At 42.4% G+C, this 868768-nt stretch overlaps 1 protein-coding gene and 2 pseudogenes across 2 annotated transcripts; 1 reads left to right on the top strand and 2 right to left on the bottom strand.

Annotated features, from left to right (window-relative positions):
• Positions 1 to 37443: 37443 nt before the first annotated feature.
• Positions 37444 to 38391, bottom strand: LOC126260455 (stress-induced-phosphoprotein 1-like; annotated as a pseudogene).
• Positions 38392 to 291177: 252786 nt separating this feature from the next.
• LOC126259897 (GTP cyclohydrolase 1) lies at positions 291178 to 810441 on the bottom strand. Of its 2 annotated transcripts, none has more exons than XM_049956978.1 (6): positions 810318 to 810441; positions 347997 to 348206; positions 304268 to 304433; positions 304131 to 304162; positions 293161 to 293245; positions 291178 to 292031 (listed from the first exon to the last, which is right to left on the bottom strand). In XM_049956978.1, the coding sequence occupies exons 1-6, from the start codon at positions 810436 to 810438 to the stop codon at positions 291902 to 291904; spliced, it is 744 nt and encodes a 247-aa protein (XP_049812935.1). In that variant the 5' UTR covers positions 810439 to 810441; the 3' UTR covers positions 291178 to 291901. The 2 variants fall into 2 exon arrangements, with proteins under 2 accessions (XP_049812935.1, XP_049812934.1); XM_049956977.1 differs by lacking the exon at positions 810318 to 810441 and adding an exon at positions 391785 to 391958.
• Positions 585316 to 585433, top strand: LOC126261531 (5S ribosomal RNA; annotated as a pseudogene).
• Positions 810442 to 868768: the final 58327 nt, after the last annotated feature.

Here is an 868768-nt window from a genome sequence, read left to right as displayed (position 1 = left end):
CCCTTGACCGCGGAGGAGCGTGGTCGAGTCCACGTCGCGGAGGAGGAGAGGCCGTAGTTTCTGCTCTGTTCGGGCCAGTGTGCGATTTGTGCTTTTACCAGTAGGGGGGGGGGGGGATGTCTTAGGGGGTTAGTATAATTATACAGGGTTATTACAAATGATTGAAGCGATTTCACAGCTCTACAATAACTTTATTATTTGAGATATTTTCACAATGCTTTGCACAGACATACAAAAACTCAAAAAGTTTTTTTAGGCAGTCACAAATGTTCGATATGTGCCCCTTTAGTGATTCGGCAGACATCAAGCAGATAATCAAGTTCCTCCCACACTCGGCGCAGCATGTCCCCATCAGAGTTCGAAACGGTAAGGCTTCTGCTTTAGCCTTTTCCGTAAGATTTTCCAAACCGTCGGCTGTGGTACGTTTAGCTCCCTGCTTGCTTTATTCGTCGACTTCCGCGGGCTACGCGTGAAACTTGCCCGCACGCGTTCAACCGTTTCTTCGCTCACTGCAGGCCGACCCGTTGATTTCCCCTTACAGAGTCATCCAGAAGCTTTAAACTGCACATACCATCGCCGAATGGAGTTAGCAGTTGGTGGATCTTTGTTGAACTTCGTCCTGAAGTGTCGTTGCACTGTTATGACTGACTGATGTGAGTGCGTTTCAAGCACGACATACGCTTTCTCGTCTCCTGTCGCCATTTTGTCTCACTGCGCTCTCGAGCGCTCTGGCGGCAGAAACCTGAAGTGCGGCTTCAGCCGAACAAAACTTTATGAGTTTTCTACGTATCTGTAGTGTGTCGTGACCATATGTCAATGAATGGAGCTACAGTGAATTTATGAAATCGCTTCAATCATTTGTAATAGCCCTGTATATGTTACTAGCTTGGACCGTGGCGTTACCCATGGTTAAACAGTTATTTATAAATAGATGTTAATGCCGAAACTCACTATTCACGCGTATGCACTATCAGAAAAGCCACTTTGTGAGATGTTTAAGTAAACCTTCAAATTTAGATCCCTCCTGAGTTGATCAGGAACCATCATGTCTCAGTTTTTCAAAAAGATGCGCAAGAGAACTATGACTTTCAAGAAAAGCTCGAAAAGCATTAAATGAGGAAGCAACCCAACGTGCGCGAAACATATGGCCTAGTTTTAATAGCTGCGAGGATAATTCTTGTAAAACACTTTGTAGTAGTCTCTGATTTTTGGAACCTCGAGGCAACGCAGAATATAAGGAATCTAAAAGAAACTGTATATGGTATACATCTGCTACATCATTCATAACATCGTGGACAGCTAATTTCATTTTGCGGTTCATACAATGAACGACAGTTAAATCTTTATGTAAATGACTACGCAGTAGAGCGGCTACGCCTTTGTAAGGTGCAAGCATTGTTGAGCCACCATCTGTTGCGATACCTACAAGGTGGTTTTTTAGTTCATCATTTGTAATGTCATACTTTTCAAGAGCTGCTAACAGTGTGCTGAAAATGCATTCTCCTGTCCCACTTTCTAATTCAACAATGTTAAAAAAATAATAGCAAGCAACTCCCTCAAAGGACAAACGTATATATATTATTAAACAAGTTTTATTGGAAACCGTTGTACTTTCGTCCATCATGATAGAAGCTCGCAAGTAAACGGATGACGCACCTTAGACGAAAGCAACAATGACAACATGATAATGACGATTTAGTTCTAAACGTTTTGAAATGCTTAACTACTACATGCATGGAGAGCTGCATCAAATCAGTCTCTGGACTGAAGACAACAACAATAACTACTAGATAACACTTTTTCAAAATTAATAAGCAAACATATTAATAGTATTAATAGTAAGACTGTATTAAAAACTTTCAGTGTTCGGGCCCACAAATTTAAATTATACGTAAAGTTTTACTCTAGTGCGTGGGAAACAAACATCCCAGGTTGGGATGCATAAACTAAAACCAGAGGATGGGATGGTCTGATGCAGAGAGGGGGAAATCCCCCCCATCCCCCCCCTGCAAATCGCACATTGGTTCGGGCACGTATACGAGGTTCGTTTTCTGGACCGGGAGTCTGGGGGAGATGCTTACTGTGTCCCAGTCTCCCCCCAATACAGTGGGTCCCAGGAGCAATGGTTTCATTCGAGGATACGGTAGGAACACGCAGTTGAAGCAAAAAACTCCATATGATCACCTATCCCGATTGGTATTGTAAGTACGCTGTTTAGGTTTTTATGTTGGTAACGCCACGTAGCGCTCTGTATGAAAATCACTGGCTGTGCAGTGTGCAGTCTGTGGCTTGTTGGCATTGTTGTAATATTCGCTATTGTAGTGTTGGGCAGTTGGATGTGAACAGCGCGTACGTTGCGCAGTTGGAAGTGAGCCGCCAGCAGTGGTGGATGTGGGGAGTGAGATGGCGGAGTTTTGAGAGCGGATGATCTGGACGTGTGTCCATTAGAGAGAGTAAATTTGTAAGACTGGATGTCATGAACTGATATACAGGTTGTTACAAAAAGGTACGGCCAAACTTTCAGGAAACATTAGTCACACACAAATAAAGAAAATATGTTATGTGGACATGTGTCCGGAAACGCTTAATTTCCATGTTAGAGCTAATTTTAGTTTCGTCAGTATGTACTGCACTTCCTCGATTCACCGCCAGTTGGCCTAATTTAAGGAAGATAATGTTGACTTCGGTGCTTGTGTTGACATGCGACTCGTTGTTCTACAGTACTAGCATCAAGCACATCAGTACGTAGCATCAACAGGTTAGTGTTCATCTCGAATGTGGTTTTGCAGTCAGTGCAATGTTTACAAATGAGGGGTTGGCAGATGCCCATTTGATGTATGGATTAGCACGGGGCAATAGCCGTGGCGCGGTACGTTTGTATCGAGACAGATTTCCAGAACGAAGGTGTCCCGACAGGAAGACGTTCGAAGCAATTCATCGGCGTCTTAGGGAGCACGGAACATTCCAGCCTATGACTCGCGACTGGGGAAGACCTAGAACGACGAGGACACATGCAATGGATGAGGCAATTCTTCGTGCAGTTGACGGTAACCCTAATGTCAGCGTCAGAGAAGTTGCTGCTGTACAAGGTAACATTGACCACGTCACTGTATGGAGAGTGCTACGGGAGAACCAGTTGTTTCCGAACTATGTACAGCGTGTGCAGGCACTATCACCTAGAACGACGAGGACACATGCAATGGATGAGGCAATTCTTCGTGCAGTTGACGGTAACCCTGATGTCAGCGTCAGAGAAGTTGCTGCTGTACAAGGTAACATTGACCACGTCACTGTATGGAGAGTGCTACGGGAGAACCAGTTGTTTCCGAACTATGTACAGCGTGTGCAGGCACAATCAGCAACTAATTGGCCTCCACGGGTACACTTCTGCGAATGGTTCATCCAACAATGTGTCAATCCTCATTTCAGTGCAGATGTTCTCTTTACGGATGAGGCTTCATTCCAACGTGATCAGATAGTAAATTTTCACAATCAACATGTGTGGGCTGACGAGAATCCGCTCGCAATTGCCCAATCACGTCATCAACACAGATTTTCTGTGAACGTTTGGGCAGGCATTGTTGGTGATGATTGGGCCCCATGATCTTCCACCTACGCTCAATGGAGCACGTTATCATGATTTCATACGGGATACTCTACCTGTGCTGCTAGAACATGTGCCTTTACAAGTTCGACACAACATGTGGTTCATGAACGATGGAGCTCCTACCCATTTCAGTCGAAGTGTTCGTACGCTTCTCAACAACAGATTCGGTGACCGATGGATTCGTAGAGGCGGACCAATTCCATGGCCTCCACGCTCTCCTGACCTCAACGCTCTTGACGTTTATTTGTGGGGGCATTTGAAAGCTCTTGTCTACGCAACCCCGGTACCAAATGTAGAGACTCTTCGTGCTCGTATTGTGGACTGCTGTGATACAATACGCCATTCTCCAGGGCTGCATCAGCGCACCAGGGATTCCATGCGACGGGGGGTGGATGCATGAATCCTCGCTAACGGAGGACATTTTGAACATTTCCTGTAACGAAGTGTTTGAAGTCACGCCGGTACGTTCTGTTGCTGTGTGTTTCCATTCCATGATTAATGCGATTTGAGAGAAGTAATAAAATGAGCTTTTAACATGGAAAGTAAGCGTTTCCGAACACATGTCCACATAACATATTTTCTTTCTTTGTGTGTGAGGAATTTTTCCTGAAAGTTTAGCCGTACCTTTTTGTAACACCCTGTATATATTATGACTTTTGAACACTATTAAGGAAAATACATTGTTTGTTCTCTGTCAAAAATCTTTCATTTGCTAACTATGCTTATCAGTAGTTAGTGCCTTCAGTTGTTACAACCTTTTATTTAGCTGGCAGTATTGGCGCTCGCTGTATTGCAGTAGTTCGAGTAACGAAGATTTTTGTGAGGTAAGTGATTCATGAAAAGTATAGGTTATTTTTAGTCAGGGCCATTCTTTTGTAGGGATTATTGAAAGTCAGATTGCGTTGTGTTAAAAATATTGTGTGTCAGTTTAGTGTTGATCAGAATAAGTAAAGAGCGAAATGTCTGAGTACGTTCAGTTTTGCTCAGCTGTTTCAAAATCAAATAACGTAAGGGGTTCATCAGCACAGTAATTCATAAATTTTTCTAAGGGTACGTTTCAGTATACGAGATAGAACACATTTATGTACATATTGGTTTTGGGCTAATGGCGCACACGGGTTTGGTTCAAATGGCTTTGACACCATGGGACTTAACTTCTGAGGTCATCAGGCCCCTAGAACTTAGAACTACTTAAACCTAACTAACCTAAGGACATCACACACATCCATGCCCGAGGCAGGATTCCAACCCCCGACCGTAGCGGTCGCGCGGTTCCAGACTGTAGCGCCTAGAACCGCTCGGCCACGCCGGCCGGCACGGGTTTGTCTGAGGGACCCTCTCATGTTCAATAGTACAGTCAAACTGTCAATACAGGTTGAATGACGTAAAACTTGCACCTCAGATATTGCGGAAATGGAAAGTGCTATGATGCTAGGTGTTCACAGAATGGATTGGTGGTCAGGGACTCGTACTGTTAGTTAATCAGGTTTTAGTAATAATTAGAAAACGTATTTTTGTGCAAACGACGACATTTTAAATGGAACAATTCCTATTGACATTAACAAACTAAAAGTAGAATAAATTAGAATGTCAGTGGTGTTTTTTGCAGCATTCTAGCACGTGCCGATGGTTCAAATGGCTCTAAGCACTATGGGACTTAACATCTGAGGTCATCAGTCCCCTACACTTAGAACTACTTAAACCTAACCAACCTAAGACCATCACACACATCTATGCCCGAGGCAGGATTCGAACCTGCGACCGTAGCACCAGCGCGGTTTCGGACTGAAGCGCCTAGAGCCGCTCGGCCACAGCGGCCAGCAGTGCGAGTCGTTTATGAAATATCGTATCTTGGAAAGTCGCGCACCAACATTTTTTTGTGTCATGGAACCTGCGTAGTTGCTAGGTACGATGTTGTTACGTTTGTTTACAGTGTGCTTGTGTGTTCCTTGAGTGCATTGTGACTCGCTGGTTAGTGCGTGACAGTCCAGGCAGTAAGTCGTGATTGGACCGTGGGATTTACCAATGCAGAAAAGGCTGACATGCTCACGGTATATGGACAGCGTAGGAAGAACGCAGTTCGTTCTCGAATGATGTATGAGGCAACATTTCCCAATAGGCATCAGCCATTTCGGCAGTTATTTATCAGCCTCGTCAATCAGTTACGTGAAAGTGATAGTGTAACACTTAGAGAACGCAGCAGAATTAACAACTGACGACAGAAAAAAAATGGTTCAAACGGCTCTGAGCACTATGGGACTCAACTGCTGAGGTCATTAGTCCCCTAGAACTTAGAACTAGTTAAACCTAACTAACCTAAGGACATCACAAACATCCATGCCCGAGGTAGGATTCGAACCTGTGACCGTAGCGGTCTTGCGGTTCCAGACTGCAGCGCCTTTAACCGCACGGCCACTTCGGCCAGCTGACGACAGAAGAGGGAGAAATTAATGTTCTTGCTGTTGTTGCAGTTGATCCGCACGTTAGCTCCCGTGCAATCGCAGGAGAGGGATGAGTGATGAGTGTCCTACGCATTCTCCGTGGACAGAGATTTCACCCCAAGCAAAACTCCCGAAACTCCCTTCATCAACAGGTGCATGGAAACGGTTATGAGAAACGTGTTGACTTCTGTACATAGGCATTAAGACAGGATACACTAGATATACCACGTATCTTACTTGGTGATGAAACCACATTTACCAATTATAGGCAGATAAACGGCTGAAACATGCACTATTGGTTTATTGACAATCGCCTCTCGGTTCGTCTGGTGGAACGTCAGCGCACATGGAGTGTAAACGCGTCGTGTGGGGTAGTGAACCATCAGCTCATACACCTGCGTTTCATAGAGAGAACACTGAACGTGCACAAGTATCACAGCTTTCTAACAGACCATCTCCCATGGATGCTAGAAGATATTCCTCTGCAGTCTAGGAGGAACCTGTGGTAGCAGCATGTTGGCTGTCCATCCCATAGCGCACGAAGTAGTACAGCATGTCTTCGCGAATCGTTTCCAGATCGTTGAATTGGACGCAGAGGACATGTATCTTGGTCAGCCCGTTCCCCAGGTCTGACGCCTGTAGACTCTTGTATGTGGGGAAGGCTGAAACACGCTGTCTATAACTAGTGTATGCACTTGTCTTGTTCTTTAGTGTGTGCTGCTACAGGTATTGTACAAGTGTCGGTTTGGATATCTCGTAAATGACTCGTACTAGAATCCTGCAGCAAACACCACTGGCATTCTAATTTACTCCACTTTTAGCTTGCACAAAATATACACTCTCCAAGTATTGTTATAACCTGTTGATTTGGTAACAATACGAGCCCCTGACTACCAAACCATTCCGTGAAAACCACACATCACTGGCACTTTCCCTTTCCGCAACACTTGCGGTGCACGTTTTAGGTGATTCACCCTGTATGTGACAATTTGAAGGGCCCATATTAACGTATTGTCACTACTGAAAATACAGACGATTAGTATTGATGGTCTTCAAAATATTCTTAGCATTGTCAATTACATACTGAACGTGTGGGGTCAAGTACTGACCGTCTGACAAAATTTTCCATCCAGATGGTAACCAGCCACAGAGCGTCAGCGTGCACATTTTGTTTTCAATTCGCCTTTCTGCACATCATTACTCGGATTTAATTTTATTTTTAATCCTATGGGTCTTAACTGCTAAGGTTATCAGTCCCTAAGCTTACACACTACTTAACCTAAATTATCCTAAGGACAAACACACACACCCATGCCCGAGGGAGGACTCGAACCTCCGCCGGGACCAGACGCACAGTCCATGACTGAAGCGCCTTAGATCGGATTTAATTTTTCTAGTGGTCTTTTGATATAAAACGATTTTACTAGACATATTTGAGGGTAATCATTGTATGAACCACTTTGCGGTGGGTCAAGGGTGGATTATCTGTGACGCTGCTTACTTTATTAAGTTGAAAATATAGTTTAGTTTGATGAATTTTTGTTTGGAAAAACGCTTCCACTACGAAAAATACGTCGTATATCTGCAATTACTAGCAAGACATCTGCAAAATGCATGTCAGTTTCACCAAATTATTACAAAACGAAAAAACGTCTTACGTTGATTGCCTGATCATATATTTGCCAGGTAGCTATAATCCCTTAGAAGGTTTATATATAATTTTACTAATCTGTTTGCTGATATTTTATTATAGAACTAATCTTCAAGGATTCGAATGACCTGCCAGTCGCTAGAAATCTCAAAGTTACCCCTAATCGCTCGTCGACCGCGATTGCCTTTCTCATTTCCGTATTTTGTTTCTCTATTCTACCTCGTATCGACATTAATAACTTGTACGATGCAGGATCCATGGTTCCGATCTGTCAGTTAATCAACTATTTTTTTTAACCATTCTCAGACCCTTCCTTTATTTCGATGTTTTCTGTTGTTTGTAAGCTATAGCCAATTCAGTTGCGGCACATGCTTTCTTTTGCGTGTTCGATATCTTAAGCTTGTAAAACTGTTTTATCAACTGACAATTTTACTCAATATTATTGATGGTGTGAGATTGCTTCAGTGTATTCAAGGTTTGAAAACCTAGTATTGTCAATAAATACTGAACGTGTGCAGGCTCCTCTACCCAACCTGTTTCTTTGACGTTTTATTCTAGCCCAACCTACCCCATCCGTTTCAACGTCTAGGCTAGAGATGACTTTCAAAAATGGTTCAAATGGCTCTGAGAACTATGGGACTTAACATCTGAGGTCATCAGTCCCCTAGACTTAAAACTACTTAAACCTAACTAACCTAAGGACATCGCACACATCCATGTCCGAGGCAGGATTCGAACCTGCAACCGTAGCAGCAGCGCGGTTCCCGACTGAAGCGCCTAGAACCGCTCGACCATGGCGGCCATCAGAGATGACTTTCTGCAATCAATGTAGCACGTTGAACGCATAGTTTTCCTTGATGGGTTTCGAGTGAAGTAGTGCGAGTGTTTGAGCGTGTATCAGAGAGCAGCATCGGTTACCTGTTTTTGTACAAGCGCCGGTTGAATCTACGATTATGAAGAACACGCAGATATGGTACATGCTTACGAGTTCGGCAATGGTAGTACTCCTGCTACTGTCGAAGAATACCCTCGGCGCTTTCCGGCACATCGATTTTCTGACCATTGAATGTTTACCAGAGTTTTCAGCTTATTGCAGTGAACAAGTATTCTTGCAAGTCACCATTTTTCTTCTGAACATGTAGTTAAACAACCTGTGCAAGAACACTAACACACTGTTGAAGTGGTGCAGCATAGTCCTACTGCCAGCACAAGGCGACTTTCTGCACGCATCAGTGCCCCGCAAACAGGTGTATGATGGAAATTACATGTACAAACGAAAAGGTGAACACGCGAGATGAAATGAACTGCTCGGTCGCATCGTGGACACGTACATCGTGTCCACAATCTTCACATTGGCTACAATACCACACTACTTGAATTTTGTCACTTGTTAATTGACAGCCGTCATTTTCCTCTGTCAATGCTGTTTACTGATGAAACTACGTTTACACGGAATGGAATCAACAATAAACGTAATAATGATCGATGGTCGCTGAAAAAGCCACGCGCTATAGTGGAAACAAATTTCCAAGTTCAGTTTTTGATCGATGTTTGGTGCGGTAAGCCAGCAATGTGTTGACTGGTCTAGTCATTTTAGAAGACCGAATGATGGGAGAGAGGTATCTGCATTTTTCGGCAAATTCGTTTGTTCAACACCCTGAGGACGTTCCTTTGGCCATGCAGACTGCAATGTACATACAGCATGACGGAGACCCTCAAAATTTTACCAGATGTGCGAAGGAACATCTCAACTGCATTAATCCTAATCCCTAGATTCGTCGTGGTAGTACACGTAATTGGCCGCCATCATCGCTAAGCCTTACATCATTGGATTTTTTTTAATGGAACTGGATGAAGTCTGAGGTGTACAAACGAAATGGCAAAGACACGAGATGAGATGACTTGCTCCGTCGAGTCGTAGTCACTGCTACCCTCATTACAGAACGCGCAGAGGCACTCAGACAAGCTATACATGTGTTTAGGAACGCTGCATACTCGGTTCGCTAACAAACAATCAAACAAATCGTATTAATGAGTTGTATTATAACAAGACAAAAACAATACTTAACTTTGATAGATGCGTCACAATCAAAGGGCGACATACAAAATAATTAGTCACCTTCAGAACAGACAAAGACAAGTCTGTACTACGTAGAGAATTAGAGATTGCAAATGATAAAGGCTATGATGCATCAGCTAATGAAGTGGCTAACGTTGAAGCTGCTGTCGACGTGGGCTCCACCAGTCGGGCGTGGCGGTTATGTCCTTTTCTCATATCCTTCTGCCATTTTTTCCGATCGGTTTGGTGCGCTAGCGCACCAAACGGTCTTGTTTTCGAAGGAGAACCCCAGAATTGTTCTGTAAGCATTTCGGAAGTGATGCCGAACGTTACCAGCAAACCGAGACGCTGTTGTCAGTTCTCCTTGCACCAACCAATCAAAAGCAATCTGCCTCAGATCCGCGCATGCGCACTAAAGCGCCCACAGCAGCACGCCCTTAAGCGGCTAGCCGCCGCACAGGCACACTATTCTTCAGAGTACCGAAAAGTGTGGTTAGAGTACGTAGCCCTGTTCAAATCTCTAGGAGCGAGTTACAAACACAGTCTATGCATCTTCTTATTCTTTGACACTCTCTTAAGCAATTTATCGTGTTCATAGAGGTATTTTCATACATGCAACTAACTGAGGGCAGGTTTTTTTATTGCCATATGCGTTTCGCTTCTTTTATTTGTGAAGCATCTTCACCAATAAAATTAGCGAAACGCGTGTGGCAATAAACAAACTTCCTTCAGTTAATTGCATAGATGGAACATACCTCCATGAATTTTGAAGCAACTAAGGAATGACGGAAAACAGAGAAAACGACGAATTTATTTAGTGTTTCTATCCATGTATTTGGACAATGTTGTACTACGCTCCATTCCTAACTCATATTTTGAAACGTGAAATCCAAAACAAGACATCGACGTGAATGAGAATAAAATGACATATGGCATTTATGACAGTTTCCAGAACACTATCAAACATCCTATCGTTGTTGTGCATGCATGGAAGCATGTGGTCAGCGAAATTTGAATAGTGCTAAATACTCTACCCACACTTTTTGGTACTGTGAAGAATAGTGTGCCTGTGTCGTTTGCTAGCCATGTTCATGCTGCTGTGGCGCTGCAGTGCACATACGCGGATCTGAGGCAGATTGCTTTTGATTGGTTGGAGTGAGAACTGACAACAGGGTCTCAGTTCGATAGAACCGTTCGACATCACTTTCAAAATGCTTACGGAATATTGCTGGGGCTCTCCTTCTAAAACAAGACAGCTCGCACATCGAACCGATCGGCAGAATGGCGGAAAGATACAGAATAGGGTACCTGGAGGGAGGTCGGTCAGTATGTGATTGGCTGATCTCTTCTCACAGCCTTCTCTTCTCTGTCGTTCCCGATTGGCGTGCCGGTGCTGACTTTACACTGTAACAACATAATCATCCAGGACTCCACAAATGCACTGAAGTTGATGCTGGGATATTCTAACATTTATTGTGAAATATAGAACCGCTGTAATGTGACAGATACAATGATGCTAACAGGTGAATGTTTTAAAAACACGTATTTTGCAATTGATTTGTTGTATAACGCATGGTACAATGTTTACTAACTGTTGTGCATGGATAAACCTGGCACTGTATTAGATGATACAGAAAATAAATGAAATTGTACATTACATGTGTTTTATCTCCGAAACCATTCAGAATAGGGTCTATGTCCATATTAAGCTTTTTGCTTCAAATGATCGTTCTGTGTCATATCCCTGAATACTGACGATCCCTCCTGGGACACCCCGTACAACTTAACTTGTCTCTAGCATTTTAGTGTTGCTGTTTTTCTGGTCTTCAGTCTGAGAACTCGTTTGATGCCACTCTCCATGCTACTCGATCCTGTACAAGCCTCTTCATGTCAGAGTAGCTGCTGCAACCTACATCCATTTGAATCTCCTCTCTGTATTCATCTCTTGGTTTCGGTATGCAAATTTTATGCTCAACACATCCCTCCATCACCATGAGGGGTTCCATGCTTTTTTTGCATGTCACCTCTCATTTTCATCGATTTTATTAATGTTTTATATCATTTCACAGTGGGAATAAGGTTATTCTGATGACGGTATTTGTACTGAGAGCTCAAATTACTTTTCACTTGATTGCTATGCATGTTGGGAACTGTATGTGGCCTTCCTTTTAGTTTTCTATATTACTTCCCTGTGTGTCTTGTTGCGAGTCGAGTACCAGAGCACGTGATACAGTGCTTTTTTGTGGGGGGTTTGCACTTTCGCAAATATGGAGAGAGTCATACTTTAAATGGTTCAAATGGCTCTAAGTACTAAGGGACTTAACATCTGAGATCATCAGTCCTCTAGACTTAGAACTACTTAAACCTAACTAACCTAAGGACATCACACACATCCATGCCCGAGGCAGGATTCGAACCTGCGATCGTAGCAGCAGCGCGGTTCAGGACTGAAGCGCCTAGAACCGCTCAGCCACAGCGGCCGGCTAGAGTCGTACTCAATGGGCTTGAGTGCCTGAAGGGGTGACTGACCTCTGTCGAGTTTCGCCTATTGTATGGGACGTAAAGATCTGCGAGCTGTCTGAGTGTCGCCACAGTTAACGAGTTTACCAATCCGGTGCGTCTGATATGAAGACTGCTGGCGTCAACTGACTGTATTGTCTTCATTCTGCGACTTCTTGTGGACGGTGCTCTGCCAGATGCGACTGTCTGGCACTGAATGGCTGATGTTCTTGGCATGCTGTTTTCGTAGCCGGTCAAATGGCGAGTTCAGTGCCCCCCCCCCCCCCCCCAGCTAAATAGCAGAGGCATGATTGGCCAACTTAAACTGTGGCCAGTTGACGTCATAAAGCCCTGCACGAAATGAGAGGGAATGCTCACTATTGGCGCGAATGATGTTCTGAGATAGTGTGGGGAAATTTTGGAATCAGCACTGAATGCTGATTCGTGACTTTTCGAGGATAGTGGGGAGTTGAATAACGCTGACATCGCTCTTGCGTTGCGCGACCGCAGGGCATTCGGGATCTGATCTTGATTGGAATCAGGCGGTCTTGTGACGTAGTCGCACTTTTTTGGAATCGTCGTGGGGCATGACTTTGGTCATACTCCAGTTTTATCCTGTGAATTAAGACCCAGATCCTTACTCTGCGTTTTCGCATCTGTACCGACAGGCGTTTTTGCTGTGTCTCTTCCTGGGAATACGTCCTCATTCGTCCAGGAGTTTCTCTGCTTTGGCCACGCCAGCAGAACTTAGGATTCTCGGACAGCATTAGAGGCCATGGGTTGAAACAGGATTGCTGCACAGCAGGAGTTGGTGCCCACATCATCAGAACGCTGCCTATCGACGACGTGCTGCAAGTTTCAGGACTGGTAAACTATGTTGCGGCTTCGGCATTGTAGGACCTATAATTTTTATACCGAAGTCCTCAGCAGCACGTGCCCTCACTTTGCTACAAGTCCACCTTGTTTGTCTCTCCATGTGTTCCCATTTGAGCTCTCACTACTAATCGTGACACTGCATTATAGTCGGGGCAGTAATATTTGATTCATTAGGACCTCCAGTCATTATCGTCAATGTATTGCATCACAGAGAGTAGGAGCTCCTTGTTCTCGACCCAGCTCTTACACTCATAATAGTTCAGTTTACCCTGTCCTTTAGTCAACTGTTTGTGTCGACAGTCAAGTACCTTTGTGTTGTCATTTATAATAAATCTCATCGTAATATTTAATCCGCATATCATTTCGTAGATAGCTGCAGAATCCCATTTTCTTTCGTTTATTATGATAAAATTCCGTTTTTTTTACTGAGTAGATTACAATTTTTTAAAATTATTGTGAGTGTGCACTCCTTATTTTACCAACTAATAGGTTCCACCATCAATTCCTTTCGTGCGCACAAGTAATTAGATGGTAGGTAAGGAGAGGATGGAGTGCATGTCTAGTTCTCATGCAAAATCCGCCATAATTAAGGCGGTACAAACTCTTCTCTACCCTGGCACCTCCCAACCAAACTCACAATTCCTTCGTGCCTCTGGATGTGTCCTGTCAATCGATTTCTTTTTTCACTCAATTTGTACCATAAACTTCTTTTTTCTCTAATACGACTTGCTATCTTCTCGTTATTTATTCCATTTACCTATCTAATCTTCAAAACTCTTATGTAGCACCAGATTTCAAAAGCTTCTATTCTCTTCTTGTCTGAACTGCTTGCGTCCGATACTAGAATATACTACAAGCAAAGACCTTCAGGAAATATTTCCTATAACTCAAATTTACACTCCATAATAAAAAAAGTGAGCCACCCAGCGGGAGAGGAGCAACCGAAATGAAACTTCACTGGTTGAGATGATATGTGATGTTATTTCAGTGATTACAAAATCGAGTCAAATTAACAAAGCACTTGGCAATATGAACGTTGCACCTCGTCTTGCCTAGAGGCATGCACATTCGGTCTGGAAAGATTACACGACGACGTTATATCCTCTATTGAGGCAAGCTGGACTACAAGCGCTCTAACTGGTCCTTGATATATCGACACTGGGACGAAGTCCAAGTTGATCCCACACATTTTCTATCGGGGACATATCTGGAGATCTTTCTGCTCAAGGGAGTACCACAACATTACGGAAACATTTGATAGAGACATGTGCTGGACGATACTGTCGCACTAGAGATGGCACTTGAGGACGCAGGATGTGCGTAACATACTGGTTTGCTGTCAGAGTTCCCTCAGACCCTATCACCTCTGACCCGAGGTCATAATGGTGGGTCCCCACGCCACGACACCAGGAGTACCACCAGTGTGCCTGAAACCTAAGTTTTTCGCGCCGACATTCTTGAATAAATGATTCACGGAGTTTTTTACGACGACAGATCTGTGTCATACTCGAGCTTTCAGGTCATGGTGATGTCACGAGTCACGGAACTTCCATATGCTACCGAAGATAACGTCGACGTCTGTGACTGAAAAATATTGATAGCGATGATGATGATGTTTGGTTTGAGGGGCGCTCAACTGCGCGGTCAACAGTGCCCGTGCAAAGTCCAATTTTTACACAGTCCAACTTTTTACACAGTCCAATCTAGCCACAGTCACAAATGCTGATGATAAAATGATGAGGACAACATAAATAACCAGTCCCCGAGCAGATAAAATCCCCAACCCAGCCGGGAATCAAACCCGGGGACCCGTGATCCAGAGGTAATTGATAGCGATGCTTATTTCGTTAGATGGTGGATGATTCCGCTGTTTTTTCTTCTGCCAGTCTGCATTTTATATGTTCTTTTTTCGGACTTCATCGGCTGTTTTTCTGTCCAAAAAGCAAGACTCATCAATTACTTTTAGTTTTTCATTACATAAACTAATTACCTCAGAATCGCCAGAATTAATTCGAATGCATTCCATTGCCCCTGTTTTGCTTTTGTTGATATTTACCTCGCAATCACTTTTCAACACACTGTCCATTCCATTCAACTGCTCATCCCGTACCTTTGCCGACTCTTACAGAATTACGATGTCACTGGCAAACCTCCTCGTAGTTTCTGTCTCTTCTGCTTCAGGTTTAACTACCATCCAGATTTCTCCTACTTCTTTACTACTCGCTCAGTGTGCAGACTGAATGACTTTAGGGGCAGGCTACGACCCTGTCTCACTCCTATCTCAACCGCTGCTTCTCTTTTACATCCTTCGTCAGTTATAACTGTAGTCTTGTTTCTGCGCAAGGATTTCAATAATAACACTAATTACATAAAATGAATCGATATAGTAATAATAACTTGATTACATCTTGCATGAATATCAAGAGCTCAGATCGAAACCCAGTTCTAAGCAAAGAAGGGAAAGCAGAAAGGTGGAAGGAGAATTTAGAGGGTCTATACAAGGGAGATGTTCTTGAGGACAATATTATAGAAATAGGAGACATGTAGATGAAGGTGAAATAGGAGATATGATACTGCGTGAAGATTTTGACAGAGCACTGACAGACCTAAGTCGAAACAAGGCCCCGGGAGTAGACACATTCCATTAGAACTACTGACAGCCTTGGGAGAGCCAGGCCTAACAAAGCTCTACCATCTGGTGAGCAAGATGTATAAGACAGGCGAAATACCCTCAGACCTCAAGAAGAATATAATAATTCCAAACCCCAAGGAAAGCAGGTGTTGACAGATGTGAAAATTACCGAACTATCAGTTTAATAAGCCACGACTGCAAAATACTAACACGAATTCTTTACAGACGAATGGAAAAACTGGTAGAAGCAGATCTCGGGGAAGATCAGTTTGGATTCCGTAGAAATGTTGGAACACTTGATACAGTACTGACCCTACGACTTATCTTAGAAAATAGATTAAGGAAAGGCAAACGTACGTTTCTCGCATTTGTAGACTTAGAGAAAGCTTTTGACAATGTTGACTGGAATACTCTCTTTCAGATTCTGAAGGTGGCAGGGGTAAAATACAGGGAGCGAAAGGCTATTTACAATTTGTACAGAGAGCAGAGGGCAGTTATAAGGGTCGAGGGGCATGAAAGGGAAGCAGTGGTTGGGAAGGGAGTGAGACAGGGTTGTAGCCTATCCCCGATGTTATTCAATCTGTATATTGAGTAAGCAGTAAAGGAAACAAAAGAAAAATTCGGAATAGGAATTAAAAATCCATGGAGAAGAAATAAAAACTTTGAGGTTCGCCGAAGACATTGTAGCTCTGTCAGAGACAGCAAAGGACCTGGAAGAGCAGCTGAACGGAATGGACAGTGTCTTAAAAGGAGGATGTAAGATGATCATCAACAAAAGGAAAACGAGGATAATGGAATGTAGTCGAATTAAGTTGGGTGATGCTGAGGGAATTAGATTAGGAAATGAGACACTTTAAGTAGTAAATGAGTTTTGCTATTTGGGGAGCAAAATAACTGATGATGGTCGAAGTAGAGAGGATATAAAACGTAGACTGGCAATGGCAATGAAAGAGTTTCTGAAGAAGAGTAATTTCTTAACATCAAGTATAGATTTAAGTGTCAGGAAGTCATTTCTGAAAGTATTTGTATGGAGTGTAGCAATGTATGGAAGTGAAACATGGACGATAAATAGTTTAGACAAGAAGAGAATAGAAGCTTTCGAAATGTGGTGCTACAGAAGAATGCGGAAGATTAGATGGGTAGATCACATAACTAATGAGGAGGTAACATAACTAATGAGGAGGTACTGAATAGAATTAGGGAGAAGAGCAGTTTGTGGCACAACTTGACAAGAAGAAGGGACCGGTTGGTAGGACATGTTCTGAGGCATCAAGGGATCACAAATTTAGCATTGGAGGGCATCGTGGAGGGTAAAAATCGTAGAGGGAGACCAAGAGATGAATACACTAAACAAATTCAGAAGGATGTAGGTTGCAGTAAGTACTGGGAGAGGAAGAGGCTTGCACAGGATAGAGTAGCATGGAGAGCTGCATCAACCAGTCTCTGGACTGAAGACCACAACAACAACAACATGTGTGGTTAGTACAATACTTTTTTATAAGTCCTAAGTAATTGCAGCTGAGGGAAACAAATGATTTGAAAAGTATTCGTCTGAAAATTTAGAAGCGCATGTGCCTTGCCATTGATTTAAGAATTATAATAGCAAAGAACTCTGACAACTTTGACAATGTCTGAATTTAAACGATATACAATAGAAGTGTGTTCTTACCATCACTATTATTTCACTTAGAATTACGTTTGTGAAAATAAGCTCCAGACTAAAGGCCGATTAATCCTGGACGGCAGTGTAACAGAAAGGCACGCTTCTGTTAAATCTTGGAGCGTTCACACTAGACAGAACGTCAACGCGACTGGACTTCGATTAAGACGGTATCGAACGGTGAAAGTCAGGTTATGAGATGATAACATCTTTGATACAAGAAGTCGTATCAAAGTTAAGGAACAAGCCATGATAGACAAATACAAAATCTTTAACGGCATTCTTGATAAAATATGTATGGTAATCTGCTTCTTTCCAAACCGCGAATACAATCATCTGAAAAAATCGACATTCATTTTTTGGCGAAGATGTGTGTGCATACAAAGACATCAAGCAATACAGAGAAGGCAAAACACAGAAAGAAAAAAGCGTAAGGCTAAAATGCTCTAAGTACACTAGCCCTTTCAGTGTGAAATTTAAGCAGATCCTTTGTTCTTCAAATGTCTCGCTACTTCAGCTTGCTCCTACCCATCATACGAATAGTAGTCATACTCTCACAGATATATTTGCAACGAAATCCTCAAACAGAGTAATTCGTATCTCTCAAATGCCTGCACCTGGAATGTCTCCCCATGACATAATTTTCATGACGTCTCGCTATAAAGTCCCGAAAGAAACCAAACCGAACCACATGCCGAGATTTCAAACGCATTGATTTCTCTGAAACTGCAACTGAGGCACAAGAAATAGTTTGCGGGATTCTATTCCCTTCATAAACGAGAAACTTCATGGACTCTCGAACAAACTTACTCAGCTATACGACAAATATGCTCCCCTTAAAGACTGGGAAAGTAAGAAGGAACCCTGCACCTTGATTTCTGAGGAACTAAAACAGCTCATGAATCTGAGACGCTGCACATCGGGCATACAAACGGCGCCCCAATCCTGAAATCATATTACTTACAAGGAGAAAAGGGAACAGAACCCGTCAAACTGTGAGAACTGCATGCCCATACATTGACCGACAACAGGAGCAGTCCAGCTGTCCTATGAAAAAACCTGCATGGTCTTGGTATAGACAAAGTAAGAGCTGCAGCTGATCCCACTGTCCCAACTGATGAACTGAACCGCTACTTCACATTAACTACTGCGGTATCTGAACCACAAACGAAAGAGAGACTCATTGATTACTTAATGGCGGTGAACAATTCTGGCCACGAAAAGTTCTATACAAAACATGCAACCCGCAACACCGTCAAGAAAGTCATCATGCATATCAGATCAGCATCTACTGGACACCATGGCATCACAGTCCAAATTGTGAAGCTTATTATTGAGCCATTACTGTCCACTATAACAGATATCTCGAACCATTCCTCAACAATAAGTGTTTTCCCTGAGGCCTGGAAACAGGAACTAGATTTTTATAGAAGGGGTTCTCGATGTCTAAAGAGATCGTAGTGCTTGATGACGAAATATGCTCCACAATTCTACAATAGAATGACGTGAGTGATACAGACCTATAAAACATGTGTGTTCTCTAGAAAACGAGACTGCCAGCGTTTTTTCCCAGTCGCTTAGTACCGTTAGTTGCTCCAGCGACCTACAAAGAGGAAAAAATTTTTGTACATCCCTCGTTGTCTGAAAGAGCTGTTCTATGTGATTTCTGTTCTAGAAATATTCGAAATCTGCATGCAGTAAAGATATCATATGACTTTCATGTGTAAGTTGTCATCGCTTTGCACGATAGTAAGGAATTGTTGCGGTGGGGAGGCTTGTCTTAAACTGAGTATGTTCTTGTTGTTATTGTGGTCTTCAGTCCTGAGACTGGTTTGCTGCAGCTCTCCATGCTACTCTATCCTGCGCAAGCTTCTTCATCTTCCAGTACCTACTGCAACCTACATCCTTCTGAATCTGATTAGTGTATTCATCTCTTGGTCTTCCTCTACGATTTTTACCCTCCACGCTGCCCTCCAATACTAAATTGGTGATCCCTTGATGCCTCAGAATATGTCCTACCAACCGAACCCTTCTTCTAGTCAAGTTGTGCCACAAACCCCTCTTCTCCCCAATCCTATTCAATATGTCCTCATTAGTTACATGATCTACCCATCTAATCTTTAGCATTCTTCTGTAGCACCACATTTCGAAAGCTTCTGTTCGCTTCTTGTCAAAACTATTTATCGTCCACGTTTCACTTCCATACATGGCTACGCTCCAGACAAACACTTTCAGAAACGACTTCCTGACACTTAAATCTATACTCGATGTTAACAAATTTCTCTTCTTCAGACACGGTTTCCTTGCCATTACCAGTCTACATTTTATATTCTCTCTACTTCGACCATCATCAGTTATTTTGCTCCCCAAATAGCAAAACTCCTTTACTACTTTAAGTGTTTCATTTCCTAATCTAATTCCCTCAGCATCACCCGACTTAATTCGACTAAATTCCATTATCCTCGTTTTCCTTTTGTTGATGATCATCTTACATCCTCCTTTTAAGACACTGTCCATTCCGTTCAGCTGCTCTTCCAGGTTCTTTGCTGTCTCTGACAGAATTACAATGTCATCGGCGAACCTCAAAGTTTTTATTTCTTCTCTATGGATTTTAATACCTGCTCCGAATTTTTCTTTTGTTTCCTTCACTGCTTTCTCAATATACAGATTGAAAAACATCAGGGATAGGCTACAACACTGTCTCACTCCCTTCCCAATCTCTGCTTCCCTTTCATGTCCCTCGACTCTTATAACTGCCATCTGGTTTCTGTAAAAATTGTAAATAGCCTTTCGCTCCCTGTATTTTACCCCTGCCACCTTCAGAATTTGAAAGAGAGTATTCCAATTAACATTGTCAAAAGCTTTCTCTAAGTCTACAAATGCTTGAAACGTAGGTTTGCCTTTCCTTAATCTAGCTTCTAAAATAAGTCGTAGGGTCAGTATTGCCTCCCTTGTTCCGATATTTCTACAGAATCCAAACTGATCTTTCCCGAGGTCGGCTTCTACCAGTTTTTCCATTCGTCTGTAAAGAATTCGCGTTAGTATTTTGCATCCGTGGCTTATTAAACTGATAGTTCGGTAATTTTCACATCTGTCAACACCTGCTTTTCTTGGGATTGGAATTATTATATTCTTCTTGAGGTCTGAGGGTATTTCGCCTGTCTCATACATCTTGCTCACCAGATGGTAGAGTTTTGTCAGAACTAGCTCTCCCAAGGCTGTCAGTAGTTCTAATGGAATGTTGTCTATTCCCGGGGCCTTGTTTCGACTCAGGTCTTTCAGTGCTGTGTCAAACTCTTCACGCAGTATCGTATCTCCCATTTCATCTTCATCTACATCCTCTTCCATTTCCATAATATTGTCCTCAAGTACATCGCCCTTGTATAGACCGTCTATATACTCCTTCCACCTTTCTGCTTTCCCTTCTTTGCTTAGAACTGGGTTTCCATCTGAGTACTTGATAGTCATACAAGTGGTTCTCTTTTCTCCAAAGGTCTCTTTAATTTTCCTGTAGGCAGTATCTATCTTACCCCTAGTGAGATAAGTCTCTACATCCTTACATTTGTCCTCTAGCCATCCCTGCTTAGCCATTTTGCACTTCCTGTCGATCTCATTTTTGAGACGTTTGTATTCATTTTTGCCTGCTTCATTTACTGCATTTTTATATTTTCTCCTTTCATCAATTAAATTCAGTATCTCTTCTGTTACCCAAGGATTTCTACTAGCCCTCGTCTTTTTACCTACTTGATCCTCTGCTGCCTTCACTACTTCATCTCTCTAATCTACCCATTCGTCTTCTACTTTATTTCTTTCCCCATTCCTGTCAATTGTACCATTATGCTCTCCCTGAAACTCTGTACGACCTCTGGTTTAGTCAGTTTATCCAGGTCCCATCTCCTTAAATTCCCACCTTTTTGCAGTTTCTTCAGTTTTAATCTACAGTCCATAACCAATAGATTGTGGTCAGAGTCCCCATCTGCCCCTAAAAAAGTCTTACAATTTAAAACCTGGTTCCTAAATCTCTGTCTTACCATTATATAATCTATCTGAAACCTGTCAGTATCTCCAGGCTTCTTCCATGTATAAAACCTTCTTTTATGATTCTTGAACCAAGTGTTAGCTATGATTAGATTGTGTTCTGTGCAAAATTCTACCAGGCGGCTTCCTCTTTCATTTCGTAGCCCAAATCCATATTCACGTACTACGTTTCCTTCTCTCCCTTTTCCTACTACCGAATTCCAGTCACCCATGACTATTAAATTTTCGTCTCCCTTCACTATCTGAATAATTTCTTTAATTTCTTCATACATTTCTTCAATTTCTTCATCATCTGCAGAGCTAGTTGTCATATAAACTTGTACTACTGTAGTAGGCGTGGGCTTCGTGTCTATCTTGGCCACAATAATGCGTTCACTATGCTGTTGGTAATAGCTTACCCGCACTCCTATTTTTTTTATTCATTATTAAACCTCCTGCATTACCCCTATTTTATTTTGTATTTATAACCCTGTATTCGCCTGACCAAAAGTCTTGTTCCTCCTGCCAGCGAATTTTACTAATTCCTACTGTACCTAACTTTAACCTACCCATTTCCCTTTTTAAATTTTCTAACCTACCTGCCCGATTAATGGATCTGACATTCCACGCTCCGATCCGTAGAATGTCCGTTTTCTTTCTCCTGATAACAACGTCCTCCTGAGTAGTCCCCGCCCGGAGATCGAATGGGGGACTATTTTACCTCCGGAATATTTTACCCAAGAGGACGCCATCATCATTTAACCACACAGTAAAGCTGCATGGCATCGGGAAAAATTACGGCTGTAGTTTCTCCTTGCTTTCAGCCGTTCGCAGTACCAGCACAGCAAGGCCGTTTTGGTTAGTGTCACAAGGCCAGATCAGTCAATCATCCAGACTGTTGCCCCTGCAACTATTGAAAAGGCTGCTGCCCCTCTTCAGAAACCACACGTTTGTCTGGCCTCTCAACAGATAGCCCTCCGTTGTGGTTGCACCTACGGTACGGCTATCTGTATCGTTGAGGCACGCAAGCCTCCCCACCAACGGCAAGGTCCATGGTTCTTGGAGGGTCTGAGTATGTATGTGAGACTGACGTGTAAATTATCGCATATACATAGGTACAAAAGGTAATGAGTTCAAGATGGCTGCTAACGGAAGAAATTCATAAAAATTCTAAATGTCGTCGAACAGAAGACGAGAATCATGCAATATAACGAATGGTTTGCAACTTGTTGAATTCTTCACTTACGAGATGAATACGGCAAGTGCCATCACCCGGTTTCCCAGGAACTTCGTTCAGTGGAGGAGGAGTCAAAATAAGCGGACACATCTCTTGGATTATCCGTAGATAGTCGACTGTTTCTGAAAAACACAACCGTCAACGTTTTCGAGGTATTTAAGTCAGAACCCCTGATATCGTTTTATTTTCTATGCTGCAAGCGTTCGCTGTATCACAGTCCGCTTTTATTGTTTCACATAAAGACCTTAGGTAGACACAATGTAACTTATTTGTCATTATCTCTTAACGAATGGTGTATGATAGCTTAAAATATCCCAAATATTCCTAATCCTTTCCATTATTTTACTTTTGCGACAGAATTAGTGCGTTAATTTTTTACAGGTCGTAGTTACTTGTACAGCCATGAACGTTAAGGAATACTCCAGAAGGTCACAACGTCCTCATCTAGAGATGATCCAGATGCATGTGTTATGCACTGTGACTCCAGTTGCCGGCCGCTGGTGGCCGAGCGGTTCTGGCGCTACAGTCTGGAACCGCGCGACCGCTACGGTCGCAGGTTCGAATCCTGCCTCTGGCATGGATGTGTGTGTTGTCCTTAGGTTAGTTAGGTTTAAGTAGTTCTAAGTTCTAGGGGACTTATGACCTCAGCAGTTGAGTCCCATAGTGCTCAGAGCCATTTGAACAATTTTTTTTTGTGACTCCAGTCGTAGCTCCGTACATCCACCACATGGATTTTCTGTTACTAAAAAAGCAAGTAAAACTGTTTCCTGTGACAAAATTTTCCTTTTTCACAAGTCTTTTTTTTCTTTTCTTTAGCAGGTGCCACAGCAACGAATTTATTAAAGGGAGGTGACATTTTGCACTTTTGCTGTATTAATTTTGTTTGTTCACAACTAGTTTGCCTTCTAGGACATTCTCAAGTGATTTTATGGTTCTGTACAAAACAGAATATATTACCCCCACGAATAGATATCTAATAATGTGAATGAAGGTATTTTAAATAGGTACATTTATCTGTAGTAGAATGCTATGCCTTAGACAGTGAAATGTCGGCGTTTTTAAATTTGTGTTTTCTGTTCGTCTTGGTTTTCAAATGCTGTCTTGTAAGATTGACAGCTTGACATTTACGAAGGTATTATATTGATCAAAGACTAAAGCTAAGCATTGAATAAACATAAAGATAATTTCAAATACTGTGATTGTATATTTGTGTTGAGAGGCACCCACATGCCTTGCTCATACTAAGTTACAAGTTATCCTCCTATATGATTAATACGCAACGGAAACACGCATCTGACTATCAGTAATTTACAGAACTCTGACTGTACACTACGCACTGGCAATACCACATTTTCTTTCTTTTTTATTTAACGGCTTTTGTCAACACGTGGCCACCGCACTGAATATGAATGGCGCACACATTATAAATTCGGGACATTATGACAACATACAATTCCAAGGAAAAGTCCACCAATCTTTTTCTTTTCACTATCTTATTTATTCCGATAAATTCTCTAACCTAAACACACAAATTCTATAACCTACAACAATAACACATGAGAAATACCGCCCAGTGGGCATGGCTTTACATTGGTGAATCTCTATATTATGGTCTCGTAATTATTTAACGCTGCAGTGCACTTTCTGGATAGGATGGTGGATCTTTTATTATATCTCACACTTCGACTCTCACAATCATCATCACGAAACTATCCTCCAGACCGAGCAGTACAGAAGGAACAAGCATAACCCACTAATCTTTTGAAACTACCTTGCTACTCTCCCATGCAAACCACACATACCCAAATTACATGACATACACCACACTACGACATGAAATACTACACAGAGAATAGTCACAACATTATCACTTTCAGCTTTCCCACTTCAATTAATATTTATCCCAGTTTCACACGACACTGCCCCACTTCGTAATTCTAATTTCCTACTATGAACTCTGGAGATATATGCACGTCTTCCTGTGCAATGCAAGCCAAGTGGCGTTGCTGGATAGACGGCCGACTCACCTTGCTTCTCTCTCAGAGTTTGAATCTAGCGTCACACGGAATCATATCACCCAAAGTAACATTAAGAACGTATTCATCACACACGCGAGTCCTCAACTGATACCATGGACGAGTACTTCTCTTTATCTTTTGTCTCATACACAGTACTCACCACGTGGAAGTCCTGCACACGCCATTTCTTAAATATTTCAACTTATGGTACACACGCTATTTCTTAAATATTTCAACTTATTGCACACACGCTAGTAATTCAGCTTAACTTAAGCACACGGAAGTATTTCAACTTATTGCTACACGTGGTTTCATTGTGACCGTTGGTCACTTCCGAAGATTACTACAATCCCATTAATATTACCTGCCTTACACTTAATTCTCCCCAAAAAAGTTCCTGAAATAGAGAAATTATTATTTCAAACTACTCTTAAATATTCCACATGCATACCATGTCTCCACTCTTTTGTCATTACGGAGCACAACTAAAAAAGGTCTTAACAGCACAAGATCCAGCGGCAGAGTGCCGAAACATGGCCGTTCTCGAGGTCCTCTCGCACCTCTGTCGAAGTGGGGGAGCACCTTGCTACCGTATTGGTCAGCCACATTTCAGGCGCTCAAAGCTCAGGTAAATTTCATCTCTTTGGTCCCACCAAAGGTGGCCAAAGGATCGACTCAAAGATGATCATATATTCACATTCACTATCTGCAGTTAGCAGACGACCATACATTCATTCATTTCACAGATCTCACCAAGCTGGATGTAGGGATTTGCTTTGTGGGAGTGCACATGTGATCAATTAAATAAATAAATTGTCATTCTTTCACACACTGGTATCCGGCTTCGCTGTATTAATTGAAATTGAGTTATTTTACAAAAAAAAGGTGTTGTTCTGACAAAAATAATGAAGTATGTTGTACCTATTTTCAATGTCGGGCGGTACTGTACCCTTTCAGTGTGTATAGGTAAGGAAAGTTAAAGATGGTAAGCAATAAAATATTATAGAAAATAAAGTAAATATTAAAATTTATGCTGAGGCGAGATTAAATTATGAATTCATTTTAGTGCAGCACCTATGCAGATACTCCTTCGCGCACACTCTGTACCTCAACATAGTTTCCTCTGATTAAATGGTCTAAAAAATCATTGTATACTGTCAGTACGTCATTGTACTGAGCATCAGAACATTCCTGATAGCTCACAAAGACTGATGTATTATCCTGAACTAAGATCTACACACGAATATTGATTTATATACTCCATACCAGACTCCTAGAGTTTTTTCACAATTCAGTAGCTAAAAGTTCAAGAACAATTTGGAAGGCTTCGTGCATAATTAATTATATGACTGAAAAATACTCTTTGATGCAGCATAAAACTACGAACACAAAAGATCAAGTACAATCGTGGGACGCTGTCTGTAAATGTGTACAGCAAACTAGACAGCTGTTTTATTGGCGAGCGGATCCATAGGAGAATGTTTTCTAAAACTCGCAGGCTACTGTAAAGTGTACCATTGACTCATGAGTTCCAATAGACTCGACCCAATACTGGAGCGAAAAGCTTGTACTGTGGCAACAAGACCAAGTATCTGCCCACATATTCACTGCTGATATGGTAGAGGAGCACAATACAGGTTTGAAAGAGTTAGCCATCCACTATGTTCCACAGAGGGTATTGTGTTTTTTTGAACATCAGAACAATGTTGCGTGCGTGATGCTTTAATGAATAGCGGTGAGCTTACTGACAACATGCCGTATCTCTTTCACACTTTTGACTAATATTTCAAGCATCGCAATTACTAAGTACACTTCAGTATAACAGAATTAGCTGGTCGATCATTGAAGTATGACTTTATCGATGCACCCATTGATGTTAGCAATATTCATTTGTAGACCTGGACAAATAAGTAATATCTCGATCTGAAGTAAGTGATGATGTGATCATAAAAAGACAAATACAATTTGAAACCAGAACTACAGCTCACTCTAATGGTCGAAGTGTACTGAATATGTGACACTCACAGTAGCAGCAAGGCATTCTTCGCCTCCTGGCAGCTGTTTGTGCAGCAACCCCATCAAAAAACGTGTCGATGGTGAACTGACGCTCCTGTTGGAAAACAGCTAATTAGTCTTATAACTGAATAATTCAGAGGTTGTACTATTTCTTATCGTGGATAGGTGTTACGAAGTGTAACAATTATCATGATGTTTTGAATGCTAGAGATATCGATATTATATACAGTAATTTCTCAAGTATCCGGCTCGTGGCTACCCAACCTCCGTACTATCCAGCCTATGTAATTCTGCCTATTTAATTAATATTGTGATAATACGAATTCGTGGCGAAATGAGAATTAATCTTTTGCACTTAATATAGTCTTCTAAAGCTTTAGCAAGGGGACGCCGGCTACAATGCTGCGTGGCCTTTTAAGATGTCTTATACATCTTTTGTCTTCTAATACATCTGGAGTCACACTGAATAAATAACCAGAACCGCTCTCCAACAAAGGATACTTGAAAACCCTCTTCCAGGGCACTCGAAGAACAATGAACACACACACACACACACACACACACACACACACATACACACATACATACACACACACACACACTTAGAGAGCAGCTCCTTTGGCAACACCGTTGTTTCTTCAGCTGCATATAAGACATCCAAAGTGCGTGCATCAATCGAACAACAACTGAAAAGTGTTGTGCTTCACAAGCTGAAGGAACTAGAATAAAAGAGAGGAAGACAATATTGAAAGGGAAGCATAAAGAAGTTGGGGAAGATTTATTTTTGTGGAATGAACTTTTAAGAGAAATGGGTTTGCCCATTACTGGGCCGATATTGCAAGGAAAAGAATTACAATTTCAGCGGCACACAGGAAAAGATTCAGAATTTACTGCCACTGATGAATGATTCGATCAGTGGAAAAAACAAATCTGTATTCGGCAGATTACAGTTAGTGGCAAGGCTGTATCCGCTGATAAAGAGGCTATGCCTTTGTTTAAAGACTACTATTCCGAAGGTAATTGACAACGAGGGAATTTCTGGCAAAGAGTTGCATAACTGCAATGAGAGTCGTGAAGTTAAAATATGCTCCCTATGAAAACAATTGCTTCGAAGAAGGAAGCTACGGCACCCGGATACTAGAAGAGTAAGGAACATGTTACCATGTTGGCTTACAGTAAAGCAACTGACAACCATAAGCTTAGGGCGACATCAATATAGAAATCACAGAAAACTAGAGCTTTCAAAAACCTGAAAAATCAAGAATCATTTCTCCTACAATACACTCATCAAAAGAAAGTGTACTGTTCCTCTGGCGAGATGTTACGCTAACCTGTCCAAATGACACAGCCCTGTCTTTACGATTAACCACACCTCGCCCCGAGTACTAATAGAATGTTAAATTTGAATCCAGGATTGTTAATTACGTATTCGTTCTAGTGGCTGTGCGCAAATGACACATCTGCTACTGAACAACTCAGGCGTATGCCATTACAATTTGCATATAACTGCAACTACTCTTAATCCAATTTACTGTGCTCGTCAATAATATTACTGCACGTGGGAAGTGGTGAAAAGTTATAACTCGTCACCGCTTGTATTATCTCCGATGACAAATTTGAACTGACTAAACATTGTGCCCACGGCATTTTAAAATGACACCTAAACACTATCTCTAATCCTGGTGTACAGTATGTTGCTAAGGAAATCAATAATCCAATAACTCTTATGGGAATTATACACACCTTATGTCACGCCTACTGTGATGTCATCAATTACAATATTTACTATTTCCACATTTGCGATGTTTCATAATTTCATGATGCGAGATAACTACGGCTACAGCTTGTGATTTATCTCAAAACAATGCTATCGATCGGTAAGATGCTTTACAGCGGTGTGCGTCAAATTACTACGATAAACACAATGCACATCAACACACGTATTTAATATTTACCGGAGCTAATAACAATCTTACTTACAGAAAGTACTGATTTTTAAAAATCTCTCAAACATTTAATACCAATTCGTCTATTTTTACGATAATTCTCATCGAAACAATCAGAGTTATAATTTTACTATAAACCAGCAATATACCTCTGCTGTAATATTAACTTCGTGATCTCTGATCCCTCCTCCTTATACATTTTATTATCTTTATCTCTTTAAAACATTGAAATAGCTTTTTAATTATGAACTTTATTATTTCCTTTCATATATCCCAAATGAAATTCTGCTTGAACATTTTCTAATATTTATTGACCTTTAATCGTTATTGAATTATAAGCACGACAAATTGCTTTCTTTGTTTCTTTATCTTTGACACTACTGAACCTCACTAATTTGCGATAGACGCTTTTAAATACTTTGAAACTCAAAATGATCTCTTTTTCTTGTTTACTCTATCTGCGTAAGTATACTTCAGTGGGGATTCTATTCTTTCCACTAAATTGAAACACGTAACGCAGATTTAAGTTTGGCTCTTTACTTAATTCAGTTAATCACTTTCAATACAACTTTTAAACTTCAGTGTGAGCAAGTGGCACAAAAGCTGAGCCTCACACAATTCGGAAACGAGGGAAAAAAATAATAATAAAACAAAAAGCCGACGTGCCACCACCACTTTTGCACTAAATTTAAAATTATAAGCAAGGTTCAACTTCTTCAGATGTTGGTTTTCGCATTCCCAATAACAGCCCCTATTTAGTCACTCGTCACCCTATCAAGCAATGGAATGTCGTCGTTTTACGTTAACTGGTTCAGCTAGAGTACAAACTTAACCGCATTGTTTGAGGTCACCATTTTACGGGAAAGAATAGCTGTGTTCTCTCAATGTAAAGTATGCAGATTCTAGTTCCTGGCTCTTATTAAACACTCAACGGTACATAAATCACGTGATACTCCATGATCCCCGTAGTGCGTACTAAAACCTCAACAAACACAATAGCTCAACACTTAATTACCTTAGAGTGGGTGTCACATACAAACCACAAAATTATTGCAAAAGCTCAATAACCTTAGAGCGTGCGTTTCTCTAAACAGCACTAATGCAACCACAACGACTTTCAAAGCATTGTGCACACCAGGAAAACTAAGAATCGCACTAATAGTCCAGTTTTGTGATTATCACTCTTATGAACACAAAGCTTCTCCAGATATGGAACACACCTTCCTCAGATCGAGCGGAACTTTTCCTCAGCACGCTAGCGCGTCACCTTTCACCTCCGTGACCACGAATAAACTATACCTACGCCCTGTCAGCGACAATTAACACATTCACCAAGGACGATGTCGTAGCTACAACTTTACAGAGCTTGCGATCAAAACAATCTCAAATTAACTGATCTCACCAAACCCTAAATTTCTCTTACGGAACAGCATAAACTTAAAGCAGACACGTTTCAGAACTCGTCAACAAAATCCGATCGCACTCAAAATCGATATTTCCATTCAAACTCATCGACGATATTCACGATCCCAACTAGATCCACGATCAGTTTTCTGTCCCTAAGTGACTATTATACGCGATGTCTAACTAGAGCTTTCACAGAGCAACTCTCACGTAAAGTTCTCGTGAAGCACTGAACTCCTATCACCCAATAACCTCAGGAAAACCAATTTTTTGACATTCATTTCACGATTCCATTGCTTTTTAACAATTAATTATTTATTCTTCTGCGGCCTTCGCTGCGTCGAATAGTGGCTAGTTGGATGGGATCTCTGGCGCGGACAGTTGTTGGCTTCTTGCCTTTGCCGCAACTTGCTCGAACTCTCAGGAACGGACGTTTCCTCGCTTTTCTGCCACAATTTGATACACAAAGACTTCAGTTACAGAACATTATTACATTTACAACTATTCTTCAAATATTAACAACTTTCCAACCTCTAAATTAATACGTTGAAGCGACTAAAATGCGTGACAACACTCGAAAACTCTTGTCTTTTAGATCCTGGAAGTGGACATTTTAGCTTTGAATCCATGTGTGAGACCGAAGTGAAAAATGGAAACGATGACATCGTTTCGTTGCTGAGAAATGTAGGGGGCTGCAAGAATGTCGATGCAGAGGACGTCACAGAATGGATGGCAAATGAGAAAGTTATCATTCAACATGAACTCGAAATTACGCCTGCTATTGGCGAGGTTAAGCACATGCATGTCACGTGGTGTACGCTGCGTGTACACTTTGTGAGTTCGTTGGTACCACAGCAATAGATAGGCTGTCCGAGTTTGTGGAACAATTTCGCTTTTTGTTACGAAGTTTGCTAGGAATGTTTTCATACGTTACTTCAGAGTGGCGTGCTGTGGCGTGTGCATACTAGGATTATCGATGCTGCGACGAGTACGGTAATTATTTACAGCCCAGGGCAGTGGTTCCCCGTTATAATTCACGTAGTTCAGTAATCGAACCCAACTCGTGCATTCAGCACCACGTCGACACCTCATCGAGGTCAACGTAAGTTTACAATGTTTTCTACTTTATTCCGAACCCTTCTATCTGTAAAATGTCTGTCGTCCCACGACTCTACTGCGGGGCGCAATGTTTTGCTTTCAGTAAGTACTAGCACTTGTTTTTCATTTCGACACACGGGTACACTAGTTTCCTGCATTTGTTAAGCGTTCGTATAACTTCACAGTCCTTTTTTGAGATGCGATCTTTCGTCATAGTACTGGTCTTGCAATGGAATACGTACAAATGAACTTCACAATGCATCATTATTGACTTTGACCAGATATCTAAGGGCTTACATTTATAGAATTACTGCTACATCGGGTTTGCTCGCTACTTGTTCGGTATATGTGTTGTGCAAGTCATCAACATCAACTGTTTGAAAATAGTTGCAATAATACTCCTAGTATCTGATCTAACTCCTTGTGGTTTGGTAGTATGACACCTCAATTTAACTTTTATAACGTCTGACGTAGTGTAACTCTAACCTCTTAATACACACACACACACACACACACACACACACACACACACACACACACACACACTTACACTATCACATCCACACACATCTTTTTGTACTTACAATTATTTATATTCCGGTGCAGCATATTTCTTTGGCACCTAACATCTAACCATTGTATTCCTTATTTATTACAGGACGTTTCTAAGCAACATTTGCTGGAAGGAAATTTAATACGAACTTAAAAATAGGCACGTAGTTGCTTGATGAGTAGTAGTGCATAAATATACACGTATTCATTTTCGACCAGTATGCAGCTGTATTCATCGATCATCTCGTGTTACAAGAGCGCAAATGTTTATAGTGCAGCTGTCGTTTTGATTTACCGTTCGCGTATGAAAATAAGAGTGTTGTCATAGGCAGGGCACATTCTCATTATCTTTCGCACCTTATTCAAAACTTTATATCTATTCTTTCCTTCATTGTACATAAATATCCTACTATAGTGTTTAGTGTAGCTTGTGTATAGTCACTGTACATAGTAATATAGTGTGTAGATATTTTTTCGTATATAGTTTTTTTTGTCCGCTGTATATACTGCTGAGATTAATTTTCTTCTTATATATTTAGCTTTGTAGTGTAGACTTTTCATTTCTATTGTAGTTAACTTACGTTGTAAAATTTCTAAAATACAGTTGGTGTTCATTTGTTAAGCTGCGGGCTGTGCAGTTTGTCGGACTATGCTGTGCTGTGCGCATGTGCAGCAGCTGTTGACTTGTAAGCTAGCCCCATTGCGTGTGCGTAGTCTCTCCCTCTCTTCACTACATCACGTGTTTTGTGTCTCAGGCACATTACTACAGTGCATTTAGAGAGTGTACAGATTATTAAAACGAATCTCGCGCTCAGCGATGGAAGTGACTTCAGGGCTTTCTATGGCTCATGGACATTTACTCAAAATCAACAAACATGAAATAAGTATATGAAAACCTTCCGTAATACTAAGCATAAAAGTATAATATAAAGGTTCAAATGAACTGTGTCATCTTGTAGTATATGTACGCTACTTCTTATTTCTTTTTAAATATATGCTAAGAAACATGTCTCTGTAAACAGAAGTTGCCATTTGCAGTTTAACTTCCCATACTTTGTAGATTTTTGGTGTGTCCTTAGGAGTACCTGCTGTCCAAAATGGAACTGAACAGTGGGTTCTAATCTCTAATCACACGATCTCTTTCTCAATTCTGCTTTTTCCTCAAGCTTGATCGACACCTGGCGTATTTTCTCCTCAAGTGGCATTTGTTTTCTAGGAATTTATAGGCAGTGGTTTTCCCAGTCATCCACCTGTCTTCTTCCAAACATTAATTCAGCTGGTGTAAAGCCAGTAGAAGTATGTAGAAGGCTGTTGATGATTTTTTGGAATGGCGTAGCATACTCAGTCCGTTTTGTGTGTTTTTGAGGGGTATAGGTGCAGGTGAATCTATTGAATTCTTTAAATATTCTCTCCATCGGAGTTGCCTCTGGGTGTAATCAGGACACTAGTAGGTGTTTAATTTTGTTAATGTTAATGAATTATTTCCATCAGTTACCTGCAAAAATATGATGCATTAACAGTTAATATTTCTGGGTTTCCATACCCTCCAGAGATAGTCTTTTGTGATACTTCTAATGATGTTACTTGCAGTCACCGATCACACAGCATTTAGTTTGACTTATTTTGGAAAAAGATCGTAGAAAGTTACAGTATATTTTACACCTCCTTTTTAGTGACCTTCCCTCTCACAGTGTACATTTTTATTTGAATTTATTTTATATATATAATGTTTAAGTCCGCAGCTCGTGGTCTCGCGGTAGCGTTTTCACTTCCTGAGCGGGGTCCCGGGTTCAATTCCTGGCGGGGTCAGGAATTTCAGTAATTTTCACCTGCCCCAAGATGACTGGGTGTTGTAAATAATAGATTTCAGCTATCAGTCGTTCTTTTGAAATTTTATTGGCGGATCTAGATTTCAGCTAGTAACTAGCCTTTCTCAGTGCCATATCATTTTTGATCAATGCATGTAATGCCTGTTGGTCGGGCTTCATCCACAGTTCATTGAATTCAATGATGACTGGGTGTTGTTGTGTCGTCTTCATCATCATCATTCATCCCCATTACGGTCGGAGGTAGGCAACGGCAAACTACCTCCATTAGGACCTTGCCTAGTACTGCGGTGCGAGTCTTCCGCATCGTTCCCCTACGCTCTGTCAAGGAACATGGGACTTCATTTCCATAATGTTTAAGAATGAATGATTGTATTGATCTTACTTAGGCGGTGGTTACACGACCGGAATTTGCTGTAATGATTTACATACATGCGAGCCGCAGCTAACTACTAACTACTAACAACTAAGTGAATACTGTGACAAAGCACAGAAAGTTGCCTTTTTGTAACTGTTAATGATTTCACTGTTTTCACACGCTGAGCAGTAGCGGCGTGCTTGTATGCATATCATTACAGGAAATTCCCGTCGCGTAACCAACGACCAAGTAATTTCAATATGGTCATTCATTCTTAAACTTTGTATATAAAATAAATTTAAATAAAAGTATACCCTAAGAGAGGGAAGGTCACTACAACTGGCGCCCTTTGCCGTGGGACCACACAATTTGCAAAATGAAGCGTGGCTTGAACAAAAGAATCTTACCCCTTGTAGATCATGCTTGACTTATGATTTATGTTACATATAGCAGTATAAGTGTTAATATTAATTGTGAATTGTTTTCTTTTTCATGAGCAAGTAAGTACCCTGTATAATGACAAGTACAGGGTTATTACAAATGATTGAAGCGATTTCACAGCTCTACAATAACTTTATTATTTGAGATATTTTCACAATGCTTTGCACACACATACAAAAACTCAAAAAGTTTTTTTAGGCATTCACAAATGTTCGATATGTGCCCCTTTAGTGATTCGGCAGACATCAAGCCGATAATCAAGTTCCTCCCACACTCGGCGCAGCATGTCCCCATCAATGAGTTCGAAAGCATCGTTGATGCGAGCTCGCAGTTCTGGCACGTTTCTTGGTAGAGGAGGTTTAAACACTGAATCTTTCACATAACCCCACAGAAAGAAATCACATGGGGTTAAGTCGGGAGAGCGTGGAGGCCATGACATGAATTGCTGATCATGATCTCCACCACAACCGATCCATGGGTTTTCCAATCTCCTGTTTAAGAAATGCCGAACATCATGATGGAAGTGCGGTGGAGCACCATCCTGTTGAAAGATGAAGTCGGCGCTGTCGGTCTCCAGTTGTGGCATGAGCCAATTTTCCAGCATGTCCAGATACACGTGTCCTGTAACGTTTTCTGCGCAGAAGAGAAAGGGGCCATAAACTTTAAACCGTGAGATTGCACAAAACACGTTAACTTTTGGTGAATTGCGAATTTTCTGCACGAATGCGTGAGGATTCTCTACCGCCCAGATTCGCACATTGTGTCTGTTCACTTCACCATTAAGAAAAAATGTTGCTCCATCACTGAGAACAAGTTTCGCACTGAACGTATCCTCTTCCATGAGCTGTTGCAACCGCGCCGAAAATTCAAAGCGTTTGACTTTGTTATCGGGTGTCAGGGCTTGTAGCAATTGTAAACGGTAAGGCTTCTGCTTTAGCCTTTTCCGTAAGATTTTCCAAACCGTCGGCTGTGGTACGTTTAGCTCCCTGCTTGCTTTATTCGTCGACTTCCGCGGGCTACGCGTGAAACTTGCCCGCACGCGTTCAACCGTTTCTTCGCCCACTGCAGGCCGACCATTTGATTTCCCCTTACAGAGGCATCCAGAAGCTTTAAACTGCGCACACCATTGCCGAATGGAGTTAGCAGTTGGTGGATCTTTGTTGAACTTCGTCCTGAAGTGTCGTTGCACTGTTATGACTGACTGATGCGAGTGCATTTCAAGCACGACATACGCTTTCTCGGCTCCTGTCGCCATTTTGTCTCACTGCGCTCTCGAGCGCTCTGGCGGCAGAAACCTGAAGTGCGGCTTCAGCCGAACAAAAGTTTATGAGTTTTTCTACGTATCTGTAGTGTGTCGTGACCACATGTCAATGAACGGAGCTTCAGTGAATTTATGAAATCGCTTCAATCATTTGTAATAGCCCTGTAAATCTGCGATTGCAGTATCCCAAAAGAAACTTGAGGAGAAATTACAAGAAAATTGTTGACCACTGTCTATACCTGGGGGCTACCTATGACAGTTCTGTGTAACGAGGTAAGGATATCAGTGTGTCTTCCTGTGCTTTTCTTGTATGTTGTCGAGACAGGATAGTGCTGCAACGGCCCAGAAGAAGTGGTTGACGAGAGCCAAACAGGCTTGTCAGCTTCGGTCAATTAAACATGACCATGCCTTGCCTTCCAGCGGTAGTCAGGGCACTGAGTGAAGGCAAAAATAATAACATAAATATGCTTTTTTATTATGAAGAACATGATATCAGGGATTAATTATGCCAGGAGCCAGGACAATGTAAGGAAATGAATCAAAAGGTTATAAAGACTGTGATTTATGTTAGCATGGCTAACTTACTACTAACTGTGATTGTGGACATGTGTGCAACAGCCAGTATTCTGGATCTCACTTCACATAAAGAGTTGTGCAAAGGAAATGCAGCACCTCTACCAGCCCTACTTGTCTAAGGATGTAAAGTCTTTGGCACCATAGGTGCTAAAGCTACGTTGAACTAACCATAGGTAATGATGTAATGAAATGCGCGTTGCTGATTACAAAAAGTTTATCAGTACCTTTGTAATGTCTCCACAGCAAATACCCTCTACCACGCACCAGTTAATCATTTTCAATCAAACCATCCACATTCATTCACTTTGGAAAAGTTATCTGATATGAATTTCTCGTAATACATGCGGCGACAGCTCGTCGACGCCAAAGTATTTTCTAGTGCATTTATTCTTTGAAATAACAGAGATGCATATATGCATTCTCCATGGTTGTTAGAGGGTAACTAGGACCGCTTCTGGAGTATCTGTTGAGGGATTGACGTGTTTTTGAGAGATACATATTCTGCTTTTCTTCTCGCTAAAGCGAGCCAATTAACATTTGTGCCGCTAGCGGTTTGTTTTGAAGAGAAAGAGATTGTAAAAGGAAAATAATTAAGGCGTGGAATCACCGGAGATCTGGACATGTAATGGAGAAGGATTTAATACATGATTTCCTCCATAAATAAGGTTTGTGACTTTTTTGTTCTGGAGTGAATGAACGAATGAGCTTTTTTCTGAATCATTTGTTGATCACGTTGGCCCTGTAACTAGTGGGGAAGTTTCAGTTGTGTCGAAGAGAGCCTGCAATCACTGAGTCTGTGTTAAATCGTCCAAAAAGGCTTCGTACACATCTGGAATTCGCAATCTTTCGTAATAGGAACAAATTGTCCAAACGATTGATTCTCCCGACTGACTGCAGTGTTTAACAGTAATAATAGATGTCAAGATCTCTTACAGCAAGCCAGCCGCTGATTACCAAGACGAAGGACTCCACCAAAGATTCTATTTGGCTGAATCCCTTTATCACGTAATGAAATATTATATTAAAAACTGTACATAGATAAAGGAGAGAAAGAGAGAGAGCGAATGAAAATAGAGATAATACTAATAATCCTCCATTAGTTTAATTTTTCGCCTGTCTCATCACGGATCAGCCAAGAACTGGGAGGGCCTTACTTTACTGTATAGACTTAGGTGTGAAGGTGAAGGGATCTTAAAGACAACAGATACACGTCTATACAGAAAAGACATTACACAGAGATAGCGGCTAGCTGCATTGATAATCTATTCTTAGATAAAGAGACGGCAACTTATTATCCGAACATTTAAAATAGCCTTTTCACATTGTTCAATGCACTTTTTATACTCCTTTTGTTCAAAATAGACAGCTGCTATGTTATTAAGAAAGGTCATATCAGTCGCATCCAGTTCAACTGCTTTGTTATAATGGTTCAAAGCCTCTTCAAACTTTTTCTTCTTGTACGCTTCATTTGCAAGATCTTTTTCTTTCCGTGCTTTTATTTGACTTTCAGAGAGATTTTCATTTTCCTTATTTCGGTTTTGTATTCGATTGTGACTGGTGTTTTGGTGTTTCGGGTTTAGGGGGTATAGGTTCAGTTTCCATTTCTTCATCTCCATGAGGATCAATGTTTAATACAAGTAAAACACTTAGTGTTGTTAAAATTCGGGTATCATGTAAATGGGTCCCTAGGCTATTTGGATTATTCTGCAGTTCATTTATCAATTTCACATAATCAGGATCTTCCAAATACGCTCGAGTACGAGGATCACTTCTCAATTTAATAAATAAATCTGGCATTCTAAATGGGTTTGCCATCCCCTTCTCAGCAAACTGTTGAGCTTTTACATCTTCCAAGTCTTTCTTTAACTGGGCATTGTTAGGTTCTTTCTTCAGACCCTCTTCATATGCTTTAACAGACTCAGCTAGACGGCCCAGAGATGCTAAAGCAGATCCTTTCCTGCTGTAACCCTTAGCCCAATTAGGTTTCTATTCCACAGTTTTTTCCGCATCTTCCAGTGCCTGAGAGTACTTTCCTGCTTTTGCATACGCTGCTGAACGGTTACTGTATAGAACGTGATTGTTTTTGTCCAGTGCTGTTGCATCGGTACAGCATTTAATCGCTTCATCGAGCTTGCCCGCTTGTAGGGCGGCATTTCCTTTGTCCTTCAATGCATTAACCTTATCCATTTCACTCGCACAACACTCAACACTCGATTCTCACACCTTGCGTGCTAGGATTAGACTTCCTCCTGGAGATACAGACAATACTCGACCTCTCCTGAGGAATGCGATCTTCTGACAATGCAGGGAACAAGGTAGAGGTAGAATTGGTAAGAGAGGACACTATACACGGCAGATATTGTTGGAGCATTAATGTAAAGCACCTTGGCACAAATATATTAAGTGTAAGGGAGGCAATACTCGATCGAGATTGTTACAATGCAGAACACGAGGCAGCAAGCAGTGAAAATCACAGTACTCAGGAATAGATCCACAAAAATGCGCTGGAATCTAAGTGAACGTTAATCAGCAAAACCATCTATCAGATTTATTTTTGAGGCTCAAAAACGTCTTTTCAGAGAAGCCTGGAGCGATTAGTGCGTATACTTACGAACGGAAGTCTACCCATATCAAACTTATTGTCGTGCAACGTACTCAGTGTCCTGAGCAAAGAAAGAAACAGTAGCTAAGAAAATGCGTAAAATGTTGGAAATGGGGAATCAATGAAGTGTCTGTTTCGGCCTACAGCAGTCTTCTCCTACCAGTAGGCAAAGCAGATGGGAGCATTTGCTTAGTTCTAGATGATGAAGATATCGACAAGTAAGAACTAGACCAGAGCCTCCAGAAGAACAAATACAGAAATTCCATAATGTGAAACACTTGATCAGCATATGTATGAAATCTTCACTTTGACAAATTACCTTGGCCAAGGAGTCCAGAAAATATACGGCCTTCTTATTTGCAGGGCGTAGATATCAATTCAAAGTATAACCCTTTGGCCTTAATACGTGCCAGAGTGTTTACAAGTGCCTCAGACACAGTTCATAGATAAGGTCAATGGAATCAAGTACTGATAAAAAATACTGTAATGTTCTGGAATAGTAACTAATTTTTCGTGGATGTGGGCAGGCACACTGCTTTTCGAAATCTATAACACGTCCACATGGGACATGGAATTCGTTCAATATTGAGTTTTATTCAAATACTTCTCAAAGTATTGTCTTAGCCCCCCACGTTTGTTACTAAATGGTGAAGGATTAAAAACTTAATGGCGCAACCTCCCCTGTACTACTGTAGACCAAACTTTATCCAAATATGCTCTCTCAAGCTTTTCATAAGTATGGCATCTTTCTGCTACGTCCGTGGCGCATAGCAAGACATCTCCTTGCGTGTATCCTCGGATATTCTTATATTCAAATGGTTCAAATGACTCTAAGCACTATGGGACCTAACATCTGAGGTCATCAGTCCCCCGGACTTAGAACTACTTAAACCTAACTAACCTAAGGACATCACACACATCCATGCCCGAGGCAGGATTCGAACCTGCAACCGTAGCAGCAGCGTGGTTCCTGACTGAAGCACCTAGAACCGCTCGGCCACCGCGGCTGGCTTTTCTTTTATTACTTTTGCAACAACGATTAGGCTTCTCCGCAACTTTTCCTCCGCCGTCTCAATCCCGAACCTATCCTAACCAATATTTCATTCTCTTTTTCCTTCATCACCTCGTCCACTACCATGTAAGTTCTGTGTTTCTGAACTACCTTTTGCGCAATGGTATTACCTTGCTTCAGCCCTGTCCTTTAATTCTTTTACATCTTTGTCAGTTCTTTCCTGCACAAACTGAGTGTTTAAATTTAAATTATTTAGTTTCAATGACAATTACTATACCTTTTCTGATAATCTTTACATACTGACTGCAACTCGTTTACAGCACCTGTCACGGTGTCCAGATTCTTACATATTTGCGATTGTGCTTGTTGCATTTTAGGTTGTACATCACTTACAAGTTTGAACTGCCAGTTGTCCTTGTGCCTCGTCTACCGATGATATTCCTTGATTTATATCCTAGGATAAGTCAGTGAGCACCTCTACTTTTAATTCCGATGTTTATGAGCTCACCTGTTAATTCATTGGACACGTCAGTACGTAAGGGTCATCGAATTGCTGTGTCGCATGAACTTAAAGACCATCAACCGCCCGTTTTTGTTCATTTTTAAGGGTGTTAAAATTTTTTGTCTGTTTTTCAGCAAACTTGTCAAACATTTTCTTTTGTTCCTTTGAAAAATCATTTTTTAAATCACTGAATTGTTGTGCTTGCATATTGAATTTCGCATCAAAGTATCTCGTTATCTCTTGCAATAACTGCGTCATGTTCAGGGTACAGTGTATGCACACCGTGTTTCGTTCACTTATATTCCCGAGAAGAGTATAGTTTATCGAATCTGTTCTATCGCACTTTTCATTCTCACCAAGGGAGAAAATCCTTCCCTGTGAAAACTGAGCAGCCGTTTTGTCTACCGTAATCACGGTAGCATCACAGATTACAATTCTCAAGGCTGTCAATTCAACTAAGTACCTGGGTGTTAAAATTACGAACAACTTCAGTTGGAAAGACCACATAGATAATATTGTAGGGAAGGCGAGCCAAAGGTTGCGTTTCATTAGCAGGACACTTAGAAGATGCAACAAGTCCACTAAAGAGACAGCTTACACTACACTCGTTCGTCCTCTGTTAGAATATTGCTGCGCGGTGTGGGATCCTTACCAGTTGGGATTGACGGAGGACATCGAAAGGGTGCAAAAAAGGGCAGCTCGTTTTGTATTATCACGTAGTAGGGGAGAGAGTGTGGCAGATATGATACGCGAATTGGGATGGAAGTCATTACAGCAAAGACGTTTTTCGTCGCGGCGAGATCTATTTACGAAATTTCAGTCACCAACTTTCTCTTCCGAATGCGAAAATATTTTGTTGAGCCCAACCTACATAGGTAGGAATGATCATCAAAATAAAATAAGAGAAATCAGAGCTCGAACAGAAAGGTTTAGGTGTTCGTTTTTCCCGCGCGCTGTTCGGGAGTGGAATGGTAGAGAGATAGTATGATTGTGGTTCGACGAACCCTCTGCCAAGCACTTAAATGTGAATTGCAGAGTAGTCATGTAGATGTAGATTTAGATGTACAACAGTGCTGTCGCCTGAGTCCATAGCATTTAAAGAACATAGCTGGCCGTCGCCCCGGCGCCGATATTTTCAACTTCACTGTCATTTATTATTATGTCCGCGTCGGCGACATCTTGAGTCAGCATATTCGCTAATAGACTACCAACAATGAACCTGGCTGCTTACTCTTTTCGACTAATTTCAATAAAATAATCAAACAACTGAAAATTGTGGAATAAAATGTCCCTTTAGTAATTGTGATGATACCACTTCACAACCTAATCTGTAGTGCATCACTGGCATATAATATCATACCTGGAGGCGACGAGTGAAAATGTGTGCCGGACTGGGAACTGGGCCCAGGATCTCCGGCTTACTAGGAAGCTGCGTCAACCACTGCGCCACCGGGACACAGTGTCTGTCGCAAATGCGCAGATTATCTCGGCACGCACCCCATCCGACTCTCACCTATCTCCATCTATCCGCAGAGTCTGTCCATGTCCGTACTCGCAAATTTTAGGTTCGCACTGAAGATTGTGGATTGATTGCCCATCCAACGAATCAGTTCCGCATGAATGTATGGTGCCTGTTCTTTCACAAATGTCTGAAAGAACAGACACCAGACATTCATATGTTAACATACTGTCTTAGTTGTATCACTGGTCAGTCCACGCCTGAGCAATGACTGATAATAAGAAAATACAATTCTAGCCTCGGACAAATCACTAAAATCCCTTTCTGAATTTAGTGATGATGTGGATATGAAAGGAGAAACACACTTTGAAACCTAAATCCGTTGTTTTCTATCAAGATCCAAGCACACTGGATACGTAATACTCGCCGCAGCAGCTTTGTATTCTTGCTCTCCATACAGCTGAAAGTGAACTGATGCTCCTCTTGGAAAAGATTTTATTAGTTGATGATATCCGACATGTGGAGTAATTCACAGGTTGTACTAGTTCTTAAAATGAGTCGGTGTTGCGAGGTGTAACATTTATCATGATTTTTGAAGACTAGAAATATCGATATTAAGAATTTATTGATTGCCCGTAACGTCCTAGTTATATCGCTGATCAGCCCATATCTCAAAGGTCGTCACCATTTTATCCATCCAGTTTTGTATTCTCGTCTCGGTTTCAGTAATCAGGTTATTTAAGAAGGGCGGGTGATTGGCCCACCGCTTCTGATTGCCTTGGTGGGGCTGCCACCTTACCGCCCAGGCAGTGGCGATTTACCAGATGTTCGGCATATGGGCTTGGCATTTCCTCCGCACCCCTATACGTGGTTTAACCGCCAGCATCGGTTAAGGGGGGGTAGGACGTCAAACGGGCCGACTTGGAGCAGGAGAGGCGCCACAGGACATTTTAATTTCCACTGTCTATACTTTTACAAGTAAATTCATAAAACTTTGTCAGCATGACCAGGAAGGATTCAGGATTCACACTCGTAGCAGCGGAAGTTCAAAAACAAAACAAAATAAGTTTTTTTACATGTGAAATTTCATCATTTTTTCACTTACTATTGGCTACATTTGTTGCTATAGGTACACTTTTCTTCATAAGTGAGAGAAACTGTTCGATGAATTTTGCACAGCATACAAACCATACTTACAGGTGTCCGAAACTCTAGAATCATTTAATTTATGAAAAAATGAATGAACTGTTACGTTTTAAACTTTATTTTTAGAAAAAAATCAAATTTGGTAGTTAATTATCTCAATTCTTACTACAGTTTTTAATAGATTTGGAAAATTCTAGAGTTTCATACACCTGTAAGTATGGCTTGTATGCTGTGCAAAATTCATCAAAGAATCTCTCTTACGTGTGAAGAAGAATGTACCTATAGCAACAAATGCAGCCAATAGTAACCGAAAATAAAATGAAATTTCACATATAAAAAAATTTATTTTGTTATGTTTTTGAACTTCCACTGCTATGAGTGTGAAACCCCAATCCTTCATGGTCATGCTGACAAAGTTTTACGAATTTATTTGTATTAGTATAGACAGTAGAAAATAAAACGTCCTGTGGTGCCTCTCCTGCTCCAAGTCAGCCCGTTTGACGTCCTACCCCCCTTAAAAAATGGTTCAAATGGCTCTGAGCACTATGGGACTCAACTGCTGTGGTCATTAGTCCCCTAGAACTTAGAACTACTTAAACCTAACTAACCTAAGGACATCACACACATCATTGCCCGAGGCAGGATTCGAACCTGCGACTGTAGCAGTCGCACGGTTCCGGACTGCGCGCCTAGAACCGCGAGACCACCGCGGCCGGCCCCCCTTAAGCAGGGGAAATGGAAAGGAAAAGAAAAAGGATGGGCTGTGGATAGGAAAAGGATAGGAGACAGGTTTTCGATAGGTCGTTTCGGACAAACTTTGTCTGGCTCGTCCCTTTCGGCCTGTCCGGCATGGGTGACCCTGCTGGTAACTACGCTACCTCCGGATCCACAGCACGCAAGCCTCCTCGCCCGCACGGACAGTGCTACGTGAAGGCGGTGTCCCCTGAGGAGGAGTTAATGTCTGAGTAACTACTAATACTGACAACACGTAATTGGCCGGCCTGTGTGGCCGAGCGGTTCTAGGCGCTTCAGTTTGGAACCGCGCGACCGCTACGGTCGCAGGTTCGAACCCTGCCTCGGGCATGGGTGTGTGTGATGTCCTTATGTAAGTTAGGTTTAAGTAATTCTAAGTTCTAGGGGACTGATGACCTCAGATGTTAAGTCCCATAGTGCTCAGAGCCATTTCAACCACGTAATTGTAGAATTGGGCAAATAATTAACATCCGCTCAGAACTGAGTGATGCTGTAGTAGTGAAAATATATACATTTTTTATCTAAAATCTATTGCTCAAATGTTCAAATGTGTGTGAATTTCTAAGGGACCAAACTGCCGTGGTCATCGGTCCCTAGACTTACACACTACTGAACTGACGCTCCTGTTAGAAAACAACTTATTAGTTTGATGATACCCAACATGCGGAGCATTCAGAGGTTGTGCTAGATGTTAACATAAATACGAGGGCCGTTCAGAAAGTAACCTCCGGTTGATTTAAAAAAATACACCAAGTTAAATAAAAATATTTTAATATATACATCTTACAACTACATCTTTGCACTATTTTTCTACATAGTCTCCACAGCGATTGAGGCACTTATCGTATCTCTTCACAAGCTTTGAAATTCCTTCTGCATAAAAATCACCCGCTTGTGCCTGGAGCCAGCCTGTGACCGCATCTTTGAGCTCTTCGTCGTCATCAAACCGCTGTGACCCGAGCCATTTCTTCAAATGCATGAAGAGGTGATAATCACTTGGCGCCAGGTCTGGGCTGTAAGGTGGATGGTTGATAACGTCCCACTTGAAGGACTCAAGAAGGGCCGTTGTTCTGCGAGCAGAGTGAGGACGGGCGTTTTCGTGCAAAAAAAACGATACCGGAAGTCAGCATACCACGGCGTTTGTTCTGTATAGCCCGTTGTAACTTTTTTATTGTTTCACAGTACACGTCTTGATTAATGGTCGTACCACGTTCCATGAATTCAACCAACACCACCCCTTTGGCATCCCAAAACACCGTTGCCATCAGTTTTCTGGCAGAAAAATCTTGCGAGGCTTTTCTTGGTTTGGTAGGCGAATTTGAATGTGCCCACATCTTTGATTGTTCTTTTGTCTCAGGGTTCACGTACTTAATCCAGGTTTCGTCACCGGTCACGATTCTGTTTAACAATGGTTCTCCTTCGTCCTCATAACGTGACAGAAAGTCTAATGCAGAGGCCATTCTTTGAGTTTTGTGGTGGTCGGTAAGAATTTTGGGCACCCATCATGCACAGAATTTACGGTAACCCAATCTTGCTGTCACTATCTCGTACAAGAGAGTCTTAGAAATCTGTGGAAAACCAGTAGACAACTCCGACATTGAGAAACGTCGATTTTCACGAACTTTTGCATCAACTGTCTGAACGAGTTCGTCAGTCACCAATGATGGCCTACCACTCCTCTCTTCATCATGAACGTTTTCTCGTCCACTTTTAAATAAACGTACCCATTCACGGACAACTCCTTCACTCATAACTCTTGGTCCGTACACGGCACAAAGCTCACGATGAATAGCTGCTGCAGAATATCCTTTGGCTGTAAAAAACCTTATGACAGCATGCACTTCACATTTGGCGGGGTTTTCTATTGCAGCACACATTTCAAACTGCCACAAAAACTAAACTAGCGCAGGTACGACGTTCACTCGACCACGGCTTGATGCCGACTGACCTGTTGAGTGCGTGAACGCACAGATGGCGTCGCTACTCCCCCCACAACCCGCACTGTGACCAATCGGAGGTTACTTTCTGAACCGCCCTCGTAGATATTACGAAGTGTTACGTTTATCATCATTTCTGAAGGCTGGATTGGTTGGTTTAAAGGCGGGAGAAGGGACCAAACTACGAGGTCATCAGTTCCTTGTTCCTAATAAAACAATGCCTCAAGTGTGAAAATAAAACGGACGAAACATATAACACAAAACGAAAGAAAGGAAAAGCCACAAGAACGAAGGGAAGGCAACGAACACTAAAAGAAACAAAAGAGGACAAGAAAACAACAGAGAGACGCTAGAAACAGAAAAGTGTAAAACATGAAAGCAGATTACAGTGGCTGGCCAATCACGAGAATAAAATGGGAAAGCCAGCCACTCTGCAATACATTAAAACCTCCACCCTAAAAGCGCTAGAGTGGAGGGAGGACACAGAGGGACAAAGGACATGCGCTAGAACCTACATAGTAGTATAAAACCCACTCTCTCGGACAAAACGTAAAACTAAAGCTGCTGTGGAGGCATTGTCGCCCAACACCGAAGGAAGGGTGCTGGGAAAGTTAAAAGTCTGCCACAGAGCGGCAAAAAGTGGGCAGTCCAGCAAGTGGTGGACGACTGTCATTTGGGAGTCACAGCGACACTGAGGTGGGTCCTCGCGACGGAGTAGGTAACCATGCGTTAGCCACGTATGGCCATGTGGAGCCGGCAGAGGACAACTGATTCCCTGCGAGAGGCCTGCATGGAAGACTTCCACACATTCATAGTCTCCTTAATAACACGCAGTTTGTTGTGCGTGCTGGTATGCCATTCCGTCTCCCAAAGCCGGGAAACCCTGCGGTGTAAGACAGAACGCAGGTCAGCTTCGGAGATGCCTATCTCCAGAAGCGGTTTCCGCTTCGCCTGTTTGGCCAGCCTGTCGGCAAGTTCGTTGCCGGGGAGTCCCACGTGTTCTGGGGACCACACAAATACCACGGAACGGCGGGACTATTCCAGGGCACAGATGGACTCCTGAATGGATGCTACCAGAGGGTGGCGAGGGTAGCACTGGTTGATAGCTGGTAGGCTGCTCAGTGAGTCAGTACACAGGAGAAATGACTCGCCAGGACATGAGCGGATGTAGTCAAGAGCACGAGATTTGGCCGCCAGCTCTGCAGTGAAAACACTGCAGCCAACTGGCAGGGAGTGCTGCTCAATATGTCCTCCATGAACATATGCGAAGCCTACGTGACCATCAGCCACTGAGCCGTCAGTTAAACCACTGCAGAGCCCCGGAACACGAGTCGAGTGGAAGTGACAGCTGAGAGCGGCGGGGTTAATGGAGTCCTTAGGGCCATGCAAAGGGTCTGGACGAAGCTGCGGCCGAGAAGTACACCATGGAGGCGTACGTGAACGGGCCGCAAGTAGATGTGGTAAAGGGAAGGCCTACAGTTCGGAGAGAAGGGACCGCACGCGCACTGCAATCGTTAGCCCCGACCTGGGCTGCCGATGCGGGAGATGGAATGCCGCGGGAGGGAAAAGGAGACGGAATTCGGATGCTCAGGGGAACTATGAATGTGTGCTGCGTAACTGTCAAGCAGTTGCACACGTCTGGTCTGCAGTGGAGGGACACCAGCTACCACCAGTACGCTGGTCACCGAACTCATCCTACAAGCTCCTGTCGCTAATCGTACCCCACAGTGGTGCACAGGGTCAAGTAAATGCAATGCTGAAGGCATTGTCGAACTATAAACCACACTCTCATAGTCAGTTCGGGATTGGACAAGGGCTCTGTAGAGCTGCGACAGCGTAGAGCTATCTGCACCCCAATTGGCGTTGATCAGGCAGCGGAGGGCATTGAGGTGTTGCCAGCCGGCCGGAGTGGCCGTGCGGTTCTAGGCGCTACAGTCTGGAACCGAGTCACCGCTACGGTCGCAGGTTCGAATCCTGCCTCGGGCGTGGATGTGTGTGATGTCCTTAGGTTAGTTAGGTTTAATTAGTTGTAAGCTCTAGGCGCCTGATGACCTCAGAAGTTAAGTCGCATAGTGCTCAGAGCCATTTGAACCACTTTTTGAGGTGCTGCCAGCACTTCTGCTTAAGCTGACGAAGATGAGAGAGCCAAGTCAATCGAGTGTCGAAAACCAGTCCTAGGAACTGTCTCCACTACACTGAGTGGGTCGTCATTAAGGTAAAGTGCGGATTCTGGATGAACGGTACGACGCCGATAGAAGTGCATGACACACGACTTTGCAGCTGAAAACTGAAAGCCGTGGGCTAGAGCCCATGACTGCGCCTTGTGGATGGCTCCCTGGAGGCGCCGCTCAGCAGCAGCAGGTAATGGAGCAACAGTACGCAATGCAGAAGTCGTCTGCATACAGAGAAGGTGAGGCGGAGGGCCCAACAGCTGCTGCTAGACCGTTAATGGCCACTAAAAATAGATAGACGCTAATTACAGAGCCCTGCGAGACTCCATTCTCCTGGATATGGATGAAACTATGGGAGTCACCAACTTGGACACGGAAAGTACGGAGCGACAGAAAGTTCTGGATAAAAATCGGATACAATGTGGCAAGCATATGATGTCGCCAAGTTGTGTCGTATGCTTTACGTAAGTCAAAAAAGACGGCAATCAGGTGCTGCCGACTGGAAAAGGCTGTTCGGATGGCAGACACGATGGACACAAGAATATCAGTTGGTTAGGCTGATGGGCCGATAGCTATCCACATCAAGCGGGTTTTTACCGGGTTTGAACACCGTAATGATGGTGCTCTGCCGCAACTGCGATGGAAAGACGCCATCACACCAGATCCGGTTGAAGATGAAGAGAAGATGTCGCTTGTAGTCAGATGACAGATGTTTAATCATCTGGCTGTGGATGCGATCAGGCCCAGGAGCTGTGTCGGGGCAATGTGTGAGGGCACTGGCACTGAGGAGCTCCCAGTCTGTAAATGGGGCATGATAAGAATCACTGCCGCGTGTAGTGAATGAGAGGACGTTCCCTTCCAGCCGCCGTTTGAGTGTGCGAAAGGCTGGTGGGTAATTCTTCGACGCAAAGGCTCGAGCAAAGTGCTCAGCAAAGTGCTCGGCAATCGCGTTTGCGTCAGTACATAACTCGCCTTCTATGGTAACACCGGCGACAGCTGTTGGGGCCTGGTACCCGAAAAGACGTTTGATCTTTGACCAGACTTGGGAAGGTGACGTGTGGCACCCAATGGTGGAGATGAATCTCTCCCAAAACTCCTTCTTCCGTTGTCTGATAAGGTAGCGGACACGGGCACAGAGCCGTTTAAAGTCTATGAGGTGCTCCAGGGAAGGGTGCCGCTTATGCCGCTGTAGAGCTCGCCAACGCTCCTTAATTGCTTCAGTGACTTCCGGAGACCACCAAGGGACTGCCTTACGCCTCAGGCACCCTAAAGAGCGAGGGATCGCATTTCTGCCCCAGGAACAATTGTGCTAGTCACCTGCTCAACCATCTCATCGATGTTACCATGTGTGGGAGATTCAGCGGTGACAGCAGAGGTGAAAGTTCCCCAGTCCGCCTTTTTCAAAGCCCATCTGGGCAGGCGTTCGGGTACCTGACGCTGGGGCAGTGACAGGAAGACGGGGAAGTGGTCACTACCACACAGGTCGTCATGTGCTCTCCAGTGGATAGATGGGAGAAGTCCTGGGCTGCAAATTGATAAATCAATGGCCGAGTAACTACCATGAGCCACAGTGAAATGTGTGGCGGCCCCAGTATTTAAGAGGCAAAGGTCAAATTGCGAGAGTAAAATTTCGACATCTCTGCTTTGGCCAGTAAGCATGGTACCACCCCACAAGGGGTTTTGGGCATTAAAATCTCCCAGAAGTAGGAAAGGCTTAGGAAGTTGATCAATCAGTGGAACTAATACATTCAGGGGTACTGCACCGTCTGCATGAACATATAAATTGCAGACAGTTATTTCCTGCGTCGTCCTTATTCTGACAGCCACAGCTTCAAGATGGGTTTGAAGGGACACATGTTCACTACAGACCGAGTTTAGGACATAAACGCAAACTCCACCTGACACTCGATTATAGTCGTTACAGTTCCTGTAATATCCCTTATAGCCGCAGAGTGCAGGGGTCCGCATTGCTGGGAACCAGGTTTCCTGGAGGGCAATGCAGATAGCAGGTGTAAAGCTTAACAGTTGCCGTAGCTCAGCCAGGCGGTGGAAAAAACCGCCACAATTCCTCTGGAGGCTGACATCGTGAGACTGGGAAGGCATGGAACATTCAGTGAGGCATTTTACGCCTCAGAGTCATCTGCTGCCAGTGATTTATTGCCTGAGCAGTCTATATCGATTGTGTCTGAGGGTCTGGCGGATGCCAAAATCTCCACCCTATCCTCAGCTGCAGAGATTGTAGGTAGCAGTGGTGTGGATGCCACCGCAATTTTTCTTGGTCTTAGGGGTTTTCTTTTTGGATTTCTCTCGCTGCTCTTTGGATTTCCCTGGCTGTGAGGACCTCACTGGCTCAGTCTCCAGAACTGAGGATGAGCGTGAAGCCCTACGACCAGCTGCTTTTTGGCTCTTCAGCCACTGGCGGGTGTCATCTTTCCCACTAGAAGAAACCTGGGAAGGGAGTGACCCAAGGGAACCCTTCCTAGCGAGAGAAGCCGAAGAAGACTTTGCGCTTCTCCGGCTTAGAAGTGGGGATGGACGTTCCTGATGGTTGGGAAGGGTGGGCGGTGTTGCTCCCAAAGTAGGTGGTGCAGGAGCAACAGGGAGGGAAATGCGCCCCACCATCAAGGGGGCAGTTGTAGCCTTCCGGCTCTGAGAGGTGACCTGGGTTGGGGAAGCTGATGGTGCCAGAACTGTTGTAGCGGCGGCGTAAGACGATGTCATACGCACAGTTTTCTGTTAGCCTCAGTGTATGTCAGTCTGTCCAGGGTCTTGTACTCCATGATTTTCCTTTATTTCTGGAGAATCCTGCAGTCAGGCGAGCAAGGCGAATGGTGTTCTCCGCAGTTGACACAGATGGGAGGCGGGGCACATGGAGTATTTGGATGTGATGGGCGTCCGCAATATCGACATGTGACGCTGGAGGTACAGCAGGAAGACATATGGCCGAACTTCCAGCACTTAAAGCACAGCATCGAGAGAGGGATATAGGACTTCACATCACACCAGTAGACCATCATCTTGACCTTCTCGTGCAATGTATTACCCTCAAAGGCCACTTCTGTGCGTTGAATTGAGCTCGTGATCGCTTAGAGACTGCTGGTGTATCACCACCAGCAAGAGATGATGGACTATGCTTCATCGCGTGTCATCCTCCCTGACGCCACCCACTCTGACCAGGGGCGCTCCCCACGGGCGCCACCCAGCCACAGCAAAGGCCACCTGGCAGGATGGCCATTGCCAGGAATCCCGATGCCCCAGAGCGATGGGCATATACCTCTTGGCATACATGGGGAGTTAACAATGCAGGCATCAGCAGAGCGATCCCTGTGTGGTCAGGGGGCTACAACCAACAGGGTACATGGCGGCGCCACCACAACGGACTGGCTACCATGCTGGATCTCAGGTGCAAAGAAGTCCATGGTCATCCTGCCTCGGGCATGGATGTTTGTGATGTCCTTAGGTTAGTTAGGTTTAACTAGTTCTAAGTTCTAGGGGACTAATAACCTCAGCAGTTGCGTCCCATAGTGCTCAGAGCCATTTGAACCAAGTCCATGGTCATTGTCGACGCAAAAATCGACATTGCATAGTGCATGGTGGAAAACGCACCCAGGAAAGTGTCCTCGCCCAAGAGATGAAGAATGGGCAGGACTGCAATGCGACGACGAGAAAGTGGGCTAAAGATCTCAATGTACGATGGACACGATGCACCTTGTAAGGCGCCCTTCCGCAATTGGCTCGCTCTTCGAGAAAATTTTGAAGAATGGAGGTTAAATCCTACAGGGGACCATCACATAAAGGCCGAAACGTGTGAAACTCCTTTTAGTCGCCTCGTACGACAGGCAGGAATACCTCTGGCCTATTCTAACCTCCGGATCCACAGGGTTGGGGGGGGGGGGGGAGGCTAGAGATACCTACATTAAGTGGATAGCTTGTTAAGAAAAAGTGAAGCACCACAAGAAGAGGAGGAAACTTAATGAAACTTTTCGGGTTTGAGAGAGTATGTGATGTTATTTCAGTGATTACATGATCGAGTCAAATTTACAACGACCTTGACAGTGTGAACCCAATTATCGGTATGACGTCGCACACCTTCTGGCCTGAATTCATGCACTGATTCTGTTGGGAAGGTGTAATACTGCTTCATTGATATCCTGAATACTGACATTGGGCCGAATTTGATGCATCTGATCCCTCACTTGCTGTATTGGCGAAAAATCTGGGGGTCTTGCTGGCCATGGGCGTACTTCAACTTCACGCAGACATTCCATGGAATACGTGCCATGCATTGTCCAACAGTGTGCTGTTGAAAATTGGCATCACGAATTGTCACATGAGAGATAAACTTGAGGGCGCAGTGTGAACGTTAGGTCCCAATGTGCCGTCAGAGTTCACTCCATCACTCCCAGTCGTGCCTTGCAGCGATATCCGATGCCTCCTTATGTCATGACGCCAGAGATAACGCCACTGTGAGTCTCCAAAGCATTGGAAGAATCGAATCTCTCCCCAGGTTGCCATCATACTCGCCGACGGCGGTTTTCTGGGTTAGCGATGCCATTCGTCAGCAGTCCCTGCTTCCCACTCATACTCATTTCATCACTCCAGATGCAAACATTTGTGTTGTGGTGCCGACGGTAGCCTACGCATGGGGCGGTAGTTCCCAAGTCCGTCACAGTTCGTGCAGCTCCCCCCCCCTCCCCCCGTCCCCCCCTCCCCCCAACCCCTTCGGAGGTTCAAGTCCTCCCTCGGGCATGGGTGTGTGTGTGTTGTCCTTAGCGTACGTTTAAGTTAGATTAAATAGTGTGTAAGCTTAGGGACCGATGACCTTAGCAGTTTGGTCGCATAGAACTTACCACAAATTTCCAAATTCGGCTACTAGTATCCGACCAGTGGTGCAGAATAACACAGAATGTTACGTGGGGTGCAATAGTCGTTCTCGGACGGCGGGCGCAGGTGTGCAGTAATTCCGATGTGCTTGTTGCACGACATGGCGATGTTTCCTTGTGATGGTTAGACATGTTAGGCAGGATTTTTGACGAGGAATATGCCAGGCCACGCGTTCCCATGCAGTACCACATTACCAGTCACTGTCACAACGAATTCCCCACAAATCTGGGTATTGTGGGATTTGACCATCCGGCTAAATGGATGTCAATCTCTGTCAGGTGCTGATAACGCGGTTCACACTAGTACGCACCAACTTCGTGTCTTAACAGTGATCACTCAGTATCAGACGCTGTTCATGCCCCCTACATACTCTACGAGGCTTCACAGAAACACTAAACATGAACAAGAGTAACGCATTCCGTTGGCCGTTCTACCTGTCACAGAAAATTATCGCTCTAATTATTTATGTACCGAAACTTCCTGGCAGATTAAAACTGTGTGCCGGATCGAGACTCGAACTCGGGACCTTTGCCTTTCGCGGGCAAGTGCTCTACCAACTGAGCTACCCAAGCACGACTCACGCCCCGTCCTCACAGCTTTACTTCTGCCAGTATGTCTCCTACCTTCCAAACTTTACAAAAGCTCTCCTGCGAACCTTGCAGTACTAGCACTCCTGAAAGAAAGGATATTGCGGAGACATGGCTTAGCCACAGCCTGGGGGATGTTTATGTACCCACCGACGATGTGCACATGCATGTATTACGTGACACCTGACAATGCCCTCTGCATGTTTCTGTTTTTTGTCATGCACTGTATGTACTGTTTGGCTGTATTATCCAACTTATATAACTGCCCAGTTCATGCGTGCGTAACCATTGATACTAACAATATGCAGCTGTCGAGTCGGACAAGTAACTAACATCCCTTTTTGAACTGAATTATGATGTGGTCATGAAAGAAAAATACCCCTTGAAACCAAAACCTATTGTTCTCTGTAACGATCGAAGTGTACTCACCGTAGTAGCATGGCATTCTTTTTCTTCTTGCAGCTCTTTGTGCAGCAGCTTCATAAAAACAGCAACGAGGATGAACTGACGCTCCTTTTGGGAAAGGACTTATTAGCTTGAGAATATCCAGTATGTGGAATAATTAGTATGTTGGTCTTGTTCTTAATGTAAATAGGTGTCACTAAGTGTAGCACTTAGCCTGCTTTTTGAAGAATAGAGTTATCGATATTAAGAATGTATTGACTGAGTGTAATATCCGAATGGCACTACCGGTCAACCCAGGTGTGAGTGCTAGAGACGGCTTTTAGGAAGACTCTTCACATCTCAGTGACTTTAGATACGCCAGCGACCAATCGTATTCCTATTCACAATAAAAAATTGAATGTTGTAGCTTTCAGTAGATTACTACCATTCTGGATCTAAGGTAGCGTTCACCTGGGTGGAAAAAGATTTACACTTGAATTACTTGACAGGCAACGTCGCTGTAATATTTCAAGAGCCTAATCCTGCGTATTATCTTTCCGGAGGGCAAAGTAACTGGGGCGGTACAGATCTTACACAGTTTCAATTTCCTTTCGTTCTGAGTACACGAATGACACCGTTCGTGCTCCTCCGAAACACAGCAGTATTCGGGATACTTTAAAAGCACGTTTTTTGTTTTTTCAATAGATATCTATTCCAAGCGGCTGATAACTGTTAGAACAACCAGATGGCCTGCCATGTCGTCTTCAACCAGTCGCACCTGTGAGCCACATATCAAGAAAAATATCCCCTCTTACAAGACGTTTCAACTTAATTATCTACAGTTTAACAACGTCATTTCCATTCTCGCGCCTTCAGAATATTATCATTATAATTCAGACTTTGTTAGTTTACAGCATACATAGTTTCCCGGTGCTGTAAGTCATTTGGTTAATGTAAGCTATTTGTCTTACATCAGCATTAAGTTTCAGGCCGCTCGCAGATCTCATACAAACATTCTATCGGCGTTTGGTCCAGTCTATCAACATTATCTCATCTAATGCCAGAAGTATAGATATAAAAGGTTGTGCTAATAACAAAAATGTGTGTGTGATTTCGTAAGACAGCAAACTGCTGAGGTCATCGGTTCCTAGACTTACACACTACGTAAACTAACTTACGCTAAGAATAACGCACACATCCATGCCCGAAGGAGGACTCGAACCTCCGGCAGGAGAGGCCGCGCTATCCGAACATAGCGCCTCAAACCGCGCGGCCACTCCGCGCGGTTGTGCTAATAACATAGAGGTGGAGAACTACGGCTTGCGGAAGCCTGGGAAAACTAGCAAGCAAATCATGAAGCCAAGGAGCCCTGTAGGCAACACAGCGCGACACGATGTGCCCTTCTCCAGTGGGTGAGAGAGTCGTAAAACTGTGGGAGGAGGGGTGGCTAGCAGCGATGGACAAGGATCTGTGGGCCGTGAAGGCAGCCATACCTACCTCATACATACATATGCACCTTCGGTGAGATGACCCCTAAATCTGCGAAGCCTGCGCATGTTGTATTTTCATAAGCAGGTAGCATTAAATTTAAACGAAGAATTACCGTCTGTTTCTGCTGAAGTCTGGACGAGCACGAAAAACTTAAAATGTTATGCAAGGTTTCGATATAAGGCCAAATTTGTGGTCGGAGATATTTGTATGCTGCTGATTTGAGATATTTAAACCATTCAAAGGAACCACTGAATCTATTTTATTGACAGTTTTGAAACTAACTATGAACATTATTTCAGTAATGGTGTGTGTGTGTGTGTGTGTGTGTGTGTGTGTGAGAGAGAGAGAGAGAGAGAGAGAGAGAGAGAGAGAGATTAAGGTCTGTAGGAATTTTGTTGTTGTTTGGCTGTTTGACCACCTTTAACCACAATCGCCCCATGAACGCTCTTTCTTTAATGTGCCCAAACCAACATAGAGAGTAAAAGTTATTTAAACCGACAAACTCCTCCGAGGTTGCATGGCGCACAAAAGAAACATTTTTCTCTAATGTTATATTTTCTTGTAAGGATTTTTAAACCAGCAAAGAGAGTTTTCTCCGGATGAAAATTAATAAAACCAGCAAACCCTGGGATGTTAAATGGGACACTGAAAACACTTTTTCTAATGTGTTTTTCTGTGAGTCATCATTTGACGAGGAAATCAAATCTTACTTACAGTAGATAAAAGTAACACAAAAAAAGAGACAGTCACATTGACACAACACAATCACTTCAATTACAGTGAAGGTTCAAATATGCCTCCACTGAATTGTAAACAAAGGTTAAACCGATGGGTCATTTTCTGCTTAACACGTCAAAGACGGCTGGAAAGTCCTTAATTTTCCTGTTGCTGCCACTATTCGGGCAGCCAGATCTTTTTCTGATTCAACAGGATTATGTAAAGAAGGTTGCACATCTCTCCTCATACAGAAAAGTTCGAAGGGGTCGAATCGGGCGATCGATTGAGCCGTGTTACAGGACCATCTCTGCCAATCTACTTTTCTGGAACCTGTCTATTCGAGAATCGTCGCTCTGTACGGGCAGTTGCACGAGTGCTGATGGAAGGAGCTTGTTCCACGTGCTGCAGGACAGCTTCCACAAATTGCAGAGTTCGTATTTGGCGACTTCGTCCCTACAAGGAAAATCTGCTAAATGACCCGGTCTCACACAGACGTTGACACACAACAGTATACGTCGAATGATGCGGGTTACCGAGATTGTGATATTGTTATTGAAAGCCCACAGTGATGCTCGTCTTTTGTGGTTCGCTATGCAGTAAGCACCAACCACATCAGTGTAATCATTTCAAGTGCATCGCTCCATTAGTAAACAAGACGTACAACAAAATGTAAATGTGATGGTTCAAATGGCTCTGAGCACTATGGGACTCAACATCTTAGGTCATAAGTCCCCTAGAACTTAGAACTACTTAAACCTAACTAACCTAAGGACATCACACACACCCATGCCCGAGGCAGGATTCGAACCTGCGACCGTAGCAGTCCCGCGGTTCCGGACTGCAGCGCCAGAACCGCTAGACCACCGCGGCCGGCCGCACAGGCACCTGTAAATGTGACACAGCTATTACAACCGAAGAGCTAAGTGTGCCCTCTACCGGTACAACAGGAACCGTTATAAGAACAAAGCAGTCATACAGCTGAAGCGCGAATACGCCCTGTGCTGGATTAAATAATACCCACAGGAAATTATGACAGTAGAGAAAAATATTTGTTTTGGTGTGCCGTGCAATCTTCCAGAGTTCATCGGTTTAAATAATTTTCACCCTGTATATTCATCGTAATTATCACTCGAGGGGAGATGCGTATCGAAGATACATTATTTATAAAGACTTGCCACAAAGCAAGTTAATTGCGAACAACATACGCATTTACAGTAAATTGTGAAAGAATGTAATACCTAGTGGCCATGATGCATAGTCAGGTAGCTCTCAACCCACACTGCTTTACATATTCTGTCATCAGTAACACAACATGATGTGGCTGACCTCTAAACTTTCTCCAACAGGGGCGAAGTGGTTCTTCACTAGCAGATATTCCTCTTTCTCTTCTCCCGCCAACCGGCAGAAGAACCTCTTTACGCTACGAAAAATAGGCAGCACGTAAGCCGTCGATCGGACCGTCTCCATGTGTACATCTTACAACAGTATCTCACAAGTGGATCGCAAGAGAAACCTGAGACCCATGTCTGTATCCTTAGCTTTTGTAGTAATTATAACTGTCAGTATTACAAAGAAACCTTTGAAATCCAGATCGATACAACATCGCTGTTTTCTACACAAATTCAATACACGCCGAGGCCTCAATTTCAAAATGCTTGCGAAGACCAGTGATGGCTATCAAGTTGGTTCAACATTTCTTGTTTAGAAAGGTGCTGAAGAGTGAATTGTACAGACTCATGTTGATGTAAATTTAGTTGCGTATTACACAAGGCTGTGATCAATGGTTCCACTGATGGTTTTCGCTGGGAAAGTAACAGACGCCACTGTGTGAAACACTGGTGAGTATCGTCCACGAGCCATGGGTTTCTTTACTGCAACTGAAGCACAAGGTAGCTGCAGAGATGATACCAGTGCTGTTCATCACCGACTTATTTAATACGAATTAATAAAACTGAAAAATAATAATATTGTTCACGGTATTGCTTGAACAATAAAATAATTAATTGATTATTCATTCACTTCACCAACCACATCTTCTGTAAATTGAAATGCCGTGTGGCTAGGGCCATCCGTCGGGTAGACCGTTCACCTGGTGCAAGTCTGTCGAGTTGACACCACTTCGGCGACTTGCGTGTCGATGGGGATGAAATGACGATAAGGACAACACAACACCCAGTGCCTGAGCGGAGAAAATCTCCGACCCAGCCAGGAGACGAAACCGGGCCATTAGGTATAACATTCCGTCGCGCTGACCACTCAGCTACCAGAGGCGGACATACCTTCTGTAATACACCTGGTGTCTCTTTGCGGCATAGCATACACAGGCGTTACACCGGGTTACTGAGTGAAACCCAACTTCACCGACTGAACGAATATCACCACTCAACCATAACGTGTTGTGCGAATGTTGTAGTGAAGCTGCCCGATATTCAGAAACTCACCTTTCCCATAGTGGGTCTGTTGAACGCCTGGTTCAAAGAAGACCTGTAAATCCTTTTTGGAATCAGTTACACCAATTCTTAACATTTTACTGACTAATCTAGAAATCATTATTTTAGTTTTTTTTGTAATTTCTAACCTGCATATCAAAATAATTCGAGTTCTTTGTAGTCAGAAAAGATGTGTTGGAAATTGTTATATTTATTCTCCTCAGTGTACTTTTGATTTTAGAACAATTGCCGGGCGGAGTGGCCGAGCGGTTCTAGGCGCTACAGTCTGGAGCCGCGCGACCGCTACGATCGCAGGTTCGAATCCTGCCTCGGGCATGAATGTGTGTGCTGTCCTTAGGTTAGTTAGGTTTCAGTAGTTCTAAAGTTCTAGGGGACTGATGACGGAGCAGGAGGAAATTAGTGTTTAACGTCCCGTCGACAACGAGGTCATTAGAGACGGAGCACAAGCTCGGGTGAGGGAAGGATGGGGAAGGAAATCGGCCGTGCCCTTTCAAAGGAACCATCCCGGCATTTGCCTGAAGCGATTTAGGGAAATCACGGAAAACCTAAATCAGGATGGCCGGAGACGGGATTGAACCGTCGTCCTCCCGAATGCGAGTCCAGTGTGCTAACCACTGCGCCACCTCGCTCGGTGGACTAATGACCTTAGAAGTTAAGTCCCATAGTGCTCAGAGCCATTTGAACCATTTTTAGAACAATATTTGAAAACATACTGTTGGAGTGAAAATTATTAAACAAAACAGTAATACACTGCACTAATTTCAGATGTACACTATGTTTAGTTATTCCAAATTGATCTTTCTCCGGATACAGTATCACAGAGTGAACTGATGAGCTACGGTCGCTGAATAAGGTAATGTGGTACATCAATGAGCTGCGCTAAATCCCCTATCCCTCCACACTGTCTGACGCAACCACGATTTTTACTGTGAGCCGTCCTTCACAGTTAGTGCAATCTCGCCAGTTTGCACACAGTCCATTCTTTCTCTCACAGTCATCCACTACGTAAATACAGCCCTAAATCTGCATACACACTTCACCGTCAGGTGAGCTGAACAATTACAAGTACGACGTAATAAAATATTTTATATTGAAATATGCCCAGTTACATCAAAATAAAGAATGCGCCCGAATAGCAATAAACACACTACGAATTTAGCAGCTAACCATGCTCCCAGATATTAATTCGTTTTGCTTAAGCAATAGGAGGTGAAAAAGCTTTTAATATGACACTAGCTTGACTGAACATAATTCTTGGCAACTGGCACCAGTTTCCAAAGAGCCATAGTCTTCACAGGCTGCAGAAAATTGCAGCAACGCGATCCTACGATGACCATAGACCGTACGCAAGTGTAATCTACAAGCGAAAGGAATGGCGACAGCGTTGTCATTGTGAAAGTAAGCAATGAATTTGAGAATACACGTTGCATTTTGTTTTGAAGACAAACGTCCGTTCGCTCACTAAGCCAGTCAGTCGGACTCCAGCTCTCGGCTGATCCACATCTACAGAGCGGCAAGTTAAGAGTTTATCTTTTTGTCGTAGTATGTTTCTAAAATTGCATGCGTGTTTCCGTTTGAGCTGTAAGTTCACGTTTTGGAGGTTACCTCTTACTAGATTTTCTCTTCTTCCATAGGTTAAGCACAGAATTTATGAAAAGACTGTGTAACATCTGTATGATATTATTGTGAAATTGTTTTTGTAATGCCATTTAGCCCTAAAATGAGGTATTCCCTCGAAAAATGTTGCACAATAAATAAATAATACATTAGTTAACAAAGTTTATGACTGGCAGCAGTAATGAAAAAAAATTACAAACTACTTATTTGCTGATAAGTTCCTATGGCACCAAACTGCTGAGGTCATAGGTCCCTAGGCTTACACATTACTTAATCTAATTTATACTAACTTACGCTACGGATAAAACACGCATCCATGCCCGAGGGGGCCGGCCGAAGTGGCCGCGCGGTTCTGGCGCTGCAGTCTGGAACCGCGAGACCACTACGGTCGCAGGTTCGAATTCTGCCTCGGGCATGGATGTGTGTGCTGTCCTTAGGTTAGTTAGGTTTAACTAGTTCTAAGTTCTAGGGGACTAATGACCTCAGCAGTTGAGTCCCATAGTGCTCAGAGCCGTTTGAACCATTTTTTGCCCGAGGGTGGACTCGAACCTCCGACTGGGGAGACAGCGCGAACCGTGCCGAAGCACCTCAGACCGTCCGGCTACACAACGCGGCTGAACTACTTATCTGCATCGATAAATTAGTCTTTAAACCCAGTTGAAATTAACTACCCCTGAACATCATGTGACCACTGGCACAGATTTTTTAAATGTTAAAGCATTTAGGTTAGCATCCCACTTCTGTAGTGTAGAAACAGAGAAAGGATTTACTAATTCGTCAGGAATTCCTATAAATTTGAGAACATGAAAGTTAATAAATTTTTCTTGGAGTAGCATATGAAAGCATGTACGACAAAAACAGATTTTTGCAATAAATTCTTGATAATTGTGTGTTCCAAGGACATGCAGGTAATTTTAAGCCGTATGTTGGCCTATTTAACAGTAAAAAACAAATGGTGGTTGCTGGCGATTTTAATGCAAATTTCCTAAAAACGCTTCCAGTAAGAAATTATTAGTCAGAAATATTACCATTCAACTTAATTCCAACCGTAAACTTCACAACATGGATAGGTATTGCTCAAACGCTCTTACAATAACCACATGAGACGAGACCGCGCCTGACTTGCACACAGAACGCAAAACAACATTCAAAGCATTCCGTCGATGCTGGTTTAATCTATGGTACAAGGAGACGTCACCCTCTTGCTGTTGAAAAACAAGTAAGAACACAGTGATAGAAGAAACCAATTTAAGAATCTGATTGGTCAAGAAACCCCAGTAAGAGTTGCATCCAAAGATGCAAATTTTAATACGTTACTTTGCAACACATTTATGCTGTCGTAATTTATGACATATACGATAGGACTCAACCCTTTCAAAGTATAGAAACGTGGTTGAGGCTACAAACAGCTACGTGATCTGCTAAGCAAATAGCTATTTTTCGTCGTAGGAATACTACAGATACGATGCACATAGTAGTGCAACTGTCAACAAGGAATAATGATTATAAACTACACAATCTAAGTAAATATGCAGTCAACATTTGTTGTTGTTCATAGTAAAATTCAACATCTCTTTGATGCAGTCCTAAAAAACATGGAAAGCAGCATATATCCACGCTTCAAGTATAAGACGGTATAGTATGAAAATCGGTAAAGCCAGAACATTACGTATACTGCGTTAAGCATGCGATGTTAAACACTGAAATACACACAAAGATCTGACAGTACTACGTGATTTGTTTGATCATATAGAACGGATGAAGTGAATATTTCAAGTTCACGTACATACAAATGGTTTCCACTTGCATTTTCGGTGACGCGACTAAATGAGGACCAGCCGCTCGGCATAAATAAATGACCATCTGTAACGATTGTAGTTGCGGTATACCAAAACTAAAGTTCGTTAGTTTTGGTACAGTACATAAATCAAGTAGTACATGTTAGGATTATCGGTAGTATTGGTAGGGAAATAAACCTACATGAATGTGTAAGAGAGAAAGTAGAAGACGTTGACTTCTTGTTCGTTTATACGAGGGCCGTTCAGAAAGTAACCTCCGGTTGATTTAAAAAAATACACCAAGTTAAATAAAAATATTTTAATATATACATCTTACAACTACATCTTTGCACTATTTTTCTACATAGTCTCCATAGCGATTGAGGCACTTATCGTATCTTTTCACAAGCTTTGAAATTCCTTCTGCATAAAAATCACCCGCTTGTGCCTGGAGCCAGCCCGTGACCGCATCTTTGAGCTCTTCGTCGTCATCAAACCGCTGTGACCCGAGCCATAGACAACTCTGACATTGAGAAACGTCGATTTTCACGAACTTTTGCATCAAATGTCTGAACGAGTTCGTCAGTCACCAATGATGGTCTACCACTCCTCTCTTCATCATGAACGTTTTCTCGTCCACTTTTAAATAAACGTACCCATTCACGGGCAACTCCTTCACTCATAACTCTTGGTCCGTACACGGCACAAAGCTCACGATTAATAGCTGCTGCAGAATATCCTTTGGCTGTAAAAAACCTTATGACAGCACGCACTTCACATTTGGCGGGGTTTTCTATTGCAGCACACATTTCAAACTGCCACAAAAACTAAACTAGCGCAGGTACGACGTTCACTCGACCACGGCTTGATGCCGACTGACCTGTTGAGTGCGTGAACGCACAGATGGCGTCGCTACTCCCCCCACAACCCGCACTGTGACCAATCGGAGGTTACTTTCTGAACCGCCCTCGTATGTTTGGTTGTTTGTTTTGCACATAATTAGAACAGCACCTAATTCAGTGTTAGCCCTTTGTATATTTTTAATGAGAAAGATGTTTGTGAATAACGGAAACATGTTTTACATATCCTTTGAGGAAATTGCGTTTTCTAGCGCTATGTTTTTAATAGAGCATCCCTCTGTCTCATGACAACGGCTTTCCAACAAAATCTGAATTAAACATAGTTTCAATTTGCTGTAAATACTGTTTATTTTCGAGTAAGAGACAGACGGATTAGCCGGCCGAAGTGGCCGTGCGGTTAAAGGCGCTGCAGTCTGGAACCGCAAGACCGCTACGGTCGCAGGTTCGAATCCTGCCTCGGGCATGGATGTTTGTGATGTCCTTAGGTTAGTTAGGTTTAACTAGTTCTAAGTTCTAGGGGACTAATAACCTCAGCAGTTGAGTCCCATAGTGCTCAGAGCCATTTGAACCATTTGAACAGACGGATTACTGTATAGAACAAATATGTTCCATACGTTATGCAGCCATTAATATACCCTCACTCAGTTTCTAGACGGTTCACTGGTTCCGTTTTCTCGGAGAACCTAGAAAGACACTGATCGCATAAGTGAACAAAGCGGTCGATATGACCTAACGCTCGACGGTCTAACATACAGGTAACGTGAGCACGATCTTAACAGACCAAGGCTACTAGGAAAACAACAGTAGTCTAAGCTTACTTATGATGGTCTACAGTACACTATGGCAGTCTAAAACTTTAGTAATGACTATGTGGAAGTGACAGTACGGTAATCACTACTGCTATCCGCACACATCTGCTTAAGACACAACGTTAATCTATCACGAAGAAGAGATGCCAGTGTTCGCGACGAAAATGCTTTTTCGAACTAAATTATTTAACAAGTTTTCGTAGTTTCCCAGCCAACTAAACATAAGATTGTTCCTTAACTACATGTAAAGTATTTCTGTGTTATTGACACAAAACGTAATTTTATACTCGACATAATGAACACAGTGTCTAATTGTTCCGAATAACTATGCTGGCTCGGTGGTGAAATACGAGACTTACAAGACGAGAATGAGTTTTTTTTACGGTGAGTTGTTTACAACAGATCAGAAGGTAGCAAAAGATTGGACAGTGGTTCCACCATCACGAGTTAAAAAAAAATCGATACGGTGGTCTTTGATTACAACATCTCAGATCTGCTGGTACTCCGTGTCGTATGCAAACCGCAAGATAAGCGGCTGTTGTCGAAATTCATAAGTAGAATTGACTTTTACCTGTGGTGAGCCGTAAGGAAGATAGCCCGAACCAACGCGGAATGGCCGAATGCGAATGGCTTTCAATGAGGCGTACACAATGCGGTTATCCTGTGGTTTCGTTTGTACCTCGCAACAGCCATTACCAGTCACCTGTTATTATTTTTGCAACGAAGCAGTTGGCTGCTGTGGAGTTTAGGACGCACAAACATCATGTTCTCCTACATCTCCCCATTCAACAGAATCATTGGAGCGTAGACGACACCAGATAAACTGCGCAGTGTTCTAGCCCATGGCACTTGTCGTTCAAACAAATTAGCCTGTGCACACCATCTCCGAAACTATTTGTTTCGTAATTCCTTAGACATAGGTAACACGGTTACCAACTCTTAATCGAGAGTTCACTCCTTATTAATAAAGACAAAAGATGACATAGGTAATTACGCTGATGAGCAAAAACATATGACTAACTGGTTAATAGCATGTTAGTCCTTCTTTCGAACGCTATACAACAACAGTTCTGCGCGGTATGGACTCGACAAGTCCTTGGAAGGTTTCCATAGATATATTCCACCAGATATCCACACTCACGTAACCCAATTCCCGCAAATTACGGGCTGGTGGTTTATCAGCGCGGCTGGTGCCCTGTAGCCCAATCGGGCTAAGACCAGGAGAATTCAGTGCCTAAGACATTAACGTGACTGCACCATCATGCTCCTAAAATTAATTTAGCTGCATTGTGACCTTTGACATGCACAATTATCCTGCTGGAAAATGCCGTCACTGTCGGGAAAGACAACAAGCCCGAAGGGATTCAGCAGTAATGTAAACGTAGTTCAGAGTCCATGTATCAGTGTAGCCGCGGTGTCTTAGTTTATTACCACAGATCCCTAGGGAGCCCAGGTGAATGGCAACCCATGCCGTAATACAACCCCCACCAACCTGCGTTTGGGGTGTGGTTAATGTTTCAAAGAGCTGTTCGCATGGATGACGGAGTATCCGTACACGATCCACGAACTGATGTAACAAAAAATGTGATTCATACGACCAGGCGATAAGTTTCGATTAACGCAATCTCAATGATGCCGTGCCCACTGCAATCGTAACTGACGATCTCGTTGTGTCAATATGGGTGCACTTAAGGTCATCTGCTGCGGAGTCCTATCTTCAATAATGAGCACTGAACGGTGTTCTCCGAAACACTTGTGCCTTCTGCAGCACTGCATTCTGTCGTCAGATCTGACGCAGGGCCTCACCTATACTGCTTTGCAGAACAGACAAGCCTTCAACCAGCCCGCATCTCGTGGTCGTGCGGTAGCGTTCTCGCTTCCCACGCCCGGGTTCCCGGGTTCGATTCCCGGCGGGGTCAGGGATTTTCTCTGCCTCGTGATGGCTGGGTGTTGTGTGCTGTCCTTAGGTTAGTTAGGTTTAAGTAGTTCTAAGTTCTAGGGGACTTATGACCACAGCAGTTGAGTCCCATAGTGCTCAGAGCCATTTGAACCATTTTGAACCAAGCCTTCAACCCCCATGTTCTCTGATGATGTGTCATCGTCGCTTCACAGTCCTATCACATCCCACAGATGTTCATCGCGGTAGCACTCTGACAATCGACCAGAGTCGCCGTTTCCGAGATTCCCGTTCCAAGACCCCAGGCCATAACAATTTGCCTTTTGTCAAAATCGGTTACCTCAGTGTGTAGCCTCCCCACTTCCTGATCCGCCTACTGGACTGCGGTATAATCGACCGTGATAACGTATGACAGCTGAAATTTTTCAGTGAGTAAGGCTGTCGTTACCGAAGGAAAATACCACCGGTTAGTACGAGGAAAAACAGACCTTTCTGAAGAAAAAATCTATTGGCTCAAATGGCTCTGAGCACCATGGGACTCAACTGCTGAGGTCAGTAGTCCCCTAGAACTTAGAACTAGTTAAACCTAACTAACCTAAGGACATCACAAACATCCATGCCCGAGGCAGGATTCGAACCTGCGACCGTAGCGGTCTTGCGGTTCCAGACTGCAGCGCCTTTAACCGCACGGCCACTTCGGCCGGCCAAAAAATCTATTCTAAACCTAAATACCGACGAAAATTTGGAAATGGGTGGAAATTTAGTGCAATCGCTCACGAACCACAGAGGGGGGAAAGGGTACCACGTAATATTTTTAATACAAGAAATATTGATAGTAAAAAATACTGCTTAGCAAAAATTGGATAATTAAACGGTCACCAGTCAACTAGGGCGATGAATCTCCAAAATATTAGGGAAGATAATGTCAAATAAAATTAAGCAAATAATCACTGGCGTGACAACAGAAGGTTGTGAGCCTTGAGCAGCCGCTGGTGAAGTATCAATGCAGCAGCAGTGCAGTAGCGAGTCGCATATTTAGCTTTCATATTTGTTTTGTAGTTTGATTCTTAATTTCTTTCCGAGTGTTTATGCACTTGCATATTTAATTACATAAAATCCTTGCGTATTCTCGTATTTGAGAGGAGTAATATTGCTTATTGATAGCTGCAGAGTATAAATTCGCGAAGTCGTTAGATATTAGCAGTAGGATGGATAGGGTGTGTGCGTGCTGTGTGCGGGCGCAGGAGGAACTGGCCGCGGTTCGTGACCAGCTGAGCGTGCTGTTGGCCACGGTCAGCCGCCTTCAGGCTGCTGCCTCGAGGTGCAGCGACGGCGGAGGGTCTGGCGCGTCGCTTGAGACACCCCAGACGTCGCTTGCTGCGTCCGCTGACTCCGCCGCCGAGGCACCTTCTAGTGTACCCGGCGCGTTGGGGCCGCCCTCACCTCAGGGAGAGTGGCGGACTGCAACGCGTTCGCGTCGCTCGAGGCGGAGGGCCAATGTGGAGGCTGGCCGGCTGGCCTCGCCCGTTCCTCCTGTCAGTGGGCAGGTGGTCGCTCCTTCAGCAGGGCCCGAGTAGGCACACGGGGCAAAGGATTGCTGGTTATTGGGAGCTCCAACGTTAGGCGGCTGTTGGAGCTCATTAGGGAAATAGCGTACAGGGCTGGAAAGAAATCCAACGTGCACTCGGTTTGTCTGCCGGGGGGCCTCATCCAAGATGTGGAGGCGGCCTTGCCTGTGGCTATCGAGCGTACGGGGTGCAGTCGTCTGCAACTAGTTGCTCACGGCGGCACCAATGATGCCTGTCGCTTGGATTCTGAGGCGATCCTCAGTTCGTACAGGCGGCTGGCGGATTTTGTGAAGAACGCTGGCTTCACACGCGGGGTGCAAGCAGAGCTCTCTATTTGCGGCATCGTTCCCAGAGTGGATCAAGGTCCTTTGGTTTGGAGCTGAGTGGAGGGTCTCAAACAGAGGCTTCGTCGACTCTGTGACGGTCTTGGCTGCAGATTTCTAGACTTGCGCTATTGGGTGGGGAATTGTAGGACGCCCCTAGATAGGTCAGGGGTGCACTACACAAAGGAAGCGGCTACTCGGGTAGCAGAGTACTTGTGGCGTGCACATGGGGGTTTTTAGGCTAGGCAGTAGTCCGAGATGTCCTGATGAACATTCACAAGTCGACGTGCAGGCAGGGGAATCAGGACGCGCTCAGTGTAAAGACACTTCATCTATCAAGATATTAGCAGTAAATTTTCAGCGTGTTCGGAATAAAGTGGCGCGCAAATTATTCTCGGGACTGAGACCTGGCTGAACCCTGAGATAGGAAGTTCTGAAATATTTAGTGAGGGTTGTAATGTGTATCGGAAAGACAGATTAGACACCGTAGGGGGTGGTGTCTTCATTGCACTTGACGAAAATATTGTGTCTACTGAGGTCGAAGTAGAGTGTGATTGTGAAGTTACCTGGACACGTGTAACAGGGCTAGGGGAAATGAAGTTAATTGTGGGGTGCTTTTACCGTGCAACTTCCGGGTCACAGCGTGCACGCCGCAGCCGTCAGCGTTCATGTAGTGCATGTTTCTACGCACAGATGTCGCTTTATCCACTTGCTGGGATGCTCTGTACCGGTGCATTATAGTGCTCTTTCCACAGCTTGCAAGCCAACCATTGGAAGGTATTTCGCGTATTAAACATTCAAAATACTGTCACAGTCTACTAATTGAGACATTTACTTTTATGTTAACAGTTTAACCCAGTAAGACATGTAATACAGTTAACAACCGTGGGTTTTTATTAATGCAGCTTGACTGACGGCACGTAAATACGCATAATGTTTTTGAGCTAATATTTAAGAAAGAGAGCACTTAGCGACTTCTAACGAACCTTATTCACGATTTCAAATAACATTAAACTAATGTAAGGTTTTCTATAACTAAATCTCGGTGCTCTCAGGTACACCCACATAATTTCTGTCTCACTGACCTCTGAACAGAATGATAACCGCAGACCTCTCGATGATCACCTGTTATTTCAATGCCATTATTGCTATATCTTTCATCAGTTCCGTCTGAAATCTGCATAATAACCGACAGTTAGATGAATGTTATGTTTTATCGCCTTCAGCTGAGCGTAGCCTTCACACATTAAAAAAAAACCTACATGTAAGTATACATTGAAACAATCGGTTTAATGACCAATTTTCCTCTTGCTTGTACCACATAAACAGGGAAGTGGAGCCGTCGCCGTTCATTTAGGACACATGTCTAATAACAGATGTCGCTGTCGCTCCCTGTCGCACACGTGCGCACATGTGCAGCACTTCCGCACGTCTGCACACTGTGCAGCGTTTGGCCGGCCCTGGTGTAGAGTCTTGTACCATGGGAAGCAAGGGAGAGGATGTTGTTTGGTGACCGGTATCCTCTTCCTACAACACAACTTCACACATTTATTAACAGGTTTTGTATTTACAAGAACAGGAAGCTATTTAAGAGAGTCCATGTGTTACGGTGGCAGCTCTTCTGTAGTAGTCCACGTTAGCCTCACTGCTGGAGAAGTACAAGTTCCACTGACTGAGCTAGTGACTGAGTGGTTGCACTAGTGACTGACATTGTGACTGTGCTAGTAACTGAGACTGTGAGCTAGTAACTGAGCTAGTGACTGAGTCACAGACTGAGACCCTCCGGTCAGCAGCTGCGATCTAAATACTTGCGGTCGAGAGGGCGTTGGCTGCATGTTGCTTGCCAGTCTGTCTCTGGCCTCTCTTCTGATAGGCTCGCTTGATCCAGTGCCTACTATCGATCTTCTTGTTACATCTTTGTTGACCAGTGACCAGTTTGCTGGGGACAAAAACTTGAGCCAGCAGATCAGATTCCTCCCTCCCCCCCCCCTCCCCGAAATACCGCACCGTTCGCACCTTTGTGTAGGGAGGCTGCGAACGACAATGGGGGAGGGAGGTAGGACGCTGGACGTAGAGATGAGCCAGGAGCCGTGACTGGAGGACAGCGTACTCCCGACCATACCCTGCCATCTCGCTCGCGAGGCAACAGGAACATCCTCCAGAAAACTGTTGACAGGGCACACGTCTAGGCCTGAGGGCGTGTGCTGGGGCGATGAGGATGAGGGACGGCGTCGGCGATGGCGCCTCGTCCATCTGCTCCTCCTGGGTTGCCCTGGTGGCACCAACAGGCGGCTGTGTATGCCGCGCGATCCCGTGAGATCGTGAATCTGGGGGAAGAAAAGCAACAGAATCATGGGGCAAATGACACGCACGAATTTGGTTCAGGTGACAGCACTGCAAACCATTGGAACCTGCAATCAAATACATATAAGAGCCAGTGCGTTCCTGGATCACGTCTCTTTCCCAGTGCCCACGATTGCCATAAACCGTGAAAAGAACAAGATTGCGCGGCGCAAAGCTATACTTGTGGACCATTGGCAACGCCGGATGCTGCGGTTGGTGGAGCAAGTGTAGCAGCGTCCGATGGCTGCAGCCATGCAGGAAGTTCCGCCGGTGATGGTCCGTCTCGTGAGTGGGAGCGATAGGAGGCGAGAAAGAGCTGCAGCGCGTGTTTCCGTGTGTGGATGAAGCTACCTGTTGCTTAAAAGTGCGTACGAATCGTTCTGCTTCTCCGTTGGACTGTGTGTGAAACGGAGCACTTGTTAGATGACGAATGCCATTTAGTCCACGAAACTGTTCAAAATCACGTGAAGTGAACTGTGGCAACCCTCCTTTGCAAAATACGGAGGACAACGCTTGAATGGTGCTACGTGATGTGGTAGCAGCCATAGACACCACAATGGGGAACTTGCTAAAAGAGTCTACCACTATGAGCCAACGAGTGTTCCAAAATGGTCCTCCAAAGTCTATGCGCACTCGGTTCCATGGCGATTGAGTCTTAGGCCCAGCTGAAAATGTCTTTGGCGGAGCGGATTGGTTTTACGTCCATGCGCGATATTGTGACGTCATATATTCAATGTGGGCGTCCACGTCGTGCCAAGTACAGTGCCGTCGCGCTAACTGTTTAGTGCGAACAATTACCAAATGTCCTTGGAGGAGCAATCGCAACACGGCCTTTTGCAACACCTTGCGAATAAGTACATGCGATTGTCCATTGTCATTTTTAACGAGAAACACACCTTGTTGAACGGAAAGGTTATGCCGACGTGCAAAATATCGGCGCACAACTGAGTTATGGATACTCTTCAACGAGGCCAAGACGTGTGAATGTAATGCAACAAAATCTTGAGATGTGGGTTTGCTTCCGTGGCCTGTGCAAGTTTTCTGTAGTGCAAGGGAAGAGATTCCCACAATTCAGAGTCCTGCCCATCGATTCGGCAAAAGATGCTGCAGATGCATCTAAATCAGGCGAGATGGGGTTTTAACACTGCCTTGATTTGCCTTAGGTCTGTACACAATTTCATACTGATACTGCGAAAGCAACAAAGCCCAGTGTCGCAATTTTTGAGCTGTGCGTGTAGGGACCGGCTTGTGATCTGTCACTAAAAAGAACTTGTGACCATACAATTAGTGATGGAATTTGGTTACACCATAGACAAGAGCAAGAGCCTCTTTTTCTATTTGATGATGATTACACCGAGTTTGAGTTAACGACTTTGAGGAGATGCAGTAGGTCTGTGGTTGTGCACCAATTCTGTGCGAAACCACAGCGCCGATTCCGTAGGAAGAAGCGTCCTTGCAAAACTACTGGCTTGGCAGGGTCAAAATGCACTAAACATAGTCACGAATCAAAACATTTTTGAGTTTCTGAAATGTGTCTTGACAGCCTTTAGTCCACACAAAAGGTATATTTTTACGACGCAACGACGCCGTGGAGCCGTGATCTGAGCGGCATTCGGTATGAACCGAATACAGCAGCCCATCTTGCCCAGCACTGACTGCAGTTCAGACACATTGCGAGAAACAGGCAGGTCACAAATTGCAAACATGTGAGATTGGAGGGGGCGCTCACCCTGAGTGTTTATCATATAAACCACGTACTGTAGTTCAGTTTGAAAAAAGTCACACTTTTCGAGACGACACTTGAGTCCTGCTTCTGGCAACACTCGAAAAAGAGCACGCAAATTGACAACGTGTTCCTCTGGTGTACGACCTGAGACGACAGTTTCATCAAGATAGTTTGAACAAAATAGCACTTTTTCAGTCAGCTCTGTTCCTAGTACCGTTGGAAAATGGCGGGTGCGGAAGCACTGCCGAAGGGAAAACGCAAATACTTGAACAGTCCTAAGTCCTTACTTACAACAAACACATTTTGTGTGATTCTTCATCCAAGGGAATTTGCAAGTAGTCATCACGCAAATCTATCCTCAGGGCGAGGTAACTTATAAGTATCAACTATTGTCTGTGGTATAGACTGTAGACTTGAAGTCAACAATAGCCGGCCGCGATGGCTGTGCGGTTCTAGGCGCTCCAGTCCGGAGCCGCGCTGCTGCTACGGTCACAGGTTCGAATCCTGCCTCGGGCATGGATGTTTGTGATGTCCTTAGGTTAGTTAGGTTTAACTAGTTCTAAGTTCTAGGGGACTAATGACCTCAGCAGTTGAGTCCCATAGTGCTCAGAGCCATTTGAACCATTTGTCCAAGCACTGGGATTTCCTGTCTGTTGTAAGCAGTGAGGTGCTTGCTAGATTTAGAAAGGCGTGGTGAGCCTAACTGTTCGTATGTGGCACTGTTACGCAAAGTTACTGAAGCACCTAACTGAAAGTTCACACGAGGCCTGCAATTCGTAACAAGACAAATAGTTTGTTAGAACGTCGGTGTACAGCACTACGGCGATAGTGAGGCACCAGAACAATCTTACTTTTGTCAGAACCTGTTGTAGGTTTGGAAAACACAACGTTTACTGCATGTGCATGAGCCTGTTTTTGCTGGGAGCGGGCAAAATTGGGGTTTACGTGCCGTTGCAAACAAACTGCTTGGACGTGGCCTTCTCCACACGTGTAACACGTTGCGTTACATGATGGGCAATCCTGTCTTTTATGGCGAGCAAAACATCTAGGGCAAATTTACCTGTCTAAGTGGCAGTCCGCGCGTTATGTGTATGCGCTTGTTGTTGTGACTGCTTGGGGCGGTCGCGAGCAAGGCGTGACTCGACCCGACAAATCGGGGCCTGGTCAAACTTATCGGCCGCTATAGCACTCGAATCATATTGCTCTAAAATTTGCTACATTTGAGGAAATGATGGATCAGAGTACTTTAAGATCTGTTCCGGTTTTCTGTATGGGACACTGAATGTTATTGCACCTCTAATCATTAAATCATTCTAAAAGATGCCACAACTACACTCAAATTTACACTTCAAATGGCTCTGAGCACTATGGGACTCAACTGCTGAGGTCATTAGTCCCCTAGAACTTAGAACTAGTTAAACCTAACTAACCTAAGGACATCACAAACATCCATGCCCGAGGCAGGATTCGAACCTGCGACCGTAGCGGTCTTGCGGTTCCAGACTGCAGCGCCTTTAACCGCACGGCCACTTCGGCCGGCCAAATTTACACTTCCTAGTCATGCCCGTTAATTCTGTATACCATTGGTGGTATGTCTGTTGCGGCTTTTTCTGCAAGCGAATAAACTGATATCTGCCTGCAGCTACTTGAACTTGCTGATCGTAGTACTGAGTTTATCGGCAGACACCGTAGGAAATAGTTTTTGTGTTAACCTAAACACTGGGGATCCCGCAATCGAAAGGAAGTGTTGTAGTTTTATATTACATTCAGCACGACGAGTTGACAATGTGCTTGGAACTGAGTCAAGTATTCGGGTCATTCCTTTCTGTGTCGTTAAATTGCCGGAACGGTGGTATTCTGGTCGGCGGCACTTGTTGAAGTGGTTGGTTAGTTGGTTGGTTGTGCGGCCGACGCAGCTTGAGCAGCCAGTAATTGTCGTACCGTCGTCACCAAAGCAGTAATTTGTTGGTTCTGAAACTGAAAAATTTGTGTTAAATCCTTGGCCGTCTGCAGCTGATGCGCGGGGCAGGGGGTGGAGGGGGCGGGGAATTTATGGTTTACACAAATACATTATAGCAAAAAGCAAGCAGAGCCTCTGAATAGAGAAATTTGATTAGTTCTGCGGCTCTCCTCCTGGAATACACGCAAGAACACAACAACAATTTAGCAAATAGAAATGAGCACCCCTGCAAGCTAAAACACAAGAGAAACAAGCAAAATCTTTGGCCAAGTTGATATCTTCGATCTGCACTGAAATATCCTCGTCGCCACTGTAGTGTCCTCGTCGACACTGTAGAGTCTTGTACCGTGGGAAGCAAGGGAGAGGATACTAAAAATGGTTCAAATGGTTCTGAGCACTATGCGACTCAACTTCTGAGGTCACCAGTCGCCTAGAACTTAGAACTAATTAAACCTAACTAACCTAAGGACATCACACACATCCATGCCCGAGGCAGGATTCGAACCTGCGACCGTAGCGGTCTCTCGGTTCCAGACTGTAGCGCCTAGAACCGCACGGCCACTCCGGCCGGCCGGAGAGGATAGTGTTTGGAGGCCGGTATCCTCTTCCTACAACACAACTGCACACATTTATTAACACGGTTTTGTATTTACAAGAAGAAGAAGCTACTTATCTTATTGGAGTCCATGTATTGAGGTACAAGCTCTTCTGTAATAGTCCACGTTAGCCTCACTGTTGGTGAACTACAAGTCCCGCTATGCGATGAATGACAGACACCAAACTAGAATGTGCGCCAGTGACTCAGCTAGTGACTGAGTGACTGCGCTAGTAACTAAGACTGCGATCTAGTAACTGAGCTACTGACAGAGACTGAGACCCTGAGGTCAGCAGCGACGATCTAAATACTTGTGGTCGAGAGAGCGTTGGCGGATTGTTGCTAGCAGCGACAATCTAAATACTTGTGGTCGAGAGAGCATTGGCGGATTGTTGCTAGCAGCGACGATCTAAATACTTGTGGTCGAGAGAGCGTTGGCGTATTGTTGTTTGCGAGTCTGTCTTTGGCTTCTCCCCTGACAGGCGCGCTTGATCCAGCGCCTGCTATCGATCTTATTGTTACATCTTTGCTGGCCCATGTGCTGCCTGCAGCTTATGCCAGTACAAGTTACATATGTCAGGAGGAAGGGTGGTGTATGGATTACGGATGGTTTTGAATTCAGGCAGTGTTTGGATTATCTCCTCACAAAGGTTCACAGTGTCCTGAAGGTTAGTATAAAGTTTTTTGTTTACTGTTCTGTAAAATACTGCACAAGTCATAAATTGTTCACTACCCTGTAGAATGTTGCACCAGACATAATGCAGCCGCACTGTGTTTGCTGTCCTCAGACAGGGAATATGTTGTTCGCTGTTTGTAAGCAGCTGGAAATCCCTGTGACCTCTTTCAGACGACTGGAAACTGCTTTGAATGGGTCTCTTCGGAGGGCTACCAAGAGCTGTGTAGCAAGGATAACAAAAATAGCACAAGTACTACGCTCTCCTGCAGGAAATACAAGGCCCATAATTACCCGTCCAGTTAACTGTGAGTGGCATGTCAATGTTGGGCCTAGGTTTCCTAAAGAGGGTACACCTGAGACCAAGAACTCGGGGTGTTATACCAGTCTCTCTAACAACCAAGTTCGAGGAGCTGTCTTTCACCGAAACTGAAACTGAGCGAGTGAGACTCGCTTCACCTGTTTTGGAGAAACCTGCCTTGTCCCATGTCAAGAGGAGGCAAACGCAAAAGCGTAGGGGTCTATTAATCGTCTGCAGTTCAAACGGATGGCGAATAATGGTACCCTGTAGGGAAATGGGAGCAAGGGATGGGAAGGGACACCAGGTACACTCAGTGTGTATGCCTGGAGGCCTCATTCGGCATGTTGAAGAGACTATTCTGGTAGCCGTTGAGGCACAGATTGCAACCAAGTACAGATTGTGGCCCATGTTGGAACAAACGATGCCTCTCGTCTGGGCTCCAAGGTCATACTTGGATCATTCCAGCAACTAGCAGAGAGGGCTGAGAATACCAACCTTGCTCAAAGAGCTTCAACGATGATCACAACGTTCAGTATTGTACCAAGAATAGATTGAGGGCCTCTGATTCCTAGTCAAGTGGAAACTTGAACCAGAGACAAGCTAGGCTGCGACTTTCAATTAATTGTTTTGGGGAAATAAAACTTGAATTGTATGTCCCTTTTTCATTAACCGAATCCCATCCAAATCGTCCGCTCAATTACCTTTACAATTTTGATCACAAATATTTCAGAAATCTAGAGAGGTAGAAACGTGCGGTTACAGTAGGCGCGGAACAGAGTTCGTTGCATTAAGGTGACCATATTTTCTGCACCAAAATACAGGATACATTAAAAAATTTTGATGGTGCAAATAAAGACGAAGGAGTGCAAACTGACATACAGTATTTATCGGTGCTGTAAATTTTCTTCAATATGTCTGTATTCTTCAACAGCATATGGAAATATTCAGCTCAAATTTCATCATAATTCACTCTAGTCACTAACATTGCTTTCGTAATTTCTACAAAAATAAAAGCTGTCTTTTGTCACTGCTCCATACATTGCTTATTTGGGAAAATATCCTTTCAATACCAGTATAATGATACAGGTGAAATGAACATCTAAGTTGGGTAAATCATTACATAATTGTTAAATTCGAAACAAATAGGTCTGTCGAATACCTTTTGAAAAAAAATTGGGACATAGCTAGGAAAATGGTGTCTGTCACGAAAAACGGAGGGGGGGGGGCGGGGGGGGGGCGGGGGGAGGGGGGCGGAGGGTCACCTTACATGTTTGCACCATCTGTAGCACACAGGATATCTAAGCAACATTCCAGTTTCATGTCCGGCCTAGCGTGCACTCATTATCGTGTGCTTTTGCTGCTCTGATCTGATCTCTCAGTTCCTGCAGGTCCCGCCCGAAGAAAAAAAAATGTAATAGGGTTCCGCAGGGGCTTTGTGTCAGATCTGGTCTTTACCAACCAGTCCACACATTGTGCCAACTACAAAAAGATGGAGGGTGTGCGCAGTCAATAGCTAACATGGGAAGATAAGAAAAAAAAATTATGCCGTAAGCCAAATCCTTCTACCCAGTCCATATCTGAAATATACATGATCAAGGTTGTAAAGATCATTTTGGAACATCTTGTATGTGTATACAAGACCGTTTAACCTTGCTTGCGTCTGGGTTTTTAATAGACGAAAACGAAGTGCCTACGCGTCGCCCTTCATTTAATGAATTTTAACTAAGGTTTATTACAGTCTATTTATTTCCATTCTATCGAATTTCCCCGTCCACGAAAAAAGGTCCGTGTTTACGCCGGACAGCTAACATTCTGCGTGGTATCTGTCTGTTCTATATCATGTCTCCCTACCACTTTCGCGCAACGACGCTCTGAGCGTGTTTTTTAGGGAATTGACTAGTTTGAACCTGGGACCTGTTGCTGGTAAGGAGGCGCCAAACCACACATGACATGTAGAGTTCAGAAGAGTTCAGTGAGACTAGCGATGATATAACCAAATACTTAATGATTTCAGCGTCAGCTCCACTGCACTCCCTGTAAAAGAATCTTAATACTAACTAAATTTAGTGGAAGGGGTTCAAGGCTTTCCTATTTTTAGTTAGATGGTAAAATAACGTCGAAAAAGCAGTTAAGTTTACCACTGGAAATTTTATTCTACTCACAAAACATTGTTTATAAATTGCACTGTTGATAAAAGGAAATGTTTTAATACAGGATGGTAAAAACCAACTGCGTTCAACAAAAATGTGAACGAATATTCCCTGAATGGGTTTCCAAGTTCTACAATGGATCGAAGGGTGACCTATGCCATAGCACATCAATAATCTATGTTTAAATTAAGTTTCACAAAAGAGAAAACTATCAAAATGGTCTACAGTGACCCTCAATTATCTTTAATTACTTATCTAACTTGTCGTAAATTACAGTGGCTGATGTGGCTTCTCAATAACTATATAACAGAAAAATCATCGCGTTTCAGATTTTTACTTCAAGTGGCAAATGTGAACACCATGAAGTTTAATTGACGATCGACACTAGTATCACGCAAAAAGGGGGTGTAACAGATGAGACTTCTGCAGTTCTGAGTGAAGCTTTGTGCGGTGTTATGCGGCATCGCGTGCGTTCATTACCTTGTCGGTGTTCGTCAGGGGGCGGCAGGCAGCACAGCTCCGCTCACCTCGCCGTATCGGAAGCAACTCTCTCCTAACTTCTCCTTACTACAATTTACCGAAGTTGGTTTAAAAAAACTATCTGGCTGTGTTTTCATCTGACCAATCAGGGTCTCAATGTTAACCTTAAGCTCCGCCTACAAAAATTCTGTCTATCCAATGAGAAACGTTATACTTTTCGTGGTGGGGCAATGTTTTTAAAGTTTACAACGTAACAGAGACGCGAAAAAGTCTCACGCTAAAACTTGCAGCTGGTGTGGTCCTTTTAGTGCTATCGTAAGATCTATACTGTTCTTCTGGAGGGCTCTATCTTTTAACATGGGCTAGGGGGGTGGTCCTGACGTAACAGAGACGCGAAAAAGTCTCACGCTAAAACTTGCGGCTGGGGTAGCCCTTTTTGTGTTATCGTAAGATCTATACTGTTCTTCTGGAGGGCTCGAGCTTTTAACATGGGCTGTGGGGTGGTCCTAGCGGTTAGCTGGAGACGTGGTTGTCCGTCCCTTATCGTAGGGCCTTCCAGCTTAACAGGGTTCTGCTCTCGGCTTCTGTTCTCGTTTCTCCCTTCGGAACTGCGTCTGTCTCACGGTGGGAAGGTATGACATGCATTTAGGTATTCTTGTGTTAGTCTGTGGCATTCCATTTGCTCACTCGTTACTCGTATTACTTTGGTTAATTTAATGACACGATTTATTCGGAGCTATGTGACATACTACTGGACTTGCTTATCATGTCAGGGTTTTCATGGAAGGTGTTGGATTTGCCTGACACCTTACAAGCTGTATAAAATTTCTTCCAGTACGCCTCTACACGACCTCAAAACTAACAGCAATCCGGAGAAACCGAACGTTGCAAAATTATAACTTTTCCCGAGGCTAATTAACTGAAATATATTTGTGCTCATAACAACATTTGAACATGGATACTAGATGTTGTAATGTAACTCAACTGAGTGATTTTTAACGAATTATTTTAAAAATGTGTCTGCTTCCTGCGTGCCAGACTTGGGAAGGCGAGAGCCCTCTCGGTTTGATTACCCGTCACTTTGAATCGCTTTTGCCAGCCAGCCTGACTATAGTTTCTTGCACTGTTTCCCCTCACTCGCCTAGGCGAAATCTAAGCTGGCTAACCATCTTAGCCTCATTTACATGATACACAAATGCTTACAACACAAAAACATACCTACTTATTAACACTATTACGCAGACACGTATCAATACACATAAGACTACCTTTAGAGGTAATCTTGAGTTGCATCGTAAATATTATTGCGTTTCAGTTATTGTAAGAAGGTGCAAAGTTTGAAATTTATAAATTTATTTTGTTCGTTGACACAGCTTAAATGGAAACGAATAATGTTGCAAGTGATTCTGATGTACCAAAAGCATGATGAAAACAAAGAACCCTTGACTACTACATCAATATTTGTATATATGAATCAGAGTAATACGTATGAATGAGAGAAATCATATGGCGGAGTAAGACGCGATCGTCAAGATAAATTTAAAGCGATATACAATATCTGCAAGAATGATTCATATTGTGACACTATATAAAAAGAAACAAATTCAAAGGAAATTAACGAGTTATTATAAATATTTTTAGCGAAAAAATACTTCCTACAAGTGGCAGTACATGCTTAAAATGCAACCGATCAAGTCACCAACAAAAAAAATTGCATCGTATGTCATTTATGTTTAACACACTTCAACATTTACTGAAAAAGAATTATTGATCCTGGGTGCTAACCTGCGGAAAGGGAGGTAAGGAGCTTCAATAAATTCAAATTACAAAAAAAAAAAATTATTTAAGTAAAAATATTTTTAATATAATATGTTTTTTAAACGGACTAAATGTATTACGTAATTTCGCCTAGACACACAATGGGTTCCTAAAGCTATACAGATAGTCACGAAAATGTGTGCTTATGAATTTTTAATAGTTATGATAATACTTGTAAAATTTCAAACGAAAAACTTTGGATGCACGCAATAGGTAGTTGATGCATGAATAGTTCACCTAAATCGCTAACAGTTTTATTGCACTTCAAATTATATGAACTGTTGTGTGATTTTCCTCAACGACAGTTACTCTCTACAGTGCTTACTACTATCTACTGCATGTGCCCCACGTCTTCCGTTTTCAGTTCTACAAGTATTGGCACAGCTACTAAAAATTCACAAGCACAAATTTTTCAGGATTATCTGTATGGTGTCAGAAATCTGTATGGTGCTAGGGGAGATTATTTAATACTTCTTAGTCCTTTTTAAAAATGTGTTGAAAAGCTTTTTATTTAAATCACCATTTTCTGCTTTTTAGTCTTGGACATGTGAAATTTTTCATTTGATCTCAAAATTTTAGTAAGATTACAACACAAACGTGTGGTAAATTGCAGGTTTATTTAAGTTTCTCTTCAACTGAGTCAATCAATATCTTGCTTCCTCTTACGTCTATCTCACGAAAAGGCAGCCAATGTTAAAATCAGGGATAACTGAGCTCACACGGAAACTTAGCAGCAATCTTTCTAAACTGCGAAATATTCGCTAGTGGAACTGGGACACAGGGAAATAGCAACGGTATACCAAGAAGTATACTCTCCACCACACAAGAAAAGAAAGCGAGTTGCATTGCCATCCAATTCTGAACTAAATTGCAAGTTTCAACGGGAAGATAGTTTATAAGCAGTTGCAAAATTTCTACCAATGAAATAGACAAGAATCCGACCTATTAAAGGCATATTAGAAAGTGATTGTTAATTTATGCACACACAAATTTGTCATGCAGCACCGAATATTAAAACAAATCAAAAATTGATACTTAATGCCATAAGTACGGAAAATTAGTTCATAAATAAGTCAAAACATACATTTTGAAAATACTTTATTTTTAAAAATATTTGTTTTATTCACGTCTCCTTGAAATAAGATACTTCATTTGTCTGTAAAAAGGTTGTGAGTCTTAGTCATGCTTCATGTATAGCCGAAATGGCTGAAAAAGTATGTAAATGAAACCTTTCAAGCCCAGCGACTGAGTGAAAACATTCATATACCGGCGGAAATAGACAGAGATTTGTGTTAATCCGTTGTCTCGCACTGAATTTAACCACTCAGAACAGGTGAGTGAGTAAAAGCATTCATATAATGGCCGCAATCGACGAACCCTTATTTCAGTCGGTTGCCTCGCATTGAATGAGAAAACTTAAACTAGACGAGTGAGTGAAAACATTCATTCGGCTGAAAAATCCGACTGAGTGAAAAACAATCGACTGACCAATCGGTTATTAAGAACAGCCGGTTGTCCCATCACTACTCTGCCTAAATAGGTCAAGTATGCACTAAACATCAGAGCTGTGACTGTCTGTGCACACAAGTGTACATTTTTTAGAAGTGGCCACTCTCCATCCAGAACAGATAACGATAGCTGTGGGAAACACAAAAGTATCAGTGTAAGATCCAAAGAAATGACTCCAGCGGCTGAGAGTATCAAAATCCTAGTGGTCAATTGCTGAAGCATTCTAAGCAGTGCCAGACTTTGTAGCGCTTCTACAAAGAACAGAAGCTTACATAATATTAGGCAAAAAAGGGTTAAAATTTGAAATTGACATTAGTGAGATCTTTGGGGGAATTTAAACGTATACCGAATGAAAGGATAGGAAACGGGAAATGGAGGAGTTGTATTTATCGCAGTAGTCAATAAACTGAAACCAATGAGATAGAAACTGAAGCTGCATGTGAGATCGTTTGGCTAAGGCTCAGTATCAAGGGTGGACAAAAAATGATAATAGTATCCTTTTGTCAACTACCAAAAATTATTCTGATATAATAACCAAAAACTTAAGACAAAATCTCAGTTCGCCTGTACCGTAAGAACAAAAATGGTTCAAAATGGTTCAAATGGCTCTGAGCACTATGGGACTTAACTACTGTGGTCATCAGTCCCCTAGAACTTAGAACTACTTAAACCTAACTAACCTAAGGACATCACGCACATCCATGCCCGAGGCAGGATTCGAACCTGCGACCGTAGCAGTCGCGCGGTTCCGGACTGCGCGCCTAGAACCGCTAGACCACCGCGGCCGGCACAAAAATGGTTCAAATGACTCTGAGCGCTATGGGACTTAACATTTGAGGTCATCAGTGCCCTAGAACTTAGAACTACTTAAACCTAACTAACCTAAGGACATCACACACATCCATGCCCGAGACAGGATTCGAACCTGCGACCGTAGCGGTCGCGCGGTTCCAGACTGAAGCGCCTAGAACCGCTCTGTCACAGCGGCCGGCCACCGTAAGTTCCCTCATTATGCTGTAATCGTTGGCAGAGACTTTAATCTTCCAACAATCAGTTGGGATAATTGTAGTTTAGTTAGTGATGGTTCTGGCGCTGCAGTCCGGAGCCGCGGGACTGCTACGGTCGCGGGTTCGAATCCCGCCTCGGGCATGGGTGTGTGTGATGTCCTTAGGTTAAGTTAGGTTTAAGTAGTTCTAAGTTCTAGGGGACTTATGACCTAAGATGTTGAGTCCCATAGTGCTCAGAGCCATTTTGAATTTAGTGATGGTCGTTAGAAGACATACTGTGGAACGTTACTGAATGCCTTCTCTGAAAACTGTCTGGAACCGGTAGTTCAGCACCCCACTCGTAATGGAAATATATTACATCCAAGAGCAACAAACGGAACTGACCGCTTTGAGGAAGTCGACATCGAAACTGGTATCAGTGACCATGAGGCGGTTATAGTAACAATGAATGCCAAAGCGCAAAGATCAACTAAAACAATCAGAAAGATTTATATATTTAGCAATCTAGACAGAGAAACAATAGTGTCACATCTCAACGAAGAGCTTGAAACTCTTAGCTCAGGTCAGGAACATGTAAAGGAACTATGGGTCAAGTTAAAAAGAATAATTGACTGTGAACTGGATGGACATGTATCCAGCAGGACGGTTCGTAATAGGAGAGATCTTCCACGGTATACAGTCACTGTTAAGAAACATCTAAAGAAACAGACACTATTGCACAAAATGTATAAAACGAAGCGTAGGACTATAGATATAGAGACGATGAATGAAACGTATTTGCAAGAGAGCAGTGCGTGAAACCTTCAATAACTACCGTGGCAGAATATTACCAAATGATGTTTCAGAAAAGCCAAAGAAATTCTGGTCATATTTAAGTGCTGTCAGTGGTGACAAAGTTAACGTCCAGTCACTCAAGGACGAAACTGGAACTGAAATGAAGGGCAGAAAAGCTACAGCAGAAATGCTGAACACTGTTTTCAAATGTTCCGTTAGAACGAAAAACTCAGGAGTATTTCCCCAACTTAATTCTCGTGCCACTGAAAAGATGAGTGAAATAGATATTAGTGTCAACGGCGTTGATAAACAGTTGAAATAGGTAAAACTGGACAAATCCTAGAGCGCGATGGAATCAATATCAGATTCTATACCAAATTAGTGACTGAGTTATCCCCTTTATTGACTATAATCTTTTGTGGATTCCTCGAACAAAGTCTTTACCCTGTTATTGGAAGAAAGCATAGATCAGCTCAGTGTACAAGAAAGATAGCAGAAGTGATCCACAAAACTACCTCCAATATCTTTGACATCTATTTCTTGTAGAACCTTTGAACTTAGATAGAATCAGGTAAACCAGTACACAAACCTAAGAGTTGATTCAAAATGAAGAGGCTGATAGGATTAATCTGGAAGAGGAGGAGCGCAAGCCGCTGCATTTGTTTTCGAGGGGTCTTCTAGCTGATATGTCGAGGAGAGTACAGATAGAGAATCCAATGGATTTGGCTGGTAGCATTATGGTTGCTACGCAGCTCGAGGAGGTGCACATTACAACTCACAGACAGGGTGAACGGAGTGTTATTTCCTCAGATGTAAAATGCTATACGAGTAGACATCGGGCCACATTCAGAACCGACATGCAGAGTGGTGGCGCAATTGGCGTAGGACTGTCGAAACATAATTCAAAGAGAATGGTGTCACAGTAAGAGTTCGTTACACGCAATGGGAATTCCTCAACCGTCGGACGGCGTTCTTACTAAAATAAAGTGTAATAAGAGCGGATGCAGACGTGGAGTACTACTTGTCGGGCATGGTAAACGAAACAGAGCATAGGTTTTTAGTGGGTACAGGGATTCATGTTTGGTAATTATTCTGGACCTCCTGTGTGGCAAGAGACTGAAATCACCATAGTATAGGTTACATTAAGAAGGGAACAATAGCTTGACATCATTGGGATCAGCATTGCCCAATTTCTGTATTGAGCAGGGGATTTTCCGGTATATTACCCCGTATCAGTGAGGAGTACGACGCAATCTTAGGACTATATTTTGTAAATAAATGTCACACAAAATTTAATCTTATGCAGCATACTATTGAACTTAGTGAGAGCTTATTCCACCTAAGGACGATGGCCGCACGTGATACATTGTTGCAAGATTCGCCAGTTATGAAGGTCTAACCGAGTAAACTGCGTTCATGCTCATTAAAGCTCAGTTCGCATGATACAGTACCGAGAAGAGATACAGGAAAATTACTCTGGGTAAGGGTGGGTATCGACCTATTGAGTGATGTGTGTTACAGAGCCATTGGAACACAATGACGAATTGGATACTCGATATTGTTTTCTGTGCAATAATATGGTGCTCTTGCAGGAAATAGATGGAGATTACGTGGTTCTGATGAGCGTAGATAAATTTGGCTCTGATGAAGCAGATCCACCAAAAGGGTTATTGACTGCCAATTTATACATCCTAGATGAGGACGATTTGGATAGGTCGAGTGGAGACCTGTGTCCGAGCAAACTGTTAATGCATCTGCATTACATGAGGAGGTGAAGAATTTAAAAGGGAAGGATAAGTTAGTTTTGGCAACTATGTTAATACGCTTCATGGATCTGTTCAGTTCTAGCTGACCATTACCAGTGAGTCACCATAGAATCCCAAAGATCAATACCCCCTCTCCCCCCATTCTATAGAAGCCATATAGACACCATGGAACCTGCAACCTACAATAGAAGAATTGATCAATCTGCAGTTGGCTGATGGCATTACTGAGAACAGTTGTTCCGAAGAAGTCTTGAGATGGAACGAAGAAATGCTGGTAGTGATTATGCAAGAAAACTACAGATACATAACCTATACCGAAGTAACGGATGCAGTCTAGGTCACTGTAAATATCTCGTCATGATAGATTTGAAGAATGGATATTACCAATTGCGGGAAGTTCCAGGAGACTGGCCTAAGACAGCTTTTACCATTCCATGAAGTCACTATCAGTATCGAGGGGTGTCATTTGGGCTTAATATGTACCTGCCACAGTCCAGTGCTTATTGGATGGAGTGTTAAGCCGCGACAGTGTATGTGCTATTTATATAATGTGCGTTTTCTAAAGATCATGTTCAAAGAGTGGAGGAAGTGTCTAAGAGTTTACACTCAAACCGGTTAAAGCTACGTATTGAAAAAGGTCACTTCACATCCGCAGACGTATACTATCTAGGCCACGAACTTACGCAAGATGCCGTAAAGATTGACTCAAGGTTAATATCTACTGTCCATGATTTCTTGCTGCCAGGAGCAATGTAACAACTTCAATCATTTTTAGGACTGTGCAATTATTATAGTAAACTTGTCAAAGGATTTGCCCATAACTGAGAACTTCCAGTGCATCAACTACCGGTGGACTGGGTAACTTGTAACAAGTAAGGATTAGTTAAGCAAGAATTAAATAGGAAACTACATGGGAAACAAGGAGAAGCGGAAATACGGAAAAGAGTAGAGAAAATTATTTATTGTGTAACGTTTGCCGAGAAATTTGTAAAGATGATACTTTTTAAGCAAAATTCGATGGAACCATGTCATGTAGAGAAGCAGGGACATACAATGGACTGAACACAGCCAATGAATCCTGTGGCTCGAGCTGAGCTAATCTAAGAAGAACCTAAGTGTCATGTATACAACTGTCAATTTATAAATATGTGTCGAGAATTTGCAGAATTACCTTGTGCAAAAATCCGCAAGCTGCATTTTCTGAATGAGAGAGACATGTGCGACGCAAATAATTAGTTGGGCGCAGCTGGCCGCATAAGCGGGCCAGAGCAGAGTTCACAAAACGTTACTGCATCGGTGATTGCTTCTGATACAACAACAACTGCACTACAACGCCAGTACTTGGTAGGGTGCAACCGGAGTGGAAATACCAATGATGCAGCAGGAAGGCAGAGTCACTACAGGGTTGGTGGCTCGATTACTTCACATCTGAGCTATGGGTTTGTTGTGGCTTATTAGATGAAAACTGATGCCACAGAAAAACGAAGTCGGGAAAAATTCTCGTAATTTTTAGTCAAAGGTATCGCAGTCTGCCAGCCAGCAGTCCTGAAGACGTCTTTTAGTCCACGAGTCTACAAGATCTTGTATCTACATGATTCAACCAGTCACTCTCTTCGGACTTTGCCGCTGTTAGCTGCAGCCCTACTGCTGGTGCCAAGTTTGGTGTTTTGGACCCCTCGACCCGCACGGCTTTTGGGAACCTGCTTCAGCTGCTCTGCCCTTCCACCATGGATCACTCTGGTTCTCGTCCAGGGCAGGGCAGCTGCTCATTCGCCTTCGCTCGGGCAGGCTAACTCCTGGCTGCCAGCCTATGCTCTTGTGGACAGACAATGCTTTCTTGAGCTGCCCCTTCTACACTGGGACCTCGTGATCTCGAGTGCTACAGCATACCTCATCCGGCACTACTTGCCCACCTTTAGGCAGAGCGGTTGCCTCAATGGGGCGCCGACTTTGTGGAGACCGCGGCCTTGCCGTGCTGTTGGTGCCATAGATTCCTCTCCTGCACGACACCAAAGAGCCGCATGCTGACCACAGTGCCTCTGCCGTCGCGTCCACTCAGCCTCACTGCTCTGCTACTCCGCCTGGGTGGTGGACCGCCGGCTGACATCCTGCTACCCCTTACGATAACCCACCATAGTGGCCGATCACCCCAGTCGCTAAACGTTTATAATGCAAGGTGGCGTGTGCACCGACAGCCCAATAAGGCTTTCGCGTTCGGTGTCAGTGTAATTAAAATCTTTCTGAATGTACTACCACATCACCTTATAAAATACTGAAACGCTAAAATAACCGACTTTTCGGCTGTGTTGCAGCGGCCTTCCACAGGGGAAAGTATTTTAAGCATTTTATTAGATAACGTGACAGTACACCTAGAAGACTTGTAAGAAGTTTAATCTGATATGTGTGAAGGATGGAGTTCAGGCTGTTGGAGATGGTTCTGACGTTCTGCGGGTGATTTTCGTATCATGACATCATCCAACTTGAAACTTCCTGGTAGATTAAAACTGTTTGCCGGACCGAGACTCGAACTCGGGACCTTTGCCTTTCACAGGCAAGTGCGAGGACGGGGCGTGAGTCGTGCTTGGGTAGCTCAGATGGCGCCGGCACGGTAGCTCAGCGTGTTCGGTCAGAGGGTTAGCTGCCCTCTGTAATAAAAAAAAAAAAAAAAAAAAAAAAAAAAAACTGAGTGAACGGATCAACGAACAACCTGAACGGCTGTCATGAGACGTCCGCCCCGGACACATACAACGTACAAAATAGAACAAATTGAGATCAATGAAAAAAAAGGAAAAAAAAGATGGTAGAGCACTTGCCCGCCAAAGGTACAGGTCCCGAGTTAGAGTCTCGGTCCGGCACACAGTTTTAATCTGCCAGGAAGTTTCATATCAGCGCACACTCCGCTGCAGAGTGAAAATATCATTCTTGATCCAACGTACTTAGATCAGCACGAACATGAACCAGGATGTTAATTTCAACATTTTTAGTGACCAACTTTTCCTCTTTCTTCTACGTATGCAAGATGAATATGCTGTTGACACTCCCATCATCCAAGATGAAAACAGTTGTGTTCACAAAACTGCACATATACGTTTCTGCTTTGACAGACTTTCGGGCATCACATTGCACCTAAACTGGACTTCTTAAATATCCCATAAAAAACCTGGGACGATTTGGAACATCAGCTGTCCAGGATTTAATCGTCAATGAGTGGCTTCAGTTGGAAGAGATATGTGGCTTCTATTCCTAGACAAATTGAGGTCATTATCTTTTGTAAACACTCGTGCCATTTTTGTAATGGCCTCATTGCTACTGCTGCGGAGGCCGAGTTGCCACTATTGTTATGGTAGGCCGAGTTTGCCACTACTACACGGCTATGCCTCAGGGTCACGTAACAGGATAGGAAAACGAAGGTTCTACGACACTCCAACAAATTAGTAACAAAATCACACAAATAAGTTAAAAGGAGTGTAAAAATTATAGGGGAATAACAGTGACCAATACCTTCAGTAGATTATATGGAAGAATTATTAAATATTTGTTAGAACAAGAATACAAAGAAAAGGAGGATGAAGAACAAGCAGGTTTTAGAGCTGGAAGATCAACAATTGATCATATCTTTTGCCTACAACAAATTATTGAAAAAAAATGGTTCGGGCACAACCTATACATTTAGTATTCATAGATATAGAAAAAGCCTATGATAGTGTGCCTTTATCCAGTTAATGGAAAGCTTTAATATCAATAGGAATAAAACCAAGAATAATTAAAGCAATTCAAAATTTATATAAAAATTCTATTTCAAAAATAAAAATTGGTAAATACCTATCACATGGATTCCAAGTCAGAAAAGGATTACGTCAAGGATGTAGCATCTCACCTACATTGTATAAAATATATACAGAAGTAACTTTACAGAATTGGAAGAAAAAATGTCACGCTATGGGAATACCAATAAATGATAGAACAATATACTCGTTACAATTTGCAGATGACCAACTGATTATAGCCCAAGACTATGAGGACATAGAGTATATGACCAGAAAATTGATTCAAGAATGTAAAAAATCAGGTCTAAATGTAAACATGAATAAAACAAAGTACATGGTAATTGGTGGAGTGAATGGAGACTTAATATTAGAAGAAGGAATGGGAACAATAACAGCTACTGAGGAATATAAATATTTAGGTGTGAAAATTACAAATGATGGGAAACAGGACAAAGAAATTAGATCAAGAATAAATTCTGGAAAGACGACAATCTCTTTATTGAATGGAATTCTCTGGGACAAACACATAACAACTGATAACAAAATAAGGATTTTTAAAACAATAGTTAGGAGCATTATTACATATGGTTCAGAAGTGTGGACAACAAAATGGCAACTGAAATCAAAATTATTAGCCACAGAAATGGATTTCTGGAGACGTTCAGCAAGAATATCAAGACGAGAAAGAATAAGAAATGAAATAATCAGAGACAAGATGAAATGTAAAAATTCAATTATTGATTTCATCGAGCACAAACAACTTAAATGGTATGGACACATCAGACGAATGGAACAGGAAAGGCTACCAAAATGCATAATCGACTGGGTACCAATTGGAAGAAGAAAAAGGGGACGACCACCTGATACATGGATACAGGGAGTTCAGTCAGCAATGAGGAAGAACAACATTCCTGAAGATTTATGGACAAATAGAGAAGAGTGGAGAACAATAATTAGTGACTTACTGTAATCTAGAATAGGTGCTGGAAAAATGTACTCACATTGTAAATCCAGAATAATAATAATAATAATAAATAATGAAGTCTGCAACACTGCATGTAATATAACAAAAAAGGCCCTCAATGGCTAAGTACAAATAATCGGAGGTAAACTTTACAGTACATAGCAAATGCAATTTACACCAACTGTCTGTTCACTTCTAAGAGTGCACTAAACGACATCCCCTGTCTAGGTCAGCCCTGGACGATGATCTATAACCAAGTGGCCTAGGGCTGCTCTTCTATCTTCCGAGTAGGCTTCTGTCCGTTGTCGTCCGGTCATTGGCGGGTTGTACTCTTCCGACAACTGGCCGATGCGACGTCGATATCTTCATTCTCAGCGTCACCCGTGTCGCTGGTGTAACTCGCACAAGTGGCGAGTCTCTATGGCTGTGGCACCAGCTCACATCTTTGCAATTGTGGAGCTTTTGCCCTGCCTGTTTCTTGTTCGAGCGATACAGCACTATCCTTTTCAAGAACAAAAGTGACCAAGGAGAAAATTTCTGTATTTTTTATTTAAATGTTTATTATTAAAGGAAAGTATTAACCAATATAAACATCATTACATTTTCACTTTATAACTCCAAGAAAATTTATTGATATGTATGCCACTATGTACTCTAAAGTTACAAAATAAATAGGCGTAACAATTAATTTTCTTGATTTTTCTTTGTTTGCTGTACTGTCCGACGTGAAATTCGCTGAAACAAATTTATGAGAGCACAGTTCCGCATCTTCTTCACATATCGGCTCTGGTCATGCGATCTAGATATCGAGGATGACAATATTTTGAATTAGTTCCTTGGTTTTAATGACTGTTGTCAGATTCCTTTGTCGCCTTTAGTAGTCCCCATCTAACTTCGAGCAACAAGCAGCCTAAATTCAAGTGAATTCATAGGCTTTCTTGAATTGGGCTGTAATTTTTGACAGGTGATAAATGAACTGTGCATACTAATATCACTAAGATCAAGAAAGAACCTCCAATAGTACTTTACTTTCGCTTTCCTGGCAACCTCGTCTGATCCATGAGGACAACGCTATGCTTGTAGTGATTGTGCTGTATAGTATACCATTGAATAAAAGGCAGTCATTTTCTCTGAAGAACCAAACTGGAATCTTTTCTATGATGCTTTTGGAATGGGTGATGTAAAATGATTTATTGTCAGGACAAAGACAGCTACATAAATAGGCATGATACCCAAGTCCTAATAAAATTTTGGTTAGCTGAAGGGTTGCAGACTTATCAAATCCTACATCAGGTCCTGAGACATTTGTTCCACTGTACAAATAATGGTTTTATTTTTAATTAATTAGAGCTTTCTATTGTGCCCTTTGAATTTAATTATACGTTCGTCGAGAGACTGAAACTTTGTGCTGCTCAGAGATACCTGAAAGTTTTTGTCTAGATGATACGTTGCAGGTGTAATCTTTAGGTAAGTGGTTTGCATTGTGTGAAAATTGTAGTTATTTACGAATCTCCTGAAATCCGTGAAGACATTACTTGTACAAAATAAGGAGGACCTACTTATCTGATTCTGTAGACCAGTAGCTTCTGAATATTGGCGGAATGTAATATCCCATAACAAGGTTCATCCCAAGGAATGTTTTCATCTCTCTTTCGTCAGATGTAAGCATAGTGCCTTTTTTTCAGCATATCGAATACATTCAGGAATTATAATACACTCCTGGAAATTGAAATACGAGGGCAGTTCAATAAGTAATGCAACACATTTTTTTTCTGAAACAGGGGTTGTTTTATTCAGCATTGAAATACACCAGGTTATTCCCCAATCTTTTAGCTACACAACACTATTTTTCAACGCCACCTTGAAATGAGGGCCTGTATGCCTGCACGGTACCATTCCACTGGTCGATGTCGGAGCCAACGTCGTACTGCATCAATAACTTCTTCATCATCCGCGTAGTGCGTCCCACGGATTGCGTCCTTCATTGGGCCAAACATATGGAAATCCGACGGTGCGAGATCGGGGCTGTAGGGTGCATGAGGAAGAACAGTCCACTGAAGTTTTGTGAGCTCCTCTCGGGTGCGAAGACTTGTGTGAGGTCTTGCGTTGTCATGAAGAAGGAGAAGTTCGTTCTGATTTTTGTGCCTACGAACACGCTGAAGTCGTTTCTTCAATTTCTGAAGAGTAGCACAATACACTTCAGAGTTGATCGTTTGACCATGGGGAAGGACATCGAACAGAATAACTCCTTCAGCGTCCCAGAAGACTGTAACCATGACTTTACCGGCTGAGGGTATGGCTTTAAACTTTTTCTTGGTAGGGGAGTGGGTGTGGCGCCACTCCATTGATTGCCGTTTTGTTTCAGGTTCGAAGTGATGAACCCATGTTTCATCGCCTGTAACAATCTTTGACAAGAAATTGTCACCCTCAGTCACATGACGAGCAAGCAATTCCGCACAGATGGTTCTCGTTTGCTCTTTATGGTGTTCGGTTAGACAACGAGGGACCCAGCGGGAACAAACCTTTGAATATCCCAACTGGTGAACAATTGTGACAGCACTACCAACAGAGATGTCAAGTTGAGCACTGAGTTGTTTGATGGTGATCCGTCGATCATCTCGAACGAGTGTGTTCGCACGCTCCGCCATTGCAGGAGTCACAGCTGTGCACGGCCGGCCCGCACGCGGGAGATCAGACAGTCTTGCTTGACCTTGCGGCGATGATGACACCGCTTTGCCCAACGACTCACCGTGCTTTTGTCCACTGCCAGATCACCGTAGACATTCTGCAAGCGCCTCTGAATATCTGAGATGCCCTGGTTTTCCGCCAAAAGAAACTCGATCACTGCCCGTTGTTTGCAACGCACATCCGTTACAAACGCCATTTTAACAGCTCCGTACAGGGCTGCCACCTGTTGGAAGTCAATGAAACTATACGAGACGAAGCGGGAATGTTTGAAAATATTCCACAAGAAATTTCCGGTTTTTTCAACCAAAAATGGCCGAGAAAAAAATGTGTTGCATTACTTATTGAACTGCCCTCGTAAGAACACCGTGAATTCATTGTCCCAGGAAGGGGAAACTTTATTGACACATTCCTGGGGTCAGATACATCACATGATCACACTGACAGAACCACAGGCACATAGACACAGGCAACAGAGCATGCACAATGTCGGCACTAGTACAGTGTATATCCACCTTTCGCAGCAATGCAGGCTGCTATTCTCCCATGGAGACGATCGTAGAGATGCTGGATGTAGTCCTGTGGAACGGCTTGCTATGCCATTTCTACCTGGCGCCTCAGTTGGACCAGCGTTCGTGCCGGACGTGCAGACCGCGTGAGACGACGCTTCATCCAGTCCCAAACATGCTCAATGGGGGACAGATCCGGAGATCTTGCTGGCCAGGGTAGTTGACTTACACCATCTATAGCACGTTGGGTGGCACGGGATACATGCGGACGTGCATTGTCCTGTTGGAACAGCAAGTTCCCTTGCCGGTCTAGGAATGGTAGAACGATGGGTTCGATGACGGTTTGGATGTACCGTGCACTATTCAGTGTCCCCTCGACGATCACCAGTGGTGTACGGCCAGTGTAGGAGATCGCTCCCCACACCATGATGCCGGGTGTTGGCCCTGTGTGCCTCGGTCGTATGCAGTCCTGATTGTGGCGCTCACCTGCACGGCGTCAAACACGCATACGACCATCATTGGCACCAAGGCAGAAGCGACTCTCATCGCTGAAGACGACACGTCTCCATTCGTCCCTCCATTCACGCCTGTCGCGACACCACTGGAGGCGGGCTGCACGATGTTGGGGCGTGAGCGGAAGACGGCCTAACGGTGTGCGGGACCGTAGCCCAGCTTCATGGATACGGTTGCGAATGGTCCTCGCCGATACCCCAGGAGCAACAGTGTCCCTAATTTGCTGGGAAGTGGCGGTGCGGTCCCCTACGGCACGTCGTAGGATCCTACGGTCTTGGCGTGCATCCGTGCGTCGCTGCGGTCCGGTCCCAGGTCGACGGGCACGTGCACCTTCCGCCGACCACTGGCGACAACATCGATGTACTGTGGAGACCTCACGCCCCACGTGTTGAGCAATTCGGCGGTTAAAGGCGCTGCAGTCTGGAACCGCAAGACCGCTACGGTCGCAGGTTCGAATCCTGCCTCGGGCATGGATGTTTGTGATGTCCTTAGGTTAGTTAGGTTTAACTAGTTCTAAGTTCTAGGGGACTAATGACCTCAGCAGTTGAGTCCCATAGTGCTCAGAGCCATTTGAACCATTTGAACCAATTCGGCGGTACGTCCACCCGGCCTCCCGCATGCCCACTATACGCCCTCGCTCAAAGTCCGTCAACTGCACATACGGTTCACGTCCACGCTGTCGCGGCATGCTACCAGTGTTAAAGACTGCGATGGAGCTCCGTATGCCACGGCAAACTGGCTGACACTGACGGCGGCGGTGCACAAATGCTGCGCAGCTAGCGCCATTCGACGGCCAACACCGCGGTTCCTGGTGTGTCCTCTGTGCCGTGCGTGTGATCATTGCTTGTACAGCCCTCTCGCAGTGTCCGGAGCAAGTATGGTGGGTCTGACACACCGGTGTCAATGTGTTCTTTTTTCCATTTCCAGGAGTGTATGTCATAAGTGTGGTGTCACCGCCAGACACCACACTTGCTAGGTGGTAGCTTAAATCGGCCGCGGTCCATTAGTACATGTCGGACCCGCGTGTCGCCACTGTCAGGATCGCAGACCGAGCGCCACCACAAGGCAGGTCTCGAGAGACGTACTAGCACTCGCCCCAGTTGTACGACGACGTTGCTAGCGACTACACTGACGAAGCCTTTCTCTCATTTGCCGAGAGACAGTTAGAATAGCCTTCAGCTAAGTTAATGGCTACGACCTAGCAAGGCGCCATTTGTACCATTGCCTGTATCTCAAGATAGTCTCACTTGTCTCATCAAGATTGCTGTATACCAAAGGACGATATAAAAGTTAAGTGTTCTAGTAGCTACTTTCTTTTCTTTATCACATTCATTACGAATCCTGGTTCAGACTTCGCGCCAGTCGACGTGTGTGTACGTGTGCCTATCGGCTACCCGTCTCTGTGGACTGGCTGCCTTGTCAGTCCACTACAATAAGAATTTTGAAGTTCATTACAGAACAGAAAATCTCAGTTGCCTCTGGCACTGCACGACTACGTGAAATGTCGAATAAAACGACTCTAATGGATTACATTATTCTCTTTCTCGATCAATTTCCCCACTGGAAACGGTGTAATTCAGTTGAATTCTGGAAGTTCAAGGAGTTTCAACACAGTTGTACTACCATTCTCCACTCCTCTTGATTTTTTACAACGTTTCCTTTCTGCTCTTGTTTGATAACTGAAATCGACTTAGCTTCTCTTTGAGCCTTAATCAATAATATTTCCAGAATTTTCTATCCAGACGTTTTCCTCACTAGTGTCTTTTATATTCTCTTCTTGCGGTACTGCTTTTCAAATTGTAGACTGGGCAAGGTATTTAACTTTCTTTCTTTTTGGTACAGGATTACAAGTCTTTTCAGTATGTCTTATCATAATATTATCTCGCCGCTTTCATCATCCTGTTCTAAGCGTATGGCATCTTCTTCATCTAAAAGAATATTGTCTTCATCATCACTGTCATTTGCATAGAGGTCTTAAAGAGTTACTCCATCGTTAAGAAAGAACACCCTTCTTCTGTAAGAGACGTGAAAATAAATTATTTCGAAGTGGTATTCTTTACTCAAAAATATTTGTTCAGTAAAATAAACGTTAAATTGAACTTGGATATATATTTGTTAGTTTACTCGTGATGTGTCCTAGAGGCGACTAATTTTTGGTCTGATGTGCATATGTTAGATTGTGTTGAATTATATTGTCCTGAACATGTGTGAGATTTCTGCAGTTTTGTTTGTGTTTCTAATCCGTGGATGTAATCTCACCACGAAACAAAATCATGCTATTTTCATTAAAACTGTTGCTATGGGACTGACAGAAGAGCCATGCTGATTCAGCCCTAATTTCTATGAAGAAACAACAGACAGTCCTTGAGGAAAGATATTGATTCCTCCATCGATGTACAATTTTTTGACCAATTTTATTGTAAACCGATGCTAAAAATGTATCAAGCGTAGCGGCTCACACGCGTATTTTATCTTATTGTATGTTCATTCATTTTTATTTCTTTTTTTTTATCTGTCAGGTTCCATGGAAACATGCAAACAGCTGTCACTTGGACATGGACGTGTCAGTACATAGCTTACAAAATGATGATTAGAAAATTTGTAAACCAGAGAATTAAAAGCGAGTATGTACGAATGAATAAGATATTACGGAGAAATGTTCTCAACTACCGCGATGAATTCCTGTACAGAATAGGGGGAGTGTGCTACAAGGAAATCTTTCAACTTGGATTCGAGTACGAAGGCTTGCTGAAGAGTAACACTTCCGACGTTTTTACTCTGTTCTAAAGATCGATTGAGATATTAAGTGTCGTGCATATTACTGGCTCAACTTTCTCGCTTCGCCGAAGCAAGTTGCAACCCTTTGCCGCTAGAGGGCTCCGAATTGTGGTGTGTGAGATAGCGATGCGTAACGTAACTGTGTCGATGTACAACGATACCCTCAGAAAACTGAAAGCACGAATTCTCCTTGAGCATGACAATGCCAGACCACACATGAACCCTGCGACATCTGCAACAGTCCGACGCCTTCGATTCACTGCATCGACCGTCCCCTACATAGCCCCGATTTGAACCCATCCGATTTTTACCTGTGTCCAAAACTTTCGCGTGACTGCTACGGTCGCAGGTTCGAATCCTGCCTCGGGCATGGATGTGTGTGATGTCCTTAGGTTAGTTAGGTTTAAGTAGTTCTAAGTTCTAGGGGACTGATGACCTTAGAAGTTAAATCCCATAGTGCTCAGAGCCATTTTTTGTCCAAAACATTCAGAACATCTTCGATGACGTCATTTTGATAGTTATGAAGCGCTGCAAGCGGAGGTGAGGTTGTGGCTCCGTCCACAATGTCAAACATCGTAATGTTTGAACAAATACTTCAGAGCCATGATCGCATTTAAATATTTATTTTGAACTGTTGGCCGATTTCAATAGCAATTTCCTGTCGTCTAAGTAAAATACTTTACTCATAAATAATTGAACTGTCCAGAACAGGTTGCTTTGGAAATAAAACTAAGAAATCATGAGAATAGGTGGAGCCTGCCTTTCACTACAGTGGTCATTTATTTAAAACACACACACACACATTTTTTCGTATAAAACTAGGGATTCGTAGTGACAATAATATTTAAAGATTAAAAAAATATAAGCTTTTGTTGAATTGATTTAAGCTCCTATAAATATTACAAGTACATTGCAGCATAAAATTACCTGGCTGTGTTACTTACATGACGATATTGCTCCTGCTTGAAAGCTTGTATACTGACAGCTATCACTACTATCTAGTCCTTATAAAATGTCTGTAATTTTCTTTACTTCAGATCTGGATTACTTTAATTACTGTACAAATTTCCAATAAGCAAATTGTTTAGTTTATTTAATGTGAATGCAAACAGTGACACCTGTTACAGCGCTGCAACGTAGCGGACTTAAGAGGTAGCTTGTCTGTCACAGCACCAGAATAAATACAGCTCCAGATGAGCATGTGTGTGGCTGTATGCAATCGGTGAAAGTTGCATGGCAACATGATTGTAAATAGTATTTTTATTAATATCATATTGACTGGTTGCGATCTACGTGCTGGTAGAGCTTGCATTTCCAGCTATTTGACTTTTCAACACTGTCAAAATATATGACGTAGTTTTGAAAGATGAAGTGCGTTACCTATATGTAAACTATTACATTTATGTATTTTATTACTACGGGTACAGAAAATCTGATTACAAATACAGTGTGTGTTTGTGTGTGTGTGTGTGTGTGTGTGTGTGTGTATGTCGTATTGCAGATCCGAAGATGACAGGAAAGTACTGTTAGTTATTTCTTCAACAATTACAAACTGCAGATTGCCCCTTGAACAGAATATCTGAAATACATAAAGTCAAACGTTTTACAGTGATGGTATCAACTAACTGGTCTCTCGTTGGGAGAAATGTGATCGTCGCCATGGTGCCCATGTTGAGTAAGAAATATGTGGACGTGAATAATAAAGATGTAGAATGTTAGTAACGTTTGTTTTATTTAAAAAGCTTTAGAAGTTTTCACATAAAATATTCGGAGGCATTACTTTTCAATACGCCCTGGTACTTACGGTTTCTCAGGCAATTTTTTTTCAATTCTGCTGGACGCCTACTGAAAATGAATCCTGGTGCGTAGTGCACACCTTTCTGTACCTTCTTTAAGGAAGTGTTGTCCAAGTGCGTAATATTTTTCTGTCTAATTTTTACTGCCCAAGTTCACTGAGTTTTGTAATCTCTCATTCTGTGTTGCTCCAGTGTATAATCAGTCCATTATTTCATAAATTCTGATTTTTTTAAGAAGGATGGTACCTTTGTGCTTCACTTATGTAACACATTGTAAGCTCTTTGCCGATCGTATCACGGTGGAGGCTACCCTGTTTAATATTAACTAATGTGCTCAGGATTAGGAAATATGAAGACGGCAGCAAATAAAACTGCGTAGCGCTGGGGAGAGTAATGGACAGAGGGCAGCAAGCTAGCTCCTGGTGGAGAGGGAGATGGCCGGCCGCGGGTTGCCTTGGTGCGCTGTCCGGTCGCAGCAGCAGATTCCCAGCGGTATCGCTTGCACCGTTGCGGCTCGCATTACTTAAAGCGGCGAATCACGAGCTGGCCGCTACCTCCTCCTGCCGACCGTAAATTATTGGGTGATGCGTAAGTTCGTACCAGTCTATCAGTGGAGTAGCACCACTTCACGCAGTCTTCCTGGTCGTTGTTCTTGGATAGCGTCTGCAAGAGTCTCAATTGTTGACAATAAATATCGGTAGTAACGGTTATACATCGAGGAAACGATTCGTAGTACACAACATCGTCGCTTTTCCACCAGTTACATAACAATGTCTTTTGTGGATGCATGCAGGTCTTTGTACGGGGAACTGCTGCTCTGTTTGGGCTAAACCATTTCTGTCTTTCCTTTATGTTAGAATAAAGACACCATTTCTCGTCACCAGTAACGATAAATGAAAGTAAGGGTCGGTTTTGTGTATGAACAAGTGATGACGAGCAAGCCGAGACGCACATATGGCCACACACTGATGCCTGTGATTTTGGCCATACATCCGATTTTTTAATCTTCGCCGTTGCATGTAATGGTGGAACGATCACACTTCATCACATCTGCCAATTCCCGAGTATATTGATGTGGATAATGGTGTATTAATGTGATCAAACGAACTTCATCAAACCCCGAAGTTCTTCTTGACAATAGAGGGTCACTAATGTCAAAAAGATACTCATTAACGAGAGAACCATTTTCTTTCTCTACCCTGTCCAATGGCATTAACCCCTACACATGGCGCAAAACGTTCTGGATGCTTCCGCTACTATCACCCCTCTAATGAACTCAAACAGAAATGTTCCGATTTCTCCACTTGGCAATCCATTTTCTAACGTCTATAGCTCCACCCCCAGTCTCCAAATGACCAAATGACAATAAAGTATGTAAACTCAAACAGCAACACTGACTCATAGCAACCAGAATACCAACACGCAAACAAAAACGCGAATACTAGTAGCCTGATTGATCCAGGTTACGAGAAAACTGACATCCAACAGATACCGTCAGAGAAAAGACGACTACAATCTCGGGCTTGGGTGGATCGCCGCCTGTGCACCAGTGCTAGCTCGTCTGTATGGTCCACCAAAGGTAACCAGGTACTGTGTACCATTAGGACTCATAGTGTCATAGCATCACCGGCGTATAACATACACTGGCAAAGCACCTGGTCACCGTACTAGCTGCCACGTGGGCCACTCAGTTACATCAGAAACTCCCCACAATTTGTGCCTAAGAAAAGTAAAACTGGATCCAGGTAACATATTACTAAGTTTTGACGTCGTTTCAGTGTTCACCAGAGTTTCTCTCCAAGAAACGTTGACTTTACTAGAGCAACGTTTGGAACATCCTATATTAAACTTTTTCCGTCACTGCTTAACAACGACACAGTTTCCTCACGATAGGAACTACTACAAGCAGGTTTATAGGGTTCCAATGGGTAATTTGCGTCACCTAGCGTGGCGAGCTTATACACAGATGAATTTTAATCGAGCTGAGGAGTGAAATAAATGCAAAACTTTACAATAAAATCCGTCTACTTTATTTAACAGCATTTTTATTATTCCGACGTATATTTTGAAATCACAGGTCTTAAGTTGTTATGGAAGAGCTTTCACTGTGATGCAACATGCCAGAAACGAGTATTTGTGGTAATTATGGTGCTTTCGTAAATGGAGTTTCCAAAACTGTGGTGAAAATGTACAGTATTACAGAAGAATATAGGCAAATTTTTGTTAAATTTATAGTATAGGATAACAAAAATCATAGGTATATTATAAGTTCTAGTATAAGACTCTACATATGTTATTCTGTATTTTTGTATATAATCTCCCATGATTTAACAAATTGAAATTAAGACTGCACCATGGATAAATTCTTCTCGGATTATTAGCCGAGTGATGGCGTCGTCTTGTTGCAACGTTTCAATGAGTTTCGTACCCATCATCTTCGCCAGAAGCACTTGATGATGTTGACAGACATGTAGCGCCATTGGCCACAGAGAGATGGAGAGAAGCGGTGGTGGAGGGGGGTAGGAGTGTGATGGCCTTCATAGGGCAGTGACATGACGATGTCTGAAATCCAGGTATGTCGATGATGATGTCCTCGCAATATAACAAGTATAATTACGTGAACACCGGAAGTTGGAGTCAGAGATTCTGGGTACGTTGATGTTGATGTCATCAGTTCTGGGAATGCTGATAGTAAAATCGGCGAATTCGTGGCTCGAGCTCTCAGTGATCCTCTACAGTTGAGAACTTTAACACTGAATAATTTCACATAATCACGAAAAAAATTATCACTATCTGTCACAACTTCTAACTCTACAGAATATTATATCAACTTGTTAACAGAGAAGCCATTCCATCGTGACTTCCAAGACGGAATAACATTATATAAATGAGCTAATAAATTATGTCTGTCTGTCGCGACTTCTAACTCCGTATAACCTTACGTAAAGACGTAAACAAATTACGCCTGCCGTCGTAACTTCAACACTGAATAACCTTACATAAATGTGTAAACCAATTAAGCTTGTCGCTTACAGCTTCTAACACGGAATAGCCTTAAGTAAATTCGTAAAGAAATTAGCCCTTTCCAGTTGCGATTCCTACCGCTAAACACACACCTAATCGTAATCAAACTTGTGTTAGTTCCTGTAGATGAACACTAAGTAATCTGACAGTTCAGCTCTTAAATGAAATAGAAAAACAAACAAATGATTCTATGTGATGTTTATCCCGTCTTTATAGTAAACAAATTTAAACCAGAGTGCGCAATTTCCCTCCTTACGAACCTTTGTTTTTTGATCAGCAATACGTGTGGAAAAGTGAAACTAATAGGCTTATTTACCATGTACTACTGAGGAAAGTAACTGGTAAAACCAAATTAATAATTTAACTTTATCGCAGAATGAAACGACAGCATCTTGTCTGGCAGGAAGAGACACTATTACTCTGTGCCGACATCGATTAAAAGGTTCAGAGTGCTTTCCTCAAAGACTTAATCTCTTCCTGAACGTGGTAATTGCTCACTTCGAAATCGGCTGTGTTAAATGATAGAATCATTTGTTTTCCGTGCTTTCTTCGCTAAACAAAGAACTTACATGTTCTAAAACCGTAATACAATTGTACCACGATACCGGTAAGGCGACTGCGAGGCAACAGTTGTCCAAATGTGAGATTTATTTAATTTAAAAAGGCAACATATTTGGGAAAGATATAATCCCATTATCAAATTACATAAACAACGAAAACAAAAATCATTACTTCGCAATATTTCTCATACTAACATACGTGTAGTGAAAATCCATCTACATCGTCCATGCAGTATTACTTAACATAAAAGTATTATGCTATCAGACACAGTAAAAACTAAACAACAAACAAATATGTCAAATAGGCTCTCCTTCACACACATCATGCTATAATGTTCGTAATATAACATTAAATAGCATTTTTTAAATATAGTGTAGGCCTATAGTGCTAATACCATCCCGCTAAACCGTAAGAACAAATATGTAGAAAACACTTAAACAAATAGCCATGTACAACATTTTAAAAAAATAGTGATAGAAAATGGTTATGAGGCAGGTTTAATAAATAGGATTGAATCTGAAAACAACAAAATGAAATAAAACCGCAAAACCAGACAGTCTTTCCGTATTGGAGAATCATATCATATAAACTGGAGAACTTATTCAACAACAATGAACTTAAAATTACATTTCGGACGGATGATAAATAGAACCAAGGGCTGGAAAATAAGATAAGTGCAGGAGAAAATTGTATGAGGAAAGCGGGAGTACACGAAAGAAGATGTCATGATTGCGAGATGAAATATGTGGATCAAATGGGTAAACAATTTAAAATAAAGTCCAAAGAAAATAACAATAAAGAGAATTTTTTATCTGCGCTAGCAAAGCACTTTCATAACTAACAACACTCTTCAACAGTGATCTCTATACCACCTGGATGTTGAACTTCAGCTGTCTGAACGTGCCAGCCATAGATGTTCATATTTTGTTTCTAGCCAAACCCTTCGACCATAAATATAATAGACTGGCCCTGACGTCGCTTTCGTTGCTCCAACATCTCTGGGCTGAAGTCACGTGATTGTTGGCAAAACATGGTTGTTTCGTGTTGCGCTTATGGCTGAACTCAGCGTTTTGTCGGGGGAAATGGCATTACATTTCACGTGTGTTTCTATGATAGTGCAGATGCGTTTATTGAAATCTGCTGAAGTGACTTTTATATGTTTTTTACAATTGAAATAGAGTATCACGTAAATTAAAGTATTGAACGTGATGCCTGTACAGTCAGACTTACATTACATTTTGGAAAGTATCTGTGATAATTCGGTTACAGAAGTAAGTATAATCGTTTCTCGTTTCTACTTATAGGCTCCCTAAGGATGAAAACCGAAGGCAGCTTTGGATACAGGCCCTGAAACGGAAAAACTTTAAGCCATTTGCACAAACGCGCCTTTGCTCGAAGCACTTCGCGGAGAAGTGTTTTGATAGGTTAGTTATTATTTACAATGTATATCTATAATTTGTATTTACGGTGTCTGTCGTTTTTAAACTTAGGCTCCAAAATTATTTTCTGAAACTTCAAAGTCTCACCTTTCATCTAAAATATCATTTTTTTAAAAAACTGATAGTTTAAACTTTTGTAAAAATAGTGGGAACTGAACCTTTGAAGTGCACCTAAAATTGATACTCTAAAATGGACCTGCTCCTAAAGTCAACAATTTTGACACCTATAGTTGACATAATTCCCATATCCTATTTTCTTTTATAAGTGACTAGAACTCAAAACGTGGCGAATCCAATGTTTAAAGTCTTGGCACGAGCCCACTCTTACTGTTTAAAGGAATTTTAACGACATTTTACTGTAATTGATAGCTATAGTAATTTCGTCCCGCTGCCCACCAGAGTGGCGTCCGATGTATTTGTTAGATTTTATAAATGGTACTGTGAACAAATCCAGGTCAAATGTAGTTCTGGCATAATTTTCACAAATAAAAAACTAATTTTTGTTGGAAGCGTTTGGCAGTCAGTTGAGAAATGTGGGTAAAATACGATACAAACATAGGATGGCAGGCCGCTGATTTGAAATCCCACCACGTTTTGCCAACAGTCACGTGGTTTATGTTGGAGCCACACTAGCCCCATAGCTTCTGCACAGCAAGGCCAGTCTACTAGTATCTATGGTCGAAGGCCAAACCACAACAGGCTGCTGAGAAATGTCGCTAGAGCACGAAAAGAAAATACTTTTGATTCCTCTCCCGCATCAGCCTATTACATCACATGTTGATGTAATGGTCAAAACAAGAACTCAGTCTGCAATTCCTTGTTACGTACAGACCGATGGAAATTAGTTTGACAAACTACAACATGGCGGACGGTGCAGAGCACATATTATAAATCTGCACTTTTATACTCAGAGACCAGACTTCTACATCCAGGTTGTATAGAGATCACTGCTCTTCAACCATAGATACTAGTGTATGAACGACGAGAGCGCTCGTTAGGAAGCATCAAAGTCAATCTGAACATATTGCATCTTAAAGAAACAGATTTGTTGCTGTCAAATTTGAAGGAAATACAAATATTTTGCGCTCTCAGAAATAAATGCTTTAAGTGTTAAACGAGGCGACAGACGCGTCCAATGGATATCTCTGGGCCAACTTCAGCGATGTACTTGTGAAAGCAACCACCAACCCACTCTCCTTACAAATAATTAAGTTTTTATGTTTGCAACTTGTAATTTATAATGTACTCAGTGAGCACATTTTGGAATGAGGATCAAGCATTAGTCATAAGGATTCGATTGGTTGTCAAGCGTCGTGTGTATGGGTTACTATGCTAGTGAATGTTATGTTCTGTCAAATCTCAAGAGATGCAAACATTGTAACATAGATGTAAGATAGTTTTTAGGTTTTTCTGAAAAAAAAATATTCAAAGGTCTTTGAGTCGACAACTATATCGTTGGTGGCACTGATGTATATGTAATATGATATTACGATCTTTGGTAGATCAGTGGCAGCTAACTTTCGTTTCTAAACAGAACTCTGTGGATGTATTAAGCAGCATCAGTAATTACGAATGTCATGACAGGCTATTATCCTGTTTCCACATCGAAAATATAACAAAAAAATAGTCATAGCAAGGAAACATACAAAACAAAGTGTACAACATTCATAAACAGATGGCAAGCACGACTTTCCCTGCCGGCGATGTGGTGAAATGAATGCTGTCCAGCCACAGAAATAAAATAATTGCCACATCTAAGATCGAAGACTGCCTAATATTTAGGCATCCAGAAAAAGAGTGCAATCCAGGACAGCACACAATGAATGTCACGTAACTACTGAAGAGTTGTGCGGGGGAAATCCAAATCCAACTAAAATTCCTTTCCTGTAAACCGAGGTATGACAATGTTGGATTCGCCTGCTATGTTTCTATACTACGCTTTTTTGTGATCCATTGACCAACTACGGGGCGGCGGCGACTATTTTTGCTTCGATTTTTGCATCGATAATTTGATATTTCACTTCTGGAAACTCAAAGTCGATTACAGTTCAGTACTGCACAACCAACCACGGCAGTTAGTTCTACCTAATGTTCATTCTACTTAATATTAATTCCCCGCTACCTAAAGTTTCAATTTGCCATACACGTAACAGGTACCTGCAGATCACTCGAATAGGTAACCTGAGTTTAGTCTAAAACATGGCCTGTGATCCTGTGATCTACTGGCCACTTGCTGACATCTCAGCCGCATCCACTGGAAAACACCGGCTGCAATATGGTCATTGATAGTACGGTATGCTTTCCGCGAAATAAAGAGAAGCTGGAGCTAGTGAAATCTGGATCTAGTGTTCAACCTTGAGAGATTCTGATCGAAAGGAAGCCCTTCTGCAAGACACAAACAAGGGACACCTGGCACATTTATTATCTGAAAATTTGAGAATGTTTCGGTATCCTGTTCTGTTACTTGAAGTAATTATACGCTGGTTAGTTAAAAAGTAAAAATGCTGGCCCTAAATGTGGAATGTTCGAATATTACACTTGCCTCGCCGTATTTCATGCAGGCCGGCACACAAAAACATTTACGAAATCTGTGACACTTTCATCTGTCAGTCTCCTTAAGGCTAAATATAAATTTCGTAAACTTCTAGAAAAAATAGACATTGTCCTACCCACAATTCAACATTTACCGAAAACAGCCATCCGAGGCAATCGGTTAGAACTTCTATATCGATAGCACCGACTGACAACGAATACTACGTGGAATAGACCATTGATTGCTCCGCAACAATTTGAATATGGGTCGTGGGCACGAACATCAATATTTAGGCTGCGAGCCCTCTGCTTGAACGTAAGAAAGGTCACTTGCGTCATACAGAAATCTAAACAGCTCTTCCAGGTAGAAATCTTAGTTAATACCAAACTTTTCCACAGTGGAGAAAGGTTTTCTTGATATGGTGAAGTTACTTGGAATCTTCTAGTCATATAAACTTGAAAACTACGATTTTTCAAATGGAACCCTCGTAGACTTGAATTGACACATTAGGAAATATTAAAATGTAGACTTTCACGGCCGGAAATGTCATGTCCATTATAATTATCCGGGCTGTTATGCCGTGGTCGGTTGACGAATTCTGTGTTAATTCCCAACGTTTCGCCTCCGTCTGCGGGAGACATCTTCAAGGGGGTGTGTAGTTCGATGGAAGGTCCAACACACCCACTGGCTCGCTACTGACTGCCGCTAAATTCCGTGTCCGCGCGCTCCAGCGCCGCGGCGTGACGTCACGTGTTTTGAAGATGTCTCCCGCAGACGGAGACGAAACGTTGGGAATTAACACAGAATTCGTCAACCGACCACGGCATAACAGCCCCGATAATTGTAATGGACATGACATTTCCGGCCGTGAAAGTCTCCATTTTAATATTTCCTAATGTGTCAATTCAAAACTCAGTCTGCTTTAAATTATTAGAATTACAAGCATGAAAATTGATACAGTTTCATTATATTATGTAATAAATGATGTGCTATAGTTTTTAATCTCTACATTAGGCCAAAAAGGTTGATAATTTGCAACGATTATAGTTTTTATATTACAAACACACTTCTTCTTAATAACTTGGGAAATACTGAAAATAATTAAATAAATTTCCCGGGAAGATGTTACCACACTAAAATAAACATGCCATAAAAATTTCAACTTTTTAGCTTTTGAACTTTGGCGGGATTCAAAATTACTAAAACAAACGATTGTCTCATGAACTAATCATTGTACTGGCTCCAAACTCATAATACTTATTCTGGTATACATCTAACCATGTTACATTATTTTTCTATGTTTGCTAATGAACAACAGTTTTAATGTTGTGGTACTGTGCAATAGCTAAAACAGCCACCCAGAGCTGCATTCACACGCAGACTCCAGCAATCAGAATGAGAAGGAGCTCCGTTCTCTCACCGCATAAGGTGAACCATCATATTGCTAGTGCGCTACAAGCTCGCTCACTTCCCCACACAACCATCATCCATTTGGAAGCTTCGGTTACGCCAGAGGGTTTCTATGTTATGTAAATCTCGTCTTTTAGATTTCTTTTCTCAGTCAGAAACAGAAAGAATTCGCACAATGTCAGATCTAGTGAGCAGATTGGCTGCGAAAACGCTATCATTTTCTTTTGGCCGAAAACTACCAGACACTCAAAGCTGCGAAAGCTATGAGACTCGTAACGTTTTTGTAGTGGAGAGTCCAATTTCGATCACCACAAGTTTAGATTTGGTGTTAACAACCATGATTGAGTCATAAGTCTGAAAGATGTTAACAGAAGAGAGGTGGAGAGTGACAGTGTAGATACCAACAATGGAGAGGGTGCGAGGCTGCAAGGAGCTCAAGCCAGTCTCAAACAACGGCGAAGATGATTGTGGTAACCAAAGTGAACGTGTAAAAGTTATGAAATGTAGAGAAAAATGTTCCAACGTTAAATACCGTCGAAAACAGGATTGCACAAAACTAGAAAGTAGGTCCCTTTAGAAATGCCAGTTTGTACCTGGCCAGGCTTCATTGAAAAGTCTACAGGCCGAATTGAATTTCCGCTATACTCCGTCTTCTCATGTTGCTACAAATCATCGTATAGAATCGTGACATTTAAAGTAAGGCTACGTTTCATTTATTTTATTGATGAATTGAGATGGTAATCTTTCTCGTCTGAAGAGCAATAATTTGTAGCCACTGACAGCCCACATCCATTATGTAGATAAAAGTAAAAAAAAGAAAAAAATACATATAAAGTAAAATAAATTAATACTGCAACGTTAGATGGGATATCCCAAGGTATGAATTCAGCCGTCTGTTGGAAAGGGTTGTTTTGCGCCGTGCACAGTGGCTCCTTTTCCTGCGGACATGTGAGAGTTGCGTCTGTGTATTTGTTGAGTGTAGGCTAATGTAATGGTTGTAGGTGAGTGTAATGATTGTGTGGTTTTATAATGCATGCTGATGATGAGTGAAGGGAGAAGGTGACACTCCATCTAGACACATAGCTTACTCATCTCGATGCACCAAGGGGCCGCCAGCTTGGCATCCCCATCCAATGTAAGGATCATTATCAACATTAACACATGCTCTCGCTTCATGACACATTGCAGAGGGGTTTGGAATTTAATCCAGGATATTGGTAGAAATCTCGGTGATCAAGAACTTTTCACCGCTACCTCTCCTCCTCTTGCTGGATAAATACTGGCGTCCACCATCAATGTTCGAATCTGCTTACATCCGACTCGAGCGCCACTACCCAGCCTTGCGTCGGCAACTTCGGTTACAGGGCAGGTATAAAAATACGAGGGCTATTCGGAAAGTAAGGTCCGATCGGTCGCGAAATGGAAACCACAGTGAAAATCCGATAAAGCTTTGCACAGATGTGTTGGGTAGTGTCTCTAGTATAACCCCAGTTAGCATCACGTCGCTCTTCTCATTTCTGAGCCCGCAGTGAGTGCGTAAAGATGTCTAGAAAATAGTGTCTGCCGCCAAGTACGAGGGCCTGGTGAGAAATTTCCCCTGAAGCTATGCAATCAACATTACATAACTGTCGTGCTGTTTCGTCTTCAAGACAATTCCCGGCCGCATTCTGCAGGGGCAATGAAAATGATCCTGCATCGTTTTCAGTTGGAAATGTTTGATTATCCACAATACAGCCCGTATTTGTCTCCCTCTGAGTTTCATCTCTGCTCACACGAACCGCTGGCTATGACGACAAGATTTTGGCACAAGACAACGAGCCGCAGGCCAGCGTAGAGCATTGGCGGAAAGCACTGGCGGCTGCCTTCTATAGCGAGGGTATGGAAAGTTGGTACAACGCTACGATACACGTCTAAGTCGGATCGGCGACTATGGAGATAAGTAGCTGCAAGGTGTATCTAACTGTTGCCAATAAAACATTTTTGATTTTTACCGTGGTGTCCATTTCGCAACCTATCGGACCTTACTTTCCGAATAGCCCTCGTATATATAAACATGCGTTCTAAATTAGCTGCATATTACTCCAAAAAGATCCGTTTTGTTCAGAGAATGTTTATTCGGAACTGAGCAATATTCACCAGTTTCATCACTGGCAGATTTCTACGTGTTATTAATTCTGTGGTGCTACAGAAGAATGCTAAAGATTAGATGGGTAGATCACATAACTAATGAGGAAGTATTGAATAGGATTGGGGAGAAGAGAATTTTGTGGCACAACTTGCCCAGAAGAAGGGATCGGTTGGTAGGACATGTTCTGAGGCATCAAGGGATCACCAATTTAGTATTGGAGGGCAGCGTGGAGAGTAAAAATCGTAGAGGGAGACCAAGAGATGAATACACTAAGCAGATTCAGAAGGATGTAGGTTGCAGAAGGTACTGGGAGATGAAGAAGCTTGCACAGGATAGAATAGCACGGAGAGCTGCATCAAACCAGTCTCAGGACTGAAGACCACAACAGCAACAACAACAATTGATTCTGTCAGTTCTTTCTCCTGTCTTCTTTTTAGCAGACGCACTATAATGTTTCTTACCAAGAAACATTATAGATGTAAAGCTACAACATTGTGCTTTTTAGTCTTCTGACTGGTTTAATGCGGTCTGCCACCTCTTCTTCTCAGATTAGCACTTGCAACACTCGTCCTCAATTATTTGCTGGTAGTATTCCAATGTCTGACTTTCTCTATAGTTTTTACTCTCTACAGCTTCCTCTTATACCGTGGAAGATATTCTTGTCCCTTCTTCTTGTCGGTGTTTTCCATATCTTCCTTTCCTCGTCTTTTCTCCGGAGACCTCCTCGTTCCTCACCTCATCAGTTCAGCTAACGTTCAACATTCTTCTGTAGCACCACATCTGAAACGCTTCGATTCTCTTCTTTTCCGGTTTTCCCATAGTGTACACTAACATATAGTGCAGAGCTCCAAATGTAAATTCACAGAAATTTCTTCCGTAAATTAAGCCCTATGATTGACTTGAGCAGAAGTGCTCTTTTTGCCAGTGCCAGTCTACTTTTGACGTCCTCCTCGCTCCGTCTGTCACGGCTTATTTTGCTGCCTACGTAGCAGAGTTCTTTAACTCCATCTAACTCGTGGTCACCAATTCTGACGTTAAGTTTCTCGTTGCTCTCATTTCTGCTACTTCTCATTACTTTCGTTTTTCATCGATTTAGTCTCAATCCATATCCTGTACTCATTAGACTGTTCATTCGATTCAGCAGATCATGTAATTCGTCTCCACTTTCACTGAGGATAGCAATGTCATCAGCGAATCGTATCATTTATGTCTTTTCACCTTGAATTTGAATTTAACCCATGAACCTTTCTTTTACTTCCCCCATTGCTTTTTCGATGTATGGAATGAACAGCAGGGGCGAAAGACTACATCTCTGTCTTAGACCCTTTTTAATCCAAGCACTTCGATCTTGGTCGTCCACTCTTACTATTCCCTCTTGGCTCTTGTACATGTTGTACTCTACTGGCTATTAAAATTGCTACACCAAGAAGAAATGCAGATGATAAACGGGCATTCAGTGGACAAATATATTATACTAGAACTGACATGTGATTCTAATACTAAAATGTAGACTATCACGGCCGAACATCGACATGACATGTGATTACATTTTCACGCAATTTGGGTGCATAGATCCTGAGAAGTCAGTACCCAGAACAACCACCATGGCCGTAATAACGGCCTTGATACGCCTGGGCATTGAGTCAAACAAAGCTTGGATGGCGTGTACAGGTACAGCTGCCCATGCAGCTTCAATACGATACCACAGTTCATCAAGAGTTGTGACCGGCGTATTGTGACGAGCCAGTTGCTCGGCCACAATTGACCAGACGTTTTCAGTTGGCGAGAGATCTGGAGAATGTGCTGGCCAGGGCAGCAGTCGAACATTTTCTGTATCCAGAAAGGCCCGTACAGGACCTGCAACATGCGGTCGTGCATTATCCTGCTGAAATGTAGGGTTTCGCAGGGATCGAATGAAGGGTAGAGCCACGGGTCGTAACACAACTGAAATGTAACGTCCACTGTTCAAAGTGCCGTCAATGCGAACAAGAGGTGACCGAGACGCATAACCAATGGAACCCCATACCATCACGCCGGGTGATACGCCAGTATGGCGATGACGAACACACGCTTCCAATGTGCGTTCACCGCGATGTCGCCAAACACGAATGCGACCATCATGATGCTGTAAACAGAACCTGGATTCATCCGAAAAAATTAAGTATTACCATTCGTGCGCCCCGGTTCGTCGTTGAGTACACCATCAAATGGTTCAAATGGCTCTGAGCACTATTGGACATAACTTCTAAGGTCATCAGTCCCCTAGAACTTAGAACTACTTAAACCTAACTAACCTAAGGACATCACACACATCCATGCCCGAGGCAGGATTCGAACCTGCGACCGTAGCGGCCGCGCGGTTCCAGACTGTAGCACCTTTAACCGCTTGGCCACCCCGGCCGGCGAGTACACCATCGCACGCGCTCCTGTCTGTGATGCAGCGTCAAGGGTAACCGCTACCTTGGTCTCCGAGATGATAGTCTATGCTGCTGCAAACGTCGTCAAACTGTTCGTGCAGATAATTGTTGTCTTGCAAACGTCCCCATCTGTTGACTCAGGGATCGAGACGTGGCTGCACGATCCGTTACAGCCATGCGGATAAGATGCCTGTCATCTCGACTGCTAGTGATACGAGCACGGCGTTCCGTATGACCCTCCTGAGCCCACCGATTCCATATTCTGCTAACAGCCATTGGATCTCGGCCAACGCGAGCAGCAATATCGCGATACGATAAACCGCAATCACGATAGGCTACAATCCGACCTTTATCACAGTCGGGAACGTGATGGTACACATTTCTCCTCCTTACACGAGGCATCACAACAACGTTTCACCAGGCAACACCGGTCAACTGCTGTTTGTGTATGAGAAATCGGTTGGAAACTTTCCTCGTGTCACCACGTTGTAGGTGTCGTCACCGACGCCAACCTTGTGTGAATGCTCTGAAAAGTTAATCATTTGCATATCACAGCGTCTTCTTCCTGTCGTTTAAATTTCGCGTCTGTAGCACATCATCTTCGTGGTGTAGCAACTTTAATGGCCAGTAGTATATATTACCAGTCTCTCCCTGTAGCTTACCCCTATTTTTCTCGGAATTTCGAACATTTTGCACCATTTGACATTGCCGAACGCGTTTTCCAGGTTGAAAAATCCTGCCGGCCGAAGTGACTGCCGGCACGGTAGCTCAGCGTGTTCGGTCAGAGGTTTAACAGCCCTCTGTAATAAAAAAAAATTGAGCTAATCGATCAACAACGAACTTAAACGGATGTCTTACGACGTCCGCCCCGAACAGATGCAACGAACAACAGTGAACAAAATGAGATTAAGAAAAAAAAAAAAAAGTGACCGTGCGGTTAAAGGCGCTGCAGTCTGGAACCGCAAGACCGCTACGGTCGCAGGTTCGAATCCTGCCTAGGGCATGGATGTGTGTGATGTCCTTAGGTTAGTTAGGTTTAACTAGTTCTAAGTTCTAGGGGACTAATGACCTCAGCAGTTGAGTCCCATAGTGCTCAGAGCCATTTGAACAATTTTTTTTTTTTTGAAAAATCCTATGACCGTGTATTGATTTTTCGTTATTCTTGCTTTCATTATCAACCATAATTTCAGAAGTACCTCTCTGGTGACTTTACTTTCTTAAAGCCAAACTGATCGTCATCTAACAAATCCCCAATTTTATTTTCCATTCTTCATTGTATTATTCTTGTCATCGACGTTAGCATGAGCTATTAAGTTGATTGTGCCAGTTGTCAGCTATTGCAGTGTTCGGAATTGCGTGGCTGATGTTCCCCCGAAAGTCAGACGGTATATCGCCAGAACGTGAATAGTCGTTTTGTTGTCACTCCCCCTCCCAATGACTATAGAAATTCTGACGGAATGTTACCTATCCCTTGTGCCTTCTTTAATCTTACGTTTTCCACAGCTCTGCATATGTAATATTTTTGAGGTGGTCCCCTCAGCAAAAAACATTGAGTTATGTACTAGAGTAAGCTAACGCCAGCACCCCATGCGGCATAGAGGTTGTGTTTTCGTCGTCGCCGGCGAATGCTGGTTTACAAATCACTTGTTAATGTGGACGGCACTCTTGGTGCTCCGACATCTTCTACGAAGGGTAAAAAGAACGAAATAAGAGGAGTAGGGAAAACTACTCAACCTATACGTGCAGTTTGTGTTATAGAAACAGGATACCAGGCATCAAACAAGATCCTCTCCTATCTCTTCTACAGAGTGTTTTTCCAACCATGTACAAACGCTAAGGATTGATCGATGAGAGGATATAGGATATAGAACAAAAAAGGTCTAATGAACGTACGTCCGGAAATGCGTGATTTCCATGCTATGCTAGAGACCATTTATTGAACCATATTTTGTTACAGAGACGGCGGTCTACTATTCGCTGTACTATGCAGCCACAGTTACAGTACGTGTTGAAAATGGTTTCCAAGTGCCTCAACTCATGCTTGTACGCACCATAGCATATTCTGTCTCACGCATTGACATCGGCCAAGCTGCATCGGAAAAGTATCAAAGGCAGCATGAATACGCTGATTCAGTGCCTCAACATCTGGAACGGGCTCTGCATATGTAATACTTTTGAGGTGGTCCCCTCAGCAGAAAACGCGTGGGTTATGTACTAGAGTAAGCTAACGCCAGCACCCCATGCGGCATAGAGGTTGTGCGAAGATCGACAGAGGCAAAAAGCAGACTCACAGAGAATGCACCGCCAACAAACTCTCGGCCGCCAGTATTTAGATAGCCGCCACGGACCGGAGGGCCAGTTAGTTCGAGCCTCTCACAGTCTGTCACACCAAGTTCCAGTGTCGTGAGTCGCAGCCCAGCGGCAATCACAGTAGCAGTTAGCTCCGCCACTAACTCGGAGACAGGCAGCACATGAAAACCATAATAATGTACATAGCGGACTTTGTACCTCATCAGCAGTGAGGCTAACGTGGACTATACAGAAGAGCTTGTACCACAACGAATATCTTAAGTACACTTTCGATCATTATGCATAAAGAACCCAGTTAACCTATACGTGCAGTTTGTGTTATAGAAACAGGATACCAGGCATCAAACAACATCCTCTCCTTGATCCCATAGTACAGCTCAACAAACAACGAGACGACATAAAAGATGACGACGAGAATCCTTCAGTGAAGAAGAATTTGCTTGCTTCTCTTGTGTTTCAGAGTGCAGGAGTGATCATACTCAAGTGTTTGCTGAATTATTGTTGTGTCTTGGATGCATTCCAGGAGGGCAGCGGCAAAACTAATGAAATTTCTCTTCTCAGAGGCTTTGCTTGATTTTTTTTTTTTTTGCATAATGTATTTGTATAAACCATGGCTACCCCACCGCCTCCACCCCTGCCCACGCGTCTTAGCCGCAGATGGCCAATGTAATGAATCTAATACAAGCTTTTCAGTTTCAGAACCAACAAACTGCTGCCTTGCTGACGACGGTGCAACAGCTTCTGGCTGCACAAACAGCAGCGACCGCACAACAACAAAGCCAACCGACCGGCACACCCAATAAATGCCGCCTACCAGCATACCACTGTTCCAGCAATTTAATGACACAGAAGAGGAATGGTACGAATACCTGACCCAGTTCCAAGCCCATCGTGCAGTTCAGCGCATTCAAGGTACTGTGGAGCTACAATACTTTCTTTCGATGTGGGGTCCCCACTGTTCAAGTTAATACAAAAACTTTTCCCAACTGCATCTCCCAACGGACTCAGTTGACGAAGTAACGCGGCATTAACTCAGTACTATGATCAGCAAGTTCAAGTAGCTGCAGCCAGATATCAGTTACTTCGTTTGCAGAAAAAGCCGGAACAGACGTACCGTCAGTGGTATACAGAATTAACGGGCATGACTAGGAAGTGTAAACTGTGTACTTTAGGCTACTTTTACAGTGACTTAATGACTAGGGATGCTATAACATTCAATGTCCTAGATAGTAGAACGCGGGAACAGGTCCTAAAGCACTCTGATCCTTCAATTCCTCAAGTGTTGCAAATCTTAGAGCAATATGATTCAGCTATCATAGCGGTCGATAAGTCTGACCAGGTGCCGATTTGTCGGGTCCAGTCGCCCCTGGCTCGCGAATGTCCCAAGCGCCACAACAGCGAGCGCTTACACAGCCGTGCATACAGCCACGTAAACATGTAAACAGACCTGTGAACTTAGTGAATTCTGCCCTACATGTTTTGCTCGCCACAAAAGACAAGATTGCCCAACACGTAACGCAATTTGTTACATATGTGGAAAAAATAGACCATGTCCAAATAGTTTTTTTGCAGCCTCATAAAAACGCCAATTTTGCTCGCTCACACACAAAACAGGCTCATACACATGCAGTGAACGTTGTTTTCCAAACCTGCAACAGTTTCTGACAAAAGCAAGATTAAGGTTGTGCCTCCTTCTCACCCTAGTGCTGTGCCACGACGTTCTAACAAACTGTTTGTCTCATTACGATTTGTTAGCCGTCATGTGAAGTTTCAGTTAGGCAGAGGTGCATTAGTCATTTTGATTAATCGTGCCACGAACGAACAGTTAGGCTCACCACGCCTTTCTAAATCTAGCAAGCACCTCACTGCTTACAACAGACAGGAAATCCCAGTGCTTGGACAGTGTAGTTCGCCTGCCACTCACAAATCTCACACCAGGACATTGAATTTTACTGTGTTGAAATCGAGAGATAGTGAGAACATATTCGATTTAGAAGCCTTTCATTTGTTTGGTCTTAGCTTCCACGACAATGTACTGTCGGTCTCTACATTTGTACCTCAAGACCGTGTAGATAGCTTGCTTAAAGAATTTCCTGAACTATTTTCATAAGGAATGGGAAAAGCTAATAACAATGCACAGCCTAATTTTTTCCGGGCCCACCCCGTTCCAGTTGCTATAAGAGACAAAGTACCCACCGAATTCAAAGAATTGCAACATAATGGTGTAATTGCTCCCAATCAAGTTAGTCAATGTGCAAGTCCTAACGTTTTGTTGTCTAAGCCGTATGGTCGCATTCGCATTTGCGTTGACGTAAAGTTTACCTCGCCCTGAGGAACTCATGGACAGGCTTGGTGCAGGATGTTACTTTTCCGAGAAAGATTTGCGTGATGCCTATTTGCAAGTCCTATTGAATAAAGAATCACAGAACGTGTTTGTTGTAAATACACACTTAGGACTGTTCAAATATTTGCGTTAGCCCTTCGGCAGTGCTTCCGCACCCGCCATTTTCCAACATTACTTGGAACAGCTGACTGCAAAAGTGCCATTTTGTTCAAACTACCTTGACGATATTTTTGTCCCAGGTCGTACACCAGAGGAACACACTGTTAATTTGTGCGCTCTTTTTCGAGGGTTGTCAGAAGCAGGACTCAAGTCTCACCTCGAAAAGGGTGACTTTTTCAAACTTAACTACAGGGCTTAGCTCATGTGATAGTCAAGGTGTCCACCCCGTCCAATCTCATTTCCTTTGTTATCCGTCATCTGCCTGTTCCTCGCAATGTACCTGAACTGCAGTCAGTTCTAGGCAAGTAGACGTGCTTCATTCGAGCCGGCCGAAGTGGCCGTGCGGTTAAAGGCGCTGCAGTCTGGAACCGCAAGACCGCTACGGTCGCAGGTTGGAATCCTGCCTCGGGCATGGATGTTTGTGATGTCATTAGGTTAGTTAGGTTTAACTAGTTCTAAGTTCTAGGGGACTAATGACCTCAGCAGTTGAGTCCCATAGTGCTCAGAGCCATTTGAACCATTTTTTTGCCTCATTCGATTCATACCACATGCCGACCAGATCGCGGCTATATTGCATCGCTTGCGTCGCAAAAATGCGCCTTTTGTGTCGACTGAAGATTGTTAAGATCCATTTCAGAAACTCAAAAATGCTTTTCTTCGTGACAGATGTTTAGTACATTTTAACCTGCCAAACCAGTAGTTTTGCAAGTCGATGCTTCTTCTTACGGAATCGGCGCTGTACTTTCGCACAGAATTGGTTTGGGTTGTTTGGGGGAAGAGACCAAACAGCGAGGTCATCGGTCTCATCGGATCAGGGAAGGAAGGGGAAGGAAGTCGGCCGTGCCCAGTCAAAGGAACCATCGCGGCATTTGCCTGGAGCGATTTAGGGAAATCACGGAAAACCTAAATCAGGATGGCCGGACGCGGGATCACAGAATTGGTACACAAGACAGACCTACTGCTTTTGTCTCAAAGTCGTTAATTCAAAATTAGTGCAATTATTCGCAAACTGAAAAAGAAGCTCTCGCTATTTTGTATTATGTGACAAAATTCATCACTATATGGTTCAGATGGCTCTGAGCACTATGGGACTTAACTTCTAAGGTCATCGGTCCCCTAGAACTTAGAACTACTTAAACCTAACTAACCTAAGGACATCACACACATCCATGCCCGAGGCAGGATTCGAACCTGCGCCTAGAACCGCTCGGCCACTCCGGCCGGCCATCACTATATGTATGGTCGCAAATTCTCTTTAGTGACAGATCACAAGCCTTTGCAGTTCTTCTTTCATCCGTCAAAGCAGATTCCCACACGCACTGCTCAAAAATTGCAACGCCGGGCTTTGTTGCTTTCGCAGTATCATATGAAATTGTGTACAGACCTACGGCAAAGCATGGCAACGCAGATGCCCCGTCTCGCCTTCCGATTGGCCCAGAGTGATTTTGATACATCTGCTGCTTCTTGTTGCCAAATCGATGCGCAGGACTCTGAATTGCTGGAATCATTTCCCTTGCACTACAGGAAAATAGCACAGGCCTCGGAATCAGTCGCAGATCTCAAGATTTTGTTGCATTTAATTCGCACTTTTTGGCCTTGTTCATTGAACAGTATCCAGAATTCAATTGCACGTCGATATTTTGCACGTCAGCATAGCCTTTTGGTTCAACAATGTGTGATTCTAGTTCAAAATGACAATGGACAGTCGCATGTGCTTAATCCCAAAGTGTTGCAAAAGGATATGTTGCGATTTCTCCACCAAGGAAATTGTTCGTACTAAACAGTTAACGTGCTGGCATTGTACTTCGCAGGGCATGGACGCCCGGATTGAACAGATGACCTCACAGAGTCGCGCATGCGAAGAGAACCAATCCGCTCCACCACAAACAGTCTCAGCTTGGCCTAAGACTCAATCGCCATGGCAACGAGTGCACAAAAACTTTGCAGTATCATTTTCGAACACTCGTTAGCTCATAGTGGTAGACTCCTTTCGCAAGTTCCTATTTGTAGTACCTATGGCTCCTACCACATCACGTACCACCATTCAAGCGCTGTCCTCTATATTTTGTATAGAAGCCGATTAGAATAATTGCAAATATTTGCAATGGTTGGATTACAGTTGCTGTTGTTCGTTTTGATGGTAATAAAGTGAAGAATGTTACTGGTTTGGAAGCATTTAATGCAAGAGATGTTATTGCTTACCGTACTTTTCATGTTGGAGAAGTGTATAATAAAGATTTGGGACTGTCATACTTTGTATCTAACCAGTCATTTTATGTAAGAACAAGAAATCATCGTAAAATAAGTGAACAAGAGAGTGTGTGTATATGGATGAAAGGTGCTGGAAGATGTGCTAAAGTGCAAGTCACTGGAGATGTAACACATTATTATAGAAATTGAAATAAATAATTTTTTTAATTATTAACTTCTTTTATTTCAAAACCTAATTTAATAATTATTCTAATCGGCTAGTTTCTGATCATCGGACGTACGCTACATTGACCGGAGGCCATAGAGTTGGAACAGTGTGATGCAATATACTCTGAGCTGTGACGCATAGCGAGGCATCTGTCGCTTATTTTGTATCGGACAATGGATCACAGTTCACTTCATGTGATTTTAAAAAGTTCTGGTCACGCAACAACGTCCCGTCATCTGACAAGTGTTCCATTTCACCCACAGTTCAACGGAGAAGCAGGACGCTTTCAAGCAACAGATGGCCAAGCTTCGCACCATCTACGCAGGGGAACAGGCGCTACAACTCTTTCTCGCCTCCTATCTCTCCCACTCACGAGACGGACCATCACCGGCCGAACTTCTGCATGGCTGCAGCCATCGGACGCTGCTACACTTACTCCACCAATCGCAGCATCTGGCGCCGCCAATGATCCATAAGTATCGCTTTCGGCCGCGCAGTCTTGTTCTTTTCAGGGTTATGGCAACCGTGGGCGCAGGGAAAGAGACGTGATCCAGGAACGCATTTGCTCTTATATATATTTAATTGCAGGTCCAGATGGTTTGCAGTGCTGCCATCACAACCAAATTCGCGCATGTCATTTGCTACGTGATTCTTCTGCTTTTCTTCCCCCCCCCCCTTCCCCCCCCCTCAGATTCACGGCTTCACGTGACCAAGCGGCCTTGGCAGCTGCCCGCTTGTGCCACCATGACACCCTAGGAGGAGCGAATGGATGATGGGCCCTCGCCTCCGCCCCCGCGATCCCCGCTCACCGACCCCATGGACCTGGATGCGCCATCGCCGTCGCCGTCATCGCCCCAGAACATGCCATCAGGCCTGGATGTGTGCGTGGCAGCAGTTTTCTAAAGGATGTTCCTGTTGCCTCACAAGCCAGATGGCACGGCACGGTCGAGAGTATGCCGTCCCCCACAGTCACAGCTCCCGGCCCATCGCTACAGCCAGCGTCCTGCCTCCCTCCCCATCGCAACCTCACTACACGACAACGGTGCAGCTTTTCAGGGGGGAGGATTGTGATGGTGTAAGCTGGCGCCAGCACACCATGCGGCATAAAGGGTGTGAAGATCGGCAAAGGCCAAAAACAGACTTTCAGGCAATGCGCCATCAACGCCCTCCCGGCCGCCATTATTTAGATAGCTGCCGCAGACGGGACGGTCAGTTAGTTCGAGTCTGTCACACCAAGTAAGTTCCAGTGTCATGAGTCGCAGCCCAGCGGGAATCACTGTAGCAGTTAGCTCCGCCACAAACTTAGAGTGAGGCAGCACATAACAACCCTAATAGTGTACCAGCAGTGAAGCTAACGTGGACCATATAGAAGAGATTGTATCACAACGAATATCTTGAGTTAAGTAAACTTTTCATTTTTATTAATAAAGAACCCAGTTAATTTGTGCGTGCAGTTTGTGTTATAGAAAGAAGATACCGGCCACCAAACGACATCCTTCCTTGCTCCCATGGTACAGCTCTACAGAGACAACGAGGCGACATAAAAGGTTGAGATTCGGTGAACGAGCAGGACATGCAACCAGATCGCATCGGCCTATCCATCGGCCAGGGAAGAGACGATTGAGAAGCGTCCGAACGTTAACGGCGAAGTGGGCTGGAGCATCATCATGTAGCAGCCAAAGTAACCCTTCGAATCGTCAATGGCACGTCTTTCAGCAGGGGAGGTAAAGTCACCCACAAGAAACGCTGGTAGTTACAGTTTGTTAGGCGACGTGGAAGGAAGATTGGTCCCAAAATACGGTTGCCAGTTATCTCGGTCCACACATTCCAGCAGCACCGATGCTAATGATTCGTTGTCACCATATCTTGGGGGTTCTGCATAATCACAGACGACATAACACAGATGATATAACACTCCGCTTAACAGTGGCCTCATCTGTGAATATAATGGATGACACATATCCTCGAATCGTGATTGGCTCGTGAAGAAACCAGCGACAAAAGTGCTCCCAATGTGGAAAGTCTGTCGTTAGTAAGACCTGCATACGTTGTAAGTGATAAGGATAGTAACAATTATCATGGAGAATATTCGACACGGTCGTCTGGCTTACCCTGCACTGGTGGGCCAACTGCCTGGTACTGACACGGCGAGCGCCTTCCACAGTGTTAATCACGTTCTCCTCCAGGTCTGACGTCCCAACATTTCGGGTACGTCCTTCATGATTTCCTGCTTCCTGAAACGATCCTGTCTCGCACAAATGGCGAAACACTGTTGGAAACATTGAATGCTGTGGTTGTTGTCGGCGGGGATAGGTCTCCTGATACAACCTTGCTGCCCACCGCCCATTGCCATTTGCCTTTCCGTAAGTAAACACCACTTCGGCAAGCCCTCGATTCAAATACGGAACAATAATGTACAACGCTGTATCAGATCCACTACAAGGTGAGCCAGCAAGAGAATTGAATGGGACACAACATTACCAATTACTATGGCAGGAGGAAGCCCTAGGGCATGACGCATGAGGAACGGTACCATCCTCTAGGAAAAAACCAAGCACACTGTAACTGTGGCAACATGTCAGCGCGTATGAGACCGCAGTCTCTGTGAAAAAGTATGATTGAATAAATGGTCTCTAACATGGAAACCATGCATTTCCCAACATAACTTCATTAGTCCTTTTTTGTTCCGTATACTCGCATCGATCAATCACTAGAGTTTGTAAAAGGTGCAAACAATTCACCCCATATATCGCATCCAGGTTTTTCTTCTATCACATCCTCAGATAGGTCCTCCTTCGTATTGTAGGCTTTAATTGAATAACATTAACCTGTAAAAATAAATCAACAGATTCGTAGATCGACAGAATAAAATGATCTGAACGTCAACTTTAATTTCCAAGTGACCAGACAAGATAATGAAAGTGGCACTTTATAACTGTAATGAACTACTTTCTTACATTGAGTGATGCTTTCGTTACAGAATATGATGATACGGATATCTTCAATAACGAACATGCACAGATGATAAACGTAACATGCTGAAGTTTTATTGTCTTGCAATTACAGTAATAAGTCTAGTGTTCCGCATAGCCACAATAATTAACAGTAATGTATCATTATTTTTGTAATGCAATTTTTCGTCAAGGAATAAGCTATCTAATTGTCTCGACAAACTCTAATGCAAAAGTGATCTTTTAAATGGCCACTATTCTTTATAGTATTATATTATAAATCCTCATTGTCAGTGATTAGAATGAAAATGACTACAGAAATCTTTGAATATGGCGTGGGGAGCACCTCTGGAATCTAACTCAGCAAGCAGGCAAAGATATGGAACTCGTTAAAAATGGCTCAAAATAAAACGGTACGGCATCTGATTACCTGAATACCATATATTGTTCACTGCCCTGATTCCACCTCTCGACCAGCATTTCGGTGCTTAATACGGAATGACACGTACACTGGTTCAGTTCAGAACTGCCGTTATTACCATAACCAATAAATTTTCTGCTACCAGACTCTGTCCTGCATCTTCATGGATCAAAACTATTGAATCTAGGACAGAGATGAACTGTTCTAAACTACATTCTGACACAATAACCAGTTTCTCTCTTACTTGGAAAATTGGTGGTAAGGTCTTATGGGACCAAACTGCTGAGGTCATCGGTCCCTAAGCTTACGCACTAGTTAATCTAGCTTAAACTAACGTACGCTAAGGACAATACACACACCCATACCCGAGGGAGGACTCGAACCTTCGACGGGGGCAGCCGCGCGGACCATGAAAAGGCGGCCGAGACCACGCGGCTCTTTCTTCTACGAGTAGCTTTTAAAATCTGTAACATATCACAATGTGTCATGAGGTGGTCCCAATATCTAGTTTTATTTCTAAATGTTTCCTAAGACTACTCTGACGTGCCTGGAATGGTTCCGGATTAAAAATTTATTTGCAAAATTGTTCCTGACTCCAGCAGACCAGTATTTTGCGAGGAAAGATTTCTCAAATTCTGCATATATGTCACAAGTTTCTACCACTTCAGTGGCCCATAACACGATCTTGCCTTGTGTGTAGCCATTGAGTGGTCCTATTTTCTATGCCTCCATCCTTGATCTAAGCATTACTTCTCAAAATGAACGAGTAAACATGTCAGGATGAGTTGTTCTTTCATCGGAAGCAAATATTTGTAACTGCCTCTGATGTATTAGACTTTCTTCTGACCTTATCGTTTTGAACAGCGTCGCAGCTCATGCGTTGCACGGCAAATCACGTAACAAAGCCACAGATGACTCCGCACTGCAACTGATTTAACATAGGTTCAAGAATGTGTCCAGTCTCTGAACCTTGTGCTACCGAAAGATTATCTTGCAGGATATCCCTCTCTCTGGCTAATTCTCTTTTAACACTGTCAGTTCGTTCACGGACAGCTTCCTGCCGACTTCAAAAGACTTGATGTAAAGTTTTCATCGTATTCAGCAACTCAGTTCCTGTTTGACTGTGAGTATGGTCACGTTTCACTACCGTGACATTCGTCGTCTCACTGACGACTTCTTCAACTTTGATTTATGACCTGATTGATTTGTTTGTCCCTTCGAGAAGTTAAAGAAGTAATTTCTTCACCAAATTGTTTTCTTCATTGTTCAAATTGCTTTTGCAGTGTTTTTCTTACTCTGTTGCTGTATTGTTCATCCTCGCAGATGATCGGTGAATTTCGTCAGCTAATTTTTCTATCGCTTCCTGTAATTCTCTCGCCAAAATATCTCATCTCTCTGAGAGCTCTTCAATGTTATCCATGAAGTGTCCAACTTCTGTGACGTTTTTCTCATTTTGGAGGACAGTTTCTCCTGGTTTTATGATATTGTCTCTTGATCTTGTGAAATTGTTTTTCATTTCGGATGACATTGTCTCCTGGTTTTGTTAAGTTTTTTGTCCCCATTGAAAACACAATTTCTAATCTTTTCGAAGCGCTGTAAGTTGATCTCTTGTATAGCTGATTCTGTCGGTGTGGATTTCCCCATTGCAGATTCCAGTTCGACAATATTATTCTCTCCCGTTTCCATGGCTACCTTTCGTGACCTGGTTTTTACAATGCTCCGAAATCACTACAAATATCGTTAATAAAATCCCTGTCTGATAAATATCCTGAATATTAATACTCATTACATTCATAAAAACAAGGAACAATAATGGTTGCAAGGCGACATGTACTGAGTGTGTACCCTGGTCTCTGTCAAAATTGTTGCTATTCATTCAAATCTCAGCCGTCTCTTCGATGACGGAATCCCGATTATGTCCGGCACAAATTGTTTGAAAACATGAGAGTCTTGGCTCATGTGTCAACATACAGGGATTGCATTATAAACGAGGCGGCTGAGATTAGAATGAATAGTAACAATTTTAAGAGAGACCAGGGGTACACAGTAGGGCGTGGACGCGGGCTTTGGACGTCGAAGGGAAGCAACGACGAATGATTGACGCTTCTAGGGAGGCGGGGGCGGCTGTTTTCAACGTGGCGCCGGCTCCTCGCGCCACCTGACGTCACTCGGGCCTCTAGGGCAGCCGGAACTGTTACGACCTGCCCAATCACCTTTCGCACAAGCGTCGTTTCGGCGCTCTGTGATTGATGTCAGAGGCTGCAATCATGGTTATATATGGGGAAACCATGGTGGCCACTTTATGAATGTTCTTGCCAGGAAACCCTATAAATATACAGCTACAACAGTAGCAGTAGTTATACCCGTTTCTTCAAATATCAGTATGCAGTAGTCACTACTGCTCATCTTATCTAGTAACTGATGGCATAGGGCAAGATCCTTCTTATTGCAGGCTTTAATTAAGTAATATTAATCTCTGAAAATGACTTATGCAGCAGATTCTTGAACCGACAGAATAAAACAGGATGCAGTCTGGAGCTGCGCGACTGCTACGATCGCAGGTTCGAATCCTGCCTCGGGCATGGATGTGTGTGATGTCCTTAGGTTAGTTAGGTTTACGTAGTTCTAAGTTCTAGGGGACTGATGACCTCAGAAGTTGAGTCCCATAGTGCTCAGAGCCATTTGAAAGATCTGAATAAAACAGGCTGAATACCGATTTCAGTTTCTTACCAACCAGATAAGATTGTGAAAGATGCAACGAAAATGACTACACTTGATGTCTGAACTTGGCGCGCAAGTTTCCCTGGAAAGACATGGAAATCGCGAAAAATGGCTCGAAATAAAACGATATACTATATAACCTTCCGTTGCTAACTAGTGCATGAGACTATACTTGTTCGATAGCTTCCTCTCCAGATCATTAACGTGTTTCCTCAATCGGTAGAGCGACAACTGGCAGAGACTGATGTGTAAATGGTTGCCAAATGATAACTAGAGAATTTTGTATTCTTGCGTCGGTGCCACTAACAGAGAAGGCTTATATGTAGCAGGCTGAACTAAGCGTTTGTCGAAACCCCTACCGAGCGAGGTGGCGCAGTGGTTAGCGCACTGGACTCGCATTCGGGAGGACGATGGTTCAATCCCGCGTCCGCCCATCCTGATTTAGGTTTTCCGTTTTTTCCCTAGATCACTCCAGGCAAATGCCGGGATGGTTCCTTTGAAAGGGCACGGCCGACTTCCTTCCCCATACTTCCCTAATCCGAGCTTGTGCTCCTTCTCTAATGACCTAGTTGTCGACGGGACGTTAAACACCAATATCCTCCTCCTCCTCCTCCTCCTCCTCCTCCTCCTCCTCGAAACCCCTTGCTGTAATTTGAAGAGTCTGATTAGTGGTAACAATTTCGGAGCAAACATGAATCTCTCGAGTCAGAGTCGTGGAAACAAACACGTGCCAAACGTAAACGTCACGAACAACACTCGCGAGAACGAAAGTCGGGCCAAATGTAAACATCTTGAGTTTAACTCGTGGGACGAACACTTCTCAATTACAATCGTAGTTTAGTTCTTATCATTACTCCGCGAGAATTGGTCACAATTTGTTAAATCTACTTTACAAAATAAGTGTACAACTGGTTTTGTACTTTCATTTTTGAAGAAAAAATTTAATAAATCCTTACATAATGTTAAGAGAGGGGCGTTTGCATGGACGTAGTGATGAAGAATCCAGTCAAAGCGAAGTGATTATACAAAATAGAAAACGTGCAAAACGTTTAATTGTAGATGACGATAGTAAGAGGAAAATTCAGTATGTAATCACGTGTTTCATGGATTTGGTTGGCAGGAAGCGAAAATCACATCAATAGCTTGAAAATATTCTGATACTCGTGGCTTAAAAGCATCTGTCTCAAATCATTTAAGTGAACACTTAGGATTATTAGAAGTACTTTCTGTTATGTTTGATGACAAATTTTGAAAAATCTTTCTTACGCAAACAAAGCTCTTCGCACGTCAGATAATAGACAGCGAATGGAAAAAAGAGAACGTAGACAACGTTTGGTACGCCGCCACTCTCGCCAAAGTTAAGGTCTACTATGAACTGTGCATTTTGATATCTTACGTTACAAAACCAAATACCCAAATATATTGGTCTAAAACAACAGTAGTAGAAACACCAATACTAAAAAAAGTAGTGCCTTTTAAAGATTTAAACAAATTTCCAGATTCTTACATTTTTACAATAATCAAACTGCTGACTGTACTGACCGACTTAGAAAGATTAGACGTATCATCAATCTTTAGAATGAGAAATTTAAAGAAAATCACACACCGGTTGAGAAAGTCAGTACAGACGAATCCTTAATGAAATACAAAGGACGTTTAGCATTTAAACAATGTAATTCTGCGAAAAGAAAGAAATTTGGATTAAAAATTTACGAACTGTTATCCGAGCAGTATTCAGCAATAGGCAAAACACGCCAAAAATATTCAAAAATAAATTTTAAAGAAAGGAGAAATTTTATGGAGAAGTTGTAATAATGTATTGGTTCTGAGATGGAAAGAAAAGCGTCACATACATATGGTATCGACTAAATACAAAAGTTTAGAGATGGCTGCACCCACAGACCAACAATTTAGGAAAAGAATGAAAAACAAATGCATCCTAGAATACAATAAGGGAATGGATATAACTGATCGTCAAGATCAGATGCTGACCTGTTTCCCAATCAGGAGAGTACGAAAGTAATCTGCAAACCAGTACACGGTCAATGACAGGAAATATATGTTGATTACCGAATAAATACAGCAGCAATGATTTTAAAAATGTACAGTTACCGAACTTCGAAGAATGTGGAAAACCTTCACAAGGTGAAACATCCCTTGGACTCCAAGTGCAATATTGGGTCCATTTTCTAAAATACGTCAATCCGAAACCTAAAAAAGAAGGAAAATCACATTAAGCATGTTTACACACAAAGTACGAAGCGAATGCAAGATGTGCAAAGCTTTCGGAATTACCATGCCATGCCATGCCATGCAAGAATGCTAATTTTTAGAGTTGTAGCTATTTTCCTATTAGAAATTCGTTCAAGGGTATATTCTCTTCTTGTAATTAAATTTTTTTCTGAACAGTGTCTACTTTTGAGTGTCCTGTTATTACACACCTTGTGAAGAAGTCACACCTCAAGACGCCCAAGAAGATTATAATTTCCATTGAAGTATTGTTTTGTTTCAAAATTTATAATTATGGTTATATTTTCACGTATTGTTTGGAACACTGTATTGAAACATATGTGTATATATAAAGGCAACAAGAATTAAATTAGTGTTGACGTCCACAAGAGCAGAATCATGTGAAACTAATAAGCATACAGCTACATAGCGGATATCCGAGTGTCGGCATGCATTGTGATTGTATCGAGCATCACGTTGGACATTTTAGGACGCATTGTCTCCAACTGCTTGGGCATTGATTTCGTCGAACTAAATGGTACGGAAGCGGTTAATCGAACGTTGGTGTCGTGCTCGAGGTTATGCGCTTCGGTTTATGAAATGGTATACCACAAAAAGCATGCAGCGTGCGAACACCGACCGTGTATGTGCTGTTACAGATACCATCATCTGACCCTATTCAAATATTCACAGAAGCCTTCAGAAACAAAGTAATGAAACAAAAGTGGAGTGGCAGTACGAGTGGGGCACAAGCGCTTTTGGAAAGGCTTCACTAGCACCAAACATCTGGTGCCCTTGCCCGTTCAGATCTACTGCTATCATAAACATTGGTCACACTGGCGGGTGGGACTGCTGGCGGCAGTCTTTAGAGGAGTTAATGGATTTATTTCCACATCGTTCCGAAGTTGTTGCCCCAGAAGGAACCATGACGGTCAGTGACGAGCATTCTCTACAAAATGACAGACGCAGATGCCTTATGCTGTATGGAAATGGATAAACTTGCGACTCGTTAGTTTGATTTGGGGGAGGGGACCAAACAGCGACGTCATCGGTCCCGTCGGCTCAGGGAAGGGAGGGTAAGGAACCATCCCGGCATTTACCTGAAGCGATTTAGCGAAATCACGGGAAACCTAAATCAGGACGGCCGGGCGCGGGTATGAACCGTCATCTTCCCGAATGCGAGTTCAGTGTGCTAACCACTGCGCCACCACGCACTGTGTGACGCAGTAGCTGGAGGTACTTTCAAATAAAATATTTTCCGGAAGTACATTAAACGAATTGAAAACTAGTGCAGTAGGTGCAGCAGAAGTACATTTATTGGAAAAGAGAGCTTTAAAGGATGTAAGCACAACAATAATGTTTGTATCTTCATTGTGTATTTGTTGACGTCATAGGACACGCAGATAAGTAGTTTCATCGATCAACGCTCTACCCTCAGTCAAACGTTTGACTGATCTTGAAAGTATTTAATGTGTCTGTACGTCCATTTACTGGTGTTCAAATAATGCATACAAACATGTTCTATAGCAAACGACAGGCTTGTATTTGGGCTTTTACGGCAGCCTCTGCACCTCAAAAGTTAACTTTGTTGGTAAGAAGCGTTGCTTTTAATGGAATTTTTCAGACGCCTACATTAGTCGGAAAACGGGTCACTTACACAAACATTCTATCTTGTGGCCCTTTGTGTCAAGGAGTCCGTCAAACAGGGAGATAGCTGGTACAAATGTCTTTAGAAGTATGCAGGCCAACTAGACACTTTACGCGTATATGGTAGGAAACATTGGTGTGTAGACGCGAAAGGTGTGGTAGAGGGTTCTGACTGTGTGACGCTGTGCCACGGAGTAAGGAACGTGAGAGGCATCATACTGACGAAATTTCTTTCCCTTTCAATCAAACTATTTAGAGGAAAATTTTTTATTTTAAATTGTGAGCACGGAAAAAACTTTATACCGTATCCCCAACTAATATTAAAGAGATCAAATGCAAGATATTTCTACTGCTAGTGGTCTGTCAGGTAAATTATTCAATTTAATCTTCCGGATAACTATTCGGTTCCGCATTAAAGCATTAGAATGTCTACCGAGTCCCGCTGCCATACGATAATTACAGTCCACCCGCTACATTGAATCTTGTATGAACGTCCTCGGGGAAACAATCCTGATATTGCTTGGCTTTCCTTTCAGTTTCTCAAGAGACATGATTAATTCAACTTCATTAATAAATCTTCGACAGTCAGTTAAAACACTAGCGAATATTCATGTTGATCTTCTCACTAAACTTGGATTCAGGATGAGTAGCCGAGTCAAAACAATTGATCCATGGCTCGCTTATTAAGGTACATATGGCTCTATTTTAACCTGCATACAATATCCGAATACTGGTAACCGTATCTTCTCGAAACTACCCTTTTTTCAGAATGTTGCGAAATGCGCGTTGAATTTCTTCAAGATGGATAAGCGTAGAAATCAGTGTCGAAATAGTTCATTTAGTTCGCCTTGCGTTTTCAGCAGCTAGTAACACGTGACCACTGCGTCGCTTGAAAGAGTTCTGAGTGTTTGTTTTTAAGTATGTTTGGTACTTATCTCTCTAACTAAAGTTGTGGCGGACCCAAATTTTTGAAACCGTGCAAACGTGATACCCTTTGCAGGGGACAGGCGCAACTTTTCATTATGAAGGCTGCGGTTCCGTTAACGAACGCAAGGCAGCGGCTCAGCTTTCCCTGGCCGCGTCGTAAATCTCTGAGGAAGATTACTCCCGCCGTTGTCCTTAATGCGACTGTCTCGGTGCGCGATAAGACCGGGGAAGGGCGCCTCGGAGTGCAGATCGCAGAGCGTCTCTGCCTGCTCTCGACCAGAACCACCAAGGCGGAGAGTTCGAGACTGGTGGAGGGCACTTCCTGCATGGTGGAGACGTTAATCGCCGAACCCACTTAAGGAGCAGCATGATACCTTGCGAAGACGAACTTAAGGCCTACGAGTTCTCGTTAGTCGCCTAAGAGATTACAGGAAACTGTTGCGAACAATAAATACTGAAATAATCTATTCAGACGTAGTTAATCAGAAGTTTCAAACATTATACACTCCTGGAAATTGAAATAAGAACACCGTGAATTCATTGTCCCAGGAAGGGGAAACTTTATTGACACATTCCTGGGGTCAGATACATCACATGATCACACTGACAGAACCACAGGCACATAGACACAGGCAACAGAGCATGCACAATGTCGGCACTAGTACAGTGTATATCCACCTTTCGCAGCAATGCAGGCTGCTATTCTCCCATGGAGACGATCGTAGAGATGCTGGATGTAGTCCTGTGGAACGGCTTGCCATGCCATTTCCACCTGGCGCCTCAGTTGGACCAGCGTTCGTGCTGGACGTGCAGACCGCGTGAGACGACGCTTCATCCAGTCCCAAACATGCTCAATGGGGGACAGATCCGGAGATCTTGCTGGCCAGGGTAGTTGACTTACACCTTCTAGAGCACGTTGGGTGGCACGGGATACATGCGGACGTGCATTGTCCTGTTGGAACAGCAAGTTCCCTTGCCGGTCTAGGAATGGTAGAACGATGGGTTCGATGACGGTTTGGATGTACCGTGCACTATTCAGTGTCCCCTCGACGATCACCAGTGGTGTACGGCCAGTGTAGGAGATCGCTCCCCACACCATGATGCCGGGTGTTGGCCCTGTGTGCCTCGGTCGTATGCAGTCCTGATTGTGGCGCTCACCTGCACGGCGCCAAACACGCATACGACCATCATTGGCACCAAGGCAGAAGCGACTCTCATCGCTGAAGACGACACGTCTCCATTCGTCCCTCCCTTCACGCCTGTCGCGACACCACTGGAGGCGGGCTGCACGATGTTGGGGCGTGAGCGGAAGACGGCCTAACGGTGTGCGGGACCGTAGCCCAGCTTCATGGAGACGGTTGCGAATGGTCCTCGCCGATACCTCAGGAGCAACAGTGTCCCTAATTTGCTGGGAAGTGGCGGTGCGGTCCCCTACGGCACTGCGTAGGATCCTACGGTCTTGGCGTGCATCCGTGCGTCGCTGCGGTCCGGTCCCAGGTCGACGGGCACGTGCACCTTCCGCCGACCACTGGCGACAACATCGATGTACTGTGGAGACCTCACGCCCCACGTGTTGAGCAATTCGGCGGTACGTCCACCCGGCCTCCCACATGCCCACTATACGCCCTCGCTCAAAGTCCGTCAACTGCACATACGGTTCACGTCCACGCTGTCGCGGCATGCTACCAGTGTTAAAGACTGCGATGGAGCTCCGTATGCCACGGCAAACTGGCTGACACTGACGGCGGCGGTGCACAAATGCTGCGCAGCTAGCGCCATTCGACGGCCAACACCGCGGTTCCTGGTGTGTCCGCTGTGCCGTGCGTGTGATCATTGCTTGTACAGCCCTCTCGCAATGTCCGGAGCAAATATGGTGGGTCAGACGCACCGGTGTCAATGTGTTCTTTTTTCCATTTCCAGGAGTGTATATACGAATGCATGGTCTCGTCGTGACGTATGCTAATATTTTCCCGAGCTTCCAGTACTAGACTGGACACTGGTGACGTCACAGATGGTGTCATGGCTATGGGACAGAAGCAGCAACTGCACGAAAGTCACCATTAGGCAGTTCTTGAGGAGTACTTGTCCAAGAGTTCGTGGATTTTTAATCACTTGACGCGCCTGGAAGTTTGAGAAAATTTTATTGACAAAACCTTATTTGTTTCAAAGACTCTGGCAGATGAGGATTCACGATTATTTCCTCAGCAAATTTTTCCAAACAATTTCTGACAAATCAGTGTACCTTCCCTATAATTAACTGTGACCGTTATCTTCCCCATTTTCCGGTCCCCATTAAGAGCTTGAAATCTACTTAGACGCTTTATTGTCACTAAGCAGTTGTATTTAGTTATTTATTACTGTTTTATTACTAACGTATTAATATATTTAATTATTAGTGTAGTGTCCGCATTGAATCTTCTCAAATTTCACAGAGTATACATGCGACACATGCGGTCCCAAAGCAACTCAGTGTAAACTGGGTGTTAGTTCACTATTTACCCATCCAGGGGGAGCCAAGAGCCAAATAAACATAAGTCGAAAGCATTCTCGGACTCTGTGAGCCGGTGTACAAAGGATGGCATCCTTGGTTGCTGCTACGCTTTCTACGGCCATCTCCAGACTCACAAGAATATTGGGAACCAGACACAAATTTAGCAGTGTAACTATAATTAAATATTAGGATTTGTGCCGCAGTTTGACACCGAGCAATGTACTCGATATGTCTCCTCTTCACGACCGTGCTCCTGGAACGAATCTCAGTATCTATAGCACACATAATTTTCCACGTAAAAAAATTTTTTTCATTCCGCCAATTGATGTGCTGAATCTATACTTCCCTCACGATAGGACACGCAGTAGCGACCACCATATACTCACACATATACTGCGAAGACTGTTGTACAAAGGCTGGGTCGGTTCCCCTTGGCACAAAGGCGTCACTGTTTTTGGCCCCAACCTATTTGCTCGCTTGCTTTCTACACCACTCTCCAGACAGTGGAATTACAAGAACATATGTAATTTCACACGTTTCGTCAGGATATCATATCATTTTTCTCGCTATACTTTTCGATATCAAGCACATAACAGTAGGCTCTGAGCACTATGGGACAACCTCTGAGGTTGGTTGGTTGGTTGGTTTGGGGAAGGAGACCAGACAGCGTGGTCATCGGTCTCATCGGATTAGGGAAGGATTGGGAAGGAAGTCGGCCGTGCCCTTTCAGAGGAACCATCCCGGCATTTGCCTGGAGTGATTTAGGGAAATCACGGAAAACCTAAATCAGGATGGCCGGACGCGGGATTGAACCGTCGTCCTCCCGAATGCGAGTCCAGTGCCTAACCACTGCGCCACCTCGCTCGGTCATAACAGTAGGATACTGATTGCGTGCATAGTATAATTCCGAAGATACAGACTAGAAATTATTTCTCTAGAATCCCGAAACTTTTGTGACGTGGAACGTGCTATAATCCACTGAATAAATAGAAACCAATCCCGCCTGCTACGATCTTTACGTGAAAACTCGAAAAAAATAGAGGAAACTGATGTTTCCACTCACGAATACCGATGTCGGTGATATAGCAGATTCCAAATCATCCTTATAATTTACAAAGCCAACTAAGGTGTGTCTCATGTCTAGAGAACCAGCGAACGTGTCTTCCATCTGTCTTTCACCTGCTAGATGCGCACAGCACAATCGATGTTCTCTCAACTAAATAAAGATGGAAAATGTGAAGAAGCAGTCAATCGGACAATTTACATAGGAGGGGATAATGGTCCAGTGCAAACACATGTCCTTATTGAAACTTCTCAAATTTCCATGCGACCACGAAAGCTATCCAACACATACTAAGTGTTAGTTCGCTATTCGACTGTCTAGAGGACGACACGGTGTTAGTCAGCTACATTCCTGCGTCCCAACAGGCCTTTCCATTCGGACAGTTCCTACCGTTAGCCAGAGATGTGAATCATTCCCGCCGCAGGCTACCGCCGGCGCGCCACGCACCCCTACACAAAATTATTCTAGGAAACCAGTCACAAACATATTTGATCACTATACTTACAACTAAATATTATGATCGCAGTCTCAATTGGGCGACATTCGAGAATGAGCAAAGCGTCAAATACACCCTGCTGACAGCTGTGGCCCTGGAAATAGAAATATCTGTACCATTCTTATGACCTGACATACTTTTTCCTTTGCTATTACAGTATTCCACGTCACATCCATACCTTCCTTACGTTCGGACATAGTCATTTCCTTTGCACATGTCGGTACACACACACATACTTTATCAGCCTGATGCTCATGGCGAACCTATCCGCACCCCCTACTACTAACTATAATACTTTGCCAATAAATGATTGCTGGCAATATGAAACAATACTGACAGAAAATCAGTGATGGGAGGACATGTCTCGTAAATTTTTCTTGCTCGTGGTACCACTTTGTCCTAGAAAGAGAGGCATAATCGTCTTACAAGCCGCCAGATGTTAGAAAACACGATCGCAACGACCATATTACTATCACGATCGGTCTTGGTTCTACAGGTGCACGCAAGTATCCATGTTAAAAGCTATACCGGCTTTATAAATTGAGGTATGGCATTACCTCCAAATGAAGTGGTTGTTCCAGACAAACACCGCGACACTGAATATAGACGGAGATCGCCAGAGTGTATATTATCAGACCAAATGCGGTTACATATCGCTGATAGTGCAACCTCGTGATAAAATCACCGAATCTAGAAAGCAATTCGGCAAAGGAACGTGGTATGAAGCAGGTATTTGCAACGCCCTCACACCGCCTCTAGATATTTCACCAGTGTTTGTAACGCATTCTGTCTCGATGCCACGTCAGAGCTTTGGGTTATATATCGACTGGTTTATAGGTGATGGTTGGCTGGGAAGGATCACAAACAGTAGATGGTGTACTGATTGAGGTCGTAAGAAATGTACTACTGTACTGTACTCTTCAGACCTTTAGTGCTTCGCTTTCTGGTAGAAATGATGTCTATGAGTGCCGGCCTCTGTGACTGATCGGCTCTAGGCGCTTCAGTCCGGAACGGAGCTGCTGCTACGGTCGCAGGTTCGAATCCTGCCTTGGGCATGGATGTGGGTGATGTCCTTAGGTTAGTTAGGTTTAAGTAGTTCTAAGTCTAGGGGACTAATGACCTCAGATGTTAAATCCCAAAGTGCTTAGAGCCATTTGAACCATTAACATTTGATGTCTATGACTTGGAATCAAGTCTTTCCATTCAACCACATACCTGCATTGTAACCGATAGAGAAGTCCTTTAATGATTACAGCTACTAGTGAATCATACTTCTGACACTCTCGTATCTCGAAACAAATCACCTTTTTCTAACCTACCAGCTACAGTAAAATTTTAGATAGTCCCTATGCCTCTTGCAACTCCTGCCATTTATGCAGCTTTCTGCATCTGATCATTCCAATTTAAGTAGGAACTGAGCAGAAGTCGGAGAGAGCTGTATCTTCCACCTTCTGCAACCCATGCAGAAACAGAGTGACCTGAGTTAGTGTGACAGGACTGTGTTTTGACCATTCAGTGGAAATAGGAACGTGTTGTCATATCTCCACCAACAATGCATGATATGTAAGGTGAGTAGCAAACGAAGCCTGTTCCTGCAACACGAGGTAGTATAAAAGACAGTACAGGAACTGGGGGAGGATGAGGATTTTGCTACTGCAATGTAATGCGCCCCCAAACTACAAACAAGAACTGCTGTCCAAAGCAGATCCACATCCCTCAGGGCCATTCACATCTACACCCCAACATTCTGTCTTCGTTATTCTGTAATATCCAACACAGAAAAATTATGAACTACACTACTGGCCATTAAAATTGCTACACCAAGAAGAAATGCAGATGATAAACGGGTATTTATTGGATAAATATATTATACTAGAAATGACATGTGATTACATTTTCACGCTATTTGGGTGCATAGATCCTAAGATCAGCACTCAGAATAATCACCTCTGGCCGTCATAACGGCCTTGATACGCCTGGGCATTAAGTCAAACAGAGCTTGGATGGCGTGTACAGATACAGCTGTCCATGCAGCTTCAACACGATACCACAGTTCATCAAGAGTAGTGACTGGCGTATTGTGACGAGCCAGATGCTCGACCAACATTGATCAGACGTTTTCAGTTGGTGAGATATCTGCAGAATGTGCTGGCCAGTGAGCAGTCGAACATTTTCTGTATCCAGAAAGGCCCGTACAGGACCTGCAAAATGCGGTCGTGCATTATTCTGCTGAAATGTAGGGTTTCGCAGGGATCGAATGAAGGGTAGAGCCACGGGTCGTAACACATCTGAAATGTAACGTCCACTGTTCAAAGTCGTCAGTGCGAACAAGAGGTGACCGAAACGTGTAACCAATGGCACCCCATACCATCACGCCGGGTGATACGCCAGTATGGCGATGACGAATACACGCTTCTAATGTGCGTTCACCGTGATGTTGCCAAACACGGATGTGACCATCATGATGCTGTAAACAGAACCTGGATTCATCCGAAAAAATGACGTTTTGCCATTCGTGCATGGAGGTTCGTCGTTGAGTACACCGTCGCAGGTGCTCCTGTCTGTGATGCAGCTTCAAGGGTAACCGCAGCCATGGTCTCTGAGCTGATAGTCCATGCTGCTGCAAACGTCGTCGAACTGTTTGTGCAGATGGTTGTTGTCTTGCTAACGTCCCCATCTGTTGACTCAGGGATCGAGACGTGGCTGCAGGATCCGTTACAGCCATGCGGATATGATGCCTGTCATCTCGACTGCTAGTGATACGAGGCCATTGGGATCCAGCACGGCGTTCCGTATTACCCTCCTGAACCCACCGATTCCATATTCTGCTAACAGTCATTGGATCTCGACCAACGCGAGCAGCAATGTCGTGATATGATAAACCAAAATCGCGATAGGCTACAATCCGACCTTTATCAAAGTCGGAAACGTGATGGTAAGCATTTCTCCTTCTTACACGAGGCATCACAACAACGTTTCACCAGGCAACACCGGTCAACTGCTGTCTGTGTATGAGAAATCGGTTGGAAACTTTCCTCATGTCAGCACGTTGTTGGTGTCGCCACCGGCGCCAACCTTGTGTGAATGCTCTGAAAAGCTAATCATTTGCATATCACAGCATCTTCTTCCTGTCGGTTAAATTTCGCGTGTGTAGCACGTCATCTTCGTGGTGTAGCAATTTTAATGGCCAGTAGTGTATAAAAGCTCCACTAACTTTATACGGTAGAGAACTCGATAAGATTTTTACCGCATCTCTATCCTCCCATATATCGAAAACAAATACAATTTGCGTGCCTGCATCGAGCACATGTGACGATCCTATTAAATATACAGCTATTGATCCATTGGATGGAACAGTGTATAATTACATCTCTTGTACTGTAAGAGAATGATTGTATCTCACAAACTATACTATAAGTCGAAGAGACCCTTCCTGTGACCCTGTGTAATTGTTCGACACTTTTTTTTTCTGCTGTGACACTCTTTGTACACCGCTATATATTTTGTTTTTCCGCCATGACTTCGAGGTCTGTGTCAGGTTTTAAACTGACACTAACACATTACAATCCATTGCTTCTCACAGAAAACTGGAAGTCCCATAGTATAAGTCATGTTCTTACTGCTGCCATAACCATAACACACCACAAACATTGGATAATTTTAAATAATAGATAGTTACAACTTAAGGAAACTGGAAGAGTCTGGCGACATTGTGGAGAGTTTCCAAACTGCTGTCCAGAAGTGATTGACAATCTCTACATTTAAACTTATCTGTCACAGTGACGGAATAGCTGATGGCTATGTGTTCCATATCGACTGATTCCTCATATTGCACCCATGTACATGATCACTGTTTTGGTGCTAGCCATCCCCAGAAGTGTTGCCCCTCCACCAAAACTCTTCTCCATCTCAAACAAGGGATATCAGTCCATCATTACGTGGTAACCAACAGCATACTAGTGGATGGATGAGATGGAAAACGCACTGTCGGTGTACTGTAATAATAAGCATCACAGTTGATAGTGCGAACAATTTTAGCAATTTTACAGTAATCTCAACACTAACCAATGATGCGACAGCATGTTTCCCAACTTCAGTATCGTAGCTAACCTGCCCCTTCTCTGCTTTGCGGATATCATTGCGAATGTACAGGGTGTTTCAAAAATGACCGGTATATTTGAAACGGCAATAAAAACTAAACGAGCAGCGATAGAAATACACCGTTTGTTGCAATATGCTTGGGACAACAGTACATTTTCAGGCAGACAAACTTTCGAAATTACAGTAGTTACAATTTTCAACAACAGATGGCGCTGCGGTCTGGGAAACTCTATAGTACGATAGTAGTAGTAGTGGTTAGTGTTTAACGTCCCGTCGACAACGAGGTCATTAGAGACGGAGTCCTAGCTCGGGTTAGGGAAGGATTGGGAAGGAAATCGGCCGTGCCCTTTCAAAGGAACCATCCCGGCATTTACCTGAAACGATTTAGGGAAATCACGGAAAACCTAAATCAGGATGGCCGGAGACGGGATTGAACCGTCGTCCTCCCGAATGCGAGTCCAGTGTGCTAACCACTGCGCCACCTCGCTCGGTATATAGTACGATATTTTCCACATATCCTCCATGCGTAGCAATAATATGGCGTAGTCTCTGAATGAAATTACCCGAAACCTTTGACAACGTGTCTGGCGGAATGGCTTCACATGCAGATGAGATGTACTGCTTCAGCTGTTCAATTGTTTCTGGTTTCTGGCGGTACACCTGGTCTTTCACGTGTCCCCACAGAAAGAAGTCACAGGGGTTCATGTCTGGCGAATAGGGAGGCCAATCCACGCCGCCTCCTGTATGTTTCGGATAGCCCAAAGCAATCACACGATCATCGAAATATTCATTCAGGAAATTAAAGACGTCGGCCGTGCGATGTGGCCGGGCACCATCTTGCATAAACCACGAGGTGTTCGCAGTGTCGTCTAAGGCAGTTTGTACCGCCACAAATTCACGAAGAATGTCCAGAGAGCGTGATGCAGTAATCGTTTCGGATCTGAAAAATGGACCAATGATTCCTTTGGAAGACATGGCGGCCCAGACCAGTACTTTTTGAGGATGCAGGGACGATGGGACTGCAACATGGGGCTTTTCGGTTCCCCATATGCGCCAGTTCTGTTTATTGACGAAGCCGTCCAGGTAAAAATAAGCTTCGTCAGTAAACCAAATGCTGCCCACATGCATATCGCCGTCATCAATCCTGTGCACTATATCGTTAGCGAATGTCTCTCGTGCAGCAATGGTAGCGGCGCTGAGGGGTTGCCGCGTTTGAATTTTGTATGGATAGAGGTGTAAACTCTGGCGCATGAGACGATACGTGGACGTTGGCGTCATTTGGACCGCAGCTGCAACACGGCGAACGGAAACCCGAGGCCGCTGTTGGATCACCTGCTGCACTAGCTGCGCGTTGCCCTCTGTGGTTGCTGTACGCGGTCGCCCTACCTTTCCAGCACGTTCATCCGTCACATTCCCAGTCCGTTGAAATTTTTCAAACAGATCCTTTATTGTATCGCTTTTCGGTCCTTTGGTTACATTAAACCTCCGTTGAAAACTTCGTCTTGTTGCAACAACACTGTGTTCTAGGCGGTGGAATCCCAACACCAGAAAAATCCTCTGTTCTAAGGAAAGACCATGTTGTCTACAGCACACTTGCACGTTGTGAACAGCACACGCTTACAGCAGAAAGACGACGTACAGAATGGCGCACCCACAGACTGCGTTGTCTTCTATATCGTTCACATCACTTGCAGCGCCATCTGTTGTTGAAAATTGTAACTACTGTAATTTCGAAAGTTTGTCCGCCTGAAAATGTACTGTTGTCCCAAGCATATTGCAACAAACGGTGTATTTCTATCGCTGCTCGTTTAGTTTTTATTGCCGTTTCAAATATACCGGTCATTTTTGAAACACCCTGTAGATAGATGACTGTGCAGGATCCCATTAGCATCATCAGGAAGAATGCATTTGGTGTTAATTGATGCTATTTTCGTAAACAGGTCATGTTAGGACAAGCTGAGACACCATGAAGGCTCCTACAAAAGAGACTGTTAATTATTTCTGTGATACTTTACAAATTCTGAGATGGGACTGATAAGTAATGGATGGGCTGTCCCGTTAGGATCGCTAGGGAGAATGCACCCTGTATTATTCTTGGAAGTATTGCAAAAGATTTCTATAGCGCATTATGAGGCTGTTATTCACATTGTCATGTGACGACAGTATAACATTTTGTGGCGACGCATCAGCCATACTGGGTAGGTAAATGTGTGCATGGCTAGATGCAGCTTGCATGTCCCATTAGGATTGCTAGGAACAATGCGCACTGTGCTATTCTGGGAAGCATTGGAACAGATTTCTATAGTGCAACCTCTGATGTCAGTATCCACAGGTAGATAGGTATCGCGCCAGCAACAGTGCCAAGGTGGTCACGTATTTCGGCAGTTATTTCTTTGGTCTCATGTATGAAAGGGATGCCATCACCTCATCCTTGCGGGACGTGAACTGACACCTGCATGTGGTTTGGCAGCTGACGGCTGCGTCGTCACTTAGAGGGGGGCCACCAGTTCATCCCAACTCCTGGGAGCGTGTGTGGTAGTGTCCTGTATGGGCCAGTGGACAGGGGACAGCAGGCAGTGCATGCTTCATGACGGAAAGATTTTAACTGTGTAATTACGTGTGATGTGTGTTTCATGACAGTATTCGTTGCGCATTCGGAATAAGAAAAGAAATGTGATCGATGTAATTACTCCTTGTAAGACCTGCATCTTTCCAAATGACAGACAGTGATGAGCAAGAGTAATCCAAGCCCTGAGCAACTGACTTAAAAAATAAAAAAAAAATAAATAAAAAAAAAACAGTATGCCCCTGAATTTCCCCCTTGTGCGATACTTCTTTTCCACCCCAGAGCCACCAATTTCCATGTCAAGATGTGGTGGGGTAGAGGGGGGGAAGGGGGCAGGGATGGGGTGGTGAGGATAGTGGTCGATTTCCTGAAAAATTCTTTAAATAATAAATAAGCTATATTTCATTCACTGCCTTGAATCCCCTAAATTGTTTAAATAAACAATATTCCACACATTGTCTGAATTGTTTAAATAATATTCCGTATACAGCAATCGACTTCCAGACAAATTCTTCAACTAAATAAATAAACTATATTCCATACACTGTCTTAAATAACTAAACAATATTCTATATGTTATATAAATTGCTTAAACAATATTCCAAACACTACAATCGAATTCCCTCCAAATGACCAATCAACTGAGTCTTTTTACTGCCAATTACCAGGAGAAAGGGTGGGAGGGGAGGGGGTTCATCAGAGGGGGAGATGTTAATTAATTGAGCAATTTAATTAAGTAATCAGTCAAACTGATATGAGTGAGAGGGGCTATCCAAAAACTCGGACCTGAAAGTGTAACTGTAACAGTATGGGGGAGGTTTCCTGAGTGGGGAGGGGTGTGGGGGAGGGGTGGAGGGACAATATGTTAAGTGCCTGTCACTCTAAAGGAAGGATCCTTCTAGCAGAACAATAGGTTAAGGACCTGTCAATCAAAGGAGAACAATAGGTTAATGACCTGTCAGTCAAAGAACAATAGGTTTTCCCCTGAGTGCATACCTGCCCCTGATGTAGGCAACCTGCACTAACGAAATGTGCCACAACGAAGCTTGTCCCACTACTCATATCATCAGATATCAGTTTTGTGTGTTGACAAACAGGTTGTCTGATGTTAGAGTTAATTTTGTTGTAGGTTTCATCAAATTTTTTGTGTATGTGGAGAAAGGAGAATAGAATTTCTGTTATTGGTTCGACCTGACAAACACCCCTCCCCATACCCCTTCATCAATAAAATTCTGCCATGTGTAGCGCTGTTGCACCAAAGGCCCAACAAAAGTTCGCCTTTCATCACTTCATGCAGGATTAGATGCTGTTACAATACTCACCACAAGAGTGCGAGGCAGACGAAACTTTAATGACAGGGTTTTGGAGTAATTTAAAGACTGTAGATGTTTGTGGGACAAGTTAATCAAGGAGTATAGAAATAGGGATGCAAAAAATGAAGCACCTGTTCGTTTTTTAACCTAATGGTTTCATCTGGCACATAGAGAGGGTAAAAGATATATAGTTTATGAATAAAACGACACTTAGCGGAAATGAAACCTAAAAACCGAAATTACGACGGATTAGATCTGAGATTTCATTTCCGATATGTATCGGAATTAAAACCTAAAAACCGAAATATAGATAGTCAGTGGACTTGTATTCATAAAAATATACTCGTTTTATTGTTAAAAATGTTAAAAAAATCCAGGCTGTATCCAAACCTTCTACTATGAAGAGCAAAATCTAGGTCTTTTTTTGTACAGTTATAATAGTTGCTACATGTTTCACCTTTTATGTATCTGTTGTATTTATCACATGACATGCGCCACCATCACCTGTAGTCTTTCTTCTTCCAATTTCAAATGAGTTTCTTAAACTTACAGGGGCATCACATATATAAATTAATTCATAAAGTTCACATGAATATCTTTTTTTTTCTGCCATGATGTATTTCCCCTCAGTCAACTATAAATCACGTTGCAGGTTTCAGGAATCGTTTTCGACAGTAACTGTAGGGAATGGGGATACAAATACACTGCCAATGACTAGAAAACGTAATGTAACAAACAGCCTCACCTCGCAACTTACAGCAGCGCTAATGACTGTCCTTTTTAGTTAAGAATGGTTTGATGATGTTCAGCAGCTTGGAAATGCACATTTCATCCATCATCGTGTCCTAGCTCCTTAAGTAACACATTGTGGGTGAAGTTCTTTTTTTGCATTAGTCACTCTTTTCCCACAGCTTTCTCTCGGCTTTTTTGGACTAGTTATCTCTAAAACAACCAAGGCGGTCGTTTTTGTTTCCGTGTAAAACCAGTGGAAACTAGTAGAACATAAACTCAATTTTTCGAAGATAAACAAATCACAACAACAGGTTGGATCTGTAGTCGCTGAGTCTAGTCAGTCACAGCATATTTAGGCTACCATTAAATTGGTTGGTCCGTCAGTTGGTCAATAAATTGGTGCACATTTAGGGCCCTTTATAAGTTTCCGATACTGTACTGGTACAATTAAACAAACTTGCTTGTATAAGCTTCAAAAACGCATATAGCATTATTTGAGCAACTTAATGTTTAGAAATGATGTAGTGAGTTTTTCTAACTGGTACTTCATTCTAAAATATTAATCTCAGCATACATAAAGAAGAGCATATTTGTGTGGTTTTGTGTGTTTGTGTCTGGTATCTCCTCCCAAACCCTTAGATTGATGTCAACCAAATTTGGCACAAAAACAGCAGACCTCATAAGTATCAGCACTGTGGATTTGATAACCTCTTAGCTCCAGTAGGAACAAAGATAACCAAAAACGTGATTACTCCTGACTCTGGTATATAGGCTACCCTGTGTGATAGTCATGTTGTATTGGAGAAGCGTCAGCTGCCTTACTGACATGCTTTGCAGGGCAGTCTAGGTGTCAGGATCAAGAAACAGTTTTCCAGCCCCTAACATTTACAATACTTAACTTTGGATTTACGAGTTGTCGCAAGCAAAGGGCGACATGCAAACAGTGTCCTTCACTACACAGGGTGGTCCATTGATCGTGACTGGGCCGAATATCTCACGAAATAAGCGTCAAACTAAAAAACTACAAAGAACGAAACTTGTCTAGCTTGAAGGGGGAAACCAGATGACGCATTGGTTGACCCACTAGATGGCGCTGCCATAGGTCAAACGGATATCAACTGCGTTTTTGAAAAATAGGAATCCCCATTTTTTGTACATATTCGTGTAGTATGTAAAGAAATATCAATGTTTTAGTTGGACCACTTTTGTCGCTTTGTGGTAGATGGCGCTGTAATAGTCACAAACATATGGCTCACAATTTCAGATGAACAGTTGGTAACAGGTAGGTTTTTTAAATTAAAATACGGAACGTAGGTACATTTGAACATTTTATTTCGTTTATTCCAATGCGATACATGTACCTTTGTGAACTTATCATCCTGAGAATGCATGCTGTTACAGCGTGATTACCTGTAAATACCACAGTAATGCAATAAACGCTCAAAACGATGTCCGTCAACCTCAATGCATTTGGCAATACGTGTAACGACATTACTCTCAACAGATAGTAGTTCGCCTTCCGTAATGTTCGCACATGCATTGACAATGCGCTGACGCATGTTGTCAGGCGTTGTCAGTGGGTCACGATAGCAAATATCCTTCACCTTTCCCGACAGAAAGAAATCCGGGGACGTCAGATCCTGTGAACGTGCGGGCCATGGTGTGGTGCTACGACGACCAAGCCACCTGTCATGAAATATGCTATTCAATACCGTTTCAACTTCATGCAAAGCTATGTGCCAGACATCCATCATGTTGGAAGTACATCACCATTGTGTCATGCAGTGAAACATCTTGCAGTAACATCGGTAGAACATTACATAGGAAATCAGCATACATTGCACCATTTAGATTGCCATCGATAAAATGGGGGCCAATTATCCTTCCGCCCATAATGCTGCACCATACATTAACCCGCCAAGGTCGCTGATGTTCCACTTGTCGCAGCCATCGTAGATTTTCCGTTGCCCAACAGTGCATATTATGCCGGTTTACGTTGCCGCTGTAGGTGAATGACGCTTCGTCGCTAAATAGAACGCGTGCAAAAAAATCTGTCATCGTCCCGTAATTTCTCTTGTGCCCAGTGGCAGAACTGTACACGACGTTCAAAGTCGTCGCCATGCAATTCCTGGTGCAAAGAAATATGGTACGGGTGCAATCGATGTTGATGTAGCATTTTCAACACCAACGTTTTTGAGATTCCCGATTCTCGCGCAATTTGTCTGCTACTGATGTGCGGATTAGCCACGACAGCAGCTGAAACACCTACTTGGGCATCATCATTTGTTGCAGGTCGTGGTTGACGTTCCACATGTGGCTGAACACTTCCTGTTTCCTTAAATAACGTAACTATCCGGCGAACGGTCCGGACACTTCGATGACGTTGTCCAGGATACCGAAGAGCATACATAGCACACGCCCTTTGGGCATTTTGATCATTATAACCATACATCAACAGGATATCGACCTTTTCCGCAATTGGTAAACAGTCCGTTTTAACATGGGTAATGTATCACGAAGCAAATACCGTCCGCACTGGCGGAATGTTAAGAGTTACCACGTACTTGTACGTTTGTGACTATTACAACACCATCTATCACAAAGCGAAAAAAGTGGTCCAACTAAAACATTATATCTCTTTACGTACTACACGAATATGTAATAAAAAATGGGGGTTCCTATTTAAAAAAAAAACGCAGTTGATATCCTTTTGACCTATGGGAGCGCCATCTAGAGGGCCAAATATAGCGCCATCTGGTTTCCCCCTTCAAGCTAGTTGAGTTTCGTTCTTCTTAGTTTTTTCGCTTGATGCTTATTTCGTGAGATATTTGGCCCAGTCACTATCAATGGACCATCCTGCATACAATGTCCATATAAGCATTCAACACTCACTCATAGGTCACTGCTATGGTTAATTTCACTGCTCATCTAGGTCTCTCTGCTAGCGTCCATTATCTACTGTGCCGGAGCTTGTGGTTACACCAGAACATGTAGGCTGCCCAGCATAACAAGCATGTTGTGTTGAGTAGTATCGATCTATCTTATTGACCTGCTTTGCATGGCGTCCTATATGTCTGGGACAAGAAACGGTTTTCCAGCCGAGTACGTGTAGGCTGCCCTGCATGATAGGTTCATTGTGCTGGAGCAGTATCAACCTGGATGGAAGGATGGATAGGGAGGGAGGGAGTGAGGGAGGGAGGTAGGGATGAATAGAGAGAAAGGGTAAGGAGGGCAGGGTCAGAGAAGGAGGAGAAGGACAAAGAATGGGGAAGGAGGAGACAGGCAGAGAGTGTGGAGAAGGGGAAATTGGGCACTTTAGAGAGGGGTTGGAGGAGATTGACAGAGAGACAGGTGAGGAGGGGATGGACAGAGAGAGGGAGAGGAGAAGATGTATTGACAGTGGGGGAGGAGAAGGTGTACAGAGGGAGGAGGGAGGAGATGGTCAGAGAGAAGGGAGGAGGGGGAGATAGAAAGACGGTTGGGAAGGGAACGGACAGGGAGGGGAGGAGGATATGTACAGAAAGGGGAAGGAGGAGATGGTCAGAGAGAGAGGGAGAAGTAGATAGAAGGAGGAAGAGGAGATGAAAAGACAGAGACAATGGGGAGGAGGAGATTGACAGAGGTAGGAGAATAAGGTGCACTGAGTGACAGAGGAAGACGTGGATATAAAGGGGGGGGGAAGAGAGAGGTGTGGGTTGTAATGTGTCAAACGCATATGCCGGCGAAGCTGTGGGGAAAAGACTAGTTAAATAATTATTTCGTATTATAGCACGATGGAAAATGGAGCTCGGATGAATAGCACTCAGCTATAACAGTATATCTAAACAGCGATCGTGGATTATGTGAATATACACAGATATAACATGTGCCTAAACCAACAATTAATATGTGTGCTGGAAATAAAAATAAATATAAAAATAAAAATGAGAACTGAGATATTAAAATTTTTGGCTCCAGAAAACTATATTTTTCAACGGAGTTGAAAATGGATTAGAAGATCATATTCTTACATTTGCAGAGATGATGATCAGTTTATGCACGTTGGACGTAAGGAAACTTGCTTTCTAGACTGCAGAAAGAATCGGATTCTTCCATAATTTCAATGTGGAAGAAGCCATGGCAGGCAAAAAGTGAACTGATGGAGTCCATCCAACAAATATCATCAAATCCTAGAGAAATGTTGAACCTTCCAACCAAAACCTCAAGCCTATACAAGGAGCCTATGAACTGACGAGCAGCCTATGCAAAGAAAAAGTTAACCGAAGCATAGGCGAATAAATTTAGAACTACAGGTTCTCCTGTGGAAAAGAAGTGTTTTAGAAACTCTGTGAGGAAGCCATAACAGGAACTCATTTGTAAAAAAAAAAAAAAAAAAAAAAAAAAAAGACAGTAGTGCGAAGCAGATCAAAAGGAAAAATTGATCAAATGCATTTTCATGCATTTTTCATTCATGGTAAGTGTGAAGGGGCTGGGAAAGGAGTAAAAAAGTTACATTGTAATGCCTGCAAATACTGATGTGACAGCTTAGAGATGGAACATTTACTTCCTAGTACATATCTTCAAGCGCAGGAACCTAGTTCACAAAGATGGTACAATTTATGCACCCACTGGCACAATTAAAAGACCAGGTCACTAACTTATACCACTTGCAGATGTTAAGAAAATTAAGTGTAGTGTGTTTATTTTCTCAGAATTTCCATTCTTTAAATCAGGAACAAAGAACAACGTCCTACAGTTGAGGATGACATTGTTAAATAATTTTGTAACTTACTGTTTAGTCTATAATAAATTAAATTTCAAAAGGCCAGACAAACGTGTGGTTCCTGAAGAGGGGCAGCAACCTTTTCAGTAGTTGCAGGGGCGACAGTCTGGATGATTGACTGATCTGGCCTTGCAACACTAACCAAAACAGCCTTGCTGTGCTGGTACTGCGAACGGCTGAAAGCAAGGGGAAACTACAGCCGTAATTTTTCCCGAGGGCATCCAGCTTTACTGTATGGTTAAATGATGATGGCGTCCTCTTGGGTAAAATATTCCGGAGGTAAAATAGTCCCTCATTCGGATCTCCGGGCGGGGACTACTCAAGAGCACGTCGTTATCAGGAGAAAGAAAACTGGCGTTCTACGGATCGGAGCGTGGAATGTCAGATCCCTTAATTGGGCAGGTAGGTTGGAGAATTTAAAAAGGGAAATGGATAGGTTGAAGTTAGATATAGTGGGAATTAGTGGCAGCAGGAACAAGACTTTTGGTCAGGTGAATACAGGGTTATAAATACAAAATCAAATAGGGGTAATTCAGGAGTAGGTTTAATAATGAATAAAAAAATAGCAGTGCGGGTAAGCTACTACCAACAGCATAGTGAACGCATTATTGTGGCCAAGATAGACACGAAGCCCATGCCTACTACAGTAGTACAAGTTTATATGCCAATTAGCTCTGCAGATGATGAAGAAATTGATGAAATGTATGACGAGATAAAAGAAATTATTCAGGTAGTGAAGGGAGACGAAAATTTAATAGTCATGGGTGACTGGAATTCGAGAGGGAAAAGGGAGAGAAGGAAACATAGTAGGTGAATATGGATTGGGGGAGAGAAATGAAAGAGGAAGCCGTCTGGTAGAATTTTGCACAGAGCATAACTTAATCATAGCTAACACTTGGCTCAAGAATCATAAAAGAAGGTTGTATACATGGAAGAATCCTGGAGATACTAGAAGGTATCAGATAGATTATATAATGGTAAGACAGAGATTTAGGAACCAAGTTTTAAATTGTAAGACATTTCCAGGGGCAGATGTGGACTCTGACCACAATCTATTGGTTATGAACTGTAGATTAAAACTGAAGAAACTGCAAAAAGGTGGGAATTTAAAGAGATGGGACCCGGATAAACGGACTAAACCAGAGGTTGTACAGAGTTTCAGGGAGAGCATAAGGGGACAATTGACAGGAATGGGGGAAAGAAATACAGTAGAAGAAGAATGGGTAGCTCTGAGGGATGAAGTAGTGAACGCAGCAGAGGATCAAGTAGGTAAAAATACAAGGGCTAGTAGAAATCCTTGGGCAACAGAAGAAATATTGAATTTAATTGATGAAAGGAGAAAATATAAAAATGCAGTAAATGAAGCAGGCAAAAAGGAATACAAACGTCTCAAAAATGAGATCGATAGGAAGTGCAATATGGCTAAGCAGGGATGGCTAGAGGACAAATGTAAGGATGTAGAGGCTTATCTCACTAGGGGTAAGATAGATACTGCCTGCAGGAAAATTAAAGAGACCTTTTGAGAAAAAAGAGCCACTTGTATGAATATCAAGAGCTCAGATGGAAACCCAGTTCTAAGCAAAGAAGAGAAAGCAGTAAGGTGGAAGGAGTATATAGAGGGTCTATACAAGGGCGATGTACTTGAGGACAATATTATGGAAATGGGTTTATCGGTTCTAGGCGCTCAGTCCGGAACCGCGCGACTGCTACGGTCGCAGGTTCGAATCCTGCCTCGGGCATGGATGTGTGTCATGTCCTTAGGTTAGGGCCCGCATCTCGTGGTCGTGCGGTAGCGTTCTCGCTTCCCACGCCCGGGTTCCCGGGTTCGATTCCCGGCTGGGTCAGGGATTTTCTCTGCCTCGTGATGGCTGGGTGTTGTGTGCTGTCCTTAGGTTAGTTAGGTTTAAGTAGTTCTAAGTTCTAGGGGACTTATGACCACAACAGTTGAGTCCCATAGTGCTCAGAGCCATTTGAGCCCTTAGGTTAGGTTTAAGTAGTTCTAAGTTCTAGGGGACTGATGACCACAGATGTTAAGTCCCATAGTGCTCAGAGCCATTTTTATGGAAGTGGATAAGGATGTAGATGAAGATGAAATGGGAGATACGATACTGCGTGAAGAGTTTGACAGAGCACTGATAGACCTGAGTCGAAACAAGGCCCCGGGAGTAGACAACATTCCATTGGAACTACTGACGGCCTTGGGAGAGCCAGTCCTGACAAAACTCTACCATCTGGTGAGCAAGATGCACGAGACAGGCGAAATACCCTCAGACATCAAGAAGAACATAATAATTCCAATCCCAAAGAAAGCAGGTGTTGACAGATGTGAAAATTACCGAACTATCAGTTTAATAAGTCACAGCTGCAAAATACTAACGCGAATTCTTTATAGACGAATGGAAAAACTGGTAGAAACCGACCTCGGCGAAGATCAGTTTGGATTCCGTAGAAATGTTGGAACACGTGAGGCAATACTGACCCTACGACTTATCTTAAAAGCAAGATTAACGAAAGGCAAACCTACGTTTCTAGCATTTGTGGACTTAGAGAAAGCTTTTGACAATGTTGACTGGAATACTCTCTTTCAAATTCTAAAGGTGGCAGGGGTAAAATACAGGGAGCAAAAGGCTATTTACAATTTGTACAGAAACCAGATGGCAGTTATAAGAGTCGAGGGGCATGAAAGGGAAGCAGCGGTTGGGAAGGGAGTGAGACAGGGTTGAAGCCTGTCCCCGATGTTATTCAATCTGTATATTGGGCAAGCAGTAAAGGAAACAAAAGAAAAATTCGGAGAAGGCATTAAAGTCCATGAAGAAGAAATAAAAACGTTGAGGTTCGCCGAAGACATTGTAATTCTGTCAGAGACAGTAAAGGACTTGGAAGAACAGTCGAACGGAATGGACAGTGTCTTGAAAGGAGGATATAAGATGAACATCAGCAAAAGCGAGACGAGGATAATGGAATGTAGTCGAATTAAGTCGGGTGATGCTGAGGGAATTAGATCAGGAAATGAGACACTTAAAGTAGTAAAGGAGTTTTGCTATTTGGGGAGAAATATAACTGATGATGGTCGAAGTAGAGAGGATATAAATTGTACACTGGCAATGGCAAGGAAATCGTTTCTGAAGAAGAGAAATTTGTTAACATCGAGTATAGATATAAGTGTCAGGAAGTCGTTTCTGAAAGTATTTGTATGGAGTGTAGCCATGTATGGAAGTGAAACATGGACGATAAATAGTTTGGGCAAGAAGAGTATAGAAGCTTTTGAAATGTGGTGCTACAGAAGAATGCTGAAGATTAGATGGGTAGATCACATAACTAATGAGGAGGTGTTGAATAGAATTGGGGAGAAGAGGAGTTTGTGGCACAACTTGACAAGAAAAAGGGACCGGTCGGTAGGACATATTCTGAGGCATCAAGGGATCACAAATTTAGCATTGGAGGGCAGCGTGAAGGGTAAAAATCGTAGAGGGAGACCAAGAGATGAATACACTAAGCAGATTCAGAAGGATGTAGGTTGCAGTAAGTACTGGGAGATGAAGAAGCTTGCACAGGATAGAGTAGCATGGAGAGCTGCATCAAACCAGTCTCAGGACTGAAGACAACACCACCACCACCACCATATGAAGTAAATCCTTTTATAGAAGAAACCCTTCGACCCATTTCACTTCATCAAATTGGATAGTGACCTCACATAATGGGACGGCCTTCATAAAGATTTCTTCTTTAAGCCGCATGACGTAATGGCTTGCTTCAGCAATACGGACAAAGCATTGAGAAGAAATTTAAGGGGGCTAAACAATTAAGATTTCACAGATCATAACTCTTCACACTGCGTTCGATTCGCCGTACATTCATATATCATGTACAATGGTATATACAATTAGGGAAAAAGTCGAGAAGCCAAAGTAAACGACATGAAATTGCGTTTGTAATTACGTCGCTAATATTGCAGGAAACTGTGAGAGACAAAGCACCTACATCGGTGTCACTTGACATCATCTGTTTGTGGCAGGAGAACTACACTGGATATCAATAGGCAAATAAAACGATGCTCAAACGTAGTCAGAGAAGGTTAGATCGTTAAGTATCATGCTACTCTTTCTTACATGTAACAACAAAAATTAATAATCTCGTTTTCAGTATTCAGAAGGTTTAGTGAAGGACGGCCAAAGGCTACGATGCACATATGTGATCAATGTCACCAAAGGAGCTCGGGAATTATATAGCTTCGCCTCGCTTACGCACCGCAGTCTGCCGTCACTTGGACGATTCCTTTCCTTCTGTATGGATTGCTCGTGTAGACACTATACCATTGAGGGCTAGATCACAAGAACATAAAGATAGTGATTTTTATCCACGAGGACACGTGAAATACCTATAACATGAAGATGATATTTCTCCCCCATCACCCCGCAACCGAAAACATAACACGCCTGTCACGTGACACGAAGGGAGGTACACATGACTGATCGTCTTCTATAATTATTCTGCGAAAAGCCACATTTGGCACCACGATTGTCATTAAGAAGCGCACATCCGCCTTGTATTTCTACGCATTTAACTGTATCATAATGCTGTCGCATTCACTTAGTTCGGGATAAACGTCAGTAGTCCTATTTTGTACATTGTGCTTCTTTGCATCCTTTATAATGGGCTTCAACCAATATAGTTCAGTTTAAGTGTCTCAAAACGTCTTCTAGGGCTGTTGGGAATAGCTTTTCTGATACAGATTGTCATTGCTTATATAATCTGCAATTCTGATTTTCCTGTTACACTGATGACGTTTAACGGAAGCTGTAACGTTCACATATATTCTTCAGTATGCTAGTACGTGTGCAATAAACGCTTTCTGAAGATCAGTTAGAACAGATTCTGTTGACACTAAAATATGTCTCAATTCTCAATGCCTACAAATTTCTAAGGATAGTTGCCAAATGAGCTTCGATAGATTTATGGTCTCTTCGACAGTCAAATTTCTGGAGCTACATCAGTGCAAAACAGCGGTGATTGCATAAGCATCATTATTTACTAGAAATTTTCATGCAGTGTAGTTGAAGGGATGCACAAAATGGGAAATCGCGTTCTACCTCAAACTGTAGCAGAAAAGAAAGATATTTGCGACTATACGAGGCACAGCCTTCTTGTAATGTGACTAGGGAAAGCTCCCGATTATCCAATTTGCAAATTATCGGTGCACTAATCGGTGACTTTTGGAAAAAAAAAGCCTGAAGTATTCAGTTGTAACTGGATCTAACATTTTGTTTAAAATACTCTATTATGCATGTGACTCATGCTTACTGCCGTAAGGAGCAAGAACGATAGGTAACGCAGTGGGCTTTCAAATATAACTTATAGCATGTTTTGTAAATACAGTACCGGTAAATAGTGATTTCCGTTAGAAACATGTTTTTTCGATTGTAGGTATTTTCTGTAACCGTGCAGTCTGGGACCCGTACTATCCCGAGTAAACGAGAGCTTGCTTTCTGCAATTAGTATGTTACCAATTAGCTGTTAGATGAACTTTAAATTGTGCTAGATTACCGAAGACACACCGTGTGGTTGACGGGTGTGACTCCAGACGCAGCATGTTGAAAGTTCTCGCGGAACGAGGAGTCATCCTGTTTTGTTTTCGTTCTCCACAGCAGTAAGATATATTGTACCTAATCAACGTATTGTAATAAATGAGTTTAGAATCAGCGAAATTTTACTGACTTACGACAAGAGTTTACATAGCGTATTTAAAAACATTTATCAATTTACATTTTCTAAACTGTGATGCTGTCGTGTTCAGTTCGAATACTGGTTTTATGCAACTCTCCAGGTAGTTTTTGTTTGTTTGTTTACTTGTAACACGTTCCATTACAGCTTTTTTGTAATATATATTTGTGTGTGTGTGTGTGTAAAGTCCAGTGTAATGTTCGTGTTGTATGATGATGATAGATGATACTGAGGGAAGGGAGAGGGTGAAACCTGTTGCCGGCACATACTTACTCCTTGCGAATAGCACCAAGGGGAGCCGCCAAGCTTAACTTCCTCATACGACAGACGGGTCAGCATCTACAGCGTCACATGCCCTCACTTCATTAGACACTGCGGAGAGGTTTGGTATTTAAACCAGGACATTGGCGCAAAGTCTGGTGATCAGCCACCTCCTCTCCTCCCCTTGTAGGCCAAACACTGGCAGTGAAGATTTTTTCCACCACCAAAATTCGAACCAGCTTATACCCAAGGACGAGCGCCGCGTGAGTTAGCGACCTTGGTTACGGTGTCTCCACGCTAGTGTATCCTGTGTAGGCCTGTTCATATTTGTATAACCAGTGCAACCTACATCAATTTCAGCCTGTTTTCTGCAGACAAGCCTGGGTCTCCCACTATAATTTTTACCCGTGACACTTCCAACCATTATCAAATTGGCCATTCCTTGATTCCTCAGTATGTGTCCTATGTTAATCACGAATTTTGATTACTTTGACTATGCTGTAGCAGAACCTGTCAAAGTACCTAGCTAATGGCGTTTCATGCGACGGACCTTAGCTTCCGAGGAAACAACTGTTGAAGTTTCATGGGTAAATCGTATACCTGTAACATACATCACATTTCGACAGAGCGAGGGTAGCGAAGGGGCTAAGGTTAATATCTACCACAATGGCTGTGTGGATTCAGACCTTGCCTGTCTAGTTTTTTTTTCAGTTTTATCGTACAAAATGCCATAAAATAGTATGTGTCATGAAAAATTATACAAAAATAATTATTTTCACCGTAGAAATTTCATAAATAAATTGATCATTGCGGCAAACTTTCTTCAAATAACACTCCGTTTGGGGTTCGTAGTCAAAATTCCAAATACTGCGATAGCTCCAAAGAGTTCTCAACCATGAACGAAGTATTAGCAGCTGCGGAAGGATTGCAGATACAGACGACAGCGCTCATTCCTAATTTTTATTTCGATTATGTAATTAATATAGATCAATAACAGCCGACGTACAATAGATCCCTTGCGGAACAAGGAGCGAAAACTAATTTGAAGAAGATTAATCATTGCTTCACAGCACAGTATACTATAATTGCGTCAGGAAAGATATCCCCTTGCTTTCCTAATGTATGCAGGAACCAACCGAGAAATTTGGTTGGAATGTCTTAGGAATGCAGGAGAACGTAGTAGGTTATCTTCAATCAGAAAGATTTCCAATATTTAGTAATAAAATGATATTTATTAAATATGAAGAAATACTCATCTTAAATGATGCTTCTTCCAGTGAAGCGTCACGTACAATTAGACGTTTGAAATTAAAGTCCTGTGACTGTGCCTCTGAGTGATGCCTTCGTAGAGTTCAGAACTGGCTTACAATGCCTGAGGAGCCTAAGTCTCGGAGACGACGGACGGACACTGCAGCTTGTAGACTCGGCGGTAGCTGGGGACTGTACACGACTTGGCGCACTGAAGACAACTGTCTGCGTGGCGTAGAGCTCCGGTATTCAACGAGGCATCGACCAATCGCTATCCACACATGGGATGCCCATGGGTTGGCAGCTGCGGCTGCTGTCGGATCCCGGTACCGTTCGTACTGCCAACCCATACATATGCTGCGCTAACGAGTGTTTCGAGCGCGGCTTGTCGATTGTGGTGCAATACAGTCTGCAGTCGTGGGTACCGTCACCTCAGAATGTTCAAAAACGAGGTTAGGAGTTGCCTCACAGATTAAAAAATTAACTGTGACCTGCACAAAATCAAGGAAGTCCACGAAAGGGCTGCACGAAGAGTTTTTAAAATCTGTCGTTTTTCCGTTGGTGGAACAAGAAAAAGTTCTTTACATTATTGATCCGGAGAATGATCAAACACTTTGCGATCAAATCTTTGTAGATGAAACACAAAACATGCACCTGTCCCGTAGAGATTATCCCCATAAATGTACTCCACTATGCCAAACCTGTACTGTTTATTTTTACAGGCTACTTAAAATTTTCATGAAAAAAGTTCAAGATGATTCCGACTTGCTAGAGACTAATAGAGATATCGCTTTGAGGGAAGATTCCGTAAAAATACAATATTTAACTCTGCATTATTTTAGTGCCCCTCTTTTCACAGGAATGTTCAAATTCAGGTGCTTCTTATCCGAGTTGGTCGAAGGCAGAACACACTTTCCGAAATTAAACGAACTGTGTTTTCCGGTATCCCGTCTGAAAATCGATGTACCTGCAAGACAATAGCTTTCATTACATATGCGTGGCGCCACAGCAATTTGTGTTTCAATTGCTTCTGCGACAAATACCATCTGGAATTCTGTTCTAGCACGGTAAGCGATAGCAAGTAAGATGATTCTGTAATCTATTGTGTAACAAACGGAAGACACATTGGAGGAAAGTCTGCTGTAAAGATCGATTTATTAATGAAATTATTACACCAAAAATGACTACTTTTGCATAATTTTTCATGACGTATACTGTTTAATGGTATTCTGTGCTATGAAATTGAAAAAGGAAGTGGACAGGCAGGATTTTAACCCGGACGGCCAGTGTGCTAACCGTGAATTTAAACGCCTGTGCTACGCTCGGTCAGTGGGAAGATAATGAAAGTTACTGGTAAAGAAGGTACACATAAAAATTCAAGATAGATTTTCTCGAAAACTAGGGGCCTTACCATGAAAAGTCGCCAGCCAATTACTCAGGACAGGTCCCTGTACAACATACCCAAGACTCATCGAGATCCGTGATTAACAGGTTTGATGGTCCCCTTGTTTATCAAGCTGTGCCATGAGTATTTTCCCAAATTCGTTTCAGCATCTCTTAACTAGTTATCAAATGCGGCCATCTATATTGGGATGACAAAAGTTATGGGATGCCTCTTAATATCGTGTCGGACCTCCTTTTCCCCGGCATAGTGCAGCAAGTCAACGTGGCATGGACTCAACAAGTCATCTGATGTCCCCTGCAGAAATACTGAGCCATGATGCCTTTGTAGCCATCAATAATACGAAAGTGTTGCAGTATTTTGTGAGCGAATTCACCTCTCGATAGCGTCCCATAAATGTTCGATGGGATCCATGCCGGGCGATCTGGGCGGCCAAATCATTCACTCGTATTGTCCTGAATGTTCCTCAAATCAACCGCGAACGATTTTAGCCCAGTGACATCGCAAAAATTTCATCGTTGATTGGCTGCGAATGGTCTCCAAGTACCCGAACGTAACCATTTCTAGTCAAAGATAGGTTCAGTTGGACCGGGAAACCCGGTCCATTCCATGAAACACAGCCTACACCTTTATAGAACCACCACCAGGTTGCACAGGGCCTTGTCCACAACCTAGGTGTATGGTTTCGTGGGGTCTGCGTCACACTCGCACCCCACCATCAGCTTTTACCAAGTGAAATCGGGAGTCATCTGATCAGACCAAGGTTTTCCAGTTGCCTAGGGTCCAGCCCAAGAGAGACGCTGCAGGCGATGTCGAGCTGTTAGCAGACACTCGCGTCGGTCGTCTGCTGCCATTGACACTGACGCCAAATTTCACCACACTCTCCTAACGGATACGTTCGTCGTACATACCGTATTGGTTACTGCGGTTATTTCACGCAATGTTGCTTGTCTTTCAGCACTGACAACTCTACACGAATGCAACTCTCTTTGATCGTTACGTGAAGCGCGTCAGCCACTGCATACTGGCGAGAGGTAACGCCTGAAATCTGGTATTCTCGGCACAGTCTTGGCGCTGTGGATCTCGGAACGTTGAATTCCCTAACGATTTCCGGAATGGAATATCCTATGCGTGTAGCTCCAACACTTTCACTGTCTGTTAATTCCTTCTTGCGCCCGCAACACGTTGGACACCTTTTCGCACAAATCACCTGAATAGAAATGACAGCTCCTCCAATGTACGGCCCTTTTATACCTTGTGTACCTGTACTACCGCCATTTTTATATATGCACATCGCTATCCCACGACTTTTGTCCACTCACTGTAATCTTCAGTATTCGTCTTTAATACCACATTTAAAAGCTCGCTGTCTATTCTTGTCTGAACTGTAGTGTCGCACGACAAATTAGTTCTCTGTAGATGGGCGTGTTTGGTGCGGTGTTCAAGCCAAATTACCAACTGATGTCTACATTACTATAGTCCGATCCACGAACGATGGTGGTTCGTGCAGGTCGAGACAAGGACGAGGACTGCATTATTGCTGGTTCCAAGCGACAGTTACGGTACTCGCATACACGCCCTTTGCGCCTGATGAAAGCGTGTATTCCGCAAACTATGTCTCTCGCTTGCTTGTGCAGAATTTGTCACGTACCACCACCATCAGCCATGACAACTCGCAACGAATGGGATAAAAATTCACTAAATAATTACACAAAAAGGGTGATAAATCCTGCACTAATAATTATCGTCCAATTTCTCTGATACCTATTTTTTCAAAAATAATCGAATATTGTATACAAAAGCAAATTAACATGCTTAACATGCATTTGTTAAAAAAACAATATACCGACTAAGTCTCAATATGGTTTTAGGGCCCAGTTATCAACAATTAATGCTGTTGAAAATGTTGTTTCTATTGTGCAGTCTTCTTTTGAATCCAAATTATCTGCTGAAGCCACACTAGTGGACTTAAGCAAAGCATTTGATTCTGTAAACCACACAATACTGCTGGAAAAACTATCGTGTTATGGCATTAGGGATCTGGAACTCTCCCTCATTAAATCATATCTCAGTAACAGAAAACAAACTGTAAGCTACAATGGTCAAAACCCACAGTTACTGAATGTCACTAGAGGTGTTCCCCAAGGATCAGTGCTTGGGCCGTTACTGTTTATAATACTTATAAATGACCTGCCCAGCAATATGCCATGCAAATCTGTGCTTTACGCAGATGATACAACTTTCATCAATTCAGGGAAGGACATAAATAAACTGAAGGAGCAAAGTAAAGATTTTCACAGATTATCCAATATGTGGTTCGAAGCCAATGAGTTAGCTATTAACTATGAAAAGATTTTAAATATATCCTTCAGCTTATCCAATGCTGATATTGAGTACACTTCTACCAAACTTCTTGGCATGTACTTAGATACGAAATTAACCTGGCAGAGTCACATAGACAACATATCTCGAAAGCTTTCGCAAGTTATCTATCTACTGAAAAAATTAGGCACCTGTGTCACTGAAAGCCTGCTGATTAATTCCTATTATACATTCTTTCATTGCCATATTAGCTATGGTACTCTTCTATGGGGTAATTCTCCATGGTCCAGAAAAATTTTTATTTAGCAGAAGAAAGTCATCAGGAGCATCTCTGGGATTATCAAAAATAACATATCATGTAGGTCATACTTCAAAGAATTACAGATAATGACAGTCCCTTCTCTTTTTATATACAGCTGCCCGTTGTACATAAAAGAAAACTTTAACAGTTACAACCTTAGGCAATCCGTTCATAATCATAACACTCGTCAAACATTTAAGATAGACATACCAACAACTCTACTCAAGAAAACACAAGAGTTATGAATACATGGGAATAAGGCTTTTCAACACATTAGCTGTGCAGGCACATTCTGTCTCTCTTAATATATTTAAAAGTAAGACTAAAAAATGGCTGAAAGACAAAGCTTTTTACAGTGTTAAAGAATTTGAAAACTCTTCAAAAATAGACCTGACTTACGAAACAACTTGCAACTCTGTTTGTACCTCTTCCTAAGCTTTTTTTGTCTCTGTAGTTCCACATTTAACTGTTAAACATGTGGAGAAATCCTCATGTATGAAATGTATTATGCATTGCATGCAATTCGATTCCCGGCGGGGTCAGGGATTTTCTCTGCCTCGTGATGGCTGGGTGTTGTGTGCTGTCCTTAGGTTAGTTAGGTTTAAGTAGTTCTAAGTTCTAGGGGACTGATGACCGTAGCAGTTAAGTCCCATAGTGCTCAGAGCCATTTGAACCATTGCATGCAACATTCATAGCAGAGCGCTCAGAACACTGCTGAGCACTCATTGGCTATAGTTAAAGCGTCTGAAAATGTGTTGTGGGTTGGCCGTGCAATCTGCAGCCGAGTGAACAGTGGAAGCAAAGGATGACTGCGGCGTGTAGTTAGCGCCCGGCCGGCCGGTGGCTGGAGGTGAAAGCTCGCGCGGCCGCAAGAACGCGCTGGCCGCGGTCCAGGTGAGCGGCGCGCACGCGCACGCTGCCAGCCTTGCTAACTGTCGGATCTCTGGCCGCTCTCTGCGCTGTACGCTACCGTTTACTCTACTAGCACCAGTCTTCATGCGGCTCTTTCTTGTGCCAATCAGTATAGCCCAGCACTCACGCCCAACCTCCCCAGTTATTCTTTACGGGATGTCCCACGAGAAATGGTCAATACTCAAGGATATGACGGGAAACGATCATTCGAAGCAAAACATGGGCTCTAAAATGCATACCTTATAAGCTATGAGCGCTTTTTTATCTTCGATACAGGGAAACAAACCTCTTCTACTGCTAACTCTTTGCTTTCCATATTTTGAGAGATGGAAGTATGGACCAAAACAAGAAAAACACGTCCAGTAGACGCGAACTCTAAATTGCATACCTTAAGAGCTATGAGCACTTGTTCATCTTCGCTGCTGTTAAACATATCTCTTCTACTGAACAATGGATAATAGCTCTAAAGGTATGCATTTTAGTGCCAGTGTTTACTAGAGTTTTTGGCTTCGAATGATCGTTCCTGTCATATCCTTGAATAGTGACCATTTCTCCTGGGACACCCTATATACACGATCTGATCAAAAGAACCCGGACATGTAATGTGGAACTGACCGTTACATGTCACGAGAGGCGGACGAGCCTTAATACACTACTGGCCATTAAAATTGCTACACCAAGAAGAAATCCAGATGATAAACGGGTATTTATTAGATAAATATATTATACTAGAACTGACATGTGATTACATTTTCACACAATTTGGGTGCACAGATACTGAGAAGTCAGTACCCAGAACAACCACCTCTGGCCGTCATAACGGCCTTGTTACGCCTGGACATAGAGTCAAACAGAGCTTGGATGGCGTGTACAGATACTGCTGCCCATGCAGCTTCAACACGATACCACAGTTCATCAAGAGTAGTGACTGGCGTATTGTGACGAGCCAGTTGCTCGGCCACCATTGACCGGACGTTTTCAATTGGTGAGAGATCTGGAGAATGTGCTGGCCAGGGCAGCAGTCGAACATTTTCTGTATCCAGAAAGGTCCATATAGGACCTGCAACATGCGGTCGTGCATTATCCTGCTGAAATGTTGGGTTTTGCATGGATCGAATGAAGGGTAGAGCAACGGGTCGTAACACATCTCAAATGTAACGTCCACTGTTCAAAGTGCCGCCAGTGTGAATAAGAAGTCACCGAGACGTGTAACCAGTGGCATCCCATAACGTCGGGTGATACGCCAGTATGGCGATGACGAATACACGCTTCCAATGTGCGTTCACCGCGATGTCGCCAAACACGGATGCGACCATCATGATGCTGTAAACACAACCTGGATTACAAAATTGTTAAGGCTTTCGTGGCCACTTGTTGACAAACTGCCTATTGGCTTCTGTCTCGGGTTCTTCGGCCGACGTTCATCTAATGATTTTTCTGACGTTTCGCCAGCACGAGTGGCTGGCATTGTCAAAGCTTCACCCTCCATTGCCGGTGGTGAACTGGAGGCGAGCTCGCGGCCGCAGACTATATGTACCTGGCGCGCCAACGTCCGAGGGCTTCTCCGCGGTCATTTCCGGTGCGGTTCTCCTCTTGCTACCTGCGACGGTCGTTCGCTGCAGTACGGGAAGCCAGGATCCGTTTACCTTAAGGCTTTCCTCTTTCTTGTTGAAACTGTTCGCGTGTTTTTGGATTTCTACAGCTTCTCTGAACAAGCGCGTGTGATAGTGCTTCTCTACAGCCAGAACTTCCGTGTCGGCGAATTTTATTACGTGGTCGGTCTCATTCAGTGCGTGCTCTGCCACGGCCGATTTCTCCACCTGCCCCAACCTGCAATGTCGCTTATGCTCTTTGATCCTGGTGTTAATGGATCGTCCAGTCATTCCGACATAAACTTTTCCGCATGCGGAAAAGTTTATGTCGGAATGACTGGACGATCCATTAACACCAGGATCAAAGAGCATAAGCGACATTGCAGGTTGGGGCAGGTGGAGAAATCGGCCGTGGCAGAGCACGCACTGAATGAGACCGACCACGTAATAAAATTCGCCGACACGGAAGTTCTGGCTGTAGAGAAGCACTATCACACGCGCTTGTTCAGAGAAGCTGTAGAAATCCAAAAACACGCGAACAGTTTCAACAAGAAAGAGGAAAGCCTTAAGGTAAACGGATCCTGGCTTCCCGTACTGCAGCGAACGACCGTCGCAGGTAGCAAGAGGAGAACCGCACCGGAAATGACCGCGGAGAAGCCCTCGGACGTTGGCGCGCCAGGTACATATAGTCTGCGGCCGCGAGCTCGCCTCCAGTTCACCACCGGCAATGGAGGGTGAAGCTTTGACAATGCCAGCCACTCGTGCTGGCGAAACGTCAGAAAAATCATTAGATGAACGTCGGCCGAAGAACCCGAGACAGAAGCCAATAGGCAGTTTGACAACCTGGATTCATCCGAAAAAAATGACGTTTCGCCATTCGTGCATGGAGGTTCGTCGTTGAGTACACCATCGCAGGCGCTCCTGTCTGAGATGCAGCGTCAAGGGATCGAGACGTGGCTGCACGATCCGTTACAGCCATGCGGATAAGATGCCTGTCATCTCGACTGCTAGTGATACGAGGCCATTGGGATCCAGCACGGCGTTCCGTGTTACCGTCCTGAACCCACAGATTCCATATTCTGCTAACAGTCATTGGATCTCGACCAACGCGAGTAGCAATGCCGCGATACGATAAACCGCAATCGCGATAGGCTGCACGATCCGTTACAGCCATACGGATAAGATGCCTGTCATCTCAACTGCTAGTGATACGAGGCCATTGGGATCCAGCACGGCGTTCCGTATTACCGTCCTGAACCCACAGATTCCATATTCTGCTAACAGTCATTGGATCTCGACCAACGCGAGTAGCAATGCCGCGATACGATAAACCGCAATCGCGATAGGCTACAATACACGAGACATCACAACAACGTTTCGCCAGGCAACATCGGTCAACTGCTGTCTGTGTATGAGAAATCGGTTGGAAACTTTCCTCATGTCAGCACGTTGTAGGTGTCGCCACCGGCGCCAACCTTGTGTGAATGCTCTGAAAAGCTAATCATTTACATATCACAGCATCTTCTTCCTGTCGGTTAAATTTCGCGTCTGTAGCACGTCATCATCGTGGTGTAGCAATTTTAATGGCCAGTAGTGTAGAAGACGTCGGGGAGTACTGCGCTGTCAGTTGAGAAGCAGTAACAGCAGAATTAGTCTGTCAGGAAAGCTTAGTGACTTCGAACGTGAAGTAGTCACCTGAGTGATATATATTCATAAGGGGCATTTGAACCCCATTATAGCTGCTCAAGTCGACTCTTGGTCTACATCTACATCTACATCTACATCTACATTTATACTCCGCAAGTCACCCAACGGTGCGTGGCGGAGCACTTTACGTGCCACTGTCATTACCTCCCTTTCCTGTTCCAGTCGCGTATGGTTCGCGGGAAGAACGACTGTCTGAAAGCCTCCGTGCGCGCTCTAATCTCTCTAATTTTACATTCGTGATTCCTCGGGAGTTATAAGTAGGGGGAAGCAATATATTCGATACCTCATCCAGAAACGCACCCTCTCGAAACCTGGCGACCAAGCTACACCGCGATGCAGAGCGCCTATCTTGCAGAGTCTGCCACTTGAGTTTATTAAACATCTCCGTAACGCTATCACGGTTACCACATAACCCTATAACGAAACGCGCCGCTCTTCTTTGGATCTTCTCTATCTCCTCCGTCAACCCGATCTGGTACGGATCCCACACTGATGAGCAATACTCAAGTATAGGTCGAACGAATGTTTTGTAAGCCACCTCCTTTGTTGATGGACTACAATTTCTAAGCACTCTCCCAATGAATCTCAACATGGTACCCGCCTTACCAACAATTAATTTTATATGATCATTCCACTTCACATCGTTCCGCACGCATACTCCCAGATATTTTACAGAAGTAACTGCTATCAGTGTTTGTTCCTCTATCATATAATCATACAATAAAGGATCCTTCTTTCTATCCGCTGCAGATCTGCTTGCATTTCGCTACAATTTTCTAATGCTGCAACTTCTCTGTATACTACAGCATCATCCGCGAAAAGCCGCATGGAACTTCCGACACTATCTACTAGGTCATTTATATATATTGTGAAAAGAAATGGTCCCATAACACTCCCCTGTGGCACGCCAGAGGTTACTTTAACGTCTGTAGACGTCTCTCCATTGATAACAACATGCTGTGTTCTGTTTGCTAAAAACTCTTCAATCCAGCCACACAGCTGGTCTGATGTTCCGTAGGCTCTTACTTTGTTTATCAGGCGACAGTGCGGAACTGTATCGAACGCCTTCCGGAAGTCAAGAAAAATAGCGTCTACCTGGGAGCCTGTATCTAATATTTTCTGGGTCTCATGAACAAATAAAGCGAGTTGGGTCTCACACGATCGCTGTTTCCGGAATCCATGTTGATTCCTACATAGTAGATTCTGGGTTTCCAAAAACGGCATGATACTCGAGCAAAAAACATGTTCTAAAATTCTACAAGAGATCGACGTCAGAGATATAGGTCTATAGTTTTGCGCATCTGCTCGACGACCCTTCTTGAAGACTGGAACTACCTGTGCTCTTTTCCAATCATTTGGAACCCTCCGTTCCTCTAGAGACTTGCGGTACACGGCTGTTAGAAGGGGGGCAAGTTCATTCGCGTACTCTGTGTAGAATCGAATTGGTATCCCGTCAGGTCCAGTGGACTTTCCACTGTTGAGTGATTCCAGTTGCTTTTCTATTCCTTGGACACTTATTTCTATGTCAGCCATTTTTTCGTTTGTGCGAGGATTTAGAGAAGGAACTGCAGTGCGGTCTTCCTCTGTGAAACAGCTTTGGAAAAAGGTGTTTAGTATTTCAGCTTTACGCGTGTCATCCTCTGTTTCAATGCCATCATCATCCCGGAGTGTCTGGATATGCTGTTTCGAGCCACTTACTGATTTAACGTAAGACCAGAACTTCCTAGGATTTTCTGTCAAGTCGGTACATAGAATTTTACTTTCGAATTCACTGAACGCTTCACGCATAGCCCTCCTTCCGCTAACTTTGACATCGTTTAGCTTCTGTTTGTCTGAGAGGTTTTGGCTGCATTTAAACTTGGAGTGAAGCTCTCTTTGCTTTCGCAGTAGTTTCCTAACTTTGTTGTTGTACCACGGTGGGTTTTTCCCGTCCCTCACAGTTTTACTCGGCACGTACCTGTCTAAAACGCATTTTACGATTGCCTTGAACTTTTTCCATAAACACTCAACATTGTCAGTGTCGGAACAGAAATTTTCGTTTTGATCTGTTAGGTAGTCTGAAATCTGCCTTCTTTACTCTTGCTAAACAGATAAACCTTCCTCCCTTTTTTTATATTCCTATTAACTTCCATATTCAGGGATGCTGCAACGGCCTTATGATCACTGATTCCCTGTTCTGCACATACAGAGTCGAAAAGTTCGGGTCTGTTTTTTATCAGTAGGTCCAAGATGTTATCTCCACGAGTCGGTTCTCTGTTTAATTGCTCGAGGTAATTTTCGGATAGTGCACTCAGTACAATGTCACTCGATGCTCTGTCCCTACCACCCGTCCTAAACATCTGAGTGTCCCAGTCTATATCTGGTAAATTGAAATCTCCACCTAAGACTATAACATGCTGAGAAAATTTATGTGAAATGTATTCCAAATTTTCTCTCAGTTGTTCTGCCACTAATGCCGGTGAGTCGGGAGGTCGGTAAAAGGAGCCAATTATTAACCTAGCTCGGTTGTTGAGTGTAACCTCCACCCATAATAATTCACAGGAACTATCCACTTCTACTTCACTACACGATAAACTACTACTAACAGCGACGAACACTCCACCACCGGTTGCATGCAATCTATCCTTTCTAAACACCGTCTGTACCTTTGTAAAAATTTCGGCAGAATTTATCTCTGGCTTCAGCCAGATTTCTGTACCTATAACGATTTCAGCTTCGGTGCTTTCTATAAGCGCTTGAAGTTCCGGTACTTTACCAAAGCAGCTTCGACAGTTGACAATTACAATACCGATTGCTGCTAGGTTCCCGCATGTCCTGACTTTGCCCCGCACCCGTTGAGGCTGTTGCCCTTTCTGTGCTTGCCCAAGGCCATCTAACCTAAAAAACCGCCCAGCCCACGCCACACAACCCCTGCTACCAGTGTAGCCGCTTGTTGCGTGTAGTGGACTCCTGACCTATCCAGCGGAACCCGAAACCCCACCACCCTATGGCGCAAGTCGAGGAATCTGCAGCCCACACGGTCGCAGAACCGTCTCAGCCTCTGATTCAGACACTCCACTCGGCTCTGTACCAAGGTCCGCAGTCAGTCCTGTCGACGATGCAGCAGATGGTGAGCTCTGCTTTCATCCCGCTAGCGAGACTGGCAGTCTTCACCAAATCAGATAGCCGCCGGAAGCCCTGCTGATGGGTGCACCCTGTACCCTTCATGGCATCCGGAAGGACCCTTTCCACATCTGGAATGACTCCCCCCGGTATGCACACGGAGTGCACATTGGTTTTCTTCCCCTCTCTTGCTGCCATTTCCCTAAGGGGCCCCATTACGCACCTGACGTTGGAGCTCCCAACTACCAGTAAGCCCACCCTCTGCGACCGCCTGGATCTTACAGACTGAGGGGCAACCTCTGGAACAGGACAAGCAGCCATGTCAGGTCGAAGATCAGTATCAGCCTGAGACAGAACCTGAAACCGGTTCGTCGGACAAACTGGAGAGGCCTTCCGTTCAGCCCTCCGGAATGTCTTTTGCCCCCTGCCACACCTTGAGACGACCTCCCACTCTACCACAGGTGAGGGGTCAGCCTCAATGCGGGCAGTATCCCGGGTAACCACAGTCGTAGTCCGATCGGGGGATGCGTGGGACGAGCTGGCCGTCCCCGACAAACCCCCATCCGGACCCCCACAGTGATGCCCATTGGCAACAGCCTCAAGCTGTGTGACCGAAGCCAACACTGCCTGAATCTGGGAGCGAAGGGATGCCAACTCAGCCTGCATCCGAACACAGCAGTTGCAGTCCCTATCCATGCTAAAAACTGTTGTGCAAAGAACGTCTGAACTAATCTACAGAGAGCGCAAACAAATCGACAAAATTTAAACGGTTATTAAAATACAAGATTGCCTAGTAAATGCAGTAATGCTGCTACTTGCGCACTGCTGACACACTGCTCGGCGGCGGAAGGAGACTACGCGATTTTACACTATTCAGGTACTAAAACGCGATGCTGGTGCGGTGATTGTGAACTGGAAATGCGAAGGAACAACAACAGCTAAACCAAGACCACGCAGACCTTATGTACTGACGGTGGGGGATCGCCGAGCAATGCGGAGGGTGGCTGTAAAACATCGCGGGAAATCAGCTGTAGGGATCACTTGTAAGTTCCAAAGTGCCACCAGCAGTTCAGCCAGCACAAGGTGTGTAGGAAGTTAACGAGAATGGGATACAATGGTAGAGCAGCTCCTCATAAGCCACGCATCTCTGCAGTCAGTGCTGAGCGACCTTTGAGGTGGGGCAAAGAACGACGCCACAGAACAATGGATGGCTGGTAACGGGTGGTTTGGACTGATGAATCACGCTATATCCTGTGGCAGTCTGATGGAAGATTTTGGGTTTAGTGAACCCCTGGAACACGTTACCTGCCATGACGTGTAGAAGCAAGACCAAAGTATGGAGGAGGTGGTTTTACCTAAAGGTTATGTTTGTCGTGGTCAGAGTGTAGCCCGCTTATTGGACTCAAAAAGACGCTAAATTTGGAACGGCATGAAACATTTTATAGCATTGTGTACCACGAACAGCAGATAACAGTTGGAGACGATGACTGTTTATATCAGCATGCCAATGGATCCTGTCATAAAGCATCACTTGTGAGACAATGGTATGTCAACAACAATGTTACCGAGATCGACTGGTCTGCCCAGAGTCCCTAACTGAACCCAATGGAACACATTTGGGATGAGTTAGATCCTCGACTTCGCTTTTGACCCATGCGTCCGACATTACTACCTTTCCTGTTATCCGCTCCGTCAGAGACAGCAAAGGACTTGGAAGAGCAGTTGAACGGAATGGACAATGACTTGAAAGAAGGATATAAGATGAACATCAACAAAAGCAAAACGAGGATAATGGAATGTAGTCGAATTAATTCAGGTGATGCTGAGGGAATTACATTAGGAAATGAGACACTTAAAGTAGTACAGGAGTTTTGCTATTTGGGGAGCAAAATAACTGATGATGGTCGAAGTAGAGAGGATATAAAATGTAGACTGGCAATGGCGAAAGAGTTTCTGAAGAAGAGAAATTTGTTAACGTCGAGTATAGATTTAAGTGTCAGGAAGTCGTTTCTGAAAGTATTTGTATGGAGTGTAGCCATGTATGGAAGTGAAACATGGACGATAAATAGTTTGGACAAGAAGAGAATAGAAGGTTTCGAAATGTGGTGCTACAGAAGAATGCTGAAGATTAGAGGGGTAGATCACATAACTAATGAGGAGATATTGAATAGAACTGGGGAGAAGAGGAGTTTGTGGCACAACTTGACAAGAAGAAGGGATCGGTTGGTAGGACATGTTCTGAGGCATCAGGGAATCACAAATTTAGCATTGCAGGGCAGCGTGGAGGGTAAAAATCGTAGAGGGAGACCAAGAGATGAATACACTAAGCAGATTCAGAAGGATGTAGGTTTCAGTAGGTACTGGGAGATGAAGAAGCTTGTACAGGATAGAGTAGCACGGAGAGCTGCATCAAACCAGTCTCAGGACTGAAGACCACCACAACAACAACAAGAAGGAAGAATAGGCTGTCATTCCACCAAAGACATTCGGACATTTAATTGAAATTACAAGCTGTCATAAAGGCGAAGGGTGGTGGACACACCCATATTATTATCCAGTTTTTATCAGGTAGTGCTTTCTAATCTCTGAATCTCTGCCTTCCCCCACATTTCTAGCCCTCTACACCTCCCTGTAGCACGGCGCTTCGGGTAGAAAGCACAGAGTTTGTATACAAAGGGTTATATTGTCCAGTCACATCAATGTGACCATCTGTCAAAAGCAGGAATAACCACCTTTTGCAGAGTGGACCGCTGCAATACGTGCGGGAAGTGAGTCAATGACGTTCTGGAAGGTACCGACAGGGATCTGGAGCCATGCTGACTCCAGTGCCGAGGTCAGCTGCACTAGGTTTGTCGGTTGAGGATCCACGGCACGATCAGATTCTCGATTAGGTTTAAATCCGGAAAATTTGGCGGCCAAGGGAGTACAGTAAACTCATCTTGGTGCTCTTCGAACCACACACGTAAACTGCGAACTGTGGGACACCTTGCATTATCCTGCTGGTAGATGCCACTGTGCTCAGGAAAAACAGACTACATATAGGGGTCAACATGTGCCCCAAGAGTATATACGCACTTGTACGGATCCATTGCGCATTCCAGAATGACGAGATCACAAAGGGAATTCCAGGGAAATTTGTTTCTGAGTGTTTGATTTCAGACGTTCCACGTCTTACATGCCAATGGCCATCTGTCCGATAGAGCATACACTACTGGCCATTAAAATTGCTACACCACGAAGATGACGTACTACAGACGCGAAATTCAACCGATAGGAAGAAGATGCTGTGATGTGCAAATGATTAGCTTTTCGGAGCACTCACACAAGGTTCGCGCCGGTGCCGATACCTACAGCGTGCTGACATGAGGAAAGTTTCCAACCGATTTCTCATACACAAACAGCAGTTGACAGGCGTTGCCTGGTGAAACGTTGTTGTGATGTCTCGTGTAAGGAGGAGAAATGCGTACCATCACGTTTCCGACTTTGATAAAGGTCGGATTGTAGCCTATCGCGATTGCGGTTATCGTATCACGACATTGCTGCTAGCGTTGGTCGAGATCCAATGACTGTTAGCAGAATATGGAATCGGTGGGTTCAGGAGGGTAATACGGAACGCCGTGCTGGATCCCAACGGCCTCGTATCACTAGCAGTCGAGATGACAGGCATCTTATCCGCATGGCTGTAATGGATCGTGCAGCCACGTCTCGATCCCTGAGTCAACAGATGGGGACGTTTGCAAGACAACAACCATCTGCACGAACAGTTCGACGACGTTTGCAGCAGCATGGACTATCAGATCGGAGACCATGGCTGCGGTTACCCTCGACGCTGCATCACAGAAAGGAGTGCCTGCGATGGTGTACTCAACGACGAACCTGGGTGCACGAATGGCGAAACGTCATTTTTTCGGATGAATCCAGGTTATGTTTACAGCATCATTATGGTCGCATCCGTGTTTGGCGACATCGCGGTGAACGCACATTGGAAGCGTGTATTCGTCATCGCCATACTGGCTTATCACCCGGCTTGATGGTATGGGGTGCCATTGGTTACACGTCTCGGTCACCTCTTGTTCGCATTGACGGCACTTTGATCAGTGGACGTTTCATTTCAGATGTGCTACCACCAATGGGTCTACCCTTCATTCGATCCCTGCGAAACACATGTTGCAGGTCCTGTACGGGCCTTACTGGATACAGAAAATGTTCGACTGCTGCCCTCCCCAGCACATTCTCCAAATCTCTCCCCAGCTGAAAACGTCTCGTCAATGGAGGCCGAGCAACTGGCTCGTCACAATACGCCAGTCACTACTCTTGATGAACTGTGGTATCGTGTTGAAGCTGCATTGGCAGCTCTACCTGTACACGCCATCCAAGCTCTGTTTGACTCAATGCCCAGGCGTATCAAGGCCGTTATTACGGCCAGAGGTGGTTGTTCTGGATACTGATTTCTCAAGATCTATGCACCAAAACTGCGTGAAAATGTAATCACATGTCAGTTCTAGTGTAATATATTTGTTCAATGAATACCCGTTTATCATCTGCATTTCTTCTTAGTGTAGCAATTTTAATGGCCAGTAGTGTAAAACGCGATTCAGCTGAAAAGGCTCCGTATCGCCACTGACTAGACGTTCAGTTGCAGTACTGGCGTGCAACTTCCAGCCCTCATCGCAGATGAACAGCTGTCAGCACGGACGCTTGAAACAGGCGTCTGCTATGGTGGCCTATACGCTGCAACGGTCTCTGAACAGACGCTGATGAGACACTGTTCGTAGCCTCTTCGTTCATGTGGGCGGTCAGTTGCCCAACACTTGCAGTTCACTTACCCGCACGTATATCCGCAGCCGTCATTCACCTTTCTAATCTATGGCCCGCTGTGCACCACTGTTGCCTCAGTGCTAGATTTAGACGGCACCGTTTTGCCGTCTACGGTATACTTTTATCATAGCGGCACGAGAACAATTTACAAACTTAGCCGCTTCGGAAATACCTCCACCCTTAAATCGAAAGCCATCATCATGGCCTTTTGGACATCAGATAAATCGTTGCGTTTCCGCGTTACGACACCGACTGCACTGTTTTCCGCGTCCCCCGAACGCATCACATACGCTCCACTGCTAGTGTTGCCAACTGCTGTCTCTGGGTGGTTACTGCACACTGAGGTCGAACGTAGGCGGTGGTCACGTTAATGTGACTGGACCTTGCGTATGTAGTAACGGAAACTGACCCTAGTCAAACTGTCTAATAATAGAAGCAAAAATGTTCCAATAATTAACATGTGTCTGCAAATGAGGTGTTTTTGAGATTATCGTGAGTGTGTGGTCACGTGCTGCCACTGGCTTCAGAATCAATTATTGTCCTAGTTAGCACTCATGTATTTGAAATGTAACCTTTTCGATTAAGTCCCCATCTCATTGGACTCAAATTTCAGCCGATGCCTACTTCTGCACGTTGTATATTTCAATTTACTATACACTCAAGCCTTTTAAATGAGGTGTTCCATGTGTCATTCTCACATTAGAAAGCAATATTGCGCTAGTTTCTGGACTGAGTTACGAATCCTTTCAAACAACCTCGGAGCATTTGACAGGTCTTGACAAAACTGTAGAATTCTCTACTCTAGGTTCTTCAGTCGTGTAAAAGTGAGTGCTACACACTTCACGTCTGAGAAGATACGAGACAGAAAAATCCAGAGGATTGAGGTCAGGTGATCTTGGAGGTCAAGATATAGGCCCTTCTCGACACATCCATCTTGGAACATACTGATGCATGGCATGTCTTACATCAGTAGTAAAATGTGCCGGTGCTTCATCGTGCGGGTACCACATTTCCCAACGTTGCACGGGATAAGGTAGGCCATAAGTGAAATTTGAGACTAATTTGACAGGGACTTCATCGAAAAGTTTAAATTTCAAATACATTTATACTAGGACAATATTTTATAGCGGAGCAGTGGCAACACTCAACCACACATTTGCAGTTATCTTGCAAATGGCTACTTTGCAGACCCATGTTTAGAGAGACATTTCTGCTTCTCTATCGTATTGTTATCCTTTCACACGTTTCAATTTTTGGTATTAATTGTGGTTCAGAGTTTTACGAAACGACACCGACAAACTTCGAAGCATTGTAGAGGATGCTTCGAGGATAAAACTGAGGATAGTAACCCGTGTCCAGAAACATCATCCAATGACGCTGTGGACAGTAGAAGTTGTAAACAATGGCGCCTGCGTCTGCCCTTCAGCAGCAAACGTGATTTTGTACACTGACGGACCGAAAGCGGAACGTCTCGCAATGTTGTTTCTTGTTCTGTGATAGCGACTGAACGTCACGATGGCCAGTGATGACGATGGAGCTAGCTTATGCGTAGAAAGGCCTTGTTTCCTTTGAATGTGGTGCTCTGTTGCCTTAGTTAACAGTTTCAGACGTGGGTTTGCATCTGTATAACGAAAAACAATGGAGATTTTAGAGGATTCAAGAACAAAAATAAATAGCGGATGGACATGTGTGTCCAAAACCGTCATTCGCCTAGGCAACACAGCATCACATTGATAGGGGACAAGGCTCATCTATGCAGCAGCTAACCCTATCTTACCCACTGGCGATCGTGGCAATCAGTCGTGATCACCGAGTGACAAACAAGATTGCGAGATGTTCTATCTACGCTCCATCAGCGTACAAAGTTATGTTTGCCATCGGAGTGGTGGCTCCGTGGCAAGTGCCGGCACTTATAACTTCGACGCTCAGCAACGTTGTTGGATGAAGTTTCTAGACAAGGTTCCTGCCCTCAATTTGTTCCGCAAGACACCCTCAACAGCCCCTCGAAGATTGTCGGTATCATTCTGTAACGCTCTATGTATAGCGTAATTCAATTGCCCCTGCCCTATGTCATTTTATGCAGTGTTATATCTGGCCTTCACAAACCACGTGCGAAATTTTCATATTATCCTGCTCGCTAAGCGCAAACTACTAGTCCTACAGAAGAAATGAACGGGAACTTTTTGTGGGATATTTAGCGTAGTTCAATTTTGTACCGGGATATGTTTTCCCTAGAGGCCACGGTTTTCGAATTATCGAAGGAAAACGTACAAAAGTGACCTTAGGAGGCACCTCCCCCCTCACACTCATCCCTCGCCACTCAGTTGTTCTTAACCCTCCCTCCTATCACTGTACAAAAATTTCCGACTGCGTGAACTGTTTCCGATGGAGGGCGTTTCCTATCTGTTTTGGTCCCTATTGATTGGGCTATTACGTCACCAGCAAAGTCACTATTTCGTTGACATCATTAAATTAAACGTGCTCACGAGGGTAACGAAAGAAGAAACGACTTTCTAAAACGTCACCCTAAAACTAATTACGTTGGCATTCGACGCAAACTCAGCCCTTATAAGCACAGTAAATTCGTAGTCAGAAGGCCTAACGGATACAACGATAGAACAGTTTATTTTATGCTGTTAAAATTTACAAAATATTTGGTAAATTTACACAAATGCCAGTTTTACAATCTGTAGGTTCTCGACTAAGCCGGTAGCGTAATAAGGCTAGGCCAGTCAATGAAAACTAAAAAAGGTCGAATGTGGCAAATAATTCGTGCAGTCGCAAATTTTTGTGCATTGGTAGAAGGAAGTGCCACGAACAACATACGAGAAATTCTGAACAATAGGGGCTGAGTGTGGGAGTGGGTGTGCGCTTGACTGTCATTTTCGTACGCTTTTCTTGAATAACTCGAGAAGTACGGCCTCTAGCGAAATGTAACCCAGTATATGGAAGAGGCAGTACCTATCCAACTTGATAAAATCGAAATCCAACCCACTTCTCCTACTAAAATTAGGAAAATAATAAATTCATTTGAAGTAAAATTGATGGCATTTCCAACAGAGTACTAAAACTTTGTTCCCAGCAAATAAATACGGTTCTCAGCCACATGTGTAGTAGCTCACTGAAACAGGGCAGTTTTCCAGATAGACTGAGACTGAAATGTGCTACTGTTGAACCATTGCATAAAAAATAGGATAAGTTTGACGCTAACAACTACCACCCAATCTTACTTCTGCCAGCTTCATCGAATATTCTTGAAAAAGTAATGGATTCAAGAGTAGAATCACATATTTGTAAAAATGAAGTACTAACAAAATGTCAGTTTGGTTTTCAGAAAGGCTCTTCAACAGAAAATGCTATATATGATTTCACTGATAAAATATTAAATCCTCTGAATAACCGAACATCTCCCATTGGGATACTTTGTGATCTCTCAAAGGCTTTTGATTGCGTGACTCACGAAATTCTTCTACATACGCTTAAGTATTGTGGTATGAGTGGGACAGTGCACAAATTCACATTTAACTGGAAGAATGAAGACGGTTGAAATTAACTGTACAGATAGTCTGCAAAAATTAGCACAGTCCTTTGTGAAGGTATCAACAATGGTGTCCCACAGGGTCCCACAGGGTTCTTAATATGTGTATATAAATGACATGACTTGCCACTCTACATTCTTGAAGACGCAAAGCTAGTTCTTTTTGCTAATGATACAAGTGTAGTAATGACACCCAACAAACAAGAATCAGCTGCAAATGAACTCTCACTAAATTTTGAGAAAACCCAGTACATACAATTCTGTACAGTAAATGGCATAATACCATAGATAATTATAGAATTTGAACAGAAGTCTGTTGCTGAGGCAGAATATTTAGAATTTCTGGATGTCTGCATTGATGAGAAATTGAATTGGAAGAAACACACTGATGATCTGCCGAAACGGCTAGTTTCAGCTACTTATGCTATTAGCGTTATTGCAAATTTTGGTAACAAACATATCAGTAAATTAGCCTACTATGCTTCTTTTCATTCACTGCTTTCATATGGCACCATATTTTGGGGTAATCCATCATTAAGAGAAAAAGTATTCCTTGTACAAAAATCTGTAATCAGAATAATAGCTGTAGCCCACCCAGTCACCTCACAGACATTTATTTAAGGAACTCGGGATATTCACAGTACCTACACAATACATATATTCACTTATGAAATTTGCTATTAATAACCCATCCCAATTCAAAAGTAATAGCAAAGTTCATAGTTAAAACAATAGAAGAAAGGATGATCTTCACTGTTCTAGGTTAAATCTGACTTTGGCACAGAAAGGTGTGAATTATGCTACCACAAAAACCTTTGGTCATTTGCCAAATAGAATTAAAAGTCTGACAGATAGCCAACCAATACTTTAAAAAAATTAAAAGAATTTCTGAATGACAAATCCTTCTTCTCAATAGGTGAAGTTCTAGATATGATGTAATAACTGGAAAAAAATTAATTATATGTGTAAAGAAAACTTACATTAAACTAACATGTTCCACATCATTACGAAATGTCATATTCATGATGTGTGGAACAAGTATTAATTTGACTAGATTAAATTTACTACAAAAAAAAGGCCTGTTCATTCTTGGTTTTTTTTTAAAAAAAAGTGTTTTGGTACTGTCACTTTCTGGGGAGTGTCTTGAAATTTAGACTTTTTAAAACTTTATTTTTATGCTTTTCTGAGTATTTTAGAAGTGTGGCCAGAACATTTGTACTGGTAAAAAAATGAAACCCTCATGTGCACCAGCAATCTTTATAATATGCTTTATTAACTAAGTTAAACATTTATCTCAATTTACGATTTCTTACAAAAAAGAAACTACAGTAAGATGAACATACGAAATCTGAGTTACAAGATACTGAATAAGGAAAAAAATCTCAAATGTTTAACTTACAGTTCTTACAACTGCCCAAAACTTTGAAAGGATTTCGTTGTATGTCCCTCCACTTCCTTGCTGTTGCTGTATATAGTGGTGTGTCGTCCACAAAGCAGCCAAGTTTCGATGTATTTTGAAGGGTCAAAATGAGTCAGCGGTGGGCCAGAAACAGGTTTTGTTAATAGAGTGTCTCTGCCTTCAGTGATGATCAGATCCACATTCACTAGATGACAATTGAACTGTGTTGATGATACTTGTAAACAGAAGCTAATTTGTGGAATACTTTGCTTTGCTTTCACAATATCCAGCAAAGCTCTCGTACCTACAAGCACAGCAGTAGTAGCAGAACCAACATATGAAGTGTCAGGAACAGCATCACCACCAACAACAAGAACAGAAATGGCAGTATTAAGTACATTAGCAGCTGCACCAATAGCGACAACAAGCAACTCACCACAGCCCAATGTACAGGTATGACCTTAGAGGTGCAGGAAACCTGTCCTTTTCAAGTATTTTTGGTATCTCACCAGGACACGGGAATGAATATGACTGCACAAAATGTAAATAAAACTGTAACCAATTCTCATCCTAGTCACCCACAGATTTTAAGCCTAAATATTCAGTGCCTTAGAAATAAATCACTAAAACTGCTTGTAGCAAAGACTTGTGCAAACATTGACTGCATGTGCATCATGGTGCATTGGTGCAGAAGTTTCGAACTATGTAGATTAATATTCACCCATATAAGTTGGCAAGTCAGTATTGTAGAAAAAATGCCAAAAATGGAAGTGTATGCATCCGTACTAAATCAAGTATCAGGCAGAAAAGAAGATGTGAAGCTGAATCATTGAGTGTGGAAAATCATTTTGAAGCAGCAGCTATACGGTTGTTTGAAATACAGGGAAAAGACATAATCATAGCAATATGCAAACCACTTACTGGGGATACAGACATATTCATTAATCAATTAGAAGCACTGCTAAACATTCTTTTTACCGAAAGAGCCTCTGTAGTTGTCTGTGGGGATTTCAACATAAAATGAAAGTAAGCTAAAAAATCAGTTCCTAAATCTATTATGTATTTTCAGTCTGCTTCTGCACATACAGGTACCCACAAGAATAACATAATAAAAACAGTCTTATAGATAATGTATTTTCAAATGTACGATTCACAGAAGTAGAAGTAACAAATACTGATTTGGGATTGTCAGACCATAATGCTCTTGTCCTCAAAATTCCTTCAGTGCCACTGCAAGAAAAAAAAGTGTACTTCATGTATAAAAGAAAATTTTCTACTGAAAACTGTGTATAATTTACAAATATCCTAGCTAGTGGGTCCTGGGCAGAAGTGCTGTCCCTAACAAGTATGAATGATGCATGTACCAGTAACACTTTTTCTTCAATTTTCATGGGATATTTTGAAATGTGCTTTTTAAAGAAGCTGTCAAGAATCACATCACATCACCATACAAAGCAAAGTTCTTGGATCACAACTGGCATCAAAACTTCGTGTGGAACTCTAAAGAGTCTAAATTCAAAATTGAAGACATCTACAGATCCATAGTTCATAGAATATATTAAGAATTACAAGAGGGTATACCGGAAAGTAATTGCCAAGGCAAAATCAAAAGCCATATGGTGTATTGTGAAGACTGAAACAGGAAAGAGATGTGAAGACCAGAATATCATTCTCAAAAACACAGAAAATGTCAATATTAAAAAAGAAGATCTGCCAAACTACATCAACAATTATTTAATAAATTCCACAACTTCATTAAGCTCAAAATTTACAAAACAAGAAAAACCAGAATTTCCAAAAGCTGCTTGCAGCATGAGGATAGATCCAACAGATGAACAAACGTGTTCAAAGTGATAAAAAGCTCAAAACATACAATGTCAGCAGGAGTAGATAAGGTGCCTGTTTGTATCATAACAATGACAGCTGAACAAATTGCATGGCCCTTGGAATACATAGCCAACTTATCATTTAGTGAAGGAGTGTTTCTGGAAAGGATGGAAATGTCAAAAGTGAAGCCATTACTCAAAGATGCCAATAAGCATAAGATAGAAAACTATCAGCCAATCCTATTCTGCCAGCATTTTCCAAAATAATAGAAGAATTAATGAAGCACAGAATTAACAGATATCTAAATGGCTACAAGTTACTAAATAGAAATCAGCATGGCTTGCAGGCAGGTAAAAACACAGAAACAGCACTAATGTGCTACACTGAACAAATAATCAAAAATCTAGAAAAAGACAATTGCATACCATCATGGCATTCTTTTAGAGAAACTGGAAGCATTAGGTATTCATAGGACAGGGAAAAAGTGGTTTGAATCATACCTACAAAACAGAACACAGATTGTAGAACTAATGTCAGATTACCCCAACCACAAAATAAATTTAGTATCAGATGCAAAAGAAGTGGAAATAGGAGTACCACAAGGCAGGTCCCTTATTGTTCCTTGTCTACATAAATGACATTCACATGTCAGATGGACCAGCAAAGGCCATACTATTCACAGATGACACTAGTGTGATAGTAGGTGCATGAAAGAAAATGCTGCAAACAACTACTGATCAAGTAATAAAGAATGTCCACACTTGATTCAATGCAAACCAGTTGACATTAAATGCAAATAAAACAAATTAAATGCAGTTTGGAAAAATATGGCAAAATGTAAATATTGATCTGGTGTTAGGTGACAAGGCCATAGACAGAGTGGCATCAGCAAAATTGCTAGGTATTCATGTAGATGAAAATCCTAATTTCAGTGTCATGTAATGAAACTTATGCAGAAACTTAAGTCAGCCTGTTTTGCTCTTAGACTTATTGCAAATGTTTGAGTCACAGAAATGCATATACAAAAAAGACAATATGGCTTTCAAAAACAGTGTGGGAGAAGGTGAGTGGCACATTATTTGGTGCATGTGGGGAAAAACGTTCTCAAACCTATCGTGCTCATATGATATTATTAATAAAATATGTCTCTTTTGTTACGATGGTGATGATGATGAAGTCCGATACTCCTTCACAGAGCGTAGGGGAACGATGCTGGAGACCTGCACCGCCGTACCAGGCAAGGTCCTAGTGGAGGTGGCTTGCCTTCCTCCAATCGTAATGGGGATGAAACGATGATGATGAAGACAACACAACAACACCCAATCATCTTGAGGCAGGTGAAAATCCCTGACCCCGCCGGGAGTCGAACCCGGGGCCCTGTGCTTGGAAAGCGAAAATGCTACTGTGAGACTATGAGCTACAGACATCTCTTTTGTATGACACAGAAATGTGTATTTTCCTTGTTTGATTTATAAATAAAATTTGGACGATGTTTAAACAATTTTCAGCTACTTTCATGGGAAACTTTCTAAAACTTAAATGCTTACTGGTGAGTTGTCTTCATATATAGAATACAACTTACACATACAGCATACAACATGTAAATTTAAAATTAGATAATTTTTTGTACTTCTGCCTCACTTTTTCTATTGGAAAAAATGATTTGTAAATTATGCAATTAAAATGCTGCACTATTAATCTAAAAAAATATATTTTCATTCTTCCCATATAGTTTAATACATTTCTATTGAAGCTAGAGCAATTCTACAGGTCTAGTTCTCTCTGCTTTCACTAAAAGCTTTAAAGGACCTCAGGAACTATTTGAATGCAAATGAATTCCTTCAATATTTATTTCTGTTGCAGATGACTGTATATGTAGTACTTGTGTTAGAAATGGAAAACGACTCATTTCCACAATCATTAAATTTATTTTCATTATTTAATGTCGTACAAAGCATTCTAGGAAGGCAGGCACCAAATGATATGTTGCTTGTGTGGAAAAATATTCTTGAATTGGCCCTGCCCTCTAGTATTATGGAAGCTATTTTTTATTTTTTAATACATGCACTGTCATTCTCACCTTGTTTCTAATTAGTATATGCCACATTTCCATATTATCGCCATTTTTGTGGGCAACCTCCTCATTTCTTATTTTGGCAGTCCACTTCATTTTCATTACTTTTCTGTAACACATCTCTAATGCTTCAGTTCTCTACTGTACTATTTTTGGCACAGTCCATGTTTCTTTTCTGAACATTCTCAGAAATTTCTTTCTCAAATTAAGTTTGTTTGACTAGATATGTTCTCTTTGCCTGAGATAGTATACTTGTTATGTCCTCCTTTTCTTCATCTGTCATGTTGATTTGCTTCGAATGCATCTGATTTCCTTCATTTTGTCAATTACAGGGTCCCAAATTTTCAAGTTAAGTTTGTTGCTAATCCCATTTCTGTCTTCCTTTGGTTTACTTTTGATCCATTTTCTTTGCTCAGTGAAGTGTTCAATCCATTAGAAAGATCCAGTAAATCTTCCTCATTTCACAGAGGATAGCAGTTTCATCGGTGAATCTTATCATTATTTTTCTTTTACCTGGAGTTTAAATAGGTCTAACACTTCTGAATCTTGTTTTCTGTTTCATTGTTCCTTTGATATACATCATTGTCAGATGCCCTTTAATCTGAGCTCCATTTTCATAGTCTTCCATTCTCCTCGCTCCCTCTTGACTGTTGCAAATATTGTATAACACCCTTCCTTCCCTATAGCTTACACCTAATTTTCTGAGAATTTGGAATATCTTGCTCTATTTTTAATTGTCAAACACTTTTTTGAGGTTGACAAATATTATGAATATGTCTCCATTTTCTAGGATTTTGTTTTCATTGTCAATCCTAACACCAGAATTGCTGGTCTCTTGCCTTTACCTTTCCAGAAGACAAACTGGTCCTCATCTTACAGATCCTCAGTTTTTTTCCATTCTTCTGTATATCATCATGATCAGCAACTTGGATGTATAAGCCATCAAGCTGCCTGGTAATTTTGCATTTTTTCTTCTCTTGGTGTCTTCACAATTAGGTAGATGATATTCTTACAAAAGTTTGATGGTGTGTCTCCAGTCTCATAGATTGTACATAGTAACTTGAATGATCCTTTTGAACACCACTTCCCCCAATTAATTTAGAATTGCCAAAGAAAAGTTTTCTATTCTTTCTACTTGAATCACCATTCAAAGATAAGGGAAATTAGAGCTCATACTGAGGCATTCAGACAGTCGTTTTTCCCTCGAGTGACCCACGAGTGGAACAGAAAGGGGGGGGCGGGGGGATATATGACTTTGGCATAAATTGTACCCTCTGCAACACACCACTTGGTGGCTAGCAGAGTATATATGTAGATATCTAGATGTAGATACTTTGTTTATGTGCAAGTCTTTCTAGTCCTTGTATAACTTTGACTCTATTACTGAATCCCTTATGTCATCCAAATTAACACCCATCATATTCATAGGAGGTTCCTTCACTTCTGCCTATAAATGAAATATAAATAACATGGTGGAGCATTATACAGGAGAACAGCAAGTAAAGTCCAATACAAATAAAAGATGGATGAAACATGAGGAGTTGCATGAAAAATTATCAAAATAAATGTAAATACTTTTGGAGTGAAACAGACCACTCACAGAAAAGCAGAAGCATTATGTCTTCAATAGGCACACGAAAACAGAAAACTTGCTAGCTTTCAGAGTAATCCTTTCTTGAGCTAGAGTACAAATACACGCAGAAAACATACACATACAAACTCACACGCCTGCATACACACGCCTGGACCTCTACATAGAGCCACCTGGATATAGTGTCAGTGCTGGATTTTGGTAGAAGGGATAGGACGAGGTAGCCATTGCATTGGTGGGGTGGGCAGAGGGAGAGGGTGTGGGAGGCAGGGAGAAGAAATGGGGTGGGATGGTTAGTGTCTCAGAGGGATGCAGCTGGTTTGTCAGCTAGGAATGCAGGAAGGACGGCTGGCAGGTATATGTAGGATTTCCAACTTTTTGCAGAGAAAATGAGGGCTCATGGAGGGATCTACATCTACATCTACAGACATACTCCGCAATCCACCATACGGTACATGGTGGAGGGTACCTCGTACCACAACTAGCATCTTCCCTCCCTATTCCACTCCCAAACAGAACGAGGGAAAAATGACTGCCTATATGCCTCTGTACGAGCCCTAATCTCTCTTATCTTATCTTTGTGGCCTTTCTGCGAAATATAAGTTGGCAGCAGTAAATTTGTACTGCAGCCAGCCTCAAATGCTGGTTCTCTAAATTTCCTCAGTAGCGATTCATGAAAAGAACGCCTCCTTTCCTCTAGAGCCTCCCACCCGAGTTCCTGAAGCATTTCCGTAACACTCGCATGATGATCAAACCTACCAGTAACAACTCTAGCAGCCCACCTCTGAATTGCTTCTATGTCCTCCCTCAATCTGACCTGATAGGGATCCCAAACGCTTGTACAGTACTCAAGAATAGGTCATATTAGTGTTTTATAAGTGGTGTCCTTTACAGATGAACCACATCTTTCCAAAATTCTACCAATGAACTAAAGACAACTATCCACCTTCCCCATAACTGCCATTACATGCTTGTCCCTCTTCATATTGCTCTGCAATGTTGTGCCCAAATATTTAATCAATTTGACTGTGTCAAGCACTACACTACTAATGGAGTATTCAAACATTACGGAATTCTTTATCATATTCATCTGTATTAATCTACATTTACCTATATTTAGAGTTAGCTGCCATTCTTTACATTAATCACAAATCCTGTCCAAGTCATCTTGTATCCTCCTACAGTCACTCAACGACAACACCTTCCTGTGAACCACAGCATCATCAGCAAACAGCCACACACTGCTATCCACCCTATCCAAAACATCATTTATGTAGATAGAAAACAACAGCGGACCTACCACACTTCCCTGGGGCACTCCAGATGATACCCTCACCTCTGATGAACACTCACCATCGAGGGCAACATACTGGGTTCTCTTACTTAAGAAGTCTTCGAGCCATTCACATATTTGGGAACCAATCTTATAGGCTTGTACATTAGTTAGGAGTCTGCAGTGGGGCACCAAGTCAAATGCTTTCCGGAAGTCAAGGAATATGGCATCTGTCTGATACACTTCATCGATGGTTCGCAAGACATCATACGAAACAAACATTTCAAACAGGGTTTTCTACAAAGAGCAGTACAAATATGTTTAAAATGTGTGTGAATATTTTATTTTACAATATTGCTTGTATTAATTTATAAACTTCACTTATTTCTGCAAAGATTCATTCAAATATTTGTATATAAAGAATTCTCTACAGTTAAAATAAAAATTCATTGATACTTGTGGTTCTGCTTTTATAAGCTTGTTAGTACATTTGTTACAAACCGCTGTTCATTTTTGGTTCATTAGAAAAAAAAAATTCTGCCTCAGCATTTGAACCAGGAATGCTTAATACAAATCCAGCTACTTTCAGTAAAACTGGAACCTGAATAATTTTGGTTCACAAGGTACAGAAAACATTAACCCACCTTCCATTTGTGTTTCCTTCTATGGACATGTCTTGCTTCAAAACAAACTTTGCATTACAAAATTTGTCATTCAAAGTTACAAACAATCTTCATCTACATGAAATGTCTGAACTGAGTCAATTATTTCTTGAAGACAATTAAATTTTAGCTTGGAATTTAGACAAAGATGCATCCAGGACTCTATTGGCATTGGCAATTGATGTTCAAATTTGGAACTCTTGATGAAATATGTTTTCAGTGACACATAAAATTCCATAAGATTATCTGCAATGTGTTTTCTGGTTCCAAAACAAGTTAATTTATTAAAAACTTTATTTGCACCACTATCAAAGCACCTATCACTCATTTTGTGCTCAGTTTTACTAATTAGAGTCTTGGCTGCTCAAATATTCCCAGTGTACTAGCCTCAGTGCTCTCTAAAAACTTACAACAATCTTTTTCAACTGTACCAACATGAAAAAGTTAAATAAATCTGCAATGTTAAATTTCTTTCAGTGTTGTCAAAATCATTTAAAATATCTGTAGAGCTTTTGGACAATCATCACTACTTTTAATGTAACATTCAACATGTTTCTGATTTATAATGATGTTGTCAACTGCTGGATCTAGGAATATGTTTATTTCAAAAGTAAACAGTAAACTCAGGTTTTTAGTTTTGTTGCTTGGGGATGATTTCAGCCTATCTTCTTCATTAATCATATTAAAACAATATACAACAAACTCTGAATCTGAGCCGAAGAATGCTCACTTCCCCTAGCTTAGCATAATGCGGTCCTTCCATGAGTTTCCAGGCCACAGGCTGGCAGAGCAGACTCATAGCATAAGTCTGATGCTGGTTTGCTTGTTCCTTGTTCACCACAGAACCATAGAGTGTAGGGAAAGCCATGGTATCTCAGGCAAAATGAATTATTTTAACTACCAAATTATCAGACATTGAAAAAAAGATGCAGATCGTTTTAGACATTTGCAGATGGATTAAAGAATAACTGAACAAATACTCTGTAATAGCAATGAAAAAAAAAAAAAACAGGTAAATTATACCTTGAGTAAAAAAATCCAATAATTGGAATAAATAGGAAATAAAAACTTCTAGAACCTAAATATTAAATTTGGAGGATTGCCTATGCTGAAATAAAAACAAATTAGGATAACTATTGATGAAAGAATGAAAATGATAATGTAAGGACAAAATGAAATAATAATCAACACAGTAAACATGAAGAAAGATAAGGAACACAAGTTGTAGCATGAAACTAGCTGGCATATGGAATGACAAAAAATTAAAACGAAATCAAAGATGATGCTAACCTTACACAAATATACTGCTGGCCACCGCAACAGTTGGAAGGACAACAGTTAACAAAATAAGGATTAACTGAAGCCTCTGATCATGCTTCACCAACTTGTAATGAAACTTTTGCCATTCAAACCCTAGACTTCTGACTACTCTAAAGTTCAGTATTCCACCCAACTAAGATTTCATGTTCACATTAATTGACTTCTCAAAATCATAAACAAACTATCACTTTTCAACCTAACTTATACCTCATTCTACGCTATAGGTCAATCCGCCACCACAGTCTGTACTCCATAAAATAAAATCTAAGGGAAAAAAATGTTACCAGTGTTCTGTTTTCTTACTATTTGTACATGTATATCATCACAGAATCATGCCAACATACAGAAGTGTAAATTCAGTTAACTCTATATAGTGACCAGTAGTTCTTTAGAAATGCAAGCAGTCTTTTTTTTTCTAATTTCAAGTTAATGCCAATGTATGTAAAATAACTCATCCACAGCAGATCTTAGAAAGAAATGGCACTGAACATTAGACAACTGTGAGTTGAGATGCATTCTAACCACTTATCTTACTTATGCTGATGCTCATGATGAAGCTTCTTGAATGAGAGTAGCTCACCTGCAGTACCATCATCAGTGAAAATATAAATGTTCCTTTTGAAACAAATTTTCATAATATTTTAAAAACAATGGTCTATTTTCCTGATCACTTCTTATTAATGCCAAAGTTATTTTAAAGCTAGTTCCAACAAGGACAAAAAAAATAATTTATATTTAAATTTGCTTCCTTGTGTATGGTTCAGAATTGGGCTCTGCATTCTGTTGTGAAGATCTTCCATAAGTTTCCATCTAACAGAGAGCACAACTAAGAATCACTATAAATTCAAAATAAATTTAAAAATGTGCCTAGAACTATGACATGGGGATTCCAATGAGTACCAAGTTGGTGACACGTACCTACAAACAAACAAAAACTTAATTATGTAACTTTATCTTTTTGAGATCTTAATTAAACTTTACAACTTCCATGAAATCCTGGACGAAACACCACTTTATCATTGAGATGTTCCATTTTGTTTTGGTTCTAGTGCCATGGCATGGAACTGTGATGTGGGGATTCAGATGCTCTGCATTTGCATTTCTACAAATTATTTGAATATCAAGATTCAAAGATTGAGGACTTTTCTGCATGACAAGAAGTGCTAATCATTATAAAAGAGGTAGTCATATTCCTCCAGTTACCACATTGAAAAAGCAGTCTGTGACCAAGAAACATGGTGATGGTGTTAAGTCTTTCTCTACATATTCCCCTTTCAATGAAATACTTTTTTTTCAATGACAGATGACTCACTGGAGACACTGGCTGTAGAAGTCTGCATATTTGCAGTGTGGGAAATGTTCCATTTCAAAAAATATCTTGTTACCATTTTGGAAATCCTGCTTTGCAATGGTTTCTTTATCCTTGGAAAGAGTGAAAAGTCACTGCACACCATGCCAGGAGTATAAAAGGGTGTGGGTGAGGGGAGGGTTGAGGCAAAATGTGATAGCTGAAAAGTAGCTACTGTGTAGAATGACCTTGGGTACTGTCATGCAACAAAACATGCAACAGCTTCATGTTATGCTTTGTCTTGAGAGCCTCCAGTGACCCATCAGGAGATTTTAGTAGGGAGAACCAATAATGATTTGCCCCTTATGAACACACTATGGCTATCCCAAAAAACTCTCAGCATCAGTTTGCCCGATGATGATGGGCCCTTTGCCATTTTGACCATGGTGAATCCAGATGCTTGCTTTGCTCCTTCATCCTGAGGTTGTAGAGATACATCCAGCATCCATCATAATCATTAGATGGCTAAAGAAGTTATTGAACTTTGTTAATAGACTTTTTCGGGATAGTTTATGATTATCCTCAAGAGTCTTCCAGTTCAGTTCCTTCTGTATCTCTGTGATACTCTCCCAAGATTAAACAAACCTGTGACCATTCATGCTGCCCTTCTCTGTGCACATTTGATATCCCCTGTCCGGTCTGGCATGGGTCCCACACACTTGAGCGATATTCTATAACTGGTCTCACAAGTGACTTGTAAGCAATCTCCCTTGTAGACTGATTTGCCCTTCCCCAGTATTCTACCAATAAACCAAAGTGTACCACCTGTTTCACACATGACTGAACCTGTTCGATCATTCCATTTCATCATTTCATATCCCTACAAACTGCTACACCCAGGTATTTGTATGAGCTGGCCAGTTCCAACAACAACTCACTGATGTTAAAGTGATAGGATACTATGGATTTTTTTTATGTGTGTGTGAAGTGCACAATTTTACATTTCTGATCATTTAAAGCAAGTTGCCAATCTCTGCACCACTTTGAAATCTTATCAGGATCTGACTGAATATTTATGCAGCTTCTTTCAGATAGTACTTCAGTATAGATAACTGCATCATCTGCAAAAAGCTTGATTTTACTATTAATATTGTCTGCAAGACATATACAACATGAGCAGCAAGGGCCCCAACACATTTCCCTTGAGCACACCTGCAGTTACTTCTACATCTGACAATGACTCCCCATTTTAGATAACATACTTCATCCTCTGCACCAAAACGTCCTCAATCCAGTCACAAATTTCACTTGATAGCCCATATGATCGTACTTTCAATAATAATTGTAGGTGTGGTACTGAGTGAAATGCTTTTCGGAAATCAAGATATACTGCATGTACCTGATTGTCCTGATCCAAAGCTTTCAGTATGTCATGCGAGAAGAGTTGGGTTTCACATGATCGATTTTTTTGAAATCATGCTAGTTGGCATTTTCATTCTGCTCAAGATACCTCATTATATTTGAGCTCAGAAAATGTTCTAAGATCCTACATCAAATTGATATCAAGAATATTGGACAGTAGTTTAATGGATCACTTCTATTATCCTTCTTGTAGATGGGTGCAACCTGTGCCTTTTTCCAAGAACTGGGCACAGTCTTTTGTTTGAGAGATCTATGATAGGTAGTTAGAAGAGTGGCTACTTCAGTGGCAAATTCAGTATTGAATCTGACAGGAATTTCATCGGGTCCTGTAGCTGTGTTCAGTTTTAACAATTTCAGCTGTTTTTCAACACCACTGACACCAACACTTATTTCATTCATATTTTCAATGGTACAGGGATTAGATTGGGGCAATTCTCCTGAGTTTTTCTTTATAAAGGAACATTTGAAAACAGAGTTAGGCATTTAAGCTTTTGCATTGCTACCTTTAATTTCAGTTCCTGTCTGATTCAGTAGGGACTGGACATCAACTTTGGTGTCACTAACAGCCTTTACAGATCACCAGAATTTCTTTGTGTTCTGTAAAAGATTAGCTGATAATATTCTGCTATGATAGTCATTGAAGGCATCACACATTGCTCTCTTGACAGCCAAAAGCATTTCATATGGCACCTCTCTATCTATAACCCGAAGCTTTGTTTTACATCCATTTTTCAGTAATGTCTGTTCCTTTAGAAATTTCCTTACAGTGACTGTATACCATGGAGCCACCCCCCCTCCCCCCTCCATTATGAAGTGCTCTACTAGGTACATATGTATCCAGTGCTTGGTCAACTATTCCTTTAAATTACATGTTCCTGCTCTGTGATCAAAGTTTCAAGTTCCTTATTGAGATATGACACCACTGATTTTTTTTACCTAGTTTAATGAACATGTATATCACTCTGCTTGCTTTTGTTGTCCTTTATACTTTGGTAATGATTGTAACCACAACTGATATCAGTTTCAGTGTCAAGATCCTCAAAGAAGTTAGGTCTGTTGTCATTCATTCCAAAATATTTCCATCATGAGTGGGTTTTGTAACTGTCTGTTCTAGGTAGTTTTCAGGGAAGGCATTTAGTAAATTTTTACAGGATGCTTTATCAAACAACAGCTAACAAAACTGTAATTTACCCAATTAAATGCTGGGCACTTAAACTCTTCACAGATGATTACAGTATGACTGTGGAATTACATACAAGTGACCTGAGGTTTTCTCTAAAGTTTCCAGTTACATCAGGAGATGAGTTTGGTGGGTGGTAGAAGGATACAGCTATCATTTTATGCCCACCCCTGGTACTGAGTCTTGCCCAAACAATCACAAATGCAGCTTCAGTTTCTACCTCAGTTGATTTGAGTTTCTTGTCTACTGTGACAAATGCACCGCCTCCATTTCCCATTTGTTGTTCTTTCAATATACACTTAAATTTTCTCCAAAAAATCTCACTGCTATCAATTTCAGCTTTCAACCAGCTTTCTATACCTAATATTATGTTAGCTCCACTGTTTTTAATGAGTACTACAAACTCTGGCACTTTGTTGCAAATGCTTCAGCAGTTTACCATTAAGATTTTAATACTTTCAAGTCTGGGAGGCATTTCTTTCAATCTTACACTGATACTTCTGGGTTTCTCTGGATTGGATGGAGATTTGCCTAATACATAAAACCCTTGCATGCACCCCACAAACAGTCAGCTACTAGGGTAGCAGCCTCTGATGTGTAGCACACATCTGTTCCATTCAGGGGGCCCTTACAGTTCTCATGGTGCAAGTCCAGGAAGTCAAAGATCCACAATCAGTCCTGGTGACAATGCTGTAAATTGTGAACTTTGTTGAAACTCCATGTGCAAGGTTGGTCTTCTCAATCTTAACTGCCAGCCACTGGAATGATGCAAGAATGAACTAGGAGCCCAGATGACAGGCATCATTTTGTTCAAAAGTGTGCCACAAGCTACAATTAGTTGCACCCTGTCCCCTCAGTGGCTGCCTCTTCCATTTTGTTGACTCCTCTACTGCTGTGTCTTTTTTGACTTGATAATTAAACTTTCTGATTTCCATTCATAAACATGTCTCTGTCTTTAAGGTACATAGATAACTTTCATTCTATGATAAATATCAGTGTGTCATATAGATATCAAGAGATAAACAGCAGTTATTTAGAATGACTGAGAACAACAGGTTTTTGCAAAGTAGCACTTTCTTGTCAATTTTATTACAGTAAGCTTAAGCTGAATAGGCACAGATGATCTATAGTGGGCTTAGTAATGTACATAGTTATTCATTTAGTTTCTACCAACTGCTTCATATTGGTTATCTGCACCTTGACTTTTTCACACATCCTTGAAATATATCCTTTGTGTTGGATATCAGTTAATTGTTGCCTATGTCATCTCTGTAGATGTCTTCATTTCTGGAGGCAGTATTTCTTGCTATTCAGTTACTTAGAAAAAATAAGGTTTCTTAGTTATCCATCCAATATTGTTGTAAGCGACTGGGACACAACCACATTTAACTTTGATTGAGGTGGTACCTACTTGTCATAGGAAACTGCTCCTGGCACACTTCTGTGGGATATCTAGGAATCATAGGGAGCATAACTGCATATAATATTTTAGGAAAGAGGGGACATATAAGTCTCAAAGAAGACATCTTAGTAAACATCATGTTGTGTTACGCAGCACTTGGAGTAGAATAATGTCGCAAGAGTAAAATAACCTGCAAATGTCATGTATATTAATCCTATGAAGTACATATGGCATGATCTTGCACAGAGCTCACTGGTTTTGGCTTCATTCATTTATTCCTTCCTTCCTTCCCTCCTTCATTCATTCATTTATGATGTTCTGTAGATCTCATCGAGAAGGAGAGCCTTCAGGGATGTGGAATGAAACAAAGGTCACATTAATATAAGAAGAAACACCATACAAAATTAAGACTGTACACTGCATTAACAATCAACCAACTCGCTGCTGCTCGACACTGTTCATGCTCATGCCATCTAAATTTATCAATTGAAAACATAAACTCGGAAAATGAGTCCATGATCATAATGTGTCATTTAATTTTAAAGGTCCATCTTGATCAGATAAATTTTTACAATTCACTATTACTTTTTTCAGCTCCTGCCATCTTCAGATCATAAAATATTCTGATTTAGGTATCACTGTCAAATTATACATGTAGGTAAATTGTAGGTGCAATTTAATTCTTTAAATCAGTAGGAAAGTTTCTACTTCCTTGGGTTTCCTGTGTAGCTACTGTTCCTCCATTACTTAGTAGCTTAATAGTTATTTGCCATATAATTCATCTATAGATCCAACTTACTTGTAGAAAGGGTGGCTAATAAGGTAGGCTTTTAATTTTCTTTTGAACTGGTAGAGATTTCCTATTTCTTGCTTCATAGAAGATGGAACTTGTATATCTTGCCACCAGAGTACATAACTGCATCCTGAACCCTTGATAAGGAGGCAAATTCTGCATGAAAATTATTTTTGTTTCTTGCATTATGCTTGTGCATATGACAGTTCAACTGAAGCTGATTTTTATTATTAGTCACAAAAACCATTAAGAAGAAAATGTATTGGGAAATGAGAGTAAGAATTCCAGTATCCATAAAAATGCTTCTGCAAAATATATGGTTATCTACTTTACACAGTATTCTTACTGCTCACTTCTGCTGAACAAACACTATTTGCTGTTGGCCCACTGCTCTACTGACTGAGCTAACCAATCACAACTGATTACCTGCCCTCACAGCTTTACTTTCACCATGCCTCCACAATATCCTTTCTTACAAGAATGCTTGTTCTGCAGTTTTCAGAGGAGAGCTTCTGTGAAGCTGGGAAGGTAGGAGATGAGGATGGGCTGGGAGTTGTGCTTGCATAGCTCAGTCAGTAGAGCCCCAGAAATGCAAAGGTCCTGGGTTTGACTGCCAATCCAGCATACAATTTTAATCTGCCAAAAAGTTTCATATCAACACACACTCCACCACAGAGTGATAAATTCATTATGTAAATGAGCCCCAGGCTGTGGCTAAGTCATGTCTCTGCAATTTCCTTCTCCCAGGGGTATCAGTCCTGCAAATTCTGCAAGAGAATGTCTGTGGAGTTGTGAGGGCAGGAGATGAGGTACTAGAGGAGTAAAGTTGTGAGGATGGATTGTAAGTCATGCTTGGATAGCACAGTCGGTACAGTACTTGCCCCTGAAAGGTGAAAGTCCCAGGTTCAAATCCTGGTCCAGTACACAGTCTTAACCTGCTAGAAAATTTAATATCAGCACACACTTCACTGCAAAGTAAAAAATTCATACTTGAAAGGCTGATTAGCATAACATTCATTAACCTCAATGGCCTATATTTTTTACATATGTAGCCAATACCCCATTCTTTTTATTGCTTCTACAGCATGATTTTAGCTCCTCTCTATCAAGATCAGTCTGTTCCATTTTGGTGATTTCCATATGATGTTTTTATATGTGCAACAAATCTGGTGAAATTCTATCTACCTTTCTTTCTACTTGCTACAAGGTAGGTGTTCATAAACTGTTATGTGTGTACTTGGCTTATATATGTAGTCACTCAATTAAGTAGGGGAAGAGTGGGAACAGTGAGACACAAAAAATTGAAATTCAAATTACACTTTAAAAAAATCTTTCTTGGTTTAATACCTTATGGTAACCACATATACTGTGCTTAAGTATGTTCAAAGTGGTACAATAATATTATAATGTATTGTCTTTCTTTTTAAAGAAATTAATCATAAAAGTGTCTCACTGTACCTATGGATTTTTAATGGTGGGTACAGTGAGACAATGCCTCAAATTCTAACAAACATCATAAGAAGCAAAGTTGATCTCAAATGAAACAGCAGATGGTTGTCTTTTTGTCTTGATATGAGTTGTAGTAGGGTTAGGCTATAAAATTTTTACACATTTTGTGTCAATGAACGAAATATCTGAAACTATAGGCATCACAAATTTGTTCTCTAGTTTCAAATTTTTCTTAAGAAATGTAACTTCACATTCGGATGACTCTCCTACAATTGAAAGAATTTTTCCTACATAATCTATTTTCTTTTTTGCCTCAGACTCTACTAAAACAAAGTCACCCACTTTGGGTGAGTGCAGTAAGTTTTCAAAGTTAACCATTTCCAATTATGGAATCAGTTGTGTCTGATCAAAGGTCTCATCATATGAAGAATCTTGCAAAATTAATTCACTTTTGTCAGCATCCGTTTCATCAACAAGGAATAAAGCTCACTTTGCTTTAGGTCCCTTAATGTCTTTTCGTTTCCTTTTCATTTGTAGTTCATTCCTTTCTGATGTGTTGATTGCAATCATTGTTCTTCCTTTAGGCTGTTGGCGACTGCAACTTTTTCTTGGTTTTGCCTTTGGGAAACCTCTTATGTCGTTTGGAGAGAGATAAGACATTGGTGCAGATTTTCCATGTAATTGTGAAGTACTGGATGATACAGACTGTGCTTCACTTTCATCATGTGATGCGAGTCCCACATCAATTTCAGGTTTAAGGTCTTTTCTGGGTGATATGTGTGTTTCCAAGCTTTCATTTAGAGGTCTGTCAGTAACAGAGGTTGGAAGAAAATCATCCTCATTGAACACATGGTGATATAAAGGAAATATTCCTGTCTTCTTAAATCCGGCAATGATTTTGACAGGAGTCATTCCTTGGGGATATCCTATCCCCACACAGTGAGCAACATTGTAAATTGAAAATGTTTCACCTGGATGAGACATCATCCATGTATCTACAGAAGCATCATAAAATGTATGGAAAGGTTTCATTACACTGACATCAAGAGGCTGCAGTTTATTGGTGCAATGAGGTGGAATTGTCAGAATCGTTATCTCATTCTCTTTGCACAGATCTATTGCCTCTATTGAGAGGTGGCTCGCATGATTATCCATCAGTAACAAAGATGGATTTGTTTTTGAGCTGGCAGAGAGCTAGATGAAGTGATGAATGACCTTCACAAAACACTGAGTTCATCCAGCCTCCTTTAACAGCAAGACCTAATGTGCCAGCAGGTGCTCCTAATATCATATGATTTTTAAACTTCACACGTGGAAATATCATGACAGGGGGTAGACTGTTACCGAGAGAATTTATAATACAACATGTTGTAACCAGTGTTCCACATTCTGCACTGGTAGCCTTGTTAACCTGTTTTGTGCCATTTAAGGCCAAAATCTTCTGTGAATTCTGCACCGTTGTTGTTCCAGTTTCATCAAGACTGAAAATTCGTGATCCATCAGCAAAATTTGGATGACGTTTGAATACTTCTTCCAGTTTATCAAAGAAATTTGACACATTAAATTTATTAAAGCCTGTAGCTTTAGATAAGCTGCATCCTTCCGGGGTTTGAAGAAACAGTTGAGGGAACCTCTGTTGAAAATCTTTCATCCAGTTGATAGGTGCTATCTCACTTTCAGTCCAGGTTTTGGGTAAAACAATGTTATTTTTAATACCTACTTCATAAGCTAAGGTACGGTAGTTGTTTACAGTAAGTCCATAAAACATTTTAGAACACATAACTAGATTTTCACAAAAACTAAGCTCCAATTCAGGTGGAAAAATGCGGTTCACTGAATAGCTGGGACACATGTTTGAAGTGTTATCCTCATGATATTTCTTAATGTATCAACTAATTGTTTGAAAGGATAAACCTTTCAGCTTAGATGCACTCCTGATATTCATTTTATTTTCGATCACCAGCATGACAGCTTCTGTCATTTATAACCTGTCTTAACTCCACGTAATAATGGGGTTGTTCATAGTTACTCATGATCTGGTGCAGTCGTCGTCCTGAGTACATTGACGGTCACTGTAAATTAACTACTGTAGAGTTAATTTAGTTTAATCTTCTGTTAAGTTTCATCATTTTTATTATACTTTCAAAACAAAATCAAAGTATTACTACATTAGCCTACACTACTTACAATACAAAAGGAGCAGCTACATCCTCATTGCCCAAAAACCAAAACCAGACAGACTTCCTTTGCCAACATGACTGTAACTATTTATACCTTCTTAACAATCCCAAACAACACTCAATATTGTTTAAAATGATTATTTGATTAATTAGTAATTAAAACTCTCATCCTAAAACAAAAGATACATTTCCATGATTCTTATATATAAAACACATAAGTGAATTCTAGTCTCTGTATTAATTGTAGTGTGTATAAACGCTTAGGTATCAAATGTTAACAATACAATTGTTATATTTACTAATTACAGAAGATTCATATCATATAAAATGTTCCTACCAATTATTGGACTTCTACACATTAGTGTAATTAAGATTCCGTAATTGTTTTCTTCACAAATTTTTCACAAGTACACATTTTGTTGTGGTTGGCAGGAGAGCCAACACTGTTTTACTAGAGGAGGCCGAAATGCACGCGTTTTAGCTCACGCAGGCTGCCGTGAGGTCTGGAACATGACAAGGAAATTAGAATTTAGAAAAAACAGACGTAGCTGGTGGAATACTTAACTTTAATCCATTAAGGATGAATGTCGGTCTTGACAGTACATGATTCACAATATCAATAGTAACTGATAATGGCGCCTTGCTAGGTCGTAGAAAATGACGTAGCTGAAGGCTATGCTAAACTATCGTCTCGGCAAAAGAGAGCGTAAGTAGGCAGTGAACCATCGCTAGCAAAGTCGGCTGTACAACTGGGGTGAGTGCTAGGAAGTCTCTCTAGACCTGCTGTGTGGCGGCGCTCGGTCTGCAATCACTGATAGTGGCGAAACGTGGGTCTGACATATACTAACGGACCGCGGCTGATTTAAAGGCTACCACCTAGCGAATGTGGTTTCTGGCTGTGACACCACATTCCTCCCCCGCAAATCGGCGTACGGTGGTGGCATAAGGCTTCTGCCCACCGTGGAGAGGACGCCATGTTGACGTATGCGACGAGGTGGGGAGTCTAACAACAGGTGAGGCTGTGCCACCCGCACCCTGCCATTCGGACCATGGGGAGCTAGGAAACGCCTGAAAACCTGCTCCAGGGTGCACGCCAACATGCAGTGTATGCGCCCGTAGAGAGACGGGAGGGGCTGAAGGGTCAACCTCCATCGGTCCGGGGCACCCGACGGGCGAAGACGACACATGGTCTGGAGCGGGCAAGAGTTCCATGTCGGAGGACAACCGGTCCCGGGAAGCGATCGGCGTCGTGTGACCCCTGGAGGCATCCGGCGGCTGCAGCAAAGCATCCACTGCGGGCGTCGCCAGAGGGAGAACAGGAGGTGGCGGTGGCACGTCACCATGGGGCAAAATGGAAGGCAGCGTCGGTAACACCTGGGGCTGAGGCGAGCCAGTAGATGGGACTCCAGGGCGCTGACCGGACGGCACCGTCGCTGAAAGCAGATGGGGAGCAGCAGATCCCGTGCAACGACAGAGGCCCAGCTGATTGAGATGCCGACGCACCTCACCAGAGGCCCCCAAAACCAGATACATAGCACGGCCGAGGCAGTGAAGAATGTGCCCTTCGAGCCAATGCCGTGAACCTCGATAGTGGCAATAGTAGACAACGTCGCCTGGAGCAAAAGCAGGTGTCTGCCGCTGCACAGGAACCTGATGCGGCGGATGTAGCAAAGACATCAAGGTTCGATGATGACGACCGTGGAGCAACTCAGCTGGCGAGCGACCATCTCGGGGCTAAGAGCGATACGAGGACAGAAAGAGCAATAACGCGTCCTCCTGAGAATGCGACTCTTTTAACTTCAACATCTGTGACTTGAAAGTCCTGATCAATCGTTCAGTGGCACCGTTTGACTGTGGCGAAAACGGCGCGGACGTCAGATGTTGAATACCATTGGCCTTGCAGAATGACTGAAATTCTGCGGACATAAATTGTGGGCCATTGTCGGAAACAATAGTCTGTGGAAGACCTTCAATGCAAAAGATAGCAGATAACGCTTGGATGGTGGCAGATGACGTTGTGGAAGACATCCAGACAACAAAAGGAAAATTACTGAATGAATCTACCACAACCAACCACCGAGCATTCCAGAATGGACCAGCAAAATCGATGTGTAAGCGTTGCCAAGGGGAAGTGGCTTTTGGCCATGCAAAGAATTTCCACGGTGGTGCTGATTGTTGTTCGGCACACACCATGCAAGAAGAGCACATATTCGTAATCGTGGCATCGATTCCGAACCAAGTACAGTGCTGATGAGCAAGTTGTTTCGTTCTCACTATACCCCAATGTCCTTGGTGGAGAAGCTGTAAGACAAGAGGACTGTAATGAACGTGGTACCACGACCCTGGACTGATCATTATCAGAACGCAACAGCAAAACACCACATCGTACAAAAAGTCTCTCCTGGTGAGCAAAAAATCGGCGAACCAATGGATCTCCGATCCGTGACTTTGACAAGGGCCATTGCGTAGCAACAAAACGCAGAACAGTAGCAAGGACAGGGTCGGCAGCTGTGGCTGTAGCTACACGACGAAAATCAATCGGAAACGATTCGACCACGTCATCGGTTTCCGGATCAATGAACATGCAAGCAGGTTCGGATGAATCGAATGCCCTATCCTCAGCAACAGGCAAGCGGGACAACGCATTGGCGTTTCCGTGCTTAGCAGTGGACTGATACAAGATATCGTAGCGGTACTGCAAGAGGAAAATAGACCAGCGAATGAATTTCTGCACTGCACGTGGAGGTACAGGCTTGGTCGGATGAAAAAGCGATGTCAAAGGTTTGTGGTCTGTGATTATGGTAAAGTGACGACCATACAAGAAATCATGAAACTTTGTAACACGAATTACGAGAGCCAATGCTTCTTTCTCGATCTGGGAATAGTTTATTTGCGCAGACGAGAGCAATTTGGACGCAAAGGCAATAGGGCGATTGTGCGATCCATCTTTGTGCGCAACCACAGCATCGATCCCGAAATCCGATGCATCCACCAAAACAAAAGGGGCTTCTGGGGATCGATGGCATAAAGCAAGTATTGGAAAGCAACGCCGATTTCAACTGGCGAAAGGCGCATTCGCATTCCGTCGTCCAGATGAATGGAACACCTTTACGGCGTAAATGATGAAGCGGAGCTGAAATGGAAGAGGCATGTGGCACATATCTGTTATAGTAATTTATTTTTCCCAGCACACTCTATAGCTGCTTCAAATTCTGCGGTGAAGGCAAGTCTTGTATGGCACGAAGGTGTGTGGGACTGGGCTGTATGCCTTGGGCATTGAGTACATGTCCCAGGTATGGCAAGTCACGAGCAAAAAACACACATTTGTCCTTCCGCAAGTGAAGACCATTTTGTCGCAAGACCTGAAATAATGTTCTGAGATTGGCCAAATGTTCTTCTTCCGTCTTTCCAGAGATCACAATATTGTCCAGATAGTTTGCTGCTGTAGGGACCAACGCACAAACAGTTTGTAGATTTTGCTGAAACAATGCAGGGGCGGATGCACACCTGAATGGCAGTCGTTTTAATCGATACAAACCAAGATGCGTGTTAACCACCAAAATGCACTGGGATTCTTCGTCCACCAGTATTTGCAAGTACGCATCTGCTAGGTCCAACTTCGAAAAATATTTACCTGGGCACATTTTGTCAAAAAGATCTTCCAGGCGGGGTAAAGGAAAAGTTGCAATCACTAGTTGTGGATTCACTGTTGCCTTGAAGTCCACACAAAGTCTCAATTTTCCGGAAGGTTTTGTCAAAATTACTAAGGGTCATGCCCAGAGAGAAGCCTGCACACGTTCAATTACACCTTGTGATTCCAAATCGTGTAATGTTTATGCGACCACATCACGCGATGCGTGGGGAACATTGCGCGCTCTGAAATATTTCGGATGCACATTTACTTCCAGTTCCAAATGTGCTTTATAGTTCTTAGCGCAACCAAGGTCCGGTGCAAAAATGTCTGCAAATTCTTCACATAGACGAGAAACTCTGTCGGAAGGCACAGTCTGGTTCACTGATAGGACCTGATTTACTATAGACAAGTTAAACAACTGAAATAAATCGAAACCAAACAACTTCACTGCAGAAGAAGAACGAAGGACGTAAAATGACACAAGTTTTGTTTGTTCTTTATATGTTGCAATAAGGCTGCACTGTCCTAACACAGGGATATCTTGACCTGAATAACTAGTTAACTTAAAATTTGCGGCATGCAACGGAGGTGTGCCCAGCAGTTTGTACGTGTCTTGATTGATCAGTGAAACTGCAGTTCCAGTATTGAGCTGGAATGGTATCACTTTGCCGCTAATGTCCAAGTCTACAAAAAGTTTATTGTCCTGCTGATGACAAGAGCGACTGTCTCGTGCAATGTGAACTGACACTGGTACAAAATCACTTGCGACTCGATGGGATTTCCGGCGATGTCGATGCACACTATTTGTGGGACGAACACAGTCACTGTTAGAAAGAGTGGCACTGAGCGGAGTGGAACGAACTACATGAATTTCCATGGGCGAAGTTTCACGAGCCTGAGTATCCTTGGTTTGAATCCGGCGCGAAGCAAAGGGCCTGGAATGGTTGCGAGTTTCCGATCTGAGCTTTTTCTGGCAAACACTCTGAACATGTCCTTTTTTATTACAGAAAAAGGAAATAGCTTGGCATGACGGGCAATTCTCACGCGAATGTCTAGTAGCGCACCGCGGGCATGATTTGACCACTGCATTTGCTTGCCGGCGCAGCACACGTGGCTGAGAGCCTGGCGTCAGCGGCGCGGCGCGGCCGAGTGCGAGGGCTGTTTACTGCTCCGTGCAGCTCGCCCGGCGGGCCGGTTAACCTGACACACGGCTGGTGAAGTTTCAAATGATTCCTGAGCAAAGTCAAGTGTGTCCTGCCGATCCAATATGTCCATCACTTGTTGAAGGGAGGCATTGACTAGTTTCAAAATCTGTTCCCTTGTACGAACATCAGAAACATTCTGTGCAATTGCATCACGTACCATAGTATCTGAATAAGGGAGTCCACATTGACACTCAAAAGCACAATCCCTAGTAAGGCCTTGCAAGGTTGCAACCCACTCCCGATTAGTCTGACCTGCCGTACGTTTTGTATGAAAAAAGGTATACCGTTTTGCAACTACATTGACTGATTCTTTGAAATATGTATCTAATGCAGACAAAATTTCTTCATAGGACAGAGTTGCTATGTCGCATCGGGGAAATAATTTGTCTATCACATGGTACGTGTTCACCCCGACTGATGATAACAAAAAAGGCTGCCGCTCGTTACCTAGAATTCTGTAGGCGGCGAGATGGAATCCAAATTGGCGTGACCACTCCGTCCAGTTCTCCAGTGCAGCATCAAAAGGTTGAAAAGTTGGTGCAACTGTGTGTTGTGGCTGCATTAGCGGTGGACCGGCTGCTGCCACATCGTTTTGCCTCACACGTTGACCCTGGACGAGCTGTCCAAGGGCATCCAGTAATGCCTGCATCTGCTGATTCTGTAAGCGATAAAATTCGGACAGTACATCTGGAGATTGTGGTGAAGCCATTACACAAGTAAATCAGGGCAATATCGATAAGAACGTGGTTTTGCCTCGTCGCCAATGTTGTGGTTGGCAGGAGAGCCAACACCGTTTTACTAGAGGAGGCCGAAATGCATGCGTTTTAGCTCACGCAGGCTGGCTTGAGGTCTGGAACATGACAAGGAAATTAGAATTTAGAAAAAACAGACGTAGCTGGTGGAATACTTAACTTTAATCCATTAAGGATGAACGTCGGTCTTGACAGTACATGATTCACAATATCAATAGTAACTGATAATGGCGCCTTGCTAGGTCGTAGAAAATGACGTAGCTGAAGGCTATGCTAAACTATCGTCTCGGCAAATGAGAACGTAAGTAGGCAGTGAACCATCGCTAGCAAAGTCGGCTGTACAACTGGGGCGAGTGCTAGGAAGTCTCTCTAGACCTGCCGTGTGGCGGCGCTCGGTCTGCAATCACTGATAGTGGCGACACGTGGGTCTGACGTATACTAACGGACCGCGGCCGATTTAAAGGCTACCACCTAGCAAGTGTGGTGTCTGGCGGTGACACCACACATTTCCATACAGCTCTATGTCAGAAATTACTGTTTATGGTTAAAACTTTACGTGTTTAAATAGATTTTGATTATAGACTGTTACATTTCAACAACCCCCAAAAGGATCTGTGCAACTGAAAGTTGAACAAAACATTTTCTGACAGATCTAGGTGACAGTCCTCATTTTACAATCAATTGGATGAACAAACAATTTGCGAAAAATATGTACAACCAAATATGTAAAATTATCATAAATTATTTTGTATCAGATTCAACTAGATTAAACAAAATATTGATTAATAGCACAAAGAAAGAACAAGTTAATTCACAGGATCTGTCTGCTGCATGTATTACAACAAGAATATGAGGTAAATCTATTTCAATCAGAAAAATTATCTATTGGGAGTTAGCTGAATTGGCCTTGTTTCTGTATATTTATGTCTGTCATTAGATCCTCCAGGTTCTCGTGAGTGCAATGGAGACACTGGTGTGTATAACCTTTTCTCAATATTGGCAATGCATTGTGGAATGAATGTTGGTATCGGATACTACAATACTCAAAATACATATTAGTTTGTATTTAGTCACCTCCTATCTTTGGCAAGTACACTAAGTATTAAACCATAATATAACAAAGAGTTCAGTCTCCTCTATGTGCAATGAAGAGCACTGAACTGAAGTACACTGGATCTCTGCTCGTCGGAAGTTCTTCTTTGCAAAAACCTCAAATGTGTCTCACACTCCACTCATTATGACCATCATATATATTGTGTAATAGAATAGAATAGTTCAATTCAGCAAAATTCCAACGGTTCATACTTAAACATTTCCTGTCTTAAATCTCATATTGTAATTTTAACTTGTTCTTTGATAACACATCACTGAAATCATACTAGTACAATTTTTTTTAAAGTGCTACAGCACTATTCTCCGCAATTTATGTTGACATTTACATATAGTACAAGACACTTACATATAGTACAATTGAATTCTTGGTGTATAGTTCCTCCGCAGTTAACATAATTCACCCTACATATATAGAATGAAATGTCTGGCCAATGTCCAAGCTTTCCATTTTTCATTTGTCAAGACACTTCCAGCGCCACTTTCCCACCTTTACAATCATTCTAACATTAATTAATGTATTTTTTCAGAAATATTTGCGCAACACAGTTGTTGCTTTTCCCTTCACAGTAAGTGCTAACAATAATGGAATGAGACATAAGAGTGCAGTTACATATTACTTTGAGTGACAATATACAATAACTTGAATAAGTGACTAATACAGCATATTAGTTGTGTTTTATAAGTAATTGAAACAGCACCAGCAACTATGTGGTTGGGCCTTATATATGGGTACATGTTCACCACTTGGGTGTGAATACTCAATAAATGAATCATAAATGATTGGTACATCATGACAAAACATGGTTAGGTATTATACACCGATAAGTGTTCAACACTTAGGTGTGAATACATGATAAATGAATCATAAATAATTGGTACATCATGACAATTACGTGGGTGAACATTATACATTGGTAATTGGTTCATATTTGATAGATACATCATGAGATTTATGGTTGAGTATCATACATCAGTAAATCTATCCCTACCAAATCCAACTGTTTATGTGGTACTACATTTTGTAAAAATCCCTTGTTGTTTTTGTTACTAACTTTCGTTCTTTGACATCTATCACAGCAGGTGAGTAAGGTCCTAACTCTCCTAGACATATTATGAAAATATATACACTCTTGTATCTTTTGAATACATTTCAACACGCCACAGTGTCCGCAGCTTTCATGTGTGTACTTTATCAAAGTATTTATGTGAGAATCTGGCCAGCAAACTTTCCAAGCATCACTATCTGTGCTGTGTCTCTGAAATAGAATACCTTTGAAGACCTGATAATACATTTCTACTTTCTCATGACCTTTCTTGGGTTGGGTTGTTTTGGGGAAATAGACCAGACAGCAAGGTCATCAGTCTCATAGGATTAGGGAAGGACAGGGAAGGAAGTCGGCTGTGCCCTTTCAAAGGAACCATCCCGGCATTTGCCTGGAGCGATTTAGGGAAATCACAGAAAACCTAAATCAGGATGGCCTGATGTGGGATTGAACCATCCTCCTCCCAAATGCGAGTCCAGTGTGCTAGCCACTGTGCCACCTCGCTCGGTGACCTTTCTTCCCTAAATAACCTTTAACAAGCTTCCAATGATCCAATTCCATTTTGATATCTTCGCAATTGATTACAGATTTTTCTAATTTCACTTTCCTCTTTGACATTTTTAAAATACATTATTTTAAACTTTCACTCCTGAATATTGTTTCCATTACCATTTCCATTCCCCACTGGCATTCTTGACAGGGCATCTGTGATGACATTTTCCTTACCCTTTATAAAATGAACTTTGTATTTAAACGGCTGTAAGAACATTGACCATCTGGTAATTCTCCCATGATACAATTTACACTCTTGTAAGTAAGTTAATGCTTTATGATCTGTATAAACTTTGACTTCATGCCCAAACAAATAACTTTTAAATTTTTTGAATCCCCATACAATTACCAAAAGTTCCTTTTCAATTATCATGTAATTTCTCTCATGTTTTTGTAAGGTTCTGCATGCAAATGCTATAGAATGATGTTCAATTTTCCTGTTAATTTCTTGCTCTTAAAGGGTTTCACTTTCTGCCAATTCTATCTTAATTCTGTCAAAAGCTATCTGGCATTCATCAAACCAATCCCACACTGCATTTTTTCTTAACAGTTGTTCAAGCATGGCGCATTAAGTACCTGTGTTTTCACATATTTTCAATAGAAGTTTACTAACCCAAAATAAGATTTTTAATCTATTTTATTTCTAGGTTTTGGGAATTTTGCAATGGCCTCAATCTTTTCTCCATCAGGCAAAATCCCTTTTTCATTTAAGTAGTGGCCAAGAAATTTTAATTCTTTCATTGCAAACTTACATTTTTCTAATTTCGAAGTCATAACCCCCTGTCTCATTTTCTCTCCAATTTCCCTTATAATTTGAATGTGTTCCTCACAGGTCTTACTTGATACCAAAATGTCATCCACATAAATAATTAACTTTTCTAAGAGTTCTTTACCCAAAACAAAGTCCAATCACCTAATAAATTCTGTCTCAGATATATTTAAACCGAATGGTACAACACAATATTGCAAACATTTCCCATTAAACAAAAATGCAGTGTGTTTTCTAGAAACTCTTTCTAATTCAATCTGATGAAATCCAGAAGTCAAGTCAAAGCTAGTCATACATTTTACATTTTCAAACTTATTTAGAAGTTCATCTATACTTTCAGGGTGGTCAGTTTCTCTCTCCAAATATTTATTCAGGTGTCTAGAGTCGAGCACTAAACGAATATCCCCATCTCATTTTGAAACTACCACTAATGGGTTATTGTAAGAACTACAACTTCTTTCTATTATTTTCCACCTTTCAATTTTCTGAAGTTCTCTTTCTACCTCCTTTCTCATACAGATAGTAATAGCATATGGTTTTATGAAAAAGTGTCATGAGCTTTCAATTTTAGTCTACATTGATACCCTGGTTTTATATCAAATATGTCATTGTAATCCTACAAAAAATTTTCAAGCTCTCTCCTGTTCTCTGTATTAAGGCTTTCAGTTTCAGATACCTTTTTAGCTACTAGTTTACTGTAATAATTAACACTACACCTCATGTTGTTGTTGTGGTCTTCAGTCCTGAGACTGGTTTGATGCAGCTCTCCATGCTACTCTATCCTGTGCAAGCTTCTTCATCTCCTAGTACCTACTGCAACCTACATCCTTCTGAATCTGCTTAGTGTATTCATCTCTTGGTCTCCCTCTACGATTTTTACCCTCCACGCTGCCCTCCAATACTAAATTGGTGATCCCTTGATGCCTCAACACATGTCCTACCAACCAATCGCTTCTTCTAGTCAAGTTGTGCCACAAACTTCTCTTCTCCCCAATCCTATTCAATACTTCCTCATTAGTTATGTGATCTACCCATCTAATCTTCAGCATTTTTCTGTAGCACCACATTTCAAAAGCTTCTATTCTCTTCTTGTCCAAAATATTTATCGCCCATGTTTCACTTCCATACATGGCTACACTCCATACAAATACTTTCAGAAATGACTTCCTGACACTTAAATCTATACTCGATGTTAACAAATTTCTCTTCTTCAGAAACGCTTTCCTTGCCATTGCCAGTCTACATTTTATATCCTCTCAACTTCTACCATCATCAGTTATTTTGCTCCCCAAATAGCAAAATTCCTTTACTACTTTAAGTGTCTCATTTCCTAATCTAATTCCCTCAGCATCACACGATTTAATTCGATTACATTCCATTATCCTCGTTTTGCTTTTGTTGATGTTCATCTTATAGCCTCCTTTCAAGACACTATCCATTCCATTCAACTGCTCTTCCAAGTCCTTTGCTGTCTCTGACAGAATTACAATGTCATCGGCGAACGTCAAAGTTTTTATTTCTTCTCCATGGATCTTAATACCTACTCCGAATTTTTCTTTTATTTCCTTCACTGCTTGCTCAATATACAGATTGAATAACATCAAGGAGAGACTACAACCCTGTCTCACTCCCTTCCCAACCACTGCTTCCCTTTCATGCCCCTCGACTCTTATAACTGCCATCTGGTTTCTGTACAAATTGTAAATAGCCTTTCGCTCCCTGTATTTTACCCCTGCCACCTTCAGAATTTGAAAGAGCGTATTCCAGTCAACATTGTCAAAAGCTTTCTCTAAGTCTACAAATGCTAGAAACGTAGGTTTGCCTTTCCTTAATCTAGCATCTAAGATAAGTCGTAAGGTCAGTATTGCCTCACGTGTCCCAACATTTATACAGAATCCAAACTGATCTTCCCCGAGGTCGGCTTCTACTAGTTTTTCCATTTGTCTGTAAAGAATCTGCGTTAGTATTTTGCATCCGTGACTTATTAAACTGATAGTTCAGTAATTTTCACATTTGTCAACACCTGCTTTCTTTGGGATTGGAATTATTATATTCTTCTTGAAGTCTGAGGGTATTTCGCCTCTTTCATACATCTTGCTCACCAGGTGGTACAGTTTCGTCAGGACTGGCTCTCCCAAGGCCATCAGTAGTTCTAATGGAATGTTGTCTACTCCCGAGGCCTTGTTTCAACTCAGGTCTTTCAGTGCTCTGTCAAACTCTTCATGCAGTATCATATCTCCCATTTTATCTTCATCTACATCCTCTTCCATTTCCATAATATTGTCCTCAAGTACATTGCCCTTCCACCTTTCTGCTTTCCCTACTTTGCTTAGAACTGGGTTGCCATCTGAGCTCTTGATATTCATACAAGTGGTTCTCTTCTCTCCAAATGTCTCTTTAATTTTCCTGTAGGCAGTATCTATCTTACCCCTAGTGAGATAAGCCTCTACATCCTTACATTTGTCCTCTAGCCATCCCTGCTTAGCCATTTTGCACTGCCTGTCGATCTCATTTTTCAGACGTTTGTGTTCCTTTTTGCCTGCTTCATTTACTGCATTTTTATATTTTCTCCTTTCATCAATTAAATTCAGTATTTCTTCTGGCACCCAAGGATTTCTACTAGCCCTCATCTTTTTACCTACTTTATCCTCTGCTGCCTTCACTACTTCATCCCTCGAAGCTACCCATTCTTGTTCTACTGTATTTCTTTCCCCCATTCCTGTCAATTGTTCCCTTATGCTCTCCCTGAAACTCTCTACAACCTCTGGTTTAGTCAATTTATCCAGGTCCCATCTCCTTAAATTCCCACCTTTTTGCAGTTTCTTCAGTTTTAATCTACAGGTCATAACCAATAGATTGTGGTCCGAATCCACATCTGCCCCTGGCAATGTCTTACAATTTAAAACCTAGTTCCTAAATCTCTGTCTTACCATTATATAATCTATCTGAAACATGTCAGTATCTCCAGGATTCTTCCATGTATACAACCTTCTTTCATGACTCTTGAACCAAGTGTTAGCTATGATTAAGTTGTGCTCTGTGCAAAATTCTACCAGGCGGCTTCCTCTTTCGTTTCTTACCCCCAATCCATATTCACCTACTACGTTTCCTTCTCTCCCTTTTCCTACTGACGAATTCCAGTCACCCATGACTATTAAATTTTCGTCTCCCTTCACTATCTGAATAATTTCTTTTATTTCATCATACATTTCTTCAATTTCTTCGTCATCTGCAGAGCTAGTTGGCATATAAACTTGTACTACTGTAGTAGGCATGGGCTTCGTATCTATCTTGGCCACAATAATGCGTTCACTATGCTGTTTGTAGTAGCTTACTCGCATTCCTATTTTCCTATTCATTATTAAACCTACTCCTGCATTACCCCTATTTGATTTTGTGTTTATAACCCTGTAGTCACCTGACCAGAAGTGTTGTTCCTCCTTCCACCAAACTTCACTAATTCCCACTATATCTAACTTTAACCTACCCATTTCCCTTTTTAAATTTTCTAACCTACCTGCCCGATTAAGGGATCTGACATTCCACGCTCCGATCTGTAGAACGCCAGTTTTCTTTGTCCTGATAACGACATCCTCCTGAGTAGTCCCCGCCCGGAGATCCGAATGGGGGACTATTTTACCTCCGGAATATTTTAACCAAGAGGACGCCAACATCATTTAACCATACAGTAAAGCTGCATGTCCTCGGGAAAAATTACGGCCATAGTTTCCCCTTGCTTTCAGCCGTTCGCAGTACCAGCACAGCAAGGCCGTTTTGGTTAGTGTTATAAGGCCAGATCAGTCAATCATCCAGACTGTTGCCCTTGCAACTACTAAAAAGGCTGCTGCCCCTCTTCAGGAACCACACGTTTGTCTGGCCTCTCAACGGATACCCCTCCATTGTGGTTGCACCTACGGTATGGCTATGTGTATCGCTGAGGCACGCAAGCCTCCCCACCAACGGCAAGGTCCATGGTTCATGGGAAGAGGAAGCCTCATCAATACCAAATTCTTCCCCTTCCTCACAATAACCATCACTGTTAGTCTCTTGTATCCCTCTAATTGGACTACTTAGACCATGATCTTCCATTACAATACTCATTCTCACTTTTTGGTTCAACAAATGTTATTTTCATATCACCCCAGATAAAATTTATATTAGCCTTAACAATCCAGTTCGTACCTAGTATCAAGTTTTCATTCAAAACATCAATTACTAAGCAACCTTGTATAAATTGTGCATCATTAATCTTAAATTCAAGTAAGACTTGTCTGGTAATCCTGTCACCCCTTTTATCCTTACCCCTGTTACTGGAAATTCTGTGAAATTTTTATTATTTTTTATCCTGTCTCTTAGCTTTCTCGATATTCCTGTAATTGGGTTACCTGTATCCAGGAGATAATTTCTTATCCAATCATTAATCTGTACTATAATATATGGATGTCCAAATTCTTTACCCATTTCACTGACCTCATTTTCAAACAACAAATCCTCTTCTATGTCCTGAAAATTCACCCCTTTATTGCAATCACTACCTTTTACTACAGATTCTACACATTTACTAATCATATTACCACCAGGAGACTTTTCCATAATTTTCATGGAAATTTTATCATCTGAGTACACACTTTGACAAATTTCACTTCAGACCTTACACTTTTGATCACCATACTGGCATTTGTTACTATAGTCATTGACTACAATTAGTACTCTATCACTAATTAGATCTTCTTTTCCATTTTCACAAACATATTCAGACACAACATCACTAACATCAGGCACTGCTCTACTGGTTTCTAACTCATTACTCGCCCACACACCAGAAATTCCAGAATAATTTAACATCAAATCATCAACTTTAACTTCTAAAAATACCATCCCATCTAATTCTGTAAGTAACATATCATCATCAACATCATTATCATAATCATCTGAATCATTCTCATTAGAAACATCACCATCACACTTAATATTATTTTCAACACAAAACTCATTTCTCTCTCCACACACTTCTTTAACAACCTCAACACTGTGACTACTCTGTTCTACCACATCCTCATTTTCCTGTCTATTATCTACAGCAATTTCATTTGGAATTACTCTGTCATTCTCACTTCCATTGCCAAGCACATGAACATCAGCTTCCATACATACAGCACCAGTGTCAGCATTTTCACTCATTTCACAGTCACTCAACATTCTCACTAAACCATACTCATCAGATCAGTTCTCATCACTATCAACAACTACTACTGCATTACTACTGTTGAAGAAATTTGTCAAAGTGTTTTCTTCTAATTCAAATTCAGATTTTCTACTTTTTTGTTCATCTTTGTTTTCAGATAAAATTTTTTTCCAAAATTCCCTATCAAACTTCATTCTACTCACTTCAGGTTGTATTCTGGGTACAAAATTTTGGTATGTTCTATTTCTTCTGCCCCCTTACCCTTCTGAAATTACTATGATGTGCCTGACCATAATTCCTATGTCTATTTGCCCCATTTCACCAGGCTCCGAAAGAGGCAGGTCTTTGTTTACTGCACCACTTCTGTTTTCAAAATTGTTACTATTGTTTCCCTGATTCCTCCCCCTCCCCCTCCCCCCCTCCACTGCCTATTTCTTGGTTCAAAATTCCTGTCCTCAGGTCTCTGCCTATCGTTCCTCTCCCCATTTCTTCTGTCATCATTTCCGAATATGCTATTAAAATAGCTCTGTTATTGTTACTCCTGCTATCATCAGGTCTGTTGTTCTGTCGCTTAAAGTCTCATCATAAATTATGTTGTGAATCATATTGACTGGCAGACGAGAGAGGCGTCCGATGAGTAATGCATGAGCAGAGGCATATTTGTTGCTCTTGGGTGGGTTCAGCAACAAGTCACTGATGAGAACAGGGTGGTCATGCAGGTGGTTCACTAAACACACAAAACAAATGCTGTCATCCGCAATACCATGCATGTCCAACAAGATGTCTACCAAGGTAAACCACTTCACTGGGTTGTCTGGTTGTAATGGCAGCAGCTTCAGAAAACGACCAGAGGCCAGTGCTTGCAGGGCTGTAGGAAAGGCACGAAATGCACAGGGATTCTGCACGGTGTTCACTGGTGCGAACTGTGCCTCAGTGATGGGCGATGTGTTGCGTTGAACGTCCATTAGCTGTGTAGGTGAGATGTGGTATCCAGTCCTTGTAGGCAGGGAATCTGTATGGTGATACAACAAGCACAGCGTGGTAGGCACGGAAAGATCAACTGCCAATGCAGCCGAAATCTCAAGCAGAGGCACAAGATCAAGATTGAGTGATGAGTAACGAGACAGAACCACGGCAGGTGCGTCGCCTGAGGTGTGTGCAGGGCGGCACGACAGATGCGTGTGTCCCTTCGGTCGGTGCGGAGGGGGACACGTTAAATGCCGGGCCGCTCTGAGGAGGGGGCGACCATGCGTGTGGACCCCGAAACTGGACAGCTGTGTGGTCCATGTTGTGTGGTAGAAACTCAGGTGAGGGGTTTCCAGGATCTTGTGCTGAAGGAGCATTCTGTTGAGTGTAGAATGCCGTAGAAGGTGTCTGCGACGATGTGTACAGCATTCGGTGTGGTATGCCGGCAGAGGTTAGAGTCATCCGGCCAGGCGAGGCAAACATCAGAGATGCAAACATTCCCGGTATATCAGTAGCACACGGGGTAAAGCGTTGCGCTTCACAGTCATATGTCCATTCTGCGGTCGCGGCATCCTGCACTGCTGGAAAAACTGGAGGCTGCGACATTGTCTATTGGCATGAAACCGGTGATACACAGCGAGCAAATGCAATGTATTTTCGTGACTCAGGGTCACCAATGTGGGATTTTTGGCTATAGTGACGGACCATACACAGAAAACTCCAACTTATTATGATAAGACACTTTTATTAAGGTTCATATAATTACAGAAACCACAAGAAAAACAATACAGCAATTCATGACATGCGTATCACTCCGTCAAGTAGTAGACAGAAACTCCCCAAAGAAGTTTGTGTCTCCAAAGACCATTTACTCTGCACTTCGCTGCTGAAGTTACTAGGGGTCGACTGTCACCACAGATATAATAGATCTAAATCAAATGGACCTGATTTTGAAAAACTGTTAGAAACACATTCTTTGAAGAAATGATTATATATGGTTGAAGTTATTAAATGCAAAGCAGTGAGCAAATATAGAAAAGGAAAAAAATAGATGGCATTTAACCAGCTACAAAAACTGTGCTGTATAGACACTGTATGTTAGTAGGTAGTGGGATAGTTCTGTAGCTGTATCCCACAGGTAACAAATTGTGTTTCCTAAGTATTGAAGTGTTCCTGCTCACTATTAAGTTGTAAATCAATTGAAATGTCACCTTATGATTTGCAGTAACCTGTTTATAATACAGAATTACTTGCAAATGAAAAAAAAAAAAAATTCAGAAGGTAATAATTTGTATCTTGAGCATAGTTGATTATTTGAGCTTTTGATGATTATTTATTAATTTACCACATCATTCTTGTTCACTGCAGATGTTCTGGGGCTGTTTCTTTTTAGATTGCATGGTATTCTTATGTAATTCTCATTTCTTCTTTTTGAAATAAAAACTCAACACACAAGATCTTTCAGTTCTCCTCATTTATTCTTAAAAACTGTTATAAAAAAATCTGCTCTAATATTGCCAACACTGAGCCAAAGTTGATGGCTGACTGACCTCTGCAGTTTCAACTGATATGGTAATTTAAAACTAACATAGTTACAATGATTATTTTTATTAACATCTCCCTTTTTTGTTAAAATTACAAAATCTCTTGGATTTATATTTCACTTCTCTTATTTTAACTTTCATTCTTATTTACTTTGGTCTTTAATGTTTTCCCATGAGATTTAGAATGTTAATTAGTATAATGGTTTTTCTAGTAAGTATAACTATTCAAAATTGATGTGTTTTTATGGAAAGACATGAGTTATGTAAGATTAACAATATAAGTTTTTATGTACATATTCCTGTTATTAACTGACTTAGTTAGATTTTTCATCAATAGAATAATGAAGACAAATTAAAGAAAAATTACAAAGAAATGATCATAACTGAAGAACACCAATGCAAGAATATGAGGCAATTAAGGGATTGAAATATAATCTGCAAAAAATGAAGTATACTTTTGTATTATATTCCATATTAATTATGAGTATTGTATTCTGCAATATGTGAATGTTTCATTTCAGTATGTATGTTGATGAAAGAGGATGAATATATCAGAGAACTTGTTAAAAAAAAAAAAAAAAAAAAAAAAAAAAAAAAAAAAAAAAAAACTCAGTTTTCTATTCCTACAAATATTAACATCTAAGAATGACATACTTTGTCCACATATATTCTGTCATTATTTATGGCATATTGTTCTGTGCCTCAAATGCTCAGAATATGGGAAATGTGTTCAAACTGCAAAAAATGTGCCATCAGAATAATAACTAATAGTCACAGAAATTGTGCATTGAACTGGGTTTGCTCATTTAATAATAGGTGTGGGGATGTATACATCTGTTTCTTAATTAGTAAAATTTCTAATTGGCTGAGTTGAGCCCCCTTTTCCTCTGTGTGTAAGAGATGTACATCTATTATATATTTGTGGTTTTTGTTAAGGCAATTTTCTGCAAAGGCTGAATCAGGCTTCCTCAATCTCCAGATCCTATGATGTTCTTTAAACCTGGTGCAGATTGACCTCCCCATCTGTCCACTGTAGAAGGCTGATACTCCTGGTCTATGATCTTATAAACCCCACTTTTTGTAATGGCTGGTTGTTTGTCTTTTGCACTGAACAAGCAACTACTTATTGTCTGAAGAACATGGAAAAGCACAGAGAAACCTTCACCTTCAAAATATCACTTATCCTATTTGACTTTTTCCCTAAAAAAGATAATCTGCACCATTTCTTCTCCAGTTAGTCTGTGTTTTTCAATGGGGGCCAGTAGGAACCTGGCTTGATTCTTTGTCTTGTTACTCAGAATTTTGTCAACAATGTTAGGGTCAAATTCATTATTTGTGGCTATTGTTTATATTGCATTAAGTTCCTGATCAAAGTTTTCTTGGTACATATGGATAGAAAGGAGACAGTGGAGCTTGTGGTGGAATGTTGCATGTTTATAGGCCGTGAGATGTTGGGAGGAAGCCAGTGTGAACAGTCAGTCAAGGAGTCTTTTAAACAAATTTTAAATTTATGGTTGCTGTCTTTAAGCTAATATAGCATTTTATCTAAAAATCAAGGTGTGTTATAAGAGGAGTCATCTGTTTCATTTCTGCTGTGCAAATCACATCTGTTTCTTCAATCTTACTTCGTGTAATTGAGCAATAAAATAGGGTATATTTGCCTGTACATGAATTTCTTATATATATTGTTTTTTCCATTGTTTTATCTTATGAACATCAACTCTAATTTATGTGTACTGAGGTGATGAAAGTCATGGAATACCTCCTAATATTGTCTTGGACATCCTATCCTGGTGAAGTGCAGCAACTTGATGTGGCATGGACTCCACAAGTCATTGGAAGTACTCTGCAGAAATACTGAGCCATGCTGCCTTCATAGCCATCCATAGTACAGGAGTGTGCAGGATTTTGTGCACAAACTAACCTCTCAATTAGGTCTCGTGTTGGGTGATCTGGGTGGGTAAATCATTTGCTTGAATTGACCAGAATGGTCTTCAAACCAGTTGTAAACAATTGAGGCCTGGTGACATGGCACATTGTCATCCACAAAAATTGCATCATTGATCGGGAACATTAAGTTCATGAATGGCTGCAGATGATCTCAAAGTAGCCAAAGATAGCCATTTCCAGTCAATGATCAGTTCAGTTGAACAAGAGGACCCAGTCCATTCCATTCAAATACAGCCAAGGCCATTATGGAACCACCACCAACTTGTACAGTGCCTCGTTGACAACCTAGGTCCATGGCTTTGTGGGGTCTGTACCACACTTGAACCCTAGCATCAACTCTTACCAACTGAAATTGGGACTCATCTAACCAGACCATGGTTTTCCAGTGATGTAGGGTCCAACCAATATGGTCACAAGCCCAGGAGAAGCTCTGCAGGCAATATCAAACTGTTAGCAAATACATTCTCATCAGTCATCTGCTGTCATAGCCAATGACACCAAATTTCGCCACACTGTTCTAAGACATATGTTCATCTTATATCCTACATTGGTTTTTGCAGTTATTTCATGCAGTGTTGCTTGTCTGTTAACAGTGACAACTCTATGCAAACACCACTGCTCTTGGTTGTTGAGTGAAGGGCACAGTCACTGCACTTCAAATTTGGCATTCTCAGCACACTCTTCCCATTGTGAATCTCAGAATATTGAATCTCCTAATGAGTTCCAAAATTAAATGTCCCTTGCATATAGCTCCAACCACCATTTCGCATTCAAAATCTTTTAATTACCACCATGTGGGCATAATCACATTGGACACCTTTTTGCACAAACCACCTGAGCCCAAATAACAGCTTCACCAATGCACTGCCCTTTCATACTTTGCATATGCGATACTACTGCCATCTGTGTATGTGCATATCTATAGCCCATGACTCTTGTCATCTGAGTGTATATATATGGATAGTGATGACACCCACACAGAGAAATTTGTATATGAATGAATAAATAACAAAAGAGATAATTGCAATAACTGTCAGTTAAATTATATTTAGCTACTGGTTTTGTGAAATACTGAAATTACACAAGGCCAATAACTGCACAAATTTAATGATATTTTTGTGAAATTAAGTATTATAACTTAGCTTTTATATACAATGCTTAGTCAAACTTTCTCATTATAACATGTATTACTTTTAGGTACACATATGCAAATATCGCTGCAATCATAACTATCATAAAATTAAGCTTCCATAGCTATGATATTGTAAACATTAGTCTCTAAACTATTAATTTAGCTAAACTGGACAGTAATTCAGTAACCTTCTCCCAAAATATAGAAAGCAAAGAGCCTGCAGTAGAAGAGATTTCTTTCACAGTATCAAAGATGAAGAAGTGCTCATAGTTCTTAAGGTATGTATTTTCCACCTTAGTAACTGGTACTATTGTTGGCAAAAAGCCAGCGACAAGACAGTGACTGTGTGCAATCAGTTTTGCTTTATTTGCTTCTTTTACATCTTACCCAAAAAGTGAACTCTGAACTTGGGGCAAAGGTGTTACAGGTTTGATGTACTTGGAATAGGTTCTGCAGATAACAGACTTTTTTGTTTCAAATCATTGTTGCTGTGATATCCCCATATATTGATAATTCCTCCTGGTGCACCCTGTAGGCCTGTACACTGTCTGATAAAAATAATCCAGACCCCACTTTGTAATGTTGAATTTACCACTAGATGCCATGAGAGGCAAACACACCAGTATAAAAGGAGGTGAGTATCATTGTGTTGTCAATAGAGAAGCAGTAACAGCAGAATGGGCTAGTCAGGTTGACACAAGAGGAATTACAGACATTGCCTGTGAGCAGTGTTCATCAAAATCAATGGGTAAAGTTGAAATTTGTGCCAGACCGGGATTCGAACCTGAGTCTTGTAAAGGGACACCTTCCTCTAGCATTATTTTTTTGTAACAGAAGTTATCAATATCAAAAATACTTTCTACCTTTTACTGAGGTTAATATTATCTCAGCTAAAAAAATTTCATATGATTTTGTATACAATGTGGTATATTTCAGGCTAAAATGTATAAAAAGATATTACTTTATTTTCATTGCTACAATTGATATGTACTAGCTCTGTATGTACAGTTAAAATTACTTTTCTTTTAGAAACATTTGAAATTACAAAATATCTGGCACATCTAAAATTTCTATTAGTAATTGCACAATCAGACAATATTTATTATGTTTACTTCTGGATTCATTTATAAAATAATGATATAAATTGGTGGAAGTTCATTTGTCATGGACATTTGTAAACTCTTTGTAGTACTGTTAGTACCACAGAATGGAGTAGATGTGGGTATGCCTCTGATACGATAAGACATGTTTTTATTTCTGGAAATTACAATGTAGTTTTCAGTTTTGAAGTGGAAATGGCAAAGACAGTGTGATTGAGAAAAATGTGAGAGATTAAAATGAACTATTCAGGCAATTCTTCAGAAATTATTACATCAGTTGGAACCATGAGTTTCTTCAGAAATTATTACATCAGTTGGAACAATGAGTACCTATTATATCAAAAATTTCAGCTTCAAAAATCAACTCCCAGATGTTAAGAACTGGAGCCAACTACAAGAAAAGAAAATAAGTAAGAAAGTTTATTGCAAATCTCACTCTTCATGAAGCTTATTGAAACAGTTTATTATGAAGTCAGTGACAATCAACAAATGATGTAAGGGAGGGGTTGATTACAGTCTCCTGTTTGCTAGGCTGGTGCTCCAACCATTAAGCCATCTATACAGTAGTCATTCCAATTCACAGACTACCATAACACGCCTCCCATCAGACCCAAATTCTCAACTTACCCACATACTGCTAATATAGTACTCCTTGCCAATTATCCTCATTGCTCACAGCATTTCACTGATTACCATAAGAGTCTGAGCTTGGTGTGCACCTGAACTGGATCGAACATCTGCAATCTCTCCTTAATACTCATGGGATGTCACTTGAGTACTGTATTCATAAAGGACATTTCAACCCCTCTATAGCTGCTAAAGTTGACTATTGTTGATGTGATTATGAAGTGTAAATGTGAAGAAACCATCACAGCTAAACCAAGGCTAGATAGAACTCATGTGCTGATGGAAGGGATTGTCAAGCAATGCAGAGGTGGTGGTAAAAATGGCACAAAATCAGTGGAATGGATCAGTCTCAGTTATAAAATGCTACCAGCAGTCCAGCTAGCACAATGAATGTGCGTAGGAATTTAAAGAGAATGGGGTACAACAGTCAAGCAGCTCCACATAAGGCACACATCTTTTAGTCAGTGCAAAGTGACAGTTAAGATGGTGTAAAGAGCATGGCACTGGACAGTGGATGATTTGGAGTGATGAGTCATACTATGTCCTGTGGCAAGCTTATAGAAGGATTTGGGTTTTGCGAATGCCTAGGGAACATTATCTGCCACGAAGAGTAGAGGCAAAACCAGAGTATGGAGGAGGTAGTGTTACCTCATGGGGGTGTTTTTTGTGTTTAGACTGTTGTCCACCTATTGTACTTAAGAAAAAGCTAAATGCAGAAGTGTATGAAAACATTTTATATTATTGTGTACTGTGTATAGTAAAGGAGCAGTTTGGAGACTACCAGCATGTCAATGGCCAATGCATCTTGTCACACAGTATCATCTGTGACGTAATGGCTTGTAGACAACAACAACCCTGAAATGGACTGGCCTGCCCAGAATCAATACCTGGAATGAATTAGAAAGTTGACTTTGGTCCAAGCCCCAGTATCCAACATTACTTCATTCTCTGTTTTTGGCATTTGAGGAAAAATGGGCTGCCATCCCAACATTGACATTCAGCCGTCTCATTGAAAGTACCCCAGCAGTGTTTAAGAATTTTCGTGTGACTGTAACCATCCGTGTAACGGCTGAGAAGCTGCCACAGAGATGTGTGACACTGAACTTGAACTAAGTGTGAAAAATGAAGTACTCAAAGACTTAAAAGCAGCTAGAAAGTACATTAAATTACTAGAAAACATGATTCAGCTTCTTACTGAACCCGCTGAAACATCAGTATTTACGCCAAAAACATCGTACTCTGCCAACAGCACAGAAAATGAGGTAGGCCTAAATATTTACTCTGATAGCCACGGACGCGGTCTTGCAGAAATTCTCAATAATCATCAAGACTTAAAAGCCCACAGTTGTGTAAAACCAGGCACTCCAATGCAGGAAATTATAAAGGACGTCATAAAAGACAACAAAAAAAGCACAAATCATTATATTTTATTAATTGGAGGTGCCAATGATGTGTACAGGAATGAGTTACTGAATGCTGTGCAGAAATTAAGGAAATTTCTGGACGGTACTAAGAAGCAGAACGTGATTGTCACTAGCATTCCTTGTAGACATGACCTTATCCCCACTTCGTGTGTAAACGCGGAAATTAGGGAAGCCAACTCACAATTTCAGGAAATATGCAAAATGTATCCAAATACAAACTTTCTTTGTACAGATTTTCTTAAGAGAGACTGCTTCCCGAAACATGGGATGCATCTGAACAAAAAGGGCAAGAAACTTTTGTGTGGAAAAGTCAGTGAAATGTTAGAGAGACTGAACAAACATAGTGACAGCATGTCATTACCATTAGCTCCAACAGTTTTAAAGCAAGCACCTAAAGAAGTATTTCCACAAAAAATACAAAAAGCATCAGAAACAATCACAGCAACAACAACAACAAAAGCAGCAACAGCAGCTACATCAACAGCAGAGCCACCTCTGCTACCAGCAACAGCAACAGAATCAATGGTAGCTGGACCAACTCCGCCAAAAGTAGTAAAAGCATCAAGAACAGTTACACAATCAACAGCAAAAGCAACAGAACCATCATTAGCAATAGCAGAACCATCCACAATAGCAGCAGAATCAACTCCAACATTAGCAGAACCAGTACTGTCAACTAAAAAAACTTCAGACAGCAGACGGAAGCCAGTGCCTCCATCCCATCTAAATGATTTTTTAGTGGAAACCAGAAAGAAGAGGAAGCCCACAAGAGAAACAGAGATTTGACCTTATTTAAGTCGGTAAAGCAGAGAAATCTAGAACAAGGTATTTACAACTTTAAAATAATCCACTAGAATGTACAGGGCTTGAGCAAGAAATATGAACAATTAGACGTGTTTGTAAATGAAACTATGCCTGATGTGCTTGGTATTAGTGAACACTGGCTATCTGATGCCAAATTAGAACTTTTTAAACCTCTAAACATGCTACTAGCTAATAAGTTTTGCAGATTTACTATCAGAAGTGGGGGTGTATCAATGTATATAAAGAGCACATTTGATTTTAATTCTGTAAATGTAAGTAAATATTCATTAGAAGGAACAATTGAATTATGTGCAGCATGTATAAAGATACCAAATGATGAAATTTATGTTATATGTTTATATAGACCGCCAGGTGGAAACTTCGAAGTTTTCTTAACAAAGTTTTGTGACATGATAGAGAATGTTTTTATATCACACCTAAACAAGTTAGTAATTATAGGAGATTTCAACATAAATGTATTAGCAGATAAGTTACACACTAGACTATTCAAGAATACTCTGCTTGAATATAATGTAAGATACCTGATAAACACTGCAACCAGGGAGACTGAAACATGCCAGTCTGCAATAGATAACATAATCACTGGTATTCGTCTTTACGATCTTACATCTTCTGTTATTATAAGTGCTTTGTCAGACCACCATGCAGTAGAACTAAGTGTGCACATAAAAAAGGTTCCTACACACAGTTGCTATAGATATATTAGGATGAATACAGACCAAAATATAACTCAGTTGAATAATATGCTAAGGAATGTGGATTGGAACAGTGTTCTAACTACACTTCATAGTTATGGCAAATTCTCAAGTGAACTATTCTACATTCTTAATCAAGCCTGTCCATTAATAAAAAAGAGAATTCAGTCACATGCTAAATTAATAGTTTAGAGACTAATGTTTACAATATCATAGCTATGGAAGCTTAATTTTATATTTATGATTGCAGCGATATTTGCATATGTGTACCTAAAAGTAAGTTCAGTCACTGAAGCTAGAGAAAAACTAAGATGGTACGAGTATGCTATGTTAAATGACTTGAGCAATAAACAATTAAAATAAGAATTCAAAAAGTATCAGAAATACTATGTAGACCTCCTAATTTCAGAAAAACAGAAACATTTTGAAAGTGTCATTCAGAACTCAAATAATATCTCCAAAACATCGTGGTCACTAGTAAATAGAGAAATTGGTAAATCTGGGAAACATACAACTGAAAATCACTTGATGATAAACGGCACAATAGAAACTGATCAAAATAAGATAGCAGATCTATTTAACAATTACTTTGCTTCTGTTGGTTCCAGCATAAACAATCAGCTTAAAAATCATAAATACAAATTCAGAGGAACGCCAGTGTCAGGAAGTATATTTTTGATGCCAACAAGTAAAGAAGAAATAATTAAAATAGTGAGTAGCTTAAAGAATTCCGATGCAGCAGGATATGATGGTCTTAGTCTGGACACTCTTAAGAAATGTATACATAAAATTGCATCACCTTTATCAACAATTATCAATTCTCATATGGAAGATGGTCTATTTCCAGATGAGTTGAAAATTGCCCGAGTTGTGCCTATTTTTAAAAAAGGAAACAGGAATTTAGTAGAAAACTTTCGACCCATTTCTGTTCTTCCAATAATATCAAAGTCTTTGAGAAAGTAATATACATAAGAATCTGGAACTTCCTGGTATGCAAAAAAGTGATTTCTAAGGGGCAGTATGGGTTTGTCAAGGGGTTATCCACCACTACAGCAGCATCCAACTTAATCGAAGGTGTCCCTCAAGCAATAGATAATAAAGAACATGTATGTGGCATCTTTCTAGACTTACAAAAAGCATTTGACTGTGTTGATACGACCATATTGCTGGACAAACTGTGGAACTATGGCATTCGAAGCACAGCCCATAATCTGATGAGATCCTACTTGGCAAATAGGAAGCAGTTTGTGTCTATTAGCACTACAGAGGGAGCATGCAAATCAAACACCACTGACATAAATTTTGGTATTCCACAGGGGTCAATATTATGACCACTTCTTTTTATTATCTATGTAAATGATATTCAGTCCATAACAAACCATGCAACAGCTATCTTATATGCAGATGATACCACGTTAATATGCAGCAATCAAAGCTATTCACAGCTCGAAGTGGAATCCAATACTGCAGCAGGCTTAATTCTGCAGTATTTTAATGAAAACAAACTAAAATTAAACACAAATAAATCTGTCTATATTGAATTTGATCTTGGGAGGCAAAAAACTCATGAAAACAAACTCTTAATGGGTGACAAATACATTAAAAAACAATACTTGACCAAATTTCTTGGCCTGACACTAGATGCAGAGTTAAACTGATCTGATCATGTGAATGATATTTGCAAAAAGCTATGTACTACCATATATGTCCTAAGAAAACTGACACCTTTTTGTAACATCACCACTCTGAGGCAAATATATTTTGCTCTATTTGAATCCCATCTAAGTTATGGGATAGAGGTATGGGGATCCAGCAGTAAAGGTAATATGAAAAGTGTACTTACCTTGCAAAAGAAGGCACTTAGAATTATGGGAAAGAAATGTGCCAGGGAGCCCTGCAGAAATTTGTTTAAAGAATTTAAAATACTAACTGTTCATAACCTGTATGTGCTGAAGATAATCATTACAGCAGTAAATAGTAACAAAAAACTTAATAAAGAAATACACGATCACAACACTAGAGGCAGAGAGAGACCCCACATCATCTTTCATAGAACAACACTTTATGAGAAAAGTCCTCACTATGCAGGCATAAAACAACTGAATTGCTTCCATCCTAATATCTCCAAATTGCCCATTACAAAACTAAAAATGAAATTAAAATTATGGCTCCTAAACAATCCTGTATATTCAATAGGTGAGTTTCTAGATTTAGTACACTCGTATGATGGAAGACCATCTATCTAAAAATATTCGTAATCTCAGATCTTAGACTGTGTCACAAACTGTAAATATTTGAATGTCAGATATGAATACTGTGTTACAAACTGTAGATATCTTAACCTAAGTATGGCAATAACAATTTTGTTTCTGTATAGTCAATATATGTAACTCTGTTCTCTCAACTAAATTTAGAAAAAGTTGTGTAGATAAAAGTGCCAGCTAATAATTTGTAACCCTAGTAAGTAAGGCTCTGACTTATCCAGAAGACTGGAACAAAAAAAAACTTTTTTTGTAATCAGTTGATGTTGGATCAAAATAAATAAATAAATAAATAAATAAATAAAGAAGCCATAAAGATGAACGGTGGACACACCCCTTATTAACATCCACTAATAGGTATTCTGATACTTTTGATCAGATATTGTCTTCTACTCTCTGTCTACCCTACAGTTTTAGTCCTCTACATCCCTCACCCCCATCCCCCCCCCCCACCCCCTTCCCTCCCTTCCCCACAGCAAGGTGACTGGGGCACCAAGCACAAAATTTGTATACAGAGAGGGTGTATTAGACTCTCATGTCACATTAATGTGACCACCTGTCAAAAGCCTGAGTAACCACTTTCTACAGTGCAGACCACTGCAAGCTGTACAGGATGAGTCAGTGAGGTTCTAGGGGTTACTGACTGGGATGTGAAACCATGCTGACTACAGTGTTGCGGCCTGCTGTGCTAGATTTCTCAGTTTAGGATCCAGGTGTGAACAGCTTGATTGAGGTGGTTCCACAGATGCTCGATTAGGTTTAAATCCAGTGAGTTTGTTGAATAGGAGAGTACAGTAAACTCATTCTGGTGCTCTTCAGACCACACATGTACACTTCTACCTATGTGACAGAAATAAATAAATAAATACATTGTCCTGTGGGTAGATGCCATCATGCAGAGGAAAAATGAACTACATGTAAGGGTGTACATGATCCCCAAGAATATATGCACACTTGTGCTGATGCAGTGTGCATTCCAGAATGATGGTATCACCCAGAGAATTCCATGGAAACATTCCCCATACCATAGTATTCTGATGATTGTTTCATGGTGTTTGCTTTCAAATGTTTCACGCTATACATGCCAACGGCTATTTGTTCGCTGGAGCATAAAATGTGATTCATCCAAAAAGGTCACCTGTCACTACTCACTGGACATCTAGTTGCATTACTCATATGCAAAGTCCAGTGTTTGTCACTGACAAGCAACAGTCACTATGGGTTAAAGAACCTGGCACCTGCTAAATACCTAGGAAATACAATTATGAACAATTGAAATTGGAAAGAACACATAGAAAATGTTGTGGCAAAGGCAAACCAAAGACTGAATTTTACTGGCAGAACACTTAGAAAATACAACAGATCTACTAAAGAGACTGTCTACACTGCACTTGTCTGTCCTCTTCTGGACTACTTCTGCATGGTATGGAATCCATACCAGATAGGATTAATGGAGTACATTAAAATGTTCAAAGAAGAGCAGCACATTTCATACTACCATGAAACAGAAGGAGACTGTCAAAAATACTGACATGATACAGGATTTGGGGTGGACTCCACTAAAACAAAGGCATTTTTTGCTGCAGTGGAATCTTTTCATGAAATTTCAATCATCAACATTCTCCTCCAAATGCAAAAATATTTTGTCAACGCCAACCTACATAGGGAGAAAAATTCATCATAATAAAATAAGGGAAATCAGAGCTCACACAGAAAAATATAAGTGTTTGTTTTCTCCATGCACTGTTCCAAAATGGAATAATAGAGAATTATTGTGAAGGTGGTTTGATGAACCCTCTGCCAGGCACTTAAGTGTGATTTGTAGAGTATCCATGTAGACGTAGATGTAAATGTAGACCCATGTGAGGTACCATGGGCAGTCAGTTTCTCAACAGTTGCCCTATTCACCCATTCATATATCTGCAGCTGTCATTCATCCCTGTCATCTATGGCCCATGATGACCACAGTTGCCTCGGCGTGTGTTTTTTGTAGCACCATTTTGTCATGCATGGTATTCTTTAACCATAGAGACATGAGAACTTAGCCATTTCAGAAATACTTCCTTCCTTGGCTTCAAAGACAATGATCATGCCATTCATAACAATTCTATATAAATAATTCTTTGGACAACAATGTTATTGTTCCCGAATGTTTATATGAAAACAACGGAAACAATGAGTATCTTCACTAATGAACAGTGATTAACAGAAAGCAAAATGTCATAAGAGTTGATATTCATACAGAAATCATTCAACTGTAGTTCAGCATTGGAAAATGAAGGATACTTTGTTTATAAATTAATGTAATTAAAAAAAGTCCACATAGTATTGTTTAGTTTAGTAATCATATATCATGTTCTCTGATACTACCCAACATTTGGCAGATATGTTACACTATCACCAAGCTACAAATGGAGTAACAAAGTGGCTGCACCATTGCATACAAGTCTCCTTCAGCTAATGTGAATCTGAACACTGGACTTGATATTCTCCCCTTAGTACTGTTAGGTTTGCAAAAAGCTTTCAAAGAAAATTTAAATGCAACAATGGCTGAGCTAGCTGACTGTCAGATACTTTGATTGTCTCATAAATCATTGAAGCATTGTGGTTTTGCAACACATCCTTAAAGCTGTATCTTGATATACCAAGAGAACTTAATACTCAGTGCTCTTTCATTTTTGTTTTACTTCCAGTTATGCAACAGGTTTCCACATGACATGATGCCATTTGCAAGTCACTGCAACTTCTTTACAATGGGCTGTGTGTAGTACTTGTACAGAATTACCATACATTTGTAGCTCACATTAATTACACTCAAAGCAAGGTCAGTATTGATTAACATAAATCAGTCATCACCACAGAAGATACTCAGTCTTCCTTTATGAGAAGACTCACCATAAGACACTACATTTGATGCATTCATTCCATAGCCTGTGTACTCAATTATTAATAGAATTATCCCATTGTCTGAAGATCAAGCACATTTCAATATCAAATTCCATTGACATTTGTTGGGGACTGATGAGGTTATTAGCTCTAAACATGCTTTGCATGTTGTGCAGAGCCTATGGATGCATATTAATCATTGGACTCAATAAAGTGAATATACCAGCTGCACAGTAGGGAGAAAAATTATCTAAAATGAACCATGGTAAATGTGAAATCTGAGTGTATATATGGAAACTGTATAGAGAGCACTGAACAAAAAGGCACATTATTTATATGCTTAGAATTACAGCAAATCTGTAGTTAAACATTAGGTAGTGGCTCAGTTACATAACTACAAGTCATGCAGCTTGAAGAGGCAATGCTGTAGCAATTGCCAAAAACATAGTATTGTTGCACAACATGGATAACACAATTCAGCCACAATGATGCAGTCACTGACTGTAAAGTGAGGAACGTAAATACAAGCTGTCACCCCCATTAAAGCACACTGAAGACCAAATGCTCACCAAAATTAAATGTTCATGATATCTTTTGCCACTTCATAATTTATTTTTAGAAGGAAATTAAAATCTCTCTCAAAATGAGTCCCTTTGTAACAACTAAACTGTGTGTATTAATTTACCAAAAATATTGAAGCAGCAGTATGAAATAAAGTTTTAGTTATAGATTAACAGATGTTTTGAGAGTGTAAAGAATGAAACAAAATGACTGAATCAAGTGTGTTTAAAATTAGTGAATGAACAAATGAAAGAGAGTAGTATGGATACACCTGAAGAGATTACTTGAAAATTATATCATGCAAAGCAGTACAAGCACCGAGTAGGGTAGCACTATGTGAAAGATGATTGTGAGCATCAGAATTGAAACTAAAATGATAAGTATTTATTTTTCAATATGTCTCTTCTCCTTTCTGAATTTTTAAAATCAACAATTGTGTAGTCCCCATCATAGTCAAATTTATTCGCCTTTTATTTCTCTGTTTTCTGCAGGTTTGCTTGTTCAATGTTTTTAACAGTAAATACACATAAATGGTAATTTGGAGTTTCCTCATTCATTTGATTATTTTTTAATTAGATATTTCTTCTATTTCTGAATATCAATGAACTTTTATTACAAACATGTGAGTACAGATATCTTGTTTGAGCAGCAGGTGAGACTTACACACTTACATAAATTATTACTTTTTATTCATTAGAACTGTTGTCTTAAACATTCATAGAATTACATAGGAATGGAGTACTCTGAAGTCCTCATTGGCACTCCATGATGTGTTGGTAGGTCCAAGCATCACCTGCTGTGACATAAGGATTCTGATTGTTGAACCCCATCTGCTGCATTTCCCCCAAGGAGACAAATAATAAAAATGCAAAACAAATATTCTGGACATATGCAGGATATCATCTATTTATAAATAACAATTTTCTTGACTATTCTTGTTGCATTTAATTATTATTGAAATTATAACAAAATCAGTTGTATCTATGCTTGCTCATTTATAGATGAGGATACGAAAATTTTTACACCTCTAATGTTTATAAGAAAATCCCCAAATTTAATTCAGCTGAATACTGTACCCTCTCACATCATGTGCTGTGTAAATGGGTAAGCATTTTTATATTTTATAAACTACCTAATTCAAATATAAAATATGATAAGAAGAATCATTCCTTTCAATTATAGTATACAACAAATACTTAAGTACTAACTGTGTTTCCTTTTCCTTTTGACTGCTGCAGAGGTCTGAGTACTTTCCAAAGGCCTCACCTTTGACCAAAAACCTAAATTGAACAATGCTGGACTTGTAAAGGACCTTCTTTCCTTTACCCATTCTCTGCAGTGGAAACATTTCTTTGCCACATATCCCACTGACAACAGCTCACCAAAATCCCACACAGAACATTGTGTAAAACAGTTCCAATCACCTTCTAACTATGATCCTCCTCCCCTTACACACAGCGTTCCCCCGGTTATGTCTAGCCTGGCCGCACCTTTCTTTCCTAAATCCTTCCCCATTGAGTCCAGAATCACCCTTATAGAACACACAGCCATCTGTAGCCTGGAAACCAATCCAGACCTTATCTTCTTTCCTGCTGACAAAGTCTCCACCATAAAGCCTGTGAATAATAGTGTCTCTGTGGCTGGGGGTCTCCACCAGTTTTCCAACACCTTTGCATGCAAACCTTATGATCATGAACACTTTCCAAAAGTCCAACAAGACCTTCAGCATCTACTTGTGTAGTAGATTCTTATCCCCATCATTATCTAATGAAGTTTCCGCCTCAGCTTGTACAGAAGTAATATAAATGAGTAATTTATCCTCCATTGGATCTCTATTGCGATCAATTCCTCCACTACCAGTCGATTCCAGCCACGGTACCACTTATTTTCTAAATCCTAAAAGCATTTCCACATTCATTGTCATGGCTCATTCCAAACTACCAGTTCCCTCTATTAATTATTTTTCTCACATTTGCACTCTATTCCCTAGAATAGCCTATACTAATTTAATCACAAGTAAATGCTCAACTTTTCTCTCTAACTATTCTTCCAGCAGGTCTAGGCAATCACCTAAATCCTTATTTATTTATTTATTTTTATTTATTTATTGTTCTCTGAATCAATACTGTACATGACATGCACATGGTGATGCACAAACATACATTTGAAGTTGGACATTATGATAATTTGCTGGCATGAAGTAATATGCCGAAAGTTTACACAAACATGAGTTTACATACATATTTTCTGAGAATTTATGAACACACAAATTACATATTCAGTTACACATTTGTATTTTAGTGCTTTATTCCTCTCACACATATACACAACAGTACCTGGTTGAATATTCTTTCTGCACTTAATTTTCTTAGTAGCAGATGATATAGACGCAAGATATTTTGAACATACTTACATAAATGTTTTACTCTTTACAAAATTCTTTGCTGCAATTTGTTTCATGTTTCTTTTCACCCATGTGGAGCAGAAATTCACTTGCACTGTAGAAACAATGATCAAGTAGGAATGATTTTAATTTTTTTATTAAATACAGTCAAGGAGTTACTGGTTTTTATTTATGATGGCAGGCTGTTGTATATTTTAATGCATTTGTTAAAGGGAGAGTTTTTAAAGGCAGAGATGCGAATTTCTTTAACATGGAGTTTCATTTTCTACCTAGTACCATAGTCATGGACATTTACATTTTTATTAAATTTTGTAATATTACTTTTTACAAATTTGCATAGTTCTAGTATATACAGGCTGTCAAGGGGTAGGATGAGCAACTTTTGGAAGAGAGGTCTGCAGCTATTAGTCAGCTTTGCCTTATTCATTATTCTTATAGCTCTCTTTTGGGCGAGGAGAATGTTTGGGCCTTGTGTAGAGTCTTCCCAGAATACAATATCATACTGCATTACACTGTGGAATTGTGCGTAGTAGGCTGTGTGAACAGTTTCTGGGCTTGTGCAGTATGCGAGGATTTGTAGGGCATAGCACGCTTTGTTTAGCTTGCTATTTGTTTTATTAATGTGTGTTTGACATTTTAGATTATCCTGGATCCATAGGCCTAGAAATCATGTTTCTGTATCTGGGGATATTTGGGAACTGTGTAATTTCATATCAGGCATAATTTTATTTGTTCTTAGGTGGAAGTTTAGGTAAGTGGTTTTCTTTCTGTTAACTATAAGCTTGTTTTTCTCAAACCAATCGTCAAGTTCATCTGTATTTCCGTTTATGGGCTCTTGGAGTTCATGTTCATTTTTACTTGTTATGAGGGTACTGTTATCATCTGCGAAGAGTGTACAGGTGCTGGCATTGATGTTTGACGGTAGGTCGTTTATGTACACAAGGAAGAGCACTGGTCCAAGTATTGAGCCTTGGGACACACCTTGTGTAATATTGCAATAGTCAGAGTAGTATGTTTCAATATGTCCTTGATTGTTATGTTTTATTGGCAATTTTTGTTTCCTATTTGTCAGGTATGAGCTGAACCAGTTTAGTGGGGTGCCTCTGATGCCATATGACTCCAGTTTGTTGAGAAGAATCTTGTGGTGTATGACATCAAATGCCTTGGACAAATCTAGGAAGATCCCAACTGCTTTTTGTTTTTTGTCTAGAGCATCTAGGGTGAAGTGTAAATACTCATATATGGAAGTTGTCGTGGATTTGTTTTTTCTGAAACCATGCTGGGCATCAGATAGTATCTGGTTCTTATCAAGAAAATTTATTAGTCTTTGGTGAACTAATCCCTCCAAAAGTTTACCAAACACAGGTAATGGCGATATGGGTCTGTAATTTTGTGCTTTGAGTTTTTCACCTTTCTTAAAGATTGGGATGACTTTAGCCACTTTCATGCGGTTTGGAAATGTACCTGCCATCAACGATGAGTTGTATACATTTGAGAGTGGGAGAATTATTTTGTTTACACAGTTTTTATAGTAAAAACTGGGATGTTATCGATTCCAGGTGAGAATTTATTCTTGAGGTACTTTGCACTTAGTACAATTTATTCGGCAGTAGTTTCCGAGAAGAACATAGATTCTACAGGAGTTGTTATTTTGTTTTGTCTGTTGGGTGGGGGTTTGTTGATGCTTTGTAACAGATTTTTAACAATATTTTCATAGTAATTGTTGAAAATATTTGCAATTTCTTGTGGATTAGTAACTCTGGTGTTGTTGTGGATCAGAATAGTGTTTTCATGTTTATGTGGCTGTTGGTCTGTTTCGTTCCTTACGATGTTCCACAGTGCCTTGGTTTTGTCTGAGGATGTTGCCATGTAGTTTCCATTTGCAATTCGCTTTGCTAGTGCTATGACTTTTTTAAGGATTTTGACATATTGCTTGATAAATCTTTCTTGAGATGGGGTGGGGATGGGGTTCTTATATTTTAGATACTTCAACAAATCTCTCTTCCTTCTGCAGGAAATCTTTATACCAGTTGTTATCCATGGCTTCTTATTGGGTTCTTTTGATGTGGTGTGTTTGAGTTTAAGTGGAAAGGCAATACTGAAGTGATATAGAAAATGTGTTTAGGAATGATGCCATTTTCTTTTCTGTATTGTCTGCTTCATATACTTTGTTCCATGTTTCTGCTGCTAAGGAATCATTGAAGATTTTCATGTTTTCATTGATGTAATTTCTTACTTTAGTTGTGTATTTGTTGTTGCAGTCCAAGGGGAGACCATTTGTAAGGTATAGGACTTGGCCACAGTGACCACTATAGCCTGTGTCCAGAGGTTCAACTTCCTGGTAGGGACAGTTTACAAATATATGGTCAAGTGTGGTTTTGGTGTTGTTTTTGCACCTTGTAGGGAATGTTACTGTGGGATTCAGACTGAATGCGTTAGTGAGATTCAGTAGGGATTCTTTCATGTGCCCTGTAGACTGGAAATCAACACTGAAATCACCACATAAAATTAGTATCTTTTTGTTTTGGTGAAGTTTGTTTAGGAGTATTTCAAGGTTTTTTTTAGGAAGATACATACATTGCCTGTTGGAGAATGATAGATACATCTTATGATTATATTTGATTACAGAATTTCGATTACAGCTGCCTCAAACTTGTTTTATTTATTTAAGTGGTCAAACTGGTCAAAACTTCTATAGTTTACGGAATTTTTTATAAATATGGCAGCACCTCCACCTTTCTGGCTTTTCCTGCAATAGTGGGAAGCTAATGTGTCACCAGGTATGCTAGCTGAACTAATTTGGTCTGGTTTCAGCCAATGTTCTGTAATACAAATTAAATTTAAATATTGTAGGTCTGTTGTGAATAGGAGTTCGATTTCTGCAAGCTTGTTTGTTATTGACTGCACATTTTGGTGGTAATGGAGAAGTTATATGTATGAGGACACTGACGGCTCTTTTTTATTGCCTCTGCGGAGGTAGGGGGCTTGGCCACAAAAAAATTTCTAGATTAAACATCCTACCATCCTTGGCGTAACCTGTATGGTTTACACTGGTTTTGTCTTTGGGTGCAAGGTTTTTACAGTTATGTTTTGTCCCTTAAATCTAAGAGGTATTATAGGACTGCTTTGTTCTTTTTTTTACTCTACAGATTGTGATACGTGATTTGCGATTTCTCATCTGCCAAGGTTGTTCAAGTGGAACCCATTTCATTTGTAGTGCTCTCTGAAAAATTTGCTAGCTTCAATTATGGCGACATTTACGAATTTTGAACAGAGTTTATAGATTTGTGAGTTTGTGTTTGTTACGTCTGTGTTTTCACGTCACCTGTTTGGAAGGTCGTCTCTAAATGGTATGTCCAATAGGAACACTTTCTTTGATGAAATGCACAGTAGTTTGTTTCTTAGTGTTTCTAGTAGATTCTGGCTGTTGTTGCAGGCGATGTTGTTTGTTCCTGCTGCAATTACAACAGTGTCAGAGGTGTATGTTTTTGGAGAGTTTTGATCCTTGTTTTTTAGGACAACACTTGCATTTGCTTGGGGATGGACGTAACCAAAATGTTGAAGGTGGTCACCTTCATTTAGAAATTTTGATATATATTGTGGCCTTGGCTATCACCCAAGATGATTGCCTTAAACTTTTGTTCACTTTTTTTTTTTTTTTTCACAGAATTTCGTAACCATTTCCACGTTGTTTTGGGGATCTTGTACTGTATATGTAGTAATCCCAATTCCACTTCTTTTCTAGTTTCTCTATTCTCCTTTTTAACTGAGAACCCAAAATCAAGCTGTTTATTATCTATGCCAGAAAGTCTTCCATTTGCTTTAGAAACCATTTTATATTTGAGAACAACTTTTGTTTACTTCATAAAGTTTGTTGTCTGTGAAAAAGCTTGTATAATTTCAAATGCTTCATTAACATCTACGAGAACCATATCATCAATCTGCTCATAAATAATAATTAAAAAGAGTCAAGGTATTTAGGAAGAGTCTAACATTGAATGATATGCGGTTCTTTTATCTAAATAGTTCATAATCCAATGAAACAGACTGAACTAGTTCACTGTCTAATTTGAAAAATCATCTATAAAGCTCACTGTATAAGTTGAAATTTACGGAGAAATCTCACTGTATAAATTGAATTGCAGATTAATAATCAATTGCAAAATAAGTGTTATCCTATCTCAACAGAATGCACCAGATTTTGATGGCTTGAACACAGATTAGATTTTGTAAAGGCCCCACCCATCCACTGCTCATCTATGGAAGCTGCACATGCTCAGTTGTCATTAGATGTCCATTGCACTGACAGCCCCCAACATCTCAAATAGCTATATGTAATTGCCACTAAACAAATACAGCTACAGGGTTTCAGGAGCAGCTTGCCCACTGAACTCTCTGTCCCCATTGTCCCAAACTATTGTTCCCAGAAAGCATGATACTTTCTCTTCATACAATTAGTGTATGCAAAGCTTATATATGTAACTTTGACTTTCAGCTTTTTGTTCTTCATTTCTCAAGGCCATTCAGAAATAAATTTTCTTTGTGTTTGGTAGCAACCACTAAATGTTCCAGAACAATGTTTATTACCTTTTGCTCTTTTGTTGAATATCTTGACTCCTTGTTGATTACTGTTGTTATGAAAATTCACTATTACTCATACTGTGAGTACAAGATTAACTGTTTTAGAAATGTGTAAAGTTCAAATCATGGAGCATTAGATAATATCCTGATGCACGAATAAAGTGTTAGTCTGATTTTTGATCAAAGTTGATTCCACATTGTTATAAACATTATTTGCATTTAGGCTAATTCATACAGCACTAAATCACAGTACTTCAGTATACTTCAAATAATCTGTCAATTCATTTCAGAAAGTAAATTGTTGTTCCAATCTTCAGGTTCAAACAAAATTTCAAAATAATCACAAAGTCTTCAGTTGTTTTTAAGCTGTACAGTTGCTAGCCCTTAAATACTTTACCGTACAGTCTGAAAATCCTTACAGTGTTTTTACTTTTTTTTTTCATTTCCATGACTAACTTAATGTTCAGTATCAATCTCCATAGGTCCATGATATCGCATCTTCAAGCAGTAAGGAAACCTCTGCACTGAATTATCACACATATTGACTTCTCAGAGTATCCACTGCACACCTGAGAACTGTCTTCAAATTCACAACTGCATACTGAATCGTCCCACGACAGTAAAAGCTGGTCACAGCGTTGGTAACTTGACCGCAATAAGCAAGAAAAGACTTCTTTCTATCATTGCTGACAAGACTTTTATTACCAAAGTTTCAGAAATATAACTGCTTACAGAGATCAAAGACACAACATATAAGTTATAGAATAGTGTAGATAAGAACTGGGGTCAAAACCTATTTATGTTTCACAGTGGCAGAATGACTGAGGAGGGAGAGGGACTGCATAATGGTGAGGTTCAACAGCAGGAGGTGAAGTGAAGGTTGCGACAGATACATGCTAGGTGAAGTGAAGGTTGCGACAGATACATGCTAGGTGAAGTGAAGGTTGCGACAGATACATGCTAGAGAATTGGGGCATCAGTGCTCATGATAGTAAATACCCCCAGCCCCAATCCCTTCTCCATCCCCTGCCTATGAAGTCAGTGATTGTAACAAAAAGATGTCCAAGGGTGCAGAACTGGATTTTTTGTGCTGGTTGAGCTGAGCATGTTGCTGACTGCCAATTTCAAACATTACTGTAGGTTCATATATATTACCAAATAATTATCCATCATAGTTGCATGAGAATGAATTATTTTAAGTTTAAAATCTTTATACATTGTAAAATCTTGTCAAAAACTAGTATGTATGAGGTGGTCCATTGGTCTGTTGCACTATAGTATGAGCTGCTACTGCCTTAGACTGTGTAAATTATGTACAAACAAACTGTGTTAACTATTGAAAACTAGCATGTAGTTTTTAAAGACAGTTTCACATACACATTTTCTCATTCATAATGTTTGTAGTTTAAGTGAAATATTTTGCACCATGACCTTGTATTACACGGTTAGTTAGTGACTTTTGCTGGGTGTTATGGGTCACCTCTAAACAGTTTTGATGCTGTGTCTTATGAAATTGCAATTATGATGGAATCATGTAATGGGGGTGAATGGTGGGGTGTGGTGGGGGTGGTCAGATGCTATTTTTGCATTTATACTATAGCTATGAAGTTAGTGTGAAATGGTCATTTCTTTTGTAGAAGTGAAGTATTGCTCAGTATTATACTGGAAGTAGAAACCTGTATGAAACAATGTTATGCAGAACAGCTTTTTTTAATTATCCCGTTAATACTTTGAGGTATCCATTAACTTTTGAAAGTAGAAAAAAGTTTTTGTGTAAAAGGAGATCACGTAAAGTAAAGAAGAATTTTGTGGGAAAGAAGTAATGATTGCTCTTGTCACAATCAGGATAAAGTAATGTTGAATATGCAGTGTTCATGATGTTAAGAGTATTTGATGTATACACTCCTGGAAATGGAAAAAAGAACACATTGACACCGGTGTGTCAGACCCACCATACTTGCTCCGGACACTGCAAGAGGGCTGTACAAGCAATGATCACACGCACGGCACAGCGGACACACCAGGAACCGCGGTGTTGGCCGTCGAATGACGCTAGCTGCGCAGCATTTGTGCACCGCCGCCGTCAGTGTCAGCCAGTTTGCCATGGCATACGGAGCTCCATCGCAGTCTTTAACACTGGTAGCATGCCGCGACAGCGTGGACGTGAACCGTATGTGCAGTTGACGGACTTTGAGCGAGGGCGTATAGTGGGCATGCGGGAGGCCGGGTGGACGTACCGCCGAATTGCTCAACACGTGGGGCGTAAGGTCTCCACAGTACATCGATGTTGTCGCCAGTGGTTGGCGGAAGGTGCACGTGCCCGTCGACCTGGGACCGGACCGCAGCGACGCACGGATGCACGCCAAGACCGTAGGATCCTACGCAGTGCCGTAGGGGACCGCACCGCCACTTCCCAGCAAATTAGGGACACTGTTGCTCCTGGGGTATCGGCGAGGACCATTCGCAACCGTCTCCATGAAGCTGGGCTACGGTCCCGCACACCGTTACGCCGTCTTCCGCTCACGCCCCAACATCGTGCAGCCCGCCTCCAGTGGTGTCGCGACAGGCGTGAATGGAGGGACGAATTGAGATGTGTCGTCTTCAGCGATGAGAGTCGCTTCTGCCTTGGTGCCAATGATGGTCGTATGCGTGTTTGGCGCCGTGCAGGTGAGCGCCACAATCAGGACTGCATACGACCGAGGCACACAGGGCCAACACCCGGCATCATGGTGTGGGGAGCGATCTCCTACACTGGCTGTACACCACTGGTGATCGTCGAGGGGACACTGAATAGTGCACGGTACATCCAAACCGTCATCGAACCCATCGTTCTACCATTCCTAGACCGGCAAGGGAACTTGCTGTTCCAACAGGACAATGCACGTCCGCATGTATCCCGTGCCACCCAACGTGCTCTAGAAGGTGTAAGTCAACTACCCTGGCCAGCAAGATCTCCGGATCTGTCCCCCATTGAGCATGTTTGGGACTGGATGAAGCGTTGTCTCACACGGTCTGCACGTCCAGCACGAACGATGGTCCAACTGAGGCGCCAGGTGGAAATGGCATGGCAAGCCGTTCCACAGGACTACATCCAGCATCTCTACGATCGTCTCCATGGGAGAATAGCAGCCTGCATTGCTGCGAAAGGTGGATATACACTGTAGTAGTGCCGACATTGTGCATGCTCTGTTGCCTGTGTCTATGTGCCTGTGGTTCTGTCAGTGTGATCATGTGATGTATCTGACCCCAGGAATGTGTCAATAAAGTTTCCCCTTCCTGGGACAATGAATTCACGGTGTTCTTATTTCAATTTCCAGGAGTGTAGTTAAGACTGATGAGATGGATATTGATACACTATTTTCATAAAGTGGCAGTTAGGTGAGAGGTAACTGAGTAAAATTTTTATTAATCATCATTTTTTGAAGCACGTAATATGAGATCATGTTACAGATTATGTTGCCGTTTGGTTTCACATTTAGTATATACTAGTACGTAGATGGCATTTCTCTGTTTAGTCTTCCTTATGAATGATTTAGTTTCTTAGAGCAATATGCACATAAGAAACACATGGAAATTTTGAGACTACATTTCAACCATTATTCATTAATGTTTCTGAAAATAAATGTATAGTTTAGGGAGAGGCATCAACCAGATTAATCTGTTTCTCTTTTCCTTTTGCTAATGGTTGTATCTTCTACATTGTTCCTTCTCTGTAGGCTCTGAGGCTCACTCCCATTAGCTGTGGATTCATGATCACTAGGTGATTTTTTGATTTCCCAGATTTTATGCTCCATTGCTCTGTCTGACACAGAAGGTGAAATTACAAAGGAAATTGCACCCGCTGCAACACTTAACTTGTAAGTGTGACTCTGCCACTGCTGCTGGTGAATGCTGCATTGCTATGCTGCTGTTGCAGTCGAATGTGGAGCATCTTTCTGATGACTGAGTGAGCAATGGCCAGGATCTCTGGGTGAAGCAGTCTGCCTTAGCACAAGCTGCATCATACAGCAAACTGTGTAGTCCTGGTGGCAATTGCAGCTACAACAGTCAATACTTCTGTAGTGCAGCTGTGCTCTCAGCATGCTGGCATGTAGTGATGTTGAGTGAAATATCTACTGTCGAGGCACTGTTTCACATAATGCAATCCTGTTCACTCATGTATCCCAGATGAGCTCCCATATGTGACCATAGGGATTGTAAACGGTAGGTGCATGTGGTGTGGATGGCAAAGTAAAATACAATCTCTCAAATCAACTCACCGAAAACCAAAGTTCTAAACTGTTCACAAGTTCTTTATCAGCTTGGAGCCACCACGTGCTACTGCATGGAAAGATTTGCCCACACATTACACAGCCCAAGCACTTCAATGGGTCCCTGTAAAAATGGCAGGACTTACAAATTTGGCTACATTTCATCTATGGGGCACAAACTCACATTTGTTCCAATGCACCCAATGTTCCACAAAAGTATTTAATATAAATGCAAGTAGGATTTGCTATGCAAAAATCACATATTCACTCACATATTTTTTAAAGTTTAACAAATTTACCGAGCGAGGTGGCGCAGTGGTTAGCACACTGGACTCGCATTCGGGAGGACGACGGTTCAATCCCGTCTCCGGCCATCCTGATTTAGGTTTTCCGTGATTTCCCTAAAATCGTTTCAGGCAAATGCCGGGATGGTTCCTTTGAAAGGGCATGGCCGATTTCCTTGCCAATCCTTCCCTAACCCGAGCTTGCGCTCCGTCTCTAATGACCTCGTTGTCGACGGGACGTTAAAACACTAACCACCACTTTAACAAATTTGAATGTATTTCCAGTATGAATATAGAAAAATCGAAAGTACAGTTCACAATAAATTAATTTCAGAGCCTGACTGAGTTTCTTAAGATCTTGGAGGCAGTTGAAAAATCCACAATTAATGGTGTGAGTTATCTTTAGAAAACTGTTAAAGTTACACAGTATCTCAAACTATAAATTCCACAATGGCTACCCACTGAGACCTTGTAAGTGTGGCTTGTACCATATGCAATCCAAAAAATAACAAATTCATCAGATGCTGAAAAAATTCTGTGTCTGAAAGTAGGAACTTTGAATAATTCACACACGCAAACTAGTGGCTATTTCACCATTCATCAGAAAAAACTTTCTCGAAACACAGCCTTACACAACTTACCACCTGCAATGGTGCCCAAACATAGACTCCTCTCTGAAATACCACTTTTCACCCAAGAAACATTGATAAAGCATCACTAAAGTCAGTTAGACTACAGAAAACAAAAATTGCTTAAATTCTTGATTTTTAACCTTTTATACACATATAATACATCAAGACACATGGAAATTTTCTGAGAATGGTTATACTGTTATCAACTTTCTTTTATTTGCTGCAGTTTATTTATAAACAATAATTTCTATGATTTTCTTCTGTTTTCAGATTTATAGGTGTAAATAATATATTAAATAATTTCTTAAATAGCTAAAGTTTACAGTACTGCTACTACTTTTAAATGTTTCACTACTTGTTTAGTAAGTAAAGCTGTTCATAATTTCATGCAATCCACTTTTCAACTTCTTATTTAAACATGTGAATAATTTCAGTAAATCTGCTATCACAGTCCTAAACAGTTCTAAGAGATGTATCTATAGTCACCTTATTTGTTGCAATTGCATGATGCATTGCTGAGATATTCAGTTTTACAATTCAGGGATTATTTACAACACTTAAATTACAATAATACAGTAATACAATAGTACAATAAACTGATGTGGATATCAAAGGTACATCTTCAAACATGCAACTGTCCATCTTTTCTGCTTCAAATGAACTTACTGACACCTTGGCAACACATATTGTTCAATATTTATTAATTTTGGGGTAAGCTTTACTTTTGCACTGGATGCAAAAAGTGGCCATGAGAAATGAGCAGCCATTGTACTGCCCAACAGACAGGTTTTCCTGGTCGTGCAGTCATGTTAGCAGCCAGTGGAAGTCCAGAGACAACCCCATTTGTGCAGCATAGTGTGAAACTGGCCCTCCATTTGCTCCTGTCACGCTGATTTCAGCTGTCGATATGAATATGGTTAGCTGTTAGTCACTGCCTGTGCATCTGTGGTTGTGGGTTCATGACTCTTCCCTTTACAATAGGCTGTCATGTTACAATACCTCCATTTCCTACACTACACAAAAAGTAGATGGTGTTGCAAGCAGCACCAAACATAGTACTGGATTATTATAAATAATTTTCCCCAAAATCTCTCACACAAAATCCAAAATAAATTAACTAAATGAATCTATGAATGAACTTAAATCAAACAATGGAAAATCCACGATGGAATATAAAAGTATTATGAAAAGGAAAGTTGCTACTCACCATATAGTGCAGATGCTGAGTTGCAGATAGGCACCACAAAAAGACCGTCACAAATAAAGCTTTTAACACAAACACACACACACACACACACCAGCAGTCTCAGGCAACTGACCCACTGTCAAAACGAACTTATTGTGCCAGCACTTTCTAACTGAATCTAAACATGATCACTCAAAACAGATATGAATGACATTACACTCTCTGTCAAACAATAAATGAATAAATTTAATGTCTGTGGACAAATTCCAACAGCAATTTAATATCACACTTTTACTTATTTCTTTCATTGTAAACAGTTTGCACAAACACTACACAACACTGTTCATTATATTCATACAAGCCTCATCGTAACTGTGATGCACCTGATATCTTTGATGCCATTTTCCAAGCTCTCCTGCCAGCCAGTTGCCATGACACTAGCAAGAAACCAAAATCACCCAATTAGTTTCCTATCAGCAAAAGTGTCGGTGTACCAAGGGGGTCAGTCAGATTAAAAACCCACCCCCTTTGCCATGCAGACTTGCCTTCACACAACCAAATTAATTTCAGGATGAAAAATAACACAGACAAACAGATGATCATGTGTGCAAGGAATGCATGCTAGGTATAGATTTTTCATTTCAGTAGCAACAACTTGTTCTCTTCAAGTACAGAAAATCACAAATCATTGCAGCTGTACAATGCAAAGACAAAGTTTCTTCAACCAAAGTGAAATGAAATTGTGACAAGGACAGTGTTCAGAATATCTAGACACATGATTTGTTTCATGGTAGATGTCAGCTACAATCTTGGCTACTCCTTTTGCGAACATTAAGTTAACTGCTGTTGATTACTATTTGACCTAAATTTTATGCAAATGAATATAAGTAAAAATTGATAAATATCATATTACACAACACAGTACAGAATCTCATTCTAATCACACTAAATAAAGTAACCCACAAACATATACACTCCTGGAAATTGAAATAAGAACACCGTGAATTCATTGTCCCAGGAAGGGGAAACTTTATTGACACATTCCTGGGGTCAGATACATCACATGATCACACTGACAGAACCACAGGCACATAGACACAGGCAACAGAGCATGCACAATGTCGGCACTAGTACAGTGTATATCCACCTTTCGCAGCAATGCAGGCTGCTATTCTCCCATGGAGACGATCGTAGAGAGGCTGGATGTTGTCCTGTGGAACTGCTTGCCATGCCATTTCCTCCTGGCGCCTCAGTTGGGCCAGCGTTCGTGCTGGACGTGCAGACCGCGAGAGACGACGCTTCATCCAGTCCCAAACATGCTCAATGGGGGACAGATCCGGAGATCTTGCTGGCCAGGGTAGTTGACTTACACCTTCTAGAGCACGTTGGGTGGCACGGGATACATGCGGACGTGCATTGTCCTGTTGGAACAGCAAGTTCCCTTGCCGGTCTAGGAATGGTAGAACGATGGGTTCGATGACGGTTTGGATGTACCGTGCACTATTCAGTGTCCCCTCGATGATCACCAGTGGTGTACGGCCAGTGTAGGAGATCGCTCCCCACACCATGATGCCGGGTGTTGGCCGTGTGTGCCTCGGTCGTATGCAGTCCTGATTGTGGCACTCACCTGCACGGCGCCAAACACGCATACGACCATCATTGGCACCAAGGCAGAAGCGACTCTCATCGCTGAAGACAACACATCTCCATTCGTCCCTCCATTCACGCCTGTCGCGACACCACTGGAGGCGGGCTGCACGATGTTGGGGCGTGAGCGGAAGACGGCCTAACGGTGTGCGGGACCGTAGCCCAGCTTCATGGAGACAGTTGCGAATGGTCCTCGCTGATACCCCAGGAGCAACAGTGTCCCTAATTTGCTGGGAAGTGGCGGTGCGGTCCCCTACGGCACTGCGTAGGATCCTACGGTCTTGGCGTGCATCTGTGCGTCGCTGCGGTCCGGTCCCAGGTCGACGGGCACATGCACCTTCCGCCGACCACTGGCGACAACATCGATGTACTGTGGAGACCTCACGCCCCACGTGTTGAGCAATTCGGCGGTACGTCCACCCGGCCTCCCGCGTGCCCACTATACGCCCTCGCTCAAAGTCCGTCAACTGCACATACGGTTCACGTCCACGCTGTCGCGGCATGCTACCAGTGTTAAAGACTGCGATGGAGCTCCGTATGCCACGGCAAACTGGCTGACACTGACGGCGGCGGTGCACAAATGCTGCGCAGCTAGCGCCATTCGACGGCCAACACCGCGGTTCCTGGTGTGTCCGCTGTGCCGTGTGTGTGATCATTGCTTGTACAGCCCTCTCGCAGTGTCCGGAGCAAGTATGGTGGGTCTGACACACCAGTGTCAATGTGTTCTTTTTTCCATTTCCAGGAGTGTAGATAGAAAACTATATTCCACAAAAAATATTTTAATCAATTTTTATAACTTATTGTACACTATTTTGTTCCCATCCTCTGACCAGTCAGTCTCATCTGAACTGTAGACTTCACCACCATGCACCAAAAAGAAACTTGGTGTGTGGCCAAAATAACCATCGATACGAGAATGCATCTGCATTTGTCACTATCCAAAATAACAGTAAGTAAAATTTCATCCACAAAGTTAACTGCTGCACAGTAACCGCAACTGATGTAATTTGTAGACCAACAGTCCCTCACATCTGTTACTCTACAGTTATCATCCCCCAATGTACCTATCCCCTTCAAAATTCTTAAATCTAGGTTAGGCAGTATATATTACCCCTTAAATATACAAACAAAGAAATTAAATTCACATATCAAAAATTACCGTACCAAAATCCTTAAGCTAAGCCCACATATATACACAGAGGTGAAAAAGAGAGAGATAGAGTGATAGAAAGGGGGGGGGGGGGAGCAGTAATCCCCAAAATATTAATGTAAATGTGTGCAATTTAACAAACATATATATTTCATATCATCAAAATGATCTATGACTCATTGCACTTGCTGTTTGTACAGCCAGAGCTCAGTCACATTTCTGAGTTCCAGTTGTCTCTGTGACTTTGGATACTCCAACCTGTAGGTACTTCAGTGAGGACAGATTGCTACAAGAAATGGGTCATGGTATACTTCAAAAAGCTTTTTGGTCTCATCATCCATTTACTTTGACCATTCCTTTGTTTTATCTAGCACCAGATTGGCAACCTTATTCTTCATTGGCATATACCTATAGTCATGCCTACGTTTCCTCTGTAATACCCCTCTTCCCATTTACTCCACAATTAATTTCTGTCTCTCCTGTTCAGTGATAGGTGTATCTAGTGGGAAACTCACTATTTCGGCCATCAGGTTGGCTGCCTTCTTGTTCCACATCATTTCGTGTGGTGTGAACTCAGTAGCATACTTTTCATACTGATCATCACATTCTCAAATATGGTTACGTACTCTGCCCAGGAGGTATCACAGATGTCCAAGCTTGTGCATGTACCATTCATCCAAATTTCCTATTGAGTGATAAACTGAAGTCCTGATACACTTCACACCTGTCTGCTCCATGAAATTTCCCATGCCTTCAAGATGAATTGGTATACATTGTCAGAAAGCATGGCCTTTGGGTTTCTAGGTCCTTAAAGTAAGACTCCAATTTATCATAGTTATACTAGTGGGCTTTTTCAGTCCATGTAACTTTACATGTTTGAAAAACACATCTCCACAATCAGAATATATTCTTGTCCATCTCTACTGGTTGGCAAGTGGCTGAACACACCAATTTCAAGACGTTCCCTCAAATTTTTGTGCAAGATTTTCTGCATTTCTCCTTGGATCTCAATGGTGCTGTGTAGGGGTGCAAAAAATAACGTAACTGATAGAAACAACCGGTTACTGAGAAGTAACAGTTACTGCGATAACTGTTCCTCACACCATCTGTTGACCGAAGATCGTACTACGCTTTTCCGTCAACTCATCGGAGGTCTGGCTAGGAATGAAGGAGAGGGTACACCATTTGGAAGGTGTTCTATAGGCCATGGGAATAACTGTGAGACAGCGTGCCATCTGTTGATAAGAACTGTGTACTACATTGTGCACCTTCGTTACTTTTAGCACAAACAATTAAATTAAGTTAATGTCCGAGCGGTGGCTGATAGGAGCTGCAGTACAGGCATTAACAAGTATGGTCGTTCCCTTAAGCCACCGCCTCATATGTCAATTTAGCTTGGACGGGTAGTATAAAGAGAGGTACCATAAGGAATTCGAGTGACTATGGAAATAACCGTCAGAGATCGGTATTTTCCTCTGGCAGTTATCGTTATTGGCTCACAGTTCTCACTCTCTGGCAGTTATCGGGCTACCATTACAGGTAACTTGGAAGTTGTTAACGGAATAACTGTGTATCTGTGTTCCTGACACAGTGACTCCAATCTTAGACCCCGGTGATATTTCAGAGACGATAGTTACTGGAGCGAACAAATATTTATGTACTTCTTCGGAAATAGCCGCTGGCCATCGCGAATGACAAATAACATGTCAGAAAGTATAACACAATACAGTTGAATATAATAATTATTATCCTCATCATTTGTCAGGAGATTGTCAAAATATGTGAATATATTACAGTAACTGCTAATATTTACAGAATTGATACACTGTCAGAATAAAACACAGTTACGCACTTTTAATAAATTTATCATACACAGAATACCCGATCTTGACTGTTGCAACCAAGTGCTGTCAAAACTGAAATATAGCAGAATTTTTACCTAAGCTGATCTATCAGTCTCTGTTACGATATTCATCTACAGAGTAGAAGGAGGGGTCAATGGAAGCGTCCGATTCCACCCGTCTGTTTCGACGTAAAGGTGTTGTGGTGTGTGAATGTCATTACGTCACGGTGTTTATGAGTTGGTTTTTGTGTGTGTGTGGGGGGGGGGGGGGGGGGGGGGCGCTGGCCGATCTAGTTTGCAGTGCCAGATTTTGCTGGTGATAATTAATCTTTTTGTGTGTGTGTGTGTGTGTGTGTGTGTGTGTGTGTGTATGTGTGTGTGTGTGTGTGTGTATTTATGGAGTATTGAATGTGATTTAATTTATGTAGGGATGATTGATTTGTGGACTTTTGGGATTGTGGTTTTATTTTTCGCAGTTGTAGGTGTTGGTTTTCTGGCATCAGTAGCTGTGGTGGGCCTATATAGGTCACCGGAAATGACCGATTCCCATTCTCATAGTTGTACGTGTTGATGTTTTGGTATCGTCACATGAGGTTGACCTATGTAGGTCAAGGAAAATGTCCGATTCCAATTTTTGTGCTTTTAGTTGTGGGTATTGGTGTTTTGGTGTGGTCACCTATGGTTGAACTATAGTGTTCAAGGGAAGTGTCCGATTCCCGCAGATTTTTGTTGGTGTAGCAGAATGCTGTATTTTTTTCTTTTTGTTCTTCATTTTGTGTTTTGGGATCATGGTGTGTTTTTTTACTAGCTTGTCCTCACCCTAAAACCCCCAACTTCCAGCAGTTGTCCCGTTGGTTTGATTGTATTTTTGGTGGGAGATGTTATTGTATTATTTATATGTATCTTCGTGTTTGTTGCCATGTGTATGTAGTGACATCATAGACACACTTAAAATAGCCATTTCCGGTATATTGATGACGGGTGGAATCAGACACTTCTGTATCATAAAGTCTTTCAAACACACTGTAAACCATGCTTTATCCGAAACCAAGTTTTTAATGGTTGCTGACTTGCTGGCAGTTTATTGAAAATGCATGTTCCTGAATATTGGACCCCTTTTGGACCAATGTAAGTGATTTTAGGTCTTTATGTAGATTGCTGTTCCTATTTCTAGTACTGATGTTATGTATTGAGCTATTGGTTGGAAATACTTGTAACAAATTTCATTAAGGAATAAATATACTAGGAAGCAGTGGTTAGAATACAAAGTTCCTTGAACAGGTTCCTACATGATGTTCTTGAATTTATACCACAAACGATTTTTATTACACACTTTTACATGCGAAAAACTTTTGCTACGATTGATAAGTTACCACAGAATATGCTCCCTTATGAAATAATAGAGTGAAAAAATGTGGTATGCCCTTCCCAACTGAATTTATTAACGAGTTGTAGTGCCAGAAATGTAAAACTGTCAACCTTTTCGATCTGCATGTCTTCATATGTTATAAAACATGCTGTAGCTGGAGAAATCGATCAGTTTCCAAATCTCACATAAAACTTGGATTAGCATACTTGCACTTTCCCCAATAGGACTAGTTTTTACAGCACAGGAGTAAACGAATCTGTTCCATTACGTATATTTTTTGTTGTATTACAAGGCTGTACAACTTATTCTATTATGTTTGCAGCACAAGAAATTAAGCTTCGAATTTAACCTACAGTACTCAGTTTACATATTACTTCATACTCAAAAATGCACATTGTTAACATTTTACTTAAACAGTGTTGTGGCGAAGTTCCGCGTACTTTCTGATGCAGCTATGAAGATAATATTTCTAATAGCGACCGATAACCTACAAATATATAATATGAAACACTAATAATCATTCTAACATCAACTAAAATGTACCCGGAGTTAATAATCTAAGGTTATGACACGATTTGTACGACATTCCTGCCATTTCACACTACTCACAGTTAAACTGATGGATGCCAACTATGTCATTATTTAACTGTAGCCCCTCGGAGTATTCAGTATTCGCTAGCGAAAAATAACTTGGCAGTTATTAATAACCGTTAACAATAACTGTTATCAAAGAATAACTGGAACTGTGATAATGGTTACTCCAGAATAACCATTTGGCCCACCTCTAGTGCTGTGTTTTAACCTGTGGCACCTGTCATACACACCTGGTTGCTCTGATACTCTACAGTACATGGATCTGTAACATTCCTACACATTTCTATACTCCATAATGTCCATGGCTCAGATGCACATAATCTGTGAGTGACTGTACATGTTCCTCATGCAAGCACAGTTGCCACTCTTCTTTATTTTCATTCTTTTTGCAAAGCAACACCTCTTTGTAAATCTTATAAAACCTGTCCAACTTCTCATGCCCCTTGATTCCCAAACTGCTTCAAATTAGGATGACCATTCTGTATCCATTTTATGTCCTTACATATATTTCTAATGCATTTTTCCCCTTCTACGTCCATGATGTACATCATTACAAACTCATCCCTCTCTTCCCCTTCTTCATTATTTCTGTCACTTCCAACTGGCAAGCATGAGAGTGCATGAGTAACCATATTATCACTGCTCTTGACATATTCTATCTGCTATTGAAATCTTCCCAAGAACATTGCTCATAGAGTGAGCCTTTTATTCTGTAGGTTATAGTCCTGTAAGTAACTAAGAGCCTTCTGATCTGTCCTCACAATGGTCTCATATCTTTCCTGATATATCCAAAATCTCAAGAATCCCCATACCACTGCCAGTAATTCCCTTTGTGATATGCCATAGTCCCACTCATCTTTTTTCAGCACCCTACTGGCAAATGATACACTCTGGTGTTACAACTTTCCATCCACTAGCTTCCTCTGAAATAGAGGATCACCTTTGCCATAGTCTCAACTATTTGTGGCAAGATAAAATGGGAGAGACATGTCTAGGTAATGGACTAGACTACTATTACTCAAACTATTCTTTATTTTATTAAAATCCTTAACACAGTCAGCTGCCTGCACCCAAGGCACATTTTTCTTAAGCAGGCTTGACAAATTTGTTGAATTTAGACTCAAATCATTCGTGAATTTCCAGTAGAAACTCTCCATTCCATGGAATGACGTTAACTGTTTATGATTCCTTGGCTGGGTACACTCTGTTATTCCCTTTATTTTGTCTTTGTTTGTTACAAGACCTTCTGATGACAACACATGTCCTTAGAAACTTATTTATGCCTTGACAAACTCTCACTTTTTCAACTATAGAGTCATAGCGCCATTTAGCAAAGCTGCAAACACATCCTGCAACAAACAGTAGTGCTCCCTTCTAATTGGCATGGCAATCAATATGTCATCCATGATATACGGTCAGTCTTCTCACCAGCTCAGTTCCCAGCCCTTAACTCAGAGCCCACAAACACAGCAACATATGTGCAATGTCCATAATGGACTACTTTGAATAAAGTGTCTGTTCCTTTTACAATAGGCTGTTGGGTTACAAGAGGGGATCTCAGTTTACCTTGCTTTCCTAATGCTGGGTCTGTAAGTAATCTGAGAACATGTTCTTGCAAAATTTCACCTAAATCATCTACTAAAGGCCATCAGATGTTCCATATACTATTCCCTCTCTTAGTAACTTCACAATTGGGCTCCAAAATTTACAGAAACAATCTTTCCCACAAAATGGGAAGCCATTCAAACTCATGTCACTGTCACTATCATCACACAAATCAGTTGGACTGGAGCCACTGTCTTAAGTACGTTCATCTACAATTTTGTTCTTAGGTTTCCTTCTTTCTTGTGTTGACGTTAGTTTCTCCAGTATTTATTTCAAATTGTTGAAGAACATTGCAAGGTTGTGCCCACTAAACCTTTTTGAATGAACTGGGCTCATTGCTTCAAGCTTTCTCAGCTTAGTCATTCTTGGCATTTTATGAAGTCTAGGTACCATTGTTTGCCAGCTTCTATATTTTCTGTCCAAAATGGAGCCAAACTTACATTCAGCAGTGTACCAAAGTGAAATGTCAAATTTTTGAACTCAATTTGAGACAATACATAGCACAATTTGGAGCTGGTTACAAGATAATCATGCAACTCTTTTTCTTCTTAAGGACTAAATAACTGTTTGACTGCACAATTTTTTTGAGAAACATAATTAAGGTTTCCCCCCCCCCCCCCCCCCCCCCATGAACCATGGATCTTGCCGTTGGTGGGTAGGCTTGCGTGCCTCAGCGATACACATAGCTGTACTGTAGGTGCAACCACAATGGAGGGGTATCTGTTGAGAGGCCAGACAAACGTGTGGTTCCTGAAGAGGGGCAGCAGCCTTTTCAGTAGTTGCAAGGGCAACAGTCTGGATGATTGACTGATCTGGCCTTATAACACTAACCAAAACGGCCTTGCTGTGCTGGTATTACGAACGGCTGAAAGCAAGGGAAACTACAGCCGTAATTTTTCCAGAGGACTTGCAGCTTTACTGTATGATTAAATGATGATGGTGTCCTCTTGGGTAAAATGTTCTGGAGGTAAAATAGTCCCCCATTCGGATCTCCTGCTGGGGACTACTCAAGAGGACGTTGTTATCAGCAGAAAGAAAACTGGCGTTCTACGGATCGGAGCGTGGAATGTCAGATCCCTTAATCGGGCAGGTAGGTTAGAAAATTTAAAAAGGGAAATGGGTAGGTTAAAGTTAGATATAGTGGGAATTAGTGAAGTTCGGTGGCAGGAGGAACAAGACTTTTGGTCAGGGTTATAAATACAAAATCAAATAGGGGTAATGCAGGAGTAGGTTTAATAATGAATAAAAAAAATAGGAGTGTGGGTTAGCTACTACAAACAGCATAGTGAACGCATTATTGTGGCCAAGATAGACACAAAGCCCATGCCTACTACAGTAGTACAAGTTTATATGCCAACTAGCTCTGCAGATGATGAAGAAATTGATGAAATGTATGGCGAGATAAAAGAAATTATTCAGGTAGTGAAGGGAGACGAAAATTTAACAGTCATGGGTGACTGGAATTCGTCAGTAGGAAAAGGGAGAGAAGGAAACATAGTAGGTGAATATGGATTGGGGCAAAGAAATGAAAGAGGAAGTCGCCCGGTAGAATTTTGTGCAGAGCATAACTTAATCATAGCTAACACTTGATCCAAGAATCATGAAAGAAGGTTGTATACGTGGAAGAACCCTGGAGATACTGACAGGTTTCAGATAGATTATATAATGGTGAGACAGAGATTTAGGAACCAGGTTTTAAATTGTAAGACATTTCCAGGGGCAGATGTGGACTCTGACAACAATCTATTGGTTATGAGCTGTAGATTAAAACTGAAGAAACTGCAAAAAAGTGGGAATTTAAGGAGATGGGACCTGGATAAACTGAAAGAACCAGAGGTTGTACAGAGTTTCAGGGAGAGCATAAGGGAACAATTGACAGGAATGGGGGAAAGAAATACAGTAGAAGAAGAATGGGTAGCTTTGAGGGATGCAATAGTGAAGGCAGCAGAGGATCAAGTAGGTAAAAAGACAAGGGCTAGTAGAAACCCTTGGGTAACAGAAGAAATATTGAATTTAATTGATGAAAGGAGAAAATATAAAAATGCAGTAAATGAAGCAGGCAAAAAGGAGATCGACAGGAAGTGCAAAATGGCTAAGCAGGCATGGCTAGAGGACAAATGTAAGGATGTAGAGGGTTATCTCACTAAGGGTAAGATAGATACTGCCTACAGGAAAATTAAAGAGACCTTTGGAGAAAGGAGAACCACTTGCATGAATATCAAGAGCTTTGATGGAAACCCAGTTCCAAGCAAAGAAGGGAAAGCAGAAAGGTGGAAGGAGTATATAGAGGGTCTATACAAGTGTGATGTACTTGAGAACAATATTATGGAAATGGAAGAGGATGTAGATGAAGATGAAATGGGAGATATGATACTGCGTTAAGAGTTTGAGAGAGCACTGAAAGACCTGAGTTGAAACAAGGCCCTGGGAGTAGACAACATTCCATTAGAACTACTGATGGCCTTGGGAGAGCCAGTCATGACAAAACTCTACCATCTGGTGAGCAAGAAGTATGAGACAGGCGAAATACCCTCAGACTTCAAGAAGAATATAATAATTCCAATCCCAAAGAAAGCATGTGTTGACAGATGTAAAAATTACCGAACTATCAGTTTAATAAGTCACAGCTGCAAAATACTAACGCGAATTCTTTCCAGATGAATGGGAAAACTGGTAGAAGCGGACCTCGGGGAAGATCAGTTCGGATTCCATAGAAATGTTGGTACACGTGAGGCAATACTAACCTTACGACTTATCTTAGAAGAAAGATTAAGAAAAGGCAAACCTACATTTCTAGCATTTGTAGACTTAGAGAAAGCTTTTGACAATGTTAACTGGAATACTCTCTTTCAAATTCTGAAGGTGGCAGGGGTAAAATACAGGGAGCGAAAGGCTATTTACAATTTGTACAGAAACCAGATGGCAGTTGTAAGAGTCGAGGGGCATGAAATGGAAGCAGTGGTTGGGAAAGGAGTGAGACAGGGTTGTAGCCTCTCCCCGATGTTATTCAATCTGTATATTGAGCAAGCAGTAAAGGAAACAAAAGAAAAATTTGGAGTAGGCATTAAAATTCATGGAGAAGAAGTAAAAACTTTGAGGTTCGCTGATGACATTGTAATTCTGTCAGAGACAGCAAAAGACTTGGAAGAGCAGTTGAACGGAATGGACAGTGTTTTGAAAGGAGGATATAAGATGAACATCAACAAAAGCAAAACGAGGATAATGGAATGTAGTCAAATTAAATTGGGTGATGCTGAGGAAATTAGATTAGGAAATGAGACACTTAAAGTAGTAAAGGAGTTTTGCTATTTAGGGAGTAAAATAACTGATGATGGTCAAAGTAGAGAGGATATAAAATGTAGACTGGCAATGGCAAGGAAATCGTTTCTGAAGAAGAGAAATTTGTTAACATTGAGTATAGATTTAAGTGTCAGGAAGTCGTTTCTGAAAGTATTTGTATGGAGTGTAGCCATGTATGGAAGTGAAACATGGACGATAACTAGTGTGGACAAGAAGAGAATAGAAGCTTTCGAAATGTGGTGCTACAGAAGAATGCTAAAGATTAGGTGGGTAGATCACGTAACTAATGAGGAGGTATTGAATAGGATTGGGGAGAAGAGAAGTTTGTGGCACAACTTGACTAGAAGAAGGGAACGGTTGGTAGGACATGTTTTGAGGCATCAAGAGATCACAAATTTAGCATTAGAGGGCAGCGTGGAGGGTAAAAATCGTAGAGGGAGACCAAGAGATGAATACACTAAGCAGATTCAGAAGGATGTAGGTTGCAGTAGGTACTGGGAGATGAAGAAGCTTGCACAGGATAGAGTAGCATGGAGAGCTGCATCAAACCAGTCTCAGGACTGAGGACCATGACAACAACAACAATTAAGGTTTTTTAAATATCTCTGTAGAGTGGCTCTTGAAACATCAAAATCTTTCACTGCTTTTCTCACTGACAGTCTAGCATCTTCAATAGCTGCAGCTTCTGTTAGAGCTTCCAAAGAAGTTGATTGTCTTGTTTTACCCTCCTTCCTCCTCAGCATGTGTCAGAATTAATAGGGTAGTTAGTGAAACAAACTTTGTTATGTGCCTAATAATGCATTATACCTTGAGAGATGATCATAGTACAATACCACCAACTGGCTCAAGGTACAATTTTCTTCCCATTTTCATAAAAGGCTGCATTAACACACAGTAGTAAAGCTGCATGAAAGTTCACATCATCATTACCAAGATAAATGTCTACTAAAATTATTTAATTTTTAAATTTAATTTTATTTGTATGTACACTATATGATCAAATGTATCTGGACACCCCCAAAAAGGTTCTTTTTCATATTAGGTCCATAGTGCTGCCACCTTCTGCCAGGTAGTCCATATCAGTGACCTCAGTAGTCATTAGACATCATGAGAGAGCAGAAAGGGGCACTCTACGGAACTCATGGACTTGGAATGTGGTCAGGTGATTGGGTGTCACTTGTGTCACACATCTGTATGCGAGATTCCCACTCTCCTAAACATCCCTAGGTCCACTGTTTTCAATGAGATAGTGATGTGGAAACATGAAGAGACACATACAGCACAAAAGCGCACAGGAAGACCTCATCTGTTGACTGACAGAGACTGGCCAACAGTTAAAGAGGGCTGTAATGTGTAATAGGCAGACATCTATCCAGAGCATCACACAGGAATTCCAAACTGCATCAGGATCCACTGCAAGTACTATGACAGTTAGATGGGAGCTGAGAAAACTTGCATTTCATGGTCATCAGCTACTCATAAGCTACACATCATGCCTGTAAATGCCAAATGATGCCTTGCTTGTTGTAAGGAGCATAAACATTGGATGATTGAACAGTGGAAAAACATTACGTGGAGTGACAAATCATGGTACACAATGTGGCAATGCAATGGCAAGTTGAGGGTATGGTGAATGCCTGGTGAACATCATCTGCCAGTGTGTGTAGTGCCAACAGAAAAATTCAGAGTTGGTGGTGTTATGGTGTGGTCATGTTTTTCATGGAGGGGGACTGCACTGCATGTTGTTTTGCATGGCACTATCACAGCTCAGGCCTACATTGATGTACTAAGCACCTTCTTGCTTCCCACTGTTGAAGAGCAATTCAGGGATGGTGATTGCATCTTTCAACATGATCGAGCACCTGTTCATAGGACCGATGACCTTAGCAGTCTGGTCCCTTTAGTCCCACCAACCACCTGTTCATAATGCATGGCCTGTGGCAGATTGGTTACATGACAATAACCTACTTGTAATAGACTGACCTGTACAGAGTCCTGCTGTGTGGGGTAGCCGCACGGTCTAACGCATCTTGTCACGGTCCGCGCGGCTCCTCCTGTCGGAGGTTCGAGTCCTCCCTCAGACATGAGTGTGTGTGGTGTCCATAGCATAAGTTAGTTTAAGTTAGATTAAGTAGTGTGTAAGCTTAGGGACCAATGACCTAAGCAATTTTGTCCCATAAGATCTTACCACAAATTTTTACAGTGTCCTGACCTGAATCCTATAGAACACCTTTGGGATGTTTTGGAATGCTGACTTCATGTCAGGCCTCACCAACCAACATTGATACTGCTCCTCAGTGCAGCACTGAATGAAGAATGGGCTGCCAATCCCCAAGAAACCTTCCAGCACCTGATTGAATGTATGCCTTTGAGAGTGGGATCTCTCATCAAGGCTAAGGGTGGGCCAACACCATATTGAATTCCAGCATTACCAATGGAGGGCGCCACGAACTTGTAAGTCATTTTCAGCCAGGTGTCTGGATACCTTTGATCAAATAGTTTATATAGCTGTAATAACACTGAATTAAGAGTAGAAAGATAGGTAACAAAAACAATAATGTATAGAGGAAATGAAAATAGATGTTCCTTGCTCTGGTGACAGCAGCTGGCTATACCCTTATAATGGTAAGCAACATTTCCTGTGATGACTGATGTAGAGAGTAACAACCAAAGGTATAAGATTGGCTTAAGGTACATGCTGGCTCAAGGTACAAGCCTCTCCCCTTCTTGTTTCAACATAACAGTTTATCATTATAATATTTGTCTCTTAGAGGTGCTTTGGTAAAGCTGTAAAAATGTTCTTGCAAACCATAATTACAAGAAACAGTTTTTTAAAACATACATTTTTGTAGATTCTGGCTGCTTTATCAATCCATAATAATTTTACAGTTTTGTCTTAATAACTGTATAGGTAGAAATAAACACTGAGTACTTAAAAATCTTAAACTTTCCTATTACTTACCTCACTAATGAGGAGGTATTGAATAGAATTGGGGAGAAGAGGAGTTTGTGGCACAACTTCACAAAAAGAAGGGACCGGTTAGTAGGACATGTTCTGAGGCATCAAGGGATCACAAATTTAGCATTTTAGGGCAGCGTGGAGGTTAAAAATCGTAGAGGGAGACCAAGAGATGAATACACTAAACAGATTCAGAAGGATGTAGGTTGCAGTAGGTACTGGGAGATGAAGAAGCTTGCACAGGATAGGGTAGCATGGAGAGCTGCATCAAACCAGTCTCAGGACTGAAGACCACAACAACAGCAACCTCACAACACCTCTATGTTTTAGACATAGATTATTTTTATTGTACAACTGTGACCCTCATCATATCTTTAATATTTATCTACTCAATCGTATTTCTCAATCTGTACAGCTGAGGCAAGATTCTTTCTGCACAGGACTGGAGTAAGTCACAAAATAGTAAATGTTCTACTTTATAGTGATTATCTTTCACACCTCTTACCTCAGACACATTTCCCTACCACAACCACCTCACAGCTCTTCTGTCAGATATATTTCTCCATTTCACCAGCATTTCTTCCTTATTTTACCTGTGCCTATTGTCAAAAGTGCAGCCATATGGGATATCGAGCGAAATTGGTGACTGGATTGAGGACATTTTGGTAGGGAGGGCACAACATGTTATCTTGGGTCGAGAGTCATCATCAGATGTAGAAATAACTTCAGGTGTACCCCAGCAAAGTGTCCTGCAACTCTTGTTGTCCATGTCACATATTAATGATGCTACAAACAGTATTAATATAACCTCAGAATTCTCACTGGTATGGTTTTTACCAGTACCTCTAAGTGGGAGGTGATAGAATAGTTTAAGAGTTTGGGGGACTTCAGTGCAGGAAAATTATTACAGAAGAAACACCGAAAACAACTTGGGATCCGACGGTCGTCAATCCGAGCGTTAACACAGAACATTAATGTTCCTGGGAGATATATGACTTTATATCCTTTACGTTGTACTTTCCTTTTTCTGACTCAGTTGTAGGATCCATCAAAAATAATGTCTTGGGATGGATTACCGTTTGAACCCGGTATGGCCCTTCATACTTTTGGAGAAACTTATATGTCTCTTTCTTCAGAGCAGAGCTGAAGATGCTGTTTTACAAGAACTAGGTCATCAACCTTGTACTGCAGTTCTACAGCTTTCTCAATATGCTTACTCACTCTTTGTTGTGCCTTTTCAACTAAATTTCTAGAAACTATTTCCTGATTCAGTTCATAGTTGACAGTAAGATGTACAGGCCCAGTAAAACATTTAATGAGAGATTCTCCTACAAAGGGTTTGCCTATTACTTCAAAAGGTGTTAATCCAGTTGATAAATGTGGTAATTAATTTAAAATAAGTTCAGAGTCTTTAATTTTCGTTGTCCATAAAGTATGTTTTTCAAACGCAGTAGGTGCGGCATAATTTCCCAGATTCTTTCATAACCTTTTCACACAGATTCGAGGGTGGGTTATTGGTGGATATTAATACTTGACAAATATCTTCCTGAGCTAGAAATTCTTTAAATTCATTACTGACAAACTGTGGTCCATCACCATTTTGGTTGTCCCACCTCCAGAAAGTACTGTTGCAAACAGTGTATAACTACCTGTGTATTTGCTCTTTTGATAGGATATAACTTAACATATTTTGACCAGCACTCTATGATGACCAAAATGTATGACACTCCTCTCTTTCCTTTAGGAACTGGTTCAAAAAAATCTGCTGCTGTAAAATCATGTAACGATTTAGGAATAATTGGATACATTTTGTATTTAACATGAGTGTTACTCTCTTTCACCTTCTGACAGATTTCACAGGTCCTAATTAAAGATGCCTCCTTATGTCCAAGCCTCTTAAAATAATAGAACTTATTCATATGAGCTATACACTTTTTTATTCCGAACTGTCCATATCCTATATGAATATACCACACAATTTCATCTTCCATTAACTACGGAATGCAAATGCGCCAACTTTGCGACTTTATACTGTCTCTCCAAATCAAATTATGACCTGTAATTTTCCACTTTCTGCTTGGTTATGATGTAAGGAATTCCTGATACACATAGCAAATGTTTTTGTAAAATAGGGATCATGATGACGATACTTTGGGCCACCTCTTGTACCTCGGTGTGTGGATATTCTACTGTGATAAAATTAATTGCAAAAATTAAGCTGGGTCCCTCCATAGGTTTTAACTCTTCCATGCCTACCGGTAACCTAGACAAAGTGTCCAGTAAAATATTCTCAGAACCTTTTACATACTGTATCCAATGTCATATTCCTGTAGGAACAACATCCATCGCATTAATATACTATGTAACAACCAACTACTCATTAAAAAAAACAAGAGCTTGATGATCTGTATAGACATGGATTTCTGACCCTAATACTAGTGTTTGGAATTTTTGGATACTCCATCCTATTGCCAGTAGTTCTTTTTCAGTAGCTGTGTAGTTTAATTCATGTTTATGATTATAATAGAGGGAAACATTCCACGTAGGAAAAATATATATAAAAACAAAGATGATGTGACTTACCAAATGAAAGTGCTGGCAGGTCGACAGACACACAAACAAACACAAACATACACACAAAATTCAAGCTTTCACAAAAAACTGTTGCCTCATCAAGAAAGAGGGAAGGAGAGGGAAAGACGAAAGGATGTGGGTTTTAAGGGAGAGGGTAAGGAGTCATTCCAATCCCGGGAGCGGAAAGACTTACCTTAGGGGGAAAAAAGGACAGGTATACACTCGCACACACACACATATCCATCCACACATATACAGACACAAGCAGACATATTTAAAGACAAAGAGTTTGGGCAGAGATGCCAGTCGAGGCGGAAGTGCAGAGGCAAAGATGTTGTTGAATGACAGGTATGAGTGGCGGCAACTTGAAATTAGCGGAGATTGAAGCCTGGTGGGCAACGGGAAGAGAGGATATATTGAAGAGCAAGTTCCCATCCCCAGAGTTCGGATGGGTTGGTGTTGGTGGGAAGTATCCAGATAACCCGGACGGTGTAACACTGTGCCAAGATGTGCTGGCCGTGCACCAAGGCATGTTTAGCCGCAGGGTGATCCTAACCCTTCTTTCCATCAGTCCCTATACCAGTTCCAAACTGAACAATCCATTGCCCTCACCCACCTAATCCTTCACCTTCACATCAACTCAGCCAACGAACACACCTGTCAACTCCTATCCTTAATAAAAGTCCTCAATCTTTCCTCTCCCACATCCACACCGGCTGTTCAGAGCATCCTCCTACAGGTCAACCACAAATTAGAACAGCATGCCACCCTCCACCTCAAAAAACTATCCAATCTCCTGGTTTCCCTCCTCTGGAAAGGCAACTCACTCACCCTTCACAACCTTTCCAGCAAACCTCAACCTCCTCTCATTGCACACAAACCCAGTCTCTCCCATCTACTCAGTCTCCCACTTCCAGCTCCACTCCCTCCAAAACCTCAAAATTCCAATCAACGCAATCTGGAACCACAACACCCTAATTCAGTAGTTAACCTTTCCTCCAAACCTCCCTCCCAATCAGAAACCTCTGTCCTATCCAAAGGCCTCACCTTCAGCCACACTCCCAGATTCAACCAAACAGCCCTCGTCAAAGATTTACTGTCCTACACTCGTACTCTCTGCTGGAAGTATCACTTTGCCATGAAGAAAAATGATCCTAATCCTACTCCTAAAGATCCAACTCCCCAAGACACTATCCAAATTGAACCCTGCCTGGAACAGTTCCGTCCTCCGTCACATCGGGACCCACCTCCTCTTCCTCAAAATCACCCTCTCCAAACCTTCCAGGAATATCTGACTTCCAGCCTTGCCTCTCAATCCTTCTTAAAAAACCTTAATCCTACTCCCAACATCACCACTGCTGAAGCCCAAGCTATCCGTGATCTGAAGGCTGACCGATCCATCGTCATTCTTCCGGCAGACAAGGGTTCCACGACCGTGGTACTTGATCGTCGGGAGTATGTGGCTGAGGGACTGCGTCAGCTTTCAGACAACACCACATACAAAGTTTACCAAGGTAATCCCATTCCTGATGTCCAGGCGGAGCTTCAAGGAATCCTCAGAACCTTAGGCCCCCTACAAAACCTTTCACCTGACTCCATCAACCTCCTGACCCCACCCACACCCCACACCCCTACCTTCTACCTTCTTCCCAAAATTCATAAACCCAACCATCCCGGCCACCCCATTGTAGCTGGTTACCAAGCCCCCAAAGAGCGTATCTCTGCCTACGTAGATCAACACCTTCAACCCATTACATGCAGTCTCCCATCCTCATCAAAGACACCAACCACTTTCTCGAACGCCTGGAATCCTTACCCAATCTGTTACCCCCGGAAACCATCCTTGTAACCATTGATGCCACTTCCTTATACACAAATATTCCGCACGTCCAGGGCCTCACTGCGATGGAGCACTTCCTTTCACGCGGATCACCTGCCACCCTACCTAAAACCTCTTTCCTCATTACCTTAGCCAGCTTCATCCTGACCCACAACTTCTTCACTTTTGAAGGCCAGACATACCAACAACTAAGGGAACTGCCATGGGTACCAGGATGGCCCCCTCGTATGCCAACCTATTCCTGGGTCGCCTAGAGGAAGCGTTCTTGGTTACCCAGGCCTGCCAACCCAAAGTTTGGTACAGATTTATTGATGACATCTTCATGATCTGGACTCACAGTGAAGAAGAACTCCAGAATTTCCTCTCCAACCTCAACTCCATCAGATTCACCTGGTCCTACTCCAAATCCCACACCACTTTCCCTGACGTTGACCTCCATCTGTCCAATGGCCAGCTTCACACGTCCGTCCACATCAAACCCACCAACAAGCAACAGTACCTGCATTATGATAGCTGCCACCCATTCCACATCAAACGGTCCCTTCCCTACAGCCTAGGTCTTCGTGGCAAACAAATCTGCTCCAGTCCGGAATCCCTGAACCATTACACCAACAACCTGACAACAGCTTTCGCATCCCGTAACTACCCTCCCAACCTGGTACAGAAGCAAATAACCAGAGCCACTTCCTCATCCCCTCAAACCCAGAACCTCCCACAGAAGAACCACAAAAGTGCCCCACTTGTGACAGGATACTTTCCGGGACTGGACCAGACTCTGAATGTGGCTCTCCAGCAGGGATACGACTTCCTCAAATCCTGCCCTGAAATGAGATCCATCCTTCATGAAATCCTCCCCACTCCACCAAGAGTGTCTTTCCGCCATCCACCTAACCTTCGTAACCTGTTAGTTCATCCCTATGAAATCCCCAAACCACCTTCCCTACCTTCTGGCTCCTATCCTTGTAACCACCCCCGGTGTAAAACCTGTCCCATGCACCCTCCCACCACCACCTACTCCAGTCCTGTAACCCGGAAGGTGTACACGGTCAAAGGCAGAGCCACGTGTGAAAGCACCCACGTGATTTACCAACTGACCTGCCTACACTGTGATGCATTCTATGTGGGAATGACCAGCAACAAACTGTCCATTTGCATGAATGGACACAGGCAGACAGTGTTTGTTGGTAATGAGGATCACCCTGTGGCTAAACATGCCTTGGTGCACGGCCAGCACATCTTGGCACAGTGTTACACCGTACGGGTTATCTGGTTACTTCCCACCAACACCACCTATCCGGACTCCGGAGATGGGAACTTGCTCTTCAATATATCCTCTCTTCCCATTACCCACCAGGCCTCAATCTCCGCTAATTTCAAGTTGCCGCCACTCATACCTGTCATTCAACAACATCTTTGCCTCTGCACTTCCGCCTCGACTGACATCTCTGCCCAAACTCTTTGTCTTTAAATATGTCTGCTTGTGTCTGTATATGTGTGGATGGATATGTGTGTGTGTGCAAGTGTATACCCATCCTTTTTTCCCCCTAAGGTAAGTCTTTCTGCTCCCGGGATTGGAATGACTCCTTACCCTCTCCCTTAAAACCCACATCCTTTCGTCTTTTCCTCTCCTTCCCTCTTTCCTGATGAGGCAACAGTTTGTTGCGAAAGCTTGAATTTTGTGTGTATGTTTGTGTTTGTTTGTGTGTCTGTTGACCTGCCAGCACTTTCATTTGGTAAGTTAATTCATGTTTATTTAGACTACAGCTAGCAAAAGCTGTGGATCTGTGATTTACATTGTCTAGACCCCACTCACCTTGAAAAAGTTCTGCTGTGATACTATAATCAGATGCATCAGTTGAAATTTTAAATGGCTCACCCATACTCAGATGATGTAATATGGGTGATTCTATGAGTATCCTTTTTACATTTTCAAACACATCATTTGCCTCTTGATTCCAAACCCACAGTATTCCCTTTCCTAATGAACATAAAAGTCTTGGGTCATTCAGTTCTTGACCTCATATATACCATCTATAGTATCCAGCTATCCCTATAAATCCCTTCAACTGTCTTACATTTCTAAGGGGTGGATATTATTTAACAGTTTTTATATGCTCTGGATCCGGTCTAATCCCCTGCACCCCTACAATAATCCCTAGGAACTTAAGCTCTTGTCATGAAAAATGCGATTCAGACAATTTCACTGTAATACCTTTTTCTTTAAATTTTTTCAGGGTCTTGCTCAAGGTAGCAGAGATTATGAGAATATCATCTACACATATTATTAAATCCTTCAATAAATCTCTTCCTAATGCCTCATCCAGAGCACATGTAAATACAGATACTGAGATATTTAGTCCAAATGGTAACACATTGAAATGATATGATTTACCATCAAACAGAAATGCTGTACACTTCTTTGATGCTGGCCAGGGTGGCTGAGTGGTTCCAGGTGCCTCAGTCTGGAATTGAGCAACAGCTACGGTCGCCGGTTCGAATCCTGCCTCAGGCATGGATGTGTGTGACATCCTTAGGTTAGTTAGGTTTAAGTAGTTCTAAGTTATAGAGGACTGATGACCTCAGCAGTTAAGTCCCATAGTGCTCAGAGCCATTTTGAACTTCTTTGATTCAGGATGTAGCCTAATTTGCCAATATCCCACCATCACATCTATCATGCTAAAAAACCTTGCTTTTTCAAATTTGGGAAATAATTCATCGATGTTAATTGGTGTGTCTCATTCTGTCTCTATATGCTTATTCAATGTATGCACATCTAGCACAAATTGCACACCTCCTGTAACCTTTCTAACCACTACTAAAGGGTTATTCATGATGCTAGAACTACGTTCTGTTATATTGTTGTCAATCATTTTGTCACCTTAACTGCTTTTTTTGAACTTACTGGTATTGGATATGGCTTACACAGGTATGACTTGCCTCAATTCTCATGTGTTAACAGGGCAGTAGCATATATAAACAGTCAATGTGCAGAAATTTGCAACCATTACGCAAATGTACAAATGGTTAATGTGCAAAATTTTAGTAGATATCTTTACACCACTCATGGCCTTCACCTCAATCGGCACGGAAAAAATCACTTAGCATCCATTATTTGTGAAATCGTCATAAATTCTATGAACAACGTATACTCAAAAGATACACAGTTGAAGAATGAGTGCTCCACAACACAAGAAGACTGCAGGAATGGGTATAGACAGACGACATTGGACAAATAGCTGCTGAAAACACCAGGTAAAGCAGATTCTTCCCAGTCTTCCAGTACATGGAAACATACGAACTTGAATAAATGGATAGTGAAAATACCAAACCCACTCAGTCAAGTGATATTTCTTTTTTAGGGATAAATGTGTAAGTGGTTCTGGAAATCAAAATCTGACTATTTACCATCAAGACATATGTAGCCTGAGCAACAAGATTAGTGAACTCTTAATTAATATCCAGGAGCCACAAGGTATAGATTGTGCCCATGTTCTGTGCTTTAGTGAGCACCATGTTATGTCAGACATTGAGAAACTTGCTATAGATAATTACTACTTAGCAACATCTTACTGTAGGAAATCTACAGAAAAAGGTGGAGTAGCGATCTATGTCAGAAACAGCATCATCTGTAGTGTAATTAATGTGCTGAATTTTTGTATAGATCAACAGTTTGAAGCGTGTGCCATAGAGCTGGCTTTAAATAATTCTTATATAGCAGTAGTAGCTTTATACAGGGCACCTTCAGGTAACTTTAGCATTTTTTTGAAACAGTTAGATGCACTCTTAATACACATATTTAAACTCAGTAGAGATGTCATAGTTGTTGGAGACTTCAATGCAAATTTCCTAACGAACTCCAGAGACAGAGTACATCTTGAGAACTTGATGTCCTCATATAAACTTGCTTCTGTTGTAAATTTTCCCACCAGAATAACTTCACGAACAAAATCCTCAATTGATAATGTATTTATTGACATAACCAAGATTGATGATATAGGTGTCAGGCAAGCCCTGAATGGTCTCTCTGACCATGATGGACAAAGACTCACCATTAACAATTTAAGTATTTGTGAGATTAATAGTGGTCCCAACTGGAAAATTACTAGGAAATCTACTGATGAAACTATTGAGATCTCCAAAATGTAGAATGGAGTCCAGTATATAATGTAGAAAATGCCAATTCCAAATACAACATTTTCACTAATGAAGTGGCTCTAATGTTTGAAAGTACCTTCCCAAAAAGAATACATAAAACCCATACTAAAAAATCAATCAACAAGCCTTGGTTTACCACTGGAATTAGGATTTCTTGCAAAAGAAAGAGAGAGTTGTACATTGCCTCAAAAAAATCAGATGACCCTAACCTTTTAAATAACTATAAAAAATACTGTAAAATATTGAACAAAGTCATTCAGAAATCAAAAAGTATGTACCTGTGCTCAAAAATTAATAACTCCACTAATAAAATCAAAACTATATGGGAAGTGATACGAAATGAGATTAGTACAAATTACCCGAACAAGACCCAAAGAATTGCTCTTAACAATGAAGGTAAGCTAGTTCAAAATCAAGATATTGTAGCTAAAATCTTTAATGATCACTTTTTAACTGTTGCTGAGAAAACAGCATGCAAAGGCTCTTCAGAAATGGCAATAAAAGCGCTGAAAGAACTTTTCCCTAACTCTATAGACATGATAGGTATGGCCCCCATAACCGTGCAAGAAGTAAGAAAAACCATAGTGTCTATAAAAAGTAAAAATTCATCGGTTGTAGACAATATTTCCAGCAAACTGCTAAAATCCAGCTATAATCAACTCTCTAAAGTCCTAGCTCATATATTCAATTCCTCTCTAAATCAAGGTATCTTCCCTGACAGAATGAAGTATGTTACTGTGAAGCCCCTCTCCAAAAAAGGTGATCCCACAGATGTTTCCAACTATCGTCCTATCTCTCTTGTAACAGCATTTTCTAAAGTCTTTGAAAAACTAATATACACCAGGATTGTCAACCACCTTGAAAAATTTGCACTAATTAGTAAACAACAATTTGGTTTCAGATCAGGCATATCTAGAACCGAAGCAATTTACACACTTACAAATAACGTCTTAGAATGCCTTGACAAGAAAAAATTACCCGTTGGCATATTCTGTGACCTGAGTAAGGCTTTCAACTGTGTCAATCACACAATACTTTTAGGAAAAGCAGCCCAATATGGAATCCGTGGACAAATGGGTAACTGGCTCAGATCATATCTAGAAGATAGACAACAAAAAATAGTATTAGGTGTTAACAATCTACAAGTAGGAGAGGTAGAGTCTGACTGGGGAACAGTACATCATGGAGTTCCACAAGAGTCAGTCCTTGGTCCCCTGTTATCTATTATATATATTAATGACCTACCCCTGTCCTCAAATAGTGCTACCAATATCACAATGTTTGCAGATGACACAAGTATAGTGACAGCCAGCAAAACCTCCACTGACGTAGAGTTAAATGCCAACCAAGCACTTGAAAATGCTCTGAACTGGTTCACAGTAAATTCTCTAGCAATAAACCTCAGCAAAACAAATTACATGCAGTTCCAATCCAGTTACATAAGCCCAGAAGAGATTAACATTGCACACGAGAGCCAACAGTTACAGAGCATTCACATGCACAAAGTTCCTAGGCATTCACATAGATAAGCAGTTAATTCCATAAATTATCTTGGAGTACGCATTAGGAGTGATTTAAAATGGTATGATCATATAAAGTTGATCGTCGGTAAAGCAGATGCCAGACTGAGATTCATTGGAGGAATCCTATGGAAATGCAATCCGAAAACAAAGGAAGTAGGTTACAGTACACTTGTTGACCCCTGCTTGAATACTGCTCAGCAGTGTGGGATCCGTACCAGATAGGGTTGATAGAAGAGATAGAGAAGATCCAACGGAGAGCAGCGCGCTTCGTTACAGGATCGTTTAGTAATCGCGAAAGCGTTACGGAGATGATAGATAAACTCCAGTGGATGACTCTGCAGGAGAGATGCTCAGTAGCTCGGTATGGGCTTTTGTTAAAGTTTCGAGAACATACCTTTACCGAAGAGTCAAGCAGTATATTGCTCCCTCCTACGTATATCTCGCGAAGAGACCATGAGGATAAAATCAGAGAGATTAGAGCCCACACAGAAGCTTACCGACAATCCTTCTTTCCATGAACAATACGAGACTGGAATAGAAGGGAGAACCGATAGAGGTACTCAGGGTACCCTCCGCCACACACCGTCAGGTGGCTTGCGGAGTATGGATGCAGATGTAGATGTAGATGTAGATAACTGGCTCAACTGGGAATTCCACATACAGCAAACACTAAAAAAGTTTAGCTCAGCAACATTTGCCATCCGAATAATCTCCAAAATTGGAGACATCAACATATCAAGGTCTGCATATTTTGGCTACTTTCATTCAGTGATGTGCTATGGAATAATCTTTTGGGGCAACTCACCACTTTCAAAAAAAATTTTTGTAAGCCAAAACAAAGTAGTCCGAATTATATGTAGTGTCCCTCCAAGAACCTCATGTCGAAATCTTTTTAAACAGTTAGGTATATTAGCCACTACCTCTCAATATCTCCTCTGACTCATGGCTTTCACTCTTCTCCATTCCTCTGAATATGAAACAAATGAGGCATACCATCATTATAACACAAGACAGAAAGGTGATATGCACTGTGAACAGAAAAATCTCTCTCTGGTACAAAAAGGGGTTAAGTACACAAGTATAAAAATCTTTAAAGCACTCCCGAGTAATATAAAGTTTCTAAAAGAAAATGAAATGCTATTCAAAAAAAAGCTAAAGTAATTCCTACTGGAAAAATGTTTCTACTCTTTAGATGAATTCTTCAACAGAGATAAATAATTTGAGTAGTAATTCAGATTATTTCCTTTGTGATTGTTATCTGTATCGTTTTTTATCACTATTGTATTTTTGTATTGTATTGTTTATTATTTTGATTATATTATTGTATTGTACCAGTTTTGAATCATTCATCTATCATGTGTAATATACCAGTATGTATTGTATTGTATGATATCTATATTGTATCTGTTTTGACTCGTTCCACATCCATGCGTAATCACGCATTACTGGATCTATGGAATATGTATCTCAAATAAATAAACAAATAAATAAATTACAGAAAAATGGAGTGCCATCCTTGATTTTAAACTTACATATGTAAACACTAATATTACTAGGATGATTGGAAAATACTACTTCATAATCCATTAGAATTTTATATAAATCTAGTTTTTGTTCACTGGTTAATATTAGAAATTCATTTACTTTGTTTTGTATGTCAGCTTGATGTGATATGTGATTTACATTATCAATCTCTGGTGATAATCATGCTGTAGCAGTTAATCGTAAACATTGACATTCAGTTGTTTGTCTTGCAATATAATTATTGGTTACAAATTGTATCCAACATTTACTGTCATCTTTACCAAAGCAAAGAAGATTTTCCTTGAAATTCAGTATGATGTTAAAGTCTAGTAACCAATATAGGCCAAATAAAACATGCCTGTTAATATTTTCTACTATTAAAAGTGTTTGATGAAATCTGATATTTTTGATGTGGCAGTTCACTTGGGTTTCATGTTTCATGTTACTTTTTGTTCTGGTTATACCAACTATGTAAACTCCAGTTACTGGTAACAGCAGTAAGTAATGCTTAACCTGTAATGTGTTAAATAACGCACAATAAATGAGTGACACCTCACACCCTGAGTCTATAAACATGTTAACTTCAGAAGTCTCCACAGTTCTTGCTATTATTGGTTGTGGATTGCTGGTAGTCAAGCTTGGTTCTTCCAGTAACAACCACTCTCTTGTAGGTATTCTCTGTGTGAAATTAACATACTTATTATGAAACAGGCCTCCTAGTGTATCTCTACAACCTGGGCCCCATCCCTGGATCCAGATCACACTGCATTTTCCTCATTATTAGTAATCACTGCTTTGTTACCAAATCGGAGTACTACGTTACTACTTTGTGCTCTCTTATTACTCGGCATAAATTCCTGCAAAGTTACTGGACCTAAATTCGAAGGTGGATGCTTCTGATAATTATCATGCCATTATTTATGTTGCACTGGTGTACTCGAGCTAGGTTGGCTTCATGTGTTGTTTTTTTTTTTTTTTTAATTTTATTAATTCTGATTTTCACTTTGGTGTACACACTTGTTGCGGTCCTTATTTAAGGTATCAAATGCCTACAAAAGACAACAATTCTTCTACTGTTTTCCAGCTGTCTTTTCTTGCATTGATAGGTAAGCGTCTGATTAAAATTTGAACCCATCCCCCTTCTTCCATTGGCTTATCTAAGTATTTCATCTGCATTAAATGCCAGTCAAAATACTTTCCCATTGTTCCCCACATATTATTGCAATACTTTGGGTCCCACAAATCTGATATTAGTTTTTCCTGGGCACTAGTGGTGCAGTAATCTTCCTTAAATTTCTTCCAGAAGTCTCCCCAAGAAGAAAAGTTCTCAATATTTACAATACCCCACTCTCTGGCTTCCCCTAAATGGTACCCAACAGCAAATTCAATCTTTTTTGAATCTTCCCAGTTCTTTGGCAAGGCTTGGTTAAATATTTTCAGAAAGTGAGTGGGATGTACTTCCCCATTCGGCTTAAACTTAGGGAATTGCCTAGATAACCTCTGAATTTGCTCCCCATTGTAAATCTATCATTACCTCACTAGTCGATACCACATTAGAAGATGTCATCCTCTTATCTACCTTGTCCTGAATAAGTCTGAATTCTTTCTATAATCCATCCATGCCTTTCTTAGTATCATTGAGTTCAGAAGCTGAGACAGGAGATACGTTCTCAGAGATAACTCTCGCGGCAACTATTTGGTCAATTGTTTCCTCTACCTATTCCTCCACACTACTTATATTTATTAAGTCTGAGGTTGCTAGTTTCTCCTTAAAGTTTCTTTCCCCATTATCTACTTGAGTATAATGCCTGCAATTTGTGATTGGACTTTTGCTATTAACTTATCCTGCTTTTCAACACTCTCTCTTAAATTGTGCAATCTTCACCTTACAGCATCAAATGTAACATTACATACATATCGAAATGTTCCAAACTTCTCACTAAGTCCAGATTCTACATTATTACATTTATCTTCAATGTAGAATTCTAACTTCTTTGTCAAATGCTGAAATTGCTCATTCCATCTCTGATTAAAGACAGTGAACAGTTGATTTATGTGACTGCTTAAAGAACTAGTTAGTTCACCTTTCAAATCTATTTTAAAATTTTCTACTTTAGTAGATAAAGTGTCAAATTCAGTTTTCAAATTTCCCATGCCTTCACATAAATGGCTAAATTCCTTACTTTGTTCATCTACTTTAGCACTTAACAATCCTAAAGTTTCATTCTGAACATCCAATTTATTATTTAATTGAGTATTCACTGAATCTAATTTAAGACAGTGAGCATTTAAAGTTCTATTTAGTTTCTCGCGTCCGTCGGCCGTCGTAATTTAATATATTATTACTGTAATTATTATTTTTTTATTGTTGCTGACTTACGTGGTGGGCCTTAATAAAAATGATATTTAAGTTGAACAATATAATAAACTTTTCATATTAATTTCCTCGGCTAGTCAGTTCACTTTAAAGCAAGAAATCTTTAGTTATTAATTAAAATTGCGGCCCACACACGCGCGAGAGTATTTTTCTTACCTCCTTCACCATTGTATTGGAGTCAGAGTCCTGGCTCTGGGTCTCGGCTATGGTACTGAAAATAAGAATCTTAAAGCTAAATATTTTCTGCAACGTCGGGCGGCTGTGGAGAAAAATTAATATTATACTAATAGCGGGCGAGTTTTCCGCTTCCGCTAATTTTTCATAAGTTAATATCGCCACGTAATGGCGTCGTTGGCGGCATCAGCCGCTGCGATTGTTGAGCTGTAAATTACTTGAATGCAGGTTAATTCAAGGAAGGCGGACATGAAATCGGGATCACCTCTTACAAATTAAAAGTGCACAATAATATTAAATCAGTATATTATATGCTTAACTCATACAAATATGCTTACATCTGCCAGCACTCGCAACATGTCCGTCGACACACAATCAAGACAAGAGAAGAAGTAGTGAAGACGACTAAAAAATTAACAAGAGAGTGTATCTTGTCACCTCTTTAGATCATTTTGTCATAAATTATTTCTTTGCATTTGAAATTTGGACAGAGAAATTATTATTTTACGGCTACATGAAAAAAAAAATCTCTTACAAATTATGAATGTCTTCTTTATAAATAATTTAAAGTCTTTTCATAATATGGCACTGGGGACGCTATAAGTTCTAATTTAAGATGAGCATTTAAAGTTGTATTTAGTTCCTTTCTTAAAGAAGCATTTTGAGCAGTTGAATCTGTCCTCTGGTCACCTATTTTGTCATTTAAAGTTTTGATCATATTCACTAATTCAGACCAGCCTGGCACCTCCTTACTCACTTTCATTGCCATGGCTGGTTCTGAAGTTTCTCCAACTACCTGTACGTTTTCCATGTTTTTATCAATTTTAGATCTAGTTATCATTAAAAAAAAATAGTTCTAAGTGTAATAAATATACTAATATGGTCTATTGAACAGTTTCTTCAACTTTATACTCAAACAATTATTGTTTTATGCTCACCCAGCATAGAGTTTTATGCTGTGGCAGTGAGCGGGTGTGGAATCAGCACCAGTGAACAGAAACTGGTGCCTGTGTCATTGATTGCTGGGTTTTGTGTCAGCACAATGTAGAACCAGCACCAGTGAACAGCAACTGGTGTGGGTGGCATCGGTTGTTGGTTTCCACATCGGCATCGCTGCGATGTGTGTGAGAGCTGTATACTCCCCACAACGGATTTTCTTAGTTGAATTATTCTCATTGTACCTCTTCTTTCTCTAATATGTTGGGGTCTTCTTTCCGTTCTTTTAAAGTTATTACTTCCTGATGTCTTTCCCTTTGCTGAATTCACAAATTTCCTTTTTCATTTGATTTCTAGGCTAAATCAAGTTTCTCATAACTGTTTTCTCATATTGTTATACTCGGTTGCTATGGCAACATGCAACATCCACTTTTCTTGTTTTCATCTCTAATTCCCTTTTTTTTGGGGGGGGGGGGGGGGGGTTGTCCTTTTTCACCGGTCGCCATGTTCCAACTCTTTAGACGCGAAGAAGTGATGTGGAGCTGGTTTGCAAACTTCCCACCTTCCTCCCATAGGTTGACTTACTTGGTATGCACAGCTGATCTTCTCTGGATAGCCGGCCACGACAATCTCCAAAAACTTCTTCCCTGAAGAATAATGCTGGTTAAGGGAATTTATCAGATGCTCTCTCTACTCTTGAAATAATTTGGTACTCGAAGAATACTTTTAGTTCAGTCATGGTATATTTCAACTTCCACAAAAAACAAATGCACCACTTCTCATATGAATATTCGAACTCATGTGAGTCAACCAAGTCATCAAACATTAGACTCTATTAGGATACATTTACAATAGGGTTGGTTTAACCACCAGAAAATATGAACGTGTCTTGCTTCTTGCAAGTCCAACACATGAATTACTTAGAAGTCTAATCTCATTTCTTCATTTGTCCTTAACAATCATCACAGTCTTTAAACTGGCAAAGAATAGCACAGGCTCTCCTCTACATATACACTGAAATGCTATGTATCATACAGCAGGTACTTGTTGGCCACCGTTCGGCCACCACATCCCCATTTTGCTCGTGACTGTTTTTAGACCTGTACACACAAACATGCAATGTGCAGTAGGTCAGATTCGTCTCTCTCATGCTTCTATTTAAAATATCTTGGATTCAGGATAGAGGAAGGTCAAGTGGTTCTAGAATTTACACAGAAATTCTCAAAGCACTACAATGCTATGACTTATCTTAGAAGATAGGTTAAGGAAAGACAAACCTATGTTTATAGCATTTGTAGACTTAGAGAAAGCTTTTGACAATGTTGACAGAAATACTCTCTTTCAAATTCTCAAGGTGGCAGGGATGAATTACAGTGAGTGAGAGGCTGTCTACAGTTTGTACAGAAACCAGATGGCAGTTATAAGAGCTGAGGGGCATAAAGGGGAAGCAGTGGTTGAGAAGGGAGTGAGACAGGGTTGACTATCTCCAGTGTTATTCAATCTTGAGCAAGTGGTAAAGGAAACAAAAGAAAAATTTGGTATTGGAATTAAAATCCATGGAGAAAAAATAAAAAATTTGAGGCGTGCTGATGACATTTTAATTCTGTCAGAGATAGCAAAGGACCTGGGAGAGCAGCTGAATGTAATGGACAGTGTCTTGAAAGGAGGATACAATATGAACTTCAATGAAAGCAAAATGAGGATAATGGAACGTAGTCGAATAAAATTGGGTGCTGCTGAGGGAATTAGATTAGGAAATGAGGCACTTAAAGTAGTACATGAGTTTTGCTATTTGGGGAGCAAAATAAGTGATGACTGTCAAAGAAGGGAAGATATAAAATGTAGTCTGGCAATGGCAAGGAACGTGTTTCTGGAGAAGAGAAATTTGTAAACATTGAGTATAGATTTAAGTGTCAGGAGGTCTTCTGAAAGTATTTGTATGGAGTGTAGCCATGTATGGAAGTGAAATATGGATGATAAATAGATTGGACAAGAAGAGAATAGAAGCTTTCAAAATGTGGTGCTACAGAATAATGCCAAAGATTAGATGGGCAGATCATGTAACTAATGAGGAAGTACTGAACAGAACTGCATTGAAGAGGAATTTGGGGCACAACTTGACTAGGAGAAGCAATCAAATGGTAGGACACATTCTGAGGAATCAAGGGATCACCAAATTAGTATCGGAGGGAAGTATGGAGGGGAAAACTCGTAGAAAGAGACCAACAGATGAATTCACGAAGCAGATTCAGAAGGATGTAGGTTGCAGCAGTTACTCAGAGATGAAGAAGCTTGCACAGGGTAGAGTAGTATAAAGAGATTCATCAAACCAGTCTATGGACTGAAGACAACAACAACAACAACAAGATACACAAGGCGTGCAGATATATCACTTACTACAGAGAACTGATCTGGTAAAAACCCAGTGGTTCTATGTTCCCATTGAAGGATGCATGTTCAGATCACTCAGCAGACACCACTGTAGGTACTGGGGAGCGGATGTGGTAATTATGATGATAAATAATCACTCACATTCCCATCACTGACTGAATACTTTTATTCTTGCAGCATATACACAATGCATATAGCATAGAGGGCATACAACAGAGAACTGAACTGGCAAAGCAGCAATATTATTGGAGGCTAGAGCCAGTGGTTCTACATTCCCCAAGTCTTTAGTGCAGTGATAATGAACTTTACTACATCAAATTGATAATGTCACAATAAAAGCTATAAAATTCCTGTAGTTGTGGAAAAACTTTGTTGCAGAGGTTTCTTCTGAGTTACGTAACAGCTAAAGTTACGTAAATAATCAGTCAAGTCATCATTCTATAAATTTGTATGGATGGTGGATAAAATCATTTGATTAGAAGTAACATTATCATGGCAACAATTAGCATTTCTAACCACTTTTTATTTAAGCAAGGATGTTCAGAACTTTATTATTCACTGTGAAGTTTCTCAACTACTGTTGATAACACTGTAGCTGGTTCACCTGGAAATATTCTTTTTAAAGAGATATTCATAATTTAGTTTACAAGCAAACCAGATGAAGGTAAAATTTTATATGAACAAATAATAGTTTGTTTTTAAATTGGTGTAGCTCATGTGAAAGCTATTATCCTCCTCTTTTCAGCAAATGTTTTACTTTTTCCAATAACTGTATATTTCAAAAGGTATTTATATCCAAAATTTTCATGTTTCAGAATGTTTGAATCTTAAAAAGCACTTCATTACAAAATTCATTACCATGTTAAACAGTACTTGTTTTTCTGTGTTGATAAAGGTAAATTTTAAATGAAATAACTTGTTAGTTTTTTCAAAGAATGGAAGTTCCATGTAGGTATTTAGTACTGGAATGTGGTGTCCATACAACGGCAATACTGTTTAATGCAAAATCTATCAAGATTTTCATCAAACACATCAAGTCAGGCATACAACACTGGTTTTGTCCCAGTACTGTCACCCAAACAGGTCTATAGTTTAAGGATAGACATGAAATAAACTGATCAGAAATTTAGCAATGGCATTAAAAGTGTAGTTTTTAGTTTGAACTGGAAATTGTACAAAAACAGTATTGGCATTAGGGATTTACATTCAAAATTAGATGAGCAGTAGTGAAATTTTTAGTTCTAAATCAGATATGTGTAGTGATATTAATGATGTACCGGCATTTTATTTAGAAAGCAGAATTCGAGATGTAAAACAAATTTTTAAATTGAACGTAGTAATTTTCAGAAATCATACAGTGTATAGATGCAAGAAAATTTAAAAAAACTTGTAATGAGCAGATGATAGTTGTTGATTCTTGTTGGATTTGTCAGATTCAGTGTACAGGTGTAATGCAAACCTGGTCTGATAATAATGAGAGTGAATTGATTCCTTAAGCAGTGTCAATACATACTGTTGACATAATGAATGCAGAGGTAGGCTAGGGGGTTGTAAAGGCAAATGTTCAAATGTGTGTGAATTCTTAAGGGACCAAACTGCTGAGGTCATCATCCCATAGACTTACACACTTCTTAAACTAACTTAAATTAAGAACAACACACACGCCCATGCCCGAGGGAGGACTCGAACCTCCAGCGGGAGAGGGCCATGCAGTCTGTGACATGGTGTCTCAAACCACATGGCCACTCTGTGCGGTCAAATGTTGATAAAGTTAAGGTCATTGTGACAGAATGCCAAGTAGACAAAGAATGTAAGACTTGAAATTTTTAATAAAGGAAATGAAATTCAATTGACTGAATCTGATGTAAACAAAGCTGTAATTACATGTATGCAGGTAGTAAACAAGGAAACTGACATATTTAGTGACAGTATCACAAAATTCCTGATAACAGATAATTCCAAAATATTGGAAACGGACAATGAAATAAACGAAATAGAGAAGGTAGCTTTTAATGTGAATACAGTGTTTAATAGGATGGTTTTAGTGAAGTACGTACTGTTCAAAGATTTTGATGAGTGTTTTGTCTTTCTTGCACTTGATTTAAATAGTAAATGTTGGATTTCATACAACAGTCTAAAGCCAGGCTGAGGTGCAATAGGTCATGTAAACTTTGAGCAAATATGTAAATAGTGGTTCACTGCTCTTTAGTGTATGTACTGACATGGTGAGTAGTCTCTCCCTAGCTTGATGAATCCATTCTGCATTTCTTGGTGCATTATCTTCTTCTAATATCCTGCCTGTATATTTTAAAAGTAATCTAATTACCTTCTCAGTTCAAATATGTTTCCAGTAATTTTTAACAGTGTCTAAGAGAGCAAAGAATATTTCAATGCTGTTAAGAAAGAAAAATGTATGTGTATGGAATATTGGAATATCACACAAATGAATGAATCTCTTTCAGATATGAATACTGTAAAATTTGAGGTAAGCCAAAAATATGAAAGAATGTGAAATTTATCAGAAAATACTATTATGAAATTAAACGTAACTCTAAGTAGGTAAAAGCACTAGAATTTGGTACAACAACAGTAGAAGGGGGTCTCAAATAATGAATTCAGTGTACATGGATAAGTAGATAGAAATGATGATAAGACTTGTGTGTTCAGGTTAAATTGAAAATTAGGTTCAGCTGCCTGTTGCAATGGATGCTTTGAGTAAAATATGTCACATTGTAATCTTCATGCCAGAATAAAGGAGAAATATGTTGCAAAAAAAAGGAAAATAACTCTTTAATTGAGCTGCATGTTATCTATTGTGCACAAGAGAGTTATAATCTGTTAGTGGTAGCTGTTACTATTTGTTACTGTGAAGTATTATTCTTTAGAGTTATTTTGTGACTAAAGCAAAACAGGAATTTGATGTTTAATGATGATGTACTGAAGAAGTATTTAATGAAGTAATAATGATGTAGCAATGAAATTATATAATGAAGTATGTGAAATAATGAAGTGATATGGAATATATATTGCAATGAAGTTATTAATGAAGAACATGAGAAATATTGTGTGAGGTAGTGATAGTTAGGGCATTTGATAGGAACCTGTTTTTGTAGTGATTAATTTTAGTTAATGCACTTCATTGGTTAACAAGTTTTAAGTGAAGGAATCACTTACTTGCATAACAGGTATTAGTAGCTGTTAACATATAATTGTGTAAAAAAGGGATATTGGCTATGAAAGAACATCTGTGAGATTACAGACAACATGTTCAGACCTTACATAAAAGTTATGGAACTTAGATTGGAAGTGTTTGATGTTTCCTGAAATATAATGTTTATGTTGAATTGCCCAAAGAAAGTTATTTAAAAATGTAAAAGGAAATAATTGCTGTTTAACAGTTAATAAGGTATATATCACTGTGAAACTATTTTCAGTATTCTGGTGTACTTACCTCATGTATAAAGTGTACTTGTCACAAATGATTTCTGTACTCATGATTTCAGGTAACAATGTAGCTAGTGTGGAAATGTGTTTGTGGATAATAAAACTGATTAAATAGAAAAATGTAAAGAAACCTGACAGAAATTAAGAACATATTTCAGTAGTGTTAAAAGGAACTGAATTTTAGGGATTTCATACTTTAATTTGGTTCAGAAACCATTTGAGTCACCAGTATTGCTTATAGGACTTTACATATCACTCTGGAAGAGTTGTGTGTGACCCTACATTTACCTTTTTGTGAATGATACCTGTGGATGATAAAATGATGTAATAGATTATTATATAGGAGAGGGAAACTACTGTGTGATTTTATCATTTATTTTGATTTAGCAAACCATGTGATGGGACAAAGCACATCTTCAAGGTACAACAGTAATCTACATCTACACTCTGCAAACCACTGTGGACATGGCAGAGGGTACCTACTATTAGGGTTTATTCCCATTCCATTCATGTACGGAGCAGGGGAAGGAGGATGTTTGAATGCCTCTGTGCATGCATTAATTATTTAGTCTTATCCTCATGATCCCTATGCGAGCAATACATAGAATATTGTAGTATACTCCTACAATCATCATTTAAACCAGTTCTTGAAACAGAATAGTTTATGTTAATCTTCAACAGTCTCCCAGTTCAATTGCTATGGTATCTTTGTGAACACAGATCAGACAAACCAGTCACAATACATGATGCTCTTCTGTGTCTATGTTCAGGTGCCACACACTTCAGAAATATTGTAGAACTGTTCGCATGAGTGATTTGTTAAGCCATCTCTTTTGAAGACTAATTGCACTTCCCCAGTTTTCTGTCAATAAACTTAAGTCTACCACTTGCCTTACCCAAGATTGAGCTGATGTCATCCCCACAAACTTTTTACACCCAGGTACTTGTGTGAGTTGACCAATTCCACCTGTGATTCACTGATATTATATGATACTACATTTTCTTCATTTTGTGAAATGCATAATTTTACATTTCTGAACATTTAAAGCAAGCTGACATAATTTGCACCTCTTAAAACTTATCAAGATCTGGCTGAATATTTATGCAGCTTCTTACAGATAGTACTTCATTATAGATAACTGCATCATCAACAAAAAGTCTGAGATTACTATTAATATTGTCTGCAAGGTCAGTAATATACAACATGAACAGCAAGTGTCCCAAAACACTTCCCTGGGGCACATCTGAGGTTACTTTTATGTCTGATATTGACCCTCCATCCAAGATATCATGCTGTGTGCTCCCTACCAAAAAGTCCTCAGTCCAGTCACACATTTCACTTGATACCACATTTGATCATATTTTTGACAATAAGTGTAGATGTGGTACTGCAGCAAAAGCTTTTCAGAAATAAAACATACTGCATCTACCAGATGTCTTGATCCAAAGCTTTCAGTATGTCACATGAGAAAAGTGCGAGTTGGATTTCATATGATTGGTGTTTTCAGAATTCATGCTGGGTGGCATCGAGGTGGTCATTGTGTTCAATATGCCTCGTTATGTTCGAGCTCAGAATACATTCTAAGATTTTACAACAAATTGATGTAAAGGATATTGGATGGTAGTTTTGTGGATCATTTCTACTACCATCCATGTAGACAGGTGCAATCTGTGCTTTTTTCCAAGAATTGGGAATGGATTTTTGTTCTAGGGATCTACAATAGATTATAGTTAGAAGAGGGACTAACTCAGCCAAAAATTTGGTATAGAATCTGACAGGGATTCCATCATGCCCATGGAGCTTTGGTCAGTTTTAATGATTTCAGCTGTTTTCAACACCACTGATGCTAGTACTATTTTTGTTTATCTTTCCAGTGGTATAAGGATTAAATTGGGGCAGTTATCCCTGGTTTTCCTTTGTAAAAGAACATTTGAAAACAGAGTTAAGCTTTTCAGCTTTTGAGCTTTTGATTTTCTATCCTCAATTTCAATTCCTGTCTCATTTTCTAGGGTCTGGACACTAACTTTGGTGTCACTAACAGCCTTTACATATGACCAGAATTTATTTGGGTTTTGTGAAATATCATTCAACAATATTTTGTAATGATTGTCACTGAAGCCATCATGCATTGCTGTCTTGACAGCCAAATGTATTTGATGAAGCACCTTTCTCTATATATAGAGCCCTACACTTTGTTTTAAACCTGTTATGCTGTAATCTCTATTTCAGTAGAAGTTTCTTTACAGTGACTGTACACCACAAAGGTTTCCTCCCATTATGAACTGTTCTACTGGCTACATATCTATACAGTGCTTGGTCAACTATTCTTCTGAATTTGAGTCAGAGTTCTTCTATATACTCCTGCCCACCCCTGAAAGTGTCAAGTTCCTCATTGGGATATGACAATATTGATTTTTTTATCTGGTTTACTGAATATATATTACTTTCTGCTGCTTTTAGTTGTTCTTTGTACTTTGGTAATCTATACTGTAGCAACCATGTCATGGTCACTGATAACAGTTTTGATATGGAAATCCTCAAAGTTGTCAGGTCTTTTTTCTTTGCCATTGGATCCAATATATTTCCATCATGAATGGGATTCCTAACTACGTGTTCTAGATAATTTTCAGAGAAGGCATTTAGTAAAGTTTCACAGGATGTCTCACCATGTCCACCACTAATAAAACTGTAATTTTCCAGTTAATCATTGGATAATTAGTCTCAACTGATGATTAGAATAGGAAGTACTCTACCTGCGCAGTTGCTATATTCAAACTGCTGTGTATCAAAGCCTATTTTGGAGAAGTGGGTCAGTCCAAGAGTAAATGCTGAAATAAAACAATGACTTTATAGACTTTAGCAATATTATGATTAGGATAGATTGCTCCTAACCACAAAGATGACTGCCTTTTCCACTGTATAGACTTTTGGAGTCATTTTGCAGTATCATATTTTTATTCTGAGCTGTCAGTTAGAACTGAATTATGCTGTTCTTAAAAAAGTAAGCACTTGTTATAAGAAGACTGTGGTACTGATTCATAAGAATATGTGGCACCATTACAGGTGTTGTCAAACTTATTTCAAGAAAAACAGCTCTGTGTTCAATTACTGTTTTCCAGCATCTACTGCAGAATCAAGAGAAGCTTTCTGTATCAACTGTTGACAAATATCTGAATAATTGATACACATGCAACAGCATACACTAAATAATATGTTCCGAAAGTGAACACATTAAAATAGGTTTCTTCCATGGCTCATACCTCAGGTAGAAAGGTAGGGTCAACTTCATTGTTTTAAAACAGATTTCAGAAAAACAGGGTAACTTTATATCAGAAACTTGCTTATATACATTTGTTTATAGGCCTAATTCTCGTAATGTTTTTGGAGAATCAAACTTAAAGTATCTCGTTTAATTGTCGTTTTTTTTCATTCCATTGAGTGAAATATATAATAAATAGCGTATACCTTCATTGTTTTAATACAGATCTCAAAAAAAAAAACAGCAGAATTTTAAATCAGAAACTTGCTTATATACATTTGTGAATAGGCTTAATTCTTGTAACTTCTTTTTTTGATTTTCGGTAATTTAATTGATTTATTCTAGCTAAAGTATTATTTTTGCCATGAGTGAGAAGTGCCTGACTTGCCGTAGAATTGTTAGTTCCAGGGTTTGGTGTGATGGATGCAGTAGTTTTTTTCACTGGGGGGACTGCAGTCGCATGGGTATCGGGGAAGTGGATCAGGCTCATCAGTGGTTATGTAGGATTTGCAGCAGAGATAGGAAGATAGTGGAACAGGAGGGGAAAATTGCTGCCCTTCAGGCTGAGCTAGATCAGGCTAGGGAAGATCTGGACAGGTTAAGGAGGGAGAAGGGCAAAGAGAGGTGGGAAGTGGCAACAGGTAACAGAAGGAACAGGCCTAGAACTAAATCTGACAGTTTTGTGGTGAATGTCAAAAATAAGTTTGACCTGTTGCTTCAGATAGAAACTGATGAGCCTCAAGCAGAGGTAGGTGTAGACAGGACACAACAAACTTTCAATAGGAAATTGAATGTGGGAAAGTCATCGAAAAGGAAGAAAGTTTTGTTGTTAGGCAGTTCTCATGCCAGAGGTGTAGGCCAACTTCTGCAGGAGGAATTAGGACCAGAATACCAGGTCACAAATTTTTTCAAACCAAGTGCTAGTCTGGATCAGGTGACAGAGGATTTAGGTTCACTCTGTAAAGGATTTACCAGGGAAGACACCGTGGTTATTGTGGGAGGGCCAGGGAATAGCATCGACAGAGATCCTGGGTACAGTATAGAGTGTGACCTGGTAAAGATTGCGTCGGCATCAAGACACACCAATGTTGAATTTGTATCTGTTCTGAGATGCCATGACCGGCCTCATTTGAACTCTTCTGTTGGGAGAGTTAATTTGGAGTTGGAACAGCTGCTTGGGTCAGGTGCGGGGGCTCATATTGGTGTGGTTCCTGTTGATTCTCTCAGTAGGTGGGACTATACCAGGCACGGCCTACATCTCAACAGGAAAGAGAAGGGAAAACTGGCTGGGGTAATAGCAGGAAATTTAAGGGCGGGAGGCACTGCCATGAATGGTAAAATACCAGTGGTTACAGATGTTGGAGCAGCACCTTTTTTAGGATAGGTAAGACAGAATGATGTCAAGTTCTACGAGAGGACAGGATTGAAACAAATCTTCAGTTTAGGAAAGAAATTAAACAGCACAATTCTAGCACATTGGATCACCAATCACAGCTGTCAATTATAAATTTTCAGCAATCACCAGAAATTTTATCTCCACCAAGTTGTATCTCAGTCCTAGGTAATTGGATTGATGAATTAAAGTCACCCAACCCAGTTGACATAATCTGCCTCTCTGAACACCATGTGACCACTGGTATAGGAACTAGGCCTAAGCACAATGAGAAACTCAGACAGGAGAGTACTGCAAATGTTAGAATAAGGAAAGGTTCTCATAAAAGTATAATTAAAAATAATGTAAGTATATTTCATCAAAATATTGGGAGTTTAAAGAATAAAATATATGAGCTTCTGGTTTGTTTAGAAGATTTAGAAGTTGAGGATGAAATAGATATACTATGCCTGTCTCAGCATCACATTGTTACTGATATGGTTAAGGTAAATGTAAGTGGATATAAGCTCTCTGCACATGTAATGAGAGAAAATAGGGAAAAAGGAGGAGTTGCCATATATGTCAAAAGTTATCATTGTGCAAAAAGTATAGAAACAAAAAAGTTTTGTGTAGAGAAACACATAGAAGCATGTGCCTGTGAGCTTAAATTAAATAAAGGCACATTTATAATTGTAACTGTATATAGGTCCCCATCAGGAAATTTTCATCTATTTCTGAAAAATTTGGACTCCTTGTTGTGCTATCTGTCAGACAGGGGGAAGCAAATTATTATTTGTGGGGACTTCAATGTAGATTCTCTGAAAGAGGGTAATAGGAAAAATGACCTTGAAGTATTACTCGGTTCTTTCAATTTGACACCCGTTATTGATTTTCCTACTCGGGTGGTAAAGGATAGCAGCTCACTGATAGATAACTTCTTTATAGACCAAGGTAAGTTTAACCAGATAAATGCTCAGCCTGTTGAGAATGGTCTTTCTGATAATGGTGCACAGCTAGTTACAATATATGACATAGCTCCATTCAGCAATACTAAACAGTCCTCCAAAGTAGTACGTTCAGTCAACGATTTAACAATTGCAAATTTCAGTGAAAGCCTACAGCAGTTAGACTGGGATGAGGTGTACCGTGAACCTGATGCCAATTTAAAATATAATTTATTTCATGACATTTTTGTAAATGGATTTGAAAACTGCTTCCCCAAGAAAATAGTTAAATATACTCATAAGAAACCTTGTAACAAACCATGGCTTACTAAGGGTATAAAAATATCTTGTAACCGGAAAAGGGAAATGTATCTGACAGCAAGATAGAGTAGTGACCCAGAAACTATCAAACATTATAAAAACTACTGTATTATATTAAGAAAAGTTATTAAAAAATCCAGAAGTACGTGTATCATGTCTGAAATCAGCAACTCTGATAATAAAATTAAAACAATTTGGAATATTATTAAAAGAGAAACAGGGCAACCAAGAGCACAGGAAGACAGTATTACCATCAAATTGAATGAAAACCTTATGAACAAAAAGTCAGAAGTTGAAAATATTTTTAATAATCATTTACTAAATGTTGTGGATATAGTAGGATCCAGGTGTTCATTAGAAGGTGCTAGGCTGTTAATGGAAGAGGCCATACCTATGCAATTTGATACAATTGAAATCTCACCCACTTCTCCCTCTGAAATTAGGAAAATAATAAACTTGCTTAAAAGCAAAAACTCACATGGAATTGATGGCATTTCTAGCAAAATACTAAAAGCTTGTTCTCAACAGATAAGTAAGATTCTCAGCCACCTGTGTAATAGCTCTCTGGAACAGGGCCTTTTCCCTGATAGACTGAAATATGCTATTGTTATACCTTTGCATAAAAAGGGGGATAGATCTGATGTCAACAATTACCGTCCAATCTCCCTTCTAACAGCTTTATCCAAAATTTTTGAGAAAGTAATGTATTCAAGAGTAGCTTCACATATCTGTAAAAATGAAGTGCTAACAAAATGTCAGTTTGATTTCCAGAAAGGTTTTTCAACAGAAAATGCCATATATGCCTTCATCAATCAAATTTTGAATGATCTGAATAACCAAACACCACCCATTGGGATTTTTTGTGATCTCTCAACGGCTTTTGATTGTGTAAATCATGAAATTCTGCTAGACAAGCTCAAATATTGTGGCATGAGTGGGACAGTGCACAAATGGTTCAATTCGTACCTAACTGGACGAGTGCAGAAAGTTGAAATAAGCAGTTCTCATAATATGCAAAGATCAGCACATTCCTCAAACTGGGGAACTATCAAGAATGGGGTTCCACAAGGGTCAATCTTGGGTCCTTTGTTGTTCTTAATATATATTAATGACTTGCCATTCTATATTCATGAAGAGGCAAAGTTAGTTCTCTTTGCTGATGATACAAATATAGTAATCACACTGGACAAACAAGAATTAACTGATGAAATTGTCAATACTGTCTTTCAGAAAATTACTAAGTGGTTCCTTGTAAACGGACTCTCACTGAATTTTGATAAGACACAGTACATACAGTTCCGTACAGTGAATGGTATGATATCATTAATAAATATAGACCTTAATCAGAAGCATATAGCTAAGGTAGAATATTCCAAATTTTTAGGTGTGTCCATTGATGAGAGATTAAATTGGAAGAAACACATTGATGATCTGCTGAAACGTTTGAGTTAAGCTAATTATGCAATAAGGGTCATTGCAAATTTTGGTGATAAACATCTTAGTAAATTAGCTTACTACACCTATTTTCACTCATTGCTTTCATATGGTATCATATTTTGGGGTAATTCATCACTGAGGAATGAAGTATTTATTGCACAAAAACGTGTAATCAGAATAATAGCTGGAGTCCACCCAAGATCATCCTGCAGACATTTATTTAAGGATCTAGGGATATTCACAGTAGCTTCTCAGTATATATACTCTCTTATGAAATTTGTTATTAACAACCAAACCCAATTCAAAAGTAATAGCAGTGTGCATAACTACAATACTAGGAGAAAGGATGATCTTCACTATTCAAGATTAAATCTAACTTTGGCACAGAAAGGGGTGAATTATACTGCCACTAAAGTCTTTGGTCACTTACCAAATAGTATCAAAATTCTGGCAGATAACCAACAAGTATTTAAGAAGAAATTAAAAGTATTTCTGAATGACAACTCCTCCTACTCCATAGAGGAATTTTTAGATATAAATTTAAAAAAATATATAAAAAACCCAAAAAATGAAAAAGTTGTTATATTAACTTAAGTATGTTGTTAAATTAACTTAATTATGTCACATATTGGAAAATTTGACTCATTCCACATCATTACGAAATATCGTATTCATGATCCATGGAACCAGTATTAATCTAATCTGATAGCCCTTGGGCTAAGAACTATTTTTAGACCCAATTAAAGCACCATCTTAATGTTACTGTCTTACAGTATATGGTCAAAGTATGAATATCACACACTTCCTTCTGCTTAGGCAAATGGAGCAGTTTGACTGATTCTTTTTGCATTTGATTTGGTCTACAATGGATCTATAGGGGGGGGGGGGGGGGGGGTTACAGAGGCACCAGTAGTTCAAATGTTGTTTCTTAGAAAACCACAAAAAAGGTTTGTTTTCACCATTTTTGTATCAAAACTAAGCCATGGGTTCCAAGATGGCTATGCATAGCAAATGGGTATATTTTACAATATATTCCTAAGATCCTGATTTTGAACAGCCTCAGAAATTGTCTTGATATCATTATCCATTTTTCAAGATACAGAGGTTCAACGTTACCATACTTGTACATGTAAAATATACATGTAAAATCCTGAATGGGGCAAAAACATGGTTTATAAAGTTATAGTTTATAAAGTGAAGTAGCACAGAGAAACATCCTGTAAAGTGTCAAGTATCATCAGAAGTTTTCTAAGAACCCCATGTTCTAGTACTGAAGCACATGCAAAATTTTTGAGTATGTAAAATCTGCTCTAAAGTGTAAAATTAGTTCTGTTTTATTTCAGTTTCACATAAGTAAACTATCAACATTATATTGATCCATAAAGTTATTTTCATATGAGTGACATGCCCTGCTGTGGGAGGGAAAAGGGAACCAGTAGAAAAATGATCCTATTGGAGCACAGAGAAGGTGAATATACTCCTGTTTAAAAGATTGACTGAAAAATGGGGTATCAGCTGCCTCATTCTACTTTGCTCAGCACCCAAATATCCCTAAAAATTTTGGCATGTGAACAAATTCACCCTTTTTTATGCTGAGAGAGAAGAAGACAGCGGCAGTGAAAGAGAGACAGAAAAGTGATAAATACTGGTAATACTCGTAAATACCAGAAGATAGTAGAGTGTTGTTGTGGTGTACAAAGAGTGAAAGACATAGTGGCACTGTGAGAGAAAGAGAGGGACACAGTGGCAATGGAACTTAGTTGACAGTGACAGAGAGTGTATGTAAAAGAGTAAAGGAGACAGTGTCAGTGGGAGAGGAATAAAGAGGAGAAAGTGAAAGCGGGTGAGAGCCAGTGATAATAAGAGTGAGTCTACAATAATGACAGAGGGAGAGAGAGAGATAGTGACAAAGAGGGAGAGAGAGATAGTGACAAAGAGGAAGAGAGAGATAGTGACAAAGAGGAAGAGAGAGATAGTGACAAAGAGGAAGAGAGAGATAGTGACAGTGAGAAGAGACAGCAGCAATGGGAAGGAATGAATGAGATAGTAGCTGTAGAGAGAGCAAGAGAGAGACATTGACAGTGAGAGGAGACAGCAATAGAACAGAATGAAGGAAACTGTGGCTGTGAGGCAGGAGACAGTGAGAAAATGGCAAATAGCTGAGCTGAAAAAATTTCTGAGAATGGTCAAGTGGGAGTGCAACTTACAGCAATTGCTTACTGTGTTTGAGTAAATAACGTTTAGGGGAATTTGTGGAAGTGAGAGGTGAGTTGCATGTTAAAGAGAGTGAGAATATGTTCACATACCAGAATTTTGGGTGTTCAGGAAGGTAGAATGAAGTAGCTGGTACCCACTTTACAGTTGGTCTTCTGAACATATCATTTTTCTGCTGGTACTTTTAGTAGTCACTGCTGAAGACAAATCTTAACTTCAAAGATAACTAATGAGTCAGATACCTTCTGGCACCCTAGTATCAGGTCTCAGAGTGATTTATTACTGGAAGAGAATCAGAAACTGAAACAATGATGATCGCAATCAGGAAACAAAATTATCTAATATGGATTTTGAGCAAAGACTTACAACAGTGTGGTTGTAACTGACAACCAAGTAAATAAGGGATCACTGGGAAGAAGTGTGCAGCTAAGTACATGCACTCCTTTTTCAGAAGGTAAATAATTTAAAAAAATGGTAATATAGTGCCAATAAACCACAAATAAGGCTAAAGAAAAATAAATATTGAGACAGTGAGTTGGAAGATTGGCAGCTGATAACAGTTACAGGCAACAACTGTTTTCAACTAGTGTCCAGCAACTAGTTATATCAATTGCAGTTGCTTGACAGTCTACAACCACATGTCCTCATCAAGTTGTGGTGACTGCTTAGTGAATTTTTTTTTCTTTTTTTTTTTTTTTTGCTCTGGATTATACCAAAATAATTTATCTTAAATTTTTATTTGATGATATTGTGTGCTCAGTGAAGCTGAAATTAATTTTTTTCTTATAAATTTTCTAATGAAGCACAGGTGATTTGCTAACTATTATTCTTTGATAAGGATAGAAGGTGAAATAATGAATTGAAACATGTACCAAGGCTGGGACTAGAAACCTGGGTCTCCTGCTTAATAGGCAGACATGTTATTCACTACACCACCCTATCATTGTGATTAATACAGCTGCAGAAACTAGCCTAGTCCAATGCCCTCCCTAACACAACCTTCAATTCACAGCACAGCCCATCCTGATTTTCCCCTTCTGAAATCGTCAATATTGCTGAGGATCTCTGATAGTGGAATAGCTCCCCAGCTTTTGTACATAATGGGAAAATTCTGCCTATACTTCAGGTGTAGTTGTAATTACATTTTCCTGGAGATGTATTGAGTCTCGACATTATCTTTGATAAGAATAAAAGCTGGAGTAATGAATCAATGTATCTTCTATTCTTATCAAAGATAAAGTTGAGACTCAGTAGATCTTTAGGAAAATGTAATTACATCAGATCTATAGATCACTAACACCTAAGGTACAGGCAGGATTTCTCCATTATGTAAAAAAGCTAGAGTGTTGTTCCAGTATTGGAGAGAGTTGGCAATACTGATGATTTAAGAAGTGGAAAACAAAGATGGGCTGAGGTGTTTATTGTAGTTTGTGTTAGAGAAAGCATAGGACTAAGGCAGTATGTGCAGCTATGTTAGCCACAGTGCCAGGATGGTGTAGTGGACAACACATCTGCCTAGTAAGCAGGAGACCCTGGTTCAAATCTTGGCCTTGGGACATATCTGAATTCATTATTTCAGCTTCTATCAGTATTGAAGATAAATCTGAGACTCAGTACATCTCCAGGAAATGTAATTAAATCAGCTCAATAACTTATTATTACTTAACAGAATACCAATAACAACTCAAAAGCTGGAGAAAATGCTCAAAGGTATGTCTGAGCTAAATAATAGAGCAGGATGGATACAACTAATAATAAGATTGGTCAAAACAACACTGACTTAAAGATTCTTACTGAGGCCAATGTTCATGGGTGTGATGAACCAAGATTAAATGCAAACATCATTAGTGACACAGTGTGTTAATCACCAAAAGAATACATGCAACACATGATGGAGAATATGAATTGCAGAAAAGAAGAAAGAAGACAGTGCTGGGAAGAACAGAATACACCAAAAAATATCATTAAGATAAACTGAAGGCATTCCACAATTTCAGGTTGGTCTTAATGTTAGACCAATTGTTCTGCCAAACAGCCCCCAATCTCCCATAGAAGAGAGCTCCCAGGATAAATTAATATTTATGCTGTGATTCTGCCAGTCCTTATCTAGACTGGATGTAAAACCGAAGAAACTGAATGATTGTTCTATCAGAACTAATCCAGCAATGGTGCACCATTAGTAACAGTTGCATCTGTTGACATACGTTGTGGCTGAAGGTGCTCATATGGCTGTGATGGTGTAGGCAGGTAAATTGCTACATGATGCAATGTAGTGTTTGGGTGACAAAACCACAGTGGGACAAAACCAGTGTTGTCTGCCTGACTTGATGTGTTTGATGAAAATCTTGATAGATTTTGCATTAACCAGTATTGCCATTGTATGGGCACCACATCCAGTACTGGATACAGACCTGTACGAGGTGTTTGCAAAAGGGGCTGGATGGAGACTATATGTAGCACAACGTGAGAGCACATAGTGAAACCTTTGTGAATGAACATTGGAGGGAGGGGTTTTTCACATGGCAGGATGTTCTGTTTGGACACAAACTGGAAATGCAGTTCTTGATTTGCTGTATTAAGAAGGGAGGTTCTCAAGGCAGGTAGCCGCATTATTGGCTAAAGATCTCCAAAGGAAGCCCAATAGTCTTTCCAAACAGATACTCTGCATCAATACACCAATATTATGTCTGAATGCTGTATGTTGGTTGGTTGGTTTGGGGAAGGAGACCAGACAGCGAGGTCATCGGTCTCATCGGCTTAGGGAAGGATGGGGAAGGAAGTCGGCCATGCCCTTTGAAAGGAACCATCCCGGCATTTGCCTGGAGCGATTTAGGGAAATCACGGAAAACCTAAATCAGGATGACCGGACGCGGGATTGAACCGTCGTCCTCCCGAATGCTTAGGCAAATGGAGCAGTTTGACACCACCTCGCTTGGTGAATGCTGTATGTAAACCAAGCAATATGGGGGTTAATGTTGACAACCAGGAAGAACCATGATACATCAGGGACAACTTTAAAGTTCACTGCAAATGTTCCAACATACCATTACTGGACAGGTGGTAGCTGGTAATACAATGATACATAAAACTGTATAAATATGCCACTTCAGCCAATGAGGTGGACTTGAATTGGTGTCTCTTGTCTGTTGTTGAGATACACATAGTGAGAAATGGGCCAGTGTGACCATATCAGCTGAAACATCCATGATGGGCACTGTTTCCACCCAGCAGGCAGACCTATCCATTGGAGAGAGAGAGAGAGAGAGAGAGAGAGAGAGAGAGAGAGAGAGAGAGAGAGAAAATTAAAGCCTTGCATATGGGTGAGAGATTCAACTAGGCCGATAGGGATATGATAAAAATGTTTTGTGTAATACTAGGAGCAACCAGTTGGTTTGTGGACTTGGCATCCCATCTTAGCTGACTGACAAGCCAAAGAAGACTTTCCTCACAATCTACAGTCACACCTGGCCACACAAATCAATTCATCATCATTCATATAGTGCTGTTGGCTCCAGGGTGAGCAAGTCTGAAGATGTAATGAAAGACTTGTTTCCTAAAACATGACAGAATGAAAGCATGTGGGCAGCTCTGAAAAATTACATATCATACAAGAAAATAGGAAATTGGCAACTTCAAATACAGGATTTGTTTCTTCATAAACACCTGCAGCTCTGCATCAGTGTCTTGTGCCATAGCCAATTGCTTGAAGTTAAGCCACACAGAAACCACTTCTATTCTAGAGAAATAATAGCAACATCATCATCTACATCTCACAAATGACAATTATGAGTACTAGCTGGCTGATAAATTCCAGACGGTGGAATTGTCATGATGAGTAAGGGTCATGATGGGTGTTGAAAGCCAGTGAGTTTGATTTGTAATTGGTGAAAACTAAAGTGTCATGCTTCTCAGTTCAGTCAACAATGCTTAACAGCTTTATAGACCACAAAGATTTTCTGTCATAGGCAGTTCCATTTTGTCTGTGACTGACTACTTTCTGGAAACAAAGCCAAGTGGCTGCCAAGTACTATGTACTTGCTGTTGTAGGGCTACTCCTATTGCTGCCTGGATAGCATCAACTAGAATAGCTATAGAAATGAATGGCATAGGATATGCTAGAATAACTGTGTGTCTTAAGCTGTACTTTACCTTGACAAATGCTGATAGCATCTCTTCAGGTCAAAGTGATGATGTGTTGTCCTGTTGGAGTTGGGCTTGACAATGCAGCAGTGACAAGGGGGGGGGGGGTCTTGTACAGTCACAGTGTGTGAGAAATGATGCCTGTAGAACTTCACCTTACACAGATAAGGCATAACTATTGGAATTTATCTGGTATAAGTCACAGGCTGAACAAAGTCAACTTTATTTTGTCAAGTCTGAATGCCAGAGGAAGTAACCCAGTGTCCCAAAAAGTTCACCTCTTTCTGCCTAGATGTATTGGTCTTTCTTGATTTGGAACCCACAATGTGAAAGTCTATCAAAAATGATCTGTAGGTGTTTATCATGTTCCATGGCAGAATTTGAAAAAACCAATGTAATGGCCAAATACACAAAACATGAGAGTGGGCCATGAAGCAGTTTGTTGTTGAAATGCTTCCACATTTGAGCTGCATTCTGAAGAGCAAATAGCGTTTCCAGAAAGTTGTCAGTCACAAACAAAATGGAACTGCCTATGACGGAACACTTTGTGATCTATAAAGCCATTAAGCATTGTTGACTTAACATAGAAGCATGCTACTTCACAGTTTTCACCAATTACAAATCAATTTCACTGGCTTTCAACACCTCTCTGACCTGTACTCACAAAGACAATTTCACCATCTGGAATTTATGAGCCAGTTAGTACTCATATTTGTCACTTCTGAGGTGTAGGTGATGATGTCACTGATTACTTCACCAGAATAAAAGTGCTTTCTGTGTGGATTAACTTCAAGCAGTTGGCTACAGCACAAGACACTTATGCAGAGCTGCAGGTATTTATTAACAAACCAACGTTGTATTTGAAATTGCCAATGAATGGCCAATTTCTTTGTAATTGTACGTTATTTTCTCAGAGCTGTCCATACAGTTTCATCCTCTCATGTTTTAGGGAACTAGTCTTTAGTGTCATTCACAGACTTGCTCATCCTAAAGCCAACAGCTTTACACAAATGAACAGATTTATGTGGTTGTGTGTGAGGTGTGACTGCAGATTGTGACCATAGGCTTCTTTGGTTTGCCAGTCTGCTTCAGTTGTAGTTATGTCTACAAACCAAGAGCCCTACACCACACTTTGCTCATTTTCACATCAACCTGATTGCACCTCTCACCCCTATTGCAGGGGGGGGGGGGGGGCGGCATCACTATTGTGCCCATGCAAATACTTCATCTTGCAAAGTTACCACAATAAACAGTGACACACGTTACTCTTTTAGAGTGATATGTAATTCCACTTATTTGGTCACTTCGAAGAATAATCTTGTGACAAAATCAGTTACTATACTATAACTTCAGTCATGTATTAACTTATTCAAAAAGTAGTGGTTTCATCAATTGCAGCCAATCTTTTATAAAAAAAAATCTATTTACTGCCACCTTAGAAAGTTAATATTTTCCTTTTAAAATGTAGTACTTGCATTCTTGCTTTCCTTTCCCATCTCTGTTGCTAATTTTAGTATAACCATACACCAGTAATTGTTTCAGTTGTAATTAAGTATAGTGCTTCTTCGTATGCACACAATATTTTCATAACATAACCTACAGCTGAGCTTAATGCTTGCTGGTAACTACTTTTTTTTGTGCCTCTTTCAAGACAATCCTCAGTCACCATGGTTGGAGCAGCTGGACAGCAGCTTTTAACACAATTCTCGAAGATTATATTGCACAACATTATTTGACTGACTTGGTATCAAATTTCAGTGTTCTACAGCAAAAACTAAGACCGCTCTACCAGCCAATAGGCAAGTATCACAATAATACCTTTTAGTAGGCACTACTCAAGACAAATCTGAACTTTGAGGATAATGAAAAGGAACACTGCAAGCTTCATTCTGCTTCATAGTTGCTTTGTGAATAATGTAGTAGATACTTTTTTAATTGTCATAAATATATAACTCCCATACATTTTTGTAAATTTATTTATGGTAATTGACTGCTAACATAAGACTTGTTTGTTTATTTTCACATCATTTAAAATACACAGTTGTGATGGGAGTGCCAAAAAAATGATTCAAATGGGCTTTTCAAGCCTATTAGATGCTAGGGGTAAAGCTAAGGAATGGACTCTTGAAGAAAGGCTGGGAAAGTGTTCTGAGTAATGGAAAATAATCTATATGCAGTGGAAGAAAGGTGTAAGGACTGAGCTTGTAATCTAAAGACCAGAGTGAAAGTTGTCAAAATTCAGTATTATGGAAAAGGTGTGTAAAATGTTTGCAGAAAAAGTGAATTAAATTTTCAAGATTTCTTAGAGTGCTGAAAAAAAAATTGGATGTATGTATCATATACCGCATTCTACTTCATGCTTTCACATTTAAAACATTTCTGTTGGATGATCACCCCCCCCCCCCCCATGTAACTTTTATGTACTTATTGGTTGTTTGAAATTAGATGCTGAATCTAGAGAGATTATTTCATCTAATTATCATGGAGTGGGTGGGGGGGGGTGGGGGGGAGAGACGAGTGAGTAACACAGCACTGTGTGACTACTCTATATCTAACACCACTCCAGACATCAATACTATTTTTCACATTCACATGTTTTGTTAGCAGCAGATATGCTATAGTTATTTGAAACTTCCTATTTCTTACTTAAGTAATTTCTCAATTATTTATGATATTATAGCTGGTTCACCTCAAAATATTTTTCCTAAGAAATTTTCATGATTTAGTATACATGCAAATTAGGTAAAGGTGAAGTTTTCTATGAACATATAATGGTTTGTTTTTACATTGGTGGAGGTCATTTGAAAGCTATTATTCTCCTCTTTTCAACAAATGCTTACTTTCTCAAGTAACTTTATACATCAAGAGTTATTTGCATTCAAAATTTCCCTGTTTAACAATGATTGAATCTTAAAAGGTGCTTCTTTATAACATTCTGTATCATGTTCACAGCCATTACTTCCTCAGTCTAAAAATGTAAATTTTCATTAAAATAATTTGTTGTTGAGTATTACAGTTAGAAAATATCTATTTCTGAAAACATTTTGACGTCTTTGGGAATCCCCATATACCTTGACAAGAATGAATATTATTTTTGTTATATGAGTCTTCAGTAGTTTATGGACTAAATGCTTGCAGTAGAAATTTAAAGTAACCTATTTTCATCCAGATGGGTGCCCATTATTAGGAACATACATTTTCAGTAACCTGCCTGGAGAACAGAGTTTAGCTGCTAAGAAAGTATGATGTAAAAAGACCCTGAAAGATTTGTGCAATTTCTGCTCTATAACAATTGCTTACCAGAACCAATTCAGGACAATATTGAATAAACTTTTTTTTTTTTTTTTTTTGGGGGGGGGGGGGGGGGGAGAATGAACATACGAACATGCAGACAATATTTACAGAATACCGAAGTGTGTTACAAGAATCGTATCTAGTGTTGTTTCTAGAAGATTTTGTAGAGACCTCATATTAAAGTCTTTTGTCATTACCAGTTATTCTCTTCTCTTAAAGAAGCAGTGTGAGTAGCATGCAAAATTTAGGAAATAAATTCTAAAGAGACTTCAAGGGAATAACATTAGTACAGAACAGAGTGAGATACTCAGCAGGCTGATGACCACCTTCCATGTCCTGTCAGTAATGTGGCAGAGAATAAGGCAAATTTAAAGAATTTTCTTTTAGGCTACTTTTCATATTCCTCTGATGGGAGTCATCACAGAAATGCTTAACCTTAAATTTTTGAGGTGGTTTTACAGTTTTAATAACCTCTGTAATGCAAAATGATTACCTTAATGTTCAGTAACTTAGTTGTATTGTACTGAATTTGGATCCACAGAATATGACTAATGTAATGTAATGTAATGTAATATGAGCACCATGTAACATCGAACAGTAATATGATTTAAGTGAGCATCTTAAACTACTCTCTCTCTGGTTCTCCACTACAATAGCCTTCAAATTATTGTTCTTAATCACTTCTTAAAAATTAATAAAATGTTAAAATATTTATATTTACACCAATCTTTGAGAAAAACACACACACACACACACACACACACACACACACACACACACACACACACACACACAGAGAGAGAGAGAGAGAGAGAGAGAGAGAGAGAGAGAGAGAGAGATATTGTGCACACCAAACTGTTATTTTTTTTTAAATGAAAATTTGTAAAATTTTATTTGAGAATAAATATTAATACAAAAGTCTAAAGACAATATTGGTCCAGTTCATTGGCGTTTGCAGTGTAACTCTTGCAAATGTATGGCAAAATACAAATAAAAATTACTAAAATACATTTGTTATTTATTCTAATCATCATAAAAATAAGGAATTCAAATACAAAAATAGAAGTAAAAACAATCAACTTAGGCCAACTGCCTCATTTCTGTAACATTAGCCACAAAAGCTTTAGATATCTCAATAACTGTAATGCAATTATTCTAAATAATGCCACTTATGTAATCTCAACACTTGTGGTACCATACTTAAAACAAATTAAATACATTTTTATTTTACTCTCAAATATTTACAGAAAGGGTATGAAATTTGATGGAGTATAATAATACCCTGGATCATCCTCTCACCATATCAGTAAAATACAATGAGAATTCAAATTTTATTGTAAAATATATTTGAGGCAAAAACTTACATGTCACGGAAAGACAATTTATCACTAACTTTGCATAGAAATCAAGATTTTTTAGGAGGTAGGCATCTGTGATCAGTATCCATTGTAAGTCTGGATACTGTGGTTTAAGCCAAAATAGTCATTTTGACTTCCTATTTGGACTGCAACCTTTTTATGAAACATTCGAACACTACAAATTCCAAATGTTATTTAAGTTTCTGTAATTTCTATAAACTTACTCACAATCCAGCATGAATCATGTGTTTCACATGTCTGAGAAGAACCAGACTACAAAAAAATATTCCACCACCAATACTTGAGAGTCTTGGTATTCCCCCATGTTTCTTGGAGCTCATTCTATGCATTTAAAACTTATTTGTTCTGAATCATGTAATAGATATGGGTCATGGTTACATATAAATGAAATTCTCATGAAAAAAACATGGAAAGGATTATTTTGTTTGTACTATTAGATTAGGTTTGAGTCCTCCACTGTGTAGTGAGGAGAAAACAGCGACTTCAAGTTCCTGACAACACTTTGTACATTTTATCATGTGTACTGTTTGAACTGTTTGAACTGTTGTATTTTGTCAGTCACTCGCCTCAGAGCACATGCAATTTTACATAGTTTCGTTCTTAAAAGCAGCACGAGATTGCTCACAATAAAAGAAATTAAGTACTCATTTTTTGTGAATTCTTTGCTCTTTCGTGACAATTACAAGCAACTGTAGATACCAAAGTACAATGCCTAATCACTTAACTTTTATAACTGTTTCATATGAGGTTTTTGCTTAGTGAAATTAATATTTTTAAGAAACACATTAAGGTTCCACAAGTACCACATAGCCTTCCCATGCTACCTTCTATGAAGCACAAAACGTGAAGTACTAACTAAAATACCTGGCAAGATTCTTAAAAATTACGAAACAATCTTGGGATTGTCTTAAATAATTTTTCATTTAACAAATAGTCTCTTAAAATATACTCCACATTCATATACATTTCCAGGTAGTTCCATTGGTCCTCTCATACTTTCATCATGCTAATACTTCTGATAGGCTAAGAAGCCTTTAAACACCACATGAGAACTATTTACTTTCAAACAATGCACACAACAATTTATCAAGTTTCATACTAAAAATACTGATATTCTATGAACACTGTAACAATGGGACAAACACAGTATCAACATTTACAGGAACAATGCTTAATAGGTGACTATCACAAAAGTGTGTGTACTAATCTTTGAAACAATCTCCCTTGGACAAATGATAGAAGTTTTGCGGTTTCTGCAGGTAAATATTGAATTTTTCCTATTTCAAGCAATAAATACTTTAATTTTTGTTCTGCTGTGTTTGATCACTTAACCAACTCATTTATTCATTGTGACAGCCATCTTTCACCATTGTAATGGCATGATGTCTCTTTACTTCGAATGCACCAAGTTGAGAAATTCTTCCCTGGTTTTTGGATCATCTCTGAAGACTCCAAGCATTGTTGAAGTAACTGTCTTACTGTTAATCTTTTGCACCCCTCTCATCACCATGCACATGTGTCTAAAAGAAAAGAAAAGAAAAATACGAGTCATTTAATATCTTTACAGATAAATATAAGCAGCAGCAGCAGCAGCAGCAGCAGCAGCAGCAATGGCAGGAGTCGAGATTTCCTTTGAGAAAATTGAATTGGTTACAGACAAAGCAACCACCAGATTACTACAGGTAGACACAGGGGAAATCAAAATAAACATGTTAAAAAATCTTTGAGAATGAATAGAGCCAATCACCTCTGGAAAGAAGCCTTTACATCACAGATCAGAAAAATGGAGACAGGATATCAACTAACCTGAAGCGTGTGTTTGCAAGAAGCAATCTATATCAGTTATAAAGCTACATTACTTCACAGTAATATGTTTTTGCAGACTGATACACAAAGAATGTTTTGCTATTAAGTGAAAAGATCTGATCAGGCAGTTAGATGTAACAGAATAGCACATCTTGAGCAAAATATTATGCATAATCAAAGACAATTCAGGAAATGAGAAAATCTCAAACACTACATACATGTAGTAAAGATTCCAATAATTCACACAAGGAAGGTTGTTTTTCTATGGTCACATTGGCTTTATGAGCCCTACAAGTTTACTCAAACTTATCTTTTACATCTTTCTCAACAAGAAAGAACAAGACAGTGTGGTTCACTGAGGCAGAAAAATACTTCCAATAGGTATGACTTCAGGTAACCACAAACAGTTTCCACTCAAGAATTAACTCCAAGAGTAACTGTTTTGGAGAAATGCCAAAACTAAAACCTGGCAAAATGTGGACTGAAGGAAGTAACAGCAAAGGAAATGAATGTGGGAATACTGGACTGAATTTTAGGGCCAAGCACAAGGAGAAAGTGCACATGATATAATTTAGGTGACCAATGCAAACAAATAATAATAATAATAATAATAATAATAAGCAAGTCACACTGAACACAAAACTGGTGTATCATGAACTTAGCCCAAGAAATAACTAACACACACACACACACACACACACACACACACACACACACACTTTTCACTATACTTTTTCAGAGTATTTTTTGTGAAGATACCATATTAGTACAAACTCTTCAAAATCAAGGTAATAACAGTAATTTTAGCAACAAAAGCTGTAAATTAGGAATTAGTTTACTTACACTCCTTCAACAACAACTGCCACACCTGCAGGCTGCACAGCCTTTGTCACAGCAACAGCAATCTGTTTGGTCAGTCTCTCCTGAACTGCAACAAAAATTCTAGTGTGATTTCCTCTTATATGTATGTTTAAATTTTGAAATTTTATATTTTGTGTTTAACTTTCTAAAGTGACATCATGATGATGGTTTTAGGGCACTCAATGGAAGATTATTAGTGGTCTTTGTGAATATGAGTGTGCAAAGTCTGTGAATTAAGCAATGAAGTCTGTGAATTAAGCAATGAAGTCTTCCTATAGAAATATTAGTGTGAAGGTTGGAAAAGGAACTAAACTAATACTTTTTTGAATGTGTTATAGTATCAATGTCTGGGAGAGTGTGAAGAGCCATTTCTCAGACACAGGTCTGAAGGGAAAATGCACAGCCCCTCTGAATGAGAACACTGCCCAACAGTTTTGTGTCAGGTTACAAACGAAATAAAAGAGCCTAAAATGATGGTTGAAGGTGTTGCTTAATTAGGTCTGTGAGAGCCTCTTTATCAAGTGGGGCACACAGTGGGAAGTGTTTTGTATGTATGGTGATTTTCAGTGATGGGTATACAGGGTGGACAAATATTTGTCCACACTTACAGAGCAATTCCTTCCATTCTAACAAGATAAAAATTTATATCGAAAGTTTGTCCCATGCATGTCTTCAGTAGAAAACTGATGTCAAACAATTGTAGTTTGGCAACATCATAATCACATGTGAGACAAGTACCTATATTCAGTACCATGTAGCTGTGTTGCGCAGTTAATGTGATGGATATAGTGTTGTGCAAGAATACTTTAACCCAAGCCAGGAACTAGACATTTTTTGTTTTAATTTTGGACTGCATGATATGTTATCTGGTTTGTTAATCATCATCAGCTACTACAGCAATTTTCTTTACACACAAAACACACATTATTTATAGATTACTTCGAGAGTGGTCATGTTTTCAAGACAGAGGATGCTGACATTTTAGCTTCTTGACATAAAATATTCTTTTATTTAAAACTTGTTAGTTCTTCAGCATTTGAGTACTCGGGAATATATATATATATATATATATATATATATATATATATATATATATATATATATAGATGATGACTTGAAAAATCACAGAATGTTTGTACATCTTGATACAGTTATTTAACACACTACTAATACAGGATAGTACTGAGAGACTAAACGCCTTCAGGAACGATACACAAATACAACTTAAGAGAAGTATTTTACAATACAGAACAATTTTTAAAAAATGTGGAAGTGATTTTGAATTAAAGATACTGGAATTCTAGTCATTAATTCTTTGTGTTTATTTTCTAGTTTGTACTATACCATCACATTGTATTTCATAGATATCACATAGGTTGCATATAGTTCATTTATATTAAAGTGTTAACAGAGATAGCATATCCTTCAGATATACTTTATACACATGTATATATGATGATGGTATCTCTTCCTTTGTTCAAGTTATGTCAACAATAGAATGTACAATCCTTCAAGATGGTTAAGTAAATAAAAATTTAAAAAACTCTAAATGATTTTTGTGAATATCTACCTTGCCACTATCTTTACTGCAATTATTTCAATTTGTTTCCTCAAGACGGCTGAACATTATTGTTCTTTGGTGATTGGATGTCAGCATTTTCTTATGGATGACCTTTTCCATCAGGAGTGAGTATGAACAGTAAGAACCATTTTGTTACCAATGGGAGCTAGAGTACTTAACAACGGCATAGGCCAAATTCTGCTTGTCTCTGAAGTCGTCGTCCAACTGCACTATGGCAGGTACCACAGAGGTTGCCCACTTGTTACTGGTTTACCTCAACCACCATCCATCCCAATGACATAGCATTCATTGAGATTTAGAGATTTACATAAATGTTTTCCCATACTCACAATCCAAACAGTTGAGCCAGATGCCTGTCATTTCTGCTCTGAACTCTTACTTAAATCATCCCCTTGCCTGGCAAAGAAGGCAGAGGAAGGCAGCACTACTCACCAAGTTTCAACAAAGCTCAAAATTTGCATCATTATTCCCAGAACTGACTGTTGCCCTCTGGTTCTGAGGAAAGTGGAAGGGTTTAATCAATGGCTTTGAAAATTCTGTGATAAGCTGGGCTCTGATTTTCTAGATTTGTACCACATGGTTGGGAACTGTGCAGTTCCCCTGAATGTGTCAGTTGTGCATTATACATCATAGGATGCTATTTAGGTAGCTGACACTGTGAGAGGTTCACAAGAGGATTTTTTTTTAGACTAGGCAACTCTCCATCCAGTCCAGATGACTGTAACTGAAAAGGGATTAGCAAATAGTGTAAGATCCAAAGAAGAGCCCTTACAGGGCAGAAGTATTAAAATCCTAATGATTAACTGCACTGGAGCATTTACAACAGAAATGTCAGGTTTCAAGCAGTTCTAAAAAGCAGTGGGGTTCGTGTAATACTAGCGAAAACCAGAAATTAACAGCAGTGATATTTTTGTGGGAAAATAGGTTAATAGTAAGTGAAGGCGATTTGTCACAATACGCAAAAAACTCTAATTCACTGAAGTATGAATTTAAATTTTAAGCAAAATTATTTGATCAAGACTCATACTTAGTGAGAAACCTGTAACAGATGCTATCTATCATCAAACTCACCTCCAGATGTAACCAAAAAACTTTAGAGGAAACCTAAGATCACCAGTACACAAGTTCTCCAATCATACAGTCATCATCAAAGGAGACTTCAATCATTTAACAGCTAAACGGGATAATTACAGTTTTGTAAATGATGGTCATGACAAGAATTACTTACTTCAGAGAACTACCTAGAACAGATTGTTTGTTATTCCTCTCATGTTGCATATATTGGATCTAATAGCAACAAGTAGACCTCAACTATTTGAGGATATCCACTTAGGAACTATCAGTGACTATGCAACAGCATGGCAACAGTCTTTACTAAAAGACAATGTGCAACTAAGACAAAAAACAAGGTTTTACACATTCAACAAACTAGATAAAGAGGCAGTAGTGTCATATCTCAATAAAGAACTGAAACATTCATATCTATGGGAGCATGTACAAGAACTGTGGCTCAGGTTTAGAGATGATACACCTGAAATACATACCTAGAAGAAAAGTTCACAATGGGAGGGACCCTCTATTGTCTAGAATAAAGAAGCTTCTAAAGAAACAAATTACTATTTAATAGATATAAACAAAATGTATGGATATACAGGGTGACTCATAAGGAATATCAAATAATTTTTGAGCTGATTCTACATGTGAAAATAAACGAAAAAGTTCTGTGAACCAGTTTTTGATTTTCGATCATTACAGTACTGGAGCACATTGGTGACCACACACATCCATGAACCATGTGAAGACAAGAGTGAATATTACTTACAGAAATGCTGTGTAGTCACTGTGGTGAACAGAATAATGATGGGAAAGATAACTGGTTCATACTAAAAGATATGGTCAAAAACTCCCCCACACATCTCAGTCCACTTAACGTGTTGGAGGGTGTGTGTTTTGGGGCACATCGGGCACATCGGCCATCATCTTGGTGGGTTTTAATGTTGACAACAGTGTCAGTGATGTGAGTGGCAATTTCTTCATGTAAATCCACCTTTGTAGCACACACATCTTCCTTTATCCATCCCCATAAACAGAAGTCTAATGGGGTTTGGTTCAGTTATCTGGCAGGCCAATTAATGGGTCCAACCCCACCAATCCACCATTGGGGAAATGTGTTATTTAGATACTGGGATGCTTGTCTGGAAAAGCAAATTGGTAATCCATCATGTTGCATGTGCATTTGCTGCTGTTGCTCTAATGTTGTCTCTTCTAAAACTGCAGGTAGGTCTCCTATGAGGAAATGTGCATATGCTGCAGTTTTCATGTGATTTGACAGGAACACAGACCCTATCACCACGTCATCTACCATACCACACAAGATGTTCATTCAGAACTTGGAATCTTGTTTCTCTAGTGTCATGTGGGCTCTCCATTGCCTATACGGGGTGTTACAAAAAGGCACAGCCAAACTTTCAGGAAACATTCCTCACACACAAACAAAGAAAAGATGTTATGTGGACATGTGTCCGGAAACGCTTAATTTCCATGTTAGAGCTCATTTTAGTTTCCTCAGTATGTACTGTACTTCTTCGATTCAATGGAGCACGTTATCATGATTTCATACGGGATACTCTACCTGGGCTGCTAGAACATGTGCCTTTACAAGTACGACCCAACATGTGGTTCATGCACGATGGAGCTCCTGTACATTTCAGTCGAAGTGTTCGTATGCTTCTCAACAACAGATTTGGTGACCGATGGATTGGTACAGGCGGACCAATTCCATGGCCTCCACGCTCTCCTGACCTCAACCCTCTTGACTCATTTATGGGGGCATTTGAAAGCTCTTGTCTACGCAACCCCGGTACCAAATGTAGAGACTCTTCGTGCTCTTATTGTGGACGGCTGTGATACAATAAGCCATTCTCCAGGGCTGCATCAGCGCATCAAGGATTCCATGCGACGGAGGGTGGATGCATGTATCCTCGCTAATGGAGGACATTTTGAACATTTCCTGTAACAAAGTGTTTGAAGTCACGCTGGTACGTTCTGTTGCTGTGCTTTTCCATTCCATAGTTAATGTGATTTGAAGAGAAGTAATAAAATGAGCTCTAACATGGAAAGTAAGCATTTCTGGACACAATGTCCACATAACATATTTTCTTTCTTTGTGTGTGAGGAATGTTTCCTGAAAGTTTGGCCGTACCTTTTTGTAACACCCTGTATATGATAATTCCAAGTGTTCATAATACCACTGCATGTAAATGCCTCATCCATAAACAGAGCATACTGTATGACTTCTCTGTACAGCCAACCACTCACAAAACTGTTGTCTGCTTACTGAATCACCTGGTTGCAGATATTGCCTGGGCTGCACATGGTATTAGTTTGGCCCTCAGAATGTAATGTACACAACACTTATTTGTGGAATCTTGAGCTGACAGCTAATGCACCATGTACTGGTGGTGGGCCTCCATTGTACCACTGCTATGTCATCTTCCCTGTCCTCAGTTGACTGAACAGCCTCATGTTCTGATGTTATGTGTATATTGGACAGTGATCCAGATTCACATAATGTTTAAAACCCTGGGAAATATCCTAGCACAGGGGGTTGGTTGATGTGTTATTCTGTCACAGCTGCATGGGCACTGCCACTATAGTACATGTGCACAAACATGTCCACATATTCTGCTTGGGTGAACGTATGTGGACTATCAGTATTTGTGGACACAATGGACTTGCTTAATTAAACAACATTCAAGCATGACATGCACATGGCCTCAACTGGTCACTGATCCAATCCACAGTTGTCCCCCTGGGCTTGCTTGCAGTTGTTGCCTCTGTGTGATATCAGAGTGCTGCCATCTTTTGGAGAACCCCTGCACTTTTTGTAGGATGGATCAGTCCATCCCACCCTTATTCTGTCCATCATAGTGTCTACAAAGCATTTCAGTAAGTAATATTCATTCATGGATGTGTGTAGGCTTCAACCCACTCCAGTTCCATAAATGATCACAAACTGAACACATGTTCATAGGATTTTTTCAGTCTATTTTCACATGCAGAAGTATGTCACAAGTTATGGGACATTGCTCCTGGATCATTCTGTATACAGGAAGTGGCTGAGTTGCATTTGACTGTAAAGATAGCAATCAACTGCTGCATCTGAGTACTATCAAAAGATGTCTCAAAATTCAAAGAAATTCTGTTTATAGGTAAAGGCTGTTATTGGCAGCAAAGTTAGTGTCCAGATACTTATGGATGAGGCAGAGTCAAAACTGAGGGCAGCAAAGCAGCATCAGGACTGCCAAACTACTTTGAAATTTTTCTTTACAAACGAAAATTCAAGGGTGTCATCCCAATTTCATTCTTGTGCCACTGCAAAGATGACAACTATCAGTGTCAGTAGTGTTGAGAACATTAGAAACTGCTAAAATTGATAAAGCTCCAGGGGCTGTTGGAATCTTACCAGATTCTGTACTGAATTTGCAGTAAAGTTAACCCCTCTTAACCTTAATCTACCATGGATCTCCCTATAGAATCATGCCCAGTAGATGGAAGAAAGCACAGATCACATACATCTACAAGAATGGGAGCAGAAGTGCTCCACAAAACTATGTCCCAGCATCTTAGACATTCGTTTGTTATATAATCTTGGAGCATATTCTGATTTCAAATGTGATGAGGTATCACAGACAGAATGATATTCTCCATGGCAACCATCATGGATTTCAAGAAGATATTATGTGAAACCAAATCTCACATTTCTCATGTGATGTCCTGAAGGCCACTGATTAAGACAGTCAGGTAAACAGAGCATTTCTTGCTTTCTGAGAAACATTGGACCCAGTGTCACACCTATCCCTAGCATCGCAAACATTATATGGGACAACAAGTGAGATTTGTGACATGATAGAGAATTTCTTGGTAGGGAGGATACAGCATGTTATCCTTGATGTAGAGTCATCAACAGGTGTAGAGGTAACTTAGGATGTGCCCCAGCAAAGTGAAAAACTCTTTCTGTTCTTGGCTCTTAAATAAATTACAGACAATACTAATAAATATTTTGCAGATGATTTAGTTATCTACACTAAAGCACTGTCTGAAAAAAATCTGCACTAATTTTCAGCTGGATCTTTATCAAAGTTTGAAATGGTGCAAGTGCAGACAATTTCCTTCAGATGTTCATCAATGTAAACTTCTGCACTTCACAACACAAAAAAACATAGTACCCTGCAACTAAAATACCAAGGAGTCCCACTTGGAATCAAGTAACTTACATAAACACCTGAGTATAAAAAAGTAGGGATATGAAATTAAACAATAACATGGGCTCAGTCATAGATGAAGCAGGTGGCAGACTTAGGTTCACTGGTCATATATTAGGGGGAAATGCAGATCAATCTACAAAGATTGCTCAAGAAATTCTTGTGTTATCCATCCTAAAATATTGCCATAGTGTTTAGGGCACAGTCCCGATAGGACTGATTGTGAATATTGAATATACATGAATAATAGCAGCATGTATGGTCACATGTTTGTTTGATGAATGATGAAGCATCACAGATTCTGAAAATACTGAACTGGCAGACACTAACAAACACAAACCATCCCATGAAAGCCCAATTACAAAATTTCAAAGCCAACTTTAAGGATGAATCAATACCTATGCATACCTACACATTACGTTCCTGTCCAGGAAGCCAAGTTTAATCACAGCCCACAGAAACACATTTAACCTGTGATTCTTCCTGTGATCCATACATAAATCTAACAGGAAGAGGCCCTATTAACTAGTACAGTGAGAAGTACCTTCTGCCATGCCCTTCAAAGTGGTTTGTAGAGTATGAATGTAATGTAGACACCTAGAGTTTATACTAACAGAGGACCAGCAGTGCTGTACAGCCCACACATTGGGAACCACAACAACACCTGGTCTGTGCCCAGCAATTCCTAGCTGAGGGACCATGATTATGAAGCAGGAGGAGGATTAGTCAGCTTTCCTGGGTTGCTAGTGCAGTATCTTTTCTGGTATATAGATTCCCAATCAATATCAGGAACTGTGAATTACATAGATTATATTAAACAATGTGGTGTTACATACCACCCTGGAGGAGTCTTGTGTAGCCCGAAGTATTCTTACCAATGAATTAAACTCATCAATGAAGAAGTTTTACCTCCATTTACCTTCCGCTTGTGTGTACATGCACATGCAACGTTTTTTCTCAGCATATGTGAATACGGAACTACATATTTATACTAGACAAATCCAGTGAGTTGGAGGCACAATAGATATCAACTCCTGTAATAGGTGCAGTGACCCTGTCTGTAGTAAAATATTACATTACAAATCAGTGGGAGCACAGTGAATTTTTGCCATAATCTCTTTAGTACATTACAAGAAACTATACCTTAAAAATCAAATGAACTATAATGAATAATTTGTATATTTCACAATATTAACTGCTGCAGATGTCTTTTGAAGTTTCTTAGACATGTCAGATTTATTAGCCAGTATATCTATCAGCTCAGTGATATTTTCCACTACTAACAAATTTTATTTTACAAAAGAAAGAACAATGGGATAGAAAACTTCAAGTAAAGACTCAAAAATAATTTCCACAGATTGTGTAATTTTGGGTATTGGCAAAAGAAAAATGGAAAGTTATGTCTTATGAAAAATTATGCAATAGGCTGCTAATGTTGTATAATCCATTACTTCATTGTTCTCAATTTTATTGCATGTTGGATGGCTATATTAATTGTTCCACTGCTTGACCAGAGGGGAGAGCTGTTTAACAGTTATGACAGACCACATGTTACAGCTGCAAAATACAAACATGAATTCTTTACAGATGAATGGAAAAGCTGGTAGAAGCCAACATTGGGGAAGATCAGTTTGGACTCTGTAGAAATGTTGGAACACGTGAGGCAACACTGACCCTATCTTAGAAGATAGATTAAGGAAATGCCAACCTACATTCCTAGCATTTGTAGACTTAGAGAAAGCTTATTATAATGTTGGCTGAAATACTCTATTTCAAATTCTGAAGGTGGCAGGGGTCAAATACAGGGAGTGCAAGGCTATTTACAACTTGTACAGAAACTAGATGGCAGTTTTAAGAGCCGAGGGCCATGAAAGGAAAGCAGTGGTTGGGAACGGATTGAGACAGGGTTGCAGCCTGTCTCTAATGTAATGTCTCTTGCAATGGTCTTTCCGCGATATTTTAAGAAATTTTATAAATTATATAACTCAGTACATATCTCGAAATATCTCTTCTTATCTTACCGATTCCTAAACTTTAATATATGATGATTATCAATGCAAAGTAGTTTCAAGCCTTATTATTCCTTGGAGCGTGCATTTACTCCATGGCCGGTGTGAGAGGTTTTTAAATTTCAGATCTCACAAAAATTATTAAACCAATGTTATTCAATCTATATATTTAACAAGAAGTAAAGGAAATGAAAGAAAAATTCAGAATAGGAATTAAAATCTGTGGAGAAGAAATAAAAATTGGGGGTTTGCCAGACACTGTAATTCTGTCAGACGGCAAAGGACCTGGAGGAGCAGTTGAATGGAATGGACAGTGTCTTGAAAGGAGGATATAAGAGGAACATCAACAAAGGCAAAACGAGGATAATGGAATGCAGACAAATTAAATTTGGTGATGCTGAGGGAATTAGATTAGGAAATGAGACACTTAAAGTAGTAAAGGAGTTTTGCTATTTGGGGAGCAGAATAACTGATGATGGTCAAAGTAGAGAGGATATAAAATGTAGACTGGCAATGACAAGGAAAGCGTTTCTGAAGAAGAGAAATTTGTTAACATCTAGTATAGATTTAAGTGTCAGGAAATCGTTTCTGAAAGTATTTGAATGGAGTGTAGCCATGTATGGAAGTGAAACAGGGACAATAAATAGTTTAGACAAGAAGAGAACAGCAGCTTTCAAGACATGGTGCTACAGAAGAATGCTGAAGATTAGATGGGTAGATCACTTAACTAATGAGGTGGTATTGAATAGAATTGAGGAGAGGAGAAATTTGTGGCACAACTTTACTAGAAGAAGGGATCTGTTGGTAGGACATGTTCTGTGGCATCAAGGGTTCACCAACTTCATATTGGAGGGGAGCGTAGAGGGTAAAAATCATAGAGGGAGACCAATAGATGAACAAACTAAAGCTGATTCAGAAGGATGTAGGTTGCAGTAGGTACTGGAAGATGAGAAAGCTTGCACAGGATAGAGCAGCATGGAGAGCTGCATCACACCAACCTTTGGACTGAAGACTACAACAATGACAGACCACATTTTACCAGACCGCCACACCTACTGACAACAATGACGAGAGGTACTAGCACTATGCTGATCACATATCCCACGCTCCCAGATTGGACCTCATATTTCCTTGTAATCAGCCTTCATGCTGTCAGAAAATGCCTAAGGTCTAATCCTTCAATGGTTTTTACATTGATTTTCTGTGTACATGATGTTGACTATGCTACTTAATTATGTGTGATGAACTTAATTCTTAGCAAAGCTATAGCATAAATATAATGAATTTATAATGTGAAGTTACTGAATTCTTAGTGCTGCAAGTGATACTGTACTGCTCTGTTTCAGAATTTTTCTCCAGTACAGGATGCCATCATGATAAGTAATTCTTTCTTAATGCTAGAAAACAAAGCCTTTCAATGGCATTAACTATTACATGTGTAATATCAGCCTTTTTAATTAAAGAGGCTGTGAGATTATTGAAGCTGCAATTAAAAAATGTACCACTATACTTTGAAGGCCAACTGTAACCCAAGTACAATCCAATGACTATTTGAGCAGGGATAATTTGTATAGTTCAGAAGGAAATATTTGAAGGTGAAGTCTTTAAGATGTTGCACGATATGATTTTCGGTGTTACATAATACACAGCCTTTACTCAAAAGGTATCTGAAAAAATTAGAGGTGAAAATGACATGCTTTTTTTATCCAGCATACCTTCATAAATTACAGGCATCACATTATGTCTACAATTCTAATACTCATTGCAAGGTTATTCAGTTAAGATAATATTTTTGAGGATAGTGCTGAAGTTAAGTGCACTGCTTATTCTTTTAGTTCCTGTAGGTTACTTTCTGGATTCAAATAAAAAGAGAATTCCTATTGACAAAGATCACCTTACATTATAGGTAATTTTGAATTAACTCTTGAAATTACAGTGACCTGTTGCAGACAAAATAATAGCATTTTAATATACTCTGTCTTCCTTCCTCAACTTTCATGGTAAAGATCCCCAATTACTTTCGATACAAGTGAAATACTGTTGTACTGTAGAAGTGTGATTTACATTAACTTATTTCACATGGGCAATTAAGCTTACCTTGTAGTCTTCGGCTGAAGATCTCTACTATTCTGAAACAAAAAAATAATAATATTGAACAGTGCATCACTCTGAATATTCCTGTGATGTTTCTAGTAACTCAAGATTTTGTTCAATAATATATCATCTGTACTTACCTAGCAAGTTTGCTAAGTCCAAGAATTTTCTTTGTGGGAAGATAACCAATGGACACTTTGCCATAGAAGGGCACCAAATGATGTTCACACATTGAGAACATCTCAATATCCTTCACTACAACCATTTCATCATGATCTTCATCAAACACTGCATTATTTAGGACCTCTGTGGAACAAAGAAGTACTAGTATTGGGGTGGGTTTTTGATTGCAGTAAATAAAGCTCAGTTCACAAATTTGATAAATATAGCAAAACAACATCAGTATTTGTTACCATTGTTCTATGGTATCTACGTAATGAAAGTGATGTGTCAAATATTAGTAGATCTGAGACTTGTGTCTCAAGTCTTAAGAAGGTTAGTGAAACTTTTAGATGGGTAAATGATCAAACAATATTAATCAGTTAGAGCTGGTTGTGCTTCATGTCCACATTGTTTGCTGTGTTCAGTTCCTTTGCCCTTTACTTTGAGCTTATTGGTATGTTAAGTAGTTTATAAAACTAGATCTAGACATTTGTAGTAACAGAAGAATTAATCGATAAATGGTTCTTTTGCTAGAGTTTTGAATGTATTTGCAGAAAGGTGTGCAGTATACTGCTGCATCCATTTTCAATAAGCCATCACTCGAATTCAAACACCTTAGCAGTAATCCATGCACTTTCAAATCTAAACTGAATAGTATCTTAGTGGCTCACTCCTATTATGTTGAGGAGTTCCTTGAAAAATTAAGCTGATCCTTGTTGTTTGCTTAAACTTATGGATAGACATTTTTCAGGTACATAAACATTTTATTTTTGTGTGTTATTACTTCTATGTTGTAATTTCATGTACCGACACATTCCATGATCTTTGAGATTTGCTCCTCAATTTGGTCCTAAGGAACATGAAGTGTAAATAAAAAATAATAAATAAACAGCCCATACTGAGACATTCCTTCGTGTGCACATGATGTGTCAGGAGTTATGTACGAGTATATTATCGTGATAATTGATTTGGGTTGGCATCATTTCAAGCTCATGGCAGGATTTAGAGCAGCACTGTCACATCATACCTAGAGTTTGATTTAAGATGTTCTAGGGAGCAAGAAATCAGACAGTTTTTAGTTAACTTTATGATCATATACCTATTGTGGAACTGATGAAAGCTGAAGCACATGGCAAGGACAGTAGTCCTAAAAAAACTATCCGATGCTGTGGAATAAAAGGAACAAACTTTCTGTTCCAAGTGCAGAGACGGAGAAAGTTAATTTAAGTAGTTTTGACAAAGAGCATATTGTAAGCACTGGGAAAAACTGTCATTAAAACAGTGATACTTGCTCAATGTTTAGGCAGTGCTTTAATCCTCTATTGAAAACGGCTGGGTAATTTATATAAGTCTCAGATGAGATGGTGCTGAATGTCTATGACCATTCAGAGAATGCTGAAGTTGCAGGGTGGTTAACACTGCAAACTGAAACAGATGACATGCTGTGGTACATTTTATTGTGGGGAACAACGAAGCATGGAGTGTTCTTCAGAACACTGTCATTGTTAACTGTACTCTATAAAGTAAAGGACTGGTGCGCGTGCTGTTGTTGATTCATTGGTTTTATCACTTATGAGTTTGTGGTGATGGGCAATAAATGGCATGGAAGTGGAAAAGAGTTGCCTTCAGGTAAATCACACATATTACATCAAGGCAATAATGAAGATATTCACATGGGTCTGCTGGGAACAGGTGGCACATTCGATGTTATAGTTGTGTCAATAAGTTCTGATGAACTGCATCACCACTTAATAATGAACGTCTCCCAAGACACTTTCTGGCAGCAATGTTTTACATTTTTTTCATTTCACAAGAGCGCAACATAATTCTTTTTACAGATGGCCATGAGTGAAGGTCGACTTGCTTATGAAAGTGGTGCAGAAAACTGAGATAAGGTGGCACTGAGTTTTCAAAGGATTCTGCGTAACTACAGTTTATGAGAGAGACTGAACACTGCACAACTGCATAAGATCCAATCTGGTAAAACTGAAGACATTCAGTGTACAGAGAGAAGAGTGCACTGAACAGGCACATGTTAGCTTCATGGGAAATTAACATAATGGGAAGAAACACCAAGAATGTGAAGTACCGGTATTCTTTCTTGGCAACGTATTTTATATTAAGTATGCATCATCATTTGGTTCACTTGCAAATATGTCGCACATAATTATTCATGATCGCAACATACTGAAACTACAGGAAGCGCGACTTTGAAACAGGCGTGCTTCCATTGTCTGAGAGGAAGCCACTGTTACTGCCTCTGCCTCTCCCCTCCCACTACAAAAACCTTTCCTTCACTCTTACTTCGAATGGTTACATATACCTAGAATTTTAGTTATAGTAACTTAAAACTTCAAATTTTCTGTACTGGTATACGTGTGAGTAACAATTTTACATCACTGTAGGTTAACTTCAAAGAAAGTAAAAAGTGCAGAGAAACAATGTTTTAAAGGAACTCGTCCGAAAATTTGAAAAGTACATGGGTTATCAAACTGATCGGACCAACAAGCTCTCATCTCCTAACACCTTCACAAATTACACGGTATAAATTGGAGTATGTACTCGCCATTACCTGTATTTCACGAAGATCGAACATAGGTATATAAACCATGTCTTTGTGATGATGTAAACTGGGGCAACCATTTTTCTGTAAGTCGTTTCCACCCTACATTCGGGAAAGACAGTATAGTTTTCATCAGACCGCTCAAATTTGTTGTTGGCAACCCGTATGGTCACAGCCTAGGGATAGGTACCGTTGCCTGGTCGGAATTTTTTATGCTGCCCGGTCCGAATGAGAGCGAAATATGGCAAGCGGCTGACCATATCTAGGTTTCGTTACATTTCCGAGAACCTTCAGTTGCATGCTACTTTATTCTCCGAAACTCTGGTGAAAATTTTCGAAATTATAGTTAAACCAGACAAAATTAATTGGACGGCATGGAAAATAACATTGTTACCGTCCAAGCGTTACACATATTTGCGTAAGTATATCTGACGTAACATGAAATTGCTGGGAAGCATTAGAAAAAAATCCCCAGTATACGAGAAACACTGTATATTTGTATCTAATGTCATAACAAGGGAGCAGAGAAAAATTAAATTTTTGATAACTGTATCTCAAATTCCTAGTCACCATAGTCAAAGACTTACGAGTACCTTCCAAAGCGACTGGTAGTAAGTTCCCCCACAGTAAACTTAATTTCTTTAACATGCCGAAATGTGTAGGCATTTTCCCCTCACGCGCACAACGCATGTACAGGTAGGTAATACCTTCATATCTTACTCCTTACAGTGGTTTGTGGAATACAAATGGAGCTGTAGATAGTTTCTCACAGGTGCATTGTAGGAATATCGACGCCCGCACTATGCGCGGAACGAGCATCATCATCGGGGTTACTGTAACTGGTTCCTTGCAAGTTTCTTTTAGAGATTGCATTAACCGCGGCCGGTACGACTACAATAGCGGGAAATGTTATCCCGCCCGATCTTGCTACACGGTAAGCTGCAAAGCTTACATCATCATAGTGAAAGCCGCTCTGGACCGCGCCTATGAAAGTAGTATTGTAAGCCCTAATTTCTGTTTCGCAAAGAGTACAAGATAATTACTCTGAAAAACACACACATAGCTAAACTTCAGAGGTGTCAAATATCGCACGAAAAACACTTTCATGCTGCTGTTAAAAAAATAGATTTTGGATGACCTAATTTCGGGCTAGCTATTTGCCAGAGTTCCTGTTGCAGAGATGCACTTCAAGCATGCTGGTGTTAGCACACTGAAATAAAATGTGTGTGTCCATCGAAGAAATTAAATAGTGAATTAAAAAAGAAAAAAAACACGAGTGTACAATACATGTTCTTCACTAATACACTAAGTAACACGTTGCTGAAATATAAGTTTAATGTAACATTTCTCACTATATGTAGTGCCCATTTCGGTGCTGTGTTGTGAGGAGCTTTGTGTCTGAATTTTATTCCTACACTTGTCATTTGTAGTATACTTACAACACAGGAGTTCTATTGTACACCAAGAAACCACAGTATAGTAAGTAAAAATACTATTTTTTTAAGGCAGACATTACTCGTAGTGAATGTTTGAAAGATACCCATAAAATGCTGAGAAATATTTTAAATATAGTGAAAATACTAAAGCTTTTTAATTTGCAGCGCCAGGAAACTAAAACGTAGTAGAAAAATGTGAGACCTTAACTTTTCCTGGCGAACTGAATGTTCAAATAACTTGCTGCCTGGTGACGTCGTCGACCACCGCGGTGGCAGCAAACCCGTAAGTTATTTATAGTAGAACAGTTATATAAATGGTGGGTATGGAAAGACATACTGCCAAATGCTAAAAGCTTTCACTGACAACTATTTAGAACAGATAATTCAGAAACCAAGTCATGACGGATATATTTTAGATCTAATGGCAGCAAATAGACCTATTCGATGTCCACCTTGAACCTGATACTGAATCAGTGACACTTAGGCGGCAGTACCAACATTACCAAAAGGTCAAGGGAACAAGTGGAGATGTTTCAGCAAGGAACTATAAATATTTATCTCTGAGCAGGAATGTGTAGATGAACTGTGACTCAAACTGAGAACAATAGTTTATCCAGCACTGGGTAGATATATGCCTAGCAGAATAGTTCATAGTGATGTTCTGTCATATGCGGTCTCTAAAGAAATTTCCAAAGGACTACACTTGCTAAACAATATGTGGAAAGCCAATACGGTTCAAATGGCTCCTAGCACTATGGGACTTAACATCTATGGTCATCAGTCCCCTAGAACTTAGAACTACTTAAACCTAACTAACCTAAGGACATCACACAACACCCAGTCATCACGAGGCCGAGAAAATCCCTGACCCCGCCGGGAATCGAACCCGGGAACCCGGGCGTGGGAAGCGAGAACGCTACCGCACGACCACGAGCTGCGGACAAAGCCAATACGACTATAGAGATATGACAGAAAGCATTTGGCTGTCAAGAGGAAAATATGTAAAGTTTTCAACGACTACAATAGCAAAATATTATAGAAATATGTTTGACAGAAAAATCTGCTTACATGTAAAGGTTGTCTGTAGCAAAAAAGTATTCAAACACTCATGGATGACACAGAACCGAAATTAAAGCTAATAAAGCAAAAGGAGAAACCTTTAATTCCGTTTCGAAATGCTGCTTTGCAAAGGCAGGTCCTTGAGTTCTGCGCCAGTTAAATTATGGCACCACTACAAAAGTGTCAGATTTTTTCAGACAACGCAGTTGTATAAAATGGAGTACTACCTGAGAACACCGGCACAGTAGTCCATGTTTGAACTTAGTACCGTATTGAAGTAATATTTAGATTGATAACTTGCTTATTTTCTGCATCCGTTGTCTATCTTCTATATATACAGTATATAAACCGAAGTCCCCCATTGTAGTTTGCCTCAGTATGTTCAGACTAATCCAAGGAACTACTATGGGGATTTTGGTATGGTTTTCACTAATAGAGTGATTATGATTTGTGTGTATATTTTTAAATATTTCGCGCCAACTGGCTAAACTATATGTCATTGAAGTCCCCAGTCACTGTGAGGACGATGCTACTGACATCTAGTGGTGAATGGCAGAAATCCTTGGAATTACATATGACCACCTGACTGCAGCGATACGCCAGCACGATCTACCGCTACCGGGACTCACCGCTGACTTCTCAAACGACCTGCAGTTCAAAACTCATCAGATGTTAAGCTGTTAAGAATATATTTTGTGGTATAGAGAATGTTTAAGAGATGTGAAGGGAAATTAGGGAAAAGACCACAAAAATGTAGTTCGCGTCGTACTGGCGCTGGTGTCGGCCTTCCAGCAATCAGCCGTCCGAAGCTCGCGCAGAACTCTTGCGGTTGAGTAGACTGCCTCGGAGCCATTACTTGTCACTCTAGACGCCAATTAAATATGAAACAGCTAACATTCCTGCCTCCTGGTAATTTTTCTGGCATGGGCTACTTAACTGTTTAAGTTTTATGGAAATGACACAGAACACCTAACGTTGCTCTCTTAATTTTAACCTTAACTCCACCCAGTAGCCCATAAACCATATTACCTGTACGACAGCGAAGTCGTCTGGTCGTAGAAGAAACTTGCTGCCTGTGAGAAGCCTGGTGAGGTTGCTGGTATGTTCATGAAAGTGAAAGTGAAATTTTGCGCTTCGGAAATTCGATATACCGTGACTACAATATCAGTGAGTCACAGATGGACTCAGCTGGCTCGTGCAAATACAGTAACAGTTTGTAGGAATATGAAGTTGAACTATGATTGTGTATCACAGGCGAAGCGCGAGACAAAGCGGTTCTGCACGAGTCGCGGTTCTACATGGAGTGTCAGAGGGCCGTAATTGCCTGTGGAGATTCTGGGGGCAACGAGTCTTGCGAGGTTGGATTCGTCATTGCTAAATAAGTCCTGCACATTTCGAAGTGAACTGGGATGTCATTGCGTACTCTACTCCAATTAATTCTGTTTACATAACCATTAACTTGGAGAAAATGTTTTACATTTCTGACGTGTGAATATCATTGGCTGTGCCGTATCGTCTTTGTCTCTATGATGTTACCGTTCAGCAATGTAACACGAGACTGCATGCTGCCTGTTCGGTTCTAGTTCGCTACCGTTCTAGCGTTGGCCTCGCCACACTTTTTCCGGATGTCTTGACCACTGAAAACACATTGGGTTGCTAAGGGACTATCACACCCATCGGCAGCCACTATGATTAACTCTGGCATAGATTTAAATCAGCATGTAATGACGTATCCGCTTCTATATTACAATCTGTTCGACTCGATGGTAAGACGAGGTAGGAACATCGTTGCTACCAGAGTTGGCAGCTCTGCGTACTGAATTTCGTACCTGTTACACCCGAAATTACCTACAAATTTAATTTTCTATTGTATCTACCATAATGCGTATGCACAAGAAGTGAAAATTTCGTTATTGGTTATCTTTCCTGATGCTGAATATTAATAGCTAATATTGTGTCCATGCGCCTGCACGCTACATAGACTGTGCTTCCAACGTCAGCACAGAAAATTTAATATATTAAGTTATTGTATTGCTACTTGAGAAATGTCAGTCAGAAGAGCACCGTTCACAGTAGACCCTTATTTCTGATAAGGGAGGGAGGGCCGGGGAGAAAGGGGGGGGGGAGAGGGAGAGCTGACATGTGGGTCACCAATTTTGATTAAGTTTTGCAAGGATGTTCTATATTAAAAGTAAAGAGATGCAATGTTTCTGATTTTTGTTAGACACTCCCTAGTTTGGAAAAAATCAAGGTAAAAATAATGACGGAAAACCGTATTTTCAATTATATAAATCAAAAGATAGCCTAAAACAAATATTTTACCTTATAAATACGGTCCAACGATAATATTAGAGCTATTAACGTTTTTGTGTTTTCTGGCTGTAGCTTGGGAACTTATTCTGTGTGGGTAGTAGAGCGAGGTCGGCATCTAGCAGTCAAGGCATTAAATTGCCTAACTGCTCGTCCGGCTTGATCATAGCGTTTTTCGTTCCATATTTTTTCGGTGTATTTGATAATATTTTGATAACCGGAGTACTTTTCTCTGCATTTTTTTGCAGTGAAACATCGGGAGGCTGAAGTATGCATAATGTCTTGACAGTTATTTTCATAGTGATACATTATACAAAAATACACCTGAAGTACAGGGTGTTTCAAAAATGACCGGTATATTTGAAACGGCAATAAAAACTAAACGAGCAGCGATAGAAATACACCGTTTGTTGCAATATGCTTGGGACAACAGTACATTTTCAGGCGAACAAACTTTCGAAATTACAGTAGTTACAATTTTCAACAACAGATGGCGCTGCGGTCTGGGAAACTCTATAGTACGATATTTTCCACATATCCACCATGCGTAGCAATAATGTGGCGTAGTCTCTGAATGAAATTACCCGAAACCTTTGACAACGTGTCTGGCGGAATGGCTTCACATGCCGATGAGATGTACTGCTTCAGCTGTTCAATTGTTTCTGGATTCTGGCGGTACACCTGGTCTTTCAAGTGTCCCCACAGAAAGAAGTCACAGGGGTTCATGTCTGGCGAATAGGGAGGCCAATCCACGCCGCCTCCTGTATGTTTCGGATACCCCAAAGCAATCACACGATCATCGAAATATTCATTCAGGAAATTAAAGACGTCGGCCGTGCGATGTGGCCGGGCACCATCTTGCATAAACCACGAGGTGTTCGCAGTGTCGTCTAAGGCAGTTTGTACCGCCACAAATTCACGAAGAATGTCCAGATAGCGTGATGCAGTAATCGTTTCGGATCTGAAAAATGGGCCAATGATCCCTTTGGAAGAAATGGTGGCCCAGACCAGTACTTTTTGAGGATGCAGGGACGATGGGACTGCAACATGGGGCTTTTCGGTTCCCCATATGCGCCAGTTCTGTTTATTGACGAAGCCGTCCAGGTAAAAATAAGCTTCGTCAGTAAACTAAATGCTGCCCACATGCATATCGCCGTCATCAATCCTGTGCACTATATCGTTAGCGAATGTCTCTCGTGCAGCAATGGTAGCGGCGCTGAGGGGTTGCCGCGTTTGAATTTTGTATGGATAGAGGTGTAAACTCTGGCGCATGAGACGATACGTGGACGTTGGCGTCATTTGGACCGCAGCTGCAACACGGCGAACGGAAACCCGAGGCCGCTGTTGGATTACCTGCTGCACTAGCTGCGCGTTGCCCTCTGTGGTTGCCGTACGCGGTCGCCCTACCTTTCCAGCACGTTCATCCGTCACGTTCCCAGTCCGTTGAAATTTTTCAAACAGATCCTTTATTGTATCGCTTTTCGGTCCTTTGGTTACATTAAACCTCCGTTGAAAACTTCGTCTTGTTGCAACAACACTGTGTTCTAGGCGGTGGAATTCCAACACCAGAAAAATCCTCTGTTCTAAGGAATAAACCATGTTGTCTACAGCACACTTGCACGTTGTGAACAGCACACGCTTACAGCAGAAAGACGACGTACAGAATGGCGCGCCCACAGACTGCGTTGTCTTCTATATCTTTCACATCACTTGCAGCGCCATCTGTTGTTGAAAATTGTAACTACTGTAATTTCGAAAGTTTGTCCGCCTGAAAATGTACTGTTGTCCCAAGCATATTGCAACAAACGGTGTATTTCTATCGCTGCTCGTTTAGTTTTTATTGCCGTTTCAAATATACCGGTCATTTTTGAAACACCCTGTATGTTACTACGTAATCTTAACCGATCATCTATTTGTGAGCGTTCTCACCATCAGTGGTGTGAAAATTTTCGTAGAAACAGGGCAAGCAAATATTTCTCGCACCATGCACAATACGCGAACGCAGTCTCGTCGGATTGATATGTTTCCCGGTGCACGTTCTGATTCACGTTATTAGATGCCAACTTGGATGCACACCAAACGTATAAAAGCATATCTTTATAGACAGGCGTGGACAACTCGTTATGGACCAATACATGAATTTTTATAGCATCCGCCCATCGTTTAATTCTGTGCTCTGCTGTGGTGTCTCATGACTTTGAAGCCGTGCGATGAAATTCTTTACCTTGAGGAAAAAGTGTCACACGGCTGACAAAGAGAGGTACATTTCAGTGGTATCGCTTTGGCGGTACACGTCGATTGAGAATCATTATCGCCATGAAAATGGCTGTCGGTAATTATATATACTCGTTTGATTAATAATCTCTCCTCCCAATGTTTCTTCAAAAAAGGCAAAGAAATGTATTCACATTGCAGAATGTAATCAAATACACCGAAGAAATATCGAATGAAAAAAGCCATGATCAAGACTAACATGGCCCATCAGTTTAGTAATCTACAATGAAGTGGTCATGGGATACATCTCAATACCGTGTCGGAGCTCCTTCTTCCCGGCGCAGTGCAGCTACTCTACCTGGCATGGACTCCAGTCGTTGGAAGTCCCCTGCGGAAATATTTAGCCATGCTGGCTTTACAGCCGTTCGTAACTGCTAAGTGTTTGTTACTAGTGTAGGATTTTGTGCACGAAATGACCTCTCCATTATGACCCATTAATTTTCAATGGAATTTATGTCGGGAGATCTAGGTAGCCAAACGATTCGCTCTAACTGTGCAGAATGTTCTTCAAACCAGTCACGAACAATTTTGGCCTGGTGAATGGCGCATGGTCATAAAAAAAATCCATCATTTGGGAATGTGAAGTCCATGAAAGGTTGCAAATCGTCTCAAGGTAGCCGAGCATAACAGTCCATTTTATGTAGAGAGAGCCCACACCGTTATAGTCACCAAAAGATTGAAGTGTGCCTTTTTGGCAGCTTTGGGCCATTTCCAATCAATGATCGGTTTAGCTGGACCAGAGGACCTAGCCCATTCTATTTAAACACAGCCCACACCATTATGGAGCCACCACTTGCTCACACAGTGCTGTGTTGACAACTTGAGTCCATGGCTTCGTGGGGTCTGCAACAGATACTAAAGCTACCATCAGCTCTTACCAACTGAAATCGGGACTTATCTGACCACGCCACGGTTTTCCAGTCGTCTAGAGTCCACCAGATATGGTTACGAGACAGGGAGAGGCGCTGCAGGGATCTCGTGCTGTTAGCAAAGGCACTCGCATCTGTTGTCTGCTGCCATAGCCTATTACCGCCAAATTTCGCCGCATTGTACAACGGATACGTTGGCGGTACATCCCACATGGATTTTTGTGGTTATTTCAAGCAGTGTTGCTTGTCTGTTAGCACTGACAACACTACGCAAACGCCGCTGCTCTCGGTCGTTAAGTGAAGGCCGTCGACCACTGAGTTGCCTACAGTGAGATGAAATTTGGTATTCTCTGCCCACTATTGACACTGTGGATCTCTGATCTCCCTAACAGATTCAGGGATGTAATGTCCCTTCCGTCTAGCGTCAACTACCATTCCGTGTTCAAAGTGTTAGTTCCCATCGTGCGGCCATAACCATGTCTGAAACCTTTACATATGAAGCACGTGAATACAAACGACAGCTTCGCCGATTCCCCACCCTTTTATATCTTGTGGACACTATCGCCATCTGTATATGTCCATATCGCTATTCCATGACTTGTCTCCTCAGTGTACAGCCTTTATCACTCACTAGCCAACCATTTTCTGCTACACATTTAAAATGACATTTACCCAAGCTCCTGCTTGAAAACTGATACGTTAATAACCAACAATATTACCTTTGGACCCCATATTGTATAAGAAAACATTTGTTTTTAGACTATCTTTTGATGTACAGCATTGAAAGCACCGTTTTTCGGTATCAGATTTGACATTATTTTCTCAAAACCCTGGGAGTGTGTAGCAAAGAACCGAAACACGTGTCTGTAGAATGTCCTTGCGAAACTATCAGAATCGGTGATTCCCATGTCACGAACTCTCCTCTTAAGTAAGAAGTGCGAGAACATTTATCTGGCGGCAGAGTTCTTTGACCCCATTCCTTGACGTGAGCTGGTGAGCCTGAGGAGAAATGGGCGGCTGTTGTGGGCGGGGGAGTGGGGAGAGCCATCGGGGCGACACGCGCCGCCACTCAGCTGAGCGATGGCCGGCAGAGCCGCCCCGGCCGGCGGGGGGCACGCGCGCTCCATACGTCATCTGCCGCACAGTGGGTCGCGCTTCTCACGTTTAACACCCCGGCGACGGCCAGCTCGCCACACTCGGTCGGTCAAGGCTGCAGAAGGAAACAGGCTGTGCTCGCGCTTACGGAAACATCCTACTCTTGGCATCATATTGCAAACAACGTTGAAACTTACGATTCCATTAAGTAACTAAAAGTTTCTTCATGTGTCACAGGTTCAGGCCTAATTTTTTATGAAGGGCTTCCCAGCATCGCCATAGTAATATCTTAAATTTTATGAGGGTTTTTCTATTTATATATTTTTATATACTTCAATTTAGATCACTTGAGCTCATAAAATTATATACATATGTATAAGATGACTCACTCGGTGTACATCTTACCATTACATTTTATCAAGGCTTTTACTGTCTAATCTGTTCACTCATTTCACCTTGTTGCCTATTACGACACGTATTGTTACAAGTTCGAGGTTCAGGCTTATTTTTCTCACATTCGTTCAGTCGTTTGCCTCTTAGCCATATTCCCATATCATTATCGCTTTTTATAATGTAGAACGCTCAGTCTAACGATTTTCGTTTCTTATTTCGCTGCACATGCTACAACTCACATTTTGCGTTTTTGGTAATTTTTCTATATTTTATTTTATGTTACTCTAGCCCATAATGTATCCTGCATGTGACGACTTATCGTCGTGTAAGTTACCATTAATTTTTATCTATTTTTATTCCTTGTTCATTCATTTTGAATATGTAGCATTGTCTTGTTGCCTAAAAAGATCACATGTTTTGGAGTTATTTAGCCTCATGGCATACCACAGCTTGTTCTTACTCTATTATGTTTTTAAATGAAGTATTGTAAGCACGCAGATTAATCAGTCCATATTTTCGGTATCTTCGCTGATAACGTCGGTGTAGTTGCTTATACACCGCAGGCGCAGTACTACAACTCCAGACCTCCCGCGTTGGGCTCCACCCAGCGGTGATTGGTGTTCATACTCTGTAGCTGCCCGGTAGCTGACAGTGTGAGTATAGCGTTCGTTCTCGGTTTCTGTTCCCTTTGTACCACCTGCCCGGACTACATTTTTAGGTCAGTTTGTTAGGCCCCCCTCCTTTTTATAGTTACGCCAAGATGTAGTGATTTGGAACGCTTGCATTGATTGGCCCGACCGCACGTAATGTGTCACCAGATACAGTAAGTGAGCCGTCTTGTGTCTGAAGCCTGCTCTTCTGATTATTATAGATATGTCGCATTATATTTCTTCCCTCCTTTCCTTTGTATGTTACAGTTTCATACACCTGAAGATGGGATTTTAAAATCCCGAAACCGATCGTGGTTCGAATAAATAATTAGTGGAACTGAATCGGAACACACTAAATCGATTACCATACTCAAGCGAACTTCATCCACCATTAATATTCCGTCACATCGTGCGAGACCCATACGCGGCCGTGTCCGTAATCGATGCAGTCTTATCGATGTGCGGCAGACGATACTTATTCCTCGAGGCTGGGCTCAACAGATCTACTCTGATACGTTTAATGATAAATCCCGAATGATCTTCTGCACTGTTACGCTTTTACGTCAGTGTGAATATAGTTATCCAGCCTTGCTTTGAACCGAGAGACAATATTAACACACTTACCCTAGAGATCAGAAACGGAACTACTACGAGTCCGATTTTGAGTGTCGTATGCGTTAGAAACCAAGGGGAAGCTGTTAAGTCAGTGTTATACAGGCTTCCTTCCTGCCCCGCTGCAGTTCCACTAGTTTACTGTGTCAGGATGACGGCGCTGCGACTGTTTGAGAGAGGTGTAATGTTATCCTTAACGGCCGTTTACACAGTTTATGTGAGCACTGGAGACGTCGACGAGATTCTCAGCCACTCTAGATTTGCACGTGGTGGCCAAAGTTGGAACAATTGTTTTTCCAGTTTACATCGGTTCCACAACGCATTAGAATATCTAGAGTGCCGGTGCCGTACGATAACCACAGCACACACAATGGGCCTCAGTGCGCAGCTGCATTCTGATTATAACCACCCGGTACTTACGATCTCGTGCACATTATCTTTTCTACGCTCCTTCAGTCCACTTGTACCACACAAGGCTCCAATGACGAGTTTTCAGTTAAATGCCAGCGGCAGGCTGGCGAATCTGTTAGAGCACACAGACGGTGAGTCCGGAGATGACGTCACAGGACCCGGTGGAGGGGTCAAAGCGAGTATGAACATCTTATTTCCGATCTTTACCCTACACCACAAATCGAAGCACCACTTTCAGAAATACTCCGAGATTCGAGGGACTGAAAAATGTAAACTGCGAACAATTTATGCACCGCCTCCAGCTTAATTCCACCAAATTCTGTCAATAAGCACAAGAAGGCACAAACCTTATGTTTCAATTGTTCACGGGAACAAATATAATTTGACTTCAATTACACCTCGTCAACTCTTCGTTCACTGACCACCACCTCCAAGTTTCGCGATCTGATAAGACCAATGCTTACGTCCACGCTCACTAAATCGAACAACTCTTCTCCAGAATTTTACGCCTTCACACAGAAAACGAACTTATCAATTCTTTTAAACTTCTCGCATTTCAAAAATAATTTGGTTTGTCACTAAGTATCACTGACTACAGAATCCAGCGTACACTTCAAAACAGTGTCTGCGCGCACCTCAAGAGCTGTCGATCGACTCCTTTCAGTTTCGCCGTCTGTACGCAGTTCCACGAACTATTTTCGTTGTTTAGACGTTTCAAAGAATCTGTTTCAGAAATAAATTGCAGGCATTTTCTTTTTCCATTTCCTGCTCCCACTAATCGCACACTTCAGCAAACGGCTGCTTATTGTCTAGACTTTCAGAATGTTATTTGCAAAAGATGCTGGAAGACCCCGAGAAAATCACTCACCCTGGGTCAACATCTTAAGCCCTGACCTCTATCCATTAGAATAGATTACGAGAATACCTACCCATAATGTGGAATGAAGGTACAGATATAGTCAGTATAAGCAGATTATATAGTGAGGAGACCAAAAATATGAGATCGTGACATGTACATGTACAGAGGCGGTAGCATCTAGTACACAAGGTACAAAATGGTAGGGCATTGGCGGAGCTATCATTTGTACTCAGGTGATTCGTGTGAAGATGTTTCCGACGTGAGTATGGCCGCACGACGGAAATTAACAGACTTCGAACACGGAATGGTATTTGGCACTAGACGCATGAGCATTTCCCTTCGGAAACTGTTAGGCAATTCTATAGTTCGAGATCCACTGTGACAAGTGTGTGCCGAGAATACCAGATTTCAGGCATTACTTCGCACCATGGACGTCGCAGTGGCCGACGGCTTTCACTTAATGAGCGACAGCAGCGGTGTTTGCGTATTTGTCAGTGCTACTAGAGAAGCAACACTGCAAGATATAACCACAAAAATCGATGTGGGACATACGACGAATGTATCAGTCAGGACAGTGGCTCGAAATTTGGCGTTAATGGGTTCTGGCAGCAGACGATCGACGAGACTGCTTTTGGTAATAGCACGACATCGCCTGCAGCACAACCCCTGGTTCGTTGAACATATCGGTTGGACCCTAGACGATCGAAAAACGGTGGCCTGATCAGATGAGTCCGGTTTCAGTTGGCAAGAGCTGCCTGTAGGGCTCGAGTGTGGTATAGACTCCACGAAACCTGTAAGAAGTCCATGATTAAGGAATTTGTTGCTAGCGCACTCGAGCAGATGTGATTGCTCACGCGCTGCCTGCGATATGTAAGCTATAAGAGAATCTGAGACCAAAGAGCAGTGTTATATGCAGTAGGAACTGTGTAGCAGCAAGTTGTTGCTAGCGAGCAGTCTGGTGTATCGTTTTGGCTGGGCCGGTCGTGGTGCAGCGATGGCGGAGCCTGAGCGATATAGTATAAGGTAAAAGCAGCCTCGCGCATATCTAGTAATGTTATGTGAACTCCCATGTAAATCTTTTAAAAATGTCCTAATAATAATCTTCGTCATATAAAGTAATTTCTAACAAGCATTCATTTCAATTTAAAGAATTTACTAATTTCTCCAATCCATGATCATTCCGATTGTTGCAAAAGAAAAATCAGTTGCTTCCTTTCATAAATGAAAAGTGTATAGGCCAGCATTGCACAGAGCTGTGCCGAAAAAAAAGCTATTGCAAGAACAGATAATTGCCGACTTTATCGAGGTAAGAATTTTTGCTTTTTTATTCAGAATGATCTTACAGGGCCATGACGCAGCACTGCTGTCGTCCAAAATTTACCAGGTTACTGAATTTATTTTTTTTATTACGAGGTTTAGGAATTTTTCTGTTTAGAGCTTACATTAAATGAGGAAAGAATTTTGTGGGTGCATTAAATGGGAAACAAATTTTATGTGGGGGTTAAATGTGAATGAATTTCTGTGGGGAGGTTATAAATGGGAACCAATTTTGTTCTGAGGTTACACAAAAAATTGAATCATATTAATATTATTATTTATTAAATTTTGTGGGGAGGTTACAAACCATGGACTCAAGTTGTCAACAAAGCACTGTGCGAGTAGGTCGTGGCTCCATAATACTGTGGGCTGCGTTTACATGGAATGGATTATTTCCTCTGGTCTAAAAGAAACGATCATTGATTGGAAACTGCTATTTTCGGATACTTTGAGACAATTTGGAGCTATTCATGGGCTCATGTTCCCAGATAACAATGGAATTTTTATGGATGACCATGTGCCATATCACCAGGCCACTATTGTTCTCGAGTAACTGAAAATCATTATGGACAATTTGAGCGAATGATTCGGCCACCAAGGTCGCCCGACGTGAATCCATCGAACATTTATGGGACATAATTGAGTGGTCAGCGCGTGCTCAAAATTCTGCACCAGCAACACTTTCGCGTTTACAGACGGCTGTGGTGGTAGCATGGCTCAAAATTTCTGCAGCCGACTTCCAACGACTGGAGTCCATGTCACGTCGAAATGCTGCACTACGCTGCGCAAAAAGGAGGGCCGACCCGATATTGGGAGCTATGCCATAACTTTTCACCTCATTATATGTTGGTATATGATATAAAAATCTAGCCAAAGGTAGCGAGGATGCTCATGTGACATTCTTGGGGTGTGATTTTGTCATGGCAAGTTATAACTACTGCAGAAAAGACAGGCTACGATTCTTAAGGTAGAAGTTACATTTACTAAAGCCTATGAATGAAGAGCATTGTGTGTATACGTGAATATTACATCGCATCTGCCAGACATCAAGCTTCCTGACAATGAAGTTCGAACTAATTCTTCCGCTTTGCATGGCTCGAGAGGTGAGGAAGACCATTGTGGGAGAGTATCAACTGGCCCTGCTGAACCGGACGCGCATGCAGGTGCAGCCGGTATCTTATGTTACAAAATAATGTAGAAAAAAAACTGGGAAAATCAGATGGAAATTTCAAGTCTCCGTTTGGGTAATACAAGTCAGTCTCAATCCCTTGCCACCTGGCCCGGTGTTGCGGGGAAAAAAGCAACGTCTAGTTTTTGCACTACAGTAGCAGCATATCTGAAGCAAAGTAACCATATGTGACAGTCAGTAGTAATGATGAAACGTGTCAAAGGCCGACGTCATTTAATATTTTTTAAACCAGTCCCATAAATCTGGATAGAAAACTGGAAATCACCTTCAAGATAAAACATTTTCTCGGGAACGTAAGTTTATTAATTAGATGTCATGGTCACCTCTTGAGCAAAGCAAAATGGAGGAATTCGTTGGAAGATCAATGTCAGAGGGCTTTATGTCTGGCAGATGCTATGCACTGTTTTTGTATATACACAATTCTCATCATTAATACGCTTTAGAAATGTAATTTTTATCATAAGATTCGTAGCAATTGAGTTTTTATTCTATGCGGAAGCTATAATGTGCCATTGCAAATAATGACCCAATAAGGAGAAATGAGTATTCTGAAGTATGCTGGATTAAGTTTTGTATCATATGCCAACAAATAATTTGTTTGTACTCCTATCTGTACCTTCATCCCAACTACTGTAAATAAGCTCTTATAGTTACATTGTTTTTATCGTATGGCTTTACTTACTTAATTCGAGAAAATTTCTAGACTGGATGCCGTTATCCCGGCAGTTCTCGTTGCTGTAAGTAGCTTTCCCAGATCAAGATGAACCAAAGATTTTCGTTCTGATAACTGGAGTTGTTTGTTTACATCTACATGACTACATTCTCTCGTATCTGAACACTGCACTGGTTTCGACAAATTTCAAGCAGGAAATTTCTTCCTTTACAAATCCCAGTATTTGAAAACCCGTGCCTCAGTTTTGAATTAAGAAGAGCCAATAGACTAGCTTTAACGGACGTTAATGTGACAACTAGGCAGTGTCATTTACGCTCTGTACCTTATCTACTGTCCACTCCTTTATATTTTATTTTTATGACCTGTCACTCAAATATCTACAAGCCAACTGTTTACTTTTAAAACAAAGTCTTCATTTAAAAGATTTCATTTAGAGTATTGACTTCAGCCAGAAATTTGAACTAATTTTGAAATTATGTACAAGTAGTAAAATCGAGGCAATGAAGACTATACTGATGCCAAAGCTCAGAAGTAATTTAATGGGAAGTGAAAGAAAATGGATCGGGCTGATACGTAGGTCAGAGCAGACCGGTGGGGGGAAAGGGGGGAGGAGGAAGGAGGGGTTTCTCCTAGGGCTTATTTTTTGCGAGGGAAACAACACCCGCATCCAAACACCACTCCCCCATCCCCCCCAACCCACAGACCAGATTGAGGGCGAAGATGATAGAGTAAAGAAGATCCTATAGCTGGGAGATGGATAAAACTGGCAAGTTAAAAACGTAATAGACGTTAGTCGGACTAACAATAATAAAAGAAGGTCAAAGTAGTAATCAGTCAGCAGGTGAGTGGGACTGGGCAAGATCCCCCCCCAGATCAACATGCGACGGGGTCGCCCCGCCTACGTTGGGCCAGATACTTTAACCTCCACTGTTCAGCATCCTGTCACTCCTGTCGTAATCTGCCCACACGATCTGCCTTTCACCACATTTTCCGTAGACAGTGTCACGCCTCTCCCCTCCCCCCACCCCCCCACCCCTCATCGCCAATAAATTTGAAAGACCTTAACAACAATCCGTCGGAGTTGCCCATAATGGAGTTTCCCGTGGTTGGACTGCGAGACACTGGAGAGCACTACATTGAACTGGGGTGTGGTATCTAAGCACGTGACCAACGTTTAGCTATAGCAGTGGCCGTGTCTACTGTTCCCTTTGTCGAGTCACACACTGTTTTAGTATAAAATATTTCTTGTGAACTAAGAAACCCTATTTGAGCTTCGTAACTTTTTCGAACTACTGATCCAATGGGTCGCTGACAATGGAATCGAGAAAGGAGAGGAGAGGAAGGTTAAGGTAAAGGTAAAAGAACAGTGATAAGTTGGGTTGTGGGGGGCGCTCGACATCACGGTAAAAGAACAGACGAAGAAATACTCTACATACACCTAGCTTAATGATCACACACTATATCATAAGTATCCCGACATCCCCATGTAATGTGGAATATGTCACTAGACGTCACGAGAGATGGATCCGCCAGTATAAAAGACTGCGAACCATGTGTTCTCAGTAGAGAAGTAATAACAGCAGAATGGATCCATCAGCAGGGTCCGTGGACTTCGAACGTGGCCTAGTCATTGGATGTCACCTGAGTAACGAATCTATCAGTGATATTTCAACCCTCTTAAAGCTGTCCTAGTCAACTGTTGGTGATGCGACAGACGTGGAAACGAGAAGAAATATCCACAGCTAAACCAAGAGTAAACAGACCTCATGAATTGAGAACAGGGACAGTGACACTGTAGAGAGTTGTAAAAATCTCATTAACTCAGCAGAAGCAATTACTTGTTAGTTATAAAGTGCTACGAGCTGTCCAGTTAGCACAATGAGAAGGGAGTGGGTCCAATGGTCGAGCATTATCTCATAAGCCACCCATCTCTGTAGTTAATGCTACGCGACGCTTGAAGTGGTGTCAGCAGCTACATCACTGGACAGTAAGTAACTAAGTGATTTGGAGTGATGAGTCACACTATACCCTATGGCAATGCGATGGAAGAGTGCGTCCGGTGAATGCCTAGAAATCGTTACCTGCCATCATGTGCAGTACCAAGAGTGAAGCAGAGAGAAGTAGGTGGTGATGTCTGGGTGTGATTTTTGTGACTAGTGTGTGCTCCCGTTATCGCACTTCAGAAAACGCTAAATGCGGAACTATATGAACACATTTTATAAGCCGGCCGCAGTGGCCGAGCCGTTCTAAGCGCTTCAGTCTGGAACCGCGCGACCGCTACGGTCGCAGGTTCGAATCCTGCCTCGGGCATGGATGTGTGTGATGTCCTTAGGTTAGTTAGGTTTAAGTAGTTCTAAGTTCTAGGGGACTGATGACCTCAGATGTTAAGTCCCATAGTGCTCAGAGCCATTTGAACATTTTATAACTATGTACTGCGTACAATAGAGGAACAGTTACGAGACCACTGATTGTGTCAGTATACCAATGCGTCCAGTTTTAAGTGTCATCTGTGAGGCAATGGAAGGTGGATGGCAACATACCTGAAACGGAATGGCCTGTCAAGAGTCCCCAACTGAACTTAATGGAACACCTGTAGGATAAGTTAGAACGTCGACTGCTCTTCAGGCCCCAGTGCCGAAAGTAACGACTTTTCCTGATTTCGGCTCTTCAGGAAGAACGGACTGTCATTCCACTATAGAGATCAAGACACCTCGTTGAAAGTATCTCTAGCAGAATTCAGCCCGTCAAAGGCGAAGGATGGACACACCCAATATTAGTGTCCACTAATAGACGTCCGGATACCTTTGATTAGATAACGTAGGAACTCAACTTTCTGAGATGTTATTAAACCGAAATCCTTGTGCTTCATCTTACACCATCGGCGAACGGAATAGGAATTTGAGAATTTTCGTGTGCTCTGCCGCACACCTTATGTCGTGACTTCTCAGTCCCTTTATTTTCGCAACATAGGAAACCAGTCTACAACGCAACTGTGCCTGAAATCAGACGGGTATGCCCCCAGATTTAAACAGGCGGCTGCCGCCAGTACGAAGCGAGGCGTAGCTCCGGCCGACTTCACACAGTTAACGCCCGGCGCTGGCTGCTGCCAGCTTTTGTGCGACAGCAGCAGGTTGCGAGGTGGCGCGGGAAATTACTCCACCATTAGCCGGCCTGGACCTCTCCGAGAGGCGGCAATTTTGTTAAGAGTTGCTCCGAAGTCTGTGGCGAGGGCCTTACAGTCCGTCCCTCCTCCCCCCCCCCCCCCGCCCCCAAAAGGGTCCACCATCGATCTGGCAGCTCCGCCTGACAGCCGGGAGTCCGCTCCGAGCCACAAAGAGGGCCCGCTTGTCCTCACACTGAGTACCTACTCTCGTCTGCACTCACAGCCCCAAGTACCACAATCTCAAAAGAGGACTCATTCATTTGCTAGAAACTTAGATTCTCTTCAACAGTCTGTCAAACAGTACATTCCACAATTTTCTTCCTTTGCAGCGTCGCTGTAGCAAAGCGTGGAAATACCAGGTCTTTAGAAAAGGAAAGGCAAGGCAAGGCAAGGAAAGGAACGCCTCATTCGGCAGGATACGGAGACAGCGTTAGAGAGGTAATGTCTGAGGAGATAATACGAAGGACGAGTCCATCCGACGTAAATATCAGACCGAAGAAAATACTTCGTACTCCTTCGGTGCTGCCTTCATCAGAATTCATACGGTAATTGTCCCTCCATCACAGTATGTTCACTGTACGATTCTGTGAATCAAATTGTGGATTTTTGTAAAATAAGCCAATATAAGGGGTACTTCAAAAGAAATGTGATTTCAAATAAATATCTTCTACGTGAATGAAGTACGAGGGCTATTCGAAAAGCAATGTCCGATCGGTCGCGAAATGGAAACCACACCGAAAATCAAAAACGTTTTATTTTCAACAGTTTTCTACACCCCCAGCTACTTCCTTACACAGTGACAGCTCCGACACATCTGTCGTAGCGTTGTATCAACTTCCAATACCCTCGTCATATAAGGCAGCCTCCTGTGCTTTCCGCCACTCCACTACTCTGGTCTGCAATTCGTTGTCTGTGCAAAAATGTTTCCTTCGAAGTCAGCGAGCCATGTGAGCAGAGATGAACATCAGAGGGGGCAAGTGTGGGCTATACAGTGAGTGGTCAAGCACTTTCCATCGAAACCGCTGCAGGAGCCTTTTATTGTGGCTTCTCTGCGCGGCTGACGTTTGTCATGAAGGCAATGCACGACAGGTACGTTACGTGGGGTTGCATGTAGTCAGGTGTAACTCTAAAGGACACCCATACTTTGCGCGGGACACTATTGTAATAGACATTTTTACGTCCTCACTGTATGCTCAGAACTGAAAAGAACAACGTGACTCGATCGACAGGCATACTAGAGACACTGCCCCAACATCTTTGTTCAAAGCTTCGTCGAATTATCACTGTGGTTTCCATTTCGCGACCTATCTGATCTTACTTCCCAGATAGCCTTAAGAAACTTGTGGTAGATCTTAACTTACGCATTTGAACCAAAAATTTATCCCGGCTCCTGTTTTAATGGAACTTGTGCAGCTAACGATAAAAAGCATCAAATGAGTTTCATATTTCCGTGCAAGAGGTACTATTCACGAAAAATCCTGTGGTATGGTAGTCAAGAATACGGCACTGCACCATCTCGCTATCTCTGTGATTGATCGGCAGTAAGGGCTGTACAAGATCGCACATTGAGTTACTGACCTGTAAGGCTGTCTGATTAATTCTACTTTTTATTAAGATTTGTCAAAGTCTGCGTCGATGAGGGTCCCTACCTCAACTCTCAGACTGGCTCCTCATAGCAATAGTAGTAAATGTGGTAACTACGATATCCAAGAAAAATCATGGGACGACTTTTACTATCATCTGTCGTCCTTCTGATGGAGAGCACATTGAACATTTATGAAAGGTGATTGGAAACTTTGGTCCTAAACGTATTTGAAAAGATCTCAAAATGTATGTTCATGCTTGTAAGAGAGACATCCGTTTGGCTCTGCTGACAAACTACAATTTTATGTCTAAGTTTTGCCTCAAGCTTTTCTAATTCATGTAAAAGAGTCACGTGAAATAGTATCAATATTTTTGAAACACCTTGTGGAGCAGCGTCTATGTTTAATTAGGGTCTCTGAGAAGGAAAGGGAAGTATTCTACCTAATCCAAATTACGGGCATTGACGACGCTTGTTCAGCATTCCATGTATCTCATTGCGAGTGCTGCGTAGACACAGTAACATTAACAGGAGACTTCTTTACCGAGAAGTTTGTCTCTCCATAAATCTGAAGTCTAAGAACAAAATGTCACTGTGGGTAAACTTTTTATTACTTTAGCGCAATGTTTTTAATTGAAAAGCTCAATATGCACCGAGAAGAATTCTAGTTCTGATCTTACGTGACGTTAGCCTCAACTTTTGTCACAAAAGATTACGGAGTGAACGAATTTAGGGACTTGTCACATCGTACTCTTGACAATCATTCCGTATCGCAGGTTTTACAGAATTTCACAAATAATTTGTGTGTTTTGCAGCTCTGAAGATCAGGCATGCATATCAGTATTTTGGAAGTCTGTTTAGAGCGCGCAATCTTCTTTTGTAAGCGACGAGTTACATATGTATAAGGAAATCCGTTCTTTTCTACGGATGTCAGGAAGTCAGTCTCTCCTAGCCTTACGAAGAGGCCCACACCTGTACGCAGCTGATTACACGAAGCTGCTTAACTTCTGTTTTGGAACAATCTATGTTAAAAAATAAAATGAAGTTGCACAAAAACTTTTCAAATAGTCTTAAAATGTTTGTGCATTTTAAATTCTATAATAATTAGTAACTGCAATAATTTACTTGTGTTTAGTACTGCTTTTAATGAGCTCTAATAATGTAAGACCTAAGTTTTTTGACTGTGTACAATCTGGATATTACCATGGAATGGGGGCAATGAACGAACGTCATAAGCATTGATTGGAAACTTTAATCGAAACTGTAGTAATGCTACAGAGTACTATCGTTCGCTGACTTGCCCATTCTACAACTGTAAATAGGCGTCGGAGACTGCACGCAGACCGTACTGCACGGAGCAGTCGTTACGGTTACATAATGTGGATGAATGTTTTCCCACTAGAGGGGAAACTGCCGCAGCAGCGCACACCCCGCCCACGTGAAGGCAGCATCGAGAGTTGCCGGAGGGCGTCGCTCAGTTCCCTCACTCAGACACGACCAACCTGTTGCAGAAGGTAGCCATGGCAACAAATTTCCAGCTGGCGCTATCGATTGCGTGAGCTGTCAGCAAGAATCAGGGCGGTGGCGAGACGGCTGAGATGCCAGCAGGGGAACCATTTCCAGCAATTTGATGGCAGTGGCGCTAGAGGCCCCTGCTTTGACAGGGCACGCTTTTGTGCGACCGTCTATATCGACACGACATGGTCCTATCACAAGTCATTTATATATAAAAGACACATGCGACGATGATGCCAGAGGCCTCGAAATGGATAGTGACAAAATGAAATGAGGACCTTTTAAGAGTAGCGTGAGGCAAAGTTTCTTTCCCATAAGAGTGATTCCTAGTTTCTTTTTAATTTCTAAATTTGATCAACTATGGACTGCAAAAAACTTGAGACTTCTTGGCTTTCCTCCCAGAACCTATTTATTCTTTCGCTTTTTTCTCTCCTCTTGGCTAATGAGCCGTTTGGGTCTGTTAACTCTGCTTCTGTACTCTCTTCTATTGTGGACCAACTTCCGCTGCATCCCACTTCACCTCATCTACCCATTTAGAGATGGCTTTCACCCCAAGGTGTAGTTACAGATATTTTTGGTCAGTCTGCATTAGTCCATCCATAATAGGTGTCAGTGGAACTTCAGCCTCCGCTTCATTTTGCCCGTGATCTTTTCATTGTACTTTTAAATTTCATCGTTCTCCCTGTTCTTCCAAACCCCATCAGCTATCTTCTGTGGTCCATGTATTTTCTCCGGAATCTGCCTTTCGAGTTCTTGAAGCTCCTTTTTTTAATTTAAGATAAGAGACACAAACGTACAATTCTTCAGGTTATACGACCGGTTTATAGTACCTGATTTTGGTCTTTTAGGATAAGGTCCGTTTATTGTACTGTTTTGTTAGCTTGCAGGTCAGGTCTAGTTTTCTGACTTCCTTTGTTTGTCTCATTATCCAACACGCTGGTTGGATCCATTTCCCAGGTATTTAAACTTCTGTCCTCTTAATATTTCCATGATTTATTTCCATATACCTCTGACTTAGGTGCCTGTACTCCGTTTCTACTTTATAATATTTATAATTTAGAAATTATTTAACTTCTGTTAGGTTTTCTAGACCAAAGTGTACGGTGTAAATTGTTCCTTCGCCTCAATCTCTTTAGTGGTTCTTCTTTATCAGACGAATGACAACCGAAGAAGCGATTAATATACAACAGGATAGTGCAGTTGCAGCTCGGGTTAATGCAGAGCAAGACTTCACGGCCGAAGAGCTCCACGAGCAGATGGTGTGCGTAGGCCTGAGAGCAGCGAGTACAGTACCCCCTCCGTCACCGGAACAGCATGGAAAAGCCGCGTGTAAACGAGGAAATCGACCCTAAAGGAAATGATTGGGGAAATATAGAATGTCTATATGCCATTTCGCGCTGCAGATCAGCACGAAATGATTACTGGAAGCTTTTCCATTTTCCCCATTCAGCTGCGCTACGAATTTTAATTTTTTTCCCAACATGGCTGGCGCTCCGTACATCGACGAAAACCAATGAAGTCCAATACAAACCTATATTTTCTACATTTGCTTCAACGCTGCTACTAACTTCGAATCCAGCTTAGTAGCTGCGATCTCTACACTTTCAATATGCGCTAAACCCCAATATGCAACAAACTCTTTACAAGGATATGCAAGCTGTGTCAAAGTCTCTGCCATAATCTGTGTAGGATGTATGATTGTCACACTTGATAACACCACAACGCAAATTTTTTCTCCCTGAAGTAGACAAATATTCAGCTGAAACAACCAATTATTGTTTTATTAAGTCACCATCCGTTAAAGAGAGCAAGAACTTTGGTAAAAGTAGTGCAATTTGTAGCTCACTCAAACGGCACACTATTTTTCTCCTTCAGAGAAATTCCTTCACATTTTCCGTATCCGTATTCTTTGACGCGACTGCAGATGTAGTGTGTCTGTAAATTGAAGTTCCTGAACGTACATTACCATACATTAAACATTTTGCGCGCTCATTTTTTGTGTTAAACGGTAGGAGTTATCGCACTTCGGATTGAAGCGCGGAGACTGTCAGTGTCACACAACGCTTATATGCCATTGCTTATTAGATGGCACGGCTGTTAAAACTAAACCTCCCCTATTTCATGATTGCCCGTCTCCAGGTGGTGAGCGCTCGTTTCCCTGACTACCCGCCACGCCGCAACTACTTGCTCGCGCTCAAAATCAACGAGCTGTTAAGCCCTGATCTACAGCAAGCCCGTTTTCTTAAGCTAACAATGTTGCTAACACTTTTCGTCTTCTAACAAAATTTAATGGGTAGTTCTGAGAAATTGCAATATTTCTACCTGACAATTCATAGCCAACTGTTCATTTGCAATGCTATGGAACTAAACAGAGTTGACAAAGACAGTAAGATGTAAGTGAATACGTTCGAAATAAATTATTTAGCCAGCGCTGTCCCTCTGTATGTTTCGGTCGACTGAAGACCATTAGATGCTACAGACAGACAACTGAAGATACTGTCCGCTTTCGTTATCACATACTTGCGACGGTTATGCTGACATCTCTGACTGATACATCTTGCTTTGAATGTGAAACCAGTTTCTTTGTATCGTCTTTTGACTGGAAAAATCGTGTGATCATTTTTCTTAACTAGAATCTCCATGGTATCTGCTAATATTTCAAAGTTGAGTGACGTTTCATCAAGACTTTGTTCAGCATAGACCCATGCGCTTTAATAAGCGCTCGATGTCTGATTATTAAGTCTCATTTCTGTTAATGTGTACTCGGCGTCATGTATACATTATGAAGAGAGCGGAACCTCGTGCAGAGACGGCTTTTGCTAATATCGCGAATGCGAGCTACATTTCGTTCCACTAGTTTCGTGCGTTGGAGAGAGAGAGAGAGAGAGAGAGAGAGAGAGAGAGAGAGAGAGAGAGAGAGATATCTGATTCTGACCTTTCTGCTCAAGCATGGTATATTACTCTTGACTCAATTTTCGATTAATTACTGGTTAGTAGAATCTTCTATCCGAAAGAATCTTCTCATACGGCCAGCAGCAAAGAGAGGAGATCAAAGCCGAACAGAAGCGCCTTGAGCGAGGTAAGTTCTTTCATTCTGCCTTGTCAGTCAGAGGCTAAGTCTACCTGCACGGAATTATGATGTCAGGACAGACTTTTTGCGTGTGTCGATAACTACGTGGGGTCAACGGGTTAAACGGTTCTCTGTATTAATTAGGTTTCACAGTCAAAGCTCTCTAGTGCTATGTAATTTATTTTACCCCTCTCTCTCTCTCTCTCTCTCTCTCTGTCTCTGTCTCTCTCTCTGTGTGTGTGTGTGTGTGTGTGTGTGTGTGTGTGTGTGTGTGTGTGTGTGTGTGTGTTAGACTCAGGTTGTTATATTGGTTCATAATTTATCGGGATGCTCGTTAATCGTGTCAGCGTGGAACGGTCGCGACTACAGGGAAAGTCTGACTTAGTAACCGAGAGGCTCTGCCTGCCCTACCAATAGGAGAGAGAGGAAAGCTCGTCGCAAAGCCATCAGCTGGGGAACCAGTTCTTCCGCAGTTCACTTTTCCTCGTACAGGCTCCGTCAATGTCATAGCAGGCAGGTGGGTGGGTGGGTGGGTACGAGTCAACAATTATAAAAATTCGCGTAAATCAGTCCTAAGAAACCCTTATCTGTAGTAACTGTCGTTCACGAGGTTTATACGTTGTCACATTAAGAAGTGCAATGATTACTCCGTTTTCCGTAGTGTTTCAGAGGACATACATAAATGGAATTCAGTGTAGCAAAAAGAGAAAAGGAGTGCACGCCGTTCAGTGGTCTCCTGATAGGGTGAGGACTTCAAATTGCTATTTCCGTAAAATCATCTTATTTAGGTATGATGGGCATATAAAGAAACTGGGTATCTGAGTTGGGCAAAAAGAAAGAGTGCCTCAGAAAGACTAAAGAAAATGATTCATCGACTGCGAAGTATCACGAAATGAGAAGAAAACATCGACAGTACTAACAGCGTATCAATGAGAATTTAAGTATATCCAGTGAAACGAGAACTAAGTGAGTTAGGAATAAATAATTAAAAAATGCAGATAATACTCTTTATCGAATGGTGTGTACGTGGTGAAGGCAGATGCAAAGCAACTTGTTCTTGCGCCGATTCACTAGTAACTGATGATTGTGTTCAGTATACGGGACTTCAGACAGTACTTTTCAGTGGAGGAAAATGGAGCAGTAGTTTTAGACGGAAAAAGAAATAAGCTATGAGCTCCTCTGGGCTGTCTTTGAAAGCAACAGAAGCTGTAGAAAGCTGAATGAAAGTGGCCATCATATTTCACTGAACTGTTTTTAAGAGACAAATTTCTGTTTAAAAAAAATAAAGCGCTCGCGTTTCTAATAGTAAAAATGGAGCACAGTGTGTGTCATCAACCCACATATTAAGAGGATTTACCGAATGGACTTTTAAACGCATGGACTGCTGTTCGCGCTTTATGGTACTGTGTAGCATAATCTATTTTCTCGATGAGAGAAATCAGTATAATAGTCTGAACAAAGGCAGTGGCGGACTGCTAATGGCCAGTAGGTTCCATAATGTTTTCTCTGGCTTATACTCATTGTTAATGGAACTACGAGATACTCCATTTCGCCTTCTTTCGCATCAATTCACCATGTTTTGGGGAATTTCTCCAATTTTTGTGTCATGCTATGTTCAGAGCGGTTGTTAACAACAGACATAGGTCACTGACGCCCGGCACGATCTCATTAGTGCCAGTATGGACGGTGCATGCTGCTGCTTATTGTCCTACAATGTTCAACAAGGTAAATACGACAAATGTAGAGCCAATAGCTACTCACCGTAGTTGAGCAACATGACTACGACATTACGTAATTGGAGGGGCTGTGTGAATATGGAAAAACCAGCACCAAATGACGCCAACGTTGCTATGGCAGAATGTTCTTGGAATAAAATACACATACTTACCAAACCGTTCTAAAGTGATAATAGGCAACCGAAGTACTAGGCTGGTCATTACATTTGCAACGGAAGGAACAATAACAAATAACGAAATTTTACTTTTCGTTCGTATGGAGAGTAATAAGAATTCGTGTTTCAACTTGTAGATGATTTGGCGTGCTGCAGGGTGCGTAACCGTTTTTCCAACTCAGGTGAACAAAGTCAAACCGAACTTTGATGACATACGGATAGGTAATTCGATGTTTCTTCAACGATGCCATAGTTTATCAGATTCAGTGACTGGCTAATTGTGACGAAGTCTCTCGGCAGCTCAAGATATTGTCAGTGGAAAAGATGTTAGGAAAGCATGCGGTTATGGTAACAGACAATCATCGGATGGAGGTAGCCACGGCAGCACAGGCACCATTCGGTCTTGCGCTATCTTGTTGAAAGACGTCACACATACACGGCAGTTAGAGCAAATCTACTGACCCTAACGGTCAGAAATTTAGCACCTGCTGTTCAGATTCGTACTCGTACGTCGGGTGCTCCCGAAGCCAAGGTAGCCGAAGTGTTTAGTTTTTCAAGAGTGACCGCATGGAAGGTTTATACCGCAAATAGGGAGAACGAAAAATGATCATCCATTAAGTCACAACACGGACGAAAGTGTGTATTAAATGAACATGACAGACTGTCACTGGAGAGGACTAAGATGAAAATTAGGACAACGACAGCAACAAAAGTCATTGTACTCGTAGAACTGAATAAAACACTAGCGTAACCTGTCAGCACCAAAACACGAAGGGAGCTCCATAAGCAGGGAACTGCAGGGCGAGATGGTATTCCAAGCGACTAGTCAGTGACGCAAATGCCCTTAACCAGTAAACGTGGTGCTGGAGCCATAGAATATGTTTTATGGGGCAATGGCACAATGCCATTTGATCAGGCGATTCTTGTTTCTCTTTGTTTCCATATTCTACTCGAGTTAACGTATACCACGGACCCCGTGGTTACTCTTCAAGGTCGCTTTACTGCCAAAGTTTATGTGAACATTTTGTCTGTGGAGGTACATCCCATGGTACAATTTTTTTCCCAATGGTGATGCTGTGTTCGAAAACGACACAGCCCCTGTTCACACAGTTCATATAATTCAGAGCTGGTTTTGTGAACACAAGAATGTAGTGTCATCTCTCCTGGCTACCAGTCACCAGATGTCAATACTATTGAGCCTTTGTGGCCTACCTTGGGGAGAGGGGTGAGCGATGGCTATCCATCTCCATCATTGTTACCTGAAATCGCCACTATTTTGTAGGAACGGTGGTTCAGGATTCCTTTGGAAATCGTACAGGTACTGTTATTCATCCTTCGAGACGAATTGAAGCTGTTTTGAATGTCAATCATTTTCCTACATGCTAGTAGGAATGATGATGTGTTGGGGTTTTGGTGTTCCCATGTTTTTGTCCACCGCTGATGTGGCACGGCAGACCATCATATCAGTTGCTGGAACCGTATGACAATGACGACTGCAAACTAACACCATTCGTTATCCTCGAAACCACCACACACTGGTACGCCCATGGTGACGATATATGTAGAACCGGTGTTCCGGAAATCTTAGCACTGTCCGTGTAGACGCTTGTCTAACGGGGAATGTGCCGATTTCCAGACTCATGGTGCGTGCCGTGCCTGAACGACCCTACGCTGCAGAGCGAACCACGTATGCGCTGTCGCGCGCTAGTCGTGTGGTGGCCATTAATAAACTACATGTCGTGGAGTGTGACCCTCTCAAGACAAAGATTCCATATTCGCATGACAGTCTGATATCCCAGACAAGGCGAGCTGCAATATTGAGGAACTATGAACAGCTGTCTTGAGAGGCCACTGTCATTCCGCTGTCCAATTACGACACAGTCTGGTAGACGTTTCTCCTTACACGAAGCGAAACACTATCTCCTTACCAACAAACGATATTCAACTAGCTGCGGAATCTTTCCTTATACACAGAATCTAGATGGTATCACTCATTTGTTCAGTTGTGCAGAAGCGCTGATCCTTTTTTCATATCCAAGCATGTAGTACACTCCGTGCCAGTTTGATGTTTGTTGTGTACAACCTTCGCGATGGCAATTTTGGTATCGCTTGATGTATTTATTGCAGTGGGAATACCAGAAGACACTCTCCGTAATCCGATTGACGCCTATTGAACCGAGTATTTTGGGAGCATAGATGCAGCACATTCTGCCGAATCGGCTTTAGTAAGTACGCTGAAGTACCGTGCCTCTACAGTACGTAGACTTTAGCTAGTTAATTTTTTCTGGAAAGAAATGTTTTAACATTAATAGCCATCATAACTAATTAGAAACATTTACCATTAACAGCACCGTTCCTTACGTCCTCCTTGACGTTGCCTTTAGTAGTTAATGCGCTATTTATATCATTTTTAATCAGAGTTTCTGAAAAGAAGGATTGCTGTACTTAATAAACATGCTAGAAAATTGATGACTGCAACTGAAATTTTAACGTTGCCTTCTTATAATGACCAATTATAATGACAAACTGCAGTGCCGCCCACGTGCAAGACAGGCCATATTTAATAAAGGACAGGCTATGGGGGAAAACAGACGCATTTCAAGGGCAGTGACTGGTCATTTGAAATTTAGAAGGCTACCAGGCTCGTTTGTCTTGGAAACACGTCAGCAGTCTTTCTGTCCGCCACATTTTTCACTGTCGACGTCGTTTAAAATCATCTTGTTACTTGAAATATCCTGACGAAAGTATGCGCCTGACCGGGACTCTAACCTGCGACATCCGCCTTTCACGGGTAAATGCGCTACCACTGAGCTACCCAAGAACGGCTCACGCTCCATCGTTACAGCTTTACTTCTGCCAGTACTTCATGAGGAATTTTCGTATCAGCGCACATTTCGCTGCAGAACGAAAACTTGGTATACATATTTTTCTTCATTGTTACAGCTGCCCTATCTCCGTATCAGAGCTGGCTCGCAGCGTCTACTCACTCCTAATATGTCGTCCACACACAAAAATACGTGTTAACATGTTACTGCAGAATAACTCAGGCAAACAAAGATTACAGAACTTTTAGGTACATAGAAGCTACTTCGCTTTCAGAGTTCATCGTTGCCTTGTGATAGCATTGCTATTAATTCCTTGCGCCAATAATTAGTTTCTTACAAAAAAAAGTAACCTGGAAGCACGTGACAGTTTATCGATAACGATCATTTAGGCTTCAGATCTTACCTAATCTGAAGTCGGAATAAGTTCAAAAAAATGTGTGCACAATCTAGCGGTTAAATACGATTGGTATGACTCCTGTCTAGAGCCTATACGGGGTAAAGATAGAGTTGCTTGTTTATATTTTTAAGCTAGAGCAGTTTTAAGAGATTTTACTGTCACATTTGATAAATGGGTCGAGACTGCTCACGCTGTGCTAGTGGATAGGAGTAATTCGCCGTTTGTTAGTGAGAGAAGTGGTTACAGACTCTTCATACTTTAACACAATGCTTCTTCCCCTATACAACGGTACTATGACGTTGAGGGGTAAGAAATCAGATGTAAGAGTCCTGGGCTACAGGCGTTATCACGCTTCCGGGAGATATCTACTGGATGACGCAGTTCTGGTAGAGTGAGGTTTTGTAACTATGCCAAGACCTAAGATCCACCCAGAAGCACCATACTGGAAGCGGTGAAGCCGGTACCAAAATTGATGGCGTAAAAAAGGATTGAAGAATGTGACGCAGCGATCATCTAGATGGTTAGAAACGAGACACACTTTCACTAGCGCGGACAGGAGAGGAAATGTGCTGTTTCGTTTAAGAAATTTCTGTTCACCTGAAGTATTTTCTTTACGGAAAACGATATACTGAATCCAGAATGAAATTTTCACTCTACAGCGGAGTTAGTGCTGATATAAAGCTCCCTGCCAGATTAAACCTGTGTGCCGGATCGCGACTCGAATTCGGGAACTTTGCCTTTCGCGGGAAAGTTTTAATCCACCAGGACGTTCAAGAATCTTAATAGCTGCAAGTAAATTTAAGCTTTGCTTTTAGAAAATACAAGTCTAATATTGAAATCACTGCGTCATCCGTACCAGCGAGAGTGAACTGAAGCACCAGCCAGATGCAGCTCGCCTTTGAATACACAGTAACACAGAAAATCTAAGAATATTTGCTTCAGTGTTTCAAGATACTATGCTGACGGTGTTATTCGCTAAGGCGATTTGTAGAGAAAGAAAGCAAGAGAGAGAGAGAGAGAGAGAGAGAGAGAGAGAGAGAGAGAGAGAATACGAGGGTCGCTAGCTTTAATACCGTCGTAGAGGAAGCCGCTCCCATATCCTCGTTGCTGCTGTTCCTTCAAGCTTGTTGCTGCTATTTACCCCGAATTTCATATCACCCTTTATTCAGTAGGCCAGTCGTGTGTATTGCAAGATACATAATGTACTAAATTCAATTTTTGACATTTCTGTCATTTCCGGACGGAGCATAGGAAGGCGATTCGTCTCTTCCACTTTCCTGCAGACCCAATTTCTAAGGAAGAAAGAGTAGGCTTTTACATCCCTTCGACGAAGATCTATTTGGAAGCATGTCTAGTTCCATTAAGGCAATGATGGTGAATTAAATCGGTTACGTACTTTTAAGGAGAACCACCACGTCTTCTGCGAGAAGCGATTCAAGAAAACTACGGAAAAATTATGAATGTCTGAACAGGGAATCTAATTCTGGTCATCTCAAATGTGAATCTAGCGTCTTACCTATGTCGTCTCTCTTGATCGAAACGTCAATTTTACCGCTATCATTGGAAGAAAAAAATTATATCTTTCTGCATCTTGATGGAACATGAGAAGCCATTGTTCTCCGCGAAGCAACGGTGTTGCAGACTAAGCAAAACAATGAAGATTCGCGCAGCTTCTATTTGAACTCCACTTTTTTCCTTAATATACCCTTCATGCTGGTCATTTGACCAGGCGGGAGCCTTTAAACCCATCTGTTACACGGCTGAATTGAATTTTTATTACGTTCATACACAAAGCTCACTATCATATCTGTATAAATGAGATTTACGTTGTCAGTGACGGACTGCCAACCATGGCTTCAAATTTTATGAATACTTCATATTTACTCTCCTTAAACTAGATGGTGTCGAGATGTCAGGTACTAGTATTTGCGTCAAACACTGATTTGCATGTCGTTTTACATTTCGTACAAATTTTTTAATGACGTGTTGTCCCTGTACGTAACTATTCCATCCATGAGCAGCTGCGAATTTATTTTGTCTTTTATAGAGTGTAGCGGAAAACAAGCTGGTAATAAGATCAGAGCAGGGGAAGGCTTGCCGAAGCACGCAAAATATTCCAATTAACCATAGACTGGAAAAGCAACGTTGAGGAGCTACAGGTATAAAACCACAGCCAGTGATGAAGTGCGTTGATTTAAACTTGTCCCAAGCAATACCTGTTATAGCTCGCGCAGGATACGGTGACAGATATACAGCGACCAGTTTTCGTCCAAAGCGCTGGGCGAGTTCATTCGTTTGTTCGGAAGGGGAGGCCGGTAAGTGCCTTCCACCTTTCGGACGGTCAGCGATGACAGAATCGAGGCGCGACCTTGCAATCTTTCTCAAACGATTTTAGAGAAAGTGTTCGGTAAAAAATAGAGGTCGCTATGATTCTGCGTTTGGTGCGTATTGCATAATATGTTGTTGCGTGTGAAATTAACTTTTTTCCTTTTTTTCTTTAGACTTGAGTAGAGGTATCTGTCATGAATCTCGAGAAAGTTAATCTGATGTAGCACCCTAATTTGCGAACGCGCCGCGCCAGCGATAAAGCCAGAGGTAAATATCCACAATATTTCTCATATTTAATAAAGGTTTTCAGATATTGAAATGAGATTTTAGCAAATGCTATCAGGCAAAGAGGGGAGTATTTTACCATATCGTTAATATGTAGAACATTATCTACCGTCTTAGTCCAGTAACTGCAGACTTTTTCGGTGAAAGAATGTAACTTTTAAGGATCATCGACAGCTGGTGAAACGAAAAATGCTATTGGTTCTGGAACAACATATATGAATACATGACTTTTGTACCGAGGATGTGCTTTTTCGTAAGCTACTGACTTTACTTTTCCTCAGTTCCTCATTTAATAAACGTAATAAACCACTGTTTCAGAACTCTCTCGCAGTTTTCTGCACAACATGTTAGTGAGGTGAGAGTGTTAACTCTTTCGTGTTTTGACAAAAATTTTGACATGGCAGCCAGAGAAATGTGTAGGTTTTACTAAAAATTCGCCATTCATCACGCTTCTCTAAAAGTTACAAATGGTTAACAAGCCAGGCAAAAATAATCGCTGTATTTTCGTCGGAATTCTTTTTAGGTACTAACGAGAGCAGAGGTGACAACATATTTCTGAATGGTCACCACGCAAGTGGCCTTAACATTTACAATAAAAAAAATATAATGTGAGCGTCAGCTTCAGTTGAGAATGGCGCTTCCCCTGCAGCACTCTGAGCGACCTCTCCCTACCACTGACGCTATCTCCACACTTCCTGAACAGACTGCGCGTCTAGCGGGCACGGCATCTTGCACGCACTATACGCTCAGGAGCTAATTCACTAAGTAAAGATACTTGTTTCAGACGTCTAATCGAAGCTAGGTAACTTTAAATTCCTATCCATAGCCGATTAGGATAGACGAGAATTTCATGTGATGTAAATCAACTACGCTGAAAGTACCGTAATGCTATTACTTTGTTATGGTAAGTCTGAGAAAACCCCAGTGCTACGAACACTAAAAACGTTCGGTTACTAGACAATCTTTTGCGCTCTCGCATCTTATTGGATGTCTTTTGTGACTAGATCTCCATAATCTTGAGTTTCTGGCGTATTCCTTTAACATTTTGCTCGATTCAACGTCCCAGATCCTGCTCTGACCTTATCCGTTTTTTCTGCGCCCTGTGTAGATCTTTATGATTATGGATTTTAAACAATTTCTTGAAGCATGATTTCTCAGAACGCTGTACTGAGTTGCGTTTCTTAAATGTTTTAGCCAGTGTCGCACAGGTTTTAACAGAAATGTATGGCCATAATTACAAACATTCTGTACATACAGAGGAAGGAAATGTGTTGTATGTAGATGGCTCCGGAAACGCTTTATTTTCATGCTAGAGCTCAGTCCGTATTACTCTTCAATACAATCATGGGAAAAACAGGAAAGTACTATTAGCACAATATTAAACTTTCCTAATGAAATATGCAAAGTGCCCTCCGTTAACAAAGATACGTGTGTCAACTCGCCGTCGCATTGAATCCCTGATGAGCTGATGTATCGCTGTGTAACTGCTGCTGATAAAGCCTACACATGCTAACTTACTTACCCTGACACTCCTGTTAACTGCGCGAAGATGTTGCTCCTCCAATTCAGGTATCTTTATCCTTGTAGCCCTGCCCTTCCTTCCTTCCCTCCCCCAGCTCTCCCCCCCCCCCCCCTTGCACCCGTCACGAATAGTATGCTCAAACGTCCTATGCTTCCTAAGATTACGATCAGTTGCTTCAAAAGTCCTCCTGTTGGGGCAATGACGTTCTGTATCTTTCTCCAGATACAAACGTTGTGCTCCATAGCCATTATCCTCCTGAAAATCCGTACAGCAAATGGGCATCTTCCAACTCCACATTTGAGTTCACTTCCACTGCACTGTATCGAAACAAAGTCCGTGATGGACACTACAGAGTTGGTGCTACGCCCTTGGTGCTATTAGAGCACTGAAGTTAGTCGCGTATCAACACAAAAAAATGGTTCAAATGGCTCTGAGCACTATGGGACTTAACAGCTATGGTCATCAGTCCCCTAGAACTTAGAACTACTTAAACCTAACTAACCTAAGGACATCACACAACACCTAAGGACATCACACAACACCCAGTCATCACGAGGCAGAGAAAATCCCTGACCCCGCCGGGAATCGAACCCGGGAACCCGGGCGTGGGAAGCGAGAACGCTACCGCACAACCACGAGCTGCGGACGCGTATCAACACAATCAGTGGGGGTCACATATCAACATTGCCTTCGTTCGATGGGAACAATATTCACTGGCGGTAAATCTAAGAACTTACTATGGAGTCTAACCAATCGTAACATATGGTATTTTGAACATTTCATGTAAGAAAGTGTTTCATGTAATACTGGTAGGTTCTGTTTGTGTGGGTTTTCAATGATTGGTTATGAGCAGAAGTAGAAAATGATCTCCAACGAAAATAAAGCGCTATTGGGCTCATGTCCATATACGTTTTACCCCTTTGTGCGAGAGGGGTATTTCCTGGAAGTCTGGCCATACATTTCTGTTACACCCTGTATTTGTTTCTGCGTTCCGGAAGTGCGTACTCTGTTTCCTGAATACTGCTAATTTGTGAATTATTCGGTACTGAGTGGTTGATTAAAACTCCCCGGTAAACATGTGGCTCTGACAGTTAAACTTCAATAGGAGGAAAACGTACTGTGTTTTACTACATTGACTTAGGAGTTACTAAAACACGAGACGAGCAGTACAGTAGCCCGTCCGAGTTAATTCGTTGGCGCTGCTTGGCGTACCTTAGTCGGCAGGTGGTGTTCCGCGGGATGCCTAGCAGCCATGCGCTGGCGGCCATCAAGGCTCGCCTGGGGACTTTTACTGGGGCCGCGGGCCGACCTTTGCAGCGAGCTAGTTGCAACAGCCACGGTTACTGCACACAGCCGCCGGCTCACGCCGACACTTTCAATCACACAGGCGGACACGGCTGTGCGAATGCACCGGGTACTTGCGAGCTGCATTTTAACCTAGCTCGCCGTATCAATAGCGGGTGCATCACCTCAACGTTAAATTCGGTGATGCACAGGAAATGACATTCGAGATGGAACAGAAATTATACAACTTCGAATTATTTATTCGTAAAAACAGACCTGCAACGTATCGAAAATCATCGGTATAGCTACAAGTTTAGTATAGTAATACGCAGAGTGCTACCTTCAATTTTATTTGTTAGTAGCGCCCTAGAAACCACACTTTCATTTCCACTAACGGAAGTTAGAAACAAAAACTGCGTAAGTATTTCAAATACTGTGCAGATCTCTGCAGCAACGTGTCATCTGTAACATGGAGAAAGTGCCGTTTAGCCTCAACAGAACAATTTTTACTACGAAATAATCTTCCCAACAAGTAACCCAAGGTAATACTGGGGATCGAGTCCAGTCCTTCACGTGGTTAAAAGCCACTTAGTGCTTTCAAACAACGTCAGGCTTACGTTGCATGTCTAAATTAGTGAGCCATTTTTCTTTGAAAATTGTATTTTTCAGTACAAGTTAAGTATCACTTTGCCTACAACATACCGCAATATGGACCCACAGTACTGGCCGCGCGTTCGAGCCAAACGCGCGTTCGAGCCAAACGCGCGTTCGAGCCAAACGCGCGTTCGAGCCAAACGCGCGTTCGAGCCAAACGCGCGTTCGAGCCAAACGCGCGTTCGAGCCAAACGCGCGTTCGAGCCAAACGCGCGTTCGAGCCAAACGCGCGTTCGAGCCAAACGCGCGTTCGAGCCAAACGCGCGTTCGAGCCAAACGCGCGTTCGAGCCAAACGCGCGTTTAAGTCAAAACGAAATTCGTTCCAGTTTAGGCATCATTAAAGGGCAACGTAGACACGCTCCCAAGACAGTTACCCTACTGCGAATACGCTAATACATGGCATGTATTGGCCGGATAAGACCTCTTGCAGTACACCTGCCAGGATTGCCAAGCTTTTTATAGAAAGCTGGGATTTTTAACGAACCATACAAAGTCGCGATTTTTAACGTTTGAAGATCATTTCCAACTTCGTCAGCCAAACATGACCGAGAGCAAAATACACTCCGCGATTATAATCATTTTTGTTTTTGTTTATCCATAAGTAAGCCTTGAACCATAATTGAATGTGCTTTTCCTTTTCACTTTTTATCTGGACATTCCTACGTAAATTTGGATACCCGCCGTCCCTGAGAACACCTTACATGCTACTGAAGGCTTCTGCTGACTTACAGGGAAACAGTCTGAACTTTTGACAACTGCGGAGGTTACAATGAAACGAAACTCCAGTTCAAAATAAGCAATTTATGGTACAAACGTTCCAGCAGGCAGTTATATATTCTATTTATCGGAATAAGCGTGTGTGTTTAACTCTGTAAACATACTTTCGTTTGTCTGCGGAGACTGTGGCTTTAGAAACTTATTCGTAAAGTTAGCAGATAGTTTGGAGGAGGGGAATCCCCTCGCAGTGCGTTAAGACCGTAGCTAGATCTCAACAATACGACTTCATTCCGAATCTAATTTGTAAGGAGGAGTGACAGCCGCTATGAATATTTTCTACCTCTTAACATGAACTAGAGCGCTATTCTATTCTCACCCGGAAGCTAGGGTTTTTCCACAATCAGTTCTCCAACTGGAAAAGAAGGTCGAGGCCGTGGCAGGCGGAGGCTTTGTTGCTGGACCACGCCTATCGGGCAGACCCAAAGATGGAGAAGCAGCGATTCAATGTGAAAATCACAATGTCTCTCAGCGTCAGTCTAAGGTATTTGGTCAGATTTTCGGAAGTAAGGAGGACTACGTGAGCTTTATGAGGAAACTAGAGGGTAGCCTAAATTGGTTGGTTGGTTGATTGTTTGGGGTTTAAGGGACCAAACAGCAAGGTCATCAGTCGCTGGTTTGAAATGTGGTCCATTCCGCTAGTGTGACATCTCAGGAAAGTCAGAACAATAAAAGGGAAAAGGCTAAAAACGTAAAAGGGCAGTCATGTTGTCAATGGTAAAAACAAAATGAAGGAAGTCAGCAAGAGAACGAAACCAACGCTATGCTGAAGCAGCAGGGGCAAGACCACTTGCAACTTAAGTGGTGCAACCGATAGAATGTAGAAGTACGTATGGGAAAAGGAGACTAACCAATCCTTTAAAAAAGGGTAAAAACAGAGTAAAAGGGGAAGAAAAGAGGATCTCGGTCAGGGAGGTGAATCGGGAATCTCCAAACACGGCTTACAGTGGGAGACACCCAAACATTCACCGCCCTGCCCCAACACCAGAGAGATTAAAAACCTTAGAACTGAGAATAAATACCACTTCCCCGGAGGAAACCGAGAACCAGAGATACCATCCGGGAGTCGTCAGCCAACATCAAAGGTAAAGTGTGGGGGAGTCTGTACTTAGCACGCAGAGCCAAAAGAAGGTGGCATTCAACTAGAATGTGGGCTACTGACTGGAAGGCTCCACAACCACAAAGTGGAGGTGGCTCATCACGCAAAAGAAAACCATGGGTCAGCCTGGTATGGCCAATGCGGAGACGACACAGTGTGGTCGAGTCCTTTCGGGAGAGGCGAAAGGAAGAACGCCATGGGCCTGGTGTCACCTTAATTGCACGAAGTTTATTAGACAGGGGAGTAGCCTCCCAAGAATTGGCCCATAGCTGTGCGAAGTGGGATTTGATGTGAAGCCGTAAATCCGCTGCAGGAGGGGCCACAGAAAACGGGGGGTAAGTAACTGCTTCCCCAGCCAAACGATCAGCGAGCTCATTACCCGGGATACCCACATGGCCAGGGACCGAAAGGAAGTCAATGGAACAAGCAGCACGGTGAATATCAGCGAGATGGTCATGGATGGCAGAGACCAAGGGATGGCGCAAAAAACACCGGTCAATAGCAAGAAGGCCACTCATCGAGTCCGTACATAACAAAACGCGGTTGTGTTGGGACTGTTTAATAAAGGTAAGGGCCTGGGAAATTGCCATCAATTCCACAGTAAACACCCCACATGTAGGTGGCAGCAGATGTTTTTCCGCTCCAACAAAGGACGTGAAGGCATACCCCACACGATCAGCAGATTTAGAGCCATCAGTGTAAAAAAACAGCATCCAGAAACTCCCATAAGGTAGCCTAAATAGCCGAGAGTGGAATGAGAAGTGCGGCCCGCTGTTTTACGAAACGCCCGCCGGCAGGGACGTGCAAACCGCGGCAGCGTCGCCTTGGCCAAGATTCGCCGTCGAGTGCGAGATAACGTGGGACTGGGACCGCTCGGTGGCTGTCCGCGGCCGGACACAGGAACGCCAAGGCCTCGCCGCTCGCCGCTCACCTCTCAGCCTCCGGCCTGTCTCCTGCCTCTTGCCCGCCGCACGTCCACCACCGCAGCGCTAGTTACAGTTCGTAGGCATTCATCTAGTTGTCGGTCTGTACTGTAGACGCTAAGTTATGAATCAAATCAGTTATCAATCTAACAAACCACTGGTCTATTTAAAATTTTGTGTCTTGAGAAGTTACTGTTACTTCCGTTACCTAGTGGTTAGCGTTGGTACCTACTAATCCATTCGAATCGAACCCGGAACCTCAGACCTTTTTATGGTGGGAAGATCCTCTGTCACTTCAGGCAAAGGGAAGCTGCTAGGTGAAGTATACTAAGGTGACAAAAGTCGTGGGATACCACTCAATATCATATCTGACCACGCTTTCCATGCTTAGTGCAGCAACTCTACGTGGCAAGGACACAAGAAGAAGTTCCAAGTCGTCTGCAGAAATTCGAGCCATACTGCCTTTCTAGCTGCCCATAACTGCAAAAACATTGCCGGTGCAGGATTTTGTGCTTGAACTGACCACTATGTCCCATAAATGTTCGATGGGATTCATGTGGGGCCACCTAGATGGCCAAATCATTCGCTCAAATTGTCCAGGAAGATCTTCAATTAATTGCAAACAACTGTGACCCGCTGACATGGCGCATTGTCATTCATAAAAATTCTATCGTCGTTTGGAAACATGAAGTCCTTGAACGGCTCAAAATCGTCTCTAGGTAGCTGAACAACCACTTTCAGTCAGTGATCGGTTCAGTTGGACTAGAGGACCCAGTCCATTCCATGTAAATACAGCCCACACCATTATGGAGCCACCACCAGCTGGATAGAGTAATTTGTCTTCAATGAAACTGAATGATAGGGCCGTGCCAACTCGTCATTATTTAAGCAATGCGAATCTGTGACTGGAAACGAGATTCTAATTTCATTCGATTCTATTTCTTTATAAGGAAACTGGACTTAAGGAGCTGCTGAGACTTCTCCACGTGCTCTAGTTGTCACCCAACATCTACATCTACATGATTACTCTGCAATTAACATTTAAGTACTTGGCAGAGGGTTCATCGAACCACAATCATACTATCTCTCTACCATTCCACTCCCGAACAGCGCGCGCGAAAAACGAACATCTAAACCTTTCTGTTCGAGCTCTGATTTCTCTTATTTTATTTTGATGATCATTCCTACCTATGTAGGTTGGGCTCAACAAAATATTTTCGCATTCGGAAGAGAAAGTTGGTGACTGAAATTTCGTAAATAGATCTCGCCGCGACGAAAAACGTCTTTGCTTTAATGACTTCCATCCCAACTCGCGTATCATATCTGCCACACTCTCCCCTATTACGTGATAATACAAAACTATCTGCCCTTTTTTGCACCCTTTCGATGTCGTCCGTCAATCCCACCTGGTAAGGATCCCACACTGCGCAGCAATATCCTAACAGAGGACGAACGAGTGTTGTGTAAGCTGTCTCTTTAGTGGACTTGTTGCATCTTCTAAGTGACCTGCCAATGAAAATCTTTGGCTCGCCTTCCCCAGAATATTATATATGTGGTCTTTCCAACTGAAGTTGATCGTAATTTTAACACCCAGGTACTTAGTTGAATTGACAGCCTTGAGAATTTTACTATTTATCGAGTAATCGAATTCCAACGGATTTCTTTTGGAACTCATGTGGATCACCTCACACTTTTCGTTATTTAGCATCAACTGCCACCTGCCATTCTGAACAATTTTCGTGAAAATTTTCACATCTCGGTATAAACAAACATCGCAGGGCTGCCAATGAGGAGTGCACTTTGGTGGGACCACTTTTGGGGTGCAGGTGCTCGCCTTCCTTTCATCTGTGAATATCGTTTCAAATTGAATCGGTTTGCCCTCCCCACTAATCGATAATGTAGAAAAAAAATTTCTGACGCACGTGCGAAAGAATTACAGAACGCAAAAATTCTTCGTATACCAAAATGGCTCTGAGCACTGTGGGACTTAACATCTGTGATCATCAGTCTCCTAGAACTTAAAACTACTTAAACCTAACTATAACCTAAGGACATCACACACATCCATGCCCGAAGCTGGATTCGAACTTGCGACCGTAGCGGTCACGCGGTTCCAGACTGAAGCGCCTAGAACCGCACGGCCACAACGGCCGGCTTTCGTATACCAGTTTCGTGAACTTCCCGCATTTCGTGCAGGACACGACTACATTTCTGTATTTCCCAGTTAGTTCGTCTACTCGTTTTTGAACGTTAGGATCAAAATTTCCGGAAAGGTCTTGCATACATAAAAAACATATGGCAGCAGGATTCAACACGGTACCGTGAATCTTAACCACTGCGCTACGCTGACTAGCTCGGGTTGCATGTAATGTTACGGGTATACAAGGCAGGCAAAGAAATTCAAAACCAATTTTCTCAAAAACCAAGGCCCGTCGCTAAAAAAACCGGATAGCCTGGTATTCAGGGAAGTGCCTCTACAACATATTTGAAGCGCATCAAAATCCGTGACTTACAGTATGGAGGGCCCCTTCTTAGATTTCACAGGGCAGAATCTGCGTACACGTTAGGCACAGCACTGTGATTATGGAAACTGTTGCTCCCTCCAGTTTAACTGCAGCCAGACCTCTTAGAGTACCTGTTAGAACATTTAGTGTGAGAATGAGTAAAAGCGGACGGAGCGGTACCTTCGAGCGACTGGTCGTAGCCCTTGGTGAAGAAGAGCATGGCCTTGGCGGCGCGCTCGGGCGTCTTGAGCAGGCCCTGGCGGTCCGGGTTCTCGCCCAGGGACGACAGCAGCAGGCGGTAGGCCCGCGTCATCTCGGGCAGCAGCGCCTCGCGCGTCGGCGGCCGGTGGTCCAGCTCCAGGTCGTGGTGGAAAGTGCAGTGCTCGTGACCTGTCGGGCCAACACATTTATATAGCTGGTGCAGGGCTTCGTGGCAAACAATAAGTCGTTCACCAACGAACTAATAACATGGTCTTAAAATATTAAAAACATGGTACTTATAACTCACTGGTCCACTCGATGCAAAACGCACTCTTAGAACCAAAGAAATTAGTGTTACCGTCGTAAACACTTGTAAAATGCTAAATCTATTCAAATTTTGATCCTTTCAAGTACATTATAAATATATTGACTTGTAGTCATAGGGGAAAATGGAAAATTAAATTCTGCAGCATATCGCAAGAGGAATTCTGAAGATAAGTAGCTAAATTCAACATCATGAAAAGGTAGTTCCTGCTGAACACTTTATCGGACTGCTAGATTTGTTATTGTAGGTTTGAATAACATGCATGTATAACGGAGATGCTTCTGGAAGTAAAATGAGAATCCCTGGAACTAAGGCGACGAACTTTCAGAGGAACACTATCAACAAAATTTGGGGAACAGGGATTTGAAGCTGACTGCGGAACGATTATACCACCACCACCACCACCACCACCACCACCACCACCACCACCACCACCACCACGTATTTCGCTTAAGGACCACGAAGATAAGATTTGAATAATTAACACTCATATGGAGGCATATAGTCAGTCGTCTCTCTCTTGTCTTATTTGCTGCGAGTGGAACAGCAAAGGAAATTACTACTACTACTCATCGTACAGTAGCTTGCGGAGTATGTATGTATGTATGTATGTATGTATGTATGTATGTTGATGCAGATGAAGTAAATTAAAGAGGGACGCCTGGCCTTGGAAGAAGACTAATGGTATTACTGAAAGATTACAGAGGAAGAAGATAGGAGAGAAAGGAAAACGAAGGTAGGGATAACTAGCGAAAGTAGTTTACGAACCAGATGCCATCAGCTGCTGATATTCAGAACATACGCTTATTCTGGGTTAAAAGGTCTCATCTGTTTCACTTAATGCCGAACATGACGAAACCTCGCCATGATAGCCTAGTTTCTTTTTCGACAGATCTCTCACTATCAGTATCATACTACAGAACGTTCTATTTATACAGTAATATTTCAATTTGATTAGAGCCTATGTATGACTACATGTTACAACTGTATGGATCCAAACCAAGAGTTGTCAAGCAGGAAACGTCGAAAATGCTGGCGAACATGTTTATGCTGTCTGGCGTTTATTTCACGTTACTAGTCCTTAGAGGCATTTAAATGGTTCGTTGAATTAGAGCATTTTGTTACTTCTACGAACCCAACTGACATAACTGCCTACAGAAAAGAAGCAAGTAGGGTTTTCATTTAACGTCTCTTCGGCGTATGACGCAGGAAACGTATTGGTTCGGTTGTAGAAGAATGGGCTGGAAGCGGCACGCACCCATTTAAGAAAGTATCCCTTATTCGCCTAAAATGAAAACTGAAAATAGATTTCTATTCGGAGTGCGCGTTTCGAATTCCTGCAAAACCAACACAATTTAATTCAGTGTCTTAACCATTGCACCATTTTTTGGGCTTGCCAGATTTGTGTACTCTAGTGATTAGGTATTTCAATATTTTTGTAGTGGATGGCGACAACATGTGAAATTTTTTTTGTACTGGAAGTATCTTAATATGTATAAAAAAAAGAATCTAGTCTGAGAAGTAGTTAGTCAAGAATGTGAATTTTAGATACTTTGTGGTCATAACCGTTTGTGTGAAGTTTCATTAAAGACCTAATTACGGTAGATACGTATCAGTTCTTCAGTGACGCACCGGATAAACGCATTGTTTCAGACAAGTCCTACTTCCAGGAAACAAGCCGTCCCTTGGAGGTGGAGGTTGAACGCGACATGACTTTCCTCTTCTGTTTTGCGACAGTAAAGAGACAGGAATTCTTGCAGACTGCTTTTGCTGTTTGTCGACAGTACAATCAGTCATTCTTTGTTTTCTCTAGAGGTGCTATCGATGTTTCAGACGAATGAATTTTGCGGTTCTGGCTGACCACTTCAACTGATGAAACAAAGTATTCTAATCTTCAGAAGCGACAGATGCTGCTATTTAGGGTGCGACGATGCCTCGAGGCAACATTAACTTGGGGCTCAACTTTTGTTTTATACCTATCAGTGTCAAATTATTTAAATTTTGGCTTAAATTCGCGTGATACCTAAGCACCAAGAAGAAATTTTACTGGGACTTAAGTATTTGCGGTAAATACTGCATCGGTTCCAAAGCGGTGAAAGTTCCACACGAGCGTTTCCTTTTATTTCAGTGAACCTTTGCTGTGCTCCCAGGTTTTGTTGACAACCCTGTAACAATTATTCGGACAGTTACGTGTTAATATCAGTGGATAAATGCAGATGTTCGTATTCGTCGCAGTGTGATCATCTTTGGTAGCTGCTCCTACACTGCCTAACCGTGTAGGAACACTGAATGGCCTTTTGACGATATGGCCATTGGAGCAGCATTCCGTGATAGCAGACGTGATGTCATTAACGCGAGACGCGTGTCTCCCTACGTTGTGAAGCCCTCTCCGTCTGACCAATCAGGCGCGCGGGCGCACAAACACGCAGCCGTACACTCAGCAGCTACAGGAAGCATTCCGGCTGAGTTACGTGTTCGCTGTCTCAAACATGTAAAGAAAACAAAACTACATTCTTATATCCGAAAGTCCGGCGTGTGTCAATTGCATTCAGCGCCTGATAAACGCTGACGAGTAAACGTCATTTACAACTGAAAGATTTGTTAATGTATCTTGACACCCGTCTCTTTTGAAACTGGCAGTGTAAACGCTGCGATAATTTCAGAACGAGCTTGGTACATGAAAAATCATTGTGCTGAATCGGACAGCAATTTAAATAACGCAGTGAGTAAGCAGTGTCCTCAGGATGTCAGCAATGATTAAGAGACGAAAATGGTACTGGGATAGCAGTTTTACAGACATCAATATGATCGAGTAAGATTTTTATTATTAGTCTCGAGTACTTAAACTGAAAGCATCTTAAACCACAAACACAGGAACACCACTTGTTAGAATGTTTCAATCAGTGGTCTATTCCAAATGATACAGAGAAGATTTAGTATTTTCATAAGTTTTCACAGGTACCTTCACAACATTACAAAAACTTTAATCTAATATTACACGTGAGAAATGTAACAAGGTAAATACAGTTAGCTATTGTTTCATCCAAGCATATTTAAATACATATACATAAATAATGCACTGGAAGTGCTTAGACATGTTCATTGTGTGTGTGTGTATATATATATATATATATATATATATATATATATATATATATATATATATATATATATATAGAGAGAGAGAGAGAGAGAGAGAGAGAGAGAGAGAGAGAGAGAGAGAGAATGGTTTACGCACAGCGTTGTTCCACCTCTTCAAGCTGTAGACATTAGAACCTTGAATGTCTGCATGTTTTTCCTAGGTGACAGACGTACCTACATCTCTTATCTATAGATATCTAGGCATTTTAATAAAATGCAGAATCAAGATGTCAATAAAACTATCTTACATATCAAAATATATCCACTACTTTCAAAGAATTACATACAATGGTATAAGAAATATTCTGTTCGTTATCAAGATTTGAAAACTAAGACGAAATTTTTGAAATAAGGAACGTGCACCATATAGTATGAAATTGTGTTTGTGGCTACAATCTATAGGAAGCGAAAATCAGATTGGCATTCTTTAGTGAGGCCGACAAAGGTACATTCCTCACCTATGGTGTCAAGATACTCAGGACCGGCACTAGAAACCATTCCCAGAAAAGAAACTGAAGAAGCTGCCAAAGGAAAATTAGTTCAATATTCGGCCCAAATAAAGCACAGAAAGCTTTGCCCCGATTGTAGAAACGTTTGAAGCAGTAACTAGAAATTAAGTCAAACATGGTTTTGTTCAACTATTTCTACTGCTATAGGGTAACATTGTTATTAGTTCGTAGGAAGATGGCCTAGCATTAAAAGCAGTACAGAATGGTGATCTACATTGTGCATGTCTTTCATATTTATTTTATAAATACACCAGGGGAAAAAGAATCGCAATATCAAAAAATAGAATAATGAAATTTTGGGAATACGTTTGTCTAAATAACATAGTGAATAATACTGCGATATCACAGGTTAATGTAATCGTGAAATAAGCCAATGCAAATGTGAAATGCTGATGCATTAATAACTAGTATTGAATGCAAGCGCGCAAACGTGCATGCTTTGTACAGGTACCGGATGTCAGCTTGTGGGATGGATTTCCATTCACTTGCTCTGTCAATACAGTGACGATTAATGCTGCTTGTGGATGACGCTGGAATTGTCCGATGATGTCAGGTACGTGCTCGAGAGAAGACAGATCTGGTGATCTAGCAGGCCGAGGCAACATATCGAGATATTGCAGAGTATGTAAGGTCACAATAGTGGTATGTGGGCGAGCGTTATTCTGTTTGAAAAACCCCTGGAATGATGTTCATGAATGGGAGGACAACAGTTCGAATCACCGGACTGACGTACAGATTTTCTGTCAGCGTGCGTGGGATAAGCGCGGGAATTTTCCTGCTGTGATACTAAATCGCGCTCCAGACCATATCTCCAGGTATAGGTCCAGTGAGTCATACAGACAGGTCGTTTCCAGGTCCTCAAACTGGCCTCCTAACCAACACATTGGCCTCCTAACCAACACATTGGCCTCCTAACCAACACATTGGCCTCCTAACCAACACATTGGCCTCCTAACCAACACATTGGCCTCCTAACCAACACATTGGCCTCCTAACCAACACATTGGCCTCCTAACCAACACATTGGCCTCGAAACAGAACCCGCTTTCATCAGGAAATGCAAGATAGCTACACCCTGCCTTTCCATGAGCTCTCGCTTCACACTACTGAAGCCTCAGATGGCGGTGGTTTGGCGTCAGTGGAATCCACGGTACGGAGCGTCTGGCTCAGAGCTGTCCTTGAAGTAAGCGATTTGTAACAGTTCCTTGAGTCACTGTTTCGCACTCTGCTGGTCAAACTGCTGCTGCAGATTCTGTACGATGCGCTGGAGACATATGCCGAACACGATGGTCTTCCCTCTCGGTATTGCCGCGTGGCCATACGGAGCCCGGTCTTCATGCGACCGTAACATCGTCACGACGACGGCTGACACCTGCCATGTACAGTGGCTACAGTCCTGTCAAGTCTTTCTGAAATATCGCAGAAAGAAGATACAGCTTATTAGCCTTATTACACGACCTCGTTCAAACTTAGCGAAGTGCTGATAGTGGCCTCTTTGTCATCTTAAAATCAATTTTGACTAACGTCGACTCACCATGGCTAATCTCAAAGGTAGCTAACGCTCACCGTTACAGCGTGTATTTAAAGCAAATCTAATTTGCACTGCTAGTACCATTCTTATAAGACTGATGCGAAAACTTAATAGGTATCATTTGGATCTAGAAATACGCCTACTAACTCATTTTTATCTCAATTCCTTGGCGTTGCAATTTTTGTTTCCTGGGCATTTCTGAATGTATAGTACATGCGCAAGAATTTTAGAACTGCTGTTAAGTGATGTATTTTGTTCTGTTTGTAAGAACTGGAGAAATGCATGAGGCGAACTTTCTTCTCGGATGTATTTGAGCTAGTGAGGCACCAGAATCCAGTATTTTGCTTTACATCTCTGGCAGCATGGGGTTTGCAGGAAAAAGAAAAATTAGAGAGGGTAGTTTTGCAAATAACTAATTTAGCGCAAAACTGTTATATTAACATTCGCACGATCCATCTTATTGCAAAACTGAATATCCACCTGCGGTTGCATCGGTATCAGAGCGGCAAGCGTGTTTCAGAATATGTGACTAAGCAAAGCTACACGTGGTTCCCTCGTGCCTGCGCCACGCAACAGGTCTTGACGTGCAGCCGTGGCCGGAGTCAATTGGCAGCGTCAATGCCGAGCACGAGCAAGGCGCGGCGAAACATGGAGCAGCGCATCTGCGCCACAAGTGCCACCCCTTCCCCCTCCCCCACCCCTCGATTACTCTTGTGCCATCCTCTGGAGGCGCGCCGTCTCGGCTGTCACAATCGATTATCGACACGGCGCGGCGGCCCCGCTTCCCCCTCATACCCACAGCCACACATACCTATTGCCGAGTTTGCCTCAGTCACGAACGGCATTTAGTCGCACTACCACCCCCAGGCCCTATTTCAACCAACTTCTCTCTTAACTGTCTCGTATCATCTGACAGTAATAGCGCTGAAGTTAATAATTTCAGTAATGTTGACTATTACCTGGCAGCCATTGGCATCAAATAATATTCCCTATTAACCGCAAATCTCTCACTTTTTAGCAGTTGCTGTAACGCTAACAGAATTCAATGGAGATTTACGATACTCTAACATGTGAGAAATTGACGGTTGATGATATGGATCATACGATGTCTGACACTTTCACTTTGATACATTAACTGGGTGCTCGTATTTGGAGCTTACATGTATGCTTAACCATATGAGCCTTTGAATCTCCACGAAAGATAGTATGTAGATATTTTCTCGTAAGTAAATCATTTACCCATATTTAAGACTCTTAACAATTTCAGGCAAGCACAACTTTAAAAATTTCTTCTGCTCACGATAGACTAATGTGTAGATAAAGACTGCAGCCGTGCTCATTCTGAATTTAGTGTTATTTATAGCAAAGTTGCTTAATAGCCGGAAAAATAGATTAAAACAATGTGCGTTGGTAACTTTAGTCATATTTATTTCAAGTGCATTCATCTCTACCCTCGCAGAGGTGTCCTTAGTTAAATGCTACATAATTTTAGTCTGGCGCAGTCTCTGCATCTGAAATTATACCAAGTCATATCATCTTGAAAGAACCAGAAGAAAAATAAGACGTCGGAGCAGCACGTTCACTACTGGCGCTGGGGAAGGATATCCCGTCGTGCTGCATCAGGTTTTCTACTAAGTCATCCCCAACATTTTGATTCGCATTTCTTACTTCTGTCAATTCATACTGTACTGTACTTTTAGGCTGACGAAGTGTGTAACATTCTTCCAGCTCTGTGTTTCAGCTGCATTTAGTTACTTAAAAACTTATGAATTTTAGCAGCTGTTTTGTCTTGTAGTACAGATCTAATTGTTTTCCGTGAGAGCATCTGTTAATGTCGAGAAGAAAGTGCAAGCCCCACGAGTGACTCCACTACAAAACCAAATGGTCCCTAAGTACTTTTAAACTGGAAATTAAGCTCCTACACTCACTAGCATCACTTACATGCGCTCCACATAATTTTTCAAAGGCATTTATCAGCTATGAGACTGACTACAAAAAATTTTGGCAATTTGTGTGAAACATTGTCCACGTTTTATACGTTTCATTTGAGGAGATATCCCACAGGATATGAATGGTGAAAAGTGTATTATCTACTCCCAAATTTCCACAGACAAGATACGCAGCTTCTAAATTTTATAGGTGGTTCAAAACTATTTAGCTGCTCTTAGACATTCGGAGCAGGACCTTTAATTTCTAGACGAGATGCCGAAGACTTCCCATGTAAGAGGTACTTTCCATCTGCTTGTCCTATTCCTACACTAACCGCGAAAGACCCAAAAATAATTTTTATTTCCAATACAATATTAGGCAAACTGGCCACACTGGGACGGGGATTATACACGTAGTACAGCCCGAATGTGGCTTTCCTTGTGGGAAAGAAAGCTGGGGGGTTTAACGACCGCTGACGACGACTTGATTAAAGACGGAGCACAAGCTCAGAATAAGTGTAGGGAAACGACTGGGTCCATTTGAAAGGACTCATTTGCCTTTAGCATTTCAGAAACACCACGGAAAATATAGATCGGAATATCAGACGGGGATACGAACTCCTGTCTTACCAACTGGTTTGGCTACCTCCTTACACCCATTAGTCGCGGCACAGCTGTCTGGCTAGTGAAACAACTGTTCTGAAGAAATTTATGAAGACAATTTAACGTATGGTGAACTTGGGTCCACGAAATAACTCTCTGCATCGAAATTACACATTTACTTTAAGCTCAATACGACAGAACAGGAAAAGATCAACGTTCCAATAGTAACATTCTATGTTCAACGAATTTGTCTAACTATGAATAACGAAATCTGACAGACATTGACCCTACGATGAGATACTGCTGTCTCTGGCTACGGCCAATCTCATTTGTGGTCCGTGTCGTATCACATGCGGTCCAGAGCCCTGTGATGGTATGTCTGCCCGTCTATGAAATGGTCTCTGTTACATCCAGGGCAGGATAGATGGTGCGGTCAGGATAAACGCCGTTCTCGCCCAGGGAGAGCGAAGGCAGCTCCACACGGAACGACGCTTTTGCCTATGTTTGTATTTGAGAGTTAAGCAATTTCGGGATGCCACTTAAAGAAAAAAAATAATTTCTTGTAACCTTTTCTCTACGGTCAGGTGCTGTTGTACCATCCTCAATGACGTGGTTTTATTTACTGTAAAATGTAAGTTACATGGGGAAAGAACTTCGACGACGACGACCACCCACCACCACCACCACTGCATTCCTTCACTTGTCCAGGGATTCTCTGAGGAAATACAATACGTGCTCTTTCCAATCCTAATTTCACTGAATTACTTTTTAGTCCCATCCTAATTTCTTTCTTATTTTAACTTTTGTACAGAAACTTCAGTTTTGATTTTTCAAGTTTTTAAGGTTTTTGATCTTAAGATCCAACTTTCTGATGCTGTGGATAGTGCAATGATTTATATAAATTTCTTTTCTGTTTCTATTCTCGTTCTTATCGTGCCACATATGTTGGTAAGTATTAATTTTCTTCTTCTTCTTCAAAAGTTTTTACATGTTAGATACTGGAAGTGAGACACCTGTCCCATTATTGTATTACTGATAGTTGTCTTAGTTCTTATGGGGTGCTTTCCGGAAAGGCCCTTTTTAGTTTTCAATATCTTCAGTTTAAATTTTAGGCTTGTATTGTTCAATCTACGTATCAATATTTGCAATTTATCTTCGTTGTCTTGTATTCTTACCTGATCGCTGCTAAAAGGCATCGTATTCAGAAATTTGTCTTGACTCTTACAGCTTCAGGTATGTGTTTCATCCATTCCCTGAGCAGATCGTCGATGTAGATGGTAACATCGTTGGTGATCTTTCATTACTCCCTACTTCATTTACGCGGTCTTTGCCAGTATCAGTTTTCTTTTGATGTTTACATAAACATATTTTCTCAATGCACCCGATGGAAGTGCAGTGTATCACTTTCCTACATTACTGACCACAGCTTTTTCCTGTGGTTGCGGTTAAATGCTTTTTCATAGTCGATAAATTCTAGATTAATTTCCAGACGATCATCTCTTTTGCATAATTTGGCACAGGAAGAAGAGTACTTTTAGGGATAATTATAGTCCACAGTGCCGACGTAAGCTTTTGTTAAACCCTTACCTCAATTTCACGTTTGGTTGTCTTTGTGACTTTCTGCCTTGACTGGAGCAGGCATAATTTCCTTTCGAACAGGACACGAGCAACTGATGAGTAATTTTACTTTAACACATACTCTTCGCCGACAAATTACTCGTAAAAATGAATTGCTGCATTAAAGGGCTACACACACACACATACACACACACACACACACACACACACACACACACACACACACACACACACACGCGCGCGCGCGCGCGCGCGCGCGTAAACAGAACTTTTTCCAACGGATTATTTGTTATTTAGAAAGACACTACCAGAAATCTACGCTAGTTTCGTCTGTTTCCTTACCGGGTCACAGGGCACATAGGTTCGACGCGGCTTCGTATTCGAGGAAGAGAAGCTGAGGTTGACAGGAGCGACGTGCGGAAGCGGCGCAGGGATTGGAGCGAGGACCCGACGGGATTGCTATCGACCGGCAGCAGGTATGGGGCCGAGGTTGCAGCTGGGATCCGCCGTTTATTGCTCGCGCCCACTGAGCGTGTGCTGCTGTAAATGCCCCACTCCATTCTAAGCGACGTCTCATTCACCCGGACCGTGTCACGTCGTGTTTAGGAGCCGGCGAAGTGAGGATGTATTTTATTTGCTGATTGTGGACATTACTTTCCCCCCTATCCCGTTTCCAGCGAGTTGTGATATTCCATTCGTTTGAACATTGTCCAGAAATGTGATTGCCAATAAGGCTTAGCAAAATTAATATGTAAATCCAGGTAAGTCATTTCCGATACTTTCCAGATTTGATTTATATTCTCCTGGACTGTCAAGCAGTGTTAACTATCACATTTTTCTGCAGAGTATTCAGATTACTGCGCTACTCTCTTCGTGAGCCGCGATTGCTCATTAATTTAAGCGACATCTGTATAAAGTGTATATTATGTTACATTACTTGCACTTTGACTAGAAGAGCATGATTTTTCTGACCTTCACAGCGGTTTACAACTAAGGTAAGATAAGCGCTAGAAAATTAATATTTCAAAGGCAAAAAACTAATGTATTCAAAAATACCTTATGGGAGAGGCAGTGATCAATGTCTTACAAATATTTACTATTAAAAACAGTCTTGGTCACGATTTATTTATCAAGGTGACCGGTTTCGACCACTACTGTGGTATCTTCAGACCACTGAGTAGCAACCTCTTTCTGTTGAAGAATCACTACTAGTGATTCTCCAACAAAAAGAGGTTCCTACTCAATGGTCTGAAGATGACCACAGTAGTGGCCGAAACCGGTCACCTTGATAAATAAATCGTGATCAAGACTGTTTTTAATAGTAAATACTTTAAGCTATATTCTTCGCTGTTCTGACAGTGTATTTCATTGGTGTTACGCAGAACTGACGCATTTGTCCGAAACGAGCAGAAAAGTGTCGAAACAGTATCAGTGATGTATGCAATGTGCGTAGGTGAAGGGATACACACGATACACTGAAACATGTGGACACTGTACAATGGCTATTTTAACACTTGATGCACGTGCTATACTAGCAGCTGCTACCGTCTGTGTCGACATCTTGGGTGTAGTGGTTCTGACGGCATGTTGGCTTCAGTAATTTCACGGACATTCGACAAAAGTATGGAAAAAATCGAACACTCGCTATAACCCAGAGCCACGGTCTGTCTCTTGCTCTGTAAAGGCTACATGAATCAAGTCCTGCACTTATTTCAAACTCCGCAGCAGCCCCTGAATAACACACTGACTTCAGAGCGTATTTTGTTATCTTCGATAGTATCTTTATGATAGAATGCTAGGATGTGGACGGAAATAGGCCGTGTCCTTTTCAAGGAACCGTCCCGACCTTCGCCTTAACCTAAATCCGGATGGTTCTTCCGAATGAGGGCCCAGAGCCTTCCCACTGCGCCACCACGCCCCGCCTCTAAATCGAAAGACTAACTCGTTTCTGCGCATTCTGTGGATTTAATATTAACCTGCTCGTGTCCCAACACCTGTGTGGAGATCTTTGAAACATTTTCTTTCTCCTTTTTGGTAAACAGGCGACAAGTAGGGAAACAGTGAAGATGATCACAACTAAGTTTCCGTTACAGAGATTATCGTATTGCACTTTGCGTATGAAGGCTCCAGCAAGTCTCCCTTGTTCTGGAGACACCGTGCAGTGAAGTTGGACAGTGAGCGGCAGCGGCGCGACCGCCGGGGTCGGAACAGACGTCAGCTGCCCGCGGGGTTCAGGGTCGCCTTATCTGTCTATGGTGGCCGCAGGACGGGCCCACTCCTACTGCGTTTCATACATACTCTCAGCAGACTGTGCTCACCTACGTCTACATAGTTTTAAGTTCCAGCTTCGTACAGTACGAATTTGTGAAGGTCTATACATTACGGTGCGTAATACAAAATGTTCCTCATGTCTATGACTCAAGCATCCATAAATCTAGACTTTTCATGTGGTTCCGGGATATTTTTTTTTTTTTTTGTAGCAGGAAGCGTAATGCTCAAGTATTGTGGTTTCCACTGGCATTGTCCAGCGCGCCTATTGAATCAATGTTAGAAAATACAATCTTGGATTCTATAGACTTCGTGTATCCTACCTAATCACTTCTTTATTTACTGTCTTCAATAACAAAACACCCTGCTCAGAAATTTTGAATTTAAATGTGTCGTGATAGTTTCTTATACCATCAAGCTCTGAACAGATACCATCAAAACACGCCACCGTTTTGGTGTGTGTTACGATATTCGGCTACAGAGGCCGATGTTAGTTAGCACGTACGTAGGAAGTGTATTGAAATCACGAAAGTTTACGACTGATTATGTATGTGCGGGGAAACAGCTTTAACGCTTTTTAGGCTCACAAGCAGCTTGGAAATATGATATCTCAGGGCTTCTAGACGAGACTGATTAATGATGTGCCTTCGAGTATTCAAGGAGGGTCATTTTATTAACTACTCTGATGAAAACCTGAAAAAAATACGATAAATCAAATTTATCTTGAGAGCACAAGGTTACACGAACAGAATTTCAAGGTTTCATGCAATATACGAACGAGCTATGACGAACTTAACATAATACCAGACAATTTAGTCTGCAGAGATACCAGTATAGTAAAATTGGGTAACAGAAAAATAGCTTTGAGACCATATCTTCTTTCTACAAACGCTACTGTATAAACGATACTGTATATTATCTCATCCTACGAGAAGCACAAAGGCATGACATCGAAGATTTGCTTATTCTACTTATTACTTTGTTTGTTAAATCGAGGACAGAGATATCCCCAACTTACCGGCCTTGTTAAAGAACGGAGACGTACACAGGTGGGACTAAGTTCAACAAGGGGCGGTTGCGGTGATGATGATTTATGGTGGAGGGCGCTAAACAGCCAGGTCATCAGCGCCCTGCTAGAAACGGTATACCGAAGAATGTCGTGAAAATCTATGGAAGGTGTGGTGTCACTGCCAGACATCACACTTGCTAGGTGGTAGCTTAAATCGGCCGCGGTCCATTAGTACACCACTGTGTGATCGCAGACCGAGCGCCACCACACGGCAGGTATCGAGAGACGTACGAGAACTCGCCCCAGTTGTACGACGACGTTGCTAGCGACTATACGGACGAAGCCATTTCTCTCATTTGCCGAGAGACAGAATAGCCTTCAGCTAAGTTAATGGCTACGACTTAGCAAGGCGCCATTAGCCTTAGATAGCTTGTATATAAAGAATCACTTGTATCGCCACAATCTCCAGATGTCTCATCAAGAACGATGTATACAAGGACGGATTAAAAGTTAAGTAGTACAGAAGATACGTATTTTCTTTATCACATTCTATTGATTGGCGACTCCATGTTGTCTTGTGCACAACGACCAGATAACAGGTATACTTGAAAAAAGAGACAGCATTGGTCGTATATTTTTTACGATTGCAAAATCGATTTTCTGTCACTGAGTGACCATCTTCAGTGCTAGAAGTTAAAAAATTTTTCACATTACGATCAGAGAGTACAACATAGAAAATCACAATTACATCTGTATATGAACATAACACTTGTTAGAAACAAACCTATATTGTATAACTTAAATTGGGATGCACTGTTGTCACTATGCTTACGGCGATCACATAGACTGAGGTCGCTGTTTACCTGCACTTGTTCAGCAGACCTCGGTGTGACGGGGCTTGACACGCCCTCTATGTGACATGTGTCACGTGACATGTCACAGAGGGCGTGTCAAGCCCCGTCACACCGAGGTCTGCTGAACAAGTGCAGGTAAACAGCGACCTCAGTCTATGTGATCGCCGTAAGCATAGTGACAACAGTGCATCCCAATATAAGTTATACAATATAGGTTTGTTTCTAACAAGTGTTATGTTCATATACAGATGTAATTGTGATTTTCTATGTTGTACTCTCTGATCGTAATGTGAAAAATTTTTTAACTTCTAGCACTGAAGATGGTCACTCAGTGACAGAAAATCGATTTTGCAATCGTAAAAAATATACGACCAATGCTGTCTCTTTTTTCAAGTTTATGACATTCATTAAGTCTCCTGTTTCAGACCTCACTCCATCCTTCGTGAGTTAGCGCGTGCATCTTGGCCGCCTCTTTCAATTAGTGTGCGTAGTGTTGGCAAGTCTGCCGACACTACAGAAGGATATCAATAAACTGGAATCACAGGAATCATAAAGGAACATCAAGAAGATGAGCTTCAGAAAAGCCCGTAATAAAATCCCAACGAGATACAGTGGTACAACTAAATAAAATGGATAATATACCTGTAAAGATGTTAAAAAGGGACAAATAACCGTAGCTGGATGACTTAGAAATAATACATGACCAAGCCACTCTGTGACACATTAAGATCCCACAACCAGTATTTTGGGAAGAATTCCGGACCCAACACAAAATCTTGAGACACGAACAACACTAGTCTCGTTATTATTTAAAATAGAGGGTAAAATCTTATGGGAGACCCAGTTCAATCCTCAGGCCGTCATATAAAACACACACAGTTAAAATATGTTATATTGACGGCTGTGTCCCGCATATGACACACTAGGGGCTCCTCCGAACTAAGAGGGAGCCATGTGTCGTGTAGTTTTCGTACAATAGTGTCTTACCAAAAAGCGTATGAATTATACACATTGACAGAAACAAACAGGATGGGACGTACAATTGTGTACGATAACAATAGCAGCTTTAAGCAAAAGGGGTAAATTAATGTCCGTGCGACTCTTCACACAATATTTTTGAAGTCTGTGGGATCCGTACCGTGTAGGAATAGCGGGGGGATATTTACTGTCTATGAAGAAAGTATGAAGAAAGGCGGCACGAATTGTGTTTGAGCACGAGAATGCTGAAAAAACCTGAGTTGGTTGGCGCATGAAAGTCGCAAATAATGCTATTCACAAAATTTAAAGAAATAAAGTTAAGCGATGAATATATCAACATTCTGCAACGCGCTACATACCGCTCCAGTACGGACCCCAAGAAAAGATCATACTAATTACAGCGTGAACGGAGGAATTTAAGCATTCATTCTTTCTCCGCTCTAAGTAAGTAGACAGAACTGAACAAACGCTAACATGTGGTACCATACACAAACACATTCTGCCATTTACTATCGTGTTTTGCAGAGTCTAGATGTAGGATGATAGTCTTAAGTATAGAAATGGAATGAACGTCTGAACTATGTTTATGCAAAATAGGAACGCTAAGGGAATATTAGATAAGGATCTCTGCAAAACGCAGACGCCCATCAGGCCAATCAACAAACAGCCCACTGTGTTTCGTTCTGTGGATCCTAGATTAACTTTGCTTGAGCATAAAAAAAAAATAAAATAAAAAAGCGGGGAATGAAAATTTTTTGTCATCCAAGGAATACTGCGGCCCTTAGAAGGGCAATATGGCTTCAGGGTCCAAGGTATCACGATACTCTGAACATGGTGGTAGCTACTTGAGGCAGTCGAACTGTCTACACCCTATACCGAAATCAACGACGCATCAAGTAAAAAAAATAAATTTCCGCAGATTCCGAACACAGCATTGCTAACACACACAATATCTTGCTTAGGCATACATGGGTCCTAGCACAGGAACTAAACAGATGACCATAGTTACAAAGCGTCAACAACTTCAGTGGAGATAGGGCTACGCACTCAGCAATATGTGAACGCGGGTCACGAAAGTAAGAGGATGGAATTATATCCCTTGTTACACCCGTGATTGAAATGACAACGTAGCGGACGACATACTGCATAATCGCTGGTGCCAATGTAATTTACGTAAGAGATCACATCTGACAGTTGCTTTACTGACCGAGGTAGTGGTGAATATTAGAGTTCAGAATTTTATACAGAATTAACGCACGAAGTTCACCTCGAACACACTGTGATAGTACCATAGCGAAAGCTTTGCCCCTGTACCCTGTATCACGTTCCCCGCAGTGAACCGAAATTACGCCAAGACTGTTCCTGCAACACGTCCGCGTCAAATTACAACCCCCATTTCTGTCCAGTCCGAGCTAGCTTTCCATGTTCTACGATGAAGTCATGTGATACGCCACATTTTATTTTCTAAAGCAGTGCAGCAGAACGTCAGTGAATAATTCGCTAAGTGGCCGGGTGAGAGTGCTGCTTATTTAAATTCCCCGCGGGAGCGACGCAGCCACTTCGGCGCGGCCCTCCGCCATTAAACCAGTGACGGAGCTGCGGGCGAGAATGCGAGGGCGGACGGGCCGTTTGAAAAACAATGGCTGCTGAATTAAAGATGCCGTCGCCTCCATCTTCGCCGTGTCCGGACACGGGCCGCTATCTGTGCGGTTCGCCGCCCTTCAGCGTGCAAGATGCGCTCCTGGGGCACCTGCTGCTCCAACCTTCTCAGAGTTCAAAGTTTATTCATTACCAAAGCGAACACGCAATCGAGGTCTAGTGACTGATCGAGAACCCAAGTAAATATAAAAAAGGGAAAAATCAACTTAAACACTAAGCCATATATTGGCACGTGTTGGTCTTAGAAACTACCAAAGAGTAAGAATTGAGAATGTGTATACTTGTTCGCACGAATTCCTTACATTTCCAGTATCTCCATCTGCGCTGATATCTTGACGATTCGTCTTTCCATCGATTTCCTCGCAACATACAGCCGCTTGTACCAGAGATATTTAACACTAAAATATGCAAAACCCAACAAGAATGAGTTCATAGTAAACATAGTAACACATCAGTGTATCCTGGTTGGTAATGTGTCCAGTCAGCTTTATTTGTCAATTTCATGTTTCTTTTCAGTTACTTTCACTTCCGAGCCGTGACGCTCTAATAGATATTTAGCTTAAAAAGACACCCTTATTGAAATTTTGTTTCTCGGTGACTGTTTCATGTATGATTTACTCGGGAAAGAAACTAATGCGTATTTCCTACTCTGTGTTTTCGTATTTGCAGTCACGGGAATCTTTTCTTTCGAAATCTTTTTCCTCGTTTTGACTTTGATACTACGATGTTTCAGTTGTCTCTCTCTATGGAGAGGGTTAAGAATGGAATTTTATTATTCTTACATAACAAATCAAATATTACAATTCTTTATGAGATACTTATGACGTGCTACCGAGAGAAGCAGTCAGTTTAGACACTAATGACGATGCTTCGTACGTTACTCTTATTGAACATTATTCTGAGCCTCACGCGCTCTGATGACTCAGTTGCGTTCTACAGTATCTCCTCTAAGTATAGGATTCCTTGGTATACAGTTAGATATGATAGTTTCACAGTTGCAGAATAGTTTCACACACACGATGAAACTCGCTACAGTGGACCCGGTCATAGAGTAAAACATCCTGACTGGTTAACGCTTTGTGCTATATAACGGAACATTCTGACCCTTGGCTCCTGCGGTGAATAGGCCTACTCTTACCAACTGAATCACCTGTGTTGGATTTACGACCCCATGCTGAGTTTGTCAGTGCTACATTTCACTTCATTACACGTAGTGCAGTAACTCGTTGACGTCTTCTACCTTTGAGACCCTCCGGCTGTAAATAAGATTTTTCTTGTCTCAGTTTTTCGAAACAAATGAAAAATTTATTGAGTGGAATAACCACCTTCACGAAACACCGCGGAACATTAAAATGCAGAGCACCAGATTGGTATTTTAAGCCATACCTTTGACTTCCTTGGACATCCTGTAACCACTATTCGAATAAATTGCACTAAGACTCAAACAGTGATCTATGCTGTCACAGATGAGTTGTCTGCAAAACCCAAAGATCAAAGTTACAGATTTAATCTGCCAACGTTTCGGACAATTTGTTAAGAACACAGTTCTACGCGTGTTTCAGTAGCTATGTTATAAGTATGCGCAAATGGGAGAGAGTTCTTTCGGAGCAGTACGGATATAAACCTTTACCTTCTAAATAGGCGTCCAGATTTTTCTGGGTCGATAATGAGGGAGCGCTATCGTTTAAGGCAACCGATCTGCAGTTAGACGGTTATTAGGAGAGGTATCTCACTCGTTCAAACACTGCTTTGGCTCTTCATCCAGATGGATCTAGTTTTATTCGCCAGTAGCACTGGCTCCACGATCGCGTCATGAAGCGCTTACGGCCACCTCATTACTAATACATGGTGGAGCAAAATAGGTGTTAGTTTTGTCGAAGACATGATAAAGGGTGTATACTCTTGTTACAATATTTTTACCATAGCAGACAACCTGAAACTTAATACAGCAATGACTGTAGAGCCTTAACTGATAACTTGCTGAAAAACTTTTTCCAGCTGTATGAATCTTTCTGGAAAAAGCAGTATGAAGTTTCTGAAGTATTGTAGGCACAGCTTTGAAGACGTGTCCTTTAGATAATCCAGTAAGAAATAATCACAAGGGTTGAGATCGTGACTGTAAAGGCGCCATTCTACACCATCTCAAACGAATGCTAAGGTGTCCAACACAAAGATCCTGTGTCAATGTCGCCTGAAGAAAATAAAATACGTCTGTAGTACAGTGTGGACGTGCTTCATCCTGCATGAACCAGTAGTTTCAGAGCATTCGGTGGCGCCGTGCAACCGGTACGAATTTGTTTCAGGACTTCTCTGTTTGCCTTTTATGACACGTCCCTCAATAAAAACTGGCATAATGTGAACTTATTTTTCATCAAACAAGGACACTTTGTCGAAGTGGAGCAGCAGCTTGAGCTTGTGGGTACACAATACTGCTGTTCAAATGTTAGTGCTGACTTTTGAAATTTGAATTGAGACATCAGCGAGCGAGCAATAAAATTGAGAGCTACAATGTAACAATATCAAAGGGAGAATCATTTGCGGCATGAGATTAAACAACAGTAGACAAACACTTTAAAAGTATTTTGGGCCGCCCTATACTTTAATCTACCTCCTTCAGAAACTGGCAGTGATCGACACGACACGCCCTGCAAATGTAGGTACAGCTTAATTGATACGAATGACTAAGGTACCTAAAGACAAAGAATAATAATGCATGCTGGGTGCTTGCACATACTGTAAAATATATCAGCTCATGGAGTAGCAACATGTGATTACCATGTATTGAAAATGAAAACTGGAAAGCACGAAATATGCCAAATATACTGAAAGCCTTAGAAACGTGCTAAAAGTAATGACCGCATCATAAAAAAGGGACGAGAAGTAATGTACAGTAATTTAATTATTTTTTAGTAAAAATGTACCTTACACATTCAACGTAAACCGGTGGGTAAGCACATGAGGACACACAAAGTGTGTCGTCGCGCTGTAAACCCACAAACCAATGTTTTGATTCGCAAACTCATTTTTGGAAGTCCTAGAGCTTCAACTGTCTTCGAGCCCAGAATAATAATTTCAATAACACAAGCATGTGTTTTTACGAAAGTTTTATCCATTGATGAGTGCGGTAATACCTTTAAAAAATCAAGTCATATACAGACAACCTTTTTTGTAAGTAATTTTTATTTAGAAAGGTTGCAGGGCTAATACTATGTGGAACCTGACAGCCGCTCGAGAAATGCAATCATTCAGGTAAATGAATTAGTGCTGAAACAAACGCAACATTTAAACAACTGCAAAACAATTAGTCATCTTTCTGAAGATTATATCCTAACGTCAGAGTGTTGTCACAGTGACAATATTTCTCTTTTGCTCCAATATTTTGTGCGTTGTATTAAATATTCTGGTTCCCAATGTCCACTAATCTTAGTGACTATAAAACAGTTGCTTATTGGTATCTTCTCTACTATTAGGATACGATTGTGTTCCGCATTATAAACCCTCTAGGACATAAACGCCAAGCAACTTTACATTTGAGTAAAGGAAAATAATTGTTCCACTTTATCTGCTCCTTATTTCTGAATTTAGCAGCTGTATATCAATCCAACAACTGTAACAGGTGTTGATCCCACATTAACCAGCCAATTTTTCTTTGGTTTCCGGGAAGCACCTGTAAGAGGAAGAATTCCAGACCAAATCTTAGTTTTCCGTTCCAGGTGGCTACCTCAGACATGCATTATCACCGTTGGCAGCGTGGCACTATGGGAGAATTACATAGGAAGTGATAACGCTGTACTGTAAACACCTGTCATGTCTGCCAAAGTGAGCACTATTTAAATGCTAAGATTACGTAAACTTAACATGCTGGATTTTCTTTCCATCTCAAGGTCATGAAATAACCCAAGTTCTGACCACGTATGATGTTTCTCCTCCTCTTATGACCTATACATCGATGAGAATTTATGTATTATCTTCCTTCCCTGAAGGCAAACCGGACTGAAAAAAAACTTCTACGCTGCGTTGCCAATGTCTGTCCAAGATTGAGTCCAAGATGATGATAGTTTCACAATGCGCTGTTTTACTTACAACAGTCGCACTTGTCACTGTTACTAGTTAGAGCTCTTTTACCAAGTAATAGAAAGGGCAAATTTTGAAATACTTCTAAGTACACACTAAAATTTTATTGTGTAAGCACGCAAAACTATTTACCAATAAGATATGAAGCAAAACTTGCTGTCTTCTCTTACAGTTACTGGAAAGTTGTTATTCGTGGAAAGTAGAATTAAGGGTTTTAGTACTAGATATTCTTTGTAAGGTGTACGTTGCGAAGGAGGGAAACTTGTAAGGGCTGAAATCTCAAGTTCAGTTCAGGTATTTTAAAAAATTCTGTTGACTACAAAACATTTCTGTGGAAGACATATTGCGTGCGCTGTACACCTCTTTTCTGTCGGACGCTTTTCTTATTTGGTGCATCAGGTCCTTTTGGATGATCCGCTATTCGAAACAACACTTAACGCTTGCCTCGTGTGATATCCATAAACTAATGGCGGGGATAAAATGTGAAGCAGGTTACGACTGCTACGATGCAAACAACGTACCACATTAACAGAAATTTCCAAGTCTGGGAAGTAGCAAAATCGATCAGGGGAGCAAGTGCGCGTACGCATTTCTGTCATTACCGGCAGCCCTTTCAGAAGGTGGCAACGTGCTGTACCAGCCTGTACTACGCGCGCACTCCGTCGATTCATAGTTTTACACCTCACTGCTTTCATACCTACTCCTCTGAACCATGGACCTTGCCGTTGGTGGGAGGCTCGCGTGCCACAGCGATACAGATAGCCGTAACGCAGGCGCAACCACAACGGAGGTGTGTGTGTTGAGAGGCAGGACAAACGGGCGATTCTTCAAGTTACATGGACAATAGTCTGGATATTGATCTGCCCTTGAAACATCAACCAAATTGGACTTTGCGCTGGTACTGCGAACGACAGAAAGCAAGGGGGGAAACTACAGCAGTAATTTTTTTCCGAGGGCTTGCAGCTCTACTATATGGTTAAATGATGGCTTCCTCTAGGATAAAGTATTTCAGAGGTAAAATAGTCTGCCATTCCGCTCTCCAGACGGGGACTACTCAGGAGTAATAAAACAGACATTCTACAGATCGGAGTGTGGAATATCAGACCCCTTAATCTGGGAGGTGGGTTAGAAAATTTAACAAGGGAAATAGATAGGTTAAAGTTAGATATAGTGGAAATTAGTGAAGTTCGGTGGCAGGAGGAACAATACTTCTGGTCATGTGAATACAGGGTTATAAATACAAAATAAAACAGGGGCAACGCAGGAGTAGGTTTAATAATGAATAAAAATAGGAACGCAGATAAGCTACTATGAACAACTTAGCCAAGATAGAAACGAAGCCCACACTCACCACAGTAGTAGAAGTATATATGCCAACTAGCTCCGCAGATGAAGAGGCTGAGGAAATATGATGGAATAAAAGAAATTAGTTAAGGGAGACTAAAATTTAATAGGCATGCGGCACCGGAATTCGGTAGTAGGAAGAGAAGGAAAAATAGGTGAATATAGATTCGGGGAAAAATGAAGCCACCTGGTAGAATTTTGCACGGAGCATAATTTAATCAAAGATAACACTTTAAGAATCATGAAAGAAGGCTGTATACTTGCAAGAGACCTGGAAACACCCGGAGTTTTTTGATTTATATAATGTTAAGCCTTATATCGGAACCAGGTTTTAAACTGTAAGGAATTTCTAGGGGCAGATGTGGACGCTGCCCACAATTGTAGATTAAAACTGAAGAAAGTGCAAGAACGTAGAAATTTAAGGATATGGGACCTGGATAAACTGAAATAACCGGAGGCTGTGCAGGGTTTAAGAGGTAGCATTATGGGACGATTGACATATATAGGAGAAAGGAATGCAGAAGAAGACTGGGTACATTTGAGAGAGCAATCGTGAAGACAGCAGAGGATCAAGTGCGTAAAAAGACGACGAGGGCTAGCACAAATCCTTGGGCAACACAAGAAATATTGAATTTAATTAATGAAAAGCAGAAAATGAACCATAAGGAAGGTAATACAAACGTATAAAGAATAAGATCGATAGGAAGAGCAAAATGGCTAAGCAGGGCGGCTAGAGGACAAATTTAAGGACGTAGAAACATACCACTAGGTGTAAGACAGATGCCACTTACAGGAAAATTAAAGAGATCATTGGAGGAAAGAGAACAACCTGTATAAACATCAAGAGCTCAGATGGAAATCTAGTCCTAAGCAAAGAAGGAAAAGCAAAAATTCGGAAGGGATATACGGAGGGTCTATACAAGAGACCTACTTGAGAGCAATATTATGAAAATTGCCGAGGACGTATGTGAAGATGATATATGATATTGCGTGAAGAATTTGACAGAACACCTGAAGACCTAAGTCGAAACAAGGGCCGGGGAGCAGACAACATTCCATTAGAACTACTGATAGCGTTGAGAGAGTCAGCCATGACAAAACTCAACCATCTGTTGAGCAAGATACACGATATGCGAAATACCCTCAGATAATTCCAATTCCGAAGAAAGCAGGTGCCGACAGGTGTGAAAATCACCTAACTATCAGTGTAATAAGTCACGGCTGCAAAATATGAACAGGAATTCTATAGAGATGAATGGAAACACTGGTAGAAACCAACCTCAGTAAAGATCAGTTTGGATTCCGCACGAATTTTGTAACACGTGGGGCAATACTGACCCTAAGACTTATCACAAAACATAGATTAAGGAAAGGCAAACTTACGTTTCTAGCATTTGTAGATAGAGAAAGCTTTTGACAATGTTGACTGGAATACTCTCTTTCGAATTCTGAAGGTGCCAGGTGTCAAATACAGGGAGCGAAAGGCTATTTACAATTTGTACAGAAACCAGATGGCAGTTATGAGAGTTGAGGGGCATGAAAGGTAAGCAGTGTTGGGGAGTGAGACAAGGTTTTACGCCTATTCCCGATGTTATTCAATGGGTATCTCGAGCAAGCCGTACAGGAAACTAAAGAAAAATTTTGAGTACGGGATTAAAGTCCCGGGAAAAGAAATAAAAACTTTGAGGTTTTCCGATGACGTTGTAATTCTGTCAGAGACAGAAATGGACTTGGAAGAGCAGTTGGACATAATGGACATTGTCTTAAAAGGGGGATATAAGGCAACTATCAAAAGTAAAATAAGAATAATAGAAATTAGTAGAATTAAATCAGGTGATGCTGGGGACATTGGATTAGGAAACGAGACAAAAAAGTGGAAGAGATTTGCTACTTCGGCAGCAAAATAACTGATTATGTTCGAAGTAGAGTTGATATAAAATATTGACTGGCTATGGCAAGGCTGCGTTTGTGAGGAAGAGAAATTTTTTAACATCGCGTACAGATTTGTCAGAAAGTCGTTTCTGGGTGTATTTGTATGGAGTGGAGCCATGTATGGAAGTGAAATATGGACGATGAACAGCTTAGACAAGAAGAGAATAGAAGCCACTGAAATGTGGTGCTACAGAATAGTGTTTAATAACAGGTGAGTAGGTCACGTAACTAATGAGGTCGTACTGAATGAAACTGGGGAGAAGACGGATTTGTGGCACAACCTGACTAGTAGAAGGAATCGGTTGGTGCAACACATTCTGAGGCATCAAGGGATCATCAGTATAGTACTGGACGGAAGCGTGGAGCATAAAAATCTTAGAGGGATACCAAGAGACGAACACAATAAGCAGATTCAGAAGTATGTAGGTTTCAGTAGTTACTCTGAGATGAAAAGGGTTGCACAGCATAGAGTAGCATGGAAAACTGCATCAAACCAGTGTCTGGACTGAAGACGGCGACGACTTTAATCTTTTATACATTCTGGTCAGAGTATTTAGGGAGGGCGTATGAATACATGTAGTAATAAAAATAGTTACTTTAAGAGAGTGAGCTAAGAAATTATGGTAATGGACATACGTCTGAATGATAGTTCAATTTCCGATCCTCAAGTTTATATCTGGGTGGTACCATAGGCGTAGTGCCTACTGCGTTTTTGGGAGCAGCAGTCAAAACTGAGCTACAGAGAGATTTCGTTTCTTGAACTGAACAGTGAGAACCAGAAGGGTGAGACGTGGCTATCTCATTTTTATAGCAGTGAACAGTGATACAGTCGATAACACCACCAATTGCTTCCTTATTAATCTATTACTCAGATTTTTAGACCAGGTCGGATGACCGAACTGCATTTAAAGCAGTGTAATATGAAATTTATTGAAAAAACTAATAGCAGTGCACTGAGGAAAAAATCTGAACTGTCAAGACATAGCCAGTACACACTACAGAATTTATCAGCTGTGTTTCGACGAGAAGATACCATTAACACTTGTGATTTTTTTAAAATTACGATTTTCGTTTATCTTAGCTATTTCTGTAACTTACCACAAGAACGCATTTTTTGCGTGTATTAGATTGGTTGGTTGGTTTTTGGGATTAAAGGGACCAGACTGCAACGGTCATCGGTCCCTTGTTCCAAAACTTGGAAACTACCACACAGTAAAAAAAAACGGATAATAGAGACAACAGACAACACAGGACAAGAAAAACTCAAAGAACAGACATAACAAATTAAAATCACACTGAGCGTGGCGGTGGTTGGCCGACCATAGAATAAAAAAAGAAAAGCCAACCACCGAGAACACATTAAAAACTCAGTTTAAAACCGTAGGCCAAAGACCAGAATTCAACACAAAACAATAAAATAAAACAAACACTCAAATTAAATTATAAAAACCCCCTGCCCGAATAAAACGTAAAACTAAGCCAGCCATAGCATGGTCATCAGTTAAAAGGGCAGGGAGCGTATCAGGCAGCGCAAATGTCTGCCTGACCACAGCTAAAAGGGGGCAGGCCAACAAAATGTGGGCCACTGTCAAAGCCGCCCCGCAGCGACACAGAGGAGGGTCCTCCCGACGCAGTAAGTAACTGTGTGTCAGCCAAGAGTGGCCAATGCGGAGCCGACAAAGGACGACTGAGCCCCTGCGGTTGGCTCGCATGGATGACCGCCACACAGTCGTCGTCTCCTTAATGGCACGGAGTTTATTGGGCGTGATCCGATCGCGCCATTTAGCATCCCAAAGCGCAAAAACTTTTCGGCGGAGGACTGCTCGCAAATCAGTCTCTGGGAGGCCAATGTCCATAGATGGTTTACTGATGGCCTCTTTCGCCAGGCGGTCAACAGATTCATTGCCCGGGATACCGACATGACCGGGGGTCCACACAAAGACCACAGAGCGGCCGCAACGGGCAAGAGTATGCAGGGACTCCTGGATAGCCATCACCAGACGAGAACGAGGGAAACACTGGACGAGAGCTCGTAAACCGCTCAGGAAATCGCTACAGATCACGAAGGACTCACCTGAGCAGGAGCGGATATACTCTAGGGCACGAAAGATGGCGACCAGCTCAGCAGTGTAAACGCTGCAGCCAGCCGGCAATGAATGTTGTTCGGAATGGTCCCCTAGAGTAAGCGCATAACCGGCACGACCAGCAACCATCGAGTCGTCAGTGTACGCAATGCCAGAGCCCTGATACATTGCAAGGAGGGAAAGAAAGCGGTGGCGGCAGGCCTTCGGAGGGACTGAGTTCTTCAGGCCCTGTGCCAATTCCAGCTGAAGGCGAGGGCGAGGCACACACCATGGGGGTGTACGCAGAGGTGCCCTGAAAGGAGGCGGAAGACGTAAGGCCCCAAGCCCGGAGAGAAGCTCTCGGACGCGGACCGCGATCGTACTGCCAGAACTGGGTCGACGTTCTGGAAGATGGACGTGCGACTCTGGGAATAGTAGCCGATAGTTAGGATGCCCGGGCAAGCTGAAAATATGGGCAGCATAAGCGGCCAGCAAATGTTGGCGCCGTAACCGCAGTGGAGGGACACCTGCCTCCACAAGTACGCTGTCCATAGGGCTGGTACAGAAAGCACCAGTGGCAAGGCGTATCCCGCTGTGGAGGATTGGGTCCAGCACCTGCAACGCAGATGGGGATGCTGAGCCATAACCCAGGCTCCCATAATCCAGACGGGACTGGATTAACGACTGGTAGAGCCGTAACAGGCTAGATCATTCGGCGCCCCAGCGGGTGTGGCTCAAGCATCTCAGAGCATTTAGATGCCGCCAACACGCCTGTTTAAGCTGCCGAATATGAGGCAGCCAAGTCAGCTGGGCATAAAAACTACACCCAAAACCCTGTGGGTCTCCACCACAGCAAGGAGTTGGTCGGCAAGGTAAAGCCGTGGCTCAGGATGGACCGTTCGGCGCCGGCAGAAATGGATAACGCGGGTCTTGGCAGCCGAAAACTGAAAACCATGCGCTACAGCCCAAGACTGCGCCTTGCGGATAGCGCCCTGTAGCTGACGTTCAACAGCTGCAAAGCCAGTAGAGCTGTAGTAAAGGCAGAAGTCGTCAGCATACAGGGAAGCGGAGACAGAATTTCCCACCGCTGCAGCGAGCCCGTTTATTGCGATTAAAAACAGGCAGACACTGAGGACAGATCACTGTGGTACCCTGTTCTCCTGGACTCGGGAGGAACTATGAGAGGCCGCGACTTGCACGCGGAAGGTACGATATGACAGAAAATTTCGGATAAAGAGCGGCAGAGGGCCCCGAATACCCCATCCATGAAGTGTAGAAAGTATGTGATGACGCCATGTCGTATCGTACGCATTGCGCATGTCGAAAAAAGACACCGACCAGGTGCTGACGGCGGGCAAAGGCAGTACGGTTGGCCGACTCCAGACTCACCAGATTGTCGGTGGCGGCGCGGCCTTTACGGAATCCACCCTGAGACGGAGCCAGAAGGCCCCGAGACTCCAGTACCCAATTCAAGCGCCGGCGCATCATCAGTTCGAGAAGCTTGCAAAGAACGTTGGTGAGGCTAATGGGGCGGTAGCTGTCCACCTCCAAAGAGCTCTTGCCCGGTTTCAAAACGGGGATGACAATGCTTTCCCGCCATTGCGACGGAAACTCACCTTCGACCCAGAGACGGTTGTAAAGGTCGAGGAGGCGTCGCTTGCAGTCCACTGAAAGGTGTTTCAGCATCTGACAGTGAATGCGATCTGGCCCAGGAGCGGTATCAGGGCACGCGGCAAGGGCGCTGTGAAATTCCCACTCACTGAATGGAGCATTGTAGGATTCAGAATGGTGGGTGCGAAAAGAAAGGCTCCGACGTTCCATCCGCTCTTTAATGGAGTGGAAGGCCAGTGGGTAATTGGAAGAAGCGGAACTAAGAGCAAAATGCTCTGCCAAGCTGTTGGCAATTTCGTCGGAGTCTGTACAAACTGCTCCATTCAGTGAGAGCGCAGGGACGCTGACAGGGGTCCGATAGCCATAGAGGCGTCGGATCTTGGCCCAGACCTGCGATGGAGAGACATGGAGGCCAATGGTGGACACATACCGCTCCCAGCATTCCTGCTTGCTTTGGCGGATAAGGCGGCGGGCCCGCGCACGCAGCCGTTTGAAGGTGATGAGGTGTTCAATGCAGGGAAGTCGCTTGTGACGCTGTAGCGCCCGCCGGCGATCTTTAATCGCCTCAGCGATCTCAGGCGACCACGAAGGCACAGTCCGCCGCCGAGGGGACCCAGAAGAACTGGGAATGGCAGATTCTGCGGCAGTAACGATGCTGGTGGTGACTGAGTGAACCACCGCATCAATGTAGTCACTAGAGAGAGGCTCTATAGCGGCAATGGAGGAGAACTAGTCCCAGTCAGCCTTATTCATAGCCCATCTGCTGGGGCGCCCAGAAGAATGACGCCGTGGCAGTGACAGAAAGATTGGAAAATGGTCACTACCACACAGGTCGTCATGCACACTCCATTGGACAGACGGTAAGAGGCTAGCGCTACAGATTGAAAGGTCAATGGCGGAGTATGTGCCATGCGCCACACTGAAGTGTGTGGAGGCACCATCATTTAAAATCGAGAGATCGAGCTGCGCCAATAAATGCTCAACGGTGGCGCCTCGACCTGTTGCCCCTGACCCACCCCACAGAGGGTTATGGGCGTTAAAGTCGCCCAGTAACAAAAAAAGGTGGCGGCGATTGGGCTATCAGCGCAGCCAGGACATGCTGCGCGACATCACCATCCGGTGGAAGGTAAAGACTGCAGACAGTAACAGCCTGTGGCGTCCACACCCAAACAGCGACAGCCTCTAAAGCTGTATGTAGAGGGACAGACTCGCTGTGAAGAGAGTTAAGGACATATATGCAGACGCCACCAGACACCCTTTCATAAGCTGCCCAGTTCTTATAATAACCCCGATAGCCACAGAGGGCGGGGGTTCGCATTGCTGGAAACCAAGTTTCCTGAAGTGCAATGCAGAAGAAAGGGTGAAGGCTGATAAGTTGGCAGAGCTCAGCTAGATGGTGGAAGAAACCGCTGCAGTTCCACTGGAGGATGGTATTGTCCATGTCTGAGAAAGGCGTGATGGGACAGGGAAGGCAGATTACGCCGCTGGGTCACCTGCTGCCTCCAAATGATCACCTGTGCTAGTTCTTTCCATGGCGTCTGAGGGACCGGCGAGATCGAGGTCCTCAGCGGACGCCAGAATCTCCACCTTGTCCTCAGACGCAGTGCTTGTAGGAAGTGGTGGGATGGGTGCCACCGCAATGTCGTTAGCCTTGGGGACCTTCTTCTTCTTCTTCTTCTTCTTCTTCTTTCTCTCGCTGTGCCTTCGGTGGTTCAGGCTTGGAGGGCTTCACTGGGTCAGTCTCAGGGACGGACGACGACCATGAGGCCCTACGACCAGGGACTGGTGGTTGTTTCAGCCACTTACGGGTGTCCGCTTTTCCACTGGTCGGAACTTGCGAAGGTAGGTCCCCAAGGGACCCCTTCCTGGCGAGAGTAGCCGAAGAGGTCTTATTCTTCTCCGGCTGGGAAGGGGGAACTTATGTCCCCGATGGTTGTGGGGGTGTTGCTCCTGAAGAAGATGGAGCAGGAGCAACAGGGAGTGAAGTGCCCCCACAACCAAGGGGGCCGGTGGATTCTGACAGATCTTAGAGCCAACGATAAGTGACGATGGGAGAACCGTTGTTGCAGCAGCGGCGTAGGTCGACGTCATTGCCACAGGATGGATCCGCTCATACTTCCGTTTAGCCTCGGTGTAGGTCAGGCGGTCCAGGGTCTTATATTCCATTATCTTTCGTTCCTTCTGGAATATCCTACAGTCCAGCGAGCAGGGGGAATGGTGTTCTTCGCAGTTAACACAGTTGGGAGGCGGAGCACATGGAGTATTGGGATGCGAAGGACGTCCACAATCTCGACATGTGATGCCGGAAGTACAGCGAGATGACATGTGCCTGAACTTCCAGCATTTAAAACACCGCATCGGAGGAGGGATATATGGCTTCATATCACAGCGGTAAACCATCACCTTGACCTTTTCGGGTAAAACATCACCTTCGAAGGCCAAGATGAAGGCACCGGTGGCTACCTGATTATCCCCCGGACCCCGATATACGCGCCGGACGAAATAAACACCTCGTCGTTCTAGATTCATCGTCGGACTGCAGAAGAAGATCCCTGTGGAATATAATACCCTGGACCATGTTTAAACTCTTATGGGGAGTGATGGTGATGGAAACATCCCCCAACCTGTCGCAAGTGAGCAACCTCCGTGACTGGTCAGAGGATACTGTTTTGATGAGAACTGACCCAGAGCGCATTTTGGACAAGCCCTTCACCTCCCCGAACTTGTCCTCTAAATGTTCCACAAAAAACTGGGGCTTGGTCGACATAAATGATTCCCCATCTACTCGCGTACACACGAGGTACCGGGGTGAATAATCTCCACTGCCTTCTTTGGACAAACGTTCCTCCCATGGAGTGGCCAGGGAGGGAAATGATCTCTGATCAAATTTCTTTCCATTGAGGTTAGACCTCGATCGCTTAGAGACTGCTGGTGGAGGCCCACCAGCGAGAGATGATGTACCACGCTTCATTGCGGGTCATCCGCCCTGATGCCACCCATTCCGACCAGGGGCTCTCCCCACGGGCGCCACCCAGCCGCAGCAAAGACCACCTGGCAGGATGGCCTTTGCCGGGAGTCCCGATGCCCCAAAGGGATAGGCATCTACTACTCGGCATACGTGGGGAGGTAGCAGCTCAGGCCACAGCAGTGCGATCTCTGTGTAGTCAGGGGGCTACCACCAAGAGGGTACATGACGACCCCACCACAACAGACTGGCTACCGTGCTGGATGTCGGGTGTCGAAATATCTATGTACATCACGAGAGCAAAGATGGAAGTGCACAATGGAGGGAAGGGATGCTATCCGGAATACACTGCAGCGGATGTGGCCGGAAGCTCGATGTAAGTCCAACTCCATGAAAATATCAGGTGTGCCAGATCTTAGGTCAAGATGGATTTAAGATGCACCACGTAAGGTGTCATTCCCCAAATGGTAAGCACTAACGGAAAAATTTGGAAATAGAGTGGTCAAACCCCTCAGAGTACCATCACATTAAAGGCCGAAACAGTTGAGAGTCCTTTTAGTCGCCTCTTACGACAGGCAGGAATACCGCGCGTGTATTAGAGAGTAGGTTATATAGACAACAGAAAATTCTGATTATTACTGACCGGTCAGGTGGTCTGTATGGTTTAAAGTGACTTTTCGTCACCGATTAGAGTGCCAAACAGAACCCCTCTCTTTTAGCGGTAATTGTCTTGCCTAATAAGCTATTTAGTCCCGGAGAAACAATATTGAGAAGAACAGCTAGCCATAGCCTATAGTGACTCAAGTGTATCTTTCACCGTGTTCAGAGCTCTAAATTAGGTAGGAATTTTTACAACTGCTTCACCTAACGCCACAGAGAGAGACTGAGCCTTTCACCCGCCAAGTATTACCTCAGACGACGACAGTCTTCAGTTTACCAGAAATGCCAACAAAAACCATAAAATATCGGTCAAATTACAGCTTTCAACTCTAGCATTTTCGCCACTAGACAGGACGTAAGAGGCGGGTATAAAACCAAGTGCCAGCACGGCTCGCAGCAGCGTTACAACCATATGTTTCCATCAAACTGAACTGTCCGTTTGCGACTACATGCAGCTAACATCAGTGCTAAGCCGCAGTGCATACCACTTATACTGAAACTGCTTGAAGAGGAGTCACATCTCTAAGGACTATGAATCAATTGTGCCGTTTGCTCCTACGGGGAGTCTTGATTGCTTACACAGTGAATTCCGGACGTATTCTTATCCTGGGAGCAAGCTGGGCCGCTTTACACTGAGCTGACTGAAGTGGTGGGTTAGCACCAAGGCAGATGGTGGTGCAAGGGTAGCCGTCATTTTTAATTATGATTCACGTGGAAAGATTTTCTACGTCATGACCACTCAGCGGGGATTAACAGAATGAACGCGGAATGGTAGTTGGAGCTAGAAGCATAGGACTTCCCGTTCCAGAAATCGGTACTGAATTCAATATTCTGACATTCGAAGTGTCAAGAATGTGCGAGAATAGTAAATTCCAGAGATTACCTCTCACTTCTCAATGCAGTGGCCGAGAGCAGCGTCGTTTGCCGAGAGTTGTCATTGCTAACAGGCAAGTATCACTGCGAAAATAACTGTAGAAAACAATGTGGGACGCACGACAGACGTATTCGTGCGGTGAAGTGTGGTATTAATGGACGATGGCAGCAGACTACCGAGCGAGGTGACGCAGCGGTGGACGACGCAGTGGACGACGACGGTTCAAACCCGCGTCCGGCCATACTGATTTAGATTTTCAGTGATTTCCCTAAATCACTTCCAACAAATGACGGGCTGGTTCATTTGAAAGAGTACGGGCGACTTACTTCCTCATCGTTCCCTAATCCCCTCCCCCGACTCAACCAACCAACCAGCAGACCTACCGACGAGACCACCATTGCTAACAACACATCGCCTGCAGCGCCCATCATGGGCTCGTGACAATATCGGTTGGGCCCTACACGACTGGAGAAGCGTGGTGTGGTGAGCTAAGTCCCGATTTTAGTAAGAGCTGATGGTAGGTTTATAGCGTTGCACAGACCCACTAAGCCATGAATCTAAGTTGTCAACAAGCACTGTGGAAGCTGATGGCTTCATAATGGTGTGGGCTGAGTTTACATGGAATTGACTGGGTCTTCTTGTCCAACTCAACCGATCATTGACTAGAAATGGTTATGTTGGTTGCTTGGAGACCATCTTCAGCCATTCATGGACTCCAATTACGGATGAAAATGGGCAATGTCACTGGGTCACATTTGTTCGCGACTGGTTTGAAGAACAATGGATACGGGGACCCAGATCATCCGACATGAATTCCATAGGAAACTTAGGTCATAATCGACAAGTCAGTTCGTGCACAGAATCCTGCGCCTGCAATATTAGCGCAATTTTGGACGGCTATATAGAGACAGCATGACTCAATATTTGTGCAGTGGACTTCCAACCACTAGTTGAGTCCATGCCAAGTGGACTTGCTACAGTATGCGGAGCAAAAGGAGGTCCGATGAGATATTAGGAGGTATCCCATGACTCATCAACTCACTGTGTAAAGTATACAATGCACAAGTCTGTGGTGGCGAAAAATCTAAATGCTGTGAGAAAGGCAAAGTGGTTCCAGATTCGAAGTGTTAGGAAATGGATCTGCACTATTTTTGATTATTTGTTTGTGACAATGTTGTCCCGTGTGTGGAAGAGAGGAGGGGGTGGCGGTGACAGAGGGGCGACGGTGGCGGCGAAGGAAGGCATAAATTGCGTTATGTCTTAACGTGTATGTATTGCCTGGGAAGCTGGTTGTGTGTTCAGATCCCTTATTCGTCGAGAACGCTATTTTTGGAGGGGGAGGAATGACCATCTTGCATGTATAAGAATTCAGACTTCAGGGAGTTTCTCCTCACGCATTACTTGGTGAATGTCTGATTTCTTCGTTACCATTATACTTCGTGACTAAACTGTACTCCTGCAACTTTTTTTCTGCACCAGTGTGTACAGAGTTGGGTAATGAGACGAGGGTTTCTCGGTGCCTCACATTGAAGGGATACGAAACTAGTGAGCCGCTGTCTAAAATTATCAAACGGATTGAAAATGCTGTTGCTCAGGAGCGGGAGCTAACTGGTAAGGATGTATCTCTTTGTTGACATGTAAGTAGTTTGAAGTCAGTGACTGATACATTGCCAAATACTGTAGTTGGCTGTGTTGGTAAACACGAGTGCAGACTCTGCAAGCGGGGGTTAACAGTGTCTTTGAAAATAACTGCTAGACGTGGAGAAGGGATACCACAGTTCAAGAGTAGTGACTGGCGTATTGTGACGAGCCAGTTGCTCGGCCACCATTGACCAAGGGAGGAAAACGGAGAAAACCCGATGCTTCCTGCTGCACTGAATCATATGTCTTTCTTTTCTTATATGTAAACTTATATATAAACTGAATGAGCAACGAACTAAAGATACCGCCAAAAATAATTAAAGAGTTCTTTCGTGGCAAGGATAATCTGTTTGAAACAAAGCAAGAAATATGTTCAATTTATTAATTCATGCGTCTTAGCCCTTTTGTTTCGGGAAGTGGTAGCGTACGGACGTATGCTTGGGTCCGTCGTACTAGCATTGTTAAAAAAGTGTGTTTTAACCGTTCACGTAAAGTATTGTAATAAGTTATTAGAAAAGGAATACTTATTCGCACTGTTTTAAGTTCAATTCTTAACTGCTCATCACTTCACTCGCCGCCGATATCCTGTATCAAGAGGTTCGGTGCACACAAGAGTAATTAACGCCATATCTGGAGGAGCTTTCCTGCATCGACACTGTCACAAGACTAAACGCAATGGAATTAATGAGAAGGTAATGACTCATACCAGTTAAAGTTCACCGAAGATCGTGCATAGATTCATAAATTACCTTAAATTTCCTCAAATATTTTTTTCCAATCAGTTCTTCCAATTATTCAAACAATTATTGATCCATATGCACATCCCTATTCGCTGTCTGATGGCAGCGGGACTCCCCGTACACAGAGTTGCGGCGCTGCACGCCCACATTGCCTATGCACGTCAACGTGCCGGCGGCGCTGTGTATTCAGACTGGTCCTTCAAGGCCGCACGGCGTACAACTAAGTAACTTGAAGTACATCTTACCTTCATTGGCACTTGTTAACAGGTGGTCATTACGGGGACCATAACAAAGCGTCTAGTGTTTGCGAAAATGCCATAATACCGCTCAGATGAACGTGTGATCTGAAATTGAACTATTATTATAATGTACATCTATTGATTTTGCTTCCTTAGCTGAATGTCCTAAATTTCTGAGATATGAGTAATTATACACTACTAGCCATTAAAATTGCTACATCACGAAGATGACATCCTACAGACGCGAAATTTAACCGACAGGAAGAAGATGCTGTGATATGCAGATGATTAGCTTTGCAAAGCATTCACACAAGGTTGGTGCCGGTGGCGTTACCTACAACGTACTGCGATGAGGAAAGTTTCCAATCGATTTCTCACACACAAACTGCAACTGACGGGCGCTGCCTGGTGAAACGTTGTTGTGATGCCTCGTGTAAGGAGGAGAAATGCATACCACCACGTTGTCGACTTTGATAAAGGTCGGATTGTAGCCTATCACGATTGCGGTTTATCGTATCGCGACATTGCTGCTCGCGTCGGTCGAGATCCAATGACTGTTAGCAGAATATGGAATCGGTGGTTCAGGAGGGTAATACGGAACGCTGTGCTGGATCCCAACGGCCTCGTATCACTAGCAGTCGAGATGACAGGCATCTTATCCACATGGCTGTAACGGATCGTACAGCCACGTCTCGACCCCTGAGTCAACTGATGGGGGACGTTTGCAAGACGACAACCATCTACACAAACAGTTCGACGATGTTTGCAGCAGTGTGGACTATCAGCTAGGTGACCATGGCCGTGGTTACCCTTGACGCTGCATCACAGACAGGAGCGCCTGCGATGGTGTACTCAGCGACGATCCTGGGTGCACGAACAACAAAACGTCATTTTTTCGGATAATTCAGGTTCTGTTTACAGCATCATGATAGTCGCATCCGTGTTTGGCGACATCGCAGTGAACGCACATTGGAAGCGTGTATTCGTCATCGCCGTACTGGCGTATCACCCGGCATGATGGTATGGGGTGCCATTGGTTACACGTCTCTCACCTCTTGTTCGCATTAACTGCGCTTTGAACAGTGGACGTTATATTTCAGATGTGTTATGACCTGTGGCTCTACCCTTGATTCGATCCCTGCGACACCCTACATTTCAGCAAGATATTGCACGACCGCATGTTGCCGGTCCTGTACGGGCCTTTCTGGATACAGAAAATGTTCGACTGCTGCTCTGGCCAGCACATTCTCCAGATCTCTCACTAACTGAAAATGTCTGGTCAATGGTGGCCGAGCATCCGGCTCGTCACAATACGCCAGTCACTACTCTTGAACTGTGGTATCGTGTTGAAGCTGCATGGGCAGCTGTACCTGTACACGCCATCCAAGCTCTGTTTGACTCAATGCCCAGGCGTATCAAGGCCGTTATTACGGCCAGAGGTGGTTGTTCTGGGTACTGATTTCTCATGATCTATGGACCCAAATTGCGTGAAAATGTAATCACATGTCAGTTCTAGCATATTATATTTGTCCAATGAATACCCCTTTATCATCTGCGTTTCTTCTTGGTGTAGCAACTTTAATGTCCAGTAGTGTACATATGAGTCCACCATTTCTAAAATTCTCTCAGACCAAGATGTGTGCAAGCTGTGTTGAAGTATGAACCTGCGCCGCCTTTGAGAGGACTTCGTATCAGGAGGTATTATCTCGTCTTCTCTACTTGCCTCCTCCCCCTTCTCTCCCCAGAAAATAGGCCGCCTCCTCTCCGTGCCCCGTATCTGTTTCACTGAACGAAGAAATTTTCCAATTGATTTCATGAACTAAACAGGGCGTAATTTTAGCTCTTAAATGAAAGAAAAATGGGGGAAGAACGTCATGATTACCGCCAAGAGATGCTAATAAAATTTCATTAACATCCATTTCCGGTCTAGAGATGAGTATCAGCTGCACAAAACTTTTGCATCTGATGGTGGGCTGTGGACCTGAAGTGGTTAAATACAGAAATTTTATCATCTGCTCTTGGCGGTAATAATGGTGATCTTCAAATATTTACAAGATGTAGGGCACCACCTAAAACTTGGGAAAGCATATAAAAGAAGGATTAAGGCTTAAAGTCTTGACAGTGACACGATTTTGAAACCTGTCCTTTCGCGATGATGATCATTGGTTTGTGGGACGCTCAACTGCGCGGTCATCAGAGCCCGTGAAAAGGCCCAATTTTTACGCAGCCCTATTTTTACATAATCCGACAACGAATGATAAAATGATGAGGACAACACAAACACCCAGTCCCTGGGCACAGAAAATCCCAACCCGGCCGGGAATCTAAGGCAACGCTAGCCGCTACACCACTAGCTGCGGACGTCCTTCCGTGATAAAAGTAAAATCTGCAAGTAGGAGTTATTGACGCGAGTCCATGAAGCAAAATACGAGTATATGCATCCATTAGAAAGATTATTTTTGCTAAAGGATAATTAGTTTCCCTGTTTTACTTTATTCCTGCTTATGAAGTATGGACCATAATCAAGCCTCTGTAATAGAGTTGTCTGCAGAAATCAAACTTTGTATAGAAATAGTTGAACTTCCGTAGTCTGTGCTGTACAATGAAGTTTGTAACGGCTGAGGCTGAAGACGAGGGAGACAGTTGCATAAGCGCTCTGGAGCAACTGGTCAGCCAGCCAAGGTCGGTCATTTGGGCAGAGCTCGGCGTCCGTGGCGGAAGGGCCCTCGCGTCTGGCGCAGGTTTATTCCGCTGAAGCTACTGGACAGTCTGCTGCCTGTCAGTCCAACTTAACGGCTCTACTGTCTATCGTGTGCCAACACCTTATCTGTGCCTCGTGCGAAAGCGCAGCACTAAGCACCATTCTCTCCAATATACGTAAGAACCACGGAACTACTGTCGTGCGACATACTACATTGCCGATTTTATTTAGATTCACGCGTACAGTTTCAGATATTCTGTATGCAGTATTTTCGATCGTTTTAGGTGCTTGGCACATTTTGTTCCAATATAGCGGTCGCAGAATTTTTTTCGATTATCTCTACAATCGTTATTTTCTCCGCTTCATAGTGCCACGTCCGTATCACACGAATTCCGTTGGAAGGACTAAAAGCTGCTTCTTCCCTTTTTACACTAGATAGAGGGTGATAAATAGCGCCGCAGTCACAAAGCGTAATCTCATTTTCGCAGGACTTTTAGAGGTCCGCCTACGCTTTGCGTTGTTGCATTTTATCTACGATCCGATATGGGTGCTAAAGATAGTGCATGCACTGTGCCTTTTTTGCCACTCTAAGCCTGCACACGTACTACTTCACTTTTAATGCAACATGATTAGTTTATTGGACGTAAAACGCCGAAACACCCTAGAGCAACTTCTAATGCCACATTTTAAGACTTTTCGAGACTGCTGATGAGAATGACTTATCACGATACTCTATGTTGAAAATACTATTTCATCTTCATCATACTCACGTGAAAGAGATTTTCATGCAAGAACGAAGTGCGCGGTTACGTAACGTAATATTTGCACACGTTCAGCTGTGGATAACGCAAATTTCTACCGAACGAATATCGCTTGAACTATCTAAAATTGTAATGGAATGCTGAGTTCGTGGTATCCATATTTGGGTGAATTAATGAACCCTCCAACATAAAATATTTTACTAATTATATACCATAGAAAATTACGTTGAAAAACTCTTACGTCTCTAAAATAAAACTGTTTCTAGACAAGAATCAAAATATAAACTTTCTTTTAAAATTATCTTTACCGCCGCTATGAGTGTCACCAGTAACATCTCAGATACATACGTTATTCTTATTGCGTTTTGATGTTAATTTAGTGGAGTTTAATCTTATCCCTCTAACACTAAGGGGGACATTTTACTAAAAAGAAAGTCTTAATTTACAGACTATGCACTAGTTAATTACCGTTATGTCTATCATGGTATGTCACAAAGTAGGTACAAAATGTCCTGTTGTACACCCTACACTGATAACAGACTGGCGGGAATCTCGAATGGGTACCAACTGCAGTCACAAACTTCGCTGGAGTCTAGTAGTGTAGGGTCAATATCATGCACAGGAAAGAAGTATACTGTGTCACACAGGTTGTAGTCAGCTGCCGAGTAAACATGTAGTTTAAAGCATTTACATTAACGTTTCATAAGTTTAGGAGATAGGTAGCGTTCCTAGTGCACATCCTGTTACCTTATCAGATCAAATAAGTGACGGGGTGCACGACACATTGTACTGCAAGTAGTAACGAATGTTTATTCGGCAGGGCGCACAACAGAAAGGCGTCGTTTAGTTTCGAGGGAAAGCAAGAGTCATTAGGAGACCGGGTATTCGTCGAACGTGCAAATGTAGCAAATTTTTCGTATCTGCAACTCTCATTTTCCGATGATATGACAGCACACGTAACAACAGCCGTGCGGTCCTTTGTCCTTGAAAGCTACAAGCAGATGCCAGTATATAATGCTTACCGTGGAGTTAAATTGTTGGGTGCTTCCAGTTATTGCTTTGGCAGTGGCGAAACCATGCTGAAATCAACTCGCTGGATTCAGTTACTAGAGTCTGGTGGTAGCAAGATCTACGAGTACTTGGCACTTCCTTACATCGAAAGATCAAAAGATAGATATCTCAACCTCACTCGTTGCTCGTGAGCCCTCCACAAATTGAATGCATAATTTGTACTCAACCTGTCAAGCAGAGAACGCCCGCTACATAATGAAAAATTTTCGCTAAAATTGGTCTGCATTTAGGACAGTAGTACTACTCATACATAGGGGCCGGTAAGTAAAATAAGGCGTAGTTTTAATCCTGTATTCATTTGTGCTATGGAGCAATACTCAAACTATAAATATCTATTTAAATTTTAGTTCAATGTATTCGAAATAGCGAATAAGCACCATCAGCAGTAGAATGAAATGACAATGAAAATTTATGCCGGACCGGGACTCGAACCCGGATATCATTGTAGCGAGCAATCGCCTTACCATTTGGTTATCCGTGCAAGACTCACGGCCAGACCCAAACTTCCATGTCGTCAACCATCCGTCTACGACCTATACTCTTAACCCAGTGTGTGTATTTCCGTTCAGGTCAGACGTTTTACTTTAAGGTCGTTTTCCCGGTATCGGCAGAAAAATATGATATTGCAGATTCTGATTACGATGCAAAGTTCCTTTGGACATGCGTGCATGCATGTGCAAAGGAACTTTGCATCGTAATCAGAACACAGGCACTGCAATATCGAACTTTAATTCGTTTACGTAAACCACGAGGCATACCGGTTTTTATCTCTAATTTACCTACTTGTGTCAGCAGTACAATGATCGTTTCGAATAACGGAAATTAAACACTGTAACAGAACAGCTCAAGCTGAGATTCTTAACTGCGGTTTCTAACCGTCTCTTCGCATTCAAATGATACACACATCAAAAAAGTTTTGCATCACCCGGTTCCCAGGACTACTGTAGACAGACGTTGACTGTGGATATTGTATCACAAACAGTCCCTTTGACTGTTCATAGATATCACTAAACCCGCCCAAAGATGTAAACAACCATGCATGAGCAGTGCCTATTAGACAGAGGGGGTCAGACAGCCGATCAGTTCCAGTCATTCTACAAGGAAGGAGGTACACAGCTCGTGTTGTCTGTGGTTCAACCCTGCCTAGACGTTCAATACTGCGGTTCGATCGCGTCCGCATTGTTATTTTGTGCCAGAAAGGTCTCTCAAAGCGATGTTCGGACATGGAGGAGGTACAGAGAGACAGAAACTGTCAATGACATTACTCGCTCAGGCCACCCAAGGGCTACTATTGCAGTAGATGACCGCCACCTACGGATTATGGCTCTGAGGAAACCAGACAGCAACGCCACTTTGTTGAATAATGCTTTTCGGGCAGCCACAGAACGTCGTGTTACGACGCAAACTGTGTGCAATAGGCTGCATGATGCGTAACTTCACTTCCGACGGCCATGGCGAGGTCCATTTTTGCAACCACGACACCATGCAGCGCGCTAGAGACGGGCCCAACAACATGCCGAATGGACCGCTCAGGATTGGCATCACGTTCTCTTCACCGATGAGTGTCGCACATGCCTTCAACCAACCAATCATCGGAGACGTGTTTGGAGGCAACCCGGTGAGGCTGAACGCCTTAGACACTGTCCAGCGAGTGCACCGAGGTGGAGGTTTCCTACTGTTATGCGGTGGCATTATGTGGGGCCGACGTACGCCGTTGGCGTTCATCGAAGGGACCGTACCGGCTGTACGATACGTGAATACCATCCTCCTACCGATAGAGCAACCATATCGGCAGCATATTGGCGGACCATTTATTTGTCTTCACGGAAGACATTTCGCGCCCCCCATCGTGCACATCTCGTGAATGATTTCGTTCAGGATAACGACATCGCTCGACTAGAGTAGCCAGCATGTTCTCCAGATATGAACCCTATCGAGCATACCTGGGATATATTGCAAAGGGCTGTTTGTGGACGACGTGACGCACCAACCTCTGAGGGATCTACGCCGAATCGCTATTGATGAGTGGGACAATCTGGACCAACATTGCCTTGATGAACTTATTGATAGTATACAGTATACGAATACAGGCACGCATCAATGCAAGAGGACGTGCTACTGGATATTAGAGGTACCGGTGTATACAGCAATCTGGACCACCACCACTGAAGGTCTCGCTGTATGGTGGTACAACATGCAATGTGTGGTTTTCATTAATAAAAAAAGGGGGCGGAAATGATGTTTATGTTGATCTCTATCCCAATTTTCTGTACAGGTTCCTGAAATCTCGGAACCGAGATGATGCAAATGCTTTTTATGTATGAATAATAATTAACAAGGAAATCTGGTATCTATACGAAGGTTAGGTCATTATCATTTCCATCTGCAGAGATTTACTGCAGGAACAGCTGTGGTAAAAATACAGAAAAGAAACACCACCTCCACGACAAGGTCATTAGAGATGGAGCACTAGCTATGCTCGATAAAGGTGGATACAGAATGACATGGCAGTGTAAGAACCAGCCCAACTTTCTCCAACAGTGATTTAGCTAACCTGAAATGTGTGTTTTTATCGGTAATAACTCCGTATCTACCGAATACTAATCCGATGTCTTAATCGCCCATCTACCTCTGTCGGTAAGACTGTCCCGAGTACGACTTGTGAGCTACTCGCATCAATGTGTCAACCATTCTTACATTAGTAAAATCTAAATCTACCTGTTTAATGTTTGTATACTGTAATTACAGGTCGTTCAGACATTTCACAACTTTCTCGACGCCCTAAGCGTCGGAATTATTTATTAACGGACGAGGAAAAACAGTACGCACCCAGCTAAACCAGACGTTGTCATGTCTGGATATTAAACCTTGGAAGCATCTTTACGGGACGCACCGGGCCAACGCCCTCAGGGTCAGTAAGCTGACACGAAGTATGCGGCAGAGCCTAACAGCGCGATTTCCAGCATCTGTACGAGGTTTACGTCGTCGTGAGCCTTCGCTTGTGTCTTCACTAACGATTCCTGTGGTGGACAAACCCATACAACGGAGAATTAAGTTTTAATTTTCCGTTATATGTTACTTCTAAGCATAACAGGTTTCAAATCTTCGAAATTTTAGTTGTTTGCCAAACCTGAAGGCAAGTATAAATCAGTTACTCAGCTGTTTTGGAACAGACTTTGTAAGAAACTATGTTGCGTCCACCACGCATGTCACCCGGACTATCATTTAAGTAACGCTGGTGCATTTTGCAACGAGACGTGATGAACCCAGGAGATTTTTACTCCACATTACGGTACTATTACATTACTATTATAACATTAGCTTCAGGTTGCAAAAAAAACGGAAAGCTTGTCACCGCATGAATTCTACACACATTTTGAATTTATAATTACGTTAATTGTATCCGGATCGCAGACGATGTATAACGTGGAGAAAAAACCGAAACTTAGTTTCGAAATGGCAGTTCTAGTTTTTACGGCTGATGAAAACTGTCATATAATAGCATAAATGAAACTTCTGCTTTCTGGGTAGGTTGCCAAGAGCGACACTTTGGTTATGCAACAAGCCTTCAACAGGTTGCCATGACAAGTCTTATGGACACTAATTTTACCAGCTAAGAAATAAATTTGCAAAGAACAGAAGAAAATAGTTAAGTGTCACAGGTTTTATTCTCTACCGTCTACCTATGTATTTTAAATTTCGCGGTACACGTTATCCAGTAACGGTTTTCAGAGTGATTAATCCCGAATTATAATAGTTTGGGACAAAAATTTTGTTAACTTGTAGTGGTATGGCTATATACAGGAGGGGACTCCTCACTCGTCTGCTCAGTAAGTATTCTGAGCAACCGTCAACAACACAGTGCAAAGCTGCCTGAAGTAATGTTAGACCTCAAAATCTCAACACACACTTGAGCTGCAAAACGCCAGAACACACATTCATCTTTTTTAAGAAAACTCTTAGGAAAAATTTCGTTATTCTGTTAAGCCCAGTTACGTAGAAAATAGAATGTGGGCCTGAGCTTTTCATTCTCTGTTGCAGTTTTGAAGTTCACTGTTTACCTCCGTTTTCGATGGCTAAATTACTAATTCCGTGGAATTTTTATTCCGCTTAAGTGAAAAAGACAAGCAGTTTCCGTAGTGTTGTCTACCGAGCCGTATTTAATGGGGAAGAGGAATCCAAGAAACTGCAAGATACAATTTGCGTTTAGTACGATGTGAATATTTTTCTCTGACTGCTTGGTTAAACATCGAAGCAGTCAGAGAAAAATGATACAACAACAGTACTGAGCAGCAACTCTAAACGGCGTAGCACAGTTTTAAGGTTCCGTGAGGCACTTAAAACACCGTAATTGAGAAATCCACTTGTTTGTGATCTGTTCGATTCAATGTAAGGAAAGGTTGGGAACCACATTTTCGAGAGATTCTAGTGGACTTAAGGGTCGAACAATACAAAAGAATGTTCCAAACAGAAAACAACGACAATTCTTTACCCTCCCTCCTACATCCTTTTGTCGGATACCCAGAAAGCCTGGCGCACTGAGTGATAATCAGAGCCAGCCACATGTAGCCCCGAGACATACTCTGCAGACTGAGATGGTGGAGCACCTCAAATTGGAGACAAAGATACGTATTCTAATCATTGTGACGACGGTGAATTGCAAAGCACACATTCCACTGTGCAGCGGCTGCTGGTGCACGGACGGTACCTGGCGTGGTGGAGGTGCGCGGCGTGCGCGGGGTGCCCGGCACCTCGAGGTCTTGGTCGCCCTCGCCGGGCTCCGACCAGGACACGGAGCGCAGGTGGGGCGGCGGCGCGCCGCGCTTGCCGGCCACGGCGGACGCCTCCGCCGGCGTCGCGGCGCCGTTCATCGCCTGCGCGTCCACTGCCGGGGCTGCTGCCGTGCTCGCCATTGTGTCTGCTCGCCGGTCATACACTGGGCTCGCCGCGTCCGCGGCGGCGCGCTTATAAAGCCTGCCAGTGACGTCGCGGCTGACGCAATCGATACGTGCCGCCCGCGCCGCGCCGGCCCAATGGCGGGCCACGCCATTCATCGCAGGTGCAGGTGAGCACCGCGCACCTCACATTCCGTTCTCCCCAGAGCACTGTCCGCTGTGGGTAATGAGCGCACCATCGCGGGTTAGCGACTATCCTCCTTTCCGTCTTACGGTCGGCGTGGCGCGGTACTTTACCTACAGCACGTGCCGAGATTTGTCACTTCCGCAACGCGGATTGACTCTCCGATAAAGTGCCACGCATTATAACTCCAATATCCTTACAAAATGCTTGCTCGACTGTCCCTTGGGTATTGTTCATAAGTCTCGGACCATTATGAAGTAGCGAGAGAGACACACACAGAGAGAGAGAGAGAGAGAGAGAGAGAGAGATTCAACAATGAGCAGCACATACCATCGCCGGATCAAATATTCGGCGCTGGAACAACGGAGATGCTCAAAAGCGTCCAATAGCACAAGCTACAAGAGACGTTATGTCCCACAGAATTGTTTACCGATGAAATTTCAAAAACTTATGCTCCACGAACAGAGTGAGAACTTGAGACGTGAAACCTCCACGATTTTCAAATGTAATTTAAAATAACAGACATACTTGCCATTTGAGGAGTCATTTCTGTGTGGCTTTTCTTCTAAATGGTTTGTTCTGTTAAAGGTGCGAAATAATTACCAGCAATCACTACTTCCAGTGCTGTTGCGGTATCCAGGAACGAAATAACCCACTTCTATCAAAAAGAAATTTCCGGCAGGAACTTCAAAGGGAGCTACCAGACCTTAAGACGATTAATGCTTGTTTTGTTATGGTTTTAGGGCGCAAAACTGCTACGGTCATTAGCGCCCGGTCTATGACTTAGGAAAAGGTAAAAAAAAACGAAACTGGAAACCAGCAGCAATGGGAGCGAAACTCAAAAAAGTGGGGAAACTAAAAACAGAAGGAATACTTAAAAAACCACTATGGAAGGGGGGTTGTTTGTCCCCAAAAAGACCTTCAAATGACTGACGTCATCTCACTGGCACTAATAAACTCGAGAACGCGATCGGCTGAGCGCGTGTCAACTGCTAAAATGGAAGCGACAGCTGTAGACGGGCGCGTAACAGAGTAAAATAGGGGCACTCGAGTAAAAGGTGTCTCACCGTCCACAGTTGAGAGCAGTGGGGACAGAGTGGGGGAGGATCGCCACTTAAAAGATGTCGATGGCTAAAAAGACAGTGCCCTATCCGGAGTTTAGTTAAAATTACCTCCTCCCGACGACGAGATCGGAAGGAAGAGGTCCAAGCACAGGGAAGAGCTTTCACGTCCCGCAATTTATTATTGGGAAGTGTCGACCAATGTGCGTGCCATAGAAGAGCAACACGACGACATAAAACACTCCGTAGATCGGCGAAGGGAATCATGCGAAGAGCAGGCTGAAGAAGAGAGACTGCAGACTTGGCCGCTATATCGGCCGCCTTATTTCCACAGATCCAACATGTCGTGGGATCCAGAGGAACGCCACAGGAACACCCCCCAAGTGGAGCAAGTGGAGGCAGTCCTGAATCCGGTGGACCAGAGGGTGGGCAGGGTAGAGAGCTTGGAGACTGAGGAGAGATCTGAGCGAATCTGAGCATATAACATACTGTATCCGCTGATGGCGACGGATGTATTTGACAGCCTAGAGAAGATTAATGCTTGATACGAGAAGTCACTGTCCGTTGGGGACAGACAGGTTCTGGCACAGAACTCACTTCTGATGAAATGGTAGAGGGAATCAAACCTTCCAAAAAAGCCTGTCAAAGTCATTTCGCCGAGCGTCACGAGAGCTAAACATTCGTCGCTCAACAGTTCACGGGATGCTACTGAACGATTTCGCTTGCACTCTTACGTAGTTCAAATTATGAAGGGATTGAATTTGTACGACTTGCAGCGTCGCCACGAATTTGTTACCCAAATGTTGGACTGTATCGGGCAAAACCTTATCTAGAAAATTTATTCGCTGACGAAGAAATCTTCCACACGTCGGGAGGTTAATTGGCACAACATTCATGTATGAGGTTCGCAAAAAAATTTAAAAAAAAACACCGCAGTTTTCGGTACTATGGCAGACAGCGAAACTGGGAATATGTGGTGCGTGCTACTGAAAGACAGCACATTTTGACCATTTTTATTCGTCGAACAAAGAGATGAACCGTTTGTCTAGACATTCTTGAGCAATTTGCTGTCCATATTCTTCACCTGCAGCCGCATGTGATCTTCCAGCAGAATGCTGCACCACTGCACTGATATTTGCAGGTTCATGACTTCCTGCATCGAAATTTTTCACAGCGGTGGAGAGACCACGATGGACCAACTAAGTGCCACCGCAATCTCAGGACGTAACCCCCTTTGAATATCTTCATGTATGATTATGTGAAAGACGTATGCCTCGCTTGCACGTGATCTGTATCTCATGAGAAGAACTGCGGATACAGTAGCCTCCATCATCTCAAACATGCTTTTAAGCAAATAGTTAGAGACAATATTATGCGCTACGGAAGCAGCTCATGGAGAACAGAGTTAATTTTCTGTATAGAACTTCCTGAGTCACTTAGCATGATGCAATTTTTTTTATTTTTTTTTACATGTGTTGACGGTGGAATGAGAACTGCTACCTCACTTTTCAGCGAGTATAATCGCCTTTTCTATCCTCCGATGGGACTTGCTGCCGGCTCCCATTTCTCTGCTGCAGCAGGGCACGTCACTCATGTAACAAGAACTTTATGAGTCAGTAAAATGTTGATGGATTACTCATGTGAAATTTAAGTGAAGTAAAACTAATTTTCCATCTCAGACAGGATTTTATCTGCACAGAAATTTTGTATGTGCTTGATTACTAGGACTTGGCGTTCCCAGAACACTTAACGGAGACGCTTTACAGCATATTTCTCTGTGCTATATCACTTTATGAACTATGTTTCCGCCTCACGCCGGGTTTTGAGTGTTGTACATGGGCAAGTAGGACAACTTTGAACCTCTATTTCGGAAACGGATAAAGATATCGAGAAAAATTTCCAAGGTTGTTCGATATTGGGCTATTTACTGTGCATAGCGGGCTTTTATTCCGTGGATAGGTTTGTTACGAAGAAATGGAAGTAAAGTTTTTTGGCCCATTAACTAAAAGGTGCCTCCACAATACCCTTAACGCCCACTGTAGACCACGTCTAATACGATAACACATTTGCACCATTTGGCTAAGCAGGAGGAAGTGCGTAACAATATTTCGACCTTTTAATGTATGACAGTGACTAAGACGATCCTTCTGTTGGATACACAAATGGTCATTAGCGCAAGAGCCATCCAAAACAGTCAACAATAGAACCCGATATGAGCCCCGGAAGAATCCCGTTTTTATGCGCAGCGTTATGGAATACTGGTACACTGAAGAGCTAAAGGAACTTTTACACCTGCATAACATCGAACAGGGCGCCCGCGACGACGCAGAAGTGCTGCAACACGACGTGGCATGGACTCTAATGTCTGAAGTAGTACTGGAGGGAAGTGACACCATGAATCCTCTAGGGCTGTCAGTCCACGAGAGTACAAGGAGGTGGAGATCTTCTGAACAGCACGTTGCAAGGTATACCAGATATGCTCAATAATATTCATGTCTGGGGCGTTTGGTGACCAGCGGAAGTGTTTAAACTCTAAGAGTTTTCCTGGAGCCACTCTGTAATAATCCTGGACGTGTGGGGTGTCGCATTTTCCTGCTGAAATTGCCCGAGTCCGTCAGACTGCACAGTGGGTATGAATGGACGCAGGTGATCAGACAGGATGCTCACGTATGTGTCACTTGACAGAGTTGTATCTAAACGTATCAGGGGTCCCATATCCCTCCAACTGCACACGCCGCACACCATTAGAGTCTCCATCATCTTTAACAGCCCCCTATTGACATGCAGGGTCCATGGATTAGTGATTATGTCTCCATACCCATACACGTCCATCCACTCCATACAATTTGAAATGAAGCTCATCCAGCCAGGCAATATGTTTCCAATCATCAACAGTCCAATGTTGGTGTTGATGGGCCCAGGCGAGGCGTGAAGCTTTGTGTCATGCGGTCATCAAGGGTACACGAGTGGGTCTTCGGCTCTGAAAGCCCATATTGACGATGTTTCGTTGAATGGTTCGCAAGCTGGCATGTTGATGGACCTGCTTTGAAATTTGCAGCAATTTACAGAAGGTTTGCATTTCCGTCATGTTGAACGATTCTCTTCAGTCGACGTTTGCCCCTTTCTTGGAGTATCTTTTTCCGGCCGCAGTGAGGTCAGATTTGATGTTTTACCAAATTCCTGGTATTCACGGTACACTCGTGAAGCAGTAGTACGGGAAAATCTCCACTTTGTCGCTACCTTTGAGATGCTGTGTCGTCATTCGTGCGCCGACTATAACACCACGTTTAAGCTCACTTAAACCTTGATAACCTGCCATTATAATAGTAATGGATCTAACAACTGAGCCACACGCATGTTGTCTTATATAAACTTTGCCGACCACAGCGCCGTATTCTGCCTCCTGTTTGCGTATCTGTGTTTGAATATGGACGTCTATACCAGTTTCTCTGGCGCTTCAGTGTGTAACAGGTGAGCGCCAACTGACACGCATGTACGTCAACATGTTTCAGATCTGAATTTGTTGTGTCATTTCCATCACCTAACTCTTTAGCTTTTGTTCGTTTCGTATGATTTCATTTCCTATTTTGTTTTATCCACTTTCGAAATTTTTACGCACTCTTCTATTTTTTATTAATTCCAGTTACCCTTTACTGCCTCTTTTCTGCTTTCATCAATCTTAGTTCTTTTCCTGAGGCACCCTATATTAGCCGACAATGTAATACATTGTCTAACTCCTTCAGAGACTTAGGGAGACAATCGATCTATTCACTGGTAAGACATCTTGTGAGAGGAAGGAGAGCCTTTTTCAAACGTGTAATTGTTTCTAACTACGTGCTAGTTATTTGAGAGAAACATCTAGCACTCCAGCAACGTTAGATAATGCTCCAGTATCTGCAACAGTTGCAAGTGAGTAATTATTTTGTAGTTCTGTGTATCCTGTATATTCTAAAGCATATCAAATTATAAATTTTTGGAGGATTTCTTTGGTGTCTGGTGCTAGTTGGCTGTAAGCCTACCAATCTCTAGGAGTGCTTTTTCAGCAGCAGCCGCTACTTGTTCGTGGCGATAGAACAATGTTATGGTAGTTGTATCTTCAGGAGAGATTGCATATTAAATGTAAAATGAATTATTTCTTTTTACAGGAGTCTTCGGTTTTATTATCGTTCGTAAGTGCTGATACTAGAAATAAAAGAGGTACACATTTTTCATTCCGTGGGCAAGATCTGTGCATATAAACACAGTCTATTGACTCGATGCTCTGCTTATAGAGGAAAGCAATAACTCAATGAGCAAGGCACGCTCATAATTCGATTTGCAGAAGGCTATCACTCAATGGTAAAGATGTCAATTATAGCCCTCACCTCACTCCCTTTCGTACGTCCAGTAGAGGACTATAGATCACTGTGGAAAAATTATCTTCAAGCACAATATTGTGCATAAAATGGGATACAACTCGGCAGTACATCAGAAGCAAACTATTAACACATTTTAATGCTGCACGTCTAGCGGATTTGCAAATCATTTCTATATTGCACCTGAGCGAGCTTTCTCTGAAGTTTAAAGACCAGACATACATCATTGCTCTGATCGTCGCAATAGACGAAAAGGAATAGGCGTTGTTTGATTCTCGTAATAAAAGCATTTGAGAGAACGAATCCTGAGATTATCAAAAATATTGTTGAGTAACATGTGTGGTAACTGAACAAACAGGATTCGCAGAGAAACCCCGAAACGAGGGACCACCATTCGAAATATTAAAAGTTATGCTGAGAAGCTCATCAGTTGAGAAAATTAATGCTCCGGACTACCTACCTATTGAGAACTGATCAGTCACTGTGCAACGCAGAGTGCGAAAGGAATGGGTTTATAACAGGAGGATTCAGAATGAGGAGCTGGAACGAGAGGATTCTGATGTGAATGAAGAGTGTCATCGCCGTTGGCAAGTTTGCTAAAGCAGGAGAAGACCTGTAGGTCGCAACATTCAACAGAAAGAGCAAATCGCAGATTTGTTCAGCTGCTCTTTGCTTCCACCGTAGAAACATCACAGGACGCCAGCATTAAACGACATTTTGGTCAACTAGATTAGAAAGTATCCGTCTACCTGTTCTGTAACAGATGTCTGATGCACGATGTACATACCTGGAAACTCCGATTTAGCCTTCACACAAAGCTAAGAAAGACTTTCAGGATCTGTTGATTTAAATCCATTTATTGTTATTGAAATATTAAGGAATATTTCATGAAATCACATTCAAAACGATAAGACATGAGGAAGGTGTTTGAGGAGGTGCGCAGTGCAGAGTGTCTGACATAGAACATTAAACTCCCAGAACCTCCGGACCTCGACTTAATTACTGCAGATAATTGACAAGATTGACAATTTTTTACAAATGGCTCGCGGGCCGAATTGTCCAAGGTCCTTTGAACTGCCGCCACTCCAGTGCCCTCAGACTCTGAACTATGTGGCCTGGCTTCAGTGAGTGTAACAAATTGTCATTGCCAGCCAGGTTAGGATGGCTACGGGGTCTTTCTTCTACTGGCGGAAGTGTACTGTGGTTCAGCGTCCGAGTTAACAAAAGTGACGGGAGACGCGATAACCAGCCCAGCCGGCCACAGTTCTTAGACGGAGCACTAAGTGATCACAAATAGCCCAGGGCTGCCGCCATTTTCGATGTTTGGTACAAGCTTCCGGTCCTTGGCGGCCACCATGAACCGTGAGGCTAACGATTGTTCTGACACTAAACAGTAATATGATTCGTATTTCCCGTTATTCCTTAGTGATTTTTCTTCTACCGTCTCGATCGTTAAGCGTGATTGAGGTTTCCGTGTTTCCGAGATAAATAAGCTAGTGCCGTCCTCTATTGACTCAACGTAAGTATGTTAGCTATTATCTCCATCGTAACTCTCATTTTGCTTTCACTCAAGAAAGGAGCTAGAGGAATTACACTCCTGGAAATTGAAATAAGAACACCGTGAATTCATTGTCCCAGGAAGGGGAAACTTTATTGACACATTCCTGGGGTCAGATACATCACACGATCACACTGAAGGAACCACAGGCACATAGACACAGGCAACAGAGCATGCACAATGTCGGCACTAGTACAGTGTATATCCACCTTTCGCAGCAATGCAGGCTGCTATTCTCCCATGGAGACGATCGTAGAGATGCTGGATGTAGTCCTGTGGAACGGCTTGCCATGCCATTTCCACCTGGCGCCTCAGTTGGACCAGCGTTCGTGCTGGACGTGCAGACCGCGTGAGACGACGCTTCATCCAGTCCCAAACATGCTCAATGGGGGACAGATCCGGAGATCTTGCTGGCCAGGGTAGTTGACTTACACCTTCTAGAGCACGTTGGGTGGCACGGGATACATGCGGACGTGCATTGTCCTGTTGGAACAGCAAGTTCCCTTGCCGGTCTAGGAATGGTAGAACGATGGGTTCGATGACGGTTTGGATGTACCGTGCACTATTCAGTGTCCCCTCGACGATCACCAGTGGTGTACGGCCAGTGTAGGAGATCGCTCCCCACATCATGATGCCGGGTGTTGGCCCTGTGTGCCTCGGTCGTATGCAGTCCTGATTGTGGCGCTCACCTGCACGGCGCCAAACACGCATACGACCATCATTGGCACCAAGGCAGAAGCGACTCTCATCGCTGAAGACGACACGTCTCCATTCGTCCCTCCATTCACACCTGTCGCGACACCATTGGAGGCGGGCTGCACGATGTTGGGGCGTGAGCGGAAGACGGCCTAACGGTGTGCGGGACCGTAGCCCAGCTTCATGGAGACGGTTGCGAATGGTCCTCGCCGATACCCCAGGAGCAACAGTGTCCCTAATTTGCTGGGAAGTGGCGGTGCGGTCCCCTACGGCACTGTGTAGGATCCTACGGTCTTGGCGTGCATCCGTGCGTCGCTGCGGTCCGGTCCCAGGTCGACGGGCACGTGCACCTTCCGCCGACCACTGGCGACAACATCAATGTACTGTGGAGACCTCACGCCCCACGTGTTGAGCAATTCTGCGGTACGTCCACCCGGCCTCCCGCATGCCCACTATACGCCCTCGCTCAAAGTCCGTCAACTGCGCATACGGTTCACGTCCACGCTGTCGCGGCATGCTACCAGTGTTAAAGACTGCGATGGAGCTCCGTATGCCACGGCAAACTGGCTGACACTGACGGCGGCGGTGCACAAATGCTGCGCAGCTAGCGCCATTCGACGGCCAACACCGCGGTTCCTGGTGTGTCCGCTGTGCCGTGCGTGTGATCATTGCTTGTACAGCCCTCTCGCAGTGTCCGGAGCAAGTATGGTGGGTCTGACACACCGGTGTCAATGTGTTCTTTTTTCCATTTCCAGGAGTGTATCCCTCTTGCCAATAATCCTATTTCAAGTAATTCGCCTTGATTTGTAGCAAAACGTTTCCGGCACCAGGTTTGTGTTAATTCTATGCGTGGAGTAAATGTTTATGGAACAATATATTTGAGTTTTTACCAGATCTGTGTGACTCCTTGTCTGTAGCATCCCGTTTCCTCATAAGGTTCAATATATGAAATCCCTGCTACAATATATTGAGTGCAGTGCCATCACGGTCGAAATACAGTGGATTAGCAAATGAGGACTGTTCCAGCTAATAGGAATCAGGAGCAGATAATGCAATGACTACCACTGCCATTTCTTGTATCATTTGATTACCTTCCAACAATCAGAAAGCAGTAATGTCTACACACTCCTGAAATCTGATGATATTTTTCCTATTTCATCTTGCACACAAGTTGGAATAATTGCCATGTTTGGTTCTCCCAAGGATATCAATTCTGTGGGAATACCGTATATTCCACGGGCCTTGTGTACACTTGCGTTTCAGTGCTCTCTCATTGTTCTTGCGGTGTTACTTGTCTTCTGAAGTTCAGCTATTTCTTCCTGTTCTGTAATATTGCCTAATTTAGTTTCCTTTATGTAGCCCCTCAGTGTGGTGACTTATCTAATTTCTTTATACACTCATAATAGAATATCACGTCTCGAAAACTCCATAGAATACATGAGCCAATACTTTATGTGCATGTTAATAGCTTTCTTCACAGTGCTCGAATGATCTTCACCTTGACAAACCCTAACACTGAAAGGAAACGGCCAAATGCATTTAAAGTATGAGAAACAACTTGGTGTTTTAAGCAGGGCCTATCAAATATTCGTAGCATGTTAGTATAATGAAGCATCTCCAAAGACAATTACTAGTATCCGCATAATTTTCACACTAAACTTATGTGTATGTGGTCGGACAGTTCATAATATGTATGAATGTTTTGTGGAACTGTCATTATAACTCAGCTGGGTGAACGGCAGTACAGTTGACTCTTACGTGTAAGATGTGAGTCGTAAACCTGGTAGTAAAAATCTGACGTCAGCGTGAAGAGTGGGGTGACAGTCACCCTATTCGCCTGGAGATTACGACCTGTGAAGTTTCAGATGGTATGCTGGGAGTGAGTTGCGACTGACTGTGCTTTCTGGCTGCTTCTGAACTGCGTCCAGATTAAACCTCGCACCACACGCCCTTAACGCTGAGTTTAAAGGCGATACGCGCTACAAAAGTCTCGACAGAAATGCAACTAATACGAATTATAATCCTGACGTTTTAATCATCGCCCCGGAAATGTAAAACTACCTCATTAATTTCTGTTAGTTTGCAGGTAGTCGTCTACAGTTCTCAAACACACTGAAGTCCGTGTCACAGTATCGTAGCGAGCTGCTAGGAGAAACAAAATAACGCAGCCCATATGTAAAGTTGGGTGTCTTTCAGTAATTCGTTTCTTGCATCTGAAGGTGAACAACGCAGCAGCAATCCACTCAGAGACCGTGGAAAGTGTGAAGTACCGCGGAATCTCAAGAAGTCGAGGTCCTGGTGATCGAAGACCTGCGTATCAGAATGGAGGCGGTAACGAAAAACGTGAAAATCTATTGGGTATCAATTTTCAACACCTTGCAGGACATTATGATTACGAGAAAGGTCGCTGTCCATTGTTTCGCACCCGTTCAGAGCGCCTACAGAGGAAGCAACGGAAATGATGCATCCATATTAACCAATCCAGACGACTTCTTAGTAGCTTAATCAGCGTGGACTGTAGCCGAATGTCTCACTGTGACGCCAAGACAAAGGAGCAAAGCAAACAGTGGAAACGTTTGTCACTGCAGAGAAAGGCAACGACTATCATTATCGGACGAGTTCAGAACTGTTCTCTAGGCCTGGCATGATATGCTAACACAGTGCTCATAAGGGGAAAACCGTCACAAAAGCTTATTACCGAAATTTCCTGAAGCGATGGTGTGACACTGTCAACACAAAACGTCGCAGAGCAGAAAGCTGCCCCAGAGGTTCGGGTTTGCTCCACGACAACGTCCCAGATCTTTCTGCACATTAAATGCTTTGCCCTCGCATTCTCCAACATGGAACAGTGACTTCTTTCTCTACTGTCAGGTATGCATTTCGAGAATGGCGAAGAGTTTTCGAAGTTGAACCTTTAGTGAACAACCAAAATGCAATCACTTACCTCGAAGGTCTCAGTCAGGTGTTCCATCGTTGGGGAAAATGTGTTCAATTGAAGGGTGAGTATGTAGAGAAGAGCTAAAACAATAACCAAGTTTAATGGCTGCTTTTGTTTTTCTTCTTCTTGGAGGAGACAAATCTGATCACATAGCAAGTTCTTTGTGCTGTATGCCTATCCAGCTCTGTCGAATACGCGTGGGTTGCTGGATATCGAGAGAAATTTCCAGAGTCAGTAACGGCTGAACGAGTCGCACTGGGCTGCGGACGATCTCAGCCCCGTCTCAGGAGCAGAACGCGACCAGTGCTATAACCTCATTCCCAAAAATTTCGCTCGGGAGAAGAGGGGCCAAAACAAGCGAACACGTAAGTGTTTATACATAGATACTCGACGGTCTCGGAAGAAAAGACAGTCAATGTTTTAAGGGTACTGTATTTGCCTTCTAACGAGGAAGTATCAACAGAATCGGCGACGATAGTTAGCATTGGGGCTTCAAACTTTCGTGCCCCGTGTTCGAAACCCGATTGTTACTTTCATTTTTGTTTTTCATTAATCTGCCCATGTCTGTAGAAGATTACTACACCAATTTTTTCCCAATATAGACTTAAATAACGTTGTCCTTATGCTTCAACTAATTGTATGTCTCCTGTACGAATTAAAACAGTACATAAAATTATTTATAACTGTTTTCGGTGTAACCCCTGTGGTGCATCTTGATTCACGAACCAATGCAAGCACCAGTTCTCGGAAAAGTGATCCGTTATGCGTGTTTTACCGCGAAATTATCGCCAACGCGCGAAATCTTCAGTAGTGTTGATGCCCTCTCTTTCCCGAGTGAGATCCGTACGAAGAAATGACGCTGTTGCAAACCTACCTTGGTACGATACTCGTGGTGTTCGGAAAGTGTCTTCAGTGTTTCTACGATTGGTATCATCCAAGGGAATTCAAATCTTCCTGAAGAATGAACATAACAGAACACAGCATTTAATATAAGAAACTGATGTAAGAACATGAGAATTTGGAAAGATCGTAAAGTATGAAAATATCATACAGGACAAGTGTGCGACAGTCTAGACGTAATTCTGCAATTAGTGTAACGCTGTTATTTCCCTTAACCTTATAATTAACTTTCGCGTAATAACCTACGGACATGAGTAGATAAATGAAAAAATAAAAACAATCGGGTTTCGAACACGGGACGCAAAACAGAGGCCGCGGAGCTAGCCCCTATCCGACAGTTTCGACTGAGATAATCGCGCCCAAAAGGCGTCTAAAGTGCGTCAAACTTTGACGGTGGTTTAAGCCGAAACAACTGTTTACATATTCTGGCTCCTCTTCCACTGAACGAAGTTTCCAGGGAATCGGGGCATGGCTCTTGCCGCGTTCTCCTCGTCATATGCAAACAGGCTACAGTGGCCGCTCGCGAGGGCACTTTCAAGCTTCCTTTAACGAATCCCTGCAGTTGTATTCGTGCAGACAATATTCGAATACATGTTTGAAGGGAGATTCAAGGTGACAGCTACGCGAAGTGGTGACCCCTTCAACGGAGACCTACTCATTCACATGAACCATCACTCACTGAACATTTAACATCGTGGCCAGCCATTTCAGACCTATACAGAAACCCGTTATATTTCGTTATTAGCGGAGGAGTGTTAATAGTTTTCCTAGCGTCAGTAACAACTAAAGATTTTTGGATTTTTTATTTTTCTGTAATGACAAAATACAGCCCTGTCAGTAATTTGCGCATAAAAATTTTGGTTTTACTAGTACAGAAAGGGCACATTTTCTACACTTTCGTGTCCAAGCTGTAACATAAATCGGTCTTGTTTCTATTAGTTTTTTGAAACTATTTTATGGTCTTTGACAAGGCATTACTTCCATCCCGCCAATGGTTGTATCACAATCACTTCTGAGATTTCGTCAATCACTAAGCTCTTCGTGCCCGGCCAACACCGATATACATGCCGTCTCAAATGGCCGAAAGAAGCTATCTGGAATGCCATAACAGAGTGATTCATAGTCTGTATGACTAGACAGGGCGTCGTCAGTATTTTTTTTTTTTTTGTGGTTTTAGGGCGCAAAACTGCTATGGTCATTAGCGCCCGGTCCGTGACTTAGGAAACAGTAAAAAACCGAAAATGGAAACCAGCAGCAATGGGAACGAAAGTCATAAAATTGGAGAAACTAAAAGCAGAAGGAAGGCTTAAAAATCCACTACAGAAAGGGGTTGGTTGTCCCCAAAAAAAGCTTCAAATGACTGACGTCATGACACTGGCACTAATAAACTCGAGAACGCGATCGGCTGAGCGCGTGTCATCTGCTAAAAACGATATATCAGGCGATAGCTGTAGACGGGAGCGTAACGGATTAAAATAGGGGCACTCAATTAAAAGGTGTCTTACCGTCCACAGCTGAGAGCAGTGGGGACAGAGTGGGGGAGGATCGCCGCTTAAAAGATGTCGATGGCTAAAAAGACAGTGCCCTATCCGGAGTCTAGTTAAAATTACCTACTCCCGACGACGCGTTCGGGAGGAAGAGGTCCAAGCACAAGGAAGAGCTTTCACATCCCACAATTTATTATGGGGAAGTGTCGACCAATGCGCGTGCCATAAATGAACAACACGACGACATAAAACGCTCCTTAGATCGGCGAAGGGAATCGATTGAATAGCTGGCCGAAGAAGAGAGACTGCAGCCTTGGCCGCCATATCGGCCGCCTCATTTCCACAGATACCAACGTGTCCCGGGAGCCAGAGGAACGCCACCGAGACGCCCCCCCAGGTGGAGCAAGCGCAGACAGTCCTGAATCCGGTGGACCAGAGGGTGCACAGGGTAAAGAGCTTGGAGACTGAGGAGAGAGCTGAGAGAATCTGAGCAGATTACATACCGTATCCGCTGATGGCGGCGGATGTAATGGACAGCCTGGAGAACAGCGTAAAGCTCCGCAGTATAAATCGAACACTGGTCGGGAAGCCGAAAGTGATTTGGGGTGTCGCCAACAATATAGGCACTCCCTACACCTAACGATGTTTTCAAGCCGTCGGTGTAAATAAATGTGGCGTCCGTCATTTGTGCACATAGAGCAGCAAATGCCCGACGATAAACAAGTGAAGGGGTACCATCCTTGGGAAATCGACAAAGGTCACGGAGCAGGCAGATCCGGGGACGGAGACAAGGCGGTGCTGTACCCCCAAGTTGTCAAGAAGGTTTTAGGAAAGCGGAAGGTAAAGAGAATGGAGCAGTTGATGGAAGGGGACTCCCTCTGGTAGTAGGGAGGAGGGGCGGCCTGCATACCCTACATCAAAGGAGGCGTCAAAAAAAAATGTCATGGGCTGGATTAGCAGGCATGGAAGACAGATGGCTAGCATAGCGACTCAGAAGGACTGCTCGCCGATTGGACAGCGGAGGTTCAGCAGTCTCAGCATAAAGGCTTTCCACAGGGCTGGTGTAAAAAGCTCCAGACACTAAACGTAATCCACGGTGGTGGATAGAGTCGAGACGCCGAAGAATAGACGGCCGAGCAGAGGAGTAGACTATGCTTCCATAGGCCAATTTCGAGCGCACTAAGGCGCGATAGAGGCGGAGAAGGACCACTCGGTCCGCTCGCCAGGAGATACCACTCAGGACACGGAGGGTGTTGAGGGATCGCAGACAGCGAGCCGAAAGATAGGAAACGTGGGAGGACCAGCACAGTTTTCTGTCAAACATAAGACCCAAGAATTTAGCGACGTCCGAAAACAGAAGGTTGACAGGTCCTAGATGTAAGGAGGGTGGAAGAAACTCCGTACGACGCCAAAAATTAACACAAACGGTCTTACTGGGAGGAAAGCGGAAGCCTGTTTCGATGCTCCAAGAGTGGAGGCGATCGAGACAGCCTTGAAGACGTCGTTCAAGAAGGCTGGTCCGTTGAGAGCTGTAGTAGATCGCAAAATCGTCCACAAAGAGGGAGCCTGAGACATCGGGAAGGAGACAGTCCATAATTGGATTTATGGCCATGGAAAACAGTACAACACTTAGCACGGAGCCCTGGGGTACCCCGTTTTCTTGGGAGAAAGTACGGGAGAGAGTAGTGTTCACCCGCACCCTAAATGTGAACTCTGCCATAAATTCGCGAAGAAAAAGGGGCAGCCGACCTCGAAAGCCCCAAGAGAATAGTGTGCGGAGGATGCCTGTCCTCCAACAGGTATCGTATGCTCTCTCCAGATCAAAAAATATTGCTACTGTTTGGCGTTTCCGGAGAAAATTTTTCATGATATAAGTGGAGAGAGCAACAAGATGGTCAACTGCAGAACGATGCTTTCGGAATCCGCATTTGGCAGGTGTTAAAAGACTGCGGGATTCCAGCCACCAAGCTAAACGGTAGTTCACCATACGCTCCAAAACCTTACAGACACTACTCGTGAGAGAAATGGGGCGATAGCTAGAGGGGAGATGTTTGTCCTTTCCAGGTTTCGGAACAGGAACGACGATAGCTTCCCGCCATCGTCTGGGAAAAGTACTGTCGGTCCAAATTCGATTATAAAGGCGAAAGAGGTAACGCAGACTATGGGTTGATAAATGCAGCAACATTTGGACGTGGATACCATCCGATCCTGGGGCAGAGGAGCGAGAAGAAGAGAGTGCATGTTGGAGTTCCCGCATGGAGAAAACAGTATTGTAGCTTTCGCGATTTTGAGAGGAGAAAGCAAGATGTCGCACTTCCGCTGCACGTTTCTTCGGGAGAAACGCTGGCGGGTAATTTGAAGAGCTCGAAATATCAGCAAAGTGCTGACCCACTGAGTTAGAAATTGCGACGGGGTCCACTAATGTATCATGCGCGACAGTGAGCCCAGAGACCGGGGAGAAACTAGGCGCGCCTGAGAACCGTCGAAGCCGACTCCAAACTTCCGAGGAGGGAGTGAAGGTGTTAAATGAGCTATCGCGGATGACACGACGGCATCGCGCACGTAACTGCTTATAGCGGATACAGTTGGCCAAAGTAGGATGGTGGCGGAAAACGCGAAGAGCACGTCGCCGCTCACGTATTGCGTCACGTCATGCCTCGTTTCACCAAGGAACTGGGGGGCGTCGGGGCAATTCGGAGGTGCGTGGTATTGAACGTTCCGCAGCTGTAAGAATAACGTCGGTAACATGTGTGACCTCATCGTCGACGCTGGGAAAGTGACGGTCATCGAATGTCGCTAGAGACGAAAAAAGTGTCCAATCGGCTTGGGCAAACTTCCAGCGTCGCGGGCGCATATATGGCAGTTGAGGCTGCAATCGAAGTACACATGGAAAGTGGTCACTCAAGTGTGTATCATCAAGGGCGAACCATTCGAAGCGCCGAGCTAGCGGAACAGTACCGACCGCATGGTCCAAATGAGAAATTTGTCGTGGAGGCAGACAAAAATGTAGGAACCCCAGTGTTGAGGCAAACTAGATTCGCTTGGTGGAAGACGTCTAGCAATAGTGAGCCACGTGGACCAGGATGTGGAGATCCCCAAAGCGGGTGGTGGGCATTGAAGTCCCCAACCAGCAAATAGGGGGGGGGGGGGGTGGAAGCTGACCAAGAAGATGGAGATCAGCTCGTGCCATTGGTGTGGTACAAAGAGAGAAGGTGTATCCAGAAAGGGAAAGACAGACGGCGACAGCTTGGAAGGAAGTGTTTAAGTGGATTGGGTGATAATGGAGAGTATCATGGAGAAGAATCATGAGTCCTCCATGGGCTGGAGTGCCTTCAACAGAGGGGAGATCATATCGGACGGACTGAAAATGAGGAAGGACAAAGCGGTCATGGGGACGCAGCTTTGTTTCCTGAAGACAGAAGATGACCGGCGAGTAGGATCGTAAGAGGATCGACAATTCATCCAGATTGGCTCGAATGCCGCGGATATTCCAGTGGATAATGGACATAGGGTGAACAGAAAATGGAGGAATGTGACCAATGTTGCTGTCAACTCAATGACTGCTCAGAGCTTGCGACCGACAGCATGGAATGGCATTCAGCCGAAGGCAGAAGATCCTGATCCACAGGTTGTTCAGGAGCAGCTCCTGCCACCAGCGATCGGCCGGTTGATCGGCCGCCAGCAGTGCGCCTCGGCGACACAGAAGACGGCCGAGGGCGATTTCCGCCAGGTGGTGTTGTAGATGGGACACGCCTTGGCGGAGAAGGAGATGAACTGGGGTTCTTTGTAGCCTTCTTGGAATTATGATGTTTAGAAGGAGGAACCGATGGTTGTGAAGTTGGGGTACGTAAAAAATCTTCACGAGTATGCTCTTTTTTCGAAGTCTTGGTGTCTGATTTTTGGGCTCGAGATTTAGCAGAACCCGATGAAGGGTGAGCCATAGAGTGGGCAGGCGAAAGTGGTGAGGTTGAACGGGCGATCTTTGCGCTGGCCGATCTGACGACCGTGGTACCTAAGGTGAGGTCGCAAGTCTGCGTGGCCGCCTCCTTTGTTGGCCGAAGAGAAGCAAGGACAGTGCTGTATTTTCCTGTCTGAGGCACGGTGGGCTGTCGACTGGCGAATAATTTTCGAGCAGCAAAGGTCGACACCTTTTTCTTCACTCTGATTTCCTGGATGAGCTTTTCGTCCTTAAAAACGGGGCAATCACGAGAGGAAGCAGCGTGGTCACCCATACAGTTGATGCAGCGAGGGGATGGAGGTGGACAAGCACCCTCATGGGCATCCTTGCCACACTTAACACATTTGGCCGGATTGGAACAGGACTGGCTGGTGTGATTGAACCGCTGACACCGATAGCAACGCGTAGGGTTTGGGACGTAAGGGCGAACGGAAATTATCTCATAGCCTGCTTTGATTTTCGATGGGAGTTTAACTTTGTCAAATGTCAAGAAGACAGTGTGGGTTGGAATGAGGTTCGTGTCAACCCTTTTCGTAACTCTATGAACGGCCGTTACGCCCTGGTCGGACAGGTAGTGCTGAATTTTTTCGTCAGACAGTCCATCGAGGGAGCGTGTATAAATGACTCCACGCGAGGAATTTAAAGTGTGGTGCGGTTCAACCCGGACAGGGAAGGTGTGGAGCAGTGAAGTACGCAGCAATTTTTGTGCCTGGAGGGCACTGACTGTTTCTAACAACAAGGTGCCATTCTGTAATCTGGAACAAGACTTCACAGGACCTGCAATTGCGTCGACACCTTTCTGAATAATGAAAGGGTTGACTGTGGAGAAGTCGTGACCTGCGTCAGACCGAGAAACAACAAGGAACTGTGGCAACGATGGAAGAACTGACTGTGGCTGAGACTCTGTGAACTTATGCTTGTGAGCAGACATAGTGGAAGGTGAGGAAACCATTGCGGAAGAATCCCCCATGATTACCGGCGTCTCCAATGGCGCGCTCCTCCCTTGTGGGGGCCCTCTCTGAGGGCACTCCCGCTTTAGGTGATTGTTCACACCTCACGTCACACCTCCCGACAAACGGACGGAGGGACCAATCGGCATTTTCGGAAGGTATCAGCTCGGGTAATCACCCCTCCCTGGGCCTGGCCGTTCCCATGGGGTACGTACGTGTCCTACCTGTCTACCCGGGGCGGGGAATTACGCGTTACCCCGTCACCGGCTACGCACAAAAATGCGTGGGTCGGCCTTCAGACACGCACAGGGAGGAAGAAAGAGAAAGGGAAAGGAAAGAAGAGGTCTCAAACGCCACAGTGGAGAAAAGGGTAAAGAGAAGAGGTAAGGAAAATAGGACGACAAAGAAAGGATGAAGACATACATTTACAAGCGTCTCCGGACGTAGGCACAAACCATACTCCCAGAGGGGGAGAAAGGGAAGGAAAGAGCCAGAGGTGAGGGGGGGGGCGAAGATGGGGGATGGGGAAGGATGCGGAAAGGGAAGGTATGCAGCCCAGAAAGGAAAGAAGGCCACATTAGCTCGGGGTCCCGTGCTCGCTACATGCATCCACAAGAGTTGTGGACCCCCTGGGGGGGGTCGTCAGTATTTTGTCAGAGTGTATAACCATGTCAGAAAATATCGATTTTTTGCCATGTAATATCGAGGGGAGATATTTGATAGTCAAATTCTGATCATTAGTTCAGTCAAAGCGTTAAGCCACTGTCAACAGTGTGCCATGTCTATGAGCTACAGCGAGGCGGTTGGGTTTTCAACGCTGGACGTAGACGCACAGACTTTTCATCACGAACTGGACACTACTGGACACTCCCTAGATGGCCAAACACAAGAAAATAGAACTGACTGACTGGCATGGGTCAGCAACCTCTGCTTCTGAGGATGGTACCGTATACATTGGTTGCAAGACACAAGGAAGTAATTCCTAAGGCCTCCTAGAGGAGAAATAGCGCCGCAGATCTAAGGAAATCTGCCTTCAAGACCAGAGTGAGAGTCCTGAAGTAGAAAGACTACGCGTGTGGCGAAAGGGACAGCAGCAGTCGCGAGGTTCCGGTCTACTGCGGAAGCTGACGAACCACAGACACGCGCCGACTGTTGGTTCCGCCGCCACCGACCTGCCTCAGCGCGGTATTCTTCTGATAAGGCAAATCCCAAGCAATGCGTAGCCGGAAGCAAACGGCAGAGCTGCTTCCTCGGAGGCAGCCGTCCGCCTGTTATCGCCACAGCGGTTACCTAGGCCCACAGAACTCACGCGTCTTGTGTCACGCTGGAACAACATAGGTGGCGTTCATTTCTCTTCGGGAAATGATCTGAGTTACTAGACTGTGAGGCATGTACTGAATAAAAGACTTAATGGTGCACAATGAACAAATCTTAAAAGCGTTAATCGGTGGTTCATTTGACCGATGAACATTAACTTCAATTAAACCAGTTCAAACCAATATATTTGAAAGCACCTTGAATTGCAGGCGGAGTCGATTCCGATCAGTTACATATGTTCTGAGAACATTGTCTTCCATACCTCTGCGATCAGAATCTTATTCTTCATACCGTTAAGAAGTTCTCAAGTACTGAGTGACCACATTTTATAAGGAATCGGTTGACTAATATCTGTCGTAGACGGACGAAGTGAATCAGTACATTATCTACGAAATGACAGTCTACCGGCCTATGTTAATGCGAGAGAATATCGTGTAGTGTTCATTAGTGTATTTTAGAGCGTCGAAGCTTTGCCAGAGGGTAGCTGGTACGTACTCTAATGGTAGAAAAAGGCGTTTTAAGTGTAAGGGAGGAGGGGGATGAAGTTCCTGATCAACAGAACATTGCAAGCTTAAGTCATTGCCTAAATAGAAAAGTAGTTCGTTATGTCTAATGGAGTAATAGGGTTAATTATATTGACTACATACTCCTATAAGGGAAAAATCGCCTCCGTAGTCGTCAATGTCAAACTACGAAACGGCTGAGCAACGTTCAGAAAGGAGATCATGCTATGAATCGCCTGAAGTTATTTATGAACATAACCATAATCTGTGTGCCCAGACGGGCTTTTAATCGCACTTCTAAAAGCAGTAAAATATGTGAACCACCTCGATCACCACTGTTGCGACGCGTTAAATGTTTGGGACGCAGCTCGGCGTCTATTGATGCCGTTAGAGAAAGTGGAGTGCTGGCTCTGTAATACCTTCGCTTCTTTTCATTTACGTAACCTGTAGTTGCTTTAGCTAATTGGTCAGCGAGTTCATTTTCCGGTACACCTACGTGGCTCAGTGTTCAGATGAATGTTGCATGATTCTGGAACGGTGCAGGTCACCTAATAAGTCATTTAAGTGATCTGCATGTTTCTGGGGACACCACTAAGATATGCCTTGTGAGCAGCTCATGGAGCCACTGCAAACGGCGAAGTCCTAATTACGAGAACTTTAATGCATTGCACAGCCCGTGATATGGCGACCAACTATGCTTCGTACAAACGTTATGTAGAGTACTTCTCGTACCCCTTGTATACGCCAAAGCATATTCAGCTCCGTCGTTTGCTTTCGATACATCTTTGTAGATGCATGTCAGCTAGGTAGTTACAGAACTGAACGAAACACGCGTCTGAGAAAGATGGGTTCAGCATTTTTCTTAGGACCACAAAAGGTATCTATCCGAATCGCAGAACAGGGTGCACACCACAGGGAATGCAGAGAGGGAACTAACAAGGAAACTTCCCCATCGCACCCCCCCTGAGATTTAGTTATACGTTGGTACAGTGTATAGGCCTTGAAAAACTGAACACAGATCAATCGAGAAAACAGGAAGAAGTTGTGCGGAACTATGAAAAAAATAAGCAAAATATACAAACTGAGTAGTCCATGCGCAAGATAGACAACATAAAGGAGTGTCTGGCTCAGGAGCGCCGTGGTCCCGTGGCTAGCGTGAGCAGCTGCGGAACGAGAGGTCCTTGGTTCAAGTCTTCCCTCGAGTGAAAAGTTTACTTTATTTTCGCAAAGTTATGATCCGTCCGTTCGTTCATTGACGTCTCTGTTCACTGTAATAAGTTTAGTGTGTGTTTTGCGACCGCACCGCAAAACCGTGCGATTAGTAGACGAAAGGACGTACCTCTCCAATAGGAACCGAAAACATTTCATTGCAAGGTCATAGGTCAACCGATTCCTCCACAGGAAAATACTTCGGATACATTCTATACGACACTGGTGACGGCATGTGCGTCACATGACAGGAATGTTGTCGACCCACCTAACTTTTACACTTGGCGAATGGGTAAAAAGGTTCTTCTACCTTGCCCGATTTAGGTTTTCTTGTGGATGTGATAATCACTCCCAAAGAAGCAATTAAAACATAAGAGTGTCACATAAACTGCAACAAATGAATGCAACAGTTTCACAGTCGCACAGTTTTCCCTGTGCTCTGTCAAAACATATGTTTTTAAAATTTTCAAAATTTTCCGTGTGTAGATCGTCAAATCCTGCATATGTCCAAGCATCTGAACATGTCCTGGAATTTTGGAGAGCGAAGTTTATTACGTTTGAGTGCCTGAACTTTGATAATTGTCTGAAAATAAAAAATTAAACTTTTCACTCGAGGGAAGACTTGAACCAAGGACCTCTCGTTCCGCAGCTGATCACGCTAACCACAGGATCACGGCGCTCCTGAGCTCACACTTTCCTTTATGTTGCCTATCTTGCACATGGACTACTCAGTTTGTATATTTTGCTTATTTTTTTCATAGTTCCACACAACTTCTTCCTGTTTTCTCTATTGATCTGTGTTCAGTTTTTCAAGGTCTATCCACTGTGTCAACTTATAACTAAATCTGAGGGGGGTGCGATGCGGAGCTTCCCTTGTAAGTACACCGATGAGAGGTAAGTTGGAGGTCCTTGCCTAGAGCATTTGTATCCCACTTGGTCTACCCATTTTAGTTACACAGTCTGAATAGCTGGTTGTGGAACAGAGTCTAGCAACACTGATGGATAGGTACTTGACAGATTGTGACCTCATGGTTGACCAGGAGCTCTGGTGATTGACCGCCAATGGTCGGTTAGCAGCTTCCACCAAGAAACCATCTACGGTGATCGTACGTAAGGCTCCAGTTGCCAACTGCACACCACTGTGGTGGTCACGATATTCTTTCGGTGCTGCAAACATCTAGGCAACTCATCCAGTCGGGGTGAAAATTCAAAGTTTTATTTTTAAAAAAAGCAGAAGAATTGGACAGTGTGCCACCAGGTGGTGCTGCTGCTGCTGAGAAATCAGAGCGTGAAATTTCCCCTCGTGAAATTTGCTTTGAGCTGGCTTCCATGAAGTCCAAATATCAACGTACTATCATATAAAAGGTCTACAACTTTGAAAGTTACTGAGATAAAATCTAGGTGTAGACAATAGTTCGCCGACGAAGGTGCTTCACGTGGTTTTTCGTGGTAGAAAACACATGCATGATTCATGACCAAGTTATTTTCTTTATGGACTCCCTAAAGTTGGCACTCTGCTGTGTCCAATGACGTCGACATGTAAAGCAGTCGAAGGTCATCCAAGTTCACCGACGATGACTGTGTGCCACTGCAGTCACGGTACCACTGATTGCGCAGACGAAGATGGTTACAATCAGAAACGATCCCTGAAGAACCCCAGTTTACTAACTTATTGGTTGCAGAGATTTTGGACAATAGGTATTGCAATCTGTTTTCTAGAACACCACATTAATTTCACTATTACTAATCTTTACCAGGTATGGAACTCCATTTATAACAGCAATATCTTAAGCAATCAAGATCAGTCCTTCCTACCACTTTATCACTGCTGCGTTGAAAAGCCTCTTTCGCCTTATCCGTAACAATGTTTCAAAAATTATAATCGTTCATGTTTTAAGCAGTTTTATAACACGGGAAAGCGAAGGAATATTTGAATTATAGAGAGATTATGATTTAACCCGAAACAGCCTGCCGTGCTGTTCAAATTTCCTGATTGCTGAGCACAAATAAATCCAGTAGCGATCTTCCTTCGAGTTTCAGAATCGATGCAATGCAGGTAGCATGGGATCTGTTAGGCCTCTGTATGTTGGCTTTTGAATCTAATGTTAAGGGGGAGTAAGTATCACCATCCATGATACTGTTATGAAATCGTAATATTTATTTTACTGCTGCTGTCAACACCGAAGCAGATTTCACAGGAATTCCTATGTTTACCGGGGAAGCTTAATTTACTTTAGAGTCTAAATGGAATTTTCTATTCGAAACTAAGCAGGATTCATCTGGAAAGCTGCGATAGATTTAACTTAATGTACTGCTGTAGAAAAAAAATTATGACCTTGTTTATATATATATATATATATATATATATATATATATATATATATATATATATATACACTCCTGGAAATTGAAATAAGAACACCGTTAATTCATTGTCCCAGGAAGGGGAAACTTTATTGACACATTCCTGGGGTCAGATACATCACATGATCACACTGAAAGAACCACAGGCACATAGACACAGGCAACAGAGCATGCACAATGTCGGCACTAGTACAGTGTATATCCACCTTTCGCAGCAATGCAGGCTGCTATTCTCCCATGGAGACGATCGTAGAGATGCTGGATGTAGTCCTGTGGAACGGCTTGCCATGCCATTTCCACCTGGCGCCTCAGTTGGACCAGCGTTCGTGCTGGACGTGCAGACCGCGTGAGACGACGCTTCATCCAGTCCCAAACATGCTCAATGGGGGACAGATCCGGAGATCTTGCTGGCCAGGGTAGTTGACTTACACCTTCTAGAGCACGTTGGGTGGCACGGGATACATGCGGACGTGCATTGTCCTGTTGGAACAGCAAGTTCCCTTGCCGGTCTAGGAATGGTAGAACGATGGGTTCGATGACGGTTTGGATGTACCGTGCACTATTCAGTGTCCCCTCGACGATCACCAGTGGTGTACGGCCAGTGTAGGAGATCGCTCCCCACACCATGATGCCGGGTGTTGGCCCTGTGTGCTTCGGTCGTATGCAGTCCTGATTGTGGCGCTCACCTGCACGGCGCCAAACACGCATACGACCATCATTGGCACCAAGGCAGAAGCGACTCTCATCGCTGAAGACGACACGTCTCCATTCGTCCCTCCATTCACGCCTGTCGCGACACCACTGGAGGCGGGCTGCACGATGTTGGGGCGTGAGCGGAAGACGGCCTAACGGTGTGCGGGACCGTAGCCCAGCTTCATGGAGACGGTTGCGAATGGTCCTCGCCGATACCCCAGGAGCAACAGTGTCCCTAATTTGCTGGGAAGTGGCGGTGCGGTCCCCTACGGCACTGCGTAGGATCCTACGGTCTTGGCGTGCATCCGTGCGTCGCTGCGGTCCGGTCCCAGGTCGACGGGCACGTGCACCTTCCGCCGACCACTGGCGACAACATCGATGTACTGTGGAGACCTCACGCCCCACGTGTTGAGCAATTCTGCGGTACGTCCACCCGGCCTCCCGCATGCCCACTATACGCCCTCGCTCAAAGTCCGTCAACTGCGCATACAGTTCACGTCCACGCTGTCGCGGCATGCTACCAGTGTTAAAGACTGCGATGGAGCTCCGTATGCCACGGCAAACTGGCTGACACTGACGGCGGCGGTGCACAAATGCTGCGCAGCTAGCGCCATTCGACGGCCAACACCGCGGTTCCTGGTGTGTCCGCTGTGCCGTGCGTGTGATCATTGCTTGTACAGCCCTCTCGCAGTGTCCGGAGCAAGTATGGTGGGTCTGACACACCGGTATCAATGTGTTTTCCATTTCCAGGAGTATATATATAATCTCGCGCCGACACCCCCCCCCCCCCCCGTCTAGCTAGCCTATTCTTTCAGCAACAACCTATTCAGTTCTCTCGTTTGGTTTATTCAATGTTAATCCCATACAACATTCTAGCATAATCAGATTAAAGGAAAACCTGGGTTTGGTGCAGCGTCAAACCTATTCTGAAGTTGCAGTTTACCAAATGATGATAGCCACCAAAGAAATTTAAGTGCATAAATTAGAAATTCTAGAATGTCATTAATATCCGGTTTATGATCTCGTTCGTAAGGCGGTTGTTATATGAAAAATTCTGACAACGGGAACAGACTCTCGATTACTGGTATATTGAGGAAAAGTGTTCCATCCACAAGATCGGTCATGACAGAACACTCAGACGTAGGCTCTCCGTCGATTTTGTCCCTAAAACATGCTAAGGTAGCCCGCCCGATTCCTGGCGGTGGGGTTCATTCTGGTCGCCAAACTTTCTGCATGAATAAGGAACGTAATATTAGGTTACTTGTCAGCAGGCGTTGGTGCAAAATCCTGAAATGAATTACAGATCTTTATTCAATTTCCCACAGAGTGACAGCGTATAGGGAAGTTAAGTTTGGTAGCCACCTTTGATTCTACTACTGAGCTATGTCCCACCAGTAGGATTTCAGCATTTACCTTTCACTCCATAGTCAGCAACTCGGTACACCCTCACACTCTCCCTCCCCCACATAAGTGATCCTTCACATAACTGCACTGCCTGACAAAAAGCAGAGCACCCGGAGGAGGAGGAGACAACTTCTGAACTTCATGGGTTGAGAGAGTATGCGATATTATTTCTGAGATTATAGAGTGAGTCAAAGTTACAAAGAACCTGGTAATATGAGCTCACGTAGCAGTATGATTTGGCCTAGATACATGCACTAATTCGATCGGAAAAGTTGTCAAAAACATTTGCGCTCCTGAGCCAATCTGACCCATAACTATTTTAACTAGTCCCTGATATGAAGGACGCTGGCACTGAGTCGAAATCTGGACTAATGCTGCACACGTTCAATTTGAGTCAGATCTGGGAATCTAACTGGCCACCGGAAAACAACATTACACAGACGGTTCCTAGAGACGTGCCCCATGTGGACGAGCATTGCCCTGTTGAAAAATGGCGCCATGATTCTGTTGCATGAGGAGGCACCCTGACCGTGATATACTGTACTGCAGTCAGAGTTCCTCAGTCGCTACCGGCCAAAACGAAGTCAAACCCGATGGCTCCCTGAACTATGATGTCATTAGTAACACCACTGTGTCTCCAAAACATTGGAAGACTAGGACCCCTCCCTAAGTCTCTGCCATACTCGTCAAATATGGACTTCTGGGGTACTGCAAAACTCCCTCATCATTGAGCACACTGCGACGCTATTCATCAGCAGTCCATGCTTCCTGTGGACGGCTCCAATTCGAACGCAAGACAGCCTACCCACGGCACGGGACTTCCGTAGTGATTTGGAGGGGAAGACAGGTCTGTATGGTGATAAAACAACATCTAATAATCCTCGGTGCTGGTGCTAGCAGTCAAGTTTGCGAAGACTACGGTCTGTGCTGCGACAGACTGGCACGGCAGCCGTGAGAGAAGTGAACCGTCAAGAACTAGGAGGTCGGAGCGGTGTGACCCTGGTACGACTGGCGTTTACGTAACGACACCGACAGTCGCCGTCGACCGGCTCGTAAAACTCTGAAACCGCCTTCTCCTGTTTACCCACTTTCGTACTTCTCACTAGTCACACACCACCGGCAACAACCTTTGACAGTCCGTTTGCAGCTTATTGTACCTAGCATGTTACACCGATCAACTTCCCGTTCCAGTAGAGAAGTGATACACGTAGACGTTATTGCTACTACTGTTCAAAAACAACTGGAGTCACGTAATCTAGAAGGTTACGCAGGTCTACACAACCTTTCTTCTACACTAAATCTGAGGTAGAATTAGGTCATTCTTTTTCACTGTTGCACAACTGTTCCCTTGGAGATACTTGTCTGCAGCAATTTAAGGCAATCAGTTCCAACCGTAAGAACATGTTTTCAGCTAGAGGTAATCTACAATGGAAACTACATTTCATGTAACAGTAATGCATTTCAAAATACGCACTATGGGAAACTTAATTCACGCTTGCTCACGTATTATCCTGTGCCATGAACCTGGAATGGATTTCGTTTTTGTTGGCTCCTAATGGCCTCACATTCATGTTCACGCCGACATGCGGTACATAAGATGGAATTTGTAGCCATATGAACGGCGGACCTTCATGTAAGGAAGAAAACAGGAAGTTATTTATACGGAATGTAGTCTACGATGTTAACATAGAGCCAACTCTAGCAAATCTTAATTGTACAGTTGGTGTTTTACTTTAATGCTTTAAGGGATGAAGGTAGTATCCGAGAAAGTGATATTTATGGAAACTCAGCAGCAGCAGCAGCAGCAGCAGCAGCAGCAAGATTATGCAGCACTACAAACTAAAAATGGAACAGCTGAGTACTAGCTCTAGAAGAATAAAGTTGTGATAAAAAGCTAGTGTATTTAACCGCTATTGTTTAACAACTGGAAGCAGACGTTTGGTAAAAGTCACTAGTACGTAATGCGTGGGATGTGAAGCGGAAAGCAAAACGTTCGTATTGTGTAATTCATGACAAACGAAATGACCTGTGTTTATTCACTAGCACGATTGTGATGAACTGGTTAGTCTAAAGATTTCCTATCCATCAGCGCGGCTTGTTCTGGATGAATGTTTTGGTGTGCGGAATCTGTATTTATGACTATCAATTGGGGAGACTGCGTAAGACATAAGAAGAGTAGCCGGATGTCTACAGGTTGCTTTGCCTCCAAGGAGTGTTGCAAAAATGCTGAAACCCTCAAATGGCACACACTCTAAGACCCTTCACATCGCAGTATTACCTACTCTGCAATAATCAAAGACTGACTTTGGTATTCTTATACAGTATTTTATTCCAATCTCCACTCTGAAGTTAGGAGAGAACCGTCGAAGGTAAGCTAAACTAACATGAGATGAAAAAGGCCGACAATTACCTTGCACAATGCCTCCTCTTAAGTGGAGCTGGGATGAGAAGAAACGATTGTGACCGAAATGATTGTCCTTTCAACATGTTAGAGAGAAATTTAGAGGGGGCTGTGCAATTTTAGGACGATGAGTTGTCCCTGCATGACTAATGTGAGAACCTGTCGTTTCCTGTACCAGGACATTTTCATTGTTCCTAAATGCCGGTAGAAAGCATTATAGGGCAGAATCCCTAACGTTATCTAACTCAGCTGCGAGAGGAGTAGCGAAGGTGCGAGGTCAACTGTTACGCAGCCTTTAGCCTTCAGGTTTCGTAATATGTTGCAGAAAGGAGAACACTGCGACAAAAATATAACAAGCTAACATACCTGATCGTAATAGCTGATTTGTAAGGTGACTTGTGGGAATACAGGACTATGTTTCGATACTACGAGGGGGAATTCAATCCACTCCTACCAAATACGGTCTACATTAAACGCCATGGTATGTGTGTAGTGCTCTTCAGGCTGCTCTTTATCACTAGTAATAGTCACATCGTGGAATAAGTTTTAGTGGTAAACGAAACAAGCCATTTATAAGCCACGGTCGATGTACAGTACACTAGTGAGGTATTTGAAGAAACATCTCGTGGGCAATTTAACGTTTCCTACTTTCGAAATCTGGGTAGAAACACAGAAGCGATTGCTGTTATTACAGACATTCCCCTTTATCTTTCGAATTACTCTAATTTTTTTTTTTAAATTTACATGTGATGTGAACTTTCCAAATCAAAAGTTTACACTGTTATACAGTGTAGCACAGTATAAAGAAAATCCAGTGAAATTACATACACTAAGAGCTGAAATTGACTTGCCGTTTATTTACAAGGAAAAATAGAGTGAAAAATCCATTTGTAGAAGATGTTGAAAGTGACCCCTCATGTTACCTCAATACTCAGCTGTGCATGTCTAAGCATATTCAGACTTACCCAGCGTAAAGTTCGGCATCGATGGCGGCAACTCCACGGCTGATGTCTTTCAGTTCCTGTATTGTATGTGAATTTGTTTCATAGATCTTCCTCTTCAAGTGCCCTCACAGCGAAAAAAATCACATGTTCGAACCGGGGAACGTGGTGGCCATAAATGTTTGTTGACAGTTCGTTCCGTAGTGAAAACATCAGGGTTACCTTACACGTGTGGCTTGTTGCTAAATCTTAGTGCAAGAAGCAGTATTGTCTTTCATATTCTGTGAGTTGAGTACGAACTGTATCAAAAATTTCCTTGTATACAACCGTTATAAGGGTAGTTACACCATGCCAAACACCGAGTTTTTCCATCACGGAGTGTTTGGTGACACACAATGTTGCGCTGTCCTTCGTTTTCTGTGAATTCACATGACTGGAAAGATCAATACACAATGAAAATACCCCTTTAACATTTGCATCATATTAACGAATAAATGCCCATAAAGTAACGTGGTTGTATACTGTAGCAGACATATGGGTGACTGTAGTCAGAATCTGATTCAATCCGCACCCACCCCATAGCAGCGTCCCGTGGGCAAGTACATGGGATAGTCTATCGCTGTTTTCTTAACTTGTAGCTACAGCCTTGGAAGGAAATGTTGGTCTAGCTCATTATTTACGCATTTGAAACACAAAATACAAATAGTTCAACACGGCACACGCAGAGCACAGTTGTCAGGACTAGCATGAAGGGGTTTCTTTGCTATCTAAGTTTCGCAGATGTAAGAGTACCAGAAAGGCGTTGAGGCACAGAAGTACAAGGTGCCGCAGTTAAAAGTACCCGCCTTCCCTTTGAATGCATGCAAAATTTAGGCTTCTGAAAAAGAGTGAACAACTATAATGAACAGTTTTAAGCAATTATCGATTGTTAGCACTGTCAGAATTCCAGTTTATTTCATCAGTGAATTTAGACGTTTCTCTTTGCGGTCTGCAAAATAACAATTTCGATAGAAGAAACAATTGAAATTATGGAATCTTATATGGAAACATTATTGACAAGTCTTAATTTGAAGCCATATCGCGTGACGGGCATGGAGCAATCACAGAAGTATGATTCAGAGACGTGTGTATTACTGCACGTGGCTTTTGATTAGCATCGACGACGGTTTGTTAGACCCTTTCCAATACACAATGAGTGGTTCTGTACTTAATCATGCACAATAAGGGATAATTAAAAAATTTTCATGTCAAATTATTCTGACTTTTCACTCGTTGGGATTGACGAAAGGAAGTGCGCGGTCTGGGGATGGTGACGGCAGTTTTCGTAAGATGCCACAAATTCACTATAAGCGCTACGTCTTTCGTACTTAACGACGAAATTCGAGTTCTCAGATATGGACAGTATTTCGACAAAAAGCTTTTCCTATATAATAATAGGTCTTACATAACGTAATGGCGGAAAGCGAGATTAGTCATCAAGTCACTGAGAGCTACATCCTTCCCTATGGTCAATGGCGAACATGCTGAACATAAAGTGCAGATTCAGAGAAACGACGAGCATGGGAATCCCCGCTCGCTTTTCTCCTGATATGGACACCAGTCGTGATGAAATTTGCAATTCTAGAACGGTGCAAATGCTAACAACCGTCCATGAACAATTACGCCAATGTCCACGTATTCTTGTGTTCCCGTATTTTCACTTAATATTAAGATACTCTAGAGTTATTTAAAACCTGTAATTAAAAAAATCAGTGCTTCGTTACTAACTGAAGTGTTGTTCTTTATGGACAATATTAATGCAGCTATTCTCAATGTGGTCGTTAACACTAGACGCTATGAAAATAAAAGTTGGAAAAATTAATTTGTTGGTACTGAGATCAGAGACAACGAAATGTCTTAGTAATTTTTTCGTTACACTATTGGTACTCCTGAAATTAGTAACAAATTACAGTTTTTATATAAATTTAATAGTTAATGCGCATGGGGTAATACGGTCAGGTCTTCATTGCACTGGGATGGTCGCATCCATCTGGTGGAATAGGACACTAGCTTGTGGGAGACATTATGTGCCTCTCTCATCTCATCTCCCCTGCTCTCAGACCCTTAGGACACATTTTTATTGCTGAATGTTGTTACGTGTATTTATTAAGTCTATTTCAGTCTCAATTTATGAAATACAGTTTATTGATAAAATTCTCGCGAGCTTTAAGCAGCATCAAGTAGTTTAAAATGCACGAGCTCGAGAGAATTTTATCAGTACATACCACCGCGAAACTATCCATTCGTATAAACAGTTTATTGATATGAAATCTATATGGGTATTCACTTTTGCGACAGTTGCTCAAATATTAGTACCACAGGAATTAGCAGGTTTAAAACTACAGTATTTACAATTTATACATGCTGCTAAAATGGATACATTGTGGGCGAATGGAGCGTAAGTGGATCCTACGTCATTACCATAAAGAGGCACTGAAAATTTAAAGTTAGATTTTGGCAAAAAAAAAAAAAAATTGTAGCTTAAAGTTACACAATGACAATAGTTCAACATTTGATATTAGATCATTGTATTAACACAATCGGTAAATTATTGGGTAAAATGAGTAACTTTCGCCAGTGAATCGTGAATGAGGACTACTTTTTCATCTAACAGAAGTAGATTTTTCTGTTTTATGGCACGGAGGTAGAAATGTGGTTTTGACGATCATGAAAAAACAGACTGCTTGCAGTTCACGCTACAGTTCTCGAAATAAAATGCATGTAGAAAAAAGGGAACTTGATGCGACATAAAAATGGATTAGGTCCAAGTTGCTTACACAGCCTCCGATGGACCAACTCAGTTAAGATATGGTAACTGAAGTATGTGTACCGAAAATTCATTGGAAAAAAATTTGCTCTTTACTGCTGTTATATGATCTTACCTCTTTTCGGAAGATATTTTACTCAAGAAGGTTTGAATTCACACTAGAAGCGCATTAGACTAACACTGAAGCCCAGCCTGAGAAGTGGTACGGGAAGAATCGCTGTATGATATTTGTAGCTGTAATGAAGGAGTTCGACTCAGAGGCAGGGTTTGTGGAAAACTCTTGCTCTAAATATCTGTATAATGAGCTCTTACCGCATCTGAACAATGAATTTGAGTAACATTATAGACGTATACCAGAATTCAAAGTTCCTACTGGTTTGGGATACTAAATGAGTTGATAACATCCGTGCAACCAAGTGGCAATATTAAGTTGCCTTTCAGTACAAGATTTTTATAGAATACAGCTGTCAAAAATCTGAAATTCTGAAGGTGGTAGGGGTAAAATACATGGAGCGAAAGGCTATTTACAATTTGTACAGAAACCAGATGACAGTTATAAGAGTCAAGGGGCATGAAAGGGAAGCAGTGGTTGGGAAAGGAGTGAGACAGGGTTGTAGCCTCTCCCCGATGTTATTCAATCTGTATATTGAGCAAGCAGTAAAGGAAACAAAAGAAAAATTTGGAGTAGGTATTAAAATACATGGAGAAGAAATAAAAACTGAGGTTCACCGATGACATTGTAATTCTGTCAGAGACAGCAAAGGACTTGGAAGAGCAGTTGAACGGAATGGACAGTGTCTTGAAAGGAGGATATAAGATGAACATCAACAAAAGCAAAACGAGGACAATGGAATGTAGTCGAATTAAATGAGGTGACGCTGAGGAAATTAGATTAGGAAATGTGACAAAGTAGTAAAGGAGTTTTGCTATTTGGGGAGCAAAATAACTGATGATGGTCGAAGTAGAGAGGATATAAAATGTAGACTGGCAATGCCAAGGAAAGCGTTTCTGAAGAGAAATTTGTTACCATCGAGTAGAGATTTGACTGTCAGGAAGTCTTTTCTGAAAGTATTTGTACGGAGTGTAGCCATGTATGGAAGTGAAACGTGGACGATAACTAGTTTGGACAAGAAGAGAATAGAAGCTTTAGAAATGTGGTGCTACAGAAGAATGCTGAAGATTAGATGGGTAGATCACATAACTAATGTGGAGGTATTGAATACAACTGGGGAGAAGAGAAATTTGTGGCACGACTTGACTAGAAGAAAGGATCGGTTGGTAGGGCATATTCTGAGGCATCAAGGGATCACCAATTTAGTATTGGATGGCAGCACTGAGGGTAAAAATCGTAGATGGAGACCAAGAGATGAATACACTAAGCAGATTCAGAAGGATGTAGGCTGCAGTAGGTACTGGGAGATGAAGATGCTTGCACAGGATAGAGTAGCATGGAGAGCTGCATCAAACCAGTCTCTGGACTGAAGACTACAACAACAATAGCTGTCTAGTAGTCTACTAATCACAATTGTTTTAAACTTAATGGCAAGTCAGATACTAAAAGGGATGACTATTACATGCAATCGTTAAGGGTATAACACGAAGACTGAAATGCCGTTATCACATAACAGAGTTTCATTATTCGAATTGCATAATACACACGTCACCAAGGCAAAAAAAATCTATAACAGTATATCGAACCACTCAACACGGAAAACGGATGCGAATAGAGCTCTATCTTAATACTGAACTCTATTTACATGTACATTCTACTCATGAAAATGTTTAAAAACAAATCACACAGTTAATGCAAGCTCATAATATGCATCTATAGTGCTTTGTCACTTACGTATTACGTGTAAATTTATTTTTATTCTTAATGTCATCCCTGTTGGTGTACATTATAAATCTTTTGTATCAGTATTGCCTTGTAATTATTATGAATAGTGATAGTATACCAAGGACGACTGGTACTAATTTCCGAGCTAGGATTCATACAGCAATGTCATTTAAAAAGATTTCTCACCTGTAATTGATGAATAGTTAGGGGAATTTTTAAACAAATGCGCTTCAGAAAGGAAAGCAGCTGACACTGTGCTCCGGCAGAAAAAACTTTAAACAATTTGTCGCAAAGATTGAACTGCTAAATGTTAGTCACCCGTTTTTGTTCAATTGTGACGTAGGGGGCATCTATGAGTGAGCGTGCGCTCAATTGTGTTGCCCTCCATTAAATTATGTCAATTGTTTTGAAACCAGTGGAACCAAGTCGCTAACTAATCTCCGTACTTAAGGCCACCCAGGGAAGGAGTCCAATATTTATTCGTTTGCCTCCTACAATACACCAAAATTTTGAAGTTCCTTAGTGTGCAAATAGTAGAAAAACCGAACGTACCTAAAAGACTGATTCTGCTCTCCTTACGTGTGTAAGGTCAATATATTCCAATTGTAAGAAACTCCACGAAACTTTCGCCCAAAGGGCAAACCAGGTGTGCGTGTGTACCGTGTATATGTACGTGCTACAGCTGCAAATCCGCTTCAATAGAGATAACAACGTCACTGAACGACTTCAATAAACACTTCAATTTTCAAAAAGCTAGAAACTAGTCAAGTCTAAGGTAGGTCACAGTTTCGAAGCTACTGAGCTAACGACCTTACGTGTTACCGTGTAGGTCGTAAATGGCGCAAGGCCTTAAAAGCAAAGTAATGGGCATTTAGCAGCCAACTTCGCAAAGGGGTCATATATGTGATGTAAGGCGCATTATTTCCTTTTCGTTTACCTGTCAGAGTGAGGAAACGCTTCATTGGCATGGTAACATAACATATGCACCCTCAAAGCCAGACTCGAGGTAACAGTGGCAATTAACACAGATGACATGCGGAATCTAGAGTGAAGCGACTGGCATACTGAGATGATGAAACGAGACATTTCCCTTCTCAGTTTATTCCTGCTATGACGAGGAAACATTTACAAATGAAAATCACGGAAAGTGGAAGTTTCACAATATTGCGTTTTGGTTCAGTAAGACTGACAATATGCGTTGGTGGAACATTTTATCATGTCAACTGGTTCTTCCGCTTCTTGGTAGAACTTTATAAATGTAACACAAAAACCTGCAAGTTGAACAACGTTATAACATTTCTCTATAAATTTAATTTCACCTCTGTGTTCTTTTCATTTGTAACTATGTAGTTTTACCAAGCAACAACGGAAGACTTAAATAAGATCTTTTTCGTAACGTCAGCTTTCTTTTGAATAACTGTGTATAAATATCATGGCTATAACCTACAAAAATTAACATTTAATTAAAATGTTTCAGCTGAGACACAGCAAACGCCATTAGAAGAGCAGACTGATGAGAGGGCCAATACTTTAGTAACAACTCTAAAAAAGTAGTATACTCCCATTTTTACCAAAATACGTGTCTGCATCCTTTGTTAGAAATCCAAATTTTCTCTCTGAATTATATAAAAGACTTTATAGCCAGAACAATCCCCGCCTCCCCTTTTTTTGGGCTGCTTGTGTCCCCCATACAATTGCAGTAGCTTGTTTATGGAAGATTATTTGCAAAAAATCTAAATTCTATACTGAATTTCCAAGGAAGAAAGTATGATCAGTTTGAATTGGGCTAATATGGGAAATAACTATGTGCAAAGGAGGAGAAAACCACTGCACACTGGTTTATTTAACCAGTTTCTATTCTGCTGCATTTCTGTTACTCTTCTACATGCAAGGCACTTCATGGAAAGAATTTAATATAGTTAAACCCTAGACGAATTCTAAGAACCCTTTTAAAAGAGGAGTTTAGAAACATCGCTAGCGACGGAGTACGATCAGTACAGAGTCATTCTACCCTGCCAACTACGAACAGAACAGGAAGCGCCTTAACATTTTTACAGAAAAAATTACATATACCCTGCATATCACAAAATACACGGTAGATGTTTATACAGATGTCAGCAACCGCCCGCCACTATACCTTGACAACAAATTATTTTTTCGTCCTTTGGATAACTTTTCACGCGCAAACGTGGCAGAACTTTTCCAATTCCTGAATTTTATACGAGCCTAAGATTATAATTTCCGATCCGGATTTATACTCAACATTCTTTCTTGGTGAAGTGGCTAAAACTTCACACATGATCTACATCGCGTCTGTATAGACATTACCTCGCTCCCCATTATATATATTTAGCACACTGAATGAATAATTCTTTGGCGACTCATAAAAGCCAAGCGACGGCGTTCAGTTCATCCAGTTTCACAACATTACCTTCTCCACGAAGGAAAACGGACACTTGAGGGGAAATTGCGCATTCGATTTTAAGAGGGTATATCTTTCACACGCGTGCACATACAATCTTGGGTTGCTTTTTATAATTATGTTTAAGGCTCAGTTTTCTTTTACTTTTAACGAATGTTCAACGTGCTCTCCAACGAGCGCATAGCACACTTGCAGGCAATACACCCGTCACATCTTACCAGACGATATCTAAAACATTGCTAGGTAACAGTGACCGTGCGCATCGGACGTCATCCGTAAGGCAAAAGAAGTACTTCGAGTGCTGTGTATTTACATTCGATCTCCAGGATATTGAGCCAAGACCTGTATCTAAAGCACTAGATCTACAACTTTGCTTCCGCCGTTTTTTCTCGAAGTTCGGGGCTTTATTGTGAAAAACTTACAAAAAAATTACAATTCATAGTAGTGACAATCGCTGGCCTCTACATTCTCCCATCTTTCGGATTGCATACGAATCCCGTGGCGGAAGAACTGGGCTCTTTTGTGGGGATCCATGAATCGATTCAATTTTTCCAATTTTTCATATGAACGGAAGTGCTGGTCAGCATAGATATCTCAACGTATGGAGAATATGGCGGGAGAGATAAGACTTCTCATTTCAACGTTTCCATGTATATTTTGACGTGTTTTGCGACGTGGGGTCGAGCACTGACCTGCTGCAAAATTACCTTCACGTGTCTATCGCTGTATTGTGGCCGTTTGTGTTTCAGTGCTGGGATCGAACGCATCAATCTCTTTCGATAATGATGTCCTGTGACTGTCCTTGTCTGTTTCAGCAGCTACGAAAACGTTCTGTCTTGCCCCACCATGCAGGTCTTAGATATCAAAATCACCGTTCTTAACGCGTTGAAAACCTTCTGTGCACGTCCTTCCACTAATAGTTCCCTCACCATTGGTCTTACCCAGCATTTTAAGAGCCACAACCGCAGATTTCTTCGTGTTAAAGCAGAAAATTAAAACTCCCGCAAATGGCGAGGATTAGGTACGTAAGTTGACGTAGTTAATCGAGAATAACCTTATGATGAAATCAGAAATCGACTAATATTTTTATGGCATTATGTTTACAGATGCCTAAGCTTATTGTATTACGCCTATGGCCAACCACCCGAACCCCACTTGCCGTTACTACCGTCTATTGCAAAGCGACGGAAGCAAAGCTGTAGACATAATAAATAAAGAGGGTTTGTTGGTTTAACGTAATATTAGAGGAAGTGAAGACTAATTTCGTTTTCATAATTGCAATGGCGGCTTTGTAGTGTGGTAAACCCCAATTCGGAAGTTGCAGATAAATACATATTTTCCATTTCTTTGAAAAAAAAAGTCGTTGCACTTAACGCGTAATCCGCTTTCGGCTGACACACATCTACAGAGAGGTAAGTTAAATGTTTGTTTTCATCGTTGTATATTTAATAAATTTCGTGCGTGTTTTTCTGTTTAAGACTTTTTTGTAAATAAGTTCATTCGGTCTGTAGCGCAGTAATTGGTCATTGGACAGCCAGCTCCATAGCTTATTAAGGCATCGGCGTCCATTCGTGCATCAGGAGGGTAGCAAGTTGCATATCTAGGATTCTGTCTGCTTTTATAGTTACTTCTTTAGTCAGTCTTATAGGATCGTTAGGATGCGTGAATTCTGGGTGCGGGCGCAGTAGGAATTGGCCGCAGCTCGCGAGCAGCTGAATGCGCCATTGGCTACAATCAATCACGTTCAGGCTACTGCCTCGGGTGTAGTGGTGGCGGAGAATCTGGCGCGCCGCTTGAGTCGCCTCAGGTGTCGCTCTTTTGCCCACGGGCGTTGGATCCGCCTTCACAGCAGGATGAGTGGCTTGTGGTAACGCGTTCGCATCGCTCGAGGCTGATGGCGAATACGGAGACTGACCGTCTGGTCTCTCCTATTCACCCTCCAAGTGGACAGGTAGCCGCTCCGTCAGCTGGGTCCGAGCAGGAACATTGGGAGGAGGGAGGTTCTAGTTATCGGGAGCTCCAATGTTAGGCGCATTATGGAGCCTCCTAGGTAGAGAGCGTTCAGGGTTGGAAAGAAAGCAAATGTGTACTCTGTACGTCTGCCGGGGATCCTCATCCGAGATATGGAGGCGGCCTTGCCTTTGGCTATCAAGTGGGCAGGGTGCAGTCGTCTGCATGTTGTGGCTCACATCCGCACCAACGACGCCTGTCGCATGGGTTCTGATGCGCTCCTCAGTCAGTACAGGCGGGAGTTCGCAATTTCCAGCATCGTTCCCAGAATTGATACGGGTCCTTTGGTTTGGAGAAGAGTGGAGGGTCTCAACCAAATGCTTCGTCCATTGTGACAGGCTTGGCTGCAGATTTCTAGACCTGCGTTATCGTTTAGGGATTTTTAGGACTCCCCGCGATAGGTCAGGTGTGCACTACACAAAGGAAGCAGCTACTCAGATAACAGTACTTGTTGAGGACATTTGAGGATTTTTAGGCGAGACGGTAGTTTTAGATGCTCTGATGAACACTCACCAGCCGATACGCAGCAGGTTAAGTCAGACGTCTTTCAAAGTAATGACAATTCGACTGTCAAAGTTTTATCAGTAAACCAAGTATTCGTAATGAAGTTGCCGAATTTACTGCCCTCCAGGAAGGTCCTCGCGCTTATTCTTTTGACAGAGAAATGGCTGAAACCCGAAGCGGGAAGCTCTGAGATATTTAGCGAGTCGTGGAACGTGTATCGGAAAGACAGATTGGAGGCCATAGGATGAGAAGTGTACATTGCAGTTGACAAAAATATTGTCTCTATTGAGGTCGAAGTTAAGTATGACAGTGAAGTTACCTGGTCGCGTATAACACGTGTAGGTGAAAAGAAGTTCATTGTTCGATGCCGAAATATTGTGCCTGTTGGACACTATGAACCGGCAGTAAACCCGTGGACTGTTCGAGCAACAAATACGCCGGGAGAAACTGAAGAATCACATCTGCAATATGATTAATGAAATTAAAGTTTACTTGCATTCCATTTTATCATTCTAGTTAATTAGCATGCATTCGTTTTTTACAATCCCTTATAAGTTCAATGCTCTTTCTTTCTTCAAACTTTACAACAATCTTTTTTGGTGTCAGTCTCACAGAACAGAACATTTCATTTCTCCAGCCAAGAAAACGAGCTCATTCTTGAGAATAAGAAATTAATACATCCCCATATCAAGGAGTAATTATTTCTGTCGTTACATCTACGCCACTCATTAAAAACTCTGATACTGGTTAAGTTTTCCCACTCTCAGATGTCTCTGTAATCGTCCATCTTAACATTATGGCAATACTACTGTGTCTCAGTTCGGCTCTCTCACTACCTCCCTCGTTTGTGGCATGAGACACGAAATGAAGCCTATTTTAACCAGTACTTTTAAATTATATTCCATTTGTATGCTATAAGAATAACTACATTTCATGGAAAAAAAAAACTGCTTGTGCACGAAATTCGCGTGAATGTGTTTTGGTTGGTGCAGAAGTTTGTAGAGTTTTTCCCTTAAGTTCAGTAAACGCAACAGATATACATAACAGAGACTGTAGTCATAATATATTCACAATTTACAAGTCTGCAACGCTGGGGTAACTTTTCGATTGCGTGAGTGTAGAAATCACGTGGTTGAGGCGAAGAACTTGTTCGGAGCTCATTTTCATTCGGAAAGCATGTACCTTTAAGGCTGTTCAATAGAGAACGGAAATGGTGAAAATCTGAGGGCACAATTACAGGTGAATAAGGTGGGTGAGGAATGACTTCCCAATCCAACTTACGTGCAGCGTTTTCTGTCACTCTAGCAGAATGTGGGCGGCCGTTATCGAGGAGTAGCATCGTTGCACGCGCAGTCTTGCTGGTCGTCGTTCGCTGACTGCGAATGCAACACGTCTCAGTTGTTAAAGGGTTCATCAGTGATGGTTACACTACGGGGAAGCAATTCGTAATACATCACACAGTCGCTATTCCATCAGATGCAAACGTTATCGTTCTTAGATGCGCGCAGGTCTTGTACGGTGAGTTGTTGCTTTGCTTGGACTAAATTGTTCCTTTCTTTTACTTAAATTAGGAGAAAGACATCACTTCTCGTCACCAGTAACGATAAAGGATAGGAATGGTCGATGACGTTCAAGAGCCAGTTGAACAAGCAGAGATGCACTTGTTGCCACTTGCGATTCTTTTTATTTTGGCTTAGAGCATGCGGTACCCATACACACGAATTTTAACCTTCTCCATTGAATACAAATGTCGATCGAAGAAATCATCACATTTCAATAATATTAAAACGATTCTTCTTAAAACGAGAAAACCTTTTCCTTGCCGTGGTCTGTGCAGTACAGAATAATCTGCCGGAAACGTTCCGACTTCTCCACTTGGCACCCCGTTTTCCAATGTCCGCAGCTTCACTGACTATCTCCAGATGACAGTGAAAAATAACAGTGAATTGCAAATAGAAACGAAAATCTATAAATAAACCCAGGGCAATGGGAATAATGTGTAAAACAAGAACGCTACCGACTTATGCACCAAAGTAATATACACGCTAGAAAGTTACCTTATAGTATCTGCTGCTCCTATGCGGCGTCGCAGTTTCCGCAAAGCTGATGGACGGAAAGAGATGTGGACAGAGCCTTTTAAAAACCACCGCCGACACGAAAAAAGCGTGGCATCAACACACGTCCTTTGATGCAAGGCCGTTTTGGCCGAGCTATCAGTGAAAACTCCAAAATGCTCAGACATACATGTGCTTCATCTTCTTTAAAACCGAAAATTTCACCATTTTCTCAGTATTGTGGAAAATGACAGCCCAACATATCCCATTGATGCCTGTAATTGTTTTTCTGCAGAAAATAAACGAAAATCTTTTCTTGGGAAACGCACAAAACATGTGGCTGTGGATAGTATCTGGCGTGCTCAACAAATGTATTGTGGCTGCTGTGCTCCTCGTATCCACAGGTTGTGGCGGTTCACCTTTCCACTTCAATGAAACATAGCCTCATCACTGAACACTAAACGTGAAAGAAAATTAACATCTTGCACTTCTCCACGCCGAGAATGAATTCACAAAACTCTACACGCTGTTTATCGTGAAGGGCTTTTGTCAACAATCCTATATTGTTTGAAACTCAAACGACGCCGCAGAACGCGCGAGATACATGAGGAATGACTGACTGCTTGCACCGTAAGTCGACTGTATGCATGGCGTGCGAAACTGTAGAATGTGCTCTACGCTCATAACGAGCAAACGAGGACAACATGTGTATTTCTCATTGGACGTCTGTTAACTGATGGTGCCGCTGTCTAATGCTTGGAGCTGTAGGAACTAGAAACTTACCGCACCGTTGTAATTTAAATCCACTTGTTGAAACAGGTAATGCTGAACGCTGGTGAATGCTGGTGTACCCGTCATCTGCACTGGACGGCCGTAGGGTAATACGTGAACAATCGAACAATCAAGCTGTCAAGCTGCTCTCTACCGGCAACCATATGAACTAGCAGCTGCAATTAGCGCTTACTTTTAGTTTCGACGACAGGGAAACTCTACCCCAATATATCTGTCATAATGAGGAAGATAGTGTCCGGAAACAAGGTGTAGGTTCTTTTAAACATCTCTTACAATTTGCGCGCTGATTGCGGATAGAATTTTAGACCCTTTTGAGCTCGCTCTCTCCAAAGCAGAGTGCGGTCTATTGAATTTCGCTAGATGAAAGCAAGAGGACAACCGTCTGGACGAGCAGCGGCGTAGGCGGCTCGCAGCAGCTGAGTCACGTTCGCCACTGATCTGAGAGACTGGCTGTTCTTGATTCGTTACGAGCACTACCGGCACGTCCTTGAAGCAAGCACAGCAGACAACTTATCCGTTGCTTACGTAAACGTTCACAATGTGTCTACATGGGACAGGCAATGAGTAAATGTGGTCAAGAACTGAAGCGCACGTGTGATAAAAGGAAATGGAAGCACGACAGAATCGCGAAAGAACGTTACAGCACACGGCGATAGAGAGAAAGTGAGCTGCATCAAAACGAAACTATGAATTGAATTGCATCGCGCAATGATCGTGTTCCGTGCATTCTAAGGGAAAATTTTTCCAGGTTTAACTGTGATCGAGAAAGAGTACGTACGAATAAAGTAAGTTCATGATATGAAAGAAGCATTAACACTTTCAGAAGCCAGAAATATAGCAAATGTTCAAACAAAACTGATCAAATTTGGTGACTGAGACAATGGTGTTTATTATTAGCTTTTAAAGCATATATTAACGATGCCATCCAGGAAGAAATTTAATAGACGCCATTCACAATACAAAGCAGTGATGTCTTCTCAGGCTTCTCGTATCAGTCAATTTCTTATAAGATTTACGACTTGTTTTTTAAAAACCGACATAAAAACTATGCAGATTATGAAAAACAACATGAGAAATATAGTACTTAAATAGATTTGAAATGAGGAATCTAATGAGAACTAAAAAGTGACGAAACTTATCTAGGCATTCTTGTGAACAAGAAAATTAAAAGCAATATTACAGTTGTAGACGGAATCACACTAGCAATACCCAATACAAATATTCTGTCAAAATTATTCGAGCAACCTTCCCACATATGGATGAATTACAGAATATGACGAACAGTGAAACCCAGTACAAGATGTTAAATAAGGATTTCACTGCAAAGTAGGGCGCAGTAAAGGAAGATCCTTCAATAGGAAACTTCTGATGTGTCGAAAATGGCAAATCATTCGTCGATTGGCGCAAGGCAACAAAATGTTTTTCATATATTTTTCCAGGTGAGTGCAAATAGAAAATGGACGTCGTAGGGATTAAATGAAACTAAAAACTGAATCTATATCTTAGTGGATAGCAAAAAAATTTTAGCACGTAACAGTCGTAATCTAGCTTTGAATTGCCAGTCATTATTGCCTCGTGAGATGGAGTGTGAAAAAAGAAAATGAGATACGTGCTCTTCTGGCATGAAGCCAGAATTATAACTGAGAATTTATTTGAAAATAGGCAGGTACATCATAAAATGAACCACAAAGTTCATGATGTTTGATGATAATTTAGTAATAAATGAAAGGGAGCAAATAGTCAAGGGCAGGTGCGCGAACGGCAGAAGGTAATTCAGATACTAACAGACAAAAAACAAATACATCAATGTAGGTTTTGAGTACGTGAGAGTTTCTAGAATATTATAGGAAAGTGACAATATTCCTAATTGAAACTGTTCAGAACACTCCTATTGCATATTTAAACATCTTTTTCTACTGCAGTGTAATATTTGTGGAACGTAAACATACTACAACAAGAAAAAACGCTTGAATTTATAAAAAATGTGTTTCTGGGAACATGACTACATCAACATACTTGTAAAAATGATCATATTTGTCTCTTAAAGGCTGTGTGAACTGACAACGAGAACGCGATCAGACGACAGAACCCTGGCGTTTCTTGTATTGAATTCATAACAGACATGTGTTCCATAGACAGCAAATTGCAACAATAGTGAGAACACCCGGTTAACATCCCGTCTCTCCAGCCCCTCTATCTTCTCCACGAACCATAGAGCTTGCTGAAATGAGGAGGTGGCTTGCATACCTCAACGATGCTGCTAGCCGTACCGCAGATGCAACCCCAATAGAGTGGTACGTATGGAGAGGTCAGACTAGCCTGTCGTTCCCTGAGAAGGGCACAGCCTTTTCAGTAGTTGCGGGAGCACCAGTCTGGACGATTGACTGATATAGCCTTGTAAAATTAGCCAAGAGGGCCCTGCTGGGCAAATACGAGGGCCGTTCAGAAAGTAACCTCCGGTTGATTTAAAAAAAATACACCAAGTTAAATAAAAATATTTTAATATATACATCTTACAACTACATCTTTGCACTATTTTTCTACATAGTCTCCATAGCGATTGAGGCACTTATCATCTCTCTTCACAAGCTTTGAAATTCCTTCTGCATAAAAATCACCCGCTTGTGCCTGGAGCCAGCCTGTGACCACATCTTTGAGCTCTTCGTCATCAAACCGCTGTGACCCGAGCCATTTCTTCAAATGCATGAAGAGGTGATAATCACTTGGCGCCAGGTCTGGGCTGTAAGGTGGATGGTTGATAACGTCCCACTTGAAGGACACAAGAAGGGCCGTTGTTCTGCGAGCAGAGTGAGGACGGGCGTTATCGTGCAAAAAAACGATACCGGAAGTCAGCATACCACGGCGTTTGTTCTGTATAGCCCATTGTAACTTTTTTATTGTTTCACAGTACACGTCTTGATTAATGGTCGTACCACGTTCCATGAATTCAACCAACAACACCCCTTTGGCATCCCAGAACACCGTTGCCATCAGTTTTCTGGCAGAAAAATCTTGCGAGGCTTTTCTTGGTTTGGTAGGCGAATTTGAATGTGCCCACATCTTTGATTGTTCTTTTGTCTCAGGGTTCACGTACTTAATCCAGGTTTCGTCACCGGTCACGATTCTGTTTAACAATGGTTCTCCTTCGTCCTCATAACGTGACAAAGTCTAATGCAGAGGCCATTCTTTGAGTTTTGTGGTGGTCGGTAAGAATTTTGGGCACCCATCGTGCACAGAACTTACGGTAACCCAATCTTGCTGTCACTATCTCGTACAAGAGAGTCTTAGAAATCTGTGGAAAACCAGTAGACAACTCCGACATTGAGAAACGTCGATTTTCACGAACTTTTGCATCAACTGTCTGAACGAGTTCGTCAGTCACCAATGATGGTCTACCACTCCTCTCTTCATCATGAACGTTTTCTCGTCCACTTTTAAATAAACGTACCCATTCACGGACAACTCCTTCACTCATAACTCTTGGTCCGTACACGGCACAAAGCTCACGATGAATAGCTGCTGCAGAATATCCTTTGGCTGTAAAAACCTTATGACAGCACGCACTTCACATTTGGCGGGGTTTTCTATTGCAGCACACATTTCAAACTGCCACAAAAACTAAACTAGCGCAGGTACGACGTTCACTCGACCACGGCTTGATGCCGACTGACCTGTTGAGTGCGTGAACGCACAGATGGCGTCGCTACTCCCCCCACAACCAGGCACTGTGACCAATCGGAGGTTACTTTCTGAACCGCCCTCGTATTCAGAAAGGCTGAAAGCAAGGGGAAAACGTAGTCATTTGTCACGAGGCCATGCATCTCCACTGTATAGATTAATTATGACAGCATCTTGGGTAAAATAATCCGGCTATAAAACAGTCCATTCTGGACTAACCGGGAGGTTGCCACGCCGCTTCTGGGGTTCGGGGAGTCTTGCCGGCTCCGGGCGATTAACGAAGGGGCCGGTGTGGCGACCAGCCTGGATATGGTTATTAAGCGGTTTCCCACATCCGACAAGACGTGGAAAAGAAAGCAGTAAATGCAGCAGGCAATTGTCACTAATTTTTACACGATTTTCAAAGTACAAAATGTCTTGTCAGGTCTAAGAGCGCAAATACAAGAGCGTAGCAGCACACATCAGTAAAGAAAAGCTAGATGTTTACAGAAAAATTAAACATTTGGGAATAAAGAAGCTGTATGACTATCAAGAGTTCAGTTGGTAAGCCAGTACTAAATGAAGGGAAAGCTAAAAGATGAAAAGAATATAGAAGGGCTGTGTAAGATAAACTTTTGGTTGGTTGGTTGGTCGGTTGAGGTTTAAGGGACCAAACAGCAAGGTCATCAGTCTCTTGTTTCAAATATCCATTCCGCTAATGGGACATCTGAGGAAAGTCAGAACAATAAAACGGAAAATGGTAAAAATATAAAAGGCCAGTCATGTTGTCATTGGTAAAAACAAAATTAGGGAAGTCGGCAAGAGAACGAACCCAACGCTATGCTGAAGCAGCATAGGCAAGACCACCTGTGACTTAAAAGGTGCAACCGCTAGAATGTAGAAATACGTATGGGAAAAGGAGAGTAACCAATCCTTAAAAAAAAGGTAAAAACAGAGTAAAAGGGGAAGAAAAGAGGATCTCGGTCAGGAAGGTGAATCGGGAATCTCCAAACACGGCTTACAGTGGGAGACACCCAAACATTCACCGTCCTGCCCCAACACCAGAGAGAGATTAAAAACCTTAAAACTGAGACTAAAACCCACTTTCCCGGAGGAAACCAAGAACCAGAGAGACCATCCGGGAATCGTCAGCCAACATCAAAGGTAAAGTGTGGGGGAGTCTGTACTTAGCACGCAGAGCCAAAAGAAGGGGGCATTCAACCAAAATGTGGGCTACTGACTGGAAGGCTCCACAACCACAAAGTGGGGGTGGCTCATCACGCAAAAGAAAACCATGGGTCAGCCTGGTATGGCCAATGCAGAGACGACACAGTGTGGTCGAGTCCTTTCGGGAGAGGGGAAAGGAAGAACGCCACGGGCCTGGTGTCACCTTAATCGCTCGAAGTTTATTAGACAGGGGAGTAGCCTCCCAAGAATTGGCCCATGACTGCGCGAAGTGGGATTTGATGTGAAGCCGTAAATCCGCTGCAGGAGGGGTTACAGAAAATGGGGGGTAAGTGACTGCTTCCTCAGCCAAACGATCAGCGAGCTCATTACCCGGGATACCCACATGGCCAGGGACCCAAAGTCAATGAAACAAGCAGCACGGTGAATATCAGCGAGATGGTCATGGATGGCAGAGACCAAGGGATGGCGCGAAAAACACCGGTCAATAGCAAGAAGGCCACTCATTGAGTCCGTACATAACAAAACGCGGTTGTGTTGGGACTGTTTAATAAAGGTAAGGGCCTAGGAAATTTCCATCAATTCCGCAGTAAACACCCCACATGTAGGTGGCAGCAGATGATTTTACGCTCCAACAGAGGACGTGAAGGCATACCCAACATGATCAGCAGATTTAGAGCCATCAGTGTAAAAAACAATAGCATCCCGCAACTCCCATAAAATTTGGCGGAAAAAGGAACGGAACACCACCGTGGGGATGGAATCATTCGGACCTCGGCGGAGATCCATCCGAATTCGAGGCCGAGGAACTAACCAAGGAGGGGTGGAGGGGAGGGAGCGAGGAAGACAGGACAAAGAAGGAAGCTGAAAATCACGGCAAAGAGACGCAAGGCGGAGCCCAACCGGTAAACCCGCCTGAGGGCGGGAGTCGGGTGGGCAACGTCCATGGTCTGGGAACAGGATAGAATAGGAAGGATGAGTGGGAGAGGAACGGATAGTGAGTGCATAAGAAGACCCAGGAAACGAAACTGTGGGATCACAGGCAATCGTTGTGCAGCAAGATAGAGCTCTGGATCAGGGTGGATCGTAGTACGGCGACAGAAGTGGACCACCCGCGATTTTAAAGGAGAGAATTGAAACCCGTGTGAGAGGGTCCATGCAGAGGCACGCCGTATAGCTACCTGGAGCTGCCGTTCTGCAGATGCCATCGAGGAGGAACTAACCCAAATGCAGAAATCATCCACATACAGGGCAGGGGCGACCAAGGGACCGACAGAGGCCACAAGTCCATCGATAGCAATGAGAAAAAGGACACTCAAGACAGAACCCTGTGGGATGCCCGTCTCCTGGGTCCGTGGAGAACTAAAAACAGTACCAACTCGAACTCTGAATGACCGATGAATAAGGAACTGGCGGATAAAAATCGGGAGTGGGCCCCGAAGACACCACTGATGAAGGGTAAGTAAGATGTGATGGCGCCAGGCCGTGTCATAGGCCTTGCGAAGGTCAAAAAACACTGCAACCAAATGGCGGCGCTGGGAAAAAGCCTGCCGAACTGTGGATTCCAAGCGAAGTAAATGATCGATTGGAGACCATCCCTCTCGAAAGCCACACTGGTAAGGGGACAAGATATCCCGAGATTCGAGGACCCAATTGAGCCGACGGGCTACCATCCGTTCAAGTAACTTACAAACAACATTGGTCAAACTAATTGGCCGATAGCTGTCAACAGATAGGGGGTTCTTACCAGGCTTAAGGACAGGAACCACAATGCTATCCCTCCACTGAGAAGGGAAGTCACCCTGGAGGCAGATACGGTTAAACACCCGAAGATGATGTTGCCGTTGTGGAGCACTGAGATGTTGAAGCAGTTGGTTATGAATGGAATCTGGGCCAGGGGCCGTATCATGAGAAGAAGATAGAGCAGAAAAAATTCCCATTCAGTAAAAGGTTCGTTGTAAGATTCTGACTCACAAGGGGTGAAACATAAGGTGGAAGCTTCAGCCCGCTGTTTTTGGTGAAGGAAAGCAGCTGGATAGGAGGCTGACTCTGATGCCACTGCAAAATGGGTCTCAAGGTGTTCTGCAAGAACTAATGGGTCCGTACAAATGCCATCTGGGAGGTGAAGGCCTGGGAGGGTGGACTGCCGATGGCAACCTTGGAGAGAGCGAAGTGTAGCCCATACCCGTGACAGAGGGACAGTAGAACCAAGGGAAGAAACGAATCGTTCCCAACATATCCGCTTGCTCCGTTTGATTAAAGAACGGGCTTTAGCGCGGAGGCGTTTAAAAGTAGTAAGGCTGGCTACGGATGGGTGCCTCTTAAAGTGTTGCAAAGCTCGACGGCGATCACGGATGGCAATGGCAATGGCCGTACTCCACCATGGGACTTGCCGGCGACGAAATGGTCCAGATGAGCGCGGGACAGCAAGGCTAGCAGCGCGAACAATCGCGGCAGACACGTCACGTAGGACGTCATCAATACAACCCGACTAAGAGGGAGAAAACACGACCCGTGCAGTGTATAGAGGCCAATCGGCGCGTTGGAAAGACCAACGAGGTAACCTGTCCATCAGGGAGCGGGAAGGGAGCGTGATAATCAACGGGAAATGGTCACTATCACAAAGGTCGTCGTGTGGCGACCAGTGTAAAGAAGGGAGGAGAGAGGGAGAAGAAAGAGAAAGATCAATGGCAGAAAAGGTACCATGACCGGCACTGAAATGAGTAGGGGAGCCTTCATTAAGAAGGCACAGGTCGAGGTCTGCAATAAATTTGTCTATAAGAAGACCTCGTCTAGATGGAAAGGCACTGCCCCACAAGGGATGATGAGCATTAAAATCCCCAAGGAGGAGGAAGGGAGGAGGAAGTTGCTGAAGAAGGGCAGTTAAGGCAGCAGGTGTAAGAGTCCTGTCAGGAGGGAGATAAAGATTGCAAACTGTGACCACAGAGTCTAAGTGGACCCTAACAGCAACAGCTTCCAATGTAGTTTGAAGAGGAATCCACGTGCTAGCAATGTCTGTACGGATCAACGTACAAACGCCACCAGAAGCCCGCAGGGGTCCGACCCGATTTCGACAGAAAACACGGAACCCACGGAGGGTCGGTGAGTGAGCATCAGTAAAATGAGATTTCTGGAGAACCACACAAGCTGCAGAGTATGACGAAAGAAGGGATTTCAATTCCGGAAGGTGACGATAGTATCCATTACAATTCCATTGGAGAACCACAGAACGATGGTTTAAATGGGGGCTGAACACGCTAAATCCAGTCATACCGCCGGGTCCCCACCCGTCACCTACAAGGAGGGGGCGACATCCATGAACGACAGGTCAGAATCCGGTTGTGAAGTCTGGGAAGGGACCTCCGGTGACACCAGAGGCTCTTTGTCCCGGGACTTAGGTTTCTTCTTCTTTTCAGGCTGAGATCGTGGAGGGCTGTGTGGCATAAAGGAGCCAGCTGCAGCAAGATCAGGAACAGAAAGAGACCGGGCGACCTGGAGGCAGACAGACCGCGGCTTTCGCGGTCGTCGCGCGGCAGCAGACCTTTGGCCTGGAAGGTGCCGGGAAGGGGCATCCCGGGAGAGGCGCCCTTGACCGGCAGACGCCGAAGGAGTGGGACACTTCTCCGGCTGGGGAGGGGGAGCAGCGCCCAAAGGAGAAGGTGTGGGAGCCGCAGGGGAGGGGGGGAGGAGAGGGGTCCGGGATGGGGGGGAGGAAGGGGTGTAGATGTAACCAAGGCGTAACTAAATGTCATGGACACAGGGTGAAGTCGTGTATATTTCTTACGGGCCTCTGTGTAGGTTAAACGATCGAGGGACTTATACTCCTGTATCTTTTTTCCTTCTTATATACTGGGCAATCTAGTGAACATGGAGAATGACTACCATGACAATTTACACACACAGGAGTGGGAACACAGGGACTCCCCTCATGAAATGGACGTCCACAGTCACCACAGAGAGGGGCCTGTGAACAGCGGGAAGACGTGTCCAAAACGCAAGCACTTAAAACACCTCATAGGAGGTGGGATGTACGGCTTCACATCACAGCGATAGACCATAATCTTAACTTTCTCAGGGAGGGTATCCCCCTCAAAGGCCAGGATAAAGGCACCAGTATCAATACAATTGTCTTTAGGACCCTTCTGAACACGCCGAACAAAGTGAACACCCCGCCGTCCGCGAGTGTCCTGAAGTTCCTCATCAGTTTGAAGGATGAGGTCCCTGTGAAAAATCACACCTTGTACCATATTTAGAGACTGGTGGGGGGTAATGGACACAGGAATTGTGCCAAGATGGGTACAGGCACGAAGGGCCGCAGATTGGGCAGCTGAAGCAGTTTTTATCAGCAACGAACCCGACCGCATCTTGCTCAGGGAGTCCACTTCGCCAAACTTGTCTTCAATGTGTTCCACAAAGAATAAAGGTTTGGTATTGGTGAAAGTATCTCCATCAGTCCTGGTGCAAACTAGATAACGGTTTTGCCCCTAGCCGACGGGCCTGACCCTCTTCCCAGGGGGTAGCCATGGAAGGGAAGGCCGAAGGGGCAAGAGAAGCAGCACTTGAGGAATCAGTTCCACGCAGAGAGACGGCCGCAGAAGAACGGCCGGAGTTCTGGACCCGTGTGCGTTTCATTTGCATAGTGTCCGCCCTGATACCACCCACTCTGATCAGGGGCTCTCCTCACGGGCGCCACCCAGCCACAGCAAGCGCCGTCTGGCACGGCGGCCATTGCCGGGAGTTCCGATGCTCCAGCATGACGAGCAACCACTCCAAGGCATGCATGAGGTGGTCACAGCTCAGGTATCAGAAGTGTGATCCCTGTGTGTTCAGGGGGCTCAACCAAAAGGGTACATAGCGACCCCACCACATGGGCTGGCTACCGTGCTGGCTATGCACCCTAGTATCAGACAACGACGTGAAAGAAAAGGTGGAATGTACTAGGAGGGCGCACGTCGGAGACACTAGGTAAGGTGCTCTTCCCCAAATGGCTCACACTATGGAGGAGAAATTTTGTAATGGAGGTCAAACCCCAGAGGGGGACCAGGGAGTGCCAAAAGGAGGAGATGATTACGCAACAAAGCTGGATTGTAAAACCAACAGAACCAGGAGGATAGCAGGAGCCAACATAAGCAAGGACACCAAGAGAGGGAGAGGAGAGGGCGACGGGAAAGGAGCAAGGAGAGGAAAGGAGGGGAAGGGGAAGGAAATGCAGCGCTGGAGAGAGAGAAGGCTGCAATAGCTCGGGGCCCCGTGCTCGCCATGCACGTATCCACAAAAGAGTTGTGGACCCCCTGGGGGGAGGTAAACTTTTGGGCAGTATTATACAAAAGGAAAAGGACGAGGACGTAATTGCCGAGAGATAAATAGAAGATACTGCGAGAAGGATTCCACATGGCGATGGGAGACCTAAGGTGGAACATTGCCCCTGGAGTAAACGACATTCCTTCAGGATTGAGATCCTTGGGAAAGCAAGCTATGACAGAACTTTTTCAGCAGGTGCGCAAGATACATTAGAGGAAACACGCTCATACTTCAGGAAGAATGTAGTAATTTCAAAGAAAGCAGAGGCTGACAGGTATGAATATTGCTGATCTATCAGTTTAATAAGTCATGGTTGCAAAATACTGACACGGTCTATTTAGTGACTACAGGAAAAATCGGTAGAGATCGATCTCTACGATCAGTTTGGGTTCCGAAGAAATAAAGGAGTAGGAAAGGCAATACTGACCATCTCAGAGGATTGGTGAAGGAAGACTAAACTGCATTTACAGCATCTGTAAATATAGAGAAAATCATGTTAACTGAACTACACTTTCAAATTTTCAAGGTGATAGGGGGTAAAAGGTAGGGAGTGGAAGATTAAGAAACCGTACAGAAAGACTGCAGTTGCACTTGTCGAAGACTTGAGAAACGAGTAGGACAGGGTTGTAGTCTAACCTCTATGTGGCCGAGTCTGTATACTGACCAGTCAGTGGATAAACAAATAGGTTTTTCGAAAGGGAATTAAAATTAATGAGGAAGAATTATAAACTTCGTGGTTTGCTAGTACTAGAATTCTCTCAGACGGTAAAGGACTTTGAAGTGAAGTTGAACGGCAGGGACAGTAACGTGAAAATTTGTTAGGAGTAGCTACGAAAGTGAAACAAGGCTAATAGCAAGTCGTGTAATGGAATCAAGTGATGCTGGTGCAGATTAGGATATGTGAGACAAAGTAGACGAATCGCAAAATATCTGATAGAAAATGTTGGCTGGATATAGCACAGAAGGCATTTGTGAGAAAAAGGAACAGCATTTTAAGTTTTAATCTTTCTAAAGGTATTTGTCTAGTTCATTCTTTTAGGTGGTTGATAGACAAGAAGGGAATAGCAGTCTATGAAATCTGATGCTACAGATGAAAATTGAAGATTGTGTAAGTATATGAAATAACTAATGCGCTACTGAATCGAATTGTGGAAAATATATGCCATCTCCAGATTATAAAAAGGGAGACGACAGGAAACGTCCTGAGGCAATAGTATGGCAACAGAAGAGCGCGTTCTTACGCACTTACGTGTATGCGAGGGGGTAGGGGGGGGGGGTGTGAGAGGGGGTAAAAGGTAAAAATTATAGAGGGGTACCAAGAAAGCAGTAAGCAGGTTCGAACAGCTGTTGCTCACAGTATTTATGCTGAGCTAAAGAGACTTCACAGGATGGAGTCTAGTGGAGAGCTGCATTAAACCAGTCCTGCAATGACAAGAAGAAAAACAACATTGCTTACAGTAGAGAAACAGTGAGAAATTTGTTGAAGTGATTCGAGGATTTTTAAAGTGCGCAAAATACTTCTCTGAAGCCTCTAAAGCTAATATTGAAAATAGCTGGAATGGGTTTTGGCAAAAGCACAAAAAGTGGGAAATTCTACGAGGTCTGTAGAGGTAGACAGCTAAACCACTAACTGTTCAGATTTCCTAATGAAAGATGTCTAGCCATGTGGAGCTACTGATGAAAGTGGCCTGTGGTGCACAGAGGTCTGAAGCAAGAGCTGTGGAAAATTATTTGTTCGTGAAGTCCAGCAGGAAGTGCGGCTCTCTGGCAGTCGTTTCCCCGCTTCCTCTTGTGTGCCGCGGTCAGGTCTGGGCAGACAGAGGAGCGGTCATCGGCAGCCCGTGACGCGCGCTGTGGGGGAAAGCCGGCGCCGCCGCAGAGACAGACGCAGCCGACAGTTTCCGGGAACTGCCGGTTCCCGGCTCCCTGCTCCCAGCTCTTCCTCGCCGCCTCCGCCGACCGCTCTCTTCTGTTCTGGGTAACGGTCAACCGTGGAGCCCCAGACACCCGGCCGGCGGTTAGAGAGGCCATTCCGGGAGATTCCGCTGTCTCACTACAAGGTGCGCTTCATTATCTCTAGGAAACAGCCGACGGGACTTCACTGCCGTCTTAGATCCTCCAGTCCGTAGTTGTATAACAATTCGGATTACGAACCGCCAGTACATCACAGTCCAGGTCTGCCCAGTGTGTTCGTCCCGAAGCGACAGCTTTCAGTTGATGCTGGTTAGTCGCACTTTCAACAGTTTCTTTAGCTAATGAATAGATGATACGCAACTGAATCTATAACCGAGACCTTATCCGCCACCGCAAATGACTGCTATAATCAATGGCAGCTACTAAGGCGAATGCAGAGATTGTTCCTAAAAGTCAGTCTGATTTTCTTCCACGTGCTTAATCATTCCAAGTTTGTGCTCATTAACTCAGCATTAGACATGTGAATTGCCTCTAAGCACTTTTAGATTAGCAACAGGTGCCAGCGCTAAACCGGATTCGTTCAGCACGTGGAAGAAAAACAGGCGAAGACTTTATTAAGAAATCATATCTAAATTCGCTTTATCTGTTGTTAGTAGTAGACTCTCTTGCGGTGGCGAAATGTAAATCCGGCCTGGATACTGCTGCCTCAGTTAAGTGAACTGTCAATTGTACATTATTTATTATCTAAACATCTTTATGAACGAGAGTACCTAGTGTAGGTTACGTAGTCGTCTCGAAATGCGCACACAAAGCGGACAATACTAAACTGTATAGGTTATCTGTTTCACTGTTAATTCGTAACCCATCATGTTAATGGGAAAATGTAAGTAAACATTTTTATGGTCCCCATTTTTCAAAAGTTATTATATTCTGTAATGACTGTAGGCCATAATGGCGTGACGAAGCACGTCAAAGGTTCGTTTGTAACACGTAACTAAATTTTATTTTTATTTTCGCAATTGCTCGTTTCTTTTATTTCACAGAACCACTACAAGTTTCGGCTGCAGATACCCACACGCTTATAAACTAATATCTTCTGTTGGACACATTCATTCAGACACTGCGTTTGCTGGTGTTGGCAGTTAGGTGGTAGACTGTCACCTCTGATAGGAAAATTAGTTCATTTTCATCTTCTCATAGGATATAAACTTTATAAGCTGTATGAGAAAAACAAACTTACACATAATGGCAGTATTTTGCCTGTTCGGGACACCTGGTGTTCCCCTACAACTATCTAATAGACCGTATGCTGAATAATGGTGTAAATGATTCATGATAAGATTTGTGTAACATCTGGATTCAAGGTACAATATATTAGCAGCTATAATCTTTGAACAGCTCGAGCCACTGCCATGAAGCCACGTTTTTGTACGCCCAGTGTGCTCGGAAGAAACCAGATACTCGCACCAGACTTAAGTTATAATTTTTCTCACGTACTTTATAACTCATGTAAACCACAGAATTCCACTAATTTTGTTAAACTTTCAAGTCACCGAAGCAGAAATTTTTGATATAGTTGCATGCAAGCAATTCCATTAAATACTATCACTTTAAGAAGTTAACAATTTACAAATATTTACGACTATCTTCAAATTTCCATTCAATTTACGTGATGGTTTTCTTTAAGCCGTGGGAAAAGCAAGTAGTTTGTAATGCGAAAACCTGAAACTTATCTACCCTAGTTCAGGGGTCACCAAACCATGATGAAAAGTATAGAATAAAAGAAGTTATATAGTAAACATTATGTTTAGAATACTAATACACCTGTACATGTGCCGAGACCTCTAGGCTGATGTGCGCCTTAAATTTACTATGTTCAATTTTAAATTGTGTAGCTTTTATTGTTTAATGTTAGCTTATGTCGCGCCATCCCAAGACTTTATAATTCAATGTCCTTCATTCAGATCCACTTAAACCTTCATTACGACTAGGAAAAGTGGACACCGAGTGTCACGTTTTCAGAGAAGAATGTGGGAGTAAAGTACTTATTTATGGGAGTACTTCTTTCTGAAAACAAAGAACCTGAAAAATACTTTCGTAACACGCAGCGAAAATGTTGCCTTATTGAGAGCTTAGAATCTTCGTCACTATGAAACAAAATTATAGACATAGCCAATGTTTTATGGAAACTTGCCCTTTAAGAAATGTGAATCCATGAAATGTAATTTAGAATCCCAAAGGAATCTCTTCACGAAAATGTTTGCGGGAAATTAACGTCACTCGTTTAAGTTGCAAAATAGTGCACAAGTCGGCTAAAGTATGAAAACCGTTTACAAGTGGCAAATTCACCAGAAATTTGTTTGTATCAGACTTTCGGCAAGTTCAGCTGTTCGAAGAATAGAGGAAATTCCAGATAAATTTAGTGCTACAGATACACGAGAAGGCTAGGAACCTCTAGTGGCATTCTATGGCTTTCTATGAATACTGATCTCTCGAGCACGTCAGTTTGTCGTGTTGGCGTTAATATAGATTTTCAGGTAACTTAAGAGCTAGCATGCACGGAACAACTGGGAAAGATATTTTCATGGAGGTGCAAAAAATTTTGCAAGACTATAACTTTCTGTGGAATCGGCTTCGAGGTGTTAAGTTGGAGGACAAAAGAAAGCGAAAGTGAAGGAAGGTCTGTTGGGTCAGACGAGTACTCCGCTAGCTCCGTTCATACATTACATCATGCATCAGCAAGCAGTCTGTGGGAAAGGCGTTTCATGTTTACTGAAACCTGTCGTTTCTGCTGTGAACTACTTACGCGGAGATATACTCCACCACTTTCAGTTCCAGGCCTATCTTGCAGAAACGGATTATTTTGAATTCTGTGACCTGCCGTATCAAACAGCAAAGAGGAGGTTCACAGTTGCGGTAAAGTCTTGCTTAGTTTTTCGAACCTACGAAACGAAATTATTTTTCTCAGTGAAAAAGAACTGATACACAGCTGTCAGATCCTACCTGGCTGTCAATGTTGTCACTTTTGGGCGGCATGGCATCTCACACGAATGAACTTTACTTGAAACGTCAGGGAAAGAATAACCTAGGCTGATCTCTACAGAATCAAAGGATTTCTGAGAAATGTGTCATTGTTTGAAGCACAACTGTAAGAAGAAACTTCATTTTCACTGTTTCAAAGAGTTTTGAGCTACAAACACTAAGATATCTTTTATTAAAAAACTGCTCGTGACTAAGCATTTTTTGAGAGACTCTGGGATCCTAACAGAAATGAGAAACGTTCTTTTGCTCCAGAATCAATTTGATTGTAATCTTGATGGTGTGCTAGTTTAACTGCAGTTGGAGCTCGCTGATTTGCAGTCGTATGACTTTTAGAAAGAGAAACATAGAGAAGGAAAACTTCTTGAATTTTACCACTGCTTGCCAGATGCTGAGTTTCGGAAGCCGAATTAGTTGCTAGTATGGCATCAGTGTTGGGAACAACTTATGTCTGTGAGCAAACATTTTCAAGTATTAAATATGAGAAGTCAGCACATCGAACGACATACACTGAGACATTTGAGAGCAGTTCTCTTGATTGACACAGTATTGCTGCACCCAAACAGTGGTATTTTTAAGCCCAAACGTCAGTTACACGAATCTGTGATTTTGATATTTTGTGAGATTTGGGTATGTGCACGCTAGATCTGATGTAATAAGCTTTTTTCTAACACCGTATATCTGATAACTTCAGTAAATGAATCCAGGATGAAACAAATCCAGGATGAAACAAATCCAGGATGAAACAAATCCAGGATGAAACAAATCCAGGATGAAATTTTCGCTCTGCAGCGAAGTGTGCACTGATATGAAAAAAATGTTGGTTGTACTTTTTTGTGCCTTGCGTGACACCCATGATTAACACGGAATACTCAGCTTAATGTCTCGTCTTTTCCAGAGCTTGGTTTCTGGCTTGCACGTATTTTATAGAACGATGATTCATCCCGCTCTCGTCGTTTTGTCATTTATCTGACCAGCTGTGAAAAAGTTTCGAGTCCTCTGCTCTACGGTAATCGAACCGCATTGACGCGGCTAAGGTATGTCATTTTCTGGGCGAGTATACAAACGTATAGGAAAATAGCATTACTACGGACCATAGCTATAATTATCCGACAACTTCACCAGTTTGTGTTTCCAGCTCGTTCACACGGTTCCTTTCCCTTGTGGCTACAACTACAGGTACGTTTGACGTAGCAAATAGTAATCAAGATTTCGATTTTCTTATTAAATCAATAACTGATTCAGCCTAACAAAAGAGTTCTATTTACACTTTAATAGCAGGAACACCAATATACGGTAAACGCAGAAAGCAAAGACCATTAGCCAAAAGGTGAACACTTCATAGGTTTTTAGGTGAGATGTTAATCTGTGGCGTAATTGTTATTGGCAGTTCCTTCCATTGGCTGCTTCCAAATTTACACGACACATTTCCAATATCGGACCTTTACCACTAACAAGCCAAAGGTGTACACACTCCACTTTTAAGGTACCCCGGTTTGCCTGTTTGCCAGCAGAACGGGAAAGCTGTAACTCCCATTCAAGTAAAGCTATGCCCAAGCCAAGCACGTTAAAGGAATCTTTTTTGACTGTCCGTCTTCCCGTTGTGCTACCCTACGTTACAGTTTATTCTGTATGCTTTCAAAGTAGTGTTATGAGTAGGGTTCGAAAGTTGACACGAAGTCCTTTTTAACTGAGTGTCATAAGACGAGTCTCAATGAAATAGATTCAGGTCACTGTAGGCCACAAAATAGTTGATTTTATACGTCCTTTTTTCCTTCTCTGCGTATTTATGGCTTATTTCGATATGAACGGCTTTATTTCCAACTTCACCCTCTTTCGGTTAATTCTGCTATTGTCAATTCGAAGATTTGTTTAGTAATAGGACCCAGCACGTTCTCCTCGATGGCAAGTGTTCAGCAGAAACCAGGTTATCGCTAGAATTACCCTAGGGAAGTGTGATCTGACCACTCTTTCCCCTATATACGTAATCTATCTGACGGAGGGAGGGTTATCAGCAATCTGCTGATGACCCTGTGGTGTACGCGAAAGTGAAATCATATAGTAACTGTAGGAGGATACACATGAGCTAGATAAAACTAGTTGGGGTGATGAATGGCAGCTATCTTTAAACACAGAAAAAAATTAAGTTAACGCAGATGAGTAAAAGAAACCATCCCGTAATGTTTGAATACGTCATTAGTACTGTACTGCTAGACAGTCATATCGGTTAAATATCTAGGTGTAACGTTGCAAAGCGATATGAAATGGAATGAGCGTATAAGGATTATAGTAGGTAAGGCGAAGAGTCAACTTCGGTTTATTGGGAGAATTTTAGGTGAGGAGACCACGTATACCACACTACTGCAACCGGTTCTTTAGTACTGCTCGAGTGTTTGGGTTCCACTCAGATCAGAACAAAGGAAGACATCAAAGCATTTCAGAAGCAGGCTTATAAATCTATTACCGGTAGGTTCGATGAACACCAAAGTGTTTCACAGATGTTTCATGAACTAAAATGGGAATCCCTGGAGGGAAGACTACGTTCTTTTTGAGGAATAGTATTGAGGGTGCAAAATGGCAGAGCTGAGATGGCTAGAGGACAAATGTAAGGACGTAGAGGCTTATCTCACTAGGGGGCAAGATAGATACTGCCCACAGGAAAATTAAAGAGACCTTTGGAGAAAAAAGAGCCACTTGTATGAATATCAAGAGCTCAGATGGAAACCCAGTTCTAAGCAAAGAAGGGAAAGCAGAAAGGTGGAAGGAGTATATAGAGGGTCTATACAAGGGCGATGTACTTGAGGACAATATTATGGAAATGGAAGAGGATGTAGGTGAAGATGAAATGGGAGATATGATACTGCGTGAAGAGTTTGACAAGGCCTCGGGAGTAGACAACATTCCATTAGAATTACTGACGGCCTTGGGAGAGCCAGTCCTGACAAAAATCTGATGAGCAAGATTTATGAGACATGCGAAATACCCTCAGACTTCAAGAAAAATATAATAATTCCAATCCCAAAGAAAGCAGGTGTTCACAGATGTAAAATTTACCGAACTATCAGTTTAATAAGTCACAGCTGCAAAATACTAACGCGAATTCTTTACAGACGAATGGAAAAACTGGTAGAAGCTGGTGGAAGCTGACATCGGGGAAGATCAGTTTGGATTCCGTAGAAATGTTGGAACACGTGAGGCAATACTGACCTTACGACTTATCTTAGAAGAAAGATTAAGGAAACTTTTGACAATGTTGACTAACAATATCTCTCAAATTCTGAAGGTGGCAGGGGTAAAATACAGGGAGCGTAAGGCTATTTACAATTTGTACAGAAACCAGATGGCAGTTATACGAGTCGAGGGGCATGCAAGGGAAGCAGTGGTTGGGAAGGGTGTGAGACAGGGTTGTAGCCTCTCCCCAATGTTATTCAATCTGTATATTGAGCAAGCAGTAAACGAAACCAAAGAAAAATTTGGAGTAGGTATTAAATTCCATGGAGAAGAAATAAAAACTTTGAGGTTCGCCGATGACATTGTAATTCTGTCAGAGACAGCAAAGGACTTGAAAGAGCAGTTCAACGGAATGGACAGTGTCTTGAGAGGAGGATATAAGATGAACATCAACAAAAGCAAACCGAGGATAATGGACTGTAGTCAACTCGGGTGATGCTGAGGGAATTTGATTAGGAAATGAGACACTTAAAGTAGTAAAGGAGTTTTGCTATTTAGGGAGTAAAATAACTGATGATGGTCGAAGTAGAGAGGATATAAAATGTAGACTGGCAATGGCAAGGAAAGCGTTTCTCAAGAAGAGAAATTTGTTAACATCGAGTATAGATTTAAGTGTCAGGAAGTCGATTCTGAAAGTATTTGTATGGAGTGTAGCCATGTATGTAAGTGAAACATGGACGATAAATAGTTTAGACAAGAAGCTTTCAAGACATGGTGCTACAGAAGAATGCTGAAGATTAGATGTGTACATCATATAACTAATGAGGAGGTATTTAACAGAATTGGGGAGAGGAGGAGTTTGTGGCACAACTTGACTAGAAGAAGGGACCGGTTGGTAGGACGTGTTCTGAGGCATCAGGTGGTTACAAATTTAGCATTGGAGGGCAGCGTGGAGGGTAAAAATCGTAGAGGGAGACGAAGAGATGAATACACTAAGCAGATTCAGAAGGATGTAGGCTGCAGTAAGTACTGGGAGATGATGAAGCTGCACAGGATAGAGTAGCGTGGAGAGCTGCATCAAACCAGTCTCAGGACTGAAGACCACAACAGCAACAACAACAGTATTGAGAAAATTAATATTTAAGGCTGATTGCAGAACGATCCTACTGCCTCCAGAGCACATCTTACATGAGGGCCACGAAGATCAAGAAAATTAGAGCTCGTGTGGAGGCACATATACGTTTTTCCCTGGCTGTTAGAGTGGAACAGGAAAGGAAAGACTAATAGTGGCACAGGGTACCCTCCACTGTGGTACGGGCACATGTAGAACTGGGGTGTCATCCGTAACAGGCTTCCCTTACGATGTAGCAACTGTAATCCGAAACCACTGGTGTAATAAAAAGACTAACAAAATTAGTGGGGTCCCTCGAAAGCCCACCAGGGACTAAGTAAAATGTGGGTGTATCAAGGGATGCCGTGATCTTTTTGTACATTAGAAGTCTGTAATGAGGTGTTTATCCATGGAGGTATGTCCTGTCTTCGCAACTAAATGAAAGGTAGTTTTTTTGCCATACTCGTTTCATTTCTTTTACTTCTGAATCATCTTCAGTAGCCCGTAATACTTATAATAAATGAATTGTGCAGTGGTTGCAAATATGTTACTATGTTACGTTTCCTCGTTTTGTCTTTTCAGATTAGAAACAACCTTTGTAGGCCAAGTTTCGTGAGGTTAGTTCTAACGTTTGGTGTTACTATTTTAATGTTGCTAGTTGATGTGTATGGTCCTGGAGATGTGTTCATTTGCTACTCTACTCCAGACGGCTCATTTGTAACCACTTCAAATGCATTTATTGTATACAAAATACAAAGACGTATTACAAGCCATCAAGCCACTGAAGGTACTTCATAAATAAAAGCGGACTGCATATGGAAAAAACTACCTTTCATTTAGTTACAAAGACGGAACATTTTTCAATGCATTTTGAAACAACTAAGGAACAACAGAAAAAAGCGAGGTTTTTATGTTTAGAAAAGGCCTGTAGGACTGCTGTCCCAACCCAGGCCGAGTGTGTTGTGGATCGTCACAATCAGAAACCACACTAATAACAGGACAAAAGGCCCCGTGATTCGCAACCCAATATAACTGTCGGATCACCCCCTTTGAAGCAGTTTGTAGAACACAGTGAGGCTAATCGGTTGGTAACTGTCGATGGACTTTTTGCCTGGCTTCAGGACTGGGTCGGTGAACACCAAGCCAATTACGGTTGAAGGCCCTGGGTAGATAAGTATGAGTAACAATGAGACGGTGTATCATTGATTATGAACCAGGGCGTGGGGCCATATTATTCACTGACAGAGGAGTGAAAGACTCATTATATAATAATTCAACCTGATGGCGAGTGAAGCATACGAGGATGTCTTCAGTTTGTCTTTCATGCATACTAAACGTAGCAGGATAGGGAGAAAATGCTGACAGTGCGCCAGTGTTGCCCATAAGGCGTTCAGCAAGAATAAAGAAGAAACTGACCTGGATTAATAGTTTATCCTCGTCGGCTCAGATATCTACAGAGCTTGAGCCACACACAGGATAAAGAGCTATACGCTCCCAAGGAGACGTAGCGCTCCCTTGCATCCTTCTTACTGCACTTAATGAGATAGTGAGCCTTAGCGCAGAGCTTTTAAAAATGATAATGGCCTGTAAGGGGTGTCACTTGACACGTTTCAGGGCACTTCGACTATCATTATTACCTGTTTCAATGTAGTTGGTCCACCATGGCACCGGCCGACGGAAAATGAAGATTAAGGTCCCGTCGACAGTAAACTCATTAAAAACATAGCTTAAGCTCGGATTAAGGAAGGATCAGGAAGGAAATCGGCCGTGCCATTTCAAATGAACCATCCTGGCATTTGTTAAATGATTTAGGAAGGCATTGAAAACTTAAATTAGGAACGACCGACAGGGATATCAACCGCCGTCCACCCGAATGCGAGTGAGTGCTAACACTGCGCTGTCAGTTCCAGCGGCACGAATGGTTCAGTCGGCGACATCTTCCAGAAACTAGTCGATACAATCTGACGGTGGTGGCAGGCGTGACAGTGTATGTAGGTCAGTAGGCTCTTCGAAGAGCCCATCGTGGTAACTGGTCAGTCAGGCGGTGACAAGGAAGTGATGGGAGCATCAGAAGGTAGTCAGTGACGTGTAGCGACCACTGCAGCAAAGCCACGAGATTCTGGGAAAGAGAGCGTAAGTTCGGCAGCAGAAAAGGTGGTGTGGGGGCACTGAAGTGGGAGTACCATTGACGAGACAGATCAAGGTCGGAGAGAGATGACCAGAAGGTCCCTTCCAGATGACTTCGTACTTCCTTCACAGAAGCTAGTGTGCAGTGGAATCCTCGAATAGGAGAAAGGGAGTTTCTGGCTTAAGGCAGTCATACCAAGATAGGTAAGTGCCCTGCCATGAGATACACTTTACAGATGATCACTGAAGTCGTTTGCACTCGCACTGCCATTGCTTCTAACATGGTATGGAGAAAAATCCGCTCACTGCGAAGAAATGAACAGACGCCACCAGATGCTCTCTTGGGACCAGTACAGTTCTGAGACAATGCACGATAACAGATCGCAGAATGAGAGGCAACTTATTGTAGCAGGTGGCAGTAATATTCATAGCTGTTTTATTGGATCATCATAATGAGGCAGCCCTGGTTAGATGTTGTAATAAGCCAGAGTTTTTTGGTATGTTGTATAACTATGTTTTATCCATGTTTACATCTGTTCTCGATTGTTTTTGGAAATCTACCAAGTTTATTTGCACTCTTGCGAAGCTTTGGTTCTATATGTAATTTTTACGGATTACATATCGATAGTTTCATACACTACCAGATTATACCAAGTAAATTAATTTACCTATAAATGTCAATAAGCGTACGTAAAACCTCATTTGTTTTGTAAAATCATTGAAATATTATTCATGATAAATGTCATCTAGTTTCTTATTGAGTCGCAAACAGATATCGACATCACGTCAAACTGATGTGACATCGATAACTTTGGAAATCGTGTAATTTATCTTTTTACTGTCTTAAATACCTTTTGTTTCGATAACTACAAAGATTTCCTGTCTGTAAAGAACACTCAATATTTTGGAAACATGTCTGACATAGGAAACGGAAGTTGATAAATTGTTAATCTGAATCACAGAAAGTTCTAGAAGCTTCCAAAACAATGTTTAATATGCATTAGAATCTGGCTCTAAAAGGCGTCACATCTCTTAAGTTACTCTTAGTTGGCCACTACTATTTCAAATTTGCCATCTGTTCACGACTCTTTGCCATCATGACTGAAAAAGAGTTTTTTCTCATGAAGACTTCTATGCAATCTTTAACATTTTTAGTGGAAAATGTTTGTGATTTGTGGGCTGTTAACTAATTCTGAAGAACCAAAGAAAGTGAACATTTAAAACGTAACCACTGTCACTTCAGTAATTCTAGTTAGAGGACCTGGAACCTATTCCTTTATTGAAAGGTTTGACACCGACTACAAATAAAATATTTCAAATTCGGCATAAACCCACCTCTTTGCGTATTAAGAACGTAACTGTAAAATTTGTAGACAATTAGAAGCAGTATATATTTGGAATAATACACGCCACTCTCTTAAGGGGAAGTTCATAGTGCGAATGGGTCAAGAGGACTGGTCACGCCCCAGGATCAGTGTCATCAGTGGAGAAGAACAAAAACAATATCTGTTCCTAACATGGCGTCTTCTCCCGAGATTTATTTCCCAAGTTTTGTAGACCGAGATTCTTGTGAGGGCTTATCCGCTTTGGGTTAGGTACAGAAGTGCATGCAGTTCTGGAACACGGACCCTCGGCCCATGGCTCATTTAACCACTAACTTGTTTATTTATGGGGAAGGTGTTCCTGAGACCGAGCTCTGTCAATGGCAGTTGACAGTGGATGAAGCTGTTGCTCCGGCTGGGTGCGGGGGGATAGTTCCAGAAAATGGTGTTGCAGGTACCACGCGAATGGAGGGCCTATCGCCCCCATGCTCCACTGTATTTGCGCCAATAGCTGTTGTGTACAACGAGTGAGTAAATCAACCACTTACTGATGACGACATGGCCAGTGTAGTGGCAAATGTCAGTATGACAGACTGGATAATTATTTTACGAATTTCAACGTATGCGGGCCGATATGTGATCAGTTCCTGGATTTTGCGTTCCCTGTGATTTAGCACACTTCGAGACTGGGAAGGACGGTCGCATCCAAAACTTTCAAAGCCATTTAGTAGCGCACATGGTAAATTTTCATGAAGTGACCTGCCACTCTCCACAAATCGGATTTTATATACACCGTGAAAACTTAAGCCCGAAGCACTGATATTTAAAGCACCACACCTGCTATTGTATCGGCTTCATGTCCCAGCAGATATATGATTTTGAATTTTTATTAAAGCGAATACATCATAAAAGCGAGGATAAATGTGTTGATGCCTACCTTGTTTCGAAGTACAAGACAACCATGATGGATATCTAACCTCTCCAAGAGCTCGCGTAAGTTTTCGTCCCTTTGTAGCGTTAGGTCTCTGAAAAGTTACTCTATACTATTCTGAGGTTCTCATTGGGCGTGATGCCAATAGGTACATCGCCAAGCTGTTTACAAGAGCGTAACGCCGAGGACTCTGTAGGATTTGCCGTCTTAATTGAGATTGTCCCACTTCGTAATTTACTAAAGGGAGAGTTCACCAAACACGTTTTCACTATTCTCCACAAATAACTTTAGTAAAGAGGAAGAACACTTCATCTATTCGGGTGAAAAATAGTAACGGAAGGGTAACAGTCTGCGTATCTCTTGGTTTTGCTTTCCTCCCATTGCGTGGCCATGAAGTAAAAGTTCTTCGAGTCTTAAGAATTGGTACTGAAACGCGGTCTATCTGAGAAGACTGCCACGACCTCTAACTTTGGTCGTTCCATGACTAATATCCTCCGAAGGATGGTTCTCGCCGCGGGTGATACTCAGCCGGAGAACCCTACGTGGCGTGATGGCCTGCGCCCCTAGTCCCATTGCCCCCACCAAACGGACAAGCACCTATTTCTTGACATGCACAGGGAAGTGACAGCTGGGGCATCAACAAAGTGATCCATGTGCGGCCAGGGGGGCTACCACCACACGGACAAATCCCTCTATGGACTGGCTACCATGCTAAGTAGTGAGCGACCTACCCTGTACGGCGTGCACACTAACATGTTTATGGTCAAACCACATGGGGATATCGTACATGAATTAACTCAAACACGTAAAGTAAAATAATGAAACAAAGTGGGAGAAGCCAGAATCTATGTCCCATGAAAGTGCTGCGTTGTCAGCAGGAGATCTGTCCTAGAGAAAGTCTGTGAAAAGATTGTCACAGGATGGACTACAACACAGGGAAGGAATTAGTACTAGAATGATTTGAGGCCTCACGCTCGCTACGCAAGTACAAAAGAATTGCAAGGCTTCTGGGGTCATTATCCTATTCACTATTTTGTCTCCTCTGAAGACGACCGTCGGAGGGCCTTCCACTTGGTCGATTTTTCATCAACGACACTCCCCGGCCTTTGGGAGTTCGCGAAGAATTCGTGAACTTCGTTTAGATGGTTAGTAAACGTAGGGCATTACATATACACTTTCAAAGGTAAGCCCTGAATGTCTAGGTAAAGCTAATACAGAAGTGCAGCGGCAGATACTCGACAGGTTTATGGCTAGCGACAGTTCAGCCCCAAAATCCATTCACAATTTCGTCCGTTGTAAAATTCAAAATTTAAGATTGTGAGACTTGTGAAGACTTCGTAGTTAGAGTGGTTACATCAGGACCCCCGCTCTAGTACTACGTTCAACCATCATGGCAGAAGCAAGCAGAGACCGCTGGGGACGATTATCAGTCTTCATCTCATCAATAATCCTGGATATGCCATCCCTGAACCCAGCAAATACGGTAAGGACCCCAAGCGGAAGGAGGCGATTGCGGTAGCATTTTTTACATGGACGAGTCTACTCAACTGTTCAATAAGAAATAATATTTGTGATATCCGTCGGCATCGGGATCAGAGACGGAGCTTTAGTCCTACTGAAGGACCGCAGGAGGACTAAGCCGTAGTCTTTTGAAGGAGAAATTTCAAAAACTGCGCCAAGTAACTTAACAACAAAACCTCATTCTTCCTGTTTATAGTGTCAGCTAGAACACCTCGCTATAAGGTGGTCCTGGAATGAAAAATCTCATTCAATTACGATGGTCGTATGCTATGAATTTTCTGTTAGTGTGGGAACGTGTTAAAAGTATTAGTGTCTTGGCAATGAAAATCAAATCCATTATGAAAAAACAGCAAATATTATGCTATATGGACATTACTATAGTTTTGAAAATAAGTGAAACTACTGAAGAAAGAGACCCTTAGTACCCAGCGTCATACTGCGCTAAATATACATTTTGTATGCAGGTGCTGAGATGGTAATATAGCCACTATCGTTCGGTAGGCTTTCAAGTTTCTCAAACACGAACTTCTATAAACTGACACGCTTGAGACAACGTAACTAAAGGGAAATCAGAGGTGAAATTTAAATCACTTATTGGGATGGCGTTTGCGTAATCTTGGAAATGACAAACGCGGCTGTAGTAAAAGTGAGAACGCGGAGGGCTGAATCCGAAACACGATCAACGAATATTTGAACGTTTCATGGAGAAATAGAAATGGTTTAATCCAGGCTGTAAATACTGTAGTTTTGTAGTAAATCAAAATATCTCATCAAGAGAAGACAACTATGGCTTGCAGAAAGCATTCAGGTGCTAAACTGAAATATGACAACACTAAAGTTTCCCCGAACCTAGCACATACCGCTGTAGTGGGAGATTTATGCAATTAGAAACGTGTGATGGATACTAAGATGCTATATTACAACTTAAAGTGCTGTTACTGTACAGTAGCCATATTACATATAGACCTAACAAAAGGAGAAAATTCTTAACACTGTGAAAATAACGATGTTAAACAGTTTTCTATGATTAAAGATGAACGACTGACCGACGAGTTAAATAACAAAATAAATGCCGCACGGCAGTTACAAAGACAATGAAATTGTCCTAAACGTAGAACATTTCTGACAATTTTACACGATTACTCCTATATAAACAACTTGATTGCTACAGTGTAGAATATTGAACACCTAAACCCAAACAACGGCACAAGCTACACAGGGCTGTATACGTAGACTAGTAAAGTTAACGTGCGCCAAGACAACATTCCGCGGTAGGCGCAGGATCATTCTCTTTTAGTGTTAACATGTTGCCAGTACCGAGGTCGCGACACATGTAGCAACGTTAAGGTTGACGGGGGGAAAGGCAATGACCTAAATTAACTAATGTTTCCTTCACTCGAGGTACTTTAGCGGTGTCAAACAAGAGAAAAAGTATCCCGAAGGCCAGCTGTATAATAAAACCATTATCTTTAACAATGCAAGTTCGGTATATCAATTTAGAAATTCATGGACGGGCACTTTATAAGAGCAACTTATACTTTAGATTGTTGTGCAAGATAATTTGTTTCTTTTAAGATATCATTGTTCACTTATTTGATGTAACATGTATCTCATCAGTTGTCCGTTGAGACACGAGTAAGCATGTTCTGCGGCTATCCTGGAAGGTTCCTGATTATAACAGCTAGAAACTGCTTCATGCCTGAGTTCGTACTATGCCCCCTCCCTATTCAATGCAGATACAACGTTACCTGATGTCTAATTTCGTATTTTCATATATGTAAGTACTACAAAGGGGAGAGGCATAAACTGTCTAAATACCGTTATTGGTACATCTTGATTCAGTCGTTGCTAAGTAATGAAAAAGTAGTAACCCTTCCTATAGTCCTGAACCTAGATATAACAAGACTGTCATTATGGCGATGTAGGAAATATTTCGTTCGCTGGTTACAATCAGACCACAGTATTCTGTAATAGCACGCCAATGAAAGCTCTGAACATGATTCATTAAGTCTGAACACTATCAATTTTACGTAATCTGATATTGAAATTTCAGTCTTTACGATCAAAATAATGTTCATCTTAGGGCTCGTTGTTACCACACTCATTTAATTGAAACACTTTTGAGAAACTAAGTACTTTCAAAAAATTTCAATTACGATTTCGGCGAATGCCATTCGAATGTAGCTGCTACCTCTTTATATCGAAGTCCATAGGTACTGTATTTCACAGGAATGTTACCTTTTTATCCACCACTGGAATGTAAAGTATGGAAAACATACATATACTTTCATTTAACATAGAATACAGAATTGCAGTCGTAACAAGTGTAGTAGTAGTAGTAGTAGTAGTAGAGGAAGATAAGCGCCTTATAATGCCTTATTGCATACGGAACCACCTATCGTTATCTCTTTGACATAAATTGCTCTCTGTGGTAGGCTCTAAGTTTTGTACCCAAAGTCACATGATTTTACCACATGCCGACACTTGGAAACAGTCATTCTCCTGTGTAGGATTTACTCTACACGCGTTTTTGTAGTTATATTTACGAAAAATAAAGATGCTACAGTACGTTGTGTGCGCACAAGTATTTAGAGAGAATTTTGCAATTATTGCACGACTAATTATTCATAGAGACTGAACTAATTCCCGGCGTGCCACCATGAAAAGTGATATATCGTTCTATGTTCCTGTCATTCTGTAGGAAATCACTCTCAGACTGTTTCATACCAGCGAAATATTAGGTCAGATCTTTACTACACAGTGAGCTTCGAAAAAAGATTGCCAGCGATCTTTTAGTATAGATAAATGTAACGTACACTACACGAAACGTGAAAGTGTATTTAAGCCTTTAGCTACATGACCAATGAATCAGATAGAGTGAGTCTTCACTCATATAGGAAGGAGTAACAAGGCGTCGGGTTGTGAAAGGTGGTGTACATGAAAGAAAACGTCAAGTTCATACTTCATTTTTAGCGTTGCAAAACAGCTGATTTGTAAAAAAAAGACTCCTTACGAAACAACTACGGCCATGGAAAATAGAAATCTGTATGGAGTGCTGGAGAATATCAAGCTTATTCGAAAAGAGAGACCGCAAATGATTCCGGTTTGTCTTGTGGTAGAGTCACAAAATCTGAAAAATCTCAGCTGGTGAGATTTCGACAAACGACGTGAAAAAACTATCAAACTTCCATAAATCGGCTGTCGCACATTAATCTGCAAATAATATTCAGTTTCTTGCTTACTACTGCTACAGAGTGACAAGACAAACTTCACAGACGCATGAAAATCATTCTGCTTAGTTTCCTTCCGTGAAGGGAAAGTCCTGCGATAACACTATAATGTATTCTATGTTTTGAAGATAACCGCAGACTTTTAAAATACAATGCTAAACAAAATCTATGAATACCATACTTTCCTTGTTGATTAGTGCCGAGTTAAATTTGTGCCCTGAAAAGAGGAATGTAGTGGATTTTGACACAAGTGCTCCTAGTTTTAATGGTACAAAACTAGCACATTTTCAACAAGGAGTTTTACGCGAATCTATTGTTTCGAACCTAAAAATTGACTTATTATTCTTATCTTTCAAAAACAGCGACAGTGTACTAGCGTCGTATACCAGGAAACAGTTTCGTTTCCATCAAGATATAAACAAGCGGAAGTATCTCTATGGTAGTAAGTACATACAGGCATTATAAAGAAAGCCGACGGGCAGAAGCACTTGCCGCGGTGCACGTGCAAGGACGCAAACAGTGGAGCACCATTTGAGTGTACAGTGAAGTCAGCTGCACATCCAGCGCCCTTCCACGGCGTCTCAAGCTTGGTGTCTGTTCCGCCCTACTTGCGTCGAGACTTTCGCCGTTCCCTCCCGATAGCATCGCAAACTGTGTCAAGGATCCCGATCATATCTTTGTGTAAAACCATTTCCTTGCAAGAACGAAGGATACGTATACAGCTCGAAGAAATAACCTATATCGCAAATTCAGTGCGACCAGGTAGGGCACTGACAAGATGTTTTGCGTTAACGAAAATGAATTTTCTCCATCCTTCCTCACTAAGATGTATTGCTGTTGAAGTGGCACAAACCTAATTGTTCACAATGTCACAGTACACTTAACTGTAATATACAGATGATTCTTACTTGAAATATGAAGGGTTCAAGTTTAAGGCTTAACTATCCGTCGACTAGAAAATTAGGTGAAAAACTTGCTCATCTTGACAAAGATGGAGGTAGAAATTATGCGTTGTCTTCGTGGAGGACGGATTCAATTTCCGCTTAGTATACGGGTGGTCATTTTAAGACAGAATCATTCCAGATAGGCAAATACCGAAGTGGTGAATGGAAGCTACATACATTACTTTAAAATGAACTATCATAAAAGATAGGCATCAGGTTATCCTGCAGCCACACACTTTACAGGACCAATTAACACGTGCAATTTCCGTGCCACAAATTATTTACGACCATTTCCTTTGCAAAAAGACGACTGATGGGGTTTATACTACGGGGAACCTAATTTCTGTGCCTAGTCTGAAAGTACCAAACACGAAAGTTTGGTAAGCAGTAGATTTTTCGAATAGGTCCACTTGAGCTTAAAATCTGTAGATTTTGATCTCTCGACACTAACTTCATGGAAAACGTAAGGAATGGCCGTCGCCATAAGGCCCCTACACACGCATTTGGACGTGTGTAGGCGTTTTGAACGAGGGACGAACATTCCTTGTCAGGATGACAGGTGGGCAGGCGGGCAGGATCACATGACATCCGACACCACCACAACGCCACCCAGCAAAATGAGCCGTCTTTAGCGCTGTCATGTCAACCTGCCGACAAAAGTTGGTCTTTTTGTCACTGCGTGCGGGGTTAAATGGTGTTCTGATGTACACGACAGGATGCGAGACGGACGAAACTAAGGACAGAGTTTCTCAAGAGATTTAAAAACTTCATATGACCGTGGAACACGGCATGCAAGGAGTAGAGCACTTCATTTTTAAGGAATTCATGGTGGTTTCGTGTGTCACGCGGAGAATTTAAGTCTGTCGATCTTCTGTATTTCTATTTTTAGGTTTTATTTCCGATATTTGTCGGAAATGAAATCTTAAAAACCGAAGTATCGACTTTCAATGGACGTTAATTCATAAACTGTACTAGCTTCATTGTTGTAAAAGTCCAGCCTAAATCCAAGCCCTCTGCTAGGAAGTGCAAAGTGTGGCATTTTGAAGGTTTTAACAGTTGCTAAATGCTTCACTCCTGTATCTGTTGTATTTCTTATATGATGTACGTCACCGCCATGTGTAACCTCCTTCGAATCTGAAATAAGTTTCTCAAACTTACAAGTGCTCGTCAACATTACATACATAAGTTACTAACGTTTAAACATCTTGTTTTATTCATTTTGGTTTACTGTGATGTATTTCCCCAGTCAAATATAAATAACGTCGTAGATTTTAGAAATCATCTTAGTTAATTGTGGGGATACGACAGCACTAAGTTTGAGGTCCTTAACTTCTGTCAGTGGCTAATAGCCTCTTCTCGCAGATTACAGCCTCTCATTACTATTCTTTTTCGTTAAGAATAGTTATGATGTTCAGCAACTCGGAAACGCTCGATTCATTCATTCTTGGGTAATTACGAAAATCATCGGATACCAGCTGCTTATGTAACAGAACGTGGGTGAATTTCTTTCCTCGGATTAGCCACTTTTTCCCCACAGCTTCCTCTCTGATTTTGTGGCCTCCTTACTTCTACAACTAAGGTGAACCTCTGTCTTGCTTTTGTGTAAAACAAAGCGTGATCTCTTATTACATTAACTGAAGATAAAGTGAAACACGATGGCGCTATTATCGGTCGGGACGTGTGCAGACTGCCACGAAATGAATCTGACGGTCGCCCTGTATTGGTGCGTTTGTAGGGTTTTTAACCATATCGGAGTTCCTTTAAGTTATTCAAGAAGACCACAGAAACTTTATGATAGTGTTGCCTTGTGCGTGGGCTATTACAGAACCAGTTTATTTCTATGTGGTCCTATGAGCCATTAAACAATCTGATCTTGCTTTCATGCAGTTTTCACAAATGTTATGCCTTAATTCAATCCCCCATTATACTTCGCCTGCTTCTTAAACATTCTCTATAGGCAAAATTTTTTTTAGTAACTGGGTCAATGCCCATCAGTACGGCCGTATTTTTAAGTTGTGTCCCTCAAATTCAGCAGAAGCATAAAACCAAAAACGTTAAAAATCACGTAATATCTAACATTTGGTAGCATATCTGTAACCGCTGAACTATAACAATTCGTCGTTTAATGAACTATCAGCACAAATTGTATATATGGCCAGCTCATAACCGCGTCGCATTTGCATGCATGCTTTAAGTACTATTAGATTTATTGCAAGTCTGGATGAAGAGATTGTTGACGATACACCGCCGTTCGAAATTACTTCGATCTGAATTTGCAGAATGCGAATAACTTTGCTTCATCTATGTTAGCTATATATATACTACCTATTTGCAACACGAAAATCTGAATGACCAAGACTCAAACCCGGATTTCCGCCTTATCACGAGTGGCCGCTTTAACCACTAGACTATCCGCGCCCGCCTCCCGGACCGACCCAAACTTCCACGTCTCTGTCCACATCTTCATACCATAGTCTCCTAGATCGTAATCAATGTATGAGACTATGGTATACGGACGTGACAGTGTTACGAAGTCTGGGTCGGTCTGGGAGGCGTGCTCGGATGGCCTAACGGTTAAAGAGACCGCTCGCGATAAGCGAGAAATTCGGGTTAGAGTCCTTGTTCATTGCACATTTTCTTATCAAATAGTGCATCTGTACCTAACACAACTGAGCACAAGTTATTCACATTCAGTAAATTCATTTCGAAGTACTATTAGATTGTTCTATCAAATACCAAATCTGTTAGATTGTGTTTACTTCTGACCTATACTCCGCGCCTCCCAAGAGTCGTCAGGTGCATTTTTCTGATTTTTCTGTAGATATCCGATATTTCGTTTCTGGGTGTATATGGAGAGAGCACAAAAATTACTGATTTTTACCATACGACGCCCACGGTCGACGAAAAACGTTCGTTTGTCACTATAAATTATATTTTCAAGGAGAAATTTTGTCCATACTCCTCTCCCAATTTAGTGTGAACCGTACTGAGGACAGTGTAACATGAAGGACAGCCAGCACTCATCAGCGACTGAATGGCTCTGCTGAATGCCGTTAGCGCACAGCGGGGAGCTACTGGGCACGCAACAGAGGGCCAAATCGGGTAAGGTTTGCCCGTCTCGCTTTCTGCGGCAACCCATGTAGTTACACAACTAACAGTCCGATGCTGTTACCAAGTTCAAAACGTTTCTGCAGAAAATTTGTGCCACGCAGCAGCCTCAGTCGCTTACTGTGTACAGTACTGGTTTTGTCAGTCCCTATTAGTACACGTCGTTAAACTGGATATTGCATCAGACGACTTTGGGACCTCTTTATCGAATTCGCACGTGAAACTCCGCTTTAATATTGTCTGCAAAACAAACTAAAGTTTTTCAGCTTTTTACATCGACATTATGCGTCGCATGAAATGCAGTCTGGGCCGATTCATTTTAAACACTGATAGAAAAATGCAAAGGCGAGTAAGTGTGCACTACACAAGAACAAATGCGCCCTACACCACTTTGAAAGCACCGGGTATGTAGTCACTGCAGGTGTTAAAATCTGCACAATATTTTTTCAGACAAATCTAACGCTTCTGATCCCACGACAAACGACACCATCTTAAAAAGATGCCTTCGTTAAATGCGAGTAAGTGTGCATCTCTCCTTAACAGCTTAATATCTTTCCACTCTAATTCGTGGATATGACGGATCACGCCACAGCTGGGATCTTAGGGGCAGTTCCACTGAGCAAATGATTTAGTTTCAACAAAAAAGAAAAAACGAGAAATTACGCACAATTCTGATAAGGAGTCTTCATTGCATTGTGCAGTTCCTTCGTAAAAATATCCTGCCTTCTTGCAGTTTGACAAATCTAATTCTTACTGATGTGTAAGTTTTCCCAACTTGAGTATTCCGTGATTTTTCGGGATTGATGTCAGATATGGTAAGAAATAATCCTGTCGTATTCCCAAAATCTCGCGGAAAACTGTTTCACTGAACAACACAATTGCCTAGAGATCAATGTCTCCCAGATCTGCAGGATTGGAGACGATACTTTTCGATCAATATGTTGTGAGAAGAGCTGCGTGTAATAGTGCACGGAGTTCCGTCAGTTTCCTACTAGTGACCTCGTTAACAGCGAAAATCACTGTAGTGTAATATACATATCTATTACATCCGGAAATACGGAAGCGTCCGATCCCACCCGTCTGCTTTGACCCATGACGTCACAAATATGGCGGAAACAAAAACAAAAACACACACTTTCCACAAGAAGCCTAATGACACTAACGGGACAAGCGCGGGAAATGGGGTGTTTTGGGTGGGGGGGCAAACTAAATATAAACAAATTTAGACTCCTTGCGTATCTACAACGTGTAAGTGAAGACAGCCATGCATGAATACCCACCCACCTCCCCAGGGGTCGTAACCCCTGCAACCCATAGAAGATAAAGATGCTTCAGTAGCTGATTAGTGTTTTTTGTCTTTTTAAAAAAAATCTCACGGGATAGAACGAACAGATCAGAAAGATAAATATAATAAACTAAAACAGAAATTGGAGGAAACAGATAATTAAAATAAGTATTAAGTGTTTTTAAATTTTAAAAAAATCTCACGAGACAGAACGAACAGATCAGAAAAGTAAATAAGATAAAACAGAACTTGAGACAGCCACACTCAAACCAAACTCCGCGCCGTCATGACGTCACACACAACACCCTTACGTCACGGGTCAAAGCCGACGCGTGGGATCGGACGCTTCTGTCGACCCAGTACGTCCTACCTGTATTTTATGATACAATGGATCTTGTAACGATTTTGGCGGACACTATGCGCAGGCTGTTTTGAAATGTTTGAATGGCTGTATGCGGTAAAGAAAATTAAAGGTTTGTTGTTTAAAGTAGGCTAGATTTCGAAAATGGAGTCATTCCCGACAAAAAATTATTCCTCAGCCTGTAGGCTAATTCTCATCATTAAGTGTAATCTGATTAGAAAATTTCGCTAAATCCAAAATAGTCGACAACATTCCACGTTCATGCGCCATCCTCTGAACGACTGTGCCGACTTATTATCCGGATACTTCAATCTCACTGCGTTTCATATTTCGGTGTTGTGTGTATGGTCACCGAAATACTGATTAACGGAAGCACACGATTCAGAGTGGAAAACTTATTCTGGTCATAGATCAAAAAGTTTGTGTGGCTCAGTGGCAAAAGTTTCCAAACCGTTACCTAGCATTCGAGAGGACACAAATATGTAATTACATAACGTTGGCTGGACACTACAAAAAAACTGGTCTGCAGTTCAGTGCGCTAGACACCATCAAATAAGGTTAGTGACAGACGTATACGCAGTCCAGCACTTCAATTAAACCTATTACACAGTTTACGACGTGCAGTGACGCCTGCCCTTTCTACCGCAATTTTTTTTAATGTTGTGAAATAGAAACGAGTAATGTCTAAACCACAGCAGAGCCTCAATCAAGAACGAACCGCATACGATAAATTACTCAAGCAAGAACCAAGTAAAGCTCCTTTAGGAGTCGTAGTCACAGGTTAATATTTTTCTACTCTTCATGCAAACTCACGTCACGATTATTAAAAACCTATTGCAATTGCGGTGTATTGGATGTAAACACCACAGCGTCCAAAAGTTACGAATGACTTAACGATCCTCTCTCAGTACATAAATAAAAGAAAATAATAAATCCATCGCCGCACTCGCTATTTGCGTTTGTACGCATAATAGCGCAACACAATTTAGGGAAATAAGAAGTGACAACTATAATCCATTTTTGGATCTAATAAGTGGTATCTTAATGACAACGCAGTTTGTTACGATCCGACTTATCATAAATGATAGTTTGCAGTACATGACATCCGTTCAGTAAGAAGCTAAAAAATGAACTGCAGCGGGTTCACCCGATTCAGAATAGAAAACCTTACAGTCCCTAAAATCGGGACGCGTAAGCAGGCCTCGCAAGGTACTCCAGAAATACAGGAAAAGGAGGAAATATAAATACCTCCAGCCACAAAAATATTTATTTACTCAACGAATCTGACATTTACAACGTCTTTGAACAATAAGTAGACGATCACGCTATTAAAAATGTTTAGACCCACCGGTTAGAGCGCTGTTAGAGCCGGTTTTATTTTCAGAAAATACCACCGTAAGATCTGACAAATTATGTTCCACGTATTAATTACTCACCTGCTTCGGTGTCCATTATAGCCCGATTCCTATTCTAAAAAGACGTAGCAGGTATAGCAGCGAAACTATACGTAGTGTTTGTACGTTAAAGTGGGCACTTCCATCGCGGTGACAACAAGGAGATGCACCAAAGATTTCATACGATACGCAAAGACGAAAGATATAGTAGTATCCAAAGATATGATACTATTTAAGAAGATTTTTAGGAGCTATTAAACAGGCGAGACATAGCCACATCCTACGTACATGACAATTTAATCGTTTTCTGTGTCTTTCATGCATGATAAACTTCTGAGAAATGCTATCAAAGGTTTTTTTTCAGTCCCATTGATCGGTTGTATTATTCAGCCTCAAGTAAATTCAAATAGTTCTCAATTAAATAAAGATTGTTATCCTCATCTCCTGTGTGAAGAACAGTGGCGTTCCCGTAGATGTCGTAGCTTGCGTGTTTGGTGTTGCGAACGAGCTTGGTGGTCATGCGTTGTATGTTGATTTTTTTCATTTACCACCGTCATGGATTCATTGGAACTCAAATACCATCGACCTCGTGAAGTACACAAATACTTCATCAATCTCAATATTGCTTGATACTTCAGCCTCCAGATAAATTTGCATTTCTAATTTTCGTCTTAAATAATTACCAGGTGGTTATAATTAAAAGTGCAGCTACTGACGGAGGTACAGCGTGGGCTTTAACTATCGTAGACAGCGAAACTTGACAGATATGATAATGCAGAAAAAATTAGTTCCAATTTTGGCCATCAGGTGCTAATCTGGCGCTGTACACTGTTTGTATGACAGTATGACATCCACGCTGTCATTTGACAAGCAATCACGTGAGTGAACAGTATAGTTATCGAAAAGAGAGACCGTGGGCTGTTAATGAAACTGCTTTATGTGAACGGCAGGAGTTTCAATGCAGCACTGAGAGAGTATGTCAGACTGCAATTTCTGAGGAGAGGCCGGATCTCATTAAATGGTTTAAAGAAGATGATATGAAATTCAAAAACACGCGAGAGCTTGGTGTGACACCTGGGACAGGAAGGCGTTCTATCCTGGTGACAGTTATTGACGAGGTCGCTGTTGCTGTAACTGACCATGCAGCACAGGCCCCGGATAGTGATGGTGCTCGTCCAGTGCCACGAGAACTCTCCATCCCACGGTCAACAACACGGAAGGTTTTGCGGTCTATTTTACACCGGTACCAGTACAGGATTCAGACGGCGTAGCAACTGAAACCTCCTGATCCGCAGAACGTTCTGGATTTGCTCTACAGTTTCTGGCACGGATGACATGTGGTCGGGAAATAATCTTGGCGTGACTAGGCACATTTTATGCCACATCGGGTGCAGTGAATACACAGAACTGCCGCATCTGGAATACTGTTAAACCGTATGTTGCGCACGAATATCCATTGCACTCGCCGTATGTGACTGTGTGGCGTAGACGCGCTTTTATCTGAATCCAACTGACTTTTGGCTGTGGGGATGTCCAAAAGAACGCGTTTACCAGCGACCCGCGCAGTCTCTACCTCACGTGAAAGCCAGTATACAGGAATACGTTGCTCAGATGCCACTGGATCTCCTGAGAGAAACTGTTTATCACGTAGTTTTACGGATGCATTACCTTCCCGACGTCTCCAGTGTACATACTGAACAAATTGTTTAAATGGCGGTTACTGTTAACATCAACATTGCGCCTTTCTCACTTCTTTGACCTTTTCCCCCTAGGTCCCGTACCCATCACATATGGAAACATTTGTGTACGTTTTTCTGCATTCATAGCGCAAGGTTCGCGCGTGATGGCCGAAATTGGAACTATTTTTTTTCCAGAGTAAATCGGTTCCTCATTAGCGCATTAGAATATTAGAGAGTCCACTTGATCAAACATGTAGCTAAACTGATACGCAAGCAGCCCAAGTGGCATCAAATAGAAAGCCTCAAAAAATTTTCAAATGTGTGTGAAATCTTATGGGACTTAACTGCTAAGGTCATCAGTCCCTAAGCCTACATACTACTTAAGCTAAATCATCCTAAGGACAAACACACACACCCATGCCCGAGGGAGGAGTCGAACCTCTGTCGGGACGAGCCGCACAGTACATGACTGCAGCGCGGCAGACCGCTCGGCTAATCCCGCGCGGAAATAGAAAGGCTCGCACCGAGCTGGTACCCATACGGCGTTTATACACACAGTATCACCAGCCTCTACTACATGTATTTTTCGCAAACGACATATTTGTCACAATACTGTTACATTATAAATAGTGAAGTGGACTGGATAATTTATATTCATACTGAAACTCATATAACGTTTGTCAAAAATTTCGTCTTCCCTTTATTGAAAGTTCACGAGCTTTTTCGCATTCTTCAAAATACATCGTCAAGTGATCTGTGCAATAGAGGGATAACAATTTACTCTTCGGAATAGCGAATTTTTAAAAATAAGTCGTTATAATCCCATAAGGCCGCTAAAAATACACTCCTGGAAATGGAAAAAAGAACACATTGACACCGGTGTGTCAGACCCACCATACTTGCTCCGGACACTGCGAGAGGGCTGTACAAGCAATGATCACACGCACGGCACAGCGGACACACCAGGAACCGCGGTGTTGGCCATCGAATGGCGCTAGCTGCGCAGCATTTGTGCACCGCCGCCGTCAGTGTCAGCCAGTTTGCCGTGGCATACGGAGCTCCATCGCAGTCTTTAACACTGGTAGCATGCCGCGACAGCGTGGACGTGAACCGTATGTGCAGTTGGCGGACTTTGAGCGAGGGCGTATAGTGGGCATGCGGGAGGCCGGGTGGACGTACCGCCGAATTGCTCAACACGTGGGGCGTGAGGTCTCCACAGTACATCGATGTTGTCGCCAGTGGTCGGCGGAAGGTGCACGTGCCCGTCGACCTGGGACCGGACCGCAGCGACGCACGGATGCACGCCAAGACCGTAGGATCCTACGCAGTGCCGTAGGGGACCGCACCGCCACTTCCCAGCAAATTAGGGACACTGTTGCTCCTGGGGTATCGGTGAGGACCATTCGCAACCGTCTCCATGAAGCTGGGCTACGGTCCCGCACACCGTTAGGCCGTCTTCCGCTCACGCCCCAACATTGTGCAGCCTGCCTCCAGTGGTGTCGCGACAGGCGTGAATGGAGGGACGAATGGAGACGTGTCGTCTTCAGCGATGAGAGTCGCTTCTGCCTTGGTGCCAATGATGGTCGTATGCGTGTTTGGCGCCGTGCAGGTGAGCGCCACAATCAGGACTGCATACGACCGAGGCACACAGGGCCAACACCCGGCATCATGGTGTGGGGAGCGATCTCCTACACTGGCCGTACACCACTGGTGATCGTCGAGGGGACACTGAATAGTGCACGGTACATCCAAACCGTCATCGAACCCATCGTTCTACCATTCCTAGACCGGCAAGGGAACTTGCTGTTCCAACAGGACAATGCACGTCCGCATGTATCCCGTGCCACCCAACGTGCTCTAGAAGGTGTAAGTCAACTACCCTGGCCAGCAAGATCTCCGGATCTGTCCCCCATTGAGCATGTTTGGGACTGGATGAAGCGTCGTCTCACGCGGTCTGCACGTCCAGCACGAACGCTGGTCCAACTGAGGCGCCAGGTGGAAATGGCATGGCAAGCCGTTCCACAGGACTACATCCAGCATCTCTACGATCGTCTCCATGGGAGAATAGCAGCCTGCATTGCTGCGAAAGGTGGATATGCACTGTACTAGTGCCGACATTGTGCATGCTCTGTTGCCTGTGTCTATGTGCCTGTGGTTCTGTCAGTGTGATCATGTGATGTATCTGACCCCAGGAATGTGTCAATAAAGTTTCCCCTTCCTGGGACAATGAATTCACGGTGTTCTTATTTCAATTTCCAGGAGTGTAGTATACTTCATATTGTTTTTCCTGTATGCTACAATGAATTAGAAGATAGTGTAAGTATATTAGGCTTAGAGGCCTTATGTGAGTATGATCACTTATTTTTTAAGAATTGGTTATTCCATAGAGTAAATTTGTTATTCCTCCAATGTATAGATCACCTGATGATGCATTTTAAGAATGCGAAACCGTTGTGATCTTTCAGTTAAGGACTTTAACGGCCTGAGCGAAATACTTTTTATTTAACGTGTAGAATTTCGGCTGCAGTTGCTTTCATTTTTAAGTTACGTTAAATATTTCGAAAGACGAATTTGATCTAGGTTTGTTACCTTTGATTGCTAGCAAGTGTGATTTTTCTGTTACATAAGGTCTGTCTTTAAGACTAAATGACAGACATGCTAAACGATAGATTTAGGTGCACCGTTCCATTTTTATGAAACTCAGTGGTCTGTGTTACGTAACTGGAATTTAATATTTTATTAGATATTTGAAATTATATCTATTAAACATATTAAATTAAATTAGTGAGTTACAGGCTACTGAAGATACCTCAGAAGTACATGAACGGAAACGCATAGGGCTCTGACTTATAAGTATTTTATTTAGCCTGAAACACATATTCAAACTAAGAGAAGAATCACAAGATATTTAGTAAAACTGAAACTGACAGCCTGCAGGCCTATACAGAATGATTTGTAGGTATCATTTGTTTGTTTAGCGGTTGCTAACCCACGGTCCACTCTCGTGACGTGAATGGACGTGAAAGAATAATGAATATGCATACTATTGCTTCCCTAACTCTATTACTCCTCACATTAAGCATTTGACACCATGATAATATCAACTAATACTGTGTGCTAGGACTGACTACCAGGTATTTTCAGCTGGAACGATAATGACACAATAGTGTAAAGTAGCAACCACTAACCACTAAGCAGTCACCCTGATTGAGGTTACCTGCAACAGTAGCCGAAACGTCGGTAGTTTTACTGTATCATTAACCGGTCACACACACACACAAGAATCTTACCGCAATGTGTTCCGATCGCGAAAGCTTACGTTCGTGTAATAACTATACGAAGTGGGAAGTGGAGGCAGGAGAGACTGGCAGTGTTAGACAAGGGGGCTGCCAGCGGTAGTGGGCTGATGGACAAGAGGAAGCAGCAGAGAGGCCGCTTATTTGGTGGGTTGATATGGGGGAGGGGACCAAACAGCGAGGTCATCAGTCCCATCGGATCAGGGAAGGAAGTCGGTCGTGCCCTTTCAAAGAAACCATCCGGGCATTTGCCTGAAGTGATTTAGGGAAGCCACAGAAAACCAAAGTCAGGATGGGTGGATGCGGGTTTGAACCGTCGTACTCCTGAACGCGAGCTCAGTGTGCTAACCACTGCGCCACCTCGCTCGGTGAGGCCACATGAGCTGGCGTTTCCCTGACTAGCGTGCGTAGCAGCAATGCAAGAGAAGCGCGTCTTCCTCGCCACGCGAAGATGTATGTTCCTGGAAGCAGAGCAGCACCCTCCACTCTTCACCAGCTACTACCAGCAGCCCGTCCAGGTACAATACCTAAGGATTTCTTTTTGTTTTATTTATTTGTTTATTTTTAAGTATTTCAAGGCCCCACGGCTATAAATAAGTAGATCGACAAGTCCACGTCTTTCGTGGATATTCGTATATTTTCAACCCTTCAGCTAGTTGCGTACTCTAAGGGTCAAATGGCTCAAATGGCTCTGAGCACTATGGAATTTAACTTCTAAGGTCATCAGCCCCCTAGAACTTAGAACTACTTAAACCTAAGTAACATAAGGACATCACACACATCCATGCCCGAGGCAGGATTCGAACCTGCCACCGTAGCGGTTGCGCGGTTCCAGACTGTAGCGCCTAGAACCGCTCGGCAACTCCGGCCGGCGGTATTCTAAGGGTACAGGTCCACGCCTTACTTTCAAGTCCTGAAGTTGTTCCTTTGTAATGTGACCAATGAATAAAGTAAATGGAAACTTTTTCGTAATATTTAAGTTTTTATTTCTTTGACCCAGACATAAATAGACGTTTTTTTACCTCGGAGGATGTCTCCCGCAGTCGGAGACGAAACGTTAGGGGAGAGTTTTACGCATCGACACGGCCTATCAGTCCGGAGGTTTTAAGTGAAGATAATACCGGCTGTGAAAGTCTACATTGTATAAAGCACGAAAAATTAAATATGACTGAAATTGGTAATGGCAACATTAAGTATGTATTGCACGATTATACATTGACAGCTACAAACGTAATGTGTGTGTCTTGCAGTCTTGCATGTCTACCTGAATCTGAAAACTTTCAGCTAAGGCGTCTTCTTTTATTCTGTTGCTTGTGATGTCATTGTTAGATCCTCAAAAGAGCTTTAAGGTATGTCCCATTGAAAAGCTTACCTCGCTGAGCGGCGTTGTACGTAATCGCAATAGTGAATGCATTGGCCGAGAGATGGCGTGATGGTATTCCCAGTTGCACAAGTAGAGTTAATGGCTTCTTAGAAATACTTTCATTTCTGGAGAGTTGTTTTTGCAGTTTGTTGCGTGATGGAATCCTCCAGAACAGCATAAAGAGTGGTTATCCAGTTTCTTCGTGAAGAACGGGAGTATGCTTCGCAAATTTATCGCAGGATGAAAGAGGTGCGTGGAGAGCAGTGTCTCCCATGGCGCAGAATATCCTGCTCGTGCCAGCATTAAGAGGTGGGACGTGCAAACATCAAGGACATGCCACGCCCTGACCAGGCACACGTTGACCCCAGCAGTGTCACGATTTCGTCTGTAGAGGAGCTCATACGGACGAATTCTCGGAACACCACAAGCGACACTGCTGTTGAACTGTCGATAAGCAAAGGAACTGCACGTCACATAATCCACGAGAAGCTTCGTTATGGCGAAGTTTGTGCACAATTGGTGCCCAAGCATCTTTCAGAGAATCGGAAGATGGCGAGAATGGGTGTTTGTCTGACCTATCTGAGGTACGTGGAGCAAGGAACGGATTTCATTGCTCACATTGTGACACGTTGGCTCCAAATGGATAAGCATGGAGTGACAGAATCCCGCCCCTCTCGTCTAAAAGAACCCACTCTGCCACAAGGGCCTAAAAAGTGATGCTCAGTTTCTTTTTCTACTCATTGACTGACTACCACGCGGTGGAACATTTAATACCTAGCAGTACAGCAACACATTGCAAAAAGGGAATCAACAAAAAGCGTGGGTGCAAACTTTGGAATGGAATAGTGCTTCTCTAGAAGAACGCTAGGTCACAGGTGGCCAAGATGAAAATCGAGCTCCTTCAAAAATTTCGGTGAGGGGATCTGGAACATCTTCCTTACAGCCCTGAAATCTTTCGCTGTGAGTCGTATACCTTCGACCTCTTAAAACAGTCTCCGGAGGGTTAGAGGTTCACCTGCGACAAGGAAGTGCAAGACACTGTGCAAGACTGGATCCCTTAACAACCCAGGAGTTCCTACACTGAAGTCACCCACCCCCCTGCCTAAGCGCTGGGATCAGTGTATCAGTGCCAATGGGAATTATGTATAATTGTAGTGTTTCACATGACCTGTAATTATAGTATTGTTGTTAACACTGCTTTACATATAACTGCAGTTTCCTTTTCATACGGACACACTGTATATATGTCATAATGAAGACACGATTCTTAACTCATTTACTGTTAACTTAAGCTGAAACCTAATTTACTCGGTTCAGTGCTTTGGAATAAAAATGGCTTTCCTTCACATACACATACTCTACATATAGGCAAATCAAATTTATATTTGCTGAACTGGGTTTGCGTAAGGTAGTGCTATAAACGTAAAAAATACGGTAGACACTGACCATAATGTTATTCTTTTCGTCTTATAGTATTCTGGGTAACGAATATGAATCAAGAATTAGGTTTTGACTAGGAAACATGTGTGAAAAGTAATGCGTGTTCCTTTTCACAGATATTTTTATTTATCCACTTAATTAAAATATGATGTTGTGTGGGAATCTAGACCTCAGAAACTAAGTATTATAAGTTTCTGCTTCGATTGAGATGGCTTCATTACTGCAATAACCTGTAAGTAAATGCCTAAAATAAAGTGGTGCAGTTATTTGACGTAGCCTCCACAAAGCCTATTACCCCCAGTGCGAATAAAATGAAGTTCTCCTAACTGTTAATGAATGTTAGCAAAGTTCGGCATTATTTATAAGAAGGAATGAAAAACTAAAAGTTAAATCATTCGACGACAACTCGTACAGTATCTGAAAATTGATTGATATGAAAAAAAAAAAATACAGGCAGTATCAAGCAGTCATATGCAGTAGTCGAAAGCTGTGATGTATTGCATCATAAGCAACTTTTAACATGCGAAAATTTAAGTTACAGAACAAATGAGATTTTAATCATAAGCAAACGATCAGATATCCAACGAGCTATTGCTATCGATATCTGAAAAGCCATCCAGATCTGCAGCTTGGGTTTCACGCTACTACAGCTACCAGAGGAATATTTTATACTGCAAAGGCCAAAAGGCTTCGTGGTCGTAGTATACGTGTGAGGCGTCCAATCAAGTGCGGATCATTCACTGCTCGTCAAATGAGGAAGATTTTGCATGATATCACCATCAGAATGGACTAGAGACCATTGGAGAAACGTTCTCTTCGTTCAGGTTTAGCTTGCAAAGTGTTAGAACTCGTCATGAGCTATCGATGTTTTAAGAAATAAATAACTTCGCTGGAGATATGTATAAGTGTAGACTAAGCAGGTCGGTCAGAAATAGCCTGAAAAGCTTGTAGTGACGTTTTGCTCTCGCAAATGCAAAGTGGCGAATAAACGTCCCGTGCAGTGGCAAATTCAAGCTGTATTAGTGTAGTTGTTCTTTGGTTTACTTTTCAGTTCATTATTCCATGTTTTGCATTGTGCATATGTTCATATTTGTATAGCTGTAACCTGTTGACGTGTCTATGTAGTGCATATGTTGCCCCGATACCCACAAACTTATAAGGGTGTTGCAGAATAGGTCGTGGTGAGACATAAATGTTAAGAAAAAATTATATCCGTTGCGCCGTTTCCGATTTAATTAGTGTTGAAGGTAACCAATCAGATCGTTGCGTGCTCAAATTTAAGCGGCCTACTAGAGGTAGTGTCACCAATGGTGATCATCTTTTGGTTTCCTCCAAAAACGTAGTTTTTGCTCACCTAGCTTAAATTTATTACATCCGAAAAGCGCTCATTTTAAATGGTAACGAGCGTCTGAACAAATGGTAACTCACGGACCCACAGATGTCTGTGCATTACGCCATTTTAGCATGTACATGTGCTTGGATCCGCGCTCTCAACGACGTGATTGCCTGATTTCGATGCTCAATGACTCGGAAACGACACGACATATCGAATGATTTTGCTAACGACAATTTCTCAAAACAGCCTACCCTGCAACACCGTAACAAGTATTTCTGGCTGTTTCTGATCACCTAGCATATCTCTCGGGGAAGGCACAAAACCCTATGTCTTTTCTCCTTAAACTGGAGGCTTTAGAGGTAGCATAATGCTTTAGTTCAGCAGTAAAAGCTCAAACACAAACAATTGATTTTCCAATGTTCTATTTTCATTTGACTGAATCACAAAAATGTTTCACTAGGTTAAATTTAAATTTGGTCCATTATATTCTCTAGCGATCGTGGCCCGGTGCATTTTGTGTTTCGTGCTAATGCCCAAACCTCCTCCTTCATCCGCGTTTAGGACCGGCATGGCTGTTGCGAGGCAACTGACCCCAGACGTATAGCACAATGTTATGCCCAGCAGTCACGTGTTGTTCAGAAATCTGGAGCATGATTAAACGAGAGAAGGAAAAACAACTAATATTTGAAGGAAGAGTAATGGGGAAGACATGGGGACCCATCTTAGATATAGAAAAATGGAGAATGAGGGAACCTACCTGTTGACCTTTCTCGCTGCTTGTATCTATAACATTGTCAAAGAACTACTAAAAAGAGATATAGTTTATGAGTCACATGTACATCTGTTATCATAATTTGTGCAGAAAAGTTATTAATTTGCATCGAGTGACATAATTTAACATGTTATGAAAATGACAGACAGATTTGTTGACCTGACAGAATAATTCTTTGTTACAAAAAGGTCGTTTTTTAGAAGTTTGTCAATTGACTTCTCTAATTTGCATAAATAAGTAAGTAACGTGAATTATGAAGAATTACATTGGTTTTCTTCTAAAATAGGATTGATTACGTGAATACTGAGTGAAAACGCTCGTAGTGAACAAATAGGTTTCACTGGGTGATTTTTATTTAAGGAGATCCAAAATACCTAAGTTGGCTACTATTTTTCGTACTTCATATTAATTATTTAAGATAAACTTAGTGTTTTTCATGATGACATTTGCTGTATCAGTGATCAAGTGATATAAACTTTTGTGTGGGTTAGTTATTCAGTATAATTTAATGGGTTGACTGTTTATGGAGACATGTTGTGCAATCATTGTTAACATACACAATAACTTTTCTATAATCATAAATACTCGTTAAACTGGTTGAATTTGGAAGGGATCGCATACTTCATTAAAGTAAAGCCTTTAATATGTTCCGTTACAATACCCCCCCCCCCCCCACACTTTTGTAAATGGACCGCCAAAAGTCGTCGTAGATATCTTTTGCTAATTGCTGTAATCGCACTATTTCACTCCCATTTACGGAGCTTGTTAGCACTTGATGTTAGGTTGGCGCCAATACAAAATATTGTATTGTAGTAATCGCTGCTGCTTGCTGGATCGCTGCTGCTTGCTGGATCGCTGCTGTGTCCGTTGCTGATGCTGGCTCTAAATTTGGTTGTCTAGGGTAAACACATGAGGTTCCGTGTTTTTCATGTGCTTTTGATGATAAAGAACGAGCGAAACCAACACGTATGTAAACATCAAATATTTATTACTTTAGTGGCCATATTAATTCCACTGTCCACCAAAGACCATAACACAACACAAAGTAGTACTTCCTTTACATGTTCTTTGACTTGTTTTGCCAAACAATAACACAGAAACACACTTCACCAAAGTGACATTCCGACTGCCCCCCTGCCTCCGACTGCTCTTCTTTCGACCTTTCTCGCTGCTTGTATTTATAACATTGTCAAAGAACTACTAAAAAGAGATATAGTTTATGAGTCACATGTACATCTGTTATCATAATTTGTGCAGAAAAGTTATTAATTTGCATCGAGTGACATAATTTAACATGTTATGAAAATGACAGACAGATTTGTTGACTTGACAGAATAATTCTTTGTTACAAAAAGGTCGTTTTTTAGAAGTTTGTCAATTGACTTCTCTAATTTGCATAAATAAGTAAGTAACGTGAATTATGAAGAATTACATTGGTTTTCTTCTAAAATAGGATTGATTACGTGAATACTGAGTGAAAACGCTCGTAGTGAACAAATAGGTTTCACTGGGTGATTTTTATTTAAGGAGATCCAAAATACCTAAGTTGGCTACTATTTTTCGTACTTCATATTAATTATTTAAGATAAACTTAGTGTTTTTCATGATGACATTTGCTGTATCAGTGATCAAGTGATATAAACTTTTGTGTGGGTTAGTTATTCAGTATAATTTAATGGGTTGACTGTTTATGGAGACATGTTGTGCAATCATTGTTAACATACACAATAACTTTTCTATAATCATAAATACTCGTTAAACTGGTTGAATTTGGAAGGGATCACATACTTCATTAAAGTAAAGCCTTTAATATGTTCCGTTACAATACCCCCCTCGGGTAATATCATTTACAGAATGTTAATGATATTAGCCGACTAGGACAAATGTGTCAATTACTATGCATAATGTGTATGTATACAACAACCGTTACACCGTTTCAAAATGACTTTTTCCTGAAAATATTTTAGTTGTGTTGTTTCAAATGCACTTTGTGTTATGTCAATCAGTATGACAGCATAATAAAAATATTTAGTAATACATGAAAGTAAAAAAAAAATTGTTAATCTTTGCTCCCAGTGCGCCACATGGAAAATGATCAAAAACAGACACAAATATATCACATGCGATCTTAAGATATAAAAAAATAAATATGTAAATTATTTCAAAGTCAGCTCTCATTGCGTCACAGATTAGTCAAGATAATAAAGGAAAAATAAATATATTACATAGATGGACAGGTCAGATGTCCATAGGAAAATATTCCACCTGTCTGCTCTTTTTGAGCCACATATAGAAAATGAAAACCCAGAACAAAATTATAAGTATGGACATGATATATAAACATAAACACTAGAGAAGTCACATGTATGAATATAATATGCATTTAAAAAAAAAAGAAAATGAAATATTTAAAAAACTTGTCTCCCATTGAGACACATAGTCAAGATAGTACAAGAACATATGAATACCAAAATTGGACACTTAAATTGGTCACAACATAACACAAACATCAAACTTGGTGAACATCTGATTAGCTGTAGAAAATTGTCCACAAATCTTATGTCTAAGAAAACAATAGTAACACAATGATGGGTCTTGCACCACAATTTTTACATTGTCTTTTATTTGGTGCAATCATGTCCCATATTCAACAATACAAAAAGAAAGTAATAAATGTTTGTCACCTTCTTGCCCGTTGCAAGTAAAGAAGATGTCTCAAAATTTAATATTCAATAGTGACAATAAAAATATAAAAACATTCTCTCAGAGATCTGGAACTTTTCCAGGGTCTGTAGCATGAGTGGTAGTTGCTATTTGACACACCCAGTAAAAACTTTGCTGATAACATGCTTTATGGAAACTGGGGAAGTAATTGTATTCAAACAGGGAAATGTGCTTAATCATGTTTATATGGTTTCAATTCAGTGATGTTTCTTAATCCAAATAACCTTCTTGATCTGGGAAAGATAAGTCTACACGCATTAGGATGTGGGCTTTCTTTTATTTCAAATGGACAAATGTCAATGTTTACTTTAACATATAGATAACCTAGCTCAACATCTTTGTCTACTTCAGTATTTTCAAACAATAGATCATTTTCAATTCCTTTAGTTCCTAAGTCTATTTCCTCTTTCCTACACTTAGACACATCCCCCTCTGTTTGCAAAGCATTGACATTTAAACATAAACCTTTGTTTTCATCTGTTCCTTTTAACACTGTGTTGTCACTTAACAACCTACTGTTTTCACCCCCTTTTTTATAAAGTCCACTACGGATTTTTATCCACCATATAGGATACAAGGTTGCACTTACCTTTGCTAATTCTTTCCAAAAGGCATCTTTGTTTATACAGTTTCCATAGTTGTTCCACAAAACTTCTAAAAACTTTTCCCCTTTTTCTTGAAAACACACATTTACATTCCATCCGTTTATATTTTCTTTAATATTATTCTTATTACCATTCTCATAGATTAGCATTTCATAGTTCCCAATAGGCAATAGCTTGTCCTCAGATACACATTCCCTAGTCTGCATTTCACTTAAATTAACCTCATTATTACCCATGTTTGTCACATCACTTACCTTTACCACATCACTTTTCAATTCTACAAATACTTTTATTTCTTCCTCCACACTCTCATCAATAACATCACTTGATTTAGGATCATTATTTAAATGTCCCTCTATTACTTCTTCCTCCTCCTCAACAACAACCCCATCTGCAGTTTCCCCCCTATGTATCTGAATCTCAGCAATTGAGTCTTTGGCTCCATTAAACACTTCGTCGTCCCCCTTCTTATCAAATAAACCCCCCAAAATAGATTCTACTTGTGGTGTGTCTGACTTGTTATTCACACCAGTATCCTTTTCAGCCCAACTATGGAACTCTGCAATACCTTCAACTTCTGCACTTTCACTAACTACCTGTGCTTGAACACAGTTTTTATTAACTGTATCACTTTTACTCATAGTATCCCAAAACCTTTTATTAAATTCTAATTTATTCATTCTAACAACTTCAGTATTTTCATGGTAATTACTCTTTACATTGTATCCTCTCCTTTTCCAGTTTCGGTTATGTGTTGTCCTGTCATAATATTGTCTAGCCCCAAAACTACGGACATCTAGTGGGACTGTCCACCGTTTCCCGGCTGGTTTCCTCGGTTTGTCCGTTTGTAGCTGTCGTTTTGTTCACTAGTTTCAACAAACCCCCTTCTATCTTGTTCTCTTCCCCAATACCTATTTCTATCATTCCTATTATCTCTCCTCCATCCTCCCTCCTGCGTATTGTTTCTGAAATCATTTTCATATCTCTTATCTCCCCTATTTGGAGCATTATTTCCAGAATTTTCAAAGTCTCTCCTCCAATAATAATCTCTATTTACATTCCTGTTCCACCCCCCATACTGGTTGTTGCCAGAGCCAAAACTTTGGTTATTTTCTCTTTCCAAGGCCCTATCTAATCTATCTACAAATTTCAGGAACTCTTCCATTGAATCGTCTGGTCCATGGACCAATTCCCACTGCAGTCTCTCTGGTAATCTTCTTTTTAAAACATCAATTTGTGTCATAATATCAAAAGAGTTATTTAAATGAGCAAGTTTTTTCAGTTGATTTACAAGCCTACAGAAGCTGAAGAGCAAAAGAATCTAGTGAGTGGGCTATGTAGCCCATACAGCACAAGAAAAATAGGTGAAGGAAGCACTTGAGGGGAAACTAAACACCAGACGCTCCATAAGACGACCAAGGCAGTGCTGGATGGGCGGCCTGGAGAGGGACCTGGCAACTATGACGTTGAAGACGCCTGGAGAAACCGAACACAAACCAGAAAGCAGTGGAGGCAGTTTGTGGAGGCAGCGCGTGGTTTGCGTGGCCTGTAATCGCTGGCTATGTTTGTGTGTACGAATATGTACATTCCCCTACGATAAAATGTCATTCTTTACAAATAGCTCAGGTTTTGTTCGAATTTCTTGAATATCAAACAGTATGGTGCGAAGGTACGTTTATGTTTTAAGTTACCTCATTGTGAGCTTGAGCTTGGACTAGTCTGCGAACCGCCGAATTGTTAAATATTCTTCTTATCACTGGAATAACTTAATTTTTACTAAAAACCAAGACTTGGCAACTCCCATCTTTTAACGCTTTTATAGCGTCTTTAAATACAACACATATTAGATGATTAGTATCTTTTTGCAGGAGACCTACTGGGCAACGAATAACATGCGTTTTTTCTACACAAACATATACAGGGTGTTACAAAAAGGTACGGCCAAACTTTCAGGAAACATTCCTCACACACAAACAAAGAAAAGATGTTATGTGGACATGTGTCCGGAAACGCCTAATTTCCGTGTTAGAGCTCATTTTAATTTCGTCCACCTACGCTCAATGGAGCACGTTATCATGATTTCATACGGGATACTCTACCTGTACTGCTAGAACATGTGCCTTTACGACACAACATGTGGTTCATGCACGATGGAGCTCCTGCACATTTCAGTCGAAGTGTTCGTACGCTTCTCAACAACAGATTCGGTGACCGATGGATTGGTAGAGGCAGACCAATTCCATGGCCTCCACGCTCTCCTGACCTCAACCCTCTTGACTTTCATTTATGGGGGCATTTGAAAGCTCTTGAATGAGATTTTCACTCTGCAGCGGAGTGTGCGCTGATATGAAACTTCCTGGCAGATTAAAACTATGTGCCCGACCGAGACTCGAACTCGGGACCCGAGTTCGAGTCTCGGTCGGGCACACAGTTTTAATATGCCAGGAAGTTTCATATCAGCGCACACTCCGCTGCAGAGTGAAAATCTCATTCTGGAAACATCCCCCAGGCTGTGGCTAAGCCATGTCTCCGCAATATCCTTTCATTCAGGAGTGCTAGTTCTGCAAGGTTCGCAGAAGAGCTTCTGTAAAGTTTGGAAGGTAGGAGACGAGGTACTGGCAGAAGTAAAACTGTGAGTACCGGGCGTGAGTCGTGCTTCGGTAGCTCAGATGGTAGAGCACTTGCCCGCGAAGGCAAAGGTCCCGAGTTCGAGTCTCGGTTGGGCACACAATTTTAATCTGCCAGGAAGTTTCACTTGAAAGCTCTTGTCTGCGCAACCCCGGTACCAAATGTAGAGACTCTTCGTGCTCGTATTGTGGACGGCTGTGATACAATACGCCATTCTCCAGGGCTGCATCAGGGATTCCATGCGACGGAGGGTGGATGCATGTATCCTCGCTAACGGAGGACATTTTGAACATTTCCTGTAACAAAGTGTTTGAAGTCACGCTGGTACGTTCTGTTGCTGCGTGTTTCCATTCCATGATTAATGTGATTTGAAGAGAAGTAATAAAATGAGCTCTAGCATGGAAAGTAAGCGTTTCCGGACACATGTCCACATAACATATTTTCTTTCTTTGTGTGTGAAGAATGTTTCCTGAAAGTTTGGCCGTACCTTTTTGTAACACCCTGTATACATTACTGATATAAAATTCTAGTCGTTGCTGTTGCTTAGCCGGCCGAAGTGGCCGTGCGGTTAAAGGCGCTGCAGTCTGGAACCGCAAGACCGCTACGGTCGCAGGATCGAATCCTGCCTCGGGCATGGATGTTTGTGATGTCCTTAGGTTAGTTAGGTTTAACTAGTTCTAAGTTCTAGGGGACTAATGACCTCAGCAGTTGAGTCCCATAGTGCTCAGAGCCATTTGAACCATTTTTTTTTTTTTTTTTGCTGTTGCTTGACAATGAGGCTCAAGCAGAAGACACTTTGCCGCCTTAGACCACTTTGCCAGGCAAGACTCCAAATGCGTCTTCAACTTGTAAGTAGGCTGTTTAGGTTTTTATGTTGGTAACGTCACGTAGCGCTCTGTATGAAAATCACTGACTGTGCCGTGTGCAGTCTGTGGCTGGTTGGCATTGTTGGAATATTCGCTATTGTAGTGTTGGGCAGTTGGATGTGAGCCGCGAGCAGTGGTGGATGTGGAGAGTGAGAGATGGCAGAGTTTTGAGGGGTTACTATAAGCGAACGATCTGGACCTGTGTCCACCAGAAAAAGGAAATTTGTAAACAAGGAGGTCATATATATATAAAATTACCGCTGGATATATTTCGTAAACCACATCAAATACTGACGAATCGATTCCACAGACCGAACGTGAGGAGAGGGGCTAGTGTATAGTGTAATTGGTTAATACAAACCATACAAAAATGCACGGAAGTATGTTTTTTAACACAAACCTACGTTTTTTTTTAAATGGAACCCCGTTAGTTTTGTTAGCACATCTGAACATATAAACAAATACGTAATCAGTGCCGTTTGTTGCATTGTAAAATGTTAATTACATCCGGAGATATTGTAACCTAAAGTTGACGCTTGAGTACCACTCCTCCGCTGTTCGATCGTGTGTATCGGAGAGCACCGAATTACGTAGGGATCCAAAGGGAACGGTGATGGACCTTAGGTACAGAAGAGACTGGAACAGCACATTACGTCCACATGCTAACACCTTTTTATTGGTCTTTTTCACTGACGCACATGTACATTACCATGAGGTACACGTACACACGTGGTTTCAGTTTTCAATTACGGAGTGGAATAGAGTGTGTCCCGACATTTCAGGCCAATAGATGTTCAATGTGGTGGCCATCATTTGCTGCACACAATTGCAATCTCTGGCGTAATGAATGTCGTACACGCCGCAGTACATTTGGTGTAATGCCGCCGCAGGCTGCCACAATACGTTGTTTCATATCCTCTGGGGTTGTAGACACATCACTGTACACATTCTCCTTTAACGTACCCCACAGAACCACAGAAAGAAGTCCAGAGCTGTAAGATCAGGAGAACGGGCTGGCCAATTTATGCGTCCTCCACGTCCTATGAAACGCCCGTCGAACATCCTGTCAAGGGGCAGCCTAGTGTTAATTGCGGAATGTGCAGGTGCACCATCATGCTGATACCACATACGTCGACGCGTTTCCAGTGGGACATTTTCTAGCAACGTTGGCAGATCATTCTGTAGAAACGCGATGTATGTTGCAGCTGGGCCCCTGCAATGAAGTGAGGACCAATGAGGTGGTCGCCAATGATTCCGCACCATACATTTACAGTCCACGGTCGCTGTCGCTCTACCTGTCTGAGCCAGCGAGGATTGTCCACGGACCAGTAATGCATGTTCCATAGATTCACTGCCCCGTGGTTTGTGAAACCCGCTTCATCGGAAAACAGGTAGAACTGCAACGCATTCTCTGTTAATGCCCATTGACAGAATTGCACTCGATGATTAAAGTCATCACCATATAATTGCTGATGTAGCTACACATGAAACGGTTGAAAGCGGTGACGATGCAGTATGCGCATGACACTACTGTGACTCAGTCCACCGGCTCTCGCAATGTCCCGTGTACTCATGTGTGGGTTCATGGCAACAGCAGCTAACACACCAACTGCACCCGCTTCTCCTGTGACGGGCCTGTTACGGACCCGTTTGCGTGCTACGACCATACCTGTTGCATACAGTTGGCGGTAGATGTTTTGCAATGTGCGGCACGTTGGATGCTCTCTGTCCGGGTACCGTTCTGCATACACCCTGCGGGCTTCAGCTGCATTTCACCGACACTCGCCATAGATGAGTATCATCTCCGCCTTTTCAGAGTTCGAATACACCATGATCACAGTTCCTACAACACTACACTATCACAGACGTCTGGTAACACGGTGTACTACAGTTGGTCTGCGTGCGGAGACGAATGCAGAATAACAATAGCAGCAAGCGCTACATGCGGACACAGCGACAGCTAGACCAAACCACAACAGTGCACTACAGCCACACTCGTAAACACGGTCGTCATCGTAAACATGTCCCTGCAGATGCTGCTCGCGGACCGTGGCCCGTGTTTGTTACAACACGCAACTGAACGTCGGAGGTTTCAAGCGTCAACTTTAGGTTACAATATCTCCGCATGTAATTAACATTTTACAATGCAACAAACGGCACTGATTACGTATTTGTTTATATGTTCAGATGTGCTAACAAAACTAACGGGGTTCCATTTAAAAAAACGTAGGTTTGTGTTAAAAAACATACTTCCGTGCATTTTTGTATGGTTTGTGTTAACCAATTACACTAGTCCCTCTCCTCACGTTCGGTCTGTGGAATCGGTTCGTCAGTATTTGATGTGGTTTACGAAATATATCCAGCGGTAACGTTAGGTGACTCACCCTGTTATATGATGATGATGACTTTTGAACATTATTAATGTAAATACATTGTTTGTTCTCTATCAAAATCTTTCATTTGCTAACTGTGCCTATCAGTAGTTAGCGCCTTCAGTAGGTAGAATATTTTATTTAGCTGGCAGTATTGGCGCTCTCTGTATTGCAGTAGTTCGAGTAACGAAGATTTTTGTGAGGTAAGTGATTCATGAAAGGTATTGGTTATTGTCAGTAGCGCCATTCTTTTGTAGAGATTATTGAAAGTCAGATTGCATTGCGCTAAAAATATTGTGTCAGTTTACTGATGATTAGAATAAGTAAAGAGAGAAATGTCGGTGTATGTTCAGTTTTGCTCAGCTGTTTGAAAATCAAGTCACGTAAGAGGTCTTTCAGCACTGTCATTTTCAATTTTTTCAAATGGGACATTTCAAACTCGCTTGTAACGGCAAGGAGACCAGGCGGAATACCTCATGCAAATAATAAAATACACGAAACAGGACTTGTCCCCTAATAAACATTCTTACATAATAACTAAAACTTATTATTCTGAACGTAATAAAAACGCATATAATTCTATTAATAAATCATTTGGACCCCTGTACCAGAGCCCCATGGAGCACATGTCGTGTGTTTTCGAGAGGCACGAAATTGTTTACTGGCTCTCTCTCGATAATATTAACACAATGAGCGAAACTTTGTAGTCAGATTGGCACTTACTTTCTGCGAGACCGACGCAGATTATCATTAACAGGTTCCATATCACTGTTGCTGAACATAATTCCCAATATCCGAATAGAGATGTGCAACGGGTATCGGGGTCACAAAGTACACAGGGCCCTGGAACATAGTTTAAGTTCAAACCAACACAGCTCCAAGAAAAACCACTCGTCGGAAACACGACTGGCTTAATTCATACGCAACATCTTGCAACTGTTGAGCAACAGACTGCCCAGATGAACCAAGGGGCTACCAACAACGTCTCCTCAACAACCGTCCAGAGAACGTAGCTGCATATAGGCCTCTGTAAGCAGGTGTCTGTTTCATGCTCCCATTCTGACTGCTGTTCACAGGCAACGAACGCTGGAATTTGCACAACGATTCCATAACTGGATGTCCTCTGAATGGTGACAGGTGTCCTTTTCAGGTGGAAGTTGCTCGCTGGAGTGTACGATGTGAAACCCCCGCAACAATCGTCAGAAGTGTCGAGGCCGAGGAGGGAACTTTATGTTCTGGGGAACGTTTTAGAGGCATTTCCCCAGTGATCTTGACATTCTGAAAGACACAGTGCATCAACACAAGTATGCTTCTACCCTTGGTGACCATGTCCACCCCAATATGCAGTTAATTTTTGTTCAAATGTTCAAATGTGTGTGAAATCCTATGGGACTTAACTGCTAAGGTCATCGGTTCCTAAGCTTACACACTACTTAACCTAAATTATCCTGAGGACAAAGACACACACCCATGTTCGAGGGAGGACTCGAACCACCGCCGGGACCAGCCGCACAGTCCACGACTGCAGCGCCCTAGACCGCTCGGCTAATCCCGCGCGGCAGTTACTTTTTCTCGGCACGATGACATATACCAGCAGGACAATTAAACGTGTCACACGGCTCACAGTGTACGTGCGCGGTTCGAAGAGCACCAGGATGGGTTTACCGTACTACCCCGGCCACCGAACTCCCCGGATTAACACCGAATGGAGGATCTGTGAAGACACCACGACTGGGCTGTTCACGCCTTGGATCCTCGACCGAGAACTCTAACGCAGCTGGCCACGGTACTGGCTACACACCTCTGAAGATACGTTTCAGAACCTCATTCACTCTCTTGCTGAACGTCTCGTAGAGGTCCGCCGCACTGCTAAAGGCTTTCGTCAGTTGGTCTCTTTAATGTGACTGGACAATGCAGAATACAGCTGCAAGATTGGGAGTCTCGTTCTTATCAAGTAAGGAAGAGAACAGATCTGGAAGAATTTTAGGGACGTACGGATAGCACTGTTACAGGTCGTAATAGCTCTTTTGAAAATGTGACAGAAATGCTTGGGGAACAAAAATGGGTATATTTGGCAAAAATTGAACGTAATTCTTGCAACGGGCAAATTTAGAAAACCTCTATCCGAGGGAGACTTTTCAACCCATCTGCTGTTTCTGTCACACATCTAGCGTAGCTATCATGAGAATAATATAACAGAGATTAGGGCGCATATGAAGGCGTATACACTGTCGTTTTCCCTCGTTCAGTAAGCGAGTGGAATAGGAAAGAAAATCGATAAGGTGAATTTTAAAATTTAAAGTTTATAATTCGACAGTACTGGGAACGAACTATCCGCCTCCACAAACTGCACAGTGACTGTAGATACGCGGATAGTAGCGACTTGACTGATCTCGCGAAAACACTCGTTGAGCGATAGAGGGCGCTCCCTGTGCACGTCACTAAATGTTGCTACTCTTTTGAGTTGATGCCGAGAAGAGCATATAATACAAATCACATGAGGTCATGTATGGTGATTGTCAATAAATGGATATAATGGTAAAATGGGGATGTGGTGAATTGACCATTCCTCGCTATTGTCCAACAGTATAATTCAAAGAATGAGACCCCATTTTTCAAACACATTGTCGGGAAGGTCTACAGTACAAAGTGAAGAGAAATTTGGCTTACATCAGTGTCCATATAAGGCTGGAGTGGCGTGACTTGGCCCCTGTGAAATGGATCGTGTGCTGAATTGGCAATTCGATCGCGTTCCTCAGAAAGTTCTGTTCGGGAGTTTGAAAGAGCCCTTGCTGGTGCCAGGCGGGATGCAGTTCAACTACACAATGCATTCCATATATGTTCAAGTCTGCAGGATTCATATCTGTAAATTATGCTGACCAGCCAGTGCAGTGGACATATGTAACGGCGGAAAATTCGTCCAACAGATCAGCTACATGTGTACACGCATAACGGCTTATGAAGCAGAAATCTGAAATCAACTTCTGAAGTGTCACACATGTAGTTACTGTGGTCCTGGGCGTTAACAGTATGCCTCCACCTGCCGAAAAAGGTGTGAAACTTCATAAGCCCGTACATCACGATACTTTCAAAGATGTCAGTAAACTGGCCCACACCAATTATGTTCTCATTATCAGACCAGCTATAATTTTCCTTTCAGACGAGCGATGAGAATGAATCTGCAAACGGAAATGGGATTCATTAATGATTAACACGTCCATTCATGTTATAACGCCGAGATTGGTGAAGTTGATAACTCTGTAATAAACGAGTCCGCCTCTGCACTATTGTGAGCAGGGTATACACTGCTGCCCGACTGGCGTACAATCAGCTGTTCTGAGGCTCGAAACTCTTATCACATGGATGTATTTCGTCGTGCAGATGTGCGATATGGCTTCTCTTGGTCAACATACAACGGAGAATTCCTATGTACATTTGTGTTTAATTAACGAGTTGTTTTATTCTTTTCTTTCCTCATTTTATTGTGTGGAATATTTTCTGCGTTATAAAACCGCCAGCAAACTGTAAAAATTCATTCTGTATATTGTCTATATTTGTGTATATTTCTGTTATGAATGTATGTAATGTTTGCTGAAACAACAGAGTGTAGCTACGAGTATAATCTGGTGGAGCGGGTATTTGAAGTCAGCCCTTAATACGAGCCAGGAAATACGAGGGCGGTTCAGAAAGTAACCTCCGATTGGTCACAGTGCGGGTTGTGGGGGGAGTAGCGACGCCATCTGTGCTTTCACGCAATCAGCAGGTCAGTCGGCATCAAGCCGTGTTCGAGTGAACGTCGTACCTGCGCTAGTTTAGTTTTTGTGGCAGTTTGAAATGTGTGCTGCAATAGAAAACCCCGCCAAATGTGAAGTGCGTGCTGTCATAAGGTTTTTTTACAGCCAAAGGATATTGTGCAGCAGCTATTCATCGTGAGCTTTGTGCCGTGTACGGACCAAGAGTTATGAGTGAAGGAGTTGTCCGTGAATGGGTACGTTTATTTAAAAGTGGACGAGAAAACGTTCATGATGAAGAGAGGAGTGGTAGACCATCATTGGTGACTGACGAACTCGTTCAGACAGTTGATGCAAAAGTTCGTGAAAATCGACGTTTCTCAATGTCGGAGTTGTCTACTGGTTTTCCACAGATTTCTAAGACACTCTTGTACGAGATAGTGACAGCAAGATTGGGTTACCGTAAGTTCTGTGCACGATGGGTGCCCAAAATTCTTACCGACCACCACAAAACTCAAAGAATGGCCTCTGCATTAGACTTTCTGTCACGTTATGAGGACGAAGGAGAACCATTGTTAAACAGAATCGTGACCGGTGACGAAACCTGGATTAAGTACGTGAACCCTGAGACAAAAGAACAATCAAAGATGTGGGCACATTCAAATTTGCCTACCAAACCAAGAAAAGCCTCGCAAGATTTTTCTGCCAGAAAACTGATGGCAACGGTGTTTTGGGATGCCAAAGGTGTGTTGTTGGTTGAATTCATGGAACGTGGTACGACCATTAATCAAGACGTGTACTGTGAAACAATAAAAAAGTTACGACGGGCTATACAGAACAAACGCCGTGGTATGCTGACTTCCGGTATCGTTTTTTTGCACGATAACGCCCGTCCTCACTCTGCTCGCAGAACAACGGCCCTTCTTGAGTCCTTCAAGTGGGACGTTATCAACCATCCACCTTACAGCCCAGACCTGGCGCCAAGTGATTATCACCTCTTCATGCATTTGAAGAAATGGCTCGGGTCACAGCGGTTTGATGACGACGAAGAGCTCAAAGATGCGGTCACAGGCTGGCTCCAGGCACAAGCGGGTGATTTTTATGCAAAAGAAATTTCAAAGCTTGTGAAGAGATACGATAAGTGCCTCAATCGCTATGGAGACTATGTAGAAAAATAGTGCAAAGATGTAGTTGTAAGATGTATATATTAAAATATTTTTATTTAACTTGGTGTATTTTTTTAAATCAACCGGAGGTTACTTTCTGAATGGCCCTCGTATTTTGAAAGACATAGAGTCAATTTGGAAACCGTGGAAACGCAATTCAGTGTAATGCATCTTTAAGAAGATGGTAGACTGTTCCGTTACAGACTAACATTGCTAATTTAGATTGCGGTTTTGTAATGTCGGTGAAGAAGTAAACCAGTTAATAGAATCACCAAGTGAACACTGTGGGTAGACCATCATCAAGCTTGTTGTTGTTGTTGTGGTCTTCAGTCCTGAGACTGGTTTGATGCAGCTCTCCATGCTACTCTATCCTGTGCAAGCTTCTTCATCTCCCAGTACCTACTGCAACCTACATCCTTCTGAATCTGTTTAGTGTATTCATCTCTTGGTCTCCCTCTACGATTTTTACCCTCCACGCTGCCCTCCAATACTAAATTGGTGTTCCCTTGATGCCTCAGAACATGTCCTACCAACCGATCCGTTCTTCTAGTCAAGTTGTGCCACAAACTTCTCTTCTCCCCAATCCTATTCAATACCTCCTCATTAGTTATGTGATTTACCCATCTAATCTTCAGCATTCTTCTGTAGCACCACATTTCGAAAGCTTCTATTCTCTTCTTGTCCAAACTGTTTATCGTCCATGTTTCACTTCCATACGTGGCTACGCTCCATACAAATACTTTCAGAAACGACTTCCTGACACTTAAATCTATACTCGATGTTAACAAATTTCTCTTCTTCAGAAAGGCTTTCCTTGCCATTGCCAGTCTACATTTTATATTCTCTCTACTTCGACCATCATCAGTTATTTTGCTCCCCAAATAGCAATACTCCTTTACTACTTTAAGTGTCTCATTTCCTAATCTAACTCCCTCAGCATCACTTGACTTAATTCGACTACATTCCATTATCCTCGTTTTACTTTTGTTGATGTTCATCTTATATCCTCCTTTCAAGACATTATCCATTCCATTCAACTGCTCTTCCATGTCCTTTGCTGCCTCTGACAGAATTACAATGTCATCGGCGAACCTCAAAGTTTTTATTTCTTCTCCATGGATTTTAATACCTACTTCGAATTTTTCTTTTGTTTCCTTCACTGCTTGCTCAATATACAGATTGAATAGCATCGGGGAGAGACTACAACCCTGTCTCACTCCCTTCCCAACCATTGCTTCTCTTTCATGTCCCTCGCCTCTTATAATTGCCATCTGGTTTCTGTACAAATTGTAAATAGCCTTCCGCTCCCTGTATTTTACCCCTGCCACCTTCAGAATTCGAAAGAGAGTATTCCAGCCAACATTGTCAAAAACTTTCTCTAAGTCTACAAATGCTAGAAACGTAGGTTTGCCTTCCCTTAATCTAGCTTCTAAGATAAGTCGTAGGGTCAGTATTGCCTCACGTGTTCCAATATTTCTACGGAATCCAAACTGATCTTCTCCGAGGTCGGCTTCTACCAGTTTTTCCATTCGTCTGTAAAGAATTCGCATTAGTATTTTGCAGCTGCGACTTATTAAACTGATAGTTCGGTAATTTTCACATCTGTCAACACCTGATTTCTTTGGGATTGGAATTATTATATTCTTCTTGAAGTCTGAGGGTATTTCGCCTGTCTCATACATCTTGCTCACCAGATGGTAGAGTTTTTTTCAGGACTGGCTCTCCCAAGGCCATCAGTAGTTCTAATGGAATGTTGTCTATTCCTGGGGCCTTGTTTAGACTCAGATCTTTCAGTGCTCTGTCAAACTCTTCATGCAGTATCGTATCTCCCATTTCATCTTCATCTACATCCTTTTCCATTTCCATAATATTGTCCTCAACTACATTGCCCTTGTATAGACACTCTATATACTCCTTCCATCTTTCTGCTTTCTCTTCTTTGCTTAGAACTGGGTTTCCATCTGAGCTCTTGATGTTCATACAAGTGGTTCTCTTTTCTCCAAAGGTCTCTTTAATTTTTCTGTAGGCAGTATCTATCTTACCCCTAGTGAGATAAGCCTGTACATCCTTACATTTGTCCTCTAGCCATCCCTGCTTAGCCATTTTGCACTTCCTGTCGATCGCATTTTTGAGACGTTTGTATTCCTTTTTGCATGCTTCATTTACTTCATTTTTATATTTTCTCCTTTCATCAATTAAATTCAATATTTTTTCTGTTACCCAAGCACTTCTACTAGCCCTTGTCCTTTTACCTACTTTATCCTCTGCTGCCTTCACTACTTCATCCCTCAAAGCTACCCATTCTTCTTCTACTGTATTTCTTTCCCCCATTCCTGTCAATTGTTCCATTATGCTCTCCCTGAAACTCTGTACAACCTCTGGTTTAGTCAGTTTATCCAGGTCCCATCTCCTTAAATTCCCACCTTTTTGCAGTTTCTTCAGTTTTAATCTACAGTTCATAACCAATAGATTGTGGTCAGAGTCCACATCTGCCCCTGGAAATGTCTTACAATATAAAACCTGGTTCCTAAATCTCTGTCTTACCATTATATAATCTATCTGAAACCTGTCAGTATCTCCAGGCTTCTTCCATGTATAAAACCTTCTTTTATGATTCTTGAACCAAGTGTTAGCTATGATGTTGTGCTCTGTGCAAAATTCTATCAGGCGGCTTCCTCTTTCATTTCTTAGCCCCAATCCATATTCACCTACTACGTTTCCTTCTCTCCCTTTTCCTACTACCGAATTCCAGTCACCCATGACTATTAAATTTTCGTCTCCCTTCACTATCTGAATAATTTCTTTTATTTCATCATTCATTTCTTCAATTTCTTCGTCATCTGCAGAGCTAGTTGGCATATAAACTTGTACTACTGTAGTAGGCGTGGGCTTCGTGTCTATCTTGGCCACAATAATGCGTTCACTATGCTGTTTGTAGTAGCTTACCCGCACTCCTATTTTTTTTATTCATTTTTAAACCTACTCCTGCATTACCCCTATTTGATTTTGTATTTATAACCCTGTGTTCATTGACCAAAACTCTTGTTCCTCCTGCCACCGAACTTCACTAATTACCACTATGTACAACTTTAACCCATCCATTTCCCTTTTTAAATTTTCTAACCTACCTGCCCGATTAAGGGATCTGACATTCCACGCTCCGATCCGTAGAATGCCAGTTTTCTTTCTCCTGATAACGACGTCCTCCTGAGTAGTCCCCGCCCGGAGTTCCGAATGGGGGACTATTTTACCTCCGGAATATTTTACCCAAGAGGACGACATCATCATTTATGCATACAGTAAAGCTGCATGCCCTCGGGAAAAACTACGGCCGTAGTTTCCCCTTGCTTTCAGCCGTTCGCAGTACCAGCACAGCAAGGCCGTTTTGGTTAGTGTTACAAGGCCAGATCAGTCAATCATCCGGACTGTTGCCCCTGCAACTACTGAAAAGGCTGCTGCCCCTCTTCAGGAACCACACATTTGTCTGGCCTCTCAACAGATACCCCTCCGTTGTGGTTGCACCTACGGTACGGCTATCTGTATCGCTGAGGCACGCAAGCCTCCCCACCAACGGCAAGGTCCATGGTTCTTGGGGGGATGTATCAAGCTTATAAGAGCATTTATAACATCTTATTAGGTGATACAAAATCATTGGCTGTAGGTAATAAAATCCATGAATTCGTCACTGTTGTTACTTAACGATATAAATTACATCTTCAGTCATAAACTGTGCTAGACAGTAAACTCATTAATGATATACTGATCAGCCAAAACATTATGACCACTGCCCACCACGATCTTGGATGCCGCCTCGTGGCGTTGCCGGCGCATGACGCGGTAAAAACTATGTAAACGGAGCACTTACGGACGGAGATCATGCTAGCAAAGATATGGGCTGCAAATGTGTAAATGCATTGAGATAAGCGACTTTGGCAAAGGGCAGATTATTATTATGCAGAACCTGTGAACGAGTATTTCGGAAACGGCAAAGCTGGACGAATGTTCAGGTGCTACTGACGCGAGCATCTACAGAAAGAGGTAGAAGGACAGTGAAACTACCACTAGACGCTAAATGGTTGGACGTCCACGCCACTTCACAGATCGTGGGTTCGGAGGCTTGACTGCTCTGAAAAATAGGATAGATTGTGATCTGTGGCATCTCTGCCGAAAGAGCCCAATGCTAGTGCACGCATAAGTGTTTCGGAGCACACAGTTCATCGTACGTTGTTGAAAATGGAGCCCCATAGAAGACCGCCCCTATGACTTCATATGTTGACCCAAAGCAGTCGTCAATTACGATTGCAATGGGCATGGACCATTGGGTTTCGACCGTCGATCAGTTGAAACGTGTCGGCTTTTCGGGCGAAACACATTTTTTACCCAAGAGGACGACATCATCATTTATGCATACAGTAAAGATGCATGCCCTCGGGAAAAACTACGGCCGTAGTTTCCCCTTGCTTTCAGCCGTTCGCAGTACCAGCACAGCAAGGCCGTTTTGGTTAGTGTTACAAGGCCAGATCAGTCAATCATCCAGACTGTTGCCCCTGCAACTACTGAAAAGGCTGCTGCCCCTCTTCAGGAACCACACATTTGTCTGGCATCTCAACAGATACCCCTCCGTTGTGGTTGCACCTACGGTACGGCTATCTGTATCGCTGAGGCACGCAAGCCTCCCCACCAACGGCAAGGTCCATGGTTCTTGGGGGGATGTATCAAGCTTATAAGAGCATTTATAACATCTTATTAGGTGATACAAAATCATTGGCTGTAGGTAATAAAATCCATGAATTCGTCACTGTTGTCACTTAACGATATAAATTACATCTTCAGTCATAAACTGTGCTAGACAGTAAACTCATTAATGATATACTGATCAGCCAAAACCTTATGACCACTGCCCACCACGATCTTGGATGCCGCCTGGTGGCGTTGCCGGCGCGTGACGCGGTAAAAACTATGTAAACGGAGCACTTACGGACGGAGATCATGCTAGCAAAGATATGGGCTGCAAATGTGTAAATGCATTGAGATAAGGTCATCTCCCCAAACGCTGTCACGGAGGTGAACGGGGCTCGAAACGTTCTTCAGGCCACGAACGCAGGCTGGTGGGAGCAGCATTATACTTTGAGAGACATCCTCCTATGTTTGCATTTGACCTGTGGTAGTAATCGAAGATACGCTGACAGCTGCGAACCACCTGCACCCCTTCATGCTTGATGTCTTCCCCGACGGCTATGTCACTTTTCAGCAATAATACCGTGTCCGCAGTTCGTGGTCTCGCGGTAGCGTTCTCGCACGGGGTCCCGAGTTCGATTCCCGGCGGGGTCAGGGATTTTCACCTGCCTCGAGATGACTGGGTGTTGTTGTGTCGTCTTCATCATTATCATTCATTCCCATTACGGTCAGAGGAAGGCAATGGCAAACCACCTCTACTAGGACCTTGCCTAGTACGGTGGTGCGGGTCTCCCGCATCGTTCCCCTACGCTCTGGCTCAAAAATGGTTCAAATGGCTCTGAGCATTATGGGACTTAACTTCTGAGGTCATCAGTCCCCTAGAACTTAGAACTGCATAAACCTAACTAACCTAAGGACATCACACACATCCATGCTCAAGGCAGGATTCGAACCTGCGACCGCAGCGGTCGCGCGGTTCCAGACTGTAGCGCCTAGAACCACTCGGCCACTTCGGTCGGCCCCTACGCTCTGTCAAGGAGTATGGGACTTCATCATCATCATAATTGTCCGTGTCTTGAAGCCAGAACCGTGCTACAGTGGTTTGAGGAACGTTATAGCGAGCTCACATTGATGTCTCGGCGACCTAATTCACCAAATCTAAATCCTATGGAACCTATCTGCGTCGCTATCAGGCGCAGTTACCGCGACCGCCTATCAGCGGCCCGTAATATACGCGAATTACACGACCTGTGTGTAGACATATACTGTAGTGCCATATACCTCCACAAACCTATCAACAAACTATCGGATCCATGGTACGCAGAAACAGTGATGTATTTCGTTCAAAAGACGGACAAACAAGCTATTACTCAGGTGGTCATTATCTTTTGGCTCATCAGTGTACATCAACAGTGAGTAAAAACTTGAAACGGGCGAGTTCAACTTTTGTACGGATATACTGTGTTGCATTTGCATTTCGGACTTAAAACTCCTATTATGAAGCACGTACACACAAAACTGGTATAATAGTCTATAATATTTATTATTTGTTACACGAACCAGTATCGGCTTTGTAACTGATGATGGCGTAACAGCCGAAAACCGGTTCGTGTAAAAAATAATAAATATTGTAGAATATTATACCATTGTTGAGCATGTTTAATTTATAATGTATAAAATATTCTACCAAGAACGGACGGAACACTCAAGCAATAAAAATCCTGTCTCGATACTTCCTTTTGGTACAGATACACTATGTGATCAAAAATAGCCAGACACCAGGCTGAAATGACTTAGAAATTCTGTCCCCCTCCATCGGTAATGTTGCAATTCGGTATGGTGTTGGCCAGACATTAGCCTTAATGATATCCATAGCCTTGATGACACTTCCACTCTTGCAGGCATACGTTCAATTAGGTACTGGAAGATTTCTTGGGGATTGACAGCCCATTCTTCACGGAGTGCTAGGCTGAGGAGAGGTATCGATGTCGGTCGGTAAGGCCTGGCACGAAGTCGGCGTTCCAAAACATCCCAAAGGTGTTCTATGGTATTCAGGTCAGGACTCTGTGCAGGCCAGTCCATTACAGGGATGTTATTGTCGTGTAACCACTCTGCCACAGGCCGTGCATTATGAACAGCTGCTCGATCGTGTTGAAAGACGCAAATGCCATCCCCGAATTCCTCCTCAACAGTGGGAAGCAAGAAAGTGCTTAAAACATCTTTGTAAGCCTGTGTTGTGATAGTGCCACGCAAACAACAAGCGGTGCAAGCCCCCTCCATGAATAGCACGACCAATCCATAACACCACCGCCTCCGAATTTTACAGTTGGTACTACACACGCTGGAAGATGACGTTCCCGGGCATTCGCCATACCCACACCCTGCCATCGGATCGCCACATTGAGCACCGCGATTTGTCACTCCACACAACGTTTGCCCACTGTTTAATCGTCCAATGTTTACGCCTCTTACACCAAGCGAGGGAAACAGGGGACCTAGAGATGTTTAGGATTCTGGAAATCTCGCGTACAGACGTATGACACAAGTGACACCCAATAACCTGACCACCTTCGAAGTACGTGAGTTCTGCGGAGCGCACCATTCTGCTCTCTCACGATGGCTACTGAACCGGGCTGTATGTGGCAGCACAATGCACCTAATATGAAAAACGTATGTTATTAACATCTTTGAAGTGTGGAAGTGGAAAACTGTATTTCATACGTTATAAATCACAATATAGAAAGAATAAATTCGTCATTTTGGTCGATTGCCTTCATCCATGGTCCAGTACAAGGCGCACAGATTACTGCAGGATCAATAGAGAATTCCCCATGCAGACGCAGTATAAAATCAAGTATTTGCAATCCACTACATGTTTGGAGAGGGCAATGACAACAAGCAAACTGCAATGCAGGAAATGACGAACTGTGAAAAGTTTTCTCAAGGTTAAATCTGAGACCACATTTACTACACTTTCTTGTTAAAATACTGGCTTTCGTAACGTGCCCATACAGCTATCTGAAGACTGGGAATGTTGTACTACAGTCTGCTTTGATAATTGAGAACGTACATAAGTTTAAGTCGTTACACACACTTAACAAATGATAGGCTGCGACATAAATCAATTTTACATCCACAGCATAATGAAACGAGTAAAACTATATTAGAAACGTACAAGGGTTTTTGTCTCGAGTAGGGAAGGAAATATTTATGTGGGAGTAGGAAATTACAATAGACTGTGAGAGTAAGGGATTTCTTTCTTAACCTAGTAAATTAATTAAACTTTGCTGCGTAATAGGCGCCAGCTGTGTATAAATAGTACGGTAGCTTAAATATTTGATGAAACTTTCTGATAAGATTTCTTAATTCAATAAATTAACTCATCATTTGCAGGCCTTTCCTCTCTTTAGACAGCATGTAATTAATGGGCTGGACGACAGATGGTAGAATTTTATGGCAAAATAATATCATTAAAAACTGAATTTTTTTCGTCGGTTACACGTAGAACGGATAATTGTACTGCCTGATAACAAAACAACTATGTCGGCAGTATTTAATACATTTTATTTGATAGTGTATTATATTATTATTGTTGCTCTCTTTCTTCGTTTTGTAGACTGAGAAAGTGAAAGACAGATTGTGAATGGTAACAGTGTATGTTCATGTGGCTTGTTTTCTTTCTTTGATGGTGCCTATGTCTAAAAAGTAAGTGGAGGAAAGACTGAGAACCCAGGGCAGCTTGGATGTTCGATTCGCGGAATAAAATTATGTGAGACGTGATTAGTGCATTAACATTAGGGCCACTACGTTTTAATCACGTGATAACTGAATGCCTCTTGCTATGATCGCTTTTCCATTTCTTAGTGAAAAGAATCACAATCCAGAGCAGGGATAACAAATTTGGTCAGCGTTTATCAGCTTCAGTGTTCCCACTGTAAAAACAAGAGCATTGACTCAGTAACAAAAATGTTCAAATGTGTGTGAAATCTTATGGGACTTAACTGCTAAGGTCATCAGTCCCTAAGCTTACATACTACTTAACCTAAATTATCCTAAGGACAAAGACAAACACCCGTGCCCGAGGGAGGACTCGAACCTCCGCCGGGACCATCCGCACAGTCCATGACTACAGCGCCTCAGACCGGCGACTCAGTGACAGAAGATTCGTATTTATTATGGACAAAGTTTTGATTATATAACGTTGCTACACAGAATATGATAAATTCTACGTTTTAATCCGTGTACTACCTTAAGACGGCCACTTCGTGTATCATGGAACTTTCGCCAAAGCCCTGAGTTAGAGCTTCGCAGAATACTCAACGGCGAGAAAGCGTTATCAGTCTGGTCTGTTTGAATGATCCTGTACACTTCAGCAGAACCCACATAGCTAGTTTGCAGTATTAAGTTATAATTTTCAGATGCTGCACTCTGCCCAGAACGGAAGTGCAAACTCTGACTGACATCATACATCATACATCTAATACTTGTTTTGCATCAGCTATGCGTCGAATGTCTGTATCGTGCAGATAGTTCTCAGTTCCTGTAAATAAAGCAGACTTTCCCAAATTACAGCGATATCATGAGGATAATTTACATCTTTTTCTTCCCAGATCCTTCTTTTCCAAATCTTTTTTAACTTCTGGGCACTGTTGTAAACACGGAAGTCAGAAAAAGTCTGAAACGCTTGTAATGGTGTTGCAGGGTAGGTTGTACTGTGAACTAATTGCCACGAAAAAATTCTATACGTTGCGCCGTTTCCGAGTTAGTTAGTTCTGAAGTTAGCCAATAAGGCTGTTGCGTGCGTAAAATCAAGCGAGCAGTTGGATAAAATTAGTGCCAGTTGGTTCAAATGGCTCTGAACACTATGGGACTTAACATCTGAAGTCATCAGTCCCCTAGAACTTAGAACTACTTAAACCTAACTAACCTAAGCACATCACACACATCCATGCCCGAGGCAGGATTGGAACCTGCGACCGCAGCAGTCACGCGGTTCTGAACTGAAGCGCCTAGAACGGCACGGCCACCGCGGCTGTCAGTGCCAGTTGTTCTCATAGCGTAGATCAGTGGTTCCCAACAGTTCTGAGACCACAATCCCCTCATTCCCTCCCACCCCAGAACATCGAGCCCTCACCATTATCTATATTAGTGGCAAACTAAACTTCAGAATAAAAAGATTTTTCTCTTTGAACACTTTTTTTTGTAAATGACCGAAGATAAATGATATTAGTGTTTCATTAAACCACGAGCTAATTATTCAATGAGACGATTGAAACTGATCATTTCCAGCAACCTCTTTTATAGGATGATGAAGGAATTCTCAGCGCATCGCGAGAGCTACCTAGAACTCCTATAACTTCTCCTCACATTGAGAATAGACACTTGTTAAAAAACATGCTTACTCCGTTCCATTCCTCTCCCTAGAGATATTTGCTGCACCTGCACCCCCATTCAAAAACAACGAAGTTATATGTGTGCACTGTACTTAATATTAGTAAACCACTTGACTACTGGAATGTTTCTTTCGAACTTCCTTCCGCTCCTCCACCTTCTTTGACAAGGTCGTTGGCTGAATGTCTTCGGACGCCTTCGCTGATGATTTTTAATCAAAATTTAAGCGGTGGTCGGATTCGAACCCCGTATCGAGGACGTTTTGTTTGATAATAAAAGACGCTACCCCTAGATCAATGGTGCAACCTTGCTGAAAAATGGCACCATGGTACTCTCGCATGAGTAACACACCCGAGTAACAGATGAGGACGCAAGATGTTCGTCACAAACCATTATGCCGTTAGAGAACCCTCAGTCACTACTAGCGTGGGCCGTAAATTATGTCCGATGGCTCCCAACGGCATGACGCAAAGAGTGACACGGATGTGCCGCTCCAAAAGATTGGAAGAAAGGAACCTTTTCCGAAGTCGCTGCCATATTCGTCGGCAACGGTCGCGCCCCACTAGTGCGAATCGTGCTTCATCCTGAACACAGTGCCAGTGTCCAACCTGTGGTGCAGAGAGAGACAGAACGTTTCAGAGTCGATTACTTGTTGTCGGATGGAAATCACAGATGTGAAAGTGTGACGACGTGCCTGGTACACCAGACGGCGGTATTCTCTTGTTGTGGCCATGCGTTGTCGACCGGAACCTTGGCCACGAGTATGCCTGTCCTCACTTTTCCATGGAGACCAAAATCCGGCCACAAAACTGGCTGCTGCACGATTAGACCAACCGGCCAAGTAGAGACGCGCAGTGACGGCCCTTTCAAACTATATCAGGTGCTCACAACGCTGCCTCACATGGATACGCAGTGATCACTCAACAACTGTGCTGTTCACGCCGCTTGAATACCCTACAGGTCTGTTAACAACACTAAACACGAACAATACTAATGTACTCTGTTATACCTATATCAGAGAATTGCAACTGTCATCATTTACTCACCCATCGTTAGTACGCGCATGTACGAAGTTACAATGACATCCGACCATGTCTTGTTGGTGCGAAACAGTCCTAAAGAACCAAAAATTCTAAAGAATGAGTTCATTACCAAAACAGTCATAAAAATGCTTTAGGCCTAAATTTCGAGCAGTTGTTACTTAAAATATCATTGCACTATACAGACTTGAATAAAAGTACGCACTGATGGTCGCACAAATGTGCTGATATATGTTTGGTCGGAAAAATGAATAGCTGTTTGCGCTAAAGTGGACTTGAATCACAAAACTAATTATCATTGATACTATGGTTTCTTACGACGGCTCCCTCGTGCTTCTCTTCCTAAGATAGAATTCTGGAGAACATGACCCACAATTTTAAGACACCTTCAAGTGAGCCATTTATAAAATTTACGCTTTAACAGAATTGTATAATGTATATTTCTTGAGCTATAAATATAAGTGAGGAAGTGAGGCACTGTCAAAGCATTTCTGGATGAGAGTCCGCCTAGTTTCTCATTGTAGAAGTCAAAGCTTTCACAGAAAAAAAGAAAAAAAATCATCGCTTTAGGTAAGAAAACACAACAAATAGCGTAAGTGTACAATTCTTTACAGCCACACACTGAGGCAGTAACACTGCTTGTTATCGCTCTGACGGCAGAGGAATTGCTTTCCACATTCCAGTGATAAATCCCAGATATTACCGTAGAGTGACAGAACAGATTGGTCAGCGAGTCGTGTTTGGAGGTCGTTCGATGCCGGCAGGCAGTGACGGCACAGGAAGCGGCGTCTGCTCCACTCACAGACGGTGGCATTTGCTTCGCTTGCTGGGCCGGCTACGAGTTGAGTCACGCACGGAGAGCGCTCAACCCAGTTCCCCAGCGCTGTGACGTTCGCCGCGCGACTCATTACGTACACGAGGAGCGTAAACAAACGATCCGAGACGACCGGAGCCCGAGTAAGGCTTCCGGAAAAATCGACCGAGCGTGACGCTAGGCAAACTTGGGCACTGAAGCGACACGGAATCAGAAGTTCCCTGCGTCACACCGCTATCGTTTCCGAAGTTAGGAAGAAAGGGCGTTCTCGGCGTTCTCAAGAACCCATCGTGTAATTAAACGATTGCAGTGTCCAAATATTCCAGAAATTTTTAATTTGGCCTGTGTTCAGTTTTTCTGTTTCTCTCTCCACTTTTATGCTCTGCGATCCGTTAATCTGAGGGTTACAGAGGTATTTTTGACTGCACCAATAATTAAAGATTATTCCCGTTACCTTCACGGGTACTGGATTTCTCCGGTTAGTGCTACCTGAGATGGATATGAATAGCATTTCAGTGTGGGAAGTACAAGTCTTTTTCCAGAGATCTGTATAGTACGGAAACTTCAGTTTTCCAGTATCTTACAAATAATAAGCGAATCCTGACATTCGGGTGACTTGTATTTGAATTATATCGTCATCCACCTCTAGTATGCGTAGCACTTACTCTACTTGTGGCACATTTAGTTGAATTCGTTTCTTATACTTACTGAGGATCAGAACTTTACGTTAAGTGTCAGTTGTATTGTACTGTATTGTACGTTAGCCGGAGCCCAGAAGCGACGGAGAGGCTCCGTTCCCGCCGCAGCCACAGTGGTCCACAACACCACGACGACTATCGCAGTCCACTTCACCTCTCCGCCGCCCCACACCGAACCACTCTTTCAGGGTTATTGTGCGGTTCGGCCCACGGTGCAACGCCCCCCCCCCCCCCCCCCCCAGGGAAAGTCTCACACCATTCGAGTGTATCCCCCATGTTAGCGTGGTAGAGTAATGGCGGTGTACGCGTACGTGGAAAACTTGTTTCCACAGCAATCGCCGACATAGTGTAGCCGGGGCAGATGGAAAACCGCCTAAAAACGATTCACAGACTGGCCGGCTCACCGGATTTCGACACAAGTCCGCCGGGCGGATTCGTGCCGGGGACCAGGCGCTCCTTCCCGTCCGGAAAGCAGTTAAGACCGCACGGCTAACCGGGCGGGCTAAGTACCAGTTCAGGAATTTTCAGTAGGTCGCAGACCTGGTTAGGTATAGCAAATGAATGTATTTTGTTTAGCAGGCATCAATGGAAACTTCGAAGCCACTTGTTTACCACTAGACGGAACACGATATCATGCGTGAAGATGGCTATTTGTGTTTTGCATGACCTGCTTTTTAAGAATTCATGTTATTTCCATGAGGAACGCCATTTAGAGTAATACTTTCCGTTTGATCTCAGGGAGTTTCTATAATACAAACAGAGAAGTCTAGATGGCTACGACGTGTATTCTTTTCTGATCAACGTTAACTGTTTGATGATCAAATGATCCGAAATAAAAGACACTCAAAACTTGAGCAACTTCACTTCTAAATTTCTTATTAAATCCAAAAAAACATCTTCTTGAGTTTTAACGTATTCTGTTACTTTTTAACATCACTAATACTGATGACTGTGTCATTCTTTCTTGCGGTGGAACAGCAACTAAAGAGTGATAACACACTCTGCTTTCAAGGGCTGATTCAGTAACTGGAGCTTTATTTAAGAATAGGATATTAAATTTCATGTCAATCACCCCATTACATATAACCAATATTCTTAGCGTTTTGGTGATGGTTCGGCTTTAATGATCTGCTACCGTAGTCGCCGATAAGTATCTAGCATCTCTATTCTGCTAGTTATGGATACTTCTTTTAACATCTGCATATCTTTCACTTTATAACTAAAGACAAAAATTGATCACCTCAATGTTTCAATTGATGGCAGTTTCTTTGGGGTAGTTAGTGCAACATGTAGCATATTTTTACCAAATATCACAAGAGTGGTTGCCGAATAACGGATGAGATAAGCGGCCTTATTGTCCTCTCATTATCTGTGCCGTTTTTCGTTTCAGTTATCAAAAACTAGTTAGTTGGTTGATCTGGGGGGAAGGGAGCCAAACAGGGAGGTCATCGGATCCATCGGATTAGGGAAAGTTGGGAAGGATGTCGGCCGTACTCTTTCAAAGGAACCATTCCGGCCTTTGCCGAAGCGATTTAGGGAAATCACAGAAAACCTAAATCAGGATGGCCGAACGCAAGTTGAACCGTCATCCTCCCGAATGCCACTCAAGTGTGTTAATCACTGCGCCACCTTGCTCGGTCCAAAACCTGGATTCAGAAGATTAAAAGCGGGCTGATGTTGGTATCGTATTCGTTATTGTCACAAAAGTGACTTTAGGAAACAGTAACATATTGAAGGTATCTATAAGATGTTTTACGACGGATTGAGAAACAAAGATGGAACGAATCGCAAGAAAAAAAAATTAATTTGTGGTTGACTGAGACAAAAAAGTGAGTATATCTGGATAATGAGGACATCCTAAGACCATACGGAAAAATCCTCTAGAGAAAAGCCAGTTATGTAGCGAGGGTTCGAATGCTGCCTGGGGCATGGATGTGTGTGATGTCCTTAGGTTAGTTACGTTTAAGTAGTTCTAAGTTCTAGGGGACTGATAAACTCAGATGTTAAGACCCATAGTGCTCAGGGCCATTTGAACCATTGTAGCGAGGGATGAAGTGATGAAACTGAGTCATCATGGAAAATAACACTTTTCAATAGACGCACAATCCATACTATATTCAAGTAAATGAAAAAGGAACAATTAAAACCGTGAATATTCTGGACAAGTGAAATCTGTGGCCGGCCGGAGTGGCCGAGCGGTTCTAGGCACTACAGTCTGGAACCGCGCGACCCCTACGGTCGCAGGTTCGAATCCTGCCTCGGGCATGGATGTGTGTGAGGTCCTTAGGTTAGTTAGGTTTAAGTAGTTCTAAGTTCTAGGGGACTGATGACCTCAGCAGTTTTAAGTCCCATAGTACTCAGAGCCATTTGAACCATTTTTTGAAATCTGTGGCAGACTACTTGGCCAAGCTTCCCGTTTCGAGTTAAGCCATCCCAGCATTCCTCGTGGGGTGCCCCAGGCTTAGCGCGTCTCTTTTGAATACCTGTGTGGCCTCTGGGCGGTGTGTCATCCTCTTAAGAAAAAGGTACATCAAACTTCAGTACTGGTAGGTTGTGTGATGTGTGGCTCAGTATTGTCTAGAGCCTATAGAAGCTTTCCTGCTAACCGTTATTAAGTGGCGAAGGGAAATTTCGTAATTATAGGCCCTGTCATTCCAGCAACAACCCATCTTCAAAGCACTGAACTTAATAACCACAAGTACTAACAATCTAGTTCGCTGCAGTTCCTTCTAGAAATATGAGAGCTGTGCGCATAAGAGAATCTGTTACATATGACTGTAATGGATGTGTATGTAGTGTAGTGTCATGTTCGTATTGGAGACGATGAGAGAAGGGAGAGCGTGAAACCGGTGACAGCATTCCAGTGCAAACTCCTCTAGAAGAGCACCATAAGTGCCGCAGAGCTTAAGACCCCGGCCCGACAGACATGTCACCATCACCAGTGCCACATGACCTCACTTCATAAGACACTGCGGAGAGGTTTGGAATTTAATCCAGCACATTGGGGCCAAGTCTGGTGATCAGGAACCTTACGCCATGAACCGTTCTGTCAACAATGCGCGGTGTAGCCAGACGGTAACCCACCCATGTGCTGGGGCACAGCCGGCGACACTTACCTTCGGTGATCGGACTGGAATCGGTGTATCCACCACGACAAGGCCGTTGACGTGGTTTCTCACGAGATTGCCAGTACGTTGTGCTCTTTCATATATTCTTACTAGGAGGAAAATACTAAGCTAGTAATAATACACTGAAGAACCAAACAAACTCACTTTGATGGCCACTGGAAGTTTTTAAACTCAGCAGAGTGTTCCTGGAGTTACCCTGTAGCAGTTCTGGACGTATGGGTGTCGCATTGTCCTGCTGGAATTGCCAAAGTCCGTCGGAATGCACGATGGACATGATCACACAGGATGCTTACGTACGTGTGACCAGTCAGACGTATCAGGGGTCCCATATCACTCCAATTGCACACGTCCCACAGCATTACAGAACCTTCACCAGCTTGAACACTCCCCTGCTGACATGCAGGGCCCATGGATTCATGAGGTTGTCTCCATACTCGCACACTTCCACCCGCTAGACACAATTTGATACGAGACGCGTCCGACCAGGTAACATGTTTCCAGTCATCAACAGTCCAATTTCGATGTTGACGGGCCCACGTGAGGCTTAGAGCTTCGTATCGTGCAGACATCAAGGGTACACGAGTGGGCCTTCGGCTCCGAAAGCTCATATCGATGATGTTTCGTTCAATGGTTCGCACGCTGACACTTGTTGATGGCCCAAAATTGAAATCTGCAGCAATTTGCGGAAGCGTTGCACTTCTGTCACGTTGAACGATTCTCTTCAGTCGTCGTTGATCCCGTTCTTACAGGATCTTTTTCCGGCCGCGGGGATGTCGGAGATTTGATGTTTCACCGGATTCCTGATATTCACGGAACACTCTTGAAATGGTCGTACGGACAATTCCCATTTAATCGCTACCTCGGAAATGCTGTGTCCCATCGCCCGTGCGCCGACTACAACACCACGTTCAAACTCACTTAAATCTTGATCACCTGCCATTGTAGCAGCATTAGCCGATATAGCAACTGCACAGACACTTGTTGTCTCATAAAGACGTTGCCGACCACAGCGCCTTATTCTGACTGTTTACATATATCTGTATTTGAATACGCATGCCTATACCAGTTTCTTTTGCGCTTCAGAATATCTTGTTTAACTACCTAATCCTATGTCGTCTTCACAACTGTACTTAAAAGCAGTGCATCATGAGAATACAAAACCTCAAAAATTAGAGTTAATGCGTTTACGATTTTGGTAATAAATTACGTTCGTCTATTCAGACTAGTTTTTTCTGTATTGTTATAACTAATATTACTTTAAGCGCAACTATCATATTCTTGCTACATCAATAGCTTGAGTGTTCTTTTCTAGTTCGTTTGTGGGACTTACCTAAATATCGATAGCTCTCTTGCTCAGAACTTTAAGCAAATAGCAACATCATATTTAAAAAAAATATTACTTATGATTATTAGATTTTTAGTAAGCGTAGTGCATCAGCTTTTAGGCTTACGTTTTCGCGTAAACAGTATGTCACTGACTTTACCTCTGCAAATTAATTCAACTTCTTTTCCATGTAAGATACCTCTTATAGACTGATAATGAAACTGTGAAAATTATTTTAAACTGTCAGTGCAAAATTAGTCTCATACAAATCTACCGAATTACTTAGCTCCGTGTACCGAATTAAACTCGTCGCAGTATCTTTTATAATGTGAAATTTTCATCGCAGAAGCAAAGATCTACCTGCTTTAAAGTGAGCGATATACCGTTCGCATTTCTTTAAAAGCACATATTTTGACAAAAAAATATTTTTTTTTCAGTTAGAACTAGATCAAAAACTGGGTGGTTTTGGAAATCAGCCTTATGCACACACACTTAGTTTATTTTTTATATTTATCCAGAAATGTTTCGACACCAATGTGTCATCTTCTGTGGGTCGAATTTTTACTACTTAAAATTACATCGCTAACTGAACTGTAATATTATACATCGATATCAGGAAAATTTTGCAGATGATTGCTGTCAAAGAACGATGAAAACGAGCATTAAAATCGATGTATAATAATACAGTTCAGTTAGCAATGTAATTTTAAGTAATAAAATTTTGACCCACAAAAGATGACACATTGGTGTCGAAACATGTCTGGGTAAATGTAAAAAATAAACTAATTGTGTTTGCATAAGGCTGATTTCCAAAACCGCCCAGTTTTTAAATCGCAAACTCGGAAGAAAGAAAAGAGGAGCTTCAAACATTGGTAAACTGAGTAGAGCTAAATCAGTTCTCTTATACTCATTTTTCTTTTAATGGGAAAGGTTCCGCCCTATCCTAACGATAATTTATGTTTTTGATTACTTTTTATGCACCAGTGAGCAAGATAACATTATTGGCCTTTGGACTGTAAAAATTATCTTCGAGGCATGTTTCTTACGAAAGTTATTCTTTAAGAAAAGTAATATTAAAAAGGAGGAAAATAATATGTTCACATCTTCCTATGATTTCTCCTCAGTATTCTTCTGAAAGCTTACTTCCTGTCTATCATATCCCTTTTATTTTATATTATTACAATTTCTTATCCTTAAGATTCTTTAACTTTTTATTTAATCAGAAGATATGGGGGCTACATAAACTCGGGCAAAAATGACAAAGATTGAAACTGAATTTGTCTTTAAAAACCATTACATTTTTATTCACCAATGGTGAATACAATGGTGCGCTGCTGTGTACGAGTGCCCACAATGCTAAAGGAAATCTATCCACAACGAAAAAAACTATCATCACCGCCACTTTGATCCTATCCTTAACACAGATAAGCAAAGCTCTTCATCTTCTGATATTGGCATCTAAACTATCACTTTCCTGAAATGTGTTACAGCAAAATTCATCACTCGCCACAGATTTACCTTATGTGCGAAATAACGTTGATCGCCATTAAAATTAAGGGTTCCATCATATAAGCATCAAATCCATAAAGGTTGTTACAGCTACATTTCAAATCACGAGTTCCAGTCTTAATTATTTAAGGCCTGCAAGACAATATCCGTATTTGACAAACTATTCTTCCTAACATCCGTGTTTGAGTCATCCCACAAACTCAGTACTAAAACACACATCCAACATCCGTAATTAGAAACCACTCTTCCTCCCGAGAGCGTTCTGTGCAAGACCACTAGTACCAGAAATTGGAGAGAAGTCGGAGCCAAAGCCGATTCACAATAGCCTCCACATCAATTATCGTCAAACAACAGTAGATCTGAAAAGTCGCAGCCAGCTGTTCACAATCACTTAAGGATTATAACAATCAATTTTGATTCAGACAGTACCTTAGTACTAAACAAGATCTCACATTACGTTTAGTAGTCAACCGTAATTGAATACCAATAGTAAAGTACCCCGCGTAACTGCAACAAACTCTTCTCGAAAACCTCTGATACAATTATTTACGGGTAATATTAAGAAGCAAAATTATGTGGGATGGTTACATAAAATCAGTATTAGGGAAGACAATTGGAAGATTTGTTCGAAGAAAATGCAATGGATCCGTACAGAAAAAGGCATACAGGACATTACTGCGGCCTATTCTGGAGCATTGTTCCCGTGTTTGGAGTCCTTATTAAGTTGGCATGGCAATAGACATAGATAGTAACTTAAAGGGAAATCCTTGGCAGGAAGACAACGTTATTCTCGTGAAACTCTGTTGGCTAAATTTAGAGAGCGTGTATTAAAGGAAGACTGTGAGACTGTTATCAAAATAGTTTAAATGGCTTTGAGCACTATGGGACTTAACATCTGAGGTCATCAGTACCCTAGAACTTAGAACTACTTAAACCTAACTAACCTAAGAACATCACACACATCCATGCCCGAGGCAGGATTCGAACCTGCGGCCGTAGCGGTCTCGCGGTTCCAGACTGAAGCACCTAGAACGGCTCGGAAACCCCGGCCGGCAGACCGTTACCCTGCCGCCATCTTATACCCGGTGTCCCCCAAATATTGCGATAAAACTTCCAGGAGTTGTAAAGGGTGTCTTGAGGAACAATTCGAGGATATAAAATCGTGCCAGGAATCGTCTCCAAACGACGTTACAGAGCTTCGAAATTATAGGTGCTGGCGCCTGCTACTAGGCCGCCCCTTCAACAGGAAACGTGACTTTGTGTGCTGACAGACCATAGGCGGAACATCTCACAAATGCTGTTTGTTATTCAATGATCACGACTAATTTCCATGATCGTCAGTGGAGAAGATAGAACCAGCTGTTGCATAGGAAGTCTGTCTCCTGTGAATGCAATACGCTGTTACCTCAGTGGATGACTGTTTTGGACAAGGGTTTCCATCTAGAGTTTATTTTTCTCCTGTGCACAGAACATTATTAGAGATTTTAAAGAATTCCAGGAGAAAAATAAACTACAGGTATACGTATCCAGAATCGTCATTCACTGAAGCAACAGAGCATCGCATTCATAAGACACCAGCCCTTTCTGTGCAGCAGCTTGCTCCACTTTCTCCACTGTGGCAATAAATAGTGATCACTGAATAACAAACAACATATCGAGACGTTCCGCTTATGACCTGTTAAAGTACAAAGACACATTTTCTGCCGAAGTGACAGGCGACAGCACCTATAACTTCGATACTATGTGTAGTCGTTGGATGACATTTCTGGGCACGGGTTCCTATCCTCGATTTGTTCCTCAAGACGTTCTCTACAACTCCTGGGAGTCAGTCGCAACATTCCTGAGACATCTTGTATATTGTATAAAATAGAAGAGATTACGGTACGTACAGAGGCATACAGACAACCATTTCTCCCTCGGTCAATACACGAATGGAGTAGGAAAGAAAACTGATATTGTTGGTACGATGTACCCTTCGCCATTCACTGTGGAGTGACTGGGGGGGGGGGGCAAATATGTAAAAATGGTTATGTGGATGTAGCCTATATTCTCCTAGGGCTGGAAATAATTATGAAGTAAATAAAAAGTAACAGGTTAATAGTAATCGGTAGCATTATTACGGAAATGATAAAGCCTTTAGAGGACATCGTTGTGCATGCAACACAGTAGACGAGAGGAGTCATATAAACGGAACGGAACGGGTAATATTATGTTACCGCTATGATCCCAAGTGTCCCTTGTAGCAGCTGGGAAGGTGTTAACCGCTGCAATAGGTCGACGACGAGAAGCAACGAGAAAACACTTCAGACCTTCACTCGTGGCTGAGAATGGGTACAGCACAAGTGTTGGGTAACGCTTGGGAAGATAGCCAGCCTTGCTAATTGCATCTCTGAAGCTGTCTATGGTAGAGGGACGAAACAGAGAATTGTATTCAGAACCGCGTTATTATTACTCTGTCTCCTTTATTTGTGAAACTTTCAGAAAATCGTGTACCACACTGTGTAACGACTTTTCTAAGTCAATTATGCCATAACCCAGAAAAAAAATTAGTGGAACGAGGCACAGTTCAGTTACGACTTTATGCCTGTTTAATTTTATGAAGTTTCAAATGTGATCACGAATATTTGGACTATTATTTCAACGTCGGCCTATGTAACGAAGGGGCCTCTCTCCCCCTAATTATATGTGCAAATAGTACTCATGTTCGCCACGTTACAATCGCTGAAATTTCCACCTATTCGTGAAGGTTGCGTGAATTAAAGTGTAGCTTTTCTTAAGCACCCAATAAAAGAAGTTTCATAGGAGTTGAGATGCAACATGGGGTTTTTAAGTGAGACGAAATTAAATCTGATCATTTCCATCCATTCTGATAAAATTTCTAGTTAGTTCCTTAAATTACTGCGGGTATTTGTCAGAACAATTTCCAGTCTTTCACAGACTTAACGCCCATGTAAAGCTCGTCTCACCAAAAATTATACTCCTTCCTTTTGTAATGTATCATTTTAAGAAATACAGAAAATGCAGCAAAGTTAAGAAAAAAGGAAATTTTAGTCTGAGGTGCACCCTGCTCCAATAATTATTGGATTATAATATTGTATGTTACGAGTTATATAGTTTAGAAAGTAAGGAACTCAAATCATCAAAAGTACCTATAGGTATGTATGACAAGATTAGGATTTCAGACCATCATTTATTCCTAACCAGGCATCATTAAACATTTTGTTTACAATTAACATCGCAAAGCGTGTAGAACGTGGGCTACATATGATAATAATGACGATTATTATCGTTATTGTTACTATCATTATTATATGTTAGTATCAACAATATGCTGTGAATTAATAAGGAAAACTGCGTCAACAGAACTCTATAAATGAGGTCTTCTATTATGTAATTTAACAATTAAATGAAATGATTATTTCAACTTCCTCGTGAGGCACAATGAAACCACAATCATAAAGCAAGTGAAATTCAGATTTTGCGCCTCTCACGTAGAGTAAAAGCAAGACAGAAGTAATTCTACACTAATGACTAAATCGTTCCTTTTTAAAGAGTGACATAGTCAAGGAACTTCATGAGCGATTATAAAATGTAGAAGTATGGTACAGTCATGTTGTAATACTTAAGTTACTTTTTTATTAGATATTATCAGGATTACGTGGATATATCACAGCACGCATCATTACGGAAAGTTTGAGACTTTTTTATTTTTAAATCACGTATCAAGCAGCCGATTTGCAATGACAACGAGTTTATAACGGTATAATTTTATTCAGAGGTCTGAATCCATTCACAGATTTCATTTATTAAACTGAAAAGCATAGATTCCAGTCTAACTTTGTTAAAACCTAGAATTCCTCATAGAACACTTTACACGCTATATTTTACTGAATTCTGGTACTGTTTTCAGTATGCAATCTTACATCTACTGTTCTGAGAGAAGTAAAAGAAATAAATAACGTTATTACTTTGATGAAGGTACATGAATGTGGTGTGAGAATGTCCATTAGAAACGCAACATATAATTACATAAAATTATAACGACGCTGCAAATAGAGAAAATTTTTATTTCAATGATCCCACACTTATTTCTGAGATATTTAAGTATTCTGAATCGCAGAAAAAGTTTCCCTTTAAATTATTTTGCCCACGATGTCCGTATAACTCATCGCATTACAGGAATATAACAACGAGCAAACGTTGAAACCAGCCACAACATTGTCGAATGGAAAACTTATGCCCATCTCTGAAGATTGAGTTAGTCTTTTAACTGTTTGTTGCCGATTAGTTGCACTGTTTTCTTGAAGCAGCCTTCTAAAATTGTCTTTTGGAAAGTTTATTTGAAATTAGAAAAAATTCCAAATGGGACCACATTAATAACACACGTATCTTCTGGAAAGTATGAGGAATAAATGTTTATCAGCAACCTGTTAAAACTTTATTTTGTACAGTACATAAATAAAAGTGCATACAATTATTATCGGACGTATAAATCTCACAGACAACAGGGCTAAATATAACAGTTATTTCGCAGCATCCTTACTGGGTGAAAAAAATTATGTTGTATGGTTTTAATGTACTGGTCTTTGCAGACGTCTGCTGCTGATAATCTGTCAAATAACACATGAAATCATTTTTAGTTTAAAAACGGCGACAAAGGTATTTCTATCATTAGTAACTTTACATATCAAAAACTGAATGTAAAAATTTTTCTTTTGGCAGTTTAAGTTTCTACAGTGCTTAAAAGTGCTAGAAACGTTTTAATCACTGTAAAAATTGGAATCTACATATAATTCTGTGTCGAGGATAACACCGTAAAGTGCACAGGAGAAGGCAGTTCTTACTATACCAAACAATAAAGTTACAGTGTATTCAATTCCTAGACGGAGGACTAGAGTAATGACTACTGATATAGGAGCTCGGTCCAAATTGTTGTTCTACTACACACATCACAAAAAGTTTTGCATCACCCCGGTTCCCAGAACTCCTGAAGATAGGTGTTGACTGTGGATATTGTATCACAGAGACAATCCCTTTAATTGTTCAGAGATGTCACTAAACCCGCCCAAAGATAAACAACCATGCATGAGCAGCGCCTATTACACGGAGAGGGTCCGACAGCCTATCAGTTCCAGTCATTCCACCAAGAAGTAGGTACACGGCTCATGCTTTCTGTAGATCAACCATGCCTATACGGTCAGTACGGCGGTTCGATCGCGTCCGCATTGTTACTTTGTGCCAGGAAGGGCTCTCAACAAGGGAAGTGTCCAGGCGTCTCGGAGTGAACCAAAGCGATGTTGTTCAGACATGGAGGTGACGCAGAGAGGCAGAAACTCACGTTGACATGCCTCGCACAGGCCCCCCGAGGGCTACTACCTTGGCTTATGACCGCTACCAACGAATTATGGCTCGGAGTAACCCTGACAGCAACGCCACCAATTTGATTAATGCATTTGGTGCAGCCACGGATGTCGTGTTACGACTCTAACTGTGCGCAATACGCTGCATGATGCGCAACTTCGGTCTCGACGGTCATGGCGAGGTCCATCTTTACAACCACTACGCCATGCAGCGCGGTACTGATGGGCCCAACAACATTCCGAATGGACCGCTCTGGATTGGCATCATGTCCTCTTCACCGAAGAGTGTTGCATATACCTTCAACTTGACAATTGTTGGAGACGTGTTTCGAGGCAACCCAGTCAGGCTGAACGCCTTAGACACACTGTCCAGCGAGTGCAGCAAGGTGAGGGTTCCCTGATGTTTTGGGATGGCGTTATGTGGGGCTGACGCACGCCGCTGGTGGTCATGGAAGGCGTCATAAAGGCTGTACGATACGTGAATGCCATCCTCCGACCGACAGTGCAACCATATCGGCAGCATACTGGCGAGGCATTAGTCTTCACAGACAACAATTCACACTCCCATCGTGCACATCTTGTGAATGACTTCCTTCAGGATAACGACATCGCTCGACTAGAGTGGCCAGCATATTCTCCAGACATGATCCCTGTCGAACATGCCTGGGATAGATTGAAAAGGGCTGTTTATGGACGACGTGACCTACCAACCACTCTGAGGAATCTACGCCGAATCGCTGTTGAGGAGTGGGGGGACAATCAGGACCAACAGTGCCTTGATGAAGTTGTGGATAGTATGCCACGACGAATACAGCCATGCATCAATGCAAGAGGACGCGCTTCTGGGTATTAGAGGTGCTGGTGTGTACAGCAATCTGGACCGCCACCTCTGAAGGTCTCCCTGTATGGTGGTACAACATGCAATAAGTGGTTTTCATGACCAATAAAAGGGCGGAAATTATGTTGATCTCTATTCCAATTTTCTGTACAGGTTCCGGAATTCTCGGAACCGAGGTGATGCATAACTTTTTTTACGTGTGTATTTTAACTGCACAGTCTTAACGTGATCAATTTCTGCAGGACATTCGTAGATTCCGTTCAGAAAACCTGTGCAAAATACATACAGAAAATCAGGAGTGTTATAGAATTGTCGAGTAATATGAAATATGGGCGTTTTTCCTCTGTTAGGTGCTGCTGTTTCGTGGGAATATTGTTCACTACTTCCGAGGTCCCCCAAGATGCTTTGTAGTCGACAGCATGTCAGCATTGCTTTGTTCGCTGTTCAATAATGTTTGTGTTTCATTTTTGTGATATTACTGCAGAAAAATTAACGAACATTTTACTAACCGTTAAATTTGTGTCTTAGACACTTACGTGGAACGCTCATTCAAAGGATAATATATAGTTATATTACCCACTGACCGTTTTCTGTAGATGACTTTTCGTTTTGTGATAAGATATTTTTTGAAGATGGCATATCGATTTATATGGAACATCTAATAGTTCTGATGCAAGTGAAACTTGCTCTAACAAGGAAATGATCCAATCTCACATGTCTAAACATGACCTAAAAGTTTTCGTACTGGAAGAATATACCGAAAGAACGACCCTGTCAAAATATTAGCTGCTAAGAAGCACTGCATGTATACTCCAAGATTTAAGACAAAAACTCACGACAGAGGAATTATCAGACTGCGATGGAAATCAATAGATGTGACGCACATGTACAGCCAAAAAAAATGATCACAATTACAGAAAATTTCGATTATTTATTCAAGAGAAAGAGCCTCACAAACTGATAAAGTCAACAACCGCCTCTGGCCATTACGAAAGCAACTATTCGATTTGGTATTGCTTTATGGAATTGTTACATGTCCTCCTGAGGCATATCGTGCCAAATTCTGATCAATTGGAACGTTAGATCGTCAAAATCCTGAGATGGTTGGAGAACCGTGACATAATGCTCCAAACGCTCTCAACGTGGGAGAGATACGGCAACGTCGCAGGCCAAGGTGGGGTCTGGCAATCACAAAAACAAGCAGTAGAATTCTAGCCGTCTGCGGGCTGAAATGTAAGCCTAGGATGGTGATCTAAGGGTGCCACCGATTACAACCAAATGGGTTTGCTGGGTAGGGTGGCCACAAAGTCCTGTTAAACCCCATTAATACCCTTTATGAACTCTTGAATAAATAACATGGACTAGAATTCTTTTAAAGGAGTTTTCTTGATATATGAACCATGTAGAGCTGCTCGTGAAAGGTAGTGCACTGTCAGTGGCGGAGATCTACGATAGTGGACCCTACGAATAGCAACTGAACTGAGATAGACATTGTTGATTTCAAGTCTTCTTAGATCTGTTTAAGCAGATTCAAGAAATTTTACAGTACATGAAATCTCAAAACAACGAAGTTCACCTCAAGTAAAAGTGTGGAGAAGATGTAATTAATTCGTAGATGACACGAAGACGAAGCTTGCTGTTATCCCCACATCTGCTTTATCTAACGCCGATCGGTCAGGTTTCTCGAAAGAACTACAAGCAAACGGAAATTTATGATTTAGAGGCGAAAAGTGACAGAATATGTTGTGCGATTAATGCTATGACACATTCATATATAACAATGACAGTGATAATTATGAGTGGATTACTGTTCCCATTGCTTTGTGTCTGTCTTTAGGAGATTGAAGGCATATTAAAACCAAACAAAGACACTTTAGTAACAAAAAAATTATAATAGACTTACTAAAATCCGGAAAAATAGGAAAGAATAATTTTTAAAATGTCATCCGAAATGGCTTCTAACTAGTTGCAGAAACTAATTGATTGCTATTCTTGGACTCTTGGCCTGGACATAACGATAGACTTTCAGGAGGACCTGTAACAACCACTGTGACTCTCGATAAAGAATTTTTTTTGATTATGAAAAGTATTTTTAAGAAAATAGTATGGCAAAATGATTTCCGACAGCCCCGTGTCATTTCAGGTTTATCAGGAGAACAATATTCTAAAATTTCAGTCCTTTGTGCGTTATCAGTTCGTTTTGGTACATTTTACATTAGTGTGAAGTTTGTTCGATGAACCCTCTGCCAGAGGCTTAAGTGTTATTTGCAGAGTTGCCGTGTAGATGTAGCTGTAGACGCTTTTTAAGTATGCTTGGTACAATAAGCAAAGCAACATCTGTTTCGACGTGCCGGATTGGACCATTCCCTTGTAACTGTTCAGATACATCCTTTTGTTTTTCACCGAAATCTTTGTTTACATCCTTGGAGATATCACCTCCACTGAAGAAGAAGACATCTAAGAAAAGTCATCTATACTAAGCCACTCTCCCTACAAAAGTATGCAACAGCCCAAAGACAACAAAGGTTCTGAAGGCGAATATCTGAAACGAAGAAACAACAGACATCCCAAAAAATGAAGAAATAGAAACTCTTCAAGAAATTACAATTTACTTTAAGGTGACAAGTAGCGATAGTGAATCTTTCCATTCTGATATATAGTTTGAAATGGATTTCCTGCTTTTCGACAAAAAATTTTCCGAAGAAAAATAAGGAGAGATCTGCGCACAATGTTTGAGATGTTCTCCATGGGCCTACTTCCATTGTTCTGGCATAGAGAAGGAAGATTATATCTCTCCTTTCTACAAATAAAGTAAGCCAAGATTCTTTACTGAACGACAAAAGTGTGTTAGATATTGTATTACACATAACATATTGTATAAATCTCATTACTTCTTGTTTTTGCCAATTATAATTCGTCTTCTATATTTTCAACAGTCTATTAGATATTACCTGACCGTTTCGTATACTGCCTAACAGAAAAGTAAAACACCCAGAAGACGCGGTCGGGTGCCACTGTAACTTCATACACGTTCACATCACTGGCGGTTACGCAAATTGTTAGAGTTCCAATTCTTTGTGACAGACAGATATGCCACAGAGTGCTTTAAGGTTGTTCGTGTTTAGAACTGTTGTGACAGTTGGTAGGATATATATGAGGCATGGACAGCGTCATGTGTCGTGTGAAATACAGGGTGGCACAGTGTTCTGGTGTGATACAGCGTTATCAGCACCTGACATAGTCTGAAAGGGCTTCACTGTGAGTCTCCATTTGGTCGCTGGGCGAATCGTACATTGACCAGATTTTTGGGGCATTCGGATGTGACAGAAATCCGGTTTTGGACTTCATGGAAAAGGTAGAATACTCGTTGTCAGGGTACTGGGAGGATCACTGTGTTGTGCATCAAGCAATTAGTAACCCCCTTCACATATGTGCCAGCCATCTGAGAGTAAGTAATGACTCCTTGTGACATTCTGTGTAATCTGACACCACTGGCCGGAGACTGCCAGCAGCTGAACTGTGGAATTATTGTACACTACATAGGCGGTCGCTAACACCACAGCAAAATGACTGGGTTTCGAGTGTTGATGTGACTGGAAAGCAAGGGTTGCTGATGAATGGTGCCGCATTGAGTTCAGCGATGGATCGCGGTTCCACACTTCCCCGGATGACTATCGTCAGGAGTATGGTGAAGAACTAGGGAGAGGTCTCATTCCTCCAATGCTTTGGAGAGATACGTTGGTGTTATTCTTGGCTTCACAGTGTGTGTGTAGGGGGGGGGGGGGCACCCAATATGACTTTAGGTCACGGCTGGTAGTTGCTGAGGGGACTCAATCGCAAAACGGTACGTCAGGGACATCCTACGTCCTTATGAGTTACCTCTTCAGTAACAGTAACATGGTGCCACTTTCCAACAGGACAATGCTCGAAACTTCCTGGAAGATTAAAACTGTGTGCCGGACCGAGACTCGAACTCGGGACCTTTGCCTTTCGCGGGCAAGTTCTCTACCAAGTTCGTGTTTAGAACTATTGTGACAGTTGGTAGGGTATATATGAGGCATGAACAGCGTCATACGTCGTGTGAAATACAGGGTGGCACAGTGTACTGGTGTGATACAGCGTTATCAGCACCTGACATAGTCTGAAAGCGCTTCATTGTGAGTCTCCATTTGGTAGAGCACTTGCCCGCGAAAGGCAAAGGTGCCGAGTTCGAGTCTCGGTCCGGCACACAGTTTTAATCTGCCATGAAGTTTCATATCAGCGCACACTCCGCTGCAGAGTGAAAATATCATTCTAGGAGAATACTCATCCACATATAATGAGCTGCCTGCGCTATTTGAGCCACAGCGGCAGTTACCAAGATCGCCAGATCTTCCCAATAGAACATATGTGGGATCAGGTCGGACGTCAGCCCCACTCAGTGGCAGTCTCCAGGATAACAAGGACCAGTTACATCAGTTGTGGGCCAGCTTGCCTCAGGAGAGAATACTACGGTTTTATGTCATCTTTCTCAACCGAATCGGTGCGTGCATCCAGGGCAGAGGTGGTGCAGTGTTATACCAATGGGCAAACATGTTGATGTTCTTTGCAGATTTGACTTGATTTTGTAAGTACTGAAAAGGTGTCACGTATCCTATTCACCCGTGAAATTTCATTTCGTATCTTCTTCCTCTTATGAGAGATTCACTTTGTTGACAGCTTTGCCCTATATGTGAAACTGGTTTTCTTTTTTTTTTTTCATTTCATTTTAATAAGAAAAAATTACACATAACTTTTTCACGTGTAGCTCATCACAATAAGTCACACTCTCTATTCGTTTTGATATTGGACGTTTCAAGCGTTCTAGTACTAAATTATACTCACGAATGTAATATTCCGTAGTAGCGGAAACCCCCAAATATTTTAGCTAAATATTAGTCGTGTTTCTGAACATGTGTGTCACTTTAGTTTTGGCGCTCTTTCCTGATTCAAATAAGTATTAGTGCCGATCTTTCGTGGACACCTGATGTCATCGTTTCGTGTCCACACGGGAGACAGCGGCAGAGCGGTGACCATTTAGGGAAGGGATGGCGCTGCGCGGCCTCGGCCCACACAGCTGGGTTACCGCTGCTGTACTTCCCTTCCGGCAGTGACGTGGCTAGCCGGCAGCCGGTAATTCCCATCGCAGCGCAGGCGACCGCAGGTGCACCTGGGCGCCATTTCCCCGTGGCCGCGTCGCTGTGCGTAATGTCACGTTGACCAATTAACCGAGGTGACGGTAGTTGAGATATAGCGATATGCCCATATACAAATGGCGCTAGTATAGCGTACACAACATATAAAAGGCCAGTGCATTGACAGACCTGTCATTTCTACTGACCTGATTCATGTGAAAAGTTTTCCCGTACAACGGGAATTAGCAGACTTTGAATCCGGGTTAGTAATTGTAGCTGAACGCACGATACATTCCATTTCGGAAATCGTTAAGGAATTCAATATTCTGAGATCCACAGTGTCAAGATTGTGCCGAGAATGCCAAATTTCAAGCATTATCTCTCACCAAAGCAACACAGCTACCGGCGGCCTTCATCTAACGACCAAGAGCAGCGGCGTTACCGTAGAGTTGTAAGTGCTAATAGACAGTCACCACTGCTTGAAGTAACAGCAGAAATCAATATGTGACGTACGACGAGCGTATCTGTCAGGACAGCGCAGCGAAATGTGATGTTAATGGGCTATGAAGCAGACGACCGACGCGAGAGCCTTTGCTAACAGCGCGACTTCGCCTGCAACACCTCTCCTGGGCTCGTGACCATAGCGGTCTGACCCTAGACGACTGTAAACCAGTCACCTGGTCTGATCAGTCCCGATTTCAGTTGGTACTAGCTGATGGTACGGTTCCTGTGTGGCGTAGATTCCACGAAGTAATGGACTCAGGTTGTAAACAAGGCACTGTGCAAGCTGGTGGTTGCTCCATAACGATGTGGGCTGTGTTTACACGGAATGGAATGAATCCTCTGCTCCAACTGTACTGATCATTGACTGTAAATGGTTATGTTCGGCTAATTAGAGACCATTTGGAGGCATTCATGGGCTTCATATTCCCAAAGGATAATGAAATTTTCGTCGATGACAAAGCGCCGTGTCGCTGGGCGGCAACTGTTTTCGAGTGGTTTGAAGAACATTCTAGACAATTCGTGCGTATGGTTTGGTCACCCAGAACGCCCGACATGACTCCCAGCAAACATTTATGGAATAAAATCGAGAGGTGAGTTCGTTCACAAACTTCTCCGTCGGCAACTCTACCGCTGTTGTGGATGGCTGTAGAGATTGCAAGGACTTCCAACGACTTGTTGAGTCCGTTACACGTCGAGTCGCAGCACTGCGTCGGGTAAAGTAAGGTCCGACACGATATGAGGAGGTTTCCCGTGACTCTCGTCACCTCAGTGTAGTCCCAGTCAGCCGTGTCAGTGATCTTCTCGCTCCTTGGTTTGTAGCTTCCTCGTCGAGAACCTGGCTTATTGAGCGTGGCACCTCATGTTTTCTGGGAGTAGCTGTACTTTAGTTCATACAGTTACATGTAAAATCTGCAGCGCACCATACGGTACCTTGTACGACAGCTAGTTACTTCCTTTCCTGATCCATGCGCAAATGGACCGAGGGAAAAATGACTGTCTATATGGTTCCGTAGTAGCCCTGATTTATCATGTCTCCGTAGTCTTCACGCGAGATGTATGTTGGTGACAGTAGGCTTGTTCTGCAGTTTAACGTAAATCCCGATTCTCTAAACTATCTCAACAATTTGTCGCATAAAGAATGTCCTCTTCCTTCCAGGAATTCCCATTTGGGTTCTCGAAGAATTTCCGTAATACTCAGACGTTGACCGAACCTACTGGTAGGAAAAGTACCTGCGCGCCTCTGGATTGCTTCCATTTCTTCCTTTAATACGGCGTGGTAGGGATTCAGAACAAAATGGTTCAAATGGCTCTGAGCACTATGGGACTCAACTTCTGAGGTCATTAGTCCCCTAGAACTTAGAACTAGTTAAACCTAACTAACCTAAGGAAATCACAAACATCCATGCCCGAGGCAGGATTCGAACCTGCGACCGTAGCGGTCTTGCGGTTCCAGACTGCAGCGCCTTTAACCGCACGGCCACTTCGGCCGGCGATTCAGAACACTGGAGCTCTATTCACGAATGCGTCGCGCAAGTGTTCTGTATGTGGTCTCCTTCACAGATGAGGCACAATTTCCTAGAATTCTCTCAGTAAACATAAGTCGACCAGTAACCTTCTCTATTGTCGACCTTACGTGCTCGTTCAATATCATATGGCTTTAGAACGCTACGCTAGATATTTAACCGATGCGACTGTATCAAGTCTCAACCAATAATACTGTATTTGAATTTTACAGGGTTGCTTTTCCTTCTCATCTGAACTAACTTACATTTTCCCTCGTTTAGAGCAAGTTGCCATTTATGTCACCCAATAAAAATTCTATCCAAGTTATCCTGTATTCTCTCACAGTATTTAAAGACGATATTTTCATAAGCTAATAGTCTCATATTGCTGCTTTCGCTTTTTGTCAGGGTGGGTCTTTCGTCAGAGTAATTGCATTTCATTTGATTTATTACGCTCATTGAAAACATCTGCGCAACAGTACAAATGTCGACGGTATGCGTTTTGTGCCCTCTTTGGAAACAAAGTTGCTCCATTCACTAGCGGTGCTTGCTGTTGACAACACTAATGCCCGCTGTACTCTTCACCCTCAAGCTCGCATTTAGTATTGCTCGTTTTTGATTCACCTACAGTGTTAGCTGTATGTTAGCAGTTATACGCAGCAGTATGTATAGGGTTACTGATGAAGAGACGGTTGATGTCCACTTCGTGTACGGAATCACTGCACCGGGAGAGTGGTACAAAGACGCAAGCTGAGTTGTTCCCAGAGCGACGGCAACCACATAACAGTATTTTTGCACCTGAGGGGTGTTCCAGTGCTCTACGCTTTTTCTTGCACGTTTTGGTGTTTGCGCACTACAGGACTCTTCACTATCGTAGAGGTATTTTCACAGAAACATAGGAAACTGGATAAATCATAATTAAATTACTGGTCTGTAACGATCCAGCCGGATACAACTGGTCTCTTGTACACAAATACTCAAATACTGAAAACCTCGGTGTGTGTGTGTGTGTGTGTGTGTGTGTATTGTGTTCGGGTTCACCCTGTACAACATGAAAGCCACACATTACACTTTCGACGTCAGTTTGCGATGAAAATGATGCCCCGTCGATGACTGTCAGGACCTATGAAAGGGTGCGACGGAAAATTTGGAGCGCTCGTTGTAAAAATGTTCACAGTATTTCTCTCTCAGTTGCAATGAAGGAAAAAATATAAACGAACAAAATGCAAAGGATCAAAATATAAAAGAAAGAAATATAATTCACAAAATCTTTACTTGATCCACTACGCTATTCGACCGTAACACCTTCATCAGATTGAAAGCATCTTTTTTCTCGTTATTCTTACTGGCAAGCATCCGCGATTTCATGTAGCAGCGTGTGAAGCGGCCAGGAGGTTAGATTGGCACTTTCACTGTTAACACAATACTGAATTATCCGACATATCTATGGTTGTGACGTAGTAGTTGGGTGTCTACAATGGAGGAGGAATAGTATGTTTGCTGTATTCTCTTGTGAAAAGTCTTATATGCTTGTCAATGTACATCAGTCACACAGTATATGTGTTTGTGCAGCAAGAAAAAGTTACACGTTTGGAAATAATTATGAAAAATCCGCCTCGATTGCACAAAATTATACCTGGTGTTTACCTAGATTTCAGCGTGAGTCACCACGCCTTCTTCAAAACAAATATAAAACAGCTTTCCTAAATAGGCATAGTCAGAGCTAAAATCAACGCCTACAGCGGCAAGACCCCATAATTTTTTTTTTTTTTACAAATACACGGTACACATGTACCAAGTCAATAATATTACTTACCTCAACCCTGTGTGTGCCGCCTCGCCCAGCCAACGTACGACGGTCACAGGCTCTCAGTATTATTGAGCCTCTGTGGTCTGCTTCTTTATTTGAAATTGCCACTGTTTTACAGGAAGAATGGTATATGATTCCTTTGGAAACCATACAGGAACAGTGTTTATCCATTACGAGACGACCAAAAACTGTTTTTGAATGCCAACGACTTTCCTACGTCTTATTAGGCATGGTAATGTGTTGTGTTTGTGGTGTTTCCATATTATTATCCATATATGTCGTACTCATGTACGTTCTGAGAGAATACTACCGTTAGTCAGGCTAGTAAATACTTCTTTGAATAATAAGGCTCAAATGGTTCAAATGGCTCTGAGCACTATGGGACTTAACATCTATGGTCATCAGTCCCCTAGAACTTAGAACTACTTAAACCTAACTAACCTAAGGACAGCACACAACACCCAGCCATCACGAGGCAGAGAAAATCCCTGACCCCGCCGGGAATCGAACCCGGGAACCCCGGCGTGGGAAGCGAGAACGCTACCGCACGACCACGAGATGCGGGCGAATAATAAGGACCTATACAGTAACCCAGAATTGCATTTGCAAATATGTTAGGTAAATTCGCTCTTCTACCGATGTTCCTTGATCTACTATAAGGGTAAAATCCTATACGCGTTTATTGTATATTCTAAACCTAAGAAGTTTGCAGATCTTGCTTAAGTAAGTAAGTAGGTAGATTTAGAGAAATTACGTGGAACTGAAAAAAACAGTATTTGAAGAAAGTAATCCATTTTATTGTGGTGTACTAGTATCAGCATTAGGACATAAAAAAGATTATGCTATAACCTCAGACGTCAAATATTTATCTTTTATGATAACAACTAAAATGTAAGGAGAAACCAAATGTTACTTTCTGAATACAGATTTTTTATTCAGTGAATGACGGATTTGAACTTATGTTTCCTGACTTCGGATGATCTGCCCTTCTTTCCCGATCGCATCAGTCTTGCCTTTCTGGCGCTGTATGACTGGCGTAAGGAAGATGTAGCTTTACTTTTGTACGGCAACCGCACCTGTATTGTTTGACAAACGAGCAGACTGAAATATTCTGTGGTCCGATAAGAATTCGAACCTGCAATATTTCGGCTTCACGTCATGTTTTTCACTACTGTTATGCAGGCCCGACACATATACGATACGGCAACTCGCCATTGCAGGACACACACACAAACATTGGACATCTCAGAGACAAGAGGCATGCCAGGTTATCTATTGGTATGACCGCTAGGTGTAGTCAACTAACTAGGCACCAATACTACTACTATCCGAGCCTAGTGGAGCAGTAGTTACAGCACTAGACTTGCATTCAAGCGCTGAGTGTGTTTGCATCCCTGTTCGAACACACAAGATCAGAACTTGTACGGTTTCCCTACATTGCATGAGGCAAACGCTGCGATAGTTTCTTTGAAGACAACACTGCTAAATTCGTTCCCCATCTTTCCCTAACCCGACTATGATCTGTGTCTCTAATGACACGGCCGTCAACGGGGCGATAAAGCATAGTATTCATGTTTTATTTACCACCCTTTTCCCGTGGTCTCACTCCAAAACAGAAACGTTAACATCGTCAGTGGACAGATTGATGATGGTAATTACTAGAAGAAAAAACAGTAAACAGGGGATGGATACTTATCGCAGAATAGTATAATTCATGGAAAAGACCGCTGTCCAGCAGTAGAGGTAGAAAAGGCTGATGATTACATTTCAATACAGCTTCGCCGTCTGATTGTATTGCTACCGGTCGAATTTGACAGCTGTGGGAAACTCTCGCAGAAAATTGGACTTCGTCTCCAAGTCGAGGAACAACAGGTTGCTACCGGTAGCGGTTAACTTAATTTCTGTCTGTTAACAGGTGGGAGCGCCTGTTGCTCCCACTGACGTAAGACGCCGAGCAGTGAAGCAATACTGTCGGCAGTAAATCATTCTCCAGTGCTGCACTGATCTTCAGGGTCGTCTGTCGCAATCGGTATTGTTAGCTACAGTTTAAGTCGCCGCGACAAAATAACTTTTATTGTGAACACAATATTTCAGTTGTTAAGAATGGTTTTTACTTAATAACTATTTATATATTCTCTACTTTCACTAATGTCTCGAAAATGTGCCCTGTTTGATTAATCTACGCTGTGTTGCTAAAGAAAGTCTTTGCAGACTCTAGCACATAACGGTGTGCAAAACTTAAGGACAAAAGTAACTTCCGCGTGATGTTTCACTGCCAATTAACGTAGCTCGTTGAAACTTGGACCATACATAGAAAGAACTGCTACAGTACAAAAGGGAAGTGGAAAAAATACACAATGAGATGAACAGAAATAACACTTTCATTAAAAATTAATAGTTACACTGACGTGACCGCGATTTTTATGGTCCCCTGGACATTATAAAAGGCGGGACGTGGTTCATAATAGTGTGTGCGATCACCACGGATGCAGGAGCTTACTCTGCAATATGCTCATACGCTGGCCACAAACTTCTTAAGGAATTCTTGCAGCAGGGCATTCCATTCCTCCACCAGTGTAGTTGAAAGCTGCTTGATGGGTGTGGGCGTACAAGTACGTCTCCCTATCCCATCCCACATCTGCTCGATGCGATTTAAGTCGGGGGAACAAGTAGGTCAGTGTATTCGCCGAGTATCCTCTCGCTCCACGAGTTCCTGTGCCTGCGCTGTTCGATTCGATCGCTCATTGTCATCCGTATAAACGAAAAGAGGTACACGGAGAAGGAGTACAGTGTTACATTAACACTGACCGGTAAGTCTATTGTGTTCAAATATATGGCGATCAGCATGCTCATGCAGCATCATGCCTTCCAAATGGAATTAAATGCAATCAAACAAATAGCATCAAACAGTGGCTACCTTCCTACCTTGGTAGGCTCCATAATGCACAAAAAGCAAAACAACAGGTATACTCTCTTCTTTAACCTGTCCTTGACCCATCACCTCAAGAACGCAATAAATGGTGCACAATTCCATATTTAGGAAAAGTATCATTAGATGTAGCCATAAATCTTAAATTCAGTAACGTAAAAACATCATTTTATGTGTACAACAGTGTTGGACACCTTTTTGACCAAAGGCCAAGACAGCATTCCAGCTTTGGAAAGAGTGGAATACATAAAATTACTTGTATCTGCTGGCAATTCCATTCAGGTTAGTCTGGCAGAGCAATATGTACTCACTTGAGGGAACACCACAGAAGTTGGAAACTTAGAAAAGGAGTCACTACTTTTGCAGATCACCTGCTTAAAGAAGGCCATAGTTACAAGGTGAAAGATGAAGTATTAATCACATCCATAAAGGAAACAAAATGAACTGTCTTGAAAAAATGGAAATTAATAAATATATGTCTGTCAGCCCAGACTTAGTATTGAATGACCAGACACATTTCCATTTTTCGCCACTTCTAACAGCAGATACTACTCACAATCCCATCTAGGCCATGTTGTAAATTACTCCTCTTACTCAGATGCCCCATCATTCTTTATTTCAGTTAGCACAATTCCTCTTGTCGTGTTAAGAAATTTTACTTAGTATAATCACGGCTGCTTCACTTACCTGCCTAATATCTAGTATATGTTATCTAGTATATATAGTATATCTAGTATACCTTATCTGTTCGTAATTTAGGACCTATTAAAGGCAAGATAATTTCGTTCAGCCACATCTTTGGAACATGTCACCAACGTTTATTGTTCAGTTTATTTTGTTCTATGGACAACTGTTGCAATTCGTACGTTATTCATATTTTATCTTAGTTAAATAATCTTACATTGCAGTTACATTGAAATAACCCCTCTTGTTTTATTCGTAAATTTAACATTAACATTTTACATCTGTGCAAATGGCTATAATCTGTAGGTACACTAATTTCAAATCTTTGATTCAACAAAACATCACTCCATCACCTGTTTATCTTTGTACCTCATGATGGCATGACAGTCAAAAACGGGTTTGTGAAATAAATAATAAATATTGTAGAATATTACACCAGTGTTGTGTGTGTTTTCATTCGTAATTATGTCTCCCCATACCATTTGATCTGGACCACCAAAACAAACATGTTCTACAATGTTCCTGAGTGCATTACGTGTTCCCACGTCTCGTCCTATGAGGGTACGTACAGAACCGCTACACGGTCGGAATCTTCTATCTCCTCTCCTTTTGGCAGCAACGACTGTTTTTCGAACTGTTCCCCATGCACATATAACAATGCTGTACGTAGCATACAACTCCTGGGATACACTAGTAACACTTCGTCATTCTTCCAGTTTCCCGATTCTTCTTCCCTGTTTGAAGTAAACCAGATGTCTCCGGCAATGATGTGATGAACATATTTCTTCCTATTGTCACAATGATCTCACGCTATGTGAGGTACAGCTTTTTGTGCACGACTGGGAGACTTCAGTCAACATGCTCCCGGACATTAATTCATTTCCATCGAGTAGTTAATATGTCATGTTACTTTATCTATCTCGTTCTTGAGTTTTGCAGAGCAGTGTAGTAATAGGATATGATGTGGTGCGACTTACTGAAATGTATGATGTACAAATGATGTAGAACGTTAATGTTTGTGAAAACTGCAACACCGATAAGACGAGAAATGGCTGAAATGATATTCCAAACGCAAGTTAGGTATATGATAACGCAAATTACTGCATTACAGAACTACACACGATGTGCTATGCTGGTAATCTGTGCAGTATGAAGCTCTAGCGTGCTGTACCTAGCCAAATTCCAGACAACAACCAAGGAAAATAGAAGAAGAGAAACTTCATGCACAGCAAATCGGGTTAAAGCTAAGGGTGGTATCAACTTACTTCACCAAAATATCAGAGGAATAAAAAATAAAGTAGATGAGCTGATAATGTGTTTAGATGATTTCAAAAATAAGAATGAGATTTATATACTTTGTCTGTCTGAGCACCATGTAACTGTGGGGATGGAAAACGTCAGTATAAATGGGTATAATTTAGCATCTTGCACTTGTAGATCTAGTATGGATAAAGGAGGAGCTGCCATTTTCGTAAAACAAGGGTATAAATACAGAACTGTTGAAGTAAGCAAATTTTGTATTGATCAGCACTTTGAGGTTTGTGCATGTGAACTTCAGCTAGATAATGTTGTGTTGATATTAGCAACAGTGTACAGGTCTCCACTAGGAGATTGGGAGCTATTCATAAAACAGTTTGACTCCCTATTATGCTGTCTGTCAGACAAAAAGAAGAAGTTATTAATCTGTGGTAATTTCAGTATCAACGTCCTAAGCAATTCTGATAGGAAATATTTCCTGATAAATTTATATCCCTTTTTGAATATTGTTTTCCAAAGAAAATTACTAAATGTAGCACCACAAACTTTTCAAAGAAACCTTGGATTACTACAGGTATTAAAGTGTCTTCAGAAAGAAAAAGAAAACTGTATGAGACAGCAAGAACTATTAAAGATCCAGAATTAGTTGTACACTATAAAAATTATTGCAACATACTGAGAAAAGTTGTAAGGAAATCAAGAAATATATATGTTAGACAAGAAATTAACAACTCCAGCAATAAAATCAAATCAATATGGAATGTTGTTAGAAGGGAGACAGGAAAAGTAACCACTGGGTTAGGTAGTATTATTTTTAAAGAGAATGAGACCATCTTAACCAACAGTACACAGGTAGCCAATGTATTTAACAATCACTTCTTAAGTGTAGGAGAAAAAATTGGTGATAATAGTTCAAAAGAAAAATCCAGGCAGTACATGGAAGGGTCAGTTTTGGAAAATTTTAGTCAGATTAAGTTTCATCTAACAACCTCTTGTGAAATAAGGAAAATTATTAAATCTTTGAAAAATAAATGCTCTGTTGGAGTAGATGACATCTCTAACAAGTTATTAAAACAATGTGGAGCAATTACAGTTGATGTTTTGAGTCACATACGTAATTAATCACTGACTCAGTGTATTTTTCCAGACAGATTAAAATATGCCATTGTCAGGCCTCTCTACAAAAAGGGGGAAACCACAGATGTCAATAATTACCAGCCAGTATCCTTGCTTACAGCATTCTCAAAAATCTTTGAGAAAGTGATGTACTCACGTTTGGTTAGCCATCTCAACAGTAATGGGATACTTAGTAAATCACAGTTCAGATTTCAGAAATGCTGTTCCATTGAGACAGCAATATACAATTTCACTGTCCACATAATAGAGCCTTTAAATAGTAAAATGTCACCAGTAGGAATATTCTGTGACTTATCCAAAGCATTTGATTGTGTGAACCGTGACACTATGTTAGAGAAATTACATTTCTATGGTATAAATGGAACAACATATGAGTGGTTTAAGTCATATCTACAGAACAGGAAGCAAAAAGCTCTTTATATGCTTCAAGTGATTCAAAGGAGTTTGCCACTTCATCTAACTCGGGTGAAATTACGTTAGGTGTTCCACAAGGTTCGATCATGGGTCCCCTCCTGTTCTTGATAAATGTGAATGACCTCCCTTCTTATGTGAAACAAGATGCTGAACTGACACTGTTTGCTGATGATACAAGCATAATTATCAATCCAGTAAAGGAAAGTCCGATAGAAAATGATACAAATAAGGTCTTTGGAAAAGTCATTAATAGGTTTTCTGCGAATGGGCTTTCTCTGAACTTTGAAAAAACATAGTACATCCAATTTTCTGCTGCAAAAAGTACCATTCCTTCAATAAACATAACACATCAAAAGAAGTCAGTAGCTAGGGTAGAGCATACTAAGTTTTTGGGTGTACATATAGATACGAATCTTAATTGGAAAATTCATACTTTGCATCTCCTAAATCGACTAGGTTCAGCAACTTTTGCAATCAGAATAATTGCCAATTTTAAGGATGTAGAAATTAGTAAGTTAACATACTTTGCATACTAACACTCTCTGATGTCATACAGAATAATATTCTGGGGCAACTCAACACTTAGGCAAAAGGTATTCACTGCTCAAAAGAAAGTAGTTAGAATAATGTGTGGGGTTCATAGTCACACATCTTGTAGGCATCTGTTTAAAAGGTTAGGAATTCTTACAACTGCTTCACAATACATTTACTCAGTAATGAAATACTTTCTCAACAACATGGACCAGTTTAAAATCAAGAGCGACATTCATGATTACAATACCTATCTTTGGCACAGAAAGGGGTAAAATATACTGGTATAAAAGTTTTTGATAAATTACCAGATGAAATAAAATGTCTGATAGACAGCAGTAATAGTTTCAAATACAAATTGAAATCATACCTCCTTAACAACTCCTTCTATACCATAGATGAATTCTTGAACATGAGTAAATAAATCTAGAGATATAATATATGCATTTTGTGCCATTTAAGGGAATGGGATAGATAATAGAAATATTTAGGTACAACGCTATAATGTAAACAAAAAAAAGGAAAAAAAACTTGTTTCCTGTGCTCATTTCTTGTGCGTTTGACACGTTCCACATCATAACGGCTTTCTGTTTGATCAATGGAACACGTAACTATCTAACTAGCACCCAAACTTCATATCATGGATTCAAAGAGCTCCAGAGTATGTTCCTGGAGAATCTCTATCTTCGCGGTTTAGAGGAGAGGCCAGTAAGCGTCAACAATGGTCGCTGGTTGTACGTGAGGAACACTTTGCCGACATTCACATGTTCGATGAAAGATGTCAGCCAAATGCGTTGACAGCGGAAACTGTTGTACCTGTGTGACTACGAAGAATTCTTGCATATTTCTCGACTAATGAGGCCTGACGTCGTGATGCTGAAGAGTGATTTCTTGGACAAGCAATACTTCTGGCTCGAAGTCATGCCTGATGTAGTCTTTTGGTTTCCTCATACTATATAGCAATAAAGGTCGCATGAAATAGTTAATGGCGACTCAACTACCACATTTGATAATTGCTGGGCAATGTATACTGCTTCATTGTGGTTACCACGCTGTCATCCAACACGTTTACTGAACAACTTCTGTTATTTGACTGTGTGTCCTTGGTTAAAAGGTACTACATACGAAAATAAACTTTTTGCCACTTGTTTCACTAATTACAAATAATTAATGAAACAAGTGGCAAAATAGTGCGTCTTTTTATTTTAATTTGTAGGGCAAGTTGAAGCAGCTCTCGTCCGAAAACGCTACAATTCGCCGCTCCTTACGTTAACGACGACATTTACGTGCCCATTAGAATTTGGACCATTTGCAGCGTCTGGACTATGGAAATCAATACAGTTTCATGCTTCATAGAGCCATCCCATAACAGATTGCGTCGAAACGTCTATGCAGACAGTTCCATACCTCCAGCAGTGCTGCTGCGTAGATCCAGCGTAATCTGAATGGTTCATTTGACCCGAGAGAACAAGGCAGCTATCGTCCTGTGCTGTAGACACATTTGTGTGGTCCAACACTCACTCGACGCTGCTTTCCACGCGTGCGTCATTGTCGTACCAGCATGCGTTTCGCCAAATGAACTGCATCGGTTTGGCAAACCCATTTCCCGAGGACCGGTTATTCTGCTCAGTTCGTTTTTACTCACATTATGATCTTGATCTGATCACTGTCGTAGCACCGCTTGATTTCACAATTTCCGCATGACGACTGCGTCAGCCTGGAGTAACACAACCTCTCAATCACTGCAACTGAGGGTACTGCTGGACCTACGATAGACCATCCTTCTTCATTCTTCATCACTTATTTCCTGTACGCAGTTCTGTACGGGGAATAACTAAATTCCCTTTACAAACTTTGCCAACAGGTTCCTTACATTAAAACAAAAAAATGTCTAACAAGCATGGGCTCTAAAATTCATACATTAATAGCTATGATTCTGAAAGCTCTTTGCTTTCCATATTTTTGAAGGAGGTAGTATGGACCAAAACAAGAAGAAATTGTATAGTAATCGTTGGCTCTAAATTGTATACATTAAGAGTTAGAGCTCTTGTTCAGTGGAAGAGATGTGTTTCACATAGCGAAGATGAAAAAGTGCACATATCTTTACTATACAATTTCTTCTTGTTTTCGTCCGTACTACATCCTCTCAAAACATGGAATGCAAAGAGCTTGCGGTAGAAGAGATGTGTTTCACAGTATCAAAGATGAACAAGTGCTCATAGCTATTAACGCAAGAAACCTGTCCTTAAAGTATGTAAAGAGAATTTAGTTACATTCTGCACATCTGTTGAATTTGTATTAAACGGGAGTATTATTTCTGTTGCAAATATTAAAAACGCTAGATTGATGATAAAATATAATTTCAGTGCCATTACTGTACTTTTTCAGGCACACCGTTTTTCGGTTAGATTAATTTTTTTAAAAAAGCTCAGTTGACAACATTAGAACGATAAGATGGAAACCAAGGACTTTTCCAGAAAAGAAAGTAAACCTTTAATATAGTTTAAACCTGCCTCTTTATTAACATCATTCCTGTACACTGATATCTTTTGCACGCATAGTGACAAGAATTTTCATCCTGCATATGCAGTTCATTACCAGCACGCCAATTAAATTTCTACCTTTCAGACAAGCTAGGTGTAATCTGTATTTATCATTACACACCCTTGCGCTGTCTGATAACATTCTCATGAATGTATGTTCTTACATTGTAGGATCGATATATGACCAATCGGTTTATGTTTTTGTCACCCGACCTGCTTGCCTTAAGCTAAGGCAGTGAAAGATACTAAGGGAGCACTGCCATGGCACAAAGTAGTCTAAATCACACAGTAATGAAAACGGAGGGTTTGTGAAAGAGACTATTCATGTTATCTTCCTATGACAACTGTCATTAATGATACACAGGCTGTTTACTAAAGTAAGCAACTGATATGCCGAACATGTCGTCGTATGTAAAGCCATCGTGATTACGGAAACGTCAATTGTTCCCTACAAATTACTGTAAGTAGTATGAGATACATACCATCTTCTGCGATTGTAATAAAAGTCTAATTTAGGCCAGATGCTTTCCGCTTTGTTTTAAAGCATCTTCGATGCATACTGTATCGTTGTGGTTTTCTTACATACCTGTGTGGTGAAACCGCAAATAGTCCTCATGTTTTAAAATATTTTTGTTAAACAGTTTTCTTGTCTTAGTTTCACAATTTGCTCACGCTTGTTGCCCCCTACTTCAAGACTAAAGTTCTTCTACATAAAGTTGTTCGATTTTAGTACACTGCACTTCACTGAAACAGAATACGTTTTCGTTTTCATGTTGTGTAGATCCACTATCACCGTGTGCACCTTATTCTCATGCTGCGGAAAGCGATCGTCTTTTGTTACTGTGGCAGAAGCGACCATCTTTTGGCAGCGTTTGCTGTTTATCTGAGTATTTCTATTCATCGCCTTCTGGATGTGTGCATGCGTGCGTGCGTTTGTGTGCTTACTATTATACCGCGAACTTCAGACAAAAGATGTTGAAATTTGTAAATACGTTTGAGTCATGTAACGAGCAGGAATTCCTGTTGGAGGTATGTATTTCATCTGTCGGAGAGGTTCATCCGAGTAGGATATGTTTCCGCCTACTGTGTAGGCATCCTATACAACTTGCGTGTTTCGCGCGCTGACTGTGCTTTTCGACCAGGAAGCACGTTATCTAACAAATCGCCAAAAGCCAAGTATCAGTTTATCAAAACTCATCACCTCTATTATACATTTAGTTCGTTCTAGTTCATACAGAATTAACGTACAGAAGTTACGAGGGCTTTTAGTATGTCGCAATAGTGTTTGAACGGGCGCTACAAATTTAAATCGCCAATTTCTACAGAATAAAAGTTTTCTGACGAAGCGTAGCCGTTGGTTCAGTCTCAAGAATTCACTCAAATCACAAGGGTGGCGACGTGCATCAAATTGTGATGTTTTAGACTCTCCTTAAACAAAGTCAAGTACGAACATAGTTCCTAGTTCATGCATAACATTTAGGGTGTTTCTTAGGTACATCTCGATAAACTCTTAATTAGGACCTGATCTGTCTGTCACATATTTTTGTTAAGACCGTCAATCATATCATTCACTTTTTAAGAAAATATTCACATAGGTGTTTCGAAAATAAGGTCTGATTATGTCTTTCAAATAGAAATAAAAGAAATGATCGTAAATGTTTGGGTGTGACTCACATAACGACGTGACATCGATGTTAAAAAGAGAAAAATGTTTGTGGAGTAGGACGAGCTCTCTGCACGCGAAGCATTGCATTTCGTTCAATACCGCGCTCGCATGAGACTGAAAGACAACGTAATTCACCAGTATTCCTACTGGGACAGTGGCAGCTCTGACCCGGACGGTAAAACACCCACATCTGTTGAAGACAGCTACTAGATGCTGTAATCAGTATAGCCTCATTTTTCCAAGCCGACTGCCCGTCCTCACAAAGAAAGGCAAGGAAAAATCTAATATTTTCGGCAGGATTGTGATCCGTAAGAAGTGAGACGCTAAAGAAGTGTACCACCAAACTATCCGTACATCTTCACCTTTCATATTCCTCGTTGATAACTTTCACAACAATTAATAAATAGTATAACTGAAACAGTTTCAAACATGAATAAGTTTTATTACGGCTGGTGTTACCCGACTGTAGTTGGTATCAAGAGATACTGTCCCATATCAAGTTGTTAGAGAACAAACAACTGTCATTTTCCTACGCTTTGTCGAACGTATAGCGCTTAATGTTGGCAGTATCAGTTTAGGATCTGATCCAGCCAATAACACACTGTCGAACCACGAAAAATACTCTAGACTACGCTGATATTCACACCAGAAATGGATTTTACCGTTGGTAAAGTCGTTTCTTCTTCTGTGGTACTCTGACTGTCGCATTTGCAATTTATTCATATTGTGAAAGGAAAAGGAAAAACAGCTTGATTTGAAAGTCTTTTCCTTTATTGTTCCCTCAATTGCCAAATTAATTGCTCGTGTATTTCCTTGGATATTTTCTATCAAACTATCCGTACTTCCTTCATTTCTAACTTTATCTGTGTTCACATTTTTAACATTATGCTACAACATTACGTTTCAAAACGCTCCTGCTTTTAAACCTCCAGTTGTGCAATTATCTATTGCTTCTTACACACACATGCTAAGCAACAGTGCCGCTAAGAGTCAACGACATGGAAACTGGAGGTGTCAGGTCTTCGCAGATAAAAACTATTTGAGTTTCGGAGAATTATTCTTATTACACATTCGTGTAGGGTGAAGGTGATGGACGGTACAACCACGGGAGATGCTGAAACCTGACGTGCAGAGGTGACACATCGGGTGGGAGTATGGAGTTTCATATCTTTGACGATAGTCGGAGGAATCCTGCTGTCTATGGGCAGAGATACGGGAATAAGGAATCGTAACCACGCGTCCGACTTTCCAGGGGAGCTGCTTGTAAATAGTATGTATATTGCTGCTTTACGTATCAACTGTCGCAATTTAGAACGTAGCGATTGTTTATAGGTGGACATATGGCAGTCGGGCAGCTACCTCGACAGAAAGAAAAGTTGTAGTGGGCCACCAAACATGTGGGGGAACAGTATTATTATCCCGTGCGCGCAAATGACACACGAACATGCATTCAAAAGGCACAGTGGCCTTTTGGAGACGTGTTTACAGTCGAATTTTGAGAGGTGCACAGCAGGACATTCGTCTGTGTAGCTAATAACGAACCACGCTACGTAACCGTTACGTAAGTTGTAAATAGTGATGGGCGACTTTGGGATCAAAATTATCGCAAATAGACAGTAATGCTGACAAGTAAATATAAAAGGGTTATTCAAATGAAAACGTACGAAAGGTCGTAACAACCAAACCAGTTGAAATTTGCACGTGCCGCTTTGTGGGACGCGAGTGTAGCGTCCAACGTGTCCCTAGAAAATTCAAAGCTGAGTTCTCAACCGGAAAGGTAATGCCCATCTTCTCTTTCAGCGTCCGAGGTTCGTTGCTCATCGAGTTTCTCGAGCACGGAAAAACAATTAACAGTGGCGTGTAATGTCAGGCACTCCAAAAACTACGCTAGTCCATCCAGAGCAAACGTCTTGGGATGCTCACAGAGAGAGTGATTCTGCTCCACTACAAAGCGCGTCCACACGTCTCCAAGGTCTCACGATGTGTAACGGCCAAGTAGAAAGAGGAGGCTAGACCATCCGCCCTACAGCCCGGATATGTTGGCCTGCGACTTCCACATGTTTGGTCCGTTAAAAAAGAACATCTCAAAGGGAATCACTTCAATTCGGACTACGAAGTGAAAGGCACAGTGAAGAACTGGCTTTTGTCGCAGCCACTGAACTTTTGGAAACAGGAAATTCTTAGCCAGAGCGAGAGCACCAGCAGCAGCGAGTACTGTTTGTATAAAGCGTTTATTTTGCATTTTGTTTACGACCTTCCACTAAGGAAGGGATTCTATTTGTGTTTATCTGCTCTGCATAGAAACTAACAGTTCTTGATCGTTAGGAGAGAAATTTATTTTGTACTTATTTGCTGCGCTTAGCTTTTAAATAGTTTTTCTGGGAAAACCTAGCGTAGTTTTCGCGTCTCGTATTTCAGTGAGTGTTTCTTGATTATCAGAGTAGCTCATCAGAAGATTATCTTGGGAATTTGTCACCGTATAGAGTAGGGTAAACATAGTCATGTGTAGGGACTGTGGTTGTTGTGAACGGACGCAAGGAGAATTGGCCACTCTTCGGGGGCAGGTGGAGGCTTTGTCTGTTAGGCTCATCGAGCTCGAGGCGCAGGCGTCGGCTCGTAGTGGCGTTGGGGCAACTGTGGTGAGACCTATGCCTACTTCGGTGGCCTTGGAATCGCATGGAACCCCTGATGTCGCTGCGTCTTCCGGCAGTGAGCATCTTACCGGTCAGCCATCACTCCAGGGTGAATGGCGGACAGTGGTGGGCTCGCGCGTGCCTGGTCGAAAGGCGAAGGTGGGATCTGGCCGCGTGGCAGCTGCCTTACCCCTTTCCAACAGGTACGGGGTGCTTCCTAGTGGTGATGACATCGTTTCCGAGCCACCACAGGATGCCTCGCCTGTTGGGCCAGTGGCCGATTCTCCGGCAAGGTCCCGACAGTCACAGAGGGCGGGCCTATTAGTTATAGGGAGCTCCAACGTTAGGCGGGTTATGGAGCCCCTCAGGAAAATAGCGGGTAGGTCGGGGAAGAATGCCAGTGTGCACTCGGTGTGCTTGCCGGGGGGTCTCGTCCGTAATGTGGAGGAGACTCTTCCGGCAGCTATTGAACGCACTGGGTGTGACCGGCTGCAGAAAGTAGCACATGTCGGAACGAATGACGCCTGCCGCTTGGGTTCTGAGGCCATCCTTGGTTCCTTCCGGCGGCTGGCTGATTTGGTGAAGACAACCAGCATCGCACGCGGAGTGCAAGCTGAGCTTAATATCTGCAGCATAGTGCCCAGAGTCGATCGCGGTCCTCTGGTTTGGAGCCGTGTGGAGGGTCTAAACCAGAGGCTCAGACGACTCTGCGACTATAATGGTTGCAAATTCATCGACCTCCGTTATTGAGTGGAGAACTGTAGGGCCCCCCTAGACAGGTCAGGCGTGCACCACTACACACCGGAAGCAGCTACTAGGGTAGCAGAGTACGTGTGGCGTGCACACGGGGGTTTTTTAGGTTAGAGGGACCCCCCCCCCCTTGGGCGAAACGATAAAATACCTGACGGCTTACCAGAGAGAACATCAGCATCGTTGATAAAGAACGTCCGTCCTCAGAGACCAAAAACAGGAAAAGTTAACGTAATACTGGTAAAGTGCAGGAGTATCCAGGGCAAGGTTCCTGAATTAGTATCGCTTATTGAAGGAAATAGTGCGCATATAGTATTGGGAACGGAAAGTTGGTAAAAATCGGAAGTGAACAGTAACGAAATCCTAGACACAGAATGGAATATATACCGCAAGGATAGGATAAACGCCAATGGTGGAGGAGTATTTATAGCAGTAAAGAATTCAATAATATCCAGTGAAGTTATTAGCGAATGCGAATATGAAATAATCTGGGTTAAGTTAAGTATCAAAGGTGGGTCAGATATGATAGTCGGATGCTTCTATAGACCACCTGCATCAGCAACCGTAGTAGTTGAGCGCCTCAGAGAGAACCTGCAGAACGTCGTGAAGAAGTTTCGTGATCATACTATTGTAATAGGGGGAGACTTCAATCTACCAGGTATAGAATGGGATAGTCACACAATCAGAACTGGAGCCAGGGACAGAGACTCTTGTGACATTATCCTGACTGCCTTGTCCGAGAATTACTTCGAGCAGATAGTTAGAGAACCAATTCGTGAAGCTAACGTTTTAGACCTCATAGCAACAAATAGACCGGAACTTTTCGACTCCGTGAATGTAGAAGAGGGTATCAGTGATCATAAGTCAGTGGTTGCATCAATGACTACAAGTGTAATAAGAAATGCCAAGAAAGGAAGGAAAATATATTTGCTTAACAAGAGTGATAGGGCACAAATCGCAGAATATCTGAGTGACCACCATCAAACGTTCATTTCTGAGGAAGAGGATGTGGAACAAAAATGGAAAAAATTCAGAAACATCGTCCAGTACGCCTTAGATAAGTTCGTACCGACTAAGGTCCAAAGCGAGGGGAAAGATCCACCGTGGTATAACAATCATGTACGAAAGGTGCTACGGAAACAAAGAAAGCTTCATCATAGGTTTAAGAGTAGTCGAATCATAGCTGATAAGGAAAAGCTGAACGAAGCGAAAAAGAGCGTAAAGAGAGCAATGAGAGAAGCATTCAACGAATTCGAACATAAAACATTGGCAAACAATCTAAACAAGAACCCTAAAAAGTTTTGGTCATATGTAAAATCGGTAAGCGGATCTAAATCCCCTATTCAGTCACTCGTTGACCACGATGGCACCGAAACAGAGGACGACCGAAGAAAGGCAGAAATACTGAATTCAGTGTTCCGAAACTGTTTCACTGCGGTAAATCGTAACACGGTCCCTGACTTCAGCCGTCGCACGGACGCCAAAATGGAAAATATTGAAATAAACGATATCGGAATTGAAAAACAACTGCTATCACTTAGTAGCGGAAAAGCATCCGGACCAGACGAGATACCCGTAAGATTCTATAGTGATTATGCTAAAGAACTTGCCCCCTTTCTATCAGCAATTTATCGTAGATCTCTGGAAGAACGTAAAGTACCTAGCGACTGGAAGAAAGCGCAGGTCGTTCCCATTTTCAAGAAGGGTCATAAATCAGATGCGAATAATTATAGGCCTATTTCGCTTACGTCAATCTGTTGTAGAATAATGGAACATGTTTTATGTTCTCGTATTATGACGTTCTTAGATAATACAAATCTCCTTCATCATAACCAACATGGATTCCGCAAACAGAGATCATGTGAAACTCAGCTCGCCCTATTTGTCCAAGAAATTCACAGTGCCGTAGACACTGGCGAGCAGATTGATGCCGTATTCCTGGACTTCAGGAAGGCATTTGATACGGTTCCGCACTTACGTTTAGTGAAAAAAATACGAGCTTACGGAATATCGGACCAGGTTTGTGATTGGATTCAGGATTTCCTAGAAGAAAGAACACAACATGTCATTCTTAACGGTTCAAAATCTGCAGATGTAGAGGTAATTTCGAGAGTACCGCAAGGAAGCGTGATAGGACCTTTATTGTTTACAATATACATAAATGACTTAGTTGACAACATCGGTAGCTCCGTGAGGCTATTTGCAGATGACACGGTTGTCTACAAGAAAGTAGCAACATCAGAAGACTCGTACGTACTCCAGGAAGACCTGCAGAGGATTAATGAATGGTGCGACAGCTTTCCCTAAACGTAGATATATGTAATATAATGCGCATACATAGGGGCAGAAATCCATTCCAGTACGATTATGCCATAGGTGGTAAATCATTGGAAGCGGTAACGACCGTAAAATACTTAGGAGTTACTATCCGGAGCGATCTGAAGTGGAATGATCACATAAAACAAATAGTGGGAAAAGCAGGCGCCAGGTTGAGATTCATAGGAAGAATTCTAAGAAAATGTGACTCATCGACGAAAGAAGTAGCTTACAAAACGCTTGTTCGTCCGATTCTTGAGTATTGCTCATCAGTATGGGACCCTTACCAGGTTGGATTAATAGAAGAGATAGACATGATCCAGCGAAAAGCAGCGCGATTCGTCATGGGGACATTTAGTCAGCGCGAGAGCGTTACGGAGATGCTGAACAAGCTCCAGTGGCGGACACTTCAAGAAAGGCGTTACGCAATACGGAGAGGTTTATTATCGAAATTACGAGAGAGCACATTCCGGGAAGAGATGGGCAACATATTACTACCGCCCACATATATCTCGCGTAATGATCACAACGAAAAGATCCGAGAAATTAGAGCAAATACGGAGACTTACAAGCAGTCGTTCTTCCCACGCACAATTCGTGAATGGAACAGGGAAGGGGGGATCAGATAGTGGTACAATAAGTACCCTCCGCCACACACCGTAAGGTGGCTCGCGAAGTATAGATGTAGATGTAGATGTTAGGCTCGTGAAACAGTGGAATAGTTGTACTCAAGTCTCCGGTGATCACTTTGGATAAAGACTTCAATTATACCCAAAGCGGTGTATCATATCTTCGCTTGTGAACATCCCTCAGATATATTTGCTGTGAGATTCGAGCATATTTGAGAGAACTTTGTACACGTGGACCTCAGATGGTGGTCTACAACAGGAGTTCGCTAGATCTGAAACGTCTGTCTATGGTAGAAATATCAGTACAAGTACTATGTCTTATGGGATAGGGGTGACGTCTTTGAATACTAATGCCAGTCATCCTGGACCCTGGAATTTATACCAGCCACTGTTTGGAGTTTCAATAAATGAATAATCTGCAATGGTACCAGAAGTCTTACGGTATAAGAAGCCACTCTTATTCCACCAACGACGTTGTCAAAGAGGCACGAACGAGGGGACAGAGGTTCGAAGCACCTTTCTGCCAGTGAGATGGAAAAGAGTGTGGACTATCATTCTTAATGTGGTAGAGAAGCTAAAAAATCTGAAAAGGAAAATGCAAAGGCAGCCTAGATTCAGTTGGAATAAATGAAATGAAAGGAAGATTTCTGGTCAGATGAATAGTGGGTGATATAAACAGCGGCAGAAAATGGCATTGCGGTAGTAGAATGCGTTATAAATAGGTAGGTATGACAAAGAGTGATTTGCTGTAGACAGTTTAGTTCATTGGATTATTCTCATTGTAGTGAAACATTCCAATGACAACAACAATAATATTTAGGTACAAATACCGGCGTCAAAAGCAAGAGATGAAGAGGTAGAGAAAGTATACGAGGATACCGAATGTGTAATTCAATATGTAAAGAAATATGTAAATTTAATAATCATGGGCGACTAGAACGCTGCTGTTACTGCAGAATACTTCTCTGATAACTGTGTCTACAGATCCTTTCTAGAAAACTTCCAGCTGTTTATGAGAAATGTAAATGCGTTACTGAGCTACTTGTCAGCCAAGAAGAATCAGTAATTTGTAAGGATTTCAGTGCAGATTTCTTAAAAGATACGGACAGGGAAAATGAACTAGAATTATTATTTGGGTATTTAAATCTAATTTATGCAGTCCGTTTTCCAACTTGTGTACAGAAAATTAGTAGGACACTTATTGACAACATTCTTATAGACAGAGCTCAGGCTGAAACAATTCACGTGTACGCAGTTGCTAATGGACTATCTAATCATGATGCACAATTCATAGAAATAAACAATATGGCACCTTACAACGCCGAGGTAGGTTTATATAAAGAAGTGAGGCTTATTAATGAGTTCAGGATACATTGTTTCAAGAGTAAGTTGAAAGTTGCGTTCCTAAAAAATTATCCAGATGATCAACTACAAAAGAAAAAAAAAGCAAGTAAGCTGTAGATACCTAATAAAATTAAAATATCATGCAAGAGGAAGAGGGTAATTTATATAAATGCCAGAATAAGTCGATATCCGATATCACTTGCATACTACAAAACATAGTGTAGTATTTTAAGGAAAGTAATTAAAATGGTCAGAAGTACTCATGTCCTGACAAAAATAAGTACTACAGACAATAAGATTAAAACTGTGCATTGCTGAAGATGTTTAATATCTGCCACACAAAGTGATAGGCCCTGAGCCTTGTTGATACTCATAGCGAATGCAAGCTGCACGGGAAACTGCAGTCTCTTTAAATCGAAGGGCATATTTAAAGTAAATCGGTCAAGCGCTTTTCGAGATGTTTGGTAACACCGTTTTTCCTCCACATATTTTATATACAGGGTATATAAAAAAGGATGGCGCAAACTTACACGGCTGAAAGTACACGATAATAGAAGCACAGATGTCAAGAAAACAAGGGATCTAAAACGCATATCTTAAGAGCTATGAGATATTCTTATTTGCAGTATTGTGAAAGAAATCTCTTCTACTACAAGCTCTTTGCTTTCCATATTTTGGGAAGTGATAGTATGGACAAAAACAAGAAAAAAGGTGCAGTAAATATGTGCTTCAAATGCATACCTTAACAGCTATGAGCACCTGTTCATCTTCGGTACTTTGGAACACAACTCTTCTAATGAACAGGTGCTCATAACTTTTAAGGTACGCATTTTAGAGCAAATATTTACTGGACTTTTTTGCTTGTTTTGGTCCATGCTACCACTTCCCAAAAAATGGAAAGCAAAGAGCTTGCAGTAAAAGAGATTTGTTTCACAATATTGAAAATCAAGAATATCTCATAGCTCTTAAGGTATACTTTTTAGAGTCCATGTTTGCTTGACATTTGTGTTTCTATTATCGTGTACGTTCAGTCGTGTAAGTTTGCGCCGTCCTTTTGATACACTCTGTATATATTTATATACTGAGTATATTAAAAAATATAGAGCCTATATCTGTCCGAATGTTCATTAGGGGATCGTGCAGATATCTGAAGTAAATTGTAGGGAAAGACAGAGATTGGAGTATATCGAACAAAACACAGTTTTTTTTGTGTGTGTGTAACTGTTACTCTGAGAGGGAGAGTTCCCCATACGGGAGGAAATCGTGGTGGGCCACATCAAACCGACGACAAAAAATTATTTAATTGCAAATTAAAGGATATTTCGCACTGAAAAATACAAACTAAATTTACATCGCGCAAAAGAATTAAAGAATACCTTTTCCGAAACAACGTAATTGTTTCCAGTTGTGACGTACAAGTCTGAAGTTTGGCTCAAAGGAGCTTTCAACTTTCCTCCGTAATTATGCAGTGGCGTGACGTCCTGCGACGTCACCCTCAGGCTCGGTGACGTTTCAGCATTAAGTTATCGACATATGCGAAAAAAAGGCCATAGCTCAGAAGTTCATGTGAGGTGAAAGGTGAGCTAATGGCGCCACATTGGCATCAAATTTCACTGGGATTCTGCCCGGTGCTAACGTGAAGGTGTCACACGACGGGAAGGTCGTGCACGCCCTCTTACCCACATTTAACCCTTCCTTTTGACGCCTCCGCGCCCAGCCTTGAAATCACGCAGGTTTCATATGTGTGCCCGAGGAAACATTTCAGACACACCGGCGCTCAGAATCGACACGAAATAGCCTCACGGGTGGCATAAAGGGCGTCCATGAAATCGCCCCTTCCCTGATTCCCATACATTTTGCGGTCGAAAACGATAGGATGCAGTTCTATGAGCAACAGGACGACGCTATTGATAATCGTTGACACTGTTCACTCCCCACGGACTCTTCAACCCCTCTCTAAAGATATCATAGGCCAACAACCACACTGGACATAATTGTACCCCTTTGAAATGCAGTGGGCCGACAACCACATTGAACGTGATCGTACCTATTTGGTATGCAGTGCGGTTGCAGTTTTTGCTCTGGTGTACAGTGTGGAACCACAAGCGACCGTTCAAAACCATTCGACGAAATCTGAACGCTATCCGAAACAACATAGAGTGCTTATGGTTTTTTTTTTTTTTTCAATTACCTAGTTCTGTGCCCTCCTGTGGCATGATCTCAGAGGGGTGTGACATTGACACATGAAAAGATACCGGCAAATGGTCTCTAAAAGTCCATCCAGTTCGGCAACACCCTCAAAGCTACCCGCTCACGTTTGCTGCGCAATTTAGAAATGTACATGTACAGGGGAAAACTGTGACGAAAGCCATAGGCGCCTGCAGTAGGCAGCCCTTTGACATCTCTCTTTCCTGGCTTGCCTACTAGCTAGCCAAGATTCTTTTCACGGGTTTTCTCTCTGGAGGCACATTTTTAAAGTGCTCAGCAAACGGAGGCAGGTGGCACTGTGAGTTTTGCCGAAATGGGTGGGGGGGGGGGTGTGTCTTAGAGGGACCCTTTGCCGGTTTAGGTATCTCAACGACGCACCCCTCCGAGATCACGCCACAGGAGGAGGCAAAACTGGGGGTTTGAAAAAGCTAAATACCCTTTGTTGCTCTGGATAGCGTTTTGATTTAATGATTCATTTTTAACGATCCCTTGTGATTCCAAACTGTACATCAGAGCAAAAATTGCGCTCGCAATGCGTTCCAAAGGGGTACGATTATGTTCAGTGTGGCTTGCTGGGACACGATGTCTTTAGAGAAGGGTTTCAGTCCCCGTGAGGTGTCTCAGCACTGTCATAAATTGTCAAGAACTGCCAGCTATTACGCATCGTACTGTGAACCCACGTTTTCGACCGCAAAATATGTGGGAATCAACGCCTCAAGGTAAGGGATGATTTCATTGACGCACTTGTGCCACCTCCCGGGACTTTCTCCTGTCACTTCGGAGTGCAGGTATGTCTGAAACGTTTTCCTCTATGAAAACCGCTGATTTCAAAGCTGGGCGTCGTGGCTCTGTCCTCTGTGTGGGTAAAACAGGGTGCTGCGACCTTTCCATCGTGTGACACATCCACCCTGGTGATGGGCAGAATTTTATTGAAATTTGGTACCAATGTGACATTATTAGCCCACTTTGCACGTCACGTGAACTAAGGATTTTCTGTTTTCTTTTTTGTGCCGGCACTTTGCTGTTGACATCACAGGATGATGTCACAGAGCGCCAAGCTTTTGACCTTTTTCATGATTACAAAGGAAGATTGTAGCCAAATTTCGAACTCATGCGTCGCAGTGGGATATAATTACGTGGTTTCGAAAAACTAATCCTTTAATTCTCTTGAACAGTGTAAATTTGGTCGGTATCAGAATATAGATAGTATCCATCAAAAGTGTGCCAGCATTATGTACGAGCACAAATGGCCGCTCTGTATCGATTGCTGCTATATTTGCGAATGTACTCCAGTGCAACTGTCATCAAAGGCAGTGAAAGAAGGACGGAGCGACTAATGGATTAACTGAAGCTATGTGAACATAGACACCAGATAGTCTTTCACAGCAACCAATTACACTGTATGGGGACACATACATTCATCAGTGTTACTAAGCAGCGTTATCCGTTTTGTTTTATCCCGACGGGCCGCTTATAAGCAAGTCCAGACTTCCTCTCGTCAATTCTGATCTCTGCTTACATAGACCTTGATGAGAGACAACCACAGCACTGACTAACCAGAATGGTTTCCAGGTCCGAATCCTGCAGAATACAGGATATCTGGAACGCATTGGGGAGTGAATCAATTCCCAGAGTAGCTATCGACGACTCAACCAGACTTTCCACCCAGGACTTGGGGTCGACAGCCCACAGAGCTCTTGAAGCGTCTCCTAGAGAACACGCCACGCAGGCGCCGGACATTTCTTACAAGACTCTGCTTCCACCAGTACTCTTCAGCCTGATATCTGTACAAGACAGAAATCATTGAGAAGACAGAGAAGATCCAAAGAAAAGCAGCGTGTTTTCTCTGTTCCAGTGCAGATGCAGCAAGAGACGCGTTCTGCATCGTGGTGTACTTTATTGTTCAAGTTGCGAGAACGTACGTTCCTAGAAGAATCGACAAATATAAGTCGCGAAAAGACCATGAAGATAAAATCAGAGAGATTCGAGCCCGCACGGAGGGTTACTGCCAATTGTTCCTCTCGTGAACTATCCGCGTCTGGAACACGAAAGAGGTGACGTGACAGTTGTACACAAAGTACCCCCCGCCACGAACCTCACGGTGGCTTGCGGAGTATAAAGTAGATGTAGATGTTGTAGCTCGGTGTAGCTAAACGTTTGCTGACTGTCTGTTTGTTAGGAAACAGATTATTCCTTTTTTGTTCTCTTGTACATGCGCTGTTGTCTGCAAACTCCCTCGTAGTTTAGCTATAATCCTTCAAATATCCTATTCAAGAAATTCGAACTTACAACTTAACTGTACTTTCCTTTTCTCATTTGTGCTTTATGCATACCTCTTGCATTTACCAACACAAGAACATTCTACTACAGAATGTCTAAGATATGTCGAACTTGTGGGATCTCATTGTTTCACTTCATCAAATGAAACTTTCCGTTATTTTATTCATTCGGCTTAGCATGTTGTTCAGTGCTATTAATGTACGAATAAAAATCAAGACTTGCGGAATGCTTCGTATTTAAGCATTCGGTTTCTATAAGAGGAAGGAAGAAAATTAGGATGTAATTTAACAGCGGCGACGAAGCTATTGAAGGACTTAACATAAACTTGGATGCGGCAAGACTTGGAAAAGAAACCGCTCATATTATTTTCAAATGAACCACGTTGCCGTTCAGCTTAAGAGAGTTAGGAACTCACGCTAAAGCTAAATCTGCATATCCAGATAGAGATCTGAACAATATTCTTCCCAACTGCTAGACCAATGTCCTAACTCCATCGCCATATCGTCCAGTCTCTTTCTAAATCTTTGTCTATCCATGGTGTAGTCCAGTTGATATTTCACGGTGTCTCCCAGTCTTGAGGATTGTGTTTCTTATAATCACTCCACCAATTCATTCAAGTCCCAACAGCTGTTATTCATTCATTGATGCTGTGATTACTGATATACTCCCGCCTAACTACAAGTCCTACAAGTCCCTCTAAAAAAAGCTAAGAAAGATATAGAATTATTATATCACTTCCCAGTAAATCCCCCCATGAACCATGGACCTTGCCGTTGGTGGGGAGGCTTGCGTGCCTCAGCGATACAGATGGCCGCACCGTAGGTGCAACCACAACGGAGGGGTATCTGTTGAGAGGCCAGACAAACGTGTGGTTCCTGAAGAGGGGCAGCAGCCTTTTCAGTAGTTGCAGGGGCAACAGTCTGGATGATTGACTGATCTGGCCTTGTAACACTAACCAAAACAGCCTTGCTGTGCTGGTACTGCGAACGGCTGAAAGCAAGGGGAAACTACAGCCGTAATTTTTCCCGTGGACATGCAGCTTTACTGTATGATTAAATGATGATGGCGTCCTCTTGGGTAAAATATTCCGGAGGTAAAATAGTCCCCCATTCGGATCTCCGGGCGGGGACTACTCAAGAGGACGTCGTTATCAGGAGAAAGAAAACTGGCGTTCTACGGATCGGAGCGTGGAATGTCAGATCCCTTAATCGGGCAGGTAGGTTAGAAAATTTAAAAAGGGAAATGGATAGGTTAAAGTTAGATATAGTGGGAATTAGTGAAGTTCGGTGGCAGGAGGAACAAGACTTTTGGTCAGGTGATTACAGGGTTATAAATACAAAATCAAATAGGGGTAATGCAGGAGTAGGTTTAATAATGAATAAAAAAATAGGAGTGCGGGTAAGCTACTACAAACAGCATAGTGAACGCATTATTGTGGCCAAGATAGACACAAAGCCTATGCCTACTACAGTAGTTCAAGTTTATATGCCAACTAGCTCTGCAGATGATGAAGAAATTGAAGAAATGTATGACGAGATAAAAGAAGTTATTCAGGTAGTGAAGGGAGACGAAAATTTAATAGTCATGGGCGACTGGAATTCGTCAGTAGGAAAAGGGAGAGAAGGAAACATAGTAGGTGAATATGGATTGGGGGGAAGAAATGAAAGAGGAAGCCGCCTTGTAGAATTTTGCACAGAGCATAACTTAATCATAGCTAACACTTGGTTCAAGAATCATAAAAGAAGGTTGTATACATGGAAGAATCCTGGAGATACTAAAAGGTATCAGATAGATTATATAATGGTAAGACAGAGATTTAGGAACCAGGTTTTAAATTGTAAGACATTTCCAGGGGCAGATGTGGATTCTGACCACAATCTATTGGTTATGACCTGCAGATTGAAACTGAAGAAACTGCAAAAAGGTGGGAATTTAAGGAGATGGGACTTGGATAAACTGAAAGAACCAGAGGTTGTAGAGAGTTTCAGGGAGAGCATAAGGGAACAATTGACAGGAATGGGGGTAATAAATACAGTAGAAGAAGAATGGGTAGCTCTGAGGGATGAAGTAGTGAAGGCAGCAGAGGATCAAGTAGGTAAAAAGACGAGGGCTAATAGAAATCCTTGGGTAACAGAAGAAATATTGAATTTAATTGATGAAAGGAGAAAATATAAAAATGCAGTAAATGAAGCAGGCAAAAAGGAATACAAACGTCTCAAAAATGAGATCGACAGGAAGTGCAAAATGGCTAAGCAGGGATGGCTAGAGGACAAATGTAAGGATGTAGAGACTTGTCTCACTAGGGGTAAGATAGATACTGCCTACAGGAAAATTAAAGAGACCGTTGGAGAGAAGAGAACCACTTGTATGAATATCAAGAGCTCAGATGGCAACCCAGTTCTAAGCAAAGAAGGGAAGGCAGAAAGGTGGAAGGAGTATATAGAGGGTTTATACAAGGGCGATGTACTTGAGGACAATATTATGGAAATGGAAGAGGATGTAGATGAAGATGAAATGGGAGATAAGATACTGCGTGAAGAGTTTGACAGAGCACTGAAAGACCTGAGTCGAAACAAGGCCCCGGGAGTAGACAACATTCCATTAGAACTACTGATGGCCTTGGGAGAGCCAGTCATGACAAAACTCTACCATCTGGTGAGCAAGATGTATGAGACAGGCGAAATACCCTCAGACTTCAAGAAGAATATAATAATTCCAATCCCAAAGAAAGCAGGTGTTGACAGATGTGAAAATTACCGAACTATCAGTTTAATAAGTCGCAGCTGCAAAATACTAACGCGAATTCTTTACAGACGAATGGAAAAACTGGTAGAAGCGGACCTCAGGGAAGATCAGTTTGGATTCCGTAGAAATGTTGGAACACGTGAGGCAATACTAACCGTACGACTTATCTTAGAAGAAAGATTAAGAAAAGGCAAACCTACGTTTCTAGCATTTGTAGACTTAGAGAAAGTTTTTGACAACGTTAACTGGAATACTCTCTTTCAAATTCTGAAGGTGGCAGGGGTAAAATACAGGGAGCGAAAGGCTATTTACAATTTGTACAGAAACCAGATGGCAGTTATAAGAGTCGAGGGGCATGAAAGGGAAGCAGTGGTTGGGAAAGGAGTGAGACAGGGTTGTAGCCTCTCCCTGATGTTATTCAATCTGTATATTGAGCAAGCAGTAAAGGAAACAAAAGAAAAATTCGGAGTAGGTATTAAAATTCATGGAGAAGAAGTAAAAACTTTGAGGTTCGCCGATGACATTGTAATTCTGTCAGAGACAGCAAAGGACTTGGAAGAGCAGTTGAACGGAATGGACAGTGTCTTGAAAGCAGGATATAAGATGAACATCAACAAAAGCAAAACGAGGATAATGGAATGTAGTCAAATTAAATCGGGTGATGCTGAGGGGATTAGATTAGGAAATGAGACACTTAAAGTAGTAAAGGAGTTTTGCTATTTAGGGAGTAAAATAACTGATGATGGTCGAAGTAGAGAGGATATAAAATGTAGACTGGCAATGGCAAGGAAATCGTTTCTGAAGAAGAGAAATTTGTTAACATCGAGTATAGATTTAAGTGTCAGGAAGTCGTTTCTGAAAGTATTTGTATAGAGTGTAGCCATGTATGGTAGTGAAACATGGACGATAACCAGTTTGGACGAGAAGAGAATAGAAGCTTTCGAAATGTGGTGCTACAGAAGAATGCTGAAGATAAGGTGGGTAGATCACGGAACTAATGAGGAGGTATTGAATAGGATTGGGGAGAAGAGAAGTTTGTGGCACAACTTGACTAGAAGAAGGGATCGGTTGGTAGGAGATGTTTTGAGGCATCAAGGGATCACAAATTTAGCATTGGAGGGCAGCGTGGAGGGTAAAAATCGTAGAGGGTGACCAAGAGATGAATACACTAAGCATATTCAGAAGGATGTAGGTTGCAGTAGGTACTGGGAGATGAAGAAGCTTGCACAGGATAGAGTAGCATGGAGAGCTGCATCAAACCAGTCTGAGGACTGAAGACCACAACAACAATTCCCAGTAAATCTTATTAAAAAGAACAACAACAGAAGTTGCAAAACACCTTGTTATTTGTTTACTTATTTATTTTCCCGCTTAGTTTCGGCGACAAATATCACAATCATCAGTGGTTTTTTTTAATCATGCAGAAAATAGCATAGTTATATAAACACAGTAGCACATTATTACATTTTTACTGTTTTTTGTAAAATATAGTTTTCTATAGATACTTTCATAGTACCTTATTAATTGTAAGTTATGACATGTTTTTACGAATTATTCTCATCTGCAACTGTGTGAGCGGCTGTTAGTAAACAAATACTAAAAGGTGAACTTATTATGTCAGCAATATAGACTTGGGGTTGTGGTAGTGTTGTGGAATCCAGTATTGGTGTGTGCTGGGCTATTACTTAGTTATTCGTGTACTCACGTTCGATGGACGGCATGCAGCTGATTCTGTACACAGGAAAACAAAACTTTCGCACTTTGTTTGTGATCAAGAAACATTATGCCATCTTGCTCGCGAGAGGAGTATCGCTTGTTGCGAGAAGGCTATGAAAACTGTAGCGGGAATTGCGACGACTTCTGTTCCTTATTTATGTCCCTGTGTGTGATGGAGAAGTGGTTCTTTTTGCGCGTGTGTGCTTTCTGTTCTGTGTCCTTGGTCAGTTCTCTCAGAGCGGTAAAGCGTGTGTTGTTGCAGTGTGTTGAGTTTTCGTTTATTAAATTTTTCCCTTCCACTATGGCCTTTTGTACGTAGTAATTTTCTTCTATTGTTAGTTGTCGGTATAAACTGTTGCTGTTTTTCGGAATGTGTAGATCGTTTTCGATATTAGTGGGGAGTTTCTGCTTATTTGTCCTATGTATTGGGCCTGACAGGAGTTGCAAGTGAGTTGATATATTCCAGCGTTGCTGAATTTGTATGAGGTTTTTCTGACTAGTCTTAGCCTTCTCTGAACTGTGTTGTTTGTTCTAATGTTATTGGGATCCCTTGCTTTTTTAAGATGTTTCCAATTCTATGTGATATTTTGCTATTGTATGTTAGTGTGTACCGTCTGTCTCTTTTTCCTGATGTAGTGTGGTCTGCTGTGTTGTCTTTGTGTACTGCCTCTGGATTTTCATATCCTTTGGTTGCGCTCTTGAGTGGCTGGCTGCTATTTTTATGTTTCATTTTTACCTTCTTGTTGTCCGCCCCCGGTAGCTGACTGGTCAGCGCGAGTGAATGTCAATCCTAAGGGCCCGGGTCGGAGATTTTCTCCGCTCAGGGACTGGGTGTTGTGTTGTCCTAATCATAATCGTTTCATCCCCATCGACGCGCAAGTCGCCGAAGTGGCGTGAAATCAAAAGAATTGCACCCGGCGAACGGTCTACCCGACAGGAGGCCCCAGTCACAAAACATTTATTTTTACCTTGTTGTTGAGTTTGTGTATGATGTATGTTTTGTAATCGTTTTCAACAGCAATGTATTTGATTATATTTAGTTCCTGTGTGTAGCTTTCTGGTGTAAGCAGTGTTCTGTCTATCCTGTAGAGCATGTGTGTGAAACTGGCATATTTATGCACTGTTGTGTGGTTGGATGAGCTGTGGATAACAGTGCTTGTGGATGTGGGTTTTCTGTGGATGGAGAATTCATGTTTGTGGTTGTTTCTTGTGATTGTGAGGTCCAAGAAACTTAGTTTCTTGCTTTTTTCTGTTCCCATTGTGAAGTGGATTTGTTGGTGTACTTTGTTGTTGTGTTGATGTTACTGTGTAGCTCTTCTATCCTGTTACGTGTTTCATCTATAAGACAGATTATGTCACTCACATATCGGTACCAGTAGATTATTTTGTATCCTCCTTGTTTCACAATGTTGTTGAATAATGTGTTCTCTATGTGGCCAAAAATCTTATTAAAGTCGTTATAATAGCCTCCGTTTCACAGTGGTAGCAAAGTCTCAATCGTCCCGGAGCTTATAAGAAAACTCCTTACCAGCGCTGGTAAGGCAGATGTACCTGTAAGCCATTCCTTTGCTTCTCGCGCATTCACTTGGAAACGCCGGACGTGCTCATGTCGCATCTGGGCAGAGGAGGCAACACCGCATAAACTCAACTTTCTCAAATATGATTTCAGTGGAGTTTCTTCTGTATCGATGACACGTATACCTCGGCCTCTTTCATATCAATTCATTCTGTGCGAGCATTTCTGTGGCACGTGTCTACAGTTTCTTACTTGTCACGCCGATTCTTACTTTTCACATTAGTTACAAAAACAAGCAAAGTACAGTTTCACTAAGTAAGACAGAAAACTATAAAAACAACACTGTTGTTCACCATTAACAAAACATTTCACTGTACTGGTTTCGCAAAGAACTCATAAGTTTAACAGCTTCGGTTGAATAACGAGGCATTTCAGCAAATATGGCATACGTCTTTTCATATGTTTCTATTTACCTTTTATGTTGCAAAGGCGCTTTGCATGTAACGTCAGTCAATTGTAACAGATAATGCGTAAGCAGATGGAATTTTCTGCCAAAGAAAAGTCGTGTCTCTTAATGAATTACATTAGGAGACAGAGGTACACCCTATATGTCTCCATCGCAAAGATTGGAGATGGTGCAGCTTTGGAGAAAATCGCACGGTGAGTTCAGGAAATCGCGCAAAAGACAAGCCCACAGCTGGTTTTATAACTGACAGCTCACTTCATTTATGGTCTATAATCACATTACCGTAATACGTGTACATTAACTTTACGTTACGCTGAAAACCGACACTTTTACAGCGTAAAATCCACAGAGGAATCAGAAATCTGTTTATAGACCAGAATCACAACAGAAACTTCGCGGACTTTCATTTAAAATTTTAGCTTCAACACGCGACAATTGCGGACATATTCCACGTTTTTAAGCAGTAGTTAATCAGAGGGAAACTGCGACTAATGCGGTGTACAGGCGGTGCAGTCTAACGGAAATTCATAACGTTGCAGAATCAGCCAGAGACATATCGCGCGTCTGGCTCAGTGATGATAAATTTGCAACTTTTGAACCCCTTGAAAGATAGGAATGAAGAGTCAGGGTCTGATACAACACAACTGATTTGCATTTTCTGATGTTTCGTCCAGAGATGCATTGGACATCTTTAGAGGTACTCCTGGATCTGGTGCGTCTTGCGGACAGATTACTTTCTTGGAAACGGAGTAGGGGGCGTAGGTGTAGAAACCGTATCAATATTTATTACAAAATCAAAATTATATAATACTGTTTGCTGATCACCAAATGTATGCTGTAATTTTATATGTTCCCATTAACTACAATGTACTTAACTGAGATAGTGCACTTTTGTATGGGATTTTTTCATATTATTTACTGACAGGCAAGTAACTTGGGAATGGCTTTCGAACATATTCTTCCCTGCATATACTTTGCTGTCGATTTCCTTTCTTTCGCGAAATACTTTTCCTATTATTTTTAAGCAACTGCGTCTTTACCTTTCAACTCCTTGCTAGATACATACGATGGAGTAGCAAAATGGGAACGCTTGAATGGAGAAAGAGATGTTGCGTCTCCAAAACCAGCTGTTCTCCAAAATCGGTGCGGGTTGTTGTCTTCTACCCAGAGATTTTGTTGCGGATTACCTGTAAGACAAGAGAAGAAGAGACTGTAGAAAATTTGCACATTGGAAATGTCACACAAAACTTACTTATTATTTCTTTTAACAGGTTTGTCTTGAAGAGCAACCCAAACTGTTATGTGCCTTAAAGTTTTGAAACATTCAGTTAATGTACGTTATGCCACTTTACATTACAATTTCGTCCTAATGGAAAAAATAAAAAGGAAGTCCAGAAAAGAAAGTTTCAACGCTCTAAAGATGCTCCACATCTAATGTCTGTCTTTGTTAAACAACGAAGCATCTTCTAGGTTTCAAATAATGATTCTGTCTGAGTTTTTTCAGCACTCGACGATAATGACGGCCTAAATGTGACAACAGTCAGACGGTCCTTGGCCTGTGATCTTTGCGCGTTACCTCCAGTGTGAGACTGACAACAGTTGATGCGTTCAGTGCGGCTAGAGTGTCCAGTTTCCTGTGGCAATTCCTCACATAAACGATGCCTAATCATTTGAAAGGAAAAAAAGGAAAGAAAGTTAGTGTTCAGCGTTCCGTCGTAATCGAGGTCAGTAGAGACGGAGCGCAAGCTCGCACTGTATCAACGATGGGGAAGGAAACCGACCGTGTCCTTTCAACGAAACCACTCCGGCATTTGCTCTGAGTGATTTAGGAAAATTAGGAAAAACCTAAATCTGGATGGCCGGAAGCGTATTTCAACCATCATACACCCAATTGCGAGTCCATTGAGCTAAAGATTGAGCCACTTCGCTCGGTCCTAATTATTTCATCGTGGTGGGGGAACCTGAGATTCACAAAATAGCCCACATCAACCACTCGCGACATCTTGTTGCGATATCGGAGGATACCATGGTGTTAGAAGTCATAAGTAACTTTGCTGGAACAATAGCATTCTTCTACGATGGCATGCCGATATTTCAGACCTCGGATCGTAGTTATTTCCCGTACTTTGGTTTTTGTCTCGATGAAGAAACAACTAATCGTCCAGCAGCTATAACGAGCAGTCACTAAGGTCAAACCGCGTCACGAACGTTCTCGGAGAGCTTGGCGACAGGATGGAGGCGGCAGAGCTGAGCCGCTAAACGAGCGCCTGCAGGCTGCTCTCTTCGCAAAGCCGCGCTGCGGATGATAGCGGAAGTGGAGACGGCGCCGGAAGTTGGCCAATTATGGCCCTTGTGAGCGCGAGCGAGCTGCACTTCTGCCATACTCAGACACAGAAGCAGGGCAACGGTGAAGTGGCTCTCCAGTATCCAACCACTGGCACAGCTACACACCTCTACCTCTAGTTACATTAAGAAAGTATGTCGAATTTTTATACTGATAATTTAAACACTACGATACACAGAACTGTTAACTGCGAGGGTCATTTTAAAAGAGAAGAATGTTTGTTTCTCCAGACGTTTTTATTCAAGATAGTGAAAGAAAACATTTTTGATAACATTGTTTTTCTAGAAGGTCGACGTTCAAATTTAAACATTTTCGTAGCTCTCTACAAGCTTTTCTATACCTTCTACATATTCATTTGTCGCCAATTTGTTGAATATCACTAACGTTCTCTTTCACTTCCTCGTGTTTTTCCATAGTGCTTAATCCACTGGAGCCAAGAACAGGCTATAAGTCAGATGCTGAAAAGCTTCCCACTTAAACTACTGAAGCAAATCCTCCGTCGAAGAAGCAGAATGCGGCGAGCGTTATCGTAAACAAGCACAACGACGCTGAACAACAACGTACGCCGTATGTTCTGAACGGCGCGGCGTAGTCGGTCGAGAGTTTGACAGTAAGCTACCGCATTTATGATCTCTCCTCTAGGCATTAGATCGGTGAGTAGTTGGCCCTTTAGATCCCAAATCAGTATGACCATAATCGTATTTGTTTGGCTGTTTTTTGATATTTTTGGGGATCGTGAACGATGCCATTCCATTGACTGCCGCCTTGTCTCTGTACTTTAATGCGAAACCCAGGCCTCATTACCAGTAACAACGTGGTTCAAAAACTCCTCGCCATCCTTGTCGTATCGAGAGAAATATTCGTTTCATTCTTAGAAAGTATAAGACAGTACATTAATCACTTAAACATTGTTACGTATTCCTTCCTGAATGACATTTAATGGAAGGAAATTGTGTTGAAAATTGTGTTGAAAATTAATGTAACTATAGATCAGCGTTTCTCAATAACAAAAATCAGTCTCTAATTTTTCTCCTTCAAAGTCTGAGCAGCCCTCCTCCCACCATGAATGCAACATTCTATCCAGTTTTCTGGTAGTAGGTCAATGTAGATCTCATCTCATGCTGGACTGCAGCATCTGCCTGCAAATAATATATTGTCCAAGCCACAGTTTGGGTTCCTAAAGGGTTCCAATATAGAGAAGGCTATTTACACATACATTGAGAACGTATTCATTAGATAACAAATTAGAAGCTATTGGAATTTTCTGTGAGCTGTCAAAAGACTTTGGCTATATGAATCACAGAATTCTCTTAGGTAAATTAGAATATTATGGTGTCAGCGGCAGTGCTGCGAAATGGTTCGAGTCTTATCTAACAAATAGGAAACAAAGATTGTCACTGTGAAATGCCTGTGGAGTAAGCAATCAGTCTTCATCTGATTGGGAATTAATTATATGTGGTGTTCCTCAAGCTTCCACCTAGGATACGTTGCTTTTCTTGGGTACATTAATGACCTCTCGTCTGTTGCATTGCCAGATGCTGCATTTGTTTTCTTTTCAGATGATACAAACATTGCAATAAATAGCAAGTCACGTACAGATTTAGAAATGTCTGCTAATCAAATTTTCACTGACATTAATAAACGGTTTGAAGCTAATTCGCTGTCTTTCAACTTTGAAAAGACCCACTATACGCAGTTCAGAACCTGTAAGAGATTTACTGCCAGGATGAGTATAACGTACTAAAACCTTCAGATAGAAGAGGTTGACAGAGTTAACTTTCTGGGATTGTTGTTGTTGTGGTCTTCAGTCCTGAGACTGGTTTGATGCAGCTCTCCATGCTACTCTATCCTGTGCAAGCTTCTTCATCTCCCAGTACCTACTGCAACCTACATCCTTCTGGATCTGCTTAGTGTATTGATCTCTTGGTCTCCCTCTACGATTTTTACCCTCCACGCTGCCCTCCAATGCTAAATTTGTGATCCCTTGATGCCTCAAACCATGTCCTACCAACCGATTCCTTCTTCTAGTCAAGTTGTGCCACAAACTTCTCTTCTCCCCAGTCCTATTCAATACCTCCTCATTAGTTACGTGATCTACCCGCCTTATCTTCAGCATTCTTCTGTAGCACCACATTTCGAAAGCTTCTATTCTCTTCTTGTCCAAACTTGTTATCGTCCATGTTTCACTTCCATACATGGGTACACTCCATACAAATACTTTCAGAAACGACTTCCTGACACTTAAATCTATACTCGATGTTAACAAATTTCTCTTCTTCAGAAACGATTTCCTTGCCATTGCCAGTCTACATTTTATATCCTCTCTACTTCGATCATCATCAGTTATTTTGCTCCCTAAATAGCAAAACTCCTTTACTACTTTAAGTGTCTCATTTCCAAATCTAATTCCCTCAGCATCACCCGATTTAATTTGACTACATTCCATCATCCTCGTTTTGCATTTGTTGATGTTCATCTTATATCCTCCTTTCAAGACACTGTCCATTCCCTTCAACTGCTCTTCCAAGTCCTTTGCTGTCTCTGACAGAATTACAATGTCATCGGCGAACCTCAAAGTTTTTACTTCTTCTCCATGAATTTTAATACCTACTCCGAATTTTTCTTTTGTTTCCTTTACTGCTTGCTCAATATACAGATTGAATAACATCGGGGAGAGGCTACAACCCTGTCTCACTCCCTTCCCAACCACTGCTTCCCTTTCATGCCCCTCGACTCTTATAACTGCCATCTGGTTTCTGTTCAAATTGTAAATAGCCTTTCGCTCCCTGTATTTTATCCCTGCCACCTTCAGAATTTGAAATAGAGCATTCCAGTTAACGTTGTCAAAAGCTTTCTCTAAGTCTACAAATGCTGGTAACGTAGGTTTGCCTTTCCTTAATGTTTCTTCTAAGCTAAGTCGTAAGGTTAGTGTTGCCTCACGTGTTCCAACATTTCTACGGAATCCAAACTGATCTTCCCCGAGGTCCGCTTCTACCAGTTTTTCCATTCGTCTGTAAAGAATTCGCGTTAGTATTTTGCAGCTGTGACTTATTACACTGATAGTTCGGTAATTTTTCACATCTGTCAACACCTGCTTTCTTTGGGATTGGAATTATTGTATTCTTCTTGAAGTCTGTGGGTATTTCGCCTGTCTCATACATCTTGCTCACCAGATGGTAGAGTTTTGTCATGTCTGGCTCTCCCAAGGCCGTCAGTAGTTCTAATGGAATGTTGTCTACTCCCGGGGCCTTGTTTCGACTCAGGTCTTTCAGTGCTCTGTCAAACTCTTCACGCAGTATCTTATCTCCCATTTCATCTTCATCTACATCCTCTTCCATTTCCATAATATTGTCCTCAAGTACATCGCCCTTGTATAAAACCTCTATATACTCCTTCCACCTTTCTGCCTTCCCTTCTTTGCTTAGAACTGGGTTGCCATCTGAGCTCTTGATATTCATACAAGTGGTTCTCTTATCTCCAAAGGTCTCTTTAATTTTCCTGTAGGCAGTATCTATCTTACCCCTAGTGAGACAAGTCTCTACATCCTTACATTTGTCCTCTAGCCATCCCTGCTTAGCCATTTTGCACTTCCGGTCGATCTCATTTTTGATACGATTATATTCCTTTTTGCCTGCTTCATTTACTGCATTTTTATATTTTCTCCTTTCATCAATTCAATATTTCTTCTGTTACCCAAGGATTTCTATTAGCCCTCGTCTTTTTACCTACTTGATCCTCTGCTGCCTTCACTACTTCATCCCTCAGAGCTACTCATTCTTCTTCTACTGTATTTCTTTCCCCCATTCCTGTCAATTGTTCCCTTATGCTCTCCCTGAAACTCTCTACAACCTCTCGTTCTTTCAGTTTATCCAGGTCCCATATCCTTAAATTCCCACCTTTTTGCAGTTTCTTCAGTTTCAATCTGCAGTTCATAACCAATAGATTGTGGTCAGAATCCACATCTGCCCCTGGAAATGTCTTACAATTTAAAACCTGGTTCCTAAATCTCTGTCTTACCATTATATAATCTATCTGATACCTATTAGTATCTCCAGGATTCTTCCAGGTATACAACCTTCTTTTATGATTCTTGAACCAAGTGTTAGCTATGATTAAGTTATGCTCTGTGCAAAATTCTACAAGGCGGCTTCCTCTTTCATTTCTTCCCCCCAATCCATATTCACCTACTATGTTTCCTTCTCTCCCTTTTCCTACTGACGAATTACAGTCACCCATGACTATTAAATTTTCGTCTCCCTTCACTACCTGAATAATTTCTTTTATCTCGGCATACATTTCATCAATTTCTTCATCATCTGCAGAGCTAGTTGGCATATAAACTTGTACTACTGTAGTAGGCATGGGCTTTGTGTCTATCTTGGCCACAATAATGCGTTCACTATGCTGTTTGTAGTAGCTAACCTGCACTCCTATTTTTTTATTCATTATTAAACCTACTCCTGCATTACCCCTATTTGATTTTGTATTTATAACCCTGTAATCACCTGACCAAAAGTCTTGTTCCTCCTGCCATCGAGCTTCACTAATTCCCACTATATCTAACTTTAACCTATCCATTTCCCTTTTTAAATTTTCTAACCTACCTGCCCGATTAAGGGATCTGACATTCCACGCTCCGATCCGTAGAATGCCAGTTTTCTTTCTCCTGGTAACGACGTCCTCTTGAGTAGTCCCCGCCCGGAGATCCGAATGGGGGACTATTTTACCTCCGGAATATTTTACCCAAAAGGACGCCATCATCATTTAATCATACAGTAAAGCTGCATGTCCTCGGGAAAAATTACGGCTGTAGTTTCCCCTTGCTTTCAGCCGTTCGCAGTACCAGCACAGCAAGGCCGTTTTGGTTAAAGTTACAAGGCCAGATCAGTCAATCATCCAGACTGCTGCCCCTGCAACTACTGAAAAGGCTGCTGCCGCTCTTCAGGAACCACATGTTTGTCTGGCCTCTCAACAGATACCCCTCCGTTGTGGTTGCACCTACGGTACGGCCATCTGTATCGCTGAGGCACGCAAGCCTCCCCACCAACGGCAAGGTCCATGGTTCATGGGGGGGTTTCTGGGATTACAACTCGATAATAAATTCGGTTGGGAATGGCGTACCACAGAATTGCAGAAGCGTGTAAAGAAGTCTGTATTTACAATGTGAGTCATGTCAGATGTAGGTGATATAAATATTAGGTCATGTGGGATCATATTCTGGGGCATCACGTCAATTGATAAAAAGTTTTTAGAGTACAAAAGTGTTTAATAAGACTCATTTGTGGTGTTAATTGTAAACATATTGGAGAAACCTGCCCTAGGAACTGGATATTCTAGCCCTTCTTCCCAATATATTTACTCCTGAATGAAATTTGTTGCAAATAATACGTCTTTATTTCCAACCAATAGCTTAGCATATAGTATCAATTCTAGGAATAAGAATAATCTACATAAAGATCTAAAATCATTTACCTTGGTCCAAAAAGCGACTAATATTCAGGAACACATATTTTCAATAAATTGCCAGAAACCATTAGAAACTTGATTTCACATAAAGCACAGTTTAAACAGAGTCTGAAATATTTTTTGGTAGGCAAATGCTTCTACTCTACAGACAAATTTCTTAACAGGGACTGTTAGATCGCCGGCCGTGGTGGCCAAGCGGTTAAAGGCGCTACAGTCTGGAACCGCGCGGCTGCTACGGTCGCAGGTTCGAATCCTGCCTTGGGCATGGATGTGTGTGATGTCGTTAGGTTTAAGTAGTTCTAAGTACTAGGGGACTGATGACCTTAGAAGTTAAGTCCCATAGTGCTCAGAGCCATTTGAACCATTTTGAACTGTTTGATCAGTTTGAGTAAAACATCCGCTAGATTTCAGTTTTGATAGCAGGTGGTAATAACAGTCTAGATTGGGTATTTTGTGTACGATACATTTAATATAACTACATAACCAGGCTTCATTCTGACAGTGTATTAATTGTGTAAATACACTACTGGCCATTAAAATTTCTGCACCACGAAGATGACGTGCTACAGACGCAAAATTTAACCGACAGGGAGGAGATGCTGGGATATGCAAATGATTAGCTTTACAGAGCATTCACACAAGGTTGGCGCCAGTGGCGACACCTACAACGTGCTGACATGATGATAGTTTCCAACCGATTTCTCATACACAAACAGCAGTTGACCGTTGTTGCCTGGTGAAACGTTGTTGTGATGTCTCGTGTAAGGAGAAGAAATGCATACCATCCCGTTTCCGACTTTGATAAAGGTCGGATTGTAGCCTATCGCGATTGCAGTTTATCATATCGCGACTTTGCTGCTAGCGTTGGTCGAGATCCAATGACTGTTAGCAGAATATGGAATCGGTGGATTCAGGAGGGTAATACGGAACGCCGTGCTGGATCCCAACGGCCTCGTATCACTAGCAATAGAGATGACAGGCATCTTATCCACATGGCTGTAACGGATCGTGAAGCCACGTCTCGATCCCTGAGTCAACAGATGGGGACGTTTGCAAGACAACAACCACCTGCACGAACAGTTCGACGACGTTTGCAGCAGCATGGACTATCATCTCGGAGACCATGGCTGCGGTTACCCTTGACGCTGCATCACAGACAGGAGCGCCTGCGATGGTGTACTCAACGACGAACCTGGGTGCACGAATGGCTAAACGTCATTTTTTCGGATGAATCCAGGTTCTGTTTACAGCATCATGATGGTCGCATCCGCGTTTGGCAACATCGCGGTGAACGCACATTGGAAGCGTGTATTCGTCATCGCCATACTGGCCTATCACACGGCGTGATGGTATGGGGTGCCATTGGTTACACGTCTCGGTCACCTCTTGTTCGCATTGACGACACTTTGAACAGTGGACGTTACATTTCAGATGTGTTACGACCCGTGGTTCTGCCCTTCATCCCTGCGAAAACCTACATTTCGGCAGGATAATGCACGACCGCATGTTGCAGGTCCTGTACGGGCCTTTCTGGATACAGAAAATGTTCGACTGCTGCCCTGGCCAGCATATTCTCCAGATCTCTCACCAATTGAAAACGTCTGTTCAATGGTGGCCGAGCAACTGGCTCGTCACAATACGCCAGTCACTACTCTTGATGAACTGTGGTATCGTGTTGAAGTTGCATGGGCAGCTGTACCTGTACACGCCATCCAAGCTCTGTGACTCAACGCCCAGGCGTATCAAGGCCGTTATTACAGCCAGAGGTGGTTGTTCTGGGTATTGATTTCTCAGGATCTATGCACCCAAATTGCGTGAAAATGTAATCACATGTCAGTTCTAGTATAATATATTTGTCCAATGAATACACGTCTATCATCTGCATTTCTTCTTGGTGTAGCAATTTTAATGGCCGATAGTGTATTAGCAGTTTAAGTTTACTGTAGTGTATTTGGATATTTTGACAATCTCCTTACAAATGGTGAGGGAAGTGAGTATTATATTCAAATGTTCTATGATTTTTATGTTATACTTTCTGACATGTTCCATACCCCCGAGAATCATTTTTGGGTTTATGGAACGAAAACTGAATCTAATCTACACTGCACTATACTTTCTTTGGAAATTTGTCAGTTGTTTTAAAATTTCTTTTTCCACCTTCAACGCTTCCTGTGGGGTAACATTCAGTTGCTGCAGCCTGGGCAGTAGTAGTTTCATCTTCGGCTTGGTCCATGACGAGAACACGATCTGTGGTTTTCGCCGCAACAGAATCACGATCATTAAATACAAAAGGATCATACTGCTCGATATCACATTCTTTGAACCCTTAACAGCGTTACCGACTGTGTCTGCTTTGAAATAAGGAGTGTTCAATAGATGACGAAGACGTCAATTTGCCTTATTCGGAAGTATGGATTTATAGTGCCTTTTGTTTTCATTGGTACCCGCGCCCTAACCAGGAAACTCTGTACTATCTCCCTATGTCCTCGTTTGGTGTTGTGTACCTGAAGTGAGCTGTCGTTTGTGTACTTCGCTTCTACCTAAGCGTAAATTGTAATCAAGTTTTGTACCAATGTGTGGTGTGTTATGGAACACTGGTATGCACTTTCAAATGTAAAAATATAGTTTATTCTGTGTTATCATGCGTAGCACATGGAACGTTTCTTGTGGAATGAACTTACAGACGTGCCTTTGGACTTCGGTGCTGTAGGAGCTATGGAATGAGCGCGGCGTTTTTACGCAGAACGTTATCCGAACAGACGAATACCAAATCAGAGAACATTTGCTGCTGTGGTTCTTCGTCTCCATGAAAGCGAGAGACATTTCCACGCTCGAGGTCGACCACGGGGCGTAAGCAATCTTGATTTCGAGTAATGGATACTACAAATGTTCGACATCAATTCTTCAGATAGCGTAGGGTCCGTTGTTCTCGCTCTAAACGCTTCTTCTAGTAGTGTCCGGAGAACACTGCGTGCTGACCATCGTCATACCTACAAGTTGTGTAGGGTGCAGGACCTCCTACCCACTCATTTTACACTTCGGAACGACTTTGCCGTATCATTCTTGCAGCAAAGAATGCTAACCCCTGATTTCGCAAACATTATTCTGTGGACTGATGAATCGACTTTCACCGGCGAAGTAGTTCAACAGTTGAAACTCCCGTGTATGGTCTCGTGAAAATTCTCGAGGTACGGCTGCCCACTATTTTCAGGAACGATTTTCAGTCAACGTCTGCACCGTGGGCCGAACCGCACTATAACCTTGAAAGAGTGGTTCGGCGTGAGGTGGCGGAGGGGTTAAGTGGACTGCGGTAGTCGTCGTGGGGTTGTGGACCACTGAGGATGCGGCGGGGAAGGAGCCTCTCTGTCGTTTCTAGGCCCCCAGTTAATATACAATACAATACAGTACCAAAATCGGTAACAGACTAATTAGTCGGTAAATCTAAGACAGATTGCTCTTAAAATAGTATCAGAAAATCTGACGAGGTACTTGGCATCAACTCGGGCTCGTGTTCACTGAAAATAGCGAGTGGCTGGAACCCATAAGGAGAAGTGCTTCAAAATAAATGTTTGTGCTTAAGACAGAATAAGTGCAACCACGACAGATGTAGCATTTATGCAGTATACAAGGGCGTGCTGAGAAAAAACGCTCTCGAATTTTTATGTGAAAGCTTTTACAACTTTTTAAATAAAACAAACGCTATTGCCATTCTACATCTTTATTCTTCCTTTCAGACCACTATACCTCGAGAGCTCCGATTGTAGCGCCTAACATGGCGGTGTGTAACGTAACTATGTTGGTGCCTGAGAAACATAGTGCCGTAATCGAGTTTCCAATTCGAAGAGTTTGTCCATACATGGGGCACTTCTTCCTTCAGCGTAACAATGCCAGACCACACACAAGTGTAGCGACACCTGCAACAATTCGACGGCTTTCGTTCACTGTTGTCAGTAATTGCTCATGCAGTCCTGACTTGGTGCCGTCGAATTTACATCTGTTTTCAAAACTTAAAGAACACGTTCGAGGACTTCACGTTGATAGCGATGAGAGGTGCCAGCAGAGGTGAGGTTGTGCCTCCATCAACCAAAATCAAACGTTCTACAGTGATGCTATCAACAAACTGGTCTCCCGTTGAGAGAAACGCGTTCGTCGCCAAAGTGAGTATGTTGAGAAATAAATATGTAGACATAAAAAATAAACATGTAGAATTTTAATAACATTTGTTTTATTTAAAACACTTTAATAATTTTCAAATAAATATCGGAGGCATTACTTTTCAACACGTGCTCGTATTTCCTTTCATCATGAAGCAAACTATTTTTAAGAAATTCTTCTTAATTGCTGACGACCTTGTGTGCTGAAATACCAGTTGTACTGGACATGACGCAACGACAGGAACAACAGAAGCAGTCTATATTTTTTGATAAAACTTTTTGTATACAACGATCACAATTAAAAAACTATTTGTATTCTCGTATAAAATTTACTTGTTGTTCTATGGGAAAGTAGAAGAGATCGGGACTTTATGGAGGATACATAAGGGCTTCCCAATGGAAACTTCTACATCGTAGTCGAAACAAGCTTGGCAAACTGTGGGCCCGCCGATTCTTCCATACGATTTCCATAGTTGTGGGGCCCTGAAGAAAGAAAACGCAAAGTGAAGGGCAAAATCTATATAAGCAATATGTGTTGCTTTGTTAAACTCTCTCTGTTTCTCAATAAGTTGTCGTAAGACAAAAACTGCATCTGTCGTTGATCGCCCCTTTCCAAATCTCACCTGTTCTTCCACTAGTAGGCCTAAACGTTCTGTAATTGTTTTCAGCCTTGTGTTTAAAATTTACGGGTATATTTTATAGGCTATGTCAAGATAGATACTGCCTACAGGAAAATTAAAGAGATCTTTGGAGAGAAGAGAACCACTTGTATGAATAACAAGAGCTCAGATGGAAACCCAGTTCTAAGCAAAGAAGGGAAGGCAGAAAGGTGGAAGGAGTATATAGAGGGTTTATACAAGGGCGAAGTACTTGAGGACAATATTATGGAAATGGAAGAGGATGTAGATGAAGACGAAATGGGAGATAAGATACTGCGTGAAGAGTTTGACAGAGCACTGAAAGACCTGAATCGAAACAAGGCCCCGGGAGTAGACAACATTCCATTAGAACTACTGATGGCCTTGGGAGAGCCAGACATGACACAACTCTACCATCTGGTGAGCAAGATGTATGAGACAGGCGAAATACCCACAGACTTCAAGAAGAATATAATAATTCTAATCCCAAAGAAAGCAGGTGTTGACAGATGTGAAAATTACCGAACTATCAGTTTAATAAGTCACAGCTGCAAAATACTAACGCGAATTCTTTACAGACGAATGGGAAAACTGGTAGAAGCGGACCTCGGGGAAGATCAGTTTGGGTTCCGTAGAAATGTTGGAACACGTGAGGCAATACTAACATTACGACTTATCTTAGAAGAAACATTAAGGAAAGGCAAACCTACGTTTCTAGCATTTGTAGACATAGAGAAAGCTTTTGACAATGTTAACTGGAATACTCTCTTTCAAATTCTGAAGGTGGCAGGGGTAAAATACAGGGAGCGAAAGGTTATTTACAATTTGTACAGAAACCAGATGACAGTTGTAAGAGTCGAGGGGCATGAAATGGAAGCAGTGGTTGGGAAAGGAGTGAGATAGGGTTGTAGCCTCTCCCCGATGTTATTCAATCTGTATATTGAGCAAGCAGTAAAGGAAACAAAAGAAAAATTCGGAGTAGGCATTAAAATTCATGGAGAAGAAATAAAAACTTTGAGGTTCGCCGATGACATTGTAATTCTGTCAGAGACAGCAAAGACTTGGAAGAGCAGTTGAACGGAATGGACAGTGTCTTGAAAGGAGGATATAAGATGAACATCAACAAATGCAAAACGAGGATAATGGAATGTAGTCAAATTAAATCGGGTGATGCTGAGGGAATTAGATTAGGAAATGAGACACTTAAAGTAGTAAAGGAGTTTTGCTATTTAGGGAGTAAAATAACTGATGATGGTCGAAGTAGAGAGGATATAAAATGTAGACTGGCAATGGCAAGGGAATCGTTTCTGAAGAAGAGAAATTTGTTAACATCGAGTATAGATTTAAGTGTCAGGAAGTCGTTTCTGAAAGTGTTTGTATGGAGTGTAGCCATGTATGGAAGTGAAACATGGACGATAACTAGTGTGGACAAGAAGAGAATAGAAGCTTTCGAAATGTGGTGCTACAGAAGAGTGCTGAAGATAAGGTGGGTAGATCACGTAACTAATGAGGAGGTATTGAATAGGATTGGGGAGAAGAGAAGTTTGTGGCACAACTTGACTAGAAGAAGGGATCGGTTGGTAGGACATGTTTTGAGGCATCAAGGAATCACAAATTTTGCATTGGAGGGCAGCGTGGAGGGTAAAAATCGTAGAGGGAGACCAAGAGATGAATACACTAAACAGATTCAGAAGGATGTAGGTTGCAGTAGGTACTGGGAGATGAAGAAGCTTGCACAGGATAGAGTAGCATGGAGAGCTGCATCAAACCAGTCTCAGGACTGAAGACTACAACAACAACAATGTCAAGTAAGCTTATCCCTCTGTAGTTTTCACATAATTTTTTCTGCTTTCTGGTTTATCGATATTTCTTTTACTTGCTTATAATTTCATGGCGAATCTTTGTACTTCAAACACATATTAAACAAATATAACAATTTAATGTGTAGTGATAATCCTCCATATTTAATTGACCCTGCATTAATTCCTTCTAAACCCGTTTCCTTTCATTGTTTTGTGGTTTTCGAAGTTGGCATGAATTGTTTTATTGTTATGACATCTAGGCCTCTTACTTTGCTTGCGGAGTATGACTGTACACGCAGGCGTAGCTCCGACGTGTTTCGGAGGAACCTCACCATCGGAAGGTGCTGTTGTGATATCACCTGATAGAATAAATTGTCTATTGGACCGAGACCGGAACATGCAATTCTCTTTTCGAAGGAACTGCTCTTACCGACGCAACACCTCGCAGTTCCCATCCTCACCTCCTTCCCTGCCATCGTTGTGCTTGGCCAGCGGATCCTCTGGAAAAAGACAAGTGTCCATATTTGAGCCCTGTGTCGTACCCATCTTTAATCTATAAGCCATTTTCGTAACTACGTTGCTCATTTTAGGAAGAATCGTCGATGGATGCAATTTAATGCACGGATTGTCTTTGTGGTGTCACTGCCAGACACCACACTTGCTAGGTGGTAGCTTAAATCGGCCGCGGTCCATTAGTACATGTCGGACCCGCGTGTCGCCACTGGGTGATCGCAGACCGAGCGCCACCACACGGCAGGTCTCGAGAGACGTACGAGAACTCGCCCAGTTGTACGACGATGTTGCTAGCGCCTATACGGACGAAGCCTTTGCTCTCATTTGCCGAGAGACAGAATAGCCTTCAGCTAAGTTAATGGCTACGACTTAGCAAGGCGCCATTAGCCTTACATAGTTTGATAGTTATCGTATGAAATGTCTCATCAAGAATGCTGTATTCACAACAAGGATAAATAAAAGTTAAGTATTAGAGGAGCTGCATACTTTTCTTATTAGAATTCACTACTTATCCTGTTCCAGAATTCACGCCCGTCTGCGTTAGATAGCGTGCATTTCGGCCTCCTCTATCTACAAGGTGTTGGCACATTCACCAACACATCAGTCTTAGTTAAAGAAAGCTTTTCAAGAGGTTACAATGTACCTACCAATAGCTTTAAAAAAGTAGTATACCGTTGTGTAACACACGTCTATGAAACATGAATTGAAACTGTTAACTGAACCTTATTGAATCACTGTTTTAGTGTCATCCCAACAACATTTATTTTCTCTCAAAAGCTAAAACAGTCTTATTAATGCGAACATGTCCGAAAGAACGGACGGCACGTAAAATCAGCAACTGTAGTACCTCTTATGTAAATTCAGTATGGAGGAGGGAGAAAGAAAGGGAAAGAACGGAAGGGAAAGGAAAAGAACTAATGGTATCAGCTGCATAGGGACTTTATACGCATTCAGGGCCACAAGCGAAAATATGTGTCGAACCGGGACTCGAATCCGGGATCTCATGCTTACATGTCCGAGAGAACGGACACCACGCATTCGTATAATTGATTCGCCTCCATGGGCAATGAGTGCACAATCTTCAGTGCGGATGCACAGATACGTCCGACCTTCAGCGGGAATCTAAAATTAGCAAGGATGGAGGAGAAGGACGGGGACTGTGGATAGGTAGTGCTAGTTGGGAATGTGGGCTGGCCGATGGGCGTACCGAGATCGTCCGCGCAATTGCCACAAACCCAGTGTTCTGATAGGCCAGTTGTTAACGCACCTGCCTGTAGAGCAGAAGCTGCAGGATTAGAGTCCCGCTCCGGCACAGATTTTCGCCTGTCACCGCTGACTCCGCTTAACGTTCCGATGCAGCTGATATCATTAGATCCTTCCGTTTCCTTTCCTTTCCTTTCTCTTCCCTCCACCTTCAGCTTACACAAGAAAACAGTCTTGTAAGAAACGAACCACCTGAAACTCACGGTAGTCATTGTGAATATTTTTTGCACAGTTTTCAAATGTATTGTACCATTCCCAGCCACGTTGCAGGGCCCTCCTCTTGAACTGTTAGGCACATAAGATCTGGCAATCAGGATGCGTAGGATTCGAGCTTTGCCCAGCCTGGGGATGGCGGGCATGTCTTTCTCTAAACTGGGCTGAAATCAGAGCTTAGTAGCCTAGCTTAAGAGCTCGTGACACAAGGTGTTTTCCTCAGCACCTGTAGGAAATACGCAGTCCAACCACATTAATGTGATCACGACCTATGTTCGACGTCAATGTGCAATAACCATTCACAAGTGGCTCGTGGAAGGGCTAGTAGTGGAGGGTGTATGAATCTTGTAGGGAAAACGTGGAAAACAATGCAGTCGTTGTCGCAGTGCGGAAACGGAACGATTTATCTGACGTCCAACAGGGCTTTCGGCCAAAGGGTGGAAGCTTTTTCGAAACGGTTAAGTTCTTAAGACAATGGCGCTATCCAAACCAGGCGCCGAGACAACTGTGGTACCGAGCGAGGAAGCGCAGTGGTAGCACACTGGACTCGCATTCGGGAGGACGACGATTCAATCCCGCGTCCGGCCATCCTGATTTAGGTTTTCCGTGATTTCCTTAAATCACTCCAGGCAAATTCTGGGATGGTTCCTTTGAAAGGGCATGGCCGACTTCCTTCCCCATCCTTCCCTCATCCGATGAGACCGATGACCTCGCTTTTTGGTCTCTTCCCCCAAAACAACCCAACCCAACCCAACAACTGTGGTGCACCAAGGGCCTTAGATGACAGGGGCGAACGACGGCTGCGGAGATGTGTATGACCGAATAGGTGTGCAACTGTTCAGTAACTGACCGCCCCGTTGAACCAAAAGACTACAAACAGTGTCTCGTCAAAGACTGTGCTGCGTATGAACCTCCGCAGCAGGTGCTGGTTCATCCATCCACGCTAATTGCTGTTCATCGGCGACACACGCTGGAATTCACACATCAATACCGCAACCGGACGTCCACTGAGAGGCGACAGACGGCCTTCTCATCTGAATCACGTTTTATGCTCCAGCGGACAGATGGCCGTTGGCGCGTATGGCGTGAAACGTCCTAAAGCAAACACCCTGCACCATGCAAACACCCGGTCTGGAAAATATTTTCGTAGCATTCCCTGGATGATCTCGTCATTCTGGAAGGCACACTGTCCTTTGGGAGCGTGTCCACCCCTCCATTCAGTTTGTTTTTCCTCGGCACGATGGGATTTATGTGCAGCACAATGAAACCTGTCACACAGTTCGCAGTGTACTTCATTGGTTCGGGGAGCATCAGAATGCGTTTACCGTACACTTTTGGCCGCCAGACTCCGCGGATTTAAACCCAGTCGAGTGTCTGTGGGACCACCTCGATCGGGCTGTTCGCACCACAGATCTTGAACCTAGAAACCTGGCGCAGTTGGCTGCAGCACCTGCAGCACTGGAGTCAGCACGGCTGCACACCCCTGTCGATACCTTCCAGAATGTCAGTGACTCTCTTCCTGCCCGTCTCGCAGCGGACAGCACTGCAAAAGTTGGTTACTCAGCATTTTCACGGGTGGTCACATTCATGTGAGTGGACAGTGTAGTATTAAAAAACTTCCGACGGGAAGCAACACATTCAGAGGAATTCTGCGGCCAATGAGAATGCTCGCATTTTTCTTCTCTGGCTTACAGCCTGAATGGGCAGAATGTTCAAACACTTTCAGGAGTAGTGAGTAGCTCACGGGACCAGGAAAATGACCGCTCCTACTTGCAGTAGGCAAGTCGTACTGAAATGGGAGAAGGTGATTTGGCGTTAGTGATTTACTTAGAACACTTTTCATTGACACCAGTTTGTATACATTAAAGCGAACAGCATTAAATGCATTGGCGTGGATTGATAAGTGCTCTAACACTCAAGAACGCCGCAGTTAGATATATGTCGGACTAATTTCTCATACGAGCTCATAAATGTTTGTACACAAACACTGTTTAATATTAACCATACCTCATAAACTCAACGCTCTTCTTCCAGTACAACATTCTGCAAACAAAATAACGAACCTGTCTCGCGATTCTGCTTCCTCTTTGGGCAATTGAATCCTTCTCCCACCACTTTATGTGCTAGTGGACCCATCTCACTTCATTTACTTTAATTTTCTTGTTAACATGGTAGTAGTCCTGTTAAAATGTTAGGTTGTCCGTACTTTTAAGGTTAAGATTATTATATATATATATATATATATATATATATATATATATATATATATATATATATATATATATACACTCCTGGAAATGGAAAAAAGAACATATTGACACCGGTGTGTCAGACCCACCATACTTGCTCCGGACACTGCGAGAGGGCTGTACAAGCAATGATCACACGCACGGCACAGCGGACACACCAGGAACCGCGGTGTTGGCCGTCGAATGGCGCTAGCTGCGCAGCATTTGTGCACCGCCGCCGTCAGTGTCAGCCAGTTTGCCGTGGCATACGGAGCTCCATCGCAGTCTTTAACACTAGTAGCATGCCGCGACAGCGTGGACGTGAACCGTATGTGCAGCTGACGGACTTTGAGCGAGGGCGTATAGTGGGCATGCGGGAGGCCGGGTGGACGTACCGCCGAATTGCTCAACACGTGGGGCGTGAGGTCTCCACAGTACATCGATGTTGTCGGCGGAAGGTGCACGTGCCCGTCGACCTGGGACCGGACCGCAGCGACGCACGGATGCACGCCAAGACCGTAGGATCCTACGCAGTGCCGTAGGGGACCGCACCGCCACTTCCCAGCAAATTAGGGACACTGTTGCTCCTGGGGTATCGGCGAGGACCATTCGCAACCGTCTCCATGAAGCTGGGCTACGGTCCCGCACACCGTTAGGCCGTCTTCCGCTCACGCCCCAACATCGTGCAGCCCGCCTCCAGTGGTGTCGCGACAGGCGTGAATGGAGGGACGAATGGAGACGTGTCGTCTTCAGCGATGAGAGTCGCTTCTGCCTTGGTGCCAATGATGGTCGTATGCGTGTTTGGCGCCGTGCAGGTGAGCGCCACAATCAGGACTGCATACGACCGAGGCACACAGGGCCAACACCCGGCATCATGGTGTGGGGAGCGATCTCCTACACTGGCCGTACACCACTGGTGATCGTCGAGGGCACACTGAATAGTGCACGGTACATCCAAACCGTCATCGAACCCATCGTTCTACCATTCCTAGACCGGCAAGGGAACTTGCTGTTCCAACAGGACAATGCACGTCCGCATGTATCCCGTGCCACCCAACGTGCTCTAGAAGGTGTAAGTCAACTACCCTGGCCAGCAAGATCTCCGGATCTGTCCCCCATTGAGCATGTTTGGGACTGGATGAAGCGTCATCTCACGCGGTCTGCACGTCCGGCACGAACGCTGGTCCAACTGAGGCGTCAGGTGGAAATGGCATGGCAAGCCGTTCCACAGGACTACATCCAGCATCTCTACGATCGTCTCCATGGGAGAATAGCAGCCTGCATTGCTGCGAAAGGTGGATATACACTGTACTAGTGCCGACATTGTGCATGCTCTGTTGCCTGTGTCTATGTGCCTGTGGTTCTGTCAGTGTGATCATGTGATGTATCTGACCCCAGGAATGTGTCAATAAAGTTTCCCCTTCCTGGGACAATGAATTCACGGTGTTCTTATTTCAATTTCCAGGAGTGTATATATATATATATATATGCAAAATTACGCTAAAGAACCATAATAGGCTATAGAAAACGGTTCAATCGCGATGCTAATAATGAATATGGCGCATCCGTCTGTACTGATGTCTGGTGACTGCGTGTCGAGCACCATTTTCTAATTATAGTTATTTTTTAAAAAATATACTGGAATGGTGGAAAATACACTCACATCAGTGGGAAAGATGAACACTTCATATCCTTATCCTAAGCATTTCCAGCCCGCTTCGGTTTGTTGCTTGGTTTACATATTGCCCTTTAAATTGTGTGCCAAATAATTTATTACAAACTGACGTACCGGTAATGATCATCCTCTGGACAGGCGCTGGACTCAATTCTACGTTTAACTCATTACACCACCGATTTTCAAATTGCACGTCGCAGCCCGCAGGGGTGACACGGCTTTGCAGTCGCAGCATCTCGGTGGTTTCTTAAAAATATGGTCCTTTTCGCTTCTAAGTAAAGGAAGGACGTGTGCGCTAGCAGTGAATATCGACCGGGCCGACAAATAAGTACTGTTACCATGGCAAGGTGTTAGATGGCAGTCGAATCGTATTAAGCGACTCGTGTGTTTTCGTTTCAGTTGCCTATCAGTTGGTAGGTTAGTTTTGTAATTATTGTCTTCTGTGATTTGTGTTTCCCCGTCTGCATGTAGAAATTTTTAAATATAGTTACAAAACGTGGTATTTCAAACGTGTCTTGCGTTTATAAAGACATAAAAATGCAGGAAATATGACGACAATTTCCTGAAGTTCGGTCTTACGTGCACTACTGTTGGAAGTCAAGAACGACCACAGTGTGTCATTTGTTTCAAAAGTCCTACACGCTGAAAGCATAGTTACCTAATTGTGTGACGTAGATCTTGCAGCATTAGTAGTCATCAACTATAAATATAGATCTCAAATGAATGTGGAGAATAATATTCGAATGGCAGTTACGAGTCTTGTGCAGAGATTTGAAGAAGTGATGAAGACTCAAGTTCATCTTTTCATTGACTTCGTTGCAAGATAAGATCTGTTAACATTAAATGTTGATTATAATGAGGAAAGTCGATAATTCACAAAGAACTAACTACTCTTATTCCTTTTTTCGACACTTAAATTTATTTAACTCACCTTTCGAGTCGGATGTCATGTGCGAAAGGACGTATAGTCATTTATGCTCAGTTCAGGGAGTGCTGGACCCAAAATATTTGAAAACTATGCTGTATACTCTTCATCTGCTCGTGTGGGAGCCTTCCCACTTGAACGGGCTTGCAGCAGACAGATAGAGTTTGCGGCTTTTCGCGGATGATGCTGTAGTATACAGAGAAGTTGCAGCATTAGAAAATTGCAGCGAAATGCAGGAAGATCTGCAGCGGATAGGCACTTGGTGCAAGGAGTGGCAACTGACCCTTAACATAGACAAATGTAATGTATTGCGAATACATAGAAAGATGGATCTTTCATTGTATGATTATATGATAGCGTAACAAACACTGGTAGCAGTTACTTCTGTAAAATATCTGGGAGTAAAATTAAATGGACAATTTTTTTTTATTTTGATTGTAAAGTGCCGTTTTCTTTTATATACTAAACGCTGAGGCCTAAAACAAACCAAGGGCCTTTTCTTAGCATTGGCTACGGGTCCCGCTCTCGCTTAATCCGTCAGAGGTTCGATATCAGTCAACGGGAAACTTTTGTCTCGACACGTCATGATCCTGACACCTGTGGCATTCCGGTACTTTTCCGCTTTTCTCACGTGGCATAAAAAAAGCTTTCTCACGAACAACCAACATTCAAATGCGATTTTTTAGTGAGAAACCGGCTGCTTAACCTTTGCTTGTATAAAGAATGTAGAGGCGCAACTCGTACATACTTTGTGCAGTTGTGCTGAAATGCTAATCAGGGGAAACTTTTGTCTCGACACGTCATAATCCTGACACCTGTGGCATTCCGGTACGTTTCCCCTCTTCTCACGTGGCATAAAAAAAGCTTTCTCACGAACAACCAACATTCAAATGCGATTTTTTAGTGAGAAACCGGCTGCTTAACCTTTGCTTGTATAAAGAATGTAGAGGCGCAACTCGGACATACTTTGTGCAGTTGTGCTGAAATACTAATCATTTGCGTACCCAAACATGCCATTTTGACCATGTCATCTAGATTGTATCTGAATGTCCTCGTATTCTAATTATTTGCGTATTCTGTAAGAGAGGCAGAGCACAAGAGGATGTGTTCAACATTAATGAGGAAAACAGCAATGCCTGCTAAACGGTACAGCAAACTCAGTAATGATCATTAATGCGTCGCTTGAATTCGCTTCTGTTTTGGCTTATCCTCTTGTGTAACGAGTTAGCTTTCCGTGCGTTACGCTACGTGAGAAAGCTGTTCATCGGACAACAATACGGATGCAGCGCACTAAATCATTTCTGTGTTGCTCTTTCTTTTTCTCTAATTGTAGCGACAATTATTTTTATGAAAGTAATTTGAAGGAAACCTCAGATACAAGAATCACTAAGAGAAGTAAAAGCCCAATATGTTTTGTGAAGATGTGCGCCAGGGCTCGTGAGCATTCAAAAAGGTTCTTAGCGTGCTGCCAAAAGCTGCTAATACACTGTCTGAAAAAAATATTGAAGCATCCAGAAGGGGAGGAGGAAACGAAATGAAAATTCACGGGCGAGAGGGTGTGTGATGTTATTTCAGTGTTTACGATATCGAGTCAAATTTATAAAGAATTTCGTAGTATGAGCCCACTTATTAGTATGATTTTGCGCCCCCCTCTGCCCCTAATGCTTGCACTGATTCTGTTGGGATGAACGTCATAAAGCAGCTGCATCCTCTTCTGTGGTAGGATGGTCCACAGTTGTAACTGGTCCTTGATATTCTGGATACTGTCACTGTGACGTACACTGATCAGCCGGATCATAGTCAGCGTGTCCACCTTTGGCACGGGAAACGGTTGGACGGAAGCAATGAGGTCTTGGTGGGTCGCTGGAGGGAGCTGGCGCCACATCTGCACACACAAGTCACCTAATTCCCGGGACGAGGGCGATGAACTCGGAAGCCACGTTCAATCACATCACAGATGTGTCCGATCTGGCCCAGATCTGGCGAGTTGGAGGGCCAGAATATCAATTACCATTGTATTCCTCGAAATACTCCATCATACTCTTGATATTGTGACATGGTGCATTATCTTGAAAAATGCCACTGCCGTCAGGAAGCTTTATCATGAGGGGATGTACGTGGTCCGCAATCAGTGTGCGATAATCCTCGGCCCTCATGGGGCCTTGCACGAACTCCAATGACCCATGGATGCCCGTGTGAATGTTCCCAGATCACAATGGAGCCGCCGCCAGCTTGCCTGCATCCCACAGTACAGGTGTCAAGGAGCTGTTCCCCTGGAAGCCGAAGGATTCGCGCACTCGCAACAGCATAATGAAGAAGCTATCGGTGTTCAACAGGCCATGCAACGCTCTGCCACTGCGCCAACGTCCAGTGCCAATGGTCAGATGCACATATCACTCATGGTTGTCGTGTTAACATTGGCACATGCATAGGGCGTCGGTTGCAGAGGCCCACCGTTAGGAGTGTTCGGTGCACTGTGCGTTCAGACACACTTGCATTCTGCCCAATATTAAAGTCTGACGTTAGTTCCGCCACAATTTGTCGCTTATCCTGTTTTACCAGCCTGCCCAGCCTACGGTGTCCGACATCTGTAATGAGTGGTGCCACCCAATCCCACGACATCTGGACGTGGTTTTTCCTTGGTGTCGCCATGTGGTGAAGACACGCACCATAGCATCCCTCGAACATCCGACATGTCGTGCAGTTTCTGAAATTTTCGTGCCGAGCCTCCGGGTCACCACAATCTACCCTCGGTCAAACTCAGGCAGATCGCGCGCCTTCCCCATTCTACACCCTGGCAGCCCCTTAACTGACATTACATGCACCGTGCGTGTGCCTGACTAGCATTCTTTCCTCGCCAGGTGACGCTGTTATCGCCTCGGTGGGCTGATATCGATAGTAGGTCGTTAGTCATAATATTCTTGCTGATCAGTGTAGTTGACGTCCGAAATGGTCCCACACATGTTTTGTGGGGTCAGATCAGGGAATCTAGCTGGCAACGGGAGTGCGTCAACATCACGGACAGTTCGTAGAGATACGTGCCATGTATTGAGAAATGGCATCACTATATGGACGCATGAGAAAAAATACGGTCGCATGAGAACACGAGGACGCTGGATGACCGCGATGTATCGTTGTGCCGTCAGTTCCCTCAATCGCTACCAACCGTACCTGAAGTCGTACCTAACAAGGAAACCTCCCCATCACACCCCCCGCAGATTTAGTTGTAAGTTGGCACAGTGGATAGGCCTTGATAAACTGAAAACAGATCAGTTGAGAAAACAGGAAGAAGTTGTGTGGAACTGTGAAAAAATAAGCAAAATATACAAACTGAGTAGTTCATGGGAAGATAGGCAACGTCAAGGACACTGTGAACGCAGGAGCGCCGTTGTCTCGTGGTAATGTGAGCAGCTGCGGACCGAAAGGTCCTTGGTTCAAATCTTCCATCGAGTGAAAAATTTAATTTTTTATTTTCTGTTTATGTGACAAACTCTTATGTTTTCATCACTTTTTTGGGAGTGATTATCACATCCACAAGAAAACCTAAATCGGGCAAGGTAGAAGAATCTTTTTACCCCTTCGCCAAGTGTACAAGTTAGGTGGGTCGACAACATATTCCTGTCATGTGACGCACATGCCGTCACCAGTGTCGTATAGAATATATCAGATGTGTTTTCCTGTGGAGGAATCGGTTGACCTATGACCTTGCGATCAAATGTTTTCGGTTCCCATTGGAGAGGCACGTCCTTTCGTCTACTAATCGCACGGTTTTGCGATGCGGTCGCAAAACACAGACACTAAACTTATTACAGTGAACAAAGATGTCAATGAACGAACGGACAGATAATAACTATGCAAAAATAAAGAAAATAAAATTTTCTCTCGAGGGAAGACTTGAACCAAGGACCTCTCGTTCAGCAGCTGCTCACGCTACCACGGGACCACGACGCTCCTGAGCTCACTTTGTCCATGATGTTGCCTATGCGACCCGTGGACTACTCAGTTTGTATATTTTGCTTATTTTTTCACAGTTCCACACAACTTCTTCCTGTTTTCTCAGTTGATCTGTCTTCAGTTTATCAAGGCCTATCCACTGTGCCAACTTATAACTAAATATGAGGGGGGTGCGATGGGGAGGTCCCCTTGTAAGAACTCCACAACTATGAAGCCAAGACCAACACCGCTGTGCCTCTCCAAAACATTGAAAGAGTGGCACCTTTCCCCAGGTCGCTGGCATGATCGCCGATGATGGTCTTCCAGGATAGTGTAGAACCACAGTTCATAGCTGAACAGAATGCGAGGTTATTTATCAGCAGTCCATACTTCCCGGCCACGTTACCACTTCAAGTGCGGCAGTTGTGTTTTGGCATTAGCGACAGCCTATGCATGGGACGGTAATTCCCCAGCCCAGGTGCTGCTAGTCTCCGACCGACGCTGCGAGGTGGCGCAGAGTGTTGCAGGCAGCCCATTACTTTTTCTCGGATGACGTGTGCAGTGCGGCGATTCTCACTTGTGGTGGTGAGATGTGATCGACCGGAACCTTGAAGGTGACTACGGCTGCTCTCACGTTCCTGTGTAGTCCAACATGGACCACTGTCGTATCCGAAGACCCCACAATTCGATCAGCCGGCCAAATGGAGACCCACAATGAGGATCCTTTCAAACTTAGTCACGTGCTGATAACGCTGTCTCATGCAGTGACACGACATCTTCATATTTTCACAGTGATCATTCAACATCAGATGCCGTTCATGCCCCTTATATACTCCATCCGACCTAGTAATAACAATAAACAAGAATAAAATTAATCACTTTGGTGAGCGTAGTATCTGTCACAGAGAACTGAAACACCTAATCATTTACACATGGTATGTACGTTGATGAAGTTACATTGACATCCGAGCATGTCTTCTGGGTGATTCACCTTATTTTTCAGGCAGTGTAAATACTTCTTTATTACAACGAGTTTCAGTGCTCAGATCATCAGGAGTCTTAAACCAAATAAAATGTTTTAAATTAAACTTCCTGGCAAATTAAAATTGTGTGCCCGACCGAAACTCGAATTCAGGACCTTTGCCTTACGCGGGCAAGGGCTCTACCCACTAAGCACGACTTACGACCCGTCTCCACAGCTCTACTTCCGCCAGTACCTACACTCCTACCTTCCAAACTTCGTAGAAGTTCTCCCGCGAATCTTGCAAGGCTAGCACTCCTGTAACAACGGATATTGCGGAGGTCTGGCTTAGCCACAGCCTGGGGCATGTTTACAGAATGAAATTTTTATCTGCAGCAGAGTGCGAGCTCATTCGAAACTTCCTCACAGATTAAAGCTGTGTGTCGGACCGAGACTCGAACTCGGGACCTTTGCGAGCAAGTTTCATATCAGCGCACACTCCGCTGCAGAGTGAAAATTTCATTCCGTTTTAAATGGCTTTAGATACCTGATGATAATCTGACGTTGAAATCGATTGTAACAAAAAACAGTATTAGCAGCTCTTGGCGGCGAACTATGTCGTGTTTTAGAAGTAAAAGCTTTTAAAGTGGTTTGTTTGTTAGTCAAATTACGGGCTGTAGGGAAGTATGGAAAAGACAAAGAAACTGTACTGAGAAAATTCAGAGTTGATACCGCGGTCATAAGAGGTGGAGTGCTATTTCAGTTGAGGAAGAATGGGAAAAGCATAGGCTGAGACCGGCCGGCCGGTGTGGCCGTGCGGTTCTAGGCGCTTCAGTTTGGAACCGCGTGACCGCTACGGTCGCAGGTTCGAATCCTGCCTCGGGCATGTATGTGTGTGATGTCCTTAGGTTAGTTAGGTTTAAGTAGTTCTAAGTTCTAGGGGACTGATGACCTTAGATGTTGAGTCCCATAGTGCTCAGAGCCATTTGAACCATAGGCTGAGACCCTCTTAAGGTCTGCGAGTCTTAACCACAGCGCAACCTTCGTTGATGTATGGAAAACTAAAAGAGCTTTTTTTGTCCAGTAGTATTGGTAAGAGTATGTTAATTATGAGCGCCTGTCAGATCACGTGGCTAGTGACTCTAAGCTGGTGTAACGCGTAAAGGACGGCGTGTTGCCGCCGAGGCTGCTTTGGTTACGACGGTGACAGGGTGCGGTACCCACAGCCACAGCCGCGGCTGTTTACGCCGCCGAAACCTCGCGGAGACCCAGGCGGGCCGCGATCGTGCAAGGCCGGCACTGGCTGCGGTGGCGACTCGGCGGAGTGAAAGAAACCACCGGCACGCCGGTGCGGCCTTCGCTGCATAAGCCGATCCCGTGGCAGCCCATCTCAACTCTGCTACCACGTCACTGTCTGATCATTTTCTGCAGCCTGTAGCAAATTCTCTATATGCCTTCTGTCCTTTCGTTATCACTGAATTGATTACACAGCGCAGATAAGAGAAATACTTCCGAATCCGCAGGTCCCTAACCCTCTCCCTTACCTGCGCATATTAGAGCTTCGTAAAGCTCTTCTAGTAAGTCGATGTTTGACGATACTCTTGCATATGACACTCATTTTTGTCTGCTGTACTCGTAGTCCACATTCGGCTTTGAAATTTTGCTGCGAATTAACTAACGTATACACTGAGGAGCTACAACAATATGGCCTCCTGCTTAAAAGCGTGGAACGCAAAACAGCAGCGATTTCCCATGGCATGGATTTGACAAATCTTTGGTTGGCTTCCGGAAGTATGTGGCACTAGATGTCTTACGAACACTTCACGCAATTCCGATAAATTAAGGACTAGCGGTTTGTAGACGCGGGACTGCCGCCCGATAACGTCCTAGACATGTCCCGTCACGCTCAGATGTGGAGAACTGGGCGGACAAGAGATCAACCTAAGTTCGCTATCACGCTCCTTAAACCACGGTAACAGGATTTTAGCCTTGCGATGTGGAGAGTTATGCTGCTGGAAGATGACATCTCCACTGGGAAAGACATCAAGCATCCGCAAAAATGCTAACGTAGTTCACAGCTGTCATGGCGCCTTCGATAACTACCACAAGTCCCGTGGAAGTCCAGGTGAATGCCCCATATTCGTAGTAGTCAGAAACAGTAAGTTAAGCTTGTAAGGACGTTGCAAGGTAGGTTGTGGTGAAAAAGGTCTGTTAAGAAAAAAACTCGATAGGTCACGCCATTTCCGATTTATTTATCATTAAAGTTAGCCAATCAGTACCATGGGCGAGCAAACTGAAGCGCTTGCACGCGCTAAAATGCGGTAATGCACACACATCTGTGGGTCCGTGGGTTACCACTTAGTCAAAAGCTCATTAACAGTTAAAGTGAGCCTTTTTCAGAAGCAATAAATTTAAGCTAGATGAACAAAAGCTACGTTTGTTTGATTTGAGGAAACCAAACGAAGAACAAGTTTGCGACACCGTCTCTGGCAGGCTGCTTGAATTAGCACGCGCGACGATCTTACTGGCCAACTTCAATGTTAAATAACTCGAAAACGACGCAGCGTGGCGAATTCTTTTTCTTAACAGTTATTTCTCAGCACAACCTCCCCTGCAACACCCTTATAAGCTTCTCAGCCTGCGTCTGACCGCCAGGTATAAGGGGAGATCAAAAAGTTTCCGTTCTAAGGCCTAACAGTTCAGAATCGGTTCAGCAATCACGCAAAATCGCCTTGAGCATTGGGGCAAACATGTCACTGATGCACCAGGTTGACGATACCCTTTTCGTAAAACGGGCAACGGCCTTGCCGCAGTGGATACACCGGTTCCCGTGAGATCATCGAAGTTAAGCGCTGTCGGGCGTGGCCGGCATTTGGATGGGTGACCATCCAGGCCGCCATGCGCTGTTGCCATTTTTTCGGGGTGCACTCAGCCTCGTGATGCCACTTGAGGAGCTACTCGACCGAATAGTAGCGGCTCCGGTCAAAGAAAACCATCGTAACGACGGGGAGAGCGGTGTGATGACCATACGCCCCTACTACCTGCATCCTCAACTGAGGATGACACGGCGGTCGGATGGTCCCGATGGGCCACTTGTGGCCTGAAGACGGAGTGCTTTTTTCGTAAAACGCCGTGTCCTCCTGCGCGAGGAGATCCGTAACTGCCTGCTGCACATCCTCGTCCGACAGGAGCCGTCTATCCTTCCAGGCCTTTTGTAAGGAACCGTAGGCGTGATGGTTGCCTGGGAAGAGATCAGGACTATAGATCGGGTGCTATAGTCCTGATCTCTCCTCAGGCGACCATCAGTCCCCAGTCGAGTGGGTGTAGCTTTTGCGTCATCACATTTGCGCTATAGGGATCTTGTATCGATTTACAACCAGCACGAAACTTGGCGTACCATTCCACAACGATATCTACCTGCGTTTGTCCTTCAGCAGCCAAGAACAGAATAACAGCACGTTGGCCCTGTTTGGAAGCATTTGGTAAGAATATCACCATAGCTCACGCCCACATTTATCATACTCACGTCGGAAAGAAACTAATGCTATACTAATCCCTTACCTGCAAGTCGGTGCTTGTGTACCCGTATCGGAGTCGCGCCATGATGCATATATCCTGCATCAATACCCAGAAGCAGGAACTTTTTGGTCGTTCCTCATAGTAAAATATTGCTGCCACTACTGCCTGCACCTGTGGCTTGGTGCACGTGTCGAGCAGCGTTTCGCCTGAGCAACGGCGTATCCGGACACGTCTATCGACCTGGTGTAACGAAATACGTCTTCCACCCGACCAGGTGACACTTTCCCATTGGTCGACGGTCCAGTGTCGATCATCCCGTGCCATTGCAATCGTAACTGGCAATGTCGTTGAGTCAACACGGGAAAACAAATGATTGGTATGCTGCACACCTTCAACAGTGTGCATGAACGGTATACTGAAGAGAGCCTTGTGACTGCGTTAGCATTGTACTCTGTCGTCACATTTACCTATCTGCCTTACAGATCGCAGAAGTCTCCGACTTTCATCTTCTGTGATGAGGAGTCGGTTCGTTGCCAACTTGTGGTTTCACCATCCCTAGATGCTCATTACTATAGTTCCCGAAAAGCTAATCAGCTTTGCCATTTCCGTGACGCTCGTTCCCAGGTGCCGGACCATAACAGCGCCCTTTGATAAAGTCGCTTATATCACTGGATTCCCCCATTTGAAGTCCGTATTGGTGCTAGAACGATGCTTCATTCATCTCACCTCTGTTTACACAGGATGTTTTACAATTCCTATTACATACTGCTAGAGAGTACAGAGAACACCCATTATATAAAATTTTGATAAGGAAGCTATATCGAGAAATGTAGCGCTTCGATGTGAAATAAGTTTGAAATGTTCAAATGTGTGTGAAATCTTAAGGGACTTAACTGCTATGGTCATCAGTCACTAAGTTTACACACTACTTAACCTAAATTATCCTGAGGACAAACACACACACCAATGTCCGAGGGAGGACTCGAACCTCCGCCGGGACCAGCCGCACAGTACATGACTGCAGCGCGGCAGACCGCTCGGCTAATCCCGCGCGGCAATAAGTTTGAAGATCGGATCACTTTTAAATCTCCGGCTTCATTGAACGCACACAGAGGAGGCAAAGTGCACTGACCTGCGTGCTCTACAGGAGCTGCTCCGCGTGCTGAGGTGGCCCAGTGGTTAACACACTGGTAGTCGCCTTTGGGAGGACGACAGTTCAAATCCGCTTCCGACCATCCTGATTTAAGTTTTCCGTGATGTCCCTAAATCGCTCCAGGCAAATGCCGGGATGAATCCTTTGAAAGGGGACGGCCGATTTCCTTCCCCATCCTTGAAACAAACCGAGTTTGTCATCCGTCTCTAATAACGACGATGTCGATGGGGACGTTAGACCCTAATCTTCCTTCCACGTGGCGACCCTGCTGTTCATTGTACCTGCGACGCATGATTTGACACTCACGGTCCACAGACTACAGCGCGCGTCCACGGAGCGCCTCAGTCAGTTCTCCTAATTGCGAACGTATGAGTTGTAGGACGAAAATGGTATGTGATGGACTGAGATGATACGGTTAAAGTTCTCGATACACGCGTTGTGCAGCTGTACCATTACGTACCGTAATGTGAAGCGGGAGTTTGAAAGTGATTCGACCTTCAAGCTTATTTCCTATCCAAACGGTACATTTCTGGAAATGGGTTTCTTATTAGAACTTTCATTACTTTCCCCTCTACAACGAATAGGTAGAGTAACTGACTTGTGGAACAGCCTGTATAGGTTTCTCCACGTGACACGTGCCCACACCGCCACCAGATGACATTGAATCTCGCACTGGGCAGTGATCATAATGTCGTGGCTCATCGGTGTATTTTGATGTTAGTCATACATAATTTAAACTTATTTCTTTGGCGTCAAAGAGTGATATTCCTTATTTACTTTTAATGACTTCTGGTAAGAAGAAATTTCATGATTGTTTTTTAACATTGTACTGACGGACCTCGCAATTTACTTTTCATAGAATAAGAACGAGGAGGCCGAACATATCCACAACATGGCTTGCCCTATTCTCAGTTACGTCATACAAATTGTAACGTTCTGTCGTAATTACTGATGCAGATTCTCTGAGATTTTCTGCGGAAAATTTCCGCGACATTTGGAAGTCAAATGAACCCGTGTCACTATTTTCCGCATGTTGCATAGTGTTAGTCACATAGTTCGGTATCATACGAACGTGCTACACCATGTCAGCGTTATACACTTTTCACTGTAACACGCACTGAATTGTGTACTTTTAAGTATAGTTAACAGAAACATGATAGATTGACAGATTTAATACGGAACATTATTTATGACGCATGTGAAGCGCAGTTTCCAATAACAGCTTATCTTATAACAGCTTACGTATCACTTTGTCGCTGCTTTCGGTAATTCCATGAATGAGTTCTGTTACTGCTAAAGAAACGGGATTCAGTCAGATGTAAGGCACCTGATGGTACGACGCAAATAAGTTGCGCATTTAAGAGGAAGAAGAACATGTCTCCGTAACTAGCTATTGCAAATGTTGAGAACGTATGTATGCTTCTCTAGGCCAACGCACATTCAAGCCAGTTTAGCGATATTCTGCACGGATGCGGGTAAAGCGATCGTAGCCAGGAGGTACAGGGGCAGGACAGAAAATTAAAACACCGCGAGAAATGCATACTTCAATATAAATGCAGATGCTAGCAGACCCTGGAGGTTGCGCTACTGTATTCGGCCTCGAACGGAACATGTGCAATATCCTCAATAAGTTACCAGTCCCAATCAGAACAGTGTCTGTGTAGTTGTGAGTGCATTATGTCGGAGCTCTGTGAATTAGGACGTGGGCAGAATGTTGGTGCACATATGGAGGATGTTTCCGTAAACAGGATAACCGATGTTTTTGGTATTTCAAGAGAAACCCTATCGAAGATTTATACCGCATACAGAGAAAGCGGAAAAACATCATCCGTTAGGCGCCGGCCGGAGTGGCCGAGCGGTTCTAGGCGCTACAGTCTGGAACCGTGCGATCGTTACGGTCGCAGGTTCGAATCCTACCTCGGGTGTGGATGTGTGTGATGTCCTTAGTTTAGTTAGGTTTAAGTAGTTCTAAGTTCTAGGGGACTGATGACCTTAGAAGTTAAATCCCATAGTGCTCAGAGCCATTTGTACCATCATCCGTTAAGCGACAACGCGGGCGGAAGCGAATGCTGAGCGATCGTGCTCAGTGATTAAAATACCCGTATAACAGGGAAACGTGATGCCGAAGCCATAAAATCTAGGCTATGGAGCAATGGAAGAAAGTCACTTGGCCAGATGTGTGTTGCTTCGCGATGTTTCCAACTTCCGGCCGAGTTTATGTCCTAGCAGTGAAATCCTCTACGGGTTCAGTGATGATTTTGACAGCCATATCGCGACATTCCATGAGCCCCTTAGTTATTCTGCAAGGTTGCGTTACCGCCAAGTATTACGTAACCAGTTTAGGTGATCAGGGTCATCTCATGGCAAAATGTTTGTTCCCCAATTCTGGCGCTGTGTTCGAAGCCTAGAGAGTTTGTAAAATGCAGTGTCTTTCAGTTACATATTATTCATATGTACACTCACTTCTAAGCTATGGCATTCTTTTTTGGGGAACAAACGCACAAACTATGAACACAGTTTTCAAACTCCAGAAAAGAGCCATAAGAATGATAACCAAAAATAGTAGTCGAGCTCATTGTAAAGATCTGTTCAAAACACTGGGGATTTTAATTGCTTCATGTGAATACATTTAACAGTCAGTTTTGCACATCAAAAATAACATTGGTAATTACTTCACAAACAGCTCTGTCAATGACCATGCAACAAGAGATAGACTCAACTCACATTTACCAAGAAAAAATAAACATAAAACTCAAAACAGCATTTTCTACCAAGGAATAAAACTATACAATAAATTACGAAAAGAGATTAAAGAAATTGCAAAAATACACTTATTTAAAAAGGCAGCTAAAAAGTACCTGTTATCAGTACATTTTATACATTGAAAGTTACTTAGATAAAACAGAGTACGGGTTTGATGAAAAATGTTATATAATTAAATAATAATAATGATAATAATAATGATTATAAAACATTCAACATTCCACATAACACCTTGAGTTTATGTTTGGTTGGTTGGTTGTTTTTGGGGAAGGAGACCAGACAGCGTGGTCATCGGTCTCATCGAGTTAGGGAAGGATGGGGAAGGAAGTCGGCCGTGCCCTTTCAGAGGAACCATCCCGGCATTTGCCTGGACTGATTTAGGGAAATCACGGAAAACCTAAGTCAGGATGGCCGGACGCGGGATTGAACCGTCGTTCTCCCGAATGCGAGTCCAGTGTCTAACCACTGCGCCACCTCGCTCGGTCGGTTTATGTTTATTTTTCCTTTTTAGAAATACTTTGCGTAACACAATACTAACATCTCTTCTTCTTTCTGAGCTGAGCATCTTACTCATAGAGGGATGCTGACTCAATTTTTCAGGATAGCGAATGGGAAGTTGCGGTACAGAAAATGGCCCAGAGATCACCAGAGCGTGTGTGTGTGTGTGTGTGTGTGTGTGTGTGTGTGTGTGTGTGTGTAGTGTTACAAAACAATGTGTGTACACTGTGTGCAGTGACTGATAGTGAGATATTAGTGAACAGTGTGGCATTACATTATTTTAATAAGTTATTTGTAAAAAAAGTATTGTATACCAGCAGTAAATCTAATGATTGTGTCTAATTAGAAGTCTGTAAATATGTGTGTATATGAATTAGCTTACTTTAAATTGGTCTAAACTTGTAAATACTTTGACATGTCATATATCCTTGTAAAAAGAGATCTACGGATGAATAAAGCTACTACTACTACAACTAGTTTGCATCGTCTAGGATTGGTTTTGTGAGCATGAGGATGAATTATCACATCAACCCTGGCCGCCACAGTCACCAGGTCTCAATATTACTGAGCATTTGCGACCTGCGCCATCGCTATCCTCCTCCATCATCGTTCCCTTAAGTTGCCACCAATTTCCAGGAAGAATAATAGAAGGCTCGCCTGAATATCGTACAGAGCCCGTGTTTATCCATTCTCAGATGACTGGAAGCTGTTTAGAATGCCAACGGTTTTCCTGCATCGTACTAGCTGAGGTAATATGTTGCGTTTTTAGTGTTTCCATATTTTTGCCCACCTTTTATATGGACGGAAACAGTTTTCGTCTGGACCTGGACGTTGTGAACATTTCAAGAATGCCTGCAGACTGCAGGTTTTCATTTATCCTTATATCAGCTGTTTGGTGCCGCTTTTCATGCAATCGCTTTCAGTAGTCGCAAGTTACACAATTCGACTAAAAACTTGTAATAAACTGACACTGTCTTTTAACTTTTAACCGCAAAGATATCCGCAGATATCTACATTCGAGTATGCTTGTAACCACAAAATAACTATTACTGAACATATCCGTATCTGCACATCCTTTGATCTTTTATCTGCAAAGTAACTGTTATTGTAGAAACTATCATCTGCACATTATTTTGTCCGCGAAGCAACTGCCAGTAGGGATATCCGCATCTGCGCAACCTTTTATCGACAAATTAGCTATTACCGCCGTTATCCCCATCCTCACAGACCTCTAATTAATAGTATCATATTAGTGCATATGGTCTGTCGTAGTAACTAAATAAGAGATTGTTTATTTGATTTGTCAAATGATTTTTCCTTTTTTTATTTTCAATGTCTCACCAGTGGCCGGTAATACAGGGTGTTACAAAAAGGTACGGCCAAACTTTCAGGAAACATTCCTCGCACACAAAGAAAGAAAATATGTTATGTGGGCATGTGTCCGGAAACGCTTACTTTCCATATTCGAGCTCATTTTATTACTTCTCTTCAAATCACATTAATCATGGAATGGAAACACACAGCAACAGAACGTACCAGCGTGACTCCAAACACTTTGTTACAGGAAATGTTCAAAATGTCCTCCGTTAGCGAGGATACATGCATCCACCCTCCGTCGCATGGAATCCCTGATGCGCTGATGCAGCCCTGGAGAATGGCGTATTGTATCACAGCCGTCCACAATACGAGCACGAAGAGTCTTTACATTTGGTACCGGAGCTGCGTAGACAAGAGCTTTCAAATGCCCCCATAAATGAAAGTCAAGAGGGTTGAGGTCAGGAGAGCGTGGAGGCCATGGAATTGGTCCGCCTCTACCAATCCACCGGTCACCGAGTCTGTTGTTGAGAAGCGTGCGAATACTTCGACTGAAATGTGCAGGAGCTCCATCGTGCATGAACCACATGTTGTCTCGTACTTGTAAAGGCACATGTTCTAGCAGCAAAGGTAGAGTATCCCGTATGAAATCATGATAACGTGCTCCATTGAGCGTAGTTGGAAGAACATGGGGCCCAATCAAGACATCACCAACAATGCCTGTCCAAACGTTCACAGAAAATCTGTGTTGATGACGTGATTGCACAATTGCGTGCGGATTCTCGTCAGCCCACACGTGTTGATTGTGAAAATTTACAATTTGATCACGTTGGAATGAAGCCTCATCCGTAAAGAGAACACTTGCACTGAAATGAGGATTGACACATTGTTGGATGAACCATTCGCATAAGTGTACCCGTGGAGGCCAATCAGCTGCTGATAGTGCCTGCACACGCTGTACATGGTACGGAAACAACTGGTTCTCCCGTAGCACTCTCCATACAGTGACGTGGTCAACGTTACCTTGTACAGCAGCAACTTCTCTCACTGCTGACGTTAGGGTTATCGTTAACTGCACGAAGAATTGCCTCGTCCATTGCAGGTGTCCTCGTCGTTCTAGGTCTTCCCCAGTCGCGAGTCATAGGCTGGAATGTTCCGTGCTCCCTTAGACGCCGATCAATTGTTTGGAACGTCTTCCTGTCGGGACACCTTCGTTCTGGAAATCTGTCTCGACACATACGTACCGCGCCACGGCTATTGCCCCGTGCTAATCCATACATCAAATGGGCATCTGCCAACTCCGCATTTGTAAACATTGCACTGACTGCAAAACCACGTTCGTGATGAACCCTAACCTGTTGATGCTACGTACTGATGTGCTTGATGCTAGTACTGTAGAGCAATGAGTCGCATGTCAACACAAGCACCGAAGTCAACACTACCTTCTTTCAATTGGGCCAACTGGCGGTGAATCGAGGACGTACAGTACATATTGACGAAACTAAAATGATCTCTAACATGGAAATCAAGCGTTCCCGGACACATCTTTTCTTTATTTGTGTGTGAGGAACGTTTCCTGAAAGTTTGGCCGTACCTTTTTGTAACACCCTGTATAGGTCTGAACATGTTTCTATACTACAGGTTTTGGCGTTAGTTTCCTACTGTTAGATACGTTCATTTCAACCTGGTTACTGTAGCCAATCCTTGCTCCATTTTTACTTCTCCTTCCACACACATCTCTCTGTCACCAAATTAACTATCGTCAATAATTATAGGCATTAAAATACTAAACACAGTTTATTCGATATTAAATATGTTAGGAAAAGTTTTTCAGGTCACTGTAATATTCAAAAACACATTAACAATGTTGCAATTCTTTGTTTTTCCACTGTGAAGCGTTCCTCGTTCCATCAGCTTCAGGAACAGTTTTTTATTGCTACTTGACGTGCCACATTAAGCATAATTTACCATTTGGAAGATGTAAGTGAGCTGGGCATTACTACGAGGTGACGAATCAGTATTATTTTTGAATACACGATCTGCAGCCTTCACACTGCGCACTGTCGCATCTGTTCGCGATCTGATTTAGATTAACAAAACAGAAAATAACGTAGACTGTGCAGTCCCAATTACGTGTTCTTCTTTTAATATCTTATCTGTACATTGCGTTTACTATATGTGAGGCAAACTGCAGTTACGCACTGTTTATCTGCTACGGTCTACTTATTGTCTAGTTAGGTTGGCGACCGATTATTTTTAATTAGGTACTGTTTTGGCACTTCGTCTCATTTCTGCCTAAGAATTAACATCGTTTACAAGTGACAAACATTCGCCGCAGAGTATACTAATCTACTTCTGCTGATAGGCAAGGGAGTTACAAAATGTGACTTCATACCACAGAAACTAATGTAAGCTGTCCTGGAGGAACATTTCGGAATCTTAAACTGGAAAAAGAAGTATGAATAAGTGATAATTATTTCACCGAACACCTATCTCAACAGACTGTAAAATTACGTGTTACGAATTCTGCATCACTCTGTGTGTTATAATCATTCGAATACATTATCTACATACGTTACACCGTCTTGAAATAGTTACTTGGCAGTTTAGTCAAAAACTTGTGAAATAAGAGAAAAATAGTAGTTACAGCATTGACAATACGATGACAAATTATTGAGTATGGAAATATAAATGAAAAAATGTGTGAACTCAGTTTTATTTAAGATATTTTTAAAGTTGCTCTGATGGTTAGTTTTCTCACTAAAGCAAAACTACTATCCACATAAGCTGTTCTCTGTTTCAGCCATGTTACTTAAGAGTTATGTTGCTCCCGCTTATACTTCGGACACCTTTTGTGTTGGCAACCTCGTAGCTGTAAAGCGACCAGACGGCAACCTTCACTGTTACGGCGAAAGACAAAATAAAAACTGCATAACCGTTAAACATGCCCGCACACAATAAAAGACGAGACAATGAGTTATTACACAGGTAAGTATTCGTTCACCCTAAAAACACTTGCAACTAATGACATGTTACTCGTCGGAACTTTATGCAAAACTCCGAAAATTGTAATACTAAACACAGTACATCGATAAGACAATCTTCTTAGGCGTGTTTGAAGTTTATTTTTTCTTTCTAGGGTATGTCTCGTTATCTAACATGTAGAAATTATGAGTTTACCAAAAGAATGAGTAACTGGCTTCTCAGAAAAGAAAGTAGCGAATTATATCTTAATCACAAAAATTGAACGAGAAAACTAGAGCGCCAGAAAGTGGTGGCGAGTGCACAAGCACGGGTAATTTAAGTTCTGCAATTGTACTAATAGGTTCATTAACAAACTCTGGAAAAATGAAAGGAAAGTTACGCTTCCTCCTATTGCCAGTACGAATGCATATTTCAACAGTCGTCGAAACGGCGTTTCTAGGACTACTGTCCCAGTCGATCCATTCGGATCAGTATTGTGGATGGACACAGATTTTCAACCTTCGACTAACTTGCAAACTGCTAATCAATATAGGCATTAACAAGGATTTTTAGGAAAGAATCATTTGCTAACTTCCCGAAGAAGATGTCATATTCGAATTAAAATGTTGTGCCACAAGATTTATTGCTAAGCTCGGAGAACCAGAGAGAAGAGTGAGATGGTGAGAGAGACTGGAGGGTATACGACGAGAGGTGGAGAGGGAGGGGGGCGGGGGGGGGGGAGGAGTCCCAGGATCAAGAACAGGTTCCAACACGCTCTGTTCTAGTCTTTATATAACATATTCCCCATGCGCCGCTATATTAGCAGTAGTTTTTCGCCTTTTTCATTTCAGAAACATATTCACAAAATCTTGTTTTATCGTTGGATCTAGACTAAACATGCTGTTGACTTTTATTTTATTTGGTTCGCACTGGAAACATGTTGCTGACATTTCGAGGTGCTCAGGTCCTTTCAAGCGTTACACAACAGTTCGCAGCTACGTGTAGCTCTTGCCTGTGCTAGAACACGACGGCCCTCCGTGAAACAGCTGGTCCGCCTAACAGACGACACCACACATGTCATTTAGTTTCTCATTCAGTGTCAGTAATTCGAGTCAAAGAAAGCCACATCAAAAGCAACGTAAAAAATGCTATAGTATGACGCAGTGAGAAGTTACGTACAGACTAACAATCAAGTGGGAACATCGTTATGGACAATTCATCGAAATCGTAAATAACGAAGGTAAAAACACGGTGGCTTATAATTTTAATTGAAAACTCATTTCTGTAAAATAACTTCCCGCCAACAACTTATTGCCTAAATAAAAAATTTTTTTTGTTGATGTGTTGTTAGCGTGGCACTGTGTTCGTGTGCACTGTCCATTCTGCCTCCGCCTCATGCTACCAAAATCTGATTACCTACATCAATTAAAAGCTGTAGGTTAATTCAGTGTACTTAGCTGCTGTTATGACTTTCTGTGAGCTGGATTTACGCACAGAAAGGTGTATAGGAACCAAATCATTGGCAACCAATATGGCCGACTTTATGACCTCGTTGGAGAGGCGTTCATGGCGAGATCTTCGGCTGATGCCACAGGGAGGCATCAGATAGACTACGGGTTCCTGTCCTCGAAGCTTCTAGGACTTTGACGCATTGATACTTCCGTTGAGTTCTTATTTTACGGCATAGTTTCTCTGCAGAACGCCTCTTCGCTACAAGAGTGTTTTATTTATCTGAACAAGGGAAAAAGTGAAATAATGCGCAAATGCGCACGATTTTTATATTTTTGAGCGTTCTGTTAGAGAACAGGAAGGATGGCAATGAACCTGGACGAACTTTATTAAATTCCAGAGGTGTCCTCAATTGGCTCTGAGCACTATGGGACTTAACATCTGAGGCCATCAGTCCCCAAGAACTTAGAACTACTTAAACCTAACTAACCTAAAGACATCACACACATCCATGCCCGAGGCAGGATTCGAACCTGCGACCGTAGCAGTCGCACGGTTCCGGACTGAAGCGCCGAGAACCGCTCGGCCACCACGGCCGGCAGGTGTCTTCTAAACAAACGCAATCATGGCTAGTGAACATTTAACAGAGGCTATAAATAGGGTACCGTCTGTTTATTCGGGAAGAAGATATTGCGACGGAGCACTCGGCACAGGCCTCTGTGTATAGAAGCTCGGCAGAAAAAATATATATTTAATAGATATGCGTATTCTGGGGCTTCAGCCATCAAGTGCCACAGAGAAGATACGTTATTATAGCATTCTTTTGTTACAATTTATTTCGCCGAGGACAGCTCAAGCGTTGTCGAAGAAATCCAGTCGTTGATGTAGCACCGTCCATCGACGTTGAAGACAACTTCACAGTACAGTAATCTGCAACACTTCTGAAGTAAGTTTCCAACGCGCTAGCACTTGGCGTCTACGTGGTCTTGAAGATAGTATACCAATCGTTGACGGCTGCCTATTGAGATTAATTTCGTTTCTCCATCAGTACTCAGTATTTTTTTAGAGAGACTTCGTGAGTCATGAATTACATTGGCTTACAGCCAAGAAATGATTGTTTTTTTGTGTGTATTATAAGGTAAGACCCACGTGGCAGAACGTAGGTTATCATGGGCAATAATTTATTGCTTGTTATAGAGAGGGAACAAATCTTACATTTTCTTAATAACAGTAACAGAACCGTGCCTGGAAAGTTACATGCGAAGCGTTATTTAGGTCAGTTCAGCACTCTCTGCATTGGTGTCAGACGCAGGCGTATCTGAAAAGTACGTTTTCTTTATGTAGCCATCGTGCTTACTAGTATATTTAGTTTCTTTTAAATATAAGAAATATTGTAACTAGCCTACCACAAGTTATGTAATAAAAAGATTACGTGTCATGCCCACAACATCTAGGAACTGTGAGTTGATTCATAGGTGTCTCTTGTGCTGAATGAGGCCTAAGTGCTGTAGTGAAACAGATGAGAACCTGCATCATAGAGAAAACCCGTAGAAGCTGTTTGTGGCTAGCGAGATGTAGCGTGTTAAATACAGCGGACCTAAGATCGGCCATAAAGGGAAACATTTATGAAAACTATTTAATTCTGTAGTAATTCAGGGAATGATGCCACAGTAATTTTAATCTACCATCCTTCATAAATTTTCATAGTGATCCCAATCAAACTTAAATACTGACCATATCTATAACAGTTTAGTATTTACTGTTAACGTGAAATTAACAAGTTCTGTAAGAAAGATCTGAATGCTAATATCTGAACGCTTTGGTCCATCTGAACGATCGACATTTCATAAAGAAACGCATCATTAAAATGACAAATGTTGTAAATATCAACTCTGTAACTTTATTTGTATAAAAGATATAGTGAATTTAAATTATCAGTATATTGAGTTAAGCATCAGACCATCATTTCCTCCACACAAAACACATTGTACGATGACACCTTATTGAATCATTAAGTAATAGAATATTTGTTGTAAAGTTTAGTGCATAATAGTTACTTTTGTTATTTATTTATTTATCAGAAAGCACAGTGACGCAAGGCTACTGGCCGTGACATTCAAAGTTAAGAAGGAAATTGTATTGGTTTTACGTAAAAGAATTTAACGTTTAATATGTAATGGATATTATTGTTACTTTATTTAGAACGTGAAAGTGGTCAAGCTTTGATTATTTAAATATGTTAAAATGTAAAATAATGTAGACTAAGCTGTAGCCAATCAGATGGACGGCTTCAGGAAAGGAAACTGCAGTAGTCAGTTGAGGAGGATGTTAGGCGCGCGGGAAACGCAGCTGGCGACGGGCAGAAGCACAATGCTGGTGGAGATGCGAAAGCGGACAGTTCGGCTGGAGACACCAAAGTGGACAGTTCTGGCCTAGACTGCTAAGGGTACAGTTTCGATGGAGACGAGAAAGCGGACGGCCGGTCTTTAGGTAGCTGGGAAGTGAAACGACTCAGAAAATTTCACGCTGTGTGGTATCGCGGGACTCAGTCTTTGCGCGGTGAGCAGCCGCGCGCCTGGTATGAACTCTAACTTCAAGCGTAGATAACGAGGTGGAGATTGGACTCGTGTTTCGCGATGATATTGTGAATGATCGAACTGTGTGAAATGGATATGCGCTCGAGTGTGATAGTAATTCTAAATACGACCACTTTTGCTATTAGTTTGCTTTCTGAATAAGCATTATTGTAACCAAATCGAAACTGTGTGGCCTACATCATTTATGGGTCGTTAATTTAGCTCCCGACATAATTATTACTGTTGTTATATCTTACATTAACATTGTATGTTTCATTAAATTTCGCAAACTTGCCATCAGCCAGACAATTTAACCAAAGGGTCACAAGTGTCTAATTTAGGGCGTGTAATGCGACACGTACGGTTCAACCCCTAGAAGAATTTGAGCCAAGACATTTCAATGAAGAGGAACCGCATGTGAGCCTGAACGTTTTTGGGATGTTAACTCTCAGAGCAAATCCTAAAACCATCTTAAAAATGTGCAGTGAGGAACAGCGAGCGGTCTGACTGTTGTAGAAATACACTCCTGGAAATGGAAAAAAGAACACATTGACACCGGTGTGTCAGACCCACCATACTTGCTCCGGACACTGCGAGAGGTCTGTACAAGCAATGATCACACGCACGGCACAGCGGACACACCAGGAACCGCGGTGTTGGCCGTCGAATGGCGCTAGCTGCGCAGCATTTGTGCACCGCCGCCGTCAGTGTCAGCCAGTTTGCCGTGGCATACGGAGCTCCATCGCAGTCTTTAACACTGGTAGCATGGCGCGACAGCGTGGACGTGAACCGTATGTGCAGTTGACGGACTTTGAGCGAGGGCGTATAGTGGGCATGCGGGAGGCCGGGTGGACGTACCGCCGAATTGCTCAACACGTGGGGCGTGAGGTCTCCACAGTACATCGATGTTGTCGCCAGTGGTGCACGTGCCCGTCGACCTAGGACCGGACCGCAGCGACGCACGGATGCACGCCAAGACCGTAGGATCCTACGCAGTGCCGTAGGGGACCGCACCGCCACTTCCCAGCAAATTAGGGACACTGTTGCTCCTGGGGTATCGGCGAGGACCATTCGCAACCGTCTCCATGAAGCTAGGCTACGGTCCCGCACACCGTTAGGCCGTCTTCCGCTCACGCCCCAACATCGTGCAGCCCGCCTCCAGTGGTGTCGCGACAGGCGTGAATGGAGGGACGAATGGAGACGTGCCGTCTTCAGCGATGACAGTCGCTTCTGCCTTGGTGCCAATGATGGTCGTATGCGTGTTTGGCGCCGTGCAGGTGAGCGCCACAATCAGGACTGCATACGACCGAGGCACACAGGGCCAACACCCGGCATCATGGTGTGGGGAGCGATCTCCTACACTGGCCGTACACCACTGGTGATCGTCGAGGGGACACTGAATAGTGCACGGTACATCCAAACCGTCATCGAACCCATCGTTCTACCATTCCTAGACCGGCAAGCGAACTTGCTGTTCCAACAGGACAATGCATGTCCGCATGTATCCCGTGCCACCCAACGTGCTCTAGAAGGTGTAAGTCAACTACCCTGGCCAGCAAGATCTCCGGATCTGTCCCCCATTGAGCATGTTTGGGACTGGATGAAGCGTCGTCTCACGCGGTCTGCACGTCCAGCACGAACGCTGGTCCAACTGAGGCGCCAGGTGGAAATGGCATGGCAAGCCGTTCCACAGGACTACATCCAGCATCTCTACGATCGTCTCCATGGGAGAATAGCAGCCTGCATTGCTGCGAAAGGTGGATATACACTGTACTAGTGCCGACATTGTGCATGCTCTGTTGCCTGTGTCTATGTGCCTGTGGTTCTGTCAGTGTGATCATGTGATGTATCTGACCCCAGGAATGTGTCAATAAAGTTTCCCCTTCCTGGGACAATGAATTCACGGTGTTCTTATTTCAATTTCCAGGAGTGTATATACCATCAATCATTATTTTTGAAATATTTATTTTACTAGTTTTAAGGCTTTAGCAGCATCTTCTTCAGGGCGTTCAATGTGTTGCGCCTGAAGAAGACGCTACTGAGACGTTGAAATTAGGAGGCTAAACAGACTTAAAAATAACGGCTGATGGTATATATTTCTGCAACCTAGGAACAAATTCTCTACTCGTAGGCCTGAGAGACCTGTGACAGCGCAGGCATACTGTTGACGCTAGCTGAAGTATGTGTCTCTTCGTTCGTTACATTTGTGGTGGATATCTCGTCCGTTACTGTTGTGATACACATATCAGAGCATTATTTAATGTCAATTTTAAGAGCCTCGCAAGTTCAGATGGCTCTAAGCACTATGGGACTTAACATCTGAGGTCATCAGTCCCCTAGACTTGGAACTACTTAAACCTAACTAACCTAACAACATCACACACATCCATGCCCGAGGCAGGATTCGAACCTGCGACCGTAGCAACCGCGTGGCTCCGGACTGAAGCGCCTAAAACAGTTCGGCCACAGCGGCCGGCTCCCGCAAGTATTACACGCGCAATTGTAGAGGGAATTATGATAATAGCCCTAAATTTTACATTTATTTTGATTGATATATCGTTACATTTTTTAAAAATGCAATGCTACAAAACTAAAAACTCCAACTACTAATCCTAAAAACGCATTATGTAACCTCTCTCTGTGCAGTACTCTTTAGCCACGTTCCCCTCTGTTCAGTTTGCATCAAATCTTTGATTCTAAGACGAATGCATTGCATTTCAATACGGACAAAATTTTAAGCTGTACCAAAATGTACGACCAAAGAACTAGCATACTGCTTAAGCCACTTCTGGGCCGTGGACGTTTCAAGATATGTGTGTCCGTATTTATTCCGAGTTTAGCGGAAAATACCTTTAATCAGTTTTTAAAAAGTAGAAATTGAAATACGCTTTAATTCTGTTACAATGTTCAAGGAGGCCCGGTAGCAGCTTATGGTACACAACAGTATAAGAAATTTCCAGATTAATATGCACTTATTTATTTCCAGAAGCTTCGTATGTACTCGTAAACTCTAAAGAAAGAAAATGACCCACCACGAAGAAATTATCGAAATGAATGAAGTACAAGTAAAGAAAGGCATATGACTAAAATTTCAGCAAAAAATGTATTATTTATACAAGTGGAAAAGTTTCACAGGCTGAGCAAGTCAGTTACCTGTTGGACCACCTGTGGCCCTTACGTAAGTACTTGACAGAGTTGTTGGATGTCCTCCTAACGGAGATCGCGCCGGATTCTGTACAACTGGCGCGTTAGATCGTTAAAAACCCGAGCTGGTTTCAAGGCACGGATTGATACGCACGAGGACAAGCAGTAGAAACTCTAGCGGTGTGCGGGCGGCTATTATCCTACTGATATTTAAGCCCAGGATGGCTTGCCACGGTGCGAAGGATATCGTTGACACACCGCTGTGTATCATAGGTACCGCGGATGACAACCGAAGGTGTCCTGCAAAGAAAAGAAAAGGCATCCCGGACCATCACTCCTGGATGTAGCGCCGTACGGCGGGCGGCAGACAGGTTGGTATCCCACTGCTGCCCGGGACGTCTCCAAACACGGCTTTGCTGGTCATCGGGGCTCAGTTCGAAGCAGGACTCATCGATGAAGAGCCCTGCTTACGGCTGGGCCCCCATCATTCAGAAGACAAACGACAGCCAAGCTAACGTGCGTCTGTAATGAATTCATGAAAACCGATAAATACATCCCAAATATCTTCCCGAAAGGAACAATAGTTTTCATTCTGAAACAGTCGTCAGGCAAATCAACAGTAAATTTAACACCTCTAACACTCCTAAACTGTGACTGCAATATATTTGCACGTATTATAAATTAAAGACTAAAAGCAGTAACGAACACCATAACTGGAGCACATCAGTCGATCGTGGGCGAACGCTATATGACTCTATGGATAACATACCGCTGAAGCTTATAAAACAAAATGTGTCATGATATCACTCTATTTCGAGAAAGCATTCGATACAGTGGGCCATTCCTATCTCTTTCAGACTATGCGAGCTACGAATTTTCGACGACGGTTTATCGCCATCAGAAAGAAATTCCTCAAAAACGCCACATCCATAATTATTGTAAATGGCCAACTCAGCAGTCCAGTCTAAATAAGTAGTTCGGTAAGGCAGGGATGCCTGATGTCCACGGCTCTTTTTGTCATTGCAGTCGAGCTTCTCAGTTTTAGTCTAAATCTTGACCTCCAAGGGTTAACAATAAATGATCAGCGGATCGCATGCATGATGTATGCCCATGATGTTGGCTTTTTTGGTAACGGGCGCCAGTGAAACAGAAAAAATCAGAGGCAGAACGTAACAGAAATAAGTATGGAATAATAAATATTGGTCGTGGATTATAATCCCTCATCCAAGGAAAAATTAAAGAAATCTCTTTAATAGGAATGTCTTAGGATAGAATTCACGCGTAATATACGACACACAATTGTTATAAATTACAGAAAAATACTCACCAATATACGAGCCTGTATAAGTTCAATAAACCTCAGTATTCTTGACAAAAAGCAGAGGGCGAATTTGGTGAACATCTACGTAACGTCCAAAACAGTTTGTGTGGCATAAGTGTGGCGACTACCGAAAGATGTGGCTAAAAGAATTTCATCCAGCTTCATCAGCTGCGGACATATACTTAAAGTGAAATATGAAACGCTGACACTGACTAGAGACAATGGTGGTTTAAACATACTGATATGTACAATAAAGTGCAAGCTCTGTACTTCTATAAAACGTATAAAAAGTGGAAGAAGTCACTTAGTCATATGGCGGCATCAGTATTAAATGAAGCTACCCTTGACTCCTCCGCAGAGTTTCCCCATGTCCCGAATGAATTATACCGCCTGAAACATTTCTCATAGAATATAGTTATATTAAAATGAGAACGCCCGAAAAACACACAAGCAAAGTGAAAGAATTGTACAAGAACTTGATGGAAATAAAAGTAGCAATGTCATAGAACAAAATTATAGAGAAAAAAATCTGGAAGATTATCCACGACTCACTAGTACTCATTAGTGTAAGGGGAATGAGGTACTACCTTGACAAAAGAAAATTCCCAACAAATTGATGACTACACTTCATTCCTTCGGCAGATTCTCAAATAAGAGCCACTTGAAACCTCACTGATACTGAAGGACATCAGTTTGCAAACAACACATGGCTATCCATCAGAAAAAAATAGCAAGTATCCAAAAGCCATCGCCTAACATGATAACACCGACGAGGCTTCTACCTCTAGATGAAGAACCTTACCCTAATATGAAGAAAAATACCGTCAAATACTTAAAGGAATATGCGATAGGCAAGATATTCTCAAAAAGTGATAAAGTGAAGAAGATTTCTGGCTGTACATGACTACGCAACACCAAAAAATTAACTGTTACTACGAGAAATACCTATTCTTCCATAAAAGAACTGTAATGTGAACTCCGTGCAAGTGTCTCACACTGAAGACGTAAATGCGAATGTGTTGTACAGTATATAACTGTTTATATACAAAAATGAACAAGAGGGTACGGAATATTAGACCAATTGTGTGATTGGATTGAAGAGTTTCTAGCGAACAGAACAAAGCAGTCATTCTCAAAGGAGAGAAGTCTTTAGACGTAAAAGTAACTTCAGTCGCACTACAACGGACCATTATTTTTCACCGTATATGTAAATGACCTGATAGACTACGTCGGAAGTTCCATGAGGCTTTTCGCGGATGATGCTGTTGTATGTAGAGAAGCTTTAACGCTAGTCAATTGTAGCGCAAATGCGTATACTAGAATGATCCATTATGGTGATTACACGACTGCAGAATAACCACTGGAAGCAGTTACACTGTGCAACACAACAAAAGGATCCGTTTTTCTAACTCGTGACTGTTTCCATTGCGATGCATTTGACTCAGTGGTGCTTAAAACGATCCCGTTAGGTGCAAAAGCCTAGCGCCCTGAGACGGCACACTCGGGCTCGACGACGCTTGATACAGAAACGTATCGATACAAGTGAAATAACGCCAGAGTTCAGAAGTTCATGTGAGCTGTAAGATGGACTAAAGATGTCATTGGCACCTAATTTCACCACAATGCCGCCCAACGCCAATGTGGACATCTCACACTATGGGAGAGTCGTCAAACGTCCTCTTAGCCACACACCACCCCGTCTTTTGACACCTCCGCGATGCGGGTCAGAAACGTGACGCTTAGTGTTTTATTTCACGCGGTTTTTCTTTCGGGCGGCCGAGGAAAATATTTCAGCAACCTCGCAGCTCAGAATCGACACGAAAAGGCTTCACGAGGCGGCATAAGATGCGAAAGGGAGCGCCAATGAAACCACCTCTTCCCTTGTGGTGCTGATTACCACACATTTCGAGGTCGAAAACGACAGCTCGCTGTGCGAAGAGCAACAGGACAGCGTTCGACACTGCCAACAACTCCTCCCCCCGGACGGGACGATCAGTCCTTCTGTAAGGACATATTGAGCTGCATCGCCATGGAACGTGTTCTGACGCCTTTGGAGTATAGCGCGACCACAATTTTTGCTCTGAAATTCTTACCAGCGTCGCGGAGGTATCAAAAGAAGGGGTGAAATTTCGATGAAAAGGGGCGTGACGACCTTCTCATCATGTGAGACGTCCATGATGCCGTTGGGCGGAACTATGGTGAAATTTGGTGCCAATGTGACGTCATTAATCCACCTAACGCCTCACATGAACTTCTGACCTCTAGCCCTCTTTTCGCATGTGATGACACCTTGCCGGCAACACCAAGCGCGAGTGTGACGTCGCAGGGCGTCATGCTTTTGAACCATTACAGAATAATGTCGTAGGCACCTTTGAGCTAAATTTCAAATTTATGTGTCGCAATGGGAGACAGTTACGGGGATTCGAAAATGTGATCCTTTATTTGTGTTGCTAAGTGTAATTCCGTAAAATATCTAGGAGTATGCGTATGGAGAAATTTAAAGTTAAACGACGACATAAAAACAGTCGTGGGTAAAGCAGATGGCAGACTAAGCTTCACTGGAAGAATCCTGAGGAAATATAGTCCATGAACAAAGAAGGCACGTCAAACCTTTGTTAGACCTATACTTGAATATTGCTCAACAGTATGGGATCCGTACCAGATGGGATTGATAAAGCAAATAGAAAAGGCCCAAAGAAGCAAAGCGTGTTTCGTTACAGGTTAGTTTAGTAAGCACGAGATGCTCAAACAATTCTAGTGACAGATGCTGTAAGTGAGGCATTCTCGATGATAGGTATGGTTTACTGGTAAAGTTCAGGAGCGTGCGTTCCTAGAAGAGTCAACCAATGTATTTATTGCTTCCTTCTACGCATATCTCGCGATGAGACAATGAAGGTAACATTAGAGAGATTCGAACCCACGCGGAGACATACCAGCAATCGTTCTTCTTGCGAAATGTTTGCGAGCGGAACAGGAAAAGTGGGAAATGATAGTGGTACACAAAGCATTGTTCGCCACACGATGAAGCTGGCTTGCGGAATATAGTGTAGATGTAGATGTACACATCAATAATCAATAAATGAAATAAAATTAAGTAGAAACATTATCAAGAACCAGTTACAAGTTAAATACATTTTTAAATAGAATCTGTCGAAAACTAAGACAATTTTCCATTTTCATGACTCATAAAACTGTTAACGTCTCAAGGAAATTTAGCTCATTTGCGAACATCACGTGTTCCATAGTAGTAGATCTTATGTTTCAAGGCACAAAAGTGTGAACGACCGTCGAATTAGGGCTTAACTGTCCATACACTGTGTAAGCAGTTTTAAAAATAATATTGAAAATTCTACTCACTACAAATTTCTGTAACAGAAAATTAACAATATCTCCCAAATATCTTTAATATGTTATACCGCACTTAAATGTGTAGAACTCAAAATGTTTACAAATACTGCACGAAACACGGCCTCTCTCACAGCAACAAAAACAGTAGAAAATGCCACCAACTTCTTGTGGCGTTTTATAGTGCGAATTTCTTCATAGGATTCTAAAATCGGTCACTAGGTTGAAGTACTGACCAGGAAATACCATGTGTTTCTAGCAACACTAGTCTCAATTTACAACATTCTCCATATAAATTTCTTGTATTGTATCATAAAATGTGCGCTGATTCCTCATCCACTCCTCCCCCCATTTTTTCCTCTCTCTCTCTCAGTGCGTGTGTGATTAATTTGCTTTCACGACAAAAATTAGCATTTTTTGTCCTCTTAGTGAGTGATAAAATGGAAAAGGCTCAGTACCATCTTTGCTCTCTTTTGTTATCTCTTTATTTAAATGAAAAAAGCTGATACATACTTTATATTATCATTTGTGAACGAATTTCGGAGTACATATTTTGCAAGTGTTCGTGATTCTACATTTCTCGTATTCAAAGAATATTATTGTTCACGAAATTCATGAAAACTAAGCTCCAAGTTGAAGATTACCTGACTGTGAGTTTGTCTTTGCAGAAATCAGATGGCATAAGATATCTTACCTCTAAAGATACATGTTTCAACATTCGAGTAACCATAAACTAATGAGATCTTTCGTTCAAAAATGGCTCTGAGCACTATGCGACTTAACTTCTGAAGTCATCAGTCGCCTAGAACTTAGAACTAAGTAAGCCTAACTAACCTAAGGACATCACACACATCCATGCCCGAGGCAGGATTCGAACCTGCGACCGTAGCGGTCGCTCGGTTCCAGACTGTAGCGCCTAGAACCGCACGGCCACTCCGGCCGGCAGATCTTTCGTGTTGTGGAAACTAATGCGACAGAGCACAAATAATCGCCTGGTTGTAGAAAGCTTCTGCGTTTCTGTTCATGTCTATTTTTCGTTAAAAAGTGACTGAAGCAGCGACACCAATGCAGTTGGCTGCCTCAGTCGCAGAATCACGATGCCACTGAATGCGCAGTGAGGGTTTGTGTTGTAGGTGGCGCTGGTTGCGTGCGCACTGTATAACTATCAGCAACAGGTGCTGCAGAGCTCCAGTTCTCTTGTCAGTACGAAGGTAAGTACGGCTTGGAGCGGTTTTCCTTTGACACGACCTGGGCGCCAATAAACTGTGAAAGTGAGTGTCTTCCTCGGTTGACCCTAAGTAAATAACTCTACAGCCATTTTCACATCGGGGCAATATAGATAATTTTGTGAGAGGGTAACGTGAATATACTGGCAGCTTGTCGTTTCTGTCGTTCTGATACACAGTCCTGGAGGTTAGGATGTAGTTCAGTACCTAACCAGCGCGCCATTTCTTCAAGGACTCATACAAAATTATGTACGACACAAATCAGGGCTCGGACGGAGATATACAGACACTCGATTTTTCCTCGCTCCATTTACGAGTGAAACAGGAAAGGAAGTGACTAGTAGTGACACAAGGTACGCTCTGCCATGCACCATACGGGGCTTGCTGAGTATATACGAGGGTGAGTCAAATGAAAACCTTAAATATTTTTTTTAATATTATTTATTGTGCAGAAGTGGTACAAAGCTGTATCACATTTCAATATAATCTCCCCCACGCTCAATGCAAGTCCTCCAGCGCTTACAAACTGCATAAATTCCTTTAGAAAAAAATTCTTTTGGTAGTCCGCCCAACCACTCATGCACCGCATGGCGTACCTCTTTATCAGAACGGAACTCCTCCCATTGCGTCTTTGAGTGGTCCAAACACTTGGGGCAAGGTCTGGTGAGTATGGTGGATGAGGAAGACACTCAAAATGCAGGTCTGTGATTTTTGCAACTGTTGTACGGGCAGTGTGGGGCCTTGCATTGTCATGTTGCAAAAGGACACCTGCTGACAGCAATCCACGTCACTTTGATTTCATTGCAGGCCGCAGATGATTTTTTAGGAGATCTGTGTGTGATGCACTGGTGACAGTTGTTCCTCTAGGTATGTAGTGCTCCAAAATGACGCCTTTTTCGTCCCAAAAGTGTCAGCATAACCTTCCCTGCTGATGGTTCTGTTTGAAAATTATTTGGTTTTGGTGATGAGGGATGGCGCCATTCCTTGCTCGCTCTCTTCGTTTCCGGTTGGTGGAAGTGAACCCAGGTTTCGTCCTCAGTAACGATTATCGCAAGGAAGCCATCACCTTCTCGTTCAAAGCAAGGAAGAAGTTCTTCACAAGCATCAACACGTCGTTCTCTCATTTCAGGAGTCAGCTGCCGTGGCACCCGTCCTGCAGACACTTTGTCAAACTGGAGCACATCATGCACAATGTGGTGTGCTGACCCGTGACTAATCTGTAAACATGCTGCAATGTCATTCAGTGTCACTCGGCGGTTTTCCTTCACTATGGCTTCAACTGCTGCAATGTTCTGTGGAGTCACAACTCGTTGTGCCTGACCTGGACGAGGAGCGTCTTCCACTGAAGTCACTCCATTTCCGAACTTTCTGCTCCATTCGTAGACTTGTTGCTATGACAAACATGCATCACCGCACTGAACCTTCATTCGTCGATGAATTTCAATAAGTTTCACACCTCATTTCGCAAAAACCGAATAACAGAAAGCTGTTCTTCCCTGGTGCAAGTCGCAAGTGGGGAGCCCATCTTTATACTGATAGTGCGACGGCATGTGTGCACCTGCACTATGCTGCCACCTACAGGCCATTCTGCTCTCTGTTTGTACCACGCTTACCAACTGGGCGCGAATTTTCGATTTGTCATTACAAATTTCATTTGACTCACCCTCATATGTAGATACAGATGATGCGAACAACTGATCACCATATAGCTGGTTTGCTTCGCATTTCTCTTTAGTGAATTGGTATTTCTATTTTTCTGAGCGCTGTAAGAATTCATATGATTGCGAAACAAGAGACTACGTGACCTGTTTCTGACAACTAATAGAATACGCTTGTCGCTATTGACAAAGTGCAAATATAACACAAATAAACAGTTTTACATTACCTACAACATTCAGAAACAGACACCATGTACGACAGTAATACTGACAGTTCACCGTTTTTGTCGTCTTCATACAGATGCCTGATACAGAAGCATATTTTCTGCTACGTGTAAGAAATATGTACCAAGAACGTCTATGTTAACCGAAACCACAATGAATAACGGGCAATGATGCAAGCACAGATCCCGAGAAAGTTTCCAAAATTCCTCCCGTGTCAAGGAGTGCCGACTGTTTCAGTACCTCTCCGAAGTTCGTAGGTATAGAATATCTGTGGCTCCTGGGTTGCAACCTCAAGCTTTCGTGTTGTACAAATATTCAACAGGACACTTATCAGATGCAAGCGACAGCCAATGGAGGAGAGACAATCCGAGCAGCTTCACTTCACGGTGCACTCCGCTGCTGAGACGAATTCTCGGCCTCTAATCTCGATGACGAGATAATTGCCATCTACGTGAAAGAGGCACGGTCCTTTAATACTCAAGTCCGATATCAGATGATCGATTCGCAATACCAACAATGCAATGTCAGCAGTTCACTCGCTTCCTTACCCAAGGCTTCAGATTTCTTCATATCTCTTTCTTTCCACTCGTTTTAATCGATACTGAATCAAAAGAGGTGACTGACTAGTAACATTAAACTTGAAGGACGAAGTATTAGTTTACTATCATTACAGATACTTTCTCGTTCAGTACAAGATTCTTGACATCGCTGAGCAATGGCTGACATCGTTGTGATGCCTCACTTTCCAGGGATGGAAAACTGTTGGCGCCACTTCAGAAATTGTTTAATTAAAGATTAACAAGCCTCTGGAGTTAGTAGTGATATTAATTAATTTTCAGTACAGCATAATTCGTGATTTTATGTGTGTTGCGCGAGGAAGCGATAGGTACCAAATAAGCAGTAATGATGCACCAATATAGAAGTATTGTCCATAATTTTTGTTGGCTGTAACTGCAATTAATTTAGAAGTTTGTAACTTCAGCCAAGATGGCATTTTCCGTTGTAAAGGAGCCCATTGAACAAAATTTGAGCGGCCCTTCTCGCGGGAATACAGCAGGAGGCGTCAGAGAAGAGGTGCCGGCCGTCAGAAGGAGTCAGTGCCCGACAAGCTAACACAGCCATGCAACCAGCCCAAAACCGTGCAAATAATCACACTTGCATTACCTATGAAAAACAGTGCCCTCTGTTCACGCGCCCATTTTGCTTCGAAACCTGATGTTTGAAATAACTTCCACAAGAAAGAGTTCTGCTTCATAGGGGCACCACTTCTTTGCCGTCAAGAAATGTTTCCGTGGCTGGTGCTGTTATTCTCCAGACCACATGGTCCTATCGATTAGGCGCCACGTTGGGGCTGTAGAACGAAGAACTACATGGTTCAAAAATGGTTCAGATGGCTCTGAGCACTATGGGACTTAACATCTGAGGTCATCAGTCCCCTAGAACTTATAACTACTTAAACCTAACTAACCTAAGGACATCACACACATCCATACCCGAGGCAGGATTCGAAGAACTACATGCACCAGAAGTATCGATAATAGATTGCCGGTTAGTTGGAGAAACGGCTAGTGATCTTAGTTGCTCACTAGTTGCTACGATCAGATCTACCGCAAAGGTAATATGAAACTTCCTACTGCTATCTGCCGTCAATATCTCTCTCGCTCGCCCTCAATTGCATGTTCCGTATTTTTTTTTTTTTCATTTTATTGCCCTTGACTTCTGAGGTGGGTGGCTTTACTCAACTGACGGAGCGTTATTACTACTCCGGTAGAAACGTTCCTGTATAGCGGATCTGTTGCTGCCTAGGTCAGTGTCTTTACCTTCGTTCAATCGTGTGAGCTTCCCTGTTAATAGATTTGCGGGATTTTATTTAAATATACACACTTTATTCAGTCTGTAATCGACTGTTACACTTTAAGAGAAAGTAATTATCCGAATGGCACCGAATCGGTAGATGTACATACAGACAAATAAATGATCACAATTTCAGAAAAATTGGATGAGTTTCTCAAGAGAAAGAGCTTCACAAATTAAACGAGTCAATAACGTTTTGGTCCATCTCAGGCCCTTACGCAAGTAGCTGTTAGGCTTGGCATTGATTGATAAATATGTTCGTTTTCCTCTCGAGAGACATCCTACTAAATTCTGTCCAATTGGCGTGATAGAACGTCAAAATCTCGAGCTGGTTGGAGGGCCGTGCCCATAATGTTGCAAAAGTTCTTAGGTGGGGAGAGATCCAGCGACCTTATTGGCCAAGGTAGAGTTTGGCAATCGCTAAGACAAGGAGGAGAAACTCCAGCTGTGTGCGGGCGGGCGTTATCTTACTGAAAAGTAAACCCAGGATGGCTTCCCATGACGGGCAACCAAACGAGGCGTATAATATCGTCGACGTACCGCTACACTGTAAGGGTGCCGCGAATGACGACCAAAGGGGTCCTGCTGTGAAAAGAAACGCCACTCCAGACCATCACTCCTGATTGTCGGACGGTTCGGCGGGCGACGGTCAGCTAGGTATCCCACCACAGTCCGGGGGTCTCCAGACACGTCTTCGTCCTGGAATCTCATTGACTGAAGCAGACTTGCCTCCAGTGATGAGTCCAGCTTCGAACAGAGCCCTAACGACCAGCGATGACTTGTCAGGAGGCGCTCCGCACAGCGGTGGGATACCAACCTGACTGCCGCCTACCATTCAGCCCGACAACCGTAGTGACGGTCTGGGGTGCCTTTTCTTTTCATAGCAGAACCCTTGGTTGTCATTCGCGGCAGCTTTACACCACAACGGTAATTCCAAGATATTCTAAGCTCCGTTTTGTTGCCCTTGATGGCAAGCCAACCTGGGCTTACATTTCAGCAAGATAATGCCAGCCCGCACCGGCGAGAGTTTCTACTGCTTGTCGTCGTGCTTGCCAAAACCTATCTTGTCCAGTGAGGTCCCCGGATTTCCCCACAACTGAGAACGTTTGGAGCGTTATGGGCAGGACCGTCAAACCAGCTCGGGGTTTGGACGATATAACGCGCCAGTTGGACAGAATTTGCCACAGTATCCCTCACAAGGACTTCTAACAACTCTATCAATCAATGCCAAACCAAATAACTGCTTGCATAAGGGCCAGAGGTAGACCAACACGTTATCGACTTGCTCAATTTGTGACGCTCTTTCTCTCGAATGAATCGTCCAATTTTTCTAAAATTGTAAGCATATGCTTGTCTGTACATGACGTCTACCGATTTCTTTCCAAATCGGCTTTTTTATTTATATTTTTTTATTTAAATAGAGTGTATTTAAGTAGAGTTGTGCTACACACTTCCGTCCTTGATCTATCAACACACCTGATGTACTCCACCGTGACTGAATACAGGATGAGATCACGCCTTGGTAGAAGATGAATTCGATGGTTTAGGCACAGTCAGGGCAGGGAGTGGGCGTCTGTTTCCAAGCCACACAGCAAGGAAAGCGGTTTCACTCGTGCTCGCGCCTGGAGTGGTACCAAAGACCTGTACAGATGATGGCGATAAGCCCAGGGTTATTATGAGGTGCATAGTACCGCTTTTGGATCTCTTTTATCACGAGGCCACCCAACACGGAAGTAGCAGTCGTGAGCTGACGAGCTGAACCGCAATACGTCGAAAAAGACAAACATTTACCAAATGGTGAGAAGTAGCTCTCTAAATTGGCGGCCACACAGCACTCACAGATTTCATTCGTTGTGAGTCAGGAGAGGTCGGAACAGAGGTAACAAGCAAAGCAAGCTCCCTGAGGGTGACGTCATCAAACACGATAGGCGACTCTGACCGAACTCTGGATTCCGCGGAGGTATGAACACAGTGGAGGCCACTGAGGAGCTCGCAGCGAGCATGCGGTCGGTATATCTACCTTCCTGGTAAACAGGTGCTACGTCTCGCTAAGATCATGTGTGACTGTAAAGGTCGCCCTCCCCTTATATCTGACGAAATGCTGACATAATAATGTTGTTACTTGCGTGCAAACGATAATGCTGTGTTTCATGGGTGCCATTTGCTTTCTCCCTGAAACAGTATGCAATGTAACGAATGACATACTCTTGTACTCGTTGACTGAGAGTTGAAGCATACAGCCCGTCCAGAAACGATCTTTGCTGCAGTATAATCTATGCACACTAGTTAGCTACATGTTTCATAGATCATTTAAACGATCATTTGTCGAAATGATGTGGATAAGTCAGTTCACCACCGGCAATGGAGGGTGAAGCTTTGACAATGCCAGCCACTCGTGCTGGCGAAACGTCAGAAAAATCATTAGATGAACGTCGGCCGAAGAACCCGAGACAGAAGCCAATAGGCAGTTTGTAAATTAGGAAGCTTGCTTGTTACGTTGCACACTTTCAAACCCTCCTTTCATCCGTCCTCGGATATTCTGCGGTGTCGCGTGAAGTCCCACTCGTGGAAGCGACCAGAATGCATGAAGTCTTTGCTGTCTGCGGCGCGCGAGACAATATGCGACGTATTACTCTCCACATTTTCTCGAAAACTTTTGTAAGCGAACCCGGTTTAATCCTCCAGACCTCTGACTTACAGAATCAGTCTAAATAAAAGTTGTCAGCCTTTTTTAACCCGCAAAACAGGTTAAAATGGTCATGTCCCTTGCATCATTAGTAAATGTCCTGTATGAATCTCACTTCACAAGCTTTCCGCGATCCGACCACTGGAATGGAAAAAGCATGCCGCTAACAGTTCATACGTAGCGTCCAGATCCCTCCTAGCAATTTCCGTCGATAATCTTCACCGAAGCGAAACAAAATAATTATTCCACAAAAACACCACACTTAAGGTTTCCATGGGAACAAACGTAACACATTGGCTTCAATTAAAAGTCGTCAAGTCGTCTTGTTCACAAAATCCCGAAGTCCTGGTAGCTACTTGTCTCTGGTGAGTCGTATATGAAGTGGCCAATAAAGACAGCTATGAGGAGCGTTCAATATGCAATGTAACACATTTTTTTCTGAAACAGGTTGGTTTTTTTTCACGATTCCAATATATCATATTATTCCCCATTCTTTTAGCTACAAAACAGTATATTTCAACGTATTCTCCATTCAATGCGACGGCCTTACATCGCCTTATCGACACGGCCTGTATGCCCGCATGGTACCACTCTACTGATCGGCGTCGAAGCCAACGTCTTGCTAGATCAATAACCTCCCCATCATCCACGTACTGCTCTTGCTCTTTATGGTCTTGTGTTTGATGGCGAGGAAAGCAGCGGGCACACGCCTTTGAGTACCCCAACTTATGGACGAGTGTGTCAGCACTACCAGTAGATATGTCTAGTTGTGAAGCGAGATGTTCGATTGTGATCCGTCAATCATCTCGAATGAGAGTGTGGCCTCATGGAGAAGACAAATTAATGGAGTTTCTACATTACCTGAACTCCATTCATAGCAACATTCGGTTCACCATGGAAATAGAGAAAGATGGTTGTTTGCCTTTCTTGGATGTCCTAGTTCGAAGGAAGAATGATCGTTCTCTAGGGTGTTCAGTGTAGCGGAAGCCCACTCATACTGATTTGTACCCGCAAGCATCGAGTTGCCGTCACCCGTCACAAACCATGAGTGTGCTTAAAACACTTGTTCATAGAGCTCATACTGTCTCAGATCTCGATAGCTTACCTCAAGAACTCGCCCATCTAAAGACAGTATTCAGAGCAAATGGGTATTCTATCAGGCAGATTAACAGGGCACTAACACTTAAAACTAAGAAGTAGGAAGTGGATAAGGAGGAGAACATGCCGGAACAATCTTAAGTTTTTTTTCCTTTCGTTGGCAACACTTCGCTTAAAATAGCAAGAATCCTCCGAAAATTTCAGGTAAAAGTGGTTTTCCGCCCACCATCGAAGACTGCGGACCTTGTGAGATCGGTAAAGGACAATCTGTTACTACGAAAGGCCGGAATTTGCAAGTTCCATGCCAATGTGGTATGGCTTATATAGGTCAAACCACACGCACCGTGAAAGAACGCTGCACTGAACATGAACATTACACCCGCCTTTTGCAGCCAAGCAAGTCCGCTTTTTTTCCCTTTATTGTTATTTTAATACCTGAACAATCAGGTAGGCTGTCAGCGGCATGCTACGCCGCTCTTCAGCCATAGTGTTGACAATAACAGCACACAGAATGGGGAATTAGAATGAACATAGTGACGGGCAAAAAATAGTGGTCACAGATACACAAAAAACACGGAGCCGTTCACACTCGACGATAACGACACTGAAAACACGTTGACACGGCGCACATAACACTGATGAATCCGACGGCACAAGTGAACGTAGAAGCGTGACGGCGGACACTAAAAACACAAAACGACGTCACACACACGAGACACTGATGGCGATGATCTCCGGCGCGCGAAAGTCCACATAGCGTGTGCGAGTCCAGGGACCTGCCAAGAGGGGAAGAAGGGTGAGGGGGGGGGGTGGAGAGGGTGGAGAGGGGAGAACAAAGATGCCAATGGCTGAGGAGATGGGAGGAGGAGTAGAGGGACAGGGGAGGGGAGGCCCGGGGGAGGAGTGGGGAGAAAGGGAGGAGGGAGGGTGCCCAAAGGAACAGACACAGGAAGAGGGAGGGAGGATCAAAGCTGGTAGGAGGGGTAGGTGGAGGGGAGGAGGACATCATCAGGGAGGGGGAGCTGGCGGAAGCCACCTTGGGAGAGAGTAAGGAGGGTGGAGAGATGGAGACCGGGTGGGACGTGGGAATACAGGAGCGGCAGTGGGCGGTGGTGGGAGAGGATGGGTGAGACAAGCGGATGAGGAGGATCGAGTTTGCGGGAGGTGTACAGGGTCCGTATCCTTTCAAGGAAAAGGAGGAGGTGGGGGAAGGGGATGAGATCATACAGGATCCGCATGGGGGAGGGGAGACGGATGAGATAGGCGAGGCGGAGAGCAAGGCTTTCAAGGATTTGTAGGGATTTAAGGTAGGGGGGGGGCGGAGATCCAGGCCGGATGGGCGTAACAAAGGATAGGGCGGATGAGGGATTTATAGGTGTGGAGGATGGTGGAGGGGTCCAGACACCACGTGCGGCCGGAAAGGAGCTTGAGGAGACGGAGTCGGGAGCGTGCCTTGGCCTGGATTGTTCGGAGATGGGGAGTCCAGGAGAGGCGACGGTCGAGGGTGACGCCAAGGTACTTAATGGAGGGAGTGAGGGCGATAGGACGGCCATAGATGGTGAGACAGAAGCAAGTCCACTTTTGTTGAACATTGTATTTCCGCTGTACATTCAGTAGAGTATGAGAAAACAATGATTTTGTCCACAGCAACATCTTTCTGGGAATCCGTTATTAAAGAATCCGTAGAAAAACGCCTGGCGGAAAATCTGTCGAACCGTGACAGCGGCTACCAACTGGACAGTGCATGGAATCCCATCATCTCCACGATTTGCTCAAACCGAAGACGACAGAGTGCGCCGACGGCCGCGGAAAACAGCAATACAGAGGGCGACTGAGTTCCGCTATTCCACCAGGGAGGGCACTGCCGGCGGGCAGTGTGGTCCATCTATCAAGTTTTCGACGCATGCGCAGAATAGTTACAGTGCGCTATATATTGCGGAACGGAGAACGTTTTCGCCAGTCTGCGACAGCTCACCTGAAGGTGACTGGCAGGTGCCCAGTTGAAATATCGTGCGAGGTATTGAACGACGACCGGCTGCAAGCCCGAAATTTATTTGAAAAAGTGTTGTATTACTTACTGAGCGTCCCTCATACAAAAAGGGAATACATTAATATGTTTGTTTCCAAACTTCTATTTTTTTCTTGTGCCTTTGTTCCACATCGGCGCAGGGGATGGCGTCATTTCCCCCACCCCAGGATGGAATATGTGTGCCCCATCTCTCTCTGTATGTAGTGCTATACGTGTGAAATGAGCGACAGGCTGCTAAATATTTGAGAATCGTATAATTGAGACGGGACTTAGGTATAGACGTAGTATTCAGCTAGTGAGATGTGGGAGACCGCCTAAAAACCACATCCAGGCTTGCCGGCACACCGATCGTCTGCTACACAGATTCAATCCGGGGCCGGCACACCGCCCAGTCCTTAAGGTAGTACTTTAACACGCACGGCTACACAGGCTGGTAAGGTTATTCACAATATGTAACTTAACAATTCAGGTGTACATAAGTTTGCCGGCCGGAGTGGCCGAGCGGTTCTAGGCACTACAGTGTGGAACCGCGCGACCGCTAAGGTCGCAGGTTCGAATCCTGCCTCGGACATAAATGTGTGTGATGTCCTTAGGTTAGTTAGGTTTAAGTATTTCTAAGTTCTAGGGGACTGATGACCTCAGAAGTTAAGTTCAAATGGTTCAAATGGCTCTGAGCACTATGGGACTTAACATCTATGGTCATCAGTCCCCTAGAACTTAGAACTACTTAAACCTAACTAACCTAAGGACAGCACACAACACCCAGTCATCACGAGGCAGAGAAAATCCTTGACCCCGCCGGGAATCGAACCCGGGAACCCGGGCGTGGGAAGCGAGAACGCTACCGCACAACCACGAGCTGCGGACAGAAGTTAAGTCCCATAGTGCTCAGAGCCATTTGAACCATGTTTTTTGTACATAAGTTTGAAGTGTTGTGGGTCCGTCTGTGTTGCTGAGTTACATACAGTGAGAGTAATGTTCTCTATATTAACCAATAGTCTTGAATGCTGACAGAATCATATAGGTCACTGACAGTAACGCTTAATGGGGTTGCGGTACATCAGTGGAGAGGGGACAAGCTCTCTTGATCCAGTGGAAAGGTATCGTTACTCGTTTGTAATTTGTTGGTTTTATATTGGTAAATGGTCATTTCATTACCTGATATCATTTCCTATCAGAGAACATAGTCTTCCACTCAGTGTATGTAGGAGCATATCCACCCAGATAGGAAACGTGGACAGTGAATGCTACTGAGGCCCGCTCAGTGATGCGCTCCCATCAAAGTATTCACTCTTATGCGGAAAAACACCGCCCTATCTGATTACAAGGTTCCATTTAGTTATGGCGGGCATTAATTTAGCTGTGCAACGGATATCGCTAACAAGGAAAACAAATGAAGCAATGATGGTAACACTCAGTGAGTCACTCAATGAATATGACCTACAGGTCGACCACATCCCACTTATGTATTCAAAAATCTTCGTACTGCCAACTGAATTCTGGGACTGTAAGAATTTTGGAATGGTCGGGCAAAAGGCGGGAAAGGATCTGTTGTGACCACCGAGCGGATAACAAGGACGCCAATACCACTTTGTCCCGAACAACATGGAAATTTATTCAGCTTGGAAACTCTACATTTTGCATGAAAACAATGTGTCGGAATAATAATCTAATCTTGGATAAGTCATGGAATTATCGCTATAAGTTAATCTAACAATTTCATCATCAGTTGTTACTGACTGAACTCTTTCAAATACAAACCAAGCGGTCTCATACAAGTTGACTGCACGAGGAAATACTGATTAGGACGCGCCCTCATTCTTAGGTGACTGGGATTGTTCACTCTGTCCTACGCTCTCACACACATACTCAAAAACTCGTGCTGAATCATGCATTGAAATTTCTTGTAGTTCAAAAGTGTTAATAAAACTCAGGAAGTCCCACTGCATATACAGGGTAATTCTGTTTGAGCGTGCAAAAAGTTAACAGGACGTAGAGGATGCTCCACTGAACAATTTGAGGTGGGAAACCTGGGGTCGGAGAAGCCACCTTAGGGAGATAATAGGAATAAAATCACATTAGAGAGTACTTTTTTTTGCATTAGTTATAGTTAACTGCAAATCCCATCACAGACACAATGAACGGACCATTTGTACCGTATCTTAACAAACTCCGCTGAAACTGACGGCCATCAACGTCAGTGCAAGCATGACATCGGCGAAAAAGATTCTGACGCACCCTGACGGATATCCCTGGTATGTTTCAAATCACATCACAGACAGCTACAATTCTGGCAACTAACTCCGCCTCAGTATCCACTAGGATTTCATAAACGAGTCACATAGGAAATAATCAAGGAGATTCAGGCCATGGAATAGAATCTCACCTTCCAATCCAGCGACGAGGAAATAAGGAACCGAGATGGTTGCGGACATCCACGTTGAAGTGAGGCAGTGTACCGTCATGTTGTATCCACATCTCATCTCACGAATAGCCAAGGGCAGGTAGATCTCTTTGCACGAACCTCAAGTTCGCCATTCAGACGGCCAGGTAGAAGATATGGCCCACTGCGATTGTCTCCTACAATGCCGGCCCAGATACTGGCAGCAAAACGTACTTAATGGTGTGACTCTACTACAGCGTGAGGGTTTTCCTCATCCCACACGTGGCTATTCTTGCTGTTCGAAATACCAGTACAATCAAATGAGGTCTCGTCAGTAAACAGTGCGATTTGGTGGAAATCTGGTCGATAATCCGCTGTTGGTGCAATCACTGACACAATGCGACCCTTGGTGCAAGGTCAGTCACAAGCATTTCACAGACTCGCTGTGGGTGATACGGGTGTAATTTTTGTTCGTGGAATACTAGCCGCACGCTAGCGTGTGCAGCGTCCATTTCACGGGCAATACGACCAGTACCTGTTGTGGGGTCTGCTGCGACACGTTTTAGCACCTCCTCTTCAAAACCGGATGTGCGAGTGGTCCTCATGTTGCCAGGTCCCTCGTTTGTTCTTCCAATGAACAAGTCTGGGCCGGCCGAAGTGGCCGTGCGGTTAAAGGCGCTGCAGTCTGGAACCGCAAGACCGCTACGGTCGCAGGTTCGAATCCTGCCTCGGGCATGGATGTTTGTGATGTCCTTAGGTTAGTTAGGTTTAACTAGTTCTAAGTTCTAGGGGACTAATAACCTCAGCAGTTGAGTCCCATAGTGCTCAGAGCCATTTGAACCATATTTGAACAAGTCTGCTGCATACGTCGACCGAGGGAAATAAACTCTCGTCCTGACGGATGATGATGTTAAGAAATCGTTCCCTGTGCAGCCTTTCAGCAGCGGGAACATTGCAACGTAGTTCCCCATACACAAGGTGCATGTCAGTGAGTTCTGCGGAAGTGTACCGGTACTGCTCCATTGTATTGTACTGTACGTCACAGAACAGCGTTGAGTAATGAATGGGTCTGCCGTTGATTCATAGCACGTTCTGTCTGGACAATGTAAATACGGTACAACAGAGCCACCTTATGAACAATTAAAGTAAACAAAACCTGCATCATGACTTCCTAGTAATCAGGCTTGTCCTCGTTGTTTCCTTGTAGGAAATAAAGAATGGACATGTAAACAAACAGCACAGTACATGTAAACTACTACGCATGTTAGTTATACGAGGCGTGTTTTTTAAGTAAGTGCCGTTTTGAAATTTAAAGAAAAGACGTGCTAAGATACCTAAATAATTTAATTTTTGCATGAAAGCCTGTACCTTAATCTACGCAGTCTGATTCTTCCTTGTTTACTTTGTGTACTGAGTGTTTAAGATGCCTCCGATTCGCGTGACTCCCGCCGACTGTGAAGTACGGGCTGTTATAAGATTTCTTAGTGCTAAAGGCCTAAAAGCGATCGATATTCATCGTGAGATCTGTGCAGTCTACAGAGAAAATATTATGAGTGATGGAATGGTAAGAAAGTGGGTGAAAGCATTTAAAGATGGCTGCACAAATGTGCATGATGAACAACGGAGTGGGCGTCCTTCGGTCGTTAATGAAAGTTTGGTTCAGGAAGTGGACAATAAGGTGAGAGAAAACAGACGCTTACGATTTCCTCCTTGCGGGATTACTTTCCTAATGTTTCTCGTAGTGTTTTGCATCGCATTGTGACCGAACACTTGAATTACCGAAAATCGTGCGCACGTTGGGTACCGAAAATGTTGACGAATGTGCACAAAATCAAACGTTTAGACAGTGCATTGACTTTCCTTGAGCGGTACCACAACGACGGTGATGATTTCTTAAGCCAAATTGTTACGGGCGATGGAACATGGGTGGCCTACGTCACACCAGAATCAAATCAACAGTCCATGGAAGTTGAGCAAGGGCATTGTTTTGCTACAAGACAATGCCGCTCAGCATGTAGCGAATCAGACCCAAGAACTCATCACATCTTTTCGATGGGAAACTCTAGATCATCCTCCGTACAGCCCCGATCTTGCGCCCAGTGACTACCATCTGTTCCTGCACTTGATGAAACACCTGGGTGATCAACGTCTTCAAGACGATCACGAAGTCAAAACAGTGGTGAAGCAGTGGTTAACAAGCCAGGCAGCAGATTTCTATGAGGAGGCTATTCCTATTCAAAAACTGGTACAACGTTGTGACAAGTGCCTCAACATTGACGGAAATTATGTAGAAAAGTAGATTAAGGTACAGGCATTCATGTAAAAATAAAATTATTGACATATCTTAGCACGTCTTTTTTTAATTTCAAAACGGTACTTACTTAAAAAAACACGCCTCGTAAATAAGCTGGAAAACAGTAATGTTGGCCAAGCGATAGATAAGTTTACTCCCATATCTCCTTAAGCTGGCTTCTCCGACGCCAGGTTCCCTATCTCAAATTGTTCAGTGGAGCATTTCCTATGTCCTGTTACATTTTTGCATGCTCTTAACGGAAACACCCTGTATAGCCAAAGGGCTTACAACCCATGGGTCCCCACACAAAAATTCTTTCGACTAATTAGACAAATTCTTTCACACGCTGTTAATCCTAAAACTGACACAGTCAGGGATGGCGTATTCGCACATTCTATAGTGCGCCGATCAGCAGGCTAATTCTGTTCTAGCTCACTCGCCTTGTTGCCACCCTGACTGAATGATCTTCACACCATATTTTGTTTAGCATACCAAACTCGTGCACTGCCTGCTTGCCTCAGGAAGGGCGCTTCACATTGCCTTGTGCCATGCCCGTCTACTAGCTGTGAGAGCAGTGGCATTTACTCACCACGTCTCCATTCCTGGGAGTTACAAAGAAGTCACTCTCAAGCTGTAAAACGTATAACTTCACACGAAGAGAACTTCGTTGAAGGCAGTGTAATTACGCTTCGTTTCCACTGACCTTACGGATGATGGCCACTTGGTCCGCCAGAGGCAATGGCTCAGTTACTACAAAATCATGATCGTTCGCCCAATGAGCAATTATTTCAACTTAATACTGAGCATCCTAACTTGAACTAGTACGGAACAAGCAAGCAGCCTTCACCTTGTCTGTCCAGACCCCGACCAGAAGGCTACTGGAGCCAAAGTAATCCATTACTCTCCATGAAATCGTGCTTGGCCAACAAAATATTTCATACACGGATTGAAACTAGGATTCATTCTACCACATGCAATAAATAATCCAAACTTATCTCTTCGCACGCGCATTTTATCACTTCCGTTATTGACACAAAGACCCAGCTAACAAAATCTTTCCTAGCTGAAAATCCTAATGTGAAATAATAAAACAAATCTTCGGTTTTGCTTTCTGCAAGCGTCTTCTGTGAAGGAAACGGATTAGTAACTAACTTATTTTACAAACCACACATACAATACCAGCGTTCTTGAGATCAGTCGAAGCACATACAAAACTCAGCTTCACTCTTTCAGTCAGCGCCCAGTGCCTAACATGGCGCCCTCGAAGACCCACTCTCCTTCCGGCCTTTGCAGAAGGCGTAGCTGGACTGCTTAAGGGTGGCCAAACATGGTACACTGCATCTGCAGTTCCGTTCACATCTTTGACTTCTACATTCAAGTGTGGTGGTCATAAGCTGGTAACGACCTGGAATGACACTGGCAGAATCCCTGACATCGGCCCCAATGTGTAGCAGACGACATACTCACGCAATAGGCACACAGATGACCACACTCACCCCAAACACTTGAAAATTATCCAACACAAGAAACAAATTTTTAAAAGAGGTTGAGATAGGATGCGCAAAAGAATAAATAAGTAACTAAACATCGTCCATTTTTCCACCACAGGCTTTGAGGACAAACTGCCTATCGTGGCTTGATGTCTGAATTTTGCAAAAGAAACGTGAAAGAGGAAAAACGGTACCATTTCACAATGTATTTTCTTCCATATTACGGTTGATCATTCAGAAGATTCACTGAGTCTGCAGTGAAGCTCTGATTGTGGGTGCTTAAAAAGACGTATCGGCCAATCACAGGCAGGGAGGTCATGTGAATTCAGCGTCCTCTGTAGCAGATGGTACCTTCTCATGGGAAAGACCGCCAGAATTATAATCTATCAATCTAATTGGCTGATACGCTTGGAGAGTGCGCGCTAAAATGCTAACCTTCTTTTATTACTGTTTTAATAACACTGCATTAAATATGCTTAACATTCTGGAATAGTTATCTCTAAATAGCAATATATCGCCTTATTATTTCAGAAATCAGAATTACACGTTAAACTAAAAAGAAAAACTGAACGAAAAGACAGGCGAAGATCTTCGGGTGTCTTTGGAGCTCCGTATGGACCGGGATCCCAAGCGAAATAGCGATGCTGTTTAATCAGATCGTAAGGGGTAGTCACGAGGTACAGACATGTTGTCTGAAGTGGACAACTGCGCTACAGTTTTTACGTAAATTCAATAAAGTACTAATCGCAACGGAAGGGTAGTCATGGGAGACAGATGTGTGTCTGAAGTGGACAATTACGGTTCAGTTTTATGCAAATTCAGTAAAGTGTTAATTATATCGAAAGGGGCATTCTTGGTGCACAGATGTGTTGTTTGGTGCCGTCGGTCAAATATTAATTTTGGGTAGGATTGATCAACTAGAACATTTTAAAAACCCGCAACATGTTATCGATTACTGGTGTCACGAGATAAAATTTGTAAATATACGAGGGTTGTAACTTCAGTAGGGGCAACTATTCATTTACTGTTCGTACAAAATAGATACGAGTTTCAAAGTTTTACTGACCTTCAAAGTAGTCACCAGCATTGCGTATAACACGTTGCCAGCAATGTGGAAGTCGTAGGACACTCTTACAAGGGAACCTCCCCATCGCACCCCCCTCAGATTTAGTTATAAGTTGTCACAGTGGATAGGCCTTGAAAAACTGAACACAGATCAATCGAGAAAACTGGAAGAAGTTGTCGGAACTATGAAAAAAATAAGCAACATATATAAACCGAGAAGTCCATGCGAATCATAGGCAATATCAAAGGTAATGTGAGCGCAGGAGCGCCGTGGTCCCGTGGTTAGCGTGAGCAGCTGCGGAACGAGAGGTCCTTGGTTCAAGTCTTCCCTCGAGTCAAAAGTTTAATCTTTTATTTTCAGACAATTATTATTATTGACGGTCTACACACGGAAAAATTTGAAAACGTTAAAAACATATGTTTTGACAGAGCACAGGGAAAACTGTGCGACTGTGAAACTGTTGCATTCATTTGTTGCAGTTTATGTGACAAACTCTTATGTTTTCATCACTTTTTTGGGAGTGATTATCACATCCACAAGAAAACCTAAATCGGACAAGGTAGAAGAATCTTTTTACCCATTCGCCAAGTGTACAAGTTACGTGGGGGGACAACATATTCCTGTCATGTGACGCACATGCCGTCACCAGTGTCGTATAGAATAAATCAGACGTGTTTTCCTGTGGAGGAATCGGTTGACCTATGACCTTGAGATCAAATGTTTTCGGTTCCCATTGGAGAGGCACGTCCTTTCGTCTACTAATCGCACGGTTTTACGGTGCGGTCGCAAAACATAGACACTAAACTTATTACAGTGAACAGAGACGTCAATGAACGAACGGATAGATCATAACTTTGCGAAAATAAAGAAAGTAAACTTTTCACTCGAGGGAAGACTTAACCCAAGGACCTCTCGTTCCGCAGCTGCTCACACTAACCACGGGACCACGGCGTTCCTGAGCTCAGGGACTCCTTGAAGTTGCATATCTTTCGCATGGACTACTCAGTTTGAATATTTTGCTTATTTTTTTCATAGTTCCACACAACTTCTTCCTGTTTTCTCGATTGATCTGTGTTCAGTTTTTCAAGGACTATCCACTGTGCCAACTTATAACTAAATCTGAGGAGGGTGCGGTGGGGAGGTTCCCTTGTTAGCAGTGCCAGTTGTGTTGACAGTTCGAGCGGCGCGGTCTATTGCCCAACGAATTTGTAGCAGTTCTGAAGCGAATGCCGTGAAGTTTTTCCTTCAGTTTAGAAATCGAGTTGAACTTACGAGGGCTTAAGTAAGGGGAGTGCAGTAGATGGTACAGCATTTAGCCGCCCAATGACTTAAACAAATCAGTGTCGTCGTAACTGCCGTCTACTTCACGTCTGCCGTGCAGCGAGCTACCTTAATTTAAGTATTAACTGTATTTTTCTTACTTGTCACTTCTTCTTCCGTGTGTTTCTGCTTTTAGGAAGCTTTAATTGTCGAGTGCTAGTAATAGTGTTGCATAGATTTCGTGTTTGTTTTGAATACAGTCAGAGAGAGTCCCTTTAGTCAACCATAGTGCCAATAGTGCTAGTGTTTGTTTTCAATACAGTCCAGAGACAGGTAGTGCTATTTTCATTGTTTTCTACAAGAAGTGGCTAGCAATCACAATTTAGTCAACAATCAGCCGCCTTTAGTGAATTAGCAGTCTAGTTCAAAGTTGATTAAGTCTCAACAGTAAATTGATTCCTTAGGATGGATAGGATGTGTGACTGCTGTGTACGGACGCAGGAGGAGCTGGCCACTGTTCGCGAACAGCTGAGCGTGTTGATGGCCGCGGTCAGCCGTCTTCAGGCTGCTGCCTCGGAGTGTAGCGGCAGTGGGGAATCTGGTGCGTCGCATGGTACACCCCAGGTGTTACATGCTTTACCCACTGTCCCTGCTGTCGAGACATCTTCGCGGGTATCGGGCGCGGTTGGGCCACCCTCTCCCCAAGGGGAGTGGCGGGTTCAGCGGCGTTCGCGGCGCACGAGTCTGAGGGTAAATGTGGAGGCTGGCCGTGTGGCATCGCCCGCACTGCCTGTGAGTGGACATGTGGCTGCTCCTTCAGCAAGGTCCGAGCAGGCACACGGAGGGAGGGGTTTATTAGTTATTGGGAATTCCAACGTCAGGCGGGTGATGGAGCCCCTTAGGGAAATAGCGGAAAGTTCGGGGAAGAAGGCCAGCGTTCACTCTGTCTGCTTGCCGGGGGGTCTCATCCGAGATGTGGAGGAGGCCCTGCCAGCGGCGATAGAGAGCACTGGGTACACCCGACTGCAAATTGTTGCTCATGTCGGCACCAATGATTCCTGCCGTCTGGGTTCAGAGGTCATCCTCAGTTCGTACAGGCGGTTGGCGGAGTTGGTGAAGGCGGAAAGCCTTGCTCGCGGGGTGGAATCAGAGCTAACTATCTGTAGTATCGTTCCCAGAACCTATCGCGGTCCTCTGGTTTGGAGCCGAGTGGAAGGCTTAAACCAGAGGCTCAGACGATTCTGCGGAGATCTGGGGTGCAAATTTCTCGACGTCCGCTATCGGGTGGAGAAATGTAGGGTCCCCCTGAATAGGTCAGGCGTGCACTACACGCCGGAAGCGGCTACAAGGGTAGCGGAGTACGTGTGGAGTGCACATGGGGGTTTTTTAGGTTAGAGGATTCCCTCCCTAGGCCCGACAAGACGCCTCCTGAGACGCGGCAAGGTAGGGGTAGGCAAAATGCAACAGGGAATAACAATATTAATGTGCTAATAGTAAACTGCAGGAGCGTCTATAGAAAGGCCCCAGAACTGCTCTCATTAATAAACGGTCACAACGCACACATAGTACTAGGGACAGAAAGTTGTCTGAAACCAGAGGTAAACAGTAATGAAATCCTAACCTCAGATTGGAATGTATACCGCAGAGACAGGCTGGACAGTGAAGGAGGAGCATGTTTATAGCGATAAGAAGTGCAATAGTATCGAAGGAAATTGACGGAGATCCGAAATGTGAAATGATTTGGTTGAAGGTTAAGGTTAAAGCAGTCTCAGACATGGTAATTGGATGTCTCTATAGGCCCCCTGGCTCAGCAGCTGTTGTGGCTGAGCACCTGAAGGATAATTTGGAAAATATTTCGAGTAGATTTCCCCACCGTGTTATAGTTCTGGGTGGAGATTTTAATTTGCCTGATATAGACTGGGACACTCAAACGTTCATAACGGGTGGCAGGGACAAAGAATCCACTGAAATTTTTTTAAGTACTTTATCTGAAAACTACCTTGAGCAGTTAAACAGAGAACCGACTCATGGCGATAACATATCAGACCTTCTGGTGACAAACAGACCCGAACTATTTGAAACAGTTAACGCAGAACAGGGAATCAGCGATCATAAAGCGGTTACGGCATCGATTATTTCAGCCGTACATAGAAATATTAAAAAAGGTAGGAAGATTTTTCTGTTTAGCAAAAGTGACAAAAAGCAGATTACAGAGTACCTGACGGCTCAACACAAAAGTTTTGTCTCAAGTACAGACAGTGTTGAGGATCAGTGGACAAAGTTCAAAACCATCGTACAATATGCTTTAGATGAGTATGTGCCAAGCAAGATCGTAAGAGATGGAAAAGAGCCACCGTGGTACAACAACCGAGCTAGAAAACTGCTGCGGAAGCAAAGGGAACTTCACAGCAAACATAAACATAGCCAAAGCCTTGCAGACAAACAAAAATTACGCGAAGCGAAATGTAGTGTGAGGAGGGCTATGCGAGAGGCGTTCAATGAATTCGAAAGTAAAGTTCTATGGACTGACTTGGCAGAAAATCCTAAGAAATTTTGGTCTTATGTCAAAGCAGTACGTGGATCAAAACAAAATGTCCAGACAGTCTGTGACCAAAATGGTACTGAAACAGAGGATGACAGGCTAAAGGCCGAAATACTAAATGTCTTTTTCCAAAACTGTTTCACAGAGGAAGACTGCACCGTAGTTCCTTCTCTAGATTGTCGTACAGATGACAAAATGGTAGATATCGAAATAGACGACAGAGGGATAGAGAAACAATTGAAATCGCTCAAAAGAGGAAAGGCCGCTGGACCTAATGGGATACCAGTTCGATTTTACACAGAGTACTTGCCCCCCTTCTTGCAGCGGTGTACCGTATGTCTCTAGAAGAGCGTAGCATTCCAAAGGATTGGAAAAGGGCACAGGTCATCCCCGTTTTCAAGAAGGGACGTCCAACAGATGTGCAGAACTATAGACCTATATCTCTAACGTCGATCAGTTGTAGACTTTTGGAACACGTATTATGTTCGAGTATAATGACTATTCTGGAGACTAGAAATCTACTCTGTAGGAATCAGCATGGGTTTCTAAAAAAACGCTCGTGTGAAACCCAGCTCGCGCTATTCGTCCACGAGACTCAGAGGCTCATAGACACGGGTTCACAGGTAGATGCCGTGTTTCTTGACTTCCGCGAGGCGTTCGATACAGTTCCCCACAGTTGTTTAATGAACAAAGTAAGAGCATATGGACTATCAGACCAATTGTGTGATTGGATTGAAGAGTTCCTAGATAACAGAACGCAGCATGTCATTCTCAATGGAGAGAAGTCTTCCGATGTGAGAGTGATTTCAGGTGTGCCGCAGGGCAGTGTCATAGGACCGTTGCTATTCACAACATACATAAATGACCTTGTGGATGACATCGGAAGTTCACTGAGACTTTTTGCAGATGATGCTGTGGTGTATCGAGAGGTTGTAACAATGGAAAACTGTATTGAAATGAAGGAGGATCTGCAGCGAATTGACGCATGGTGCAGGGAATGGCAATTGAATCTCAATGTAGACAAGTGTAATGTGCTGCGAATACAAAGAAAGATAGATCCCTTATCATTTAGCTACAAAATAGCAGGTCAGCAACTGGAAGCAGTTAATTCCGTAAATTATCTGGGAGTACGCATTAGGAGTGATTTAAAATGGAATGATCATATAAAGTGGATCGTCGGTAAAGCAGATGCCAGACTGAGATTCATTGGAAGAATCCTAAGGAAATGCAATCCGAAAACAAAGGAAGTAGGTTACAGTACGCTTATTCGCCCACTGCTTGAATACGGCTCAGCAGTGTGGGATCCGTACCAGATAGGGTTGATAGAAGAGATAGAGAAGATCCAACGGAGAGCAGCGCGCTTCGTTACAGGATCATTTAGTGACCGCGAAAGCGTTACGGAGATCATAGATAAACTCCAGTGAAAGACTCTGAAGGAGAGACGCTCAGTAGCTCGGTACGGGCTTTTGTTAAAGTTTCGAGAACATACCTTCACCGAAGAGTCAAGCAGTATATTGCTCCATCCTACGTATATCTCGCGAAGACACCATGAGGATAAAATCAGAGAGATTAGAGCCCACACAGAAGCATACCGACAATCCTTCTTTCCACGAACAATACGAGACTGGAATAGAAGGGAGAACCGATAGAGGTACTCAGGGTACCCTCCGCCACACATCGTCAGGTGGCTTGCGGAGTATGGATGTAGATGTAGATGTAGATATAGATGCATTGTACGTGCTTGAGCATTGTGCTGCAAAATGACGGTCAGGTCCTGCAGAAAGTGTCATCACTTCTGCCTCTAAGCTGTTCATTTTTGGAACACAACCTACGACCACCTCAGAGACAGAAGTGATGACATTTTCTGCAGGACCTGACCGTCATTTAGCACGACAGTGCTCAAGCACGTACAGTGCAAGCTGTTACTGATTTGTTTGACTGATAGGAGTGCTAAGTACTACACCACCTACAGCACTCCCCTGACTTAAGCCCTCCTAAGTTCAACTCGATTTCTAAACTGAAGGAAAAACTTCACGGCATTCGCTTCAGAACTGCTACAAATTCGTCTAGCAATAGACCGCTCCGCTCGAACTGTCAACAATGGTACTGCTAAGAGTATCCTACGACTTCCACATCTCTGGCAACGGGTTATACACAATGCTGGTGACTACTTTGAAGGTCAGTAAACCTTTGAAACACGTATCTATTTTGTACGAGCAGTAAATACACAGTCGCCACTATTTAAGTTCCAACCGTCGTATTAATAACATGTGACTTGCTCAAAAGACGGTGGATAAAGTTTGTAACTTGCAGATTCTCGCGTTCTGCTTAAATAAATACAAGTGGTTTCCCTAAACAGCGAACAAACAAGTTATTTACGTAACATCAGGTCCTAGCTAACAGTTCATTATAGCCTCAAGACAACGGATGTATGACTAATTTTCTGGTGTCTGCGCAAGGGACATCATTAGAAAGCTGCATGTTGGTCAAAATTAACAGGAATTTATGCGTTTCACTCAGGGAGGTGGAAGCAACTCACGTGTAATGCATCCCCAGGGCAAATGGAGTCATTAACACGTAATTTGTGGTAACGCAGAGCAGGTTGATGATATGATTCAGTAATTTCAACTAATCATTATTTTTAGGTCTTAGACTTTTTATCTTCTGCTTGTTCCGTCGACATAAACCCATGTCCCCTCACGGAGAAGGAGTTCCCCTTGTCCCGTAGTATTAGCTTGACTGGAAAATGGGCGCAACGTGTGACGCTAGAGGCGAAGCAAGAAGCCGTGGTATGGGGGAATGCGTCTTCCTCGCCTAACACTAAAGCTAAAAAAAATACTGCAGTCACGATGAAAGTCGTGCCTGTGATACTTTGCTATATCAGAAGCGTATATCTGTTCAGTTCGACAGTACATGCAGCTAATTACGAAGACACACTGTGGTGCCTGCTGAACGTAATTTGCAGGAAACAACTCACGCTGCTTTCAATAAGACTGTCTTTCAATTATATCACTCTACCGCATTTGACAAACAGCACACAGGAACTATAGCGGTCGTTCCATTGGAACTACGCTCTCTACAGCAACGACCTGAAACCTAGTGATTTCAGTCTCTTTGGGCGTTAAAGTAGCACCTGATTGGCAGTCGATTGGCGGGCTACACAGTCGTTCAGTTGAACTCAATGACATGGCTGCAGGGTCTTGAGGAAAATACGCCTCTGTGTTTCGACTGAATAAATGTTTGGAGTAATATAGTGGCACGTCCAAAAGTCTGCACTAGCGATCATAGTCGGCAGACGACTGGCGGGTCATCGGTTCAATTCCCACCTTCTTGGTTTGACGTTTGTGATTTCTGGGAGATTGTAGACCTTATTTATGTATGTATGTATGAAGGCGTGCTAAACAGTAATGACTCCGAGTTTTTATGTGGAAACTCTTAAATATTTTTACATAAAACAAAAGTTATCAATTTTTTTACAACTTTGAACTTCATTCCCATATATTTGCAGTCCTCTGTTGCTAGAGGGCTCCGAATTGCAGCTTATAACAGGGCTGTGTGTAACGTAACTGTGTCCGTGCGTGAGAAACAGCATGCTGTGACAGAGTTTAGAATTCGAAGAGTTCTTCCACAAATGGACCATCCTCTCCTTCAAAACGACAATTCCAGGCCACACACGAGCGTTGTAACATCTGTAACAATCTGAGACCTTGGGTTCACTGTCTTCGATAGTCCTCCATACAGTCCCTACGTGGCCCGATTCGATTTTAACCTGTGTCCAAAACTTAAAGAACCCCTTCGAGGACTTCCCTTTGATAGAGCATAAGCGCTGCAAGTATTGGTGAGATTATGGCTCCGTCAACAAAGTCAATCCTTCTACAGCGACGGTACCAACAAAGTGGTCTCTTGTTGGGCGAAATGTGTTCGTGGCCAAGGGGACTATGTTGAGACGTGAAGGATAAAGATGTAGAATGTTAATGACATTGTTTTACTTAATAATGCATTACTTTTTGGCAATCCCGCTTGATTTGTTAGAATATTACATATATGTATAGAGAGGAGCACTTTTTGCTGAGATAGGCAGATCAGCTCCGTGTGATCTTTCGTGAGTGCTCAATAAAAATGCTTTCACTGCGAAGTGATAAGTCTTGTTAATGAGCCTGTTCTCCTAACTGGTACATGTGACAACATCTACTATCGTCTGGTAGCAATCTAATAAACAGATCATGCCATAAACAATATCATCACTGTCAGATGTGCAAATCCCCTATGATATTACTCCAACATGAAGCATAGCAAAAGAGTACTTAGTACCTCCGTTCTAATTAATCTGTTGAAAAACACACAATCATAAGGTAAACGACCCACTCAAGTTAACATTTACAAAATAAGAAAAGAGTGAACGTATGCCTTAATCGTTTCCAATAACAGATAGAACAACATAGGGTTTTAGTTGCATATAACCTGTAACATATACGCAGTGATCTGAACTTAAACGATCGCATGTACACGTAAATAAAGAGGAAAGCAGTTTAAGTCCCGTTGTTCCGCTGTATTTCATGTCGATACACTACAGCGATTATAGATTAAGGCTTCAAGCCACACAAGAAATGAAGTACATTGCACAAGAATCCGTATACCGAAACCTGTTCACGTTATGGCAATATGACTCTCTTTAGAGAAAATGAATGTATCATCGTCCTAACGCCATTGTTACCTTGCCAGAAGACCGAGGAGTAAATAGATTATATAGTTTGCACCAGAAAAAGTTTTTAAACCTAAAGTCTAAGAGGAAGTCACGTAACAATCCCATCTACCTTTGTTGTCGGTAACTCCTCTACTAATCTAACAGCTCACACTATACGAATAACACGACAGAAACCGCGCCCAGCTACTTACGTAACGAAGGTGCCGTAACGTTTACCAACACTCAAGGACTTTTGAGAACTCCTATAAATCTGTGACGCTAGAACTCCAGATACCAAAATTAGAGATGACGTACAGTAAAATGAAAATTAAAATGTGTTACGTGTTTCATCCCATGTAAAAGTAAAAGGAATGATAGAGTACTAAAACGCATCACGAAAGAAATGGACAAGAGATTACCACGATGAAAAAGCTTATCTCTAAATTGAAATTCACAAAAAAGTTTTTAGCACTGAAAGACGCGAGCTCTTAGTAAAGCTAAAAAGGAACCTTCGCATTCGGATAGAAGCTAAAAAAATTGAAAAAAATTAAAACCGCTCAAAAAGTCTCACTTTCAAGCAAAATTCAGAAATTCTAGTTTTTTCGTCCAGCCGAAGGTAATGTTCGTCAGCTCTATTTGGGCTGGCCAGCAAGAGGAGGGTAGGTTGTGGAGTATGGTTTCTGTCTACCAGATTGTGGAGCAAAGTCCTGGGCTAAATCCTAAACTTGTCCGACGGTGTGTCATACGATGAAGGCATGTGGGTAGATGCGTAAACTCGCTTGAGCTGGTAAACTGATAAATAGACCCAGCTTCAGCGGTATGACTTAAGTTGTTTAATCCGTTAATTTCGATAGGCTAACCTCTTACTCTCAAGCGAATAACAAAAATGTGAGACTGCAGCAGAACGACATTATGCACATGTTAAGCTCATAGCTGCATATTTTCGATCTACTGTTCTCACGACGAGCTTGAACAATGGCTGAGACATCTTCAGGGAAGTCAACTCACCCTCCTGCATTGTGGTTTATATTTTCCGCGTGTCCTGCAAACGACTTCAAATGGGGTCAACTTCAATCGAGGCCACGGCTGATACCGTCACTCTTGTTGGTCCAGATAATATACTGACGAACCTCTTAATCTCTTCCACAACTAACGAACAAGTAAACGATCGGCTAAAACACACTTGAGTAATATATATATACATGGCGTGTAAACTGACCATAAGGCATACATTGTCTTAGACCGATCTGTGTACCCAATGGTCAATTTTATCTGCTTACTCCACAGTCCAGCTGTGGTTCACTCTTTCGTGCATTGATTACCACGAAATCCAGGGTGAGACACTAACTATTGCCACCGAGAATAATTCCGAAAGTATGATAGGAGCTGAAAAGTTTGTGGGACAAAAGTTGCATGGGACAACGTGGGCATAAATATTACGTTGGTTTTTTGTTGCTAGGTGGGTTCAAATGGCTCTGAGCACTATGGGACTCAACTGCTGAGGTCATTAGTCCCCTAGAACTTAGAACTAGTTAAACCTAACTAACCTAAGGACATCACAAACATCCATGCCCGAGGCAGGATTCGAACCTGCGACCGTAGCGGTCTTGCGGTTCCAGACTGCAGCGCCTTTAACCGCACGGCCACTTCGGCCGGCTGCTAGGTGGGGTCGCTACAGAGATATGAAGGTCAAATTTGTTTTTTAAATGGGGTGCTTTAGTTAGGTACTTATTTTCTGATATCGGCTATCGAGACGAATACAATGATGTGTAACAGTAAGGTTTTTGAAGGTCAACGAAGGTCACAAAGGTGACATGAACGTCCGTATACAGAAAGTGTTCGAAGTGATGACCATTGGTGTCAATGCAGTACTGCAATCTTCTTGTCATGGATTGAGTGGTATTCCTTATCACATCGGCACTTATCAGAGCACATGCTCTGACAATTATCCCCCGCATATCTTCAGGTGTAGTTGGAACGTCTTTATAAACAATGTCTTTTACGAATAACAACAAGAAAAAATCCAGAGGCGTCAAGTTCGGCGAACGAGCCAGCCACGACACATCTCCTCCTCGTCCAATCCAACGATTTGGGAATTGTCTCTGCAACTCGTTTCTAGCCATCAGCGAAAAATGTGCTGGACACCCATCGTGTTGATACCACATTCTGTTCCTTGTTCCTGAAGGTATTTCTTCCAGTAACACACCTAATGTTTCTTGCAGGAATGTAGTGTACTTCCTACCATTAAAATTTCCTTCGATCAAATAGGGGCCTACAATTCAGTCCTCCAGAAACCCACACCATACATTCACCGACCACGGTTTTTGGTGTGCAACTTGCCGCAGCCAATGTGGATTTTCAGTTGCCCAATAATGCATGTTATGCAAATTAACATTTCCATGGATCGTGAATGTAGCCTCGTCAGTAAATAAAATCAAATTAATAAATGTGTCATCCCTCTGAATCTGAGGTTGAGCCCATCGGCAGAATTCAATGCGACGCATAAAATCCGTACCAGTTTGTTCTTGGTGAAGACTGGTGTGGTAAGGACGATATTTATGACGATGCAGAACACGAACAACATTACTCTGGCTCATACCAGATTCCCTTGCGATTTGACGCGAACTAACACAAGGTTCTCGAACCACAGAGGCAAGAGTACCAATTTCCATTTCCTCGTTAGTAACTTTCCTTTGCGGGATATGTTTCCGATGTGTTGAAGATCCAGTTGTTCTCTGTTTATCATACACATATTTAAATGTACGACGTGTAAGGTGAGTACGTTGAGGATATCTTTCAGCCTATAAGTCTCTAGCTCTTACTGATTTTCGTTGGCATTCTCCGTAAATGAGAAACATATCGACTTGTTCTTCGAAGGTATACATCATTCACATTCTCTTGATTCGACGATACTACTCTTACCGTTCCTATTAGTGTTGATTCCGAAACCGTCGAATGGTGTTTACATGTCAGTGGCACGTCAGAGGGATACGCCGTATTCGGCGAATATTTACTATTTGCACGATATACGAGAGAGAATTGTCAGAGCAACGGCTTCGATAAGTGCCGAAGTGATAAGGAATACCACTCGTCCATGATAAGACGTTCGCAACACTGCATTGATACCAATGGTCATCACTTCGACACCGTTCATGCCACCTTTTTGACCTTCGTTGACCTTCAAAGACCTTACTGTTACACATCACTGGATGCGTCTCGATAGCCGCTATCAGAAAATAAGTATCAAACTGTAGCATTCTATTTGAAAAAAAACAAATCTGAGCTTCATATCTCTGAAGCGACCCCACCAACAAACAAAAAACCAATGTCCTATTTATGCCCCCGTTGTCCCATGCAACTTTTGACCCAGAAACGTTTCAGCTCCTATCATACTTTCGGAGTTATTCTTGGTGGCAATAGTTAGTGACTCACCCTGTATAGCACGAACATACGAGTGAAAGAGCGACCAGAGTAATGCTCTAGGCACCTAAATTGGCGGTGTGCATTCAAGCGGAGAAGTGTCCAGTTCATTGTAGTGAGGTCTGAATACACTTTCACCTGTGCTTTTTCCATTTTATTATTATATCACCCTTCTTGCCCCATACAGGAAAAATGTGAACTTTTAATAACAATGTTTACATCCGCTCTACAGCCAACGCATTTTAAAACTTGAGGAAGTTACGTTAAATACGTGAATTTCAAACACTACAGCACAGATGGCGCTTTTAGATTTTTTTAAATTTAAAAAAACTGATATTGCTAAAAATTCGTTAAGCCTAATCGCTAATTTGCGTTGGTTCTCAATTAAGGGGCTACTGTTAGTAGACTTTTTTGCTACGTTTGGGCAGCTCACTTTAACTGTTAACAAGTTTAACCCTCCTGTGTTAAGCTACTTATTTTGAAATCTGTGATTCTAAAAGTAATTCTGTATGTTACAGTTTTTTGATCTCAGTGTTATTTTAGAGCTTTATAATACAAAACTAACGTCAGCCTTGTCCGTCATCAATTACATTAATGCAAGTTAGGTGATTCCAACTTTTGGGAGAATGAAGTTGACGACCGAAGAAAAAGAAAATAGAGGTAAATGCATTAGGAAGAGAGCAAAATGCAAATAGCAGTCGTGAAAAACGAAAAACACACCTATCATTATTTTATAGTCATGTCTTACCTGGAGGAACTGAAGAAATTTAATTATTCAATATGTCCTGGAGAAGATCTGAACATCAAAGAGATTCTACAGCTGTACCCACTTGTATTACTTCGTGGATGACTGAGCTACCGTCTTTTCCCTTTAGGGTGGGACGTTGCTCCACTGGAAGCTCCATATGATGTTTCATCCCAACAGTATAGCACCCCTTTTATGTTGGCTGAACATCAACATATGACGCAGATTCCAATGAATATGTTGAATGAACTTTAATATTTTATGTGCACTTGTAAATTTCAAACTTCTCAAACGTTTTGTTGACTGACTGTGAAAAATATCTATTTCCAACCACAATTCATTCCCTTAGAAATCATGTTTGGGTTGAAAAAATTTGGAAAAGATTGTTAATTTTAAACTTCTAGTGTTTTCTAGTTAACTAGAATATGTGAAAGACGTATTGAAGTATTAAATTTTTTGAAAGAAACAGTTTCTACTAAAACTTTGTTTCCTCAAAATTTGTCAGGTTTGGTGTATCGCTAGGTTTTCCAGTTATTGTTAATTACTTGCTTTTCTTGATATCTGATAGAGAGCGTGTATGAACGTGGTAGGAAACTGGGCCAGGTGTGGTGCGACATAGTGTGAGTTTGGTTAAATTGTAGAGGTAGTGCGGAGTTTTAAGAGGAAAGGGATACAGTGGGCGAGTAGACGATACCAGATGAGCAATTTAGGAAAGCAAGGAAAACAGTGGAGTGTACACGAGCGGAACGTGGTGTGAAGAGGAAAAGGGTTGTTCCATTAAATCTGGAAAAACTGGGAAAACCGCTGGGCTAATTTCATAGTCAGGTGCAGGGAGACAGAGAACGTGTAGCTGTTAAGTTGGAGCGGTGTGGTGGTGTAGGTAAGACAGATTACTGGTATGTAGGTAGACCGGTTAGTGTTTAACCAGTAAACCTGGATTCTGTGCCGGCCGCGATGGCCGTGCGGTTCTGGCGCTGCAGTCCGGAACCGCGGGACTGCTACGGTCGCAGGTTCGAATCCTGCCTCGGGCATGGGTGTGTGTGATGTCCTTAGGTTAGTTAGGTTTAAGTAGTTCTAAGTTCTAGGGGACTTATGACCTAAGATGTTGAGTCCCATAGTGCTCAGAGCCATTTTTTTTTTTTTTGGATTCTGTAAATAATCGAATTACCATGTATAAAATAGCTTGAAACTTCTGAATACCTTATACATGAGTTGATGTGACGTTAGGCTTGTAAGCGGGGTAAAGTTAAGAAAAGGTTTGAAATTAAGTGCAAAGTTTGTTGGAAGTCACGAAGTGTTCTCATTATCAAATTCTGGATGGATATACACTGGGTAATTTGCGCTCCGTTTTAAGCAAAAGTTAGTTTTATACACGTCTCAGTGTTTATGACGTCATATCTCCTGGACTATGTGTCGTACAATGATATAATTTTGCAGGTACATTCAGTGCTACATGCGAAAACTGTCTGCAAAATGGGTTGCGAACGGAGTTAGTAGGAAAGGAGTGATAAATTAAAACTTGAAGCATGGTGAAGCCGTTTTGCTGCATGAACAACGAGAATATAGTAAACGATTAACCTTTTTTCTTTCATAATTTCATGGGGGACGCATGCAGAAAAATATTTCGTAAAGGTTTGAAATTATAAGTTTGTTACGAGTCAGTAAGGTCTCTCATTCTCGTATAATGTATGAATGCACTGAGGTGACAAAATTCATGGAATACCTCCTAATACCTTGTCGGATCTCCTTTTGCTCGACTTAGTACAGCAATACGACGTGGCGTGGACTCAAAAAGCCGTTGGAAGTGGCTGGCTCTGAGCACTATGGGACTTAACTTCTGAGGTCATCTATCCCCTAGAACTTAGAACAACTTAAACCTAACTAACCTAAGGACATCACACACATCCATGCCCGAGGCAGGATTCGAACCTGCAACCGTAGCGGTCACGCGGTTCCAGACTGTAGCGCCTAGAACCGCACGGCCACCCCGGACGGCTCGTTGGAAGTCCCCTGCAGAAATACTGAGCCATGCTGCCTCTATAGCTGACGATAAAAGCGGAAGTGTTGCCGACGCAGGATTTTGTGCATCAACTGACCTCTTGATTATGTCCCACAAATGCTCGATGGGATTCATGTCAGGCGATCTGGGTGACCAATTCATTCGCTCGAAATGTCCAGAATGTTCTTCAAACCAACCGCCAACAGATGCGGCCCGGTGACATGGCGCATTGCCATCCATAAAATTTCCATCTTTGTTTGGGAACATGATGTCCATTAATGGTTGCAAATGGTCACTGGTAAGTTCAGATGGACCAGAGGACCCAGTCTATTCCAAGTAAACACAGCCCACACCATTATGGAGCTACTACCAGCTTACACAGTCCTTGTTGACAACCTGGGTTGATGGTTTCGTGAGATCTGCGCCACACGTGAACCCTACCACCAGCTATTACCAACTGAAATCCGGAGTCATCTGACTAGGTCACGGTTTTCCAGTCATCTGGGGTCCAGGTGATGCGGTCACGCACCCAGGAGAGACGCTGCAGGCGATCTCATGCTGTTAGCAAAGGCACTTGCGTCGATAGACTGCTGCCATAGCCCATTAACGCCAAATTTCGCAGCACTCTCCTAGTGGATACGTTCTTCGTGCGTCCCACATTGATTTCTGCTGTGTTGCTTGACTGTTAGCACTGACAACTCTATGCAAATGCCACTGCTCTCCATCGTTAAGTGAAGGCTGACGGCCACTGCGTTGACCGTGATGAGAGATAATGACTGTAATTTGGTATTCTCGGCACGCTCTAGACACCGTGGATCGCGGAAATTTTGAATTTACTAACGATTTCCGAAATTAAATGTCCTATGTGTCTAACTCCAACTGCCATTCCGCGTTAAAAGTCTTAATTCCGATCGTGAGGTCATAATCACATCAGAAACATTTTTACGAGTACATGAATCACGTGAGCGCAAACGACAGCTCCGCAAATTCACTGCCATTTTCTTCCTTGTGTGGGGCCAAGTCCTTGTCGCAGTGGATACACCGGTTCCCGTCAGATCACCGAAGTTAAGCGCTGTCGGGCGTGGCCGGTACTTGGATGGGTGACCATCCGGCTCGCCATATGCTGTTGCTTTTTTTCGGGGTGCACTCAGGCTTGTGATGCCAATTGAGGAACTACTCGACCGAATAGTAGTGGCTCCGGTCACAGAAAACCGTCATAACGACCGGGAGAGCAGTGAGCTGACCACACGTCCCTCCTCTCCGCATCATCAGCTGAGGATGACACGGCGGTGGCATGGTCCCGATGGGCCACTTGTGGCCTGGAGACGGAGTGCTTTTATTCCTTGTGTACACGATTCTATTGCAATTTGTATATGTGCATATCGCTATCCCATGACTTTGTCACTTCAGAGTATGGTCTGGGTATCTGCACCCCGTCAATTATGCTGCCTCAAAACAAACACACAGTTTCTAACTGTAATACTTGTGTTACAGAGCTAAACGTTTGACATCAGATTATATCTCTTAATGAGTAGATTATGTCACTATTTTAAACTTTTATATACGATCGATAATTATATGAAATACTGAAAATCAAATTTTTGTTGCCTCTCGAAGCCGTTAAATAGGCAACATGCGGTTCGGACTTCTCACTATGAATCATGAACCATCAACAATGGACCAGGTTGGCTGTTTAGTAACATACCTTTAGGTGTTCAACGGGGAGAGGAGAAGGGCAATTTGAAAGCTGGTAATTAATACATGGAGAAGATATGCTGTTGCAGTAAGCAAGATAGAGTGCATGTATTGGACAGTTTTGACGAGAATGTCAGTATTTTGGGCATGTGAGTAGAGAAAAATGTGTCAGATCAAGTATGCGCACGTACGGAGGATGGTGCGGCGATGCAATCACAACGTTAGACGGGTTAGTAGTTTTGACTTTCGTGGGCTTCCTGTTGGACAGGTCGAGGGCGGCATTTACGTTTTAGTTTACAGCTAACGGCTGGTGCAATGTAATTTAATGTGCTGATTATTTGAAATAGAGAGAAGAGGAGGATCAGGTAGCTTGAAGTTGAGGATTATACTTCCAATAATTATAAACTGTGTTTTGTGTGGGTTTGTCTGAGATACCATTTGACTGCACCAGGGGACAAAATGGTTAACACATATTCTTCCTTGCCAATTAAAACTGCGAAACGGACTAGGACTCAGACTCCGACCCTAGCCATCAAACGGTAGTGTCCGTATCAGCTACTCACAAAAGATTCAGAACTCGTCCTCACTGTTATAATTACACCAGTACCTCTCGAGAATCTCTCCTTTATAGTTTGTTGAGCTAGCGCTTCTTCCAGGTAGAGATGTACTGGCAGATGTGAGACTGTGATGACATGTAGTGAGTCGCCTCTAGATAGCACAGTCCATAATAAGACTGCCCGCAAGAAAGAAAGGAGCAGGAGTACATACTCCGCTGCAGAGTGGCAGATGTATTCTGTTAAAAGAAAAGACTTCGGCCACGGTTACAATGGCCTTCTTTTGAGTCCTTTGATATCCAGGGGCTAGTATATTCGTCATGTCTCCTCTGCTGAGCATGAAATTACGTCACAGTTTTAACGACGGTTGATATAATGAGCTGCTGTAGTGGAACGAGTAGGAAACTTACTCGGATACGTTTCCTGTTGTGGAAGAAAGGGGCATGTGCAGTTATCTGTGCCGCTGACAGTATGAGCCGTGAATTGGCAGTCGTCAAATTAAATATAATGAAACCGTGATAACATTGTACACCAGATGGCCAAGGCTGTAACATCGGTTTTATTGAGTGACTTACTTGACATATGACTCGGCGCCATACCTAGAAAACTTTTATGTTTACAGACTCTGGTGCTGAAGTCTGCATTAGCTGATAAAAGGTATCTGAACACCTGTTGGTAGACATCAATACGAGATGTGTCCACTCTTGCCTTTATGACGACTTGAACTCTGCCGGGTACACTTTTGATGAGTGTCTGAATGTCTGGAAGGGAATGGCAGCCCTTTCTTCCTCGTGAACCGAAACCAGAGAAGGTGGTAATGTTGGGCTCTGGGACAGATTCGAAATCGACGTTCTAACTCATCCGAAAGATGTTCCATTTGGTTCAGATCGGGACTCTGGGCAGGCCAGACCGTTTCAGGAAAGTTATTGTCCAAAAACCATGGCATCGAAGACGCTGTTTTATGATAGAGTGCATTGTCATGCCAATACAATTATCACCTCTGAACTGAGTCTACTTTTACTCAATTTTACGTAGTTCACTATGCTATAAAATGTTTTTGTATACTTTGGCGTTTAGCGTTTTCTTATGTTCAATAGGACCACCACACCCTACCAGCGAAAAACACACCCCCACACGTCCTCCATACCTCACTGGTAGCACTACGCGTGATGGCAGGTAACTTAAACCAAGAACTCGCCAAATCCAAACCCTTCCATCGGATTGCCACAGGATGTAGCGTGATTAATCATCCATTTCCAGTCATTCGGTACGCATTGGCGTTGCTCTCCACATCAACTCAAGTGCGCTTAGCGCTGACTAGAGACAGCTAAGCACTGACTGCAGGAGTGTGCGGCTCTTCAGAAGCTGCTTGTCCATCCTACCTGAGTCATCCTACCTGAGCTGCTGGTAGCACTTTGGAACTCATCAGCGATTCATTTCGCTGATGTCGTGCGTTTTCTACAACCACCCTCCCCTGTATGTGCATGAGGACTGCCTGATTTTGGTTTAGCTGTCGTTGTTTGTTCACGTTTCCACTTCACAATAATAACACCAAAAGTCGACTTGATGGCTTTATAAGGATTGAGATTAGAGATTAGATTAGATTGGATTAGATTAGTTTTTCGTTCCATAGATCCGTGTTGAGGAGATCCTCGTGGATGTGGAACATTACTAATAGTATGAATATATACAATACTTTTTTTAAAGCTGAAATAACAATACTAATAGTATGAATATATATAATACATCACTTGTTTCTATTAAAAAATTCGTCAATGGAGTAGAAGGAGTTGGCCACTAGTAAGGCTTTCAGGCTCCTTTTAAACTGATCTTTATTTGTAACTAAATTTTTTATGTTTGCTGGCAAATTATTGAAGATGAGTGTTCCTGAGTAGTGGACCCCTTTTTGAACTAAAGTAAGTGCTTTTAAGTCCTTGTGCAGATCATTTTTGTTCCTGGTATTGTATGTATGAACTGAGCTGTTTGTTGGAAAAAGAGATATATTATTTAGGTCAAATTTCATTAAGGAGTAAATATACTGAGAGGTAGTAGTTAGTATACCCAGTTCTTTGAAGAGGATTCTACAGGACGTCCGTGAATTTACTCCACAAGTAATACGTATTACACGCTTTTGAACTCTCAAAACTTTTGTTTGACTTGAAGAGTTACCCCAAAATATTATACCATATGACATTATGGAATGAAAGTAGGCAAAGTATGCAAGCTTTTTCATTTTTATGTCGTCTATGTCTGCTAACACTCGAATTGCAAATACAGATTTGTTAAGGCGTTTCTGCAGTTCTGTGGTGTGATCCTTCCAACTGAATTTATTATCAAATTGTAATCCCATGAATTTAAGACTGTCAACCTCTTCTATCTGCTCTTCTTCATACTTTATGCATATGCTGAGTGGAAACCTCTTACAGGTTCTGAATTGCCTTGATCGGCTTGTTACTCAGCTGACGCCCCACGACCATTGACGGGTCCATGTTCGAAATCACTAAGCTTTCCTGACTGACCCATTCCGCAGTTACTGCTTCTCTGCTGAGAACACAATATTCCTCGCCTCTTTTTACACCGGCGGGTCCCCCTGCTGTAACCTCTAGTGTTCCATTCCACATTATACAGGAGCGTCCGTGTATTTCTGATCAGACAGTGTAAATACACAGGTTCATATTGTTTGAGGTATTCCTAGAGGGACTCTTCGTGTAGATGGGATGTCAATGACCTTGAAACGACAAGACCTTCCCTCATTATGGCAAGAGATGTGGTCATTCTCGCTCGTCCCTAGAGCGCTTGCGCTAGCTTTGCGCGGCCGCTGCGTACTCCCACGGCACGGCAGGCGTATCCGTGTAGCAGCGGCGGGTGCAGCGGCCGCGATCTCTGCTCACGTGTCGCTCACGTTTTCGGTGGGAATGCGTCGTTACGTAAAGAGGGCCGCGGCCGGCTTATATAAGCTGCAGCCGGTGGCTGCGCGGGCCGCGAGGTTTGCCACCCTGCGTGCCGACCAGCGACCAGCGACCAGCGGCCACGGCCGGTTCTTTACGTAACGCGCTGCCCAGACGAGCACACCTGAGGCGGCCGTCTCCACATCTCCCACGCCGGTCGGCGATCCGGTGTCCGCGGAATACCGCCGGTGCCGACGCATGTCGCCGGTGAACGCACCCGGCTGGCGGGCACTCTGGTTACACTGGTCCGTTCATACGTGTATCTAGTGCTCCACATCTACCGTGCTGGACCAGCTCTCATCTTCGATAACGGTTTCTCCGAGTATTTTCGGGTAACGTGCGTTTTAGACATTCCTCAGGGACGAGTTCAGTGATTTCCTTCAAATTGCCCAAAATATTCCGAGAGCTTGAGGCAACAGCTTTATACTTTCAAATGAGAAGACTGTACGAGTTAGTAGGCATATGGAAAAACGCCCCCCAGCAGACACCAAGCCGATACTATAAAACATCGCCTCTAGCGCTGTTAACAGCCTCAATTCGGCGAGGTAGAGGGTCCACAAGTTTCTTCACGTATGTCATATCCATCTGAAGCCACTCACTAAATATTAGACCCCCATCAGACTCCGAGGATGGTGATCGCTGCGTTTCACCAGTCGTTCCATATAGCGCCAGACATTTTCTACGAGATTAAGATCAGGTGATTTAGTGGCCCAATCTAGGTGTGATAGGTAATCTGAGAGTTCGTCAAACCAGGAAAGTATGCTTGCAGCCCTGTGGAGACGGCTGATGTCATCTCGGAAAACGGTGGAGTGTGAGCAGTCTATTCATCATGAATATGTAGAAGAAAGGGTAACATCTGATCAGTGACTATGCTGAAATAAACATCACATCTAGTACATGTTCATGGTATCCTGTATGAGGAGGCCCAAACCATGGTTCGAGAAACACCCCCAAATCATCACAAAACCACCTCAGGCTAGAAGTACATCTTCCACAAACTGCGCGTTAAACCACTGCTTGGCCATCGGTGCATTTCGCGCCTTGTATCATTTGAAAAGAGGCAAAACCGCGACTCGTCGGACCACATTACATGCCTTCTGTTAGCTGTGTTGCTTAGCCCATTGAAGATGTGCAGCTATATGTGCCTCTATGGACTATGACCTCCTGCTAGGCACCCGACTCCAAATATCCATTGCGTACAGTTCCTTTCGCATTGCTCGCTCAGAAAAAGGTTGAGAAGGACCGGCATTCCCTGTCAGAAGCCATTTCTGCCGGGTTCGAAACCCATTGTCATAGAGAAGGAGTCACATTCGTGTCCGGTCCATAACGGGATCTTTTACCACCCTTGTTCTTACATGGCTGCGAGCTGTGCAGTGACTTTTGTAGAGGCGTTGGGCAGTCCTAGTTGATACACTAACGAACAGGGCAACTTCATTAACGGGAGGTCGTAGGCACGTTCAAACATGTAGCTCCTTGCTGCCATTCTGACACGTCTCCACCTCGACTCATATTTCTGTGCTGACTCTTTACAGCACTTACGTCAGCGGTGAAGGGTCACATGACCACCTGACACCAGTTGTTCTGCATCTGTAGAGTTCCAAAGCGATCAGTACCACAGTTGTAAAACTACCATAAGCTACTGTTGACTATCATGAGTAAGCATAGACTTCGGCACTTTTCGCAGTAGATTTGGTCACTTAAGACCGTATCCGCATTACCTGTACGTTAAGTACGTATCAATCCGGCCTTACTCCATATCTATCTTTTTTTATGTATGCATCATTGTCTTGCTAGATTCCTTAGACTCCGGGAGCAACAAACTGTCTAGAAACTGTGTGAGGATGTATAAAGGACTGCGCAGCCTACAGAACATCTATGTTCAACATAGTTATCCTCCTGTCTGCCAATTAAAAATCAACAGTGGTAATATCAAAATTTAAACTGTCAATATTTAGTTCAGGTTTTATTGTTAATTTGTTAGTTGAAACACAGGGATGTTGTAGAAAAAATAAAATAAATAAAAATTTATCATATAGCGCTCGAAAATGTAATTTCCTCAAGAAAAAAGATTAAAAAAACAGAAAACAAAAATATAACAAAAGTTGTTTCAAAACTTTGCGAGCTTATATAAAGCATATTTCTGTTATTCGTAAACGACTTCCAGATTTATCAATTGTAACTTTGATCCTGATCAGGAACGTCATATTGAGTATAAAATAACAACAATAATTATGTTCAGGGTGTTCAGAAATTCCCGTTACAGACTTATAGGACTTTTAGAGGGGAGTGAGTTCGTAATGTTTTGAATAGGAACCCATGTCCGGAAAGGTACCGTTTCCGTGCTACATTCGTTTGAAAACATGTTTGCTAGATAGGTATGCAACAGGGTAGTCACGGTGAGGGGTGGTTATGTCCGATCAGTTGATGTCATTTGATGTCTATCGTATCTCTCTATCCTATCTCTCTCATGCGGTTCGAGTCTCATTCACGTGTCTGAGAGTGTTAGAGCAACATGACTTGAGTACACGTTTGCAGAATGCACCGACATGATCCTTCTGAATAACGAAGCCCACGGTAATGGAAGAGTTGCTCGTCGCCTTTATCAAGATCGTTCTCCACAACGTCCGACTTGATCCCGTACCCTTTTCGCCACAATTATGCAACGGCTTCGAGAATAGGTACCTTCACCGTCAGTAGGCATGACTGTGGTGCTTCAAGGAGACGCCGCTACGTCACGTTGAAGAGAGTCCGTCAACGAGTACACGATCAATCTGCTTGGCTATTAATGAGTGGGAATTGTAAAACAAGTGATGCATTGAGTCACGCGTAATCAGTTACATGTAAAAGTGGTCGCGTTGCCAACATGTTTTCAAATGCTTGTAGCATGGAAACTGCACGTTTTCGGGTATCGGTTACAGTTCAAAATATTATCTACTCGTCTCCCTCTAAGAGTACTAGAAATTTGTAACGGAAATTCTCCAACACCCTGTAAATTTTGAACATTTGTACATGTTAGCAGTTGTTGCATCGAACGTAATTGCGTTAGTTACTTAAAACTACTCATCTAATTTTTATTATTTATAAAATGTAAATTATGTTTTGTATGGATGTAAAATACACAATGGATGATGAATGATGCGCGGTTCTCATTTTGTGCAGAACAAACAACTAACACAAAAAACGAAGAGAAGTCGCTGGCTCCCAGTTCCTACCAATGTTACCAATACTACCGATAATCCTATCATTTACTACCCCATTTATGTAGTGTACGTAGTTTTGGTAGAGCGCAACTCTAATTAGTAGCTCTGTTAATGGGGTGACGTTGCACCGAAACAACGCATATGAGAAGGACATTTTTGTGGAATAACGGTTGCAATTAAATATTCTGATAATTTCTAAGAATTTTTGCCTATCAAAGCCGCGGGCTCCAAACTATAGCTTTCGAACGTGCGATTCTAAATCGATCACGCGACTGTGATGGCGGGCGTTATGATAAATTATTTGTGAGATGCTAGGAAAATGCAAACGATTTATGACGGTAGTGAGTGGGATGTCTGGTATTGTAGACGTTTCTTCGGCAGACTGTATCATGTGGAAGAATCTAATTCCATGGTTATGCAATGCTGAAAATGGTTTGAATTTTTGTCGGACATGTGACACTCTACCCATATGTTTGCTTGACATTGGCAGAGTCTACACAGGTTACGGCAAACAGGGAATGCTTCCCGTAGCATACACATCAAACGGACTTTCTCATGACGACAATGTCGACGATCAGTGAGGTAAGTCGTTTCCTTTGTAATTACAACCTTGTTCTTTTGTCGTTGTTTTAGTGATCACTAGAAACTTGCTCATAACGCCCGCCTCCACAGTCGTGTGATCGATTTAGAATTGCACATTCGATATCTATCGCTTGGTGCCCGCGGCTCCGATAGGCAAACATTCTTGGAAATTACCAAAATTCTTGAAACTTCCTGGCAGATTAAAACTGTGTGCCGCACCGAGACTCGAACTCGGGACCTTTGCCTTTCACGGGTAAGGGGTGGATCGGTGAATGTGCAAACAGCTACTGGCGAATGCCATGATGTAATAGCGCTGGCGGAGGAGTGCCGGCTTCAGGCGGCGGTGGTGGCGGTTGATTTGACAGTGCTTTTGATAAGGTGCGCCACAACTATCTGTACGCTGTACTGGAACAAATGGGATTTCCAGACCGTTTTACTGGTCTCATTAGAAGGATTTATGGGGGCGCACAATCCTTGGTACAGGTTAATGGGCGTATAGCAGGGCCCATTCAAATTCGACGATCCATTCGCCAGGGCTGCCCTCTTTCGATGCTGCTGTCGCGATAGCGTTGGAACCATTAATTGGGAGGCTAACCATTTCTCTTTCTGGGATGGAACTGCGGGGCTACACCTTCAAATGTCGTACCTATGCGGACGACCTCCTGCTGCTCGTTCGTTCTGAGGAAGAGGTGAAGACGGTCCTTGAACTGTTGTTGGACCACAGTGTGACGGCGGGTAGTGCAGTGAACATGAACAAATCGGCGGCAATGCCGGTTGGAAGGGGCCTTATGCCGGAAGAAATCAGTCCGTTTCCTTGTGTGCAACGATTCCGCTATCTCGGCATAGACTTTACCTCATCTGTAAAACATACTGCGGCGATTAACTACCGACGTATTTTACAGACAACACGTACCATGCTCCGACAACATCTCTTACGGCACCTTGATCCTTTGCAGTGAGTCGAGTATCTGAACACTTATGTGGTTTCTCGAATGGTGCATATTTCGCAGATCCTGCCCCTTCCACTCACGCTCGGACGTCGACTTCAATCAGCACTAGGCTATTTTGTGATGATTGGACCCCCCTCAAGGTGCGGTACGAAACGCTCACGCTTCCTACGGACAAAGGGGGACTCGGACTTACGAATGTTCACTACCGAACGACGGCGCTCTTTCTAGCCACGATGTACAAGCAATGGCGTGGCGGGCGTGATTCCCTTGCATCCAGCCTACTGGATCTCCTGGTTCCAGTGTCCTTCACACCTCCGGTGGCGGTGGGCAACACTACGCCAGATTTTGCGCATGTATCAACATTTATCGTGGAACTTGGTTCTATCAGAGACGAGCTTCCGCGCACGAGACCGCCATGCGCGAAGGAGTTTTATGTTTGGCTGCTACGACGGATAAGTCGTAATGTCATTGAACTCTAACACCCCAGGTGCATTGGCCGAAGATTTGGAGACATGTGCACCAAAAATTCCTTCCTACCTTCGTTCGGGCACTGTGGTTCTCTGTCGCCTGTGGCAAGTTCAACACCAACCAACGGCTCCATGCAATTGGACTAGTGGACAGTCCCCTATGCCCTAAATGTCGCCAAGTGGATGACGACCATCACCGCTTAACTTGTACCGCGGTGGAGGACGTCTGGCTCCTAGGAAGACAGATGGTGGCTTCCTACCTCCGTGTGACCCCGCAACATACTACACCTGCTTCCTTCTTACATCCGGAGAGTGACTACTATCCGGCGACTAAATCACAGTCGATCATCTGGGGCAAAGGTTGGACGATCGCGTACCTCTATGGAGATGCTGCCAAGTCGCGACTTGACTTTTAGTATTTCTTGCAGCAAGCCCACAGTGAGGTTCATAGATGGTCACACTATCGGAAAACCTTTGCCAACTATCTTCAGGCAGTCTTCCTCGACCCCCCACGCAGTTGGGATGTGCCAGGTGCAGTCGGTGTGCACATTTGACAGCTGATAATGAACCTCACGCTTCTCTCACCACTCAATATGTAATGCACATACTATACGATGAAATGACCTACATGTTCCTTTTAATAGAATGATCCTTATTGAAAATATCCTCGTCGAAAAAAAAAATGTTGGTAGAGCACTTGCCCGCGAAAGGCAAAGGTCCCGAGTCCGAGTCTTGGTCCGGCACACAGTTTTAATCTGCCAGGAAGTTTCATATCAGCGCACGCTCCGTTGCAGAGTGGAAATCTCATTCTCTCACCAACATTCTTGTTTGACGTTGTAGTGAGGAATACACATTTACTTCACCTCTGATTTCGAATAAACATATTTTTTTTCTATTTTTACAGTGTATCTACTGTTTCTAGCCTATGGTAAATTTAAAAAGAACTTCACAGTATCTTTCGGAGTGAGAGTATGAGATTAAATTGAAGCTAGGAAGTTTACGTTCGAGAGCAGTGAGTTATGTAACTGGACCAATCTTGACTCTGTCCCTGTCTTTCACTTTTCATAGATTAGATTAGATTAGATTAATACTAGTTCCATGGATCATGAATACGATATTTCGTAATGATGTGAAACGAGTCAAATTTTCCAATACATGACATAATTAAGTTAATTTAACAACATACTTAAGTTAGTAAAACAACTTTTTTATTTTTTGTGGTTTTTCTTTTTTGTTTTTCTAATATTTTTTGTTTTTTTTCTTTTTTTTCCTTAATTTATATCTAAAAATTCCTCTATGGAGTAGAAGGAGTTGTCATTCAGAAATTCTTTTAATTTCTTCTTAAATACTTGTTGGTTATCTGTCAGACTTTTGATACTATTTGGTAAGTGACCAAAGACTTTAGTGGAAGTATAATTCACCCCTTTCTGTGCCAAAGTTAGATTTAATCTTGAATAGTGAAGATCATCCTTTCTCCTAGTATTGTAGTTATGCACGCTGCTATTACTTTTGAATTGTGTTTGGTTGTTAATAACAAATTTCATAAGAGAGTATATATACTGAGAAGCTACTGTGAATATCCCTAGATCCTTAAATAAATGTCTGCAGGATGATCTTGGGTGGACTCCAGCTATTATTCTGATTACATGCTTTTGTGCAATAAATACTTTATTCATCAGTAATGAATTACCCCAAAATATGATGCCATATGAAAGCAATGAGTGAAAATAGGCGTAGTAAGCTAATTTACTAAGATGTTTATCACCAAAATTTGCAATGACCCTTATTGCATAAGTAGCTGAACTCAAACGTTTCAGCAGATCATCAATGTGTTTCTTCCAATTTAATCTCTCATCAATGGACACACCTAAAAATTTGGAATATTCTACCTTAGCAATATGCTTCTGATTAAGGTCTATATTTATTAATGGCGTCATACCATTCACTGTACAGAACTGTATGTACTGTTTCTTATCAAAAATCAGTGAGAGTCCGTTTACAAGGAACCACTTAGTAATTTTCTGAAAGACAGTATTGACAATTTCATCAGTTAATTCTTGTTTGTCCAGTGTGATTACTATACTTGTATCATCAGCAAAGAGAACTAACTTTGCCTCTTCATGAATATAGAATGGCAAGTCATTAATATATAGTAAGAACAACAAAGGACCAAAGACTGACCCTTGTGGAACCCCATTCTTGATAGTTCCCCAGTTTGAGCAATGTGCTGATCTTTGCATGTTATGAGAACTACTTATTTCAACTTTCTGCACTCTTCCAGTTAGGTACGAATTAAACCATTTGTGCACTGTCCCACTCATGCCACAATACTTGAGCTTGTCTAGCAGAATTTCATGGTTTACACAATCAAAAGCCTTTGAGAGATCACAAAAAATCCCAATGGGTGGTGTTCAGTTATTCATATCTTTCAAAATTTGATTGGTGAAAGCATATATGACATTTTCAGTTGAAAAACCTTTCTGGAAACCAAACTGACATTTTGTTAGTGCTTCATTTTTACAGATATGTGAAGCTACTCTTGAATACATTACTTTCTCAAAAATTTTGGTTAAAGCTGTTAGAAGGGAGATTGGACGGTAATTGTTGACATCAGATCTATCCCCCTTTTTATGCAAAGGTATAACAATAGCATATTTCAGTCTATCAGGGAAAATGCCCTGTTCCAGAGAGCTATTACACAGGTGGCTGAGAATCTTACTTATCTGTTGAGAACAAGCTTTTAGTATTTTGCTGGAAATGCCATCAATTCCATGTGAGTTTTTGCTTTTAAGCAAGTTTATTATTTTCCTAATTTCAGAGGGAGAAGTGGGTGAGATTTCAATTGTATCAAATTGCATAGGTATGGCCTCTTCCATTAACAGCCTAGCATCTTCTAATGAACACCTGGATCCTACTATATCCACAACATTTAGAAAATGATTATTAAAAACTTCTGACTTTTTGTTCATAAAGTTTTCATTCAATTTGATGGTAATACTGTCTTCCTGTGCTCTTGGTTGACCTGTTTCTCTTTTAATAATATTCCAAATTGTTTTAATTTTATTATCAGAGTTGCTGATTTCAGACATGATACACATACTTCTGGATTTTTTAATAACTTTTCTTAATATAACACAGTAGTTTTTATAATGTTTGATAGTTTCTGGGTCACTAACCTTTCTTGCTGTCAGATACATTCCCCTTTTCCGGTTACAAGATATTTTTATACCCTTAGTAAGCCATGGTTTGTTACAAGGTTTCTTACGAGCATATTTAACTATTTTCTTGGGGAAGCAGTTTTCAAATGCATTTACAAAAATGTCATGAAATAAATTATATTTTAAATTGGCATCATGTTCACGGTACACCTCATCCCAGTCTAACTGCTGTAGGCTTTCCCTGAAATTTGCAATTGTTGAAGCGTTGACTGAACGTACTACTTTGGAGGACTGTTTAGTATTTCTGAATGGAGCTATGTCATATATTGTAACTAGCTGTGCACCATGATCAGAAAGACCATTCTCAACAGGCTGAGCATTTATCTGGTTAAACTTATCTTGGTCTATAAAGAAGTTATTTACCAGTGAGCTGCTATCCTTTACCACCCGAGTAGGAAAATCAATAACGGGTGTCAAATTGAAAGAACTGAGTAATACTTCAAGGTCATTTTTCCTATTACCCTCTTTCAGAGAATCTACATTGAAGTCCCCACAAATAATAATTTGCTTCCCCCTGTCTGACAGATAGCACAACAAGGAGTCCAAATTTTTCAGAAATAGATGAAAATTTCCTGATGGGGACCTATATACAGTTACAATTATAAATGTGCCTTTATTTAATTTAAGCTCACAGGCACATGCTTCTATACGTTTCTCCACACAAACCTTTTTTGTTTCTATACTTTTAGCACAATGATAACTTTTGACATATATGGCAACTCCTCCTTTCTCCATATTTTCTCTCATTACATGTGCAGAGAGCTTATATCCACTTACATTTACCTTATCCATATCAGTAACAATGTGATGCTCAGACAGGCACAGTATATCTATTTCATCCTCAGCTTCTAAATCTTCTAAACAAACCAGAAGCTCGTCTATTTTATTCTTTAAACTCCCAATATTTTGATGAAATATACTTACATTATTTTTAATTATACTTTTATGAGAACCTTTCCTTATTCTAACATTTGCAGTACTCTCCTGTCTGAGTTTCTCACTGTGCTTAGGCCTAGTTCCTATACCAGTGGTCACATGGTGTTCAGAGAGGCAGATTATGTCAACTTGGTTGGGTGACTTTAATTCATCAATGCAATTACCTAGGACTGAGATACAACTTGGTGGAGATAAAATTTCTGGTTATTGGTGAAAATTTATAATTGACAGCATAACCATCCATAACGTTGGAAACATTATTCTGCATTGCAGAATCGGTCATCGCGATCTTTTCACTCGCATCGACACATCAGATTGTCTATACCAGCGTGTAATGAAACCGTCTGCGAAAGAGGTAGTGCGGGCAGATATTGCCTAGCGATTTAACTAGAATGAGTCGATTCTATTCATTTCAACTCATAATTATCACGCCCATTTTCTTCTCGGTACTGTCAAATACATTAAGGAGAACAACGAGTCAATATCTTTATTATATTGTGTAATGATGTTACTCCTAATTTACGGTTTATTTAAGCTAATAAGTCATTACCCACGCGTTTTTCCTCTCTTTTTTCGATACTGCATGTTCCAGAGGAAGATATATTGCACGGTGAGGCATTGGGAAGACACAAAGACGATCTACTTGTACGATTTTTACCGCCAAATGGGGTTGTTAGACAGCATACAAAGCGTGCAACGCAGGAATCCTATATTGTGTCAGCGAAAATATGACAGTATATAACAATAGTAATAATACAACGTCACTCAAAAACAACTCTTGTCTTTGTTAGAAGGTGTCTTGCCGTACACCATGAGCAGCGTGCTCGGAACAAAGCTGAGCGTTGTGATAATTTAAAAATTGCATTATACCTATTCCTTTCCTTGTCTAGTACATCATCAACTAATTTAATGTGTATCTCATGAAATGTGATGATTTATATCTGACGAAGCACATGGAATCTATAATCTTTTTTCTTAAGGGAACTGATATGTTATTTTTACCTGGCAGAATTACGTTGATTAGCGTTTGGTGCGCTTCATACGTCTGATAGTTAAAACAATCGCAAAATAACCGTATGGTGGAACCAGTATTGGGATTGGTTATTGTATGCAGAAACCTACAGACTTTTACTTCTTTGTTTGTCGCCTGGACAATAAAATGGGACTAAGGTATCATTTCAATGATTTGAGTGATTAGCGCCATTTAGAAGTAAACCCGGTAACAGTCACTCCCATATTTTCTTAATTTGTTTTAAATAAGTGGCTGTTTCTTTGTCAATAAGTAAGAAAGCAATCAGCCGCTATTATGCCAAATTGCTGTTTTGTAGTACGTAATAAATGCTAAATCTCATAGAATATTTGTGTGAAAGGATAAGAAAGACCGAAGATTCAAAGCAAAAATTCCAATCTCAAGAGTGAAGGAGTTTTCTTTCTTTTAACTAAAGTTATATCCACAGATAACTGACAACTATCTTTTCCTATTCAATTACTTCATGAAGAATGCGTACACCCTACTGCAGAGTCAACTAAACTTCTTTCAAAATTATTTAGGCCACGAACAGATTCACGCAGAACAGAATACGTGTCACGAGAAGCAGTTTCTGGTATTACCATTAAGCAAGTGAAGTTGGAATTATCCAGAACCTTGACGCAGTACTTTCGTATGACAGTTGGCGTAACGCCAAATGGCGAAAGGCTCATTACAACATACTACTCGGCAACAGAAAGCAATTAATCCGATCGTAAGTTATGGTTCACTACAAAATGGGTTTAACACTTGACACTTTTATGTTGTCAGCAGTTCCTATAATTGCTCGAGCTTAACCAGTAAGTGCATCGAGGATTAAAAACTTGTTTTATGTAGTTTCTATTGCCGGACCGAAAGGTAACTGATTTTAACTTAATATATCATTCACCGTAAAGGTAGTGTAGTTATATATATATACTGTCTGGCTCAGTTTGATGCATTTCTGTTCACTGTTTGGAGGGCGTAGGCGAGTATCGCGTCGAGTAACAGTGGTGTGTTGTATAAGTCGTCGCTGAAAAATGTTTCACGTCTACCTATAGCACCTTACGGTTCTCTACGGAATACCTTCGGCCCTATTACAAATAGTCGTATCTTGATTGAAAAATAGATCGGAAGACAAAACAATAAGTTTATGCTGGTAATTTCAAGTCAAAGAGGAAAAGTACATACCGTGAAACGAGATCATTTCAGTACTCAAAAGGGTAAAGCAAAGGAAATGGTTTTCAAATGGTACTATTCCCTTCTGTTTCTTTTTCTTTCACCAAAAATAAACTAAATTACAATTATTGTTAAGAAAAAACTAATGTATATGCATATATAATTGACAAACCAGGGTTTATAAATGTTTTTTTTCGCTGTAAACCTAAATGTTTTGCCTAAAATAGCGACAGGATCCTGCATTAGGTATTTGCAGTAAATACGAACACATTACAAGCGATAACAACTATCTAGGTAAACAATATATCTCAAGAACAAACTCAGGACTAGGAAGAAGAGGAATGATAGTTTCCTCAAATAAGGTGTGTGGTGTCACCGCCAGACACCACACTTGCTAGGTGGTAGCCTTTAAATCGGCCGCGGTCCGTTAGTATACGTCGGACCCGCGTGTCGCCACTATCAGTGATTGCAGACCGAGCGCCGCCACACGGCAGGTCTAGAGAGACTTCCTAACACTCGCCCCAGTTGTACAGCCGACTTTGCTAGCGATGGTTCACTGACAAATTACGCTCTCATTTGCCGAGACGATAGTTAGCATAGCCTTCAGCTACGTCATTTGCTACGACCTAGCAAGGCGCGATTATCAGTTACTATTGATGCTGTTAAATATGTACCGTCAAGAGCGATGTTCACCAATTATGGATTAAAGTTATGTATTCCAGAAGATACGTACGTTTTTTGCTAGTCTAATGGATAATGGAATGTAGTCAAATTAAATCGGGTGATGCTGAGGGGATTAGATTAGGAAATGAGACACTTAAAGTAGTAAAGGAGTTTTGCTATTTAGGGAGTAAAATAACTGATGATGGTCGAAGTAGAGAGGATATAAAATGTAGACTGGCAATGGCAAGGAAATCGTTTCTGAAGAAGAGAAATTTGTTAACATCTAGTATAGATTTAAGTGTCAGGAAATCGTTTCTGAAAGTATTTATATGGAGTGTAGCCATGTATGGAATTGAAACATGGACGATAACCAGTTTGGACAAGAAGAGAATAGAAGATTTCGAAATGTGGTGCTACAGAAGAATGCTGAAGATAAGGTGGGTAGATCACGTAACTAATGAGGAGGTACTGAATAGGTTTGGGGAGAAGAGAAGTTTGTGGCACAACTTGACTAGAAGAAGGGATCGGTTGGTAGGACATGTTTTGAGGCATCAAGGGATCACAAATTTAGCATTGGAGGGCAGCGTGGAGGGTAAAAATCGTAGAGGGAGACCAAGAGATGAATACACTAAGCAGATTCAGAAGGATGTAGGTTGCAGTAGGTACTGGGAGATGAAGAAGCTTGCACAGGATAGAGTAGCATGGAGAGCTGCATCAAACCAGTCTCAGGACTGAAGACCACAACTACAACAACAATTCCTTGTCCTGTTCCAGACCTCACGCCAGCCTGCGTGAGTTTAAACGCGTGCCTTTCGGCTTCCTTATAGTGGGTTGGCTGTCTTGCCAATCCACAACAAGGTGGATGCCCTAAAATTTTTGGCCTCGTGTAGAATTATTTCGCAGGAACAACTGACAATTTTGTCTTCATTTAATGGTGTAATATTTAACTGCTAACCAGTTCGACAATTGCCTCTGCACATACTCTCGTAATCAGAAATGTGTTTATTTTTTTTTTTTTAATTCTGATCTCAAACTTTGATTTCATGTGTCGAAAACGATCGTGCAACTTAAGAAAGTTCTGAAAATGTGTGTGATGGATGACATAATATATTCCAATGAGGCTTTGATTAGCTCTACTGAAATAAGGGATGATTTAAGAAAGGAGTAACATGTTAATAGCCTTTACGTCGTGTATTGCCAGGAAATGGTCGAAGTAGAAAGATCTGCTGAAACCGCTACCAAGGAGTCCAGGGTAAGGAAGAGGCTTGAAAGTGCGCAGAGGAACTAGCCAACAAGAATCTGCAGCGGCAACTTACTGAAAGAGCTATGTGATGCGAAACAGTAATTTAATTTTCTCCTTTTGTGGAATGTGTATTTTCGGTATTTAAGGTACATGTAGCTCCACAATGGTCTCAGAATAGTCACTAAATTTCTCCCAAATGAAGATTAGAGTGATATATTTGTATTATTCTCAATCCTTCCCAGAAATCTGCCGACGTCGTTGGTTGTAAATCTTAAACAAAATTAATGATTCAAAAATGGTTCAAATGGCTTTGAGCACTATGGGACTAAACTTCTGAGGTCATCAGTCCCGTAGATGGTTCAAATGGCTCTGAGCACTATGGGACTTAACAGCTATGGTCATCAGTCCCCTAGAACTTAGAACTACTTAAACCTAACTAACCTAAGGACAGCACACAACACCCAGCCATCACGAGGCAGAGAAAATCCCTGACCCCGCCGGGAATCGAACCCGGGAACCCGGGCGTGGGAAGCGAGAACGCTACCGCACGACCACGAGATGCGGGCTGTCCCGTAGAACTTAGAACTACTTAAACCTAACTAACCTAAGGACATCACACACATCCATGCCCGAGGCAGGATTCGAACCAGCGACCGTAGCGAACGAGCGGTTCCAGACTAATGATTAATTAATATACTCTAAACTACCAAATTTGAAGAGTAACATACGCTGCCTGACAAAAAAAAAGAAACACTCAGAAGACATGTTCGGAAGTGAATGTAACTTCGTACACATACACACCATCGGTCGGTATGTAACTGATTAGAGTCGCAGTTCTCTATGACAAGTAGAAAGGCCACAAGAATGCATTATTACTGTTGCCTCCTGAGTCCATCTAATCAAAAATCCTTCTGTAGTCACTGCACTGCAGCCAACTGTCTGTGCAGTCTGCCGGTATGACGCTCCCCTGTCTCTTATGGCAATGATTCGTCCTTTCACAAAATCTGAAAGATGGCAATAAGCTGCACGTCACTCCCTCCGGGCACACTGTGGCACGACCTCCACCTGAAAAACCCCAGTAACGTTATGCAAGAACAACAGCCATCATGTATTCCCATCATTCTTCGTTTGTATGAATGGCTGTTTTCTGTAATGAAAATAAGATCTCGTCAGGTCGAAGTTTTGGTTAGCATAGTTCAGGAGCGTGCAAGCACTGGCGAATCATTTTGGTAGTGTTCCGTCATGGTATTCATAAAATAATGCAGTCAGTTATCGCCACATCATTTCAATATGTTTAGTTGAAATAATTCATTTTTAAGTTCGCCCTATTTTTATGGCAGGCGTAGAAGTCTTCCATGGTAACGCGAGATTTCCTATAATACAGGTGGATAGTATGCTTCGGGCCTACGCTGTAGTTGACGGGGCAGTAGCTCTGATGGGGAACGATGGTACAAGGAATCAGTCATGGTATTTCTGAAGAAACTATGCCGGTACTTCCATGACTAGAGGAATTATACTGCGAACTGTGGATGAAGGGCAATAGCCAGATTTCATATTTCTAGATTACCGAAAAAGCATTTGACACGGTGTCCCACTGCAGACTGTTAACGAATATTCCCAGATTTGCCAGTGGCGCGAACAGTAAATAATTAAACAAGTAACAGAACTCAGTACGTTGCCCTCGACGGCGAGTGTTCATCAGAGACAAGCGTATCGTCAGCAGTGCTTTAGGGAAGTGTGACAGGACCACCGCTCCAAGCTGCATCTCAGGAGCTGCGTTATGGTTTTCTTACCTGACGCTGAAAAAAAACCAATAAAGACAGCTGTCGCATGCTGTGAAAAGTGAATAGATGCTTTTCTTTCAAAATAAATCACACAGGAAAATGAGGCTAGGTGCCACGAGTCTACCTAATATCAGCTTGAGTGGATGTCTTTGCTACTTCATGTATTTCCGAAATGAAACAAAATGTGAAAAATACAATTCGCCATGGATGTACCTATGTCAGAGGCTCACGCTATAGACAGGAATGTACAATCGCTACAAGTAAACAAACACCACTTATAACAAAAAGTTTCCGTTTTTTTAAATGGCACATTTGTGTTTTTTCCACTGAAATGAAAACTAGAGGCCGATTTAGTGATGGTAGACTTGGTTTCACTGCTCTAAATATGATACCTTCTGCAATATTTACACTTTAAATAATGGAAACGATGCCATAGTTGCCGCAATGCTGTAATGCCGTGGTCCCATCGGAACTTACCACAAAAATGCTGCAATCCCGTAATGCGATTTGCCTGCGCTGTCCTGAGGTGCCACGCAGAGTGCCCGCGTGGTTCAAAGCGCCATGTCACGGATTTTGCGGTCCCTCCCGCCGGAGGTTCGAGTACTCACTCGGGCATCGGCGTGTGTGTATGTCGCTCTTAGCGTAAGTTAGTTTAAGTAGTGTGTAAGTCTAGATATCGATGACCTCAACAGTTTTGTCTCTTAGGAATTCACACACATTTGACGAATTTTGTCCTGAAGCCTGCCGTAGGCAGTCCTTGCTCTGCGCATTACGGCAGGAACTGCGGCGCCGTTCCCATACTTTAAAGCCTGCGTATTTCAGAAGGTACGAGGTTTAGAACAGTGAAGACAAGTCAGCCGTCAATAACTGTGCCTTTAGTTTTCATTTCCCTAGAAACCACTTGCCATTTAAAAAAGGTAACGTTGTGTTGAAAGTGATGTTTGTTTAAATTTGTGGATTATGGGTTCCTGCCCAATGTGTGAGCCACTGACTTAGGTGCATCCCTGGCGAATTGCATTTTTCACATTTTTTTCGTTTCGGAAATATATGAGGTGGCAGAATTAGGTGGTAATCCTCTAAATCCTCTCCTCTAATGCAGTAAGTATGCATATTAAAAATTTGAGAAATGATTGCTATCATGTTTCAGAATAACTATCCGGAACGGTAGTCACACATGGACAATTAAAAATCACCAATACAGTGATGCACAAACTAATAGATTACATAATCAGTTGGCAAGATCCATAATGAAAACTACAAACTGTTTCCATTGCTTTTTAAGAGAGAGAAATATCACAGAGAGTTTTATACTCACAGGTGGAATAATTATAAATGGATACTGGCATCCCCGTGTGTACGTGAATCCGAATAAGCGAACAGTGAAATCCCGTTGCAAATCAAACACTATTTTAAATCAACATGGCTTGAAAACATACTTGAAGTACGTGGAACGTGAATGAAAAGGAAAGATAAAGCCAACGGAAGGCAGCAGTATCACTCAGTCGCACCAAGCAGCATGCTAGAATCTCGAAACAGCCACCACCGTGCTCCAGAAAGTCTCCACCACATCAGTACCGGGCCAAGAACCAGAAGTAAATAAGCTTTCTCTTTCAGAGCAAGCCGGCACAACAGAATTTTGGCGATCTGCGCTTTCACTGGTCAGCGCAGGTCGAAGTTCCTGAAGTGACCGAGATATACAGTAGGTCATGCTAAGTGGCTCAACGACAGCACCTCTGGCCGGTCGGACTTGCCAGGCACGCAATACAGCGTAAACAAGCCACTCTCGCTGGGCGTGCTTGCGCGCAATATATCAAACTATGAAACAAGACAGCGCGCATGCTGCCAGGTTTCAAGGTGTTCATTTTCTTTCCAAACTTGCATGTCTGGACGAAAAATAAGCTTACCCCTATTCATTATTCTGCGATGGTGTGCTGGACTCGGAGATGTCAGAGGAGCTATTAGTCTCTAGTCGAATATTTTTAAGACGCTCCCCCTCCAGGCACTTGAAATGAGAGCAGCAGGCGAGACCAGTTGTGTGCCAGGTTCATTAACCCTTTGAGTCCCAACAATATAACAGACAATTTAATTTTAAAATTTTTCACAAAATTGACCTTTATCATCATAGTAAGCTCCAAATACAATAAGCAATTGGCCAACAGCAAACAATAAATTATTTTGAGTAGATGGTTTTACTGTGAAATATAATCCAAACATTTTTCACAAACTTAATCTTTATGATCATAGTAAACAACGAATACAAGAAGAATTTGATAAAAAGTAAACAATAAATGTTTTTAAGTTCTGGTTTCAAAAAGTGTTCAAATGTGTGTGAAATCTTATGGGACTTAACTGCTAAGGTCATCAGTTCCTAAGCTTACACACTACTTAACCTAAATTATCCTAAGGACAAACACACACAGCCATGCCCGAGGGAGGAGTCGAACCTCCGCCGGGACTAGCCGCACAGTCCATGAGTTCTGGTTTCACTTTGGAACCACTGGGGCATTCCATTATTTACTGAGATATATTTTAAAGCAATTTCGTATTTTGCTAGAGAGAGACCCATATCTCGAAACTTTTATGAACTCATAATGTCTAAAACAAATTACGATCCTTAATAACAAACAAAAATGGGCTTAAATTTAATATTTTTATATCAAAACAAAAGTAAATACTGCTCCAGTGGTTTTATTCCGAAACCACTCGTAATAACAACAGTAGTACAAAGTCAGACTTAAATTACAATAACTTTAGATATACTTACTTTCATTGTTAATTATCTCCTCATTATGATGACTATAAAAAAACACGCGACGCAATCACGTAGCCACAATCTCCGCGCCGACTGTTGCTTTGAACACTGTGGCTGCTTTAGTGTATTACTTTGGTAGAAATATCTCACTGCACCATTAGATGCCCCCATCTTGCTTTAGAATCACCGGTTTCATGCGAAATGTACTCGAACTAAAAAACAATTTAATAAACTGTGGTTTCAGGCAGAAACCATTTGTACCCAAAGGGTTAAGAAAGCTACCCTGGCACTCCGACACTCACTGCAGTATTTATGAGTGTGTGTGTGTGTGTGTGTGTGTGTGTGTGTGTGTGTGTGTGTGTGACGTCAGTAAGCGACATTCAGATACCTGTCAGCGACATGGCTCTCCTTTGTATAGACTTCAGACTTTGCTCTTGGATTCTTACGACCACATGACTTCAACCTTTGGCTACAATTTGGATCTTTGTGAGTACTTTACTAGTAACTGCCTCTTGGTCGGTAGTCTGTTCCCGGTAGCTCGACAGCTTCGTACCAAACTTGTGCAGCTCTTCTGTTAGTGCATTGCTTACGTACATCCTCACAAAGCTCTGCCACTTTCATAGTGTTCCGAACTTGTTTCTATCGAGTATGGTACGATACCTTACACTGCTACTCCTATCCAATATCAATGTACAATTCTATTCTACCGAGTGGTCATAATTAAAGTGCAGTTACTCACAGAGGTCCAGTGAGGGCTGCAAATATCGTATGGCAGCGAAACGTGGTAGATATTATAATGCGTTAATGCGGAACCAATTTACGCTGGAAAACATTAGTTCCAATTTTGGCCACCAGGCGCAAATCTAGGGCTGCGAATGCAAAAAGACGTATAGAAATGTTACCATATGTAATGGATTACGAACGAGACACGAGAAGAAAAGGCCAAACAAGTGACAAAGGCATGAAGTTGATTTTATTACTAACCACTGCATTCACAATTTGTTCAATGTGAGCACCGGAGACGTCGACGAGATTCTGCGTAGCACCATATTTGTACCTTGTGGCCAAAATTGGAAATAATTTTTTCCAACGTAAATCGATTCCACATTAACGCAGCAGCATCTCTACCAACTTTCTCTGACACACGATAATTATAGCCCACGCTGGACCTTCGTGAGTAGCTGCACTTAAATTATAACCACCCCATATTATAATCCTGTTCTCCTCATCCTAATTCCTGACTGTCGCAGAACCTCATTCTTGCCGCCATCACGCGCACGCCGTAATGTCTAGGCCTTTCCACTGTACGCTATCCCTCTACACGTTGTAACTGCAGCACTGTCAGTGAAGGAACTGCTAACCGGCGGACGAGGATCAATTCTCTGTGATACTGTATTGTTGAAATAACGTTTCGCAAAAGTCAACAGCCTCACTTTGACTCACTCTGACACTGCTGATCACTGTTCTGCTGCAATCCTTTGCAGTAAAATTCTAAGAGGCGACTGCGGAAACGACGCTGTCTTAGTCGACTGCACACGGCCGTTCGCCGCTCACAACTTCGTGGAAGAAGATTCAATTAGCAAGGACGCCAACACGCTACAGCAAGCCTTGCCTGTCCAGGACTCGCCATCTTCCTATGGGTGGCGTCGAGAACACCATCAGAGATCGCCGCCTTCGCTTCGACTCACTGCGCATAAATTTTTAAATCGCCGCACACCGAACTCCGCCATATATCTCCGAACACTCGCAGTGAGAACAGAATTACCTGATATGACGCTACTACATTGCTCAAAACGATTAGGGGAGCCTGACTTTCGACATCCGTCACACTCCATTCAACAATAATAAGAGAGTGGGTAAGTCACCGAATTATACCTTTATCGTTCACAAATTAAGTACACAACAAAACAACATTACATCCTCGATCGTTTGCCTAAAAAGGATCGAAATGTTCGACAGGTGTCTAACAACAAGTGGAAACAATCATTCATTCATCATCGTGGATGGTTTTCATTGTACTTTGACAGCTTCAATATCGTGTATGCCCTCAGTTAGCGTTTATCACTGCCTGACACCTACGTGACATGCTCTTCCTTGGGTCTACAGAGGCCACCCTGCAGTATACATTCCCATTACTCAATGAAAGCCTATGAAGTACTTGGAGAGTCTTTGGTGGAACAGGACGACCATGAGGACGTCTGTCAAGCGCGTCCCACATATGCGCCCTGAGGTACAGGTCGGGTATCAATGCTGGACATTCCATTTCTTCATTGTACAGGCTTCGCAAGACATCATTGCTGACGCCCGCCACATGGGTTCTGGCATTAGAAAGAATTCAGGGTCACCACATTGTTCAACAGAATGTGTTCGATGTACCGCCTGGCGGTAAGGCGACCATGGACAACGACAAGATCTGTATGACTGTCAACACTGAAAACGTCCCACAACAGCACAGAACCTTGGAAATCTGTCGCTTTATTGGACAACATTTGGCAGGTACCATTCACCACCGGTCTCCGTAGGCCATCACGGACATCATCTTGCGTCAGAGGATATCTGGATTCCTCTTTGAATAACAAGTTTCGCCAGTGACGAAGTTACCAGCTGACATGGGGACGGCAGAACTGAAGGGAAATTGTAAGATGTTGTATCAAGCGGGGTTCCCAAACAGCACGTCTGGGTCGTACGGTCGTGTCTCGTGATCTGTTCATTACAGTGTGATCGGAAATAGCGGATCCAGCGGATTTTCTGAGATCGTCTTGCAGTGCTCTGGGGCTAGCGTTACGGCACTGCAACGCAAAGAAGGTCGGATTTCGGCCTTCACGTGGGGTTGTATTTCTTCGGCGACCTTGTCCAACACGCGCAACAAACGGAAAGGCCATCCTTTTTGGATCAAACAGACCGCTCTTGAAACTTTCACTCCATACAGATGTCGCATTGAATCTTCTTGGTTGAATACAATGTTCACAAGTGAGAACTTCCATCTGCGTACCTGACTAGAAAACACAGAGACACCTGTACTCACTTTCTTCTGAGGGGCCACCTGATACAGTAATGCATGTCACAGCCTATAGATGGCTAAGGATTTTAATTGTAGCACACACTGAAAGCGAACACCTTAAGCCATGCAATAAGACCACAGATTCCATATGTGTCAAAACTGATTACCGCAGTTTGATACAAGTTTTCCCCTAATTCTTTTGAACAATGTAGAATTGTGATAACTAGCCGTTGATGGCATGTTGTAACGGCTAACAAGTGCTTCGATCACAGACATTGCTGGAGAAGAGAATCAAGTGATCAAAATATACGTGTTTAATTATTTATCCTGCAAATAGCGTAAATAAATGAGATGTTTTACTCATTTATTGATGTATGTGGTGTTCTACGATCCTCGTGTAACTATGGACAAATACCGACAATCTGGATGGAAACAGATCCATTCAACAGCCAGCTGGCTCCCTGTAAAGTTCTCGTTAATCTCGACAAAGAAAATGTTTCAGGGCACAGTTTCAAAACTTGAAGATCTGGAAACAGCATTAAGGTCAAACACTCCAGTTCCCATAGATACGATATAGGGGAGAAACCCCAACGGCATCGGTGAAATTTGTTGTTCAAGAACAAGGTCGCTCGTTACAGAGTAATTATGCAATTACGCTCAAACATAAAAAAAAACGATCACCACGAAGGAATTATCCGAATGGGACGGTAATCGGAAGATGTGATGTGCACGTACAGATGAACAAATGAATAAAATTTGAGAAAAACTAGATGATTTATTCAATAGAAAAAGTTTCACAAATTGAGAAAGTCAATAATGCATTCGTCCATCTCTGGCCCTTTTGTAAGCAGTTACTCGGTTTGGCGTTGATTGATAAAAGTTATTGGATCTCCTCCTGAGAGACGTCGTGCCAAAATCTGTCCATTGGGTGTCTCCAGACATGTCTTCACTAGTCATCCCGGCTCAGTTCGAAGCGGAACTCATCAGTGAAGACAATGTTATTTCTGTCACTGAGATGCCAGGCCGAAGACGTGTCTGGACACTCCCCGAACAGCGATTGGACAGCAGTCTGATTGTCGCCCATCATACGCCCCGACAACCAGGAGTGATGATCTGGGGCGCCATTTCTTTTCATAACAGCACTTCTTTGGTTGTCAACCGCAGTATCCTTACGGCACAGCGGTACATCGATGATATTCAACGCCGTGTTTTGTTGCCCGTGATGACAAGCTATCGTAGGCTTACATTTCAGCAAAATAATGGCCGCCCTTACGCAATAAGAGTTCCTATTGCTTGTCTTCGCGCTTGCCAAACCCTATCTTGGCCAGCAAGATCCACAATTAATAACGCTTGGAGCATTATGGGAAAGGCCCCTCCAAGCACCTTAGGATTTTGACGATCTAACGCCCCAACTGGGCAGAATTTGGCACGATATTCCTCAGGAGGATATCCAACTGTCAATTAATGCCAAGCCGAATAACAGCTTGCACAAGGATGAGAAGTGGACCAACACGTTACTGAATTGCTCAATTTGTGAAGCTCTTTCTCTTAAATAAATCTCCGATTTTTCTGAAGTTGTAATCATTTGTTTGTCCTTTCATGTGCATCAGATATATCAATTTTCGTCCCATTCGGATAATTCCTTTATGGTGCGTCGTTTTTTTCCCTTTTTTTTTTTTTTTTTTTTTTTTTTAGAGAGTATGCTTTATTCAATTTGTTACTCTAATAATAATTTTTATTTCCTATTAAATTTCCTTCACAGAGGCGAAGAACTAATATGCGATCACCAAAATTTACAATACGAAACACAGAGTACTACAATAACCCTTACATATGCAAACGTGGTGTGATGCGGTTACCGGCGCATGTTAATTTCGTAGCACTGCTTGAAGACTATACATTCTCAACAGAGGAACGGGAAACATTCTGAACGTTCCTTTTATAAAATTTTGTGCCCATACAGTAAAGAACATATTTGTCTTAGACCCTTTTCATGTTTCCCCCCAGTCCTGCGATGTATTTTGATAAAAATTTCTATGACGTGTGTAAATACACTCACGGATGACATATATTCAAACACACCTACGATATAATTACGTGCGTGTCTGTATACTCCACGGTGTTGCCGCAGACGTGCGTACATTGAGTACCAGATGGAGATAAGCTTCAGTGATGAGAACTACAATTATTATACATAAATAATAATAACAATAAAACCATAATTTTCCACTAAAATACATATTAACGGCTATCGATAAATCACCCATCCAGTCGCATGAGAAGTTTCAAAGGCAAACCACGTCATCACAATTAATGCTATTTACAGTCAGTTACAATTTAAACAAGAGCGCCTGTAAATGCATCAACGTTATGAGTTTCGTCCAGGTCTATGTAACGTATCAGTGCAGATCGCAGCTTTATTCCATGGAATCACTCTCTCCCCCTCAGTGATAAGCCATGCCCACCCTGTCCAGACCCATGTTGACTGTGTCCATGTGTTTCAGTGTACCGAACGGTAAACAGTCTGAGCATCATTCCTATAAAGATTTGTGCTCATACGGTTAAACAGTTTTCCGTCTACAGCAGCGCAAGTAACGCAAGTTTAATTATAACTATCCCGTAGGACCACTATGAAAAACTAAAATCAGAAGAAGACTGAAAGTAAGGATTTGCATTATCGGACTGTTCTCGGAGTTCACGCTATTTACCTGTTCCTCATATCGAGGATTCACTAGACTACGCGAAAACAGTAAAGATTTATAGCAACTGGAATACTGAGCAGCGCACTCACATCTATGAAATAAACCCAGTGTGTGCCGTTGGGACATGCACCACCAGAGGTAGAACATTGTTGAAGTAACGTAATCATATTTCCATTACAAAGCAGTGGAAAAGTCACCAAAGCCGTAATCACCATTCGATACTTATTTTACAGATCGGTGACAAATGGTACAATAAAAGAATAAATGTCCAAGTATTTTTGCAGATAGAGAGCATTACAATCGTAGTCGTTGTGAAAATGGCTCCCTGTGTTCTCTGTTATCACGAGAAGGAGTTTAGTTATGGGGTACATGAAGTTTAAACAGACCGGTAGTATGTTCAATCTTCCATGAACAAACTGTCAGACACCTTTCCATATCTAATTCACGTGCATCTCATGAACTAGGGATTCCTAGGACCAGGTCTAAAAGATGGAACGTGTCGAGCAGCTTTTCTGCGGCAGTCGTATTGGAGTCAGCGATAAGTATACTGCATCGCGGTCGTGATAGCCTTGGTTAGGGCATACAGGTGCCACCCACATCTGATACACACTGAAATGTGTGAAGCACAGCGTTATTTCGAACTATAATAACTTTCCTGTCATGTTGTAAATAAAGCGCTGAACAAGACAAACTGCGTCTTCGTTCTAGAACTTTACTCCAGAAATTAATGATTTTTGCCCTTCATTCTGTAATATGCCCAACAGTCCATTTAGTTTTTCGGTAAATGTAGCTCACAACAGCTTCGGGTCGAAGCGATCATCTCACCATTAAAGCGCTGCTCACTTTTCCTGCTCTTCGAACCCTGCTAAATACAGAGTCAGTTCCGTAAATTATACGATCTAAAATGGGCCAGCAGCTCGGGTAGATACTGGATGGCAGTTTTTCACTCTGTCGTAAATCAATCTGCAGTCATTTGGCTAGAGCATGCAATGAGAGAGTTCGCTTCCTGTTAAGTCACAAACACTCTACAAATTGACGCAAAAGATTTTATTTTATCGTTAAACACCTTTCAGTGTACAGGCTGGCAGACTATTTAGATATGGAGGGCCCCCTTGTATCGATCACTACATGACCTGCCATATTGCTCTCCGATCTTTCCTTTTTCTGCGTAGGAAGTATACCACCACTCCAGTCTACCATTTTTCCAACCACCCCGCATCTCAATCAGTCTACGAGTAGATTAATTTGCTTCCATTTGAGTAAACCTATTCATTACAACGGTCAGCACCAGAAGAAAATTCATCGTTTAAGATAGTCTAAGAAAATGAAACTCATATGGCACTGTTGACTGAAAGATTCTGAGGAGTAGGCCGATCTTCTTAATTGTAAAGGTTTTTCTTATTTGGCGAACAACGGCATCTTTCGTTCTCCAAAAGTGTGTGTCGTATCGTCAGTATATCTGTTGAGTGTAAGTTACTGTGTTAACTGCGTGCAGGGCGTAGCAGTGTTGCACTTCAGTTGGTGACAGCGATGTGAGAGAATGGAGAGGGCGAAAACAGGCGCAGACTTACAGTCCTTCCCTCACAGATAGCTCCACGGGGCCACCACAGCTTAACAGCCTCCTGTGGCAATTGCTAGTCTCCGTCCCTGCACGATGTCTGGTAGTTAGGAACTTTACCCCACCACCTCCCCATCCTTTGCCCGAAATACTAGTAAACAAGGTCCTTTCCGCTAGCAGGACATGAACCGGCTATCTAAGAGATGAACAGAACCGCAAATAACGCGATACAGCGACCTCGACTGCCGACGCGACGCGGCAGTACAGATGAATGCTGAACCTCTTAAAATGTATCTATTTGCGTAGGATACATCAGTAACCATGAAACATCTTGTATTCCACATATAGCAACTCCGATGTCCGTTACAGATTCATTCATTAAAGTAATGTAATATTACCTGCACAATTCTAATAAAAAAAGCCTGCCTTTTTTCCTTTTTGGGGATTCTCGTCCTAAATTACATCGAAGAGTTGAAAAGAATAAGTATCAGCTGTACTGAATAATCAGGAAACGACACACCATTTCAATTTATCATTTTCCATTCCAAACTTTCGACAGTCTTCATCCTACAGCATTAGCATCCGTGGGATAAAAGGCACACCGAAGAGACAACCACAGAGTTGGAAACCTTTGCCAATGCCAGGCAAGAAGAGGGAAAGATTCGTGATTTAAAGTTTGGTTGACGACTTCATCAGGGACGGATAACAAGTGCGAGTTGCGGTAGCACTGGGAAGGAAATCTGCCGTGGCCTTTCCAAAGGAACCATCTCAGTATTTCGCTTACTCGGTTTATGGAAACACGGGAAGCCTAAACCTGGACGCCTGCGAGCCCATTGTCTTGCCACTACGCCACTTCACTCGGTCTTGAGAGATTGGTGTTTAACATCGAGTCCCGCCCAACACACATGTTGAGCGAACGTTTTCTATTCCACGTATAGCAACTCCAATGTCCAACATAGATTCATTCATCAAAGCAATCTAATATTGCCTGCACAATTCAAATAAAAAAGCCTGCCATTTTTTTTTCATTTTTAGAGTTTCCCGTCCTAAATCATATCGAAAAGTTGAAATGGGTTTTATGCAACGCGCAACGCTTTCAAACACCACGTGGAAGATTTTCATTTTCTCTCGCTCGCTACGCGCAAACTATTAGTCCTACAAAAAAAGTGAACAGATAGGGGCAGCTGAATCACCCTGTGAACAGATGCTGTTTCCCAAAGCCAACAGTAGAAACTGCTGTTACAACTACTGCAAAACTAACAGCTGCGGAGTGCAGCTGTGATGAAACACTCCGACGAATTAAAACTGTTTCGCTGGAGCGAGGCTCAAAACAAATTTTGCCTTTCCCAAGTATTTAAGGAGAATTCTGATAGATAAGTACTCTGAGCTGCACGGTGATATGTGATCTAATATTTCAATAAGTAAGAGCATTACTTGAGAAAGCTAAGCATCTGGTTAGAGATCTTGTTCGGTAATCTGTTTTAACAGACTAGAAAACTTTAGTTTCGGACAGTGATGGGTGTTTATTCAAAATTGTGTCTGTAATTCGTTTCGAACAGGAAGCCTCTTACCATATGAAATAAGACAAACAGACTTACATATTTCAAAACTCAAGCAGGTTAATTTGACTTGTAACATCTACATGGATAGTGAGGCAGCTAAGATACACCACCGACTAAATAGACAACAATGCCATCAAAAACCACGCATGGCATATTCGTATTCTCTCGCTCGCTAAGTGCTAACTACACTACTGCCCATTAAAATTGATACACCAACAAGAAATGCAGATAATAAATGGGTATTCATTGGACAAATATATTATATGAGAACTGACATGTGATTACATTTTCACGCAATTTGGGCGCATACATCCTGAGAAATCAGTACCCAGAACAACCACCTCTGGACGTAATAACGGCCTTGATACGCCTGGGCATTGAGTCAAACAGAGATTTGATGGCGTGTACAGATACAGCTGTCCATGCAGCTTCAACACGATACCACAGTTCATCAAGAGTAGTGACTGGCGTATTGTGACGAGCCAGTTGCTCGGCCACCATTGACCGGACGTTTTCAGTTGGTGAGAGATCTGGAGAATGTGCTGGCCAGGGCAGCAGTCGAACATTTTCTGTATCCAGAAAGGCCCGTACAGGACCTGCAACATGCGGTCGTGCATTATCCTGCTCAAATGTAGGGTCTCGCAGCGATCGAATGAAGGGTAGAGCCACGGGTCGTAACACATCTGAAATGTAACGTCCACTGTTCAAAGTGTCGTCAATGCGAACAAGAGTTGACCGAGACGTGTAACCAATGGCACCCCATACCATCACGCCGGGTGATACGCCGGTATGGCGATGACGAATACACGCTTCCAATGTGCGTTCACCGCGATGTCACCAAACACGGATGCGACCGTCATGATGCTGTAAACAGAACCTGGATTCATCCGAAAAAAATGACGTTTTGCCGTTCGTGCACCCAGGTTCGTCGTTACGTACACAATCGCAGACGCTCCTGTCTGTGATGCAGCGTCAAGGGTAACCGCAGCCATGGTCTCCGAGTTGATAGTCCCTGCTGCTGCAAACGTCGTCGAACTGTTCGTGCAGATGGTTGTTGTCTTGCAAACGTCCCCATCAGTTGCCTCAGGGATCGAGACATGGCTGCACGATCCATTACAGCCATGCGGATAAAATACCTGTCATCTCGGCTGCTAGTGATACGAGGCCGTTGGGATCCAGCACGGCGTTCCGTACTACCCTCCTGAACCCATTGATTCCATAAACTGCTAACAGTCATTGGATCTCGACCAACGCGAGCAGCAATGTCGCGATACGATAAACCGCAATCGCGATAGGCTACAATCAGACCTTTATCAAAGTCGGAAACGTGATGGTACGCATTTCTCCTCTTTACACGAGGCATCACAACAACGTTTCACCAGGCAACGCCGGTCAACTGCTGTTTGTGTATGAAAAATCGGTTGGAAACTTTCCTCATGTCAGCACGTTGTAGGTGTCGCCACCGGCGCCAACCTTGTGCGAATGCTCTGAAAAGCTAATCATTTGCATATCACAGTATCTTCTTCCTGTCGGTTAAATTTCGCCTCTGTAGCTTTTCATCTTCGTGGTGTAGCAGTTTTAATGGCCAGTAGTGTAGTTTGCGCGTAGCAAGCGAGAGAATATGAAAATCTTCCACGTGGTAACTGAAAGCGTAGCGTGTTGCATAAAACCCTCAAACAGGGGTAGCTGAATCACCCTTTGTACAGTTTCTGTTTCCCAAAACCAATAACAGAATCTGCTCTTACAACTACTGCAAAACTAACAACTGTTTGTCGCTGCAGTATCATCGCCTTCCCCTCAACCAATAGCTTCCTACGACGAGGCAGACGAAAACTGGGAGGACTATTTGTGTCGTTTTGTTCTTCACTACAAGGCAAATCAAATAACTGACCGCGTGTATTCTTACTGTCTTGTAGTAATAAACTGTACAAAGTGGTGCAAAAACTGCGCACTTACAATGACCCCAGTAGTTTGAATTTTTCTGATATTTATGGTTTACTGACTGACTATTATGGTCACCAAATCCACGCAGTCGAAACTAGAATCAAATTTAATTAATGAGCTAAGCAATGTAAGCGATCATACGTAGTTTGGGCTGCTCATTTACAAAGCTTCTGCATGTAAACATAGTGGTGCATTGTATGCAGAATCGTTAATCAGTGACGTTATTATATTTCTCGCTCCTAATTGAGTCTTTAGTGCAAGACTTTAGAATCTTGAGAGGCCGGGGTGATTTTCTAAAAATTGCCAGAGTTCACGAGCGACTGACGTTGCTAGTGGTGTTGAGTTTCTTCACAGTAGCAGTCGTCGTTGTGTTCTACAGTCAGCTGATGGTAACCAATCAAAGTCATCATCGGATTTATTGAGCACCCGATCGCCCGGTAGCCCGGCGAGCGGGAATTCAGTAGTTAGCACAGCATTTTAGTTCTCATCATTGGTAGGAGCGCACAAGCGGAAGCGCCATCGGTGTGTCCAAAAGAGTGTGGATTGGAAGCTCATACACTAGTTTCCTCCACGTCCTTGTCTAAACTCTTGGTGCAATCAAATCGTGTCTAGATTACACCCCAACACATCAAAGACGTCACTGCCTTTTCCACGACCACGCTTGTTTTGTTTGTTGCAAACAAGATTATCTAACAAGTGTTTGCCTTGACAGGCAGGCGACAACAAGAACAACAGACAACGTTCTGCATTCTATCTTCCAGATGCAGATTGGTTGCAGAGGCTCATACCACAATTTGAAATTAATGGAGCCACGGCAGAACTCCAGTTGCTATCTTGCCAGTGCCAATAGCAGATGCAGATGGGTTTCAGAGGCTCATACCGCAATTTGAAATTAATGGAGCCACGGCAGAACTCCAGTTGCACGCAGAGGCGGTAGTGTCTTTGATCATTGTTGACACATACTGGCGTATTGGCTCACCACATTTGCGGTACGAAGTAAATCAGTACGAAGTAAATCTAGTTTCAACCATACGTATGTTTAAATCAATCAGTAGTGTCTATGTTCTGTAGAGCACACCAGTGCTTTTGCCATGCGCGATCAAGTTAAAGCGAAACTAGGTAGGTTACGAAGTATGACCCCAGAGTCGTCTAGCTAGTAGGAAATGCTCAAGGTAACAGTAAGGAAGCCAAATGAAGCAGTTAGAATACGTGGCGATTTTAAGTCTATCAGCTCAAGGTAATTCAGATCTGCATCCATTTCCTAGGTCATAGGAATTGTTTGAGTAGTTGGCTGGAGGATATTATTTTTCTAAAGCATATCTCACTGATATGTATCTTCAGTTATCTGTAGATGATAAGACGAAACAGTTTTTAGTGATTAATACACCATTCGGCATGCGTCATTATAACAAATTAACATTTTGGACTGCAAGTGCTCCTGTAATATTTTAGAAATAACTTGAGCAACTCATCCAGGGTATCTCAAATTGTGGTAATTATTTACATCACTTGCTAATTACTTGAGCTGCGTGAGAGCAACAACTGCAAAAACGGTTCAAATGGCTCTGCGCACTATGGGACTTAACTTCTAAGGTCATCACCCACATCCATGCCCGAGGCAGGATTCGAAACTGCGACCGTAGTGGTCGAGCGGTTCCAGGCTGTAGCGTCTAGAACCGCTCGGCCACCTCGGCCGGCAAAATCGCAAAATGTTGCTCGAGTCGCTTGAACGCCATGATCTGCTGTTTTGGCTCCATAAGTTTAGTTCTTATGAGCCAAGCACATCTATTAAGTAAAGGTGGAATCATGCGCACGTAGTTTCATCGGGACACAGTAATGACTTACCAGCTCCCAAGAACCTTGGGAAAATTTATTTGTGATGGGAAAATCATTCTCAGTGTGACTCAAATTTCCCACCACTCAATAAATTATGTAAAAAAGAAGTTAAATTCGTGTATTCAGAGGCAAGCCATAAGGCCTTCTTACAACTTAAAAACTGCATTCGGTCGCCACCTTTCTTTAGCAACGTTGAACCTAATAACACGCTTAACGCTAGCTACCGATACCTCAAATTGCGCAGTACAGCCCCACCAATGAAATGAAATGATCGTATGGCATCGTTGGCCGGGAGGGCCCATGCGGGGAAGTTCGGCCGCCGTATTGCAAGTCCTTTTTAGTTGACGCCACTTCGGCGACTTGCAAGTCAATGATGATGAAATGATGATGGAGAACACACAACACCCAGTCATCACGAGGTAGAGAAAATCCCTGACCCCGCCGGGAATCGAACCCGGGACCCCGTGCGCAGGAAGCGAGAACGCTACTGCAAGACCACGAGCTGCGGACAGCCCCACCAATAAACTGACAGAACTGAATAGCCCATTGAGTTTGTGTCTAAAACATTAAATGCGAAGCAACGAAATTACTCATAAAGAGAAAAAGGGGCTTTGGCTATCATATACGGCGGCAAGAATTTTCGTGTATATGGTACCAAGTTTCACCTGCTCGCCAGTCACAAGCCCCTTATTCGCAGTTCGGTCCCCACTCAAAACTTCACGATACGACAGCTCTGCAGCTTCAACAATCGGGCATTGTTTCTTAGTTCCTGTGATTTCGAGATCCATTACAGACCCACCACAGACGAGCGTCTGCAACGAATTGACGCATGGTGCAGGGAATGGCAATTGAATCTCAATGTAGACAAGTGTAATGTGCTGCGAATACATAGAAAGAAAAATCGCTTATCATTTAGCTCCAATGTAGCAGGTCAGCAACTGGAAGCAGTTAATTCCATAAATTATCTGGGAGTACGCATTAGGAGTGATTTAAAATGGAATGATCATATAAAGTTGATCGTCGGTAAAGCAGATGCCAGACTGAGATTCATTGGAAGAATCCTAAGGAAATGCAATCCGAAAACAAAGGAAGTAGGTTACAGTACACTTGTTCGCCCACTGCTTGAATATTGCTCACCAGTGTGGGATCCCTACCAGATAGGGTTGATAAAAGAGATAGAGGTCCAACGGAGAGTGGCGCGCTTCGTTACAGGATCATTTAGTAACCGCGAAAGCGTTACGGAGATGATAAATAACTTCCAGTGGAAGACTTTGCAGGAGAGACGCACAGTAGCTCGGTACGGGTTTTTGTTGAAGTTTCGAGAACATACCTTCACCGAGGAGTCAAGCAGTATATTGTTCCCTCCTACGTATATCTCGCGAAGAGACCATGAGGATAAAATCAGAGAGATTAGAGCCCACACAGAGGCATACCGAAAGTCTTTCTCTCCACGAACAATACGAGACTGGAATAGAAGGGAGAACCGATAGAGGTACTCAAAGTACCCTCCGCCACACACCGTCAGGTGGCTTGCGGAGTATGGATGTAGATGTAGATGTAGATGTAGATATTCAAATGTGCATGCGCTTCCCCACTTGAAATGCGACCTACATTCAGAGTTTGACAGAGACGAAGTATTGTGTTTTGGATTAGACGCCGGTCGGTGCTCACCCTCGGCGAATTAACAATTACAGCGCACGAAGTAGGAACGGAAACGGTACTTTGCAGGATAGTGTCTGCTGTATAATGAAGTTTGCAAAATTGTAAACATGGCATAGCGCGCAGTGTTATTAACACCTACAAACTGTTGAGGAGAGAGCGATGGAGACAGAGGGAGACGGAAAATAGTTGTAACCGAGAGTACTGATGTAGTGAGGAAGGTAGTGTTAGAACTCGAAATGAACCTCACCACTGGCTGCAGGCCGCGCGGGATTAGCCGAGCGGTCGGAGGCGCTGCAGTCATGGACTGTGCGGCTGGTCCCGGCGGAGCTCCGAGTCCTCCCTCGGCCATGGACGTGTGTGTTTGTCCTTAGGATAATTTAGGTTAAGTAGTGTTTAAGCTTAGGGACTGATGACCTTAGCAGTTAAGTCCCATAAGATTTCACACACATTTTGAACTGGCTGCAGACAGAGAAACGGGAGTCGAGAGGACATTTCCGCACCATGAAAAACTAGTGGTTAACCACAATAAACTAAATCATACGAAGGAGAAGTTAATAAAAATAACAACAATTCTGATTAGCTAAAGTCTACCCAGAATCTAGATTCAGACTTAAATATGCCAATGACTTGATTTAAATTACAGGTTGTTCGATGCATTTTCATCAGATTCAGTTAGTTGCTTCCCACTGATTTCACAGACAATCAAAGATGCCCATTTAACTTTATAGCCAGTTAGCCTTTTTAAGAGTTTGATTTATATTGAAGTCAAATTGTATTTCGAGATTCTTTAACCTTTCAATGGCAGATTCCGTATCAGGAGCCATTAATTCTAATTTAAGGCCAGGTTGCATATTAGGAGCCCCGACCCTTATTCCAAGGGTATACGAATACTTTGATAGTAAGATTTTGTACAGTTATGTTCTTGAGTGCAACTAATGAATAAATTATATTATAAATCAATCTAAAACCACTCTCCCCATTCATTTACCTACAAATACCGCTACACCACATGTGGGTCCACACTTTCAGTTCGCCTCCCTGGTGGGTCCAAGGCTTCGTGGCTCGCAGTAGGGGGCGACGAGTGTTTCAGGTTGCAGCCATCCGAGTGCCCATAGATACCGAAATCAGCCATGGCTGCAATGAGGCCTAGCGCCACCATCGCCCCCCCCCCTTCTCCCCTCCCCCCTCCCACGCAGGGAACTGGACAAGAACACGTAATGTCTAACAGTCTGCGCGTCACGGCTACAACTTCTGCCCTCGTTTCAGACCCCAACAGAGGGTTGATAATGACTAACGATGAGATCTGGCGGAGATGGAACGACTTTCACCCCCTTAGCCACTTCCGGTTCCCGCCAGTGCCAGAAACCTCCTGACCAACCCGTTGACTGAGGTTAAGTGTACCTGGACTGAGGTGTCCATGGAGGCCGAACTGTGTAACCAGCTGGACCACGACCAGTACCCATTCCCCTGCAGGCAGGACGAAGCAGTACCCCCAGAAACCACCGTCTGGCTGACAGTTCTACATACGACCCCGATATCGGACCTGGTCGATCTCCACTAGGAAATGTAGTGGGAGCTTTTGGCAGGGATTTTGGCTCCACTGCCTTCCCTTCTTCGATGAAGTCGGCAGAGGCTGGACCATTTCTGGCCCTGCGTGCTGATTAAAGGTGGTAGGGGGGAGAAGGTTTAGTTTCCGATTGTGATTCCCCGCGCAGACCGAGCGTCGATATCGAAGAAAGGTGAAAGATACTCGGGCTTTATACCACGACAGCAGCTTGCTCCTGCAGAGGGCGCTGTCACGGACACGTCTAGTGGGTCTGTTCACTGATGCGACTGCGTCCAGAATATTGTCCAACAGTTTTCACTATTCTCTGAAGCCTCCGATACCCACCATTGACAGAAGAGTAATTCACTTTACCTAGAGTTGCGTTTTGGTACAGTGCGTAAATTACGCAGAAAACGGTAAGGTTACCGGTAGTATTGGTAGCATCCGTAGGGAAAGAAACGTAAATGGATATGTGAGAGAGAAAGTGGGACCCGAACATTTCTCTTTGTTTTATTGTTCGTTTTGTACATAATTACAGTCGCATGCCTTCGTTCAGTGTTAGTCTTTTGTGTGTTTCTTAAATCATTACAAAATATAATTGCGCTTTATAAACAATAAAAATTAGTTGATCGCTTAACTTCCGCGCTTTAATGCAAGCAATTAGTTTTGATGCAAATACATTTTACATGCACGAGCATAAAAGATCTAAATAATTATTGCTGTTATTTTCTACTCAACAGAACGTTCAACATGATCAAATGCAAGCGTTTCCTGTTGTTATTGATACATGTGATAATTTTTCATGAATAACAGAAACATGTTTTATACGTATAAGTCTGACAAAGTATTGAAGTGATGTATGATGATACGGTAATTTTTTTCTTTTTCGAGGAAATTTCACTTTCTGGTGCTGTAAGATGAATCTATATTCCTTTTTATTTTTACGACAAAATCCGTCTGTTTCACGTTAAAAATCAATATTTTTCGAATAAAACCCAAATCAAATATTGGCAGTTTCAATTTTTGTATAAATACAATTAATTTTAAGTAACTGATTGGAGGATAACCATGTAGAACAAAAATTTTCCGTGGGTTACGTCGTCCTCATTCAGTTACTAGACGGTTCTGGCTTCTAGTGGAATCTAGTAAGACACTGATCATAATGCAAACAAAGCGATCGAAATGAGGTAATGCCTGAAAGGTATGCAACAGACCCAATGTACTGGTAATGCGGTTACAGACTTAACTGACCAAAGCTACTAATAAAATTACCGCGGTCTACACACATTTGTGATTGTCTCCGGTAGCCTGCAGTAGTTTTACAAATGGTTCAAATGGCTCTGAGCACTATAGGGCTTAACATCCGAGGTCGTCAGTCCCCAAGAACATAGAACTACTTAAACCTAACTAACCTAAGGACATCACACACATCCATGCCCGAGGCAGGATTAGAACCTGCGACCGTAGCGCCTAGAACCGCTCGGCCACTCTGGCCGGCAGTAGTTTTACAACTTTGACCTTGCCTCTGATTCCGTTTTTCACTTTGGATCGCTCCCTAGACTCCTTGGGCACGCTAATGGTGGCTTTCGATACACTCTGGGCTTTGCTTCTGGCTAACCATTCACTTTGTTAATTCCACCGTCATCGGCCTCAGGAATCACCTGCTTGTTCCACCAGTCTCTGCGTCACAGCTATTCTGAGTGATCATGAACTGTGTTCTACCAACGCACAAGAGGATAGAAAAAATGTCACAGAAGCCACCACGTCTCTTTAAAAAGACGTAGAAGACAAAAACCTTGACGAAGTTATATCGGACGACGAACAGAACCAACGCACACGGATTGAACGCCACAACAATAGGTTCAAAAACATGACAGACAGCAATTCTCCAAGAGACAGAAAAAGTGAAAGTCAGTCAACCATTGTGTAGAACAGATGGCGGAACTTTTGCATGAGAAATCGAATGGGATTTAAATCAACAATGGGAAATTTGGAACAGTAAGAATTCACTAAACATTAACTACCTCGTGGAAAGTGCGATTTTCTCGAGGAAAGCCTATAGAGAATCTCTCGATAAAACGATTCGCAGCTTCACTTGAAACACAGAAGAAGGAGCTGGTAATAGTGAAGACACAGCGGAAATTTCCAAGCTGAGTCTGTCAAGACAGTGGAATGACGAAATCGACGGAACAGATGAAGAAGTAGAAATGACTGAAATGTAACAATAACGACATTACAACAATGCGAAAGGAACAGAATAGACACTGCCTCCCAAAAGTCGATGCTAAGAAGAGGTGAAATTTTTGACAGCTTCTACCATTACGAATATTAAATTCGTTTTGTAGATGAAGACATGAAACAATTTTAACCTCAATAAAATAGTAATAATCAACATTAAAAAAGTGCTTTCACCACTCCAGCTAAAGAATTTTTATAATATGCTGACGCAGATATTTACTTCCTACAAGAGGTGACATACATGCATATTATCGAGAAGCAGGGGAGAGAGTGACGGACATGACACAGGATTTGGGGTGGACACCATTAAAACAAAGGCGTTTCTCGTTGAGGCAGGATCTTCTCACCAAATTTCTCTTCCGAATGCGAAAATATTTGTTGACGCCGACCAACGTAGGGAGAAACGATCATCATAATAAAATAAGAGAAATCAGAGTTCGCACGGAAAGATATAGGTGTTCGTTTTCTCTGCGCTCAGTTCGAGAGTGAAATAATAGAGAAACACTGTGAAAATGGTTCCATGAACCCTCTGCTAGGCACTTAAGTGTGATTGCAGCTGATGCAGATATAGGTTCCTTAGAAATCCGCACTAAAGGGCTTTTTACCATTTTTTCACACCGAAACCGAGTCGCGGATTCGAAGATAACTACGCACGGAAAATGGCTGAAATTATAACGATATATTTCTAAGATTCCGATCTCCAACAATGTTGAATATTTTGTTGATATCTTTATCCGTTTTCGAGATACAGAGGTTAAAAATTTCCTTATGTAAAATGCGCACGTAAAATCCGGTGTGAGGTGAAATCTAAATAATAAATAACGGAAGCAAATTTCTCACATTTTAAGTTTATATTCTACAGGTATTTTTCTAGAAGTGCCATCTTCCTGTTTTCATAAATCTTTAACCGTTAACGAGAAACGCCCGAAAACTTTTTTTTTGTCGGTACCAAAATAGAGCCACAGAATACAAGCGTTATGCACAGAAAATCAATGTAATTTTTTCTACACAGTTCTAAGATGCTCGTTTCAAACAGCTTTGGAAATTTTATTGATATCTTTATCCGTTTTTGGGATACAAAGATTCAATGATACCGTACTTGTAAACGTGTGAGGCGAAAACGTATTTTATGAAGTAACGTATCACGGAGAAATACGCTGTAAAGTGTCTCTGTTATCATTATAACGGTGCTGGGAGCACCATGTTGTAGTACTTCAGCACAAGAAAAATTTTTGTGCATGTAAAATCCGATATGAGGTGTAAAATGAATTGTGCGTTTCAATGTCACATAACTAAACTATCAAAATTTTACTGATCCAAACAGTTCTTTTCCTATGACTGACATGTTCTGCTGTAGCAGGGAACAAAAGGGAGCCAGCGGAAAGGCGAATATGCTCATGTTTCAAAGATACAGACTGAAACGTTGGGTTACCAGACTCCTCATTCTACCTTCCTCAGCACCTTCAAAATTTTCCCCAGTAAGTTGTATGCGAACAAATTCGCGCCTTTTTTCGCTAAGATGGAAGGAGACAAGGGCAGTGACAGCAGAGAGACGGAAAAGCGATAAATACTGGACGATAGTAGACAGTGGTTGTAGTGTAGAAGAGCGAAGGAGACGATGGTGGTGTGAGAGAAAGAGAGGGACACAGTAGCAGTGGAACATAGTTCACACTGACAGGACAGTGCTACGACAGGCTCGAAGGAGACAATGCCAGTGGGAGAGGAATAAAGAGACCCAGAAATTTGAAGTGGGTGGAAGACAGTGGTGATGAGAGACAGAGTCTATGACGGTGACAGTGAGGAAGAAAGACATGATGACAGTGAGAAAAGACAGCAGCAGGAATAAATGAGAGAGTAGCGCTAAGAGAGAACAAGAGGAACAATGAGAGGAGACAAGAGTAATAAGACAGAACGAGGGAGACTGTGGCTGTGAGATGGGAGACAGTGGCAGTGAGACAAAAAGAGATATTGACAGTGAGTTGGGCTGAATGAGTGAGTGAGAATGGGCAGTTTGGAGTGCACGGGTACGAGCGACTTACAGCGATGGACTAGTGGATGTGAGCGAGTTAAAGCTAGGGTGAGGGGAGCTTGTGGGTGTGAGAGGTGAGTTTCACGTTAAAATGAGCGCAAATTGTTCGCATGCCAAAACCTTTGGGAAAATTTTTAAAGGTGCTGTGGAAGATAGAATGGAGGCTGCCGGTAGCCCACTTTTCAGTCAGTCTCTTTTAAACAAAAACATATTTGCCTTTTTTGTGTTCCGATAGGAACATTTTCCGCTGGTAAATAATAATCCAAATTTTCCTCATTTGGGCTAAAGTGTTTATCTGCAGAAATGATCCTTCTCCGTAGCAAGAAGTGACAGATGAATACCTACAGGAAGAAGTGTAAGGTTGAATAATTCCAGATCCTTTCCATAATCGCCACCAGAAATTGTTCTAGCTTCTCTGTCTAACACAACAATATCAGATATGTTTGTTCCAGCAACCCTGTCGGTAATAATCACGGTGTCTGAAGAAAATCACGTTTATTGAATCCTGTTGATTTCCTCAACTCGTATAGAGGTTGATATAAGAAGAGAGTGTGAAATATCCTTTTAGGCTGAAGGGAGATTAGAGCAGGACTGCTTCTCAGTTGTTTGCCAAAATACAGCATTCGTAAGGAACGAGATTATGTCTCTGCTTGCTGAAAACTCCGAGATCATTGTCGAAGAAAATGGTTTATCGTTTTTTATGGAAATTCCATACTTCATTGAGCATAATTGAAAAAAAGGCCCTATTACGCACAATAGTGTAATATTATACACTAAAGGCGGGAAAAGGTGGTTAATATACAGGATTAAAATATAAAATATGTTATATTAAGTATATAAAAGTCAAAGTATGCAATATGCATGAATTTACTTCCTATGAGACTTAAATATGCAAACATCCATGAGAAAGTCCTGAGGTTGCCTCTTGTTATGATATGGCATGAATGGTAACGATCTGTTTAAAATGACTGAAGATGACTTAAGTTTTGCCGCCGGCCCCCGCGTGGATAGCCACAACCGTTAGCACGCCGCTTCCGGGATTCGGAGTGGTGATAGTGGACCTTATGTGGAACATATTGAGCTGTGATTTGATAGCAAAGTCATAGTACATTACATTCGAATTACTATTCGTTTGGCAAGTAAGCTATCATATTGCCAAATAAAGAATGTTAAATTGCGCATTAGTGTACTTTTACGTACTATTGACAGTACTGTTGTACTTTTAAAGAAAAGCTTTAGTTGCTTAATTTTATGGGCTAAATACTATTTGAATGAAGGCCTTCCGAAAGCAAATTATGTATATAAAATTAAAAAATAAATAAACGTGTTTTCAGAATAAATAAAAACATGAGCCGTTTTAAAGTCCTCTTTAACAAATAGAACATCCCTCCCCCTGTGACAAAATCCTGGCTAAGTCCTTGTCTCACGCGGGCAGCAGGGATAAACATCACAGGGAGCCATGTCCAGACTGTATGGTGTGTGATCACACTTCTCATCGAAAATGCTACAGCGGCGTTCTCATAGTCCCTGCGGTTGGCGGCCGAGAATCGTTATAAAAAAGGAAATGCATGACAGGTACGTTATGTGGGTTTGCATGAAATCAACGCAACATCGCAGCGGGCATCCATACTTGGTGGGAGACACTATTGTTCTAGCCATCTTTAAGTGCTCACAGTGTGCTCAGAACTGAAAGGAGAGACGTGACTCGATCGACAGGCAGGCTAGAGACACTGCCCAACACTTCTGCGCAAGTCTTCATCGGATTTTCACTGACTGTAGATTCCGAATAACCTCGTATATAACAGTACTGTCTTTGCAATTCGTAATGTATTTACTGTCTGCACTAAGTAATTACTAAACTTGTTACTAGCTTTGGCGGGCACAAACAAATTTCTATAACTGTTACATTTTACAGTTATCAACTAACTGCTGGGATCTTTCAGCGTGCAAGTTAAGCCTTATTACTGTGAGTAAATAGACTCTTCGAACGAACGTGCTTTAGGAATCCACGATATTGTTATGAAGTCGTAAGAAAATGTTTTGAAAAGGAAATACGAGCAGCACGGAAGTTTGATGCCCTTCTTGGCACTCCTGACCGCATGATGGGGTTTTAGAAACGTAAACTGTGTTGGAGATCTGGAAAATACTGTACCCGAACATTAGCTTGCTACGTAAAATGTTGGAAAGTGGGTAGGGGAATAATCGTGACATGTAGATTTTCGAGAGCATCTTACAATTAAGAAGTAGTTGCTCGACATGACAACTAGCCGGCGTCCTGCGTTCTGGTTTGAGACAACAAGACTCCCAAAACGCAACGCTATATTAGGAAGCTGTGCAAAGACCGGTTCCTTACATAAAGAAACTATACAGCGGGCAAGGCCACGATGAGAGTCCTATGAAGACAAACGGACAGGCTTCACGAAGATCATCATTTCTTCTCATGCAAGTGTGTTTGCTCATATCACCCTAGCTCAAAGTTCCATTAATGCTAACGTCTTTCCCTTCCCCAGAAGATATCTTTCTTTACTAGCAGAAACACCTAAATTTTTTTACCAGTCTGCCTAAAGATCCTTATCACGGTCACGACCCAGTATTTTTTTTTAATTTTTACTTTTTTGTATTGGTTTCGAAGTAAAAGAACGAAATATCATGTTCGTTTGTACTGTTTATTGTCTGTTCCTTACTCCGTGCGCAACATTGTGGTAATTATTAATGGTTAGTTTTTATTATTGTCACTCACTTACTGCTCAATACGGCCCAACTGGACATGAAATTGTAGTTGCGTATGATTCTAAACATAATTTATTTTTAAAAATGTAACAACGATTCGTCAGTTAATTGTGGCGGATTAATTAATTGTGGATACAATCCTTATCAAAATCAGTGCTCTCTGTAATTTTGGTGCATAAGTTTCTATTCGTTATCTCCGATATCGTGTTCTTTTAACGAGAAGAGAGAGGTTTGAGGTACGCTTCAAACGAAAGAAAGATGTAACTTTCTTATGCAACTAGCTGCCGTTGTCCGGGTACTTAGGTACGTAATCTCCCTCCTTTGACTCTTGTTCCAATATAAATGTGGGTGTTTGTATCTAAGTGTATTGGAGTATGATTTATTTCGCAGAATATAAAGTATCTGAAATATGATTTCTTGGAGGTTGGAGGTAACTTCCTTATAGAACGATCGACAGAAATCGATTTGCGTTTAAACATCATCACAAGATATTATAAATGCATTCGGCTAAACTTAGACATTCTTGTCATCAGTACTGTTAAAAGACTCTGGGTTATAGGCAATAGCTGGACGTTTATCGACTACCCCCCCTCCACACACACACACACACACACACACACACACACACACACCTAGGACTGCTAGGAGTACCTTTCTTCAAATAGTAAGTTATATGTCATATGGATGCTATGACTGTGCGATTCTCAAGAAGTTCTATCTCGTCTTATACGGAGAGTCAAGTGGTGTTACAAATAAGGCACAGCGCTTGCAATCAGGTGGAACATGGTCCAACTCTGTCCAACCACCGAGATGCATATGTCACTTGTTATCCATAAACTTATTTGTGTGAATGCCGATATGGTTTCTTTGAAAAGTGTTCTATTGGCTTTTTTCCCGTGTTTTTCCGGTCAGAGCTTATGCTCCGTCCCTAAGGACTTCGTTACAGACGGGAAGTTAAGCCGTAATTTTTATTTTGTTTTGTTACCATAGTTCACCGTTTCATGAAAGTAGATTCAATAAGAGCAGGATATATGATCCAGATGAGAATAGCAGCATGAATTCGATACGGCTTCCTAGGCTAAACATTTTATCATTGTGCTATCAGGTTCGATTCCAGGCCGTACAAACTGATGGTGCAAGAATTTGTGTCGATATGAAATGGAATGATCACATAGAGTCAGTCGGAGGTAAAAGCTGGTGGCAGACTTTCGGTTCATTAGTAGGATACTGAGACAATGCAATCATTCTACAAAGGAGATTACTTGTAAATCCATCCTACAGCAACACTGGTTAAGTGTGTGGGACCCATACCATATAAGACTACCAGGGGATACTGACTGTGTACATAGAAGACCGGCATGAATGGCACAGGTAGGTTGTTTGACTAATGGGAGAGTGTCAATGGCGTACTGAAAAAAATTGACCGTGACTTGAAGACAGACGCTAACAATCCCGCGAAACCAGTATTATATGAGGCACTTAGGAAAGTTCCACAGCCCCGCAAGAAACGCTCGCCCAGGGATCGTGAAAGCAAGATTAATTGTAGCGCACACAGAGGCATTTTATCAATCATTCTTCCCACGTTCCATATCCGAATGCAACCGAAAGAATCCCTAGTAAGTGGTACAATGGGCTATGGAGGAGATTAATTTTTAACGCCTCGTCGACAGCTAGATCACCACAGACGGAGCACAAGTTTGGATTAGGGAAGGATGGAGAAGGAAAGCGGCAGTGCCCTTTCATAGGAACCCTCTCGGCATTCGCCTTAGCGATTTTGGGAAATCACGGAAAACCTAAATCGGGATGGCCGGACGAGGGTTTCAACCGTCGTCCTCCCGTATGCGAGTCCAGTGTGCTAACCGCTACCCCGCTAGGTACAATGGGCAGCGCTCTCTACTACACACTTCGCAGTGCTTTTTTGAGTACAGGTATAGACGCAGAAGCGAAACTGTTTCAGTTTCACTTTCACAGAGGAAATCAATGTGTTCGATTATCATGTAACAGTAGAACGGTGCTGAAATAAATCAGGGCACAAGGGCCTTACGGAGACAGTTATAATGTGAAAGACAGAATAATACCTGCCCTAGTTTTCGGAAATACGAGTATCATCAGAGTCCCTCTGTGATATGAATGTTAAAATTGTATTATGCATGGCAAAAATAAATCAGTTTGTGTCGTCCCAAAGGATATACACTACGTTATCAAAAGTATCCGGACATCACTAAAAACATACTTCTTTCATTAGTTGCATTATGCTGCTGCCTAGTGCCAGGTACTCTATATCAGCGACCTCAGTAGTCATTAGACATCGTGAGAGAGCACAATGGGGCGCTTCAAACGTGGTCAGGTGATTGGATCTTTCATGTGTCATACGAAATTTGCACACTCCTGAACATCCCTAGGTCCACTGTTTCCGATGTGATAATGTACTGGAAACGTGAACGGACACGTACACCACAAAAGTGTACAGGCCGACCTCGTCAGTTGACTGACAGAGCCCACCGACAGCCGAAGAGGTTCGTGATGTGTAATAGGCAGACATCTATCCAGACCATCACACAGGAATTCCAGATTGCATCACGATTCACTGCAAGTACTATGACAGTTAGGCAGGAGGTGAGAAAAATTGGATTTCATGGTCGGGCGGCTGCTCATATGCCACACATCACACCGGTAAATGCCAAACGACGCCTCGCTTGGTGTAAGGAGCGTAAACATTGCACGATTGAACAATGGAAAAACGTTGTGTGATGTGACGAATCACGGTACACAATGTGGCGATCCGATGGCATGGTGTGGGTCATCTGCCAGCGTGTGTAGTGCCAACAGTAAAATTCGGAGTCGGTGGTGTTATGGAGTGGTCGTTTTTTTCATGGAGGGAGCTTGCATCCCTTGTTGTTTCGCGTGGCACTATCACAGCACAGGCCTACACTGAGTTTTAAGCACCTTGTTGCTTCCCACTGTCGAAGAGCAATTCGGGGCTGGGGACTGCATCTTTCAACACGATCGAGCACCTGTTCATAATGCACAGCCTGTGGCGGTGTGGTTACACGACAATAACATCCCTGTAATGGCCTGCACAGAGTCCTGACCTGAACCCTATAGGCTATAGAACACCTTTGGGATGTTTTGGAACGCCGACTTCGTGCCAGGTCTCACCGACCGACATCGATACCTCTCCTCAGTGCAGCACTCGGTGAAGAATGAACTGCCATTCCCCAAGAAACCTTCCAGCATCTGATTTAACGTATGCCTGCGAGAGTGGAAGCTGTCATCAAGGCTATGGGTGGACCAACACCATATTTAATTCAGCATTACCGAGGGAATGAGCGCCGAGCGGGATTTGCCAGGCGGTCTAAGGCGCTGCAGTCATGGGCTGTGCGGCTAGTCCCGGAGGAGGTTGGAGTCCTCCCTCGGGCATGGGTGTGTGTGTTTGTCCTTAGGATAATTTAGGTTAAGTAATGTGTAAGCTTAGGGTCTCATGACCTTAGCAGTTAAGTCCCATAAGATATCACACACATTTGAACATCGAGAGAGGGCACCGCGAACTTGTAAGTCATTTTTCAGGTGTTCGAATACTTTTGATCACATAGTGTATGCACATACCGCAACCTATCGTAATGTTACGATTATTAATATTATGGCATTAATTTATTAGAGACGCTTTTCGAGCCACTAGTTCTCATCATAAAGCACAAAGCCATACAAATCACTAAGCAACATTTATACTGCTAATACTCTTAAGCAGATTATTACTAATTTTTTGATTTGACGGGGTCTGCATTAGGTCCCCCTCATATACCCTTTATTATACTGCCGAAAAAATGAAACACTCTGAAGGTTTGTGTTCCGTGGCACCAGGGTATAAATATCCACACTGAGAGGTTGGAGTGTTAGTGATTCATTTGTCATGGCCATCGGCGATCAGACGGCGCTCTGGAGACCTGTCTGTGCGTCGTCTGTTTTGACTGTGTAGACAGTAACTGTACTGAGCCTAGAGGTGAACAATGTTTGCAACATTCATTCTACTATACAGCCGTACTTCTATTGAACAGCTTTAGCCAGTTGGATGATGTCGCATTGTGAGCTTGCAGTAAGCTGGACGGAAGTATTGATGGATTGCTCCACATGTTGGTCACAGTGCATCGTCGGTACATCGCTGCTTTCAACAGTGGTCTGTAGACCAGGCTCTGGACGTCCGCGTAGTACAGACACACGTCAGCAAATCGATTCATTGTATGAGCAGTGGTGGTCGATTGAACAGCATCCAGGGACGAATTCTGGGCAATGTTGCACTTGATGTGTGATCAGGGACCTCTGGATGCCATCTACTTGCAGCAGGGTAAAGATCACTTGTGCTTCTAGCCATGCTACCCCTAACACCACACACCGCCAATCATGGCTTCTCTGGTGTCGTGAAACAATTGACTGGAGGGTGGCATGGCGATCTGTTGTCTTCAGTGATGAGAAGAGTAGGTTCTGTCCGTGTGCGAGCAATGGACGTACAAGAGTACATCTACATCTACATCTACGCGACTACTCTGCTATTCACAATAAAGTACCTGGCAGAGGGTTCAATGAACAACCATCATGCTGTCTCTCTACCGTTCCACTCTCGAACGGCACGCGGGAAAAACGAATACTTAATTTTTTCTGTGTGAGCCCTGATTTCTATTATTTTATCGTGATGATCATTTCTCCCGGTGTAGGTGGGTGGCAACAGAAGGCTTTCGCAATCGGAGGTGAAATCCGGTGATTGAAGTTTCATGAGAAGATCCCGTCGCAACGAAAAACTCCTTTGTTTTAATGATTGCCACTCCAATTCACGTATCATGTCTGTGACACAGTCTCACTTATTTCGCGATAATACAAAACGAGCTGCCCTTCTTTCAACTTTTTCGATATCATCTGTCAGTCCCACCTGATACGGATCCCAGACCACACAGCAATACTCCAGAACAGGGCGGACGAGTGTAGTGTAAGCAGTCTCTTTAATAGATCTGTTGCATCTTCTATGTGTTCTGCCAATGAATCGCAGTCTTTAGTTTTCTCTAGCCACAATATTATCTATGTGATCGTTCCAATTTAGGTTATTTGTAATTGTAATCACCAGGTATTTAGGTGAATTTCCAGCCTTCAAATTTGTATGACTTATCGCTTAATCGAAAATTAGCTGATTTCCTTTAGTACTCATGTGAATAACTTCACACTTTTCTTTATTCTGGGTCAAATTGCCACTTTTTGCACCATACAGATATCTTATCTAAATCATTTTGCAAGTCATTTTGATCATCTGATGACTTTACAAGACGGTAAATGACAGCATCATCTGCAAACAATCTGAGACGGCTACTCAGATTGTCTCCTATGTCGTTAATATAGATCAGGAATAATAGAGGGCCTATAACACTTCCTTGGGGAACGCCGGATATTACTTCTGTTTTACTCGATGACTTTCCGTCTATTACTACGAACTGTGACCTTTCTGACAGGAAACCACAATCCAGTCGCACGACTGAGGCGGTACTCCATAGGCACGCAGTTTGGTTGGAAGACGCTTGTGAGGAACGGTGTCGAAAGCCTTCTGGAAATCTAAAAATATTGAATCAGTTTAGCACCCCCTGTCGATAAGACTCATTACTTCATGAGCATAAAGAGCTATTTGTGTTTCACAATAACGATATTTTCTGAATCCGTGCTATGTGTCAATAAATCGTTTTCTTCGAGGTACTTCATAATGTTCGAATACAGTATATGTTCCAAAACCCTACCTGCAAATCGACGTTAGTGATATAGGTCTGTAATTCAGCGGATTACTCCTACTTCCCTTTTTTTGGTATTGGTGTGACTTGAGCAATTTTCCAGTCTTTAGGTACGGGTCTTTCTGTGAGCGAGTGGTTGTACATAATTGCTAATTATGGAGCTATTTTATGAGCATACTCTGAGAGGAATCTGACTGGTGTACAATCTGGACCGGAGGCCTTGCCTTTATTAAGTGATTTAAACTGCTTTGTTACACCGAGGACATCTACTTCTATGTTTCTCATCTTGGCAGTTGTTCTAGACTGGAATTCAGGAATATTTACTTCGTCTTCTTTGGTGAAGGAGTTTCGGAATACCGTGTTTAATAAGTATACTTTAGTGGCACTGTCATCAGTGATTTCACCGTTAGCGTAGACCTGGTGAGCTGCCTATTTTAGAGTGTATTCGCCCACGACACGCAGATACCGTCAGGGGCATCACGATGGACGGGGTCCCCAGTTACGACTCGCGGTCACGTTAGGTGTTTCTGCAGGGTAAAGTAACCCGTGCCCGATACATTGCATGGGTTGTTATCCCCGTGCTACTGCCATTGCTTCGACAGGAAGGTGATGTGCTTTTTCAACCGGACAATGCACTTCCACATACGGCTGCTAAGATGTAGGCGGCTCTTCGCGGTTTCCAGCTGTCCTAGCCAGCAAGATCACTAGATCTCTCGCCAACTGAGCACGTTCGAGATGTGATGAAGCGGGAACTTAGTCGTTCTTCAGAGCGTGCAAGAACTATTGGCGAATTGCAACGAAAGACGCAAGATGCTTGGGAAAGTGTATCGAACGACGCCATTCGGCACCTTTGGGTTGGGTTGTTTGGGGAAGGAGACCAGACAGCGATGTCATCGGTCTCATCGGATTAGGGAAGGATGGGGAAGGAAGTCGGCCGTGCCCTTTCAAAGGAATAATCCCGGCATTTGCCTGGAGCGATTTAGGGAAATCACGGAAAACCTAAATCAGGATGGCCGGACGCGGGATTGAACCGTCGTCCTCCCGAATGCGAGTCCAGTGTCTAACCACTGCGCCACCTCGCTCGGTTTCGGCACCTTTATGATCATTTACATGTGACAGCCCGCGTTGCCCCCACATAGGGATGCACTGTACACGGATGTGGCTGTTCGGGCAACCTTCACTGTGACTTGTGTGTTTCTTTTGGTCCGTGTAGGTTATAATATACTGCCACAATGATGAAGTACCTGTCATGACTCTTGTCAATAAAATGACCTTGACCTGGAGGGTGCTGCACTTTTTCCGGCCTTGCATAACACAGTCAAGGAAAATTAATCTGCCAATAAGGGTAACAATGACCTGTCAGAAAAAGCGATTAATCCGTGGCTGACAAGAGCCGGACATGACGTCCCCAGAGCAGCCCGCAGGACGGCCGGTGTGGGGCGTCCACGGTTCGGCCAGTCAGTGCGCCTTCAGCCGCTGACTCACGCCTCTACCGCTGCCGCCGTGGGGCGGTTCCCGCGGCCACAGAGTGGCCTTCTTTTGTCTCGCAGCAAAAAAGAAACGCTCTGTTCACATTCCCAACTCGCAGAGCGGACCGTGCCTTGACCGCGTTTCCAGTCATGTCTACAAACGAACGGAGGGCCTACACAACTCGGGAGGTATTAAACAGCGCATATGATTTGAGTGAAAGTAAAACGAATCAAGGTCGATTTTAGAAATCTGTTTATCTGAATAGCGTCGCAAAGTGACTCAGCTAAGTATAAGTCTCTCATTTTCGTGGTGGTTTCATATGCCACCTCACTACTGCTTCGCATTTCTTTTTAATTGATCTCTGTGTGCTTGATGGTAGACAGCCATACGACGCCCAAATGTGGTCGTCAAAAGCATTGCTTCGTGCGTTAATGTTGCACCTGATCAGCCCTTTCACTGAAAATGAGCCATAATAGAAACTCTCTTTACTGCCATTCAAAGCTGTACCGATAGGTTACAATCCTTAGCTTGTTGTTCTTGTCTTTTCCACCCTTAGTATTATCCGACATGCCTCGCGAAAGTTCTCGGGGCTGATGAACCTGTCTGATGCCAGTTCTATTGGAAACACCATTCTGTATAAATTTATAGAACCTGTGTCGGAAGAAGATCGAGCGACCTTGCTGGCCAATGTAGGTTTTGGCTAGCACGACGACAAGCAGTAGAAACACTCGCCGAGTGTGGGTGGACATGTCTTGCTGAAATGTAAGCTCTGAGCACTGTAGGACTTAACATCTGAGGTCATCAGTCCCCTAGAACTGAGAACTACTTAAACCTAACGAACCTAAGGACATCACCCACATCTATGCTCGAGGCAGGATTCGAACCTGCGACCGTAGCAGTCGCGCGGTTCCAGACTGAAGCGCCTAGAAGCGCACGGCCACCGCGGCCGGCTGTAAGCCCAGGATGGTTTGCCATGAAGAGCAACGGGCCGCAAAATATCGTTGACGTGCCGCAGTGCTGCAAGGGTGCCGCGGCTGACAACCAAAGGGGTCGTGCTTTGAAATGAAGCGGAGTCCCAGACCGTCACTCTTTGTTGTCGGGCCGTATGGCGGGCGACAGCAGGCTGGTATCCCGCTGCTGTCCGGAGCGTCTCCAGACATATCTTCGGCCTGGAATCCCACTGAATGGAGTAGAACTGTCTCCAGTGACGAGTCTCGCTTCGAGTTGAGCCCTGATGACCAGAGAAAACGTGTCCGGTGAATCCCTGGACAGCAGTGGGATTCCAACCTGACGGACGGCCCGACAACAAGGAGGGATGATTAATAAAACCCTTTATACTCTATATTATTCCTACTATTACACTTTTATTGACCTTACCAATAATAAACCAAACTGGTACTTCCATTTTATACGTTTCAAACTTGTTTTAAGCTCGAAATAAATTCTAGGTTTTAAAACATGTTTTTGTGTATCATTTATTCTGTATTACTAAGTATAATAAAATTACTAGGTATAATAAAATTCCGTCAAGTTTTATTTTCATCATTTGATTCGTATTCTTTTTTTTTCTAACTTTTAAAGACTAGTATATGTTATTTCATCATTCAGACCAGACGTATGTTATATACGAATTGGTTTTAAGTACATCAAATTCTATTTGGCAATTCGATAAAGAAATAGATTTTAAAAAAAGGGAATACTATAACAATATGATCAAAGAAGCAGAGGATGATTTCCAACATCTCGGGACAAGGCAGATGTATGAAAATATAAAAAAATCTTTTGGTAAATTCACTAAAAGGGAACAGTTTATATAGGATCAGTATGGGAAAATATTGACCAACAAAAGTGACATACAAAACAGATGGAAGACATACTTTTCACAACTTCTCAACAGCAATGACCCACACTCTTACTTTAAATTGGAAGAACCTGATACAACTGATACAGCGGATACAGTTACTACCCCATCAGTAAATGAAATACAGCAAGCAATAAAGAATCTAAAGAATAACAAGGCTTGTGGCGAGGACAAGATATACGCTGAGTTATTAAAGAATGGAGGCCCACAACTGGAATTAGAAATACAGGCGTTAATAGAAAAAAAAATTGGGAGATGGAAACCATTCCTGCAGATTGGAAAACTGCAACTGTGTGCCCCATATTTAAGAAGAATGATCCACTAGTTTGTGATAACTACAGAGGAATTGCCTTACTGGATGTTACCTACAAAATCTTATCAAGCTGCCTATTAAACAGGCTGATACCAACAACAGAAGAACTGATTGGGGACTACCAATGCGGTTTCCGCAGAAATAGATCCACATTAGATCACTTATTCACCCTAAGACAAGTAACTGAGAAGGCAAAGGAATTCAATGTAGATGTCCACACATTATTCGTAGATTTTAAAAAGGCCTATGATAGCATACACCGACAGACACTCGTAAATATAATGAAGGAATGTAAAATATCATCAAACTTAATCAGATTACTTAAAATGTGTATCGATGAAACTTTATGTCGCATGAAGACACCGGTAGGAGAAACTGAAGATTTTAAGGTGTACACTGGACTGAGACAAGGGGATGCCATTTCACTTATTTTATTTAACCTTCTCCTAGAGAAGATTTATAGAGAATTTTCTAAAACCAGTCCACAAGGGATCCAGCTACAGGATGTGAACATTACAAGACTTGCCTATGCAGATGATGTAGCACTAATAAGTAATTCCAAAAGAGAATTAATCAGAATGATGCAAAATTACTGAGAAAACAGGATTACATGTTAATGAAGAAAGGACAGAATACCTGCCCATAAGTAAGAAAACCAGAAAAGATGCACCTCTGGCTGTAGATGGATTCAATTTCAAGACTGTTGACCACTTCAAGTACCTAGGAAGTATTTTTAGTAATAACAACAGAACAGATATAGAAATAGATGCCCGTTTATCAACAGCAAACAAGACACTTTTTAGTTTCATCAAAATTCTAAGAAAAAGATCACTTAGCAGTAACTTCAAAATCCACTTATATCAATCGTCCATTATACCTGTGATGTGAAACATTAATATTTAGAAAGAAAGATGAACAAAACCGTTAATATTCGAAAGAAAAGTACTAAGGAAAATTTTTTGACCTGTATACGACGAAAATAACATGGAATGGAGAATAAGAAGAAATGAAGAATTAAGAGGGCTGTAGAAACACCGTAATATCGTGGAAGTGCTCAAGAGGAGAAAGTTGAGTTGGGCTGGCCATATAGCAAAAATGACAGAGAGTAGACTACCTAGAATGGCATTCAGAAGAACAATAGAAGGAACGAGAGGAAGAGGGAGACCCAGAATCAGACGGCGGGATAACATTCGGGAGGACATAACGAGGATGAACAGCAGCAGCAACTGGACAAACAGCGCACTGGACAGGCAGAAGTGGAAGAGGCTCATAGAGAAGGCGTGTGATCGATAAGGTCCTTGCCACATGTAAAGTAAAGTAAAGTAAAGTAACGATCTTTAATTATAATAGTAAAATAACATCTAGGTGACATCCCTCTGGTATACGGTATAAGCACCTGAGCAAACTACACAATTTATATTTGGGTTTTTAAACTCCGGCTTCCGCAAAACAAAACGTATTTCTTCTACTGTTTACCTAAATATGTTTCAACACGTATATGTGACCTTCTGTGGGCCTCGATTTATTTCTGAAACTACATTACTTGTGAAAAACTGACTTCTACAGGCTACCTTGTTTTTATGACTTTTATCGTTCAGTTGTACACCTTTGTTAGACGAAATGTATGACATGCTGTCAAACGGTAAAAGGCATAACAAGGAGACAACCTTTATAATCTACTTTTCAGAAATAATGCAGTTTCAGAAACAAACCGTGACCCACAGAAGATGACACACAAAAGCTGAAACATGTTTGGGTAAATAGACAAAGAAATACAATTTGCTTTGCAGAAGGCGGAGTTCAAAAATACAAATTTGAATTCGCTGTCACGGAAAGAACCGTGAACGGGAACTTCCAACACCAGCAAGATGGTCACACAATTTATGTTCAGAGGAAATGCATTAGATCTTATGTGTTGCATGTGAATAGGCTTAGCGTGCAAGAACTTGGGCACCATCTTGTACTGCTCTGTGTCACTAAGTCTCATCTTCGCTAGGGTGCCTGTTTACGGTGGTTTGATCTACATCTACATCAACATGGATACTCTGCAAATCACATTTAGGCGCCTGGCAGAGGGTTCATCGAACCACCTTCACAGTTCTCTGTTATTCCAATCTCGTATAGCGCGCGGGAAGAATGAACACTTATATCTTTCTGTACGAGCTCTAATTTCCCTTATTTTATCTTGGTGATCGTTCCTCCCTATGTAAGTCGGTGTCAACAAAATATTTTCGCATTCGGAGGAGAAAGTTAGTGATTGGAATTTCGTGAGAAGATCCCGTCGCAACGAAAAACGCCTTTCTTTTAATGATGTCCATCCCAAACCCTGAAACCTTGTATCATTTCTGTGACACTCTCTCCCATATTTCGCGCTAATACAAAACGTGCTGCCTTTCTTTGAACTTATTCAATGTACTCAGTCAGTCCTATCTGGTAAGGATCCCACACCGCGCGCAACAGTATTCTAAAAGAGGACGGACAAGCGTAGTGTAGGCAGAATCCGTAGTAGGTCTGTTACATTTTCTAAGTGTCCTGCCAACAAAACGCAGTCTTTGGTTAGCCTTCCCCACAACATTTTCTCTGTGTTCCTTCCAATTTAAATTGTTCGTAATTGTAATACCTACGTATTTAGTTGAATTTAAGGCTTTTAGATTAACTGATTTACGTATAACCAAAGTTTAACGCGTTCCTTTTAGCACTCATGTGGATGACCTTATACTTTTCGTTATTTAAGGTCAACTACCACTTTTCGCACTATTTCGATATTTCTTCTGAATCGTTTTGTAGTTTGTTTTGATCTTCTGATGACTTTATCAGTCGATAAACGACAGCTTCATCTGCAAACACCGGAAGACGGCTGCTCAAATTTTCTCCCAAATAGTTTATATATACAGGGTGTTACAAAAAGGTACGGCCAAACTTTCAGGAAACATTCCTCACACACAAAGAAAGAAAATATGTTATGTGGACATGTGTCCGGAAACGCTTACTTTCCATGTTAGAGCTCATTTTATTACTTCTCTTCAAATCACATTAATCATGGAATGGAAACACACAGCAACAGAACGTACCAGCGTGACTTCGAACACTTTGTTACAGGAAATGTTCAAAATGTCCTCCGTTAGCGAGGATACGTGCATCCACCCTCCGTCGCATGGAATCCCTGATGCGCTGATGCAGCCCTGGAGAATGGCGTATTGTATCACAGCCGTCCACAATATGAGCACGAAGAGTCTCTACATTTGGTACCCGGGTTGCGTAGACAAGAGCTTTCAAATGCCCCCATAAATGAAAGTTAAGAGGGTTGAGGTCAGGAGAGCGTGGAGGCCATGGAATTGGTCCGCCTCTACCAATCCATCGGTCACCGAATCTGTTGTTGAGAAGCGTACGAATACTTCGTCTGAAATGTGCAGGAGCTCCATCGTGCATGAACCACATGTTGTGTCGTACTTGTAAAGGCTCATGTTCTAGCAGCACAGGTGGAGTATTCCGTATGCAATCATGATAACGTGCTCCATTGAGTGTAGGTGGAAGAAACTAAAATGAGCTCTAACATGGAAAGTAAGCGTTTCCGGACACATGGCCACATAACATCTTTTCTTTATTTGTGCCCCCCTGCGGGTTCTGGGGTTAGAATAGTCCCGCGGTATTCCTGCCTGTCGTAAGAGGCGACTAAAAGGAGTCTCAAACTTTTCGGCCTTATGTGATGGTCCCCTGTTGGGTTTGACCTCCATCTCTCAAATTTTTTTCCGAAGAGCGAGCCGATTGGGGAAGGGCGCCTTACTTGGTGCATTGTGTCCATCTTGCGATCAGACCTTTCGCCAGCTTATTTTTCGTTGCATTGCAGTCCTGCCCGCTCTCCATCTCTTGGGCATGGACACGTTCCTGCGTGCACTTTCCACCTTGCGCTGTGCAGTGCCACTTTCTGCACTGACGGCGACCATGGACCACATGTCACCTAACATCCAGCATGGTAGCCAGTCCGTTGTGGTGGTGCCGCCATGTACCCTGTTGGTTGTAACCCCTTGACAACACAGGGATTGCTCTACTGATGCCTGCGCCGTTAACTCCCCTCGTATGCCAAGGAGTAGATGCCCATCTCCCTGGGGCATCGGGACTCCCGGCAATGGCCATCCTGCCAGGTGGCTATTGTTGAGGCTGGGTGGCGCCCGTGGGGAGGACCCTTGGTCGGAGTAGGTGGCATCAGGGCGGATGACCCGCAATGAAGCGTGGTACATCATCTCTCGCGGGCGGCCAGCCGCCAGCAGTCTCTAAGCGTTCTTGGGCTCAATTTAATGCTCAAAAGTACGATCCGAAAGCGTTCCCCTCCCTGGCCACGCCGTGGGAGGAGCGTAAGTCTCAAGATGGAGGTAACAGTTATTCGCCCCGATTCTTAGTTTGCACGAGAGCTGATGGGGAGTCTTTTCTATCCACAAAGCCTCAGTTCTTCGTCGAGCATTTAGAGGACAAGTTTGGGGAGGTGGAGGGCTTGTCCAAAATGCGCTCTGGGTCAGGACTGATACAAACGGCATCCTCCGCCCAGTCACGCAGGTTACTTGCTTGTGACAAGTTGGGGATGATAACGTTACCATCACACCACATAAGAGTTTAAATATGGTCCAGGGTGTTATTTTCCATAAGGACCTACTTTTGAAGTCTGATGACGAGCTGCGCGCCAACTTAGAGCGTAGAGGTGTCCATTTCGTCTCGTGCGTTCATCGGGGTCCGAGGGACAATCAGGTTGCTACCGGTTCCTTCATCTTGGCCTTCGAGGGTGATACGTTACCGGAGAAGGTCAAGGTGATGGTCTACCGTTGTGACGTCAAGCCCTATATCCCTCCCCCGATGCGGTGCTTTCAGTGCTGGAATTTCGGCCATATGTCTTCCCGCTGCACTTCCAGCCTCACATGTCGAGATTGCGGACGCCCATCACATCTCAATACTCCATGTGCCCCTCCTCCCATCAATGTCAACCGGGGAGAGCATCATTCACCTTGCTCGTCAGACTGCAAAGTCTTTCAGAAAGAGCGCAAAATCATGGAATATAAGACCCTGGACTGGCTGACCAATACTGAGGCCAAAAGGAAATATGACAGACTACATCCTGTGAGAATGACATCTTCTTACACAGCTGCTACAACAGCTATGCTAGCCCCATCAGTTTCGAGACTTCCAGCCAGCTCGATGAGAAGTACAACTCCTCCTGCCCCCTTGCCCGTGGGGGGCTTTCCCAACCGGTTGCTCCTGCACCACCTACCTCAGAAGCAACATCCTCCCACCCATCGGGGCGTCCATCCCCGCTTCTCAACCGGAGAAGCGTCTAACTTCTTTGGCTACTCTCGCCCGTAAGGGTTCCCTTGGGACCCTCCCTTCCCAGGCTTCCACCAGCGGGAAGGATGACGCCTGACAGTGGCATAAGTCCCCACCAGCGGCTGGTCGTAGGGCTTTGCGATCCTCCTCCGTCCCGGAGACTGAATCTTTGAGGCCTTCCCAGCTGGTGAAACCCAAGGTTCAGCGAGAGAAGTCCAAGTGAAAGACCTCTAAGGCCAAAGAACAGCTCTGCGTCTGAGGATGAGGTCGAGATCCTGGCGTCCGCTGAGGACCCTGATCTCGCCGGTCCCTCAGACGCCATGGATGTCACTCGCGCGGGTACTGAAACGGTGGCAGAGAGTGAACAGATGGCGTAAACGGCCTCCCCAATCCCGTCATGCCTTTCTCAGCCATGGACAATACCATCCTCCAGTGGAACTGCAGCGGTTTCTTTCACCATCTAGCTGAGCTCCGACAACTTATCAGCCTTCATCCTTTCTTCTGCATTGCTCTTCAGGAAACTTGGTTTCCAGCGATGCGAATCCCCGCCCTCCGTGGCTATTGGGGTTATTATAAGAGCCGGGCTGCTTATGAAAGTGTGTCTGGTGGCGTCTGTGTCTATGTCCTTAACTTTCTTCACAGCGAGTCTGTCCCTCTACAGACCCCTTTAGAGGCTGTCACTATTCAAGTGTGGACGCCACAGGCTGTTACCGTCTGCAGTCTTTACCTTCCACCGGATGGTGATGTCGCGCAGCATGTCCTGGCTGCACTGATAGCCCAATTGCCGCCACCTTTCTTGTTACTGGACGACTTCAACGCCCATAACCCTTTGTGGGGTGGGTCAGTGGCAACAGGTCGAGGCGCCACCATTGAGCATTTATTGGCGCAGCTCGATCTTTCGATTTTAAATGATGGTGCCTTCACACACTTCAGTGTGGTGCATGGCACATACTCCGCCATTGACCTTTCGATCTGCAGCCCTAGCCTCTTACCGTCTGTCCAATGGAGTGTGCATGACGACCTGTGTGGTAGTGACCACTTTCCGATCTTTCTGTCACTGCCACGGCGTCACTCTTCTGGGCGCCCCAACAGATGGGCTATGAATAAGGCTGACTGGGACTTGTTCTCCTTCATTGCCGCTATTGAGCCTCTCTCTAATGACGACACTGATGCGGTGGTTCACTCAGTCACCACCAGCATCGTTACTGCCGCAGCATCTGACATTCTCCGTTCTTCTGGGTCCCCTCGGCGGAGGACTGTGCCTTGGTGGTCGCCTGAGATCGCTGAAGCGATTAAAGATCGCCGGCGGGCGCTCCAGCGTCACAAGCGACATCCCTCCATAGGACACCTCATCGCCTTCAAACAGCTGCGTGCGCAGGCCCACCGCCTTATCTGCCAACGCAAGCAGGAGTGCTGGGAGCGGTATGTATCCACCATTGGCCTCCATGTCTCTCCATCGCAGGTCTGGGCCAAGATTAGACGCCTCTATGGCTTTCGGACCCCTGTCAGCGTCCCTGCGCTCTCACTGAATGGAACGGTTTGTACTGACTCCGACGTAATTGCCAACCGCTTGGAAGAGCATTTTGCTCTGAGTTCCGCTTCTGCGAATTACCCCCTGGCCTTCCGCTCCATTAAAGAGCGGATGGAACGTTGGAGCCTTTCTTTTTGCACCCACCATCCTGAATCCTACAATGCTCCATTCAGTGAGTGAGAATTCCACAGTGCCCTCGCCGCTTGCCCCGATACCGCTCCTGGGCCAGATCATATTCACTGTCAGATGCTGAAACACCTTTCAGTGGACTGCAAGCGACGCCTCCTCGACCTTTACAACCGTCTCTGGGTCGAGGGTGAGTTTCCGTCGCAATGGCGGGAAAGCATTGTCATCCCCGTTTTGAAACCGGGCAAGAGCCCTTTGGAGGTGGACAGCTACCGCCCCATTAGCATCACCAACGTTCTTTGCAAGCTTCTCGAACGGATGGTGAGCCGGCGCTTGAATTGGGTACTGGAGTCTCGGGGCCTTCTGGCTCCATCTCAGGGTGGGTTCCGTAAAGGCCACTCCGCCGCCGACAATCTGGTGAGTCTGGAGTCGGCCATCCCTTACTGCCTTTGCCCGCCGTCAGCACCTGGTCGCTGTCTTTTTCGACCTGCGGAAGGCGTACGATACGACATGGCGTCATCACATACTTTCTACGCTTCATGGATGGGGTCTTCGGGGCCCTCTGCCGATCTTTATCCGAAATTTTCTGTCGTATCATACCTTCCGCGTGCAAGTCGCGGCCTCCCATAGTTCCTCCCGAGTCCAGGAGAACGGGGTACCACAGGGATCTGTCCTCAGTGTCTGCCTGTTTTTAATTGCAATAAACTGGCTCGCTGCAGCGGTGGGAAATTCTGTCTCCGCTTCCCTGTATGCTGACGACTTCTGCCTTTACTATAGCTCTATTGGCATTGCAGCTGCTGAACGTCAGCTACAGCGTCCGTAAGGCGCAGTCTTGGGCTGTAGCTCATGGGTTCCAGTTTTCGGCAGCCAAGACCTGCGTTATGCATTTCTGCCGGCGACACACTGTTCACCCGGAGCCGCGGCTTTATCTTGACAGCAAAGTTCTTACTGTGGTAGAGTCACATTTGTTTTGGGTGTGGTTTTTGATGCCCGGTTGACTTGGCTGCCTCATATTCGGCACCTTAAACAGACGTGTTGGCGGCATCTAAATGCTCTGCGATGCTTGAGCCACACCAGCTGGGGCGCCGACCGATCTACCGTGTTATGGCTCTACCAGGCATTATTCCAGTCTCGTCTGAATTATGGGAGCCTGGCTTATGGCTCAGCATCCCTGTCTGCGTTGCGGGTGCTGGACCCAATCCTACACAGCGGAATACGACTTGCCACTGGTGCCTTCCGGACCAGCCCTGTGGACAGCATACTTGTGGAGGCTGGTGTCCCTCCACTGCGGTTAAGGCGCCAACATTTACTGGCCTCTTATGCTGCCCATGTTTGTAGCTTCCCCGGGCACCCAAAATATCGTCTCCTGTTCCCGCAGTCAGTCGTCCATCTCCCAGAACGTCGGCCTCGATCAGGTTGCATGATTGCGGTCCGCATCCGAGATCTTCTCTCCGGGCTTGGGGTTTTCCCAGTTACACCTCCTTTCCGGGCCCCTCTGCATGCACCCCCATGGTGTGTGCCCCACCCTTGCCTTCGGCTCGACTTGGCACAGGGCCCAAAGGACTCAGTCCCTCCGGAGGCCTTCTGACGCCGCTTTTACTCCCTCCTCGCCACGTATCAGGGCTCTGGCATTGTTTACACTGACGGTTCGATGGTTGCTGGTCGTGTTGGTTTTGCTCTAACTCTAGGGGACCATTCCGAACAACGTTCATTGCCGGCTGGCTGCAGCGTTTTCACTGCTGAGCTGGTCGCCATCTTTGGAGCCCTGGAGTATATCCGCTCCTGCTCAGGTGAGTCCTTAGTTTTCTGTAGCGACTCCCTGAGCGGTTTACAAGCTATCGACCAGTGCTTCCCTCGCTCTCGTCTGGTGATGGTTGTCCAGGAGTCCCTGCATACTCTTGCCCGTTGCTGCCGATCTGTGGCCTTTATGTGGACCCCTGGCCATGTTGGGATACCTGGCAATGAACATGTTGACCGCCTGGCGAAAGAGGCGACCAGTAAACCATCTCTGGAGATTGGCCTCCCGGGGACTGATTAGCGGGCAGTCTTACGCCGCGAAGTTCTCTCGCTTTGGAACCCTGACTGGCGCAATCTGCCCACGCCAAACAAACTCTGTCCGATCAAGGCGACGACGGGTGTGTGGCGGTCATCCCTGCGAGCCACTCGCCGGCTCCGCATTGGCCACTCCCGGCTGACACACAGTTATTTCCTGCGCCGGGAGGACCCTCCTCTATGTCGCTGCGGGGCGGCTTTGACAGTGGCCTGCCGGCCGAAGTGGCCGTGCGGTTAAAGGCGCTGCAGTCTGGAACCGCAAGACCGCTACGGTTGCAGGTTCGAATCCTGCCTCGGGCATGGATGTTTGTGATGTCCTTAGGTTAGTTAGGTTTAACTAGTTCTAAGTTCTAGGGGACTAATGACCTCAGTAGTTGAGTCCCATAGTGCTCAGAACCATTTGAACCATTTTTTGACAGTGGCCCACATTTTGTTGGCCTGCCCCCTTTTAGCTGTGGTCAGACAGACATTTGCGCTGCCTGATACGCTCCCTGCCCTTTTAACTGATGACCCTGCTAATGGCTGGCTTAGTTTTGCGTTTTATTCGGGCAGTGGGCTTTTATCATTTAATCTGAGTGTTTATGTTTTATTTTATTGTTTTGTGTTGATTCTGGCCTTTGGCCTACAGTTTTAAACCGAGTTTTTAATGTGTTCTCGGTGGTTGGCTTTTCCCTCTTTTATATCTATGGTCGGCCAACCACCGTCACACTCTGTGTGATTTTACTTTGTTTTGTCTGATCTCTGTCTGAGTCTTTCTTGTCCTGTATCATCTGACGTCTTTTATGTTGTTCGTTTTTTATTCTCTGTGGGTGATTTTAGTTTTTTGGAAAAAGGGACCGATGACCATCGCAGTCTGGTCCCTTTAACCCCCACAAACCAACAAACCTTTATTTGTGTGTGAGGAATGTTTCCTGAAAGTTTGGCCGTACCTTTTTGTAGCACCCTGTATAAGGAACAGCAAAGGGCCTACAACACTACCTTGGCGAACAACTTCTGTTTTACTCGATGACTTTCCGTCAATTACTACGAACTGTGACCTCTCTGACAGGAAATCACAAATCCAGTCACATAACTGAGACGGTATTCCATAAGCACGCAATTTCACTACGAGCCGCTTGTGTGGCACAGTATCAAAAGCCTTCCGGAAATCCAGAAATACGGAATCGATCTGAAATCCCTTGTCAATAGCACTCAGCACTTCATGTGAATAAAGTGCTAGTTGTGTTTCACAAGAACGATGTTTTCTAAAGCCATGTTGACTGTGTGTCAATAGACCATTTTCTTCGAGGTAATTCATTATGTTCGAACATAATATATGTTGTAAAATCCTGCTGCATATCGACGTTAACGATAGGGGCCTGTAATTTAGTGGATTACTCCTACTACCTTTCTTGAATATTGGTGTGACCTGTGCAACTTTCCAGTCTTTGGGTACGGATCTTTCGTCGAGCGAACAGTTGTATATGATTGTTAAGTATGGAGCTAATGCAAAGTATACTCCGAAAGGAACCTAATTGGTATACAGTCTGGACCAGAAGACGTGCTTTTATTAAGTGATTTAAGTTGCTTCACTACTCCGAGGATATTTAATTCTACGTTACGTTGGCAGCTGTTCTCGATTCGAATTCTGGAATATTTACTTCGTCTTCTTTTGTGAAGGCATTTCGGAAGGCTGTTTTTTGTAACTGTGCTTTGGCAGCACTGTCTTCGATGGTACCTCCATAGCTGTCGTGCGGAGAAGGCATTGATTGTTTCTTGCCGCTAACATACTTCACATACGACCAGAATCGCTTTGGATTTTCTGCCAGGTTTCGAGACAAAGTTTCGTTGTGGAAACTGTTATAAGCATCACGCATTGAAGTCCGTGCTAAATTTCGAGCTTCTGTAAAAGATCGCCAATCTTGGGGATTTTGCGTCTGTTTAAATTTGGCATGTTGGTTTCGTTGTTTCTGCAACAGTGTTCTGCACCCTCTAGAAACAACCACAAATACATTACCAAGTTTAATGCGGTGTAGGAAACACGTCGCCATTCAAAACAGCTTCCAGTCATCTCGGAATGGATAAACACAGGTCCTGTATGGGTTACGAGGGAATCTTATACCATTTTTCTCGCAAAATAGTGGCAAGTTCAGGTAACGATGCTGGAAGGGGACAACGACCACACAATCTCCAAAACAGACCAAGAAAGGTCAATAATATAGAGATCTGGTTATTGTGGGGGCCACGGGAGATGCAGAAATTAATTCTTGTGCTCATAAAACCAGTCGTGGACGATGCGAGCTGCGTGAACAGGGGTCTGGTCGTCTTGGAACACAGCATCACCTTGGGAAACAAATATTGTACTATAGGATGGACCTACCATCCCAAATGGTCACATAATTATGCGACTTTGCCGGGGCCCGTCGGATACCACTGTATGTCTGCTCAAATTACCACCAAACCCCCGCCAACTTTCACTTTCGGGACGTGAACTTGGACAGAAGTTGAAAACGGTGTGAAACAACACTCATACATCCAAAAGATTTAATTTTCCTGCTCCACAGTCCTCGTTTTATGGCTTCGGCGCCACTTTTTCCTGTTATGGGCTTTGGAACTCCAGCTCGTACTACAGTTTCCAGCTTATGGAGGCCCTTTCGTCTTGTTTTCCTGCCGACAGATGAGCTCGCGAGTGAGACATTCAGTTTTGCAATGACTTTTGCAGCTGCCGTCCTCTTACTTTTCGTCACAGTCCTCTTCAACGACTGTCCGTCGCGATCACTCGACACAAAGTTTTGTCGCCGTTGTTACCTAGCGGGTGATGTTTTCAGGTTTACCTGCGAACGGTGTAAATCTTCGATGCGGTGCCTTTTGAAATACCAGCAACTTCGTCTTTCGTTGTTACGGAAGCAACCACCATACGAACATCAACAAATTGCCCACGATCGAGTTCACTCAGCGCCAACATAGCGCACTCACAACTACGCAGAACGCTGCTCTGACCACGACTGACGCTAGCAACTTGCGGACGACGTTGCACACGTGTCGTTTGTCGTCAAATACAGCAGCTCAACCTGCAGGCTTCGCTAGCATCTGTATTTATGTTCAAGCATGCATTTCTCGCGGTGTTTCCATATTTTTGTCCAACCTCTGTAGATCTTTTATCAAATATAACAGCCAATGGAAAAATGGCTTTGAAGCAATCTATGAGTTTCTTTCTTTACTGATGCTAGCAACCTACTTGTTCGCTGATTGTGAATGAAATATTCTGTTAGTATGTATTTCGATCTGCAATCCAATTTGCCTTTCAGACTTAGTCGATAGCTGACGTATTGTTATCGATACAATTAGCCTCAGAAACCTTGAAACACTTAAAGGAATATCAGAAGCAAGGAACTTTCGTTCCTATATAGGTTAAAAATCCGAAACTTCCTCCGTGACATGTTTCTAACGCTACAAGAAAGAAGACTGCATCTCAGAAACGTATCTGGTACACGTAAAATTCCTCTACATTTATTTCAAAGCGTCTGCTTCTTCACAGGAAAAAATTGTTCGAATTTTTCGTCTTGATTCGAGTAATTCAAAAAGTATTTGATGATTCTAAAAATTGTACTATTGGCAGCATATTCGAGGAAGCTGATTTTATTCTTTGTGTTAGTATTGTGTAACACTGCTGGAAGAATTTTGTCTAGAATTTTCGGTAACTGACTATGCCCTATTTCTAACTGAGACTTTTCAGTGTCCAAACACGCCCGGCATAATCTACACACATAAAAAAAAGGTCTTGCATCACCCCGGTTCCCAGAACTCCTGAAGATAGACGTTGACTGTGGATATTGTATCACAGACACGGCCCTTTGATTATTCAGAAATGTTACTGAACCCGCCCAAAGATGTAAACAACCATGCATGAGCAGCGCGTATTAGACGGAGGGTGTCCGACAGCCGATCAGTTTGTCATTCCACCAGGAAGGAGGTACACGGCTCGTCATGTCTGTAGTTCAACCATGCCTAGACGGTCAATGTCGCGGTTCGACCGCGTCCGCATTGTCACTTTGCGCCAGGAAGAGCTCTCAACAAGAGAAGTGTCCAGTCGTCTCGGTGTGAACCAAAGCGATGTTGTTCGGACATGCAGGAGATACAGAGAGACAGGAACTATCGATTACATGACTCGCTCAGGAAGCCCAAGGGCTATTACTGTAGTGGATGACCGCTGCCTACGGATTATGGCTCGGAAGCACCCTGACAGCAACGCCACCAGGTTGAATAATGAATTTCGAGCAGCCACAGGTCGTCGTGTTACGATTCAAACTGTGCGCAATAGGCTGCATGAAGCGCAACTTCACTCTCGACGTCCATGGGGAGGTCCATCTTTGCAACCACGACACCATGCAGGGCGGTACAGACAGGCACAACAACATGTCGAATGGACCGCTCAGGATTGCCATCACGTTCTCTTCACCGATGAGTGTCGCATATGTCTTCAACCAAACAATCGTCGGAGACGTGTTTGGAGGCAACCCAGTGAGGCTGGACGCCTTAGACACACTGCCCAGCGAGTGCAGCAAGGTGGAGGTTCCATGCTGTTTAGGGGTGACATTTTGTGGGGCCGACGTACGGCGCTGGTGGTCATGGAAGGCGCCGCAACAGCTGTACGATACGTCATTGCCATCCTCTGACCGACAGTGCAACCATATCGGCATCATATTGACGAGGCATTCGTCTTCATGGACGAGAATTCGCGCCCCCATCGTTCACATCTTGTGAATGACTTCCTTCAGGATAACGACATCGCTCGACTAGAGTGGCCAGCATGTTCTCCATGCCTGAACCCTATCGAATATGCCTGGGATGTATTGAAAAGGGCTGTTTATGGACGATGTGACCCACCAACAACTCTGAGGGATCTACGCTGAATCGCCGTTGAGGAGTGGGAAAAACTGGACCATCAGTGCCTTGATGAATTTGTGGATAGTATGCCACGACGAATACAGGCATGCATCAATGCAAGAGGACCTGCTGCTGGGTATTAGAGGTACCGGTGTGTACAGCAGTCTGGACCACCACCTCAGAAGGTCTCGCTGTACGATAGTACAACATGCAATGTGTGGTTTTCATGAGCAATAAAAAGGGTGGAAATGATGTTTATGTTGATGTCTATTCCAATTTTCTGTACAGGTTCCGGAAGTCTCGGAACCGAGGTGATGCAAAACATTTTTTGATGTGTGTATAAGGGACTATCACTGACTATCGTCATTCGAATTAAGAATGAACTACATGTATGCTTTGAGCCTTTCATTAATTGTGGTATCAACAGAGGATAATCATGTTTGCTTGAAGCATCAGCATAAATGGATTTCTAACACTTTCGGATAACGATTACATTAAGCTTGCAATTAGATTACAATTTGAACAAAATTACCCTCGTTCGCCGTGTTACTAGAAAATTATAGACAGAGCTCGTTAAAATGTTATAGGCAGATGATTGCTTGTTAGCTTCCACCTGAGCTAACGCCGATAACCATTTCGTACTCTCTCTAGTAGCGCCGTGTTTTCTGTTGCCCTATTCAAAGTAAATCAGGGCACGCGGCTATGATACATTACGCGCTTAGGCGCAGGAATTATCACATTTTGCAGACAGGAGGGACACTTCGACATAGCATGTAAAGGTATCTCCAAGCCGTAGGAACACGTTTCTGGTCTGTGTGGTGCCACTATATAAAGAGAAATTATTCATCTCTCCAGTTATTTTGCATCGAAACTTGAAAGTGTTGTGAAATTAATACATCACATAGCAAGTACGCATAATTGATAAACAACTGACTAGTGAAGAAGGGATGAGTTCAGATAGATGCTGTTCTTTCACCTTTCGTGGGTGAACATTCTACTAGATTAAATTGTTGGCGCATGTGTAACAAACAGGTTGCCGTTCCGGTTAACAGCCCGAAGGCAAGTTTGAAGCAGCTCTATAGTGCACACTCTTGTCAGTTTCCATTTCTATTTCCGCAGAAATGCTTCTACCTTCATCAACAATGATCTTATGTCTAGATCTTTTCCAGACATTCTTTCCCCTACCAAATCCTTCAACTACGATCACTTACTGTTTATTCAATAACTTTTATGCTGACAGTCAGTCATAAAGATACGAACACATGAAAAAAAAATGTAATCCCTCATCGGCGCGGTCGTCATCAGAGACAGATTCTTGGGTTCATCATGGAAGGATAGAAAAGGGAGGTGTACGTGACTTTTTTTGAGGATCGAATCCAGTGAACACCTGACGTGATGTAGGAAAATCCGAGTGGATTTGAATACCTAGTTTTCTGAATACACATCCAGTGATTTAACAACATCACTGTACATATCAGTGTGATTTTTGCACTGCTCTACAGAAAGCAGATACAGGTGTGCATTGCAGTACTGATTCATTTCAGCCTCGGTAAGATCATTCCCAACATTTATTCTCCTTTTAATTTTCTCATGCAGGTTAAGTAGGGGAAAGATGCTATAGTTATGGAATTTTGTTCTATAACGGTTGAAAAACCTACAAAAAACTTGAAATTCCTTTTGAGTTAAAATATAATCCTACTTTTAACTAGACTGAAAATATAAACAGCAGGTATTTGAATAAATGATAGTCTTTGGTATTGAAAGCACTGATGGCTTGAGTTTAGTTACCCCCATCTGTTTTGGTTATTGTTGAGAGAGTGTGGAGATCGCAGCAATAAATTCTGCTGCAGGAAAGCTACATGCAGACTGTGATAAGATTTTTTTCAAGTTTATAAAAATTCTGAGAGAGCAAAAATCATTCATAAATGATATTTTGTTTTGTGGGACATAGTTAACACCCATTCCGTATCGGACCTTGGTATATCAGGCTTCTACTGTATTGCAAGAGTCACTGCCGTTTCCATAGTCGTCATACAAGCACTTCTTACATCCAATGCATTGGCTGTCACACTTGGGTCCTTTTTTGCTCTTACAGGCAAGACAGATGTCATCACCGCTGCCATTCGCTCCATTTGTGTTACTCAGACGCAAAGATTCTTCATTGCTGGAAGATGAACTGCTTGGTGATCTCAACTCTTTTCTTCGCAGATCCGGCATTCTGATCAGTTCGTTTGTGCTTTCTCTCATACGCCTTCTGTTAGGACTGCCACCAGCTGGTAACTAGAAATCTGGATGGGAAGATTTGGGATCGGGTCACCCTAACGGAAGGATTGGACTCCCACATAACTGCTTCAGCGTTCATTGTTTTTAACACGTCTCTTGTTTTTATTAAAATCAAACGAGTTTTAAAAACAATAAACAATTAAACTAAGTAGGAGGCTTTAAAAAAATTACTTTTAAATAGCTATGAACACACTGTCGTTCATTAGACAGCAAAATGCAGTATGTAAAAAGAAAAAAAATTAACAGTCATTGAATAAGCAGCCACAGTTAGGGAAAATTCAATAATCAGATTTTAATCAAATGACCTTTAAACTATTGCTATTACTTATGAACCCATTTTCATTCAGTAGACTGAAAAATACAGAATTTTAAAAACAATTAACAGTCGCTAGATAAGCAGCTACAGTTAGTCATAATTCACTGGTTACATTTCAAGCAAATGCCTTATAAACAACTGCCATTAACTATGAACCAACTGTCATCCAGCATACACATACACACACATGATATAGAATCTTAAAAACAGTTACAGTACTGAATAGGCAGCTACAGTTAACCAAAGTTAACGGATCAGATTTTAAGCAAATGATTTTTAAACAACTGCTATTAATTATAAACCCACTATCATTCAGTAGACAGCAAACTACAGAATTTTCGACATAGTTAATATTCATTGAATAGGCAGCTACAGTTAACCAGAGTTCTCTGATCAGATTTTAAGCAAATGACTTATAAACAGCTGTCATTATTTATGAAGCCACTATCATTCAGCAAACAGCAAAATACAGAATTAAAAGAAACAATCATCAGTCACTGAATAAGCAGCTACAGTTAGGCAAATTCACTGCTCACTTTTTAACCAAACGACTTTTTAACAGCTGCTATTAATTATGAGTAGTGGTGACATAAGCCCCACCGGGTGGGGGAGGAAGGGGAAGGTGAAGAGCGAGAGGTAAGGTCACAGAAGGGAGTTACTTAACTTGGTCGGGATGGCCGCCGTCCTTCCATTCCTTAAGCCTGCATGAGACCGGACTGCCTTGACTAGCGTCGAACCGGCCAAATAATCCCCAAGTCGTTGGTGTGTTTACTGAAATATCATGCCCACTCACGGAAACCGCTTCGCAGGGCAGGCGATAACCGGCAGTCAAAGCCAGGCTCGGCGACAATTTATTCTCTCGTGTATCATCCATAACTCCAAACCTCTCGCACCCTGGACAGCTCGCTCTACACACCACACACTGACTGCACCAAAACCTTCCTGTTTTGTGGTTTTGGCCCCACCGATTCTGCCATCGGCGTACCTCAAAAGTTAGTAAGATGATGATCGTCAACGACGGGAAATCAATAAAAGGCCAGACCATACACCTCAACCTCCTCCACTGAAACTCAAAGACGTCCTGCCGGCGTTCGGCACCAAGGGCAGAAGGCAAAGATGGAGCTAGCTACCCTTCTTAACCTGACTGACTTGTCCTCTATAATCTTCCCATTCAATCCATTACGGACCAAAATATTAACTGGACTCAGAAATCTTAAAATTATACAGGAGCCTATAAAACGATGAACCAGTTTATTAGAAGGGGTTGCTACAGCCTTGACTCCAACGTTAAACCTATTCACAAACACACAACATATGCACAAACACACTTGAACTCCCGTCTCCCACAATTGCATCTATGCGCCTGATGCCTATGGGCGAGCTCTATATTGCGTCTCGCTCTCTCCCAGTTATGTTCCACGGTTTGGGGAGGGTTGAGGGGACCCGCTCAGGGAGCAGCTTGTCAATGGTCAGTGGTCCAACGGTTACACAAGGAAGATTTAATCGGATATTCCAGGATTATTTAGGCCGGAGTGACTTTGATGGCCTCATGCTGAGCAGTATTAAAAGCAAGATTTAACCACAGGATAGAAAGATCCCAGAAGGAGCAGTGGTAACGTGCCTACCACCATGATCGAAACAAAATCTCCGGAATTGCCTAGATGTAAATGCTGGTACATTGTCATTTACTAGGGTGCTCGGTGGTCCAAAGGCGACAAAGATTTTTCGAAAGATGCTCTACATATTGGCCACTAGGGAATATTGCGTTTTCCTATCGGGTGGCCTTGATACTGAAGCTTTGGGATCAGAATTTATGTAATCAAAAAAGGAATTACTAGATTGTTCTCCACGGCTTCCGAATGGTCCTGCAGGACTTCTGGATGGTCCTGCAGCACTTCTGGATGGTCCTGCACTGCTTATAGCTACTGCTGTGGATGGTGCTGGTGCAGGAGTAGGCGCTTAAACACGGCTTGTGGATGGTGTAGTAGAATTGCTAGATTGCTCAGCATTACGCGTTGCTACTGTTTCCAGTTGTGTGTCAACTGTATCGCCAGTTGCTCTGCCTGGAAATGCGTGATCTAGGCTGTTGGATGGGTCATGTGGATAAGGCCCACAAGCCGAAAATCCTGAGGTGCCATTCCCACAGTAGCAGCTTCATTCCATGCAGAACTTAAAAGCTGCCAAAACTGCAGACTAGTAACTTTGCAGCCTGGATGGATATGAACCCAGCTGGTGAAAGCCTGTTGCCAAAATGTTTTAAGAGCTTTAAGAAGGCCCGGATTTAGGGATTGCAAATATTGTGTGGTATGGCTAGGTAGGCAGAGAAGAACGATTAAGAAGACTGAGTTCAGAACAGTGTGACATGTGCCCATCCAGAATTAGCAACACTTCGCCAGAGTTCTTCCTAAGAATGAAGTGACTGTTCAGCCATTTCATAAACACATCCGTATTTACACACACAGAACTATCATTAATTTCGACATGGAAACGTGGAGGCATATCGTCTCCAAATTCAAGTTTCTTCCTTTTCTCTCTAAATATACAGTAGGGTGGAAGGAATTTCCCTTCGGTATTGCAGCATGCAATTAGGAGTATGGTTCGCCTTTTTCTGCTGACCTTAGGTGATAGACGTCTTTGGAACTTTTCACTGTCAGAACTTTCCCAGGTTCATTGTTCAGGTGAAGCCCACACTCGTCCCAAACTGGTGAAACAACTTGCTCTCTGGCAGGTGTGTAACAAGAGGGAAAACTGTTTCTCAATCTTTTCTCGACACGTTACCAACCCTGTTGCAATGGATACACCCTGCGCATTCCTGATGACAAGAGTAAGATGCCATTACAAGAATAGATTCAACCAGTCATAGTCTGCCATCTTACTCTCTTTATTAAATCTGTACGGTATTCCATTTTTCTCCGCAAATGCTAATAGCCGAATTGATTTTGGCGGTGCTGGATATCCAGCATTTTGCATTTTTCTCATGTAGTCCACAAGTCTGCTTTCATTTTCATAGCCAAGGTGTCCTGAAGCAGTATCCAAGATGAATTTCGATTACTATTTTCTTGTTATTAAAATTCCATCGTCTGTAGCAAATGCACAGTTGGGGCCACTGTTGATTTTTGGTAATATTCTTACCTGCAGGCCCTGGCGGACCTTGGGTTGCATTTTTCTTTTCCATTCACCGTTTCAGGGCTCGGTATGGTATTTGGTTGAGTTTCGATGTATCCCACAAGTGCTTATTCCCAGTGTTCACATCTTCTGCAACCAGTAGAAATTAGCTTCTGGACATGAAGCTATGCTTGTTTTCCTCTCGAACTGATGTGCCTGATAGGTTACCCTAAAGATAAATTAAGTGTTTACACGTAACGTACCCTACGCTGTATTCCTCAAGTAAAACCAATTCCTACACCCCAAATTTAAATGTAGTGTTTATATACTTTGATGTCAATCATAAGTAATTAAAATAAATACCTGACTTTCACACCACACAACTCTTTTGAAGTTATCTAGCAGACAGAGAATAAGTGGCATCTTACCCATTCTATATGGGGAAGATGCAGCCTACATTTTCTTCAACATGACCTCCATTAAAAATGGCTTAACCCATTATCCGAAAGCCACACAATGCGTTTTCAAAACACCCAGCAAAATTATGGTAATAATGTAAACATCCACTGGGAAAATCGTTACCATACACAAAAATGTAATATAAAATTTTGTACTTATGATTATTTAACTCAATAAATTTTCCGATTACGTCGCTTTTAATGGATAAATGATGATAACCTTCTTCTTCGCACAGACTGAACTTTCTCAATAACACACGGTGTTGGATAGTGCTGACATCCTCTGGGTATTGGCGAAAATATCAACATTGAGGTATCTTCCACCTACAACATCTTACACTGAATTACCTCATGTAGGTAGGAAATTCAGACATTAGGCCTTAACGACAGCCGGCCTGAGTGGCCGAGCGGTTCTAGGCGCTACAGTCTGGAACCGCGAGACCGCTACGGTCGCAGGTTCGAATCCTGCGTCGGGCATGGATGTGTGTGATGTCCTTAGGTTAGTTAGGTTTAAGTAGTTCTAAGTTCTATGGGACTGATGACCTCAGAAGTTAAGTCCCATAGTGCTCAGAGCCATTTGAACCATTTGAACCTTAACGACAATAACCTAGACATAATTTCTGTGTGAAGTTACCTTCCTATACTAGAAGTATATAAGTAAAAGAGCGTAGCTATGATTTTTAAAACATATATATTCTTTATTAGTTAACAGCCGTTGGAGACTCATTATGTGACGATTACATATTACTCTGCAGTTTAAAAGCTATGCACTGTCTCTCCGGCAGACTCTTTTGTTTGCCCCGTCCTTGCCCTGTACAGTTTCCGTTCATCATGGAAGCCTTTGAAGCTGTCGCTTACTGACCTATATTTTATCCGATGTGAGTGGTCTCCTCGAACTAATACAGTCATTTCAGGGTTGTTTCTCACCTTCCTGAACCATTTCTCGGCCAAGTAAATTAAATAAATCTATTTTGTCAGTCTCTACTCGTTCATCCTAGACAGGTATTAGTCTTCTTTTGCTAATTTACTAGATTAATGTTCAGGTAGCGATGAGTACCATTGATGTTTGTCACTTTTTTTTTTAATTTCAAAGGAAGTTTTGAGTCCGACTTTTTCAGCTTGCTGTTTCACACTGACACAAAAAAATTCACACCAAGAAAGAACTGTGCGCCATAAACAAAACTTGGTAAGCGTGTTTCTACATCTGAAAGACGTAGAAAAATTTCGCGCCAGTCGCATAATAGTGGCGCTAGTAGCACCACTGTGAGGATGCAAATCAGTCTTGCTTTGAACTTTGCACCGGTCGTGAGCGTTAGTTTCATTTGAGAGTGGACTCATTGAATTGATGTTAGTTAAGACTGGCTTTAAGACGCCATTATCAATACCTCACTCAGTTTGAGCGGGGTAGTGTAAATGGGCTACGAGAAGCTGGATGTTCCTTCTGCGATATTGCAGAAAGATCTGTCATGAACGTAGCCATGGAACATTATTGCTGGCAGCGATGGTCACCAGAATGGACGGTTGCAAGAAGACGTGATTCCGGACGGTCACTACCGATAGGGAAGATACCGTGTTGGGAGTATGGCTCTTGTGCATCATACCCATCTGTAGCACCAATTCGAGAAGTAGGTGGCACCACAGTGACACAACGAACTGTTGCAAAAGGGTTACTTTAAGGATAGCTCCGAGCCAGTCGCTGCGTGGCGTGCATTGCATTGACGCCAAACCACCACTATTTGCGACTTCAGTGGTGTCAAGCGAGAGTTCATCGGAGAGCAGGGTGGAGATCTGCTGTGATTTCTAATGAAAGCTGGTTCTGCCTGGGTGCCAGTGACAACCGTGTATTGGTTAGGAGTATGCCAGTTGAGGACCTGTAACCAATCTGTCTGCGTGCTAGAGACATTTGACCTACACATGGAGTTATGGTTTGGGCTGCAATATCTTATGACAGCAGCACTCTCTTGCTTATCCATTGCAACCTGACTGCAAATTCGTACGTCAGTCTAGTGATTCGTCCTTTTGTGTTGCCATTCGCGAACAGCATTCCAGGGGTTGTTTTCCAATAGGATAACGCTCGCCTCTTGTAATTCAACATGCTCTACAGAATGTCGACATGTTGCCTTGGTCTACTCGATCACCGGATCTGTCCCCAATTGAGAACATCATTGGACGACAACTTCAGCATCATCCACAAACAGCATTATCCGTCCCTGTATTGACCGATCAAGTGCAACGATCATGGAACTCCATCCCACAACTGACATCCGGCACCTGTACAACACAATGCACGGTTACACCGGTTATTAATATACCAGCATTTCACATTTGCAACGGCTTATCTCGCGCTCTTGCAATGTTAATCACTTAAAACGGTCACCTAGACAAATGTATTCTCTAAATTTCATTACAGTTATATTTTGGTGTTGCGATTTTTTGCGGCAGTACAGTACTATAATACCTATACATTCTTGTAGGATAGTTAATTCCGTAATGAAGGAAAGTCTGTAGCGGTAAGAACTGCAGACGCAGACCGAGGCTTGAACGCATAAGCTGATTCAAAAGGACGAAGCTTGCAGTAATTCAACAGAGATGAAGAGACGTGTACAGAACAGACTAGCGTGGTGAGATGCGTCAAATCTGTCTTCGGACTGAAGACTGCAACAACAACAACATATCTGTATAGTCCTAGTCACATCTTTGTTAAGATCACATCATCTGTCATCCTTAAACATTTTTCGTTAAGATTACTAACTTACTGCAGTCCTCAGTCTTATGCTTGGCGAAGTAGGGTTATAAAACCTATGTTAAGCAATATGATCGTCATAGAACGCCTGATACATTCGAAGCATTGTCAGGAGTTTTCCAGAAACCTTCAGCAACATGGACGCAATCTTTCGACAACGTCTCCCACAAATTGAGGTGAAATGTTAGTAAATGGTGCAGCATTCTTGACATCCTGTTCTGACAACCTTGAAGTGTCAGGTAAATGATTAGTGAATATATTAGTGTAGAATCTTGTTTTGTACGACAGAAAAATAACTGCACCACTGCCGCGCGGAGTGGCCGCGCGGTTTGAGGCCCGTCTCGCCGGAGGTTCGAGTCCTCTCCCTTAGGCATGGCTGCGTATGTTGTTCTTAGCGTAAATCAATTTAAGTAGTGTGTAAGAGTAGGGACCGATGACCTCAGCGGTTTGGTCCCTTAGGAATTCACACGTAAAAAAAAAAAAAAAAAAAAAAAAAAAAGAAGAAGAAGAAGAAAGAAAGATAAAGAAACCTGCACTACTACAACATTTACGTCGTTGAAACTTTGCAGTGCGTCGATAGAGATCCTATTTTTATGCATATACACTGAAGTGGCGAGCTAAAATATGTACCAAGATTGGGAATCGAACCCAGGTCTCCCACTTACTAGGTAGGTGCGTTAGCCACTATGCTACCCTGGCACAGCGGTTCCCCTGGTAGACTGGTACTTTAAATGCCCCTGGTTGGCTGTGGGGCAGTGAGAATTTCGATCGAGGAGGAAGCCGCGCCAGAGTAATCAGTTCAAAATGGCTCTGAGCACTGTGGGACTTAACATCTGTGGTCATCAGTCCCCTAGAACTTAGAACTACTTAAACCTAACTAACCTAAGGACATTACACACGTCCATGCCCGAGGCAGGATTCGAACCTGCGACCGTAGCAGTCGCGCGGTTCCGAACTGAGCGCCTGAACCGAGAGTAATCAGTACAGTTGTGTAAACAACTGTGCCAAGGTGGCTTACTGACTAAAGAACCTGCGTAGTAAGTAGGAGATCTGGGTTCAAATCTCGACCTTGGTACAAATTTTCGCTCCCCACTTCAGTCCGTATACATAAAATCATATCTGTAAGAGACCAGTAAAGTCTCTGTGTTATTTCAACCTATTTTTCACAAGCAGCAGGTGATGCACTACCAAGCTGACATTTCATCCGAGTTTGCGCGCGGGATTAGCCGAGCGGTCTAGGGCGCTGCAAAAAAAAAAAAATTGTTCAAATGGCTACGAGCTCTATGGGACTTAACATCTGAGGTCATCAGTCCCCTAGAACTCAGAACTACTTAAACCTAACTAACCTAAGCACATCACTCACATCCATGCCCGAGGCAAGATTCGAACCTGCGACCGTAGCAGTCATACGGTTTCGGACAAGGCGCTGCAGTCATGGACTGTGCGGCTGGTCCCGGCGGAGGTTCGAGTCCTCCCTCGGGCATGGGTGTGTGTGTTTGTCCTTAGGATAATTTAGGTTAAGTAGTGTGTAAGCTTAGGGACTGATGACCTTAGCAGTCCCATATGATTTGATACTCATTTGAATTTTTTGAACATCCGAGTTTGTCAGAGACAGCTGTTTGACGTTGAAGCACAGTTTTCCGAAAGTCTAAGAAATATGACATATAAAAAACATCACGTTGTACTGTTATGTTACTAAATGTTTGTGTTTCTTTTCAATAGCCAGTCCATCGATAACTTTGCAAGAACACTGTAACAGGTTGTTATTTACATCATCAGTAATCTAGATATTTGGTACTTCTGCACCATTTTCACTCATATTCACACAGTCATACCGTGTCATGAAGACTACAATTTTCTAATTCTTCAATGTTGAAACGTTTTATTCAAATCGTAACTGAACTGTAGATCGAATGCTAAAAAATATTTAGAAACAGTGGCTGGCTGATCACTTACTAAAACCAGCATGAGCCAGCCACCTTGCAAACACGCATGACACATTAAAACCTTTAGAGAGCAAGTCAGACATCCCACAAAAACTTAAAAGTCGCACTAAAGTACAAGATAGATCAGCAGGTAAAGTAACATCTACTCTCTTCTCTCAATACAAAATAGATCCATTTAAATCATTTTAAATGTAGTATGCTGTAATCCGCACACGACAAGGACCGCTGGATTGGAAAACCGTGCGTCGTCGGACGATGCTCCGTCTCAGTGACTGGAAATGGGAACGTTAAGGCGGAATAGTTGATTTCGTCAACCGGATGTTACCGTCCGTGACTTCCAGCCACTATGTTTCGCACCGAGGGCCGTTTCTGTAAGTCAGCAGCGAGGACATAGCATCTAGGGAGACAACATAATGAGTCACGTTATCTAGAAAGAAGCTTCCTTGCCTGCCACAGGGCGGTTGGCCAACAGAGATGATACGTCTTACGGTAGTGAGTTTGCTCTGAGTGTCATTCTCTGCGTAGTGTGGCTTCATGAACATTCGAAGTTCTGAGTTAGACTTAAACACAGAGAGAGATATGCACGGATAAGAAAAGTAAAGACACAAAGGAATTAAAGACATTAGCTGATTTATGTCAGTTGTATAAGTTGTAATGTCCGAAACTACGCACACTTCATATATAGTTAAGGCGATGACGGTCAATGATGCCCTTCAGTGTAGGTGCTCACCAAGCTGGAGCTCATATGGGACTCGGCGAGGTGCAGCGAGTAATGAGGCATCTGGTTAGTAAGCAGGAGACTTTCAGTGCAGATAAAAACGGACACCACACAGGTAAGAAAAATGCCATCCACATCCGTATTGCAAGCACAAGTCTGTTATTCGCACCTGTATCCGTATCTGCGAATATTAAAATATTGTAAACCATTTTAAAGCGTTTAGGACGCTACAGATTTGACGGCCTGGAATGAATTTTCCTCTGCTGAAGACAAACTTTCTAAATATCAATCCATCGACTAAGAATGTAAGAGGCCAATGATGACCACATTTCAGTCTAACGTAGTCTGTTATATTCTTGATACATTTCTGAAGTTACAAATTTCTGTCATGATTACTGAAACGGGTTTTGTCAAAGGTTTTGCATAATATTTCAGCAGTAATAGAAGAAATGCAGATGTGTTCAAAATTGGTTCAAATGGCTCTCAGCACTATGGGACATAATTTCTGAGGTCATCAGTCCCCTAGAACTTAGAACTACTTAAACCTAACTGACCTAAGGACAGCACACACAGCCATGCCCGAGGCAGGATTCTAACCTGCGACCGTAGCGGTCGCTCGGTTCCAGACTGTAGCGCCTAGAACCGCTCGGCCACCACGGCCGGCGCAGATGTGTTACAAGTTGACGACACGCCATGCGTATTCTTAACCTTTAGTGGCAAAAAAATTATTCAAATGGCTCTGAGCACAATGTGACTTAACTTCTGAGGTCATCAATCGCCTATAACTTAGAACTAATGAAATCTAACTAACCTAAGGACATCACACACATCCATGCCCGAGGCAGGATTCGAGCCTGCGACTGTGGCGGGCGCTCGGTTCCAGACTGCAGCCCCTAGAACCGCACGGCCACTCCGGCCGGCAACCGTTAGTCATATAGTTGGTTTATCAGACGTACCTTAAGTGAACATAATGCTAAATCATGTTAACTTTGTACATTTCTCAACATAATAATCACTGCACTGTGTAGATGTAAATATATTTGAGTGACACGTCGATAGATTCAGTAATTTTATGCCGAACAGTATTTACGTCGTACACAAACAGGAGTTAAACCATGAATCGAAGATGATGTGTCCTAGAACAGCCTTCATGCCACTTTGTGACAGCTTTCGGTAATTAAGAAAGTAGCTTCTGTTACTGCAAACGAAACACGAATCATTCAAGCATAAGGCAGCTGTTCGCACGATGGACACAGAAAGCCAGGAAGGATGCTATATCGCCATATGTCAGCAATGTAATAGAATGGTTCAAATGGCTCTGAGCGTTATGGGACTTAACATCTGAGATCAGCAGTCCCCTAGAACTTAGAACTACTTAAACCGAACTAGCCTAAGGACATCACACAACACCCAGTCATCACGAGGCAGAGAAAATCCCTGACCCAACGGTCGTCAAACCAGTCACACTCCTTGATGACAGTTATGTCGAAATACAACAAAAAATTGTTATTGACATTGTCGTATTGTCCTTTAGCTTTTAACAGCAATTATTATTGCGGTTATCCAGTCCGCCACACAGTTTTATCCGCAAAGGCAATATTACTGGGGATTTTAGCATCTGCACAGAGATCTCCTTACAGAAATCTTAGATTATTTCTGAAGACATTAACGTTTGTGACTTTTCACAGTGTTGTAAAGGTAGCAGCGTGAGGTGCTGGTGGCAGGTTCCTCCGGAGGTGGGCGAGTGGCCGTCCCCCCCAAAAACAACAACGGAGCCGGGCTGCGAGGACGCGCTTCGGACTCGAACCTGGAGGCCCGCCAGTGTCGGCGGCGTGTCCTCGGCCGTCCGTTGACCCGCCACGCCGATCGGTCGTTGCGTAACTGGTTGCACTCCCAATAGACGCAGCCACGGCGACGCCGCATGCTGCACGTGCCTCGAAGCATTTTGTATCTCGTGGTTTGGTTCTTAAGAATTTATAAAACAAGATAAAGAGCTGTGTGTAGCTCTATAAACTTTCTTTCTTCTTAGCCACAAGTCAGCGCACAGAAAATATGTACACTTCAGAGCGACATGAACTAACGACTATTAAGATCCTAGCACCTGCATCGCCTACAGAGGGTCCCTAAGTAAACAGAGACAGTGTAAAGCCAGGCAGGTACAGATCCACGGTTCGGTCCTGGGGAGGGTCAGTGTTACGTCTTCTTCTCCCCCTTTCCCCCAAATACATGGGGCGCTTAATATGTACACTACTGGAAATTAAAGCTGCTACACCCCGAAGATCACGTGCTACAGACGCGAAATTTAACCGACAGGAAGAAGATGCTGTGATATGCAAATGATTATCTTTTCAGAGCATTCACGCAAGTTTGGCGACGGTGGCGACACCTACAACGTGCTGACATGAGGAAAGTTTCCAACCGATTTTTCATACACAAACAGCAGTTGACCGGCGTTGCATGGTGAAACGTTGTTGTGATGCCTCGTGTAAGGAGGAGAAACGCGTACTATCACGTTTCCGACTTTGATAAAGGTCGGATTGTAGCCTATCGCCAATGCGGTTTATCGTATCGCAACATTGCTGCTCGCGTTTGTCGAGATCTAATGACTGTTAGCAGAATAGGGAATCGGTGGGTTCAGGAGGGTAATACGGAACGCCGCGCCGGATCCCAACGGCCTCGTATCACTAGCAGTCGAGATCCTATCCGCATGGCTGTAACGGATCGTGCAGCCACGTCATTATCCCTGAGTCAACTGATGGCGCCGTTTGCAAGACAACAACCATCTGCACGAACTGTTCGACGACGTTTGCAGCAGCATGGACTATCAGCTCGGAGACCACGGTTGCGGTTACCCTTGACGCTGCATCACAGACAGGAGCGCAGGCGATGGTGTACTCAACGACGAACCTGAGTGCACGAATGGCAAAACGTCATTTTTTCGGACGAATCCAGGTTCTGTTTACAGCATCATAATGGTCGCATCCGCGTTTGGCGACATCGCGGTGAACGCACATTGGATGCGTGTATTCGTCATCGCCATACTGGCGTATCACCAGGCGTGATGGTATGGGGTGCCATTGGTTACACGTCTCGGTCACCTCTTGTTCGCATTGACGGCACTTTGAACAGGGGACGTTACATTTCAGATGTGTTACGAGCCGTGGCTCTACCCTTCATTCGAACCCTGCGAAACCCTACCTTTCAGCAGGATAATGCACGACCGCATGTTGCAGGTCATGTACGGGCCTTTCTAGATACAGAAAATGTTCGACTGCTGCCCTGGCCAGCACATTCTCCAGATCTCTCACCAATTGAAAACGTCTGGTCAATGGTGGCCGAGCAACTGACTCGTCTCAATACGCCAGTTACTACTCTTGATGAACTGTGGTATCGTGTTGAAGCTGCATGCGCAGCTGTACCTGTACACGCCATCCAAGCTCTGTTTGACTCAATGCCCAGGCGTATCAAGGCCGTTATTACGGCCAGAGGTGGTTGTTCTGGGTACTGATTTCTCAGGATATATGCACCCAAATTGCGTGAAAATGTAATCACATGTCAGTTCTAGTATAATATATTTGTCCAATGAATACCCGTTTATCATCTGCATTTCTTCTTGGTGTAGCAAATTTTATTGCCAGTAGTGTAATGAACCACATTTCTTTTCTCGGTCAGTTTTGGTTGAAAATGTGTTGAATTTGTTGTGGGACATCGTTGAATATCCCCACTTCACCATTAAAGTTTTATGAAATTCCGATAGGTGGCGGCGTTATACATAGCCTTCACAATGGCGTCTGTTACGAAGGTGCGTTCCAAGCAGAGTTTCTTTGGGCGGTAAACCAGAGCATCGCAGATATTCGTAGGCGCTTGCAGAATGTCTACGGAGACTTGGCAGTGAACAAAAGCATGGTGAGTTGTTGGGGGAGGCGTTTGTCATCATTGCAAGAAGGTCGCGCAAATCTATCCGATCTCCCGCGTGGCGGCCGGCCGTACACAGCTATGACTCCTGCAATTTTGCAACGTGTAGATACTCTCATTCGACATGATCAATGGATCATAATCAAACACCTCACTGCACAACTGGTCTGGACACACTCGCCCAACAGTTGGGGTACTCAAGAGGTGTGTGCCCGCTATGTTCCTCGCCGCCTGATAGTAGACCATAAACAACAACGGAGGACCATCTCTGTGGAACTGATTTTGCGTTACAAGGGAGGGTACTGATGCAGCAGGTCGTTGGCCCCGAGATCGTGTAGTGGTTGGGGAGAGGCATAATGTGTATTGTTCAGAGCCGAATAATTATCGTTTTGTCGCACTAGAAATTGTATTCCAGAAAAGGGCGCGGGTATGGATGTGTGCGTGTTGTTGTGACAGAACGTTCTGGCAGTTCTGGAACATGTATTCAATGTTCATTCCTTTGAATTTTGGTGTAGAGCTTAATATTTACCTTGTCTCCCCAATGATGTACAACAATGGCGGCGTGGCTCCGGCGGCTATTCTCTTTTCGTTTTGACTTCTTCTCCGAAAAGATCCATTTAAAAAATGCAAGTCCTCGACGCATCGGGAGGTTAATATTAAGGCCTAGGTCGGTAGGAGAATGAAGACTTGCGACTTCCGCATATTGTAACTTCTAATTAACACAATACTGGGAAAGAGCAGTAAAGGACGTTTTTATCGCACCAGCTCAAAAGACCGACGGATACCGAGTTCTGTAAAATAAAAAAGCAAATCAAGTACATAAAATAATTGATAGCTTAGCCTTCAATTGTCTGTTAGCTTACTCAAATAATCCTACCTCACTACGATATCTTTGCCGTAAGGGGACGACGCGAATATTTATTTATATGTGCAGACCATTTACGGAATCTACACAATCGACAAGTAGAGTGGCACCACGCGTGCATACAGTAAGGCCGTGGCACTGAACGGAGAGTATATAGCCAAATGAATGGGGAATAATATGGTGTACTGGAATGCTGAATATAGCCCAACTGCTTTCAGAAAAAAGTATGTTGCATTACTTATTAAGAGCCGCTCGTGTAACTTGTCGCCAGCCCAACTTATAACGTGCCGCAGATGCTTTGATTTTAGTAATAATAACAATTAAATATATAAAAATTTCTAATAATAATAACTATCTTAAAATGATCCACTTCGGTTGATTTTCTTCCTTTATTTTTGGGTCATAAGTCTTCTGATTGGTTTGACGTCGCCCGCCACGGATTCCTCTCCTGTGCCAACCTCTTCGTCTCAGAGTAGCACTTGCAACCCACGTCCTCAATTATTTGCTGGATGTATTCCAATCTCTGTCTTCCTCTACAGTTTTTGCCCTCTCCAGCTCCCTCTAGTACCATGGAAGCTATTCCCAGATGTCTTAACAGATGTCATATCGTCCTGTCCCCTCTCCTTATTAGTGTTTTCCACATATTCCTCTCCTCTCCGATTCTGCGCAGGACCTCCTCATTCCTTATCTTAACAGGTCGCCTAAATTTCGTCTGTAGCACCACATCTCAAATGTTTCAATTCTCTTCTGTTCCAGTTTTCCCACAGTTCATGTTTAACTACCATACAATGCTGTACTCAAGAGTCACATTCTCAGACATTTCTTCCTCAAATTAAGGCTTATGTTTGATACTAGTAGACTTGTCTTGGCCAGGAATACCCTTTTTTCCATTGCTAGTCTGCTTTTAATGTCCTCCTTGCTCCGTCCGCTGTTGGTTATTTTACTGCCAAGGTAGCAGCATTCAACGACTTCATCTACTTCGTGACCATCAATCCTGATGTTAAGTTTCACGCTGTTCTCATTTCTGTACTTCTCGTTACTTTACTCTCAACTCATATTCTGTACTCAGATTGTTGATTCAATTCAACAGATCATGTAATTCTTTTTCACTAGAAATTGTATTCCAGAAAAGGGCGCGGGTATGGATGTGTGCTTGTTGTTGTGACAGAACGTTCTGGCAGTTCTGGAACATGTATTCAATGTTCATTCCTTTGAATTTTGGTGTAGAGCTCAGGATAGCAATGTCATCAGCGAATCGTATCACTGATATTTTTTCACCTTGAATTTTAATTCCACTCTTGAACCTTTCTTTTATTTGCATCATTGCCTCTTCGATGTACAGATTCAACAGTAGGGGCGAAAGACTACATCCCTGTCTTACACCCTTTTTAATCCGAGCACTTCGTTCTTGGTCGTCCACTCTTATTATTCCCTCTTGGCTCTTGTACATATTGTTTATCACCCATCTCTTCCTATAGATTATCCCAATTTTTTTTATAATTTCGAACATCTTGCTCCATTTCACATTGTCGAACGCTTTTTCCAGGTCGACAAATCCTATGGAGGTGTCTTGATCTTTCTTTATTCCTGCTTCCATTATCAACCGCAACGTCAGAATTGCCAGTCTCCTGCCTTTACCTTTTCTAAAGCCGAACTGAACGTCATCCAACAGAACCTCAATTTTCTTTTCCATTCTTCTGTACATTATTCTCGTCAGCACTTGGATGCATGAGCTGTTTAGCTGATTGTGCGATAATACTCGCACTTGTCAGCTCTTGCAGTCTTCGGAATTTTGTGGATGATGTTTTCCCGAAATTCATATGGTATGTCGCCAGATTCACACATTCTACACACCAACCAGAATAGTTGTATTGTTGCCAATTCCCCCAATGAAGTTATATTAAAAAGGACGGTAAATAGCTTTAAAAGAATCATTCAGTACCTCTTGGAAAAAAATCATTTCGCATTATCGAGATATTTAATGCTTACAAGGAAGTTTTCTGCAAAACTTCGAGAAAGAAAAAAAATCTCAACAGCGAGAATCAGTTGTGCGACAAAAACTAAAGATGGTGGGTGTGCTTCTACATCTGCAAAATGACGTCTATTCAAATTTCGCTTATGTCGCAATTGAGTGACGCTCGTAGTACCACTAGGAGGATGCAGTCACAAATATGCGCGGTAACGGTTGTCAGCGTTAATTACCTTTGAGACTGGAAGCAGTAAGATGATGTTAGTCAAGAATACCTTTTAGACGACAAACACACCATTATTACGTGGAAGACCGTCGTGTTCTGCATATGGCTGTGGCATATCGTGCAGGACCTGCGGAAACAATTCTAGCGGCAGATGGCGCCGCAGTGACACAACCAACTGCTACAAATCGGTTACTTCAAGGACAGTTGCGAACCAGACGCCCTGCAGCGTCCGTTCCACTGACACCAGACCAGTGCCGTTTGCGACTTCAGTGGTGTCAAGATAGAGTTCATTGGAGAGCGGAGTGGAGGTCCGTTGCGTTTACTGATGAAAGCCGGTTCTGTCTCGTTGCCGGTGATGGCCATGTGTTGGTTAGAAGGAGTACAGCCCAGCCCTTGCAAGCAGCCGGTCTGCGCGCTGGGCATACTGGACCAACACCTGGAGTTATGGTCTGGGGTGCGACTTCGTCTGACAGTAGGAACACTCTCGAGGTTATCCCTCGCACCCTGACTGCAAATTTGTACGCAAGTCTGGTGATTAGATCTGTTGTGCTGCCATTCATGAACAGAATTGCAGGGGGTGTTTTCCAGCAGGATAGCGCTCACCCACATACAGCTGTTGCAACCCAACATAATCTACAGTGTGTCGAAACGTTGTTGTAGTCTGAACGATCACCAGATCTGTCTCCAATGGAGCACTCACTACTGGGCATCGTCGGACGGCAACTCCAGCGTTATCCACAACCAGTATTACCCGTCGCTGTACTGACCGACCAAGTGCAACAGACATGGAACTCTATCCCAAAAAACTGACATCTGGCAACTGTAAATTTGCATTCTTGGATTCAGCATTCTGGTTGTTCCACCGGTTATTAATGTACCAGCATGTCACATTTGCAATGTCTTTTCTTCTGCCTACACCAGCCTGTGATCTTACTACGTTAATCACTTAAATACATCGACTAGACAAACATATTCCCGAAATTTGATTATCTACGTTAATGATAACTTGGCGTTGGGTTTTTTCCGTCAGCGTAGAAGGTAAATGATTGAAATATGAGAAGCAAGGTTATGTAAGCATAGGATAGACAAGCCGATCATTTGCCTTTCGCACTTGGGACATTTATCGGTCCAACCTTTTGCAAAAGTTATCACTATTTCCACTGGTCTGATACTGTCCTCCAACTGTCCCTCTACCGTGCTAATCTCACCATATCAACGTAACTACACCAGATATTCTCTAGAGTCTGTTTTACATGTTCTAGTTAGTGTGTGGTAGTCTAGTCTTCGCCTTCGCCCACCATTTTTCTCCTTTACTGCTCCTTCCAACGACAGCGCAAGTACTCCAGGATGCAGTAGCGAATATGTCACTGAATTGTCTCTTCTTCAGGTGAAGGACTTTTGGTAACCTATTCTTTTTGGCACTTCTGTATTTCTTTTTGGCACTTCTGTCCTTTATTTGTCCGTTAATTTTAACAGTGTGAGGTGGCACTCCATTCCATATGTTTCTATCGCCTTCGTCTCCAGATTTCCGATGTTCCACGTTTAACTTTCATGCCTCTGGTGTTTCAGACGTACACCTTCAGGAACTTCATATTCATGTAAAGTTCTATTTCCCATATCTTCATTAAAAGTTACTTAGCTTCTTGCCTCTGTATTTGACTGACGCAAACATACCTTAGTTGCTTATATCGTAAATCACTGTGGTTGTTATCTACGCAGTAAAGTTCCCAGTCTTTGTATACAACGGCTTCTTAGGAACCTTGTTTCAATATTTTAAACGCTTCATGAATAATGGGAGAATATCACGCTTGTAAAATGGCTCTCACTTCGCCTCTAACACAGCCTTTACAGTCCAATGTTTATGATGGCAGATATTAACTCATAGAATAACATATCTTTTTACACAGTTTTTATTCTACTTTTTTGCGAATGAAAGTTCATGTTATTTACGCCATGATTTCCTTCTTCTTCATTTCTAGATATTATTTATCCTAAATACATAAAGTAAGCAATTACTGTCTCGAGAGGTAAGAACAACATACAGCTACAACCTACCACGCTGTTTTTTATATGATTCGCATTTATAAGGACAATCAGCTAAAAACAGCTCAAACACTTATGGTGAAATGTAAATACCAGACGCAGCAAGCAGTAACATCAGATGTAAGATCTGCCAAACATAGTAGTTAACAGGGATCACTAACATACTATCAGTCTAGCTTTGAATGTAATAATACAGTTGTGTTTATCTCCGTTGTTGGACTGAATGATGTTAAAAGTAAATTTCACTACTCTCATAATCGAAGGCTCAGTATCGAATGACGTTTATAAATGGTACAGTTCCCTTAATGTATTTGCCGGCCGCGGTGGCCGTGCGGTTCTAGGCGCTGCAGTCCGGAACCGCGGGGCTGCTACGGTCGCAGGTTCGAATCCTGCGTCGGGCATGGATGTGTGTGATGTCCTTAGGTTAGTTAGGTTTAAGTAGTTCTAAGTTCTAGCGGACTGATGACCTAAGATGTTAAGTCCCATAGTGCTCAGAGCCATTTGAATCATTTTGAACCTTAATGTATTTCATATCACAGCATTGGTATGTCATCAGCGTAGTCGTGTTCATATTTTTCTGTTCTCATTGACTTTACATGTTGGACTTGTTTATATACAAACATCAGTACTAGCCTTTGTGATGAAACAAACACTTGTTCTATTTACACTGATAAGCCGGAACATTATGACCAATTACCTAATAGCCGGTATGTCCACATTTGGCATGGAAGCAATGAGGCGTTGGTATGTCACTGGAGGGATGTGCCACTACATCGGCACCTAATTCCCGTAAATTCCGTACGGGTGGGGAGGGTGGGGGGTGGGCGGGGCGGGGTGGCGCATGAGCTCTGCCGCCACGTTCACATCCCAGATGTGCTCTATCGGGTTCAGTTCTGGCGAAATGTGAGGCCAACACAAATGCAATTCGCCACTGCGTTCCTTGAACCACTCCATCATACTCCTGGCCGTTGCACTGGCCCATTACCCTGTTGAAAAATGCCACTGTCGTCGGGAAACATGATCGTCATGAAGGGGTTACGTGGTCTGCAACCAGTGTGCGACACTCCTTGGCCGTCATCGTGCCCTACACGAGCTCCACTGGACCCGTGGATGCCAACGTGAATGTTCCCCAGTGCATAATGGAGCCGCCACCAGTGTCTGTCCGCACCGCAGTACAGGTTCTAAGGAGCTGTTCCCATGAAAGACGGCGGATTCACGCCCTCCCGTCGACATGATGAAGAAAGGATCGGAATTCACCAGGCCATGCAACGCTGCGTCACTGTGCCATCGTCCAGCGCCTATGGTCGTCGGCTGCGGAGGCCCATCGTTAGGAGCGTTCGGAGCACTGTGTGTTCAGATACACTTGTACTCTGTCCAGCATTAAAGTCTGACGTTAGCTCCACCAAAATTCGCCGACTTTCCTGTTTTACCAGTCTGCCCAGCCTATAGAGTCCGGCATCTACAAAAAGGGGTGGCCGCCCAGCTCCACGACCTTGGTTTCGGCATGTGTTGAAGACACTCACCGCAACACACGTCGAACACCCGACAAGCCGTGCAATTTCTGAAACCCTCGTGCCGGGTCTTTGGGCCATCAAAATCTGCCCTCGGACAAGCTCAGACAGATCGCACTCCTTCCCCATTCTACACATAGGCAGCACTCTCACTGATACTATATGCATCGTGCGTGCGTCTGACTAGTAGTCATTCTTCGCCAGGCGACGGGCTATCGCCTGGATGGGCTTACATTGATAGCAGTTCGGTGGTCATAATGTGCTGGCTGATCAGTGTACGTAATATTAAAGAAAAAATTGCTTCCCCTCTAATGAAACTGACTTCGATCATTTTCTCATTCCCTCTAGGACTTTTGCAATACTCTTTTAAACAAATGTACTCATAGTACGGTACGTTGATTATCTGCATATGATTTTTACAATACTCAGGAGTTGGCGTTACCTTTTGTTGTAGTTGTACTTGTAGTAAGCATTTATGAAAATCCCATGAATAAAAATAAAGTGACTGGGGTCTGATAAAATAAAAGATCAGTGCTCCATATGACCCTTTATTCGTCATTTTACACAATTTAAAGCATGCAGCATGTTACCAAGACCGATCTGTAATGCTGATAGGAACACCAGACTGCCACCTTGTAAAAATGTCACCACTTAGTCGCGTGTCAACAGAATCACATAATCGATCTCTAAGTATACGAACTGTACTCTCAGCTTTTAGTGTAACTAATGACCGTCGTCGCTAATGCACTTAGTTCATCAACTGAAACAACTTCCTCTTTGTCTCCTGGTGCTCTACGGATATGTCATGAGCACTGGCAGGGCAATATAGGTTAAATTTTACGGAAAAGGAGCACGAGTCACATAGATGTTTGACGAATATCAGAACGATGTAATCGTTCGTCACGATTCGGTATCAGTCATTAAAGCTGCATTTGCTCCTCGTTATAGACACGAAAAAAAAAAAAATAGGAGCATGTCATCGACCTTCTTTGGCCTAATTTTTTGACATTTAATGCCAGTCCTCGTTTGTACGACACTATACCGTAATAAGATAATGTTATAGCCCTGCATCGGGCCCTGCTCCATAAAAGCTACTACATGTACGTCGGCTGCCCTGAATATTCAAAACTGGTTGGAACCCTGACCCGCCCAGACAGTCGCGTGCTTTCCCACGCTGCTTCCTGGATTTGAGGGCACTCTGGATGTGGTTTTTACGCAGTTTTCCACGTCACACTATATTCATACTGAGCTGGTACCCACGTCCCACTTCAGTTACACGATTTGCATTTCGGAAACGTTCACTCCCTTTCACTAAACGCAGACGGATGAAGAAAAATTGCGCCCGTTGGGGAGTGGATGGTGGGGGGGGGGGGGGGGGGGACCGGCTACTCTCACTTCGTAACAGTGCAAAATCCAGATTTTATCAGGCCGATCCTGTAAAGTGTCATGGGATATTCCTTCGTAGCAATGGGAGTTCACCCTCGTATGGCTGACTGTATAACATTACGGAGGATCGTCACACATTTCTGTGTTATCCAGCACAAGTAAAATGTCAATTGTTTATTGTATGGACAGGAACTCCATGAATATGAAAGCAGCAAGGCATTATCTTATCAAACTGAACAGAAAACGCACAGTTTATTGATATGTGTTGCTTACACGCTAAAATTTACTTGCATCTAGCTGAAGAGAAATTTGTTGGGGAACCTTTATCAATCTCATGTAACCAAATAACATTTGCCCTTCCTGTTGTTTGGGTGGAGTTCTGAGTTGTGCTTGGATAGTTCAAAGGCAAACCACCACGTTCGAGTTCCGATCTGGCACACAGTTTTACTCTGCAAGGAACTTTAAAAAACTAAATACATTGGTTTCCTTATATCATGTAAAAATTTTAAAAACAGCAATATCATGTAGAAAAAGTGAAAACGCACCAAGCGAAAGTTGTAAATGTTGTTTTCACATTAGTGTTTCTTTAAACTACCACAAGGAAACAAGCGACGCTGCAGTAGGTTTCCGCCTTACATACAATGCGTAGAACTGTGTGTCTGAACATAGGACGGCAGTTAGTTCTGTGATTGTGACAGGTGTCAGCTGTGGTGGTATATTTGGTCGATGATGTATCTATCTGTGGTGGACGCATTTTGAGGTGTGGACGATGGCCAGCATAGAAGTAGTCAGCAGGGGGTGAAAAAGGACGTCTTTCTGCAGTTCAGAGGCTGTGGCAGCATAATCTAACCACTGTTTTGGCGTCCTAAAGATTAAGTCAAGTATTGTCATCGACTAAGAAACCATAAAGTATATCTTCGAGTACAGTCTGCATAAAGCCTTCTAAAGGAGGTACGTACGCGAGGCGAACGGAAACGTCAAAATGTGCACCAGGTCGGTGGGAAAACCTTTCTCTCCGTGATTGTCACGGAAAAGTTTTGGTTTAGTTTGCAAATTAACCCTAAATTTGTTGCGGTCTGGAGATAAGACGTAATCTGTTAAATGAATAATTTGTATCGTGGCAGGGTATATCACGTCTTCATATTTTTCCATGTGGGACTGTGACTGCAAAGGACTACAGAGGTAACATCAGTTATAATTAATTGTGGCCATGCAGCTTAAGATTACAAACCGCGACTGTCTGTAATACCTATATTTATTATAAGTTTAATTTTGAACACTGCAGCGCATTTCAAGTAAATTTTGCTCATCATCAGGCGTTTATGGGTACAGATGTTACTTAAAGATAAAACTATCACACCATAACAACTGACGCAAAACTATCTTCATCCCGCACAGGCTGTGGTATCAGTCACAACAATGAACCGCGGCTCCAAGCCAGCAGAAGACAAGACCGGACTTCAGTATCAGGCCACCCACTGTCCTCCAACAAGATACTCCAATAACCACTCCAGCAGCAGAACAGAGAACAAAAACAATTCCAGGTTAATTTAGACTAACAAGGGGAGGCCATGACAGAATCACGGATTTACTTCAGACTTCGTACACTTTTAATAGTCCATTAGGACAACATAATGTGCAAGTAGTAAGGCGTACTACTTAGGCGAGGTTTCGAGAAAATCGCGAGAGAAGTTTTACGTGTCAGTGCCGTACCGTCGCCTTGCGACAATGAGTGTGAGCTGGCGGCGGTCACGTGGATAGCGTTTAGACACCGTAATAGGTGGATAGCTGGATCAAGTCCCACTCTTCTTTTTCAGTTTATGAACTTAAATTGAATTTCCAGTGTTATATGGTTGTTTGCTAATTTTTACTCTCTTTGCAAATATTATATTTATAATTTTCGACAAATAAACGACCAAACGCATAAAGTTTTCCTGGAAATGTATGCCTGTCGTGATTTCGGAAATCCCTTATACCTGCAGGTGAGTAAGGTACTGAGGACTGCTTTGCTTTTGGACGCTTCCATCTGCAGACTTGAGTTTTGAGGGAGAAGGACAAATTCGAAAAGCTCAAGTCAAATATCGATTAATAAAGATGTAAATAACTTTATTTAGTAATAAAGTGAGTTACAGTATGCCAGAATATGAGGGTAATGTACGACTAATTTCTGGATGTGTTTTCGACATTACAAGTTGCAGGATGATATTTTACAGACACAGAAAATATAAAGTAAATCGGCATCTACTGCACTGAATGAATACAGCTTTCCCCCATGCACAAGGAATCATCAGAGTTTCTAAGAAAAAACAAAGCTCGTTGACATTTTGAAAAATGTCTCTTTCTTTCGACAATTTGAACGGAAAGATGCCTAACGCAACATTTTCCTAAATATCTGTGCCGAAATTGGCGCTGTACGATTGAATGTACTGTAATAGCATCCTCACGAGAAGCAATTTGTCGTTCGTTGTCAGTCGAATACGAACAAGTTTGAAGGCACTTGATAAAGGTTTTAACTTGCCTATAGACATAAAAGTCGCGTAATATTTGTTTCAATCATAAAAATTAATAAACAGCCGAATAACATTGGATATTCATTAAAAATTCATGCAAATACACGTCTTCTTTCATCATATTAACTTTGGAATGTAATATGTATTAAATAATATGGCTAGTGTTGAAAATAACATAAATCAAAAGAAATGCATGAACGGACTCGATCCAACGAGCGGGGAACTTGAACGCTAACCACATGGCCGCCGCCAGCTCGCGGTCGGGTTCTCCACATTCCGGTACGTCAATGACGCGCAAAACTTTCCCTGCGATTTTCTCGAAATGACCTAAGTAGTACGCCTTACTTCTTGCACATGTTGTCCTAATGGACTATTAAAATTGTACCAAGTTTGAAGTAAATCTGTAATCCGAACGTCCTGGTCTCTCCTTGTAATATATTTTATTCTCTAAGTAACGTATGTTTGTATAAGCCCCTGGTGATAATCAAAACATTATTTAAACGCATTTTAATAAACATAAAATACATAAATGTGACTGATAGCAGTAAAATACAACAAATGATAAAATCAGTTACTCTCGCATGCAGTGGACGAGGATTCCACCCTAGTCTCATCAAAAAGCAAGAAATTCAGTACATGGAGTGCCCAGTTCGATCTCCTTACGTGTTAGCTGAATCCCATGCACTGCCTTTCGTACGCTCGCGATCGGTGTCCTCCAACCGTACCATGGTCGCAGTGAGTTCATCTCTGGTAAAAGAGTGCCATTTACCGTACAGTTGACTACCACTTCCACCTATTGTATTACCTCTCGGGAAACAAACACTTCATAATGATGTTACTTGTGCTGTACGAAACTAACACACCACATTTCGAGCTTGCCTAGTGAAATGACGTAATGGCTATAGCTTTGGATTAGTATTCGAGAAGATCGGAGTTTAAATTCGTATCTGGCCATCCAGTTTCCCTAATTCGCATAAGGCGAAAGCAGGAGGTTTTCTTTTCAAATATACATGACTGCTTCCCTTCCCTATTCTTGTATAATTCAACCTTGTGGTCCGCCTCTGTTTATTACATTTCGATAAGACCTTAAATAGAAATCTACCTCGATTTTCATTCTGAATTTATTTTAAGAGAAAAAGACAGGCCGTTGAACACAGAATATAAGTAGATGAAAAACTCAAGTACGATAAAACTAGAAGGATTACGAAAAAAAATCGCCTGAGCTTTAATACTGAGAGATGCACTACACAAAAAAATCAAAACTATAATTTTCACAGGAAGTAAGATTACAAAAGATGGTCTAAATAGTGATGAGATGATCGGTAACATGCCTCAACTAAAGAAAGATTTATCGAAGACAACTAAATTTACTCATGTGATCTATAGGCCTACAATTGTTGAAGAAGCTGTTGAAACCGTAGTTTGTTGAACTGTAAACAGATTGTAGCATCATGGTTTGTAAAGCTGATGGTGGAGTTTCTAAAACTAATTTGGAACCCAGTGCTGTGTGGATGTAAAAGGCACACAGTAGCAAATTCTGTAATGAAGAGAATAAAAGCATTTTAAACAATGTTACAAATAGAAAGTGAGAATACTAATCGAGCATTTGTTGTAGTCCTCAGTCCGTAGACTGGATTGATGCAGTTTTAAACGCTAGTCTGTACTATCCAAGTGTCTTCAGCTCTGCATAATAAGTGCAGTCTTGACCATTTTAACTTGTATACTGTAGTCAAACCGTGGTTATCCTCTACTGTTTTTACTCTCGCCCCCATCCCCCCTTCCCAACTCACGCTTCCGGAATGTATCAGATTAGTTATTACTTCATGCTTCATAATGTCCTATCAATCTATCCTTTCTTTTCAGGAAGATTTTCCATTAAGCTATTTTATAATTGATTCTATTCAGTACCCTAGAGGACATATGAAGCACGAAACAAAGAGACACTCTATGTACTGATGACGAAATAAGTTACTGGTAAACTTTGGAGAATGAGGGATATTCGTGAGCCATACAAGATTTTGCTATCACACAAGGAAGAGAAAAAGATTGTACAGATCAAAGACTACATTATATAGCACAGATTGTTGGCATAATTGTGTGTAGCAAGTAAATGTAGAACGGTTATAATCCACCACGTGCGCTTCAACACTCTGAGAGTTTTAATTTCAGTTAGGGTTCCGCGTGGAAACCTTGCATACGAGGAAGTGTTACATCACTGTCACGTTCTTTGCTTCTTTGAAATTCTTAATTAAAAAAAGTGGAATAAGGGGAGTGCCAGAAACCGGTAACAGGAGTCGTTAGCTTGGAGCGGGCACTTTGTTTCTTATGGGTTTGTTTGGTTTCTTCTGTAAGGATCACGTTCTGAGCCAGGGTTTCCGCTTACGTAACGCTACTCGTCGAAGAGGTACAGACTTGGAACAAAAGAATGCGTAACTTTTAGCCCGCAGGAACTATTGACTAAATACTTTTCGTAAGTGTTAAGCGAACAAATCAGTTAGATGTCTACTTTCTTCATCAGTCGGTTGAGAACTGGTTGTGAATAACTCCAGCAATATATTTTAAATACATTAGGTACTCTTGCTGTTCTGTATAAATATAGTAAGGTCATCCCCACAAACGAAGAACATATAGTAAATGAAAAATACGTAATGGATGTTTACAAGAGAAGATATGTTAACATTCCTTCCACACATCATAATTTAAATGATCTTTATGAATATGGAATTAATGAAAACAATTGCAAACTTGTTACAAAGAATAGAAATATATATTACACTGAGGTTCGTATGACTATTCTCAGGCTATTGTAGTTAAGCATCATCAAACAGAGAATCAGTTTACAACACTCATTTATAATGATCACATTAACTACACTGAAGGTGTGGAGGTCAAAGTTTGCTTAACACTCCTGTTGTAGCACAGCCATATACCAGCCCATAACAGCTGCCTACACGCAATGATTATCGCGCGGACAGATGTTACTAGAGTAAGCCAACCGGCAGCCGAGAGGCTTACAGGCGACTAAATAATTACGTACGTTACAATAAATAAATTATACCTACACCATAAATCAATTGGACATCGTAATAGAGTGGACTTGCAATAGAACAAAAGCAAAATGAAGATAATGGAATGTAGTCGAATTAAGTCGGGTGATGCTGAGGGAATTAGATTAGGAAATGATACACTTAAAGTAGTAAATGAGTTTTGCTATTTGGGGAACAAAATAACTGATGATGCAGAAGTAGAGAGGATATAAAATGTAGACCGGCAATGGCAAGGAAAGCGTTTCTGAGGAAGAGAAATTTGTTAACATCGAGTATAGATTTAAGTGTCAGGAAGTCGTTTCTGAAAGTATTTTTATGGAGTGTAGCCATGTATGGGAGTAAAACATGGCCGATTAATAGTTTGGACAAGAAGAGAATAGAAGCTTTCGAAATGTGGTGCTACAGAAGAATTTTGGGGGGAGGTAGAATGGATCCAACCAAGAAAAAAAAAGTCCAGTAAACATGTTGTCTTAAGAGGGTGTTTGAAATGCATACTTTAAGAGCTATAAAACTATGAGTACTTGTTCATCTTCGCTAGTGTGAAACATCTCTTATACTCAAAAAGTGCTCATAGCTCTTAAGGTATGCGTATTACAGTCCAAGCTTACCACACTACGACAGTAAAATGAGGCACCACGAAGTAATTATCCAATTGGAACGGAAAAAGGATAGATGTGATGTACATGTGCAGATAAACAAATGACTGCAATTTCCTAAAAAAAAAAAAAAAAAAAAAAAAAAAGGATGATTTATTCAAGAGGAAGAGCTTCACAAATTGAGCAATTCAAAACGTGTTGGCCTACCTCTGGCCTTAAGCAAGCAGTTATTAGGCTTGGCACTGATTGATGGCGTTGTTTAATCTACTCTCGAGAGATATCGTGCCAGTTTCAGTCCCATTGATGAGTTCGATCGTCAAAATTTCGAGCTGGTTGGAGAGCCCTGCCCATAGTTCTCCAAACATTCTCAGTTGGGAGAGATCCAGCGACCTTGCTGGAAAGGTAGGGATTGGCAAGCACGAAGACAAAACAGTAAAATCTCTTGCCGTTTGCGGGTGGGCATTAACTTGGTGAAATGTAAGCCCAGGACGGCTTGCCAAGATGGGCAACAAAATGGGACGTAGAATATCATCGACGAACCGCTATGCTGTAAGTGTGCAACGGATGACAAACGGAATAGTCCTGGTGTGAAATGGAACACCAACCCAGACCATCACTCCTGGTTGTCAAGTCGTATGGCGAGTGACAGGCTGGTATGCCACTGCTGGCTGGGGTGTCTCCGAACACGTCTTCACTGGTCATCAGGCCACAATTTGAAGCGGAACTCATCACTGAAGACAATTCTACTCCAATCAATCAGATACCAGGCAGAATGTGTCCAACTGATGACTGCAGTTAGCTGTCACCTTATTTATGTCATTTCACTGTGACCTAGTCAATTTTGTTATTGATTTTGAAGAAAAAGCAAAAAAAAAAAAAAAACACCACTGTAAACGGGTTTGTTGGTAGTCGGCGCAAGAGGGGACGTGAGCTCAGCCCCCTTTTTGTGAGCCTCATAATAATGGTCTTTGTGGACAGTTACTGTCCAACTGACTACACGGAATGAAATTCGCAAAGACTTTACACCCTGGTCGTGGCCGGCGCTTGGATGTGTGACTGTCCGGGCGCCATGCGCTGTTGCCATTTTTCTGGGTGCTCTCAGACTCGTGATGCGAATTGAGGAGCTACTAGACCGAATAGTAGCGGCTCCGGTCAAAGAAAACCATCATAAAGACCGGGAGAGTGGTGTGCTGACCACGCGCCCCTCCTAATCGCATCCTCAGTTGAGGATGACACGGCGGTCGGATGGTCCCGATGGGCCATTTGTGGCCTGAAGACGGAGTGCTTTTACGCCCTGTTATCGACATATCCCCTGTTTACTCTCCTTGCCAGCTTTGCGGTGAAATTGCGCTGCAGTGTCACACATTCATGTATAGCCAAAGTTTAGAATTTTGCATTTTCAATCAATAAGTGTGTAAATATGAACAATTTTCGTGAGTGTATAGATTTTATAAGTGTGCATAAAATTTAGGTAATAAATTATAACAGTCACCATCGAGCAGAAATCAGTCTTAAAATTCTTTTGGTGGTGGTATCTCCATGGATATGTGTTTCTGCATAGCGGTAACAGTTATTCAGAAATGGCACGGAACGTTCTCTCATACATGGCAGGGAACGTTCTCGCATACATGTCGGCGATCCGCTTCTTTCTAATTAGTGGTATCGTTTCAAACAATAACGAATTAGTGAGCGGGGCCACTGTGGTCGAGCGGTTCTAGGCGCTTCAGTCCGGAACTACGCGGCTGCTACGGTCGCAGATTCGAATCCTGCCTCGGGCATGGATGTGTGTGATGTCCTTAGGTTAGTTAGGTTTAAGTAGTTTCTAAGTCAAGGGGACTGATGACCTCAGCTGTTAAGTCCCATAGTGCTCAGAGCCATTTGAACCACTTGACAGTGAATAAGTCGCTGCGGCCAAAGTTGTGTACAGCTGCATAGGGCAGCGCGCACGCTAGATTGCCAATGTGCTGCCAGCCGTCGACAACAGTTCCAGCAGCGCAGACTTTTTAAATTTGATTATTTATTTGTTGCTGTACTTCTGCAAGGATCTGGTCCGGCCCCGGTAGCTGAGTGGTCAGCGTGACGGAATGTCAACCCTAAGGTCCCGGGTTCGATTCCCGGCTGGGTCGGAGATTTTCTCCGCTCAGGGACTGGGTGTTGTGTTGTCCTAATCATCATCATCTCATCCCCATCGACGCGCAGGTCGCCTACGTGGCGTCAGCTCGAAAGACCTGCACCAGGCGAACGGTCTACCCGACGGGAGGCCCTAGCCACACGATATTTCATTTCATTTGCAAGGATCTTTCTGTCATTAGGGAGTCGAACGGGAAAATTTATCATAAAATTTGTGCGATGTGTCATCAGAAGAAAATACAAATCCCAACCAGAAAGAGAAAATGTAGGGGAAATCATTGTGATGTTCGGTGGCAGCGAATGTACAACACCACAAAAAAGAATCTGTGTAAGCTGGTTTACCTTTATTTATATTTTGTTAACACAACGTGTACATATATGGTGTTATGGGTGCACATATTGTGATCATTGGTAGTGTGTTAGCGGTTCAGATATTGTAGTCATTGGTATCTTCATCCAACCCCATGCACCATGGACCTTGCCATTAGTGGGATGGTTTACGTGTCTCAGCTATACAGATCGTCGTACCACAGGTGCAACCACAAGCGACAGGTATCTGTTGAGAGACCAGACTAACGTGTGGTCCATGAAGAGGGGCAGCAGCCTTTTCAGTAGTTGGAGGGCAACGGTCTGGATGACTGGCTGATTTGGCCTTGTAACATCAACCAAAACGGGCTTGCTTTGCTAGTACTGCGAACGGCTGAAAGCAAGGGGAAACTACAGCCTAATTTTTCCCGAGGACATGCATCTGTTCTGTATGGTTAAATAATGGGGCCGGCCGGAGTGGCCGAGCGGTTCTAGGCGCTACAGTCTGGAACCGCGAGACCGCTGCGGTCGCAGATTCGAATCCTGCCTCGGGCATGGATGTGTGTGATGTCCTTAGGTTAGTTAGGTTTAAGTAGTTCTAAGTTCTAGGGGACTGATGACCTCAGATGTTAAGTCCCATAGTGCTCGGAGCCATTTGAACCATCCTCTTGGGGTAAAGTATTTCAGAGGTAAAACAATCAATTCGGATCTCCAGGAGGGGACTACCCAGCAGCTTTCCATCCATCAGCAGAAACAAAACTGGCGCTCTAAGTGACTTGCACAGGATAGACTAGCGTGGAGAGCTGCATAAAACGAGTCTTCGGACTGAAGACCACAACAACGGTACCTTAATATGTATCAACTTCAGTGTGCTAGTTGTGTTCCTCTGCCTCTAACATTCTTCCTGCAAACACATGGCATATTTTACTACTTGATGTTTTCTGCATGGCCGTAACTGCACCACTAAGTGGACTACACTAGGCAGTATAGACTAACCGTTTCGTGTCCATGCGTTCACACTTTAACATCCGACCTGCTGCCCAGGGGAAAATAAGCATTAATAGCTTGCTCTTGCGGGGTGGGCAACATAAAAATGTGCTACTCGTAATAGCTATAATTATTACTCTGCAAACGAAGTAAATACTGATTTAATGTTCTTCAGTACACTGTCCTAAGTCACCTATAAAAATAACTGCACTTATACAGCTAACACCCTTTATAATCCAGAGAATGTATTCCAACTGCTATGGCAGAGCGTATTCATCTACAAAGTAATCGGTAAATACGATTCTGTAGTATGAATCGGATCTATGATTGCGTATTCGTTGTGGAATATCGTCATGAATTGGCGGAAATCCATGTAATTTATCTATAAATTTTACACCATGTATATTTCGATAAGTAATATAAAACGCCTTAACAATGTCTACGGCGAAATCAACGTCTACACTCACAGGAGCTTGTGGAAGATCCTCCACCTGTTTGCCATTATCTCCGACGTGCACTCAGCAATATGTCTATCCAGAGAATAATGGTAGTTTCTTCTTCTTCTTCTTTCGTTTTGGCCATCTTAGGACCACGTTAATTAGCTTCAGCTTCGTTTCTTCTTGTTTTTCTTCTTTCCCAATATTCTTTCATTCTCATTCTTTGCAACCTTCTTCGTTCTTCTGTCCAAGATTATTTTGTTCTGAGTCTCGTTCTGTCCTCGAAAGCGTTGAAGGCCTGAAATTTTTATTTAAAAATCACCTTGTTCTATATATCTGGTTCCTGTATTCTCATTTCTTCCAGATCTCTTTGTATCTCTTCGATCGATCGTACTTTGGTTTTCTTGTTCATCAGAAATTATGTGATTCGCCGTGCTAACCTTCCCTGGTCCATTCTGAGAATGTGTCCGAAGAACATGCTTCTTCTTTTCCTGATGACGTCAGAAAGTTTTTCTATCTAGATATGCAGTTCCTGGTTGGCTCAGTTTCTAAATTGACCATCTTCTGTTCTTCGAGGCTGTAATATTCTCCTGAAAATCTTTCTTTCTATCAGTTCCAGCCTCCAGTTCTTGTTAAGTTGAGAGTTTCTGCTGCATATAGAGCTTCAGGGCGGATCACTGTTTAGTAATGTTTCAACTTGGCATTTATCGGAATATTCTTCTTATTGTAGGTGTTGATAGTTTGTATGCTAAGTTCATTTTGTTTATTCGTGCTCCCATTGCTTCTTCTTCGGTCAGTCCAATGTCTATCCATTCTCCAAGGTATTTGAATCCCTCCACCCCCTGAATTTTCTCTCCTCCTATTGTCATCCATCTAGGAGCTGTCGTGATGTTTGTCATATATTGTGTCTTCTGGATAGAGATCTGTAGGCCTGCTTTAGCTGCCTGTCTGCAGTTCTGTGGTTTGGTTAACTGCCTCTTCTAGTGATTCGGACAAGTTCACAATGTCATCTGCGAATGCTAGACAATCTACCCGTATTCCTTTATTCTTACACCCCAGTTGTATTCCATCCAGTCCTTTCATTCCTTGTCGCCACTCTCTGATCACCTTATCGACAACACAATTAAAGAGCAAAGGAGAGAGTCCGTTTATGTTTCATAAGAAAAGGAACAAACATTCCTTTTGTGGAGTGGTATTGCAACAGGATGCAGCCATTAATTTTCCTTTTTTCATTTCGTCTCGCTGTTACAAATGCACACAGCATTAACCGCCATCATGGGCCACTTGCGGCCAATCGACTGCCAGCTGTGGCGGCCAGCCGCAGCCTGGGTCGTAGCAGCTACGGAAACGACCAGTGGCTGGCGCGTTTCAAAGTCGCCACTTTAATTTGTATTCATCACTGACTTGCTAATGCGAAACTGTTCTTAAAAGTGGAAATATGCGATAGTTTTCATTCTACGACTTTCCCTCATTTGTTAGTTAGCTTGATGTGGAACTTGAAACAATTTTGTACCCTGTAGACACATTATGTGCGTTCGTTGCAGAAGAAGATGTCACTGAAAGGTAAGTGGGACATTTTCAGTACGGAACAGATCGAGCCACCGAACCGTTATTTGATATTAATGCTAACATATGTGTCAGTTGGTTCTATTAAGAAAGTCGTCAGTGAATCAAGGGATGGCCAACGATAAATCCTTTACGCTCTTCTTCATCTGAACTTTTTTAAAAGATAAATTGTTTATGGTTGCTGGCAAGTTTTTGAAAATACCCACTCCTGGATAAATGACACCTGTCTAGACCAAAGTAAGTGTTTTTTAAATCGTAACGAAGGTTTTTCTTATCTCTAATGTCGTTACTATGAATTAAACTATCAGTTCAAAAAATATACAGTATTTATGAGAAACTTCATTAAGGAGCAAACATATAGGGGAGCAGTAGTTAGTGTCCCCAGCTCCTTGAAAAGGTCTGCAGCTCGTTCTTGGCTTCACGCCACAAATAATTCGTATTACGCGCTTCATTGTTAATAGTGAAGTGCATCTCGTATAGTTTTGTACATAGATTGCTAAAATTACAGAGATCGCAGACTTACTGGATCTTAAGAGTGGCTGCTGAAGCAAACCGTCTAGTCTGAGCACAGCTCCTCAACTGTTTCTTCGGTCCTCTAATGTTAATCTTAAGTCGGATCTCTGACTCATACACCCACTGTTCAGAACTACTAACGGAGGATACTGCGTTCATACACGGGCATCGTACACGACTTTCCGTCTGTCCATGTATAGTTAAAGTGAAGAAATGTATCTATTACAGGCAGGTTCCATAAAAACGGAAGTAGCAACAAGAAAACAAGAAAAATTTAATATAAAGGGGAAAAAAAGCCACACACAAAAAGATGTAAGCCAAGGAATAGCGAAAAAATTGGGCAGATGCGAGTAGGACTCGCGATCTGGGAGTTCCGTACGAACTTAATTATGTTTATAGACATTTGATCCATACCAGCAATCGATAATCTCGACGATTGTTACCTTTTATCGACACTGATACTGGCAAAATATCGGTCCCGGGAATCCAAAGATTTTCGAAAATGTTTTAGTTTTATGTTTGAACTTGGATAACAAATGACCAAAAATATTTTTTGTGTTATATTATTACAAATTAACACTCTCCGGATTTGTTTCCTTTACTTGTACTGCTAACTCTTGCTTCTTGCCAGATTTCGTGATTCTAGGTCAACGGTAAATACCCCGTACGTTTTCATGAGAGAGTTTCTTATGGTTCTGTCTTTCCATGCACTCACATAGAAGCTTGCATTTATTACTCCGCCAAGGAACTAAACACATTAGTACGTGACATAAATTTCAGCGTGATATGTCTACGCATTCCCGATGAAAAGAATTTTTTAAAGTCGGACAGACGGAAAGAGAGAGATTGATGGACAACAAAGTGATCTACAAGGGTTTCTTTTTTACCGACTGAGGTGCTTAACCCTAAAATAAAATAATCGTTTATTGTTATTTCAGAAAAAATGTTAATAGCATAGGCTGTTACGTTCATACATACACGGCAAAGGAAGAAACGCTTTTCTCCACTGTGTCACTGAGTATAACTTCTTCTTGCATATATGACTTAGCCTTGGAGTTCTTAGCTTGTCTTCCGCTAGAGGAAAATATGTTATTGTGCATGTTAATACATCTACATCCACATCTATACTCTGCAAACCACCGTGAGTCGCATGGAAGAGGGTACGTCCCATTGTACCAGTTAATAGGGTTTCTTCCCAATACAAACAAAAACAGAACACTTAATTTATAGCCTCCAAATAACTTAACTGCTAATATTAAATCTACAAAAATACATTCAGAATAGTAGATTAATGAGATAAGCTACTGGAAAATCCGTTTATAGTTATGTACAACTTAACAAAGATGGATTGGTAGATTGGCCAATTCACATGCACAAGCTACTACGTTCCAGCTTCCTCAGTGCTCATTGACTCACACACACATGTTGCTTTTCATTTGCTGCCAGTTGGAATGTCAACTACTGATTCTGAACAAGAGCTACACCCCATGACTACCAACCCACACTCACTGCCGGTGTTCATAAGAAAAAGATAAAACAGTAGTATATCAATAAACAGTGTCCCAAACGTTGGCTAGCAAACAACGTATACTACAGTTTATTGGTAGGATGTCTACTAAAATATGTAATATCCTGAAGAGAAAGAAAAACTGAGAAGCGTATTGTGCTACAACCACTTTGGGCAAGTTGTTATTTGTTGGAAATTTTATTTTACGAAGGAAACTAGTTTAGCGATATTGACGGCTTTTCGGGCATATGTCGTAACTCCAAGTTGCTGAGATACACATATTTTGCCTCTTTGACGTTATTTGTCATAGCTTTCTATGTAAATTCCCTGAATCATAGCCATGTCTATGTTTTGGTCTAGCAAGAGCTCTGATATGTAATCACATTTATCTCTGCTAAGACCTTCAGTATTTAATTGGAAGATTCGGACAATATCAACGAGATTTTTTGCCATTCGGCCCTAAGAAGGGCAAGTACGAGAATCGATATTGGTAATAAAGCAAGCAGATATTAAGATATTATGTAGCTGTCGAAGATCGCTCTGGTACGTTTAGCGTTTCTCAAGGTGCACTTGAGGTGTTCTGCGACGGACACAAGTCATTCTACACAGACTGTTCATCAAATTACCACCGAATGACGCCTTGCCGCATGTCTAGAACAAAAATGTGACTTCTTTGAAAGACCAAACTCTCTACTGGAGTGGATTAATGGTCTCAACTTTAAAATTAAAATTTATGTTTACTGTGTCACTACGTTTTACGCTTGTGACTACATAGAAAAGTTTATCACTTTGTTTTATGCATATTATTTTTTATATTATACCAAATCTATGTAAGCCATAGTCAAAATAAATACACTGATCAGCCAGAAAATTATGATGACCGAACTACTATTGATATAAACCCGTCCAGGCAATAGCAGCGTCACCTGACAAGGAATGACTGCTACTCACAAGGGAACCTCCCCATCGCACCCCCCTCAGATTTAGTTATAAGTTGGCACAGTGGATAGGCCTTGAAAAACTGAACACAGATCAATCGAGAAAACAGGAAGTAGTTGTGTGGAACTATGAAAAAAATAAGCAAAATATGCAAACTGAGTAGTCCATGCGCAAGATAGGCAACATCAAGGAGAGTGTAAACACAGGAGCGCCGTGGTCCCGTGGTTAGCGTGAGCAGCTGCGGAAAGAGGTCCTTGGTTCAAGTCTTCCCTCGAGTGAAAAGTTTACTTTCTTTATTTTCGCAAAGTTATGATCTGTCCGTTCGTTCATTGACGTCTCTGTTCACTGTAATAAGTGTAGTGTCTGTGTTTTGCGACCGCACCGCAAAACCGTGCGATTAGTAGACGAAAGGACGTGCCTCTCCAATGAGAACCGAAAACATTTGATCGCAAGGTCATGGGTCAACCGAGTCCTCCACAGGAAAACTCGTCTGATATATTCTATACGACACTGGTGACGGCATGTGCGTCACATGGCAGGAATATGTTGTCCCCCCACGTAACTTGTACACTTGGCGAATGGGTAAAAAGATTCTTCTACCTTGCCAGATTTAGGTTTTCTTGTGGATGTGATAATCACTCCCAAAAAAGTGATGAAAACATAAGAGTTTGTCACATAAACTGCAACAAATGAATGCAACAGTTTCACAGTCGCACAGTTTTCCCTGTGCTCTGTCAAAACATATGTTTTTAACGTTTTCAAATTTTTCCGTGTGTAGACCTCAAATCCTGCATATGTCCAAGCAAATCTGAACATGTACTGGAATTTTGGAGAGCGAAGTTGATTATGTGTGAGTGCCTGAACTTTGATAATTGTCTGAAAATAAAAAATTAAATTTTTAATTCGAGGGAAGACTTGAACCAAGTACCTCTCGTTCCTCAGCTGTTCACGCTAACCACGGGACCCCGGCGCTCCTGAGCTCACAGTATCCTTTACGTTACCTATCTTAAGCATGGACTACTCAGTTTTTATATTTTGCTTATTTTTTTCATAGTTCCACAAAACTTCTTCCTGATTTCTCGATTGATATGTGTTCAGTTTTTCAAGCCCTATCCACTATGCAACTTACAACTAAATCTGAGGGGGGTGCGATGGGGAGGTTCCCTTGTCAGTCACACGCACGGTGCATGTAGTGTCAGTGGGCGTACTGCCCTTGCGTAGAATGGGGACGGCGCGCGATCTGAGTTTGACCAAGGGCAGAGTGTGATGACTACACGACCAGTCGGATGTTGAGGAGCACTGTGGTGAGTGTCGTCAACACCTGGCGAAAGCAAGATGAAACCACGTCCAGACGTCGTGGGCTTCGGCCGCCGCCCCTCGTTACACACGTTGGACATCGTACGCCGGGTGGACTGTGGTGGAACTAACATCAGACGTTAACGCTGGCCAGAGGACAAGTGTGTCTAAAAACATAGTGCACCGAACATTCCTAACGGAGGGCCTCCACAGCCGACATGTACCATGTTAATACCACGACATCGGCAGCTACGGTTGAAATGGTCACCTGACCATCAGCAATGGACGTTGGAACAGTGGCAGAACTTTGCCTGCTCTGATGAATCCCTATACCTTGTTCATCATGCCGCTGGGAGGGCACGAATTCGTCGTCTTCCAGGGGAACAGCTCCTTGACATCGGTATTGCGGGACGGAGACAAGCTGGCGGCGGCTCCATTATGCTCTGAGGAACATTCATGTGGGCATCCATGAGTCCAGTGGAATTTGTGCAAGGCACCATGACGGCCAAGGAGACCACACACTGGTTGAAGACCACGTAACCCCTTGATGACGATCGTTTTTCCCGACGGCAGTGGCATTTTTCAACAAGATTAATCGCTGTGTCATAAGGCCAGTAGTGTGATGGAGTGCCTCGAGCAACGCAGTAGCGAGTTCCAATTGATGCGCTGGCCCCACATTTCGCCAGATCTGAACCCGATCGAGCACACCTGGCGAGTGATTAAACGTGGCGTTAGAGCTCATCGCCCCCCTCCCTGGAATATATGGGAGTTAGATGACTTCTGTATGCAGACGTTGTGACAACTCCCTCCAGCGACCTACCAAACCCTCATTCCTTCCATGCTATGACTCGCCGCCGCTGTTAGTCGTGCCAAAGGTGGACATGACGGCTATTAAGCAGGTAGTCATAATGTTCTGGCTGATTAGCGTAAATAGGGGAAGTGTTTGTTTCATCACGAAGGCATGTACCAACCAGCAAAAACAAATGTGGAGGTCTATAATTGTAATTCTAAATGATGTGGCTCATTCAGGCGGATAGGCGGCGCAAAAAAGCCATACGGACAGTCGTTTTTTCCTCGCTGAGTATGTAAATGGAACATGAAAGAAAATTGACAATACTGGTACGATGTGCCTTCCATCACTCACTGTACAGTGACTTGCGGGGTTCAAATGGCTCTGAGCACTATTGGACTTAACATCTATGGTCATCAGTCCCCTAGAACTTAGAACTACTTAAACCTAACTAACCTAAGGACATCACACAACACCCAGTCATCACGAGGCAGAGAAAATCCCTGACCCCGCCGGGAATCGAACCCGGGAACCCGGGCGCGGGAAGCGAGAACGCTACCGCACGACCACGAGCTGCGGACGACTTGCGGGGTATTTCCGCCGTTGTACATGTAGAACACTGGTAAATCAATGTCCACCAGACTTAAAGAACACCAAAGAAGTTGAAGGCTGGAAAGCAAAACCCACCATCGAGCAGCATTGTCAGGGAATGAGGCACTGAAACACTGCACTTTGGGCTCAACGAACAAAAGAAATGGAATTGAGCGTGCGGCATTGTTGGCCGGGAGACTCCATCTGCGCAAGTTCGGCCGCCGAGTTTAAGTCTTCTTTCAGTCGACGCCACATTAGGTGACTTGCATGCCGGTGATGAGTATGAAATGATGAGGACAACACAACACCAAGTCCACGAGAGGAGAAAATCTCCAACCCGGCCGGGAATCGAATCCGGACAAGCACGTAACCACTCAGCTAAGCAGGCAGACTCAACAAACAAAACCTGCCTCTTTAAAATACTGCAGACTAAGGAGCAGCAGAGGAAACATCCAGAAGAGCCACGGAGTGAGCAAATAAATTGCAGCTACTCTTCACTCGTTGATATTGCCAGCACAGCTGTTGAAAAACCTGACAGATTTCCTTTTTTTTTAAGTTGTGCCCTATTATTGATTTTAGTATTGTACGATATGGAATTATTTTGTGCATTTTTACTTATCACCCTTGTTCCCCTTAACTAATTCGCAGTTTTTATTTTGCTTAACTCTGTTTTTTACTCATTATTATTACTTTGTTTTTCTTTGCTGCATACAATATTAGCTTGTAGAGTGGAAAAATTTATGTTATTACTTTTGATGAAAATTGTAAAATGTACGACCCTTTTTAAAATACTTGCTTACAGATCTTTAAACATGCAATAATTGAAATTAAATAAAATATAATACTCCTGTCAAATCTCAAACTCATGACATAAGAAAATGAAAAGCAGAGCGTATTTGCAGCACCACAAGAATCAACTCTAGAGAAGAAGTTATTGGGCGCATGAACTGCTAGAAATAAAAGGAATAATTAGCAGGAGAAATAATGAGACATAACTGGAGTAGAGACGAAGTAACGTATTCTAGATATACGTATGAGGATAAGGACGAGGAACACAGCGAGAGTGTCGACAGTGTGACGGGGATACTAGGTCGCTGTCATACAGAGGGAAGACGGCTGGGGTGTCTCGAGAGGAAAGCCATCTCAGTGTTAACAGGATAAACTTCCGTCTCCTGTTCAATGCAGACTGGTTTTGAGTCAGACCTTGATTATTGTGTAGTTCGTTCCACCAGCGTAGGCTGACATCAAGAAGGAAATGGAGAGATCTGTAGTTGTTGACAGACAGCCAAAATGATGAGTGTAATAGATATCGTATTGCTTTTGTGTAATTATGACGAAGTTTTGATACGTCAGAAGCGGAAGTCTAATGACAAGAATAAAAATAAAAGAAATGGTGAAGAATTTATTGCTTTTACAATCAAGTCCCTTATAAGGTCTCATCCATTCAAACTGAGCATAAGAATTTCTCAAAAATATCAAATTCAAGGTAGGACTCGTTCTTACGAGGTTTCAGTATTTCTGCCTTGTTGAATTATTTCACAGCAGCAAAGATTCTACGGGATAAACGGCTTGATTCGTTTTTGTTTTATTTTACATTGATAATTTTTCTCTGATTTAGAACTGCATATAGACAAGACAAACATTTACGAGTATTATATGCTTTGAGAATTTGTTCTGCCAGTTTTGATGCTTATACACGATTACGACGAGATGTTTTGTTGTTCTTTGGTAGAGCAACAACATGCCTTCAAGGATTAAAGGACGAACGTCTTCACGAAAATGAATGTTTTACTTTTAGTAGTAATAGTACTTGATATTGTGCTTTATTATTTCGTTTGTAATTGTAATGAAGAGTCGGCAACTTATACCCACTGGAAAGAGGCCGCAATCTGGCAATCAAGATCTGACATTAGAGATCAACTATGACGAGACCAGTGAAAGAGGCAACAAATTCATTCTCGCACACACAAACGCACTTCATATTTATTCTGGAATACTATGCGTCCAGCAGCAAATTCCAAATGTTCTAGTCCTCCGGTTCTGAACAGGCTGTTCGGGAGATATCTCTTTCACAGCAAGCAAATGCTGGGATTAGGATCCGGTCCAAAAATTCCCTATTTTGTATTCCGTTGCCACAATCCCGTTTGTCTGGGACTCTACATCTACATATTTACTCTGCAAGGCACCGTGCAATGAGTGACGGAGAGTACATATTTTCCATTCCCATTATCTCCCCCCCCCCCCCCTTTTCCTCTCAGTTCTCAGGTGATACGCGAGAAGAAAGTCGGCCGGTACCATTCAGATGCGTATATACACTCCTGGAAATGGAAAAAAGAACACATTGACACCGGTGTGTCAGACCCACCATACTTGCTCCGGACACTGCGAGAGGGCTGTACAAGCAATGATCACACGCACGGCACAGCGGACACACCAGGAACCGCGGTGTTGGCCGTCGAATGGCGCTAGCTGCGCAGCATTTGTGCACCGCCGCCGTCAGTGTCAGCCAGTTTGCCGTGGCATACGGAGCTCCATCGCAGTCTTTAACACTGGTAGCATGCCGCGACAGCGTGGACGTGAACCGTATGTGCAGTTGACGGACTTTGAGCGAGGGCGTATAGTGGGCATGCGGGAGGCCGGGTGGACGTACCGCCGAATTGCTCAACACGTGGGGCGTGAGGTCTCCACAGTACATCGATGTTGTCGCCAGTGGTCGGCGGAAGGTGCACGTGCCCGTCGACCTGGGACCGGACCGCAGCGACGCACGGATGCACGCCAAGACCGTAGGATCCTACGCAGTGCCGTAGGGGACCGCACCGCCACTTCCCAGCAAATTAGGGACACTGTTGCTCCTGGGGTATCGGCGAGGACCATTCGCAACCGTCTCCATGAAGCTGGGCTACGGTCCCGCACACCGTTAGGCCGTCTTCCGCTCACGCCCCAACATCGTGCAGCCCGCCTCCAGTGGTGTCGCGACAGGCGTGAATGGAGGGACGAATGGAGACGTGTCGTCTTCAGCGATGAGAGTCGCTTCTGCCTTGGTGCCAATGATGGTCGTATGAGTGTTTGGCGCCGTGCAGGTGAGCGCCACAATCAGGACTGCATACGACCGAGGCACACAGGGCCAACACCCGGCATCATGGCGTGGGGAGCGATCTCCTACACTGGCCGTACACCACTGGTGATCGTCGAGGGGACACGGAATAGTGCACGGTACATCCAAACCGTCATCGAACCCATCGTTCTACCATTCCTAGACCGGCAAGGGAACTTGCTGTTCCAACAGGACAATGCACGTCCGCATGTATCCCGTGCCACCCAACGTGCTCTAGAAGGTGTAAGTCAACTACCCTGGACAGCAAGATCTCCGGATCTGTCCCCCATTGAGCATGTTTGGGACTGGATGAAGCGTCGTCTCACGCGGTCTGCACGTCCAGCACGAACGCTGGTCCAACTGAGGCGCCAGGTGGAAATGGCATGGCAAGCCGTTCCACGGGACTACATCCAGCATCTCTGCGATCGTCTCCATGGGAGAATAGCAGCCTGCATTGCTGCGAAAGGTGGATATACACTGTACTAGTGCCGACATTGTGCATGCTCTGTTGCCTGTGTCTATGTGCCTGTGGTTCTGTCAGTGTGATCATGTGATGTATCTGACCCCAGGAATGTGTCAATAAAGTTTCCCCTTCCTGGGACAATGAATTCACGGTGTTCTTATTTCAATTTCCAGGAGTGTATTACTAGTGACAGTAAATGATATGATTATTACGTAAAACCTGACTTCTGTTCACGTTCAATGCAATAATGTGATGCGTGCAAAGAATAGACGTAATCTGACTTTGATGATGGGACGAGATGGTTCCTTTGAAAGGGCACGGCCGATTTCCTTCCCCATCCTTCCCTAACCCGAGCTTGCGCTCCGTCTTTAATGACGTCGTTGTCGACGGGACGTTAAACAACACTAACCTAACCTTTGATGATGGGTGCCTGCGATGGATTAAGAATTATCAAACGCAGCTCAGTGTTTCGTGATAAGTTTGTTATTACCTTTTAAACGGAAAACAATTGGAAATCATAAATAAATGAAAATTTGTTCACGATTTTTTTTTTTACTTATTCCACATTCAATTTCTGTTGGAATCTGCGGAAGGTGCATGATGATTTTTTTTTGTAAATATATTCTGTGATTTCTTGTTTCATGACATATTCTACATCCTCCACGGTCTCCTCACTGTTAATCCATGCAACCAAAAGTACATCTAACCTAATGTAATCACTAAGAGCCCGAATGTTTCACATTTTTGCATCATGATTATTACGGGTAACGTTTCAAGTTGCAGTTTGTCGAGAGATTCCACAACGCTCTCAAGCTGATCAGACAAATCCGTGGCGAATCATGCAGCTTTTCTTTGGACCTCTTCCACTGATTAAACTTGGTAAGGATTACAGACTTCCGAGCAATACTCAAGAATAAGTCGAAATATGGCATGTAAGTGAACTATTTCGCGTATGGGCTTCACTTCCTCACGATGCGACGAAAAATCAGACTTTATCATCGGTCTTCCGTACGGCTATATTGAGGTGATAATTTCACCTTAAACCTCCAGATATAGAAACTCCTACATACGTGAAAGTTGTGAGATTCCAGTGACTATTAGCCGATCGCAAGTCAAAATATTTAGTAAATAGTTTATAACAGTGTCACCTCCAATGTATGCAATTGCGTCGCTAGAAAACAGCTCACAGAACTACATAAATTATACTCCGGGACATTTATGCACACTGCTGACCCGATGACGGCATATGCCACCTGGGGGTAGTAGATGTACTGATAATGGTTTCAACGTCGCCCGCCATCAGACAGCGTAAATGGCATAGCTGCAAGAGCGCCATCTGGGTCTACGCTTTAATAGGGAATGCCTACAGCCGGAAGGCTCTGTGTGGTGCAAACTGTGTGAAACTATCATGCAACCATGCCACGGCGACGCACTCATCTTCTTACAGCTAACTGAGCGACATTGAAAGGGGACAAATGTGGCCTTCCGAGTGGCGGGATGGTCCTTTCGGAGGATTGCCACACGTGACGGACATGCTGCATCAGCTGTGCAAGTAGGCACACGTAAACGTATGGTCCCGTAAACGAGGTGCTGGACGGCCACGCACCACAGAAGCCCGCCGGGATCGTCATGCTGTAAGGGCAGCAGTGGCAAATCGAACAGCTACCACACCACAGTTAAGAGGGCTTGCGAGCCCACACGTGTCAACACGAGCTGCCGCCAACTGGTTATTAACAGTGGAACCATAGGCACGCACACCTCTAGCCCTGATTCCACTCACACCACGGCATCGACGTGCGCGGCTCAACCGCTCGGAAGACGGAATAGCGCGCCGTGGTCATCAGCAACGAAAGCAGACTCAGCCTACGCGCAGGTCACTGTCGTTTGTTTGTACGTACAATGTAGACCGAGTGAGCGCTGTCTCGTAGAGCGCATTCTTCCAAGACGCAGTGGATCCACCCCAGGCCTTACGGTCTGGGGTGCGATAAACTGTAACTATCATTCAACTTTTGTGTTTCTGCAGGGGATGTTAACCAGCGCTCGCTATGTGCAGAACTTTGTTAGATCCGTTCTTTTGCCATTCTTGCAACAGGAAGATAACGTTTTTTTCCAACAGGCTAATTCTCGTCCACAGACTGACTGCTCTGCAAGATGTGCAGCAAGTAGCTCAAGAATCAAATTTTATCTCAAGAATAAAATTGTATCTTTGAGAACTGAATAAACGAAAAATTTGTTACTGTAGTAGTAGTTGTTATTTACAGAAAAACCTATCTAAATTGCATATATAAAGGGTGTGCAAGGCACAAATTACATTAATTTTAAAATATGAGTGTGAAGCTTATTATGCATACCAACAAAATTTATGTAATTGCATCAGCTTGCGACTGTCATGCAAAATGTGTTTCATTATGGGAGCAGGTAGTATGTGACATGTCTAAAATTATATCTCCCATGCTTCAGGGGAATTACAGACGTGATATCCAGGTAAAGCTACATACTAACACAGTGTGAAGCAAAGTACACAGATTGTGGGGTAAAAATTCATTTATTTTTCATCGAACTTACAAGTAATATTACAATTACATAAGCAGACACAACACTATTTCAAACTCCGTATAGGGTAATTGTCATTTCGGTTTCCCTGATTAAATAATGAAAATTCTTCCAGTAAGTGGCTGTAGGAGAGTTTTTCATCAATTTCGAACCTCTTCCGTCCAGTGGAAGTGGCCTATACACGAAGGCAAGCACCTCTGGTTCATTCAGTCTGGGGTAGTGGAACAGGATGAAGTTGTCTCCTGCACGTGGATTGATCAGCCATTTCAAAAACTATGACCAGCACCAATACAGGCAATAGTCTCTGTGAGTTGCAAATTTCATCTTCAGTCCATCCTGCAGCATCGCCATTATTTGCTGAAAAGTATTCCCCCAATGCTTGCCCATTATCACCTCCTTCGATTCCTCTACAGGAAGCTAAGGACGCAGCTGGCAGCTGTATCCTTTCAGGTAATACACGTATTAAACTCCTCTCAGTCCAACACCAACATCTTGTCAGTTGAACACATTTCCTACCGAAAATAGCCGGCCGGTGTGGCCGTGCGGTTAAAGGCGCTTCAGTCTGGAACCGCGTGACCGCTCCGGTCGCAGGTTCGAATCCTGCCTCGGGCATGGATGTGTGTGATGTCCTTAGGTTAGTTAGGTTTAAGTAGTTCTAAGTTCTAGGGGACTGATGACCACAGATGTTAAGTCCCATAGTTCTCAGAGCCATTTGAACCTACCGAAAATAAAGACAGAACCTTCCTCTACAGCCTTTTTCGCCCCAATAGACAAGTGTGAGAGGAAAGGGAAGGAGACCTGTCCCCCTCGGACTGTTTAAATAAAGAACATGCAAACTGAATTTTATAAATAAACAATGTATCATTATGTTCTCTGCAGTTAAACTGACATTGATTCGAATTTCATGTGACGAGTTCCTTCCTCTTCAGCAGCCCAGCACAGGCTGCGTCTTTTTCTCTCCAATTCACAAGTGCGACAGTGGGGAGGAAGCTGAGGAAGGAAGGGGGAAGTATGGGAGGGAACAGGAGAGCTGGGGGTGGGGGGGGGTGGGGGTTCCAGGAGGTGGAAAACTGGTTCGGGAGTGAACTTGGGAGAGGTGACAAAACAAAGTGTTCCAGGATCGTCATCCTGTTTCCCAGAGGGACGGCAGAGGAGGAGCAGGAGAGTGAGGAGTGAGCGTTTCTCAGAAGGATGGATTATCCACAGGGGGTCATAAATCAGCCACTGTGGATCATAAATATGTTAGTATAACAACAGGTTGTTGTTGTTAATGTTGCGGTCTTCAGTCCAGAGACAGGTTCGATGCAGCTCTGCATGCTGCTCTATCCTGTGCAAGCCTCTTCATCTCCGAGCAACTACTGCAACCTGTGTCCTCCTGAATCTGATTAGTGTATCCATCCCTTGGTCTCCCTCTACGATTTTTACCCTACATGCTTCTCTCCAATTCCAAATTGGTGATCCCTTGACGCCTCAGAACGTGTCCTACAACCGATCCCTTCTTCTAGGAAAGTTGCGCCACAAATTCCTCTTCTCCCCAATTCTATTCAGTGCTCCTCATTAGTTACGTGACCTAGTCATCTAATCTTCAGCATTCTTCTGTAGCACCACGTTACGAAAGCCTCTAGTATCTTCTTGTCGAAACTATTTATTGTCCATGTTTCACTTCCATACATAACTAGACTCCACACAAATACTTTCAAAAAGGACTTCCTCACACTTAAATCTATACCCGATGTTAACAAATTTCTCTTCTTCAGAAACACTTTCCCTGTCGTAGCCGGTCTACATTTTATATCCTCTCTCTTTCGACCATCATCTGTTATTTTGCTCCCCAGATAGCAAAACTCATCTACAACTTTAAGTGTCTCAAAAATGGTTCAAATGGCTCTGAGCACTATGGGACTTAACAGCTGTGGTCATCAGTCCCCTAGAACTTAGAACTACTTAAACCTAACTAACCTAAGGACATCACACACATCCATGCCCGAGGCAGGATTCGAACCTGTGACCGTAGCAGTCGCGCGGTTCCGGACTGCGCGCCTAGAACCGCGAGCCACCGCGGCCGGCTAAGTGTCTCATTTTCTAATCTAATTCCCCCAGTCTCACCTGATTTAATTCGACTGCATTCGAATATCCTCGTTTTGCTTTTGTTGAAGTTCATCTTATATCCTCCTTTCAAGACACTGTCCATTCCATTCAACTGCTCTTCCAGGTCCTTTTCTCCGGCCGTGGTGGCCAAGCGGTTAAAGGCGCTACAGTCTGGAACCGCAAGACCGCTACGGTCGCAGGTTCGAATCCTGCCTTGGGCATGGATGTGTGTGATGTCCTTAGGTTAGTTAGGTTTAAGTAGTTCTAAGTTCTAGGGGACTGATGACCTTAGCAGTTAAGTCCCATAGTGCTCAGAGCCAGAGCCAGGTCCTTTTCTGTCTCTTACAGAATTACAATGTCGTTGGATAATCTCAAAGTTATTATTTCTTCTCCCTCTATTTTAGTTCCTAATCCAAATATTTATTTTCTTTCGTTTACTGCTTCCTCAATATACAGATTGAATAACATTGGGGATAGGCTACAACCCTTTCTCGCCCCCTTCTCAATCACTGCATCCCTTTCGTGCTCCTCGACTCTTATAACAGGTATTTGGTTTCTGTACATATTGTAAATAGCCTTTCGCTGTCTGTATTTTACCCCTGCCACCTTCAGAATTTGAAAGAGGGTATTCCAGTCAATAGTGTCAAAAGCTTTCTCTTAAGTCTAGAAATGCTAGAAACGTAGGTTTGCCATTCCTTAAACTAACTTCTAAGACAAGTCGTACGGTCAGTGCTGCCTCGCGTGCTCCAACATTTCTATGGAATCCAAACTGATATTCCCCAAGGCCAGCTTCTATCAGTTTTTCTATTCATCTATGAACGATTCGTGTTAGTATTTTGCAACAGTGACTAATTAAACTGATAGTTTGGTAATTTTCACACCTGTATGCACCTGCTTTCTTTGGATTTGTACTTATTATATTCATCTTCATGTCTGAGGGTATTTCGCCTGTGTTATTCATCTTGCTCACCAGATGGTAAAGTTTTGTCGTGGCCGGTTCTCTCAACGCTATCACTAGTTCTAATGGAAAGTTGTCTACTCCCGGGGCCTTGTTTCGACTTCCACCTTTCTGCTTTTCCTTCTTTCCTTAGTACTGGTTTTTCAGCTGGGCTCTTGATATTCATTCAAGTGGTTCTCTTTTCTCCAAAGCTCTCTCTAATTCTCCTGTAGGCAGTATCTATCGTACCCCTTGTGAGATATGCCTCTCCATCCTTACATTTATCCTCTAGCCATCCCTTCTTAGCCATTTTGCACTTCCTGTCGATCTCATTTTTGAGACGTTTGCATTCCTCTTTGCCTGCTTCATTTATTGCATATTTATATTTTCTCCTTTCAATAATTAAATTCAACACCTCTTCTGTTACCCAAGGATTTCTACTAGCACTCGTCATTTTACCTACTTGATTCTCTGCTGCCTTCACTATTTCATCTCTCAAAGCTGCCCATTCTTCTTCTATTGTATTTCTTTCCCCTGTTCATGTAAATAGTTCCGTAATGCTCTCTCTGAAACTATCTACAATCTCTGATTCTTTCATTTTATCCAGGTCCCATCTTCTTAAATTACTACGTTTTCGCAGGTTCTTCAGTTTTAATCTACAGTTCATAACCAAAAAATTGTGGTCAGAGTTCCCATCTGCCCCTAGAAATCTCTTACAATTTAAAACCTGGTTGTCTCCAGACCTCTACCACGTATACAACTTTCTTTCATGAGTCTTAAACCAAGTATGTGCTATGATTAAGTTGTTCTCCGTGGAAAATTCTACCAGACGGCTTCCTCATTCATTTCTTACTCCCAGTCCTTATTCATATACTACTTTTCTTTCTCTTCCTTTTCCTACTATCGAATTCCAGTCCCCCATCACTATTAAATTTTCATTTCCCTTCACTATCTGAATACTTTTTTTTTTTTTTTAATCGCATGTTACATTTCTTCAATCTCTTCATCATCTGCGGAACTAGTTGGCATATAAAATTGTACTATTGTGGAAGGTGCGGGCTTCGTATCTATCTTGGCCACAATAATGCGTTCACTATGCTGTTTGTGGTAGTTAAGCCGCATTCCTATTTTTAATTCATTATTAAACATACTCCTGCATTACCCCTATATGATTTTGTATTTATAACGCTGTATTCACCTGACCAGAAGTCTTTTTCCTCCTACCACCGAACTTCACTAATTCCCACTATATTTAACTTTTACCTATCCATTTCCATTTTTAAATTTTCAAACCTATCTGCCCGATTAAGTGATCTGACATTCCACACTCCAATCCGTAGAACGCCAGTTTTCTTTCTCCTGATACTAACGTCCTCCTGAGTAGTCCCCGCCCGGAGATCCGAATGGGGGACTATTTTACCTCCGGAATAGTTTACCCAAGAGGACGCTATCATCATTTAACCATACAGTAAAGGTGCATGCCCTGGGGGAAAATTACTACTGTAATTTTTCCTTGGATTTAGCTGTTTGCAGTACCAGCACAGCAAGGTCGTTTTGGTGGATGTTACAGGGCCACAGGGCCAGATCAGTCAATCATCCAGACTATTGCCCCTGCAACTACTGAAAAGGCTGCTGCCCTTCTTCAGGAACGTTTGTCGGGTCTCTCAACAGACACTCCTCCATTGTGGCTGCACCTACGGTATGGCTATCTGCATCGCTGAGGCACGCAAGTCTCCCCACCAATGGCAAGATCTACGGTTCATGGGGTGGGGGGGGGGGGGGGTGGCTGGTGGGGGGGAGGGGGCAATAGGTTAAGGGGAGCGATATAAATTGTCCCAGAATGTATACTTGTCCTGAATGCATGCAACCTATGCAAACAAAATGCACCAGGAATGCCTTTTTCACAATGTTCATGTGTGAACGAAAATGGGAGAATGCGTAAACTCATGAGATTAGACAACTTACAGAAACCCCCCCCCCCCCTTCCTTTCTTCCCATCAACCAAGACTGGCGATTGAGGTTATGTGCATGCCACAACTCTTCAACTACCTGAATGCAAAGTACTCCTATCATAGCACAAAAAAGGCGAGTATGTCCTGGGACAATTAGGGACATAATAGAAGGGAACTCGTTTTTCGACTTATCTTCAAAGACATTTAAATCAAAAGTCTTGACATATTCGTGCATTTTTACTTGTTTGTATTAGAGGCCATGTCACGTAATGTAACACATTGTGTCAAGTAAAGTAACATGATAAATGATGTCCTATAGTACAACATCCAATATGACATTCGTTATGTTGTGCAATATGACACAATTTGTCATTAAAATTTAGGGACATTCATCCACACCCTAGGATACTTCCTATGGTTGATGTATACCACCCTCTAGAAGCACATACATCTACATCTACACCTAAATTTACTTGATTACACTGCAGTTCACAATTATGTGCCTTCCAGAGGGTTCATTGTACCACCTTCAACTGTTTCTCTACCATTACACTCCTGAACTGTGCACAGAAGAAAGGAACACTTAAAATCTTTCAGTGTGAGCTCTGATTTCTCTTACTTTGTTATGATGCTCATTCCTCCCTATGTAGGCTGGCGCTCTCGAGGAACAAATTTCCTAACTGAAATTTCATGAGAAAAATCTGCAGCAAGGAAAACCGCCTTTTTTTTAATGACTGGTACCACAATTTGCGTATCATATCTGTGGCACTGTCTCCTCTATTTCGTGATAATACAAAACGAGCTGCCATTCGTTGAACTTCTTTGATGTTCTCCATCAATCCTATCTGATGCGGGCCCCAACTGCACAGCAGTACTCCAGGAGAGGGTGGCCAAGCGTAGTGTAAGCAGTCTCTTTAGTAGATCTGTTGCATTTTCTAAGTGTTCTACCAATAAGCCGCAGTGTTTAGTTTGCTTTCCCCAAAACAATATCTATGTGATCACTCCAATTTGAGTTATTCGTAATTGTAGTCGCAAAGAAATTTACAGACTTCACTTTTGTGTTTTATCCTGGAAGCGAAATTTGATCATGCGGATGACTTCACACTTTTCATTATTTAGAGCAAATTGCTACTTTTTACATCATGCAGATAAACGAGGGCAAATGTGCGGCTAGTCCTCCAACACTACGGGCCAACGCGGATGATCTGCAAGCTGCCATCCATACACCGAGCAGGTGTGGCGCGTCCACGCATCGTCCTGGCCTACTCATGAGCATGTGCTGGCGTTTTGGTCGATCCGTGGTAGATGACTACGTCTTCACGACGACCAACATCCTGGACCTGCCAGCGTCAGTACACACTACGTAACCGTGGCCTGACATGCAAGACCGACGTCACAAGTAGCTGATGAGGCATAAGAACTTGGTGGCACACACACTTACACCTGGCCGCCGACTGCAGCTCTGAAGACACGTATAACTCTGTAACTTTTCACGATAAATAAATCTTATTGCAGGTACCGCTGTGTCACTGTGGCCTCTGGGTGTGAACAAAACCACTCACTCACACTGTACGCTTGACCTCCTGTTCCTAACACAGTCTCAGCACTCGGGTCGCAACAATATTTTACTCGTAGCTGGAGTGACATCTGGAACGATTAAAGGCAGAAGAACAACTGACTTAAATTCTGTGGAGCTACTATATGCATTGCATGGCCTCACATTGGATATGACAACAAAAATACATGAATTAATTATTAGTATTAAGTTTTTTTCGTGTCTGTACTTAGTATGTGACTGCGTAAGTAAATGCTGGAAGTTGATAAGATTACTGCCACATTGATTATTATTGCTCGCAGGCAGATAAGTGAAGTGGCGCACTAACCTCAACACCGGAAACTGCAACCAGCAGGGAAAGAAAGGCGAATTTGGTGTCACGTTCGAACTTGAATGAATCGTTCAAGTGTGAGCTTTGGAGAACTTGAGAGATAACTTTTGGAGCGAAATGGAGTGGCTAAGAAACTGGTCGGAGAAGAGGAATGAGAGAAAATTAGCAACAATTTTGCCTACAAACATAAAAATAGAAAACTTCTCACCTGCATAGGGGAAGAGAGGAGAAACCAAAAACACTGAACATGCCTAACATAGAAGAAGAGTTTGATTTTTCAAATTGACTGACGGAATTCGTTCCTATATGCGGGTCGCCTGACGTGACGGCTGTAAGTGCTTTCACAGGGGAGGTCACAAAATGTATGAAGCGCATTTGGACTTGTCCATCACGAAGCGTTCGCCATGCCACCACAGGCCCACGTGGTAATTCGGTGAGGACCGCCACTGAGTGCTGAATGATACGTCTCTCTCTACCACCGACCAGCACAACGTGCAGAAGCCGGCCGCGGTGGTCTCGCGGTTCTAGGCGCGCAGTCCGGAACCGCGGGACTGCTACGGTCGCAGGTTCGAATCCTGCCTCGGGCATGGATGTGTGTGATGTCCTTAGGTTAGTTAGGTTTAACTAGTTCTAAGTTTTAGGGGACTGATGACCTGAGATGTTAAGTCCCATAGTGCTCAGAGCCATTTGAACCATTTTTGAACCACAACGTGCAGACGCATCTTATCGTCTTCGCAGGTAACATATATGTCACGAAGGGGACCACATTTCGTCGGGTGAGATTAGATTAGATTCCGTTTTTGTTCCATAGACCCGAAAATGAGATGATTCTCATGGGTGTGGAACATATCAGAAAGTATAACATAAAAAACATAGATATGTGAATACATCACAGTAACCTGGAGCTGCTAATATTTACAGAATTAACATACTGCCAGAATGAAACACGAGTTAGGCACTTTTAATAAATTTATCATGCATAAGATATCTAATCTTCACTGTTCAGACCAAGTGCTGTCAAAACTGAAATCTAACAGACAATTTTGTTTAACACGTTCTTTTCAGCCAATTTTTAGCAGTCGATGTATGTTTCAAACAACTCATGACACTGAACTGTATTAACTGGAAGCCGGCCGCGGTGGCCGAGCGGTTCTAGGCGCTTCAGTCGGGAACCGCGTGTCTGCTACGGTCGCAGGTTCGAATCCTGCCTCGGGCATGGATGTGTGTGATGTCCTTAGGTTAGTTAGGTTTAAGTAGTTCTAAGGGGACTGATGACCTCAGATTTTAATGCGCATAGTGCTCAGAGTCATTTGAACCTTTTTTTTTTTGCATTAACTGGAGTTTATTAGTACTGATGGTTTCAGCCGTAAGCCATCATCTGATACCTTGAACAAAAACAGGAATGGCATTCATAGCAAAGCATTTTTAATGCATCTGATTGCTGCTAAACACTTGATCAATTTCATTTTGTTCCGCTGATATTCTAGAATCGCCTGTTGTGCAGAGCCGGGCAAATTTTCAATTTTTTTTTTGAGGCAATTTTTCGCAGTCGATATATGTTTCAAAAAACTCATGACATTGCATTTCATTCACTGGATTTTATTAGTACCATCGGTTTCGGCCGTATGCCATCATTTGGTACCCGAATTTTAATTTGAGCAAAAACAGGAATGACATTCATAGCAACGCACTTTTTAATTATGTTGATTGTTGCTAAATGCTTGACCAATTTCATTCTGTTGCGTAGATATTCTGTCAGCTACCAGAGCCGAGTCGAGACTCCTGAGGAAAGCTAGTCCACGTGTACTAGTAACAAGGTTCCACAATAAATGCGCCAAGAAAATCTGATACTTTTTTGGCTGTGGCAGGGCCTGAGGATGGCGGTAATGTCCCGCCGAAACTAGTCGTGTGACAAAATAAAGACATTCTCAAGATACAGCTGTGGTGGTACTTTTTCTCAAATAAAAGCTGACATGAAGACAATTTCAGTGATAAAAAAAAATAGGATTGCAAGACGTGTTTTTTTATATTTTGCGCTAGAGTAGCACAGTAACACGTGCTTCATCTGGAGCAGCTGATTTACCCAATAAAAATCATATTGTTAATGTGGTCTTCAGTCTGAGGTCTGGGTGATGCATATTCACGCTAGTCTATTCCCTGTAAGTCTCTTCATATCTGCATAGCTGCTGCAAGGTATATCCATTTAAATCCGCTCATTTGTCAATCCTTGGTCTCCCTCCACAATTTTTACCCCGTTTCTCCCAATTCCGTGCACTACCAAACTCACGATTCTGTGATGCCTCATGATGTGTCCTGCAAGTTGATTTTTTAGTCTAGTTTTGTCATAAATTTCCGAAGTGTCATTCCGAACTTCAGCATTCTGCTTTAGAACCACATCTCGGAAGCTTTTATCATCTTCTTCTCTGAACTGCTTATTGTCCACGTTTTACAAGACTACGCTCCAGACAGAAAGGTCTCCTTCCTAACACTTAAATTTGTGTTAGACGTTACAAACTTTCTCTTTTTCCCGAAACGCTTTTTTAACTATTGCGAGTGCTCATTTTATATTGTCTCTACTTCGATTATCGTCAGTTAAGAGCGTTGAAGAGAGACATACAATACACACTACTGGCAATGCAATAACCGGAATATCTGTGATAAGACGAAGGCAGGAATCTTACGAAGAGCTCTACAACATTTTGACACATTAAATAAAAGCGACTATTTGCTAATCGGAAGTAACTTCAAGGCTAGAAGAGAGAATCATTCTATTAAGGATTTTGAAGGCACCATAGACGAGAACACCTATGATAATGAGAAAGAATTGACAAAAATTACCTCTAATGGCAGAAGGATAACTAAGTCGCATTTACGACACAAGGTAGTTCACAATTTCACACGGGAAAGTAGAGGTTCGAAATCTATAATAGGACGTTACACGACTGACTGTCAACAACAATCCACAGCGGGCTAGAGAAGTTTGGACGTTTACACTAAACGTCTTGTATTAATACAAAAAATAAATTTTCAGTCAAAGGGGAGGACTTTTAAAAGAAAAGTACTCAGCGACTGTCATCAACAGACTCTCAGGATTCATCTTCTGTAACAAGACAGTATACAGAAACTACACTGTCAAGAATTAGATGCCAACATGGACAAGTGGGTGGTGGGAGTTTATGTTGAAGTCGCTTCAAGGAGTGGAGCTGTCATTCCTACCTAGGTGATTCATGTGAATAGGTTTCCGACCTGCCCACAGCTGGACGACGGGAATCAACAAACTCTGAACAGCGAACAATAGTTGGAGATAGGCGCATGCGACATTCCATTTCGGAAATCCTTAGGAGAGTTAATATTCATCGATCCAAAGCGTCAAGTATGCACCGAAAATACCAAAATTCAGGCATTACCTCTCATCACAACTCAGTGACCAACGGCCTTCACTTAACGACCGAGAACAGCGGCGTTTGCGTAGAGTTAACATTTATAACAGACAAGCAACACTGCATGAAGTAACGGCAGAAGTCAATGTGGAGCGTAAGAACACATCCATTAGGACAGTGTGGCGAATTTGATGCTAATAGGCTATGGCAGCAGACGACCGACGCGAGTGCCTTCGCTAACAGCACGACATTGCCTGCAGTGCCTCTCTTTTTTCATCTCAAAGTTTTCCATACATGGAATACAGGCTGACGAATATAAAATGACAAATTGCCTGAATGATACCAAAAGTGACGCAGTTCCTATAAATTAATGCGCGACAACAAATGTTGGAATACTACAGAGAACTGCAGACAAATCTGAATCAAGGTAATGATGAATCGAGGGATCTGTGGATCCGTTAATGTCGCTACAACTGATAGCACTATTAGCCGTCACGATAAATAGTGAAGTAACACATGCTTAACGTAGATCTCATTAAATGAGATAAAGTCAATGTAGTATGAATTCATGTAAACAATACGCAAATAACAAGTGCGCACCGGGGTTGGGATACTCGAGGCTGGCGTACACAAACACATTCAAGACACGACGGCCACAAGAGCTTTTAGTTCGGGAGAGGCGGACCGCACGCTGAGAGGCTGGTCCCTTCAGAGGACGATTCAGCCTATCTACGTAGGACGGCGACTGCCCGTGGAGTGGACAGCGTTTGCCCAAGTGAAAGGGGAGAATGATCCCGTGTTCAGGTTAAAAGCAAATTCCGCTACATTGTGTGGGAGCGCCCAGCCTACACATTCTTTACAAACATAGCACGCGGTTTCAGAGGTTTTCACAGGGAGACAGCAAACGCCAAACGCCGATGCTACAGATTTCTGGATTGGTCGCCTTAAATGAAACGTCATTCTCCCATTTTAGAAGAGCAATGATGATTGGCAGACGATACTCCTGACACATTGAGCTGAAGGAGTAATGGAAGAGACCGAAAGACATACCCCTTCACGTCTGGCGTGGAGAGGGGCCGTTCCGTTGTCGCTCTTGGAGTGAGAACACGTAACGAGATCGTGTGCGCTCGTATATGTACTCAAAGAGCGAGGAACAAGTCTCTCCTCAGTACTTCACTGGGAGAGCACCTCTGTCGAGAGCGAATCGGTGTGCGACTCTATATTGAGTCCTTGCGATTAAGTGTTGTTCACTGTGTTGGCCGCCACACCTATTGTGCGGTGTGAATTGACAGAGTTATAGTTAAACGCCTGTGAGCGAATTTTTGAGTGGCATCGTGGTGGACTGGTCATCTGACCGGTGTACCACGCCAATAGTTAGACTAGGGGCAAATAGGAGTCCTTCATCAAGGCGTAGGGAGCGTTTGATTGGCGAAGGTCAATCCAGATAGAACGCGAGTTATCTTATTTGTCAGCAGTGAGCGGCGCAGACAGCAGTCGTCGCAGCTTACGGTATTGTGCGCTACAGCTCTTGCGAGCTCCGTATTTCCTCCACAACACTTCATTTCACATGCGACAGCCTCGACTGTACCTAGCAACATTCAAGTTGAGTAGGCGCGGCTCTTAGCCATTCTGCCAAGTTAATAACAATCTTAAACTTTGTATAGAAATTTCATTAGCGAATCCTATCCTTAAGAGGTAACTTCACATTCCGAAAAGAACCCGGAAATAACTTGTTCAGTTCTTAACTAAAAATGCCTTGTGATTTCTCAGAATTTTTGCAAAATAAATAATAATTTTAGTTAGTTTCATGTTTTTCTTACACTAATTAGCACTACTCCAGTACCCAAGTATCCCACTAGTTACGTAAGAAATTTTGTGAATTTTGTGTCATTTCCTTACAGCAGACGACTCCAGCAGATATTTATTGCTAAAAGTTTTTCAGGTATTTCTCTTTAGAACGTTAGGAGCGTCTGTCTGACTTCTGCAGTAGTCTGGGGGTGGAAATTGCATCTTGCAGGAGCCACAGGGTAAAGGGTATATCTCAGATTAATCCGTTGTGCAGAATGACAGAATAGCACCCACACGCTCACAAGGTGTCAGGAAATGATGTGGCATTTGTATGGACTCCATGAACAGTAGCATATGAAGTCTTTACCAAAATTATTACAAGGCACTTTAATACAATTAGAGAGTATCTTTTAACAAAACAGCGTGCTTCCAGGAAAAGAAGTTCTGCAGCGACTATTTGTACATATTAAAAACAATGAATACAGAAGAGACAGAAGCATGGCTTAGTCGTAGAAATCAAAATTTCTTAACTCATTGTGCAAATAATTTGACATAGTTTCCAGGCCTACTTCTGGAAAATTATCAAAGTGAAGGACTAACCACATAATTTACAGTAAGTAGTGAGGAGTCTATACAGGGTGTTACAAAAAGGTACGGCCAGACTTTCAGGAAACATTCCTCACACACAAATAAAGAAGAGATGTTATGTGGACATGTGTCCGGAAACGCTTAATTTCCATGTTAGAGCTCATTTTAGTTTCATCAGTATGTACTGTACTTCCTCGATTCACCGCCAGTTGGCCCAATGGAAGGAAGGTAATGTTGACTTCAGTGCTTGTGTTGACATGCGACTCATTGCTCTACAGTACTAGCATGAAGCACATCAGTACGTAGCATCAACAGGTTAGTGTTTATCACGAACGTGGTTTTGCAGTCAGTGCAATGTTTACAAATGCGAAGTTAGCAGATGCCCTTTTGATGTATGGATTAGCACAGGGCAATAGCCGTGGCGCGGTACGCTTGTATAGAGACAGATTTCCAGAACGAAGGTTGTAAGTAGGCTGTTTATGTTTTCTTGTTGGCAACGTTGCGTAGCGCTCTTTATGAAAATCACTGGCTGTGCTGTGTGCAGTCTGTGGATAGTTTGCATTGTTGTCTGCCATTGTAGTGTTGGGCAGCGGCAGCTGGATGTGAACAGCGCGTAGCGTTGCGCAGTTGGAGGTGAGCCGCCAGCAGTGGTGGATGTGGGGAGAGAAATGGCGGAGTTTGGAAATTTTTAAGACTGGATGTCATGAACTCCTATGTATATTATGATTTTTCAACACTATTAAGGTAAATACATTGTTTGTTCTCTATTAAAATCTTTCATTTGCTAACTATGCCTATCAGTAGTTAGTGCCTTCCATAGTTTGAATCTTTTATTTAGCTGGCAGTAGTGGCGCTCGCTGTATTGCAGTAGTTCGAGTAACGAAGATTTTTGGTGATGTAAGTGATTTGTGAAAGGTATAGATTAATGTTAGTCAGGGCCATTCTTTCGTAGGGATTTTTTGAAAGTCAGATTGCGTTGCGCTAAAAATATTGTGTGTCAGTTAAAGGACAGTCGTGTATAATTGTTCAAAGGGGACGTTTCATATGTCGACCCTTAGCCGAGGATACCTCACTGGAATCTTCTGATTTTTTCTTGTAGTTTGTGTAATTAGTGTAGCTTTTGTTTATTGCTAGCGCGTAATTGTAGAGAAAATCTCCTTTGTAGTTGCAGTCTTTCATTGTTGTACAGTAAAACAGTTGTGGCATGCATGTAGATTTGCACCAAGTATTTCGCAGCTGCAATTAACTAGATATTATTTTCAGTGTTATGTTAATGTGTTCTTTTATTTTGCTCTTCAAATTGTGCTTTTCTGTGTTATCGTGTGAAATATTGTGACAATAATGGCGTGTGAAAAACGTAATACTAGGCTCCAAAGTAAACTGAGAAATGACAGTGAAAACGAAAGCAGTGTGTCAGCGCCACCGAGTAATGAATTAACTGATGTTCAAAGTAGTAATTTGGTAATTGTGCATAGGGAAATGGAGCGGGCTGCAAACAATGGTGTAGACAGTGAAACAATTAGTGAACAGGGAAGCATTATCGATCGATCGGTCGGCAACAGCTTGCCTCAGGAATCCGAAATGACAGGACACAATCTTGCAAATACTGTAGATTCAGGTTTTGCGTCCTCACCGTTTTCTTAAATAAGTCAAGACACATTTTCTGCTTTTCAAACTGCGAATATTGCCAGTTCAAATGCATTGCCGAATAGCACTGAGGAACATGTTTCAGACACCACTGCATTGTTATTACAATTAATGCAACAAATGGGACAAAATCTTCAAAAGTTAGACACAATGGAACAAAATCAGAGACAAACACAGCAAAAGCTTCAAAAGTTAGACATAATGGAAGAAAATCTTCAAAAGTTAGACACAATGGAACAAAATCAGAGACAAACACAGCAAAAGCTTCAAAAGTTAGACACAATGGAACAACACCAGAGACAAACACAGCAACAGTTAGACGCAATGGAGCAAAATCTTCACACCACGCTTGAACAAACACGTGAAGATTTAACTACTGAGTTACATAACATCGAATCGAAATGTCAAAAAGTCTGTAATGACGTAAAAACACAAATTTGTGAGCATTTCCAACCTATTTTTTCGCGTCATGAAAATGCATTACAGAATCACGAAGCAGCCATAAAAGAACTGCAAACTATTGTCATGAAAATCACGACACCTTGCAAGCTAAAATTGACTCAGTTGCATCTACCGATTCGGTTACGCAACTTGCAAAAACTCAAGAAAACTTAAAGGACACAGTAGATACGATTTCAACACAAATGGACACTCTGAAACCTGGTTCAGAAAAACACACTGAGGAAATAAGTACACTATCGGAGAAAGTAGCCGAACTTTCGGATCAGTTCACTAACTTATCTGCAAAGGTAGATGATGATCTGAGTGACACAAGACCTGTAGCCATCACTGACACAGAAGAGTATGAACAAATTAAGAAATTCAAACAAAATCAGAATCAAATTAATACGCAATACAAAAGAGAAATCCGGGAAGTACAAGATCAGTTGGCACAAGTAATACAAAAATTTCATATTTCAGAGGACACTCGCGCTCCAACACGGGAAGAGGAACGTAGATATACGGAAAAGCCACAAAATAATAACACAGGGCATTTCGGAAATTATGAAAGAAATTGGCAAGGTGCACCGAATTTTGAGATGGAACCGCCGACACGACGTAACAATGACCGATATGCTACTCGCCGACACGATGATTTTGACTATAAGCTGTTCATTACTACACGTAAATTCAAAACATTTAAGAATTCTGGCAATGACATTCATCCACAAGCGTGGCTCCATCAATTCTCTCATTGTTTTCCTCCCAACTGGTCATTGGAGCACAGGTTAGAATTTATGTGTGGCTACTTAGAGAATGAACCAGCTGTAAGAATGCGATCGGTCATTCACGATTGCCACAATGAAGGAGATTTTTATCATGCCTTCCTCTCAGCATATTGGTCTCAAGCTACACAAGACCGAGTAAAACATAGCATCATAATGATGAAACATTTCGAACAATCTGAATTTTCCAGTCTTGTGAAATATTTTGAAGACATGTTGCACAAGAATCAGTACCTGACAAACCCATACAGCCCCTCAGAACTCATCCGCATTTGCTTAATCAAATTACCTGAACATTTACGTCATATTATTTTAGCAGGACGTTGCAAAGAAGACATTGAAGCTTTTCAGGGACTGTTACAAGAACTGGAAATTGACACTGACAATCGGGGAACGCGAAAACAGGAGCACAACAATTACAGATCACATCCGTCACAATTCCGCGATGACAGAAATAATGTACGACAAGGCTATTCTTTCAACGTAAATCGTGACGCCGGCCGAAGTGGCCGTGCGGTTAAAGGCGCTGCAGTCTGGAACCGCAAGACCGCTACGGTCGCAGGTTCGAATCCTGCCTCGGGCATGGATGTTTGTGATGTCCTTAGGTTAGTTAGGTTTAACTAGTTCTAAGTTCTAGGGGACTAATAACCTCAGCAGTTGAGTCCCATAGTGCTCAGAGCCATTTGAACCATTTAAATCGTGACCGAAACAGACACCACCCGTATGACAACCGTTGGCAGAGTAGTAATAATTACAGGGAAAGATCACCTCTCCGCGGTAATGACTACCACAGAGACAATCAGAGAAACAGACAATATGGGAACCAAAATAATTATTATCAAGGGAGACAGAATAACTTCAGATGCAACGGTCCAGCGCGCAGTTACGATTCAGGGAGAAATTCTCCGCCACGTGACCGACAAGAAAGAAACTATGGAATCTACCGACATGACGACAGACGATATGATCGTAACGACTGACCTGAATTGCATCAGAACTGGCGGGATTCAAACAGAGCAGAGCCCTCTCGACAAGGTGAATTTGTAGAAGTTAGGTCCCCAAACCCCAATAACGACGCGCGCCAACAAAGAGACAATAGGCAATGACTCATACCGCTGGCAGCCACAAAACGTACGTATGAAACTAACGACGCAGCTAGCTAGTAATTACGTAAAAATGGAAGACATTAGGGACATCTTACTCCAGGAACACGACGTAAAAAATAACATCATTGCATATCCTGTGATTCACATTACTGTAAATGACGTAAAATTTATGGCAGTATTTGACTCTGGCAGTCCCATTTCAGTAATTAGTGAAACAGCTTTTAGAAAATGCAACATATCGAACGATTGCCCCACACTTCCGTTACGTAAGATTAAATTACAAGGTGCAATCTTTGGAAAAAGTGTAGATGTACGCCAACAAACCAATTTAGAATTCTTTTGCCAAAGCCACAGCTTCTCTATGAACTTTCTAATTGTTCCATTATTGTCGACGGAAATTATATTGGGAGTAGACTTTTTGAATGAATACAAAGCAATCTTAAACTTTCACGATGCTGAAATAAGTTTAGAGAAGGAAGGTAAGTCAATAGCTTTGAAATTTGAAGATTGGCTCTCAAACCATGACGAGGAAATTAATCGGCTTTACCTTCTGTTAGACAACAGTTCGGAATTTTCTACGGAACTAGACACTAACAATCACTCTGCAAGTACTGACAGGGCTGATATCGACGGCATATTTGAAATTAATGAGTTAATTCAGAATAAAATTCAAACAATTGAGAATTGTAATGACACTGATAGGCAGGACCTTTTTGAGATTTTACAAGCACATTCCACAGTTTTTACTTACAAAACAGGAACAATCAAGGGATTTCAATACCAATTTCGTGTTCGTGAGCATACTAAATTTTGTGTTAGACCATACGTAATTCCAGCACATTATAGGGACCGCGTTAGAACAGAAATACAATCTATGCTTGACGAGGGCATTATTGAGCCTGCAGTAAGCTCATACAACAATCCATTACATGTTGTTGAGAAGAAAAATGGATCGATCAGACTTGTCTTAGATTCGAGACAAATCAATACTATCATTATTCCTGAAACAGACAGGCCGCAAACGTTGGAAGAACTTCTTCAAAATTTTAATGGTGTAAAAGTGTTGTCTTCCATTGATCTCAGATCCAGCTTTTATCAGATCGAACTTCATCCAGAATGTAGAAAATACACAGCTTTCCTTTATTTCGGCGTTTGTTATCAGTTTCGGAAACTTCCCTTTGGTTTGAACATTTCTTCAGCAGCATTCATTCGCGGGCTAAATTCCATATTACTGGAGTTCTTAAAATGTCACATCACCTTATATGTGGACGATATTCAAACAGCAGAAGCTTCATGGAAACAACATAATCGCATCCTCAACAGTTTGTTACGTATTTTTGCAGAATCTGGAATTACAGTTAACTTGGAAAAGTCTGAATTCGGTAGGTCAAAGGTGAGGTTTTTGGGACATATTACTTCTTCTGAAGGCATTCAGCCGGATCCTGAAAAGTTAGAAGCAATCAGAGCCATTCCAGTTCCATCCACAAAAAGACAAGTCCGCAGTTTTCTAGGTCTCGTAAATTTTTACCGTCGTTTTCTGAACATGCAAATTCTTGTTAGACCAAAACTTTGTTCCCTCACTGGGAAAAATACTATTTGGAACTGGGACGAACAAGCATAGTTGGAATTCAATTCTTTGAAAGAATCGCTACTTAACGCGCCAATACTAGCTCATCCAGATCTGTCACAAGATTTCTGCCTTAGCACGGATTCTTCTAAAGTCGGTCATGGTGCCCATTTATTTCAAGAAGCCACAGAAAATGACACTACTGTTCAGAAAACCATTGCTTTTGCTAGCCGAGTGCTAACAAAATCTGAAAAAAATTATTCCGTTACTGAATTAGAAGCTTTAGCTATCGTTTGGGCATTTAACACATTCCGTTTCTTTCTTTCTGGTAAGCACATAAAAGTATACAGTGATCATCGTGCATTACAATTTCTTATGTCTTCAAAATTAAATCATGACAGGTTAAAACGTTGGGCATTGTTTCTGCAAGAATTTCACTTCACAATAGTCTACATTCCCGGCAAGGAGAACATTGTTGCGTACGCACTGTCACGTGCACCGGCTGGGCTTGAGAAAAGTAACACTGAAGGCAACCTCGAGAAAAATTTCAGTATTCTTTACATTCAGAAAGTCGCCTTTGAAAACTTCATCACCACATCTTTAAAGGACATAGCTCATGAACAAGATAAAGATCTGATTTGGAAAGACATCAAAAGTAAATGGCATGAAAAGACACACACTCAGATTCGGCATTATTACTTGGTTAGAAACAACATACGTTTGAGGCAGATGACACATTTGACATGAGCAGAGAATTTTTTTTAGGTTTTGAAATTATTGGAGGAAGCTACGACGGTTTTGAGAGTTGACTCAGGTGTTATGATGTTATTATTACGATGACTATGTGTATTATGCTGTTGTGATATTTTTATGATCAATAAGCTGATGCTATATGAGTTATTTGAGTATGCTACGTATCTGTTATGATGAAATATTGAAGAAGTGTCGACGAATAAGGTAAGGAATAATGAGTAGTGGTTAGGGACTCTGGTTTGTGAAAACGGTTGTTGGAAACCAAGAATCGTACTTTAAGACTTATGAAATGTGTGTAAATGCGTGAATGTATTACAATGCCGACGAAAATTTTTTGGACTGTGTTATATCAATAGGATTTTATTTCTACAGATTTGTAACGCAAATTCTTGACCTGTGAAATATTTTTATATGAGACTGCCACTGTAGCGGAAACTGCTGTCGTAAATAGCTCCGTAAGAAACTTAAGTGACCACCTGCACGTAATGCGTCGTGGGCACCCAGCTGTGTCAGACGCCTGGAGAAAAAGCCATTAGTGCGTGCCTTTTCAGAGGCACAGGTAGAAAAGAAAAAAAAAGGGAGGCCATTATCCTCGTTATTGACATTCCTTTGTAGAAAGCACCGCAAATACGACACGCTCATTACTTGGAAAGATACTTACATCTGCACACCTGATTATGACAAGCGTCTTTCTCGAGAATTGAGAGAATTTTTACTGCCTTATGAAATGCCATATGGCTAATGAATAATGTTTCATGCCGTCCTTTGTACATATTTGCCCATTTTCTTTAATATCTGGTTTCTAGCTGCACTGCAGCACTGGTTAAAATAAAATTTTATAGATGTACTAATATAAATATTTTCTGTCTACAGATCGAGTAAATAATAATTTAAAAAAAAGAGGGAGAACAAAAAGACATTTACCTTCACAGGAACTGCATTCATAATTTTCTTTTCAAGTACTTGGTAATTTCTTTTGTAGAATAAATTGTGATGCATCACTCTAGTGTTAAGATGTGACATAGGTATTAAACATGGCCATCTTTAATGTATCCTTCTGAATTTTACATTGTATAAAGCTAGTTTTACTACTGATTTATTTTTCTTGTTTGCTGCGCATTGCCTTATATTAGTTGTAATGTTGCATTGCTTAGTAATTTAGATTTACTGCAGCTTGCTTTGACAATTTCCATTTTTTTCATTGCTGTTTGTATTAATTGTTTTATGTGCTGCTGCATTGCCTCGTCCCTTGGTATATATATCTGAGCTCAGTAGATTTAAGTTAGCTTAAGAGGGGGTAGACTATATAAGAAACTAACTATGATGAATTGGAAGAAATGCATTGAGAAGCTATAAGAAACAGATTTGGCAAAAATGAGTATTGTGCACTGAGAAATAATTATTTTGAAAGAAATATGAATAGAATATAGAAAGCAGGTATAGATAGGACTTTTTGGGAATAATGATGAATGAAGGGAGATCTCCAAGAAGTAAAGAAAGTTTTGTTTGCAAAATACTGCAGTAAAACAAACCCTGTCCTTTCCTTTTGTATTATTATGCTATGTGTTTGTGTACCCTTGTGTATTTGTGTACTTTCTGTCTTTAGTTGTTTATCTGATAAGACTTATGTTGTAGAATTTTTCTAGTACTAAGCTACATTCACTATGATGAGGAATACTGTTATCCTCAAATATAATTTGCATTTATAATATTTTATTTACTTTGTAAAGATGTTTAGACATTATTTATCTGTTCTGTTTTGTTGCTCATGTGTGAAGTTGATGTTTCAAAAGTTATTCTGATCTTTTATGTAGGTACTTATAATTCCTGTAACATTGATGTATATGTTATTTCGATTCTTTTGTAAACCCTGTATTACTACACATGTTATCTGTATTATTATGTTTTTAATGATGTTTTCTGTATCTTTGTAATTGTATTCTCATGTTATAAAACTGTAATTGTCACCAGTTCATCATATTATTAACTTGTAAGTTACATTTCACTGCACACGTTTCTGTTGGTCATAGTATATGGACAATATGTGAGAAGAAGGGACTGTTAGTGTTTGCACGTGTGTTAATCATTCAGCAAGGGACTGGATAACAGCATTGCTGGTTCTAAGGACAATTCCAAAAACTTTGTGAGTGCACAGGTGGTGGTTTATGGACTAGCTATATTCTCCGCAAGACTCTTCAATGGTGACTGTGCACCTGCACAGTCACAACAGATGGCTGCTGGCCATCTCTACAAGGACTACAGTGGGTCTGCATCTTTGATGACCCACCAATACCATTATTTCTACAAGGACTACAGTGGGTCTACACCTTTGCTGACTCACCAATACCATTATTTCTACAAGGACTGCAGTGGGTCTGCACCTCTGGTGGCCCACCAATACCGTAGTCTCTACCAGGACTACAGTGGGCCTGCTCTGTGATGACCTACCTACCAATATTCTTAAAAATGTCGAATGACTCTGTTGTGGGTTTGCTCTGTTGTGGCCCATTACCTGTCAGCATGTCAAGAGTCACCACTGTCTTTCCGTTGGAAGGACAACACTACTCCTTCAAGACTGCATGGAAATCCACTACTTCCGTGTGCATTTTCTTTTACTGTTCAGACTTTGAGAAAAACACTGCAATGTTACTGTGATGAATGATCAGGACTGTCTTTATGGACTGTGAAAAAAAATTTAGCTTTTGACCAACATTGTATCAATAAGTGTGTGCCTTTGATTTCTTTGTTATTGTAATTATGAAAAATTTTATCAAATCATTATTGGCCACTGCCCAAAACAATTTGTAAAATTTTTTTGTGGGGAGCATGGGGGCTATGTAAGTAGGCTGTTTATGTTTTCTTGTTGGCAACGTTACGTAGCGCTCTGTATGAAAATCACTGGCTGTGCTGTGTGCAGTCTGTGGATAGTTTGCATTGTTGTCTGCCATTGTAGTGTTGGGCAGCGGCAGCTGGATGTGAACAGCGCGTAGCGTTGCGCAGTTGGAGGTGAGCCGCCAGCAGTGGTGGATGTGGGGAGAGAAATGGCGGAGTTTGGAAATTTTTAAGACTGGATGTCATGAACTCCTATGTATATTATGATTTTTCGACACTATTAAGGTAAATACATTGTTTGTTCTCTATTAAAATCTTTCATTTGCTAACTATGCCTATCAGTAGTTAGTGCCTTCCGTAGTTTGAATCTTTTATTTAGCTGGCAGTAGTGGCGCTCGCTGTATTGCAGTAGTTCGAGTAACGAAGATTTTTGGTGAGGTAAGTGATTTGTGAAAGGTATAGGTTAATGTTAGTCAGGGCCATTCTTTCGTAGGGATTTTTTGAAAGTCAGATTGCGTTGCGCTAAAAATATTGTGTGTCAGTTAAAGGACAGTCGTGTATAATTGTTCAAAGGGGACGTTTCATAAGGTGTCCCGACAGGAAGACGTTCGAAACAATTGATCGGCGTCTTAGGGAGCACGGAACATTCCAGCCTATGACTCGCGACTGGGGAAGACCTAGAACGACGAGGACACCTGCAATGGACGAGGCAATTCTTCGTGCAGTTGACGATAACGCTAATGTCAGTGTCAGAGAAGTTGCTGCTGTACAAGGTAACGTTGACCACGTCACTGTATGGAGAGTGCTACGGGAGAACCAGTTGTTTCCGAACCATGTACAGCGTGTGCAGGTACTATCAGCAACTGATTGGCCTCCACGGGTACACTTCTGCGAATGGTTCATCCAACAATGTGTCAATCCTCATTTCAGTGCAAATGTTCTCTTTACGGATGAGGCTTCATTCCAACGTGATCAAATTGTAAATTTTCACAATCAACATGTGTGGGCTGACGAGAATCCGCACTCAATTGTGCAATCATGTCATCAACAGAGATTTTATGTGAACGTTTGGGCAGGCATTGTTTGTGATGTCTTGATTGGGCCCCATGTTCTTCCACCTACGCTCAATGGAGCACGTTATCATGATTTCATACAGGATACTCTACCTGTGCTGCTAGAACATGTGCCATTACAAGTACGACCCAACATGTGGTTCATGCACGATGGAGCTCCTGCACATTTCAGTCGAAGTGTTCGTACGCTTCTCAACAACAAATGGGTCAAATGGCTCTGAGCACTATGGAACTCAACATCTTAGGTCATAAGTCCCCTAGAACTTAGAACTACTTAAACCTAACTAACCTAAGGACATCACACACACCCATGCCCGAGGCAGGATTCGAACCTGCGACCGTAGCTGTCCCGCGGTTCCGGACTGCAGCGCCAGAACCGCACGGCCACCGCGGCCGGCTTTCTCAACAACAGATTCGGTGACCGATGGATTGGTAGAGGCGGACCAATTCCATGGCCTCCACGCTCTCCTGACCTCAACCCTCTTGACTTTCATTTATGGGGGCATTTGAAAGCTCTTGTCTACGCAACCCCGGTACCAAATGTAGAGACTCTTCGTGCTAGTATTGTGGACGGCTGTGATACAATACGCCATTCTCCAGGGCTGCATCAGCGCACCAGGGATTCCATGCGACGGAGGGTGGATGCACGTATCCTCGCTAACGGAGGACATTTGAACATTTCCTGTAACAAAGTGTTTGAAGTCACGCTGGTACGTTCTGTTGCTGTGTGTTTCTATTCCATGATTAATGTGATTTGAAGAGAAGTAATAAAATGAGCTCTAACATGGAAAGTAAGCGTTTCCGGACACATGTCCACATAACATATTTTCTTTCTTTGTGTGTGAGGAATGTTTCCTGAAAGTTTGGCCGTACCTTTTTGTAACACCCTGCACAAGGGCCATACGAACCGTGTTTCAATGGAAGCGGAACATCCCTGAATGCAATCGTAAACCAGAGATGAGGCATGGGTACCCTGTACCACCGAACCCTTTTAATATCTATTTTAACCTGCTGCAAAAGAATGGTACAGTAACATAAAACTTTTTAGAAATGAAACTAAACTGTTTTAATGTCTATTTTATTTGCTGATGATCAGGTCTTATTCTCCGCGTAGCAACTCGTAAGAGTCGCTCGTTTTAAACTAAAACCTACAGTCCTTCAAATTTAAAGTAATGGCATTCAAGGACAAACCTGCAGCCATTTCAAAGAGTGTAATTGACAGTAACTTAATGGAGAAGATCAGAAAATTTCACTGTTTGGAATGTGTGATGTCTTATGATCAAGCTGATCTGATAAAAACATTAAATTAATTCCAATTGATGTGTAAGATGATAAACAGAACACATAACAACAAGGAAAGAAAGAACACTCAAATGAAATTTTATGAAGCGATGGCAATTACTTGATAGTATTGGGCTCTACACGGGCCACGCGGGATTAGCCGAACGGTCTCGGGCGCTGCAGTCATGGACTGTGCGGCTGGTCCCGGCGGAGGTTCGAGTCCTCCCTCGAGCATGGGTGTGTGTGTTTGTCCTTAGGATAAATTAGGTTAAGTAGCGTGTAAGCTTAGGGACTGATGACCTTAGCAGTTAAGTCCCATAAGATTTCACACACATTTGAACATTTTTGATTTACACGGAAAGAAAGAAGCAGTTGAAACAAATGTACTGAAATTGCTGGGAAGAACTAATGATTAGATTACTTCATTTCAAATAGGTTCCAACAATGGCTCATACTGCCAAGTGCAGAATTCAGAAACATGAGATAAAAGTGTAGCTACTTCGGACATGAATATAGTGAAATTTTTAAAGTTAGTATCTCTACATTTTGCTCTCAGCAATAGAAAGACCTCGAACATTGAGTCAAAGTTTAATTTTTCCTTAAACTAATGAAATTAAAGAAGTGGTCATCGTTTTTTAAAATAAAATATTTTAAGTGGTCTATTATAGTTTTGTATTATAGTTTTAACAAATTAAGGAACTTATCAGTTAATTAAAGATTCCTTTCACAAAGTCTAGTGACATACATTTCATATCTCAAAGGTTTAGAACTAAACGGAGGAGAAGAAATCAACATTTTTTTACCTTTTGGAATGGTGTTTATGAGCTTTATGTTTTTATATTGTTCGCATTCCAATAAAAGATGCAAGATTTTATCTTCAACTGGACTGTCACGAGTCAGTGAAGACTGTAACTTTAACATGTGTTTCGTTTTGTTGATACCCATGAGACCTGCTCTTAGTTCATTAAGTGTGACAAATTCCTTGTGTTTAAGACCAAAATTAAGAAATAATGGGGAATGAGACGTGTGATGTTGGATAGCACACTACCACGTTCCTTTGAAACTAATATCCTCATTTCATAATGGTGGCCAATCTCCTTTTGCCTTAACTGCAAGCCGTTGATAGTAGTCACAGTGCGGAAGGGATATTGTAGTGGGTGTGAACTTTTGCACGTGTCTGGTAATCTGGTTCTGCGCGTTCATTGTCCGTTATGCCGCAGTGGCCTCGTACCCATTGTACTGTTGTTACACATGGTATGAAATGTTGTATATGGGGCTACACGTAAAAATAGATCGAGATACGAAGACAACAGACACGGATTAAATATATCTAATGCAAATGTAACGACAGAAGAACAGAAAAGTATCTGGTACGAACAGCTCTTACGAATGACAGACTAAAGGCCTGGGGAAACACTGTGATCTAAAAACCGATTTCTCGGATGGATGTTGGATGCCCTAGAAGGAGAAGGGAGGAACAGCTTTGAAATTCCTATTTGAACGAAACAGACTTATTGGTCCACAAGGTATAAGTTTATTATTATTGTTGTTATTATTATTGTTATTGTTATTTTAATGTACACAATATCAAAGAGCTACCTATCCAGCTATAGTAAATTTTTAATAGAAAAGATGAACCATGCTAGCGTGACAAGTTTCAAAGGACTTCACTGACAATGTGTTTGCAACTGTGATTGTAAATGGTGAGAAATTAAAGTCAACACGGGAAAGCACTGATTTCTTTTTTATCTTTAATTCTCCATACACTGTCACAACAATTTTTCTGTTTCATTTCTTGAATTCATCTTTCATAAAAATCTTAATACGCTACTTAAATACATTGCTGCGGTGGTAAATAAGCAAGATTCGTTTTACTCAAAAGAAATGGAGTTTAAAGAAATCTGAGGAATCTCCGTAACGTTTCGTCGCACATTTCACACATGTAATAAATGCTCAAAGTGCGTCAAGGCCGTTGGCAATTCCTCGTAGCGCCTGGCGTTCGACCTCTGTGTAACACTAGCCGTCCATTTGCTTTGCCGAGCAAACAATGCAGTGGGCGGTGAGACGCGCCTGTGTGCCCATTTCAATTGACTGAAAGCGGCTCCTGTTTGCAACTGAGATAAGTGCACGAATTCTATAACTGCACACGTAATTTCCCAATAGCAAGGGCGGCTACATTCTGTCTTTTGCACCAGTATAAAATGTCGTGCAACTGCTACTGACTGTGCTATTTATCGGGAGAAACAGTGTTCGAATAATAAAAATAAGCTCTATTGCACATAAAATTATTGATCATATTGAAAGAAGTCCGTCGTGGCTTACTACCAGTAACCATAATGTATGAAGGGATTTGAACTCATAGAAAAATCATAGAAACGCTGTTTTTCTTTTCTTTCTGGCACAATCCCGTAATTTCAGGAGCGGAAAGGTAACGCTTCTTTCTAATGCCATAGTGTCACTTATCTACAACGAGGGAGCTTGTTTCGTAATCGTCCTGTGAACACAAAGTGTGGTCTGTGAGGTGAAAGCTATCGGGTTTCCAGACGGAGATGAAATTTCACGACGTTTCGAAGAGTCAGTATGTCACAGACTTTTTCTAGGCAGTAAAATACTCCGATAGGACGCTGCTTGCACAGAAAAGCTCCCTGGATTGATGCCTCTAGAAGATTTTTGTTATCTAGTGTGCAAAGATATCTCCTGTAACCAATCGGTAATGATTTATAAGGTTCTTGCTGTCCAAAATAGGGCTACATGTAACACGGCTATTGATCGTCCATTCTCTTTTCTTTGATATATTTCCACTTAGTGCAATGCCACAAAAAGCTATCTTCTTTCTGCGATGGAAACTGTTACATACTCTTTCAAATCCTCTGAGTAAGTAGGATCAGATCATAACTTATTAAATAATAGGAGGATGTTGTGGGAACTTAAGACTCCGTCCTAAGACATGTAGGGCACACGTCGCAGATGGGTTTTAGTTTCCACTCGAATGGCCTTGCTGAAGACAATTGCTTTCTGCTTCTTCTTGGGTTTTTCATTTATCTCGTTCTGGTCTTAAACAATAACGAATACTTTGCGTTATGTTTATAGCCATCTCTCTCTATTATTTGTATATTTGCTGTATTCATTTTCGCACGTACAACGTTTAAGATGATACATTCGCACGACCATAATTAAACTGATTGTTGTATCCCTTACCAAATTTACTAGAGAAACAGCTAACCGTCGAGTAACACTAACTACACACATAGAAAGACCCGCGCACACACACACACACACACACACACACACACACACACACACACACACCAGATACACAAATTTTTGTTGAATCTGTCTGCGGATTACTTCAGTTCTAAAAGTTGAGATTACTTTCATTGTTTTTTTCCTGTTGTTTGTTTTTAAATTATTACACCACCATCTTATCTTCCCTCCTCGTCAAATAGAAGTGTAAAAAATTTCTTCCACCATCATTGTTCGAAACGATCCATTTTGAATCAAACGCCATCATATTACCAAATCGGAGTCTAGTGTTCTGATTAAAAACGATATTAGTATGAACCCAATCACCGTTCTCGATCAGATTATTCGTTTTTTTTCACAGATAGACAAGCTCCGGAGATAGATGTCACTTTCCTCTCGATTCTCGAGTGAGATTTTCGTTTATTTCACTCGCAAATCACTGGGACTTCTTTCATTCAAGTAGGATTCTTTTGTGGCATACGAAGCCATTTTCGTTCGTAGTTTCCCTGCATTCTTATGAATGTAACGGTGCGATGCGTCAGGCTGTTTACAGGTCTGTTATTATGTTCCTAGTATATCACAAGTAACACCTATATTTACACTTCTTGAGAGAAAATGTGAAACACTTTCCCTGTTAACAATATTGCTTTCAAAAATTCAAATCTAACCCTAATTGCTACAGTTACAGTTTTTTGATGATATGCGTCTATATCTTAATTGCTCTTGTTAAAAAATAAATACACTTTATTTTATATCCTAAATTTTTGTGCAGCGTTGCTCCGAACTTTACTTGAAGCGCAGACTTATCTTACCAGTTTTTCCACTCTAGAAAACCAGTAGGACTGAATTTTTCCTTATATTTAAAATACCTACGGTCTATTTGGCAAACTATCACTATACACACATCAAAAAAAGTCTTGCATCGCCTCGGTTCCGAGAGTCCTGGAAACTACACAGAAAATTGGTGTAGAGATCAGCATAAACATTTCCCTCCTTTTTATTGCCCATGAAAATCACACATTGCATGTTGTACCTCCATACAGTGAGACCTTCAGAGGTGGTGGTCAAGATTGCTGTACACACCGGTACCTCTAATCCCTGTAGCACGTCCTCTTGCATTCATGCATGCCTGTATTCGTCGTGGCATACTATCCACAAGTTCATCAAGGAACTGTTGGTCCAATTGTCCCACTCCTCAACCACGATTCGTCGTAGATCCCTCAGAGTGGTTGGTGGGTCACGGCGTCCATAAACAGCTCTTTTCAATCTAGCCCAGGCATGTTCAACAGGGTTCATGTCTGGAGAATATGCTGGCCACTCTAGTCGAGCGATGTCGTTATTCTGAAGGAAGTCATTCACAAGATGTGCACGATTGGGGCGCAAATTGTCGTCCATGGAGACCAATGCCTCGTCAATATGATGCCGATATGGTTGCACTATCGGTCAGAGGATGGCATTCACATATCGTACAACCGTTACGGCGCCTTCCATGACCATCAGCGGCGTACGTCGGCCCCATATAATACCACCTCAAAACAGCAGGACACTGTCGCTAGACAGTGTGTCTAAGGCGTCCAACCTGACCCGATTGGCTCTAAACACATCTCCGACGATTGTCTGGTTGAAGGCACATTCGACACTCATCGGTGAAAAGAACGTGATGTCAATCCTGAGCGGTCCATTCGGCATGTTCTTGGGCCCATCTGCACCGCGCTGCGTGGTTTCGTGGTTGCAAAGATGGACCTTGCCATGGACGTCGGAAGTGAAGTTGCGCATCATACAGCCTATTGCGCACAGTTTGAGTCGTAACACGACATCCTGTGACTGCAAGAAAAGCATTAGTCAACATGGTGGCGTTGCTGTCAGGGTTCCTCCGAGCCATAGTCCGTAGGTAGCTGTCATCCACTGCAGTAGTAGCCCTTGGGTGACATGAGCGAGGCATGTCATCGACAGTTCCTGTCTCTCTGTATCTTCTCCATGTCCGAAAATCGATTTGGTTCACTCCGAGGCCCCTGGAAACTTCATTTGTTGAGAGTCCTTTCTGACACAAAGTAACAATGCGGACGCAATCGAACCGCGTTATTGACTATCTAGGCATGATTGAATTACAGACAACACGAGCCGTGTACCTCCTTCCTGGTGGAATGACTGGAACTGATCGGCTGTCGAACCCCCTCCGTCTAATAGGCGCTGCTCATGCATGCTTGTTTACATCTTTGGGCGGGTTCAGTGACATTTCTGAACAGTCAAAGGTACTCTGTCTGTGATACAATCTCCACAGCAACGTCTATCTTCAGGAGTTCTGCGAACCAGGATGATGCAAAACTTTTTTTGATGTGTGGGTTTGAACAATGCTCTGTCATTCAAGTCCGTCACTGGCTGTACTAGTAGTTCAAGCATTTACTCTTCCACTTCAAAATAAGATACACAAGAGTTATAAGAAAATAATAACAACCCTCTGACACAAATTACTCTTTTCCGAGCTCGTATTCTGGCGTTGTTTACCACAGTGATACATTTCTTATCTCTTACACTATAGACCTCTGGAAGACCAAAAATTGTTAAAATGGCTCTGAGCAGTATAGGACTTAACATCTGAGGTCATCAGTCCCCTAGTAAGTTCTACTTAAACCTAACTAATCTAATGACATCACACACATCCATGCCCGAAGCAGGATTCGAACCTGCGACCTTAGCAGTCGCTCGGTTCCGGACTGAAGCGCCTAGAACCGCTCGGTCACCGCGGCCGGCTCTGGAAGTCCATCTGTCGTCAATGTGCTGTTGTGCGAATGTAAGATTTGGATTTGTTCGGAGACATCTGGAATATTGGAGAGCTTCTTAAAGAAAGCCACATGCAAGACATTAGTGCTACCGAATTTAAAGTACTTCCCCCATGAACCATGGACCTTGCCGTTGGTGGGGAGGCTTGCGTGCCTCAGCGATACAGATGGCCGTACCGTAGGTGCAACCACAACGGAGGGGCATCTGTTGAGAGGCCAGACAAACATGTGGTTCCTGAAGAGGGGCAGCAGCCTTTTCAGTAGTTGCAGGGGCAACAGTCTGGATGATTGACTGATCTGGCCTTGTAACATTAACCAAAACGGCCTTGCTGTGCTGGTACTGCGAACGGCTGAAAGCAAGGGGAAACTACAGCCGTAATTTTTCCCGAGGACATGCAGCTTTACTGTATGATTAAATGATGATGGCGTCCTCTTGGGTAAAATATTCCGGAGGTAAAATAGTCCCCCATTCGGATCTCCGGGCGGGGACTACTCAAGAGGACGTCATTATCAGGAGAAAGAAAACTGGCATTCTACGGATCGGAGCGTGGAATGTCAGATCCCTTAATCGGGCAGGTAGGTTAGAAAATTTAAAAAGGGAAATGGATAGGTTAAAGTTAGATATAGTGGGAATTAGTGAAGTTCGGTGGCAGGAGGAACAAGACTTTTGGTCAGGTGATTACAGGGTTATAAATACAAAATCAAATAGGGGTAATGCAGGAGTAGGTTTAATAATGAATAAAAAAATAGGAGTGCAGGTTAGCTACTACAAACAGCATAGTGAACGCATTATTGTGGCCAAGATAGACACAAAGCCCATGCCTACTACAGTAGTACAAGTTTATATGCCAACTAGCTCTGCAGATGATGAAGAAATTGATGAAATGTATGACGAGATAAAAGAAATTATTCAGGTAGTGAAGGGAGACGAAAATTTAATAGTCATGGGTGACTGGAATTCGTCAGTAGGAAAAGGGAGAGAAGGAAACATAGTAGGTGAATATGGATTGGGGGGAAGAAATGAAAGAGGAAGCCGCCTTGTAGAATTTTGCACAGAGCATAACTTAATCATAGCTAACACTTGGTTCAAGAATCATAAAAGAAGGTTGTATACATGGAAGAATCCTGGAGATACTAGAAGGTATCAGATAGATTATGTAATGGTAAGACAGAGATTTAGGAACCAGGTTTTAAATTGTAAGACATTTCCAGGGGCAGATGTGGATTCTGACCACAATCTATTGGTTATGAACTGCAGATTGAAACTGAAGAAACTGCAAAAAGGTGGGAATTTAAGGAGATGGGACCTGGATAAACTGAAAGAACCAGAGGTTGTAGAGAGTTTCAGGGAGAGCATAAGGGAACAATTGACAGGAATAGGGGAAAGAAATACAGTAGAAGAAGAATGGGTAGCTCTGAGGGATGAAGTAGTGAAGGCAGCAGAGGATCAAGTAGGTAAAAAGACGAGGGCTAATAGAAATCCTTGGGTAACAGAAGAAATATTGAATTTAATTGATGAAAGGAGAAAATATAAAAATGCAGTAAATGAAGCAGGCAAAAAGGAATACAAACGTCTCAAAAATGAGATCGACAGAAAGTGCAAAATGGCTAAGCAGGGATGGCTAGAGGACAAATGTAAGGATGTAGAGGCTTGTTTCACTAGGGGTAAGATAGATACTGCCTACAGGAAAATTAAAGAGACCTTTGGAGAGAAGAGAACCACTTGTATGAATATCAAGAGCTCAGATGGCAACCCAGTTCTAAGCAAAGAAGGGAAGGCAGAAAGGTGGAAGGAGTATATAGAGGGTTTATACAAGGGCGATATACTTGAGGACAATATTATGGAAATGGAAGAGGATGTAGATGAAGATGAAATGGGAGATAAGATACTGCGTGAAGAGTTTGACAGAGCACTGAAAGACCTGAGTCGAAACAAGGCCCCGGGAATAGACAACATTCCATTAGAACTACTGATGGCCTTGGGAGAGCCAGTCATGACAAAACTCTACCATCTGGTGAGCAAGATGTATGAGACAGGGGAAATACCCACAGACTTCAAGAAGAATATAATAATTCCAATACCAAAGAAAGCAGGTGTTGACAGATGTGAAAATTACCGAACTATCAGTTTAATAAGTCACAGCTGCAAAATACTAACGCGAATTCTTTACAGACGAATTGAAAAACTGGTAGAAGCGGACCTCGGGGAAGATCAGTTTGGATTCCGTAGAAATGTTGGAACACGTGAGGCAATACTAACCTTACGACTTATCTTAGAAGAAAGATTAAGAAAAGGCAAACCTATGTTTCTAGCATTTGTAGACTTAGAGAAAGCTTTTGACAACGTTAACTGGAATACACTCTTTCAAATTCTGAAGGTGGCAGGGGTAAAATACAGGGAGCGAAAGGCTATTTACAATTTGTACAGAAACCAGATGGCAGTTATAAGAGTCGAGGGGCATGAAAGGGAAGCTGTGGTTGGGAAAGGAGTGAGACAGGGTTGTAGCCTCTCCCCGATGTTATTCAATCTGTATATTGAGCAAGCAGTAAAGGAAACAAAAGAAAAATTCGGAGTAGGTATTAAAATTCATGGAGAAGAAGTAAAAACTTTGAGGTTCGCCGATGACATTGTAATTCTGTCAGAGACAGCAAAGGACTTGGAAGAGCAGTTGAACGGAATGGACAGTGTCTTGAAAGGAGGATATAAGATGAACATCAACAAAAGCAAAACGAGGATAATGGAATGTAGTCTAATTAAATCGGGTGACGCTGAGGGGATTAGATTAGGAAGTGAGACACTTAAAGTAGTAAAGGAGTTTTGCTATTTAGGGAGTAAAATAACTGATGATGGTCGAAGTAGAGAGGATATAAAATGTAGACTGGCAATGGCAAGGAAATCGTTTCTGAAGAAGAGAAATTTGTTAACATCGAGTATAGATTCAAGTGTCAGGAAGTCGTTTCTGAAAGTATTTGTATGGAGTGTAGCCATGTATGGAAGTGAAACATGGACGATAACCAGTTTGGACAAGAAGAGAATAGAAGCTTTCGAAATGTGGTGCTACAGAAGAATGCTGAAGATAAGGTGGGTAGATCACGTAACTAATGAGGAGGTATTGAATAGGATTGGGGAGAAGAGAAGTTTGTGGCACAACTTGACTAGAAGAAGGGATCGGTTGGTAGGACATGTTTTGAGGCATCAAGGGATCACAAATTTAGCATTGGAGGGCAGCGTGGTGGGTAAAAATCGTAGAGGGAGACCAAGAGACCAATACACTAAGCAGATTCAGAAGGATGTAGGTTGCAGTAGGTACTGGGAGATGAAGAAGCTTGCACAGGATAGAGTAGCATGGAGAGCTGCATCAAACCAGTCTCAGGACTGAAGACTACAACAACAACAACAGCGAACATCATCAGGTACGTTGGACAACAGACATAGAATCTATATTACTAAACGACTAACGCAGGGCAGCATCCCAGCTACAGGTTGCCTATCTAGCAGCTTCCAGGGGCAACAAAAGTATGATTTTCAAAGTTTCATATAATCATTGGCCGAATTTAAAAATTTAGACTGATTTCATTATCTACTCATGGAGAGCTATAATCCTATGTTAAAGATTTAACACAGTAATACAGGTGTCACAGTTAGAAACTATTTATCTGCATCTATATACATATTCCACAAGCCACCATATGGCGTATGACAGAGGGTATCATGTGTCACCACTAGCCATTTCCTTTCCTATTCCACTCGCAAACGGATCGAGGGAGAGACGGCTGTCTATATGCCCTCGAACGAGCCCTAATTTCTCTTATCGTCTCTTCGTGGTCCTTACTCGAAATGTGCGTTGGCTGCAGTAGAATCGTTCATCAGTCAGTTGCAAATGCCGGTTCTCTAAATTTTCTCAGTAGTATTTCGCGAAAAGAACGTCGCATTCCTTCCAGGGATTCCCATTTGAGTTCACGAAGCATTTCCGTAACATACGCGTGTTGACTGAACGTATGGATAACAAAACTATCTGCACGCCTCTGAATTGCTTTTATATCTTCCTGTAATCCGTCTTTGTGGGGGTCCCAAACACTGGAGCGGTACTAAAGAATGAGTTGCACCAGTGTTCTACATGCAGTCTCCAGTATGGACTAGAAGTGGTACAGTGTACCCTACACCATGCACCATACGGTAGCTTGCGAAGTATGTACGTAGATTTAGATTAGGTCTTCAATTTCCTAGAATTCTCCCAACAGACCGAACTAGACAATTTACCTTCCGTGCTACGTTCTCTTTCCATTTCACATAGCTTTGCGACGTTACGCCTAGATATTTAATTGACGTGGCTTTGTCAAGGATAACAGCACTTACACTGTATTCTAACATTACAGGATTGTTTTCCTACTCATATACATTAACTTACATGTTTCTACTTTTGCAACAAGCTGCCATATACCATACCAAATAGAAATTCTATCAAAGTCATCCTGTGTCCTCCTACAGTCCCTCAACGACGACATCCGTCCACAATGTTATCAGCAAGAAGTTGCAGATTGCTGCTCACCCAGTCCATAAGATCGTTTACGTTTATAGAGAACAACATTGGTCCTGTCACATTTCCTGACTCATTTCTGACGGTACTCTTGTTTCTGATGGACATTCGCCATCCAGGACAACGTACTGCGTTCTATTACCTAAGAAATCTTCCCACTCACGTACCTGGGAACCTGTTCTGTATGCTCGGACTTTTGTTAAATCTGCAGTATTCATCTTTCAAAGCTTTCCGTAAATCTAGGAATATGCAATCCGGCTGTTGGTCTTCATCCATGGTTCACAAAAATCTTATGGGACTTAAGTGGTGGTGGTGGTGGTGGTTAGTGTTTAACGTCCCGTCGACAACGAGGTCATTAGAGACGGAGCGCAAGCTCGGGTTAGAGAAGGATTGGAAAGGAAATCGGCCGTGCCCTTTCAAAGGAACCATCCCGGAATTTGCCTGAAACGATTTAGGGAAATCACGGAAAACCTAAATCAGGATGGCTGGAGACGGGATTGAACCGTCGTCCTCCCGAATGCGAGTCCAGTGTGCTAACCACTGCGCCACCTCGCTCGGTATGGGACTTAAGTGCTAAGGTCATCAGTCCCTAAGCTTACACATTACTTAACCTAAAGTATCCTAAGGACAAACACACACACCCATGCCGGAGGGAGGACTCGAACCTCCGCCGGGACCAGCCGCACAGTCCATGACTGCAGCGCCATAGACCGCTCGCGTGGTTCACAGGATATCGTGCGAGACCAGAGCAAGCCGAGTTCTGCACGAGCGATCTTTCCAAATCCGTGTTGATATGTGGAAAGAAACTTTTCCGTCTCAAGGAAACTTAGGATATGTTCAAGAATTCTGCAGCATACCAATGTTAAGGATATTAGTGTGCAATTTGCGGGTACCTTCTCTTGCCCTTCTAACGTATATACTGGACTCACCTGCCCTTTTTCCAGTCGCTTGAGTCTTCGCGCTTGGCGAGAGTTTCGCTATAAATACAAACTAAGGAAAGGGTTCATGCCATGAAAAACTCTGTTTAAGACCGAATCGCTATTCCATCTGAACTGGGATTCCGTCCGAACCTGGCGATTTATTTCTTTTCAACTCTTTCCGTTGTTTCTCAACGCCAGGGAAACATCTTTCTATCTACACGGGTGTCTGTGGGACTGTCAAACTATGGTATGTCTTTACGACCCTTCTGTGTGGCTGATTTTTTAGACGTGAAAATTAAGACTTCATCTACCGTTTCGTTGTCTTCTGTTGCCCCACCAACTTGGTCGACGAGTGCTTGGATGGAAGCCTTCGACCCGCTTATTGACTTTATGTAGTACTAGAATTTTTTCTGCTTCTATGCAACGTCTTTCGCTAGGGTCTAACAGAGGAAGTTGTTGTATTCTCTGCGCTTTGATCTTTTAATAGACTCAAGAATTTCTACTACCATTCTCCTATGTCCTCTTTTGAGCCTATAGTGCAACAGTATCTCCTTCCTCATCATTTTTCGAATTTTGTAGTTAAAGCATGGTGGGTCTTTCCTGTTCTTAACCGACTTAGCCGGTACATACGAACAGCGTTCATTAAATAACGCAACATATTTTTTTCTCGGCCAATTTCGGTTCAAAAAATGCAAAACTGTTGTGGGACATCGTGCAAGATTCCCGCTTCAGTCCTTACAGTTTCAGGAATTTTTGATACGTGATGACAGTTCACATATACTTCAAAATGGCATCTCTAACGTAGGTGCGTTCAAGCTAAGAGCTGTCACTGAGGTTCTTTTATCGGAAACCCAGAGCATCGCAAATATTCATAGGTTTTTGCAGAATGTACGGAAATCTGGTAGTGAACAACAGCGCGGTGATTCGCTGGGCGAGGCGTCTGTCAATATCGCAACGAGGTCGCGCAAACGTGCCCGATCTCCACGTGTCGGCCGGCCGCACACAGCTGTGACTCCTGCAGTGTTGGAACGTGCGGACACGCTCATTCGAGGTGATCGTCGGATCACAATCAAACACCTCCCTGCACAACTGGATGTCTCTAGTGGTAGTACTGACACACTCATCCACCAGCTGGGGTACTCAAAGGTCAGTGCCCGCAGGTTTCCTCACTGCCTAGCAGAAGAGCACAAGAACAACGAAGGACAATCTGGGAGGAACTGCTTGCCTGTTATGTGGCTGATCGTGACAATTTTTTATTGAACATCATCACAGGCGATGAAACATGGCTTCATCACTTCAAAACGGAAACAAAACGCCAGTCCATGAAGCGGCGCTGCACCACTTCTCCTTCGAAGAAAAAGTTCAGAGCCACACCCTCAGGCGGTTAAGTCATGGCGAAGTGTTCTGGGACTCTGAAGGTGTCATTCTGTTAGATGTGCTCCCTCATGCTACAACGATCAACTCTGAAGTGTACTGTGCTACCCTCAGGAGACTGAAGAAATGATTTCAGTGTGCTCGACACCACAACAATGTTGTAAGTAGGCTGCTTAGGTTTTTATGTTGGTAACACCACGTTCACTGACTAATTGGCATTGTTGGAATATTCGCTATTGCAGTGTTGGGCAGTTGGATGGGAACAGCGCGTAGCGTTGCGCAGTTGGAGGAGGAGGAGATTAGTGTTTAACGTCCCGTCGACAACGAGGTCATTAGAGACGGAGCGCAAGCTCGGGTGAGCGAAGGATGGGGAAGGAAATCGGCCGTGCCCTTTCAAAGGAACCATCCCGGCATTTGCCTGAAGCGATTTAGGGAAATCACGGAAAACCTAAATCAGGATGGCCGGAGACGGGATTGAACCGTTGCGCAGTTGGAGGTGAGCCGCCAGCAGTGGTGGATGTGGAGAGAGAGATGCCCGAGTTTTGAGAGGTTACTATAAGCGGACGATCTGAACGTGTGTCCGCCAGAAAAAGGAAATTTGTAAAGATGGATGTCACGAATTGAGATATATATAAGGTATAGGTTATTGTTATTCAGGGCCATTCTTTTGTTGGGGTTATTGAAAGTCAGATTGCGTTGCGCTAAAAATATTGTGTGCAGTTTAGTGATGATCAGAATAAGTAAAAATGGTTCAAATGGCTCTGAGCACTATGGGACTCAACTGCTGAGGTCATTAGTCCCCTAGAACTTAGAACTAGTTAAACCTAACTAACCTAAGGACATCACCCACATCCATGCCCGAGGCAGGATTCGAACCTGCGACCGTAGCGGTCTCGCGGTTCCAGACTGCAGCGCCAGAACCGCGCGGCCACTTCGGCCGGCTAGAATAAGTAAAGAGAGAAATGTGTGAGTACGTTCAGTTTTACTCAGCTGTTTGAAAATCAAATAACGTAAGAGGTTTACCAGCACAGTCATTCATAATTTTTCAAAGGGGACGTTTCAAAGTAAACGAATTTCTCCTTCTCCACAACAACACAAGCCTGACAAAAGTCAGAACACAGGACAAGAGCTCACAAAATTTCATTGCACTCTTCTTCATCCACTCTACGGCTCGGATCTCGCACTTTCTGGCTTCCATCTGTTTGGCCCAATGGAAGATGCACTCCGTGGGAAGCAGTACGTGGATGACGGGGAAGTCATTGATGCAGCAAGACGTTGGCTCCGAAGTCGACCAGTAGAGGGGTGGCATGCGGGCATACGGGCCCTCCCAGAGAGGGGGCTTAAGGCCGTCGCATTGAACGGAGATAATGTGGAACAATAGGGATTTGTAGCCAAAAGAGTGGGAAATAATATGGTGTATTGGAGTCCTGAAGAAAACCAACCTGCTTTTAGGAAAAAATGTATTGCCTTACTTATTGAACGCCCTTGTACTGCTCCAGGGTGCGATTTATAATCAGTTTAAACTTTGCCCGTAATTCCTCTAAGTCCATTATTTAGGAAATAAATGACATCCATTCATTTTCTAAGTCGGATGCTAACAACCGTTTATCTGCTCTTTTCAGCATAAATACTGTCCTAGCCTTCTTGACGGATTTATTAACTTTAGTAATCATCGCCTCTATGAGGATATTATGATCATTAATCCCTGTCTCTATACTGATTATCTTGAGGCAGTGTGACTATTACCCGGGCTATATTCATTCAGTATTTGCGTATGAGAGTACTTTGTAAGCTTCAACAAATAACATATTTTCAAACCTTTACAAAACCTTTTCTCCCAGACATCATCCCAAGAAATGGTGAAAGGAAAAAAAGTTTATCGCTTACTATATTTTCGCTGTTGATGCAGTAAAACTTCTGCACCAGGCATTATGTTATATTTCTAACTTACTACAAATTCTATTCGCAACACATTTTGCGGACGATATCCACATATACCACTGAATGTACCTGCAAAATTATGCCATAATCTCTGAGATGCGTGACAAACCGGCTTTTCCTTAAAACAGAGCGCAAATTACACAGACTGTACTCCAGCGAGGTCAAACTCATAGAGCTACCGGTAACACGAACATAGTTTGCTGCAAGGCCATATGGAGCATTGCAAATTTATCAGTCCATCATCTCGCTTTCTTATTGGCTGGTTTTTAGTCTTCCACGTTTATTTTCGTTTGGTGTGCTGCTCATTACGATTTCTCGTGTGTATTGCACTCTTTGAATTGCACTGTAAGTATGTTGCTCGTATTCTGTCTGAGTTCAGCTTGCATCCGTAATGTTGGGTGAAGTAAATGATCCGTATCTGGTTTCGTTTCATATGAAACAGAAGCTGCTTTCGTCACATGGTGTTCTGTGGACTTCCTGTATTTGTTGCAGCTTACGAATCTGTGTGTGAACTCTACAATTTAAAAGCACGTTAAGTATATTACTTTTATTCTACTTTATTTTTGTTTGCAATCAGTTTCCCGTACTTTCTTGTACTTCATGCTGAACTCTATGTTAGCAGGTTTTGATAGTATTGGTATTCAACTTTATTATATCTTATCACGAAATGAGTATGTAGTTCTGTTTTTAATGGCGTTGCTTCTTGCTACTGAATGCCATTCTTCCTTGAAAATGCTAAAAATGCGACTGTACTTGCGCAAACGTTTTCACGCACTATTAACAGATATTACAAAGAGTAAATTTTAGCAGAAAACAATCAAAATTTCGCTGGCCTCCATTAAATGCGAGAGTACGAAAAACGGATGAGAACAAAAATAACATAGAATACGAGCAATATATTTACAACGCATTTAAAACAAGCAGTTGACACACGGATTCGTAAGCACTGACAAGTAGACACGAAACCACAGAATATCATGCGAAGCAACCAGTTTCTGATTTATACGAAATAAAAACGAATGTGGAATCATTTAACGTACCCAATGTTAAGGATAAGAACAAAAATTAAGCATAATACGAGCGACATATTTACAATGCAAACAACAGAGTGCAGTATACACAAGAAGGCCGTAATCAGGAACATAATTTCCACTTAACAGCCTTACGCCCGAAATTGCAAAATTGTGTTTTGCAAATAATTAAACTTTACCGTCAGACTACCAGACTCAACCACAAGGTATAAATGAAAAATACCATCATCTAGTAATCGCATTTCGCAAAGCAAGAATATACACTCCTGGAAATTGAAATAAGAACACCGTGAATTCATTGTCCCAGGAAGGGGAAACTTTATTGACACATTCCTGGGGTCAGATACATCACATGATCACACTGACAGAACCACAGGCACATAGACACAGGCAACAGAGCATGCACAATGTCGGCACTAGTACAGTGTATATCCACCTTTCGCAGCAATGCAGGCTGCTATTCTCCCATGGAGACGATCGTAGAGATGCTGGTTGTAGTCCTGTGGAACGGCCTGCCATGCCATTTCCACCTGGCGCCTCAGTTGGACCAGCGTTCGTGCTGGACGTGCAGACCGCGTGAGACGACGCTTCATCCAGTCCCAAACATGCTCAATGGGGGACAGATCCGGAGATCTTGCTGGCCAGGGTAGTTGACTTACACCTTCTAGAGCACGTTGGGTGGCACGGGATACATGCGGACGTGCATTGTCCTGTTGGAACAGCAAGTTCCCTTGCCGGTCTAGGAATGGTAGAACGATGGGTTCAATGACGGTTTGGATGTACCGTGCACTATTCAGTGTCCCCTCGACGATCACCATTGGTGTACGGCCAGTGTAGGAGATCGCTCCCCACACCATGATGCCGGGTGTTGGCCCTGTGTGCCTCGGTCGTATGCAGTCCTGACTGTGGCGCTCACCTGCGCGGCGCCAAACACGCATACGACCATCATTGGCACCAAGGCAGAAGCGACTCTCATCGCTGAAGACGACACGTCTCCATTCGTCCCTCCATTCACGCCTGTCGCGACACCACTGGAGGCGGGCTGCACGATGTTGGGGCGTGAGCGGAAGACGGCCTAACGGTGTGCGGGACCGTAGCCCAGCTTCATGGAGACGGTTGCGAATGGTCCTCGCCGATACCCCAGGAGCAACAGTGTCCCTAATTTGCTGGGAAGTGGCGGTGCGGTCCCCTACGGCACTGCGTAGGATCCTACGGTCTTGGCGTGCATCCGTGCGTCGCTGCGGTCCGGTCCCAGGTCGACGGGCACGTGCACCTTCCGCCGACCACTGGCGACAACATCGATGTACTGTGGAGACCTCACGCCCCACGTGTTGAGCAATTTGGCGGTACGTCCACCCGGCCTCCCGCATGCCCACTATACGCCCTCGCTCAAAGTCCGTCAACTGCACATACGGTTCACGTCCACGCTGTCGCGGCATGCTACCAGTGTTAAAGACTGCAATGGAGCTCCGTATGCCACGGCAAACTGGCTGACATTGACGGCGGCGGTGAACAAATGCAGCGCAGCTAGCGCCATTCGACGGCCAACACCGCGGTTCCTGGTGTGTCCGCTGTGCCGTGCGTGTGATCATTGCTTGTACAGCCCTCTCGCAGTGTCCGGAGCAAGTATGATGGGTCTGACACACCGGTGTCAATGTGTTCTTTTTTCCATTTCCAGGAGTGTAGATTATCGCGCCATATTTTCCCGAATCCTGAAGTTGACTGCTAGGCTACTGTCGGTCTCTGTTTTTACATCGTAACATGGGCCGTGCACTTCTCATATTTTGGTATTCTGTGCTGTACTCATCCAGAGCTGCATTATGAGAGAATTTAGCGACTTACAACCAACATTAAACATAATTCGAAAACTTTTCTAAACGTTGCCTCATTTACATGCTTAACGTGAAATATTTAACAGGTCAACTCATTAGTTGTGTGAAGCCGTTTTATACATGGGAACTCGATTCTTTAAAGAATCGCGGGCGGGTGGTGTATTTGTGAATTGAAAGGCATGCTGCCAGGATCCCATCAGGTCGGTATAGACTATACGAAAGCGTAGCAGGGGCAATCATGGAATCTAAATGGGAATCTGGATGGCGGGTAACATTGTTCTCGCGAAACCCTTGTTTACTAAATTTACAGAGTCGGTTTTCGCGGAAAACTCAGCTCCATTTCTTCTGCCGCCATTGCATATATCGTATGAGGATCCTGAGAATGAGACAGAGATTACTTAGCGTCCGGAGGCGTAGAGGTAATTAATTTACCTCGCTAGAATGGAATAGGACAGAAAACCTTCAATACATGTACGAAGAATCCTCATTTGTTTACTTATGGTGACTTACAAAGTATATTCGTAGATGCATATGTACATCGAAAGGAAATAAAACTGGTTAGGTGTAAGAAATCATTTTCGTGCTCACATTCGATCATTGTCATAGACAGGAGATTACATCTTCCAAGACCATAATATGACCAGTCAGAGTAACATGGGTTGATGAACCGAGGAATGAAAGAGTACATCTTTCCTGGTCGTCAGCATTTCTCGAGGAATTCCAACAATATGCTTTCGATTACCTGTACACATAGCAGGTCTTATTGAATACCAGTGAGAATTTAGAGACTTGACTTTTAAGAGGATGCAGTCCGTACCAAAATAGGTCTATACCATATTAATTTTCCAATCCCTGGATTTATTTATTTCCTTACAGTTCTTTCTGAATGCAGATCAATCGCTTTACAGACTCTTGAGCCTTCATACTTCTGTTACTCTGGTTTAGTAAAAGATTTTTTTTGGGAAACTTCGACATTGGTCTAATGAACCCTGCATGAACCAGCTTGAGTATCTCATTCTAGATGGCCTACCTATCTTAATATTTTTGTTCGTGCGTTTTTGCTTTGCTGATGGTATGTGCCTGGAGTTGTTACAGTATGGAACATGTAGTCGACATGGTTAAACTCATTTAAACACTTTTAAAGAGATAACTGGATGACTCAAGCCTCGTCTAGTAGCTGTTCCTCCTCGCAGACGCTGGAGATTGAAAAATCATACTGTGGCCTTGTAGACCAACCACAGGATGAACGACTTTCAGCTGACCCATAGCTACTGACTGTGTAGGCTGTTCATTACGTCTGTAGCAAGGAGTTAAATGTCGTTTATTAGCACTTCGTTAAGAGAGACTATTTGACGCCACGATACAGGAAGTACACAGAGTTAAGCTTTTTCAAAATGAATGCATGAGTGGTGCTTGAAATTTCCGTTGTATACTCACATAATAAGTATGGATTGTTATAAGCTATTAGTTTACCAACCAGGATTTGCTTTCACGTAACCTATTTATGACTACTGCCGGTTGATCAGTGCATTACAAAACATGCTTTGTTATTTGTACGAAAGATACTGTTATTATTATATTTTCAGTGGTCCGCGCTCGTGGTCGTGCGGTAGCGTTCTCGCTTCCCGCGCCCGGGTTCCCGGGTTCGATTCCCGGCGGGATCAGAGATTTTCTCTCTGCCTCGTGATGACTGGGTGTTGTGTGATGTCCTTAGGTTAGTTAGGTTTAAGTAGTTCTAAGTTCTAGGGGACTGATGACCATAGATGTTAAGTCCCATAGTGCTCAGAGCCATTTGAACATTTTCAGTGATTGTTGCAAGCAAAATATAATGGCACTAACTTGATACGAGATTAGTTCCAGTATCCCCTTCTAGAACAAGTGTTGTTCACCAGAGACCTGGGGATGGAATCATTTTTCTCATATGTTTCAGAACAATAAATAGCTTCCTTTTCAATCAGAAGTTGCAAAAAATGATGTAATATGCCATATGAGAGCTAACAGTAAAACAAATTAATGTTTTGGAATATTCATATCTAATTACTGCTATTATCTACAGATATTTGTTTCAAAAAGCTCACTGTTTACATAGTTTGTCGTCCTTCACTAGTTCCTATAGATGTTTCAGTGTTCATGCAAATTCACAGTGAGTTTATTTTATTTTACTGCAAATGATAAGTAATATTGGACAACTCAGTATGTACATAAGTGATTACTGTCAGCAGAACTTTTGACTGCTCATGTTATTTTCTGATTTTTTTTTTATTTTAATTTTAATATTTTTTTTTTTTACCATGGCATACTTTGTGGAACAAATAAACTTCGGACTGGAAGTAGGTTTCGTGGTATTTCACCTATTCTTCCATTGCGTCTGCCACGGTTATTTACTTACTTCCTCTACCAATCTCACGTTAGTCACGTCGACTTCTTTTTAGACGTTTGACTGCTATGATTTTATTGCCTTTTTTGCTAGTGTGTTTTTGGAAAGGTTTTGCATAGTTGCATTTGCGTGTGTTTGCGGTTCTTGTGCTTGTTTATGTTCATATTCTGACCACTAGTGCATAGACTTTGTTTATGTGAGCGCAGCTGTTTGTGTGTGTCTTCTTTGCAGTGTAGCATTCTTTGTATTGCTTTTGTTGCATGTGAAAAGTCAACCGTTGTAAAGAAAGCCAGTTCTTTTAATTAATAAAATAAGTTCTTACACAGCTTTACTTATCTTTGTTAGCAAACCTCCACTATTCACATCGGGAAAAAGCAAGATTTTCTGATAAAACCAAAAGTTCACAACAACGAAAAACAAGCTCAGATGCAAGAAGCGTGGTAATATACCTTGCGAGAGTCCGAAGAAAAAGCGGGACAGACAAATGTAAAAGTGGGAAAGATATATCCGGGTGTGCATTTATTGTGTCAGCAGATAACATGTGTCGTGTTATCAGAAAGTCTAGAGAGACATACGCTGAGTGGTCTGAACGTAATCAGTCAGATGTGTGACTGTTGGAAAGTGGTGTATCGCGTCGTATGACTTTTCGACGGGAATGGTTTTCGAAGTTCTGTCCAGTGGCAAGGGAGCATGTGTTACTGGGCAATGATAAAGAATGCTAAGTCGCCGGTGTTGGTACTATTATTGTCAGCAAAGAAGTTAGCGGCAAATGGAGTGAGGCACATCTCGAAAATGTTTTGTATGTACCAGGAATCAAACAGAACATGTTTAGTGTCAGAGTATGCGTGTTGAAGAAAAACGCTGCCGCTTACAAAGAAGTTCAAGTTGTATTAACACGTGACGGAGAGACTGTAGCTGAAGGCGTGAAGGAAGAGAACAATTTTTATAGGATGTGTTTCGTGACAGAATCCACACTAGGGAGTGAAGTTAATATTGCAGTGACTGATCTGAAACAGTGGCATGAACGGTTAGGACATGTCAGTACACGAACAATTCAACAGATGTCAGCAAAAGGGGTGGTCGAAGGACCTAAATGTAAAAAAAAAAAGGGAGATTTTTTTTCTGTGAATCATCCCAGCTCGGCAAGGCACATCGGCTGAAGTTCAGCAAAAACAAGACACAAATCGTTCAACAAAACCAGGGGAATTTATTCATTCAGACGTGTATGGGCCAATGTCAGTCGAATCAATTGGTGTTTCAAAGTTTTTTGTCATATTCAAAGATGATGGAACTGGATACGGAGCTATTTTTTCTCTAAGACACAAATCCGGTGTCATTGATCGGTTTCGTGAATTCAGTAATCTTTTGTTGAACAAGTTTCGTCAGAATGTCAAAACATTACGTGTGGGCAATGGTACTGAACACATTAATTATGGTACGAAACAGTTTCTGAGGAAACATGAAATTCAGTTAGAAACAACTGCTCCATATACGTCAGAACAGAATGGTCGTTCTGAGAGGTACACTCGCACAATTGTTGAAAGTGCACGCACGATGTTGGAAGCCAAAAACCTTCCAAAGTTTTTATGGGTAGAGGCTGTGAATACTGCTGTATACATATTAAATAAGAGCTAGAACAAAACGTGATTTGGAGCAAACTTCATATGAGTTGTGAAATGCACGAAAATCATATTTGGATATCGTAGAGTGCTTGGATAAGATGCTTTTTGTTCATGTAGCAAAACAAACAAAAAAATGGTTCAAATGGCTTTGAGTACTTTGGGACTTAACTTCTGAGGTCATCAGTCCCCTAGAACGGAGAACTACTTAGACCTAACTAACCTAAGGACATCACACACATCCATGCCCGAGGCAGGATTCGAACCTGCGACCGTAGCGGTCGCGAGGTTCCAGACTGTAGCGCCTAGCTCGGCTGTACCAAAACAACTTCGCAGCAAGTTTGACGCCGAATCCAGAAAAGTTGTACTTGTTGGTTATCAAGGAGAATCAACAAATAATCGACTTTGTGAGACCGCGAGTCACAAAGTGTTTGTATCGAGGGATGTCACGTTCAGTGAGGTTGGCAACAGCTCAGCGTCTGCACAACAAGAAGTTGAGGACACATACTTAAACTTGAAGACTGACGAAGAACAAGATATCGTGGATTGGTACATGCAAGTTACTGGTGAATCAGCGCAAGCACAGCAAGAGATGGAAATTTGACAAAATGACGTAAATAAGGCTAAATTGGAAACTGAAGAGCAACCTACAAAAGTGTCGTCGATTTATCTACGAGATCGGTCTATCATCCTCGAGTCAGCAAGATATGAATTGGATTTTGCTCATAATCCTTACAGCTTTAACACTGGAAAAAAGCGATTGAAGAAGAACTGGAGGCTCGTGAAGACAACAAAACCTGGAATATAGTTCCTAGAACTAATAACCAGAGGACTATTGACTCAAAATGGGTGTTCAAGGTTTTATTTGACACAGATGGTAAGATTACTCGGTACAAAGCAAGGTTGTGTACAATAAGTTTCAAACAGGACTATGGTGTTAATTACAATGAGACTTTTTCACCAGTGATACTATATGATTCACCAAGAGTTTTCTTGGCAATTGTCACGTATAATGATCTAGAGATGGTACAGTTTGATGTTCCCACAGCATTTCTGCATGGAAGCCTTGAAGAGGAAGTTTACATGGATATACCTGAGGGAGTGGTGGTTAAAACAGAGAAACCTGTAGTTTTGCAAACCGAGGAATCACTGTAAGGACTTAAGCAGGCTCCTCGGTGTTGGAATAAGAAATTTGTAGACTTTCTTTCACATTATAATTTTGAAGCAACTGACGCTGATCCATGTTTATTCAGTGGTGTAATCAGTGGTGATGTTATCATGCTAGCATTATTTGTAGATGATGGTCTTATTGCATCAAAGTCAATGCAGGCAATTCATGAAATGGTTACATCACTAAAAGAAGACTTTCAAATCACTGTCGGTGAAGGTCATTGCTTTTTCGGAGTGTAAATTGAGCGAGATCGTGTGGGAAAGAAAATGTTAATATGTCAACACCAGTATACGAGAAGAATAATTGATAAATTTGGAATGTCTCAAGCGAAAGGTTTCAGTGTTTCTGCTGATCCTCATATGAGTCTGTTACCTCAGTGGTGAAAAAGTACCATATCGTGAAGCGGTTGGATCTGTTATGTTTTTGTCAGTTATCTCTCGAACAGATATTTCATTTGCAGTGAACAGTGTGAGCAGATTTTTGAACAGCCATACTAATCCACATTGGCAAGCAGTGAAAAGAAATTACAGGTACTTAATTGAACCACCAGATTACGGTATAGAGTACTCAAACAGCGGGAGAAAAATGCAGCTGCCTGGTTTTTCTGGAGCAGACAACGTAGGTGATCTTACATCGTGGAAGTCAACAACTAGATTTGTTTCTCTTTTGATTAGTGGTCCTGTAACCTGGACTTCTCAGAGGCAAAACGTTGTTGCTCTAAGTATAACTGAATACGAATATGTAGCTGCTGCTACTGCTGCTAAGGACGCAATTTGGCTGAGAAAATTACTAGGTGGTCTGGGAATCAAGTGTAAATAACCAAATACATTACAAATCGACAACCATAGTGCAATCAAGTTTTCAAAAAATCCTGACTATCAGAAATGCACCAAACATATAGATTTACGTGAAAAAGTGCAATGTAAAGAGATAGAAGTTGTTTATGTGTGTACCAAAGAACAACCTGCCGATTTGTTGACCAAAGCATTAACCAAAGAAAAATTTTCATATTTGCGCTTAAAGCTCAATGTTGTTAATTGGTAAATGCAATCACTTAAACAGAGGGAGAGTTGGAAAGGCTTTGCATAACTGCATTTGCGTGTGTTTGCAATTCTTGTTTATTCTCACATTCGGACCACTAGTGCATAGAGTTTATTTATCAGAGCGCAGCTGTTTGTCTTTTTTGCAGTAGTAGTATTCTTTGTATTGCTTTTGTTGCATGTGAAAAGTCAGCTGTTTCAAAGAAAGCCAGTTATTTTAATTAATAATATAAGTTCATACACAGCTTTATTAATCACTCTTAGCAAGCCTCCACTATCTGCATCAATGTGTACCTGGTTATGAATTACAAAGTGTATCACTTCGCTTGAGATTACTACATTTGTTAGTAGGACAAAAATATTCTTTATTATCATTAAAACTTACCTTTCTTTCTCTTCTTTGGGATTTTCAGTTTCACGTCTGTTTCACCATCTTGTTTCCCGTGTTCTGGATAGATATTTCTAACGATATTTTCGCATCTGTGTGTGTGTGTGTGTGTGTGTGTGTGTGTGTGTGTGTGTGTGTGTGTGTGTGTGTGATTTTCTATGGTGAAGTGAATTTAGTTTTGGTCTGTGCTTCAGTTTCATTTTTGTTGACAGTTCCTTATGAGCAGCGAAACGGGTTACAATGAAAAGAGCTGTCTACTCCTCTGGTGTTTCTGCCTATTCATGTTCCAAGTATTCCTATTGGAAATAAAATTGCAAAAAGTCCTGACAGCAAGCTGTGCTTTGCAGTTTGTGTTATTAATAGGAGCAAGAACTGACCAATGGAAACTCCTACTTTCTGCTCTTCAGGCTGGTTGACCCAAATGCCTGTGTGTTAAGAAGCAAAACAAATCGTGAGCTGCTGGATGCTTTCGACATCACGAATTGGCTGGAAGCCTTCCTGAGTGTAGGAGGCAAGTCATGGGCCCTTTGGAACGGACGTATTGTTCCAAAGTGTGCACCTGATTAATTTAGTGGTCTTCCATAATCCAGAATGCACTTTTTCGAATACAGAAAGCCTACAAAAATTAATAAGTACGTTCCTGTGTGTGGGCGTGAAAATTCGATTATCTCTTCTCCCTCTTTTATAGGCAAGTGTGGCGGCTTAATGACAATATAGTCAGTAGTGAAAGGCCTCATAGCAGAGTATGGACACAGCAGTTAGCTGGAGGTAGTGTTTAATGAGAGGGACAGATCTAATTAAACGAGACACTTATCTAGTCCTGTCGCACAAACTTTATTGTTATCGTGTTACTTAGATTTCGGGTTATAAGCCCATTTTTCAGTACACAACTGATTCAAAAGATGGCAGCCAAGCAAAGATAAACACGTCAACTCCTTAATCTATCGATTCCTCACGTAAATTATAAAATTTATCTCTGTTGACGATTTTGACACAGTTACATTTGTCGTATTTTGGGGTTATTAAAACAATATGGGACATCTTTTCGCCTTTTTTGTAAGAAATCCTCTACAAAGCACAGTAGGTTGTTTGACTTGTATTCCTAATCATTTTAATCGATTTAATTTTCTGTTCCCGGTGAAGCATTGTAAATTGCATTAATTAAATGAAGCACTTATTTAGCTTGTTTCACAAACTTTATTATTACTGTACGACCTAGGTTTCAGGCTATAATTCCATTTCTTACTACACAATTGATCCATATTTGGTTTAATACGTAGTGTCTAGATTACGAAGTAACCCCAACACACTTTAAATGTAACTATGCCAAAATTATCAACAGAGATAACCTTAATTGATTAACTCAAGACGTAATAAATAAAGAAGTTGACATGTTTATGTCTCTTTGGTTGCCAGCTTTTGCATCCGTTGTGTACTAGAAAATGGGCTTCTTACCCGAAACCTAGCTCGTTCAATAGTAATAAAGATTGTGAAACAAGGGTAAGTAAGTGTTTCGTTTAATTAATATAATGTACAATCTTTCAACAAAATCCAAAGTTGAATCAACTCTTTCTACCATAGTTTCTATTATGTAGTAGTTCTCTTCCACGATAATTTCTATGTGGGGTGCTGTTACTGTTTTTATGAGTTTTTAGGACTGTTTCATATTTTTTGGCATATGGTTCATGTTCCGAAGCTCTTGTTGTGGTTTTGAATGAAATCTGGTACTTGCAGTGCTCTAATATAAACCTGTGTCTAGTGTAAACATTTCTATAACTTTGCCCATTGTATTCTGAGTTGCAGTTTCGGCAAGTCAGGTGACAAATGCCAGTTGTATTTGTTCTAAGGTACTTGTTGTTGTCCGGACTTCCTTTTGTTTTGAATTTTTAGTTCTGATGGTGCCTAAGTCCTTGTTTTCTAGGCACACTAACTATCCTACGAGCTGATTTGTTGTTGTAGGTGGGTGTGAACTACGTAATCGTTGCTTTAATCGTTAGTTTATACTGTGTGGTATATGTTCCTCAACTCTTTGTATTCATTTCGTCGTTCAGCTTGTCTACTACGCTTGTTTCATACCTATTTACAGCAATTCTTAGTAAATGAGTGGGCTTTCATTACATCTGCGTAACCCGTATTGCAATCGATTTGCTTGTGTTCCATCGAAGTGGTTCAAGGTGATCCAAGCCCTTACTAACGGCTGTGCTAATAGTGGCGAGCTTTCTGTAAATAGCAAACTGCGGTTCGTTGGTGATCCTGTATATTGTGAGGTCTAGGAAATTCAGTGCTGTCACTTCCTGTTTTTATGGTGCATTAAACTTTAGCTGAACATTGTTTGTTGATGTGGAGCAGTGGTACGATACTTGATATTCGATAAGTTGTGATTGTTTCAGTTGTCACCTCTAACTTTGGTTCGACACAGTTCTCAATTCCAGCCGCTTGCTAACTTCCCTCCTAATGTTAGCACAAGTGCCACATACACCATCATCAACGATCTGCCTTATACAATCATATCTTGCCCACTTCCTATGAGTCTCACAATCAGAGGCAAATCCGGTCATCTACATAACTACGCCATATATTACTCTATGTTTTTCAGGCTTCATTAATGTCTCGAAAATCTTACTTTCAGAACGATTTAAAAAGGTATCGGTTAAAAGTCCACTGACTAATGACATGTGGCTCTGCAATCTCCCCCTGTTGTTTTCAAGTATTGTTTCTTAATGTAGTTGGTTTCTGTAGTGGCAAAGATGGTAGACATACCAAATGGTGTGATGGCAGCTCTTTCAGACATTTCTATCCTTTAAGCCTTTATGGAAGTCCCCAGCACTTTCCAAGCTTGTGTTCTATTAATATTATTAACACACGAAGTTTCTGTGAGTATATATGCATGTCTCCAGCTAGGTGATAGGTAGCTGCGCTGTGAAAGTTCACAGCTGATCCACGTGTTATCTCAGGTGCATGGATCTTTGGTTAGTAGTTTAAAGTAGGTCTCGTGACGTCCTTTTATTTCATCCATTTAATGTTGGTTTGTACGTGTGTGTTATGCTTTAGAAAATCTTGTGTTCTTTTCTAGTACCTTTGGGTTAGATCAGTTTTTAACTATGTTGCTCTACTCTAGAAATTTAATGATCTTAATTGCTATTCCTCCTGTTTCGTTATAACGATTGTGTTGCTCAGGAAAACATTCGTGACATTCGTTAGAAGTGTACTGTAGTTTTATAGCTTTTCTCTTATTTTAATGTTCGTTTTTTCTTTTCTTCAGCTATTGTTCCTGACATTTTATCTTATATTATCTCTTATTAGGAATCTCTTACCAGCTGCCCTATTAGAGCTACACTGAAATTTTAGGTGCAGGTATCTGTTTTTTTATTATATATACGCATTCTGTGATTAAATTCTCCATTGTTTTGCCTGAAACAAGTACATTGACATTGTGTTTAGAATCTTTTTCCAGCAGACACATTGTATGTCAGTATAAACAATGAAAAGTAATATATTGCTATCGTTAAGTAGATAACATTTATTGTCTTTCAGGGCAACACTCAGTCGGAAACAGAAACCAGGTTAACCCAAAGATAAAACATACAACCGGTGTCAAGTGTCTATAACATACCATGTACTTGATGAGGAAAGTACACACAACAGAGCACGCAAAACATACTCGAGTACTATGCTGAACACATCGTGACTTTAAGTAATTAGTAACAGGTCGCAGTCTGGAAAACAGATCCAAAACAACATTTGAGAATACTAAGACCTAGTTTCAATCCGCTTTCGACTGTGACGCCTTCGAATGTGGAAAAAAAAGTGTAGGTGGGTTGAGTATTTGCAGCATCAACTTTAATAGTGCTCTGGGTTATTATTCGGTAACACAAACTGTTCCGGCCGCACTCGAGCTAACTCGTTCATGTTTCTGGGTACAGCACGTTTCAGTTCAAAGTAATGCACAATTTAAGGGAGGAAAGTGAAAGCGGAACATATGTGCATGGACACGCATCATGTCTTGTCATTGCCGTCCTACAGCTTTTTTGACGATTAGCAAGAAAAAAGGGTGTCATTTCCGACGGATAAGATGACAGACTGTGCAATTCAGAATTAAGTCGAAGGCGTGCAAGTGAAAAAAGGAGTACTGTTGTACCGAGAAGAGTGATAAATAAGCAAAGTATTCCACGAGGACATGCGTAAATGCGCATACTGACTCTCAAGCCTCCAGATGTCAGACAGTCAAATCGGTGTCGAACGTTGTATATCGATAGAGTATCTACCGAAACTCCGATATATCTTGTGCTATGTACTGTCATCCAGAAGAAAGTGCGTAAACGGTAATAGGTAGCACATGACTTACGGAGCACAGGAAAAGCATAACTTTGAGAGTCCGTCTTGTAGAGTTCCCGTGGAGAAGTTGGTATAGTGTAAGTTAGTCGTACCAAGAATCCTGCGTTCAATCTCTGGTGTTCCCAGATTTTGTATTGTAGTAAATGTGAAACTGTTATATGGGACGCATATTTCTGATATATGAAAGTCTATTCAGAGTTTAGTTTATAGCAATGTTCTACTAGCAGTCCGGCTTAGCTTCCTTTATTTCAAAGTAACAAACTCGTAGAGTACATTTGTAGCTCCTCAGAATAAACACAAACAATCGGAACAGAAGAATAAAGAAACAATTGCATCACATGTGCGGAAGTATTAATAATAATAGTAATAACAATAGCACTAATAGTAATAAGAATAATAATTGACTGCTAGATGGCAGTAACGCCATAGATCTATACATTCCTAATAGTCGTTTTGCATGTCAGGAACAAGTCCCACACAACAGTTTCACACGTACTACAGTACAAATGGTTCAAATGGCTCTGAGCACTATGGGACTCAACTGCTGTGGTCATCAGTCCCCTAGAACTTAGAACTACTTAAACCTAACTAACCTAAGGACATCACACACAGCCATGCCCGAGGTAGGATTCGAACCTGCGACCGTAGCAGTCGTACAGTACAGAAACTGGCATTACCCAGCGGTCAAACCAGGAGCCTTGGTACGACGAACTAACGCACTATCGACTTCCCTACGGGAGCTCGATATGACAGACGCTCACAGTTACGCTTTACCTTTGCTCCGTAGGTCATGTGGTACTTATTACTTACCGCTTACGCACGCTCACCTGATCGAGAGCACATAGCACAAACTATATCTGTGTTTTGGTTGATATTCTATCTATGTACAATGTTTGGTACCGATTTGACTGTCTGACACCTGGATGTTTACGTGTGAGAAGAATGTGCTTTTCTCGCACAAAATTAAATTTCCAATTTTTCAGAAAAATTACAGCAAAAATTATTCCATCCGTGGGATTCCGTTATAAAATGAGCTAAATAAAACGAGTGATTAAGTGGTTTCCCAAACATAGATACAAAGGCAGTGGTTTACACTCGATTTTTACGCAAAAAAATGAAGGATTGTACTACAAAATACTAGAGTTTATTTAGACGAGGCATATATTTACATCCATCTCATTAAGAGTAAATGCTGACAAAATGACACACATCAGTTTGTTTCTTTGTATGGGGTAAATGCCACCCCGCTTTGTCGTGTTATATTTACTGTTATACGGAATATTTTCATTACCATGTTCGATTCCATGGGAATTATTGTGCCCAGGACAAAAGAAGTTCAACATCGGTTGTAATGTCATCTGTCTTTTTTATTTCATTGGAGATCTAGATTTCAGCTGAAAGTGTAGCTATCATCAGTGCTATAAATACAAGAATCAGACATAGAAACAGCACGCTGATCAAACGCTATGTCACAGTCGTACACAATTACAATTCCACAACATTGCATACCGTTATAAGTAGCCACGTAGCCTGATAAATATTCCAACCTAATTCAGGCGCGCACAAGCATTAGTCCAACGTCCTCCATTTATTGCCCAAATGTCAAAGGATGTAAGCTGAAAAGAACTGTACATAAAAATACAGGAAATTCAAAGAATAAGTACAATAAAATACAATTTTGTCTGGAGGCACACAAATTCAGAAAATCTTTACAAGTGTTAACAATGCGTCATACCAGATAGCCAATGCCCTCTACTTTTACTCAGCAATAAATAAGACAGGTTTACGACCGATGCTGACCCTGTCCTGAATATCTTCATTATACATCTGAGAGTAATTGATAATAGTTGGTTTCATGTACATTATCAAATTAACCAGTTAACTTTGAACAGCTGATGTGTGTTATCCGAGAGTGGCGCTTCTACGAGCTTCTGTCACTGCTTGACTGTATAAAAGCATTCAGCTCATCGTTTCATGGAACATAGTATGTCTACATTGCTACATATAACTGAACTACACACACACACACACACACACACACACACACACACACAAAACTACAGTGTACCGATTACACAGCAGCGAAGCGGGCATAATACCCATATACAGTAACCAGGTTTTCGCACTGCTCTTTAACCCAAAACATTCAGAATATCGGTCTGGTAGCGGCTCAAAAATCTTCCGAAATCTTTGAGGAGTCACTATTACACGGAAAATGCTATGTCAAATGTGAGCCATGTTGTAACAGAAGCAGCGATGACAGTCGGCAAGAGAGTGGTGGGGTGCCGTCGACGGCCGAGCTTGCGCTACTGACCTTTGGCGGCGCCACCGTCGGCAGCGGCGGCCGCGCTGCCGTTGCACGCTTGCAGCGGGGCGACTGCGGCGCCGGCGTCGACGTCGTCTCGCGCGCTGCCCGAAGCCGGTATTTCCTTCATGTCGTCGCGTCACAGTGTTATGTTCCGGCGGAAGCGAAGCCGCCGCTTATATCGCGCGCCCAGGCGTCACGTGGCGGCGCCCCACTCTGGCAGGCTGCCCCTCCCACGGCGTGGGCGCCGTATTTGCGAAATTGTCGCAGCGGCGGGTTGCAGCCCCCGGCGCGCGCAGGCATCCGAGGACGGCGCCGTGTAACCCGCGCGCCGTTTTTGCTGCGTCCCGGCCGGCGAGGAAAGGCACCGCAGCTCCATACCCACTCCCTTTCGCCTGCCTGACGTCGTGCCATACAAGTAGAGAATTCGCAGGAGCTGGTCTCAACAGGGCATAAGCGCGAGATTTCAACACGTGATGCTCGTTAGAATTCTAGGTACCCGCCTCACCTTGCCGTAACGAATCCTGGTAATCTAATAGCCACAATTTCTACATTACCTTCAAGCCTGTTTTTTATTAGCCACCGTACGTTGTGTGACAGATGATCCATAACGCACCCATATCATTTTACCCTGTCCTATTCCAACCACGGACGACGTGTGAAAGGATCGACTGTCGCTACAACTTCGTAATGTTCATAACCGTTCTAACTTTACAATAAAATTAATATACCTAGCTGCATACAGGCGTTGATATAAGTCAACGGGGACAGTTGCAAAAGTGTGCCCCGACTGGGTCTCGAACCCGGGATTTCCTGCTTACATGGACGACGCTCTATTCATCTGGAGCCACCGGGGACATAGCGACTTACTTCTGGTACGCCTCCCGTGAGACCCACATTCGCAACTTATTGTCCCGCACTATATACATAGTGCCCCTGCCCATTACACACATTACTCGCGGCCTTGCTGCCGATTCCCGTAAGAGTTCGGGCACTGTTTGTGCATCCGCACTGAAGAAGATGGTCAAATGGCCATTGACCCTTAACGATTTATATACACATGAAGACGATATCTGTTCTTTCGGATATGTCCGAAAGAACAGATACTATCTTCATATATACAGGGTGGTCCATTGGTAGTGACCGGGCCAAATATCTCAGGAAGTAAGCATCAAACGAAAAAACTACAAAGAACGAAACTCGTCTAGCTTGAAGGGGGAAACCAGATGGCGCTATGGTTGGCCCGCTAGATGGCGCTGCCATAGGTCAAACGGATATAAACTGCGTTTTCTTTAATACGAACTCCCATTTTTATTACATATTCATGTAGTACGTAAAGAAATATGAATGTTTTAGTTGGACCACTTTTTTCGCTTTGGGACAGATGGCGCTGTAATAGTCACAAACTTATAAGTACGTGGTATCATGAAACGTTCCTCCAGTGCGGACGGTATTTGCTTCGTGATGCATTTCCCGTGTTAAAATGGACCGTTTACCAATTGCGGGAAATGTCGATACCGTATTTATGTATGGCTATTGTGGTCAAAATACCCAACGGGCGAGTGATATGTATGCTGCACGGTATCCTGGACGACATCATCCAAGTGTCCGGACCGTTCGCCGGATAGTTACGTTATTTAAGGAAACAGGAAGTGTTCAGCCACATGTGAAACGTCGACCACGACCTGCAACAAATTATTATGCCCAAGTAGGTGTTTCAGCTGCTGTCGCGGCTAATCTGCACATCAGTAGCAGACGAATTGCGCGAGAATCGGGAATCTCAAAAACGTCGGTGTTGAGAATGCTACATCAACATCGATTGCACCCGTACCATATTTCTATGCACCATGAATTGCATGGCGACGACATTGAACGCCGTGTACAGTTCTGCCACTGGGCACAAGAGAAATTACGGGACGATGACAGATTTTTTTGCACGCGTTCTATTCACCAACAGCGATAACGTAAACCGGCATAATATGCACTATTGGGCAACGGAAAATCCACCATGGATGCGACAAGTGGAACATCAGCGACTTTGGCTGGTTAATGTATGGTGCGGCATTATGGGAAGAAGGATAATTGGCCCCCATTTTATCGATGGCAGTTTGAATGGTGCAATGTATGCCGATTTCCTACGTAATGTTCTAGCGATGTTACTACAACATGTTTCACTGCATGACAGAATGGCGATGTACTTCCAACATGATGGATGTCCGGCACATAGCTCGCGTGCGGTTGAAGCGGTATTAAATAGCATATTTCATGACAGGTGGATTGGTCGTCGAATCATAGCATGGCCCGCACGTTCACCGGATCTGACGTCCCCGAATTTCTTACTGTGGGGAAAATGGTGCAAATGGCTCTGAGCACTATGGGACGTAACATCTGAGGTCATCAGTCCCCTAGAACTTAGAACTACTTAAACCTAACTAACCTAAGGATATCACACACATCCATGCCCGAGGCAGGATTCGAACCTGCGACCGTTGCGGTCGCGCGGTTCCAGACTGAAGCGCCTAGAACCGACCGGCCAAATCGGCCGGCTCTCAGTACTCATCTTCTGTAACAAGACAGTATACGGAAACTACACTGTCAAGAATTAGATGCCAACACAGACATGTTGGTGGTGGGAGTTTATGTTGAAGTCGCTTCGTGAGTGGAGCTGTCATTCGTCATTCGGCCGGCTACTGTGGGGAAAGTTGAAAGATATTTGCTATCGTGATCCACCGACGACAGCTGACAACATGCATCAGCGCATTGTCAATGCATGTGGGAACTACTCGCTGTTGGGAGGAATGTCGTTACATGTATTGCCAAATGCATTGAGGTTGACGGACATCATGTTGAGCATTTATTGCATTAATGTGGCATTTACAGGTAATCACGGTGTAACAGCATGCGTTCTCAGAAATGATAAGTTCACAAAGGTACATGTATCACATTAGAACAACCGAAATAAAATGTTCAAACGTACCTACGATCTGTATTTTAATTTAAAGAACCTACTTCTTACCAACTGTTCGTCTAAAATTGTGAGCCATATGTTTGTGACTATTACAGCGCCATCTATCACAAAGCGAAAAAAGTGGTCCAACTAATATTTCTTTACGTACTACACGAATATGTAATAACAAATGGGGGTTCCTACTTAAAAAAACGCAGCTGATATCCGTTTGACATATGGCAGCACCATCTAACGGGCCAACCATAGCGCCGTCTGGTTTCCCCCTTCAAGCTAGACAAGTTTCGTTCTTTGTAGTTTTTTCGTTTGACGCTTATTTCGTGAGATATTTGGCCCGGTCACGATCAGTTTACCAACCTGTATATCGTTTTAATTTTCACTATGCGATCTCCGCATGGAATGCAACAGGTTTCCCGATTTATCTCGGAACATACGCTCTCAAAATGCTCAGAGTAACGTATTTCCTGTACCGTATGCGAGTGGAAACAGCTGCACATTTTTATTGCGATCTCGTTCTGATCAAAGGAACAAGGAACAAGAGTAAGCGGTCTTTACGACAAAAATCTCGTTTTTTTCCCTCTTAGGCCTATCTAATACACAAGCTATTCCGAAAAGTTCATCCGATTTCACAAGAACTAATGAATGAATCAAGATAAAAACTTGAGGTCAATTCAGAGTTAAGCGTGTAACTACAAATATTTCATTTTTGAAAGTTCCATATGATTTTAAAGTATGCCTGCACCGACAGCTTCTGGTACTGAAACGCCCTCCTTAAATCCGCAGGGCAGAACAGGTTGTTGGAATTGTGGAAAGGGGCCAAGAGGGGCCTGTCAGTTACACTCAAACACATAGAACTTTATTTAGTTGTCCAAACAATACAGCAAAAATGTTGAACTTAGTTATCGGCTGAACAGGTCACACTATGTTATGCCTTAAGGTCGCAAGCACTTAAATTTAAAAACAGCTGAAAGCCATTAACTTAAAATTCAGACTAAAACAGAATATTTAGAAGGCAGAAGGCCTCACGTAAGTAAGTTCTATAACTTGGCTGAAGGCCCAACAAATCTAACACTTGAAAAGCAAACAAGTTTATTTTAAAGACGGCTGAAGGCCCATGATTTAAGAATGCAGGTAAAATTAATTAAAACAAACACACACACACACACACACACACACACACACACACACACACACACACAAGACAAAAGGCCTTATCTTCACTTAGGCTGAAGGCCCCACACAGTCTGATACTTGCAAGACAAGAACTTTAATTTAAAAACTGCCGATCGTCGATGACTTAAAACAACTAAAACAACTTTTAATAGTCAGGAGACCAAAAGCTTTATCTTTAAACAATATTTTACACAGGCTGAAGGCTCAAACAATCTAAGATTTAACAAGTAAGGAATTTAAATTTCAAACCAGCTGAAGGCCCATTATTGAAAAACACAAGTACAATAAATTTTCAAAAGGCAGACGGCCTAAAGCTTGTTCCAAAAAATATTTTAATTGAGGCTGAAGTCCCAAGCAGTGCAAGACTTGACAAAGAAGGAACTTTCAATTTTAAAGCGGCTGAAGGCCCATTATATAAAACCCAACTAAAAGCATACAAATTCAAACCATCGGCTATAAGCCATTAAAATACACAGTGAAACACCAATAAGAAAAGGCAATACGGCCAGCGGCGCTCAGAAGCTACCGGGGGTCGGTCTGCCCTTGAAATATTAACGTTTACTTAGGGGAGACAGCTGGTTGGCCGCACTACACTCCTGGAAATGGAAAAAAGAACACATTGACACCGGTGTGTCAGACCCACCATACTTGCTCCGGACACTGCGAGAGGGCTGTACAAGCAATGATCACACGCACGGCACAGCGGACACACCAGGAACCGCGGTGTTGGCCGTCGAATGGCGCTAGCTGCGCAGCATTTGTGCACCGCCGCCGTCAGTGTCAGCCAGTTTGCCGTGGCATACGGAGCTCCATCGCAGTCTTTAACACTGGTAGCATGCCGCGACAGCGTGGACGTGAACCGTATATGCAGTTGACGGACTTTGAGCGAGGGCGTATAGTGGGCATGCGGGAGGCCGGGTGGACGTACCGCCGAATTGCTCAACACGTGGGGCGTGAGGTCTCCACAGTACATCGATGTTGTCGCCAGTGGTCGGCGGAAGGTGCACGTGCCCGTCGACCTGGGACCGGACCGCAGCGACGCACGGATGCACGCCAAGACCGTAGGATCCTACGCAGTGCCGTAGGGGACCGCACCGCCACTTCCCAGCAAATTAGGGACACTGTTGCTCCTGGGGTATCGGCGAGGACCATTCGCTACCGTCTCCATGAAGCTGGGCTACGGTCCCGCACATCGTTAGGCCGTCTTCCGCTCACGCCCCAACATCGTGCAGCCCGCCTCCAGTGGTGTCGCGACAGGCGTGAATGGAGGGACGAATGGAGACGTGTCGTCTTCAGCGATGAGAGTCGCTTCTGCCTTGGTGCCAGTGATGGTCGTATGCGTGTTTGGCGCCGTGCAGGTGAGCGCCATAATCAGGACTGCATACGACCGAGGCACACAGGGCCAACACCCGGCATCATGGTGTGGGGAGCGATCTCCTACACTGGCCGTACACCACTGGTGATCGTCGAGGGGACACTGAATAGTGCACGGTACATCCAAACCGTCATCGAACCCATCGTTCTACCATTCCTAGACCGGCAGGGGAACTTGCTGTTCCAACAGGACAATGCACGTCCGCATGTATCCCGTGCCACCCAACGTGCTCTAGAAGGTGTAAGTCAACTACCCTGGCCAGCAAGATCTCCGGATCTGTCCCCCATTGAGCATGTTTGGGACTGGATGAAGCGTCGTCTCACGCGGTCTGCACGTCCAGCACGAACGCTGGTCCAACTGAGGCGCCAGGTGGAAATGGCATGGCAAGCCGTTCCACAGGACTACATCCAGCATCTCTACGATCGTCTCCATGGGAGAATAGCAGCCTGCATTGCTGCGAAAGGTGGATATACACTGTACTAGTGCCGACATTGTGCATGCTCTGTTGCCTGTGTCTATGTGCCTGTGGTTCTGTCAGTGTGATCATGTGATGTATCTGACCCCAGAAATGTGTCAATAAAGTTTCCCCTTCCTGGGACAATGAATTCACGGTGTTCTTATTTCAATTTCCAGGAGTGTATATCCAGTCCGCCGGGAATCCAACCAAGAGACTGTCAACGGACCCAACGACAAGACGATTTGCTTTCCACCCGACCAGTGCAAAAGGAACTCCAAAGCTATAACGCAAAAGGCGTACACTCCCACAACTAAGTATGCATAAGTTGTCAGAACTATACACATGTGTTGGACAGCGACAACACGGTGAGGAAATGACACTGCCTGAATTTTACGTCAGCGGTCAGACAGGTAACCAGAACGCTAACGGGCACAAGGCAGAAAATTCCGCTGGTGCACTTGGACTTCAAATAACCAAAATACAGTTAAACTCTACTGGATGGTGGCCAAACTTTCACCAGCTCGAACACACGCTGTTGCTCACGGGAATGCCCGCAACAGCCAACCACGAAAACCAGCGGCACAATATGAACAGACTGGCTTCGGTAATTAAATCACCACTCAACTCTGATGCCCTTGGTCGGTGAGCCACGAACCCCGTAGCAATCGGAACAGCTCCCATACACTCCGACACTGCGGAGAGACCGCCAGCGGGCCCGGCCCTCTGCTCCGCGCGGTGATTTCCTGGCTGATCTATCCAACCAACCGATGGCTACACATCAGCACGGAAACAGCATTAAAATAACTGGGCAGTCGACATCACAAGCTACACACAATATCACAAACACTTGGACGAAGAACGCGACCAGTGGTAAAAACAGTGACACATCGCCAACCCATAAACTATGGGCGAGCAATCACGTCGTCCGATAAGACGACCAACCGACGATCAATCAAGACAGTCCCTATTGAAACTATGTGTGCTAGCGTCGGTCGGGCGAGTGATGGCTATCCGAACCTCAAAGCCGCTCCAATCCGACCGACTCCTGCCGCGTCCCCACTGTTCGACTTCCATGTCCGAACTCCACTGCTGGCGCGTTGCAACTCACTGCCAAATCCGAACTAAGCCGAACACTCGACCGCCGGGAATTAATAGCAGTCAGCAAAGATAATACGCCAGCGCTTACATCGATAAGCGCCGCTGCTGCCGCTGACGGGCAGGCAAGGCGGCAACCCAGTGACACCAGTAATTGAAATTAACATAACGAGGTGGTAGTACAGTAGAAACAGGAACACAAGCCACGCACGGCTCAGGTACATTTTACATTTACGTTTACGGTCAAGTTTACATTTCCCTTCACGAATGTTCAATGTGCCCTCCACCGGAAGTTCGACAAACATTAGATGGTAGCCAAACTCATCCCATACTTTTGTGAGTACCTTGTCTGCGCCCAATACATGTACTATGTTGCTATGCGGCGTCGCATCTCAAAAAAATGGCTCTGAGCACTATGGGACTTAACTGCTGAGGTCCTCAGTCCCCTAGAACTTAGAACTCCTTAAACCTAGCTAACCTTAGGACATCACAGACATCCATGCGCGAGGCAGGATTCGAACCTGCGACCGTAGCGGTCGCAGGATTCGAACCTGCGACCGTAGCGGTCGCGCGGTTCCATACTGTAGCGCCTAGAACCGCTCGGCCACCCCGGTCGGCGTTGCATCTCACCGACAGTAGTCAGGAGGGTGGGGGGGGGGGGGCACATAGACAGAGTCTTTTAAAAACTTGCATAAGAAAATCACATACCGTGAGATCAGGCGACCTTCGAGGCCAATGGCGCAGAGAGATATCTGAATGCTCCTTCCAGTCGACCGATCGTTGAAACAATCGCAGGGTGCGTTGTCGTACTCCCTACGAAAATCTCGCCGCGCCGTTGTACGTAATTGAAATTAGTATGCTGAAACAGAACGCAAAAACCCGTTGCTGATATCGTTATCCCCACCTCAACTCGTCGCACGTTGGGAAGTGAACGAACGAGCCATCTACATGCACCTGGGACTAACCGGCAACGGCCTGAACCGGCAGTTTCAAATTAACACCAAGATAAACTTTCAATTTCGGTGCAAAAATTCACCGCATGTATCTCTCTCCATTCCTCCAGAAGATGTAGTCTTATTAAATCGTATGTATCTTTTTGGGACTTACTCAAGATTACCAGTTTGTTTCTGAAAATCATTTCAAATGAAGATTGGCATGATTAATTTAAAAAGGCAGCGTCTAGTTATTTTTCCTTACCTATTCCATTCACAGTTTTCAAGGGGCCCTGCAGTTATATCTATTGCTATGTGCACTATACGCGCCATAATAAACACTAAAATTGATCTCATGGAATTACAATTTCCTGGAGACATATGAGTCTCAACTGTACCTTCGATGTTTCTTCGACAAGGACAGAAGCTGAAGCAATGAATTAAAATTTGTGCCCGGCCGTGGCACAAAATTTTAATTCATTGCTTCAGCTTCTGTGCTTGTCTAAGAAACGCTAAAATGTTCACGTACCTGTTGCATCGCGACACGCTCAGCCAGGTGCTCCCGTTCCACATATAGCGTACATCCCTGTAATTCGTTAATACCTACTGCACGCACAAAGTTGACACTCGGCGAGATGGTCGATGGGGCGACCGTAAAGGCATTTCCCATTTACAGTCGCTCCCATCAGCAGCTCCGCCGAGGAGTGTCAACTTCGTTTGCGCGTTTATTACAATATTGAGGGAAAAGGAACACGAAATCACTCGCACAGAGCTCTAGCGAAATTGTTCGTCTGCTGAGACCAGATATGTGTAGTTAAATGGGTCTGCACTATTCAGAGTTTAAAGTCATTCACAAGCTAATGTTAAGGGTTACTGAATTCTGAATACAACTGATATCCACTTTAGATCAAGTTTTTCAACATATACGTAAACTTCATCACTAGGTCATAGAGAATTGAACGTTCAGCGTCTCGTGAATATTCTTATTTAGCGGAAAATTTCTTTTGCACTGACATTTCATGCGTAACCATCAAATATATAAGGGCTCACGTCTCCCGGACATCGTCTCGGCGCAGGTGATTGTTAATCTCCACACCACGGCACTCATATTAGAATGTCAATAATATTCATATAATTATTCCAGACGAAGGACATCTAACCAATATTTCATTATGCTGTCCTTCAGCACATTTGCTAGTGTTTGCAAGTGATTTTACTATGCATGACACCCAAGCTGCTAATACCCCCAGTAAATATCACGTCTTGATACTCAGTCCTTTTTTAAGGGTGAACTCCGACATCCAAGAGTTATCGTCTCGCCTTTGTTTTAATGATGTCCATCCCAAATCCTATCTCATTTCAGTGACACGCTCTCCCCTATTTCGCGATAATACAAAACATGCTGCCCCTCTTTAAACTTTCTCGATGTAGGCCTACTCCGTCAATCCTATCTGGTAAGGATCCCAACCCGTGCAGCACTATTCTAAAAGAGGACGGACAAGTGCAGTATAGGCTGTCTCCTTAGTAGCTATGTTACATTTTCTAAGTGTCCTTCCAATAAAACGCAGTCTTTGGTTAGTCTTCCCCACAACATTTTCTGTGCGTTCCTTCCAATTTAAGTTGTTCGTAATTGCAATTCCTAGGTATTTAGTTGAATTTACGGCCTTTAGATTTGACTGATTTATCGTGTAACCGAAGTTTAATGGATTCCTTTTAGCACTCATGTGGATGGTCTCATACTTTTCTTTATTTATGGTCGATTTCCAATTTTCGTACCATACAGATATCCTTTCTAAATCGTTTTCCAATTTGTTTTGATCTTCTGAGGACTTTACTAGTCGATAAACGACAGAATCACCTGCAAACAACCTAAGATGGCCGCTCAGATTGTCTGCTAAATCGTTTATATGCGGTAGATAGGGAACAGCAATGGGCCTATAACACTACCTTCGCGAACTACAGAAATCACTACTGTTTTGCTCTGTGACTTTCCGTCAATTACTACGAACTGTGACCTCTCTGACAGGAAATCTCGAATCCAGTTACATAACTGAAACGATATTCCATAAGCACACAATTTCACTACAAGCCGCTTGTGTGGGACAGTGTCAAAAGACTTCTGGAAGTCTAGAAATACGGAATCAATTTGAAATCCTTTGTCAATAGCACTCAACATTCCGTGTGAGTAAAGAGCTAGCTGTGTATCACAAGGACGATGTATTCTAATCCGTGTTGACTTTCTGTCATTAGACCGTTTTCTTCGAGGTCGTTCATAATGTTCGAACACAATATGTGTTTCAAAATCCTGCTGCATATTGATATGGGCCTGTAACTTAGTGGATTACTCCTACTACCTTTCTTGAACATTGGTGTGACCTGTGCAACTTGCCAGTCTTTCCCGTTTCCAGTGGAACGCGGTTATTATCATTATTAATATTATTGTGACAACTGGTTCTTTATTGGTTTTCGGTCTTTTCATTATAACACCGCCTTCCTTGTACACATTGACATAAAATACACACTCAGAACATCGGTATTAATTCAGTTGCTGAACGAATAATATAATAAAAATGACTGTGCTTTAAAATATCATCGTCAACATATCATAAACACTGCAATCATTCTTATTCATTCACTCATTTTATATTTTTTCTATGAATGATTATAGCTACCTTTCTTATCGTGAACATGCACTGTATATATAAATTACTTTTCTTTAGGTATCTTGTCACTGTGTCGTAGATGGCAACTACTCGTGATTCCAAAAGTGTGTTAGTGGACACAGGGAGAGCTACATTTCCCGTAACACGTTCTTCAGGGGTTTTCCTTGGCGGAACCTTAACCCCTTAAGTCCCAAAGTTGCGCTAACGCAACAGTTCATTCACAATTTTTTTAAATATAAAATGAGTTCCACAAATTTCGAATTGCTTCACTAAAACATCAAGAGAACATCTAAATAACTAGTTTAGGCGTTTTAAATACAATACTGAACGTAATGTTGACCACTTTGAATTGTCAGGCTTCCAGATAAATTTTTGTATTTCATTCCGAAAGTTTTCATTTTCTTTCCTATTTATCAAGTGACGATTTTTAAATGAATTTTATACAGTTAACTTCTTCCAAAACTTCTATTATCATTGTACATTACTGTTTACAGACTTAAGTTTGAATTCAAGCTTTTTTTTTTGCTATTTACGATAATTACGTAACTTGTGGACTTGCGAGTATATTTGTGACACGCAACTGCCTTGTTTATTGAGGAGGAAATGGCCTATTATTTTCGGAGACATTCATGCAAGACGTTCATCAAAGGAAAACCTGTCAGATTTGGCTTCAAATTGTTGTATTTATGCAGTTCAGCTGGCTTCTTGTACAAGTGTATTCCTTATGGTTGGAAGACGACAGGCTGTGAAAAGTCTGAATTTTCTTTGGACGAGCAAGTGGTTACAAATTTGCTTTTAGCTACTGAAGATCCATCTCGTCATTGTATATATTTTGATAATTTCTTTTCTTCTTATTCTTTATTTTGTTTTTTAAAACGTAAGTGATTTTTTGCCACTGGCGCTAGTCGTGAGAACCGTACTGCAAAGTGCCATTTGGAATCTATCTCAAGCATGAGGTGTGTCTGAATTTCTTTTTGACGATAAAGCTGAAGGCATGATGGTAAAGTGAAATGACAGTTCCACTGTGACAGTAGTTACCTACAATGGCACCATCCAGCCTTTAGCGAATGTAAAAAGTTACAGTCGAAAAGAAAAGTATTTCTCTGCCCCAACCTAGGATAATAACTCAGTACAATCGACATACGGGTGGTGTTGACCGATATGATAATGCTGTTACTAATTACAGAATTCTAATAAGAGGCAATAAATAGTAATGGCCTCTCTTCACCAATTTGATAGACAGTGTAATTGTCAATTCATGGAAAATATACATCTTGCAAATGAAGAAAATGTGTCACGACTTGAATTTCGATCATACTTATGCATGACCCTAATGAAATCAGAAGGTACTGTAGAGGAGAATGAAGGAAACAGAGAAACTGAAACCCTCCAGGACACAGGGAAACGCACTTACGAACGTCCCTACAAAAGTTATCTTCCGAAAGAAATGTTATGATAATGTAGGCCACATAATAATAGAGGAGGGAAACAAAGCAAGAAGAAGATGTAACTTACGTAAAAGTACAAAGATTTACAAATGTACAAAATGTATTGTACATCTCCACTCAAACTGTTTTCAAACATTTCACAAGAGAATGAAATTAAACTAAGCTAAATGTGGTCAGCACACAGGTCTCCCCGCAGTACGTCAGTTTACTAGACCGAAGCTGCTACTTCTCAATCAAGTAGCTCCTCAGTTTGCCTCACAAGGGCTGAGTGCGCTCACTTGCCAAAAGCGCTCAGCAGGACGGAGGGTCACCCATCCATGTGGCCAGCCCGACGGCGATTAACTTCGGTGGTCTGACAGGAACCGGTGTAACCACTGCGGTAACGTGGGCAAGCTCGTGACGTAAGACTCCTTACAGTCCCAAAGTTGAGTAGAGTCAACATTTTTTTGTACTTTAATTAGGCCATGTATATTTATTTTTTTGTATATTTATGTCTACATTAGTGTACAGTTAAATAAAATAAACATTTTTTTTAAATTGTATTATTTTATTGCTTATAGGAGGGAAGCAAATAGGTGGTTCACATCAGTAGCTGCTTCGTTTCAGCACTCACAGTCGGGTGTTTCACGAAGACCGAGGTGGTACAAATGGCATGGAAAATTCCCATGGTTTAATCTCATGCTAATTAAACTGGAGAGGCTTCTTCTGCTGTACTTGGTTTTGTGGAACCAAGTTTCCGCTGGAATCTTGTCTTGAACCCCCGCACAGCGACTGCCATTTAATTGCCTTTTTGAGTGCCAGTCTTCTTGCCAAACGGAACTAACGTTGTATTTGATAATGTTGTAAAGTTCCGTATATGGTAATTTTATATGTAAACGTATTTCTGTTGTTATTGCTTGCTTTGCAAGTTCATCCACTTTTTCATTGTTTCTGATTCCGCAGTGTTGTTTTACCCACCTCAGCTCCGTTGTTCCTTTTCCCTTATCCTTTTCCCTTACATTTAAAGCACACTTGTATTATATAGGTGGTATAATTATTCAAAGATGCTCTTGGGTTTCTTGTTGACATTGAATTTAAAACAGATATAGAATCGATGACCGTTGATATTTGTCAACGCCTGTAAGCAGCTAAAGGTCTGGATTTCATTATAATTTCATGCTTCGAGAGCTGCAAGATCACCAATGATATCTTTGCAGATACCACCTTCATATGAAAATTTTGTTTGGAACTATGTATATAGCGTAATTTAGAGCATCAAGGACAGTGATTGATTCGAAAATAAAAACTGAGTTGCTTCCGGGATCTGATACTTTCTGCACTCTTCTAATTATTGACAGTAAAAGCGGCATCGTACAAAGACGTTTAAAGTTCTTTTGGAGACACCGATGTAGATTAAGAAATAATTTGGTCATTTATTGAGCATCTCCCTACACATGTTTGAAAAAATATTGACAGGATCCTTCTTTGCACTAAAATCAGACTTCCAGGTGAGAGGTACATTACAGCGGAATAATCATATCCATACATTGGAGCCTTCTTCCTGACAATAATTTCCAATTTTAAATAATTCCAAACTTCGGCTATGGTGATTGTTCTTCTACTGTTATCCTTGGCCACAATAGAGAAGGAGTCTAGATGCTAATCAATCGAATGGCTCTGAGCACTATGGGACTCAACTGCTGTGGTCATAAGTCCCCTAGAACTTAGAACTACTTAAACCTAACTAACCTAAGGACAGCACACAACACCCAGCCATCACGAGGCAGAGAAAATCCCTGACCCCGCCGGGAATCGAACCCGGGAACCCGGGCGTGGGAAGCGAGAACGCTACCGCACGACCAAGAGATGCGGGCTGCTAATCAATCGACAATCTGTTTAAATAATATTTACCTACCAGTAACTTTCTTCGTACGATGTTGATACGAACAGTAGATATCGATATGAACAGCAGGCTGCGATATTATTTTACGCTTACAAGTTGCGATTTAATATAGGCGTTTACCAATTTCGAACTTTATCACCGATAATTTCGGTGTAGTGCACTGTGTCAAATTTGCCGTCGTGTACGGCAACCTCAACATTCAAATAAATAATAAAATACACACATCAAAAACATTTTGTATCACCTCGGTTCCGAGAGTTCAACATAAACATCATTTCCGCCCTTTTTATTACCCATGGAAACAACACATTGCACATTGTACCACCATACAGCGAGGCCTTCAGAGATGGTGGTCCAGATTGCTGTACACACCGGTACCTCTAATATCCAGTAGCACGCCCTCTTGGATTGATACATGCCTGTATTCGTCATGGCATACTGTCCACAAATTCATCAAGGAACTGTCGGTCCAAATTGTCCCACTCCTCAACGGCGATTCGGCGTAGACCCCTCAGAGTGGTTGGTGGGTCACGTCGTCCATAAACAGCCCTTTTCAGTCTAGCTCAGGCATGTTCGATAGGGTTCATGTCTGGAGAACATGCTGGTCACTCTAGTCGAGCGATGTCGTTATCTTGAAGGAAGTCATTCACTAGATGTGCACGATGGGGGCGCGAATTGTCGTCTATGAAGACGAATGAATCGCCATTATGCTACCGATATGGTTGCACTATCTGTCGAAGGATAGCTTTCACTTATCGTACAGCCTTTACAGTGACTTCCATGACCACCAACGGCGTACGTCGGCCTCACATGATGCCACCCGAAAACAGCAGGGAACCTCCACCTTGCTGCACTCGTTGGACAGTTTGTCTAAGGGTTCAGTCTCACCAGGTTGCCCCCAAAGACTTCTCAGACGATTGTCTGGTTGAAGGCATATGCGACATTCATCGGTGAAGAGAACGTGATGCCAATCCGGAGCGGTCCATTTGGCATGTTGTTGGGCCCATCTGTACCGCACTGCATGGTGTCGGTCGTGGGTGCAAAGATGGACCTCGCCATCGACGTCGCAAGTGAAGTTGCGCATCATGGAGCCTACTGCGCACAGTTTGAGTCGTAACACGACGTCCTGTGGTTGAATGAAGAGCATTATTCAACATGGTGGCGTTGCTATCAGGGTTCCTCCAAGCCGCAATCCGTAGGTAGCCGACATCCACTGCAGTAGTGGCCCTTGGGCAGCCTGAGCGAGGCATGTCATCGACAGTTCCTGTCTCTCTGCATCTCCTCCATATCCGAACAACATCGTTTTGGTTCACTCCGATACGCCTGGACACTTCCCTTGCTGAGATCCCTTCCTGGCACAAAGTAACAATGCTGACGCGATGGAACAGCGGCATTGACTGTCTAGGCATGGTTGAACTACAGACAACACAAGCCGTGTACCTCCTTCCTGGTGGAATTACTGGAACTGATCGGCTGTCCGACCTCCTCCATCTAATAAGCGCTTCTCATGCATGGTTGTTTACATCTTTGGGTTCAAATGGTTCAAATGACTCTGAGCACTGTAGGACTTAACTTCTGAGGCCATCAGTCCCCTAGAACTTAGAACAACTTAAACCTAACTAACCTAAGGACATCACACACATCCATGCCCGAGGCAGGATTCGAACTTGCGACCGGCTACATCTTTCGGCTGGTTTAGTGACATCTCTGAATAGTCAAAGGGACTGTGTCTGTGATAAAATATCCACAGTCAACGTCTATCTTCAGGAGTTCTGCGTACCGGGATGATGCAAAACTTTTTTTGACGTGTGTAAATAAATAATAAAACAAATCATCAAACATAACTTTCCAATTATTGTTGTATCGCTCCATAGACATTCGCCCTCAGACAAACCCGTTTTAAATCGCGTATTTATTATCGGACTGACAAACAGTGACCAGGAACTGATCGGAAAATAATTTTGTGTAAGTGATCTTCATTTAGGTGTAATTACAGTCTTTGTGATTCTTGTAGTTAATCGCAGTTTAACTTCTGTCTCCCAGACAACTAGCGTCATTGGTCAAGTAGCAACATGTGGTGGTATTATCTTAATTCGCTTTTGATTTTGATGGCTGCGACTAATTCGAATGATTGGTTACGGTATACTGTGTGTCGACGGTATGTTGTCTCTTCTCGGCCCTTTACACACGTTACACTGCGGTTGAGTACGACGATTAACTACTAATCTTTGTATCAAGCGTTAATCAACTGCAGGTTTCATCTTGAAAAGCATTATAATAATTCCATATAACAGAATTATACTGTAAAAGGCAAAATAATCTTTCTTCATAAAAGAATTCTATTGACATATTCTACTGAACTGATGTGAAACCGAGGAAGAAGTTCCTGAAAGTGTACGTCAGGATCTCAGGAAGCAGAAGAAACTTGAAGCAGTTGAAATGTGGTGCTACCTACCAATGGGGAGACAAGGTATAAATTGAATAAGTGCTAAAAATAATAGGCAAGGAAAGAAGCCTATAGAAGACCATTATCAAAAGAAGGAACGGGTTAATGCGACACTTACTATGCCGCCCAGTTAACATTGAAGGAGCAATATGGCACAAAAAAGACGATTGCAGGCTAACACTGGATTATGCAAAACAGATTATAGAACCAAGTTGTGTAGAAAAAAAGGTTCAAATGGCTCTGAGCACTATGAGACTTAACTTCTGAGGTTATCAGTCCCCTAGAACTTAGAACTACTTAAACCTAACTAACCTAAGGACATCACACTCATCCATGCCCGAGGCAGGATTCGAACCTGCGACCGTAGCAGTCGCGCGGTTCCAGACTGTAGCGCCTAGAACCGCTCGGCCACCACGGCCGGCAGTTGTGTAGAACAATTACAATATTAGCACAAGGGAGAGATGAAGGGTAGCATCAAACTCATTAAAAAGTTGATTAATTCAAAAACAAAAACCATCCCAGTGATTCGATCTTTATTCGCAAACAGCGTCAGAAAGCTATTGACGTTTCCCACAAGGTCATACATACCGATGGCCGAATGGCCGCTGACACCCCTTTGGATGCGTTGTGTGACGTTAGGCGAAGCTTGCGCGGACTCTTATGTATGTGTAGATACAATGTTTCAAGGCCGCAGGCGCAGTTTCACACAGAATGAGTCAACGAAGAGAACTGAAGGCATTGGAACGGGGCGTTCTCTCAGAAAGATTTCACAGCAGTCGCAACGATCAGGTTACCGAGTTCCTTTTGACTGTCGTGTTGTTGTCTCTCTTGTAATGTGTTCACGTAACGACATTTGACGTTTAAATGAATATGCCAATAATGGAACTCGCTAGTATGAATTACAGGAAAACACGTTACATAAAATAATTTCTGTTTGGCTCAACTGACGTCGAAATTTTTATAAATCACTCTTCAGTCTTCGTGTCAATAACATCAAATATCAGAAAAACCGTGAGCTGCTGATCAAATAAATCTTAATTCACTACCAGTTTCGGTCGTCTGATCATTATCGGGTATCATAAAATCATTACAACCACCTCCACGGCAACGTCATGTACAGTGCACTCCACACAGAACGGGTGGAATCTAATTGTAGTAGTCCTTTATTCACGAATGTCTGAATTTCGTTTGGCAGCTATATTACATTTAACAGGTTTCAGCTCTAGTGAATCATCATCAGAACTAAAAATCCGGTATCTTGTTACGAAAGTAGCACGTCAAGGCTTAATCAAACACTTATTGCGGTCATTTAAGAGACAATGTGGGGGTGAACAGTCATACCATAAAAACCATCTTCTTACTATGGGCAACAGATTCCGCCGCCATAAACATGTTCCTCTGCTCACTGCTCGCCACAGGGTAGAGACATTAGCATGGACTCTAAAATACATCTACTAGACGCTCATATCATGCATCAAAGCGATGACGGTTTGAGAGGAAGTGACCTCTGCCTCTCCCCTTTCCCTCCCACCTCATATCACTTCACTCCTATTGACCACATCTGAGATGACATGTATCGAGCTGAGCAGTCCTTGGATCCAGCTCTGACCAATATCACTGAGATTTGGGTTGCGAGTGAACAGTCTTATATAAATACTACTAAAGCCCAGATTCTTTAAAGTATCGAACTCCCAAGAAAGCAGCTTCAAACGCCGGGTTTCAAATGAGTTAATATGGTTAATATGCTGAATATTTGACGTTTAGCCGGTAGGCGAGGAAAAGTTTAAAAAACGTTTGAAATTAAGCTCAAAGTTTGTTGGAAGTAGCTAAATGCCGTCATTATGAATCACTGGATGAATATAGTCTGAACTATTTGCGCTCCATTTCAAGCAAAAGCAAGTTTTACAGGCACCTCAATGTTTATGACGTACTATCACCCTATCTATGTGTCATACAATGATATAATTTTTCGAGTACATTCAATGGTGTATACAGATATCGCCTGCAAAGTGTGTTGCGAATAGAGTTACTAGTAAAGAAGAAATTGTCCGCAGCTCGTGGTCGTGCGGTAGCGTTCTCGGTTCCCGCGCCCGGGTTCGATTCCCGCCGGGGTCAGGGATTTTCTCTGCCTCGTGATGACTGGGTGTTGTGTGATGTCCTTAGGTTAGTTAGGTTTAAGTAGTTGTAAGTTCTAGGGGACTGATGACCGTAGATGTTAAGTCCCATAGTGCTCAGAGCCATTTTTGAAAGAAGAAATTAAAACGTTATGTCTGATACGGAAGTTTTTGAGGCGCCATTTTAAGCAGAAGTTAATTTCTCACGCATCTAAATGCCTATGACGTCATATCTTCTGAACTGTTTATCTTATAATGATACAATTTTGCAGGATTATTCTTCCGAAATAAGAGTCATTTCAGGTGTGCAGCAGGGGAGTGTCGTAGGACGGTTTCTATTCACAATATACGAGGTGTGGCTAGAAAACAACCGGACTAGTACTGGTGAAACAATAAAACGAATGCAATAAGGCTGAAAGTCGCGTGGCCTGTCACGTGACTCTCGCTCCGCCTACTGCTCGAGTTTCATCTGCCTCCTGCACTCATTCTGCCCGTGGCGTCTGTTTTAAGTAGTTGACGTTTTGTCTGTGCGTCGGAAAATGTTGAGTGTACAGAAAGAACAGCGTGTTAACATCAAATTTTGTTTCAAACTAGGAAAATCTGCAAGTGAAACGTTTGTAATGTTACAACAAGTGTACGGCGATGATTGTTTATCGCGAACACAAGTGTTTGAGTGGTTTAAACGATTTAAAGATGGCCGCGAAGACACCAGTGATGACACTCGCACTGGCAGACCACTGTCAGCAAAAACTGATGCAAACATTGAAAAAATCGGTAAACTTGTTCGACAGGATTGCCGTTTAACAATCAGAGCAGTGTCTGAGTTAACAGGAGTTGACAAGGAAAGTGTCGAACAAGTTTACCGATTTTTGCAATGTTTGCATCAGTTTTTGCTGACAATGGTCTGCCAGTGCGAGTGTCATCACTGGTGTCTTCGCGGCCATCTTTAAATCGTTTAAACCACTCAAACACTTGTGTTCGCGATAAACAATCATCGCCGTACACTTGTTGTAACATTACAAACGTTTCACTTGCTGATTTTCCTAGTTTGAAACAAAATTTGATGTTAACACACTGTTCTTTCTGTACACTCAACATTTTCCGACGCACAGACAAAACGTCAACTACTTAAAACAGACGCCACGGGCAAACTGAGTGCAGGAGGCAGATGAAACTCGAGCAGTAGGCGGAGCGAGAGTCACGTGACAGGCCACGCGACTTTCAGCCTTATTGCATTCGTTTTATTGTTTCACCAGTACTAGTCCGGTTTTTTTCTAGCCACACCTCGTATATAAATGACCTTGTGGATAACGTCGGAAGTTCACTGAGGCTTTTTGCGGATGACGCTGTAGTGGGTTGCAGTCACTTGTTCGCTTACTGCTTGAATACTGCTCACCGGTGTGGGATCCGTACCAGATAGGGTTGATAGAAGAGATAGAGAAGATCCAACGGAGAGCAGCGCGCTTCGTTACAGGATCATTTAGTAATCGCGAAAGCGTTACGGAGATGATAGATAAACTCCAGCGGAAGACTGCAAGAGAGACGCTCAGTAGCTCGGTACTGGTTTTTGTTGAAGGTTGGAGAACATACCTTCACCGAGGAGTCAAGCAGTATATTGCTCCCTCCTACGTATATCTCGCGAAGAGACCATGGGGATGAAATCAGAGAGATTAGAGCCCACACAGAGGCATACCGACAATCTTTCTTTCCACGAACAATACGAGATTGGAATAGAAGGGAGAACCGATAGAGGTATTCAAGGTACCCTCCGCCACACACCGTCAGGTGGCTTGCGGAGTATGAATGTAGATGTAGATGTAGAATTATATATGTGGATACTGTCTGCAAACTGAGTTGCGAATGGAGTCTGTAGTAAAGAAATAACAAATTAAAAAGTCATGTCTAACGATGGAGTTTTCCTGCATGAACAGCGAAAATGTATTAAGCGATAACCTATTTTCCCTTTCATCATTTTGTGGGGGTGTCAGCGAAAAAGTTACTTGAAGGTTTGAAGTTATGTGTGAGATAGTTGTAACTCGTTAAGTATTTCATTTTCAACTACAGGATGACTAAATTCCGGGATTTTGCGCGCCGTCAGTTACGCCGCCTGAAGACAAACACACAATCTCGAACTGTAGTACTTGTCTTATTGTACTGAACTTTTATCATAACGCTATACCTATTAATCAGTAGATTATGGCAGCATTATAATTTTTTAATTCTGTGCATAATTACGCTTAATACTGGAAATCCCCTGGAAGCCGTTACATTGGCAACCTGCAAATGTTACCGGGTTCCTGGACAGTCGCTTAGTACCACAGATATCTTCCATACAGTTTCTACGTTTCGCGGAATCTATGCCACGGTGCTACATGTACATATACATGCGTCGCCACAGTCGTCAAGGCGAAAGAGTGTCAACCCTTCTAAATACACTCCTGGAAATTGAAATAAGAACACCGTGAATTCATTGTCCCAGGAAGGGGAAACTTTATTGACACATTCCTGGGGTCAGATACATCACATGATCACACTGACAGAACCACAGGCACATAGACACAGGCAACAGAGCATGCACAATGTCGGCACTAGTACAGTGTATATCCACCTTTCGCAGCAATGCAGGCTGCTATTCTCCCATGGAGACGATCGTAGAGATGCTGGATGTAGTCCTGTGGAACGGCTTGCCATGCCATTTCCACCTGGCGCCTCAGTTGCACCAGCATTCGTGCTGGACGTGCAGACCGCGTGAGACGACGCTTCATCCAGTCCCAAACATGCTCAATGGGGGAGAGATCCGGAGATCTTGCTGGCCAGGGTAGTTGACTTACACCTTCTAGAGCACGTTGGGTGGCACGGGATACATGCGGACGTGCATTGTCCTGTTGGAACAGCAAGTTCCCTTGCCGGTCTAGGAATGGTAGAACGATGGGTTCGATGACGGTTTGGATGTACCGTGCACTATTCAGTGTCCCCTCGACGATTACCGGTGGTGTACGGCCAGTGTAGGAGATCGCTCCCCACACCATGATGCCGGGTGTTGGCCCTGTGTGCCTCGGTCGTATGCAGTCCTGATTGTGGCGCTCACCTGCACGGCGCCAAACACGCATACGACCATCATTGGCACCAAGGCAGAAGCGACTCTCATCGCTGAAGACGACACGTCTCCATTCGTCCCTCCATTCACGCCTGTCGCGACACCACTGGAGGCGGGCTGCACGATGTTGGGGCGTGAGCGGAAGACGGCCTAACGGTGTGCGGGACCGTAGCCCAGCTTCATGGAGACGGTTGCGAATGGTCCTCGCCGATACCCCAGGAGCAACAGTGTCCCTAATTTGCTGGGAAGTGGCGGTGCGGTCCCCTACGGCACTGCGTAGGATCCTACGGTCTTGGCGTGCATCCGTGCGTCGCTGCGGTCCGGTCCCAGGTCGACGGGCACGTGCACCTTCCGCCGACCACTGGCGACAACATCGATGTACTGTGGAGACCTCACGCCCCACGTGTTGAGCAATTCGGCGGTACGTCCACCCGGCCTCCCGCATGCCCACTATACGCCCTCGCTCAAAGTCCGTCAACTGCACATACGGTTCACGTCCACGCTGTCGCGGCATGCTACCAGTGTTAAAGACTGCGATGGAGCTCCGTATGCCACGGCAAACTGGCTGACACTGACGGCGGCGGTGCACAAATGCTGCGCAGCTAGCGCCATTCGACGGCCAACACCGCGGTTCCTGGTGTGTCCGCTGTGCCGTGTGTGTGATCATTGCTTGTACAGCCCTCTCGCAGTGTCCGGAGCAAGTATGGTGGGTCTGACACACCGGTGTCAATGTGTTCTTTTTTCCATTTCCAGGAGTGTATTTTTTATGCATTTCTTTCACTGCAAAGATTACGGCCTTAAGGCCCTCTCTTACCTCTAATCAGATATCCTATGTGACTCCAAATTATTATATGCATACTTCATGCATCAGTACATAATGATAAAAATAGTAATAATAATAACAACAGCTATATACTGAGTATATGTAATTTCAGAAATGTCAGTCTCATTGATGTTGTGTTAAGCAATTTCATAATTACGTTCTTGTCGAATGTGACTAATGACACGATGTGTGGCATTAGTACAAAAAAAATGGTTCAAATGGCTCTGAGCACTATGGGACTCAACTGCTGAGGTCATTAGTCCCCTAGAACTTAGAACTAGTTAAACCTAACTAACCTAAGGACATCACAAACATCCATGCCCGAGGCAGGATTCGAACCTGCGACCGTAGCGGTCTTGCGGTTCCAGACTGCAGCGCCTTTAACCGCACGGCCACTTCGGCCGGCTGGCATTAGTACAGAAGGAATCTAACGTAGAGAAGTAACTGAATGGTCAGAGGAAGAGACTGGTCAGAGGAAGAAAGAAAAATAGTAGGGTTAATTTAGCGGATGAAACGGAAAGAGAAAAACAGAATTAGATAGTGAAGAGAAAGAAAAGGGCAGTTTACAGTGTGACAGAGATATTGGTTGATGGTTGGTCAGTAGGTTCAAAATCGTTCAAATGGCTCTGAGCACTATGGGACTGCATGCGACCGTAGCGGTCGCGCGGTTCCAGACTGTAGCGCCTAGAACGGCTCGGCCACTCCGGCCGGCTGGTCAGAAGCAAAACGGCTGTGGTATGCCAAGAGCGAAGATATGTCGATGACAACAGGTAAAGCTTTTATCTTCTCTTGAATGCAGGAAGGTTTTGGGTAAGACGCATTTTACAGATTAGTTTGTTCCGGAGGTGAAACATAGGAAATAGAGATAGAGACAGGTTTAGTATTACGCAAAGGTACAGCGAAGATGCTGGACGTGTCCCATCTGGTATGGCAGTTGCCGTATGATGACATGTATCTGATACGTAAGGAGATGTATTGAGGACAGCAGTTAATGAGAAAAGATGAAGAAAAGAGAGTGTAAGAAAATAATGTCGCCTGTCCAGTCGCATCCAGCCTAACTGAGCGTAGGAAGGTCGGAAGTGATCAAACAGTCGACTGTTACCCTCAGATCTTAAGCAAGAATTCGCAGATAGCTCCATTCGTCCGGAGTTTTCTCTGCTTGTGCCACGTTAACCTACATCACAGTAGTAAGGATTTAGCAGGACTAAAGAAGGCTAATTTTTGTTGTTTCAGGTGGAAGAATTTTTAACACGTGCATTGCATGTAGGCAAGAGAGAGAGAGAGAGAGAGAGAGAGAGAGAGAGTCCGTACATGCTATAATTAATCTAGTAACGTAAACGTAAACTCTATCCACAGGCTCTGGAGCGCCCATCGGGGCCGACCGACAGCCGTGACGTCCTCCCCACAGGAGTTATTGGATGCGATATGGAAGAGCGTGGGGTGAGCACACTACTCACCCAGCCGCTGTCAGTTTTCGTAAACTGGAGACGTTACTAATCGGTCAAGCAGTTCTTCGATTGCCACGTGCTTCCCGTTCCATCCCTCCAGTCAAGAAAAACAGCCCTGACAGTACTGGAAATCGAACTTGACTCCTGCGCATGGCAGTCAGCGGCTCTGACCCCTTTGCTGCGGAGGCGGACTTCCTAGTTTAGTGCCCATACAAAATTGTGCGGAGATAGTTTACTGTTTTTGATAAGGTACTGGATATTACCAAACATTTCTCGAGGGACTGTTTTGCAGACATGACCACTGGTCAACTTTCGGTGTGGTATGAGGATAATTTGTGATTTCTTACAATAGGTCTCCGTAGTAAAATTGCCCATGAGTGCGTTACAGTCTGAATAAGACTCTCAAGAAGAGCTTAACGTTGAATTTTGATCAATGCCTGCCCCGTATGAATTTATAGACTGCCTCATCGAAACGAAGGAAGGATACAACTTCATTGTACGGGAATGATACCTTATAATCATAGTACTTACCATGTCATCATTACTTTTAACTTCAAACTGGATGACAATTCATTGTTGCCAGCCAAACGTTTAATTTTGCTGCAGTCCAGCACATTCCACAAGATATCGCAGTCGTGAATTAAGTTATCTGAACATCAGACATAATGCTTATGAAATGAATCTGCTTCACAAGTCTTCATCGAAGGGATCTGACACCAGTCTGTTTCTCAGAGATAAATTGATGAAAAGTATTTGCCAACAAATCGAAGCTAAATACCATGCGACACGTGCGGTAGCGTTCTCGCTTCCCACGCCCGGGTTCCCGGGTTCGATTCCCGGCGGGGTCAGGGATTTTCTCTGCCTCGTGATGGCTGGGTGTTGTGTGCTGTCCTTAGGTTAGTTAGGTTTAAGTAGTTGTAAGTTCTAGGGGAATGATGACCATAGATGTTAAGTCCCATAGTGCTCAGAGCTATTTGAACCATTTTGAACCATGCGACACCTACAGCTTTATAAATGTTCTGCACCGTGATACGACTTAAAAACTTATAGACTAACCAAAAAACTATATTCGGCAATTTATTGCTGTCGACAGTTAATTCATTCCACTGATTACATACTGTCGACTTACACCGACTAGACAAAGCATTATGCCCATCTGCTTAGGAGAGTGTTGATCTACCTTCGGAACGCAATACAGCAGGGATTCTGAGAGGCATTGATTTGAAAATTCCTTAGTGGCTTTCTGGAGATATGTGGCATTATACCCACAGGTAACGGTATTTCCGTAAATTACGGGAGAGTGGTTTGTGGGCGCGGAGTTGGCGCTCGATAGCGTCCCAGATGTGTTCCAACGGCTTCAAATCAGGCGAATTTGATGGCCAAGACATCATCGCGAGTTTACTATCATGCTCCTCAAACCACTTTAGAATGATTCTAGCCTTATGACATGGATACTTATCCTGACGTAAAATACCGTAGCCATCGGGGATTACATCAAGCACGGATGGGTGCAAGGTGGTCCGTAATAATGCTTACGTAGCCGATCCGCAAAAATGTTCACATAGTCGACAGACGTCATGCCGTCTCCTATTACTGCCGAAAGCCCCACTGAAGCAAAGGTTAATGTCCTCCATAGCATAATACTATCCCCATTGTTCTGTGTGCGTGGCGTGGTGATTATTTCGTGCAGCCGTTGGCCAAGACGCTGGCGTATCCGAGCACGAACATTCATTCACCTCCTGCAACAAGAAACGTGAGTCATCCGATCAGATGGTAATTTTTCACTGATCCTCGGTCCGATGTCGATGATTTCATTCCCACTGAATCGTACCTGAAGATGTCGTTCGGTCAACATCGGAACACGTAGGGGACGTCTGCTGCGGAGCCCCATGCTCAATATTTTGTGCTAAACTGTGTTCTCTGAAATACTTGTGCCTGCACCAGCACTCTGTCGCCAGCTCTGCCATTGATCACCGCCTATCCTGAGCTACAGAGTCTTTGGTTGGAGATGTCACTAACTTATCGAGTTTAGAGTAGGACCTCCCTCGATCATTGTAGGTGGTAAGGACAGACAGTCTTGCGAAATAGTTCTGAACACATTTCCAGAAAATAGTCTTCAGCAGCTAGTTCGACAGTCCACACGAAATTGAAATGTTTTAGGCTTTGTAGCTACAAACAGACTTTAACTCAGTCAGTGTCAGTATATAGAAAGGGATTAGTGATCATGATGCCACCAATAGCGACCACGCTTACCAAAGTTAATAAATGTAACAAGAAGGGCTGTGAGAATATTTATGCAGGAAAGATCAGATGGGCAGATGTAATCATCCTACTGAGATAGTGAATGGACGTCATTTAGTTCCAACATGATCGACATAGAAGAGTTATGGGAAAAGTTTAAATGGATTGTACATCGCTGTCTGGAGAAGTATATGCCCACAAGATTGATTAAGAACGAAAAAGACGCAACATGGTTTAAAAACAAAGTTTGGAAATTGCTGAGCAAGCAGAGATTGTTGCACTCTAGGGTCCAAAGAGAACGCGAAAATGTCCGTAGGCAAAAGTTATCGGAATTCGTGTCTGTAAAATACAACTTCCACCTTCATACCTTAGCGACGGATCTTGCCGAGTTGCCGAGAAAACTCTCGACCCACGCAAAATCACTAAACGGGTCAAAGGCTTCTGTTTGGTTACTCGTCGACCAATATGTTGTCGCGGTAGAAGACAGCGAAACGAAAGCTGTAGTTTAAATTTCTAGTTTAAAAAAAATTATTAATTCAGGAGAACCGTACAAGCATAATGTCGTTTGACAGCTGAACGGACTCCAGGACGGAGGACATAGTAATAGCCATTCCTAGCGTGGAGATGCAACTGAAAGAGTTGAAAACAAATAAGTCACTAAGCCCTGATGGAACCCTGATTTGGTTTTACAGGAAATTGGCCCCTTACTTAGCTTGCATTTATCGTGAATCTCTCGCCCAGCGAAAAGTCCCAAGCGACTGGGGTGAAGCGAAGGTGTGTCCTGTAAATAAGAAGAGTAAAAGAACGGATTCACAAAATCACAGACCGATATCCTGAACATCGGTATGTTGCAGAATTCTTGAACATAACCTAAGTCCGAATGTGACAAATTTCCTTGACACAGAAAAGCTTCTGTACACAAATCACAACGGATCTGCACGTGCGTAACTCAGCTAGTCACTTTCTCACACAATATCCTTCTACTGTAAAGTGGTTTGGTCACCCATTATTCACGTGCATGGGGGCTTAATTAAATATAATGCAAATAATTTTAATTTTAGTAGCTGTGTGTCCGGCTACGAAGTCTCGTAACCGGTTGGCCCTGAGTAGTATTAGTACGCAATCTGACTGCATAGAATAACAACAAAGAATGAAAGGAAATTTCCGTTAACACAATTAATTAAGTCCCCAGCAACTATAAAAACTACGAAACAACAAGCACAAGTGTAACTGTTCTGTGTGTGGAAGTGTGATTCAACATACACATCTGGCACGGTTCTTCCTCAATAAGACAAGGTATTTTAAGCACCATTTACACTGAAGTAATTAAAAAAAACAGAAATACTATAATTGCACATAGAAACCAGGATTACACTCTAATACATGAACACAAGCCAGATGCTTTGTTGACTGTACCTGTGACCAAGAGACATTGTTAGTTAGAAAATATGAATAAAAAAAATTTTTTTTTACCTTCATACATATTGACGAAAAATACACTCTGATCATTACAACATCCCCAATCGGACAGCATCGGCTGTCTAGCCCATCAGAACAACTGCACACGACATGCTCACAACTAGTCACGGCAACTTCAGAACTACTACTTCCCGCAGCAACTTCTGAACAAGCACTCCAGTGGAGGCGGCGGAATAAAACTCTTTGGCGCAATCTCTGGCGCCGTGACTCAGTGTAGCCACCTTTCAACTTCAAATTGGCCACTAATTCACAAACTGGAATTTATGTGTGGATATTTAGAAAACGAACTGCCGACGCGCATGCGCGCACTTATTAGAGATTGTAATAATTTAAATGATTTTTATCATGCATTTCTATCGGCATATTGGTCCGAAAACACGCAAGACAGAGTCAAACATAGTCTTATTATGCAGCGTAATTTTAAACAGTCGGAGTTCCGCACGCCGGCATAATACTTTGAAGACATGATTCGAAAGAATCAATTCCTTTCCAACCCTTATAGCCCGACTGAGTTAATTCGCATTTGTTTAACTAAGCTGCCACAATCGATAAGACAATTTGCTTTAGCCGGAAGATGTAAAGACGACATTGAGACTTTTAAGACTTTGCTACAAGAACTTGAGTATGACAACGACGACGGGACTTCTTGTAATTTTTTCAGTAACAGTAGTGACAATAGATTTTCAGAGAAATGGGATAGTGATCGGAACGGACGTTATATGGGTAATTTTGAGAATGACAGACGAAACAGACAGGATAATAGATACCAGCCTTATGACGATAACAGACGTTCTAACAGAAATTACACAGACAATTATAATAACGGAAATTCTTACCGGAATGATCAATCATACGGAAACAGTAATCGGTATCATCAAGACAGAAATTATGCATACAATAATAGAAATTCTTACTACAGAAATAACGAGGGTAGTAGATCTAACAGTAATTTCAGAAGTGACAGTCGAAATTACACAAGAAGTAGTCATGCAGATAGACAGGAAAACAGAAATTTTAATAACAGACACAACCAAGAATTTACATGTAACAGACAGGAGGGATCTAATTGGCATCCTCCGCGTGACAGAAATTCAGAGAGATAGGTGCAAATCGCAGAAATTGATCCGCGAAATGACGCGAATAATCAAAGACGTGACGCAAACAATCGACAATGACTTGTAGCTTCGGCTTCTAGCAGCAATATAGACGGTTCAGAAAGTAATGACACTACGACTTTACACTACGTACGCCTGGAAGACATGACAGACATGACAGACATTTTGCTAGACGAAAAGGAAAATAATGTAGACGCATTTTTACATCCAGTTATTGAAGTATGTGTGGGTAAGAATAAGTTCACTGCGGTTTTAGATTCAGGGAGCCCATTGAATGTTATTAGTGAATCAGTTTTTCGTATATGTGTAAGAACTATTGCTTGTCCTGTGTTACCTGTTTCTAAAACTACAATTCGAGGAGCTATTTCTGGAAAAAATGTGGAAGTCAAACAACAGAACAACCTAAATTTCTTTTGTCAAGGATACGAATTTTCTGTTAATTTTATTATTGTTCCATTACTCAATACACAAATTATATTAGGTATGGAGTTTCTTAACACTCATAAGGCAAGTTTAAACTTTAAAGAAGGAAGTGTGAATTTGACTGTTGCCGGAATGCCGAAATGTTTGAAATTTTTCGAGTGTTTAACAAAATCTGAATCAGACACGAAATGTTTAAGGTTTCTTACTTCTGATGTTTTCGCTGAGCATTATGACGACAATGTGTTCATTCATGACAACGACAATAGATACAGAAACGCGATGGATGATATAATTAATAGCGAAGAATTAATTAATGAAAAGGTTAAGAAAGCTGAAGTGCCAGATGACGTTGCAAGAGAAGAACTGCACCAAATTTGGACTTCACATGCTACAGTATTTAGTCATCACACAGGAACTATCCAAGGCTTACAATATTTATTTAAAGTAAAAGAACACACACCATTTCGAGGAAAAACGTACGCCATTCCTTTGGCTTACAGAGACAAGGTTAAGAGTGAACTTCAATACATGTTAGATCAAGGCATTATTGAGCCAGCAGTCAGTCCTTATACCAGCCCATTACATGTCGTTCTTAAAAAAGATGGGTCAATTCGTTTGGTTCTGGATTCCAGACATATAAATAATATCATCATTCCTGAAACTGACCGTCCACAAAATTTAGATGAACTTCTTCAACATTTCCATGGAATTAAAGTTTTATCCACGATTGATATGCGCGCAAGTTTTTGGCAAATAGAACTCCACCCTGATTGTAGAAAATACACTGCCTTTTTAGCCTTTTGTAACTGTTATCAATTTCGGAAATTACCGTTTGGACGTACTGTATCTTCAGCAGCATTCATTCGTAGTTTAAACGAAATTTTACCTGTTTATCTTCGTGACAATATTACTTCATATGTTGACGATATTATTATTGCTTAACGTTCTTGGAGTGAGCACAACAAAATTTTGGATTCATTATTACGTATTTTTGCAAGGGATGGCATTACAGTGAACTTGGAAAAATCTGAATTTGGTCGTTCTCGCGTGAAATTTCTTGGTCATATTATCTCTACAGAAGGTATTCTTCCTGATCCAGAGAAACTAGACGCTGTTCGTAATTATGCTGTTCCTACTACAAAACGTGATGTTCGTAGTTTCCTTGGTGTCTGTAATTTTCTTAGACGCTTTGTTAGATTGGACAATTTGGCTACACCTCGTTTATGTGAACTATCTGGAAAGAATTCTAATTAGTGTTGGGATGAGGAAGCTCAATCAGAATTTGAACAACTTCGTGATGCTTTAGTTGCTGCTCCACTTCTTTCACATCCGGATTTATCTAAAGATTTTTGTTTGGCGACGGACTCATCATACAAAGGCCTAGGTGCACATTTATTTCAAGAGATAAAACAAAACGGCGTTGTAGTACAGAAAACTATTGCATTTGGAAGTCGTGTTCTCTCTAAACCAGAAAAGAATTATTCGATTACGGAACTTGAAGCCTTGGCTGTTGTTTGGGCTTTCACAAAATTGCGGACATTTTTGTATGGGAGACATACTAAGGTTTACACCGATCATCGAGCTCTGGAATTTCTTATGTCAACAAAATTAACTCATGGAAGATTGTCACGATGGGCGCTCTATCTACAGGAATTTGATTTTAGTATTGTTTACATACAGGGTTCTTCAAATATTATCACTGATGCTTTATCACGTGCACATATGGGTTTGAAACAAAGTGCTGAGGAGGACTGCAAAGAAAACAATTATTGTTTGATGTATATTCAAGGTGTTGCGTTTGAAAATTTTATTTCGTCTTCTCTCCAGGACATCGCTAAGGAGCAAAACAAGGATCCAATCTGGAAGGACATTAAGGAGAAGTGGAGGAGAAAGGAAAGTGTAGTGATTAGACAGTATTATTTAGTTCGCAATGATATTCTTTTTAAACGAAAATCGGTCGACAACTCTGTTTGGTTAGTTTGCATTCCTGTTGAGTGCGTTAATAAATTGATTTGGTATACACATTTCAATTATGCACACTTTGGTCCCAGAAAATGCTTTCATAAATTACGAGAAAATTGCTACTTCAGTAATATGGAAAAACGTATTCGATCTGTTCTTGCCAAATGCAAATTATGTCAAAAGGCTAAGCCGCCAACTATTTCTCACAGATCACAGTTGTTTCCTATCATTCCAGCGAAATTAAAGGACATGGCTGCAGTCGATTTGTTAGGTCCAGTGGTTCGTTCTACTAATGGTTTTGCGTACATTTTGGTAGCAGTGGAATTGACATCAAGATATGTGTGTTTTACACCTGTACGCAAAGCAACAGCTCGTTCAGTATCTAATGGTTTCATCAAACATTTTCTTAAAGAAGTGGGTCATGTTGATAAGGTTATATCAGATAATGGATCACAGTTTCGCTCTGAAATTTGGCTTCATACTCTACGGCGTCGTAAGATTAAACCAATTTTCATTTCACTTTTTCACCCTCACTCTAACGCTTCAGAGAGATGGATGAAGGAAATCAATAAATTGTGTCGACTTTATTGTCATCAGAGTCACAGAACTTGGGATGAGTATCTTCATATTTTTCAAAACATTCTGAATGAACTCCCTAATGATTCAACTTCTTTACCGCCTATATTGATATTAAAAAATAAAGCACCGACAAATCGCATTTCTGAAATAGTTCCTTTTCCACCTACACGGAAACTGCGGCATTCTGAAGTTGTCAACCTGGCTCTGCAAAATATTGCATCTGCGGCTGCTAGAAGAGAGAAATCAGCTAAACGTCCTGGTCGTTTAAAAACCTTGTCAGTTGGACAAAAGGTGTTAATTAAGTCTCACCGTTTGTCTCACAAAGGAAAAGGCTTGTGTCGCAAATTTTTTTCTGGTTTATAACGGTCCATATAGAGTTCGCAAAATTATTCATGATAACACTGTCGAAGTAGAAACTCTTAAATCTCGGCGCTCTAAAGGAATACATCATATATCGAACGTTAAAATTTTTGTGGAATGACATACTTTTGAGAAACTAACAGTTATACGTAAACACAGGGAGAGTACAAGGATACTGCGCCGTGTTCTGGCGGCGGCACATACTCAAAGCAACAGTCAAGTCTGCGCGTCGCACAAGGCAGTCGTTGACCGCAAACAATTACTTCCTACGTCACGAGTACCTACAGCTGGTTGAGCGCTCAGTGCGAATGCACTGACAGCCGTAAACAAATACACAGTTTAATTTCTCCGAATAAATTCAGTATAAAGCTATAGTGACTTGATAAATTATGTTATTAACGTTCAGTATTTTTCAGGATACGGTTGTATAAAATATGTAAGAACTTCAGGTAAATTCTGTGTGTCCGACGTTAAGAGGACTTGCTATCGAGAAAATTTCAGTAAGAATGTAATTTCGAAGAAGAAACTAATAAACTAAAAAGGTAACTATTGAGTTTATTTTTCAGGTAACATATTTCCACTTAGGTACGTACTTTAGACGTAATTTGCTGCTCGCGATTACGTGATTCATACTTTGTGCTAAATTTCATGTTCTATGAATTTACTTGTGAAGCGACGTGCTTGCGTACATTAACTGATTTGGACGATGATTGATAATGAATAGGATTGTTACTTATGTATATTATGCATCGCTTGGCTGCTCTGCTTTTTCACTGATGTCATTTTATTATGTGCCTGCTGTGCTTATTTATTTAAATTATAATTGTCACCTGATTAATTGTGCTGACTGTGGTTATGTATGTAAGTTATACTTTGTGATTTATCTGCTTGCGCCTTCATGTTTACTTATCAAGATTACATATGAACATTTATTTGCTTATGCTGATATGATGCTAATTACCTGTTTATTATGTAAGATATATATTTCCTGCTTTGCGTATGGATTGCATATTTACACATTTCTGTTTTGTTGTCATAACTACTCCTTAATTTGGTATATAGAAATGCTGATATACGGTGTACGAACATGGAGTTTGGGTCACACCACCTGGTATTAATTACAGATTGTTCGCTTGGCAGAGCTTCGTTGTAGGGATAGTGCTGCATCCACTTGTTGACATTCTGTTCTCTACTGGTATATTTACTCGCTATTGCATGTTTTGCTTACGCTCAGTGCTTTATATGTTAAGATAAGACAATGAACTGCTATAATTCTACGAACAACATTAGTACAAGAAACTTCATTGAAGTCACATGAGCTGGAGGTTTTATGGAAGCTGTATAAATTTATGCTAATAGGAAGGAAGCTAACGACATGACATACCAACACTAGGTTTAGACCATTGACAGTTATTACACTGCATTCTTCATGAGCAATTGAAATAGAAAGTGACACTTGACACAAGAAATACTCCACATGTTTGCTTCTGTTTTGCCATGATTCTTGAAGTGGTGTACACACTGTGAAATATTATGATCATTCACACTCCGTACTCGTACTTACTTACTGGAAGTTATTCAAACTAAAGGCTGTTAGAGGTCATGTATGCATTTCTCTTATTTAATGATGGACAAGGTAAACATAATGTATTTTATAATTCATAATGAGTAGAAGATTTGGGTCAGGTGGATTACACAGAGGTTGTGTGTGGACATTATGTCTTCGGATTGTATGGGATGATGAATTGAAGTTTGCACTAGAATTTTATCTGTACTTGTTCGAGGAGACTGACTAGAGGAAAGAGTTGTTATGGAAGTGAAATGATATTGGCGATAAGGTTTATATGTATCGACGTATTGAAGAGGTATTATTGAGGTATTGAGATTGTGTGAAGTTGATGATTATTGGAGTTTTGGTGGACAAGAGGTAAGGCAAAATGATATTGATAAGGTTTATATGTATCGACGTAAGAGGTATTATTGAAGTATTAGGATTATGTGATGCTGATGATTATTGGAGTTTTGGTGGATAAGAGGTAAAGTAAATAGGAGCATATTTTTTTTGGTTGGTTTATATGGAACAAGGAGGATGAAGATGGCAGACTAGAACACTCAAGTGGAAGGAAGATTGTCTACACACACACTTTGTTAAATCACTAAGCAGTATATACTTTTTTTTGGAGAGAGGAAGCATTTGCATATCTTGGCACACTGACAGTTGTTCAGCAACCGTACATTTTGATTTGGCTTAGCAAACATTGGTCTTGACATGATGACTATGACGTTGACTAACTATTATTGACTGTTATACACTGTTGCCACTACTACTTGATACACACGTTGAACATCAAATTTTGACAGAATTGCATTTACACAGTTAACACTATTCAATTACACAGTAGTACTTAATGTGGATGAAAGATGAGTGAGTTTGTTTTGTGTGTTTTCCTTTCCTAATCCCAAATAATTGGTACCGACCTATCTCCTAAATATTATTTTACTTGTTTGTTGCGGCTTGCACTGACACCCATAAATATTATATGTTTACTGATATTTGTGTATTTTTAATAGTTAATAAGACAATTATCTGACATCATTTGTGTGTTTATTATAATTTGTATGTTTAGTGTAAGAGCATTGATAATAATTTTGTAAAAGCAATTGTGTGTGCATTCAAACTGTTGTTCGTGCTTACACGTATTAACATTGGTGGGTGCCACTTGGAAATGTTTAATTTGTGCTAATGAACTCAGAGGAACTGTCTGATTAGTGATAGTGAATATTATGGACTGTTACCTGCACCTGCTCAATATTGCTGGGTGCCACTGGTGGAACTGCTTCTACTGAAATAATGTCACTTGTTGGTGTCTGCACCTGCTCAACATTGCTGGATGCCACTGATGGAACTGCTTCTACTGACATAATGTCACTTGTTGGTGTCTGCACCTGTTCAACATTGCTGGATGCCACTGAAGGAACTGCTTCTACTGAAATAATGTCACTTGTTGGTGTCTGCGCCTGCTCGCCATTTTTGGGTGCCACTGTTGGAGCTGTTTAAATACTGCTGATGAAATATTATCAGACTGCTATTTGCACCTGTTGACCATTGCTGGGTGCTACTGTTGAAACTGTCAACTACTCTGAGAAGTGCTACTTATTTATTGAACTATTGAAAAGATTTTATGTGAATATTTGTATAAACTGATTTTTTGTGTATTTACTGTTTATGAAATATTATGAGACTCTTACCTACACCTATTCGTCATTGCTGGTGCCATTGATTGAATGATACTTGTGTAAACTATTATGTAAATCACATGTATGCAAGCATTTGTATTCCCTACTGTATTTTATATTAGGTTATTGAAGGGTCAGTGCAAAGCCAAAAAATATCAAGTTATGTGATATTTACTTATTAATATTATCTTTTATTTTTGTCTGTATTTTTTTTCACGAATTTGGTGGTATTTTCACCACCAATGCTGGCAAAAATACCATCAAATTCTAGCCCGTGGAGGAGGGGCATATGAAAGGTGGCTACACTGAGTCACAGCGCCAGAGATTGCGCCCAAGAGTTTTATTCTGCCGCCTCCACTGGCAGTGCTTGTTCAGAAGTTGCTGTGGGCAGTCGTAGTTGAGAAGTTGCCGTGGGCAGTGCTTGCTGAGAGGATGTTGATAGCTGTACTATTTGAGGCCATGTCGTGTGCAGTTGTTTTGATGGGCTAGACAGCAGATGTTGTTCGAATGGGGATGTTGTAATGATCAGAGTGTATTTTTCGTCAATATATATGAAGGAAAAAAATTTTTTTTTACTTCAAATTTTCTAACTAACAATGTCTCTTGGTCACAGGTTCAGTCGACAAAGCATCTGGTTTGTGTTCATGTATTAGAGTGTAATCCTAGTTTATATGTGCAATTATAGTATTTCTGTTTTTTTAATTACTTCAGTGTAAATGGTGCTTAAAATAACTTGTCTTATTGCGGAAGAACCGTGCCAGATATGTACGTTGAATCACACTTCCACACACAGAACAGTTACACTTGTGCTTGTTGTTTCGTAGTTTTTGTTTCGTAGCTTTTATAGTTGCTGGGGACTTAATTGTGTTAACGGAAATTTCCTTTCATTCTTTGTTGTTATTCTATGCAGTAAGATTGCGTACTAATACTACTCAGGGCCAACCGGTTACGAGACTTCGTAGCCAGACACACAGCTACTAAAATTAAAATTATTTGCATTATATTTAATTAAGTCCCCAGCAACTATAAAAGCCACTAAACAAAAACTACGAAACAACAAGCACAAGTGTAACTGTTCTGTGTGTGTGGAAGTGTGATTCAACATACACATCTGGCACGGTTCTTCCTCAATAAGACAAGGTATTTTAAGCACCATTTACATTGAAGTAATTAAAAAAAACAGAAATACTATAATTGCACATAGAAACCAGGATTACACTCTAATACATGAACACAAGCCAGATGCTTTGTTGACTGTACCTGTGACCAAGAGACATTGTTAGTTAGAAAATATGAATAAAAAAAAATTTTTTTTTTACCTTCATATATATTGACGAAAAATACACTCTGATCATTACAACATCCCCAATCGAACAGCATCGGCTGTCTAGCCCATCAGAACAACTGCACACGACATGCTCACAACTAGTCACGGCAACTTCAGAACTATTACTTCCCACAGCAACTTCTGAACAAGCACTCCAGTGGAGGCGGCGGAATAAAGCTCTTTGGCGCAATCTCTGGTGCCGTGACTCAGTGTAGCCACCTTTCAACAGTACTGGTGATTTGTTTTTTGACGAAATCACGACGATTAAATATCTTGGCCCAACGTTGCAAGGCGATATAAAATGGAATGCTTTCATTCATGAACGAACATTAATTAAGCGCAATACCCAGTCGAACAGATGTGTAGTAGGAGACGAATGAATATTAGTTGCTACTGTGGCTTGTCTATGAATCCTGATTGGTGAATGTTACCACAATTGTGATATTTTTCGTGTCAGCTTTCCCCTGTGAACGACGGACCCTTCGGGTGTGGGTGGCTTGCCTGCCTCATCGATGCAGATATCTGTACCGAAGGTTCAGTCACAGCGGAGAGGCATCTTTGAAGAGGACAGACATGGCTTTTTAGCTAAAAGATCCTCAACTACCTTCCCTTTTTCATCTCTCACAGCTGCCCATTCGCTTTCTGTTGCATTCCTCTCTCCTATTTCAAGTCTAACATTGCCTAAAGCTCCCCCTGAAAGTGTCAATAGCTTATGGTTCCCTCAAGTTAACTAGGTACCATCAACATACTACATTTTTGTAGCGTCTTCAATTTTTATTTGCCCGCTATTTCCGTAGGTAACGAAAAGATTGAAAAAATGTGTGATGATATAAAGGAAATTACTCAGACAGTTAAGGGGAACGACAATGTAACTGGCAATGGAGACTAGAACTCGGTAGTGGAAAGTGAAACAACAGGAAAAAATAGAATGGGATCACCGATTGGCGAAAGGTACGAAAGAGGAGGCCGGCCGGGGTGGCCGAGCGGTTCTAGGCGCTACAGTCTGGAACCGCGCGACCGCTACGGTCGCAGGTTCGAATCCTGCCTCGGGCATGGATGTGTGTGATGTCCTTAGGTTAGATAGGTTTAAGTAGTTCTATGGGACTGATGACCTGAGAAGTTAAGTCCCATAGTGCTCAGAGCCATTTGAACCATATGAAGGAGGAAGCCGCCTGTTAGAACTTAATCATAACTAACACATGGTTTAACAATCATTAAAGAAGGCTGTAAACATGGAAGAGACCTGAGGTCACTGGAAACCTTTCATATAGATCACACAGGGTGCTCTAAAATTCCCCTTACAAACTTCTAGGACGTATAAATGAGACAATATTTTGAACTGGAACCCATGTCCAGGAACGTACCTCTTCCGTGCTACAGCCGTTTGAAAATACATTTTCTAGGTAGGTATGCAACACGATAGTCATTATGGAAGTGGTGGAGGGGGTTACTTATGTCGGACAGGCTTATGTCATTTGACATCTGTCCTAACTCTCTGACCTGGTTCGAGCCTCATTCACGTGTCTGTGTGTCTTAGAGCAAAATGGTTGAGTACACGCTAGCAGAACACGGTGACATGAGCCTCCTGTACGGCGAAGCTCATGGTAATGAAAGAGCTGCTCGGCGCTTTTATCAAGATCGTTATCAGCAACCAGGTGTGACAGAGCGTGTCTACCACATTCTTAGGTACAGTGTGTGCACCGAACTTGGTGGTCGCCACATCGAATAGGGGATCAGAATGCTAACCCTCCTTTGAAAAGGACAAAAACTATTTAATTGTAAACAACAATTTTGCGAAAAGTGATTAAGTTTCCTTGGTTATTTGTGGTGTCACCGCTAGACACCACACTTGCTAGGTGGTAACTTAAATCGGCCGCGGTCCTGTAGTACATGTCGGACCCGCGTGTCGCCACTGTGTAATCGCAATCCTAGCGCCACCACATGGCAGGTCACAAGACACGGACATGACCTCGCCCCAGTTGTACGGACGACATAGCTTGCGACCAGACCTACCAAGTCTTCCTCTCAATTGCCGAGAGACTGATAGAATAGCCTTCAGCTTATTCCATAGCTACTACCTAGCAAGGCGCCATTTGTATCAGTGCTTATAGCTTACTACTATTCAAGAGATGTATTCCAACAAGAGAATAAAGTTAAGTATATTATTCCAGCTACGTACTTTTCTTCTTATTCATTAATAAGTCTCATGTTCCAGTACTTCACGCCCGTCTGCGTTAGTTTAGCGTGCACTTTCAGCCACTTCGATCTACAAGGTGTTGGCCCCGCTGCCGACACATCACATGGCGACGAGAGAAAGTGTTTTTTCTGCTTTGGACTGATTTGTTCTTTTTCCCTTTTTGTGCTCTGATTTGCTTGTGTCATGGCTTCGCCGCAATCTCCAGATGTACTGTCCGAATTTTTTCGCTTGCAGAATCAGCAGACGCAGGCGTTATTGGAAGCCCTTGGACAGCTCGTCCAGGGTCAACGTGCGCTGCAAACCGATGCGGCAGCCGCCGCTTCATCGATACCGCAGCCACACAACGCTGTCGCACCGCCATTTCGGCCCTTTGAGGCCACGTGCGAAACCTGGACTGAGTGGGCCAGCCAGTTCCAGTTTCACCTAGCCGCATACAGAATTCAAGGTAAAGAGCGGCAGCCGTTTTTGCTTTCTTGTGTCGGTGTGTCTACCTACCGTGTGATAGTGAAATTGTTTCCCCGACGCGACGTAGCAACTCTGACCTACGAGGAAATTTTGTCGGCTTTAGATGCCTATTTCAAAGAAACAGTAAATGTAGTTGCAAAACGGTATACGTTCTTTCGTACAAAACGTACGGCCGGTCAGACTAATAGGGAGTGGGTTGCAACTTTGCAAGGACTTACTAGAGACTGTGCGTTTGCCTGTGAATGTGGCCTCCCTTATTCAGATACTATGGTGCGTGATGCAATAGCACAGAACGTTTCTGATGTTCGAATACGGGAACAGATTTTGAAACTCGTAAATCCCTCCCTTCAACAAGTGATAGACATATTGGATAGGCAAGACACACTTGACTTTGCTCAGGACTCATTTGAAACTTCGCCAGCAGTGTGTCACATTAATCAGCCCGCCGGGCCCGCTGCACGGGACGCTAAGCGGCCCTCGCGCCCATCGCAGCAGCGGCCGCCTAGATCGCAAACACGTGCGCCGCGTAAGCAAGCAACTGCAGTGAAATCATGCCCGCGGTGTGCAACTAGACATTCGCGTGAAAATTGCCCGTCACGCCAAGCTATTTGCTTTTACTGTCAAAAGAAAGGACATGTACAAAGTGTTTGCCAGAAAAAGCTTAGATCAGACAATCGCAATAATTCCAGGCCTTTTGCTTCGCGCCGGAATCGAACCCAGGACAATCAGGCTCGTGGACCTTCGCCCATGGACATTAATGAAGTTCATTCCCACCCGTCCAGTGACACTTTAGCTCACAGTGACTGTGTTCGTCCCACCCAAAGTGTGTGTCGACGTCGCAGGAAATCCCGTAAAGTCGCAAGTGCTTCTGTACCTGTATCAGTTCAAATTGCACGTGACAGTCGCTCTTGTCGTCAGCAGGACAATAAACTTTTTGTGGACTTAGACTTTGAAGGCAAAGTGATCCCATTCCAGCTCGATACCGGAGCTGCAGTTTCATTGATTAATCACGACACGTACAAACAACTGGACCAACCGCCATTGCGTGCCGCAAATGTTAAGTTACATGGTTACTCGGGACAGCAGATCCCTGTGTTAGGACAGTGCAGCCTTCTTGCAACATACAAGGGACAAACAAAACTTGTATCATTTTACGTTCTTCGTTCTTCTAGTGCAGTGAACTTGTTTGGTTTAGATTTGTTTCAATTGTTTAATTTGTCTATAGTAAATCAGGTCCTATCAGTGAATCAGACTGTGCCTTCCACCAGTGTTTCTAGTCTTTGTGAAGAATTTGCAGACATTTTTGCACCGGGCCTTGGTTGCGCTAAGAACTATGCTGCACATTTGGAATTGAAAGACAACGCGCAACCGAAATTTTTCAGAGCGCGCAATGTTCCCCACGCATTGCGTGATGAGGTCGCAAGAACATTGGCCGATTTAGAATCTCAAGGTGTAATTGAACGTGTGCAGGCTTCTCTCTGGGCCTCACCCTTAGTAATTTTGCCAAAACCTTCCGGAAAACTGAGACTTTGTGTGGACTTCAAGGCCACTGTGAATCCACAACTTGTGACTGCTACTTTTCCTTTGCCCCGCCCGGAAGATCTTTTTGACAAACTGTGCCCGGGAAAATATTTTTCAAAATTGGACCTAGCAGATGCGTACTTGCAGATACCTGTGGACGAAGACTCCCAGCGCGTCTTGGTGGTAAACACGCATCTTGGCTTGTATCGCTTCAAAAGACTGCCATTCGGGTGTGCCTCCGCCCCTGCATTGTTTCAGCAATATTTACAAACTATTTGTGCGTCGGTCCCTACTGCTGCGAACTATCTGGACGATATTGTGATCTCAGGACAGACAGAAGCAGAACATTTGCAAAATCTCCGAACATTATTTCAGGTATTGCGTCAGAATGGTCTTCGCTTGAGAAAGGACAAATGTGTGTTCTTTGCTCGGGACTTACCCTACCTGGGGCATGTCATAAATGCCCAAGGTATACATCCGAGTCCAGAGCACCTCCGTGCCATACAGGATTTACCTGCACCGCAGAACTTGAAACAGCTACAGAGTGTGTTGGGTAAAATAAATTATTATCATAAATTTTTGTGCAATGCCTCTTCCATTTCAGCTCCGCTTCATCGCTTACGCCGTAAAGGTGTTCCGTTCGTCTGGACGACGGAATGCGAACGCGCCTTTCGCCAGTTGAAATCGGCGTTACTTTCAAATACTTGCCTTACGCCATTCGATCCCCGAAAACCCCTTTTGTTGATGGTAGATGCATCGGATTTCGGGATCGGTGCTGTGCTTGCGCACAAGGATGGCTCGCATGATCGCCCTATTGCCTTTGCGTCCAAATTGCTCTCATCTGCGCAAAGAAATTATTCACAGATAGAGAAAGAAGCTTTAGCTCTCGTGTTTGGTGTTACCAAGTTCCATGACTTCTTGTATGGTCGTCACTTTACCATCATCACAGACCACAAACCGTTGACATCGCTTTTTCATCCGCACAAGCCTGTACCTCCACGTACAGCGCAGAAATTCATTCGCTGGTCACTTTTTCTCTCGCAGTACCGCTACGATATTTTGTATCGGTCCACTGCTAAGCACGGAAACGCTGATGCGTTGTCCCGTTTGCCTGTTGCTGTGGATAAAGCATTCGATTCTTCCGAACTTGCTTGCATGTTCATTGATTCGGAAGCCGATGACGTGGTCGCATCGTTTCCGATTGATTTTCGTCGTGTAGCTACAGCCACAGCTGCTGATCCTGTCCTTGCTACTGTCTTGCGTTTTGTTGCTACGCACTGGCCCTTGTCAAAGTCACGGATCGAAGATCCTTTGGTTCGCCGTTTTTTTGCTCACAAGGAGAGACTTTTTGTACGACGTGGTGTTTTGTTGTTGCGTTCTGATAATGATCAATCCCGAGTCGTAGTCCCACGTTCGTTACAGTCCTCTGTCTTAAAGCTTCTTCACCAAGGTCATTGGGGTATAGTGCGTACGAAACAACTTGCTCGTCAGCACTGTACTTGGTTCGGCATCGATGCTGCGATTACAAATATGTGCTCCTCTTGCGTGGCGTGTGCCGAACAACAATCCGCACCGCCGCGGAAATTCTTTGCATGGCCGAAAGCCACTTCCCCTTGGCAACGCTTGCACATCGATTTTGCTGGTCCATTCTGGAATGCTCGATGGTTGGTTGTGGTCGATGCTTTCAGTAATTTTCCTTTTGTTGTCCGGATGTCTTCCACGACGTCTTCTGCCACAATCCAAGCCTTGTCTGCTATCTTTTGCATTGAAGGTCTTCCGCAGACTCTTGTTTCCGACAATGGCCCACAATTCATGTCCGCAGAATTTCAGTCATTCTGCAAGGCCAATGGTATTCAACATCTGACGTCCGCGCCGTTTTCGCCTCAGTCAAACGGTGCCGCTGAACGATTGGTCCGGACTTTCAAGTCCCAGATGTTGAAATTGAAAGAGTCGCATTCTCGGGAGGACGCTTTGTTGCTCTTTTTGTCTTCGTATCGCTCTCAGCCCCGCGATGGTCGCTCGCCGGCTGAATTGCTCCATGGTCGATCTCATCGCACCCTGATGTCTTTGCTACATCCGCCGCATCAGGTTCCTGTGCAGCGGCAGGCTCCTGCTTTTGCTCTTGGCGACGTTGTCTCTTATCGCAATTATCGCGGTTCACGGCGTTGGCTCGCAGGGCGCATTCTTCGCTGCCTCGGCCGCGCGATGTATTTGGTTTTGGGGGCCTCTGGTGAGGTGCGTCGGCATCTCAATCAGCTGCGTCTCTGTCGTCGCCTGGGTTCTGCCGCTCCCCGTCTGCTTTCAGCGACGGAGCCGTCAGGTCAGCGCCTTGGGGACCCGTCTACTGGCTCGCCTCATCCCCAGGTGTTGCCGACGCTGCCTTCCATTTTGCCCCATGGCGTCGCGCCGCCGCCGCAGCCGCCGCCGGCGCCGCCCGCAGTGGACGCGTCGCTGCAACCGCCTGGCGCCTCCCTGGGTCACGCGCCGCCGCTCGCTTCCCGTGACCAGCCGTCCTCCGCCATGGACCTCTTGCCCGCTCCGGACCAGATGTCGTCTTCGCCCGTCGGGTGCTCCGACCACATGGAGGTCGACCCTTCTGTCTCATTACGTGCGCATACACCTCATGTTGACGTGCACCCTGGACTAGGTTTGCAGGCGTTTCCTAGCTCCCCTCGGACCGAATGGCCGGGTGCGGGTGGCACAGCCTCGCCTGTTGTTAGGCTCCCCACCTCATCGCATACGTCAACATGGGGTCCTCCCCACGGCGGGCGGAAGCCTTATCTCACGACCGTTCGCCGATTTGCGGGGGAGGAATGTGGTGTCACCGCTAGACACCACACTTGCTAGGTGGTAACTTAAATCGGCCGCGGTCCTGTAGTACATGTCGGACCCGCGTGTCGCCACTGTGTAATCGCAATCCTAGCGCCACCACATGGCAGGTCACAAGACACGGACATGACCTCGCCCCAGTTGTACGGACGACATAGCTTGCGACCAGACCTACCAAGTCTTCCTCTCAATTGCCGAGAGACTGATAGAATAGCCTTCAGCTTATTCCATAGCTACTACCTAGCAAGGCGCCATTTGTATCAGTGCTTATAGCTTACTACTATTCAAGAGATGTATTCCAACAAGAGAATAAAGTTAAGTATATTATTCCAGCTACGTACTTTTCTTCTTATTCATTAATAAGTCTCATGTTCCAGTACTTCACGCCCGTCTGCGTTAGTTTAGCGTGCACTTTCAGCCACTTCGATCTACAAGGTGTTGGCCCCGCTGCCGACACATCATTATTAATGCTACTGAGTCAGGCAGAATAAATTGCTTGTAAAGGTAGTCGCATTACCGACGTGTTTTCAAATGGTTGTAGCATGGGAACGGTACGTTTCCGGTTCCTGTTCAAGCTATTATCTACTCAGCCCCCTCTACAATTTCTAGAAGTTTTGCATGGGGGCTTAATTAATTTATAATGCAAATAATTTTAGTTTTAAATTTTAGTAGCTGTATGTCCGATTAGGCAGTCTCGTAAACGGTTGGCCCTGACTAGTATTATTACGCTATCTGACTGCATAGAACAATAACAAAGAATGAATTGGAAATTTTCATTAACACAATTAATTAATTAAGTCCCCAGCAACTATAAAACCTACGAAACCAAAGCACAAGTGTAACTGTTCTGTGTGTGGAAGTATGACTCAACGTACGCATCTGGCACGGTTCTTCTTCAACAACACAAGAAATTTTAAATATCATTTATACTGAATTAATTAAAGGAAATAGAAATACCATAATTACTCAAGAAAACCAGAATTACACTCTAATCCCAGAACACAAGCCAGATGCTTTGTTGACTGAACCGGTAATGAAGCATTATTTACGACATTAAATAATGAAAAATAAATCAAGTTTCGTTACCTTCATATATTGACCAAAATCACTCTAATCATTACAATATATCTCCACACCGACTCGCTATTACCACATCTCAACAAGAACTTTTCAGTATCACATCTCAGCAAGTACTCTCTACTAGCACATCTCAACAAACACTCTCTGCTACGAGTTCTTAACAAGCACTGACTACTACGAGTTCTCAACAACCACTGCCCACTACGACATCTCAATAATCACTGCCTACCACGAGTTCTGAACAAGCACTGCCCACTACGACATCTCAATAATCACTGCCAGTGGAGGCGGCGGAACAATACTCTCTAGCGCGATCTCTGGCGCTGTGGCTCAGTGTAGCCACCTTTCAGTTTATAAGGGGAATTTTTAGAGCACCCTGTATAATGGTAAGACAGCGATTCCTAGACTAGACCTTAAACTGTAAAACACTTCAACCACAATTTATTGGTTATCAATTGCAGATTAAAACTGAAGAAATTGCAAAAAGGTGAGTAATTAAGGAAAAAGGATCTGGATGAACTGAAGGACCTAGACGTCGTTGAGAGCTTCAAAAGAAGTATTAAGCAACGAAGAGACTACAGTAGACTACAAATGAGTAACTTTGAGGGATGAAATAGGAAAGGTAACAGGAGCACACTAGTGGAAAGACAAGGTCTAGTAGAAATCCCTCAATAACAAAGGGAGCTACTGAATCTACTTGACGAAAGAAGAAAATATAAATATGCAGCAAATGAAGCAGGCAAAATTAATGCAGACGTCTAAAAGTGAGAGTGACAGAAAGGCGAAAACGGCTAAGCAGGAATGGCTAGAGAACAAATGCAAGATTGTACAATCATGCATAGCTAGGGGAAAGATAGATCCCATCTATAGGAAAACTAAAGAGACCTTCGGACAAAAGGGAAGCAACTGTATGAATATCAAGAGCTCGGATGGCAAGCCAATAGCAAACAAAAGATAAAACACTGAAGAAATTAATAGAGGGTCTATATAAAGGAAACGAGGACGACGTTATAGAACGAGAAGAGAATATAGGTGGAGATGGGATGGGAGAATGACACTGCGAGAAGAATTTGACAGAGCAGTAAAGGACTCAAGGGCAAAAAGGGCGCTAGAGTAGACGACATTATTGAGGTCCGAGAGCTAGCCATGATAAAATTATTCCACCTGATGTGCAAGATTCAAAGAACGGGAGAAATACCCTCAAACACCCACAAGACTCTAATAATTCAATTCCGAGAAAGACAGTTGCTCACAGGTGTGAATTCTACCGAACCATCCGTTTACTAGGTCATGGTAGTAAAATACTGACACGAATTATTTAATGAAAATTGAAAAAAACTGATTGAAGTTGACCTCTAGGAAGATCAGCTTCGGTTCCGAAGAAATATGGGAAAATGCAAGGCAATATTGACCCAACGAGTTATGCTAGAAGATAGTTTCAAGAAAGACAAACCTTCGTTTATAGCATTTTCTGATTTAGAGAAAGTTTTTGACAATGTTGACTGGCCAACACTCCTTGAAATTTTGAAGGTAGCAGAGATAAACCACAGAGACAGAAAGGTTATATACATCTTATACAGAAACCAAACTGCGGTTATAAGGGAATGAGATGGGATTCTAAACTAAACTCGATGTTACTCAATCTGACAATGAGCAAGCCATGAAGAAATTTGGAAAGTTAATTGAAGTTCATAGAAGAAAATAAAAACTTCAAAGTTTGCCAATGATTTTATAATCGTGTTAGACATGGCAAAGGACTTAGTCCAGTAGCTGAACACATTGGATAGTGTCTTCAATAAAGATCGTAAGACGAACATTAATAACAGTGAAGTAAGGATAATGGAATGTAGTCAAATTAAATCAGTCGATGCTGAGGGAATTACACTGAAGCACCGAAGCAACTGCCTTAGGGATGCGTATTCAAATACAGAGATATGAAACAGGCAGAATACGGCGCTGCGGTCGACAACTCCTATATAAGAAAAGAAGAACGGGACCAACGACAACTAAGGAGAATCATTCAACGTGTCAGAAGTGCAACCCTTCCCCAAATTGCTGTAGATTTCAATGCTGGGCCATTAACAAGTGTCAGCGCACGATTCATTCAACGAAGCATCTTCGATATGGACTTCGGAGACGAAAGCCCACTCATTTAGCCTTGATGACCACATGAAACAAAACTTTACGCCTCGCCTGGCCCCGTCAACATCGACTTTGGACTGTTGATAACTGTAAACATGTTGCCTGGTAGGACGAGTCGCGTTTCAAACTGTATCGAGCAGATGGACGTGTACGGGTATGGAGATAACCTCATGAATCCATGCACCCTGCATGTCAGCAGGGGCTGTTAAGCTGGTGGAGGCTCTGTGGGGCGTGTGCAACTGGAGTTGTATGGAACCCTGATACGTCTAGAAATGACTCCGACAGGTGACACATACGTAAGCATTCTGTCTGATCACCTGCATCTATTCATGTCCCTTGTGCATTCCAACGGACGTGGGCATTTCCAGCAGGACACTGCGACAATGCGGCTGGAGCCATGGCTGAGATTTGACGTTCTACCGGATTCCTGATATTCATGGTACACGCGTCCAGAATTGCTACAGAGTGGCTCCAGAAACACTCTTCTGAGTTTAAACACTTCCGTTGGCCACCAAACTCACCAGACATGAACATATTGAGCTTATCTGGAATGCCTTGCAACGTGCTGGTCAGAAGAGATCTCCACCCCCTCGTATTCTTATGGATTTATGGACATCCCTGCAGGATTCATGGAGTCAGTTCCCTCCAGCACTACTTCAGACATTAGTCGAGTCCTCGCCACATCGTGTGCGACACTTCTGTGTGCTCGAGGGAGTCCTACACCTATTAGGTAGGTGTACCAGTTTCTTTGGCTCTTCAGTGTAGATTAGGGAATGATACAGTAGAAGTAGATGAGTTTTGTAATTTGGGCAACATAATAACATGATGGCCGAAATAGAGAGCATGTAAAATGCAGGCTGGCTATAGCAAGAAAAGTATTTTTGAAAAAAAAAAGAATTTATTAGCATCTAATATCAGTTTAAGTGTTAGAAGCTATTTCTCAGAAGGCCTTTGTCTGGAGTGTAACCTCTTATGGAAGTAAAGCATGGACAATAAGAAGTTTGGATAAGAGTGTAGAAGCTTTTGAATTATGGTGCTAGAGAAGAACGAATTATTACACCGAATATCAAATGAGGAGATACTGAACCGAACTGGAGAGAAAAAATAAATTCATAGCACAGACTGACTACAAGAAGGGTCAGCTAATAGGAAACACTTAAGAGGCCCAAAGGCATCTAGGAATTGTCCATTTCGTAATGGAAGGAAAGTGTGGCGGGTAAAAACTGTAGAGAAAGACCAAGGATTTGAAAGCAGTCAGCATGTTCAAAAACATGTAGGTTGTGGTAGTAATGCAGAGATGTAGAGGTTACCAGTTTCCAGACTGAAGACTGCAACAACAGATACACATCTGAGCTTCAGAATTTCAAATAAAAATGAAAATAATTGAAAAACGTTCTTCGTCGCTAATTGTCTATGTCACGTTATTTACGTCTCTACTATTCAGATGGAGAAGAATAGGTGGAAATTTAATTAAAATTTCGGATTCTTCTGCTGCAATAAAATACGACAACACTTTCGTCTCTTTAGCAGCCCATCTCAATTATTCCCCGACATTCATCTCCCTTCGCTGATCACACGCCTAGGTGCTTTAGAAACACACGAACGTACATCTATTGAGAGAATTTTTTCCCTTAGCGCCTTAGCACGAGCCAATCTATCTCTCTATCTAAATTCATGGGTCACGTACGATTGAATGGTATGGATATATGCGTTTTAAAAATTGCCGTAATGGAACACCTTGACACGAAACTGGATTCTAATTTACAGCGCCAGCATTTCCAAACTACATGACGCAGCATTTCTGAGCGCGAGGTCACCGGCACCGACCTATATAAGACATATTGAACTATTTGTCACCGTACATACTCGTAAATTTTATTCTTCAACTTTTTCTGTTACACAAGGTGCCCTTCTTGATACTCTTATGTGTAACACTGAAGGATCATTGTAATATGTATATGTTATGTCATAATACTTCCATATTTGCATCTGGGTAATAGTTTAATGGTTCTCTGGAAGCCTGTACGTAATGTCCACTGTAATCTATGAATAATTTAATGCTAATTAGATATAGTTTTACATTAAGGCATTTTGTGTAGCGTTTAACGGCTGAATTTTCTCAGTATTCTTGGAAAACTCTCCGATTAGTCCGTTTAAATCTGTGACTATTTTTCCTTCCCACGTCTGACTTATTAGTCCAAGCCGATGCATTTACATTACATTCATCTCAGTAAATTGGAATATTGTATTTGTGGGATAAAAATGTTCCCCAGAACACGTCGTTAGTACATTGTATACTTAGCGGTGCCAACTTTTTACACAGAAAATATGGGATCGAGGAGGAAGGCCACAAAATAAACAATTCAAACAGAGTTTTCTACAAAGAAATATATTTAAAATGTGCATACATATTTTGTTTTACATTATTGATTGTATTTTTACTACATTATTTGCGTGTATTTGTTTATTTTTGCAAAGATTCATTCGATTTTACACACACAAAAAAAATTCTCTACAATTAAAATTAAAATTCACTACTACTTGCAGTTCTGCTTTCATAAGCTCGGTGGTACAGTTGTCGTGCAACTCTGTCCATTGATACTTCATTAGGGAAAGAATTCTTTCTGCCTCACCATTTGAACCAGGAATGCTTAATACAAACCCAACTACTTTCAGTAAATTGGGAACCTGAACACTTTTGGCTCTCAAGGTACAGAAAACATTAAACCATCTTCTGTTTGCATTGCCTTCCATAGATATGCTTTCCTTCAAAATATTGTTTACATTACAAAATTCCTCATATGAACAATCTTCACTTACATTATCTATGTGCACTGACTCCATTATTCCTTGAAGAATCTTAAATTTTAACACAGAACTTATACAAAGAGGTGTCCAAGACTCAATTGACATTGGCAGCTGACCTTCAAATTTGAAATTCTTTACCAAATATGTTTTCAATGACACATAAAATTCCATAAGATTATCTTCAATGCATCTTCTGGTTATGGTATAAGTAAACTTGTTTAAAACTTTATAAGTGCCACTATCAAAATATCTTTTACTCATTCTTTGCTCAATTTCACTGATCAAAGTCTTACAGAAACATCAGAGCGTTCTGAAAATTTAAACAATCTAAAACAACTGCACAAACATGGGAAAAAGTTACTTATATCTCCAAAGTTAAGTCTTTTTCAATGTCTTCAGAATCATTTAAAAATGTCTTTAGAGCTCTGGAACAATCATCAGTACTTTTCATATAACTTATAATGGCTTCCCAATTTGTAATGATTCTATCAACTACTTGTGTTAAAGAAAGCCATATCGTAGATATGAGTTGGAGAATTTCACTCCATTCTACATCTAAAAATTCAAAAAAGAATTTTAGAACTTCCCTTCGATTTGCAGAAATGGATAAGTGACCACATAATTATAGGACCAAATTTCCAAGATCAGCATCTAGGGTATCACAGGCATGTATCATCACACTATGCAAAATATGATTCGAACAGCTTGCCTTGAATATTTGTTTGTTATCATTTAAGAGTTTAAATACTGAAAGATGCTTTCCAAAATTAAATGGTCACCTAATTATAGGACCAAATTTCCAAGATCAGCATCTAGGGTATCACAGGCATGTATCATCACACTGTGCGAAATATGATAAGAACAGCTTGCCTGAATATTTGATTGTTATCATTTAAGAGTTTAAATACTGAATTATGCATTATCAGCACAAAAAAGAATTAGTTGTTTATATCATGTACGTGGGACTCCTACGAATGTTTTAACAAATTGTGAATAGACATTGCTGTTTCACTACTTCTTCCTATAAAATCCAGAACTTCATTTTGAATTTCAATTTCGTGATCAAAATATCTTAAAACAATCTTAAACATCTTCCTATTTTTATGGTTTGACGCATCAGTTGCTATAGAGAAAAATTTACTCGACTTATTGGGATCGTTTAAAATTGTGACAAAATATGAAACACATTTTGGAGCCAAAACTTCTTTCACTATTGCTTCAGCTTTAGTGTGTTCACAATACATTTTTTAACATAAGAATCACTGAATACATCCTTCGCGATTTTAACATTGCAGTCCAAACTGTTACACCTGAGATTATGTTTCATTGTGTGATACACAAACGTCAATTTTGCTTCAACAGCTCTGTGTAATCCACTTGTGGTGGAGATACCGCTAGCAGAAAAGAAGCTGGAAATCTTAGAAGACTCCTTTATGTCTTTCTCCTAGTTTGTATGGCCTAATGATATTAAAGGTATTTATTACTACATTAAATTCATATTTACGTAATTTTAAATTGGACCAAAGTAGCACCATGGCACTACAAAATCGACTCATAGCTTACCTGTAGTTCTACATACTGAGAACAGTCGGTATTGCCTCCATGCGCCACACTAAATTCCCGTTTGCAGATACAACATAAGGCTTTGAAACAATTAGCTTTCACAGGACGAATCCAGGAATATGTTTCTTCCCAACATGAAGGTAAACACACATGTTTTTAGTTCTCTTCCTCGTGGGTGATTTCGCCTTATCTTCATCACTACTCAACTTAAATCAAGAACTACCAAACTCCGAATCTAACCTCAACAGCGTCACCTCTTCTAATAATGTGTTTTGGGCTGCCACGTAAGCTGCTATGTGCACAACTGAAGTAACCAGTGAAATACTTGGTGCCTTGGTGGCATTGAAATTGATATCACTATTAGTACTGACGAGTTAAAGAAGGAAAAAAGTTTTCGAAAAGTACGTATCAGTGCGAAATTAGAAGTATATGTAAGTGGAAAAGTTGACGACAATGCAGGCAACAATGCAGTCAACACGCAAAAATAGTTAGCAAAGAACATCTATAAATCGCTACGACACGAAATCCCCCAAAAGCTACTGAGAGCCACCGATCAGAAACTAAGGAGGCCGCAAGCCAAGTTAAGTTCCCCATAAGTGTACGGCCAGGCGAGCGTTTATTTCACGTGCAGCACTGCCACACGGGCGCCTCTCTCACACAGTGTGAACCCCCTCGACTACGGCCACATGAGCGTTTCTTTCACGCGCGTTCGTATAGCAAGTCATGTCGCCAATATAGGTCACTGTTTTAGTACTGTTTCGGTGCAAGCTGCGGCAACTTTACTGTGCAGAGTTAGTATCAACTGTGATCGCGTTAGGCAGTATACATTATTTGAACTACTATTGCCAAAGATAGAAAATACGGGATAAATTCGAAATAATACGGGACATGTGATCTGACAAAAAAAGTAGCCAAAATACGGGATTTCCAGGGAAACACGGAATAGTTGGCAACCATATGCATACTTCTCACACAGACCAGGTGACTACAGCATCCATACCAGTTCTTACGAGCACTTGCACAATGTAGCTACAGACAAAACAGAGAGAAAGGAAATCAACAGCTCGCCAGACTCGATCTCAAAGGCCTTGCACTTTCTATGTATAAAATAACGACGGAATAGACCTGACCTGAGACACAGGACGCGACGATCAGAATGGCCGACACCTCAGAGACGCGGAAGTAACCAAACAGTAATGCAGATGGTGGTGATGACAATTTCACTGACAAAATCATCTAGTATACAGGGCGTTGCAAGAGGAATGGTCGAGATTCAGGGCTATGACAGGAACGATCATTCGAAGCAAACAGCCTAGTAAACGTTGGCTCAAAAATGTGTATCGTAAGAGCTATGAGCACTTCTTTACCTTCGGTAGTACGAAATAAATTTCTTCTACTGAAAGCTCTTTTTTCTTAATATTTTGGGAGGAGATAGTATGGACCAAAAGCAGGTAGAATTTTCTGGTAAACATGGGCTCTAAAATGCATATCGGTACCTTGAGAGCTATGAGCAGTTGTTCAGTTGAACAGATGTGTTTCACGCTAGCGAAGATGAACAAGTGCTCATAGCTCACAAGGTATGCATTTTGGAGCCTATGGTTACTGGACTTTTTTGCTTCCAATGTTTTTTTTATTTTATTTTATTTACGTGTCATGTTCCGTAGGATCAAATTGAGGAGCAAACCTCGAAGGTCATGGAACGTGTCAGTACATGAACTTACAACATAAAAGTAATAACAGATAAAAATAAATGTTCATGAACCTGAAAGAAAATCAGTCCATAAGTTTAAGCAAACGCTATCAGCAATACAATGAGAATCAGCTTAGTTTTTCAAGGAACTCCTCGACAGAATAGAAGGAGTGACCCATGAGGAAACTCTTCAGTTTCGATTTGAAAGCGCGTGGATTACTGCTAAGATTTTTGAATTCGAGTGGCAGCTTATTGAAAATGGATGCAGCAGTATACTGCACACCCTTTTGCACAAGAGTTAAGGAAGTCCGATCCAAATGGAGGTTTGATTTCTGCCGAGTATTAACCGAGTGAAAGCTGCTTACTGTTGGAAATAAACTAATAGTGGTAACAAGAAACGATAATAAGGAATATACATATTGAGAGGCCAATGTCAAAATACCCAGACTCGTGAACAGAGCTCGACAAGAGGTTCGTGAACTCACACCACTTATTGCCCGAACCGCCCGTTTCTGAGCCAAAAATATCCTGCTAGAATGGGAAGAGTTACCCCAAAACATAATACCATACGACATAAGTGAATGAAAAATAAGCAAAGTAGACTAATTTACGTGTCGAAGTATCACTCACTTTCGATACCGTTCGAATAGTGAAAATGGCAGTATTAAGTCTTTGAACAAGATACTGAACGTGGGCTTTCCACGACAGCTTACTGTCTATCTGAACACCTAGGAATTTGAACTGTTCAGTTTCACTAATCATATGCCAGTTCTGTGAGATTAAAACGTCATGTTTTGTTGAATTGTGTTTTAGAAACTGTAAAAACTGAGTCTTACTGTGATTTAACGTTAGTTTATTTTCTACAAGCCATGAACTGAGGTCATGTACTGCACTACTTGAAACCGAGTCAATGTTGCACACAACATCCTTTACTACCAAGCTAGTGTCATCAGCAAACAGAAATATTTTAGAGTTACCCATAATACTAGAGGGCATATCATTTATATAAATAAGGAACAGGAGCGGCCCCAACTCTGATCCCTGGGGCACCCCCCACTTGACAGTACCCCATTCAGATCCCACATCACAGCCGTTATCAACATTGTGAATAAAGACCTTTTGCTGCCTTTTGCTAAAGTAAGAGGTTAACCAATTGTGAGCTACTCCCCTTATTCCGTAATGGTCCAACGTCTGTAGCAATATAGTGAAATCAACACAGTCAAATTCCTTTGTCAAATCAAAAAATACGCCAAGCGTTCGAAACTTTTTGTTTATCCCATCCAGTACCGCACAGAGAAAAGAGAATATAGCATTTTCAGTTGTCAGATGACTTCTAAGGACGAACTGTACATTTGATAGCAAATCGTGTGATATAAAATGATAAATTAACCTTACATACACAGCCTTTTCGATAACTTTTGCAAACACTGATGGCATAGAAATAGGTCTAAAATTATCTACATTATCCCTTTCTCCCTTTTTATAAAGCGGCTTTACTACTGAGTACTTTAATCGCTCAGGAAACTGATCATTCCTAAAGGAAAAATTACAAATATGGCTAAATACAGGGCTAACATGTGCAGCACAGTACTTTAATATTCTACTAGACACTCCATCATAACCATGAGAGTCCTTAGTCTTCAGTTATTTAATTATTGACTCAATCTCCCTCTTGTCTGTATCACGGAGTATTTCAGACGTCAATCTCGGAAAGGCATTTTCTAAGAAATTTATATGATTTCCTGTAGAAACTAAATTTTTATTTAATTCACCAGCAATGCTCAGAAAATGTTTGTTGAATACTGTACATATATCTGATTTATCAGCAACAGAAATATTATTACTGCGAACTGACTTTATATCATCAACCTTGTGCTGCTGACCAGACACTTCCTTCACAACTGACCATATGGCTTTAATTTTATCCTGTGAATTAGCTATTCTATTTGCATACCACATACTTTTTGCCTTCCTAATAACATTTTTAAGCACCTTACAATACTGTTTGTAATGGGCTACTGTAGCTTCATTGTGACTACTTCTAACATTTTGATATAATTCCCGCTTTGTTGTACATGATATACTTATCCCACTAGTCAGCCAACCGGGCTGTCCATTACTGCTAGTACCCCGTTTTGAATATTCTAATGGAAAGCAGCTCTCAAAGAGCATAAGAAACGTGTTATGGAAAGCATTCTATTTATCATCTATATTATCGGCACTTTAAACATCTTGCCACTCTTGTTCCTTCACAAGTTTTGAAAAACTATTGCTGTTGGATTAACTTTTCTACGTAGTTTGTAATTAAATACGACATTGGTTTGAGTACAAAAACCTTTTAGTGTTAAAATTTGTGCATCATGGTCTGAAAGGCCATTCACCCTTTTACTAACAGAATGCCTATCTAGTAATGAAGAATGAATAAAAATATTGTCTATGACTGTGCTACTGTTCCCCTGCACCCTTGTTGGAAAAAACACAGTTTGCATCAGATAATATGAATCTAGGAGATCTACCAACATCCTTTTTCTTGCACAATCATGTACAAAATTAATATTGAAGTCACCACATATAACTACTTTCTGGTACTTCCTACAAAGTGAATCAAGAACCCTCTCTAGCTTAAGCAAAAATGCTCTGAAGTCGGAGTTAGAGGACCTACAAACAACAGCAATTAGAAGTTTAGTTTCACTAAATTCAACTAATGCTGCACAACTTTCAAATATCTGTTCATTGCAGTGTCGTGATACGTCTATGGACTCAAATGAAATACTGTTTTTTACGTACAGAGCCACTCCCCCACCCCGCAAGGAACTCCTTGAGAAACAGCCAGCTAATCTGTAGCCTGGTAAAGGAACCCTCTGAATTATCAAATTATTTAAGTGGTGCTCTGATATACCAATAATTTCAGAGTTAACATCTATTAGCAGTTCACTAACTCTAGATGTCTTATATTTTGATGAAATATGCTAATTCCTTCTGTACTTGGAAACATTACATCCTCTGGAGGTGAGGCCTTAGTTAGAGGCACTTCCTTTAAGCAGGTATACCTATCAGCTGACTTCAGTCTAAAAAAGGTGCAGCTCTAACACCAACTACTACTGGAATTTTTCCATGAGTGATTCCACTACCACCACCGCCACCACCACCCACTACACTCACCTATAAGCTTAGCCAGCCTCCCCTTCCCATACCTATTGAGGTGCAGGCCATGCCTAGTGAAATCCCATCTACTGATAGACCCAACTGGCACCACTGAGATGTGATCCATGGCCTCCGCCATCAGTGCCCTCCCCAGCCCCACATTAACGCGCCTAACAGCCGCATTAAGGTGAGGCCGATCATAGCGCTGAAACAGTTGCACGAAATGCACATTAGTGCCACCAGTTTGAGTAGCTATCTTAACCAAGTCACCACTGACATATTCCCCGTCCCTATCGAGACTATTCCCTGCGCCACACACTATCACTACCTGATTCTCTTTCGTAAAATTCTTACATAACTCCCCTATGCTTTCAGTCACCTGAGCCATCCCTGCACTAGGCTTCACAATGCTGGTGACCTGTACTCACTCCCCAACACTTCCTGCAACTGCTGCCCCACACCTCTACCGTGGGAACTACCTAGCAGCAGAACCTTTCTGCTAGACTTTGCAACTAACTTAGGCCTCCTAATTGCTGAGGACTGCTGCAAGTTACCTACATCTTGGCTACACGAGGCTCCTCTCCACTCAACCCTGACAGTCGTATCTATTGCATGTATGCAAAGTAAAACTGTCTGAATACCTACTCTTCCTAGCTACCTTCTTGCCAGCTGCCAGTTCCCATTCCCCACCACCCTTCACCCTCCTCAACCTATCTAGTTCCTCCTTTGCGCATTGTAACTGCACCTGAAGGGCACAGATCTTGCGCTCCTGCTCCTCTATTAACTTGTTTCAACTACAGATTCTACATTCCCAGGAGAGGATCTCCCTAAAATGACCACTGGCTTCCCCACTGCATTCCCCCCAATGAAAATACTTTGAACAAATCCCACACCGTAATCCACTACTCACAAATCTACGACAGAGCCCACACTTTTCACTCATGATAAAATTTTCCAGTTGCTGAAAAAAAACTATACGTCTACGTTACCAAAGTTCAGTTAAACCAGTAGAATTATTTAATGGTCTCAAAATTCTCTGCCTACTAAGAAAGCAGCTACTTGTATTAATACTACTACAACACAGCCGATACCAATACCAGCAAAACTTCACATAATTATTAGCTAAAACCAAAAAATTAAAGCGACCACTGTAACACTAAGCGAAGTTAAAACACTAAATGAAAATTTTACTGAAATATTTCACTAGAAAGAATAATAAACGTCAGTTGAAAACTAAAGCACGAAATTTACCAAACGACTTCAACACACTGAAAACTCTATCAAACACAGCGAGGGAACGATTATTTATTAAGTCGTTATTTCGCCACAAACGGTACGCAACACCGCTGAAATCTATTAAATTTAATAACTGTTTTACAGAGCACAAATAAGTTTGTCAGTACTTAGCTTATAACCGCTACAGCTGCAGTGCACGCCGCAAAATATAAACACACTACTGAGGCGCGAGGCTTAGACGAACGACGAAAGCAGACTCACAAATAATAGACCACTCGAGTCAATAACACAGGAAGAAAGACTGAGATTAATGACAATCCACTAATAAGTTACTTTTACGGCAAATATTAAAACAAACAAACTTTAAAATAAGTAAATGAAGTCTAAAATTTATAAAATATTAACGAGCTATTTCAACAGCAGTGCAGCACACGTGACGTCACACCAAAGATCTTCAAGTTAGACCCAAAGGCTGTGTATGTAAGGTTAATTGATCATTTTATGTCACACAGTTCGACTTTAGAAGTCGTTTGACAACTGAAAATGCTATGTTCTCTTTTCTCTGTGAGGTACTGGATGGGCTAAACAAAAAGTTTCGAACGCTAGGCGTATTTTTTGATTTAATAAAGGCACATATCCCTGAATATTGACCATGCCTCTTGGGACACCGTGTATAAGAGGTGACAGATTATTGCATCTAGAGTCACGTAAAACCTTACAGTAGAAATTGCCACACAGCTTAGTAACAACAAGAACCGGTGGTGGACGCATGGTATTTCCCCTTCCCCCTCCACCTCTGGCAGGCTGGACTATGGTGGTGGGAATCTCATTTCTAAACTTTCCTGTCGTCTATAAACTATCTTCAATTTCAGCAATTTACTAACAATCTCGTTTAAAACCCTCCATTTCCGTTAATTAATTTAATTTTTCTTTGTACACTAACGTTCAGAAAAAAAACAGAACACCTTGAACAACTAGATGTAGGACGTTCTTATTCACAGGACATGTACATAAGTATGATCTGCAGAAATGATTAGCATTTAAATCATGTCGACTCACGGGTTCGAAGTCAACACCACCTAACGGTAAAATGTGCCAGAGGCTCTCGTTGTTGCTATAAAACCGAAGGTAATTGACCGGTGTG

Source organism: Schistocerca nitens, chromosome 5 (genome assembly GCF_023898315.1).
Source record: "Schistocerca nitens isolate TAMUIC-IGC-003100 chromosome 5, iqSchNite1.1, whole genome shotgun sequence".
NCBI classification, from domain to species: domain Eukaryota; kingdom Metazoa; phylum Arthropoda; class Insecta; order Orthoptera; family Acrididae; genus Schistocerca; species Schistocerca nitens.
This window is presented reverse-complemented; position numbering and strand designations above follow the sequence as displayed.

Coding starts and splice junctions, on each gene's coding strand:
- LOC126259897 (XM_049956977.1), bottom strand. CDS start 391,947: ATGAACGGCGCCGCGACGCCGGCGGAGGCGTCCGCCGTGGCCGGCAAG. Junction 304,163..304,267: donor GGACTTAGCAAACTTGCTAG/GTAAGTACAGAT, acceptor TTTTTGTTTCAG/AATAGTAGAGATCTTCAGCC. Junction 293,246..304,130: donor CTTCAGCCGAAGACTACAAG/GTAAGCTTAATT, acceptor TTTTTGTTGCAG/TTCAGGAGAGACTGACCAAA.